A 1,078,553-nucleotide genomic window follows, 5' to 3' on the forward strand; every position below is an offset into this window, starting at 1 on the left:
TGGTGAATCTACTAACTATGGATTTATTTTTCTATTCAAAGTAATGTTTCCTACAAAGTAAAGTTTGCATTCATTTTTTAACTTACAAAAATGTAGCTACAGCTGGGTGCAGTGACTCATGCCTGTAATCCTAACAGTTTGGGAGGCCGAGGTGAAAGGCTCGCTTGAGCCCAGGAGATCAAGACCAGCCTGGGTATTTAGCAAGAGCCTGTTTTTATAAAAATTTTAAAAATTAGCCAAGCACAGTGGCACATATCTGTAGTCCTAGCTACTCGAGAGGCTGAGGCGTGAGGATTGCTTGAGCCCAGGAGGTTGAGACTGCAGTGAGCTAAGATCATGCCACTGCACTCCAGCCTGGGTGACACAATGAGATCCTGTCACACACACAAAAAAACGTAGTTACCATGATAGTATCAAAGAACCAATAAGTAATTCGTGAATTGTTGAATTAAGCCAAGCATTTCTGATTTATGAACAATGAGGAGACGGAACCTCCAACAAGTTCAGAATAAATTTTTAGAAGGTCTCAGTTAATCTCCTCTCAAAGACCCTATAATGCCCAAATATAATTAGGTTGCATTCTTATTGCACTATTACTATTTTTTGTGTTAATTTGATTCATTATGATTGACATAGTGGTTGGATGGGCAAGGTTTTATTAAATCACCAAATGGCCAGGCAGATAGGCTGTCAAGACTATTAAAATAAGTATCTTGATTCTTCACCTGACTGATTCCATTCAGCTAAAGGGCCCAGCTCAGAAAAACCTATATCAGACCATGAGGAAAAGGCAACATCCCTCTGATAGAGACCCCCAATTCTGAACTGTGGGGTATGACCCATTCCTTGAGCCTCATTCTATCTAGTTCTTACTCTCCTAAAGCCTGATCTTACTTTTTCTTCTGTAGTCATTCATGTTTTCCTTTGTGGAACAGATGATTTCCTTGGCTCTTTTCCACAGTCTTCTGCTTCACCTGCCTCAGGTTCCTCAGGTTGGTCCCCTTGAGTAATGGACTATATTGTCCAACCCAGCCCACAAGACCATTACACACACAGTTTATCCCTGCCTTGTGGTTTCTTCACCCTTTTACCAGGAACTGTAGCATTGATTGAGGACTTAATCCCTAGAACAGACTGTAGCAATGGCAACTAGCCACAGCCGTGGAATTGCCATTGTATCTCTTAGATTTCTTAGCAGTATTCAGATGTTGGGACAGCCTGTTAGTTCTCTCTGACCTCTTTGAAGATACTCTTTCCAGTTATTATCTACTGGACAATGTTGAATTTCCTACTCCTGATGACTGATCTGCCTGAATATTTTCTCCTAGCATCTCTAGCTGGCCCTTAATTCAGCATCTCTTCTGCTCTAATTACAGATTGAGTTGCCTCTCACTTTGCCTATTTGACTACAACTAATGGGTCCTTGCTACAACATGTTGTGGATCATGCTAGAAAAGGCCATGGGTTGGAGAATTATTAATATCCTTTAAAGTGGCAAGATTAAGTGGTAAACACATGATTGCTGTTAATTTAACCAGACTAACTCTTATTCTTTGAAAGCCAATACAAAGTCCCTATGACATAACTGTTATGTCAACGAATTTCCAATATCAGCATTTAATCTGTGATTGAATTCAATATTGAATTCATATTCAATCCATATTGAAATGGTTACTCAATTTATTAAATTGGTACATTGATTTGGTAAATTATTGAAATTGTAACTTTATTATGTTTTAAGTTAGTTCATGAGTGGGTGGAAGTGAGGGGAGAATTGTTAAAAAATATGCTGCTCTGGAAATCATCCTAGAAAATATATTCTCTCTTTTTGTGAGATATACAGCATGACTATAAAATAATTGTAAGAACCAAACAAGATCACAGACTACTGCATATTCAATCTCAAAATGAGATTTTGATTAAATTTCTAGAGTCATATACTTTATATCAGTTGCAGAGCTGGGACCAGACCATAACAGCTGTTTGACAATGGAGTAAAAATAAATTTCAAATTGGATTAACTTGCTAATAACCTTTGCTATTTTAGAGACATGGACCTGATTGTCTAGTGTAACAAACATGCTTTACAGCATATATACTAGATAAGAGTAAAACTCAACAGGACCTGCGCTAAAGCTAGAAACTCAGATGAACACTAAGGTATGAGGCAAACTCTTCATTTGCTAAAGTCATCACAGAATGCATCTATGCAGGACAGAGGCAAAATTTTAGATCTCTTGTCCTCCAAGAGATTTGAGATAAATCAATGCATATATTAAGGGGGACACTTAAAGAATTGCTTTGATTTATTTTCAAAAAGGTAAATTAATAATCCTTATTCCCACCCCAAAACATACAATGATTTGATGTGCATATACCTCTATCCCATCTATTTACATAAAGAATCATCCACACCTTAAGGTACACCTGTCATCTGCCCATTAGTGAATCACCACTGCATTAAGAAGCGTTCAACACCCAATCTTTCTAATGTTGTTAGACAACCTTGACCTTCAATTTCTTGCACTGTGAATAATATTGCATCATATCTACACAGAACAGTGTAATCATCTTTTCTATTTGCAGCACTAAGACAGTCAACAGTATTTGATACAATCAGCATGTGTCTTGATACGGAAGGCACATGGTGACAAGCCTAACTGAATGTAGTTATTCGGCTGTCATGAAATGCACCTTATGGTGATAAACTTCTGCCATAAAATTGGAAGACTATCACATAAACATGTTTCACAAAGAAATACACTAGCAGAATTCACTGCCGGGTTATTGTTGGAAAACAGTGTTCTATTTATTGTGTAGCGATTTTTACAGTATGTGTCAGTGTTTGGATGCTCATTACGTTTTACAATGAAGTAATTACCGGGTGGTGATTTCTTTATTCTGGACAACAATTCTATCTAATTAGTGAACAATAAATTGAAGCGGTTAGATTAGGGAAATTTGAATAGACATAGCAGGACAGGCGGATTTTCAGTTTGTGGAAGCATCGACTTGTTTAAATTTAGGCTCCCAACTACATACACATTTTTCTATGTCATGGTAAATTATTTTTTCCTATACACCAATTCTTTTATTTCAGTCTTTGCTTCCTCTCTGTCTCTATCTCTCCTTCTTTTTCTAATAGTATTGCAAAATTAACTAAAAAAAAACCATATTAATGGTGTTGATTAGGTATTTGAGATATACTGTTGAGGCTAGGTATAGGTGCATAATCATCAAATACTGTACTTACTAGACCCTAAACTGAGAATATAAAACTTATTTAAATACATTTGTCTTTATTATGACCCAGGGAATGACACTCATATTCCAATGCCTGCTCTCTAGCCATAAAGGATGGCAGAAAGAGCTGCTCATGGAATCTTTGTACTAGGAAACCAGCTTCATTGGTTTTACTGAGGAAGGGTCTTAAGATGTCATTTTCTCTTCACAGACCTAGGAATTCTCTGTATTTATCTGTCCCAATCATTATCACATATCTTGAATGTCTAGTCTTGATGTTTTTATAGATACATGCCTTGAAAAATAGCCCAAACCACCTCCAAATTCCACATATAGTAATGATAGATAATGTTTTTAAAAAAGAAAATTTTAAAAAGAGAAAACCATAACCAGATCCAAATTAAGATGAGTAACTTTGGGGGCTTCAGGAAGCCAATCCAGGCTTTCCACCAGTCCCTGACCTGTTGGCAGTATGACTGATCTGCAGAATTCTCAGTAACCTCTGAGATGGTAGCCAAAAGGTGCGGATGTGAGAGCTCTTTCTTAGGGAATGAGGGGACAGGTGAAGACATTTTCAAAACTGCCAGGCAGAAAGGAGTAAAGGCTAGAATGGAATTGATGGGTGGGAAAAATAAGAGAATGGAAAAGGATATAGCTGGCAAATAATAATCAGAAGAGTATCAATGCAGCTATATGAACTCTGACAAAAATAGATTTTAAAGCAAAACAATTGCTAGGAACAAAAAGGAACATTAAATCATAATAAAAACAGCAACCCACCAAGACTGTATTACCATCATAAATGTATATGAACCTAATGACACAGCCTTAAAACATATAAATCAATCACTGACAGTTATATGTAGAAAATGAAAAACATACAATCATTGTAGGAGGTTTTAACACTTGGCTATTGGAAACAGTATAGAAAAAATATAAGGATATAGACAAAGTATAGAGATTTTTAAAATCTTGAGAGTTAATTTAAAGCGGGCAAGCTCTACTCAGCTTTAGAGTTTTCTTGCCAGAAGGAAATGCAGGCTCAGTACGGATAGAACATCAGATTTCTCAAGAGAAGTTTAGAATCGGGATTTTTCAGTAAGATATTGCTGGAAGTGCGACAGTTTAAGACTTCAATGTAATGACAGTGCAGACCACACAAACCAGGTCCTTGGGCAGGGTTAGGATGTGAGTAGCCTAATGTCTATCTTTCCCATAAAACTGTACATTTTTTTAGGTCAGAAATTATGTCTATTTCTCCATGGCTATGTCTTCAATGGTGGTTTGAGGATTAAATGAGGAAAAGCATTCAAAGTAATACTGAATTTGATTCTTGCAAATTATCTCATTGAATGCTTTATACATATACATATGGTAGAAGTTTCTGGTAATACACAAGAGAACAAATGAAAATGTACACACACTCTCTCCCCTGCAAGTGCCAGGCCTTTCTAATAACTTGAAGAGAATCTCATTCTTTCCTGCTTCTCCAGTGCCTAGTCCATTAGTATTTGAATAATGAATAAGTAAATAAATGGGTAACTATGTTTGTAATTCATCTTCATGGTAATTATAACTCAAGGGAAAAATATTCATTCTGCATTTACCATGTGTCAGACATTGTGGTTGCTTTTTATATTAATTTATTAATTCCTATGACAACTACAATGGTGCCCATTTTACAGATGAGGAAATCTAGTATCAGAATATGAATAAGATTAAATATAACTCATGGAAGCTTCCATGACTTACAAGTAGTAAAGCCAAGATGGAACCCTTTCTTCTGAAAGCCTTTTAATACATCGTGTATTTCATAAAGAGTTTTCCAGTTAATAAGAAGGGAAATGCTGACTGAGGCAAATGTAAGACTTTTTGTAATCTCAACTGCTTACCTGGCATTTTCAGTAAGACTTTATTCATTTATTCAAAACTCAGCAAATATTGAGCATGAACTGTGAGTGTTGCACTCTGCTAGGCACTGGGGGTATAGCAGTAAACAAGTCAGAGAAAATCCCTGCCTTTGTTGTATACCTATATTCTAGGAGTTTATATTTGAAGAGAAGAAACAACAAATAAATATGAATAAGGAATATGAAACAAATATTAATATAACAAATATGAAAATAAATATATATATAATTTTAATATTTATAAGAGCTATGAATAACAGTAAGCCAGAGTCAAAACATATAGACTGATGGAGATGCTTTTTCAGGAAGGGTAGTGAGGGAAGTCTTTTCTGGGAATAAGGGATTCTTGTGAATATTAGGAGAAAGACAGTTCCAGAAAGAGAGAAGAGCAGTTAGCCAAAAAAAAAAAAAAAGTTTGTTGGTTCAAAAACTAGAAAGCTGGAGTTGGGTGAGTCATGGGGAAAATGGGAGAAACTGAAGTCAGGGATGTGACCATGGGCTGGATCCTATAAGACCTTGTGGGCCAGAGGAAAGATTTAGGATTTTATTCAGTGCGATGGGGAGCCACTCTGGGGTTGAGAGCAGGAAAGTGATGTGATCTGATACACATTTTGAAATTATCCTTCCAGTTGCCTCATGGAAATATGACATAGAAGGCTAATACAGGATTCTCATTCTCCACACAGTTTGGTCTCATTTATGTGGATCTGTTTTATCTTTACCTATTACTAAAATTTCAGAAAGACTAGAAGCCAGAACACTAATAAGAAGTCTTAAATAAATCCCTTAAGCAATCTGTAAGTTTTCTCACCTATAAAATGAGTATAATAATACTTGCTAAGTGTTCTTTGCAATATTTTGAGATGTTGAGACAGAGGCAGATTTTGAGACAGAAACTAGTGAGAGAATGTTTATTAGGAAGTGCTCTTGGGATCAATCCCTATGCAAGGAAGAAGAAGAAAGCAGAAATGGGCAAAGGGAGAAGTTGAGATGCAATGTGTTCTTAACAAAGGCCTCAATTGACCCATAGGGACCTCTTGAGGTAAAATACCATGTCGGAGATTTCCCAAATTAGGGCAAGACGGCCAGGCTTCTTCATGTACCAGTCACAAGGCAATCTCTAAAATAGTTGACAGCTGAAGGTATCTGCTGGGATTTTTTTCCCAACAGCTGGTGGAATGAGTCCTTTAATCCTGAAGGAAGCATCTGAGTAGCATATCACAGCATTTACCACATGAAGTGACTTGCCCAAGGTTACAAATTATTCGGCAGAGCAACTGGGACTTGGACCCAGTCTCAGACTCCTGTTCAATATTCTTCCTGTTCCCACTTAGCCTCTTGTTCATTACTTCTAGTAAATTTCATCCCACAGTCAAATTTTAAAGCCCTTTCACCATTCTCCATTGGAGAAACTCTTACCCAGAATGCTAGGAAAAAGCACTTTCTTGAATATTGTCTAAGGCTTTTTGTGTAGATTGTTAAATATCCTGCTACTCTTGCACAAGACCAAATAACACCTGCAATTGGAAAAAAGAACCTAATATTAAATTCCATTACTCAGGTCAGGAGCACAGCAGACATAGAAAAGGTTCAAAAAGGGGCAATGAAAAAGAATTGAGCCATAACAGAAGTATATGGAGTAATGAGTTTAATTTCCCAAATTCTCAATTCCCCCCTCCGTTCTAAGCATATTTCTTTTTATGCAATTTAGCTATAATTTCAGGGTAGCCTTCCAGTGTATTGAACAAGAACTAATTAGTGTGTTTAGATCTTTTATGTGCCTTATCTGTTAATTGCAACTTTTGGAGTTTTTCTTTTCTATGCAATTTGACCAAAGCTAAACTATCTTTTGAAAGACTACCCTTGAAGATAAAGTTCTTTGTTGCCAAGGGAGGTCATGCAGATTTTTGATGGCAGCCAGGAGCAAAATAAATGTTTTTCCCATTTTAGTCTACAACAGTCATTTTTCAAGAAAAACCATGTTGTCTAGCTGGGGTGGAGATTGGACTAGACCATGTTCATGTTCCTTTTATCAGCATTCAGTCAACTTTCCTATTCTGGTTTTCTGTGGCACCCCGAATCAGGGATCCTCCACATCAAAAACATAGATATCACAAATAATAATGTTGGCACTATGGGAGGCTATAATCTCATAAATAGTCAAACAGTCAGTGTGCATTTGCTACTAAGTACTGTAGTAGACATTGCTAGAGTTCTCCAATATATGGCTCTCCTTATCATCCTTGTAGCTGGATGCCATGTAAGGATTTCTGGCCAATAAAATATTAGCAGAAGTGATGCATCTCATTTCCCAACAAGCTTTGCCATTGTGTTCTCAGAGTACATGCTCAGATTAATGGCTTTCTTGCGCTGTTGGTTTATGAAGCAGAGGATCATGTTTCCTCATCTTTGTAGCCTCTGAACTTAGTGTAAGCCCAGGTTATAGTCAGTATTCAATAAAAGTCCATTGGACAATGAATCAATGACCCAATGTCTCCTGTGGGGACGTTACACAGGTGTTTTGCATTCAGACTATTTTCAGTTCTTTTTTTTTTCTTTGACAGGGTCTACTTTGTTATGCAGACTGGAGTGCAGTGGCTAGATTATACCTTGCTGCAGCCTCCATCTCCCAGACTCAAATGATCCTCCTGCCTCAGCCTCCTGAGTAGCTGGAACCACAGGCATGTGCCACCATGCCTGGCTATTTTTTTTGTTTTTAAATGGGATCTCAATATGTTACACAAGCTGGTCTTGAACTCCTGGGCTCAAGCCATCCTCCCGCCTTGGCTTCCCAAAGTGCTAGGATTACAGGAATGAGCCACTGTGTCTGCCCCCACCCCCTTTTATATTTCATTTACCACCAGTTCTAGTTCATCCTTCACTGAGCCTCTTATAGAGAGGCAAAGAGGATGTGAATGTATCTCAGAGGAAATAACGCACAGGCTTTGGAATTCGCTTTCTCTCTCATTATTTACTGTCTCTGTGACTTGGGAAAGTTACAGCTTCCTTCAACCTCATTTATCTCACCTAGAAAAATGGGTGTTACTAGTGCTTACTTCACAGAATTTGTGTAAAGACCACATGAGACAATATATGTAAACAGCTTAGCATGATGCCTTGCACAAAATGCGTGTTGTATAATTTGTTTCATCTATTGAATCATTTGACACCTTTCCTTTCCTTCAGGTTTCTTTTTTTAACTTTTCCTCTGACCTTGACTTCTTCCTACCACTTAGTGTTTCCTCACTGTCCAGAGGTTGTCTCACCTGTTGGTGAGGCATCTAAGCCTGTCCTCTTCTGACAGTGGCCTGAGCGACAATTCTACTGTTCTCCCTTTCAAAACTATAAATAGTTGTTAGGTTAAATGGGATTAATAATCAAGTTCTTAGTACTGCTGCTAATTGATTTAACATGTTAATTACTAATCTGATATTGCTTTTGGAGTACATAAATTTTAAGAAAATACACCAACAAATCTACAGTATCTGAAACATAAAGATGTTAAAATAACAAAAAATTAGCTGGGCTTGGTGGAATGTGCCTGTAATCCCAGCTACTCAGGAGGCTGAGGCAGGAGAATCGCTTGAACCCAGGAGGCGGAGGTTGCAGTGAGCCGAGATTGCGCCACCGCACTCCAGCCTGGGCGACAGAGCGACACTCCACCTCAAAAAAAAAAAAAAAAAAAGAAAAAAAGAAAAAAGATGTTAGAATAATGATAGAATCCCAGGCAAGAGTGACTGGTTTTAGGGAGAAGTGGGGACAACTGGCCCTCAAAATTCTCATTCCTGGCTTGATTCACACCATGTAGGTAGTCATTGATTTTGTTTGTTTGGTGACTGGAGAAGGTCCTGATACCAGCAGTCCTCAACATAACCACATCTATTATAGATATATGAGATAAAAGGGCCATTGTTGTTTTGTCTATATTTTTTCATTTTATTTGCATAATTGGCATATAAATTGATAACTGTCTATTCTCAGGTAATTGCCAAGTTAAACATTTATTATTGCTGCCTTTCAGTATGTCATTTTTAAAAAATTAATTCACAGCATCCACATCATGTCATTAATGCAGATTCTCAAAACCTTAATAGAACCTGAAGCAGAGAAGACAGAAGTCATTGAGATCCTTAGGGTTAGTAAATCTTGCTCCATTACACTATATGTGTACCAAATAAAGCATACCTTCCTTCCTTCAACAGAAACAAAGGAAATTCCACTGTCCCATGCTTACCTCAGTCCTCCGTCTAACCCCCCAGGATGGATGTCTTTTGCATGCCCCTCCACACCAATCTCTGCCTTCTCCACCCTGGCAGCCTGTGAGGCTGCCCCACATGAATATTGTCAAGGAATTTCTTTGCCTTCTGGCTTCAATTCAGTCAATAGGAAACACAGGAAGGCTTTTGAATGATGAGAAGAAAGTGAGGTTGGAGCATTTACTTCTCTAACTGCCTCCTTGCTGAATGGCTAGGGTTGACTGCATCCCTCTCTGGAAGGCCATAGCTTCCATTAGGTGGTCGGTTCCATTATCTACCTCTCTAGGTATTTTAGCCGCTCTTTCTCCTTCCCACTTCAGGTCTGGAGTGCTAAAGACTCCCTCATTGTAGGTAACCCTAGGGCACTGCATCATCCCAGGCTGGCTCCCCTAAATTCTGTCTATACCTTTGTAAATTGTTCTTAAAAATCCTCTCAAATATCTCATTGTTTTTGCCAGGACCCTGACATATACTCACCAATCTGCTTTTTATTTGGAACCTGGTACTGTCTTTGGCCAGGGAATCTTCTCAGCAGGACATAATCCTTGCCTTCTGACAGAAAAAACATCCATATTTACAATTCCTGGACAAAATGGAGGGATTTTTCCTTATTTTATGACAGTGTGCTGCCTCTCTCTCTCTCTCTCTTTCTTTTTTTCTCCTTAAGAAAGTGTTATCAGTAGAAGAGCTTTCAGCTTATCCCAAGTCCAGGGTTGGAGGCGGGCTTCCAGAAAGTATGACAAATGCACAAGCATGTCAAGCTGTGACAGCCTCAATGGGCTGAGATTTCAAAAATCTTATGAAAGGGAGACTTTGAAGTGCCTTATTCAAAGGCAGCCAAAGCTTTTATCCTAAGAGGAGGAGATTCTAATGTGGCCTGATAATTAGCGGAGAGTGGGGGCCTTCATCCCCTCCGAGCAATGAGATGCCATGGCTGGAATGTGCCCTGAACCCAAATGTGATTGCACAAAGAACCTAGGTCTCATTCCTGAAATTTATAACCATATCAACCATAGTTTTATGAGATATGGCATCATTTTTTAAAAAGGCTTGAACCCTTATAGAGCTATTCAAATAACCATTGAGTCATTTGAACTGAAATAGGAGTTAGTTCAAAGTGGCAGTTCATAAATTAGAGGTGCTGTTGTTTCAAGGAGAGGGCATAAATGCCGGGCAAACAGTCCAGTGCACTGGTTACTAACAGTTATTGTTATGCTCATGACTGTGGAGGAGCAGGGGCCAAAACAGGCAGAATTTGACTTTTAATTTGACTTTAGAGCATAATTAGAGGCTATGAGGCATATATAGAAAACATAACATGTACATATTTGTTTATTCATTTATTCACTCAACATTGTTTTAAGCTTAAACTATAAGCAAAGGAGAAAAATTAGTAAATAATAAGGCAGGCCTTTATAGAGTTTCTAGGTTAATGAGGAAGGCCTCAAAACACAGGATCATGACACAGTGTGCTAAGTGCTTTTTGACAGAATGAACAGAGAACCATGGAATGTAGAGGAAAAAGGTCTTGACTGTAGGGCTAGGGAGTGTGGTTTGGGCAAAATCAGGGAAGACTTTGTTGGAAGGCATACGTGAGTGTTTCTTACAGGACAAGTTGTAGTATCTCAGATAGGTGAGGCCAGGGAGGAACTTCCCAGCAGAGAACACAGGAATGTTGCTGCTTGAAGAAGCAGTGATAATCCAGAAAACTTCATGTGGTCCTGTAGGGCTAGAAGAGGAGATTTGGGCCAGGCGCAGTGGCTCACGCCTGTAATCCCAGCACTTTGGGAGGCCAAGGCTGGGGTACCACTTGAGGTGAGGAGTTCAAGACCAGCCTGGCCAACATGGTGAAACCCCGTCTCTGCTAAAAGTACAAAAATTAGCCAAGTGTGGTGGCGAGTGCCTGTAGTCCCAGCTACTTGGGAGGCTGAGGCAGGAGAAAATCACTTAAACCCGGGAGGCAGAGGTTGCAGTGAGCCGAGATTGTGCCACTGCACTCCAGCCTGGGTGACAGAACAAGACTGCCTCTCATAAAAAAAAAAAAAAAAAAAAAAAAAAAAAAAAGCGGAGATTTGTAGAGTGGCATGGCAGAAGGTAGTGCCTGAATCTGGGAGGTATGAAACATTCAGAGATCTAGACTTTAATTCAAAGGCTGATGGCCTTAAGCTTTGGCAGGTATTCATATCACCAGGAGAACCAGTGAAAATACTGATGACTGGGCTCTACTTTTTGACATTGTGATTCAGTACATCTGGAGATTAAGAAATCTGAATTTTAAAAAGAAATCTAGGAACCGTATTTTGATACATACTGTCAAAAGAAACAAAAAGCCCTAGAAAAGACTTAAATGGAAGGTATCCCAAATAGAATATCTATATGGACAATTATTTGCCCTTTGTACTTTTCTCTAGTATTGTTTGGATTTGACCCTCCTTTTGTGAGAATCAAGGAAAGTTGAAAGGTACTGCTGAAATTCTTGAGGTGTTGCAGTGGAGATGTGACCCCCTCTAGTTGGTACCCTGAGAGCTGAGAGCTACTTCACCGTTGCCACTTATCCAATTGGTGTAGATCCCACGCAACTCCAAAGTATAATCGAATAAATTAGCAAAATCAAATACAGTATGCAATGAGATAATAAAATTGTTTGCATAAAGAATAAAAACTATCTGAAAGGGAGTAGCTGTTACCAGGAGACCAGGATGCTGAATGAGGAGAGATGAGATTTGAGCAAGCTACAAATTTCCTGGTAACTTAGGGAAAAATAGAAAATACATTGAATTATACATTTTGCATTGTTTAAGAAAAAAGGCATTCATTTTTTACAGACAAATACTTTCTGGTATTAGGTTCAAGGAGGAATTTTTAATGTAATGGCCAAGGTCAGTTATAATTTTGTAATAAACAGAAAATCTATCTCTGCTATCTGAAACTGGCTTAATTTTTAAACCTCAGATACCTGAGTCGTGAAAGATTGGGAAGTTTGTAGTTGCACCTAAATAATTTTTGAAGGGTGGTACAAAAATGTTAGCCCTGGAAAAAATACAGTGTTTTGGCTTCTACTTAGAATCACATGGACACAGGAATTTCTTTGTATTCTTACAAACAATGTTATGTCTTTGTTATTAATATAAATGAAGTTACTCTATTTAAAGTCTTGCTTCCAAGAAACATCTGAGGCAGGTGATATTAATAAAGATCAATCTCTGGATATCTTTGGCCTAATAACCTTTACTGTCTAATACACAAAACAAGTGACCCATAAGAACAGGAGATATAGGTGTATAATAAAAAGTACAAATTTTATAATGGAAAAGAGCAAAAAGAAAAATGCAATGAAAATAATATAGAGACAAAGAAAAAGAGAAAAATATGTAGAGACTTTTTTTTTAAGAGTAAGGCTTTTATGTTATAATGAACAAGCACTAAGCACCTGTAGAGAGATATCTATAAGCCTCTATAATAGAGAATGAGGTGGATGGATAGAATATTGACCTGAGAATTTAGGGAACTGAGTTGGTATTTACGTTGTCTTAGCTATGTGTGAGCATAGTTTGAAATCTGTATATATCAGTTTCATCACTTTTAAGATAAAGGGATTAATAATAATAGGTCAGGGGTCTACAACTATAGCCTAGGAGCCAAATCTGGTCTGCCACCTGTTTTTATGAATAAAACTTAATTGAAATACAACCATACTGCTCATTTATTTACATATAGTATATGACTGCTTCATGCTACAAAGGCAGAGTAGTTGCAACAGAGTACATGTGGCTCATAGACCCATAAACGAAGCTCATAATGCCTAAAATAATAATTTTCTGGCCCTTTACAAATAATGTTTGCCAATCCCTGCAATAGATGATTATATGAATTAGTGAGAATATCAATTTGGTTTCTGTAAAATTCTGGAACCAAAATTAACAGTGGCTTTTAAAAAAGATAGACATTTATTCCTCTCACAAGTAAAACCCTGAGTTGGTAGGGCAGGTTCCTTTCGCAAAGAATCACAGACTCCTTTTATCTTATGGCTTTGCCATCTTCCATGATGACTTCTCACTCAGGAAGAAGAAACGGGACAAGGAAACCTTGCTCTTCCCTTACCCAACATGGCAGTTGAACATCTACCCCCACTGACATTGCACAAGCTCAGCTTTGTAACTTGGCTGTATCTGAAAGGGAGGCTGGAAAATATATTTTTTAATCTGGATGGCCATGTGCCCAACTGAAAATTCTATTACCATATAAGAGAAGAACAAATATGGGGAGACTGACCTATACATTTCTTTCCACTTAAAATTCTATGAACATAGTGTATTAGTCTGCTCAGTCTGCCATAACAAAATATCACAGACTGGGTGGCTTAAACAACAGGAATTTATTTCTCATAGTTCTGAAGGCTGGGAAGTTTAAGATCAAGGTGCCAACAGATACAGTTTTGATGAAGGCTTTCCTCCTGGCTTGCAGACAGATGCTTTCTTGCTGTGTCCTCACATGGTGGGGAGAGAGAGCTGTCTCATGTCTCTTTTCATAAGGAGACTAACTAATCCTATCAGATCAAGATTCAACCCTTATAACTCCTTTTAGCCTTACCTACTTCCTTACTCTTAATATAGCCATGTCTAGTGTAGGGCTTCAACATATGAATTTTAGGGGACACAACTGAGTTCATAGCACAGAGTTTCCTATATGAAATTGACAGAAATAGACATGTCATGAATGCATCAATAATCAAGGATGGGACTGAGGCTCTGGCCTACACATCTAAAGGGGGATAAATATGAGCATCTTAGGATAGGGCAGTGCTTAGACTTAACATTGACAACTCAGTAGAATACATACATTTAGTTTAAACATAATTGTTTGGTAAAGTGATTTTCTTTTTTATGTGTACTATAAATTATTCTGAAATTATTGATTTGTTTCAAAAGTTTCCCTTAAAAAGCCCTTTCAAGGTAAAATCGCAAGTTGTATTGGCTTAACCTAGGCAAACCTAACCTACTTCTGCTCACGATAGTAATGGCAATGTAGGCACTTCTACAAAATGGGAACCTTGACAATAGAAAACACACGTTTAGAGTTCCAGAAAGGATTATTGCTGAAAAAGTCTACCTATAACCTTTCCCTCTGGGTGAAAAGACAAAAAGCAGTCAAACTCTTATCTCTGGAAATATGAGGTCCGTAATTTGGCATCAGGAGAATCTGTCCAGTTTTATTTGTGTGAATCATCACTCATTTTTAAATCACTCTGTATTGGGGTACTGTTTTGATAATCTGTTGCCCAAAACTTAGTGGTTTAAAACAACAGCAATCATTTCTTTGCTCAAGATTTTGCTATTTGAGCAGGATTCATCAGGCATAGCTTAGGTCTGGAAGGTCCACTTTCAAAATGGCCTCACTCACAGGGCTGGTAAGCTGTTGTTGGCTCAGCTGGAGCTGTTAGTTGGTGGTCTCAATTCTTTTCCATATGGGCTTCTTCGTGTGGCTCCCTGAGCTTCCTCACAGCATAGTAGCTAGATTCCAAGAAGAAGCTGCCAGTCTTCTGAAAGCCTAGGGTCAAAACTAGCACAGCATCACTTTTACTGTATTCTATCAGTCAAAACATGACAGGGCCTAACCCGTAGTCAAGGGGGGAATAATTGGACTCCACTTCTTGGTGGGTACAGAAACAAAAAACTTACAGCTGTCTTTAATTTACCAAAAGTACCAAGAAGCCGTATACATTATCCTAGATCTGTAGTAAACAGGTGTTTTGATAGTTCTTTTTGTGAATCAGTTTTTGGAATTCAGATCACTTTTCCCAAAGAAACCATTTTGCAAATGGTACTTAGAAATATATTAATAGTTTAGCTTATAGTAGGTAATAATAGCAAAAGGTTAGGACAATAGTCTTTGACATCAGATAGTCTGGGTTTCAATTTCAAGTCTCATCTGAGTAAATTATTTGACCAATCCAAGTCCTAGTTTTATCCTCTGTACAATGGGGATGTTAATAATACTCATGAGAGTTCTGAGGATTAAATGAGAGAATGTACCTAAAGCACTTAGTGCAGACCCTAGCATTTATAACATGCCCAATAAGTGTAGCTCTTATTATTTTTACCCAATGAAGATTTATATGACAGCACTGAGCTATCATATAAAGAACACTGAGCTCTCTTTAAACCCAGAGCCCATACACTTTGAAGCTATCTTACATTATAGCCTTTATTTACTATGAGTTCTACAACCTGCGTCTGTCCAAGCAGAGCCAAAGGATAATACATTTGGCTGGCAAGAGTTTCTGATGATAGCACTTCCCTTGACTGGGGAGAAAGAGCATGAGAACGTTGTATGGAATTGGTATACACAAATGGAATATTAGTAAGCAGGTGTTGCCTACACCAGTGTTTCTCAGTCGTTTTTTCATTATCATTTCCCTCCCTAATAAACCTTTTTTGACATTTTTTCCAACTGCTACCCCATAATATTTTAATATCTCACATATGACATATATCTGTTTATATGCTGTATGTATATCTCTCTCTGCTTTATGCATTAAAAGAAGTATTTTTTTCACCCCTGCCAAAACCGATTTTCACCCCTATGAGGGCAATATTGACGCTTTTGAAAACGCATTGCCTAAACCACGTAACCTAACCAAACTCCTAAAATTTATTTTGTCACATAATCAACAACTTTATTGTTTTTGTTTGTTTGTTTGTTTGTTTTTTGCAGAGGAATGTCTCAAACAGTGGGGGTATGAAGAACATATATAAGATGGATCTACTAGGTAATGTTCATTGCTGTCTTTATAACAAAATTAATTATATAATTCATTGTATAATTATTGTTTAATATCTTTCTTAATTGCAAGCTCTGCAGTAGCAGGAACATGTCTTGGTTATTGTTGAATGGTCTCTGATGCACAGTAGATGATCGATATTTCTTGAATATTGATAAGGACTTTAATATCTAATAGGGAAAAGAAGGTAAGACATGTAAAACCAAAAGTATTCATGAGCTTATTTTGAGTTATGTATGAGGAGTAGCAAGATGCATAAAGAATTGAGACAGTCAAGGTCAGTTCCCTTTACTCAGCAAGGCTTTAACGGTTACCTTCAGGATCAGCTTTCTAGACCCAGGTTTGAGGGTGGAATCTTGTCTTGTTCATTATTAAATGTTACAGAAGTCTTAACAGAATGCTTTATAAGTGGAGGTTTAATACTGCTTTTGAATTATGACTTAATAGTTAAGATAGGAAGCAAGTCTTAGAAGAAACAAAGGTACAATTAGTCTGCTTATTATTTTCTTCTTCCTTTAGTTAAAAATACATTAAGGATGATCTATGTTTAGATCTTTTGCAGAAACTTTTCCTAAGGACACATTTTATATTTGAAGAAAAGGTATTTTTGACATTAATATTTTCTTCAATCTAATGTTAGCTTCCTATATTTCTTTTCTCCCTTCAGTTCATCTAAAACATTACAATGCTTTTCTCCTTTTTATTTTATAAAATAGACTCTACAAACCCAATTATAACTCCCTTAGAAGACAAAAGGACTGTAAGGAAATAAAAAACAAGAATGATTTGGATATATCAGTTCTCTTTTTTTGTTACATTTTGTGGCTGCCATGGGAAACCTATAAAAGCTTCAAGTCTGATTTTGGTGGATAAATTCCCAACAACCTCTTCCTTCAAGGAGTGATCAGTATTATGGACAAAAGGAGGGTATTTTTTTCAATATGTCCTTTTGATTTTATTTTGTGCGGCAACCACCTTTGTAAAACACACTAACACGTCAGAAATATGAAACTGTCTTCAGTTCACTGCCCTGTAAAAGACGTGTGGCAAAAAATAAATAAATAAATAAATAAATAAATAAACAAACCCAGGAATGCCTGAGTAAGTAATTTTATTTTTTATGATTCAAGCCCCAAAAGGTCTTGAACTGTCAGATTTATTGTCTATCCGATTTTATGACTTTTAGTTGTATTTATTCTTTGATGTTTACCATCTACTGTGCCTACGTGTGCCGTGGTCTGTGGGCTTTCCTATTGCTAAATCATTTTTTAAGCTTTAGTTGTAGCTTCTGTTCAGCATCAATTCCCCGAGACATGCCATTAACATGAATCATTTTTGAAAGTGTTTGGTGCAATATGAACTCCATGTTGAGTCGATCACTCATTGTGATGGAAAGAAATGATGACCTTCCCGGAAATACCCATCGCGGTTAAATAACCAAGGACGGGACGGTCAGGGACTTCTGATTGGGGTGCCCCCATCGGCTTAATCTTTGCCCCCAAAAGAGGGAGATGGGAGGTCAGTGCAGATTCAGGAGGAAAAGGGAAAAAGAGCTGGGAAAGGGGAAAGAAAACTGCTGACCCAAACCACAGCTATTTTATTGGAGGGTCAGTTTTTTTCTACCTCCAGGAAGGTTACATTCATAGCAAGAACTTCTGAGGCGACATCAGTATTTGAGTGCATTCTTTTCTAACACTAATTTTAAAACTTCCAAACATGTTTTCTTTTTTCAATAAAAGTTACATTTTTGCTTTTGCCTGCTCTGATCTCTTTTCTGCTAGGACCTTCTGAAAGAATTGAGTATAATTACCACTAGTGATAATTTTTTTTCTTTGTTCATATCCAGTATCTAGACATTTTCAAGTTATTGGCCAGTGTAGCCAACTCTGTGTAGACCCGGTTAACAACATATGGATAATTCTGGAAGCTTGCCATCCTTTCTCTGCCTATGTTTGGCTAAGTTTGGCCTCGAAACCTTCCCCTCTTCTCCTACGCCCACCCCAGGCTTCTCAGCATCTTCCTTGGATAAATAAATATAAATATACTAGACACTATGATTAAGGGACAATATACAGGCATATTTTAGAGCTAGGCTCAGAAAACTGCATCCCACAGGCCAAATATGACCTGTTGGTGGTTACTGTAAATACATTTTATTGGAATACAGCCATATCCATCCATTTATGTAATCTCTATGGCTGTTTTCACAGCACAGCAACAGTTAAATAGTTGCAACAGAGACTTTATAGCTCTCAAAAACTAAAACATTTGCTATCTGGCCCTTTACAGAAAAAGTTTGTTGATCCCTCTTCTAAGTAGCAGCTATTCAGACATAATCACATTTACTAAACAAACAATATTAATCATTTTATTTACTGGGATCTTCTTAAATTTGAAGGCCAGATTGCTGAGTAAAATACCAGGAAATCTGGGGAGAAAACTGAAGGAGATAACTTCCAAACACACTGTGATAATGTGGTTTTATGCTTTCAGGCATCCTTCCAGTTGTTCTTGTTTTCTGTTTAAATAGATTTATCCAGATTGCAGACGAAGAAATTTTGTCATAAATATATATTTTAAACTTTGGGGGACAACCCCAATTTTTAAGCTTTTGTCTAATTGTTCCTGTAAAAACCAATAACATTTAATATAATTTAATTAAAATTTGCCAATTTGTTAGGAAAAATACAGTCTTTTGTTTTAGTCTACTTTTTGATAAATTGTAAAGTTAAACATTTTTTCTATATCCATTGAGTGTCTGTATTTATTCTTTGTGAATTCTTTGCTCACATCCTTTACCATTTACATTTCAAAATAAGGTTTTGCTGAAATTCTTGACTAAATTTGTCAGACCCTTTCTTCGTGTTATTCTAATATGAATATTCCAATCAGAATTTATACTCCTACCAGTTCAGCCTCTCATGTAAGAGGACACACAGCATGCCCTGAGAATATGGGATAGCATCTTCTATGTGTTTTATGATTTTAAAATAGAATAAAGCACTTGTGAGAGCAGAAATCACAAAGATTAAGTCAACGCTGTTAAGAAATAAAATACTTATGTTAAAGATTAGAGTTTTACATCCTGAAATAAAGGCAAATGTTTCTAATTCACTAAAATTATAGCAAATTATATCTCCTCTTAACCAAAGGATTTAAAGCTGCTTACAACACTTCAAATGGTTATAGCTTATTTTTCTTCTTTTTTCTGAAGCTCAAAAATGCTTTAGGGTTCATGTGATTTGTATTTGGCATGATGCAGCATAATTGAATGAGATACTTACTTCCAGATGATTGATGCCAGTGATTGAGAAGAAACTGCTTTCTTTAAATTGTAACTGACTTATAAAGATGAATGGCTTGTTACTGTAAGCAGCTTTATATCTAGTTAATTTTAAAAAGAGAGCAAGACCAAAATATCTAGCAATTCTAGAATATTTGCATGGTGAGTATGTGTGGGGAGAGTCACACACATATACATACACAGACAATACATAGAACACACTGTTCCAAGAGAAAATGCCTATAGATTCTTTAATTTTTTTATTTTTATTTTTATTTTTTGAGATGCTGTCTCGCTCTGTTGCCAGGGTGGAGTGCAGTGGCGCAATCTTGGCTCACTGCAACCTCCGCCTCCCAGGTTCGGTTCGAGTGATTCCCCTGCCTCAGCCTCCTGAGTAGCTGGGACTACAGGCGCTGATATAACAATATTTAGTTTTTATTAACCCAAAATAAAGCTGATGGGCAAAGGCAAAGCTCATTTCCTTTGCTAGGGGAAAAAAAAAACCAGTCAGTAGTTTTCACTTATGGAGGTCAGAGAGAGTTACTCTAGGCTGACACATGTCAGAGAAGAGAAATACAATTCACAAAGCAAAGTATACATGGAAGGTAGTTTCCAATGATGGCCATCATCAATTCTTTCTTCCACTGTGTGAGTGTTCTGCTCTTCCCCTTGACTCTGGGCTGCCCTTAATGATTTGCATGACTAGATGAATGCAGTGGGAGTGAGACTCTGGGAGTCACCAGTCTATATCAGAGTAAGCATAAGATTCCTCCTGGATCCCTTAGAAAGCTGACCCTTGGAATGCTTCCTCTAAGAACAAAGCCACAATTCTGTGAGAAATCTAAAGCCCTGTGCTTGATTCCCAGTGAACAGGCCACATTAGCTGCCAGCCACCATGAGAGAGCCATCATATATGTCCATTCTAGTTGAGTCCTGCATTCCTGCTTAACCTCCATCTGCTTGCAATTTCATGAGAGACTCAAAACAAGAGCCTCCTAGCTGAAAGGAGTCAACCCACAGAATTGTAATACCTAATAATAAATTGTTTATTTATTTGTCTATCTACCTACCTATTTTAGAGACAGCGTGTCCCTGTGTTGCCAAGGCTGGTCTTGAACTCCTGGGGTCAAGTGATCCTCCTGCTTGCTGGGATTAAAGGCATGAGCCATCAAGCCCGGCCTAAGTTGTTATGTTAAACCACTATGTGCTGGGATGGTTTGTAAAGTAGCAAAATGTAACTTATATTGTATAAAGCATTTTTAAATGCATCAAGTTAATGCTTCTATGCAAAATATATCATTACGATAAGTAGGTTTAACATACCTAACACTGAATTTTGTTTGCTCTTCTAATTTCCTCACTAAAAGAAAATGCCTCTCAGACCTAAGGAATATCCTCCTAACTCTCTCAACCAGGGAGGTGGGACATAAATTGGAATATAGAGCCTGGACTTCTTTCTCTCCCGAGGTATGCATTACTAGTCAAGTTAGTAGATACTAAATGACATATAAGCTTACAAGGGCAATCAGTGACATATTTGAGGAACACAAACACTATAAAAGATTAATAAGTTGAACAACCCAGAAGATAAAAGAAGTAACAGAGCAAGAATTTAAAACAACATAATATTTAACCTGAAAAAAGATGATATCTGAAACATGAAACAAAAATTATCCAGTAGAGAAGAACCAATTGAAGACATTGAAATAATGACCTCAATATATGGGATAAGTTACAAAAGAAATAGTCAAAGTTTTACTGAACTAAATGATCAAATCAAAAACATACTCAAAGGAAAGTAAAAAAAGAGAACAATAAAATGTCAAATTGACCATAATAGAGATCCCAGAAATAGAGAAAAGAAATAAACAGGGGGAAATATATGTAAAAAAATTATTGAAAGTTTTTAAAAAGAAAAGAAAGATGCCAGGCAGAAATTAACAGAACTTACAGGAACAATTTTAAAATGACAAGGCATTATAGTGTTGCTAAAGAATAACGGAGAGAGGGAGAGAGAGAGAGAGAGCAAGATTGAGCGAGGCTGGCAATCTTTGATATGCAAACGCAATCCATTAGAAACTGGGTCCACCCAACATGGCGATTCCCATGGCCTTCTTGCCCTTGCCCCACATGTTCCTGGCAACATGGCTGCCCCCACATATCCCCACGTGTGTAGAACACCGTGGCACCCTGCATTTGCATATTAAAAGGCTGGGGGGGAGGGCCAGCTTTTCCCCAGCTACGTGAATGACATGCCTAGTCAAACCAATCCTCTGAGCCCTATGGAAATCAGACACTGCCTCCTCCAGCCTCTATATATACACACCTGGCTGGTTTCTGTCCCACTTGGGGTTCCCTCTCTCTGCTTTGGAGCTCCCCCTCCCTCTGTCTCTGTATGGGGGAGCTTCTATCTTCTACCTTCTCCCATCTTCCTTGCCTATTAAACTCTCTGCTCCTTAAAACAAAACAAACAAAAAAAAATTGAGAGTAGGTGCACAATATCTACAAAGAACAAGTGTCAGACTATTATCAGAGTTCTCTATGGCATTACTCAAAGAAAAAAAAACACAATAAAATTAAATTACCAGAACAGCAAAGAAGGAATATTTTATGTTAGAGTTTATGTTCATGCGATTTATCATTTAAATGCAAGGTGAAAATAAGGATATGTTCTTCTGTAAATGCCTTATAGGGTTTTCCACACCAAGGCCTCCATTGGAAATACTCTGGGAGTAAGTTTTCCAGAAAGTAGAGAAAACAATTCTAGCAGATGCTATAAAATATATGGGAAGTAAGAATAGAAAATTATTTAGTAAAGTTTACCATTTTCTCAAAAAAGCAATCAACAACCAAAAATATGTTCAAAACGATATGGAATAAAATTCTAGATCAGCACTGTTCAATAGAAATTTCAGAGATAACAGAAATGTTCTATATCTGTGCTACATGCAACTATTGAATACTTGAAAAGTAAACTAAATATTTTACTATATTTAATTTTAATTCATCTAAGTTTAAAATTAAATAGCCACATGTGGTTAGTGACTAGTATGTTAGTACTGTTCTAGATTAGCTCAACATGGTGAGATTGAGATCAACAGAGAATATCATGGATATGAGAGGGAGCTGAGCACACACAAATGAACTTGTCTGATTTAGAAAAAAAAAGATTCTGATACTATTGAGAAATTAATAAGAAAAAATAAAATGTAAGTTTGAATCTTAATAGGGATAACCAGACAAAGACTAAAAACAGAATGTATAACTTTCAGAACCACAGATGTAACTTCAAAAACTTATACAGAAGATGAAAAGGCAGATGAAGAAACAAGGAAGTAAGGTAAATGGAACAATTTACATAGAGTGTCAGAAATTAGTCTCAAAATACCAAATCATCAGGAATACAATGAATCATTATGAAGTTTCAATCCCCCATTTAAAGAGAGAAACTTTCAGACTATATTTTAAAAATCCACTAATATGTTGTCTATAAGAGGCATATTTAAAACAACAGTATTCAGAAATTTGAAAATAAACTAAGAATGCTATATAGATAAATCCAAATCTAAAGAAATCTGGCATAGCCATTTTCGTATCAGGCAATGAAGAATTTAAAGTTAAAATTATGAATGTAAAAGAGGGTTAGTATATTAGAAGAAAAAACAGTAGATTGAGAAGTTACAATAATCATCATGAATATGTGTGTGTGTGTGTATGTGTGTGTATCTGCACAAGGTCGTAAAATACAAAAAGCAACAAATGGATGTACCTCAGTAATAATGACCCTATGTAGAACCCAGATCTTGGTTCCTAGTGCCATTCTCCAGTCAAAGAAAGCAGAGCTCTTGTAGAATGACTTATTCTAGAGCCCAGGTAGGAAATATGTAAGATGAGTCTGAAGCATTTTGTAGTGCCAGACAGAAAGAAGCGCAAAATAAATAAATAAATAAAATTTAAAATTTTTTTAAAAAAATCCCCAAACAAAGAAACAAAAAACTCTACCCCCGTTGATGTGGATGTCTCAAGGGGCACAGGTGCCAACAATATCCCAGTGATTCAAACAACAAAATAAATAAAGCAATATTGGATAATTACCCAAAGTATAAAAGAAATATCTATGAGTCCATATTGATAATGATTGAATACATTAATAAATGGCAGAGAAGAAACAAATATTTTATACAGAACAATTCCAAATAATGTATGTAATTATTCTGCCTTAAAAGAGGGAGAGTATAACTTCCCATTCCTTAAGTGTGGATGGCATCTAGTGATTTTCTTCCAAAGAGTGTATTCTGGAAAGGGGAGAAATGAGCAGCTCGACAGTGGAGAAACCTGACAAACACTGCATCAACCAGGTTATCAAGGTCAGTGTCAAGTCATGAATTATGTTGACATGATGTGATGAAAATGCCACTTTATGCTCTGATATTTTCTCTAAAACACTGATAACCCCTGAATATTGAGGCAAATTCCAAAAGGGGACATCCTACAATATACCTGGTCAGTTACTCCTCAAAACTGTCAAGGTCATCAAAAACAAGGCAAGCCCAAGAAACCACCACAGTCTAGAGGGACCTAAGGAAGCATGATGAATAAATGTAGTGTAGTATCTTGGGTAGAATCTGGAACAGAGGAAAGACAACAGGCAAAAACTAAGGAACTCTGAATAAACTGTTCAGTTAATAATAATGTCTCAATATTGATCCATTCATTGTAACAAATCTACCATCTAATGTGAGATGTTGCATTAATTGATGGGGGAGCCCCACCTGCAGGAGTACATGGGCAGTCTCTGTACTGTCTTAATTTTTCTGTAAACCAACAGATGCTCTGAAATGTACAAGGTCTATTAGAGAAAGCGACAAATGACAGGATTACCGGGAGAAAAAATTAAGTAAAAAATGTACTCCACATATTTTAACGCATTCAAGGAATTGATCACACGGACAAAAATTCCTCACCATAAGCCTGTGCCATAAAAAGAGAATGTGCATTCTTTGTGAGCACACACTGAATATTCATAGCAATGTGGGCCACAAAAGATCAATCTCTAAATGCTGACATAACTCAGGACTCCCATTCAGACCACCTTCCCGTTCGGTATATACTCTTCTCCTATGTGAATTCGTCCAGTTCTTGTCTTTAAATACCAGCTTCATGCTGTTACTGTGCAGCCTGGGTCTCAGCCCTGAATTCCAGATTTGGATATCTACGGTCAATTTAACATCTGCACTTATTTTTCTAATAGCTTGGAGTTGGCACTTCCCAAACCAAAGATCTACTTTTCCCCCACAAGCCTGTAAGTGGCAACACCATCCTTTCGGTAGCCCAGGTAACAAAAACAAAATAAAACATCCAAACAAACAAAAACCTTTTTACCTTATGCATGCCATGTCTTACCCACCAGGAGTGTTATTGGTCCTGACTTCAAGTTATCAGTGATGTAATGGGCTTTGACAACCATAGTAGATTTTTTTTAACATGCCTCATCTACAGGACAAAATTATTTTCAGTAATAATCATGAAGTAAAGAAGATAATAATAATGGCTAGAAAAGAAACGTAGACAATGATTTTTTTCTTTCACCAAACTTCATATATAAAATTGTGTCAGAAAAAAATAAATATTACATGTAAAAAAAAGAATAAAATAAAAATTACAATACAAGCAAGGAAAAAAGTATGAATAAACACTACTTGATTTATTACTTGTTATAAAAGAGACAAACAACTTGTACCTATATATTTGTTTTTGGATTAATGAAGTGTTTGAGCCTTCAGACTCAGAACTTCTGAGTTCTGCAAACTTGTCAATGACTTCAACAAAATTAACTTTCTTTACATATTCATGTTTAATAGAATAGAGCCAGATTTGTCAATCTTCCTTCATAGTTGATTGAAGAATACTTTTTATAAATGTTATTTACATGAATGAATAAATGCACAATTAGTCATAAAAGTCTTAAAGATAAAAGTCCCATTTTACAATAAAACCCAGAAATTTTAAACACAAATGAAAACTCCAAATGGTCACAGCAAATTACAGAATTAAGATAATTCAAATTCTGTCTCTTCACATTTATAATCACTGTGCTATTGTGTATTCTTAATCTCCTATCTAACTGCAGAGATAGGTGGTACCACCAAGTCGTGCCCCTGAAGTGTGCACCAGCAATTCCTCAACACCACGTAAACATTTTCTCAAAACTTGTGCAGGCAACTGAGTCCATTTGTGTTGGACGACAACCGTGCAACTGGAGCTTCTTGGAAATAACTTCCATCTGGCATACAGTGTTTATTAAAGGATAAGAAATTTAAAATATGCTAAATTGTAGCTCACATGTATATTATTAAAACTCAGCAGAAACTACAGCACTTGTGTAGAACTAAAACTTAGACTAAAGAGCTTTTCTTCTCAGAGGAGTATTTTATCACTGACATTATTTACAATTGCAAGTTCATGGTAACAATAAAAAGCAAACTGACTTTTAGTTAGTTTTAATGTCACTTTTGAATTCTCTACGGATAATTCTCTACTTATTGTCTGCGCCTGGAGTAGATGGCATTCACTGCACCCCTTTTGGGATGCTAGTACAAATTATATCTAAATCTAACTTTCTTCATCCCTATTGCTTCCAACTTTAGGAATCCATGATTTTTCTTTAATTATTGCAGTAGGCTCCTAACTTTATAACTGAACTTGCTTCTTAAGTGTTTTCTTTTTTCCTCATCTATTTGTAACACAGCAGCTAGAGTGATCTTTTAAATGGCAGATGAATCAGTCACTCCTCTATTCAAAACCTTCAAATGACATCTCATTTGTCTCAAGGTATATGTTTGCCATGAACATATGCCTGAGTCCATGCTTAAGTGAGCTGCTTCTAAACCACAACTGAATGGCTCTACTTCTGTTGGGTGTGCTTCTACCTGCTCCATTGTCCCATCTGATTTCACTTGTAAACCACAAGCTCCAAGTAAAATTATTAAGAATTTCAAGATGATAGGAGAGCATTCAACCAAGCATGTGGCTCTTCTCTACAACAGAGGTTGCACATTCCAGGTCTTACGGTTTGGAGAAAACAGACTCATCATGCACTCTTGTGAAAGAATCAACTAATGCACACACCCTGGAGAGAATTGGCATTATTTAGACAAGTGCATAAATTCAACAAGCTGATAGTTCCCCTCTGTGTCTATAACCCAGAACACATCTTTTCCAGACCCAGAAAGGAACACGTATGAGGATGTTTACTAAGACATTGCATGTAGTTAATAGAGAACAGGAAGAAAGTGAGGCATCCACTACCAAGGAATGAATGAATGAATGAATGAATGAATGAATGAATGAACGATGGTGGAGGCATACTACGGAGCAATTAGAAGCCATGAACTAATTTGGTGGTTCTTACTCTGGCTGCTCACCTGAGGAAATTTAAAAACTCCTGGAAGGGCACAGTGGCTCATGCCTGCAATCCCAGCACTTTGGGAGGCCAAGGTGGGAGGATTGCTTGAATCCAGGAGTTTGAGACCAGCCCGGGCAACATAGCAAAACCCTATCTTTACAAAAAAAAAAATTAAAAATTAGCAAGGCATGGTGGCATGTGCCTGTATTCCTAGCTACTCAGAAGGCTGAAACAGGAGGATCACTTTAGCCCAGGAGTTTGAGGCTTCAGTGAGCTATGATGGTGCCACTGCCCTCCAGCTTGGGTGACGGAATGAGACCCTGTCTCAAATAAATAGATGAATAGATAAAATAAGAATTATTAATGCCTAAGCCCCTGTGCCTGGATTAATTGATCTAGAATGGGGATTGGTGTTATTTAAAAGTTCTCGAAGTGATTTCACAGTTGAAAACCATTGAACAAAATGGACATACAGAAATTTGCATATATATTTTAAAATTAAAATGTATCTTATATATTTTATATTTTTTCAAAATGCAACAAATAGGGCATATGTAAATTAAGGCCATACCAATATATAAAATATATTTTCCTAGGAAACTTATATCTCCAAAAACATATATTAAATAGGGTAGAGTGGTTGTCATGAAAGAATGGAGAATTATAGGAGATGCTCATTATCAAAAAAGAGAGAAAATAAGAAAGTGGATTTATCCAAATTGTTGATGATGGAGTTTAATTCTCTGAACCTAGGTGTAAAATAAGTAATAGTTACTAAGAACTGCCTGTATGCTAACCACTCTTTTTTCTAAGTGATTTAATTGTATTATTTCATTTAATCATCACACTGATTCTGTGAGGTAGGTACTATTATTATCTCCACTTTGCAGATAGAGGAAATCAAATGCCAGATGGGTTAAATGGTTCATGCAATATCACAGGGCCAAATAGCAGAGCTCTGCTTGACCCCAGACAGAGGGCGCTCAAGCTCTGCACTTAACTGCTGTGATCTACTGCTTCTAACAAAGATAGTGGGGAAAAAAGAGGAAAGGGATACAGAAAGAGACAGACATTGACATAGAGAGCGCAGGGAAGAAAGAGAGAAACTGAGAGATGGTCTGAGCCTGAGGATCCATGCAATCGCGATTTTAAGTAATTATTGATCCTAACTTATAACTGAATTGGCACTAGTCATAAATGATCATTAAAAACAGAGCACTTCTCAATACTTCTCTTTTATTTACTATCAAGATGAGATAATCTGGAAAAACCTAGATTAAAAAGTTAACAGCCCAAAGGTGAATGTTTAAGATATATATTCAAGACACAATAAAAACTATGAGAAAATGACAATAATATGGGTGTACAATTATGGCTTAGAAGACTAAAAAATCTCCTAAGAATCTACAAAGGATAAAGGAAGCATGAAGTAGGCTCCTCTGAGAAGAATCCCACAGAGATGATGTGTGTTTCTCAGTGCATCATAAAAGGCAATACATGATGTCAGTTTGTTTTATGATCGGTAATGGGAACTAGATCACTAGGATTAAAGTGGTATTGGCTAGATTTCTGCACTGTAAAGTTTCTATTTTTCCCTTCGTCCTTAGTAACAATTCTACAGGAGACACTTCAAAGTTACAAAAATATGTTTCTGCTCAAATGTTCACCCACTTATTTTAGTATTCATTGGTTGATCTTGTCTGTAACAATTCTTATTACTGTAGTGTTTAATATTTTCTAATTTCCTTATTCCTTCTAAATGTATTAATCAGAATTCTTCTGTAGGGAAGAACTGTTCCATTTACTTACTTATTTATATCAGCAAGTTCTCATGGATATTTATTTTATTCTATGAGTTATATTCTAATACTATCATTATTTATTTTGTTGTTCAAATTGTTCCAGCTTCAGCCTTTGGGTGATTTTCCTGGCTGTCCTCAGTGTCCTTTCTACCTGTCTTATCCTTTTCTGAATACTTTCTTACTTCCTCGCACCACATGATCTGATGTGCCCTGGGTCGTTTTATTTAGAAGCCAATATCTCAGAGCTGGGTATGTTCATTACTACTGAGTTGTAGCTGTTTCTAGGTTCTCTCAGTGGGCAACCCTGGAAACTATATGTATGTATGTATGTATGTATGTATGTATGTATGTATGTATACTAATCTTTGCAGACAAACACCTCTATATTTCAGTATTCATCTGCATATAAAATAATAAGAAATAAGAGTTTATATGGATACCACACGCTCAAATCTAACATCAGGGGGTTCATCTAGATTTTTCCTCTTCTTCATTTTAACTTCTGTCTCAAATAGTGAGAAACCTACAGTGTATTCATTTATTTGTTCAACTCTGATCCATTCATAAAGTAATTTCAGAATTCTTAACCCATACCACATCAGAAAAAAAAATGTCTACCTAGAGTACTGTAATTGTGTACAGTATACTTCTTTTTGTATTTAACCTTACAACATCTAGTCAGGCGTATTTCTCTTAGCAAAATATATTGAAGATTTATCCAGGTTGTTATATGTATTGATAATTCATTACTTTTTACTGCTGGGGAAGGTTTCATTGTATGAATGTACCATTCTGCTTATCTATTCACCAGTTGAAGGACATCTGGATTGTTTCAACTTTCTGGTAGCTATGAATAAAACTTCTGTAAATATTCACATATAGGTTTTTATGTGAATGCACATTTTCATTTCTTTTGAAGAAATAACTAGGAGTGGGTTTGCTAGTCCATGTGGTAAGTATATGTTTAATTTTTTAAGAAATTGCCAAACTATTTCCCAAAGAGGCTGTACCATCTTGCATTCTCACTAGCCACATATCAGAGTTCCAATTGCTTTGCATACTCACTGGCGTTTAGCATTATTTTTTTAAGTCTAGCTATTTTAGCATTTACATATATATATAAAATATATAAAATTGTGATTTTAATTTGTATTTCCCTAATAATGATATTAATCATCTTTTCATGTGCTGATATGCCAGCTGTTTATCCTCTTTGTTAAAGTCTGTTCTAATTTGTTCTCTGTTTTTTAAATGGATTGTTTGGTTTCTTATTAATGAATTGTGAGAGTTTTAAAAACTGTATTCTAGTTGCAAGTTCTTTGTCAGATATGTGATTTGGTTTGCAAATGTTTTCTCCTGATCCATGCTTGTCTTTTCATTCTCTTAACTTGGCTTTGCTAACCAAAAAGTTTAAAATTTTAAAAAGTATAATGTTAATTGATCTTTAAAATTTTTTGACTCTTGGTTTTGGTGTTGTTTCTAAGAAACTTTTTGCCTAGCTCAATGTCATAATCATTATCTTCTATGTTTTCTTTGAGAAGATTTTATAATTTCACATTTTGCATTTAAGTGTATGATCCACTTTGATTTAATATTTGGTAAGGCAGAAGCTATGGATACAGATTAACTTATCTCATATGGATATCCAATTGTTCTAGTAACAGTTGTTGAAAAGATTATTTTCTCTCCATTGAATTTTCTTTGCACCTTTATAAAAAAATAAGTATATTTGTGTGAATCTACTTCTGGGATCTCTATTCTGTTATATTGATCTTGTATCTATCTCTGTCAATACAAAACTATGCTGATGACTGCAGATTTATAGTAAATGTTGAAATCAGATAGTATGAATCCTCCAAATTTGTTTTGTTTTTCAGGATTGCTTTTGCTATTCTGCTTTCTTTGCCATGTTTCCACACAAATTTTAGAATTGATGTTTCAATGTATAAAAAAAAACCCTATGGGTTTAAATGGGGATTGTGCTGAATTTGTAAAGTAGTTTGGATAGAACTGACATTTTAACAATATTATAAATGTAATCTAATAAATTATGTAGGATAAGTAGGCTAAAAACAACAAAACACTGATAAAATAAATTAAAGAAGACTAAAATACATGGAGAGATATATCATGTATGTGGATTAAATATATTATTTCTCTTTCTTGCCTTATTGCACTGGCTAGGTCGTTCAGTAAGATGTTGAATGGAAGTGGTGAAAGAGGATACTCTTGTCTTTTTACTGATTTTAGGGAGAAAGCATTTAGTTTTTCACTCAATGATGTTAGCTGCAGGTTTTGTATAGATGTCCTTCATTAGGTTAATGAATTTTTCTTCTGTCCTAAGTTTGCTGAAAGCTTTTTATCCTGAATTAATGTTGAATTTTATCAAATGCCGTTTATCTATTGAGATAATCATTTGCATTTTCTTCTTTAGTCTGTTAATACGATAAATTGCATTAATTGATTTTTACATGTAGAGGCAGCTTTGCATTTCTGGGATAAACACATCTATTTATCATATATTATCCCTTATATATACATATTGTTGGTTTTGATTAGCTAACATTTTGTTGAGAATATTTATATCTTTGTTCATGAGAAATAGGGTTTTCTCTTTTTGTAATTACTTTGTCTAGTTTTAGTATTAGGATAATTCTGATCTCCTAAGATAAGGTTGAAAGTGGTCCCTGTTCTGCTATTTTTGGTATCATGTTTTTCTTAAAGTTTTGGTAGAACTTGCCTGTGAAATCATCTGGGCCAAGTTTTCTTTGTTGGAAGGTTACAAACTATGAGTTAATTGTTTCAATAGATATGGGCTGTTCTAGTGATCTACTTATTTCTTGAGCACGTATTGGCATTTTGTGTCTTTTAAGGAATTGGCTAATTTCATCTAAGTTTTTGAATTTGAGTATTTAAGAGTTATGGTGTCATCCTTTTATTAACTATGTGGGATCTGTATATCCCTCCCATCTTTCACTTCTAATATTAGTAATTTCTTTCTTCTCTCTCTGTTTCTTAGTCAGGGAACAGGTTTTTGAACTTTATTGATTTTTAAAAAGAATCATCTTTTAGTTTCACTGATTTTCTCTATTTTTTATCTTCAATTTCATGATTTCTGCTCTTCTGTTTTTAAATTTCTTTCCTTTTGCTTGCGTCTAGTTTAATTTGATCTTCCTTTTCTAGTCCCTTAAAGAGAGGGATTAGATTTGTCATTTGTGACTGACTTACTTTTTGAACTTTTTTTTTTTTTTTTTTTTTTTTTTTTTTTGAGACGGAGTCTCGCTCTGTCGCCCAGGCTGGAGTGCAGTGGCGGGATCTCGGCTCACTGCAAGCTCCGCCTCCCGGGTTCACGCCATTCTCCTGCCTCAGCCTCCCAAGTAGCTGGGACTACAGGCGCCCGCCACTACGCCCGGCTAATTTTTTGTATTTTCAGTAGAGACGGGGTTTCACCGTTTTAGCCGGGATGGTCTCGATCTCCTGACCTCGTGATCCGCCCGCCTCGGCCTCCCAAAGTGCTGGGATTACAGGCGTGAGCCACCGTGCCCGGCCTTACTTTTTGAACTTTTACTTTTTCATTTATGGCAGATGATTCTAGCTTTCCATTTTGGGGAGCGTAATAAAGCTCCATTTATTTATTTATTTATTTATTTATTTATTTATTTATTTATGAGACAGGATGTCACTCTGTCACCCAGGTTGGAGTACAGTGGTGCAGTCCTAGCTCACTGCAATCTCAAACCCCTGGGCTCAAGCAATCCTCCAGCCTCAGCCTACCAGAAACTGGGGCTACAAGTGTGCACCATCCTGTCCAGCTAATTTTAAAATTATTTTTGTAGAGATGGGGGTCTCTACATGTTTCCCTGACTGGTCTTGAATTCCTGGGCTCAAGTGATCCTCCTGCCTAAGCCTCCCAAAGTGCTGGGATTACAGGCATGAGCCACCACACCTGGCCATAAAAAACTTTATTCATTGTGTGTGTGCGTGTGTGTGTGTGCATGCGCGCACGTGTGTCAAAGTCTCACTCTGTCACATAGGCTGGAGTGCAGTGGTGCACTCATGGCTCACTGCAGCCTTGAACTCCTGGGTTCAAGAGATCCTCCTGCCTCAGCCTCCTGAGAAGCTGGGGCCACAGGCGCATTCTACCATTCCCGGCAAATTTTTCTTTTAATTTTTAAAAATTTCAATAGATTTTTGGCAACAGGTGGTGTTTGGTTCTTTAGTGGTGATTGCAGGGATTTTGGTGCACCCATCCCCCAAGCTGTGTACGTTGTACTCAGTGTGTAGTCTTTTATGCTATAAAGATCTCTCTGTGCACTACTTAGCTTAATGTAAAAAAATTAATATGTTTAAATTTTTATGCTATTAAGTCAAAAATATTTTCAGATTTTCTCAAAATGTCCTCTTTGACCTATGGCTATTAAAAATTGTGTTTGTTGAATTTACAAATATTCAAAGATTTTCCAGATATATTTCTGTTACGGATTCCTAGTTTAGCTATATTATTGTCCAAAAGCTAAACTTTCTATGATTTCTAATTTTTTCAATTTTTAAGGCTTATTTATGACACAAGATGGTCTGTCTTGAATGTCCCAAACATTTGAAAAGAATGTACAGTCTGCTATTGTTGGCTGGAGTATTCTATAAATATCGGTTAGATCAAGTTGGTTGATCGTGTTATTTAGTTCTTCTATATCTTTATTGATTTTCTGTCTACTTTGTCATCAATTACTGAGAGGAGAATATTACAACATCTAAATACTATTGAGGGTTTGTGTATTTCTGCTTTCAAATTCAGCAATTTTTGCTTCATGCATTTTTAAACTCTTGTAAGGTGCATGCTGATATAAATTGTTATAATTCATGGAAAATTGACCTTTTTATCATTCTGTAGTGTTTATTTCTGATAATATTTTTTGTTCTGAAGTCCACCTTGATATTAATATAGCTACTACATCTTTCTTTAAATTAGTGTTTGCATGGCATATTTTTCCCATTCTTTTACATTTTACCTATCTTTATCTTTATATTTAAAGTGGATATCTCGTAAAGAGTTGTATTAGTCCATTTTCACATTGCTATTAATATAAAGATACTCCCTGAGACTGAGTAATTTATAAACAAAAGAGATTTAATTGAGTCACAGTTCCCCATGGTTGGGAAGGGCTCAGGAAACTTACAATCATGGCAGAAGGTAAAAGCAGGCACCTTCTTCACAAGGTTGCAGGAGAGGGTGTGAGCATATAAGGGAGCAACTCTCAAACACTTATAAAATCATCTGATCTCATGAGAATTCACTCACTATTATGAGAACAGCATGGGGTAAACTGCTATGATGATTCAGTCACCTCCCTCCCTTGACATGTGGGGATTACAATTCGAGATGAGATTTGGGTGGGGACACAGAGCCAAACCCTATCAACATTATATCATTGGAGTTTCCTTTTACGCCCAATCTGACAATCTCTTATTTAGTATGTTTAGACCATTCACATTAAATATAATCATTGATATAATTAGTTTAAGATCTGTCCTCTTGATACCTATAATTGATTTGTTCCACCAATTTTTTGTTTTTTTTCCTCCCCTGTTTTTCTGCCTTCTCTTGGCAGAATAATCAGGCATTTATTATTCTATTTTATCTCAACTCTTGACTTATTATATATACCTCTTGTTAAATTGTTCAGGGGTTGGTTTAGGATTTACAAGATACAACTTTAATTGGAGTCTATCTTCAGATATTTTATACTACTTAATGTTTAATTTAAGGACTTTAAGAATCTTAAATAGTCAACTCCCAATTCCTCCTTCCCAAACTTTGTGTTATTGTTGTCATATATTTTACATTTTTTTCCATAAACACACACTACATTGCTACCATTGGTCAAAACAATTCGTTATTTCAGAGCCATTAAAAATAAGAAAAAAATAAGTTTTATTTACTTTCATTTATTTCATCTCTAATGTGATGTTTTTATTTTTTTATTTAGATCTAAATTTCAATTTTGTATCATTTTCTTCCTGAAGAAATTTTCTTTTACCATTTCTTTTAGTGTAGGTTTTCTATGTTAAAATGACTTCCCTTCATATTTGTCTGAGAAAGTATTTCTCCTTCAGTTTTTTTCCTACTTTATTTTTGAAAATTATATTCACTGCCTATAAATTCTGGGTAAATTTTTAACAAGTAAATCATTCTTTCTGCACTATAAAATGTCTCATCATAATCTGGCTTGGGTAGTTTCTGGAAGGAAGATGGCTCCACGTCTCATCTGTGTTCCTTTATATGTAAAGGATTCCCCCATACCCAACTGCTTTAAGAACTTCTCTTTGTCTTTTGTTTTCAGCAGTTTGACTAATATGCATAGGTGTGTTTTTGTGATATTTATCTTAGTCAGCATTCTCTATTTTGATCTGTGGTTTAGTGTCAGTAATTAATTCTAGAAAATTCTATGCCATCATTTTTTCAAATATTTCTTTTGATCCACTTTCTCTGTCTTATGCTTATTAGATTATTGGACTGATTGGAATTATTCCATAACTCGTGAATGTTCTATTTTTATTTTCACACTTTTTTTTCAGCTTCAGTTTGGATAATTTCTAGTGACTTTCTTTCACTTTATCGATTCTTTCCTAGTCTATATCAAGTCTACTTATGAGCCTGCTGAGGTCATTCTTCGTCTGTTATTGTGTTTTCATTTCTAGCATTTTCATTTAATTATTTCTTATAGTTTTTGAATCTCTGTTGAAATTTCCCATCAAATCATGCATATCGTCTCCTGTTACATTAGAGTCTTTAACGTATTAATCATAGATATTTTAATTTACCTTTCTGTTCCAACATCAGTGTCATATCTGAGTCTAGTTTTGTTGACTGCTTTGTCTCTTGACAGTGTTGTTTTTTTTCTTGCCTTTTTGTGTGTCTTGATTTTTTGTTGGAAATGGGACATACTGTGGCAATAGAGTCTAAGGTAAGTAGCTTTTATGTTTACAGATGGGCATGCTTTTTCTTTTGTTAGGCCTCTATTTTTTCTTCCTGCTGGTTCTTTAATGTGCATGTTTAAGTTAATTCAACCAGGAGTAGGAATTTGCTTTGGGTTTCTTGTTACTGTGGTTACTCTCAGTGTTAAACAGATTGCAAATTCTTTTGATGATATCTTGTGTTTTGAGTGGCAGCTGGTTTATCAGTGGGTTTTATTTAATTTCTGTTTCATCCTCAGCTTTAGGTCTTCCCTTTGCACTGTGTCTCAGTTATTGTTCATCTCCAGCACTCCAGCAGTTTTCTATTATTACTTTTTAAAATTAATGCTTGTTAGCCCAGTGTTCTGATTCACTCTAAATTTTAGGCAAGCACTATGTCTCAGGTCTCAGGTATAACATTCTTTTTTATTTTATTTTTTTATTTTTGAGACAGGGTCTCACTCTGTTGCGCAGGCTGTAGTACAGTGGCATGAACTCAGCTCATTGCAACCTCTCCACCTCCCAGGTTCAAGTGATTCTCCTGCCTCAGCCTCTCAAGTAGCTGGGATTATAGGCACCTACCACCATGTCCTGCTAATTTTTGTATTTTTAGTGGAGATAGGGTTTCACCTTGTTGACCAGGCTGGTCGCAAACTCCTGACTTCAAGTGATCTCCCCACCTTGGCCTCCCATAATGCTGGGATTACAGGGGTGAGCCACTGTGCCTGGGCCTCAGGTATAACATTCTTAATATTCCTCTTCATATCTTAACTGTAGTTCCACATCCAGCACATATTCCTGATCTTTCTCCAAGGGTAGAGGGTTTTCTTCTTAGGCTAAAATGGATTTTTATCATTGCCTCAGGGTAAGAGGATTGGTTGTGTTTCACTCCATAGATTATGGCTTTTTCCCCATAAAGGATATAGGAGAGAAGTTCCAGGTTGGATATATGCTTTTCCCACAGTGGCTGCTGTTTTCCTCTCTCAGAACTTCACCATTACACCATTAGGCATGCTCTCTTGAGACTCATACCAATCTTTTTTGGGAAGCTATGAGATCCGTGAAGAAAAGCTTGCAAGAAAGAGAGTATGAATTCCCCTGTACAGTAGTCCTTATCTGTGGTTTCACTTTCTTTGGTTTCAGTTACCCATAATCAACCACGGTCTGAATATATCTATATCTACATATAGAGAGACCATATTTGTGTAACTATTATTATAGTATATTGTTATAATTGTTGTATTATTGGTTGTTAAACACAACTGTGCCTAATCTATAAATTAAATTTGTATGCATAGGTATGTATGTATAGGAAAAACATAGTATATATATGGTTTAGCACTATTTGTGGTTTCAGGCATCTACTGTGTGTCTTGGAACATATCCCTTGCAGATAATGGAGGACTGCTGTATTTTCATGTCTTATGGTTCCACAATCTCTCACCAACCCCTACTCAGCTTCCACCAGTTTGTTAACTATTCTAGCTCCATTATTCTTACTAATATCCAACTGTGTCTGCCCCACGTAAGCAAGTACTCACATCTCATCTCTCCCAACAGACATCTGCCTGTCCTTATATTTTGGATGGTTGGTTTCCAGCAATATCAGCTTTTTGATGCATTCAAGAAATGTCATTAACTTGCAGGTTGTTTCACTTTTTACATTGTTGTTGTAAGCTTGGAGGCATAGCTCTTTCTAGATTTCTACATTCCAAGTAGAAACTAGAAGTTCCTTATACCATCATGAAAATAAAAGAAAGTAAACACTTCTTACTTAGCACAGAAAAGCAGAGAAAAAGTTCCTGAAGAAGTGAGCCCTTTTCTTTTTCTAAAAATTTTTCAGATGTTGAAATATCTCTGCTTTTGCCTTGCATCCACTATTCCTTACATTCCCCTTGGATAATTCAATCACACCAATATTGTGATTAAGTAGTATAAAATATTATGTTGATTTCATAGGAGAGGAGAGGGTTTACATTGCACATTACAATGATATTTACATTACATTGTTCATGGTCTTCACAAATCCCATTAAACATCTGTCTTTCATAGTCCCTTCTTATCTCCTGCATTTCATTTAAACAATATCTTAGCTGTTTTGTGCTGCTATAACAAAATACCTAGACTGGGTAATTTACAAACTAAAGGAATTTATTTTCTTACAGTTCTAGAAGTTGGAAATTCCAAGATCAAGGTGCCAGCAGGTTTACTGAAGGCTGCTCTCTGCTCCTAAGATGGTGCCTTGATGTTGCATCCTCTGGAGGGTAGGAACGAAGTGTCTTCACATGGAAGCCAGTGAGCAAGCAGGCTGAGTGTTGCATGAAGCCTTTTGCACAAGGACCTAAATCACATTTATGAGGGCTCCTCCCTCATGGTCTAATCACCTCTTAAAGGCCCTACCTCTTAAGGCTATAACGTTGGCAACATCTAAGTATTGGAGGGGACCCATTCAAACCATAGAAAATGCTTATAGTCTTCCCTATTGAGTTGGTAAATTCTGATCTATTCCAGTATATGTGAGCCCCACTGAACACAGTGCTCAGCAATTGTAATGCCACTTAGTTATAAGACGCCTTCTCCACTTCTTAGAATACATTTGTAGACCATGTAGTGTTTCTAGTTTGCCTTTTGGGTTTTCTCTCAACCTTAATTTAACAAAGGATCTTTTTCAAATACACACAGTATCTTCCCTGAGAAGAATTCTGGGAAATAATGGAAATAGGGATTTTGGAAGAAAGGAAATCGACCTTTTTAATTATCCCATGACTTACACAAATGATGTGGGAAAAATACCCCTCTCAAGTGACATGTATGTACTGACAGTTGACTCAATATCAAAGTCACGTGTTGGGAGTATCAGAATCTGATCTGAGTGTGGTTTGATGAGTGTCACAGATTCATCTGCGAAATGTTGCACCTGACAGATGGGACAGTCTAGTTTAAAATTTTTCCTCATTGAGATCATCATAGGGGATGATTTGTTTTCAACAACTTTCATATTTGTGCACAGCACCCCAACCCAAAAGAAAAAAAAATGCCACCTTCTCTCAATAATTTGGAATATTGGAGGTCTTTGTACGCTTTTTCATACAGTCTTTGTGCTCTTTAGAAGAAAAATGTTACAAATAGATAAGGTAAAAATACCTTAGTAAAGGTAACAATTGACATCCAAGGTTTAACAGTCTTTCCTTCCTCTAACATCTTGCAAAAGATGTAACACTGCATCATTGGCCCAATGACATACCCCAAAGCATTTGAATTTTTTAAAGAAGGTCTTGGGATAAAAGAAAGTCATTCTGCATCATCACTTGGGATTGTGGTATTTAAAGGTCATCAGAAAAGCATCTTCCTGACACATAACATCAATGGCAACCTCTTGGTATATGAGCTGATGATAATACATTGTTAAAACCATTGTGTGACAAATGGAAATAAGAATGTTTGTCATTAAATATTCTCTGCTGCTTGTACAAATAGAAAAGATAAGGCATGTGGTACTTATTCTTCTGTCTCCTAATATAAGTGAATATTCCTATCAGAGCTTCATCTTTATAGAGGTATCTGCTGTGGAGATATAACAACCTTGAGTAGCTGCATAGGATCACATGTAACTATGTCTTTCCATGGGCCTCTGGGTAATATTGCATTACTGTTATAAAATTGTCTGTAATCAGTGTTATTTTTGTAAAATGGTAAATTAAAGAAATTTTTAGATGATCTTTAAATATGAATCTAGGAGTTCCAGAAATATCTCAAAGGAAAGAAGCAATTGATGTAGAAATTAGGATAAGTTAAAAGATCAGCAGTTTCAGCGTATCTTCCCTGAGTAAAATTTTGGATTTTGTAAGTTCTACTTTAAAAATAATACAGTTTATTTTGCCAGATAAAATTAGGTTGGGAATGAGAAGGTTGTGAGGTTTCACATTTCACAAAGCTCATCTGAGAAAATTAAAACAGTATTGTCTACATGATTCAAAATTTTCCATTTAACCTCTCTGTACTGAAAAAAAACAGTTAAAATATGAAGCATTTAGATTGGGTTTTAATTGTCAAAGATAATTCTAATTCTAAAACTCCACAGTTCAATTATAATCCAAAATATTATTTACTATCTCATTAGTTTATATTAGGTAGCAAAACATTTGTCACTTTCCTTAAGATACTTTCCTCTATTGTTGACTATTTTGTATATTAAATTGTGTAAACTTTTTCACAGTCAATTTGTGAAATTGACTGAAATAGCCTGGGTCCTGGAGAAAATATGTACCACACTCAAAAAGTTTAATTGAAGAAAGTTAAATTAAGAAAATATTTGGAGGGATATAATCTAGGTTAAGAGAACAAATGGGGAATGAAGGCTACATGAAGCCATTGTTGACTCTAGGCCGCAAGGCACAATGATGAGGGCGATGTGTTATAGAGCCTGCAGATGGCTTGGAGCTCTGAGAGAGGAACGCTCACCTCCATCAGGAACTGTAGCCCTGGTACTCAGCCACTGCTGGAACCACATTCAGGAAGGGATAGGGGAGGGACAGAAATATTCCAACTTTCATTTCCCCTCAACTTTCCTTGGTCAAACCCAACCACAGCCACAGGAGCAGGGTACCTGAGTGATGCAGCTTATAGATATCAGCCTCACAGGGCACAGAACAGGCAGAAAAGGGGGAAATGGATGTAGGGGAGGGTAGCATAAGAATGTTTAAATATATTATCAACTTATGAATAAGATCATGTGTGTGTGTGTGTGTGTGTGTGTGTGTGTAAGTTTTCATGCTGTTTTACGTCAACTTGATCTCTCTGGGCTTTGACCTCCCTATCTCCAAAGTGGTTTTCTGACTTCTCATCATCTGTAATGCCTCCATTTCTTATTCCAGTTTCAAGCATTCTAGTGTCTAACCACCCTCTCCTACATTCCCAATCCATTCACTCCAATATGCCCTCTGCAAGAGTTCCCTGACCTCATTAAGACCTAATTTGACCTCTCCATATTGACTTTCCTCTTTATCTTGCTTAGATTCCCTGATTCTTGTTAGAATCACCTTTTCTGCAAACACTCTCAACTCCCTGTTTCCTTCTCCCTTTACTGTACTTACCCAATAGAACCCCAGTCCTTGTTGAACCCAAACTTTCCCTTTCCTCACATCTTTACTGACTCATCTGAACACTGCTAGAAAAATTATCACACAACCCAGATGGCTGGTTTCAATTTATGGAATTACCAGAAACTTCAAATAGATACTTAAATAATGTTTTACAAAACAGCAATAGTGTATAAAAAGAATCATCTACTTGTTTTGTGTACTAAGAAACCCAGAGGCAGGCAGCTGCTGGATGACTTTGGGACTGAACAATGTCAAGATGCTGTGTTGATGTCTCTTGGTCTTTCTGTTTCAAGGTAGCAGCCATAGTTGAAAGCACCACAGTTCCATTTGACACAGATTGAAAGGCAGGACATAGGAGGTTATGTTGCAAAGAGCACTTTTCCTCATGTAACCCCTATCTTATTAAAGAGGAAAATTCTTCCTCAGAAGATACTCGCTTATATTACAGTGTCCAGAACTAGGCTTATGCTCATCCCTAGACCAGGGGCTAAGCCACCTTCCTTGAAGTCAAGTCTTCTCTGCCCAGTGCCTGAAAATAGAGAAATACACTATTAGCAAGGATGAAGGAGATGAACGAGACGGGAGAAGGATGACGTATGTGGACAAACATGTAATTAGGAAAGACAGCTTCTGATATAATATACTATACTCCTTTCCTTGTGGGGCATGTGTACATACATATGTGCCCTCATATTCATACCCCCAGTGGCTAAGTTTTGGTAGAGTAAAGTAGCTGTAGCAGGGCGTAAAAACTGAAGTTCTGAGAAATCATGCCAGTTAGTACTTATTAGTACCCAGTTTTTGTCCTGGGTGCTGTAGGGGATATGAAATTTTTTCATAGTTAGGGTTTACCTCTAAAGAATAATCTTTATGATCTTAGAGTTCATGATTCTAAATATTGCCTGAGCCTTTTTTCTTTCCTCAAAATGTGTGAAATTCATTTACTGATAAACACTACTCTTAATGAAGTTTGGATAGTTTATTTAAAGTGTATATATATATATATATATATATACACACACACACACACACACACACACACACAAAATTTCCAAACTGAATGTCTGTAAATGCATTTATTGTTAGTGTCTGTTGTAGAGAGTAGCTAGCATGTAACAATTTGCTGTAATGTCTATATTATTTGTCTATCTAGTGTAATATTAAGACTGTAAAATACCTTGTAAACATTGATTATATCTGGGGAAGATATCAGAATCTCTGTAAATTTCAGTGGTAAGAATTATTCATTTCTAGTGGCATGTGGATTGTCACTGATGCCAGTCTTACCTAAACATTTCCAGTACCACTACCTGTTATCAAATTAAAGATCAGTCTAAAGCAAATGCTAATTTCCTAAAAGGCTCCTCAAGTAAGGGAAATGGATCAGGTAAAATTGCAGTATCAAAGTGCCTTACTTTTTTTGAATTCTCACAATAAGTGAATATCAAATAAATGTTACTTCCTCTCTTGGCTAAGATTTGTAATCCATAATTACATTGATACATGTGTTATATCAGTGGCAGCAGTGGAATTCATAGTATTTTTATGTGAAATGCACTGTTTTATTGCATTAATTCACATTTAATGTGTACACAGTAATAACCATAAAGTATGATAACCAAAGTTATATATTTTCTTCAGAATATTCATTTAGAGAGCTTTCAAAAGAGTCTGAGGAAATTAAAATATCAGTCAGTTTACCTGCAGGATATAGAGCAAAAGCAGGAAGCAGTATAATATCTTTTACAAGCCAACATTCCTCCCCACATAATTTCCTTACTTCTAGCTGATAAAATACAATAGTTATAACCCTGTACATATTTTTTTAACTATGGTACACAAAACAAAGGTTTCTGAAGTGAAGGAAAATATACCTCTTTCAGTAAAATTGCATTACTCACATGATTACAAGCAGGAGGTTTGAAGGCAAGAGAAAGCAGTGAAGGTGGAAGTCCCAAAGCCCCTTTCCTGGTAATGGACCACAGAAAGATGATGCCCATAAAGGCAGGAAGTCTTATATAAGAGGTAGTGGAGGCCCAGGGGTTGGCGAGAAATAACAAATGGGAAGGTACCTAGAAAACAGGACAAGAATGAAAAATCTTGGTCATATTGAGGGCCAAAAATAAAATAAAATAAAACAACAGAGTAGGATATAGTGTTCTAAAGGCTGTGAAAGAGGGAAACCAAGTAATGGACAATTTAAACTTGGTGAACACAAAATGGTTCTAGAAATACAGAATGCGGCCTGTGTCTTTTTAAAAATTTTTTTCTAAGGCTTGGATATTCTTGCTTCCCAATACTGTGTTCTAGTATTCATATGAAAGTTAACTGTTCCAAATTAAGGCATACTTCAAGACCTAATTCGCATCCGGGATTCTTCAAGAAGGCTTCCATGACAATCACAACACCTACTGATTCTTCCCTTAGTTGAATTTCTTTACCTTTATATCATTTATACAATTCCTTCATTAATTTATTCTTCAATTTGTTCAATATTTACGAAGCACTTTCTCCATGGATAGATGGATATGGCTTCCATTTATCAATGAATTATGTTATAATTAAGATGGATATAGTAGTCATGTGTCTATAGTGGGATATTTTTGTCATTGCTTAAAAGCATTTTTTAAAATACAAGTCATACACACATAATTTTTAAAAATGTAACCAAAAGGAAAAGTGTAGGAAAGAGTAAAGTCTCTTTCCTCACCACAATCTTAGTCTCACTCATCAAAATAACCACTTGTTATTTTCTTGAGTATACATATATAAAAATAGAATATACATAATTGTATATGCCTTTCTAAAAACATGGTGGCATATTGGCATATGCCTTTTAAAAAATCTAAAGATATGGGGTCTATACACATATGCACATATGTGCATATGCTGTTCTGTACATTGCATTTTTTCTTAACTCTGTATTTTCAAAGTTGACAGACATTAAAATATCATGGCAGACCTTGTCATTTGGTGTTTATCATCAAACCTTCCTAGGTTCACAATAGACCATACTTCTAATACTCCCTAGCAGTTAGGTGCGGCCAACTGAGTGAATTCTAGGCAGTAGAATGGGAGCGGAAGTGATGTGTGCCTCTTCCGGATCAGGTCCATAAAAATATCCATGCATAATCCTCTCCCCATTTTCTATCTGTCAGTAGGATGTTGATGATAAGGGTGACCGTGGAATCCGGATGTTGAAGGTGGTATAGCCTCCCTCAGCCTGGATGTCTGCTGGATTGTAGTGAGCACATACCCTTGAACTCCCTAACCTGTGACCAGAGCACTTGCACTGGGCTGTAACATGAGTAAAAACATCAAATTTCATTATGTTAAGACAGTGAAATTTTGGGATCAGTGTCAGTATTTACTGTTACCACAACCTATACACATACATAGAGATAGCTAATTGTTTTTAATGTCTGAGGAGTGCTTGATTTATTGTTTGCAAGAACCATTATTTATTTAAGCTACTCCTAACTGATAGGCATTCAGATTGCTAGCAGTTTTTGTTATTAATGATGCCATGCATAATCTTTTACATACATTATTATTTCTGAGTATCTCCAAAGGATAAATTCCCAGCAGTAGAACTGCGGATCAAGGGTATCGACTCTTAAAACACGTTAGTGCTTTGACAGCTATGCTAACTTCTTTAAATTATTTGTACTGATTTTGTTTCCTTCAACAATGTTTGAACGTGTCTCCTTTTACACATCATCATGGACACTTAAGTATTATAAAATTGTTAACTTTTTCCAATCTAGTCAGTGAAAAAAAGATTTCATTCTTTCGATTTGCATTGTTAAAATTTAGAGTGAGACTGTGTGTCTTTTCATGTGGTTTTGGCCACTTAGATTTCTTTTTGTGCAACCTGAATGCTTGCACCCTTTGTAGAGTTCTCTAAAGAGCTATTTGTCTTTCTCATGTTGATTTATAACACAACTATAAACTGCTTAAGAGAGATTATGTCAGATATTTCTTGGTTTAACTCCCAGCACAGGAGTTAAACACATTTGAGCAGTTTTTGCATAGTTAAAAAAGATTTACAGTTTTTAAATTCTTACTACGACTGTGTAACTATTATCCTCTGCATTTTATGGAATAGGAAATGGGGGCCGAAGGGAGTTAAATGGCTTGCGAAGGTCAAATAACTACTGAGTGGTAGAGCTGGGTAAGGACCCAGAATTTCCAGCATGAGATCGCTAACTTTTAGGGAGTATTTTTCTGTATATACCTACTAGGTTTCTAAACTAAAGCACCCAATATATTAATCATCATAATCTAGCATCCATTATTCATTATCAATTAGCATTAAATATTCACAGATGAATGGTAACTAAGTAAAATGCCTAAGTAAAATTCTTCATAGACACCTACAGAAAACATTTTAAAATGCAACCTTTTCTCATAAAATGGCCAGCACCAAGATCTAGGTGAATTTCTAACAGTAGTCACTGATTGATTCCAAGTATCAACCTTAAAAAAAAGGTGAATTCTATTTCATTCATTTATAATCCATATAAGGATATACATTATATATACTTTATGCTAGGTGCTTGGAAAACAACGAAGAACAGGTGAGTTCCTGGCTTAGAGTGGCTTAAAGGGTTTTTTTTGGAGGAAATTTTGAAGCAAAAATATAGCTAAAATGCAATCCAGGACTTTTCTGTAGTTCTCCGCAGAGTAGCATGGAGCACCTAGAAGGAAGTCGATAATTGCATTTGGAATTCCTGGGAGCAGGTTTATCAAAGATGACATTTGATCTGGGTACTGGCAGATGAGTAGTTTTCCTGAATAGATTTTAGATGTTTTGCCGAAAATCAAGGTATTATTTTGATAATTAGGGATCACCTATATCCCCCCGATAAAAATGTCCTGAGACACATGAAGCTAAATAGAGTATGGCACCAGTGTCAGACACCACTTGGAATGATTAGTTCCCCGCACTTCGAATTTAGAAGGTGACAAAGTGTCCTATTTATCATTGTATTTCCAAGGCCTACAACACAGAAGGGACTCTAAATATTTGTTGAATTAAACTAAATTGAATTAAATGGGTTCCTGGGATTTACATACACTACTCTTGAGGCTAACTAGAGCTCAGAGTGAGAAAAAGTGCCATGTTATAAGTTGTATCTTCTGATGAAACAAAATCAACTTAGAAGGAAAAAACTGAGAGCAAGGATGATATTGGATACCTCCCAGTGGCACTAGTTCCATTTTAGTGGCTGTCAGTGGGTAAAAGAAAAAATTAGTCGTGGCAGAAGATAGCTGCTCATCAATGACAGACACCCTGCCCCCACTGCACTCACACACCCATTGCCCACAGTCTAAAGTTGTTGGGGAAAAAGGCTCTCTTGCCAGGACTACATGTCCCAACCTCTTTTGTACCTAGGTGGGCCGTTGTGGCTAGTCCTCACTTATGGAATGTGAGTGGATTGATGTATGTCACTGATGGTGCCTGGTGCACATATCTGTCCAGCTTCCAACAGCTGGCACCTGGATTTTTTGTCTTGAGGGCTTTCTTTGCCCCCCTAGGGCCTGCCTTGCCCAATCACATAAGGGGGTTGAAAACACCTGAGAAATAACCCCCTCTGGGAATAGTTCTGAACAGATGATTGACAAGATGGATATAAACCTATCTTCCTTGTCCTTTGAAAGGGATAATTCTGAGCCATGTGATCTGCCCTGTTTCCCAGAAGTTCCCCAGCAGAATCAAGCTCTGATTGCCCACAGTGGTGCCTTGCTTGATAACGTGCTCCTTGTTAGTTGCCGTTTCTTCCCCGTTGCACTTCTTCCATCACACTGCTGGCAGTCAAATCCCTGTCTCTGAGCCCACTCCTGGACCATCCAAAGTAAGGCAATACACTTTCCCCTAGATACCAGGTGTTTTTTTTCTCTTGTTTTACTCTCTGATTTATTTGAGTACAACCTCTAGTGGCTTCTAGAAAGGGCCAGTTGAAGTAACAGTTTTTGAGATCTTCTGCATCAAAAGACAGCCATCGCACTGGATTTATGGTCTCTACTCTCACACTGGATTTATAATTTAGTTTATGCATAAAATAATTAACATAGTAACTATATATAAGAATGTTATATAAAATTAAAATAATTTTAAAAATTATTTCCTATTTAGCTTCCAAGTGAGTTATCCCACTGCTTGCTGGCTTCCAGTGCTGCTCCAAGAAGTTCAATGTCATTATAATCTCTGATCTTTTGTATGTGATATATTTTCTCTCTGAAAGATTTCAGAACTTCTCTTTAACAGGATTTCCTGCAATTTAATAATTGTGTGTCTTGGTGGTGTTCGTATTATTGTTTCTTCATTTATTGATCTAGGTACACAAGGAAATCTTACAATCTGGAAACTCATGCCCTTCGGGTCTGCAAATTTTTTTCATATTATTTTATAGTTTCCACTCCTTTCTTTTTTTGTTCTGTCATCCTGAGACTCATGATTTGGATGCTTGGACTCCTGACTGGCTCTCAAATTTCCTTTATTTTCAAAAATTTTTCATTTATTTTATTAAGTTTTGTGGGACAATTTTGTAATTCTATTTACCAGTCTTTCTATTATATTATTTCATGTCTGATATCACATGTTTGATTTCAGAAATCTGCCATTATAGCCAGAAATCTTGGATTTATAACATCTGGATATGTGCGTGTTTTTAGGGCAGGGTTGGAGAGGAGATGGGGAAGGACAAAATGTGATTTCAGGCTACAAACCTCCTATGGACCAAGATTTAGTAGCCACGGGTACTTCTCTTACCCACCTCAACCCTGCCCAATAACATCATCATTGTCAATAATAAGTCCTTGTCAGTGTCTCATCAGGAAAATAGAAATAACTCTAGTTATTTTAAACAAAGAGAATTTAACAAAGTGAATTATTTACAAAAGTATTGGAAGGACTAGGGAATCAAGAAGGGAAAAGATGAGATGTTATTTGGAGATTAGTATCTGAGCAGCCTCTACCCACCTAGAGCCAAGGGACAAAAGAGACAGTGGTGTTTCATGGAACCCACAAGGGCTGTGCCGTGGAGAGTGCTGCAGTGTTTAGTGTCACAGCTGTTATCCAAACCATCACCACCGTGGCTCTGCAGGAAGCCAGAAGCCTGCACTCCTGCTGACCCTCAGGAGCCCTGGAGCCCAGTGTTGCTGATGCCACGGAGACTTCTGGAGCCCATAGTTACTTGTTTCTGCTGCTGCAGCTGCCATAACCATGTATGAATGCAGCACCTGGCAGTCACCTACATTTGCTTGCCATTTTCACTGCGGTGGCAGCTGCTGCGATCAGAGTCAATGAGCTCACGTTTCTAAGGCTTTTGGGATTTGACTGCTGTCACTTCCAGAGCCAGAAAAAAAAGGAAGAAAAAAAATGACTTATTGTTTATCCTAACTTTTACTCTTCCTCCAATATCTCCCAATGGTTAACAGAGGTTAAACAGAAACTAGCTGGCCAGGGGGTCTGGGTGGCATTGCTTTCAGGTAGGAAGGTTGAAAATGAAATTGAGAGTTAAAAGACAAATAACCAACAACTGCTTTCTTGTGTGCTCAGTAGGTACCAGAATTGTCCCTACATTACTTCATTTAATCCTCACAACAATCAACAACAATCATTGATGGTAAGTATAATTATTATCACATTTTATATTTAGATGAAGAAACAGTCTCAAAGATGTGGAACGACTTGCCTAAGATTACATAGCTAAGAAGATGAAGTGTAACTCAAGTCATTTTGACACTGAGTCTTGAGCCCTCACCCGTTTTCCTTTCTACAGATCTTCTGTGAACTACCTACCATTCAGGTCTCCCAGCTGCGTTCAGCAGTGTAGTCCTCCTCTGCATTCGTGACCACTGTAGGTCTTCTACTTTCTAGCCCAAGGAAAATCCTTTCTGCTTTTATGACAGCCTTTCACAGAGGGTCCCAACAGTCAATGGATTATCCTAAGTGACCCAGCAATCTTCTTGACCCTTGCCACTCAGAGTGTGGTCTATGTACCAGCAACATTGGCATCACTTGGGAAGTATGAAAAGTACTGACCCTCGGCCCTTCTCTCCCTCTGCTCGCTGACCTATTGAATCAGAATCTGTATTTTTAACAAGAGCCCCAGTTGATTCTTATGTTCCTTGAAATTTGAGAATGACTAGTCTCTGCCATTTTTGTCTCCCGCTTAGAGTTTTCCCATACTTTCTGGGAGGGGAAGAAAGAGATGATGAGATGGGAGTCATGGTGATTTGGAATCACTGGTCTCTTGCAAATTCTGCTTTACCTCTTAGATCAGTCCGCTCTGCCAGATTTGTTTCTTCACTTTGCTGATTTTCTTTCAGGGACCACATTACCTCTGTTGTCAGTCTGGCATGTTTAAGGAATCCCATTCTGTTAGATGGGTCTACCCATAAAGTGTGAACTAGTCCAGGGCTCTTTTACAAGTCCCTGAACCTCATATAGACCTATCCAGGTGTCTGGAATAGAACTCAGTGCTTCCGGCATGCCATGATCATGATAAAAGAGAATCCTATCCTCCAGCATTCTAAGATAGCAAAAAGTTTATTTTATCTGGATCTGCTACTCTGCCCAGTTCCATGACACGCACCTGTAATTTCAGCTAATCAGGAGGCTGAGGCAGGAGGATTGCTTGAGTCCAGGAGTTCAAGGCTAGCCTGAGCAACATAGCAAGACCCCATCTCTTAAAAACAAAACAAAACAAAACAAGATGTGAAAAATACACAGTTATTCCCTTTACCCACCTGAATTCCTACTCTAATTGCATTATTTATTTCCTGTGGATGGGAAACAGATGGTCACGTACCAGCAAGCAAAGAAAAATGAGAGAACATGTCCTCAGCTACCCTTATTTTCTTCCATTTCTTGCTCTTTTACCTGATATACATGTAATGCAAGTCCACCAAGCCCTGCCTGACCCTCCACCATGGGAGATGCAATTAATACATTCTACTTGTGTGATCACCTTTGCTCGGTTTCTGAGAACTGTTACCCAAATTCAGACATCTAAAGAGCATGATATGAATAGACTTTTTAGGCAATGATAATCATATTTTCAAGCAATACATCAACATGTATTCTGCTTCTTGAACAGATTCTTAATTCTCATTGGAGTTTATTAGTCACCCTTGTTCTCAGTTGATTAAATTTGTTTGTAGTTGCCTCCAAGATTATATTGACAGATTTTCCTCCTTACAATTTAATGGTAACATTTTTGCAGGATATGAGCTGACATGATAAGACAAATGGAAAAAGGGAATGCATCACCCTGTATAGATCTGATTTATCTTTCCCTCCATCTCCTTATTTATTTTTGCCATGATTGGGAGCCAAATAAACAGAGTGACATTTCATTTTCATAAGATAAGTCTATTATTTATGATTTATGGTTTCATATTTTTGAAAGTAAGCACAATAAGAGTAGAGATAAAAGCTAATATAACTTTAGAGCCACTATATTTTATGAGTTAATTGTTTTTGGGTGCATTATGACTGGCACAAATTAAAATGATATAGAGAAAAAAATTATGATTCTTTTAAAAGTCTATTTCTCATTAATTTTAATGAGTTCTTTTTAAATTTGTACATTTGTGAGAAATAGGAAGCATGTAAGCTCTGCAGCATGAGAAGGGCTAGGTTATTGGGCAATTTTGATTTAATTTGTATAATATAGTAGCTATGACTGTGACTGGATCACTGATAATCTGTGTAAATTTACAAGGATGATATAAAGCCAAATATACTTTAGCAGGATAAAATAAAAATTTGGGCTATTTTCTGAAGCCCTTACAGTCACTTTGAATCTCAGTACTCCAAGATTAGATTGCATATTGGGCCATGTGGAGAACCAGGTCATTAACTCAGCAGTATTAAGCCAGTCATTGCTCTCTGTTGTTCTAGCTTGCAGACATCTACAAAACCTATATGAATGGGTTGATTTGCTACTAAACATCATGGACACCATGGACACCCCTGAAAGACGGAGATTATAGGCACAGTTATCCTCCTCAAGAATTTTACCTTTCTCTTGGGACACTGATCTCGTGCCCATCACTAAGCATGACCACTTTGCTTGCAAAGCCTCACAATTTATGATCATGGGTAAGAGGCACAGCTTTGTGGATTATTTTTCGTCCAAGGATCAGTTAATCCCTTTCCTTTCAAAATCAAAGAATTGAAATAATTTTAAAATGTGTAAAAAGCTGCCATTTTGGTGTTGCATGGATCACCTATATCTAAACACACTGTAAGCTCCACGATGGCAGGGATTTTGTTTGTTGGTTTGTTTACACTGCTGTATTCTCAGTGCCTACAGCAGTGATGAACCATGATGGGTACTCCATAAACATCTGTGGAAGAAAGGAATAAAAATAGAACAATGGTTATATTTAATGTTGTTTGCTAAAAGACACATTAGGATGTATGAGATAACCTCAAATTGAAGAATATGTGTTCTGCCTTCTCTCAGTATCTAGGATGAGGAGTATTTATAATTGCCTGCCTTGTAGGTGAGCTGAGAGGATTATGTAATTGGTGCTTTTAAGTACTACAGAGGCAGAAACTGCTCTATTCAATTGAATTCGGGCTTAATTAGTGCTTATTGTGCTTGGTAAGTTCTTAAGGGTGTGAAGAAGAACAAGACCTTCTTGCTGCCCTTAAGGAGATTATAATCACGTTATTACTCTGATGTATTTACACCTATACTCACTCTTTTTTCACTGCTTCACTCTTTCCTCAGTTGTCTCTCATGGGGCCAGAACCAGATGGGTAAGAGTGCCAGCCTGAGCAGCCTGTGTGTCGTGCGCAGTCGCAGGAGAGGCAGAGGTAGATGAATATCAGGCTCACCCTATGGTAGTAGTGGACAAAATAGAACCTGGATATAGGATGCATTTGCCCATATACTGAGCAAAAGTAAAAATAGACAAACAAGCTTCAAATCAGTATCTGGGAGGTCTCAAGAAGGGAAAAGGCAACTACTTAGAAAGGGTTCAAAAAAAGGGGACAGAAGCAAGGTTTGCAATCAGAGTGTCAGCTGGCATTCAGGGACAAGGATGATCACTTAAAGTTGCCACTCATGAGTGGACATTACTAACTTCTCATACTCTTAAAATTTGGATTCCACTCCCATCAACACAAATAAACTGTTCTTCCGTGGGTTTCTGGTGATATCCCCAATGCAGTGACATTTTCTCTTTTTTGTCCCAGTCTTTTATTTTAATAGAAACTTTTTAGTAATATCTCCTGGATGCCTCTCACCACCACATAATGATGCCGTCTCAAATGATAGCCAGCACTGCTTGGCTCAACATTTAGTTCTTGGGCTTCCAGGTAAAGGTGATTAATTAAGAAAGTGCATTTACTTCCTACTCCTTCAAATTAAAATTACAGTAGAGGTATAAACCTGAGACAAAACGATAAAAATGATATGGATAGGAGACAGGGAAATACCGGGTAGAAGAGGGCAGTCCCCCAGCAAAAGCCCCACCCTAAAGTTGGATATCCACGGCCCTAAATGAGAACAGGCATTCCTGTTTTCTCACCAAAAAGTTGCCTTTGGCTTATCATGCCCCCTATCCTGTACCCATATAGACCCCAAACCCCAGGGTCCAGAGCATACCAGGAGATGAGGAGACGAGATAAGCTGACAAAAGGGTGGAATGACACAGCAGAGAAAGAGAGAAGAGGAAGAACATCTGAGTGTTGAAAGGAGTTTGGCTGGGGGTGGTTGGAGAGGAGTTTGGTTGCTGGATGGCCCAACTCCAGGGGAAGATCACCTTCCCACTCCATCCCCCCTTCTGCATCACCATCCATCCCATTGAGAGCCACCTCCACCTCTCAATGAATCTCCTGCATTCATTCTTCAAGTCTGTGTATGACCCAATTTTTCCAGGACACTGGACAAGAGCTCAGGATACAGAAGGCTGTCACACTGGCCCTCTGCCCTTGCAGAAAGGCAGAGGTTCCATTGAGCTGGTTAACACTCAAGCTGTGGGCAAATGGCAAGGCTAAATGGGCACACTGTAACACATGTCCACTTGGCCTCCTTCAACTGTCTGTCTGCATGATCCCTGTCCCATAAGGGTTCTGTGCAGTGGCTGTGACCAAACAGGTGAGCCACACCCCTGTTGGACATCCTGCCAGGGGGATCAGGGAACTCTTCCATTTCAAAAGCAAAGAGAATAGGAGGAGTGATATAGCAGATAAAGACATCTATACATTTCTGAAATTAAAAATGGGTCTAAGAGCAATAACAAATGAAACCAAGTGGAGGAAGCCACAGCCTAGAATACACACTGAGGGCTCCAAAGGGGCAGAAAAGACAGTCTTCCCTGGAGAAGGCCAGAGAGATTCACTCTAGGCAGCAGAAGTGAGATATGTAGCTAAAGACAGAGGAAATAATTAAAAGTCTGAACTACCTCCCTCTACAACCTCCAGAGGTGGAGCATAGGCATCCTAGCAATTACCCTCAGGCCAAAAGATCAGAGGAACACTCTCTTTAAAAGAAATAAAAAATCAGTATGAACCCTGAACACAGGGAATGTGAATGAGTGGAAGTACCTTAGATTAAAGTTCTTCCCACTCTGGCATTTATGGGGTGGGCAGCAGAGCGATCATCGATGCCTCTCTACCTGCCTTCTCTGAGAAGCCTGCCAGGGACAAGTTCCACCCAGATCCACACAGCTACCACCCAGGCTTCTGTCATTCAGATGTGTGACAGAATCCCCAAGGACCACTGAATGTGTAAGGAAAGACTGTATCATAGCAGAGAAACACAAGGAAAAAACCTGTATCATGGAAGAGACCAGAATAAACTGATAACCTAACCCCCCAAGATATTTTTATAATTCTAATTAGTATTCTCAAAGATGATCTAATGGTGCATCTGTAAAACAAGACTAGAATTATCTTTAAAAGTCAAAAACAAAGCTTGGGCAACATGGCAAAAACCTGTCTCTACAAAAAAAATTCAAAACAGCTGGGCATGGTGGTGCACACCTGTAGTCTCAGCTACTTGGGAGGCTGAGATGGGAGGATTGCTTGAGCCTAGGAGGTCAAGGCTGCAATGAGTCATGAACTTGCCACTGCACTCAAGCCTGGGCAACAGAGTGATGAGACTTTGTCTCAAAAAGAAAAAAAAGTAAAAAACATAAATTGAAGAAGTTTTTAAAAATTAAAATTCAGTAGAAGTTTTGAATGACAATAGGATGGAATACCTGTGAATATAGTTATTTATATAAAACTGAATTCCTACTTGCTACCATATATACTATATACAATCCTAAATTACATATGAATTAAATAATTAAAAGTGAAATGATTTTCACGTAATTGGAAGAAAATTTAGAAGAAAAGCTTTGTAACTCAGGGTACAGGTGGATTTCTTGAACTAGAACTCCCTCCCTCTTGTCATTTCTCTCTGCCAAAGTAACTACAATTAATAGTGTGTGTGTGTATGTGTATGTGTTTCTTGAAGATGTTTTTATCAATGTAATATATTTGTATGTGTATAGGTATGCTCACACCCCATATGAGGGGTATATACATACAAATATATGTATATGCTCACACATACATATATACATACAAATATATATAGTAAATTATATATAGTATATACATACAAATATATATAGTAAAATATATACATACATACAAGTATATATTTTACTATATATTTATGCTTACACATGTATGTATACATACAAATATATATAGTAAAATATAAATATATATATATGTCTCTTTTGCTTTACCCAAATTACGCTATATGCATTTTGTGGGGCTTGTTTTTTTGTTTAGTTTTGCTTTGCTTTTGTTTTACTTAATAACATCATTTATTGATTTTTTTCATGTTAATACATATTAATGAGCCACGTTCTTTTCAATGACAAAATAGTATTCTATCATTTAATGTGTCATGCTTTGCATAAGTAACCTTTTATTGACTCCATGTTGCTTCCGATTTTTGGTGTTACAAGCAATGCCTCCATGAACATCTGTGTATATGTATAACGGTAAATTTGAATAATATATTCCCCAGCTGTAGAATTTCTGGGGCAAAGCCTCTGGACATTCAATTTGTATGGCTATCGCCAAATTGCCATTCAGAAAAGCTGCACAAGTTGATAATGTAGAGTGTATGAGACCGGCTCTCCCACTCTCTGGACCATCTTCAACCTTTAATTTTGCCAATTCAGTGAACAATTTAATATGGTATCTCATAGTTTTTATTTTTATTTTTTTTAACTAATGAGCGAAAAGGAGTACTTCTTAAGATGCCATTCATACTATATTTTCTATAAATGTTTTTTAAATATATTTTACTCATTTGCTTATTGAGTCACTTACTTTTCATGCTCATTTGTTGGAACTCTTAAAAAATGTAAGAAATAGTCAAGTGTGTTATATTGTTGTGATAAGCATTTCCTATAGTTTGCTTTTTGTGTTTATTACCAACCTTATTAAGGAATAATTTACATAAAATAAACTTTCCATTTAAAGTGCACAATTTGATGAGTTTTAAAGACATACACACTCATAAAACCACCGACAAAATCAAGACAAAGATATTTTCCTCGTCTTCAAAGGTGTCCGTGTACCTCTTCCCTGACCACCCCTCCTCCACGCTCAATTCCAGGCAACCACGCATCTATTTGCAAAGTGGATTAGTTTTTGTTTTCTAGAATTTTATATAATGGGATCGTAGAGCATGTACTCTTGTGTGTGGCTTCTTTCTCTCAGCAGATTTTCATATTCATGCTTTTTCTTGGGCAAAAAGTAGTCCATTCCTTCTAATGCTGAGTGCTATTTCTTCATATGTGTTTACTGCATTTGTTTCTCTATTTACCTATTAACAGACATCCAGTTTCTTTCCAGGTTTTGGTTACTGTGAGTAGATGCACTGTGAACATTTGTGTATGAGTTCTATGTGGGCATATGCTTTTATTTCTCTTGGGTGAACAACAATGAATAGAATAGCTGTAGAATGTATAATGTCAAATGTACAGTGTAGACTGTACAATGGAATATCGCAGGTTCATGTGTAACTTTAGAAGGAACTGCCAAACAACTTTCCAAAGAGCTTGTACCATTTTGCACTCCCACCAGGAATATATGAGAGTGCTGGCTGCTTTGCCATTTGCCAACACTTGGGATTGTGAGCCCTTTTAATTTTAGCCATCCTAAGCTAAGGGCTCTGTATCTCATTGTGGTTTTAATGGGCATTTCCTTGATGATTAATTATGTTGAACATTTATTTTACGTGCTTAGTGACCATTTGTATGTCCCTTGTAAAGTTTTCATTCAAAGCTTTTGCCCATTTTTAGTTACCTGTTTGTCTTAAGAGTTCTTCATATATTCAGAATATAAGACTTTTGTCAATATTACATACATCTATGTAACATTTATATTATAGAATATGTGTTACGTATATTATTTATATATGAAATAATTTTTCTATCCTATGGCTTGTCTTATTTTATTAGTATATTTTGAAGAGTAAAATCCAAGTTCATCAACTTTTTTCTTAATCATCTCCATTCTCCTAATGAGTTGTTCTAGAATTTCTATTTGATTTTTCATTAAATTTTAGTTTTCTATGTTAAATGTTCTATCTTTTCACATATTATAATATTTTTCCTTCACTCATAATTATTTTTAAAAACTTTTAAAATTCATTGCCTAATAATTCCAACATTTGGGTTACGGTTTGACTTTTCTCCTTTTGATTGCATTTTCTCTTAAGAATGACCTACAATTTCTTGGTTCTGTATATTTTTAATGATTTTTAGATTATATGCGGAACATTGTGAATATCAAGTTGTAAAGACTAGAAATTTTGTTGTGTTGTTCCAAAGAGTAATGATGTTTTTGTTTTAGAAATCAATTAACTTGGTTAGACTCAAACTGAAAATGTTTTGTGGGCTACAGTGAGTATCAGATCAAATCTCAGTTCCTGTAAACTAGCTACGGTCTGCATTGGCCTTTGCCACACATATGTGGTTTATGGGGTCAATCAGAGACTTGGACAAACTTTATGTTTAGTTTGAGGATTTTTTTTCTCTGGTGTTCTCCTCTCTAGAAGTCCTTCCCCACTCTCCAATGGCTGCTGTTGTCCCTGACTCTATTGGATTGTTTGGCATACAAAAATGTCAGGTTTTGGCCGGGTGTGCTGGTTCTTACCTGTAATCCCTGCACTTTGGGAGGCTGAGGCAGGTGGATCACTTGATTCTGGGAGTTCCGGACCAGTCTGGGCAACATGGTAAAACCCTGTCTCTACAAAATTACAGAAAATTAGCTGGGCCTGGTGGCACATGCCTGTATTCCCAGCTACATGATTGGCTGAGGCGGGAGGATCGCTTGAGCTCAGGATGTCAGGCTGCAGTGAGCCATGATCACACCATGCCACTGCACTCCAGCCTGAGCGACAGAGCAAGACCCTGTCTCAGAAAAAAAAAAAAAAAAAAAGGGGGCAGGTTTTCTACTAGAATTTTAAATGTCCCCTGCCGTATCTTAACACTTGTCTGCTCTCAGGCAAAATTTATAAAAATGGAAAAATGTATCCTATGCCAAGTGCTTCTTCAAAGTTTCATTTCCCCTCCTAAATCTGCTTCCTTTTTTGACTCTCCAGAGGCTGAAGATTGTTGATTTGGATTTGTTCAGTTTATAGTTGTTATCTGCTTTTTTAATTTGCTTTTTTATCTTTTTATTTGAATTTGAGAGTTCTTTATATATTCAGAATACAAATCTTTCATCAGATTACACATAAGTAATGTTTACGATGTTATATATTATGTGTATATGGAATATATGTATATATGTACTCTACTGCAATAGAATCAGTCTCTTTAGAAGCTTGCATAAGAGACTGACTCTCTTGATTAACTTGCTTGACTGAAGTCACACAAAGAATAAAATATAGAGGTTGATTATACCCCATGTTTGTGACTCTAACAACCACACACTCTGTCTGCTATGTAAAGCAGCCCTACCAGGAAACCCATCTAACCATACTCTAGTAAAGCTTTGCTGGGTAGAGAATCTCATCTGCCTCAAGTGCTAAAGCAAGGGGGACTGTCTGTGTTACAGCATCCCCTTCTAGTATCTTTCTTATTGCTGATGGCAAACAATGGCAGGTGAACCTCTTCTCCAAGGCATCATCTGACCTAAGAGGACAGCATCTGTGTGACTCAGAGATTTTTTTAACAAAGATTGAGGAATAGTTAGTAATAACATATACATAGTTTCAAAATTAAATGCAAGCAAATGTGGAGAGATCTCTCAAAAATGATTTTTTTTCCCTTAGTATCTCATTTAGCACAATGGACTGAGTGGATATAATCCAGGATGAAGTCACAGATGATACTGTTTTATTTAAATTGGTCATTTCTAGTCTCTGTGATTACATCTTCCCAGGTCCCTGTACTCTCAGGAGTGTCAGGAAAGTAGGCAATAATTGCATCATTCTTTATATGTGTCTATAGCTCAGGAAGCACTGGAGACTAATGAACCAAGTGCTCGTATTTCCTTTATTGCAATCTTCTTGCCTTAGAGATTTCAAGCTGAGGAAAAGTTTGGAGGGTTTCCTTTGTTGGGCATGGGGTAGGGTGGGAAGGGGTGGAAATTCCATTTATTTTTAGCACAGGAAGCCATTATAGCAGTTACTTAACAGGTGTGTCTGTAGGAATAGGTTATACCGATTCCATTCAAGCCATAACTCATTGTAAGTACTCACCATCTCCTAGGTGCCTATTTGAACATCACTGTCTCTGTGCAAAGAGGGAATGCTGCTGCTCTTTTAATCTAGTCACTTGATAGAGATAGAGTTCCAAATACTATTTGTACCCCTATTATGGAGATATCACACATGGGCACTTGTGGATTAACTTATACATTTCAAATAAAATAGAGATCATGATGTGACAGGTCCACTGAGGCCAGCACAAAATGCTGCCATGTGACTTGGCATCATGGAATTTTTTCATTTTGGAGCTTAGTCTGAATGAGAAAAACAATGTTATATCAGGCGATAGACCCCTTTGTATCTTTCATTCATGGGTTTAGTAACTAAGTAGCCACACGTAGAATTTTGTTTGGACCTTTGATGACCTCTTAAAAAGCATGTGTGGGCCGCGCCCGGTAGCTCAGGCCTGTAATCACAGCACTTTGGGAGCCCGAGGCGGGCAGATCACCTGAGGTCAAGAGTTCAAGACCAGCCTGGTCAACATGGTGAAACCCCATCTCTACTAAAAATACAAAAATCAGCCAAGTGTGGTGGCGCATGCCTGTAATCTCAGCTACTCGGGAGGCTGAGGCAGGAGAATCAGTTGAACCCAGGAGGTGGAGATTATGGTGAGCAGAATCGCGCCATTGTGCTCCAATCTGGGCAACAGAGCAAGACTCTGTCTGAAAAAAACAAAAAACAAAAAAAACATTTGTGTAATTTTATGTGAGATGCCCCACAGACACAGATATGCCTATTTCTTTTTGTTCTTAGAGGCAAATGCAAATTATTAGCAAGAGAGAGTCTTATGAATAACAGAGAAGAGTTTCCCACTTTTAAAACTGACTAAAATGCACAGCGTGTTTTGAGAGTGAAAGAATTGGTGGTTTTAGCTTCAACTTCTTGGCAGCAGCTGAAATTTTCACATGTATGATGGAAACAAAGATCCATCCATGCCCCCAACACCTCTTGCCAGCCTGAGTTCTCGGCCCTGTCCTCACTGGCCATCCTCCCTGGTTCATGGCTACCCCATCTTGCCAATAAAAATATCACCGTGGTGGTGAGACGGAAGTTTTGATTCTTGGGTCTCTGCATTTTTCCCTGTACCAAGTGTATTTATCACACATGGTAAGAGAACTGGGAGGTCTGAAAAACTGGTGCTGCCTTCGTATTTTCAGAAACCAGCTACTGATTTTAATCTGCCTTAACTCTCTCTGAATCTGATACACAGGCGTCTCAGATGCTGCTACTGAGGGCTTTTACCTGTTGTATATTGACAAAAAATTGTATGTAATAGGTTTTAATATATAGGCTCAGGGATTCAGAGAAAAACAGAAATAAAAAAATAAAGATTAATTGAACTTTTTCTTAACCTACTAACTTCTACTAACCTTAACTTCTAATCTTCTGTATGTAAAAAGATCACACAAACATGACATATATCTCTATCTAACTAATATCCATTACTATGATAACTAAAGGCATGTTTCAAAATCAGTTTTAAGGATCCTGACTTAAGCTGAAGGTTCGTAAGTGCAGTTCCAGATCTGGTAGTATAAAAGGAAAGAGAACAGTGCTGTTGTTTTCAAAAGCCTGAATGTGACTGCGAGATAAAATTTATATTGTTTCTCTCTGGGGAAGAGAACCATAATATGAACATGGTGTTTAAAAGTGGCAGAATATTTATGTATATATATAATAAAAATGATGTGTATTGGACCAACTTAATATTTTTATGAGTCATTAAGCATAGGTATTTTTTAGATGCATATTTACTTTCTATATCTTTCTAAAATACCTATTCATTATGCAATATCCCTGCTCAAGAATTTCACAGGCCCTATAAGGTCTAGAGAAAAATATTTAAACTCCAAAACCTGGTCTACCACCAATTGCATCAGTTTACTTTTCTATGTGTACTTCCCTTTGCTATCCCTACAGTAACAATTTGCTTTGGTTAATGGCCCAAGTATGCTCACCTGGTCATATCATGCTCATTTCTGTCCCTGAATTGCCATCTAGAACTTCTCTGTCATTTTTTAGGCAATCCAAATCTTATGAGCAACAGACTGTTGAAGGCTCGGAGTCAAACAGACCCCATCTGATCCTGACTACCACTCCCAGGCATAGGACCTCAGACAAGTTGTTCACTTGGCCAGAGCTCAATTTTCTCATCTCTAGATGGAAATAATAATGATTAATTATGCTGAATGAGATCATGCATATAAGACAGCCTAGTAAAAGCTCTGGCATACAGTGTTGAATAAATCCTAATTTGCTTTATCTGTATATTCCTTCAGATTTAAAATAAATTCCACCTTAGCTGTGAAGAGCACTCCTCTTACCTCTCACCCTCACTTCAGCTAGTGATAATTTTTCCACTTATGTTGTTTTAGAGCACTTTTTGTCAGACACATTCATTTCCCTGAAAACTGTCTTTTTAATCTTGGGATCTTAAATGACAGAAAGCATGTAAAGTGCTTCACACAAGACTTGATATCTAGTAAGTGCTCCATAAATATTTCTGTGGCTGCTGCTGCTATTGCAAAGGCAACAGTCACTCATATCCCTAGGTTGGCAGCTCATCTGCTGAATGGGTTATGTTTGTTCCTGAAAAAAAGATGCAGTGAAGAGTCAGGATTAAGGGTTTACTTTCTGAATTCAAGTTGCCCGGATTAAAATCCCAGGTCTATAATTTTTTAAGCCATGTAACTTTTGACAAGTTACATTACCTCTCTGGACTTAGAATGCCCATAATAGATACCGTTCCCATAGTTATTATGAGAATTAAAAGAATTAAGACAATTTAAAAGAAGAACAGAGGATATTAGAGGCAGGGAAGAGGGGTGAATAGGGGGATAGGAAGGGATTTCTTAAAGGATACAAAATTACAACTAGGTAGGAGGAATAAACTCTAGTGTTCTAGACCACTGGAGGATGATAACAGTTAATAACATATTAGATAATCTCAAATACTAAAGGAAAGATATCGAATGTCCCAACATAAAGAAAGGATTGATGTTTGATGTTATGGATATGCTAATTACCCTAATCTAATCACTACACATTGTATGTATTGAAATATTACTATGTATACCATAAACATGTACAGTGTTGTGTCAATTATAATAAATTGATTTTTCTTTAAAATAAAATGTAGGAAGAAAATACTTGACAAATAAATACTTTATATGCATTGGCTATTGCTGATTTTTTTTAGCCTTTTCAGTCCTGATACCTCAAGTATTTTGAGAACTCCTAAGGACAAAGATATACACTTGCACTGATCCTATAATTTCATGAGGACAAAACGAAATATCAGATGGCAAAGGGTAGGTCTAGTACAATGCCTGGAGCACTGTGAAAGCTTTATAATAACTAGTTTCCTTCCCCTTACCTTATCCACCACACTGAGGAAATAGTTCTAGAAAATGCTCTTTGAGCATTTTTTGAAGGGAATAAATGAATATTGATTTTTTTCCTGTATGCCAGGGAACATCATTAAATATAAAACAGTATAACGCAGTATAATTCAAAAGACTGCCTGTTATTCCACAGAAATCTGGTTTGGTGAAATTATGTCATCTTTGTTGTATTACTAGTATCATTTACTGTGTCTTGACTGGCCCAAATCTTCCTGGCTTATTTTGTTTTGGAGCCCTGAGTTGCAATATATTATTTAAATCAGACATTGTCTTAATTTTCTTTTAGTTTCACCTTCATTATCCTTCTTGTTTTCTCTTTTTCTCTTCTCTCTACTGCTGACTTGCATTCACATTTAAATGTCATTGAATTGTCACTAAATGGCAAAATAGCTTTCCTTTACAAAAGGCTAGCTAGAATTCTTCTCAGCTGCTTCCATCTGCAAAATTTCCAACATTTCAGCATTTCACAGGTGAGGCTGTGAGATCAATACAGGGGGAAGAAACTATCACTCTTCATGCCTTTGATCTTGAAGTCATCTCAAGTTTGACATGTGTAATATAAAGACCTGAATACATCTAGAAAGTGATAATGTATAGGATGACTAAAACATGAATTGCTAGGTTGACTCCATAATCTTTTGTGTCAGCAAGATTAAAGAAATCAGTATAGTATGATCCAATTGGGAAGGGTTAGGTTCAAACCCTGGCCTTTCTACTTACAAACTGTATAATTAGAGTGAAATAACTTCTTAGCTTCTATTGATACAGGCGTGAAATGAGGATAGTAATAGTTCCCATGACATAAAGTCATCCTTTGGGTTAAGTAAGATCATATACATTTCTAATGTCTATAAAGCACTTAATATATTAGTTGTGGTAATATAAGTACTATAAAAATGAAAATTCGTATGTTATGATTAAATAATGCCAGAAAAGAACTCATTCTAGAGCAGTGGATTTTCATTTAGGTTCTGCCTTAGGTTAGATTTCCTGAAACAGACTGAGATTAAAGTTTTCATTGAGAAAGTTTATTAGTGAGCCACTTGGGGTCAACACCTATGGGAAAGTAATGGAAGAATGACTGGATATAGTTGGGTTCTGATGTAGTGTCAGTAAAGACTTCAGCTGATATCATGGGGAGCTCTAGAACTGGGATGACCCTTCAGTGAGGTCCCCAGTTGAGACAAGGGGCTGGGTCTTTCTACCCCTGCATAGGCCTGATTTCAATGTGGTCTGCCCCTTGGGAAGGACCTGATCTTGGTTCTCTGCTGCTGAGGCTAGTAGGAGACAGGTTCAGCTTAAAGCTTTTCTTCTCCAAAACTTCCCACAGTCTTTACTAAAGAGAGATTGGGTTGCACACCACAGTATCCACTATGGGTTCCTAACTATAAATTTGTAATAACTGTATGTGACATATTGTTGTATTTTATTACTCCTTTTGGACAATATGTTCCCTGTGGGTAAGAGCTATGACTATCCTGACGGCCTAGCACATAGGGGAAAGTCAGTAAATACGTCCTAAATATAATGAAATTGTTTATAAAAACTATCCTTTCAAAAAAAAGATCATCTTACCTCCAGTTAATTAGAAAATATATCCTGAGACATGCAGAAATTACTGACATATTCACACTGTTGTATCAATTTTTCCTTGTAACTTAACTAGAACACAAAATGCAGAGAGCAAAACTCTAATATGCCTTATTTGGATATATGATAGCAAGATATAAACTACAAACATTCACAAACAATTTATTATCAAATTTGGTAATTTTTAACATTGTTTACTAAATCCTTATCTTCTGAATTAATGGTAACATGGAGAGATGGATGAATAATAATGTGATAAAGTAAAATATTTATTATAGAATCCAGGAGGGGCCCTTATAGTGACTAATATATTATTCTTTCATATTCTGCACATTTGAAAATTTTCATAATGGAATTTTGGGGAAAGAAGTTTCCTATTATCATTAAGTTGGCTATGTGCTTATGAAAATATTGAACTGGGATTGTCCTTAAATAAGAGACAGGGAGCTAGTGTGAGCCAAGCATTTTCCATGCAGAGGGCTGTAAGGCGCTAAGGACATCTCTGGTTGAACAAACTAATAGTCTGTGTTTCTATTTGTTCTGAGTTTCTATGTGTTCCTTTTGGGGTAGTAGGTGAAGAAGCATCTTGTAATAGTAACAGGTATACTATGGAAGGAAATAGCAAAAGAAGATATCTCCTGTTGAGAACAAGAATCCTAAGACTGAATAAAGATTTGTAAAGAGGCTTAAAGATAATTGGCTCTAGATCACTCATTTTAAAGGTGTAGAAATTGAAATCAGGAAGTTGAAACAACTTGTTCAAAATCATCCAGCTAGTTTGTGTCACAGATAGACTTTATTTCTCCCGGAAAAAAAAAAAAAAAAAAAAAAAACTTCTTCCTTCTACTTCTCCCTCTACCAACACACAAACAAGTATCATAACACCACGAACTATAATAAATTCTTTTTCGGGGGCAGTAGCAGCCATTTATGAGGTGCCAGGTGGAGTTTCCCTGCCTGAATATGTCATTCCACTGATGTATCATAATTACTTAAATTACTCGATTTTTTCTAGGAATACAAAGCCTGAAAATATTAGTTGAGTGAGTTAGTGAGTATGCAAATGATTGAATAAATAGTTGGTTATTTATTAAGCCATTATCACTCTGGGCAGAATTGGTTATTAGCTTAACTAATGAGTCACACGGAAACGAAGAAATGGGCCCAGGACAGGCAACTTTTGATAAGGAAGAGGAAAAGAAAGTAAAATTTGGTGAAAGCTGGGAGTGATGCCTGGATGGAGGCAGGCAATGGAAGTCTTTGAGAAGTGTGGATGGCAGTGGCAAGGACGATGGCCAAGATGGGAGAAAGGCCAATGGGGCCAGAGGCTAGTAAACGGAGAAGGAGATTATCTTTTTATTTTCCAGATGTCTCACTGTGTCTTAGAATCCGCTGTTATGCTGAGAGAGCACAGGGAAATGGTAAGCCTCTTTGGGGAACTTGTAGTGGGGGAATGCCTGACCTTTTCAGAAGCGGAATTTGGCATGGAGCCCAGCTCTAGAATAGGTTGCTTTCCTTCACTTACTCCACTCTTAACAGCCAACTGGTTTGTTTTGCTTGCTTCTTTGTTTTCGTGTTTGCCATTGCCTTAAAGGAACAGTCTTCAAATTTCTTTTCAGTTGTGAAGCCCTTTCTTCACATGGCATCTTGCTTGTAAGTTCTGCATGTAAAAGATACAATTGGGTGGCTCCACTTGGGGTGGAAGAAGCTGGTGTGGGAGGACCTAGGGCCAAGTCCCCCACCCCAAGCACACCCAGTCTTGAGGAACCCTGAGGAAACCAGGGACTCCATGGTTAGGAAAGGACTGTCTTAGAAAAATAGGCAACACATCGTAGTCATCTGAGGCCAGAAGAGAAGTAATTAGAATGTTATTTCTTTAAGTACCTTGAGCTTTCTAAGTATGAAAACGTTGTCTGCTGGGACTCTTTCTTATTGTTTCAGAACAGGTGGGATGTGACTGATAAGCTTGAGTAGTTTTTATTTCCCACCAAAAAAATGAGGCCAATGAGGCCAAAATGATATTGAAAATATATATTCAAATAGGTTGCAATGTCTGCTCTGATGTGGCGTAAGTATTCCCTAAATCGCGGAGGTGAAAAATGCATCTTTTATACGCCTCTCAGATTAATGACCTCAGAGCCTCATTTCTGTCTTTTCAGAGGTAGCTATTATTGTTATTATTTTCTATTTATTAGTTAAGTTAGAAGTTTCAAACCATGTGATATCACATTAGTGCACTCCTCAATCCTATGTCTTTGCAGTTCCCATCTTATCCCTTTTTTGAACATGTATTAGTAAATATCCTACTTCATTTGGCATGAATGGGTGTGGGACATTCCTTCCCTCTTCTGTTACACTTCAGTTCCTTCCTGCAACTTGAAGAAAACATTTATGGACTACAAGATTAAACACTGACTATATTTCCTTTATAGCCATCCTTCAAAAATCATTTACTCAAAGAAACAGAAAGTTCTTTCTTTTACTTTCTTTGTTTTTATGACTGATAGATTCTTGGTGGGGTAAATCAATTGCTAATTTTATTTTTTATTGTTGAATTATTGCTGAGATGTCTGCTGCATGCTTGGTGTTACCAAATTGTTCACCTCACTCTTGAAGCTGCACCAGATTCTTCATGTGAGACACTTGCAGCATTCTCATGTCATGGTGGCTGATTCCCCACCAAAACAAACCAGTTGGCTGTTAAGAGTGGAGTAAGTGAAGGAAAGAAACCTATTCTAGAGCTGGGCTCCATGCCAAATTCTGCTTCTGGAAAGGTCAGAAAAGGGGTGGGAGGGAGAGAGGGAGGGAAAGAGAGAGAGAGAGAGAACCAGGTGGAAGCTGGTTCTGGGTTGCCTGTACACCAAGAAAAACGATGTTATAAAAGTTTCTTATATCCTGAGAGGTTAACAGTGTCAGTTCAGAAAGTATTTTTAGAAGATTTTATTCATCTCTGAAGTAAGAACAGTTTTATTGGTAATAGAATTCATTTCTAGAGTTTGTAACAGAAAAATGTTACCACTAATTGAAATACAGTTGGAAGAGGAACCAATTTAATGAGCAGTTACACCGTTTGCTTAGAGAAAGTATTGAAGAATAGAAATCCATAGTTGTGTAAGATGGAAAATCTAACTGTGCTTGAGATATTAGATTGAAAAGCAATACAGGAGGTCTTCAATCTTGTGAACACTGTTGTTAGTACTGTGCTGTGCTCGTCAAAGAATATGCAACGTGACAGGGAATTGTATTTGATAGATATTTAATACGTTTAATTTTGTTTTTTTTTCAAATTTGCTGTTTCCATATGTTGTGGACTTTTATTGTTTTGAGAATCTTAATATCCAAATCATTTGTATTACACAAATATAAATAATAAAACCTTTAAATCCTTTTAGGAATTATTAATAATTTCCATTATGTATAGTTTTAGTAGAAATTTAAGCCAAGATTTCTAGCCTCCCTCACCAAAGGGTAGATCCATGAACAAAATATGACAGTTTGGCTTTCCTTTGACTTTGAACTTTCACCAGGATGATACAAAACCAGAATAAAACATCTGGAGTTGATCCATTCCAGTAGAAGCCCTAGGAAGGATGTTGTAGTGGTTTCAGTATGTCTGCAAATCCTTTGACACCCCTCCCTTCAAAAGATGGAAACTCATTCCTTTTTCTTTGATTTTGGCAGACTTAGTGACTTGCTTCTAATGAATAGAGTGTGTAATTTCTGTGTAACTCTCAAATCTAGGTCATAAAAAGGATACAACTTTACCTGATTTGTTTTCTTTTTCTTTCTTTCTTTCTTTCTTTCTTTCTTTCTTTCTTTCTTTCTTTCTTTCTTTCTTTCTTTCTTCTTTCCTTCTCTTTCTTTCTTCTTTCCTTCTCTTTCTTTTTCTTTCTTTCCTTCCTTCCTTCTCTCTCTCCCTTCCTTCCTTCCTTCCTTCCCTTCTTTCTTTCTTCCTTCCTTCCCTTCTTTCTTTCTTTCTCTTTCTTTCTTTCTTTCTTTTCTTTCTTTCTTTCTCTTTCTTTCTCTCTCTTTCCTTCCTTTCTTTCTTTCCTTCCTTCCTTCTTTCTCTCATCTCTTTTTCTTTCTCATCTCTGTTTCTAAAAGGAATCAGCACTGTGCTGTTCGGACACTCAAACTGACCTAGAGGACTTGAATGTGAAGAAAAACTGACGCTCTTGCTAAAGTCCAGCACTAGCTTGACAGCCATGTGAATGAACCTCATTGGAACTGGGATCTCTGGCTCTGGTTAATCCTTCACCTGACTTCAGCTGTGGCCAACATCTTTTTTTTTTTTTTTTCCAAGATGGAGTTTCCCTCTCGTTGCCCAGGCTGGAGTGCAATGGTTCAATCTCAGCTCACTGCTACCTCCGCCTCCCAGGTTCAAGCGATTCTCCTGCCCCAGCCTCCCAAGTAGCTGGGATTACAGGCATGCACCACCACACCCGGCTAATGTTTGTATTTTTAGTAGAGACGGGTTTCTCCATGTTGGTCAGGCTGGCCTCAAACTCCCGACCTCAGGTGATCCACCCACCTTGGCCTCCCAAGGTGCTGGGATTACTGGTGTGAGCCACCGTGCCCGGCCTGTGGCCAACATCTTGGTGGTAACTTCATGAGACACCCTGAGACAAAAACAGCCAAGATGCTCCCAAATTATTAACCATTGAAACTGTGAGAGATAATGGTGCTTATTGTCATTTTAAGCTACTAAGTCTGGGGAGTAATCTGTTAAATTGCAATAGATAACTAATAAAGTTGTGGACTCACCCCTGCTACCAGGACTTTTGGGAGCTTCTTGGTTTCTTTTTGTTTCTTCAGTATCTGTCACTCTTCCGTTTGGCTCTGTAAGCTTCTCTCCCTCCAACTCCATTCTGCCAAAGTCAGTTTCAAGTGCTTGCTATTAAAGAAGATAATTTTAAAACAGTAGAGATTATTAACTGAAACCAAACTAAGGGAAATAATGTATTTTTTGTTTCCTTGCTTGGTTGGTCTGGTCTTGAGAAATTTCAATTCAATGTCTTGGTCTACTGTGGATTTTATTTTAGTTGTTTAAATTGTAGTGTTATGTATCCACATGGTTCACACATAGGGAGCTGGAAGATTGCACTTCCTCTATCGGCATTGCACAAGTCAAGTGTGATTTACCACTGATACATATGTCTCTTGATGAATATTCTGAGGTTATGCAGCCACTCTTTATCACATATCATTTATAAAGAATGATGTGATAATCAGCTATAAAGAATGCAACAGTAAGCTTGTAAAAGGAAACTAAATGCCTGGTAATTAAGAAATATATACGTTATAGATTTAATTGTTGAATAGTTATGTTGATTTATCCCACACAAGTGGATCTTTCAGATTTATAACTTGGTGTGCCCTGAACTTTAGCATGTTACTCTCATGAGTCTGTGATGCTATTTTATTCTTCTTTACCTATTTGTATAAACTGGTAAAAAAATTCAAGGACAAAAAAACTCTACATACAATGAAAACACATGCCCATTATTTTAAATAGAATGATTTTGTTTAGTATGTTAAAAATAGCAATATAAAAGAAAAGCTTTAACTAAGCTTGTCTATTACAATCAAATTTGTTTAGTGTGTTAATAATTTTAAACCGTTAATGAAACAATCAGATGTCTACTTTTAAGAAAAATTTACAAATGATTTTTTTTTTAAAATATGCTTCCATATGAGTTAGGAGACAGAAATGAACTTGACTATTCCCTTCATTCTAAAATTAGGAAATAATTGGGATTTATATCAATGGTGATGCCTTTCAATGTCCAAGCTGGTAGAATGAAGGCACAATGGAAGTTAGAAGTCAAAATAAATGGACAGTATGCTATTTTAGCCATTTTAAGTACATCTGGCAATACAATAATTTATTGGTCATTTTGATAGACTAGTGAGACAATTGGTAAATTGATAGAAGATTGATTTATCAATTTCTGAATCTCAATTTTAAATTACAGTATATATAAAAACTATTTTAAGAAATGTTCTAAAATATATACCCTTTTTTAATACTTTTAAAATCTCAAAATAGAATAACTTAAAGGTCATTGTCCTGATTCTAACATAGATTCCAAGATAATTATTTAACAGACTCTAAGTATCAGTTGAAATTTTATGTATGTAAGGGAAATGTTTCACATCAGTGATTTTTCTAGTGCTTATCTGGACACTGAAGGGAAGTTCACCAGAGATGATCTACATAGGAAATCCTCTGCAGAACCCCCACCTTAATGTTGACAAAGCTACATTACTTATTATATCTGTTTTTCTATCTTGGTCTTCTATAAAGGACTTCAATTTAAAAAAAAAGTGCTTTGGGAAAAAGAAAACACTGAAAAACCACTGATACTGATGGTCTTAAGAATATGTGTGCACATCGTAAAAACAAATAAAAATCCCAACTTCCATTTATTTTATAAGTCAGATGTAGCTGGACAACAGACCTACTAATAGTCTTCTTTAAAAACGTTTACACTTTATATGATTTTGAATATCTCAAACTGAATTTGGCTGAATTCGACAACTTAGCATTTTCAGGCAAGCTAAAGCTAACCTATCTTGAAATACATACTTTTCAACATATTAAACAAAAACATATATATTTTTTAACAGTATTCAAAGATTTAAGATTGCCTATTTAATCTTACCTCTTAGATTTTGGTACTTTGATGCTTGTATGGTTTTCTTCTGTTGGGAGTCAGAACAAAATACCCCAAACTATGTTAACTTAAGATGCTGAGTACTTTGAACTGAAGGAGATTGGAAGGGCTGTAGAAGCAAGGACTCTGACCTTCTTCCATCCTCTTCTCTCCATCTGCTCCATTATCCCCTAAGTGAGTCATAGAAACTAGAATTTCTCTCCCTCAGAGCAAGGCTTACAACCTAGGAAGGTCTCTGATTTTCTCCCTTCCTCCTGAAAGTCCTCAATGGAACAAGTAACCTGCTCCATATTGGGGGGTTAGGGACATGGATATCTTACAGAGAGAGAGAAAAAAATCAGAACAAACAGGCCTTCCTGGGTTCCCCACTCAGTTTATTACCATTCAGTTATACTCTTTTTGTTTAATCATGTTTCTCCATAACTATCTACCTGTCTTATCAAACTTAGCATTAAAACAGTTTTCTCTGGGTCTCTGGGCCTTCACTTCTGAAGGCTCCCATGTCTCATAAAACCTTGCTAAATGAATTTGTTATGCTTTTCTCTTGCTGACCTGTCTTTTGTTATAGTATTGACCATTACCCTTGTGGTAGGTGGGGAAGATATATTGCTTTTTTCTCCTTTCTACTTTCATGTAGTTAAAAGTAAATGAGAAATAGGTACTTTAGCTATACTTCCTTGCAATATGTTTCAGTGATTGTTCTAGAGATTATAATATATGTCCTTCTTAACAGTCTACATAATATTGTACCACTTCATGTAAAATGTGAAAACCTTGCAACATTATAGTTTCATTCATCCCTTTTCTTTGTGATATTGTGTGTTCTGCATGTATGTATTGCATGTACATGCATTAAAAGATCTAAAATTCTGTTTTAATTTTTACTTTAAAGAATAATATTTTTAAAGAAATAAAAGAAGAAAAATGTATAGTCTTTTATATTTTGCCCAAATATTTAACATTTCTGTGCTCTCTTTTCTTCCTGTCAATCTGAATTTCCATCGCTATAATTTTCTTTTGACATGAAAGGTTTATTTTGCCATTTTTGCAATACAGGTCTGTTTCTGATTAATTCCTTCTGTTTTCATTTATCTGAAAATATCTTTGGTTCACCTTCATTTTTGAAGACTATTTCACCTGGATATAGAATTTTTAATTCACAGGGTTTTTTTTTTCTTTCAATACTTAAAGATGTCATTGCATTTACTTTTTTTACTGTATTGTTTCTCACAAGAAATAAACTGTCATAATGTGACATGATTATGTTCCCATGAACATAATGTGCCATGATTTTTTATTTGCTCTAAAGACTTCCTCTTTATCTTTGGTTTTTGTCCGTTTGTTTATAATGTGTCTGGACATGGTTTTCTTTGCATTTATCCTATTTGGTGTTCTCATAGCTTTTTTGGCTCTTTAAGTTGATGTTTCTAACCAAATTCAGAAAATACTGGCTATCATTCTTTAAATATTGTTTACTGCTTTATTCATATTCTGTCTCTTCTTTCCCCCCACCCCTTTTCTCCTCTTCTTGTAAGACTTCAATTATGTTTGTGTTATAATTTTTGGTATTGTCCCACAGGTTCAGCACTGTTCAACTTTTTACCTTATTTTTTCTCTATTCTTCAAATTACATAATTACATATTGCTTTGTTATTGAACTCAATTACTTTTTAAATGTTGTCAATCTATGATTAACGCTATCAAGTAAATTTTTATCAAATATAATACTTTTCAATTCTATAATTTCCATTTCTTTCACATGATAGTTTTCATACCTATTCTGAGAAACCCCATCTGTTCATTCATCATGATCATATTATCCTTTAAAATGTTTATAAAACCTGCTTAAAATCTTTGTCTGCTAATTCCAACATCTGTATATTTAGTACTGATTTATATAGATTGTGTTTTCTTTCAACTATGAGTCACCTTTTTTCATTTCTTTTTAATATGTCTAGTAATTTTTTGTTATATGCTGGGCATTATAAGTCTTAAATTATAGGGCATCTAGAATCGTGTTGTCTTCCTTAAACAATTGCCTTTTTAAGTGTGACAGCTAAATCACTGGTGGATGCTTTTGATTTTGTCTTATGTAGATTTATTCTTTTTAATGGCTTTATTTATATTTAGTTTTTAGTTATTAAGTTCAGCCTAAGGCAGTCCCTTGCCTAGGGCATGGTCCTTACTCTTTAGATATGATTTATCTGAATCTCAACTGAATGACAATTGAGATCTCATCACATTGGCTGGCTGCAATTCCAGTGAATTCCGGCAGTATATGTACTGTAGTATTACTACTCAGTTCTCAGCCCTGAAAAAAAAAATCTTAGCTAGGTTTTGTGAAGCCTCACTTTGCACATACATAGCCCAGTCCTTGGCCAAGGACTCCAATTAATCCCCACACACACTGCTGGGGCCCCTTTTAGCATAGCTTGATCTTCTTAGTTAACATGCCTTGCAAATTTCAGATGTTTTCACATCCTGGATCACCAATCTCTCCCTTTTCAAATCACTGAGACCATTAATCCTGTAAGTTCCATTTTCCTGCCATTGAGAAAGCTGAAGTGTCATTGGAGTGATCACAGGGCTCACTTCTTGTGTTCCTCTTCTTTCAAGGTCTATAATTTTGTCCAGCCTATTGATTAATTCCTGCAAATGATGGCTTCATATATTTATTACCATTTTATAATTCCTTTAGGTCAGAGGTCCTCATCTGGTTACTCTGTCATAGTTAAAATATGAAGTCATTTTCAAATAGATATTTTAAACCAGCTTTCTGTAACATTTCTGTACTTCTCTAACAGTAAAATCAGATAGCATGCTAACATTTTTTAATAACCCTGTTGGAAACAAGCAAAAACCTAATAACAAGGAAAAACCTAATAACCCCCAATAAACACACACGTCATATGTATTTCAAAAAAGAGACGTTTCTTATTTTTTCTTTCTGGGTATAACACATATTAACTCTCTTTTGATAAAAACAGATTAATATACTTGTGCTTCACAATTTGATTAATGCTAATATTTTATATTTATACACATACAAAAATAGAAATATGTCATGGGGAGTCTATATACTTATATTTATGTGCTATGTTATACATTATGTTGTAAAATATGTATTTCTTTAGAGAAGAAGAGGAACTCAATTATTCTGATATTTTAGCAAATCACTTCTGTATAGAGTTTAAAAATTATGTGTAATTCAGATAGAGACCATTGTTTCTTAAAGACAAGCTTCAACTTACCAATCAATTTCCACCAGGACCTTTGCTTTCAGTAGACAAAAACTCAATAAATGACTTTGCCATTAATATTTCTGTTTATATAATAGAATAGCAATCTACTGAAAATTTACAACTATACTAAAAATCCAGAATGTGGCATCTCGGGTATTATAACTAAAATTTAAATAAGAATATCACTTGAAGGGGTTTTAAAAGTATTTACAACATATTTTATAGATTGTTGCTAAGAGGTTTACACAATTCATCTTACAGGTGTAGACACATTAATGAATGTGAGGGTATTAATTTTCCTCTAGCATTTAAAATTTATTATTAGCTTGGTTTGGCAGTGAGAAGTTAAAAGGGCTTCAAGGTCCACATGAAATGGTTTTTAAGTGCATTGGGAATGATGAGTTACATTAATTTTAGATTCACCAAGTTCTTTTACAGGCTCTGTGTTGTCAATGTTAAAGTTTTTAAATCAGAATTTCCTTTGATGAATGCCTCACTGAAACACAAAAAAAGCTAAAACAGGTATTTAACAAACAAGAAAATATATTAGGCCAGTAAACTTCTGATATTTTAGCAAATCAAAAGTGCAATATTTTAAACATTCCCATCAATAATTAGGTATGTGCAAAATAAAACCATAATGAGGTATTACCTGCCCAACAGATAGACAAAAAATTTTTTAAAGTTTAACAATACCAAATGTTGGCTGGGGCGTGAAGCAACAAAAAACTTTAATAAACTACTTCAGTGAGTGTAAATTGGTGCAATCACTTTGGAAAACAATCGGGCATTTTTTAGTAAAATTGACTGTATACTTACCCTACAACCTTGCAAATCTACTCAAAATATACACTCTCAGATGGTGGTGGGTACTAACATCATGATACGTAAACAAGCTCAGTGATAGCAGCATTGTTTGCAATAGACAAAAACTGGGAACAATTCAGTATCTATCCACAGCATAATGAATATGGAAATTGTGTTATATTCATATATTGAAATAATATATTACAACAAAATTAAGTGCAACTACTCAAAAGAACATGGATTAATTTCTCAAACATAACATGGAGTGAGAGAAGGGAAACAGTCTTAAAATAATACATACTGTGTTATTCATATAAAACTCCAAAGAGTCAAACCAAACTATATTGTTTAGGAATACATCAGTGGAAAACTTAGAGAAAAAAAAAATACTGTACTGTAGAGTATTTTAGAAGTCAGGAGAGTGATTACTACCAAGGAAGAGGACAGAGAATTGAAGAATGGTATGCTGAGGCTTCTGGGTGGCTGGCTGATATTTCCAGTGGTGTTTCTTAATAACAACTCATTATACTCTACATTCATGTGTTGTATCAATTTCTGTAAATATGTTATCTTTCATAATAAAATGTTTTAAATATATCTATGAGTCAATATAAATTATGAGAAATAAAGAAAAAGAGAAAATGGATAAAAGAATGTTAAAAATATTTTATGATACTTTAGTCTATAAGTAGAATACACTCAACTCAGAATAATTGTAACAATGATATATTATTTTATAAAGCAAGAAATCTGGAAATATGATGGCTCCAAGTTAGATTAATATAGAAGCCCAGCGATGTCATCAAGGACATAGTTTTTCTTCCTCTTTCTACTCTATATTTTTCATCATATTACATTATCTTATTGTTACAGGATGGTTGTCACAAATGCAGAGCAGTGTATCCCTCTTTTTTTTAAGGAAAAGGACCATTTCCCTCTGTTCGTGCACACTCACTCACACACAGACACACACGTTTCCCTTGACTCCTTGACTGAACTTGCATCCCATGTTCCTGCCCCAATGCAGAAAAGGGGCCACCATGACTGACTTAGAACAATAACGTTTTACCCAGTGTAGGGCTTGGCCTCCTGCCGCATCTGAAGCACAGTTTTGAGGAGTGCAGATAATGAAACAAAATCAAGGATCAGTTAGACAGCATGAAGGCATACAAATGTTGTCTCTTACAAATTTTAAAATACAGACAATTTCTCTAAAATACTTGAGCCTTCAGTTCAATTCATGATTAGAGTATTAATTAGTATTACCAAAAATGTCCCATACCCAAGCATTTCCTAATGTACCTTATTAATTTAAAAAAGTAAATTAGCATCATATAAATGCTGTATTACCCAAAGAAGAAACAGAACCAGATTATATCAAAATCTAAATGCTCCAAAAGAAGGAAGAATCTCTATAGAATTTCAAGAGAAAATACTTTTTATGTCTAATTATATGTATTCCTGGTTAGGTCATTTTTTTATGGTCAGTGCTAACAAAAAGATAGTGTCAGGTATGCATAGACTAACAAATAATACCACCCCAAGAATTTTAATGAAAAATAAATTGCTTGAAAGGGTTTTCCTGGTTTTAAGTCATGAAGGAAAAAAAAAAAATCAAACAAAAACCTAACTGTCATAGTATTCAAAATGGTATTGAGTTGTGACACCCTAAAATTTAGACTCAGTTCTTCCCTAACAGGGTTATTGAGTATCTTTTTTATTTTTTTTAAATACAGGGTCTCACTCAATCACCCAGGCTAGAGAGCAGTGGCCTAATCATAGCTCACTACAACCTTGAAACCTCGAATTCCTGCACTCAAGTAATCCTCCCATTTCAACCTCCTGAGTAGTCAGTGCTGCAGATGTGTGCCCTACACCTGGCTAATTTTTTAATTTTTTTTTTTGTGGAGACAGGGTATCACTATATTGCCCAGGCTGGTCTTGAACTCCTGGCCTCAAGTCATCCTCCCACCTCAGCCTTTCAAAGTGTTGGGATTACAGGCTCTGGCTACTTTTGTGAGTATTAAAGGAGGAAAAATACATATAAAATATATAGCTCATTTACAGGAGGAGGGGAGCAACTTCATAAATATTAGTTATTTTGATAATTGTTAATATTTCCTGCCCCAACCCTAGAATCAGTCATTTCTCCAAGAAGCCTTGGTTCTGTTTATTGGAGAATGGTATTAGAAACCAAGATCTGGATGCTAAGTGTGTTCATTGCTACTGGACCGTCTTTTCTTCTAGGACCATTCAGTTGACAGAGCAAGAAGATATACACATGTACACTAACCAGTATATATCAACATTTCTATAAGTATTTCTATACATAACCATCTCTCTGTATATTAAGCTTAACATGAGTTTATATGGATGTTTCAAACTGTAACCTATTATCTCATGGATTCTTCCAGCATCCTCTTTGTTTATCTGTTAGCTCCCACTGTGACAGTGGGAAACCTATCTCTTACAATCTGCCAATCTAACATGTACTTAATTGTTCAGTTCCAGTATGCATGCATAGCAGCACCAGAATTAACTAGTACTGTATTTGTGTGATTTTTTTTTTTTTTTTGAGACAGAGTTTTGCTCTTGTTGCACAGGCTGGAGTGCAATGGCACAATCTCGGCTCACCACAACCTCTGCCTGCCGGATTCAAGGAATTCTCATGCCTCAGCCTCCTGAGTAGCTGGGATTACAGGCATGTGCCACCATGCCCAGCTAATTTTGTACTTTTAGTAGAGACAGGGTTTCTCCATGTTGGTCAGGCTGGTGTCGAACTCCTGACCTCAGGTGATACACCCTCCTCAGCCTCCCAAAGTGCTGGGATTACAGGCATGAATCACTGCACCTGGCCTATATGTATGATTTTTAAACCTGATAGAGATGTTAAATACACTTCTTGAAGAGCATGCACAGATTTCAAAAATTAATAGTACTATATATCTGGATGTCATATTTCTCTATTTTTAAATTTTTGGGGGGATATTTTGGGGGGAAGAAGATAAAGACATACAAAATTATCATCTCTCACAAGAGGCAATAGAGAAACAAGAGACAACTAGAGAAAAAGAAGGGGGCTACTTAATCTTTCTAGTGAGAAATAGGAACTTACAAAAGTAAAACAATATTTAAATTCCAAAACTGTCCTATATACCATATCGATACATACAATTTTAATTAAAATTCCTGAAGGATTATTTTTTCAGCAAACTACAGCTAAAGTTTTAAAGTTCGTCTAAGAGAAAATGTCATTATAATTGTGAAGGCAAATAAAAAATATGTAGCGTTTTGGAATATGCCAATTGTGAAGAATTACCACCTTCATTTATGTAAGAGTTTATGCAATCTGCAATTATGGCCCTAAATCTACAGTGGGCTGGGAGGGCTGTGTCTTGTTCATCTTTGTGATAATAGCCCCTAATGCACAGTGAGCAGTCGGTGAACATTAAATTGAAGATGACCTTCCTTCACTTCTAATTTAAGAGGTGAATTATTTATTCAAAACTTTATATAAAATCTAGAGTATTGTCCTGTGAATACACATATTGGCATATATACCTAGTTTTGAGTCACTGTAGGTTTGTGATGAAATCTACTCCTAAGGTTATGTAAATTAGTGAAGGCCAAAAGTGTATTTGTGTGTTGGTTTTACAGAGCATTAAGTACTTCACAGAGAGACTTGATTTAGTTGTAGACAGATGTCTGAGAGGCTGTGACGAAGGGAGAAAAGATACTTAAAGTGGAAGCATGAGGTTTTGAATACAGTCTTTTAAACTGAAGTTAAGTCCCCTCTATAACTGTAATAGAAATCAGCTATGCAACTAGCATACAATTTATAGAAATGTGATGAAATGTTCATATATATCTTTTTGTTTTAATTGAAGTTGACTTAATTTCTCAACTTTCTTGAAAGCTAAAAAAACAGACACAAGAACTTTCTTTGTGCTAACTAAATATTTGGATGTTTTACACAAACGCATATTTTATTATGCTACTACTGCAACCTGGAATATTACCTACATATTTTAATTGATCTTAATAATTTATGTATACATGAAATATTAGTTTACATTTGAAAATTTCTCTTCCAAAACAGCTGTTCAGTTCAGAAAAATTGAACAAGAATATTTATGAATATAAAATTTCATGAGTCAATTGTATTAAACACATTGTATACCCTCCATAAATCCTGATTTTCTCAGTAGATTCACATTTTTCCCATCACTGACATTAATTTCCTGAAAACTGAGCCTTTAAGAAATAATTTGAAATGGGAGGGGAAAAGTTTTTTTTTTTTTTTAAGTGAGCAGTTGGAGCCAGATCTTATAATTTTTTTCAAAGAAATTCTAGTCTTTGGGGAATCAGTAGTTCAACCCCCTTGCAAGACGTTGAATTCTAAGGCCATGGTCAGTCAATAAGTTTTGGCAACCTATATTAAATTATTTTTGGAAAGCTTCTCATGGATAATAATATGACACTAACTGATGCCCTAAAAAGCGATATCAGTAGGGGGAAAGGGTAACCGTGAGTTACTCACAGGTGATGGATTGATTTTATGATCATCAAGGAAATCAGGTGAGAGTTTGTTGGGGAGTGAGAATGAAAGTGGAAAACATCTTTATGGCATTCCAGTAAACCACAAACCATTCCACTTTTACCTCCATGATTGATGATGCCACTGAAAACCCTCCATGGGACGACTGCACTTCCTTGAATCTCAAATTGTAGACCATTCATTATGCTATATATTTTCCACCCTGACCTGATATTGATGTACACTGTGTTTAATGAATCATATTTATCACCCTGTTTCAGCACAGGATGTACTGTGTATCTGATCTTAGACTCATGGTCCAAGTGGGAAACGGAGCAAGTGAAGTGTGGGAATAGAATCTAACAAGAGGGCAGGTTAGGAAGTGCCAGACAGGATGGAGGAAGAGATAGAAAACTTGAGCTGGAATCTCTAACTGGGACAGAACAGAGCATTCCAAACACTGGTGAAAATGAACAGTGGACTCCTGCCATCTGTATGATGGCAAAATGACAATATCTTCAAAACCAGATTCTCCTAGCTTCAGATTATTATCCAAATCTGCTCTCAGTTAATGATAGAAACAGTTTCCCAAAGTGTTGAACCAACGTGCATATACCCAGGGCCAAACATTCCCACCAAAATAAAAGCAACGTATTTAAATAGATATTTTGAAGGAAATTACAGATGAAAAGTGAGAAGAAGCTAGTCTATGAATATTTCTAAGCTGGTCATTTTCCTCAAAATAAAGCAAAATAATTAGACTTATACATGATGTTTAGCCACGCATAGTTATATGATAGCTTTTCCTTTGTGCCTTGCTAACATTTTTAATATTTCAGGGCACATGATGGTTGGGTAGGACTAGCCATGCCAGGCCACAGCCATCCCAGTAAACATTGGTATGGAGGCTCACCTAAGGTAGGGAAAGTTACTTGAGGACACATCATGGGAGGCAGCCAGGAGTAAACAATTTCAAATATAACCAATTTATTGTACAAACTGAAGCATAAACATGAAACTATTATATTTTTCTGAAACCTCTGTCTCAAATGCATTATGTCCATTTTTCTTTTTCCATAAGGTAGAAGACCCCTTAACGAGACCTTGGGCAGATTTCATAATTTCTGGTTAACTTTCAGTTACTCAGTTTCAACTGTTAAAAATCCATCAAGTTTAAATTTACATTTCCAGTTTTGTCTCCAACCAGAGCTCTCTTTTCCTGATCACAGACCAGTCTTGAGCTTAAGGAGCCTTTGCTGAGAAGTAAACAAGCTTGTTCTTACTCCTCTTTTCAAATCAGCACAAAGGATTCCAGGGGAACCCAGGCTTGGTTTGGAGATACCTTTTCCTTCCACTTTCAAGGCATAACTCCCCTTTCCTCTGGTCTTAGGGGAAGGAATGGGAAAAGAGATGGAAGGGCAAATTCCCACTATTTATCTGCACTTGGGTGAGCTGTCATGAATTCTTTGGCTAAGAGGGACTGGTTGTCCATATATTCTTATGCCAGGTATCCAAATGCTGGCTCATGTGGGTGACAAGGTTATGAGGACACTGGAGAGCTGGCCTATATCTCAGTGCTTTGACATGATTTCACATTTTCCAAGCCTCTTTAATTCCCCGGCTATCCCATCATGTAGGACATCCCATAGCCACTGCTTGCTGAGGTTCTCTTTCCCAATGTCAAGCCCTCTTGGGTGGGGTGTTAGCCACTCAGCTCATGCTTGGTACCCAAAATGGAAAACTCACATTTGGCTTTGTCTGAAGTAGACAAAGTCAAGAATCAACTCACATACTATACAATTCTTTTTACAATTTTTTTGTGGTGACATCCCACCTCCCCCAAATTTCTGAGTTCCATTGCTTTCAACTACTAGCAACTTTGCTTTTCTTTTTCTCTGAAAGACTGCCCTCAAGCTACTGGAGCCTACAGATGTGCCAAGAAGTTTATTTCCCCTGGGAGGCTGTTTACCAATAAACTGCCTAGCTCTCTTCATTCAGTGTGGGGCAATTTAGAGGCTTAACTTAAACTCTAGAAGTTCCCTGCAGAATCAAGCCAAGCCCTATCCACTGCTGTGGGACTTTTGGACCCTTGTTCAGCTTCTTCTCCTTTCCTGTTCTGCTGCCCCTGCCACTCTCCCCAATGTTCTTACTGATTTCTCCTATGAGCACTTTCTTAATAAATCACTTGAATCCTTACTCAGGGTCTGTTCCTTTGGAAACTGACCTAAGAAACCTACTCTTGACATACAGTTGGATAAGCATGGAGCTCCCTGCCACATTGTCCCCAATTAATCCTGCCATCTCTTTCCAATTTTCTTTCTAATTTCAAAAGTCTTAGTAGCGGTTAATGTTCTTTTCCTTCCTTTCTCCTCCCATTCTCCTTCTCCTTCCTTCTTTCTTCTTACCTTCTTTCCTCCTGCCTCCTTCTTTCCCTTCTTTTGTTCCTTCATCCTTTCCTTGTCTTTCGTTTCTTTCCTATTCTATATCCTTTCTAGAATAAGCACTGTGGTTCCAGATTTCTAGTCTTTTCTCCCATATATATTACTCTTGGAATTTGGGAAGAGAAGCCAAACTGTTTTGGATTCTTTGATGGACTGATTTTCTTGATAATAATGTTTCTCTTTCATTACTTAAAATGGTAACGCTTTTGGTGCTGAGAGCAGGTTGACATTTTTTGGGAAGGAGGGGAACATGAAGGTGGTAGAGAAGAGGTTTTTTTGAAGGCTCACTTGCTCTGGACACCAGAGTAAGGATTTGACCAGGCTTTCTTGAGGACTGGAACTTCAAACTTCTACATCTGCCCCAAATAAACATTGAAAACCAGAATCAGTTCAAACTTCTACATCTACCCCAAATAAATATTCAAAACCAGAATCAATTCCTAGAGCTAGCAGTGGAGGTCAAGGCAGTGTCATCATTTTCTTCCCTGGCAATAGATCATCAATTCCCCCAGTACAGACAGTCCCTAACTTAAGATGGTTCAACTTACGGTTTTTAAATTTTTTGACTTTACGATAGTGCTAAAGCAGTAGGATACTCCTGAGAGAGAGGCTGAGTGGCAGCAGCAGTGGCAGCCAGCCTTGCAATCACCGGGGTAAACCACCGATATTCTACAGTGTACTGTGTTACCAGATGATCCTGCCCCACTGTAGGCTACCGACTATAAGTGTTCTGACTGGGCTAAGCTCTGATGTTCAGTAGGTTATATGTATTAAATGCATTTTTTATATTCTCAATTTACAATGTATTTATCAGAAGGTAACCCTGGCGCAAGTCTAGGAACATCTGTATGTAATAATGTCCAAAGTTCTGGAAAGTACAGTGGGAAAAAGTGAGAAGGAGAACTCACTACAAATGGTGAGTGAATGGCTAAGTTTTATTTGTTTTCTATAGTTGATGCCTTAGGAAGTTGAAACAAGAAACCTGTACACCAGTTAGATAATTAAAATGGCACATTGGCAGAAGATGGTTTCCCTCGTGTCTCATACATAGCATTTAGGAATGAAAGTGCTCAGCGTCCCAGTGGTTCTCCTTTTGAACTGGCTCATCCATTACTGGGGTAATGATTTTCCGTCTGGGCAACAGCAAAGCCAAAGGCCTATTACACAGGCAACATAAAGTTAAAAAGACATTATGAATAAAACGTTGGCTCATGCCGGCTTTTGCCAAGCCTTCTCCAGAGAAGATTGCCTGATGCCGACACGTGTTTATTACACTTAATAATGTTTACAGAATTCTTCTTTGAGCTCATTAGAGCTGTCAGATCAGAAGTAAATGTATTCCCCCCTCTGTTTATCTCTAAAGACTTCTCAGTCAATAAAGCAAGATGAATGACATCCAGGGCGCAGACAAGTACTCTTGAGCTTCGCAAACACTGCCAAGTTAAACCCTCAGCCAGGGTGGGCTCGTGGGTCTCAGGACTGAGGGAGCATGCATCTCATCAGCCACTTAGTTCTCTTGGCGGTGCTTCTCCAACTTTAATGTGCTTGGAATCTCCCTGAGAGCTTCATAAAATACACAATGCTAGGCCCCCTTCCCAGAGATTTTGGTTCACTAGATCTGGGTTAGGGCCCAGAAATTTGCATTTCTAGCAAGCCCCCAGGTGATGCTGATGCTGCAGGTGCATGTAACCCACTCAGAGTAGTCCTATTCTGGAGTTCATTTTCTTTTGTTGCGGAGGAGGGTGGCGGTACCCCTTGGCAACTTGGGACATCCTGGCTGGCCTGTGGCATGCATCAGCCACAGCGGTGAAGGCGGCAGGGGCAGCAACCAGAGCAGCAGCAGTGGCAGCAGTAGCAGGCGCGGCCGCCGCCGCCTCCGGCTCAGCTCACGCGGAAACCCCACTGGGCCGTCGTGGCTCCGCGCGGTTGCGGGCCAGCGTGGAGAGGCGGGACGTGGCGCCCGGGGGCGGGGCCTGGCGCCAGGGGGCGGGGCGCAGCGAGCCGGGCTCCCGCTGTCTGCTCTCAGCGGCGGCGGCAGGGGCTGAGGGCACAGCCAGCGGGCGGCGCGCCGCGGACTCCAAGGCAGCCCGCCAAAAGGTAAAGCCAGGAGAGCGCGCTGGCGGGTCTTCCTGTTGGGTGGCTGCTGTCCAAGCCCCTAGCGTCCCCGGAGCCCCAAGCTGGGTCTGGAAGACCAGGGCATTTGCATGGCATCCAGGGACCGGCTGCCTAGCAGGGATTTTGCGTGTACCGCGGCGGGGCCGGGGGCTGGGGGTTGGGGGGTCTGCAGCGGGAGCCCGCGACCGATCCCAGGACATCTGGACTCGCGGACAACTTTGCGCAGCAGTCCTCTTCCAAGTTCCCTTTATTGCTATTGTCTTAGCGCCTGTCTGACAGTCTCCCCGGACTCCAGCTTTGTTCTCATTAGGCCAAACCCGCCCTCCCCAGGGGCGTGAACCCAGGAGTCGCTGGCAAGTTGCACCTGCCAGCCGGATCCGCCCCGGCTCCCTTCGCGTCCCTGCCGGGTCCAGCGCTGTCCTGCGCACCTTAGGGCTGGGCACGGCGAAACCTGGCGCCCTTGGGAGCAGAGGTTCTCGCTCCATTCCCCTGTGGGGATCTAAGCTCCAGGCCGGGGTGTCGGACCTCTGGGTTGCAGCATGCTTTGGGGCCGAAGAAAGGGCGAGAAAAAGTTTGAGCATTGGCTGGGCCTAGGGAGCGGGTAGCGCCAGGCTGCACATGGCAGGAGTTGGAGAAGAGTACTAGGGGCTTGGCGCCGGACACAGGGACGCGGCCAGGGACCGAGCCCTGGAGGCTGAGGCTCTAAGCCTGGACTGTCAGCCGCGAAGGGGTTCTTGCTGTGTGCGCGCTTTGGCAGGAAGAGGCTGTGTGTGATTGTAGAGACGATGGGCGGAAAAACAGAGAAGAGAGAGGTACTTGGAATCTATGTAATTGCAGTGTGCCCCAGTGTGCACTTTTCTCCCTCCAGATATTTTGAAAAAGGTGTGCACGCCGATGTCTTGTAGGTGGACTCCCGGAGGTGGGGGTGGGGGTGGGTACGAGGGATAAGTTTTACCTAGAGCTAGAGCTGGCGTTGAAAGTGAACAGGTGACAGAAGACGTGTGTGTGTGTGTGTGTGTGTACGTGCGCGCGCGCCGTGGCTAAGGATGCTCGGGTGCTGGACCGCCCGCTGTGCCTCCACACCCCTCCGCCCCGCCCCCTTCCAGCTCTCAGCGCGGGGTGAGTTTCCCTGACACTCCCCGCCGGAGGCAAGCAGGCAGAGGCGAAGTGATGGTCGCGGAGTGGAACAGACAAAAGGGTGCATTTGGACGACCCTTCCAGGACCAGGCGGCCAGAGTGTGGGGTGTGTGTGTGTGTGTGTGTCTGTCCGTCTGTCTATCTGGAGGGGGTCCCTGTCCTGCCAGTTATGGAGGGACCACTGAGAGAAGAGGAAAGAGGTAGGAGCGGGAGAAAGACAGGTGAGGCGGAGCGGAGGATAAGAAACCGAATGGGAGAGAGTCGAGAGCCGAGATTTAAAAGCATCTTGCCTAATTGGACGCAGATTTATAAATTAATTTTTAAAAGAGGTGCTAGAAGTAGGAGAAGAAGAAGAAAAGAGCCCTGAAGCTAAAATTTTACAGGATGGGGGTGCAATAAGTTTGATTATTTAATAAAGGTATCTTATCGAGCCATGTTAAAGTAAGTCTAAAACCCTCTCTGAAGTTTATTGCTGGTTTTAGATAGCCTCCTTTGACACATCTTTGCAGCACCTACTCCAGAAGTACCTTTTGACAGTCAGAAAGAAGTAAAAGGCATATATACACAAATAAAATGCAGCTAAATGAAGTTTAAATGAAGCTTTGAGCCGGATTAAATGGCTTGTGTAACTGCTGAATGTTGCTAAAGTACTGTCAGGGCTATAAAATAGCCAGACAAAAATAAAGCAAAAAATAATTGTAACAAGAAAATGAAGGCTTTACAAGAACTTCAGTAATGAACACATAACAATTGATGGTATGATGCAGTAATTATTTTCGTATTTACGCCATTAACGATTGTAATTTAACGTTAATGTCCTGGTATTTTATTCCTTCTCATTTGCAGACAAAAGCACATCTGAGACGCCATCAGGGAGTAATTTGGTAATATAAAGTCATGAATAGAAAACACTAAACCATGCTCAGAACTCTGACAACAGAAAGCGTGAAACAAAATAACCTCATTTGCTGTTTATTATCTGTCTTTATAATTCTGTTTACCATCATTTGCATAAATGAATAGCTAAATTGTATAGTATATTCCTTCTTGGACAAAAAAAAATACATGATGCTTATAGATATGGTGGGGGGGAACTAGTAGGTAATTCTTACCTAAAGCATGAAGGAAAAAAAAAAACTGTGGGGTTAGAAACTGTTGCAAATAATCAGAATGCAAATTTAACCTACTTTAGGCATCCTTATTTTATTTAACTTGGCTCAGGTAGCTTTAACAATATATACGTAATTAGGAGATGGACAGACCCTAAACTTCTTTGCTAGCAAATCATAACAAAACTAAATTGAAGAGCTACACATTGTGTGATGAAGCAGTTTTGTTAATCTGAATAACTATTTTTTTCTGTTCAGACTTTCAAAGGTTAAATTTTCTGAAAGTGAGAAGGAAGGAGTTTATTGGAAGAAGTTCAAAACAAAATTATTTCAGCAGAAACTTAAGTTATTAACATCTTAAGACAATCATCAGAGTTCACACATTTTAAAAGTATTGTGCATTGTTTTAACCTTAGGGACATTTGTGAAAACTTCTTTACTCATATGATAAAGGGAAAAAATAATAACTGCTTTAAAAAGGCTCTAAAGTAAAATGCCAGCAAAACAGCTGAGCAAAACATGTGGTTAAGAAGGATCAATCAAGCATATGAATGTTTAAAAATATCTATTTATTATTACCAGGCTCATAAAATATCACAGTGATTGAATATCCCTTTTCCTTCCCATACAAATATGCTGATCTCATGTGGAACAGCACAGTGAAATCAGTATTACCTGAGAATAGATTCCATGTGAGAATAAGGACTTTGTATATATTTCAAGTACAGAGAAAAAAAATTTTTAAGTGGGAAGCAAGCTGTTCATTACAGTGGAGCCTGGTGACTGTGTAAGATTGGGGTAAGTTCTTAGCAGTTAGTTGGCTACAAACTTATTTGTTTATTCATTTATGCAACATGCATTTTTTAAGTACCCATTATTAATGACCAGATATTGTACTATGTATTGGGGATTCAAGGATGAGTTAGACTCATCCCCTGTATTTAGAAAAAATTGAGTCCCAATATATATATATATATATATATAATGTCAATTAAAAATGAAATTCTTAAAATGAGAAAACAGTTATGTGGGAAAATAAATGCAATAACATATGAGAAGTGTCCACCTATCCTAGAACTTGGGAATGAAATAGGCTAGACTCAACTTTCAGCTCTTTTTCTTACTAGTTACGAGAACCTGATCCAGTTATTTAACCTCTCTGAACCTCAGTTTTCTCATCTGATAAATGAGAGAAATAACACTTCCCTAAATCATGGAGTTGTTACAACAATTACATGTCAACATATTTTTAATGTCTTCTATGTTTAAAACAAACTCTGGATCCCATACTTCTCAGCATCCCTTACCTCATTTCTTTTCTCCGTGTCATTGTCAAACTTCTGGTGAGGCTTGTCTGCACATGTTAATCTCCACATGCTAATCTCCACCTCCTCTCTACCTTACTGTCTGTCCTCCTCCAGTGTGGCTTCTGCCTCCACCGCTTATGAAAACAACTTCTCTTGACGTCAGCAGTGACTACTGAGCAGCGATCTGCACTCTTACTCAACTTCTTGAAGCATTGGACAGAGCTGACTCGTCCCTTTTCTGTCATAAGGTATATTCTGTTGGCATCTTTCAGTGACTTTGGTGGCTTCTATGAGACTGTATGCCTTTAATTCTCCTCTTTAGGGTTTATTATTTCCCAGCTGGCTCCACTTTCATGATCTCATCTCTAAATAAAGCTTGGATCTTACCAACACTAGGGCTATATTCTGGCCCATCTTTTTTATATTGCCTTCCTCTTCCCTCCCCAGCTTCCGCTTTAGGTAATATCTTTCATTCTCATGGTTTTAAGTCTTATCCATACAACAATTCAATTTATGTCTCTAATCCATTCCTGGCCTCTGAGCTTCAGCAACATCTATTCAATTGCCCACTTAACGTCTCCATTTGGATGTTTCCCAAGCATATCTAACATTTTACACACAAAATTAAAGGTTATATTATCACTACAAACAACCTCCTAAAATTATTCTCTTTAGTCTTCCTCATTTGGGGAAATGACAGTACCATACTAATTGTTCAGTTCAGAAACTTAGATTTATTCCTTTGCCTCAATTATTTCTTAATTCATCATGTACATTGTGTCCAAGGTAGGCATGTGCCTGATACCCACAGGTAGACCTGCCAGTATTGGTGGATTATAGTCTGCATTTGTTCTGATTGGCCAGTGCTCTAGCCATACCAGTTGATAAGTATTTTGGACTAATACCCCTGCTCATATCTCACCTTTGTTCACCTCTATCATAACCCCTAGTGTCCAGGCCGATATCACCTTTCACCTATTATTTTTGTCCTGACATGATAGATGTGTGTGACTAGTATCACTATTTAAAGATAAACTGATTTGCTATATTTTGCAGATTATATAAGTTTCACACAATCTAATGTTAGGAGGTTGAACATCAATTAAGAAAGAGCTTATACCTTTCATGGTAACTCACCAATTCAATACTAAGAGGTTGGATATGTTCCAAGGTAGAAGTCCTTTGTGAGCTGAGAAATATGCTTGGTGGATCCCACGCTAAAGCGACAGATTATGGAATTTCACTTTTGCCAAATTTGGAACACAGTACTATGTTTGATTGTTAATTTTAGGAAAATGAAATCAGATTAATTTCTACCACTAAAAAAGAGCAAATTTAAATAATCATAATCTTGAATAGCCTGTTTTTTTCTCTTGGCCAGCACAGTACATATAATAAAAAACCTAGAAATACATTTAAGAGACTGAGAATCAAGCATGTTCAATGTTGTATACAGATTTTTTTGACAAAAAATAAAAATGAAAGCAAAATATTTGAGTGAGAAGTATCATCAATGTCAACCCCAGAACTGTTGTAGCAGGCTTCCCCTCTTTCACTAGGAAGCCACTGTTCTGAGCATAACCGGCATCCTTGAGTTCACTTCACTTTGTATGTGGTACATCTGAGACGTGGAAGGTTTTACCTCTCTCAAAAGAGCAGTGATGACGTCAATGTAATCATGTAAACAAGAGTCAAGTGATCATTCAGTGGTATCATTGGACTCGAAGGTCAAGAAAAATCTAAGTCTCAATTTTCTAGGGATAGAAGCAGTTTTATTCACAAAAGAGTAACAGGACTGCAAGAAGAATTTGTTCAATTGTAAGCCCACTTTATATTCTCTGTTAGTCTTTTTGTGCTGATCCTGGCTTTTGCTTTTGCATTGCTCTGGGCTGTAGAACCAGTCTCATAGTAACTTTCCCTTTTCCTTTTATTTCTTCCTTTCCTTTTTCCTTTTTTTCCCCTATTTATTTCTTTCATCGTCTTCAGTTCTTCCTTTTTCTTTCTTCACTTTCTGCTGTGCCTTTCCATTCTCTCTTCCCTTCTTCTGTCCCTTATCCTTTTAAATTGTCTTTCTTCATCACTCTTATATAAGCAAAAACAAACAAAATAAAAATATATGTGTGAGTTTTGCCCTGGCTGTTTCCACCATTATCGGATTTAATCTACAGCATTGCTTTTGCCTTTTGTACTTGGTGGTCTTTGCATTCATCATGTCAAACTTATATCAAGAAGTTTAAACTCTTGTCTCAGTTTCACCTATGCCAATAAGTAAACATAGAAAAGATGGAAGAAAGAGAACTGATGAAATGTGTCTGTGGATCCATGCTACCATGCTCTAGAATGCCCCTTTTCCAATACTGTTGTTTTTACAAGCAGGTGGCAGAAAGGTAGCAAGCCAAGCAAATAACTTCCTGAATTCAGGTACCATTTTGGAAGATTCATGTCCATCTTCACAGGGATGGTGAAAATTAGAGTAATGGCTTTTAAATGATGATTACTAATATTGATTGAGTGCTCTGTATGTGCCAGACTCTGTACTAAAAGTTCGGCACATGTTATTGCATTTATTACTCACACCCAGTAGGCTAATATTATAGGGTAAAGAAACAGCCTTAACAAGGTTAAATGACTGGAACAAAGGTTGCAGAACCAAAAGCATGGGAGTGGCAATTCAGATCCTCTTAACTGCTGTTCTTTATTCTGTAGTCTGTAGTAGGGCACCTCCCCAGTAACAGCCAGGTTCTATATCTATGAATATATTCATAATGATAGAGCGCTGTCGAGATGCCCAGAAGCCACAGTATCTACATTAATATGGACACACCTCAAAGAAACAGTGGGTGGTGAAAGTTGCATTCATTGGCCCCGGGGGCCCAAGTTATATAGGTCAGTTGAGTCCATCTTAAGGTTAGATCCTTCACAAGAAAGCATGATAGAGGCAATTCACCACAGACTGTCTCTTCAACGTGGTTACTGGGGAAGCCTGAAAACAAGTGGGATTTTCAGTCTGGGATGACCTAAGCATCATGGGCTTTGGAAAAGACTTGAGTGGCTCTGCAAATGCTCTGTGTTCTCTTTCAGGACAATGCACTTTAACATTTTTAGGTAAGCATGGTATAGTTTGTCTTTTGAGAGAGTGAATGTGGATAATGCTAGATCTGAGCAGAAGAGAAATAAGATAGCATTGTGTAAAGGAAATGAACCTTGACCACCAAGGAATGAGCAAAGCAAAATCTCCTCTTTTGTGAATGGAGGCAATTGGAATTAGGTCTGTAATTATTTGCAGCAGCAATGTCCCAGGATCCTATACGTGGCAAGGGACTGGATATAAGAGAGGACAGCTGGCAATCAGTGCTGTGTGTCTTTTAAGAGTTTCAAATATGACTCCTGTTTTCTAGCAAAGTTTGTTCAAGAACCTAGTTTGAATTACATGAAAACACTGGCAGTCAAAAAACATGAGAGTATTCCAACAGCTTCATGACTGGAGATCCTGTTTCTACCCTTGCCTCACATAATAGCTACATTGGCCTTAATAAAATGTTAATCAGAATATGACATTTATTGTGTCAGCATCCTCCAAATGGCTTCCCATCTCACTCTTACTAGAAGCCCAAGACCTTACAGTGTCCTACCAAGCTCTTTATGATCTGGCCCCTGTTATCTCTCTGACCTCATCCTTGGCCTCCTTTGTTGAATAAATCAATAAATGAATGAGTAAATGATTCTTGAGCGAGACAGGGAATATCCAGGGTGCTCAATAGTGTTTGTTGAATAAATGCACAAGGAGAGGATTTACCGTTTTAATGAAGATACTTTGGAAAAATTCACGTTAGGAAAAAGAGGGACAGAAACAAATTAGAGAATGTGAATAACGGTAGTATATCGGAACTTCTGGATGCTGACCTAGATTTTTTATCATTTATATATGTATTTATTTCATAAGTATTTATTGAGCATCTACCAGTCTAAAGGTTGGATGTCCATCAATAAACAGGAAGGCAAATTCACCAGCCCCTTGGGGCTGACGTTCTGTTGGGAGACATATATCACAATAAATTAGACAAATAATATGATAATTTCAGATAGCAATATGTCCTATGAAGAAAACCTTATCATATAGTTTACCTCTTTGACCTTATCCATTGGCCTCCTTTGTTGAATGGATGAATGACTTGAGTTAGCCAAGTAATATCCAAGGTGGAGAATACTTTACTTGCAGATCCCACATCTTCCTGGTATTAAACCATGAATAATGTGGTCATCTGCAACTGGTAGAGATCACAGAGGTGAGTAAAGTTTAAACAGTCTTGTGTTGAATGAATATATAGTCTTGTCTTCTTTAAGATTTTTCCACTAGTGAAATAAGGCTTAGTACTAAAATATTGTTTGAAAAACAGAGTTTGACAAAGAAGATCCCAAATTGATGGCTTCTGTAAATGTGTTCTGCGTTTAATTTGAGAACTGTATTAAATGTTTCACTGTTACAATGACAATTGTGGTTTTCTTTTGATAATTTAATAAAGAAGTAAAACTTAGAGTAGATAGCTTTTTGCTTGCTTCACATATGAATATATTCAATGTTACAGTTAAAAGAGATAGTGCTGAAACATTTAAATTGAAGAGGTTCAGATTCTATGTGATTTTCACAGTACTCAGTTTATTTTCTCAGTACTGATTTTGGCCCTTTTATTTTCTCTTTGTGTTAATTTTGTTATGGCACAGATCGAAAACTAGTACAGGCTCTAAATCACCAGAATTGGCTTGGAAACATAAATGATTAATGACAAAGTCACACCAAAAAGGAAACAGTGATTGCTGTGAATGAAGCATTCTGAGGTTTTCTGATATTACTCATTAGGGTCACCAGTGGCCATGAAGCCTGTATTAGTTTTCTATCACTGCCTTAACACATTAACACAAAATTCGTGGCTGAAAACATCACACATTCACTATATCACCATTTCCGTAAGTCAGAAGTCCAGACAGGCTTACCAGGCCAAAAATCAAGGCATCAGCTACCCTGAACTTTTATGTAGAGGTTTAAGAGAAGATTTTGCCTTCAGATTTGTTCAAGTTGTTGGCAGAATTCAGTTCCATGTGGTTCTAAGACTAAAGTCCCTATTTCCTTGCTGGCTGTCCGCTGGGGATCATTCTCAACTTTTAGAGCCATTCTTTGGCTCTATCTTTCTTCAAAGTCAGCAACAGTGAGTCCTTGTACTTCCAATTTCTCTGACTTCCACTTTTCCTACATCTCTTCTACTTGCAGCCAGAGAAATTTCTCAGCTTTTTGAAGGCTTGTGTGATTAGATAATCCAGGATAATATCTCCTTTTTTAAGGTCAATTGATGAGTAACTTTAATTACATCTGCAAAATTTCTTTTGCCATGAAAGGTAACTTATTCACAGGAGCAATAGCAGAGTGACAGATAGCATGGCCAGAATTTTGCTTACCAGGGCCCATGAAGTCTACCTCTGATGATATGGTTGTCAACTGAGACAGACCAGAAAACCTAAAAACTATCAGACACTATAGCTTGACAAGTATATTGGAAAGCTATAAGCTTTTGGCAAAGGACAAAGCAATGATGTTCTAGTACATCCTGTAATAAAGCCACTGCAGAGTAAAGATAGCCATGGTATTAAACAAAACAGAAATAGTTTATTTAATTTTATGAGATGTGGCCTCCAAAAAGTAAGCTTAAATAAACAAAGAATACTTCATGTACTGGGATGGAACATTCAAATGCCTTCAGGAGTCAGGAGTCAAGAAGGGAGGTAGCAATAATATATGGCAATAGCAGTATGGATTAAGAACATGAAAGAGGGCAGCCCTAACTTAGCTCCAGGCACTTGTTTACTTTGGAGCAATTTCAGCCTAGTAATGACAAATTATATGAGGGTTTAGAAATCTGAATTTTTATGTGACTCTGGAAATCTGTGTAAAATCTCCAGGTTTTTTTTTTTTTAATGTCAACTAAATCAAAATTAAAAACAAAAGAAGCACCAAAACCTAATATATTATGGGATGAAATTTGGCTTGTGGGCTGCCGGTTAGCAATTTATGGTTTTAGTCATATGGACTAAAGTACATATTTGAGTAAAAAAGTATTTAATATGATAGAAAATACTCAATTTAGGAACTGGCATTGACAAAGATACTAATTTACTCCAATATAGTAAGACTAGGAAGTTCGTGGCTTCAGCTTTCAGAAGTAAAAGTGCATGCAACTTTAGTGGTCTACTTTTGTTAATCCATAGTAAAAAATATAAACAAAAAATAAGGAAGATACTGCTGCAGTGCTGTTCTTGAGTGTTTAACCTTATTTGAGTGCCTAGAATACCACTTTTTCTTGATTTATACTTTTTAGGTTTGGGTTTCCACAAGTAAAAGGGATAAGGATAAATTGTGATGAATTATCCACTGAATTTGAAAAAAATGGGAAGGAAGCCAGGCATGGTGGCTCATGCCTATGATCCCGACACTTTGGGCTGAGGTGAGAGGACTGCTTGAACCCAGGAGTTCGAGACCAGCCTGGGCAACACAGAGAAACCCTGTCTCTGAAAAAAAAAAAAAAATACAGAAGTTAGCTGGGTATGGCGGTGCACATCTGTGGTCCCAGCTACTTGGGAGGCTGAGGTGGGGGGATCTCTTGACCTCAGGGGCAGAGGTTGCAGTGAGCCGAGATGCCACTGCACTCCAGCCTAGGCTACGGACCAAGACGCTGTCTCAAAAAAAAAAAAAAAAGGGGGGGGGGGTGGGGGAAGAAACAGTTTGGGTAATTGAAGCACAAATCCAGATTGTCACAAAATTATACTCGTGTTTAGAACTAGGGAGAGAATATCCTTTTAAAATGCATACTAATTTAAAAATAATTTTAAAAGAATGAATCGAAGTGCATGAAGAGGCTCGAAAAATGTATCCTACAAATCGAGTTTAAGGTTCATAAGGTTTTAGAAAATGTCTCCAGCTGAGTGGGAGCAGGGGATTGGATGGTATCATAGCTGAGAGCACAGCTCTATGACTCAAACTAATGAGACTTTGAGTTAGGGCTCTACCACTCACCAGATAAATGACCTCCAGCAAGATTATTTCACTTTTCTGAGTGTAGGTTTTCTCACCTGCAGAATGATATAATTAGCACCTAATTCAGAGGTTGTTGTGAAGATTAAATGGATGATACTTTTAAAGCACTTAAGTATTACTGCTATGGTTCTTGTAACAAGATTCTAGATCTGGACACCTGGCATCTTATCAACCACCATCAATTCTTATGCTGTGGATTTAAAAATAACAGACTTGTAACTGCCTAGATGGGATCAATATTTATCTGTCACTTATTAAATGGAGCTGTGAAGGTATAAAGGCACAGAATAGTTAGAATTTGAATCAGTTGATCCTCCATTGCTTCTCTGTCTATTGCCCCCTTAGCTGAGGTGGATGGAGGGTTTTCCCCAGAAATGCCCAGCAAGGAATGATGGTTGCTGTGGGTTCGTAGTGACAGTTTTGGACTTGATGCCTAAGGACCTGATGCAAGTATTGCTTTCACAACATTCCAGCTAAACCATGTATATGGAAAAGATACATAAGTTCTCTGAGCTTTAGATTTCTTTTGTATGACATATAAAACCAAGTTTCCTAACTCATGGGCTTGAAAGGGTTGCCTGAAACAATGTATGTAAATGTCTTTTATAGCATTGGAATGTAAATGGTTAGTATTTGCTGTTGCCCCTACAGAACCATTTTCTTTAGTTAGGCATGAGTAAGAGTAAAAAAAAAAAAAAAAAAAAAAAAATGCAAAGATGACTTGGAGCACAAATGTAAAGATAACATTGAGCACAACCACTTCCAAATCACTTAATAAAAGTTTACTGGACATCTATCCTTTTCCAGATATACTAGATGTAGGGGCTAAAAACAAAAGAAACACACACACATAGCACCTAGCTTCTTGAAAGTTATGTTCTAGCTAGGAAGACAAATGCCACAATGCACTGTGATTCACATGCAATGAGGGGTTTTGCACAGTATTTTGGAGATCAATGGGGCAGTTGTGTGGAGAGAGAGTACAGAAAGACATCCTAATTGAAATATCATTAAAATATTTTTTGGCTGTAGATAAGTGTCCAGGAGATGCTGTAAAACACAAAAACCATCAATCAAAACCAAATGTTTCCCCATTTTCTTTCTTGAACTTTATTGTATACTCAATTCAACAATTCCATGGACGTTTTCCCATTTTTCCCACCTAAGGTGTTATCTCTAAAAATATTACATAAGATTTCAAAACCTAACTAGGAGAAAGGAGTTTACCTGCTATAGCTCCAGAAATAGTGTCAACATAGATCATACATACACAAACCCTGCTCTTCAGTCACAGCCCATGACCATGTGCTTGTAATTGGTCAGAATTGCTGCTTAGATGTAACCATTACTCAAACTGCTGCAGTGGATCAAGAAGTCCTTGTTCAATTTAGGATATTACAGACAGTGTGTTGCAGTTTTGAAATCCCATATATAGAAAAGTCATGTTGAGAATTCTGTTTCAACGGGGAAAAATGAAACCAAATTTATAGTAACTCCTGTATCAAAATTGAACACTATTCTGTCCATTTGATATTTTAGATTAGTAAAAAACAAGTAGACCAACAGAAGGCAAATTCATTACATAATTCTAATCCTAATAGTCTTTTAAAAATGTCTCTAATGTAATAACAAATAACAACTAATAAAACTGGTTTACTACTAATGAAATAATTAGCAAACATATTTCATAATTATAAGCAGCAGTTGTATATCTATGAAGAATAATAGATGTGCAAGGTTTAAAAATAGCATATACACACTGCACACATTTTAGAAATTATTATTTTACATTTATTAATGCTATTTAGTGAACTTTATATCCTTCATCTTAAATATAATTACATAGAACTAATAAAATTAAATATGAAAGAACCTATTGAGAAATGCTCTCTTTTTAGTTTTAATAATTAGAAGACAGAAAATATATTCCTGGACCCCTTTAATTGATGCAGTCTATTTACATGCTCCAAAGATCTAATGATGCATTAAGAATTCTCCATTTTTGTTGGTTCGATTTTCTATTGAGCAACATTCCTGAGAGTAATAGAATGAAGTAGGGAGGGAAAAGACTGAGAACTGCCCAAGACAGGCTACAGTTATGGAAATAAGCAAGTGACAGAAAATAATTCAGATTATTTTCATTTTTTGGGTTTTATCAGAGATTCATTGTCTTTAGATATAAAACATATAAACTATTCCATTATAAATTCAAAGCTATAGTTAGGTCAGCACATTAAAAACTACTTCAAAATGGAATTATTTTATCGTTTTGATTTCTTTATTTCCTTTATAGAAAAATAAATGCCAATTGGGCTGAAAATTATAGAGGATTATCTTCTCTCCTCATAAAGGTTAGTAATATGAATATGATTTTGTGAGGAATTTGATTTGAGGGTTGAGGGAGTGATCTTATTAGCACAAGACTCCCTTGGCCAATAATCTCATAACTATGGGATATATATTAAATCCTTTTCTATTTATATTCTTTGGCAGGCCGTTATTCATTTGTTATTGTGGAGATTTTGTTAAGTAATAGTCCTCTTGAGAAATCCTGGGTACTTTTTCGAGGTCACAATTTCCTATGAGCTTAAAGAGTGGGCCATATATCCTCTCTTCAGTTCAGAGCCCACTCTATACCCATTTTCTTTAACACATACTTTATTTGTAAGGTTTCTGACACTCCTTTCTTCCAAGAACTTAAGAGTGATATATCACTCTTTATTTTGTGAAGTCAAATTGATTAGAGGAAACAATAAACATAATTCTTTAACCATGAAACCCAATATATTTTGAATACTTGTCTGGGCCACATAACGATAGTCACATGTTCGTTCTCTGGAGACTGCCGGGCTGAGCCCATGGCTCCTGGTAAACAGTCCTCACAGTATTTCTTCTCAGACTGGAAGAGATCTCACCTTTGGCCTTTATTATCATTATTATTTCCTTTGCTCTGACATGACAGAAATCCATCACCTTCTTGATACTGATACCTGTTCACTGCTGTCAGATCATTACCACGAAGGGAAAACCAGTGAATACAGTATTTTTTTTAACATTCACCTAGAGGTTTTAATGATAACCATGCTTTAAAAATTGGATTAATTGGGCAATGCTGCTGAGCAGAGAATTCCATATTAGGTTTCACTGACTGTCAAGGGGCTATGTGACGGCAGCTCCCAATTCAAAATCTGGTGCTTCAAACCATCTCTTCCAGACAGGAACCAACTTAAATGGATGAAGAGACCCCTTAGGGAAGTAGATAAAACATTAATTTTAAAAGACAGGGAGACTTAATTTCAGATCTTATCTTTAATACTTACTAGCTGTGGGACCTCAGAAAAGGTACTTCATTGCCCTGAATTTACATTTTCTCACCTGTAAAAGAGATGTAACATCACCGACCTGTGAGAATTAGTTGAATTTACATAGACAAAGTACCTGGCACATTCTGGGTCCATTTTAAAGTGAGTTCCACACACTCATTTCCCTCATATAGATTTGAATCCAATATATATCTCCTGCCAGCCCACACACCATCAAACTAATATATCAGATCAGCAAGAAAATTAGACGAGCCTTTTACTACTCTAACTATGGTCCCCGATGAGCAGCATCAGCATCATTTGGGAGCCCATCAGGAATGCAGAACTAGGGCTCAACCCCAGACCTGCTGCACTGAAATCTGCAATTTAACAAGATACCCAGGTAATTCGTGTGCACAGCCAAGTTTGAGAAGCACTGAGATAGACCATGACATTTCTCCTATGACAAAGTCGATCAGCTGTGCTCTTGGTTGTCCATTCCTTTTCACCATTCTTTTGTTGTTTTGGTGATTTGAGGGTACACACACACACACACACACACACACACACACACACATTCTCTCGGCACTTGTACCTTGGTCAATGCATGCTCACTTGCACATACATCAATAGAACATCCCTCAGCCTAGGGCTTGGCACAAGTAGATCCTCAATAAATGTTTATTGAGTGAAATAAAACAGCCAACAGTCAGACAAGCAGACTCTCCCATCTGTTCTGCAGATGCACGGCAGCCCTAGAAGGGCCTGGAGGGAGATGGATGTGCTTGAGGTCTTTGCCAGGAGGCATTACCCTTGCCCAATGGGGAGGAGGGGTTTGCTCTCTGCCATTCTTGCCAGGAGATCTGCTGAGGTTCTGAAAGCTGTCACATGCGTGCAGCCAGAACAAAGGCCTGGGAGCACTTTTTTTTCTTTCTTTTCCCTGCCTGGCAAGGCTGGTGCCACAGTGCTTTGGGAACAGTTTTCTCTTGGTGATAGTCTTTCTTGCTCATAAAAGACAAAGAGTAGGTACAATGGCACTGCACCAGGATTATAATTTTCCCACGTCTGCAACTAACCTGTTAATGTCTCAAAATCTCTATCGGTTTCAAATTTCCAAGTTGTTGGTTCCCAGGCTGGCATACGATGTGACTGCAGTGGGAAAAAACTGGGGAGCAGATATTACCCAGAGAAAGATGAAATTGCTGGAGAGAACTTGCTGCCTTGAGGACTGTGAGAAACAAAACTGCAGGCCCTTGATGATTTGGGAAATGAATTGTACTGCATGACCTTGGGCAAATCAAATATGGCACTTCTTCAATCTATAAGATTGTGATAAATATATCTAAATGGAATTTTATCAACTTATACACAGAGTATATTTCAGTGAAGTTCATACCATTATTCTCTGGACCCCTGCGATCTGGAACCTGCTTCCCCAGGGAGTTAGCACTCTCACCCTCCTCTTTCTCCCTGCTCCCCAGGTCTGTCTTGGCAAAATTGTCAAGTCAGGTGACTTACTTTTGGAGCCATCCCACCTCACTTTCCAAGTCTGCTTTGGTCTTGGAAATATGGTGAAATCACAATGACCAACGTCTTCCTCTTCAGCAAACTCCTCTGTCCTTGCTGCAAAACATTTCTTCTTATTCTATTCAACAATCAAAGCTGTCATTTACCCATGATGGCCAATCCCACACAGGAGTTAGGAAAACAATCAGATTAATATCCATATAAGAATAAAATCTCCCCTAATCTATTAAGGATATTTTCCTCTTCTAACCTAGGTGGAATCATTATTCATGGGAATTTGCATTAGGAGTGACATATTTAAAATGGCATAAAGCAGATTTGTAGATAAAGGGGACATTGATCAATGGTTTGGCTAATACTAGCTATGGTATCAGATAAATACCCAATTTCAGTGGCTTAATAAAATTAAATGTGACGTGATATGTAGAAAGCAGTGCAATAATGGTATACCTCGACTAGGAAGGAGCAGTAGGTAAGAAGGATTATTCCACACAGTCATTCAGGGACCCAGGATAACAAAGGCTCAGCTGTCTTCCATGTGTGGTTTCCTAGGTTGCTCTGGGTATTGACATTCAGTTGGCAGATGGGGCAAGAGAGAGAGAGAATCATGCATGGGAGATTTTGATGGGGCATGTTTTCTCACATCCCATTGTCTAAATCTGAATCCTATGGCCATGTTTAACTGTAAAGGAGGCTGAGAAATGTAACCTATCCATGTGCCAGATTTGGCAATCATCTATCAGTCATTGCTACACTCATGTACAGGTGGGAACAGCCCTGTTTCTTTTTTCTGTTTCTCCTGCAGCTCCTTGGAAAGGTTTGACATTCCCTCCCCCACTTGAGAGTCAGTTCTCTGCAGCAGATAGCCCCCCTCCACCCACCTGAAGAACAAGAATAGAATCTTGGCATGCCACATTTTAACAGTTGCCAGCAATTAATCCAGAGTCGATTTCCTGTGTCTCACAAGGTTGTTGTGAGAATTAATGAATTATTTGGGGTGATTACCATCCCTTTGATCACTGTCTTTGTCCTGTGCTTTTACGGTTTACACTATGCAGGCACAGACTTACACAATACCTCTGCGAGAGGCAGAGTGCTTATTATTATTCCACTTACCACAGGAGGAGCTGAGATGCATGCAGGTTAAAAGACATTCTCCAGTGCAACAGGGTTACTCCTGTATGCAACACTCTGTTATTACATTATTTTTTAAGGTAGAGCTTTCTAGAAAGAAAAGGTAAGACAAAATTGGTGGTTTAACATCTTTTTCATTAATGTGCTGGCTCTGCAATCTGCCTGCTGGGTGATCTTAGGCAAGTTAATTAGCTACTCTGTGTCTCAAATTCCCTAATGTGTAAAATGGGACTAATCATAGTAGCTACCTCCTGGATTATTGTGTGGATTAAATAAGATAAGGAATGTTAAGTATTTAAGACAATATCTGGCACTTAACATGTGCTTCATAAATATTAGTTATTACCATTCTTTAAAAAAATTCCAGGAGAACTGGTATCCAGTTCAAGGACTTCAAAGAAGAAAATATCAGGATATGTGGCCTTATGTTATTGGCAACAGTGAAGTAGAGGTAGAAAATGTGACATCAGCATTATCTATTTGCAGAAGGGAATATGCTCTTCCTTAGTAAGCTAATCTGGCAGGAATCAAACTTTCCTATGAGGTATGGCCAACAAATTGCAGGAACTGTTGTGGAGGGCAGGGATTCCGAAGTATGTCTGCCTAGTACACAGGCTGCTGGCACTGGCTGTGTCCAGATGTCCCTAGTCTGAGAGTGGTGGCTTCCCCTGAGTGGCTGCTTCCCTGGAGAGAACAGAAGACCTTATGTTCCTTGAGCCAGGGCAAATGTTCCTTCACTGTCAGTGAGAGCACTTTCTAATCTTGGTGTTGAAAGTAACTTGCTTATTAACAATTAATCTGTGTACCTGTGTGGCAATGAACTTCCACCTATTCTATGGCCAAAATTGGAAAAAAAAAAAAAAGGAAGAGAAGAGCATGAAATTCAGATTTGCTCAATGAGAAGATTAAGCAGTTGTATTGATACACAGGATGCAGATTCAGCAAATTCGTAAGAGTGTCTTCTATATGAATACTTCTGAAAGGTTACTGTGCAAGCAAATCACCAGGAGATCTTGGTAAAATAGAGATCCTGACTCAACAGGTCTGGGATGGTGCCTGAGCTTCTGCTTCTACACTCACTTCCCTGTGTTTTGGATGCTGCTAATCTGGGACCACACCGAATCAGGTAGTCTGAGGGTGGGAACCAGCCGTCTGTGCTTTATAAGCCCTGCAAGTGTCTTTTGACATAGCTAAAGTCTGAGAACCATTGTTCAAGAGCAGCTGTCCCTGGCTTTGAAAGGTGTGATAATGTAACCAATCACACAGAATGACTCTAGGCCCCTGAAGAATGTCTCCTGGTCTTGTTTCCGCTCAGTTTCAAAATGCACTCCTTGGACTGGTATATTCTGGAGTGGAAGATTGGGTGTGGAGGAAGATTGTTCTTCAAAGTCTTAGTTTTCCATATGAATTCTTCCACCCTTGTTCTACTTTCCTTATGTGAAGACCACATAAAACCAGATGTGACTCCAAAGTAAACCGTAAACAGTGGGAAATTGTTTCAGGGCACAATAATCCCTAAGTGGCTCTTGAGTCTCAGTCTTCCATTTGAGAACTTCCTTTGGTTGTGGAATTGGGATAAAATAGGGTGACCAGCTGTCTGGATGTGTCTGAGATGAAGAGGTTTCTCACACTGCATGGGACTTGTGGTGCTCACACCAGGCCCTAGGTAGTTGGCCACCATAATTGTAGGCCATTGCTGCTCCAGCTTTAAAATGTGAATCACTTGGAAATCTTGTTAAAATACAAGCTAATTCAGTACTTCTAGGTTGGAGCTGCAGAGTCTGCATTTTCAACAAATACCCAAGTGATATTGCATTTCTTGGCTGTGGACCATACTTTGAGTAGCAAGGCAGTAGAGCTGGCCTATATGTGGAAAGACCAGGGGTGCCCCATAGCCACTTCAACTGTAAGTGGACTACTCATCCCTGACAAACTTAGAGAGCATTTTAGGGGCACACTCAATGCTTCAGGATTATGGGTTTTGCCTTCAAATATAAAGTATCAATACATCTCCACTCCTCTGTGCTGTAAGGCTTTTTAAATTTTTAAAATTGTTTTGAGACGGTCTTGTTCTGTGGCCCAGGCTGGAGTGCAGTGGCACAATCTCGGCTCATTGCAACCTCTGCCTCCTGAGCTCAAAGGATCCTCCCACCTCAACCTACCAAGTAGCTGAGACCACAGGCAAGCGCCACCTTGCGCAGCTAATTTTTGTATTTTTGGTAGAGACAGGGTTTTTGCCATGTTGCCCAGACTAGTCTTGAATTCCTGGGCTCAAGTGATCTGCATGCCTCGGCTTCCCAAAATGCTGGGATTACAGGTGTGATCCATGGCGCCTGGCCCTGTAAGGTTTTAAACACATCAAATCCAAATACTGTCTCTCTTTCTTTTTAACTGTTTTTTTAAATACAAAGATAGGTGACTGCTGTTGAGTCATGACTAGAGCATTCTTAAGCCTATTGACTTCTCAGTTCCTGCCTAAGTACTACTTAATGCTTTTCCTTGTTTGGGATGAGCATCTGCGAACAACCTGGGAAGTATTTATCATTTTTGGCCTTTTCTCTGCCTCACGAAGGGTACCTCTGTCCTTCAGTTTACAGCTGTGGCTGACCACAAGGTCTTTTGCTGTTTGCAATGCTTCTGCTTTTCAGCATAATGAGTTTTGCTTTATCCATAGCCCCTTTTACTAATTGCAACGTAGCAGCATATTCTATATCCCATCTGTTTCCATGATTGATTGTTTTTTACTTCACGATGTCCTAGAGAGTTACTTAAAGGAAAATTCAGGCCTTAGTGTGACCTTTCAGGCTGCTGTCATAAACTGTGTTTATATCTGGGTATGACTGTCTATGCCTTATGGCCACCCAAAGAAGAAATAATTTATTTGATGTTGATTATGGATTCCTCCTTACTACTCACTTTGGACAGCCTTGCACTAAATTTCATTGTCTTGCAACATCTACCTGTCTGCTTACACTTCCTTAACCAGCTGTTCTGGCTATAGTAGTCCACTGTTATCTGCAGGGGATACTTTCCAAGGCCCCCAGTGGATGCCTGAAATGGAGAATAGTCCCAAACTCTATATATATTATGTTTTTTCCTATACATACATGATAAAGTTTATGACGTTTAATTTATAAATTAAACACAGTAAGAGATTAATAAAAATAAGCAATTATAACAATATACTGTAAAAAAAAGTAAAGTAAATGTAGTCTCTCTCAAAATATGGCATTGTACTATAATTACCTGTTTTCAGACCATTGTTGCCCCTCAGTGAGGGAAACTGCAGATAAGGGGGGAGCTACTGTATATGCCGCGTGTGTTCATGGACAAAGTGAGAATGGCTGTGCCTGTGGCAGAGCTTAGTAATGGCTCTCAAGAAGCTGCTGGTTCCAGTTATTCTCGCTACTTATGTTCTATAAAGTCACCAAGATTGCTGCCTTAGCAAATATAGGGTTAGGTTCCTGTGAGCCTCTGGTTACAACATTTCCATCAATTAAGTGATATGTAACCTTGTTTTATGTGTGTTTCTGTTTAAAGACACCTTATTTAGTATACATTGATTAACATTGAGCTCACAGCCAATAGGACTGTAACTCACACCTGAGAGAAGCTTCTCAAATACAGGTATTTTCTCCATAAAGCACATCGCAGCATTCTTGAGCTTAGAAACACTAAACAACACTTCAGCATATGCTTGCAGGCCATTTTGAGCATACCTGTTTACCCATTCAACATCCATTATGGGAATGAGCTAAAAGATGTCAAATATCCTTGCAGGTGGAAATTCTGTGGTTTTGCATTTGATACTTGGCTTAGTGTAGATGGAGTTAGGGTGGTAGATGAGCTAAGAATAACTTCTCAGTTTTGAAACTTGGACTCAGAAAGTTTCATTGAAGCAGAGTTGTCTTTGTTTTGTGCTGGTATAACAATTAATAGTGGAGACTGAGTAATTTATAAAGCACAGACATTTCTCGCAGTTCTGAAGGCTGGGAAGTTCAAGACCAAGATGATTGCATTTGCTGAAGACCTCCTTTTATTTGTGTCCTTACCTGGAAGAAGGCTGAAGGGCAAGAGAGAGTGGATCCACTCCTGCAAGCCCTTTTTCTAGCAGCATTAATCCATTCATGTGGGTAGAACCCTCATGACCTAAACACATCCCCAAAGCCTTCACTTCCCAACACAGTTGCACTGGGGGTTAAGTTTCCACCACATGAATTTTCAGACCATAGCAACAGTCACCCATTTACTCATGTAGTCTCTAAGGCTGCTTTCACACTACCAAGGTAGAGCTGAGTAGTTGTGAGAGAGTTCCTACGGTCTGCAAAGCCTGAAATGTTTCCTGCTTGGAAATGACACATATCACTTTAGCTTACATTTCATTGGCCAAAGCAAGTCATATAGGCAATTCTGGGCTCAACAGGATGGGGATGTTAGATACTCCCACGAGGGCAGGAAGTAGATAAATGTGAACAATATTGCATTCTTCCTCTAAGGGATAACAGAGTCAAGAGATTTTGTTGTTTAATAGGGAGTGGCTTTAGCATGTTTGGGGGCAGAGGGAAGAAACCTATGCAGACAGAAGAGTAGGAAGTGCTTTCTGAATGATAAATGTTCCTTGCTATTACTCCTGATGGGGCAGGTTTTCAAGTGGGTAATGTGAGGTTCTGGGTCTTTGGGTTAGACCTGAGAGCCTGTGCTAAAGTTAATAACCTAGCGCATAGGAATCACCTGAGAGACTGTTCAAATGCAGATTCTGATCAGTAGGTCAAGGATGAGGCCTGAAATTCTGCATTTTTAACAAGCTTGCAGAGGATGCTGATGCTGCCAGTCTGTGGGCCATACTTTGAGGAGCAAGGAACTACATCAGCAGATATGCTAAAACAAAACAGGGAAGCAAGTACTCATTAGCAAACCTCCTGTGTCAAACAGGTCAAATAATGAATCCTAAGGGAATGAAGTTATCCTTTCTGAAATGTTGATCATTTCAAGCCAGTGTTTAGATTATCTCCAAGGCAGGGAAGAATTAGCTTAGAGAAAGCAGAATGGCCATTTAAATGACAAAGGGTAGATCAGATGAAGACATATTGGAGACAGGAGAGGGCATGGGTAGGTCAAGAGGTTGTGGCCAGGCCTGGTTTGGTGGCTCATGCCTGTAATCCCAGCACTTTGAGAGGGGGAGAATTGCTTGAGCTCAGGAGTTTGAGACCAGGCTGGGCAGCATGATGAGACCCTGCCTCTACAAAATATAAAAAGTTAGCTGGGCATGGTGGTGTGCACCTGTAGTCTCAGCTACCAGGGAGGCTGTAGTGGGAGAATGGCTTGATTCTGGGGAAGTCAAGGCTGCAGTGAGCTGTGATTATACCACTGCACTCCAGCCTAGGTGACAGAGTGAGACTTTGTCTCAAAAAAAAAAAAAAAAGGAAATTGTGGCCCGATTAGGTGATAAGTTAAAGATTTTCAGCTGATGCGGTTCCGTCCAGTGACTTTGGCTGCCATTCTGCCAACAGCCTATCCCTAATGCAATACATGCTAGATGAAACATCAATACTCTTCAATCACAGGCGGGACTCCAGAAACTGGCAATAAATGTTTTTTAAGCACTCAAACATGAATAGCAGTTGTCAGAATTTACATCTTTTGATGGTAGAAAATGATTTAGTAGAGTTAATAAAAACCATTCAGCATTTTCATTGCTATGAAGTATGTTTCATTTGAGCTTTGATTGTCATAAATATCTTGCTGGTTAAATCCTGAGTCAAAACTACAGCTTTGGGATTTGACATGTTAAGAGAAAATTTTGAGATGAAATTGTTCATTAGAATTTCAGTATAGTTTCTTCAAAGGAAAATCTATAATCATCAGAAAGAACTGAATTTATTGTTTATTCCTCTTTTTAATGACATTAGTAGAAATATCTTGGCCATGAGTAGTAAGCGGAAGCCCATGCTTGTATTTCAAATATGTCTTGACTTTTGCATAAATAACTCTTGCATTTACGTTTTGTGGCATTGAATTCAGATTTTCCAACCTGCTTGCTGGAATTCCATGGGGAAATTTTAAGTTTTCTGAACCTAATTTTTTTGTTTATAAACTATAGATGATATCTCATTTTGTTAGTGATGGGTTAACAGTAATATATTTAAAAGACATTACATACAGCAGGCCTCCAATAAATGTTGGATGTATTTTTATATTTGCGGGACGAATCTGAAAGCACCATTTCGCACATTTCAACATTAAGAGTGAACCATATGTGGCTAAGTAAAAAAGATAGACAATAACAAATATTTGAGAGACTGTGGCTCCACACCGAACCCACCTAACAAATCAGAAACTCTGGAGGTCCAGTGATTGTGGAGTCACTGGAACCCTCATGCACTGCTGGTGGGATTACAAAATGATACAGCCACTTTGGAAAACAGTTTGGCATTTAAAAAAAGTTAAACATAGATTGACTTTATGACCCAGGATTTCTATTTCTAGGAATCTACCCAAGGAAAATGAAAATATGTCCACATAAAGGCTTGTACATAAATATTTATGGTAGCATTATTCATAATAGCCCAACAAAAAAAAATAAATGTCCACCGAATGGTGAATAAACAAATTGTGATATATCTATACAATTAATTGTTTGGCAACAAAAATGAATGAAGTACTGATATGTGCTGCAACATAGATGATCCTTAAAAACCATCTTCCTAACTGAAAGGATCCAGACATAAACGACAACAAATAGTGTGATTCCATTTATATGGAATTCTCAAAAAAGGCAAATCTACAGATAGAGAAAGTAAATTAGTGTTTGAGGCTGGTGGTGGGTAACTACAAATTGGCCCAGGGTTATTTTTTGGGGGGTTGTGGTGATGATGGAAATGTTCTAAAATTTGTGGTGACAGCTGCAGAACTCTAAATTTACTAAAAACCTTTGAACTGTACATTTTATGCTGGTGAATTGTATGGTATATAAACTATATCTCAATAATGCTGCTTTTAAAATAACGAACTGGCTGGGCACGGTGGCTCACGCCTGTAATCCCAGCACTTTGGGAGGCCGAGACGGGTGGATCATGAGGTCGGGGGATTGAGACCATTCTGGTTAACACGGTGAAACCCTGTCTTTACTAAAAAAAAAAAAAAAAATTAGCCAGGCATGGTGGCAGGCACCTGTAGTCCCAGCTACTGGGGAGGCTGAGGCAGGAGAATGGTGTGAACCCGGGAGGCGGAGCTTGCAGTGAGCCCAGATCGCGCCACTGCACTCCAGCCTGGGTGACAGAGTGAGACTCTATCTTAAAATAATAATAATAATAAAATAATGAACTGTATCTTTATAGATTTTGATTATTTCTATGTCAATTCTCACTGTTGTAAAATAAAGACAACTAGTGAAATACTTTTTACGGCTATCTAAAATGTGTTGGGTTCTTTGAGCCATCGTGAATGCTTCAGCTTTTTCAGTTCAGTAGAGAAGACTCTGGTTTTCAGAACAGCAAGCTTTACCCTGAAACTAATAGCCTGCAGGCACCAGCAGAGGATACTAACATCTGAACACAATAGAAAGTCCAGTCAAATGTTAAATGCAAATCAATAACACTGGCTGATGATTCCACATGAGTAAAAAGAGATTTGTAAGATGGAGTGTCTTCACTTTAGCCATTAAACTTCTCATTCACCCGTTCTTCATTAAATGCCTGTCTTAAACAGGGCCATTGAATCTAAGATATCAGACATGTTTGAATTATGGAGATCAACTGCTTCATTGTTGGCTTTGGGCACAGGATAAAAGGAATTGAATTTAATATTCCCCCAGAAAATGATGTAAGGAGAGGTAATTGGCAGCACCTGGAAGATACCATCTTAAAGTGGACAGCTGCCAGAGATGTGGTTATGGAAGTGCAAGTACATTCAAGACCCACCGATTCCCAATTATGTTACAATGCTAGAGACCTCACTCAAGGATCAGATTGAAGAACTAAGTGTGTGTGTGTGAATAAATTCTCTGGCCTTTTTGAAAATGGGAATTGTGTGACAGCTGGTTGTAGGGTCGTGTAGTTTCATCGTAAATAGAGAATGCAGAGACTTGCATTTGACAGTTTGTTTCTTTTGTACAGAGCTTACTGTGGGGATGTAATTTGAGCATCCCCTCAGGCAGATTGTTAGGCCTGCCAGGGCAAACATGCAAACTCTCCTTGGACTTCTTTGGTTGGTAGTAAATGAGCTGAGGGGTCAACAGGACTAGAAGGCATCTGAAATTTGCTGCTCAAACAACTCATGTTTCTCAATGTGTAATCCAAGAATCCTTGGTGTCAGAATCATCATGTGAGTGCATGGTGTAGTGGTGCTGTTATTAACAATTAGAAACTTGAGTGACTATACTGTACCACATTCTATTGCTGGGGAAAGGAGTAAAGAGACCATGATTCCTGCTTTGTGGAGCTTTCCTTCTGCAATTGTTTTCCAAGTGTTGGCCCTGGACCAATAGCATTTCCTTCACCTGGGTACTTAGTAGTAATGTAAATTTTCAGGCTCCACACTGAACCCACCTAACAAATCAGAAACTCTGGAGGTGCAATCTAATGATACGACTTTTAATAAGCCCTCCTCTTCTTGATGCATAGTAGCATTTAAGAAGCATTCATCTAGGACAGGGTTACTCAACTTCCTCACTACTGTCCTACGTATTGTAGGATATTTAGTAGCATTCCTGGCCCCTATTCTCAAGATGCCAGGTGGCTCCCCCACCCCAGCTGTACCAATAAAAAATGTCTCCAAATATTATGAAATGTTCCCTGGGGGCAAAATCATCCCTAGATGAGAACTAGTGCCTTATGGCAAGGCTGCTCAAAACGATCTGCTGACTGGCACCACTAGCACGACCTCAATCAAATCTCTGGGGCTGGAAAGGAGGAATCTGTGTTTTCAAAAGCACTTCTGGTAATTCTGATGCTGCTAAGGTTTGAGAATTACCATCCTAGCAGAGACAGGCAAGAAACCTTTAGATGTGTACATATAAGTAAATCACTCCAAGTGATGAGTATGCTACACGTCAGATTTGTAAGACGGAGTGTTTTCACTTTGTCCATTAAATTTCACATTTCAGAAGGACTGGGAAGATAGGAAAGAAGGTCAGGGTGCTCTGTGGGAAGGCTGTTAATTTTAAATAATGTGGTCATAGAAGGTCTCACTGAGAAGGTGATCTGAGACAGAAGAAAGTGAAGCAGTAAGTCAGATAAGAGGAAGAATACTTTGGACATAGAAAAGGAAAAACAGCAAAGGTCCTGGGGCAAGTGTATGTCTGGTGGGTTCAGAGGGCAGTGAGTAGGCCACAGCAATACAATAGAAAGGCATGGCAGGAAAATAGTTGGAAAAGAAATGAAAAATAATGAATTAACTTACCTCGTTGCAGACTTGACTTCTGTATGTACTGGCTATGTGTCTTTTAGTATATGCTGTGATCTTTTTGGACCTCAGCTTTCCTTTGTATACCTGTTCCCTGTAGGCCTTCTCTGAGAAATAAACATGATCAAAGGATAAACTTTTGAGAGGGAATATAGTACATATTTAAATTCTAAACTTCCAGCACTTAGCACATTACATTGATCATAAGACATAATCAATACATGTTATATGGATTGTTTAAAAAAATTTGAACAGAAAAATCACGACCTACCACAGCAGATTTTCGGTCTCAGCCTTCCAGATGGAAACTGGAAATCTGCATTTTTTTTTTTTTTTTTTTTTGAGACAGAGTCACTCTCTGTCGCCCAGGCTGGATGGAGTGCAGTGGCACGATCTTGGCTCACTGCAAGCTCCGCGTCCCGGGTTCATGCCATTCTCCTGCCTCAGCCTCCCGAGTAGCTGGGACTACAGGCCCCCACCACCACGCCCAGCTAATTTTTGTATTTTTGGTAGAGATGGGGTTTCACTGTGTTAGCCAGGATGGTCTCAATCTCCTGACCTTGTGATCCGCCCGCCTCGGCCTCCCAAAGTGCTGGGATTACAGGCGTGAACCACTGCGCCTGGCCTGAAATCTGCATTTACAACAAGTTTTCCTAGGTGACTCTTGAATATATACAATATTTTGAGTATCTTCATTCTTCTCATATAAATGTACCATGATCCCTTTAAAATTATTTGAAATGCCCTAGCAGTGGAATTTTGCAGGGATAAAAATTCATCCATGAGGCTCTAAGACCTTCCCCCAAATGAGCCAGGTTTTAGACCTACCATGGCATGCTTGGGGATTATAGTGAGGGTTTTGTCACTTTGTGGCGAGGCTTCCTGGATTGAATATTCAGGGGACTCCTCAGAGGAAGCCAATCAATAGTATTAAGGACTAGAAACATGTCCTGACCCACTGCATGATAAAAGTAACTCTGAGGTAGATATGGTATTATGTCCACCATGGTTATGTTGAAATTAAAGTTATCCAAGGCAAAAGATTCCTTATACTGTACCTGACTATCTATCTAAGTTTTCTTTTGCTTTGCACTCAACACCTCTCTCCTGATTCGTTGACTTATGTCGTTATGCTTTGGTAACTAAATAACCTTGAACTTCTGTAGCTTCTACCCTCCTAAATGTTCGGTGTTTGGGGCCATTTTCAGTCCTTAAAAATAAACCATTCCTCAACATGTTACTCTCTGGTTATTTTGCTCAACCTTATTTGCCTTGGGGAACCAAAAAGATTAAATCTTACCAGGTCTTGAAGTTACAACAATTTGAACTGCTAGATTTTTCTGCCTTAATTTCCCCTCTGTGAGTTCAAGAGGTCAGACATAGTCTGAGGCAATACTTAAGGAGTCTGTATCTCGAAAAAGCAATTGGATTAAGTTGCTTGAATCTGTCTCCTCTTTTCACATTGAAATGATGGGGGCAGGGGGATGGAGGAGTGTCAAGATGAGCTTTCAATTGATTTATTTGGTAGAGAAAATGCACCAAAGCTGAAGAGAAAATGCCTTCTCATTATTGAGTTGCTAAGCTGCACCTGATAGTTCACGTTGTGGTCCATGACTGGAGCTGGAAGCACCAAAAGTTTTTATTCATTTAATTCACTAATAAATTAATTACACTCATCAGTAAGATTCATACACAAGCAATCTAAAGAAGTTAAAAAAAATCAAGGATGTTGCCATTTATACTGAACTGGACTATCATTCTTTTTAAAATTTCTCCTTACAGTCCCTTGCAACATTTATACTTCACACCTCTCATTCCTCAGATGGGAGAACTGAGAGTCCTAACGGTTCTGGAGTCTGTTCCAAAGTTTTTAAGTATTTCTGTCTTCCAAGATTAGGTGCAACACGCTCACTAAACTTTTCCTCCACTGCTCGTTCACCCAGAAACATTTTGAATTAAAGATGTTTCTAGGGTCGTCAGATAAAATTCAGAATGCCTAGCTAAATTTGAATTTTTGATACACAACAAATATATTTTTTAGCATAATTATGTCCCCAATACAAATATGTCTCAAATATTACATGGTAGATACACGTATACTAAAGATGTATTTGCTCTTTACCTGAAATTCAAATTCAACTCAGCATCCCGTATTTTTACTTGTAAATTCTGCCAACACTAGTTACTCCTCTTTAACTAATGCTGTTTCGACTTCAGTGCAGTAGCTCACACCAGTAATCCCACCACTTTGGGAGACCAAGGCGGGTGGATCATTGAGCGTAGGAGTTCAAGACCAGGCTGGGGAACATAGTGAGACCCCTGTCTCTACAAAAAAAACAAAACAAAACAAAAAATAGCTTGAAGTGGTGGCATGTGCCTGTGGTTCCAGCTACTTGGGAGGCTGAGATGGAAGGATAGCCTGAACCCAGGAGTTTGAAGTCACAGTGAGCTGTTATTATGCCACTGCACTCCAGCTTGAGCAACAGAGCAGCAAGTTCCTGTCTCCCCGCCCCTCAACCAAAAAGGAATATTTTGTTGTAATGGTTAAACTTTAATCAAAGAGGATCTCTGAGGCAAGTTATTTAGCTTCCCTAGCAGGAGGAAATTAAGAAAACTAAATTATATTCTTTGAATAAAAGACAATTTAGAACCTAAGACTTTGCTTTCTTAAAAAATGTTAGGATTAGAAACTATTGTCATATTTCCCTAAAATTGCTGACGTAGTAATTGGAGGTGTCTCTCAGTAGACCCTAGAACTTATTTTATTATGTAAAAAGTGATGAAACCAAGAAGATTACAACATGTTTTTTTTTTCTTCTTATAAATCTTCACAGGCCTGAATTATAGCAGAACTTTTATCCAATCTACTTTTAATTTGCTATTGGGTCAAAGGTCCATGCTAGTGGGATGGGCACTATAATTAACGATTGCCACCTGTGTGAATTCTTTTGCATTTAAAGCACGTAAGCCCACCCCTGAGCCCAGTTAATATGAAGCACTGAACCAAGATGGCTGTACCCTATCGTGTGATTCCCTCCTTGTGAACGGGTACAGCTTCAGTGAAGAAGTTTCAGTTTGGCTTAAGATTTAGCAAAAGAACTTGGTAGTCTCCTCATTTCAAGACGGTTAACTATGTCACGTCATGGAAAGGAGGTATTGTGAAGAAGCAGGCAAAGATTTTGAATAATCTAATTTCTTTTTCTGCATTGTGATGTTTAAGACTGCTAAATGAAAACCATTGTTTTTGCAGAATCCTGAACATCATCATAAAAAGACAGTCACCAGTCCTGCTCATCTGGAGGACTGTTCTCACAATCTTCAGCAAGGAGGTACGTTCAGGTTTAGTCCTTTTAAGTTCTCTAATACTTTTTGGGAGGCCGAGGCAGGTGGATCATTTGAGGTTAGGAGTTCGAGACCAGCCTGGCCAACATGGTATAACCCCGTCCCTATTAAAAATACAAAAATTAGCCGGGCATGGTGGCACTTGCCTGTAGTCCCAGCTACTCGGGAGGTTGAGGCAGAAGAATCGCTTGAACTGGGGAGGTGGAGGTTGCGGTGAGCTGAGATCCTGCCACTGCACTTCAGCCTGGATGACAGAGCAAGACTCTGTCTCAAAAAAAAAAAAAAAAAAAAAGAAAAAAAAAAAGTTCCTTAATACTCTTATTAGAAGCTATGGTCAGTAATTCTCTTTGTATTTAGCCCTACCTGGTTTTTAGAATGCTTACTCCAGTTAATCAGTTCAACTCAAGGCAGCAGTTTCTTGCCAGGAAGAGCGGAGAGAAAAGAATTGAGCTGATGTCTTTCTCTATATTGCAATATCTCTTGAAACAAGGTGGTTCTGGGAGCTTGAGGGTTTTGCTTTTCTTTGAGGTTGGGGAGAGAGTTGTGACTGAGAAAGTGGGAATGGATTCAGGGGGTGGAACTTCGTTTTACAGCCATGTGATGAAATGTGAAGTAAGTTTTTAGTACAACTCTCATGTAGGTGTAACAAATAGTTAAGCATTAGAATGCCTTCAGGTGCCACGTTATTGTACTCACCTGGAAGTTAAACAGACTCTTCTAAAGCAGCTCTCTTGCTTTAGAAGGTTTTGGTCTCAAACCTCTGTATTCTGGTGTTTCTAAATGTGGTAATCTTTCTGGTTTAGTATGTTTCACAAAATCCCAGACTCAACCAATATAATCAGTATGCTTTGCTTAGTCATTAAGGTTTTCCAGGGTAAAATATGCAAAGATATTAAAATCTGAATTGTAAGTTTTATATACTTTGGGGACTTGGAAGTTTATATCATACGTCTGCAAACATTTTCTGTAAAGGACTAGACAGTAAATATTTTAGGCTTTTTGTGGGCCATATGGTCTGTCACATGACTCAATTCTGCCATTGTAGCAATAAAGCAGCCCTGGATAAGATGCAAAGGAGTATGGTATGTTCCAATAAAACTTTATTTGTAGACACTGAAATTTAAATTCTATATTATTCTCAGGTGTTGTAAAATATATTTTCCTTGCAATTTCTTTTCCATCTCAAAGGTTGGGAATAAAAACAAAAAAAAATGGGTGGAAGGATGGATTTGGTCTACAGTTTGTAGTTTGCTGACCTACCTTTACATCAATAAAACAAGTCAAGTTCTGTGAACCTCCACTTGGTTTGTGATGCTGCCAGGATCTTGTATTATGTTCATGTTAAACTAATCATTTCCCAAAATGAACGGGGCCCATGTCAGAGGGGTTAGTGCCTCTTGGGGGTAGGCATCATATCTTTAGCTGCCCATTGTGGAAAAAGGGAGCAGTGGCAAATATTGAAGTCACCTGGCGCATCTTGGGTGTTGATTCTGATTGTTCTAGGAATAAACCTTTTGCATTTGGGACATTCTGCCTTCCCAGCCAGTAACCTCCCAACCTTTCTCACCTCCTCTCAGCCTTCTTTTAGTTCTTCAGCCAGTTAACAGGACATGAGAGAGTTGTCAGCTTGGTTGCTGCTTTTCAGCAGGTCATTTGGCAGAAGGTTTCTTTACATTCTGCTTTTATTGCTTCTCTGTGATTAAAGGGGTTCCTTTCAAACACACGGCAAGAGTTGTTTGACCATAGCTATTCCTCAGTGTAGGCAAACTCAAGTATAGAAAACAAACAAACCCATCCACTGCTGCTCCCTCTTACTCTCTATACACACATAAATAAATAATTTGAGGCATGCTGATTGAAGAAAAAAACCCTTTACAGAAGAGAGCATTGCATGCAGTCTTTAAATTTCTTCTAAATCATTGCAAGCTTTTTCTAAATAGAATACCCCCTAAGTATGTTGAAATTGAGACTATTTAAAAAGGAAAGCATAACTTGTGTCAGGTGATAATGTGCTGTGTGACATTAGGTACAGAGAGGTGAAGTAACTTATCTGAGTCACTTTCTAAAAAGAGGAATTGAACTACATGAACTCAAGGGGCTTCTTGTATACTAATGACTTAGTATACAAGTAAACTTGCTACTCAGGTTTGTTTGCTAGGAGCAATAGACTATACCATGTAGCCTAGGTTCGTATATTTTGTGAAACTCACACAATGACAAAATCACCTATTGATGCATTTCTCAGAAGGTATCCCCATCATTAAGGGATACATGACTGTCTTATATTTGGCAAATATAGTTGACCACTGAGGGTTTTCACTTGTGAATTCAGCCACCACCAATGGAAAACATTTGGTGGGGGCAGGAAGTATCTGTACTGAATGTATATAGGCTTTTCCGGTCATTATTCCCTAAATAGTATAGTATAACTACTATTTACATGGCATTACATTGTATTAGGTATAAGTAATCTAGAGCTGACTTAAAGTATATGGGGAAATGTACATAGATTATATGCAAATACTATGTCATTTTATAAAGAGACTTAGCATCATGAATTTTGGTATCTTCGGGGAGCCCTGAATCAGTCCTCTATGGTACCAAAGGACAGCTGTGTTTATTTCATACCTTCGTTAATACAGAGAGGTGGTTCCCAAATGTCTTAGTGTAAGAACACTTTCATATTCCTAGAAAAAAATAATCAAGGACCTCAAAGATCTATGTATACAGTTATGCCTATTGATATTTACCATATTAGGAACTAAGAGAATGATTTACTGATTTATTAAAATAATAAACTTATCCTTGTTAACAGAAATAACTTGTTATAAAAAAAAAAAAAAAAAAAAACCTTTCCTGAAGCAAAAAAGTTAATGAGAAGCGTGGAAGATTTCCCCCACAGTTCTGTAGGTCTTTCTAGTGTCTGGCTTAATAGGTAGTTGGGTTCACGTATCTGCTTCTGCATTCAAGCTGCAGTGATATCACACGTCATGTAGCCTCTGGAAAACTGCACTGTAACTGATGAAAGGATGAGCGTGAAAAAGACAAGTGACATTTTAGTGTTACTAGCAAAGTAGCTTTGACTTGTTGGATGCCCTGCAGGGACCACCAGGGCTCCCTGGATCACAGTTTAAGAACCACTGGTAGGGCAGTAAACCATGGACAAGGTATGTATAATTCCTTCCATGTAAGTGGATCAGCTGTCCTGCTGACCAGGCACAAACTTCTCACTGTGACTACACTTCCGAAGTTGCTGCCTAAAGATGGTTATCAAATGACCACCTTTTAAAATCTGTAAGCTAACATTTCCAATGGTAGCACTAGTACCTATGTGTGAGACACACTGCTCTTCACAACTTTACACGGTATGGCTGGAAATAGGAAAAATGAAGGAAAGAACTGCTGCTGCTGACCCGCATTTCCATCAGGTGTGGGTTTGGTTTCTCACTCTTGTTATAGATTCATACTCAAAGAATTATGACTCATCAGTCATCGAGTGTTGGAGTGCTATTAAAGGCTATAGTGATTAAAAAGTATAAGGTAGCGAATTATATGATTTTTCATCTTCAAGGAAACGAATGTCCAAAGAGGTGGGTGAAGTTTCCAAGATTACCTGGTGAGGAAGTACAGTCATCCCTCCTTATCCATGTTTTTGCCTTCCACAGTTCTGGTTACCCATAGTTAACAGGTCTGAAAATATAAGATTGGAAATCCTAGAAATAATTCATAGGTTTCCAATTGCCTGTGATTCTTAGTATCACAATAAAATCTCTGGCTCTCCTGCTTTGTCCCACCTGGGATGTGAATCTTCCTCTGTCTAGCGTATCCATGCTGTATATTCTGAGTCTGGTAGTCACTTAGTCATTTCAATTATAGGTTACAAAAACATAGCATATATAGGGTTTATATATCTACAGTTTCAAGTATCCACTGGGGGTCTTGGAATGTATGCCCCACGTATAAGGAGGGGGCTACTCTACTAAACCTGAAGTAGAATTAAGATATCATCTTTATATTATACTGTACTGTATCTGTGGTACCTGCCCTTCGGCAGCCTAGAGTTACAAACTAAATGTAATAATCAACTAAATTTATAGAGTGTGGATTCCAAAGCAGGTCATTCAGTTACATAGACTCACAGAGGCTGGGGTCAGCTGAGAGAAATACTGGAGCTTTAGTGGGAATTGTGAGGCAAACTTTTGAAGTACCAGGAGGACTTGGATGGAAACAATAATGCAGAAGAAATAATGTGGGGAAAGGCACAGAGGCAGAGATGGCCAGAAAGGAGAATAGCCCCATATTAACACAGAGCATGTGCTGAAGAATAAGGAAAGAGGAGGCTGATTGATGGGGTGATGGCAGCCATACCCTGTCCAAATCAGGAGCATCCATTTTGAGATGCCTCATCTAACTGGGGCTGCAGACAAATGGCTTGTGAAAAGATCCGTACTAACAGAGCTTTACAAGGATTCCACCCAAGATTTTGGCCATTTAACTTCATGGATGAACCAACCGAGCTAACCAGCCACAGATGCTTTGTTTATAACCAGAGGAATTCATGTGAGCTTGGTGATGACAATTCCCTGTCTATAAAACGCTGATAGTTAAACAGTGATACTGTGTGAAGCACTTGGAGTCTCTATCTCGGGAGGCAGTTCTTAAGTGTAATGGTTTAATGGTCATTTAGCATGATGGGCCTTTGGAGTGTAATATCATTTGCCTGCCAGTTAAAATGAACACTTCTCTGTGGGAAGTCAAAGATCATGTCAGCGTAACCTGGATTAGGGGAAGGAAAGCATCAAGAAGTGAATGCCAAAATAGAAAACAGGGAATAAGATTTCTTGTACGCCTGGCCTGTTCATAAATCCAATTTAATTAGAGAACACCACTAATTTTCACTGACTAGGGGAGGCGGAAATTTTCTATGAAGCAACAAGTTTGACTTTTTTTTTTTTTTAAAGGAATGCTGCTTTATCTTCACTTTCCTCCTGTCATTAGACTAACACTTTTCTAATCTTATTTGATAACCTCCTACTTCACTGATAAAATCGAGATTATGAAAATAAGCTGAACTTCTTGCCCACCCAGAAACTTCTGTATCTATGTTTCCATTCTTCCTGCCCATGTGTGAGGATGGAGGCATACCTTCTCCTGTTCAAGGCCCGCCCCTCCCTGAGGCTCTTGGCGCCACCCTATCTCAATGTCCTGCCAATCCCAATTCTTCATTAACCCTGACTTGTATATTTTCAATCTGTCTCTGCCCATGAATGTGATTTTCTGCCCTAAGCTTAGAAATGTAGACAAGTTTCACTAACTTTTGCTCCTCTATCCTTCTTTTGCTGCACTTGCACTGAGCTTACTTGTTTCACCCATAACACTGAACTGTGAGCATGCACACAGTCACTGATGTTCTGATTGCAGGCATGATGGCATTCAAGTTGTATAACACGGCAGGGGCTGGAACTGTTGGTATCCAGGTTCTGTCCTCCTCTGATGTCAGACACACCATCCATCCTTTGCTGTGTTTATCTTATCGACCTGGTTCCTTGTTCTTTTCCTTTGCCATTCAGTGTTGTTCCTTTGCGTTTTTTCTTCCTTTGCTGTCCAGTGTTGGTAGGCCTCTGGATACTTCCCTGGCTCTCTTCCTTGCTTAGGCTCCATGTGTTGCTGGGGCAATGTTGTTTGCACATGCCATTTTAGTAAGCACCTTATTCTGTCTTCTGAATCTATACTTCCAGCCCTGCTGTTTCCTTCGAGTTCCAGAACCAGGTGTTCAACTCAGACTCACTCTCTCATATCCAAACTCAGTTTACTCTTCAACCTTGTTCCTTCTTTATTGCTAGTCTCAACTCCTGGCGTCAAACTCCACAGACTATGGCTGGTAGGCCCAAATCCAGGCTGCTAATGTTTTGTAAGTGATTTTTTGGAATATGGCCACAGCTATTATTTTTTAAGTATTTTTTTTATGCTCTAAAAAAGATCATGTTGCCTGCAAAGACTAAAAAATTTACTATCAATCTTTTACAAAAAAGTTTTGCCAACCTTTATCCCAGAACATCAAAAGCATTTGGAAGGTGTGTGAAAACACAAATTGCTGGGTAGTATTTCTAAAGTTTTTGATTCAAGTTATTTGCATTTGTAATAACTTTCCAGGTAATGCTAGTCAAGGAACTGTACTTTGAAAAGACTCTTGTTCACAATGGTATTGTCATTCGCTTTCCTCTCCTAAATAGGTATTAAATCTCTCGTCTCCATCGAATGTATTCTCTTCAGTGCTGCCAAAAGGTTTTTCCAGAAATACATGTCTCCCTATTATATGACAAGTTCTGAGGGTCCCTTCATTACCTACAGATAATATTCATCAACTTGAATAAATTATAGGCCCTAATAAAAGGTTGAGGACCACAGTATTATATGCATGAACTATAGGAGTCCCTTAGTATACAAGAGGAATTTGTTCCAGGACTTCCTGTGTATACGGAAATTTACGTGCACTCAAGTCTCACAGTTGGCCCTGTACACCTGCATATGCAGTGTTTTCCATCCAAGCTGAAAAAAATATACATGTAAATGGATGCTTGCAGTTTGACCCATGTTGCTCGAGGGTCAACTGTATTTTTTTTATGCCAAGCATCTTCAGCATTGACTCATTGAATCCTCACAATACCCAGTGTAGTAGAAACTTCTGTTATCCCCATTTTCCAGATGAGCAAATCTAACTTCAATAACAATGTCATGTAACAGGAAGGCTGTGAAATCAGAATTCGAACCCAAGCAGTCTGGTTCCAGAGACCGTGCTTTACTGAGTCTCACGTAGCCCTCTTCCACCTCTCTGTCCTGTGGTGATTTTCTTATATTTATTATAACTTAATACGTACAAATGTAAACCTAGATATATTTTTCTATGCTAATAGTTCTTGTACAACTATAAAACCAAAGTGAATACAAACACAATTTGAGTAAAATCTAAATTAACATTAAATTGATGTGACACATCACTGTGGTCTTACTGAATATTGTCTATTGCAGCATGAATGGGTGTTGATTTGCTACAGTGAGGTTATTGTGGCTTTGACCTAATTGTGCAGCCTGAGACATGTTGGGTCAGTTATTAGATTTTTTTCAAACACTTGTGAAACTTTTATTTTTATGCCATAATATAACGACATTTGGCCTGAATGTGCCACACAAATATTAAGTTGACCTCTTTCCCCCTAATTAAGCTATTTCTAGGTAGTACCACTTAATCCACACCATCAAAAGTAAAACATTGGTCCTGAATGCCACAGGGATTCTGGATTTTAAGGTGGTTAGCTGCGGACACCAATCTGAGGAATGCTGGCCCCAGGATGAAGTCTAACTCCTAGGCTGACGTTCAATTCCCTTCACACCTGATCCTGCCAACCTCTCATTTCATCTCTTACCATTCTCTTATGCTTTCCATTTTACCAGTCCTAACGGCTTGTAATTCCAGGAACTGTCTCATCCCCCCACGCTTTTGCACATACCATTTCTCTGAGTGACTACCTTGTCCAGTCCTCAAGCCCACACCTCAAATCCACTCTACTCTCAACTCCTCTTCATCCTTTAAAATTCTACTTTAGCATAGAAGCCTCATAAACTATTTAAACTGACATGTATACAGGGAAAGAAGCTAATGACCCGTTGTAACACAAGGCAAGGCACTCTGGATTGTCTTTTCTCATGTACCCATGGTTCCAGATGAATTCCAGCATGCCACACAGCATGGTTTAAGAAATAGGCTTCGTGGGGGGAATGGGAAAACTGACCAAACCAGAATCAGCAAGAGAAGGGAAGATGTGAGCTCCCAACCTCCCTCACCGGCCGAGGGGCTTCCAGGTCTTAGTTATCTGCAGGCCTCACAGTATGTGGGGTTTTCTTCCAAATGCAAGTATTCTTTCCTTCTTGCTTTTCAGTTTGTAACTGCCCAATGAGTTCTTCTTGCCCACTGCCCAGATAGAGCTGATTTATCACATCAGGAGAATTGAAATAAAGAGTTTTACACATGTAGAGCTGGTTAAAGGGGAGAGCAGGGTTTTATTATTCAAATCAGCCTCCCCAAGGATTTGGAAGCTAGGGTTTTTCAAGGATAGTTTGGCGGGAGAAAGGGAGAGTGACTAGGCAGTGGATGCTTGCTGATGATTGACTGGGGGTACAATCACAGGGGTGTGGGAAATGGTCTTCATTTGGTGGGGTTACAGGAGGGTCTGGAGGTCCAAGTGGAGCCATTGGTCATCAGATATGCAAAAAACGTGAAAAGGCATCTCAAAAGGCCAAGCTTAGGTTCTACAATAGTGATGTTATCTGTAGGAGTAATTGGGGAAGTTTATATTTTTGACCTCTGGAATTATGGCTGGCAATTGTTTATGTCTACACCTTAGCAGAATTTGTGTTTCTCTCATCCTCCTAGCCTTACAAAGGTGGTCTCTCATTGGCCTTACAAAGGTGGTTAAGTTTTGGGGAGGGGCTATTATCATTTAAAACTATAAACTAAATATCTCCCAAAGTTAGTTTGGCCAAGCCCAGGAATAAATAAGGGCAGTTTGAAGGCTAAATGCAAGATGGGAGTTGGTTAAATGAGATCTTTCACTGCCACAATTTTCTCACTATTAATAATTTTTGCGAAGGCAGCCTCACTTTCCTAGGAAAAGCTTGAGGGAGGAAACTTCTTAGTGGAAAACAAGTCAGGCCAGCTTGGCACCAAGCAGACTCGATTTTGAAGTAACGACTGTTCATATAGTTGTCTCAGAAACCCTTGCTGCCTAGCACCTGGACACCTTAAAGCCCAGTGGAAATTACTTACCCTTCTGTAGGGGAGGGAGCCTTTGGTCTCATGGGAAGCAAACTTTGGGTGCAGGCCCCTTTCCTGGCAGAAGTGGGGAGTGTGCTCAGTGTTGAAGCAACTCAGAAGGAGACCTCAGGGTCGTTTTTGTGTATACTTGCTCATGCCTCTATCCTCCTCTTGTTCAGGTCCTGCCAGATTTTTAGTGGTCCATTAAGTTGAAAAATCAACTTTGGAAATTCTCTTAAGAAAAGCCCACAAAAACAACAAAAGGAAATGGTAGACACTTGGGAAATTTTCATTGACTGCCATTGAGTTCAAGTCAACCATAGGCAGATTTCAAGTCGACTGTGAAATGATTCCCCATTGAGATAAAAGTGCTCACTGAGATAACAGATGCCCATATTGAAGTGATCAGGGTTGGAGATGATTCATCCTTACTAAGGAAAATGCAATTCCATATCTCTGGACGGCTTGCAGAAAAAACGGGGCTTGATATCCGAGTTGTAAGAACTATCTGTGAAATTACAATAATTTTCCTGGGGCTGTGTTAGCACTTACTCTTCAATCTTTTTAATGTAGCTTCAATAAAACAGTATGAAATGCATGTGTTACATGTGGGTGTTAGCCTGTTTTAAAATCTGTCCAGATGCTATTGTCTGGATATAGAAAATCTAGGTTTTAGAGATCAAAATAATTAATGTAATACACAACAAGAATAGAAGGCACCTCAGAAACACACTTGTACAAATGATGCCAAACTTACTTAGTATTTAATCCATTTATAAGGCTGATAAAGCTTTTAAAAAGTGAATTCTTTTCAAAATACTTTATATATTAACTCTGTCGTGGCTACTTTCCATTTCTATTTTTGTGAAACGAGAACTCAATACTCTTGTAAACAAACAACAAAAAAAAATGTTAAGGCTCCTTAACCATCTGCATGGACTCCTCCTCTTGGCCAGGGGCATCCCAAAGTTAAACTGAAAAATATAGTTCAGGCCATGATGGGAAGGTGGGTGTGGTTGGACTTGCCTCATTATATCCTCTTCCCTTTTGGAATTACTTGGTATAACAGACTTTTTAGGTATAATAAGAAACATTTACAATCTATTCTCTCTGAAGCCTGCTACCTGGCGACTTCACTTGTGTGATAAAACCTTGGTCTCCACAACCCGTTATCTTAACCCAGACATTCCTAAGTCATAGACAATAACTTTTTGAATCAATTGCTAACAGAAAATCTTTATCTACCCATGACCTGGAAGTCCCACCCTGCCACTTCCAGATGGCCTGCCTTTCTGGGCCAAACCAATGTACACTTTATATGTATTTAATTTATGTCTCATGTTTCCCTAAAATGTATACAATTAAGCTGTACTCTGACCACCTTGGGCACATGTTCTCAGGATCTTCTGAGGGCCATGTCAAAGGCCTTTGGTGACTCATGTTTGGCTCAGAATAAATCTCTTCAAATATTTTAGAGTTGGACTCTTTTCATCAACACCCTTCATGTTATCTCTCTCTCATCCAGGAAACTCAGAATAATTCTCAATAAGGTATAGTCTCTTATTCATTTATGTATGATGTTATTTTAAATGTCTTACACAGAATGTACAATTAAAATCACTAATAGCAACTAAAGTCTTCATGTGTGAGATTTTTCATAATGTGTCTTAAGTTGGTTTACAAATCTGGTCAACTTTAGTATTTGTGTATAATATTTTGATGTATTGGAAAAAGATTTTAAAGGAAGTACAATCAGCATATTTCTAGAGTGTAGAATTTATGGTTTTCACATAAATGTAAAATTAAGACAAATCAAATTATGCTTCCTGATTTTTAGAAAATTAAAACACTTATTTTCTTTTGATTCAATAATTATAACAAGCTTGATGTGGAAAATATAAAAAATAGACTAAAACTCTGAAGGAGAGAATGAATCCCTTCACAAAACTAGTTTTACAAAATGCATATACATATGAATTATTCCCTCCCCCAATTAGAATCATATTGTAAATTGACAGTTGTATGAATTTCTTTTCATTATTCTTTGGAATTGTGATGTTTAAATATCTGCATAATACTTCATCATACAGACATAGCGTAGCACATTCATTCTCTTTTGTTAGACCTTAAAATATTTTTAAATTTTTTGCATTTTATAAATAAGCAGTAAACATAATTGTATTTCTGTTTATCCTCTCTTCCTAACAGAACTTTAGCAACACTCTTGAATTTTGTGTTAATCATTCCCTGGTTTATCATTCTGCTATTTGTGTGCAAGCTGAAACAATAGATTGTGTATGAGTATTCCAGTTGTTTTATACGTTCATCAGCCTTTTATATTGTGAAACTTCATTTTTCCGTACTTAGTATGGAAAATCTCATTTTAGTTTTAGTTGGTATTTACTAATTTACTAATTAGGTTGTATATCACTTCATGTTCAGTGAACATTTACGCTGCATTTTTCCATGAAACACCTGTGATATTTTTCTGTTGATTTCTAAAAGTTCTTTGTATATCCTGGAGACTAATCTTTGTTAATTACTTGTGTTGCAAATATCTTCTCCCAGTTTGAAGCATGTCTTCTAACTATCTTTATGGTGTCTTTTGATGAATACAGTTTATTAATTTTAATGCATTCTAATTTATTTTCTTTTATGACCAATCTCTTAAAAATAGAAATATTGTTTTCCTATGAACATCTTTAAATCTTGTCTTTCACATAATTCATTTGGAATTGATGTCTGTAACTGATGTGAAGGTAGGGATTCTATTTTTCCATAATAGGAAAACTAATTGTTCCAACACTATTTTATAGTCCAAACTTATCTCACTAATAGTGTTTCTGTCATAAGTCAAATTTCTGTATGTATTTTTCTGGGCTCTTAGTTATGTTTTATTTTTTATAAATTTATATCAACACTGCTTTGTTTAATATTTCTTTATACTAAGTCTTGATTTCTGGCAGTTTAAGCCTTCTACCTATAGCATTAATTTTTATATCCAGAAACTTTAGAAACTAATTATGTTAATCATTTGATTGTAGCATTTTGGGGATCATATTATCTGTGATTCTTGTTCTCTCTCACTCATTTTGCCCTGCATGTATGTGTTTGGTGGAGGTGTGGATGAGTACTTTTTACTGCACTGATTAAGAACTCTAGTACACTTAAAATATGTGTACATAATAGGCACATATATTTATAGGATGCGTGCAATGTTTCTATATAGGCATACAATGTGTGATAATCACATTGGGGTAATTGGGAGATCCATCACCTCAAGCGTTTGTCAACTCTTTGGGTAAAGAACATTCTAATTCCCTTCTTTTCATTGTCTTAAAATATACAGTACGTTATTGTTGATTATAGTAACCCTGTTGTGCTTTTAAATACTAGATCTTATTCTATCTAACTATATTTTTGAACCTCCTCATTCCCTTTCCCATCCTCCGGTAACCATCATTCTACTCTATCTTTATGAGTTCAGTTGTTTTAATTCCATGAGTTCAGGTTTAATTATTAGTACACTTTTTAATAGAACTTATGTTGATGACCAACCTTGTCTTCTTTATAATTTGTAAGAGAATTTTTAACCAGCATGTTTGAAGTTTTTTATACAGTAACACCTTATTAGGTTAAGGAAATTCACTTCTATTCCTAATTTTCAGAGAATTTTTATTTTAGTTGTTGATGTTAATGTCTTTTTAAAGAATATATATTGAGACGACATAGTTTTAAAATCTCTTGATGGTCAATCAAATGGTCAATTCTCACTCTTCATCCTATTTTAGCTATCAACCTCTGACAAACGTCGTTAGTCCTTCTTGACACAATTTTCATTTGGCTTTTAGGGCATTCCCTCGCTACCATGTCCTACATTTCCTCTTCTCAGTGATTGCTCCTTTTCACGCACCCCTCTAGGTCTTCTTCTCCCAAAATCTATAGATTGAATGTCCCAGGGCTCAGTTCTTGGACTTTACTCATTTATCAACATTTACGTTCTTGGCTTTTATGCTAACATCTTCTAAGTTTGTCTTGCATTCAATGTTCTCGCCCAAACACCAGATTGGATATCCAGCTTCTACTTAGTATCTCTAGTTGAATGCCTAGTACATATCTCAAATTTAACAAGTCTAAAACTAAACTCCTTATCTCTCTTCTGAACACACCCCAGACCTGCACCATGTATGGCTTCTCAGTTTCTGTTATTGGTGACTTTATTCCTTAAACTAATCAGAACAAAACCTTGGGATTATTCTATACTCCTTTTTCTTTATTGCCTCGCTAGTAATCATTCAGGAAATCCTATTAGCTCTTCTTTCAAAATAGATGCGGAATCTTATCCCATCTCACCACTTCCCCTATCATCACCCTGGTCTGATCCACGGTCATCTCTTGACTTTGAAAAGGGGCCTGCTTTGTTCCCTTACCCCTCTACAAACTGTTTTCAATATAACCTTTTAGTGTTTCTTGTAGAGAGTAAGTTAGGTCATGACACTTCTTAAAGTCCTCGAATGATTCCCCATTTCACTTAGACTTAAAGCCAGAATCCTTAGAATGGCCTACAAAGACCTACAAGGAACTTCAACTTCCACCACTTCCAACATACCCCCTTTCTGATTTCCTCCACCATTACCATTATCCCCCTTGCACACGGTGGCAGCCTCACTGTCTCAGTGCTATGTCTTGAGCACAGAAGGCAGGCTTCTGCCTTGCTGCCTTTGTTTCAGCTCTTCTATCTGGAATGTTCTTACCTAATCCACTTTCCTAATCCCCTCATCTCTGTCAAGTCTTCACACAAATCTCACCTTCTCTATTATTCCATTTTACCTTGCTATAAAGGAATACCTGAGACTGGGTAATTTATAAAGAAAAGAGGTTTATTTTGGCTTATAGTTCTTCATACTATGCAAGAAGCACGGTGCCAATATCTGCTTTAGGTGAGAACCTCAGGAAGCTTCCAACCATGGTGGAAGGTGAAGGGGGAGCAGTTGTGACACATGCTGAAAGAGCCAGCAAGAGAGGGAGGAGGGGGTGCCAGCCTCCATTAAACAACCAGCTCTCACGTGAATAGATGGAGTGAGAACTTCCTCATTACCACAGGGAGGGCACCAAGCCATTCATGAGGGGTCCGCTCCCATGACCCAAACTTCTACCACCAGGCCCCAACTCTAACACTGGGGATCACATTTCAACATGATATTTGCAGAGGACAAACATCTGAACTATAGCACCTTCTCTGTATAGACTTCTCTACCCTATGTAATATTACAGACTTAACACACATGCACATCCCTTACTCATCCCTGCGCGTTGACTCTCACTTACTGTCCTGTTTTCACACCAGTTATTTTCTAACGTCCTGTATCAGGAATCAGCAAACTTTTTCTAAAGGCCAAACAGAATTTTCAGCTTTGTGGACCATACATCCTCTTTTACAGCTATTCAACTCAGCTATTCTAGCATAAAAGCAGTTATAGCACAGACAATACATTTTTTAAAAAGTGGGGCTATATTCCAATAAAAGTTTATGAAAACAGATGACAAACTAGATTTGGCCCATGCCCTGTGCTAATTGAAACCTGTTCTACATTTGATTTATTATGCTTATCTTTTTGTAAGGTTAGAATTATCTCTTATGTCAATGAATAGCTTATAAAACCATCTAGGCCTAGAATTTTCTTTGTGAACATACTTTTTCTTCCCTTTCATTAATGGTTATATGACCTCATTTAACTTCATTTAACTTCGTTAATGGTTATAGGCCCATTTAGGAATTTCAGTTCTTCTTGAGTCAGTTTTATTTATATTTAAATTGTTAACAATTATCTTTTTAAATCTCTATACTTCTTATCAGTTGTCTTTTATCCTAAACATTAATATATTATTCCATTCTTGTTTCTTAGTTATTCTTGACAGAGATTTTACTGTGTTTTTCTTTTTTAGTCTTCTCAGGGGACCAAATGGATTGTGGGTTCTCTCTACAGTAAGTTTTTTTAATTCTTCAATTCCTGTCCATATTTTTATTTAGTACTTTTTTATTTGGGTTTATGCTTTCTGGATAAATTGTTATTTATCAGTCTTCCCTTTTTTTTTTCTAGATATACATATAATTTACAGCTATAAATTTTCCCCAAATGAGTGACTTTACTTCATCCCACATATTTGGACACATGTGGCATTATTATTTGATTATCTTTGAATATTTTTATATTTTTGATACCTACTTTTGACAATCGGGTAAGGGGTCTTTTTACATTTCTAAGTGTAGTTTAAAGAATTTTATTGATGTTTAAATTGTACAGTTAGCCCTTTGTACCCATAGGTTTTGCATCCATGGATTCAGCCAACCACAGATCAAAAATGTTCAGGGGAAAAGTTAAAAATAGCAAGGCAACAAAATACTGATAAAAATATAGTATAACAACTATTTACATAGCATTTAAATTGTGTTAGGTATTATAAGTAATCTAGAAATGATTTGAAATATACGAGAGGATGTGTGTAGGTTATATGCAAATACTACTCCATAGGAACTTGAGCATTCATAAATTTTGGTATTGGAGGGTCCTGGAACCAATACCCCTTGGATATAAAGGGATGACTACTTTCATCAGAGAATAGAACAATATGGTACTACTGATTCTTTGAAATTGGTTGAGACTTGCTTTATGGCCCAGCATGCAGTTCAATTTTATTATTTTCTGTATTTGTATGAAATATATACTGTTTTGTGCTAAGAATGTTGATTAAATCAACCCTATTAATTTTGTTCTTCATTGGTGATTCTTTTTATCTGCTGATTTATTGATTACTAAGATTTGTTAGAATCTTCCAGGATGATGACTTTCTTTACCCATATAGTTGCATTATAATGCCCTTCAGATATTTCAAAGCCAGGTTAACAGGTACAGATAAGTTTACGTACAGCTTGTTTTATCTTCCTGGTGAAGTAACTCTCAACATGTTGCTGTGATTCTCTGTATTGCTAGTCATGCTTATTATCATGAAATCTATTAATATAGCTTTATAGATCATTTTGATTAGATTTTGACTCATTTCTTTTTCTATTTTCTACTTCCAATTTTATTTTGCCTCTTTACATAGCTTTTTTCTTTTTTTTCTGAGTAAATGTCATGTAACTGGATTTTGGCAGTCTTTAGTTTTACTTAATGTAGTTCATTTATGTTGATGGCAGTTACCACAATTTTAAATTGTTTATATTTTATATTTGTCTTGATCTTTTTGTATATTTTCATTTTTTGCCTTCTATTTTGTTATTAAAGTTTTTTCTCACTGCATTGTTTTACTCTACTACACTAAAAGTTATACGCTCATTTCCCTCCTTTTAGTTGTTACATTAGAAATAGACAATTATGCCTAACACATAAAAATCTAATGCTTATTAATATCTTTACCTCCTCCCAAACAATATGTAAACCTTAGAATGCATTAATGGGGGTAAATCTCTTGCAAATTTATATGCTTCTGTTAAACAAGATTTTGGTTCTATCTTTTTCTAATCTTACATTTTAACATTTGAATTTTTAAAAAAAGATTTACATACAAGTCCTTTTGTTTTTTTCATTTTAAACTTTTGGAATCATTTTTCTTCTTGAAGTATATTCTGTTGCATATTTTTAGTGAACCAACTGTATTGGTTGCCGAAGTTGATACTATATCTAGGAAATCTCTGCTGTATTCAGGCTTAAATACTTCAGTAACTTGTAAGCCTGGCTTAGGCCATCTATAGATGATCTGATGTGGTCTGTACAGTAATTTAGCATTCTGGCTCCGGACTCATTTTTTAGGATTGCCTGGCAACTTGTGATCTTGGGCAAGTTCCTTATGTACTTTAGCCTCAATTATTTTGTCTGTACAAGGGAATAATTACAGCACTTACCCATAGGTTTATTATGAGAATTGAATAAATTAATGCACTAAAAATGCTGATGGTACTGCCCTGTCTAATGTAAGCAACTCCAATGTAAGCTATTATTTGTATATATATTGCAACTTCAAAATGTTGTTTTAGTGTGAAATGTCTATTTTCAGGAAAGTTACAAAGATATTTCAGGGAGTTCCCATGTATCTTTACCCAGTTTACCCTCATGTTAATACCTTATAAATCCATAATACAATGATCAAAATCAAGAAAATAACATTAATATAATACTATTAACTAAATTACAGACCTTATTCAAATTTTACCAGTTTTTTCACTAATTTCCTTTCCCTGTTTCAGGATAGAATCCATTATCCCACATTACATTTAGTTGTCATGTTTTTATAGTTTTCTATCATCTTCACAATTCTTTATTCCTCCCTTGTCCTTCAAGGTCTTCACACTTTTGAAAAGTAATAGTTGCTTCTTCAGTTTGTTTGGTTTGTTGGACTCCTCTGCTAGTTACTTTTTAGACTGTCCCTCCGTTTGGATCTAATAATTTCTTGTGATTGGGTTGAGGTTATATATTTTTAACTAGAGTTCCATGGAAGTGATGTGCCCTTTTCAGGGCATCATTTCAAGGATACATGATGTCAATGCATCTTATTACTGATAACTTTCATCACTTGTTTAAGGTGGTGTCTAGTGGTTTCTCCACTCTGAAGTTACATTTTTCTCATTGTGATTAATATCTTGGGAAAGAAACTTTGAGACTATGTAAATATCCTGAATCTCTTCGAACTTTGAACTGCTAATTTTAGTATCCATTGGTGGATCTTGTCTATGACAATTATCACTGAAGTATTTGCTTAATGGTAATTTTCTGCTTCCCTCATTTCTTCTATATTAATTCACATTTTTTCCTACAATTAAGAGATGCTCTCTGCCTCATTTAATGCAAATATTATTATGGGTTAGAATCCAATGAAAATAAGTTATAATAATGGCTTGAAAAAGAATCAGGTAGCTCAGTCCTATGAAGCATAAACAACTTTAATAAAGTCTGAAATGTCTGAGCAAGTGAACATATTAGCATTTAATATTTTAGCTTTTTAACCCATAATACTCTAGAAATATGTCTTGATCTTATGAACTACACATCTTATTTCTCAATCTCAAGTAGTATAAACCAGTCTGTCTTCTAATGCAATTTTATAAATGTGTCTTCAAGGACCCACAATATATTAATTGCTGGAAATCTTTAGCTTTGGGAAACAACCAACTTGCCATGTGATATTATGCCAAAATACAAAATTTTCTTACGTATGGAAACATGATGCCAATTAGAAAAACAGAGTTTAGATAGTGGCATTTCATTTATCAGATATTTACTATTGATGGATGCAATGTCCTTCCCAGGCATAAACATACTCAGAAGCAAAACAGATTTATCATAAAATACTAAGCAAGAAAAATCATTTTATTAATGCCAGTGCTATTAGGATTTTGGAATATTAATAAGAACACTTAGGACTCAGAGCTAATAGTACAAATTGAAATGACAATATATGTAAATGTATTTGTTTTATCATGTATATTTTCTCTAATTTTTATTAGCAGTGCCCCAAGTTGGAAGATTATTTAGTTTAATGGTTAGATGCACAATGTAAAAGTAATATATCTATATATCTTTTGAAAACTATTGTTTCAACTTAGCTGGGAACATTTCTTAGCTGCACAATGATTCATAGATAGTATCTCACTTCTGTTTAAACACAGTTCTGAAAAAGAGGATAAATACATTAAACTCTGAAGTTCTTATATATTTGCATATCTAAGATTGGTCATAATTTACATGATAGTAATTTTTTAAAGCAATCTTACTTTTTTTTTTTTTTTTTGGAAAATTCACATCAATCTTCTTGAAACTCTAGAAAGACTTAAGAATAGAAAGCCCCAGAACCTTTAAAAGTAGAGTGCAGGTATGGCTGCAAATGGGAGAATTTGTTGAAAGGCTATAAAAGAAACAGTTATGGTGACTTCATCCTCCTACACAAAATCCTGAAGTTTCACTTCTAAAGATGATGGTTCAACAAGACCACAGCCAAGATACCAGGTACAGCTGAGGTTTGAAATACCAGCGTAAGGGCAGGAGGTTTTAGTATAAACCTACATGCTGAAGAGGGAGACCTCCAAGTCTGATCTTCCACTGATCTTTGATAACAATGAGTGGCAGGCTGGCATACCTCTCAGAAGGGAGATCAGAGGCCTCTTTTATGCAGAGGGAAAAAGACTGACAGGTAGTGGCAAGTGAGGGCTTGTTAATGAAATGATCCTCAGGTCACCATGCTGGAAAATCTACCTGTCCACAGGCCTCCAACACATGTCCACATGAATGTGAGCCTCTAATCGGCTTTTAAGGAAGATTTTCCTGTTTCTTTTCAAAATATATCACTTACTAGGTGTTTTTCACAACACAGACATGCATTTAGCTGAAAAGACAAAATAGACAATCATCTCACCAACTCGGTTTCCTATTGACATAAAGGGATAATAAAAGTACTACACGTGCAAGGTTCCAAAATGAGAACAGTAAAGAAAGGCACAAAGTGAGTGTTTTGAGGCTATGTCGTTAGCCATATACTTGTTTAGAATTGTGTTGTCTTAATGAATAGTCTTTTATCATAACTCTTCTAGTCCAGCTTTTGTCCTCAAGTCTCTTTTGCCTATATTAATATAGCCAAACCATTTTTTTTTTTTTTGCTTGTAGTTTCCTTGTATGTCTCTTCCATCATTTTTTTAAACTTTCTTTTACTTTAGGTGTGTCCCACATATAGCACGCAATTGGATTTTGTTTTTGAAGTTTTCATCTTTCTGCTTGGCTTGTTTCCAAGTTGTGATTTTTTTTTTCCCTGCTTGTTTTCGTTTCTCTTATGTTTTACATGCTTTCCTCAGATACTGGCAAAAACCTTGGTTGACTGCTTATGATTTGGAGTGGGAAGCAAAAGAGCTGACTGGAGGCTCTGAAAAGGTAGATGGGGCATATCAATGGTGAGAGTTACTCTAAAGCAGGACTCTCAACATTGGCATTGACATTTGGGGACAGGTAATTCTGTGTTATCAGGGGCTATTGTGTGCATTGTAGGATTTTTAGCAGCATCCTTGGCCTCTACCCACTAGATGCCATAAGCACCCCCTAATTGTGATAACCAAAAGTATGCCCATATATGCCAAATGTGTCTTGGAGTCGGGGGTGAAGTCTAAAAATCAACCAGTTGAGAACCACTCCTGTCGGGTGATCTGCAGATACCATTTGTAGAAAAGCCCCTGGTGTCAGAATCTTTGTGGTTTTTCTTGGACTAGTAAGATTGCCCGGAGAAAAACCTTACTGTCTCCTGCCTATAGATAAAGACTTGGTTGAAGATATTTTATTTCATTTTTATTTTTCAAATTTATTTAGTTGTAAAATTTCTCATTTTTATTTCTTCTCATTAAAAAATAAAAATACTTACTTTGTATATCTAATAATATCCATATCTGAAGTCATTGCCAGTCTGATATATTAACTGGCTTTCACACCTACTTTTCTTTTATGTTTTATATATTTTTTTTCTCACTGTAGACTTAGTTTTCCTGGAATTTCATTTTTGGTAATCTTTAAGGCCTGAGTTAAAAATTGAGTTCCAGCTGGACACGGTGGCTCACGCCTGTAATCCCAGCACTTTGGGAGGCCGCGGCCGGCGGATCACGAGGTCAGGAGATTGAGACCATCCTGGCTAACACAGTGAAACCCCATCTCTACTAAAAATACAAAAAATTAGCCGGGCGTGGTGGCGGGCGCCTGTAGTCCCAGCTACTCGGGAGGCTGAGGCAGGAGAATGGCGTGAACCCGGGAGGCGGAGCTTGCAGTGAGGCGAGATCGCATCACTGCATTCCAGCCTGGGCGACAGAGCAAGACTCTGTCTCAAAATTAAAAAAAAATAAAAAATAAAAAAATTGAGTTCCAGCAGAAAGGATCTCCATTTTTTTTTTTTTTTTTTTCTTAACCTGGGAGGATTAACAATCAAGAATCACTTTAAAGCTGGGTGTGGTGGCTCTCCTCTGTAATCCCAGCACTCTGGGAGGCCAAGTGGGAGTTTCACTTGAGGCCAGGAGTTTGAGACCAGCTTGGAAAACATAGACAGAACCTGATCTTTTAAACAAAAAACCGAATCACTTTACATTCTTGACTTGAGGGATTTAGGATCACCGTGGCAGAAGTTAACTTAAATACTGTAAACCTGTGTGAGGTCCTGCTAGGATTTCCCAGTTCTCAGTGGAGAGATTTTTGTCTTTCACTTTTCACCAGGATTCAAGATGTGTAGATTTTCTTGCAGATCTCAGATGGGTTTTTAGTTCACAGTTACATTAAGGGTGTACATTTTGAGAATATTTATTCAGGGAGTTTTGTCCTGCGTGAATCCCATCTTGCAAAGTTCTTGAGTTTTGTGTTACGCCTCTGTCCTACAAAGTCACGAAAACTGAAGCTCCAGAGCCCCTAATAGTCAAAGACATAAACAAGATAAGGAGCTCCCCTTAGCTCTACGTTCCTGGTTTTTGATACATTTTTTCCTCTATTTTTTGCTTTCTTGCCAGTTCATCAATGCTTAATTTTTAAAAGCATTTTAGAATTTTTAGTTGTTCTCAGTGGGAGTTAGTAATGGATTCTGATCTGTTATACCACCCTAAATGGCAACTGCATTTTTTTTTTCTGTAACAAATGAGCACATATGTATGGCTATCAGACATTTGGGGAATACCATCACATCAGAGAGATGGAAAAAATAGAAAGGGCTTGGGGAAAGGGATCTTTGGAAAAGAAAAGGCAGTGAAGGAGCAGAGGAAAACTGGGGGTGGGGGCAACACGAATCTGTAATTAATATCCTTGGAGAGATAAAAGAAGATAAAGCCTCCATAAAATAATAAAGCTTATAACCATGTAATTTTCAAGGGATAGAAATATTCAAGTAGTTATGGTGGGGTAGTTGAAGATACCTATTTGTTCTTCTTAATGATATGTAAAGAGATAGAAAACAGGAGAAAAATCTTAGAAAAGTAGACCCATGGTTCTCAACATGGGTTGTGAATACCCATGAGAGTTCCCTAAAATCCTAGAAGGGACTTCATGAGGTGTCACCTATATATGGGTACAAGTAAGAATTTTCTTCATAGACTCCAATGATAACATATCTCAACAATTTGAATGCACAAGCAGATATGAAAATCCAAGGGTGTTCCATCATACCAGACACTAAAGAGATTTGCAAAATGTAATGCTACTCTTCTCACTAACTTTATTTTGGGACATATAGTTACTTTCTATAAAAATGTTGTGTTACTGTGAACTTATGTTAAATATGTTTAATTCTTTTTCCACATTAATGTCTATTACAATAAAGATTTATAGACTTAATCCTCATATGTAGAAGTTCTTTGGGATCTAATATGGTTTGGCTCTGTGTCCCCACCCAAATCTCATCTTGAATGGTAATCCCTGTGTGTCAAGGGAGGACCTTGTGGTAGGTGATTGGATCATGGGGTTGGTTTCCCCCATGCTGTTCTCATGATAGTGAGTGAGTTCTCACTAGAGGTGATGGTTTGAAAGATGTTTGGCAGTTCCTCCTTTGTTCCCTTTCTCTCCTGCTGCCATGTAAGATGTGCCTTGCTTCTCCTTTGCCTTCTGCCATGATTACAAGTTTCCTGAGGCTTCCCCAGCCATGCAGAACTGTGAGCCAATTAAGCCTCTTGTTTATAAATTACCCAGTTTCAGGTAGTATCTTTATAGCAGTGTCAGAACAAACTACTACAAGATCTTCGTTTTTAAGAAAGTGAAGTCTGAGATCAAAATTTTTGATAACTGCTGAACTAAGCAATTAGCCTGGGGAGTCCAAGATCTGGTACATAGGACTTGAGAAAGAATAGAGAAATTTCTCAATTCAGAAGAGCTTTTTAAAAATGAAGGACAAGGGTTTCCAGGTTGAGTGAACTCATTGAGTACTTAGTAAATTGATTTGTTTGCATATTACGACATTTCAAATCTCTTGGGACCAAGAGAAAATCTTGAATATTTTCATAATGAAAAATAAAAACAGATTACCTATAAATGTTTGAGAATTATAGTGGCATTGATCTTTTTAAAAGTTACTGGAATCCAGAAGACAATGGAGCACAAAACCTTCAAAATTCTGAAGGAAAATATGGAACCAACCCAAGAATGTCAAAATAAGAGCACAATGATGGCTGTGGCAGGTGGTAGCCCAAGGCTCCCTGTGCAGAGTGGAGGAAAATAGTGTCTCAGGAGTGATGACTGCTGAAAATAATCAAATTGATCATTTTTTGAACTGTTTGATTTGAGGAGAGTTGTACTTCAGCAGAGTTTTTGAATGAATTAGTGAAATTAACAAAACTAGACCAAAAATATTGACTCAATTTTTAGCTCTTGGGAAAACAGTTTTATGAAAAAAAGATACGTAATTATGTGCCACATGACTCAGCTATAGATTATATGAATATTGCCATAACAATGAAAAATTGAATATTGAAAAAATGAAAGTCTAATAGTGACTTGTATTTGGAGAATAAGAGAATAATGTCTATAGGAGGCTGATAGGTAGAATGACAGGCAAGACTTAGGAGATTTAGTAAATAACATTCTGCATTAAAATCAATAGCAATATAATTTTTAAAGAAGATATAGCAGAACAAGTAGCTAAGAGAGTTGAGTTACATTAAACATAACTGATTACAGTCGGCCCTTTGTACCCGTGAATTCTGGATGTGTTGATTCAGCCAATTGTCATTTAAAAATTTTTAAAAAATTGTGTGTACTCTAGATATTCCTTGTTATTCACTAAACAATACAATAAAAATAACTCTAGCATTTATATTGTACTAGGTATTATAAGCAATCTAGAGATGATTTGAAGTATATGGAAGGGTAGGCATAGGTGACACACAAATGCTATATCATTTTATATCAGGAATGGAACTTGATAATCTGCAGAAGCTCCTGGGAGCAATCCCCCATGGATACAAAGGGTGACTGTAGTTAATTTTATTGTCATCTATGGGACCATAATAACATCCATTTCAACTTCAATATTTTCTCAGCACAAACTTGGTATTTTGTGGTGTATTTACTAGAGAAGAACAGAGTTGCTTACATTTTTCATAGTTTAACTGCCCCAACATCTTCAAATCTGTATAGAAGCCTTAACTTGTTACCCAGTCCACAGACATTCCCCATGTCTCTGCTGTCAGAATGCTGATTTTGTCCAGGAATGCCACTCTTCTCCCTATAGACATGTGCTTAACCAGCATGGGAAATCCCGTTCTCCTAACCCATGATTGGTTGATGAAGGCATATATGACAGAACTCTGACCAATTACACCTAGTTGGGAGAGTCTTCACTGGTGGTGGTGAGGGGGTATATGGAAAGGGTTTCCTTATTTATTCTCTTCTGATGGGTGGTGGTGAGGCGAGATGTGATGCCTCAAACTGCGTGCAGCACTAAGGGGAGCTGAAGCTGAACATGTCAAACGGAGAGTCAGTAAGAGCCTTTCTCCTTGTGACATTCATTGTAGAGTCACTAAGTTAACCAACCCTGGGACCCAACTCCAGACTTGAAACAACAAAAAATCTGTTTTAAAAAATCCCCTTTATTTAAGCCAGTCAATTAAAGCTGAATTTTAAAGTTCCAACTGAAGTCAATTGATATTTTCCCAAAAGCAAGTTGCATTTTAGAGTCATTGATCTCTAATTAAATCCTCTTAGGTGCATGTAGTCCTTTGATATTCAGGGGTGAAAGATTCACATTTACTTGGGCATGTTTGAAGCCAGACTTTCAACAATCATTGTGTGTGTGTGTGTGTGTGTGTGTGTGTGTGTGTGTGTTTAAACCACTAAAGGAATATTTTTAAACTCAAAAGAGTGGTGGTCTATGAAGCAAACAAACTTTTAAATGCTATAAAGTAAAGGAATCAAGAAAGAGGGCAAAGCAGGAACACTACTGTTTTGACATTCTAATTATAAATACATTAGACTTGGTGCAAAAAATCATCAAACCATCAGTCTTGGCGATGGTTAAGTTAATTCACTTTTTGAAGTTCAATAATTCATCTATGAAGTGTCAGCAGCTGGGTGTTGTTAATGGTAAGCCTTTCATTCCTGTTAAATCAATTGTAAATAATAGAACCCCTCAGAGAAAAATGATGAAATAAGCATTGATTTTCAAATTGGGTGTCAGATACAGAGCATTAATAAAACACATTGCAAGCAAACAAGTACCTAACAAACTCTGATTACTGAAATAGTAATCAGAGGGAAAAAGTCAATGATTCTTGCGTAAGTTGCTAGTATTTTAATACTTCATTTATATCTATGTATCATATCAAATTTCTCATTTTAGGCTCTATGTGGTTATTTAATTTTCATTATTCTTACCAGCAAAACCAGGTTGTTTTGGGTATTGTTACATTTGTTTCTCCCATCTAAATAGGTAACAAGCATCTCGTCATATACTTTCTTGGTTTCCTGACACCAACGATTTTGTTGTGTTTAATGCAATACAATAATCATTTACAGCAAGCCACATAAAACACTTCAAAAAATGTAACAGCTCCAATAAAACTTTTAAGGAAAATAAAGCTCTATAGCAGGTGTCCATAAAAGTGCTTTATGCCCACAGACTCTATTAAATGTTAATGCCAGTGTCCTGTGAATACCACATATGGGGTCTACTGAAATGAAAATGTCTGTGAAACTGTTGATTCTCCAGTAAAGGAGGTTGGAAGGGCAATGTCATATTATCTATTACACTGAAATATGAAAGCCATTAGAGAACCTACTTATTGTGCATTTTATGAAGGGCTAGTTTAAGGGAAAGTACATGAGTTCTTTTTTCAAGCCATGCATGCAACAGGGGTGGAAATACTGAGGGCACAGTTTTCCAGAGAACATCTCCAAACTTCTCAAAGTTGCATAGCACAGATTTTTTTCCCCAAGGATTATCTCTAGAGATAAAATAGCAGTGGCATAGTAATGGTAGATTTTGGCTGGATTTTTAAAAATCTATTTTAGTGCTTTTGCCTCAAACTTCATTACCAATTGCATTGTTTCTTACTTCATAGGATTTTTCTTATTATTTCTAGATTTCTTTGTGAAAGCTCTTTGACGTTATTGAGATAATGTTTTAACAGTTATCAAATGGTTAAATACCATTGAGTGGAATCTCATGTTTTTGTCCTCGATAACATCTAATTAACTCTTTGTGTAGGAGCTCTATTTGAAAAGTAGATGAGATACAGAGGATCACTGCAAAAATAGAAACTATTACAAGAAAGAAAATATAACCTGAATACAAGATGTGATGTGACTGTCAAATGTAAAGCAACATATTTACAGAGAATAGGGACATGGGGCCATACTTCTTTTCCCCACACTCTCATAGATAACAACTGCGTATTCAAAAAAGAAAAGGCAGGATGGTGGCAGAACGTAATGACTCCAGGCGAAGAATATTAGAAGGACCTTGACGATTTTAGCCTGGGATTCAGCTTGTCTACCAGCTGGCCAGAATCTGTTATGTTAGAATTACTACATAATTTATTTTCCAAGTAGAGGAAGCTTTGGGAATAAAAGAGAGTGACATTAATGATTAGCTTGGGGCAAGCAAAGAGGAGTTCGACTCCTGGCCTTAAATGTTCAAGTAGGATCAAGTATGAGAGAGAGAGATTGAGTTGCAGTATAAGGGAGGGATTTGTAAGGAACCTTTAAGTGGCTGAAATGGGATGCCTTTGGGAATTTGGTAATTTCCAGTTTGTCAATGGAATTGCTGAAATGGAGATTGTGAGGCCTTTTGACAAGAATGTTCTGGTGGGGATTTGAGCATCAGAATTATGATTGAACAAAATGAGTTTTAATGTTGCTGTAAACCTTGAGAATCTGTGGTTCTGAATATTAAATGGAGAATTTTCATGGAGAGCTGTAAATATTAAATCAAGTTGTTTTAAGATGTGTTCATAGAATTCTAGAATGAGTGCCGTCTAGCATAGCTATAGTGTAGCTCTAAATCACTAACGTCAAAATGAACCTACATTTTTATGAAGAATACCTGGGAAGAAATTTCAGAATCCTAATTTTGAGTAGCAGTGTCCAGTGTTAAGATTCCTCAGCTAGGGTTAGAATTGGGTAAGACAGAAAACTAGAGTATAGATTGGAGACTTTGGGACATGAAGAAAATTCTCTTTAAAGCAGGGTCTGCAGTCCCATTTAATGCTCTTCTGCTGGACATTTGGGAAACCAGATGATGTTTCAAATAGGCCAGCTGAAATCTTTTACAGTGAAGTTGTATCATATGTGCCTTTAAGCAACTTAAACTATATGCACATAAAGTAGTGTTATAAAACATTGCTCTATATTTCTGTTATATGCCACCTACTCATATATTATACTGTACTTTATAGAGTGATTTAGGGGACTTTCAAGGGTAATCTTGCCTTCATGATTTTACCCTAATTTGCTAACTGAGAGCTCAGCCCATATACTAGGGTTCTTCTGACTTTATTTACAGCTTCCTTTTTCCATATCAGCTCAAGCCCCTAGGTCTCTGTAGAATATTCCCTGCTAACCATAGCTAAGGCTGGAAAACACTATTTTCGCCTCTTAGGCATTTCTTTTCTGTGAGGCAAATTTTGACATTGAAATATACCTGGCTTTATAGTTGCTTTGTAGCTTGGATATGTCTGGCCTCTCTAAATAGACTACACACCCCTTGATGCAGGGGCTGATTCACTCATTTCTTTGGAGTCCCTGACAGTGTGAGGCACCCACAGATGGTTGTTCAGTTGAGCTGGCTCACCTAATCCTTAATTGAAAAGAGGACCGTTATTGGAAAGGAAGTTTCATGATGCCCTGACCTCCCAGCATAAAGTATCTGTAAACAAACTTTTTTTTTTTTTTTGAGACAGGATCTTGCTCTATCACCTGGGATGATATGCAGTGGCATAATCATGGCTTACTGCAGCCTTTACCTCCCGGACTCAAGCCATTCTTTCTCCTCAGTCTCCTGAGTAGCTGAGACCACAAGCACATGCCACCACGCCTGGCTAATTTTAATTTTTGTAGAGACAAGGTCTCGTTATGTTGCTCAGGCTGGTCTTCAACTCCTGAGAGTGAGTGATTTGCCTGCCTCCCAAAGTGCTGGGATTACAAGCATGACCCACCGCGCCTAACCTGTAGATGAAACTTGATACTCCTAGGGCAACTTGATCCTACATAGAAAAGCTAATGATATCTGTAAAGGCAGTAATGTAAAAGAGAAATTCTGTTTGTTGGATTCATTTTAGGTTGCTTTCCTATATTAAGCTTTTAGGGTCCACAATGTATAGACCATGTGTCTACAAAACGTTTTGAATTGTTTCTAAATATCCTCTTTCCCGTTGGGAGTTTTGCATACAAACTTTTAATAAAACATTGTATTAATAGTTTGAAAAGTATTTCTCAGATAAGAACCATAGACTTACATTTCTCATTTCTGCTTTTTTGAATTAATGCCATAGAGGCATGAAAATGAGTATATTCTGAATGCCTGAAGATTCAGCTTTCATAAGTAAGGGCCATCAATTACAAAATAGTCTATTCATAATAGGATTGCAAAGGATTTAAAGTCACATTTCTTCTGTTAACTAGTATGCAGGAGGAAAGATGATGTATGAAGAAAACTTTCAAGGCGGCGGGGTGGAGAGACAAAAGGATACTTTGATTACAATAGAAAATAATTTTCTATAAGCTATCCTCTCAATGAAAGATTTATATCTGTAACATATTGGAAGGTAAATTTTGGCTGAGGCCGATTTATTACAGCATGTCTCATAGTATATTAACTCTGAAGAATGCTTCATAAATGTGCCTGCTGAGGCTGGCTTCTCTGTCTCAATGCTCCTTGAGAGTTACAGTATTGAGTGTACCTTCTTTGAAGCTTTGATCTATTTTATGATAGAATGTTATGGTTATGCTTATAATATGTATTAAATGGCTAGCAAATACTTAACTAAGAGACATAGCAGCAATTGAACAATAGTTTTTACACTTACTGTAATGAAAGAATAGCTGTAGGCCAGCTTCTAGAATAATCTAACAACTCTCACAGCTCCTCCTGCTAGAAGTGATGCACAATATTATGGTTGACTCTACACTGTGACTTCTGAAGTCTTAAATTATCTTTTTCCTTTCAGTATTTGCCTTTCAGTATTTACCTCTGCCTCTTGTCACTTGGGAGGAAGGCACTACTGACTTGCAGCAGCTCTGTCAGGTTTTGGGTTTTGCCAGCAGTGGTTTACTGTGATGTCAGCACTCTTGGCATGTAATGGGAAGAAGCTGATGGCCTTGAGGGAGAGGTGGTGTGGTGGGATTGAGGCAGCATAACTCCAGTGGGATTTTTCTGGATCTTGGCCCTGTGTGCTGTGTGACTAGCTGGTCTATCAGCAACATGTGAGTGCCCATGGCCTACATGCATATGTTGGATACTGTTATTATATGACTCTTGGTGATTCATGAGTAATGATTAAAGTACTATGAGTCCTCATTTTTGAGGGATAAAAAAACCTACACTTGCTACACAGAAGTACTGAAATAGCCAGATACAGCCCTTTTCACATATCCTGAAACCCAAAGATGGGCTGTTCTACATGGAATATCAAATTATTTTATAAAGCATAATAACTATAACACAAATAATGATAATAGCAAACACTTGCATAGTCCTTGGTGTGTGCTAAGCAAATGTTTTATATATATTGATTTGTTAAAACCTCATAACCCTATGAGAATTGAGATCAGAAAAGTTGTTACGTGGGTATTAATGGTAGGAGCCGGGATTTGAACCTAGCCAGTTACAGCTTTTATTCTTTTTTTATTTTTATTTTTTTATTATACTTTAAGTTCTAGGGTACATGTGCACAACTGATGAGTTATAGCTTTTATTCTTAATGATCATGCATAGAAGTTAAAAGCTAAGACCCTATAATCAGCCAAAGTTGGGTTTAAATGCTAGTAATGTGATATTTAACACCCAAGCTTTTTTAAAAAAAAATCTGTAAAACGACAGTAAAAAATTTAACTGTATAATGTTGTTTTTGGGAATTGTGATGTCCCTAGCATAATGTTAGCTTAGTATTTATAATGATGGAAAATAAAGGCTGTGCATTGATGGATATAAATATGTCTGCTATATATTTTGTACATTATGGACACACAGGAAAGGATTGTGGAAAGAAGTGAGAGGTGCCCATATTCTTGTTGTAGAATATGTGGTTCAGTCTTCTCCATAGGGTTACTGGAGCAGGGCTGTGCAAAGAGATTTTGCCTCAGGCCTCTGCTTCAACTGACTGCATTTTTAGCAAGTTCACTTTACTTTATAACTGACAGTCCTGGATCTTATTTAACTGGAAAACAGTAACTGTCAGACTAATTTCCTTTTGATGATAATGTGAATTTCCTTCTTTAATTGGATAATAGAATGATTGGGAATTTTGCAAATAGAAGATGGGACGTTCTGCTGAGGGCAGGAAGTGAGAGCAATGCACTGTCCCCTGTGAGGACTCACTACATATGGATCCAGCCCACCAAATGGGTGGATTCATCAAAATCTGCAGAAATGCCATCTCTTTTCCTTTGTTTTGACTTCCTTTGCTTTTGCTGCTGATGGGAGTGCTATCATCACAAACCATAATTATCACCTTTTGCAGTAGTTTTGCTTTCCTTGACTAAGTCATCCTGGGGCAGCTTATTTTCATTAATAAGAGAGTTAACCTTATGGCTTTAAGTCTGGGTTTTCCATTAGTGAGCCAAAGCAGGAGAGAAAATCTTGACTTCTCAAAAAATGATGTGTTTGCAACCTCCAGTTACTGCAGTGTTTACGTTTTTTATTACCTTTATATTTGTAAAAAGGAAGAACATCATCTCAGAAAATAGCAAGGCAAACCATAATTTTATTTCCAAAGAAATTTTTACATTGATGAAATTATATGGTACACATCTTTGCCAATTTTGGTGCTCGTGGAATCTTCATAACAAACATTTGCTTGGAAAACTTTTTGTTTTTAATTTCTATTATTTGAGTGGTATGTCTTTCTTCCCACCCACCTCCAACAAATGTATTGAATCACCTCTTAAAGTGTGTGTGTGTGTGTGTGTGTGTGTGTGTGTGTACATTTAAAGGTATCTGCAGTAAGGGCACAAATTCTAATTTTTAAAGTATGTGAGTATGTGTTCTTGTTTGTTTATACTTTGAAATGTGGTCCAAGATATAAAAGGAGTCTGGAAACAAAAGTTTCATATTTATTAAGAGCTGTTGAGAATTTTGGCAGACCATTCTAAGAAGTTACCTTCAGGATAAGAGCAGGCATGAAAAAAAAAAAAAAAGAAAAAGACTCAAAAGTTTCTTGGATAGCCCTGAAAGAAAAACCTTAATAATGAATGTTGTATGGCACATTCATTATTCTAATGCGATCAGCAGTATATGCAGTAATTACATGTATAGCAGCTCTTCATTACCAGATAAAAATATTGAAGAATTAGGGTAGCCTAAGTGTGACTTAGGCTTACTACTATTTGTCTTAACACAGAAGTGCTCTTTTCAGTCCTAGACTTTATCAAGTTCCTAGCCTCTAAAAGCACGAGTCTTTAAAAGTTGCCTTGCTGGTGCTGTCTGTAGTGGTTCAATAAGAATTGAAATGACTCACTCTCCTCTCTTCCCAGTTGGTGCTAAGCCTCAACCTGTGTGTATTTCTAACTTGTAGAGTCCCTGGCCATGGAAGGTGTTGAAGTTCTTTAGACTTTTCTCTCTGTTACTTATAGGAGGGATTCCAGAAATTGAAGAATCACATTCACATTGACTATATCTCAGGCTTTCTGAGAGTTTGGACTTATTTCACGAGCGGCACCGTGAAGACGTATGACTTTGTAGGTCAGGCATGGTGGTTCATACCTGTAATCCTAACAAGTTGAGAGGCCAAGGCAGGAGGAATGCTTGAGTCTGGGAGTTGGAAATCAGCCTGGGGAGGGTAGAAAGATCCCATCTCTTGGTGGGGGGCAACTACCCCTCAAAAGAAATGACTTTGTCATGTTTTCAATTGACTATAACCTTGACATATGGGTCACCATAGGATGTGAAGAAACCTGGCTGAATAGACATATGGAATGGTACAAGTAATATCTGGCCTTATACAAACCCTTGAATATAGAGGTCTCTGTTCTGTTCTTTCCTGGACAAAGAGTTTTTTGGGTGGGTTCTTCCTACATGCCTCGGCAATATTGCATGATATGTGAATGAGGGCTCTGGAGTAATAAAAAAAAATGCGGTTTGAGTTTGGGTCCATTTACCAGCTGTGTGATCTTGGGCAAATTACTTTGTTAAGGCTTTCTTTCTTCTCCTGCAAAATGGGGATAATTAGAGGTATTATTGGATAGACACCCATTAGCAGCCTAGTAAGCCATGGTGCAGCATTTGTGAAGAAAGTAGCACCAAGGATAACATACATGTGGAAAAGCTCAGTGCGTTTCAGTCTGTCTGGAAAGTTGTGAACAACGCAGCCCATAGCATTTGATTTTAAACAAATGAAATCCCAAATGTAAAAAGTAATCCTACCAAGAACTATAAATTTTAGTTTTTGATAATATCTCATGACGTTTTGCCTTTGACGTTCCTTTCTACATATATTCCTATTTTCATTTAGATTATCTTCCAAACTAGGCTATGAGTCTTTCATGCTAGAGGTAGTATATGCTCTACCCAACTAATAGCAGGGGTTCTAGCACCTAGCATGTCTACATTGGAAGCTTGTCTGTTCTGCTTACTAAGAAGCCTCGGGAAAGTTACTTGGCTTCCTTGTGCTTCAGTTTTCCAACATCTCCGAAATGGGAAGAATCATAGCCCCCACTAGGTTAGTAGTGAGTACTATGAGAAACTCACATCTGAAGTGCTATTAAGTGCTTTCTGTGCATTTCTCAGCATATAGTAAACATTCAGCAAATGTTACCTGTTGCTTACCCACCCCCATCTCTATAAATATATAGTTAATATTTAATATTCATCTGCCTTTTCATCATAACTTTTTTGTGGCTAAATAAAATATTAGCACTGATAGTGTGGAGTGTGTGGGGGGAATCAGCCAAACATGAACAGATGCAGGGGACATTAAAGAACAAGACCAACTATTTTATGGCCTGTCAGAAATCGGGAGGTCAAGGAGAACAAAGTGGTTAAACATCCTAGAGTAGATAAGTTGAGAAAGAGTTGCAGTATGAAGCTTCTACCTTGTTTACATTAAAGGACCTGGGGCGGCCATCTTCAGGCTGCCTAGAGCCCGGGGCATACCCATAGGGTTCAACTTTCCTAAGCCCCCCTTGATTCTGGAGCTGCACCCACAGAAGTAGATGGGGGACAGTGGTTGAGAATTTACCAAAGGAGATGGTTGGCATGTGAGACTAGAGGACTGCAGAGAATACGGGTCCCGTGCCCACCCACAGCCCAGTTAGACTTGTGAGGGAATAACCTATGGGGAGACAGATGATGGGTTAAGCCATCCCTGCATATCAGCAGGGAGTGTTGCAGGGCCAAAAGTAGCCAGATGAAGGAGGACATGTTTCTCAAGGACCCCGACTCATCCACCCAGGGAAGTAGAAAGGCCATTTTCTAATTCACTTGAATGCCCTCTTAGAAAAAAAAAAAAAAAGGGATGTAGGTGGCATTCCCTCTCTGCTCGACCTGGTACACTTTTAGGGAGAGAATGGGCTGGAGGTAGGAGGCTTAGGGCTATCTGAGAGATGGTACATTATAATCCAAGGAAGCTGAATCTATCACTAAAGACTGGGTAAAGCTTAGTCCAGTTGATGGTATAAACTGCTCAGTTGTTTGCACCAAGCAGATAGAACTTATGAAGGTGGCCAGATTAAGACAAAATAAATATGTTCCTTGCATTTTCAACTTAGCACTGCATTAAATTTTGCAACCTCAATCAATAGTTAAGATATGAGGCTTTTGCAAATTTGTCTGTGAGCATTTTATAAAGAGAATGGCCAAAACATATTCATTTCTTTCTCAAAGGAATCAGTGACCCTGACTCCTGGAATGCAAGAACTCTGGAATTATGATTCTAGCAGATTTATGAAGGAATCCTAAAAGTATTTTAACTGAGAATGTAATTCTTAGTGTAAGAGTCAGTCATTACCACTGCATTTGTTCCAGCATGTATGTATGTGTAACATATACTATTACAAGAAATGCGGGAGACATACCCCTCAAACATCTTAAATTCAGTTGATGACCTAACATAATATAGGTATAGATGTTAGTGATCTAAAGCAATGAGTAGTTAACCTGCCTGCCATTGGGCTATCACTGTGCTATGATGTTGTAAGTGGTCTCTTGGCAATTGCTTTTCATTCAGGGTAGTATTCTCTGAATCTTCACAGTGACCACATTTGGAGTAGCTGACTCAAGAGAATTCTGTGTGTTTCCTGTACCAGACATGTATAATACTAGGGTGATGTTTAGTTATCAGGGGCTAAAATCCCTTTGATATTTTGCCCAAAGGATCCTTTAAATGAACTCTAGTAATGGTGGGACACCTGCTAATTGACAATTTTACGATGGTTTCCCATCAATAGAATGGAATTAATTTGCACCTAAACCATGTTGGGAGATTGTGTTACCAATTCAATGTCTTGATCTTGACAAACACTGTCATAATAGTCCCTGGGAGACATTTTAAGATGGACCATATTTATATTTGGTTACATGGGTTTATTAAGTAAACATCTCAAAATTGAGGAATAAAATAAACATTTAAAATGAACTGTTTAATATTCATTTAAATGCTTGAAGACATTGACAGCTTTAATTTTTTTTTGCCACCTACTCTGTGCATCGTGCTTTGGGACACAGAGATTAATAAGATGTGGCTCTTCACTGCAAACAGCTCACGCTGATGACATAAAAATGCCTGTATATGTAATACTGATTTAATTTTTTTCATTAAAGACAGGGTCTTGCTTTGTTGTCTAGGCTGGAGTGCAGTAGATCATAGCTCACTGCAACCTCATACTCCAGGGCACAAGTGATCCTCCTGTCTCTACCTCCTGAGTAGCTAGAAGTACAGATGTGCAACAGCATGCCTCACTGATTTTTTTTTTTTTTTAATTTTGTAGAGATGGGGTCTCACTATGTTGCCTAGGTGGGTCTCAGACTTCTGGACTCAAGCAATCCTCCTACCTTAGTCTCCCAAAGTACTGGGATTACAGGCGTGAGCCACCGTGCCCAGCTGTAAAATTGTTTTTATGGATGTAATCATGTGCATTTTCTAGGAGGAATGTTTGTAACACTTTCACTTGCTTTTCAGATAAAGCCAGTGACTACAAAAGCTCAAAACAATTATACTTTCAGTGTACCTAATACAAGCCTGTGCTTTTATTATATTTGAAATATTTGTTGAACAAACAAATGAACAAATAACTGAACAGAAAGAGATGGCAGAATCCTATTCAAATGATTAGAAATTATTTCCTATACATTTTTAGTCTTTGAGAATCTTTATGTGTGAATTGTTTTATTTTTTATAATTTCGACTTTTCTCACAGATTAAAGGATACATGTGCATGTTTACCTGGGTATATTGCATGATGCTGAGGTTTGGGGTACAAATGATCCTATCACCCAGGTAGTGAGCATAGTACCTGATAGGCGATCTTTCAGCACACTGTGCCGCCCCCGCCCCCGCCCTGCCTCTCTCTACCATCTAGTGGCCCCATCTTTGTGTCTGTGTATTCACTGTTTAGCTCCCACTTACAAGTGAGAACATGCAATATTTAGTTTTCTGTTCCTATGTTACTTCACTTAGGATAATGACCTCCAGCTTCATCCATATTGCTACAAAGGACATGATTTTATTCTTCTTTATGGCTGCATAATATTCCATAGTGGATATGTGCCATATTTTCTTTATCTAGTCCACTGTTGTTGGGTACTGAGGTTTATTCCATGTCTTTGCTATTGTGAACAGTGTTGCAACAAACATGTGAGTGCATGTGTCTTTTTTGTGTAATGATTTATTCTTTTGAATATATACTCAGGAATGGGAATGCTTTTGGAATAATAATTATTCAGAAAGTTCTGTGACTTAGCCAGTTTACTCTTGGCTAGCGATGACAAAACAATACCAATATAAATAATTCAGTTACTTAGCATATTGCTGGAGTAACCATAATATATCAATTATGTGTTTAGGGGTCAGAGAAACAGAAATGAAGAAGATGTAGTACTTGCCCTCATGGAGACCATTATCCAATGTGAGCAAAATAATGTGGTAGAAGCTATAGGGGAGGTCTGAGCTAAATATATGGGTTAAAAGGAGAGTCAGATGAGTTTTGTCAAAAGAAGTAATATTTGAATTGAGTTGAAGAACATATGTGGAAAAACCTTTGCTTTAGCCAGGGAGATGTACTTAATTTATTCAATAGATTTACTAAGTTATATAGGATAGAAATGATTGATATAAGACTTAATCTGTTTTATGGCATTTAGGAAAGTAAAGTTGCCTATTGATTACCAGGTGATATGCTAAGTTTTCACAAGAATCATTTGGTCAGCCATTTAAATGATATAATCTCTATTTCTTCAAATGAAGAAACTGAAGCTCAGAATTCCATGGATTGTCTAATATCACACAGTTAATTCATTAAATAGGTAGACTAAAAATAGATTTGGTCAATATATTTAGTTTACAGCCAGGTTCCAGTTAGATTTGATATTACTTTTATTAATCCCTAGCTCTGAATTAGTGACTCTCAATTTTGTTGTACATCAGAATCACCTGGAAAGTGGGTTAAAACACAGACTACTTGGTCCTACCTCCAGAGTTTCTGCTTCAGAAGGACTGGGATGAAGCCCTAGAGTTTGGGTTCACAAGCCACACATTGAACAACTGTTCTAGATTAAAGCTTATTTATCAAGGTGTAGTTGTTTAAAATGCACTCAGGGAATTAATGCAAAATTTACGCTTTTTTTTTTCTTTCTATATGCTAATTATCTTTCTCACTTGCTCCTTACAATTGGGTCTTTTTTTTTTTTCCTTGAGAAGGAGTCTCGCTCTTTCACCCAGGCTGGGTCTTTAAAAAGAGACTGTGAACCCTTTGGGATGGCTACTATCAAACAGAAAAATAACGAGTATTGATACGAATGTGGGGAAATAATAATCTTTGTGCATTGCTGGTAGGAATACAAAATGGTGCATTTGTGGTGGAAAACAGGGCAGTTCATCAAAAAATGAAGCATAGAATAACGTCCAGCACTTCCACAACCAGGCATATACTCCCAAAAATTGAAAGCAGGGATTCAAACAGATATTTGTACACTCTTGTTTATTGCAGCATTATTCACAATAGCCAAAAAGTGGAAACAAATCATATCTATAAAAAGATGAATGGATGAACAAATATTGTCTATACATACAGTGGCATATTGTTTGGCCTTAAATGGGAATGAAATTCCGTTACATGATGCAACGTGTATGAGCCTTGATGACATTATACTAAGTAAAATAAGTCAGACCCAAAAGGAAAATATTGCACGATTCCACTTATATGAGCAACCTGGAATTGTGAAAATCCTTAGAGACAAAGTTGAATCATGGTTACCACAGGCTGGAGGAAGGGGAGAAAGGGGAGTTATTATTTAACAGGTACAGAGATTTTTGGTGGTGGTGTTTTGTTTTTTGTTTTGAGATGGAGTCTTGCTCTGTCACCCAGGCTGGAGTGCCGTGGCGTGATCTCGGCTCACTGCAACCTCTGTCTTCCAGGTTCAAGCGATCCTCCTGCTTCAGCCTCCTGAGTAGCTGGGATTACAGGGGCGCACCACCACGTCCGGCTAATTTTTTGTATTTTTAGTAGAGACAGGGTTTCACAGTGTTAGCCAGGATGGTCTCGATCTCCTGACCTCCTGATCCGCCCGCCTCGGCCTCCCAAAGTGCTGGGATTACAGGTGCCAGCCACCGCGCCTGGCCCTGGTACAGAGTTTTAGTTGAGATGATAAGTTCAGGACATGGACAGTGGTGATGGTTCCATAACATCATGGATATGTTAATGCCACTGAACTGTATGCTTAAAAATATTAAATTTTGTGTTGTATATTTTGATACAATAAAAAAACTGTCAAGAATATTGCACTCCTCTTCCTCTTCCTATTTCTCCCAAGCTTGTTAGAATAGGCTAGAGAGTTGTGTTTGAAACGAACTTGGAATGGGGCAGTATAGTCTCCTACAATGGAAAAATAGATCTCTATTTCAGACATGTCTCATACCAAGACTTGAGCTGTTATGAAAACTGAACTAGAAAAATAATGGACACATTAAACTTGCCCAGAAGTTAACCCTTCACATTCAACCACTGGCCAGGCTTTCAGGAAAACAACACATCTTGATTTGTCTGAATGGAAAGCCATTGTCGGTAACTTTAGCTCATGGAAAACGACTGGAAGTCAGAGGCTGTCTGATTTGGCATCCCTGAAGTCTGTCTCTGACACTTATGTCTAAATTAGACTGCTGCTAATTAAATAAACGTGTAAAGCCAGCATCGTGCCCTGTCTCTCCTCCTCCATAAAGCAGGACATTGCCATTTTGGGTAGTTGGCTGTATCTATCATTTCATAATTTCTAACCTTAGGCGTAGCTGTTTAACTCAATTAAATGTGACCAAAATGAACTTTGCCGAAAAACCTAATAGTAAAATAAATATAAGGAGTAAAACGCTCAGGGGTGATTTTCGCAGCTCAAGTTAGGGCTATTAATTTTGGACAGCATGTGTAGTGTAGTTTTTGACTTCGTTCTTCAAAAGAAGTTTCTTTTGTCTGAATTACACTTTTGCAAAAGGGGAGATGGCTCCCGGACTGAAATATCTCACCTCTATTTTAATAAAAATTTCATCACTTTGAAGTGACCAAGTTACTTCTTCCTTTCAAATTCGATAACTGTAAACTATAAAAGTATAGAAAAGATAGAATACTATAAAAAACTTGAAGCTATATTTAGTTAAAATATGATTTGTTACAAGATTAATACTTGATACAATGATAACTTTACGTGGTGGTTATTCTTTTTCTAGGCCTTCCATTCCTTTTATACTCAATGAAATCTTAAAACCAGAGTGCCTTCTGTCCAGAAACCATCACAGTATTTTCCATAGAACACAATGCTCTGAGGCTTTTTTTTTTTTTCTTAAATGTTTTGTTACAATTTGGGTAAATAGGTTTAAATAAAACTTTAAAAGAAACTGCCGGACATCTAAGAAACTTCCTTTTGCTAATTTGCATTGTGAATTGCCAAGAAGACATTTGCCAAATACAGTCATCCAAAACTTATTCACTATGGAACCTTTTTATTTTCCCAGAAGCATCTCGTGGAAGTGGGAGAAAATAAAATGGGTGTTGAGAAAGTTAGTCCAACTTCTTTCATCAGACAAATGGAGGAAAGAAAGACTTTAGACCTCATGGTTTATTTGGCATTCTGTGATCTTAAAAATAGATTATTTTTCACTTCAGGATAGAAAGGCCATGGAGTTAGGAGTCAAGCCCGGAGTTTGAGTCCACACATTGTTGGTGGCCTGACTGGTACCTACAGACACTGCTGTGACTGATGCTTCATCACGTGATTAGGGCATTGCTTTCTCTCATACCCAACCCACTGGATAGTTTTGAGCAAGAAAGACCATGCTTGTGAAATAGCCTGCAAAATAAATAGGAAATAAATGAAAAATAGGAATAAATTATAAATATAATATTTATATTGTATATTATATAATAAATAGGAATAAAATGATTTATATATAACAAATAGGAATAAATTATAGGAATAATTTCAGAGTGTTAGCATTGAAATTATCAGTACAATTAGACAATAACTTTAATATTTGTTACATGATTATATCAAGATAGAAATTTTAAATTTAGTGTAATTACACAGTATAATTATAGCAATGTTTGAAAAATAACCTTATGCGTAGAACAAATACTGGAAGGCACGATGCCCACATGTTGGCAATATTTTATTTTGGTAAGGATTTGGGGTGAATACTTTTTCTTCTACTTTTCTATTTTATATATCAATTGTAGTACATAGATTTCTTATTCTAATCAGCTCTATTTTCTAGAAATTCCCCCTTCCCCTATAGCGGATATATTGGCTCCAGTAACCCCACTATGGTAGCTGCATTTAGCTTTTTGCTCTAATGTTTTTAGCATTTGGCTTTTGTCCTTCCTGTTGCGAAATATGGCTGCTTCTCCACCAGGCTGCACACCACATTCAAGGTAGGAAGGGTGGAGAATCCACTTTTTGGAAGGGTTGTGTTTCTACTCAGTAACAGAGGGCTCTTCTCCATAAACTTCTATGTACAACTCATTGGCCAAAACTGTCTCATGACCACCTCTGGCTTGAAGGTGGCTTGAAAACTCAAGTACTCAAGGTTGTCAAAGTGTGGTCCGCAGACCAGCAGCAGTAGCATGATCTAAGATCATTTTAGAAATGTAAATTCTCAGGCCCTGCCCCTGACCTTCCATTGGGACCAGTGACTTAATTTTCGAGGCCTGGTGCACAATGAAAATGTATAGGTCTTTCTTCAATCACTATTAAAAATTTCAAGATGACAGCAGAGCATTAAACCAAGCATGGAGCCCTTTGAAGCAGGGGGCCCTGTGTGACCGCACAGATCACACGTACATGAAGCTAGCCCTACCTTCCGTCATGAAAAGAATAAGTGCTCCAGGTGATTCTGTGGCGTATTCACAGGCTTGAGAACCACGAAGGAGTGGATTCGGCAGCCTAGAATAGGTACTCAGTTATCTCCCAGCGCTTCCAGCTCCTTCAGAAATGTACCAGGCTGTTTGTGGAAAGGTTCCGTCACTGGCCAGTCATGTGAGAGGCCGAATATTATATGGTTTTCTTTGCCATTGGTGAAAAGCATCTCTTGACATCAGTCTCTCTCCCTCAATGGGGACAAAAGTCTAGTGGGAATTGATTAGGACCCAGAGGAGTTTCTGTCGGCCAACAGCTGTGGCCAAGGATAAATTCCAGACTAATAAGCTGGGTAGTGTTCTCCCCTGATGAATGGTTGTTTTGAGGAGAAAAAAAAAATTGCAGATGAGCCTTCAATGAAAGTGAAATTAAAGTCATTTATCCCAGATCATGTGGAAATCTCAACTCCCTCCTTAAAGAAGGAAAATATAATAAAGCTCCCTCATAAAGATATAAAATATTTAACATGTGACTTCTGCTTTGTACCAACATCACCTCTTAATGGTTCCATTATTTTGTTACATTTAACTTCAGTGAAAAATTTAGGAGGAAGGAAGGGCAAATGTTTAACCCAAATTGGGATTTCTTTTTTTTTGCCTGAATTCTGTGATTACATCATTGGCACATTTATATTGCAAGACATTTTTACGATATAAGCATTTTTTCATTTGGACAGCAACCATAATAAATTAAAATAAAATTCAGTCTTGATTGATGTTATAAGTGTCATGTACAGGGCAAGTCCCATCTATTAAGTGTGGTTTGCCAGGGCAGCAATAATAGCAGCATTTGAATGTTTTTCTTATTAAGGAGAAAAATGGTCAGTAACATCAGTTTGGTAGACTCCAAGGATTGTGGTAAATGGAAAATGTCTGCAGCGTGTGTAACTCCTTCCCTGGCTTTAGGATGAAGGTGGTCAGAAGTCTGAAGGAATTGTTTTTCCTTTGTAAAAAAAAATTAGGATAAACTATTACAGTTTGTGGAATGAAAGAGAGAGGCTGATTACAACATAATGGAGTGTACCATATTCATCTCTTTGAAATATGACCTCACTTGGCCTTTTCCATTTTACAATCGATTCTCTCATTCCCTTAATGAACCTTTGCATTCATGAGTCTTCCTTGGAAGTATGCACATGAAGTATTGCTGGAGCAAAGAATAATTGTCTGTCAAGTAAGTAAGAACAAAGTGCCTCTCTTGTCGTTTGGTTCAATAACATTAGAAACTGTTAATGCATCATGTTGGGCACAGTATTGTTTTGCTTAATAATTATCTAATTTGCCAAAGCTTGCTTACAAAAAATGTTGTTTGAAAACTGGCACAATAGAGTTGTTTGCCTATTTTTCTAAAGATGGGATGAGACAGCTGATGTAAATGCATTTAGGCACAACTTTACTTCTTAGATGTTGCTAAGCATGTCTAATTTGAGCACAGCAGCACATTCGGTTTGAGCAGTGATACCACGAAAGTGATGTTATAATAAAATTTCAGGGAAAAGTTGGGTGATTATAATAGGAAGGAATATGAGAGAATAAATAATATAACTCTTAGTTTTAAAAATAACAATTCATTTACATAATATGGGATGCATACATACAAGATTCATTGATCCAATATTGGAAGACAATATGGTAGGTTTCCCATAACGCAACCAGGACTTAAAATATGTTAGAGCCTCATCTTTTGTGTTTTTCCCTCCACTAGTGGAAATTTAACTATGCTCTGTTAAATACTCATTAGGTTTATGGCTCTTGGAATAAATTGGATAAAAAGCTTGGAGTAAATTGATGGCCAATGGCATTAAAAAGAAAGAACAGTGTCTAAACATTTTTGCACGTAACAGCTACATAATGATTTCAGAGACTATGTCCTTTCCTGGGAAACTGGGAACTGCAATTGTCAATGAATGATTGGGTATTTAAAGGAACCCAGGAGTATTACGGGTGGACATAAAGCAATTAAGAATTTCTTCAAAGAAAATAGAGGGAAAGAAGGCATTATAAGGCCCCTATCTGAAAGGAGAACAACAGAACAAACCCCAAACCTATATGGATTTCATCTATATATTTATATTTTTTACTTTTTTGAGACAGGACCTCACTATGTAGCCCAGGCTGGCCTGGAATTCCTAGCCTCAAGTGATCCTCCTGCCTCAACCTCTCTACTAGCTGGGACTACAGACAAGTGCCACTGGGCGCAGTTCAGGGATTTTAAAAAATAAAAATGTAACTATATCATTATCAAAGCCTTTGGTAATCAATTCTTAAAAACATATAAAAATACAGAGTATGCTCAGATTTTATGAGAGTGAATAAAGTTTCAAATACCAGTCTAGCATGTCCATTAGCTCTCCTTTCTCCATGTAAGTTATCCTTCTTGTGATGCCCAGCTCACCTTAGTTCAGAGAGCCTTTGCTGACTAGGGGGATTCCTCTGAGCTGTCGCTTCTTAGAATAGCAGTTTTAAGATGTACAGCCATTAGGCCGTTATGTAGGGCCAACATCTTATTGAGCATTTACTATACCAGGTGCTAAGCATTTATATATATAACGTTAATAATAATAAGTTGGTGCAAAATCAACTGCAGTTTTTGCCATTGAAAGTAATGACCAAGACTGCAATTACTTTTGCACCAACCTAATATAGCAATATATATAAAATATAAATATATATAACATACATATATAACATATATGAAAACATACATAAGGAAAGAACAGCAAAGAAAGACTTACATATATTTTATCTAACTTCATAATCATTGTACTAGATTGATGTTCTTATTATCTCTGTTTTAAAGATTCAGGAAGGTTAAGTGGCTTGTCCACATTCCTACGTCTGAGAAGCAGCAGATCTAGAATTTGACCACAGACTTACGTGTCCCTAGAGATCTACTGCTTCCAAAATATATTTTTATATTTCCGCTAGGTTAAGTACATATGTGGCATGCCTCCCTACTAACTTGTGAATGCTTCATGAGAGCAGGTCAACCAATGAGGTAGAATTTAAATTTCCAGGGAATCACCGTCAGAGTGATTTCACATCCATCCTCAGTTGACACCAGGTTTTTTTTTCCCACTTTTTGTCCACCCTACAGAAGAAAGGAAGAGTTTTCACCCTCCCAAATCTTGGCTTATTGGCAGTGCTTTAAGGTTTAGACATGTTCTGTTGGGGACAACGTGAGGATGATAAAAACGGGTAATTTGGTCTGGGTTGGGAATTTTATGAATTTATATGTATTGTACAGTGAACCGAGGATGATGAGACTGCTCACTGACCTCCCCCTTTTATCTCCTGACATGTCAAAGAATGCTCTGGTCTCTGTCTCTCTTTCTGTTTCTCAAATGAAGATTAATATGGTCATTATAAAAATGCTCACTGACATGTTTTGAAATGGAAAAAAAATGTTTCATTTTACCTTTCTTGGTAAAAATGAGTCTAATTTGGCTGGTTTGACAATGAGGGCTGGCTTTGCCAATCTGGTTATATGGTGGATATTTTACATTAATTATATATTACTAAAACTTCAGTTTAAGGGTTTTAGCAAAAATATAAAGTACATAGTAAGATGAAAGTATTTGATTATCTTTATATTCGTAAGGGTGTTTCTAAACTAATTTTTTCAAACCTTTCAAAATATATTGAGAGAAACAAGACGCCTCTAAGCTGAAGAGTAACAAGAATAACTGTTATTGGAAAAATCTTGGAAAAACTGTTTTGACATGCTTTCAAATTTTATAGAATTTATGAAAAATCTCCAAGTAGTAAATACATTTCTAATACTTATTTTAATAAAATAATTTTAATACTTAATTTCTGACATAGATAACTGTAATGATAACTTGAAGTGATTTTTTATCTCTTACAATAGGACAGCATTTTGGCCAAAGAAAATAAAATGATGCATTGGTACAGAAATAGGAAATAATAATCATAAAAATATGACATTAAGACAAACTTCTATGTGAAGTAGAGGAAGGGAAACACTAGTATAAGAAAAAGTAATAATGTAAAATATCTGTTAGATGAGTTGTCCATTTATTTGAAACTGATAAATATTAAGTTTCCCCGGTGTTTAGAAGCTATTAAACACATTTTAAAAGTTCTTTCTTTATATATTTGTAATCACAATATATTTGTACTTGTCAATATAATCATAAATATATTTAATATTTTCAACCATTTCAATGTATGATTAAAAATCTTCAGATGTCAGCTTAATATGAAAGGGGGTGCATGGTCCATCAAATGTGGTTTAGGAATTACGCAAACAACACATTCAGACTTTTATCTCATACTGCTCTGATCTTGTCCAATACCCAGCATGGTGTCTTTAGGGCTTTAAGATCTTGATGTTCAAGTGGAAAGAATCATATCTGATAAATACTGACATCAGGGCCAGTAAAGGAAGCATATTCTGAGAAACATTAATACTTTGTTTCCAGTAACATGAGAAGACTGAAATATGTTCTCTATACATTTTTAAAAGAATCTTAAGGATTAATAACAAAAACTTCATTGCTATAACATAGAATTTTAATGTGATAAGTTATATGGTATAGTGATCTAGATACCTAAGTCACAAGTACTAAAAGTAAAAACCATATTTCTGAAGGAATGTTACCACCAGGTCATATATGAAATCTGATTATAAAGATGGCCTTGGTTTCTACCTGTGTCTTGTGGAATGAGTCTTTTCCCAAAAGGTGAAGGAAATGATGATTTTAGAAACAACAAATGTTAATTTTAGAAACAACAAGAACAAAATTGTCATATTCTTCATTCTGGCTCTCACTCACCAACCAGGGTCTACAGTTGAGCGAGTTCTTTAACTTCCAACTGTCTTATCTTTAAAATGATAATATTGGCTTAATAGGACCATTTTGAGTATTACATGTTGTAATGTGTGTGTTAGTCTGAGTCCTCTGAGAAACAGACACCACGATGGGATTAAATGTGCAAGGATATTATTAGGAAATGCCATGAAAACAACCCCATCAAAAAGTAGCCAAAGGATATGAACAGACACTTTTCAAAAGAAGACATTTATGCAGCCAACAAACATATGAAAAAAAGCTCATCATCACTGGTCATTAGAGAAATGCAAATCAAAACCACAATGAGATACCATCTGACACCAGTTAGAATGGCGATCATTAAAAAGTCAGGAAACAATGGATGCTGGAGAGGATGTGGAGAAATAGGAAAGCTTTTACACTGTTGGTGGAAGTGTAAATTAGTTCAACCATTGTGGAAGACAGTGTGATGATTCCTCAAGGATATAGAACTAGAAATATCATTTGACCCAGGCATCCCATTCCTGGGTATATACCCAAAGGATTAGAAATCATTCTACTATGAAGACACATGCACACGTATGTTTACTGCAGCACTGTTCACAATAGCAAAAACTTGGAACCAACCCAAATGCCCATCAATGATAGGCTGGATAAAGGAAGTGTGGCACATATACACCATGGAATACTATGCAGCCATAAAAAATGATGAGTTCATGTCCTTTGCAGGGACATGGATGAAGCTGGAAACCATCATTCTCAGCAAACTAACACAGGAACAAAAAACCAAACACTGCGTGTTCTCAGTCGTTAAGTGGGAGTTGAACAATGAAAACACATGGGCACAGGGAGGGGAACATCACACAAGGGGAGGGATAGTATTAGGAAAAACACGTCATGTAGATGACGGGTTGATGGGTGCAGAAAACCACCATGGCACATGTATACCTATGTAACAAACCTGCACGTTCTGCACATGTATCCCAGAACTTAAAGTATAATAAAAATAAAATAACCAAAGCCTTTACCACAGGGCTATAGAAGGTGAATCTGTGACTCATTTATTTCATAGATGGTAGAGTGAATAGCCATCTCTTCCTTACCCTGGGCCCTGGGGGTTTGTGATATGGTAGTTTCAAATGTGATGACAGTAATAAAAATGAGTTATCTAAACAAATCCAATTCTATGTCTTCTTGTTTGACTCATTGTCTTAAGGCCAAATGCACCTTTTCAGCACAAGACAAAAATACCTCTGCTTACTTGACACATCTGACCACATCTCTTCTCACACTGCTCATCCTTCTGTTCCACTAACACTGGTGATGGTACTCATTATTGATGGGCTGACTCATTCCTCTCTACGGATGTCCACATGACACAGTTCTGGCCAGTGAGACACTGGGGGAGATTACTAGGTAGAGTTTTTGGACAAGCTTTCCTTTCCTGATTTAAAAAAGGAAAAGGATAGTTTGAGATTGTAAGCATTTTGTTTATTGCCTTTCTTTCCTTCTTCCCACCTGCTTAAAGAAGCCTGGAGGTGCAGTAGTCATCTTGAGTGAGACAAAATAATGAGGAAGGGTAATTATAGATATAACTGGGGCCTGGGCCTTTAAAAGCATCACTGAGCAGTTGCACTGGCTAAGGATGTTTGTCAGACATCCTATATTAATTTGATTAATACCTACTTACATATTATCCAGTCAGATTTTCTGTTACTTGCCACCATATGCAATCTTGACTATTTTACCATGATTATATTTCATCCATCGAAGTAATTAAGACTTGAGGTTTTGTTAATTTCCTTGTTAAAACTAGACAAGACAGTGAACTCTTTGATATTGACTTTTTCTAGTCTGTTATGCACAAGGCATAGGTAAGATAAGACCTGGGGTACCACAGTGGGGTCTTAGTTCCTCTCAGAAAATACAGTACTAACAAAAAATTAGAACAAAGGAATCAAAGTCGAGACAGCCAATAAGCATGAGGACCTAGGCTAGGCAGGGTGGGTTTCACAAATGAGGAGGGGATGTCGTGGCCACATTTTGGTTTTAGAAAGCTTGCTGTAGCTAGTAGCTGGGTAGAAGTAGTCTATTTGGGAGAGTATATGAGGTTTCAGGGAGAGTTTCTGGAGCTTAGGGCTGGAATGATGGCTGGGTTTAGAGAAGAATGGATGGATCTTAGTGTTTGGATTGACTTGGATATAGCAGATGCAGGCAGAATGAAAATTCAGAATGCTTCAGATTTTTGGCTTAGGCAAAATTTGACAAATGACAGAGTCAAGGAGCACCATTTAAAGACCAGGATAGTTGAGATTGTTGTAACAAAAGTACTTGAGTGTGAATTGGAATACTGCCCTTTATTAGATTTATCATTTTGGGAAGGCTAACTTCTCTAATCTTCAAGATTCCTATCTTTAAAGCTACGCTGGCTGGGAGTGGTGACTCATGCCTGTAATCCCAGCACTTTGGGAGGTTGAGGCGGGCAGATCACCTGAGGTCAGGAGCTCGAGACCAGCCTGGCTAACATGGTGAAACCCTGTCTTTTCTAAAAATACAAAAAAATTAGCTGGGCATGGTGGCGGGTGCCTGCAATCCCACCTACTTGGGAAGCTGAGGAAGGGAAATCGCTTGAACCTGGGAGGCAGAGGTTGCAGTGAGCTGAGATTGTGCCACTGCGCTCCAGCCTGGACAACAGAATGAGATTCCGTCTCAAAAAAAAAAAAAAAAAAAAAGCAAAAAAACCCCCCACTAATCATATGAGTCAAATCACAAGAAACCTGGAGGATATAATATTCAGTATTGTTGTTGGATCAAGTTAAAAGAAGGAAGAGAATGATGGTGAATTTCACAAGCCAGGAGACAGTCAAATGTAGATATCCAGTAGGAATATCTGGGGCTGAGTTGGGGATATAGACTTGGACTTACTTGTCCATTCAATCAGCCAATATTTATGGAGCACCCCCCATGTGATAGGTATTATTCTAGGCACTAGAATACTTACGGTAGTTGAAGCCAGGAGAAAAGGGCCATGGGCAAACCCCTGAGGAACCAGATTATTTCAGGGCTGGAGTGGTAGTTATCAAACTTTAGCATCAGAATCACTTAGAGAATTTGTTTATAAACAAATTTCCTGGGCCTTACTCCAGTGATCTGATGTAATAGGTCTAAAGTGAGAGCTGAAATCCTGCATTTTTGACAATTCCCTAAGTAATGCTGATGCCACTGGCCTAGGGCCACACTTAGTATCGCTGGATTAGAAAAGAGTTAGTTACAAGATGACTGAGAGGGAAGAGCTAAAGGGATATAGGGAGAAGCCAAGCAAATGAAAGTTTTAAAAAGGAATTATTAGGTGTATTATTATTAAATGTGGTTAAATGCTGAGAGGTCAGACTAACTCCAAAGCATCCCGTGGATTTAGTTAAAAGGGCAAGAGAAGCTGAGTGGAAGTATGGTTAGTATGACTGTTGGAATGTGAGGAGTAAGGATATGGGATGGCATGTGTAGTCAGCTTACTTAAGAAATTTGCTTCTCTTCTGAATGAACAATCTTTGAACACTTTTACCCAAAGTGCTTTGGTAGGTACATAAATCTTACTTGAAAAAAAAGATTTAATAAGTAAATATCTAGTAAACCCTAACTAAAGCTAAACAGATTTGTTTTTAGCAGCATTTCTCCATACCTTTAAATATAGAAATGAACTTAATATATTACCAATATAGGGATCTAGTAAGCAATATTAACCACAACTATTTGACAAGGAAATACTCGTCTTCACGGGTCTCTTAGGGACAAGTGGTCCAAGGAGCATCCTTTGGAAATGTTCCCCCTGCAATTCTAAATCTTACTGGTTAATGAAGGTCACCGGAGTGAGGGGGTTTTGTTATCTTTATCAACATCCCAGAGACGCTCAGGATTTGAGAGGTATTCCTTTCCTGTTCCTAGGACTATGTATGTATAAGTGCTGTACCAAGCATTATATCTGTATAGTAGTACAGCATGTTCCAAGCCTCTGAATGATGGCCAGTGGAGAAAAAGCACTGATTCTTGTTCAGATATTTGGTCTCCTAGAGGTATACTTGGATTTTTATTGTTAGAGTGATTGATTTAAGGCGTTCGCTTTCTTAAGTTTCTTTAAAAATTTGCCTGAAGATAACCTCTGTGTAAAATGCAGTAGGTATTTATTTTTTGCAAATGCCTATTTTTTAAAAAATATGTACCAGTAGAATCTACACTAGAAGAAGAGATTACAGTCACCATATGCTATGTACATTGAAAGTCAATACACCTACAGCTTCCATCAAGGAAAATCAATGAAGCAAGAACCTTAACAATTTGGATCTTCTCCTTGATAAGACTAATACTTGCATGCAGCTTAGTTCAACATAATGAACAAAATTTAGCTGATTTTGTTTGGAAATGCTTTCTTGAAGAGCAGAAATGAGGTCAACTTGAGGATAGAAAGTAAATGACTAGATAAACATAAAGGCTTTCTAGCTCTAAAATTTGTAATTCTTGAGGTAACCACAACTGTTTTTTTTTTTTTTTTTTTTTTTTTACTAACCTACAGTTAATTCACATCATACAGAAGGTCTAGGGAGATATTAATGAAAAAAAGGAAATGTTGAGACCTTAATAGACCTGTTACCTTTGTAATTCTATAAACCATTGACATGAACATACCTAGTAGACTCACTGCTATTTGAGTAAAATTTAAATTTTTTCCCCAGTTTCCATGCCTTGACCCACATTCTCTGCTTTCCCACATCCTTCAGCTATCCATATTCAACTCCCCGTAATGGCTAACGGAATCCTATTTTTTCCATGATATGTCAATTTGCTGAAGACTTCAGTAGAAAAGAATGCTATTAATAACATTGATCTCTCCCGTTATATAACACATTAGAAATGTTAGAGCTTTTTCCAAAAGGCATCATTTTTACTTTTCATGACCCTAGGAGACAGGTTATTATAATGGCCTTTTGGTGGAGTAGGAAACCAAATCTCTGAGGTTAAAAGCAAGTAAGTTGTAGATGAGGGCCCAAGTCAGGATTTATGCTGCAAATGTTATACTCTGTTCTCTATTACTTGCCTGTCTTTGTTCTCACTGAACCACTAGGGCACTTATCCATTCATTCATTCAACAAATATTCATTGAGCACCTACTATATTCTTCTATAACACATTTCTATAACATGAATTAGCACACACATGATTGGTAAATAGAGCAATATCAATAAAATATGGGGATCATCTTGGTGCTCTCCAGCACATTAATTTTTGACGTATTAAAGTTCACTGACGCGGGTGAATGCAGTGAGCTATGAAAGAACAGAGTGTGCACACGAGGCCTGTCTCCTACGTTCCTCCTCGTGACTCAGTATCACTAGGTGTTCCATCTTGGAAGTACTTATTATTCTAGTTTTCTTCATCTTTTTTTTTTTTTTTGGATTTTTACCTCATCTCCAAGATTCAGCTTTGACTTAAACCTTCCATTAAGCTATCTCTACCTTTCTTTGCATTTGTTAGTCCTTCTATATGTCAGTTTTATTTACTAGGGATTCATCCTGTCTTTTAACCGTGATGGATTTTTAAGATGATTCTTGTTGTGCTCTGCTTACAAAGTATGTAACCTGAGTGGTCTACCCTGACCTATTTTTGTTCTGTCACCTCTTATTTTTGATGTCTGATTGTGTAGGGCATAGAATTTTAATGTTTGTATGCATGTTAGCATAAATGTCTATATTTGCCAAGTAACATGTCTCTGTGTGTGTGTTTGTATTTATTCTCCACAGTAAAGTGTCGAATTTCTATATATTTTTTCCCAAAACATTTATGCCGCAAAATTGAAAAAGTCTGCTTTTAATTGTTCTAGCCAGAGATTATTGAAAAGCTCCTACATACTAGGTATGTTACCATTTTATTTAATTCTCATAGCAACCACATAAATCTGAATCTTTCTATCCCCATTTTTGGCAAAGGATTTGAACCTCAGGCAGTCTGACTCTTCCTTTTTTTACTCCACCATGTTTCTATTTTTTGCAAGCTAAATATAATTTCACATTGAAAAATTGTTCTTCCTAAGCCTAGAAACTTAGGGAAATTGGGGGTGCTGGCAAAAAAACGTTGAATTGCATTTGCCTTTCCACCATCCCTTCAAAGACTTTCAAGTAAATTTTCTAGTTTTCCCAGTTAGGTTCAGTCCCGCTAATACTAATGTCTAGCTCTTCTTACCCAAAACCCACTAATAATGAAATTTATCATCTCATTTAAGGTAAATAAACACAAAATAATTGGATGACATGTTTTGATAAATATAGAGTAAATATATGAGCTTTGTAATTTTTTAGGACCTGTGAATAATCTGTGTTTACAAAGGAGAGCTGTTTTAGTTAAAATAATCCTATTTGCTCTAACAGATACTCCCCAATCCAATATCCCAGAGGCTCAATATGATAAAAGTTTGTCACTCTTAACAGTCTAACTTGGGTGCTCCTGGTCTGGTAGTTTTTTCTCAATATTGAATTTGGAGACTCCATTTCCTTCCATTTTCAACCCTATATTTTTCAATGCTTGTGTCTGACGCTACCCTGGGGAGTCTTCATTATAGTCAACCCGATGCAGAAAAGACCATGGAGAATTATGAGGGAGGATTTTATGTGGAAACCCCAAAATGACATATATTGCTGCTGCTGCATTACACTGGCTACAACTCAGTTTTGTGGCTACTCCTGACCACAAGGGAGGCTAGTAGTCTAGCTGTGTGCCCAAAAGGAAAAGGAACTAGATTTTATGCACAGCTAGCCAATTTCTACCACAGGGCCAACATAAGTTCTTTAACAGCTCAAGTTTTATGCCTGTAACTATTGCTTCCAGCAGAATAAATTTCTCTTCGGCAAGCTGTGATAAATGTTATGACTTCATATTTTATTTTATGACACCTCTGCTTCATTCTCCCTAAATTGCCTTATTGCGTTTCATTATGGGCACTAATGATGAATTAAGTTGGACTGCTTAATAATTAAAAGTATTTCTAGGATGAAACCATCTTCTCTCTCGGAAGAAAGTACTTGGCTTTGTTCACAGCTGTAGTACTCAGTAAAAGAGAATTAGAATTCTTAAGAAATGAACACACAGACCTCCCAACAAGTGACATTGACAGGATTGTTCTGTTCGATTGTAAAAGAAAGGAATTTATATAAAATCAAAAAAAGCTTTTTACCAAGCTATAAAAATGAATGGTACAAACTTTTAATAACTTTAAGGATGCTAAACCTGGAATGAGCTGACATCTGAAAGAAAACTCTAGAAACAATTTCTGTTGCATATGTACAGAAATATGGAGGAGGAATGGTCCCATGGTTTGGGACCAAGCATAAATGTTACCTAATGTCAAACAGTTACCCAGTTTTTATTTTTATTTTTTGTTTGCTTTTGCTATTAAGTGGTAGTGTCTTAACACTGAAAAATTTGAATAAACTTGGATTGTATGGTTTCTCCACGGATGGTATCAGAGGAATGTATGAATGTGCCAAATCCTGGCTGGGCACAGTGGCTCATACCTGTAATCCTAGCACTTTGGGAGGCCAAGATGGGAGGATCACTTGAGGCCAGGAGTTCAAGATCAGCCTGGGAAACATAGCAAGATCTTGTCTCTTAAAAAAGTACCATATTGTGGATTAAAATGTGTATTTGTGGGAGTGTGTTTTTTCTAGGAAGAATTTTCTATAGACTTCACTAGATTTTCAAAGCATCTTGTGATATTCTCTCAGAAAGGCTAGGACTGTGCCCATGTAAAAAGAATGAATCTTAATGTTGGTGACAACACAGTACATAGGATTGCTTTAAAGAAGTTCAAGTCTCCAGACGTGCAATGATAAAAAAACATGAGCATGGGACCTCAGAACCATTTTTAGCGACATTTACTTATGCACATGGTCGCTAAACAAATATTGCTTGAGTGCCTTTTCCATGTCTCCTGCTGTGCTTAAATATTCCTGCAGATAGCAGGAGAGTTGCTAGAAATTTGAGAATGAGGGCTATGACGAGGCAGGGGGGAAATGTGGCTCCATGATAGTGTCCACGAGCTTTTGTTGGCATCAGGCATACAAGGTACGAATCCTACTTCTTCCATGTTTTATCTATCTGATCTCGGGTAAGTTAGGGAACATTTCTGTACCTCCATTTGTTCTACAAAAGGATTCATGTACCCGTTTCTTCGTATTGTTATGAAGAATATGTTAAATAATACATGTAATATACTTAATACAATGTCTGGTACACAGTAAAATCTCAATAAGTGGTCATTATTATTCGGTGTCCTCAAATATGTGAGTATCTTCCAGATATAAGATGAATTGGGTTTAGTACGGGTGGCCCTGTAGGGAGAATAGAAACCAATGGGTCTGAGTTTTAGGAAGATGCAGTTCAGCTTAACATAGCCAATCTTTTAATAATCCTAGAAACAGATAAAAATGGAACCAGGGCACAGGGCAATGAACTCCCATCGCTGGGAGGATTTAAATAGAAGAAGCCACTATTTCTCAGGGAAGAGAAAAATCTTTCTACATGATTAAACTAAGTTGCATTTGACATTTCAACTAAAGTTAGCATTCTATGAATGTTCTTAATAATTATCATATAGAAAAGGAGGTTAGAAAGAACCTGAATCTCAGTTTTTCTATCCTTGTGTATAAGAGAAATGTTTTTCAAAGTGTAACTTAAGTTTCTCAAATCCAGGAAGAGATTGAAAGACAGGAAAATTATCCCATACAGGTATGTTGTCTCTTAAGAAAATGTGACCCATGGTATCTAAAGTGGCAATACGCACACAAGGTACTGATTCTTTTTTTTTTTTTTTTTTTTTTGGAGACAGAGTCTCGCTCTGTCGCTCAGGCTGGAGTGCAGTGGCGCCTTCTCGGCTCACTGCAAGCTCCGCCTCCCAGGTTCATGCCATTCTCCTGCCTCAGCCTCCTGAGCAGCTAGGACTACAGGCACCCGCCACCACGCCCGGCTAATTTTGTTTTTGTATTTTTAGTAGAGACGGGGTTTCACTGTGTTAGCCACGATGGTCTCGATCTCCTGACCTCCTGATCTGCCCACCTTGGCCTCCCAAAGTGCTGGGATTACAGGTGTGAGCCACCGCGCCCAGCCGGTACTGTTCTTTTCTTAACAGAGGGTTTTCCCACTGAGATTTCCTTCAATTTACAGACAATTGTAGAGACAACTTACAAATGTATGAAGTGACATAGTCTTCTTTCTCTCTCTCTCTCTTTTTTTTTTTTTTTTTTTGGTCAGAGATCGTCTATAGTACTAATTCAGAAGTATAGCTCATACATTTCTCTCAATTCAAGGGCAGAGTGAAAAATACAATTTCAGAGTAAATTTGTGTGTTAACTTATTTCTGTAACAGTAGAGTTGAAATAACTATCAGGAAATATTGTTACAAAAATGGGTTCCTACTTGTATCTATCTCAATTAGTGGACAATCAAATGCCAGGAATTTCTTTCATCAAAATAAAGTTACATCTTAATGTGAAATGATAACACTCATCTGAGTCTGTTCAATAGCCAACAAAAAATTAAGCTGGTAAGGATAATTAATCTTTACAGTCCCATATTTTGAACGTTTTTGGGGAAAAAGTTATCAAGATTAAGGATCAGGTCAATAATTATGAATTTGTAAATCTAAAAGCAACATAAAAGTGGATATCCAGTCTAAAATAGTACTCCAGCACTTAGTGACATTCGGGGTTTACTCACTATGTATTAGAAACAGACTAATTTTTCTTAGAATTTAAGCTCTAGTCTATCTAAAATCAGCTTGTCTGGCTTTTTCTCTATGCGATGGAAATACACACAAGTCAGCCAGATGCAAAAGGTAGCCACAGGGAAATGGGTATGGCCAAGATGGTGCCAATCACACATGAAATCATGTTGTCTGTGATGCTACTTAAGCAGCATTAGAAAGAGAAAGGATCACAGATGGAAAATCTCAAATCATGTACCATTCCACCTTCTATATGCTCCAACATGTTATAGCTCAGGGATCTGAGACACAAAATGTTTAAATTTGTCCAGCACCCCTAGTGGTACAGCAACACATGCTCAAATCTCTTGATGAGTAACATTTTCCATGTCGTACCTGTGGCATCTCAGTGACAAATGGATTCTAGGGCCCTGGAATATTGCCACTCACTGAAGTTTCAAAGCTTTTAAAGGTGGGGATTGCTGCAGGAATATTGGGGGCAGGGTAAGACAGGTATGCCCTCTCAGATAGGCCTTATCCTGCTTGCTCATGGGAAGAGGTAATTCAACCTTCCGGATTTGATAGATGGAACATCTTCTGCCAATTATGTGTAAAGTACAGCCGATCTTCAGTATCCATAAAGGACTGGTTCTGGTTCCCCTCTCAGGTACCAAAATCCATGATACTCGTGTCCCTGATAGAAAATGCTGTAGTATTTGCATATAACCTGCACACATCGTCCTGTATACTTTAAATCATCTCCAGATTACCTAATACTATGTAAATGCTATATAATAGTTGTTACACTGTATTGTTTATGGAATGACAAAGTCTGTGTGTGTTCAGTACAGGTACAACCATTCATATTTTTCAAATATTTTCAATCTGAAACTGGTTGAATCCAAGGATGTGGAACTCGAGATACAGAGGGTCCACCGTACAATGCCCGAAATGATGTGGTAATCTCAGTACTAACAGATGGTATTGTCCTGTCTTAACCACCTGTGCACTATAAATGTACCTCACTGTGACCTGTTTGGATTTGTTGTTGAGCTTCCTAAAGTGAATATAATACCTTGACTTTGCAGGATGGACCCAGCTTCCATACATAGCATTATAGAGATTGATATTGTTTGTCTTTGAAAGCTGATTTGAAACATAGAAGTAGTCATTCCAAACTGTGCACTTAGTGGTTAGTGGGGAGAGGACCACTCTTTATAAGAGGTGTTTCTGAAGAACTAGTCCTGTTGGTTTTAGACAAGAGATACAAAAGTTGAAGAAAACAAAAACAAACTTTTTTTTGAAAGAGAGGCTTTCTTTTAAAATGCTATAGACCCATGCTGTCCAACAGAAATGTGATATAAGTCAAACATGTAACATAGTTTTCTAGTAGTCACAGACATAAAAGTACAGACCTAGGTAAAACTAATTTTAATTTAACTTCATATATTTGAAATATTTTAACACAAATCATATTAAAATTTAACTGGCATGTGTCAATTTTTGTATTACATCTTTAAAATTAGTGTGCATTTTACACTTACAGTATATCTCAATTCTGAGGAGCTATATTTCCACTGCTCAATAGCCACATGTGGCTAATGGCTATCATACTGGACAGGGACAGCTCCAGACCAAAGACTGCTCATAAATTGCTAGGAAATCATGCCTGATCCATTGGAGAAATTTTGAACTAGAGATATATGCCCAAATGTTGTTTCATGAAGGTTTTTAAGCCTCTCAGAAAGGGAAATAACATTTTCAGACTTCATGTATGTGTTTGCCATACAGCGTTGTGGGTGTTGTATGTGACTTGGATCTGGTTCAACTGATATGTGACATGAGGTGACTTTTAGCCATGGTGAGCTCACCAAATAGCTTTCTTCTGGGAATGCTAATATGTTGATCCTGGGTCTATACAAATGTAGGTGACCATTAAGCTGTGAATGATGGGTCTGGAGTGATCTCACCCCAGTAGAAGGAATGGGATTTCTGAAGCCAAGAAACAAAGCTGGAAGGGGAAACCTTAGTGCATCAAGGGAGAGGCTGCAGAAAAGCAAGTTCACAGGAGTCAGGGAGAGAGAGGCACCTACATTCAAGGCCTGAGTGGAGTGAGACAGCACTTCAGAAGTAGAAAGCAATCAAAAGCCTTACGGAAATTGACTGACTCAAGTGGTGGACAAGGAGAATTAATAAAAACTAGGCCTGTCAATAGTAGTTTACTTCTGTGTAATGAGAGCACAAGCAGAGATGTCTGTGTTTATGTCTGAGCTGGAAAAAAGACTCACAGAAAGCAGTAGGACACAGTGAAAGCTAGAGCCCTCTTTATGATTTTGAGGGAAATATATATCATTTCCCTCCATTCTAGTCATAGGTACAAAAAGAGAAAGAAAGTTGAAAAGAATCTTAAGGATAATCAACCTTCCCTACTACACCTGATTTTCTTAAGGCCCCACAGAAGGGCATCAGGAGAGTAAGATTAACATAATCCCATGTCTCCTGACCAATGAGGCTTTATTCCATGGCTGTTCCTGCAGCATTTTAGTATTCCTAGATGCTTCTAAGGAGAAGGTCCTGGTCTCCTCTGTTAGCAGAATGAAAGCCCGCATTGGTTATTACCTACTCCCTCTAGGTATATTGAAGAACTCTTCTTTTACCCTCTCTGATACCTGTGATGTCTGATGTGCTTAATGAGTAAAACACACTTGCAGAGAGTGATGTTTCCCAGAAAGCATATTGATGATATGGAGAAACTGGAAATCTTCTGTGTTGCTCATGTGAGTATAAAAGGGTATAACCATTTTGGTAAAAAGTATTGCAGTTTCTTATAAAATTAAATATACATCTATTCTATGGCATTGCAGTCTCATTTCTATGTGTTTGCTGTTCAAAAAAAAAAAAAAAAAAACCTTGTACAAGAAGGTACATGTTTTAACACCCCAAAATGGGAAACAGGCCAGGTGTCCATCAAAAGGATAATGCATAAACAAACTGCAGCCTACCTGTATAATGAAACTTAGGAAAAACATGGATGAATCTCAGTAATATTTTGCTGAGTGGAAGAAACATAACACAAACTGTACACATTCAATTATTCCATTTGTATGAAGTTTTTGTGAATTTGCACAGATATAACTAATTTATGAAGAATAGTGAATACTGCAAATGTTAAAAATTGTCATGGGTGTTCACTGTAAAACTTTTCAACTTTTGTTTTTTAAAAAAATTTTATAATGAAGTCTTGGGGTATGAATTATTTGTGAAATTGGTACCTTAGTGGGAACAAATTACTTTAGAATCTTACCCTTGCCATATGCAAACAAACCTAAATGTAAGAGCTAAAATCAAAAAAGTTTTAGAAAAAAACTTCATGACCTTAGGTTAAGAGGTTTTAGATATGACATGAAAAGCATGATTCATAGAGGAAAAAAACTGATACATTGACTAAACTTAAAAAATGTATGTTTCAAAATACATTAAGTAAAAAAGACAGATCACAGGCTGTAAGAAAATATTTGCAAATAGCATATTTGATGAACTCATATCCAGAATAAACAAAGCACAACTCAGTGATGGACAACTTAATTAGGTATGGACAAAAGATTTGATTGAATAGTCACTTCATCAAAGAATGTAAGCACATAAAAATATGCTCAATGTCATTAGTCTTGAGACACAGGCTTGCTCTGTCACCCAGACTAGAGTACAGTGGTGCGATCTCTGCTCACTGCAACCTCTGCCTCCTGGGTTCAAGCGATTCTCCTGCCTCAGCCTCCCAAGTAGCTGGGACTACAGGCGTGTGCCATGCCTGCTAATTTCTCTATTTTTACTAGAGACGGGGTTTTACCATGTTGGCCAGGCTGGTCTCAAAATCCTGACCTCAGGTGATCTGCCTCCTTCGGCGTCCTAAAGTGCTGGGCTTACAGGCGTGAGCCACAGTGCCCAGCCCATGTCGTTAGTCTCTAGGGAAAACCACAGTCTACTTCACACCCACTAGAATGATTATAAGTAAAGAGACAAAGTAAGTACTGGTGAAGATGTAGGTAATCTGGAACCCTCATACATTGCTGATGGAAATGCAAAGTGGTACAGCTACTTTAGGAAACAATTTGTCGGTTTTCTGAAATGTTAAATATAACATCATGCAACCCAGCAAGTCCACACCTAGCATGCTATGCAAACGAAAGGAAAACATACATCCACACAAAGGCCTCAATGTGAATGTTCAGAATAACATTGTTCTTAGTAGTTAAAAAATGCAAACAATCCAAATGTTCATCAACTGGTGAATGACTAAACAAAAACGGTACCTCCGTACAATGGCATATTATTCAGCAATGCAAATGAACGAATTACTAATACATGCTGGTTGAACTGCAACCTGACTTGGTTGAACTTCAAAAACATTTTCTAACTGAAGGAGACCAGATGTCAAAAGACCTTATATTGTAATCTTTATTTGTATGAAATACCTAGAAAATGCAGATCTATAGAGGCAAAGTAGATATGAGTTGCCTGGGAGAGAACAGGAATTAACTGCAAAAGAGAAAGTGGGGTCTTTTTGGGGTGACGGAGATATTTTAAAACTTGAGTGTGATGATGGTTGCATAATTTTGTAAATTTACCAAAAACCATTAAATTATACACTTATAACAGGTGAATGTTATGGTATGTTAATAACATCTCAAAGCTGTTACAAATATTGTACAAAATTTAGACTAGGGCTGGGCACAGTGGCTCGCACCTGTAATCCCAGCACTTTGGGAGGCCGAGGTGGGCAGATTGCCTGAAGTCAGGAGTTCAAGACCATCCTGGCCAACAGGCCAACATGGTGAAACCCTGTCTCTACTAAAACTATAAAAATTAGCTGGTCGTGGTGGCGGGTGCCTGTAATCCCAGCTACCCAGGAGGCTGAGGCAGGAGAATTGCTTGAACCCAGGATGCAGAGGTTGCAGTGAGCCAGATCATGCCATTGCACTCCAGCCTGGGTGACAGAGCGAGAGTCTCAAAAAATAAATAAAATTAAATTAAATAAATAAAAAACTTAGACTGATAGAAGTCAAAATTGTAGAGTTTTGTGGGTAAGAGAACTGAATTTGGTACAGTATGATTTCCTTCATCCTTACTGTGTGACTTCTGGAAATTACTTAGCCTCTCAGTGATTTATTTTACTCCTCTATAAAATAGCAATAAGAGTATGTCCCTCATAGTAATTTTAACAAAATTGCAGGAGATAAACTGTACTTATCACAGCATTTAACACATTGAGAGCTTAATAAGTGTCAACTCCTACTACTATGATAATAATGATCTAGAGGCATTGACCATAATATTTCACTACTTTTTGGCTCAAAAGTTCTTAACCTTCTATGACTGTACTTGTTTCCAAGATTTGGTATTGAGTTGTGTTAAATTAAGTTTAGCCTAAAGCTGCCTCTTTACGTATGTGAAGTTCGGCCTAAAAGTTTCTCCATACAAAGTGAACTATAACCGAAATGCAGGTGCGAACAGACTGTAACCTACTCTTGTGCCAATCATCGAGTTTTGGCTAATCAAAGATGGCCAACTGTTCAAACCCTGTTCAAATAAGGCAAACACCAAGCTGTAACCAATCCGGCTGTTTCTGTACCTCACTTCCATTTACTGTACGTCACTTTCTTTTTCTGTCCATGAATGTTCTTTCACCACGTGGCTGCACTGGAATCTCTCTGAGCCTACTCTGGGTCTGGAGGCTGCCCAATTAGTGAATTGTTCTTTGCTCAATTAAACTGTTTAGTAGGATTTGTCTAAGGTTTCTTTTTGAACAGTTGTTTAGGTATCTTTTCTAAAAGGACCCAGAACAATGTGCTCTTCTAATTCCTTATCTGACTTCTAATTTTATTTTTCTTCATGGTGCCTTTAATTTCTTCTCATCAGACTTTTCAAAGTGCTGTCTCTAGCAGTTTCCTCTTTCTGCTCATTTACAACTTCCAGGGTGCTGCTGAACTCTGAACAGTCTTGATACAATTGTGTACAAAAGTCCAAAATGGCAAAATGAAGGTGTGTGGTCTCTGCCTACAAATTAAAATACGTGGGTTTTAACATGTTCATTTTGTAATAACCTCGCTGGACACTGCTTATTGAGTTAAATTTCTCTTTGAGAGGTTGGGAGGATGCTAGTCATACAAACCAAAGAGAATGAATTTAAGATTATTTAAAAATAAAAAGCAATTGCATTAGTTTTCAATAACATTAACAATGTGAGCTAGCTGTTAACCAAGGGTTTTCTTGAAGAGGTCCTGCTGGGACTACTTTTAATTTGGCAATTAGCAGCACCATTTGCATACAAATAATGTGTTGAAGTCCTTAAAAATAGTCCACCTCTATCCCCAATTAGGGCCAATTTCCAATGGAAATCGTGTTAATCCTTCTAAATTGTAGAACAAATATTTCCTTAATATATAATGGAAAGATGGTATTGCAACCAGCTCAGAAAGGAAAATCACAGATTTAAAATTAGAAAACTTCAAATCAGGAAATCTAAATATTGTATTAAAAATGGTAGTCTTTCCCATACCCATTTCATCTCCAATTTTCCAGATCTCCCTTGAACACTGTAGCTTCAGCTGTTAATTTTGTAAGGTTTTGGAAGTTAGGTTAAAATTGGGAATTTAAATAATCAACTCTAATTCTCTTCTTTTCCAGATAAAGAACAAAGAGAGTGTGGCATGGCCTTGTCCAAGGTCAGAACACTTGGCAGCTGCCCTAGACTAGAACTCTTCTCTCCTGACTCTCAATTTTGTTTTTCATCTCCTACACTGTGTTGAGTTCCATTTCTGGTTATGCCACGATGGCTTCCATTCTGTCCTCAGTTCCACAAGTCTTTAAACTCCTCCAAACAGCCAACTTTGTCTGTGGTTCAGCTTTTATCAGTCATTAGTCTCTCTCACTTTGTCAATCTACTTCTAATTGGATACTGCATTTATAGAGCATTCTCAGCAAGAACCAGAGTGAGACAGTTCTACATAATTGATATGATTTGAGTGTCAAGTTGAAGTCCTTTTGCTCCTAATTAGCTCTCTTAAGCTTTCTATGGCATCACTTCCCCTCATACTGGCCAATAGTTCCACTATTATAGTCATGTCTTTAGGTCAAGGCTTACTGGTGCAGAGGCCTACAAAACCCAAGCAGGTAAAAGCAGGTCAAGGTGGCACCTGTCTGTTCTATAGACAGTGATTACTAATCTCTTAACTAGTATATGCTGAAAGAGAATTCTGATTTTTTTTCAACGCTAGTACAAGCAGTTTGAATAGCCCATGAGACTATCAGTTTCTGACTTCTTCTTTAAATTCATTCATTATTGCACTCCAGATGTACACATTGAGATCCTACCGTGTGTTCAGCACTGTGCTACATACTTTTATTCTGTAGCTGAAAAAATTGCTTTTACCCCAGTGTAACGAACTCCTCTGTATCACTCCGCTCCTTAAAGCTGGAGTGACTAGAAGAAAGCACTACATGCTTCTGTTTTCTTCCATTATCACAGAAAATCAGCCCTGCCCCAAACTCTGGAGCACATTTTTTGTCTTTAATTATATAAAAATGAAGCATTCCTGTGATAAGTGTTTAGGTGACCTTGCACCAGCACAGCCCACCATAGGTCCTTCTAACCATGTGCCCTGTGTTTACCAGTGAGCTTCCTGCCTCGCTCTTCAGATCAACCTTTCTTCTTTTCTGCTTCTTATCTCAGCACCCAATCAGCGAGGAGGTCCCCCCCATCTCCTCTTAACTCTCTTCCCGCATAGTCTAGCCCAGACCTCAGCATCTCCCCAGAGTGCTACACTAGTCCTCATCTTAAGCAATGCCCTCTACCCAGACTAAATTTGTCTGGACCTAGACTAAAATGTCAAATAGGAAAAATACAATAATCTGTATAGAATAATCTCTGCAATTAGCAATCCAATGCAGCAATTCTTAGATGATGCAGAATCCTAAGAAATTATACATTTCACATACCCTGATTCTAGGTTTAAGCAATTCATGAATTTGCTGACTTGAAGGCTGCAGATTGATGCAGGCTTACCTGCCCAACATTGTTTCATCCCTCACAGATCTCAGCGGACAGTACTGTCCTAGGGCCAAGGATGCAGTAGAGTCTCTAGGTCTGCATGCTAGACCCTTGGGGCTAAGGCAAGTTTATTTTGCTAAGGTGTCATTTCTCCATGTGTAAAATACAGATACCACTGTCTTATATAGGAAAGTATTTTATGAAAGCACTTCTAGTGTCAAGTGTTAACACAAGCTGTAGCATTCAACCCTGGTTCAAATCCTGGTTCTGTCACTGCTATCTGTATAAACCTGTAAAATGGAGATAAAAATGGTTGAATGAGGTAATGTTTGTAAAATGTGAAGCATAATTCCTGGCACACAGAACTGCACGTTGGAGAAAAAGATGTTAATGATGGAGATTTTAGGTTTTTGCCTCTGACTGCATTCTTTATCTTCAGGGAAGAGAGAATAATGAAAGCTAATGTGTATCAAGCACTTAGATTTTTCCAGGAATTGTGCTGAGCATGTATCAAATCATTTAATCCTCACAGCAGTCGTAGGCCGTAGGTATTTAGAGGAGGTATTTATTGTCCCCATTTTACAGACGAGGAAACTGAGTTTGACAGAAGTTAAGTATCCTGTCAAAAGTCACACACAGCCTGAAAGAGCTGGGATATACAGACAAGGAATGTGCCTCGAAATCTATGCTCTTAACCTCTAAATTATACTGCCTCATGGGTGGTAGAAAAAAGAGAAGTGTAGAAGACGGGTCAGCCCAGAGGTTGATCAAGGGAAAGGAAGGCTAGAGTAGGCAATTTACAAATTTGAGTTTAAAATACAGAGCCTTGCAATTCATAATAGAAAGACTAAGTGTCCATTGCTACAGCTGGCTGCTTCCAACTCTGCCAAACATCTCTCTCTGAAAAAAGTGGGGAGGGTGTCTCAGGGTTATAGACCCTTAGAGTCTTCATGGTCAACTTGGCTAGGGATAATAAAATCTTGGGACAGCTAGAGAAGACTACATTTATGAGAAAAGTAATTACGAATCAAAAAGTTTAAATGACAAAGAGACTATATTTTTTCTTTGTTCTTGGATTCTTTATTTGTATCCCACCAACTTCCAAAATGATGACTTGCAGCAGGTTACAACAAAAGACACACAAACAATAGAAATATTCAGACAAGGGTAAAAGGTCAAGAGACCGGGTATTTGAGCTATCCATTTAGCACATTATTTTTCCAGCTGGGAAATCTACTGCAAAACTGAACTAAGATCAGAAAGGTGCTTCATAAATATATAGTTTAATTCTAGCAATATATTTGAAGTGCTTAGATAGCAAACCTCTCTGTATTTCACTATAATGGCCCAGCTTAATTTGTCATCTTTTTTTCCCTCCTTTTAAAGCATTGCTGAGACTTTAAGATACTCATTGTGAATTAATTTGGGATTTGGCATAATAACATTAATCATGCTAAAAGAATTCATTTGACAGTAATGCGGTATAATTAGTGATGTACTAAATCCATTGAGATCTACCAATAATTATAGAATCGTTATTTTAAAACCTTATATAGGCACTCTTCTTTCTTTTTCTTTTTTTTTTCTTTTCTATTTTGAATCTTCAGCATGTAGAGACAAAGCTCTAGCTCTGACAATTTGCTTTTTGAGATACTGGGCAAAGGTAACAAGAATAAACCTCAGTGGACTTAGCACTAACCACAGAAGCCCTTTGCTTAGGGCAAGGTATAAGAATTACCTTAAAGAGGACTGTTTAATCCTGAAGACAGCTAGCTGAATCACGTGGAATTATTAGGAAGGCTTGTGAACATAAACGGGCCTGAGCAAACCTAGAGTTTAGTAGCTTATGAAGCTTAAAGACTGGTAGAGCTTGAAGAAATAACTAGAAATTCCTGTTCCTAGATTGTGGTGAATGTTTAATCTTCTTTAAAAGTACTAACAGTGAATTTGGAGTGGGAGGAAGTGAAGAGGATGGTTTCTATGGTTGTAGATTCTTAGATATTTCAACAGAATGAAATCTTAGAAATTAACAGGTGAAATAATATCATTTTACATAATTAAATCTGTGATCTATTAAGGTTGTTTGGCTTGTTCAAGTATGCAATTTAGTGACCCAGCCAGGTCTAGACTCCAAAAGTCTATACTCCAAAACCCATAGCCTTCTAGTCATAAACTATTTTTTTTTCTACCAGAGGCATCCCAGAAATAAACTCTCTATTTTTGTAGGAGTTTGGAATCGGCTTCTTAACAGGAATTCCTAGAAAGAAGCCCTGAATGTCCTGAGGTATCTTTTGCACCTAAAATGGTAATAACCATGTACTATCTTTGATAAAATAGTCATTCAAATGAATTTCTATATTCTTTAGCTCAGCTGAAGAATTGTGATTGGAAAAATCCTTGGACTCTAGAATGGGACAGTCAAATAGGATTTTCTGTGACACTGGAAATGTTTCATACCTGTGCTGTCCAAGAGAACTTTCTGTGACAATGAAAATGTTTATATCTGTGCTCCTCAGTATGGTAGCCACTAGCTAGATATGGCTGCTGAGTACTGGAAATATGGGTAATGTGAGATGAAGTAAAATTTTCATTTAATGTTTTCTTTTAATTAACTTTAAAGAGATGAGTGTGACTAATAGATATCATATTGGACAGCATAGCTCTATGAATATTTTTACTCAGTCAGTATATAAAGCTACATGACAATTGTGTCATATGTAATACTATTGATGTCAATGAGGTTATGCTATTGCCTTTTGAATATGCCTGAATGTTTTAGTCTCAATCCTGTATTTTGGGAGGAGTATATAGCATTGTACTTTCCAGGGCATGATCTGCAGGGCCCGAGCTCAAAACCTAGCTCTACCACGTGTGGACTCAGACAAGTATCTTAACCTCTTGTGAGGTAATACCCCTTATCCTTACAGGGGTGCTGTAAAGAGCATAGATGACTAAAGGAATTAATAGATTTGAATTGCTTAAGATGATGCCTGGCACATAGAGGATGGTGAATACGTGGTAGTCAACCACTATAGACAATGCAAGCTTATATCACCTGTTCCTGGGCTGACCACCACCACTGTTCCCTGCCCCTTCACCCAATATTCTTTGGCACAAATGAGCACATGGTAACGAAAGGCAAATCTTGGCATTCTCATTTTTCTTTTCGCAGCCCTCTCATATGCATTAACCAGTGAAATGAAACAAAAACTATATCCCCACAACTTCACACCCTACTTGGCATTCTCAAGGTACTCAAATATTTACTAAAGGAAAGAATATGTCATTTTCCCTTTTTAAATATACTATTAATTGCAAAATACTAGTTATCACATACAAATCCAGAAAATATGACAAACTCCATTATTCACAACTAGATTTACAGATTAATATTTTGCCATTTTGTTGTAGATATGTCCTTGGAAAGAAATCTCAGGCCTGGCATGGTGGCTCAAGCCTGTAATCCCAGCACTTTGGGAGGCTGAATATGGAGGGTTGCATGAGCTCAGGAATTTGAGACCAGCCTGGGAAATACGGCAAAACCCTGTCTCTACAATAAATACAAAATTTAGCTGGGCATGGTGTGCATATCTGTGGTCTCAGCCACTCTAGACACTGAGGTGGGAGCAATTCTTGATCCCAGGAGATCGAGGGAGGCTGTAGTGAACCAAGAGCTCACGATTCCACTCTGGCCTGGGTGACAGAGCCAGATCCTGTCTTTTTTTTTTTTAAAAAAAAAAAAAAAAAAGCTTATATTCATATGGTTTTGCAACTCCCTCTACTCTTTTTGAAATGCGGCAAGCTATTAATAGAGATATCTTTCTTAGAATTTTCAGGTTCACAACTTTCAATAGCTTACTCTTGCCTACAAAATACCTTTCACGTGAAAACAGAGTGTTTCAAGTTATTCTATAATCTCATCCCAATTTTCTCAACCTTCCCATTTGTGGGCTTGTCTCTTAACTAGCTTGTATTTACCAACGTGTAAGTTATTTTGGTTTTACAGTGACTTATCCTTTGAAGTTGATGTCTGCTATCTCAAGGAACGCACACACTCCTGTCTGTAACAGAAGCACACAGTAGGTGATCTGAGAATACTTCCTTGCAAAGTGAATTTATTGTTGATAACTCACAAGCCTTTGACATTTATAGAAAATATGGTCTCTGTCATATTTTTACAATTTCGTTTTCTTAATCTGCTATGATTTATAGGATCCTAATGCGGAGTTTTGTTTGACCAAAGAGAATGAGGCAAAGCAGTAGGATGTTTGTTAGCAGTAAGACACTTAATTTACATTAAACATTAGGGGAGAAGAAGATAATAGTAAGGTTGAGATAAATTGCGGTGGAGAGTGTGTAAAATTGAAGCCTACTTTTAAAAATATAGGGTACCCTGTGAAAATCAAGGTATTGTTTCACAGGAACTAATTTATTCTCCACAACTTGCTAAATTATGTGGTGCTTTAAATACAAATGGCAACAGTTTTGCCATCAAATACAAGTTCAATTGAAGAGAGATTGTTGACCCGCAAATACATCTGAGTTGAGAAGTGGAACCATTATCTATAGATAGTGCTAAAATATCACCTGAAACCTAGTCAGGTCACCAGGACTTGATGACTTATGCTATAGCTGTTAAACAAAAAGGATGAGCTAGTGATGCTTCGAGGTGTTTGAGGCTAATCGAGAAGCTGGGGGTGGCAAGGAGAAAGATGGGAAGTTGAGAGCTATTTGTAGTAAGAATGAGGAGTTTGATTTTTGGTACATCATGATGGAGATGACACCTGGACAGGCATATATAAATATATAGCATGCCCTTACAAATCAGAGCTTCTGGGTACTATATTCTAGGCTGCTAGAAGAACAAACTATATTGTTCAAATAGTTGTATAGTTATGATAAATTCCCCAAATGAGGTTTAATATATACTCCCATCATTAAGTTACTCACAAACCAAATGTGCTCATCTTAAGAAATTAAGTGAAAAGACTAGTTTGAGTGTTTTCTTGTCATAACTCAGCTGAACTTCGAAATAAGAGCCATTAGGGCTGATTTCACTAGTTTAGAGTACACATAAGACTCTCAAAGATGGAGAAGAATGGTTTCCTGTCATCTATCCCTAGTTAGTAAGGCAGCATGGCAGCTTGATCCAGTAATGTTACTTTAACCTCATATATTCTCAAATTATACTCTTTTGTTTTTTGCAAAACCATTTTTTCCTTATAGTGTCAAATATTTCATCCAATAAATTTGTTATTCAGTAAAACTCGTAGATTTGCATTACAAAATTAGAAAAAAGTAAAACCTGAAGATTTCCATGCCACAGCTTAACTATGATTAAATGTATTTATCTTTATATAGGAATGGCTTAATTTGTTCTGAGTTCCTTAGTTCTGAATCCCAGAGTAAGTTTGTATTCCATTGTTTCTAAAAGGATAATTTTTTAAGAAGCTACAAATAATGAATTTGTATTTTGTAAGGCAATCCTGTAACTCACGTGGTTTCTGCACGGCAATGGAATGCAGTTACCAAGATCTTTCTCTTTGGTTAGGGATGTATTGAGATTGAAAGCTCTATGTGACATCTGCTTAATTATCAGGCCTTAAAAATTTGGGTATCTTCAGTAATTCAGATAAGAGCTGAAGTGTATGGCTACAGCCCCAGAAACATGCAAAGAAGCCTGTTGCTTTTAAAGTTTGTATAGCCAAGAAATATTCATACCCTCAACACATACTAAGAAACACTGTTACTCATAATTGATCAGCGTATTATTATATAGACTCACTAGTCTATTTTTTCCCTCAATATACTAACCTTGTTAAAGCGTATTTTTTAAAATAGAATGACTGAAGCCGATTTTGGCATGCATTCAAATGAGTTGGTGTGAGTAGGTGCTAGAAATTTTTCATGTTTTCAGTATACACTAATGCCAGCTTGGCAGAGAATAAGAAAATTTACTGTGCTCCGCAGCAAAAGTGACAAACACATGTCAAAGGATTACTTTGTTCCCTGTAATGCAGATGTATTCCCAAACCAAATCCCTAGCATCTTTGTACAATGTGATTGCTTTATTGTTGGATCTAATAGGAAAGGAGACACCCAAGGGGTTATAAATATTTTTGAACAGAGCATTGCAAGTCAAAGTTAACGTTTTCTGAGAGTAGAAAATCAATTCACAAAAGCAAAATTCACATGGTAGAATTTTGAGGTCTAAGTGGGTTTATGCCATTGGAAGTCAGCAGGTATAAAGTCAATGTCATTTGTAGGTGTTTCCATTGCTTATGCAGTATCATAAATGAAGGGGTTCATTCACCCCTTATAAAAGTATCTCTGGTCTTGGTGGACTGGATTTCAAAGATCACATGCCTTTTGTACCAAAAGTGTGATTCATCTATTGTGTACCAAAATTGTAATTCATACTTACATTAAAATATAACCCATCCTGTAAGTAAGACACTAGGACTTAACTTTCAGTGCACCATCGAACAAAGATGGAAAGACCTAGGTGCAGCAAATGAACTCTACCTCCTGAAATGTGTTGTACTTAAAGGAATCTTCTTTTATTTTAAAAGATTATTTTTCTTAGCTAAATGATTGATTATTCCTTTTTGTTCTGTAATCTTAATTATTTTTAATTTAGACTCAACTTCTGAAAGTTCTTTTTTGTGGTTGTGTTTTCTCAGCTTTAAGCTTCTCAGCAAAAAGTGTTATTTCATTGTCTGCTTATGCTTTTCAAGGTCTTTTACAGTAGTGAAGTAAGGCCTGTATATCCCTCCACAGACAGATACTTGGGGATAATTCACTTTCTCAGCTCCCAAATCCTCATTTAGATTCTCTCCAATGATAAGATCATTTTTCTTCCACTTAGAGGTTCTCTCTTGTTTCATGGATTATATGCAGTGATTGTAAATAATATGGCTTAACTAAGCATCCTTATTTCACATTAGTAATTCCTAGAAATTGGGTTCGTTTTAAGAAAGCAATTATGTACTTAGAAATACCAAACTTTGAAACAGAAAAGAAAGAGAATATTCTCACTCAGAGATGATCACCATTAGTATTTTGATCATGTTTTCTCCTACTGTTTATTGCATACATTGAAATGTCTATTGTGTTTTAAAAAGCTTTAGAAAAGATATCATGTAAAAGTAATGATATAATGATATGAATATTTTTCCTACTATTACCCTGCCCAATTTTTAACATTATTTGAAAATAATATATTTAATTAGTAAACAAATGTATAAAGGGAACGTATTTTCAAATATTTCAAGAGGAAACAGAACAACAGGTTACTAATGGAACCTCCTAGGAGATGAACCCAGGTACTAGCCTTACTTAATATTTTAATAAATGATTTAGAAGTTAGAGTGCATAGTGAAATCTCTGCGTTTGCACATTACACTAGCTATTCTTATGGATAAATTATAGGAAGATCTAACCATGCTCTGAGAGTAAGCAGAAAAGTGACCGATGATATTCAATAAAGATGCGTTTTAAGGGGAAAAATGTTCTGAGCTGTAGTTTATAATATGGTTTTGGAACTATCACTTATGAAAGAGCAAAGAGTGGTTTTATTCTACCTAAAAATGTTTTTAAGCAAAAAAGCCAACATAGACTGGTCATTATTCATTCATTCCACAAATAATTGGTGAGTCTCCTTACGTAATTATAAACACCATGCTAGATTCTGAAGATGTAGGGTACAAAAGAAACAACAGTAATTTGTGGCTCATTTCTAGCAGCTAGGCTGTTAAATTCTTATTCCTCTCTACTTTTTATCTGGTCTCTGAGATCTGCCCCCTAGCACTTCTAGAGGGAGCAGAGATTCCCAGCTGTTGTCAATGTGGCCTGGCTGTAATGCCTGGGCAATGCTGCTACATAGGCTGCTGTTTTGAGTTGACTCCTTAAAAAAAATTCTTAACCATGATAAAGAACTTAGTAATTATGAAAAGTAATTCTTAACAATTACAAAGAATAATGTGTATCTTGTTTTACCTATTTTAATGCTGTTCTTGTTTTTTCTCTTGTTTCTGATTGTAATTGATTTGGTACAGAGTATGATAGCTCAGTAAGTTATAAGTCTGGATATTTTAAAGGGCTATTGACAATATCCTGCAACTCCTTTTGATGTGAAATATATTAATTTGAATGGAAAAATAATAGCGGGATTTTTTTATTGGTCATACTGCCAAAAAACATTCTAACACACAAAGTAGAAACAGGTCTATTAAAACAGAATTAATGACAACAAGAAATATAAAGTAAAATTAATACAACAGCTGTCTGATTTTAGGCAGAATGTAGAGAGCTCTCCTTTGAGGGCTGCTTTTCAGGAGTCTTATTCTTTTATGATTCTGAATGAAAGGGAAGTGGATTAGAGGTGGGATGCATCCAGGGGCGTAAGCTTTACCACCATTAACTGCGTTTGTGAGTGCTGCTAGAACTGCAAAATATGGTTATACCTAGCATCATAAAATTCTCAGCAATATTCCCCAAACCAAAGTAACTTCAATTCACAATCATGAGATAAAACCAATGAAAGCCATTCAATAGGGCTTTGAATCTTGCTTGGTTGTAAATTCCATTATAGCAGGTGCTTCCTTACCTCTCCTTCAACGTTTTATCCCCAATGCCTGGCACATAATAGGAGTTCAACTAATATTAAATACATGCTTGTCTATCAAACATTTACATAGTGTCTGCTATGTGCCCAACACGGTTCCAAATTCTTTTCAAATGTTACTTAATCCTTATAGCAACACTGTAAGATATGCACCCTAATAAAAATGAGGAGACCTGGCCAGGCATGGAAGCTTGTGCCTATAATCCCAGCATTTTGGAAGGCCAAGACAGAAGGATTGCCAGAGGCCAGGAGTTAGAGACCAGACTGGGCAACATAGTGAGATGGTGTCTCCCCACATTTTTCTTTTAAAAAATAGCCAGGTGTGGTGGTGCCCATTTGCAGTTCTAGTTACCTGCGAAGCTGAAGTGGGAGGCTTTCCTCAGCCCAAGAGTTTGAGGTTGCAGTTAGCTATTATTGTGCCGTTGCACTCCACACTAGGTGACAGAGTGAGACTCTGTCTCTGAAAAAAGAAAAGAGGAAACTTAAACACTAAGAAGTTAAGTGATTTGTTCAAGGTCACACAACTCTTAAGTAGAGAAGCTGGAATTCAAACCCAGACAGTCTGGCTTCACAGTCTATACTTTTAAGTACTCTGCTATGTCTCGTTGAACTGAATGTATTCTAGGGAGAGCCATTGGTTCATATTATTAGTGTCTCCAGTCTCCATGCATGTATTTTTTAAAAATATGTTTTAAATATAAGTGTAGTTTTTAAGCAATTATTTCTCTCTGCTGCCTGAAAATCTCCTATTCCTCCAAATACACAAGGCAAAGCTTACAGTTCTTGGTATGTCACTTAAGGTTTTTCCTTATTTGGCCCTATTTCCTACCTTATTTCTCTGTACTTCCCCTTTAGCTAGGGTACAAGATGCATAAAATACATCAGTGGTCCCATTAGGCTGTTGTCTACCTCAGTGCTCTTTACTTCCCTTTGCCCAACCCCATTTTTATCTTGGCCAAGTTCTGTAGATTCATCAAGACCAGATTAAATGTCACCTGGTAAAGTCTACAGAGAATTATCTAATTTGTATATATAATGCAGAGTACAGCAAAGTGTGTGGTACAGCAGACTGATAGGTACAGTCACAAAACTTTGCACTGAACAACTCTTGTAGACCTCACAACGTGTCTTTGCAAGCACCTGTGCACATGTGTTCACACCTGTTTATGGCAATTTCATAGTCTATGATATGAATGGTGTCCCTTAGACTTGAGCAGTGCCACTGCCACAGCAATACAGGGCAAACTTGCTAGCAAATAGTAGGGGCTCAACAAGATTTTGTAGAATGAGAGTTAGGTAGTTATTTGTGTTCACAAGGCCAGAGAGTGTCAAGTGTGACTCTGTGCTTCTGTTAGTTGTTTGGAGAGTGGTGACTATGCAGCCTGTTTCCAGACTTATGTTTCTAAACTTACATCTCCTTCCACAAAACTTGATTTGATAGAAAAATAGAGGTGATTCCAACTGAATGCCAAGTTCCATCTTTGGATACCTTTGATTTCCATGACAAATAGAAACTCCCAACTTGGGGAGCCTGCTTGGAAGAAAAAGTGTTTTGATTTGTTTACCTAGTCCAAGTACCACATGCTCTAATGAGAAAGCGGTGATGGGCTTCAAAGTTCGTCGGCCCTTTCACTCAGGATACTTGGAGGCATGTCCTTGATCTATAGGGCAAGCAGAGATAAAGGGGAGGAAACAGTAACTCCAAAAGTATCTTGAAGTCACCATCCTAAAACTGGACCAGGCCCCTCTCCTGCTTTAGCTCCCCAGCACCAGAATGGGGGATCTGGGAAAATCTGGTACTATGATATGAATGGTGTCCCTTAGACTTAGATGTTTGCAACAGCTCTCGTTTGTGTAGGGACATCTACTACTAGAGTCGTTTACATTGCTAATACTTTTTAAATCATTTTAGTGGGCATTGAAATCATATTCAATAGCAACTCTAAAGTGCTCATTAGTGTACTCTACATATGCGTATGCATTTTTACACACATACCTACGGCTATATATTGAATATTTGTTGTAATTTTCCAGTAAGCTGAAAGTCTTCTATATGTTTATCATGGTTAAGTGGTTCTGACTTATCTAATTTGATATTTTTAGATTTAGAAAAAACTGAGGGCCAATAGCATTGCTTTCAACAAGTTATTCAGAGAGGACTGTTAATAGAGGTTTTGATATGTGGCCAGGAAAACAGTATTTATTAATTAAGCAAGAAACATTCCGTGGGATTGTATCCTAATTGTTACTTTTGTTGAGAAAACTACCACACTGACTTACAGAATTCATGGAGGTGCTAATCTCTGTTCTATTTTATTTATTTTCCTGCTCAGAAAGTAATTAATGATTATGGAAGAGAGAAAACCCATATAATTTATTTATGAATAAAGTAGCCTTAAATGAGAAAACTGGTGGATTCATTTAAGTGGGCAGAATAAATTTATCTTCTTTCAGAAAATTTAAATAAAATGTAACCCAGATTTGTGACATTTCAATGTATAGCTGTATTTTCATAAATAAGGGAAAAATAATTTTCTAGGGAGAAAACATAATTCAGCAGAAAAAATAAGTTGTTTATTTCCCTGTAATATGAATCTTTTTAAAAAAACAATAAAAATATGCAAATCCTATAAAAACATTCTTTCAAATAACTCTGCATCATTTTAGTCTCTGAAATGAGAATCATTGGTTTTCGATTTGAGGAAAAACCATAACTATATTTCACTATACATTTTTTTTTTACAGATCTTCATGAAAATACTTGAAAAATGAATTTATTAGGAAACATATCTGATGTCTTCTATACTGTTTTTCTAAGCCAATTTAAAAAATTTCCATAGGTGCAGTTTTTGCAGTTTTTGTACCCTGACAAGAAATTTTTCAAGAAGTCAGTTTAAATAAAATTGCATTTTCAAACTTGTTGGCTTTGTCAGGTTCTTTAGTGACTCTCGCCCTTCAGAGTTTTGCTTTTGCGGATCTGACTTCCTCCAGGCAGGAGACGCAGTAAGGGCTTATGGGCAGAGCAAATGAGGACTCTACAGCTAAGACATATACTCACAGCTGCATTCTTCAAGAGCAGAAGTTATTACAGCACTCAGAGAAAGAAACAATTGTTCTAGAAGGCCAGCAACCTTATTCTTCATAAAATGGCCACTTTAACAATTTTTAAAGCAATTTACTTGAAAAATAAAGCAAAATATCAACAAATAGACTTTTTTTGTGATCACTTTTCCCATAATCTTTTTATCTTTGTTTTGTAGTGTGTAAGATGTAATGTAAAATAAGGAAGGATCGAACAAAGCATTAAACAAAAAAATTGTTAGAAGTTCAAGTATACATACAAATAGAGATGCATTTGTATTTCTCTGTATATTCCAACAAGGTAATCAACTGTATACATTCTAATAAGAGAATAAAAACTGTTTTTTAATATCCTTAGAATCCTTAATCGAACAATGTTTTGTTTTGTTTTCTTAAGCAGTCTTCCCACAGCTTCTCAATGAAGTTCCCTTTGAAGAGCGTGATGATAAATAACAGAGCTTTTCCAATTGTTATTTTGCCAAGAGGTATTGCTGAGGTTTTGTGTTCATCATGACTTGTGAAGTTCAGCTGTGTCCTTGGTCCTAGCTAGCCAGAGGAGGGAACCGGCAAAGACATTTCATTGTGGCTCTTCCTAGAGTGAAAATTCAAATGCCATGCTTTTCCAGTTGTTAGTCTAAAAACTTCTTACCTACCATTCGGCTGAGGGGTTGGAAGAGTTACCGGCACATCTCAGGCTGAATCAGAGTAGCCCAGAGATATTCTGGCAGGTTTTTCTGGTAAGAATAGCTCTTTTTCATGTACTGTTCAGATGACTTCGAAGATTTAAATTACTTTTGTCTTTCTGAGTTACACATTTGCTGAGGGATCATACCACACACTATGAAATTTCTTTTATGAAACTGAATTTGGTCTTGTTCTATAAATTATATAAGAATAAGCCCAAAATCTCATACCTGTTGATAGAAATGTCTGTCCTTTTGTAGTTTTATGCATGAGACTGATAATTTCACACTGCTTATACTGTAGCTACATTTAGTAAAAGTTTTGGTTGCTTTCATATTCAAAATATGAATATTTTTCTTCCCATAAATAAATAAATTTTAATGTCTAAGAAGAAAATGCTTGGCCATATTCCTATATTATTATGACCAAATGCCATTTTATTTCCAAGTTTTTTATTGAGAAATTCCCTGCACTGGAAAAAGTTTTTGAGTGAGCTATTATAAAGCATAAAATGAATTTAAAGCCTATGAGTGATGACTATGATTTATCAAGCAGCAAAAAGCAAATTGGTACATTTAAAAGTTAATGGTATTTTGGAGTACCAAATTACCATGGGGATGTGACAGAAATAGCTTGCAATTCCAAAAAGCACCCTAAAGACTTGAAGTGTTTAACGAACCCTATCATGTGGTACTATAATATTGGTTTACATCCCTTTTGGACTATGATTGCATTAACGTATGTTTTCCAGGGGTGGATATTTTTGAAAGGTGGCTGTTTATTAATGTTTTGTCATTTTCTTCATAAAGCTCAGTAATGTGCTGTAGCTGGCTGATTTAATCCATAAGGCACTTTCATATTCTGTTGCAGGTTTTAAACAGAAGTCAAATTGCTTTGTTACGTTTAGGTATAGAACAAAGGCATTATGTCATCCTACATGTGTATATTAATATATCCCACTGAGCTCAAGTAGTTAAAAAAAGAAAACAGTACTTAATTTATTTCCTTCCCTAGTATATGACCTCCAAAGGCAAACAGAAATCTTTAAAACCCACACACACCCACACTCTCAGACACACTACAGCAGTATATGAAAATCTGAAAAATCTATCCTATTTCAGCTCTGTTACTTTGTGTCTGAGCCTTCTTTTGTGTTGCTTCAACCCTTGCTCATACAGTAGTCTGTTATGATTTCACAGCAGAAGTGGGCTTAATTTTAAAAATCTGTTGTGTTAATGTTCTGAAATATTCACACCCCTAATTCTATAGGCAAATATTGGAAGACTAGTTTTATGCTGATTTTTCACAATCCCTAGGACGTAGAAGGCACTGCCATATGTTAGAGTAAGACGACTTATGATGGGAAATCGGTGGAGTGTTTTCAAGTAGGCCTGGCAGGATGAGAAAATCTTGTTAAAATTCAAAAATTGGATTGTTTGTTTTCACTTGCTCATGTGATTACTCTAATATGGCATAATCATAACTGAATTGCAACAACATGGCAGTCTGTTGGCTTATTTTTATTGCAGGCCTGTTGGCAGAGAGCTCTGTCCAATTGTTTATTGTTTCTACTCATTTTTAATCTTTTCTCATTTTAACCACCAATAAATTGGCACAGAGTAGGTAAATTTTGTTTCATGATATGTTAGGAAAATGTATAAATCGAAAACTTAATTTGAGGGGATCTGGATGTCTTCTGGAACTTTACTGTTTGAAAATAGTGTAGTTGCTGAGGATCCAAAACATACCTTTTTAGGAAAGCCTCAGGTTTCCAGAATTATATTCTAGAGATACTCTTTGAAATGTGTTTTGTGATTAGAAATTGTATCATTCCATCCATGGTCCATGTTTGTATAGAGTATGGAATGGGTGCAAGCGCTTCGTAGATAGCATCATAATTTTGAGATGTGTGATGGTGATGGAACACAGAGATATTCCTGAGATTCTATTTTACAAATTAGTATATTGAGGAGAAGAGTTTTCTAAATTTTACATGTTAGGGCCTCAGATCACACAATAAAATGAAAATATCCCAAGACTATAATCTGTATACCTTCCCATGATACTCAACCTCAGATAATCTCAGTTTAAAAGTCACAGAATGGTATAGAGGACTGAAATCCAGAAAGGCATTTTTCATATTAGGTTAACCAAGAGTCTTAACCGAGGCAGCTAACAATCAACTCAAATGACTAATTTGATTTTCTACTTCTCTTCCTTAATCAGAATTCTGATAGGGGGATTAATTAGCAATAAAGCAACATGAGAAAGAGGGAAAGAAAATGAGGGCATAGATAATCCACAAACTATATATAATCATCTCTGCATAATCAAAAGTTAACTGTCATTAACATGACATTTGCTTTTAAAGCCAGGCAGAAAATTATGATTTTTGGCACTAGCCTAATCTTTAATTATAGCACAGTACCATTCTTCTTTGTGTTAGTTCAGATAGCTATAAATTATATTAGTCTAGGGCTTTTGTGTCATTTCCTTTCCTTTTCCATGATTTATATAGTCAGAATACTGACCTATAATTAAGTGTACTTGAGAATGGTCTCCGGTTAATTAAATGCTCTGGAGTGTGTTTGGTGTGCTTTGCCAAAATTCCAAAGGAAAAGGCCATTCCTGGGTTAAATATCTATGAGGAGCCTGGATAAGTCTTCAGTGCCAGTCATATATGACTGTTGAAGCTGTCATGAGAAATAAAAATGAAACTTTTGTGACTATTGTCTGTAAAAGAATGTAACATTCATCTTTTTGTGTAATTTAAGAATATCACTTCAAAAAGTGATTGTCTCATATAAGGCATGTCCTAGTTTTTAATAACTGGTAAAGCAGAGTTATTACATGGAAACAAAAATTAAAGTCGTGTCTTCTTTCTTCTCTTTATTTTTGCTCTTTTATCTTTTCCTGTAACACATCTCCATTCTCTGCCAGAAACTAGTTGCTACTCAATTTGGTTCAATGTATGTTAGAGAATTCGCTTCTATGTGGAGTGCAGTATGCTGGAGAGGGGCCATCAACACACCCAGTTCTCTTGCATGAAGAGTCTACCCTGGTGCCAGAACCTGCCTTGACTCCAAAGATAAGTTGAGACTGTCCTACTTTATCTTACTTTTCATCCTTACTACCCTCTCCCAGCAACGCTTCCCCACCCACATGTACATATGTGCCAGATGACATAAAACTGCTTTCCATTCCAGATCCCAAGGCAAATCCTAGGGCCTGGACTGACTAAAGAGGAAGGCAGGGAAGCAAACAAGCAAAGCAGTAGCGTGCGATACGGGAAAGGCCCTCATTTTTCTGTGGTTTGGCTTAACAAAGGAAACTTCAGAACCGTTCAGGGAGATAGCATCAAAACATTTATTCAGGCTATTGCTCCTCACTGTTGGGGCATCCTTATGCAGCAGAGGACACACGCTGGCAGGTGGGTGGAGCGAGTTGGGCCCACAGATATTGTTTGGCATGCAGAGTTTTTTATTAAAAAAATGGGGCGACACTTTAAAAATAAAGAGATTTTAATCCCAAATCTAGATTTTTTGTTTCTTTTGAGAAATCCGGAAAAAACAAAAAATCTAGAAACAGGGTGTCTGTGTTCTCTGAGCTAAATCTGAGGAGACCGCACATGAGAAGGGTGACTGTATTTACTGATGACTCACTTGATTCAGTACATTTCTTCCTGGTCTCTGTATCGATTGGAATGTGTACCCCTATGCACACATGCGCACACACACTCTTAATGATTTGCATGGTGGTGGTGGTGATTGTTTGAGGGAGGGATGGAGAGCTTGAGAGGTGATCAAGGTTAACCTTGGCTGGGCCAATGGTAAGATGAAAGAAGGGAGTGTAAGGTAAGGTAGCCTTTCAGGTGTTAAGTTGAACCATATGAAATTGACACTTTTATATGTCAAAATCAATTGAACACTGGCAATTTTCTATCTACAATCTATTCCCTCCCACTTAAAAACATCTCCATGACGGCCCTAGAGTCTTTCGTTGTACTGTAGTTTGTTAGAGAACCGTATGTTTCCTTTCAGACTCCTAGGATTTCTGAGAGCCATGTTCCCATTTTAGGGAGTGTCTGTCCCCTTCATTCTGCCATAGATGTATTTTTTGTTTTCAGTCCAGTAGATATTCTGTTTCTCGTTAATTAAAAAATTTAATTTACAGACAGGTTCATTTTCTTTGTGATGCTTAGCTCCAGTAACTCCAAACCCAGAGAGACTATTATACATATAGTGGTGAAATATACACAACATAAAAATAGTTAAAATGGTAAATTTTAAATGGACAATTAAGTGGCATTAAGCACGCTCACAGTGTTGAACAACTATCACCACTGTCCATTTATAAAACTTTTCTATCCCAAACAGAAGCTGTGTACCCATTAAGTGAATCTACATTCTCCCCGCCCTCAGTCCCTGGTAATTTTCATTCTGTTCTTTGTCTCTATGAATTTGCCTATTCTAAGTACCTCATATAAGTAGAATCATACCATATTTGTCCTTTTGTATCTGGCTTATTTCACTTAGCATAATGTTTTCAAGGCTCATCAATGTTGTAGCATGTATCAAAGTTTTATTCCTTTTTAAGGCGAATAATATGCCATTTTTCACATTTATCACATTTTGTTCATTTGACTGTTAATGAACATTTAGTTTTTTGTTGTTGTTTTTTTTTTTAGACAGAGTCTCACTCTGTTCCCCAAGCTAGAGTGCATTGACGTGGTCTCAGCTCACTGCAACCTCCGCCTCCCAGGTTCAAGCGATTCCCCTGCCTCAGGCTCCTGAGTAGCTAGGATTACAGGCGTGCACCACGATATCTGGCTAATTGTTTGTATTTTTAGTAGAAACTGGGTTTCATTGTGTTGGCCAGGCTTCTCTCAAACTCCTGACCTCAAGTGATCTGAATGGGTGTTTAATTTGTTTCCACATTTTGTGAACAATGCTTCCGTGAACTTTTATGTACAGTGACTGTTTGAGTCCCTCCTTTCAATTCTTTCTAGCATATCTGTAGAAATGGAATGCTGGATCATGTGTTAATTCTATGTTTAACTTTTTGAGGAACTGTCAAATTGTTACATATTTTATAGAAGTGATAAATGCAGGCTGCATTATATAGTCTTTTTAAATCTAGGTACAGTACTTATTCTCTTGTATATTACAATAAAGCCAGGCTCTTCTTTTATTTTGCCATAGAAAATATTTGTTGGGTCAGAAAAAGGCAAACTCTTTTTAAATATTCTAGTCAAAGAGAGTTTCACTAGGGTCAAACTTTGATCAACACCATTGTTTTCCTTTTTCAAGCTCATATACAGCACATTTTGGTTTCAGATGAACTGTTCTGGTGATGAGTTTTTAAATTTTAATTCCTCTATGAAAACCATCACGCTGATGAGCATGTTCTTTGTAAAACTAACAATTACACTCTTCTGGGCTTCCATTGTTCCAATACTGGAAGTTAATTTGTTAGCACCCTATAATGCATTCTACATTGAAAGTGCCCTTATGTAATCATACATGAACATGTGTGGTATGACCATGACTACTAACATACATAACACTGAGAAGGAAGTTCTCAATACAATCTATATACACAAATAACGTGTTTTACCATACATCTCCTTATAAGCAAACGTCACTCATTTTGGATAAATTTTGTGATTCTAATCAAAACAATGTTCTCACTCATTTAAGCACTCTTTAATGTTATTATGTAAATGGGCTCTGGGGATGACTGTGTAGAGTTAAAGTAAGCTCTGAAACCCTTCACTATTTATTTCAGTAGAAAAGAAATGTCATTGTTGGCAGTAATCTAGACACGTCTCCTTTAAATGGTGGCGGTGGTCTGTGTCTGCATTCAAAGGTGTGGCACATCGTTTCATCTTTTCGTAGTACAAAAGGAGTTTCATTTAACAATTTCATACTGAATAGTTCTTTCTATTCAGCCATGGAAATAATGGGAGCAGCTCGGTGGGTGGGAATTTCTTCATGGGCTCAAAAAAGACTCAGGACTAAGATACAGGTCTGTGATGCTGGCGACGTAGAGAGGAGATTCAGTGTGGAAAGGGAGGAACGATGTCTTTTGTTTAAAGATAAAAATTAATTCTATTTCCTCTTTTTACAACAAGAGAAGGGGGGATAGGAAGGATTTCATACCATTTTAGTTTTAAAAATAGTCATTCAAGTGAACTGTCTGGCCAAGCAACAACTCAAATTTCCTCTCCATCCAATTCCTTTCCTATGTTTTTTCCTTGTCTTGCATCTCTATGGCAGTACTCCCCAGGGTACCCTCCTTTAGCTGGACCAAATTGAGTTCCTGTCCATGTGTGTTCTTAGAATAACCAGCCAATCTAACTTAGCACATGCGGAGGGAAAGGCATGGACCATAGACTCCCATTCTGCTGCTTGGCAGTGACAGGAAGTGGGGAAAGCATGAGCTCTGGAGTCATAAGGCTCAGGGATTGAGGTCGGCTTCAGTCCCTTACTGACGTTGTCAACTTAGGCAAGTCAGTTAACTTTTTGAAGTAGTAAGCTTTCCCATCTTATATATTCTTTGTGAAAAATATAGGAATTTAGGGAGAAAATGAGAACTGGGACCAGGGAGAGATAGTCAGTGAGGTAAATCCATCCCAGATAATTTCTAAAGAACTTTTAAGAACAGGGCCAACCAACATTAAATTTTGAATCGTTTACCATCCTATATTGAAATAGAACTCCCTTTCCATTACTATTAACTTGTAGGGGGAAATTTTTATTGTTATTGCTGATACTTTAATTTAGAATGGGGATGAGGTAAAGGAAAGGGGTTCCACTTTTGAACTAATAGAGACTGCAGAAAGGAATAGAAGGATGGAGGGTGGATAGGGAAATTCATCAGAATCAGAAAACTATAGTGATTATTAGGGAAATGGGGCCTTCCTTAGCATTCTTGGAGATATTGGACTAACTTTGGGTTGACAATTTTTACTACGTCTAAAGGATATTTTCAAAAAACGTAATTCTTAAATGATATTTTAATGCAAAAATGTGAGACAATCAGAATAAAAGGCAGTCTTTTTTTTTTTTTGAGACAGAGTCTCACTTCTTCACCCAGGCTGGAGTGCAATGGCACGATCTCGGCTCACTGCAACCTCCGCCTCCCTGGTTCAAGTGATTCTCCTGCCTCAGTCTCCCGAATAGCTGGGATTACAGGCACTTGCCAGCATGCCCGGCTCATTTTTGCATTTTTAGTAGAGACGGGGTTTCCCCACGTTGGCCAGGTTGGTCTCGAACTCCTTACCTTGTGATCCGCCCACCTCAGCCTCCCAAAGTTGCTGGGATTACAGGCATGAGCCACCGTGCCCAGATAAAAGGCAGTCTTTCAAACAGAATAAAATAGCTTTATGAAAAATTCACTACATTATCTTTGCCTCATTTTTCTGTGGACTGTAGAACACTTCATTCACTAACATTTTAGAATATTGAATCCAGATTCCATCTCCTCATAAAGCTAAGGATACCAATATCTATAGGAAGTAGCTTGCCCAATTTACAGTTAGGAGGCCAAAAACTTAAGCGTAAACTTAATCTTCTGAATTTGCAGTTCTCTTCTCACCTCATCAGATTTCCTCATGAGAAAGTGTTGCTAATCAGGATCCCAGGCTGAAAAATGTATTTTTCCCCTCAGAGGGAAGAAGTAGTTTCCACAGCACAGAAATGATTTGGCCATATTGATGTGAAAGGTTTCTTAGATATTTTTTGGTCCAATGGCCTGATTTCACACATGTTTTCATTTAAGTGTAGAAGAGTTAAGTGACTTGTTCAAGGTCACACCGCTATTATGCGGTAAAACTGGGACTGAAACCAGGTTTCATGGTTCCTGGTTCAACTAAAGATTCACTTATTTTAACACCTCCTGTATGCTGTCACTGCATTAGGTGTTGGGATATAAAAATAAACCAAAATAGCTCTGTAGCTGTGCTCATAATTGTTAGAATTGGGAGGATGGCATCATCTAGAAAGCAATAATTATAAAAGTATCAAATCTTAAATTTGAAATGGGCCTTAGGGTTTATTTACTCTAATTCATATGTAAGGAAATGAGGCCCTCATCTGAAGAGGTGGCTTGGGATGCACACAGACTCGAGTAATGTCGGTGTTAAGAGTCAACAAGACTTGATGGCTAACTAACCATGAAGTTTTAAAATAGAGAAATCAAAGATATATAGAGAATTAAGAACTTGAGCACAGAATGATGATAAGCATGAACCTAGGAGTTCTGTGCCTTTACTACCTAAGTGACCTTAGTCAAATCATATGACCTCAGTTTATTCATCTTTGTAGTCAAGTTCATTTCAATTCTGAGTATCAAATGGTATTATCTTTGTTAAATACGCACTATGTTGCCTGGCACATAATAAGGACTCAGTGAAGATTACTGTCAAGAGCATTAGTGGCATTGATAGAGAAAGAACTCCCCTAAACCAACATACCTCACTTTTTTTCTCTATTAACTTATGGATTCAATATCTGAATTCATAAGATTTCACAAAATCATCTAAAACCTGGCTCCATCATTTAGCTATTTTTTAATCTTCCTGTTATCTCATTTTAAAAGTATTAATAAAAATGTAAGAGAACCAAGGTAGATTTGGGCTATCTAAAGTTTTGGAAACGTCAATATTTGTAATAAGAATTGAATGAAAAATCCGTAGGAAGACCAGCTACCACAATCCAAAGAAAGACTGGCCACTGTGGATTCTGTGGCATAGTCCATGAACTCCTAGTGAATGACACCAAGACAGTTTCTTGACTTAGATTCCTAAATCAGACTATGTAAGGGATAATTTTGTTGGGGTAATCTTAATTGTTAGTACTATTTTGTAAAATACTTCCGAGTTTAGGGGGAGAAATAATAACCAAAAGCATCACATAAAACAAACTTCTATTTCCTTTTATTGCACTTGGTGAAGGTTATTAAGAATGTAATTCTTTCTGCTTGCAATGTGATTAGCAGCCAAATCTTTTGGGGGTAAATTTCCATTGCTACGCTCTTGTTATCGTAAATGGAATTTGCGTGCCTAATTCTCTTCCCTCCATATTGAATCCATACCCCTTTAGGTCTAACGGCATGCTAAAAAAGATTCCAAATCTCCAATGTTGATTGTGGGCCATATGTTAGCACTAATTATATAAATGAGACTTGGTAGAAATGTGACATGCTAAGCATTCTGAGCTTAAGGAATTACCTAAATGAATTCTAGCTTGAGTTAGTGCTAGCAGAGGCAAGGAAATGTGGGTGCAGGTTTTGAGCAGATGTTAACAGGTCTGTAAGCCTCTTCATTGTCTTTATTTGTCTAACTATAAGGACTACTGATGGAATATTGTGTCAGAATATTTTAAGGTGCCATTTTCCTGCAAATTGCATTTTGCACCTACAGATGGATCCATTTTCTGAATAAGCAGAGTGGAATGACAGAATATCAAAGATTAGAATCTGCAGTCTTCTGTGCATTTGAAAACTTAGCATTCAGTGAGGTCAATTGTCATGGTCATTATGTCATGGAGGCTGAAGACTTCTAGAAGGATATTTCAATATCAAACATTCTTGCATTTTAATTTTCAAAGTGAAAGTGAGGAGGGGAAAAAGAAAAATGGTTCCGATTCAGAGCAAGAGTGAATAATAATATTGTGAATAACACTGTCTCTGTATATAGTCATTCAGGAAAATATTGCCTTGTAATATATTAATGAAGTGACCAAGGGGGGTTTGGGACCCTGAATCCTGTCATGATTGAAGTCTGACTCATCCTCTTTACTGGATATTATGAAGCCCTAGACAGGACAATGATTGCCTGTTTCAAAGCCCATGGCAGACCTCACTTACATTCTTGTTTCTCTCACTCACGGGCTTCTTGAGGTTTATCTGTCTGGCCTTCTCATTTGTTCTCCATAGACATTGATCCCCTTGGGGATGTAAATTCTGCCTTTTCTTTCTGGGTCTCAAGCACAGAGTCCAGTGCTTGACACATAATAAACATTTGCCGTATGATTGTTGTTGAAAGCCTGGAAATAGCTAACATTGATAGAGGATTCAACTATGTATTCAATATTTGATTTGCATTATCTCATTTAATCCATACTGGCGTGTTCTTAGGCATTGCCTTTGTTGCTTTGCAGATGTGGAAACTAAGTCTAAGGGAGATTAACTAAATAATTTGTCTAAAATTACACAAGTAGAAGTAATAGAGCTAGAATTTAAACCTACAAATGCCTGACCCTGTGCCTGTCATTCAGTCATATAGAGTGTGGATTCTGTCCTTTAGACACTTAGGTGCCAAGTTGATTATCCTCAAATTTGGGTCTCTATATATTCTTGAGGACTGGTGAGTTTCCTCGGGTGACTTGCTTTGCATTTGTTTTTATTGAAATGGTATTCTAAGTAGAACAGGTACAAGCATATTCTTAACCATCTGGATGACCATATTGTGATGGTGTTTACTATGATGTTAGTGCCAACCAGTGTTACTTCAATGATAGAACATTATTCAGGGAGGAAGAGAGGCAAAGTAGATATGAAGATAATAGTTTTATGCCATTGAAGGTTCAGTAACATTAAGGGTTTGGAGGAGCTTAAACAGAGAAATTGGGAAAAAGTGCCCACAAAGCACAAAGCAATGATGAAGTGAAAATACACGTGTGTGAACATGTGCGCCCTTCCAGTTGGGAACATTCACATGGGGAACAGTGACCTAGTTTTTGGGAAACAGTGATATAGTTTTAATAAAACTAACATTATCTATTATGTTGAAGTTATGTGGTAAATTTAGTTTTTTATAGTCTTATGGGTTTGCTTTTCTTTGTAAACTTCTTTTGGTTTTATGGCCATAGTGCGCTTTAGACATAAAGAGTTTGCAATTTCATATTTGTGTATATTTATGTAAGAATAAGTCTGTCAAGATTTGGGAGAGAGCCATAATCTTTTTTTCTCTCCCTTTTAAAAGGATCTGTACACCCTTTGCCTACATCTGTCTTTGGCCATCACATGATCCTCAGGGACTGAAATGAAGCTAAGTCAGGATAACAGCAGTGTGTGAGAAGGCACACATGCACCTGCAAATGCCTGTGAGACATAAGTGATAGCAGTGGGAGTTTGAGGGGATGGTTGACTAGCATATCTTGGGGCCCACCTATTTAGCTCTTGATTCAAACAAGAATTCATGAAGCAGCTTGCCTCTCTCCTGTGATTCTTTCTCTGGGTGTCTTGTTTATCCAGTCCCTGTAGTACTGAAGAAAGATGACTTCTTTGAATGAACGTATTTCCAGAATCTTATCCTTGGCGATCCTCTTTGGCAAGAATTAAAAGGGAATTCCCTTGGCACATTTGATTGCTGAAGCATCTTTATATGCTGGCCTCCAGCCAACAGAGAGCAAACCTGAAATAGATGTATTTCTTGTTCTCCTTGACACCTTATGCAACTCCCTGAGGCATTACTTCTCTCTAAAGTCAGTGAGGCATCCACAGGGCTTAAGGATGGTGAACAACAAGGCCAATGCATCATAGTTAATATTTTGCTTTCAAACTGGTAAGTCTCCTCCAAAGTTTATCTACCACATGTTCTCTTTGGAATTCACTGACTCTAATGTCTCAAACTATCTTATAGTGTATTACTTAAGAATCGCTGGCCAGGCGCGGTGGCTCACGCCTGTAATCGCAGCACTTTGGGAGGCCGAGGCAGGCAGATCACGAGGTCAGGAGATCGAGATCATCCTGGCTAACACGGTGAAACCCTGTCTCTACTAAAAATACAGAAAATCAGCCAGGTGTGGTGGCAGCTGCCTGTAGTCCCAGCTACTCGGGAGACTGAGGAAGGAGAATGGCGTGAACCTGGAGGCAGAGCTTGCAGTGAGCCGAGGTCACACCACTGCACTCCAGCCTGGGGGACAAAATGAGACTCCATCTCAAAAAAAAAAAAAAAAAGAAATCACTGAAATTCAAGTATAGTTGATGGACAAATACAGTATTTTTCCAGAGTTGAGTTAATTTTTTTGAAACCCGAGCCAGTTCAGAGTGATAATTTTTTAACTAAATTCATTGCCTTTAGAAATTAGAAGGTGGTGGGAAGTTGGAGACAGCATTTAATGAAGAGTGCTGTTCTTTCTTTGCAAAATGTCTTGCAAATATGGTTGCCAAGTTATTTCTAATGCAGATGTTTCTACTATAACATAATGTGTGCTTAAAAAACCTAGAGTTCTAAAAAATGATACATTAATATTAGCAAGGCTTGGTCGGGTGTGGTGGCTCACATAGGTAATCCTGGCACTTTGGGAGGCTGAGGCAGGAGGATTACTTGAGCCCAGGAATTAGAGACCAGCTTAGGCAACATAGTGAGATCCTGTCTTTACAAAAAATAGATAAAACTTAGCCAGATGTGGTACACCTGTAGTCCCAGCTCCCAAGAAACTGAGGTGGGAAGATCATTTGAACCGGGAGGGTCAAGGCTGCAGTGAGCAATGACATTGCTCCTGCATTCCAGCCTGGGTGACAGGGTGAGACACTGTCAATCATAATAGTAATAATAGCAAGGCTCATGGAAAAAACAGAACAGACCACTCAAAAGATAGGCATGAATCTCAGCATGCATAAACCTAATTAAAAATTAGTGCCATTGAAAAGACATGCTGAATTTCTCATAAAAGTGCATTATATATAGGAAACGTGACCTTTGATAAAACTGAAGGTAATTTGATGGAAGGATTGAGGCTGCTGAGTTAGAGATAAGACTAAATGGGGAGAAGCATATGATGAGCTTTTCCAAGACAAGACATATGTCTACACTGAGCCAAGAGGAGAAACATGGGCAAATTATATAGAGTACATTCTCCCACAGCTTTCTGTACTAGAATATCTTGTGTTTATCTTCTATGTCTTACTGAAAAATATGAATGTACTGGGAAAAGTCATACGTGAACCTATATAATATCTTCCTTTACGATGACATCATTTCTCTGTTTACCAATCCTATCGTGTTAATTTGTGTTACAGATGCACATTTTATAGCAAAATAGGCTGAGTTTATCAGGACATTGGAAAAGGTAATTCACAAGATTAAATTTTGGATATTATGTGTGTTCAGAGGAGTGTTGTTTCATTTTGAGAAGTAGAACGTGTGTAAATCATGAAGTTGGGCTAAAGAAGGCTCAGGCTGTGAGCCAACGTCTCTTCCACTTCGTGGAAGCATGGACATCTTTTTTTATGGAGTTCCACGGGGATACATTTTTGCAGCTGCAAGGAAGGCTCGCAAGTACAGATGACCTTCAGTGACAGTGGTATGTGTCAAAGATTCTCCATCCACTCTGGTATGGTAAGAGTAGCATGATTGGTTTCCTTACCCTGGTAAAGCATGGTCTTTAGCCATAGTGTGCGAAGAAGGGAGGAACTCAGGTAAGGATACCGAGAAGACCAGATTCTCCAGTCAAATAGAGCTGCAATCAGGTCTCAACACTGCCATTTAGTAGCTCTGTGTGACTCTGGCCCAATTATTTAGAATCATTTTTTTCTCTTCATATCTGTAAAATATGTACCTCAGTAAGGTAGTTAAGAATAAGGCAAGGCTTGTAGTGCATGCTTAATGATGTTACCAATTTTTTTTTTTTCAGGAAGTGGCTATGTAAAGAACATATGTAGCTCTATGAGCTCTCTTTGCTCCATTTAGACAAGTACCTACTTGATAATGTCTTTGTCATAGTTCTGATAATCACATGAGCCTTTTCTGGCCAGGATTCAAGGCTCATTTCTCAGGCCAGGGGGCCTGGGGAATTGTGCTCAGATTACTTCAGACCATTGAAAGGGTCTTTGAGTAGGAAGCACTGGCAGCCTTGAAGATCTGAAGTCTCAGTGTACCCACTAGAGGAAGGCCAGGTATAGGTAGCACATCCCCCCTGCCCATGGTGATGGAAAAAGTCCAGGCAGAGGGGAGTCAGATGGAGATACAGGAAAAGAAATACACATATGACTGAAATTCTGGATTCAAGTTCTAGAACCTCCATTTCCTAGCTAGGTAACATTGTTTTCTTTTCACCTGCAAGAGGTGGAAAGTGAACCACACAGAGTGTGGATAAATAGAAGCTAAAAAGATGTTTGTTTATGCCCATCCTTTCTATCAAGTTCCTTTCTTTTAGGCTAGCAAACCTCTAGACCTTCTATTCATCCAGACTGAAAGACAATTGAAGAGGTAAAAATATTCTCATGTTGTGATTGAGTGTTATTTAATGGCCCATCCCTTCCCTACCTATTCCCCATGGAGAAGCTCTGTCTTAGTGGTTTGGATGTTTGTCCCCTCCGAATCTCATGTCGAGATGTTGGAGGTGGGCCTGGTGGGAGGGGATTGGATCGTGGGGGCAGATCCCTCATGAATGATTTAGCACTATCTTCTTGGTGATGAATGAGTTCTCACTAAGTTCATGTGAGATCTGGCGGGACCTCCCCCTTCTCCCTCTCTTGCTTCCCTTCTTGTCATGTGTGACGTGCCTGCTCCCTTTTGCTTTCTGCCATGATTGGAAGCATCCTGGGGCCCTCACCAGAAGCAGATTCCAGCACTGTGCTTCCTGTACAGCCTGTAGAACCATGACAATTATAATTTATTTAAAAATTATCCAGTTTTAGATGTTCCTTTATAGTGACACAGAAATGAACTGCTGTAATGAACCATTACAGTAGCTGTCTCTACTGCAGGGCAAGGTCAAAGGACATATTCTGTTCCTGCTGAAAGACCTGGGTCTTCTCAGCCCTGGTTACCATTTGACCCATGTCAGCATCTGCCTACCAACTTGGGAAACGTCACTGCACTTCCTACTCCCCGTCTTTTAGAACCAGAGCTTTCCAATGTCAAAGGTATTGGAGTATTTGCTGACCAGGCGTGAACAGTCATGATTCTCTTTCAGCTGTGTTGCAGATGGGAAAAAGTGTAACAGAAACACATATCTTTCCTGGTCAGAGCTGATGTAGACATCCCAAGGACCTCCTCTGAGACAGGAAAAAATATAATTACCCTTCCCCCCTGAACATATTGTACAAGTAGGTAGACCTTCAATTCGCCTACTAAGAAGAGGGTGCACGGTAAAATCGAAGATCAAATAGGAGGAAAGGGAAATTGTTAAAATAACTAACTTCATAGCAATTTAAGGTTTGTAATGTGATTTCACATTTACGTTTTTATGCTCTCCATAAGGATATATGTTGCATTAGAAAATTTAAAACAAAAAGTGACTATTAAATTTTGAGGCGAGAATATGTATTTCTTGAATCCTTTGATTGTATTGAAAACAAAATGTGACTATTTTGAGGTGAGAATATTACTTCTTGAATCCTTCAATTCTATCTAAAATGCATTCAGATCTTAGCATTCCTGGGATTCCCCTCTGTGCCGGACATTACGCTACAGTCTCTGAGAAAGGATAAAGTACTCTTTAATTCCAAAAGCTAGTTTATCAGTTGGTTGCTTTCTGAATGGTCACAAGATGAATTTGATTTGTTCCTTTACTTTTTCCTCCAATATCCGGCAACTGGGTTAAAAAAAAATACTAGCCTACATTGGCACTGGTAAGGAAACTGACACCGGATTCTCCAGCCAGTCATATTTTGTACCTTTGGATCACACCCAATAACAGAGGGAAGAGCGAAAGGACAGATTATAGCAGTTGCAACAATGTGTAACAAAAATATTGTGCCATTGAAATGTTAATGTAGGTGAGCATCACCTTGTAAAATTCATATTGTTAGAAAGCAAGCCTAATCACTTGAATCACAAAGACTGATTTTTATGGGAGACCTCTCATTTTATTCTTTAGGTATTTCATTTTCATTCTGTGTTTTCTTCGGAATTAATAGAGCCTCTTAAAAACTGCCGTCTATAAATTTTCTCTCCTACATATGTCTCGAAACAGTTTCATTTCTTCATTTAAAACATTACAGCCATTTCAAAATGCCCTATTTTGTATTTAATTTCACCATCTCATATAAAATACATGTTCTTCACATAATTATGTAAAAATGGGTTTGCAAATGCCCTAGAGATCCATATGATGGGGCACATTATAGGATTCTAAGTAATAATAATCTCCTGTTTACATGAGACCTGATTTTCATGCCAGTTTTTTACACTTTAATATATCCAGAACACAGCTTTGCTCAAATATGCTAGTTTTTTCTGGTTCAGGAAATGCATTTGAAATATCACAGATTAGCTTGCCTGGCAGAATGCACAGCTACATCTGATATTTTAGAGGTGAACATAACGGAGCCAGAGATGGGAACCATTGTTGTCATGTTTGCTATGTGCACAGCTAAACAACACCCAGCAGGGTTAGTGGAAGACCTAGGGTATAGGCAGGAGAAGAGGAAGCAGGAAAAGGAAAAAAAAAAAAAAGGTGATTTGGCAAGAGAAAGAGAGGATATCATATAAATATTATATAAGAGCTTGAACACACCAACTAATAAAAATAAAGCATAATGTAGTGCAGTAATTTTTCAAAGTGTGGTCCCTGGGCCAGCACCATCAACGTGCCTGGCATAGAAATGCAACTACCTCCACCCTGCTGAATCAAACAATGGTGGTGGGACACCCTGGAATCTGGTCAACACTTCTAGATGGTCTCAGGAGGGTTTTTCTGTGTGTCACCAAACCCAGTTGCAGGACTGGGAGAATTGGAGACCTGAAGGACAAGAAGAGCAGGGCAAGCTAGTAGGGATCTCTGGGAGTACTTCCCTCTGGAGAAAATGCTTTGAAAGTACTTTTTCAGTGAATTTTATGATGACAGGGCAGGGAGAGAAGCTTATCCTACAGAGGGCTTTATGTGCACACTCTTACCACTCAAGGAGGGGTGGTTGCATTTCCAACCAGGCTCCAAGTCATGGTGTTAGAAGTAGGCCAGACCTTTAGGAGGGGAGGCAGAAAGGAGGCTCCTTGTTAGAAGACACATCCCATGCAGAGGAGGAAAATCACAGTACTCTGAAGAACTGGATGTGAGTCAGTGCATCCAGAGCATGCAGAGAGGAGGGAGCCATGGCCAGAGAACAGGCCACGTGTGCAGTGCTGACAAGTTAGGCTTTGTCTTAGGGCATCGGACACTCCAGAGGAAGAGTGTTGTAATCCTGAGAGTGATGTGCTTAGGATCTGTGAGAATTACATGACTAGCTAAACGCTTGCTGAGAAGTGTCATAAGATTGGTGTTCCTAGTGACAAAGTTTTGGGTCCGATGACATATAAGATCAATAATGTCTTACATCCCTCTACTAGGCATCCATTGTGAGGCTCTGGGGCCTGTCTCTGGTACACTCACTCTAGAACACTAGTCCAAAAGGATGTGTCTATAGATATTTGAGAGAATAAAAATCATTTAGTTGATAGGAAACCAATGCCAATGACCCCCCAAAGGGGCACAAGATGCGAGAGGAGAGATGCTGCTCCTTTGGTCATTTAATCCCCACTCTTTTGGACAAAAATATATTCATGATAAACAATTTATTGATTAACCTTACAGGTAACACCAGTAGGGATTTGACTCACCTTTGTTTTCTTCTGGAGAATAGTTTCTGCAAATTTGGATTACAGGAAACGTAATACACCCTTGCTCTAATTATAGGAAACGTAATACACCCTTGCTCTATGCAGTGCATTGCAAATTGCCCTGTATTCAAGTGATTATTGCAATCTTTTACTATCTGTTCAGCTAGATGCAAACAATTAAAATAGCTTTCTCCATAACTTTTCTTTTTTTGAAAGTAACATTTGCAGCTGGGTGCAGTGGCTCATGCTATAATCCTAGCACTTTGGGAAGCTAAGATGGAAGGATCCTTTGAGCCAAGAGTTCAAGGCCAGTCTGGGTAACATAGTGAGACCCTGTCTATTTAAACAAAACAAACAAACAAACAAAAAGTAACATTTGTTTTTTTTTAGTGAATTAAATTTACACAATTAATGATTAGTGAGATGTAGTCTAACAAATATTTTCTTTTTATATTAATTGAAGGAATTTACCCCCAACTTTTATACCACCCACCCAATGAAATACACATTATCTGAGATTTTAAACTTGTTTTTGACCCTCTCAAAAATTCTTTTCTAGGTTTTCCTTTACTAAAATGTATTCTACTCTCTGCTAATGGCGCTCCCCCCATCCCCCACTACCTGCACTCCGGCGCTAACTGCTTACCATGACTTAACCCTTTGTCTAGTTCGAATGGCCTCTCCTTCAAGTCCTAGAAGGAAAAGACCACATGGGCTTTACTCACTCTCAGTCTCTATCTAGCTTGGTGCGTGGCACAGCAGGTGCTCAGTAAACATTCATTAAACCAATTAATTGCCACTGAAGACTGCTGCTGCTTTGTGTACCTGCTTTTCAAAGCTCTCGCTCCCCCATTATCTCCTGTCACCCTCTTTTTTTCTCCCTTTCCCTGATAGATTCATTACAAAAACATCAAACCCAATCCTCAATTTCCCTAAATTGTCTATGTAACTCATTGAATTTAAGGTTGTTACCTTAAAAGGTAACAACCCCCAACAGTAAAACTGGTATTTTTTTTGTTTGTTTGTTTTGTTTTGTTTTTTCTTTTGCCTCAGAAGCTGCATAATTTCAGGGTATAACATAGTTCGCAAAGCATATTAAGTATGAAAGAATATTTATATAGTATAGCCTATTGAAACTACTCATTGTGGCCAAAAAACCCTTTGCTTGTTTAGTATTAAATGAACTCCATTTAGCTGTTATATCTTCTAGGGAGAGCTAGTAGAGAGCTGGAGCTGGGGTTTGGGGGCATATAGATGCACGTAGATAAAAGAGTTCATGGACAGGGTTTCATGAAATTTGAATGTGAAGTGGTATTATGCATCTCTTTCATTTAAATAACCTAAAATGAGTAATTCACTCCCTAGAACATTTGATAAAAATCCTTGGAAGTTTGCCAGCAGGCACGGTGGGAGGAAGAAATGCATATTCAAAAGGAGATCAGAAAAAAAAGAAATGAAAATTAGGAAGCAAAAACCTGAAAAAGCAATCTATACCTGATTTATTTTCTAAAATAAATGGAAACATCTTGGTTAGAATTGCTTTAAAGAACCAGGGCCTCACTTAGTACCCCTGAGCAATGCAGTCTTCTGGAAACACTAGTGCATTTAAGAAAGGACTGAGCACTTTCTTACATTGTGTTCACCTCAGGCGACAGATCCCATGAACTCAAAGCTTGGCTCTGGAGTGTCAAAACACCTACCTGCAATGGTTATCGTTGCCATAGAGATAACTGGATGATAGATAGCTAGATGATAGATAGACACTGAATAGATAGTAGATAAATGATCTCATATGTCAGAAGAGGCCTTTGTGCCTAGGAAATTACAGATTTTTTTTCAAAAACAATTCTTCTGTCAAATCAAAAATAGAACTCTCTTTACTCCCACCTCATATACGTTCCCCTACTCTTCCAAAGCTTTTTCTTATCACATTTATGGTGTGCCGTGCCCATTCAACTCCTACTTGACTTCTTGTCCAGGAGGTTAACTTTCTTCAAAGGCTTGGATATGACCAGTGCTAGAGGGCAAAACAGTGGACACAGGACCACTAGGGTTTCTTTATTTTACAGTAAATCGAGCTTTGTTTGTTCTTACTTTCTTTTCTGAGCGCTCAGATGAGTTTTGTCTCTTTGTCCTTTTCCTTACTGTTTACTTGTTTCTTCCTTTCTCTCTTTCTCCTTATTTTCCTGCTTCTCCCTATTCTTTTTCCCATATGTGTCTGACTTTCCTGCCTCATTGTTTTCTGTTCCTGCTCTTTTTATGGGTACCTCTGGGAATTATAGAAATTCTAACACTCCTGCCAGATTGTGAGGCCACTCAATTCTTGAAACAACAATAGACAATTTCAGCAAATACATATACATGTTTTATAAAATGATGGTGAGGTGTAGGACCTTGAAAAACCCACCTCAAAATTCATCATGTGTCCACTGGTGTGGATAATAGGAAAGGACTTTGTAGAATTAGTGGGTAAGAATGGGGGCTGAGTTCTATTACTTCCTCTGCAGTGCAAGCTGACAGCCTGAAAAAATCAGACTTAAGCAGCAGCTGAGTCCTACATGGGAAATTACAACAAAATCAGAAGTCAAGGTCTGAGTCCTCTTTAGAAAAAGTATAGAATAAATTTAATCCCCTTATCTTACAGATTTAAAAGTTGGGGTGCCGAGAACTTGTGATTCACTGAAAGTTTTATAAATAGCAATTCCATCAATCTAGAACCTGGGGATATTGACTTGTAATCAAGTGACTATTTAGGTTCACCCCATTACAGAAAGGTGTGAGAGACAATAGAGAGGGAGAGAAGGGGGTGGAGTCATTATTGCTAATGGATTTAGTAGTAGAATTTGGGGTTCTTTCCCCAAGCTGAAGGAAAGTAGAGAAAGGAAGCAGTTCTAAGATAAGAATAAGATGGAAAAGTTCCTTTGACTCCCTCATAAGACTTGCAAAAAGGGTGTGACTCCTTTACCTGGCTGCCAGGAGCTCAAACTCCTTGCAGGAGTGGGGAGCATGCAGGTGAGTGGTTGCAGGAGCCAGGGGAGTGTTTTGGGGCTCTGGCCCGACGACAGTATCTAGGGGTGTGTTACAGATAATGCTCTTCTAGCAGTTGCTGTCCATGGACTGCTAAGTGTTAACCAGCTCAATGGAGAGTCAGGGTGGCAGCCTTTTACATCCTGCCCTCTTGGTACCCAGGTTCTTTTTTGGCAGTCAGGACAAATTGGGTCGCATGAAGGGTTTGAATGGTGATGAATGCGGAGGATTTTATTAAGTGGAGGATTTTATGAAGCAGCAGAAGTGGCTCTCAGCAGAAGGGGAGCTGGAAAGGGGATGGTGTAAGAAGAAGGTAAAGCCCAGCTGTCTCTAGCCAGGCTCCTCTCTGAAGTCATGCCATCTGAAGTTAAGCTGCGTCTGTCTGTAGTCTCCAACACTCAGTTGTTTCTCCTCTTAACAATCAGCCACTTGTCTCTTTGCCAGCTGAGGTCTGGGGTTTATATAAACACAGCACAGGGGTGGGGCAGGCCAAAAAAGGCAACATTTGGGTGGGAAAACGGGGATAACTGTTCCCATTTAGGGCTGTGGTTTCCAGGTTTGAGGGTGGGGCCTTTGCCAGGGAACCACACTCTTCTATCCAGTATTTTCCTCCCTCCTGTCCATATCAACAGCGTAGGGGCCAAGAGAAAGTTTCCCCTTTGTCCTCTGAGGCTTTGCTGAAAATCACCTGACAAAAGGCAGATTAATAGGAGAAAAGGCATATAAAATTTTATTTCCATGTGGAATCCCAGGGAAAATGATTACCCTAATGTGCGCAAGCTTATATGCCCTTTTTTTTAGGGGGTGGAAGGGAGCTGGGGATGTTAACAATTTTTTTCGGGAGCAATAAGTCATCAGGGAGAATAAATGTACCTGGAGGTGGGAGGCAGACCTTAGGGAAGGCGGGGAGTGGAGCTGCACAGGAATAAAGGTGGTCGTCTTATGTAGATCAAGCCCCCTGGCCGATCTCTTAGTGTTGCCCTCGGAAGAATAGGTAAAATATCTCTCTGGGCATAGGGATGACATCCAGTCTCCTCTTCTCTTGAGGCTGACCTGGAATCTTTCTTGGTTATTTGATGAAATTCCTAGGGAGGGAGTCTTGAAACAGTTGCACTCAGGCTGTCTTCGTCAGATTAGGAAATTCAGAGAGTCCCTGATCTCTGAATTGAGGGGTTGGGTTGGACAGCGGGGTTAGAAAGATGAGAGAGAAACCTTGGTTCTGAGGCTCATTTCTGAGCCTTTCCATTTTCAAAGTACTGAGAATACTGAAGTACTACATTTTGGGTAATCATTTTCTGTGCTTCAACAAGACAGACATTGAAGTTCACTCTGAGGAGGATGAGAGAAGGGGACAATGAAGATAATAATCAGAAACATTTCCAGGTCTCAGTTTTCTCATTTGTCAAATGTGTATAATAATATCTTCATCATGAATGAGAATGTTATTTAGAGAGCTTAATATATACCATGTACTCAACAAATAGTAACTAATGCTGTTTTGGATTTGTGACTGAACTCTTTGTAACCACCCTCATATGAACAATACTCATGTATCAATGGTCTGGAGTTGCTGGGGCTGATTTTTTATACTTTGAAGGTGAGTGAAGTACAAACATTCTGCCTGGCTCTGAAACCAGGATCTGAAACCTGGTCTCAAGCTGTGTGTCTCTTGTTATAATCCCAGACACATTTGTGGCTTGAAACTGTACTCTGGGAAGGTAATACATAGATGTGTTGACTATTTGCCAAAAATGACTAAACAGGGTCACATGTATGAAATTACCTATAATTTTGTCTCAAGTCTAATGAAGACTGGTATATTGGATCTTCTTAACATTGTAGTGACTGATCATGGTCATAGGTCATACAAAGGCTTAGGAAGTGAACTTAAGTCAACTTCCCCAGGAAACAGACTGTCCGCTAGATATTTGTACACAGGAAGGTTATTGGAAAGTTCCTTGGGTTCTATGCCTGTAAGGGAACGAGGAAAGCTGGACCAGAGAGAAGGAGGAATTCATACAGTTGCAACAGCCAGTACAGTTATGGGCCAATCCCTCTGAGTTACGGAGTCGAGATGCTATTTTGAATTGTTCAGAATTGAGGCAAAGGGGTGATCCTCTGTATTTCGTACCAATCAACTATTAGATGCTGGCTGCCCCTGGAGAGGAGTAATATTGAACAAGGTGATGTCTTCTGAGGGCAATTGCCAGAGAGGGCCTTCACCAAGAGCTATGAGCAGACAACATTCCAGCAGGGCTAATGAGTGCCTCACTTCTGAAGTGGAATCTGGACAAAGCACCACAGAATCCAACACAGAAGCCCTAGTTGTTTCCAAATATATTCTAGCAGCCTGGAAAGTGCTGCTTTGCTGTTCTCAGGATACTGTGAGACCTAGAATGACCCCCAAAGTATTTTGTCCTTCCCTAGGAAATGTAAAACCAGACCTTCAAGTTTTAACAAAAATCATTATTTTATAAATATTATTGAGGGGTCTTACTTGGAACCCTAGCTGACGACAGCCCATAAGAGTTGTCAGTCTGTGGAAGTGGAGAGACGTCAAATGTTCTCCCAGTTTGCTTTACTGTTCTTTTGGGAGAGTGACCAAAGAAAAAGATCCAGTGTACACAACCAGAATTGTGAAGAAGAAGAAAAGATTGTTCTCAGTAAAGCTATGATTATTTACAGAATTTGAAAAATCAACATTGTTATCCAGATGCTTTGAGCCTTAAAACTATTAGTCTATCATTTTGAATATTTGGAGGTTTCAAGCAAAGTTCTTTGCCAATTATTAGCATTTTCAGGTAACTTACTCAAATTTGACCTCAACTGTGTTCAACCAGCTGTCAGAAAAGGACAGTCAGTATAAAATGTGGCTGCCTATGATGCAGGCAGAGTTAGATCCCGTTAGAAAAGAGTGGGTAGGCAGGGCAAAAAGTGATCATATCTCCAGTATAATCACAGCAGTTCTTATTCCCATAATACGGTATTTATACCACACAGATAACATAGGTGTATATAACTCCAAGATAATAGTAAAATACAACCAACAGTTAGCAAATAGGAGTTTTGAGAATGTATTGACTTTTTCTTAGCATAATTTAATTGTAAGTTGATAATTTTTATTGGTGACTGTGTTTAACAACCTGCTCACCAAAATCCTAAAAATTTAACATCTGGCTCTTGTGAACCCAGACAAGCCAGGTTCAACACACTCCAGCAGGGCTCTTGGAGCCCTAGATCAGCAGCTTTTGATAGTTAGATTTTTGAACTCTCAAAGGATAACAGGGAGGCATTCAACTGTTGGACGTGTTAAAAAATCACAGAATCTGAGGAAGACCTGAAGCTTCCTGAGCTGCTCAGGTTTTTTTTTTTTTTTTTTTTTTTTTTTTTTTTTTAGCTGTCATGGAGCCCTCAGGGAACTTTAGAACTAATAGTTTACTCAAAACTCATTCTCCTTATATGCCCTCTAATAAAGGCAAGGAGAAAACTGTTCTTTCTGTTCTTAATTAGTCATTTGGTTCCCAGACGTCTGCCAAAGCAACTATAAAGGCAATTTAATTAAAACAAAAAAACAGAGCCATTAAAATTCTCTCACACCCTGATTTTTAGAAATGCCTGCTGCTCTCTTTAGGTTTCCCTTTTTCCTTTTCATTCACTGTTTAGGAATTTATCTGTGCTTTCTTTCAGACTGACTGTAGTCAGCGCTAGTTTGCACATAATGAGGGGTAAACCTCATGGAGGTAACCACTCTGAGAAGCAGAGAACTAAAGCATGTGTTTAATTAAATAGAAGTTATAGAGTCCTGGAGTTTGTAAAATTTTAGATTTGTTAATCAGATGTTTCTTGATGTCTGATGAGATAAGTCTTTGGCCATGAAAATAATATGACAACATAGCCACTGTCTTAGATTTGCAGTTGAGATTTTTCATGTCTTTTCTAGTAGTATTTTAGTCAAACACGTGAAACAGGAAATTTTCCCTGACTCCTTCATGGGCCTCATGACAGGAGTGCCTTGCTTACTCAGCCCGCAGCTCTCAAACCCTTGTGGGAGGGGGATCACACAGGTGAGCCGGTGCAGGAGGCAGGGCAAGTGCTTCTGAGCATCAGCAGGAGCAAAACTCAATGCAGGCCCCACAGTAGCTTCTGGAAAGGGAGTACCAGCAATCCCTGAAGCCCCAGAGGGCATGCGTTACAGTGCGCTCTTTTAGCTCTGGCATCCATATGGACAGCTTAAGTGGTAAACAGCTGAGTGGGCCCTCTGCCTTTTCATGTGAGGCAGTTGCTCTCTGCCAGCAAGGGCAGAGGGTCAGTGTGACAGCCTTTAGCATCTGCACATGTAGCCCCTGAGCTCTTTTTCTGTGTCCAGGAAAAATCAGGTCACATGAATGAATTGAAGGGTGGTTACTGAGGAGGATTTTATTGCCAATGGAAGTGGCTCTCAGTGGGAAGGGGAGCTGGAAAGGGGATGGAGCAGGAAGGTATTCTTCTCCTGAAGTCCCACCATCAAGCCATCCCTCTGGAGTCAAACTTCTCTCCGGTGTTCAGCTGCTGCTTCTCTTCTCCCCTTCTCTGCTCTCTGCCAGTGAAACACAGGGTTTTTTATCGATATAGCATGGAGTGGGGCGGGGTAGGCCAGGAGTAGTTTTGGAAAAAGCAGCATTCTAGTGGGAAGATGGGGATGTAAAGTTCTCACATGGGGCTGAGGTTCCAGGCTTGAGGGTGTGGCCTTTGCCAGGGACACTGCCCTTTTCCGTCTAGAATTCCTCTGCCTCCTGGCCCTATCACATGTGGCTGAGATTAAAACAAAATGAAAAGCCAGAGGATAATTGACAGTGTGATCTTTCCTTGATGTTCCACAAAAAAGAAAAGAGAGGAAGGGAGGCTACAAGCAAAGAACAAGGGGAATGAGGCAGGAAGGAGAAGCACCTAATCTAAGCACTTTGTTTATAGTCATCTTATTTAATGTTCACAAGAACCCTAGAAAATTGACATTATTATCTTTACATTTTAAGACATAGTTGTTCAGAGAAGCTTGGAGACTTATTCGAGATCTCTCAGTTAATCATTGGATTTAGGATTTGGGTTCAAGTCCATCCAATCCCAAGACAGTGGCTAATCCTTGAAATAAGTGGTACAAAGACTGAACTATCAATAAATTGCAGCAGGGGAAAAGATGGAACTGAACATGTGGAGACCTCCTCCTCTTCTAGTTTCTCCTATAATGTTCTTTCCCTTTCAGGTTCTACCTCCTGATAGTTATAATGGGATTATGGCCTTATATTTTGAGGAAAAACCTCTAATACTTAAATTGGAGTTTTTAGGGCACACATCTTTGAATATCAGATGGTTGCCTTTAAAATGTTATTTGATAATGTATCTTATGAAATTGGTGTATTCTATGAATATATGTACTACCTGCTTAAAGTAAGTTATGCAGCACAGTGACTTTTATAAATGTTGAGATGTGTTTCTTGGAAAAACATTTTGTTTCCTAGGAAAAGAAAATCTCACTGAAAATATTTTCTCCCAACCTATGATGAGCTCCATTCTTTTCAATTGAGCAGACATCCTGCCAGTTTGTGAGAGTGTGTGCCTGTGGGTACTCAGATCTTTGTATGCATACTTGGGCTAAGAGGCAGAGTAAGGCAGAGGAAGTGGTGACAAGAGACAATGTGGAAAGTGGAAAATTGTGAACACCTTCCAGGTATGCTAAATTGAAATATGTGATCTATTCCTTCTGATTAAAACAAAACCAGAATAAAATGCTGTGAATGGAATGATTTAACACCTGGCAAGGTAGCTACAACCATACGTTGTGTAAAGGAAGAGAAAATTGTAATTGCCAGTTGAGAATTGAGCCTTTGGATTTTTTTTTTTTTTAACTTTGGTGTGTCGCATTGACACTTTCCTTTTTTAAAAAAGTAAATCTTAGAATAAGATGTATGATTTCTGGCAGAGTATCTCTTGACATCCACATAAAAATGTTTGGTAGGATTGGGAACAATGACTAGGAATGACAGAATGGAAAAGAACAGGTTGTGAAATCTTGAGGGTAACTAGTGGCGGGGCCTGTGAGAGGGGCCTGTGACAGGGGCCAGGAATTAACCTCTCAAGTCTATTTTCTTATTTGTCAAATTTCTTTAATGCAGTCTGTTTTGATAAAACTATTAAATAAGAGACTTGAGAAAGCATTTTTGAAAACTGAAAAGAACTGTTCTGTCATTATAAGTTACTTTGCTATTATAATTATTAATGATAAATAGGAATCTAGAATTCGATTGCAAATTTTAGTTGAGACACCAAAGAGATTCTGTTGTTCAATTAAAAAAATAAATATTTATTGAACATCTACTGTGCCAGGTACCCTGCTAGAATAGTTATACGGTAGTTCTAATTTTTCCACCTTTTTCCAGACCAAGAATAAATATGCAAATATTGTGCAATGAATAACTGGAAGTAACATTCACATTTTCACTGAAATCTCCCTAACAGACTAACGGCTTCATCACTCAGCTTCATGGATATGAACTGATGCTGAAATTGATAAATCACATTACAATTGGCTGTTCTCTGTATCTGAGAGAGTTTGTAAAAGCAGAATTAATGTTTTTAGATCAAGCAATCCTCTACTAATAATGGTAATAACTCTTTATCTATGGAAGGAATCATATGAGACTTTCCAGGTTGTTCAGACAGATGAATTCAGCGAACCTTGCCACACTGTGGGGAGGGAGGGCGGGGCATGGAGTTCTGACGGTCCAGTTATCTCAGAGTATTGGAAGTGATGGATCAACTCAGAACAGGGAATTAATGTCATAGGAAACTGAGGCTCCAAAACACCATTGGACAATTGGCAAAGCCGATGACTAAAATGGATTAATTTGGTTTATCTCCATTTAATCTAGGCTTGAGAACACCCTGTACATCTGTACATAATGTCTATAAAAACAAAGCATTTTGGTTTTCTTATAAGTGCGTACGTGAGAAAAATAGCCATACAAACCTTAGTGTTCCCTTTGGGTGTCTTTTTTTTTTTTTTTTTTTTTTTTTTTTGAGACAGAGTCTTGCTCTGTCGCCCAGGCTAGAGTGCAATGGCGCTATCATGGCTCACTGCAAGCTCCGCCTCCCAGGTTCATGCCATTCTCCTTCCTCAGCCTCCCAAGTAGCTGGGACTACAGGTGCCCGCCACCACACCTGGCTGATTTTTTCTATTTTTAGTAGAGACGGGGTTTCACCGTGTTAGCCAGGATAGTCTCGATCTCCTGACCTCGTGATCTGCCTGCCTCGGCCTCCTAAATTGCTGGGATTACAGGTGTGAGCCACCTCGCCCGGCCCCTTTGGGTGTCTTTTAAAGAATATCCTTTGAAAGATCAGGGTGCCTCAACCTTGGCACTGTTGACATTTTGAGCGAGATAATTCTTGATTGCTGCGGGCTGTCCCATGCCTTGTAGGATATTTAGTAACATTCCTGTCCTCTACTCACTAGATGCCAGCATCAACCCTCAGTCCTGACAATCAGATATGTCTCAAGGCACTGCTGAATATTTTCTGAGAGCAAAACCATTCTGGCTTAAAAACTACTACACTAAATCAGAGGTCCCCAATCCCCGGGCCACAGACCGATACCAGTCCATGGCCTTTAGGAACTAGGCCGCACAGCAGGAGTTAAGCAGCAAGCAAACCAGCATTACTGCCTGAGCTCCACCTCCTGTCAGATCAGTGGTGGCATTCGATTCTCATAGGAGCACAAACCCTATCATGAGCTGCACATGGAAGGCATCTGGGTTGCATGTCCTTATGAGAATCTAACTAATGCCTGATGATCTGAGGTGGAACAGTTTCATCCTAAATCCACGAAAGCAGTCTCTGGTCCCAAAAAGGTTGGGGGTTGCTACACTAAATGATATAAATGAGTACTATCATGTGTCACACACCCTTTTATGCCCATTTTTATGTGTTAACTCAATTAATCCTCTTAGCTACTTTTTAAGGTAGATTCCATTGTTAGCATCCCCATTTTACAGATGAGGAACTGACACAGAGTGGTTAAGTAATTTGCCGAAGTCACCCATCCATAATTTAATCCCTTCAGCCTGCCTACAGATTCCTATAATCTTAACTGTTTATTCCTTTTTGTTCTATGTAAGTGGTTTGTGCCTCCTGATGAACCATGCATGTTAATACTTTGAGGACTTCTCTTCTAGATGCCTCAGGATTTGTTCTTGATGTGATTTCCAATTTTTAAACTGATTTGGTTTTGATGATGATCTTTGTTTTTTAAAAGCTAGTTACATATTGATCCACAGGGCATGGTGAATCTGTCCTTGGCCCCTTGGCTGTTTGAAATGGGGTAAGCTCTGGGCAAGTTCCTTTGCAACGTCAAGCAAAGGAGTGCATTGATATAAATGCCAGTGAGTTCATTGGAAACGCTCTCACAGAGGCAAGACACTGGAAACGCATCTATTTTTGTCCTTGGTCAGCTGTGCTATAGCTAAAACATTAGGGCCTAATGGCTTCCCATCCTTGTTGTCACGCTCATGGCCTCTTGATCTAGTTTGCCTTCTCATGCTTGCTTTGGTCTTACTCTCGCCTCCCCTGAAAAAGAGATTATTTTCCGTTACATTATGGCTATTATTTGCTTAATAACCCAAATTCAGGAAGCAGAATAACTTTTAGAACTAAATTCTCCAAATCCTGAAAAACCTACTGGCCTTGGAGAATTCAAGAAACCTGGCTAAAGCTCACCAGTCACACAGACAAGGAACATTTCCTAAGCACTAAGTGGAGAGGAACAAGGCAGTGTGGGCCGAGCATCTCTGCCGGAGTATATAGTTCATGCTTTCAGTCACAGGAATGCACCTGTGAGAAAATACCTAATACAATTAGGAACCTAGAATAAGTGTCTTCTTTTCCAAAATCAACTTACTTAGGTGCAAACAATATTTGATTAATCTTTAAAAGGAATTTCAGAGACAAGTCCAACTGCATTTTGGTAGAAAAAAAAACTTTACCTTCCCTTTTAAAAGCCTTTTCCAGAGTTTTAGTGAATCGCCTTGTATATAATCTTGACCAGCAGAGGGCTTCCATACCTGACAAATGATGTCTGAACAGAACAAAAGGGTCACAGAATTTCTCAGTATTTGATATTTGTTTTTCATTCTCCTTGTTTTTCTTCTGTTTTGATTGCCAAAGTCCTTTCAAGTTGAGTTTTTACTGAACTACAAAATGTTGATTTCCACCCCCCCACCCCACATACTGTATAAGGTATAACCAGATCTTTTTTGTGTATAAAAAGTAAGGTTAGCACTGTGGAAATGTTTTCTGCTAATTTGGTTATATAAAGGCTATTTCTATAGGAATTGATATTTTGTAGGAATTTACAAATCAAATTTACAAATTTGATTTACAAATTAAATAGGAATCTGTTCATTGCTAACCCTCATTAAGAGAGAAATATCCTCTTTTTTTTCTGTATATATCACATGAAGCATTAGCTTTGCAATACTGTTGGTATTGGCCTCTAGCATAAACTGTTGAGTCATCTTTTCAAGACCTGGTTGCCTAAGAGAACATTTTTATCAACCCACCACTCTCCATTTTATATTCTAACCCTTTTAACATTCAGAAAACTTTAGATCCTGAAAGCACACCCACGATTGAGAATGGCTGGTGTATGATTATTGTGAACATGTACAGGCAGACATGTAGATGGTTTGGTGTATGTTGATGCTTATGCATGCCCTGTCCATAAGTTGGTACCCATAAGCCAGTGAAGTTGGGAGTAACGAACCATTGACTAATCTGATGATTTTTCAGTGCAGAGGTATGTTTCAGAGATAGGTAGACATGTACCTGAGCAATTGTCTCCTTGCCAGGCATTCTGCACATGCTTATTGACATCTCCTAAAGGCGATGTCCCCGCTTTCTGTTCTCCCTCAAGGGAGTTATCTAATAGCAGGGCTATTGGGTACCCTCAGGCTGGTGGGAAAGATATTTGTGACAGGTTTCTTAGTTCACATCACATAGGCAGATATTCATTTGTACTGTTCTCACCTATGAACTATATACAGTGATTAAAAGTATTGGCAACCAAAGATACTATGAAGATGAATTGCTTTGGTTCTAAAGATAGAACTGGAACTAAATTCTAGATTTACAGAAACAATAGCCCATGTAATCGATTATCCTTTCTACATTGGGTGCTAGAAATTTTAGAGTCATGTTTACTAAGGTTCACTTCTGGTTAAGGGCACAGGATCTCATGACATCATCATGTGTGGAGTTCTTATATTTTCCCACTTAATTTCTTGTGTTGAGTGTATTTTTGTCAGGTATTTTGTATCTATCTGGGTGCCTAGGAGAGTATAAAAATAAATGTATGGAATTTCCAAATCCTGGAATAGAGTGGTCATGCCACAGCAGAACAAAAATGTCAAAATATTTGAAACCAGAAATACATTAATTGAGGTCATTTCGAGGAAGGCTGATGACTGTCTCTCAGTCTATGGAAAAAGTAGGTAGGCTTTGTCTTCCAGCTTTATGAGTAAAACAGGGTAAAGCTAAAAGAAGAATAGATTTGGAATCAGAGAACCATGGTTTTCATCATGGAGAGGTGATATTTTATGACCATGAGGCACATGGGCTCCGGGCCAGATTGTTCATTTGAATTCCAATACTACCCTAAAGGTTGCTAGATGACCTTCACCAAGTTACTCCTCTGTCCTTCTGTTTTGCCACCTATAAAATACAGAAAAATTTAGTATCTGTCTCACACAGTTATAAGGATTAAATGAAATAATACACATGAAATGTTGAGAGGATGCCTGCTACATAATCAAACCTCAAATCCGTTCATTACTATGATAGTCTTGTGGTTCTGTCACTTTTATTGGAAATGTCACTTTAGCTGAGTCCCAGTTTCCTCATCCCCCTGACCCTCCAGAAAAAAATAATACAACATCATACTCTTCTGGTAAGGAATAAGGGATAATTGTGAAAGAATTTGTCATTGCAAAACACTGAAGAAAAGTAACGTGGTATTAGTGTTACATTTTTTGTGCACATCTTAGTTTTGTATTAGAAAAAATATGCAGGTTTACATGGAAAGTCACATTGGCCTGGTTAGCCTTATTAAAGTAAATAAGTTGGGAAACATATTCAGAAAGTTTAGAAATGCAACTAAAGAGGCACCTTTATCTTTGAATTTTTTTTTTTTTTGGTTATTTTAGCTTGTTAAATTATTTTTCTTTGGCACTGACCTTTGGCATTTTTACTACTTGATTGTAGAGACATTCCAAAGGAGAGAGTGGACATGTAACTATTATTGGAATTTGGGAAACTAGAAGGAGGGGGAGGTGAAAGAGACTGTTAGGTCAGCCTAAGGGTAAGATTGATGATGACTGGGATGGGGAGTTGTAGGAGATTAACACCTAATTACTTAAAAGAAACAATTTTAACAAATGAAAGAAGGAGGTGAGTATTGGTTTAACACTTGAGGATTTCTATTCCTATCTGTGTCTTACTATCATTTGTACAATATCAGCAGGTGGCTTGCATTTTGAACCAACCCTTCTCTCTTATTTCCCTGGTGATATTTTATGGTTTCCACACCTCAGTGTGTGTTTTTCTTAGCACACTCCTTCGTCTGATTAAGTACAGGAATGTCAAAGGTCATTTCTACCATCATCTGTGTCTGACCTTGGTTTACATTCATCTCTCTCTCTCTCTCTCTCTCTCTCTCTCTCTCTCTCTGAAGTCTCTAACAAGAAGCAGAACAGTAAAGACATTGGGCAGATGTTTAACAGACCAGGGTGTTGTCTAAAGTATGGGTTCACCCACTTTAAAGAACAGCAACAACAAGATTCACATTAAATTTTTATCTTTCTGGTTATCAGCATGAATTCTTAAAATATTCTATAGATAACTGTAATATGTTAAAAATCATTCAGGTGATCATTATGTCCATTAATTAATAAAGTCCTATACATTTTGACTGTGTTGAACCACACATCCTGCCCTGAATTCACCATACATTTTCATTTTCCATACTTGGCTCGTCCTGGAAAGCTTTCTATCATGGAAGTCACAAACCAGATGCCCATATTCAAAATTAAATGTGTCCATGTCTTTTATTTACTTTGTGTAGTTTTATTTACTGATTTGAATTAGATACATATACTTCGAAAGTCAACAATTTCACAGAGAAATTTCCATATTATCTTGAAAAATCAGAAGATCTGGCAACTCTCGGCCCGTGGGCTTCCATAGTAATGGCCAGAGCTGCCTTGTGGCTGCCACTTTGACAGGAGATAAGCTTCTCGTTGGTCACAGTTGGTATCACTCCCATTTGCTTTTCTTCCCTCAGCTAGATTTATTCCCTGAAAGCATCTGTCTCCTGTAAGATTTGAGCTTATGACCTTGGAGTAGAAGCCAGATTATCTCTCAAGGCTACCTATGTTTGCCCAAGCCTCTGTTTCCCTTAGCGTTGCATTTCTTCACTACCCCCGCAAATTCTAAGTAGCCGTTTTGTAAATTTGTCTCCTCAACTCAGATGGTCAACTTCTAAGAGTAGAATCCAGTTCCTTCCCTCTTCATCTCTGACAGTACCAAGTGTAGTGTTTCTCCGACATGCATGCATCTTTCAGCAGATTTGCCAGGATAGAGAATGAACTGGTTGACTGATAGTAAGAGCCTAGGAATGAGTTATTACCCTTCCACTGGCCTTTATGAGCTGCTCTGCAGTCGTGTAATTAAGAAGGCATTCACAGTTTGCTTTATAGCACTATCAAAGTTTCCAAAATGAATAAAATAGCTTCATCATTAATAATTTGGATTCATCATCTTTGACCCAAAGGCATCCCACACTAGAGACTGCAAACATTATTTTAAGCAGTTTATTGGATTATTGGATGAGTAACTAATGGATTAACAGGTCAAATAAATTAATGGATAAATTGATGTGAACATGTGGTTGAATGACTTTCCAATTGTAATTGTAACTGTAAAAGGCAGACACCCTAAGGGGGAATTAAGCAGTAGCAACAAACACTATTATCATTAGAGTTTCCGGAAGCAAGCATAACAGACAGGATGTTTTCTAATGAAACTGTAAAACAATTATAATAGCTCTTTGGAGCTTTGGTGTCTTTTTTGTTTGGTTTGGTTGTTTTCCTAGCGCATCCAAAGGAAGAAGCTGTGTTTGGAGCATCAGCCAGTTAAAGTATTGTAATTCTTGAAAATAACCATCTACTTGAGGGCCAAAGATGGACAGTAAAGTAGGCAATTAAGCATGTGCTACATAAATATGTGTAAATCTAATGCCATCTGCCACATTGTCCAAAGTGGACTAGTTGTCTTTATATCTCTACCTCATAAATCAGTTTTAAAGGGCTCCCTGAGGCAATGTTCCCTGTAATGACTGGGTACAAGATCTTCATTCTTTTGCTAAGACTATAGTTCTCTTGTTTCCCATGACTAAAATAACATACTTTTCTTTTGGGGTTAGAGAATCAGTTAACTTTGCCATGTAATAAACCACCTTAGAAATTAGTGGTGGTTAATAATTAAAATAACCATTTATTTAGCTTATGATTCTGCTGGACAGTTCTGGGCTGGGATCAGTTGGGCTGATTTTAGCTGGACTACCTCTTGTTTCTGTGGACATTTGACAGGTGACCTGGAGATTGGTTAGTCCCTTATGGTCTCACTCACATATCTGGTGGGTGGCTATGGTATTATGGGTACATGGATAACATCTCTTTCTCCCATAGCCTAACCCAGACTTGCTCACAGGGTTCAAGGGGTTCTAAAGACAGGAAGACAGGGCAAGTCCCAATGTGCAAATATTTAAGTTTCTGCCTTACAATTGCTATTGAACCATTGGCCGAAGCAAGTCATGTGACTAAGCCCAGAGTCAGTGTGAGTGGGTAGACTACCCAAAGACTTGGATGCAAGGAAACATATGTAAATGAGAGGTCATTACTCTGTCTACCACAAGGGTTCTTTCAGATTCATATAAATCAATTCACGTTTATTGAATACCTTCTAATGCCAAGTACTTTTCTGGGTAATTTTAGGTACATTTGGTCATCTTTTTTTTTTCCTTAGAGTAAGACTTTCTACAATCAAGTTACCTGCTAGGCACAGGATAGAAAAATTGTGATTTGTAATTCTGATACAATATTCATTTAGAATCATTCACAAAATTTTGAATAAATGGTAAAGCTTCTGAAGTTGTATAAATCTATGTATATAAATATTACATAAATGTAGAAGTGTTTGTATTTGCCAGAAGTTTATGCATGTTTATTTCCCTCTCAATCTAAATTTTCTTACCTATAAAAAGAATACAGCAAAAGTACCTTCCCTTTACAGCTGTTATGAAAACCAGCAAAAAGCTAAGCCTAGTGCCCAGCATAAAGAAAGCACCATCTAAATGCTCTGTGAGGGGCATTATTATATAGCCAAAGTGCCTCATGCCACTGCTGTTGCTATTGTTGTTAAATAATAGTAATGATGTCAGTAACAGCTTATTTCCCAGAAGTGAGATTTTGATTATACAAGAGCCACAAATCTCTCTAGGCCAGCCGTTGTTTTTCTATAACTTGTCCACCTTTCAGGGGTTGAGCTCAATCTCTGTATAATTTTATGTGAGGTTATTCTGTCTCTTTTATTTATGTGCCATTTCATTTCACCATACCAGAGCTTAGATACTTATGTCTTTCTCAATACATCAAATTGCCAAGTAATTTTGTTTTAAGAAGGAGAAGAGAGCTAGACAGTGTGTTGAATTTCAATTACTATTTCTTCACTAAGCCTTCTGTGTAATTCCCAATGACTGCAATGAGGCAGGAAGTTCTGCTTCAGAGCTTTGGATAATAGGAGATGTGGAGAAGATGTTTCCTCAGAGAGTGGTGTGTCCATTTACACCATTACAGTTTCATTGTTAAATATACTTTTAGCTATGTATTTCCTTCTCCGTCAAACTTTGTGTGTAGCTGAAGAGCTCTATCTACTACAAAATGCTCAGAGCTGTCAGTTTAATCTTAGATTGGATAGGACACTATATACCACGACCGAATTTTAAAGGAAAAAGAACGATCACCTAAAACAGGAGTCAACAAACGTTATATAAAGGAGCAGACAGTACATATTTTAGGCTGTGTGGGCTATAAGGTCTCTGATTAAATGACTCAACTTTGTTTTTGTAGGCCAAGTAGCCACAGACAACAGATAACTGAATGGCTGTAGCTGTGTTTCAATTAAACTTTATCAAAGCAACAGTGAGCCAGATTTGGCCTATGGCTGTAGCTTACCCACTGCTGATTTAGAAGGAATTCTACATCTTTTAAGCAATCAGCAAAGCAAAGAACGTGTATTTTCTAAGAAAGTTTGAGGTGTAGGTATAGCTGTTTGTAGTGGTGAGAACTGAAACCACCACGAGTATTTCAGCTTCCTCTGGAATGTGGTGCCATCCATAGACATTTTAAGATAACCAGACAAGAAGACAATTCTGTCTTCTTTATAATTAGTCCATACTGGGGAGTCTACTCTGTGTGTCTTTTATATTTGAAGACTAGATACTGATAATGGTGCAGTTAACTGGACTTTTAAATATCAAAGACCGGAAAATGTATCAGATCAACAGTTGCTAATTAAATAAATTCCACCAAGTCATGTAAACACACACACACACACACACACACACACACAAACACACCCCCTCTGCTACCACCTGTAGCATGAGAAAGACACTTCATTTTAGTACTTGGAGAAGACCTAGAGGATAGTCCTTTTAATTGGAAAAAAAAATACAGCATTGTGTAAAATGTGTTTTCCTCATTCTTCATGAATACTTTGTGTGGAGTAATTCTAGTTCATAAACTTATATTTCTGACTGCTTGATTTAAAGACTGCTGTCTTACCTACTCTAAATTCCAAGTCATGAGAATAGAAAGACTTCTAAGGAGCTTGTGGACATTCATGTCAATTGAATAACTTTCTACTTGATGCTTATACTATTTTCTCTAATGAGTCAGCTCATCAGTTACAATTGTTCTTCTCCTTTCAACTAACTGCTCACCCTGGTACTAGTTCTTCATCTTGGTGCTCCCAGTATCATCGTTCTAGTATTCCAATGTACTTTATTATCAGGTTATATGCAGTACAGGAGACATGGATATCACTTTAAATATGGCAAAAATAATCAGATCCTAACAGGTGAGATCATATAAATGACATTTCTAATGACATCTATTGAAGGGTTATAATGTGCTAGGTAACATGCCAATTGTCTCCATGCATTATATCTTTTAGTTTTCAAAACAAATCTATGAAATGGTTACCATTATTATTCTTATTCAAAAGATGAGGGAGCTGAGGCTAGGAGGTTAGTCATTTAATCCTTAGCTATTTACTTTTTCCTTGATGTTTGGACTCTAGATTGATGTTATTTGAAAGAAAACCATGAGAAACAAAATCATGTATGTAGTGTTTTGAATAATAATTATCCTTAGAAGTTTTTGAAGATAGACATAACTTTAGTAAAAGATTTAGGATAACAGTGTTTTAACTCAAGTAGACCAATACCAGTAATTCGTTATTTATCTGATATTGTGAAGTATTCCTTGTAATGATGTTTCTACATTTTTAAAGCTTACTCTTTAAATGCCAAAGCTAAGTTTTTAAAAGAGTGCTGTTTTAGAAGAGACATTGGTAGCCTTCTAAAAAATGGCAGCACATAGCTGCTTTAAAAAGGACTGACAAAGGAGGTGATTACATGATCAGAGCAGTGGCTTCAGCTTTCTGGAACAGTAAGGATAATCAACATTTTTATTAGCATAACTTGGGCTTGGTATGCGCTGGCTATTTGGTGTATAAAATACAAAATTTTATCCTATAATCCTTCTATGTTGAGATTAAGCAAAATTTTGTGATTCTATGACAAGCATTGGATAGTCTCAATATTATGAATAAATATTTTTATTTTTGTTATATTGATACATAATGGATGTACATATTTTTGGGCTACATGTGATAATTTGATACATGTGTATAATCAATTCAGGGTAATCTGTCACCTTAAATATTTATTTTTCTTTAGGAACATTCGAGTTATTCTCTTCTAGCTATTTTGAAATGTACGATGGATTAATATTAACTATATTCAGCCTATGGATCTATTGAACACCAGGTGTCCTTTCTTCTAACTGTATATTTGCACCCATTAATCAACCTCTCTTCAGCCTACCTTCCTCCCTACGCTTTCTGGCCTCTCGTCACCACCAACCTACTCTCTTTTCATGAAATCCACTCTTTTAGCTCCCACATATGAGTGAGAACATGTGATATTTGTCTTTCTGTGCCTCACTTATTTCACTTCACATAACTCCCAGTTCGATTTGTGTTGCTGCAAATGACATGGTTTCCTTCTTTTTGTGGCTGAATAATATTCCATTGTGTGTATATACTGTACTTTCTTTTTATCCATTCATCTACTGATGGCCACTTAGGTTGATTTCACATTTTAGCTCTTGTGAATCATGCTGCAATAAACATTGCAGTAGAGATATTTCTTTGCTATATTGATTTTTTTTCTTTTGGATGTATACCATCAGTGGAATTGCTAGTTCATGTGGTAGTTATATTTTTAGCTTTCTGAGGAACCTCTGTACAGTTTTCTATAGTGGCTACACTAATTTACATTCCCACCAGCAGTGGTACAAGGGTTCCCCTTTCTCCACATCCTTGCCAGCATCTGTTATTTCCAGACTTTTTGATAAATACCATGTTAACTGGGGTGAGATGGATATCTCATTGTGGTTTTGACTTGCATTTTTTGGATGATTAGTGATATTAAACATTTTTTCATATACCCCGTGGCCATTTGTAAGTCTTCTTTTGACAGATGTCTATTCAGATCTTTTGTCTATTTTTAAATCAAGTTTATTTGCTACTGAGTTGTTTGGGCTCTTTATTCTGGTTAATAATCCCTTGTCATATAGTTTGCAAATATTTTCTCTCATTCAATATGTTGTCTCTTCAATTTGGTTGTTTCCTTCGCTATGCAGAACGTTTTTAGTTTGATCTAAGTCCCATTTGTCCATTTTTTGCTTTTGTTGCCTGTGCTTTTAAGGTTTTTCACAAAAAAGCTTTGCCCAGACCAACGTCCTGAAGCATTTCCCCAAAAGTTTCTTCTAGGAGTTTCATAGTTTGAGGTCTTAGATTTAAGTGTTCAATCCATTTTTATTTGATTTTTGTGTATAGTGAGAGATAAGGGCCTAGTTCATTCTTCTGCACATGGTTATTCAATTTTCCCAGCACCATTTATTGAAGAGACTGATCTTTCCCATTGTATGTACTTGGCACTTTTGTCAAAACTGAGTTGGCTGTAAAAGTGTAGATTTATATCTGGATTCTCTATTCTGTTCCACTGATCTACTTTTATCTCAATACCATGCTATTTTGGTTAGTATAGCTTTGTAGTATATTTTGAAGTACAATAGTATAATGCCCCCAACTTACTTCTTTTTGATCAGCATTGCTTTGACTATTTGAGGTCTTTTATGTTTCTATACAAATTTTAGAATTTTTTTGTTTCTATGGAGAATATAACTCATATTTTGTTAGGGATTGCATTGAATTGTAGACTGCTTTGTTTAGTAGTCTCATTTTAACAATATTTTAATCTATGAGCATGGAATATCTTTCCACTTTTTTGCATGTCTTCAATGTCTTTGAAGTGTTTTATAGTTTTCCTTATACAGATCTTTCACATCTTTGGTTAAATTTATTTCTAGGTATTTTATATTCTTTGCAGCTACTGTAAATGGGATTGCTTTTGTAATTTTTTTCAGAGTGTTCACTGTTGGCATATATAAATACTACTGATTTTTGTATGTTGCTTTTGTATCCTGCAACTTTACTGAATTCGTTTATGAGCTCTAACAGTTTTTTGGTGGAGCCTTTAGATTTTTTAAAATGTAAGATTATGTCATCTGCATACAAGGCTAATTTGACTTCCTCCTTTCCAATTTGGGTGCCCTTTACTTCCTTCTCTTGCCTAATTGCTCTGGCCAGAACTTTCAGTACTGTGTTGAATAAAAGTGGTGAAAGTGGATATTCTTGTCTTGTTCCAGATCTTGGAGGAAAGGCTTTCAATTTTTCCCTGTACAATATGATGGTGGCTGTAGGTTTGTCATATATGGCCCTTATTATTTTGAGGTGTGTTCTTTCTATACCCAGTTTTTTATGGTTTTAACATAAAGTGATGTTGAATTTTACCAAAAGATTTTCCAGCATCAATTGAAATAATCATATGGTTTATGTTCTTGGTTCTGTTATTTATTGATTTGCATATGTTGAATTATTCTTGCATCCCTGGGATGAATTCCACTTGATCACGGTGAATAATTTTTTAAACGCATTGTTGAATTTAGTTTGCCTAGTATTTTATTGAGGATTCTTGCATCATGAATAAGTATTAACTTTTAGAAGTTTCGTTTTTGAAAAGGAGCCCACCTGGAGGATAAGAGTTTTGCACAGCAGCTATTCTATTAATTTGTTTTTCACATTGTCTTTCTTGGTTCCGATGTCATGGATGTTAAAATACATGATCCAACTGACTCAGCATAGGCCTCTGAAAAAAAGGTGAAGCAAATCTCTTTATTTTATTCACCATTACATCAATAATCTCTTAAATAATGGTATTCCCTCCCAGTAAGGCTGTCTGTGGATTCATTAGGCTCCTAATATAGTAAATCAAATCAATATGTGCATTAACAAATATATAGTATCCCTAAGCCTTAATAGAGAAAGAAATACATAAGAAATTATAAATGAGTATCAGCAAATGTAAACTTACATCTTTCTTAGCCACTGAAATAAGTATAAGGAACACTCTCAACCGTTAACATTTTAAAGAAGATGAAAGCTTTGGAAAGGTCTTTAGACATAGCCGGAAGCTTCATTTGCTCTCTAGTCAGGGCTGTCCAAGAAAAGATTTTTGCAATGATGGAAATGTTATACAAGGTTGGATTGTTTAGCTTTTAGAGCCACACTGGCCAATCAGTATGGTAGCCACAGACACCTATGGCTATTGACTGGTGACTTGAAATGTGGCTAGTGTGACTTAGGCAGTGAATTTTAAATTGCATTTAATTTTAATTGAGTTGAAATGAGTTCCTGAAATAGATTGAAACAAGAATGTACTTGGACTTCATTTACAGTGAGTAGTATGGCATAAGGATTTGGGGTTAGAATCTGTATCATGAATATCGTTTATCTATTGAAATTAAATCCTGGCTGTCATGGTGAGAAGTAGCATGTGCTGATAATTCTAATTCTATCTCCCTAATGTTAGTTGCTCAATAAATGATAGTTGCTATTATTACTGTTATTTCTAAAATTAACACTACTGTTTTTTTGGTTTTTGTTTACTCAGGAAAAAATTCCTGAGCACCTACTTACTACACTCCAGGCACTGTTTTTGGTGTTGGGGATGCATGTGAAAAGAGTTCAGGTATAATCCCTGCCTTCAAAGAGCTTACATTCTAATGAATTATCATTGTTGTTTTAATTCAATGATTTAATGAGATGCAAATTTGTTCATGCCACACTGAGATGCAGAAAGAGAATACATACATTTAATTTTTCTATAATTTGCTCTAACATCCCTCCCCTATTATACAGGATGAGGGAAAGGAAAGACTTAACTAGTTGGTTCTATCCAGCAGTTTTATCTGACTCCAATGCAATAATTTTTAAACAGTTTTATTTGGAGGGTAAGTTAAACTCAGCTTCTTTAGGTAAAAATAATCGCTTGTATTTTTGTCATGCTGCTGCTAAATTTTCTTCTTTTTTGGGGAGTTGGCTGTGATTTTTTTTTTGTTATTATACATTAAGTTCTAGGGTACACGTGCACAACGTGCAGGTTTGTTACATAGGTATATGTGTGCCATGCTGGTTTGCTGCACCCATCAACTCGTCATTTACATTAGGTATTTCTCCCAGCGCTATCCCTGCCCTAGCCCTCCACCCAACAACAGGCCCCAGTGTGGGGTATTCCCCTCCCTGTGTCCATATTTTCTCATTGTTCAACTCCCACTTATGAGTGAGAACATGCGGTGTTTGGTTTTCTGTCCTTGTGAGAGTCTGCAGAGAATGATGGTTTCCAGCTTCATCCATGTCCCTGCAAAGGACATGAACTCATCCTTTTTTATGGCTGCATAGTATTCCATGGTATATATGTGCCACATTTTCTTAATCTAGTCTATTATTGATGGACATTTGGGTTGGTTCCAAGTCTTTGCTATTGTGAATAGTGCTGCCATGAACATGCATGTGCATGTGTCTCTATAGTAGCAGGATTTATAATTCTTTTGGTATATACTTAGTAATGGGATTGCTGGGTCAAATGATATTACTAGTTCTAGATCCTTGAGGAATCACCACACTGTCTTCCACAATGATTGAACTAATTTACATTCCCACCAACAATGTAAAAGCATTCCTGTTTCTCCACATCCTCTCCAGCGTCTGTTGTTTCCTGACTTTTTAATGATTGCCATTCTAACTGCCGTGGGATGGTATCTCATTGTGGTTTTGATTTGCATTTCTCTGATGACCAGCGATGATGAGCATTTTTTCATGTGTCTGTTGGCTGCATATATGTCTTCTTTTGAGAAGTGTCTGTTCATATCCTTTGTCCACTTTTTGAAGGGTTTTTTTTTCTTGTAAATTTAAGTTCTTTGTAGATTCTGCATATTAGCCCTTTGTCAGATGGATAGACTACAAAAATTTTCTGTCATTCTGTAGGTTGCCTGTTCACCCTGATGGTAGTTTATTTTGCTGTGCAGAAGCTCTTTAGTTTAATTAGATCCCATTTGTCAATTTTGGCTTTTGCTGCCATTGCTTTTTGTGTTTTAGACATGAAGTCCTTGCCCATGCCTATGTCCTGAATGGTATTGCCTAGGTTTTCATCTAGGGTTTTTATGGTTTGAGGTCTAACATTTAAGTCTTTAATCCATCTTGAATTAATTTTTGTGTAAGGTGTAAGTAAGGGATCCAGTTTCAGTTTTCTGCATATGGTTAGCCAGTTTTCCCAGCACCGCTTATTAAATAGGGAATCCTTTTCCCATTTCTTGTTTTTGTCAGGTTTGTCAAAGATCAGATGGTTGTAGATGTATGGTGTTATTTTTGAGGCCTCTGTTCTGTTCCATTGGTCTATATATCTGTTTTGGTACCGGTACCATGCTGTTTCGGTTACTGTAGCCTTGTAGTATAGTTTGAAGTCAGGGAGCTTGATGCCTCCAGCTTTGTTCCTTTTGCTCAGGATTGACTTGGCTATATGGGCTCTTTTTTGGTTTCATATGAAATTTAAAGTAGTTTTTTCCAATTCTGTGAAGAAAGTCAGTGGTAGCTTGATGGGGATAGGATTGAATCTATAAATTACTCTGGGCGGTATGGAGACTTTCAAAATATTGATTCTTCCTACCCATGAGCGTGGAATGTTCTTCCATTTGTTTGTGTCCTCTTTTATTTCGTTGAGCAGTGGTTTGTAGTTCTCCTTGAAGAGGTCCTTCACATCCCTTGTAAGTTGGATTCCTAGGTATTTTATTCTCTTTGTAGCATTTGTGAATGGGAGTTCACTCATGATTTAGCTGTCTGTTGGTCTGTTATTGGTGTATAGGAAAGCTTGTGAATTTTGCACATTGATTTTTGTATCCTGAGATTTTGCTTATCAGCTTAAGAAGATTTTGGGCTGAGACTGTGGGGTTTTCTAAATACACAATTATGTCATCTGCAAACAGAGACAATTTGACTTCCTCTTTTCCTAATCGAATACTCTTTATTTCTTTCTCCTGCCTGATTGCCCTGGCCAGGACTTCCAACATTATGTTGAATAGGAGTGGTGAGAGAGGGCATCCTTGTCTTGTGCCAGTTTTCAAAGGGAATGCTTCCAGTTTTTGCTCATTCAGTATGATATTGGCTGTGGGTTTGTCATAAATAGCTCTTATTATTTTGAGATGCATTCCATCAGTACCTAGTTTATTGAGAATTTTTAGCATGAAGTGCTGTTGAATTTTGTTAAAGGCCTTTTCTGCATTGATTGAGATAATCATGTGATTTTTGTTGGTTCTGTTTATGTGACGGATTACATTTATTGATTTGCGTATGTTGAACCTGCCTTGCATCCCAGGGATGGAGCCCACTTGATCATGGTGGATAAACTTTTTGATGTGCTGCTGGATTCAGTTTGCCAGTATTTTATTGAGGATTTTTGCATCAATGTTCAACAGGGATATTGGCCTAAGATTCTTTTTTTTTGTTGTTGTGTCTCTGCCAGGTTTTGGAATCAGGATGACGCTTGTCTTATAAAATGAGTTAGGGAGAATTCCCTCTTTTTCTGTTGTTTGGAATAGTTTCAGAAGGAATGGTACCAGCTCCTTTTTGTACCTCTGGTAGAATTTGGCTGTGAATCTGTCTGGTCCTGTACTTTTTTTGGTTGGTAGGCTATTAATTATTGCCTCAATTTCAGAACCTGTTATTGGCCTATTCACAGATTCTACTTCTTCCTAGTTTAGTCTTGGGAGGGTTTATGTGTCCAGGAATTTATCCATTTCTTCTAGATTTTCTAATTTATTTGCATAGAGGTGTTTATAGTATTCTCTGATGGTAGTTTGTATTTCTGTGGGGTTGTTGGTGATATCCCCTTTATGATTTTTTTATTGCGTCTATTTGATTCATCTCTCTTTTCTTCTTTATTAATCTTGCTATCAGTCTGTTTTGTTAATCTTTTCAAAAAACCAGCTCCTGGATTGATTTTTTTTTTTGAAGGGTTTTTGTGTCTCTATCTCCTTTAGTTCTGCTCTGATCTTAGTTATTTCTTATCTTCTGCTAGCTTTTGAATTTGTTTGCTCTTGCTTCTCTACTTCTTTTAATTGTGATGTTAGGGTGTCTATTTTAGATCTTTTCTGTTTTCTCTTGTAGGCATTTAGTGCTATATATTTCCCTCTACACACTGCTTTAAATGTGTCCCAGAGATTCTGGTACATTGTGTCTTTGTTCTCATTGGTTTCAAAGAACATCTTTATTTCTGCCTTAATTTCATTATTTACCCAGTAGTCATTTAGGAGCAGGTTGTTCAGTTTCTATGTAGTTGTGTGGTTTTGAGTGAGTTTCTTAATCCTGAGTTCTAATTTGATTGCACTGTGGTCTGAGAGAAAGTTTGTTGTGATTTCTGTTCTCTTACATTTGCTGAGGAGTGTTTTACTTCCAATTATGTAGTCAATTTTAGAATAAGTGCGATGTGGTGCTGAGAAGAATGTATATTCTGTTGATTTGGGGTGGAAAGTTCTGTAGATGTCTATTAGGTCTGCTTGGTCCAGAGCTGAGGTCAAGTCCTGGATATCCTTGTTAATTTTCTGTCTCACAGTTGTGTGTGTGTTAAAGTCTCTCATTATTATTGTGTGGGAGTCTAAGTCTCTTTATAGGTCTCTAAGGACTTGCTTTATGAATCCGGATGCTCTTGTATTACATGCATATATATTTAGGATAGTTAGCTCTTCTTGTTGGATTGATCCCTTTACCATTATGTAATAGTCTTCTTTGTCTGTTTTGATCTTTGTTGGTTTAAAATTTGTTTTATCAGAGGCCAGGATTGCAACTCCTCCTGTTTTTTTTGTTTTGTTTTGTTTTTTGTTTTTTGTTTTTTTTTGCTTTCCATTTGCTTGATAGATCTTCCTCCATCCCTTTATTTTGAGCCTATGTGTGTCTTTGCATGTGAGATGGGTATCCTGAATACAGCACACCAAAGGGTCTTGACTCTTTATCCAGTTTGCCAGCCTGTGTCTTTTAATTGGGACATTTAACCCATTTTCATTTAAGGTTAATATTGTTACGTGTGAATTTGATCCTGTCATTACGATGCTAGTTGGTTATTTCACCCGTTAATTGATGCAGTTTCTTCATAGCATCAATGGTCTTTACAATTTGGCATGTTTTTGCAGTAGCTGGTATTGGTTCTTTATTTCCACATGCTTCCTTCAGGAGCTCTTGTAAGGCAGGCCTGGTGGTGACAAAATCTTTCAGCATTTCCTTGTCTGTAAAGGATTTTATTTCTCCTTCACTTATGAAGCTTAGTTTGGCTGGATATGAAATTCTAGGTTGAAAATTCTTTTCTTTAAGAATGTCGAATATTGGCCCCCACTCTCGTCTTGTTTGTAGGGTTTCTGCAAAGAGATCTGCTGTTACACTGATGAGCTTCCCTTTGTAGGTAACCTGACCTTTCTCTCTGGCTGCCCTTAACATTTTTTTCCTTCATTTCAACCTTGGTGAATCTGACAATTATGTGTCTTCGGGTTGCTCTTCTCAAGGAGTATCTTTGTGGTGTTCTCTGTATTTCCTGAATTTGAATGTTGTCCTGCCTTGCTAGCTTGGGGAAGTTCTCCTTATTACTATCCTGAAGGGTGTTTTCTAACTTGGTTCCATTCTCCCTCTCACTTTCAGGTACACCAATCAAATGTAGATTTGGTCTTTTCACATAGTCCCATATTTCTTGGAGGCTTTATTTGTTTCTCTTCTTTCTCTAATCTTGTCTTCTCACTTTATTTAATTTGATCTTCAGTCGATCAAATTCGATCCTTTCTTCCACTTGATCGAATCGGCTTGTGAAGCTTGTGTATGCTTCACACAGTTCTCATACTGTGGTTTTCAGTTCCATCAGGTCATTTAAGCTCTTCTCTACATGGTTATTCTAGTTAGCCATTCGTCTAACCTTTTTTCATGGTTTTTAGCTTCTTTATGATGGGTTAGAACATGCTCCTTTAGCTCAGATAAGTTTGTTATTCTGACCTTCTGAAGCCTACTTCTGTCAACTCGTCAAACTCATTCTCTGTCCAGTTTTGTTCCCTTGCTGGAGAGGAGTTGTGTTCCTTTGGAGGAGAAGAGGCATTCAGGTTTTTGGAATTTTCAGCCTTTCTGCTCTGGTTTCTCCCCATCTTAATAGATTTATCTACCTTTGGTCTTTGATGTTGGTGACCTGCAGATGGGGTTTTGGTGTGGATGTCCTTTTTGTTGATGCTGATGCTATTCCTTTCGTTTTGTTAGTTTTCCTTCTAACAGACAGGCCCTTCAGCTGCAGGTCTGCTGGAGTTTGCTAGAGGCCCACTCCAGACCTTGTTTGCCTGGGTATCACCAGCGGAGGCTGCAGAACAGCAAATATTGCTGCCTGATCCTTCTTATGGAAGCTTCGTCCCAGAGAGGGACCCATCTGTATGAGGTGTCCGTCAGCCCCTCCTGGGAGATGTCTCCCAGTCAGGCTACACAGGAGTCAGGGACCCACTTGAGGAGGCAGTCTGTCTCTTCATGGATCTTGAACGCCATGTTGGGAGAACCACTGCTCTCTTCAGAGCTGTCAGGCAGGGGGGCTTAAGTCTGTAGAAGCTGTCTGCTGCCTTTTGTTTAGTTATGCCCTGACCCCAGAGGTGGAATCTAGAGAGGCAGTAGGCCTTGTTGAGCTGCAGTGGGCTCCACCCAGTTGGAGCTTCCCTGCCTCTTTGTTTACACTGTGAGCATATAACTGCCTACTCAAGCCTCAGTGGACGCCCCTCCCCCCACCACACTTCAGTGTCCCAGGTCGATCCCAGACTGCTGCGTTAGCAGAGAGCAAGGCTCTGTGGATGTGGGACCCACCGAGCCAGGCACAGGAGGGAATCTCGTGGTCTGCTGGTTGTGAAGACCATGGGAAAAGCATAGTATTTGGGCAGGAGTGCATGGCTCTACCAGGCACAGTCCCTCACAGCTTCCCTTGGTTAGGAAAGGGAAATCTCCTGACCCCTTATGCTTCCTGGGTAAGGCGATTCCCTGTTCTGCTTCAGCTCACCTTCCATGTGCTGTACCCACTGTCCAACCAGTCCCCACGAGACAAACCAGGTACCTCAGTTGGAAATGCAGAAATCACCCATCCTCTGCCTCTATCTCCCTGGGAGCTGTAGACCAGAGCTATTCCTATTCTGCCATCTTAGAATCACCCCTAAATTTTCTTAGATGGTGTTTGAGTGTCTTGAAAAGGAGTGTAGCTACTGTGACCTTAAGACAAAAGGGAAACCTGGGGAATCTTGGCTCTGACTTGGGCATTCTGTGCTCCTCTTTGGGTCCTGGCCAGCCACTGCTTCAATGATATTATATATCATCTGCCTCATCACTGCATGCCCTGCTGGCATGTGTGGTCAGATGATATCTGCAGCTGGTGGGACTTGTGGCCTGGGCACTCTCTCAGCTTGGTCAGGGCCCAGCTGCTCTTTTTGGCTGACTTGGCTTCACCTCTATTTTCTCTGGTTCTGCAACTCTCTGAGACCAGGCTGCAACTCTGAACCAGGTGGGCTACCTTGGCTTTCTCATGGTTGCTCCTTCCAGCCTAATCTTTATCCAAATCCTGGTTGATTTCTACATCTTTTCTCAGAGTGTAAGAGAGCTTCAGGCTTCCTTCCAAACCAGAGTGGAACCACAGCTGGTTTAGGAAAGCTAAACTTTCAGACTGTCCTTTTGCCTTTTGTCCTGTGCTGCTCAGTAGCTTTGATGTGGTCCTTCTCCAAGTGGAGTAGAATGGGGTAGTCCAGGAGGCTGTATGCTTTCTTAGTCCTAAGTGGGAAGCTGGGTCCCTCCATCTTTGGTTTTCCTTTATACCTGAGTAATACTTTCTTCTTCAGACAGAAAAGAAGTGAAATCAGAGTACAAACATAAGCTCCCCTCCTCCCTTTTCTCCTCTTTCCATAATTCCCTGACTGTTTTTGTTTAACTCTCCCTCTGCCTAGCTCCAACTTCTCCTCTGTCAGTGGCTCCTAATAATAGTTACACCATCCCTGGGGGAATTTTAGAAATGTGTTGGAGTGTTTGGGGGCTGGGGCATCATAATTATTGGAGAACTCCAGAAGCATTTAGTCAAGGGAAGTTGAATATCCTACAAAGTATGAAATTCCCATCCTGTAACACATATGTCCTATGTCTTCATGACCTTTAAATGTCCTTCTGGAAATTAGCACAAGTAAGAATTCTTTTTGAAACTATTTGAATCTATACTGTAACTCCTTTTCATATATAAACATATACATATATTAAATATATATTGACTTTTCCAAGAATGTAACCACCAAACAAATCAAGAGTATTACTTTATTTTGTTTTTAAATTTGCATGTCACTGATAGTAGAGCCACTCCTGGTATTTGAGTTGCCAATAAAACACACATGTGCTAGTGAGCATTTGTAGCTGTCACACTCCTGGTGATATTGCAACATAGGTACACACATCTGCCAACCTCATTATATCTTTTAGTAGAATTGTACCTGAGCACTTACATACTACAATACATTTTACATGTATTTCCTTTTGTTTGTTTTTTTTTTCACTGCTAAGTCACTGATATTTATTAGCATCTTTCTCCTTCCCCTGGTTTTATGGTAAGACTTTTTATATTTATTTATTTATTTTCTACCTTAAGTGCTGGGATACATGTGCAGAATGTGCTGGTTTGTTACATAGGTATACATGTGCCATGGTGGTTTGCTGCACCTATCAACCTGTCATCTAGGTTTTAAGCCCTACATGCATTAGTATTTGTCCTAATGCTCTCCCTCCCCTTGCCCCCTACCCCCTGACAGGTCCTGGTGTGTGGTGCTCCCCTCCCTGTGTCCATGGGTTCTCGTTGTTCAACCCCCACTTATGAGTGAGAACCTTTATCTTACTACTAGAGAACTGTTGCTTTTTTGAATTATGTTTGTAGATAGGTTATGTTTTCTATGAATTTCATTTCTATTTGCTAGAAAAAAATGGCCCTTTGGTCTGTCTGCTTCTCCTCTATGACCTCAGCATCATGGGTAAATCATAATATGTGGAAGGGGGCGATAAGCTTATTAAATGCAGGGGGGAGAGGGAGTTCTTTACCTAAGTATTAATATAAGATACTAAAAACATGAAAGATAATTCAAAACAGGATAAATACAATTACAAAAAAGACATGTAGAAATAGTGCAATAAAATAAACCAAATGAAAAGAGCAAGCAATTTCCAATTAATTTTCTATTTAGTTTACATTTTTTATGATTCTTACTAATTCTAATTTAGGTTGTGATGAAACTGTTCTGCCACTACTCCACTGGTATCATTATAGATTAATAAAATTATTAGGGAAAGCAATTTAGCTATATAACCCACAGTCATTACAATGATCAAGTAATTCTTTCCTGAAAATGTAAGCTAAGCCAAGCAAAAGGGAAGAAATCAACCAAACCAGTGAAGGTGTTCATCACAGCGCAAAAGTAACCTAAATGGCAAAGAACAGGTGGAGATGCTAATAAATATAAAGCAATAGCAACATGGAAATGCACATAAAACTATATTAGATACTACTAAAGTAGGTTTGTGACTGTTTGCTCACTCATTCATTCAAGTAGAATTTATTTAGTACATACCAGTGAGAAGCACTGTGTTAAGCGCTGAGAATATTTGTAGGAAAGGATAGGAAAAGAGAAAATAAAGTGTGGGTGGGTGAGGTTTCTTAAATTCAGAAAACATCTCTTTTAAAGTTAAACTATGAATTTTTATTCTTTAAATTATTTCTTTTGCATAATCTCACTTATATGTGGGATCTAAAAAACCGAATACACAGAGAGTAGAAGTTACCAGAGCCTAATAGTAGCAGAGAGGTGGCGAAAACAGAGAAATATTCATCAAAGGGTATGAAGTTGCATTTATGTATTTTGAATAAATCTAGAACTCTAATGTACAGTGTGGTGACTATAGTTAATAATACTGTATATTATACTAGAAATTTACTAAAAGTATTTTAGATGTTATATGCACAAAAAAGTTGCTGTGTTGGGGAAACAGGTTAATCTGCTTACTGTAGTAATCATTTCACTGTGTATATGTACAGCAAAACATCATGTTGTACACATAACATCTTTAGCTCAGTGAAAACGTAAGTTCCAAAAGCAATAGCCTGCAATTTCCTGTTCTGAGCTTTGCTGCCAACCACATGAGTTTCTCTGGGAAAGTCACTTCTCCCTCCTGAAGCTCAGTTTTTTCGACTGGAAAGTGGGAATTTTGACTTTCAGAATTCAAAGAGTTCATCGGGTTCATTTTATTCTGGAAATTCATTAAATATTTATTTGGCTCTCTCAGTCATATCATAAACTCATATCCATTTAATGACCAATACAGCTAGCATGGAAATGGTGAGGGGTTCTTTTCAAAACATTAGCAGTAATTTTGGTTCATGCCCTTTTACTCGTTCACATACTAACTTGTTATCTTGAATCACATAAGAATTTATCTTCCTCACCATGAAATGGAATGGGGCATTGAGATTGCACGCCAACATCTTGAGACCTTAAGAGCAGCAATCGGACTTACACTGCTTCCATCACTGCCATGGCATTTGCCTCATGGTTTTTTTGTTTTTTTTTTTTTTTGACAAGAACATTTCCCAGCTGAACAATAACATATTTGGGTTAAACTAAACAGAATTCTGTGACTTTTCTGATAAACGTCAAGGGAAAAAACAGACAAATCTTTGCTACAGTATTTAGTTAATTGGTAACTTTGCACAAAGCAATTTTACCTTACAGGTTTTCCTTTGGGGAAAAATTTAAAGGAGGATCATGATTCAAGAAATACAAAACACATGTCAAGAACCCTTTGGTTTGAACCTCCAGATTGGCAAAGTATAAAGAATAGATGTTTGCCATTTGGAAAAAGGGGGTTTGGAAAAAAACAAACGTGGGTCTTTTGTTTCCAGAAATTTTGTTCATTTTTTTTCCATTTTATGAGCCATGCCTTCTCCAGAACAGTCCCACTCTTTTGTACTTTGCACAGTAGCTACAGCAGCTGTGTTAATTAGATAGATATGTCACTGCGCTGAGGCCTGTGCCTGCTGCCGCGTTGGCAGCCATGAGCCTCCACGCATGTCAGTATCCTGCTGCAGTCCCAGTCCCAGACGAACAGAAAGGACAGGACAGAACTGCAAAGAGAAAAATAATAAACTAAGAACAGAGACTTAGCGCTCATCTGTGTCCATATTAAATATGCCATAAAATATTTATGGGATTAAATATGAGCATACTTTTCTCCCCAGCGTTGGAATATTTGAATATAATTCTAAGAACCACGGGTAAAATCACCTAGAGTGGTGACAAGCTGGTTTTAAGTGCTAAACTATAAATTGTTTGATTCTGAACACTGTGCAGTACAGTTCATTGACTCAGGAAATAGGTATTGAATGTCTGTGTGTTCCTGCCATGTACTAAGGCTGGAAATATGGAGGTGAATAAAATAGAACTTTAAAATTATACAGAACATGTTCAAGTAATAAATATGTCCAATGTAAATATGCAAAATATGTGTTATTATATGTGTATAAGTATTCAATATTAGTCAAATTTCCAACTTCCGTCTCTTCTTCAAGAGAAAAATCAGTATCAGGCAGACATAGATTAAAGATCTGGAAGATAAAAATTATTTTAGAAAACTAAAAAGTTCCACTTGTATGGTAAATTCTTGCTAGAGTTTTATTTTATCAGAATTAGTCTTAGCTGTTTGTTGATTACTTTGGGATTAATGTCCAAATGGGTTTTGTGGTTTTAGTTAAAGAAATATTAATAGTAGTTAATGTTGTGTCGCTGAAATTTAATTTGTCTTCTCTGGATTCTGCTTCCATAATGCTATTTTTTGTTCTAATTGATTCATAAAGATCATTAAACAAGAGAATAAAAACAATTTGTAGTTAATTTCTGGGAGATTGCAGCGTGTGTGTTTTATGGTTCAAATAACAGATGTTATTTTGGAGAAGCTAAGCAGTACTGTAATTTCACTGGAAATCAGCATGGTGATTCACATCGCAGCCTTCACCCTGTTAACTCCTGATTGCTGTGCGGTGAACTCCTACCCCTTTGCCGAAACAGCAGAAAAGCGAACCTCAACAGTTTTACCTCTCAGTGGGGTGCTATGCTTCAGCTGGGCCAAAGAAGCTAAGAATAGCCTATGAAAATCTCATAACCCAAGAACATTTAGATTTCAACGGTCGTCATCTTTCCATTTTCAAAATTTGGATGCTCATTCAAAAAATACGGGTTTGAAAACAGTGTCTTTCTCTCAAAAAACAATCTAATTTAATCACTTCGCTTTTGGTGCTATAACTCTTCTTAGCTTTCAGGAAGTTACTTGTCTAAATCTTTGACCAGTGAGTGGAGTATATATTCATAATATAAAAATCAGAAAACCTTGTTTATTAAGGAAGATAAACTTAATCACCTGCTATTTCTTTGGGCTTCAATCTGTATTTCAAAATCAACATCTGTTTTTTTTTTATTCCTTCTCCTCCACTTTTCATTAAAACATTTCAAGGTAAAGACACAATTAAAGCATACAGAAAGGTCAACAGGATGGAATTCTAATGGGAAAGTAGTTTAGTGACTATTAAAAAGAGAGCAGCAAAGAAGAAAGCTCTTAAGAAGGAGAAATGGTGCAGTGTGGAAAATGATGACCCCAGAGGGGTTGGATGAAATCTTTATCTTAAATACACACTGCAAAGGGAGGTTAGAGAAAGAAAGAGATGGATCCTCTGATGCAAAACTGTTATATTATTCACTTGCCTTGGGGCAACATTAGAAATATATTCCATTTTTTAAGACAAGAGACTTATATCCCTCCTGAGGGACTGTTCTACACCACTAATGGCCCGGTTTTAAGAGAAAAATATATGGGAAGATTATTTAGGTCTAAATCCTGGTGGAAAAAGATGATTTTTCCAAATTTGACTCCACATACTTTTAAATGGGCAAGTTGAAAATAAGGTAATGGATTTGAGTTTTGGCAACACAGACCTCTTTCAGCCCCCTATTTGAATGAACCCTCCTGTCCCCAAAACAGACACAAAGGTCTCAAATGTACTTGTGTGCATGTATGCACGCACAATTACATATACGCATACAAAAACCAAAACAAAATAACACCAACAAGAAAACATAAATCTTGGCTTCTCTTCTTTCAACATCAATTTTAAGACCTTTCATTCCATTTTTTTTTTTTCCAGTTCTCAACCTTAGTTGTAATTAGAACATTTTACAGTAAGTAACAGAGTGCTTGAGAAATTGTCTTTAGAATGAACACATGGTTGAAACGCTTGCTAGATGTAATTGTCTCATATAACACCCTTAACTAAGACATTTGAAATGTGATCCCATCTTGGGAGCACTGATGTCATGATGTCTCCCACAGTTACCATGCATTTATCTGTATATTGTTGTATATGTAAATATGATTGATACGAATATACTTGTTGACCATTTGGGATAATTGAACTTAAAGTAAAAGCCATGCTTTGAGCTTAGGGGTTGTGAGTAGGTATGGATGTCTATTTTTAAATCAAGGTCAAGAATGCAATGTTTCTGGTTCATATTTTTAATCATGTTTTTAAAACTATAAAATACTTCAAATATATTACAAAGTATTCAAAAAAATTTAACATGTTCTTTTCTACCAGACTTAATATTAATTTGAAAACATTAAAATTAATCCATGTAGAGTTGAAGATTTATCCAATCTCATTTCCTTCCCTTGCTCCCCAGATAAGTAAACATAACCCTAAAGTTGGGAAGTATACTTCTGGTTCGTGTGTTTTATAAGGTAAAGTATAGATTATAAAAAAAATAGTTTTGGTTCTTCTGTTTAAAAATTTTACCTTAATACTATCCCACTCTACCTTCCTTTACAACTTTATTTTCAAAAATTTAATATTATGTATGCAATGATATCAAATTATTGTTAGACATAGGTCTAATTCATCAGATTACCTTATAGTGATCTGTTATGTGACATTACAACAATTTATCCATTCTCCTATTGATGGCCACTTATTATTTGTTATTATTTTTATTTATTTATTTTTATTTTTGAGACAGAGTCTTGCTCTGTCAGCCAGGCTGGAGTGCAGTGGCGCAATCTGGGCTCACTGCAACCTCCGCTTCCCAGGCTCAAGCAATTCTCCTGCCTCAGCTTCCTGAGTAGCTGGGATTACAGGCGTGTGCCACCAAGCCCGGCTAATTTTTGTATTTTTATTAGAGACAGGGTTTCACCACGTTGGCCAGGCTGGTCTTGAACTCCTGACCTTTGGTAATCTGCCTGTCTCGGCCTCCCAAAGTGCTGGGATTACAGGCGTGAGCCACCGCACCCGGCCCACTTATTGTTTATTTTTATATAATTCTGCAGTGCTTTTCCTTGTACTTATTTCTTATATACGTGGTACTACCATGATAGTCAAAATGTTTAGCAATCTATGTGGCAGGAATGCGAGCCCATCAGAATGGGATATTGAATAACAACAGTGGATGTCAGCCATAAACAATTGTCATAGCTATATCAGGTGTGTCAGCTAAGTAATAGCCCTGGGTGCTGGAGTCTTTCTCAGGTAAATACTTGAAAGTAGGAATTGTTGTTACGTAGGAAAACATTACTGAATTAGAATTTTCTCTCTAATATTGTAATATCGATTTTCACTCCCACCAGCAATATACTCGAGTTTCCACTTCCCTACATCCTCACAAATGCTTGATATTGCAAGGTATTTTAATGTTTGCCTGGCTGCTAGGTTTGAAATATCATCTCCCCTTGATGTTTAATATATATTTTTCTGATTATTAGTGAAGTTGAGCGTCATTTTTTAACCAGATTATCTCATCTTTTATTTCTCTTATTTACTCTTTTCTTTTTAGACATTTTATTGTGTTAAATACTAAGCCTTTATGAATCATGCACAAAGCACAGATAGGTGCCCAGTCTATAGCTTAATTTCCAACTTTCATTTTAACTGTTGTCATATGTTTTTCTTTTTTTTTTTTTTTTTTTTTTTTTTTTTTTTTTTTGAGACGGAGTCTCGCTCTGTCGCCCAGGCTGGACTGCGGACTGCAGTGGCGCAATCTCGGCTCACTGCAAGCTCCCCTTCCCGGGTTCACGCCATTCTCCTGCCTCAGCCTCCCGAGTAGCTGGGACTACAGGCGCCCGCCACCGCGCCCGGCTAATTTTTTGTATTTTTAGTAGAGACGGGGTTTCACCTTGTTAGCCAGGATGGTCTCGATCTCCTGACCTCATGATCCACCCGCCTCGGCCTCCCAAAGTCCTGGGATTACAGGCGTGAGCCACCGCGCCCTGCCTTTCTTTTTAATATAATGGAACTTTTCTTTTTTTTTTTTGTTATTTCACTATTGTTTATTTTCTTTTTTTCTTCTTCTTTTTTTATTATTATTATACTTTAAGTTTTAGGGTACATGTGCACAATGTGCAGGTTAGTTACATATGTATACATGTGCCATGCTGGTGTGCTGCACCCATTAACTCGTCATTTAGCATTAGGTATATCTCCTAATGCTATCCCTCCCCCCTCCCCCCACCCCACAACAGTCCCCAGAGTGTGATGTTCCCCTTCCTGTGTCCATGTGTTCTCATTGTTCAATTGCCATCTATGATAATCAAACTTTCCTACATTTTAAAAAAAATCCTGCCTAATCTAACATAAATATACTTAGATATACTCTAGTAAAGTTTGTTTTATTTTTATATTTTTAATTTCATCTGAGATTATTAAATATAATGTGAGATATCTGATTTGTTCTTTTTTGCATTTCTCTCATAAGCCAAGCTTAAATGAATACATAGTTTTATTCTGCAACCTACATTCCATTCTATTTTGTTTATTTGTCTAGATCTCAAACAGTATCCCTGTGTTTCTTTTAGTGTTTTTTATTACACCCTGCTCTTTGGCTTGTATAGTCCTGCCTCCTCATTATTACTCTTCTTCAAATTTTCTTTTGACTCTTCTTTTACCTTTACCTTTTAATATAAACTTCAAATTTGACAAGCATCCAACAAATCCCACATGGGATTTTGGTTTGGAACTGCATTGAATTATGTATTAATTTAAGATAAAATTGACATCATTAAATAGTAAAGCAAAGTTTAAAATTTTGGCCTATAAAGGTCTTGGACATTTTTGTTAGGTTGATATCTAAATATTTCATGGCTCTTGTTGCTATTGTGAATGGAGTCATTTTAAAAATTACATTTTCTAATTAGCAGTTTCTACTACATAGGTATGTTACTGTTTTTATGTTGGTCTTGTAAACAGCAGCCTTCTTGAATTATTTATTCCAATAGTCTTCAATATTTTGTTTTGAATTTTCTAAATAGATAATTATCTGTTAAAAAGAAAATTAGGGTTAGGCACGGTGACTCACGCCTGTAATCTCAGCACTTTGGGAGGCTGAGGTGGGCAGATCACCTGAGGTCAGGAGTTCAAGACCAGCCTGGTCATCATGGCGAAAGCCCGTCTCTATTAAAAATACAAAACAATTAGCCAGGCTTAGTGGTGCATGCCGGTAGTCCCAGCTACTGGGGAGGCTGAGGCAGGAGAATCACTTGAACCTGGGAGGTAGAGGTTGCAGTGAGCTGAGATCACTCCATTGCATTCCAGCCTGGGCAACAAGAGCAAAACTCTGTCTCAAAAAAAAAAGAAAAAGAAAAAGAAAAAGAAAAAAATTAGCATTTTGGTCCTTCCTTTCCAATCTTACTCTTTTTAATTTTTCTTGTATTATTGCACTGTAGTAAACATAATGTTCAATAGAATATTGATCTTTCGGCATCCTTGTAGTTAGTTTTCCTGATTTTCAAGAAGATTTTATATTTCACAACAAGCACAGTTGTATTACGGGTTTAGGAAATTGCCTACCACTAGTTTGATAAAAGTTTTAAAAATGCATATAAGTAGCACATTTCATCATCAAATGCTTTTGCTGCATCTGCTGAGCCATATGGAGGGTGTTTTTTTTTTTTCCCTCCCTGCTCCCCTTAACCTCCTTTAATGTAATCTCTGATACCACGTGCTCAGCCATCTCTCCTCACCTGGCTTCAGCTGACACTTGGTACCAGTCTGTTCCCTATCTCCCCCTGCCCCCAGCATGAGGACCTCTTCACCCAGGGTGAGCTCCAGTACCCTGTGCCAAACTGTGCAGAGGTGTACCTTCCTCCCCTGCTCAGGCTTTCTATATCATGCCACCCCTTGCCTGGGTAGTCTGTTTGGCTCTCCTTATACCAGGGCACTCCCCACGTGGGCCCTTGCAACTCCAGCAGGGCTCTGACACCCTGGTCTGGGTTACCTTGACTTGCTCCTCCATACCGCAAACCTAATGTGCATGCCTACTTTGCTCTGTCACATCATATATTTATATTGTTTGGAAGAAGTAGAATTAAGTTATTTTATAATAAGTAATCCTGCGTTTTGAGCTAAATATACTGGATTTTTAAAAATATTTAGGGTATTTTCTTCCTTGTTTATGAGTAAGTTTGACATATGTTTCTTTTCTGCCTATTCCTTACCTGGTTTTGACGTCATGATTATTATAAAAGTATAAAGTTAGTTGAGGTGCTTTCATCTTTCTGTCCTCTTAAACAGCTTATGTAAGATAGAGATCATCTATTAAGTAATAGAGGCTGATATTTTCTCTGATAAAACCAGAGAAAATTTGGTGGATGTTTCTCCTGTGACAGATTAAGAAAAAGCACTACTGATCTGTTTCATGGCTATAAATTGTGTTAGTTTGCTAGGGCTGCCATACAAACTACCAGAGTCTGCATGGCTTAAATGGCAGAAAAGTGTTTTCTCACAATTCTGAATCTTGAAGTCCAAGGTCAAAATCCAGCAGGAATGGTTTCTTCTGAAGTCTTTCTCCTTGGCTTATAGATGGCCATCTCCCCCCGTGTCTTCCCGTTTCCCTCTGTGTATCCTAATTTCCTCTTTTTATATGGACACCAGTCAGATCCATTAGCGATCACCCATATGACCTCATTTTACCTTCATTGTCCTTTTAAAGGCCCTGTCTCCAAATATAGTCACATTTTGAAGTAGCATTAGGGATTAGGACTTCAACATACAAATTTTGGGGGAACACAGTTCAACCAATTGCATAGATTTATTTGAGTTTTCTACTTTTTAAATTATTCTTTTTGTTAAATTTTTATTCACTTTTTAAATGAAAAATTTTGAGACATATTTAGTGAATTTACTTAAAGGAACATTAAATGTTACAGAAATAAAAAATATTAGAAATCTATATACAATAAAAAGTGAATATACGTTAGCCAACTCCATGGATATTTCCAGTTAAATATTCATACAAACACACATTCACTTTTTTCTTTATATAGGGAATACATATACAAACATGACATGATGATTCTGGTGAAAAAAATCAGAGATGCTAAAAATATTCTCAACTTTTAAAAATGGTGTAGAATATGTTTTGACAACCTTTTACATAAATTATTCCTGATTTAATTCCATGTTTTTATCATGCCAGAAGCATAGTTTTAATTTTTCTAAACAAATTGACTTATTAATATGGCATTTTGTAAACAGCGTGGACAAAATGTTTATTATTGATAATTGGCTATGGTTTAAATTTTCAAAGTCTTTTTTTTAATTTACAAATAACAATTGTACATATTTAGGGTACATAGTGCTGTTTCAATACATTCGTACATATGAATCACATTAGCATATTATCTGAAATATTGACTATGTTGGGAACATTCGATATTCTCCTTCTGGCTATTTGAAATTAAATATTATTAACTATAGTCTTCTTACAGTGGTATAGAATACTGGAATTTGTTCTATTTAGCTGTAATTTTATATCCTTGAACAAATCTGTCCCTATCCTTCCCTTCCCCCAACCTTCTCAGTCTCTCAAATCCTCTGTTCTACTTTTTACATCTATGGTATCAAAATTTTTTAGCTTTTGCCTGAGAACATGTGGTATTTAACTCTCTGTTCCTGTTTTATTTCACTTAACATATGATCCTCCAGTTCCATTCATTTTGCCACAAAAGACAGGATTTCATTCTCTTTATGGCTGAATAGTATTCCATTGTGTATATATACCATGCTTTCTTTATCCATTAACCTGTTATTGGACACTAGGTTGATTCCGTATCTTGGCTATTGTGAATAGTGCTGCAGTAAACATGGGATTGCAGATGTGTCTTTGAAACAATGATTTTCTTTCCTTTGGATAAATTCCCAGTAGTGGAATTGCTGGGGCATATGGTGGTTCTATTTGTAGTTTATTGAGGAACCTCCATATGGATCTCCATGGTGGCTGTACTAGTTTACATTCCCACCAATGGTGTGTAAGGCTTCTCTTTTATCCACATCCTCACCAGCATTTGTTATTTTTTGTCTTTTTAATAATAGCCATTCTAACTAGGGTGAGATGATACCTCATTTTGGTTTTTGTTTTCATTTCTTTGATAATTCATGATGTTGGTCATTTTTCTATATATTTGTTGATCACTTGTTTGACTTATTTGAGAAATGTTCGGATTACGTGCCTATTTTTAAAAATTGGCTGTATTTTTCTTGTTGAGTTATCTGAATTCCTTGTATATTCTGGATATTAATCCCCTATCAGATGAGTAGTTTGCAAATATTTTCTCCCATTAGGTAGGTTGTCTTTTCATTCTGCTGATTGTTTCCTTTGCTGTATAGAAGCTTTTTGGATCGATGTAATTATATTTATTTTTGCTTTTTGTTGTCTGTGCTTTTCAGGTCTTACTCATAAAATCATTTCCCAGACTAATGTCCTGAAGTGTTTCCCCTATTTTTTCCTCTAATAGTTTTATTGTTTCGGGTACCACATGTAGGTATTTGGTCTATTGTGAGTTGATTTTGGGGTAGAGTGAGAGGGGGACATATGGTTTCATTCTGCATGTGGATATCCAGTTTTCCCAGCATCATTTATTGAGGAGACTGCTCTTTCCCCATTGTATGTTCTTTGTGTCCTTGTCAAAAATTAGTTGGCTATAAATGGATGGATTTGTACCTGGATTTTCTATTTTATTTCATTGTTGTATGTGTCAGTTTTCATGCCAGTACAATGCTATTTCAGTTACTACAGTGTTGTATAGTTTGAGGTCTGGTAGTGTGATACTTCCAGCTTTGTTGTTTTTGCTCAGGAATGTTTTGAATATTTGGACTCCTTTGTGGTTCCATAGAAATGTTAGGATATTTTTTCTATTTCTGTGAAGAATGTCATTGATGTTTTAAGAGGGGTTGCATTGAATTTGTAGATTGCTTTGAGTAGTATTGTCATTTCAAAAATACTGATTCTTCCAATTCATGAACGTGAGATGTTTTTCCATTTGTTTATATCCTCTTCAGTTTATTTCATCAGTGTTTTGTAGTTTTTTAAGTAAAGGTCCTTCACCTCCTTGGTTAAAGTTATTTCCAGGTGTTTTTTTTTATAGCTTTTGTAAATGGGATTGCCTTTTTTATGTCTTTTTTTCAGCTAGTTTATTCATGTATAAAAACATTTATGATTTTTGTGTGTTCATTTTGCATTCTGCAACTTCATCAGTTCTAAGAGTTTTTGGTAGAGTCTTTAGGTTTTTCTATGTATAATATGTCATCTGCAAAGAATACTAATTTGGCTTCTTCCTTTCCAGTTTGGATGCCCTTCATTTCTTTGTCTTGCCAAATTTCTCTAGCTAGGACTTCCCGTACTGTGTAGAATAAAAGTGGTGAGAGTGGGCATTCTTACGTTGTTTCAGTTCTTAGAGGAAAATCTTTCAGCTTTTCCCCATTCAGTAAGATGGTAGCTGTGGGTTTGTCATATATGGGCTTTATCATATTCAAGCGCTTTCTTTCCATCCCTAATTTGTTAAGAGTTTCTATCATGAAGGGATGTTGAATTCTATCAAACTTTTTCTACATCTATTGAGATGATCGTATGGTTTTTGTACTTTATTGATGTGATTAATGGCATTAATTGACTTGTGTATGTTGAACCATCCTTGTATCCCTGGGATAAATCCTACTTGGTCACATTGCACTATATTTTTGATGTGTTGTTGGATTTGGTTTGCTAGTGTTTTGTTAAGGATTTTTGCATGTATGTTTATCAGCATCTGGTTTGTAGTTTTCTTTATTGTTGTGCCTTCTTCTGGTTTTGGTGTCAAGGATATGCTGGCCTCATAGAATGAGTTAAGAAGAATTTCTTCCTCTCCAATATTTTGTAATAGTTTGAAAAGAATCTGTTATTAATTGTTCTTTAAAAGTTCAGTAGAATTTAGAGGTGAAGCCATTGGTTCTGGACTTTTCTTTGTTGGAAGACTTTTTATTACTGATTCAATCCCATGCCTTGTTATTGGTCTGTTCAAGCTTCCATTTCTTTGTGGTTCAATCTTGGTACATTATATGTGTCCAGAAACTTATTTATTTCCTCTAGTTTTTCCAATTTAATGGCCTATAGTTGTTTATAGTAATCTTGAATGATCCATTGTATTTCTATGGTATTCACTGTGATGTGTCCATTTTTTAATTTCTGATTTTGTTTGGTTCTTCTCTCTTTTCTTATTTTTCTCATTAGTCTATCTAATGATTTGTAAATTTTGTTTATCTTTTCACAAAAGATTTTTGTTTTATTGATCCTTTGGATTGCTTTTCTAATCTCAATTCTGTTTACTTCTGTTCTGATTTTACTATTTTCTTCTAATTTTGAGTTTTGCTTATCCTTGCTTTTCTACTTCCTTGAGGTGCATCATTCGGTTGTTTATTTGAAATCTTTCTAGTTCTTTGATGTAGGCATTTATTGCTATAAACTTGCCTCTTAATATAGCTTTTGCTGTATCCCATAGGTTTCAGTATGTTGTGCTTCTATTTTCATTTGTTTCAAGTAATATTTAAATTTCATGCATAATTTCTTCCTTTATCCTTTGGTTGCTCAGAAGCATATTGTTTAATTTCCAGGTATTTGTAAAGTTTTGAATGTTCCTCTTGTTGTTGATAATCTAGTTTTATCCCATTGTGGTCAGATAAGATACTGGATGTTATTTTGGTTTGTGAAAAAAAAATTTAGAGACTTGTTTTGTGTGCTAACATATAGCCAGTCCTGGAGAATATTCCATGTATTTATGAAAAGAATGTATATTCTGTAGCTGTTGGGTGAAATGTTCTGCAAATGTCTTTTAGGTCCATTTGGTCTATAATATAGTTTAAATCCAATGTTTCTTTGTTGTTTTTCTATCTACACGATCCGTCGAATATTGAGAGTGGGATATTGAGTTCTCCAGCTATTATTGTATTGAGGTCTATCTCTCACTTTAGATCTAATAATATTTACTTTATATATCTGAGGGCTCCAGCATTGGGTGCATATATGTATTTATAATTGTTATGTTCTCATGCTGAACTGATATTGTTGTTATTGTGTAATGTCTTTTTTTGCTCGTTTTTATAGCTTTTAACTTGAAATCTGTTTTGCCTGATAAGTATAGCTATTTCTAGTCCATTTTGGTTTCTGTTTGCATGGAATATTTTTCTCCATTCCTTCACTTTCAGCACATGTGTGTCTTTACAGGTGATGTTGGCGGCCTCAAGTTGGGTCTTTTTTTTTTTAATCTAGTCTTTATCTTTTAAGTTGAGAATGTACTCAATTTGCATTCATGGCCATTGATAGGTGAGGACTTACTCCTGTCACTTTATTGATTATTTTCTGGTTATTTCGTATATTCTTCATTCCTTAATTTCTTATTGTTTATTTTTGCAGTTGGGTGGTTTTCTACAGTTATAAGGGTTGAGGTTTCACCATGTTAGCCAGGCTGGTCTCGAATTCTTGACCTCAGGTGATCCACTTGCCTTGGCCTCCTAAAGTGCTAGTATTACAGGCGTGAGCCACTGCGCCCGACCTGATTTACTTTTTAATATAATTTATTAAACTATATACTGTTGATTTATAGCCATTTGTGGGAACTTACTTTGCAGCCTATTCAGCATAAATTTTTTAAATTCACTGTATATACGTGTAAAAATGTAGATTTTCTAAATAGTGAGTATAACAGTCTACATATATGCATTATATCCAACTTCTTGATTGAGTTGTTAAAATCCTTATTTTTACTTAGAATCTGTTAATAAATGCATAGAAATTCTAAATTATTTAAATCTTTACAATAAAGTATTTCTTTTATCATTATATAGTGATATTCTTTCTGTATCATTTTTAACCTCGCAGTATACTTTGTCCAACTCAGTGTAGTTACCTATACATTCTTTTGGGTTTTATAGACTGTTTACTGCTAGATGTTTTACTTGCTTTTCAAACCTGCTTTTTTAAATGTACTTATTCTTTCAGAATCCATTTCAATATTCATTTTAGCCTTTCAAGAATTATGAACATGGACTCTATTAGATTATTGTAGTTCTTGGGCTAATTTAGCTAATTCTCCCTTTGGCTGCTCTTACCTCTCATGGTGGTTCACGGCCTTTTGACTTGTAGTTTGTTTTTTTTTTTTTCTTTGGAGTCCTCTGCACCCTGGGGCCCTAGGAATTTAAATTTAAAAAAGTTATAAATTCATTTTGTTAACACAGGAAGCTGGAACTTAGTTGCATATGATCCTATGCATGTGGCACAGATGTGGTGTTTGGATTTTTTTGTGGAAGACTTTCATTGTCACCACAAAGACCCCTGACTGACAGAAATGTTCCTTGCTGCCTTAAAAAAAAAAATGGAGTTTTTGCAGTATTCCTTTTTGCGTTCAGAACAGCTGTTTGAAGGCCTAGGCTTTAATGGGCCTCAGGCCACATGTTCTGTTCTGTTTGCCTTTTATCCTAAGGAGTTATGTCTAGTTCAATATCCCTTATGTTTCTACAGGCTTCTGGAGATTACCACTGTAGCTTAACATTCCTTTTTTATATGTCTTCTAGGGATTTTCCTTTTTTCTTTCTCAGAAACTCAGCTAGTTCTTACATGTCTTCTTAAACTTCTTTGAAGTCCTAACACCTTTTCAAAAATCCAAATTCCTGTAGATATTGTAATAGTGTTTCAAACTTGGTTGGTGCCAATTTTATAACATATTCTTAGATATTAATATTTATACATACCTACTACATAATAAATATTGTGCTAGGATCTTTCACATGTCTGATTCTATTATCTTGCAGAAGTCACCTGCAAAGTATTATCCTTACCCTAAAAATGAAAAAACTTGGATTCCAAGAATTTAAGCAATAATATATGAGCCCAGTCCCTAATGGGCCCAGCTGGAATGGGGTTTTGGTCAATCTCACTCAAGTGTATAATGTACTTTTCTGCATGACATTAAGCTTCTTCAGGCTTTTCTGTTATATAGATAAACAGGCACCAATTTCATTTAGAATATATAATAGGTGTAGAAGTACTTATGTACTTGCTGAATGTTCATCCCATGATATGAAATTAGAGAGGTCTTGCATTGCCATGTAAAAACACGTAGTACACAGCTAGCCATGTTATAAATCTCACCTTTGCCACACCCATAAATGTCTCCAAAAACCCTTTCTACCCCATACTTTGGTGTAAAAGTGACCTATTTCCATGCATATCAGATTTTGCTGGTGTGCATGCTGAGTTTGGGGAGGATGCCTCAAAAGACATTTGGGACAGCAATGAAGAAAACTCATTGCTTATTGCCCACATAGCGTGGATATTGTGCTATGAGGCAGATCCCATTAAGAAATCAAAGCCTACCAATACATACTTTTGTACATGTCTTCATAAACTTGTTTAAAGTCAGTAGTTGATGACATCATCGGCAGAAAAGATAGAAGCACAGGTGTTTCTTAGACTGCAGTGCCCAAATTCAAGACCAACAAGAAAATGGCACAATGAGGATGCTATTACCCAGCCCTTTTGGTTGTGTGCATTAGCAATACAACTTACACTTGCTTCAGCACAAAAGACTTAATTCTTCCCTGTAGCCAAGACCTCTAAGGGGTAGATTGCACTTTACTCATGGTGGTATCCCACTCCCTCACTCTATATCTTGCCTCTGTGGTATAAGTTTTAACTTCAGGGACGTTTTCTCCATAACTAGCAAAAATGGCCCCAGACAACTCCAGGATTACCACTGTTTTTTATAGCCTTTGATGCAAGGTAAAAAAGAGACCCCTTTACTCCCCAACAGCCACATTAATGCAAAAAAATATTTTGACTTCTTCTTGAATCATAAATTCACTCCTGAGATCTGTCCAGGAGAAGTGGGGACATTGGCTGATCAGGGTCACATACCAGTTCAGTGGCAACAGAGCTCCGGCTTCAATCATTAGAATGAGAGACAATTTCTAAAGGAAAAAGGTGTTATGTTTACAGAAGGATGATGACCAGTCAAACGACAGGTGTCCACTACAAATTTCTACTTTGATATGGGTGCAATGATTGAGAGATTCTGGTAGTTCCATCAGTTTGAGGTACTAGTGCTTTACTTCCAGAATGCAAATTTTAGGCTGACTTCATCTATCTTAATTCAAAGTAATACAAATGTTTCCATAGACCTTGCAAATTCAAGGGAGTGGGAGGAGGCAGGTCAAGTAATACCATGACCACTACCCAGACACTTGCATGTACTAAATCACTTATGGGGCCACAGTTAGTTTGGCTTATTTCTCCTACTTACTTACAGAGAGAAATCCTCTTTTTTGCATTTTCTTTTATCTTATTTCAGGGTTTTTCCCTGCATGGAAGTCTTAACTACTTCTTTGACCTGCGAGGCTGATTTTTAAAATCATATTACCCTTAGATTTTAAAAATCTTTTAAAATTGGTGACTGTAATTTATTCTGTACCCCTGGTCTCTAAGAAAAATCTGTTGAGTATATGCATGTGTATATTGGAAGTGAGCACACAGAATGTCATGTGAGTATCTCAGTGCTTTCTTTCATTCATCATCTGAGGCCTGATTCTAAGAATGTTCCCTCTAAGAGAAGTGGAGAACATAATTTTACTTCAAAAATCTGTCAGTAATAATTGTACTCTTACAAATACTACAGTTCACACCAGCTTACTTACAAAAGTGTAAGTGCTATAGATTTTTATATGTGTGTATTTATTCATTAAGAGCACTCATGAAGATCAAATTGTGACTTTTTCAACAGAAAAATGGTCTCAGTTATGTGTAGTTTTCACATAGCAGTTGATACTTGGACAAAATTATGGTTGATTTTTGAATTGAGCAGAATTTGAAAGAGAGGCCCCACCAAAACATGGACTTGAGCCATTAAAAAGTAAATATTTGTAAGTAGTTCCTACAGTCTCAGTGGCCATACTGTAATGCTGTGTCAAATGTTGAGAAATGTGTGAGGATGGAGGGAGGGAGGGAAGGAGTTGAATAAGGGACAAATTAATCATCTTAAGTAGATGAGACAGTTTTTCTACTAACACTGCTTAAAATAAATAAATAAAGGCAAAAATTACAATGTCTTTAACCAAAATACATAATATAAAACCAGCTGTGGTTTTTATTTCTAAAGAAATACAGTTGCCAAGCATGAGAACATTTCAACAGTGGCTCTGCTTCAAGAATGTGAAGGCATTCCACCTAAAGTTCTAATTTGCCCAAAGGAACAAATGACTTTTGTGAGAGGTTTTGATAAGTCCCAAGCCACTCAGCAGAGTAGCAATGTGGATACTTTTGCCCTTATCCTTCTCAATTGTCTTCTCTCCCTCAGACAGAAAAAATGCGGGACTGGTGGGAGAGATCCATTTTACAGGCTGATGTTGGCAAGCCACCACAGTGATTGACTGTGGCCCCACCTCCTCAGAATTAAGCCAGAAGATCAGCTCTTAGCCACGTGGCACCACTTGCATTCTAACATGCTCCTTGTTCCACTGCTGTGCTGCTGATAAGAAATCAATTCAAAATAGTGTATCTAACATGCGAAATGTTGATAAATATTGTTCCATCCCATCTTTGCTAAATGCAACTCATTTGCACATGATTTTTTACTTATCTCAAGTTTCATTTTTACTTACAGCACTTTGATCATGGAAATGTGTTCACTGAATCTTATCACTACTACGCATCCATGTGTTCCATACATCATCTAAACCTCTGCCCTCCAAGCTCAAGCAATTCTCCCATTTCGGCCTCCCAAGTAGCTAGGACCACAGGAACCCGCCACCCCATGTGGCTAATTTTTTTATAGATACAGGGTTTCACCGTGTTGCCCAGGCTGGTCTCAAACACCTGGGCCCAAGTGATCCATGCACCTCAGCCTCCCAGAGTGCTGGGATTACAGGCATGAGCCACCATACCTGGCTTATATGTCAGATTCTTGGGACAGTGGATTTAGGGAGGTAATTTTGGTTTCATATGGGCTCCTGAAGTTAAAATGTAAAATCTGCTTCAAACATTACAACATTCACTTAACATTTATTGGGCACTCTTTCTGTAACAGCATGTGGTAAGGTGTGAAGACACAGGGCAGAGCACACTTCCCACGTTTATCAGGCTTCCTGTCAGCTTCAGGAGATAGACAAGATCGTTTACATCTCACTGTGAAACACAGAACCCTGTAGATATTTATTCTTTGGAGATGTTCACACACTGTATCCCCAGTGCTTAGAGCAGTACTTGGCACATGGGAAACTCTCATGAAAGAAGGAATGAATCAACTAATGACAGTCATACAGCCAACACACTGGGCATCATCCAGGTCAAAATGCCCTGCAGAGTTTAGTTCGCTAGGTTTAGAATGCATCCAGTTTATCTTATTTTTAGGCTAAAAATTAATTGTTTTTAGACTATAAAGTTTATAGAAAATAGAGTTGCGTAATGTTTTACATATTAAGAACCAGAAAGTCACTTAATACATTGGCATATTTTCTATCAGCTTTTTCTATGCTACATATTTATTTGCATGTGTATATATAGTAAATATGTACATGTATACACATAAATCTATATATGTGTCACATATGTATATAAAAGACATATTCTGTGTGTGTGTGTATATATATATATATGAATTTGGACAAATATCTTAACCTTTTAATTGCTTTGTTTCATCATCTATAATATAGGGATAATAAGAATATCTCAGAGTTGTTAGGGAGATCAATTGAGTTTATATATAAAATGCTTAGAAAAGCATCTGGTTCCTGGCCAATTTTATATGAATATTTGTTATGATTATGATTACTTTACAATAGTAAAAGATCTTCATACCTAAAGTAATTGGCCATGTAAAATTATTTGAAGAGGTGCAATATAATTTAATTATTTCTTAATTGTTGAATATTCGGTCACTTCTGAATTTTTGGTATTATATATAATGAATGGTGGCCATCCTTGATCTTGATCCTCATAGCCTTTGCTTCGCTTTGCCCCTCTTTGTTTTATAACTCTGCTTGAATTGTTGTTCTAAGGCAAAAGATCATAATGCAAAAAAAAAAAAAAACTGCTTTTGAAATCAAGTTCATTAGGAATAATTACAGGGTGTTTCATTTAGGAAGGAAAAGCAGAACAGCCATGCTGTTTAGGAAGGAAACATCAGACCAGCTTGGCAGGGAGAGCTCAGCATGTCAGAATGGACCTGGACCGAATGCAAGTTATTAATTTGCACTGAAATAACAATATAGTCTATTTTATTATTAAATAAAATATAATGCTGGTAATGACAAGATGGTCCACTCTTGTTTCTACTTTTGTCAGATATATCTTAGTACTGATTTACAGTTTTGTCAGCACTGTGATATTTCATCTTATGACAGAAATAGTACATGTAAATGTTTTAATAGGTACAACTACTGGCCTTACTAATATGTCCAAAATTTATTTGGTACCTTCTATGTGTTAGACACTCATGAAAGCAGAAAATAAAAAGACAAAGATCTTGCCTTCAAGGATCTCATAATTACTTACAATAAAATATGATCTGTGCAAGATTGAGTATTTACTGAAGATGGATGGAAGTTACATGGAATAAGGTAGTAAGAAAACCATTACTTGCCTGGAGGTGATATGAACAGATATACAGATAAAAGGTCACAGAAAAGGCTCATGGAAGTTTACTTCCATTTTCACTGATGGGATCTTTATTACTGGGGCCCTATAATTTGTTGAATGATATGATTTGACAGCAGCACTGAGCTTTTTCCTGGCCATGTGATTAACCTAAGAAAACAGATTGGCCTCATCAGAGCATGCAGGTCATGCATAATAGCATAGAATAGGCTTTGCTGTGATAACAAATAAACTCCAGATTTTAGTAGCTGAGCCAAGAAAGTAGTTTTTCTTACCTGAAGTCTAGTACAAGTTCCTTTATGTGGAGCTTCACGGACTCAAGTTTTCTCTACCCTATTGTGCCACCATTTCAAGAGCATGAAGGTTTTGTAGGATGTTTTTAAGGGCTAAGGCAGTGATGACCACATCACTGATAGCCATATGTTATTGTCCAGGTTGTAGTCACTTGGCTTCAACCTGATAGCATGAAACCCTGAAAAGATATTTTTCTCTGTGCTCAAAAAGAGAAAAATCAAATAGGATTTAGTGAAAATACAGCGTTTTAGTTTGTTTTGTAGTGCTATAACAGGATAGCTGAGACTGGATAATTTATATTAAACAGATTCATTGGCTCACTATTCTGGAGGCTGAAAAGTCCAAGATCAAGAGACCAGCATCCAGTGGTGAAAGTCATCACATGGTGGAAGGGCAGAGAGGGCTACAGCAAGGGCTGAACTTGCCCTTTTATGATGAAGCCATGATAACAGCATTAATTCATTTATTTTCATTCATGGGAGCAGAGCTCTCATGGCCTAATCACCTCTTAATGGTCTCACCTCTTAATAGTGTCACAATGACAATTTTGACATGAGTTTTGGAGGGGACATTCAAACCATAGCTTATGATATTGTCACTTCTGCAGTGTGACATTTAGATCCCCATGAAACTGTTCAGCCTCTACTCATTCCCAATAGTTAGCCTTTTCCAAATTTTGAGATGGTAAATGAGACAACTGAAAAGGTTAAATAGCAGTTTCATGGCATTTATTAGCTGTGAAAGTCAACTACTGGGTAGCATTTTTTTAAGTTTTATAAAATAAAATTCTACTGCTGTGTATCTTCAAATAGTGTCAGAACAGTTCTACTTGGTTATTTTGAATTCTAATTCTCCATTCCTGTTCCTTTCAGCAGCTTTTCCTGTTTAGCCAATGGAAGTTTCGTTTTGCTAGTCTTGTAGTCATTCTTGATTCCTTTTTCCCATACCCTACATCAAATTTATAAAATTTATTCAGAATTTTGGTAAAGCTAGTGTTTCTAGTGGTTTGAGTGGTTAGATACCATACATACATATAGAAGTATGTTTAGTATCCAACCACTTCTCACTGCCTCTGTTGCTACCAGTTAGTCCAGATTGCCACTTCTCTTGAATGAAATAGCCTCCTAGCTAGTCTGATCCTATACTTGCCTCACTGTTTCCACCTTTGCCTGTATCAGTTATTTATTACTGTGTAAGAAATTACACCAATACGTAGTGCTCTAAAACATTTATCATTTTATTTTTTCTGTGGGTCAAGAATTTGGGAGTAGCTGAGCTAGTGGCTCTGCCTAAGAATTTCTCATGAAGTCACAGACAAGCTGTCAGCTAGGACTGAAGGCTTACCTGGCACTGGAGGATTGGCTTCCAAGGTGACTCGCTTAAAGTGCCAGCAAGTTAGTGCTGATTGTAGGCAGAAAGTTCCTCACTACATGGGCATCTCTAGAGGCCTGCATAAGTGCCCTCACAATGTGGTAACTGGCTTCCCAAGAGCAAATGACTTAAGAGATAGCAAGATGGAAGCCACAATATTGTTTATGACCTAGCCTTAGAAGCCACAAACCGTCATCTCCACAATATCCTGTTGGTTGGATGGATCAGCCCAATTTAGTGTGGGAGGGGACTACACAAGAGTATGACTACTCGAAGCGGAAATCAATGAAAGCTATCTTCGAGGCTGGCTACTACGCTCCTCCTGGTCTTGTCCCCACCCAGCCATCAGAGAAAACTTTGATATGCAAGTCAGATTGTATCATTTTTCTGCTGAAAACTTTTCAATGGTTTTCTATTTCACTTAGCATAAGAGTCAAAGTCCTAGGAGATCCTATATTATGCAGCCCCATTATTACCTTTCTGACTTCATCTCCTCTCTTTGCCCCTTTCTTATATACTCCAGTTATACTGGTTTGCTTATTGTTCCTACAAGAGGCCACTGACAATCCCACCTCAGGGCTTTTGCACTCACTGTTCCCTTTGACTGAACTGTCCTTCACCAGACAGCCAAAGGGTTCACTCTTCATTTTCTTTTGGTCTTTACTCAAATGTTGTATTATCAGAAAGACCTTTCCTGACCACCTTATGAAATAGTGTCCCTCCAGCTTACTCTCTCTCCCTTTACATTGCTTCATTTGTATTCATAGCATATATAAGCACTGATGTTTGAGTTTGTCTATCTCTCTAAACTCAACCAAGCTTTATAAAAACATTTTCTGTTTTGTTCATACTCTCTCAATACTTGTTAGTGTACCTTGTTTATTGTAGTTTGAGCTATAAAAAATTGCAATATGATTCATCTTATAGTAGGAGATAAATACCTGTTTAACAGATATGTAGTGGATACAGTTGTGACGTTGGCTTTCAAATAAAGAAAACTACCCATCTGTAATTGAATGGCTGTGGTATTGATTAAAAATATTTAAAGTACTTTTTTGGCATCCTATCTGGTTTCTAGTTTGGGAACACGGAGACAGGTATTGCACAAGACTTTGCAAACTTCATTTTTTTGAGGTAAATCTGATACCTTGTTTCTATTTTTAAAGTGGTGAGGCAAACAAGTAATCATAAAGACTTCAGTGTTTGGTTACTTCTGATTTAATGAAGGTCTATTACAAACGTTGTTATAAATCACAGGCAATTAGGTAAAAAATAGATTTTGAACATGGGATTTTGAATCCACTCTGTTCCTCTAGTTGAGACCACTGTTACTCCAGGAGTAGACATTACACCTTAGAGTCCTGTTTGGGATGTTGCTGTTTAAAGTGCTTATTTGATTTATAAATTCACTAAATAGAACTTTTTTTAACAACAAATTTTTTATGTCCTAGAGCTCCTTATAATGAAAGCAGAAGGTCAGTGACTAAATATCCTCCAATGTAATATTTTGTAATAATCCACAGTATTATGTAGTCCTTTTGGTTTTCAGTCCTTTTGATATTCAGATGCTCTTTTGAATAAGAATGAGTTGCAGACAGTGATTGCAAAGAAACTTGAAAACTGTGATTTTCACTCCTGAGTTTGATTTATGCTTCAGACTTTTGGCATCTGCCAAACCCAAAAGATACAACATGAATGCAATAATATTTAAGAAAACTTACAGCAAAGAAAAAGGCCAGGGAGCCTGCATCTTCTGATTACTATAAACAGGAAAGCAAAGGAAATTGCAACATTTGCCCTTTGATCTTGCCCAAGTCAGTGGACATCATTGAGGAGTACCTAATTAATAAAGGATGTTATCCTAAATGTAGAACTCAATGCTAGCTACCAAAACCACACTCATGGCCGGGTGTAGTGGCTCACGCCTGTAATCCCAGCACTTTAGGAGGCCGAGGTGGGTGGATCACTTGAGGTCAGGAGTTTGAGATTAGCCTAGCCAACATAGTGAAACCCCATCTCTACTAAAAAATACAAAAAATAGCTGGGCATGGTGGTGGGCACCTGTAATCCCAGCTACCTGGGAGGCAGAGGTTGCAGTGAGCTGAGATTGCGCCATTGCATTCCAGCCTGGGCAACAGAGTGAGACTGTCTCAAAAAAAAAAAACAAAAAAACCTCATATTTTCTGAAAGTGGTGCATACAGTTTTTGGAAAACAAAAAAGAATACTTTCAAAAGTTCTAATGAGTACTGCCTTATAAGACTCAAGTACCCACCACACAATAAATATTCTCAAAAATCATTTTCTTGATTTTGGGCTCAATGATGTTTTAATCTTCATTTTCAATTGCAACACTGAAAGCTCTGGAGCTTTGTGATACGTGTTACATCTCTGTGGTGGAGAGAGGTCTGGACCTGGGGTCAGATGATCATAGTTTAATTCCATGCTCGCTTTATACCCACAGGGTGACCTTGGGCAAATTATGGAACATGAGCGTTGATACTATGATGATCATTGTATGCCTGACTCACAAGGTGGTTGTGGGTATGTTAAAATAAGAAAAGGTATGTGTAAGGTCTTAGCACAGCTTTTTTTGGCACATAAAAAGCTCTATATTCTAATGTTGAATCTTGAAGTCTCTTACAGAGATATTAGTATTTGTAGCTCTTGTAATAGGTAATCTCTACAGATTTCTTGGCCTACAAGCTGATGTCTGACTCATAACAGTGTTTCGTTTGGGCAGTTCAGAGTTTTCAGGAAGTGTGAATTTGAGTGCCTTTTGGCAGGGCTTGTACATTTTAGCAGTTTACAACAAGCCCTGCTACTCTCTATAATTTTTTATCTTGAGAGTAGAAGCCTGTCTGTTTCTCTCCTATTTACCCATTTCCTCTTGTATACAGATGACCGCTCCTCTGACTTGAATCACCATAAATTTATTTTGCCTGCTCACCTTCAGGAACTTGGCTTCTGAAATCCTAGCTGTCATATAGCTCTTAAGTACAGTTCAGTCTTGTGAGGATGATGAAAGTTCTGCCTCTGAGTAGCTACCTTATCCTTTCAGCCTCCCCAAGAGTACTGCTTAGGAGTCTTTGAATGCCTTGACAGGGAAATTGGTGTGAAATATTGGGCTCACCTCAGTAAGATTTTCTCCTTGACTGCTTAAGTCTTGGCTGCCTTGGTACTTCTCTAGTACCTTGAAACAGGATGATCATCATAATCACCATTATTTTCTCCAGTTTTTCAAGACCTTGTCAGCAAAAAATTTAGTCTGTTCCCAGTCAGTCCATTCCCAGAAACCTTCCCTATCTCCTCAACCCTGCCTGATTCACACATGTATTACCAGCCTGGCCCTTGAGACATTTAATATGGACATTCCCAATATAATGCAGCCAATGGCAAATATTTTGGTCATGTGAACAATGGCAACCTCTTTTGTATGCTTCACACACTGATATTTTTCATCTCCAGGTTTTCATTATGTGGAACTTTTACTAGTAACAACAACTATACTCTTTATTGGTTTTAATTTTTCAAGATCTGAGTGCTTCAAAGTTAAAAGCAATGAAATGAAGCCTATTTGCCGAAGAAGCAGAGTGACCTGCTAAGAAGTTGCTGGTCCCTTCTAAATCAGTCCCTTCTAATTTGGCTTGTCCCTCTAAATCAGTAAAGACTAGATTTAGGCTTTGTCACAATTGCTTGGAGTCCTTGAGCAAGTCACTTAATTCTGGACATTTCTGGCTAACCAGAAAATAGTATCTCCCAAATTCTATGACTCTTAAGAGAGAGGCCATGGGTGTGAGTGTGAAGGGTAGAATGGCTGACAGAAGATACATAGGTACTTCGTTCTATAATTTTGTGACTTAGTTAATGAAGCAGTTTTCTCTTTAAAGGTAATCATACATGTCATTTTTTTTACATTGAAAATATTCCAATAAACCACATCTACAATTCCACTTAAAGCAATCATGCCCTTACATCTCTGCTTTTATCCTCCACTGGTCTTCACAAGTAAAATGGGTAATTGTGATCGGCATAAAAATTCAGATCCCGTGAGTCCAGTAAGCAGCTCCAACTTGAGAAAGTTGTTCTAAGATCTCTGGTTTCAGGTCATTCCCTTAGGAGTAGGTGTCTCTGTAATTGTCACAGGGAGTCCTCATTCATGCTTTCCCTTGTGTTGCTGGCAACAGGCTGAAACACTTAGGCATTTCACCCTCTGAGTCTCCAAGGAGTTCCTTCTCCAACCTTACCACAGCTGACCTTTGCTCACCAGGTCTCCCTTTCCAGCTTTCTGGGCTGTGATTTGGGATAAGCCTTCCAGAAGACTTAGAGGGGGATGGGAAATATGCTCATTTGCCTTATTCTGTCTGGAAAAGGTCAGAGTGGAATGACTGCAGTGTCAGGTTTAGGGGAAGCAGTGGAAGGGGAGACAAGCAGGAAGGAAGGGATAATTTAACTGAACCCGATTTGAACCTTTAAGCAGTTCAGTTCAGGGACAGCACTGACGTCAAAGCTGTTTCTTATTTTATAAAAGCCAGCCTGTCTCATTCAAGTAGCCCCTCTTACCTTCTGCCAGTCCCAAATGCTGGGTCATGACCCTTTGACTGATTGTTTATTATAACCTTAGTTCAGGTAAAGTTTTTCTTAGTGTAACTTACCCTTTTCTTTTTCTTGTAATATTGGGTCCCAACTTTTTTTTATACCGAGGCCAGGACAGAGGAGCTAAAGAAAACCTTAAGAAACATATCGGATTAATTTTACACCTTTCTCCATCAGATTTTGTATCTTAAATGTCTTTCCTACAGTGAGTCCATACCTTTTCCAAACTTAAATTTAAAATTCCGTTCTCTGTAATGTTTAAACTAGTACAAATTATAAGAATTTTTAAATAAACTAAATCAGAATGTAAAGAATTGCTATGACAATCAATTTTATAACTGCATGCACAAAATTGAAAAAACCATTTGTGTAATAATTAAAATGATCCTAATATGTAACAAAAAGTGTGATATTTTACTTTGCATACTGACTTTAGTTATATAACATAATATTTACACCAGCTTAAATCTGTGTTTGCTACTGTACTTGATGCCTTTGTTTTGGGAGCAACAGATTATTGTAGGGACTCACACTCAACTAACATTGGAGGATCTTCTATCTGGTTGCAACAAAGTGGGCACTTCCACATTCATTACCTCATTTAACCCCCACAGTACCCCTGTGAGAGGGATTTAATTCTATTCTGTTCTTCTCAAAGAGCAAGGTGATGCTTAGGAAGGTTTTGTGATTTGCTCAGAGTCAAATCCTTCCAGCACTAACTCCTATGACACCCTTCATGAACCCTCCCCGATCCTTCTTTGGTCAGAATTAACCACTCCTCCTTTTAAACTCTCAGAAAATATTGCCGTGACTCTTTTTGATATTCATGTAATTCTGCCTTTTAGTATTATCTTTCTACCAATATCTGCCACTCCAGATTTTTCCTTGTCTCAATGTGACCATCGAGGCCAAGGCTTTGCTTTCTTTTCACATCCCTGCAATGCTCAGCATGCATCTTTCCTGTTGATATCAGTGGCCATGTTCACATTTTTAAATGGAATCAAGTTAACCTATATCTGTTCGATTGTTATTTGTTGATTTCTTCATTCAACAATTATCTACTGAATGCCAGTAAGGTGGCAGACAAGATGCTAAGGTTGTGGAAGTGAATAAAGCAGACAGAAATCCCTGCTTTTATGGAACTTACATTCTAGCAAAAGGGAATGAACAATAAAGGGAATAAATGAGTGAATGATGTAGTACCATATGGGATAGGGCTGCGGAGTTACAAAGCAGATCGGGGGAAGTTGAGGAGAGGTTGCAAGTTCTAAATAGCACGTTCAAGGAAGATCTCCACTGAGAAGGTGACGTGTGAACAAAACCTGAAGGAGGTGAGGGAGCAAACCATGTACTTATGACAGTGATTTCTTAAAAATCAATGTGAGTCTAAAACTTTGTTAATGGTAAAGCCAAGTGTTGGCAGATTTTTCCATCGAATTATAGCTATATTTAGTTAGGAATTAGGAATTATCTTGTCTGCCTCTTCTGTCTCCATTTTATCAGTGAGGAAACTAAGGCTCAATGAGGTCAAGTGCACTTACTTTCTTAGCCTTGGATTGACCAGGAAATCTCAGCAGCCTACTGAAAATCCAGTTAAACATTAAGATCCAGGTCATTCATCTGTGCATCCATTCACTTACTCCTCAGCTCTTATCTCATACCTACTCTGGCAATTACTGGTTTAAAGATGGAAACAATGTCAAAGAAGTTGGTGTGTCCTTAGTGGACTTTATAATCCACATAGCAGACTAGCCCCACACCTAGAAGTCTGGTGTATCTAAGGCAAAGTAGGAATTTAAACTAATAGCATAATCACTAAGCCATGGAGTTTGTCAGAGCTCTGAATCTTGATCCAGTCCCTAAAAAAAAGAGGCACAATTTTATTTAGGGAGAGAGATCATTTGTTTCATGCAAAGGTCATAAAGGGATTCTGATATTAACAGGGCAGACAGGACTGACATCATCTGCACTGGATTGGAAATCCCACAATGAGGAATAGAGACAAGTACTTTTAATTCAACATATAAATTCAATCTCAGTGGGGAAAATAGTAATTAAGCTTCATTTCATTTCAGACATGGACAGATTAAATACATGTCTTCATGTCTCTGGATTACATTGACCCCACTAAACATTGAACAGGAAATCAAAGGCACTTCAAAAGCATATTGATGCATATGTTAAATGTTCCAAGCTGATATTAATGTTCTAAAATATTACTAATACGTAGGAAAGCTTTGATTTTTAAAGCAGTTTGTTTCTTATTAAAAAGAAAGTGGTTCACAAATCTAGCTGACAAGCAGAATCACCTGAGAAGTGTTTAGAACGCTATCCCCAGATGTTTTGATTCAGAAGGTCTTGATTGGGGCAACAGAATGAGTATTTCTAACAAGCTCCATGTGCATCCAGATCATCAGCCAGGTTCAGAAAACTGTACTAGAAGCTCTGTGTTCCTCAGGACTGTCAGCTCCTCCTTCTGGATGTTAGAAACCTGAATGATACACTGATTTCAGTTTTACCGTCTTATTACACATGCAAAAGGCCTGGAAAGGAAAATGTCCTCTATCATTGCTTCTGTAGTTTGGCATATTTTGACTTTCTAATGAGTGAGCACCTAAATGTTGTTTGAGGTGATTTACATTTTATTTCCTTTAGTTAGCTGGAAAAATGAGACACCTTATCTTATTTCAGTGGGAAAAGTAATCTATGCAAATAAAGTGAGAGATATACAAAATTTGTGCACATAAAATGAAATAATTTGATTATTGTTTGGCTTTATTGTATATAAACAATACGGTAGGCACAACTGAAAGACGGAAATAATAATAAGACCAACTCCAGAGGTCAAATAAGAGATTATGAGGTACTTAGAATAGTTTCTGACACCAAACTTAAGACTCTGATTAATAATAGCTGCTGGTATTTAAGAATCTTTTTGGTATCTTTCTCAGGTTGAAACCTACTTGGTGTCTATGGAGAAAGGGTAGATGCACATGTAAGGAATCTCAATGACTTGTTTCATCTGGCGTGGACCCACTGTAGTATTGCCAACCTGATTGGTTCTGCTCAAGTTCTAGTCCATTTGAATCAACAGAGACCTAGGCAGTGGTTGCAGACAGCATTGCCTTGAAGAAATGACTGAATAGTTACATTAGGTCTGGAGTCAACTCAAAGTTAAAGATGACCTTTGGCATGAAGACCAGTGTTTAGCTTTGCTTAAGAATCTCAGAGCTATCTCAGACCCTTATGTCAACCTGGGAACCACTTTTGGCTCCCTGAAATGGCCCACATGAAAGATGCATTTGGCCCTATATTCCATGTTCTCTTCCATCACATAGATACCTAGAAATGTACTTGGTTTCACTGAATTCAAACTGTACTGTCGTCCTGATCTGCTCTACTTTCCCAACTATTCTTAACCATCTCATCTTCTAACTTTGTGATTAGATTTCCTGTTTCAGTCATCCTGCCATGAAGACTGACCCTCATGCTTGGTACTGCTTCCTGGGCTCTGACCTCTGATTTGAACCCTTAACCACCATTTGCCCTCATCTCATTGACAATATCAGAGTCAGTCATTATAGGAAAACAAACACCCAGTTCTAGGATAGGATAATCAAGGACAATACAACCTACACCCTGAAGATAGCTTTGTTAAGTGGTACTGACAGAGAAGTGAGAGCTGGAATTGAGAGGGACCATGTGCTGGTCAGAAAGGTCTCCCACACCGGGCTTCAAGGCTCAAGGGTAGACTGGACTAGTTTCTTCTCTCTATACTAACAGATCCTGTCTGTGTTACTCAGGTTTGTTTTTATCACAAGCAACAGGAACACAACTAAAACTAGCTTAAACATAAAAGGGAATGTTTTGGTTCACAAAACTGAAAAGTGTCGGATAGTATTAGCTTCAGGCATGTTTGGATTGAGGTGTTTAATGTCATCAGGACTTGGTCTACCCTTCTCCCTCTCTCAACTTTGAATTTCCTCCAACTTCAGTTCTCTACTCATGTGACAAGATGAGAGCCAGAAACTCAAAACTTACCTCCTTATCAGCTCAAGCAGAAATAGAACACTTTTTCCCTTGTTGCTGTATAACTGAGGCCATTTTGTGGCATATGTTTTTTCCCCAAACATGTTCTTCACTTTCGCATGCCTTTTTGCAATATAACTATGTCTCTTTTCCCACCAAGAGATGGAGTCCCTTTGAAACATGGCTGGTCTTTTGCATTGTTTGGATCAATAGAATGTGCTGGGTTCATGTTGTGCCAGTTCTGGGCCGAGGCCTCAAGAGTCTTGGAAGCTCCTGAATTCTTTTTCTACTTTGAACCACATGTAAGGAATTTAAGCTATTTATGTGAAGAGAGGCTACCTGTAGAGAGAAGTTCAGGAGGATGATAGTCAGTGTAAAAACAAAGATTTCAGGGAGGAGAGATGGGTTTTCTCAAATGACTGGCAGCGTACAGACCCCAGTCATGTAGACGAATCTATTTTTGACCTTCCAATTGAACCCAGGTGTCAGCATGCAGCTGAGTAAGTGTAGCCAATGTCACATAGAGTAGAGATGGTTCAGCCCCACTGAGCCCTGCCCATGTTCCTGATTGACAGACTTGTGAGCAAGAAAATGGTTATTGCTGTAAGCTACTAAGTGGTGGGATAGTTTTCTATCCAGCAGTAGAGGACTGGCATAGTCTTGTAACTACCCATTCCTAGAGCTAGAGAGTGAGATGGACACTACTAGCAACAATAGGATTGATAATAGGGGCTGTGTGGCCCTGAAGGAAATAAGGATAGTATCACAGGAATAATTAGGCAGAAAAAAAAACCCTCACAAGTTCACCTCTCCTCCTATTTTGGTTATATTTCCCTAACTTTGTTTATACTTCTGTTTCTATTTGTCTTTATGGAGTCCACAAATATTAAAACCAATTGTATATCTTTTTGTATTTCTTTAACTGTGACACAGTCAGGAAAACAGCGTTGTTTATCTACAAACAGATTTGAAGTGCTCGTAATCAGGACTTTTCCACATTTTGCGTTCTGTTGCCCTGAAAAATCTGGCTTTGAGTGTCTGTGTATAAGATGAAGATGGCTTATATATACAATATGCTGAAGAATTGAGGTTCTGTAGCAAAACCTATATATTTGATGGTGTGACTTCACTTCAAAAATACTCATTAACGCTAACCATATTATATAAGATCAAAAAGCACAGAAGGAAATTAAAAATGCTGATAGGTTGAGATCCACTAAACACATGAATTTAACATTCATTGTTTATTTCATTCTAAATTTGTTATTACAGTGTTTCTTAGATGCGAGGAATACTTTGAACTTTCAAGAAATGAATATTTCATTGGGAGAGAATATTATCTTTATAATTTGTTAAAATAACTGTGAAATAAATGGAATCCTGTTGTCTTCAGAGTGGAAGAGCTGGTTGACACCTTCCCTCTTTTATGTGTAAGATTTTAGTTTCCTGACCCAGGCATAATGGGAAACTTCTTGATAGGACCTGTCAGTAATTCCAAACTGATACAAAGGATTTCATCTTCTGTAATGTGTAGACATTGCCAATGAAATGAGCCTGGTTCCCACAGCCTCCCTCTTGATGCACTCTGAAGTTTCCTCAAGCCATTTATTCCTATCTACACTGTTAGACATTCCAAGGAGAGAGGCTATTCTTTTCTGTTTTTGGTCAGACAGGAAGTAGATTTAGTGCTTTTAGACTATATGCATGTGAATATGAACTGCCAAGCATTTCAAGAAGTCAATGGACAAGCACATAGTGAGAACAAATAGCTGATTATAAATATTCACCAACCCAGAGTACTCTGATTCTACATAAATAAATCAAGTCATATCATGTTGACCCCTCCTACCACAGCTCAACTGATCCCAGTGGATTTGTTTTTAGTTTTGCTTTAACTCTGTTTTAGATAAAACATTGTACAAAAACTTGGAATGTATTAATTTCTTCCATGATTTCATAAGGTCTTCAGGTCTTTGGTGGAACAATGGGTACATGCTATTTGCAGGATAAATAATGGACAAATATTTGGAATTTTGCAAGGGCAAAATCAGTATGAGACAGGAGTTACCTGCCTGTCGCTTGTAACAATTTTTGGAAGTGCTAGTATTATTGTGTAGCCTGTAGAGCACACTGTACTTATAAATTTCAATACAAAATAAATGAAGCATGATTGTGGGATTAAGATACTATACTAACTCATGTCCAAGGAAAGCTACTGGGTGATTAAGGTTAAAGTTGTGTTTCTCAACTTTGCCACTCATAAGGTTTTGGGCAGAATAATACTTTGTTGTGAGAGGCTGCCCTGCAGACTGTAGGATGTTCAGCACCATCGCTGGCCTGTACCCTCTGGATGCCAGTAGCACCATCCCCCAAAACTGAGACAACCAAAAGTGTCTTTGGACATTGACTAATTCCTGCTGGGGCATGGTGGGAGAGGGGAATCATCCAATGTTAAGAATGTTCCAACGTTACTGGTTTGGAACATTCACAGATGTCACACTTGTGATTTGCAGTTTAGAAGAAAGTACGGTGGATACAATCATCTTAGTACAAAACTTAAGTGTGCCAGAAATATAACTTTATCTGGGGGAACGTAATTTCCATTGTGACACCCCTCATGGTGTGGCAGAAATTCAATCATGGTCAATATAGCATTTCTTTTTTCCCCCCAGGATATGCCAAGCCACAGAGACATAGTGCTCAGGAATGAGGAGTAGGAGTCTTCTGTTAGAACTCCTATCCTGTGCCCTCTCCACTCTTCTTGATAACACTTACAAGAACAAACACCGGTAAAAGCTAGCCAGACACCAGCATCTGATTTATACTATCCCCTTAGATCCTCTAACATCTGGGTTCTGAGGAATGTCCATTTTAAAAGATTTTAGGAGAAGTTAACACATGTTCTTCCAACCTGGCCTTAGAAGACACATAGCATCATTTCCACTGTGTATTGTTACAAATGAGTCACCAAAGTCAGCCCATGTTTAAGGAGAAAGGAATTAGGCTCTACTTCTTGGTGTGGAGTGGCAGGGCCATGTTGCAGAAGAGTATATGGGATGGGAGATACCGTTCCTGTCATTGTTGGAAAACGCAACTTTCCTTATCAATGTTTGGATCCTGGCCTCGTTGTTTACAAATTAACTAGCTTTCCCCCCCCCTTTCAGAACCTAAACCCCCAAATCTCTAAGAAGTGAACTCGATTGTGACTAATTTCTCTTCTGGCTATAAATAAAATCATCTTTGTGTTTCCACGTAGACCCCACATAACCCAGTCTATGTCTTCTCAAAGTTTAAACAAGTCAGTTCATCATGTTTAAAAAAAAAAAGATTAAAGAAGATTTTTCCCATTTTGATGAATCTGCAATCAACATTAATTCAAATATAAAATTGAGAAGGATTCTGAAGGTCAGGTTTCCCCTGGAGCATTGGCTTATCTGGTGCATTTTTAATATATGTTCTAAGGAAGCAGTACACCTAATAACTATCTTAACTTCAGCTGTTTGATTGATCAAATACCTTTGTGTTTAATGAATATCTATATAATAGGAGATAAGGTGGAAACAGGAAGACAGCTTGTTAAGACTGTGTCAACTGTAATCTTTTTCTCTTAAGGTAGACTAAAAGGAACTTTTAATGAGTACTTCTAAACTTAGTGCCTCTGAATCAAGGCCAATCACTTAGTTTTTAAATGGAAGATCACAAAGAATAGTATTAATCCTTAATGCTATGGTCTGAATGTTTGCTTTCCCCCTACAAATTCATATATTGAAAGCTAATCCCCAGTGTGATGGTATTTGGAGGTGGGGCCTTTGGGAGGTGATTAGCTTTTAAGGACAGAACCCTTGTGAATAGGATTTGTGCCTGGTTTGTCCCTTCCACCATATGTGCAATGGAAAAGGCTGTCTATGAGAAAGCAGCCCATCTCTAGACACCAATTTGCTCACACCTTGGTCTTGGACTACCCAGCCTCCAGAACTGTGAGAAGTAAATTTGTTATTTATAATCACCCAGTTTATGGTATTTTGTTATTGCAACCCAAACAGACTAAGACACTTGCACAGAGGTAGATTGGAAGTTTTATAAGGCCTGTTTTTCAGAGTTTAACTGGATGAATGGCATAATTACTACAAACACAGATGTGTTACAGTAAAACAAACATATTGTGCAAATAGCATAGCAAATACAGTTAGATCAGATTTCCTGAAACTATAGGCCATGATAGGCAGGTAGATGTATTGTTTTGTGTGTTAATTCTCTAAAGCAGTATAATCATTCTTCCCCCTCTAATCTCTCACAAACTGGAATTCCAGTTGTTGACCTGGTTATCATAGGCTGGAATCAAATATGGCAATGGATGAGAAGAAAGGTAAATTAGGATTATTTTTTAAAAGTTGTCAAGAATGTTAGCATCTTGACAATAGGCCTCAAAGTCTTGATGATTAGAAGGTATCTTCTTTATTAAAGGTGTTTCTCTCTTTGAAGGCTGTCACTAATAATAGGCAACTGTTAAAAGAAATTGACTCCTAGATCTTGAAACCGAGCCCATATGAGCAGGTCACAGTCATTTGAAATGTTAAGGTAATAATATTCATGTAGTTAGAAAAGTCATTGTATATAAAGTGAGAAAATTTGGAAAACTCAATTTTACATCTGTGACTCAGTCACCTGGGCAACTATCCTTCTCAGGCTTAAGTTTGCTCATAGGTAAAATTGTATCATTCCATCCAGCTCTTGAGTTCTACCTCCATTATATTGCCTTACAATAGCAAACTTTCTGGGTGATGGATAAGAAACTTTCGTAAGCACCGGCGCTGGAAACACATATTTGAAAACTCATTTCAGTCATTTTTCCCCTTCCCATCCAACTTAAGTTTATGCTACTAACCCAAAACCTAAGGACTCCAAATTAAGGATGTTCACATTTGTGATTGGCTTGAAATTATAGCCTGTTTAAGCCATGAATAAAAAGAAAAGCAGAACTTGTTCAAATATTGAGCTAGTTTTAAATGGCTTCAACTGAGAGATGACTCTTGGGAAATCACCTTTTCATTATAGCCATAGAGTTCTCATGTCATACCTCATTTGAACACTTCACCATAGCATCTGAGCTATGCTAGGGAGAAATAATTTTATATCTAGGATTGTGGAATGTTATTGTTATTTTTAAAAATGCCCTAAAAATGTTAAATCAAATTCAGAACTATTTTTGATTGTAATAGAAATTCAAGAAATAAAAATAAGACACCAGAAAAGCCAGTATGGTTGTTAGAGAAGCTGAAAAGAAAGATAGAGGTGTGATATGATAGACAAAGGGTAGCATGGAGGGAGATAAGCCATGCAATTGCTAGTGGGGTCCGGTTGGGATTGGCATAAGAAATCCAGTTTTTATCTATGAGAGTGCCAGTGATGCCAAATTCCCTTTTTTTTTTCTTCACGGGTTTATAACCTTCTAAAAATAATTCTTTGTAGCTCAAGGTTCAGAAAGCTTAATTTGCATTAATACATGATGTGCTGTGAATGTGAATATCAGGGCTTTTTATCTGTGCCTCAGAGAGAAGCATAGACAATAACCAAACCTTGTAGCTCTTTCAAAAGACAGACAGGTAAGGTGTTCATTTCTATTCCCTCTTGCTGCAGGGCGAGGGTGGAGAAGACTGAGGCATAACTTGGTTATTACTTTGCTACTTAGGAAGATAAACAACAGGGTACCCAAGGAGGGCAGCACATTTTGGAAAGCAGACCAACGCTGGATGATCTGAGCTTCAGCTGGCTCTGAGTTCTGTGAGGTCTTCCATGGGGGCACTTGTTTCATAGGCAGCAGGGAGCTTGGGAGATTAAAGAGACTCTCAACTCTCAGCCCAACTTTCATACTCTTAACCCTGGGGAAACAGATTATGTCATTCTTGTGCATTTATCTCACTGGTGACCTCTTCCAACTTACACAGAGAATATGACCTTTCTTATATGAGTAAGTATAAGTTGGGGATTTTACCCAAAACAAGCCCTCAGAATAAAAGGTACAGATGTATACTCAAGTTCTCTATTATTATTATTATTATTATTATTATTATTATTATTATTATTATTATTATTTTATTTGAGAGAGGTGGGTTCTCACCAGGTTGCTCAGGCTGGAGGGCAGTGGCTTTTCACAGGCATGATCCCACTGCTGATCAGCACATGAGTTTTGACAGGCTCTGTTTCTGACCTGGGACAGTTCAACCCTCCTTAGGCAACCTGGCAGTCCTCTGCTCCTGAGAGGTCACCATACTGATACCAAACTTAGTGTAGACACCAGATCAGCAAAGTGCACTACAGCCCAGGGCTCCTGGGCTCAAGCGATCCTCCTGTCTCAGCCTGCAAGGTAGCAGCTGTGACTACAGGTGCACCTCTATAAAGCATCTTCATATACGGCACAGTCTCATAATCACTTTATTTTGAATAACCAGGAATCCTGTTTGGAGAAAGCAAATTCGTCTAATATATCCTTCCCTGATGCTGGTTTTAAATACCTATGGTGGTCACATGAAAAGCCCTTTCTTTTTTTAAAAAAAAGGCAAAGAAATGTAATATGGTGTTTGATTTCATTGCATATAGGCTTTTGAAGATCACCTTCAAAAGTAATAGAGCAGTGCTTATGTTGTGGAGATCACCCATAAACACCTATAGAATGAATAAACAAGTCACATATCCTGATATTTTGGAAATGAATGCTTGAGGATCTCATTTAAAATATTTTAGATTTTTCTACAAAAAGTAACTGGGCGTGGTGGCACGTTGCTGTAATCCCAGGTACTTGGGAGGCTGAGTCAGGAGAATTGCTTGAGCCAGGGAGTCAGAGGTTGCAGTGAGCCGAGATCGTGCCACTGCACTCCAGCCTGGCAACGGAGTGAAACACCGTCTCAAAATAAATAAATAAATAAATATTTTAGATTTTTCTAGTGGCATCATTTTACTTGGATTCAAAAAGTGGAGCATCTCTAATGAAAGTAAAATGATGTATTCTGAAAAATTATTAGATTATGAAAATGTAGTTCTCTTGATGGTGAACGCTGTTGTAAAAGATCTATGTGAAGGATTTCAACACTATTGTTTGAAATGAGAAGGAATAGTACTCCTGAAGGTAATATATTACTAATGCAAATTTAATTTTACATCCTAAAGCAGGAAATTATCCTAAATATGTATGTAAGCATTGAATCTCCATCCCTAGAAGTTTCTGTATTTATGTCAGTCAAGGATTTTTTCTGGTATTACCTGAGAAAGTAGAAGATTGACTTATTTGTAGTCTTGTCACTTGAAAGTCAGTTTATTGCCTTTTTTTTAGTCAGATCAAAAATACCATAAGATCTCTGCTTGTAAATGAGCTAAGAATCACCTTAAAAGCCGTAAACTCACCAGAACAACATCCCATGCTAATGGGATCTGGGACAAGGAAGTGATAAGTAAAGAGAAGCAGAGGTAGAGTCCTTCAGGGCAGTGGTTTGAAGACTTAGTAATGGGCTTATATACCTAGTTTATTGCAACCAGGATAGGAAAAATAAACAATTCATCTTGGTGTTTTCATTCACTTGAGAGTATTTTTTACTGGAAAAAAAAATACCCAATCCATTTAGGTGTACATTCAGTTTTCCATTTGTTCAAATTTTTTTTTTAAATTCGAGGACCTATAATGTCCAAATGTTGTACTGAGTGCCAAAGAAACAGTGTTGGCCAGAAAGACACAAGTCACTATCTCACTCAGCCAAATATGGCTGGTCTTACAAAATGAGTTTTAACACATAGGTCCTTTGCTTCCCAGGTTCATGCTCTGAATTACTGAGGCAGATTGTATTTATACATTTTAATTTATCAAATATTTGATAAATACTGAGTTAGGCACCAAGTAGTAATGATTATTAAAAACTGAATTTCCCAATTACATGGAGCTTGCAGTCTAGACTCTAGAGGGCAACAGAGGCACTGATGAAGCAATGACACAAGTAGGTGGTAAAATCCTAAGAGAGATAAGTGCAACAAAGAACAAGTTTTTATTACTGCCAGAAACTGGAGAGCTTTGAATTTTTTAAACCCAAGTATAGTGTACATGTAGAAAAGTAACGAAATCGTAAATGTACAACTCAATAAATTTTCACAAACAGAACGTGACCAGCATCTCAGAAGCCTCCTTTGGCCACCCTTGTCATTACTCACCCTAAGGGTAACCAATATCTGGACTTCTAAAGCCATTAATTAGTTTTTCCATTTGTATATAAAATGAATCACATAGCTTGTGTTTTTTTGTGTGTTGACTTTCTTTGCTCAACATTCCCTTTGTGAGACACATCCATATTTTTGTGTATAAGTTGTATAGGATTTCATTTATATGCATATTTTATCACCGATGCTGTTAATGGGCAATGGGAGTAGTTTCTAATTTTTTAAATTTTTCTAATTTTAAAAACTCTGGTCAAACTATTCCAAAGCGGCTGTATCATTTTGCATTTTTACTGGCAATGCAAGAGCATTCCAGTTCCTCTACATGCTTACTAGCCCTTGGCACTTTCAGTCTTTTTTACTTTAACCGTTCTGTTGAGTATATAGCATCACATTGTAGATTTAATTGAATTTCTAAACAGGGAGGACAGGGAAGGCTTCCCTGAAGAGCTGACATTTGAAATGATGATATGTAGTTAACAAGATGACAATGAGTACTCCAGGAAGAGGGAATGGCATTGTGTAAAGATGAGTGGCAAGAAGCAGCATGGTGGGAAAGAGCTGGTGAAGGGAGCTAGGGTGGCTGAAACAGGAGTGGACAGTCGGAGATGAGGACAGATATGTCAGGAGTGGCCTGATAGTGCAGAACCTCAGAGAACTAAGGAGCTTTATATTCATACTCGGAGCAACAGAAGATCATCACCAGACCCTAAGCAAAGAAGATTGATCAGATTTGCCCAAATCACTTTAGCTGCTGCATGGATTACAAATTGGAGGGACAAATGGGTAGAGGGAGGGAGATATGGGTATTGATAGGCAGCTACTCTAATAGCCCAGAACAGCTTCAGTTCTTTCAGTAAGGAGTCCCCTTTCTGTGGCTACTTGGCCTGCCTGGGTCTCAAGTCCATAGTAGGCCTAATTTAAGAGCCTGATGTTACCATAACCTTGGGACCTTTTGTGACATGCAACCCTTGGGTACAGGATTATACTCCACAGTAATGTGAGAAAAGTATAGCCACAATCTTAACTTCAGTCTGCTTAATCAAGAAGCCTATTTAATAATTTCTGAGCACTTGAGTAGGAGATTGATTGATTAATGCGGTTAAAATGATGGCTTCTTTGTCTTTTTTATTTACTGAGGTTAAGACGAATGTTGGCTTTGTCCTTTATTGATTAAATAAAGGCCTAGGACTAATAGCTCAGTATGTGTTTATGAGCACTCACAGGATACACCGACGCAGCTGAGTTTGCTTCAACATAAGGGAAACACAGGGGTTAGGACTACATCACAAAGGGAGTCTATCCTTCCTGTGTACCAATCAAAACTAGAATTTGCATTTTCAGTCTCTGGGTCACTATTATTAGGGACTTGGGATGCGTCCTGCCACTGTGATTAGCCAGGTGTGTGAAGTCTATAGATGTGGTATGTGGATGTTTGTATGTGAGACAGCTATGAAAGGACAGAGTGGAAGTTTCTTCTGTGAGGTTATCCAGTGAAACCTCAATAGATTAGAGCGGCTATCTAAACAGTTATTCAAATGACAACATAACAATCTGGAGAAATTAATTTAGGGTACATTAAAAAGTAATACATGCAGAAATATCTCTAGATGTGGGTGTTTGGGGAGGTGGGTAGAGGATTACGTGAGTGTGACTGTGTGTGTATGTGTTGATATCATAGTCTGAGTCTTACCATTAACTCTGTTATTGGACAATTCCCTGGCTCTCCATATGTTGTTTTCTACATCTGTGAAATGAAGAAACTGGGCTTAGATAATCCCTAGGGACTATCAAGCTCTACTCTCAGAGTCTTCCAGTATTAATCAGCCATAATAACATGCTCTCCAATGAGCCTTCCATCACAGCCTAATCCCTGAGTCTCAAATTAGAAAATTAGGTTAATTAAAACACATAGAAACTCATAAGACTTTTGTAGATTTTTCTTTGCAGCCCTGAGAAACTTTAGATCTGTCTTTTCTAATTTTTGAAAGGATTGTTTGATTTAGTAGGTGCGGCCAAAATACAATTATTTGATTACCATTATTTATTGACTGTTAGTTAATAAAACTATCAGAATACTTAGAAACTATTTCTGAGTGTGAATTGCCCTAACTTTGAGACCATGGAGATACAATTGTGTTGTGCTTTCTAATTCATATAAACTGACATGATTAAAATTAATAAGATTTGAGAGTAATTATAGAGACTATCATGAACATTAAGCAACAAAATGTGCCTTTGAGATCAATTTCTATTTATCTTCTCTGCAGATAAGAGACTTAGGATAAGTTTCTTTCCAATAAAGCAACCTAAAATAGTCTCTAAATATAAGAGGTAGTCCATTGGACTAGAAAGCCATTAGACAGTTTTTTCAGCTGCAACAAGATAAGAAATCTTGAAATTTAAAAAGAGCTGGGCACGGTGGCTCATGCCTGTAATCCCAGCACTTTGGGAGGCCAAGACGGGCCAGATCACTTGAGCTCAGGAGCTCGAGACCAGCCTCGCCAATATGGTGAAACCCTGTCTCTACTAAAAATACAAAAATTGGCTGGGCGTGGTGACACACGGCAGTAGTCCCAGCTACTATGGAGGCTGAGGCAGGAGGATCGCTTGAACCTGGGAGGCAGAGGTTGCAGTGAGCCGAGATCATGCCACTGTCACTCCAGCCTGGACAACAGAGTGAGACTCCGTCTCAAAAAAAAAAAAAAAAAAAAAAGGAAATTTAAAAAGAAAAATTGGTTAGCAAATATGGCCATACCACCCTGAACACTCTCAATCTCATCTGATCTCAGAAGTTAAGCAGGATTGGGCCTGGTTAGTACTTGGATGGGAGAAAAATTGGTTAGAGAAATCCATGTCTGCCAAGAAAAGTTGTAAGCATTCTTATGAATAAAGACTTGATATTCCTCCTTTGATGTCCTTCTGAAATACAGGAATTAGAACATTTTCATCTACATAGCACTTCCAAGATGAACTTTAATTGTAATTTAATGTCATTCAGGTGATAGCAAATGCTTATGGAAGTTGTCAGCAAATTATTCTGTTAATAACTTTGATACCAACTGACTGTATCTTGGAGCCCTTCTCCTTTTGACTTGTCTGCACATATTAAGTAATGTCTATATTGTGTCAAACTAAACTGTATAGACTTGTGCCAAGCCCTGGGGGACCTACATTTCTGGGATTGCAATCTTGACCCAGATGATTCATTATCTCTCTTTGTATGTGCCCAGCTGTTTGATGATATATGGAACTAGCCAGGATGGTAGAAAGTTAAAGTAGAAACTATAAGTTACAGTAGTTATGTACACAGATAAACATAAGGCCAGGAAGGTATTACAAATGAACAAAGTGGCCTACCTAGGGAATAGGGACAATCTGGAGAGTATGTTCCATTTAGAGGGACCAGCTGCCAGGAGGGACATGGGCCCACTGTAGCCTGGTATCCTGGGTTTCCCAAAGTTCTTAGAGTATTTGCTCAATTTTTAAATGTGGGTAACTAAATTCAAACTGCAAGTAAACACTTTGTGAAACAAAGAATATTTGTCTATGGCCCATATAAATCCCATTAAGTGTCAGTTTGCAAAACGCATTATAAGGATAAGAAATCTGTAGGAGCTATATGTCAAATTATGTTAAATTGAATCATATAACATTGCTATTTTTATGGCTTAAAAAATGCTCAAATATCAATAATTCCTCTGATTCAACCTGATAGTCTGCAATCCCAAATTAATGAGACTGGTAGTCTGCATTGCCAGAACCAGTGTACAAATTAGATGAAATGGAATAGTACAAAGTGATTTTTAAGTTTTCATGAGTGCTCTTGCTCCCCCCACCTTGAGAAATTTGATAAAAGCCGTGGGCCTTCTTAGATACCTGCACTTTTGCATAAAGTTGTGGCATATGAGGAAAGGGGCTGAGAAAACCTAGAAGTCCAGGGCTTCGAGTTGACCCATGTGTAAGGAGATCCAATTACAGCAGTGTATTAGTCTGCTAGGGTTACTCTAGTAAAATATTACAGGCCTAGGTGGCTTAAACAATAGAAATTTATTTTCTCACAATTTTTCTTAAAGTCTTCTATAAGTGGGCTCATTTTCTCACAATTTTGGGGGCTACAAGCCCAAGATCAAGGTGTTGGTGGGTGTCGTGTCCTCTGAAGCCCCTCTCTTTGGCTTGTAGGTGGCTCCCTTCTTGCCATGTGCTCACGTGGTCTTTTTTCCTGTGCACGCACATCCCTGGTGCCTCTTTGGGCATCCAAATTTCCTATTCTTATAAGGACATCAGTCAGATTGGATTAGGGTCTACTCATATGATCTCATTTAACATTAATTACCTCTTTGAAGGCCCAATCTCCAAATCACATTCTGAAGTACTTAGGGGTTAGGGCTTTAACATATAAATTTTGGATGGAACACAATTTAGCCCATGACAATCCATGTCCTGGTAAATTTTTACGTGTATCTCTATGGAGAGAAAAAAATACTATTTGTAGCATTTGCCCAATTTTTGTGGTATAAATACTCCCACCTTATCTAATTTCAGGTTACCCCAACATGACATCATTAACCATGGATTTGGGAAGATAGCTGAAATATGTAGCAATTCTGTAACACAATAAACAAAAATAGTCTCAAGGGCATAGATCGTAGTAAGATGATTAGGAAGCGATGAGTTTTAGTTTTCATTTTTCTTATTCATATCATTTATTGTAAGTTTATAGAATTTAATTTTTAATAATAGCTGTCTTTAAAAGCCAGCTAGCAAAACTCTTGAAAATTTAACAATGGGCTCTCAAGAGCTGTACAAGCCAGTCCTAGCCTATCACTGAGTTATGTAGCCCTTAAGTAGAATTCTGCCATTAGGAATGGAAAAGAATAACTTACTCAGAAACTATAAAGAGACAATATATTGGCTGTAATAAGTGACAGGATATGGGAGAAAATAAACAGGAAGAATCCAAAATTAATAAGAGAAGGATGGAGAGTTTGGAAGGGGGAGCGAGTTTTGATGGGGCAGCAAATTAGGCATAGTAGGAAGAGTGAGTCCTGGGGTCAGGTGACCTGAATTCCTATCCTGGTTGTACCCAAGCAGGCTGGGCAATATGGGCAAGACATGGCTTCTCTGAGCCCCAGTTTCCTTCTCTCTAAAATACATCTTCCCCCCCATATGATTTATAGGGAGACATTCATTTCTGAAATTCTGGGATCCTATCACTTAATGTCCTACATAATTGCCAAGCCCTCTTCATTTTTCTGTCTGTATAAGCCAGTTTGTGGGGGAAACAGCCATAATTGAGGTGAGTATCTATCCCTCACATATGACAGTCACTGCAGAAGGTACACTTTATGGAAAGGAAAAAAAAACCACAATTCTGTTGACACTAATATATAGTTAGCAAGACCATAAAAGAGATTTCTATCAAAATGCTTTTTTTTTCCCCTTATGATCCTCAGTGGCAATTATAAGTAACCTATTTCAATGTGCATCTGGCTTAGAAGAAAGGTGTGTGAACTATATCAGAGACTCAGGCGGCCCCAGAGGAGTTCTGCTTTCACTTCAGTAGTAAGGCTCAGTGAATGCTTTGTGATTTGACTACATCATGGCAGGGTGCCTGGTTGCTGTGCTCTTGAACAGGTCATTTAAAAAGAAAAACGATGGTTGTGCACACTTAAGACCTTCTCTGAAATAAACAGGCCTTCATTGGCTCATGGATTTTTTTTTTCAAACCCTTCTGTAAATATGCCTTCCTAACCATTTCAGAACGATCTTGAAATGGTTCTAGTCAACACATTGTTATCGGAGACATAAGTAATCAGCTCATAACATGTTGGTCACCCCCACCTACTTCACTTTGTGTTAGGATTCTTGCCCTGGTGCTTTTCAAGGAGTGTTCCCTAGACCAGCAATGTCTCCTGGAAACTCATTAGAATGCAATTCTCAGGCCCTACCTCAGAACTACTGAAGGATAATCTTTGTAAATGAGGCCCTGTCATTTGTCTTAACAAGTCCTCCAGGTGATTCTGATGCAGGTGGTCTGACCAGAAGCTCTGCCATAGAAAACAGGCAGGAGTCAGGCTTTCTCTCATTCTTGCATCTCTTTATGCCGGTGGTTCCCAAAGTGAAGTCCCTGGACCAGCAGTATCAGTGTCACCTGGGAACTTGCCAGCAATCTAAATTCCTGGGACTCCACTGGAGGTGGGGTTCAGCAAGAGGCAGAGTCGTTGCCAATATGTAGTTTCAAATAATGGACTTGGGTACTTCCATTTGGGACTAGGGAGAGAAGCATGTTAGTCTGATAAAAACAGTTATAGGTACAGAGTGGATTTTAGAAGAGGGAGAAGGAATCATGGGAAAGGGTGTTTCTGTGGTTTCAAGTGTGTGAGGATAAAGGGTGTTTGTGGGAGAGGAAACCTGGTTTACCGGGAGAGCCATGTACAGAGAAGTAAAAGGTATTGGCTGTCCCACCTCTTCCTGTGCTTAAGGGAACTTTCAAGGTCCTATAACTTTGAGGAAGTCTTGTAACTTTCTGGAAAAGCTATGGAGAATATCCTGTGGTTGTCTGGAAAAGCCCTGCTGGAGAGTTGGCTTTTACTTGTCCCGTTCTGGGGCTCTCGTGAATTTACCAAATGTGCCTGACCATGTTAACCTCCAACTCCACCCCACCCCTACTCTTTTTCTCTTCCAGCTCTTGCCTGCCTGTTTGCCGCTGGCAAAGGGAGCCCAGGCGTGTTCTCAACTCTGTGCTAGGGATGGGAGTATTCCTTTCCAAAGTAAAGCATGAGAGGAGCTTACCCTCAGACAGGCTTCCTGGCAAAATCCTGGCTGCCATATGCAGTTGTCTGTCTTCAACTTCAGTTCAGGACCATTTTTAATCAGATGGCATTGGTTTGGGTACTGACAAGTTCTGCATTTTAGAGAGGGCATTTTCCAAAGTGGGAAACTGTCTTGGAAAAGACTTCACACTCAAACTGAGACTAAACCATGATTCTTTTGTCACCCAGGACTTTTGCTGCTAACATCCTTCTAACTCGTAAAATCATAGGTCAGTCGTGAGAAACCTAAGAGTCAAATGACTGGTAAGTTTCCTCTTCTTAGAAAGCAGGAGGCTCTACCATAAAAGACAAACTCCAAGGATAAATAAATTGAGTGAATTGGTCTTGAACTTGGCTCTACTCTGCTTTGCATAACTGCTTCAAAACTGGTGACCTGGGAATAAATTCCAAGTGGAAAGTATTTCCCAGTTTCATTTATGAATAAATGGTCCACAGGAGCCTTTTCCTAGGTCTTCACTGATGAGCCTTCTTAGCTTTTTCAAATGTGCGGTCAGTGGGGAGTTGCCTTTTCTCCACGTGACTCTGACCTATTTCTCACCCACTTCATTGACACCCTGAAGCACCATTTAGCACTCCAGGATACCTTGTGTATTAAAGGTAATCCTTTGAGAGGTGTGAGTCCATAAAGTAGTGAATAAGTCACGTGTGGCACAGCAGTGCTGCTTTTCATTTTAGGAATGGGCAATGAGGGTCACACTACTATTTCATCCAAATGGGAAAAGGAAATTAACATGGGACAGAGTAGAAGTCAGAAATCCTTTAGTTGCATTTAGCTTTCATAGAACACTGGGCCCAAGAAATCATATCAGAGTGAAAATATCTGCCTGATGATGTATGAGACAGGGCCACTGAATTTGGGGACGTATGGAATATGGTGTCAGGCAAGACAAATCACATCCTTCAGTTATAGTGCCGTTGGAAAGCCCTTTATTCCTCTGAGAGACAGATATCTCATGCCATCAAATTGAGCTTTCAGTGCTAGAATGGAGTCATGCAGGGTGATCAAGTAGATTGTATTGCTAGTCAATACCTTTTCTATTATTATGTTACTGGAAAATAATAATTACCTTCTGCCTGAGCCTGTGCAAGATTGAGAAAGACAGGGGAGAGGAAGAATATTATATTGTTCAACTTGTGTTTTATATTCTGCCCTTACACATGTTAAAGCCAGCAGCGCTAGCTGAAAATTACATATATTTTTTAAATCATCACTCTACAGTAATTTCTTCTGCCTTTTAAAAATGACTATTAAGCTAGGTTGGAAATGTAAATCTGGAAATTATAAACAAAGTAAGAGTATTGTACATATCAGTATTTAATTCCATATTCTTTCATAGATTTGGTTTTGGTTTAAAACTGTATTATCTTTTAATAATGGTGATGTCAAAGATGTTTAAAAATATTTTGAATGAGGAAAACATTTTTGAGGTTTAATTTAGTTAAAAGTTTATAATTTGTATTATGTTATCTCATGCTTCTTCCTGGCAATTCTTTAAATTAATAAGTTGGGGTCTAGAAAAGTTCAGCTTTTTGTAGAGCAGGAGTGCCTAAAAGAATACTCAGTTTTGTCATACAATTTTGAGGAAATCTTGCATCTTCCTGGAAAAGCTGTGGAGAATACTGGGCCCTGCTGAAGATCTGGCTTTTACTTGTGTCATGTTCGGGTGCTCTCTTGCATTTACCAAATGTGCCTGTCTGGTTTCTATAACACTAAATGTAAGTTCAAGAGCAAGGACCTCTTTTCTAGTTTGTCCTCAGCTCATTTTAGATACAAAACAAAATCAAAAATTTATTTTCCCTTTCAACAGGGGCAGGCAGCAGAGTCAGTCTCTGAATATTCTCATCCCCAGGTATTTACTCTGGAGGCTGCTGCTCCTTCACCTTCTACTATAGGAATGTAACCCTTTGCTTTCATGGGCCACAGTAGGGTTTCTTAATTTAGCACTACTGACATTTGGGGCATGATATGTTTTGTTGCGAAGGGTTGTCCCGTGCATTGTAGGATGTTGAGCAGCATCCCCGGCCTCAACTCACTAGGTGCCACTAGCACCACCCTCGCCAAGTTGTGACAACCAAATAAAAATATGTGCCCATATATTTTAGCAATGTATCCTTGGGACAAAAGTGCTTCCCCTTCCAAACCCCTCTCCCCATACACCCATATTGAGAACCACTGGACTAGCTCAGTGTTATTTAACACACCTAGCCACGCTTTCTGTTCTCATACCATAAAACTGTTAAGAAACAGAAACATAGAGCAGGTCCCAAACTAGTTTAGTTGCCCTCTTCCTGGCCGGTAAGCTTTTCCTACAAATTCCCAAGGAAAGAGAACTGATCATTTTAGTGAAAATATTATGAGGCCTCCCCCTTAGAATGTGGACACATTTTGCTGATGTCTGGAGTAGAGAATTGCAGAGGTGGGTGGGTGGTGGGTAGGAAGAACATAACGTGACAAAGACAATGCCTTGAAAACTAAGTAGATTCATTTATGCCCACTAACTCTGTTGACCCACTTCCTCTTACCTGATGAACTCTTTCTCTCATCCCCCCTCTCTATCTAGCAAGCACTTGGGGTAGTGACCCAGGGAAGGGAACTGTCTATGGAGTTGCATGTTTCTATTAGCCAAACTTGAGAATGTCAGCTATTTTGTGTTACTACCATATGAAGTGAAAACTAAAAAGGGCAGTTGCAAATAATTCCATATCTTCATATACTTATCCCAACCAGTTACTCCAGTTTTAGGGATTAATATTAGTACTTAAACTAAAAAGAAACAAAAAACTCTAAACCTGACCTGAATAGAATCCACATCAGGAAAAATACATTAAGAAAGTTCATAAATTTGACTTTTCTTAACACTATTGTTAGAGTTGATAATTTATTATTCCTCAGAGAGTTTGCCTTTATTAAAGCCAGGAGAAGGAATTTTTTTTCTAGATCCACACCCATCTGCTAAGCCTGTAATCAAGACATAACATATCCATTGAGCTAAAATTATTTTTCTCCCTAAAAAACTATTAATAGGTCCATAATTCATAAATTTACTAATTGTTTCCCTCTGCTACTATAGTAGCCAGTGTTGGTGACAATAGCCATCATTAAAATTGGATTATAAAAGACATCCGCAATCAGTGAGCTGTCTTATTTATCTTAATTAAGTCACGGGCTGCATAATGGAACCTGCCTTTCCCCACCTTCCCCTTACCTAAGACAAGAATGGTAAAACAAAGGCAGTAAAAGCTAATGGCCCTATGGGCTATGAAAATTAGCAGCAGCACTTTTTTCTCCAAAGCCAGTTTCAGTCATTAGTTGAAGTGCTACATAAATGCTAAGTATCCCTTGTTGGTTTATAAAGTTAATTCCACCCCAGAATGAGACTGTCTTATTCACTGATTACGTGGATCTGAAGTGAAGCAGAGATGAGAACCTCAGGCACTACTGCATATTCAAAAGCAGTGTTCACTATAAACAACACTGATATTCCATTATTCTCCTATCAGATTGGCTGAGGGTGAAAAGCTTCAAAATACATAGCACTGGTCAGGCTGTGTGAGACACAGTCACTTTTATATACTGTTGGTGAAAGTATAAAATTGATGGAACATAGATGGAAGGGAGGGTATTTCAGCAGGGGGCAGGGAGGGTAATATGCTGGAATTGCAACTGAACCCACCCTTTGTTCTAGTAACTTGCCTTCTAAGAATTTATTCTGCAAATGTATTTATAAAAGTTCACTAAGGCATAAGGACTAGATTGTGTTGTGGTAGCAATGTTTATAAAAAAATAGTTCAATTGTCATTTCGTGGGACAATACATTACCTCATGCAATGAACATAGTATTTTGCAACCCATAAGCAGTACTCAGTGAAACCCATTACAGTCAAATTGAAATGTCCCTCATCACACATCAACTTAAGTCATTCCTTCTACTCAATTTCTAAAATAATCATCAAATATCTTCTAGTTGCCAGTTATTCATCTAGGCTTTTGATCTGGTTAAATTTTTACTTTTTGTTTTTAAAATGGAGAGACAATATGATGTAGATCATATTAATGATTCTATTTCCTTTATTCAGTTAATATTTATTAAGTGGGTATTATTATGAAGGTCTAGAGCTTTCAAAAGAAACAAGGGAGTCCTGGCCCACCAGAAACTTACAAGCAAGTGGAGCAAAGACAATTAAAGTAGGGGTCACTCATCTATTGTTAAAGATAGCTGTATTAGTCAAGGTCTCAGAATAAATTATTTCTCATAGAAATTAGACCTTCCCAGTCATGGGAGAAGCTGGGAAGTTAATTGTCTGAAATGTGGGAGAGATGGTGAATCAGAAGTTATTAACCAGAAAATCTGAGAAACAAGCACCTCCAGTCCCTGAAATGGGACTGCACAGGGAAGTGTGTGGGAAAGCTAAGAGAAGCTGTGTCTCTATGTGGCTGCTGCTTTTCAGGTCCACTGCCAAGCATCTGCCAGGAGACATGCCGATTATGTTGACAATCAGGTCAACAGTCAAGAAGAGCTCCCCCTGGAGGACAGCAAGGTCAAGCCAGACCCACATCCAAACATGAAGATTTCAGAGAGCAGTGGCTGCAGCTTTATCTCTGCCTTCCAGTTCCCAGGCAAATTGCTCTGTTGACTAACTACAGCTTGGAACCACACAGGGAAGGGGATTCTTGGAAACAAATTTCAGCCTAGGCAAGTTGGCACAGTAGAAAATACCGTAATAAATATTTGTTAGCTTAAATCTCCTAGCTTACATTACCGACAAACGTATATTCAAGAACGTACATGGGTGTTGTTCTCCCAGACCTTTTCTCCTCATGAATAGTTGAAAGTAGATGCTTTAAATGTTGGTAAAATGTATGTCTCTACTAAAATCAGGTGACTGATTTTAGAAATCCTTGTTTTTCTTAAGCCGTAGGATCTAGTCACTCTTGGCTGAGCCTGTGTTGCTCTGAGGGTGTTTTTGAGCCTCTGCTCCTGCGCTCACAATGGGAGTCAAGAATAGCTGTTTGGACCAGTCTGGCCAACATGGTGAAACCCCGTCTCTACTAAAAATACAAAAATTAGCTGGATGTGGTGGCGTATGCCTGTAATCCCGGCTACTCAGGAGGCTAAGGCGGGAGAATCGCTTGAACCTGGGAGGTGGAGTTTGCAGTGAGTCAAGATCGCACCACTGCACTCCAGCCTGGGCCGCACAGGGAGACCTTGTCACAAGAAAAAAAGAATAGCTGCCTGGATATATTTCAGATCTCTCAGTTGTGTGTCGAGAGGACCAGAGCATTGTGACTTAAAGGATGTTTCTCCATTTAGCTTAAAAATGCAATGTCTTTCTCATAGTAGGTGCAAATAAAGGCTTGAACGAGTGGATAGATGGAAAAGTGTATAGACAGTGATTTCTCTAGGCAGAAGAAGATGGCTGCATATTTAATAGCTCAGTGTTACAAAAGTAGATGTGCAAAGAGTAAACCTTCAACAAAACTGGTTTTTATGGCTCAACAAAGCTATTTTAGGTCAATTCCAACACAAACATCTGCCATCTTCTATGCCAGATACAAAAAGCTCTTCCCTCCTTTCCTCCTTGTGACACTCTTTGACTTAGCCAAACATCAGTAAAAAACACAAGCCTACATACAATGTTTTGGCTCACAGAACGAATGATTTGAAACATTTTTAATCAATTATCAACCCTTAAAAATGGGAGATTTTGTGTAAGTATCCACACTTCCAGTGTCTCTTGGAAATTCAGAAGACCTGGAAACATTGGAGTGCCATTTCCATGTGGCAACTGCAGCTGGAGCTCAGTGGCAGCTGCTCACTTTACACAAAGTGCTCTTCTGATTGCCACTGTCTCCACCACTGTGAATTGTCCATTGACACGAAGGCTGCACATGCCTTGCCATTTATCATTCCACATGTGATATGATATTTCTAATAAGTAAAGAAATATTAATAGGTTAGGATCGTAATGAAAAAGCTGTTTCAATTTATTTAACCCTTATCACATGTCAGGTACTGTTAACTGCATTTTTTTGTTTGTTATTTGAGACAGGGTCTTACTCTATCACTCGGGCTGCAGTGCAGTGACACCATCTTGGCTCACTATAGCCTCAGACTCCTGCATTCAAGCAATCCTCCCACCTCAGCCTCCCACGTAGCTGGGACTACAAGCACATGCCACCAACCCTGGATAATTTTTGTATTTTCTATAGAGACAGGGTTTCGCCATGTTGCCCAGGCTGGTCTCCAACTCCGTAGCTCAAGCAATCTGACATGCTCAGTCTCCCAAAGTGCTGGAATTACAGTTGTGAGCCGCTGCGTCCAGCCTTTTTTTTTTTTTTTTTTTTTTTTTTCTCTCAAGGTAGCTATTCCATCATGTGGATAAAAAAACTGAGATTAAAGAAGTTAAGGAATATATCTGAGATACATTGAAGGAAGTGATGCAGCCAACATTCAGGTACAGAAAAATAGAATCTCTTAGAACTTGAGAGCCCAAACTCATATTGATGTTGCTTCACCTAAACTATGTGTCTGTACAGCAGCCAGCAGACTTTTTTCTACAAAAGGCCAGATAGTAAATAATTTAGTTTCAGCTTTGTGTACCCTACCATCTCTATTGCAATGACTCAGCTCTGCCCTTGTAGTATGCAAGTAGCCAAAGAATATATGGAAAAGAATGGGTGTGGCTGTGTTCCAGTAAAACTTTGTAAAAACAGGCAATGGCTGGATTTGGCTTATAGGCTGTAGTTTGTGAACCACTGGTCTACACCCACCTGCTGTGAGCCTCAGTGACTGCCACAACTGAGGTGGTTATACACTCGGTAACTAAATGGTGAACTGCCATGGAGGGCCACAGATGTTGTGACATGGTCCTTCACGAGACCCTTCATAGCAGGCAGAACTGTAGGAAATTGCTGTTTTTAAATATTGGAAATTTCATGTAGTTTAACCCAAGTACTATGCCACGCTGTGAATGAAAAGACAAGTATTTATTTTTTTTATTTCTGCCTCCAAATTTGAGTTATTTCTGGCTTTTTATGTTTTTTAAACACTTGAAATCCCCAGCCAGGGGGACAAAAATAAGGGAACGAATACCAAAGGCCTACTATGAAACAAGAACCTCCTTGCGGCAGTTGTATGAGATAGACATCTTTAGCTCCCTCTGCTGTGGACAGAACTGAGGGTCAGAGCTGTTATGAAACTCTCACAAAGCCATACCACTAATCAGTACCTGAGGTTAGAATTTGAAGCCATATGTCTGTAGCGCCAAATCCCAAACCCTCTCCATTCTACCGTAAAAATGTATAGCATTTTTACTCTGAATTTACCTCTATTAATTACATGCCGGAAAAGAAACAACTAGACTAATAGACCATCTTTTCCTTTAAGTCTTCATTTTTTTTCAGCATTATTTATTGATGGCCTACTGTGTGCCAACACTGGAAATGTGATGCAGAATGAGATAAAAACACAAGCTTGAAGATTATTCCAGTGGAAAGGGACAACAAATGTCTCTAAGTGATGAAACCCCAGAACTGGCCACCTGGACCTCAGGCTTTGTGCCCACACCAGTACCTGAGTGTGGTGCCAACAATCTGAGTTATCTTTGTTTGTAGGGCTGCTTCGGAGAGCAATGGTCTGGTTAGGATGTCGAAAAGGCATCACTACAAGCCATGCAGCCAACTAACTCCTAAGTGTGCTTGTTTGCATTCAGGGTGGGGAGGGGGGATCTGGCCAGATTCTCTGGGTTTCTTTGGCACCTTGTCCCAGAGCTACATTCTTCTGTTTTACAGAATTGAGTTTTTTCTTCTAACCTATGGTACTTTCAAGGTCATGCATGAGAGGTGTCAGGTGTGCTCAGTGAGGATAGGGATTTACAAAAGTTTGTATGTGTGATGGTTTTATTTCCCTCCTGTCAAAATTACTGCTGGTTCCAAAAGAGTCAAGAACTCAAACTTGCATGAACTCTTCAACACCTTTCCAAATTCAACAAAACTGACATTTATAGCTTCGTTGAAGCGGAGACATGGCATTTGGCTTCAGATTGTTTGGACTGTAGAGTGTCAGTATAAATAGCTCTGATTGACTTTTGTATCGTGCACATCTGGAAGCAATTTATGGCATTCCAGCTAGATTAAAGCACGTTTTAAAGGAATTTCACCAGCTTTTTTTTTTTTTTCCTGTTGGCCATGGCGAATAAAGTTTCAAAGAAGTTTTAGTCGCTGTTCTTCTTAATGTAGACTGTGGTGAAGTCAAATTCAGGGCAAACATGGGGTGGAGGGAGGAGGGAGGTTTGTTTTGCCAAAAGAGCTAAGCACAGAAGTGACTTTTCCCTGACTGTTTTGTTCACACTGCAATGAGAGATAAAACCTCAGACACCAGGAAGCTGCTATCCCTACACAGAAACTAAGTAATTTTTAAGGAGGTGAATGGATTGACCTAGGAGAGTGAAAGGAACTAAGTATGTGTCACTTGGCTCAACAACAAGGACTGGGACTTTCATCTATTGAATAGGTACTGTGGTGCTCATTTAGCAAGTATTTGTGGAGCACCTACCAAGGGCTAGGGGAGAGGGAGAGAAAGCAAGCTGAAGAGCAAGTGTACAGAGATAAAGACAGAATTGCTGCCCTCATAGAGCTTATATATAGTGAAGTTGAGAGCAAATTCCCTACACATTGTTTAATCACCACTGTGATGAACTTACAACAGGGAAGTACAAGGTGTCCTTTGTGTTGGGGACCTTAGCTTGAAGGATCTGCAAAGACTTCCAGGAAAGATGGAAATTTGGCATAAGATGTGAAAGGGAGAAAGAGAGAAAACCAGAAGAGAGAAAAAGAGTAATATTCCAGGAGAGAAATTGTCATGTTTAAACCCCCTAGCCATGATAAGTAACAACTTGGCAAGCTAGTTATTTTCCCATTTAGACATGGAGAAAATGAGGCTCAAATTGCTTATAAACCTCTCCAATATCACTTAGCTATTAACTGTCATGCCCACTTTAAAGCATAGCCTACCCTAACAGCCAGTTAATCCTTTAGCATGGATGGTCTGTAAGTGAAGGCAAGTCATATTACATCTCTGGGCCTCAGTTTCCCCATTTTTGTGATGAAGGAATTTGATAGATACTTGGTAAATTGAACCTCTTAGGAAGTCAAGAAATTCATGTAAAAATGAAGTTGTGTATAACATATAAATCATAATATGTAATGAATGCAATGGAAACACTGCTGTTCATGACATTTAAAGATGAAAAAAATTGTCTAATGGATAAACTGGGAGGAGCAGTAAAGTCTGGGGGAATGAGTATGTACCCTTGAGTTTCTCTAACTTAAGAAAATAGAATATCTATTATTAAATCTGACTCATAAACTTGGAGAGACTGACCCCCACACATTGTTAGAGCTGTAATATATAGGTCATTGTGGCCCTCCTTTTTTTCTTTGTTGCTGAAGGAAGGTGATGAAGTGGTGCCAAGAAAGTGGCAAATTGCCCTAAAAATCACATAAAAGTGCAATTTAGCACACACAGTTCTGCTGAAGAAAACCACCTTTGTTTCATTATTAGCTTCCCAGGGATTTCTTTCCTTGGTTGGCATTTAAGTGTGGAAACTTGTCCTTTTTTTCTTAACATAATGAGACAGTTCTTATGTTTTAAGAACAATAGAAAAAGCATGAAGAGTGATCGATACATTACTTGAGATTTATTAACTACCACCTGGAGCCTTATTGCCAACCTCTGGGTATGATTTGAAAAGACAAGGAGGCATAAACCTCTGTTGTTTTAAGTAAAAATAGAAATCTAATCTCTGAGACCATGGTATGAAATGTGTTCTATTAGGGATTTGCTTTGCCTTTTTACCCTTAATTCAGGTTCAGGCTTTGACCTATAGACAGAGGAGCAGCTACTTTGCTTAAACGGTTTAGAACTAATGGGAAAGTAAACTCTGAAGTTATTTGTTGACATAATTTCTGGCAGTATTTTCCCAGCTTCTGTTTCACTTCTCTTTCCACTTGTCTGTACAGGCTTGACAAAAATACATCAAAATAAAGCTGTGCTAATGTGATCACATATCCTATTTCATACACTCTGCATTTGATTAGAGGGATACGTATGAAACAAAGAAGGGTGAGGCAGAGGCGAAGTGGGAAGCTAAGAATGTTGAGTCCTGCTGTAGTAGCAGAAAACGATTGTTGTTAAGACCAAACCTCAGTGGAAAATAAGCTATGCATTAAATAAGACAGTGGTGGGGCAGATCAGTAAAGCCTTTTAATTCTGATGGTGAAAAATGTTGTTCTGGGAAAGCTTGGTAAGAAGTTTACGGTTCAAATGATGTGTTCAGTAACTTACTAGTAATTTTAATTCAACAAATACTTAAGTATCTCAAATGTCCCAAGAATTAGGAAATAGGGCCACGGTAGTGAGGAGATAGGTATGATCCTAGAGTTCACATTCGAGTGGGGCATGGGCATAACCGATCACACTGTGGATTATGTTGTTAAAATTGTACATTATTAAAAATAATGAAAAAGCTAATAAACCATTTGGGGATGAAAGTTGAGATCTAAAGGACAAGAAGCTTTTTTCTTTGCCTCTTTTATTGTAATAAATTTGGAGGTAGAACTTTGGGCACCAAAGATTATTTTGGATTCCCATTCCTGTTAGAAGTCCCCAGTGTGAAGAGCTGTCAACTGTGGGCATAGAGATCTCTTTAAGAGAGGTGAGGAAAGTGGAGAATTGTTGCATAGATTTTGCAGAAAATTAGACGTGGCCCATGGGCAACTTGATAAATCATTCGTGGCTGGGTAGAAGACAAAATTGTCTTGTGGGTTGGGATAGAAAGTGAAGGAGAGGTAACTGTCCTCAGAAGAGAGTTTTACTTAGCTAAACAAAAGAGAGATGTTAGCTGGGGAAAGTCAACTTAATGGTGACATTCTCCTGATATCCTGAAGGTGAGCTCTGCTGGCCAGGCCAGGGGCATTCATGGTAATGTGGGTTGCATGTACATTTTTATTTTCTGGTCTGAAATGTTATTGTGGGAGCAGTGAAAAAAATTCCGTCAACAGAGACGAAATGAAGTGCAAAGTGAAGCTCTTTGGGGAACAAATTATTTAGTTTGTATGTTTCTATAGTGATGGAAAGGAGACCTGCTATTCAGTTTTGCACTTGGCCTTTTTTATATAGTCAATGTAGTTGCCATTCTTTCAACAAGCTTGCATCTGATTTGGGTTAAGGGGAAGCCAATGGAAATATTCATAGGTGGTTCATAGGAGGGTGGAATCCATTACTATGGTTTCTTTTACATTATGATTGTTCAAATGAGCTGGATTGGTCCTTGATATATTAGAATTCACAACCAGGCCAGGCACAGTGGGTTACACCTGTGATCTCAGCACTTTGGGAGGCCTAGGTCGGCAGATCGCTTGAGGACAGAAGTTCGAGACCAGCCTGGCCAACATGGTGAAACCTCATCTCTACTAAAAATACAAAAATTATCCAGGCATGGTGGTGCATGCCTATTGTCCTGCTCGGGAGACTGAGGCAGAAGCTACTCAGGAGACTGAGGCAGAAGAATTGCTTGAACCTGGGAGGCGGAGATTGCAGTGAGCCAGTATCACACCACTGTGCTTCAGCCTGGGTGACAGTGAGACTCTGTCTCAAAAAAATAATAATTCACAACCAAACTTTGTAGAACATTTTATGTTAATTACAAAGCGTTTTCCTTAGCCATTGTCTCACTAGATAGTCAAAATAGTCCTAGGAGGTGGATAGGCTGCCTGGTCTAAGGTCTGTCTCGAGTCCTATAAGCCTGAATGATTCAAAGTCAGCTCATTGCTGGAATGTGAACTCTTTGAGGGCAAAAGTTTTTGGTTGCATCATTCATGCTGTATCAACGGAAATCCACCACAGTCTCTGCCATAAAGAAGGTACTACAAAAGTATCTACTGAATGTATGGAATGATTAAAATTTTATTACACATTTTGCTTTCTTCTTACAACTTAAAATGGTGGGCAGAGGGATTATCACATGGTCTTTACTGCCATTCCATATTTAATAACAAAAGTGTCTGGAGATGCTTAACCTGAGATTATGTTCTGGCTATTACTTACTGTTTCCAAGGCCTGGGGGATGTCACTTACCACCCTAAATTTCCTACCTGTAAAAAGAAGTGTCTTTTCCAGCACTAAAGTTCTATATTTGATGAATTTTTCTACTGATACATATGATTCACAAGTTTTTTTCAAGGTTGCCGTTTAATATTTAAATATTCGAATCCATCTTTAAGAATTTTTACTTGGAAAGTTCATAGAACAAGGTCTGTAGATCTGACTTTCAAATAAATATTCTGTCTTTTCCCCTAACTGCAATAACTGGTCTGACATCCTTAGTGGACGGAGGTGGAGGAAGACATTAGGGAACATAGTTGAGAGGGAGGACATTTGGGAAAAAAAAAAAAAAGTCTTGCCATGTCCTTCTACAATACATGGATCAAAATTGATGAGATAACACATAATTCTCCAGCTAAGAATGTTTTTTTTTAATCACTGCTCTTATCCTCAACTCTAAATTCCTCTCTTAGATTCAGGGGTTCTTAAGAACACAGATTGTGCCTTATACATTTATTTTTCCTCCCCTAATGCCAACTAGTATAAAATAATTAAAACATTATTGAATGCATAAATATATAAATAATTGAGAATGGAGTTGGAACTGTCACAAATTCAGAATTAATGAAATTCTGAATTTTATTAATTCAGAATTAATTAAATTTAAGTGGAGGTGGTAATATAGCATCCATGGAACATGAGAATGTAAAATACTGAAAAGGAAGGACTGAATTGATGTTGCAGTTAAAGCTTGATATCACAAATCCGCTGTCCCCAGGGCAGGGTGCAAACAATCAATGAGAGAAGGTCCCCTGGCCCCAGGTGTAATAACATCGGGAGTGGAAGGGACTGTGGTAACATAGGCAGCACATCCCCATCTTGAAAGCCAGATGCCACTGTGCTCCTGCTGACTGATGCTAATATGGAAATATTATCAGACCTTACCATTTTTCTAAAAAAGCTGGATATCTGGTTGTTTATTTACAAACTGATTGTAAACCGTAGCTATTTTTACTATTTTTAAAATTTTGTATGGCTGAACAAATCTCCCAAACTCTACTTGTTCATCAACAGGTCTACTAATTAAACAGATATGAAAGCACAGTGTTTATTTCAGTGGTGTTATTCAAGGCATTAGGAATGTAGATTAACTTCTGAAACTGTGTCCAGAGCCAAGACTATTGTCTCACTAAAATGTTCCAGAATGCTCTAAGTGCTTTAACACCCAGTAATGTTTTGGTTCCACAGTCCTTTGCTCTGCAGAATACTTAGTGTCTGCTCATGACTTTCTCTTCAGCCATCTGATCTGGGTCTTTCCTTGTTATCTGAAGCTGTTGGTTCATCTTCAGATTAGAGATATGATATTAAATTAACATTCAGGCTTCTGATGGGATGGGACAGCTTGATATGGAAATGTCACTTTGGTGAGCTCTGGTTTGTGCCACTTGATGGGCACTGAATAATACTTAACACACTTATAACGATGTAATCCACTGTGTAGTTATTGAATGTCCATGTCAATGTGAATGTGAGCTCCAGCATCCTGTCTGTTCACTTCCAAGTTCCTATTATCTGTGATAAGTTTTTCAATTCTTTTAAGTTGAACTTATCCTTCATAACTGAAACTTGGTACCCCTTGACCAATATATCCCCATTTCCTCTACCCCTCCAGCCCCTGACAACCACTTTTCTACTCTCTCCTTTTATAATTTTCTCAGCTCTGATGTCAGGGTTTTGTGGCTCTGTACAAAGCTTCAGATATCCTTCATCCAGTACTTGTCTTCACAGACGAAAATGCTGAAAGCATAAGAGCAGTTTTGTGAATTGGATGTGCCTTCATGATGTAATGGCGTGAGGCAGGGGAGCGACCGTCAGAGGGTGTTGTGTAAAAGGCTCTTGTAGTAAGCTTAAGCTTCCATGTTGCTCTCCCTAGAACCTGATCACTTTCTCTTTCATCTTTTTTTAATAGTCATAACTCATCAAAACCATGTTTTGACACTCATTCTAACATTATTGGAATCCATTTCTTTTTTAATGTTGGATTCACAAGCTGTATTTCTATGACATAATTATTTAGCAGTCACATAAAATGTGTATCTGGCCATTCTTAACAGACTCATTTATACGTGGGCCACATAAAATTTGCATTCTTACACCAGTGACTCATTTATTAATAGTAATAAATACACCGGCAACAGGCCAAGCACACTTCAGAGGCTTGTAACCTGAGAATGGTCAGAGGGGATGTGAAATGTAATGTGTTTTTATTTTATTTCTTTTATTTTAAACCTCTTTCAACAGGACTTGGAATTTTAAGAAGGAAAAATTTGGACTGATGTATTAATAGATTCAAAAAGAAAGAATGTTTTTCTCTAGAAAGATAGCTTATTCCTCCCATGGAGTTCAGGGAGAGAAAAGATAAAGTAGGCGTTACAGGGTTTTTTTTAAAGGATACTATTTATAATTATATCAAGATGATTTTTATCTGAGTAGCATATTAAACATTATAAGCAAAGGTACCCTTAAGCATTTACGTGACCACTCAGCATGCTCCCTAAGATGCCGAAGTCACCGATAGTTCAGAAAAGGATAGAAAACTTCAGGACCATGGTAGGAGGTTAGACATATGCAATAAAAAGCAATCATTTCATGAATATTGGTGAGAATTAATAGCACTTTATTTCGTGGCTCATTGAGGAAATGTGTGGTTGATGCTATTCAGAAGTACCTCTCAATGGTTTTAATAGAAAGCATGTGTGTGTGGATATGGAGTGCAAGTCCTCCTGACTGGTGGATTGAGGCTCTGCAGACCTCTCAGGTTTTCCCATTTTTTTTTTAATTAGAGTTTCAGTCCACTGATACTACCTTCAAAGTAAATGAAAATGAATCAACAGAAGGTAAACAAGTTCAGGGAAGAATTTTAAACAGCAAAACCCTTTTAGTCAATTCTTAATAGACTCTTCCCTCTTTTTTGAACAAAATTATGTTAAATGCCTCACATTTTCCTTTCTCACCTTCAAGGACTAATGACAGCTGCAACATTTGATGTATGTGTGATTCTGACATTAATATCTTATTCCCTAGCTGGGCAAAACATGAGAAATTGGCCTTGTGTCAACTTTTTAAAATGACAGGCAGGAACTGTATCTGAGTCTGCCTACTGTTGTATCTTCAGCGCCTAGCACTCTACCAAATGTATCCAGACCCTTCATTAATATGTGTTAAATTGTTGAGAGGAAGAAAGGAAGGAAAGAAGGAAGTCTATTTTTATATATATTTAGGGCTAAAAAAAACAAATCCTCGAGTTCTCACTTATCAGACCTTGTCGTAGTAATCAGCCTGGGATTGGTGTTCAAGGTTCCATGTGCTAGGAGTCGTGGTACATGGCCGGCACATGCCTGGCTTATAATAAATACTTGAAATATTTCTAGGGAAGTAAATGAATGTGTCTCTCTTGTTCCCTGCAAATACTGTCTGGAAAATGGAAGATATTCAACTTTTTGTAGATGGAATGAATAGTTAATTTAAGTAAGTATCTTTCTAATATTACTGAAAGATTCCACAACCAAATAGAACTTCTTCCTAGCAGCATTAGGACCTACAGGATAAAATAGCCAACTGACTATAGAAGGCCAGTACTGGAATCTTTGAACCATTCTTTCCCCCAGACAGCAGTCCTGTCTCTCTTTATTAATCTCCATTGTTCTCAGTGAATGCCCTGTTTATATCTGACAGTTTATAGTTTGAAGGGGGAATCATGAACCTTACAATCAAAGTCCTCCCGGCATTTTTTTGTTCTACTTGGAGGAATGGACTATGACCAATGACTTCTGAAAGACAAGTTTCGAAAACCTAAAAAGTTTAGTTTGGTTATTTCAGTGGCATCAGGAGGTTTGAGAGGAGCGGAAGATGTCAGGTCTGTTTCTAGGAAATGACTGGCCTAACAGCTGGAATAGCAAAAGTACAGTGCCTTCTTGCAAAAGCAACTTTCCTGGGTGTTTGATGGAGAAAGGAGAGTCTTAAACCTCTGAGCCAGGAGGAGAGACCGAAATGTTGTGCATTTATAGATAGGTCAGTGAGCTTTCTGGTTTCCCTCTCCCTTTCTTCTCTCCCCTAATTAACAGAGTTGAGGAAGACTGGGGTTCTGCAGTGAGACAGGAGGGGGGTTTATCAGGAGGCCCTTCCGAGAGAGAAAGCGAGGTAACTCTTTGTATCTGAGAGGTTTAAGTAAATGGACAGCCTGTTGGCTCCCTTCCTGACATTCAAAGCCAGAGCTCCCTCCCTCCAGAGGAGTGTCCTGTTTCTGTGTGTTCATTGTTTGGGGCCTCTGTTTGTGTTCAACTGTCAAAACGACTTCAGTGTTGCTACTTCTACTACAGTGTGTGAGTTGGTTTGTGTACCAGAACAATGAGACATGACTGAACAGTTTTTTTCAGATTTATATTTTCTAATGCCTCATGAACCTTTTAAAAAATGTAAGCTATGAGTCTGTGGAATACAAAATTCATTGTTAAGGAATTGAATCTGTTACTTAGGGAAATTACAAGCATATTAAGTTCAGCTGCCTTAGCAAAGCTTCAGAACTTCTTAAGGTTTAATATTTTTATTAGTTCCAAAATAAAATTTAATGTAGCCTTTTTCTTAAAATGTTTTAATGAATGTAAACTAAAGAGGACAGTTGTAAATACAGTTAAATCACAACATGACTTAGTATTTTATTATACATAGGAAAATGGTTTGATCAGATTTAATATTCATTAGACCTGGCTTTTCAATAGCTTGGATAAATATGTTCCTTTTTATTAGAAATCTGTCATACCCAGGGCATAGGCCAACATGTTGGCTTTGTAAATCATGTAGTCTGCCCGGCTCTTTTGGTCCTAGATCAGAAAGAGGCTTTTGCAAACCCACCATTTCTGGGGTTGAATGGGAAATTAGGGAAAGAAAATGAGGTCAAGAAAGGCATGGAGAAAAAAACCGCTGGGCCTGTTGGCCTGAGCACCCCCTAGAAAATATGCTGGGGTAGACTGATAAGCTCAAAGGCTTGTGTAATTTTCTTGCATATGCCTTTGAAAAACTGCAGAAAAGGATCAAAATAGTCAGTCTCCTAAGTTATTCCCTAAGTGAATAGAGACTGAGAAACTACAGGTCATTCATAGAGCAATTTTAAGATCTATTGAAGACTTTGATATTCTGGAAGGCAGCACTCTTTAAGACAAGATATCCTAGGCTTCTATTGGGGTATAAAAAATATTATAATTTTTTTATTTTTGAGACAGGGTCTCACTCTGTCACCCAGGCTGGAGAGCAGTGGTGTGATCTTGGCTCACTGCAGCCTCTACTCCTGGGTTCAAGTGATTCTCCCACCTTAGCCTCCCTGAGTAGCTGGGATTGCAGGCACACACCACCATGCTCAGCTAATTTTTGTATTTTTTGATAGAGACGGGGTTTCACCATGTTGGTCAGGCTGGTTTCAAACTCCTGTCCTCAAGTGATCCTCCCACCTCGGCCTCCCAAAATGCTGGCATTACAGGCATGAACCACCACTCCTGGCCTATAATTGATAATTTATATTAGTTAGTAGATTTTATTAAAATATTAAGCTTGACTAATAGTTAATATATGAGTAAACTATAGTAGGTGCATATAATTTATAAGTTAATACACGTGTGTTGGGAGTGCTTGCTAATTTTTTAAGAGATGTGCACTCAGCCACTGCTGTTTTGGCTCAGGAACACTTATTTCCTAGAACATAGCAGGGAGAATGTGCCTCTATATTTTATCCTGTGCCCAGAGTCTTAAATTTTTCTTCAAATTTATTTGTGGTGTATCATTGGACCACCCTTGTCACTAAGAGCTCCAGTGTCTCATGTGGCAAATGATAATATTATTCTAAATTCTCTTCCATTTGCAAAGACTTCTGGAGGAATTTGTCTTGAGCTTTACAGATTACTTACAGAAAAGAGCCCAGGAGTTATTGCTATCCATTGGGTAATTAGGTAATTCCAAGGAAAATAATAAAACTATTTTGTGCCTGGGAGATTAGAATGGCAAATGGTGACTCATATTAGTCAGCTGAGTAATTATGTAATTACAAAAGAAAGAGAAAAAAACCCTTCAGATTGTTTTTCCTAAGAGGCCCTTTTGGAAGCGTTCCAGCCCATCAGGTACTTATGTAATTAGGTCAGGGGCACAATCCATAAGGAAAAGCTGGGGGATTCATTAAAAAAAATGTTTATGTAAAAGAAACCTGTGAAAAAGAAAAGGAGTTTTTAAAGGATTCACTCAGACTCTACATCTACTATATTGGATGTCATAGCAAATGTCAAGGAACACGGTGTTGCATAGTAACTAGAGGCCATTGTGTACATGGGGAAATGAAGGGCAGTAGCATATTTTGGAGTAATCACCACTATCTATTTAGCCTATGCTAAGTGCTCTCTCTCAATCACTCAATACAGTAGGTCTTTTGTTTTCCCTGTTTTTGCAAATAAGTAAACAGAGAGGCTCAACAAATTTGAACCTAAGTCCTTTGAATTCCAACACCTAGTCTTCCCACTGTACCATACTGTCTATCTGCATTTCTCACCTGAATTATGCAGGTGGTTTTGCTTGTACAGAGCAGCAGGATGATATGGTTTTCTGTGTCCCCACCCAAATCTCACACCTTGAATTGTAATAATCCCCACCTGTAAAGGGCAGGACAAAGTAGAGATAATTGAATCATGGGGGTGGTTTCTCCTACACAGTTCTCATGGTAGTGAATAAGTCTCATGAGATCTGATGGTTTCATAAATGGGAGTTCCCCTGCACAAGCTCTCTCACCTGCCGCCATGTAAGATGTGCCTTTGCTTCTTTTTTGCCTTCTGCCATAATTGTGAGGCCTCTCCAGCCATGCTGAACTGTGAGTCCACTATAAACCTCTTTTTTATGTAAATTACCCATTCTCAGGTATGTCTTTATTGGCAGTTTGAGAACAGACTCATACACAGGATAATTGCTCATTTCATCTCTTCATTTAGTATATATATTATCTACTTAGTGAAAAGCACTGGATTGAAAAATGGTTAACTTGGTGATTTGGGCCATCTAAGTTACCAATCTGGATTTCCTACTTGGTTGATCTAAATAGCTATACCTTGATTTATGTTTTGTGTAAAGCACTCTTCTGACCCCCATCCAATATATGATATCTTAATTAAGTACACACAACTTTCCTATATGAATACATGTTAATAAATGCAAAATGTTGTCCTGTTTTGAAGGAGTATATTATTCTGTCAAGGGCTTATTTCATTATACAGGTTTGCTTATACATCTTCACTCAAGTTGTTTTCTAAAAATATTTATAATTGTGTCTACATTTCTGGGACATTCTGTGTATACTGATTACTTTTTGTGATGGCAGAAAATTAGTGGTTTCTCTGGCCAAAAGCACTTAATTTCAGATTTCTTTGGTCTTTATCTGATTGCTAGGGTTCATCTGGCCACACTTCCATAATTTTAGGGGATTAAAAACGGCATATTTCTGCAGAGAAAGAAATTAAGCCCACTTTTTTTTTTTTTTTTTTTTTGAGACGGAGTCTCGCTCTGTTGCCCAGGCTGGAGTGCAGTGGCGCGATCTCGGCTCACTGCAAGCTCCGCCTCCCGGGTTCTCGCCATTCTCCTGCCTCAGCCTCCCCAGTAGCTGGGACTAGCGCCCGCCACTGTGCCCGGCTAACTTTTTGTATTTTTAGTAGAGACGGGGTTTCACCGTGTTAGCCAGGATGGTCTCGATCTCCTGACCTTGTGATCCACCTGCCTCGGCCTCCCAGAGTGCTGGGCTTACAGGCGTGAGCCACCGCGCCCAGCTCCAAGACCACTTTTAATTTTATTTCAGTAAATTATATAATTGCCCCTGATACAGAAAGATGAACCATAGTTTTCAGCTGATTTGGAGAAGTTTTGTGGATTAGGCTAGGTCGAAGTATCTCAATAGAAGCAGTGAGACATTTTAGGGATGCCTGTGGAAGAACTAAGGAACTGGGAGAAAGGAAATAGGCTTCAAAAGGCAGGCTGAAGCTCATCAAGAAAAAGGTCCCTCTGCCAAATCTGAAGAAATTTGTCTTCTGCTCCTACAGACTCTAGCATTCACGTGACTTGACTCAGAATTGTCAAAAGTTTGCCAAGTATCGATTTAGGGTTCTAGGAATTTCAGCATTGAATATGGTAGAATATGTATGCTTTTGCCTGGCAAATTATCCTTGCTTATTTACATCACTTTGACTATTCTTTTTCCAGTTGAGGTCCTTGTCATGAAAAGGGTGGGAGACTTACTGGAATAGGCTGTGAGATTCATAAAGGCAGGAATGCACACTTTGAATATTTTACCTCTGTAGATGTATATGTCTATACCACATGCTTTTTATGTAGTGTTAAAAATTAAAGCATCCTATTGGTGTCAGACTTCTGAATAGCGATATAAAGAGAATACATGAAAAAATAAAATTAAAAAATTAAGGATATTATTTTAGCTCAGCATCTTCACATTTGTTTGAAGATACAACTAATCCAAACTGATGTGTTAACTATGGATGATTCCCTGCAAATTTCATCAGCATTTCAGTTAATCACTTGAAACTGCCCAGTGTACTGAAACTGTTTATTTGTTTGATACGTATTTTTGGCATTGTGAATAAAAAGCAAAATATAGTTCTCTCATGGACCTCAAAGTCTAGTAAAGGGAAAGACACGTAGACGGGTAGTTTGTTGTTAGTGATGTGGTGAGCACTATTACACCTAGGAAGATGATACTATTAACAATTTTGGGAGGAAAAGTTTAATAGAAGGAAAGGGTATTTAATCCGGATTTTAAAGGCTGAGTTTTCTAGGTGGGTGAGGAAGGGTATTTTGGAAACGTGGAAAAGCATATGCCAAGCTTGTATGAATGTGACAAGTTTCTGGGCTTGGAGTTTTGTGTGACAACACAGAAGATTGTATATTGAAATGACTATGCAACGGTCAAACCTAAAAATCTGTGCTTCTCCTTGACTCCCAGGCTGTGGCTGTGGAAAGAGTCTAGAGGGCACATTTACTATGTCAAGGTGAGCTGCTTTCAAGCAGATAAGACACACTGCATCACCTTATGACCAAAGTCATCATGAAATGGTCAGTATTTTACCCAAGGATCAATCCCAAAGATAAGAACCATAATACTTCTAATTAAATCTTTACTTCTCAAAAGGCTCATGATTTAAAAAAAAAAATTAACTCTCATCCTTTTACACACGAGTGAAGTGATTTGATTTTCGAGAAAAAGTATTATGTGTATTCACTTTACGAAGTCAAATAGTTCTATAAGGCTTTTAACACTACTCCACCCTTTTCCACCACTGATTCCTTCTCTCCTGAGGCAATCATTTTCAGCTTTTTAGCAAGTTTCTTGTATTTCATTCCAATATTTCCAAATTCCTTGTTACACTTTTAAAAATTCATTTTAGTCATTTCCTGGCATCCAATTATAGAAAAAGATTTAACTCTTTCATGTCACATTTGTGTGCTCATTCTTCCTCCCCCATTCTCCAATATAGTTATATCATAATTAATCAATATTCAACACTTATGAATATGCAAATATTGCTTACATATGAAAATGCCATATACTAGGAAGACATTTATTTCTGTCATATAAATGAACTTGCTTCTTGTTGACCATCCACTCCTCTTCAACTCAACAGAGTTTAATGTTTTAATTCTTTCTGGTGCACCAAGTCTCCCATATGCTTTCCAGCTTCTAAAAATTTGACATCATTCATTTACTGTTGTCTCATCTCTCACTCTCTTTAACTGTGTGGATTTATGGCTTCTGGGAGGAGGTAGAGAGAAATGTGTATCTTTGATATGCCATGTTTAACACAAGTAGAATAGGGTTTCCTTTTCTGAAGCCACAGAAAAGGAAGGAGTAGAATTGTAAGTGAAAATGTCTGATTATCACAGAGGAAAAGCAGGTGTTGAGATAAAGCAGAGTTTAAATCACCTGTCAAGGATATTAAGACACAGATAAAGTAATACATGTATGGGGGAGGAATAGAAACGTGTAATTGTTGTTGTGAATGTTATATTTGTTATTGTAGGAGAAAGGGAGTGTTTCCAGCGTTAAGATAGGCCCTGACCTGAGGATTATAAGGAAAGAAAGAAAAAAGAAGCTTCTAAGTACTTTCAAAGAACTGTCTAAAGATGCTTTATGCCTAAAAACCAAAGTAGAATCCAGCCTCATTGAATCCTATGTGCATAAAAATAGAAGAGAGGAGAATAAGATTATTTGCAAAGATCAAGCGGTATATCTTTGAATTAGTAAAGGAAAAAGTTTTATTGTTAATAGAGCTTCGTTACCTACATGTATAAAAATAAGACTACACATTCAATTTAATCAATATTTTTAAAGATACTATTATTCATTAGGAACAGTGAGCTATTAGATGATAGATAGATCAAGAAAGTTACAGTTCAGAAAAGACCATGAGACAAGCATATAAACAAAATAATGCAAGATAAGCTATCATAAGTACAGAGAGAAAGGGGTATGATAGAGGAGAGAACATGGCCAAGCTAAGAATTTATGCAGATGAGAAACTACTTCTATGCTTGAAGGGAGGAAGCATCTTAAATGGACTGTGAAAGAAACAGGTACAAAAATGGTGAGAAATGGATTCTGTGTGAAAAGACTTTCTCACAAAAGCTATGTTATCCTACCAATTTCTCTAACCCTCTCTCTACCTCCCAAATATATTTGACACTCATGCTACAGGCACAGTATAAGATGTTTTGTTGATTGTGGATACTCAGGGACCCAGGCTAATGGAGGCTCCATCTCGGTATATGCTTTTGTGAGCACTAAGGGAAGAAAATGGGAAAAGGTCCTCATACCCATTTCACTGGCCAAAGCTAATTGGCCTACACCTAACTTAAACTGGACAGAGGAGGTGGTATGTAACTTACATCCATCCTGAGGAGAAGAGCACAAGAATATTTGCTTAAAGCCCTTATTATCACAATATGTGACAGAGAGGATGCATCCCATTGTGTATGTGATTCCCAAGCCTCTACTGTTGACCATCACACCTAACTGCCTCCCAAATTCTATTACAGATTCATTGAAACTCAATTTTGAGATACAGAGAAGTACAATTGCTAGCTTTAACAAATAAAAATATAGGACACCAAAGTAAATTTGAATTGTATATAAAAAAATACATTTTAGTGTAAGTAAATCCCATGCAATAATTGGGGCATACTGTACTAAAAATTGTTTTTTCTTCATTTAAAATTTAAATGTAAGTAGATATATTTTCCTGTTTTATGACAAATGTACAAGAAAAAACTAAAATAGGGTAGGAAATGTCTTAACTCTTTTAGACGGACTAAATGGAGAACCACATAGCAGCATGGAAAAGTTGGTTAGATTATAATTGAAAGTATTTTCCTGAAGGTTAGTGCATGCAGGAAGTTCTTCAGGTGAAAATAGTAAAGTAGATTGCAATTTAACAATCATATTCTCTTATCTTTATCCTAAAGCATTCTTCCCTTACACCAGAGGTAGTTTTGTGTTCTCCATCTAGAAATACGTATGTGACTTCTTGGGTATGACGAGAGAAGAGAAGCCAGGAGTAGTAAAAGTGGGGTCACAAGTGAGAGGTAAAAAAGTCATAGAAAAAAAAAAAAGATTCTAGATTGTGAGATGCTGAGAAAGAAGGCAATTTGGCAGAAGCAATGAGATTGTCCTTCCTCTAGGTTACCTGGACCCAACTTTTAATAGCATGTTTATAGTTTGGAGCATTCCAATTTAGTTGAGATGTGAGTTCAGAGTGAAAATTAATTGAAACATTGAAAATTGGAAAGTATCCTTAAGGAAAGGGGAAAAGAAGTGGAGTAGGCTGAGGGGGAGAGATTATAGTTTTTAAGCAATTGAAGCGACGTAATTAACCTAGTAAATAGCAGCACCCCTGGACTACAAGGGAGTGTGGCTTATGACAAGGTTTGATGGTGGTAATTAACTTTATCCCTTCATACAATCACATTAAACAACTTATTCTTAAGAAAATCTGCTGCAACTTCCAGCCTCTGCCTTGTATCATACATGGTCACCTACCTGTCTTTTTCTCTCACAAGACTGCAAGCTTTCCTAGGGGTAAGAATTGGGTTCCGTTTATATCTGACACATCCTTAATCCAAAAGCAGTTTCCTTTGCTTAGCAGGTCCATAGTAGATGTTTATTGAGTTGAAATGAATTGAATCCTTGGCGGCAGTTCCTAAAACACAAATGCAAAGTTTGCATTGCCATTCCAGCCGGAACTTTGAACTTTGGTTTAAAAAAGTCAGATGTCCTTTCCTCTAGGCATCTGTAAGCTGTGGAGGAAAACAGTTACAACACTTTTGAAAGTGGCTTGCAAACAAATACAAAGAACACTCAGGCCAATAAATATAGCCCATGTGTTCCATAAATGTTGATGGAGTTCTGATAGGTTAGTGCTTTTGGAAATCACTTTGCTTTGAATGTTAGGTGAAAAAATTTCTGTAGAGTTTCTGTAGAGTACCCAAATCAGTTACGGAACTGGAGCAAGGTTAGGGTTTATGAGGAAGGCTATCATCTCTCTTCCTTGCTGACCTAAGAATCTGACCTCAAATGCAGTGGTCCATTAACTGCCCTGCCTGTACTCATCTTTTGAAATGTATCTTTGGAAAGGAACATATGAAATCACAGGGCATTGTAATCCCATTCATCCTACAGATATGGCTTGTGCTCCTACTCTGGGCCTGGCGCAGGTCATTGTCCTTGCTCTTGAGGAGTTCTTGGTTTCATGGGGGTTGAGTGGGGAGTCCATGTGGACACAGTTCCAGTACAGCTTGATCAAAGCTAAAACCTATGAATAAACAAAGGCTCTGAGGTGAGTTAGTGAGACTTGTGTTGAAAGAAGTAGTTTTATGTGTCTAAAATGTAGACTCATAGACAAGCCTCTTTTAAACCAAATGTGCATACACTAATTATCCATTGGTTTATTCATTCAGATGTTTTTTTGACAGGGAAGTTGGCTAAGCACTACGTGAAATAAATAGATGAATGGCTTGTTATTCACACCCTTAAGAAATTGATTGTGTACTAGTTGGGGGAGCCATGTGAATGCCTCTAAATCAGTGTAGGGAGATGAAGAAGCATAGGAGAGATACAGAGAAGTCCTGAGGGAGCTGAATGTCCTCTTCTACCTGGGGAGGTCCGCAGGAGAGCTGTGGAGATGGTGGTGTTTGGTGTGAACCATGATCTCACTTTGTATATCTGGATTTGAAAGGCAGAAAGCTACTTCAGACAGAAGGCACAGGATGAGTGAAGTCAGAAAGGCTGACTCTCAACAGTGTGTATATAAATATTTCCTAGCACTTGCCCCTGAGGGGAAAGGGGGAGCAGGAGAAACCTGAGATGCAGGGAAACTGTGGATGCTGAGTAGAGCATAGCAAAAGAGCTGGAAAATGGAGCACAAACTGTGGAGCACAAACTGTGTCTACCTAGCTGTTTTGCCAAAGGCCAGACAACCCTGCTTTGGAATCTGAAAAGAAAACCCAGATTATTTATGTGCTACCACTAGCAATATATTGAAGGCCAAGAGGAGCTGAGAGTTATTGAGCTAGTTCAAAGCAATCTCGATTATTGAAAATGAATGAAATTGAATTCCACTTCCTACAGAGTCATTTATTGAGAGACAAAAGCAATTAATACTGAAAATAAAATAATTGTGAATTCTGAACTAAATTACCATGTAGATATAATGTACTGTCTCATCAGTCTCTAAATACTTCGTGTATTAGAAAATTGTGACACCGGTTTCAGAAACCAGGGACTTGTATATCATTAGCATTTATTCCATTCTGCTTTTGCTCAAAAGCAATTCTCAAGAGTAACAAATTAAAAGCCAAAGTTTCAGAAATATTATTCAAAATTTAAAATACACAACCATGTCACGGTTTGGGATTTGTATTTGTAAATTAATCCTGTCATTTGGTAAATTAAAAGAGAAGATGAAGCTGACCTTGTGAGGTATCCTATAGTTCATTGACAGCGGCAGATATTTTTGAATATGATTGCAAATTTGGCTTGTCATGGAGTACCTGCCAAGTACCATGAATGTATTTGATGAATAATTCTGCTGTCAACAACAAGCATCATTGTCTAACTGATTTATGCACTGAGGGCCCTTAAGAATTGAAAGTACAATATATATACAGAGATGGTACATATAATTTGCACAAGTTCCAGCTTGAGTTATAATACTTTGTTTTATGGAAACTACAGGGTCTCTGGAAGAGTTGGCTACCCATTATCCTTACTCTTTACAAATTTGGGAAACTAGCTGTCTTAAGTAGCTTTCTCCAGAAAATAGATCTTGTGATGAAGATTGGGGGAAAAGTTATTAGGAGGAATTGGGGAGGAGTGGGACTAGAAAGAGGAGGCCAATAAAGGGACAGTAGCAAGCGTAGTTACATAGAGAGTAACTTCGGTTTGATCCTGCTCAGAGGCTCTGGAATTAGGGTAGGGCATACCCCGGAATCATCACAACCAGAAACCAGGAAGCTGGTGTATTTAAACCTCCTCTATGCAGCAAGCCTCCAAAAAGAGTCACAGGTGCTGGCTGTTGGGAGTGAAAGTACATGGGGAGCTGCCATGTTCTAAGATGGTAAAGGGATCTGGGGACATGTGGGCAGTGCTCTGACAGCATCTGCCACACCAGTCATGTTAGCTACTCCATGATTATCGTTAAATGCTGTGGGAACAGAGTTTAATCTAACCAATCTGTCCCAACAGTAAAGAACTCCCTATTACCCTGCCGGGAAACATGCCCAACTCTTAGTGTCATCTTGTTTCAAAGCCCAATGTGCAGGGAGAGGTTTCAGGGGGTCAAGAGATCTATTTCCTGCTGGTAACAGGCTGGTCAAAGAGAATCAACACAAACTAGGCAGCCTAAATTAGGAAAACAAATCAGAAGCAGGGTAGCCATCTCAGCTGCCTTCAGAGGCCAAACAGATAACCTTAGTGAGAGAAAGCTTCCAAATGGCTGGGTGTAGCACATCAGGGGAGGGAAAAGCTTCTGGAAAGCCACAGAGATTCCCATCTAAAAGCAATAAAATTCAATCTTGAAGAATACTGGCTCAAAAGTATATTTTGTGAACATAATTTGCCCAGTAGCCTATCAGTTTGCAACATTGACTGTCTAAAATAAATGACCTTAATATGTGCATAAATATTGTTTGGACAATTACAGAAAACTTTCTAGAATACAGAAAGCAAATATAAAAGGAGAAGAGTGCTTAAATCTACTGGATTCTTGCCACATGTTTTAAAAGTTGGGACTCTGTCCCAGAGCAATAGATCCTCTTAGTAGCAGTTTCATTATAATGAATTCTTTAGTATATACCCAATAGATACCCAATTTATATACTTGTATGTATCTCAATGTATCATATGATATACATACCTGTATATATGATAAGATAATTCAACCCTTATTTTGGCTGAGAGTTTTGCCATCACCATTTTGAGAGGATAGAATTCTTTTAATTATTCAGCAAAATATAATGTTGTCTCTTAAAGACAAACTATCTTGATACAATTCTTCCTTTGCCCCTCCTTAGAATCATTAGAGAAAAAATTCCTTAATGACGAGTGACTCGCTAAAGTCTGTGTAAATTGATTGACTGTAGCACTAATGACTAAGCCTTGAAGTAAACCATATGGTTAGTGTATGAGCCTTCATTGTTAGATGTTCAGAAGTTGTATTTCATGGTGGCACTCCCCAGTATGTTTCCCATGTTCCTTGGGATTTCTGCCATGATTCATCATCCATAATCAGGTAGATAACTCAAAGTCTGAGCTTTCAGTCTTGAAGCTTATGGGCTGAGCCTAAATAGTCCCACTGTTTTATTTAAAGAGTATAAGTATTTCTGCTGAATCTTCCATGCTTATTGCATTGAACCCACAAACCAGCCCGTGTTGGCAGTCATAAGCCAGTCAGGAATAGAAACTTAGGATTCTTTTGCAATAAGCATTCTTGTGTTCCCATTATGACTTTAAGGTAAGATGCTCCATCATTAAGGGACTTGTGATTATCTCCATAATTTTTCAAATTATATTTGAGAATAAGAGTTGGGTTTCACTATTCTGGCCGTTTTTCCACACTTAAAATTCAAAACAAAATACTTGTCCTTGAGGCTGAATTTTAAATTCCTAATCTCTTAGGGAAATCATAAGCAAAAATAGATAGAAAAATAAAGCTTCAATTAATCTATGTTGGCTTGCCTCACTGACTGAACTTGCCAGCTAATTGAGTAACTTTGAATCCAATTTTTGCTTTGAAAGACTTGGCATAGGAAAGACTTACTCATTTGTGGACCCTATGGGATGAGAACAGCTTCAAAGGAAAAATGAAAAGGACTTCTTTTGTTTCAGTTTCTTGGCTTTTGATTTATACTCATGCTTGCTTTTTTATTTTAAGAATATGATGAGTCCTTATTCATTCAGACTTACTAGAAGAAGACTATTCCAAATGATTGAGAAAGCTAAACTATCATTTTAAAATAAATTGAATTTTTTTTTACCATCGAAAATGTATTCAGAACTTGACCAATAAAGTCTTCTAAAAGAGCTCTTACAGAAATTGAATTATTACTTAAATAAAAATGATGTATATAGAATTGTGGTACAAAGATATACTTCTGAACAATTATCATTGTATTTGATTATTTTTCCTGAATTAAACTATTCCCCTCTTGATGCTGCCCAAACCAATATTGAATTATGTACTGCACTTCCACTTTGCTTAGGTTATAAAAATTGACTTTAGAGCATAAACTTCCTGTCCATTAACTTTCACCTAAATGGCACTGAGTTGCCATTTGGTTAATTATGTTTGGAGTTCAAAGTTGTGATTATAGCTGATTTATCAGATGTAATCTTTTAAAGGCATAAAATTAATTAATGGCAGTATAGGTAAAGAAGGTTAACTTTCCCTCAGTCATAAAGATTAATGGTCTTGATTTTCATAATTATCCTGGATGTTGATATAGTATGCTTTGCTTTTGTGTGGTTGGGTTGTATAAACTCCAAGTGGTGAAATTCAGGGAACATTTTGCCACAAAAGGGTCTTTATAGGTTAAAGGAACTGACCAATCTAATGACTTTTGGTTTTAAAATTGTATAAAACTTACACAGTTCTGTCCTTTTATCTCTGGCCATTGAACAAATGTGAAATCTGTACTAAATCAACCAGTAAGATATAATCCATGCCCTCATGAAGCTTTGATGGGCATCTCCAAAACCAAGTAAAAAGCAAATAAGTACAGTTATTACAACTTATTAAAATAAAATCTTTGAAATTAAAAAAATCCAGTGTCCTAAGACACAGAATAAGAGGGGCATGAGTGGGGTAGATGATCTAATTGTATTATTTTCTTTATTGTTCACTATTACTAATTTAATTTTCTCCTATAAAAACAAAAACCAACCAATTGATTATGCAATTGATCAAAAATTTGTTATTGGATTCCATTAAAATGACATGATTTTTGAATTATTAAAATGATTGGTTCTATATAGATTTGACAGGTCCCTATGAGTGAATATAATCTAGACATTTGAAAATTTTTATATTTGTAATTTATAGCTCCTAAATAATTCTTATGGTAATAAAATATGCAATCAATGTAGAAAACTTGAAAGTTACAAAAAAATTCCAAAAAAAATTTTACCCATAATTCTACCACCAAGAGATAACCAGTATTAATGCCTTGGCCAGTATCCCAGTCACTTTCTAACACATGCATAAATATTTATACATGTGCATTAGTACAAGAAATCTAACTATACACATTATTTTACAATCATTTTCCACATTTTGGAGTGAGAATTTTCCCATGATATTTTACATTTTCTATAATATAATTTTAGTGGCTGCATAGTATTTAATTACATTGTTGCATCTCAGTTGAGTTAACCTAAGCCACTATTTATGTACATTCGTTTCCAGTTTTTCATTTTTATAAATACTTGGATGCCTATCTATTTCCTTGCTTTTAATTATTTCCTCAGGGCACACTCCTAAAAGTAAAATTGCTTTGTTAAACTCCTGAGGCTTTGGATATATGATGAAAAATATCCCCCAGAAAAAAACCATACCGATATACACTTCCACTAGCTGGAAATATGTCCACTCTCACCATACCTCACTTTTACTTGGTACTTGTTTTTATTTTTAACTTCTGTCATTTTAGTAGTCATAAAATGACTAAAAAACCATGTTCTGTACTTTGTATTTCATGTGAAATTAGAATACGTATTTAATGATGCTTTAAGATTTGTGATGCTGCTTTAAAAATAAAACTAGAAACAAAATCAAATTTAGAGGAAATGGGAGCTTCTAGGATATGAGCATTGTGGAGACAAAGTTCAAGGTGATGCTGTTTACAAAAGCAAATGAACAAATTACAAGAGAATACGAGTAATAGAAGGGGAACAGCAACAAAACCTCCTATTTAAAAAAAAGCAAGCAAAATCAGGGCCGAGGATTCTTTGTCCCCCCAAATCAGAGTTTGCTATAATCTCTGATGAGAAATGTAGTCTTAGGTTGGTAAATACGGTAGCATCTTAGAATTCCTGTGACTTTTCTCTTGAAAGAGTTTACATTGATAGAATCTGAAAAAAGTGAGTTGTCGGTGAAAATGACATTCCACTAGAAATCGTAAATAGAAAATCTTAAGTTGTGGGATCCCTGGCAAGCATCTTTCCCTATTAAAATAGTTATCAAAATTATATAAGAAAATTGAATAGCCGTGTTAAATACAGTGATAGAATGTTAAAATTGAACAGGATTTGGAAGACTGTCTAATCCAGCCACTTATTTTACAGATAAAACAGAGTACTGCAGAGATGAAGTAACTTGCCCTAAGACCCATACCTGGTAAGTAATGAAAGAAAAAGTAAATTACATTTGAACAAATATTTTGAAAAACATGGAAGTTCTCCATAATCTAGCACTTCAAATATAACCGTAGTTTGGCATATGAATTTTGAAAGTCCTTATTATATACACATAAAAACCAATATTTATATTTTTACTATATATAAAAATGGTTCTATAAATGGTTCTTTTATGTATATTTTGTAGAGATAGAATGTCTTATTTTCTCTCTGCTAACACGTGGATGGTATAGAGCAGAGGGTTGCAAACTATAAGGGGCCAGATAGTGAATACTTAGGCTTTATGGACCCTACAGCTTCTGTTACAGATACTCAACCTTGCTGTTGTGTTGCAAAAGCAGCTCAGGTCAAAATGTAAACAAATGGTGTGACTACATTCCAATAAAATGAGATTTATAAAAACAGGCAACATTTGTCCTGCAGATTGTAGTTTGCTAATTCTTGGAATACAGAAGGAAAAAAATCAAGTTGATTTAGAAAACAATGAAGCTGAAGGGGAAACATAAAGTTTATCATGGGAGTAGATGGCAGAAACTGAATTGGAGTTTCCAGTGTTAGCCATGACCTTGGTTAAGGTAGGTAGACTCGCTGGCTTCATGAGTAGAGTGTGAGTACTGATACCCAGATTGCAGGGTTATCTTGAAGATTAAATGAAATTATTTATGTAATTTATCTGTTAGTAGGTAAGAAAAGACTTTTTCTTTTGGGATGGGGTAAAAGCAGAATTTATGTATTCACACAGATGAAGCATTTGTGTAAGGAAGAAGTGGCCAAATTTACTTTATCTCAACAACTCAAAGACTTACATCATATGGATCCCCTTAAAATTCATGTTTCAAACTGTTGGGAAAGGTTGTGTAGACATAACTATTACCAGAATGGTCCTGAGTTTTCCTGAGAAAGGATTAACATACTTGGCCTGGAACTTTTGCAATGAAGGAAACATTATAGTTTAATTCATAGTGATTTGAAAAGATAGAATACTTTTTAGAGGGAAAATCTAATTACAGTGAAAATAAAATTTAATTTATTCATCATTTCCTTCGTTATTATTTTGGGAGAAAGATAAATATGTACATACAAATAATAGCAAAGGTAAACATATCAAAGTGTACTGGGAAGAAATAAGGAATTGATGTGATGCTGCTTAACTATAAATTTCTTTTATTATAATCATATTTTTATTTAATCTTCCAGTGTATCTATTGGGTAAGTTCAGTTGGTATTTTAAAACAGAATTTCTATAGCAGTTCCAAATAACTTGATTGCTTTTTTCTAATTGATTTTGAACTTAATGTATTTTTTATGACTTTGTAACTTTGTTTTCTTCTCTGCTTGGTGTAGTTACACATTCAGTTGAGTACTTTAAGATTTGAACACAGACAGCTTTCTTGGTATTTTATTTTCCTATTGCTTTTTATTCAGAGCTAGCTGCTTTATCTAAACTTAAATGTAAGCTGGAATAATGCTAATTTATTGTTGCAGTTTAATAATAATATGTTGATCCACTAAATTTTATATTTTGGAGAGAAAGGTGTTTTATACTAGTTAAGTGTTAATAATGACTATGGTTTACAATTTAGAGGAAAAAAGTGATTCAAGTTAATGTTGATTTGTTAGAATAAGTATATGAATTTTTGAAAAAAGAACTTACCCAACTTAGTAACACAGCATATACTCTAATAAAGTTTAAATAATTAAAACATTTTGGCACTGGCATAAGAGTAAAGAATGAAATCAGTAGAACAGCACATCTGGAAAAAATCTAAATATTGGAATTTAATATAGAATAAAAGTGGTTTTCAACTTAAGAAAATAATAGTAGAATCAAGAATCAATGATGGGAAACAAGAATATAGAAGTATAAAATATCTTTATGGCAAAAGATAAATGAAGCTGAAGCATTTTTGTAAATGAAAAATGGAACGTGTTTATATCAATAAATCCATTAAAATAATATAAATAATTTGGTGGGAAAATAGATTATATTAACTGGATATTCTCAGAAGAAATAGCGACGGCCAGTAAAGAAAATGAAAAAAGTGTTCAAGCATACTAATATTTAAATACATATAAAAGCTATATTTTGTGTTTTGCCTTTTATTGACAAAATGTAGCCTCAATAATATCCAGCAATGGCAAAGCCATAGGAAATCTCTACTCTTATTCCTTGTAGATGGGAACGTAGCATGAAATAACTTTTTCTAGTGTGAAATTGACCAGTATCTATTAAAACTTTAATTATAGACATTCTATAACCCAACTGCCTCACTTCTCAGAAAATATTCTACAAGGTTACTTAAGTTCACATGATACATGTTCAAAATGTTCACTGTGTATTATAACTGAAAATCAAAGCCTGCTTAAATCATGATATGTCAATATAATGAAATATAAGTATTGATACTTGCTATAACCTGGATAAACCTTGAGAACACTATGCTAAGTGAAAGAAGCCAGTGCAAAAAAACACATATTGTATGATTCTACATATACAAGAAATGTCCGGAATGTGCAAATGTTTAGAGACAGAAAGTGGCTTATTGGTTGCCTATGTTTGGGGCCAGTAGAGGTGAGATGGGGAGTTACTGCTAATTAGGTATAGGATTTCTTTTTGGGAAAAATTAAAATGTTATCAAATTAGACCATTGTGACAGTTGCAAAATTCTGTAAATACATGGGAAAATTCAATTGTACATTTTAAATAGGTGAATTTTAGAGTATGTGAATCATGTCTCAAAGGTTTTTTTAAATGCACATGTTCAAAACTAGGAACGACAAAACTTGAGTCATACAACTCATAGAGTTTGTGAAACTCCCCTTTGGCTTTTCAGACGAGAACTGTGTAACTTAGGACAACTTCTGAGATGCTTCTTAGAGACAAGGAATAATAAAGGGTATCAGTGCTTCAGTTGTCTGGAGTTGAGTCTAAAGATGTAACACCCCCTTTTGAATAGCCACAGAAGGTTTTCCCCAGCAAATACAATAGAATCTATACCAATGGTGGTACCTGCAATGATTAAAATCATACAAATTGTATTTTGAGGAAATTATTTTATTCCCCTCTCAATTTTGCTCTAAAACTTCTGATTCTCTTGATAAGAAAGGTGATTTGAAGGTGTTATGTCTTCTGTATCTCTTTGTAACTGAGAGATATCAGATTTGAGACTCAGAGCTTTCCTTAAGCCATGCCTTCTAACTTGGACTCAATTACATTGTTTGCTTTCCATCCTATTTCTTTTTATGGGCTACCTTCTATTTGAAGTAAGTGAAGCCAATTTAGTATTTATGGCAGTGTCATAATTTGTCGATTTTTAAATGCACATAAGGTAAAAAAACAAAAATGTACAGGCCTAAATAAAAATATGAAATAAATGTGAGTGAAAAATGCTTCCAATAAGGCAAAATCTATGCCGGTGGAATTTGACTAAAGTTTAAGGAACAACTTAAAGACTACCACAGTCATAAAATCTTGAGGTTCAAAGGGGTCCGTAGACCTTGTAGTTTGAGACTTTTTTTTTTTTTTTTTAAAAAGATGAGGAAACAGACCTTGGGATGTTAGGATCTTGCACAGGGTTACCACGGGTTATATTTTCAGACTCAGCTTCAAGATAAGAAAAGCACTGGTAGCTCCTCTTAGTCCATATCACTAAGAGTCTCAGAAGTTGTGGTTTAGGAGAGTCAAATAGAATTAAGCACTACTTTGTGACTTAGCAAGGCTCAGGGAAGACTCTAATTACCAAATGCCAGATTCGAATGATCTCCTCATTTCTGATTGCAGTTGAATATTTTTGAACTTTTATTCTCAGGGCAGCCATAGAGACAGAGAAGGGATTACAAAAGTTAAGGAAGATGGGCAGCGGTGGGTGGATAGAACCTAGCTTGCCTTATTGTAAAAATGCCAAAGCTAATTTTGATGATTGCTTTAGTGATATAATGATAACCAAGATTAAAGCAAGCAAGCATCCACTTTAGGATATGAGAACTGGAGTTTTAGATTTCATTATAAGATTGCCATCTCAACAAAATAGTAATATAATGGCAATAGATTTCCATTTTTTCTCCATTTCAGTTGAAATATTATCTCATAAATATACTTTGATACAAAAGAGATCTCTCAATTTTATGGGAGCTCTATTTTATTCTTATGCTGATTTATCCCCAAAGTATCTTTTTGATATACAGCTTCAATATTCTTGCCAATGTCCATGACATCAGCAATCAAAAATAGCATTTTTAAATGTCTTTTTCACATACAGTTGTAAGTTATCCAAAAAAGAACTCCTGCTTAGTGCTCACTGAAACTGTCTTATAGAATTACCGAGAGACAGTTATGGCTTATGTAGCTAATTATTCCAAAAGAGTGGCAAAAAATATCCATGAAAGGGGTCAACTTCACCCAGTGCTATTGTGAAATGTAGTTAGGGAAAATAGGAAGAGAGCTAATAAAACAACACTAGAAGGAAGTGTGGTTTTTCCAAATTATATTTTTAGGAAACTAAGGTTCTGAGACCATGTAGCTAGAAAATGACAGAGCTCTGTGTCTCTCTGTTCCACTAGACTCAGAGCCCCACAATTTGAATTCCAGACTAATCCCATATGGGTCAGCTTTCCCAGGCCTCAGAAGTGTTTTACTCATTGATGCTGTTAGATGCCAAGGTAGTGATCAAATGTCATAATCCATGAGGTTCATTTAGTTGAACAGGAAGAAAGCAAAGAATCTGTGATGCAAATGCCCTACACTAACCCAGCTTATGTGAGCCACACACATGGAGAATGATGTCAAGGAGTTCGTGCATAGGAGTAAGGCAATGGTGGCCATTGGCTCTGATCCTGATGGAGAAGGAAGTCACTATTACCTGGTACACCTCGGGATTTTTAGATTGGTTAAGTATGCTTCATTTTAAATACGACTCTAGAACTTCATTTTTTTTTTTTTCAGTTTCTGGAGTCACTTCTACATTATTGTGAGATTTTTAAAAAATTGTTATTATTTTAGTTATTAAAACTCCTTGCGAACAACCTGAGATTCTCCTGTTTTGTGTATCATTTTCTCCTATATCAAGTAGGAAGAAATATCACTATGTCACTTTAGTGAAACTCAAGCTTTCTGAAATACAAGTGTTAAAAAACTCGTTATCAGGTTAATAACTATGCTTTTCCTCTAGACATTGCATTTAAAAATCTGAATATGTTTTGATAGAGGATAATTTTAAACTTTTTTAGTAGAATAAATGAATCTTTGAAGTCTACAAGCAGCACTGACTATAGTTCTGATAGTGTTATACTGATTCAAGCACTGTAAAAGTATTTTCACTAGATGTGCCACATATTCTAGTAAAGTCTTCTGTTGCTATATATGTGACCATCTAAAAACACTGACCAAGATACAGATACGATTGTTCTACCCAAAGTATGAACAGAATTCATGACTATTTTTCTTATCACAGTGAGCGGAGACTAAAAGTTCTTCAAATAAATGTGTAGTTGAATGACACTTCGTACCATATCTGAGAATCTGGCATGCAAATGCTCTACACTAACCCAACTTATGTGGGTCACACACATGAAGAATGATGTCAAAGGGCTCACGCATAGAAGGAAGGCAATGGTGGCCATTGGCTCTGATCCTGATGGGGAAGGAAGCCACTGTTACCTGGTATATCCTGTGATTTTAACACTTTGATGACTTTTGTGGTTGTTCTGTAGATGACTCTCTTTTACCAAAAATGAAGATTTTTTTTTTAAAGAAAGTGGTATTGCTTTCTTCTATGAGTCATTAACTAGTGCAGAAATGTGCATTTTTTTCCAGAAAATGCAAAGAAGAGGAAGTTAGATGGAATATTGAGCATGTAGAATAAACAGGTGTTTTTTTCTGAATAACCCAAGATTCCCTTATTACTGTGATGTCTAAAGAAGCTGCTGCCCTTTCATTTTAATGTGAGAGACATAATTTCCTTGTATTTTTCAAGGCTGTCAGATCATAAACAAATTGCCTTTGATAAAACATGCTTTCAATTTCTCCAATGTAATATTCAGTTTTCATTTTCATAAGAGGTTGTTTATTTTGATGACTTGAATTGGTTGACTAGGATGTCAATGTCTGGTACTCATCAGGAAAGATTGTGGACTGAGTTAAAATTCAGGAGAGCATGTGTTACTATCAAATTTATTATCCATAAATACTTTTCTGTTTTTAATATTTGAGAATCAGGAGTAACAGGCCATTTGAGTAAATAATTTGTGCCCTATTCTTCCCTGAAAGTCACTTAGGAATAAAGGCAGTATGGGCAAATCCAGGAGTTTCAACTTCTAGAACTCCTGCTCCTATGTCAGTCGCCTTTGACATTTTACTCTCCTGATTCTGTGTGTATATGTATGTATGCATATGTGCACACGCACACATAAACACACACACACACACACACACACACACCTTTCTCTCTCTTACCCTGTCATAAGGCAGTTTTCCAAAGAACTTTACATTTTTTTAAAAATCCCCAATTACAAAAATACTATATAAACATTGTAGAAAATTCCAAAAATACCAAAAAAAAACAGAAAAATAAAATAAAAATTATCTTTGTTAATTGCCATATTATACTCCTTTGTCCTCATCTTATGTAAACCTCACATAATAAGTTATCATCTGAAAAGCTATTCTCCTGTATCTTGGCTCACCGGTCTGGTCATGTATTCACGGTGCTGAAGCAGAATGACCCAGCCTCCCCTTATGTGGAGTGGTACTGGGCATTTCTCTCCAAAGCCCTGCCTCAGTTCCAGTCAGCAGTTAAGTAAACAGTGAACTACTACTACATGCTGGATACCATGTTAAGCATTGAAAGCACATAGCTGAGAAATGCATAGATCCTAACTGGCAGATATAGACTGACATACACCCACTGAGAAGGGCTCCAGAAAAGGGTATGGCTGATCACGGGTGAGCACCTGGTTGTAGAGAGGGAAGCCTGCCTGGAGAGGTGATTTGAGCGTCCTTGTCATATTAAAGGCAATTGAAACCAGAGGTTGGATGATACTGCCCGAGAGAGTATGAAAAACGAAAGTGAGCATGGGACCCAACCTTAATGAAATCACGTTTAAATAAATGAGCTTGCAAAAGAGATTGAAAAGAAGCAGAGAAGTACTTGGAAAACTAGAGAATATGATACACAGAGAGCATGAGAAAAGTTCAAGATGGAGGAAGTGGTCCATTGGTTCAGACATTGACAAGAGCTGTTTTATGACGTGATGCAGGAAAGAAACCAGACTGGAGTGGATGTAGAGGAGTTAGCAACATTTCTACATGCCTTTTATCACATTTTAATGTTTCATTAATTATTTGATGTACAGTTCTGATGTTTCCATTGCTTAAAACATGGATTCCTTATGTGTATTGACTATGTGTTATCTGTTATCCCTAGTCCTAGTACCATACCTACCCTGTAAAAAGTGTTCATTAAATATTTCAATGAATAAATCTTCCTTTGCAAACCCCCTTCTCCTCCTATGCTTGCACCACTATTGCCTTCTGGTCTTTCCTTCTTTTTGCTTCCTGCACTTTTTAGGCTGTCAGGTTATATCTGTTCTTTTGCAACATTTACGTCACAGTTTTTGGCTAGAAACAAATTAACTCCTATTCTTCTAGGAAATTAAATCTTGGCCGGGTGCAGTGGCTCACGCCTGTAATCCCAGCACTTTGGGAAGCTGAGGCAGGTGGATCACTCGAGGTCAGGAGTTTGAGACCAGGCTGGCCGGCATGGTAAAACTCTGTCTCTACTAAAAATAAAAAAATTAGCTGCACACAGTGCCGCACACCTGTAATGCCAGCTACTCAGGCTTAGGCATGAGAACCACTTGAACCCAGGAGGTGGAGGTTGCAGTGAGACGAGATTGCACCATCGCACTTCAGCCTGGGCGACAGAGAGAGACTCCATCTCAAAAAAAAAAAAAAAAAAAAAAAAAAAAAAAAAAAAAAAAAAATCTTAAGGATTAAAGTTCAACAGTCAAAAAATCTGTCCCCCTCTCCCACTCTGAGTGTACCTCCCCCACCCACAACCCCTTTCCCCTTTCATCTGCTTCTCTCTTCCTCCTTCCCTTGCTCTTTTCTAAGAGTTGAAGTTCCATTTTGACCTATCTCAGTTTGTAGAAGACACAAGTTGCAGAAGTTAAGAATCACTAATCACCATACTTCTCCCATGACAAGATATTTGAAAGATAGTTTGAGGAGGAAAGAAATAGATTTAGAAGGAAACTAAGAAAACAAAAAGGGGGGTAATATTGAGGAATAGATAAATTAAATAAAAAGACTTAAATTACACATTCTGTGAGTCTGGTAACTACTGTTCTGGTTAATGACATCAAGAAAAAATTAACGGAAGTTATGAAATGGGTTGTTAGCTAGTGCTTTCTTCTACTTGTCCATGATGATATTTTAATCCTTAGGTACCCATTAACTAAAAGGACTTGACTGGGCTTATATGTCCTATGGTGCAGTCCCTCAGCACAAAGCACTGCCTGGGCTGCTGAAGGATGAATCTGATTGAGGCAAGAAGCACCATCTATAATGGAGGCGTCATCTATAATGGCGGCCCTCCTTTCCCTCCTGTAATGCTCAGGGGAAGAGCGGCTTATCTTCAGGATGGCCAATTCTTTATGGTTAGTATCAGAAATGAGCCTATCAATCAGCCACATGAGACCTTTAAAGGGGCAATAGGGCCATAAACTTTATGAAAAAGGCTAGAGATTGCATTCAGCCCTCAAGCAGATACACAATTACCCTAAACCCAGTTCAGGGCAGGGAGACTAAATCTTCCTCTGAAAAAAAAAAAACACACACACACCTCATGAAGTCAAGACCTCCCATACTCATCATGGTTTTTAAAAGCTAAGAGGTAAGAGCAGTTGTCAGACAAATCTTTTCTCTGATAGCTATGCAAAGAGAAGGGTAAGGAAGAAGGAAAGGGAAGAGAAAGAAGAAAGCAAGCAATTAGGCTAGAGCAGGACTGTGAGAAAGATTTTTTTTTGAGTCTATAAATACTTGTCTGCTTTATGAAATAAACTCATTGATATTGAGGGAACTTGAAAAATCCCACTGATTTATTCACTTTGGGCAGAAGTTAAAGAAAATCTCATTTTCATGAGCTTTCCCTCCTATCACTCAGTTCCCTGGTGACACAGAAAGTAAACCTTCTCTAAGGGCTTTCCCAGACAGTTTGACATTTTGTTGAATTAACTGGCATATATTGTACCAAATTTATATGCTGGATCATTCCACCCAAGCAAGGAATGATTTCCTATTGAATAGAGTTCTTAGGTCACCAAGAGAACTCTGGAAACTTCCCAGAGTGATCTTGTTCCCAAGTCTGTCTCAAAAATTCCTCATCTCACTGTCTACCACCTGGATGTAAAGGCAAGAACACTGTAAATCTCAGAGGGAACTGCACCGTAGCTCCTTGTGTATACACTGTCACAGCGTTTTATCTGGCATATGTCAAGAACATCTGAAAGCGGAGGGGGAGGCAGGGAAAGTTAGATGAATGAGCAGTCTTTTTGCTGGGACAGTCGACTCTGTCTTGACCCTTCAGTAGCAAATATTCACATATACAAATGTTGAGACACAAAATGAACAGTACATTATGTGGTGTGGCCTCCATTAGGGGAGCCCATCTGACCCAATTACTCATATGAACCACACAGTGAGGCTGAATTGTCAGTGTAGTTTCCTAGGGCTGTCATGACGAAGTGCCACAAGCTGGGTGGCTTAAAACAACAGAAATTTGTTGCTGGACAGTTCTGGAGGCTTAGAAGTCTGGAATCAAGGTATCAGGCAAGGCCATGCTCTCTCTGAAACCAGTGGTGGAGAATCCTTCCTTGGCTCTTCCTAGCTTCTGGTTTTTTGGCAGGAACCTATTGGGTTCCTTGGCTTTGCAACTCTATTACTCCAATCTCTGCCTTCACCAGCGCATGGCGTTCTCCCTGTGTGTCTCTGTCTTTGCATGGCTCTTATTATAAGACATCAGTCATATTAGATTAGAGGCCCACCCTACTCCAGTGTTATCTCATCTGAACTAATTACATCTGCATCAACCCTATTTCCAAATAAGGTCATATTTAGAGGGGTAGGTCTTAAACCTATCTTTTGGGAGGGTAGGAGGGAAGAGCGAGTGCATACTTGTAATTTAACCCAAAACTGTGACTATTAGCGATATTTGAAGTCTTAATTGAACAAACTTAAACACAATTTTCTAATTCAGTTCAATAAGCACTTAACTAGAAATCACTGGTATCAAGGACTCTTAGGTGCTGTTGGAGTTATATGAAATAATCAAAATAAGACCCCCCACCCATTGTTTACAGAAATAGAAAATTATAGTACTTACAATATACAAAATGCAGAGGATACAGTAGTGATTAGTAATAATAGTAGCAAACCATTTATATAGCATAGGAATATTTGCCAGACACAATCCCTGAGTGCTTTACACTCCTTTAACCATCATGACAACCCTATGTGGAAAGTTCAAGGTAAAGCCTGTTTTTTATGGAGCTTACATTCTCAAGGTATGTTCAGGTATTTTAGTCCCTGCAGGCATCAGTCACTTCATCTGAAGAATATGATTAAATGAACTCCATGGCCATCTACAACTTTAACATGCCCAGTGTACTAGTACTGGTGTCTCTATTGCCTTGTTGTTAAATTTTAGGGAGGATCCAGGTATTGGGGTATTAGCCTTTAAAGCGTAGCCAGAGTGAATTCTTCACAAGCTCTTGCCTTGCCCTGGGATGCAGCATTGACATTTACCAGACTAGATCTACCATGCTTCTTCTGAGTCTTGAGTGCCACAAAGAGAAACAAGTGCAAAATGGAGACACTAAAATGTAAGGATTTAATGGGCTTCTTAAAAATAAAACCATTTAAAAGTAAGCTTCTTGCAAGTTAGGAATTTTTCCTCTTCACTGCTACTTCTGCAGTGCTCAGAAGAGAAATTGGCCCATTAGTAGGTGCTCAATAAATATTTATGGAATGAATGAATGTCAGCAATTAGCAGGAAATTTAGATCCAAAACCCAAATCATACCAGGGAAGACAGGGTGCTAGCTGATTTTGATAATCACAAACAGTTACTTTGGCTGTAAAATTTAAAATATAAACATGCCATGATACTTTGGATTTAATCTGAGACTTTGCAGAAACACAACCACACCAGAAGGAGAAGTAATATATCTTTCCCTCCACACCCAAACTAACACTCAATAATCCAAACGCCCCATCTAATTTGAGTTGGTTGGTTGTGTGTATGGCATTCCTGCTTGAAACTCCTTCTTGCCAAACGGGAAAAACATGAACAAGAAACTACTGCTTTGGAAACTTAGTTCTTTTGCTTCCTGTCTAGACCACAAGGTTATATATTCTTTTGTCACAGTATAATCAGTTGGCTGAGAGGAAGGAGAATAGTAATGAATTATGGAATGCTGATCAATGGCATGATTAAAAAGGTAAAAGATTCAAATTGGAAAATACTTGGAGGAGAAATTCCGGCCTTATGGTATAAGGAGAGGCGCTGCTTAAATTGACCTTTCAGCCCAAAGTAATAAAGTAAGTAGTAGGACAGTTGAACATGCCCAGTGTGCTAATATTATTGTCATGCTGTTGTCAAGCTTTAATGTGCTACTACTTGGGGTTAAAAAAAAAGCTTCCCAAAGATGCTTGAAAGCCCTCAATGTGATATTTAAATGCTTTTGGGACCTATTATTTTCAAGGCAAACCATGCTACCTACAAGTGGCATACACTATTTGGAGAATCCACGTGAGGCATAGACAGAAAATGCTGTCTGTTGTCTTTGCCCTGTGGCGGTTCTTATCTTGAAGGATTCTCGTTTCTGTGTTGGTCTTTGCTGCTAGAAGGCTGCGTGATGATAGTGTGCCGAATGTCCCTTAGAGTGTTCTGTTCTGCCTCAGTCCTCTCATTGCCTCAAAATTTGCAAACTAAAATGTGTTTAATTTAAAAATTAGGAAAATAAGTTTAATAACAATTTGAATCTTAAAACTGGGCAGCTTACAATTTCAGCTCAGAAGAGTAAGCATGAAAATGGGAATAAGGACACGTTCTGGAGAGCCAGTCACCGCCTTATGGGGGTGATCTGTGAAGACCCAGTGCTGTTTGTTAGTAGATGAGAGAGTTCACTCTGTAACCCCATGGTGGAGCTGAGCAACCAGTCACTGTGATGTGAGCCTCAAGATATAAAACAAGAAATGAGGAGCGATACCATTTGGGAGGAAAGATCCATTTTTGGGGGAGCACAAATGAACTACTTGATAGCGATAACTGTTGGAAACACAAGATTCCCATACTATTTTAAGAGCTTCTGGGTTTTCAGATACAAAGAATGGGGCAAATACCATTTGGAGGCCACGGTCTGATGTAAGAACCTCACTGGGTTCTATTGTTTGTGTGAAATTCAGCAGGCTTAGAAATGGCTTCTATCTACCTACAAGGAGGGTTTCTTTAATTTTTTATTTATTTTTTTTTTGAGATAGAGTCTCGCTCTGTCGCCCAGGCTGGAGTGCAGTGGCGCGATCTCGGCTCACTGCAAGCTCCGCCTCCTGGGTTCACGCCATTCTCCTGCCTCAGCCTGCCGAGTAGCTGGGACTACAGGCACCCGCCACCACGCCGGGCTAATTTTTTGTATTTTTTTAGTAGAGACGAGGTTTCACCATGGTCTCGATCTCCTGACCTGATGATCCACCCACCTCGGACTCCGAAAGTGCTGGGATTACAGGTGTGAGCCACCGCGCCCGGCCGGAGGGTTTCATTTTACACTGACCTTTTTTTCCTGCCATTTGAATATTGTCATTTCTTTCTCCTAAATGAGTATTAGGGAAAACTGAATGAGTAAGACACCCCAGAACAAGAATTCCAAAGTCAAATATCTACAGAAGCCAGGCAAGTGATGTGTGCGTCTACAATAATTTGGGAGTAATACAAAGGGAATATCTCAGCCGTAATGAAGCAGAGAAAGCATGACGATCATGAAGGAGGTAACAAGACCAATGCTGTGTGAAAGTGCAGTTCCGGTGTTCCCACACTGACCTTGCTGACATTTCTCCCACCTTTCTTTCCCTTAATGTGTTTGATCCCTCAATTTTAAAACACAAATTCAATGCAGGTCATCACTTGATAATCTCTATGTTAGGATGTTGTCCCAAGGATGCACCTCAGAACATTAGTTCTGCAAGACAGTGAAAGCCTTTCAAAATAGGTTCCATGGTTGTAACAGTTTGAGAAACAGTGGGTTAAACAGTTAGTTAGGTTTCTTTATTGCAGGGTTTCTCAGAACCTTAAATGTGTTACTTATAAGGTAAACCTCTAAGAGTATGAAGCATTTCTCAAACTCATCTGACCCTTGGACCCCCTTTCTGTGGATACTTCATCAAAGTACTTTAGAAAACCATGTGGTAATTTACTTTGCAGTAAATAATGTGCGTGTAATTCCTGTAAGTGAAAATGCTAGGGGAACAGTAGATGTTGAAAAAGAAACAAATATCATGGCTACAATAAGGATGCCTGTAAGTGGCTTTGATAAGTTAGAAACCACAATTTCAATGTATAAAGTAGAATTGGGAAACAATAGTGACTTTTTTTTTTTTATCAACTATCTTGTGAATTAGACTTTCTTATTCAGAGTGTTTGGATTTTACAGTTTTAAATTGAAAGTATGTCAAAGTATGAGACTAGAGTTGGTAAATCACGCTTTTATCCATCTATAAAATAGTCTATGCCTCAGTACATGACAAAATCTTGACTTCTGTTATTCATTGGACAAATATTTCTCAAGCACCTACTACGTGTCAGGCAATGTGCCATACACTGAGTTGAGTCTGGATTAAATTACGGATCTAGCTAATGCCAGTTCTAAACTAAACCAGGGATCAAATTAAAGTGTATGTTTTCAATTCATAATTTATCACAATGGAAAACTACTAACACACAAAGGAATAGTGTTTCCTCCCCATAAGGGTTTTTCTGACATTTTGAAAAAGAATAGCTTTGTCCACAACTATTTACCAAGTCACAGTATGACCTGAGTTGGAGGTTTTCAGTTACATAGGTGGCTAAAAATAGCATCTGCTTCCCGATCGGCTGCTGAAAATCAGAATGATAGGAGTGTGTTTATTTTATCCTGGACAGTTGCTACTGACTATTAAGAATCCTGGTGCTATTTCCCGTTACTCCCTAGGAATTCTCCACTTCTCTGTTCACACTGTTACTTGTTCTCCCTCAGTGTCTCTGTCAATCTCCATAAGGCCCAAATCACATGCCACATCTACATAGTTATCTTTGACCCTTCTGACTGGAAGTAAGTGGTTCACCCTTCGAAGCCTGCCAAGTTACATATCTGTAGCTTTTTTTAATGGCTGTTGTTGCTTTCTCCTTTATACAAAAAAATTAGTTGATTAATTTCTTGAAGAGATGTATATCAAAGACTTACTACTTACTATGCATGCTGCACTATCACACTGTACCACTGAGAAATGGAGATGAAACAGATACCAAGGAAAATGTGATTCCTACCAGCCTCACTTTTGTAACCTGGCATATGTTTGAATGTGTCTTTCTTCTGCTTAATCTGAGCTATAGGGTCACTGGGGCCAGGACTCTTTTCCTACATATGCAGCGCAGTGACTTGTACGTATTTGGCAAATAATTTAGGGAATGTGAACTTGATTTTCCTCACATTTCTCAATCTTGGTTCCCAGTTCTATAGTTTCATGACATCTCAGCAAAGAAAGTTAATTTTCCTGAAAATAATGTGTCAATTCAGGTTTGAAAAACTGTTGACTCCCTCTCTTTATTGCTCAAATTTAAATTACATTTACAGGTAAAAACATCCTCTATGCTTAGCCATCAGGCACAGAGAATATGTAACACAGTCTAAGATGCAGATGTGGGGGTCTTCCAGTAATTTAGCTAGTGCCCCGACACTTGACGTAAAATTGCAATACAATTAGAGTGTGTCTGCTTGCGTTTTGTCCTCGAGTTTGCTAAGCTTATTTTTCCATGCAGATCCAGCTCTGCTTCCCTATACCCCGTCTTTCTCAGTTAATAAAAATTGTCCTTCAATCTCTGTTTATCCTTTAGCCAACAAACCAGTTTCAGTGGCAGCATTATGTTTACAGCCCACAGAAACCTTTTCTGTGCAGTAATTTAGCTGTCAGTCTGGAAGTGGCAAAAGAGCAGAAAGATGGATGCTGAGCCTGGGGCATTCCTGAGCCAATACCCTACATGTCCCTACTTGGATGTGCATTTATTAAAGTAGATAGGGAAAATATTTCCCCCGCTTTCTCTAGCCATTGCTACATTATAGCTAGGGGGAAATATTTTTACTGGAACTCTGCTAATTGCTAAGAACCCTCTTATTATCCATATACAGAGGGGATGGGAGGGTAGAGATCATTTAGTGAGAGAATTGTCCTCAGGAAAAAAAAAAAAAACCTGTAAAAGCAAATGACTATGACATTTGTTGGAGAATCCCCTGATAAAATATTATTTCAGCACACTGTTTTGGAGTTACTTGGCAGAGAAGAGAAAGTATGGATTTGGGAGCTTTCTGTAAAAGAGCTTGTATGAAAAGTATAATGATTTTAGGCTTATCAACTGACCGATGAATCAACAAATTGAAGAGTTATCTCTTGACACTTCAGTTTGTAGACTAACAAGTTGTTTATCTGTTTGTGCCATTAGATGTCTGAAAGAGAATGCTAGAAAACCCACAGTCAGCCTCTGGTCATCAAAATGAATTGTTAAAAATTAATTCAGATAGAGTTTATTGCTTTGCAATCTCAAAAATCTTTATTAGGATGAAACAATAATCTGTTCAAAGATTTCAGCTGTCAGTTAGATTAAGCCCTTAAATTGAATAGTAAGTAGTATCCCCAGAAGCAGTTATTTATTTTTTTTTTTTTTAGACAAAATCTCTCTCTGTCGCCCAGGCTGGAGTGCAGTGGTGTGATCTGGCTCACCGCAAGCTCCGCCTCCCGGGTTCACGCCATTCTCTTGCCTCAACCTCCTGAGTAGCTGGGACTACAGGTACCCACCACCATTCCGGCTAATTTTTTGTAATTTTAGTAGAAATGGGGTTTCACCATGTTATCCAGGTTGGTCTCGATCTCCTGACCTTGTGATTTGCCTGCCTTGGCCTCCCAGAAGCAGTTAATTTTTTAATTCAGGAACATTATATATGCTTTGTACATGTAATGGCAGTTACTAGAAATCTGTGGCTATTTTAGATTTAAATTTGCCCACCAAACTTATTTTCCATGAAACTCTTCTCTGCTGACATTTTTAGTGAATAAATGATTCCATGCAAAAGTAGGTTTAAAAAGTTTTCCCAATGTAGCTCCACTTTTGAAGAGTTACCTGAACGTTTACATATTAAATATTCTGAGTAAGTCTTATGATTAAGCTTTGTTTAAAAGCTTAATTTTGTTTTGTGAAAAACAAATTTTTTGTTTTGTTAAAAAGCTTTGTATTTTTTTTGCTTTTTAATAAAACCAAGTGTTTTCAAATCCTACATGACCACGGAAGTCTTCATTCAAATCAGACCAATTACCACATGGAAGAACAAGAGATCCTCAATCCTTCAAGAAATGTGGGGTTACTTTATGAACCACAATGCTTCCCATGAGACATTTCCCATGACAGTGGGATTTCTAGGACAAATCTGGTCCAATATGATGGGAGCTATAAATAAACATCATTGTAAGTGAGGACATCAGGTCTCTTTTTTGTTTTCCCAGTCTTTCAGATTTGTGTGGAAAAGGAGCAACTTCTGTTGAAGTTATTTTCTGTAGGCATCTAAAGTAGGGCAACTATGCTTTGGGCCCAGATAGAAATACATTGGTCCTCCCCATATGGTCAAACCCAATATTGATAATTAATGGGCTCCTCAAATAGCATGTTTTCCTGTTTTCCTAAACTACTCCTTCTAAACCAAGTGCATTGGAGCATTATTTTTTAAATCAAGGCATAATAAGCACATAGTGAATGTGCAGATCTTACATATAGAGTTTAAGAAATTTTGACATATGCTCACATGTGTGCAATGTCTGTATCAAGATAAATTTCCATCCCTCTGGATGGAAGGTTCTCTCATGTTCTTCCTCCGTTCTCCTCCCCTACAGACTGTGAGTCAACCAGTGTTCTGATTTTTATTGTCTAAGATTAATTTTATCTAGTCTAAAAGTTTATATAAATGAACCTACCCTTTTGTATCTATCGCAGTATAATATTTTTAGATTCATCCATGTCGTTGTATGTTTTAATAGTCTTTTTACTGCTGAGAAGTAGTCAATGGTACTAATATATCTCTATTTATCTATTTTTCTTTGGTGGATGGACATTTGGTTATTTCCAGAGTGGGGTTTTATAAATAAAACTGCTATGAAGATTTTTATACAAAATTTTGTAGATACATACTTTCATTTCTCTTTGGGAAATTGCTGGATCACAGAGTGTGTGTGTGTATGTGTGTATGTATATATATATATTCAACTTCATAAGAACTGTCTAACCTTTTTACGGAGTGGTTTTACCATTTTACAATACTGTCTGTGATGAATAAGAGCTTTGGTTGCTTCATATTCTCACCAACGTGCATTATTGTGATTCTTCGTAATTGTAGCCATGTTTTTGGTATAAAGCAGTATCTCATTTTTCCTTTAATCAGGATATCTTTGCTAACTAATGAAGCTGACCATTTTTTCCCATGGCTTTTATTCACATTTCTTCTTTTCTGAAATTGCTATATAAATCTACCTATTTTTGTTTGACTTCTATTGAATTCCAGAGTTTATACATTCTAGATATAAATATTTTGAGATATAGTTTGCCTATGGATATCTTGCCCATTTTGTTGATGTTTTTTGAGAAATAGAAGTTTTTTAATTTAATGAATTTATTAATCTTAACTGGTTAGTGCTTTTTCTATTCTAAGAAATCTTTGCTTACTCAAAGGATACAAAAATATTTTTGTGTTGCTTTCAAGAAGCTGTAAGATTTTATCTTTTTATCTCGGGATCTTTAATTCACTCTAACTTTTGTGTGGTATAAAGCTGGGATGTAAGTTCGTTATTAATACTCAGTTTTTGCAATACTATCTGATGAATAGATTTTCATTTTCTTATTGTTTTGGCTCTTCCATCAATAATCAATTGACCATTTACGTGTGGTTCTATTTTTTAATTTTCTATTCCTTTTATTGATGGATTTATCTATATGACAATGCTGCAATGACTTGGTAACTGTAACTTTAAGATAGTGCAAGTCCTCCAACTTTCTATTTTTTTTTTTTTTCTTTTGAGACGGAGTTTCATTCTTGTTGCCCAGGCTGGAGTGCAGTGGCATAATCTCAGCTCATCACAACCTCCACCTCCCATGTTCAAGCGATTCTCCTGCCTCACCCAGTAGCTGGGATTACAGGCATCCGCCACCACGCTTGACTAATTTTGTATTTTTAGTAGAGAAATGGTTTCTCCATGTTGGTCAGGCTGGTCTCGAACTCCCGACCTCAGGTGATCTGTCCGTCTTGGCCTCCCAGAGTGCTGGGATTACAGGCTTGAGCCATGGCACCCGGCTGAACTTTGTATTTCTATTGTATTATTATTTTGGTTATTCTGGGTTCTTTGCATTTTTATATAAATTTTAGAATCAGCTTGTCGAACTCTACAAAGGAGCCTGTTGAGATTTGTATTAGAATTGTGCTGAATTTATAAATCAATTTGAGGAAAACTGACAACTTAATAATATTGAGTATTCTAAGCCATGAACATGGTATATCTCTGCATTTATGTAGGTTTTTTTTTTAACTTCTCTCACAATATTTTACAGTTTTCAGTGTTGACGCTTACACATATTCTATTAAGTTTATCTCTAAATGTTTCATTTTTTGTTCTTGTCAACAGTATTGTATTTTATCTTAATTTCTAATTATTTCTAATATTTGGAAATATAATTTATTTTTGCATATTAATTGTATCCTTCTACCTTGCTAAATTTACTTACACATTTTTAATAAATATCTTAGCCCTTGTAATGGACAAATCATAGTTGTATTGTCTTTGAATAAAGACAGTTTACCTCTTCCTTTTCAAACTGAATGCTAATTCTTTTTCTTGCCTCATTGTGCCAGACAGAACCTCTAATACGTTGTTGAATAGAAGTGGTGAAAGTGGATATTCATGTCCCTTCCTCCAATCTTAAGGGGAAAGCATTTAGTCATTTACCCTTAAGTATTATACTAACAGCTGCTTATCATTTACCATTAAGTATTATGCTAACCTTTTATTAAGTTAAGAGGGTTCCCTCTCAATTTCTAGTTTGCTGAGGGTTTCTATCATAATATGTGCATTGAATTTTTGAAGATACTTTTTCCATATCCGCTTAGATGATAGTTTTTCTTCTTTACTCTGTTAATGTGATGAATAACATTGATTAATTTTTAAAAAATATATTACTTTTGTTTTAGAATAAAACTAGGTTAGTCATGAGGTAGTATCCTTTCAAATATTGCTGGGCTCAATTTGCTAAAGGTTTAAGATTTTCATGACTATATTCATGAGGGATGTTAGTCTAAATTTTTCTTGTAAGCTTCTTGTTTAGTTTTCTTAACAGGATTATCCTGGCTGTATGTAATGAGTTGTAAAGGGTTTTATTCTATTTTCTGAAAGAGTGTGTATAAACTTGGTATTATTTCTTCCTTGTAAAATTTGTCATTTGTCTGTTTTTAAGTGTACAATTCAGTGGCATTGATTAAACAATGTTGTACAACCATCATCATGATTTCCAAAATTTTTTCATCACCCCAAACAAACTCTGCAGTCATTAAGCAGTAACTCTGCCATCCTCTCTCCCTCAGACTTTGCCAGCCTCTAATGTACTTTGTCTCCACGAATTTGCCTGTTTTGGGTATTTCATAAAAGTAGAATCATACATTTGAGTTTGTGTCTGATTTGTTTCACTTAGAAGAATGTTTTCAAAGTTCACCCATTTTGGAGCATGTATCAGAGCTTTATTTCTTCTCATTGATGAGTAATATTAAATTATCTTTGTATAACACATTTTGTTTATCCATTTATATGTTAACAAACACTTCAGATATTTCCACATTTTAGCTATTTGAATAATGCTGCTATGAACATTGTTGAACAAGTACCTGTTTATGTCCCTGCTCTCAACTGTTAAAGTAGAATGGCTGGAATGTATGGTAATTTTACATCTACCTTTTGAGGAACTGCCAAACTGTATTTCCGCAGCAGCTATACCATTTTGCATTCCCATAAGAAAAATGTGATGGTTCCAGTTTCTTCATATCCTTGTCAGCACTTATTTTGTATTGTTTTGAATTTAGCCATCCTACTTGGTGTGATGCTATAGATCATTGAGGTTTTTATTTCCATTTCCCCAGTGACTAATGATGTTGAGCATTTCATGTGCTTATTAGTCATTTTTTTACATTCTTTGGAGAAATCTATATTTAAGCCACTTGCCTATTTTTCAACTGAGTTGACTTTTTGCTGAGTTATAGGAATTCTTTATTCTAGGTATTAAAGCCTTATCAGGTATGTTTTGCAATTTTTTTCTACTTTTAAGGTTTTTTAAAAACTGCACAAAGTTCTTAATTTTGATGAAATCCAATATACCTATTTTTACTTTCATTGCTTGTGCTTGTAGTTATTAATTTTTAAAAAACTTTTGATTTTGTTGATGTTTCTGTATTTTGCTTGCCTTTTTATTAATTTCTGATCTGATCTCTTTTACTTTATTATCTTCTTCTATGCATACTGTGGGTTTAATTTGCTCTTCTTTGCTCTCTCATGGTGAAAATTTAGATCATTAGACCAGTTTTCCTATGAGCACTGTCTTAGCTGCATCTCACAAGATTGGGTACATTGAGTTCTATTATAATTTAATTCAAAATATTTTTAAATTATCCTTCTGTGAGTTATTTAGAAATATGTTGCTAATTTTCAAGTATCTTTTCACTGTTGGTTTCTAATTGAATTCAGGTATGTTCAGAGAACATACTCTAATAATATTTGACACTTAGAATTTATTAAGGTTTTTGTTTTATGACCCAGCATACAGTGTATCTCATGGTGAATGCTCCATGTGCTTCTGAGAAAAATACATATTTTGTGGTTGTGGAATATAGTGCTTTTTAAATATCATTTGGATCAAATTGATTGATAGTGCTGTTCAAATATTCTACATCATTACTGATTTTTGTTTACTTGATGTATCAGCTCCTGAGAGAAGGAACATTAAAATCTCAAACTGTAATTGTACATGTGCCTATTTCTCCTTTTACTTTTGCTAGTGTTTGCTTCATATACATATATATATATATATATATATATATATATATATATTTTTTTTTTTTTTTTTTTTTTTTTTTTGAGATGGAGTCTCACTCTTGTTGCCCAGGTTGGAGTGCAGTGGCTCAATCTTGGCTCACTGCAACCTCCACCTTCCGAGTTCAAGTGATTCTCCTGCCTCAGCCTCCTGAGTAGCTGGGATTACAGGTGCCCACCAGCTCGCCCAGCTAATTTTTGTACTTTCAGTAGAGATGGGGTTTCACCATGTTGGCCAGGCTGGTCTCGAACTCCTGACCTCAGGTGATCCGCCTGCCTTGGCCTCCCAAAGTGCTGGGATTACAGGCGTGAGCCACTGTGCCCGGCCTGCTTCATATATTTTTAAGCTCTGTTATTAGGTGTATATACATTTAGGATTTTTATATCTTCCTGATGAATTTACTTTTTATGATTGCTATCTCTGCTACTACTCTGTCAAAGTCTACCTTGCTGACATTTATATAGCCACTTCAGCTTCCTTGATACTAGTTTCCATTATATATTTTTAATCGTTTTTTCTTTTAACCTGTGTACTTATATTTTAAATTTAAAGTGTAAAATATTTTTGCTTTTAAAGAGTGTAGAAGTGGAACTTACCTTTTTCTGTATCCAGTCAGTTTATTCCTTTTAATTATTTAGTCTGTTTATATGTTATATTTATATAAGTTGGGTTTATGTATACTATTTTGCTATTTGTTTACATTTCTCCCATCTGTTCATAACTATTCTTCCTTTTCTTTTGCCTTGTTAGGATTAATTCTTCTTTTTTCTGATTTTTGTTTGTTTTTTAGTATTTTGATTTTTTCTCTAAGTTCAGTAATTATACCCCTTTATATTTTTGCACTTGTTTTTAGGTATTATAATATACACCTTCAACTCATGTTAGCCTATTTTGATTTAAAGCTATATTTCTCCAAGTATAATGGTAAAACCTTACAATGTTACCTTTCTATTTACCCTCTCCTGTCTTTTGTGTTATTTCTCTAATGTCTTTTACCTTTAGGTATTTTATGAAATCCAGAGCACATTGTTATTATTCTTGCTTTAAGCGATCACTTCTCTTTTAATAAATTAAGAAGCAAAAAATATTGCTTATGATTACCCACATGTTCATCTTTTCTTGAGCTCTTTATACTGAATTTCCTTCTGACAGTATTTTACTTCAAGCTGAAGAACTTTCTCTGCTGTTTCCAATAAATATTATTAGAATATTAATTCTAATATTGTGCAAGTCTATATAGTGCAAGTCTTCTGGTGCTGAAGTCTAAACTTTTGTTACTCTGAAAACTTCTTAATATCACCTTTATTTTTCAAGAATAATTTTGTTGGATATACAGCTCCAGCTTGGAAGCTGGTTTTTTTAATTTCAGTAATTTAGAGATGTTCTTATATTGCCTTCTTGCCTGTATTATTGCTAATAAACACCTGTTATTCTTACTGTTCCTCTGTATGTAATGTGTTTTTTTCCTTCTGGCTGCTTTTAGACTTTTTATCTTTTAGCATTTTAAATATTATATCATTAGGTATGATTTTTCTTTTTTTCTGATTGGGATTCATTCAGATCCTTGAATTTAAATAGTTAAAATGTATTCTGATATAATTTTATGGAAGATTACTGATTATTTTTTGCTCAAATATTTCTTCTTACCAAATCTGTCTTTTCTTAGGGGATCCTAATTGCATGTATGGTAACCTATTTTATGTTGTCCCACAGATCACTAAAGCTCTATTTTATTTCCATTTTTAGCATCGTGCTTGATTTTAGATAGCTTCCTGTCATTCTTCAACCTCTCTGATCTCTTTTGGCATTTGAAGTCTGCTAATGTTCATCCAGTGATTTTTTTTTTTCCAGACAGTATTTTTCATTTCTAGAATTTTCATTTGGCTCTCTTATAGTTTGTATTTGTCTGTTGGGGTTTGCCATTTGTTAACTCATTATGTCCATCTTTTATTTAAACTATTGAATATATTTACAATAACTTTTGAAATCATTGTTCACTAATTCTAACGTTTCTGTCATGTCTGGGTTTCTGTATTCTGTTTTGTTTCTCATGATTATTTTTTCAAGATTTTGTTTTCCAGTAATTACTGAGTGTGTGCTAGGCATAGTAAATGCTATGTTGTTGGGACTCTGGGTTGTATTATCATCCTTTAAAGATGACTGCGTTTTGTTCTGGAGTTTTATTTGTTTTGCAACTGGACTTTCAACTTGGTTTTAGGCTTTGTTGGGACAAATCTAAAGTAGCTTTATTTTAGGGTTAGAGTTGCCTTACTCTTTAAGATATGGCCTTTATAAGGTTTCAACTAGATGCCCTGGGTATTCAGCAATTTTTATCCACTCCGACAAACTGAAATGTTGTCCAGTACTGTGTGGCTTTTGGAATCTTTGTTCATCTTCCAGCCCCTCAGTAGCTTTTCTCTGGCAGAGTTCTCTCAGTCTCATCCTCTGGATATGTATCTCAGTATTTGGCTAATGACTCAGTAAGACCCCTAAACTGAGTCCAATGGGACTTCTTCCCTATTTGGTACCCTATTCTTCACATTCTATCTAACTCAGCAGTTCCGTGTTCCAGTTGACTCCTCCTCTTCTCAGGGAATCTGCTGCTTCCTGTTTGAGTTCCTCTTCTCTGTGCCACAGTTTGGAATGCCTTCCCCAGCAGAAACAACTCTCTCATGTGTTTCCCTTTCCTCAAGGATTAAAACAGTTGCTGTATGTGTTTTGTCCAGATTTATAGTTCTTTAGAAGAACTCTGAAGGTTAAAGTCTATATATGTTACTCTGCCATGGAAGTATATACACAAGTGTACAAAACTTTTTTTTTTTGCTATTTGTAATATAGTTTTAAAGTTTTATTTTGTTGACTTTTAATCATCTGTTTAGATTACACTGGAAATATGTTGATATCATCAATACGTATTGGATTCTTTACACATCATTAATCCCTTCTCTATGCAACATCTCAGATATTTTATGAATAGAAAATTATTGGCATTTGGAAGGGGGTTCTATGAAACACCATTTTAAAGGAGATGTATGAGTTTTTCTTTTGGGATTTAGCAGAAAATGAAGGATAATGTTTTGATATTATCTCTTACTGCTATTGCATTTTTCCTTTTTTATATTCCATCTGTTTGGGGTTTTTTTTAATGTTTGTTTCCAGATCTTTGGATTTTATTTTTATTTTTAATATGTATATTTATTTTAATATAATGTTTAAATTAGATTTTAAAGTCAATTTATTTTGAGTACATTTTAAAAGAGAATTTACCAGCTTGTATAAACCCTACCATAAACTGATTTATTCCCTTAATTATCGGCAGTTTTGCCATGACTTCACAATACATTTTTATGCAATGAGCATGACAGACAAGTCATTTATGTGCCATTCTTTAAATATGAAATTACAAAGCAGAGCTTGCAGATCTTTAAGTTGGATAAGCTATAGATTAATAGGATCCATTATTTTGAAGACAGTATAAGACATGCATCATTCCAAAAGCAGAATACCAAGAGGAGACAACTATAGATGTGCCACCTGAAGTTCAAAATACTGAATTATTTTATCAGTTGGGATTTATTCTTTGGCAAGCAATAGTGTCATCTATTCAAAATATGAAAATAGAATTTCTTTAACAAACATAACAATGTAAATGTAAGCCATAAAATGGTAACACATCCTACATTGAAGCATGAACTAATCATTCTTAGGTTAGTCAACTTGTTTTAGGGGTTCTTTTTAAATAGTGGATATACTTTTATTTGCCATTTCATGGAATGGGAAAAATCTGAATAACTCATTCTTCAAAGATTTTCCAGATTCTAGTAAGAAGCATGTTTGGGGGAATTCTTGGTCTAATTGTGTTTTACCATTCTCTCACATTTCTACCTACCCTCCTTTCTCTTCCTTCCCATGTTTTTCTTACTCTAGGCTCTCATCTGGCCCCTGTCAATTTTTCTTTATACCATATCCAATTCAATTCATTTATCTTCCTTTATTCTTTCCTGAACACAAAACTGAAGACAAATATTGCAATATTTATAAATCAGATTTTTTAGTCTTGTTCAGTGCCTGCCCAAATGATGAAATAAACACTTGGCTTCATCATCTTCCTTTTATCTTGGGACCCAGCCCCTCCATAATTGCTCAGACTTGTGTCAAATCCAGTTCCATGATCTTTATTTTGACTAATCTATTGAAATAATCTAAACTGAAAGTGTAGCTGAAATTCCTTTGCACTATTATTGCAAGAATGAGGGTAGGCTAAGCTGCTGTAACAAATAGACCAAAATATGTAATGTTTAAATGTGAAGGAAGCTTGCTTCTTGTTTATGTAACAACCTAAAATGGATGATCTAGGTTGGAAGAAGTTCTCCTCCACGTAACAATGCAGGGACTCAAGCTCCTTACATCTTACGGCTTTGCCATTCTCTATATCCCTGATTAGTTAATGTGGTCACTATGGGTTCACTATATCCAGATCTCTTAGTGACAGATAACATAATGGAGGTTCAGTCAACTATTAATTTCCTGGGCCCAGAAATGGTCCATATCATATCCACTCATATTCTGGTTATAGGAATGGTGAATTCTAATTAGCCCTGAATCATATGCCCATCCCTCATCCAGTTCCCACCAGAAGAACGTGCAATGGGCCATCCATAGGAAAGAACAATTTTGTTAAGGAAAGCGATAGTGGGCAAAGTAACTTCAGATGTTCAATACATCTTACAAGATTTCCCATCTTTCTTTGTGTACTGTGTCATTTGATTTGATTCTTACAATTTGCTAACGTAAGAAGGTGATTGAGGGAAGTCAGGACATTTTTTCTCAGAAAAATTTTTTAACTTATGAAGAGTTTGAATTGTTGAAGGAAAGAATCAAACTCTGTAAAATATTTAAAGAGATTTATTTTGAGCCAAATATGAGTGACCGTGGCTGGTGACACAGCCCCAGGAGATTCTGAGAACATGTGTCCAAGGTGGTTGGGTTACAGCTTGGTTTTATGTGTTTTAGGGAGTCATAAGACATCAACCAATACATGTAAGATGTACATTGGTTCGGTCTGAAAAGGTGGGACAACTCAGGGTTGGGGGTTGGGGAAGGAGGGGCACTTCCAGGTCACAGGTGTATTCAAAGATTTTCTGATTGGCAGTTGGTTGAAAGAGTTTATCTAAAGACCTGGAGTTGATAGAAGGGAGTATCTGGGTTAAGATAAGGGACCGTGGAGAACAAGGTTCTTATTATGCAGATAAAGCCTCCGCATAGCCTGCTTCAGAGAGAATAGATTGTGAATGTTTCTTATCAGACTTAGAAAGGTGCCAGACTCCTTACTTAATTCTCTCCTGGATAAGGAAAAAGATCTGGAAAGGGAAGGGGATTCTCTACAGAATGTTGATTTTTCCCAACAAGAGACAGCTTTGCAGGGCCATTTCAAAATATGTCCAAGAAATGCATTTTGGGGTAATATAATTCGATTTTTTTCAGGGCCTGCTACCTCATTGGTATCTTATTGCTACAAAGAGCCTGTTTTGTCTTAAGGATTGTGTTTCAATGTTAATACTGGTCAGCTGTGGCTGAATTCCAAAGGGAGGAAGGTATATTGAGGCCTGTCTGACCACCTATTCCTTTCATGGCCTGAGCTAGTGTTTCAGATTTACTTTAGCATGCCCTTGGCTGAGAGGAGGAGTCCATTCAATTGATTGGGAGCTTAGAATTTTATTTTTTGATTTACAGAATCTCAGGTTTTGAAGGATATATATTTGATTTTTTTACCCCAAAAGTGAGGTTAGGTGTAATGGTTCAGATTGTAGGTGGAAGAAGCCATAATTCCTGGGTTCAAAACCAGAATCCATCATGTCTTCCTTGTATAGCCTTTTAGCCATGTAACCTTGGGCAAGTTAGCCTTTTTAAGCATCTGTCTCTTCTGCCATAAAATGGGGCAAGATAATAGTAAATACCTCATAGGTTCGTTCAGAAGAATAAATCAGATAATACACATAAATTACTTTGAAGAATACCTGGCACATAGTAAAAGCTCAGTAGTGTTATAATAGTAATGGAGATTGTTGTTATTAGAATTGTTATTCATTCTCTCACCCAAGTACATACATGTTTTACAGGTACGAACAATTTTTGGCAGTAAAAGAGAAAGTGCTTGACAAATGTTAGATCTTAAGGATAAAAAGAAACACTAGAAAACTATAGCATTATTTATTTAACTTCATGCCTTCTGCTTGCTTTGCCCTGTGATGGTATTTCCTTTTGTTTCCCCAAAAGTCAATATTTTTTCTGTTTCTTTTTTTAAAATAGATTTTTATGTGGGGCATGTAAACAGTATCTGAAACAAAGGAAATTAAATTCTCCTAAGTATAGGAACAAAATAGTAAGAAAGCTATGAGCCTGAAATCATGGTTCACAAGAAGGTTGTAAAGGACAGCAGTTTTGCTAGCAAAGAAACCAAAAATAAGTAGAAATTGGGGCGGAGGGAGATAAGCAATTTCACAGTAGGGATCTAAGGCAAGGGGTCAAATTCATATGGATCAAAACATTATTTGGTGAAACCTTGTTGTGATGAAGGAAGAGCTTCATTTGGTTTCATATTAGCTTATTCACACTTCTCTTTGCTGTTTTCTCAATCAATCCTCCAGCGACTTGATACACCATGTCTAATTCTTCATAAATCAACTAAACTTTAGAGTGATATTGACAGTGGCTTTCCCAACTCCATTGTTGTCTGTCAAGAGTTTTATTCGGTCTCAAAACAATTTGCCGTGAACGCCCTTGTTTGCTTGCCACGCTGGTCTTTGTTCAGGCTGAAAACTTTGATTTATAACTGTATATAATTGATGGCTGTGGGGTAGGGGGACTATAGCCCTTGCTCCTCCTCTTTTAATCTAGCTTTGCTTAGAAATCCATGTAGTGGAGCATTCTCAAGGGAACCGGGCTGGGAAATTTTCCATATACCCAATGGGAGGCCATTAATCATGGTGAGGAGTGTGTTTGTGAAAGTAAAGAAAACAAAAGTCAGACCACCTCAAGATGGCTTATCAAAAGAATAGATGTTAAAGCTAATGTATTCATTGTGAGGCATTTCTGAAGAAAAGTGAAGCTATTTGGTGAACCAGATATATTTGCTATTCCAAAAGCAAAATTTGACATTAGTATTTCAAGTTATTAGTATTGAAAAGCCGCTCCCAGAGTCTCTGACAAGTTGCTAAGTTGCTGACTGGGGAGCAGATGAAAGCTCTTTTTTTAAATGGCACAAGTCTCTTTTTTCTAATAATGAAAAAAGAAGGAAAATACAGATTTTTTTGGCAGCTTTATCACAATGTAGCTTGCAGAACCTGTCATTCTAATATTTGCTGAATTTAATGCCTTGTTCCCTCCCCACCCTGCCCCCTTTAAGTTTTACTAATTGAGTAAGAGTCTGTGAAACTTTCTAAGTTGACATTTCTTTAGGGTGCAGAGATTGATACTAAGTTTCTGAAAGTAATTAGAGATTCTTCTCAAGGGTTAGAAATAATAGAGTGAGCCGATTTTTTTTTTAAACAAATTCATTGTAAAGAACAGACTTTATAATTTATTTTTGGTTTATTTTGGTTTTCCTCCATAAAAATTATCCTGCAAGCTGAAGATACTTTATTGTATTTCAGTAGCATGCACAGAAAAAAAAAGTATGTGTTTTTCAAATAATGCCAAGACCAGAGTAATATAGCACAGTAATACAAAATTAGAGTACATTGGAGTATACAGAAAATTTTATATTTATTATTTACACAAAGTATTTTAGTGATTGAGAGTGTTTTTCCAGCAGGGATAAATAAAGGAAGTACAAATAAAACCAAAGAGAGTTGAAAGCATTGATCAGGACTCAATCATCCCAAAAAAAAGTCCCAAATTATGAAAAGAGTATGTTGAAATACGGTTTGATATCAGTTCACTGTATTTAGTAAATTAACTGTTCTTACCATTGAAAAAGCACTTAAAGTGGTCTGAAGCAAAATGTTGTAATTCATTTTTTCATGCGCCTATTGATAGAGACTTTTAAAGTTATTTGTTTTATTTTGGGTTGTTTTATCTCAGTGAGGTTCAGCAATAGCAAGCCTCTCCTTGAAAGAGAAGCCAAGAATATTTACAATTCATTTCCTCTTATTTAAAGGAGTTTGAACTGATAAATAGTTTCCATACGAATGATACTAGAGTCAAGATGGAAATAGTGCTTTTCATAGATTCTATTCCTAGTTAAATCTGAATCCTTTGAAATTAAGAGAAAGACAGTTCCCAGATGTTAGTATATTAGCCGTCAAAGTCCCCACTGAATGGCACAAAAATCAATGGGCCTTGGAGAGCAATCCCTTCACATTGACCTGATGTAGGATGTGACTTCTATCCAGGTCTACTGGTGTAACTTATCAGAAAGATATACATTAACCGAATGACAGAAAGCAGGAATTAAAATCTATAGTTAATCTGAATGAAAGCACAGAATAACACAGACATAGGTCAACTCTGAAGAATTAAAAATCCATTTCCTTGAAGGAGGTGAGAGACAAGCTCTGAGGGAGCTAGCTTACCTCTTGGCACCTTTGCATATCATCAAAAAGAACTTCATTCAAAATAAACCCTCTGAGAACCATGCATACTTCTTTTTTAAGTTCTTGGGAAAAATAAGTACTTGAGGAAACATTTTAATATTGTCTATTCTTAAGCCTCTCTATGCTTCTGGTGTTCGTTCTTTTTTCTAACAGCTTTGCATTTCAAAAACAATGTTAACTTGTTTTGCACAAATATTTTAATCTTAAGAAATATTTCACTGCCTGTGTTCAATATATAACTTCCAAACTTTAAAAACCAAAACACTGTCACTTTTGTCACCATCTCCTGTGCTCTGAAGATGTTTAAACCTAAGAACAAATATCATTCTGAACACTTTCCATTGAACACATTCCTGTTGTCTGATGCTGTCATATAATGTAGATGTTGTAGCCTTGGGGAACGAAATTTTTCATTAATCCTTTGGGATACAGCCCTTAATATAGACAATGAATCTCTTCTCACTTCCTATATAAACAGTTCAGATCAGACAAAAATACTCATGGTACTAAGGAGACAAAAATGCTCTCCCTCAAACAAAGTCTAACTTTTAAACCATAAGCAGGGAAGAATTTCAGAAACAGCCAATATACACTTAGAATGAATAATTGCTGTATGGTGTATCACAACAACCGTCTCTTGTTCAAACTCACACTCCATTTTTCATGTGGGGGAAAGAGATGGTTTCCTTCAAGAAATGTTTAAGATGATCCGTGATTTCAAAACTGCTACATGTATATTATTAAAATATGAAGCCTATTGGCTGTGTTCCAGAAAAGCTGAAGTAGGTTAAAGGACATAATGAACAGTTACAGCTTTGCGTGCAATTATTTAATTGGGGAATGGGTTTTTCTATCACTGTCCCTGGCAGTAGCAGCCATTTGATCCTGGGGCTTGGATTAAATGTTTCATCAGTAGTGCCTATTTAAGGATCTTTATAGAACAACAAGTCAGTCCCCTGGGCAAGCCCACGTCAACTGCAATAAAGAGATCTGTACAAGTGAGTGAGAGGTATTTTTTTGCAAGATGTACAGAGAATTGAATGTGCACTGTGCTGTCTGGATGCCTTCTGAGGTTCGAAGATACACATCTCTTTATGACAAAGGTTGGAAGCTGAACCCAGCCTGTCAGTGGGATTTTATGATTTCCTTAGGAAAATGAATTCTCAAGCTACTGCCCTCTTTCCGAGCTCAGGTGAGTCTTTGGCAAACAGGAAAAGTGCAGAGAAGCTGTGATTTACCTTTCCTAGGAAATAGCGGCTTCTGAACTAAACTTTACACTGGACAGCTCGTTGCTTTATGCCTTCTACGGAATCCACCATCTGTTTCACATGGGGTAGATATAAATTTTATAGGCTTCTCAATTAGGTTTCGGTTTGTTTAGGGTATTTTTCCCCACTTACTCTCCAAGTGCTCATATACATAAATGCATGCAGCTAAGTATGACTGGAATATTTGTGGAGTGGGCATTAAAAGGCATTTGTCACATTAAAACAGTTGGATACATTTAAAAGCATTCTGGAAACTGAAATGTGAACATCTGTATAAAAAAAGACAAAAAATATCTATTGTTGCTGCCATCCGTCTTCATGTAAAAAGGTTTAATTTGGGGTTTATGTTTCCCTCTGTGGTGCTGTGATCATATTGGTTTGGTCTGCATATTCTGCAAGTTATCTCAAAATTGATAAAAATGCATCCTGCAACTTGGTTGAATCGGAAGATGTGTGTGGAGATATATTTTCAGAATCTGAGGGATGGTGTCGGGGTGTGCTGTTTCACTCAAATTAAGAAACCAGTTGCAGCACAATGTTCTTTTATGGACTTGTAGTATTTGGATAATTGAATGGCTATGCTCTGCCTCACTATAGCTTAAGAGGCATCTTTCCTAGATTGGGGAAAAGCAGAAACAAGTGCTTTTACAGCCAGGCTCCAGAAATCTGCTGACGAGGCACTTAGGAGAGAGGAGGCGGTCTTGTCTATTGCTCAGATAAGTTCACAAAATCTTTCCCATCCGTTAAGTGATGGAAAAAAGTATCCAACCGAAAAGGTTGCAAACTATTGTGATGTTTGAGCTCTTTTGAGAACAGAATGGCAAAGCAAATACTCAAAATGCCTTTTTCTCTTAGTTTCATTTAGAACTTTTTGTTTGTTCATTTGTTTGCCCAAGATCTTAAAACAAAACAAAAAAACCTCTTTCCATATAAAGTGTCTCTATTCTGCTAATTTGTAAGTAGGGATTCCTCAAGATTTTAGAGGAAATTGAAGCATAATCTAGTTGTCTCTCTTATTTTTACTATTGTTCCTAATACTACCTTTCATGGTGTGCCTGTAAAGTATACAATAACTGTTAACTCCAGCCCTCTCCCCACACCACCAAAAACAGGCTGCCACCTGGAATTTGTAATCTTTGATTCAAATTACATGTTTGCTCTTTTTTTTCCAGAAAAGAATGTGGGAGATTTTTTTAATTGTGCAGAAATTTTGCGAATGCCTTCTCTTTGATAAGACGCCTCTGAGAGAAGTGTGTTGTCTTGCCATGTAATTGTTACTGGTTATGGAGACATTTTTCCACTGAATGGATTCCCAGATAATGTCACCTGAACATGAGTTTCATGTGTAAGGGAGAATGATGCACTGGTCATTTTTCCTTGTGCCCTTATTCAGTCTCTCATGTTCATTTAGGAGGTAGAGAGAGATGACTTATTCTACAGCTAAGAGAAACTGAGACATTTCTTATAGCATTACAGAGGTATAGTGAAAAAGGGGAATTTAAATTATGATATTCCAATTGCCTTTCCACTAAATGCCATTCCATCCCTACTTAGAGCACAGGTGTTGCTTACAATGATACTGACTATGGATTAGTCTCATCTCATGGTCATCTCATGCTCTGGTACAGGTGGGATATTAAAAATCTCTTGCTCACAGTGGACACGTTGCTCATGAGTTTTGCTACCATCTCAACTGGATAATTAGGTTTTGGTTATTTTATTTTTTGTTCAATGATCCAGCATTATATAAAGCTGTCTGATACTTCTCCTTTTATACAAGTAGCTGGATTGGGACAGAATATTGTTGTTCTTTTAATTTTTGTTGGTGAAAATTAGGAAGTAGTATTTCTCAGAATGAAACTAACTTTGCAAAAACTATAACAGTGAGAAAATTATGGCAGTGAAAAGATCTGATCTGACCAGTTCCCATCTAGCCTTTAGCCTCCAAAATGCCCTTAATTATTCCTAGGCTTGGGCCAAACTAACTTTGGGAAACATTTAATGTATAGTTTACATAATAATAGCCCTTCCCCCCAAACTAGAGCACATTTTTAAAGCTAATGAGAGACCACCAGGCTAGGAAGATGAGATGAGCCTGAATTCTGCTTACATGTAGACATAAACAATTACCTGCCATTATTCTGGAGGTCACAGGTTTGCAACTTCCTCAGTTACTCCTGCAGATAATATCCTTGTTGTAGAATCTAAGATTGGCCTTTCAAGATGTCTTTACGGGGTTTTTTTTTGCATGTCTCATGATGACCATAGCTCCACCTGGACTGCAGACCACTCCTGTGGCCCAGCCAGAAGTGACTAAGCTCACATGAGGACGATTTCCCACACCCCTATGATTGCACACCCAACCAATTGGCAACAAGCACCCATTGCCTAGCCACCCCTTTCTCTTTGCTCAAACTATCCTTGAAAAATGCTAGCCTCCAAATTTTCAGGGAGACTGATTTGAGTCATAATAAAACACATATACACACAAAACAAAATACCAAATACAAGATCTGTGTGTACTCCCAAGTTCAGACTAACAACCCAGAACAAAGTGCCTGAGGAGCAAACTAGCTTGTAAGTGGGTATGGTCCAGACCCAGAGAAAATGATGACAGAACCCAGCAATTCTAAGGATTCTGCTGCCTTAAGAACTAGCCATTGAGTTACTTAAACTGAGTTGAATCTTCACATGTTTACAGTTGTCTGTTACTTGCATATAGAAGGTCTATTCAATGCTGTTTTCCAGCTTATCCACTGTTAATAACACTAAAGTCTGTCTGAAATTCTTCCTAAGGGATGCCTTCTCCATATCATTGGGTGATGGCATATGTAGCTATACCCCTATCAAATATGCCTAATAGTCATTTATTAAGCACCTACTATGTCCTGGGCAAATAGCAAAAATTCTCTGGAGGAACCCCATGAAGAAGGTAATATCATTCTCATTTTACAAAAAGAGGACATTGACCAGGAGCAGTAGCTCACACCTGTAATCTCAGCACTTTGGGAGGCCAAGGTGGGTGGATCACTTGAGTTTAGAAACTTGAGAACAGCTTGGGCAACTTGGCAAAACCTTGTCTCTACCAAAAATACAAAAAATTAGCCAGGTGTGATGGCATGCGCCTGTGGTCCCAGCTATTCAGGAGGCTTAGGGAGAGGATGGCTTGAGCCCAGGAGGCAGAGGGTGCAGTGAATCAAGATCATGCCATTGCACTCCAGCCTGGGAGACAGAGTGAGACCCCATCTCAAAAAAAAAAAAAAAAAAAAAAAAAGGAAACTGCAACACAGTAGTTAAATAACTTGCCCAGGTCACAGGACTACTCAGAATCAGAGTTCTGATGTAGGTTGTCTTGTGCCAAAGCTCTGGCCTTTCACCCTGGGAAGGACTCTCCTGATGTCTTACATCTTTAGTCTGCTTCCTAATTTTCAAAACCATTTCACTTTCGTTTGATGTATTTTTCTTCCTACAGATGCTTGAGAAAAAGGTAAACAAATAGTTACCTCATTTGACAAATGAGAAAAAAGACTGAAGAAATACAGGAATTCTCTCAAGGTCACAGTTAAGTAGAGCTGCTCTTCCTCCTTCTGGCCTCTGGTCCAGTGATTTTTTTCCCTTTGGCTCAAGACTTAATCTCAAGATTGAGTGGCTCCCAAACTTAGCTGTATATTGCCATCACCAGGAGAGCTTTAAAAATTACAGATGCCTGGCATCTACTTCTGGACATTCTGATTTACTTGGTGTAGAATGAATTGGAATGTTAAAAGCTCTTCAGGTGATACTGATATGCAGCAGAATTTGGGAACCACTGCCATCTCTTTCAAGAGAATAGGTTTGGGATTGGTTTACAGCAGTGGTTTTCAAAGTATGATCCCTGGACCAGCAACATCAGCACCATCTGGGAACTTCTTATAAATGCAAATTCTTGGGTTCCACACTAGACCTGTGAAACAGATACTCTGGAGGGTGAAGCCCAGCAATCTGTGTTTTTAACAAGCTTTCCAAGTGATTCCGATGCAAGCCAACCCCCTTGGCCATACATCCTCCCAACAGGTTTATGATGTGGAACATGGTGACCAGCTGTCTGCTATTTATATTGAGGCCAGAGCTGTGGAGAAATATATTTAAACTCAAATGACAGTACAAGGCATTCAGATTTGTATTGAAAGATGGATTTCCTGGTGGTGTAGGTTGCGAACAGCAAGAATAAAAAGCTGAGGGAGGATTTTGGAATCTTTCTGGGGGTGGCCAGAGTATTACACCATCAAAAGAAAAAAAGCAAAAGGAAAAATGGGCCTCTGGAGAAGAATGATAGAAATAAGTATTGTCATCTGATTTCACTTTAGTCACTTGTAGTTCTTCTTTCCTGATCTTTGAAGTTAATGGTGATGTCTTCTTAACTGCCACCTTTTGTTTTCTCCTGAAAATCTCAATGCATTTTAAATCTACATCTTCCAAACTGTTCAGCACTGTGGCAGAAAGCAGGCTCCACCGCCGGGGAAGTGAAGGGGCTGAATTATGAACGGCAAAGTGACTTCTCTCCTGCCTCTTTCCCATTACTGGACTGCTTAATTGGCATCATTTCCCTGCTGCCACAATTATTTTTTTCAACATTATAATTTTAAGTAACTCAGTATATTAACCAATTTCCCTAATGCCCTTTGTTGCATGTTTGCTCAACGTGGCTGGTTTTTGTCATATTTTTCAAGTGTCTCCCACTGGACTTCACTCAGTAGCTACTTGGGTTAGGTTTTGTTGGTCCTTGTGACAATAGTTTGTGAAAGAATTAAGATTCCAGGATGTTGAATTAGGGGAGGAGTTAATGGAATATAATTAAACTGAGAACTTGTATGGTGCCTCAAGAGGGGAGAGAAGGAAGATAAGCATTTATGTAAGACCAGATACCATTGGAGAAATTGTGGAGAGAGGGGAAGTTGCATCTAAATTTATTGTACAGATTCCAAAAATCCAGTTATTTGACAGTAGTCATTAGTCACCAATTCTAAGATGCCTTATACACAAAATATCCCCCTGTAATTTAGTAAGTTATCTATTTTTAGTTGTATCATTTTGTGTCCAATAACTGACTTTTTTGACTCTGACATCATTTGACGTTTTCTGTTTCCCTCAGGTAGTGAGGAACATATAGTTAAAAATGCAATCAAAACGCTGAGGAAGAAAGGCAAGAGAGGGTGGAGAAGAGGGCAGCTTAGCCACTTTTACCTGGGCTGAGTGGGTGTGTTTCACCTCCTAGTATCTCAAGATGATTAATCTGGGGGTGGACCCTGCATATTCATCATCTGTCAGTTGAGGCTCCTGGGAAGACTAATCTATTCACAGACATGACATTGTCAAAGGAATAGGTGCCACAATAAGAAAGTGGCTAGCAACTACTTCATTGACTAAGAAGTGATATGGGATATAAAGTGCTGTTTCCTTTCCAGTTACCTGAAACCTCTCTGATCAAATCTTCTCCAGCCTGTGGGGTTTTGCATAAGAAGGTACAAACCTTTTTTTCTGATAGCCAAGAATAAAAGAGGTATCTTCACCACCTCAGAAATCTTGCTTTATAGGTTATTCCTTTTAGTTCTTTTGTAGCAATTTAGCTAAATGGGTGCAAGTGACTTGAAAGATAGAAGACTAGCAAACAATCAGAGACAGTAACAATTCTACCCTTCATGTTGCCATACTTTGTGCCATGAATGAAAGAACCACTGAAACTAAACAATACACGCATGACTTGATTTGCGGTGCACTGGACCGCTTCTTGGAGGTGAACCAAACACTATTTGATGACTGTACACAACAATTTAATGCAGGGAAACTAAAAGAGAAGCAGCATGGTTTAAAATAGAAATCTACTCAAAGCAAATTTGCAGGTACTAAAAAAGAAAGTAACATGAAAACATTGAGGGGGTTACTTGAATGTTTTTATAAAGTAGTAATATAATTTCATCATGAGAGGGGAAGGAAATTGCAGATATTTTCATATAGAATGTTAGTGAAATCAATCAGAAATACTTTCCAAAAGCCAGGTGCAGTGGTGCATGCCTATAGGCCCAGCTACTCAGGCTTGAGGAGGGAGGCTCGCTTGAGCCCAGGAGTTCTGGACTGTGCCTAGGAAGAGCCACCATACTCCAGCCTAGGCATATCCCAGCCTAGTGAGACATCATCTCTAAAAACAAAAGCTTTCTAATTCTTACCTAATGGAGAGCAGTGCCACCAATAAATTCCTGGACATGTCCCAGACCAGTTCCAAACTCCAGTTCACCTCCTCACTGCCCTCACCTCCTCATTAGCCTTAGTTTCATATCTGTGTCTCAGGTCACAGGTGGTTCTCCTTCGGGAGTGTATTTTTTGGAGGTATGCTTTGTGCTCATCCCAATCTTACCCCTACTTTAACTTGAATTCTGAGCATGTACTGCATGTCAGTATTGTATTGGGTTAGACTTAAGATTCAAAGAGAAAACCATGGTCCCTACCTTTAACTTGTTTAAAGTCCTTTGGAGATTCAGACATGAAAATGACCAGTCCACAGTACCATGTGAATAAATACTGTCAATTTTTGTTTTACTTTTTACTGAAATATAATGTACATGCAGAAAAATATACACACACAGCTATGAGTTTTCACCAAGAGCAAGGGGAGCACTGTACAAGGGGACTGGGAAATGTGGGGAGGCTTCCCACAGGGGGTGAAGCTGGAGCAGAGGCCTGAAGGGTGAAAAGTTGGTATTTACAGGCAGGCAAAGGCAGGCAGTGGAAAGGAGAGTTGATATTCTAGGACAGGAATTCTTTCAGCCTACCTTCCAGAAAGATTTTCATAACCACTTGGCTCTCACTGGTCAGCATCCCTTAATCATAGCTAGTTACCCAAATTGTAGCACATAACTTAGAAGTTTGAGATCTCTATCGTGCTGTATTATTCATGCTTATTTTTCTAATGTTTGGCTTTATTCTCTAAGAAGATGAAGTCAGTGGTGCAGAGTGAGAGCAATTCCTACCTGTGTAATATTGGGTAAAGAAGTCCACCTATATAAGGCTTAGCTTCTTCATTGTAAAGGATTGCTGGGAAAAGATGAACCTAGATCAGGATTAACAAACTACGGCTGGTGGGTCAAGTCCAGTCTGCCACTTGTTTTTGTGAATAAGGTTTTATTAGACACAGCTATGATCATTTATACATTGTCTATGGCTGATTTTGCACTGCAGTGGAAAAGTTGAGTAGTTGAACAGAGATTGTCTGGCCCACACAGCCTTAAATATTTATAATCTGGTCCTTTACAGAAGTAGTTTACTGACCCCGATCCTAAATATTAGCATGTGTTTGTTATTAATAATTGTTCTGAACAAATCCAATGTTAATGCCTAACATATTATCTTCCTCCTCAACATCAACCCCTTACCCCTGCAAAATGTTCTTCATTTTATTAGGCTTGTTGTTAAAGAAATTTTAAAGAATGTTTTCCTCTAAGATATTTAAGATGCTGCAGCCTCATGACATCCCTGTTTTGAGTGGCTGTAGTATCAACCCTGTGAAAGCTGGGGCTTGGGTCCATTCCCTGCTGCAACCTCAGTGCTTGGCTGTGTACCTAGCACAGAGAATGTGTGCAAGAGGGAGTCTGTGAGAGGTAAATGATTAAGTAGTTATGAGTGAGGTGGTGAGCATAAAAGGGAAGATGGTAACAGAACAGGTAGGCACTCCCAAAGCCCTTGGCTTTAAATATAGCAGTTCGTTTGTCTGACATCCCTGAGGAAAATTGGCCCCCTTCTTACCTTTTCTGCCTTCCTGACCAAAGTCCGATGTTAACTGTCCATCCTTGTTTCAGAGGAGACACAGACTTATTGAGGACATTTATAGGATTTTTTGCAACCTTGGGAAAGGGGAGGGCTAGATTGTCAAGATAAGCTTTCAAAGGAAAAATATTAATGTAACAGAATGTGAATGTTCTGAGTGAAGCATTTCATTTATAATGTCTTAGAAAAGAACAACTTACCGGGGGAAAAAGTTCATCTGAAAAATACCAAGATTAAGATGCATATGTATCATTGAATCAAATTACATCTTCTTAGATATTATTATACTATTAACATTGTTCCATTACTGTCAATTTTCCTCTACCTTTCTCATGAGTATTTTCAGGATTTAAAAAAAAAAAAAAAAAAAACTTTCATTATGTAGTAGAAGATGCCCAAACATTTGTGTAAAGGTTTTCTTGATGTCAGTCTGTCCATGGAAGGTCACTGGAGTCCTTCCCTTTGTCCTTTGCTGTCCTTTTTCGGTTTTCCGAGTCTCGGCAATCATAGACCTGAACGTGGTGCATCCCAGAAGTACTTTTACAGAGCTTGGCTTACCTCCATCCTGCTTTCCTTCATTTGTGTGTGCAGTCCCCTGACTGGGACACGCAGGAAAGCCATGGGAAGACATTAGTGACTGTTCGTAAATGCTTTTCCTTATGGACTACCTTGGCTCCTTGGCCTACGATCTTAATTTACTTTAAAATATCATTTCCTGGTTTCACTTGGCCCGTTTTCTACTAAACAAAAGCAATATCTGCTTTGCCTTTTTACCACAAAAACACCTGGCTACGCTTTTAGGGGATGAGAGGTAACAAAGTGCTCATTCATTCATTCATCCCTGGATTGATTGTCATATCCCTCCAAAGTGGCAAAGTGATTATCACTTTAAATGTGGTGAAAATCAAAACAGACAACATATCCGTTTTTATATTTACAGCCTGGGGGATGTGAAATAAATCAGCAATAATTGAATCAATAGCAAGTTAAGGAAATAAATGATAAGTAATATACAGAGATTTTAAATGTTACAGTGCTTGGACAGAGGAACAAATCCAGGTGCCATTTAAACTGTAATCTAAATAACAAGAAGGAGCCAGCATGCAGAGACCAGGAAGAAGTGTGTTCTAGATATAGAATTTATTTGAAGGCTAGGGTGTGCTTACATTTAAACATATGTATTTGAAGGTGAATGGCTTAGGAAAAGCAGAGAAGACTTTAAGCTCAGAATAATAGAGCCTGAAGTATAGCCAGAGATCTGGTTCCTAAGAATACATGTATCATTCGGTAGTATAACTAAGCAAATAGGTTCATTTATTTTATGTTTCCACTGATCTGAAGGGGTAGTATTAAACATAGTGTTTGTGATCTGATAATGAGAGATAACTCTGCTATTTTTATTGTCTTATCTAATTGTAACACTAGGCAAGTGGGAAGGCTCCACAGAAATTTTCATCCTGTGTTACCGTTCCATTTATACTAGGAGATTCCCATAGCCACTCGGTCACGTGTCAAAAGGGACAACACACAGGGTTATATACCAAGATTTAAGCCATCTCTCACATGTTTGGTGAGATAGGGAAATGGGAAGTAGAGGAACTTGGATCATTACACTAAGGTTGACATTCAAGTCCATTCATTAATCTTAGACTCCTGTTGGCTCTTAGCCCTACACTCGGAGCTGAGGCACAAATCATGCAATTGAAATCATGGATTAGAAAGGCTAAAATAGAGTTAATTTACCTTGCACAGGTAACATTTAAGGGGTAGTTGGAGGTGATTATTGGATTTATTTGGTGGAACATCACCTCTGGAATTCCATAATATCATTTAAAGAGACTTTTGTTACTGACAGGTCTTGGGTCTGTCTTAAGAGTCAGCAGAAGCCAAGATTAACCAGAAAATGATGAGGATTTTTGGTTGCTAGAGGCTTCATCTTATGGCACTTCTAGTCTCAGAAAAGATGCTTGATGACCTATACTATACCTGAGCCTGTGAGAATTCCACAAACTTACTGGAAACCAATAAGAAGAGCAAAACATGCACGTGGAAAAGAAAAAAAGTAATAAACATGTACATCAAAAAGTGAAAGCCTCCTTCTCTTGTTCCCATGCTCAACATAAGCACCTATGAGTTTTTGTAAAAACGTGTAATGAGAAAATTGTATTATCTAGAATATATCCTTCAAAGTTATATATATTATATACATATTTTGTTATAGATTACTGTTTTGAAAATTGTTTCACTTTGTTTTATCTTAGAAACTTTTCCATATCATTATGTACAGATCTATATCATTTTTGTTATTTTAAAGGCAACACTGTATTATTTTGTGTAGTTATATCAACATTTATTTAACTATCCTTTTATTGCTAAATCTTTATGTTTTTTTTTTTTATTATATTCAGTATGCCCTATCCTTGCCATACTTCTTGATTCTTTCCATAGATGCTTTGCAGTGGGATTGCTGGATCAAAATGTGTTTACTTTTTGAAAGGCTATTTGTAATTTTCTTTGAGTACCAACATACATTCCCACCAAGAGTGTATGAGGATCCCTGCTTCCCCATATCCTCTTCCACCCTGGGTACTTTAACATTTTTATATCTTGGCTGCTCTATTTAAGCAAAAACTTGTGTCTCTTTGTTTTGATTTGTAACTCTTTAAAATAATTCAGAGTAAAGGGTGAACACTCGGAGGACATGAAGTTTGAGAATGATGTCTGTTGTAAGCATGGTACAGGTCTCCAGTCCTTAAACCAACATTTTTGGATCCAGATTTATGAACAAATTTAAAATTTTTCAGATTTTGAAAGATATGTACAGGTGCCATAAATTAGGTACCACTCCCAGGCTAGTCTGGGCCAGAGCTCCCTAAGCATGCACGTTAGCATTTCTGCAGCAAAATGCGTGAATGTCCCCACAAAATAGTCTAAGATGGCAGATATCCCCACATCAGTTCAGGAAAGGTTCTTGCCATGAAATATGTTCAGATTGGCTGGGCACTGTGGCTCACACCTGTAATCCTAGCACTTTGGGAAGCCGAGGCAGGTTGATCACCTGAGGTCAGGACTTCAAGACCAGCCAGGCCAACATGGTGCAACCCTGTCTCTACTAAAAATACAAAAATTAGTCAGGCATGGTGGCAATGCTTGTAATCCCAACTACTCGGGGGGCTGAGGCAGAAGAATCACTTGAACCCGGGAGGCAGAGACTGCAGTGAGCCAAGATCGTGCCATTGCACTCCAGCCTGGACGACAGAATAAGACTCTGTCTCAAAAAAAAATGAAAATAGAAATAAATATATAAAATACACATGTTCAAAATATATATATTTGAATATATATATTTTTGAATTTCTATATTTTTGAGTTTATATATTTATATTCAGATCAGCTAAAGTCTTGCCTCTAAATGAGTTATGAAAGAGACATTTTGGTATTCAGAGCTTTCTCAATTTCTGAATTTCAGTTAAGATGCCGTGAGTTTGTATAAAGAACTGCTTCATGCTGGGCGCTGTGGCTCACGCCTGTAATCCCAGCACTTTGGGAGTCTGAGGCAGGTGTATCACCTGAGGTCGGGAGTTTGAGGCCAGCCTGGCCAACATGGTAAAACCCCATCTCTACTAAAAATACAAAATTAGCTGGTGGTGGTGATGCATGCCTGTAATCCCAGCTACTTGGGTAGATGAGCAGGAGAATCAATTGAACCCAGGAGGCAGAGGTTGCAGTGAGCCGAGAGTGCGCCACTGCACTAGAACTGCTAGACTAGAGAAGAGGACTCCTCTAGGATTGGTATATAGTGCAGAGGTAGAACTTGTTGAGGGAGTGTAAGATGAGGAAGCTTGGATCCATGCAGAAGTGGCTAAAAGGAGTTGCCAGGATCATGAGCTTCGTTCCCCTCTGTTCTGCATTGCTTTCTTTGGGTGGGAGAAGCATTTTACCATTGGCCAATGGTTGACTTTATTGTTGGTCATGAAACAATTTGAGGAGTTCTGCTAAGGACTCAGTGAGTAAATGAGTACTTCTTAAAACATTTCACAGGTGATATGCACCGTTGTAAGTGACAGGAGAAATGAACTGGCTTCTTCTCACAATTCCATTATTGAACCCCATTCCCCTTCCTCCTCTTTCATGGTTAAAGATGACTTATTTGACCCAAATGTAACTGCCTTGCTTTAGACAAAAATGGAGGAAAAATCTTATTCCTTTGATGACTCATTCACTGCCTGAACTCCTGCCATCTTCAGGATAATTTTAAAAGCGTACTAATTCAAGAACAGATGGATTAGAAATCATGAAAGTTTTGCCCCCAGGCGACAACAGAAGGCCATCTTTGAGCAAGGAGGAGGAGAATAGAGCTGGAAACAATACAGATCTTTTCTCAGCTAATCCTCACAGCTAATTTTCTAGAGATGAAATAACTTGCCCGGTGTCACTCAGTTCCATGAATTGAATGTTGCTACTATAAAGTGCATCATATCCACTTTAAACAGTATTATGAATGGGGTTCTTATTTTCCTCCATTTTGATGGCAGATCTTAGGGTTGCCTGTCTTAGCCTTTTTCATTCTTTCTGTGTCTCTGCTTTTGATAATCTCCTTCTGGTCAATAAAATTCTTCTTGTGAGTTTATTCTGATTGCTTGGAAGAGATTGTGTGATTATTGTGTTGGGAAGGATTCTGAAGCTGAATCCAGATTAGGTGCCCAATTAGCCGCATATTGTGAAAGTGTGGACACTCACATCAGACAGATATGCCGTACAGTTTCTACCTTTGGACTGGGTCATCTTTGAAATCCTTTACTGTCTCAGGAGTCTGTAAAATATATATTTATTTGAAAATATATCAAAAAGTGTCACTCTGTTCAATATCATCAGTCAGCACGGAAATGCAAATTAAAACCACAATGTGATTATACCGTACACCTGCCTGAATGGCTAAATTGAAAAAGACGGACAATACCAAGTTTTCACAAGGCTGTGGTGCAACCAGAGCACCCATACATTGTTGATGGGAATATAACTTGGTAAAACCACTTTGGAAATCTCTCACTATCTACTGAACATGCACTCATCTTATCACCCATTTATTCCATTCCTAGGTATAAATAGGCACTTTGGAAGGCCGGGGATGGGGGTGGAGGGAGAGCGGTGCAGATTGCTTGAGCCCAGGAGTTTGAGACAAGCCTGGGCAACATGGGGGAAAACCCATCTCTACTGAAAATATAAAAATTTAGCTTGGCATAGCAGTGCATATCTATAGTTCCAGCTACTCGGGAGGCTATGGTAGGAGGATTGCTTGAGCCTAGGAGGTGGAGATTGGAGTGAGCTGAGATTGTGCCACTGCACTCCAGCTTGGGTGACACAATGAGACTCCATCACAAAAGAGAAAAGAAAAAAATCTCACAGTGATACTATTGTTAATATCCCAAACTGGAAAATATCCAAAGGCCCATCAATGTTAGACATGATAAATTAGGATATACCCACAACAGTAGAACATCAAACATCAGTGAGAATGAACAATGTGTAACTACATGCCACAATATGAATGAATCCCACATGTTTAATAGTACATACTGTTTGATACCAGTGTAGATACACACATATGCAAAACTAATCTCCAGTGCTAGAAGTTGGGGGAGTGGAGGTAATGCCTGCAAGGGGAGCTCCTGTTTCTTCGTCATGTTCTATTTCTAAATCTGAATGAGGGTCACGAGTGCTTGTGAAAATTCATTGAGCTGTACACGTACAGTTTGTGTACTTTTCTATAAGAATTAATAGTTTAATAAAAAGCATAAAATATTTTAAAAATTCTTGATTTAGAAAAATCACTAATTCAAACATTGTTACGCTAAAGGTAAAATATTTTCATAATTACATTATTTTTAGTGTCAGACAGTTTTTACTTTTGCTCCCCTCAGTTTATACCACATACAAATATCCTGAATCCCCACAGAGCATCTACACACCACTGGACTTTTTTCCTCCCCTACCTAATGAGCTTTAGGATGTGCATTCAGGCTTCTCTGAGACCTACTGTAAAAAGGGCAGGGGAGAAAGATAGTAAAAAGATAGTAAAACGAGTGCTTTGATAGCACTTTTAAAAAATTCATAACAGGTATAAAAAGAAGTGACAGCTGTTTAGTGTATACATGTGCAAAAAAAAAAAAAAAAAAGAAGATTTGTGGTGCCATAAAGGGCATCAGTCATATGTTTTGCCAAGTATGACTGCACTGCTTCTGATATAATAGCCTTAGTTCTTTCCTTGGCCTTTATCTTGTGAATAATGGATTCAGCTGTTTATAGGTGTCAGTGCATTTGGAGGGAGGAATTGGAAGAATATGATTACCAAATTTGCACTCTCTTGACATTTCCTTGCTGTGTCAGGGGAAGCAGCTTCTTTTATCTGCCTTGTAGTTGGGATTGTTTCCCATTCCCAATGTTTTTACTTGCCAGTCTCTTTTTTCCATAGCCTGGCCAGTCTAAATCACAAATGCACATTTGATGGTATAAGCATTGCTATTATAAAGAAAATCATAACCACTTTATAAACTCACTATCATGAACATATATCTTCTTTTCTATGCCTTATCAATTTTAACATCAGAGGAAAATTAAGGCATGTATTTCCCAAGTATAGAAATGAAATGTAATCTAAATGCAACCTCCAGGCCCATTGCACAGTACGATTTGGTAGTGTGGCTGTTACTAATCCCAGCAGGAAAGCAATTCAGATCATTTAGACTGCAGTAGCTACCCCAGAATGACAACAGTGGAAAGACAGCAAGGACTGTGAGCCTAGGCAACAACTTGTGAGAATGGGCACTTGTAATTCACATCAGCTGAAGAGGTTGTTTGTTTCCCATAAAATGGGAGTGCATTAAAAAATGAAGGCTGTTCCTGATACTCTGTATTGTATCAAGCCTAAATGTCATCTGAGTTTGCGACAGAACTTACAGTTGTGGTGTTTCAAAGGGTGGTTTCTCGGAGAAATGCATGTTTCATACAAGTAAAATTCTTTTATTTTTTTTGAGACAGAGTCTCACTGTCACCCAGGCTGGAGTGCAGTGGTGCAATTGCAGCTCACTGCAGCCTTGACCCCTCAGATTCAGGTGATCCTCCTGCCTCAGCCTCCCGAGTAGCTGGGATTACAGGCATGTACCACCATGCCCAGCTACTGTTTTTTGTTTTTTGTTTTTTTTTGTTTTGTTTTTTTTTTGTAGAGACAGGGTTTTGCCATGTTGCCAAGGCTGGTCTTGAACTCCTGGGCTCAAGCAATCTGCCCCTCTCATCCTCCCAAAGTGCTGGGTTTACAGGCATGAGCCCATGGCACCTGGCTCATTTAAGTAAATTTAACAGCTAAATGAATCAATCCCTTAGGCTGCAGTATTTTTTTTTTAATGTTGACCATGTGAATTTGAAATATTCACATGCATATTGTAACACTTTCCTACTTTCTTAAGCAGAGCTTAGGGAATGTGATTTAACTTTTTGATAAGTTAATCATTATTACTAACATCAGCTATTGAAAAGAACAATTATACTGTGATTCTTCAGCGGGTTGCTGGAGCTATGGCCCTATACCAATTGACTCCAGATTCCATTTTTTTCTAAAACTGTTTGTGTTCCTTCTGCATTTTTTTTTGTTGTTGTTGAGATGGAGTCTCGCTGTCTTGCCCAGGCTGGAGTCCAGTGGCACGATCTCAGCTCACTGCAACCTCCGCCTCCCGGGTTCAAGCAATTCTCCTGCCTCAGCCTCCCGAATAGCTGGGATTACAGGTAAGCACCACTATACCCAGCTAATTTTTGTATTTGCAGTAGAGAGGCAGTTTCACCATGTTGACCAGGCTGGTCATGAACTCCTGACCTCAGGTGATCTACCTGCCTCGGCCTCCCAAAGTGCTGGGATTACAGGCATTAGCCACTGCACCCAGCCCCTTCTGCCTTTTCCTTTGCCATCAAGCTATCAGATGCCAGTACTTCTATCAGTTATCTTATATGCAGATACATTGTGCTCTGTTTTCTTGTTTTCTTCCCCTAGTCGAATTTGTACTACAGAACATCTAGACTCATTTGTGCCTTGTGTAAAGTGTAGAGAGGTTCTGAGAGGGGCCTTTCATTAATAAATCTATGTAATATGCTCAGAACAGTTTCTAATATTTTAGTAGGAGCTTAATATTAACTGCTATTATTATTTCTAGTATTGTTATTATGAATATAATTACTAAAATTCATGCATATATTAAAGATGAATTAAGCAGTGGAAATAAATCCAGTAGTCTTTCCCCTCATCCACGAGTGATATATTTCAAGACCCCCAGTGGATGCCTGAAACCACAAGTAGTACTGAACCCTATAAATACTGTGTTTTTTCCTACACATACATGCCTATGATAAAGCTTAATTTATAAATGAGGTGAAGTAAGAGATTAACAGCAATAATAATAAAATAGGAAAATGGTAATAATATGCTGTAATAAAATGTATCACAAATTGTGACTAACTTCTGCAGTTTGAAGTGCAACAGCAAAACTAACATAAATTTTTTCTCACAATTTCGTGGATAAAATACTTGTTCTTACTGTAGATCTTAGCAACCTCAGCATATAATTTTTCTTTCCTTATTAAGTAGAGAACTTTCTTTTCATTTAAAGGAAGCACTTTATAGCTTCTCTGTGGCATATCTGAATTGTCAGCATCCCTACTTTTGCACATTGGGGACAATATTAAGTAAAATAAGGTTTACTTGAACACAAACACTGTGATACCTTAACAGTAGATCTGATCACCGAGCTCTATTAAATGACTAATGGGTGGGTAGCATCTACAGCATGGATACACTGGACAAAGGAATGATTCATGTCTCGGGCAAGATGGCACAAGATTTCCACATACTACTCAGTCCACAACTGAAAATTATAGATTGCTTATTTCTGGAATTTTTCATTTAACATTTTGGACGATGGTTGATCGTGGGTGACTGAAACCATGGGAAAAAAATCATGGATAAGAGGGGACTACTGTATACTCAAATATGAAATGGCTCAGTCATAATAGAAGTTTATGTCTCATACAGAAGAGTCCAGGTTAGGGTTGAGGTCACCAGGTAGTTATCTTTCAAAGGATGATTCAGCTATCCGGGCTTTTTCCATCTTGGGTTTCCTCTATCACCTGGTATCTTGATGTCATCTGTATCCACCCAGAGGAAGAAGAAACAGATAGATAAATAACGGTGGGAGGTTTTATGGACCAGATCAGGAAGTGCCATACATCACTCGTAATCCTATTGGTTAGGACTCAGTCGCGTGGTCACATCTAACTGCCAGGAAGCCTGGGAAATGTCTAATTCAGTGTCCAGGGAAAAAAGAATGGATTTGATGGATAGATTATCAGTCTCTGCTATGGTGTTTTTGTATAGAGAGTTTGTGACACTTTTGACAATTCCAAAGCTATTTTTTCTTGATGTTTTTTACTGTCTTCAAATTGTACCACGTTTTAAAATTAAAACTAAATATGAATTAACTGCATTTTTTTATAATTAAGCTAATTTTTTTCAACTTTCCTAAAACTATCACTTGAAAATTAGTCTCATTGTGTCATAGCAGTATTTCTGTATCTCCTTATGTAAACATTCTGTGTCAGTTTCTAAGTGGGTACTCTGTATAAAATTAGCATGCAAACAGTGGGCTGTAGAGCAAAGATCTCAGGCTTGGGAGTCATTCAGACCAGATTGTATCCCTGCATTGCCACACACCAATGATAACATCTTGGATGTGATACCTAGCCTTTTAAAGTTGCCATTTCTTAGGTAAAATGCAGATAACAATAGCTCTGAAGGTGTTACTGATGTAACATGCAAATCACCTAGTTCAGTGTTTGCCAAATGATAAGCGTTCAAATGGGTAGGTATAGTTACCTCATATAATATTAAAATAGTAATTAAATGCATATAAATATATTAGCTGGTATTTCATTGAGTGTAGATATGATTGAAGATGTTAATTGACTTAACCTTTGCATTTTTTGGTTTTCAACACCTGATGAGTGATGGGTTCTTTGATTTATTTCCTGAGTAGAATAAACACTGGAAGCATGGCCCACAGCATCTTTGGAACAAGCAGGGGCATTTTGGTACTATGATCTGGGGGGATCAAATCAAATATGATAATAAGTAGTAGGAACTGTGATTAAATAATTTGTACAAGTACAAAAACACTGAAATTTACATGTTTTTTTAAACAGTCTCCTGAAAAGCAAAATATATTTGAAAGTTGGATATGCTGGTTATTAAAATATTGTTACTCAAATTCAAGTGTACCTTTCTACTCTCTGTTTTGTCTTGCTGACCCCAAAACTCTGCAACCACATTCATCATTTCCAGCTGGACACCTATTGACTCTGCCTATGGGGACACTAGAGACCAACTGGGAGGCAGGATAACCAAAAAGCAGGTTTGCTTCCCTTTCCGTGAGCGTTACGTCAGCCATGCTTCTTCATTCAGGCAGCAGCAGTTTGTTTCAAAAGCAGCAGTTGATTCCAAGTTAGAATTTTTCCAACACTCTCAGAAACAGCCTCAGAGCTACCAGCACCTACCAGGTGGACTCCTTCAGAGGCCTGGATCCCAGCCCCACAAGATACCCCTGTAGGCTCCTGTTATAAGAATTCCAACTTCATCCCTTTGCTTCCCATCTCGCTTATGAGCGAGAGCTACTCCTTGAAATTATTACCTTATAATACTTGTGTTCTTTTTTTGCCTTTTCATTTCCCCAAGATCTGGTTTACAATTCTTGACATTAAATCCTGTCTGTTAAACTCTCCAGTGTGGTTTCTCTCTCCTGACTGACTGAAACGTTCATACCAGGAGTGGTATCCTCCAAAAAAATCCCTACAAATGGGATATGGGAATTGCAATACTCATAAATTGATAGTTGACCATGCTTAGGCTAAATACATGTCAATGTGTCTTAGTTTACGCTTGTTTATAGGTGTTGCTTTTGCTGTTTCCAATAATAATGTAAAACGAACATGTTTACAGCATTCTGTACTTTTCTAAGGGCATGCATATGTGTTATCTCATTTAAGCCTTGATTTTGTCTCCGAGGAACTTTACAAATGAGGAAACTCAATCTAAGAGATGCCAAAATCACTCAGTGAGTTAAGTGGAGGAGCCCAGGACTCAGCTTCAAATATTTTAATTACTTTTTCCTGCATTTCAGAAATGCTTTAAAAATACCAGTTGTTTCATTTTAGAGCAAATTTTGTTTTAAATATTAAGACTTCATCCAACAAGGAAACGAAGTGCCAGTTCACCTAGTAAAGGAGAACCATAATTCAATAACTTTAGTTTAGTCCTGTAGCTACAGCTAGCCTCCGAAGGCTGTAATTATGTCTTATTTCAGGAGAGAAATGATTTTTGCCTTTTCCATTTTAAAAGATATTAAATTTCAAAATCTCAGGAAGAAGGAGTATTTAGTGTATTGTAGCTCAGTTTAAACCAATCAAGTGTTAGTGGTAAGAATCTGTTCTTAATTACCCCACTCAAATTGAATAATGTTAGCTTTGCCCCAGGTATCAAAATATCTCATCCTCATTTCTCAGGGAAACAATGAGCTGCATTATGTGAAAGACACATAAAGCCCCCAATTTAAGTTTACTTTGACATAAATAGAGTGTATTTTTACAAATGTGTACAGATCGTGTACATTTTTATGAGTTTGACGGAAAGAAGAACAGTGGGAATAGGGAGATATTTCTAACATCTTGGCTCTCTTTCCAGCCTCTTGAGTCTTTCTAAGGCTTGGCAGGATTATTTTCTTACCACTTAAATACTTGTACGGCTATGACAGCAAGGAAGTCAAGAATCCATATCAAATCCATCTTGTTTTTTCAGATGCAAGTAATCAATCCTAATACTATTTTGATTTCATTTATTAAGAGATATATTTATATAAAGCTTTTAGAAGAAAATTCAGTGGCATAATTTTAGGAAGTGCTTCAATCATATTTGAGAGTCAAAATAATATTTAATTTCAAAAATTAATTACCAGCAGCTATTCTTAAGTTCTCTGCCATCTTGACCACTGTTGGTATTAAGTCCATGTCTGGTTTAACCACTAGGAACACTGTTACCACCTGTAGCCTTATTTGTTGTTGTTCCTTGAAATTTCTCTCTTACTAGCAGCCTAGCAAAACTGATTTAAAATCATTTCTGAAATGCCATGCCCCTTCACAAGAGATGGTCCAAAAGAAAACTGACAGCTCTATAATATATATTGCAATTTAAGTCTCCTAGCTAAATGATCTCCGTTTCTAACAGTGGTTTTTTTTTTTTTTTTTTTGAGACGGAGTCTGTCACCCAGGCTAGAATGCACTGGCACAATCTCAGCTCACTGCAACCTCCGCCTCCTGGGTTCAAGCAATTCTCCTGCCTCAGCCTCCCGAGTAGCTGAGATTACAGGCACCCGCCACCATGCCCAGCTAATTTTTGTATTTTTAGTAGAGGTGGGGTTTCACTATGTTGGCCAGGCTGGTCTCGAACTCCTGACCTTGTGATCCGCCTGCCTCAGCCCCCAAAGTGCTGGGATTACAAGTGTGAGCCATCGGGCCCGACTCCAACAAATTTTATATTCATTTCCCCCCTTTTACTCTTATAATAAACCTTTGATTTGGATATGTTTTGAAGACATGCTTTGGAATGCCACATACACACCAACATCAATGTTTTTGTGTTAGATTATAAACTGCTAGGTGGCAAGAGGCAGTATTTTCTTTTTGCAGTCTAACTTGCCACCCCACAGATAGTAGGCAGCTGTTCGGTGTTTTGATTATGATAATAATTTTAAATAAAAGAACAGACTCTTGTAGAAGTTAAGAATTATTGGGACATTGAGTAGCTTAAATCAAGATCTGTAAATGAGACCAGATTCAAATTACTGACATGGACTTGAACTAGAATTTGGCCATCCTTTCAGTCCTCATATCACTGGTGAAAGACTCCACCAAATATAGAGGCCACATGATGAACCTTGCTACTCAAATCACAGTACAGCAGCGGCAGCATCACCTGGAAGCTTGTTACAAATGCAGATTCTCAGGCAAGTTTCTCAATCTTATATCTTCATTTAAAATTTGATATAAAATTAAAGAGATTTTCTTACATTATATATGTTTTGTTTTTTCTCATTGTTATAGAGTATTAAATAACAATACTTCCTTATAAAAGCTAATGGTGGCCAGGAGTGGTGGCTCATACCTGTAATCCCAGCACTTTGGGAAACTGAGGTGGGAAGATCATTTGAGCCCAGGAGTTTGAGACCAGCCTGGGCCACATAGGGAGACCTCGTCTCTACAAATAATAAAAAAAATTAGTTGAGCATGGTGCTACACACCTGTGGTCCCAGCTACTCAGGAGGCTGAGGTAGGAGAATCACTTGAGTCCAGGAGTTCTAGGCTGCAGTGAGCCATAATAGCACCACTGCACTCCAGCCTGGGTAACAGAGTGAGACCCTGTCTAAAAAAGGGAAAAAAAGCCAATGGTTTTCCTAACCATCTTGTATAGAAAATTGATATTCGATATTCTATTTTGAGGGCAGAGTCATGTCAACGTAATGGTGTAAAAAATACACAGATGTGCAAGATCTTCTGTGTTCTTAGCTACAACCTTAAATTTTTTCTGAATTTTCGGGTATTTTTATTTAGTATAGATCTGATTTTGTGGTGCTCTTGATATGAGATATTCAGCATCATTGAGAGCCAGTTTGTTTTCCTGTAGTTTTGTTCTGACTTGCTGTTTATTTGGAAATGAATCACATTATAAAGTTATCTGTCATTTGCTTTATTTTTGTTCTGATTTTTTTCTTCATGTTCTCATTTCTCACTGATCATTTCCTTGCCTTTGCCCCTTTGTATCTATATTATCTGAACTCATGTGGTCTGGTACCAATTGTTTCAATTAGCAATTAGCTCCTTTTCTGCATTTTCTTCAGGAATTCTTGGACTTGGACACATTCTGTTCCCAGTTTCTCTTGGGAGACGCTGATAAGGAAATTAAATTACCACTGGGTACAATATGTTTTAGCATCACTGTAAATTTCCTAAAAGTCTAATTTTGTTCATTCTGGTTTATTTTGACAATCCTAAAACCAACCATTTCCTAATAATAAACATACAGTGGAAATATTTTTTGTTTGTTTTCTTAGGAAATGAAGTTGTCTTCTGAGTATAAGGCCTAAGAGAAAGATCATTGCCTTATTTCATAGAAAGAGAAAAATTGTAATTCCTTTTCTGTACAGCTTCCTGCTAGTAATTGAGCTGTCAATTATCCAATGCATTGGCTTCATCAAATCCTGATAATCACCACTGAGTGCTAGCTTCAGGTCCCCAGAACCTTCTTAGCTAGCCACGGCCCCAGGGTTTTGCAGACAGTCCTGACCTCCTGCTGGGATATAGACAACTGGGTTAGGGAAGGATCTTGAATTAAAAGATGGTAGGTAGAAAGCAGTTCCAGAAAGTTCCCTGGCAACAGCCAGTGACCACCAAGACAGGAGGAAAGGACCCTGAGCAGAGAACAGGAGAGGCTGGTTGCATTGCCAACACTCTTCCTCAGAAGGCAGAGTCCAAGAGAACATGTGTAAGGGACCTGCCAGGATAGTAAATGTCTGCCCTGTTCCCCTGGAAATGGTTGCTATCATTCCTAGATTTTACGTTTGAAGGAGCTTGTGAATCAACCCAAAAAGTTTGAGAGATTTAAAGATGGTGTATAAGAAGTGTTTTGTCAACCTACACACCTGCTTAACTGGTTTGTGTCTTGGGCATTTCAAAAGAATGCAACTTGCATCATCCTCACTATTTGTAAGGAGAGGTAGAGGTGGGGTAAGGCAATTATGTGTTTACAATATTTGTGTTTAAAGCCTTTTCTGTTCCACCCACCCAACTCTGGGTAGCTTGGAGCAATGGAAAGTATTACCATTCAGGAAACTCTTGCCTCCTTTGGTGCAGCACTCTCTGCTCTGAAGTTTCTTTTACTCAAGAAGAGCCATGTGCCCAAACCAGACGGTTGGAGTAGCTGAGGCTTTGCGTTCATTATCCTACCACTGAGCTACTCCACTTGGAAATAATTGAGAGTTTTCACTAGTTTGAAGATGCTCTGAAAGTATCCTTGAGTTAAAACATTTATTTTAGCAGAAGTAAAAATGATGATCCCATCTTGTAGGGATTTTACTTTGTGCTCCAGGATGTGTAACTTTATATTTTACCGATTGTAAGAAAAACTTCCCACTTGCCACCACCTCCCATTTTAGTATTTGTAAAATCGGGATCCAGCATACAGTTTACAGTTGCAAGTGTTATTGGCAGCAACCATGACATAATTGCCATTCTTTGCATGCATTAATATGGTTGTTATTTCTAGTTGTGTGCCTAGACAACCATGTAAGGATCCTTGGAGGAAAGAAGATTAGGTTGCTGTCGGAACACCTTCTGTTGACACCTCTGGCAAGATCAGGAAAGCTCTAACATGCCAAATGATGGTTGGCAGCTTAAAGATAACAGTGGAACACTCTTTAAAAATTACTGCACTATCATTGCTCTTTATGTCATAGAGGATGATATTGTATAAAATGAAAAGTTATAAAATACTGAGTTGAAAAATAATTTTGGAAGTGTTGGACTCTGAGTATAAAGAAGTTTTAAGAGTACATTAACCAATGTATTTAGCTCAGGTTTCCCTTTTAGTGCTCAAGGATGATAATTACTTTAAAAAATCATTTCTTTATTTCATAGAGAAAAATTTGTAATTCCTTTTCTGTACAACTTCCTGCTAATAATTGAGCTGTCAATTATCCAATGCATTGGCTTCATCAAATCCTGATAGTCACCACTGAGTGCTAGCTCCAGGTCCCCAGAACCTTCTTAGCTAGCCATGTTTTACTAAAAAAATGGTTTTACTTAAAAAAACTGTCTACCTAAGTCCCAGGGAGAAATTTCAAGAAGTATAACATTTAACATAAATATTTAAAAAGCATCGTGTTACCATTTAATTGGCAGTGTTTTCTTTGTCTTAGTAGTACATAAAAAACATTGTGCTTTACTGTTAATGACATTGTAACATCTATAACATTCAGTTAGAAAGGAACAGTAACAATTGGGTGAGTGTGTGGTGCATCTATATGTATTAATATAATACAAAAGATGGCTACTTGATTAGGCTGAACCTATGTGAAGAAGTAGTCAGCATTTCTAATTATGCCTAGTATTCTTCAGTTTTTGTCTCTTCTTTCCTTCTTTGCTTCTTTTCTCCCCTCCCCTCCTCTCCTTTCCTTTCTTTTCTTTTTCTTCTTTTCTTTCTTTCTCTTCCTTTTTCTTTTTTTTCCTTTCTTTTTCTTTCTTTCTTTTTCCTTTCCTTTCCTTTCCTCTTTCCTTTCAAGTCTCACTCTGTCACCCAGGCTGGAGTGCAGTGGCACCATCATGGCTCATTGCAGCCTCAAGCTCCTGGGCTCAAACTACAGCACATGCCATCACACTCAGCTAATTTTTTAATTTTTATTTTTGTAGAGGTACAGTCTTGCTATGTTGCCGAGGCTGATCTCGAACTTCTGGCCTCAAAGAATCCTCCTGCCTCAGCCTCCCAAAGTGCTGGGGTTACAGGCATGAGGCTCCATGCCTGGCCCAGTTTTCATTTTTTTGAAGATAATCTTCATTTATCATTAAGAAGAATCCTGAGAATTCTCTCCCACAGATAATTTCAAGATGTGACTATCTGCTTTCTTGACAGCATTCTATATTTCAGAACATTCAAGTGTTTGACATCTCATTGACTAAACTTCTGCTCTACTAGTTTGTATTCTACCAGTTCATTTTCTCTTGATTGGAAGTAACTGAAGTAACTGCAGTACAGCACAGAGCATCGCACAGAACCCAGGAATGGAATGTAGCCAAGTCTGTGAAATTGTATACTGCAGCAACCCAGGAGTCCCCTTTCCCCTTTGCAAGTAATTGAGAGTTGTCACTAGTTTCGAAATGCTCTATAAGCAACCTTGAGTTTAAAATGTGTGTTTTAGCAGAAGTCAAAGTAATCAGCCACCCTTCCCTTTTTTTTTCCCACTTTATGCAAGTCATGACCTAAGTAATCCCCATCTTTATCAAACAGAAACATCTTATTAAAGTTTACAAAAAAAACGAGTCGAGAATATAGGAAAATAAAGGAAAGCCAGGATACCTGTTTGTCCATCCTCGGTCTACTTAATGTTTTCAGTCCAAGAGCGGAGGTCTATGATGCTGTCTTTTTTTATGATGTGTGCAGAAAATGTAATGACAACCTCCTTAAAGAAAAGGCTTCTGCCTTCTGCTTGATGTCATAACTAGCTTGCATTACACTGGCTATGCAAGAGGATGTGAAGCTACCATTGACTTTGGTAAGTAAATGGTATCTTTGAATTACCTGGCAGTTACCTCTCACCTCTGTTTTCTCTCACACAAACCAAAGCCTGCCTTTAAGTCTAAATGACTCAGTATGCCTTGATAAGAGGACAGATCTCTGAAGACTAGCTTTGTCTTCTATTGCTGCATTACCCTAGGTGATTCATGACAACTGAATAAGGAATCAGACTAGGAATGATATGTTGTGCCAATTTTCCTCTTCCTGATTTTAAATTGAAATTATTGCATAGACAAGAAGTAAGCAAATATAATTTTTTAACATAAGAATAAGAGCAACTTTACAGGTTGTTTCATTAAATTTGTGGGTCCACTAAAGATAGACCAGCCAGAAATCATCCTTTCTGATGCTTTAATAATAATTTTTCTCATTCATTCAATCAACGAACCAGTGTTTTTTGAATGCTTAAATGTGCTAGGCACTGTGCTTAGCACAGGGAATACAGCAATAAACAGGGCAGATAGAGCCCGCGTCCTACAGCATGGCAGAGAACAAACTGTTCAATAAGTAACTAAAATCAAATATGATAATCTACTTCCCAAGTAATAACTGCGCCTGAAGGTGTGTAACAGGAATATGTAACCAAATCTAAGAAGCCACTGAGTCCTCCCAAGAGAGGAACATTTAAATTGAGAACTGAATAAAAGTTCACCAGGAGCATGGCACAAGAGGTTTCTAGGCAAAGCAAACAGCATGTGCACATATCCAGAACAGGAAGAAAGTAAAGCAATGTTCCATGGGCCCAATCAAAGAGCACTCATTCCAATTTACCAGGGACATGTAAGGCCTGTGAGGAAGGTTAAACAATATCCAAAGGCCAAAGGAAGCCAATGTAGGATTTCAAGCATGACTGACAATCAGAGAATAGGATGGATAGGGGATGGATTAGACATGTGGGAGGAAACAGGTGAATTATTTTAGTGGCCAAGGAGAGAGCTGCTGGTGGCCTGAGCTTAGGGTAATGGCAGTGAAGATATAAGTTGCTGAATTTGAAGCAGAATCAACTGTTGGGCTCAAGGAAGAAGGAAGAGCAGAGGATGGCTTTCAGAATTTACCTGGATCATTGGTGGAACAAGTCACCAGGGGAAAAATACACCAAAGAAATTAATTACTTATTTCTATCCTTCCTTGTCCAAAAAATCTTACTAAAATGTGTTACTGAAATCTGTTCGGTATAACAAAAGAAGATATAATCAATAAACAGATGAAGGAAAGAGAAAGTTACAATTGAAGGGTGAAATAAGGTCAGGAGTAGAACCAGCACATCACTGAAGTCTTATCTCCTTTGTAAAGAAGTGTCACATATTTGACACTGAGCTTTCTAGCAGTCCAAGATAGGAGGCAAACATGATTTATAGTGTTCATAAGTGAAATGAAACCAATTGCTTGGAGAGGCTCCATCCTGCCTGATATTGAGACCAAAGAGAAATTTCTCCAATAACTTTTTCTAGAGAGGACACTGTATAATGTCATGAATGGTGTCCTCATCATAAACGCAGTGATAACCCTCATCAGCTCTTTCCTATACAGTTCCCCAATATGGACCAGTACATCTACCAAGATAAAATTAATGGAAAATCAATGTTGTGGGGGAAAAAGGCATTTTTTCATCAGGTTCAACCTGATGTGGTCCAGATTTGTCACTTTATCATGATCTGCCATCTATCCCAGGATGGAATGTGGAGTATCTCTTTCACACCTTGTGTCTGTGTGATCCCTGACTTTTGTTAAACAGTACGTATATACAAATTCTGTGTAATTTATGCCAAAAGGAAAGACCACTTTGTCTGAGCAAAGATATAGCTTTGGAGGAATCCTCCATAGGTGCATCTTCTATTAGTCAAGTTTTTGAAATATACTGCTGGATCAGTAATGAGTTTAAGGTTATATTCCTTGAGAAGTACATGGAGGATAGCTGCTCTGTTTTGTCAGGAAGTGCTAAGCCATGTGCTTTTTCAGCCAAGCTGAGGGTGAAATTAATATCTTGCTGAAGTTAAAGTGTTTAACAATGAGATATGTCTTGGTGGAAGGATACCTGGTTTTGCTTAGCAATGAGCCATAGGAGTAGACCCAGGCAACACAAGATCCTCCCCAGAAAGTCATTTTAGGTCCATTATAATACAGACAAATGGGAATGGAGGTCCCAGAGTTTCCCGTTTTAAGGTATAACTTTAATTTTTATCTCAAAAAAACTTTAAAGCATCTATAACCAAATGCCCACTTTGATCATAAAAAATAAAAATATCAGTAAATAGAGTATCCAGAGAATATACAGCTTTGACCAATGTCATTCCCAGTATAAGCTGAAAAAATATCATGCAGTTTTTTAAAGTTTCCATTAAAATTTTTACCAATATCCCAGGATGTTTAAGCCTAGGAACAGTAAATCTTTATTATTTTTTCATTACAAAGCAAGATAGGAAGATGGGTAGTTCTGGAATGCAATATTATTACAGTTAGATTTCAGTTTGATATCTTGCTTAGTAGATTCCTCAGAATACCTTGGGTTTGAACTTGTTTGAACAGGATGCTTGGTTCTGTTCTATGGTCATCTACTGGCAGTGAGCTGGTGAGGACTGAGGGGTCGGTGGTAAGGAGAATATGCTTTGAAATCAGATTTTTCAGAAGTTTGAACCCTTGTTCCTCCATTTGACCTTGGCAAATTGTCTAACTGTGTTTGCTACAGTTTTGTCAACTGTAAGATGAATGAAGTAGTAGTGTATGCTCCATGGGTGTATTGTGAGGATTAAGCAAAGTAATCGATGTTAAGAGAACTTAGGATAGTCCTTGGTACAGACAATGCTCAACAAACATTGGCTGCTATTATGGGTCTTATGCACCCTGACCCCCATCCATCTTTCAAATGCAGGGTGCAGCACAGGACAGGTGGTAGGTCAGATAAATGGGTGTAACTCAGCGCAGCCTAACACCACAAGTGAAAAAGTGATAAAACAAACAAACAAAAAAAAAACAACAACAAAAAAAACACTGCTCTTGTGTCAATACTAAGGAAATTAACTTTATATTTGAAAACCTACTCATTTGTTCAGGTATAGCAAATGGCTACAATAAACATTCAGATGGACTTTCTAATAGACTATAAGATGCCTAGAGCTGGTGGTCTGTATTTTATCACCGAAAAATGAATGGGCATTTGCACTTTTAAAAAATCTGATTAGTAGATAAGTGAGATAACATGTGAGACTGTGGACAATCAGGAAGTAGAACAAGGGCTGGATGAAAGGAGAAGTGATGGTTTGATGGATATAGAGCACAAGGAGAGTTTAGAGTGCCCCCCAGCTCCAAGGCATGCAGTTTTAAAATCATCCATCACAGGAATTGGTATGCCTAATCCTGAGATCCTGAGTGTGCAGGACAGGAATAAAGTGTGCATGGGTGCAAGGAAAGTGAAGGACTTGTGGTCTCAATCTCCCAGGAATTCTTAATACTATATCAGGGTTGCAAACCCAAATTACCACAGGAACCAGATAGGTAACATCAAGAGGCTGGCAGATGAAAGACGATAAATGGCAACTGACATTTGGACTAAACATTGGAGAGACAGTAGAGAGTAGTGACGACTGTAAAAAACTGGAGATTACATACTCCTTTTAAAAGGGGCAGCTGTTACTCAGATCCAGTGACTTGTTACCATAAGGGAAGGTAGGTAGAGTAAAGCCATGTCCTCCAACTTGTCAAGAAAAACAGTAAACACCATCTTTTAAAAAATGTTTAATATCTCTAGTTATAAACTTTAACCAGTTAAATGTAAAACACTGTATGGGTCAGTACTATCAGCCAAAAAGAAATATAAATATATATATAAAAATCTCTCTCTCTCTCTCTCTCTCTCTCTCTCTCTCTCGATATGCCTATTAGAGTATAATTTTCTGAATGTGCAGTTCAACCACTTCATACTGGAGGTAAGTTATATATTGTTAACTAAAGTCTAAAATTTTGTCAGTCAAAAATGGATCTTAATGATATCCAGAATTTGGGAAAATGGCTGAAGATGACCCAGCAAATTCCATGAAGATGAATGACCTACGGAGACTTCATAAGCAATATGAGGCTTTTTGTCTTAAAGATTTAGATCAGGAATCCTCACATCATTGCCCTTTGGCCGAATCTAGCTGGCTGCCAAAGTTTCACTGCAAATAAGCCACACCCGTCATTGACATATTGTCTATGGCCACTTTCCCATGGCAGAGTCAGAACTGAGTAGTCGCTACAGAGATCCTGTGGCCCACAGAGCCTATTTATTATCAGACCCTTTACAGAAAAAGTTGGCCAGCTCCTGATTTAAATAAACATAACCCCAAACTGGTAATATAATTTGAAAAGTGCTGTAACAGAAGTATGGATGCTTGAATTCACATGCATGTGTATAAAGTGGTGGGAAAGCCTGAAGAAGGGGAAGGATCACTATTTCTGCAAGCCAGTGAGGAAGGCTATACTGGAAAGATCATTTCTGACTTAAGTCTCAAAGGGGAGGGCAGAGTTCCCCAGGTGGAAAAGGGAGAATTTTCAGGCATGACATGTTTGGATCACAGCTAATGATTTAAGCTTATAGAAGACAGGAGATATAAGAGGGCTTAAAACTCCCAAGAATAAACCAGAGAAGCCATAAAGAACATTGCTCACCTCCTTTTCAGTTTTCAGAATTTCTAGCTTCCTATTTAGATTTTTAAAGAAAAAAAATAGCTTCTTTGATTCAACTTTAATAGTTGGAAAATGTAACACAGTTAATTGATGTATAAACAACCCAGTAAAGATGGATAATGAATATGGTGCAAAAGAAAAATATCCCACACCAGTCTACGTTTTCACCTCTGTTGAAAACAGTGGACAGTGAGTTTTGGCTTAGCAAGGTATTAGAATCCAATGTGTAGGTGGAATGGGGATTTGCTCTTCCTAAGGGTAGTTTGCAAAGAATATTTTTTTATGTGTAATGGTATTTTGGATTTGGTATGTATTTTGATATCCAGTAACTTGTACATAGGAGGTGTTTAGTAAATACTTGCTGAATTAATAGGCTACTCAAAATAATTTATGTTTTTTAAATTTCTACACATTTATTAAGATTTATCTATTGAACAGTCAACTCCTAAAAACACTAGGAATAATAACCTTGCAGGTATTTGAAGACCATTTGGAGGTTCATTGAGCTTTTTGGAGGATTATATCCCAGAGGGGACCTGTCACGTTCTTCTACTTTCTTCCTCATTCTTCCTTGTATATCTTAGTTCAGCCCTAAGAAAAGCAGCGCTGTATTAGGGAAACCCATACCTCATTCTGATTCAATGTGACATTCTCTTATACTTCTTTGAAAGTCATTCAAAAGTTGAGTCAATGTATCAGTTAGGATAATGTTAATTGTTCCAACACAGAAACCCACAACGCAAATAAGATCAGTTTCAATGCCAGATCTCACACTACACCCCTTTCAATGATGGCATATCTTTGTGAAGCTGTTTTTCAGCAATTGTTGTGATTTGAAAAAGCAAGTATTTTGCAAAAATCAGTGTTGAGGTTGGTGGTATTTGAGAAGTTGTGCGATGCTTAACAAATGGACAAATTGTATTAGTAATGATTAAGAATAAAATGCAAATATTTCTCTCAATTTCTGTTATTGTTTCAAGTGCTTACTAGATCATCAGGACATACTAAGTTTTTTTGAAACTAACTGCTTTTAAATTGAATCATTAGCTATTTCTTTTGGCCTAGGGGTACTGTGGAAAGATTATTGAAACTTTACAGTGCCATGAACTGAAGTTTGGGAAGCTCTGCTCTGGGACATTCTTATATGCAGAATGCATGGTTAAGGCTGGCTTGTGGGTGTGTCCATGCTCAGACTTACGGCAAGGGACAGGAAAGTATGAGGGGGACAAGTTAGCTCTCTTGAAGGTCCCCATCTGGTACTCTGATATCACTTTCCTCATGTTCTAGCTCTATTAGTGAGATCTTGGTTAAATGGTCTTAAGTCACGGCAAGTAAGGCTGGAAAATGTAATGTGGCTAGCCAACCAGGGACCAGGCATGTACAGAAGACGGAGGATGGATTTTGGTGGACATCTCAATCTCAGCTGCAGTCCACCCCTCTAACCACACACAGAATATTCTCACATTTCCCAAGGGAAGAAACCCAAAATGCCCCAAACGGTTATAACATTCAAGATCTCTGGTGATGCTAAATCCTTTCCATCGGGTCTGGAGTTGGCACCTTGTCATCTTGACATTTATGTCATAAAAGGCAAGTTATCTACCCCACTTCGCCACAGCACATGTACACAGTGGTGACTCAGGAATGGTATAACTTCATTAAAAACTGCTGTTCTGATGAATGGCAACAATTCAATTCTCCTGCATGAGCATTGAGGTACACTTTGACTTGGCACTTGGGGTGTCGGCAGGGAGGAGTTTCATAACTGTTTTCTGCTGTCCAGGCAAAACTCCCTTTCCAGTTATTTGCTATGGCTTCTGGCTCCATTCATTGACAGGTTTGTCTGTGCTTCTCACCTTCCATTACTTTATGTGTGGTCTACTTTGGGAAGTGTGTTTCACAGTTTCATTTCTATTGGCGTCAATTTTCAGGACTGAGCATCTGTTTAGGGGTGGAATAGTCATAGAATTTTGTAGGCTGCTCCTGTGGTTTCTTTGGCAATATGATTTCCTCAAAATCATAGTGGGCTTCTCCTCTATTTGTGCCCATTAACTTCCTTGTGCCAGTAACTACACCCAGTGTTCTTCACTAGACATATTTCACCTTTGTTTCTTTTCTACACATGTATCTCTTTCACACTGACAGTGGCTATATCAAAGCCACTTGAAATATTCCCCTGTGGGAGAAAAGCAACAGTTGTATCACCTTTTCTAATCATATAACCTAACACCTAATTGCTGGACTATCCTCATTCCCTTATGTTTCTCCTTGCAAACTAAAAACTTCTTGTTTAAGCTCATCTCTTTCTTGTAATAGCTCATGAAAAGCAGCAGCAAGGAGCAGCTCACACCCAGTATTATTTTGCTGCCTATTTTTACCCTCTTCTAGTCATAGGCTTAGCGTTTGAAAATCTATCTTTTCAACCACGTTATCTAGAATTGCTTTTTCCTCTCCCTCATCTACTATCTCTAATGTTCTTCACGTGGCTATGGGAGAAGCTCATTTCCTGTTGTCTTCTCCAGAACTTTCTAAAAAGTCAATAGCAAGCATCTGCTCATATCTTATTGGCCAAAGTATCTCAGTCCTGAACCAGTCTGTGTCAAAGATAACTTTGGAATACTCAGATACACCCCTTAGTAAAGGGAAATTCTCCAAACTATGTTACCAGTATTATGTTGCCAGTACTCACCCGGGGAGGGAGTGGAAAGGATGTTAATAAGAATGTGAGTCCAGGCCGGGCGCGGTGGCTCACGCCTGTAATCCTAGCACTTTGGGAGGCCAAGGTGGGTGGATCACGAGGTCAGGAGTTCAAGACCATCCTGGCCAACATAGTGAAACTTTGTCTCTACTACAAATAAGAAAAATTAGCTGGGTGTCATGGCAGGCATTTGTAATTTCAGCTACTTGGGAGGCTGAGACAGGAGGATCACTTGAACCCAGGAGGTGAAAGTTGCAGAGAGCCAAGATCATGCCACTGCATTTCAGCCTGAGTGACAGACTGAGACTGTCTCAAAAAGAAAGAAATTGTGGATACAGCCCTTTCTTTATTTCCCGAACTTTCTTAAATGGTCTTCATTTCTTATATAATGAAAAAGTACACTTACCATGTTAATAGGTATTTGATCCTGTACTGGGAATTTTATGGAATGTACATGCAGGTCCCTCTTCACACCCTTTCTGGGCCTAATAGATCGGTAGAGTCAAAATGACTGTTACAGAATTCTTTTCCCCTTGGAAACAGCAGTATTTCAGAAATTTTTTCTAAATATTTCTTCAAACCTTTGTCTTGCTCCTTGTGAACCTGTTAAGCATATCCGCTGAAATGCAGCTTTGAGGTTTTGACCTGGAGACAAGTTGAGATTGAGGTATTTGCTTTCTTTTCCCATTTGATTTATGGTCCTTATTTGTAGCACATTGGTTTTATTTGCCTCATGTTTGTTGTCAGCCTAGCTGCAGCCGTGTTGTAGACACTATACCATTGGTCACCTATTTCTATGTTCCTTATGTATTTTTACAATAGATTGGTCTTTTCAGGCTTCTTTTTCAAAACATGTAATTCATTTGGTTAATATAGAAGAAGGCAAGTGATTTTAAGGGAAATTTTGTTACTAATGACTTATATAAAACTTAACTGTTTAGCAACTGATAAAAATTCTTGATTGAGATCATCTAGTTTACTAGTAACAAAAATCAGAAATGAAATACAACAGTTAGAAACTATTAGACCAGCTTAGATTTAAAGTGGGAGGCCTCAAAAAATATTGATTTTTTTCTAGACAAACACACTCTACCCAGACACATACTGTTGCCAAGTGAATGAACAAATGAATAAGAGATTCAGAGAAAGACGAAGTTTAATCAGGGCATCTGAAATAAGAAGGAGGTAATCAGTGGAGCAGAGAAAAGATTTTGACAGTTTAACACTTTTGTGTATTCATTCAACAAATAGTTATTATTTGCCTGGGAGGGTACTCCACTAAGCAGCTGGTATTTATTGGAGAGCAAATCAGAGCAGCCTCTGTTCTCATGAGGACCGTTCTAATGAGAAGACAGAGCACAAGCAAATAAAGACACACAAAATTGCAGCGTGTCTTAAGTGCTATGAAAGGAAAGTACTAGGGCGTATGAAGGAATAACCAGGGCAAAAATTGATGTTCAGTTGGGTAGGCATGAAATGTTTCTCTGAGGAGGAGGCATTTAAACAGTATTGCTGGATTCAGATATTTAAAAACAAGGGGAAAGAAGACATAATAAATTGAATACTCTGACAGTGGGATTAAATCTCCATAATCAGAAGCATTTTAAGGAAAGTTCACCTCTTTTGTCTTTAAAATTGTCAATGTGGAAACTTCTCAATCAGCAACTTTTAGTAGCTCTATATGCACATAATTCAAAAACACCTAAGTATTATAGGTGTTCAATAAATACTTGTTGATTTGAATTGAACTTTGATTAATAACCCCTCTGTACAAACCAATACAGTGATATCAGCACCACTGCTCTGGAAAACATCTTGATTTGGTTTTTAAACAGCTGGCTTTTGCATTCCATTTTTAGGTGACTTCTCCAGGCAGGAAAACCAGACTGAGGGTGGGAGAGAGGGCAGTGGCCTTCACAGTGAGGTTCCCCTGAACTCAAGTAAGAAATTAGCTCTGTATAAATGGTTCCATTCTCAATAGATTCACTGCCAGTTGAAAATGTAGTTGAGTACATAGATTTTTATTAAAATTTTTTGCTGCTCTAGTGTGTGTGATATATTGAAGTGCTGGCTCCTTTGCCTTTTTTTCATTAAAAACATCATAAAACATTTAGGGGTCTGTGCAGAAATTGCTGTGACCTCCATTTATAATTAAAGTAATGTTTCCTTTAAAATATTACTGGAGAGCAGTATTTCTGACCACAAAACCCTGAAGCCTGGTAACCAGATTTGTGCAGATTTCCATTCTCTTGTGTGCAATTACTAAAATAATGGGAAAGAAAGACCACTGGAAAGGGAAAGAAATCTAGTCAGGTGATTTGAAGCAAGCTTACAGAAACTGCTTAGTATTTTGTTATTGTTATTTTTCCAGTGAAAACAATCTCTTTTTTTTTTTTAAAGGTCACTAATGCTAAACAAGCATGGTGCTTTTGTACCTTTCTTAAAACGAAGGATACGCTTCCAGTCTGCTAGAATGTCTCTTTGCACCTGCATTTCAAACTTTCATGTGCACATGAACAAAGCAGATTCTGATTCAATGGGTCTGGAGTGGAGACAAAAATTATCTTTCCAGCCAGGTGATGCAGTGCTGCTGGCCCCAGACAATGCTTTAAGTAGCAAAGCTCTTGGCAATAACTTTCATCTCCTGAAAAGCAAACTACATCACTGATCAATGGAACACCAGCTTTGTGTTTATAGTCTGGCTAGTTTTCACCATGTCATGGACAATTTCTTTTGAATAACTTGCTAGAGTCTCTCACTTGAATTACTCAGCATGTGTTTTCTTTTATCTGAGAATTAGTCCCAAGGGCAACTAAAAGGCAAGGTAAAACCTTTAGTCATCCTTGATATTCCCTCTCCTTCACACACTACATTCAATGCAACTTCCATCAAATGCAAGTTCTTCACACACTACATTCAATGCAAGTTCTATCAAAATCCACCCCACATTCATCCTGTTCTCTCCATCTCTGCCACACCACTCCAGTCAGGTCCATCATCATCTTTCGCCTGCATCAGTAGACTCCCCTAACTTACCTCCTACCTGTACTATTGCCCTACAGGAACCAGGTGATCTTGGAAGAGTATAAACTGAACTATGTCACACTCTGCTTAAAATCCTCCAATAGCTTCTCGTTTTCATAGAATAAAAGCCAGACCCATGACTGTGGCATACAAGAGATACCTGATCTGGCCCTGCAAACCTCCCTCACCTCTTCCCAGGACCTGTCACTACTGGGCCTTGCCACGGCCCACCAGCCTTCTATCAACTCCTTGAACTCAGCAGGCCACGCTCCTTCCTGCCTTGGAGCTTTGCATTCGTGCTTCTCTCTGAAAAGCCTTTCCCATGATGCTGGTGTCTTCTCATTCTGGCAGCTCCTCAAGGCCCTTTGTAAATTAGCTGTGTCCCAATTTTTCCGTATTTCATCTATCGGCTTTGTTTCCTATTTAGCCCTTACCACTGTCTGAAAGTACCATTTTTTGCATCTGTTTACGTGTTCATTTTCTGGCTTCCCACTACCACACTAGGTTATAAGCTCCACAGGGGCTCCATGTTTAGTAAAGGGGAGGAGAGTGATGGGGAAAGGGGAAGAGAGTGGGAGGGAGAGAAAAGAAACGAAGGAGCGAAGGAGGGAGGGAGGAAGGCAACCCAGCTACCTTTGATCAAAATGTGCCCCGTGTTTCAATTTGATACTGAGTGGTACTAGAAATTATTATTTTCCCATGGTCTAGGGAAGACAGCAATAGAAATTATATATAGTTTAAAGGCCTAAAAATATATATACATATATTTTTACGAAGAGTAGTTCACTTCTGTGTTGAGTTTTAGTAACACCATTAAGTTTCATTTTGAAAAACAAAAAAGCCACCATTTGGGTACATGTACATAAGGATGACCCTCCTAATGAAGTTCCTCCACTATGGCAAATGCATCTGATAGGTTTCTAAGCTGGCTGTAGGGGACGAAAAGCAAACATTTGCTAACCGGTTGCCTAAGGCTGGAGTGGTTTGTTGTCACAGGGAAGAATAAAGTACTCTGGTTCACTGGGGTATTTAATTCCTGCTTTTCTTAGGGGTTCTAACCTGCTGACCATGCATGACAAGGACAGCAGAATCACTGCAAGTAACTGGGTACATGTAGTGTGTGCAATGAATGTGCATTTTGGAATCTCCTAAGTCAAATCTTGGCTTAGTTATCTGACTCTGCAAAAGCATCTGAACCTTCCTAAACCTCCTTATTTTCAGCTGTAACATGAAAATAAGAATCTTTGTAAGGTTTTAAAATCATGTATATAAAGTACCTAGACTTACATGAAATTATATATTTCTATATATTATAATTTCAAATAATTATACAAAATTATATTTTATAAATTATTCATATAATTTATATATTTCTAGTATACTATATACTAGAAATATATCTAGTATATAATATATACTAAAATATATTTATCACTTTTTTTGTACTTTTGGGGACATGGAATCCTACACAATTCCAGGAGGCAGCCTTTATTTTGCAATCCATGTAATTTGTGTAACATTTACATTTTACCTTTGTGAGTGGGGGAGCAGCAAGTTAGGGCACATTATTTTATATGAAAAGTGATATAAATGGTCCCCGTGTAGTTATACAAGGAGGCATGCCCTGTTTAACTAGATACCTAGGACAGTCCTCTCAATGAAAACAACTAAATATTCTGGGAGAGTTTTAGGTTAATCACTGAAAAAAAGAATGATGAACTCGAGGAAATTTTAAGGAAGAGATATAGAAAAAAAATCAAACATTGTAATAATAAAAACTCAATGAGTGAATCAATAGAAAATTAGAATCTGTCGAAGAGAGGATTAGTTAACTGGAAGCTAGGTTGGAAAAAATAACATAATTAGCTGTGGAAGTCAAAATGATGACATCCAAAACTGAAATTAAAAAACATAGAGTAAGAAGTTCCAATGTAAGTTCTAATGAGAAACAGCCCATATCTAGAAAAAATAGTGTTTAACCCATTCTAGAAATTCAGTAAATAAGAATTTTATGTTTGGTAGATAATTTTTCTTTTTTAAATCATTAGACTGCATGTGTTTCTTACTGTTTTATTGGTTGTAAGGAATAAATTATTGAAGCAGAAGACAAGTCTAGTGGAAAAGAATTATTTCAATTTATTCCACACTCTATCAATTTTTTGTTTGTAAATATTAGAACCCATGATTTCTCTTTCTGAATTTTCATACAAAGGTAGATTTTTATTTTTCCACAATATATATTTTAAAGCATCAGTTACAATTACAGTATGTCTTTTTTGTGTGTGAAGAAATGGTTTCAGGTTTCCTGAGCTTCCTTTATTTAAAACAAAGTTTGGAGCATAAATGGATAAAATGAGATTATGTAGGTTCAATTTGTATTGAAATAACTTATCTCAAGACCAAGTTGAAATAGATTCAATAGCCTCATTTAAACTTACATTTAAACTTACTTTCACTTTAACCCTTCAATATGTCTAAATTATAGTCATAGACTACAAAATATTTTATCTTCAATAAGCATAAAATATCAGAGTATGACTCATCTCTATCATCTGATTGGTATTTAATAAATATTTGTTGAATGAGTGAATTAATGACTACTATAAATTTCTAAAATACTATGAATTTTAGAAAAATTCATGAAAAGTTTAAAAATGAAAGCATGTTTTTGCATATGGTTGGAATTTTCTGTTTACCTAAATGTTGTAGCCATCATTTGTCATTATTTTGGTATTAACTATACACCTTTTGGTGCAGAGTGATGGAGGAAGAAGGTGATTAGAAATTGTTTAGGAGTGTTTTTGGCTGATTAAAAATTTATTTTTACAGGATTTCATTTCAGAAGCTCTCTTATATAGGCTTTCCTTCACTAAAACTGCTTCAATCCTCATAATCAAATCTTTGGATTTGAAAACTCAGCGTGGAGTATCTTTAGGAAGACCCTATTAAAGACCTTGTTGAAGCTTGATTACCTTAGTATGGGAAACTATAGGCAAAAATGTTCTTTTCATTTAAAATAAGACTGTGCCATAGGACAAACAGGAACATGACAGGCCTCTTTTATGTATGCTATGTTTTGTTCATTTACAGGTAGGGGAATAAAGCAACTATTCCTTCACTAGCACCAGTCTTTACTGAGGACTTTTACACATGGTTTTCACTGTCTTGGAAGTCTTTCCCCTCTAGTGGAAGCTGCCAAAACCCTACTTGTCTTTTAGGGCTCAGCTAAAATGTCACCTAAACATACAGCGTTCCCTGAATTCTCTCAGCTGAACTTCATTAGAACATATGCTGTGTTTTCCCCTTTGTGACTAACTCTGACAAATAGAGGCTGAAGAATTGTTCTAAGGAGCTGTGTTCCTATATAACTTTTCTAGCAAGACTGAGCATGTTGTCATTTTTTTTTAATAAAATAGTGGCCAGATTAGTAATGGACCACCTTGTATTTACTCTCTTTCCTTCCTGGCGCACTGCATTTTTTTCTCTCACTCTTGCAGCCCTGGATTACATCTCCTATTAATCCTTAGTATATTTGAAACAAGAGAGGGACCTGGGTGTGGGGGAATTTGCCTTCTGTGCTCCAATTCAACCCTGAGCATTGTGTCACTTTTTATAGTTACTGGTATGAATGTCTTGCAGGAAATTCTAAGAGGCCAAAACACTGTCTCACTCATCTTGCTATCTCCTGCAGCCTCATCCTTGCATACAGAAACTGCTTGATCTGGAAATTTTGAATTAATGAATTGTTCATCTCTGCTTCCACCTCATATAATATGTCAATGTGTCATATTATCAATATTTATTATTGATAATATCAATATTATTGATAATATTATCAATATTTATCATTGATAATATCAATATTTATTATTGATAATATTATCAATATTTATTATTGATAATATTATCAATATTTATTTATTATTTATCAATGAAATTATATATTTTATCAATGATCTTATCAATATTTATTATTATTTCTTCCAAAACTCTCTGTTTATGTGGAATCAACCTCTTTGTCTTCTGAAAATCAAGCTTCAAGGGAAAGTCACTTGAGATCTTAGGACATGCCCAGAAATCAAACCCAAAAGTTATGCAGAGTGAGGTGCCTACGGAATAAGCCAAGTTTTAGGCAAAATTCACAAGCTTAGAGCCAAGGACAACATGACTCAGTTAAGGTTTACTGGCTTCCCCTGAGTTCCTAATCATTTTGTGTTTAGCTGGAGTCATTCGCTCTTTAACATGAAGCTCTTCAGTGACTTGGCTCCCTTTGCAGATATCGCACTAGAAATAATGGACTTTGGAAAATAGTCTTGGCAAAGCCTTGTTTCTTTTTAAACATTTTGATCAGATGTAGGGTTTTATAGTCGTATTGTTTGTGAAATGCCTTTTCTGTACATTTTTATCATGGCAGTGTTTATGTTGCATGTCTAATTAGCTTCAACATACCAGATGAATTGTTTAAACCTGTCTGGCATGCTATAATTTCTCAAAGTTTCTCATTTGCTGAAAAACATATATACATATATTTGTAAAAGGTTTAGATTTCAGGAATCAAAAAGTCTATGATGGATCCTATTCACCATAGGAAATATATCAAGGCGGAGAGAGAGTGAAGCCATTTGCCACGCTGTCCAGTGGGAGAAGAGACAAGGCCCTAAAGACTTTAAATTCTAATTTGAGAATTTGTGCCAAGATTGATAGTTCTTCTCCCCACTCCCAACCCCTCCCCAAAATTAAGGGCAACAAAATACCAAGCTGAGAAGTTTTTCACCGTTACTAGCACAAAATCTATGTGGGATAGATAAAGGCAGAGGAAAGTGTGGGTTCTTGGAAGAAAGAATAAAAGGGATCAGGGGTGCAAAAGAAGGTGAGATTGGTGAACAGGGTGGGTTGAGGCCAAGAAAATAAAAAGCAGGAGTCTAAAGAGTGTGGCTCCATTGAGAGTCAAGTACTTGTCTGCTACAAATTTCTTTCTTGACACATCTTGACACATTACACCATATTGTAAAAAAGTTTACAAGTGAAAAGAACCTAAGCGATGATCTAATCCCAGTTTTTCCTCTCTTCTCCTCAAGGAAGGCTTCAGTCTCTTCCTTCTTTCAACTTCTGCTTGAATCCAAGTGGTAAGTCTTTCCTGTACCAAGGTGCTCATAATCATGGGAAAAGCATCTATGTTTAATAGCAGCAATTGCTATTATAATTATAAATAATAATAGCACCTTTGTGCAGTAGCTTGCCGTCTTGTGCTTTCATGATATTATTGCATTTGAACATCACAACAACCTTAGGAAACCCAGCAGGAGATTTTAGACACAAGTTCACAATTAACTCGGCATCCAAGAATTTTGTGGCTTGCCCATATTAACACATTTAATAATAGCAGGAGCTAGAATCCTTATTATGAGAATCCTTATTATATGCTAGGCATTGTGCTAAGATGCGTTCCCTGTATTATTGCAATTGATTCTCTCAAAAAACGTTATGCTTGGCACTTTTATGGAAGTAAAAGATGATGAAATGAAAACATGTAAACTAATTCATCCAAGAATTCACAGATATTAAGCAGTAGAGGATTAATACAGCATGGTGACTATAGTTAATAATAATTTATATTTCAAAATAGCTAAAATAATGGCTTTTAAGTGTTCTCACTACAATGAAATAAGTATTTGAGGTGATAAATGCATTAATTAGCCTGACTCCATGATTCCACAATGTGTATATGTATCAAAACATCATATTGTACCCCATAAATATATATAATTGTCAATTAAAAATAAAACTTTAAAACATTTTTAAAAATAAAATTAAAGCCTTTGGAAAAAAGATCAAGGACTTACTCCATATTTAACTGATGCTATCTATGCCATGGTATTTTATCAAATTTAAGACAATTTGACTATAAAGTACACCATTATTTTATACATCAATAAAAAGTTTTACAACTACTGCTGGTTAAACAATGGCACGATGCTTTCTTATTGCTCTGAGTTTTCATTCTTAATGTTGAACGAGTTCTTTTAGATTTAATTTAGACATTTTTATCACGTCATCCTTAACCATATGTAAAAGGGGAAGTATACGTGAAATAAATTTATTAAGATGTTCGTAAATATCTTAAACATTTAACTTGAACGTCTCCACATTTAAAGATGGACTCTTCTCAATTACTTTTCAATTCAGAATCACTGATTATTTTCCCTAAGAGTAGCATTCTTTGTGACATTAAAAACATGGTTATGGAGCATTTCTTAAAAGAGTGCTCCACTGCTTTTGCCGGGATATTTTTTTCCAAGCCTATGATATCCACTCTGCAAGTTTTTGGTTGTGCACTTAGGCAGTGACAATCTCATCAGCACCCTGGAGGATAGTAACTGTAAGCACAAATATTAAAAGGGAAACAAATATGCAATTTAAGATCAGTGACATGGTTTACTGCTTCCTTGGTTTGAGGCAAAGCTAGGAATAAATCCCAGGTGCTTATGCCTTAAGTTATCTCAAAAATGCATTCTAATAAGTCAGCCTTTTTTTCTTAACTTTATACCTATTCTTTAAAATGTGTTTTCTGTGACTACACATAATCCACTTTGTTTTTCAATACAGCAGGCTTGTAAAGATTCAGAAAGGAGTTTCACTAAAATATAAGAGTTTTTGGCAAAGCTGTACACACATATGCAGACACGCGTCCAAGACAAAAGGTTGATCGACACTGATGAAAACAAAAAGTATGTGTGTGACACAAGGAGGGGGGAAGGATTTAAGAAAAATGAGTATAAAAGTCATAAATATGTTGATCCAGCTGTGAAGTTAATTAAATATTACAGTCCTGTTTGAACAAAAACAAAAACTGAGATTTCCTGGAGAGTACTGTTTTCATTAAAAAAAAAAAAAAAAAAGACATTTGCCATGATTTAAAAGAACACTGCTTTCTTGCAGCAATTCCTAACAATGTGCTCTTCTATTTTTTGTTATATTTTCTGTTTAGTTCCAAAGTTAGAGAAGTAAACTAGTTGTATGGCATTTTGTTAACCGAATCTCTTTGGTTACTGGAAATTTACTTATTAGCTTAGTAAAACCTGTTGCTCTTAATGAAAATCATAAGATCTGGTAACATTTAACTGTTTTCTGAGGCAATAATGATATATTAAATAATATTTAGTAGAGTGTTGTAAGAGTTAATGGGAAATCTTTAGTCAAAAATTCAGAAGTTCTTAAATGGCACATAGGATATAGGAGGCTGAAATAGTGAAGACACAGGTTCTAGAGCCAGCTGCTTGGGTTTCCATCTAGGTTTTGCTGTTTATTAGCTGAATCACCTGAGTTAGTTTTATTTATTTTCTTTTAAGTAAACCTTTTCTGGGGCTCTGCTTCTGATCTGCAAAATAAGGATAAAATACCTTCCTAACAGGTTTATTGTGAGAATTAAATGAGCTAAAACGTGTACAGTTCTGGTACATAGTAATCATTCAAAGGTGTTAGCTAGGATGATAACGTGATACTATCATATGTGCTTATTCTCTGTCAACTAAAATATTTTTTAGTTCCCTGAAAACTTGATTCTCCATTCTTCTCATCAATAGAATATTCTACATTAAGAACAAAAAAAATGGCTGTAAGATCCAGAATGGATTAGAATTGAGTGATTTATTTTTTCAAACAGGGTTTATGCTCTTTTCTCAGTTACCATGTTCATTATGGAAGAATGAGAATGTAGCTAGGAATGGATCTGACCTTAACCGTCACTGCCTCTACCTGGTCTAAATCGTGAAACGAGCATCACATCTCAGGCTTTCTTGCTGCTGCACAGACTTTTTCCCCATGAGTAGATTTGTGTTCCATGAATTTCAAAGTTACTAATATATGAAGATTAAACGCTACTTATGATGCCACTGTTTAAAAATTACATAGTAAGCATTTGGAAAAGGAATAATAAAGGTCCTTTAGGTCCCATCATTTCTTTCCTTTTCCCTTTTTTTTTTTTGGTCTGAGTTTAATAGGCCTAGGACCATGCTTCCCTGAACTCTTTGAAGCACACTATCCAGAAAAACTTTCTGGGGTGGTAGAAATTGTTTCGATCCATCGATAGAGTAGCCACTAGCCAGGTGTGGCTATTGAGCGCTCAAAAATAGCTAGTGCAACTAAGGAACTGATTTTTAAATTTTATTTAATGTTAATTAAAGTTTAACTTTAGTTTCAATTTAATTTCATTTTAATTTAAAATATATGTGGCTAGTGACTACCATATCGGATGACACAATTCTAAAGCGTCCTTCATATTACTTCTATTTCCTTGGGAATTATAGAAATAACCCCATTTACCTGGATATCTGATATTTAGGAAAGGTAAGCTTTAATCTGCTAGCTGAAAACCAGAGATGAGTAAGAAAAGCCTTAGAATGGCAAATAGACCACGATTATGCTACAAAATATTATGTTGCAAATGATTTGTGGTAATGTCAAAGTGTTGTTCTCAGCAGGATAGGTTGAGCCACTCTGGGACTCTTGTCTGAACAGTTGCGTGCAACATAGCCAGAAAAGCCAGAAACACATTGATGTCAGTGAGAAGACATAGCTAAATGGTAGGAAGAAAAGAGCAAAGACTTTTTTAAAAGCAAGTAGTGCATTAAGTCATATTTTTTAGACAGGCAGTGTATGAAACACAAATAAAAATGAAGTAAAACAGAAAAAGTAGTCAGTAGAACTATAAGGACATATCAATCAGGCACCATGCACCAAGGCAAAAAGCTCAACTTAGGGCAAACTCCAGAGAATGTCACAACATCATGAACAGTATTCATAATCTTGAAAGTAATTTGTCAAGAAAAGCTTATCTTTGTAAAATTCCTTTCATTAAAAAAAGAAATATAAAATTTTAAATGTTATACAAGAAGATGTTTAAGAAGTCTTGGCATTTAGAGGAATAAGCAACATTCACATGTTGAACAATTCCTTATCTGACCCAACCTTCTTGGGTCTAGCAGCACTCATTTCTGACTCCTCTTAGAATATAAGAATAACGTGCTGTCCGAAAACCTCAGAATATAAAGGATTTATTGGTCCATTGATCCCTCAATATGCCAGGAGAATAGACTGAACCCTTGACAGGCATATGTCATGATGGGAAGCTTTACTCAAAGGGCTTATTAAAGACTCTTGAAGATAGTATGTGCAGGTTGAATTGCGTGATTAATACTTATAAAAAGCTAGGGCTAGGACACATATGGATAAGCCATTTTCTTGTCTTTATACTTGTATATTAAAAAAATTCCAACCATTCCCAGCAATGGTTGTATAAAAATTCAAGTGATGATACCTCTTTTAATGGGTTTATGGGTTACTGTGAAAACTTTGCTTGGTTCTTACCCTAATTAAGACATCTATTTTATGTTTTGTAAAAATAACCCATACAGCATGCTAGAGTGTTTTGTTTTATAAATGGTAGGAGTTGTAGATGACTAGATGAATAACTTCATGAAACAATGCATCACTAATTATGTGACAATGGTTGAAATGGCCATAGAAAATCACAATAAAAGAACCAGCACAAAGCTGAATATAACATATGCCACATACCTTCAATTAATAATACACGTTAGAAGCAGTGTGCTAACTGGGAGGGAAGATGATTTAATAGGTGTAGTAGGACTGGATTTCAACACCAAAGGATGGGGGGAGAGTTTGGGGATGAAGAGGGAAGGCCTTAGAAGAACCATCCTTGGCTTAGAAGTTGAGTTCAGGAAACATAGCGTTGGGGAAGGTGGTGTCCATAGCAGATCATTCACTAGGGAAGTAGAGGAATACATATTTGGCAAGTTGGGCCAAGATTGTTAATGGTATCAACAACCGCACAGATTTGTTGGGAGCCCAGAATGGCCCATGATTTGAGTGCACCTAAATTGTTCAAAAAGAAAAAAATATTAAGCAAGGAGTAGCAGCAGACAGATTTTCAAACTGTTTGTGTAATCACTGAGGTACTCAAACACTGCTTTGAGATGAAAGTACACTAATCTCAGGCTATTTAATGCCGACTACTAGCCCTATTATTATCTTCAAACACTTAATATTTCTACCATTTCAAAAGATTTCTCACTGTGGCTGAGTTGTATTTAAAAGGACAGCCTTATACATCCAAAGAAAAAAACTTTAAGAACTTAAAGTTGAAGGAATTTTTAATGTAGCTGGAATTCTTATAATTTATCATTTCTTACATAGGACAGAGCTTGATATTTTAAGATATATTTTCATTTCAATGGTGAAATGCACATCAGTAAAGGATGTGATTTTTGTTCCCTTCTCTTTAGCTTTAAAAAAGCTTGGTAATGCTGAAATTCAGGACTACTGGGTCATATATGTTACAGGTTTGGGGTTGGTTTATCAATATTTTACAGTAACTTACAGAAAAACCCAGTGAAATTAGTTTGGTCAGATATAGAAAAAGCAAAGGAGTTTTGATTTTAGTAGAAAATTTTCTTATTTTCCACATAGATGTTAAAGTTTGAAGAGCTTTATAAATTATAATCACTCTTATTGAATTTAACTGTAATTCTCAATTTCTAGTGGAAATTAATATCTTAGTGGAAGATTTACCAGGCCCATTGAAGGCCTCTTTGTTGCAACTTTGTTTATTGTCATTTAAATAGCTGTGTGATGAGAAGCCATATACTTACCCTGAGGTCCCATTGGCATTCTATAAGGAATGTTAGCCAGAGTCCACCCTTCTAATTCCCAATCACCCTGTCCTTTCGGCCCACAGCCATGACTGAGAGGCGAAACTACTTTGTAAGACCTGAAGGCAAGAGGTAGTTGAGTTTAAAAGAAGATTCTGCTTTTGAAATACCAGAGCTCTCTGAAATAGCCATTGTCTACACAAGAGTAAAGATCCTCAAAACATCCTTTTTACCTAAGATCAAATTTGAGATCTCATTCAGGAAAGGCATGGTCAGGCAACTGAAGAGATAAAAGTCTAGCAGAACAAGTCAAGAAGGCTTTGTTTTGACTTCAGATAATATATCTTGGGGTTACTGAGAATTTCGGTCTTCAGGGAGCTACAAGCCTGCATTTAAAGCAATTCCCCAACATCTGGCGTGGCCCAATAGTCACAAAGTGATTGGAGACTTTTGGGGAATAGTCAAATTACCACTGTACATAGATGAAAACAGATATATCCATGAAGAAATTATGACCAGTTAGCTGTTTATATTTTGCCTCCAGTCTGTGATACAACCTTTTGAAAGCAGCACTATAATTGAGTTTTTTTTTTTTTTTGGTAGCCAAAGGAAAATCCTGCCAGGTTCTAGGTTGAACATTGCTTTAAAAAGGACCATTGATTCAGTCCCTGCCCCTGGTTTGTTGTACCAAGGTATATAGAGTAATGCAAAATAGACCAATATTCAACTTGCATTTGCCTTTTACTGTTTCTATTTAAGCTTTAAATCAGAATTCTAATTAGTAACATGAGTCTCTTTCTTGATAGATTTGAGCATGAATGGACATTTAAAAACATTAGTTTCTAGGAAAAGAAAATCAAGGTGGAAGTTCAAGATTATGTTTATTACAGTTATCAGTTATCTATAGAAATTGTCATCCTAATGTATCTGCATGGACAATTATTTTTTATTGAAACCACATATAAGCAAAAGAGTGAAACTGTTAGTTTCAATTTTAACTTGACTAAATTAATTAACATTTAATAAGAATTCTGTGCAGACATACCTCATTATATTGTGCTTTGCTTTATTGTACTTTGCAGATATTGTATATTTTACAAATTGAAGGCTTGTGGCAACCCTGTGTTGATCAAGTCTGTTAGCACTGTTTCCAGCAGAATGTGCTCACTTCCTGTCTCTGTCACAAATATTCTCTGAATATTTCAAACTTTTTCATTATTATTTTATCTGTTAAGATTCAGCATTCTTTGATGTTACTGTTGTAATTGTTTGAGGGCACAAAGAACCATGCCCATTTAAGATGGGGAACTTAATTGATAAATAGTGTGTGTGTTCTGACTGCTCAACCCACCAAGCCATTCCTTGTCTCCCTCTTTTCCAACTTCCATATTCCCTGAGACACAACAATACTGAAATTAGGCTGATTAATAACCCTACAATAGCCTCTAAATGAAAGAAAGAGTAACAAGTCTCACCTTTTAAATCAAAAGCTAGAAATGATTAAACTTAGTGAAGAAAGCCAAAAGAGGCTGAAAGCTAAGTCTCTTGCACCAAACAGCCAAGTTGTGAATGTGGAAGAAAAGTTCTTGAAGGAAATTAAAAGTGCTACTCCAGTGAGCACACTAACAATAATAAAATGAAACAGCCTTATTGCTGATACGGAGAAAGTTTTAGTGGTGTGGATAGAAGATCAAACCAGTCACAACATTCCCTTAACACCTAATCCAGAGCAAAGTCCTAACTCACTTCAATGCCATCAAGGCTAAGAGAGATGAGGAAGCTGCTGGAAAAAAAGTTTGAAACTAGCAGAAGTTGGTTTCTGAGATTTAAGCAAAGCCATCTCCATAACATAAAAGTTCAAGGTGAAGCAGCAAGTGCTGATGGAAAAAGGTACATCAAGTTACACAGAAGACTAGGTAGGATAATTGATGAAGGTGGCTACACTAAGCAGATTTTCTATGTAGAGGAAACAACCTTATATTGGAAAAAGATGCCATCTGGGACTATCATAGCTAAAGAGGAGAAGTCAGTGCATGGATTCAAAGGACAGTCTCTCTTTTTAGGGGCTAATGCAGCTGATGACTTTAAGCCAATGCTCATTGATCATTCCAAAAGTCTTAGGGCCCTTAATAATTATGCAAACTTTACTGTACCTGTGCTCTATAAGTGGAACAACAAAGTGTGGATGACAGCACATCTGTTTGCAGCCAGGTTTACTTAATATTTTAAGCCTATTTTTGAAACCTGCTCAGAAAAAGATTTTCCTTCAAAATATTATTGCTTACTGTAATGCACCTGGTCACTCAAGAGGTGGAGATATACAAGGACATGGTTTTTTTTTTGTTGGTTTGTTTGTTTGTTTGAACACAACACCTATTCTGTAGCCCATGAATCAAGAAGTAACTTCAACTTTTAGGCCTTATTATTTAATAAATACATTTTGTAAGGTACAGCTGCCATAGATAGTGATTTCTCTGATGGATTTTGGCAGAGTTAATTGAAAATCTTCTAGAAATAATTCAACATTCCAGATGTCATTAACAACATTTGTGATTCATGGGAGGAAGTCAAAATACCCACATTTTGGCAGGAATTTGGAAGAAGTTGATTCCAGCCCTCATGGATGAGTTTGAGAGGTTCAAAACTCTACTGGATGAAGTAACTGAAGATGTGGTGAAAATAGCAAGAGAGCAAGAATCAGAAGTGGAGCCTAAATATGTGACTGGGTTGCTACGGTCTCAAGATCAAACTTGAAGAGATGAGGAGTTGCTTCTTGTGGATGACCAAAGAAAATGGTTTATTGAGATGGAATATATTCCTGGTGAAGATGCTGTGAACATTGTTGAAATGACAACGAAACATTTAGAATATTCCATAAACTTAGTTGATAAAGCAATAGCAGAGGTTGAAAGGATTGACTCCAATTTTGAAAGAAATTCTCCTGTGGGTAAAATGCTATCAAACAGCATTGCATGTTACAGAGAAATCTTTTGAGAAAGGGTATAGAAAACTTCATTATTATCTTTTTTTAAGAAATTGCCACAGCCACCCAACTAATGCCCCAATCCATCAGTAATCACTCATCCACATTGAGGCAAGACCTCCACCAACAAAAAGGTTATGACTCACTGAAGGCTCAGGTGATCATTAGCAATTTTTAACAATAAACTATTTTAAAATTAAGTTATGTAGATGACTTTTTTAGACACAATGCTGATGCACACTTAATATACTCAAGTATATTAACCTAAATCTCATATGCCCTGGGAAACCAAAACATTTGTGTGACTAACTTTATTACAATATTCACTTTATTGCAGTGGTCTGGAACTAAACATGTAATATCTTTGAGGTATACCGATATTAAAAAATGTGTCTCTTTTGTCATATCCCTTATAAAATATAGTTCTCTAAAAGATGGTTCAATAACACTATGAGATGAAATTCTTAGACCCGGGAAACTCATAAACGTTCTTAAAAGATATTTGCCTGTCCTTGCATGACTTTTGACACTGACAAACATACATTCTACCACTATCTAAATTCAATATACTAGATGAATAAGGATGGTACAAATAGAATTAACTTCGGGTTCCTTTGATTTGTTTTTAGCTTAACTCTATGTCTTCAGTGGTTTTTGAAGAAGCACCTGACCTATTTGGGCTGACCCAATTTACCACTTTAGGTGGCCACTGATAGGTAGAATGATCTGCCAATTTCAGAGGGTCTTAGGAGAGGCAGCATCCATGGAAATCTTGCCTCCCATTGCCTGGAGTACCTAAAAGCCTTAGGACCATGGGAGATGTAGTCATTCAAATCTACAGAAAATGAAAGGGCTATCATTTCAATCCTGTGATATTAACTCCTTGCCACCATTTTCCAATCTAGATATTTCACAGTTTAGTTATAAATGGCTTTCTGCACCTGTATATTTAAATTAGGGCTTTAAAAATCATATTTTCTTAAAAGGAGTGCTTTCTACTTTTAGGAATCCTAAGGTGAATTCTAAGAAGTATAAATCAGTTTGGTAAATCTAGATTTTAATAAAATGAAGCTACTTTTATAATATATGAAGTATCTCCCTCACCTTCTACAGGCAGCATAACGGCATGAAAATCAGGTCAGTAGGATACATGCATGTGACCAATTTCTCGGTTATAAGATTGAGCATTGGAAATACTTACTAATACTCATGACATCCATGTGTAGAATATTTTAAAGTCTTGTTATTCCAAGTGTAGTCCTAGGACCAGCAGCATCAGTCTCACCTGAGAGCTTGTTAGACATAAAACATCTTGGCCGTGTGCGGTGGCTCACGCCTGTGATGCCAACACTTTGGGAGGATGAGGCGGACAGATCATCTGAGGTCAGGAGTTCAAGACCAGCCTGGCCAACGTGGCGAAACCCCGTCTCTACTAAAAAAGCACAAAAATTAACCAGGCATGGTGGCGGGCACCTGTAGTCCCAGCTACTCAGGAGGCTGAGGCAGGAGAATCGCTTGAACCTGGGAGGTGGAAGTTGCAGTTAACCTAGATCGTGCCACTGCACTTCAGCCTGAGCAACAAGAGCAAGACTCCATCTCAAAAAAGAAATAATAAAAAAAAAATCTTGAGATGCAACTCAGAACCATTGAATCAGGATCTGCATTTTAACAAGACCCCCAAGTGGCTGGCATGCCTATGAAAGTTTGAGAAGTCCTGCCGGATACCTTTATAAGCTACACCCTATACTGCTTCATTGATCTTTCATAATAATACTTTGAGGCAAAGATATAATCTCTATGTCCTTCCCTCTCCCACTAGCATTCTCTCCCAATGCAGGAAATCACTGCCTGTATTTTTTTTTTTTTTGGTAAATATCCCATCTGTGTCATATCTGAGAGCATGGCCGTTTGCCATCATTAGCTTTGGGGGAAAGGTAACTTTGGGTTAACAGACAGATGATATTTCTACCTTTTGAAGGGGAAATGCTGCCTCCCAGAAAGCCTCCAGAAACCAAGAGCAGAGCAGTCAGCAAATGGGCTGCAATCTATAGCTGGCAGGTCTGAGTTTTACCTCGGGCTCTGTGGTCAAGATGCGGGAGAAAATGTGGCCACTGAGGAATTGCCGTCTTCAGTAAACAAAAGCAGACCTGTCCCCGTGTCTGATCCTCTGCTGGATGGCTGATCCAGTCTCAGAGATAATATCTACATAAAATACATATTATATTTAAAAAAAAGTCACAGTAGTGATAGGAATTTTCTGGACTATTTCTGAAAGAATGCTGGAGCAGGCAGAAAAGTTGAGCCTTTAGCTGAGGGGCATTTATTCTGAGTAGAAGTTAGCCTGGAGTATCCAGTGATACCAGGTAAATCATCACCTGACAATGAATTATTTGCTCTTTTTGCCATTCAGGAGCCTGTACTTAGACACACACTCCCAACTCACCTAGCAGTCTCTCAGAGTTTGTAATTTAGCTAGCAGCTGCTAGCAGCTGGTAACACGTTGAGGCAAATTGCAAGAGGCAGCTACTAAGCTTTTCTGACAGTGTAGGATGAAGAGGGAAGGTGAGTTGCTGAGGCACTGTAAGAACTGGTTTTCCTGTGTAAATCCCAAATAGAATCCATTTATCTGCTGTTTTTCCCAAAAAACCCCTCTAGTACACAACTTAGCCAAGCTGTGTAATTTAGTTTAGCCTAGTGTTCAGATGTGGATTGAGGCCCACCCGATCCAAAAGATGATGAGGCAGCCTCCAGTAGGGAGGCATTCCAAAGGTGTGTGTCACACAAGCTCAGGTTAGAGTTGGTTACCTGGTACTTTGTCTTTCAAGCTTAGGCACTCCTCCTTAATTCAGAGATGCCCACACGGTGCCCTGGTAGCCTCTGTAGGTCTTTACATCTCCTCTGTCATAACACTGAACCTGAGCAACCCCAAACCACCCAACTTTTAGACTTAGAAGCAATGTAACTCAGTGGATGAGTATGCGTACTTTGGAATTAGACTGCTTGAGTTCAAATGCTGCCCTGGCCCTTGGAGTTACGTGACTTGAAGCATGTAGCTGAACTTCTTTGGGTCTCCAATTTCCTAATTTGTACAATGGGCTGTTGAGAGGATTAAATGAAGTGATGTGTGAAAAGTGCCTGGCATCAAGCAACAAAAGACAGCACAGTGCCTAAAGCTCAGCAGTCACCTAGAAATACTCATTTCCTTTCCTCGCAGCTCTAAGTGGGAGAAATCAACCCAGTTCACTTTCTATGAAAGATATTCATAACCTTGCCAGAGTCAAAGGCCCCAGAACAAAATTTTTTCTTATGGGAATCAATTTGCATTCCTCTTTAACCAGGTAGACTCACCTGTTGCTGACAACCTTAGTTCATACATTCAACAGAATTTGTTGAGCAACTACTTATATAAGGTTTCCAGCCTCAAGGATTGTACATTCTTGCAGGGATGAATTAGATAAGTATCTGAAAAGTTAATACAGTACAGAAGATGGCAGGGTACTTAAAAACCTTCTAGACCAGTACACTGAGGATTCAGAATCGAAGAGGCCCTTCAAATTCTGCTTGAAGAAAATGGAATTGTTACCTCATGGGGAAGAGAGGCTCACACTCCTTTGCTAAAATTCTGAACAACAAAAACAGTTTTGAGGAGGTTCTGGAGGGGGTTGGTGAGGAGCTACAAGGCAAGCTATTCCCAAAGCATAGAGTGGTAAGGGAGAAGGTCAGCAAAGAACTAGAGACCCGTGTTCTCTAGTTAAAAAATTCAGATCAAATGCATATAATACAACATTTAAAAAGTGGCAATGTGATGTAGCAAGGCCAAAAAAGGAAAAGTTTCCCTAAGCCATACATTCTTCAAATAATACCTGGGTAGTTGGCATAGTGCCAGGTGCTTAACAAGCTTATTTGGATTGATGTTAACATTAGGTAGATTGGGCTAACTTCTCCCATTGATGAATAACACTACTGCTAGCATACTTAGCAATGGTCTCACATTTTCAATGTCTGGTATGCACAGAAAACAAAGCTAGAATGCCTGGCCGATAGGAGCATGTGATCAGCCCGTATACCTCGAGGCTATATGGACTAATGAACAATACATTCTTCAATAAATGAACAATAAATGAATTTTGGTGGAGTGGTGTGATGGCAGACTCTTGCCACCTTTAATTTACCTTGTCTAATTAGCACTTCAGCATACAGTATGCCTAACTTTCATAATTTACAACATTTTGGAATGCAGATTGACTAGAGAAAGACACAGACCTGTTCTGGCTTTTGTCTTTGCACCTAAGAGGCTGTGGGCTCTATCGTCAGTGGCAGATGATCCAGAAGCTACTCCCAAGGCCCTTCTGTAGACTGAGTTGTCTCAGCATCTAATTTATGTTTCAGTTGCTTTATTGGCTCCCTGTAAAGCAAAATATTGACAATAAAATTGCTATTTTTGTCTTACCAGCTACCACATGGTCTTTGTTCCTCTGTCTTTAATGGTTGCATGCTCTTCTCTTCCAAATGCCTCCCTGTTCCCTTGACAGAAAGCCACGGCAATGGTGGTTCCAGAATAATGTCTGTAATCTTTACCAGCAAACTGTCTATCCTGCTGACCCTGTGGAAAACTAGGAACATATTGAATATATCACAGAACAAATTAAGGGTGTGAGGTTTAATGCAGCCAAGGAAGTGATCATAATGCCACATGTCTGGGAACTTTGAGTGATTCTTAGAGCTTCAGCTTATAGAGTTACTCATATTGAAAATTGTAAATTTCAAAAAAAAGAAAAAGAAATTGTACAGTTCAGCACTCACCATTTTTCAAGCTTGCTAAAAAAATGAATCCTGTTCAGTCTGATTGTTCCAGTGGACATTAGGCACAAGGGAAAAGGCAAGTGCTTGCTTAGATTAGTTCAGACATATGTCTGTCCTCCTGACTTATTACTAGCTAGAAAATTGGAATGATATTGCTCTTCTTATACCTTGTCAAAAAATTCATGCCTGGCCAGGCATGGTGGCCCACACCTTTAATCCTAGCACTTTGGGTGGCTCACCTGAGGTCAGGAGTTCGAGACCAGCCTGGCCAACATGGTAAAACCCCATCTCTACTAAAAATACAAAAAAAAATATTAACCAGGCATGGTAGGGGGTGCCTATAATCCCAGCTACTTGGGAGGCTGAGGCAGGAGAATCACTTGAACCCAGGAGACAGAGGTTGCAGTGAGGTGAGATCACGCCACTGCACTTCAGCCTGGGCAACAAAGAGTAAAACTTCATCTAAAAAAAAAAAAATTCATGCCTAAGAGACATACTGATTCAAACATGTATGTGAGTCCTAGAGTCAGGCAGCCTGCATGCAAATCCTGGCCTTGCCCCTCACTAGCTCTGTGACCTTAGATGAGTTTCTTGACCTCTCAGATATTTGGTTTTCTTCTTGGTAAAATGAAGATTAAGGAGCTAATAGAGACAAGGCACCCATGTCTTATGTATAATCAGTCATTGTTATTATTTATCAACTACTCTTGATCTAAATGTTCAATTAGTTCAGAAGTTGGTAAACTTTTCCTAGAATGGGCCAGATAGTAAATATTTGGGGCTATGGGGGGACCACATATCATCTTGGCCACGACTATTCACTTTTGTCATTACAGGGTGGGAAGCAGCCATAGACAATATATGTTAAAGGGGGCAGGGTTATATCCCAATAAAAATTAATTTGCAAAAACACACAGGCTAGAGGACTCAGCCTGCAGGCTATAATTTGCTAAGTTTTTTGTTTGTTTGTTTGTTTTTTTTTTTTTGAGACAAGAGTCTCGCTCTGTTGCCCAGGCTGGAGTGCAATGGCGCGATCTCGGCTCACTGCAAGCTCCGCCTCCCGGGTTCTCGCCATTCTCCTGCCTCAGCCTCCCCAGTAGCTGGGACTAGCGCCTGCCACCGCGCCCGGCTAATTTTTTGTGGGGTTTTTTTTGTATTTTTTAGTAGAGACGGGGTTTCACCATGTTAGCCAGGATAGTCTCGATCTCCTGACCTCATGATCCGCCCACCTTGGCCTCCCAAAGTGCTAGGATTACAGGCATGAGCCACGGCGCCCGGCATTTGCTAAGTTCTGAATTCATTCTTTTGGCGCTTTCAGCTTTTTCGCTAAGCTGTCGTACTGCATATGGGCTTCCATACCAGAGACCCTTCCTTTGATCGAGTGCAGGTAATGTCAGAACTGCATGGTAGACTTGCCAGAAATGTTTTTAACACTATGAATGCCTGGGCTATGTGCTCTTGTTATTTGGTCGAGGATGGGGCTCTAGTCATGGGTGTTATTTATCCAAGCTCTCCAGATGATTCTAGTGAGCAGCCAGGGTGGGGAATAGATGTTAGTGTTTCTAAACTCACGTGAAGATAAAATTCATTGGGGGACACAATTTCCAGAGGTATTTTCTGAAAATTTTGATTCAGTTTTGGGTTGCAACCCAGGTATCTATATTTTAACAAGCACTCTAGGTGATTATCTTCAGGTGGGTTTGGAAAACTTGTCCTCTCTTCCCCATCCTCTCCTTGAAATATGACTTGTTCTACCGGTTCTTCCCAACACCAAGGCTAGGAGACCCCTGCTAATCCTGTGAGTTCATCCATGTCAGGGCAGCCCCTTGTTCCAATGTGCCATGGCCACATCTCTGGGGTGCCCTATACTGCTTAACAAGGTTACTTCTTCTAGAGTAGAGATTTTGAATATTGTCCTAATCTAGAAAGCATATAACTATATGACATAGATTTTCCTGGGTTGTGTTGAAGTGTTATATCTCATTTTCAAAATAAGAATTCCAGTTTTGAATGAAAGAAAAGTGGTTACTCTTCTAATCAGGTTGATGGTCTAGGATCAGGAAGATTTTCCATTTCTTGAATACGGAGGATAAACATAAATTATATAAGACCTGACATTTGTTTGTAAGTGATAGTAACTATAAGCTGGTGTAAGGAATACCTAGGCATCCTCCCATATTACCTTCTACTGAAGAAGCTAGAAAAGCTACTCACTGTTGCAGTTTCCATTGCAAAGAGGGCTGGACATGTGACATGGTTCTAGCCAATGAGACTTAAGCTGAAACCTGCACCATCCCTTCAATAAAGCTTGGTTTTCCTGGTAAAACTGATTCATACCCTTTCATATTGTCTCCCTCTTCTTCCTACATTGAATACATCTGTAATTGTGAGGCAAAAAGCCAACACATTAATGAAGGTAGGAAAATATTGGAGGGTCTGGGGTCTTTGATGATTTTATTTGAACCACATTCCTCCTCTGGTCTGCCTTGTCTACAGACTACTGTTTATGTGATCTAGTCAAACCCTTTTGCCACTTAAACCACTCAGGAATTCTGTTACTTGTAGCCAAAAAGAGAATTCCTAACTGGGTATGTAAGTTACACTTTTGTTTATTACAGAAGTTGCAATGGTTAAGAGACATTAACACCCCAACATATTGATGTAAGCCTTCTGAATGAGCCAATCAGGGGGGCATTTTGCTGGCAGGTCTAAGAAACACACCGTTCAATTCACTGGCTAGAGACAGAATTGTTTCAATTAATAGATGGCAGACATTTTTAAAGAACATATGTGTTGGTGAACATGGCAGATACTTTACAAAAATAATTTTTAAATGGTCTCATAAATTACAACCTTGATATGTTACAAAATCATTGGATCAGGGGATTCTATTGAATCAGTGAATGTATATCAGTAAGAAATATCTCTTTTAAGGGTTTTTATAGCTTTCTCTACTGGATCTTCTTTGAGTTTGATTTACAGGGGCCATTTCTACGGTATTTACTGACATAATCACTAATTACTAAGTAATCACTGTCGCTGTACTTTTATGGAAGCGTGTGGTGCAGTGGAAAATACAAGTATAGACTGTATTATTAAAGGTTCCTTACCTTTGTGATCTTAAGCATATCTCATAGCTCTGTGCCTCAGTTTCCTCATGTGTAAAGAGTAAATATTGCCTCTCAGCATTACTGAAAGGATTGAACATAATTATATGTGAAAATATATCTATCACAGAGCCTTGTACCTTGTAAGTAGTTGCCAAATATTCCCTTTCTCCTTTTAAAGCCACAGCTTGGATGTCTACCCATGCACAGCCAGCCCCTGAAAAAGGTTGTGCATGGCTTCTTCCCCTATCTTTTTTCATTTTATCTCCTTCCTCTTAGCTCACTTCAAACATTCCTCTCTCTGGCCTATCTTTGTAGCCTCTGAGCAGTAGAAAAATATGAGATAAGTAAAGAACTAGTTTTACTTTGATATGCTAAGGAGTCAGACTGGAAACTTCCTAGCAACATGGCCATCCCATCACCTTTTTCTGAACTTCTTCAAGAAGTAACACTCTTGAGCAGGGGGAGAAAAAATAATTACCACCCATACACATTTTGATGAGAGAAGGGTGATGAGATTGGGGAGGAGAGGGAATGATTTAGCCTACAGAAAAAATATATAGTGGCATTACAATTAATCTTCCATAGGAATGGTTTCTAAAATTTGTGAAGAATGCTTCTATTTGACAATCGAATTTTGTCAAATTTACCCAGAAAATCAAATAGTTCATTCATGCCTGGTTTGTCGTCTGCAATCCTTTGCAGTAATATATTTATGTAAATGTACAACCTGTGGAATAATATTTGGTATATAATAAAGAGCATATATGCTAACCATAGTTCTACCAGAAAATGTGATTGTGGGTGAGTGACTTCTCCAAACCATTTCCATGATGGAGTGATGCTCACAAACGCATTGCCAAAGCTGCATGGGAAAAGAGGCTAACTGAGGATATGGTGCAATCAAGTCCCACATTTTACTCCAGTGCTGGAATGCAAGTCATTCAGAGGGAAGACAGAATCACCCTCTACTATTTAAATTGTTTCTTTCTGTCTCCCACTCACCTCCCATACCCACAGCTCATACAGTTTACCTGTGCATGAATTAGATGCATGTATAACGTACCCTGTCTCTCTCTGTCCCTCTGTCCCACCTCCCCTCTCCCCATCTTTGTTAAATGAAGAAGGTCTCCATTTGCATGTCATTCTTTGGCTACAACTGTGTCATACTCCTCACGAGAGCAGAAGAATGCCATCTATACACTTAATGAAATTTTAACAACTTTACCCATATGCATAAGCAGCAGAACATTTTTTTTTAATCTTAAATATCTGGTCAGGCACAGTGGCTCACTTCTGTAATCCCAGCACTTTGAGAGGCCGAGGTAGGTGGATCACCTGAGGTCAGGAGTTTGAGACCAACATGACCGATATGGTGAAACCCTGTCTCTACTAAAAATACAAAAATTAGCTGGGCATGGTGGTGGGCACCTGTAATACCAGCTACTCGGAGGCTGAGGCAGAAGAATCGCTTGAACCTGGGAGGCACAGGTTGCAGTGAGCCGAGATCGCATCACTGCACTCCAGCCTGGATGACAGAGCAAGGCTCTGTCTCAAAAAAAAAAAAAAATTGTTAAACATCTAACCTGATACGCATAGCATGATGAAACAGAGCAAATGCTCAATGGAGACTAGTTCATCTGACAAACAGAGGAGTACCTCTGGAGCTGGTTTCAGGAAGGGACAGGATTCCCAAGGGAGAATAAGCCCAGCACTGACTCCCAGAGCCCCAATCCTGGCTGGCAGCATTCCACCTTTCCTTTGAACAGTTAAGCCAGTGAAAAAGGCCAGTTGTTTGGTTTCTCATGGTCTGAGTGCTTTGGGGAGGGAGTGGTTCATGTATAGACTTCTAAACATTCAGAATGACAGATGCCAAAAAAGATCATTCTACCTTGATCTGTGGTAAACTATGGACAAGAAAGAAAATTTCTCCTCCACCCTTTTAAGAAATCCAGCCTACTTTTCTTATGTATACATAGAGTACAATCATTTGAGAGAACAGCCCCAGGTTAGATATTGGTACACTGGTTGTGTATTCACAATGATCTTTTTAAACAGAATTCCAGGAGACCAGGAAAGAACTTCTTTGAACTTCCAAGAGAGTGCAATAATGTATTGCAAAAATAATCAGAAACAAAGAATCCAGCCTTCTAGTAGTTTTAGAAACCCAAGAGACAGGACCGCAGTGTTGGCTCTCTTTAGGAAAAATACCTAGACAACGGTGTGCATGGGAATAGTAATGTACAAACTGAATATCCACTACCCAAAAGGAATTTCTTGTTTTTGCTCATAAGGCAGTTTATGTGATATACGTTGGGGGTGAGGGGATGCTAATCTATACAATATTTTCCCATTTATAGAAGTGGGCAGTTGGCTCAGTGGCTCCATGTATATACTCAGATCCCCTTTGACTAGAGTGGCCTGGAAAACTCATTTTGTGTTCTCTTTTTTATGGAGATAAAGCTGGTCACACCGCCCATTTTGCCCCTTGGCTTTCCATTTGGCAGACACTAAATGCAGGTGCCGCATTTCTGAATTAAAGCACTGCATTTGGAGGGGGAAAGATGGAGCCTCCTGGAAATGGTTAGAGTTACAGTATGAGGGTAGTGTCTTCATCCTGCACAATTATTTGGTTTTGCTGACTTTCTTTGCATTTCCCTGAAGCAAATGGCAAGAACACTTTTTTCATTTAGCCTGCCTTAGAAATTTTGTTCTCTCTTTTCTTTAATCGTTCACAAAAGGGAAAGCTCCTTACCCCAGGGCAGGGAAAGACATTAAGTTTCACTGTACCAGGAAGAAATCCACCAACATCTTGTAATACTTTTCCTTTAAGAGCGTCATTTCTTTCTCCAGCTGCCTTCGTCTCTTTGATGCATAAGGGTACACTAAGTTGAATCTATAAACAGAACCTACTAATTAAGAGTAATTGCTTAGGAGATTGGTACAGACGATTCAGCATTATATGCGTGTTCTTCTCAGATATCCATTAGTTGCTAATAAGATACTACAGATGTGCCAGTCTGTTTCCTGTTTCCGTCTATTGTACCTTTATTGCCATATATGGACCAATCGGATGGGCGGAACAATAAGTGGATGTCCTTTTGCTCCCTGAACACGTCTCAAAGGAATGTTTGTTATTAGATTGCTTTTCTGTTTAGTTTCCCATCAGTATGTTAATACGGAAAACATAACACTGAGAAAGTTTTTGTGGCTTTTCTTCACTTCAGCTACTGTTAACTGTTTTATTGTTTAATTAAATCCCTTTTTATAGATTTTTTTTTTTAAAGTACAAAATGAAAGTATGCCTGGGCAACGTGAGCAGAGGGAAAATGACATTCTTCTTCCCTCTCTCTTGAAAAGAAAAAGTTTCCATCTAAATGTTTTAAGTACTTAAAAATTCAGCATGAATATCATGTTGCTATATTTGACTGATTTACACTTGAGGCTTGGTAAAAAGCCTATGAATTATTCATTCCCAAGTGATTCTATAAGCCAGAACACCAGAAATCATATCTCCCGTTGAAGTTTATAAAGTGAAATAGTTTAAATACTCTCTAGACATGTGGATGTCGGTAGAGTTGTTTTTTCTCTGATTTTGAATTGCTGTGCTTTCAACTCACTTGTCTTTTTATTTTAGGAAAACTTGGCTAAAAATTTTACCCTTTTCCACTGCAAACCTAGTTGACATATTTTTAAGTTGGCACAAAATATTATGTTATAAAGCAGGTTAGCAGTTGGTACTTTCTGTTCTTCTTGGGTCCAAAGAGGGTTTATTTTGTGGCAAGGAAAAACTGTGAGGGGAAAATGGTTATCGACTGTCTTTTTCTTTTATTTACAAAGAACTAAAATGTAGTAAACTATTCTTCATTTGATATAATTAAACACTGCTCCCAGGGAAGGAAAAAAATATGTTATTCCATGAAACATACATATATTGTGTGTTTATATATAATACACATTTAATTATAAAATTATGTTTACGTACACATACATACATACATACACAGTAATACAACCAGCCTGGTACATTAAACTGTTTAATATTTTTAAAGGCTCTACATATTAGACTCTACATAGTTCCTATATTTTGGAGTCTGTAATTGTGAGTCTTGGCAGCTGACATTTTATGGGAGTGTATTAAAATCATTTAAGATGCTACTTAGAGCAGTAATGCTTTGACCTATGTGAACATCAAAATTCATAAACAAAATAGGGTCAGGTGGAGCCACTAGCCAGATGATGCTTCCAAGAAAATCTAAAACTTCGGAAAATAGGTGGACTGCAGTGTTTGATACAAACTTCTTCTACACATTATTTCAAGTAGAACCATGACAAACAGTTTGAAGGAAAAAAAGGAACAAACTTCTTCAGGGGAAAAGGACAGAATAATTTTGAATCTATTGATAAGCACTCTTCATTACTACTTTCATGGAATTCTTCATTGCTTGTCCAACATTCATAATCCAAACCAACCAAGTAATAGAGGCAGAGTGTGTGTGTGTGTGTGTGTGTGTGCATGCGTGCGTGCATGCTTTCAGTAGAGTAGAGGTGTCCTGAATGCTGATTCTTCACCAGGAAACATGTGTATAGCAATTACACACAGAGAGAGGCACAAAGACACAGAGAAGTGTTGTTTTGTGCACGTCATCCGCAGACTTTTAACAAGCAATTTCCAAATCAGCTTAGTCATCAAAAATATCACTAATGAGCTGTCTGCCAAAATGTGGCTCAAAATCTCATTCCTTACGAAGGACATGCAGAGATAATTTCTTTATCGAGTTACCGCCATAAAGTACACTGACTTTAGTCCATTTGTACGACTTCTGCTGTTATCAAAGGACAGATCAGATACTGACAATTCAATGAGGTTAGGGTTGGAAAGTCTCGCCTAGAGTATCTGTGTGCACTGGGCCAATATAAAACAGTAATAAGAATATATAACTATAATTAAACAATGTGAAAACCTTCTGAGTTGTTTGATAAATAATTCGCTACTGTAGTTAAGAATGCTGTTTTTCAACAGTCAGGCCTAATATACATTAACAATGCATATTATGTACTCACTGTGGTCAGAGCACAGGCCTCCCAAAGTGCTGGGATTATAGGCATGAGATAACTTGCCCAGCCCTGTTTTGATTTTTGATACTGCAAGTGAGAACATGTGATGTTTATCTTTCTGCCACACTTTCCTCAACATTGTGCATTGTACTTAGCACAATATTCTGTTCACAATATTCTCAATGAGGGCCAATTAAAGAGCCAGGCAAATTGGAGCTCAGATCCTGTTGACATTTACTGAGGCTTCTGAAGAATATGTTGTCTCTAAAGAGGTACATGAAGAATGCAGAGAATTCACACTACATTAAAGCATTTTGCATTGGACTTTATCTTTGTATGCTTTTCACTTTTATTATGCTCATTCCAAATCACTCTCTTCTATGATTATGTGGATTTTTAAGAAGCCAGCTATGTTGTGTTACACAATTAAAGATATCTTATTGATTTTTCCTTTTATTCTATATGATTTGACTTGTTTTCACATCAACCGGTGCTAATGGATATATCTGCTAGTATATATCCACAGGCATTTCAATTAACTCATCCAAAACTACGTTCATCCTTTCTGAAGCCTTTTGCTCCATCCGAGTTCCTTAGCTTGCTGAAGGGTACCGTTATTTGCTTGGTTTATAAAACCAGAATTCTGGAGTCAGCCTTCATTGTTGACTCTCCTTTAATCCCATGTCCAATCTATGTCTTATTCTATCTGTGCTACCCTCATTAATGTTCTTTGGATTCATCATGGCGGAGACCAAAGTCTTGGGCCCTCTCAGTGGGACCCTTGCAATAGTCTCCTGGCTGGTTGTCCAGCCTCAAAGCTTTGCTACCAATCCATTTTCCACACAGCTGCCAAAGTGGCCTTTGCATATCTCACAATGTCATGTCCCTACTTCAGACCTTCCAATGACTCACCAGTGGGTACATGCAGGAGAAAAGTCCAGTTGCCCAAACTACATGTGTAGGGTCTTCCATCCAGATCCTTCCTTTCCATTCCAATCTCTTACTACTCCCCAGCTCAGAGTTTACATTTTCTATATTTTGTGCAGAAGGCCCTTGCCCAGTTCAGTTGTCACCTTTCCCCAACCAGTCCTTTGTTGGCTAGGTGTGCATCCTGTGTGCTTTCATAATACTCGCACCTACCTACATCTGAGCATGGCGCCAACCCTAAAGGCTTGTCTTTTCCCCAGTAGGCTGTGAGCTACTTGGGAGGAAGCAGGGGTGGCATGAGCATGGCTTTTACTTTTGTATTCCAACATCCAATGTAGGACCTAACACATAGCAAGTATTCATGAAACTTGCCCAATTCATTCAATCACTTGTTAACATTTTATCATTCTCACATCCAATTCTGTTATTTCTTCTCATTGCCATTCTCTGATTTAGATTTTATCACTATTCTCTTTCCGTATGCATTATATTCCATCTAAAATGAAATATTGCTTCCCCAATATATCTGTCTTGTCTGCTCAATTCTTTTTTTTGTATTTTTTAGCATTTTTCTTCCATGCTCTCTGTTCTGTCATGTCTTTTCTGCTTTCCTGCCATGAAAGTGATCACCCTCCCTTTTAGAACTAATTCTCTTCCCCCTGACCCCAGCACACGTAAACTTTATTTGCATTGCATTGCTATTATTTTGTAGCAGTCACTATTCCCTTGTTAGATTGTGGGCAGGGATTGTTCCTCCCTTACTGTCTTCCCTCACGGGTCTATCTCAGTGCTTTGGTCATAGAAGGGGCTCAGAATTGAATTGGAACTGAACAGAATTGAATAAACTATCCGTTTATGAAATAATTTGCTTTAGAGTTGCTAGAATTAAATGACTGCTCCAGTGGCAATATTACTCTAACTCACTAATATCATTTGATCCACTGAGGAGCTAGTTAATTAAGTAGGTGGATTAAAAATATAATCTGGAGGAAGAATGTTTTGGCTGGGACCCACACACTTTTTTTCAAAAAGCTTTATGATCTCTCAGCTACAATTCCTCTTGATTTTCACCCAAAACAGCAATAGGACTCTTTCCACATGACTGTTGATGGCTGGCTTAGGAACACAAGGCCATACACCTGTGTGCCAGATGTGCTCTGCAGCCTGTCTGCTACCCCAGCCCATCTGCAAAGCATACCCCATGCTGGCTCCTTTCTATAGGAAAGGGGGCATTGGTTCCCAGCCTTTTTACATGATAGCTTCCCTGGTGTTTGCCTGTTTTCCTTAACTTAAAACCCCCTCCATTGAATTTCAATGTATTGGGTGACCTTTGCCAACACAGGAGGCCTTAGTTCATTTGTTTATTGGTGAGTCTGCTTTTTCTCTGTGTGCTTGATTTTTTGCCTGGCAATTTTTCGACTTGTATCACCATTTGTGAGAGTGCTGTTTGGTCTTCTGTAGCCAAACCAGCCACATCAGCATCAATAGTAGTTAATAGATAATCAGATCCTCAGAATTTCCATGTGGTGCCGAAGAATGTCGTCTGATACTGAATGTAACTTTAGCAGGAATGAATGGGATTTGATAACGAATGGGTCTGTGTTGATGGACACTGGGGACAAGGTAGCTTTGTGATCTTCTTTGTTTCTGTAAGAATGCCTCTGCAACTGAATTCAGCCCATTTCTATGCCAATGTGCTAATAGTTGTGGAATCTCATTCATCTCAACAGAGGCCAGTTAGCCCTGGAATCCCATCTGTTTGAGTGGATGCAGTAAAATGTCATGGAAATGTGGCCATTCATTGACATCACTAGTGAATGCTTTCTTGCTATTAATTTCCCTTCATTTTAACTGACTCTAATCACACAAATTCTAGCCCCAACTGCAAAAAAAAAAAAAAAAAAAAAAAAAAAAAAAGGCAGTTAGACTTTTCACTTAATTTTTAATCCTAATTTTTAAAGTGCTTGTCCACAGAGAACAAAACAGTTATTTTAAAAATGTGCACAGAGTCTAAATGGAGATGCTCTCGTTCCTACAACACATTAAAAAAATGCTTCAGCCAGTATTTTTGAGTCCTTCTTGGCATAAGATGTCCAAGGCTGTATTTTGGCCCAGAGGAATTTTTAGGCTGATTATTTTTTTCCCTCCTGAAAGAGTTTAAGAAAGAGAAACAGGCTGAGTCTTAGCTAGAACAAGGCTAAAAGAGGTGCTGTCTCTAGCAGATTGCTCCAGTGACACAATAGTTAGGAATGTGGCAGGCCTTTCAGTTAAACTTCTGGCTAACTGGACAGCTGAAATATTGGAGCTAGGTCAGGCTAGAGATCGTAGCAGGCACTTGTAAAACCTCAGTCAGCGGAAATAATGACCACGTTCATACGTTTGTCATTTTCTTAATAAATCTCCTAAATTGATTTTTAAGTCAAGAAATTTGACTTCTAAAAAAGGATGTATGTATGTGTATGCATGTAAACATACATCTGATATAAATAAATGAATGGATAAGTAATACAGGAAACAATAAGGTATCTGTTCAAAACAAATATGGGAAAAAGTGTTTTGTTCTGTTTCCAGCTATGTGTGAATGTGAACTGGCTTAAACATGCTTAAACTTATCAGGTATTTTCATGGAGTCAACAATATTAACAAAATTAACAATGTTAACAATATTAACAATAATTAGTGCTTCCTTAGTGCGAGGCACAGTTCTGAGTGTGTGTGTTTGTGTGTGTGTGTGTGTGTGTGTGTGTGTGTATATATATGGTTTTTTTTGTTGTTGTTTTTGTTTTTTTTTGAGACAGTGTCTCATCCTGTCACCCAGGCTGGAATGCAGTAGTGCAATCTCAGCTCACTGCAACCTCAGCCTCCCAGGTGATTCTCCAGCCTCAGCCTCCAGAGTAACAGGACTACAGGCGTGAGCCACCAACACCCAGCTAATTTTTTATTTTTAGTAGAGATGAGGTTTCACCATGTTGACCAGGCTCGTCTCAAACTCCTGGCCTCAAGCGATCTGCCTGCCTCCGCCTCCCAAAGTGCTGGGATTACAGGTGGAAGCCACCATGCCCAGCCCTAAGTATCTATATTAACTCATTTGATCTTCTTCACAAATTTGTGTGCTAAGTCCTGTTATTTTCTCATTTTTTAAATCAGAAAGCTGAGACTCGAGATTTTACTCTTTGCCTCTAACAGAAGCTTGATTGCTATGGTTTGTTTCCTTGAATAAGACTCACCTCTTTATTTGCACGGTGTGAATTCACAAAGCAATGTGCTGACCAACTTTAAATCAACTGATGCAGCAGACTATTGTTTATCCAGAATGTCTGTAATTTAACACAGTTTGAATTAATAACTTTTCCAAAGTGTGGTTATCTTGACTTCAAAAGAATGCACGTGTATAAATAGCAATTTTCTCCATAATGTGATATTTGCACCAATGAAGTTAAACTACTTTAAACATAATTTCCGACCCAAACACATAAGCAGCAAAGAAACATTACTGCTCACGTATTACCAGCCAGCCTATCAAGATAATACTGCTCTGTTTCCTTACAAACTTTCCTTCCCATATCTTTATCCTGGGGACTGGCTACCATAATTTTACCTGAGAGATCACACCATCACCTTATATCATATAGAAAACCAAATCACCCTTCAATTATTAGAATGCTATAATTATTGAAATATTAATCACTTAGAAATATTATTTTTCAATAGTTCCATGGCTTGCATTCTTTGTTACAATTGCTTATAATCTCTCCCATAAATTCAAGTGAGTGCTGTTGGCTTTCAAGCTGATCCTTGAAGAAGCTGTAGACCTATTTCAGTGATGCTACTAATTATCAGATTGTCATTTGAATTCTTCTTGTTTTTTAATTGCCTTTGTAGCAAGTATTGGTTTTAGGGGGGAGGTGGTAACTCTTCTTCCTTAAGATATATTTGCTTTAAAAGAATAATTTCAGAAGAAAGTCTAGTCAATAGGGGCAGAGAAGATTTGGGAATCAAAAATTGAAGTACAAATATAAAGTCATGAAATTATTATCTTTATGTAATTAATGACTTTATTTGTCCAGTTATAACATAGATCTGCACATTTCAGCAACTAAATACAATAAAGATTTATTTCTCACTAATGTCATCATCCAGTGCAGGCACGTAGGAAGGCTGTGCTCCATACAACTATTCAGAGACCCAAACTGCTTCCCAGTAGAGGTTCTGAGGTTTTCTAGGTCCTCAGAGTTCTGTATTGAACCCTCTGCATTCAGTCAGCAATAGAGAGAAGAGAGAGCCTGAAAAATTCTGTAGGCGATTTGGGGGACTAGGCCTGGAAGTGGCAGACATCACATCACCCACGTTCTACAGGCCAGAGCTCGGTCTTATGCCCCCAGCTAGATGCAGAAGAAGTTGGGAAATACTGTTTGGCTGTGTAAGTGAAAAAAAAAGAAAATGATATTTGATGAGAATATAGTAATGTCTCTGCCACATTTCCTCTAGTGATGATTTCTCCCAAGAAAACTGTTCCAAATTGTCTTTTTTTTTTTTTTTTTTTTTTTTTTGAGATGGAGTTTTGCTTTTGTTGCCCAGGCTAGAGTGCAATGGCGCGATCTCGGCTCACCACAACCTCCACCTCCCCCTCCCCGGTTCAAGCAATTCTCCTGCCTCAGCCTCGTGAGTAGCTGGGATTACAAGTATGCACCACCACACCTGGCTAATTTTGTGTTTTTAGTAGAGACCGGGTTTCTCCATGTTGGTCAGGCTGGTCTCGAACTCCTGACCTCAGATGATCCACCCCCCCCGCTCCCCCTCAGCCTCCCAAAGTGCTGGGATTACAGGCGTGAGCCACCGTGCCCAACCCAAAAGTGTCTTGAGTAATAGCGTCATCTGAATAAGTTGTGAGCCACATACTATGACTGTCTGGAAGGAAAAGTGCCACTTGGAAATATATTCTGGTTGATTTCTTATATGATCGTACATTTTATCCATATTGCACACATGGCTTCATTCAGATGAATGAAGCAAAACAGCTGTATCCTCTTTGATCTCTTAGTCATCTTTTAGAGGTTTTTCTGACAACAAAAAGGGGGGCAGGTCTCAGAATGGGAGTGGAGGCCACACAGCCAAGCTGCCAGAGTTAGGGAGAAGAAGGCATTGGGATAACTTAAAATGTCATTTCCTAATGTGAGGAGGCCAAACTTCAGTATTCAAATGAGGTTAAACTTTTATTTTTCTTCTAGGTACTAACACCCCAAACACCCACAAAGAGAATAAGGGAGATAATTCAGACACATCTTTATTTTGGGGGAAGAGAAAACTACCCATTCTTTCTCCTCCCAACTCTCTTGAAAACCACAGGCTAATTAAGACAGCAAAGGAAATTCTTAAGTACAAAACGTTTAAAAAACAAAACACTGAGATTTGATATTTTTGTTTCAGCTTCTCTCTATAAACTCACACACTGGTGCAAGAACCCTGTCATTCTTTCCTGTAACTGTTTAACTGTCTCCATCATATCTATTTGAAATAGATGAAATAGCTCTATCATATATTATCTCTAGGCTCTGGTAATTTTCAGGACAGCTCTAAGGCTGCAGATAAATAAATGACCTTACATAATTTCCACATGGCAAAGTGGAGAAAGCGAAATAGCCAAATGAACATTTTAACATTTTAAAGACTTTTCTAGGAAATGTTGCACTTTCCCAATAAAATTACTGCACTCTTGCCTTACCTCTTGACATTACTTTGACCCCTGGCTTCTTCTAGAACCCACGTCTTTTATAGAACTGACATCATGTGGCTTTGTCCCTGCTGCAGCATTGCAGGGAGTTTTCATAGCCAGCAGTGAGCATCTTCAAGTTTCTCTCACTACCCAACACCACACATTGGATTTTCCACTATGTGTGAAAAACAACAACAACAAAAAACCTGGCTACTGAATCCAGGAGAAATAATTGGTCAGTATTTGTGGCTCATGCTCTTGATTAGGTCCTCTAAGGAGGCTCAGCATGGGTTGATGTATTAGGTTTTTATTGTTGTGATAACAAATTACTACAAGCTTAAAATAGAAATGTATTATCTTATAGCTCTGGAGGTCAGAAGTCCAAAATCAGCTTCCCTGAGCTAAAGTCAAGGTGCCGCCATGGTTCGTTCTTTCAGAAGGATCTGCAAGGAGAACTTGTTTCCTTGCCCTTTTCAGCTTCTAGTGGCTTCCCCATAGGCCTTGGTCTTTGGCTCCTTCCTCACCTTCAAAGCACATCACCCCAAATTCTGCTTCCATCACATCACCTTCTCCTCTTCTATAATCAAATCTCCCTTTGCCTCCCTCTTGTAAGAATCCCTGTAATTACACTGGGCTACCAGATAATCCAGTATCATCTCCTTTTTGTTGTTGTTGTTGTTGTTGTTGGAGATGGAGTCTTGCTCCGTCGCCCAGGCTAGAGTGCAGTGGCCCAATCTCGGCTCACTACAACCTCTGTTTCCTGGGTTCAAGCGATTCTCCTGCCTCAGCCTCCTGAGTAGCTGGGATTACAGGCACCCACCACCATGCCCAGCTAATTATTATTATTATTATTATTATTATTATTATTATTATTTTGTATTTTTAGTAGAGACAGGGTTTCGCTATGTTTGCCAGGTTGCTCTGAAACTCCTGACCTCAAGTGATCTCCTGCCTCAGCCTCCCAAAGTGCTGGGATTACAGGTGTGAGCTACCACGCCTGGCTGATGTCAAGATTCTTAACTTTAATTACATTGCAAAGTCCTTTTGCCATATGAGGTAATGTTCTCAGGTTCTGGGAATTAGAACATGGAACCTGTGGGGGCCATTCTGCTGTCTACCATTGCTGGCTCTGTTTCACAGAGACCTAACTCCATGTCCTTTTAATGTTAATGTAGAATTGTAAATTAACGATACTTCTGCTTCTCCATACTTTCATCGTGGTCTCCACTGGCTCACAAATGTAAAACACTCAAGATTCTCTTCCACTGGCTCACAAATGTAAAACACTCATCATTCTCTTCCACCATTTTGCCTTCCCACTTTTCTTAGTACATATTCTTGTGCATATCTCTTTGCAGAGCTAGTTTTGTGTGTGTATCTTACTCACTTCTTTTTTCCAAAATGTTGAATATATTTTAAATAACAGATGCAAGTTTACAACAAAATGTCTTCTAGATATTCCCTGAAGATGAATAGGGGAAGGGGCCCATGGAATGTATGCATGGTGAGGACCACGACCTAACCCTGGCAGAGCCCCCTGGATTATGAGAGCCTTCCAGGGAAAGAGGCTGCATGGTACCCATAGAAAGGCTAGACCCTGTGCCCAGGGTACAGAGACCAAGACAGACAGACACACAAGACAATCTGGCCTCACACCTTGGGCATGTATCAGCAGAACCTGTGTGGACTGAGGCCTGAGATCCCAACCCCAGGAATGGGTGTGTGGGTTGGTTTGTGTATGTATATATGTGCCTATTTCTTTTTTAAGTTTATTTTTTAGAGACAGACTCTCCCTCTGTCACTCAGGCTGAAGTGCAGTGGTGTGATCATAGCTCATGCAGCCTCAACCTCCTGGGGTCAATCAATCTTCCCCCATCAACCTCTCAAGTAGCTAAGACTATAGGCAAGCACCACCATGCCTGGCTAAATTTTTTATTTTTATTTTTGTAGAAACAGAGTCTTGCTATGTTGCCCAAGCTGGTTTCAAACTCCTGGTCTCAAGTAATCCTCCTCGCTTGGCCTCTCAAAATGCTAGGATTATAGGCACAAACCACACGCCCAGCCATTCTTTTTAAATTATCAAGATATAATTCAAACAACAACATTCACCATTTTAAGATGCACAATTCAGTAGTTCTTCGTATATTCACAAATTTGTGCACCATCATCACAATCTAATTGCAGAATATTTTCATCACTCTAAAAAGGAACTCCACACTCATTAGCAGTCACCCTCTATTCTTTCCTCCCTCTAGCACCTGACAACTACTAATCTACTTTCTGTCTCAAGATTTGCCTATTTTAGACATTTCATATAAATGGAATCGTATAATATGTGGCCTTTTATGTCTGGGTTCTTTCCTGTAGCATAATGTTTTCAAGGTTCATCCATGTAATAGAACAATCCCTACTTCATTCCCTTTTTATGGTCAATCAATATAATTTTGTATAGATGGACCACTTTTGTTTATTCATCAATTAATGGACACTTGGATTGTTTTCACTTTATGGATGTTGTGAATAATGCTGCTATAAACATTTGTGTACGAGGTTTTATGTGGACATGTTTTCAATTCCCTTGACTGTATACAGCCAGAATTGAAATTACTGGGTTATATGGTAGTTCCATGTTTAACTTTTTGAGGACCTGCCAAACTGTTCTTTAAAGTGGCTGAAACATTTGATATTCTCACCAGCAACGTTAAAGCATTTCAATGTCTGCATATCCTTCCATTGCAAAACCTTGAGAGAGGGAGAAAACCCTAATAGTGGGCTGAATGTCCTATTATGTGTCAGGATAAGGATTTAGAGTCCAGTCAAATCTGGATTAAATAAAATACAGAAACTAGACATTTCTTCCACACCTGAAAAATAATTATTTGTGGTGTGGTGGCTCACGCCTATGATCCCGGCACTTCAGGAGGCTGAGGTGAGCAGATTGCTTGAGTCTAGGAGTTTGAGACCAGCCTGGGCAACATAGGGAAACCCTGTCTCTACAAAAAAAATAAAAAATTAGTTGGGCATGGTGGTGATTTCCTGTAGTTCCAGCTACTCAGGAGGCTGAGGCAGGAGGATTGCTTGAGCCTGGGAGGGCAAGGCTACAGTGAGCCAAGATCATGCCACTGCACACCAGCCTGAGCAGAATAAGACCCTATCTCAAAATATATATATATATATATATATATATATATATATTTGTTTATTTGGTCTTGCCTTCCTTATGTAATATCATAATTCTAATGTAGTGCTTTCTAACATTTTTCCACATCAAGGAACACACAGAAATTAATAATATTTGCATGGCCCTTGGTGGTCAATAAAGAGTCTGCTAAGGGATGGACTCATTGAGTCAAGGACCCCGTTCCCTCACTCTCAGGCCCCACCAAGCCACTAGACGCTGGGGAGACCAAAGTCACAGGCATACTTCTAATCCATATTCTGGAACACCAATTAGAAAACTCTATTCCACTAAATTCAGTTGTGATGTTTCTTTTGACCTTAGGAGGTAAAGGTAGTGGGGAATGAAAAGAGCATGGAATAGGAGAAGACCTGAGTATGGTAACTTTCCTGGCCATAGGTCTTGTTCTCAAAGGAACTAACTGCGTCTCACACAGTATGCAAAATGGGTACTGATTCCTCTCCAAAGAGCTTGGTATGGTGGACAAAGAACAGACTACAAGGAGTGCAGACAGAGGTGTAGGTCAGGGTTGTGTGGTGACATTCCCAGACTGGCTGCCTGGCTTGATAAAAAAAATGCAGCTCCCAGAAGCATGAGGATACAGTCTGGCCACTGGGGAGAAGGTAGCTGGAAAGAACTAGTTATTATATCTTTGACCTCAGCCAGAAGGTAGTAGGGGTGGGTGTTGGAGGATGGTCAAGTGATCTCACCCGAGAAACTGATGAGAATGGGTCCAAATATCACCCATAGCCCACTGGATATTGAGCAGCAAGACTATTAGAGATCCTGATTGCCATTATAGGAAGGTCCTAAGGTGTCCTTAACCTGCTTCATATAGGTGGGAAGGCCAGCGTTAATGCTGAGCAAGCATGGGCAACCCATGTGTGCAGTGACCTGACATTCTGTGGCAACTCTGACAGTCCTGACCTACTATGGAACCATGTGACCATCTCATTTATTTGACCACAAATAACTCAAATGTACCTTGAAAATTCTTGCTTTTTTGTTGTCTTGACTTTTAAATTCAAGTGAATGAACTTGTTAAAAATACATTTATGGCTAGACTTGATTTTCTAGAATAGATATACCCCTTCAAATTATAGGTATGTTGTAATATTTAAATATTAAATACTTATTTAAATCTGCTACTTTGGGGACCCTATTATGGTTTCAATTATGTGAATTTTTCTTTTATAAAATGAATAAATGTTCCATAAACTTATTTTCAAATAGAAATGGGTACGCATACATGCTGAGTTTGACTATAGCAAGTATGCTGTGTCTGTTTTTAACTCTCTATCTTAAATTATAAACTACAAGAGTTCAGGAATCTCAGCTGTGTCTCTGTCTTGCTCTTTTCAGCACTGTGTCATTCATGAATGAACACTTCCTAATCCCACTCAGTAACATATCAGGCTTAATCTCAACGTGCAGGTCGACCTTCAGCCATGGTCTGTGATCACAGTCAACTCAAGATTGGGCACCTTACTCTTCTAAAAGGGGCAGTTAAGTACTGAGTTAGTATGGTCCTTCTGGGATCTAAGGCCTAGAGAGATAATTTGGGAGTTTTTTTTAAGAAAGAAGAAAGAAAAAAAATACAAACCAGTTTCAATGGTTAAAGACACCGGCCTCACAATGTCTAGAATGCCGTTCTTGACACTAAAGCCAAACTCAGAAGCACAGTTGTAGCTACTGTGACTCTTTTTGTCTCTGTTTCTATCAGTACATTGCTTCTCTGCTCTCTCTCATGTCTCTTGTTTACACGTGGTTTCTGTAGTCTCATGGCTTCTGCCACCTTGCTTTTCTGTATACATTTCCATTTCTATGCCAGTCTTCTCTCTCTGTCTTTCTAGGTGTCTTAGGCATTCAAAACCAATCAGCAGTAAGACTCTGATAGGATAGATGGGTCAACATCCAATGTGGAGACTCCCACTGGGCACACTACTGCTTCCAAGCTCTCTCTCAGGCATCTGCCAGCCTGTAGATCCTGTAGATAGCTGAATTTCCCTTGAGAACCAAATCCTAGGCCAGTCATTCGCTTGGCTTGGGAGGATTCCATAATATGTAGCATGGAAACTGTTGTACAAGGAGTTGCCTACCACCGCTTTTCTCAAAAACAAGCAATGGTCCAAGCAGACCTTTAGTCCAATACATTTATACCTTACGTTTGGGAATATACATGAAAAGACCTTAGGTGAAGCCTGACTTCAGCATGTGTGTGCATTGCTAGCAGATGTAACAACTTTGGGTTGAGCATTGACTCCCTAAAAACCCCTATTTACATTACTACTCTCATAGTTTATAGAAGTAAAATCTCAGTGTTTTATACATTGTAATATATGTGCATTTCTGCCTATTATTTTTTCTGAAAGTCATATTTGAACTCTGTTTCTTTAGCAGATGGAATCTTACATATTTCTTTTTAAAATGGCCTAAAAAGAAATACAGGGACATTCTTTCTAAGCTTCTTAAAAAAAATTTTACTGTATTAAATGACCCCTCCTGATGCAGAGGAAGCTATTTAGATTTCATCCTCCCTCACTCGGTGGTCTAAGACTCCTTTGACTGCATTATTTCCTCTAAATTACTCTCTTCCATCTCCTTTATTCCCAAATTAAAAGGAGGTAAGAAATGCCTCTTTTTGGCCAAATTCAAGTTTTTCCATTACGGCTTCTCTTTAAGTTGAGAGTAATTTTATCAGCAATATTTATGATAAGGATGCTGAATATACGAGAGGTTGCAAAACCACCAGGCATGCAAAACTGACTTCTTTACATCCATGTTTCTTTTCTATCAAGAACAGCAGCAAAAGCAACTGACAGGATTTGTGCTGAGCCTGGTATTTTTGCTGAAAACAGGTACTTGGCTGGATGCATCTGAGAAATTTGAAGTGGCATTACCTGGAACCAATCTCTTAAATAGGGAGGCTTGAGCTAAAATACATTGGGAAAAAAATGGCAATATATATGTAGTGTCTGTCAAAGCAAAGATTTCCCCACACCAAGTTCTAAATCAGCCAAAGAAGTACAAAAGAATTTGTTGTACTCTATCACAAGACATTGAAAAAATCTCTCTTTTTCACTTATTTCTGTTTTTTATGTTAGCCACATCAGCCACATTGTGAGTAAATTGCAGCCAGAGGAAATGGATACGTTTTCTCCAAAAATCTTGTCTGTTTTGTTGCTTGGATCACTCTTGAAGGAAGCACAGTGTAAAACTAACACTTCTCACCATTTCAAAGTGTTTAACTCCTGTGTCTCAAGGCCAACTCTAATAAGGGTCCTGTCTCCAAGCTAGGGTCTTCAAGAAATCACATATCAAGTCATCAATGCATTAAGTGGCATTTCACATTATCCACTACATTTGCAGATGTGTGTCTAAGGCAAGCCAAATCCCATCTATATTTTATTTATTATTTGTAGAAGACATTTGACACATCCCCATGGCATGTCCATAATGGCAGGTCAAATCTCAGTTTTTTATTGTTCAATTTCAGATTGGTGCTGTTACTGCCTTTCTCTTGCCACAAGGGAATGCCAATTTAGATATTGATTTAATCTTGTCTCATCTGTGGTCTTGAGTGAACCGTTTCCTCATAGTTAAAATATTATTTAACTCCCTCTTCAGAGAAGACATGTAGAGCTGAAAAGGTTAAGGAATCATCCAGTGTAGGTTTCCCAAACTTATTTGACCACAGAGCTCTAGTTTTTAAACTTAATGAACATCCAGTGAAATATAATGGATTAAAAGACGTGCACTTTTTCCTGTTCTCAAATCTTCACTAAAATGACAGGAGATGTAAAAAGTATAAATCATCAAAGATAACAAGAATATGAGTGATGCTAATCACTGACAAGAAATGGCACCAACTTTTTTGGAAGATGGACAGCAAATGTGCAGTGTCAAATAAATGAACAAAGTACTGAAAGCAGATTGCTAGGTGTCTAAAGAAGAAGATGAAAAGGGGATGCAAGGAGATACTAGCAGTGGAATCTTGGCCAGTCCCAGAGAGCAGAGGCACCAGCTATCCTGAAACAAGGAAGTGATGATGGAAAGGAAAATTGGTTGTTGTTGTAAGTAAGCAGAAGATAAATTCACTCCTCTACCAATTTTATCTTGATTATTGTAACCCATCCCTGGTAAGAAAGGTAAATCTACTCTTTGAAGAAACTAAATCAGAGGGGTTACTGAGTTCTAGACACCAAGCATCAATATACCATAGGGTGGTAGTGGTGGACTGAAAACTGGAGGAAGATGTGAAAGGCCACATATTTCATAGTAAGTCCACCAGCAGCCCCAGCCTTATTCCTCCATTCGAATACTAGAGTCTTTCATAAGGTTTTTTTCTTTCCACCCTACCCTGGGCAGATGCTTACAGGATTGCTCAATGGAGTTATCCAAGAGTCCCAAATAAAAAGCCCATTAATCTGACATTTGGGGAGTCCCACAATGAAATAAATGTAACAGTTATATAACTTTTTATGAAATTCACTCATTTGACAAGGTTCAGCCATGGAAACAATTTGCAATAAACTTCCTCTTTATAATATGAATGGACAGACTAGAGAATTTGGCAGACAATACAAATGAGAAATACATCTAATGTTAATGGAAATAAAACAGAAAAAGTAAAGAGAAAGAGTCTATAATATAGTAAGCAGAATAAAACACTGAAAAGGACATTTCTCTTTTTTTTGTCTTTTTCTTTTTCTTTTTTGAGATGGAGTGTTGCTCTGTTGCGCAGGCTGGAATGCAGTGGCACAATTTTGGCTCGCTGCAACCTCCGCCCCCCAGGTTCAAGCAATTGATTCTCCTGCCTCAGCCTCCCAAGTAGCTGGGATTACAGGCAGGTGCCACCATGCCCGGCTAATTTTTTGCATTTTTAGTAGAGACAGGGTTTCACCATACTGGCCAGGCTAGTCTCAAACTCCTGATCTCAAGTAATCCACCCACCTCAGCCTCCCAAAGTGCTGGGTTTACAGGCATAAGAAATCACACCCCACCTAGAACTATTCTTAATATCCTAAAAAATATCAGAAAATACGTGGCAGTCATGACAAAGAACAATGTATAAATAAGAAAAGACAAGAAAAACTTTTAGATGTTAAAAATATGTTACCATAAATGTAAAAATCAATAGAATAATTGGAAGTTAAAGGTGAGGATATCTTCCAGAAAAGAGAACGAATGGATGAAGAAGCGGAAATGGAGAGAAAATAGAGACAATCAATTCTGAAGGTCTACCATCTAAATAAGATTTCCAAATGGAGACAACAAAACAGAAGTTAAGGAAGATATTATCAAAGGAAGCATAAAATAAAATTTTTCCTAACAGGACTTGAGTTAGCAGATTGAATGCATTTACTAAGTGCATAACACAATGAAGCAGGGAAAGGGATCCTTGAGATTAAAGAGAAGAGTACAAGAAATGGAAGAATTTCACACACACAGGATCAGAAATCTGAATAATATTGGACTTTTCTAAAGCAATGTAAAAAGCTTGGGGAAATGGCACAACATACTTAAAACTCTGTTTAAAAAAATGACTTCTAATCCACAATTTTATACCTAGCCAAACTGTTAAACATATGTGAAGTGCAACACAAAAATATTGTAATTCATGCAGAGTCTCAAAAAATTTACCTCCCACATAACATCCTTCAGAAAACTCTTAGGAAAAAAGCTACCCAACTGAAAAAAGCCAGTAAAGAAAGACATGAGTTTCAGGAAATGGGGATTCCGAAAAAAGAGAGAAGCAATAATAGAAAGTCCTAGTCTGACATCAGTGCATGTGGCTAGGAAAGAAGCCAATCAGCCCTGGAGCAGGAGGAATGTCTCCAACTGTGGAATTCATTTATCACATGACATGCCAGACAAAATTGCTGGAGACTTAGCAAAGAATTATTCACGGATATAAAGAAGACTAATCAAATTATGTAAATAAAGCTGTTAACTCCAGGAAAGAAACAATTTTATAAGAAAACTATAAATGCAGTATATCACGTAACTCAACTGTAACAATATTTATCTGGTCATAATATAAACATAATGTAAATGATTTTTATTTTTAAAATTGTGATAAAATTATGTTGGGAGTAAGGAGAAAGAGGTTTCTATGTGTGGGCAATAGTTTAAGAGAGTTATATCATATTTATAGTAGGAACCAATAGATAAAAAAAATTTTGGCTGGGCACAGTGACTCATGCCTGTAATCCCAGCACTTTGGGATGCCGAGGCAGAAGGATCACTTGAGTCCAGGAGTTCGAGACCAGCCCAGGCAACATAACAAAACCACGTCTCTACAAAAAATACAAAAATTAGCTGGGCCTGGTGACACACACCTATAGTTCCAGCTACTCTGGAGACTGAGGTGGAAAGATTGCTTGTGCTCAGGTGTTTGAGGCTGCAGGGAACTGTGATTGTGCTGCTGCACGCCAGCCTGGGTGACAGAGCGACACCTTATTTCTTAAAAAAAAAAAAAAAAAAAGAAAGAAAAAAAAAAAGAAATTGAAGTACTTGCTTCTGAGGGGAACTCAAGAATGAGAAGGATAGAGAGCTGTTATTCTTTATCAGTCTCAAGCAGGGGTCAGCAAACCACGGCCCATGGGTCAAATTCATCAGGCTGTCTGTCTTTACAAATAGTGCTTTATTGGAATACAGCCACACCAAATCATTTATGGATTCTCTGTGGCTGCTTTTGTGCCAAATTAGTTGCTACAACAAGAGAGTTTAGCAGTAGTGACAGAGACTGTATGAACCACAGTCTCAAATATTCACTTTCTGGCTCTTTACAGAAGAAATTTGCCAACCTCACGTCTAGAGCTGTGGCTCTCAAATGTTAGCTGCATCGGAGTCCTCTGGAGGGCTTGTTAGAATGCATGTGAGGGGAGGCTCTTCCCAGAGTTTCTGATTCAGTAGGTCTCTCCGGTGGGGCCTGGAGAATTTGCATTTTTAACCAGTTTGCTGGTGATGCTGATGTTGCCAGCTGAGGGACCCACTTTGAGAATCACTGATCTAAAGAAACTATTTGACTTTTAAAAATCGTGTTGTAAGTATTATGTTTATAAAATAAATTTGAATTGTCGAGAAGTATAAGGTTGGAAGCTTACATGCAAATTTGAGCTAAACTTAATACAAAAATGACCTCTCGTGAATGAAATGCAACAGAAAATCATTCAAATGTTATTTTAAAAATGTTTTCATAGAACAAAAATAATTGTGGAATTGATTTCCACAATTATATACATACAGAGAAAAATTATATACATATGTGTGGAGAAAAATAGAAAAATAAATTATTTTGTTAATAAGATATCGTAGATACAGGCATAAATATTAAAATTTGTAAAGATTACCAAGACCCTACCACTAAATGTGCATGTGTGATTCAAGTGGTTGACCAATCATGCTACCTCCTGTCTGGCGTTTTGTTTATCAAAGGCAGATTATTGCATAACAATATCAACTATACCGACAATTATTATTTTAATCTTTTTTTTTTCATTTAGTATGTTCTTGTAAAACACTTATTTTCTGGAAAATGCAGTTTGAGAAACTTGACATAAAGCCTACTTCTCTTCACTTGACCCCTTTTACAGATTCTGAAACTGATACCCAGAGAATCTCTTGGCTGGTAGATCCAAGACCTTCTAACCCAGTCCCTACTTCCTTCCTGTCTTCCACTCAGCTCCTGTTTGCCTTGCCTGAGGTGGTGAAGGAAAGAACCCCAGATGAGCACAAACTCAAATCAGACTTAAAGAAAAAAGAGCACTGCTAATCTTTTTTTCTAAAAGCCTGAAACAAAGGAAATTCTCTGCTTCCAGGAATAGCCTTAATCAGTCACATATGTGAACATAGACCCAGTGACTGCTCAGACAATTTTCCACCAACCTAATGTCGGGATTTTCTCGACACATTGATTTTTTTTTTTTTTTTTTTTTGCCTATTATCAGTATAAGCAGTTTAAAAAAAAAAAAAAAAAAAAAAAAAAGCCCAGACATGATACCAGACCTCTCAACCAGACAGGCAAGATGCTGACAATCTGCAGCGTTTGAAAGCAAAGAGAAATGAAGGATTATTGAGGGTGGAATAATGGTTTTTTCCCAACCAGTCCCTGGTTGGTAAAAAAAAAAAAAAAAAACAGCTTTAAAAATCAGAATTGTGCCCTGCGGGGGTGGATTTGCTGAACTGTCAGCTCCACCAGTTAATGAGGTAGTTTGTCAAATGGAGATAGAAAGACCATTTATAACAATGCTATGCTTTGTGTGTGATTTAAAAATCAAATTGAGTGGAAACTCAGCAAATACTAAATTGTATTGTTTATTTTCTAATTAATTTGCTACAAACTACAAAATAAAACTATTGAATATATTGGATAACGTATGCTTTTTTGAAGAAAAAGCACCAAAATCATCTCTGAGATGAAACCGATTCAGAGGCTGTTTACTTTCTTTTCATCAGAGAAACAAGTTGTAGTTTGAAAGTTTGAAAAAGGCATTGAAATTTTGGGTGGGATTTTTAGAATTAGTGTGTTGTATAAGCCAACAGGCAATGTCATCTCCTTTGTAAGTTCAGCGGAGTACTAGGGGGCCTGGGACCATATGGTCTCACTGTTGACACTGTTCGTTTTTAATATTAATAGGCCAGGGATTCAAGGCCCTGGGGCAGATGTCATCTAAGTGAGGACAGAAGCAAATATCACGACTGCTCACTGAGTTTTTCCTCTGTAGAGTACAACCAGCATAACAGGCGTTCAAAATATATAAGCTTAGCTTGGCAGAGGGGCAAGAGCAGAGAAGGTGATTCAAATTCTGGCTTAGCGAGGGCTTACTCTGTGACATTGAGGGGAATTCATTGAAACTCACTGAGACCTACTCTTCTCATCTGGAAAATAAAAAATATCTGCCTTAAAAAGGGTTAGAGCTTATAGTGAGGTGCCTCACATATGGTAAATAGTCAATGAAAATTATATTTGATTAGAACATTGTAGGGTTTATAAGAATCAAACTGACTCACTTCAAAAACTGAAGTCAAGAAGGCTTAATGAGTGATTGTTCTCAACCTTACCCAGATCCCTCGTTTTCTTCCTTACTTCAAGGACGTAAGCTTTAGTCCTAACATTGTTTTCCTGGGATTACTATAATGTAGTCTCCCTGCCCTAACCCCAAAACCTCTTGTCTATTCCAGCAAGCTTGTTGTGAGAAGCATATTATTTTGATGTGATAACAAATATGTTAATGTTAATAGAAACTCTTACCAAGCGTTTACTATTTACCTAGTGTTTACTATATACCAGGCACTGTTTCTCTGTTGTATTACTTCATTTAATCCTCACAATACCATTCTGAAGTAAATTCTATTATTCTTATTTTACAGGAAAAAAAAATAACATTGAAAGGACAAATAATTGCCAGAGGGGCAGAATTATTTGAGCTGGACACACTGGCTCTAGAATCACGCTCTTAACAACTACTCTATTCTGGCCTTGAAGTACTCTTGTTTCGTGCCACATGAATCTTTTTTTGTGCCACATGAATACATTCAGAGGTTGCCATTCAGTGGGCAGAGTTTGGGAGCTTCTACTTAATATTGGTTATCAGGGCCAAGGTGAGGCTATGAAGTTTACAGCCAGCCCACTCTAGAATTTAAGCTTCTTCTATTCCCAGTCTCAAGGAATCCTAGGTGTTGAGCATCTCTGGATTGTCCTTCATGAAGCATGGGGCAGTTTAGACTTCTTTAACAATATGACCTCAATCAATAGTTGTTAAAACTAGCAGCTCAGGGCAGAAATCACATTAGTGTTCTTTGGCACTGTGTATATCTCTAGTTCTTACATTAGTGCCTGGCACATAATAGTGAGATTTGATTGGTGAATAGGTGACTGGATAGGCAGACAGACAAATGGGTCAACAAATGGATGGATGGATGCACAGTTGTGAAAGATGTTGATAATAAAGAAGTGATACATAATATTTTACTATCTCTCTCATTAGGTTATAGTTTCTCCCATAATTTTATTATCTTGGCTATGTCACTCCAAATAGCCACCGTAAAATCCAAAGTTACTCATATAAAAGAAGTAAAATTTGGAAGCATATCAGTTAGAATAGCATTAAATAGTTTCCCTAAAAAAGCAAGAAAAAAAATTTCATTCATTCAACTAATACATACTCAGGGTCTATCCCTTGTCAGGTACTCTTCTAGGAGCTTAAAGCATAACTGTTAACAAAAACACTCTGCCCTCCTGGTGAGTGCATGCTAATGGGGGAGACAGACAAAAACAAACACTCCCACATGTAATGTATCAAGTCGTTTAACTGCCATGGAGAAAAATTTAGCAGAGTGATATAGTCAAATAACACAGGAGTGGAGGTTTTGCTATTTAATATCAGATGGCCAGTTATTTTTAAATTGAGTAAAAGTTGTAGTCTATGTTAGAATGTGAGAAAAGAAAATTAACACTCTTTGGGAAGCAGTAACTGTAGGAAGACAAGGAATTAGGAGACCTGGATTAGTATTAGAGACGTTTTGTATAGTAACTTGATAAAAAGGGAGAGATTTTTTGTGATATATATATTTTTTTCATTTTTTCTTACAGAATTAACAGCTCTGAAATTTGAAGGTGCTAGTGTCTCACTGGTCTTAAACTGCGAAGCTGAACGACGAAAGCATCCTTCCTGTAATCAGTGTAGCAAAATGACAGGCAGAGAAACCATGCTGGGAAGAAGCAAGGTCATCAGTTGAACCATCTTGACTTTGGCCCAGAACACAGCTCAGCCTCAACTCCTGCAGTGCATTTGCCTCCCTCACTTTGGTTTAAGACCTGGAGTGATGTGTTCCTGCTCCAGAGCACCTTTCTTTCTGTGAGGCCCGAAACATGACCACCAGCGGCCACGCATGTCCGGTCCCAGCAGTGAACGGACACATGACTCACTATCCAGCCACACCCTACCCGTTACTCTTTCCACCTGTCATCGGAGGACTTTCCCTGCCTCCCCTCCATGGCCTTCATGGACATCCGCCTCCGAGTGGATGCAGCACCCCGTCGCCGGCAAGTAAGTCCTGCTGGAATTTGCTCTCTTTTCTCTGGGTTGATTGGATGAAGGGACCTGAGAAAACGGAATGGTTGGTATCCAGGGCAATTTCTTATTTCATTGGGTGCTGGTTTCTTTTGGTCTTGAATTCTACTTTTAGTTCTGTGGAAAGAGATATGATTTGAAACTAGACAAGTGGCAAATTTTAGAATTCAACCCGTTCAAAGCTGCTTTGGTATTTTGCTCTGTTTCATAAAATGCAAACACAAAAAGTGATGAGCATGTGTGGTTAATATCTGTGATCAATATCTAAAGAAATTGGCCATATGATAAATAATGGAAGCAGTGAATTAGGAGATGATACCATAAAAATCACTAATGATAATACTAGAGTTAAAAGCTATTTTGGTTGTGAGATCTTCTCTGAATCTTTTACTTGTTTCCTGTGTACAAATGATATCTGTAATTGTTCTCAACTTCCCATAGACCTTTGCTACCAATTCATATCACATTAAGCTTTTTTAGTGTCCTTGGCACCTTTTGTTTCTGTACTAGCTATTTCTTATCCCAGATCTTCCCTTAAATTTTCTGTATAAGGTACTATAAAATAAAAATAGTCAAAGTTAGAATTCTCCAAGACTGATATGACTTCCACATTGAAACATCTATATTGTGCAATTTTTAGAAAGTTCTGCCTGTTTAAAGACAAACTGTGGTAGCCAGCGAGCTTTTCCACCTGTTAATAACAACTTACTTGGTTTAGCATCTGGAGGTGAAAAGGCATATTTATTTAACAACAGGCATCCACAGCATGTTCTCCAAGTCCTTTCTGGCTCATAGAGCAACAGTTCTTTGTAACTCTTCCTGGTGATTGTTTTGCATTTTGCTTCTCTTCAAGGACTTCCCCCAAATATTAGCATGGTATCATTGGGATACCACCTTAATCTTTCTATATTGTGCTCTTCGTGCCTTCAGTCATTCCTTCTACTACATCCTTAGCTCACCGAAAGCAGGGAGCTTGTTCTACCTAAGTAGAATCCCCGGTACATTGCCTTCAAAAATAGTAGGGGATGGGTGTTTGGATGGACGAACAGACTGACAGATAGGCAAACAGATGATAGACTTGCACTTTTGGGATGTTGATTGCAATCATAGTACTATATCATTCCTGATAAACAGTGACTCGATTTGCTGATGAGTCTTTCCTTCTGTGTTTCGAATTTCTGGCTTGAACATTTGACCCTCATGTCTCTGGAATTGCCTAAAAACCTCCTCCCATGCTTCTGAAGTTCAAACTGAAAGTTGAAGCAGCCAAAGCGGCGTATTGACTATCCAGAGAAATGGACATAGTACCAGTACTCAAAATATCTTGCTGACCCAAGTGCTGTTTCAAATCATGTTCACTCAATATGCAAATGATATAATGAAGTTACTTTTAGCTAACAAATGAGGAGGTCTAAATGATTGATAAAGCCATTAAAATTTTACCTATGAGCCTCTGTGTCTAATTCCGTTGCTCAACTGGCCTGACAGCACATTTTAACAGGTTTCTTTCCTGAGATCAGAAGCATATTTTGTAGATGTAGCCAAGAAGTTGAGATATGAGTAGGATTCCCATGCTGAATGATCAAATTTGGCAGATTGAAACTCTAAGGCAGCCTGAAACCTCTAGGTTCCCAAAAGCAACTTTGGGCTTTGGGCTTCTTTGGCTACTGATTTATTTTTATTTATATTTATCTTTTCTTTCTTTCTTTCTTTCTTTCTTTCTTTCTTTCTTTCTTTCCTTCCTTCCTTCCTTCCTTCCTTCCTTCCTTCCTTCCTTCCTTCCTTCCTTATTTATTTATTTATTTATTTATTTTTGAGATGGTATCTCGCTCTGTCGCCGGGCCAGAGTGCAGTGGTGTGATCTTGACTCACTGCAACCTCCACCTCCCGGTTTCAGGTGTTTCTCCCACCTCAACCCTCTGAGTGACTGGGACTACAGGCACGCACCACCACACCCAGCTAATTTTTGTATTTTTAGTAGAGACGTGGATTCACCATGTTGGCCAGAATAGTCTCGATCTCTTGACCTCATGATCCAGCCACCTCAGCCTCCCAAAGTGCTAGGATTATAGGCGTGAGCCACCGTGCCCGGTCTTGGCTACTACTGATTTTAAGGAAAATGCAGAGCATATTAAATGGAAAAATGGTTGAGATATATCATATCTAAGCCTCTTTTGCACTCAAAATACAAGGTAATTATTTTTATTTCACAGTTACTAATAAAGTACAAGATGCCATTACTGTTAGATTAAACTATAATGCAGTTGTCATTTTCTAGATCAAAACTGGTTATATAGTGGCAATTGAATAGATTCAACCTTTGAAAAGCGAGGGTTTGAAGTTCAAAAAAAGGGTAAATAGTGGCTGACTTTTTTCTTGAGGGCCTTGTAAGGAGAGTGCTAAGTAACTGCACCTTAAAAGGTGTTTGGAGAAGGGGCAGAAAAAGGACTAGGTACAGAAAGTTCAGGCTGGAACATCAAAGATTACTTACTTCATACCCTAATACCTTGTATTATTATTTCTTGCTACAGTCGAAGCACATGAAAGCTGCTCAGATGGAAATGATTAAAAGAAGCCACAATGAATATGACTCTGTTAGTTGGCCCTCAAAGAAGGAATTGTCCTTGTTAAAGCCCGTGTTTTCAAAAGTTCCTAGAAAAGGACAAAGACTTAAAAATTAACCACAGACTTGGCTAAAAATAAATTTAAGGTTTTTATCCATGTACTGAGATTAGTAGGAAGGTAGCCAAATTCTGTAAAGACTCAATAACTAGCAACACACATACTTGGGTGGAAAAGCTGACCAACGTGGAATAAAAAGGGAGCAAACATGTTGGAGAATGACTCTGTAAAGAGATTCATGTCATTGAACTGTAGGACTTACTGATATCTCTTTTGTAATCTGTACATGTCTTGATTCTGCAGCTCACTAGAAAGAATAAATTCTCCTGCCCCTGTAGTGAGGGTCTGTCAGCACCAAGTAATTGTAAAGGCTCAATAATTCTCTACCTCAAAAGCAAGTAAGAACAATTTCCATAGCAGCTACTGAGGTTATACCTGCTTGTCACTCTTCTCTCATTCCCTTCTAACTCTTGTCAGCTTTATCTCCTAGACCTGAACCTGAGCTCTGCATATTGAACTTCTCTAAGCCTACAGCACAATGGCTCCATTCCCACACATAAAGTTGTCCTTGATGCTATATCTACTTTGCAGTCATTTAACCTCTCTGAATTTCTATTCTATCAACTATAAAATATTTTTACTTACAGAACAGACTTTTATTATATATCTAAATCTTTTAAGAATGAAGTCGAAGTCTAAATTAGAAAGGAAACTTGTACTTTAAAGGGGTGAAATCAGATCATACCCAAGATCTTTTCAGCTCTAATAGGCAATGATTTCACGTAACTCAGGTTTCTCCCGGTCCACATGCCATTTACAGGGGGTGGGCCCTGTTCTTTTGCAGTGTGGAATAATTGGCTATTGGTATGATCATTTGTGACCACTCACAATTCGTAGGGGAAGATGTGGCCACTTTTCCGAAGGTCTGTTCTCAAGAACTTTCTACCTTAAAGAAGAAAAGTTATTTGCAGAAGAGAACTTGAAAGCATCTTCTGTGTGTACATGCCCTTGTCTTTGCATTCTGACTTAATTTTTATAGCATAGAGTTTCTGTAAGCTTAGAACACAGGGAACATACGAAAAAAGGGGGAGTTAAAATATGTAATTAGAAAAACTACCATGCATTGAGCACATTTTGGATTACTCACACAGCATTTAGTGTATGCCATTCTTAGTCTTTTTAATAGCCTCGATGTCACTGCCATTCCATTACAGAAGTTCCATTTTACAGATAAAGACCAGGAGGCTTAGAGAGAGTAAAGAGCTTACATAACCAGTTAATGTTGGAGTCAAATTCCAAATCCAGACCCCGAGACCCCAGAGCGCATGCCTTTCCCAGTGTTTTGGGCAATGAGGCCAGCATAATCCCTTGGAAAATTGACAGCTCCACCATGGACATCTTTTTTCCACGATGTTCCAGGGAGTCCTTGGAGATGATAGATATTTAAAGGACCTTGCAACCTCTTTAATTTAATCAACTACTGTGGAAGCCACTATCAGTTTTCGTCACAATGGAGACTTGAGAGAGTGCCGCCGTACTGCCTTTGATAAGCATGACTTCCAACAGGAGAAGAGCCTGATATGCTATGCCAGGGAACACTCAAAATATTATGTGGTAGGGCTCTCTGTGAGAGTTGGACAGCTGTCTGTCTGTCTCTCTTTATGTTCCTTTCATGGCTGCTTGTTCTGTTTTATTGCTGCACATGTGCTTTTTATAGGTTGTTGCAAGCTGGAAAATATTGTTAAGTGTTTTGGCTTCAGAATCTCTCTCAAAATGATCTTAGTTTAACTCCAGCATCTTAAAATGCGAATTCTTTTCCCCTTCTTTTTTAATGATCAGAAAGTGCTCTCCTGTCAAAATCACAAAATAGGGTATTTGCTTAAAAAATCCCAACCTTCTGGAGAGACAGGCTGTGCAATCTCAGAATTACCAATGATGGAACATAAAATGAGTCTTATTTCTATTTTTTGTCTTAAACTAAGAAGAGCTTTGTTACCTAGCTTGTCTAAAGCAGGGTGTGCTGATCGATTGAATTTCCTTATTACATGTTAGGGACAATTGGCTCAGAGGTGTGGATCCTGTTTTAAGTATATGCAGATTGATGGCAAGTAAATCCAACTCATTAATTTCTACCATCACCTTTTACTCCATAGTCTTGTCTTCTTTCTATTGAGTTATATTTGTCCTTAAACTTATGCAATGACTCTACTGGACAGGAATCACATTTGATTTTAAGATATCAGGGACTTAATATATTGCTGGTATTTTGTGAAAGTCAAACATAATAGTATCATTTATATCTATGTATCCTTACATTGTTAAACCAAATAAAAATGAATGAAAGTAAGACACTTCTTGGGAATTTGAGTAAACTCAGTTATAACAGTTTTGTCCATTTTACCTCCCTCATTGGCTTAGGGAGGTCAAAGGCTTTGAATGTTTGAGAAATAGAGTTTATACTGTTGACATGATGAAACTATTTTAGTGGACTTTCTTAGGCCCAGAGTCATGTGTATTTAAGAGGCCATTCCTTAAAGCTGAACAGGTATTGATTACTTTAGTGCCTCTTTTCCCCCCAAAAACAAGAATCTTTGTGTCTTCTTGATGTTTCTACAACTTCCCCAGACTCTGGTTGAGTATAACATGTATTAAGTAATCACATTGCCATTAAAAGTAATGGCAAGAACCACAATTACTTTTGCACCAACCTAATAATCCTTAGAAGAGTTCTAATGAGGAGCTGAGCTCATTCTGTTTTTTGATCTTTACCCCCAAAGGGATCAAGAATATATGAATATGAATTAAAAACAAAAAGAATATCATTCACTTTGATCAGATTAACTACAATGCCCAAAGGAGTGTCTCAATTGTGGAAGTATGTCCCTAAGTAGAGGTAGGCTTTCAGTCCGTAGAGGCCATCATAAAGACGGGAATGACTTTACCTTCAAGTTACTTCTGCCAATCACCTTTTTCCTAGGAAGGACATGACTGAAAGAATATATATAAAGAAGGACCAAGAATGGAGAAAAGATGGAGTAATGGTTTAAGAATTTGTATTAGAATTCCTTTCGATAAAGACATTCCGGTTGTATTTATTAGATAAAATGTAGACGTTTAAAAAGAGCATTTTGACCTTATAAAAATTGAACTTTGGAAAAGTTAGAATCATGACAATGGCTTTGAGTTGGCTGAGTTCATTATAGAAAATGAGACTTTCCATATCTCATGTTCTAAAGTTCTGCCTCAATGAACTCATCCATCTGCAACTCCTATAGATTTCAAATAGGTTATATTCAGATGGCCTTGAGCGATGGGAGATTAGCCTCCATGCAGGTAGGTGGACATGAGGTCAGGTGGAGTGGCCTGGGCCATCTTCAGGATATATCCCAGGAAGTCCCACAAAAGCTCTGGTGACTTATGCCTTGTCACTGACGTGATGCAGCGACTCATTCTGTCTTTGTTTCTCTGTTTTCTCCTTTAGTTCCCTCTGACATTTGAATGAATCTTTGTAATTTTATGTAGAAGGAGAGGGTAGGGGAGAAGGAAAGAGGAAGGGAGAAAAAGAGGGAGAGAGAGAAAGAATGAATCTAATTAGTCTTGTTATTTGAACACATCCAAAAACTTGGGGCTCCCAGACCAACCAATGGTCAGGTGGTACCATCAATTCCCTTGCTTTTTTTTAACCTTGCCATGAAAATTAATTGTCAAAAATAACATTTCTTTTGCTACATATATTACCTCTGTCTGCCAACTGGAAAAGGGAAATAGAGAAGGTAAGATCCAGGTAACCAACTTTTCTAAGGTTGCTCAGTGGTGGGGCTGGGCTTGAACTCTTCTTGTTATGACCAAAGTCAGTCCTCTTTTCATAACTCTATGTTTGCTGTGGATATTGAGGGGACACACAGGTTTTTAAAGCACTTTGTCTGTCTTTAAGGATATTGCATTCCTACTGAGAAGTCATAATCACTGAAAACCATTTAGATCTAAAACCCTGATTGCTCTTTGGCCCTTCAGGACCTAGATTTTATGAAGCTTATAACATTCCTTCCCACCCAGGTACCCACTGTGCATCGTAAGTACTCTGATTTACTATGCATGTCTTATTCTGCTGTCTTTAGTTGTTTTCATAACTTTTCCTTCACTGCTTATCTGGTGATCTAACACATGGGACATAGTAGAGAAACCCATTTCATCTTTGCGGAATGATTGAATCAATGGTTTTTGCTGGTGAGGGAATTTTGGAAATTTGTAGATGTGCTTTTGAGTGCCATGCTCATTGGGAGCGCTGTAGAGATTTAGTGGGCAGAAGCTAGGAGGCTTAATGTCCTGCAATGTATGCGATAGTTGCAAATAATAAAGAAGTGCCTCATGTTCTCATGACTTTCCGATGTCCCACCAGGCATTCCTGTTAAGAACCACCCCTACCCCCAAATAAATTATGATGAACTGATCCTAAATCATAACTTCATTTTACATATAAATGCAAAACATTGTTGTATGCTTTTATTATACCCTAAATTATTTAGGATTTTAATTGCCATGCAAGTCAGTAGTAGGTTGATCTTTGTTCTGTTGGGAACTCTTCTGAGAGTCATTCATCATTTTATAAAATCATGTCACCGATGGCAGTGCTGTTCTCGGTATTCAAGTCACCAATTCCACAAACTTGTGTCAATCTGCATTCATAACTAAAACATTCACTCTAATTCTGCATAGAGGGGCAAGCATCTTACCACTTCTTTATGCCTGAGCAATTACACATTGAAATAACCATTACTTTATTAAAAATTACATTTTTCTATTCATCCTTGGTATTGCAGTCAGAGAAATGTATTAACTTCTTTGGAATTACATGTAGGTGTAGGTGGCCTATATTACCTATGACTTTCATTTTGGAATCATACAGCAGGTGATATGTGTTGCTAAAAGAAGCATTGGTTCCAAAGGGTTGAGAATCTTTGGAATGAATGAGTGAATGAATGAATACATGAATGAATTAGTGAAAAAATAACAGTGTGAAATAAACTGACTAGAAAATAAATGCTCTAGCTGTTGAGAGGAAGGGAGTTAATAAGTGAGATGGACAAAGGAGGGCTTGCAACACCAGAACCAGCAATTATGCCAGCCATGGGGTACTGGGCATGGTGCTGGGAACAGCGATATGCAGAAGACCCAGGGAAAGCAGGAAAGTTTCCTGTCTTGGAAGGCATATGGGGTTAGGAAGTAACCATCTAGTACTTGCCTTCATTTCTTGATGTGTAGCCAATGTAGCCAATGTCCCCAAGGGGTATAAAAGGGACTCAAAAGTATTGTTATAATGAATTCACTCTTCTGATATATATTTAACACATAAGGGTTGTGTTAGGTATTGTGTCAGACACCTCAGAAGCTCTGTGAGAATTTTCTGGGTAAATCCATGAGAATGATGGGTTTTCACTTGTGTGTGGTGTCAGGTTCTATCTCCAATGAGACATTATATTAGTATTTACCAGAAAAATTGTAAAATTATTATGGATTAAATTGTGTCCTCTAAAGAGATGTTGAAGCCTTTACCCCCAGTACCTGTGAACATAGCCTTATTTGGAAATAGGATTAAGTTAAGATGAGGTTATTAGGGTGAGCCCTAATCCAGTATGACTATGTCCTTATAAAAGGGGGAAATTTAAACACAGAGATAGAGACACATGTGAAGATTGGAGCTAGCTGCCAAAAGCCAAAGACTGCTGGCAAGCCACCAGGAGCTAGGAGAGAGACATGGAGAACATTCCCCCCACAGCTCTTAGAAGGAGGCAACCCTGCCAGCACCTTGGTTTTGGACTTCTGGCCTACAGAACGGTTTGTGGTATTTTGTGACAGCAACTCTAGAAAACTGATACAGGGACCATAACTTCTTACTACCGAAAAAGAAAAAACTATGTTTTCGAAACTTTCTCCCTCTAAAAATATCCATTAATTTGTTTATTTTCTCATAATTTTGTCCTTATAATGACTTTCTTTTCCTACTTCATGTGGCTTCTTTGGCTTGGACTAATGAATAATATTTGAAGAAAGGACTTTTTTTATTACTGCATAGCCAATCTGTCTTTATCCTGACAGCTACAAGTCCGTGATTATAATTCACAATGTTCACAATTTTTCAGAATGAATTTCTTTCTCTTCCTCTGATTTTCATTTTGTCTTACTGGATGGCAAACTCCCATCTCCTTTCTTGACCTCAACATGTTCTCTTTAATATTCATTTTATTCTTCATTTTAAAACCTTTGCCTCAAAACCCTGCAGGATTACTCATCACTGTCAAATTGGAATCTGTGAGATTCTTCAGAAAAACCATTCATATTACAAGTTCATATTCAAGTTTCAGTCACCGAGGGATTATTGGTGGCAGTGATCTTATTATAATTATCAGTTCTGTATTATCTTGAACATCGCCTTATTGGCTTATCTTCTAGTCTCTCTTTAGGATTTGTATACTATAAATTTATCGTACAAACTTACATATTGACTTTGCCTCAGCTTCTAGTGTCCAGAATTCTTGGACAGTCTTTCAACAGTCAAATTGTAACGATTCCTCTGTCCATCCCTAGCATCTCTCCTGCAATAACACTTATTGTCTTCTCCCTTATATTTAGAGCTAATTTTGTTATGTAATTAGTTGTACACACTTTTGGTGTCCTGGTCTTTATATCTGTCCCCATTAGTTCCCCTTATCCAGGATTCTTTTAGTTTCTTATGGCCAAAAGCCTATGTAAGCTTCTTTGAGGTAACCTAGGGTTTCACCACATTAAACTTTACTAAAGGATTCTGGCCCTAACTAAATCCTTCCCTGGTTAACTTGGCCCCTACCATTGTCTTTTTATGTTAATCAGATGAATCAAACTTAATAATATGAAAATCTACAAATACAGAGTTTGTTGTTTTTTTTTTCTAGTTATTGCCCAAATCTGAAAAAAGCCATTGTACATTTGGTGGAAATGACTGCTTTTCAATGAGAATGTGCATTGTTAATTTAGTGCTGAGATCCTTTGCCAAATGCCCATAAGCTTTGCAAATGTTCAGACAAAATTAAAAAAATAGGGCATTTTGAGAGTAAGGCCAGAGTTTATCTGTGGCTTTGTGGGCACTGATGATAGCACAGAGTTACCTGGCTGTTGTTTCATGGTGAATCACATGTGGTCCCGCGAGAAGTACTGCTTGGAGACTGCCCCTAACCTCTGGGAGCTTATAGTTAACTCAAAACTAATCATTAGGAAAGGTTCATCTTGTTGAACCACAATTGATGTTAGTGTTGAAAATCTAGGGGAGCGGGGAGATGCAGAAAGATAGGAAGTTGAAAATGGAGTGAGAGAGGTGGCTGCTTCCAGACCCAGTCTGTGTTCTTGGACAGATTTTTAACCTCTGTGTGCCATTTTCTCTGTAAAATAAGGACAATTTATCTTTGAAAAATTATGATGTTGTTCATGATCAATTTACATCAATTGATACATGTAAGCTACTTATAACAGTGTTACAAGAGTAAAAAGTAGGCTAAGTATGGTGGCTCACACCTATACTCCCAGCGCTTTGCGGGACTGAGTCAGGAGGATCACTTAAGCTCAGGAGTTAGAGACCACGCTGAGCTGTGATGACATCTTGGCACTCCAGCCTGGGCAGCAAAGCAAAACCCTGTGTCCAAAAAAAGAAAGAAAAAAAAAAGTAAAAACTTAGTAAATAATAGCATTCATTATTATTATCCATGCTTTGCGGCCACAATTCATCCACTTACTAGCAAAAATCTTGTCACAGGACAATCATTCCATTAATTATGCATTCTAACTTCCAAAATGCAAAGGTCTTTCTACATGTGCATGTGCTTTTGCACATATTTCTAAAGTTTACATTAGGCATATGGAAGTTTTCACTTCATAGAGCTTATACCCTGCCAAGATATATTTTTTTTTAATTTCAGAATTCTCAAGGGGACAATCCTAAGTTTGGGTATTAGAAAAGACATTTTTTCATAAGTAAGCTTGCCCTGATGAATAATTTTGTATTTATCATGAAGAGTTCACATCCAAGAAATACACAACATTTAAGGCTATTTTTCATAGATGAGGATCCTTTAGAGTTGGAGAACTAGTTAAAGACCAAACTTCCTTTTCTCTTAGGACCTGCGGGGTCTGCATGTCACTTTGTCCTTTATAAACAATCTCTAATAATGCTTGACTTAATTTCAGTGATGTTTATAATAATGAACACTTTCTAACACTAATATTAATTGCTTAACGGTTGTGAAATTGGCCAACCAAAAAGAAGTACCTAAGGAGAAAAATTAACCTTGACATTTCATACAAGTGAATAGTGCTTTAATGATAACCACATGGTTAAAAAGAACTCTACACTTAAGAATATTTAGTAAATCATTTTTTTTATAATCAGAATGGCTTTTATTAGAATGCCAAAACAGGAATTTCTGTGAGTCCTGATGGAAATCTCTGAGACATAAAGTGACTTTCATAGCCACATTGACTTCTGTCCTGACTTTGTGTAGGCAATTTTAGAATTTGTCTTTCATTTTTTCTTCTATAAGAAATCTTATTCCAGAACTAAAGCCAAATAACAAATCAAAGAATTCGTATGCCACTATTGATGATAATATTTGGTGACTACATTAAACATGTAATAGAATTATATATAAATTGCTGCAAAGGCTAACATCATCTTTAGTACTTGTCACAGTTTTTCTGTCTTCACTTTAAGAACAGAAAACAGAGTTGTATGTCCAGTATTGGGTGAACAAAGGAGTATTATGGAATGGAAAAAGAACAAAATTTGACCCTGGGAATTCCAGCATTCCAATTAAAAATACAACTAACAAAGACAAAATATATAAGAGCATAAAGTATGTATATAGACTTTGTGCAAGTCAGAAAAAAAGACAACCCCAACGAAAAATAAACAAAAGATTTTATTTCACTAAAAAGAAATTCAGATATCCCATATCAACCTCATATTGGTGATACAAATCAAGACAACCATGGTATGCCATTTTATATCCAGTACAGATGAAAAAATTAAGAATTATGGCTACAATACCAAGTATTAGAAAGAGTGTGGATCATCAGATACTTTGAAACACACGGCTGGTGAGATCCTACACTGGTATAATTGTTTTGAAAATGACTTAGCACATTCTATAAAATTGAATATTCAGATTCGATTTCAACCAAACAATTTTACCTCTATGTATTATTCTAGAGAACCTCTTTAATATGAATTTAGGTTTAAGAATGTTTATGGTAGCACTGGTCATAGATTATAAAAAAAGGATGCTATTTGAATATGAGCAGATGTAGGCAAAATAAGTGGTATATTCACTAAATTGAATATTATTCATCAGTGAAAATTTATACACCACGAACATGGATAGATCATAGAAAGATAATGAATGGAAATGAATGAAATGATAATGAATGAAAAACTCTTTAAGTGCACATATAGGGTGCCAACATTTTTATAAATTGTAGAAAAGAAATGATTTTTTTCCTCACCCATCTCTAGATTCATGACTGAGACACCTATAACAAAAGACAGATTAACATCAGAAAAAACATACAAATTTGTTTAATGTAAGTTATATATGCTTGGGAACCTTCAGAAATGAAGACCCAAAGAAAAAGGTAAGCCTGTGTGTGTGTGTGTGTGTGTGTGTGTGTGTGTGTGTGTGTGTGTGTGTGTGTGTTTTCCTGCTAAGTTTGATGAAGAGTAGCCAGTCATATCAGTCACACGATGGAACAAAGGAAGTAGGATTTAATGGTAATACCCTGAGGGGTGCTTCTCAAAACCAGTTTGCTTAGATTCTTGTCTGTGTCCATGCTTCTTCAGAGATAGGGATGTGCCTTTCCTCCTCTTATTGGGAGGGAACCTCTCAAATGAGGGTCTTATGACCTGCAGGAGAGCATGGTGAGAGGAAGAAGACAATGGCCTCTTACCTCTGCTTTTTTCTCAAAAACCATGCTGCCATAATATAGGACTAGCATGTTCTGAACCCTGTTAAAATCTAAAATAAACATTGTTTAGAAAAATAGGTATTTGTAAGAATGCTATATATTATTTATTTGTTACACTAACCTCAAGATAACAGGTACTTCTTGGTGGTGCAGTGGGACAGGCAAGTGGGTAGGATAAAGAACACATGAGTAGACACAGCAGAAAGGATAAAGTTTTAAGTGATTAAGTATTCATCTTCCAGTATGCTTTGCCATATGCATATATGTTACATTTTTATAGCTTATTAAACGTACATTACAAAGATAAAATATGAATATATCCTTCATGTGTTAGAGACAGGAGAAAGGGAAAGTTTTTTTTAAGGCAAATGGCTAATAAAAATACTTTTAATCTTTGTCTTAAAAGTAATTGAACAAAAGCAATTTTAAAAAGAAATGCAAATGAAGATTTCATTTGTTGTGACGAGGCACAGATTTAAAAGATTTCTGATGGTGTTCAGGCTACAGAGAAATGAACACTCAGATACAGCCTTGTTGTGGAGAAAGAAAATTAATATCTCTTTTCTGTGAAATAATTTTGAACTTAGTAAAAAGGCCTTAAAATATTTTACCTATGACTTTACATTTTGTTACGATGAATTTATTCATAATAAATAAATGTTTTAGTGTGTTTGAGACAACACAGATATTAGCACAGACATGTTTGTAATTAAAAAACTGAAGACAACCTTCCTGGCTAATAAGAGGTGACTGATTAGAGAATGAAAATAACAAGCAGTCCTTTAAAATGTCGATGGAGAAATGAATGTATTGACATGGAAATATTCAATGGGATAAACAAGTTACCGAATTAATAGAATTAAATATTAAGTATCAAGACAATATTCTTACATTTTTAACATATATATTGTATATGTTTTGGGGTATCCATGTGGGTTTAGGACAAATTCTAGCAAGCATATTAATAGTCTTCATTTCTGGGTCAGGGAATCATCCCTGATGTTTTATTTATCTTTATTCAGGGACCATGACATCTTGCTCATCATTGAATACTCATTGCTCAGAGCTTGGTGCTTGGCACATAGTAGGTGCTCACTAAATGTTTGTTGTATAAATAAATGTGTTTAATAATTATTTATGGAACTAATTTTAAAAAGGGAGACCTTTTATTGGGTTAATTCAATTGTATTCGGCTGAACCAAATATCCTAGCTAAATCAAGATCAAAAGTATTCATGCCTGATTCTATTTCCAAGAAATTAACCCTTCAGAGGTTTATTAGCATTTTGAAGTGTTAACTTCTAAGCTAAGGTCCTGATCGTGCAGTGGTAAAATTTCCAAGGAGGTATTTTGGAGTAGAAAAGTTATTCTGTCAGCTTCTTTGAAAGCGGTATCATCTGATATCCATGTACTCTACCCATGACTAAGTCATTCTGTATTTTATTAGGCTTCAGCTAAATTATAAATGTTGTTATTATTACTATCTATAATAATTATAACTACCATTTGTGTGAGAAACTATATACATCATCTTGTTTTTTACCCACAATAGATAATATGAGGTATTTCTTGAATTCATTTACTTATACATACCATGTTTTATTTGGAAAAAGAAAGATTTTATGACCACTTGTGAAAAAATTATATGTGTAACTTTTTAAAATTGTAAATGAGGACATTTGGGGAAAGAGAAAATAAGTACAGGGAAACAGGTTGAAGCCCATTTGAGGCCAGTGCATTAAAATGCATCCTATGATATAGATAATAAATGTTGCTCAAACAAACTAAAAGTCTAACCCAAGAAGAGGAGTCACAAAGTCATATAGTTGACAGAGTTCATAAAATGAAGTCATCCAGGCATGCAGAGAAGCACAAATGACTGTACCATGAACCACATCCCAACTCTACCTTTATAATAAATATGATTCTTTATGTGTGTTTGTGTTTTTAATATCATCCCTCAATGTAGGCTAAATTAATCATTCCAAAGGTCAGTCAGCAAAAGCAGGTCCCTGCAGGGGTCCAAACCCTGTCTCCAGGTACATCGCTCTCTGACAGTCTAAGTTTAATCCAAAAATAAATATTAGAGTGTCAAGATAAATAAATGATCTTCATAGCCTTCGGGCAATTATCCATAAAAACTATTTTCCTTAGCCAAAGATTTTTGTAAGCATTGAGAAACCATGAATCTGAAGTAATACTCCCTTGACAAGGACCTGAGGAGCCAAAGGCCCAACCCTCCCCTAGGAGCAGGGGCCCCAGCAGTGCCCAGGAAAAGGCCAAAATGTTCCCTCACAGAATCATTTTGAATCAGCTCCAACAGACAACAGGTGATGGAAGATGTACAGCAGCATGTTCAAAAGCTTAGACCCTGGAGTCAGAAAATCCTCAGTTGTTGGGCTGGCATGGTGGCTCATACCTGTAATCCCAGCACTTTGAGAAGCTGAGGTGGGTGGATTACTTGAAGTCAGGAGTTCAAGACCAGCCTGGCCAACGTGGCAAAACCCTGTCTCTATAAAAACACAAAAATTAGCCGGCATGGTGGTGGGCGCCTGTAATCGCAGATACTCAGGAGGCTGAGGCAGGAGAATTGGTTGAACCCGGGAAGTAGAGTTTGCAGTGAGCTGAGATCATGCTACTGCACTCCAGCCTGGATGGCAGAATGACATTCTGTCTCAAAAAGGAACAGGAAAGAAAGAAAATCCTTCATTGGGGCCCAGCTGTGTGATCCCCGGATAAACTCCTCACCTTTCCTTTTTATGTGCTTGCAGTGGGGCCAGAGTTAGAACTGAATGAAGTAATGTTTAGGAGAGACTTTGCATAGAGCCTCAGTTAAGCCCAATTTATTCCTCAGTTTGGGTCAATTTATCGATTGTGATGCATAGGGGTTGGGGGAAGAGGAGGAATATGAAGAAATAAAGGTAAATTGTCAATGGAAAATCATAGTATCTAGAACTTTCCCATGGAAGGAGACCAGTAGAAACAAATGGATTCAAGAGTTAAATTTTCCTCAATCTAATTCTCTCTGGACATAGGAACAGTCAATGAGTGTACTCACATGTTCCCTTACACCCCCAACCAGGCCCATACCCCAGGCAGATACACGCAACAAAAACACTCAAGGGAGAGTATGGTTCATGTTTCCAAATGATAATGCCTTCTTTTGTGTACTGATATGTGCAACTATATATGCATATATATGTGTGTATATATATTTTGGGTAGAAGTGTAAAGTATTTCTAATCTTACTGTGGGTCTTGCATTATAGAGCACTCCAGGAGATGTTTAACTGGCATGTTCTGTTTGAGGTCACAATGTGCCAAATTTTTTCATGGAAAGCTTCAGCTGATCAACTAAAAAATGCATTTATTTAACAGGCAAATGAAAAAGAGACTGCCAGGTGATTCCTTGAGGTGTGGTTAATTAATTCCAATCTGTTTATGGCAACAGTTTTCTAGTTTCAAATGATAAATGCCCTTCCTCCAAAAAGGAACCTCAAAGAGAAAGGGTCTCCTCCCCACTTCTAGATTTTTTTCTTTGTCCTTGGCTACTTATGTCGCGTGCTGCTTAGAATGAGTTCACATCAGTAATAGTCATAAATGATTTACAAAAGTAATTCCTGTCTAATCACTTGGGACTTGGAGTTTTTATGATGTTGCCAGATGTGCCATCAAAAAAAATCATCTGGTTCAGAAACTTGTGCTAAATCAAGTCAGAGTCAATTAATTCCCTAAAGGCAACTGATTGGTTTGCATGGATCTGTGTTGGGGGCCTCGCCCATCATCTAACTCTTTTCCTCCTTAGGTTCACGTTTGTTTTGTAAAAAACAAAAACAACTCTGTAAACACAAAGTTATTGGGAGGCTGTCAGCATGGGCATGTATTACAGACTTTGATATAACTTCCATGTTTCTTTCATGTATTAAAAGGGCATTTTAGTCCATGAAAAAAATAGGGGAAAGTTTTCAAAACCCCAAGCAAACATATTTCTTATATAGACTCTGTTACTCACAATACTGGCAGCAATATTGCATAAATACTTGGACATTGCTTGTGGGACAATATTATTCCCTTTTGAATGAAAGCTCCCCTTAGAATCCATCTTTACTTCCTCTGGGCCCTTAACACATGAGTTTTATATCTCTAATAAAGAATTTTGTTTATTCCACCTTATAATGTGGTCATTGGTTTAAACTTTTATCCCTCCCATGAAATTGTCCCGTGCTAAGAGCAAGTGCCATATTATCTCCTACCTCACTTAGGGTGATGCCTTTGACCAGGGAGATTCTGAGTAACTTTGTTAAATGAAGGAAAGAATCCAAAAATGGACAGCTATGAATTTTCCTTCCAAAGCACATGGGGAAATAAGTGAAAAGATCCATATTGAGCTTTTAAATCACTTTGCTGGATTGTGTTACAGTAACTAAGCTGGGCAATAACTAAGTAACTTGCATTGGGGGAAGACATTAACTCAGTCTCTTCCATCTATGCAAGGATTTGAAATGGCACCTCCCAAACCAGAAATTCTCTGTTCCCAAATTATACTCCCTCAGTGGAGATTAAAATATCTATAATCCAGTGTTACAAGGCACAGTAGTTTGCTTCAATGACAAATTAAATCTTTGAGAAAAGGTTCCCCATGTTGTCTCTGATTACATAGTCAAGGAATCTTGTGAATTTGCTGATGCGTAAGTTTTCCTTTAATGTAAAGCAGGCAGACGAGGCGGGGGTGTGGAGAAGAGAGTCTCTTAGGGGAAGACAGTGAGTGTTGACATAATATCGAATCACGGCAGTTATTCTGGAAGTACTTATTTAAACAGCTTTGCAAAAGTGTAACAATGATTGAGAGTTTTGAATGTTCAAAATCTAATATTTACATGATTCTTCATCTTTGGATCTTGTAGGACATGAAGGTAGTGTCTTTGCTTAATGATGTTGTGAATATCAGAATATGAATGAGAAACCTTGTTGGTATGATTCTCTAAGTACAACTAAATAACCTCTCATAGTTAAATAATTTATACATAAGACTGAAGCATAGTAGCCTCTTGAGGCATCTCATAAGCTATTCTTCAGATATCCTGCTACAGTTAAAAGATTTTGATTGGTAAAGATCGTGTAATTGTTTTAAAACTATTGGTTGACAATTTTGTGGTACTAGCTATGTAAATATCCTCCCTGATGAATGGAAGGGAAATGATGGAGCATAAGATACACCTATTCAATAAAATACTACAGACACTATAAGTGAACTTTTAATATGCCTGTAATAGGAATTAAAAGTTTTTTGTAGATAACCTATCATGCTATTTATTAATTTAACATTTAGTACTGCTCTTTACTCATCGTGTTTTCCATCAGTGGTTCTCTACTTGGGGCAGAACTGTTCCCTAGCAGGCATTTGGAATTATTTAAAAGTTTTTGGTTTGCCATAATTAGGGGTTACCTCTGGCAATTAATGAGTGGCACAAGGATGTTTTGGCATCTGTACTGCCTCAGACAATCCTGAACCACAAAACACACAGACACACACACGACAAAACTTGTTCTGTTGAAAACACCAGTGTCACCCATCGAAAAACACAAGCATCTTTAGACATGGTCTTACTCATAATTGGGAGCAGGTGACTGGCATAGTATCTAGTCCCTCGTAGACAAACACTCCCTGAGTACCTACTGTATGTCAGACAACTCTTCTAGGCTCTTAGAATGTACATCTGTAAATGGAACCAAGAGCCAGGCCCTCATGAAGCTTACATTCTAGAAGGAAGCTCTAAATAAATGTTGCTTCAGACATTGTAGGTGGAAAAAGCAAGAGGCAAACTTTCATTCACTGTTTAACCAAATAGGAAATGAAAACTTTGAGTTACAGGCATGAGGGCCTCAAGTAATTGCTAACATTCCAAGCAATGGAAAAGCATGTAATCACTTGTCCCATCAACCTCCTTTTAATCTTAACTTTTTGGCTTAGTTGTGTGTCTCCCTTTTCCACTGATCACAACTTCTCTGAACCCTTTAATTCTGTTTACATTCTTCCCCATTCAAAGGAAGAATGAAGAAAGAGAAAATTGTATTCTCATAGAACAGAAGCTACCTTCCACTGGATGTTTAGAAATCTTAAAGATTGTTCCAATGCAGAGGAAGTCTGTTAAAAAAATTAAAATAAAAAAAACCTGTTTGCACTGAAGTAAAAAGATAGGAACATTAAAACCTTAAGTCCCTAAAAAGTTCAGAAATCAATTATCTGAGTAAGATACTTCATTGTACCCATGATCTGATTGTGCTTTTTATTGTTTTATATGTTTCAATTAGCTCAACTGTAATTGCTTGTCAGCATCTCATTCTAAGCAATAAACTTGTCATAAAAAATAGTAGAAATTATCAAATTTTATTGTTCATTTTAGTATTTGTTCATCTTATTTGTTGCTGCTACACTGGAATATATTCTTTGCTAGCAGCTGTTGTGATATTTTATAGCGACATATTTCAACAATTCTCATTCTAATTTTTTTCTATTGTGTATGTAGATTGTTGTTTTTCAGAGAAAGAAAATGTTCAAATGGAAAAGGAAAAAGGGAAATGGAGGCAACTATATAAACGTGCAATATTTACATTTTCTGTGTTTATATGACATATACACTATACTGACACTCAGTTTCAAAATATATACCAATAAATATTCAAAATTGTATATGTAATTAATCAGTTAGTAAGATGATTATTTAGCTACACAATTTAGATGAAAACATTTGTATTTTAATATTACACTATTCACAATAGCCAAGATACGGAAGCAGCCTAGGTGTCCATTAACTGATGAATGGATAAAGAAATCATGGTATGTATATATATATGAATATTCAGGCTTTAAAAAAGGAAGAGATCTTTCCATTTGGGACAATACAGATAAATCTGGAGAACATTATGCTAAGTGAAATAAGCCAGACATAGAAAAATACTTCACAGTCTCATTTATGTGGAATCCTAACACCATTCAATACATAGAAACAAAGAGTAGAATGGTGGTTACCAGGGTAGGAAGGAGAGAAGGTCAGAGAAGGCAGACTTGTAGTTGTGTAGCATGAATAAGCCTAGAGAACTAATGTACTGCAGGAGTATAGTTAATAATACTGTATACTGAAAATTTGCTAAAAGAATAGACTTTAGGTGCTTTTACCATATGCACATACACAAAAAGGTATCTATGGAAGGTGATGGATAGCATAATTTGCTTGACAGTAGTAATCAAATAGTATATATATACAGTAGTGTGTATATATATATATACACACACATAGTGATATATATATGTTGATATATATATATATAATGTATATATCATGTTGTACACCTTAAATACATACAATTTAATAAAAAGATTACCCGGAAGTAAAAGGCTGTCATAGGAGCTTAATTAGAGTCCCTTGAGAACAAGGTCTTTTTTTTTTTAATTTAAGTCTCCAATTCCCAATGCACTGAAGTTTTAAATAAATGTTTATTGACCAGAAGAATGTACGTATTTGTATAAGCATTCTGGAATCAAATAAATTAACACAATGCTGCTTTTATTAATTTTTAAAAAAGACTGTGGAATTTTGTTAATTTCTGTGAACCCCAGTATCAAGTTTCTATGATGGCCGCTCTGGTCTGTGCCACTTTGAACATTCAGTGACATTCTCTTCTTTTCCTGGCTCTGCTTTTCAAAGCATGCTTGAAAGAGTATGGTGGAAAAGGACACTAATTCATACTAAAGAGTAAAGGATTTATATGGCTTGCTTTCTTATACCTCCAATGGATATTTTCTTTTAACAGAAACAAAAGCTTTAACAAAAAAGTTTCAAATGTGTCTCTAAAAGTGTGTGCTTGACATCAGTCAGTAATTAGAAGGCAAAAGACATTTCATGGTACAAAAGGTCTTTATCATACTGCTGAAATCCCATCATACAAACTATTGCCCATCCTCTCTGTAGGTCTTGTTATGAAATTTTTTTTTTCCAAACAGTTTCACCTGAAGATATCCATTTCTTGGGAGCCTACCAATTCCTCATCAACCCAGGCCTAGACTTAAAATTGTATCACTTAAGAATAGGTAGTGTCATACATGCTCAATTTCTGACAACAGTTTGCAGAAAGTTTCGTATAGTTATTCATGGGCTAAGAGAATAGATATTTGATGACATTGGATTTGGTTGGTTAATTTCAGCAGTAACATGCTAAAGTAATATTTCTTAAGACGATTCAGACATTAAAAAATAGCACGTGACGTCAGCTTGGAGATCCCTAATATATTCAACTTCTGAATTTATTCCAGGTGAATTCATCACATCTTATTCCTTTAACTACTTTCCAACTTTACTGAATTCCCAAGCATTTTCTTAGGACCTTATAAAGTTCAATGAGTTTAAAATTCTTGTTACAGAACAAAGGTGCATTGAAAAATTAACTTGATAGTGAATTTTAGCTCAGTGGACTGTATTTTGCCATTAACTTATCATGAAATTACAGCTTCATTCCCAGAATGAAAAGGGAAGTTAAGTCTAAATTAAAATTCTATGTAGAAATTTTGTGAAGCTAATCAGATTTTAAAAGAAAGCCATGTCTTGAGTGATAAAATATGAAAATGTAAACATCTTCTATAAAATAAAGTTATATAAATATATCTGAAGTATATGTAATCTGTTAATTTCCTGGAATCAATGTTTATGGCTCTATTTTAAATCAGTTATTTGGTTAGTGAACTAATGCAAACAAGACTGGGAGTTTTGTGGTTATATTTGTTCCTCTGCTTCGAGTCATTTAAAAATTCTTCGTGGTCAGCATGTATCTATAGGTTATCAAGTATCTCATTAATAGAATCAGCTCTAAAATTTTTTTACTTTTATTCTTTATGTTCTAGGGTACCTGTGCACAAAGTACAGGTTTATTATGTATGTATACATGTGCCATGTTGGTGTGCTGCACCCACTAATTCATCATGTACATTAGGTATTACTCCTAATACTACCCCTCCCCCATCCCCTCACCCCACAACAGGCCCCAGTGTGTGATGTTCCCCTTCCTGTGTCCAAGTGTTCTCATGGTTCAGTTCCCACCTATGAGTGAGAACATGTAGTGTTTGGTTTTCTGTCCTTGTGATAGTTTGCTCAGAATGATGGTTTCCAGCTTCATCCATGTCCCTACAAAAGACATTAACTCATCCTTCTTTATGGCTGCATAGTATTCCACAGTGTATATGTGCCACATTTTCTTAATCCAGTCTATCATTGATGGACATTTGGGTTGGTTCCAAGTCTTTGCTATTGTGAATAGTGCCGCAATAAACATACGTGGGCATGTGTCTTTATAGCAACATGATTTATAATCCTTTGGGTATACACCCAGTAATAGGACGGCTGGGTCAAATGGTATTACTAGTTCTAGATTCTTGAGGAATCGCCACACTGTCTTCCACAATGGTTGAACTAGTTTACAGTCCCACCAACAGTGTAAAGTGTTCCTATTTCTCCACATCCTCTCCAGCACCTGTTGTTTCCTGACTTTTTAATGATCACCATTCTAACTGGTGTGAGGTGGTATCTCATTGTGGTTTTGATTTGCATTTGTCTGATGAGCAGTGATAATGAGCATTTTTTCGTGTGTCTTTTGGCTGCATAAATGTCTTCTTTTGAGAAGTGTTGGTTCATATCCTTCGCCCACTTTTTGATGGGGTTGATTTTTTTGTTGTAAATTTGTTTAAGTTCTTTGTAGATTCTGGATATTAGCCCTTTGTCAGATGGATAGATTGCAAAAATTTTCTCCCATTCTGTAGGTTGCCTGTTCACTCTCATGGTAGTTTCTTTTGCCGTTCAGAAGCTCTTTAGTTTAATTCGATGCCATTTGTCTGTTTTGGCTTTTGTTGTCATTGCTTTTGGTGTTTTAGACATGAAGTCCTTGCCCATGCCTATGTCCTGAATGGTATTGCCTAGGTTGTCTTCTAGGGTTATTATGTTAAGGTCTAACGTTTAAGTCTTTAATCAATCTTGAATTAATTTGTGTATAAGGTGTAAGGAAGGGATCCAGTTTCAGCTTTCTGCATATGGCTAGCCAGTTTTCCCAGTACCATTTATGAAATAGGGAATCCTTTCCCCATTTCTTGTTTTTGTCAGGTTTGTCAAAGATCAGATGGTTGTAGATGTGTGGTGTTATTTCTGAGGCCTCTGTTCTGTTCCATTCGTCTACGTATCTGTTTTGGTAACAGTACCATGCAATAAGACAGTAGAAAGAAAGGCATCCAAATTGAAGGAGGAAGTCAATGTATCCTTGTTTCCAGATGACATCATCTTAGATTTGGAAAAACCTAAAAACTCCACCAAAAAACTATTAGAATTGTTAAAGTCAGTAAAGTTGTAGGATACAAAATCAACCTACAAAATATCAGTAGCATTTCTATATATCAATAGCAAAAAAACTTGAAAAGGTAAATGGAATTACTTTCTTGATTTCAATAGTTACAAATAAAATAAAATACCTAGGAGTAAACCAAAGAAATGAAATATCTCTACAATTAAAAAAATGGATGTAATAAGTTGAAGAAGACACAAAAAAATGGAAAGATATTCCATGTTCATGGAATGTTTTAAAAAATCAATACTGTTAAAATCTTCATACTACGCGAAGCAATCTGCAGATTCAGAGCAATCCCTAGCAAAATACCAATGACATTCTTCACAGAAATAGAAAAAATAATCCTAAAATGTATATGGGACCACAAAAGACCCAGAATAGCTAAAGCTATCCTGAGCATAAAGAACAAAACTGGAAGAATCACATTACCTGACTTCAAATGTACTACAGTAACCAAAACAGCATGGTACTGGCACAAGAACAGACATATAGACCTATGGAACAGAATAGAGAATCCAGGAATAAATCCCATCATCTACAGTGAAATCATATTCAGCAAAGCTGCCAACAACATACATTTTGGAAGGTACAATCTCGTCAATTAGTGGTCCTGGGAAAACTGGATGTCCACATGCAGAAGAATGAAACTAGACCCCTTCTCTTACCATATACAAAAATGATATCAAACTGGATTAAAGACTTAAATCTAAAACCTCACACTATGAAACAGCTAAAAGAAAATATTGGGGAAACCCTGCAGGAAATTGATCTGGGCAAAGATATCTTGAGCAATACCCTACAAGCACTGGCAACCAAAGCAAAAATGGACAAATAGGATCACATCAAGTTAAACTTCTGCACAGAAGAGGAAACAATCAACAAAGTGAAGAGACAACCCACAGAATGGGAGAAAATATTTGCAAACTATCCATCTGACAAGAATTAACCAGAATATAAAAACAACTCAATAGGAAAAACTATTGTAAATAGTATTCCTATAAATAGGAGAAACTCTAATCTGATTTAAAAAGGGACAAAAGATTTGAATAGATATTTCTCAAAAGAAGACATACAAATTGCGAACAGGTATATGGAAAGGTGGCCAACCTTACTGAGCATCAGAGAAATGCAAATCAAAACTACAATGCTGTGTCATCTTACCCAAGTTAAAATGGCTTTTATCCAAAAGTCAGGCAATAACAAATGCTGGTGAGGATGTGGAGAAAAGGGACCCTCATACAGGGTTGGAGGGAATGTAAATTAATACAACCACTGTGGAGAGAAAAGTGGACATTCCTCAAAAAACTAAAACTAGAAATACCATATGATCCAGCAATCCCACTGCTTTTTGGTATATACCCCCAAAAAAGGAAATCGGTATATTGAAGAGATATCTGCATTCTCATGTTTATTGTAGCACTATTCACAATGGCCAAGATTTGGTGGCGACCTAAGTGTCCATCAGCAGATGAATGGATAAAGGAAATGTGGTATGTATACACAATGGAGTACTACTATTCAACCATGAAAAACAATGAGATCCTGTCATTTGCAACAACGTGGATGGAACTGGAGGACATTATGTTAAGTGAAATAAGACAGGCACAGAAAGATAAACATCACATGGTCTCACTTATTTGAGGGAGCTAAAAATTAAAACAATTGAACTCATGGAGAAAGTGAGTAGAATGACAGTCACCTGAGGCTGGGAAAGGTCGTTGAAGGTTGGGGGTGGGGGAAGTGGGGATGGTTATTGGGTATAAAAATATAGTTAGAATGAATAAGATCTAATATTTGACAGCAAAACAGAGCGATTACAGTCAACAATAATTGTACATTTAAAAATGACTAAGAGTATAATTGGAATTTTTTTATTATTATACTTTAAGTTTTAGGGTACATGTGCACAATGTGCAGGTTTGTTACATATGTATACATGTGCCATGTTGGTGTGCTGCACCCATTAACTTGTCATTTACATTAGGTATATTTCCTAATGCTATCCCTTCCCCGACACCACAACAGGCACTGGTGTGTGATGTTCCCCTTCCTGTGTCCATGTGTTCTCATTGTTCAATTCCCACCTATGAGTGAGAACATGCAGTGTTTGGTTTCTTGACCTTGCGATAGTTTGCTGAGAATGATGGTTTCCAGCTTCATCCGTGTCCCTACAAAGGACATGAACTCATCCTTTTTTATGGCTGCATAGTATTCCACCGTGTATATGTGCCACATTTTCTTAATCCAGTCTATCATTGTTGGACATTCAGGTTGGTTCCAAGTCTTTGCTATTGTGAATAGTGCCACAATAAACATATGTGTGCATGTGTCTTCATAGCAGCATGATTTATAATCCTTTGGGTATACGCCCAGTAATGGGATGGCTGGGTCAAATGGGATTTCTAGTTCTAGATCCCTGAGGAATCACCACACTGTCTTCCACAATGGTTGAACTAGTTTACAGTCCCACCAGCAGTGTAAAAGTATTCCTATTTCTCCACATCCTCTCCAGCACCTGTTGTTTCCTGACTTTTTAATGATCTCCATTCTAACTGGTGTGAGATGGTATCTCACTGCAGTTTTGATTTGCATTTCTCTGATGGCCAGTGATGATGAGCATTGTTTCTTGTGTCTTTTGGCTGCATAAATGTCTTCTTTTGAGAACTGTCTGTTCATATCATTTGCCCACTTTCTGGTGGGTTTTTTTTTTTCTTGTAAATTTGTTTGAGTTCTCTGTAGATTCTGGATATTAGCCCTTTGTCAGATAAGTAGATTGCAAAAATTTTCTCCCATTCTGTAGGTTGCCTGTTCACTCTGATGGTAGTTTCTTTTGCTGTGCAGAAGCTCTTTAGTTTGATTAGATCCCATTTGTCAATTTTGGCTTTTGTTGCCATTGCTTTTGCTGTTTTAGACATGAAGTCCTTGCCCATGTCTATGTCCTGAATGGTATTGCCTAGGTTTTCTTCTAGGGTTTTTATGGTTTAGGTCTAACATGTAAGTCTTTAATCCATCTTGAATTAATTTTTGTACAAGGTGTAAGGAAGGGATCCAGTTTCAGCTTTCTACATATGGCTAGCCAGTTTTCCCAGCACCATTTATTAAATAGGTAATCCTTTCCCCATTGCTTGTTTTTCTCAGGTTTGTCAAAGATCAGATAGTTGTAGATATGTGGCATTATTTCTGAGGGCTCTGTTCTGTTCCATTGATCTATATCTCTGTTTTGGTACCAGTACCATACTGTTTTGGTTACTGTAGCCTTGTAGTATAGTTTGAAGTCAGGTAGCATGATACCTCCAGCTTTGTTCTTTTGGCTTAGGATTGACTTGGCGATGCAGGCTCTTTTTTGGTTCCATATGAAGTGTAAAGTAGTTTTTTCCAATTCTGTGAAGAAAGTCATTGGTAGATTGATGAGGATGGCATTGAATCTATAAATTACCTTGGGCAGTATGGCCATTTTCACGATATTGATTCTTCCTACCCATGAGCATGGAATGTTCTTCCATTTGTTTGTGTCCTTGAACAGTCGTTTGTAGTTCTCCTTGAAGAGTTCCTTCACATCCCTTGTAAGTTGTGTTCCTGGGTATTTTATTCTCTTTGAAGCAATTGTGAATGGGAGTTCACTCGTGATTTGGCTCTCTGTTTTTCTGTTATTGCTGTATAAGAATGCTTGTGATTTTTGCACATTGATTTTATATCCTGAGACTTTGCTGAAGTTGCTTATCAGCTTAAGGCGATTTTGGGCTGAGACGATGGGGTTTTCTAGATATACAATCATGTCATCTGCAAACAGGGACAATTTGACTTTCCCTTTTCCTGATTGAATATCCTTTATTTCCTTCTCCTGCCTGATTGCCCTGGCCAGAACTTCCAACACTGTGTTGCATAGGAGTGGTGAAAGAGGGCATCCCTGTCTTGTGCCAGTTTTCAAAGGGAATGCTTCCAGTTTTTGTCCATTCAGTATGATATTGGCTGTGGGTTTGTCATAAATAGCTCTTATTATTTTGAGATAGGTCCCATCAATACCTAATTTATTGAGAGTTTTTAGCATGAAGCGTTGTTGAGTTTTGTCAAAGGCCTTTTCTGCATCTGTTGAGATAATCATGTGGTTTTTGTCGTTGGTTCTGTTTATATGCTGGATTATGTTTATTGGTTTTCGTATGTTGAACCAGCCTTGCATCCCAGGGATGAAGCCCACTTGATCGTGGTGGATAAGCTTTTTGATGTGCTGCTGGATTTGGTTTGCCAGTATTTTACTGAGGATTTTTGCATCGATGTTCATCAGGGATATTGGTCTACAATTCTCTTTTTTTGTTGTGTTTCTTTCTGCCAGGCTTTGGTATCAGGATGATGCTGGCCTCGTAAAATGAGTTAGGGAGGATTCCCTCTTTTTCTATTGATTGGAATAGTTTCAGAAGGAATGCTACCAGCTCCTCCTTGTATCCTGGTGGAATTCAGCTGTGAATCTGTCTGGTCCTGGACTTTTTTTGGTTGGTAAGCTATTAATTATTGCCTTAATTTCAGATCCTGTTATTGGTCTATTCAGAGATTCAACTTCTTCCTGATTTAGTCTTGGGAGGGTGTATGTGTCAAGGAATTTATCCATTTCTTCTAGATTTTCTAGTTTATTTGCGTAGAGGTGTTTATAGTATTCTCTGATGGTAGTTTGTATTTATGTGGGATTGGTGGTGATATCCCCTTTACCATTTTTCATTGCGTCTATTTGATTCTTCTCTCTTTTCTTCTTTATTAGTCTTCTTAGTGGTCTATCCATTTTGTTGATCTTTTCAAAAAAAACAGCTCCTGGATTCTTTGATTTTTTGAAGGGTTTTTTGTGTCTCTATCTCCTTCAGTTCTGCTCTGATCTTAGTTATTTCTTGCCTTCTGCTAGCTTTTGAATGTGTCTGCTCTTGCTTCTCAGTTCTTTTAATTGTGATGTTAGGGTGTCAATTTTAGATCTTTCCTGCTTTGTCTTGCGGGCATTTAGTGCTATAAATTTCCCTCTACACACGGCTTTAAATGTGTCCCAGAGATTCTGGTATGTTGTGTCTTTGTTCTCCTTGGTTTCAAAGAACATCTTTATTTCTGCCTTCATTTTGTTATATACCCACTAGTCATTCAGGAGCAGGTTGTTCAGTTTCCATGTAGTTGAGCAGTTTTGAGTGAGTTTCTTAATCCTGAGTTCTAGTTTGATTGCACTGTGGTCTGAGAGACAGTCTGTTATAATTTCTGTTCTTTTACTTTTGCTGAGGAGTGCTTTCCTTCCAACTATGTGGTCAATTTTGGAATAACTGCAATGTGGTGCTGAGAAGAATGTATATTTTGTTGATTTGGGGTGGAGAGTTCTGTAGATGTCTATTAGGTCTGCTTGGTGCAGAGCTGAGTTCAGTTCCTGGATATCCTTGTTAACTTTCTGTCTCATTGATCTGTCTAATGCTGACAGTGGGGTGTTAGTTTCCATTATTATACTGTGGAAGTCTAAGTCTCTTTGTAGGTCTCTAAGGACTTGCTTTATGAATCTAGGTGCTCCTGTATTGGGTGCATATATATTTAGGATAGTTAGCTCTTCTTGTTGAATTGATCCCTTACCATTATGCAATGGCCTTCTTTGTCTCTTTTGATCTTTGTTGGTTTAAAGTCTGTTTTATCAGAGACTAGGATTGCAACCCCTGCCTTTTTTTGTTTTCCATTTGCTTGGTAGATCTTCCTCCATCCCTTAATTTTGAGGCTATGTGTGTCTCTGCATGTGAGATGGGTTTCCTGAATACAGGACACTGACAGGTCTTGACTCTTTATCCAATTTGCCAGTCTGTGTCTTTTAATTGGAGCATTTAGCCCATTTACATTTAAGGTTAATATTGTTATGTGTGAATTTGATCCTGTCATTATGATGTTAGCTGGTTATTTTGCTCATTAGTTGATGCAGTTTCTTCCTAGCCTTGATGGTCTTTACAATTCGGCATGTTTTTGCAGTGGCTGGTACTGGTTGTTCCTTTCCATGTTTAGTGCTTCCTTCAGGAGCTCTTGTAGGGCAGGCCTGGTGGTGACAAAATCTCTCAGCATTTGCTTGTCTGTAAAGGATTTTATTTCCCCTTCACTTATGAAGCTTAGTTTGGCTGGATATGAAATTTTGGATTGAAAATTCTTTTCTTTAAGAATGTTGAATATTGGCCCCCACTCTCTTCTGGCTTGTAGAGTTTCTGTCAAGAAATCTACTATTAGTCTGATGGGCTTCCCTTTGCGGGTAACCTGACCTTTCTCTCTGTCTGCCCTTAACATTTTTTCCTTCATTTCAATTATGAATCTGACAATTATGTGTCTTGGAGTTGCTCTTCTTGAGGAGTATCTTTGGGGAGTTCTGTGTATTTCCTGAATTTGAATGTTGGCCTGCCTTGCTAGGTTGGGGAAGTTCTCCTGGATAATATCCTGCAGAGTGTTTTCCAACTTGGTTCCATTCTCCCCATCACTTTCGGGTACACCAATCAGATGTAGATTTGGTCTTTTCACATAGTCCCATATTTCTTGGAGGCTTTGTTCATTTCTTTTTACTCTTTTTTCTCTAACTTCTCTTCTTGCTTCATTTCATTAATTTGATCTTCAATCATTGATACCCTTTCTTCCAGTTGATCGAATCAGCTACTGAAGCTTGTGCATTCATGTAGTTCTCGTGCCACGGTTTTCAGCTCCATCAGGTCCTTTAAGGACTTCTCTGCATTGATTGTTCTAGTTAGCCATTCGTCTAATCTTTTTTCAAGGTTTTTAACTTCTTTGCCACGAGTTTGAACTTCTTCCTTTAGCTCGGAGAAGTTTGATTGTCTGAAGCCGCCTTCTCTCAACTCGTCAAAGTTATTCTCCGTCCACCTTTGTTCCATTGCTGGTGAGGAGCTGCATTCCTTTAGAGGAGGAGAGGCACTCTGATTTTTAGAATTTTCAGTTTTTCTGCTCTGTTTTTTCCCCATCTGTGTGGTTTTATCTACCTTTGGTCTTTGATGATGGTGATGTACAGATTGGGTTTTGGTGTGGATGTCCTTTCTGTTTGTTAGTTTTCCTTCTAACAGTCAGGACCCTCAGCTGCAGGTCTGTTGGAGTTTGCTGGAGGTTCACTCCAGACCCTGTTTGCCTGGGTATCAGCAGCAGAGGCTGCAGAACGGTGAATACTGGCAAACAGCAAATGTTGCTGCCTGAATGTTCCTCTGGAAGTTTTGTCTCAGAGTAGTACCCAGCCGTGTGACGTGTCAGTCTGCCCCTACTTGGGGGTGCCTGCCAGTTAGGCTACTCGGGGGTCAGGGACCCACTTGAGGAGGCAGCCTGTTCATTCTCAGATCTCAAGCTGCGTGCTGGGAGAACCACTACTCTCTTCAAAGCTGTCAGACAGGGACATTTAAGTCTGCAGAGGTTTCTGCTGCCTTTTGTTTGGGTATGCCTTGCCCCCAGAGGTGGAGTCTACAGAGGCAGGCAGACCTCCTTGAGCTGTGGTGGGCTCTACCCGGTTCGAGCTTCCTGGCTGCTTTGGTTACCTACTCAAGCCTCAGCAATGGCGGGTGCCCCTCCCCCAGCCTCTCTGCCACCTTGCAGTTTGATCTCAGACTGCTGTGCTAGCAATGAGCGAGGCTCCATGGGCGTAGGACCCTCTGAGCCAGGCGCGGGATATAATCTCCTGCTGTGCAGTTTGCTAAGACTGTCAGAAAAGCACAGTATTAGGGTGGGAGTGACCCGATTTTCCAGGTGCTGCCTGTCACCCCTTTCCTTGGCTAGGAAAGGGAATTCCCTGACCCCTTGCACTTCCCGGGTGAGGCAATGCCTCACCCTGCTTTGGCTCACGTTCGGTGCGCTGCATCCACTGTCCTGCACCCACTGTCCAACAATCCCCAGTGAGATGCACCTGGTACCTCAGTTGGAAATGCAGAAATAATTTGTCTTCTGCGTTGCTCACTCTGGGAGCCATAGACTGGAGCTGTTCGTATTCGGCCATCTTGGAACAACCCACTGCAATGTTTTTAACCCAAAAAAAATAAATGCTTGAGGTGATGGACTCCCCATTTACCCTGATGTAATTATTATGCACTGTATGCCCATATCAAAATTTCTCATGTGCCTCATAAATATGTGCATCTATTATGTACCCATAAAAATAAAAAATAAAAACAAATATTAAAAACCTTTTTTTTTTTCTTGAGACGGGGTCTCACTCTGTTGCCCTAGCTGGAGTGCAGTGGTGCAATTATGGCTCACTGCAGCCTCAACCTCCTGGGCTCAAATGATCCTCCCACCTCAGCTTCCTCAGTTAGTTAGGACTACAGGCATGAGCCATCATGCCCAGCTAATTTTTTTTCTTCTACAAAAACAACTTTAGTATAAAATAGGCTTTATGTCAGATGATTTGGCCCAACTGTAGTCTAAGTGTTCCAAGCATGTTTAAGGTAGACTAGGCTAAGCTATGATGCTTGGTAGATTAGCTGTATGACGTATGTTTTTGACGTATGATATTTTCAACTTACAATGGGTTTTTTGGAACATAACCTCATCATAAGTCAAGGATCATCTGTATAGATGATGATAATATGGCTAAATGTTTTCTCAAGTTCTATTTTCCAGCTGTAATAATATTTCATCTCAAGTGAATCCCCTCCTTGGTTCTGGTTGCCCATGCAGTTTAAAACAGCTTTTAAAATTGAACTAGCTAGTGTTCTTACATAAATTTGATATTTTTAAGGCATTGCCAAGTGAAATTTGTAATTCTAAAGAGGAAATCTCGAATGTTTACTTGTTTTTACACCTAAATTACTCAGGTGACATTTTAAAATTCCAGGGAAAAATGTGTAAATCACTACTGCTTTACACTGAGGATTTTGCTGGCTACTCAGGGCAGCATAATGAGGTCTTTTGACTGAAGATATAGTTCCAACTCAGATCTACTAAGTATGTTTTCATTTTGAACCTTTCGAGAAAATCTTTTGAGGTCATTCCCTGTGCCCATCTACCCATTTCAGATCATTTATCTTTCTAAGCTTCCCGTGTGCTTGAGAAACCCCTTAAAGACAAGTCAATTACAGAGTTAACAGTATTTGCATGAAATACAGTAGCTCAATGAAACACACAAAAATTATGTTGGGGTTATTCTTTCTGGAAAAAATGTGGTAGGGTGAGTACTGCTTCAGTGCTAGCGTACTATGGATGCTTATTCATGCCCGATAGCTTCCAAGAGATTTCTCCAAACCCTGACTACTTTTTCTCATCCATGTTCACCACTTACACCTAGACTGATGACTACCTGAGTGCTAGAATCAATTGTTAGTGCCTCTCCAGTTGTCAGTCACAGGTGCACCCACAGCTACTTGACCACATGAAAGTGGATTACAGTGAATTTTATGAAAGTGGGGACTTTGCAGAATTTACCCTGACATCTGCTTTTTCCATGGTTATTTACTTCTCTCCTAATAAGGTAATGATTGATTCTTAGAATCACAGAATCATGAGGTTAAGATAATAACTTTTTAGAAATAAATTATCAGTCTGGTCACATTTTGAAGCTCAGGGGAAAATGTATAAATCACTACTGCTTTTGATTGAAGATTTTGCTCCTTATTCAGGGCAGAATAATGAGGTCATTTGCCTGGAGATATAGTTCCAACTCAGATCTACTAAGCATGTTTTCATTTTGAGTCTTTACTGAGAAAATCTCTGTGATCCTCCCCTGTGCCCATCTACCCATTTCAGATCACGTATCTTCTTATTCACTTAACGTTCAATGACATTATCTTAACAATGAGAAATTTGAAAGTGGTCTGCTTTTCCCAAGGAAACACAGCTTGTTTGGGACATGTAGTCACATCTTATCTTTCCTGTTTTAATGTGCTGCTTATATATTCTGAATAATAGTAGGAAGGTTATATATCAAACACAGGTTATATATAAAAATTGACCATTTTTGACAAGGGATGATAACTAGTAAAATTACAAAACATAAATAAAAATGCCAGTATTTCCCTTCCCTCCTCATTTTTTCTATACTAAATGTTTTATTATACCAAATCATTTACTTAATTATTTAATTTCTCTCTCCCTGCGGGAATAAAACCCTGTAAAGAGTTTTGTTTGTGCTGTTCCCTAACATACCCCAAGTAGTTAGAGCAGTATTAAGGTGCTCAGTAAATATTGCTTGAATGAATGAATGAACGAATGCAATTAAGACTCTTCAGAGGGATAGAATGTGTGTTAGGCTGTTCTTGAGTTGCTACAAAGGAACAACTGAAACTAGGTAATTTATAGAGAAAAGAGATTTAATTGGCTCACAGTTCCAGTCCTGTAGGTTGTACAAGCGTGGTGCTGGCATCTGCTTGGGTTCTGAAGAGGCCTCAGGGAGGTTTTACTCATGGCAGAAAGCAAAGCAGGAGCAAGCATGTCACATGGCAAAAGTGGGAGCAAGAGAGGGCAAGGGGGGGAGCAAATTGGGGGAATGCTACGCACCGTTAAGCAACCGGATCTCATGAGTACTCACTCATTATTGCAAGGACAGTGCCGAGGGGATGGTGCTAAACCATTCATGAGAAATCTGCCCACATGATCCAATCACCTTTCGCTAGGCCTTACCGCCAACACTGGGGATTACATCTCAACTGAAGATTTGGAGGGGACATCCAAACTATATTAGCATATTTTATTGTTCTGAATGAGACGCTAAGGATCCAAGGATTTCAGTTTCAATCAGGGGAACAAATTTTTTCTTATTCTAATATTCTGAAATTTTGAATATAAGTTCATCAGAAGTCTCATCCACTTATAGACAGTAAAATGCTGATTTCTCAACTTCATTCCAGTGATTCTGTTGAATTTCTCCTGTTGACCTTTCAAGCAAGTCATTTGCTCTAATTTTGCGTTTCTTTGCTATATTTAAACATTCTATCAATAAAGCCCATCTTAGGAGAATAGCCCCAAAATCTAGGATGTTGTCTCATCCTAAATATCAGTGCCATTCTGTGTTGAAATAGGATACTGTTCCCTTCCGCTCTCTTTGTCTATTCTTTTTTTTTCTAGAAAAGAGAAAACATCTCACTGCACCATACATTTGGCCCAGCCCTCTGACCTGACAATGCTGTCTCCTTTTGTTATTTGTTTTACAGAAGAAATGTATTTCCTTTCTTAAAGCAATGAGATCTCATTGAGCCCCTCACATGTTGGCTGCCAAGTTCCCAGCTGCTGAGCTTGTACCTTTTGTAACTCACCAGGGGAAGGTGACCTGGACTCAGGGCCCATCATACTCCTGGGAAGCGCCTGCCTACTTCATTATCTTTAGAGTTCATCAAAAGGTCTTTCCTCTTACGAAGGAACTCTTTACTTAATAAAGTGCTCCACACGGAATACATAAGCAGCAGACTACCCTGGGTCTAGGCTAATGTTTGCAAACAAACATGAAGCATGGCTCCCTGTGTTGCGACGACGAGGGATTTAGGTTAAAAGTGAAACAGAAGGCTGAAGACGTGTCACCTATTCTCACTGTCAGCATAACAAGTGGCCACTAATATATGTGAGTCCACAGACCACAGTTTAGTCAAAACTTGGCTTTGCGTTTTCATGGGTCCCAACCAGTTGACCCTTCGTCGGTCAGTTGGAACTCCATTTTGCTGGTGACTGAGTCAGGTTAGTCATGCAGAAGATCCCTGGGACCAGAGGAAGTTACTCACTCCTCCTCTTTGTTGTTTCTGAGCTATTGTGATTTTATTCAACTTTGGAAGCATGAGCACCTTTTTAGGTGCACAGTCATCCCATAGGTGGGTGTTGAAGACACTACAGAGTTTATTCTTCTCTTTCAGAAGCATATATAGATGTGATGAAGTCCTGTAGTCATGTAGGCTAGGATGAGTTCATACTTCATGTCCATGAAGTCACAACCCAAAGATTTGCCAAAGTCAATGTTTTACAGCACCATAGGATGCTTTTGTGAACATTGTTAAAGGAATCACCCTGAAGGGAGGCAGACCCATGGATACGTGGCTTGGAGAATATATTTCGGCTCTTTCACCCTTCTTAGCTGGACCTCTGCTTCTGCTGGGTGCAACATGCACGGTTGTGCAGAGCAGACCTCAGTTTTATGTCTCTCCTCCATCCCTAGCTCTCCTGCTCCCTGCCACCATGTCACTTTGAAAATAAAAAAAAAGACCAAGTTCTCAGACTTGCAATGCAGTCCTATTCAACTGAAAACAACTTCTTCCCTTAGGTTGGAAGGTTAGTTGGCCTTCAGAATGCATTTTGGAAATTTTGCACCTGTCTGTCCTGTGATGTGACCGAAACTACTGCTGGGAAGCTCTCCTCTGCCATCTTCCTACATTTAACTTGGATTTCAAAGTTATAAAACTAAACATTCTTAATAAGATAACTTTGATAATCCCTCTTCTGACATATTACTATAGCCAACATCTTACTGAAATTACCCCACAAGACATTCTCAGGTGTCTTTTTACCAACACTTTTCTCCTGAGCTGGTTCTATTTTCTGGAGATGAGGTTTCAGAATAGGCTCTATTGCTTCTCAGATTATCAATTTAAGACAGAAAATAATAGAAGTAGATACTAGCTAGCAGAAAAGATTTGTGAAGTAACAAAGCTAGGCATGGCCTGTCCGTTATGGTCTACACTGGGTTAGTGAATTCTGGAGAAAATTCTCTTCATATCATTTCTCCTTCCTGTCCCAATACACCCTGTGCAGCACAGTGCTAGGCATATAAATAAAATTTATAGGTTAGGAGTATCATCTTGACCACAGGCCAGCAAATTATGACCACAGGCCAAATCCATTGTGTATGCAGCCTACTTGAGTGAACAAGATTTTCTTGAAACCCAGCTATGCCCATTCACTTATGTGTTATATATGGGTGTTTTCTCACCACAGGGTCAGAGTTGCAGAGACTTCATCTGACCCCTGAAAGCCTGAAATCTTTATCTGATTCTTTTTTTTTTTTTTTTTTTTTTTTGAGATTGAGTCTCACTCTGTTGCCCAGGCAAGAGTGCAGAGGTGTAATCTCGGCTCACTGCATCCTCCACCTCCTGGGTTCAAGAAATTCTCGTGCCTCAGTCTCCTGAGTAACTGGGGTTGCAGGGCACACCACCATGCCTTGCTAAGTTTTACATTTTTATTGGAGAAGGGGTTTCATCACATTGGCCATGCTGGTCTCGAACTCCTGACCTCAAGTGAATCGCCCACCTCAGCTTCCCAAAGTGCTGGGATTACAGGCATGAGCCACCATGCCCAGCCTTTGTCTGATTCTTTACAGGAAAACGTTTACTGACTCTTGCTCTAGACCTACCACATAAAAGTCCACTCAATATTATTTTTTAATGTTGATATGGATTCTTCTGGTCCAGACACTTATTTGCGATGTGACTTTGAGTATATTACCCTTCTGTGCCTCAGTTTCCTCATTGTGATAAAATAAAGTTAACAGTACCTATCTGATAAAGTTGTAAAGATTAATTAATAAAGTTACAGCTCTCAGAGTCATGCCTGGGACATAGTAAGCTGTTAACAAATATTAACTTTTATTCATCAGATCAATTGATATTATTGATGTTGAAAATATGGTCTTGTTACCAAGGACCAAGATAGACATGTTCAAGGCACTTGACTATATTATTTTATTTGAGAGTGACAAAAACATAAAGTAGACAGAATCCTAAAAGTGAACTGACAACAGGGTGAGTGCTGAGCAGGGGAAAGGAATAAGCCTTCATGATTATAAGCCTTCATGATTAGTATAGATTTGAGCCATTTCTACAAAGACGCAGGAAAGAATGTTTTTAGAATATATATATTACTGCAGTCATTAATTTTAAAAGCACCATTAGAAGAAATAGTTCCCAGAATATAGTATGTTTTGCAATATATTGCAAAAGCATTATAGTCCTGTGGAAATTTATTAATAAAGATCAATAACACCAAAAAATACATAGAACATTTTCTTGTAGAATGAAAACTCCAGCATCAAGGGATGGAGCAGCTGCCTGGTTCAACTCCCCATGATTCAAATCTGAAATTCAAAATGTAAACTTTATTATTTTTATCAGAGATTGACAAACTTTTTTTTATTAAGGGCCCAACAGTGAAATTTTTTGGCTTTGAGGGAGTCATGTGGTCTTTTGTAACTCTGCTGTTATAGCACAGAAGCAGCCATAAACAATATATAAATGAATATGTACATCTGTGTTCTAGCAAAAATTTATAAAATAGGTGATGGGCCAGATTTTGTCCATGATCCATAATTTGCAGACTCATGATTTAAACAATTACAAATCATGCAAATCATGTTTTCTTTTTCTCTTCTTTCGATCACTTTCCCTTTCTTGCATATACAACTTTATTTCCCCACTTAAAATATTTCCATTTGCCAATAATATAAGGTCTATCTGAAGGAAAAGAGATATATTTTACTACCTAAATTTCACTTTGTTTGGCTGGGTATTTCTGTTTAGTGGGTTGGAGTGGGTGGTGAGCATTGTCATTTTCTTCTAATAAGTTGAAGTGACATTGTCAAAGACATTAATGAACAACAAACCAGCAATGGGTTGTGATTAAAAAGTTTACCTAAACTCTATTTTTATTTTTATGTTTCTAAAATGAAACTGAAAGGAAAATGAAAATGTACCTAAGTAAATAAGCTCAATGCATAAATAAATAATATAGACTATGCTAAATTGAGCATCAATAATTTTAACAACTTTCTATTTACGTGACCTATGTTACATTAGAAAAAGTGTACTTGGCTGGGTACAGTGGCTCACGCCCATAATCCCAGCACTTTGGGAGGCCTAGGTGGGCAGATCACAAGGTCAGGAGTTCAAGACCAGCCTGGCCAACACAGTGAAACTCCTTCTCTACTAAAAATACAAAAATTAGCCAAGCATGGTGGCACATGCCTGTAATCCCAGCTACCCGGGAGGCTGAGGCAGAAGGATCGCTTGAACCCAGGAGGCGGAGGTTGCAGTGAGCTGAGATCGCACTACTGCACTCCAGCCTGGCAACAGAGCTAGACTCTGTCTCAAAAGAAAAAAAGAAGTGAATCTCATTAATTCTGAGACAATGTGCTATCCAGACCATTGTGTCCCTAAATCTTTATATCACCTATCAAATTATCTCTCCATCTGATGCTATTTCCATAAATGTGCCAGTTATTTTCCACTTTTTTTGTGAGTATGAAAAAAATATATTACAAACCTATGATTGTTAGCTTGAACTCCATTTCCCCATGAACTAAAAGACCAAAGCAATTTAGGGAAACTCCAAGTAAAGCTATGTAGAGTAAAAATCTTAATTACCAAAGGTCGCTCACTTGGGAGCCTGAACTAGGCCACGGACGGGAAGTAAGGAAGGTCCCTGAGCATTGCGGCACGTAATGTTCTCATATTTCACTCTCAGGAGAAGCTCTCAGGTTTTCTTCCAAATTCGCGTAGTCTTAAAGACCATGCTTTGCTTTTTTTTCCTTGCTCACAACAGTATTTTTTTAACTGTTAAATGAAGCATGCCATCCATATAAGATACTATATATATAGTAAGAATATAGTTGAAAGAATTCACTGGTGTACATAATGCTTGGGTCAAAAAAGAGAAAATTACCAGCACCTGACGAGCACCTTATTTTCCCACTTTCTTCCCTATTCCCCAAGTCCTCGCTGTCCTGCCTTCTGACAGCATAGATCTGTACAGCTTTCTTTTGTACACTACATACTATATAATCACACAGTTTGAGTCCTTTTGTGTCTGACATCCTTAGCTCAATTTTATGTTTTTGGGATTTATTCATATTGTCCTATGTAGCTATGGTCGGTTCTTTTTCACTTCCCGGTGGTATTCCATTGTATGAATATACCACATCTCATTTATTCATTCTATTGCTTTGACATTTGGGAAGTTTCCATTTTTGAAGCATTACCAATAAGGCACTCTGAGCATCCTTGTACATGTCTTTTGGTGACCACGTGCACATTACCAGAGTATCTACCTAGAAGTGAAATTGCTGAGTTGTAGGGTATGCATAAGTTCAGCTTATTAGTTTCTGCTGAACAATTTCCTTAAGCCCAAAACAGCTTTTAAACAAAATGGAAGTCAGTCCTGCTGAAGGCAGGCATACTGATGGCAACGGCAATGAGAGCTAGAATAATGTTTAGGAGTGCTTAGCTTTCATTCACCAAAGATGTCAAACTATGGTCAATCATGCCTATTTAAAATGGCAAGGGAGGGCACCTTCCATAATGTAATGATTAAAGTCTGGACTCTTATGATAAGTTTCTCTTACTTGGCAATGTTATTTTTGTAAACCATTCATTTCCCACTATAATCTGCTCTTATGAATGAATATAGATTTTGTTATATATTTCTAGACATGCTGATGGCCAACCAAAGCATAGAAATACTAGTAAAAAAATAATCCAGAGATGCCAACTCACCAAAGCCATGCATACAGAGCATTTTCATACATTTCTGTGAAGATGCAATACATTTGATTCATAGTCAGCATAGATAGATGGGAGTTTTGAGGTCAAATATAAAGCTTGTGTGCTCCCAGAAAAGCAGCATTTTGAAAGTTTGAAACTCAGGCCAAAGCACTCTAGTGGGGCCCTATCCTTGGCTTCTTTGCTTTCTCACTCTGTGCTGGCAGGGCTCTTGTTGACTTCAAAGGGAGAGGCTCTGGCTGGGTAAGAGAAGTTCTCTTTGAGCGATTAACTTGAGCAAATGAGCTGCATTGGAGGACTTCCTACCAATAAGATCTTGCCTGTGATAACTAGGAGCACATTTCTAACTTTGAAGAATATGAGTGCTTATAATAAGTATTTCAGCCACACACCGGGAGACAATATCTGAGGTAGGTGGGTTCAGTAGCTTTTAAAAATAAATTTAAAATAACATATCAGTAAGTATGTATGTAAATATAAATACATAAAATATGAACATCCATTTGTATAAGTCTGTATTTTTCACATCGAATAAATGGGACTGCAGAAGAAATTTTCCTACTGTAAGAATCCTCAATATTTTAACAGGGCGTCCTGAAATGCCCCTGAAGGGACTTCAGCACTTGGGTGGAGCTGGCTCAATTTACACAGTTCCCAAGGGAATTATAAGATGAAAGTGTCCTGTTCTGAGCCCTCACTTTGGGCTAGGTTCTTTTTGAACATTGCTTCCCATCTTTGAGATAACCCTGAAAGGATAACATTGCTGTTCCCATTTTATGTATGCAAAAACAGAGGCTAAGCCTTTTCCCCAGTGTCATGTAGTTAGCATAGAAGAAGACCTATGACCTTCACCCATCCACTTTCTCCATTCTTACCTCAGGGAAGAGTCACAGAAGCTATTTTTGAGGGTGCATGTGAACCATACACAATAGCAACATGAATGACTAGGGAAGGAAAGAATGGGAATCAATATATGTCCAGTGAGTACCAGGTGGAAAATCGATGAAGACATAAAACACCTATATAACGGGGCTGATTGATTTCACTCAAGTTAGTAAAAATCCCAGCCAGTTGTTCTTAATCCCAACTGTACACGGACTCACCTGGGGCCCAAGTGTCAGTACCTTAGCTTCTGTTTCGTTTGGTTTTGGATGAAGCCTGGGCAGCAGTTTATCTGAAAGGATTCCCAGGTGGTTCTCTGTAGCCAGGGTTGAGAACCACAGACTAAGATGAAATGTCTTTGTAGACAGAAAAATTAAACCTAAATCATTAATGTGACTTTTTTTTAAGAAAGCATGGAAATAGAAGTGTTTGTGGGAAAGGGTTTGACAAACTGTTGACTGTTGTACCTGTGACACATTAGTGAAATGTTAAATGGAAAAGACCATAATTTATGGAGGTCGTCTGACATGTCCATCCACAGTACTGACCATTCACATAGTTGTGAATATGGACAAGAGAGAGAGTGAGCACTCTGGCGGGGTCATCTGTATTGCCTCTCCAGACAGGGCAAGAAGGCCTGTGGTTGAAGTGCAGCAGGAGGAAGTTCTGCCTTGGGAACCCGTGCCTGAGGAACTTCATGGGACCACCAGAAACAGCATGTTGGAGGGTATTAAGGGGATCCTTTCTCTCGATGATGATTTGAAACCAGCCTTTCCTGGTAGCTTGCCCATCACAGTTCCTCTGGCCTTCTGTCTATGGAAAGGAAACTCGGAATGAAGGGAGTCATTCAAAAGTGGAAAAAATAAGAGGCCACCTGGGTCTTACGAGGATCAGGACTCTTCTCTGGAATGTTCTACAAATGGAGCCACACTCTGTGATTCAAGAAAGTAATGTCTGGCGTATTTTGATGTCAGACTCTAGTATTTTTCATACCAAACTGAAACTGGCACTTTACAGGGGAAGAACTTTAGAATTTTCATTTCAAATAAGCCAGGTTTTAAAAGAAATTCTTCCCAGAAGTGCCTTTCATACTCAAGGGCATGGACTAATGCTTTCAGAGCCCTAAACTTAAAAATATGTGCTTGAAGCAGTCAGAGAGGTGCAGGTATACATATGTACTTATTGTTAAAATAACGTAAATGTGTAGTTTCATTATTAAAGGTGGACACCTCAAACCACCACCCATGGAAGAGGCTAGATGTTACCAGACAGCCAATGGGCCCCCTGCTTGCTGCCTCCTAAACACAATCCTCTCCCCCACAAGAGGAATCACTGATTTCTTTGGTAATTCATTTCTTATTTTTTTCATTTCTTTATACTTTTATCAGCCAAATGTATATCCATAAACACTAAATGTTGCCTGCTTTAAAAAAATATTTATTGATAGACTGGATAAAGAAAATGTAGTACATATACACCATAGAATACTATGCAGCCATAAAAAGGAATGAGTTCGTATCCTTTGCAGGGACATGGATGAAGCTGGACGCTATCATCCTCAGCAAACTAACACAGGAACAGAAAACCAAACACTGCATGTTCTCACTCATAAGTAGGAGTTGAACATTGAGAACACATAGACACAAAGGGGAACAACACACACCGGGGCCTATTGGGGGGTGGGGGGTTGTGAGGGGAAGGAACTTAGAGGATGGGTCAGTAGGTGCAGCGAAGCACCATAGCACATGTATACTTATTGCAACAAATCTGCACATTCTGCACGTGTATCCTGTTTTTTTTTTAGAAGAAACAAAATATAGGTACTACATATATATATATCTAGTACATATATATATATTTTGTTTCTTCTAAAAAATATATGTATATATTATTTAGAGCTCTTTTAGTCTATAGTTTTGCTCCTCCATTGCAATTTATTTGTTGAAGAAATCAGATCATCTCTTGTTTCCCTTGGCTGAGATTTTGCTGATTTCATTCCCACACTGTAGAGTCCCATCTTTCTCTGGCCTATGTATTTTTTACAAATTGGTAGTTGGATCTAGAGACTTAATGACATCCAGATTTGATTGTTTAAGGATGGCTTCTTAGGTGGTGATGTGTTCTCATCAAGAGGTGCGTGCTATCTAATTGTCTTTCTTGGAAGCAGCCATTGATTCTCAATCCTTCCTTCATTAGGAGGAAGCGGTGATATTGCAATTTTATTCTTCATTACTTTATTAGAATTTATTTCTATACAGAGAAACTTCCTCTCATCTACAATTTGGTTACCTGTTGGTACAGTTTGTAGCAGAACAGGATAAATGTTTAAGTATTTAATTTTACCAGTGTTCAAAATAAACCATCAATTCCCTAGCATCCTTTCAAAAAGGTGGCCATTTTATTATTTTTGTATCATTAGGAGCTTGGGATTATAAGCATATATGACTCGTTTCAATCTATCATAATTGTTACAATACCTCTTAGGAGAATGTTTTTATGGTTACATTATAGCCAATATTATGCCTGTATAGCCATTACCCCAGGAATGATTGAGAGAGGACAAAGGGGGCATGAAAAGGCCTACTCCCACCCCCCCCAATTCTGATCCTTGAAAGTTGTATGGCCAAGGGAGGCAAGATGGCATAGTAGAGAGAGTTCGGGATTTGGAGTCACTGCCAGGAGACCTGGGATTGAATCTTTGGTTTGTCAGTTACTAGCTGTGTGACCTTTTGTCTCCCCCTGAACCTTTCTGAGACTCCCTTTCCTCATCTGTGAAACTGAAAGTAGTAATAACTTTTGTTCTTCGCTCAGTGTAATGTATTAATTGAGAATGTGCACTAAGCACCTAGCACAATGTCTGCTGCAGAGTAGGCATTCAGTACAAGTTCCCTTCCTGTCCTGAGCTCCCTTTGCAAAGCTCTGGGGATATGCACCAAACCCTAAAGGCAATGAGTTCTAGACCTAGCCATAGGCAAACTTATGAGAAATGGAAGCGCTTTAAGAATGGGGTCATCCATTAGGCAACATGTTCAAAGATTTAAGCCCCATGAATCCATATGGTTCTCTCTTTTTTTAAAAAAAATTCCCTCTACTCTTTTTTGTTTTCATCTACAGGAAGTTTTCATTATTGCCATTCAATAAAGTTTATTTTCATTCCCTTTGTTTTCTGAATAAAGTTAACTGGTATTTCCTATAAGCCTTTTATTATAATACAAACCAGCTCCTCTAGCTTTTGAAAGGATGCCCTTAGCTACAGTGCTGTGGGCTCCCCAGGCAGAGGACAGTCACCCCCACTTTTATCTAGCTTGAAGGACTCCAGCTTCTAGGGAGGATGGTTTTTCCTGGCACTGTTTCAGGAATGTGAGAGTCGCCAGCCTTGCGCCCCCACCCAGTGTGTGTGCGCGCGTGTGCACACACATATCCGCCCCCTAGGTTACTTTTTTTGTTACTACCCACCCCCCAACAAGGCCCCTTTAAATACCCAGGGTGCTGCTGTATAGTTCCCAAGTTGTTCCTTTTCACTTGTGAAAAGTGTCATTGTAAAATAGAAACATGCTCAGCATTGCCATTTATTTTCAAAGTGGAAGAAATTCTCCTCTCTGAATGCTGTGGCTGAAACCAGAAGAAGTGAGGCCAACCTCAACCAGTGGTTTCTTGAACTGGATGACCTCTATTTACCCAGACAGAGAGGAGGACCCTCAGGAAACAAAAAACTTCTTCAACTGCAAGAGAAGCAGGAAGTCATTTGCTATGACCTTACCTTGCTATAGGGTTTGACCATATCTAGCAAAAGTCTTTCATGTGCCCTGCTCCCTGTGATCCTTATGATAATCCTGGGGAAAGCTATAGAGAGTTCTATTCCCATTTCAAAAAATAGGAAATCGAGGCTCAGAGAGGTGACTCAAGGCCTCAGAGCTGTAGAGCCAGGACTAACACTCGACTTTGCTTACTCCCCATCCAGTGGTCTTTCTGCTACCCCACCCTGGGCTTCCATTTATCTCAGAGCAGTGTGAGTTTCTACCTTCACGCTTGCCTTGCTCTCCTGGTGAGATGGATCTTGGCCTTTGCACCTGGATTTCCAGCTGATACAGGCACTTGAAGCTTATTTCATTCCCTTTGTCAACCCATCATGTGGGATCCATTCATTCAACTATAAGTATTTATTTAGCATCTACTATGTGTTAAGCTCTGTGCCCTCATTCATGGGGAACCAAAGACCCTTAAACTGCTTATAGTCAAGTGGAAGAAAACATTTTATATATAAAATTTAATAGATAATATCTGAAGTTTCCTATTAAAGTCATTTTTAATGATCCTCTCTCTTGAAAGGAAATTGATAAAGGAATTACCTCTAGGTTAAAAAAAAAAATATGTATCCATACACCATCTTATAGCAAAGACTAAGGAAGTCTCAACCTACCCTATTCTCATTTTCTGGCTGTTCCTGTAAAAGAGAGAGAGCATAGAAGAGGAGGCAGAAGAATAACTACGTAATGGCTCTGAGTTCCTGCGCTTGAACCACTTTGAGTGTTTCCTAATTTGAAGTAATACTAACTTATTGTTGTGGTCAAAAATCAACAATTTGCTTTATAAAACCTAATGCATCTCTTGGTAACAAAAGCAAGGATCTAGGGAGAAGAAGGGAGTGGGGAGGGAAGTGCCTGTTCCTTTGTTGCTGTTTGATCACACTTGCTGAAGGGCCGCATGCTGCCCTCCCCACCACTCCCCAAGCCCAAACCCCGTCTTATCAGCATCTTCAAATTAAGCATGTGCTCACTGTTGTGCTATTTTCTGGACAATTGAGTTGGATCATGAACCACAACTTCTAGGCTTCAGGAAGTCCCGTTAGATTTGTCAAAGAACCATACTACCAAATGGTTTCAGAATACAGGCTCCTACACACTCACCTTGCCAGCTCCACAGAGGTTTTTAACTCATCCAAAGAGAGTAAAGCGTGAGCCTTGATACAGGAAAAAATAATCTAAGAGCAGAAATGGAAGTAAATCTGCATAATGTGGCACACATACCTCATTTTAAAACTATTATTACTGTGTAGAGTAAAACACTTGAGAAAAATGAGTTTAATTCCTTTTGTTCTAAAGACAGTTATTGAATAGGGATATAGGATTATCTTAAAGAATGCATCTATATCACCTTACATAAAATAACAAGAAATCCACTATTTAACATGTTTCATAAAATTCTCACCTGTAGCCATAAATTAAATATTGTGATTGAACTGCCTTTGGACTATTTCATTGCTAACTCAAAGTCAACCAGTCAGCTTGACAGCTACATTTCCCTAACTGTATGGTTCAGCAGACAACAAGTAATAGAAAATTTCCTTCTGTTAGGAAAACAGAACAATTTTTCTGTATGTAGGAATTCATCTTGCAGTAACTTAGATGTTGTGTTTTTAACCAATATTTAAGTTATCACATGTCATTTGATTAGTATTGTGATTATTTTTGGAGAAGGCATGATATCAAAGAGAACTAACACATTAGGGGTTATAAGACCTAGTTTCAAAAGCTAACTTGCATGGTTAGGCTTTGTGTCCCCACCCAAATCTCAAAATTATAATCCCCATAATTCCCACGTATCAAGGGAGAGACCACACGGAGGTAATTGAATCATGGGGGCAGTTTCCGCCCTGCTGTTCTTGTCTTAGTGAGTTCTTACGAGATCTGATGATTTTATAAATGTTTGGTAGTTCCTTCTGCATTCATTCTTTCACCTGCTGCCCTGTGAAGAAGATGCCTGCCTCCCCTTTGCCTTCCACCATGATTGTAAGTTTCCTGAGGCCTCCCAAGCCATACAGAACTGTGAATCAATTAAATCTCTTTCCTTTATAAATTACCCAGTCTCGGGCAGTTCTTTATAGCAGTGTGAAAATTGATGAATACACTAAGTCAGCCACTTACTTCTTATGTGATATTGGGCAAGTCATCTTTTAAGTGGAGATGGTCTTTCATGGTCTTGGCTATCTAATGGGGTCACTGATGCAAGTCAAGTGAGATGAACAAATAGCACTTGCAAAAGTGTAAAGCAATGGATTATGTATGACATTTTTCTTTTGGTTTTGTTTTTAAGGCTCCCTCCCCTGCTACACACACACACACACTCAACACCTTTGCAAATCTATTCTTTCTTACTTGTAATTTATGTTCTACTTTCCAAAAGACAAAAAAAGAAGTGGATTTTCATACAAGATACAGATATAATGGAACTAATCAAACAAGGATGTATAAAAAGCAGCCAGATACTAAAGGCAAAAGGAATTAGGAGGAACTACCAACACTGAACATAAAATTCCCTAAGCATCATAGCAGTCAAGGGAAAAAGGAAAAAACATTTTTGCAAGGTTCTCCCCGTCTAATTGAGACAACTCTCTGTCCTTACGCTATGTGCTAAGTTAGTTCATAACTGAGTGCTACTAAGGTAGCTTTATGTCTTACATAACACAGGTTTCATAAATCATTACCACTTTTTAAAGAAACCACTGTGTCAGGCCCAGTACCTTGCCTGAAGCCTGTAACTAATAATAATCGTGGTAGTGATTATTCTTAGAAGTTTAATAAATAATCCTCCTTTGTCATCATGTTTTTCTCGCTTTCCTAGACTGATACAAGTACTGTCAAAATTCTGCACTAGCCTAAGACATTGGTGGGTATAAGTCTAATCCCCCTAAAAGTAATCTGTCATTATGAAGATACAACTTGTATAATATACCGTTTCTGGCAGTCTTAAAGAGAAGTCACTTCTCCTCTTCCCTCTCCCATCTCTTTTTAACCAAATGCTGCTTCTAGGAGAACTTGATTGACACAAGCTCTCAAACCCGCATCTTTCAGCTGTCAATTTAGAGATCTACAGTGGAAAGTGTGTGTTTTTAGCTTAGAAACTAAGTGGATTCCAGAGTGTCTTCTCATCTTGAGACTGTGCATCCTGTTTGAACATTTCCAAGTGTATAGGGTACAGCAATAAATCATATTTTGATCAGTGCCAAAAACATGGTGCCAAAGAACATCTTGACATTACTATTAGCACATGTTGTATCCTGTAATTAAGCAGAATCAGCTTAGAGATGAGTTCTTCTGAAGACGGAGCCCTCCTTTCATGGGAGCGTAATCGGAACGAGCTATCACTCTCATTAAGTTACTTGGTAATACATCACTGGCGTGACCTGTCATTCTAATGATGCATTAGTGTAATTCATCAACAGGGTAAATCCCACTAATAAGGTGTTACTCCGGAGGCAGGACTACCCAGTGCAGAAAGCATCGAGGGGCAGATATATGATGACTGCAACCTAAGGCCCAGGAGGCCTATATAATTGAGCCCTATCTCCTTCTTACTATTTAAAGTTGAGCTATTTTTAAGCTATCAAAACCAGTGACCACCTGCCCCTAAACTCTTCTAAGTTTTTCTTTCTTATTGCTGATGTTCTTACTCGTCCAAGGATGTTTGACTTTCATTTCTTCGGGTACGTAACTGAGTCACTTGGTTCTTTCCCAAAGATTTATATTTTAAGAGTCAGTTTCATAGTTGTCAAAGTGCTTGTGGATTTCTATATGATTCATAGCTGATATAATTCTCAAATAGATTAAAAAAACTTACACAATGATGCCACTCCAATAAATAGAAGATAGAAAAAAAGATATTAAAAACAAGGCTAATAGAGTTGGTATAATTGAGTATTATATTCATCTCTGAGAAAGCAAAATGAAAAAGATGATAGATGGAAGGAATGAACACTATTCTGTTTAGAAACTTCACTTCTAATATTCTAATTTTTTATGTAGATCCTTGTATAAGAGATGCTAAGAACTTGATGGACTTTGCCTGCAATGGTAATAATACTGGAAATACAGTAACATTCTTCATAGTGATTTTTTATTCTCACCTTCTGACAAAGCCAAGGATCTTAAAATATTGTCTGTTTAAGGCATTCTTGTGAAGAGCAAAGCTAACGAAATTCAAGTATATAAATTACTTTGCAAAAAGAGTTCGAAAACTTACCAGAATGAATAGGATTTTTTTCTACCGTTTAATATCACTTCTGTCTTCTGAACTTTTTTAAGAAGGTAGATAGAAATAATATATTATTTTTTAGCTTTATCGAGGTGTAATTTACAGGCAGTAAACTTTACCCTGTGTGAATAAATTTTGATAAATCTAGATAACTATATATAATCATGTAACTACCACAATTAAGATATTAAGCAGTTCCCTCATGTCCCTTCTCAGTGGATCCCACCAACTGGCCCCCAGCCCTAGGCAACCACTCAGTTCCTTTCTGTCACTCTAATGTTACCTTTTGTAGAATGTCATACATATGGAATTATACTTGTAGTCTTTTGACTTCTTTCATATGGCATCTGTGTTGTTGTATGTATTCATATTATGTTCGCTTTTATTGCTGAACAGTATTTCATTAGGATTTATTTTTATGAGGAAAAGGCTTAATGAATATTAAGTGTAGAGGCTAGAAGAAATATCCATATGAATTTGATAACAAGCATAAAGGTGGCAATTTGTATTCTTGCTTGAATAGAGAACAAATGCCTTCTATTCCAATATATTTTTTTAATACTTTACAATGACAAGCTTGAAAGCTGAGTGATGGCTGGAACCATGCTCTCTAGCTTCCCATTATGTCTGCAATATCTAGCCCAGTACCTGCACTTACTAGGTGCTTAATAAATCATTGTTAAATTAGTGAATGAAGACATTAATAGATGTTCATCATCCATGTACAGTAGTCATATGAAGAGAGCAGTCCCTCAAAATAAGAGTAAAATATAAAGAGAAAAGTTCCATTAGTTACCAGTTATTGAGCACTTATAGAAGTGCTTGTAAAGTGACTCAGTTCTCTGCACATATTTCAGTTTCCTTTCAGATCTATTTTTAGCACTATCACCCGAGTATTTTAAATGCTTTTCCTATCCAGTGTATTTTATTCTAAATTCCCAGCTTTGGGATAACCAACTTAGTACATTTACTATGCACTGTCTTTTTATTTACTCTGAGTATTTCTAAATATTTAAAAATTTTTTGAGTTATACATGCTCTTCAGTTCCAAGGGTTTTTCTAAACACATAAAGCATAATCAAGAAATGGTACACTTGGAAACACAACACCATAGAATGTTAACACTTGAAGATGATTTAGTCTAATGTCCTCATTTTGACAGAAGAGGAAACTGAACTCTTGAAAATGGCCTCAATTCATACAACATTTGGTAGAAAATTTTGTGCAGTTGAAGATAATTTTTAATAGCCTATTAATGCCCAACAAACAAGCAGTTAATTTACTGAATTGAACTGAAAACAAAAGATAGATCTCTTAGTTTGCTTGCTTGTTCATATCTAAACCTAAGAGGACTGCTAGTATGCAGTTTTAACATGTTGAGTGATACTTTAGAGCATATCAAGGAAAAAATAACTTATAAGGTGCCAGCTACAGAGCTTAAAATAGAATTGATGCCAAAGCAAGAGAAACATACAAATAAAGAACAAATTCTGTACTGGAAGCAGACCAAGCCTCAAGTCTCCTGGAAATCACAATGAATGGCAAAATCTATTAATTATATGCCTTAAATGAAACCTTTGGCCTTTAAGATGTTTTCTCTCTGCAAAGTCACTAAATATTCCAGAAATTAGGTGTTCAGGTAAGCTCACCTGAAATCTTAATAGATTAATTTTGCCTATTATTATTTGAGACAGGGTCTCACTCTTTTGCTCAGGCTGGAGTGCAGTGGCATGATAATGGCTCACTGTAACCTCAACCTCCTGGGCTCAAGCAATCTTCTCACCTCAGCCTCCCAAGTAGATGAGACTACAGGTGTGCCACCACACCTGGCTAGTTTTTGTATTTTTAGTAGAGACGGGTTTTGCCATGTTGCCCAGGCTGGTCTCGGACTCCTAGGCTCGAGCAATCCACCCGCCTCAGCCTCCCAAAATGCCTGGATTACAAGTGTCAGCCACAGTGCCAGCCACCTCTTATTATATACTGTACCTAAGCAGCTTAACGTTCACAGGATTTGTATTCAGAAGATAAGACAGCTTTAGATGTAGTCCTCTATAGTACTCTAGATTTTATAAATTTTATAAATCTAGATTTATAAAACCATTAAAATAAAACTGAATTGTGTTTTACAGATTAAGGTGATACCTAAACTAGTGCTTTCGGGGTGCCCTTACCACTAGATTAAACTCTGACTCCCTTCATCTCTCCATTAATTCAAAAATTATTTATAAGATGCTTACTACATGTTTAGGTGCTCTATAACACAGGAATAAAATACTCTGATAGTACAAAGGGACAAACAAAGGATTTCAATGTGGAAAGTTAATTAAAGAAGACTTCAAGAAGAGGTGACTTGTGAGCTAGGCCTTCTGAGAGGAGAGGCATTTTAGTAAGTTAATATGATAAAGGTGATTCCTGGGGCTGCAAATAATCTCTATGAAAAGGGTAATATCTGAGTATCTTCTCTCTGGATTCCATTTTGGAGGAATATAAATGCTTTCAAGGTGTGATACACATCAGTAGGTCAGAATGACTTTGGCCATATTTCAACACCAAATAAATGGAACTCAGCATCATTGTAAGACCTTATGCTTTCTAGAATCTTTAAATTCCCAATAATTAATATACCATAATAAAAATGTTAAAGTCTCTCAAAATAGGATATTGATAGAACAGAATGTCATGACTTGACATGGAATTTCATGAAAAAAATGTTAAAAGTGAGAGAGAATTTTACATGCAATATGACAACTGGGTGATATAAACACACAGGTACACTCACATATACGCACACGTATTTGTGATGGAGATAACCAACACCAATATTGACAGTAGTCTTTTTCAATCAATAGGTTATTTTAATTTGCTTAAGTAGCATGATGATATCTTTGATTGGACCTTAAAAAAGGGAAGTTAGAGTTGAGCAACCTGATAATTCACCCAACAACCTTGCACCCATTACAGATTTTTGCGTTGCAAAGTTTGTTTGGTCATCTTCCAAATAAGGATGCATTTATTATCCCTAAAATCAGAAAATAGATATATAATAACAGTGATTGTTAAATCTCTTGCAGTTTGAATATTCATAGATAATTATAATTGATAAAGGCAACCGTAGCCTTTTTAAGCAAACTGCCCATATAAAAATTCAGTGTTACAGGATGCATAAGGAAAGACGTGTCCACTTTTCTAAAAGATTTGCCATCAGTTTTTTTAAAATGTTGCCTTTCCCTTATTTACTTGAATAATCAGTTGAGTTAGAAATATTTTCAATTAGACTTCATGTTTACTCTATGAAATGAGGCACCTCAATATTACAGTATTGAAGTTTATTTTAGTAGGTATTACAAGAGCCTTTATTAAACAATGGAGCTAGATTACAATTACTTTAAAATAGCAGTGAACTTGCTCTGACTTCAAGATAATTTAGTTTTACCCCTAAATAGCTTCATTGCAATATTTCTCTCAGGAAAAAAAGCACTATGGCCAATCTCTTTTGAAAAGGGACTTAAAATCAGGTTTATTATGATTTTTCAAGTATGTATTTTGTTGAGCTTTCTACACACGTTTTCTTGTTTTCTGAGAATAAAACCTACAAACCTGCCAATCCTAATGTCTTAATATAATCTATACCACATATATGACAAGTGAACAAGTACAACATCTGCTGAGGGACATGAATTTGATTTTACACTCAACTTGTCTTCAAGCAGGTTGGCTGCTGTCTGAATTGCTGGTGGGTACTCAATCAAAAATAGTATCTCCCTTCACTTTTCTGGGAGATTCTCCCCAACTCCATGTCCTTTCCTATCAGGCTGCTCTGTGAATCAAACACAAGGAGACACATTAGAAATAGATCAAGATATGACAGGCTCAAGAAGGGCTGAATGTAGGGAGCTTGGAACTACCCACAGTTACCCATAATTGAACCTCAGGAAGACTTAACTCTGTGGTTTCTCTCACAATTGAAAACATGTCACACTGTAAGAGACCAATTATATGATAGCCCACAATGTTTAAGCATAAGATGATAATTGTTTATTTAATTAGATCATTTGCTTTCCTTAGTGATCCCATTTACTCTACTTACTGTTTCGAGTTGTAGTCCACTATTCCAGAACTGCTGGGTCAGACACTGTAAAGATGTTGCTTAGGAGACATGCAGGGCTGGGACAGCATGTTTGCCATTTAAGAGATGTTCTTTGATGGGCTCGTGGGCTCACTGAGGAGGTAAATATGTTTGCTGAAACGATATTGAAAAATGAAAAGCTTCAAATAAATTAATAAAAGTCTGAATATTTGAGTTAGGAAATGTTTTCAAAAGAATATGTTATATAATAAAATAAATCAGTTTGACATATTAACTAAGTGTAGTAGATGTGTTTATCCATTCAAAAGGGGAATTTATTTGATGTTCATTATGAAAGCACTACAGAAATTTCATACTGTTCATAAGTGTTAACAGGTCTCTTTTTTTGCTAATTGTATCTTCCCCCACTCTGCCAAAATTCACAATTGAGACTATATTACATATATATTTCCACAACTATTTTTTTTATTTCTCGTAATACAGATATTCTCTATATTGGTACATAAAATTCCTCTAGAAAGTAATTGTTGACAGCTTGCTGTGGAAGATGAAGAAAGTAGCTACAAGTTACCCACTTAATACTTCTCCCCATTCCCATCACAACTATATTATGTTTGCTGTATTATTACATTGGCATTATGAATGTTTATGGCATTTATACTCTTTTATTATCATAATTCCAATAGTGGTTTATCATTAAGTCTCTGCTATATTTACATGGGAACCAGTCTCAGTGACCATCCCTTCATTTCATAGATTCTCTTCCCTGAGTTGTACATCCCTTTATTCATTTCTTGATGGGCTGAGTTCCATTATCCCAGCCAGGTTTTACTAAGTATTCACTTGCTTTAGAATGACTTTTTTGTCTTTAAAAGTGACTGAACCCGTGTCTGGGTATATTAGTTTTGTTTTTCTTTTAAAAACCAATAGACATTGCCTCTATGTCTTTTGGGAGTCAATGTCGCTATGTGGAAGTTTGAGGCCAGCCTGAGTTTTATATCTTGCAGGTGATTTGACAATTTTTTGTCTCAATACTCTCACATTTCTATCCCTGAAGTTCAAAAACTTCACCAGAATATATGATTCTACTGATTATAACTATTTTTTATGAATAATAGCTGAGCCATTTGGATGTGCAGATACAGAACTTCCTTTTTCATTGGAAAGTTTTCATCTATGGTGACTTTGAGGGTTTTTTTTTTTTTTTTTTTTGGTTGTTCATTTGTACAGTTCTCTCTTTTAAGGATACTCTACTCTTTGTTTGCCATATCTTGTATTACTTTCATTGATTTTTAGTTTCCCTTTGCATTTATGTTATTTTCTCATGTCTGTCCTTGTCATTGCCTCTCTTTTTAGCAGTATCCATTCTACTCCCGTTTCTAATGTGTTTTCCTTTTCTTCAGTAATTTTATGGCTTTATCTTCTCGGCATGATCAGAGTGCCTTTTATCTCTTTAATTATCTCTTCTCTTCTATTATCTCCTGTATTGATTCTTTGATATTCTTCACACCTACTAAAGATTCCATATTTTCTTCCATTTTTTTAATCAGAGAGGAGTATTTGTCTGTAGTCCTTTTTATTTCCCATTCCCTGAAATTTACTGATTGCCTTAACTTTTTTTGGTGGGAGACCAGGAAATGCCATGGTAACCATGTGCAGGTGGCATATTTGATCCTTGCTAAGTTCTCTATGTGTGACTTTTTGTGTGCTAACCCTAGTTTAAGCATTAATAAAAGCACACATGCAGGAAGTAAGTTGAGAGTAGCATGGATAGTCTCTCACCAGTGTACCTTCTGCTCTAGATGAATGTTTCTCTCCTAGAAGAGCAAATCTTTGAAGTAGTCCTTGGAGTGACTCCTAGTGAAGATTCTTCACCAAGTTGCAATTTGTTTCTCTTTTTTCCTTGTTTCTTTGTTTCGCCTCCTCTACAATATGCTCTCCTTGTTGCAGGAGCCAGAACTCTACAAGGATGTTTTTGTCTCTGCTGTCCTATCCACTAACTCAGTCTTCACTCTTCTAAGGGATCGACTATTGTCTGAGTCTTTCAAGACCTGCTAACTTACCTTCAGAAAGATCTATATCCTGCCAGATAAATCTGCGATGATTTATTGCCAGTTGTTTTTACACCCCAACTTGGAGCAAATGTTGCTGTTTCAGGCAAACCATCTTTTTAGTCCATTATTTGTAGTTGTCATTGTTTCTTAGTTTGATTATAGGTTATATTTTCTATTCTATTTTTTATTCCTTTTATTCACTTCTACGCATTTTAAGAAAGATAATATACATAACTTTATTATCTTTTACCATATGAATTTCTTTCTGAAGGTATTCAAAAAAACAAATATTTCTAAATTGAATTTGATAAGTACAAAAAAGTTTTAAAATTCTTTCTCAAATTGACGGTAGGCAGTACAGCTCTCTGTAAACTACCACCATTTGCAATTATTGTTTACTAATTGCTATCTATTACTGATATTTATCTACTTTAATACATAAGTAAGCATTCTACCCCAACTGGGTATATTGTATACTAGTTAAAAAATGTGTGGACCTTTTGCTATTTCTCTATCAAAGATAAAATGATGGAGTGTACATCAGTGAAATTAAGTTCTATGCTTTGAATGGGCACCCTTTTTTTTTTCTTTAATGCAACAGACATCTCCCCACCCCCACCCCCAGCAGTCATTGTTAGAAAGCATTAAATTGAGCATTCAAGATTAATTCCTTGGCAGGTCAAGAGGAGAACAGTGTGTAGCCAATCCTACCTTCGTGTTCCTTCTTAATGGCTTCAGCACAGTGTGAAAAAGTAAACAGTTGTGACAAGAGAGGTAATGGATGAGCTGGGTGTGACAGGTCACCCAACTGAAGCTCATCCTCTCTTTAGGTACACGCTGTAATGAAGTGCACTCTAGCTTTTGAGATTATCAAAGACTTGTATGATAAAACATATTTCTAGAGTGGGGAAGGATCTTGAGTAAATATATTATGAATGATGATGCCTAGTGACAGCAAAGAAATAAAAATAAATAATGAATGAAGTATGCTTATACTGAAGTTTTAGCCTAGGAAGTTCTGGTATTAATGAGATTCCCTCTTCTGTCTTCTCTGTTTCTTCCACCATTCTATTTTATATAGAAACACATTCTAAAAATAACTATTTGGAGAGGAATGATTTTATAATGATTAAGAACAGCAAGATTATTGCATCTTCCCCCTAAAACCGAACATACTTATTCTCTGAACATGTCACACGCCTTTTTACACACTGGGAACCTATGGATTCCTAAGAAATGAAGTGAACTTAGTGGTCAAGCTGTTCTTTCCCCCATTTCATGAAATTATAAATAAAAATGGGACACTTCCCTTTTCTCCCACTCATCCCCAAATCTCAGGGAGCTAGAATGACATGAAGAAACAAGCATAATGTCCTATTCACCAACATAAATTGTTACTCAACCTTGGAATAGAGTATTTCAAAGAAAAGTTAAATTACCCCAGGTAGGTTATATTTTCCCACTGATCAGTTTCTAACAATAATTATCATTATAATTAATATTTATCTAGTATTCACGATGTGTCAGGCATTCTTATAGGCATTATATACACATCACCTGGTTTAATCTTCCCAGATAGGAAATATTCTTTGATTTATAGAAAGCTGGGGTTTACCTAAGGTCTTACATCCAGAATGGAAACTACATGCTTCCAAACTCCAGGGCCCACAGGTTTTGTCTTTAGACTTCACTGTTATAGTGCTGTTCAATAGGGTAGCCACTAGCCACTTGTAGCTATTGAGCACGTGCTCAATAATAAAATGTAGCTAATATGATTGAGAAACTATTTTGTTCCATTTTAAACTTAGCCACACAGGACTACCATATTAGACAACACAAATCTAGTTGGTCTTCTATAAGATTCATTTTTTGTTTTTTGTTATGCAGCACCAGATAACTAATACACTGAACAAAAACTATGATATCTCTAAAATATTAGGAAAATAAGAAAATCTTAACAAAATACAGAATGTGCTTTGTAAGTTTGTTTTATTGGCTTGGAGCTCCTGAGGATAATCCCTCCTTAAACAAGCAAATACTTCTATACCAAGAAGCCAAGAGCAAATTTACACATTGCTATTAACATTTTAAGTGTTATGCAAAACAATGATGTTTGAAGGTAAAAACTCAACACTTCTGGAAAGTTTAATTAAAGGGATTGTTCATCAAGACAGGGTCCAGCAAAGCAATGCTTGCTTTTCTCAGGAAATAGAAGCGTTTACACCTTCTTTAAAGTTAGCTTCTTTGAAGTTAGCTTGTATCACACTGACCTTTCCTGTTTAGAAGCACCAAGACAAGGTACCTGTGATTACTGGGTGTCTTCTAGCTGTCCAAAGTCAAACCAAGAAATCCTTATAGACCTTTAGCTTTATGTTCTCACAGCCAAGCAATACTCTTTGTTAAGAAGCAATCAGCTCCCAGAGATCTTTTAGGTTACTCCTCTAAGAAGTTAAGCTACATCAATGACTATCAACTTGTGAGAGTTCCAGTTGATCTATATCTTACCAACATTTGGTAATGACTTTTATTTTTTAAATTAGCCATTCTAGTGTGTAATGGTATCTCATTTTGGTTTAAATTTGCATTTCCTGAGTTACCGATAAAATTGAGCATGGTTTCATGTGTTTACTTGCCTTCTTTGAACAATCCATTCAAATATTTTGTGCATTTTTAAATTGGGTTGCCTCCTTTCTTGTTGAATTTTAAGAGTTTTTAATATAATCTGCTTATATGGGTTTTTCAGAGATAAAACTTGCAACTATTTCTTTTCACTTCATAGCAGATCTTTTCATTCTCTTAGTGTTTTTTACAGAGCAAAAGCTCCTAATTTTGATGAAACTCAATATATTTTTTTTTCTTTCGGTATCGTGTCTAAGATCTCATTGCCCAACAAAGGTCACAAAGTTTATATTTCATTTAAAAGTGATAAAGTTTTATGCTTAATATTTAGATCTATGAGGTATTGTTTGAGATTCTTTATTTGCATATAGATATCAAATTTTCTGAGGGGTATTTGTTGAAAAAACTAAATTTTTTACAAAACAGCCTTTGCACTTTTGTAAAAGGTTAATTGACCATTGTTTCTGGAATCTCTCTTCTGTTTTATTGATCTATGTGTTTATCCTTTTACCAATTTTATACTGTGTTTATTGTTATAGCTTATGAGTCTTGAAATCAGATAGGATGTTTGCTCCAATTTTGTTCTTCAAAATTGTTTAACAACTTCAGTTCCTTTGACTTTCCACGTAAGTGTTAGACTCAGCTTGTTGGCATTTACAACCTAATTCTGAAAGTCATTGCATTGAATCTATAGATTCATTTAAAAAGAATTGGCATCTTGGCAATATTAATACTTCTAATCCATGAATCTAGTATATCTCTATGTATTATATATTAATAAAAGAAAACCCAAATAAGCCTAATAAAAGAAAACTTATGATTTATTTAGGGTTTTTTTATTTCTTTGGCCAACGTTTTGTCATTTTCAGCATACACATCCAGTCCATATATTTTTTATATTTATGTCTAAGTATCAATGCTATTATAAATGGTACTTTTTAAAATCTTGACTTCCAAGTGTGCATTGCTGATATATAGATGGTCCCCAACTTATGATGATGCAACTTACAATTATTCAACTTTACAATGGTCCAAAAATGATTCACATTTAGTAGAAACCGTACTTTATCTATACAATCATTCTGTTTTTCACTTTCAGTATGGTATTCAATAAATTACATGAGATATTCAACACTTTATTATAAAAATAGTTTTATGTTAGATGATTGTGTCCAGTTGTAAGCTAATGTAGGTGTTCTGAGCACATTTAAGGCAGGCTAGACTAAGCTATGACGCTGGGTATGCTAGGTGTATTAAATGCCTTTTTTCTTTTTCTTTTTTTTTTTTTTTTTTTTGAGACAGAGTCTTGCTGTGTTGCCCAGGCTGGAGTGCAGTGGTGCAATCTCAGCTTACTGCAACCTCTGTCTTCTGGGTTCCAGAGATTTTGCTGCTTCAGCCTCCCAAGTAGCTGGAACTACAGGCACGTGCCACCATACCTGGCTAATTTAGACAGGGTTTCACCATGCTGGCCAGGCTGGTCTTGAGCTCCTAGCCTCATGATCCAATCACCTCAGCCCCCAAAAGTGCTAGGATTACAGGTGCGAGCCACAGCACCCAGCCATTAAATGCATTTTTAACTTGATGATATTTTGAACATATTATAGGTTTATCAGAACATAACCCCATCATAAGTCAAGGAGCATCTGTATAGTAAAACAAGTGATTTTTTTTTATGTGTTGACCTTACGTCCTGCAACCTTGCTAACATCACTTATTAGTTCTAGGAGGTTTGTGTGTGTGGGTTTATAAATTCTTCAAGATTTTCCATGTAGATAGTTGTCTCTAATGTGAATAGAGAGTTTTATTTCTTCCCTTCTAATCTGTATGTCTTTTATTTCTTTTAATTACTTTATTGCATGGCTAAAAATTTTAGAATATTTAATAAGGATAGTGAGAACAGACATACTTGTCCTGTTCCTGATATCAGAAAAAATCATTCAGTCTTTCACCCTTTAGCATGAAACCCATATAAGCTATAGGGGTGTTGTTGTTGTTGTTGTAGGTGCCCTTTATTTGGGTAAGAGAATTTATTATTACTGGTTTGCCAGGCGTTTTTGTTTGGTTGTTGTTTTTTTTTTTTTAATCATGAATGGATGTTGAATTTTGTCTAATAGTTTTTCTATATCTATTGAGAAGATCATATGGTTCATCTTCCTTAATCTGTTAATGCCATCATTAACTTCATTGATTTTTGAATGTTGAGCTATCCTTGTGTCCCCAGAATAAACTCCCAATTTTCTGATATATTATTCTTTTTACATTCAATTTACTAATATTTTGTTGGAGATTTTGAAGGCTATTCATGACAAATAGTGGTCTGCAGCTCTCTTGTAATATCTTTGTCTTGTTTTGCTTTAGGGTAATGTTGGCGTCATTAACAGAATTGAGAAATATTACTTTCTCCTTAATTTTCTGAATGAGATTATGTGGAATTGCTATTAATTCTTTCTTAAATATTTTCTAGAATTTACCAGGGAAACAATCTAGGTTTGGAGTTTTCTTTGTTGAAGGTTTTTAACTATGTATTCAATTTATTTAATATATGTAGACTATCCAAGTTACACATTTCTTCTTGAGTGACTTTTGTTAGTCTGTATCTTTAAAGGAATTGGTCCATTTCATCTAAGTTATTAGACTTTGTGTCTGTAGAGTCTGTAGTGATATCCTCTCTTTTATTCTTAATATTAGTAAGTTGCATCTCCTCTCTCTGTTTGTCAGTCTGGCTAGATGCTTAACAGTTTTGTTGATCCTTTTAAAAACACAGCTTTTGTGTTTTATTTTTCTCTATAGATTTTCTGTTTCAAATTTTATTCTATTCTATTCTTCTATCTATATCATTTCTTTCTTTCTTTGGGTCTATTCCATGCTTGGGGGTGAACCTGGAACCTGTGTCAATTTATAATACAGAGCTAGGGGATCTTCTGCTTCACTTCTCTTTTCCCTGGGACTTTTTTTTCATAGTCTCTCGTCCCAAATAGTTCCCTTTTCTTCATTCCTCTGACCAGAAACATGGATTTCTCCCCTTAAACTCTTGTACATTTCAGAGTGATTATCTGCCTTTGGGGTGGAAGCACAAGAGTAAATAGGGAAGAAAAAATTATGAAGATTTCATGCACACTCTTCAGCCCACAGGGACCCATTTTTCTGGTTCCTCTGGAGAGGCAGGTTTTTCTCTTGGGGTTTTACCTACCCATGCTACTTGCTGCTGTCACCACCACATCAACACGATTTTATGACTGGGAACATTCTTAGAGCAGGACTTGGGAGAAAAAAAGGAGGGAGAAATAAACCAGTTACTTCCCCTGCAACTTCCAGTTCATAGGGGGCCCCCTTTTTGGATCTCTGGCCAGAAATAGGAGTTTCTATCAGAGTTCTTACTGTGCATGATCACTACATTGTTCTCCAGCACAGGCCACTAAGCTTATCCTCAGTAAACCAGAAAACTTAGTGGTTCTGGCCATTCTTCAAGTTTTTACTTCCTTATTATCTGCCTGCAGTTGTTTACTTTTCAGAATCCTCAGACAGTTGCTTTTTATTCTGTCTGAAACTCTTCGGCTGTAGTAAGTAGAGGGAGTGGTTTCTAGTGGATTTACCCCATCTTGATCAGTACTGCAAGTTCTCATCATCAAATACTATAAGCAAAATTTTGCTCAGAAGAACAGATGCTTCTGGAAGTTGGGATTAGAATAATAGTAGATTCAGAATTTGGGGGATATTTGAAGTGAGAATACCAAACCATAAAAAAAAGTATCTGTCTCCTCACCAAAAGGAGATCAGAGGTATTTTCAGAGTCTCAGCAAAGTTGAAAGGTGTTTAGTCTTCATTATGGTTGAATTTCAACTGCCTTTTTCCTGTGTGTCTGTGATAGTCATCATGCCTTTTACTCACTCAAATCACAGACAAAACATTCCATAGCTGAAATAAGCAAGTCTGCTGTTTCATGTGGTTAACTGCTTTTCTATTATCTATTACAGCTCTTGAGTGAGGTTACAGGGTAATAGGGCAGAATGAAGACATGCGTGCGAGCACACATACACAAACACAGGAGATGGAAAGGCTTTGCTATAAAACCCCTTCTTTGACTATTACTCACTTTTGTTTTGTGCATTAAAATAGAAATAGAAATGTCATAATTTTCCCCATAGTATTTGTATCTGTGAATAAACAGTGCCACATATTACTCCACTACTTATTTGAATACTAGAGATGTTAATCAACCCTGTTTTCTTATATTTTAAATCAACTCTAGGATTGTAAAAATCAAACATCTCTAGATACTTTATAAGATTTTAAACCTCAAGTCTATATATCCTGAAAAATAGTACATGTGAGTTATTTCAGAGGATCTTTTAACTCTATCTTCTTTGGTATTTGTAGATCTATTTTTGTGTATTCCTCAGAAATATTCATATTTCTGATTCATTCATGATGTAGTTATAGCTCATTGTATAAATGAATAACTTTATAAATATAGCCACAGGCCCTGCTGTATTCATTCAACAAATATTAATTGTGCCAAGAACAATGCTAATTGCAAGAATTGGAGCAGTAAACAAAAACAATGCATGTAGTGGATAATTGGGCACTCTGCCTAATTTTACTCATCAACAGATTTTAAGCTCCAGATAATTTCAAAGATAATAATACCCTGTTAATTCTTATCTCAGAATAGCAGATGATTAATTTGTTGCTTTACATATCTGTAGCCACATATTCACTCTGCTGACCTTCTAAAGACTAAGAAGTCCTCTTCTAAAATGTCCTGAATTTTTGAAACAAAAGCCATGAACAATACATAAATAAAGTTATCTTACTAGTACAAAGAAAGGAAGGAATTGAACATGGGATCTAGTGAAGGATGGAAGGAAAGAGAAGAGGAAAGAAAAGGAGCATCTTTTCTTCCCTTCACTATGCACTTTAATGCATATAAAAGCGCTGGTGCTCCGAACAATTAATATATACATGTGTAACAATGAAAATAAATGCTAGATTTTACATTAATGTATGTCTGCTGCTGTTTATTTAGCATTTCATATTGAATTTGGTGTTTGGTAGGGGTCATAAGAAAAATAGAGTGGAATTTCTCCTCATGCAATACATTTTATTAAGAGTGCTAGGAACTTTTTTGAATGTAAGTATTATTTATCTGGAAGATCTCGCATCATTTTTTTATGGTTAATAGAGTTTTCTAATATAATATTTATTTTAAACCCCGGAAATTCAGAGAATATCATTATTCTGATAATTCTGTTCTCTTATCCTGTTTCTTTACCTAACTCTAAACACAAGTTGTTGGTCTTCCAGAACTGAGTCAGTCAACTGTGCACTTGTATTTTGGTGTTGCTTGAAAGAGAGTATCTTACGCTATTATCATAATTGCTATCTTTCCATTTAATAAAGGTCTCCTTTTATCTGAAAAGATTTTCTTTAATAGTTAAAAGCTTTCTTGCATTAATATCTCAAAACAGAGGAATTCCATATAAAACAATACTCATTATGCTTTAGCTAATCCCTTTGGAGAACTTGGTTACTGAAGAACTGAGATGATCTCATTAAAAGTTGGTGGCATTTATTAGACAACCCCAAAGGGTGGCTTCCCAAAGCAGCATTATAAAATGATCTTAATGTAACCAGAATATTCTTTTAATAAATATTCTGCTTTTTTTCCTATCTGATCACTGCTGTCATTTATTTTTCTTTTTGCACTTCAATATTCTAAATGCCATATGTTATTTTCTAAATCTTACAGGAGAGAAAAATGTATCTTCTAAACAGTTTTTTGTTTTACATGAGCAGATAATATTTGTTTTTTAAAAAAGCCACCCTCCAAAAATATAATGTAAAACTTTTGATTAGAAACTCTTTCTGAAAATAACAGCTTTATTGAGATTTAGTTATATATTATAAAGTTCACCATTTTAAAGTGTACAATCCAGTGAGTTTAATTTATTAAGTTAGACACCCATCATCACTATCTAATTCCAGAACATGTTATATCACCCCAAAAAGAAACATCATAAACCATTAGCAGTTCTCCATTCTACTTCCCCTCAACCCCTGGCAAATGCTACTCTAGTCTACTCTACTTTTAATGCCAAAACCGCAATTACTTTTGCACCAACCCTATTTTGGATACCTCATATATATGAAATCATACAATATATGGTCTGTTGTGACTGGCTTCTTTTTTTTTATTGATACATAATATTTGTACATATATAGAGAGAGTACATGTGATACTTTGTTGCATGCATAGAAGGTGTACTTAGGATATCCATCACCTTGAGAATTTATCATTTCTACATGTCAGGAACATTTCAAGTCTTCTGTTCTAGTTATTTTGAAATATACAACACATTGCTGTTACCTTCTTCTGTCAAACATTAGAATTTATTCCTTCTATTTAATTGTATGTTTGTACCTATTAACCAACCTGTCTTCATCCTCCAGCGCCCCCCCACACATCCTTCCCAGTCTCTGGTATCTAGGATTCTACTCTCTACCTTTATGAGATCCACTTTTTTTAGTTCCTACATATGAATGAAAACATGGAATATTTGTCTTTCCATGCCTGGCTTATTTCACTTAACATAAGGACCTCCAATTCCATCCACGTTGTTAAAAATGACATGATTTTATTGTTTTGTATGGCCAAATAGTATTCCATTATATATACCATATAGACCAAATTTTCTTTATTCATTTATCCATTGGTGGACACTTAAAATGATTCCATATCTTTGATGTTGTGAATAGTGCTGCAGTAAACATGGGGTACAGGTATCCCTTTGATATACTGATGTTTTTTCCCTTGCGTAAATACCCAGGAATGGAATTGCTGGATTGTATAGTAGTTGCATTTTTAGTTTTTTGAAAAATTGCCATACACATTTGCATAGTAGCTGCACTACTTTACATCCCCACCAATGGTGTATAAGAATTCTCTTTTCCCTGCATCCTTGTCAGCATCGGTTATTTTTTGTCTTTTTAATAATACCTGTGGGCTGGGTGCAGTGGCTCATACCTGTAATCCCAGTACTTTGGGAGGCCGAGGCAGGTGGATCACGAGGTCAGGATCAAGACCAGCCTGGCCAACACAGTGAAACTCCTTCTCTACTAAAAATACAAAAATTAGCCAGGCATGATGGCGCGTGCCTGTAGTCCCAGCTATTAGGGAGGCTGAGGCAGAAGAATCTCTTGAACCCAGGAGGCGGAGGTTGCAGTAAGCCGAGATCACACCACTGCACTCCAGCCGGGGCAGCAGAGCAAGACTGTGTCTCAAAAAGTAACAATAGCCATGATAACTGGGGTAGGATGATAGCTCATTGTGGTTTTTATTTGTATTTCCCTGATGATTAGTGATGTTGAACATTTTTTCATACATCAGTTGACCATTTGTATGTTTTCTTTTGAGAAATGCCTATTCATGTCCTTTGCCCACTTTTTAATGGGATTGTTTATTACTATTAAATTGTTTGAGTTCCTTGTATATTCTGGATATTAGTCCCTTGTCATATGAATAGTTTGCAAATATTTTTCCTATTCAACAGGTTGTTCTATAACTCTGTTAATTGTTTCCTCTGCTGATCAGAAGCTTCTTGGTTTAATATAGTACCGTTTGTTGATTTTTTATTTTGTTGGCTGTGCCTTTGAGATCTTAGCCATAATATCTTTCCCTAGACCAGTGTCTTCAAGTGTTTCCCCTATGTATTCTTCTAGTAATTTTATAGTTTTGGGTGTTATGTTTAAGTCTTTAATCCATCTAAAGTTTATTTTTCAATTTGATGAGAGATAGGAGTCCATTTTATTCTTCTGCATATGGGTGTCCAATTTTCCCAGCACCATTTATTGAAGAGGATGTCCTTTTCCCAGTATAGGTTCTTGACCTCTTTGTCAAAAATCAGTTGGCTATATATACATAGATTTATTTCTGGGTCCTCTATTCTGTTCCGTTGGTCTGCGCATCTGTTTTTATGCCAATATAATGCTGTTTTGGTTAGCAGAGACTTGAAATATATTTCGAAATCTAATAGTGTGATGCCTCCCGCTTTGTTTTTTGTGTTCAGGGTTGCTTTGGTTATTCAGGCTCTTTTTTGGTTCCATACAAATTTTTTCTATTTCTGTGAAAAATTACATTGGTATTTTGACAGAGATTGCACTGAATCTGTAAGTTGCTTTGGGTAGTATCTTCATTTTAATGATATTAATTCTTCTGATCCACGAGCATAGATGCCTTTCCATTTGTTTGTGATTTCTTCAGTTTCTTTCATCAGTGTTTGGTAGCTTTCCTTGTAGTGGTCTTTCAATTCCTTGGTTAAATTTTTTCCTAGGTTGTTGGTGTTTGTTTGTTTTTTTTTTGTTATCGCTGTTTTGGGTTTGTTTGTTTGTTTTTGTAATTCTTGTAAATGGGATTGCATTCTTGATTTCATTCTCGGTTAGTTCATCATTGGTGTATAGAAACGCTACTGCTTTTTGTATGTTTTATGTATCCTGCAACTTTGCTGAATTTATTAGGTGTAAGAATTTTGGTGGAGTCTTTAGGTTTTTCTAGATATAAGATGATGTTCTCTGAAGAAAAGGACAACTTGACTTCCTCATTTTCAATTTGGATGCATTTGAGTTCTTTCTCATACCTGATTGCTGTGACTAGGACTTCCAGTACTATGTTGAATAGAAGTGGTGAAAGTATGCATCCTTGTCTTGTTCTAGTTCTTTTAGAAAAGGCTTTCAACTCTTTTCCATTTAGTATAATGTTAACTATGTGTTTGTTATATATGGCCTTTATTATATTTTGTGGTATGTTTCCTTCTATGCCTAGTTTGTTGATAGTTTTTTATCATGAAGCAATGTTGAATCTTATCAAATGCTTTTTCTGCATTTATTGAGTGATCATACAGTTTTTGTCCTTCATTCTATTGATGTAATATGTCAGGTTTATTGAGTTACATATGTGGAGACATTCTTACATCCCTGAGATGAACCCCACTTGTTCATGGTGTATTATCTTTTTGATGTGCTGTTGAATTCAGTTTGTTAGTATTTTGTTGAGGATTTTTGCGTCTGTGTCTATCAGGGATATTAGCCTGTAGTTTTCTTTTTTGTTGTTGTGTCTTTGTCTGGTTTTTGTATCAGGGTAATTTTGGCTTTGTAGAATGAATTAGAGAAAATTTCTTCTCTCCTCAACTTTTTAGAATTGTTTGAGAAGAATTGGTGTTCTTTGGAAGTTTGGTAGAATTTGACAATGAAGCCATTTGGCCCTAGGCTTTTCTTTATTGAGAAGTTATTTATTACCAAGTCAATCTCATTACTTCTTGTTGGTCTGTTCAGCCTTTCTATTTCTTCTTGATTAAGTCTAAGTAGATTGCATGTGTCTAGGAATTTATATATTTCCCCTGGGTTTTCCAGTTTATTTGTGTATAGTTGTTCATAATAGTCTCTGATGACCTTCTCCATTTCTGTGGTATCAGTTGTAATATAATGGGCATTCTGGAACATGCTGTTTCATTTACATATATTTGTACAATTTCCAAAGTTTCTCTAGTTACTGAGTTTTAGTGGTCTGAGCAGATACTTGTTATGATTTTGATTTTTAAAAGTCTGTTGAGATTTGTTTTATGTCTTTTTTTAAATTATACTTTAAGTTCTGGGATACATGTGCAGAACATGCAGTTTTGTTACGTAGGTATACATGGAACCATGTTGGTTTGCTGCACCCATCACCCCATCATCCACATTAGCTATTTCTCCTAATGCTATGCCTCCCCTTCCCTGCCACAACCCCCGGACAGGCCCGGGTGTGATGTTCCCCTCCCTGTGCCCGTATTTTCTCATTGTTCAACTCCTACCTATGAATGAGAACATGCAGTGTTTGGTTTTCTGTTTCAGTGTTAGTTTGCTGAGAATGATGGCTTCCAGATTCATGCATATCCCTGCAAAGGACATGAACTCATTCTTTTTTATGGCTGTATAGTATTCCATGGTTTATATGTGCCACATTTTCTTTATCCAGTCTAACATTGATCGGCATTTGGGTTGGTTCCAAGTCTTTGCTATTGTGAATAGTGCATGTGCATACGTGTGCATGTGTCTATATAGCAGAATGATTTATAATCCTTTGGGTATATACCCAGTAATGGGATTGCTAGGTCAAATGGTATTTCTAGTTCTAGATCCTTGAGGAATTGCCTCATTGTCTTCCACAATGGTTGAACTAATTTACACTCCCACCAACAGTGTAAAAACTTTCCTATTTCTCCACATCCTCTCCAGCATCTGTTGTTTCCTGACTTTTTAATGATCACCACTTTAACTGGCGTGAGATGGTATCTCATTGTGGTTTTGATTTGCATTTCTCTAATGACCAGTGGATGAGCTTCTTTTCATATGTTTTTTGGCCACATAAATGTCTTCTTTTCAAAAGCATCTGTTCATATCCTTCCCCCACTTTTCAATGAGGTTTTTTTTTCTTGTAAATTTGTTTAAGTTCCTTGTAGATTCTGGATATTAGCCCTTTGTCAGATGGATAGATAGCAAAAATTTTCTCCCATTCTGTAGGTTGCCTGTTCACTCTGATGGTAGTTTATTTTGCCGTGCAGAAACTCTTTAGTTTAATTAGATCCCATTTGGAAATTTTGGCTTTTGTTGACATTGCTTTTGGTGTTTTGGTCATGAAGTCTTTGCCCATGCCTATGTTCTGAACGGTATTGCCTAGGTTTTCTTCTAGGATTTTTAGGGTTTTAGGTCTTGTGTTTAAATCTTTAATCCATCTTGAGTTAATCTTTGTATAAGGTGAAAGGAAGGGGTCCAGTCTCAGTTTTCTGCATATGACTAGCCAGTTTTCCCCATACCATTTATTAAATAGGGAATCCTTTTCCCATTGCTTTTTTTTCTGTCAGGTTCATCAAAGATCAGATGGTTGTAGATGTGTGGCGTTATTTCTGAGGGCTCTGTTCTGTTCCATTGGTCTATATATCTGTTTTGGTACCAGTACCATGCTGTTTTGGTTATTGTAGCCTTGTAATATAGTTTGAAGTGAAGTAGCATGATGCCTCCAGCTTTGTTCTTTTTGCTTAAGATTGTGTTGGCTATATGGGCTCTTTTTTGGTTCCATATGAAATTTAAAGAAGTTTTTTCCAATTTTATGAAGAAAGTCAATGGTACTTTGATGAGAATAGCATTGAATCTATCAATTACTTTGGGCAGTATGGCCATTTTCACAATTTTGATTTTTCCTATCCATGAGCATGGAATGTTTTTCCATTTGTTTGTGTCCTCTCTTATTTTCTTGAGCAGTGGTTTGTAGTTCTCCTTGAAGAGGTCCTTCACATCCCCTGTAAGTTGTATTTCTAGGTATTTTTTTCTCTTTGTAGCAATTGTGAATGGGAATTCACTCATGGTTTGGCTCCCTGTTTGTCTATAATTGGTGTATAGGAGTGCTTGTGATTTTTGCAGATCGATTTTTTATCCTGAGACTTTGCTGAAGTTACTTATCAGCTTAAGGAGTTCTTGGGCTGAGATCATGGGGTTTTCTAAATATACAATCATGTCATCTGAAAACAGAGATAATTTGACTTCCTCTCTTCCTGTTTGAATACCCTTTATTTCTTCCTCTTGCCTGATTGCCCTGACCAGAACTTTCAATACTGTGTTGAATAGGAGTGGTGAGAGAGGACATCCTTGTCTTGTGCTGGTTTTCAAAGGGAATGGTTCCAGCTTATGCCCATTCAGTGTGATATTGGCTGTGGGTTTGTCATCAATAGCTCTTATTATTTTGAGGTATGTTTCATTAATACCTAGTTTATTGAGTGTTTTTAGCCTGAAGGGGTGTTGAATTTTATCAAAGACCTTTTCTGCATCTGTTGAGATAATCATGTGAGTTTTGTCATTGGTTCTGTTTATATGATGGATTACATTTACTGATTTGTGTATGTTGAAACAGCCTTGCATCCCATGGATGAAGCTGACTTGGTCGTGGTGGATAAGCTTTTTAATGTGCTTCTAGAATCGGTTTGCCAGTATTTTATTGAGGATTTTTCCCTTCGATGTTCATCAGGGATATTGGCCTGAAATTTTGTTTTTCTGTTGTGTCTCTTTCAGGTTTTGGTATCAGGATGATGCTGGCCTCATAAAATGAGTCAGGGAGGAGTCTTTCTTTTTCTATTGTTTGAAATAGTTTTAAAAGGAATGGTACCAGCTCCTCTTTGTACCTCTGGTAGAATTCAGCTGTGAATCCATCTGTTCCTGGGCTCTTTTTAATTGATAGGCTATTAATTACTGCCTCAATTTCAGAACTTGTTATTAGTCTGTTCAGGTATTTGACTTCTTCCTGGTTTAGTCTTGGAAAGGTGTATGTGTCCAGGAATCTATCCATTTCTTCTAGATTTTCTAGTTTATTTATGTAAAAGTGTTTCTAGTATTCTCTGATAGTAGTTTGTGTTTCTGTGGGATCAGTGGTGATATCCCCTTTATCATTTTTTATTGTGTCTATTCGATTCTTCTCCTTTTCTTCTTTATTAGTCTGGCTAGCAGTCTATTTTTTTAATCTTTCCAATAAACCAGCTCCTGAATTCATTGATTTTTTTTTTTTTTTGAAGAGTTTGTGTCTTTATCTCCTTCAATTCTGCTCTGATCTTAGTTGTTTCTTGTCTTCTGCTAGCTTTTAAATGTGTTAACTCTTGCTTCCCTAGTTCTTTTAATTGTGATGTTAGGGTGTCAATTTTAGATCTTTCCCGCCTTCTCCTGTGGGTATTTAGTGTTACAAATTTCCCTCTAAACACTGCTTTAGCTGTGTCTAAGAGATTCTTGTACATTGTGTCTTTGTTCTCATTGGTTTCAAAGAACTTATTTATTTCTGCCTTCATTTTGTTGTTTACCCAGTAGTCACTCAGGAGCAGGTTGTTCAGTTTTCATGTGGTTGTGAGATTTTGAGTGAGTTTCTTAATCCTGAGTTCTAATTTGATTACACTGTGGTCTGAGAGAGTGTTTGTTATGATTTCTCTTCTTTTGCATTTGCTGAGGCATGTTTTACTTCCAATTATGTGGTCGATTTTAGTATAAGTGCTATGTAGTGCTGAGAAGCATGTATATTGTGTTGATTTGGGGTGGAGAGTTCTGTTGATGTCTATTAGGTCTTCTTGGTCCAGAGCTGAGTTCAAGTCCCAAATATCCTTGTTAATTTTCTGTCTCAATCTAATATTGACAGTGTGGTGTTAAAGTCTCCCACTGTTATTGTGTGGGAGTCAAAGTCTCTTTGTAGATCTCTAAGAACTTGCTTTATGAATCTGGGTGCTCCCGTATTGGGTGCATATATATTTAGAATAGTTAGCTCTTCTTGTTGCATTGATTCCTTTAGCATTGTGTAATGCCTTTCTTTGTCTCTTTTGATCTTTGTTGGTTTAAAGTCTATTTTAAGAGAGACTAAGATTGCAACTCCTGTTTTTTTTGCTTTCCATTTGCTTGGTAAATCTTCCTCCATCCCTTTATTTTGAGTCTATGAGTATCTTTAAGTGTGAGATGGGTCTCCTGAATACACCACACAGATGGGTTTTGATCTTTATCCAATTTGCCAATTTGTGCCTTTTAATTGGGGCATTTAGCCTGTTTACATTTAAGGTTTATATTGTTTTGTGTGAGACTGATCCTGTCATTATGATGCTATCTGGTTATTTTGCCCATTAGTTGATGCACTATCTTCATAGTGTTGATGGCCTTTACATTTTGGTTTATTTTTGCAGTGGCTGGTACCGGTTTTTCCTTTCCACATTTAGTGTTTCCTTAAGGAGCTCTTGTAAGGCAGGCCTGGTGGTGACAAAATCCTTCAGCATTTGCTTGTCTGTAAAGGATTTAGTTCTTCTTCACTTATGAAGCTTAGTTTGGCTGGATATGAAATTCTGGATTGAAAATTTTTTTATTTAAGAATGTTGAATATTGGCCCCCACTCTCTTCTTGCTTGTAGGGTTTCTGAAGAGAGATCTGCTGTTAGTCTGATAGGCTTCCCTTTGTGGGTAACCTGACCTTTCTCTCTGACTGCCCTTAACATTTTTTTCCTTCATTTCAATCTTGGTGAATCTGACGATGATGTGTCTTGGGGTTGCTCTTCTCGAGGAGATACTCTTGAGGAGTATCTTTATGGTGTTCTCTGTATTTCCTGAATTTGAATGTTGGCCTGTCTTGCTGGGTCAGGGAAGTTCTCCTGGATAATATCCTGAAGTGTGTTTTCCAACTTAATTCCATTTTCCTCATCACTTTCAGTTATACCAATCAAACGTGGGTTTGGTCTTTTCACAAAGTCCTATATTTCTTGGAGGCTTTGTTCATCCCTTTCCATTCTTTTTTCTCTAATCTTGTCTTCATGCTTTATTTCTTTAAGTTGATCTTCAATCTCTGATATCCTGTCTTATGCTTGATCGATTTGGCTATTGATAGTTGTGTATGCTTCACAAAGTTCTTGTGCTGTGTTTTTCAGCTCCATCAGGTCATGTATGTTCTTCTCTAAACTAGTTATTCCAGTTAGCAGTACTTCTAACATTTTTTCAAGGTTCTTAGCTTCCTTGCATTGGATTAGAACATGCTCCTTTAGCACGGAGGAGTTTGTTATTACCCATCTTCTGAAGCCTAATTCTGTCAATTTGTCAAACTCATTCTCCATCCAGTTTTATTCCCTTGCTGGCGAGGAGTTGTGATCCTTTGGAGGAGAAGAGGTATTCTGGTTTTTGGAATTTTCCGCCTTTTTGTGCTTGTTTTTCCTCACCTTCTTGGATTTACCTACCTTTGGTCTTTGCTCTTGATCTTCGGATGGAGTTTTTGCATGGTTGTCCTTTTTGTTGATATTGTTGCTATTCCTTTCTGTTTGTTAGTTTTCCTTCTATCAGTCAGGCCCCTTTTCTGCAGGTCTGCTGGAGTTTGCTGGGGTTCCACTCCAGATCCTGTTTGCCTGGGTATCACCAGTGGAGGCTGCAGAAGAGCAAATATTGCTGTGTGCTCCTCCCTCTGGAAGTTTGGTCCCAAAGGGGTGCCTGCCAGATGCCCACTAGAGCTCTCTTCTAAGAGGTGTCTGTTGAACCCTGCTGGGAAGTGTCTCCCCATCAGGAGGCACAGGGTTTGGAGACCCACTTGAGGACGCAGTCTGTCCCTTAGCAGAGCTCAAGCCCTGTGCTGGGAGATCCACTGCTCTCTTTACAGCCAGCAAGCAGAAACGTTTAAGTCTGCTGGAGCTGCACCCACAGCTGCCCCTTCCCTCAGGTGCTCTGTCCCAGGGAGAGGGGAGTTTCATCTATAAGCCCCTGACTAGGGCTGCTGCCTTTCTTTCAGAGATGCCCTGCCCAGAGAGGAGGAATCTAGACAGGCGGTCTGGCTACAGCAGCTTTGTGGAGCTGCAGTGGGCTCCGCCCAGTCAGAACTAGCTGGGAGCTTCATTTACACTGCGAGGGGAAAATCGCCTACTCATGCCTCAGTAATGGCAGATGCCCTTCCCCCACCAAGCTTGAGCATCCCAGGTCGATTTTAGAGTTCTGTGCTAGCAGCAAGATATTCAAGCCAGTGGGTCTTAGCTTGCTGGGCTCTGTGGGACTGGGATCCACTGAGCATGACCACTAGTATCACTGTCTTCAGCCCCTTTTCCAGGGGAATGAACTGTTCTGTCTTGCTGGTGTTCCAGGTGCCACTGGGATACAAACAAAAACTCTGGCATCTGGTTCGGTGTCTGTCCAAACGGCCACCCAGTTTAGTGCTTGAAACTCGGGGCCCATGTGGTGTAGGCACACAAGGGAATCTCCTGGTCTGTGGGTTGTGAAGACCCTGGGAAAAGCCTAGTATCTGGGCCAAATAGCTCCATCCCTCATGGCGTGGTCCCTCACAGATTCCCTTGTCGAGGGGAGGGAGTTCCCTCACCCCTTGAACTTCCCAAGTGAGGCAATGCCCCACCCTGCTTCTGCTCATCCTCCATGGGCTGCACCCACTGTCTAACCAATCCCAATGACATGAACCAGGTACCTCAGTTGGAAATGCAGAAATCACCCGCCTTCTGCGTTGGCCTGGCTGGGAGCTGCAGATGGGAGCTGTTCCTATTTGGCCATCTTGCCCGGGAATCATTTTATGTCTTAACATATCTATTCTGAAGAATGTTCCAAGTACTGATTAGAGGGAATGTGTATACTGTAGCTGTTGGGTGAAATGTTCTGTAAATTAATGTTAGATCCATTAGTCTAAAGTGCAGTTTAAATCTAGTATTTCTTTGTTAGTTTTCTGTCTAGATGATCTGCTTAATGCTGAGAGTGGAGTGTTGAAGTCCCCAACTATTATTGTATTGGAATTCCTCTTCCTTTAAATCTAATATTTGTTTTATGTATCTGGATGCTCTGGTGTCGGATGAATATATGGTTCAGGATTTTTATTTCCTCTTGCTGGACTGATCCTTTTATCATGATATAATGACTTTTTGTGTCTCTTTGAACTGTTTTTGATTTTAATGTCTGTTTTATGAAGTATAGCTACTCCTGCTCATTTGTGGTTTTCATATTCATCCAATATCTTTTTTCATCCCTTTACTTTCAATCTATATGTCTTTAAGGTGAGGTGAGTTTCTTGTAAGCAGCATATAGGTGGATCATGTTTTTAAAATTCATTTAGCCACTCTATCCTTTAAGTGAAAAGTTTAATCTGTTTACATTCAAGATTATTATTGATATGGGAGGGCTTACTCCTATTATTTTATTAATTGAGCTATTGTTATTTTGAATATTCTTTGTTTCTTTCTCTCCTGTTTATCATTGTGTTTTGTTTTCTGTAGTTGTAACCATTGGACCCTTTCCTTTCCTTATGGTGTGTTTGCTCTACCAGTGTTTTTTATACTTTTGTGAGTTTTCATGATGGTAGATAGTATCTTTTTGTTTCCAGGTGTAGGACTCCCTTAAAGCATTTTTTACAGGACAATACTAGTGGTGATGAATTCCTTCAGCTTTTGCTTGTTTGAGAAATACTTTATTTGTCCTCCTTTTATAAAGGATAATTTTGCTGGATCCTTGGCTGGCAATTTTTTCTTTCAGTATTTAAAATGTATCATTCTGTTATCTCCTGGCTTGTAAGATGTCTACTGCTTATATGTCTACTGTTAGTCTGGTTGGGGTTCCCTTATAAGTCATTAGATTCTTTATCTTGCTGTTGTTTGAATTCTCTTTGTCTTTCACTTTTGACAGTTGGGCTACACTCTGCCATGAATAAGAGTTTTTTAATTATATCTTTTTGAAAGTCTTTGAGCTTTCTGTATCTTAATATCTAAATTTCTTGCTAGACTTAGGAAGTTTTCAGCTATTATTTTGTTAAATAGGTTTTCTGTGTCTTTCATTTTCTCTTTGCCTGATGGGACACTGGAAATTCAAATATTTGGTCACTTTATGGCATCCTATACATTATGTGGGCATTCTTCATTCTTTTTTATTCTTTTTTAAAATTTTTATCTGGTTTATTTCAGACAACCTGTCTTCAAGTTCCGAAATTCTTTTTTCTCCTTGATCTAGTCTGTTATTAAAGCTTTTGAATGTATTTTGTATGGCATTTGGTGAATCTTTGGTTTCAGAATTTGTTTGGTTCTTTATTATGATATCTGTCTCTTAATAAATTTCTTACTTATATCCTTGATTATTTTTCTGATTTCTTTGTATTGTTCATTTGTGTTCTCTTATATCCCACTGAACTTTTTAATATCATTAATTTGAATTCGTTTTCCAGAATGTCATAAATTTATTTTGCATTGAAATCTGTTGCTGGAAAATTGTTGTGATCCTTTGGAGGTTTCATATATCCCTGCTTTTTTTGTTTCTTGTGTCCTTACATTGATATCTGTACCTCTGATATAATAGTTGCTTCTTTCAATTTTTTTTAATTTGCTTTTGTAGAGGAGGTTTTCCTGAAGAGGTATCCATGATGTTGGTTGGGTAGGTCACTTCAGCTTTGATTCTGGGTATGCAGTAGTGTAGTCTCTGTATGATTTTTTTTTTTTTTTTTTTTTGGCTGTAAACAACATCAGTAGTGTCTGTGATTTCCTTTCTTAGTTACATAGGGTATGGTTGTTAGTGGAGGCTGTGATGAAGTTTTTCAGGGATGGGGATGTCAGGTAAGTCAGGTAAGTCAGTCCTGGGGCCCCAGTGGTAGCAGCAGCAGGCTGTGTGTTCCTGTTTTGGGGCCCCAGGGCGGCATATGCTTGCAGCACTATTGCCAGGTCCTGTTGGGCCAATTATTGGGTCACCAGGTGGCTTTCTCTGGTGCTGATAGTAACAGTGGTGGGCTCGGTGGGTGGGAAGATCTTCAGGCCCCTGGGCATCAGAAATTGCTTGATTAATGGCAGTAGCAGTGGTAGGACAACCCTCTGACTCCCAGGGAGTCCACACTGGTGCTGGTGGTGGCTGTGACAGGATGAACAGATCAGTACTCAGGCCTGCAGGTGGCATGTACAGGTGGTGCCAGCTGTAGTAGTAACAGCAGGTTGGATGGGCTTGTTCTCAGGCCCCTGTGAGGGATGCCAACAATGGTGGATGGGGCAGGGTGATCCCCAGGCATGCTTGTGCATGGATGATGCAGGGCCAGCCTGTGTGGGTCTATCCTCAGGCTCCATGTGATGTGTGCAGGCACTGGCTAGGGTAGACAGGGATAGGGTAATTCCCAGGACCCCAGATGAATGCTTGGGTGGGGGCAGCAGTGGTTGTGCTGCAGTCCTACTACTGAGGAGGGCAAAGTTGTTTTCAGTGGCAGCAACCATAAACAGGCAGCTGGGGAATGAACACATTGGTCTCAGTTGGTGGCTTCGGGCAGGATAGCATCTCATGGCACTTGTAGATGTGTGGTGTCCCCACTACTGGGGATTGTGGGGTCACTGACAGTGGCTCATGATTCACGCCTGGTGGCAGCAGCCAGAAGTGGCACCTGGCTGTGGGCAAGGGATGTCAATTGGGCTTCAGAAATGTGGAGATGAAGAGGCTGTTGGACCCCAGGGTAGGATGCAGTCTGGTAGGGGCTGGGCTCTCAAAGTGGCACCTTGCTATAGCTGCTTAGGACTTGGCGGCTGTATGGAATCCAGTGTGAATTCCCTTCCTCAAGCAATGCTGTCATGTGATCTTCAGGCAGCTCCCTGTGTTAGTCTCAGGACTCACAAGGGTTAAGAGACTCCACAGTGGCTAAGACTGCAGGAGTCTGTGGTGGGAATCTGTAGCAATTGGGTGTTGTTCACTTACCCTTTTCCCACAGTTGGGAACCTCTACAGGCTTCCAGTTGATCCCAGCAGAGCATGTTACCTTGCTTTTCTCCCTTTCATTGCCTTAGGTGTTTCCTGTTACTTCTCTACTGAAAGTGTTCTCTGTTAGGTGTTCCATTGTCTGCTTGCTGTTTAGGTTCTTTTTTGTGGAGGAGTGAGTACCACATTCCTCTATTCAGCCACCTTGAATATGCATTCTTGACTGGCTTCTTTAACATATGTCAATATATTCAAGGTCATCCATATTGTAGCATGCATTACTACTTCATTCATTTTATTATAATATTATATTTTATAGATATAGAATGTTATATGTATCCATTCTTTACAAGATGGGCATTTGGATTGTTTCTACTTTTTGGCTTTTATGAATAATGCTGCTATAAATATTTGTGTACAAGTTTTTTCATGGACATATGTTTTCAATTTTCTTGGGTATATACCCAAGAGTGGAATTGTTGGGCCATATGGTAGCTGTATGTTTAACTTTTTAAGGTCCTTTCAAACTATTTTCCAAAGTAATAAATTTTACATTCTTGTTAGCAGTGTGTGAGCATTCTAATTTCTCCATATCCTCTCCAAAAGTTGTCCATTTTGTAATTATATCCATCCTAGTGTGTGTGAAATGACATTTTATTGTGGTTTTGGTTGGCATTTTCCTAATGACTAATGATGTTGGACAGGTTTTCATGTGCCTATTGGCTATTTGCATATCTTCTCTTGAGAAAAGTCTATTCAAATACTTAGCCCATTTTTTAATTGGGGTATTTGTCTTTTTGTTGCTGAGTTGTAAGAATTTTTTATACATCTTGAATGAAGACCTTTTATCAGACGTATGATTCGCAAATACTTCTTTTCATCTTTTGGGTTGTCTTTTTGTTTTCTTGGTGATGTCATTTGAAGTACAAATGTTTTCAATTTTGAAAAAGTGCAATTTATCAAATTTGTCTTTGCTTGTGTTTTTGGTGCCATATTTAGGAAATCATTGCCTAACCAAAAGTCACAGAAATTTATGCCTGTGTTTTTTTCTAACAGTTTTCTAGTTTTAGCTCTTATATTTAAGTCTGAATAGGTTTTGAGTTAATTTTTGTATATGATGTGAGATAGGGGTCTAATCTTACTCTTTTACATGTGAATACACAGTTGTCCCAGCACCATTTGTTAAAAAGATTATTCTTTACTACCATTAAATTTTCTTGCCACCCTTGTCAAAATCATTTGAACAGAGGTATAAGTGCTTACTTCTGGACTACACATCTATTTCTTTGATCTATATGTCTATTCTTAGCCCACTGTCTTGATTATTATAGCTTTATAGTAAATTTGAAATTGAGAAGTGTGTGTCCCCCAGCTATGTTCTTCTTTTTGAAGATTGTTTTGGCTATTTGGGGACCTTTGCAATTATATATAAATTTTAGGATCAGCTTGTCAATTTCTGTAAAAAAACCAGCTAGGATTTTGATAGGGGTTGTATTGAATCTGTAGATCAATTAGGTAAATATTGTCATGTAATGATATTGTCTTCCAGTCCATGAACATGGTATATCTTTCCATTTATTTAGGTCTTCTTTAACTTCTTTCAGTAATGTTCTGTAGTTTTCAGTGAACAAGCCTTGCACTTCTTTTGCTAAGCTTATTCCGAACTATTTTATTGTTTTGGTTGCTATTACAGTCAGGATTGTTTCATTTTCTTATATTTTCAGATATTTCTTTGCCAGTTTATAGAACTACAATTGGCTTTTGTATATTGATCTTGTATTCTGCCACCTTGCTGAACATATTTATTACTTCTAATAAATTTTTTTGTGGAAGGACTGCTTCAAATTTATCTATATCCCCTTTTAACTCTTCTCCAGGAGAACAGTAGCATCCAGTCTAATTGATGAAAGCCCAACACACAAAGTGTGAGTCATGACTTATGGATCTTCTTTTATCTGGCACCGTGGCTTTTACTTTCCCTTCTCTTCAGCTTCTAGGTCCCATTTGTTGAGCCCAACTGAGCAGAGTCTCTATGAAGGGGAGGGTAATATGCACTCTCTCCCTCTCTGTACCAATTTATGTGTCTGTGACTAAGTATGTAAGTTAAGCTGAACTGTCTTCATAGGCACTAGGATTCACAAATCTTGATTACATGTGGGAGGTAGATGATAGAAGGTTTAATTATCCCATTTGCCTAATTTTTAATCTGCTTTCTAGTCCTGTCAACTACTAGTACTACCAAAGAGTTCTGGATTTGGGTGGAAAATAGGTACTTGTAATTGCTAACAAAGCTGACACTTTGATACACATGTGTTTTTTTATTCTATTCTCTATCAAAACCTGAAGGAAAGGAGGGCTGAGTTGTACATCCGTATTTTGCCTATCTTAAAAGAATAGTTTTACATAACCAGCATCAACAAGAAAATTTTACTATTCTGGGAAATTCCATCTACTTTACTTAACTTTATTTTGAAATACATAGAGACTCTATGGTGTGTCTGCCCACCCAATTACCCTGAAGGATCTATAAAATATTCAAAGAAATAGTTAATGTCCACATACTAGGTTTTCTAGAGCAGCAAACCACTTTATGCACTAGGAGGGTCCCCAGACATAATTTATATATTGCCTGGGTATAGATAATACTGAATTTTCAAAGGTAATAGAAAGGAAGAGTAGAGGGGAGAAAATGGACAGATGAATAAACAACTCAAGAAAGAAGAAAATAAAATTAATTTCTAGAATAAATACAGCAGGTCAGGATAATAGTCAAAAGCTATAGCTCACCACAAGAGATGATTTATCTATTCATTTGTATATGAGTTATCAGTTGTCAATAAGGCTATAAAGGTTACATTATTTGAAGCGTACTAAAAGACCCCTTTCTTTTCCATCGAGCCCTAGTGGTCCCTCAAATTGCTTGTATTTCTGGAACCGCACCTTTAGCTTAAAACGATAACTTGTGAGAACCTCTAATAGACACAAATGTTAGTTAGAAGGGCTAGGATATCGGTAGGGAACTGTGTCCTAAAAGAATAAAAGGATATCATTGTAGTTCATGCATAAGGGGTTCATATACAGTGCTTTCTAGTAATTGGCTACAAAATCTAGGAAAAGTAATATTTTGAGATTGAAAAATCAACCCATAATAAATGGACTTAACCAATACAGACCAATCTGTCTAAGAGAAGAGTTGAAATAAAATGTCAACCCTTTCAATTGCTTGACATAACTTCATGAGACATGTAATACATCATGGAATAAGGAGTTTAATATTAAAAATTTGTCAGTGTTTCCTATTATCCGAAAGAGAGCTGTGTGTTCCTTATGGACTTCAAGATTATTTCCTGTCTTTATTTACTTTCCATGTCCCCATTATTGAGAAACAGTTGAAAAAGATTTACTTCTCTACATAGGTAGCTTTTCCTCTTAATTTAGTCTTGGAGTTTCTGTATTACTAATTGATTTCTTGAAAGTTGAGTGAACTTTAGTCACCTAGAGCCTCATCATCTCTAAATGAACTAATAGCATTCCACTCTTGCTTTTACATAGCTGAAAAATGCATCAAGAATAATGGAACTCACACTGAAACAATATCATTATTGGGACACTACCTTAGCAGCCAAATGGTTTTTCTTTCTCTGACAGTTTTCCTTAACGGTATCACTTACAGCTGGGGGGTCGGGGGGTGCTATTGAAATCATGCCTAAAATATTTAAAATCAAGGCAAGGCCTTGTGGGTGTTGCAGTGAGAAGGAAGGAGAGGGAGGGTGCTGGATGACTTGGTCGGTCAGAGACTGTATCACAAAAAACTGGGTCCAAAGGGGGAGATAAAAGAAAATGAAATAGGATAAAGAAGAAGACAGTGTGATGATATTTGGACGGATATAAAACTGTCTTTGACTCTGCCATTACCTTGGACAACTTACATGTTGCTATCATGCTTGGTGTTCTTGTGTTTGGATTGAGAATATTATTGAGGCACTACCTTAGCAGCCAACTGGTTTTTCCTTCTCTGACAGTTTGGACTTTTTAGGGATAATCCAGCACAGTACCTGACACCTACGACATTCTCAAAAAATATTAGCATTCTTGTATTCCTTTCTGTGTCTAAACTAGGGGCTGCTCCCAATATTGGCCAAACATCAGGCTTACTGACCAGTTTAAATTTGGATTTGGCTTTAGGGTAACACTCACACATTTCTTTACTAGGCATGAGCATCAGATGAATGTCTACTTAGTTCTCTCATGCAGTCTTCCCCCACCTTCACAGACACAGTAGTAGATCAACACAAATATGAATTTTTTCTGGAGATCAGATCCTGGATATTTAATCTGTTTTTGGAACATAAAGTGGGTCCTTAGATCACAGCCACCCCAGCAGTGACTAGCGGTAAGTGATCACAGTTTGTTCTTTTTGATGAAAACAATTTCCCTCATACCTTGAACATCATTATGAATTCATGAGGCTCTGTTATTATCTGCTTTGTGTCACTTTTGTGAATTTCCTCCTCTGCCTTCTCCATCCCTCAGAAAGGGTACAATTACAAATTCAGAAAACAATTGAGCTTCGAGTTTGAAGCATTTCACCCTTGGCAACTAGAATCTTTAATCATTATGCACACTGTAAGTGAAAAAATAAAAGCTAATACTTTATCTTGGTGAACAAGAGTCAGTACTTGCCGTGTAGATGTCTCAAAGTACTGATAATATAGGTGAAAAACAAACTGTAATTTTAGTCTTTGATTGTAGAGAGACTTTGCGTTATATTAGAGTGGTTTATGCAGTACAGTTTTGTGGACCTTTTAGTCGAGTTGCTCAAGTCCAAAGACAACTGGAACCTCTTCTCCCTTAATGTATAATTTTTGAAAACAATAGTTTTAAAAAAATGATCATTTTTATACCCTTGAGTCAAGTGTGTATGCTTGTGAATGTACTTGTTAATTACTTTACGTCTGTTTATTTATATTTATTAATATGAAATGCTTTAATAATGTTTATTTCCCACAGGTTTACTGATTTTTCAGTGAGATTTCTTAAAAGTGACCTTTTCCCTCTTAACTATGATTATTTGTAACCATCTCTTAATGTATCATATCATGTAAATGTCTGTTTGACAATATTTCTATGTAGGAATGATGTCACACATTGAACAAATCTCCAATACCTTAATTACTTCAACAGGTGAATGAAAATATATGCCCATTTAAACAAGCTGTGTTGCTGCTGCTGTTGTTCAAAAATATTCAACACCTATTGTATACTCGTCATTGCACTGTTATAGAAGCAGATGAACCAATATTCCACTGAAAAGATACGGCCCCTTCCTGCCATTAAGAAAATTTTAATCTCCATCAGAGAAAGGAATTAAACATACATATGTGAAGAATCTGAAGAACACACTGTTACCTTTACTTATCTCCTTTTTCTCATATTGCTCCCTCAATCTAGAAAATCTATTTACCTTTATTCTTTCACTCTTGTTGACATAATGTCCTAGAATGCAAGAGAAGCAATAAGGGAAACATATATAAGCATTAAGAAGTAGTTAAATAAATAAGAAGAAATTGATTGAAGAGAGAGATCCTTTAAAGGATGTCCATGTTGTTTTAAAAATTCTTATGAAAACAAAACCCTGTGCTGCAAAGTAGCCCATAATCAAACGTATAACCATGAGTTCAGAATTTTTATTTGAGCAAATATAAGTAGAAATGTATGACCAAAACTCAAAGGACAGTCTTGTCATAAAGGATGGAAGGGTGTCATAAATGAAATTCTACGTAATCAGTGGAGCAGAAAAGATAAAGGAAACTCAAGAAACCAATTTGGCTACATATAGAGTTCTTTGGCAAACGTGTATAATGATGAAAGATGTTAAAGTATGGAAAAAAAAAATAAGAATATCCAAGAATGTGAAGATAAGAGGTGGCACAGCATATTTTTTAGAGGTCGTGAAGGATAGTTTATGGAGTTCTGTCTCAGCGTCTTCTCATTGAACATCATCAAGAACTTGGAAGAGAACATTAGCTTTGTGCTTGACATGCTTGCCCAAAATATCATACGATAAGGACTATCCTAAAAGCTCCTGACAGCCTCAGAAAAGGGTTAGATTTTACCAAGGGAAATGTAAGCTCATCAATGTAGAGTTATGCACACATTTAAAGAACATCTGCCCCTGAATGAAATAGGGAATGAACTTACCAGCAACACATATGATGGTTGACAGTAAGTTCAGCATGACTCAGTAATGTGGTATGTCTGCTTGGTGACTTAATTTGATGCTTGAATGCAGATCAAAGATTGTGCTGATGAACCACACTTGGAGGAGTGTGCTCCATTCCGGGTACCACATCTTAAGGGGCATGTTGGCCAACTGGACTGTGTCCAGCACAGAGGAGTGAGAGTAGAATGAAAAGGGAATTGCAAACAGCCTTGCAGAAAAACACGTATGAACAGGGCATTTAGCCTAGAGAAGAGGAGATACTCATAGAGATGTAATAATTGTCTTCAGATTCTGGAAGGGCTGATCTCTGGAAAAGTGATTATGATTGATCTCTGTGTCTAGGAGAAGAAAACCAGGACAGAAGAGTTGGAACTAGGGTGGGGCAGGTTTTGGATGAATAATGAGATATAACATCTAAAATAGTCCAGATATGGAGTCAGTTTCATCAGGAGATCTGTCTTGTTAATGATGTTTAAATGGAAAGCCCTGTGTCCAAGTTCGTCCAAGTCCTGCGGTCTACCTGATGCCTCCGCTCCTTCCTAGGCTCTATCTGCTCTCTATTTACAGAGTCTTCCAAGACCTCCCTTTTCCACTCAACTTCTCTTCATCTATTTTATTCCCCTTCTATCTCTTCCAGGCTCCTTATTTCTTCCCAAACCTTCTAAGCCCTCTTTGTTACCTAGTCCTTTAAAACACCCCAAATACCATCCGACATTCTCAGCCTGAAAAACTCAACCTTTCTCATCAAAGCACAAATCATGTGTCTACTCATGAAGTTAGTTGAGCCCCTTCATCATTTGTATTTCCACAGCACTCTCTTCCTGCCATAGCAATGGCATTTACTGACTTACGTTGTAATGATCCATTTGTGTACATCTCCCTTATAATGAAGTTAGGAATCCTGACTTCATCATTGTGTTGTCCTCAGCTTTAAGGCAGTGCCACAGAATACATGAATAAAGGTTGACGAATAGCTGGCAGAGGCATGGTAGAAAGGATTGGGGCATCAGATTGAACTTAGGACTGAGGAACCTCTGAGGTTCCCTTGAACTCAGTAATTCCATGTTTCTATGTGGCACTACCTCTAAAGATGATTTCCATATGGGGAGCTCCAAAAACATTTAAAGGAATGGTAAACTTATTACACAAGTAGCTAATCACCCCAAAGTGATGATTTTGAATGGTCAGCACTCTTCTGTGATAGTTGTATGTTGTTTTATGGTCGCAATTGATATTGTAAAGTAGGCAGAATGCAGGATTCCTCAGGGAAATGTTAATCAGAATAGAAGCTGCTGGGAGGTTTGCTTGATGAAATGATTCTGATAACATGATCTAGCAAGGGTAAAGAATTAGTCAACACCTTGAAATTCTGACTGTTTGTGGTCCTCAGCCCAGGGGAGTACCAACCCTGAAGTGGGCATTTGGAATGTATAGTGGTTTTGGTTGTCATGGTGTCTTGGTCTGTTTTCTGTTGCTGTAATAAAATACTTAAGACTGAATAATTTATAAAGGAAAGAGGTTGATTTAGTTCATGGTTCTGGAGGCTGGGAAGTCTAAGATGAGCAGCTGCATCTCCTGGCTTCTGGAGAGGGCTTTATGCTACCTCATAACACAGGAGAAGCAGAAGGTTAAGCAGCAGGCACCTGCAAAAGACACCAAACAGGAGCGGCAGCCTCACTTTAACACAACTCTCTCTTGCAATAATTAATTCAGTCTTAATAGAGGTCCCTGAATGTATTCTCAAGAGAAAGGCATAAACCTCTCTTAAGGACCCAAATTCCTCTCAAAGGCACTAACTTTCAACACCACCACACTGGGGACCAAACCTCAGCCTGAGTTTTGCTGGGGACAAACCATAGTATATGGTGTCTGAGACTGCTTCTGATATTAGTAGGCAGGAACCAGGAATGTGAACATACTTCAGTATGAGAAACAGTACAGCAACCAAAGAACTGTCTCATTCAAAATGACAATAACACACCTCTCAAGAAACACTATTTAATAATATAGTAAATAGATATGGTAAAGTAGAGCAAATCCACTGTGGAAGAGACATCTCGTTTCCACCAATGATTAGCATTCCCTTTCCATAATAGGGAGTTTTTGCTGTGAAGTGGCTGCTCAGACAGAGACTGGATCTCCCAGCATTCTTCATATTTGGATGTAGCCATGTGTCTGAGTTCTATCTGGCCAATGATATGTAGGCAAAAGTATTTATGTACTTTTGTAAATGTAAAAAATGTAAGAAAAATATTTATTGGGTCTCATGTATCACTTGTTGACCTGGTGAATAAAAATCTTCTGTATAATTCTCCATTCTCTCTTCCCTTTATACTAGCTGGATGTCAATGTCCAAGGTAACCTAGGAACCTACCTTTAGCCTAGGTCCCTGAATGACTGCCTACAGCAGAGCATTGCAGTTCTTCCTCCCATCTACTGACTGGACTTCACATGAGCAAAAAGTAAACTTCCATTGTGTGAAGCTAATGAAGTTTCGGGTTTATCCGTTACAGCAGCTAGTATGAGTATAACTAATTCATACATTTTTAAATAAATGCATCAGTTAGGCAAATTTCTACATATAAATAATATTGAAAATGTTAAAGCATTTCTGAGTTTTTCTTCAGCAAAACCCATTTTATTTTATGCATGACCCAAAGTCATCTTCTTCCTCAGTAAAGTCAGAGCTCTTGGTATCTGTCATTGCTTCCCAAATAAGTCAAGAGATTTGAGCTTCTTTCCTGGACAAGATTAGGGAAGGTTTTCTTTCTCAGGCTTTGTCTCTTTGGCATTCATGGAGGGGAGGGGGGCAGTCAGTGTGGAGCCAACTTCTCAGCCAGCCTTTTACTCTCCTCAGTTTGTTTTTGAAACGTTTTTCCCCTTTCTCCTTCCCCCATGGTGTGAGTTCGTGTGTGGCTGGTTTTCTTGGGCACAAGGCCCAGATGAGTTTCAGCTTTGTTTGTTGTTTGTACTGACTCTGTTCTGAGATCAGCCTCTGATACCCGGTGGGCAGTGTTCCCTGGAATAGGGCACCCTGGTTGTATTCCTTTAAGCCTGGTTGGAAGACAGTGAGTGCAAGAACACCAGGGTTTTGCAAGGCTTTGTTCATAGACAAGAAAGCTGCAGTATTTTGTATAGAATAAGAAATACATATATATGTGGTTTTGGAACCTCCATGTTCTGTTTTAAGCCAATAAAGAATTCCTAAAAGAGAACTGTCCCAGATTGTGTTAGCCTACCATGCATACAAAAACCAAGCAACTGAAGAGTTTAATTAGTTGGGATTTGTTCATACTCCTTATTAGTGAGAGAAGACATTAACAAACCTCCAAAGGGCAGAAGAAAATCTCACACAAGACAGGGACCCACTGAGTTCTTAATCAAAAATCCGAGAAGCCATATCCAAGGAGTAGAAACAAATCAGAATTGAGCCAAGTCTTATAAACTGCAACCCAACCCCAACCCAGCTCTTCATCTTACCTGCCCACTAGAGGAAAAGGGGTCCCATCTCTTTTCCTCTAGTGCTCAGATGAGAGATGTCATCTGCAGCCGCCTGTGTTCAGTTGAAGATTAACTTTGCTAATCTCAATATTCATACCACTTAATTCAGCCTGATGTCACCCATTCAGCCTGTCACTGGGGCTGGGTGACCTTAGGCAAGTTGATTAACTTTGCTGATTCTTGTTTTATCTGTTTAATTAGTATGGTGGCAGAACGTACTCATTGGCTCACGTATGGAGAAAATTAAATAAAATAGGACATGAGACAGCAAAGCTTAGTAGTTAGGAAAATAGCCTCTGGAGAATGTTGGCCCTAATACTCACTGAGTAATTTTGGACAAGTCACTTAACCTATGTTTCTATTTCTTTATCTGTAAAATGAGGCTAAGAGTAGTATCTACCTCCTAGGGTTGTTGTGGGAATTAAATGAGTTAAACCTTTAAAAACACTGGGTTTCTGGTAGGGAGTACATGTTCTACATGTGTTACTTAAATAAATTGTAATATTTAGCACATAATGAATACTCAAGAAGTGCTAGTTGCTATTGTCATCATTATTGTAGTTAGATGATGGTCATCATGATCACCACCATAATTGTCATCACATCATCTAATTATTCTCTTTCTGGACCCTGCTACATTTGACCCTATTTATCCTTCCCTTCTTCTTGAAACTCTCTATTCCCTTGGCTCCTAGAACACCATACTTACTAGTTCTCCAGGCTGTTTTCTGCTCATTTCTCACCCACCTTTTTCATGAGCATCTCTTTTCTGTAGTACCTGTAACATGCTACTGTCCCCTGAGGTTCTATTTTCAGCCTATCACTCTTCTCATTCTGGAGTGATATAATTCAGTCTATCAAATAGTCTATAGTATCAACATTATCTCTCATCTGCTGGTAGAGGTTGCTCATTTCAGATGTCAAATCCACCTCATCAGTTCAGGCTTCCACTAATTCAGGTTACAGATGCTGCTATTTGGCTGGCAGCTGCATGTGTCCATCTGGTCATCCCAGATCATCCCAAAGGAAAGTTATCTTTCGCCTAAATGAATTCTTGTTCCTCCATTCTGTATCTCACTCGAGGGCACCTTCATCTCCCTGGTCACCTACTCTAGAAATGCAGAGGTCATTCTGGATTCTTTCTTTACCTTCATGCCTTACATCCCAGCCATCACTAATGCCTGCTTGTCTTATGGGGCACTATTCCCAAAATTCGGTGCTTCCTTTCTCTTCTGACTCTCACTAATTCAATCTCCACCATCTCCCATCTCAACCTCTTACATGGACTTCTTTCTCTCATTCTGCCCTCTCCAAACCCATCCTATATCCTCTAACATGCAATGATGTTTTCAAAACATAAACCTGACACTGTTACTCTCTGGATTAAAGGCCCTCTGGGGCTTCCTTTTTTAATAGACTAAAGGCCAAAGACCAGACTCCCTACTATGGGAAGCTCTCTATGACTAAACCTCTGCCTGTCTATGCAGTCTCATTTTTAACCATTTCATTTCTCAAACTGTGTTCACTGGACCAGATCAATGGAACTTCACCAAAAGGTCTTTTTCCAAACCAGAACCTGTGCCCAGAGTGAGTGCCCTCACTACACGTAATGACTATTCTCCCTCTAACGTTCAGCCATGATCCCTCCCAGAAGATGCGCTCCTCCCCATCACTCCTCTCCTTTTTCACCTGCAAGTTAGGCTCTATCCTGTGTCGATTTTTCGTGTCTGCTATAACAAATTCCCACAAATTTAGTGTCTGAAAACAACACAAATTTATTACAGTTCTGCATGTCTGAAATCTAATATGGATCTCATTGGGCTAACGTCAAAGCATCAGCAGGGCTCGTTCCTTTCTGTTGACTTTGGACATGATCCTTGTCCTTAACCTTTTCCAGGCTCTAGAGGCCATCTGCATTCCACGTTCATGGTCCCCTTCCTTCATCTTCAAGTCCAGCAATGGCTGGTTGACTCCTTCTCACACTATATCAATCTGATCTATTGTTCTGCTTTCCTCTTTCACTTTTGAAGACGCTTGTGTTTACCTTGTGCCCACCTGGGAAATCCAGGAGAATCTTCCTATCTTAAGGTCAGCCGGTTAGCAAGCTTAATTCCTATATCCTATAATGAAGCATGTTTATAGTTTTTAGGAGGTAGGACTTGGACATCTTTGGAGAGGATGTCATTCTGCCTGTCACAATATCTCTCAGTGTTCCTATAACATTCTGTGCTTACCTCTATCATTCCACATTAGTAAATATTGTCATAAGCATTTGTATGTTCTCTCTCTGACTTAATTTTGACTGTCTTAAGGTCTTTCTCATTTTTGAATCCCTGCCTTAAGAGTAAATAGTAGACTTTCTATAATATAGGTAATTCAAATGTCTAGTGATAACCTGGGACCCCTCTAGGGATCAGCACAGAAGGGGGATTAACCTGTGCCCAGTAATTTGAGTTATGCATGTTAATGATTCCATTTCTATGAACGTTTGTCATCCAATGTGATGGTAGTCATGTAAGTTGCACTGGTCTGCTTGCTCTAGCCGATAATAAAATTATATATTGTAATAAAATTACATATTGTATATCACTTATCAGACCTTTTTCTTGGTACCTTCATGTGTTAATTCATTTAGTCTTTACAACAGTCTTCTGCTGTAAGAACAATTAGTATTGCCCATTTTATGAATATGGAAACTGTGGCATCGGGCATTAAATAACTTGCCTAGTGTCAGACAGCTTAGTATACAGTAACTCTGAGTTAACTAGTCTATTTTGCCAACCCAAACAATCCCTTCTGTGACCAGTCTACTTAAATGAGAGGCCACTATAGTTAATTTGAAATGTTGTTTATTTCTCATGAAACTCAATAGTCTTTAGCCTCATGGGTTTAAGAAGAGAACTGAGTGAATTAGCTGACTCCATCTGAGATTTTTCAGCCAGCCAACCTCTAACACACACAGGCTATGGGCCTCAAGTGTAAAAAATGAGCCATGTATTGTCTTTCAAAGCCACCTTGGTCTTTGGGAAAATCCTTGGTCCTAACCATGAGTCCATGGATGATCATTTTGTCAGTTTGATGAGAGTCAGTGCTAGGGGAAGGCCAGTGTGCCAGGGAGGAAAGATGGAGGGACGAAGCACATTAAATCTGCAGTTGCTTACAGCATCTGCCTTTGATGCTGTCTCTGGGGGACACACTGATCGCCTCCTCCCAGTCAACAAATTCTGTGTCTTCTCAGCAGTTCTGAAGGGGGAGAGCCCTTTAAGGCATTTTGTACTGACAAGCGTATTTCTCTTAGAGCTCTAGAATGTAATAGAAGCCATCAAAGGCAAGGGATATCAGGAGGTTGTTTTGCACAATGGCAACAGAATTCATACGTTTTCAGACGACTCCCATGCTCATATCAGCAGTTCAATTAGTGGCAGGGTAAACTAATAATATATATTTCCCACTTGGGGCATTGTTGATTTTTTTTTTTAAAAAAAGGTTGATTCTGTTTTATCACAAACAACTTTGTTTAGAAAGCCAATGATATTTTTCACTGAATTCAAAGCTCTTGCTAAACTGTAACCTGAATGGTTTGTAATCTAAGGAGGAGAGGAAGAAAGTGTGAACAACGTTAAATGGATACCGTCATCCCAGTATGCCTTCAAGAACCCTGGGGTGAAAAGGGAAACTGGTTTTTCTCCACTTAATAGACATGATGGGCAAGATCTACTATTTTTTTTTATATAAGGCAAAGGCTAAGACCCAGTCTCCAGCAAAACCTTGAACAATGCCACTTGAATTCAGTGAATTTGGTCTTTCTCTGTTTTCTGTTGTTGGATCTTCAAGTAGCCTGAGAAAGGTAAATTGAATAGCTTTCTTAAGATTAACTTATTCTTAATTACTTCGAAGCCAAAATTGCATATTGCTTTATTTTCAGTACAATTTTATACAAATACCTTTACTTTTTAAATATCAGACACTAACATTTATTAATTTTTATAAAGTTTAAACAATATAAAAACATATAATTATGGTAGAAATTGGCATTTTTCCTAAACTCTTACCCATAAGAATCCTACTAATAATATGGGAATATAACTTTTCAGATGGTTTTTCCTTCTGCATGGGTGTATACACACTTTTCTCCTTCTTCAAAACTGAAATCACTGGGAACATACTTGTCTGTAATTATATTCAGTGAAGAATTTGTACTCCTTGAAGACATATTGCCCTTTTTTTATTCTTAGTGCTATACACTGAATGTATACCCAGAAATTCATATGTAAAAACATTCCCAATGTGATAGTATTTGGAGGTGAGGCCTTTGGGAGGTACTTATGTCACACAGATAAAGCTCTCAGAAATAGTATTAGCACCCTTACAAAACGGGCTCTGTGAAACAGGAAATGCGCCCTTCTCAGACACAAAATCTGCCAATGCCTTGATCTTGGACTGCCCAGAAAACTGTGAGAAATAAATTTCTGTTGTTTGTAAGTTACCCAGTTTATGGCATTTTGTTATAGCAGCCCAAATGGACTAAGAGTAATAGCTTTGTATTCTGTGGTTACAATAGAGGCCACTCAAGCTTATATTCCGTTTTCTACTACTTGAAGGAAAAACAGAAGACCAATTGCTTAATTATTTTCATGGAATGAGTTTATAAAAGTTACAATTTTTCGGTACAAGAATATTTGTATTTTAGATGTTGATAAATACATACATAATTGCCCTCCAAAAATATTTGTATCAATTGACATCTCAGCAAGTTTTCCCACTTCCTCACTGTTTCCCTTGCTACTACAAAAAAACAACCACAAATTTGGCAGCTTAAACCACATATTTTTGTTGTCATTGTTTTGAGACAGAGTCTTGCTCTGTCACCCAGGCTGCAGTGCAGTGGTGCAACCTCAGCTCACTGCAACCTCCACCTCCCAGGCTCAAGTAATCCTCCCACTTCAGCCTCTTAAGTAGCTGAGACTACAGGCATGCACCCCCATGCCTGTCTAATTTTTGTATTTTTGTAGACACAGGGTTTCTCCTTGTTGCCCAGACTGGTCTTGAACTCCTGGGCTCAAGTGATCCACACGCCTCCGCCTCCCAAAGTGCTAGGGTTACAGCCGTGAACCACCATGGCTGTCCAACAAATTTTTAATCTTACAATTCTGAAGGTCGGAAATCCAAAATGGGCTTCACTGGCTAAAATGAAGGTGTCAGCAGGGCTGGGTTCCCTTTGAAAGCTCTAGGGGAGAATTCATTCCCTTGCTTTGCTTGGTACAAGCTCTAGAAGCCACCCACATTCATTGGCTCATGGCCCCAATTCCTTCACCTCAAAGCTGGCAACTCTCAACCTAGTCATCCTTACACTGCCATTTCTATAGTTCTCCCTTCTCATTCCTCTTCCAGCTTTAAGGACTCTTGTAATCACATTGGGTCCATCTGCATAATCCAGGATCAATTCACTCTTAAGTTCAGCTGATTATAACTGTATCTACAACCTAATATGTTAAATATCATATAACCTAACATATTCACAGATCCTGGGTGTTAGGACATAAATATCTTTGGGGGCTAATATTCTGCCTAACACAATATTAGGCTTTTAGGGGCTAATATTTTGCTTAATACAACAATAGGGGTTCTAGCCCTTCGGAATCCAAAATGGAAATTTTTTCTATCACTTAAATTTAAAATTATGATTATACTATGCAGGCATCCTTTCTAATGTTTTTCTGTCCTTTTTCAATGATTGAATTATTCACACCTTTTCCCCTTATCTTTGTTGACCTCAATTATTTATTGGAGTTTTTTATATATTAAGAATATTATATGTATGTTGCAAATATTTTTTCTTAATTTTACATATTTTAAAATTTATGGTCTCTGTACAGAAGTTTAAAATTTTTATGCCCACATTCCTTGATCCTTTTTATCAGACTTTGTTGTCGTATCTTTGAATTTAAACCATCATGGCTATGGATTCAACCGTGTCCCTGCAAAATTCCTGTGTTGAAGCCCTGACACCCCTGTGACTGAATTGGAAATACGGACTTTAAGAAGGTGATTAAGGTTGAGTGAGGTCATAAGGCTGGAGACTTATCTGATAGAACTGGTGTCCTTTTAAAAGAGACAGAGACACCAGAACTTGCTTTCTCTCCCTGCCATATAAGGAAACAGTGAGCAGGCAGCCCTCTGCAAGCCAGGAGAAGAGCCTCACCAGAATCTGACCATGCTGGTCTCCGATTGCAGAATTCTAGCCTCCTGAAAAATGAGAAATACATTTCTATTGTTTAAGCCCCCAGGCTATGCTATCTTGATGTGGCAGCCCAAGCAGACTAACACAATCACCAACTTGGAAATACTGAGCAACCACAAAGCTGCCTGTAGTTCAATTTTCCCCCTTTCTAAATGCTCTGTGATTCTGACCCCTTCCCTGAAGCTCTTTAGGCATAAATATGTAAGAAAACTTCCCACAAGTGATCTGATACAACAGAGGCCTTAGCTAGCTACAGCAGATTGTACCGAGTGTTCTACAGGGAGATATTCTGAAGACAGAAGACTAAGTGGACTTTGCTTCTGTGTTTACTAAGCACCTTCATTTTAACCAGACTTTATTTAGAGAGTATATCATTTTGAGCAGCTAGTATACAAGGCATTGTAAGGAAATGGTGGGAACACAGCAGACAATGGAAAGCCTTTAAATGTTAAAGCAGTGAAGGCCTCTCTTAGAGGCCAAATAATGCCCCCAGCTCCACTCTGGCCTTCCGCAACCCCCGTCTTTCACCTCACATTACCGCTGCCTATTCCTTATCCAGATGTCCTGAAGTCTCTATTTTTTAGTCTTTTCTGAGTTTAAATTGTTTTCCTAACTCTACCACTTACTTCTTTGATCTGTCTTTATCACCTCTTGTTCAGTGTCCTCTTGTTTTTAGAATAACTTTCTGGCTTGAGAGTGGTGTTTGGATGCTGGAATCCTACAGAACCTTCTCTTCCCCATGCTTGAGTGAGGTTATTTTTATTCTGTAGCAAATGTGCCAAGTATTTTTAGTGTTTGGATATTATTCTGAAATAGTCATTTAAGTTACTCAAATTTGGGAGCTATCTGGAAGTTCATTTTATGTGACTGGAGGGCTATAATTTATGGTTACTCCAGTATTTGGTTAAATATACAGTGAAAATCAGAACATTATATATGATAATGTCACAGAATTAAGTACTTTTATTTTCCACTGTTTCTGGGTTGAGCTACTCAGGAATGAGCATAGAAATCTAATATGGAAAATTGGCAAATGTGTACGCATAATGTTGAAACTATATTCTTAATTTGGATAATCTCTCTCAAGGTATTTTCAAATGCTAGGAGGAGAGTTATATATTTCTTAAGTCATCAGTGGTTATAGTGTCAAATTTCTTGGAACGTAGAATAGTAGAGATTTGTAAATAAAATTTTATAATCTTCCCAAACAAAAAAAGTGCTTGAGGTCACAGTCTAACATGAACGACATCAACCTTCCTCTTTTAATCTTTTAACAGCTCTCAGCGGTAGATTTCTCCATCTCCATTAGAGAGCATTTGGTGACTACCACTGATACTTTTTTTCTTTTTTTAGGACCAGGTAGATCCACCATTGAAGGGCTGGTTCATTATTTGATGTAGAAGAAATGAATGTTAATGTTGGACCTATTCAGGTGTGGCTAAATGCACATCTGTAATCTATTTTGTGTTCATGGCACTTCTGATTCACAGTCCCCCAGAAAATAGAAAAAAAAAAAAAGTCAAGATGCCATGTGGCCTACAAAAGTGGATCTGTGTTTTTCATATTATTTTCTCCAACTCAGATTTTAGATATGGTGTATTTCGACCCTGGTCCTCACCAGAGTTTAGCATTTGATACATTCCATTGTTATCATGGAGAATTCAAGGAATGGAAGAATTTATTAATGTTAGCCCCTCTTTTACTCTGTTCCACTCACTCTGCCTTCCTTGTTGTACAAACATTCCTGGGAGGCTCCTGCCTCAGCACCTTTGCACTGGTTGTTCCCTTAGTCTGAGATCCACTTTTACCCATTGTTCACTTTCTCATTTCATTTTGGTTTCTCTCAAACATTGTCTCATTATAGAAACCTTGCCTGACAACTCTAACATGTCAGCCTCTCTGCGCTTCTTAGGACCTTTCTCTCCTCTTACCTGCTTTTTCTTCTTCCCCACTATGATTTGGTATCAAAATATTTGTGCATTTTGCAATTCAGTGTTTACAGCCTGTCAAACCACCCAACACCATAACCCATTAGAGCAGAGATTTATCCATTTGTATTTCCAGAAACTCAAATAGTATCTAGCACATGATATGCACTCAATAAAGATTTGAGCAATAAATGGATAAAGTATAAATATTCTCTTCCAATAGTATATAAAGAATGTTGAATACCAAAAGTAATTATGACCTTATCTTTTACCCTCCAATAAACTGTCAAACCAATATGGCATGGTACAGTAGAATATAATTTTTCAAGTATGTGCCAAAATATGTCTCAACTTTGGGCTGTTAAATAATAGCAAACAAATAGTCATATTGCTGGCTCATTTTAGAAGTCCCTTGAATAGTCATAGAAATGAGTCCATGAATCTCCTTAAGTATTCTGAAATGAAAGATCATGAGCAATAACCTATTATTTATTATTCTTTAACGTATATGCCCCACAAAGCTTATCAGTGGATCATTCAGCACCATCCATCATTGAGAGGTAGGAACGTGTGACAGCTGAGAACAAAAACTCTGGAGTCCAACTACCTGGGTTCAAATCCCACTTCTTCCACTTACTAGCTGCATGACCTTGGGCAAGTTACTTTAGCTTGTTTATACTTCAATTTCTTCGGCTGTTCAATGTGGATACTAACAGGAAGAGCTGCTTCTTCATTGAATAGGTGTGAAGATCCAGTAAGTTAATACATGTGTACTGCTCTTCACAGTACCTAGAAAATAGCTAGTCTTCAATCATGTTAGATAAAATGGCAGTAGTAATTATAAATGATACAAATAGCAACAATAATAGTAAACTCACTTAACAGCTAATTTTAAGGGCTTTATGACTTTGCTGTTATATCCTAAAACATCTTTTTTAACAAAATGTGTATATTTATAGCCTAAAACATCTTTGTTAACAAAATTTGTATATACTCATTTTATGCTAAAAATGTCATGTTTAAGTGGCCAAAGAACTTAAATAGACATGTATCTAAAGAAGACATACAAATGGTCATTAAGCATACGAAAAGATGTTCAGCATCACTAACAATTAGGGAAAGGCAAAATAGAACTACAGTGAGATACCACCGCGTACCATTTAGTATGGCTATTATTTGGGGGGCAAAAAGAAAATCATATTGGCAAGGATGTGGATAAATTGGAACCTTGTGTCTAGCTGGTGGGAACAGAAAATGCAGCATCTTCTATGAGAATAGTATGGCAGTTCTTCAAAATATTAAAAATAGAATCACATATCATCCATTAATTTCACTTATGGGTGTTAACTAGAGACTCAAACAGATATTTTTACACCAATGTTCATAGCAACTTAATAGCCAAAAGTTGGAGTAATCCAAATCTCCATTGGTGCATGAATAGATAAGCCAAATGCGGTCTGTATGTACAACAGAATATTATTTTGCTTTAAAAAGGAATGAAATTCAGCGACATACTACAATATGGTTGAACCTTAAGGACATTAAGTGAAATTAAGCCAGACACAAAAAGACAAATAGTATGTAATTCCACTTATATGAGGTACCTAAAGTAGTCAAATTCATAGAGATCTGTACACCTAAAAATTGTTAAAATGGTAAAAATGTTATGCATATTTTACCACAATAAAAAAGATATATTTTTAAAACCTGTCACATTCGAAGCAAATGGAATGTGTACATGTTTGTTTAAATTCCCTGTAGACCTAAAAAAGAAGGTTTATATGCAAAACTTAATGGGGAGAGAATAAGCCGTGTTATCCCAGCCTATCACTGATAATTAATACCTGGGTAATATTATTTGTTTACAAAGCACACATATCACCTTATGATGTTCTCACGGTATCCCTTGAAGTAGTGCTATTTTTATCCCTCTAGTGCAGATGAGGAAAATGGATCTCAGAAAAATTAAGTGGTGTGGTGTTTAAGGTTGTAACAGGTTGGTGCAAAGGTAATTGCGGTTTTTGCCATTAAAAGCAATGGGCATTACAAGCAATGGCAAAAACCGCAAATACTTTCGCCCCAATCTAATATTACTGGTAAGTTTTGTGTCGGGGCTTAAGCCCCCAGTCTTCAGGCATTTATTCCTGTGTTCTCTCCTTGAAATCATACCATCCCTTGACCAGATCTTCTTTTATTCCATAAGTACATCACTCATTCCAGCTTCTAGTGAAATACAAATGATATTCACTGGCATTAGCATTGGCAATTAGAACATAAGTCTCTTGTAACCTCTAATTTTAGCATCAAAATGAGGTTGGTCAGAGATATTACACCAACCAATTACGATGGAATATGGCTTTAATTTTTCTCCCCTCAATTTTTATTAGTATAAATCAAGAAATACTGTCAGGTATTTAAGAATGAGATAAAATTGTAAGATGGGGTGGCTGCAGGCTTGCATTTGCACAGGCATGCTATGGTTTTTCATATAAATAATAGTGTGCTAACCAAAAATAACTAGCTCTTGAAATGCCATATAGGATAAGCATACCAATGTCTCAAGAATCGCGTCTCAAATGCAAGGCCTACACAAGAGTATTTGTTTCTTGAGCTGAAAGAAGTGACCAGAAAATTTAGTCACGTTCCTTGGCCAAAGGCATCTACATTAGGAAAATTAGGTGCTTTCTGCGTTTCTGGGAGAATGAGTTGATATTGGCATACAACTAACTTTCTTTTGGAAGAGTTTCCATGGAAAGGTGGTCATTAGATGAAATGGTAGTTCCGTCTTTCCTGCAACATAACTCTTGGGAGCATCTGAGAGGAAGGTTAGGAGATACTTGCTATTCCCAAAACTCATTCTCATCAGAAACTTTAATATTCCAAGGTAAGAATTTTCTTATTCAGTAATCTTGTTTATAAAAGAAAACCAAATACACTAAAGCACTTTAAAAAAATCAATGCTATCTGTACCTTTATTGTCAAAAACCATTTTCTAGTAAGGCTTTTTTAAAATGTTCAATCTTGCTGAATAAGCTAAAGGCATGTATAGAGTAAGTAGGCAACAGCATAGTTTAAAATTAAAATACTTATCTTTGTCCTTTACAAATTCTTTGTCTCCTGCCTGGTTGGGAGAGTTCTGAGAACTTCCTTGCATTGTGTGATACAGCGGTCAGTAATCACATGTGGTTATTTAAGTTTAAAGATAAAATAATTAAAATGAAATAAAATTTAAAATTTATTTTCTTAGTCAAGCTGGCAATATTGAGTACTCAGCAGCCATGTGCTAGTGGTAACCATATTAGAAAGTATAGATATAAAACATTTCCATTGATTGCAGAAAATTCTATGGACAGTGTTACACCTTTAAAAACTGAATATGCTTCCTTTAAAAAGTTGTTCATCTCCGGTTGTGTACTGTGCTGGCCACATGACACTGATGTGAGGGAAGCCACTTTTACACCAACAAAGCCATCGGCTGGTCAGGGCTGGTAGATATGCCATGATCTCCTTTGGACAACATTAAGGTGACTTTGCAACTCACCATTGTCTGCCTGCCAAACAAAGTCTTGTGGTCTAGATAATACTGCTAATTTGATCTCTGCCTCCTCTATAACAGAGGCCTCTGGATGGACCCGGACATGGTAGTCATCTGAGGCAGGTGATGCCCTGCCTTTGAAAGCTGGATCCGTTCCTACATCACTCAGGTATCCCCTTAGGCAGTAATTCTCAACTACATATTAGAATAACCTGTAGAGCTTTTAAAAATACAGTATTCTGGGTCCTGTCTCCATAAATTCTTTATTAATTGCTCTGGTGTGTGGCCAGAGCAATTTCTTCAGATATTCTGAAGTTCAGCCAGGGTTGAGAACCACTGCCCTAAGGCCTGTTCTCAACGCCTTAAGTAGTTTTACTGCAAAGGCTTCTGTGTCCCTGGGTCAGCCACAAGTATCAAGTCACATAAGAGGACTGAACAGTGATACAGGAGACTCCGGTTTGATTTCCAGCCCTCTTGCTGACTAGTTGTGTAACTTTGGATACATTCGTCCCACCTGAGCCTCAGTATCTTCCCCTGTTAAACTACAGGGCTGCTTATTACACACCTCCAAATTCTATCAGTTTTTGAAATACCCATTCCTATCTAAGCCAGTACAACTGTTCATGTCAAACTGTGGAGGGAAATCTTTTTTTCTGTTCACATCCTAACTCATTCATTTGCATTTTACATTCCCCATAAGCTGATAGTCTGCAAGCACATAGATAGCCCTGAGCCTACACAAATAGCCCCAAGCTTCCTCAATGTATTGGGGGAACAGGATGACAAATTCTAAACACTGAGTTTAGAGTCCAGCGGAATATTTAGCTGCTTCTATGTGGATCTACATGTCATATTAAGTGCAGAATCATTGCTGATATTTCTGTGTCTAACAAAGGACTCGAACTGGCCTCAGCTATCGTGCATGAGAAGCTCATGCTTTCTTTTACATCTCAAGTCTTTTGAGCTGCTCACTTAATCATTATATTGCCTACTTCAGAAATGTTTACAAGTAACCTTTAAAATCATCACCTAATGGAAACTAAGGTGAAAGTTATATTTATCATGACATTCTAATCCGGTTATGACGAGTTTCTACCCTTTTGCCTTTTCCCAAAGCAGGCTGGCTTTCTTAGAGGCTGCCTAATATGTCTCCAAATGGGCCCATACTTCAAGGTGCTGTTAGAAGTGACATCTCCCTGCTCAGCTAGTCAGAGACAGTGATAGGATAGCACCTTTCAAGGTGACAGTGTTTGTGACAGCAGGCAGAAGGGAAAGTCTGCTCACTGGCAAAGATAAGGAATGCGATATCATTTGGTTTGCATGTTTCATCACCAAAACTGCTTATGGTTTCATATTGCCCATGAATCAACCTGTAAGTGCCTTAGAATAGGAAAGCAGTTGCTAGCTGGCACTTGACTCCACTGTGACAGATATTTCACTTCCTCAGTGTCTGCCAGTCTTCTCTTATAACCCACCACCTAACATCAAGGCATCCTGCTTTTAGCAACATCCTTTTCAGGCACCTCCAGGTTATGGGTGCAGGCCCCAACTTGGTGTTCAGACCTCGTAGCCCATTCTCTATGACTCCCACTGGCCTGCCACCCCTGCACTGTGCACCCTGACTATTGCTGCATGCGGCAGCCTGTCCCCACCCTGGGATGGTTCTCACTCTCAACTTTGCTTATGGCCTGGAAGTCCTTCTAGCCCAGAGCTGCCTAGTAGATGTATCCTCTGAGACATATATATAATTTAAAACCTTTTGATCACCACATTAAGAAAAAGTAAAAAGAAACCAGTGAAATTAATTTCAACAATATGTTTCATTTAACCCAGCATATTTAAAATATGATTTAAACACGAAGCCTGCATAAAAATTAACTAGTATACATTTTGTTTTTCATACTAAGTGTTCAAAATCCAGTGTGTATTTATACTAACAACACCTCTCAATTTGGATGGGACCGTTCAAGTGCTCAGCAGCCACACGCAACTAATGGCCATAGGCTACCATACAGGGTGGTGCCCTTCCAGTCCCTTCACAAGCACCTCACATGCTTATCCCGATTCAGCCTGAAGACTCAGATCAGGTGTTACCTTTATGAAGCTGCCAATTTATACAGGGTGATCAGGAAGGCCTCTCCTACTCGGGACTGCTGAGTAAAAAGATGGGAAAACTAGTACAAATTTCTGGAGCCTGGCTCCCTGGAAAGGGGACCTAAGACACATCTCATGTGTATTTGCTGTAATAATGCTGTGAAACAACCCCCAAATCTCATTAGTTTATAATAACAACTATTTTTTTTGTAGGTCAGCCTGGCTCTGCAGGGCTTTGGAGGGCTTAGTGGGAATCAGCTGGACTTGACTTTCTTCCGCATGTCCCCTTATTCTGGGACCAGCAGCTGCCTCTTTATATAGTCTTTTCATTATAGCGGCAAAAATACAGGAAGGGGAGAGGAAATACATAAGGCATCTTAGGGCTCAGGGTCGGGACTGGCAGACTGACATTTCTACCCATGTTCCTTTGGCCAAAGGAAGTCACATCACCAAGCTCAACAGCAATGGGGTAGGGAAATATCCTTGCCCACAGTGGAGGGAAGGAAATGGTGTGAGCCAGTAATCAACTGTTTATGCTATGTAAGGATACTTAGCTGATCAGCATTTGCTTGGAAGCTCAAAAATACTGTTTTTTAAAAAAGATCTTCGTCTTCTCTTGGCCCCATGCTCTTATGTGCTGCCCCATCATGCTATCAGAGGTCACTGCACAGTCTCAGTCATAGTGGTGACCACATCATACCCACAGACTCTCCGTGAGCACCTCTTAACCCAAGTCTGGCTAGGCGCGGTGGCTCACGCCTTTAATCCCAACACTTTGGGAGGTCAAGGCAGAAGGATTGCTTGAGCCCAGGAGTTCAAGACCAGCCTGGGCACATGGCAAAACCCTGTCTCTACAAAAGATACAAAAATTAGCTAGGCATAGTGGTGTGTGCCTGTAGTCCCAGCTACTCGGGAGGCTGAGGTGGGAGGATCGAGTGAGCCTGGGAGGTGGAAGCTGCAGTGAGCCGTGATTGGGCCACTGCACTCCAGCCTAGGTGACAGAGCAAGACCTGGTCTCAAAAAACAAAACAAACTCAGGTCTGTATTTTTAGCACCTGGCTTACTGCCTGCACCATCCGGAAGCTACCCCTTTGTACTGTTAGCCATACGGCAACCCTTTGATAATATGTATCACCTTAGAATCCTGCATATTCAAGAACTATCTGTCCTATAGCCGAGAAGCCCTGTAAGGGAAGTAACTAAGCCCATCTTGGTCATAGCTGAATCTCTAATGCCAGGTTCAGTGATGGACATCATTGCCCTTAATAAAGACTTGTTCAAATGAGAACACTTGGACACAGGAAGGGGACCATCACACACCGGGCTTGTCGTGGGGTGGAGGGAGGGGGGAGGGATAGCATTAGGAGATATACCTAATGTAAATGACAAGTTAATGGGTGCAGCACACCAACATGGTACATGTATACATATGTAACAAAGGTGCACGTTGTGCACATGTACCCTAGAACTTAAAGTATAATTAAAATAAATAAAAGATTTGTTCAGTTGAAGGAAATTATCTTAGAATGAGCAGCAAGGTAAGAGCCAAATACAGGGTTTACATGAAGCTAGGATATCCCTAGGTCACTTAACCTCTCTGAGGCTCAGCTTCCCCTTCTGTAAAATGAGGTTTATAATGTGATGTTTACATCATGGGGATAGTGTAAGAATTAAATGAGGCAATTCATGTAAAAGCCTTAGAATATGTGTGAATCATAAAAAATACTTTTTTGTCTTTTTGATAATAGCTATTCTAACTGGGGTAGTGTGTTATCTCTGTGGTTTTGATTTGCATTTCCCTGATGTTTAGTAGTGATCTTGAGCATTTCATCATATTTTTGGCCATTTGTGTGTTTTCTTTTGAGAAATGTCTGTACAGGTCTTTAGCCCGTTATGTAAGCTAACTACCCTGATTTGATCATTATACAATGTATACCTGTGTTGAAGCATCACACGATACTCAATAAATATGTACAATTGTTGTGTTCATTACAAACAAAATACTCAATAAACCTAATTTGTAGAATAGGAACATAGGAAACCAAAATGAAGCAAAATATAACGGAAGGAATTTAATTCCGTATTTCATTTTCTCTCCCTTAGTAACTAGGAAACTACTCAAAGAAATTCTCAGACCATCAACTGTGACTTGTAAAAGTTTTGAAAGAAAGAAAGGATGTTAAAAGACATTATGCCTCTAATTTTACAGAGTGATTATAGACATAATGGGCTGAACACTTAGCATAGGAAAGGCCTAAAGAAAAGAAAAGCCAACTTGTATTCCATTTGCAAATACCTAGAAAAGAGCACAGTCCTTGGTAGTAAACCCAATGGCTGTGTGAAGACCAAGTTTTGTCAAACCAATCGCTTCATAAGACTGGTTGACAGGTCTCGGGATCAAAAGCACTTGACTAATACGGTATATATTGGCAGTAATCTGTATAACAGCTCATAAAATTTAAACTTAAATTCTAGATCTAGGACTGGTCATCTTATCTCATTGATGAAAGTTGAGACAGGAAAGGAAGAAAGAGTGAAAATAAGTGAATGCATGGATAGATGAATGAATACTTGGATGATTAAAAGAAATAGGAATGAGGAGTATCTCTCTTCAAGGTTAATAATAACAACAGCAAAGCCTATACCCACGTATTACTGGAAAAGTTAGCTAACTATTTATCCAAGGAGTAGAAAAGAAGCTCAAACCTTCAAGGCATGATTTAAAATGTTACTGGTAAGGAAGAACTCTAGGTAGGTGTCAAATAATTGGTAGATTTGCGTTGTGGAGGCCAATATAGGGGGAGGGCAGATAGGCCAACAAGAGCCAATGAAGCCACCTAGCAGCGTAGCCTGGGACATGGAGTCCAGAACCTTCTCAGTCACCCAAAAGTCATCCTAATCCACTCCAGGAGCTCCAAAGAACTCCAGTGAATCACTATTAAAATAAGCTGCTCACTTGCAGAAGTGGAAAGACACAAGTGAAATCGCCTATGGATCATAAATAAAAAGGGGAGTTTTTATCTACATCCCAAAGTAGTGGTTCTCAGAGAACAGTTTGCAAATTGATTTGTCCTCAGAAGACTCTCATGGGCCTAGAGTAAAATGAGCAAAATAAGGCTAACACACAAATTGTTTTTCATAAACTTAACTTATGCAATGTTATAGTTGTGTGTCCTTCCTATATTTAGTGCAATTCTATTGTCTTAAAATGTTTAGATTATGATAACAGATGGCAAATAGAGTTTGGTTTACTTTTTGCTTACTTAGCAAAATAGAAGTTGGCCATTCTGTGTGGGTCCCTCTGCTTTTTTAAAGTAAATTTGTATTGAAGTATAGCACATAAGTGCACTTTTTACAAAGTGAACACACAAGTAACTCAAACCTAGGTCAAGAAACACAACATGTCTTGTACCTCAGAAGACCATATACCTCTTTATAGTCACTACTCTCCCATAAACATGACAACTCCTGACTTCTGACAGGCTGCTTTTCTGCTTACATAAATGATGCCACACAATATTTTCTCTCTTGTGTCTTCTTTCATTCGATGTAATGTTTGAGAGACTCATCCTTTCATGCAGATAGTTGTGGTTGGCTTTTCTCATTGCTAGACGATATAGTGCTCAGTTCATGTGTATTTTTTTGTCATACTGAGAATGAGCATTTGCAACTTTTCCACTTCACGGCCATTATGAGCATTGTAGCTACAGGTTTTCTTGTACATTTTGGTGTGGTGTGGTGGTTGGCGGTACATGTGTACATCTTCTGTGGCTTACCTCTAAGTATCTGCTTCTAGAGCTGGGAAATGAATGAATCTCACTGTTTTGTCGTAAAGATTAAATGAAATAATGTATGTGAAACTTTTGTGAGCTTTAAATATGATGCAAATATGAGAGTTGCCCCTTGGAAGACCCTCTTCTGTTTCACTCTCTACCCATTGGACAGTCCAACAGCGTTCTTGAAATAAATATTCTCTAGCCACTTTCAGGCCTTCCAAATCCTTATAGAACATGTGGTCTATAACAGTGGTTCTTCACTCTAGGTCAAGGTACATAGGTACAACAGTGTCTCTATACAGGGGTACTGCCAAATATCTATGGATGTGTAGATTTTATTTGTGCCACAGCTAAGAATTCACTAGCTGTATCAATTGATTTATGGATTCTTAGCTTTGATAGATACCTTGAACTGGTCATCTAAATGGGTAGAAACCCAGATATAGCTTCTTGAAAGTAAGCAGAAAGAGATAGCAAAATAGCAGCCCCGTTACAAGGCAAATTTGCATGTGTACCATATTATGTGAGAATTTGGCCTTGTGAGCATATGAAAGAACATAGCTGGGCCAGCACATTCTACTCAGTAACACTACTAAAGGATAACACAAATGGGAGCTAAGAAGGCTTTTGTAGATTTGGGGAGCTCTTGAGGTAGGTGGCTGTGGTTTCATTGTAATGATTCTCAACTTATTTGGTGTTTAGTTTCTTTAGTCCCTGTAAGCACAGCACCAACATATTTAGCATTTAAACCCTAAAAGATTGTGCAGCAGTGGGGATTTGCACTCATAGCCAGTTACTGTGTGTTACTTTTCAAGTGGTGATCACAGAAATACCATACACTCATGCAGGGCTTTATGATTTTTATAACCCATCCACACACATCGTTGCCTTCTATCCTCTCAGAAGCCCCAGAAACGGTGCAAGTAATGGAATATTCACAACATCAAAATGCAGAAGGTTACTTGTCTTGTCCAGGGACATATTATTGTAAAATCAACACTGAAACTTGGATCTTCTGCCTTCAAACTTCCTTCTACTCACCACACAGCTTCTTGGGTGCATGGCCACTTCCCCCACTGCATCATAAATGCCTTGAGAACAAAGGATACCTCTTGTCCTGTTTTCTTTTTCTCTCTTGCACCCACTGCTGCATCTTAAGCATAATGGGTGCTTAATGTAGTTGAGATAATTGTGTTTCTTTATCATTTGGTTACAATTTTAATAGGTTGTTCTAGGAGTTCAGATGCTTCTAGGGAAAGAAAGGGACTCTTGATTGAGAAAAGTTCTTAAGGGATCTTTTAATTGTACAAAAATAGATTCCAAAGCAAATCTAGGGAAGAGATAGTTACTACTGATCTATTAAAAAAAAAAAAAGTTAAATGTTTTTCTCTGACAGCTTGGGAGAAAGATTGGGACCAAAAGGGAGAAAATGGTAAAGAAAGTTAGAGTGGTTTTGAGAAATATGGTGGATGGCCAGAGCCAATGAAGAATGAGAAGGTCTTGGTGGTGAGGATGGTTGAGGACTAGTGATATATTAGCTTTTAGGCATTTCCTCCTCTGCTCTGTGTTGTAATATCACTGTGGGTAATTTTGTCCCAAACTTTGGTAATATTATATTATACATCCTGTGTCAGTGGTACTTTAGGAAAGAGAGGTTAAGTCAGTCTTTGGTCTAAAGGGAGAGGTCAAGTGCCTCAGGAGGCAAGACAGGAAGAGAGGATTGAGAGGTGGAGTTGTAGGGGAGGGAAGATTTCTTCTCCTCACACATTGCTAGATTTGCGGCTGAGGCTTCCATAACAAAAGGCAGATTAACTAGAGAAAAGCATACAAATTCATTTAATATAAATGTTTTATGTGACACAGGAGCCTTCATAAGGAAATGAAGACCCAAAGAAACAGGTACAGTTGTGTAATGTTGTGCTTAGGTTTGACAAAGAGTAGGCAGTCATGGAGAAATATGATTGGAGGACAAGAGGGTATAATCTAATGCTAATAAACTGGGGGGAACTTAGCAAGGCCTGTTTGTTCAGATTCTTTTCTCTGACCCTGTGTCTCCAGAAATAAGAATATTCCTTTTCTCTGAGTATAGGGAGGGCAACTCTCAAATGAGGGTTTTTTAACCTGCTTCAGGGGAGAAGGATGAGGAGAAGGTGAGAGTGACTTTGCTGCTTCTGCTGTTTTCTCAAATGCCAAGGTGCCATAATTTGGGGTAGCATGTCCTGAACCCCATCAGAGTGAAGAGCTGAAACGCTGAGTGAAATGACCTGGACATAAACCTCCTTAGGAATGCTTAGAAATGTTGGAAAGGTCACTAGACTTTTCACAGAACATGGGGTATTGGGTGTCAAATAATTTTAGTTGGATATTGAAAAAACAGTGCCTCCCACCCACCCCCACAAAGATGGAGGGTACAGAGACACAGATGTTACGTCAACGTTTATTGAGTTCTTCAAATTAGGATCCAGGTCCCTCATTCTTTGAAAAGTTAATGGAGTTTTGTTTTAGCATTTTTTCACCTTCCGTTGTATTCTTGCCATTATCCCATATCCTACTAAAATGTGACTTGATTTGCCATTTTTTGCTTCCTTGCTTAATCAACCAAGGACATGTGCAAAGCCAGAATTCCAGTAGCATGGGGTCTTTTTGTCCTCTGCCCCATCTTGGTCTCGGAGTGGGTTTATGGGGAAGGGTGTGTCTGTGTATAAGGGCAGGAACAAGCAGGGTCACAAAAAGAAGGAAGATCACTTACCAGCTTAAGAACAAACTTGTTTACTCTTAAACACATACTTTTGTCAAAGTCAGCAAAAGCCAGAGCCATTGTGCCTATGAAACTGCATTTGCATTTATAGTACAAATAAGAAAAATGAATCCTCACTACAGAATGCTCTTAAAGAGATTATAAATCCACTCTCTTGACTGGAATCCTGGGCAGTATTTTGATTGGTATGTGAGGATGTGTGTTGCACTTGAAAGTTAAGGCAAGCAAGAAATTTGGGAATGGAGCCAGTGGGGACATTTCACCCTGGGAACAGTTTAGTCACAAAGGGCCATCTCGTCTATTGAAACTGCCTACACCTTGCTAACTTTGTAGACTTTCATTCCACAATGAAGCCTGGCTTATGATGGGTTAATAATTAGATACTCCTTGTGTATAGTTCAAGTGAAGGCCACTAGCTATGACTTCACTTTGGCTGGGGTTTCCCTGTAATCCATTTAGCAAATTAAGGAGATTACTTTGATTGGTGCCATTATCTCCTATTCTCTTACGGGTGAACCACTTAACCTGTGCTTAATTGAAAGAGATAGAGAGGGTACAGTAACAAATACAATCAAAAGGAAGGGGCAATAGGATCTGTAGGCCAAACAAATGATCAGCACTGGGCTAACAATAGCAGATTAGAGGTGAGATCAATTAATTAGAAGCTATTGTAGGCGTTGGGTGGTTGCCAGGGTTTCTAGTAGCCTAAGCGTCATGCCAGCTCTGTTGAGGAGGATTTTAATGACTGGGAGTTGATGTGGCTATTTCAATAATTACTTACTTTTATAATTACTTCATTAGAATACTAAATGTATTACTTCAACCAGGAAGGTCTTTATCCCCCGACATATCCAGCCATTTTGGAAGCTGCATCCTCCTACAGGGATATCTCCTGTTTGGAAGGGGCAGTAGTTTGGAAATAGCTGTGCTCATGTTGTGTTACTAATCATATATTTAAGTGCCTGCTCTGCAAGGCCCTGGGCTAGGGGTTCAGAGTACAGAGATTAATGAGGCACTGTCTTTGGGTGGGTGCAAATACAAAAGCATAATTTCAATGCAATTAGATAAGAGCGAGTATAAAATTATGCAAAGGCAATATATCAGCCCTAGTTTAGTAAAGGAAAGAGAGAACATTGTAGTTGTTTCATGCAGGAAGAGATTTAATCTTAGGAATTAGGTGCCAGATATGGCCCTGTATTACCCTACTGACTATATCTTCTACCACCTCTTCCCTCCGTTGCCTTGCTTCAACCTCACTGGACTGCTTCCTCTTCTTCAAATTCCCCAGTCACACTCCCAGTGAGGGGCCTTTGCACTGACCATTCCCTCTGTCTGCAGTATTCTTCCCTCAGATACCACATGGCTTACTCTTGAATGTTTAAATCATTCTTCAAATGTCACCTTTTCGGTAAGCCCTGCCTCTACTACCCTATTTAAAATTGTTACCCACTCTCACTTCTAACACTTTTGATGCCCCTTATACTTTTTCTACTTTTCATAGCACTTTTTATGATACAAAATACTTAATATATATATCATGTATTCCCACACATAGTAGAATCTAAGCTCCATAGGTAGGATTTTGTGTCTCTTGTTCACTGATAAGTCCTAAATTAGTCCCTGGAATATAGATGGTGCTTGATAAATATTTGCTGAGTGGATCACGCGCTCACAGCATCACCAGAAGAGCTGGCAGAGAGGAAGCCAGGGCATTGCTGCTAGGCTTGTGAGTTCAAGGTCACACCACCATAACTGTGATCCATCATTTAGAAACTGTTGCTGATGTGTTTGTCAGTGCACCCACTGGGACTGCTCACCACCACCACCACCCACATCTTTGGAAGCTTTCTCGTAAGCCTTGGATACCCGATGGCTTCTGCTTCACTTCCACCTTCCAAATCTCAAGGAAGACAGCCTGGTAAATGTAGTGTTTATATTTTCAACTCCTCCAAATAGAAGGGGAGGGTAAAATGAAAGCTGTGGAAACCAACCCAACTCTTTGTCACTGGACATTGTAAGAACACGGAGGAGCGACACTGTCTCTTCCCTTTTCGGATGAGCAACTGGCCACGCAGAGTGGTTATGTAGCTGGCTGTAGGTCTCACAAGTAAATCTCTAAGTCACATTTACCCATCTGAGTCTCCTGATTCCAAAGCCCTTGTTTTACTCCAGATCATTCCTTTTGGCTGCTCACAGGATAGTATTAATAAGGCCAAAATCAAAAGTTTAAGTCCTTGGGAAGCTCTGTCCTCTCTTAGAATGATGGCAATGACCTCTCACTTTTGCCAGCCTGAACCAGGCAAAAGAGCAGAGCTGGGCTTGTGGAAACCAGTCAGAGCTCTGAGAATAGCAACTCAACGTGTGGGCCTCTTCCATGGCAGGTCATTTTTGCTTTCTTTCATACCCAGTCCACTTAGGTTGCAGAACATTAAATGACTTCCTTCTCTATCTCGGGCCTGACCCCAAGTGGAAATTCTTCAGTTCCTCTGTATCTCAACACCAGTGCCACATCAATCTGACAGGAGGCCACGTAATTGCTGAAATTAAAACATAATACCTGACACCTTAGAGGTGGCTCATTGGAGTCTATGAATATTTATTTAATGGAAATGGAGTAACTGTGACCTTGCTGGGTCAGACTGACTGTTTCTCTCCCTGACACACCTTGTGAAGAAACAGAGAAATTTTAAGCTGCAGATCAATACGGTCATCTGCTGTGGGGCTGCTGTACTGAGCTGGATTATTCCATCATCAGGAACAGCCACAGGCCCTTCTAAGGGGGCAGTTTGTGAATGGCATTCAGTTAGGGCCCAGACAGGATTACAGACATGTCGCTAAGCAACTCTACTTTTGGGCATTTGGATGAGTGGGGCAGGCAGCCTTCTCTAGTAGCGCTCAGTGATCCCCACCTCCTGGCATTCACTCCCTTGAATAATCTCTTCCCTTTGTACACATGGAGTGGACCTAGTGACTTTCTCCTAACAAATAGCATAAGGCAAAAGTGATGGTAGGTCATTTCCAAGCATAGGTTATAAAAGACTATGACTTTTCTCCTGCTGGCAATCTCTCTCCTTCCCTTCATTCCTCCCTCCTTCTCATTTTGCTGCATTGATGAAGTAAACTGCCATGCTGGAGAAGCCCACATGGAAATGAGTTTGGCCTTTGGCCAACACCAGTAGAGGAACTAAGACCCTCCATCTAACAGCTCATGAGGAACTGAATCCTGCAAAGAAACAGCTTGGACTTGAAAGTGGACCTTCCCCACTCAGGCCTGTAGATGACTAAACCTAATCAATACCTGACTACAACCTGTAAGAGACCCTGAAGGTAAGGGCCAGTTAAGCTAAGCCCAGATTCCTGACCTGAAGAAACTATGAAATAATAAATGCTGTTGTTTGAAGCCATTCAGCTTTGAGTAATAAAAATATTTGAGCAATAAAAATATTTGAGCAATATTTTTATTTGAGTAGTATTACTCAAGTGTATTTTTATTTGAGTAGTATTACTCAAGGAAAATATTACTCAAATATTTTTATTACTCAAAGCTGAGTGGCCTCAAACAACAGCATTTAGCAGTAGCTAACTAATATAGTGAGGGAAGCAGCATTCTAAAATATAGGTTGTCAGCAACCCATAAATCCCTGCAAGGTGAAAGGTAGGGAAAGTTCTCAAGATAAAACCATTTGGATGTGCACTCAGGATTAAAAGTCAGAACCTCGACTCACATTTAAATAACAATTGCAGTTGACTTTTTAACAACATGAGTTTGAACTGCGCAAGTCCGCTTATATATGGATTTTATCAAGCAAACACAAATCAAAAACACAGTATTCACGGGATGCCAAAGCTAGGTACACAGAAGGCTAACATTTTGTATATGTGGGTTCCACAGGGCTCGCTGCAGACTTGAGTCTGCACAGACTTTGGTATATGTGAGAGTCCTGGAAGCAACAAGGGATGACTCTGCAGTTACCAAATGTCCTTATAGCAGCTCTGTGAGATAGGTGCCCTGATATTGTTTCATTCTTGTGTTTGTTCATCTATTCACTCATTTATTCCCTCTCTTACTCACTTTTGCATTTCCAGGTACTGTGTTAGATAGAGGGAGCCCTCATGGGGCTTCCAGTTTAATAGCTGAGAGCATCATTACCTCAATGATCACAACAGTGAATATATAATTAAAACCTGAGATGAGTTTTCTGAAGTAAAGAAATTGTCCTAGCAAAGGAGTTTGACCCATACTGAGGTAGAGTTAGACAAAGCTCCACTGAGAAAGTGATATGATGAATTCTGAAGAACAAATTAAGTGAATTGGAAAAGGAAAGGCTTTCCAGTCAAAAGTAGTGTATTCAAAGGCCCTTTGTTGGGAAGGCTCATTGTTTGATGCTCTAGGAAGAGAGGAGAGAGAGAGATGGGACATGTGGATTTTGGGCAGGCTGTGCAGGGGTTTGTAGGGCACATGACAATAGGAAGACATTTAAGGGGGCTGTTGGTAGTGACATGATCACTTCAGAAAGGTAACTTTGGCTGCAGTGTGGAGAAACAGTTGGAGTTGAACTTGAATTGAACCTGACAGACCAATTAAGATGGTCTTGGAATAACCTAGGTGAGAGGGGAGGGTGCCTTATACTACTAAGGTGATGACCAAGGGTTGGAGAGAGGGGAGTATTTCAGAAACTTTTCAGGTGAAATAGACAGACTGGGTAACGAATTGGAGGGAATGCAGAGGACGCAGTGTGACTATGCCCATTTTACCAATGAGAGGGTTCTTAGAGAAGGTGACAACTTGTCCAGAGTTGATGGCAAAGCCAAAGGAAGAAAGAAGATTATGTACAATATGTTCCATTTTAGACAATTGAGCATGCTACTTGGCTTTCTCTTTCTCTGTCTCCATCTGGTTGGTGTAACCACCAATATACACATACAAATACATCTACACATGCTCAGTAACAAGGGTGTACACATAAACACAAACTCAAAAAATTGTTAAACCCCATCACTTTTTCTGCCTCCCTATTCTTATTTTCCTTAAACCATTTGTGTCAGTCGGAGGCTGTTATCTAGCCACCCACCCCCATTCAATTAATTGCTAGTCTTGATCTTTCTCTTTTTTTTTTTTTTTTTTTTTTTTTTTGAGACGGAGTCTCTGTCACCAAGGCTGGAGTGCAGTGGCATGATCTCAGCTCACTGCAAGCTCCATCTCCCGGGTTCACGCCATTCTCCTGCCTCGGCCTCCCAAGTAGCTGGGACTACAGGCGCCCGCCACCATGCCCAGCTAATTTTTTGTATTTTGAGCAGAGACGGGGTTTCACCGTGTTAGCCAGGATGGTCTCGATCTCCTGACCTCGTGATCCACCCGCCTTGGCCTCCCAAAGTGCTGGGATTACAGGCGTGAGACACTGTGCCCAGCCCAACTTGATCCTTCTCTTACAACCTCTCTTGAATATGTTATTTTCCTTCCCTCTCTACTATAATCCCTCTAGCCTACTGAGAAGCCCTCTGATGTTTCTCCTCCTCTCCAGACTTTCTTCTTCAGTGTGTCCTATACAACATTGTTGAATTGACTTCATTCATCATTATACACCCTGTTCAAAAATGTCAGTTGCTTCTCACTACCTAAAGTCTCACCTCCTTACTCCTCCATTCAGGCCCTTTGGAGGAAACTCCAAAATTATTTTTCTTTATAATCCTTCCCCCCAATTGATTTAATCTTTATTCATTCTTACCTTCCCATTTGAACATTTTAATTGTACTTTGAGAGTTGACAAAGTCATGTGTAATATTTACAACAACCTTGCGAGGTTGGTATTTTTATTTTTACATTTCACAGAGGAATGAATAGATCCATTATCAAGGAGAAAAAGTCCACAGCAGAGTACTATCACTCTCAACTGTTTAAATAAACCTGTACTTTTACTTCAAGATATCTATTTTACAAGAAAATTTATGTATCATGGCCAGAAATGAAAAACTCCCGATCACTCATGATGCGCTCTGTCTTTGTTAAGGGAAGATCAGAGTAGTAAAGACACAAAGATGAAGGCTTTCTCCTGCCTGTTATTACGAACAATGGAAGAGGCAGTTTGTTTCTATGTGACTCAATTTTGTCATTTATACACCACATAAACTAATTCACATTCTAGTGATACAGGTTTTATAACTTGGGGATGAATGCATTGTTGAAATGCATAACATCTTGAACAAAGTTAACAACCTATGGTGCTTGTCTTGAACTCTGGTGTCGCTCCCTTTCCAGCAGACACTACTGCACTTATCCTTCTTTTTTCATCCAAAATTCATTTCTGACGTGGTTTTATTTTTCCCTTACACTCTGCATTCCAGACCACATTTCTTCCTATGTTTCCATATACAAGGGAGAGAAAGAAGCTAAATTTTTGGAATAAGCAATTTCTCTACAGGGAGTCTCAAGGCTGTACTCATATCAAAACTAAATAACCTCTCATTCTAAGGGATGTTGGTCCCTCAGGCCAGAGCTTAGGTCATTAGGAGGGCAGGAGGGGGAAGCATAGAAACTGCTTCCATCCATCCTATCCTGGTCCACACACAGACAGACACTCTCGGCCTCCTTTAGTATTGGGCCAAGCAGGCTTCTCCAGCTTCAAGAGTCACCTCACAAATTCTGACTTCCTTTGTATGGGTTTCAAAGAATTTAAGGATCTTCCCCTTTGTCAACTGATGCAATGCATGGAAAACCCTTTGTCAATGGGAAAGTGGCCTAATCAAATATGATGTCTTATGTATTGCATATTTTCCACTGTTCAGTTTTTATAAAACTGTATCCAGGAAGGATCCAAATAGACATCTTGAGAAATGATTGCAGCTTGTGATAGATACATTTCTCTTCTGCTTGTTGTCAGCCATATTCACTTAGAGCTTGATAAAAGTAGATCGACTGTGATCTTAAACATTCAGACGCTCTATGTAAGATCACAAACTTAATTCAATATGCATTATAAAGGGGAGGAGTGGAAGAAACTTTTCACTTATTAGATTTTCCACAAAGCTGGTAGATTTTTAAAAATAAAGTTCATATTTAATAGAAATTAAATATCTAGCATGTTCATACAATTTAAAGTATCAAGCTTAGTATTAAAAGTAAGTACCAAATATAGCAAGATATTGTCAAAGAAATTCAAGCTGCAAATACTATAAAGAAGCTACAGGGAATTGTCCAGGGTAGGTTATAGGTGATACCACATTTAGCAGTAAATTTTGTTTGCACTGTAGCCTTAGTCTGGAGAGAAAGGAGGAAAATGGCTAAGACATTCTGGATATTAAAAATAAAAACAGCAGCAAAAGAAATCATCTAGTGAAACTTTGGAACTGAGTTCAAAAGCAGACCATGAAGCAGTTAATCGCTTCTTCTCTCCCTAGTCACGCTAGACTGTAGTGAGAATTACTGTAAGATTTTTGCAGCTAATTGAAGCAAAGGGGACACAGTCAATGTGCTGTTTTCTTTGGTGCAGAACGTTCTTGGTATTTTTGCTGCCACTTGAAATCAAATCCCAGCTGCATTCATTTAAATAACCCATGAGCCCAGGACACTATTTGGGCCAATTTGCATGTGTGAGTGATTCTACCCCAGGTGGTATCCATTTGGTGAATGATTACCTGGCCACAGACTGGCTTTCACCACTGGAGATGCTTCCATTCTTGATCATCCATTGTACTCCCTGTACCAGAAACAATAACAGAAGAGAGCCAAGCAGAACTGTCTCAGAGCTGTCACCTTCTAAGAGAAATTATCTTTTGGAACTTTCCTCTTCTGTTCTTTTTTTTTCTTCTCCCCTACAGATTGAAATTTCTGCTTTGAATTGTCCCTGTAGAAATTTGAGACATTGATCTTCATTCCACTTGTTCTCTTCTTCTTAGCCCTCCCTTTTATGCAAGTTTCAACCAACAACTATTTTCCAAAAGGCAGAAGACCTCTACTATTTCCCAGCCCTCATACTTCACCTATATTTGGAGACCTTAATTTCTGGAACAGTACTCCCATGAACCAATGATGATAACTCATTCATACTGTTCCGCCACTGAGGCAACGCTTCATAATGTCAAAGGGCATGCAGTTGCCTGGACCAGCAGAGAAGCCTTTTCAGCTGTTTCACGTAGTGGATTAGAGCTCAGATTTAGAGCCAACTTCAATTTCAAATATCAGCTTCACCCACTGTAGGCTGTGGTATCCCATTCAGGTTCCTTAGAGTGTCTCACCCTGTTTTTTCATTCACCAAAATGGTTAGTAAGACCTCCCTCACGGGGATGCTGTGAGGTTGAAATGAGATCTGTGTGTAAAGCACTGAGCACAATGGTGGACACTTGGCAAATGCTCAGTGAAGCTGGCTTTATTAACAAGGGGCTATCCAAGAGACAGAGTATCCTTTTTCCCTGTTACCATCAGTCACCTCTCAATCACAAAGAGTTCCCTTTTCCAAAAGGCCAGGTCTGTCCACAGATGTCTTTATTGTGTTCTTGTATATGTTGTCTGACAAAACCAAGCTGCAAGGAGGTTTGGCTCAACAAAATGGCATGCCATCATTTATTAAACTTTGGCAAAAGAGGATTCTGTTCTCCATAATTCACATCCACTTGAAATAATTTCACTTGACTTCATTAAGCTTGAAGGATTGCACTTTTCCTTCACCCCTTTCTTCCTCGTAGTTACTTAGCCTTTACAACTCAAAAGATAATTGCTGTATTAACAAATGTTTATAGCATAATAAAGGAGTGGGAGGAAGGCGAAGGATTTTTTTTCTATCTGGGCTATTCCCTTTGGTTTCTTGGAAGTACTGGATAGCAATGGAATAAGTCATAGATAATTTTTGGAAATCAACCAAAGGATTAATTTTCCAGCCACCAGTAAACAGTTCTTAACCGGAGACCCTAAGACTTTGTGGGGAATGAGGCTACCAGGAATTCCTAGTGGCTAAAAGGATGTCACCACAACTCTGAGCTGGGAAGAAATCCTGACTTTACTGGAAATCAGGAAAAGACTCTGGAAGGTACTGGTAGGGCCTGTGGAAATCCCCCTCTCAGTCCTTGGGTTGGGGGATTTAAGAGAACCTTCTAGAGAATGCTCCCCTTTTCTTTAGGCTAATGAAGCATTGAGCTATTTACATAGAAATCTCATTTAACTGTGTGTTACAGGCTGTAATGTCCCCCTTGCCCCAAATTTATATGTTGAAGACCTATCCCCCAGGACTTATGAACATAACTACGTTTGGAAATATGGTCTTTAAAGAAGCAATCTAGCTAAAATGAAATCATTAATCCAATAGGACTAACATCCTTATGAGAAGACAAGATTAGGACACAGGCATGAACTGGGGGAAGACCATGTAAAGACACTCAAAGAACTGACCCTACCACCCCCTCGAGAGAGGCCTCAGAAGAAGCAACCCTCCTGGCACCTTGATTTCACACTGCTAGCCTCCAGAACCATGAGAAAATGGATTTCTGTTGTTTAAACCACCCAGTCTATGGTGTTTTGTTATGGCAGCCCTAGCAAACTAATCCACTGTGTGGAGGGACACAGGAAACACGCCTTCATGACTGGGGAAGATGATTCCTTCATGGTCCCTTTAAAACGTTCAAAAGGCTTTACAAGGAGTATCTCTGATACTAGGAAACTCAAAGTGGGTACATGGTAAAAAAGGTTCAGGAGTCAGAAGTGATCCTGCTCATGCAATTCACCTCCTTGCAGTGACTTTGCTCTATTGGTTGATAACTGGAGTCCTGGGCTGTCTTTCCTCTCTCTGTATATATAAGGGCCATTGACAGTGAGGGATGCACTTAGCGCTCTGCTCAGTCCTTGGCTTTTCCCTCTCTCTCCCCTCTTCTCTTGCTTTCCCCAGAACATAAACTTTGATTAGTCTTTGACCCAGCCATAATGTTTTCCTTGTGAATTATAAGTGAAATTATATCATCGCCAGTGTTCGAGCCCTCTCCTCACCTCTCTGACCCTGAAGTTTTCTATGAGCTTGCTCACATGATAGGGAAATGATGGCAAGAGCTTTGGTAAAGAGACAAATTTTGCCCTACAACAGATCACTTATGTCATACTTGGGCAAATCTTTCTGAAATCCCTCAGTTTCCCCTTCTGAAAAATATAGAGTTGAGGCAAAACTATCTTTAATATCCCTCCAGCATTACCATGCAATGATTATAATCCATCTGCTTCACAAAAATGTACACAAATATACTCATAGATACACACATATATATCTTCCCTCAGGTCATGAATGCATAGCTCATTCTTGAAGATCAGTTCGAGTTCAAGCATGGAACGCTGTGCATTCTGTAAAATAATGTAAGCAATAAACTGCACTTGCAGAAACCAGTCATTAATGGTCCCAAATAGAAAAATAAACTTTTCTTTGTACTCATGTTTTCAAGTGCTGTAAAAATGCTTGCCCTAAGTCTCAGATATAATAAGTCATAATTTAAGAGATATGGGTAAAAATGCTTGAGCCAGATGTTTGCTTTTTTTTTTTTTTTTTTGAACACACACGGCTTGTTTGCCTTTTACCCACTGCAGCAGTTCAGCCTCAGAGGATAACTAAGAAAAACCTCTGAGATTGTTAGAGGGGAGCTTCACCTGCCAGTCTGGGCTGCAGGATCTCTATAGCAACCAAACATAAATCAAGGAAATGGCCCCTTTTGTAAGTTGGTTAATAGGCACAACATGCTTCTTTAGAAAATCCAACCATTCTTTCAATAGACTTTGATTGAAAGTCAGCCTTTTCTTCAGACACATTCACATTCACATCTAGTAGCAGCTTGTATGGCTGTCCACGGGCTAATTTATTACCCTTTAAAGATCTGGCAAAGAAAAAATGGCTCTCAGAACAATGTTTACATTCAGAGGCATAAGCACAGAGGCACAAAAGAACATCCTTTTGTTCTGAACTTGGAATATTAATCTTTAACCCAGGACTTTAACTTTCCCTCTCTTATGGGGATTGACAGAACCACTCCTCTCACTAAAATTTTACCAATTTAATACAACGTTGTTTCTAACATGTGAGAAGGGGGTAGTGAGTCTTCCTCCCACTTTTTTTTTTTGCCAAACCTTGATAGAGATTAATTGTTTCTCAAACTCCCCATCCTTTTCTTGAAGAATACCCTGCTTCAGGGGTTGCTGATGAGCAGAGTTGGCTCTCTTGTCCCCAGTAGGAGAATTTGACAAATTAACAAAAATACAAAGACTGTTCTTCACTGCTGGCGATGCAGCGAGTTTAGGGCCATTGGATGGTGAGATAGCCCCTTCCCACCCTCACCCCACCAAAATGTAATTTGGAAATGTGTCCAAGAAATGTCCCACATTGAGCAAGTCCTCCCCGATGTCACAGAGTCTAAAGGCAAAGTGGGGCACACACAGCATTTTCTTTCATGTGGGCAGGGACATGTCACTAAGTGAATGGTGAGCTTTCTCTCAAAGAGGGGAGCCAAATGCTATGCCCCGTCTTCCTTTGAGGTGGGAAGAAGAGATGGGGAAAAGCCTATAGAAACAAACCTTTGTAGTTTTTGTTAAAGTAGATTATAAGATGAAAAAGTTCTTCTAAAACAAGAGAGAGCTTGCGTTGCTCTATGTAGCTTCATATCCCTGACAGAGTTAGGCAAAGAAAGATTTATATTAATGCCTTCCTCTTTAGCTTTCTTAATCCTCAGAAACCAAAGTCTCCAGAAGCTAGACTCCTCAGGAGCTCCTTTCCCTTTGATATGGTCAGCTGTCCCCACTGGCAAGTGGGGAAGAAAGAGCCCTGCGTTGGTTTCAAAATGGGCATGTTTAAACGTGCCCTTGATTTTAGCTGCAGGCCTGTGTTATGAGAAAACATGGTCCTGCCCTATTCGAGGCTGGTCACTTAGAAATAGCTTTTGCCTTAGTGTCAGCCTGAAAATACCTTTGGGGTCTGTGAAACTGAAGACGCTCCCAAAATTTAATGCAAACTAAGCATGATGTGTTCTCCGCGAGAGCCAAAAAGATCCTAGACACTCAGTAAAGGAGGTTGGTTTTGTTTTTTGTGTGTTATTTTTAATTTTTTTCCTGTGGCTGAGAATCCAATGCAGACAAAAGATTAGCTCTCCTAGTTATTCACAGCCTGGCTGTGCAGTCACGCAACCAGATCAGACACGTTATGTAGAATTTTTCGCCGTATACCTGTATCTGTATTCTGATACGTTACGGAGAAGCAGTACAGTACTGTAGTTAAAAATGTGGGCAAAGGCTCTGAATTTTCAGTGTTCAAATGCCAGTTATGCCACTTACTGGCCGTGTCAGTCTGGGCAGTGAGCACCTATCTGTACTCAGTTTTGTCATTTGTAAGATGAGGCTATAATAATACCTACTTCATAAAGTCCTTAAGAGTTGATGTTTTATAATGAACCACTTAGACCAGTGCCTGGCATATCACAAGCCCTCAAACGTTCATTGTTATTAACATTTTTAATGCTTCTTTTTGTAGTTGATGCTATTGTATTGTTGACGATGGGAAGAATGCCTATTACCCAACATACAACACAGCATTTTCCAATTTCAGATGATATTTTGCAGAACACTGGACAAGAGAAAAAGAATTTCCCGAGGCTAGAGTTACTCCATTTAAAAAAAAAAAAAAAAAAAAAGTTCAGAGATAGGAAGCAGCTGTCTATGACAATAACTAATCCCATTTTCCTAAAACCATCATCACCTAGTATCTCTATCTTTGCTTTCGTCTGATTAAATGGAAATGTCTCAGGTTTAGGAGTTCTGGCTAAAAAGGTGGTATGTGTTTGTCTTCTGCCTGTTCTCTGCCACCAAAATGAAGAACTGGTTCTGCTCACCTACCCTAGCCAGCCTCACAGGGTCACAACCTAGTTGCATTTTTGAAATTCAAGCCAAGAATGCTGGAGCTCAATTTCACATGTGTCGTAACTGGGAGTGGCTACTCATGGCTCATCGGTTGTCTGCACCCTTCTCATTTGTTCTAAGGGCTTTGTTACTTTGAATAAGCCTTCTTAGCTTCAGCCCAAGTATCACAGAGACAATAACTTCGGAGGAGGTAAGGAGGGGATGTTCACCGAAGGATTCACCGAGGAAAATGCAGCCTGTTTCCCAGGAAAGAGCTCCACATCTGTAAGAATTCCATGAACAAGTCAGAACTTGCCAAAAGGATCAGCATAATCAAAAAACCAAAGAGGACTGAGATAAACCAAAAAACACCATATGTTGATTATGTTGTCATTCGTTAAGAATTAAGTTTATAAACCTTGGGTACTCACTGAGAAGCAGCATATTCTAGTAGGAAAAGTCCAGGTTTTGAAGAGAGACATTTGAACCACAGGAACTTAACTTTAGTACTTACCGCATGGCCTTAGGCAAGTCCTGGTAGTGAATTCATTCTCTCTACCAGTCAGCATCCAATAAGGAAAAATAAATGCCATTCCAGCTATTTCTAGCAGAAGGAATTGAATATGGGGAGTTGGTCATACAGTTGATGTAAGAGCTAAAAGAGGAAACTGCAGAATGGGGCCACCCAGACATTAGCTACAACAGAAAGCCACTACCCCTCTCCCAACCCAGGCTGAAGGGACTACAGGAAGAGATGGTGCTGTTGGAGGTTAAGATCTGGGGCAGACAGTGGGAGCTAAAACCACAGAGGAAATTCAGTCACTGTGGGAGAAGCCACCTAAGGCAGAGGGAGAGAGGAGAGAGACCATAGCTTCTCTCCTTCCAACGGCCCGTTGGCGGAAGCTTCCTAGAAGTCATTTGGCAATGTATTCGTGGCCTCCCAGTCTTTTCTCCTACTGTTTCTGTAAAAGAAGAGAGAGGAGGAAGAGGGAGTGGAGGGGGGAAGGAAGAGGAAAAATCACCAGCTTTGCAGATTTGCTCTCAGATTCATTCCCTGCCTTTACCCTGCTCTGGTCTTTATCACAGGGTATCGAGGTGTATACACAGATAATAGTGCCCCAGTTAGCCCTTTACTATGTGATTAGTCCTGCTGTGTCTCATGGAAAAAGTATTTCTGCTTTTTTCTCGAAAGACAATCTGTCCATTTTCCCAAAAGAGTAATATGTTACCCAAATTATATAGACTATGTGTTACCACTTACCGTGTAACTCTCATATGCTAGAGGGGCAACATGGTACAGTAGTTAAGAGCAAGAGCTCTTAAGTACTTGTGTTCAAATCCTGGTTGTGCTTGCTTTGTGACTGTTGGGCATTTTAACTGCTATGGTCAGAATATTTGTGTGCCTCAGAAATCCACATGTTGAAATCCAGTCCCCAATGTGTTGGTATTAAGAGGTGGAGCTTTGGGGAGGTGATGAGGTTCTGCCTTCATCAATGGCATTAGTGCCCCTATAAAAGAGGTTTGAGGGAGACCCCTTTGTCCTTCCACTATGTGAGGATGCAGTGAGAAGATACCATCTATGAAGAACAGAACTTTACCAGACATCAAATCTGCTGGTACCTTGATCTTGGACTTCCCAGGCTCCACGACTGTGAGCAATAATTTTCCATTGTTTATGTATTACCCAGTCTAAGGTATTTTGTTATAGCAACCTGGACAAACTAAGACATTAACCTCTCTGGTCTCTTGTTTGTATGATGGGATTAAAAAGAGTCCCAGCCTCATGACACTTTTATTTTATTTGCCTAATATGTAGGGCTGTGTTCTTTTAAGTATTAAATGAAAATTCTCCCAGGCCTAAGATTCGATATGTCAGTGGCCCACTTTTATTGCTGTGATATGTGGACAAGATGGGACTATTTCTCCTTTGGTTTTGACTAAGACACTCACATGCTAGATAATGAATACCAATCTAAATGTAAGGCAGATCACCAACAGCAGAAAATAATATGTTGAGAACAAGTTCCATGACCCTTAGGCCCTTTACCACAGCAGCTAGACGGAGAATTCTGAAGTATCAGGACGGGAACAAGGATATATGGAGATGGAGGATTTATTTAGAGAAAAGGGAGCTTTGCCTCACACACCAAATGTGTTTCTCAAAAGTGCATCTTGTTGGCTCAGTAAATTTTCATGGTTTTCTATATTAGAGACTTAGGATCTAGTTGAATCAACTGTCTAAGCAAAGTATGTTCAAGGATGCCTAATCTTACATAATAGAATGAGCCCTAGGGACATCCACCAAAAGAGGCAAAACTTGAGATGAGCCTTGAAAGAAGAAACTTAGAAGAGGGTAAGAAGACACATACATCATGAAGTATTCCAGAAACAAGGAAAGATCCTCTCAAACCCACAGTAGAAAATTCAAAGGGCAAGGCAGCCTGGAGTCTGCCAAAAAGGCTTTTTTTTCCCCCAAAGAAGCTGGTAACTAGGGTTTTGCTGGAAGTTCCTACTTAGAGGAAAATTAAGCTATCTATGTCCATGGGAAATGAAAGGTGGGAAGTAACTTCACTATTTCCTAGCTTTCTGGGAACTCGGGCAAATTATCTCTGTGCTTCTGTTTCATCATCTGTAACATGTTGATTTTAATTGTACCTACCTCTTGAAGTCGACATGAGGTTGAAATGAGTTCATACATGAATATATTTAGCATGGTAGCCAGCAGGTAGTAAACATTCAAAAATTCTTAGTTTAATTATTGTAATTATTCAGTGGTAAAGGTCTGGCAGAGAAAGAATGAAATTATCTGGATTACTGGAGGGGGAAAAAAACCCTCACTCTAACTGGGAGGGTCAACTTATTCCCTGTCCAAATTGTTTACTGTTTAATTCAGTTCTCAGAATGGATCTCTAACTCTGACCCATGAACCGGTCCATGTATTACTAGTTAGAATTTGGAAGTCCCATTGCTTTTGTTCACCTGCCTGAATCCATAATATATTTAAGTGAGCCAGACATCTCACTTGCATGCTATCCTAGCAGTGCTTTACTTCTAAACTGCCCTGGACAAGATATTTTGCAGGAGTGAGAAGATATGCCTTCAGTGTCATGGGCAGTCCGTGAGGCTCGTGGACTGAGAAGATTCCTAGAGACTTTGAGTTTTGTGTAGGGCTCTCATTTCCTACCTAGATAGTGTCTGTGAAAGAGCTAAATGGATTCTACAATGGCTAAAGACCGAAGTCTTTTATCTGGCCTGTGTAGACTTATAAGAGTTCCATGTATATAAACTTCAGGAAATCCATGAACTCTGTGATGGTATGCAAAATGGTATGTTCCCACACAAGTGTACATCTTAGGAGAGGATTAATTGCTTTCATCATATTCTCAAATGGTTAACAAATAACTCAGGATAAAGTAAGGGAATTAAGGTCTAGATATTTTACCAGCAGAATAATTAGACCTATAACTGAAACATAGAATTAGAGGACAAAAGGAGCTTACAATCAGTTCACTTAGCCCTACAACCTTTCCCTCCCTATTCCTGATGTTGCTTGAAAAACTGAGTACTCAGAAGGTATTCTTTTTTTTTTTTTTTTTTTTTTTTTTTTGACTTACAGCTTACTTTTAATTTTGTCTTGGATTTAGACTGGTCAAAGGTATTCCTGCTTCCTCCACAGAGATGTAACATTATATGAATTCATAAGAATCATGGTTTGTTTGTTTTCTTGTAATCTGAAACAGCTTTTATCAAAAACCTAATTCATAAAGAAAAGCTAATCATGTACAGGGAAAAGCAGATCTTCGTGGGGATTTTTTTCCTTTATCAGCGTAATTATAGTCTTATTTTTTCTTTTTGTTTTCTCCCCTGTTAAAAGCAAGAGATGGTCCCATTTTTTCCCCTCATTCCCCAGTCTAGTCTCATGCATGGGACTAATTTGACAAGACAAATCATTGGAAGAACATTTATCTTTATCCAGGAGGTTGTTTTCAGAAATTTTTTGATGTTGTCCTAGATTTCTACTTTTTTAGAGGCTTTTTGAAATGACAGATGGGCTCAACTGCTTTTAATGCCTGGTGGGGTGAGGAAGAATTGCATTCACTTATGTGTGTGTGTATACATATGAGAAACATTAATTTTTAATTTACTCTGTTTACCTTGAGAAACTGCCAGTGAATGATTCAGATATTCCACAGAAAGGGACTTTCTTTTGTAATATAGGACAAAAGACAGCTAAGCATGTGTTCTTTCTTCAAAGCAGAGGTTCAGGGTAGGGGGAATAGTATTTATTTGTGCAGCTTACAAAAGGACTACTTTGACTATGTAAACACTCACGTAATTTTATTAAGAGTTGCTACCAAATCTTTTTTTTTTTTTTTTGAGACGGAATCTCGCTCTGTCACCCAGGCTGAAGTGCAGTGGTGCGATCTTGGCTCACTGCAACCCTTGCCTCCCGGTTTCATGCAATTCTCCTGCCTCAGCCTCCTAAGTAGCTGGGGTTACAGCCACGTGCCACCACGCCTGGCTAATTTTTTATTTTTAGTAGAGATGGGGTTTCACTGTGTTGGTCAGGCTGGTCTCCAACTCCTGACCTCGTGACCCACCTGCCTTGGCCTCTAGTACATGCTTAAAAACTCAGCTTAGATACAGAGATAGAGAGCCAGAGCAGGCTGTGCCGACATTCCTTTAATTCAACAATTCTTTGTGTGTCTGTGTTTCAGAATCAAACCCCAGGATGGTGATTTGCATAGTGGTGAGTTAAGCTGGCCTCTAATTTTTAGTCCCGGGTATGACACTAGCTTTGGGGATTCCAGCAATCTTCCTCCTCTGTCTTGTACTTGGGTGTCTCAGGAGGTCAGATGCTTGGGGCCTACTGATTCCAAGGAGGAGAAAAACTTCTCAGCTTCCCTGAGGGGGTTGAGGATGAGAATTGGAGCATTCTAAAGGGATTTCTAATAACTTACGTTTACAACCTGATTCATGGACATGGAGGCTTAACTCTGCCCAATTGTCCAAGAACCCCTCAAGGATTCCCTCAGAGTGAAGGTGGGGTTGGGAGCCAGATGTGATTCCAAATTCCTGGAGAGACCTGGAATACCTGAAATACCCATATTAAGACTCCCTTGTATGATTATGCTAACGTGCATTCCACATCTAAGGGGTCACTGTTCACATCACAGATATCATAGACTTGCATAGTTATTTAAACAGCTTTCTGGCAATGGCATTAAGGTGACTTGTTCTTACAAGGTCAGTGTATTAGCCCAGGTTTACATAATGTAAAAACTGTTTATTATTAGTTTGGGGGTTTTATAATAAATAAGTAACGTTTAGTGAGTATTTACTGGAGAATGGTGGTTGACCTCTCCCCTCAGGACAGACTTCTTAACCTCAATTCAGAGAATCCCTCAACTTTAATAGCAAAAAAAGAAAGATCCATCTTCATTCTCACTGCAGCCTCGACATTTTCAGGCCCAGGTGATCCTCCTACCTCAGCCTCCCAAGTACCTGGGACTACAGGCATGCACCACCATGCGTGGCTAATTTTTGTATTTATTTTGTAGAGAAAGAGTCTCACCATGTTGCCCAGGCTGGTCTCAAACTCTTGCACTCAAGCAATCCTCCCACCTTGGCCTCCCAAATTGCTGGGATTACAGACATGAGCCACCACACCTGGCCCACCTCACTCGTAAATGAAATTTGAAATTATGAATGGAAGTAACCACAGTATTACAAGCAGTGCCTGGTATGATTTTCTTCATATCACATTTAATTGTTGCAATATTTCAATTTTTTAAAAAGACGGTTATTTTTAAAAGTTTTTAAAAGACCATACAATTGGTTTTCTTTATAATCCAATATGTTTTATTTTAGGAACATTATTCTGAGAAGAAGTTTACAACCCTCAGCAGCCTACTAAAAGGTCTGTGGCACCAAAAAAAATAAATAAATAAATAAATAAGTTCAGAGATTCTGCTGTAGGAAGTTAAAGACTAGAAAATAGTAATTTCTTTATCTTTCCTGTTCAAGAGTAATTTGCTTTTGCCCCCTTGCAACTGACTGTGGAAAAGTCAAATAATTGCATAAGAATCTACCTGAACAGTTTGCTTCCTATGTCTAATTGCCAGGCAGTATAATTACAACTGTGCATAGCATTAAATATGTGTTAAATTGATTTTTTTAATTCATTTGATTCGATTTCAACACTAAGCTCTGTTCATTTAAGCATAGTCTTCGTAGTTTATACCTTTGTAAGATATGGTTGAGGAGTAGATGATATCACATGAAATAATTTGAGAACCACTGCTCTAAATTTAACCTGTGTTTCTGTTATCGCTGCTGCCATGTGTCTGATAAACACTGTCTTATATGACAAAACATGACACTGCTTTCTACAAAATGTCCTTGCATTATAATTTGTTCAGCACTGATGCATAACTCCTCAATGTGGAAAAATGAGTAAGATGCTGTAAAATGTGGCACACTGTCTAGATCATGTCTTTGTGGAGGAAGGAGAGTATGTGCTGAACAATAGTTTTTCACAATGTGCAAGACTCTTGGTCTAACCATTAATAGAGACAATCTAGTCTCTGAATCATTAACTCCAAATTCTAGAAGAAAGAATATGACTGTCTACTTCTGATATCCTTTTTGATCCATTGAAGAGGCACAGGGACAGGGTCTCACAGTACAAACAGTTCTGCAGGGACCTTTGCAGGCAGAGGGCAGTTTTCTGAGAAGAACAGAAGGAACCAAAGCTTTCTGTAACAGGATCATAAAGCCTTTAAAAGGAGAAACCATAATGGTTACTCAGGGAAGCTAGGACTGTATGTATCCCCACCGTTTGAGTCACTTTTGGCTGCTGCTGTAATAAAATACAAACCACTGGTCAGGAGTGGTGGCTCACACCTGTAATCTCAGCACTTTGGGAGGCCGAGGCGGGCGGATTGCCTGAGCTCAGGAGTTTGCGACCAGCCTGGGCAACATGGTGAAACCCTATCTCTACTAAAATAAAATAAAAAAAAAATTAGCTGGGCATGGTGGCGGGTGCCTGTAATCCCAGCTACTCAGGAGGCTGATGCAGGAGAATTGCTTGAACCTGGGAAGCAGAGGTTGCAGTGAGCCAAGATCACACCACTGCACTCCAGCCTGAGCTACAAAGCGAGACTCTGTCTCAAAACAAAAATCTCTGATTTATAATGGTTCAACTTAGATTTTTCGACTATACAATGAGTTTGTTGGGATGTAACCTCATTGTCAGTTGAGAAACATTCGGATTTATGGCAGTTTGACTTAATTTTTTTTTACTTTATGATGGGGTTATCAGGGTATTAAATGCAGTTTTCACTTCTGTTTTATTTATGGTAGTTTTTACTCACTATGGGTTTATCAGGACATAACCTCATTATAAGTGGAGGTGCATCTGTACTACAGTGTGAATACCAATGGGGTTAGTCTCCCTCAGCTACCTGGGGACTCTCCATTTTGTGCATATCTTCTGTAGGAGGATCCTCCCTTGCATGTCTTGGGCTGTTACAGACTGATGTTGAGGCAGCCCTAGGGCACTGTTGGCTTCAAGCTTTTACAGGAGGTATGGAGTTACTCACAGCTCTGTGCTGGTGATATAACCATGGCTACCTTCTCGTTATAACCATAAGGTCCTGTATGTTCCTCCATTTCTATTTAGTGCATTCATATTGTGTTGTAGAGCATGGATATGTACTTGTTAATTATATCTCTTATTTCTGCATTTTGTATGGAGGTGGGCCTGGGTGTTGATTCTGGCAGGTGTTCCATCTACCATCTTAAACTGGAAATCTAGCAGAGCTTTAGAACACTGAGGATTCTAGAAGCAGGACTTAAAGTGCTAGTCTTGACAAGAACAAAGACCCTGTGCTCCTGTCCCTAACATCTGAGGCTCTTGCGGTGGCAGTTTCCATTATTTATGGCTTCAGCCACAGTGGAAAGTGGCACTAATATCACATCTGAGAAAGTATCTTTGGCATAGATGCCAGACCATTGGTGTCAGCACTGGGGTCATAGTGCTAGAGACACACCAGTAGCCCCACAAATAGCAGAGGCCCAAGTAATTGCCACTACTAAAGGGGACCTAGCAGGAGAAAAGGACAGTGGCCCACAGGAGTGAAATCAATTGATACAGATGAGAAACTAACAGCAAAACCATGGCAAGTCCTCACACTAAGTTCACGTTAATGCCAAGAAGAATAAATAAAAGTGAGTCATAATCACAGTGAGATACTACTTTATACTCACTACCATGACTAAAACCAAAAAGTCAGACAGTAACAGGTGTTAGCAAGGATGAGGAGAATTTGGAAGCCTCCTACATTGCTAGTGAAATTATAAAATGCTGCAATAGCTTTGGAAAACAGTCTGGCATTTCTCAAAAGGTTAAACAAAGATTAAGCATATAAACTAGCAAGTCCACTCCTAGGATATACTCAAAGGAATGAAAACATGTTCACACAAAACCTAGAATGTGAAAGTTCTTGCAGCATTATTCATGATTGTAAATAACCCAAATATTCAACTGATGAATGGATAAACAAATGTGTTATATCCACAAAATGGAATATTATTCAGCCATAAAAAAAATGAAGTGCCGATACATGTTACAACATGGATAAACCCTGAATACATTATGCTGAGTAAAAGAAACCAGTCACAAAGGCCCTATATTGTATGATCCCATTTAGATGCAATATTCAGAATAGGCTAATGTAACAGAAAGTAGATTAGCAGCTTCCAGGGGCTGGGGACAAGCGACAATGGGGAGTGGCTGTTAATGGGCATGGGGTTTCTTTGGGAGATAATGAAAATGTTTCAAGATTAGATAGTGGTGATATTTGCCCACCTTTGTGAATAGACTTAAAACCACCAAGTTGTATACTATGAAAGGGTGAATTTTATGTTATTGTGAATTGTATCTCAAGCCATTTTTTAAAAAGCCTCCACCAAAGCTGGGCTGTGCCCCCATGGAAATCAAACAAGGCCCTGTGAGTAAGGTTCCACTTATCCACACTTTTGTGGTTTGGATGTTAAAGTGCTATTCCCCATTTGTCACAGAATTTGTGTGTATGTAAGAGAAAGGGAGATAAATTGCTTCTTTAGTATTTTTCTTTACATATGAGCTTCTTTATTTCTAAGGGGGCTAGACTAGACAATAATCTGAATGACAAGCTCAATGCTCTCTTTAGAATGTTCTGACCCTTGATGGCCATCAGAGCCTGTATTTATTCTCTTATTTCCTTGAGTTCTTTCTCAGTAGGCTCCTTGGTCCTTTATACAGACAACCTCTTGACATGCTCAGCAGTTCCAGCCCCAAAGCCTATATTATATTCTGAAGAACTTTGGGAGGTATTATTGTCTCCATTCGCAGGTGAGAAAACCCAAGTCAGAGAGATTGTGACCCAAGAAGCAAAGAAAATTGATGCTGATTTTATCCTCCCAAGTTTGCCAAGCCCCTTTAATCTGATTCTTCAAGTGCTTTTAACAGTGAACTCCTGTTGACTGCATTTGTCACAGGACTTTCTGTTTAGTAATGACTGCAATTAAGCTAGAACATAATATTTGACAACAATAGCAGAGCTGAGCTCCCATTAATTTTTTTGAGCTGGTGCAAGGAGTAAGTGAAGCAAAAGGCCATGACCGACTGAGTGCCAAAATGAAGACCCGTGTCCCCTCTGACGTTAGCTGAATGTCTCTCTAATCTCCTGTGATCTTTTGCTGGGCAGATACCAGCAGACATTTGCCACATGGTTGAATCTTCATTGAGTAAAAATGAATTCTTTTCTGCATGGTGCTGTTCATCAGCTCTCTTCCCTCAATAAATGTGTTATTTAGTTGCTCAGGTTTCCTTCTTTGTGAAACTGGGGGACAATAAAAACTTACCACAATCACTGGAGGCATTTCAGTAAAGCTGCTTTGAGCACCGTAGAGCCACAGCCAGCCGGGCAGAATGTTTTTATTTTATTTTGCTTGGTCTGGGTTTGTTTCTTAATTGCAAATTGCAGAGTCCAGGGTTCAAAGATGAAATGCAACTGTGGGTGGCCCACAGGTTTAATGAGGCTTGTGAATATGGCCAGATCATATCCAATATACTCCTGAGGCTTGGTGATGCCTGCTATGAAAAAGAACACTGAACGGCCCCAAAGCTCCAGAAAAAATGGAAAACATGGTAGATCCTCCTAGACCCATCTTGACTTCAGTAGTATGAGTACATGTACACCTTTTCTTTGCTAACCTTAAAAATAAAACATATATGCACAGATTATAGCTGAACCCAAAACCCAAGCATCCACACTCCCATTCCATCCCTAAACAGAACTGTCTGGCAGATAGTCAAGGCCTTCCGAATCCCAGCTGTACTGGGCTCCTCTAACCTTATTTTCAGTGCTTTCTAAGAAGGCTTCTTTATTCAGTTCTGCTAATCTCCTCTTTCTTTGGCATTAAACATTTGCTCCATTTCCACATCTTTGCCCAAGCTTTTCCTTCTGCTTAGAATGCCCTGTAAGATCCCCTCCACTTGCTGATGATCCCAAATCTTCCCACCTCTATGACATGTCTGCCGTAACTGCTATGCCTAGTATTGCCCTCTTAGATGGTCTGTTTCTTCACTATTCAACTTGTCTCTATCTTCACTCTTTCAGACTTTTTCATCGGCCTTGATCAATTCTAGTTGGTGATCCCACATTTGGAATAATCTTTGACTCTTCTTTCATGCCCGAGATCTAATCCTTCCACAACTCTGTGGGCTTTATCTTTAAAGTCATCCAGAATCTAACCACTGATTCCGACTTCCACCACTACCGCGCTAGTCCACGTACCATTTGATTTCACCTGGGTTATTATAATAGTTAATTAGTTTCCTTGCTCCCACTCTTGTCCTTATAGACTGACCTCTGCACAGTAGCTATAGTGATCCTTTTACAATGCAAGTCAAGTCATGTCCCTCCCTATTCAAAGCTCTCTAATGGCCTCCATCTCCTTTAGAAGAGCACCTAATCTCACCAGGTTCTGCCAAGACACAATAACAATTCAAACTTACTCCAGTGGTATTTTTATTTATAATAATAACAGCATTTAACAAGTGTTTACCCTACAAGAGACATTGTTCTAAGCCTTTGACATGTTCAGGGTTGCTGTACCCTACAGGTGCCATTACAGTTCAGAAACTGAGATACAAAGAGGCCAGGAGATTTTCACAGTGTGCACAACCAGAACTAGGATTTGAACCACGAGAGAGCCCATCCTCTACACCACTGCCCCCTCCTGCCTCTGGACGTAGGATACACTAGGATGTGCTGCAACCTGCATAATTAGACCTTCATTTTAATTTAAAACACTTCAGTAAGGAGCCCAGTACTCTATTTGTTTTCTTCTGTTTGCAAATGTATCAGTGTGTGAGTTTAACTGTAGGAGGAGAGGTTTTAAGGAAAAAGAGAAAAAGGCTGGAGCCTGCATTAATTAGGTAAACCCATGTCCTCAGACAGCAATGCCCCAGAGCCAAGATGGAAGCCAAGAAATTTGTTTTAAAAATATGATATCTCCCAAGCTGAAGATTACGTCAAATATATAGTGATATACCACCCAAAAGGCAAAAACCACAGTTTGCTTGTTTAAAGGCTTATTTTAAATTGGTTTGGCTGTTTCTCAGAGCTGTACCACAAGCAACAGGCTGTAGTTTCTGTGCAAGGGTTGAAAAGTTGTCTTGAGAAAATGAATTGTGGTCTTGCCCAGAGGCTCTGAACCTTTAGTAGAATCACCCCTGCCCCACAGATATCAGGCAGGCCAGCCAGGCAGCTGGCTGTCATATCTGTCACACCTGAGCCATGGTGTCCACGACACTCCTACCTAGTGGGGGAGAAATTCCATTTGTTGAAGAGCAGAAAGAGCTTGGGCCTCAACAAAAATTTCTTCAAAAAGGGCAAAATGTCACACAGTGGTATAAAAAATAAGGAAAAGGGACTTTGGGTGTTATATTAGTGGTATAACTCAAGATTGAAGAGTAAAATGTAAGGGATTGGTTATTTGAAACATATAAACATTCAGGTGATGAATGTTTGCAGCCTGTCTGGTACCCATCTTGTCCCAAGTGCCAAGCTCTTCAGTTGTTTCTGCTACTTAAGAAAGACACCATCTAATCTGCCATATAGAGAGCTTAAATGGAGCTGTAAATATTTGGGGGAAAGAGTTTGGTAGTGTTAGCCTGGCCTGTCCTCCGCTGTATTATAAGTAGCTGTTATCTGAAACAATTGAGAACACAGGGGGAAAAAAGACCCAATTATGCACCAGGAAGTCCAGTGCCCCATTTTTGGAGAAGGAAAGTGAGAGGGCATTGAGTTTCATTGATTGGGTCTCCGTGGCAGGCCAGCTGCCCCCCAGGAAGGCCTGGTATTCCTGTCCTCTCCGTGAACCTGCCTGAAAGGGATATAGGAGTTATTGGGTAATCAGGACTTGTCAGCACCTCGGTTATGCAGGATGGTTCAATCCGATAATGTGAATGGAACCTGTAATAGGGCTGATGAAAAGCACTCCAGTTTCAAAAGGGCCTTGAATGATTTTTTGTTCATTTTCTGTTTACATGTAATGTGTTATTGATGTCATTACCTTATAATACGGCAGCTTGTTTCATAGAAAAACCAGGAATTATTCATTCTTTAAAAAAAAAAAAGACTTAGAAGAAAAAGAAGAAGAAAGGAGGAAAGAAAGAAACCCTGTTACGTGAGGAAAATTGCATTGGAATGCTGCAACTGAAACATATTGATTTTCTGGCACTAGACTTTTTAGATTAAAAATGCCAATACTAAATCCTTTCATGACCTATAGTTCATGTGAAGTTCGCATGTCATTTACTATTATTCTGGGGGAAAAAAAGCTGAATCTTTAATGAAAACATAGTTGGAAAGAATGTCTGCCGTTTCCACAATTTGCATACCATTATAATAATGCCTGATTATGAGCTAAACATGCTGATAGTGGGATGGGTTGAACATTTCTCTTACTTCAAATCAGAAGTCATTTGTCTATTTGAATTGTCTGCTTGGCTTGGCTCCATCCTTGGTGGGAGTCATGGGTGTGCACTCTTTCCTTGCCCAGGCTTGTTAGGGTTGGTGCATTAAGCTCCCCACGCTAAGAGAGATACATTCCTTCACATTCTACTAGTGCCAGAGACTTAAGTATGTCTGGTCTTACTGTAGTCTAGAAAACACTCATGATACCTATTAGGTATTTATCCAAATTAGTTAAAAATTATAATATAGATCAGGTGCGATGGCTCATGCCTGTGATCCCTCAGGATGAGGCAGGCGGATCAATTGAGAACCGGAGTTCAAGACCAGCCTGGACAACATAGTGAACATATGTGAAACCCCGTCTCTACTAAAAATACAAAAAATTAGCCGGGTGTGGTGGTGCACACCTGTAATCTCAGCTGCCCAGGAAGCTGAGGCACAAGAATCGCTTGAACCTAGGAGGCGGAGGTTGCAGTGAACTGAGATCATACTACCACACTCCAGCCTTTGAGACAGAACGAAACTCTGTCTCAAAAAAAAAAAAAAATTGTAATATGGCCATGTAAGTTCTTGGCATAGTCTTGATGTGATTGCATGGTTACTGCCAATCTCAGAAGTCCCTTAGCCAACACACAAATTCCTCAATGGCATCTCTGGTCACAGTTTTTGTTTTCCAACAGTGAGCCAGGTTTGAAGGTTATGCAAAAACATCTTCATTTCCTCCTTTGTATTTTCAAGGTATTATCACAAATATTTGTACTTTGATCAGAGCTTTCTGCACCCCCTGCTAAGTCAGGAATTATTTAGTTTCTTTGTCGTTGGACAGAGATGAGTAGGTCCTATAACATTTTGGCCTCTGTCACTAGAATGAGGACGAGGCACACAGAGGGTGTAGATTTCTTAGATAAGCAGCTTCTCCAGCTGGAATCTTTCTCAGTGTCTATAGTAGGGGGTTGCAAACTAAGGTCCAAAAACTAAATGCTACCCCAAACCTGCTTTTCTAAATAAAGTTTTATTGGAACACAATCATGTTTATTTGTTTACATATTATCTGTGGCTGGTTTTATACTACAGCATCAGGGTTGAGTCGTTGGAATAGAGACCATATGGCCAGCAAAGCCTAAAGTACTTACTATCTGGCCCTTTACAGAAAAAGTTTGCCAATCCCTGCCCTGTAGGATTGTGTTCCTCTGAAACTGTCCCCTAAATTATGGTGCCCATGAGTAGGTACAGATGTCCAGCAGTGAGTGCAAGAGTAGATACTATGGAACTTAAAATTATGTGTTTGAGTGAGATGGAGTCTTAGAAATCAACTCATCTTAATTTCCACATGGCTGATGTTTGATTATCACAATAATCTTTTTGCTATTGGGGAACTTTTTAAGTCTCCAAACATGCCATTCTGTATTTTGATAGTTCTGTTAGGAACTCTTCCTGGTAGCAAGTACAAATCTATCTCCTTGTAAGTTCTTTCCCTTGGTCATATTCCTATGCTTTGCAGCCATACAGACTAGGATAAATGCTCTTCAACACAGTAATCACTCAGATATTAAAAATTATTGTCATTTTCTCCCTGACTGGTTTTCTTTCTTTCTTTTTTTTTTTTTTTTTTGAGACAGAGTCTTGTTCTCTTGCCCAGGCTGGAGTGCAGTGGCGTGGTCTTGGCTTACTGCAACCCCTGCCTCCCAGGTTCAAGCGATTCTCGTGCCTCAGCCTCCAGAGTAGCTGGGATTACAGGCATGCATTGCCATGCCTGGCTAATTTTTGTATTTTTAGTAGGACAGGGTTTCACCATGTTGGCCAAGCTGGTCTCAAACTCCTGACCTCAAATGATCCACCTGCCTCAGCCTCCCAAAGTGCTGGGATTACAGGCATTAGCCATTGCACCCAGCCTCCGTGAGTATTTTCTTATTCAAGTTATATATTCCAATTTACTTTTTTTGTTCCTCTTGTGGCAGAATGTTGAGCTCTTTAGCAATCCAGTCATGTTCCTCTGTTTGCACTAATCTGTCACCGGGCACTAACATGATATCCCAGATGTGGTTCTACCAATGTGGAGTTAGGCAGAATTATCACCTCCATCATTCTAGAAGTTATATTTCTTGTTAATGTAAACTAAAATTTAATTCACCTTTGGGGAAACCACATCACTGTTGATTCAGACTCTGCATGAAATCAACCAAAACCACTTTGTTGATCTGTAGAAAAGTACCTTGCTGATTTCCCTTTCTCTTTTTTCCTGTCCCCTGTCATTTCTGCGTGGACTGTGCCTCCATTTTTTTTTTTTTTTTTTTTTTTTTTTGAGATGGAGTCTTGCTCTGTCACCCAGGCTGGAGTGCAGTGTGGTGCAATCTTGGCTCACGGCAAGCTCCACCTCCCAGGTTCACGCCATTCTCCTGCCTCAGCCTCAACTGAGACTACAGGCACCCGCCATCATGCCTGGCTAATTTTTTGTTTTTTTTTTTTAGCAGAGACGGGGTTTCACCGTGTTAGCCAGGCTGGTCTCGATCTCCTGACCTCGTGATCCACCTGCCTTGGCTTCCCAAAGTGCTGGGATAACAGGCGTGAGCCACCATGCCCGGCCTCCTCTATTCTTACAATGGAGTCTGATTCCTTAACATCTCATAGTTGCTTTTTTTTTTTTTTTTTTTTTTTTTTTTTGAGATAGAGTCTCGCCCTGTCGCCCAGGCTGGAGTGCAGTGGTGTGATCTCAGCTCACTGCAACCTCCCCCTCCCGAGTTCAAGCAATTCACCTGCCTCAACCTCCTGAGTAGCTGGGATTACAGGTGCGCACCACCACACCTGGCTAATTTTTGTATTTTTAGTAGAGATAGGGTTTCATATGTTGGCCAGGCTGGCCTCAAACTCCTGACCTCGTGATCCGCCAACCTCGGCCTCCCAAAGTGCTGGGATTTCAGGGATGAGCCACCGTGCCCAGCCTCATAATTGCTCTTACCTGAGAAGTAATGAAACAGATGTCTCAAATTCTCTTTTACATTACCCCTACACATGAAGGATGGCTTCTTCCAGACTGTTTATTCTTCTTCAACCTACTTGATGGCTTTAAAGAAAACTAAAGGCACTGAAAGCAAAGATTCTTCTTGAAAGTCCCGAAGGCTGCTCTACACATATTTCTTGCCCCTTCCCCTGTTAGCAGCATGGTAGTATTGTCCTTGCTGGCTCCTTATGGTTGAGCAGGCCATGTGATGAAGTCTGGCCTGTGAATTTGGAGTGAAAATGATGTGTGTAGCTTCCAGGCCAACCATTTGTCTGCAAATTTGAAACCCTCCAGTGCTCTTTCTTTTTGGCACGGTGACGAGCAGCACTCATGATGGTGGCTGTTTTACTAGTCTGGGTCTCATAGTAAGGTGAGATAGAGCAGAGTTCCCTGCTAACTCATAATGGATATGGAGCATGAGTGAGAAATAGTCCTGAATTTTTTAAGTGGTTGAGGTTTGAGCATTGCTTTTGCAACACAGCCTAGTCTGTATGACTGACAGTCAGATTTCCTAGGCACTCATTCATTCAACATTAGGTCAATATTTTTTGGTACCTAGTATGTGAAAAGTACTCGGAGTTATCACAATGAACAAAACAAAAGTCTCTACCCTTGTGGAAATAGGGGGTTTGGACATTTCATGTAGTAACCACATGAGACCTGGACCTCTCTAGATACCATGTAGCAGACAAAATGCAGTATGTTCAGAGTGATTCTTCAGATGTGATTGTCCATGAACACTTTAGAAGGAGTCCAGGCTGGGAGCTGGAATGCCAGGGTTTAAGTGCTACTTTGACCACTCATCTACTGCGTGACTATGGGCTGACAACCCTCCTTGTCTGGGCTACCATTTTCTTTACCCCTCTCTGTTCACACATGATTCCACTCTATACTGTCTGTGCCAGTGGTTGTTCAACAGCTCCTTGAATGTTTTTGGAAACAGCATGTACAGCACTTCCTCAGGCAGTGCCCGTGTCAGTGTTTTTACTCTGAAGCACTTAGGTTCTCGAAGCCATGAGATATAGCCAGAATTTGCATGTAAATAAATTTGTTACTCGGTTTATATTCCGTGCCAAGCACTGCCTTGAACTGCACACTCTGGAAATTAAAGGAGATGTATACATAATGGCCCTGAACCTTCAAGTCCAATGGAACAGATGAGACTGCCACTTAGGTACCAGAACACAACATTTGATGCTGAATTGTGGGTCAAGGTCAGAAGAAAAGAAGTTTAGGGGAGATTAGTGCAATCAAGGAAGGCTTCATAGAGGGTGTCGGGTTTGTGCCAAGCCTTGAAGGACTTTAGATTCTAAGTAGGTGGCAGGCATAAAGGAGAGGCATATCAGACAGGACAACCACCTCAAGGAGGGGAAAGAGAGGATGCACGTGGTGTATTTGTGAAAACAGAATGGAGTCCCAGCTGGCAAGTACAAAGAATGGGAGTGAAGACCAGATTCTGAACCGCCCTGTGTGGACAATTATTAAAAGAGTCCGCTGATAGGAATTTTAAAAGATACGGCACTAGCCATCCATACTGTTTGGGTCGGTACTAAAGGATATCTTCATATCCTCCTCAAAGAGGCCTCCTGTAGCTAAAAAAGAACTTTGCAAATCTGGACCTTTTCCTTTTGTCACATATTCTCTGTTTATAGTTTTTATTTAATTAACAATAGCTATACCATTAAATATGTAGATGTTCCACCCAAACATTCCCTATTGGTGGCAGATAGTGCCAGGTCAGTATTCACAGCGGGGCAGCTGAGGGCTTCCTCAAAGGAAGCAGGGTGAGGTTTATGCCTGTCTTTGCTCTGTAACAAAATGTTCAGAGAAGGGAAATATGGAAAGGAATATCATTGCCAAATGGGTTCCATTCTTCATGTAAGTGATGGCTTTATTTTGCCTTTCAATAAGAATGGCTTTCCCCAGGGCACATATGGTACATAGACAGTTCAGGCTCATGACACAAACTCTCAAAAAACACAAGGAATGACAGTGGGGGATGTGGATACTCACACTCAAGCTCTGCCTCCTGGTTGACCTCCTAAGAAATCCTGCCTCCTTGCTCAAGTCAGTTACCCTGAAATCCCAATACAAAAGTTCAAGTAAAACACAACTCATTAATGTTGTACTTGGTTAGAAAAAAAAGGAAAAAAAGTATGTGAAAAAATAAATGCTTATGTTCAAAATATGGGTTCTTTGGGGGAGATGAGTTGTTTCCTGCGGTGTTTAGGGAAGTGGTTAATGAACTTATTGACTACAAGGCAATCATTTTTGAAATGCCAAGGATGATGGGGGTAGAATCAGAGACGGAAGAAAAATTAATGTGTTATTTTCTATAAATGGAAAGGAGGAATTTTGGCTAATTACTTTTCTGAAAATTAAGGTTATCATTAAAAGTAATATACTGACTTTTCTGTAGATTTTGATAGCTTTCAAAACACATTCATATTCACTGTTTGATTTGATTCTCAAAACAACCCCGGGAGGGAGGCAGAATACATTTTTTTTTTTCCATTTTCCAGATAAAGACCTAAGATTTTGAGAAGTTAAAGGACTCATTCAGGATTATACAGCTAATAAGCAGCACGTCAGGACTGAAACTTCAGACCTTCTAACTCCTCTGGTCAAGTATAGAGGAAAAGTAAAGCCTGGGAGTTAAAAGTGGGTTTGTAAAATGCGGTTAATTGAAAAGAAGAGGTATAGTAATGTAATTTAGTGAGTGAGAGCTCACTCTGGAGCAGACATTGCAAATAGAAGCCTGAGATAATAATGCAGCAGCAGATGAGCTTGTACAATTATGGCCCAAACAATAGTTACAAAGTTTTTTTCAATTTTTAACAACATTTAAAAATTGGGACATTTCACAATAAAAATCTAGATTTCTAACCTCTGTTTTACAATCTGCATAGATGGCCCCACTGGGGAACATTCCCACGCAGCCACAGCCAGGAGGAACTTGGGAGCAGCTGTCCCTCGCGGATAGACATGAGCTCTCTGGTTCTCCTCAATCTCACCATTCCCTGTTGCCGCCAGTCCTGGTGACCAATGATCTGTACTTTTCATCACACTACACTGCTGCTTTTCTCCACCCATCTGTATCACACCCTGGATTCTCGAGGCATTTGAATTTGTGTCTTCAAGTCTGGAGGCAGCATCCTGGCTCTATCCACTTCTAGCCATTTGAATGTGGGCAGATTACTTTCCATGTTAAGGCTTCCATTTCTATTTCCATTCTGTAAAATAGGGATGATGGTGGTGGAATGTAGTGGATATCTGTTTGTTGTTTTTGTTTTTGTTTTCCCAGCATTAATCCTTTCCTTGGAAGTTCCCCTCTTATGGGAATAGGAAGACCCGCTTGTTTTTTCTCTAGGGTGAGTGACCCTGGCTACTCCAATCAAATGTAGATAAACCAGACTTAGAATTAAGAGTTAGTGACCCAAACAAACATGCATATGTGGTTCAGGTTGCAAGATCTACATCAAGTTTCTAGGGACGGCCCTGGCAGATGCATCAGTGGTTGATACCATTCAAAATTCATTATCAGTACATTGGTGGCTTGAACTGTAATGCTTATGCCTAATGTAGGAAGTAACTAGGCTTCCCCAACTCCCTGGTATGATGTCAGCGAGTATCTCTGGTTGTGAAACTTCTTTGCCTGGTTCCCTGGCCCTTCCAGAGATTTTGCAAGCTCTTTAATATACTGTAGTGCTTGTCTTTTGCTAATTGGCTCCCAGATCTCTTCTCCACCTTTCTCCTATTGTACTCTGTGTTGCTTTAGGTAACTGTAAAATTCATTTCCTAAGCTCCTGTGTCAGCAGGTTTGGAGGATCTAAGGTTTATGCAATTTGGGGGCCATCTTTAGTCATAATACAAAATTATACATACAAAATTATGTACAAAAGGAAGTATTTATTTTCTACGAGAAAAAAATAACAGTCCAGGCGTGGTGGTTCACACCTCTAATTCTAGCACTTTGGGAGGTCCAGGCAGAAAGATCGCTTGAGCCCAGGAGTTCAAGACCAGCCTGGGCAACGTAGTGAGACCTCATCTCTACAAAAAAGAAAAAAAATTAGCTAGGTGTGATGGTATGCATCTGTAGCCTCAGATACTTGGGCGGCTGAGGCAAGAGGATCCCTGGAGCCCAAGAGTTGGAGGTTGCACTGAGCTATGATCACACCACTGCACTCCAGCCTGGGTGACAGAGCCAGACTCTGTCTCAACAACAAAAAAAAATTAATTAATTTTTAAAAATCACAAAAAATTACAAAACTTAAAAATTTACTCCAAATTTTAAAAATCAAGAACAAATAAAAAAGAAAAAGCTGGAAAAATAAGGTCATATTTTATTAGTTAACTGTTGAGATATATCTCATAATATTTTCCTAGAATTTTTAGCTTCATCATTTTTGTTTCTTTTGATAACAGTTTTCTATAGGAAAAGCAGAAATATAATTGTCTTTCCTCACTATGCTAATTGGAATTTACTTTTTTATTATTGACAATTTAGAAACATTCCCATTCATAACGTTATTAATGTTACATAAATTGTTAGGATCATTGTCAATTGTGGGAAAACCTCTATCAAGCTATTTTCACAGGAGAGCTGTAAGATTTTAAGATAGTTTAAGTTTCTTGTGTTGCAACCAATGAGTCTGTCATCAGTTTCTTGGGGTTAAGACATCTGAGGTGAATGCCAGGTAAAATGGCACAATGGATGTGTGTGGATTACTACAGTCCATTCTAACACCAAGACATCAACAAAAACCTTTTTTTTCCTCCTATCTAAATGTCTGGTGGAGTATTTTTTTATATATATACTTTCATTTTTTAATTTTTTAAAATACTTTCAACTTTTATTTTAGACTCAGGTGGGTACATGTGCAGGTTTGTTACATGGGTATATTGTGTGACACTGAGGTTTGGGGTATAATTGATCCTATCACCCAGGTGGTGAGCGTAGTACCCAGTAATTTTTCAGTCCTTACCTGCCTGCCTCCTCCCCTCTCTTGTAGTCCACAGTGTCTGTTGCTTCCATCTTTATGTCGCTGAGTACTCAGTGTTCAGCTCCCACTTATGAGAACATGGATGTAGCTGGAGGCCATTGTCCTAAGCAAATTAACATGGGAACAGAAAACCAAATAATGGCCTCCAGCTACATCCATGTTGATGCATAGGGCATTATTTTATTCTTTTTAATGTCTGTGTAGTATTCCGTGGTGTGTAGGTACCACATTTTCTTTATCCACTTGGTGGACATTTAAAATTCATGCTGAATGTGGAAAAATTCTTAAGAGTACGGGGCAGCTCTCTGTCTATAGGCTCTCTGGCATCCCCAGTCTTCACACAATGCAAAAAAAACTGTGAATGAAATACACACATCCCACTAGACAGAAACTAAATGAGTCCTCAGCTCAACTCCCCCTAACCAGTCCCTAGATAGGGGCTTACTTGAGAAGTATAATGCAGGGGATAGCAAAGTACAAAAAGAAAGCACTCGTAACTATTTAAATTAAAATACTATACTTTTTCGAATTGTAGACATACGACCATGTACACAGTTTGCTAGCACCCCTCCCAGGTCTTGGAAGGGGTCTGCACAGTGAGTGGCTCAGAAGCTTGAGACTTCCTAACTTCCCTCTCAATCCACTTATCTTTTTACCTAATTTGGCCAAAAGGAAGCACTGGCAAGAGATGGAAGAGCTCCTGGGTTTTTGGATAAGACCATTTACTTCTCCAGCCTAGGATGCATAGTGCTTCCTGCCTCTGTTAATCTTTTTTTGAGACAGAGTCTTGCTCTGTCGCCCAGGCTGGAGTACAGTGCCGCAGTCTCAGCTCACTGCAACCTCTGCTTCCCGGGTTAAAGCGATTCTCGTGCCTCAGCCTCCAGAGTAGCTGGAATTACAGGCATGCACCACCACACTCAGCTAATTTTTTTTTTTTATTTTTAGTAGAGAGGGGGTTTCACTATGTTACCCAGGCTGGTCTCAAACTCCTGACCTCAAGGGTTCTGCCCGCCTCAGCCTCCCAAAGTTCTGGGATTACAGGCATGAACCACCGCACCTGACCTACATTAATCTCTGTCACCATACCATTTAGTTTTCAGATCGTCTAAAATATTTGTAACTACTTGCCACATTAAATTCATTCTGTCAGTCACCTAGATCCACTAGACTGGACTCTGGTTTATATTTGTTTTTTGATCAAAGAATATGCTCAGAAATATTTTTATATTTCTAAATTTGGCCTAAAGATTTTGTACAGATAGATGTCTATTGTCTGTATAAGCTTTTTTTATGAGGCACCTTGTTAAGCCCACAGGTTGATCTGAGGACCATTGTATCTATGTATCTTTATTACATATTTATGTAATTTTTATTCCATCTATCTAGAGGTAGGGAGTGTAATTTTTCTCCATAATTGACAGAGCATGCCAAAGGTGACATATAGTATTAGAGGAAAGCCTTAATTATGGGTGAGCACAAACCACAACCCTCTAAAACACAAGATAAAATAAATACATGCAATAAGGCCAAATTATTAAAAATGGTACAAAGTGGAGTCTGTAAATATTTTAAGCCAAGTCATCTAGTAGGATTAAGGCAAGAAACAGAAAATGAAATTTTATTTAATTTGGAAAAGCATGCCTGGGGGAAATAATGTATAATTCAGATATATCTATAGAAGAGAAAAGCCAGGACGATACCGATGCTGAAAGAGGATTCAGAAGAGTGGGGACAACAGATTTGGTGTTCTCATTGTCATCAGATGGTAACAATATTTTATGGGCATAAATTAGACCACAAACTGATGAGAGAACAGCACATTTGGTATTAGCAGTTGACAGTAAAAGGAAAAGACGTAGCAGTATAGACTGGATTGCAAGGGACTGACAAATATGACAATGACGAGATTTTCTACTTCTTTAAATTTTTGTCCTTTTCTGCATTGGAGACATTTTAATAAATGGAACCGATGACTATAAAGGACAGAGAAAATGATTTAAGTCCTAAAATTCAAGAAGGAACTCTAAGAAACTATCCAGTTAACCGTCTCATTGTACGATGAAGAAGTGAGGGTTAGACAGAATAAATTATTCACCCCAGGTCATTTAGCCAACCAAGGTCCTCTGCTTCCCCTCAGAATTTGGTTTATGTATAAATTTACAATTCTATAAATGTTGACTGAGGGAAATCTTATAACTAACTGTTAAGTATTTGATTATTATAAGTCGTGTAAAAGAATACAACATTTTTGCATAGATAAAAGCAATAATGTAATCATAGAAAGTATCTTATTATAAGTGTTAGGTGCCTTGTCTTATTCTTTGTGTTCTTGGTGCCCGCCTTGTGTCTGGCACAGGGAAGGCATTAAATAAGTAGGATAGTCACTAAATGGATCATTGGCTGATGACTAGGTGGTTGGATGAAAGGGAGGGAGAGAGGAAGGAAGGGAGGAAGGAAGCGAAGGTAGGTTAATAAGGACATACAAATGGGAAATGTAATCTGGTCCCTAATTTCCTGAGGAAGAATTAACTATGCCAGTTCTGGGTCATGCTATCTCAGATTGACACAGCAACAAATACGTATTTTAATCTTGAACAGCAAAGACTTCATATCCAGCATTATAATAAAGCTAGTCTCATTTCATGGTCAAATCTCAAAGACTTGAGATCGCCGAGTGAGCTATCTAGGAGTGTCAATAACATGGGTAGTAACCATTTACCTAAAATTACAGAGACCTCACAATCCATGACTAAGTGGAAGGATACCAAATTAGTGAAGAATCTGAATTACAGGACACAGTTTTCTTGCTTTTAGATACATATAGGAAATGGGAGTAGGCTAATATTATCTAAAAGAGATCATTCGAGAAAATAATTTTCATTAATTGATAAGAATTTATAATTATCATCTCAACTATTAGTAAAAGAATGTCTCCTACAAACTTAAGGCTATTTTGAAATGCTTTTCTGGTATAAAAACATTATTGGGGTACCTCTTTTACACTATGAATCACATGTGCAAACCTTGTTCTTCACACCACCCAGCCTGTCTGAATTTTCACAAATGCGGAATTAGTGGAATTAGTCTGAATTGATGAAGCTTTCCCAGACACTGCTGTTGTTGGAAACAACAGGCATCCTATTGAATAGTTAACTAGAGATTTTGAATATGTGTTACTTAGAAAAAGTTTCAACTGAGCATGAGTTCCTCCAGCAAAATTTGTCCGTCTCACTGATAGTGTAATAATCTAGTACACTTTTTAAATTAACGAACAGAAAATTAGAGGAAGGTCTGCCATTTCTTTTTCTCTTTCCTCCCTCTTTATGTATAGCTGAGTTCAGTCACCATCAGCACTAAATTCCATTCAGAGTTCACAGCCATCACGATAGCTAGTGCAGTTTTAGGTTAAGCATATTTTATCCATAAATTGCTATATTTGGTTCTCGAGTTATTATTGCAGTTCCTTGGGGTACATTTAAATCCACCTTATTGTAATAGATTATGGAATATAGTGGCTAATGTGTCTAATGTAAAATAAATGACTATAATGATTTATGATGCGACACTTCAATTTTATTGAACATAAGGATCATTGTACTAAAATGGATGGTGTATTGCTGGTTTAGCATAAAATACTGAATAACATATTCAAGAAAATGAATGGCTCGGCCAGTTCATAATATTCTGCCCCTTCAGCTGAGAGGTCTTTAATAAGCAAGAGTGTCATTACACTTGGAAATGTATGTGTAGGTAATCCATTATCTAGAACAATGACAGGGATCTGCTCAAGTCCTTATTAAAGAAGGAAATCTTTAGGAGCAAATGTAGAATTCTTTGGTCTTCTTGAAAGAATGATTTTCTCCCAACCACACAGCCACCATAACAGTGCTTAGCAGAATTGTAAGTGGCCTCCACATTTAAAAATTACCACCCTGAAACTCTCTCATGACCTGCAAGACAGAAGGGAATTTCAAAAAGGTTTTGATTTTTTCAGCATTGTCATCAGACAATATCCTTAATGTCCTTTTCTCTGTGTGTCAATTTACCAACCTTTTATTTTAACTCTTGTAGTGCCCAGCATAGATAGTAACTCATGCTCTGTCTTTCCCCGGGACTCCATGTTTATGTTTGATCACTGAATAATTAGATTTAAGAAGACGTAATTTAGCTGTTAATGCTTATTAACTATAATATTAAAGATGATTTTCAATAATATATTGGACCAATTTATTTGTGTTCTCAGACCTGAGGAGATGAAAGAAAATTCTTATATGGCAAATGATGTGTTTAGATTAATGGTGAAGTTTTATCCTCCGAATAGTTGGGGGACATGAGGAATAAGGGAAGTGACATGCATGTTTTCTCACCCTCTTATCCTGGTGATTCTGAGATCCTGCCATCAAACCCTCAGGTCCTCCCAGGATACAGTTTAATGGCATAGACGATGCCCACATAATAACTAAATCCTTGTGGGAGTATCTTAATAGCATCCATTTCATTCCCTGGAAAGATAACTAGTTTCCCTTCTGTGGAATGGCCATGTTGAGACAGGGTGAGGGGGCTTTGAGTATTTTGAATCTGACAGCTGCATTATGGGTAAGACTGTCATCAATTCTCCTTCTCAACACATTGTTAGTTTATGCCTATTCTCCATCTCTTAGCCCAGACAATCTCATCTGACCAACCAAAATTAAAGAGCTGTCAGGTACCATAAAAACCCACGAATGAGGGTCTTTTCCTCACAGGCCTAAGAATTCCGTTCAACATGATTGCATGCGTGCATGGCAGTTTTGATTTTTTTTCTCCTGAATAGCAGACTTCACCACTTCCTGAAAAGACACAGATCTTGATGAGAAAGTGATCTGATGATGAAACGAACCCTGCATTTGTAGAGTTAAGGAGTTTTGCCATCCAGAAAGGAGAGATATTCACAGTGGATTCTGTACTGTGTGAGTTGCAGACAGACATTTATTGATTCAGGATATACTCTCAGTCACTTCTTTTTATTCTTTTGAAAAGGTGATCTAGCCTAGAACTATTCATGAGAAAAAGTAACTAGCACTATCTCAATGTCACAGCTTAATTTGGGTGGTCAAAAGCTTGCCGTAAATCAGTCTTTCTGGAACAGTGGGGACATTTTCTCTGTAATGAACTAAAAAAAATAAGGATCATCTTTTTTTTTTTTTTGCTAATGGATGTTTTGCCTTTGGATCTTTTGATGCATCAGTCTAGACCAAGGCAAGCGCTGCTAAGGAACCTCTGACCCCAAAAGTCACCCCAACCTCTACAACATCCCCATACCCACTTCCTCATCTTTAGGATTCCTCTCCACAGCAAATTCTATGCAGTCATTGAACATTGCCAGGATGTTTTCAGAAAGAATATTAGGGCATTTTCTTTTTTTCCTTACACCTTCATTATCTTCCTCAAAATATTATAGTAAATTTAAATGGCTCATAATGTCTTATCACCACCCCATAAGATATTATTTTCTCTGTAGTAGTACTTTCACACCAGCTTCAGATTGAAACTCTGGCTGATCGTCTTTAGAGCTGATCCATGCTATTTGACTGCAGAAAAGGAGCTTTCCAGGGCCAGGACATACAACCGAAAGTTTGGCCAATGAGAGGCCTGTCTGCCCTGACTCCATTACTAATTCACCAGTCCCTGACCCAGGATTTCCAACATTTTTCCCTTCTGCCATTTTCTTGCATTTTACTTTGTTCCTCATGTCAAATATTTACTTTATTATTGCTTCTAAATGCTACATCTCATTTCTAGTACCAAAGTGATATTTAGAATCCAAACTTCTATATATGTGAATTCATAGGTAGAATTATTCATGTTAACATACCTCTCAAAAAAGTGCTAAAGGAGCTTTTTGTGAAACCTGGGGTTTACTTTTGTTTGTTTGTTTTTGACCAGAGATATGATTTGGGTTCTTTCCCAGTGAACTCATCGGCTCCTGCTTCCTTCAGTCTTGCAGCGTATAGTCAAACCCCAGGCAAAGCCTCAATGTTCATCACTTAATCCCTTTCAAATACTTTGATTTATGGAACAGAGGATAGAACCTGGAAAATTCTGAGGTATCCACCCAACATTGATATTTAAGCATGCTCATTCTTTATATCCTTCTTTGAATTATAGGCCTATAAGTCCATCAAAGGAACTTTGGGTTTCCCTTTCGGAGCACTTTTTTTCCAAGTGGTATAACCCCGGTGTGGAACTCTGTGTTTAACAAGCAGATCTTTTTCAGTACAAGGCACAATAAGTTTAGGATAAGCTTAGAAACCATCAGGGTTTTCCAGTACAATTATTCCTGAGTTAAACAGGACAATGACCCATTACAAGTTATGTGTGATGCATTCAGACTTTGGGAACTTGACCAAAATGACTTTGAAATGTACAGGGAAAAACCATGATCATTTACCTGGATGGAGTAGTAAGGTACTGCTTCCGCCAAGCCAAAGGTAACTGAATATTGGTATAATACACTGTCTTTTTTGTTGACCAAAAAATTTAAAATATCTAGAGGAAAATTTAACAGAGATAAAAATAACATTTTTAAATTATGCTATCAGGTCGGTCACGGTGGCTCACATCTGTAATCCCAGCACTTTGGGAGGCCGAGGCAGTCCAGTCACCTGAGGTTAGGTGTTCGAGACCAGCCCAGATGACATGGCGAAACCCCTTCTCTACTAAAAATTAAAAATTAGCCGGGCATGGTGGCAGGTACCTGTAATCCCAGCTACTCGGGAGGCTGAGGCAGGAGAATCACTTGAATCTGGGAGGCAAAGGTTGCAGTGAGCCGAGATCATGCCACTGTATCCCAGCCTGGGTGGCAGAGTGAGACTCCATCTCAAAAAATAAATTAAAAAAAAATTGTGCTGTCAGCCATTTGAGTCTTGAATCAATGCAAAGAGACCTTGCTCTTTGGTAGAAAGCTCAGTGTTGTGAAGTTGTAACTTCTCCCCAGAAGAAGCTATAATTTCAATGTGATGTTCTCTAAAATTTAAAAAAAAAAAAAGACAAAAAGATTATTTGGGGAATTTGTGGAGGCAGGCAGTAGAAGGATGGATGCTAATTGATGTGATGATTCTGAAGTTCATCTGAAAAAATTAAAAGATAATAGTTGAAGGAAAAATGTTTGTAGAAAAAAAAAGACAGAAGGAAAGACCACCTTTCCATGAAATAAAATGCATTATAAGCAACAGCAATCAAAACAGTAAGTTACTGGAGTAGCAAGATGAATAGCGCAGCATTGGGTCTGGAGGTATTCCCAAATACGTATGGAAATTTGGTATATGAGGTGGGCATTGAAATGAGTGATGAAAACATATACTATTTAATAAATGTTGGGGGGCGGGGGGGAAGCAAGCTTCCTACCTCATTCCTTCCACCAAAATAAACCTCAGATAAGCCATAGAGGGATAAGTGATTGTGATGAAGAAAAAGAAAGTTGAGATTGCAAAGTTCTAAAAGAAATATGGGTCTATTTTATACTTAGGGAGAGAGGACCTTTTTAGGAGTGACATGAAATGCAAGAGCTAGAAAGTAAAATATTGACTTGACCACAAAACAAAAGTAAGTTCTGATTTTCTTACTGGCCAAGTACATTCATTTATATATCAGTATACACATTGGCACACATATATAAATCATATATACCATTTTAATTTCTCCAAATAGATCCCTAATACTTATGTGCTCTGGAAGGATACAAACAAAATTTTTTACTATGACTTTGGGACAATCTTTTAATTAATTTTATAATCATATTTTTATAATGGCATAAGCATGTATTGCATAAACAGTAAAATCTGTTGATATTGTGTTTAACTTGTAATGGCCCATAATTCAATGGTTCTTAGTTTTTTTAAGATAAACACTACTTTAAGAATCAGAAGCTGTGGCCCCGATCCTCTGACAAGAGCACATAAGCACAGATACCCAAAATGCAACATGAGTTGGAAATCCCTGCTCTAAATAGTTCTAAAGAGAGTTGGTCAGTGATCTATTGCTGTATAACAAACCAACCCCAAACTTATTTGCTTAAAACAAGAACCATTCTATTGCCTATGATTCTGTGGGTCAAAAATTTAGGCAGCACTCAGCTGGTCCAGTTTGTCTAGGCTTCATGTGGGGTTGTCTGCACATTACTGGGGTCAGAGGATCCAAAAGGGCCTCACCTACATGTTTGGGGCCCTGGTCCTATCTGTTGGCAGGTATGCCTCAGTGCTCCTCCATTGGCCTCTCTCCAACAGAATACCCGGGGCTCAAGGCAAAAACATGGAGGCTCAAGGCAAAAACAGAAGCCATGTGATCTCTGAAGCTCTGGGCCCAGCCAACACACAGCATCACTGTCACCACATTCTGCTGGTCAAAGCAAACCACAGGACCAGCTCAGAATGAGGGGAAATAGACCCAAGGTGGGAGGAATGGCACAGCCACATTACAAAAGGACATGTGGGATAAGAGCAATTGCTGTGGTCATTATTAAAGAACAGCCTACCACAATAGAGGTCTCTGAAAATGTGCCACTTTTAGCAACAGGTGAATTTTTCCATTTGTGCCCTAACATTCATACGCAACAAAACATAGTAATCTGAGTGACTGTACACTATAATAGTAGTCTACTCAGTTTAAATTCCCAAGGATTTTCTTATAACATATTCAAAATCTTCCAAAATGAAAACTATGAAAGTATGCATGGAATGGGAAAGTAGATGCCATAACTTTGGCTTGTATATTTCATCCATTTTGATATGAAACATTTTCCATAACTTAGCTCTAGTTTAGAACTCTTCAGAAAACCCACACTGTCCTAGATAATGAAGGGCCACACATTTTTATAGTGGACCTCTATGCCCACACGAAGATGAAGAGCTGGAGAAAAAACATAAACCACAGCCCTAAAATGGATGAACATAGGGATAAGATTTAGAAATTAAACTAAATTTATGACTTCAAAACCCAAGAAGACTTCCAGTTAAGTGTGGTCAGCTTAACTACAAGTTTATCTCCCTTCTTAAACACCATTCACATTCTAGTACCTCAATATTAAATGACAATAGGCAATCAAGGATCACCAAGCACATGAAGAAAGCTCTGCTAAACTAGAAAGCAAAAGTAAACAAACAAAGGTGACACTCAAGGAAGCAGAGATAATAAAGGAAGTGGAAGAAAATCAAGAAAATCATTGATTTCTAGTCTCGGATGAATTAGAAGATACTGTGTACTATTGAAGAGCAGGTTCAGTCAGATCTCCTCCTCTCTGGCTCTCTTTGTCATCTCTTTTTGACTTCTGGAAATGTAGATTCCTGTGTGGCTGTCTCTGATGGCATCATCAAGGTATCCAATGACATGAAGGTACACAAGTTGTTGACACCAGAGGAGTTGAAGAAGCTCAAGAAGGTGGTACTCTTCTGCCTGAGTGAGGACAAGAACTCATCCTCAAGGAGGGCAAGCAGATGTTCGTGGGTGATGTCAGCCAGACTGTCAGTGGCCTCTCCACCACCTCTGTCAAGATGCTGCCAGACAAAGACTGCCATAACGCCCTCTGTGACGCAAACTGTGAGACAAAGGAGAGCAAGGAGGAGGACCTGGTGTTCAGCTTCTGGGCCTGAGTCTGCACCCCTGAAGAGCAAAATGATCTATGCCAACTCCAAGGACACTATCAAGAAGAAGCTGACGGGGATCAAGCATGAATTACAAGCAAACTGCTACGCGGAAGTCAAGAACGACCGCACCTTTGCAGAGAAGCTGGGAGGCAGTGCCATTATCTCCCTGGAGGGAAACCCTTTGTGAGCCCCCTTCCTGGAACATCTGGAAGCCCCAGACCTGCCCACAGGGATTCCATGCTGCCCTATTCCTAACAGACAGGAAGGGGCTGGAGAATCTCAGCAGTGGGAGAGCAATCCTTTCACCCCAGCTGCCAAACAGCTCCCCACCAAGCCCTGCCTTTTCCTCTCCCCTCCATCCCTGACAGTTCCGGCCTTCCCAAATTACCTTTGATCTTCTGATTCTTCTTGGGTTGAAGTGTTAACAGAAAGGAGTCCTGATCCAGACCTCAAGAGAGCGTTCTTAGATCTCATGCAAGAAAGAATTTAGGGCAAGTCCACAGAATAAAGTGAAAGCAAGTTTATTAGGAAGTGAAGAAACAAAAGAATGGCTACTCCATAGGCAGAGCAGTGCCATGGGCTGCTAGACTAAGGATACTTAGTTATTGCTTGATTATATGCTAAACAAGGGGCGGCTTATTCATGAGTTTTCTGGGAAAGAGGCAGGCAATTCCCAGAACTGAGGATCCCTTCCCCTTTTAAACCATATAGTGTAGCTTCCTGATGTTGCCATGGCATTTGTAAATTATCAGGGTGCTGGTGGGAGTGTCTCTCAGCATGCTAATACATTATAATTTGCGTGTAATGAGCAGTGACGACAACCAGAGGTCATTTTCATGGCCATCTTGGTTTTGGTGGGTTTTGGCTGGCTTCTTTACCACAGCCTGTTCTATCAGCAAGGTCTTTGTGTCCTGTACCTTCTGCTGAGCTCCTATCTCATCCTGTGACTTAGAACGGCTAACCTCCTGGGAATGCAGCCCAGTAGCTCTCAGCCTTATTTTACCCAGGCCCTGTTTTATGATGGAGTCGATCTGGCTCAAACGCTCTGACAGAAGCAGACCAAATACCCCCCAGGCACTTCATTTTGTGGGGGTTTTTTTTTTAATAACACCCCAACTCCTCATCTATTCCTTATCCTTCCTCTGCTGCCAACTTCTAACTGCAGTGCTTACTCGTGCTTGTCTGTTGAGTTGTGTGTATAAATGGAATGTTGTGGTGATGAGCCCTCCCCATGCCACTGGTTCTTCTCCCTTTTTTCCTGGTCATGGCCACTTGTGGAAGCAGGACCAGTAGGGTACCTTCAGTTTGGGGGTTGTTGGGGGAAGCCAAAAACAAAGTGGGGGGCGGGGGGAAGAAAGAGCTTTTGGAAATAAAGATAAAATTACCAAAGTGAAACAACTTGTTAAATGCCAGTTTTCTTATGGACTCAGTTTTAGCTAAGTCCAAGACCAACAGATTCCAAATCACCTGTTGAGACCATGCAAGAGAAACGGAAGCTGACTGTACATCCCCTATCATCACCTACCTGAAGCATATATGAAAGAAGATAAGGAGATTTATTGAGGAAGGCTGGTCATGAGAATTTCTTAAAGAGAGTTACCAGTGTGTTCTTCCCTGCTTATCTCCCCCTTGGAAAGAAAGGGGATTGTCCCCTCTACCCCAGAAGTGAAGTGAGTTGACTTTTAGAGAAATACTCAAAGATATTGCTGTATATCTCCCTAAAATTCTGAGGGGCAGTGTGATTGGTATCCAACTGGACCTGCTAAAGTCAAAAGTGGGAGGGAGGCTGTCTAGAGTTGCCTCTAACAGTAGAACAAAGAGAAAGGGGTGCAGTGAGGGCTTGCTGCATCTCACTGATAGTTGGACAAAGGTTTATATTTCCTGAAGGTTGCATGTGGAAAGGAACAGAAATTGAGTCATCCTGAAAAGGACCTCTGGAAAGACAAGATGTCCCCAGTTGTTTATTAAGACAATTGTCTAATTTAGACTATTTTTAATACTTGGAAATGGCCCAAGTTCCTTTCAAGGGTAGAGAAAAAGTTAAAAATAATATGGTTGACAGGCTATGGTATTAAAAAGTAAATTAAATAACTTCTTTTCATGATTTACACCTTAAAAGTCCAACTGTTTTTCAGCAAAGTAGTTACCTTGGTGGTTTCATCATTCTTTAGCATCTCCCTAGTGGATCTGTTGGCACCTTTTGTTGTCAATCCCTGGAATCTCTCCTGAAACATTGGTACAATGAGAAAACTCCCAATGAACATCCTTTTATAGAAATGAAAATATTTAATAGGTAGGCTGGATGACAATATCAAGAAACACTCACAAAATGTAGGATAAAAAGACACAGGGATTTTTTTTTTTAATTTTATTATTATTATACTTTAACTTTTAGGGTACATGTGCACAAAGTGCAGGTTTGTTACATACGTATACATGTGCCATGTTGGTGTGCTGCACCCATTAACTCGTCATTTAACATTAGGTATATCTCCTAATGCTATCCCTCCCCCCTCCTCCCACCCCACAACAGTCCCCGGTGTGTGATGTTCCCCTTCCTGTGTCCATGTGTTCTCATTGTTCAATTCCCACCTATAAGTGAGAACATGCGCTGTTTCGTTTTTAGACACAGGGATTATAAAAGTAGGAGGGAGCAGGGAAGAGAGATTTAGATCAGCCCAGAACGTTTAACATTTGGCTATTAAGAATTACAGGGAGAAATAAGAGAAAACGAATGGGAAGAAATTATTTTTTTTTAAAAAAAGGGAATTTCCTGAGAACTGAAGAATACAAAATTTCAGACTAGAAGGGCAAGATGTCTGGGTACAGTTATTGAAAAATTTTTTAAAAAGATTCACATCAAGCAGCACTACTACAATATTTCAAAATAATAGATCCAAAAAAGGAGGGGGAACATTATAATCAAAGCAATTGGAATCAGAAAGACATCAGACTTTTTAATAGCTACATTAGAAGAGAGAAAAACAAAAAGGCAATATTTTTATAATTCTGAGAGAAAATGACTATCGACCTAGAATTCTATACCTGCCAAAACTTTTAAGTTTGAGCATGGAATAGAGACGTCTTTAGATACGTAAGGTCTCAGAATGTTTCTCTCCACTGTACTCTTTACTAATCTGATCTTGAGGTTTGGCTTTGACCAGATTAGGCAGTTAACTCTGAAACAGAAAGGATTCATGAAACTAAGTGACCAACATAAATCAGAAATGTAAAGCAATAATGAGATGATGAGAAACGGTAAAGTCTCACATGACAGCTCTATGATGGCTCTAGAAAGAAACAAGCTGAGATTGGATGCAAACAATGTAATTGGTATATTATCTGGTCTATTTGACTATAGGCAAGTAATACTAATAATGAGGTATATGAAAGAAAATTAAGAGTAGGTGTATAAGCAAGTTTAAAAAGAGAAGCAACTATCGACTTGCAGAAAAATAAGCATTTGTGTGAGAAATAAAACAAAGTACACTAGTTGGCTTTGCAGTAAAAAATACACAGTACTTATAAACACTATTTAACAAAAACCTTATCAAGAATTATAAATATTTCTAAAGAATTATTAGCAATACAAATTTTCAAATGAAGTAAGCAGGAGGATGGTATAAGAGAGCTAATTCCTCTTGTCCCATAAAGAATATCAATATGCAGTATAAAATTGGTGTATTAAGGAATGGCAATACAAGATATTTGGCAACCTAGAGATCAGGATAAACGGATGAGCGATTTAAGTAGTTGCCTCTAGGCCGGGTGCAGTGGCTTACGCCTGTAATCCCAACACTTTGAAAGACTGAGACGGGCGGATCACCTCAGGTGAGGAGTTCAAAACAAGCCTGCCCAACAGGGCAAAACCCCATCTTTACTAAAAATACAAAAATTAGCTGAGCATGGTGGTGCACACCTGTAATCCCAGCTACTAGAGAGGCTGAGGCAGAAGAATTGCTTGAACCCAAGAAGCAGAGGTTGCAGTGAGCTGAGATCATGCCACTGCACTCCAGCTTGGGCAACAGAGGAAGTCTCTGTCTAAAAGAAAAAGTAAAAATAAATAAGTGAAATAAGGGGGAGGTTCCAAGATGGCCGAATAGGAAGAGCTCCAGTCTACAGCTCCCAGCATGAGCGACACAGAAGACAGGCAATTTTTGCGTTTCCAACTGAGGCACCAGGTTCATCTCATTGGGGCTTGTCAGACAGTGGGTGCAGCCCATGGAACATGAGCCAAAGCAGGGCGGGGCATCACTGCACCCGGGAAGCACAAGGGGTCAGGGAACTCCCTTTCCTAGCCAAGGGAAGCTGTGACAGATGGTACCTGGAAAATTAGGACACTGCCACCCTAATACTGTGCTTTTCCAATGGTCTTAGCAAATGGCACACCAGGAGATTATGTCCCGTGCCTGGCTCGGAGGGTCCCACACCCACAGAGCCTCGCTCACTGCTAGCACAGCAGTCTGAGATCGAACTGCAAGGTGGCAGCGAGGCTAGGGGAGGGGCGTCCACCATTGCTGAGGCTTGAGTAGGTAAACAAAGCAGCCAGGAAGCTTGAACAGGGTGGAACCCACTGCAGCTCAAGGAGGCCTGCCTGCCTCTGTAAACTGCACCTCTCAGGGCAGGGCATAGATGAACAAAAGGCAGCAGAAACTTCTGCAGACTTAAACGTCCCTGTCTGACAGCTTTGAAGAGAGTAGTGGTTCTCCCAGCACGGAGTTTGAGATCTGAGAATGGACAGACTGCCTCCTCAAGTGGGTCCCTGACCCCCGAGTAGCCTAACGGGGAGGCACCACCCAGTAGGGGCTGACTGACACCTCATACGGCCGGGTGCCCCTCTGAGACGAAGCTTCCAGAGGAAGGATAAGGCAGCAATATTTGCCGTTCTGCAGCCTCTGCTGGTGATACCCAGGCAAAAAGGGTCTGGAATGGACCTCCAGCAAACTCCAACAGACCTGCAGCTGAGGGTCCTGACTTTTAGAAGGAAAACTAATAAACAGAAAGGACATCCACACCAAAACCCCACCTATATATCACCATCATCAAAGACCAAAGGTAGGTAAAACCACAAAGATGGGGAGAAACCAGAGCAGAAAAGCTGAAAATTCTAAAAATCAGACTGCCTCTACTCCTCCAAAGGAATGCAGCTGCTCGACAGCAATGGAACAAAGCTGGATGGAGAATGACTTTGATGAGTTGAGAGAAGAAGACTTCAGACGATCAGTAATAACAAACTCCTCCAAGCTAAAGGAGGATGTTGAAACCCATCGCAAAGAAGCTAAAAGCCTTGAAAAAAGATTAGACAAATGGCTAACTAGAATAACCAGTGTAGAGAAGTCCTTAAATGGCCTGATGGAGCTAAAAACCATGGCACGAGAACTACGTGATGCATGCACAAGCTTCAGTAGCTGATTCAATCAAGTGGAAGAAAGGGTATCAGTGATTGAAGATCAAATGAATGAAATGAAGTGAGAAGAGAAGTTTAGAGAAAAATTAATAAAAAGAAATGAACAAATCCTCCAAGAAATATGGGACTATGTGAAAAGACCAAATCTACATCTGATTGGTGTACCTGAAAGTGACGGGGACAATGGAACCAAGTTGGAAAACACTCTGCAGGATATTAATGAGAAGAGCTTCCCCAAGCCAGCAAGACAGGCCAACATTCCAATTCAGGAAATACAGAGAACTCCACAAAGATACTCCCCGAGAAGAGCAACCCCAAGACACATAATTGTCAGATTCACAAAGTTGAAATGAAGGAAAAAGTGTTAAGGGCAGCCAGAGAGAAAGGTCAGGTTACCCACAAAGGGAAGCCCATCAGACTAACAGCGGATCTCTCGGCAGACACTCTGCAAGCCAGAAGAGAGTGGGGGCCAATATTCAACATTCTTAAAGAAAAGAATTTTCAACCCAGAATTTCATATCCAGCCAAACTAAGCTTCATAAGTGAAGGAGAAATAAAATCCTTTACAGACAAGCAAATGCTGAGAGATTTTGTCACAACCAGGCCTGCCCTACAAGAGCTCCTGAAGGAAGCACTAAACATGGAAAGGAACAACCAGTACCAGCCACTAAAAAACATGCCAAATTGTAAAGACTATCAATTCTAGGAAGAAACTGCATCAACTAATGAGCAAAACAACCAGCTAACATCATAATGACAGGATCAGATTCACACATAACAATACTAACCTTAAATGTAAATGGGTTAAATGCTCCAATTAAAAGACACAGACTGGCAAATTGGATAAAGAGTCAAGACCCATCAGTGTGCTGTATTCAGGAGACCCATCTCACGTGCAGAGACACACATAGGCTCAAAATAAAGGGATGGAGGAGGATCTACCAAGCAAATGGAAAATAAAAAAACAAACAAAAAAAGCAGGGGTTGTAATCCTAGTCTCTGATAAAACAGACTTTAAACCAACAAAGATCAAAAGAGACAAAGAAGGCCATTACATAATGGTGAAGGGATCAATTCAACAAGAAGAGTTAACTGTGCTAAATATATATGCACCCAATACAGGAGCACCCAGATTCATGAAGCAAGTCCTTAGAGACCTACAAAGAGACTTAGACCCCCACACAACAATAATGGGAGACTTTAACACCCCACTGTCAACATTAGACAGATCAGCGAGACAGAAAGTTAACAAGGATATCCAGGAATTGAATTCAGCTCTGCACCAAGCAGACCTAATAAACATCTACAGAATTCTCCACCCCAAATCAACAGAATATACATTCATCTCAGCACCACATCGCACTTATTCCAAAATTGACCACATAGTTGGAAGGAAAGCACTCCTCAGAAAATATAAAAGAACAGAAATTATAACAGACTGTCTCTCAGACCACAGTGCAATCAAACTAGAACTCAGGATTAAGAAACTCACTCAGAACAGCTCAACTACATGGAAACTGAACAACCTGCTCCTGAATGACTACTGGATACATAACAAAACGAAGGCAGAAATAAAGATGTGCTTTGAAACCAGTGAGAACAAAGACACAACATACCAGAATCTCTGGGACACATGTAAAGCAGTGTGTAGAGAGAAATTTATAGCACTAAATGCCCACAAGAGAAAGCAGGAAAGATCTAAAATTGACACCCTAACATCACAATTAAAAGAACTGAGAAGCAAGAGCAGACACATTCAAAAGCTAGCAGAAGGTAAGAAATAACTAAGATCAGAGCAGAACTGAAGGAGATAGAGACACAAAAAACCCTTCAAAAAATCAATGAATCCAGGAGCTGGTTTTTTGGAAAGATCAACAAAACTGATAGACCACTAGCAGGACTAATAAAGAAGAAAAGAGAGAAGAATCAAATAGACACAATAAAAAATGATAAAGGGGATATCACCACCGATCCCACAGAAATACAAACTACCATCAGAGAATACTATTAACACCTCTATGCAAATAAACTAGAAAATCTAGAAGAAATGGATAAATACCTGGACACATACACCCTCCCAAGACTAAACCAGGAAGAATTTGAGTCCCTGAATAGACCAATAACAGGGTCTGAAATTGAGGCAATAATTAATAGCTTACCAACCAAAAAAAGTTCAGGACCAGACGGATTCACAGCCAAATTCTACCAGAGGTACAAAGACGAGCTGGTACCATTCGTTCTGAAACTATTCCAATCAATAGAAAAAGAGGGAATCCTCCCTAACTCATTTTATGAGGCCAGCATCATCCTGATACCAAAGCATGGCAGAGACACAACAAAAAAAGAGAATTGTAGACCAATATCCCTGATGAACATCGATGCAGAAATCCTCAATAAAATACTGGCAAACTGAATCCAGCAGCACATCAAAAAGGTTATCCACCACGATCAAGTTGGCTTCATCCCTGGGATGCAAGGCTGGTTCAACAAACACAAATCAATAAACGTAATCCAGCATATAAACAGAACCAATGACAAAAACCACATGATTATCTCAATAGATGCAGAAAAGGCCTTTGACAGAATTCAACAGCCCTTCATGCTAAAAACTCTCAATAAACTAGGTATTGATGGGATGTATCTCAAAATAATAAGAGCCATTTATGACGAACCCACAGCCAATATCATACTGAATGGACAAAAACTGGAAGCATTCCCTTTGAAAACTGGCACAAGACAGGGATGACCTCTCTCACCACTCCTATTCAGCATAGTGCTGGAAGTTCTGGCCAGGGCAATCAGGCAGGAGAAAGAAATAAAGGGTATTCAATTAGGAAAAGAGGAAGTCAAATTGTCCCTGTTTGCAGATGACATGATTGTATATTTAGAAAACCCCATCATCTCAGCCCAAAATCTCCTTAAGCTGTTAAGCAACTTCAGCAAAGTCTCAGGATACAAAATCAACGTGCAAAAATCACAAGCAGTCCTATACACCAATAACAAACAAACAGAGAGCCAAATCATGAGTGAACCTTCATTCACAATTGCTTCAAAGAGAATAAAATACCTAGGAATCCAACGTACAAGGGATGTGAAGGACCTATTCAAGGAGAACTACAAACCACTGCTCAACAAAATAAAAGAGGACACAAACAAATGGAAGAACACTCCATGCTCATGGATAGGAAGAATCAATATCATGAAAATGGCCATAGTGCCCAAGGTAATTTATAGATTCAATGCCATCCCCATCAAGCTACCAATGACTTTCTTCACAGAATTGGAAAAAACTACTTTAAAGTTCATATGGAACCAAAAAAGAGCCCGCATTGCCAAGTCAATCCTAAGCCAAAAGAACAAAGCTGGAGGCATCACGCTACCTGACTTCAAACTATACTACAAGGCTACAGTAACCAAAACAGCATGGTACTGGTACCAAAACAGACATATAGACCAATGGAAAAGAACAGAGGCCTCAGAAATAATACCACACATCTACGACCATCTAGTCTTTGACAAACCTGACAAAAACAAGAAATGGGGAAAGGATTCCCTATTTAATAAATGGTGCTGGGAAAACTGGCTAGCCATATGTAGAAAGCTGAAACTGGATCCCTTCCTTACACCTTATACAAAAATTAATTCAAGATGGATTAAAGACTTAAATGTTAGACCTAAAACCATAAAAACCTTAGAAGAAAACCTAGGCAATACCATTCAGGACATAGGCATGAGCAAGGACTTTATGTCTAAAACACCAAAAGCAATGGCAACAAAAGCCAAAATTGACAAATGGGATCTAATTAAACTAAAGAGCTTCTGCACAGCAAAAGAAACTACCATCAGAGTGAACAGGCAACCTACAGAATGGGAGTAAATTTTTACATTCTACCCATCTGACAAAGGGCTAATGTCCAGAATCTACAAAGAACTTAAACGGATTTACAAGAAAAAATGAAACAACCCCATCACAAAGTGGGCAAAGGACATGAACAGACACTTCTCAAAAGAAGACATTTATGCAGCCAACAGACACATGAAAAAATGCTCATCATCACTGGCCATCAGAGAAATGCAGATCAAAACCACAATGAGATACCATCTCACACCAGTTAGAATGGCAATCATTAAAAAGTCAGGGAACAACAGGTGCTGGAGAGGATGTGGAGAAACAGGAACACTTTTACACTGTTGGTGGGACTGTAAACTAGTTCAACCATTGTGGAAGACAGTGTGGCGATTCCTCAGGGATCTAGAACTAGAAATACCATTTGACCCAGTCATCCTATTACTGGGTATATACCCAAAGGATTATAAATCATGCTGCTATAAAGACACATGCACACGTATGTTTATTGCAGCACTATTCACAATAACAAAGACTTGGAACCAACCCACATGTCCATTAATGATAGACCGGATTAAGAAAATGTGGCACATATACACCATGGAATACTATGCAGCCATAAAAAAGGGATGAGTTCATGTCCTTTTTAGGGACATGGATGAAGTAGGAAACCATCATTCTGAGCAAACTATTGCAAGGACAGAAAAGCAAACACCGCATGTTCTCACTCATAGGTGGGAATTGAATAATGAGAACACTTGGACACAGAATGGGGAACATCACACACTGGGGCCTGTTGTGGGGTGGAGGGAGCGGGGAAGGATAGCATTAGGAGATATACCTAATGTAAATGACAAGTTATTGGATGCAGCACACCAACGTGGCACATGTATACATATGTAACAAACCTGCAGGTTGTGCACATGTACCCTAGAACTTAAAGTGTAATAAAAAAAGTAAAAAATAAATCCTTAATGTAAAAATAAATAAATAAGTGGTTTCCTCTAAAAAGTGGAGCGGGAAGGAAAAAAATGAGAGTTCATGTGTGTTGGGAATTTTCTTAAATTGTTATCTTTCTTTTGGCACCGTTTTAATTATGTATGTATATTACTTTCACAAAGAAATTTAAAAGAAATATTCATCATGGCTTCATTCAATTCAAGCTAGCATTATGTGTTGGTCACCTTCTTTTTTCAGATCAGTGTGAGTTGTGGAGAATGTGAAGATAAGAAACAATTTGACTTTCTGTTGGGGTTACTTAGGGATGGGGAGAGACAGAGGTTAGAGGAGTCAAGAGCATGGGCTCTGGTGTTAGGTGGGGGTGTGAATTCCAGCCCCCACCCATGCTGGCTGGCTGACCCTGGGCAACTTCTCTCTGCCTCTGTTTCCTCAGCTATAATATGGGGATGGTAATAGCACAAGCATACTGTATAGGTTTGGTGGGAGGCTTAAGTGAGTGAATGGATGTTCAGTGAGTGCTTTGGTGTGTGGCACATACCAAATGTTCAATAAGCAGCAGTTATCACTCTCTTATGTCTCTCATGATGACACACACATCATGAAATTCTAAGCACAATGCTAGAAGGCCATCCTAAGTGCCTAGAAGGCAGAGCCAGTGGATTTTTAAAAATTAATTCTTGGATAAAAATAATTGTCAGTTGCAGGGCACTGATTATGAACTGAAAAGCTTTGCAGAAGCAATCCACTGTGTGAGAGACCTCTGTGGCCCGGCATGTTGGCATGTATTTTATTGGCTTCTGTCTCCTGCCTTGTGCATATCAGGCCAGGTTTGGCACCTCATTACCTTCTCTTGGCTTCCCCAGTTCCATTGTGCAGTCACCTCTTAAATTTTCTGCCCTAGGGTAACTGCTAACAGCATTCACCCCATCTTCTGGCTGTCAACTGAAAGGCCACTGTGAGTTCACTTCCTGAGAGGGGCCTTGCTGGAGACCAAATAACCCAACCAAATTGCCAGAATTTCACATTTACTTTCTGCAAGAGTGGACAGGGAGACTCTGTTTCTGCCTCTGACAACCTCATCTATTATGATCTCTGCTATATTCTCTTCTTGTACTGATATTTTGTCACCTATGTGGCCAGGGAACAGTCCACAGGAAAATACAGGAGAACATGTAAAGCATTTAAATGGGGAAATAATTTAGTAGTATAGCCATACATAAACTTTCAAAGTCTCATTAATAAATGTTCATTTATTTGAGTATTATCCATCCTCTAAAACACAGGTTTTTAAAACATATATAACAAGTGTTAGAGTTCTTTTAGAATTTTCCTAATAGGTTTTTTTCAGTTTTCACCAGAAGACACCCCCACTGGGGAGGGAAAAAAAAAAAAACATTCAAAGCATGCTGTGATCTTAAGAGGAAAAAAGGAAATAAAATTATGTATTCCATATGATCTTATCTATGTAAGAAGAGAAAAATAAAGACAACTGGAAGAATATAAACCAAAATGCTAAGAGAAGTCACTCTCCTAGAGTTCAGAGATTTAGTAGTTTTTCTTTCTTACACCTTTTCTTTTAGAGATATAGTCTATTATGAGAATGACATACATGCTTTAAAAATAAGTAATAATAGCCTCAAGATAAATAACACAATTAAATTCCACAGATAACTTCAGTACTTACTATTTTCTAATATTTTAGGTGCTTTTAGAGTTCAAGGCACTTGTTAATAAAATGTATTTTATTCATTTAGTATTTGTTTAATGGCTTCTTATTGTCATTATTCCTTAGTAGATTTTAAACCTCTTGTGGGCAAAAATCAAACGTTAGACTTCTCTGTAACACAACTTCCTGGCCCAATTCTTCTTTGAGGTTAAATGCTTATAAGTATTTCAGCTTTGGAGCGGGATAAGGAGGGATGTTCCTTCCTCTCTGCCCAACAACATATGGTACTTGAAACAAATTCTCAACAATGACATTTGGACATTTATGGCCACCTCTCTCATTAGCTGGAATTCCACTGAACTAATCCTAGGTTTAGTGCCAATTACCTAAAGGTTAATGTGGCCAAGCAATACCGGGAGAATTGGGGTTTTTCCAAGAAATGGTCTGTATCACATTATGTTCAGGATGAGAGAGTGATTGACGCTGTAGAACGGCTCACTTGGGAGACCCAGAGTGTCCTGCTGTGCTCCTCTCAGAACAGGGTCCTACTCTGAGGCTTAAGGGAGGAAAGATAAAGGACAAGGAAGTAAATGAAGCTGGGCAGAGTGTGTGGACGAGTTCAATAATTATTTATAAATCGCCATGGATGCAGTGATGAACAAGTCGCTGCCCTCACAGAAATTACTTTCTAGTAGAGCTAAACTCCATTAGATCTCAGCATCAGAATGGGATGCCCCTGAAAAGTGAGAGATTTGAGGCCATGTACTAAATTAGAAGAGGCAGGAACAAGAAATGTACATTTTGCTCATCTATGGATATGTCAACCACTATTACCACCATCCTTTTTCTTACCAACCCCCACCCCCACAAAAAAGTTAGAATACATTCACTACAGAATAGCAAGGCAAAATATTCCATGGATCAACAATAATTTAAAAAGTATTGTATGTATAAACATGATTCTCCAATTCAGAATCCTAATCACAACCATTATAGTTAATTTAGGAAGCTCTTAGTAATTCAGAGAGAATCTACAGCATTTATTTGAAAAGTTCCCTCAATGTGTCAGAAGACCTCATCTTACAGGGCTTTACCAATAGCTACATTTAGCCTCACTTTCTACATTTGCACCCTCATTCATTCTACTCAGGACAGTCAACTTCTTAATGTGTCTGAAATGCATCGACATCATTCCCATCTCAAGGCTTTTGCTTTTATTGTTCTCTCTGCCTGAAATGTTCTTCCACCAAATCTTTACGTGGCTCTTCCCCTCATATTTTTCAATTACTTCTTCAGACACCACCTCCTTACAAAGGCTTTCCATGATCACCCTCATTAAGATACCCTCAGCCACCTCTAACCCTTTACCCTGCTTTATTTTTTTGTGTGCAGCACTATTACCTGAAATTATAAATACCTTTTTTGCCCTAGAATGTACATTCCAGGAGTATACGTTTCTTGTTTGCCCTCTTCCCTGTCTACATCCCCAGAGCCTTAGAAGAGTAGGTGATTTAGAGTGGATACTCAATAAATATTTGTTGGATTAATAAATTAATGAATTTAGTTGAACTAAGTTTACCTAGACAGAATAATCAAAAGCGTAGGTCAATTAGATCTAAAAACTGTAATTTATCTCTACAAACATTCAACACTATATCTTTCACTGAACCACAGGTTTCACAATAAAATCACCGTTATTGAGCATTGAAGCATGTGTATGTCACCCCCCTCCAAACCCCCAACACACACACACACACACACACACACACACACACACACAGAATTAAGCAAAGTACCAAGACATAAAAGTTTTCTGAAACTCATGAGCTACATTTTGGTCACTTAGACCATAAAAGCCCTAATTTCCTAATCCATTGCATTTCAGCCTCTTTTGCAGCAGGCATCCCATGGGAGAGCAAGAGATAGTATCTAGAGGCTGTATTTACAAAAGGGATGCTCTGCTCTGAAAGTCCTCTGGCTATTGTCACACCATTTGTTTTTCATGATTGGAATGTGTGGCATTATTGAAGGGTGGGCTGTTGTCTAAATTGAATGGGTGAAGAGAAACAGAGAGACATTCTCTTTGCCACCTTTGTAGATAGGCGGCTGGAGAGTCTATGTACTGAATTACCCACTGTCAATTATTGATGGTTTGGCTGGAATCATTTACACTCTCTAGTTACTTTGACATCTAGCCAAAAGGCAGCTGCCAGCCTGCTAGGAACCTCCCTTTTAACCATAGGGAAGTTCAAAAGAAAAGATTCAGCAAACCAAACTCATCTGCACAAGCTTCTGTGGGTTTCTGGAAGACTCAGGTCATGTTGCTTCTTCATAAGAGTTTAAGTCATTTGTTCATTCACTTATCTATTTAATTTTATACAGGAAAGGCTGACATTCATCAGTTTGCACTAATACAACTCTAATGGTTATTAAAATACTGAAATATTTGTGTAGTCCTTGGTAAGTGGCCACTACCCTGAGCCTTTCCTCACCAGGGTCACCACACCAGACCTTCCCAAAATCACCACTCAAAGGTTAGCACTTGGCACAGCAGGGGGCCTTCAAAATCGGGTCTCTGAGAGAACAGTTGAGATCCATTCTGAGTAGTAGTGCTCACTACTTTCCATATAATAAATATTTGATTATCACCTCACCTGAGACTGTAATAGCAATAAAACTTGCACTTGAAAGGTCTATGTTCTTTACTTCATAATAAATTCAAGACTAGCTTAACAGAAATGGAAGTCACATAATCTGAAAATATTAAATTGTTTTGAAACACCCTTAAAGGAGAAGTCTCCCAGGATCAAATTGTATTGCCTTGTCCTACCGAAACAAACCTCACTTGCTAAATGAAGTTTAGCCTAAAGCTGCCTCCTTCCATATTTTAAGTTTGGCCTGAAGGTTTCTCTGTACATCGTGAAGTATAACAACTGGAAGTGTAAATACTCTGTAGCCTCACTTGTGCCAGTCACTGAGTTTGGCCAGTCAAATGTAGCCAGCTGTTTGAACCATGTTCAAGTAGGGCAAACACTGAGCTGTAACCAATTCAACGCTTTCTGTACCTCACTTCTGTTTTCGGAACGTCACTTTCCTTTTTCTGTCCATAAATCTTCCACCACGTGGCTGCGCGGGAGTCTCTGAGTCTACTCTGACTCAGGAGGCTGCTGGAATCGCAAATCGTTTGTTTCTCAATTAAATTCCATTAAATTTAATTCAGCTGAAGTTTTTTTTTTTTTTTAATCACACTGTTTGCCTAATTTGAGAGCATTTCCCCCAAAAAAAGGCATTCTGGTTTTAACACATACACCCACAAAGGCACAGGGATCTTGCTCTCTTGGATCCTGTGTTATAGCCGTGGTTTGGATGTTAAGAGTCAACTGTATTACATTCCCAGGAGCCATAGCATTGTACCTCCAGAGAAGGTCTGAAGACTGGGCTCAACTAATCACATATACTGCAATGCTTGGAAACCTATTCATTTTCTGGGAAAAGATCATCCTCAACAGTTTCCACAAAACTGCATAAAACTTGCACAACTCTGGCTGCAGTTTTTATATTGCAATTTAAACAATTTCTAAAAAATAAGTAAGAGGCCTACTGTGGAGGTGACCCAAGTTTGAGCCATGCAGAAGGTCCTGAATTGGTTTAAAGACCCTGCCATGGACATATGAAAAAGAAGACTGCAGCCTACTAGCTATTGGTACAGAGCATGTAAAGCGAAGGAGAACACGTGGGATGAACATCACTGATAGTAAAATGCAGAGACCTGCTGACATGTTTCTCCCTTTCAAGAAGAATGAGGAGTTTGGTGCTCATCAGTCACTGCACTGGGCTGACTACAAAGGACTCTGAAAGACTAATGGAAAAAAAACAGGTGACTTTATTGTACTTCTATACTTACCTCATCATGTTGTTTTAATAATTTTTGTTTCTGTAGGAAGCTTCCCTAGTGAGTTGCTTCTGCCTCCATGGAATGTAAGTTCAATTTCCCATTTATGTGAGGACTAGATATAACCATCCCTTCATGCTAAGCCCTGTTTTCTTTAAAATTTTGAGTCCATTGTTCACAAGTGATGAGCCACCACCATCAGGCTTTCTTTTGTAGAGAGAGGAAATAGGAATGCGTATTCTTATCAGTTCTTATGCCTCTGGTTTTATTTTACAAGCAGCATGGACATGTGAATTAATGTGTGGCTCTGACCAAAACAAAACATTACTTAGAAGCAAGTGAGGACTTTTTTTCTCCATTTAAAGTATCTGGCTCTACAAAGCAGGAAATAAATACTTTGCCTCACTTCAGCATTCCTATTCTTGGCAGTTGATTTGGCTAGACAGGTGAAAAACAAGAGAGATTTTAGGGGGAAGCTCTGTCTGGAGAACAAGAAGGAAGTAGGTCAAAGCCTGGCAAGGAATTTTAGGGAGGATCTCGCTTTGGAGAAGCCATTGACAGAGCTTGAAGCAAATGAAAATCAAGTCTCAATTTATTCAGCAAATAATTATGAGGAATGAAGCTGAGTAGAATTGCCTTTCCAGGTGAGGTTATCTGAGTGAGTACAGAATCATTCTCATTAATCATTTTATATCAGGATTATCAATCAAATCTTCTGCAGATATTTTCTGTATAACCTCCTAGGTGCTGAATTGTGAGCTAAATAGGCGTTGTCTTTGCCTCTCAATCTGTGTTCATTGGAAAGGACATGCAGCCAGCAGAACATAATTAACTGAACACTCAACTTTGCCTCTACAGCTTCTTCTGTGTTGTACCTGAGCAAAGCAATACGATGAGTTCTTGGAGACCAAAAGTCTTCTGTTACTCATATCTAAACTGTGGCATCTAAGACCGTGCCTGGCATGAAGCAGACCTTTAATACTTGTCTCTGGAGTGCTCAAAAGAAAGAAGTACAGAGGCTGTCCATAAAGTCTGGAAACATAGGTGAATATACATAAGATCACCAAGGACATCTTCCATCTGTGAAAAAGTGAAATAGCATTATATATGTTTCCAGACATTGTGAAATACTGAGTAGAAAAAGGTTGTGGAACTCATGGTTTATTCAGGGTGAGAGCCAGAGAGAATTTGCCACCTATTTTGTCTTCAGCAAAGACTTCCTAGAAGAGGTTTTAAAGCTCTTTGAATAAAGCAAGAGGGCTTAAAAGTTTACCAAAGGAAGGGTTGGGGTGAAAGATGGACAGGAATTGATGACTTCTCTCTGTGGTGTGACTGACTCTCCTATTCATCTTCCAAGTCTTTATTTAAATCAGTAGTTCTCAACTGGGGATAATTTTGCCCCCAGGGATATTTGACTATGTTTAGAACTACTTTTGGTTGTCACAACTGGAAGGGGAAAGCCACCGGTATCTAGTGGGTAGAGGTCAAGGGATGCCACTAAACCTCCCACTATGAGCAAAACAGCCCCCCATAACAAAGAATTGTCTGACCCAAAATGTCAAAAGTGCTGAGGCAGAGAGGCCCTGGTTTCGTTGAGCCTTGGGAAAGCTTTTCCTGACACACCTCAAACTACGCTAATTTCCTGTAATATCCTCATTTTACTTTGTTCTTTCCCTACATAGCATGTATCACAATTATAATTAAATACATTGTATCTGTCTCTTCCACTAAAACAACACTTCGTAGAAGAAGAAATGTATGTATCTTGTTCCCCATTGTATTGTAGCACCTATTACAATGCTTGACACATAGTAGATCCTCAATAAATATTTACTGAATGAATGAATCCATCAAGAAATAACTAATATGGAAAAATAAGAAAAAGAGATACTCAAGTTGTTAAGCAGACTGCAGTTTCAGGAATCACGTGAAGTTTGACCAGTGATCTTGGATTTCTCCATTTCAGTTCAAGAAAGTGATGAGTTTAGTCACAGTATGAAGGGAAGGTAGAACTAATAAACTCTATGTATAACATTTTTAATTTATAGACTTATTGCAGTATTTCAGCATTTTAGTTCTTTATCACTAAAGGAACTTGGATGCCAACCCTTTCAAAAAATCTCTGGGAGTTGAACCAGGATTGATCTTGTGGCAAAGAATCTTCATCGGCTGCTAGGACAGCCATTCAGTCTCACTTTCCCATTCTCTCTTACAGCCGTATGACACCATTTTGGTCAACAGGATAAAAAGCAGATCTGCTGAGACAGGATTTCTGGGAAAGCTTTTGCTTTTCTGTTAAAAAGGAGAGGCAAAACAAGTACCAACCTTCTTTTTTTTATTCCTGGTTGGACCCAATATCAGCAAACTGCCTATGCCTGCACTAATTATTAAATGAGAAAAGTATAACCCACCTCTATTTAAGCCACTGTAATTAGGTTTTCTCTTACCTGCAGCTGAACGCAGCCCTACCTATGATACATTTTTCTGCCTTGGTAGCTAATCTTTTTTTCATGGTCTTTTTAATGATGCAAAAGCAGAAACAGAGACGGTAGGTAGCACAGCTTGGCCTGGGCTTAATCTCATCTGAAGTACAAAGAAAATAGAAGGATCTAAAGTGGTAGAGGTTGTAGCCTTGAAAGATTTGTGATGGAGCCCAGTGCTGCTTTGTGGTGAGTATCAGAAAAAGAGATGCCAGAGCTCATGGTTTAAGAGGGGGGAGGGGAAAAGTATTCATAACACAGTGTGGCTGATTTCCTGTTTACATTTTGCAAGTACTTTGTGTGTGTGTGTGTGTGTGTGTGTGTGTGTGTGTGTGTGTGTGTGTGTAATGCTGAGGCAGTAGTTAGAATATGAGGGTTTTAGGTGCAGTTTTAAAGGTTCTGCATGGAGGGAAAGACCTGAACACAAAGTGGCTACTCTACAAACTCTTGTGGATACAGGTTTCAAAGCACTTCTACCATCTTCTGCTCTTCTCTCTGCTCTTCTACTCTAGGCTATGAGAATCTTGGAGGTAAGAACCATGTCTTGTTGCTCTCAGTTTCTCTGGTCCCAGAAGAGTGCCATGCCTATAGCATATTATCAGTCAATATTTTCCCAATTAAACACTTACAGTTTTCTCCCCCTTTGTCTTTAATGCATAGTTGTAAAAAAGAAGAGATGTAATTGAAGTCTGGAGGAGATTAATTTCATTTCTTTCCCTCATTTCTGGCTTTTTTTTTTACAAGCAGTATTTCCTATATTTTGAATAGAACATGAAGCCCTGAGTTAGCCAAAATGCTTAAGAAAAACTTTTTTCCAGAAAAAAAAATTGGAAAAGGAAATTTTCCCAAATTTATGTTCCACAGAACCCAGTTCCTTAAAATAAATACATTCTTTAATTTGAGCAATATTGGATTAAATAGTTACAGTGTTTGATACACTAATGTATGTTGTATCTTTCTAAGAGGTATATGGTTTGTTACTCTTCAAGTCCGTATTTAACTATGTAACCCCAAAAGGATTCCAGGACAAAAAAATCAGGGAATAATGATTATCTAATTATTAATACATGTTCAGGTGTGGCAAAGTTTGGGAGCTGCTGTTTTCGATCGTAAGTCTTGTCATGAGGAAAATACAAGGGCCTTGGTGAAGAAGGAACTAAAAGGAAAGAGGATGGCAGCTCAGAAAAAGGGAAATTGAAGCAGACAAAAAGACCCAGAAATTATGACAGGAAAGTGTAGTTTGATGCCTGCCATCATGGTCTCTAAATGTGTGGCATATCCATTTGGCAAATGGAGACCAAAGAATTTATGTCGGCAGAAGTGTTAGGCTAAGGATCAGGAGCCTGGCAATGTACTCCAGAAACTTTCTTTAAATGACTTGTGTCACTTCTCCAAACTAATTGCCTCAGGGGTGATGGGGCATATTAAACTCTTCATTTCTTCTTTCATGCAATCTTATTTGAAATGAGTTACAAGCTAAGTTGCTGGAGAACTTTTGAGTTATTTCAAGAAGATAGTCACATCATACGTATGAAAAAATTTGGTGCTTTGTTTTTTTAAAAAGTTATGTTTATTAATTTTTGTCTGAGGTCCCTGAGAATCTTAGGCAAGTTTTCATACTAACAAATTAAGAGCAATTAATTTCTAAGTAGTGTTTATGTCTGAGAGATTGGTAAGTGGTTGAGCTAATTAACAAAATAACTTATCAAAATGCATCTGCCACACTCTACTGCGGTATGCCTAATGATCATTGTGTCAGTGGTAAACTGAGTCAGGAATGGGCCTACAATTCATGTTTCAGAAGTGCTCAGTTTGGTATTTGTTGACAAATTTTAAAGCACAAAAAGACAAACACATGTTTTTTCCTTTTGACTGAATTTGAAAGTTCCAAGATGGGACCCCTAAAGCCATGAACATTGACACAGCTTGGCAAGCTCCTCATTATGGGAATACTTTGTGAAAACAACTTTGGTCTGTAAAGTATTAACACTATTTGATAAAAATCAGTTTTTATTTGGTGTGTCTTTTGAAGCTAGTGTAACTCCTGGTCATTCTATATAACTATAAAAGCTTTTTGGAATCAAATCCTAATCCCAGCATGTTTTTCTTGTTCATTTAAACCTTTTATACACATGTGGGAGCTAGAGAGAGTGGAAAGTTTTTAGGGCTTAAGCTTAAATTGTCATTCTCATGCACGGTCTCTGAAAAGTATTTGGCATGTTTGTAAGTTAAAGTATACATTTATGGTCTTAAGCATTTTCTTTTTTCTCTTTATGCTTGTTTTTTTGGTTTACAAACAAAGACTGTCTTAAAATGAGAGAGCAGACATGCTGAAGTTTGGATTGTTTGACTTACCGCCTTGTAGAAAATATCTGTGGGTGTTGATTTTCTAGGTCAAGCCCAGACTCAGGGTCCTAAAGAGAAAAAGTGTTCTCAACCCAAACTCACAAAAGCTGAGTTCAGTGCTGTAAGAGTCAAATGTAACCTCTGGAGGTTTTTTGGTTTGGGTTTTTTGTTTGTTTGTTTGTTTTTTCCATGAAAAAGAAGCAACTGAGGCTGCTGAGCAGAAATTCATAGCACTTTATTTTTCCTTTTCGGCTGTTGTGCCCAATAATCATAATATTGGCAAATAGAGTTAAACTATAAGCAATTCATCTGGCTGGGCATGGTGGCTCACGCCTGTAATCCCAGCACTTTGGGAGGCTGAGGTGGGTGGATCACAAGGTCAGGAGTTTGAGACCAGCCTGGCCAATATGGTGAAACTCTGTCTCTACTAAAAATACAAAAATTAGCCGGGTGTGGTGGTGCATGCCTGTAGTCCTAGCTACTCGGGAGGCTGAGGCAGGAGAATTGCTTGAACCCAAGAGGTGGAGGTTGCAGTGAGCCGAGATCGTGCCACTGCACTCCAGCCTGGGTGACAGAGTGAGACTCCGTCTCAAAAAAAAAAAAAAAAAAAAAATTCATCAAAGGACTAAATTTAAGTGGAATTTAGGAAAAGCTAAAAAGATATTGTTAATCGTTAATCCTGTAAAGCTGAAGATTGAAGTAAATAAGTTTCTCAGAGTGATTGTGCATGAAATGAACTGTATCAGTTAATTTTTGCTACCTAAGAGACACCTCCAAAATTCATTTCTTAAAACAACCACCACTAAATATGTATAATTATCACATGTCAGTTTAAAAAAAGAGAGAAAAATGTTTAAACCACCATTTAGTTTAGTTCATGATTCTACAAAGTCTGCAGTTTGGGGCTGGCTCCGATGAGTAGTTCTTCTGACCCGGGCTGCGGTTGACTGATCGCCGCTGGGTTCACTCATGCATCTGTGGTGGGTTAGTTGTGAACACTCTGGTCTAGGATGGCCAAAGCAAGGACAGCTGAGGCCTCTCTCCATGTAGTCTCTCAGTCTTGTCCTTATTCAGATACAACTTCCATACCTTTTCCGTTTATTTTTAATCTCTCCATGTCTCTAAATTCTTTTTTGCCATTTCCTTAATCTGGATCTTATTAGAGCATCCCCAGGGTCAACATCCTCTAGCTTGGTTGCCTGAATTTTCTTGAGACAGGGAGTAAAGTGAAAGCCAACATTTCTCCTGACTTATTTTTAATAACCTTTAGGGTTATTGTATTTGTGTCTTTTATAGTCATCAGCCCCAAATGCTTTCAGGAAGGAACTACAGTCCAAACAAAACTAATTAATTAATTAGGTGGTCAAATGATTAAAAATTGATGGCTAAACAAATTAACATTTTTATTGAATTTATTGCTTTTTATCTCTACTCCCTGTTTCCTGTATGTCTCAGATGAGCTCACCAGTCCCTGGCAATTTTGCCCTTAGAAACTTCATCCCATGGCTGATGTGGGACATCACTTAAACTGTGCAGCCACTGCAGAATGTGCCCTGATTGTCTCTCACCAATTAATCAGGAAGCTCGAAGTGGCTGATTGCTGCCTCCGTCAACACAGGATGTTTTGACATAGCTGTTTGGACAAGGCTGTTTGAGGCCCCCTACAAGACTTGCTGGCAGTTGGGAGGGGGACATGGCCCACTGGTCAAGTTTTGAAAGCAGCTACTCATCTCGCATCAAACAGCAAACCCTCAATTTTTGAGGGCCTATTGGGGGATCTACCCTGTGCCAGGCCCCCAAAAGGAGGCTCTGGTGAGCAAAATTGATATTAGGTCTGCCCTCATAGGCTATAGTCAAGTTAGTAAGAGGATTGTTCATGAGTAGTCTTCCATGTAGGTATACAAACTCTAACGAGTGTTGTGAAGAGAAAGCATTGGGAATATAGGTTTCAGAAGAGGGAAGCTTTAAAACTGTGGTGGTTGAGAATGAAGGAGTAGGTTGACCGGGAAAACATACCAGATTACCAGGTGGTAAAACTGACACCATGGATTTTCCCCCAGCAAGGTTTAGCTGTCCACATGCAGACTCTAAGAAATTGAACAATTAGGTATATCTAGAGCTGGCTGGCTGACTGGCTTCATGCTGGTTGGATCTGATGAAATTACTAAGGTGTAAGGGAGTTCTGAAATGATGCAATGTGGAATGCAAATTCAGTAACGTAAGTGAAAAATGGATGAGGCTTTCCACCCTTCATGGCGGACTTGACCAGCTATCCAGCCTATGACAAGGTAGAGCTGGCAGTCCTGAGCTATGGTATATCCCATCAAAAGGTAGTCATTGCCACTCACCTAAAAGCTGTATTTGATGATAGTGTTCTACAAAAATTATCAATTATATATAACAAAGAAAATTGCCTTTAGGCACCCTTAGATTTTTAAATGAAGTTTTCTCTATCTTATTATTACTTTCTTATAAAGTTCACTTTGTGCAAACTTATTTTTCCAAACGCAGTGACAAAGGAGCCCAAGTTAGCAGCCAAAAGGCATGGAAAGGTATCATGGTACCAGAAACTTCAGGTTTAGACATTTTGTAAAATTAGCAAAGGGCCCGAAAGCTCATGCTATTTAAATCCATACCAGTTTTCAGGATTTGTATTTTATGAAGAAGGGAATCAATGTGACAGGCGGAAGAGTGAATGCAATGAAACTCCAATCATTCACACATGTTCATCATTGCCTGCAAGACACATGGCAAATCCCAGCACTGGTGATAACGCAGAGCACTTCCAGCACTGGTGATGTTGCAGGAGTATGTACAGCCCTGGTAATATCACAGAAGACTCTACTCAGGAAAGTTTATCTGATCTGTCCTTACTACTTCCAATTAGTCTAGATTCCTTGAGGGCAATACTGGCCCTGTCTTCCCAGAATCATTGCAAACGTACTGATTAATGCACATTTTTCACCTGTTCCAGTCTTGTGTGGCCAACCTATATCTTCCATAATGATCTTCATAGGCTTCATGGGCTAATACACCACACAGCTGATAGCAACAGGCTGTGAGATCCAGCAGAGTTCCAGAGTTTAAATCTTGGCCTTACATTTTTGACAAATTTAGGTAACCCCACTGAACCTCAGTTTCCTCATAAGCCTCAGGTTTCTTTTAAACTATATAAAAACAGATATATAAAACTAAAACATAAAATGAAATAATTGCTTAGATATTTTAAATTTTATTATCTTAAATAAAAATTTATTTTGGTACTCACTAAAATATTTGCAATAATAACTATAGTGGGAGCAATGTGGTGGTGTGATTCGGAAGAGATTATAAAAGTGTCAGCTCTGCCCATTTTCTTATTTGCTTAGGCTTGTTGGCTTCTTTGCAGGAATCAAGCCGCTTGGCCATTTGAGACAGGTTAGTGAAATTAAAAGTGGGTAATATAATTTGTAAATCCACCAGTGGGTTTAAGTAAAAAATACTGCAAGCTGAAAGTGAATGAACAAGTAGGGATAATAATTGCAAGTCCTTTGGGTTGTGGAAATTGCACATGACACATGACCCACAACTTACAGAGCAGATAAGAACACAAGAGTTAATGTTAAATGTTAGTAAATTTAAATGTCAGTAAATCTTAACGTTTTTTCTAAAAATTAAAAACAGAAGTTCTAATCTTTTCTCCCTGAATTTCAACACATTTAGTGGTTCCCAAACTTGAGTACGCATCCAAGCCAACTGGAGGGTTTGTAACTCCCAAAGTTTCTGATTAAGTCGGTCTGGGGTAGGACCCAAGGATTTGCATTTCTGATGAGTTTCCATATGAAGCCTATGCTGCTGGACTTAGGGACCACACTTTCAGAAACACTGCAGTAGAGCATCTTGAAGACTCCCCAGGTTGCATTCTCCCCCAGATCTTTGGTATATATAATACAAATCTCGTTAGGATCAATGCCATCAAGAAGTAATGTTCCCTTTACATTCCAGTTTATATTACCCATTCATGTCCTACATTTCCCTTCCATCCACTCCACACTATCCGTTACCCTTCCCCCAATGAAGGCGGAAAGGGCTCAGAGGACAGGGGAAGGATGGTGCATCCTCTTTGTGAATGCAGCTGACAGTGACTTGCACTACCTGGTAAATTCATGCCCTCAGCATGTTTCCCCAGGGTGAATTAATTGCTTTGCTTTTCCTTTTCCTTTGCATAAAACTAGGCAGATTTGTCCGTCTGTTTGAACAAGACTTTGTTGCCAGCACTTTTCGAGGATGGCCAGCATGTGGCTGCTGTATGAGGTTGATAGTGTTGTCAGAAATTCCAGGGTGGGTATTGTCACTTGCGTTGGGAAATGCTAACTGAGGTCAATTCTAGTTCAACTTCCTACTTACAGAATTATGGCAGGACGTTAAGTTTGGCCCATGTAAGATGAATAGGTCAGCAGAAACATATTGTCCTCCTAATCCAGGCATCTCTACTTTTAAGCCTTAAATCAGAACGTATTTTTCCTGTATTTGAGATCCAGCAATTCATGTCCTCAAATGAGATATTTTACAATCAAAAGCACAGACAGCCAACAAAAAATTCTAAACAAACAAAAAAAAATTTAAACCAAAGTTGTACATTTAAAAGTTCTATGTGTTTTGTGTCTTTTAATTTTGAAATTGAAAGTCATTTTTTTTCAATAATTATTGCTGAGTAACAAAACTACCCCCAACATTCAGTGGCTTAAAACAACCCTTCTGTTTCTTTGCTCATGAGTCTACAATTTGCACCATTCTTGGTAGGACTCTGCTCTGTGTAGGGTCAGCTAGGGTGGCTCAGCTAAGCCAGAACAGTCTATTTCCAAATGGGCTTCACTCACTTTGATTGACAAGTTGGTACTGGAGCTGTTGGCTGGGGCCTTGGTTTTCCTCTCTGTGGTCTCACCACATGACTGGATTGGGCTTCTCACAGCAGGTTGGTCTCGGGGTAGTAGGGCTTCTTACAAGGTGCCTGGCTGTACCCAGCATGTAAAAGCAGAAACTACCAGACTTTCTGTAGGCTTAAGCTTGGAACTGGCCCATCATTGCTTCCATTACATTCTGCTGGTTAAAATGAGTCACAAAGCCAGCCCAAACTCAAGGAGACAGTAGACACAGGGGCATGGACACCAGCAAGTGTGGGTCTTTGGAGCCCACCAAAGCAACCGCCTACTGAAGTCATGATGATGCTGGATTTTCCACTCCCTACTGTTTCGGAGCTCTTTGCATTCCATACCACAATCAGGCCAGCTCAGCATAAACAGAGGCAGGTTGTTAATCTCAGGATGAACAATAGTGCTTCCCAAAGAGGGAATAGTGGCTTTGACTTTAGTTGAGAGGGAATTGTTGGAGTGCAAGGACATGTGTCTGCTGAATAGGCATCTCTATTAACTTTCTGCCCAAACACTCTTCTAGCTACTTTATCTCCCCTTATCCTGCCTCCTTTTTTCTTCATAGCACTCACCACTGCCTAATGCTTTATTAAGTAGTTGTTTACTTGGTTATTGTCTGTTTCCCTCCAGTCAAATGTAAAACTCCCAGGGGAAGACACTCGGTCTCTTTTGCTCTACGCTGGGTGCCCAGCATCGAGAGTGCCTGGCACATAGAAAGCTCCTCATAAATATTTATTGCATGAATGATTATATAAATTTCATAACTGAGAATCTGCATATGAGAATACGCAGACATGACAACTTCAAAATAAGCTGCTATGATGCAGGGGCTATGGCTGAGGTTTGTCTCTCTCTGTAGAGCCTGGGCTGCATGTCCCCTTGTTGCATATGGGGTGTACCCTCTGCCAGTTCCCATGGTGTCATTGTTTGGAGGTGTCAATGGACATCAATCATGGGGTTAGAGGCTTTTTCTGTAGAGCCTCCAGTTCCTTTATTTGGCCAATTAGGCTTTGTGCTCCCGTTTCCGAACACAGAGGTAGGAGAAACATGAACCTGGCTTTATCTAACGTCTTAGTTTTAAGGAATAAGCATCTGGTGCAGCGCTATATTATTTCCAATTAAAACTTGGATATCCTTATCCTTGCTAAGACTGGTTAGTGAGCATTAGCTATTCATGCCTAAAAAGAGGCTTAACCAGGTAGTTTTTCATTATATTCTGTCTTTCACTTGATGGAGAGGGGCGGGCAGGCTTGCTGGCTTGCTTTCTTTTTCTTTCTTTCTTTTCTTTTTCTCTCTGGTTTGCTTTCTACTAATCCATATATTTTTTCTTTTTTTCTATAGCATCCCTTTGAAAATTCGGTATAATTTGTTAGAATCCTCATTTGTGCTCATCCTCCTGTCCCTGCACTCCTTTGATTGTTTATCGATCACAGAAAAATCGGATTTTCTTAATGAATATTATGTGCTTGCATCTCATTTGGTTACAGGTCACCTAGATCTGTCACTTGTGGGACCTCGCCTTTGAATGCCCAGTCTATTTCTTATCATTTATGGAGTCTTTATCTGAAACCCATTTATTCTGGCTCTGTGCAAAGTGGTCCTCAGTGCTATGGTTTCCAACCATTTTACCAGCCCGGAAGACACTTGGGCGTTTTCAAAAGAGGTTAAAAAAATTGCTTTGAAAAAGCATTTTAAATATTTCTGTTGGATTGTGTTCTGGTTATTTTCCTCCATGTCTTTTTGTTTTCCCTTGTTCCATCCCCATCCTCACCCATATTCATGCTTGTGTCACTGAAGTATGGCTACTCTACTCACAGCAGCCTCAGCCCGGTCTGGCTGCACAAGGAGGCCATCTGGCTAAGAGTGTTCCCCAAGAGCTCTAATGTGAGTGTTTCTGATTATGCTAACCTTAACCAAGTTCTTCAAAGATGCTATAGCTGTCGGAGTTTTCTGAGCCATTTTAGATCCTAGGCCTAGAGATGCTAGAATATCAAATGTGTTTTAAGTCGAAATAAGAAACAACAGTGTCCTGTGAGTTTGCACCCTGAATGCAAACACTGCTCCAAGGCACTGTCCCAAAACCAGCTGTGAGTTAGTGAATTTGGAGTTCTGCGTTGAAGTGGCCCAGTTGAACTTCTGAAAGTGAACCAAGGCGAGGCCATGGGTATGTTGGGACCTAAATGAAAGACTGTGAACACAGTTCCCTTTTTCATCACCCCAGCCTCCTTTCTCTCTCTCTTCACCTGAATCCCCATCTTTTCTGATATGAACTTGTCCCCTGGCTCTCCAAAACTAGGAGAGGAAAACAATCTCAGATTCTCTCCTGTCCAAGTACTAACCAGGGCCAACCCTGCTTAGCTTCTAAGATCAGATGAGATGGGGCACATTCATGGTGGTATGGCCATACACCAATCTCAGATTCTCTTGGGTTTGGCAACAGCCTTGAGGCCTCTGATAATGGGAGTCTACCAGAAGCAAGTTTAAAACCATTTGTTATTTATTTTCTTGGCTTCTCTTTGTCAAGCAAGTCTGTTTTTAGCATTACTCCTTAGATTTTTGTAGTATTAACCTGCCCCAATTTGTAAGAAACTTAATGTTTTTCTTGTCTTTTTCTTTCTCACTTTCTGTTTGCAATTTGGTTAACTAATTAGCTTATTGCTCATTTTTCTCAAAATGGACCTATATCATGTCAGCAGGACAAAATTATTAGGAAGCTCTGAACAGAGCTCAACTCAAATTTGCAAACCTTCTCTTCCATTATTTACTGCATCCATTTCAGGAATAAGTAACATCACTCATTACTTTCCACTTCCTTCTTGAGCTGTGTGTATAGTGGGAAGAACACTGAACTGAGAGCTGAAAAGACTTGAATTCCAGATGTGACTCTGCAGCGTATGAACTGGACTGTCCTTGGACATTCACTTCTCAAAGACTCGGCTTTTCTCATCTGTGTAACATAAATGATCATGACTATCCTGCCTATTATGAAGTCATTGAAAAGCCAAGTGAGAAGTCATCTTCTGAGCAAACGCTAGTTGTGCACCTCTTATGTGCCAAGTAATACGTGAGGCACTTAGAATACAGAAATCAAGTGAAGTTTCTAACTGCCTTTTGGAGATGTTTTCATCATCAACACACAGCTGCCTTTACTTTAAAGTTTAGACCCATGATAACAGAGTTCCTATAGTTTGGCTTTTAGTTGTCTCATCACCTCTTTCAATGGTAAGTGGTGATTAAGTTGATGGCAGGAGGCAAGAAACCCAGCTCTGAATTCTCACAGTACTGTAGTGGCACTCGTGGACAGAACCTGCTGAATTAATTTTATATCACCATACTATAGAGTCTGCCACGTAGTAGGGTGTCAGTGGAAACTTGCTTAAATTAATTCATAATCATGAATGAGTGAATCAATGACAAACATTACACTGGACCCTTTAGATTTGTTTTCTGCGCTTGGCAGTATCAATACAGATTCCTATGAAGTTTTTATTTTTTTCTTGTCTTATCTGAGTCCAGTTATTTTTCACTGGTAATTTTTTCTCTTAACTTGTTAAAATTAACCATAAGATTGATATCTTTTGTGGGAAAACTGCTGCTGAGATTTTTTTTTTTTTTGTCTTACCCCAAAGTAGATTCAGTAATGTTGTGAAGAAATAAAGTAATTAAAACCAAAATTCTGATAACTCTTAACGTTGTAGGTGGCCATGATTGACAGATACTTCCATACTTCTTAACCCTAAATTTTCTTCTTTGGCCAGATAATTATGGTGAGGCCAGAGAGGTCCTAAAAATAGGCCCAGCGGTCTTTGACCCAGTTGTGACAATAAACCCAGACTTCAAGTGGTTCTATACTATCATCTTAAGCTGTCTGTGGAATTCTTTTAGGGCCTGAATATATGAAATGCTTTCTAAGGAGAGAGAACAAGAGTTTTGCAAATCTCATAATATAAAGTGCAGTATATTATGACTATATGTTCATGCATTTTTCTGGGGGAGCACATTCATAGTTTTTGTGGGATTCAAGACCCTCTCCCCATTCCTTTCCACCCCAAACCCCCCACCCCCACCAAAAATAGTTAAGGATACTTGATTGAAAGATTCTGGTCCACTTAGAGAATGTGATTTCTTAAGACTAACATAGTTTCCTTTCCCAGAATTGTCATGTAGCAGTTACAAAAATGTAACCCTCCAAACTGCCTGGCGGTAAACTTCAAGTTAGACAAGTCTATAATGTGACTCATGGAACTTTCTCATGCTTTTGCATTCAATAATCAGAAAAATCCCCTGTAACTTTTTCATGCTTCTGAAGACAGTAATCAGGAAAATCCTTGAGGAGACTGTGGTTTTATAGGATGCTAAATCAGGTTATGATTGTGTGTACCCTGATGGTATGTTTTTCCTGTCTGGAATTTCCTCTTGGGGGTGGTCTGTTCTTCTCGTTTCTAAAACTTATATCAACATCCTCTTGGACCCAGAAGTGTACGCTACTCATTTATTTTATGTTACGTTATTTTGGATAAAGGAGAAAAAGAACTATCATAAGCCATGGAATACCTTCCCATGGTACAAGCAAACCGAGTTGTTATTCTTCCTCATACATTGAAGAACTGGAAGCTGAACTTACTCGGCTCCCCTCAATGCCCATCTTTTAGGCACTCAACATAAACCAAGCTGTGCACCCCACTTAACTATTCTGAGTAAAATGCCTCAGTATTTCATCTTGCTTTTGTTGGGTTTGATGTATTGGAGACAGGGTTAGATACACTGAGCAATCATAGCTAAAAAGCAGCCTGCGCTTTGCTGCTATTCAATTGTTGAAGGGGTCCTCCCTGGGGTTACTGAGTTTCATGAACTGGGAAAAGGAGGAATTTTGAACCACATACATTTGTTTGCAAAGTCTTTTTTTTTTTTTCTTTTCCTTTTCCATCCAGCATAGCATAACACAGAAACCATGAAACCATGAGCACACACTCTGCATTCAGGCTATCTGGGTTTGAATCCCAGCTCTTCCACTTCATAAGCTGTGCAACTTTGGGCAAGTTATAGCACCTTGCTGGGTCTACAGTCAACATCCAGAGAATAAAGATACTATTACTGCTTACCTTATAGGATGTACAGGAAAATTAAATAATATTTGTAAACAGCTTAGAATACTACCTGGTGTGTTCAAAGTGCTACATGTGTGTTTTTAAATAAATCTGAGTACCGAGGGTAACAGTGGAGATTCATGTGGGGACATCCTGTCAGAATCAAGCATGAGAAGCCTGATTGCCACCATCGGGCTGGTTGTTGTGGTTAGGTTTGGGCGTGTTTTTTGTTTGAGGGGATTTAAAAAATCTTTTCCATCCATCTCTTCTAAGGGCAGGGTTTTCCTTGGCTGATCTCCCACTCTCCAAGGACTTTAAGATCTGAGATAATCTGATGGAATCCTTGTATTTTAACCCCTTTGTCACACAGTGAAGCACTTCAGTCATAGCCCCTTAGCCTCTTCTTGACAGGAGTTTATTTGGCTGGAGTTTGTTTGTTTGTTTGTTTATTTGTCACTTCTCCAGCTTTGTTTGACCTCTACTACTAACCACTGAGCCTGATTTAACCTTTTAAAAAAAAATTGTCATTATTCTATAGATGGCACTTGCAAATCAGTTTTGAGAAGAGCTGCTTGTAAGTCATCAGGATGTTCATGATTAAATATAATCATGTGTTATCAGACTGAAAGCAAAACGAAAGCAAGACATTGTGACCACAGCATTTTCCAAACCTCATAATTAGCTAAAATAGTTTTAATGTAAGAATCACAAGATCCATTTTAGGCATGCAAATTGTATCCTAAGTCTCATAATACATACTTGGGCCAGAACATAGAAAATAATTTTATTTGCTTTGTGAGTAAGTCTCTTATTTTTTTATGGGATGCGTCTATAATGAACTTAGCTGTCACTAATTAGAAAAAAAAGTTAAGCAGGAACTTGGAAAATAACTTTTTTATTACAAAGAAAATGCTCATATCATTTTTAGAAATATTCTTTTATTTTTAAAAATTCTCTATTTGCAAGTTAATAGAAAGGAGATGTAGTAAAGATCGCTGATTACAAGATCTATTTCTTGCTGGTATTCTGATTACACTTAGCTTTAAGGAGAGTAAGTGCTGTATCTATAGCGATGTTAGTGATTTGACAGAGACATTCTGAATTTTTCAAAGAGAAGTATTTATGGAATTTTAGAATCTTCTAGCCTAGTTTCTTCCTCTTCTGGATAAGAAACTTGAGATCCACCAAAGCTGAAGTGTTCAGCTAAGTGAAAGCAGAGTACAAAAGCTAATTTTAACTATAGGAGGGAAAAAAAGGTTTAAACGTTGCCTTTTGACATTTTCTAAGTTTTATTTACATTAAATATTCTTAGTGTTTTGATAAAAGTCTATTTTTTATAATAGTCTATTTCTAAAGGGAAATTCTGCTTGATAATTTCATGATCTTTGATAATCTTTAATAATTTACATGAAAGAAAAAATAGAAACAGAGCTTAGATTTTTTCTTTCTTTTTTTTTATTATACTTTAAGTTCTGGGATACACGTGCAGAATGCGCAGGTTTGTTACATAGGTATACATGTGCCATGGTGGTTTGCTGCACCCATCAACCCATCATCTACATTAGGTATTTCTCCTGATGCTGTCACTCCCCTTGCCCCCCATTCCCTGACAGGCCCTGAAGTATGATGTTTCCCTCCCTGGGCCCATATGTTCTCATTGTTCAACTCCTAATTATGAGTGAGAATATGCGGTGTTTGGTTTTCTGTTCCTGTGTTAGTTTGCTGAGAATGATGGTTTCCAGCTTCATCCATGTCCCTGCAAAGAACATGAACTCATTCTTTTTTATGGCTGCATAGTATTCCATGGTGTATATGTGCCACATTTTCTTTACCCAGTCTAACATTGATGGGCATTTGGGTTGGTTCCAAGTCTTTGCTATTGTGAATAGTGCTGCAATAAACATACGTGTGCATGTGTCTTTGTAGTAGAATGATTTATAATCCTTTGGGTATATACCTACTAATGAGATTGCTGGGTCAAATGGTATTTCTAGTTCTAGATCCTTGAGGAATCACCACACTGTTTCCCACAATGGTTGAACTAATTTATACTCCCACCAACAGTGAAAAAGCATTCCTATTTCTTCACATCCTCTCCAGCATCTGTTGTTTCCTGACTTTTTAATGATCGCCATTCTAACTAGCATGAGATGGTATCTCATTGTGGTTTTGATTTGCATTTCTTTAATGACCAGTGATAATGAGCTTTCTTTCATATGTTTGTTGGCTGCATAAATGTCTTCTTTTCAAAAGTATCTGCTCATATCCTTCTCCCACTTTTTGTTGGGGTTGTTTTTTTCTTGTAAATTTGTTTAAGTTCCTTGTAGATTCTGGATATTAGCCCTTTGTCAGATGGATAGACTACAAAACTTTTCTCCCATTCTGTAGGTTGCCTGTTCACTCTGATGATAGTTTCTTTTGCTGTGCAGAAGCTCTTCAGTTTAATTAGATCTCATTTGTCAATTTTGGCTTTTGTTGCCGTTGCTTTTGGTGTTTTAGTCATGAAGTATTTGCCCATGCCTATGTCCTGAATGGTGTTGCCTAGGTTTTCTTCTAGGGTTTTTATGGTTTTAGGTCTTACATTTAAATCTTTAATCCATCTTTAGTTAATCTTTGTATAAGGTGTAAGGAAGGGGTGCAGTTTCAGTTTTCTGCATATGGCTAGCCAGTTTTCCCAACAATGCTTATTAAATAGGGAATCCTTTCCCCATTTCTTGTTTTTGTCCGGTCAAAGATCAGATGGTTGTAGATGTGTGGTGTTATTTCTGAGACCCCTGTTCTTTTCCATTGGTCTATATATCAGTTTTGGTACCAGTACCATGCTGTTTCAGTTACTGTAGCCTTGTAGTATAGTTTGAAGTCAGGTAGCATGATTCATCCAGCTTTGTTATTTTTGCTTAGGATTGTCTTGGCTATACAGGCTCCTTTTTGGTTCCAAATGAAATTTAAAGTAGTTTTTTCTAATTATGTGAAGAAAGTCAATAGTAGCTTGATGGGAATAACATTGAATCTATCACGATATTGATTCTTCCTATCCATGAGCATGGAGTGTTTTTCCATTTGTTTGTGTCCTCTCTTATTTCCTTGAGCAGTGGTTTGTAGTTCTCCTTGAAGAGGTCCTTCACATCCCATGTAAGTTGTATTTCTAGGTATTTTATTCTCTTTGTAGCAATTATGAATGGGACTTTGCTCATGATTTGGCTCTCCGTTTCTCTATTATTGGTGTATAGGAGTACTAGTGATTTTTGCACATTGAATTTGTATCCTAAGGCTTTGCTGAAGTTACTTATCAGCTTAAGGAGATTTTGGGCTGGGACAACGGGGTTTTCTAAATATACAATCTTGTCATCTGCAAACAGAGACAACTTGACTTCCTCTCTTCCTATTTCAAAACCCTTTATTTCTTTCTCTTGCCTGATTGCCCTGGCCAGAACTTCCAATACTATGTTGAATAGGAGTGGTGAGAGAGGACATTCTTGTCTTGTGCTGGTTTGCAAAGGGAATCCTTCCAGGTTTGCCCATTCAGTATGATATTGGCTGTGCGTTCTCATTAATAGCTCTTATTATTTTGAGATATGTTCCATCAATACCTAGTTTATTGAATGTTATTAGCATGAAGGGTTGTTGAATTTTATTGAAGGCTTTTCCTGCATCTAATGAGATAATTATGTGGTTTTCATCATTGGTTCTGTTTATGTGATGGATTACATTCATTGATTTGCATATGTTGAACCAGCCTTGCATCCCGGGGATGAAGCCGACTTGATCATGGTGAATAAGATTTTTAATGTGCTGCTGGATTCAGTTTGCCAGTATTTTATTGAGGATTTTCGCATTGATGTTCATCAGGGATATTGGCCTGAAATTTTCTTTTTTTTTTTTAATCTCTGCCAGGTTTTGGTATCAGGATGATGCTGGTCTCATAAAATGAGTTAGAGAGGAGTCACTCTTTTTCTATTGTTGGGAATAGTTTCATAAGGAATGGTGCCACTTCCTCTTTGTACCTCTGGTAGAATTTAGCTGTGAATCCATCTGGTTCTGGGCTTTTTTTGGTTGGTAGGATATCAGTTACTGCCTCAATTTCAGAACTTGTTTTTGGTCTATTCAGGGATTCGACGTCTTCCTGGTTTAGTCTTTGGAGGGTGTATGTGTCTAAGAATTTATCCATTTCTTGTAGATTTTCTAGCTTATTTGCATAGAGGTGTTTATAGTATTCACTGATGGTAGTTTGTATTTCTGTGGGTTCAGTGGTGATCTCCCCTTTATCATTTTTTATTGTGTCTATTTCATTCTTCTCTTTTTATTAGTCTGGTTAGTGGTCTATCTATTTTGTTAATTTTTTAAAAAAATACCACCTCCTGGATTCATTGATTTTTCGAAGGGTTTTTCAATTCTCTGTCTCTTTCAGTTCTGCTCTGACTTTAGTTATTTCTTGTCTTCTGCTAGCTTTTGAATGTGTTTGCTCTTGCTTCTCTAGTTCTTTTAATTGTGATGTTAGAGTGTTGATTTTAGATCTTTCCTGCTTTCTTCTGTGGGCATTTAGTGCTATAAATTTCCCTCTAAACACTACTTTAGCTCTGTACCAGAGATTCTGGTATGTTGTGTCATTGTTCTCACTGGTTTCAAATAACTTATTTATTTCTGCCTCAATTTTGTTATTTACCCAGTAGTCATTCAGGAGCAGGTTGTTCAGTTTCCATGTTGTTATGAGGTTTTGAGTGAGTTTCTTAATCCTGAGTTCTAATGTGATTGTACTGTGGTCTGAGAGACTGTTTGTTATGATTTCTGTTCTTTTGCATTTGCTGAGGAATGTTTTACTTCCAATTATGTGGTTGATTTTAGAATAAGTGCTATGTAGTGCTGAGAAGAATGTATATTCTGTTGATTTGAGGTGGAGAATTCCATAGACATCTACTAGGTTTGCTAGCTCCAGAGCTGAGTTCAAGTCCTGAATATCCTTGTTAATATTCTGTGTCATTGATCTGTCTAATATAGACAGTGGGGTGTTAAAGTTTCCCAATATTATTGTGTGGGAGTCTAAGTCTCTTTGTAGGTCTCTAAGAACTTGTTTTATGAATCTGGGTGCTCCTGTATTGGGTGCATATATATTTAGGAGAGTTCGCTCTTCTTGTTGTGTTGATCCCTTTACCATTATGTAATGGCCTTCTTTGTCTCTTTTGATCTTTGTTGGTTTAAAGTCTGTTTTATCAGAGACTAGGATTGCAACACTTGCTTTTTTTGCTTTCCATTTGCTTGGTAAATCTTCTTCCATCCCTTTATTTTGAGCCTATGTGTGTCTCTGCATGTGAGATGGGTCTCCTGAATACAGCATACTGATGGGTCTTGACTTTTGATCCAATTTGCCAGTCTGTGTCTTTTAATTGGGGCATTTAGCCAATTTACATTTAAGGTTAATATTGTTATGTGTGAATTTGATCCTGTAATTATGATGCCAGCTGGTTATTTTGCCCATTACTTGATGCGGTTTCTTAAGAGTGTCAATGGTCTTTACATTTTGGTTTGTTTTTGCAGTTGGCTGGTACCGGTTTTTCCTTTTCATATTTAGTGCTTCCTTCAGGAGCTCTTGTAAAGCAGGCCTGGTGGTGACAAAATCCCTCAGCATTTGCTTGACTGTAAATTTCTCCTTCACTTCTCCTTCACTTATAAAGCTTAGTTTGGCTGGATATGAAACTCTCAGTTGAAAATTCTTTTTTTAAGAAGGTTGAATATTGGCCCCTACTCTCTTCTGGCTTGTAGGGTTTCTGCAGAGAGATCCACTGTTAGTCTGTTGGGCTTCCCTTTGTGGGTAACCTGACCTTTCTCTCTGGCTGCCCTTAACATTTTTTCCTTCATTTCAACCTTGCTGAATCTGATGATGATGTGTCTTGGAGTTGCTCTTCTCAAGGAGTGTCTTAGTGGTGTTCTCTGTATTTCCTGAATTTGAATGTTGGCCTACCTTGCTGGGTTGGGGAAGTTCTCCTGGATAATATCCTGAAGTGTGTTTTCCAATTTGATTTCATTCTCCCTGTCACTTCCAGGTACACCAATCAAACGTAGGTTTGGTCTTTTCACATAGTCCCATATTTCTTGGACACTTTGTTCCTTCCGTTTCATTCTTTTTTCTCTAATCTTGTCTTTACGCTTTATTTCATTAAGTTGATCTTCAATCTCTGATATCCTTTCTTCTGATTTATCAATTCAGCTATTGATACTTGTGTATGCTTCACAAAGTTCTTGTGCTATGTTTTTCAGCTCCATCAGGTCATTTATGTTTTTCTCTAAACTGGTTATTCTAGTTAGCAATTCCTCTAACCTTTTATCAAAGTTCTTAGCTTCCTTGCATTGGATTAGAACATGCTCCTGTAACTCGGAGGAGTTTGTTATTACCCACTTTCTGAAGCCTACTTCTGTCAATTTATCAAACTCATTCTCCATCCAGTTTTTTTTCCCTTGCTGCCAAGGAGTTGTGATCCTTTGGAGGAGAGGAGGCATTCTGGTTTCTGAAATCTTCAGCCTTTTTTTGCCAGTTTTCCTCATCTTCATGGATTTATCTACCTTTGTTCTTTGCTGTTGGTGACCTTCAGTGAGTTTTTGCGTGGTCATCCTTTTTGTTGATGTTGGTGCTATTGCTTTCTGTTTGTTAGTTTTCTTTCTACCAGTCGGTCCCCTCTTCTGCAGGTCTGCTGGAGTTTGCTGGGGTCCATTCCAGACCCTGTTTGCGTGAGTATCACCAGTGGAGGCTGCAGAACAGCAAAGATTGCTGCTTTCTCCTTCCTCTGGAAGCCTCGTCCCAGAGGGGCACCAGCCATATGCCAGCTGGAGGTGTCCTGTTTGAGGTATCTGTCGACCCCTGCTGGGAGGTGTCTCCCTTTCAGGAGGCACAGGGTTCAGGGACCCACTGAGGAGGCAGTCTGTCCCTTAACAGAGCTTGAGTGCTATGCTGGGAGATCCACTGCTCTCTTTAGAGCCAGCAGGCAGGAATGTTTAAGTCTGCTGAAGCTGCACCCACAGCCGCCCCTTCCTCTAGGTGCTGTGTCCCAGGGAGATAGAGAGATGGGAGTTTTATCTATAAGCCCCTGTCTGGGGCTGCTGCCTTTCTTTCAGTAATGCCCTGCCCAGAGTGGAGGAATCTAGAGAGGCAGTCTGGCTACAGCAGCTCTACCAAGCTGCAGTCGGCTCTGCCCAGGTCGAACTTCCTGGCAGCTTTCTTTACACTGTGAAGGGAAAACTGCCTACTAAAGCCCCAGTAATGGTGGACGCCCCTCCCCCGACCAAACTCAAAAGTCCCAGGTCAACTTCAGACTGCTGTGCTGGCTGCAGTACTCTCATTCCAGTGGATTTTAGCTTGCTGGGCTCCAATGAGCAAGACCACTTGGCTCCCTGGCTTCAGCCCCCTTTCCAGGGGAGTGAACGGTTCTGTCTCGCTGGCATTCCAGGCGCCACAGGGGTATGGAAAATACTTCTGCAGCTAGCTCGGTGACTGCCCAAAAGCTGCCCAGTTTTGTGCTTGAAACCCAGGGCACTTGTGGGGTAGGCACCTGAGGGAACCTCCTGGTCTGTGGGTTGCAAAGACCATGAGAAAAGCATAGTATCTGGGCAGGAGTGCACCATTACTCAAGGCACAGACCCTCATGGCTTCCCTTGGTTAGGGGAGGGAGTTCCCTGACTCCTTGTGCTTCCTGGGTGAAGCAGTGCCCCACCCTGCTTTGGCTCATCCTTCATGGGCTACACCCACTGTCTAACCAGTCCCAGTGAGATGAACCAGGTACCTCAGTTGGAAATGCAGAGATCACCAGCCTTCTGCGTTGGCCTCTCTGGGAGCTGCAGACTGGAGCTGTTCCTATTCAGCCATCTTGCCCAGGAACAGAGCTTAGATTTTATGGCAAATGTTGATGAGTAAGAAAAAAAGTTATTACTTTCAATCGATTTACAGGTCCTGGCAATTGAAACATGAAAGTTGAGTGGATAGGAGCTTTAAAAAAAAAGCTTTGATTCAACCTAACCCATATGTTTTGTAGGCAAAACGAAGAGTGCAAAATTGGATAGGACATAATTTAAGGACATTATTGTCCAGGAAAGTTGATGAAAGAAGTATACAGAAAACTATAGTACAAAGAAAAATGTAAAAATTTTCACTAGGGAGGTATAAGCGAAGTGTTATAAGAGGTTAGAGAAGGAACGTAGGCTGTGGGGCTAGTCTGATGGCTCTCCATGATATCTATAATTGATGGCTCCCAAATGTTTACCTCCAGGTAAACATTATCTGGAGCTCAACTCATACATCCAGCTGCCAGCTAGGTATCTCCACTTAGATATCTAACGTAGCATGTCCAGAACTCAATTCCAGCCTTGCTCCTGAAAACCTTCTTTCCTACAACTTTCGCCATCTGGGTTGATGGCAACTTCATCTTTCCAGTTGCTTAGGCCACTTGACATCATTCTTGTCTCCTTTCTTTCTGTCTTATACTACATCTGATCTAAGAGGAAATTCTATTGACTCCACCACAGTATGGGTCTACAATCTAATGACTTCTCCACTACCATCATCCTGGTCCAAGCCACCATTGCTTCTCAACTAGATTATTGAAGTAGCCTACTAGACCGTTTCCTTGCCTCCACCCTTTCCATGCCTTATAACTTTTTCACAGCACAACACAGATCAGTTGACATCACTTGTATTTCCCAGTCTCCCTGTGGCCCCTCATTCCTCTCAAAGTCCTACATGATCTGTGGCACCCCTCAGCTTCATCCCTACTAACATCTCTTTCTCTGACTTGGCTCCAGCCACATTGGCCGCCTTTGCTGTTCCTCTTACATGACAGTAGACTCCCATCTCGGGTCCCTGGCACTGGCTCAAATGTTCTCTCAGATATCCATATAGATCTTTCCTTAACTTCCTTCCACTCATTGCTCAAACATCTTCTTAGTAGGTTCTATCCTGACCATTCTCTTTCAAATTTCAATGCCCTCTCCTAGCATTTCTGATTCTCCTTACAGTTTCTTTTTTCTTATATAGCACTTCTTATCTTTTAGCATACTATATAATTTATCTATTCTTTTTTTGTTTTATTTTGTGATTTATTATCCAGATTCTTCTGTTAGAATCTGAATTCCAAAAGGGCAGGATCCTTGCTTGTTTGGTCCACTGCTAAATCCCAAGTGCCTGGAACAGTATCTGGCACAGAGCAAGTACTCAATGAATATTTGTGAATAAGTAAGCAAGTGGACTCATGAGGGAATTGGGGTTACTCCAAAAAAAATGGAGGTGGTAAGCAATTTTTAAACAACACTGGCTCACAGCCCCCTATGAAAGTCTGTTGAATCCTATGTACCTCCTTCCCAGAATAATGCACATCTGCAAATTTACACAAAATGTGGGCTTCACACTCAGGAGGCTCATTCACATTCTAAGATTCATCATCCAAGGACCCAAGATTAAGAACCTATGTCCTAGGTAGAAAGAACAATATAGACAAAGATTCAGAGGCTGGAATGTGCAGTATGGGTTAGAGATTCAGCAGGAACTATTTGGCTTGAGTGTGTGATGAAGTAAGAGAGCAATGGAAGACTTGTTTGGGCTGTATCGGAGAGGGCCTTGAATGCCACAGTGAAGGTTGTTTCTATTTGACATGCAAGGCAATAGAAAACATGAGGAACCATATCCAGTAATTTTGTCTTTTATTTACCAGCAATTCAATATATAACTTTGCACAATTTATTTCTGTCTTCCTTTGCCTTTTAAACATGTGAAACGGGTAAAATTTCTGAAAGATTTGTACAAGCTGCCTCTTATTATGAAAGATATCGTTAAGTACTTCATTTTTGACAATTAAAATGCATCTTAGTTTATTAACTTCCCTTACACTTCTGACATATCTCAGTTGTATCATTATCCTAGAATCTGATTACTATTAGTATCATTTGATTCATTGACATCTAAGTTTTCAATTGATGCTTTGTTTTGATATTTGGGGGATATCTAGAAATTTCCCATCACTCAAAGGCCCTAAAAATTCTCCCAAATGTGGCAGTACAGAAAATGAGACCATTCTGGGCTTCTAGCTTCCTATCCAGAATGTCCTGTGTACCATGCAAAAGGTATATAAGCCAACCATGTTTTCTTTCTTTCTTTTTTTTTTTTTTTTTTTTTTTTTTTGGCTGGAGGCTCAAGGGATTCTAGCCAGGAATACAGGTGCATGTCACCATGCCCAGCTAATTTTTTGTGAAGGTGGGGTTTCACCATGTTGCCCAGATTGGACTCAAATTCCTGGGCTAAAGTGATCCTCCTGCCTCGGCCTCTCAAAGTACTGGGATTATAGGCATGAGCCACCATGCCTGTCTCATCCATGCTTTCTACTCTCCCTCCCAAATTAAAAATATGGTTCTATGTTCCAGTTACAATTGTTGTGTAACAAACCACCCAGAACTGAGGGGCATAAAACAACCATTTATTCTGCTCACAGAGTCTCTGAGTTAGGAATTTGAGCAGGGCACAACAGAAATGGCTTATCTCTGCTCCACAATACCTAGGGTCTCAGCAAAAAAATGTCCAAAGTCCAAGAGTGACTTGAAGGCCAGATATTGAAATCACATGAAGGATTATTCATTTTCGTGTCTGTTATCTGGGCTAGGATAATTCAAAGGTTGAGATTGTGGACTAAAAGCCTTACTCTCAATGTGGTTTTGGTTTCCTCACAACCATGGAGACCTCAGGGTAATCTAACTTGTTATGGGGGCAGCTCCAGTACAACTATTTCAGTGAACAAGGTAGAAACAGCCTAGCTTTTTGTGACCTAATGTCAGCAATCACATGGCAACATTTCTGCCATACCACAGTAGTCACAACTGTGCCTCCATTCATGGAGAGGAAACAGGGATCTCACAGCTCTCTATAGGAAGTCTGTCAATAGTGTAACCATTTTTTTAAAACACCACACTTGTGCAAATATGAGCATCATTATGGAGAGTGCAGGACACATTTCTTCCTACTGACTTTTTCCCTATAGGGATGAGACACAACTAGACTTGCCATTCGTTCAAGGCCTTTATGCATTATGGACTGTGCTAAGGCTTCACATCCATTTTCTTCAGTACCTGTTACAGCCTTGTAATATGGGTGTTGTTATTTCTATATTACAAATGGGAAAGTGTTGCTCAAAGAGATCGAGAAATTTACTGTGTTCTCAAGGCTAACAAGTAGTAGAGAAAAGATTTGAACCTACAACTGATTATTTCCCAGTCCCATGTTCCCCCTACTAGAATATGATGCTTTGCCTTCTACCCCTCAGGATTACTATTTTGTTAGTAAAATAATAGGTAGAAAAACACAGGAAACAACATCCGCACAACAATTGCAATTAAGTGCCAATTATGTGAAATAAATGATCAGGTTAATAGAAGTAACCTCTGTTTTAAAGGATTTTAGAATATGTGTGTAGATAGCACAAAGATTCCTAGAAAACTGATGAAACCAGAACTTTGAAAATGAGAGTTGGAAAACTCAACATAAAGGAAATAATATACAGGGCACAATCAAAATATTTTTAGCTCATGGTTCCTAAATACTGGTCAACCACTGTTTTCAAAAAGCCTACATTTGTGAGGGGGACTTGTTCTTATCAATCTATATTGAGTTATGTTATTGCCTACATGTTCTGGGTCTCTGTGAGCACACATGAACTCTCTGTGGCACAGAGTGAATGCATTCTTTGGATAGTCTCCAGTGAGAGCATTTCCTAAATATTATCCTTGCATTTGGAATTGTTCATGGGCCTCATTTTACCTCATGAGGTAAAGAGATTACTTGCAGAGTGGTGAACATATTGTTAGGCCCAAATTTAACCATTTTTTTTTCTTGTGACAGAATCCTCAGGATTGTAGCAACAGGCAGAATGTCGTAAAGAAATTTGGATTGAAGAAAGGAGAGGAAAGGATGACCCTTAAACAGGCAGCCTGTCTCATACCCTCCTTATTGCCAGCCAAGAGTTCATATTCCATCTTTTCTTTCTTGTCAATCTAAACATGTGAAACTAGAGATCTAAAAAAGATTCTCTCCAGTATTTCCTCAGGTTGGAATAACACCAGGAAAAGCAAAAGACAGACATGCTTATCAATGTTTACTTGAAAGATTGGGTTTTCAATGTTGGTACAGAGCATCATTTTGGCAGACAATTCCAGGCTATGGTAGCATTTGAGCAATCTCCTCTGGCACCCAGCATAATGGCATCAGTCACACTTTGACAGGAGAATTTTCTTCCCATGTTCTTGTTCTTGTCAGGAACTCCTTCCGTCAAATGGCAAAAGGGGAACACAGGAGTGGACATACCTTAACTTAAAAGATGGTATGTCTGCTTTTATATGCTTTGGCAAAGCATCTACTTTAGGGTCCAAGCATATAGCAGGGCCCCAATAAATGCTGGTGGGATTGTATCAGTCCCCTATCTCAGCTGAAATGTGGCTGTTCAGCCAGGCATGGTGGCTCATACCTTTAACCTCATTACTTTGGGAGGCTGAGGTTGGCAGATCGCTTAAGCTGAGGAGTTCGAGACCAGCCTAAGCAACATGGTAAAAACCCATCTCTATAAAAAAAAAAAAAAAATACCAAAATTAGCCGCATATGGGGGTGTGCATCTGCAGTCTCAGCTACCTGGAGGGCTGGGGCAGGAGGATTGCTTGAACCCAGAAGATCGCACCCCTGCACTCCAGCCTGGGTGACAAAGTGAGACCCTGTCACAAAAAAAAACAAGCAAAAAAAAAACAAAAACAAAACAAAAGAAATATGGCTATTCAATTTCATAGGAGAATTTCAGAAGAATCAAGGGGGAGTATCGAAGTAGACAGGCTGGAAAGATGATTCCACAATACTGTTTCATGCACTGGGGCGGACAGGCAATTAAGTTTTCGGTGCTCCTCTGTGAAATGAGAATATGTAAGAAAATATTTTTTAAGCCTAAGTTTTTTACAAACAAAAATTTCAAGCTAAAAGACTTTCCTTTATTCTAAGAATATTCTTTCTGACTTTTTTAGGGGGTAGGGGCTTGAAAATCTTTCCTTTTATGAAATGATAATGGCAGTAAATAATAGTTGTTTTTCCTTTTTAATGTCCTTTCTTGGCAAAGTGAAAAGTTGGCAAGTCATAGCAGAATCCAAATTTGTTTATTGGTTAGCTGTTTTAATTACTGCAAGAAATATGAAGGTCTGGGAATTTCTAGACTAGGCAATTGATATTTTTTCTCTTGAATTTTAGAAAAATGGAAGAATTCTTTAAATAGTACAATAGGTGATGGAGTTGGTAATGAATAGCTGTATCACCTACTTGGAGAAAAACTTAGTATTTCTCATTCATATATGTCATTAAGATGTATATTCCATATACAGCATTTATACACAAGCAGGCAAGTTCAAAGATGTTTACTGTAATATATTATTTGTGCACACACATACTTTCATTAAAGACTGCTAATATATCTATGCACCAATGAAAGAGGTGGCAATGTGCTTGTAAGGAATTATACATGTTTTCACTGAAAACCTAGGTCATGATAAGGCACTCCTGGTTCTGCTTTGCATCCTGAACTGCTGACACACAGTTCTAGCCTTGATAGATGAGTTCATTATTCCTTTCTAAAAGCAAGTAGATTTCCAGGTGTGTCCATTACATCTAAATGAAATTTGCCTAATGTTATCCAGTGCTGGCCTGGAGTCAGCCTGCAGGACCCATTGCTCCTCTTACTTTAGCCTGTGTTTCATACCTACAGATTCTAACAGATGATTTAGACCCGTTTGGATAGTCATTCCTTACTGTCAAATTGGCTGCCCGTTTGCACTGTTATGGGATTACAAGTAAGGAAGCTGAGCCACATCGTTGTTATATGCTCTTTATGAACTCTACTTACATGTAAAAAAATTACATATTTCAAATACTAGTGGCATTTTCTGTATAGGATATGTGAAATCCCCAATTATATAATTGTTGTCAGTGGTGGGAGAGAGGAGTAGGTCAAGATCATAGTTTCCACTTTTAAATTACATAGCAATTTCTTTCACCTATCCTGATTTTAATAAACATCTATGTGGTAATCACAGAGAACTCAAAAATACAGTATACAGTTATAGTGTTGAAAATGTTTTCATTAACTCAATAAATAAGTATTTTTGAGCACTTATTTTATATATGACACTGTAAGGCATTGGGCACACAGAAAGTGTGAGCCATTAATTCTGCCCAGAGGAAGCTCACATTCTACCAAAAGAGAGAAACGGTCATCCATTCTCAGACATTTACTGAATGCCTACCATGTGCCAGGCACTATTCAAGGGACCTGAGAATACAATAATGAAAAGAAGAAATAAGATGCTGATCCTCAGAGCAGCTAGATTCTGTGGATAAGTCAATGAAAAAACTAAAAAGTGGGTACCTTCATTCCAGTCCCATGGCAAAGAAATATTTGGCAGTATTTGCCAAAATTTAAAATGAATACCTATTCCAGAGATTTCACTCCTTTGTATCTATTGTAAGTAATGCTGTCACATTGGCATAAGCAAGCAGATTCAAAGATGTTCACTTTCATGGCCAGGCGCGGTGGCTCACGCCTGTAATCCCAGCACTTTGAGAGACCGAGGCAGGCGGATCACCTGAGGTCAGGAGTTTGAGACCAGTCTGACCAACGTGGAGAAACCCAGTCTCTACTAAAAATACAACATTAGCCTGGCATGGTGGCACATGCCTGTAATCCCAGCTACTAGGGAGGCTGAGGCAGGAGAATCGCTTGAACCCGGGAGGCAGAGTTTGCAGTGAGCCAAGATCGTGCCATTGCACTCCAGCCTGGACAAGAGTGAAACTGTCTCAGAAAAAAAAAAAGATGTTCACTTTCACATAGTTTGGAATAGTGATAAATTGGAAATAGCCTAAGTGTTCATCTTCTAGTAGGAGAACTGAGTGAAAAGGCACAGAGCAGAAAACAGAACAAAACACACACCCTATGTATACATTTACAGAGAGAGTGTGTCATGTATGTGTGTATGCATATATACACACACATAGATATGTAGGTATGACTTATATTTAAAAACAGGTATAAAATAATAGGATTTATTGTATATAAGATTTACAAGGAAAGCAGGATGGAGGTATGGTTAAAGGAGCACTTTACCTTTATAATTTTCTTTTTAAATAAGAATGTATGCATGAAATATACTAAATTAAAATTAGTAAAAATTGATCGTCAAAATACAATAGCATAAAAATTAGTGTTAGAGTAAGTGTATGTATTCCAAGCTATGCAAATTCCATAAGGAAGTAACTGGTACCATAAGGGTAGCAAGGTGCTTACACAAGTACCTTAAGGAAGAGTTGAGGAACCTGGGAAATCTAAGTTGGGCCTTGAAAAAGGAGTGGGAGTTTTCTGGCTTAACTAGAGAGGGAAGAGGTTGGAGGAACAGGGCAGGTGAAAATACCCGCTTAAATATGAGAGAGGATTGAGTTTTTGGAGAGCGTAACTAGTCCCTTCTGACTCCAGCATGGCTTAGGTAGTAGAGGCAGGCCTGGAGAATGGTGTGGCATGTGGGAAGTAGTTGCAGAACCTGGGGATGGGTAGGAGAGGAGGCAGAGGCCAATGCCAGGAGCCTTGAGTGACAGCTGAAGGACCAGGCGTGTATCATGTAGGTTCTTATGTTAATTTCCTATGGCTGCTGTAATGAATTATCCCAGGCTTGCTGGCGTCAAACAACAGAAATTTATGTTCTAACAGATCTGGGAGCCAAAAAACCTAAATCCAGTAGAGTTGCACTCACTCCAGAGTCTCTAGGAGAGAAACTTTCCTTTCCTCTTTGAGCTTTTGGTGACTGCCGGGGCACCTTAGCCCCTGGCTTGATAACTCCACTCTCTATCTCTGTCTTCACATGGCCCTCTTATCTTCATTCACGTATCTCCTCTGTGGGTCTCTCATAAAAACACTTGTCATTGGATTTAGGGCCCCCTTGGATTATCCAAGACGATTTCTCCTGCAGGTCTTTAACTTAATTACATCTGCAAGGACCCTTGAATATATCTCCCAACATTCATGTGTTGGAAACTTAACCCCTAATGCAACAGTGTTGAGAAGCGGGACTTTGAAGAGGTAATTCGCTCATGAGAGCTGTGCCCTCATGAATGGATTAATACCATTATTTTGGAATAATAATACCATTATTTAGGCCCTTTTTCCAAGCTAGGTCACCTTCACAGGTTCTGAAGGTTGGGATGTGGACAAGGCTTGGGGGAGGGTAGCACCATTCAACCTACTACAGTGCTGATGGGGCAAATCATAAGCAAGAAATAGTATAATCAGATTTAATTTCTTGGGAGATGGTGCTGGCAGGTCAAGCCTGAGGGTTCCTTAAGGACTGGAGATGTTTCTTGGTCATTATTAAGAGCAAAATATCTTTCATGGTTTCTGATTTGCTGATTATTGAATTAATGAAGAAATAAATGAATTTTCAAGCCAGTAGAAAAAATATTGCCAATATTTAGAGATGAGGAGGGCACTTTTCCAGTGGAAGTGGATCAATAAGTGTTTTAAATAAACGCTCGCCCTGGGGCAAAAATTATTCTCACATGTGGGTGTTCCTTATTAGGCCACTTAAAAACACACAAAGCCAATCAACCTTTACTGTACAAACATGAAGTTTATTCATTCAAAAAATATTTAGAGAGCATTTACTGTTTGAAAATGTTCCCAGCTCGCAGGAGCTAACAATATATAAATAATAGGTAAACCAGAAAATAGAGTCATAAATGCGAAAATAAATTCTGATGTGGTGTGAAAGAAAGTGTAGAGGAGTGTTGAGGTTGAGTGGTCAGGGAAGGCCCCACTGAGGAGATGGATTTGACGTTGAACAGTGGGAATATCGGGGTGATGGGCATTTCAGGCTCACAGCTGCCACCGATAGTCTTAAGGACTAAACTTGGCCTGTTGGAGGGAAAGTGAGAATGAAAAAGAGAGGCATAGAGGAGACCCAAGAAGCATGTGGGACCACATCCTTTGAAACCTTGTAGGCCAGGATAAAAAGTTTGGATTTTAAAAGCAAACAGAAACCACTGGAGGATTTTAAACAGGAGCATGACATGGTCAGATTTCCATTTAAATGGTTGTCTTTCAGCCTTGGCACTATTGGCATTTCATTCTGGATAATTCTTTGCTGTGAGGCCTGTCCTATGTATTGTAGGATATTTAGCAACATCCCCGGATTCTACCCACTAGATGCCACGCCCATGTCAACCAAAAATATTTCCAGATATTGCCAAATGGCCCCTGTGGGACAAAATCACTCCCACATGAAAACCACTGATTTTAATAAATCACTCTGCAACTACTTCAAGGAGAAATTTTTGCAGGAGACATAATAGTGAAAGCCAAAAGACCAGTTAGAGAGCTGTAATATGTTCCAGGCAAGAGAAGATGGTAGTTTTTAACTGCAGAAAGAGAAATGAGCTGGGTGCGGTGGCTCACAACTGTAATCCCAGCACTTTGGGAGGCTGAAGCAGGAGGATAGCTTTAGCCCAGGAGTCTGAGACCAGCCTAGGCAAACATAATGAGACCCTGTCTTTACAAAAACAAACAAACAAATTAGTCAGGCATGGTGGCGCATGCCTGTAGTTCCAGCTACTTGGGAGGCCAAGGTGGGAGAATCACTTCAACCTGAGAGGCTGAGGTTGCAGTGAGCTGTGATCATGCCACTGCACTCCAGCCTGAACAACAGAGGAAGACTCTATCTCCAAAAAGGAAAAAAAGAAAAACGTAAACTTAAAAAATTTTTTTTAAAGAGTGAAATGGATAGATTTGCAATATGCATTGTAGGTAAAGTCACAGGATTTACTGATGGATTGGCAATGTGGGTGAAGGGAAAGATAAGAGTCAAGGTTTGTGATGTGAGCAATTTGGTGATTAGGAGTGTTTTTACTGACAAGGAGAATGACTGAGGAGCAAGGCTGGGTGGGAATGCAGAGTGGACAAGAAAGGCACATGCTCTGATTTGGAAGCGTTTGTCTGTAATATGTATTAGACATCCAAGGGAGAAAACAGTCAAGCAGGCTGTTAGATACAGAAGTCTAGAGTTGAGGAGGATGCTCGGAGCTAGAGATAAAATTGTTGAAGTCTTTGGCATGTGGATGGTATTTAAAGCCATCATCAAGATGAGTGAAGATGAGATTTCTGAGAGAGAAAGAAAGACAGTACTAATAGAGAAGAGAAGAAGGAATCCCAGGAGACTTAGCTTGGAGTTTGCCAAGCTAAGCTGGATGAGAAACCAACCCAGGAAATGAAGAAGGAGAATGCAGTGAGTGAGGAGGGTCCAGAAAAGCAGTGAGGAACATGAGAATGCACGTGCAGACCCTTAGACTTCTGAGACACTGCTTTTGTTGAGCTAGAAAGACAAGGAATAAGAAGTTCCCAGAAGTCAGAATAAACAATCTTATTAGTGTTGAGAGATTCTAAATGTTTCTTCTCCTCTAATCATTTTTAGCTATAAAAGCCAGTCTGTAGGTCAGTCACCCAATGTTCTACAGCACTTAAATAATTAATTGCTTCATAGTCTTAAGATCTGTACTGTTGTGTATTCTTCTACTCTGGTAATTAAAAGGGGGCTGTAAACTCCCCTCTACTACCATGGCGGGGAATGGACCACAGAACCTCTCACACTCCCTTCTAACTTTAAGAGCCCATGTTCTTATGGGATACCCATCAGTGACTTGAACTTTAGAGAGGCCATTTGTCTTTGTCTTGGCTGATTTCCAGATCCAGGTAATGGGGGACTAACTGGCAGGAAAGGAATGAACCAAAAATCAGGGTAGCTCACACGTGAGAAGCCAGAGCAGTGTCTGGCTAGATAGAGTACATGGTTGGGGAACCATCATGTATTATAAAAAGCAAAATAAAATGAGGGCAGCTCATGATTACATAAAATCCCTAGGTATATTTCAATATTTCAACCCACTGACAGATAAAGTCATGTTCAAATTGGAATCCTACTTAACCTCCAGAGGCCCAAGAGTCATGAGCAGGGTGAATGGTGAGGGTAGGAGGGCTGAGTGGACGTAGCTGGATGTGGAAGGCAGGGACTGGGGTCAGTCAGCACCTAGAGAGCACAGTAACACACGCAAATACATTCACACACTATGCTCAAACCAGGTACCAGGAAAGAGCAAAAAACAGAAAAGAGGGTCTGAGGACTGGGAACAGGTACACAAGTCTCAGGACCAGTTATCACAAACCAGAATTTACATGGGGTAAGTTCCCAGCAGGAAACAGGTAGTCGAATTGAGGAAAATCTAAAGATATAGGTAGGGTTAAGAAAGACCAACAAGGCATGATGAACTGCCCTGATACCAGCAATAGTAAGGCTTTATTATCATGCCTAGCTTGAAGGGTGAAGGGAACAGTTACCAAATCATGGAGAGTATAAGGGTGAGCTACCCCCACAGAAGTTAGTGGCCTTTGGTAACAGAACACAGCTCCCTGCTGCTCCTAACTGGGAGGGAGCTGGGGAGAGAAGCATCTCAAGTCTCAATCTCCTTTTTCCTGTCAACCAGTCTCCAACCAGAAGCCAGAATAGATGTTAGCCTCCTGGGACAAGAAGAAGAATGGAGAGTAGATCATAGATCTAGAAGGGCAAATGGAAGCCATCCTCCATTGGCTCCCTCTGACATGAGTGGATTCAACCTAAACGTGTCTTCTTTTCAGAATGTACAAGGTTTCTTTCTTCAGGGCTAATGATTTTAACACAAATGTAGCTACACTGAGCAGTTTTAACCTTGACTTTGCCTACGAATGAACTGCAGGAGCACATCTAGAAAACACCACAGAGAAGACTCTAAGATTATTTTTTTTCCTTCCTTTTTTTCTTGGGTTCCTTTTCTGAAATCCATTACCTTTTATTTAGTGCAAGATGCACTGATCATCTTCCAGGCTCAGAATAGCCTTTACTGAAAACTTAAAGCGAGAGAAATAAACACAGTTGTCAACAAACAATGAAAAATCATTACTCCACGGTGCTAGCCACCAAAACTGTGTTACAGGAGATCTGCCAGGGAAAAAAATAAAGCCTGGAAAATTATCACCCATCAGCATATTCCACCTTTCAAAAATCATTAGCTTCAAACAAGGCAATAAATACAGGACCCTATGCATAGCAGGTGAGCCAATATCTTCTCACTGATAACAATGTATTTCTACCACCCTGTCACTAGGGCTGAATTACCTCATAATGATGATCTGTTTTATATCTTGAGGACAGTGGGTGTTGTAGGAAACACCACAGCCATCAATCCCTAACTCTGAAGGTTTCCTGTATTGGTGCTACTGTTGTGTTAATATCAGTGGTTACCACCTTACTAAGGAGCTTTGCAATAATATGGTGATTGTGGAGTCAGGCAAGGTGATCAGTTTCTTTTGGGTCCCCTGGCTCCCATCACTATTTGTTGGGATTGAAGAAGTACTCTTTTACCATTTTAATGGATAATGGGACTGTATGGGGCTAATATATATAGGTCAAACAGTGAATACATTTGTCTGAAGCAAACTTGGATTCTTGAGGGGTCTACGTTTCCATAGCTATCAGTTGAAAACTGATCACCACAAATTAGTTGAGAGAATCTCTACAGTCTTCTCCCTATAAATTCTCTGATTGTGTATAAACATGTAGATGTATGCTGGGATGCATGTACCATGATCAAAATTGAGATGCTATTTGTGGGCAGCCACAATCAGCCATACCAATTTTGTTTTGAAAGGGAATGATTAGAAGCTTGGACCCTGAAGCCAGACTTCCAGGATTCAAGTTTCCACCTACCATTTACTAGCTATGTGGCCTTGAGGGTTACTGAACCTCCCCATGGTTCAATTTCCTCATCTAAGAAATGGGGATAATGTTACATCTAACTCTTCAGGATTAATGAGGAGTAAATGAGCTAATACACGTAGAGCTCTTAAAACCATGCCTGGCCCATAGGGAGTACTCTGTAAATGTTAGCTCTTACAGTATTATTTTATTGCAGGTCTAATGATGTATTGCAGTGTTTATTAAGAAAACCTCAAAGTTGGGCTATTACTAACTGGTGTAGAATCAGTCACATAAAATGGCATTTTGCTCACTCTACTTTGGATATCTTACCATTCCCTTACCCACCATGCTCTTACCTACCTGGAAGCCCTTATTAACTCCCCAGAAAAGTGCCTAGTGCATAACACATAGGAGGGGCTCCATTATTGTCTGTGGGATGCATGTAGTCCACTAGGACACAAGTCCAATTTGTCTCAAAATACTATCTTTTGTTAACGTAGTATACATCAAAAGAAGAAGTTTTTGTCTCCCTGAGTAATTACCAGTCTTTATGGCCCCAGATACAACCTTGTCTTGACGTTACCTCATAACCCACTCCTTGCTCTGTAAAACCACCTGGGAGACTCTACGATACACGTGCCATTCCTGAGTAGTAGATTTTTAAACTTGGAAACTGGTTTTTGCTGACAGATGTGTAAAAGTGCACCTACCTACACAACTCCCTATCACCTTGACAGCTGTGAATAGTCAGTAAACCACACTGTTTCTTTTCTGTTGGCATTAATGGACACTTGAACTTTTCTCCCCAGGTCTACCTGTTTCTAATGGTATCAGGCTATCCCAAGAATTGTTTGGCTCATTGCATCCATGTGGATTCCCACACCCCTGGTGGAAGCAGTTCCAGCACAAATAGAAAAGACGTGCAAATCTGAATTTCCACTTCCTTTGCAAGGAAATGAGAACTACCAGGGTGTCCTCTGTTAGGCACAGGTCCCATTTCTAACCCCCTATGTCTCCTGGAGCCTACCCAGTGTGCCATGTGTAAAAGATGGTGTTAGTGGGACCTGGGTGGCTCATTTCATAATAAATGACAAATGCTTTGTTTTTCTTCTTTCAATGTATTAGTTTAGTTTGTTTGTTTGTTTGTTTGTTTTTAGTGTTTCTTGAGAAATACTGAGTGATTAATAACCCATCTTGGTTTTGCTTTTTCTATCACTGGCTTGTAGAGAAATAATGTGACCTACAGATGTTTGCACAAATAGTAAATTGTGTTAATAACAGATTCCTCTCAGACATGCCGCATGCTGTTAGGCTTATCAGCAGTCAAAGAACAGGTATTCCTGGACTTTGTCTAATTGTTTTTTCTTTGCTTTTCTTGTTAGGCTGAATACCAACCCATATTGAAAAGGGGACTTGAGAAAACAGTGTTCAGAACTGTGCATTGCTTTTGTCCTTTACAAGGCAGACAGAGGAAGAAACGTGCAGATAGACACATGTGCAGGTCTAATAAACAGTCCTAATGCAATGGCAGCATTCTTACATGCTGGGCATGGCACTGTGTAGGTCAGATACTTCTTTACAAATGTTGCTTTTTTATTTTACTTAAAGTACAGTAGTAGAAAATAGCTTTTCTTAACCAGATAAAAATTACCAACCAGAGTTAAATTAAGTCATCTTTTACACTAAGTAGTTTAATTTAAAATAGATGATTAATGATAACTGAAAATCTCTGAACTGGTTTATATAAGCATTTAGTTGGGATTGTAGAATAAAGAAAAAGTGGGGAGACACAATTTCCAAATTGGGTCATGTTCCATTGTTCCCTAGATCAGAAAATTCAAGCAAAGTTTGAGTTACCCGTGAGAGAATTTGGGTTAAAATTTAGAACCCAAATGTTAGAGCAGGCAGGGACCTTTGAGTCACTTAACCCAACACACTCATTTTCCAAATGGGGAAAATGAGGCCCTCACATGGCTCCTTAGTAACTAAGAAATAGCCAAAGCCCACTTCTTAAATCTGAGAGTCTCATATTATTCCCATATTACTGCCCACTACCTTTTTCTAGTCAAAATTTTTTAAATTCAAAAATATTTGTTAGGCACTTAGTAGACACAGGCACTGAAGTGTAGCAATTTAGATGAAAATGGAACATAAGAGTTCATCATATTAGCCATCAAAGTTATGTTTTTCATCTGTAGGAGAGAGACAGCTGCAAAGCATTTGATCTTAACAATGACAATTAAAATGAACCTTATTTGAAGTTGCAAAATCACCACATTGCATTAGCACAAGACTCGGGCATGCATGCACGAGGGTATTTTGCAGATGGTTTACAAAGACTTAGTTTATATAGGCACTTTAGGAAACAGATGGAAGCCACAGTGTTCCATGGTAAATGAGGATTTATGGCTCTACAGTCACCAGCAGAGTGGCTCCCTTCTACCTGATGGGACAGCTGAAGTGGCGTGATGCCTCTGCCTCTGGTTTGTAAATCCCTGGTCTAGGAGGCCCTAAAGGAAATTTTGTCCCCAGTGGGACCATTGGCTTCATCCTATACCCCTACAATGTATCATTAATGGACATTTGCTTTCAACAACAACAAAAAAATCTATTCTATTTAAACTTTGTAAAGGATAAATCGGCATCATCCAGAAGGCTAGAAGATTGAGAGAGAAACCTACATTCCTCTGTATGTTCTCTGCTATCATCATAAAACCCAACACGGTTTTAATTTTTTCTCAAACTTTTATGTTTAGTATCTATGGTACCTACCCACTACACCAATTTATCCGTCTCCAAATGTTTTAAGGGCTTGAGATTAGAGAATTAAAGGAAAACACATATAAAGCTGAGCTTCAGGAAGACTCAGCTAATAGGTAACTTCAAGGTCTTTGGTCTGTAAAATACTGATAAGAATGTGTGTCTTGGTTTCTTATGAGGTAGTATTTCAGTATTTCATAAAGAAGCTATCAGGGAAGATAGCAGCTTGAGAGGAAAAAAACCTGCACATAATATCAGACAAAAGGGATCAATGAGATGAATGCCAGAGCTATTACAGTGAATGTAGAATATCCTCTGTGTGATGGCATCTTCCCTAATTATTTAAGATTGCTTGTAAAATTGATTTTATGTAAACATAACAACACTCGGCAACAGCCAGCTTCTTGCAGGCAACATAAGTTGTTGGGGATTTATTGACCTGTCATTCACATGTGTTACTTTACTACCACTTAATGGTCTGTTTAGATAGCCTTGGTGTGTACAAACTCCCCACCCTCAGCTCCAAGCATCACACGTTGACAGGTAGCTGCCACAGAGATGAAATAAGGAACCCCATGCCAGAGCATACTAGGGCATGGAAACATTTGTTATTTTCTAATCAAATGCAGGGTTTTTCTCAGGAGCTAGAGTAGGAGGTGAGGAGTCCACATCTTTCTACTATTTCTTGAACATGGAAACAAAAAAAAATTACTAGACTCACACTTAACTGAAGGTCCTAATTTCAACTCTTACTGGTGACCTAGTGCCATGGGTATGTCAGATTATGTCTCTAAGCTTCAGGCTGATCATCTGTAAACAAGAAAAGCAGTGCCTGTCCCTTTCTTGAATTTCCTAGGAAGATTTAAGGATAAAATGGTTATAACGTGCTATGCAAATGTGTGATCAAACACTACACACATATATACACATACTTAATGCAGTCAGAGTTGTCAGCAAGTACACTTGGAAAATACAAAGAGCTATTTGCCTTGGAGAGGTTAGGGGGTAAAGAACTAGGGCACAGTTGCTACTCTCAGGGAGATTACAGTCAAATAGAGAAGATGTCACATTTTGTAGATCTGAGACATTGTTTATTTTACATTATAACATCTCTCAAATTGAGGTATATCTCATAGCTAATGGCATATCTTAGAATGAAGACTTTTTCTTTCTTAGTGGCGCATGAGTTAATGGTGCCTCTTTTTCATACCCAGTTGTGTCTTAGATTCCATGAAATTTAATAATATAGCCCCTCAGATAACTTTCCTTGGGGGTCAAGGGAACTGTGGGAAGAGGGAGGTGTATCCCCAGAGGAGAGATTCTGAAAGACTGCAGAAAGAATGACTGTGTAAGCTGCATGACTGGAAAATTCATGTTGGACTGGATAAGAACTCGTTTTGAGGGAAAGATAATACATTTTGCAAGCATACCATTTTAAAACCCAAGAATTTCCTATTATATCATAATAGAAATGTAAAGAGAAAAATCTGACAACTAATGGGAAAGGGAAAGAATAAACAGTGAAGGCTGGCCTCCTGTGCCCCGTTTAATGGAACAACCAACTCCTAAGGAGGTCCCAGAGTGACAGGATCCTCGCATGCAGGACGCCAGCCCTCAGACTAGAGCTGACATCGTCCATCCTCTTTCCCACTCCGTACCCGTTGGGTGAACCCAGCTCTTAATCTAAAACAGAACGTTCAGAGTCTCAGGCTCTGTGACTGGCCTCCAGAGTGACCCCAACTCGATCCCAGGGCAGAGCAAACAGCCTTAACTCAGGTTTAGTTTTTTAGCAGGACTTGCTTTCAGGAATGCAGTTATGTGACCATTTCCCTGACCCAGCCCTTGTCATAATGAATCTTTCCTTCCTATTGAATTATTTCCCCCTCTTTCCTCCAAAAGATTTATCCTGCATGCCAACCCTTAGTGAAACTTTTCTTGCTCAAGAAAAAAAATAAACAAGCAACCAGGATTTGAGTGGCCAGAGTTTGGACAAAATCAAATGGCGTTTCCTGTATTTTAAAAGATTGCGAAATATTCTAAAGATGAAGAAGAATGTTGATATAGCTTAAATGCCCAATTATAGCAACTGGAGTTCAAAACCCAATTAGTAGCATCTTTCGTCTCCCTCCCCCTGCTAATTTCCTCCTCTTCTCATGTCCTCTATTCACTCATCGTGACTGGTTTTGTGCTTAGGTTTTATATTTCTATTTTCTCAGTATGACATCTACTTGGACTTTAGCTATTTTGTCATGCATGTTTAGTTTTTATATTTTTCTCTCCCATCCTTATCTCCTGCATTTTATCTACCTCGACCTTTCCATCTGGTTATTTTTACCGTTCTTCCTATTGCTTTATTATTTTCTCTTTCCTGTTTATTGTTTCTCTTCCTTCACTCAGGCTTCCGTTTTTCTATTTGTCAAGTCTTTCTGCATTCCTTGTAAAATAATAATTATTGAATCAAGGATACTCCCAAAATGACAGGGTATAGGCAAATGAGAAACTGTGCTCTGTTATAGTTACTAGGTATTAAAAATAAACTTGACCAAGGCTAACGTCAGACAGCCTTGAGGTTGTTAACATCCCATTTAAGGGAGGCTCCCAAGGAGGACTCTCTGAAAGGAATGTTGTCATTAGCCCAGGGATGAGGATAATGTGGGAAAAGAAAGGGGGTTGAAGGGAGAGGCAATGTAGTACAGTGGCTGTAGACTCTGGTGCCAGACTTCCTGTGTTCCCGCACCAACCCTAGTGCACACTTTAGCTGTGTAACCTTAGGAAAGTTACTTCTCCGGATCACATTTGTCAAATAAAGATAATATAATATAACCTTTATACAATTTTTGCGAGGGTTAAATCTGTTAGTATATTTAAGCACTTAGAACAGTGCCTAGAACACAGTAAGAGCTATGCACGTATTAGCTGTTATCATTTGCTTTGGTCACTCAAGTTGGCATCACATTTAAGGAAACAGATGTTTTGAGAAATGCATTTCCCCTTGCATGTGTGCATATGGAATGAAGCTTGAAAAGGTCCTAAAGCCACAATTCTCAAGGTTGAGTCCTTGGACCAGCAGCATCAGCATTACCTGGGAATCTGTTAGAAATGCAAATTCTCAGGCCCTATCTCTGCCCTACCCCTGGTCAACTGAATGAGAAACCTGGAGGGTGGGCCAGGAAATTTGAGTTTTAACAAACCCTTCAAGTGATTCTGATGATGCTAATGCTTGAGAACTACCACTGTGGTGTGGATATCCCCTCTCTACTCTCAAGCTGCATTCAGAATATAGAATGTAGCCGTCTCCATCTCAATCCCTCACCACTACCACCAGCAACACCCCGAGCCATTGTAAAGTCCACGTTGTCATCTTCGAAGTAGCTTGAGTAGGGTGCAAGATAGCAATATTCTAACTGAGGAACATTAGCATCATATCATGTCTTTTTTTGGCCCCAGAAGGGAATTGCTTGTTTCTTTGGGCTCAAAGAGTAGGAGTCCAAAAGCATATAATAGGTGAAGACACATTAAAACAAAGAGATGTTCTTTATTCTCATGGAATAGGTAGGCAAGACTAGATGATCCAAATGTAGATTTAAACATGAGTGCTTTTCACCTCTCAAAATAATCAGGACAACTAGCAATAAATGTTCAATGACCTGTGTTTAGAATTTTCAAATTGTCTCCTTTGAGGCATGTTTACAAACTTTCAAAGTTGATACTCTTTAGGGCAAATCACTGTGTGCTCCTTTGGAGGCTCTGGGATGGTGGGAGAATTTCCCCTGCAGGGACATGGACTGGGTAGCCTCATCCATGGGTGTGATATTTGTGGCATTGCCTATGTCCTGAAGAGCACCAGGTAATTCACAGAACCTGTGAAACTCTCTGCTAAATATGGCAGAGGATTACGTATACCTCTCTTATGAAATGTTTCAGGAGGCTGGGTGCGGTGGCTCCTGCCTGTAATCCCAGCACTTTGGGAGGCCAAGGCAGGCGGATCACCTGAGGTCAGGAGTTCAAGACCAGCCTGGCCAACATGGTGAAGCCCCATCTCTACTAAAAATACAAAAGAATTAGCCGGGTGTGGCGGTGTGCACCTGTAATCCCAGCTACTCGGGAGGCTGAGGCAGGAGAATTGTTTGAACCCTGGAGGCAGAGGTTGCAGTGAGCTGAGATCATGCCACGGCACTCCAGCCTGGGTGACAGACCAAGACTCCATCTCAAACAAATAAACAAAAAAAAGTATCAGGATAACACAGCTGGCACCAGCTGCTGAAGACTTCCCAAAGCAACAGTAGATCGTGGGTCATAACTTTCCCTCATAGGCAAACTTCCCAGAAATCCTCATGGAAGAACTAGAGTGAGAACATCTAGATTAGGAGGCCCGTTGTTAACAATAGCACCTAAGAGCAATAATGTCCCAAAGGTATGCTATTGATGCATCTACTATGCAAGTACAAATTCCTGTGTTTGATCAGGATGTTATACCTTTATATTTAGCCAGATTGGTTTGGTCAGTCTCATTTCATTCATTCAGAGACTGAGGTTCGGAGAGATTGTAGGGGTGAAAGGCACAAAATGAGTCATAGAGCCAAGGTGAGAACCCATGTCCTCTGAATTGTGATCCTGAGCAATTTACACTTCACTGTGTGGCTCCTCTCTGCCAGCCCACTGCACAAGACGGTCTCTAGTTCTTCATCGTGGAAAGAGCATGGCTCCTCAGCAGGGAAGCCCCTTTCTGAACCTAAGAAATGAAAAGATGATTTGCTTATTAGATTTGGCAGCCCCTGTATTGATAGCCTTTGCTATCCTCCAATATTTTCCCAGATTTCAAGTTGGTAGAACTAGGAGGCTGAGCAATGTTAGAGAATGGTCACCATCAGCATCTGCACTGCTGTCCAATATAACTTTGTATGATGATGCAAATGTTCTATATTTATGTTATCTCATATGGTAACCACTAAAGAGCTACATTTTTTTAATTTAATTTTTTAAATTAAGTTTTTAATTGGCTGGGCACGGTGGCTCACGCCTGTAATCCCAGCACTTTGGGAGGCCGAGGCGAGCGGATCATCTGAGGTCAGGAGTTCACGACCAGTCTGGCCAACATGGTGAAACCCCGTCTCTATTTAAAAAATACAAAACTTAGCCAGGCGTGGTGGCAGGCACCTGTAATCCCAGCTACTCGGGAGGCTGAGGCAGGAGAATTGCTTGAACCTGGAAGGCGGAGGTTGCAGTGAGCTGAGTTCACGCCATTGCACTCCAACCTGGGGGACAAGAGTGAGACTTTGTCTCAAAAAAAAAAAAAAGGTTTTTAATTTTAAATTTGAATAGCAACATGTACATAGGTATTAGACTACACAGATCTGTAAGATCATTTTTTAGTTGGGTGTTTAGAGTGAGTTTCATTTGGAAGAAGAAAAAAACAGAAACATAATTTAACTTCTGTCCCCTTAACTTCTTGAAACAAACCATCAAACAGAATCCACTTTTCTGTCAAATATCTAGCATGTCTGATTAGAATGCTCTGGGGGTCCATGAGCCCCTGCACCCCAGTAGAGCCCCGCCCCATTACTACATGGCAGTTGTTAACTAGTTGTCTGGCTTTTATCTGAAAAGTCAGTATAATGTCTCCTTCCTTCCTTCTCTTTCTCCCTTCATTGTCTCTTCATCCCTCCCTCCCTCTCTCCTAAGAGCAAGCTTTATTTATTGTTGTTATTTCCTATTAACCGATAGGGTGGAATATGAGCAGCATGTAGAATAACAATGAGAGTTGTCCTCTATATTGGGCAAAAGGCTTGTGTTTAGAATTATAAACTGGACTCTCAACTCCTATCTTTAAAATGAAAAGGTATAGATGGTGATGGCCCTGCATCCCTGGGGACAGGAGGGGAGGGACCTGTTCCTCAGCCCTTTTTTTCTTTGTAGCATCAGAACTCTAGCTTTGAAATCACACCCACATGCAGGACTGGCTTCTCTTTCTCTAGAATGAGGCTGACATCCTCCTCACCTGAGAACATTCTTTTCTCTGCTACAAGCTCACCGTGGCAGGAGGTGGGCTGATGTGTGATATATTTGGCACCAGTGAGTTGCAGTTTATTTCAGTTGTCTACGAACATACTCCCAGAAAAGAGTATTTTCAGACAGTCCAACCTTCTTTATGCTTTCAAGGGTAGAAAACCAGCTAGCCAAATTCTGTTCGTTCAGAAAGCTTAAAAGAAGATAAGAAATAAACTGTTTACCCAATTAAGTGCATTTCTTTCCTTCATAGCCAGCTAATAATAAAAATTTGTATAGGTGTACTGGTTCCAAATTATTCCACTCTGGATGGCACCTACAGTCTGTTTTGTCATAAATGCATCATAAACTCTTATATGAGGTCATACATTGAGTTGTACCCCCATGGCCGTAGTAGATACTTAAAGGCAGAATAAAGCGTACACTCCTCCCTCCACACTTGTCCTCTCTTTATCATCTTAGCCCTGTAGTTTGCAATGCACTCCATATATTCTAGTCACATAGCCATTTTAAGATGTGCCCTCTCTCTGTTACACAAGATTCAGACTATTCCCTTTGTCTCAAGCACTTTTTCCTGACTTGTCTATTTGCCAAAGATCCACAGAAAGGACAATACAGCCCCCTTTGTGTCCCTGGTATGTCTTTATCAGACTATATTGCCTGTTCGTGTTTGGTCTCTGGATCCTTCAAGGGTTCAAGGGACAGAAACTCACCCATCAGCTCAGCTAAAGAGGAAGTTTATTGGACACTGGGTGTGATTACTCATTTATTAAATTCACTTTTATGAGGCACCTGTCCTACATGTCAGCTACTGGACAAGACACAGACAATGAAAAGGTGACATTTCTCCTTCAGTCGGAGGCCCCCAAATGAGCATCCCTGGAGTAAGCCTCAGTTTCCCCTACCACGAGGATCCTGGCTCAGCCAGACCTTCAGATTAAAGCAAAGCCATCAAGTCTGTATTAGTTGACCTCCTGCAATTGCATTTAAAATATATATATATATATTGCTGTTTGCCACTGAGGTTTTCTGATTGTTAGTTTTGCAGCAATAGGTGATCTACATACCAGCCTGCCCTACGCTCCTTCTGTTCTCCTTCATTCCCTTTCTGTTACCCAAGGGCTTGAAAAGTGTTCTGAGTGGGATTCTCTATCTTGTATCTTTCCTAAACCAGGGCCACGGTTCTTAGTCTAGGCAAGCACGTGACCTAAGAAGGAGCAATCAGAACTCTCACAGATACACCGTGATCAGTGCTTAAAGCCCTAATGCAGAATCCAGAGATCTGGGAGGGGCCCCAGTTTCTGCTTTCCTCAAGCTTGTTTGTTTGGCATTTCCGTCAGTCCGTGAGCTTACCCAGGATCCAGCACATTTCCTCTTTAGCTTAAGCTGATTTGAGCTGAGTTTCTGTCCCTTGTAACCTTGAAGGATCCAGAGACAGAACACGAACAGGCAATATAGTCTGATAAAGATACACCAGGGACACAAACAGAGCTGTGGAACCACAGAAAGAGGGCATCTAACCCACTTGAGAAGTCAGAGAAGGCTTCCTGGGGAAAGGAGAGGTTAAAGCTGAAACGTAAAGGTTGGCCAGAAAAGTGGAAAGGGAAGGGTGGGGAAAGGGAACAACCTCTCAAAGGCATAGAGGCTGGGGTGGAGAGGGGTGGGTCACGCTGAGAAATGAAGTTGGAAAGGTTAACAGGAGCTAGCATGGGAGGGCCTTGTAAGTCTATGTCAAGAAGTGGGATTGTTCCTGATGGTAGGTGGAGTTATTGAACGATTTTATAAGAAGGAAAAAAGTAGCTTTTTAGAAAGGTTTGTTTTTGTTTTTGCTTTTCTGGCTGCAGGGCAAAGACTGAAGTCACAAAACTACTCGAGAGGTTGTTAAAAGCATTCAGGCATGAGATGAAAGTATCCTGGATTCAGGCGGAGGCCTTGGGCCTTCATATAGGGCTTCTTCAGAGTCGGTGCAATATTTGTTGAATTAAAATGGGAGAATTAAAGTCATTTTCTGAGGTTCCCTTTGAGAGGAGTTGTACCTTCTACTTAAGATTATGAGGAACCATGCTTTGATAAGGGGGCGATTGTTTGGCCACTAGTTCCACATATTTCCTCCCAAGAGACTCTTCTGAACATGTACCATCTTGGGTGTCACCGCCCTTGGGCTGCCAACTCTTCTTATTGTTCAAGATGTGCTAGGTGCTGTGTTCACCCAGAATAAAATGATTCTCATTTACTTACCTAGCAACTGTCAAAGCCTGAAATTTCATTCTGTGGGCGTAGGCAATTTTTCCCCTGCAAATGTGGCTTCATCTCAAGTTTGTTGTCTGCCAGCAACAGTGAACAGAGGTGCTACAGTTGCTCTTCCTTTCTCCTGTGAGCAATAATTTAAGACCAGTTCTGCCAGAATACAAATGTAGAAATGCATCTGTTAGCAATTGTCACTCTTGAGTCATGTGCTCAAGAGGTTTAGTGAGTTTGCCGGAAGACCTTCAGATGAAGAAATGGCTTGAAGATGCACAACAGAAACCCAGCAGGAGAAAACAGTGGCTTAATTCCTTTTGGAGCCATCAGGGAAGAAAAATTCTGTTTCCTGGATGGACAGGAGGACACTGGCTTTGTTTGGGAGAATGAGGATCCGGGTCTTTATTGAAGAAAATAAATTCAAAAAGAAGACATAATGGGAAGTGTGTAGAGGAACAAAGGTGAATTTTACCCAGATCACCCTCTTTCCTACAGCACCTTATGGGTAGGAAACACATTGGCTAGGCTGTATTCAGAGAACCGAAGTGGGGAGGAGTTGAAGCAAAAAGGAGAAAAAACTGGCTTCTATGTTGTGTACGCAATCATTCCTTCTGTTTTTTATAGTATTCTTCTCTTATTTGTAGTATCTTCCACAACTTTCTCTAGTGTAGGCAGAATAAGATATGTCCCAGGCTCCCTCCCCACGAGTCTTCTGGACACAGGAGGGCCTTGGCTTTGAAATCCACTCTCAGCAGGCCCCTGTGAGTGTAAAGTGGCTCACCATCAGGTCCTCTCCCCATCTCTTGGGGTCTTTTGACCACACACATAATGAGGTCTCACTTCAGCAATGTCTTTGTTCGACCCTAAATGGCGTTCCCACCCTCCTGACAAAGCAGCTTTTGTGTTTTATGTCAAAATAATCACTTACCAAAAATGATGGCAAGGCTCAGAAATATCCCAGCTTTATCCTTAGGGAATAGAAAAAAAAAAAAGAGCATTAAATGTTTAACCTGGATTGATGAGGTTTGCTGAAACTATTGGATAAAATGAAAACTTTCTTAGAGGCATAAATCACTAAGGAGACTTCCCCCGTCTCATTGATTTTTGGATTCGGTTAGTGATTCAAGCACTAAGAACATAAGGCTAGGTGGAAGTTAAAGAAATGGAAATGCCACATTAACCTCTAAATTTTACCTATATGTTGATTTTTGACAGTGAAATACTATAATTAACTCAGACTATTTTCCAAAGCTTTAATTTTTTGCTGATGTTCAAAAGTATTGCAGAAAAGCTGATTCCTAATTATTACATACAGCATTGCATAAATTTCTTCTTAATTAAAAAGCCTCTAAATTCTAAATAATCAATTTACAAAGACATATGGTTTTGAAAAATTAGGCATTTAATTTCTAAAGATTTATTAGTAATTTGTACCATAGCTAATTAATTATGGTTATAAGACTATTATAGTCATAGTAGAGATTGATGTGATGATATGATTGTAAATTTATTTTGATATGTCTTCTTTAATATCAGAGCATTACAATATACTTAGTTTTCCAGTTCATTCTTCATTATGCTTGAAAGCATTAGTTTAATGAAAGATAAGTGGACTTGATAAGTGTACCATCAGAATTTATTTGAAAAACTGTTTTCAACATGAAACAAAGAAATTGTTTTTTTGCCCTGGCAAAATGAAATTTGTGCTTAGTAATAAATTAGCAGAAAGAAATGCTTAAAATTAAGTAGTATTTGATACAGAATTTTTTGTCTACCATTGTGACAATTCACAGAGAGCTTAGCATAAGAAAGTAGTTTAACTGTACAAGGGAAGCCTGCTGACAAAAGTGAATCGAACTCAACCTAAACAATGATGGTGTTGTAAATGTTCACAAGTGTGTGGGGTAGGTAGGAAGGCTTTTTTTCTATCTTGTTTCTCAGTGAATTTCTAGGTATTAAAAAAAAATCTAGAAACTGTTTTGAATGTTACTAGGTTTTTCTTCAAAGTTGTAAGAGGAGAGAGATTTATGATTTAGTGGTAGAAAATGCCACTGATCTGTTTCATTGAATAGAAACACATCCTTTTGAATACAATAGAGGACAGAAACATAATGCCGGTTGCAAGAAAGAAGGAAAAGGAAGATGATGAAAATAGCTTCATAATATATGTGGAGCTCAGAGAGCAGCATGCCACATTTAAGTTGGCTAAAGGATATATTTCCACATGCAGAGCCTGTGGAAGAGGTTTCTGGGGAGGTGGCAGAAACAATCTGTCCGTTTTCTTGATGGAATTCCAAGTACCAGAGTTGATTGGGTGACACATCAGGTCACCCACAACCTTACCTTCCTTTTTTTAGATGGTAATCATTTTGGATTATTCTGCTGCTTCTTTAGTGATAGCATTAGTGTACATTGCTGTGGGTATTGTGGCTTTTACCCAACAAGGTCCATTTTGTCACATGTTTCTTCCCTCATTTTTCCACAGCACCATCATTTGAGGGATATCTGTCACTGACTAGCTGTGTGACTTTGAGGAAGTAACTAAATGTCTCTCAAGTCTCAATTTCCTCATCAGTAAAAGGGTGCCAGCAATAGGACCAACTCAGCGGTGTTGCTGTGACATTAAACTACAGTAATACATGCTGGTCAGCTCTGCTTGGCACATAGGAAGTTATCATAGTACTTATAAGAGTAGAGGGCCAGCGCAGAGAACTGGGTGTTGGGGGAATGAGAAGCCTTGGTTTTCCATTCATTAATTTTACAAGTATTTACTGAGCATCCCTTCTGTCTTCAGTACAGGGCTTATTTGCTATGGACCTAAAAATCAATAGAATGTATGAATATCTGCTCTCTCAAAATTCACACTAATAGAAAGTGCACCTGTGTGCATAGAAATAATTAAAATAACTAGTTATCTTTGAAGTGCATTGGGGCACAAGGGAAAAGAGCATTAGCCTGAAAATGTCTAAAAGAAAGGGTAATAATATTTGAGTCTTGAACAAAAGTCAACCAAATGGGGAAGAGTAGTGATGTAGATAGCAAAAGGTTCCAAGACAGGTGGTAAGGAGACATAAGTTTGGATTGGTCGTGGCTCAAGAGGTAAAACAAGGCTGGCGGAAAGATAAATTTGAAGGGGCTGAGGTTATTTATCTTATCGAGTGCTGTTGTCTGAATGTTTGTATCACCCCAAAATTCATATGTTGAAACTTAATCACCGATATGATGACATTAAGAGGTGGGACTTTTAGGAGGTGTTTAGATTGTGAGGATAGGGCCCTTATGAATGGAATTCGCACCCTTATAAAAGAGGCCTGAAAGCCAGGTGCTGTGGTGCATGCCTGTAGCCCCCAGCTACTCAGGAAGCTGAGGAGGGAGGATTGCTTGACCCTGGGAGTTTGAGAATTTGACCAGGAAGCTTGTGGACCTTTTCTACCATGTGAGGACACAGAGAAGACTCTATTTACGAGGAAGAAGTCCTCACCGGACACTGGATCTGCCAACACCTTGATCTGGGACTTCCCAGTCTCCAGAATTATGAGCAATAAATTTCTGTTGCTCATAAATTACCCAGTCTAACGTATTTTGTTATAGCAGCCCAAATGGACTAAGACTGGGTGAACGACAGCCTGTGGGATATAAAAACACCAAAGGTAGCTGTGTGAATATTAGAAGACCCGTTCATTTTTTTCTCTTCAAAAAATAATAGTACAGGTTTTTAAATATGTAGTGGAAATCTATTCAAATAGAATAACCAAATGCATATCCTATCATATTTATCAAGTTTGGGCTTCACAGTAATAAAAGCTGTCATCAAAGGAAACAGTTAAAAATTACTCTTTTGGGATATTTCATCACATGCCTAATAAACTTTCAACCTGCTTGCTTCCATCAACAAATATTTATTCAGCTCTTATTAGATGCCCAGAACCCTCCTAAGCCCTGTATGTCTAAAGTAGTTTGACTTTTCCTGGTACTTTACAGTAAAACAATAATAACTTTGATAATTTTTGTTTTAATTTCAATAGGTTTTGGGGGAACAGGCGGTGTTTGGTTACATGAATAAGTTCTTAGTGGTGATTTCCGAGATTTTGGTGCACCCGTCACCCAAGCAGTGCACACTGTTCGCAATGTGAAATCTTTCATCCCTCACACGCCCCAACCTTTCCCCCAGGTCCCCAAAGTTTATTGTATCATTCTTATGCCTTGGTGTCCTCATAGCATAGCTCCTACTTATAAGTGAGAATATACAATGTTTGGTTTTCCATTCCAGAGTGACTTCACTTAGAGTAATGGTCTCAAACTCCATCCAGGTTTCTGTAAATGCCATTATTTCATTCCTTTTTTATGGCTGAGTAGTATTCCATGGTATATATACCATATTTTCTTTATCTACTCATTGTCTTATGGGCATTTGGGCTGGTTCCATATTTTTGCAGTTGTGAATTGTGTTGCTGTAAACATGCATGTGCAAGTGGCTTTTTCATATAATGACTTCTTTTCCTCTAGGTAAATACTCAATAGTGGGATTGCTGCATCAAATAATAGATCTACTTTTAGTTCTTTAAGGAATCTCCACACTGTCTTTCATAGTGGTTGTACTAGTTTACATTCCCAATAGCAGTGCAAAAGTGTTCCCTTTTTGCCACATCCATACCAGCATCTACTATTTTTATGTTTTAATTATGATTCTTGCAGAAGTAAGATGGTATCACATTGAGGTTTTGATTTCTATTGCCCTGAAAATTAGTGATGTGGGGCATTTTTTCATATGTTTGTTGGCCATTTGTATATCTTCTTTTGAGAATTGTCTATTTATGTCCTTAGCCCACTTTTTGATGGGATTGTCTGTTTTTTCTCGCTGATTTGTTTGAGTTCTTTGTAGATTCTGGACATTAGTCCTTTGTTGGATGGATAGATGATGAAGATTTTCTCCCACTCGGTGGGTGTTCTGTTAATTCTGCTGGTTATTTCTTTTGCTGTGCAGAAGCTTTTTAGTTTAATTAAGTCTCATCTATTTATCTTTGTTTTTATTGCATTTGCTTTTGAATTCTTGGACATGAAGTCTTTGCCTAAGCCAATGTCTAGAATGGTTTTTCTGATGTTATCTTCTAGAATTTTTATCGTTCCAGGTCTTAGATTTAAGTCCTTAATCCATCTTGAGTTGATTTTTGTATGAAGTGAGAGATCAGGATCCAGTTTCATTCTTCTGCATGTGGCTTGCCAATTTTCTTAGCACCATTTGATGAATAGGGTGTCCTTTCCCCACTTTGCTTTTGTTTGCTTTGTCAAAGATCAATTGGCTGTAAGTATTTGTCTTTATTTCTGAGTTCTCCATTTTGTTCCATTGGTCTATGTGCCTACTTTTATACCAGTACCATGCTGTTTTGATGACCATAGCCTTATAGTATTGTTTGAAATCAGGTAATGTGATGCCTCCAGATTTGTTGTTTTTGCTTCATCTGGCTTTGGCTATGTGGGCTTTTTTTTTGGTTCCATATGAATTTTAAGATTGTATATTTTAGTTGTGTGAAGAATGATGATGGTATTTTGATGGGATTTACATTGAATTTATAGATTGCTTTTGGCAGTATGGCCATTTTTACAATATTGATTCTATCCATCCATGAGCCTGGGATGTGTTTCCATTTGTTTGTGTTGTCTGTGATTTCTTTCAGCAGTGTTTTATAGTTTTCCTTGTAGAGGTCTTCCACATCCTTGGTTAGCTATATTCCTATGTATATTTTTTTTCACAGTTGCTGTAAAAGGGGTCGAGGTATTTATTTAATTCTCAGCTTGGTCACTGTAGATGCATAGCAGTGCTACTGATTTGTGTACATTGATTTTGTATCCCAAAACTTTACAGAATTCATTTATCAGATTTAGGAGCTTTTTGGATGAGTCTTTAGGGTTTTCTAGGTATACAATCATCTCATTAGCAAACAGCAACAGTTTTACTCCCTTTTTATTGATTTAGATGCCCTTTATTTCTTTCTCTTGTCTGATTGCTCTGGCTAGGACTTCCAGTACTATGTTGAATACAAGTGGTGAATGTGTGCATCCTTGTCTTCTTCCAGTTCTCAAGTGGAATGACTTCAGATTTTCCCCATACAGTATAATGTTGGCTGTGGGTTTGTCATAGATGGCTTTTATTACCTTAAGGTATGTCCCTTCTATGCCGATTTTGCTGATGTTTTCATCAAAAAACGATGCTGGATTTTGTCAAATGCTTTTTTCTGTGTCTATTGAGATGACCATGTCATTGTTGTTTTTAATTCTGCTTATGTGTTGTATCACATTTATTGACTTCTATATGTTAAGCCATCCCTACATCCTTAGTATGAAACCCACTTGATCATTGCGGATTATCTTTTGATAGGCTGTTGGATTCAGTTAGCTAGTATTTTTTTTTTCTTTGAGGATTTTTGTGTCTATGTTCATCAGGGATATTGGTCTGTAGTTTTTTGTTATGTCCTTTACTGGTTTGGATATTAGGGTGATATTGGCTTCATAAAATGATTTAGGGAGGATTTCCTCTTTCTCTGTCTTTTGTAATAGTTTCAATAGGATTGGTACCCATTCTTTGAATTTCTGATAGAATTCAGCTGTGAATCCATCTGTTCCTGAACTTTTTTTTGTTGGCAGTTTTTTAAATTACCATTTCATTCTCACTGCTTGTTATTGTTCTGTTAAGAGATTCCATTTCTTTCTGGTTTAATCAAGGAGGATTGTGTATTTCCAGGAATTTGTTCATCTCCTCTAGGTTTTCTAGTTAATGCACATAAAGGTGTTCTAGTTTGTGCACGTGAAGGTGTTCATAGTAGCCTTGAATGATCTTTTGTATTTCTGTGGTATACATTGTAATAGCTTCTGTTTCATTTCTAATTGAGCTTATTTGGATCTTCTCTCTTCTTTTCTTGGTTAATCTCCCTAATGGTCTATGAATTTTGTTTATCTTTTCAAAGAACTAGCTTTTTGTTTTTTCTATCTTTTGTATTTTTTTGTTGTTTCAATTTCATTTAGTTTTGCTCTGATCTTTGTTATTTCTTTTCTTCTGCTGAGTTTGGTTTTGGTTTGTTCTTGATTCTCTAGTTCCTTGAGGTGTGACCTTAGATTGTCTATTTGTGTTCTTTTTGATGAAGGTGTTTAATGCTGTGACCTTTTCTCTTAGAAATACTTTTGCTGTATCACAGAGGTTTTGGTTTTGTCACTATTATTCAGTTCAAATAATTTTTAAATTCCCATCTTGATTCCATTGTTGACCCAGTGACCATTCGGGAGCAGATTATTTAATTTCCATGTATTTGCATGGTTTTGAGGGTTCCTTTTAGAGTTGATTTCCAATTTTATTCTACTGTGGTCTGAGAGAGTACATGTTATAATTTCAATTTCCTTACATTTGCTGAGACTAATTTTGTGACCTAATATATGGCCTATCTTGGAGAATGTTCAATGTGCTGATGAATAGAATGTATATTCTGCAGTTGTTGGTTAGAATGTTCAGTAAATATCTGTTAAGTTCATTTGTTCTAAGGTATAGTTTCAGTCCACTGTTTCTTTGTTGACTTTCTGTGTTGATGACCTATCTAGCACTGTGAGTGGAGTACTGAAGTCCCCCAACTATTATTGTGTTGCCATCTATCTCATTTCTTGGGTCTAGTCTTAATTGTTTTATAAACTTGGGAGCTCCAGTGTTAGAGGCATATATATTTAGGATTGTGATATTTTCCTATGGAAGTAATCTTTTTATAATTATGTAATGCCTCTCTTTGTGTTTTTTAACTCTTGTTGCTTTGAAGTCTCTTTTGTCTGATATAAGAAAAGCTAGTCCTTCTTGTTTTGGTGTCCATTTGCCTGGAATATCTTTTTCCACCCCTTTACCTTAAGTTTATGTGAGTCTTTATGTGTTAGGTGAGTCTCTAGAAGGCAGCAGATACTTGGTTGCTGAATTCTTATCCATTCTGCCATTCTGAATCTTTTAAGTGGAACATTTAGGCCATTTACACTCAACATTAGTATGAAAACGTGAGGTACTATTCTGTTCATTGTGCTAGTTGTTGCCTGAATACTTTCATTATTTTTTTCCTTGTGTTATTGTTTTACAGTCCCTGTGGGATTTATGCTTCAAGGAGGTTCTATTTTGGTGTATTTTGAGGTTTTGTTTCAAGATTCAGAGCTCCTTTTAGCAGCTCTTGTAGTGTTGTCTTGGCAGTGGTGAATTGTCTCAGCATTTGTTTGAAAACAACTTTGTCTTTCGTTCATTTATTAAGCTTAGTTTCACTGGATACAAAATTCTTAGCTGATAATTGTTTTGTTTAAGGACGCTAAAAATAGGACCCCAATCCCTTGTGGCTTGAAGGGTTTCTGCTGATAAATCTGTTAATCTGATAGGTTTTCTTTCACAAGTTACCTGACGCTTTTGCCTCACAGCTCTTGAGATTCTTTCCTTCATCTTGAAGTTAGATAACTTGATGACTATGTGCATAGGTGATGATCTTTTTTTGCAATGAATTTCCCAGATGTTCTTTGAGCTGCTTGTATTTGGATGTCTAGATCTCTAGCAAAGTAAGGGAAATTTTCCTCAATTATTCCCTCAAAGAAGTTTTCCAAACTCTTAAATTTCTCTTCTTGCTTGGGAACACCAATTATTCATAGGTTTGGTTGTTTAACATAATCCTACATTTCTTGGAGGCTTTATTCATTTTTTAAATTCTTTTTTTTGTCTTTGTTGGAATGGGTTAATTTGAAAGCCCTGTCATCAAGCTCTGAAGTTCTTTCTTCTACTTGTTCAACTCTACTGTTGAAACTTTGCAGTATATTTTGGATTTCTCTATGCTATCTATTTCTCTGGAGATTTTTTCCATCCATATCTTGTATTATTTTTAAGTTTCTTTAAGTTAGCTTTCACCTTTCTCTGGTGTCTCCTTGAGTAGCTTAATAATCTACCTTCTGAATTCTTTTTCTGGCAATTCAGAGATATCTTCTTGGTTTAGATCCATTGCTGGTGAACTAGTGTGATCTTTGTGGGGAGTTAAAAAACCTTGTTTTGTCATATCACCAGCATCTTTTTTCTGGTTCCCTCTCATTTGGGTAGATTATGTCAGAGGGAGGATCTGGGACTCAAGGGCTGCTATTCAGATTATTTTGTCCCACAGGGTGATCCCTTGATGGGGTGTTCTCCCCCTTCCCCTAGGGATGTGGCTTCCTAAGAACCAGACTGTAGTGACTGTTATTTCTCTTCTGGGTCTAGCCACCCAGCAGAGCTACTGGGCTCCAGGCTTATAATGGGGAGGGTCTGTAAAGAGTCCTGAAATGTGATCTATCTTCAGGCCTCTCAGCCATGGATACCAGCACGTGCTCTGGTGGAGGTAGCAGGGCAGTGAATTGAACTCTTTGAGGGTCCTTGGTTGTAGTTCTGTTTAGTGTGCTGGTTTTCTTGAATGCTGGTTGTACTAGCCGTGGAGTTGTCATGTGGACAGACTCAGGTTAGCCAGGATGTTACAGGCAGTGGAATCAACTGTTGTTTTCTTTCTTCAAGTGGGGTTGTTCTTTTGTGAGTTGCTGAATGGCTTGAGTAGGTTGGCCTCCAGCCAGTTGGTGGCACTTTTGAAGAGAGCATCAGCTGTGGTAGTATAGTGGGGATACAAGCTTGCCCTAAGGTTACCTGGATAAGTATTCAAGTTAGTAGGTAGGGCCACAGAGCTCCCAAGAGATTATATCCTTCGTCTTCAGCTACCAGGGCAGGTAGAGAAAAACCATCAGGTTAGGGCAGGGTTAGGTGTGTCTGAGCTCAGACTCTCTTTGGGTGGGGTTTGCTGTGGCGCTGTGGAGATGGGGGTGTGGTTCTCAGGCCCATGGAGTTATGTTCCCAGGGGGATTATGGTTGCCTCTGCTGTGTCATACAGGTCACCAGGGAAGTAGAAGAAAACCAGCAGTGACTGGCCTTACCCAGTTCCCATACAGCCAGCAAGGCCAGTTTCACTCCAACTGTGCCCCACCAACAGCACCCAGTGTATATCTAGGCAACCAGTGAGTATGGCTGAGATCTTGCCCCAGGCTACAAGCCTCCCTGCTAAGAAAGAAACCTGGGCTTTCAGGCCCCACTGCTCTCTCAACTGCCATGGTTTCTTGCGCGCATATCTGCACTTCCCATTCACTGCCCCCGCAACCTCAGATTCTGCCCAGGAAGTTGAAATTATTACAAATTTCAGCTGGAAATTTTCTTCTCCATGTGTTCCTTCCCCAATTCTACTGGCAGCCCTCCCCAAGGGTCCCTGTGAGAGAAAGTCAGAAATGGCTTCCCTGGGGACTGTGTGCCCACAGGGCTCTTCCTGCTGCTTCTACCTTTATGTTTCACTTGGCTCTCTAAATTTGTTTGACTTCTAGGTAAGGTTAAATCCTTCTCCCATGATCTGGATTTTCAGGTTCCTCCGTGAGGATGTGTGTTCAGAAGTGGACTTCCCCCATCACACTTTGGGCACTCAGAGTTTTTCGGCTGTCCCACAGAGTTTACAGTGGCAAGCCACTTCCTTCAAAGGGTCTGTGAATTCCTTCAGTTTTTCTGGTATGTTTCTGCAGTAGTTCCTGAAGCAAAAGTTCACAGTGTGAGTCTCCACACACTGTTCTGTCATCCAAGTGGAACCTGCAAGTTAGTCCTGCCTCCTAGCCAACATTTTTGAAACCTCTCGATAATAATTTTATATTAGTTTATCTCTGTACTTTGCTTTTTAAAACCCCAATATTGAATTTATTTAAAAAGTATTGAGTATCCCTTCTGTTCCAAGCATACATATATTTGTTCACTTATCAAGTTCCTCATTATCATAATGTTTTCCATGTCCATGGTCAGGAATGAAAATTCTTTGTACAAATTCAGGTAATGCATTTAGCCTCAGTGGGCCTTAATCTCTTCATTTATAAAATAAGGCCACTTCACAGTCCTTTTCCAGCTCAAAAAATATGTGATTTGTGAAAATGTATGAGTTGTTTTGATTAGAAAAAAAAAAAATTCTTACATACATTTCAAGGGCTGGTCTATATATTCTTAACTGGTTATAATTCTTATATAACCCTTAAAATGATATAATTTTTCCTATAGTCTTTAAAATTTAGGCTGAAGCTAAGGTAAATCTTTTTGGGTGAAATTTCCCCTAATTTGGGGATTTGGATATGATATATTTTTACATGAAATTTGTTTTTATTCCATCTCAATTTATGTATCCAGGCACTAGTTTCCACCAAAATAGAAAGGCAGAGAAGCTCCACGTTTGGGGGCCAGCTAAAAGAGATGTAAACAGACACTTTCCCATCCCTCTGAGAACATAAAAAAAATGAGACAGGCTCCTGAACTCTAGGCCACGGTTTCAAGGCTGGTCCATCACCATTAACTACAGGACCCACATAAACACCCTGGATGCTCCAACATAACTCCCATTATTATCGATAAAAGTTACACTACTATACCAAGGGGAAAGAAAAGCCACAATAAGGCTTTTAAAAAGCTATTTAATATATCAGCTTTCACAAAGATAGACGGTATCACTAAGACAAAACAAGAAAAGATGTGCCCAACTTTACAAGGTATTGGCACTGTTAATCATATTTTGAAATATTGCTGGCATATATCTTAGAAAACACAACACAGTTGCCATATTTCCAATGGGAGAGATGACAGTTTTAATGTTGAGATACACTGATAATTCCAAGCCCTCTTTTTTGCCCTCATCTGGGATAAACCAAGCCCTGTTTCTTCTCCCTATATGGGAAGTAGATTGGCAACCAGGTGGGTTCCAGAAGCTTAAGTCCTTAATTTTAGAAGTGATATCCTAAAGCACATTGTACATTCTACCATATTCCATTACAAAGATATTATAAAATTGTATTAAACAAATAACTGTATAAATACATGCATGTGTATATAAATGTTCTAATGTTATAAAATTATCTACATTAATATATATTTTATGTCTGTACGCAATATGTTAAAATGTTATAAATTCATATACCTATGTAATTTTAGATCGACTTACACAAAGGAAAGGTCATTTTACTGCCCATTTTGCTGATAAGGAATGTGAAGTTAATATCTTGCCCAAAGTCCCCAGATTACATGTGGCAAAAGCAATATGTGGCCCTCTTCTTCTGCTTCCAAATTCAGGGCTCTTTTCACTCTACCATCCTGGCTTTGCAGCATGAGATTGTTTACAGATAGGAAGATACATAGACCTGATCCAGGAGGACACAGGTTTCTTATTCTAGCTCCGTGTATCACTATGATGCTTTACTGAGAAATAAACCCCCTGGGCTTGCTGGCTTTGCAGTTCTTTCCCCTGACTTCAGTTAAAAGTTTAATAACTATGGCAGATATTTTGGGTCGCTAGTCTCTCCTTAGTCCTTGCTAAAAGTATCTTTATTTTCTTCAGTGTAGCAATTTGCACATTTAAAGTACTCCATCTTCCAAATCCCCTTGCATCAAGGAGTAGCCATGTGACACAGTCTGGACCACCTAGATGTAAAGACAGTCACTGGATGGGGCTTCTGGGAAAACTGTTTGAACAGGAGCTGAATTGTTGGCTTTACTCTTTATCTTATCCACTTCATCCTTTTTCTTCTTCCTGCCTGAAATACACACACAATGCTGAAGAGGTAGCAGCCAGTTTGCAAACATGAAGGGAACTGGTACATATTTAATTAAGAGAGTAGGAAGGTAGCAAAAAGCCTCCGTGTGAGTCCTGAACTTCCTAACTTCAGACCTCTTGTTCTGGGAAAAACATAGGCCCTTGGCTTGTGAAGCTACCATAGCTGCTGTGATGGAACTCAATCCTAGCTGGTATATTAAAACCAACTAAAAGTGGGAAGAAGAAAAACGTTAGCTGGAACCAGAAGTAAATCCGAGGTTTGTCTCACAGGCAGAGACTGTTGCATATAACTAGCAAGTCTCCCATAAGCTATCCACCTCTGGGTCTCCCACCACGAATGCCTTGAGTTAGGGTCTCTGCTGATGTTTCTAGAGAAGTGAGCCTTATGGTTAGGTTTTTATAACTTTGTCACTCTATGTCTCTATTTCCTTACTTGCAAAACGGGGATAAGAAATAATAAGACTTACCTCTGAGGATTCTCCTAAAGAGTTAATGAGGTAATATATATAATATGCTTAGAATAATGCCAGGCATACTGGAAGCATTTAATAATGCTACCCATTATTACTATCATCTGGAAGAAGAGGCAGATCATTCTTGATTGTGCATAGCCAAGAACAACTAACTCCCAGAGACACAGTCCCAGCCATTCAATTCTCCTCTGTCCATAGACAGGATCCTGGAGAGAAGGACACTTCCTTCTCCCCATTCTTTCCCACACAAAAGTTACCAGGAGTTTGGGAGTTTGCCCAGTGATCGTGATGAAATAAGAATAATTATTATTATATGTATAGATTTGGAGGTTATAGCATAAGTATCAAACCTGGTTCTTCTATTCAAGGAACTCATGATCTGGTAAGGGGAAGCAGTGGGGAATAAGGAACTGTTTATTCCATAATTCAAGCATTGTGACGTGTTGTTCTGTGAAATGCTGATAATAATAGTATGAGGTTTCGAAGAAAGAAGGTCTCAATATTCTCAATATTTACCTAACTCTTTCATCAAAGATTTATTGGGAGTCTTGAACTAAATATTTAAAATAAACAAAGAAGAGAATAAGAATGGAACAGAGTCAAGTGTACCTTAGAAGAGTTCTGATAGGATGTGAATGCCCTCAGGATAGGAATATTATTTTATTCATTTGAAAACCCTAATAGAAATACAGTTCCTGGCATATAGAATAAAGTTTCCTAGTTGAGTTTTTTGGATAGTTTTCAGCCTCTAGGATTTTGCCTTCGCAAAAACCACAGTTATTCAACACTTTTACTTCTGGCTGGGATGGAACAGCTTGTAACAGACCAGTGCTCCCAGGAAGAACTAGAAAAGCCAGACAATATAAAATAAAATATAAATATAAAATAAAACTAAAATATAAATATAAAATGTAAATCTGTTTTTAAGGTATCAGAGATCTGCCAAAGCCTCCAAGATTTTGAGGGGTCAACCCCTCTGAAAAAGGAAATGCAAAACTCATGCCCCCTCAGGAACTTTCTCATTCTTAGTTTCATAAGGCAAGAGGTTAAGAAGCCAAGCAAAAGAAAAGTTGCCAAAAAGCAGAATGGAGTTTTCAGAATCTCATGGTGCCAGAAAGACAAAACTTGAAATTTAGGAGGAGAGGCTGTGGAAAACATTCAGGCTCCTCTTGGCATCCCTAGAGGACAACACCATAAGGGTAGGTGGACCCAAGGTAGACCTGGGCTGAGAAAGACGAAACTTTCTCTCCAGTCAGCTGAGCCCTTGATTCAATCGAGATTATGCACTCCCTACTCTAGATACCTAGATTTACCTTCAGAAAGGGTGAAGCCTCTCTGAAGAATGATAGCCCTTATAATTTTTTTCATCTAGAGCCTTTATAATTTTTCATATACAACGTTCCTCGCTCTACCAAAACTTACCAGACATACTAAGAAATAAGACCAGGAAAAAACAGATAATAAAACAGACCATAGGTGATCCAGATATTATAATCATCTTTAAAAGCAATGTGCTGAATATATTTAAGAAATAAATGATCAGATGGGGAATTTTACCAGAAAACTGGACTTTATTAAAGAATCAAATAGAAATTTCAGAACTGAAATGTATATTAACTAAAATGAAGATCTTAGGCTTAGTAGCAGATTGGACACCACAGAAGAACGGATTAGTGAACTGTAAGATAGGTCAGGAGAAAGTATTCAGACGGAAGCACAAACAGATAAAAGGATGGAAAATGCAGAAAACAGCAAAAAGACATTGAACATTTTCTTTTGTTTTTTTTCTTTTGAGATGGAGTCTCCCTCCGTCGCCCAGGCTAGAGTGCAGTGGCATGATCTAGGTTCACTACAACCTCTGCCTCCCGGGTTCAAGTGATTCTACTACCTCAGCCTCCTGAGTAGTTGGGATTATAGGTGTGCGCCACCAAGCTTGGCTAATTTTTGTTATTTTTAGTAGAGACAGGGTTTCACCATTTGGCCAGGCTGTCTCAAACTCCTGACCTCAAGTGATGCACCCACCTCGGCTTCCCAAAGTGCTGGCATTACAGGAGTGAGCCACTGCACCCAGCCTGAAAATTTTCAACATATATATTTTGATTTGTAGAAAGAGTAAAGAGATAAAAAAGCAATTTTAAAAAGAAAAAAGCCACAAATTTTCCAAAATTAGTGGGAGATATCATTACAGGTTAAAGAATACAATTTGAATTCCAAGCTGGATAAAACCCAATTACTCAAAGCCAGTTTCATCCAACACTATGAATTTGTTGATGGTTTAGAAGTGAAGCCATGTGCAATAGTGAATGCTGGCAAGGATGTGGAGAAAAGGGAACCCTTGTACACTGTTGATGGGAATGTAAATTAGTGCAACTACTAGGGAGAACAGTTTGGAGGTTCCTCAAAAAAACTAAAAATTGAGCTACCATGTGATCTAGCAATCCCACTGCTAGGTATATACTCAAAAGAAAGGAAATCAGAATATCAAAGAGATACCTGCACTCCTCTGTTTGTCCAGTGCTGTTTACAATAGCTAAGATTTGGAAGCAACCTAAGTTTCCATCAATAGATGAATGGATAAAGAAAATGTGATACATATACACAATGGAGTACTATTCAGCCATAAAAAAGAATGACATCCTGACATTTGCAACAACTTGGGTGGAACTGAAGGACATTATGTTAAGTGAAATAAGCCAGGCGCAGAAAGACAAATGTCGCATGTTCTCACTTATTTGTGGGATCTAAAAATCAAAACAATTGAACTCATGGCCATAGAAAGTAGAAAGATGGTCACCAGGGGCTAAGAGTGGTAGTGGGGGTTGGGGTGGGGCATGAGGATGGTTAATGGGTACAAAAAATGTAGCTAGAAAGAATGAATAAAGCCAAGCGTGGTGGCTCACGCCTGTAATCCCAGCACTTTGGGAGGCTGAGACAGGCCGATCATGAGGTCAGGAGTTCGAGACCAGCCTGGCCAACATAGTGAAACCCCATCTCTACTAAAAACACAAAAATTAGCTGGGCATGGTGGTGGGCGCCTGTAGTCCCAGCTACTTGGGAGGCCTAGGCAGAAGAAATGCTTGAACCAGGGAGGCAGAGGTTGCAGTGAGCTGAGATCGTGCCACTGCACTCCAGCCTGAGTGACAGAAAGACTGCATCTCAAAAAAAAAAAAAAAAAATGAGTGAGACCTAGTATTTGATAGCACAACAGGGTGACTGTAGTCAGTAATAACTCCATTGTACATTTTAAAATAAAGAGTGTAATTGGATTGTTTGTAACACTAATGATAAATGCTTGAGGGGATGGATACCCCATTCTCCATTATGTGGTTATTTCACATTGCATGCCTGTATCAAAACATCTCATGTACCCATAAATATATATACTTACTGTGTACCCACAAAAATTACAAATAAGAAAATTTAAAAAATAAACAATAAAACCCAAAACAAACAAAAAAGTAAGGCCATGTGAAGCCACTTGAATTTATGTTACTTAGGCTAGAGAATGAAGCACTAGTGTTAAATCTGACCTCAACTTTGCCTTTAAACCAGAGTAAGCCTAGGCAGTTCAGGCTAAGATAAAATTACCCTGGCTTAACTTTAGAACCAGAATAAAAATAAAAATTTCAGCTCTGCGATATTATTTTTTAATACACTCTGAAGTGACAAGAGACTGTATCTCAAACTGTATTACCATCTTAATAACTTTTTCAGCTTTTTGGATGAGTTCTGATATTTTCCTGGAAAAATCTGGCTTCTTTGACATTTGAGCGCTATTATTTAGCACTGTTACTTTCATTTTTTTCTTTTATGAAATTGGCCATCATCTTCATTAGAAAAAAAAAAAAGATGCCAAGTGTCACAAGCTGTGAATTTCTTTTTCTAAAAAAAAAAAAAAAAAAAAAATTGAGTATTTTTTTTTCCAGAAGCTTATAGTTATAGGCCAAAGCTTCCCTAATAACTTTTTACTGAATATTTCAGGATTTTTTTTTTCTGGACAAGATCCACCTGGAGCTTTTCAGAGGTTGCTGATAAGGGAAGAAGAGCCTAATCTTGGACAGTGAAAATCTTATTTAGAAATTGCTCATGCTTCAACTGCTCGATTCTGATTTGAGGAAAGCAGGGAGGAGTGATATTTGTCAACGTGTCAGTAGATTCTCAGGTTGCTTTACACTTTTTTCAGTGCTCTTTGTTACTTCATTCTTTCCAGGGGACCTTCTCACTGATGAGCAGTCCTGGCAAAGCCCTGACGGTTTCCTTCCACATTTCAAGGTGTTGGCTGCACTCTGTTTAACATTCCGACAGGGTTAGCTTAACTGGACTGGAGTGCTGTGTAGCCAACAGTAACTCACTCCTTGGTAGAAAGTTGACTTGCTAATGCTTATTTGCATTTAATTCCCTGGAGCCACCATTTTACCCAAGAGTTACTTCTGACTAGGCCAAAGGGAGACCTGATGGCTAATTTAATATTCTCCATTTTTATGAAGGATGTGATTCTAGGGAATAAATAATTGACCCAGGGTAGAGAAGGTAAGCATAATATTTTTCACTATCCAGGAATTATGAAAAGGAAAGTTTGAGTAGGTGCTCAAACATTTTTTGAGCACCTGCTGTTTGCAAGGTTCTTGGCTTAGGGACAGATAGTGGAAGCAGGGGCATGGCGGGGAAGAAAACGCCAACAAATTAGGCATGGCCTCGTATTTCAAGGGTTGCCCACAAAGAGAAAAGCTTCTTGTGATGTAGTTAGACTCACATTGCAGCTACATGAAACAAGTGAAGATTTTTGTGGTTTCTGTTCTGAAAGATCATACCAAACTCCTCTTTATACCTACTGAACCTCCAACCCAGTTGTTGATTGCTTCTGAAATAATTAAATTTACTCGCTACTTTTTTTTCAGTAACCCAGTAGGTCTCATGCCCAATCAGCATTTATTCTATCCTTTTTTTCTATCTGCAGAAAAGAAAATTTATTATATGGGGACCTGAAAGAGAAATGCCAGGAATATAATTTCTAAATCCCACCAGGCTAACTATAGATCTGGTTAAATGGCATTTGCAGGTTTCATGTCTCTGTTTGCTCCATGAGATGCGATCCCTGAGAGGCCAAAGCTATTTTTTAACCGTCTCTTAATCCCCAGAGACCGGAGCAGAGGCCTAGCATTTAGTGGAATGCATGAAAGTCATTGAAAGCTTTTTCTTTTGAGCCACAAGATTGACAAATAATCTACTATATTGGCTGGGCACAATGGCTCATGGCTGTAATCCCAGCACTTTGGGAGGCTGTGGAAGGAGGATTGCTTGAGGCCAGGAGTTTGAGACCAACCTGGGCAACACAGTGAGACCCTGTCTCTATTTAACAAACAAACAACTACTATATCAATAAAACAAAATGACAGCCATGAATATACTTGCAAACGTATTATAAGCATTGCTAAACATCAGGCCTTGAGTTTGGTGATGTGGAAATACAAACTTACTTAAGAGAACTCCTCTGCTCTCACCTGGCTTGTTATGTGGCTAGAGAATGTCATGTACAGAGATAAAACCATTCAAGGCAATGTGGAGTGAGGCCAGGAATGCCACAGTAAACACTCTAGATCTGTGTTGTAAAATATGTTCACCACTAACCACATGTGGCAATTTAAATTTAAATGAAATGAAATAAAAAATTCTGTTGTTCAGTCATAGTATCTTCACTCCTTGTGTTCAGTAGCTGCATGTGGCTAATGATGCATTATTATAGGGCACAGATATTTCCGTCATCACAGAAAGTTTTATTGGACAATGCTGCTCTGAAAGTTCAAAGGAATAAGAAAGCACTTCTGTTATCTTGGTCAAGGGGTTTCATGGCAGATGTGGCATAGGAGCCAGCTCTTGGTGGAGGGGCAGGACACTAATGAGAAAGGGGGAAGACTGTCCAGAGGGACGGCATGAGCCAAGGGCACTGTTGACACATGTTTGGTCATTAGTAGCAATAATACTGTGGTCACTATCCCGAGAGTATTCCTTCTCTTCCTGCCTTAGAGGACTCCCATCTCCTAACCATAAGAACTGGCCATCTTTTTTCTTATTACTTTCTTTTTCCTGTGATTGCTATCTCTCCATTCCCGTGACTCTGACCTTCACCAACATGACCAGGCATCTGTCCATATCCAGGGCTGGCCACATTCAGGTCATGGATATACATACCCACCTTTTGGATATGCTCCAAACTTTATTTAGAGGTTCCAGGAAGGGATCGCTGTGAGTCAGAAGAGTTGTCCTCCTGTATATAGGAAGGGCATTCACTCCAAAGAAGCACGCAACCTCCATCAGGGATTGTATTTGTCTGCTCAGGCTGCCGTAACAAAATTCCACAGACTGGGCGGCTCAAACAATAGAAATGTATTGTATCACAGTGTTAGAGGCTAAAAGTCCAAGATCAGGGTGCCAGTGGGGTTGGTCTCTCCTGAGACCCTTCTCCTTGGCTTGCAGCTGGCTGCCTTCTCACTGCCTTGTCCTCACATGATTGAACCTCTGTGCTTGCACACCCCCAGTGTCTCTTCTTCTTATAAGGATATTGGATAATCTGGTCATATTGGATTAGGACTCCACCCTAACACCCCATTTTAATTCAATCACTTCTTTAAAGACCTTGTTGCTAAATACAATTATATTCTGAGACACTGGAGGTTGGGACTTCAGCATATAAATTTTAGGAAACACAATTAAGCCCATAATGGGAATGAAGGGAGAAAGGGCGTGTGCCTTAAAGCCAGATCAGGCACAGTATCGAGCAGGATGGCAGAGGCCACAGCCACTACCATCACACCAGGAGCTTGTGCTCACGTATTTTACATTGCCTCAACCCAGGGTGAAAAAAATTGAGCTCATCATTCATACCAAAGCATCTTGATGGCTGCTAATCATCCCCACCAGCCCTTTGTTTTGATGCCTCTAAGTTATCTTTGCTTCCTTCTCTCTGCCTTTAATGTGGAATGATTTCCAAATTCTGTAACATTTTCTGGAGTAAATACTGTCTTTCACAACTGTCATTTTTCCTATTTTTACCACCCACAAATTTTTACAGTTACCTAATTGGCTGCATTCAGCCCGATCTTTTCGGGATATTTCTGCCAGCCATATCATGTGCTTCTCTCTTCAAAATGGCTTCGGCAGTTCCCCACTGCCTATAGTCCAGTATTTGATATGTTCCTCAACAGAACCTAACTTCCTGATAGCTTCTGTAGACGTCACTACAAACAAACAGACGGGGGTACTAGGCAGCATGGTAGTCAATAAACTTCAGTCTTTAGAAAAAGACCGCAAATTCTGGTTTGGCCATTATGCACTGGGATTTGGGACAATGTAACTAAAATTCAGTTTCATCATCATATTTAAGAATAATAATCCTTACCTTGAATGATGCTAGGGAGGACACTTCACATTTACAAGAGACCTGCTTAAATATGGTAGGTTCTCAATTAAAGGCACAATAATTATTATAATCCCTGATTCTACTTTGGATATTGTATTTCTGTCCCTTTGAGCACACTATCCCACCTGCTGGTTGTGACCTCTCCCCTTTTTATGCCTATCTTAGTTCTGTTCTTGAAAATCTACCTCGTTTTATATATTTGCACATGTGCACATGCATGCACGCACACACACACAGAATTGCAGATAACTGTCAGAGTCCCATTCATATCCTTTTACCCTCCCTTCTACATGCCAAAGGCTGCTTACTGTGAATACTTTCAGTTCTCTGCATGAAGGCTTTTTTTTTTTTTCCTGGCCATGAGAACAACCTTGATCCTCATGCAGCATAAGCTGGAAGTGTTAGAAAATTAAACATCCCTAAACAAGAAGATGGGAAGTTGGTGGATAAATCCTCAAGCTCTCTTGCCCTTTTAGGAGGATAAGTTCCAAGTGTACACTTCATGTCTCCCAAGATCCCTAGCAGGATCGAACTCCAGTTGCCCACAGCGGTAACGTCTCAATAACACATCTTTTATTGCCCCCATCTCTTTACTGTCTCATTTCCCCACTGACCTATCACTTCTTCCTTGGATCTTCCGTATAAACCACTTAAACTCAAAACCTTGTCTCAATGTCTGTTTCTGGGGGACCAAACCCAAAATAAAAATATAACATATGTCATCTTTCATTAACTACACTGAACAGGCTCTGTGTCTCATTTCTTGATTCCTCAGTAACATCTAATGATGGGCTATGTATTAATCCATTCTCACACTGCTATAAAGAACTACCTGAGACTGGGTAATTTATACAGAAAAGAGGTTTAGTTGACTCACATTTCTGCATGGCGGGAGTAGCCTCAGGAAACTTACAATCATGGTGAAAGACAAAGGGGAAGTAGGGCACATCTTCCTATGGCCAAGCAGGAGAGAGAAAGAATGAAGGGAGAAGTGCCACAGACTTTTGAACTCTCAGATCTCATGAGAACTTACTATCATGAGAACAGTAAGGGGGAAATCCACCCCTATAATCCAATTACCTCCTACCAGGCCCCTCCTCTAATTAGGGTGGGGACACAAATCCAAACCATATCAGACTGCAAATAGCTGGCACCACTCCACACAGTGACCACAAGAAAATTGGAGTTATGATTTATGCAAGGTTTCCAGTACTACCAGTTCTTTCTCCATTAAAGAATTGCTAAGGGAAGACTTCCCTGGCTCCAGGAAGCAGGCAAGTCAAGCAACAACAGTGTATATGCCACCATGGCACTTAAAAAAATAATAACAACAGGGCCAAGTGCAGTGGCTCATGCCTGTAATCCTAGCACTTTGGGAGGCTGAGGCGGGCAGATCACGAGGTAAGGAATTCAAGACCAGCCTGGCCATCATAGTGAAATGCAGTCTCTACTAAAAATACAAAAATTAGCTGGGCGTGGTGACAGGCATCTGTAGTCCCAGCTACTTGGGGGGCTGAGGCAGGAGAACCGCTTGAACCCAGGAGGAGGAGGTTGCAGTGAGCCGAGATTGCGCCACTGCACTCCAGCCTGTGTGACACAGCGAGACTCTGTCTCAAAATAATAATAACAACAGCAACAACAAAAGCTGTGATGCTATTAAATGCTCAAGTATGACAGTGCCAACGCAGCAAGTACCAATGACCTGGGACTCGCTGGCCTCAGTGACCTAAGCCCATTGCCATGAGCTCACCACTCCTTGTTCCTTAATACCAGAGAAAAATGTGTAGTTCATTAATATCTTTCACTGACATAAGAAAAAAAATTTTCACCTATGTTTTCTTGTTGTTTTCCCAAGAGACCATACAACTGACTTTTCTTTTGTCATTGAGCATCTGTTAGCAAAGGCTCTGCAAACCTTCTCCTCCTCATCAGCTCGCACACCATATGCCATCATCTGCTGGGGTTGCACATTTTCCTGGTTGATAGTCATTGCAAACTTTTTCATGTTCAGAACACATTCATCATAGACTCAGTTTATTCAAAATTTGTGTTAACTCTGTAGTGCCATAGGGTGTAAGAACCTTCTCCGGTCACCTTGAATATTTAGGGCTCAGAGAGAACGTGAAATCCCAGAATCTTACACCTTTTAATATAGGCCAATAATACATTTAATGTGGGACTGTGTTTGAATTTTCTGAAAATTTAAAAGCACCAAAGAGGTATACAGAGTGCAAACTGCAAAATTATTACAAAGGACTTTGTGTTGATGACCTCTCTAATAATGTGCAGAATTCACAGTAGTCAGTAAACCTTAGGTCCATGTGCAAGCCAACTGAGCAACTCTCCACATTTCCTTTCCAAAATTTTACCGCACATGTCACCATAGATTCCAAACGTACTTTAATGCCTTTTGTACAATGGTGTCTTACTTTTACCTCCCAGGAATCCTTCAGTGTTTAATCCTTCAGTGTTCTTTATCAGGGAGTTGTAGAAACAATCAAAATATTGCTAAGTTTTGTCCTAGACAAATCCTAAATCAGACAAGAGTGTGTGCATCAGTTTCTCATTGCTTTAGATCTTGACAATTTTTTCATGTCTTAGCACTGCTTATACCAGCCCAGTTCTTGTTTTCATTCATTGTCTTAGCCTATAATCCGTTCATCATTCCCTCTTGATGAGATTTTGTACTTTGGCCAAACAGATTCCCTAAGTTCTGAAAATGACTGATAACAGGACAACAGAGTGTGGGTTAGTCTGTCACAATAGCTGGCCCTTTCTTTGATTAGCAAATACATATAACCTAAGATACAAATGAGTAGGCCTAGTCTGCCTCCCATAAATTTCCAGTGCCTGGTGAATTAAATGGGGCTTCTCAGGTGCTGCCTTTAAACCATATCACAAATCTGTCTCTCTTACTTTCTTTTAAGCTGGCAGCAGAATAAATGTTAGGAACATATTGCCGTGTCCTTTAGTTCTCATCTGAACAAGGCAGTTCTTTTTATCCTAGAATCACAACTGATACCAGCTAACTTTATGAAGAATTATTTCATTCTTGTATTTATTCACTTTGAATCTTGAGTAGTGAACTCGCTGAGCCTAGTGACATCTGTGTTTCTTTCCCATATACATTTCAGACTTGTTTATTTTCTTTTTTGCTTAATTTGCCTTATAGTCCCCTAAGCCCTGTTACAGTAACCTAGAAAACACGGGGGTGTCTAAGCAGAAATTTAACATAAACTGAGTCCTCAGGTCCTCTCACCTGTTTAAGTTTATAAGAACTAATTTTTGGTATCTCTATGCAGCTTTTTGTCCAGTGACGCCATATTGTTTGATTCTTGAAATGGGCCACAGTCAGAGTATTTACGCCACAGAAATCAGCAAACACTGCATATCAGGGCCTCTCCCCTCCTTCCCTCCCAATTCCTGCTCGCTGCCCCAACCCCTGCTCTGCAGAGAGCCACTTGCTCAATGTTTAGGAGCATACTACTGGGCAAAGGTCAGCCTGTATTTGACATAAGAAGTCTAGGAAGTTAAAGCCTTACAGAAGCATTTGAAACATTTTCAGAGGAATTAGAGCTATTTCTTTAAATCAGTGGATTCCTGCCCTTTGAAGCTAAAGTGTCCCTTATACAGTAAATACTTTGTAACATATCCTATACCTTTCTGAAATCGAGTTCATAGATAATGTAATCTACCTTTTTTTAAATCAGCATAACATCTTAATAATATATAGAAAAAATGAAAGGAAATTTATAATAGTTTATGTTTTAACATGTAAATGCTTAGACATGACTACACTGGAAGATAAGATGAAGAAGTCACACATTCACACCTTTTTGTAGAACTGGCATGAAAGCAGCAGCTACCATGCAGACTTACAGAGACCAGGTTTTGGTGAATCAGTGATTTTATGAAATGATAAAAACAACTCTTGGTAAAATTCTACACAATACAAAACACACTTTTCCCTCAACTCACAAGGTAATCCCATCTTGGGAGATCCAGTGCATGTTAAAACCATACAAAAAATAGTATGTGGGGGTATGTAAGAAGAAATTAGGCTCTAGGCTCAGATTATTTCCCTACGCGAATCACCTACATTCTAAAGTCATGTGGGATGTGGAGAGTTCCTCACTGCACAGAACAGCTGACATCTCTGGCCTCACGCACTAAATGCCAGTAGTGACCTCAAGAAGCAACCAAGAATATCTCCCAGACACTCAAATCGCCCGAGGAATATTACTGCTCTGGTTGAAAACTAGTAATCTAAGTCAAGGCCAAAGAACCTGCCCTTGATGGTCATGGCTTGTGTGCCCCTTTGTCTTGGTAAGTTGGTATAAACAAGGACAATTTCCTGGCTGGAAAGACAGTGACCCTTGGACGTCCAGAGAGAAAGTCCCAGACTACCCAACTTCCAGCAAGTCAAAAGATGCAGGGACAACTTTGGGAGAGACAACAGGGGACCTGGACAAAGAGGGGCAGTGCAACAGGCCATGTAGGGACTGCAAGGCTAGGTAGGAAGAGGGCAGAAGCAGCTGACGTTGGGGAAATGGAAAACTGCAAGTGGAATCACCCATTCTGATTTTAAACATTCTCTTTCTTCCAGGAATTGTAGATAGCATGAGGGGCAGTCATTATGAGGTATCACAGAACTGGAGACTCCCTGGAAATGACTCTGCAAATTATCTAATGGCTCTTGGCTTCTAATAAAACTTGTAGTCAAAGTGCTTCATTTTGGGGACTGGACAGCAGACAATGAACTAGAGGACAATGGATGTTTTATTTTTCTTTTGTCTTCCTTTTTAAATTCTCGTCCTTATCCTGCACTTAATCACTCAGATCTTTATTTAAAAGATAAAAATTACATCTTAATATATTGAGGCTTTGGTGTTTTTTTAATTGAATGTTGCTATTAACCAAGGGGGCCTAGTTATATAGATATTGGCATGCAGTTTCATCCAAATGCTCTTTGTCCTTTAGAGTTAAACATAAAGCTAGTTCTATGGTGACTCACAGCTTCTCTTTTCCCAGCCCCCAATATCTGACCTGCTCATGTTGAGAGCTCCTTCCATTCTCAAGACTGTTGACCAGAGTAGTTGTTCTCCAACTTTCTCAGTTATGGGAACAATTGAGAGTTTGCTTGTTTGTTTGTTTTAAATCTGAGTCATCTGTCCACTCTATTTTTAACTAAAGACTTTTATTGAAATAAAACATTTATAGAAAGGAATACATAAATCATAAATGTATACAGCTTAGTTTTTACAACTGAACACAAACATTTAACCAGCACTCAGATCGAGAAAAAGAACATGACCATGGGCCGGGGGCAGTGGCTCATGCCTGTAATCCCAGCATTTTGGGAGGCCGAGGCGGGCAGATCACCTCAGGTTGGGAGTTTGAGACCAGCCTGACCAACATGGAGCAACCCCATCTCTACTAAAAATACAAAATTATCCAGGCATGGTGGCGCATGCCTGTAATCCCACCTATTCAGGAGGCTGAGGCAGGAGAATCACTTGAACCCGGGAGGCGGAGGTTGTGGTGAGCCGAGATCTTGCCATTGCACTCCAGCCTGGGCAACAAGAGCAAAATTCCATCTTGGGGGAAAAAAAAAAAAGAAGAAGAAGAAAGAAAAAATATGACCCGAACACCAAAAGCTCCTTTGTACCTTTTTTAAATCCTGACTAAAACATAACCAGTATCCTCACTTCTAACAACATAGATTAAAAGGTAACCAGTATCCTAACTTCTAATGAGATTAACTGAAACATTAATGTTTTTGAACTTCGTATGAATAGAATCAGAGTTGTACTTTTTGTGTATTTTTGTCTTTTTTCATGCAACATTATTTTTGTAACATTCATTCACTCTATTGCACATGGTTCAAGTTTGTTTGTTCTCATTGCTGGAGAGTCTTCTATTGTGTGAATATATCACATTTTTTATCCATTCTCTTGATAAATATTTGGGTAGTTTTCTCCTTGGGGCTATTATGATTAGTACAATTATGATTATGTTTTTTGTATATGCCTTTTACATGAACATATGTATGCATTTTTATTGGGTGTATACATAGAAATGGAATTATCAGCTATGAGAGTTTGAAGCTATATTAGGTTTCAGTAGATACTGACAAATGACTTTCCAAGATAGTTGTGCAAATTTCCATTCCCACTGGCAGTATATGAAAATTTAGATTTCTCCACATCTTCACCAACCCTTGGTATCTTGTTTTTTGTTTTTTGTTTTTTGTTTTTTTAATTTTAGACATTTTGGTAGATGTGTCGTGCTATTGCATTGTGGTCTTAAATTTTATTCCCTGATAACCAATGAAGTTGATCATCTTTGCAACCAAGGCTTGTTGGCATTGAGCTGCAACACACTGGCATGGTCTGCATTTATTCTCAAGGATTATTGTCTGTAGCACACTGGTTGTTAAATATTTTGCTCAATACTATTTTCCATGACAATTTATTGAGTTGTAATTGACATTCAATAAACTGCACATTCTTAAAGTGTAAAATGTGTAAGTTTTGATGCGCACGTATACCTGTGAAACCATTACCATAATCAAGATATAAACATTTCCACCACCACCACCACCCAGAAGTTTTTCCATGTGCTTTTGTAATCTTGCCCTCCTGTCGCTCCCTTTTCCCTAAGCCCTGTCTCTAGGCAACCACTGATTTCCTTGCTGCCACATATATTAGATTGCATTTCCTAGAATTTCTTTACTTAAATCAAATTATACATTAGCTACTATTGTATCCATCTTCTTTCACTCAGAATGATTATTATGAGATTCATTTATGCTGTGGCATGTATCAATAGTTCATTCCTTTTTATTGCCAAGAAGCTTTCCATTGTATGGATATACCACAATTTGTTTTACCAATTCACCTATTGATGGACAGTTGGGTTGCTTCCAGTTTGGGGCTATTACTACAAATAAAGCTACTATGAATGTTCATGTTATTGAATAGAAATATGCCTTAATGTCTCCTGAGTAAACACCTAGGCATGGAATGGCAGGATCACTTGGTAAGAATATGTTCACCTTTTTAAGAAATGTTCAAACTGGTTTATGATTTTATATTTCTTGCAACAGTATATGAGAGTTATAGTTTCTCCACAATCACAGCAATACTTGGTATGGCAGGCTTTTTAATTTTAGCAATTCCAATAGGTATGTAGTGGTGTCTTATTGTGGTTTTAATTGGCATTTACCTAATTAGCATTTACCTAATAACTAATGATGTTCAGCATTGTTTCATAGGTTTATTTGCCATATATATAATGTCTTCAGTGACATTTCTGTTCAAATTGTTTACCCAATAAGAGTTGGAAGAAGGGTGCTTGCTTTGTTACTTTTGAATTTTGGAATTTTTAAAATTCTAGTTACAAATCCATTATCTGATATATGCTTTGCACAATTTTTTGAGATGGAATTTTGCTCTTGCTGCCCAGGCTGGAGTGTAATGGTGTTATCTTGGCTCACTGCAACCTCCACCTCCTGGGTTCAAGCAATTCTCCTGACTCAGCCTCCCGAGTAGCTGGGATTACAGGCACCTGCCACCATGTCCAGCTAATTTTTATATTTTTAGTAGAGACGGGGCTTCACCATGTTGGCCAGGCTTGTCTCGAACTCCCGACCTCAGGTGATCTACCTGCCTCGGCCTCCCAAAGTGCTGGGATTGCGCTTTGCACTATTTTTATCCTACTGTATGATTTGTCATTTTATTCTTTTAGCAGAGTCTTCCAAAGAATAGAAGTTGTAAATTATAATGAAGTTCTAATTATTTTGTTTTTTTTATGTGTCATACTTTGGTGCCATATCTAAAAAATCATTGCCTGATGCAAGATCACAAAATTTTCTCCTATTTTCTTCTAAAAGTTTATGATTTTATGCTTTACATTTAGGTCCAGGATCCATTTTGAGTGAATTTTTGCATATGCTGTGGGTTATGGATCTTTTATTTTTGTTGTTTGTTTTATTTGTATGCAGTATATACCTCATTATTCCAGCACCATTTTTTGGAAAATACTATATTTTTCCTGGTATAAATCCTTTATTTTTGTTGTTTTATTTGTATGCAATATATACCCCATTGTTCCAGCACTATTTTTAGGAAAATACTACCTTTTTCCTGGTCTTAATGTAGGTTGGACTTCCCCATTCATGAGTTAAAAACACAAGGTCTGTGCCATAGGTTTCATTGTTTTAATGATGTCTTCTAATAATTAGTCCTAATTTTGTTTTACTTACAGTGAGGCCATTCTAATTGCCTTACAACAGTAGATCATAGTCTCTTCCAACTTTAAATTTCTACCAACTTGTACATGGCTCTGCTAGTCAGTGTCTTCCAGGAAGTACTATTCATTCATTCAGCAAATACTTATTGAGGGATTGTTATGTGTTGTATATTGTTCTAATTACTGGGATCATAGCAGTGAACTGGATTGGGTTGCTACCATTGAAGAGACTACTTTTTTTATGATAGACATACAGTAAAAAGTAGATACATGCCAGGTAGGGTTATAAATAAAAAATGCAGGGGCAAGGAACACACAGCAATGGACATGACCTAGAGTCCTATTTTAATTAGGGTCATCATTGTCTTAATTATGGCAACATATTCAAAAAGAACTGAAGAAAAAGATGCAACAAGGCATGCCAATATCTAAGCAAAGGCTGGGTGTAGTGGGTCACACCCATAATCCCAGCACTCTGGGAGGCATATCATTTGAGCCCAGTAATTCAAGACCAGCCTGGGCAATGTAGTGATACCTCATCTCTACTAAAAATGAAAATAAAAACAATTAGTCAGGCATGGTGGCACATGCCTGTAGTCCCAGCTACTTACGGGGTTGAGGCGGGAGGATCGCTTGAGCCTGTGAGATTGAGGCTGTAGAGAGCCAAGATTGCACCACTGCACTCCAGCCTGGATAACAAAGTGAGACTTTGTCTCATAAGCAAGCAAATATATAACTGCAGAGGATTCTTGGGGAGTTCGAATTGAGACTTTTAGACCTTGAAGAAACGTTTGATATTATCCAGTTCCAGGACTGCCGCTAGATTTCATCTTCAAAGCCAATTCAATGGATTGGTACTGAATGCTTACAGTCAGCAAGTTTTTTTCTCTAAAGGTACAGATTGTAAATATTTTCAGCTTTGTGGGCCATACAGTTGCCACTACGATCACGCAGCTCTGTTGTGCAAAAGCAGCAAAGACAATATGTAAACAAATTAATGTGCAATTGCTGTGCTCCAATAAAACTTTATTTTACAACAAGTGGTAGGCTGGATTTGGCCTTTGGAGTCTGCCAACCCCTGGACTTGAGTATGGTGTTGGGCAGCCTTACTCAGTTCTTTCAGAGGGGCACGTCACTCGTTTTGTCATGGACTTCTATGGGGCACTCAGCAATGTGTTTGGCACTGTGGGTCACAATAGCCTCCTCTGTTACTGTTGTGGTAATAGCAGTAAGACCAGGAAAGTTCTCACAAGCTGTTGGTAGAAAGTTATGCTCTGGCTCACCAACTTAGTTTTGCCACACTGGCCTTTCCTTACCCCTCCAGATGCATCAGTAATCAACTTCATATATTTGAAGACAGAGCTTTGGAGGCAGCCCCCTCTCCAAATACAGCCCACATAGCCAGAACAAGCCTAAGCCTGGAACTGAGCCTTTCCTTAGAAGCCGCTGGTAATGTTCAGAATTAGGGGTAAAAGTTTCTATAAAGTTTTGCTACATTCTGTTAATGCCACATCGAAAAACCAATTAAAAAAAAAAAAAAACTGCTGCCTGTCTCTGAATCTGAAGTGTGTGAGAATGGAAATTAGCTGTTCCCTAATTTCCTAATGTTCCCTGCCACTGACCAGTCCTCCCAGCAAGAAAGGAGAGAATAACCTGGCCCAACTAAGGAAGAAAAGTAGGTCAGTGATATGGTTTGGCTGTGTCCCTACCCAGATCTCATCTTGAATTCCCACACATGGCGGGAGGGACCTGGTGGGAGGTAACTGACTCCCCCCAAGGGACATGGGGGCAGATCTTTCCTGTGCTGTTCTCCTGATAGTGAATAAGTCTCACAAAATCCAATGGTTTTAAAAATGGGAGTTTCCCTGCACAAGCTCTCTTCTCTTGTCTGCCACCATGTGAGATGTGCCTTTCACCTTCCACCATGATTATGAGGCCTCCCCAGCCTCATGGAACTGTGAGTCCGTTAAATCTCTCTCTTTTGTAAATTGCCCAGTCTCAGGTATGTCTTTATCAGCAGCATGAAAATAGACTAATACAGCCTGGGAAAGTACAAGAGAAATACTATCTTTCTTCTTCTTTTAAATTTTAAACAAATTAGAGAGTTGATTAATTTGAAATAGACTAAACTTGACTTTTAAAAGAGACCCAAAAAATGACGGCATAAATAAGATAGAAGTGTACATCTCTCTCACATAATAGTCTAGAGGTAAATGCTCCAGGCTGGCACGACAGCCAGTACTCCACATGGACATTCAGGGAGCCAGGTTCTTTCCATCTTGTGGCCTTGCCTCCCTCTGGGTTGCTGTCCTCCTCTCTGGTTTATGTAGAGTTCTGCAGTATTCCACTTGGTAGGGAAGGGGCAAGATAGCAAGTGGAAGGTGGGAAATTAAGGAAGTGACATTGAATTTGCACACAACACTTGTGATCACATTGTGTTGATGAGAACATGGCCACACCTAGCTGCGAAGGAGGCTGGGAAATATGGTGTCTATCTGGATGGCGATATGCTCAGCTAGAAACCTATTGTAGGGGAAATAGAGAGAATGGATTTGGGAGAAGGGTCCTGGAATTAAGTTTGCCACAGAGTAGTAGAAAGAGGTAAAAATATAATTTTTTTTGTCTATTTCTATCGAATGTGTGAATACTAATGCCAAACATTACATGGTACCAGAGAATTTATAAAAATCTTTCTCATAAATTATTGCATTTAATTCTCCAACATTGTCTTCCATTGAAGTAGATGTTATTTTGAAGTAGACCTTACCTACAATTGCAAATGAAAAGAATAAATGAGACTCAGAAGGATTATGAATTTACCTAACCCGACCCAGCAGATAAATATAGAGCCAAGACTTGAATCCAGGGCTTCTTCACTCCAGTCTCAGAGGTCTACCATTTCTAGCCTCTGTAACTTGTCCATCTCAACAGGTGTGAAAGAAAAAAAAAAATGACACTTGTTAAAGGTGGTAAGGGGGGACCATGACAACAGCTATAGGAGAAGAGAGATTGGACTAACTCTCACTCCACTGAGGACAAGTAGGGATTCATAACCGAAGAGAAGGATGGGGTCAGTGGATGGAAAATCCCTAAGAGAAAACATCAAGCATAAGGAATTTCTGGCCAAACTGACTCAGAAAGGATTATTTCTGAAGGCAAGTTAGGGTGATAAGATAACAGGGGTGGTCAGTTACTATAGGGAATGAGAAATATATTTCTTTCCCATCCCTAGGTTCATGGCTGAGGCCACAATAACAAAAGACAGACTAACCAAAAAAAAAAAAAGGCATATAAAAATTGATTTAATGTAAGTTTTATGTGACACAAGAGCCCGTAGAAATGAAGACCCAAAGAAATAGGTAAGCCTGTGTATTTTTTTTGCTAAGTTTAATGAAGAGTGAGCAGTCCTGCAGAAGTATGATTGGCCAAAGGAGCATAATCTAATAGTAATAAGCTGGGGGGAATTTAGCAAGGCCTATCTATTTAGGTGGTGCTCTGTGTCCCTGTGTCTTCCGAGACAACGATGTTCCTTTCTTATGTATACAGGGAGGGCATCTCTGACATGAGGGTCTGATGACCTGCTTCAGGGGAGAAGGGCAAGGGGAAACTCAGAGTGACCTCCCTGTTCTACTGTTTACTCAAATGCCAAAGTGCCATATTTTGGGGTAGCATGTTCTGATTCCTATCACTACCAAGAGTGAGGGATTTTCCCTAAGCTGCCTTAGCAGGATTCTGGCTCACACTGGATTCTGCAAAGTTAGACAGGAAGCCCAAACTTGGGCCTCCTCAAGCAGAGGAATGAGAGGAGCCTGACTAAAGCTTTGGTCAAAGGAGAGAGTATCTGTCATACCAAGTTCTCTAAAGGTTCTCTGGTGCCTTTGTGTTCACCAAGTGGAATGTCCCATCAGCACAGAGAGTCTGACAGTGTAGTGTGCAGAATGAAAACCCGAGGACCTTGATTTAAATGCACCTGAATAGACCCCCAACCCCAGAAATTTGTGTGAGGTAGCTCTGGGTGTGAAGCCCTGGAAGCACCATGCCTTGGGAATCACTGCAGCAGATCCTACATTTTAGCATTGCATTTTGCTTAAACAGAGGGAAAGTATTTGATATTTCTGTCTATTCTTTCCCTTTCTTTACCTCCCATGCTTATGTGTTACCTTACATTTTGAAACTGTTGCCTTCTGAATTATCTTTGCTTATCTTTTTTTGAAGCAACTGTAACTTCATCAAGTAAACAATAACAAAATGCAAAAAACTAATTTTGGAAGCCACCATGATATCTTCTCTAAGAGAAGCTTTCGAAGCTCTTGGTTGACTAGATGTTGAGAAGGTGGGTTTATACCCTGATGTTTGAAAGAAGAGAGAAAAACTATTTTTTTAACCAAAAATACTTAACATTGTATTCACATTACCTGTGTGTGTGTGCGCGCGTGTGTGTGTATAATGTGCTTTTATGCATATCTTTGTTTCTCCAACAGAAATTTCACAGGGATTTCTATCTGGCTTTATGTTACCCTGACAATTCCCACTCAATCACATTGAGCTTTTTATTTGCCTTTTTCTCTGTCAGACACTAGGATGAATTTAAATTCCATTCCCTCTCCAACTGCCCCTCTGATGTGTTTGTACTTTTTACATTCCCTTTCCCTGTAGAATCTGAAGGAAATTCCTTTGGGCTTTTAGCTTTCCCTCAGAGTCAGAAACTTTTGTGTTGCTAATAGAACTTGGCTTCATTAGCATTTCAAATCCTGGGATGCTCTTAAAGATCAGAGTTAGATCTAAGGGGCTCTCTCCAGCCACAACCTGATTTATCAAACCTGTTTAACTGAAATCTCCAGTGGCCAATGCCTTTGACCTTATTTCTGCCAGCACATTTCATCAGAAAATTCTTTTCAAGGATTCTAGAGAAAGATACATGCATGATCTGAGAAGTTTTACTTTTGTCCCTCTCACTGCCTTATATATTGTCTGCAAAAAGCCATACTCTGCTTCATCACCTTTGGGGGTTTAGGTCATGGGTAGATGATGGATCAGAGAGTGAATGGATGGGTGGATAGGTAGATGGGTATATGAGCAAGTGGATGTGTGGATAACTAGAAGGGTGGATGGATTGGTGGATGGATGAGTAAATGGAGGGATGGGTGGATATCAGGTAGAAGAACGGGTAGGTGAATGGATGGATGGATGGATGGAAAGATAACAGATGATAACACAAGATAGATTAATAATGCAAGTCTTCCATCTTATGCAATACCTTTGCCATTTAATTAATTTATAATCAGCCCTAAGGTGCTGAGGCTCAACACCACTTATGCCAAAAAAAAAAAAAAAAAACAGAGTCATATGATCTATTATGATCTATTTCCTGTCTTCCACAGGGGCAGCAGGGTGGGGCTTGCCAATTATTTCATGGTCATTCTGACTCAGTGTGTGCTTTGTGAAATGAAAGAAACCATCTTCCTTTATAGTATATATAAATATAAAAATGCTTCAGTGTGGTAGTACTTAACTAGGTATATGCAGCAAATTCTCTTAGAGAACTTGCCCTAATTACATATTTGCAGCCCCTACCCCCTCCACCTGCAGCCTGAAATGTGCATTCTGGTTGAAAATGACTACTCTGACAGAAGATTCTCTGGTACAGGTAGTATTTGAGTGGTATTGAGCAATATGTATCGGACTTCATTTTGTCCTTGCAGACATTGCACTAACATTTTTTCTTCTTTTCTTTTTTTTTTTTTTTTTTTTTTTTTTTTGAGACAGTCTTGCTGTGTTGTCTAGGCTGGAGTGCAGTGGTGCAATCTCGGCTCACTGCAACTTCCACCTCCCAGGTTCAAGCAATTCTTCTGCCTTAGCCTCCCGCGTAGCTGGGATTACAGGTGCGTGCCACCATGCCCGGCTAATTTTTTTTGTATTTTTAGTAGAGACTGGGTTTCACTGTGATGGTCTCAATCTCCTGACCTGGTGATCCTCCTGCCTCGGCCTCCCAGAGTACTGGGATTACAGGCGTGAGCCACTGTGCACGGCCTTGCACTGACATTTCCTAAGTACTTGTATTACCTCATTTAATCTTTACCACAACTCTTTGACGTAGGTACCATTAATATTTACATTTTGCAGGTGAGAGAATATAGAAGTTAAGTAACTTTGCCTAGCCAGACAGCTAGTAAGAAGCAAAGCTGGGGTTTAAACACAGGTAGTGTCTAAACTCTGTGGCCCCACCTACCATGTTACACTGCCTCTCTAATCATTAAGCTGACCTTTGAGAGCACTATGCTGCAATAGAGCTTTCTGCAATGATGGAAACATTCTATGTCTGCACTGTCCTATTAATGTGAAAGCCACCAGTCATATGAGGCTGTTGCACCCTTGAAATATGGTTAATGTGACTGAGAACTCATTTTTAATTGTTTAATTTTAATTAGTTTAAACAGCAGAGTTTAAAAGCCGACTAACAGTTTCTGTTCATACATATGATCTCAAAAAATGAAGTGCTGAACTAGGAATTAAGGCAGGCATCTCAGTTGTAGACATTATCCTTTATTAATAATATTAACACGAAATAATTGCAAAGCACTCTTAGAATCCTTTGTGCTTCCTTCCATCCTTGAAAAGAGTCTAGCTGTTCTTCTAAGCACTCTGTCAACTAAGTGGCACATCTAATCTTAGCTTATTGGAAGATGTATTGAGATGAGACAAAATTCACGTGGAATAGCATAGGGAAGTCACAGGCAAGCTGCAGCATGGTAGTGCCATTGGCATTTATTCTCAGGAGTCACCATTACATTTTCCATCTCTCAAATGTTGCCATCATATATGGGACTGAGGTGGGGTGTTCGTGGAAATAATGCACTTTAAAGCAGGGTTTAATAGTGGAAGAACAGGGGTATCTGCACACATTTTGAAGGCAGAGATGTTACCCAAAACTCCTTCTTATGGAAGGAAATGAAGACAATAAGGTAGAAAAGTGAGAAATTACCAGCCAAGAGAGAAAGAAAGATGATTCTGGATGAAGTAATATAATGCATTCTAGATGAATAATATAATAAAAAGCCCTATTATTCTTCATGAGATACACAAGTTGAAACTGAATTAAGCTTTTAAAAGGGAAGGAAAAGTAAAGTGTTAACAAAACCCAAATGTATATAGCTAGGTTTTATAAGGATACAGACAAGGCAATGTAGAATTCTGTGAAATTGTTAAATGTTGGTTTAGAACAGAGGTGGACAAACTACAGCCCATGAGCAAAACCTAGTCCACTATCAGTTTTTGTAAATTAAGTTTTATTAAGTACATCCATGCCCATTAATTTATTATATAGTCTGTGGCTCCTTTATACTACAGTGGCATAGTTGAGCAGTTGCAACAGAGACTGTATAGCCTGCAAAGCCTAAAATATTTCCAGTGGCCCCGTACAGAAAATGTTTGCTGACCCCGGTTTTAGAACAAAAAGGTAACATATATTCACATAACTGCTTTGGAGTACAATTTTGTGCGTCCATCAAATTTTAAGATGCTCATAATCCTTGTTCTGGTAACACCGCTACTAGAATTTTATCCAGCAGACGTATTGGTGCACATGCCCACAGGGCTTCTTTGCACTAACCTAATAGTACTAAAAAAGTAGAAACAACCTAAATGTCTTAACAGCTGGCCATTGGTTAAATGAAATGCAGTGCATTGATGTACAGAGATTCTAACTTATTTTTTAAATGAGGTAGTTCTATATGTATTATTTATTTTGAAGGGATGTTCAAGAAATATTGCTAAATTTAAAAGTGTTGCAGAGCAATATGTATCATAAGACCATACTGGTATAATAGCAACAAACAGCACCCCCCCACACAATCCCAAAAAAATATACAGATCTATGCCAAGCACCAGTTAAGATGCCTGGCACATGGTAGGTATTCAACATTTAATGAATACATGTAGAGGACTTTTACTTTTCACTTTATATCTTTTGGACAAGACTTTGAATTTTTATGAGCATGTATTACTTAAATCTAGATTTATAGGGAGTGATGGAAAATGTGAAAATAAAATTTTAAAAAGGAAAAGAAAGAGTAAAGATCTAGATTTAAAAAAGGAAATGTAAACAAGATGAAATAGCCAAAGATAGGTCTCCCCAAAACTAATGTTGAGACAATGCCACCAGCAGTGACAGTCAGCTAAGAGATGGTTCGCAGCTCACTGCTCAGTACTGAGGCATTCAGCAGGGGTTGTATTTAACTTTCAAGTTGGAACCAACCGAAACTGTTGGGCTTGAAGAGCTGTCTTTATGAGTCATCGACGGCAGAAAGCACAGAAGCACTAAAGAAAATAATTCAGAAATGTGGAAAGAGAAAAGTATGCCCTTGTCTTGGGAGAACAATATTTGTGTGTAACCAAGTAGGAAGACTTTGTGGAGGAAAGTCTGAAAAAGCAGAGAGCTGAAGAGAAAAGAGCCAAATGAAGGACACGGTGGCCAACACTCAAAGTAAAAAGACATTTTTGAAGAAGATGTGTTTCTAGGGTTTCTAAGAAGTCGCTATACTCATGCCCAGAGCCACCTTGCAAGTTCATTTGGAAAGTGCATTGGTGTCTTTTGGTATAAGATCCACGAACATCAACAGTCCTGTTATGTGAGCAGGTGTTCATACTGAAGGGCCACAAGCAAAGTTTCCATGTGTTATTACTGTTAGAACTTCCCCCGCTCCCTTCCAACACAAAAGCAGCTCTGCCTGCTAGTATGGAAGCCCTGGGAAGAGCCTCATACTTGCCTCGTGCTGCCAACATCTCTGCCTTGGCTTCCCTGCTGGAACACACAAGTCACTCAGTACTAGCCATTTATTCTTCTGGCAGAACTGTGGCAAGAGGGGATTAACAGGGAAAAAAAATTAAAAAACAAACAAAAAGCCAAAACAACATGAAAGAGCTGGGCATGTCTTTAAAACAATCAGTGTCCACCTCCCCCAGCCCTGTGCCTGTGTCTGCCTGCACTTTGCATGTCTGCCCCTGTGGTGGGGGGGGATATGTCTGCGCCTCTGAAAATCTTCTTATTTAGACATCACAAGGTATTAGCCCAATTTTGAACACAGCCGGCTGCAGTACGGTGCACAGACACGACTGCTCTTTCTTCAGAAAACTCTCCAGTTCAAACATGTTTGCAGAGCATGATTCATGGTGTTTCTTTCTGGATTGTCCAGTGGGTAATTGCTGTACGAAAACCAGAGAAACAGATGTAGACCCTGAACCCTGGCTATAAATTTTTGTTTTATGATTATGGGTTTCAAATGTGCTGTGTCACACTGACAAATATACAGTTACTCTGAAACAAAATGGATTTTACTCTCAAAGTTTTGCTTTTTGTTTTTCACTTTTTGTTTGCTTGTTGGTTGGAAATACATTTATTAGATCATTGATCAAACACAAAGAAAATAGAGATGACACATATCAGAATGTTATTTTATGCCATAACAAGAAGATATTTGGGAAAGTTTCTTCCAACCCTGTGGCTAATGTTTAAAATGGGTGTCAGTAGTTTACATTTCATTACGGACAAATCGGTCTATTTTTCACTTTCTACCCTACTCATTAATCTTTATAGTGCACGGATCTGTATTTAAAGAATTATGGCTTATTTATGTATCTTTCCTTCATTTTACTTAAAATGAAGAATTTGGAGACAGAATCAAGTTTTCAAGAAGTGTAAGCATTTACTGATGAAGAAATAATTAGCATGTGGCTAAATCATGGGTCTGTTTTATAAATTAATACTTGGATTAAGTAATAGCTCTAATTATTGCTATCAGCATAATTAATTCATGATGAGGAATGATTAATTGACTAGCGAATATTGTCATATTATAAGAAACCCATACTATTCCTTTCATGGGGATTTAAATACTGATTATTCATTTCAAGGCCCAAGTTCATTTCTCAGTTGAGAACTTCAAGGTAATTATATATTTTACATTTTCTTGCACAAAGAAAGAAAACATCGAGTCGCCCAACCTTTACCACACACAGAGAGAGACACACTAATGTTGTTATTTTTGTGCAATGATACAGTATAGAGGTAAGAAATTCGGAAGCAGTGGTCTCGCTCAATGAGGCTGATTCCATAGCTTAAGAAATGAGAATGAACAGAATTTTGAGGACACCCATCCCCATCTTCACTTCCCTGGGACCAGTGCATCTCTACTCTTTGGAGAGATGTTAAGCAAGAATGTGCAGCAGCCTCCCCTGGATAACAGATCCCTGTACACACATACCTGTCAGTGATGCCATGTTTCTCATCTCTAACTTAAGTTTCTCCTGCTCTACTTCCAATATAGCTGTTTCCTCTTCTCTTGTCTAACAACTTTTCATCCACCTCCACTGTCCGGTAAAAATGAACTCAGTTTCCAAGGAACTCTAAGGACCTTAAATAAGCATTTGGAGCCATAAGCCTCATGGACCAAGTAGAAATTGGCACATAATGTAGTGCTTTGTGTATCTTTACAACTACCTTAATGACAGTGTGTTAAATGTTTTGTAAATTCCTCTGTGTTCTCTTGCTTAAAATGTGTGTTTTCTTTGTAGTTAAAGGGTTTCTTACAATAAGTCTCTGTTACAAAATGATGGCCATATAAAAGAGAGAAGAGAGGCGCAAAAATAACAAACACAGATTCAGCAAAAATCTCACCCCTTTATTGCCCTGAACTTTTCAATAGCAAGAACTGAGCTTGCTGGGCTGAAAATTGTTTTAATGTACCTTCATAAAAGGATCTTTGACTTGGTAAGTGTGTGCGATGCATACTTTTCATGTTACACCACAAGTGCCACTTAGCAACTCCACTAGACAGGGCAGTGTTTCAGCATGGGGTGGGGTGCCCCCTGACAGGCTTTTAAAAGGCCCGGATGCCAATGCACATTCCAACACTATCCACAAAAAGGAGACTGGAGCAGTGCTCTTCCCTGCATTGGGCAAGGAGACTCTCCCTCCCTGCCTAACCACTTGCCTGCCCTGTTTTGTGGGAGAATTACAAGTAAATGCTACAGAGGCAGTGGAGAAAAAAGGGTGTTTTAATTCCTCTCCAGAGTTTCCTTTATTTGATGTATGTTGCATCCTTTAAACAAGTTGTGCAAAATGGCTGCAGGGTAGATTGGCTCTCCCTTTTAAAGCTCTCCATCCGGCTGGGTTTATTTGTAAATACTGCATCTATCCTTCTTAGTGTTTTAGGACTGGCTGGAAAGACTCTTCTTCCTGTAGGTTGGGTCAGTGTGAGAGATCTAAAAAATCATTTTCCCTTAAAATTACTGTATTTTAATAAAAGGATTGGGCAGGGGCTGGAATGAGAGAAAACTGGTCCTTCAAAATGTAAAACTGTCATACTTAAACCAGTTTACAAAATATGCGTTTAATTATGTGGTGGGATGTGTGTAGGTGTATGATGAGAGAGGCAACCAACATGGCTATTTGGGGTGCAAGGATGTGGGAACAGGCAAGTAATTTTCACATTGGACTTTCATCCTAGGGAGCTGGGTTCTAGTCACAGCTCTGAGCTGTGTGACCTTGGGTAGGTCTCATCTCCCCGGGGTTTTGTTTCACCAGTTGAACAGTATGAGGATGAGTCACAGCTAACATTTGTTCCATGATATTTACCCAGCACCATACAAGTGTTATTTCTGTCCTCCCAGTTAACACTGACGTGGGTAGTATTATATGCCCATTTTACAGATGAGGAAACTGAAGCCTGAAGAAGTTAAATACTTATCCCAGAACACACAGCTGGTAAGTGGCAGACCTGGAATTGGAATCTAGTTCAGTTTGATTCCCCAACCCATGCTCTTGACCACTATACTGTTTTTTCAAGTCCAGATCTGAAATCTCATTTTCTGTGTGGCTGTGTGTTTGGGACAGGGGTAACCAATTCCTGACTACTCTATATGCTGCATAGAACCTGGAGAGGATTTTTCAAAGTAAATGAATCTCGAAAGCTGGATTGCAGAGCAAACGAGTGCAGTCAATTCAGCCAGGGGCTTGCAAGAGGGAGAAAGAGAAAAAGACTGTGGAATGGAAAGTTTCCCAACCCAAGCCTTTCCCAAGGGGTAGCCATTCTCTGTTCTACAGTTTAGGGCTTGCATGTGCTTTTTCTGGAGTGGAAAAATACATAAGTTATAAGGAATTTAACAGACAGAAAGGCGCACAGAGGAATTTAAAGTGTGGGCTGGGGGGCGAGGCGGTGGGCGGGAGGCGAGCGGGCGCAGGCGGAACACCGTTTTCCAAGCTAAGCCGCCGCAAATAAAAAGGCGTAAAGGGAGAGAAGTTGGTGCTCAACGTGAGCCAGGAGCAGCGTCCCGGCTCCTCCCCTGCTCATTTTAAAAGCACTTCTTGTATTGTTTTTAAGGTGAGAAATAGGAAAGAAAACGCCGGCTTGTGCGCTCGCTGCCTGCCTCTCTGGCTGTCTGCTTTTGCAGGGCTGCTGGGAGTTTTTAAGCTCTGTGAGAATCCTGGGAGTTGGTGATGTCAGACTAGTTGGGTCATTTGAAGGTTAGCAGCCCGGGTAGGGTTCACCGAAAGTTCACTCGCATATATTAGGCAATTCAATCTTTCATTCTGTGTGACAGAAGTAGTAGGAAGTGAGCTGTTCAGAGGCAGGAGGGTCTATTCTTTGCCAAAGGGGGGACCAGAATTCCCCCATGCGAGCTGTTTGAGGACTGGGATGCCGAGAACGCGAGCGATCCGAGCAGGGTTTGTCTGGGCACCGTCGGGGTAGGATCCGGAACGCATTCGGAAGGCTTTTTGCAAGCATTTACTTGGAAGGAGAACTTGGGATCTTTCTGGGAACCCCCCGCCCCGGCTGGATTGGCCGAGCAAGCCTGGAAAATGGTAAATGATCATTTGGATCAATTACAGGCTTTTAGCTGGCTTGTCTGTCATAATTCATGATTCGGGGCTGGGAAAAAGACCAACAGCCTACGTGCCAAAAAAGGGGCAGAGTTTGATGGAGTTGGGTGGACTTTTCTATGCCATTTGCCTCCACACCTAGAGGATAAGCACTTTTGCAGACATTCAGTGCAAGGGAGATCATGTTTGACTGTATGGATGTTCTGTCAGTGAGTCCTGGGCAAATCCTGGATTTCTACACTGCGAGTCCGTCTTCCTGCATGCTCCAGGAGAAAGCTCTCAAAGCATGCTTCAGTGGATTGACCCAAACCGAATGGCAGCATCGGCACACTGCTCAATGTAGGTTTATTTTTTTCCCTTCTTCTACCAAGAAAAAAAAAATTGTCTCTCTTGCATGCAATAAAGACGTTGGAAATAAACTGCATTGGTAGCAAGACAAAGGATTTAATGATTTAATGCTGAAGGGGTGTGATATGCTGGCATGCATATTGATTCCCTTTGCTGAAAATTTCCTGTTAGATGTTTTCTTCCCAAATAACCCCTCCCGCCCCCATGCTCCTCTCCTTACCAACCTTATAGTCTCTTGAAAACAGTTTTTAAAATATGCATAAAAATGTGGGGGGTGGGGAGTAGAGGGTGACCACAAGACTTTAAAACATTCTTCAAGTAGGGCAATTTGACACATTTTGCAGTTTTTACTAAAATGTATGCAGAGTGGAATTTAACTTTGCTGTTCTTTGGATTAGCTACTAGTTGTATAGGTCCCCCCACCCCTTGTGTATTCCAACAGTCCAAAGTAATTAAAATATGACATTTTCCTTGAAAGGAATTTAGTTTAATTAAGGTGGCTGCTGCTCCCGAAGTTCATAAACCACCAGTTCAAGCTGCCGCTTCCAATGTTTTCCTTGCTAAGGAAAGGCAATATTTCTTAGCATTGACCCTGCTGCCACCTTTCCAAGTCACTTTGTTGGTCTAAGAAGTTGCTGTTTTGCTAGAAAACTACTGGCAATGAACACCCCTTGGACTGAGCCATCCATTATTTCCATATCTTGCAGTTCAGCCCGGAACGTGGACATCAGTTAAAGGAAAGGAAATATAAGTGGGGTAGCCCAATTTAAAAAAAAAATATTGACTATTTTGTTATCTGATGCTGACACAGTGCCGAGGTACGCACCTGGTCAACAGTAGCCTGGCTGCAGGCTTGAGAAATGATCAGGAGTCCCAGAAAATCCCACCTTCGGGTGGCTGTAGTGGGAGCCTGCAGGATGCTTCGCCGCCCTGACAGTGATTTAGATAAATGGCTCAGCTATCTATCAAAATGTTTTTAGTACTTTATTTGACAATTCATTGGAGCATTAGCCTGAAAATGACATTTTAAATCTTTGTTTTCAAAGAGGTCAAAGTTTAACTGGAAGAAATTGAGTTTTCCTAATAACATGGTGGCTTATCTAAAGAGAGAAGAAAAAGGGGAGAGGGGACAATGACAGGATTTAAATTGCCCTCTCTGAAACTTTTTCTTAAGAATAAAGACTTGCTTCTTGGGCCGGGAAATCAACAGGTTTGTAGCTGAAAAATCAATAACCATTTGATGCCAACAGCCTGGCTGTCTGACTTAACATTTTGTAGAGCCATAAGCAGGGCAAAAAGAATATCGTTTTCAGAAGGCGCCTTAATCTTCAGCTGCTCCCCAAATGCCTTTTCTTTTTTGGTGCCCATTTTATTTCTGGAGAACTCAAAGAAACTGGAGTGTTACAAAATAATTTTCTAATCCAAGAAGAGACTTTTCAGACCTGTCCTCTTTGTAGCAATTAAAACAGTATGAACAATTTCTGTTGGAATCCCAGGGAACTGGGGCTCTCTGAAACTTTTTCTTGTTAGAGAAAGTGGTAATGAAACATGTTTTTTAACAGAAGGAAAAAATATGCTCAGGATCCTCGCCAAAAGTTATTAGACCTAATAGAGTTTTTACATGTAGACATTCTTCCTTTTGTAATTAACCTTCCAAAGATGCCTATTAAGTTGTAAGAGTAGGGGGAAAAGCTTTGTTTGTTCTTGGACAAGTTAAACAAGGGATTTGCTTTATCTAGGGAGAGCGAGCGGTGAATGTGTCATTCGCCTAAAACTACCCGATAAGCAAGAAGTGTTGATAACAGCAAAGTTTAGCTAATCAAAGAAACTTGCATTAGACAAAGTAAATAAAGGCATTTGACAAAGGGATTTCAGAAATTCCAGTGTCTTATTTTTGTAAGCAGGGCAATTAGTTCTTATTGTGGTCAGTTTCACAAGAGTTTGAATCCCACACCCCAACTTTAGGTTAAATGAATAAAATGTAAATATTGCTTGTGCCCTTGCAGAGTTGCTTTACCCTCATAAACCACTTTATGATGGTCAGTTGTTCCAACGATTTTTTTTTTTTTTTAGCATAAATAAAACTAAAACTTTTTTTTTTTTTTTTTTTTAGAGATTCTAACAAATGTCTTGTGCCATGCAGTGTTTGGTTCAGGGTGGTACAGCTAGTTAGGGCTATTGAAATAAAAGTATATTAGGGCTACATTTGTGTAAGTAAGAACATAACCACAACCTTTTCCATTTTACTTAATGGCTATTTTGACGAGAAGCAGATCTGTTTTTGCTTTTAACACAGAGGAAACAGTGGGCAAAGAAGAAAAAGTACTAAATTCCAACCAAAACTATTTTCTGCTTTGAGTTTTTTTTATGGTGTGTGTGTGTATGCATAGTAAATAAAGTAAGACCTTTGAACATGGAGCACACCATCACAAGCTCACTTTGAAAGGTGTTAAAATATTCCCTTTATTTTCTTTTTAATTTTAAAGGCAGAAAAATGATATGCCAGCCAGCTGCCATTTGTAGTAGTGTCTGTGAATTGCTTCTTATAAGCATTCAAAGTCAGGATTAGGGGACTACTAAGGGAATGTGGTCTAAATATTACGATTGACGACTGCCCCTGGAAGGTATAGGAGTCACTAAATTTCTGTTCAGATGTCTCCAGGATTATCTTGGTTTTAGGCGGCTCCAGATGTTTTCAACATTAATTGCTCAGTGGGTATAGGATAAATCTTAATATTTTGTGGTCTAAATATAGTTGCTTTGGTGAAATAACGAGTGTGACAACTTCTTGGCCTTTTTCCCTGTCTTTTCTCCCTACTCAACACATCAAAAGGAAAAAGAAAAAAATATTTTCTTTTTGAAATAGGACTTTGCCCATTAATGAGAAGAAATTATTTTTAAAACAACCAGTAGTGATGTTTGATTAGGGAATGAGAAAAGGCCTCTTTTCAAAGCCCTGGGACCCAAATTTTAAGTATTAAACAGTATCTAAATCCTCTCCTAGTGAGATATAAATTGGGGTCAAAGTGGCAAAATCAAAGATACCCTCTGAAAGAAAGACTAAATAAAGACTGACAGCCACCGTATGAATTGAATGGGGTTTTGAATAAATATTTCAGTGAAAAGGCCCAATTGTTTTTCTAAAGTAGGACATAATTTTCTGCTTCTCGGGCACATGACGGTGGTAACTAATACCATCAGAAAGAAGAGAAAAAGAGGGACTTTTCCTTAAATCGCAAAGAGAGTACAGGCAGGGTTGTGGGTTGTTCGAAAACAAGTGAAAGATTCACAAAGTTTTCCTTCCTTGTAGAAAAAAAGAAATCATATTGTGAATATTGGATAAATTGGTACATTTGACAAGGGAGTGAGTATTGATGTGCAACTTAGAAAAGAAAAAGCATGTGTTTAAATTTTATTGCCAGAAAAGGATGGATTCAAAAAACTAAACAGTAGAAAGGTAGACATCTGTTTGCCTAAACTTAAGCTATGGAATTGACTTGGAAGCTTTAGTTAGAATTTGATTTGCCAGCCAATAATGTAAAGCCCTTGCATTGAAGCAGGTCTTTTTTCCTTAATAGATAAATGACCAGAATGGCTATTTCTGATAGGCTAGCTGACCTGAATCAGAAGTTTCCTTCTCATTTCTAGAAGCCTGGCGCTGATATATACAACCGAGGGTATTGTTATGCACTTTTCTCTAAAGCGTAAGAATAAAAAAAAGTTCTTCTGGATATCAGATGTTTATAATTTACCTTCGACATATGTTAAGCTCTGAGGTGGCTGAAAAAGAAAGAAAACCTGTTTTCTCCTTTACACATTCCACAGATATCATTAAACTCTATCTGAGAAGGGAAATACATGATAAATAACAAAGATTATAAATTCTACTCTCAAGGAATTTATAATTTTTTAAATCAGTAATTTAGAAAAAGCTGAGAATTTTAAGTTACTCTTTGGGCAGAAGATGGAGATGTAAAAACCAAGATGCAAAATACAAAACTCTGTTCAAGTCACACAGGATTTTAACAATAAATGCAATGTTCATTTTAGAACATCTTAGAATCTTCTATACAGTTTGAGTTATGTGTAAGTGCCATACATTTATCCTTAAATGACATTTTTATACTTTAAATGTTCTAATATAAATTCAGTTAACTATCAATTAAATAGATTATTTCAGAAATGGGAGTTTTTGATGAAGGTTAATCAGAAAAATCTTGGCTGAAAACCTTTCCAAAGATATTAATGTAGATAGAATCTTGCCTTTCAAATTACAGGGTAGTTATGACAATCATGTATCTCTGATTTTCTAGAATAACCCACTTTCAAATATCCTGCACAGTTCCCACATAAATCATTGAAATATGCCAGATATTTAATATTACAACATCTCCTAGGAGTGGCACAGAAAGTCTTTGTTTGGATTCTATAGTCAATATAAGTAGAGCTCTCACAGCTTAATTTTTTCATTATGTCTGAAGATCGCCTTGTGTTTCTGGGTCATTCTTATGAACATGAATTCCTTTCGTAGCAAACTATAGATCTGTGAATAGAAGGCATTCCTTGCAAAATGGACTGGGCTGTGATTCTCACTCTAGCACCTGTGTGTGCGTGGACAGGGTGGGGAGGAGGGAGTAGAATTAAATTAAATTGTTATGAACAAATCTGTATCAGCCCTTGCCAGCTTCCTCTTAAAAAGTTGGAGCTGGGGTGATGGAGGGAGAAGAGTAGAGTTAACTCAGGTTTCAGATTTATCAGTATCCTGCTTGTAAGTGGCTTGGTCTAAGTACCTCTTGTTAAATAGGAGATGAGATAACCTGCCCCATCTGTAAGATCTAATAACACAACCTCATCAGTCAATATGTTGCTCTGAATTCTCCTCTTTTCATTCCCAGCTTCCTTACCCCATCATTAAAAAGCATGATCTCTGTCCCATCCCACTCCCCAAACCCCTTTAAATGAATGAAAAATAAAGTTGCAAAAGTTCTCTCTACCTAGGAAGCAGGAGAGCCTAAGTCTACTGGCATTTTGTCTTGAGCTTTCAGAGCTTCTTAGATGGGAAGTCAAACAGGCAATGGAACTGCTGACTTGCTCTTTCTCTGGCCCTGTAGGGTGGGGGAGCTACAAGGGGACCATTTAGTAAGATAAGACTCTCTGCCCCCTGCGCGATAAGGCGAGGATAACAGGAACTGACGTCAGCAAGGCGACTCAACCTGGCCAAGCATTTCCTCTAGTCAGGGCTCAGGGATTCCAGGAGTCTCTAGGCTTCCCCCAGCAGCTGAAGAACTGAACCAGCTCAGGGGAGGGAGAAAGAAGAAAGCTGATTTTTACAGGGGTGATAGTGGGTGATGATGTCCCTGATTTCCAAAAGCAGATTTCTTTGAAGAGAACAAAGAAAAACTGGGAGGAAGAAAGTCGTTTAATAAAAGTGGATTCTGAGATTATAATTGTCATTTTACATTGTCATAGAATAGATATTTGTGTTCCAGCTGTTAACAATTCACTGCTGATGTCTCATTAGACAGTCTATCCAGCGATCACCAAATATCATCCACTCACAAACCTCGCCAACTCTCCATATAGAACAAAACGTGAGGGATTTCACGTTGTCAGAGTTAATCCTTGGTACTCCTTTTTTTTTTTTTTTTCTTTTTTTTTTTTTGAGATGGAGTCTCGCCCTGTTGCCCAGGCTGGAGTGCAGTGGTGTGATCTCAGCTCACTGCAACCTCCACCTCCCAGATTCAAGTGATTCTCCTGCCTCAGCCTCCTGAGTAGCTGGGACTACAGGCGTGTGCCACCACACCTGGCTAATTTTTGTATTTTTAGTAGAGATGGGGTTTCACTATGTTGGCCAGGATGGTCTCGATCTCCTGACCTCGTGATCTGCCCACCTCGGCCTCCCAAAGTGCTGAGATTACAGGCGTGAGCCACCGAGCCCGGCCTTGTATTTACTTTTGAAAGTACAAAGTTCCCATCCCCATCTGCATCAGATGACAACATTGCTAAAGCCATTTCATTTGCTACCAGCCCTGAAACCACTTAGCAGTTTTCCTCCCCTTTTTCCTTCTTCCCTTTCTCTTAAACCCAGATTTATTTTCATTTTATTTTATTCTTTGCCTTCCAAAGTATCTGATTTGAGATTTGGAGGAGGAGAAAAGTCAAACAGAAGGATTTTATTTCTTAAAATTCACAGATTCTCCTCAGTCCACTGCTGTCTTAAAGATAGCTTCTTATTTTTTAAGTTTCAGTGTTTGACAAAGAATCACTGTCCTAATTTGACCCATATTTAGTGGAATGTTTGCTATGTTGTTGTTGATAAATTACTATTCATCACAGAATAAAATTTTGTCAAGTCAAAAAAATAGCTAAATTCAAAATAATGTGCAGGTAAAAGAACAAATAAGATGAGTGCATCGGTTAACTAGGGAGAGAAGATCTGGATCACATCCCAATTTTTTTCCCATTTCCAGAGCAAATGAAGACCTCATGTAATAAATTTGTCTTCTCAAAAATATTAAAGCTTTCAACGGCTACAGTACCTTTGTCATGTCATCAAAGTCCATAATTATAAAAAGGCCGATGATCTGAAGGCCATTTCAGCTTCAAAAGATTTTTTTAGGGGCTGGTCTATTGGAAAGCTTGGGGGTTTAATTAACTAAAATGGAAATGGAGGCAGCGAAATTCAGTTCCTGATGTTTTAATTTAGCTCAGTACTGCCATGTGTTATTGAAGAGAATTCTTAAAGGCAAACATAATTATTTCATTATGGTCCTCAGAATGCTTTCATTGGCTTTAATGACAAGAAGCTGTATAAAAAGGCATATATTTTAATTAGTCCTTTTTATATTTACATCAGATAAACAACAAATAATTGATGAAAAACAAGTCTTTGGAATGGATGATTTCACATAGTGCACTGGTTACAGTTTAATGATGAAACATTTCTCTGTTGCTTTGCATTTTAATTATATATACATTATATTACAGTAGTCGTGCCATGGAGCTACTAAAATACCGTTGTTGCCATTTTATTACAAAAAAAATCACGATTAATGCCTAGAAATTGAAAGCTGAAAAATGTAGCTAGACACATCTCCAAGGAAGTAAATTACCGGTTCCATTAATTTTACTACATTTGTTAGAACTCATTTTGATCACTTTTATCTTTTACGCTTCATCTTTTTGGATTAAGATCGTCAGGGGTTTCATATGCTTTTTTATGGCCACATCTTCTCCTGAGCACCTTTCTTTCGCTCTTGCTGCCTGTTTTGAGGATTTGCATGTGAAAGTGCCTTGCCAAATGTGCACTGGAAATTCAGAGAGCTTTTTTTCCATGCTATCGGCTTGCTTTACCTTTGATTTTATATGAAAACCCATTTCACATGATTCATCCGTTTTGGTGTACAGAACACTAATTGTTATTATTGATTTTAAATTCCGTGACCATTACAAGTAACCCAGATGACTGGCAGATAAAGGGTAATAATCCATGGAGTTCTGGAACTGTTTCATGTTTGTCTGGAGTACTTTATGTGATCAATATTAACTGCCCCATTGAAACTAACTGCTGTATCAAATAACAGTCAATCAAATGAATGTGCTTAGAGATTATTTATTGAAAGCTTTAATTGTTCACTGGGGCCCTCCTTATCAGGGGAAACAATACAAACTAGAGGTAGGATGAACAGGTTTGGATTTGCAGGGAAAGTTGGGGGATGCAGATGAACAAGGCATCTCTCTGCTTCTCGGGCAAGAGTTTCCAGAAACCCATGTTGGGCTTATAGTTCAGGCAGAAGTTGTGAATACTCTTCCAGAGCTTATCCTATCACCTGTACCTCAAAGGCTTTCTAGAGAAGGGGGTATAATAATTTTCTTGCACTCAGCAGAAGCTGTGAAAAGTTCTCCCTTTCCAAGAGTTTTACTGCTGCTTCTCCCTGGTCCTCTCAGAATTACCCTTCCATGCATCTCTCCACCTCTGCTTCCCCATCATGGCCTGATGGTCCAAGATAATGCAAGTAGCCTGCCTTGACACAGGATCGGTTTCTACAGCTATGAAATGGGAATAATAGTGTCTACATTGCAGGATCTGTAGAAGGATTAGAGATCATGTAAATTAAGATTCTATTCTTGTCTTGAAAACATATGGAAGTCACCAGGTAGGCCTTCTGCCCTGATTTTGGCATGACACCTGTGGCTTACGTGCCTTTGCTAAAAGCAAACTTTTTTTTTTTTTTTTTGGTCATATCTAAATTAGGTATCTCTTTTCTTTGGTGAAATGATCCCTCGGTCTATAGCTCATAACCTAGGTGGCAGTCCTTTCTGTTTGTCAGGTAGCACTGTGCCCTGATTCAGGGGCATCCATTTACCAGATCCCCAGATTTCTTGCAAATGATTGACTTTTACAAGTGAGCATTGTCACCTTCAAAGTTGTCACAATACACTTAGCCCAAAGATGCTGTCGTGGCACAGTACATTTTTATTGCTCATTGATGGATTAGTTTTTGCAACGTGCCATTCAGCAAATGGCTCTTGGGTGTCTGCCATGTGCCAGGCTCCTTGATATGATCTGTGGGGGACACCAAGATGAATCAGACACTGTCCCTTCTCCCTCTGAACTCATGATATAATGGGAAGAACTTGTGACACAAGTCGTTGTCACATAACCCCCTTATAACAAACCCAAAAATCTCCCCATGTCTTTGAACCTAAGATTGATAATGGAAAGAACTAAGAACTGCCAAGAACCACAGCTGGTTTATATGGTGGGTGATCAAGTGGATTATACATTTTTGTCACAGTGGAGCGGGCGTGAAGTTTTTCTGTGTGCAGGCCTCATAGATCATCTCTAAAAGTAGTTCACAAAGGAGTTCTAAACCTATCTTACACAGTGGAATAAGTGCACACCTTCCAAACTAGCTTCTTGAAGACTTTCATGTGGATGTTTCTGGAGCGTGTTAAGTAATCATGTTCCTTGGGGATGGGTTTGATTCTATTGGATTTTTAAAAATCACTTATTTCTCTATGATTTCTGTGACTTATTCCTGTGTAACAAACCATCCCAAAACTTCCTGGTCTAACAATTTATTATGACATTATTCTGTGGATGGGCTGGGCTCCGCTGGGCAGACCCTCTGCTCCGCATGCTGTCAGCTGGGGCTGAATCATCCATGGCTAAATTGGGCTGGCAATCCAAAAAGTCTCACTCTCATGGCTGGTGGTGGATGTTGGTTGTCGGTGAGAGCTCTAGGGGATCTGCATGTGACTTGTGCATGTCACAGCATGGCAGCAGTATTCCGAGAGAGAGTGTTTCGAGAGTGAACCTTCCAGGAAGGAGGCAGCAGAGGCTCCCAGTCCTCTTAAAACCTAGACCCAGAGAGTGGTATACAGTCGCTTTCACTATATTCTGCTGGTGAAGCAGACACAGGGCCAGCCCAGATTCAATAACTACCTTTCAGTTTGGGAGAGAAAGGCAAAGAATGTCCACCATAACAATCGTAGCGTATATGCACTATAACAAGAAAGAAAGTATTGTCTTCTGAAAATGATTAAATTAAAGAACAGTTGTGGGGCTTTTAGTTTTTTGGTTGGTTCCATGTTTAATGAAATGCTACTCTAATGACAACATACATCATTTTCAGTTAATCCTCACAACCCTATAAGTGAGATGTCATCTTCATTTTACAGATGAGGAAATGGAGGCTCAGGGAAGGTGAATAACACGGATTGTAAGGGGCAGAGTGTGGTTTCAAGTCCCATGAAAGGCTTTTCTCTAGGCTCCATGTGCTGTTACTCACTTGGGGGTCCTCAGCTTCAGGAGTTGTCATCCTGTCAGCTGAGTGAAGAATTCCTGAAAAATGTTTCATGCCCTAATAATCCCAAGAATAAAACACCATCGAGTGTTTTGGTTAAGGGGAAAGGTAGGAAAAAGAGAGGTAAAGAACTGTAACTCGCATAGCTTCCTCTGATTACATTATTTTCTCTACTATAAACCAGTCTTTTACATTGTGGAGGAAACTCTGCCCAAACTATGAGGCTATTTTACTCTTTTGCCCTTTTGTTTTTACATCCTGTTTGCTGTTGAAGTCTACGCTGGCCTAGTCACTGCTGTAGCTCAGGGGGTTCAGACCAGGATTAGTCTGGTATTTACTGAAGAGTCACAAGAAGATGAGAGATGGGAAACTGGGCTTTTCATGTTACTCTAGTTTACTGGTAACCCTTATCTAAAGATGGGTGCTAAGTGTTTGTGCTAGAGAGTGTCTCTTCATTAAGTGGAGCTATTTTGTCTTCCACTACCAAAAGCAAAAAAGTAAAAGACAAAGAGGAAGAAAGAAAACTTTCTGATAGTAAAGTCGAATTAATGTTTATTTGCTAGGTATTTTAAGTATCTATTGTGTGCAGAGGATCCCAAACCTAAGTTAACCATTACCATTTAGTGAAACTTACATGAATCATAGTGCATCTAATTGGCCTCTCAGATAATGCTCTCATTTCAGTGACTTCAAACATGTCTTATTTTTTATTTTTTTGAGACAGGGTCTCGCTCTGTTGCCCAGGCTGGAGTGCAGTGGTATGATCTCAGCTCACTGCAGCCTCAACCTGCTGGGCTGAAGCAATCCTCCCGCCTCAGCCTCCCATGTAGCTGAGACTACAGGTGTGTGTCATCACACCTGGCTAGGTTTTTGGAGAGAGAGGGTTTTACCATGTTGCCCAGGCTGGTCTTAAACTCCTGGGCTCAAGCAATCTGCTTGCCTTGGCGTGTCAAAGTGCTGGAATTACAGGTGTGAGCCACTGTGTCCCGCTCAAATATGTCTTAAATGGAATGTATTCTGTATTTTGAATTTTCATATACCGTATTCTACCTGTTTCTTTTGTTTGAAATCTAATTGTTGCTGAATTATATATTTTGAGGAAAAAGAGACAGGTGGACAAATTGAAGTGACTTGCTAGAAGTCGTGTAGTGGGTTCTAAGTGGAAGCAGATCTAAATCTGTAAGACGCTAACATGTGATGCAGTGAAATACAGCATGGTACCCTGCAGTGTGATACAGTGAGGTTGGGTAGACATTCTTCGTGCACTGTACCTGCTGTGGAAGCTTGAGCTCCAGGTTTTGTTTTGGTTTTTTTCTAATCTTTAAAATGAATCCATAACACCTCCCTTGAAAGCCTAAGATCAGTCTTAAAGCCTTAAATAAGACAATGTATTTGACACATGATGCTCAGTAAATAGATTGTTTTTACATATATACATAGTTGTCAATAAGAAACTTGTTTTAGGCTTGCATGGCGACTCATACCGGAAATTCTAGCACTTCAGGAGGCCCGAGGCAGGCAGATCACTTGAGCCTAGGCACTTGAGACCAGCCTAGGCAACACGGCAGAACCCTGTCTCTACAAAAAGAATTATGTGGCCGTGGTGGCACGCACCTGTAGTCCTAGCTACTCGGGAGGCTAGGGTGGGAGGATAATCGGAGCCTGGGAATGTTGAGGCTGCAGTGAGCCGGGATTGCACCACTGCATTCCAGCCTAGGCAACAGAGGGAGATCCTGTCTAAAAAATAAAAAAAAAAAAAGAAATTTATTTAAAAAAAAAATCCAGGCCAGGCATGGTGGCTCACACCTGTAATCCCAGCACTTTGGGAGGCCGAGGCAGGTGGATCACAAGGTCAGGAATTCGAGACCAGACTGGTCAATGTGGTGAAACCCCGTCTCTACTAAAAATACAACAATTAGCTGGGCGTGGTGGTGCCCGCGCCTGTAGTCCCAGCTGCTCAGGAGGCTGAGGCAGGAGAATCGCTTGAACCGGGGAGGCGGAGGTTGCAGTGAGCCGAGATCGCGCCACTGCACTCCAGTCTGGATGACAGAGTAAGACACCGTCCCCCCCAAAAATAAAAAATTAAAAAAAAATCCAAATGCTAGCATTGTCCAGAAAAATTTAACAGATTTATTTATAATTATTATAAAGTTGAACTACTGAACCTTGTTCACTGAAACATTTTGATTTGCATTAATGCTTTACATCCCCACATTTATATTAAAAATTCACACGCAAATGAAGATGGAAAAACTGCCAATACCTAATTTCTGTCCTCTATTTTTCCACTTGCAATCATATACCTAGGTACCTTTTGACTGCATTAGAAAAAAATACCTAATATTCAGAACTACCAATAACAGGAAGAAGAAATTTTTTTTCGGGGGGGTGGGTGGGAATGAAATGTTTCCCATCATAGTGGACTCCTAAGCACGTTCTCTACGTATGCAGTGTGCTGATGTCTTCTGGCATAATTGTTAAACGTTTGATATGGATAACACACAGGTTAGTGCCCTCAAAAAGGCCAACCAGATAGGCCTCACTTGGCTCCTGCAAAGCACCAGTAGCTGCGCTCTGGAAGCTCAGATCTGTTTTAAAGTCCTGAGCAATTTCTTGCACCACATATTGGAAGGGAAGTTTGCGAATCAGTTCACTGGACTTCGTATAAAGCCTAATTTCACGGAGTACCCCAGTCCCAGGCCTGTAACAATGAGGTTTCTCCACCCCGCCAGTAGAGGGCGCACTCTCGTGAATGGCTTTTGTGGCCAGTTTCTTCCCGGATGCTTTTCCACGGGTTGGATTTTCGAGTAGTGTGCTTTGTAGGAACCGTGGTATGGACACCTCCTTACTTTCCCCCTTCTCCTTCGCCCAGAGCTCGGCGAACTAGAGGTGGCGCTGGCGTCAGAGAGCCCCAACTGCAAATCCAATTCCCCGATATTTTATGAATTTTTTTTAATGCAGAAAAGTTACAACAGCTTTACTGCAAACACCTGGATACCTACTGCCATAGCTACCATTAAAATTACCAGGTTTCTTTTCTGTGTTCTCACCCTTTTCTCCTTTTGCATATGTTTGTTTTGTTTTGTTGACTGGGTCTTCTCACTAAACTGAGAGTCTTTGAGTTCAGGTATTGTGCTTTTTACCTCTGTTTTCCCAGTGCTAATATAGTACTTGGTCTATGATCCTCAGTAAACTATGGTTGAACCCACATGTATGTTCTAATAAACAACCCTTTAATATACTCGATATCAGTGCCCTTCAATAGAACTTCCTACAATGAAGTTTCCAATGATGGAAAGGATCTATAATTCTACATTGTCTAATATCATAGTCGCTAGCCATTTATGGCTGTTGGAATTTGAAATGCGGTTAATACAGCTGAGGAAGTGACTTTTTAATTTTATTTTATTTTTATTTATTTATTTATTTATTTATTTATTTATTTTTGAGACGGAGTCTCACTCTGTTGCCTAGGCTGGAGTGCAGTGGTGCTATCTCGGCTCACTGCAACCTCCGCCTCCCGTGTTCAAGCCATTCTCCTGCTTCAGCCTCCTGAGTAGCTGGGATTACAGGAGCGCGCTACCACGCCCAGCTAATTTTTGTGTTTTTAGTAGAGACGGGGTTTCATCATATTGGTCAGGCTGGTCTCGAACTCCTGACCTCATGATCCACCCGCCTCGATCTTCCATAGTGCTGGGATTACAGGCGTGAGCCACCACACCTGGCCAATTTTATTTTATTTTAATTAATTTAACTTTCAATAGCCACACATGGCTAGTGGCTACTGTATTAAACAATTCACTTCTACATACTTCAGCTATTATTATTCTTTCAGTATTTGTTCATTTTCTTTATTTCCTTTTTCCCTTCAGCCTTTACTCTTCTCTCCTATGGCTATTAACAAGCTCTAATTATCCCTTTATGTAGCAGGTAAACAGACTGCAGGAAAATGTAAACAGAATGCTGTAGGGTGGTGATTTCAGTCATTGTTTAACTCCTTTTCCTTCTGGGTGGAACTATTTTTCCTGGGGCCTGGCAAGTATTTAGCACTTGTTTTGCTAACATTTAGTTTGCACAGCTAAACCAAGATTTTTGCAGAATCTCAGTGGGCGGGAATTACATTCCCTGTAGCAATCAAATCATGGAGACATACGATGTCTATTCCCGTGCTCCACACCTGCTTGGTTTTGAGATGGGCAGAGTATCTCCCAACATTTTCAAGCTTTCAACTCAGCTTGAACATTTCAACAAACTTCAGGGAGGCAGAGAGGAACTGGCCATATTCTATGGAAGCCTCAGTTTGCCTTCTGGGAAATACCATGAGCTCTCCCCCGGGTGCCTCCTCCTGCTTACGTGTGTCCTCTGCTCATAACCCAGAGTGCGGCACACAGTAGGTGCTCAGAAATATGCTGAGTGTAGTTCAGTGAAAACGAAATTGAGAACATCTCAAGTGAGCTAATATTTTTTGGTTATTCAAAACACCTCTAGTAAACTTGATGGGGGCTGTCAAAAACTTGGGAGGTTCAGTTTGGCTGGGATGGCAAAGTAAGTAAGCCCTTATAAGTGCATTTGCTGGCAAACTGGCCTGAAAACATGAGAGTGGAATATTTCCCTGGGCTACTGGCACTTACTTTGAGGTCACAGAAATAGATTTTCTGATGGTACTTCCTGTTAGCCAGGACATTATTGCTCCCCCTTGTCCCCCCCACCACCCCTTTTTTTTTGGCCTATCCCTAGAAATGGTGTGAAGAAAGTAAATAAAAATAAAGCTAAAGCGCGCCGGTAATCTCAGCTACTCAGGAGGCTGAGGCAGGAGAATCGCTTAAAACCCGGGAGGCGGAGGTTGCAGTGAGCCAAGATTGCACCATCGTTCTCTAGCCTGGGCGACAGACAGACAGTCCATCTAAAATATATATAAAAAAAAAAAAATGATAAAGCTAAAGGACCGGTTGCGGTGGCTCATGCCTGTAATCCCAGCACTTTGGGAGTCTAAGGTGGGCAGATCACCTGAGCTCAGGAGTTCAAGACCAGCCTGGCCAACATGGTGAAACCCTATTTCTACTAAAATACAAAAATTAGCTGGGCGTGGTGATGGGTGCCTGTAATCCCAGCTACTCGGGAGGCTGAGACAGGAGAATCACTTGAACCCGGGAGGCAGAGGTTACAGTGAGCCGAGATAGCACCACTGCACTCCAGCCTAGACAACAGAGCTAGACTCTGTCTCAAAAAGTAATAATAATAATAATAAAATAAATAAATCGCTAAAACAACTCTCAAGAGAAACTTTTGAACCACGGTTTGCTTCCCCACCCCCATGATTTAAAGTTGCGATTGATTTTTATTAAAGTAAAACAATCACTATCATAATTAATATTTATTAAGTGCTTATTATGTGTCAGGTGCTTAAAATGAACCATGTCATCTAGTCCTCAGAGCAGCCTGAAGAGAAAGGCCCTGTTATCCCCACTTTGCAGACGCAGATTCCTAGGCACTGAGAGGTTCAAATACCTACCTTGAATCTCCCGAGTAGGAGAAAGTGAGTCCAAAGTTCCCAACTCAGCTTTGTATAATGTAGGGTTCCTTTTCTTTGCCAACGATATAAATTTCTATTTTGTTTGCAGGGAAGAGGGATGGGGAAGATTAGAAGCCTCAGAACCCACAGAATAATAAAAGGGTTAACAAGTGAAAGCTGGAAATAATACGTTTTTAACAAAATGGGCAGTTCTTCTAATTGCTGTGCCCCTACTGTTCAATTCCTTTTTATGTCCTAATTCATTAAATTATGTACACATCAGGCTTATTATTTACAGATGTATACACTTCCAAGTGGCTCATATGAAACAGATGTTTCATGAAAGGTAACAGAGAACAAGTGATCTAAACCCTCCTTTAGTGGGTATCAAGTGAGTATTATGGCCTATTACCTGCAGGTCTTTTGCTATTATTTTGAACTGCAGTGTCCAGTACGGGCAGGAAGATTCAATGTATCTCCTGTAGGAACAAGTAAAAATACAACAGCACTATAAGCAAACATCTGCATCTCAAAATAAAAGAGGGTATGTGCAAGTGATAGGCAGGTGGTATTCACATTTGGGCTCCGGTAGATGTGTGAGTCAGTTTTACAAGCAATTTGAGAAAAAGAGACCCATTGCATTACAGGAGGTGAGGTGTATTGAGCAGACCATCTTTAGAGACCAGTGTTACCATATCAGTTAGCTGGAGAAATGAATGAACACCTCTTTTCTTTTTTCTTTTTTTTTGGAGACAGAATCTTGCTCTGTCGCCCAGGCTGGAGTGTGGTGGTACGATCTCAGGTCAGTGCAACCTCCGCCTCCCGGGTTCAAGTGATTCTCCTGTCTCAGCCTCCTGAGTAGCTGGGATTACAAGCACACATGACCACACCTGGCTAATTTTTTGTATTTTAGTAGAGACGGAATTTCACTGTGTTGCCCAGGCTGCTCTTGAACTCCTGAGCTCAGGCAATCTGCCCGCCTCAGCCTCCCAAAGTGCTAGGATTACAGGCATGTGCCACCCCGCCCAGCCAAACACCTCCTTTTCAAAACAAGGTTAACATGGCCTAATTAAAATAAGCATGACCAGTTCACCACGTTGCCGTAAACTGGGTGGCATATGTCAGTAGACAGTTATTTCATACTTCTTCAGAATATCAAAGAGCAGTCCGGACGCATAGCTCACGCCTGTAATCCCAGCACTTAGGAAGGCCGAGACAGGTGGATCACTTGAGGTCAGGAGTTCAAGACCAGCCTGGCCAACATGGTGAAACCCTGTCTATACTGAAAATACAAAAAATTAACCTGGCATGGTGGGGGCACGCCTGTAGTCCCAGCTACTCGAGAGGCTGAAGCAGGAGAATTGCTTGAGCCCAGGAGGCAGGGGTTGCAGTGAGCCGAGGTCGCGCCACTGCACTCCAGCCTGGGTGACAGGGTGAGACTCCTTCTCAAAAAAAAATAATAAGGAATATCAGAGAGCAATAATAATTGCCTCTCAAAGTCCACAGTGAGAGTTATTATTTATAAATTGTCAGGAGTTCTCTAAACAAGAACAAAAAAGCAATTGGAGCGAAAAGATGGCTGGAATTGTGTCATTTTGGACGTTGAAAGCTGGGAACAGTTACAACTGAAATATTAAATGGGACATGAAATATTAAGTGACATACCAGGTTTATTGCATATATGACCATGAGAGTGCATTTCATTTTGTCTTATGGAGCTCTAAAAAAATCCATGTAATGGATTAAAGGTATTAAAACTCCCATATTCTCCCTGGCTCTACGCCAGGGAACAAAGCATGATAAATAATCCCAATAGACAGAATATGTGGGAAGGAATTTTAAAATGTATTTATGGCGGACATATTGACCTCCCTAACTAATAAAAATGTATACATGAGGTTTTGAAGAAAATGTGTAGCCCTTACAACACACTGTAGTGTTAGTATCTTTAAAATATTACCCACGTCTCTGTGACATATGGCTGTCATCCTCTGTCTTTACCCTGGAAGTGAGGAAATGCATGAATTTTATAGTAACATGTACAGTCACTGTTAGGAGGAATAGTTTTTATTTCCTTTATCTTAAAGCTGGGCTGAAAACTACACCAAATCTGGATTTTGTAAATAAAGCTTTCTTGGAATGTGTCACACCTATACATTTACATTTTGTCTGTGACTGCCTTCCCCCATGGGGGGCAGAGTTGAATGACTGTGACAGAGACCAGACAGCCCACAAAGCCTAAAGTATTTCCTATCTGACCATTTACAAAATTTGCAGACCCTGCCTTAAAACATTAAAAAATGGGCCGGGCGCAGTGGCTCACGCCTGTAATCCCAGCACTTTGGGAGGCCGAGGCGGGCAGATCAAGAGGTCAGGAGATTGAGACCATCCTGGCGAACACGGTGAAACCCCATCTCTACTAAAAATACAAAAAATTAGCCGGGCGTGGTGGCAGGCGCCTGTAGTCCCAGCTACTTGGGAGGCTGAGGCAGGAGAATAGCGTGAACCCGGGAGGCGGAGCTGGCAGTGAGCCGAGATTGCACCACTCCACTCCAGCCTGGGTGACAGAGCCAGACTCCGTCTCAAAAAAAAAAAAAAAAAAAAAAAAAAAAATTAAAAAATGAATAGGACTGTTAGGAATATAAATGTGTACTTGGTTTCTCATTTATACTAATCTTGCGTGTGGATTCAGGGGATGAACTCACTTTCAGTTCATTTCCTAACTGTGTGACCTTGGCCAAGTCATTTAACTTCTCTAAGCTTCAGTTTCCTCAGGTGAATAACAGAGATTTAAAAAAAGAAAAAAAAAAACTGATCGTGTTAATAATCCTTGCTCTTCACACTTTTGTTAGGAGGCAGCAAATGGGGTAATGTGTGTGAAAACACCCCTCAAGTTGTCCCCCGCCATATAAAGTGTGCTGTTGGCAGATTCTGCTGAACTGGCTGAAAGTATTTATTTCACATCACATGTAAGGATTTGTATGCAGATTTCATTTTTTTAATTCTTTTTTTTTTTAACCAACACTGATTGAACTTTTGATATGTACTGGACACTCTTTTAGCCCTGAGTATTTAAAGTCAAGGCCGCCAAAATCTTTGTGTATGCTAGTAACACACCCACTCATGACAGCCTCTGACCCCCATCAGATCCTTTTTCTAGCTGGGGCCATGTTTGCCTTGTGGCATTTTTCAGTTGTCTGTTTGCGTGGGCAGGAGATAGTGTATTCTAACTTCTTTATAAACCAGCATGTATCAAGGGGTCTGGTCCCTGGCAGGTGCTCAATAAATGTTTGTCAGCAGTTGATGTTGCTGACTGATAATCACTGCCTTCTGCTCCCCAAACCACCTTGGTCCTTGCAATGATTTGGGACTTTGGGTTTTGAACAGCAATTGAAGGCTCTCCAATGAGAGATCGCTGTGGTAAAGAGGGGTTTAAAGAAGCCATTTCTGAGGGGGCTAGGCAGCCTGGATTGGGGATTGGCCAGGAAATCCTACGAGGAATGAGAGCACTTCTGATTAATGCCTGTGGGCCTGGGAAGGAAAGGACAGCTGAGAGAGGGAAAACTGACATGACTTGCTTTCCTCACATTAGTTTTTAGAGAATCTCTTAGGTACATCAGAAGGGAAAATTATTTTGAGAGGGAAAATGGAAGTGAAGGTCACCAAATCAAGATGGGGAAAGAAGGGAAGGTGAATAGCATTGAGATTCATCAGCATAAGCATGATACAATAATGATAATAATTGCTTGTGTAACACTATTATGTGGCAGGCATTGTGCAAAGTACTTTAAAATGATGTTATTTAATGCTCACAATGATGCAATGAAGAATATACTATCATTTTATACAAGCAGAAATTGAGGCTCAGAGAGGTTAAGTAACTTTCCAAAAGTCACACAGCCAGTAAGTAGGAGAGTGAGGATTTGAATCCAGGAAGGCCGACTCCCGAGTTCATACTTCCAACCATATGCCTCAGACAACTTGCCTATAAAGGTGGACAAGTTTCGGGAATATCAAAAAAAGACCTGAACCTTGGGGGACTGCTCTCAATTGGAAGGTTGGTGAAAATGTCTTTGAATTATTTTTTCAAGATTTTCTTAACATTTTTAAAAAAGAAATAATGCTAAAGCACTTTGAAACTCTTAGCTTTCTCATACCTAGGAATCACTGCTCTGAAGGAAAAAAAATAACCAACAATGTAGCATTCCTGTAGTTTGAACAGTTCTATATAGAAACTTGAGAATCTTTTCTTTCTTTTTGTTTTTTGAGACAGAGTTTCACTCTTGTTGCCCAGGCTGGAGTGCAGTGGTATGATCTCGGCTCACCACAATCTCTGCCTCCCAGGTTCAAGCAATTCTCCTGCCTCAGCCTCCCGAGTAGCTGGGATTGCAGGCATGCACCACCACACCCAGCTAATTTTGTATTGTTAGTAGAGATAGGGTTTCTTCATGTTGGTCAGGCTGGTCTCAAACTCCCAGTCTCAGGTGATCCGCCTGTCTTGGCCTCCCAAACTGCTGAGATTATAGGCGTGAGCCACCGTGCCCGGCCGAGAATCTTTTCAAATGAAATATCAAGTGCATCCTTTGAACTGATGCATTATGTATTAGCCAAGTAGAGGGCACAGTAAGGATGTTCAGTGTCTACTTCAAGTTACTCCTCTCACCCCCCTCCACCCCCGCAATCCCCAGACATCTTGGGAAAAGAGTCATTCAGCCCCTCATTTGGGGCGTGCTAGTTCTGTAGACAGTGACAGAAAAGCTATTGCACAACCAATTCTGGATATTGGGTTCATTCTTGTGCCAAATAAATTTTGGTTAAGGGAGTATATGTGGCCTTCAGGTGAGGGAAGGAGAACCTGCGTAGGGGCTGGGGGCTCAGAGTCCTCTCCTCCTCTGCCTCCCCGAAGAGCCCTGGAGCTGGTGGTTGTGCAGACTCCATTTGGCCTGAGTGACTGCTCCTGACAGTGTTCAGCCACACGCCGTTGGACTGCCGCCAGAGGCCTTTGGAATCTTGGTCTTAGCTGCTGCCATTCTCCCTGCTGAGGGCTGGGTTCTCAGCAGGGAACATGCAGAAGGGGTTAGTGAGTGTGTTTGTGTGTGCCTTCTAATTCCTGTGTTTGCTTCTGGGGGACTTTCCTATTTTATTGCTCTGACTGGAAAGAAAACAGGGCATTATTTCTGTCTCCTTAACTTCTTTCTTTTGAATTTTCCAGTTTTACTTTTGTTCTTTATGCTGGGTTAACTGTGTGTCTGTCTGTCTGACTTAGACGTACCCTGCATACTCTAAAACTTCCTGCCAGGGACAGCTGCTTGTGACAGGAGTTCTGCACAGTCCTAAGAGGGGATGTCATAGTCTTCTCTCAACATGGGGGTCAGACCCATTCCCTTGAACTTAAGACCATTTAAGTTCAAATCCATGCTTTTTATTTAGCAGCTGTATGGCCTTGAACAAGTTACCTAACCACATTATACCTCTGGTTTCTTCTTGCCTGTCAAAAAGAAATAGTAAAACTAGACTAGCAATCTCTTTCTCTCTCTCTTTTTTTTTTTTTTAGACGGAGTCCTGCTGTGTTGCCCAGGCTAGAGTGCAATGGTGCGATCTCGGCTCACTGCAACCTCCACCTCCTGGGTTCAAGCAATTCTCCTGCCCCAGCCTCCCGAGTAACTGAGATTACAGGCGCACGCCACCACAAATTTTTTTTGTGTGTATTTTTAGTAGAGATGGGGTTTCACTACGTTGGCCAGGCTGGTCTCAAACTTCTGTCCTCAAGTGATCCACCCGCCACAACCTCCCAAGTGCTGGGATTACAGGCTTAAGCCACTGCGCCTGGCCAAGACTAGCTCTCTTATTGGGTCACTCTGGGGATCAGATGTACTAATAGATGAAAAATGCTTAGAGTAGAGTGAAGGAGCATGACTAGCCTACAGTATATGCTCCATGAGTGTTAGTGATTACTATTGTTGAAATGTTTGACTAGACTCTGGAGATGGTTCTGTTGTTTTCTGTGGTGACCATATTAGTCGCATTATTGATACGGACTTAATCCACTTTTCCCCAGATAATAAATAATAATTAATAAATTTCTAATAATAAAGCATTAGCTATTATTTTTACATGTTTTTATACTTTTTATAGTTTACAAAGTGTAAATCCTGCAATGTAGTAAGCGTGGTTGTCATCTCAATTTTTCTGAGGATCAGGAAGGATAAGTGACTGCTAGTAAGAGGCAGAATTAGGAACTGAGCTCATACCATCTGCATTGTAGGACTCTGCAGTTTCCATTTCTCCAGAGCTGTAGTATTTTCTTTGTTGTCCCCACTCTTTGGTCCCAGAGTCTCCCCACCAGTAGTATCCTCAGCCTAGATCAGTGTTTTTCAACCTCAGCACTATCTATAATTGGGGCCAGATAATTCTTTGTTGTGTAGGAGGGGCCTGTCCTGGGCATTGTGAGATGTTTTGTAGCATCCCTGGCCTCTACCTACTAGATGCCAGGAGCAGCCCCCAATTGTGACAGCCAGAAATGTCTCCTGATGTTGCAGAATGTCCCGTGAGAGACAAAATGGTGCTGGCTAAAAACCCCTACCCGGCCGGGTGCGGTGGCTCACGCCTGTAATCTCAGCACTTTGGGAGGCCAAGGAGGAGGATCACCTGAGGTCAGGAGTTCGAGACGAGCCTGGCTAACATGGTGAAACCCGGTTTCCACTAAAAATACAAAAAAATAGCCGGGCGTGGTGGCGCACATTTATTAATTCCAACTACTTGGGAGGCTGAGGCAGGAGAATCTCTTGATCCCGGGAGGCGGAGGTTGCAGTGAGCTGAGATCGTGCCATGGCATGGCTGCCCATGCCAGGTTGGGCAACAAGAGCAAAACTCCATCTCAGAAAAAAAACAAAAAAAACCCTGCCCTAGATTAAGGAAGGTGGAAGGGAAATGTGTTTGTGGGAGGAGGGGAAAAGTGGAGGTGAAGGTTGGCTATCATTTATTGAGCACTTACTGTGTGTCAGGCAAATTGCAAACGTTGTCTCTGGTTTACCAACAGAAATCAGGATTATCTGCATTTTCAGCAAAGAAGGACTAGGGCTCAGAGAAATAAAACTCTATGGCCATTTGTAAGTGGCAGAAGAGAGATTCAAATTCAGGTCCACCTGGCAGCAAAGCTTACCACTTTCCCGTCACCTCCTCCACACAATTTTATGCAGGCTCATGGCATTTTCTTTCTTTTTAGGAACCAAGAAAACCCACACAGTGAGGATTAAATCGGTTTCAAAGTTATTTTGAGGCTGTTCATATGGTGCATACCTGTAAGAAACAAAACAGAAAAATTTCTTTGCAGCAAAATTCTGAGTAAGCCAAGCATTATTTTATTGAGAAAAAGAGGGTTTTGGCTAAATTCTAGTGTAATCAATCATACTTGAACTTCCTTAGATCTTAGACGAGTGGCAAGGTATGTGACAAAGCATAATTTCATTGTTGTCTTCCAAGTATTTCCCTTTTGGTTTTCTGTCAGACTGGTACTAATGTGGTTTTCAAATAGATATATAGTACATAAGCAACGAATGTGTGTGTGGATATCTGAAATGAATGTGAATGTGTGTATCTGAAATGATATACATGTTAATGCTCCTGTTTTAATCTACTCTGTGTGCAGGAAATTCGATCAGATAAAATAATGTCATTTATTAGTGTGATAGTTCCTTTTGTAAATATTATGGGAATCCCGATAGAAGATAGAAGTGAAATATGGAACTGAGTGAGTTGATGTTGAGAAAAACTCTTCAGGGGACCTCAATATTGCAAAGCAATTAGCTTCGTCTACACATGACTCCCGAGACCTGTTCTAGCATTTGTTCACTTAATGCAGTTTCATTTCTGATGCCTCCACGTTCAGATCATTAATAAGCAGTTAGATGTGTCGGCCTGTTAAGTGACTGTAAGAGAGGATTTATTTGAACACTGGCATAAGCTATCTTAGTATGTCCTAGAAAATAGTGATAGAAAACGTGTTTAAAATGTCATGCAAAACAACCTATGAGATATTTTTGAATATATTCCTTGTGGTGAGAACACATATTATCAAAATGAAATGTTGGTGTTGAACGTGTCATGGTACCTTATGAAAATATGACAGCACTTCCCGTGGTAAAAGCCAGTCCCAGGAATAACTTCTATTGCTGGCCGTAAGCCCAGACAGGTGTAGCTACAACACAGAGTGATTAGTGGGTCCTGAGTCTTACTCTCTTTCTAAGGCCCAAACTATCTTGTCAAATTTAACCATATCTTGAATGGAATCAGTGTTTGGAAAGTTATAACCGTGAGTTAAAAGCAAGAGAATTACAAAGTTCTGCACTTCTCAAATTTGAGTAAGTAGGCCTGACCAGAGCAAACCCTGTGACCTTCCCAGACTAGGAAACAAATCAGGGAGATGGAAAATGAGAATTTAAAAAGCGGGGGGGGTTTGGTGAGATAATAGTAAACATATTAAGTCATTTACATCTCATTTATAAAGTCTGAAAGGATTGTTGTGTTTTAAATTTCCTAATTCTAAGGTGCTCAGTTCTCCCTCTCCTCATGGTATGGGGGAAGGAGTAAATGAACTAATGTCTATTAAGCACTTTGCATGGTCCCTAACACAGTAGGCGCTCAGTAAATAGTAATTACTATTAGTTCAGGCTCTTCTGGTACAACTTTGAACACACTGCCAACTAAAAGCCACTGCCAAAGTTCTGTGAGAGTGAACGAAGACTTCTGGTTTATGGTAAGCATAAACACACACAGCCTGAAGATCTTAATGCATTAAGTACTTAACAAGGTGGAGTATTTAGTAAGGACCTGTGCAAAGGGCAAGTTGACAGAGTTCTGATGCTAAATTAACTCAGCAAAATGGGATTACAGGAAGGTTAGGACAATAACAAGACATTTTTTATGTTAGGGTGTCTCAGACATCAATGTGCGTAAAAATGATCAAGGGGTCTTGTTAGGATGCCTATTCTGATTCTGCATTTCTGGGGTGGGGCCAAGATTCTGCTTTTTTTTTTTTTTTTTTTTTTTGAGACAGTTTCGCTCTTGCTGTGCAGGCTGGGGTGCAATGGCACGATCTCGGCTCACTGCAACCTCCGCCTCCCGGGTTCAAGCGATTCTCCTGCCTCAGCCTCCCGAGTAGCTGGGATTACAGGCATGCATCATCACGCCTAGCTAATTTTGTATTTTTAGTAGAGATGGGGTTTCTCCATGTTGGTCAGGCTGGTCTTGAACTCCCGACCTCAGGTGATCTTCCCACCTTGGATTAAGTGCTGGGATTACAGGCATGAGCCACTGTGCCCGGCCAAGATTCTGCATTTTAACAAGTTTCCAGGTGATGCTGATGCTGCTTGTCCAGGACCACACTTTGCTGAGCAAGGCTTTATTAAAGACTCAAAACCAAATTCTTTCCCCCAGCCCTTCCTTTTGTCTCCTGCCTATGTTCAGCACCTGTTTCATATGTGGTCAGAATAGCAGAGTTTCTCACAACCCAGCTCCAGCCCTCGGCCAGGATCCCTGGTGACCCCGGCAAACACACACTTCTTTAGGGTCACGGGCAGGTTACTGAGTCAAGACTGCCAAAGCCCAACAATGATATTTTCCTTCACTCCCCATCGTCCTCCCTCTCTAGCCACCCCAAACCCGGGACTAATCTTGGAGCTGCTTAATAATAACAAAGCCAGCAGCAGAGTAAGGCAAGATTTCAAAGCAGAGTTTTTCTTGTTTGGCAATTACCTAATTCAGGATGCGATTCACAGATTTGCAAAACCCATGTGTGTGGAAACCGTTTCTCCTGAAAGATGATTAAAAGCAGATCCTCTCCTGAAAAGGCGACATAAAAATTAAGTGAGTGACAGTATGGAGTCTTCCCGTGCCCCAAATGTTTGGATGCATATAAATTACATTTTACTAAAATGTCTACACACGAGTTCATACACGCATGCGCACACGCAAATAGCGGAGAATCTGGTTCTAATTACTTGTACTTTAGTTGAACTTTGGCGTTTCCTTTGAATCTCTCCCTAATGTATGTGAGCTGTAGGCTTTGCAGTCCTGCAGTGAATCCACAGAAAAAGGGAGAAAAAAATCCAGATAGGCTCTCTTTGGTGCCAACACAAATGAAGTCCAAACGAACATTTTGACCAAACGCAACTTTGCTCTTCTTCCTTAATTAGCTGAAATTACTCCCTTCCACTGGGATTCGGAGCTCTGGGCTCAAAATTCCCCTGGGGCCATGCAGGAAATGTCTTTTGCTTTATAACTCCTTTTTCTTTTAAAGCTCAGCTGCCCAGAGAGTGCATTAAAATACTGTCTTAATCACAGAAGGTTCTAGTAAAAAGGCTAGGCTTTCCTAATGCATGATGCCTGCCTGCCTGTAATCAGGCCCAACCTAAAATCCTGAAATCTGTCAACATCGTTTTAGCCAGCCGTAAATTAGCTCTCACAAAGAAAAAAAAAAAAGTATACTGAGCTCTCTTAAAAATGTTATCTGCTACTTAATCTAACCTTTAGAAAAATGCCAAGCATGTAAGGAATTGTGAAGGGAGCTATTGTCGAAGACTTTCTGTGTGTTTAAATGACACTCAGGTGTGTTGTAACAACAAGGACATTTATACTGTGTTTTCTCAGGTGAGTTAAATTCGTAAGTGCCAAGTCCTCTTAACAGGCAGCAATGTTAATTTCTTTTCTTTTGGGAATGAATCAACCCAAGAGCTGTGGCAGTGTTTAAGAAAGCTTCGTCAGTGGGAACTCGGGAATTCTGCTTTTGTACCATCCCAGTCGGTGGAGATTTTGTTTAGCTTTGTTTTTGTTTTGTCTGCAAACAACCTCTGAGTTTGAAGTCCTTTTAGAGGACTGTTTCTCAAAATGCAATCCGGAGACCTGTGCCCGTCCGCAAGGAGAGAAGTTCAGACATTGAGAGCAAGTGTTTCAAAACTTTTGGAGCAATTTGACAGGGTAATTTTATGTCCATTAAATCTAATTTTTTTTAAAGAGTTGGAGCTTGTGCTTTGGACGTCGTTGTTTTTCCTTAACTCCTATTTCCTGGAGATTCATTTGTATTGAATTTGATCAATCCATGAGGGATTGGGGGAAAGACTAAGAAATGGTGCTTCACCATTGATAGTCTGAAAAGCACGAATTTAAAGCAAATGTCCTTCTCCCTAACCTCAAGAATTCCCCTGCTGCAGGCCACACTTTGAGGAACATTGATTTAAAAGCAATGAGTCCCATGACTAATTTATTGTACAAGGAAGGGGATTCTAGCTTTGTTTTCCTTAGTGATAGTTATCTGTATGTTGTGGGGGTGGAGATGTCTAAAATAGGGGCTAGCAGCTTCCGAGGACAATGCTGCAGATTTGGTTCATTCTCATCTTCCCTGAGGCTCACTGTCTCCACTCATGTGCGCAGTTCAGAGCAGCCCTCTCAGCATCACTGGTGCTGACTGTGCTCTGGGCGGGGACCCACAGAGCCAAGCATCCATCTCACCCGAGTAGCAGAAGTTCCTCTGACTTGCCCATTCCCTGACGAAGCAGGGAAGCCCATCTGGTTAGCAGTTTGGATGCCACATTGGAGGCTGCTGCTTGTTGGGCATTCAAGCAGCAAACAGAACTGAGTAAGTCCATAAGTAGGCAAGGAAATAAATAAAAGCAGGAGACAAAAAGCAGATCCGAATTATTCCTCTAAGACTGCTTCTCCAAACTGAAATCACATCAGGATGGCTGCAGTGTAGTTGTTTTATTGAATGACACAAGCCTCTTTTCCCCCTGGGAAGTCTAAAAACTGCTTTTTTGGCCTGCCTGAGATCGCTGAATGAGCTAATACAGAACACATTGTCTGCTGAGCCGGCAGAGTTTTCAAGCAAAAATTTTATCATTCCATAGACTGATTGTGCTTGCCTGCAATAAGGAACAAAATGTTTGAGGCCTCTCAAGGGCATTTGATGAATCTAACTCTAATTTAAAGGGACTAATAGATTATTGATTTAAGCAGGATGACAGTGAACAGATCAATGGCTGAGCACTCTGTATCTGCCTTAAATACCAAAAATGACTGGTAAAAGGAAAGCCATGGGCTGTCCCCCTGCTTATTTCCCACTGACTTTCTTGGGGGGTGGAGGAAGGCAAAAAAAGAAAAGGACCTCTGATAAACTTTGCCAAAGTATGTTTTTGCTACCTTACCAAAAAGGCAAGAGATTGCATTAAAGTACAAATCTTTTATATTGATGCCATATCCTGGTTTCCTGGTTGTAATTCTAGAATTTGTCTTGGCATGTTCGCCTGAGGCTAGCTTTGGTGATCTGACAGACTATACCACTGATTTTTTTTTTTTTTTTTTTTTTTTTGCCTTGCATTGTTCTCAGTGTTATAGGCCACATAGAGGAAATAAAAGACCACTGACCATCAATTCTGAGGGTGATATTTGAATATATATATATATATATATATAGAGAGAGAGAGAGAGAGAGAGAGAGAGAGAGAGAGTCAAATACTTAATTTTTTACTACCAGTGGGAAAATTTTTCCAAAGATGATTTTTTTTGGGGATCGTACATAACGTTTTTCCCTTTCTGTTTTTGTGGCATTTGTAGCATTCAAATTATGTTCATTTATGGCATTTGCAGGATTCAAATTATAAAAACAGTAGAAAGAACCAATTTATCATTTAAAAACATAGCCCAGTCACTTCCTCTTGGAAGGCTCCCTTGATTTCTCCTGGGATAAATAAGGCCTATAGTTCACTCTGACATTATATTAGTGGTTCCCAAACTACTTCAGTTTGGATTCGCCTGGGAATACTTTTTATTATTTTTATTTTTTGTTTTGTTTTTCTGTTTTAAATCTTACAGTCAGCCAAAAGGGAATTTTTTTTAAAATGGCAATTCCTAGCTCCATTCTCAGACATTCTGGCATAATAGATCTGGGATACAACTTGGTCATTAGGACGTTAAAAAGCTCCCCAGCTGGTTCTAGTGTGCAGCCAAGTTTGGAACCCACTGTATTATCATTGTTGGTTTATTCTCTATTAGGCCAAATTTGTCAAGGATAAGGGATTATGTACTATCATTGCCCATAGCGTATAACACAATGCCTGGCATGTTATGTCACTCAGCCAAACAAATGATTGAACACATGAACAGTCTGAGAATCTATTGTACTCACATGAGAAAGTTCCTAGAATTATTGGTGAAATCACCACCACCTAAATAAAAGGCCAGGGCTCTCACTATTGATTACTTACAATAGAACATTTTCGTTCATGGCAACTGTTCAGGAAAAGCCTTCTGGATTCATTCATTTGTTATAAATGACTCTTATCCATAGGAAAAGATCCAATCTTTGTAAAATGCTTTGGGATCTTTAATGTCCAGTAGACTTCCCGTTTTTTGTGTGCTTTGCCCCAAGTTTCTTGGGTATTAAATTATGCACAATTTTGTTTCCTTTCTTTGGGAAGGTGAAATGCTGGACTCCCTTCAGTGCATGTGTTTGAAGTGGCATATTTATGGAAATTACTACCCACTTTTGAAATTCAGGGCATAGCTCTGACAGCTGATTCCAGCCCTACCAGAATTCTATTTACAACTTTCCTAGACAGGCCAGATTAGCTGTTCTACACGAACGAGTAGGACCTTAAAACACACCGCTCCCCACCTTCCTTCTGTGAAGAACTCAATGCGAGATTGATCATAGTGGTGATGACATGACTCTGTCAGTTGTTGAAGCACATGGATGGAAGTAGAAGCACACAAATCAAACCACTCCAAAAGGTTTGAGAGGCATCTGGGGAAGGGGTCACTTACGTTGATATCAGGGAGTGTAAATCTACACAACCTTTCTAGAAGTCAGTTTATCAACATGCATTAAAAACAAAATATTTTTAAAATAACAACCTTTGAACTGATAATTACACTTCAGTAATGTATTTGAAGGAAATAAAGATGTGGTGAGATTAGCTACAAAGTTGTTCATCACAATGGAATGTTTTCTGTGAAAAATATTTATCGACAAGGAAATAAATTGATGACATCATAGGTTAAACAAAGTCCTCAGCAGTGTCAGTATAATTCCACCTTAGTAGACAAACCCAAAACATTTATGTGCATAGAAAAAAATTCTGGAAGGTCGTACACAGTGAATTTCTCTGAGTGAAAAGATTGTGGGTGAGTGATTCTGTGTGTATTTTTCCTTAGATTTTTAATAGACAGTGATACATTGTTTTCTAATTTTAACAAGCAGTGTTTTCTTGTTAATTCGCTTTCAGTGAAGCTGATTAGTTCCGTGTGAAGAATGCTTTTGCATCTACTGCTTGATAGCTGATAAGCTTTAGTGACATCTCAGATACCAGCCCTTCTATAAAACAGTTGCTGCCACTGTGCCAACTTATTCAAAGCAAGGGCTTCCTATCTGCCAGAAATAATGTACTCAAGATTGATATCTTCATCCCAGATACCTTGGTTCTAACCAGTAAAGACTATAATAGATTTATCTACTAGGACCTGTACTACTCAAATGAATTCATTCCAAGATTCTTCTGAATTATGAAAATACTATAATTATAGTTGATTCTGTTCCAAAGGGCTAATTAATTACTTTTTTAAGGAAGCAAAGGAGTATAAGAGCTATTTGGTTTCTAATTTTATCATTTAACAACTTAGAGGGACTCTTAGTGCTCAAAATGAGGAAGAAAAAGGAAAAGGAAAAAGTTCATGTGCTAATTCAACAAATATTTATTGATTATCTGCCATGTGCCAGGACCTCTACTAGTCCTGGAACACAGATGTATACAATGCAGGTGAGTTTCTTTCCCTTATGAAACTCAATATTTAGAGTATAGGGGATGGCAGATGTAGAATATAAAATTATATACAAACATCTAAAATTTGAACACTGGTTAGGGTTTTATGGAAATAAAATAGTGAGACAGAGTGACCAGGAATGGAGAGGGGCATTTTAATGAGAGAAATCATCTCTGGGAAGGTAGCATTTGCTTTGTGATCTAAGAAACGAAAAACAACCAGATATTTGAAGGTCTGAGAATATCTAGAAAGGACAAATAGTTATCACAATAGCCTCAGTTGGTATGAGAGCTTGGCCTATTCAGAAGACAGAATAGATGCCAATTATATAGAACTCAATAAATTAGGGGACTCACTGAAGGAAATGATGCTGCTAAAATGCCGTGTGATGAAAAGTCTTGTAGAACATACTAAGGAGTTTGACTTTGATCTAATTGGTGACTATTGGAGGGCTTTAGATAGGCGAGTGAAACAGATGGATTTTAACATTTGAACAACTATCTTGACTGCTTGTTTGAAGAATAGACACTAGGTAGGAAGAAGGGGCATGAAGTGACCAATGAAGAAGCTATTGCAGCAGTTGTGAGAGGCGATGGTGGATTATTAGCATGGTGTGGTAGCAGGATAGTGATGTGGGGATGGATTAACAATAAGTTTAGTGGGTAGAGTTGACCTGACTTGCTAAAAGCTTGCCTGCAGGATAATCCAGTCAGGAGAATATCTACTCTGGGAGATTATAAGCAGTAGGGCAACTGGAAACTTTATATTCTGGGAAATACACTGTGTATTAAAAAGCAATTTGGAGACTAGAAGATTCTGGAACATTATTTAACCACTTTTAATTCTCCTTCCCGATTTCCATCTTATTTTATGAGCATATTTACCTGTGATAGAAGTACAGCCAGTTCTTGCTTTGATTCTGAGTACAATCCTGGAGAATTAGGGGTAGGAGAACACCCCGTTCTTATATTTTGTGAACTCCCATTTCCCATGGAATTTGGGTGGTTAGATAACAGGATGGAGGATTATTATTTTTTTAATCTAGAATAAAGAGTAACATGACTTAAAAGTGAATCGCACCACTCTGTGTCATCATTAGTTTTAACCTACTGCTTCTCAAATGTTAATTGTACATTTAGTCATCTGGGGATTTCATCAAAATGCAGATTCAGATTCCACAGGCCTGAGCTGGGACCTGATACTATTTTTCTAATAAGATCTTAAGTGATGCCGATGCATGTTGGCCCAAGGAGCCTTCTTTGAGTAGCAAGGATCTTACCCATATTGTTATTAATGAAGATCAGTTATGGCTGCATCATGCTAAAGACCCTCCCAGTACACTTGTTGAATGAATAATTTGGGCATTTTCTTCATTTGTCCAAAGGAAAATTTTAAAATTTTTATTTATTTATTTATTTATTTATTTATTTATTTTTGAGACGGAGTCTTGCTCTGTTGCCCAGGCTGGAGTTCAGTCGTACGATTTCAGCTCACTGCAACCTCTGCCTCCTGGGTTCAAGCGATTCTCCTGCCTCAGCCTCCTGAGTAGCTGGGATTACAGGCGCACACCACCACACCTTGCTAATTTTTGTATTTTTAGTAGAGATGGGGTTTCACCATGCTGGCCAGGCTGGTCTCAAACTCCTGACCTCAGGTGATCCCCCTGCCTCAGCCTCCCAAAGTGCTAGGATTACAGGTGTGAGCTACAAAGAAAATTTACTTTTGGTTAAGTGAGCAACAAGGTCAAGTCGTTTGAGATTCTACATGAATCAGAAGCTACTGGGGTTTGTAGTATGACTATCTGAATTTGTGTCTTGGCTCTACCACTGCTCTGCTGGTCTTAGTTAGACAAGTCACTTCCTTCCTTTGAGTTTCTGTTTCTGTTGTGGCTAAAATTGTGATAAAAACCATGGCCCTCACAGTTCTGTGTGAGCTGTGGACTGCAAGTGAGAGATGTATGAGACTGCTTTGTAAACCGTAGAGTACCACATCAATGTCAGTGTCACCACTGCTGGGCCTACAATGACAGCTGTTTTTATGAGCCCATTCTTGCTAGTGTTATTGCTGAATTTGGGGCAGAAGCATATGAATTCACTGTTGAAAAAAGTAATGAACTAAAATACATTTTCTCTTTTTTCTCCCTCTACCCCATCTCTATTATAGCAATTGAAACACAGAGCACCAGCTCTGAGGAACTCGTCCCAAGCCCCCCATCTCCACTTCCTCCCCCTCGAGTGTACAAACCCTGCTTCGTCTGCCAGGACAAATCATCAGGGTACCACTATGGGGTCAGCGCCTGTGAGGGATGTAAGGTGAGTATTCACACTTCTGTGCCTGATGAACTCTCATTCTCCATGTACTTTATGGAGGTGACCTACCCAGTTCCAAAAATGGGCTGGATGTGTAACATCACCTCCCATAAGTGTGGTGAATTCAGTTATATTCAGTGGTTTTTATTACTTCCTTATATATCTTTGGTTTAAAATTCAGAAACTTCTGCAAATGACTGATGAGGGTCAAAGGTTCTAAGGCCCTTAAATTACCCCCACATAATAATTCCTTTTAGATAATAAGAACTGGCTAGGCCAGGTGTGATGGCTCACGCCTGTAATCCCAGCACTTTGGGAGGCCAAGGTGCGCAATCACTTGAGGTTAGGAGTTTGAGGCCCGCCTGACCAACATGGCAAAACCTCATCTCTACTAAAAATACAAAAATTAGCCAGGCGTGAGTGGCTGGTACATCTAGTCCCAGCTACTCAGGAGGCTGAGACACGAGAATCACTTGAAACTGGGAAGCAGCGGTTGCAGCCAGCCAAGATCACACCACTGCACTCCAACCTGGACAACAGCGAGACTTTGTCTCAAAAACCAAACAAACAAAAAACAAAGAACTGGTTGGAAGAATCTTGAAAAGCATCGTTCTTTTTCTCTTTAGAACATGCCGTCTGGTGTCTGTAGTTTTATCTTATTTTTGAATATGACTGACAGTCCACTGAATCAACTTGCAGGGAATTCAAGGTTGAAACTGGGATTTGTCTGCTGGCTGTTTTCCTCAGCTCTGTGGCCTTTGAATTACAGTTTGATTTTCAGCCTGTAGGGACTTGCTACTGTATGTGTGTCATAAATTCAGGGGAGCTGGATTTAAAATTCCTGCCTACGGAATACTGGAGGCTGAACATGTGTCAGAGAGTAGTATATGGCTGCTTTGAATCAAGCAAGACAATTGTTTTCAAGTCCAACAGTCTTAATTGAGTGAAAGAGCTTCTTCTTTTTTTTCAGGAAAGAAAAGAAACATGACTTCAAAGGCAAATACAACTAACTCATCCATAAAAAATTTCTCAAAGGAACTATGGCTGTTTTGAACTAGCCCTTCCCTAGATATATAACTTCTTTAAGTCCTCTCTGGATGGTTGTTTACATCTGTTGTTTATACATCTAAATTGCATGATTCATTTGTAATTGTTAACATGTTGGAATAATGTTACAGGTACTCCATGGCATTTTATATTTGGCTTAGCAGAGTTAGCACTTAACTGTATATATTGGTCAGGCACTGTTGTATAACAAACCATCCTAAAACTAAATGGCTTAAGACAACAATTCTTTATTTAGCCTGCAATTCTGTGGGTCAGCAGTTTCAGCCAAACTCATCTGCATGGTTCACCTGGACTTGGCTAGGCTCCACCATGTATCTCTGGGCAGTTGTAGGTTAGCTAGTTGGCTCTGCTTCTAGGGGTGCTGACTGTGGGCTGGGGAGACTCAGCTCTCCTCCATGTGATCCCTCATTCCCATCAGGCTGGCCCTGGCTTGTTCGCAGAGGCAGGGTTCCAGAAGACAGAACAAAAGCACATAAGGTCTCCAGAGGCTTAGGCTAAGAAGCATCTCATTACTACTTCTGCCACACTATTGGCCAAAGCAAGTTATAAGGTCAGCCTAGACTCAGTAGGTAGGAACATCAACTCAACTTTTGTTCTTCTTTTAAATAAAATAAAACGAATCTGTCAACTTGAAAAAGCTTTTTTGTAGAGATGGGGGTCTCACGTATGTTGCCCAGGCTGACCTCGAATTCCTGGGCTCAAGTGATCCTCCCACCTTGGCCTCCCAAAGTGCTGGGAATACAGGTGTGAGCCACCACGCCCAGCCCCACTCAATTTCTTAATGGGCAGAGCTTCAAAGTAATAAGTGATATAGATATGGAGGGGCCGGGGGAATGGGTGTCATTTTTGTAATTAGACCACTGTACTGCATGTCTGATTGCCTATGAACACAAAGTGGTTGGGGACCCTAGCTCCACTGCCCAGCATGTCATACATAGTCTGGCATATAGTGGGTGCTTAAAGATTGAACAAATTTGGCCAGGTGCAGTGGCTCACACCTGTAATCCCAGCACTTTGGGAGGTCAAGGCAGGCAGATCACGAAGTCAAGAGATCGAGACCATTCTGGCCAAAATGGTGAAACCCCATCTCTACTAAAAGTACAAAAATTAGCTGGGTGTGGTGGCGCTTGCCTGTAGTCCCAGCTACTTGGGAGGCTGAGGCAGGAGAATTGCTTGAACCCGGGAGGCAGAGGTTGCAGTAAGCCGAGATCGCGCCACTGGACTCCAGCCTGACGACAGAGTGAGACTCCATCTCAAAAAAAAAAAAAAGATTGTACAAATGCGTAAATGTCACTCAGCCCCTCAAAGTAATTTTGTGAGTTTTTCCCTTCTTTTCAAACCATTTAAATAAACATATGTATTATGGTTTATGAATATAATAAGGCCAGTTTTGGGAAATTCATTAAAGGCTTAGGAACATCTCTCTGCCTCTGGAATTGTGCTATTTTATGGCAATTCTCTTTTCTCCAGTAGATTCTGACATGGTAGTCAGGAAAGTTATATGGGCAACCAGTTGGCAGCTGACTAAAAAGGAAGACATTTGTTCATTCAATTATTGCTTTATTATTAGTAACCCCTAGCTGAACCTACTTAAATTTATCCTGAGATTTGGAAAGGTTTCAGTGGAATAGCTAGTTCATTTTGTCCACTTGTTGTGCAATATATAAATAAATGATTTTCTAATGTTTATTTGAAAAGTAAATGAAAAGATACTTCTTTATTTCTGAAAAATGTTAAGTCATCTCATGTCCAGAAATCTGAGTGAGGTATGCTGTAACTCAGCGTACCTGCTCTCATCATTATCCAACGTGTCTCTGTGGCACATACTAGGAGCTGCATATGAAGCTGTTTCATGATCTGTATAGCACAAACTGCTTTAATCAGCTCATAGTCAGTGAGTTCTCTGAGCTTAGTTTGGGATTCTGACTCCTTTTTAGGAAAAACCCCAATAAAAACAAAACCCATACCGGCACAAACAACTTTGATAAGCTCAGTTAAGTGATACAGAGTCATATTATGGTGTATCTTTTTAACAGAGCTATAAACCCAATAAGGTCAGGTGAGTTCGGCAGCCAGTTGAATTTGATAATATTTTTATATTGTGGGTGGATTGCTCTTCTCCCTGGTCATTGGGAAAGACTTGGTCTACATTTAAGCTTGCTGGGAAAATACAGTGACAAAATTCACAGAACTGAGAAACATGAGGAGGTAATGGTAAAATACAACAGCCAAAGAAAAAGAAATATAACTTTAAAAAAATTAAATATAATTTTATTGTCATTTAAAAAAATTATCAATACAGTATAGAATTTATTGTATAAAAATAGAAAATTAAAACAACCATTATTCTACCCTGGGAGGGAACCCCTGTAAAACTCAGCTTTTCTGTAAGTATATGCATATTGTTATTGTTTCAGAAAAATGGAATTTTGTGTTGTATACTGGTTTTAACTTAATCTTTAATAATATTTTATGACCCAAATTTAAGCAACTGCATAGCTTTTATGGTTATACAATTAATATAGTAGTTTACGGTTATGTCATAATTTATTTAACTGATTAAGGTGCTTACAGTTTTTTTCGATTATAAATAACACTTTAAATTATGGCCTTTAAGTATATCTCTGAAAATTTCCTTAGGATAAAATTTTCCTTAGGATAAATCAGTATAAGTGGAATTTTTAGATCACTGGCTTTGTATATTTTTAAGGCTTTCGAATCAGATTGCCAGAATACCCCGTAGAAAAGATTATTGTCTAGTAGTCTGTAAAAAGTAAATCCTTTCGGAAAGTATCTATTATCTCCCTTGTGATATAATAAGGTAATGAATCCAGAAGCAACTTTTCTTCTTGAATTCTGCCTGTATTTAATTTGATATTTACTATGGGCCCTGTGTGTGGTATCATTTTAGGATACCAGCAGATGCACCATAGGCCCCTTGTTGACCGGTAGAAACTGGCCCAACCATTGGCTGGAAATCAAAGTTTACTACTGTAAGCTGAGAACCTCTGCTCTAAAGTAGGACTCCCAAACAGAGCCTGGTATATCTTCAAGAAGTAATGCCTACGGTGGCTTCTGCCTGTCATAACCAGGATGACCTAATTGACTATTATTTGGGGAAGAGAACTTTCCATCCTCCTAGGGACTGGGTGACAGTCTCAGCCTCTGCTGCAGCCATACGATGGTGGTCAGAATTTAACAAATGGGTGTGGTCCATCTCTGGGAATGAATGGTCAGCGGCTGCTGTATTGACACAGCATTACCATGGCAGTATAACCACTAGACACACTGTAGGGATGCCCTGTTTAGGGGGTTTCCAGGTGAGCGATGGCAGTTTTTGTGTAGGGGACAAAGAGTACACAAAAGGAATGTGCAGTGTGGTTAGCCAAGAATGTTTAACAGTATAAAATAATAAAGCAATATTAAAAAAATAATAGGACAAAATAAAATAATGTCTTTGGAAAACAGTCTTATTGCTCATAGCTAAAATTTAATGCAAAATTTTGGCCTTAATCATATTTTACATTTCAACTTTTGTAGCTTTTGAGGAATGTGAAGTCTAGAGTGAGAATGCTGGGATGTGAATTCTAGCTAGACTACTTATAAGCTTGGTGCAACTCTCTCTTTTCTCATCTGGAAAAATGGGGGTGATATTACCTACCTCATGGTATTGTTGTGAGGATAAAATGTTTTTACTATGTATAAAGCATATAGAATAGTACCTAGCACATAGTAAGTGATAAGTACTAAGTGGCACATACATGCTTAGTTATTGTTTTGTTTTGTTTTGTTTTTGTTGAGACGGAGTTTCACTCTTGTTGCCCAGGCTGGAGTGCAGTGGCGCGATCTAGGCTCACTGCAACCTCTGCCTCCCGGGTTCAAGCAATTCTCCTGCCTCAGCCTCCCGAGTAGCTGGGATTACAGGCTTTACAAGCATGTGCCACCACACCCAGCTAATTTTGTATTTTTAGTAGAGACGGGGTTACTCCATGTTGGTCAGGCTGGTCTCAAACTTCCAACCTCAGGTGATTCACCCACCTAGGCCTCCCAAAATGCTGGGATTACAGGCGTGAGCCACCGCTCCCAGCCTATCGTTTGTTTTATCATTAAGTTATTATAATGACTTTTGCACACAGTGATGTAACATCAATTATAATCTTAGTACTGTTCTTGTAGTGTTCTTTCTGCAGTTCTCCATTCTTTTCTATCAAAATAACACTGCCTCTTTCCTTCAAGGCTCACATTAAGACCCTACTACTCCATGGAGCCTCCCTGGATTACCCTAGTACAGAGGTTGCCAAATTGCTTCTGCAAAGAGCCACATAGTAAATATTTTAGGCTTTGAGGGCTATGTGGTCTTTGCTGCCATTATTCAACTCTGTCACTGTAGCATGAAAGGTGCTGTAGATAATATGTACAAAAATGGGAATGGCTATGTTTCAATAAAACTTTGTTTACAAAAGCAGTGGACCAGATTTGGCCCTTGATGATGTTATTCTTCTTACAACTTCTAAAACTCAGAAGCTGGTGCCCCAAAGCTCTCATGCCAAAAGTGGCAAGCCCGCTGGTTTTGCTGGGCTATGGGCCTGGGTCTGCTGCTCCACTTCCACACTGCTAAAAGAAGTTCATGTCCACCTGCCCAGGGCTCTGTGGCTTAGAAGCTTTAAGCCATGTCTGGTCATTCCTCCACCCTTCCAATCACACTCAAATCCCACTTTCCCATCATCCAAAATCAGAGAAATTAGAAGTATCCAGGTAATTGAGCTACGTCCAGAAATACCTGACGTCACACCTTGGAGAGGTTTCTGGAACATAGTCTATGCTGTTGTATCAGTTAGCTTCTTCTGCTTAACAAATAACTCAAATGCTTAATGTCTTAAAACAATAGACATTTATTATTCATTATAATTCTGGATAGGTCTTCTTGTCTTGGCTGACTTGGCTTGGGCCAGGTGGTCTAGGACGGTCTCACTCACATGTCTGGGGCCTTGGCAGGATGACCAGATCCTCTCCCCCTGTTGTTGCTCACCATTAGCCTAGCCTAGGCTTCTTCACGTGGTGGATGGGTTCCCATCAGTAAGAGAAGACAATCACCATACAATCATAGCAAGCCAACGCCACTTATCCAGTGAACCAGCTCAAACAAACACTTCTCACCCTCTGCTTGTATCACATTTGCTAATATCCCCTTGGCCAAACAAATTGCGTGACTAAGCTTGGATTCTATGGATGAAGAAATAAACTTCACCTCCTAAGGGGAGAAGTGACAAAGTCACCTTGCAAAAGGGAGAGCCTACCAGAACTTGCATTTGGTTACATACCGTCTTCTATTATTCCCTAGTTTGATGGGCAAGTCTCTTCTGACAACCTTATTCACCAATCATTCATCCTTAAGCATATGTTTGTTGAACACCTACTAAGTTTCAGGCCCTATGCCGGGTGCTAGAGATACAACAGTGAACATGACAAAGTTCCTCATGGAATTTAGTGTCTCACACAAGGGACAGATGATAATTTAAATTTGGAAAACAATAAACAGAATGGTCTAATAAAGAATAATTTAGGGGTATTCTATTTCACAGGGGTCAAGGGGGCCTGATGTGATGGGGGTCAGGTGGGATCTCATGGCTGAGGAGGAACCAGCGGTGTGAGTCATAGAGAGAAAGCATTTTAGGTCAGAAACCAAACACTTGGATTCTCGGAGCATTTCTACTTCTTCTGGCTATGTCCATTGACTTCTCTGGGCCTTAGCCTATCTGTAAAATGAAAGCAAATCCACAAGTTTGAACCCAGTACCATGTCAAATACAGACATAAAAGCAGTGAACCTAATAATGGCACTGATTTCTTGTTAGGGCTGGCTTACGTGGAGTAAGAGGTCTCCAGTGTTTGTACGTCCAAGTGTGGAGTAGAGGGAAGAAGAAAACTACCCTTGTTGGGTGCCTTCTGTACACTAGGCATTTGGGCTTTTTTTTTTTTTTTTTTTTTTTTAACCCATAGCGCTTTTATTTCTCACAACAGCTCTGCAAGGTAGGCTCCGTGACCCACATTTTATAGATGAGGTAACAGAGGGTCCGAGTAGTTAAGGAACGTGGCCAAGGACACACAGCTAGCCTTTGCTAGAGCTGGGATTCAAATCCTTTTCCTGTTAAAAAAAACACCCCACTGCTTCAGCCACACTTAGACAGAAGGTCTGAAGCAGTGGTGTGTTATGGTCTAGAGTGGGGGTTTCATAGGCCACCAAATTTAAAACTAACAGATAGGGGCATATTTTTAAAAAACATATTGTCTTGATCATTTCATAAAAGAAATGACATCTCTGCGACAAAAAATTAAAAAAGGAAGCGCTTACAAGGCAGTCAGTCTTTCCCAAGAAGGGACAGTTAGCAGGCAGAACCCACACATGGGCATGTTCCCAGATGCAGCTTTGTCCTTGCTCTCTACATTTTGCCTTTGATGGGTGGAAACTTCCTATCCCTAAGCCAACCTTTGGGGGCCACAATCCAGCCTGTCCTGCAGAAGGCCCCAGGGCGAGGCCTGGCACAGCCGTGATGGCGTGTCTTCTCCACAAGGGCGCAGAGGAAATGCTTGCTGAAGGTCACATTGGTAGCCTTCTATTTAAAGCAGTCTTTTAAGAGTTTAAACTCCACTAGCCCCCTCAGTCCCTCAGGGCTAATTTTGTCCATTTTTCTCATCTGCCTTTGTTTTGCTAGCCTCTGAAGAGAGGGAGGCCCTCATCTCCATGACAGCGTTCGGCTGCTGGGCTGGGTTTTCCTGGCAGACAGCAAGCAGAATGTTCAGTCACAAAAAGTTTTGCAATCAGGAAGATGGATGTCTGCACTTAATTTTAGAACTTCTATTAAATACTTTAAATGAGCTTAATGATTTTATTTGACCAAGGCCATTTAAAACCACATTGTTGTTTTTAATTGGAGTGGATAAACATGAACATGATGCTGTCTTTGGAGAATATTTTTAGCTTTCCTCACTCTGATAGTTGCTTCTGTTTTAGGGGTTTGCTGCAGTATTGATCCCAAAGAACAAAATAACATATCCAAAACAATAACAAAAACAGGACACTCTGTGTACCACTCTGTGATAGCTGAATGAATTATGAAACCTGCCATAAACTTCATTACTATATTGGATCACACAGAGTAGTTTCCCTCATAGACCCAAAAAGCGTCCCTCTGTTCCCTGTTGCTATAATCTGCCAACCATGGAGGATTTACATGTTTCCTCATTCATTCATCAGACATTTATTAAGTGCCTTCCATGAGACAGCTCCAGGATATAGAAATGAAAGTTTTGTGTATATTTTTTCCAATGCTGAATCCCATTGCCTAAAAAATACAGAGAACCAGGCCTGTCCAATAATAGGGATGTAACTGGCTCAAGCCCAGCTGCTGGCTGCTTGGAGGCAGAAAACATGAGAAGCTAGGTGTGGTAAAAGGATTTAAATTCTGGCTTTTGGGGAATGACCAGGCTCAAGTCTTTGAAAGACCATTCCAAACTTTAGGCTGTGGAGAGGGGCTTAAAAAGGGGAACGTGGAGGAGGGGTGGGAGCATGTGGGAGTGGTGCTGGGTGCAAGGTCTGCGTGTTCAGTTCCGGAGGCCGTGTTGAGTCACGGTCCACCTGAAGCACAGCGTGCCATCATTTCAGCAATGCCCGGGTTGTAGACTAACCCTTTTGAGGTAATCTCTGCAATTTCACAGCTGGGTCTCCATACCTGGTTTGTTTAAAAATTAGCTCCTGGAACTTCTAAGTAAGTGCCTAATTAGATAAGCTAGTAGTTCAAGAGAGTGTCTGGTAGGAAGGGAGGAAAACAAAAAGTTTTTAAGTACGTTTTAATGCTGAGAGCAAGAAAAGAAAAAAAAAGTTTTAAAATGCAATTTTAAAGCTAAGCTCCTCGATTACAGGTAAATGGTAAATATTCATTGGATGGATGAATGAATGAGCAAGGAAACAGTGTGGCATGTGCTGTGACAATTGTAGCTAAGGGTTTGATGGGCACAGAGAAGGAGTCTCGGATCCCTCTGACACATTCATGGAAGGCTTTTATAGAAGATGTGATTTTATAGATGTGTAAGCATTTTCCAGATGAGGAAGGGGAGAGGAGTGTTCCAGGCAAAAGTTGAAGATGGGGCTGGAAGGCAAGAGGACTCAGAATAAAATTGCCTATATAGAGTTACATGGAAAAATGGAAATCTATCCATTCTGTTAACATTTATTTTGCATAACCCTATATAAACAACTAGGGATCCATAGGATATTAAAGACACTCAAAAGGACTCAATAAATACCATTTCCTCAGAGAAGCCTTCCTTTGGAACCCCCAGGTTAGGTCCCCCTCTTTTACATTTGCTGTTGTTCGCCTTTGTAGCACTTAACACAATTGAAATTAAGTCATTATTACCAAGTCATTATTACCAAGTCATTAGTTTAATGTCAGCTATAAACTCCAGGAGGGCTGGGCAGGTCTCTCTTGTCACAGCCTTATTACTAGGGCTTTGCATAGTGCTAGGGAGGCGGCACATAGTAGGACGTTAATGTATATATGCTTTTATCATAAGTTATATCTAATTATACAGTAATTAGTGTAGTTATAAATAACGCATAATAAGATATAATTGTATAATAATGCAAATAGTATATTACTTTCATACATTTTATCTAATTATATAATGAATTGCATCTAATTACATAGGGCTTGGGATGATACATTCATGTAAACATTCATGGAATTATATATAAACAGGACAAGGTCTTTGGTGACCAAAGTCTAGCTCATTTCTTAGTAATTTCTGCCTTCTACCTCAGTTAACCTTCATTGCAAAACGTATGTCCTCTCTGATACTATCTTTAGGCAAACTCTTAAGAACTAGTGCCTGGAATGATATACTGACGTGGAAGAGTACTGAGGGCTGTTAGTGCTTTAAGAAAAATCTCAGCTTAGAGAATCTACCTCCATATCGAGGAACCTCAAGACAGCTGAAATGACAATCTACCTTTTCCTAGTAATAATTCCTACGGAAGGAGAAAACACTTTTCTTCTTCTAACAAATTGAGAACTGATTTTGGATTGAAAAAGCAGAAAAATCTGTCTTTTTTTTTTTTTCCTTCTGGTGTATGGATAAACAGGAAGTTGGGGGCGGGGGGAGTGAATTCTGAATTAGCCCGCAACTCTGCGTGTTTTTTTTTTTTCCTTGAGTTGGCGTGGTAAAAATAGTTTATTTAATTTGGTGGTTTTAAGAGGCTTATAAATTTTTTAATGGTTAAACGTTCAGGAATGCTTGTGTAGATGCTTACTTTGCTTGTTGTTTGAAAATATCTAGAACACTTTCATTTGCTGTTTTTGTTATAACAAACTAAAGGTCTGCTATTATTGCAATTATCCTCTTTGTTTCTCCACCTTTTACTAGAAAAGTTAAGAGAGCTTTCCATATTTCCTTCTCCTGGGTGGATGCCTGTAAAGAGGTGATATGAAATGAAATTGTCTGGAAAGGCTTTCCTTCTTCATCAGCCCCCCTCTACCTTCTCATTGTCAGGGCAGGGCTCAGAGCCCTTGGTCTTCCCACTCTCTACAGTTGCCTCTCTCCCCACCCGCGTACCTATGTAAAACCATGGAAATAATAAAACTGTCTTATATCTTACATTCCTATAGCCTTAGTGTTTCTAATGCATTTTCATGTATGAAATTAAATTAAGCCAGGCTTAGCTGAAGTAAAAGTAAACCCCCACAAGGTACAATGTTTGCTACAGGACTTTTTTCTCACATCAGCTCTTGACTGGCAGCCTTCTCTTCTCCACACAGTGATTAGGACTCCTGCCAGTGCTGCAGCTTGTCATCCTCTTAGGTTCTTAGCATCATCTTATTCTAGCTACTGGAATGAAAAGAGAGCGTGGGGGAGGCAGTACACCTGCTTCTTAAAAGCCCCGGCCAAGAATGGCATACCTCATTGGCTAGAATGGGACACGTGACCAAAACCAACTGCAAAGTCGACTCAGAGATGTAGTCTAGCCATGTGCTCAGGTACAGACCTACTTTTAGGGAAAGAAATTATGGATTTGGTGAAGAGCTAAGTTTCTACCATAGGTTTTTTTTATTTGATCCTCATCATATTTAGAGAAGTAGGTGGAATCGATTGTTTCCCCCTCCATTTCACAGATGAGGAAACTAAGAATTTATGAGAGCAGATTCTACCATCTGTGGTTTTGATTTATAATGTGATTCTGTTACTGAAATGGTTACTGTGAGAACCTCCTTAAATACATTTCTGTAAGGTTCCCTGAAATTTATCAAACTATCTTTTCAAGGCCTCTGATTCTAAACATCCCCATATTCCTAGTTCATTCAGCTTTGACATTTTGAGAAACTGGGAAAGCCTTACCCAATAGAGGTAGACCTTTATCAGGGGTTAGATTCCAGTGTCATCACACAAGGCAAAGATTACACGTAGACAAAATTACCCCAGAAAATCCCTTTGAAAAGCACACTGCTGGAGACTGACATATGTCTCTCATTAGGACCTACAAAGCCAGTTCTTGCCATAGCTCTGGAAACAGATCACTCCATGGAACACCAGATGAAACAGTTGTTTTCTGTTCTCTTGTTGTATCAAATATGTGTCCTTAAGCACAACAGTCATACCAGCACAACGCAATGCTTATGTCCTGAAAACCACGCATCCCTCTCATTGTCTTCTTGTCACTATCTCCTACCATAATAGTTTCTTTGGGATTAGAATTTCTCTTGTGCCTTTTAGGAACTATGTCTTTTTGTTGTTGTTGTTGTTATTGAGTATTTTTCCACTTCAGAAAGGAAGATTAAATGTGTCATATGGATAAGCAACACCAGAAGGGAAAATTTTGTTCTATGGACCCTAGAACTCATCCCTGAAAAAAAAAAAATAGAGGGAAATAAAACTCTGTGTGCATCTCTGCCTGTACAAAGCTAGCATTGTCTGGGGTGAAGGGGAAAAGCTGGGGTTCTGGCAGGCCGGCCCCATTAGAGCCTTGTTTCTTGTTCCATATTGAAAAGATGACATTCCTTTGCTAGCAGCGTCCTGCCTGGATTTCTGGCAGCAGTTCTGTGGCTAGCACTATTCCTGGGGCATTTTTGTTGGGGTTGGTTTTGTTTTATTTCAAAAGCAGCAAAATGCAGGCTTTATAAATGTTCAAGGTAGAACTGTTTTTATAAAGCTTGTCACCAAACTTGTCAGTACAGTCAAGGTGGCCCGTCTGCCAGGGTGTCTGCTTCCTTTTCACTGGTGTCAAGATGTATGAGAAGGCATATATATAGTGAATTTCACTTCTTAACTTGTTCTCAAGTGTTTCTGAGGCAGCCCTTGTGTTTTCACATGGGCTTCTCCTCCCTCTCAGGGCTTCATGTAATGTTTCATTTATAACAGAGATTGGTGGATTTGCAAAGTAAATATTTCAATAAGAAAAAAGCAAGATCTTCGGTGACCCTCTCGGTTCTGCTTCTATGGAGGTATTTTCTATGTCTGGCAGGAAAAAAAAAAAACCTTTATCTTGGCTGCAACTCTGAACTGGAGCGTGTAAAATGTACTTCTCAGGTTCTGTGAGCCTTAAAATAATGAGCAGTAGAAAACTCTGAGGTAGGTCAGCGATGGGGAGAATACCATAGTTTTATAAAGGATTTTCATGGTTAAACAAATTTGGAGAAACTAGAATGACCAAGCAATGTTAATTCTCCACTGGGCTTTTGAATCTGAAAATAGCAGCAATTCTAAGTACACAACACCACCATTCATACAGCCCTGGAAAGTCCCCCACATCAGGAAAATTATCCTTATTAGTCAAACCCAGTAGGGATCATCTGACTATTCCTCAGGGAAATGAGAATTTTTGTTTGGATCTTACTTCTCTGTATTGTACTCAAATTGTACATGAGCTATGCCACATCTGGGGACTTTGCGATTATGGTCATGTTTTCAATAAGAAATACTTCTGAAAGCTGCTGCTCTAATTTATATGTGTCATTCCTCATTAACATAAATAAATTCAGAATAATAGCATGAGGTGGTGGTATTTTTTTTTATTTTTCAGTTTCCAGAGTCATCCTGCTCTGTTAGGTGTTCCTTCAGCTGGCTGGGACCCTAAGCCAGTTTACAGTCCCAACACTTGCTAAGATATTGTTTGATGACATTTATTCTGTTTGGCTCTACAGTTTGTCAATCTCATGATTTCATCAAAAACGTTATGCTGAAATGCTTGAATATCTTTTAGTATGTTTGTTGTGTTGAGCTGTGATAAAAAGTATGAAAGTTTTCATTCCAATACCAAAACGTAGAAAGAGGGTATCAGAAATTAAGTGATTCTGCTAATTCTTGTTATTTCACTAAAATGAAATTAAATGTATAATTTCTAATTCAGTTGTATTTTGCTCTTAAATTATCATTTTCTGCTTTAAGAATTAGGTGGAAAGTATGCCCTACTTAAATGCATGTTTGGTGCTAATTCTTGCCTGTTGACCAAAAATTTGAGTCTCATGTTGTGTACAGTATACATACAGATATCATTTTTTTCTCTAAGTATTTGTGACAGGTAAGATCTGTGCAAAATTATGAATTACATTACAAATCGTAAATGGGTCTTACTGTCCTCACTGAATATATTTGGTTTTTAAACCCAAATTCATAATGCAGGCACTTCTTTTGCTATGCTCACGTGTATGATGTTTGCTGTTAGAGAGTTCACAGGATTGATATCCCAGACTTTGGTGGTTTAAGATACCTAAAAGAGTATTTTTGAATTATTGAGTCTACATCAGGTATTCCTTTGTTATTTGATTATTTTTATCTGTCTTATTTCTTATGAGCTCTGGGCCTCAGAAAGAATATTTCTGTTCTCCACTACGTACACTATCAGAAATATGAGCATTGGATGAGGGATGGTAAGAGTGACCTCCAAGGAACTAAATGTTTACCTGTATTATATCGGGGTGGATAAGCTATTATCCAAATAACAAAGGGGGGGGGATCCCCTGCAAAAAATCACTATAGATAAGTTATGTTGAAGTATATTACTATTAAGTAATTAGTATTTTAGTAACTTATTTTAAATAATAAAGCTGACATTCCTATAAGAATATATAAAACAGAATTTATATAGGAAAGAAAAAATAACAGAAAAATTTTGGGGCTTGATATTTTGTGACACTTACTTCTTTTTCTTCAAGCCATCTGGGGAGCACAGTCAATGGATGTGGGTAAATGTTTGTTTCTGAATCCTTGCTGGAACCCAAGTCACCTCTCCTCTCATGGAAGTCCTCTGCCATATCCACGCTGACCAATAACATTCTAAAGTAGGCTTCAAGATCAGTCTCCTTGGCTCTGCAGTGCTATTACTCCTGCAGGAAATGCATCTGGCATTTGTTACTCTCACAGTAACATCCTTTCTTCCATTCACAGTTGAGGCCCTAACTCTTCCCATTTTAGTTATGGTAAGGCCAGGTTATGCTGCAGGAACAAACTCAAAATTACAATGGCTTCAAATAGTAGTTGTGTATTTGTCACTCACACCATGTGTCCATTTTGGATAGATAGTTCTACTCCATGTTACCTTCACTCAAGGACCAAGACTGATGGAGTCACCTCCATTTAGAAAATCACTGGCCCTTGAATTAAGGGGAAGAACAATGGAGAATTGCCCACTTGCACTGGTATCTTTCTACTGAATCTCAAACACATCATTTCCACTCACAACTCATTGACTAAAGCAGTCCTCTTGGCCTCACCTAATCCAAATGGAGTAGATGAAAATGCAAACATACCATGTGTCTAGAAGAAGGAGAATGGGCAGTTGCCAATGTTTACTCCTTTCTTCTGCTCTAAGAATTACAATGATTTTTTGTTTTCCCATAACCATGTGGTTCTCAGTGTACTTGTCTTGCACAGCTGCATTTATATGCACTGGATAAAGGGTCCCCTCCCCAGCAATATCAAACTCTTTGGGGCCCTTAATAAGAGGTTTATGTAAAACCTTTTGAGTAGAGATACTCTTATTTGGCTGTGCCTTCTATTTTTACACTCCATTCTCTGCAGACACTTTTTACAAGTTTCTTAAGAATAGTTTATAGGGTAGATTTAGGAAAAAAAATTGTGTGGCACCCCAAATTGCCTCCCTCCAAACTGAATATGATCATAACGTATCTTTCATTTTATCTTTCTACAGTCTCCCCTGCCTTTCTGGGACCTCCCCAAGCAGTTAAAGGGCACCTGCTATCCTTGTCTTTATGTGAGAGACCCAGTCGTGGGCCTACAACTGTCCCATTCTGTGTAAACACCATTTTTTCCACAATGGCTTGTTGAGTCTTCCCTGGAGTAGAAGTGCTGGCAGCCATCCTGAGGTTGCAAGTTTCCTGTAGTGGAACTTTCATTGTGGTACTGATTACTATTTGAAACTCTTTCATGAATAGTTTACTTAGTCACTGTTTTTCTCTCCCACTAGTGTGTAAGTGCTATGAGAATAGGAACTTTGTAAGTCTTGTTCACTTCTGTATTCTCAGCACCCACAGCAAATCTTGGCATGATGTAGGCACTCAATAAACGTTTGTTGAATGACTCAATAATAAATAGTATGTAGAAGAGGTGGGAGAAAACACAGAATTAGAGCACATTTGTACTAGATCCAAGTTATCACAGGACAATAGCTATGGGGCAAATGGAGGAGATGTTTAGGATACTGTTGGCCAAGTATGTCCTAACAGATCAGAAAGGAAGAATGAAAATGTCAATAGGCATCCTTTATTCATTTCATTTTTAGTTCTAGGAAAGTAAATGCTCATCTGAGATTCAGAGGTATGCAGAGGTGCCTGCCCCATCTGTCTTGCTGTATCTTCCTAGCTGCCTATTGCCATGCTGCTCTTGGGCATGGGGTAGGTGACTCAAGAACAACATTGGGGCTCAGTATGCCACCTGATGAGATGGCTTTTTGGTGTCTGCCAAGGGTGACTGTTTCCTTTACACAATGGTTGAACTTATCAATTATTCAGGTTACTTCTTAGCCCCAAGTTGAACTGGTTTTGGGTTTCAAATATTGGTCTTTCCCTGTTTGTCATATACAACAGTGAAATAACAGATGCCTTCTGTTCATTTTGAAGTGATAAATCCTATAATTACTACAAGTACTTGCATACTGCAGTTTATTGAGGATGTACATATGCAACATCTCCTTTTTATAACAGCTCTATTATGTAAGTAAGACAGAGAGTGGAATCCCTTCTCCCTTAGGGTTTAACTTCTAGAATAAGCATATGAGGTAAATATTGTATATGGTTAAAATGACCCTTAAATCACCCAAGACGTGTCCCAGTTACCATTGCTGTATAACAAACCATCGCAAATCTTAATAGCATAAAACTTTTTTATTTGGCTCACAGATTGTGGGTCATGAATTTATGTAAGCATAGTGGGGATGATTTGTCTTTGCTTCCTGCTATCTGGGGCCCAGCTGATGACAGTCAACATCTGGAGTAACTCAGTGTCTGGTAGGTATTGGAGTTGTCTTCAGTTATAGGTCTCGTAGTTGGTGTTGCCTGCTAAGTCCTCAGCTAGAACTGCTAACTGGAGCATCAATACAAGCAGCTTCTTGATGTGGCTTGGGCCTCCTTACAAAATGGTGGTCTCAGAGTTGTCAGACCTATTACATGGGGGCTCAGAGGTCCAAAAACGAAGGTTGCAGAGGACAAGGTAGGAGCCACATGGCCTTTTATTCCCTAGCCTTGCAAGTCCCATAGTGTTCCTCCTGTCAAATTCTATTGGTTAAAGCAGCCACAGATCCATCCAGGTACAAGAGGAGGGGACATAAACCCTCCTTTCATTGGGATAGTGCCATAGTCACTTTAAAAGAGCATCTGGGAAGGAGCTATTATTGTGGCCATCTTTGGAAAATCCAAGCTGCTGCAGACTGAGTTTAGTTTTGAATCACAGGCTCTTTCTTCAGTTAGATGCCAGATGAAGCAGGTGGCTTGTTCTTGAGAGCCTGTTGTAGGAAAAATATGCATCTCTGTGCCCTCGGAAGACTAGTGGCTCATTCTGAAAAGCAGATGGGAACTGAGACAGACTGAGGGAGCTGTGGGTTCCCACCACCCATCTTGCCCTACTTCAGGGGACACACTCACTCAGTTAAATGGCGGATGGACATGTGGCTACCACCCACCTTTAAGCTGCTGTGAGTGCGTTCTGGCTTTCCTGGTGACTGAGAAAAATGCAGTACCCTTAGTATCGACATGACGTCTATGGACACAGGGAGAAAAAGAAGAAATCAGAAGGCCCATGTGACACCTGGCTCTGCCAGCTTTATGGAAACAGACCGCAAGCTGATCTCTCAGGGAGTGGTCTCAAGTTCAGGCCCCCTGCTTTCTCCTGGCTTGCATCAGATCATATCACTATTCTCATATTGATTCTAGGCCACTGGGTGAATTTTTTATTTTTACCAAATGTGGGCTCTAATGTAAGCTGCTCCAGTCCTTGCGTTTTCAGGGTGCTGCCTGCCAAAATAGTTATTTATTCCTTTTGGGGAGAGCTATTCCTGTGCATGGTCAGGGTGGTGAACTCCTGTTGACTCTGACCAAAATTCTCTTTGGCCTCCATTTGGAAGTCGTCTATGGGCCTTTAATTGTACCCTCTGGGAAGGGAGAAAGAGCACTTGAAACAGGCATGAATTCTGTACATATTTCTAAGGCTGGGCTGTTTTAAAAATGTTGTCTGTCTGTCTGTCTTCTTTTTTTTTTGCCTTTGAACTTGGATGTGAATTTTCGTGAAGTACAGTGTGTCAAGGGAAGGGCAATGAGAAAATATGCAGGGGTATTTACTTAAAAACTACTCAGTGAATCTGTCATGGTGTGTTCATTGGTTTCAGTATGGTAATACCATATTATGAAATGAAAGGTGTCTTACTCTATGTTAAATGGCTGCTTTGTAAAATCTCAGCCTTGTTGTGCATGGTATTATGCAGTCCATGCCTGTCTCTGACCATGAATTTTATTTTTCTTTTTTACATTTCAAATTAGATTAAAACCCCAAAAGCTATTTATTAATTTGTTCCTATTTAAAATTTAAACACAAAATGAAATGGAATGTGCTGAATTTTGTTCGAATCCTTATAAGTACATGTGATGACTTTTGAAAGAATTGAATTTCATGGATTTTAAGGAGATCTAAAGAATGATGGAAGTGTTTTTGACAGCTCTGAATTGTTACTTTGTTAGTCAGAGTTGAAGACTTGGAAGTCTTCAAATCTCATACTTGGTTCAAACATTTCATTACCACCTACCAAGGCTTTATTATCTCTCATAAAGGAAGTGGATTATCACTGATCACAGAAACAACAGGTCATGTTAATTCTACTGCATCTTTCAACCCCTCTTCTACTGGATGTTTTTGAATAACAGCCACATGGAAGTGAAACAGACTGATAAGACTTCCTCCCTCCTCTTGCTCCCATGCATACATTACCAGCAGTGCAATAACGAGGAAGCTGGAAAAGAACTTGAATGACCCACAAAATGCCCATTACCCTTGAATAATAATAAATAAAAAACTTGGTTATATTTGTTTGGAAGTGAGAGATTTGCATATTTCACAACAGACTCAATTTTGATGAGGCGGAATATTGTAGAGGTGTGTGGATTCTGCTTTTCCTATTACTGGTATGCAGCCCCTTAGCCTAAACCAGTAATTTCCATTGGATTGGGAATCACATAGCCTGGGTTCAAATCTTGGCTCCATCGTTTGGACAAACCACTGAAATCCAGTTTCATCTTTTGTGTAATAACATGTGAGCACTGGAATAATTTTGAGAAGTAGACAGTGTAGTATATACACAGTGCTTCTTTAGTGCCAAGAGCACGTATCTAGAATTTGCTATATTCCAGACCCATGTTTTTAACTCATTTAATCCTCATAACAGCTCTATAAAGTAGTTGCTGTTGCTGCAACATTTTCCAGGTAGGGTGTAGCACCTGGGCCAAGTCTGTGAACCTCCCGGTTACTTCTCTTTCCCTTTCCCTTTAGGAACATGATTTTCTGCCTATGTCATGGGCCAGGTTAGGTTCAAATGGTAGCTAAGGTAACTAACTCCCATCTTTAACATTATCTGATTCACTAGTCCTTGAAAGTATGGCAAGGATGCATTTTGGTGATGTTTCATATAATTCTAAAGGTGAGAGTCAATCCTTTTAGTTGTGTTTAGATAAAAAGATACCTGATCATTTTCTTCAGAAATCAGCCCATTGAGAAGTTGTTATTTATTTTTTCTTATTAGAGTTAATTTTTATTATTGGATTTGAGAAACCAGGTGCTTTATTGGGAGGGCAGGGCAGGTAAGTAAATAATGCAGGCTGATTTGTTACAGTAGAGGGTGGTGGGGAGTGTAGCAAAGATAGTAGCTGTCTTCTAATTCTTTGCTACTGCATGCCTCAATGGAGTACAAGCTTATAATGATGAGAATCACCTGGATGGCTTGTCAAAGGATCGATTAATTGATCCTATTCCCAGAGTTTCAGGTTCAGGGGGTCTAGAAATGTGCATTTCTAACAAGCTCCCAGGGAATGCTGAGTGCTAGCCCAGGAACCACATTTTGAGAGCCACTGCCCTACAGGAATGTGGAACTAGCACTGCCAGGTTTTTCAATATTTCAAGAGAATTCCTCTATTACTTGAGGATTATGGCTTTTTCAAGGTATTTTTTGGTTCTCCAGACATTTCACTACTAAAAACCACTCAGATCATACAATGATTAGGCAAGAAATATTAGGAAAGAACATTAAGTCAATCTCTTGCATATTTTAAATCTATTCTTTAAGTATTGGCAATGTATTTAAAAGTTTTTAAAAGACTGTGTCGGCCACCACTGAGCCAAAATAAACATGTCTGTTAGCTCAATTCAGTTTGGAAATTAGCAGTTTGCAACCTCTGCCTTAAATGCCAGGAAGAAATAATGGATGAAAATAAAAGAATTATGTTTTTTGAATTTTTCTGCATTTAAAAATTTTTGAAAAACACTGGCCAAATATTTTTAAAGCTAGCCCAGAAGCTAGTCCAGAAATGTGCTTTCCTTTTATAACCTAAAAGGCAGATCCATAAACTGTTAGAATTAACAGATTGTTCCCTCGGTTAAGCATGCAGAGCCTGTCTGTTATGGTCACTGAATCAGCCTATCAGCTGGTGGCAGGCATGGTTTGTGTGAATGATCCTAGCAGGACAGTGCTTCTGTGCATATTGTACATATTGTCCCTGTGGTACATTGCAGATATTTTTCCTCTTCACCTACATCCAACTTACCTTCTTTCCTGGTCTCACCTTACTCTTTGTTTTTAGCTTTCTTTGCACCTTTTACCACTTCCATTTGCTTTGTGAACACTTCTGTCTGTCTTTAAAGGCAGTAAAGACTAGTAATCATAATAACAGCAAATATTTTTTGACTGCTTATGCTCTGCCAGGTACTGTTTTAGGCTATTAACAAATTTAATATTCATAACAATCCCACAAGGTAGAAAATAGTACTATCCCCATTTAAAAGACAAGGTAAGGCACAGAGAGGTTATGTAACTTGTCTGAGATCACACAGCTAATAACAGGCAGAGGCCGAACTTGAACCTAGGGTATCTGGCAGCAGGACCCAAGCCCCCAACCACTAGACTACCTCTGCAATAAGAAGCCTCTGCTTTCAGCTCCCTTTTTTTTCCTACAGAACCTGGCTGGACATGTGGGGATGCTTAGCACATAGCAGCACATAATGCTATGGAAACAGTCATTTCCACTTTCCTTCTATATTCAAGTGGTATGTCTGGCTTATCAAACATTTGTCGCAATAAAAATATGACTGTATGCAGGCTGAGACAAAGATTACTGCTCTTTGAAATTTCTGGAGTTGCCTGATGACACTCATGTAGGATTTAGTTGATCAAAAGCTTTACTTGATTTGGCCTTTGAAAAATAATCATTTTGGTCAATAGCAGAGCATGTACTCAACAAAAAGTTTCAGGCATCACTGCATTTAGAACCCAGTAGACCAGCACTGTTCAACAGAAATATGCTAACAACAAATGCAAGTTACACATGTAACTTTAAATTTTCTAGCAGCCAAATTTTTTTTTTTTTTTTTTTTTTTTTTTTTTTTTTTTGAGACGGAGTCTCTCTCTGTCTCCCAGGCCGGAGTGCAGTGGCGTGATCTCGGCTCACTGCAACCTCTGCCTCCCAGGTTCAGGTGATTCTTCTACCTCAGCCTCCCGAGTAGCTGGGACTACAGGCGCGTGCCACCATGCCCGGCTATTTTTTTGTATTTTTAGTAGAGACGGGGTTTCACCATGTTAGCCAGGATGGTCTCGATCTCCTGACCTCATGATCCGCCCAGCTCGGCCTCCCAAAGTGCTGGGATTACAGGCGTGAGCCACCCGCCTAGCCCTCTAGCTGCCACATTTTTAAAAAGAAACAAATGAAGTTAATTTTACTAATATACATTATGTACTGCAATATCAAAAATTATTTCAACAATTAATATAAAACTATTGAAATATTTTTACATAGTAATTTCATAGTTAGTCTTCAAAATTTGATGTTAACTTTCACACTTCCAACACATCTCAGTTTGAATGAGCCACATTTCAAGTGCTCAATAGCTACATGTGGCTAGTGGCTACTGTAGTGGACAGAACAGCCCTGGATCAAAGAGATGTGAGAATTACAGCCAAGCGACACAGGCAGAGAACCCCAAAATGTCAAGTGCAAACAGACATGGAGCGAGAGGCAGAAATGATTCAAGAAAGCATCGGGACACAATTGTTTTAAGGGAATTGACTTTCAAGGAAGATAATGGGAAAACTTGGGGAAATTTTGCTAATTGGTAGAAATTTTAGTTGAAAAAATATGTGTACATATATAGTCTTCACTAGTTTATTTAGTTGAATTAACATTTATTTGAACCTAGAAAAAGAATCACACATACTGTGGTAGAGGATGTCAGATGATAATGAGAGAGAACTTTGGAATTATTTGAGGACAAGAGTGATTCCATTTGAGTGACTTAAGCTTCTTGACCTCTAGACCCTGGTTTTCTAGATCAGAAAGTCATAAATTTTAAAATCATATTTCTTCTTTTTTTTTTTTTTTTTTTTCACTCAAAAAAAGAGAGTGTGTGGCTTTAGTTCCCATAGAGCTTCTGGTTCAGATGGTGCAAATGAAGCACTGGCTTTCTCAGCCTTGTTTTGGTAGCATAGGAAAACAAAACAAAACCCAGAGATAAGAGCAAGGGAGACTGGAGGATGTGATTATGAGTAAAACTTCTGGGTGCATAATGTCAGCAGCACAAACTGTGTTCATTCTCCATGTTAGTTAATGGCTAATCTAGAGATTGTACTGCCATTTGCTGATAGAGCACAGTTTAAAATATTTTATCATTAATGTGACAGGGAGTCGGATAAAGAAAATGAAGCGTGATTATAAAATGCTAATTATCGTTCTCAAGTGCATATTGGGCACTCACAAATATTTGCAGCGTAATTTGCTTTATTTATTATTTCAGTTTGGTTATAAATGTTAATTCAATTGCAGATGGTATGTTGGCAATTTACAGAGCTATAAAGTTATTTGGAAATCCTAATATTTTCTACCAAAATGTTCCGTTAGTGAAGGATGAGCTAAATTAAAAACTCCTGCTCTTTAGAGTTAAATACATTAATTGGCAAGTAGGCTGTAGGGATTTCCAGATCTGTGCTGGCTATGTTAACTCCTTAAAGGAGGGAAAGACATGATTTCTAATTTAGAGTGGGAATTTTCTTTATGAGAAAGGGCGAGGAGGAAAGAGGTGTCTTTTTCCTACCACCCTTGTAACATTTCTTCAAGGCTGAGGTTTTCTTCATGTCCTGGTTCATAGCAAAAGAGACATGCTTGAAGCCACATTTTTTCTGTAGTACATCAATAGTTTCTGAGACCGTGATGTTGATAATTAGGGTGTATGTGTACGTGTGTGCATGTGTGAGAGAGTGAGAAAGAGACCGTGTTTTCTCCAACCTCGCTGATTACTACAAAATATACATATGTTTTAGCCAGGGGTTGTCAAATTATGGCCCATAGGCTAAACCGGGTCTGCTGCCTGTTTTTGTATGGCCAAGAGCTAAGAATTTTTTTTTACATTTTAAATGCTTGAAAAAAAAATTAATATAACATATGAAAATTATATGAAATTCAATTTCAGTGTTTATAAAGTTTTCTTGGTACACAGCCAATCCATTCATTTCTGTATTGTCTATGATTGCTTTCATTCTGTGATGGTAGAGTTGAGTATTTGCAGCTAAGTCTCTGGCCCACAGCTTAAAGAGTTTCTATTTGGCCCTTTATAGAAATCTGCCAACCCCTGGATGAGGATATTTAAGGTGTAGTTTACAAAATGGAAGCTTTAACCTATTTTTTTTTTAACCTCCATTGTCATATTTATGGAAACACACGAATGCTGGAGTACAACTGGGTTTAAAACATGACTTTTCATTTTTGAAAGCTGGGAAGGTTATAAATATGAGTCTTAGCTTCCTTCATTTATAGTCATATTAATAATTGAAAGAAGTGATATTATATTACTAATGTAAATAATTTTGTGTTTCACACACACACGATACACTCAAAACACTCTCTTTGCCTCCAAAATAAGGATAAAAGTAAAAATTATTTTCTTTTACTGTCAAATTAAAAACATAAACTAAGCTGTGTTCCTGGAATATTCTATTTGTGTTAACAATTAGGAATTGTACATAGAAGCACAGTAATATCAGAAAATGTGGCCACCTTATATAACTCGTTTGGAAAAATGTCATTCTTTACTAAGAAATACTGTGCTTAATTAATTCTTGCTCCTAGGAGGTCAACTTGGGGCACTCATTATGGCCTTAATTGGTGATATAAATCCTCAGACCCCAGAGGAAAAACACATTGAGTGGTTAGTGGTCTCTGGCCTTTTGGGTGAGTGTGCACTGGTGCCAGCCTCATCTCAGAGAGTGACAGCTTCTGGTTTCATGGCTTCAGGTCTAGCCCCACTCATATTAGGTTTAAAGGCCAATGTGCAACAGCAAATAAATGCAATAACTTGTCCTGGTGTTTTGCATTAAACAGTGTGAGACAACCCACTACCTTCAGACTTGGAAAAATGTGTTTCTGTGAACTCCGGTTCTTTGTATTAAATTATATTCATTACACGGCCCATCTGGAGTCTCCTGCCAGGCCAAAAATCATCTTACAGACATTAGCAAAAGGAAGTTAAATGTAATTTTTTTTAATTGTATACTTTTCATTTCCATTTATTTTTTCCCTTTTATTGGAGAAAGCAGATGGAAAGGAAAGCAGGATCCTCTCTCACTCTGGTTCCCTTCGGGAACAGAGGCAGAGCATTCCTGGCTGCTGCTCCTCTCACACGTTGGCTTGAGGTGATGATGGGGCTGTCTAGATTCTGGGGATAATTGCTGGAAAGGTCAGGAGTTCAATTTGAAGCTCACACTGGTTGGGGTTGTGGAGTTTGGAGGGTAAGAACAGTGCAGTGGCTTACATTGGGCTTTCACTGAAGTGGGTTGCCACGAATTATATTTGACAGTGTGGAAATGAAACTCACAAATATCAGATATGATGCAGTTCCATTTTGTGTCTGGTTATTGACTTGAGTATTTTGCTGGGAGTTGTCTTTTTGCTGGATTTTGAGTCAATGCAAAAAGGGCCCATATTTGGGAGACTGGGCTTTCTTTAGCTCGTTGGATCTTACCAAACCAGCCATGTGTCACAAAAGGTATAGAGCTAAGGCTTATGTTGGAGACATGCTGAGTGTGTGTTCCTTTAATAAGACACGTGGAAATCTCAAATATCAGTGCTAGAAGGCATGTAGAGATCATTTCAGACTTGTGAAATGGAACTACAGAAATGGTTCAACTGTTTGCTTAGAGTACAAAGCCAGTTAAAGGAAGAAAGTAGACTAGCTTAGAGCCCTTTGGACTTCTACTTGGGTAGAGGTAGAAGTCACTTAAGCCACCCTACAGCCCTGGCAGAGGATATTTGGCCAACGAAGTCACTCTCCCATGCAACCTTCCACCCATCCATGTGAGCAAATACTTACTGAATGCCAGGCAAGGTGCTGGATTTGGTGCTGAGGATACAAAAAGCTAGAGTTATGACAGGTCTTCAACTTAATAAACTACATCAGAACAATTCTATAGTCATTATCTGTATATACCCTACCATCATCTGCCACTTCACCCAAATGAATTGCTAAGTTGCTGAGTTTGGAAGGGTCTTTTAAATTCGGATAATGGTGAGGTACTTTTTTGGCTACATTCTGATATATCCAGCACATATATGCATTTCCTGATGATGGTCTTCACGGACAATGGGAGAAGGGCTAATTTTGAATTTCTAATAATGAATCCTTGTATCCCTCTGTATAATTTTATTTCAATCAGGTTCCAGTCACAGATTATTAATTTTATTATCTAAGTATATTCTTCTTACTCTAAATATTTTTCTTAGATTAGGACAAGGTTTGGATTAGGTCAAGTATACCTATGATGACCTCTGATTTACATTGCTTTACAACACACCTGAGACTTGGAGAGGAGAGAGAGGAGGGATGCTGGACTAGTTCCCCTGCTCAGTCACACACTTTCTCTCCTTTTGTGCTGGGATGGTGATGTGAGGTGTCTGGTGTCCCTGATGCAGTCAGCTAACAGCTTCCTTAAGAAGCCTGGCCCTGTGCTACCCTCAGTCGCGTTTGACACAGTAATAGACACACATTACAGACGTAAATAGCAACTCCAGGTTTTCGCTTCCATGGAAGTGTGTTAAAGTTATGTCCACTAAATGGGTTACTTTGGCTTTAAATAATAGACCCCATTGCTTCTCTGTTCCTCAGCGTGCGATGTGGTTTCACCTACCACTCTCTGCTTTCAACAAAGCAGATAAGGTATCAACACAATTAAAAGTGAAAAATAATCTGTCTGCTTTGCCGGTAGTGAATGCTTACAGAACACACACTGATACAATAGATTTTAAATAATTTATGTCCGGCACTTTTTTTTTTTTTTTCAATCTGTAAATGAGGACACCTAATGCGGAATGGTCGGCATGATACTCTATCCTTCCCCCATTAAGATAACAAGATGAGAGGCAATGATTCAGATCAGTATATTTTTGGAGCTTTGAGCGGATAAAAATTAAAAATTAAAAGAGATGATGTTCTGAAATACTTTGGGTAAGCAAGCTCATAAAAGCCATTTGGAAACCTGAAATTACACATTAATTCAGAATCTCCTTCTGAGGGGCTCCTAAAACACCTTTCTGTTTTCTTGGCAGGATGAAAGCATTACTTTTGTGTCACTGCCTGGTGCTTTCACGGGGTCTATTCTAATGCTCACTAAGGCGTCATGCTCTGTTCTAATGTGCCTCTTGTAGCCATCTTTGGTTTGAACCAACTAAACTTCAGGTGATGTTGAAAACAAATAGGAATTAATACATGAAGCTTTATATCTTCCCTCTATAGATATGTTAAATCTCAAGTTACCAGGATAATGTGATTCATGGCTTATTTTCCAGCCTGGAGGGAGTGGTTGGTCCAATCTGGAGGGATTTATTCAGCTGCTATAACTACTGTTGACAGTATGGGGAATTGGCCCCACAATTCCCCAAAGTCTAGGGACTGTGCTATCCCACAGAAACAAAACTGCTAAGCTGTTAACAAGAGGTGGTTCAGATCTTTGGTGGTTAAATGTAGTTTAATCATGATTTACGGGGGCCCGGCTCTTTTTCCTACACCTGCCTGTGAACATCTCCTAATTATTCATTTGAGAAAACTCTGAATAAAAATATCAATCTTGAATATGTGTGTGTTCCGAGGAAGAAGGCCAGCCATGTCCAAGGAAATGTTCAGTCCTGTTTCATCTAAGGAAAATAATTCCCAAATTTCATCCACAGGCTGATGCTTAGGAGAGACTGAAGTGCTTTTGGATGAGTTCAAAATAAACACTCCCTCCTAAGTTATCTCTTTTGTCCTTCTGGAGAAAATGAGAAGGGTAAATGACGTTCCATGGAATGATCACCTGAGGAAAGCAAAATTAGGCTGAAACACCCCCAAAGCTCCTAGATGAGGCTTCCTGGCCTGGGGGCAGGGTCTGACACCCCATCTTTTGGAGTGGGTTATAGCATCAGGGACCACCATCCGTTAACAAGCCCATCCTGGGCAGCAGAAAGCTTTGTGGGCCAGATGGGAAGTAGCCACTGAGGAGAAAAATGTAATTTTGATACAGGAAATAGAAGAAGAACAGTACAGCTTTTCACTCAAGATATATGTTTCTTCTGTCTAAAGCCAGCAATTTTGGAAAATGAAGCTAAGAGTTTAAAAATAAGGGCTCTGTCAGGGAAAATAAAACAGGTCCCCCTACATCCATTAGGCTGCCTTTAATTGAAAACTGGAGAACAATCTAACTAATTGGCAGGTACCTCTTTTATTACGGAGACTGTTTTTCCCCTTCTCTCCAGTGTAATCAAAAGGCTGCTCCTCTTTTTATCAACTAAAGTCAGGTATGAAATGGAAAAGCAGAGAGGTAACACTTAAAAAATTAATTGTGTGTGTTCTGTTAAATGTTCTCCTACAAAACAACTTCAGAAAGTGCACAGCTTAAGGTCTTTGAAACAGCAGCAGCTCCAGGAGTGTATTTTCATATAGCATGGTGCTTAGGTGGAAGCTATAATGTGCTAATTGCAGACAAGTTCATGTTGTTTAAAAGAACTTTTTCTTTTGCATTGGGGACCTATTTAATTTCAAATCTTGGCACTGTGCTGACATAATATAGCTACTTTAATTTTAAGGATCAAGAAAGAGGAGCCTGTGGGTGAAATTTGAGCCTATTTTTTGCTAATTTGGAATAAATCAGTAAGTTAACATTGCTGCCTGAATTTATGATATTAGAGTTTTACCAATGAAAATATAACTTCCTTCTTCCTTTCCTTGCATATAAAGTATTTTGGTTTAAATTTACATTTCTTTGCTGATCTTCCTTTTCTTCCTTTTCCTTCTACATGGAATATCCATATGATATTATTCTTTAATTATAAAAGTTGCATATACTCCATCACAAAAAAAGATTGTTACATCCCTGCCTGCAAAGGACTCCGGTTTCAAAGAAGAAAGAGACACAAAGATCAATTGTTGCACTGTTGTAGAGAGAATGTTCCAACAGCATATGCTGGTAGTGGGGGCTTGGCGGGAGCCTGACCCCTCTTGGGGGCTGTATTTTGGAGCATGAGCAGTCCTGAACCAAAGAACAAGGCAGGGAAAGGACTTTCAAGTCCTAGGGCCTGTGGAAAGGCACTGAGCAGAGAGAAAACACTCTAGGTTTGGGGGGCCTGGGTAAGTATGACTGGACAAAGGCATGAGCAACTTTGAGGGGCAGGTGGGCTTTAAACCATTTCATTGCTGATCTCAGTGTGTAGAGGTCGATACTCTTAGCATTATCAGGCGTCAGCCTGGACTCACCACAGCTTTTCCATACAAGGACAGAATCCATTTTGAGAGCTGGAGCTTAAGTAATATTTTCTCAATAAACTTAGTGAGATTTTTGCACTGTCAGAGCAGTGTCTGTGGTGAAGAGAAGCAGAAGGCTACATCCAATAAATCCCTGTTATTTTTCAGTTGTCAGACTTGACTTAAATGTAAATGCCTGACTAGCTTTCCTTCTCCCATTCTCATAGACTCTATGAGTTTTTCCTTTTTACTCCAGGTTCGGGATGGAACCATGTATAAGCGAGAAAAATTCCAGTGAGAAGATTCCAACATGGCCCTGAAAATTAAATAGACTTGGAAAAAATGCACCAAGCTCTAGACAAGCATTTATTTTTCTGTACTAATTTAGGTCCTTAACATTATAAAGCAATACAAGTACATCATAATTATTTGGGTCTGTGAGAGGCCTTTGAATTATGCAATATGCAGCATCGCCATGGTGATGTGCCTTGCCGTCAACCAGCATGTTATGGTAGAGCCATGTTCTGGTTTTGTTAATGGCCAAATGTTGCATACCAAACTTCTAAAAGAGATTTTAAAATTCATGCTCTTTGGTAAAGGGTTTCAGTATATATGAGCATGTTTTGGCTCTCTCTCCTTCTGCTTACCTTTTTCTCCCCCGCTTCTCAGTACAGATGAGAAAATTTAATTTGGGTCCAGATGAGATTTAGTAATTAATGTACAAAGCAGCTGGGGTCCGCTAACTCCTGGGCTGTAGCTGAGCAGCTATTTTGTTGCATTTTTTTTTCAATAAAATAATTGAAAATTTAAAAACTTAAAATTCATTGGCTTCTTGCCGTGTTATACTTAGAGTAATCCTGATAATAGATCGGTAACTATGGATTTCACCAAGGAAGGGCACAAAATAACTGACCTAAGTAATTTAGAAAACAGATGTCTTTAGTTGGTTCAAATTCTCAGAACCAGATTTAAAGAAAGCATGTGGAGAAGAGCGAAATCTTGCATTTTAGAGGCTTCGTTTCCCCTTGTCATACAGTTTTTCTTCCTACCACATCTTAATTCAAACTCTTGAGAAGAGACAAAGTAGTCCGCAAGATATCATATTTATGATATTTAGCCTACTGCACAGAAATTCTTTGGGTAACTACTCAACCTCATACTCTTCACCTTCTTTTTAAGTCACCTTTATTTCAGTGGCTTCCAAGTAGTGGTCAGAGACACCTAGGGGATTTATAATGAACTTTAAGATATCCTCTTGAAACCGTGCGTAGATATGTGTGCTGTTTCGAAGGAAATTTTATCTAGTTTCAAAGAAGTTCTTTGTGTTCTTTTGGCTTCTCCCACTCCCCCTGCACCCCCACCCCCAAGTCCCTTTTACACTACAAAAATAAAGCCCAGTAGTAAAACATAAAACCCCTCCTGTAAGGTTTTTCTTTCTAGCTTTTACTCAGGTCGTGGAATTTCTCAGAGGCATCCCAAGGGGATCCTGTGGGAGAATGAGTGTGATTACAGTGAACTACTTAATTCTGTCTGATCTACAGTCTTTAAACATAAGGTCAACCAGAAGAGAAGAGAGACTATCCGAGACTATCCAAGACTGCCACGTCCTCATAAAGGAAAAAGAGATTGAACACTTTTGCTGTAGATGGTATTCTGTAGCCTGGACTGACTACATAATTTGCAGGACTTTATACAAAATGAAAATGCTTGTCTCTTATTCAAAAATTATTTAGGGCTGGGCGTGCGTGGTACCTCATGCCTGTAATCCCAACACTGTGGGAGACCGAGGCAGGCAAATCGTTCGAGGCCAGGAGTTCAAGTCCATCCTGGCCAACATGGTGAAACCCTGTGTCTACTAAAATTACAAAAATTAGCCAGGTGTGGTGGCAGGTGCCTGTGATCCTAGCTACTCGGAAGGCTGAGGCACAAGAATCGCTGGAACCCAAGAAGCGGAGGTTGTAGTGAGCCAAGAATGCACCGCTGTACTCCAGCCTGGGCAACAAAGTGAGACTCTGTCTCAAAAAAAAAAAAAAATTATAAAATTATTTTGAATTTTAAGACAGTGACAGCAGAGCAGTAAACTAAGCTCTGGGCCCTTCTAGATGCAAGGCCCTGTGGGACTGCACAGTCACATGCCCTGCCCAGAACACAGCTCTTCACTTTTTGAAGACAGTTTAGCAGTGTTTACTTGCCTTATGAAACTTGCTCCCTGAAAATTTTGTTTTGAGATAATTGGTCACAAAACCTGGTGGACTTGTTGCCTACCAATTAAAGTGGGGTTTTGATAATCAGACCTATATGATACCTGGTCATTTAAGAAGTATGGTATCCAAGGTCATGTTTTGGAAATAGAAAAAGATATATTTTCACCTAAATTAAAGGACATTTTATCCAACTGAGTAATCTCTCCTTACTATTGGTTTCCAGTTTACGTTACCTAGTAACATTTCTTCCCTGGCTCATGTTCCTCTAAAATAAAGAACATTGTGAACTGAATACATTGGCTTCACGCCCTTCCTGGGACATCATAGACTTTGGAAGTTTAGACCTTGATGTCTGATGATGTGAGTTCAGGTTCTGAGTTAAGAACATGGGCCACCTTTTTGTTGGTATTCTCAGGGAGTTTTAATTAATTGGGGATTAAAAGGATTGAGAGCTGTGGTCTCTGGGTCTAACAGAGGTTCAGCTCTCAAGGATTCACCTGACAAAATCCAGGAAAATGCTGTAATCATATTCTTCTCGAAAGATTAGCTTTACAGTGATGATGTTTTGCTAAACCTGTAATCTCTGCCTTCTTTAGAACCATTTTTCTACGCATATTTTCAAAATTCAGGCTTTCTTTTCTAATAGTAAGTGTGCCGAGGAAGCTTCTAGACCAAGGGAATTGAAAGGAGACTTTTAGGCCTAAAACACATGGTCAGATTCTCAGTGAAAGACCAGAAGATACCCTCCAAGTTAGCAGGCAAGAGGTGCTATAGACTAACAGATCTTATAGAAGCCATGGCTACACCTTTACTAAGTCCCCAGCACTGGGACCATGTCCTGATGGGGATTTATTACCTTTTTTTTTTTTTTTTAAACAAAAATAAACAACTCTCAGCTTTTGCCCTTGAGACAACTCAGCTTTCTTGTTTGGAGTATGGATTTGTGGTCTTTTTCTTTTTTGTGTCCTGGAGTTTGGCCCCATCTAACTTGACTTGTTCAATGTTCTTTTCATTACATTTATGCCCACCCTCCCTGCCTAGAAGGAAACTCACTGTCATCAAAATAATAGGGTGTTTTTCTACTTTCTCCCTCCCTCTCACCCATTGTCTTTCAGTGGGGTGAAAAGGTCTTCACTTTTCTCTTTCTCCCCCCAAATTTTGCTATGAATAACTTCTCAGACGTTGTCACGCATAGACTTCCACTCTCTCCAGAGGGTGTTTTTTGTTTGTTTAAGGCAACGTGTTTCCTGGTTTAAAAACCATGTTTCCCAGAGTAGCTGTGATGGGATTATTCCACACTCACCTCCTACTGGCAGCATTTACTACTGGCTGGAAATGAGCATTATTGGCAGCTCTCTGCTGGCCTGGGGTCACACTGCACAGAGCTCCAGCCTTGCTGCATGGCTGAATGACTACCTGGGCTGGTCATTTGGTTACTTTTTTATTCAGATGAGGTTAGAGTCTTTTAGTGAGTGAGGAAAATATGACTAAGTAATGCTTTTCCTTCTTTTGCTCTAGAAGGAGAAATTATCCTTTTGAACTTTGCATGGGATAGAAATTAACTCTGCAACAGCCCAGTTCACATAGATGTACTTTCCACACCACTTTTTGGGTGGATTCCCCTGATCCAATGCTTTTTACAACTAAATATAGTGCCAAATTGCCTTTAAAAATTTTTTAAAAAGCCTTAATTCCTTTCTTCAAACAATCATGACACATTCCACACATGTTAAACCTGATATCAATGGCTCTAAGGCTAAAAAATAACTTCCATTCAAAACACCACAGTATGAATTCTCACAAGCAAATGTATGATTAAATATGAGTCAGCAGATTGCACTGTTACTTTAGAAAGCAAGGATTCTTGGGCTACATTCCTGCCTAGACCCAAGGGCAGGCTCAGGGGATTAGGTATTTGTATTGATACCCAGAGCTCAATATCTACTTCAGATAGATGCATGACGAAGTCAATGAATCACAGCTTCCTGGACAATCTTGGCAGAATATAATTCTGACTCTAGCCCTCTACTGCACAGAAGAGTACAGTGTCTCTCTAGTAAACACTTTGCATGGCTTTAAGATCTTCCCCAGTTTAAACATTAGCCCCCTTTTCCAGCTGTATCTTACGCACACACACACACACACACACACACATGCCATCATTTACATCTCTGCCAGCCTGGACCACTGGCTGTTCCCTGCACTTTCTTACTCCTGATCTCTGTTGCTTACCCATAATATTCTTGGGGGAAAGCCTGCCTTTCCAATTCTACTTTTTCCACTAGAGCTGAGATCAAGTGCCAGTTTTCCTCCCTTCTAACTCCTTTGAATTCCTAAGGCCTTTATTTGCTCAGTAAATATTTTATGTGTCTGCAATATGTGGATCAGGCACTACAGTGGATACTTTTTCACTGTCTGCTTCCATAAAAGTTCTTATCGCACTGCTTGGTGGCATCTTACATAGTGTTCACTTGACTTACTGTTTCTTCTGTACTGAGAAAGGACAGGAACCACCTTTGTATGCTCCAAGAAAGCTTACCACATCTACTCTAATTGGCATCGAGTGAATGTATCAAAAAGTGAGCAATTAAATATAGAGATGGCCTTTGGTATCATGAAGTTGTCCATCCCCAAGAGCCTATATTGTTTAGAGGTTGGACACTGTCCTATACTATTTGGGGATCTTTATTTTAAACATAGAATGTGTATGGGAAATTGTTCAGAAAAAACTGAGGAAAGAAGTTTTGTCAATAACAGTAGCTGCTATTCACTGGACGCCTGCTATGTGGCCAGACTGTGCTAACACTTTGCATGCATTCCCTCTTTGGATACACAAAGTTCTCTCAGGAGGTACTTTGTCATCATTTTTTTACAGGTGAGGAAATTGAGGTCTTAGTATAACTCACTTAAGGTCATACAGATAGTAAGTGGCCGAGTCACAGTTCAAATCCACATGTGCCTGAACTAGACAATTCACCAGGCCAGTATCTAAACCAACAGAAATCACCCCCTGTGGAAGATAGTGGAGATTATTGTGTGTGATAACATCTGAAAATTAGAAGGTGAAACGGGGTTCATGTGTGAAGAAAAAAAATCTAAAGCAATAGTTTGAGGGTATCAGAGGAGGGAAGATGGCCTAACCCAATTCCATATCAAAATATGCAGGAGGGAGGGAGATGAACCACTTTTTTCCATGTCCTTTCTTGATTTGTGATTTAAGATATGTCCATCAAGAAAATTATAAATTTTATGTATTTGGGTAGAGAAGGATATTTAGGTGTAAAAAAGACAGTTATCTTGCCTTTTGATTTTTGCTTCTTTCTGCACTGTAGATAATAGGAATGATTGGAAACAGTGGTACTTCATACCCTCAGGGAGACAGAAGTAATCTGAGTCAGATGTGGGCATTCCATAATTACTGCTAATACATGAACCAAATGGCTCTAATGCATATATAGCCTTCTCCACCATGTGAGTTTTTCTTTTTCCTTTTTGGTTGTACCTCAGTTCTTTGGTAACAGCAGTCAAAGAGCATGAGGTAGGAAGATTGAAAAATCCACGGTTAGAAAATGCTTGACTCAGTGTGTAACACAGATCTGTCTTTCTGATCTCAGTAATTGGTGTTCATTGTGTTACCGGCTTAACTATCATAAACAACAGAAGTCATGACTAATCAAGCCATGGTTAATCAAGAAAAGTCATAATTAACCAACAAGAATTAGGATTAAGCAACAGAATTCATTATTAAGCAACAAAACTCAAGTTTGACCAACAGAATTCGTGATTAGCCAGCAGAAGCTATGATGTATAACAAAAGACATAGTCAACGTGCACAAGTCACAGCCAACAGAGGCCCTGACTGAGCTGATTCCAACTCAGATCAGTGTGTCTGCTACTAACAGCTGAGAAATCTGATTGTTTAATTGCGTAAATACAAATGATATCACCCTCAAGGAATACATTTAAGAAACTAAGGTATAATCCAAGACGGTTACTATGGCTCTGGTTATAGCTAGGACTTCATCAACAATTACAATTACAATTGACTAACAGTTGTTAGTCAACAATTATTATTTGAATATCTTCTGTGTGTTGGGTTCTGTCCCAGCCCTGAGCTATTCAGCTGGTGTGTCCCAGTACAATTTATTAGGTGTTGAAAAATTGAAACATTTTCCTGCCAGTTTTTGCCTGACCGTTGCCTTGGGTCTTCCCTTCCTCCATCCAACTGTACTGTCTTAGTTCCAGGGGTGTCATATTTGGCACTGCCTGGAGGCCACCTTGAGTCCACCAACTTGTCAGCTCAGGTTCCTAGGAACCAGCCTTTATACCTATCCTACTCCCCTGTCAGGGAGGCATGAGTATCGGCAAGGAAGGTGGCACACTTGATGGCACTGAGACACCTTAATGGATAAATGCACAGTGCCTATTGGGCTCCCTGAGGCTGGGGCCACCAGCCACAGGTTGGCATTCCCCCATGTCACCTATGTAACCTCTAAAGCAGACAGTGGTATTGTTTTAGACTTTAAGTATCATCCTTGAATAGGTATAACATGGAAGGAAAAGCAAAATACCATGATTGCCTAGGAGAGGAAGCATCCATGTATGCTTAGATCAGTCAGAGAAGGCTTCCTGGCCAAGTGACCTCATAGAATTTTCCTGGGTTTACTGAGAAAAGGAAGTTCCCAGAAAATGAAAGAGTACCATTACGGTGTCAGCAGTTCCAGAGTTGGTAGCAGAAAACCAGGTGTTGTTTTTTTGTTTGTTTGTTTGCTTTTTGAGACGGAGTTTCACTCTTGTTACCCAAGCTGGAGTGCAGTGGCACAATCTCAGCTCACTGCAACCTCTGCCTCCCGGGTTCAAGCGATTCTCCTGCCTCAGCCTCCCGAGTAGCTGGAATTACAGGCATGCGCCACCATGCCTGGCTAATTTTGTATTTTTAGTAGAGACGGGCTTTCTCCACGTTGGTCAGGCTGGTCTCGAACTCCCGACCCTCAGGTGATCCGCCCACCTTGGCCTCCCAAAGTGCTGGGATTACAGGGGTGAGCCACCGCGCCTGGCCGAAAACCAGGTCTTAAGACTTCTAGCCACAATCTCTTGGGATAGTATTGAAACATTCCAACTTCAGTGCAGCACAGATACCTGCCTGAGGCCCTCAGAGGTGTTACGATGACTCAGTTCTAAGATGAATATAAAAGCCCTCATGATGGTGTCCTTTAAGCCACAGGCTGGTTTCCAGAAGTTGCTATTCTTGCCCATGCAGATAGACAGTCTCTCTTTCCTTAGTCTGCAAATACCACCTCTTCTTTCGCCAAAATACCACCTCTTCTTTCGCCAATTTCTTTGCCCGCAGAAACTCCCCAAGTCTCACTCTCTAGGTACCCAACTCATCACTTCCTGGTGTGATGACACACTTGGAATCCCAGAAATTTGTGGCTGGAGAGGACCTTCCAAGTAAACTGCCCAATCCCTCATTCAGGGGAAGAGAGAGCTTAGTCCCAGATGGTTGTGACTTGCTCAAGTCCTCTCAGTGACCATGAGGAGCTTGCAGCCCAGGCGTTCAACTCCTAATCCAGGGCTCGACCTATGCTACCTCCACTCTCTCCTCTCAGGTTGCTCCTCCAAATGGGACTGAATTCATCCTCTGTACACGCTCAACTTTTGAACCTCCTCTTCTCCAGATGTGTCTAACCATCCCTTGGCTTCAATAACTGTCCCAAACTTTGTCCTGAAGTTTGGGGGTTCTAATTTTAGGTGGGAAAGATCCATGGCTTTAAATCAGTCACATAGTAAGAAGCTTATTTTTTTTCTCTGAATTCCTCAAACAGAAAATCTTGAGTCAGTGCTGATGTGTGTCTCATGCTGGCCAAGCTCCCTTTTCAGCAAGAAGTGAGGAGGGCTGGGGCTCCTGGCCTGCAGCAGACACAGTGTCCAGTATGAGTGAAATGACATCTGATTATTGTATTATTTGCATTTCTCTTATTTCATGAGTACCTTCTAATATTGACAGTTGGTCTGGTTTTCCAAGTAAGCCAGAGATAAATGGTTTCCACTTTAAATAGTGTCAAAAATAGAAGGAGGAGTCAACCTAAATTGAAATATTAGCTAAGTAAACTTTAGGTGTATGAGGATAACTGCCCCCACCCCCTACCCGCCACACACTCTGGGTCCTCAAAGCAGTGGTCTACAAGGGAGTGAGGTTTGTATAAACTCATAATATCAATGAAGGAGGAGGAGAATTTTTATGATGCAAACCTCTATTCGGCTTGGAGGGCACGTCTGTTTACTCAACCCACGTATAAAAATACCTCATAGCATATATTTTAGCCAGCAAGTATTCTAGCATGGTGGAAATGATTTACTGAAACTTAGACCTTCTCCTGAAATCCAGCCAAAAATCTGATTTGGAAAACCAAGAAGTCCTATTTAGTTTCTGCCATCATTGTTACTGAATCACACTGACTGGGCAATTAGTGACATAAAGTTCTTTAATTCTCTGGTCTTCTTTCATTTGAGCATCGTGAGATTGTTCTTCTCTCCTTTCTGGTCACTGACTAAGTGTTTGCTGAACTAAAAATTTGGTTTTTAATAAAATAAATGGAGGGGGTCACCTTTGTCCATACCTCATTTTCTTCCCACGTATATAAAAGACCATGTTTTCCATTGTGTTAATGTTTCTCGGCAGAAGAGCGATGGAGGTTTCTGTAAACTGAGTTTCTACATCTGGCAGCAGAAAGTGGCCCACAGTTATATTTTTTGTAGGGAAAGATATGTTTTTAGATGACCACTCTGCACAGATTCTGGGAGGATTTCACAGTATTTGTAACCTGTTATTTTAGATTCTAAGCACATTTGTAGTTCCAGTGGCACAAAAATAAACTGTGTTTTCTTGGAAAATGTGTGTGTCTGGGATATGTGACAGGACTTGCAACCTTAAACAAGATTTCCAGGCACTTATAGTTGAACCATGCCAGTAAAAATATGCTTATTTAGACATTAAAATCCTAGGGTGCCCACGTAAGTATCCTAAGCAATGTGTGTTACATGAGCATTCTTTGCTAATGTGCTTTAGCTTTGAACGTTCTTAGCTCTGGCTCCTGCAGTGTTAATGTACTGCAGGGAAAGTTGAACTCAGATGGTGGGGCTTAGTTTCTGTTCAACACATTTGATGATGTGTTTCTTACATTCAAGAGAGTAGTTTCTCGTGTAGGTATAAGTCACATCACAACTGGTAAAGTAGACTTCCTCACTCTTAATACTCATAGCAATGTGGAAGTTTTTCTTGGGCATTCAGAAGAGAGAAAAGGCAGCAGGTATACCCTTCATCTGTGTATTCGGCAAGCATCACTTGATCATCCATTGTCTGCAAAGCTGTATGTAGAAACGGGGAAGACAAAGAGGAAGTTGGGGACCCTTTCTTCTGGAGCCTGAAGTCTGCTTTATTTCATCGGTGTTTCCCAGAAAATCAGGATAAATTGCTTCTTTTGTCAAAATGTGATTTTCAAAAAGTTAAAAAGCAAAAAACTCTTTCAAGTGTTTGTTTAGTAAACACATGCCAAAAATTTATTTAACTCATTGATGAAGGGAATAGTAGGATGACAAAGCTGGTTTAAAGGAGGATATGAGAAAGATATTCAGGTAGATAGAAAACGAGAGAGAAAGGAGGGAAGGAAAAGAGAATACCGGAATAAGATTGCAAAGCTAGATACAAAATGGTTCATTTCCTACAGGGCAATAAAACAATAATATTTGGGGTTATTGTTCATCTGGTCAGAAATGTTTTGCACCTACACTAGACAAAAATTATGTGTAATTTACCAATTTTCTACAGTCTGTATAGAATCTGGGTCCAATCAATAGTAAAAAGTAAGTCAAACAAAGTTATATTTCCTGTGAGTGTTAGATGACACTTCGATGGGCTTGTCAGTCAGTGCTGTAGTACATTACTACCCGGTAACGCTTTCTGCAATGATGAAAATATTTTGTATATGTGGTGTTTAATATGGTAGCTATGGGCCAGATGTGGCTCTTCAGCATTTGAAATGTAGCTAATGTAACTAAAGAACTGAATTCTTAATTTTATTTACTTTTCATTAATTTTGATTTAAGTAGCCTCATGTGACTAATAGCTACCATGTTGGACGACATAGCTCTAACATGCCATTAAATGGGCAGACACTCATTTTTATTTCTTGTTTCCAATTTTGGATAATTTTTTTAAATTGTATTTTAAATGTTGTGAGAGGAGCTATGTAAAAGAACTCAGAGAAGACTCCTTTGAAAAAACTAACTCTTGCATTAGGCAAATAATTTCTTTTTCTTTCTTTTCTTGTTTTTTTTTTTTTTTTTTTTTTTTTTTGGTTGTTGTTGTTGTTGAGACAGAGTCTCACTCTGTCACCCAGACTGGAGTGCGGTGGCACAATCTCAGCTCACTGCAACCTCTGCCTCCCAGGTTCACGCAATTCTCCTGCCTCAGCCTCCCAAGGGCTGGGATTACAGGCACGCACAACTGTGCCTGCTAATTTTTGTATTTTTTAGTAGAGACAGGGTTTCACCATGTTAGCCAGGCTGGTCTCAAACTCCTTACCTCAAATGATCCTCCTGCCTCAGCCTCCCAAAGTGCTGGGATTACAGGAGTGAGCCACTGCACCCAGCCAGTAATTTCTTTTATTGGGTAAAAATCCTCATATATTGGTTTTCTTGGTAGTGCGCTCATCTGAAATTGTTCTCGTCAGCAAGGGAGCCAGTTATGAAGCTAAGCCTGTTTGGAGGGAACCCAACTCTGGTGTTTTCCAAGTAAATCAGCTTGGAATTAACTTTCCTTTAGCAAGATAATAATGGTCATGTCTAGTTTTGATTAAAAGGGGCTTTTGGGTTTGCAACAAAGGAAGAAACTATTGATATCTCACGAGGATTTTAAGGTTTATGTAAGTTAACTTTTCTGCTGCCATCACTTCGTTACTCAAAAAGAGCAATTAATGCATTGATAAGGTTGGCTTTGATTTCTGATGAAGCTCATTTGCTTTACTGAGTTTTTTCATCTTCTTGCTTGCTTGCAGGGCTTTTTCCGCAGAAGTATTCAGAAGAATATGATTTACACTTGTCACCGAGATAAGAACTGTGTTATTAATAAAGTCACCAGGAATCGATGCCAATACTGTCGACTCCAGAAGTGCTTTGAAGTGGGAATGTCCAAAGAATGTAAGTGGAGTCTCAAAAAACTTTTTCCCTGTTTTCCTTATCTCTGTGATTTGCTCACCTTCCACAGTCATGTGGAATTCACACACGACACTAACGAAATCTTGCCAAGGGTAGGTGTGAATAGAGATGACATGAAAATGGGGATTGATATGGAGATTTTGAGATGAAACTTGAGTGACAGTTGGTGGAAAGGCAGGAGTTAGGCGTCGTGGATGTCAGATTTGTATTCCAAAGCAGTGGCTAACTCACTGTGGATCCCAGAGCCATTAGCAGTAACTCAAGCATATTACACAGTCACACGGTGACTCCATTTCCCCTATCTTGACAATGGGTATAAGGATCTTCGCCTGTATCGGTGAGGATAAGATAAAATGATAGGCATGAATGTTAACAGTAGTCATAATTTGCCCTTTTTTAGGAGGGAAGGATTGTATAACTTGTGGAAGAAACATTTCAAAATCTGGGACACTGGCATTTTTCCAAACTTGATTTCGTTTTTCTTCTCCAAGCCATCTTTTCCAAACAATAATGCACTTTATTAGTGCAAAAGATATTTTAAAAATACATTAAAAATTGGCTACTGGTCCATAAATATCTGATGATGGGGATTTGAAATATACCGGCTTTAGTATAAAAAGAGTATGTGTACACTGCAACAAATTTCGCTCTTTCTCTATTTGATGTGTACAAATGTAGGGAATAAGAAAGTATTAGGTGGATGGCTTGGCTCAAGCAGGCATAGGGAGGTCATGGGGCTATGTGCCCAGTGATGCTCTTGTGGGGCTGCTGCTCTTTCTGTCACTCCATCATGGGGGGATTTTGGTGATGGCGTGCTGTGCACATGTGAGCAGTGGGCTGGGTGCTGCGTGGGGACCCTAGAGATACCTGAGACATGGCTGCTGCCCTCCAGGAGCATAGGATAAAGAGCCAGGCACCCCAATCATGATCCTCTAATGGAGTTGGAGGAATTACATTATGAATCAAGGGCTCTTAGATGTTGGAACTGGGAAACGTGACCCTTGGGTGAAAACTGATTGAAGAGGTAAAGCCCCTGTAGCCAACCAGAGGCATTACTCTGAGGGTGCTCAGCTGGGAATCTTGCCCTCTGCTGGGAGCTATTGCTCAGGGATTGTAGCAGATGTTTGTTGGTAGCCCACCCAGATATCTTTCCTAACTGTACTCCTGCCCCTTCACCTTTCCTAACTGTACTCAGATTTTAGTTTTCTTTTATACCCCTTAGGTTTCAATGTTTCAGAGAAAGCTTCACAGCTGGGATCCACTCAGTCAATTAAAGCCAATCAGTGTATTTTATGTTCCAGCCGCATGCGTGAACATGTAACCTAGGCTGGTTCAATGAGAGGGAATTCAAGACTCGTGCGTAGAATATCAGGACAGGAGTACCCTTCCCTCCATCCATGTGAACAAGGAAACAGGTAGCCACAAGTACCCCTGGTGGCCATCCTCCAATCCCCAGGGAAGTCAGCTGTAGGACAAAGCATGCACTGTAGATGGAAAAGTGGAAAGACAGAAATCAAGCCCTTAATAGCACCATTGAATTACTGAACCAGCCAACCCTATGAAACCACTGCCTCCAGGTCGTTTTGTTATATCTGCCAAGAAGAACCCATTACAGCTTTTGGAATGAGTGTCTTGTTAATATTTAGAGTCCTCATGAATGAGAATGGACTGGGTCATCAGACAGGAAAGCATCCTGCATGTGCCATTCCTTCTGGGAAGCTCTTTTTCCTCTGGACAATTCCATCTGCAGATCATGGGTCACTTTTCATCCAGTTCCTTTCCCTCTCTCCAAATTTTAGAGCCATTGAGTTACTCAAAATCCATACATTTGAAGATAGGAAGCTAACATTCAATTGGCTCAGGCTCTAAATCCTTCCACTGAAGAGAAAAGCAGGATAACCTGAAATAGCCAGATTATTCCTATGTGTGAGATTCACGGGATGATCACCTTCTGCTCTAGTTTTGGTCTGATGTTCTGTAGACATGGATGGCACACAGCATTTCTGTGGGAGAATTTCAGTTCAGGCTGAAATTATAAATGAGTAAGCCAGATGTGGACTCAGGGAAAATCAGTACTTTTGCATTATTTTGTGTGGGCTGGAGACCCATTTCCTGCTTACATTACTTAAAACCCATATCCTGCTGCTCTGTAAAAACTGGCAGCTTGGTTGGCAATTAAAAAAAATAATGTTTACACCCACAGGAAAACTCCAGCATCAGCCCTCAAGGAGCTTATCACCTTAATTAGATTTAAAAATATAGAAATGGGAAGAAAATGGGATCATTATGTCCAAGTACACAAAAATAAATGTATTTTTGTTAGAAGGAAATTGAAGGGAAAGAAATAAACACTTGGAATGTAGAGATTGAGAGTCTAATTGGATATTTTTAAAGTTGAAACAGAAGGAAGCAGGCAAATATGAGAATCAGTAACCAATTATACCACAGTATACGCAACTGAAATGAAACCAAGAATAATAGATACTCATAGAATGTTAGAAGTGAAAAGGGATCTTAGAGATTGATTTTCACTCACCTCTCTCATTTGACGTACAAGTACACTAGGACTCAGAAAGATGACACGGTTCTCCCAGCAGTCCCAACTGGCTGAAGACATAACCAAGACTACAGTGAAATCGGCCACCTCTCCTCCCCATGCCTTCTCTGAAGTAGCGAGATTAGCAAGATTCACATTCCATTCTAGCCATAGGACATGTCAGTTCATCTGTATGTGTCAGAATCCTTTAGATGAGAGTGACAGAAAACCCAGCTCAAACTGGCTTAAGCTACACAACTCTACGCATGTCACTGAACAGTCCAGAGTAATATGCTGGATCCAAAGGCACATGTTTGTTTTTGGGGCATTGTTTCTCTTTGTCTCTCACAGCTGATTTTTGCTGTGCTGGCTTCATTCCCAGGAAGATTTTCCCCATGTCTAACAAAGAAGGGCACCAACAGCTCCAGACTGTTAATCTATTGACCCAGCAAAAAGAGAGACTATTAGATCCCGATTGTTCCATCAAAGCCTAGGGACAGATTCTCATTGGCCTAACTTGGGTCATGTGCCCTTCTGTGAACGCATTGCTTTGAGCAGGGCATTGCTTTGGGCAGGGGATAGAATATTGTGATTAGCCAGGTCTGGATCATGTGTCAATATCTACAGCCCAGGATTGAGGTTGACTTCACCCAAACCATGTGGGTGGGGAGTGTGGAAGAAAATGTTCCTCAGAGGGGAATCAGAAAGACAGGAGGCAAAAATGACCTCATGTCCACCATGATTTGTCAGGTCCCACAGTGCTGTTCCCAAGGCACTCTTCTTTATGCTGTGGGAGAAAAAAAGAAGGATAAAACTGAGAAAATTTAAGAATCATTATAGTAATAGCTAACTGGACAGGGTATTTTCTATGTGCCAAGTATTACATTAACCACTTTTTTTTTTTTTTTTTTTTTGTGTCACCCAGGCTGGAGTGCAGTGGCGTGATCTCAGCTCCCTGCAACCTCCACCTCCTGGGTTCAAGCGATACTCCTGCCTAAGCCTCCCAAGTAGCTGGCATTATAGGCGCCTGCCACCACGCCCGGCTAATTTTTGTATCTTTAGTAGAGATGGCGTTTCATCAAGTTGGCCAGGCTATTCATCATGTTGGCCAGGCTGGTCTTGAACTCCTGACCTCAGGTGACCCACCCACTTCAGCCTCCCAGAGTGCTGGGATTACAGGCGTGAGCCACCGCGCCTGGCCTGCATTAACCACTTTTAATGCTTTATCCCATTGATCTTCATAACAACCCTATGAGATAGATTAGTTACAATTCCTCCTTCCCAGGTCCCACCATTTTTTTGGCAGATGTGGAAGCTGAGACACAGAGACATTAATTTACTCAAGGTAACACAGTTAGTAAGGGGCAGTGCTGAGATTTGGAACCAGGCAGTTTGATGAGAAAGTCTATATTCAAACTGAAATATATACTGCGTGCCATAGGAAGCAGCGTTTAAAACTCCGAGTTCCTTTTTCCACTCTATTTTATTGCCAGTGGTTAATAAAACAATAACCATGCTCCTTGCTCTATATTAGAGATGTATCCCCTAGAAAATCATGTGCAAATTTAATTTTTATAGATCAAATTTGATTTTACATGTGTAAGGGGATTTACAAGTAAAAGAAATCCTTTAACGTGGCCTATCAGAACAGTATGCTTATTTCTTCATTTTTTTTTTTTTCTGTTTTGTAAATGCTGCTGGGTATACCTTGTATTTTCCAAGGGCTTATAGGACTAGGGAAGCCTTTTTGCAGAGAAACAGCTGTCTGTCAAAGCATAGAATAATGGCAAGTGAAAAAAAAACTCGATTTTTAGCAGCATTCTAAAGAGGTGGTACAATAGTTTATGAAGAATTGGAGAAGGAGGCAAAGGAAGCAAACTGACTCGAATGATGAACTTCTGCTGGTGGCGTGGGAGGTTTGTAATGATGTCAGAAGAGGAAAGCATGTGGCAAAGCCCTGAAATAAAAACAATTAATGAAAAAGAGAAACAATAAATGAAGGCATAACATTTGGATTATGAAAGAAATGTCCAGACAAGCTTACGGTATAGATAATAGCTAATGGTCCATGATGGGAAAGAAGATTTAAGATGATACTGTTTAGAAACCATGGGAGTAAAGCCCTAGAAAGCCTGATCATATGCATTTAAGTCAGTTACAGAAATTCAAATGAATAGTTCAGATCTTTAAGCCAAAGGTCAGCAAACCATTTTTTAAAAGAACCAGCTCTTCAGGCATGGTAGCGCGCTCCTATAATCCCAGCTACTCAGGAGGCCAAGGCAGGAGAATCGCTTGAACTTGGGAGGCGGAGGTTGCAATAAGCCGAGATCGCACCATTGCACTCCAGCCTGGGCGACAGGGTGAGACTCCATCTCAAAAAAAAAAAAAAAAAAAAAAAACCAGCTCTTTTTTAAAAGATGTTAGAAATTTTAGAAAATATTTTTGAGGCCCTGTGCAGTAGCTCACACTTGCAATCCCAGCAATTTGTGAGAAGGAGATGGGAGGATCTCTTGAGCCCAGTAGTTTGAGACCAGCCTGGGCAACGTGGCAAGACCCCAACTCTACAAAATTTTTTTAAAAATTAGCTGAGAGTGATGGTGTGGACCTGTGGTCCCAGCTACTCAGCTAATCGGGAGGCTGAGGAAGGAGGATCACTTGAGCCTGGGAGGTTGAGGCTGCAATGAGCCATTTTCATGCCACTTCACTCCAGCCTGGGCAACAGAGCAAGACCCTGTCTCACAAAAAAAGAAAATATTTGTCCCTGTCTTCATTACTTAACTCTGCCATTATAGCGCAAAAGTAGCCATGGAAAATATAAACAAACAAGTGTGGTTATATTCCAGTAAATCTTTATTTACAAAAGCAGATGAAGGGCTAGGTTTGGCCCACAGGCCATGGTTTGCCAATGTCTGCTTTAAGTGGCTCATCCGGTGGCCAAGGATGCCACTTAGGGCTGCTCTGTGATCCCATCCCATGCTTCTCCCCTACCAGTAGACACACCCAGCTTCCAGCCACACTACACCATGCTGACTTATGAGCCGTATGTCTCCATTTTTCTGAGGATTTACCTCCTTCTCCATCAGTTGAACCCCAGGAGCCTGATGAAATGTCATTTCCTCTTTGAAGCCTCCCCTAAGCCTCATTCCACACTCTAGGCAGAATTATTCATTCTTCCCTCCCCAACCCTGTTTTCTCACAGTGCTTCGCACAAAGCTCCATGAACCGCAAACTTATTATATTATACAGATAGTATGATTCTTCACACACCAGTGAGTCTCCCTGGCTGGATTATAAACTCTTAAAAGGCATGCATCATGTCTTTCTCACCTTGTAGCCCCTGAATATAGCATGAAGCTTTGCTCGGTGAAGTTAGATTGATCAAGGGGTTAAATGTGACCAGTTTTAAAGGCAAACCCATCTTCTCCCTGGCTTTACTTTCTGAAAAGTTGTCAGAGGCAAAACAATTCTAGGTGTGTATTCAAATCGCAGTCATTCGTTTATCTGCTAGGGGCCCAGAACAAGTTACTCAACTTCTTGGAGGCTGTGTTTTCTACCTGGATGAGAGAAACATTGGTATTGACTAACAGCCCAGGCGTGACATGAGAATTGATGCTTTTAATCCTGTTTAGACAGCAGTGTTTCCATAAGCTGCTTCCTCTTCCCAGTTCCCTCCCCCAGAAGACATTAGATCTTCTAGGGCTTTTGCCAGTGAAAAAGGCTGAGCTGAGCAGGTGTCTTGGGGAGTTGTGCATGACAGAAGCCCAGTTAAGAGGGAGAAGCAAAGATGGACATGTATTGGGGTTTGGACCTTACTTTTGCCAAACCTTAGCTATCAAAGAAGGGGGTCCAGGGATAGGGGAGACACTGGGGTCAGGAGGTCAGAAGGAAAATGGAAGACAAGAAGTAGGCCAGAATTATGACTCGGGTGCTGTGAGGAAGGGAGAGTAGTATACCCTGGATGCCCCTGAGGTTAGGCTAGGTTCCCATGGGTCATTGGCCTCCTCCAAGACTGGGTGCCCCTACCCTGTGTCTGTAACAGAAACACCATGGAAGGTACTGTTGCTGCCACCCCCTCATTCCAGCTCCTTTCTTTCTGAAAACCACTGGCCGTGAATTCACACAGGGAGCCTCTTTGTATTGCTCTTTGAGGTTATGTTTATGTGCCCATGCCCTTGAGTGATGGGCAAAACATGTCTTTGATTTTGTTTGAGAATGCTTTTTAATGTTTATTTCACAGCATTTTTTTCCTATGACAGTTTCATAAGTGTATTTGTAGAATAGAGCAATTGAATAATCTCTGAATTTAAAAGTCCCTAAGCACTCATTGACACCTTCTCATTTGGGGCATATTGAGCTTAAAAACAGCTTTTCATAAAGTCTCTAAATTCCAATTTATACTTTAGACATGAACGTCCCCATGGGTCGATTGGATGGAATGAATGTGCTTTGTATGGACACTTAGATACTTCTGTGGGAGGATTTTGTTGCTCTGTGTTTCTCTCATTTCCCCTTTACTGTTAAACTTAGATTAAAACAAACCTTTTGGACTAAAGGCACTTAACCTCAGTTAGAATCACCTTTGCTTGTGCACAAATTATATTGATGTGCTCATTGGTTCTACTGCTGGATTTTACTGGCTTAATAACAGGGAAATTCATATTGTAGGTTGCACTGTGTAGTTGGGAAATTACATAAAAATCATCATCAGGGCACTTAATGTCTTTCTAATTTTAGTTTATTTCTTCATTTGTTCCCGTGTTAGATCCCAGCCTGTTACTTTGCTTCCAGGGTTCACTGTGATCATTTTGTTCTGTTCACCAGAAACTACCATTAACCCCCACCTTCTCTTCTTGCTCTGTGGCACACAAATCCCTGAAGAGCCCCCCAAAAGTAAGTGAAAGGCTGGAAACTTCCTACTTTTATACCTAAAAATGTCCTAGAAGCTGGAAAATAAAAATCTGCTGCCCCTTTCTACTTGCCAAATATGAATATTTGCCTGCATCTGTTTAGGAGATTTAAAAAAAAAAAAAATTATGTTTGGGTACCAGCAGCCCGGTGATGTCAGTGCCACTGTGGGACTCAAAGCCCATTAACACTCAGACTGAAAAGGAAGTATTAAAATTCCTTCAGCTTTACTAATATATTTCTCCCCACTGCCTGTCTCCTGGAGAGGGGACACTCAGTACATTCTCACCTTAGAAAAATGAGAAATTTCCATTACACAATAGAACAGCACAGGGCAAAGAACAAAGGGCTTTGAAGTTAGCCTGAGCTGAGGTCAAATGCAGCCCTCGCCTCTAGCTATCTCAACTTGGGCACATGGCAAAATTTTGCTTCACGTGAAATGAACTAACCCATTGCGTGGAGATTATCACAGAAATGTTGCAGGATTGTTTTGTGGATTGGACTCATGGGGTAATGCATTTAGCACCGTGCTTGGCACATAGTAAGTGCCGAATGAGAGTGGTTGTCTGCTACTGCTTCTTTTGGTGACACAGTTTGGTTGCCGCTGTTGCTGCTGCCACAGCTGTGTTTTATTATAGCTACAGCCTTGATTATACTTCAGGAGAAAAGTTAAAAGTAGAGACTCTATTCATTTTGAATTGTTTAGAACACCACAGCTTAGAAGTGCAGCTCCAAATATTATGTCACAGCCTTAAAAATAAAGTTTGCAAGCATGGTTTCTAAAATAAATATCCACCTTTCTTGGCTACTTAAACCGGGAGCCAGGTGGCTCATTTGCCCAGAGATGCCGAGACATGTGTAATCAGAGAATGGGAGAGTATCCTGGTATCCTGGAACCCAACTCCATGGAGAAAACTGAACTGGGGTGTTAGAAAGGACGCCTGGCCCCCTTCCTTCCTCAGTCAGCTCAAGGTGAGGCCATCAGGGTCTTCCAGCAGTGCTGAGCCCAAGCTAAATCGCCACAGAGACAAAGTTGCCCTTCCCCTTCCCCGTCCTCCCAGCAGCTGCCTTTCTTTGCTCATCTGGCACCTTCCATCTCTCCTCTGCCTTATTTGGGACTCTGTGGCCTGCCTTCCTCCAGATCCGTCATGTCCCTTCTCCCAACCAACTCCTGTCCACCCTGTGGCCTCCTCAGCAAGACTGCTTTTGCTGTTAGCCACCTGAGAGGAAAGCTGGGGAGGATATCAGTGGTGCTGTGGTAGTTCATGGTCATGAGGGGCTTTACTAATGGCAACAGCCCCAAGACTTCAGGTTATCCCATGCAGCAGATAGGACAGGAATCATATTCTGATTCAGTTTCCTGAGATTGAGAGAGGGTAAGAGACCTGCCTGAGGTCACACAGCTGGTATACACCCATGGGTCTTAATTCTAATTCCCAGCATCCTTTCAACTACCCTTTGCTTCTCTAAACAATGAAGTTCTTGCACATATTTAAAGCTACACGGTTTTCAGTATCTTCACCTGTATTCGCTCCCACATCAAATATTCTATAATTACAGGCCGGGCACAGTGGCCCACACCTGTAATCCCAGCACTTTGGGAGGCTGAGGTGGGTAGATCACTTGAGGTCAGGAGTTTGAGACCAGCCTGGGCAACACAGTGAAACCCTGTCTCTACTAAAAATACAAAAAAATTAGCCGGGCATGGTGGTGAGCCTCTGTAATCCCAGCTACTCTGGAGGCTGAGGCACAAGAATTACATGAACCCAGGAGGCAGAGGCTGCATTGGGCCAAGATCGAGCCACTGCACTCCAGCCTGGGCAACACAGCAAGACCCTGTCTCAAAAAAAAAATCTATAATTATGTGGTTTGATTTAACGTGTATACTAGTTTAATGCAGTATTTCCCTAAGTGTAAACTGCACACTGTGATATGAAATATAATTTTAGGGAATATTGAACTTGGCATAAGACAGTATGAACTCATTTAATGATAAAGATTTTCCTTTCCAATATTTATTGTCTTTTTATTACCAATGAGAAAAATCTCAGTTTGATGCCAATACAGCCTTAATTAATATTTCTTGAATCTCTGCTAATCTGTCTTTTTAACAGATGGCAACAATCCCTAGGTAGGACTGAAATGTATTTATTTCAGATGTCTGCAAATTTTCTTAAAAGGCCAGGCAGTAAATATTTTAGCATCTGCAGTCCATTTGGTGTTTTTTTGCAACTACTCAACTCTACTATTGCAGCTTCAGAGCTTCACAATTGAGCATGGCTTTGTTCCAATAAAACTTTACAAACACAGTCACTTGACCTGAAAACCCTGTTTATTTTTTGTTTTTTGTTTTGGTTTGTTTTTTTTTGAGATGGCGTCTTGCTCTGTTGCCCAGGCTGGAGTGCAGTGGCACGATCTCGGCTCACTGCAAGCTCCGCCTCCTGGGTTCACGCCATTCTCCTGCCTCAGCCTCCCAAGTAGCTGGGACTACAGGCGCCCGCCACCACGCTCGGCTAATTTTTTGTATTTTTAGTAGGGACAGGTTTCACCGTGTTAGCCAGGATGGTCTCAATCTCCTGACCTCGTGATCTGCCCACCTCAGCCTCCCAAAGTGCTGGGATTACAAGTGTGAGCCACAGTGCCCAGCCAACCCTGTTTATTTTTTACCCTACCTTTCTATTTATGGCAAATGACACCCCTTTCCCCTTTATAGTAGTAATACAAACATTTCCTCTAAATTTTATTTAAGAAAAAAAATCAATTGAGACAGAAATCGTTAAGTGTGTAGCAGCCTGTGAATATGTGCAAAATTGTGAAGGCAGTACTTCAAAGGACTGAAGTTTGAGAAACACTGGTTTTATATGTTCTTGTATCTTAGGAATAGAAGCAGAGTCTGCAGCTGTGGCCTGAGCCCTCTCAGAGTCTCTGTAGTGCCTCAGTTGCTGGTCAGATCCCACTGACATGCCCCTGCCTTACTGCCTGCCGCTAACCCTTCCTCACATGCTGAACTCTGTGCACAACTTGAGGATGGGAAGGAGGGTCTTGCTTTTTTGCATCCTCAAGGTTTAGACCTTTCCTGATAAAACAAGGGGTCAATGAATGGGTGGATCTGTCACAGTGGATTTTAAGCATCCGGGGGAACTGATGGAGGGATGCAGTATGCTGCTTAAAGCCTGGACTTAAGGGGGAGTCAGATTCATACCCCAGCCCACCACTTACTTAGCTCTGTGTGATCTTGGGCAGGTCACTTAACATCTGTGTACACCAAGTTGCTTGTCTGTAACATGAAGAGAGTAATAGTACCTACTTCATGTGGCTATTGTGAGAAGGAAATGAATTAATACATGGCAGGGGCTAAAAACAGTACTTAGCTAAGCGTTAGCTCCTGTTACTGTTCCGGTATCTGTTATGATACTGAGCCATCCTGGTCTCTAAAGATTGGTGTATTCATTCATCAGCGGTCCTTAGTGATTGTACAGGACAGCTAATGCTCCTTCCGACCCAGTGGTCCCTTTACTCAAAACAAGAAGTACATGTCCTTGGGACTCAAATCTACCCCCACAAAGCAAGGTGATGGGTAGATGGGGCCAGAAGCAGTTTCAGCTCTGAGCCAGGTGATCTGATGTTGGAATTCATGGCACTTCATCGCTTACACAATCAACTCCAAATGTCCAAATGTGTTAGCATGGGCAGAGAGCCCTGCACAGCTGCCCCAGCCTGTCCAACACTGATCTCTTGTCATGTGCCCCCAAATGTGCCACACACTAGCCATCACTGACCACTCGGTGTCCTCTCATGTGACACAGCATCCTTAGGCGGTGCCTGCTGTTCTCTCTGCCTGCAATGCCTTTCCCTCCCTACTCCTCCTTGAAGCCACCTTCTTCCTAAATGAGCAGGCATGCGCACATACACGCGACACACTTTTCTAACAGCAAGGAGTGTGTGTGGGTCACTCTTGCCTCTCCATGCTATGAAGTGTTAGTGGCACCTCTATTGAGATGACTTTCAGAGTCAAACTGTTTTTTGGGTGGTCCAGGAGCTTTTGGTGTCTGTGTGTGTGTATAGGTGTTGAGAGAGGGAAAACTCATCGCACAGAAGGTCCCTCACTGGCTGGGGGTGCTTCAAGAACAAGTATGGAGTTTGGTTTTTATTTATATCTTTAATTGTGAGCCTAGTGCCTTGTACTTAATAGATATTTCTGGAATGAATTGAAAGCAAAGGGTACGGCTGGGTGCGATGGCTCATGCCTGTAATCCCAGCACTTTGGGAGGTGGATCACGAGGTCAGGAGATTGAGACCATCCCAGCTAACACGGTAAAACCCTGTCTTTACTAAAAAAAAAAAAAAAAAAAAAAGTAGCCAGATGTGGTGGCATGCACCTGTAATCCCAGCTACTCAGGAGGCTAAGGCAGGAGAATCGCTTGGACCTGGGAGGCGGAGGTTGCAGTGAGCTGAGATCGCGCCACCGCACTCCAGCCTGGACAACAGACGGAGACTCCATCTCAAAGAAGAAAGAAAGAGACAGAGAGGGAGAGAGAAAGAAGGAAAGAAAGGAAAGAAATGAAGAAAAGAAAGAAAAGGGTACCTAAGGACTGGGGATTCTGAATCAGGAACTTCTGTCTGATCTTCCAAGAGTTAAGAGATTTGAACACGTGAACTTAAAGTGAAATACAAGCCCAAGAAAACATTAGGTCTTATTGATATCATGAGCCCATTTTTACCTTTCCCATTCTGCCTCCTCTCCCACTTTGCACCATATGAGTGATAGCATGTTACCCCTTTCATGACATGACATCCCAATGCTGTTTTTTCCATGGTGGATGTAAACAGATTAAGCTTGTAAATAGGTCCTAACAGAGATTTACTTTCTCTCAAAACTACACACACACACACACACACACACATTTCATCAAATCGATCATTTCTTAAGGTGCACTATTATTTTGTATACCACTAAAAGGGAAAACGGTGCCTATTAAACCAAGACACACTCAGATTGTAAGACAGGTGGCAATTTCAGAAAGGGGGAGAGGAAGGGAGAGAGGGAGAAACCAGATATCTGGTTTCAACCCTGTAAGAAAAAAGGAAGTGCCTTACATTCTAAACTGGAAATATTGTATGTTTTCATCTTGAGCTATTTTTTATTCTGCTTTAAATAGACATTGATAAAACCTTAGTGCCCAAAGACAATCCCCAGCAAAGAGAGTTGGCTGAATAAATATGCAAGTGCTTCTAAAATAGCTGGCAGAGAGCCCTTTGTTTGGAAACAAATGTCTCCCTAAAAATAGCAACCTGAAATTCTCCTGCAGTCCCTGTGTTCTGGAGCAATGAACATGGCCCTTTAAGTACCTTCTCCCAGTGACAGCAATTCTCAGGAGAGTGGCTACCTAAATCGCTCAGTAAATCCTTGCATAGAGTACAGTCTGGAATTTGCTCCTCCTGGAGTGGTATCAAGGACTTAAACTCTATCTCTTCTCCCTCTGCTATCACAAAATATTAACTGTCATGGTTAGGTTATTTCTTTCATCCTTCTCCCTTTACAGCTGGAAAACAAAGAGTTGAGCAATTATCTGATGAATTAGATTAATGAAGACAGGCATCTTTTAGTACTGGGACCAAGCAAAGCAAACACCCTGTTTTCTCAGGAGAAGGAAAGTTTTTGTCCAAAATACACACTTGATTGTTCCGACACTTCATTTTACCAAGCGTAAAATACCTCCATGATTAAAAAAAAAAAATCTGCTCCTTTCATTTTCAAAATGATTTTAGGACACAAATATTTTATTGATATTGGAAAATGCAACTCCTCCATTTTTCTTTGCTTGTTTTTTTGGGGGAAGGGGATTATAACGTCAGTTGGTCTGACTTCTAAACAATATTTTGGTTTAGCAACATTGTTTAAATCTTAAAATAAAACTGAGGAACTTAACTAGTGTTTGAAAATGGACCCATTTAGGAGCCAGTCATGATATGGCCCTTCCAAAGGGAAAGATAAAAGTTGCTTCTAGTAAACTCTGTGGACTCAAGAGATTTAAGGAGGACAGGAAGAGAATCAAGTGAAAGGTAATAAGTGAAGGAGTCCCACTTTATGTCCTGAAAGTGTCCAGACACAATGTTTGAGTAGTTTTAAACTGAATGGAAACTTGGATATTGTGTCCTTGGACTTTCAGCTCTCAGAAATCTGCAAATATGCAGTCTCAGAATGTACTCCCACCCTACTCTAATGGATGCAGTGAGTGAGTTATTTCAGGAAGAAAGGCATCAGGGCTTCCTCCTGTCTCTTGGGGCTGAGGAAACTCTTGGAGATGGCCTTCCCCACATTCTTAAGGATAATAACGGTGTCCAGGTCTATGGAGTGCAAAGCCCCATTTTGTTTTTACAAATAGTGCCTTCTGTGTGGCATTGTATTCCTTAAAAATAGAATTGCATCCATCAGATTGAAGTGTGGTGCTTTACTCCACCAGAATGGCTGACACTAAAAGGACTGACAATAGCAAATGTTTGTGAAATGTGAAGCAACTGGAACTCTCATGTGTGGCTTGTGGAAGTATAAATCAAGCCAAAGTTTGGAAAACTCTTTGGCAGTATCTCCTAAAGCTAAACATACCAATATGACTGAGTGGTTATATTCCTGGGAACATACTCAATAGAAATGAGAATATGGACCCACCCAAAGACACATACAAGAATGTTCACAGCAGATTTATTGATAATAGTCCAATCCTGGGGGGGAGGGGGAACAAACCCATATGTCTGTCAACAGTAGAATGTGTAAATAAATTGTGACATATTCAAATCATGGAATATGCTTAGTAATAAAGAACTAACAGCATGGATGAACTCAAATGACATTGAGTGAAAGAACTTAGAACAAGAGACAAGAAACAGTCTATATTATTCCATTTGTTTAAAGATTTAAAATGAGCAAAACTTGTCTATATGATAATGAGAAGAATGGTGGTTACCCTCAGAAAGGAGGTATTGACTCAAAAGAGCCACATGGAATCCCTGTGGGGTGCTGGACATTCTAAACTTTAATCTGATATGTACATGCAAAACTATGTGTGTATTTTATACCTCGGTGAAAAGGAAAAAGATTAAAATATGGAGTAGTGGAACGGCCATTTCTTCCTGTGCATAGAGAAATTGTGTTATCATCAAGAAGAGTAATACCTCTCATTAGAAGAATCTTCCTTCCTGTTAATACCTTAACATTTCTTCAGGCAGTGTTTTAACATCTTGGCATTTTGCCTTTTCCTCTGGTTTGAGACCCTTTTCACTTCAGCTTTGAATGTGTAAGGAGCACCAGAAATGCACTATGGGCCATGATCTACTCCTAGTTCCCTGACTATGGTTATCTAATACCCCAAATTGCATCAACCCACCTAACTAGCTTTTTCTTTTAGGGCTATGCACTCCAAATTAACAGGCCAGGGATTTCTTTACAACTTGTTATATTTGAAAAATTATTTTACCCATCAGATAATAAACAGCTAAAAAAAGATAATGTAAGAATTGTTATTGCTAAGTGTTAAATTATCAGTAGTGGCAGTATGTTCCTTTTAGAAATATAGTGTTCAAGATGTGATTTATGAACTTATGTGGATTCCAGTTTAATAATTAGCTAATTATTCTTTTTTCCATAATTAAAAAAAGCAAGGTGCTTTATATTTTGATTCATTCATTAAAGGGAACTGGGACTTCAAATGAATAATCAAATTGAGACTGGCTTAGGGAAGTTAACAAAAAGTTTTGGCTGGTACAATAGGCAACCTAGTTAAAAAAAGCCATCAGAGTAATTTATTTGTGAGTTCTAGATTTATCAAAGGTTCATCTTTATTTCCTTGTCTTTTTTTTTTTTTGAGACAGGGTCACACTCTGTCGTCCAGGCTGGAGTGCAGTGATGCAATCTTGGCTCACTGCAATCTCTGCCTCCTGGGTTCAAGTGATTCTCGTGCCTCACCCACCCAAGTAGCTGGGATTATAAGCATACACCTCCACACCCAACTAATTTTTGTATTTTTAGCAGAAATAGGGTTTTGCCATGTTGGCCAGGCTGATCTCAAACACCTGGCCTCAAGTGATCCACACACCTCGCCCTCCCAAAGTGTTGAGATTACAGGTGTGAGCCACTGTGTCCAGCTTCCTTGTCCCTTTTATTTTTATTTTTTAAAAGTGTTTAATATATACTGACGGCAGAAAAGAAAGCAGTAAAAATGACAAATTCTTCCCTAATGCCAGTTTGCAGAGTACGAGCAATTAATCCAGCATTCGAAATTTAGACATAAAGACATACAACTTGTGGTTTCATGAGATGGTATTTTAACAAGTTGATTGAAAATATGTAATGTCACTTCTAAAATATCAAAACTAATGGGGTTGGTTATCTCTGCAAGAGCAAATATTAGGAAACCCTCACCCTCTTTATAGAAATATATTTATCTCTTGTTGCTGTCTTCAATGAATACAATGAGGCTTACAAAAGTAATGTGAAAAAAATGACAACTCAACAGTAAAAAGATAAATAGCTCAATTTTAAAATGGGCAATGGATTTGAGTAGACATTCCACCAAAGAAAATATACAAATAACTAATAAATACATGAAAAGATGTTCAACATCTTTAGTCATCATGGAAATGCAGGTCAAAACCATGATGAGATGCTGCTTCACACCCATTAAGAGGGCTGTAATAAGAAAGACGAGCAATAACAAATGTTAGGAAGATGTACAGAAATTTGGACACTCGCACACTGCTAGTGGGATCATAAATGGTACATTGCCACTATGGGAAACAGTTTGGCAGTTCCTCAAGAACTTAAACAGAGAGTTATTATGGGACCCATTCATTTTACTCCTAAGTATATACTCAAGAGAAATAAAAACATGTATCTACACAGAAAGTTGACAGAAATGCTCATAGAAGCATTATTCATAATAGCAAAAAGCTGAAACACCCAAATATGCATTAATTGATGAATAGACAAGTAAAATATGATATATCCTTACAACAGAATATTTTTCATCCATAAAAAGGAATGAAATATTGATATATGGTACGACATGGATGACCTTTGAAAATATTACGCTAAGTGAAAGAAGCCAGACACAAAAGGCCCCATATTCTATGAGATCATCCATACAAAATGTCCAGAAAGGGCAAATCCATAGAAACACAAAGTAACTTCAGAGTTGCTAGAAGTTGTCAAGCAGTGGTGAATGGGGAGGGCTGCTAATGGAAATATTCTGGACTTAGATGGTGGTGACTGTTTCACAATTTGTGAAATTTGTGAATATATTAAAAACCACTGAATAACACATTTTAAAAGGGCAAATTTATAGCATTTGAATTGTATCTTAATTTTAAAAAACCGATGATTTTAAAATGTTAGGTTAATTGATGTAAGGGAAAATATAAAAGTAAACCTTGGAGTCAGATTCGTATACTAAGTTGTGTATGTGCTAGATGAGGGCTCTTATTTGGTAAAAATTGTTTCTGGTAGTCAGAGCTAAAAGGGGACAAGTTCAGTGACAAGACTCTCGGTGTCCACAAGAGGAAAATAGCCTTGTTGTTCAGAAGAATCACAGATTTTCTAGATACTGATGTTTGAGATGAATGTTTCCCACAGGTCTTTATAAAGTGAGTACTGGGAGACGTCATTTAGGATGTCCTTGACATTTTTCGTTGCTCTTCCTCAGGACATCCCTCCAGGTAGTTAGTTATTCAATCTCATCTGTTTTCCAAATTGAAATAAAAAGGCATGCAAAAGCAAGGCAATCCTTATGACCTTAGACCCAAAAGAAATAACGATGGGCATGAAATTGAGAGAGTACAATAAAGATGGCTTCCTCAAAACAAGAGTTGACTCTCCTCTTCATTCCATTTCAAATTCTATACTTTAAAATAGTTCTCCTTCAAATAATGCATTTATGGGTATTGTCTATTTCTGTTTGATTTGCCCTTTTAAAGTAGAAATCAACTTTTTATTTTAGAACATTTTTCTCTTTATTAAGGTATAACTTACATATCTTAATGGCACAGACTTTTAAGTGTACTGTTTAGTAAGTTTTGATAAATATATGCATCCTTCAAACTACCTCCTAAGATCTTAGAAGGAAGCATGGGGGAGCTTTCTGGGGTTGGAACATTTTGTATCTTGATTTGGGTGGTGGTTATAATTAAGGTAAACTCTTCCAATATCTGTCACCATAGGTTAGCTTTGCTTGTTGAACTTCACCTACACAGAGTCACAGTGTATGCTCTTTTGTGTCTAGCTTCTTTCATTCATCATTACCTCTGTAGGATTTTCCCATGTTGCTGCATATATTGGTTGTTTGCTCCTTCTGTTACTGAGTAGCATTCTATTTTATAGATAGGCTTTTCTCATGTTGATGGACATTTGGGTTGTTTCTGGTTAGAAGCTATTATGAATAACATTGCCTTGAATATCCTGTACATGCTTTGTGGGAGGCATGGCCACTTATTTCTCCCGGGTATAGACCTAAGAGTGAAATTACTCAGTCACAGGGACACGTGTTTAATTTTATTAAAAGCAGTTCGTTTTCCAAGTGGTTATTCTACCTGCCATTTTACCCTCCATCAGCAGTGTATGGGAATTCCACTTGTTCCACATCCTTGCCATACCTTGATATTTCAGTCTTTTAATTTCAGAGATCCTCCTGGGTCTGAAGTGGTAGCTCATTGTGGTTTTAATGTGCATTTTCCTGATGACTAATGATGTTCCATTTCTTTTTAATTTAATAAAAAATTTATTAAGTTAGAAAGTATAAAACAAAATTATGCACAGTTTGATCTCATATTTGTAACAACACATAAGATTTGAAAGATAAAACCCAAAATGTCAAAAGTTATTGCCACGTTTTTTAAGCTTACCTGTATTTTTATCACTTATCATTTTAGTGCACATTTGTTTGTGTGATTAAAAAAAAGAAAAGCTACTTTTAAAAAGCGAATTAACTCAGATTATTCTGAGATAAAACTTCAGTTTTCCTGATTTTCTAACACTAAGTAATGTTGGGCATTGACAATGCTTTAGATAGAAATGGTTGAGAAAAATTGAGGCCAATACTGTTTTTGCATTTACTTCTTTGTTTCCCCCAAGAGGATCAAATCCATTCCTAAACATTTAGAAATCTTGATATCTGAAGATAACATCCATATTCACCTCAGTGTAAAAGACCATAATCAGGGGTCAGCCTATGAGCCAAATCTGGCCTGCTGCCTGTTTTTATCAATAAAATTTTACTGGAACAGCCACATGCATTCACTTATGTATTGTCTGCTGCTGCCTCCTTGCTAAACAACAGAGTTGAGTAGTTGTCACAGAGGCCATACTGCCCACAAAACCTAAAATATCTACTATCTGGCCCTTTAAGGAAAAAGTTTTGCCAACCCTTGCCATATTCACTCTTAAAATTTTCTATTCTAATTCAAACACTGGTTATAAGAGTTTAGTTCCACGCCAAATATATGTGCAATTTGTAACTGCAGCCTTCATTTCTATCCAGTTCATAGAAGCTACTCAGTAGTTACATGCCTTACCATCCTATCTCAACAGTTCAGTAGGGACCTTCTGATTTCAGCTCTGGACTGAAAATTCTTAAACTATTCCTCTCCCAGTCTCCAAAATCTGGTCATTTTAGGTACAGGGAACATAAAAAGAGTTGGTTCCTAATACAAATGCAACTAACTATGAAGTTATATCCTTTTAAAAGCACATATAGATGAGAATTTAAACATCCAACTGATAACTCTTTTTTTAGATAAAATAAGTAGCGACTGTGAATAAATGAGCTTGCTTTTCTTATCTAGAAATTGCCTCAGAAGGCAGTTCCAGAAGAGGAGAGAGAAAAATGTAAGTGGTGACACTAGCGTTGGAACAGGTAAACTCAGGATGACTTTTCTTTGAACAGTCATGTATCATATAAAACCTCACTCATTTATAGCCACACATGATATATAGTGAAATGCTCTAACACTTAAGTCCAGCTCATGACAAACTTATTACCCTTCACTGAAGCCTTTAATAAACTACCAAAAAGGTATGTAAAGCAAATTCCCTTAAGCCAGCATGATGCACTGGCCCATTTTAAAGATGGACTTCAAGCAAGAACAGTAACTGCCTCTGTTTTGTCAGCTGTAGCACAAAAGTCCTCATTCCTACCCTTTATACACCTAAGGGAGTTTGTGACAATAAAATATCAAGAGTATCAAAAAGCTGTCAAAGTGCTTTGAGAAATCAAAATGCTTTAGAAACAGAGGATATAAATGTGGTTAATTTTATTAACTCAGAGCCTTCAGAGCAACCTATGTCTGGGTCTCCCCCATCAGGCAAGGAAAGGGCGTTACCTTTCTCCTGAAGTCCACATCACCCAAGACTTCCTATCTACAGAGCGTGTCTCCAGTGAAGAGATCTTTGCTATACATGCTCTTGTCACGGTAGAACTTCCCCGGCCTACTTAGCTTTCAAACTTTGCGCATCTAAAAGATACAACCATCTTTCTTAGAGTTCCTTCCTAGATCTAATTATACAAAACCGGGGGTGCCGCAAGCATCACCTCCCATCCAAACTCATCACACACGTTCCTGTTTCAAGGGTGAATCAACATGTGAACTTTGCTGCTGCAGAGAGCTGACAGCTGCTTCTGAGTTATTCCTGGTGCCTCTGACAGCTTCTAGGATATTCTGGGGGAAAAAATAAGATATGAGAATCCACTGGAGCTTTGGTTCTGCTGGCCTGTAATTCATTAATAAATGTGGAAGAGAGCTGTGCAGTAGGAAGGAATGAATATACAGTATCCACCTTAGTCTAATGTAGAAGCTGTCTATTAAAAAGCACTAGGCTGAGAACCCAGAATGTGACACCTAGGGGCCAGCCATGCCCAACTAGCTGGGTGGCCATGGGCAAGTCACTTAACCTCTCTGGGTAGTGCACGTCTATAAAACAAGGGCATTGAGGCAATAATTGGTAAGATCCCTTCCAGACATCACACAATCTGAGACAATAGATTGTAACATCCCTTTAATTAGAGTCAGTAAAACCTCTTCATTGAAAATCATATTTGCTTCCAGGACATAATTACAGTGAAACCTAATTCGTACTGTGCTCTGCTCCAAATACAGTAGAGAGAGAGCTGTTAAGTGGTTTTTGAACATAATGTGCCAAGATTGACTTCTCTTGCTGCTTTTTTCTCATATGTCACCTTTTTATATGGGGATCTCTGAACATTTTTGTCATGGCGTGCTATAAAAGAGTATCATCATTTTAGAGATGAAATACCTGAGACACAAAGAGGTTAATTACCTCACTCAAGAAAATATATGAAAACAAAATACTTCAAGCAGAAGTGGTGGAGAAAAAGACCGGTATTTGTGATATGGAAGATAATTGAAGTTGTAATTATCCACTTTACATTTTCTAAGGGATCTACCATGGACATGTAGACTTAAAAATCCATCAAAATTGTACTTTCTATGTCCCTTGCCAGTAAACTGCGGTTGGGAAGAGAGAAACTAAGAGAATGGTCTAAACAACCTTTCGGTAGGCGCAGGGGGCGGGGCACGTTTTACGAGTAGGTGGCAATATACACCCATCACCCTCCTCTGTATACCAAACACAGACCGCTTGTCTCTGGCTTTTCACCCTCAACATTGAAGTTTTCTTTATTTAGCAGTAAGGTTTCTTTATTATCCCCTGAAAATAGAAGTTGCCCAGGGAAAGGTGGCAGGTTACATCACTTCATGGTGCCTGAGAGGAAGTAAAGTGTTGCCTGCTTGTTTGAGAGCAAATTTGGAGGTGGGAGGTAAAGAGAAGGAAGACATGAGGGCAGTTTGCAGGAGGAGCAAAGACAGAGAACACTGGAAAGGCTTGGCCCAGACTCAATTAAGGCACAGAATTTCATTCTGGAAGCACAGCCCCGGGTAAGGGGGAGGTCTGCGGGTCCTCTTAGAGCCGTCGGGCATCTCCATTCCTGTCTTGCCCTCTTCAACCACACCTGAGGTATATTTTGAAACTGTATGTTATGGCCCTAGGTGCTTGGCTTAAGGTTCTGTCCGCAGAGAAGGAGACCCAGGCTGGTTGGTCTCCAGTAGACACTGGGTGAGGGACAAATGGACACCTGATTAGAATATAATTTAAATGTTCTCCAGTTTGATGGTGCTGTCTAGAAAGTTCTGTTGGTCACAAGGGCTCGTATTTGACACAAAGAAATGTTTGATTTGGTGACAACTATGTGTTTATTGTAATCCCACTATGCGTTGAAAACTGGATTCGGTTTTTCAACACACAGTGGAATCACAGCCAATATGTGCCCAAATGTATTGAGAATATCACTGGTTTCCAGTAAGTTTCCCCAATGTTGTCAGAAGCATTATTTCTTTGCATATATGGAATTGAGGGATGTCCTCCCAGGGGAATGGTTCTCTGCCCTTGTTTGTACTTGATTTCTCATCTAATGGGGGTAAGAATCACATTCTTATAAATAGAAAGACTTTTTCAAACACAGGGTGTGATCATTGTCTCAAGGAAGTGTGGGTAAGTTTTTTGGCAAAGCGAATGATATGAATTATCACCTCCAGGTAGTTTGATTTTGGCAGCTGTCATACGAGGAAAACAAGGGAGATACGGAAATTCCTTTTTAAAGACTCACGAATTCAAGATTTATAGAAGTAAAATGATTTGGCAACATCAATGGCTAATTAGGGGTTGTGCTGGAAATAGAACCTGGCTGTACTGTTTCTAAGGGGAGTGCCCTTATTACCATAGCATGCTATTCTTTGGAGAGGGGTTTTTCACCAGCTGAACTGAATAAACTACAAATTAGGATTGTCTGAAAGTGAGGGACAATGTTTACCCCACATACTTTATGTGGTTCCCTCAAAAAAGGCTTAACGAATGTTTTTTGAAAATGGTAAGCAAATAGCTTTCTTCTTATTTTCCTATTTGAATAAAGAATCAGCCCTCACTCACACTTTCGGAGCTAAAGGGGGAAAAAATAACCATAAAACTTCTGCAGCAATTTTTACAAACTTTTTCTCTTGTTCACAGGACCTATTAGTAACATTGCATTATTTTTTTAAATGGACCATTTTTAGCGATAGTAGAAGGGAGAAATCTCTCATTCCCATTCCTATATAAAGTACAATTTAAAAACTGCCTCTTTAAAAAGTTGTAGCATTACATCCTATGGGCAATGCCTAAGGCTGAAGCACAATGAATTTTCTGTGGGGTTTCACTGCTGTGACCTCGATATACTATAGGTTGTTCACTGCAGCTAGGAAGGAATTTGTTTAAAAAGCGCAAGAAATTCTTGAAGTATCCAAGAAGCATTTGAAATCAGAACTGCTACCTTTCCCTCCACACAATGTGTGGCTGATAACAAACATGCACTTTCTGAGGAATTTGAGCTTAGGTAGTTAACCGACAGTTCTAATGGACTCCAGAAGACGTACAACCAAATAATAATGACCTACTTTTGTTACCACGGCACCCAGCATAAATGATCATTTTAAACTGCTTGGAAAATCAAACTGTTCAGAAAGTACTTTTACAGTCAAGGTCAAGGTGTAGGCCAGAAAAATAAGATGTAAAGGATAATTTAATCAGAACCTTTCTCCAACAGACATTAGGGTTAGATTTGCAAAGTACCAGCAGCCCCACTGGAACCACCATCTTCTCCATCTTGGTAGAATAAAGATGAAGCTCCTAAGTAATTGAGTACAAATCTTTTTTATCTCATAAAAGTTAAGGACTGAAACCAGACTGACAAGCTCCTTCAAAAGTTTTCCCTTTACCCTTCTCTTCCCCCCTCCCTTCCTCCCTCCCTGCCTCCCTCCTTCCTCCCTCCCTCCTTCCTTCCTTCTTTCTTCCTCTTCCTATCCTCTTCTTTCTGTCCCTTTTTCCTCCCATGTTTTTATTTTTCTTTTTTATCATTATTTTTTTTCATGAGATACAGTCTCGCTTTGTCACCCAGGCTGGAGTGCAGAGGCACAATCTTGGTTCACTGCAACCTCTGCCTCCTGGGTTCAAGTGAGTCTCCTGCCTCAGCCTCCTGAGTAGCTGAGATTACAGGTGCTCACCATCACACCCAGCTAATTTTTGTATATTTATAGAGACAGGGTTTCATCATGTTGGCCCGACTGGTCTCAAACTCCTGACCTCAGGTGATCCACCCCCCTCAGCCTCCCAAAGTGCTGGGATTATAGGCTTGAGCCACCACGTCCAGCCCTTTGTATATTTTTAAAAGGTCTTCTTTTCTAGCTCTTGGAAATAAAATCAGAAATTATACTTTATGTGGAAAATTTCAGTGTACCTCATAACATTATAAAGTGTTCTGACAAAGCTCTTCAAAAGTCCATATGTTCATGGTGTTAAATAGATGAGGGGAAAATAGAACACTCAAAGATCTAGCTCAGAAAGAAAATTCTCAGAATGCTAGGTTATCCTGTTCATTTTGGAGGCAACACAAGACAGGCAGAATGAAAGTGTGGTGTCATTTTGAGGGGAGAGGCAGAGGACAGAAGGGGCAGAGAGAGCCGGTGTGGAAAGAGTGGAGATAGGATGAAGGTAGGAGGTATTTATGTGACACCAAATCACCCCTGCCTCCCATACTCAAAAACAAGCTCCTTGAGGTCAGAAATTTCACCTTCATTGTCTTCATAGACCCCCCTCAGCAAACATAGCTTCGGGCTCATGCCTTCATGAATTGACTCATTCATTTATTCACATATTTTCTGAGCACTTACTATGTAGACTTTCAACAACCAGTATTTATTGTGTGCTGTTTTGGATGAAAGTCAGCATAGACTAAAGGGTTCCTGATGTCCTGAAGTTTATGTTCAGGGTTGGGAGAGGGTAGACACAGGCAGATAATAAGCAATTTTACATAAATAGAAGGTGGTCATCACTGCTTAGAACTGTGCTGTATAATGTGGTAGCCATGTAAATATAAATATGAAGCTGAGCATCATGGAGGTAAAGGGGTCTATTTTATGAAAAGTGGTCACGGATGGTCTGTCTGGCAAGGTAACATTTGGGCAGGGACCTAAAGGAAGTGAGCAAGTGAGCAGGCAGATATCAAAGGAAAAGTGTTCCAGGCAGAGAACAGCAGTTGCAAAGCTCTGAGCTGTAGGCTAGGGGGTGAGTGGTAAACAAAACAGACACAGTCATGGTTCATCCTCTTGGCGTTTTCATTTATATGGAAGGTAGACATTAATCTAGGCAACAAAGAAATGCATAATTAACAATCAAGCTGTGATAGAGAATAAGTAGGGGAAGGGACTTAGGACTGGCTGATGAGGGAAGCCTCATGGAGGAGGTGTGAAGCCTGAGCACAAGTATGGAGAGAAGAGGGCATTCCAGGTAGGAGAGCAAAGGGGAGAAGTTTCCTGGGCTGGAATAAGTCTTCTGGGAACCCAAATGAAAGAAGACTGCTGGGGCTGGAATATAGTAAGTGAGGAAGGAAGTGGTCCAATATGTCATTGAAGAGGAAGCCAAAGGGTGGTGTTCTTGTAGCCCACCTGAAGGAGTTTGATTTTTATTCTCAGTGCAGTGTAGCCCATTGATAAGTGATAAACATTGAGTGACATGATCACATTTGCAGTTTGAATATACTGATTGTGTATTCTACTGTGTGGAGAATAGATTGGGCAAGGGGCTGGGAATGGAAGTGGGGTGGTTAGTTAAGTTGTCCAGGCAAAGCATAATGATGGCTTGGACTAATGGAGTTAAAAGAGAAATGAAAAATTAAGTTAAATTTAAAAATAAAGAGAAGTGAATGGATTTTGATAAATAAATTAGAGATAGAACCAACATTAAATAGCACATAAAAGGTACATGGAGAATGTTAGATGGACTGGATGGACGGATGGATGGCTGGATGGATGGATGAGTGGGTGAATGAATGGCTGGTTACTAGTTCTCTGGCTTCCAATGCAATTCTGGCAGGCCACTCTCAAACTTTAAAGAGAACAGGGTGATATCTAAGCTGGTACTTAGCGGTGTTCCCCTTCTTCAGGTAGATCTTTAGTTTCCCATGATTCCTTACTCATGATTTTAATAATGGAGTTCTGCTGGTGAAGGTATCATATTATTTGCCAATGAATGTTCTTGCCAGAAAACCTTACTGATAATTAAGCATGCAACTGGAAGCAGGGTGTGTGTGGGAGGTGGGGATGAGGGGCAGGTGTATGTTTATGTGTTTGTGTGTAATTACTACTTTATTCAGTGTCAGCAGTGGGAAAGATTGAGTTACTTAGAGCAGTGCTTCTCAAATGGACTATGTACACCAGTCATCTGGGGATCTTGATAAAATGCACATTCTGAATTGGCAGGTCTGGAAGGGGACCTGACATTCTGGATTCCAACAGTCTCCTACATCGTGCTGATCCTTCTGGTCCTCAGGTCCTTCTTTGAGCAGCACGGGCTTAGAGCAGTGATCAGCAAGTGGCTAGATGGCAAATATTTGCAGCTCTGCAGGCAACAGCTCCAGAAATGCCCTGTGAGCTGCCTTCTCATGTAAACCCAGCAGTGGGCCTTTGTCTGTGACTCGATTTCCTCCTTAGGGAGACCTAGCTGGCGAGGCCTGCAACTGAGAAACACCAAAAATGGTAGTGAAAGAGCATTGTATTTTTCAACTAAACCAATTTCCTTTAGGATAGAGGTCAAAAAAGCTGTGCTTTGAAATTAGTCAGCTGTGGGTTCAATTCCATCTCCAAATTGTCTGTGAACTGGAGTTTCCTTAAGTACAAAATGGGGCTGAGCTGACCTTGGTAGTGTGTTATGTTCATACATGCTTGTACATGAAGCATTTAGTCCCAAACCATCCAAGCACAGGGTAAATGAAACAAAGGACAACTAGTATACCCTTATGTTTTAAGGTAAAAAGGGTTTTTTGAGGTTTTCGAGGGTAGATAGATGCTCTTGGCATTCCTCTAACAAACCTAAATGTGATTATTTCTCCTGAGTGACTAAAACTGTAAAACTAACTGTGATTATCTTTGCTTCTATGGATTTAAGAGAAAACAAAACAACTCACTCTGTAAACCTCCAAAGAAAAGCCCTCCCCTTCGCCCCCCACAGATTTTCTTGCTGTTTGTTTCTTTACCTCAGTGTCTCCTACTCAAAGCATAATGAGTGCTGTTTTTGCTCCAGCAACAAGGCCCTGCACAAAGCCAGGCGGGAGGCCTGTGGATGAGGTGCTCTGCAAGCTGAGCCAGAAGCCTTAGGAAAATGCTTGCCAAACACTGATGTTTGACTAATTGGTAATGTCTGCGGAGTTGGCACCAGGAGAAAAGAAAGTAAAGAGGCTGGTGGATGTTGAGGAAGGAAGACAGACAGACTTGAAGCCAAGCCTCGAGTGTTTGGAGAAAGAGCCTGCCCACCATGGAGTTCAAGGAAGCTTGTCAAACTGTTTTGAAATGGTCGGTTAAACCCCTGAAGGACAGTGTGCCCAGATGGCCAGCATTTGATTTAGCTGTTCAGGACAGCAAGAGACTGAGACAGGAAGATGAGCAAAGTCTCAGATGTGCCCTCCTGAGTCCAGACAGCTTGGTGTAAAATTGTCCTGTGAAACCCTGTTATAACATTTTAGTGGCACCAAAAAAGGGTGCTGGGACAGGGGAAATTCCAGCATGGGCCCCATGCTGTGTTTGGAACCAGCCATCCTCTGATTGTTGAACTGAGGTAACTCACCCAGATGTTTCCCTCTTTCAGGCTTAGTGTCCTCTGGAGGAGGAGTAGAAGGAAGGGAGGACTCCCCTCCTGCCATGTGATTCAGCACTGGCCAGTCCAGTGGATAGGATCCAATCAGGTGGGATCTCAAAGCAGTCTCCTTCCCCTTACCTCCTCCTGAGGGATGGAAGGGCCCATTCCTCTCAAGGGGCTTCCATGTTCCCCATGGTAGGGAGGGTAGAGATGGCTGCCTTAGGAGAAAAAAGATTCTTATTTCTCCTCTATTTGCATCTGTCCAGAGGACTACTCCACACAGAGTAGTCTGATGTGTCCACTTTCAGAAGCAGCAACTTTTAAAACGCAGCCAAACATGAAGACTCGCCTCCCTAGGAACCCTTCTCTGGATCCGTTCTCATCTTTGCAAGTTAGCATTGATTGGGCCTCACCTCCTTCAGCCATGCTACTCTCTTAGGTTATCTCTTGGTCAGAGTGGTCTTTCTGAAGCTAAATCAATAAATAATAATCAATGTGTGGCTCTCTCCTGCTCAAAATTGTTCAATTGTTCAATTTTGAGCAGGAGAGAGCTCAAACGTGACAATGAGATGAGGAGTAATTAGAATATTACAGCTGGTTGGAGGATAAGTGGATACAACAGTTTTGAAAAACAATTTAGCATTAGTTAGTAAAGTGAAAGAGGCATATACCTAGTGACCCAGAAAAAAATATAGCTATTGCCTAGGTATGTGTATGTGTACATGTGATGTGTGTATATATACACATCTAGTATATACATATACATCCTAGAAAAATGTGTACAAGAATGTTCCTAGCAACACTATTCAAATCAGCAATAGAATGCATAAATTCAAACAATGAAATACTATACAACAATGAAATTGTATAGTAGAAAAACATGGATGAGGCTTAGGATTCATCCTAACATAGGGTCAGCAACAGAAGCATCTGTCTCTGACAACTAAAAACACATATGTTTTATATAAATCTCAAAACATGCAAAACAACCTTTTCCTTAATGGATAGAAATGTGATAAAATTCAGAAGGAAACTGAGGAAATGATGAAATGGACGATGGAGTTACTTCTGAAGGAGGAGGAAATGGGAAAGGAAACTTCAAAGGAAAACATGATATGCTTTGTCTTAAAAGTATGTGAGGGAACTTCGGGGGTGTTGGAACTATTCCATATCTTGATCATAGTGGTTTTCCCATGACTGTATACATTTGTTAAAACTCATAGAACTGTATGCCAAAAAGGGTGAATTTTGTAGGAGGTAAAGTATAGCTCAGTTGAAAATACCCATGTTAAAGAAAAGTATATGGCGGACACACAGATAATATTTATTATATATTTTTATATACCTTATGTATAACTTATATTCTTTTACAGCTACGCAAGGTACTCAAAAAAGTGATTTTTAAAACCCCTCAGTGGCTCGCTATTTTCTCGGGTTAGGGTCAGATTGTTTATGTGGCCTGTGTTGCCCTTCATGTCCTGGCCCCTGCTCGCCTCCCCTCCCTGAGCAACCCACGGACCCGTGGCTGCCTCTCCCCTTCATACTATGATTACTGTCTCAGCGCTGACCTTGCTGGATTGCAGCTGTCTGTGGACTTCTCTATGTCCCACTAGACTGAAGGCTGCCTGAGTGTTATCTACCCCTTATATCCCCTGGGTCTGGCACATCATAGGAGTTCAGAAGGACTTGTGAAGTTTTGTTGAGATATGCAGGAATCCCCTTTGATTCCGTAGGGGGAAAAACAATGGGAAGAAATGGGTAAGAGGTGGAGAGTCTACATGGTGATAATTACTTCAGACTTGGCCAGTTCTACAGGCCAAGGGTTTGATATCCTATTACTGTGGTAACAAATTACCGCACATTTAGCGGCTTGAACTAACACAAGTTTACTATCTTGTAGTTCTGGAGGTCTGACGTCCACAATGGGTCTCACTGAACTAAGATCAAGAATTTGGCAGCGCTGCATTCCTTTTTGGAGGCTCTAGGGGAGAAACCACTTTCTTGTCATTTCCAGCTCCTAGAAGCTGCCTGCATTCTTTGACTTGTGGCCACTTCCATCTTCAAAGCCAGCCATGGCCAGAGTCTTTCTCACATTACATTGCTCTGATTGTAACTCTTCAGGCTTCCTCTTCCACTTTAAAGGAGTCTTGTAATTACAGCAGGCCCACCTGGATTTTCCAGGATAATCTTATTTTAGGATCAGCTGATTAGTAATCTCAATTCCATCTGCAACTTAAATTTCCCCTTGCCACATAACATATTCACAGCTTCTGGAGATTATGATGTGGACATCTTTGAGTGGGATGGGGGAGGCATTACTCTGCCTACTGCCTACGGTGAAGAACTAAAAAAATTATCCATTGAAATTTAAGAGAGTGACAGCATGTAGCAAATGCCACTTCCTGGTTTCAGGATCATATGGACTTACGTTTTAACTTTTATACCCTAGGAGCAAACCCTAAGACAAGGATTTGAATGCATATAGTTTTTGTTTAGTTTGTGTGTTTGTTTTACATAATTGCCGGAAACACAGGTGGAGAAATAGAAAGAGATAAGGAAGTAAAGATAGCCAATGAAGAGTGTGTTTTAAGTTAGTTATTCTGTGTGCAAGTAGAACTTAACCTGGGGAACTATGAGAAGCAATGAAAAATACAAGCCTCAGAGTTATCTCAATCCCAATAAGCACCAGTTAAGGGCTGAGGGCTGCTCTTAGGAGAACTTCATTCCGAAGACCTGTGAACCACATGGGTTCCAGGGCCAAAGAAAGCCCACAAGCAAAGAGATACAAGTGTGGGTAGTTGGAAGTCAGGGCAGGACACTCTGAGAAAGTCAAGGCCAAGGGGGAGATCGATATACAGATAGATAGGTAGATAGATAGATAGGTAGATAGATAGATAGATAGATAGATAGATAGATAGAAGATAGATAGATACAGATAGATTTATATATGTGTGTTTGTGTGTGTGCGTGCGTGTGTATATCTCAAATTATTAAAGTCTTCTGGTAGTTTCTCTGGTGATAATGTATTTAATCTTTGTAGCACTTTGCCTCCCAAGAGCAATGTATGTTTGAAATCTGCCATAAATAATGTGAAAATGCTTGACCAACTGATTTGGTTAGCAAACGCTCTCTGGCTAACATCCAGAAGTGCTACAGTTTTCTGTATTTTTTATTTTGATAAATTTTGTTGTAGAACAAGAAAAAGATATAGACACTTTAAAAAAAAAAAAAAAAAAGCAGATACCACTTTCATGGCCTGCAAATTATAAAAATTTTGTGTCAGAATTCTTTTCTGCCAGGTAGGAATTTGAGAGGGGCAAAGAAGAGCTCGATTTAATTTCCCTCAGGGTCTTTGCTGAAGGGAGAAGAACAGAAATCTGGATTCAGTTTTGTTAGTAAAAATAATCTTTCCACCAGAAAATGTAAAAAGCTACATTGTTCAGGATATTTGGACCTATTCATTTCAATACAGTCTGATAGGTGGGGGTGGGGAGGGGAGATTTTGAGCTGTGCAGTTTTAATGAAATGTTTAAGGCTGAAATAATGGTTCTATACAGCTCTTGACATGATTTATTTTATTTTGTGTCAATTTGCCTAAAATGTGTAATGTTGTGGCATTCCACTGAGGGAGGGCTGCAAAGGGCTCTCACTGAGTCATGGATTATAATTTACATCTAGAAAGTCTACACATTCCATAATTATGGTGTGCTATGAATTAGTAGAGTAATATTGAATATCCCTAAACCCCTTATTATGGCTTCTCACTTGAAATATGTTTTCAATATACATTTATTCAGCAGTGCTTAAACATGGCAAGTCATAAACACATGCTTTTTAAATCATGTGGCTACATTTTCTTCCTGCTTAAATGTAAGATCAGATGTTATTAACAGCAGAGGGGCAGGAGACGAAAGGAGAGTGAAGCTGTTAAAAAACAAATAGCACTTTTCATTTTAAAAGATATGTCTCCTATTTATGATACTGTTTCCCCAAAGCAAAAGACGGAAGAGTATTTTAGAGTGTCGTGGTAGTTTCTCTAGTGATAATTTATTTTATCTTTGTAGCACTTTGCCTCCCAAGAGTGTTTGAAATCTGCCATATATAATGTGGAAATGCTTGACCAACTGATTTGGTTAGCAAATGGCCTCTGGCTAACATCCAGGAAGAGGAGCTAAATATTTAACTCTCAAATTATTATGAACATGGTCCAAATGTCTGGAGCCCTAAAGAGGCTTCCTATAACTGCTTCTAATGTGAGAATTTAACTTCATTCTTTGTTGAGAGTGGCTCAGACACCGAGCCACAAGATGAGAGAATTCCTCCCAGGGAATACAACTGGGCATTTTGGAAAGAAAGGCATTGCTTTTCAGGACATTTAAAGTTCACTTCAGAGGCTGGCCTCAGTACTCTTGAACCAACTTGAGTCCTATGCTTGCAATTCAGCATGCTGACACTAGGTGGCAGGCAAAACTGAGGTCATGCCAAACTTGTATAGCTAATGAGCCAGAAGGTATTATATTAAAAACTCAAAGAGAATTCTTTGTGAAAGAATAATATTTGCCAAAAATACTCTAGAGGCTGCCTCCACTTTTAAATCTAATGCATTCATTGTAAAGGCCATGTTAATGCACACTAACAAAAAGCTCTATTTTTATAAATAAAGTGAAAATATGCAGTTTTATGGGAAGGGGACACATTACTTTGTTTATATAACAATAATATTATACTTTATACCACTATTCAATAAGGTATAATAAGTTCTGTAAATGTGGTTATGTTTTGCTAGCCCTGAAAAAATATGAAATCCCATAGATAAATATATTGGTATCAGGAAATACTGGAATGTGAGAGGACTGTAATAGCACCAAAGTCAATCGAAAACACTAATGAGCCAAACTTAATGTGTCATTAGTTGCCTGGATAGTGGTGTATTATTTCACAAAAGGATAGCATTGTTTATTATTTTGCATCTTGGGCTTTTAGTTCTCCATGGGTAGTATAGCACATGGAATGCAAGATAAAGTTTGGATATGTTTGATTAGTGAGAAGTGAGGGAGGAGATTGTATCTTATGTGCCAGCCAGTAGAGTAAGTACTTACTTTGCAAACGATATATCTAGGTTTCTACTTTGTTGCTTTCATTCTGCCCAGTCATTGGCAGAAATCATAAAACGATCCCATAGAGGGAGCAAAAAGAACCCACATGATTCTATTAGACAATGCTAAATGAAAAAGAAAACCAATTAACAAAGTTTAAGTTTAAAGCAGGGACTATCTGTATAAATAAGTTTTAAATTATGTAATTGAAAGCATGATTTAAAGTAATGTAAACTCTTGGGCAAGAGTAAATGCCTTACTTCCTAACACTTCAATGCTTTGAATAAATCTTTAAATCCTGGTTTTCTCACTTGTGATGGTGAGACTCATTCCTGTTGAAACTTTCAGTGCTCTTAGGGGGCTTCTCAGAGTTCTTCCTCAGAAGCAGCAATAAGTCCTTGCTCATGTCTAGCAATTTAAGAAATGCTTTTACTATGTGCCAGTTGAAGAAATGCCTGACTTTATTTGGCTCAATGCAGCTCCAACTTCCTAGAGAATTAAAGGTTCAGTTTATTCTTTTATAATCAATCATCAGAAAATGAGATTATTAACAGTATAGACTTTGGAATCAGTCCATGTTAGCTGAAAACCCAGCTTCACCATTTGTTGACCTAAGACTTTGAGCAAATAACCAAGAGCATTTGTAAAATGTGAGTAATCATAGTACCTACCTTAACAGTAGAGAAGTTTGGATGGGTACCTATGTACCGTGCTTGGGTACTTTGTACCTGGTATATAGTAAGTACTACATTCAATAAATATTAATTATTATTACTATTATTAATGGGTCCTCAGTTACCTTACTGAGTCTGAGAAGTACTCAGGGTTTTTATACTTTTTTTCCTTAATAGCATAAGTAGAGAAAGGTCACTGCTCACAAGCCCTGTGGGAATGTCATGTGTGCTTCTCCCGCTCTTCCTGCTTTTCCTTCTTCCGTCAAGTATCTGGGTGTAACAGGTTCCCTTATCAGTGGCTTTCCTGGGCCCCCCGGCACAGTGTTTGCTGAACATACCTGTTTGGATACACTTTTGTGACACAGGTCATAGTTTTTGTTTATTTCTTTTTCTTTTTTTTTCAGAAGAAACTTTGTGAAACACATCTAATCACATTTCAGGTTTGTATTTTGTTTTATCCAAAGAGTCCTTACCTGTTGGCTTTGGGACTAGCACCTAAGCCATCATCTTTAACTAAAAGATGGGACAGGCTAATGCTGGGCTGCTAGTGCCCTGAACACTGGAAGAAGTTCCAGCTTCTGCTGAGGAGGTGGAGGCCATCACTCCTCCAGAGACCCTTCCTTCAGGTGCACCCAGATGTGTCATTCTGAAGCCCAGACCATATTCTGTATGCTTGCCAGTAAAGTGAATGAAAATGATCAAAATAGCCATGTGGCTGTAGGAGAAGCAAAATGGAGCAAACTGGATGTATTGCATTAATGATATGCAATGGAAGGAGGAGAAAGTAGTCAGGTTTGAGTTGCCCAGTGAAGGAAAAGCAGCAAGGACAGGGGCTTGGTTTTCACTCCACTATTAGCCAGGCAAGCTGAGTGTTCTGTTGGTTACTTAATTTACGAGGGCTTTGGATCAGTCATTCTAAAACTTGTTCCTCTTTTCTTTTTCTTAATTAATGAATGTTGATGAATTCTGAAATGGAAATCTTTTGGTTGGGGTCAGTGGTCACTTGCTTGGAGTGATGTCAGGGCAGTATTGTCTGGTGTTTAGGGACACAACCTAGCTTTATATCTTGGCTCTACCACCTGCTGGCCATGGGACATCGGGCAAATAACCTCTTCATGTCTCTGTGTCCTTATCTCTTTTTTTTTTTTTTTATGCTTTAGGTTCTGGAATACATGTGCAGAATGTGCAGGTTTGTTACATAGGTATACACGTGCCATGGTGGTTTGCTGCACCCATCAGCCCCTCATCTTCATTAGGTATTTCTCCTAATGCTATCCATCCTCTAGCCCCCCAGCCCCCGACAGGCCCTGGTGTGTGATGTTCCCTTCCCTGTGTCCATGTGTTCTCATTGTTCAACTCCCACTTATGAGTGAGAACATGCGGTGTTTGGCTTTCTGTTCCTGTGTTAGTTTGCTGAGAATGATGGTTTATGAGTTCATGTCCTTAGCAGGGACATGGTTGAAGCTGGAAACCATCCTTGTCTCTTAAATGGGAAATAATATGAATCCCTGCTTCATTAAGTTGCTGGGCAAATGGAATGAATACAGATGGTTCCTGACTTAGGAGGTTGGACTTGGAATTTTTTTTATTTTACAGTGTTATCAGGGTCTTAAATGCATTTCAACTTAGAATATTCTCAACTTGCAATGGGCTTATTGAGATGTAGCCCCACCTTCCATCGTAGGTCAAGGAAAAAGAAGTGGCTTACAAGAGTTCCAGATACAGAGAAAGCTATTAGCGAAGGTGAGGAGGACATAAAGATGACAACAGTGATACCAAGTTTCCCCATCCACTCTCACCTACCCACTATACTAAACAATGTTTTTCCTCTTACCTGCTATTAATATCTCACCATTCAAAACATATTCAGTAGAACCCAACTCTTAGAGTTGATAGGGAAACAAAAAAATAACTAAATCTCATTTTAAGAACAAGAGATAAAGCCAAGAGTAGGTTAAGTGACTTTTCTAAAGTCACACAGCTAGTTAGAGACAAAGCCAGGCCTAGATACCATAGTCTGCAGAATTCCAGTCTAATGCTAATAATATTTGTCATGCTAAAGACACGACACTGGAATAAAGAATATTAAAGTGTGCATGCCTCAGAAGACTTAGCAGGGTCTGTTCCTTGAAGGCTGAAATGGAAGTTAGATTATGCCAATTCATTACAACCTCATAAGCTAGCTTACAGTAAAAACCCACCATGGGGGAAAAACGACAAAATGGAATTGAGACACTTGAAGGAGGGTAAAATGTTTTAAATCAAACCATTCGTTAGAAAGTAGAGTACAAACCTAGATAAGATTTGTGGTTTCAAAAAACAAACAAACAATCAACAATTTTTATCTCTGGGCTCTGGTGGATATGGGGGGATTCGTTTGTTACAGCTAAAGTTAAACTGCAGGGAAAAATAAAATGCAGATGTGTTGCTGTGTTGAGCAAATGCAGCTGGGCGTTTCTGGAAGAAATGTTCTCTCAGAAACTTATCACTGGGAGCAGAAATGGTGAAAAGTTTGTGGGGTAAGTGGCAGAGGGTTCTTCATGGGAGTTTTATGAAAGTCACTGTGACATAGGATTTTTAGAAGCCCTAGGAAAAGAAAGTTGGGGAGTTTTCCAGTGAAATTTGGATTGAGAAAGAAAAGAAACCCACATTGTGCTAAACAAGATGGTGGATCCAGTTCAGAGAAATTGAGTAACAGACGAAATTCCCAGAATCATGAGAAAAACTAGTCAAAGACTTCCCCTGGGGAGCACCCGGATCAAAAAGCTGACTCCGGGGCCTCTCTATACAGGTTGCTGAGGAGGGGCCTGCTGCAGTAGGAGGCTGGAAGGGGTGGTTTGGAACTGAGTCAAGAAAAGACCCCAAACCCACAGGGACAGAGGAAGTTGAAAGAGGGGTTTGGCTTAGTGGAAGGGAAGGGAGGTTGGTCAAGAGAGGCCTGCTGACAGGAAAGCGGCTGACAACAAGAAGCATCTGGAAAGGGCCATTTGATGCTTTAAGCTCATGCCAAGCTAATTGAGTAATGTGAGCTTATGTTCTTGTAAATTACTTCAACTGTATATAGTTCTTCCCCTGAGACTGTCTTACTCTGCTTTTCAAAATTGGTTGTGTGTTTGAATAGGCCCCGAATGTGCTGCACTCTGTTTGCGTGCACACACAAACGTCACTTATTGATATAGTCTACATTCGCAATACTATGCACTGACTCATTCAGTTTTCACAAAATTCCCATATTGCAGATGTAGTCACTGAGGCTCTTGTGGGGCTGTTTTACTGTGGTGCCCTTGATTCCTAACCCCACATTGCCGTATCATGAAAATGCCTGTGGAATGAGGGGACTGTGGGTTTTAGTGTGTATTTCTGCAGCTCCCTTTTATAAGGAGGCTCTCTTCTATGGGCCCAACTCTGAATCATGATGCCGTTTGATTTACGACTCTCTTCTTGAATGCCTGGAGCAGAATCCCTCAGTTCATAAAGCTGAGGACAGAAGTTTTAACTATAATCAAAATGAAGACTCTTGCTCTTCTTTACCCAGGGCCTTCTCCCAACCTGTATCTCCTACCTCTTTTCTCTCCTCACAGACAGACCCCAAAATCTTAGCCTGCCTATTTTGTTGTTGCATGGAAGTCAGGATATCTAGGTCAGTTTATCCAAGTAGAAAGTGCTACTTTACTGAGTTAACTCTGTGAAAACTGCTGCCTCTTTACTTTATAGAAACAAAATCCCTTGTGTGCAGGATATTATCTCTGGAAGTTTTCAGGGGCTTCCAAGTAATCAGTTAGATTTAAAATCAACAATGAAACTTTTTTTTTTAAGCAATGGTGTTTCCCAGTAACAAGTGTCTTTTTCATTGTTTTATCAGACACTAAGTCAATTCAACCTTTTTAATTGTGAAAGGACTTTAAAATGCCCAATGCTACTACGTCAGTGTCCAGAAAGATTGGAATCCACCTGCCAGGATGGGAGGTTTACACCCATTTCATAATTATATAGAACTTTCTTGTTATTCCCATAATTCGACTCAGTTATATCATTAAACCCATCTGGTTATCAAAAGGAAAGGGATTGACTTGGTAATGCGGGCTCCTTTTTTTTGCTAAGCATCATTTTGAATTCTATCTTTACATCCGGGTTTTAGATGTCTTATAATTGTGATTTTTAAAATGTATTAAGATATAGAATTACGTTCATAATAATATTCTTCAACAGTTTAGAGTAGTGCTATTCAAAGTATGGTCCATGGACCAGAGATGTTTGGTGTGCTATTTGTTACTAGGCCCCACAAGTTAGGGCCTGACGTGGAGAGTAGGCATTTAGAAACTTCAGCAACTTGATACTGCTGCAACATTCAAGCAGCATTTCATTTTTCTAGTAGTTCATCTTTACTGTATTTTATAAAAGTATTTGTCCATGATAAATTAGAAATGGAGGGAAAACACTAGAATCATGGTCCTTCATCACAATAGTTTGAGGAAATCTATTGTATAATATACATCATTTCATTTGGTGCAACACCGAATGAGATGCTGTACAACAGGTTTTGTGAAGGAGATAGGGATTGCATTTTAAGCCTTATTTTTCAGGTAAATATACTTGGGTTCAAAGAGGTAAAAGCAGTTGATGTCACATTTTAGTTCCTCTTACCCACAGCCAGCATTTTCCAAGATACTACTCTGCTAATCACAGACAAGTTGAAGCAAGCTTAATTACAAATAGTCTTGCCTAAGCTTTTTAAAAGGTTTCTTTGTGTATAATTAACCTTGAATGATCTATGAACAGACAACCGTTAATGACATTTGAGTTCTCTCAATTCGTACAACCATTTAGATACCAACAAGCTGGCCAGTTGCCTGTGCTTTCCAAAACAGTTGAAAGATGGTAACTGCATAGAACTTTAAGGTTTGAAAGAGACCTAAGGGAAACCGCACAGCTACCTGGCAATGATCCTCTGGCAGACACATCAGTTACCATGGGAAGAATGTCTCATGGTTGACAGCATTCTATTTGAGCGAAGCAGGGACAATTAGAAAGTCCCCACCTCTACCTATTTAACTCCTACCTGTTGGCCCTATATCTACCTTCTCAAGGTACTGAGAATAATTCTCAATATTTGGTCATAGGCATTGTGTCCCTTCTGAAACGTCTTCCTCTACTTCAAACCAAACATCTCTAACTGTTTCAGTGGTCGCTTTTGTGGTATGCTTCAGGAATGCCCCTCACCCACAGACTCACCACCTGGCCACACTCTCTCTCTCTCTTTTTTTTTTTTTTTTCTTTTTTTTGGCCTATTTTTTCCCCTTTATTTCTTTTTTTTTTTCTCTTGTTTTGTATTTCTTTTTTCCCCCCCACACTCTCTACATTCTCTTTAGTCAATGTCCATCCTAAAATAAGAGAGTCCCATTAATGGATCCTGGTATTCCAGAGGTGGTCTGTCCAGAGTACAGGAAAATGATCATCTTCCTCGATCCATACACTGGATTTCTTATAGTGCAATCTAAGACTGCATTACTTATTTTGTATCCCCATCACATTGATGTCTTATACAATTGACTCTTAAACAATATTAGTTTGAACTGTGGGTCCATTTATATATAAATTAGAGTGAACTGTGTGGGTCCCTTTATATATGAATTTTTTTCAACCAAGTGTGGATCAAAAATACGGTATTTATGGGATGCAAACCCCACATATACAAAGGGCCAACTTCTCGTACACACAGGTTCTGCAGGGCCGACTGCTGGACTTTAGTATGCCCAGCTTTGGTTCTACACAGGGGTCCTGAAATCCCCTGCATATACCGAGTGACAACTGTAAAAGGATAATAATGCTAAGTCCTTTTCATATGTATTTCCTTAGTTGATTGGTTATTTTATTTATTGACCCAGTGATTTAGTAATTGATCAATTCCTTCCTTCACTCACCATCCAGTGAAGCATCCAGCCAGCGAGACCATGGAATTCTGTAATATCTGCTTCGTGATTTTAATCCTGTAAGATATTTCGAGAAGAAATCATGCTTAGTGGAAGGAAAGCGGTTTAGGCTTTTTAATCTTCCTAGTTAATTTGATCTGGAGCCTCAGTGTCTGGGCAGGCCCCAACTCTTTGGTCCACACCTCGGGGTATGGTTACCCAATTAACTAATTCCCAACTAGCTAAACTCTCTAGAATCTGGTTTATCAGTGAGCTCCCTGGATAGACACTTTGTTATTTTTAACTTCCGCCCTCATCCTCCTCCCCTTTTAGAATCACTAATTAAGGAGGTCTCTCTACTGTGAGTTTTGTGACCTCTGTTTCCCTGGTAACCAGATTGCATATCTGATTGTACCCAGCATCCCAGCTTCTGATGACATGGTCACAGCGTCCTATAACCACTAAGGTGAGACATAGGCACCAAGAAATAGTTACCAGACATTTTATATGGGTTGCCCCAGGGTGCTGTGGATGGAGGAGGAGTGAGAGAGAGATCATAACATTATTTCACATGTTATAATGAGCATGTATGATTTTTGTAATTAAGAAAAGTAATAATAGAAAAGATTAAAGAGAAGGAAGAAATCACTCCTACTAGCTTGTTGGCTAGGGCTCATTCAGGTCATGGTGGGGGCTTCCTCCTTAATGGCTGTCATGACCCACTCATTTCTTAACTCCTTGCATTCTGGCTTCTACCCCAACCACTCTGCAGAGGAAAAAAAAAATGCCTTTTTTAAGTTCTCTAATGACCTAAATCAGGGGTCAGTAAACTGTGGCCTGTGGGCCAAATCTAGCTGGTCACCTGCTTTTGTAAATAAAGTTTTTTTGGAACACAACCATGCCTATTCATTTATACTCATTGTCTAAAGCTGCTTTCCCAGGACAACCACAAAATTGAGTAGTTGTGACAGAGATGGTATGACCCGCAGAGATCATTTTGCTGACCCTTGCTCTCTATTGATAAATCCATTGATTTAGCCACTCTAGTGGCCCTGAATCCCTCCTCATCCTCTTCAGCCTCTCAGCTGCCTTTGGCTCTCTCCACCAATTCTTGAAAATACTTTCCCTCACCCACTGTGACTGAATTTTATTTTTCTCTCCTTCTCTCTCTCAGTCTTTTTTCTGTCTTTCGTTCTGACCTTTACTCTCCTGTAATCATGCATGAGGACACAGATTTTTGTCTTTTGTGTTCCTATCTACCTCTCCAGTGCTTGCAACAGTCCCTGGCATGTACGTTTGTTGAATGGATGAATGAGTCTAGCTCTGTATGGAGGAGAGTTGAATCAGGATTCTTTTGCATCATCTTGCAGAAAAGACCAGTTCAAACTTTACAAGTGAAAAAGTGGATGCCCCTGACAGTCAAAAAGGGAGAGTTTAGCTTAGAATCATGAACATTTCCCCTTACACAGCCGAAAGCCTGGATATTTTAGGGAACTTCTTTCTAGTCCATTGGCCCCAACACCTCACTCCTTATTGTGACATACTGTGAATATGTGCATGATGTAAGCAGACAGTGTAAATATCCTCCTCTTTACCTTCGAATTTGGTCTAGTCTCCAACTGCTTTACAGAACAACCCTCCGGCCCCTTCCTCCACAGACTCCTGAGCCCCTCTGTGGTCACCACCATGGTACTAGCTGAGAACTCTGCTATTCGTTTCGTGGGAGGTAGCTGTATTTCCACCATCTTTGCATAGCTGACCTCAATCATGTTTGTTAAATAAATTGTCAACTGAAGAAGGAAGAAAGGATGTAAGAGAGAAAAGGAAAGAAGAAGAAAGGAAAGCTAGGCATAGCTTAAGCCTTTTATTAAGATTAGGGCTGGCAAAGAAGAGGTTTCACTTTGTGTGCTAATGCTGACCAATTAGTAGTGATCAGCTAATGCTATCAGCTAATGCTGATCAATTGTATCATCGGATTCTGAGGCTATATTTGTGACAAGAGCTATGATCAATTAGTATGTCTGCTATGGGTGTTGAAAGAAGGAGAGCTGTGGCTTACAGGCCATGTTTTTCCATTCTACTTGCAGGCCAATAAAGTATACAAAAAATCTTTTAAAAAATGATTATGTGAGTAGAATACTAGGTGCCTGCCTTTGGGGACCTCCTCATCCCCTGTAATAAGTGACTGGATTTTTCATCCTATCACAATTAAACCCAATGGGGTAGAGGTAATTTTTCCAAAGGAAATTAGGGTGGTGGTAAGGTAGAGAAATAGATGCTAAGTACTGCTCCTCCCAATCAACCAAACTGTCTAGGGTCCACCACAGGGAGCAATCAAGAGTCTAGGATTCCTACTGTAGTATTAATAAAAGCTGTTCATTTGTCTTAACTCATCTAAGAATGGACTAAGACAGCTGGAATTTAGCCAAAATACAAAATTTTATGTAACGAAGCTTTGCAGCTGTGTGTGCAGATATTTCTGAAAAAGTCATCATCCCTTTGCCCTCCTCTGTTCCCTTGTGCAATAAGCATTTCCATGTGGCTGTGAACTTGCCTAACAGCATTAGTAACTGCCATGGAGCAGGTAATTAGTAAATTTATGGAGCACTTACTAAGGGCCCTCCCAAGTCCTTACATCCATTTTCTTACATAATCCTTACAATAACTCTGTGAAGTGTTTAGTATTGTTTCTGTTTGCAGATAGGGAATCAGAATCAAGTGGTGTGTTCACATAGTTAGTGGTGGTGGTGGTAATCTGATTCCCAAGCCTGTGCTCTTAAGCACTCACAAATTCAAGATTATAACATTTGTGTATACCCATGGACACAACTGCAGGTGATTTTGCCACTTAGGAAACACTGGTAATGTCTGTTGACATTTATAACACCTGGAAGAGATACTAGTAGAGCCAGGAATGCCACTAAACCTCCTGCCAAGGGCCTTGTGACAAAGAATATTTGGCCGAAAATGTCAGTCATGCCAAGACACTCATGTGTACATACACATGTACACGTGGTTTGGGACCACCTAAAGTATCCATAGAGCTTTGGGGTCTGAACAGATAAAAGACTTGGCTTTTAAAAGACAAAGCTCACTGTGAGTAGGAGCTGGCTGCTAATATTTTCTTAATTAACTAGGAGTTGCCAGAAAGAATTTTTTCCTAAAGGCACCTCGCTCCCCCCAACCAGTTCCTACTCTCCTTGACATACATCCTCCAAATAAGACAGAAAATTCAGTCTGTTCAGGCAGTGAAAATAATTAAACCGTGTACTTCAAGATGGCCCTTCCATGAGTGCCTCAATAACTCTGCAGCTTGGAGGGGCAATGTGGCAAATCCACTCATTCTGGGTGGTTGGCCAAGGGGGTCACAGTTGTCCTATAATCAGATTATGTTGCTATATCTGCCCATTGGCCATCTGTGGCCATTTGGGGAACTATTAAGCAAGCAGCGCTGACCTAAGTGAGATGGACGATGGCAATGTTCCTTGGAGTGATAGATTGACCAGAGGGATGGTGTAATAGCCTGCCAGTGGGGGCTAGCAGATGGGCAACTTTGACGAGAAGAGCAGTCAGCTCCCCACAGGGAGGAGCAAGATTGGAAATGCAAAAGTAACCTTCCATAGATGCACCCCCATGATCTTCAATGAAGAGCAAGAACCAAGCCTGTGACAGACGCAAGCTTAACATTAGAAACTGCATATGGCTTGGCCATGTATTGAAAAATCCTTTATAATCCCTTTCTTGAAGCTATTTTAAAGAGTAATGAAAAATGTGTGTAATCATGATGTATAAAGATGTTCATTGCAGCATTATTTATGCTAGCATAGAGTGGGTAATAAAGGACTGACGGGAAAAGAATGGCTATACAAAATTAATTCACACTCATAGAAGGGAACACTATACTGGCATTGAAAGTAATTTTCTTCCAAAGGCCATTTAATAACATGAAGAAATATTTACAAAGTTAAGTTTAAATGAAAAACAAGATCAGAAAAATTGGATATATTATTTTTGTTGAAAAAAATACATAAATGCATAGAAAAACAATAAAATGAATCAAAATGTTAATAGGGCTTATTTTGAGGACATAGATAATTAAGATTTATGTATTCTTCTTAGCAAGTTTCAGCAATTTCTAAATTGTCTACAGTGAGCCCATGTTGTTTTTTAAATGATACTTTTGTAAAATTTCAAAACAAAGAAGCTTTTCCCTGGTACTAATAAGGTTCTCATGCTATATGGAGACTATGGGAAATTAGTTACCCAAGACCTAGTTTAGCAGCTATCTTCACCAAAAACCAATTACTACCTGGAAGGTTACTTCAGTTAGTTCATCTCATGCCCTGTGTTGCTTGTCAGACACTGATGTTTAGCTGAACACACCAAAAAATCCTCCTCCTCTTCCTTCTCCTGGTAGATTGTAGAACTGCTCATCTGGAATTTGGGAAACAGGCAGACTTGTCTGGCTCATTTGACATGGTCATTCCCCCGCCCCCTCCTCAAAATGCCACTTCAGTAATCTACACATTACAGGCAATATCTCCAAGGGGCTGCTACCTTCCCTGAGCACTTTCAACGGACTTTCTTTTTGCCTTCCCTCTTTCTGGAGTGTGTAGATTTTTGTCCTAAACTGAAGTCAGTTTTTCAAGCAGTTGCTATGACAGAATCTACAGTTGTCGTAGTTGCACTAAGTTCACTTGAGCTATTGGTTTCAAGAAATAGGATGTAAGAAATCAGGGATTTTATTCTGTTGTCTGTACATTTTGTTGTTGTTGTTGTTGTTGTTGTTTTTCTTGAGACGGAGTCTCGTTCTGTCGCCCAGGCTGGAGGGCAGTGGCATGATCTCAGCTCACAGCAACCTCTGCCGTCCAGGTTCAGGTGATCCGCCTGCCTCAGCCTCCAAAGTAGCCACCACACCCAGCTAATGTTTGTATTTTTTTAGTAGAGATGGGGTTTTACCATTTTGGCCAGGCTGGTCTCGAACTTCTGACCTCAAGTGATCCACCCTCCTCAGCCCCACAAAGCTGTGGGATTACAGGCATGAGCCACCATTCCTGGCCTGGTGGCTAGGCATTTTCTATCTGGCATACCTTTGTACTTTTCCCTTAAGAAAGATGGCAGTGATGGGCTCTACTGAACCACAAGGAAGCTCTCTGCTTTGTCTCCTTGCCTCTCAAAGGTGCTCAGTGTGGCTTAGATATCTGCCTGGGTCAGTCCTCCTAGCCTACTGTCATTCACTTGTGTCCTGCCCTCCCAAGCCAGAAGCTGCAGGAGAACCTAGACTTTGAGTCCAGGTGTGTTACTTGCAGTGAACAGTTCTCCTCAGACCCAGCTGGCCATCCAACGTTCACCCGCTCTCCACTCTCATTCCCTCCGTGCCCCTGTGTGTGCGGTTGGCATTGCTCTGAGTAGCGGGTAAAGCCTTGGGGCCAGGGCTGTAAAGGTCAGACAGAACACCTCTCTGCATTGTTCCTGTCCTGCAGCTCCTCCCTGGGTAGCTACAAGCCCACAGACCAAGGGCTGCACCCCTCTCTCCTCCCTGCCCAGCACACAGCCTCCCTTCCAGATCCTTCATCGACAACAATTTATGAAAGGCTGAGGATGTACCAGGCACTCTTCCGGGTGCTGGTGATAACATGTGAAGAATTCTTGAAAATCCTGCCCTCCTGGGGCTTATATCTTTTGGGTGGGTTTGGGGAGAAAATAATAAAGAAGACAAAACAAGAAGTGAAATAAAACCAGGAAGGGGAATCAGGTTGTAATTTTTGATGAATTAGTTAAGGAAGGCCTTATGAGAAGGTGACACATCACATCAGTAAAGACTCAAAGGAGGTGAGGGAGACAGCAGACATCTGGGAGGGGAGAAGGGGAGAGAGGGCACCCAGGCAGAGGGAACAGCCAGTGCAGAAGCGCTTAGCTAGAGTATGCCCTGGCATGTGTAGGGACCATCGAGAAGGCCATTGTGTCTACAGGGGAATACATGATGGGGCCCACAGCAGGAGAAGGAATCAGAGGCCACAGGAAGAGATCCTGTTCACATGGGCTTTGTAAGGCTGTGTGCGAATTCCAGCTTTTCTCTCTTACTTCAATGGCATCAGCTGTTTTGCGCAGAAGAGTGCCACACTGGGGTGAATAGCATCCAGGTGTCTGCTCCGTCGAGCACAGACTGGAGGGGAGGGCAGGGCAGAGGCAGAGAGAGTGTGAGGAGGCTACAGAAGCTAACCCGATGAGAGGTGCTGGGGCCCTGGAGAGCAGGGAGCGATGAGTGGTGGGGAGGAGTCCAGTATTCACAGGCCTCTCCACCCCTCACACATTCAGGCCCAGTTGCAAGGTAGCTGTGGAAATTGAATGGGGATCAGAATGTCAGCAACTCGTTTCTGATAATCACTGTCTAGTCTGAGAAACTTATTAGTGCCAGAGAAAAGCTATTTTCTTTTGAATGGAAAAAAAAAGAGTACCCTTTTAACAATAATCAAAGCAACATAGGGTCACTGCAGACAATTTGGAAAGTACGGAAATTTGCAAAGAAGAAGACTCGAAGGAGGTGAGGGAGACAGCGAGGGATATAAATCATAATTCTATGTTGTAGAAATGTCTTACTAATATTTTTATTTATTTTATTCTGAGTTTTTTCTCGGCATACACACACATATTTAAATTTTCCTTACCTCATGTTTTAGTTTAACATTGCGAATATTTCCTCTGTGTCATCAAATAGTCTTTGAAAAGATTGTTTTAATGGCAACATAATGTTCCTTCCTACTAGTGTGAGTTAACTTATATAGCAATTTGCTTAGTGGAGGATGGGGCTTACAGGTGCAGCCTTGATGGGCTTCCTAAAATTTCACCCCCAAATCAGATAAGCTTAGCTACCTGGTAACAGCAGAGTTGATACCCGAAGGCCTCCTCCAAGGGCAGAGCCTGCTCCTGGGAGCTTCCGTGTCATGGAGAACAGGCCCATGTTCTGTTTCCTGCAGGCAGACACACATGGAGAAGGCCTGGGAGAGTTTGAACCCAGAATTCTAAGAGCCTTTACTAAGACTCACCAATATAAGCCTCTCTTCCTCCCTGGGAAAATGAGAAAGAGAGGTAGAGAAAGAGGCCAGGAGTGTCACCCTGGTGAAAGGCCTGTCTGTACATGAAAACCCAAGGCCAGAAAAACAGAGGTCTCCTCCCACCATTGGAATTTCAGCAGACTAATGGATGTCAAGTACTTGGCCCTGGTAAATGCTCAATAATTGCCATCTTCCCCCTTCCACTACTGTTCCCAGGAACATACCAAAATTTCATAAAATGAATAGTCCCATGTGCCAATTTAATGGGCCAAGCTGAATTATTGGGCGGTCATTGCTTTTCTGCCAACCTAGTGAACCCCCTGCAGAAAGCAGGATGAGTTCAGTGGGTTACCCTTTGATGTCATAAGTCATCCTTCTCACCCTGTGTAAGCTGAATATACTCAAAAGGAAAAAGATCAATGAACCCCCAAGTTGGCAGTGTCTTGGTAACCTGTGTTGGAGTTTAATAATTGTTTATGGATGGATGTATGGATGAGTAGATGGATGGACGAATGGACATAGAGAAGGCAGAGAGGGAAGAAAGGAGGATAGACGGTGGGTGGATGGAAAAAAGGGTAAATTAAGACAAAGTCATTGTATCCTTTTTTTTCTCTGAAGAGATATGGGGGAAATAATGATTTTACATAAGTCATTGTAGTCTTTTTTCTCAGGTGAAATACAAACCCAATATAAAAACCCCTCATTTCTGTTGGAAGTAAGTAAAGAGACACATTGTGATCTTAGTAGCATATTTTATCTGTTTGAGCCCCAGAAAGGAAGATGGGTGATTTTCTAGCTTGAGTGACATAAATCTGTGCCCTCCCCCTGTAAAATATATTGTCATTTCTGTGATTCATTTGGCTTTTTTTTTTTTTTTTTTGAAGTGGACTGTGGTTTGTGTGCAGTGGATGAAGTAATTGGAGTGAGTGCTTCTCCCTAGAGACAGAATCAATCACTGTGGTAGAAGATGGTGACATTTTAGAAAGAAACTCTGAGGAAAATGTCATGCTTAAAAAATTAGATTTAAACACACTGGCTCCAGATTGATTTTTATTACACTCAAATGGATACCCTGATTGATTATCAGTCTTACAAATGTTTAGCACATTTCTCACTTCTCTAATAATCAGAATAATCTAATTTTCAATGTCATTTAATGTACTCTATTCAAGGTTATAATAGATCATATTTCTAATAAAACACAGCAATTATGTAATGAATAATACAGGAGGACCAGCATTCAGATTCCCTTGATTTTAAGGCAGTGCCAAGGGAAGGTCTTAGACAAACCCATTTCTTTAAATGTGATGCACATTCCAAGTCTTTGCCTGCATTATAGAGGATGTTTTTTTCCTGCTGATGATCTGAATGGAACTTTGCCAGAAAACTTGACCTCCCCCGACAAAAAAAAAAAAAAAAAAAACCTTTTGAGAGGCAGCAAGTTTTGAATCCTTTTTTAATATGTGTTATCAGTGCACCTGAAGAAAAGTGACAGGTTGCTAAGTTATTTATTGAGTTTCTCTAGTAATTGCTGCTTTCTTCCCATTTTTTATATACATTCCCAGGAGAAATACTATATTTTAGTTCTAAAAATTTTTTCCAATATCCATTATAGCAGCAGCTGACATTATAGATGTTTTAGGGTGAGCCACAAGGTATCTAGTTTGGAGGAAGCTTGGCTCTATATTTTGAGCCCAATACCTGATTATGTTTGGTTTTTTCAAGAGACCTGACTCACGTTAGGAAGTAACTTGTACTTTTTCTATTTGTGGCTTCTAGCCAATTCCAGTCATGTCCAAATCTAGGTTAGTAATTATGAATTCCTTTGTTATGGCTTACAGCTCCATTTGATCTGGTATGCGTATGAAATGGTATCAAAACCTGGTGGCCTAACAAGCAATAGCACTTAAAAGGTTTATTGTTTTGTCCCATGTTCTTGGTGAGGGGCATTTAGGGGCAGCAGATAGAACAATGAAGGCTGAAGAGGTAGCAGGCCTGATAAGCATTTAGAGACTGAAAAGAAGGGGGCCAAAGCAGAAGGCCCACTTCTAAGATCAATCCTAGATGAACCTGGCAGAGTGAGAAATTCAGAAGCTCTGAAGGCTCCAGAAGATCTAAGCAGAAGTAATTGATGGGCCAGTACTAACAAGATGCCATTTAACAGAGGTGAACATTACGTTCTGATTCAGACTCGGCCAAATTGGTAGAGGAAATACAGGTTGGGAAGGATCAAGCTGAGGATCTGATGACCAGAAGCTTGCCATGAACCAACTCGGGGTAGTCACATGTCCTCCCTTTTAAGGTGTTTGGTTAATCAGATCATGAAAGACCATAACCCTCTGTACTGGGGGCTGATCAGAGCACACCTTGAAACATTAGTGCTTTTTATTCTGAGCACCTCATTTTAAGAGGGAAGTTACCTAGAACTGGACATTATCCAAAGAATGTTGACCAAGATGGCATGAGATCATAAAGCTGTGTGCTATGAGATGAGAAAAAGGAAAGTCATAGTTTGCTGCCATTTATTGAGTGCTGGGCCTTTTCAACACCTTTATGAGACATTACCATTCTTTCATGGTCATGGCAACTGACACCGAGATTGGCCAGATAATTTGCCAAAATTTACACAACTACTAAAGCTACACAGTCAAGATGTAAGCCCAGCTGTCTCTCTCTCTCTCAGCTTTTGTGATCTCACCATATCTGAGATTTTCTATAGACTGATGATTCTAGATGATCTCCAAGGTCCCTTCCAGCTGTAGAATTCTGATGGTCTCTATTCAGGATATGAGTTCAAATATCATTGCCTGATACTTGGAAACATTCCAAGCATAAAGAGAGAATACTGTCTTATGGTACTCAAAATAAGATGAGATTAACCTGGGAACACTTGCTGCTTAAGTAAATTGAGGTTGAGAAAATGAGGACCCCTTTGCAGTTAAGATACTTGGCAGTAAAATCTGTCTACATTTTTGAAAATATTAGTTCTTGAGACATTATGCAGTTTCCTAAAGCCTTGAGGAAAAGGAGTATGTGTGTCTGCATCGGCCTGCCTTAGTCTGTTTGGGCTGCTGTAACAAAAATACCATAGACTAGGTGGCTTATAAATAACAGAAATTTATTTCTCCCAGTTCTGAAGGCTGGGAAGTCCAAGATCAAGGCACCAGGAGATGCCTAGTGAGGTCCTACTTTCTGGTTCATAGATAGGTGTCTTCTTGCTGTAACCTCACATGGCAGAAGGGGGAAGCAAGCTCCCTCAGGACTCATTTAAGATACTAATCCCATCCATGAGGGCTCCACCCTCATGACTACGTCACCTCCCAAAGGCCTCGCCTTTGAATACCATCACATCGGGGATTAGGTTTCACTTTATTTAAAATTTAATTTCATTTTAAGTTCTGGGATACATCTGCAGGATGTGCAGGTTTGTTACACCTAGCAACCCATCACTTAGGTATTAAGCCTCATATGCATTAGCTATTTATCCCGATGTTCTCCCTCCCCACCGCCACCTGACAGGCCCCAGTGTGTGATGTTCCCCCTTCTGTGTCCATGTGTTCTCATTGTTCAGCTCCCACTTATAAGTGAGGACATGTGGTGTTTGGTTTTCTGAACCTGCATTAGTTTGCTGAAGATAATGGCTTTCAGCTCTATCCATGTCCCTGCAAAGGACATGATCTCGTTCCTTTTTACGACTGCATAGTATTCCAGGGTATATATGTACCAAGTTTTCTTTAGGGGATTAAGTTTTAACTTGCGAATTTGGAGAGGACACAAACATTTAGTCTATAGAACTGACTGTTTTAAGGGGTTAAGAAGGAGATGACCTACAAAATTAATGACAAAAATCATCTTTGAAGGCTTGAAGGGCAGGGTCTTAGCAGAGTAGTTAGGATGGGAAGGAGAGGTTTTAAATGCTGTCCTCATAGTGGGGACCTATGGTTACCTGAGCAGTTCACAAGGTATTATAGGGGGCCCAGCAAGAGGGAATGAGTAAGGAGTCATCTGTGGAACCCGGCAGCCCATTTGAGCTCTAACAGTACTGTTTTTACTTTTTACTGTTCATTGTCATATATGGTATTTTCCCACCTTTGGAAGATGAGCTATTGTCTGCAAAGCATCATTCAAAGAGGGAGTGAGTTTGAGAAACAGTAGATAGACTCATCAGACCCTGGTAGATATACTGGATAAGGAAGAGAGGAGGATAGGTCTGCCTCTTCCATTTGACTCATGGGCCCTCAGATGGATTATGGTGCCAGTCACTGAGGTGGCAACATGGAAGGAGAAAGAGTTATGTGGAGCAGCTAAAGAGTCCATTTTAGGGAGAAGATCAATGTGAGGTGCCAGTGATATCTAATGGGCAATGGGATGGTCACATCTGACGCTTAGGAGAAAGGTCTGGGCTAGAGATTGAGATTCGAGTCTCCTGGATATATGTCCTTAATAGTGGAGGGCTTGGGCATGGATCTCATTACACATAGAATAAGAAGAGGGCTAGGGACACTCCCAGAGATACAGAATTCTTTAGATGGGCTGCCAGATAGGTCTTGTGGGGATCCCAGGATGCAGATGTCTCAAGTTGAGTGTTTCTTAGCTTTCTCAATCAAGCCTTCAATCTGTTTTCCATAAATCTGGAAGTTAGCAATAGTTCTGAGAGAGGGGAATCCCAGTCCATGCCTACCTGCATTCCTCTTTTTGAAGTTAGTTAGCTCAAGGCATTTTTTTTATAACCATGTTTCATAGTTCTTGCTACTTTTTAAAGTCAAGAGGCATCCTAAAAAGTTCCCATAGCCCACTGAGCTGGCCCTTTTTTTAAATAAACCTGGTTATGAACAAGAGCCCTGGGATGAGACAGCAAAGCCAATAATCATAGTTGACCACGGGCCCCTCTGTAGTCAAGGTACATGGTAGCAAAAACAGACTGTGTGATTAAAAATGGCAGTTCCTGGAGCTGACCAACCATTGTGCAATTTCCTGAATTTGGTCAAAAGATTATAGGGTAAGTGGGCAAACAGGCTGGGCAAGGGAAAGTCAGCCTGGTGAAATTAATGAGAAAAATATTATTTTAGAGTCCAGTGTTCCTTTCCAGCTTAAGATCTAGACAACCTTAAATGCATGCACAGTTAAACCATATGTTCTCAGGATAATGAAAATGGCTGGGGTTGGGGGAGGGCGGCCAATTCTTGCTGACTGTGCTTTGGTTGTTAATTGGAAGGGACTTGGTAAGGGGCGGGGGGAACATTCTCGTGCCAGTGGCTTGTTAGGGCAACTTGACCTCTCTGCCTGCATTCCAGATATTTCCAAGATAGCTGGCCCTGCTTTGCATATATCTAGATCAAGTGGGCACCCCAAATCTCTTAGTCTGGTTTCCTCTCTCAAGTTCTTAGAAGGTCAGTTCTCACTCTTCACCTTTCTGCCTACTAAAATCTACCTGGAGGAGATAATACTGCACCCGTCTAAAATGAACCAAGGGTATGATAAAGGTAATGAAAGAAAGAATTTTGAAATGGGTGTAAATATTCAATGTCTAGGGTTTACTACAAAATAATCTTGGGAGGTGTGGGAGTAGGAAGAAAATAAGTTTGGCCATGAGTTGACCATTGAAGCAGAGTGTTGAGTGAATGGGGGCTGTTACATCATGGTCTCTACTTTAAGTATGTCTAGATTTTATGTAGCAGATCTGTTTAAATATAAATACGTATTCCAGTTGTCAGGACTGGAGGAATTAATGACATACCTTTTAAGGTATGATTTTGTGTTTTAAAGCTTGAAAATGAAAAACAGATATCCTACGAAGGAAGACGGGCAAACTATAATTCACTTGGTGAATACTATGAAATGCATGAGGAGTTAAAGTACTTACATATTCAAAATTTTAGTTCTATAGAGATGATTTTTTTCCTGCCATCTTTTGCTTTTTTTTTTTTTTGAAAGATTTGAGTAAATAAAACACAACTATATTGATTGCTACCTACAGACTTTTCTGGCTACCTAGTCTCTCGTTGCCCTTTCACTGGATGGGAGCCTCCTTGAGGGAGGGTGGCCTCTGCCACTGGCGCCCAGGCATACTCTTCACCACCCCTCAAGGAATGATTGACAGGGGAGCAGAGAACTTTTCTTTAGAGAACTCTAGGAATCTTTAAGCCCATCCTCTTCATCTCTGTGTGATTTAGACCCAGCTATTTGTGAGGATCCCTTTCTGACCACGTTATTTTCCAAAGGAGCAACAGGTAATGCAATGGCCTTGGAAAGTCTTTGGATGCTTATAAAGGAAGAATTGTGGAAGAACTCTCTTTCACATCACCAAAAAAACCAGTCATCTGAAGTGTTGCTTCCTAAGAATGTGGAGCAATCAATAAACCCCCTTGGAGTATCTTACATGTCGACACTCCCTTGGCCTTGATAACATCTGCCCTCCAAAGGCATTTGGCGTGCATCTGTTGAACACATTTGTATGGATTGTCACTGGGTCTTCGCTGCAACCTGGCAGGATTGGACGCCATCCTTCGTTCCCAGGCCTCATGAGAATCGAAACATCCAACATCTCTCAGGCACCTCTCAAATACCAGAGGTCCCCGACTCTCTTTATGTTCCCAAGATCTTTACTCATGCTTTCCCCTCAGCCTAGAATATTCTTCACCTAGTTAAACAGTACTCGGCCCAGACATTCTGATGCAGAATGTTCTGTGCAGATTTTCTCTGGCTGACTTCCCACTCCCCCTCCCCAACTAGAAAGAAGCCCATGTCACCTGTGTTTGCCACACTGTTTCCCCATGTGTTTTCAGGGTGTAATGTCATGTTAATCTGTGTTTGGTTAGGTGAGGAATGTGTGTGTCTACCTCTGGAGCAGGGGTCTACAAATACTGCAGGCCATGGTTAGGGTGGGGGAGGGGATTTCCCGAGAGAAAGTATCTGTGCGTGGAGGTGTAGGGCAGGGGAACTCACTGCTGTGCAGAAAATAACAACTGACATCTAGTATGTTGCCTGATAGCTGAAATAAAACAAAAAAACATGAGGGGGTGAGTATTAATTGTTTTATTTTTTGTTAAATTTATTTTCTTCCCTAAGTTTGATTTATTGCACAAGCAACTTCTTAACAATCAAGGACGTTTTTTAGTGTACAGGTCAGCCAACTCTGCAGTCCATAGGTTAAACCCGGCCCACTGCTTATTTTGGTAAAGAAAGTTTTACTGGGACACAGCCCTGTGCGTTTGTTGACGTGTAGTCCTGGCTCTTTTTGCGCTACAAGGGCAGAGTTGAGTAGTGTGACAAAAACTGGGAAGGCCCAAAAGCCTACAACATTTCTATCTGGCCTATTAGGAGAAAAATTTGCCACTCCTGGGCTAGACTGTGACTCAGTGAGGAACCACGTCTGCCTCTTCACCATCAACACCTCCAGTAACCCTCACAGTGCCGGGCACAGAGTTGCATAGGTTCGGCCTTAGTCTGTTTTCTGTTGGTTATACCAGAATACTTGAAACTGGATAATTCATAAAGAAAAGGAATTTCTTTCTTACTTTGAGGGCTGAGAAGTCCAAAGTCAAGGCACTGCATCTAGTCTTTTTGCTGATAGGGAATCTCTGTGGTGTCCCAAGATGGCACAGGGCCTCATATGGCAAGAGGATTGGGTGTGTTAACATGCCAGCCCACGTCTCTCTTCCACTTCTTATAAAGCCATCAGTTCCTCTCATGACCCATTAATCCATTAACCCATTAATTCATAAATAAGTTAATCTACTCCTGATGGCAGAGCACTCTCGGTCCAATCACTTCTTAAAGGCTTCTCATCTCAAAACTGCCACATTGCGGATTAAGTTTCAACATGAGTTTTAGAGGGGAAAAATATTCAAACCATAGCAGGTTCCCTGTAAATATTTGAATAAAATTAGTGAATGAATGAATGAATGAGTAAATTGACAAATAGCTACTCTAGCTTGTTTATTTAATTTATGGGAAAACTTTTCCCTCAATACATGCAATAGTTTCTGCTCCCTGATATCTAAAACACTTGCTCCTTCACCTCTTTCAGCTCTCTTCTCAGATGGCCCCTCATCAGAGAGGCTTTCCCTGCCACACTTCACAGTACAATGTCCCCTGTCGATCTTTCTCTCTTCCCTGCGTTGTTTTTCTTCATAACACTTATTACCTGTCATTATATTGGATATGCATTTGTTTATCATCTGCCTCCCCCAAGAAGAAAATAAACACCAAGAAGCTGGAAACATCTTTTATCACCGCCACATCCTCAGTGCCTAGAACAGTACCTGGAACATAGTGGATCCCCAGTTAATTTTTTTTTCTAGCTCTGTCAGGATTAAGTTTTAGTCATGTGTGTATCATTTAGTCAGCAAATATTTGAAAATGAATGATCACATTAAGAATTGACTGCACGCAGCCTAGGATTTCTTTGTATGTACTCTAGTTATTTCTTGGATGTTAACTGCCTTCCCCCTAGATCCCAAACACTGTCTTACTGGTACTGATCTTACACCCACAAGGTATGGGTTGGTAAGAAATAGATGGCCCCGGGGATGTTGGAGTTCTCTACTGCTTGCTGATCTACCATTGCCTTTCCTCTCTCCACCAAGGGCTGGAGGCTGCCTCTACCTTAGAAGGCATTAGCAGATGTCTTTTTTATTAAAAGGGAAAGAAAGCCCATTCTGGGCATGGGTGTGGGTGTTAAAGGAAGGGAAAAGGAAGGGCAAAGGGAAGTGGATTGTGAAGCTCTGGCAGGAACGTTTTGTATGTTGTTTCTTGGACATCTTGTATTTTTTTTTTTGACCCCTTAGCAGAAGCATTCCCAGGAATAGAAACTGGATTTTCTGTTCATATTAGACATCCAAGACTGTGGCTGTAAGCTATGCAGAGAATGGTGGAGATGGCTTTCTTTCTTTTCCAAATGACTCTCCAGAGAAATAAATACCTGAGAATTAAAGTTCTGTAGGCCACAAAGAAGATTTTTGTGAACTAAATAGGATTCAGCAATCCTTTACAGACAGTGCAATTTGGGATGATCTATTTATATTGAGAAACTGATAAGTTCACTCAGGGGAAGGCTAAGTTGGCTACAATTCTAGCCAACACTTCATATGCTGAGACTGACCTGGGAGCTTTGGCTTATTTCTGCTGTTTCATTTTTTAAGATTTTCTTTTAGTAACACATGTGGACTGAGAGTGACCCCTCAATGGCATTCAGGACAACCAAGGCCAAGTAGAAAAATTTTCTAGTTATAGTCCTCATTACATTCTTGTTACCAACACTAATCTTTTGAAAAAGCAAAAAGTTTTAAGAATTATTGTATGAGCCATATATAGCTTTGGAATTAGATAGAAATGGGTTCAAATTCTGGTCCTATAAATTACTGGCTTAAATGTGACCTTTAAAGTCTCTTGGCCAAAGTTTCCTCATGTGCAACTTGGGAAGTAAATCATGCCATTGACCACATGGGGCTGCTGTAAGAATTAAATGAGAATGTATGTCATGCACTTAGCACAGCCAGCACCCCGAAGGGCTGGGGTTGATGACAGCAGTGATGTTGCCTGTTCATGGCAAACTGTCCTTACAGCTGAGGGAGATGCAAGAGAAGTCTGGGTCACACACCACAGCCCTAATTTGAGAAACTGGTCTGTGACAGTTGGCAATTATGAGTTTGAATTTCCATAATGGATTGGAATTTCTCTCATCTTTGCATTTCAAAGCCAAGGGCAAGGAATAGTTATTATTTTCTCATAGTAATTCTTGTAAACAATTCCTGATGTGCAAGGTAGGTCAACAAATTACATGGAACCATTCTTGCATAAGGCAGTTTCTCACAATGACGTGCTGTTTGGGTGTCTTTAGAGTAAACTTGAAAGAAGTTCTCCTTCTTTGTGTTTTGCTTCCACATGGCATTGCATTCACACACACACACACACACACACACACACACACACAATTGCCATGAAAGTAGAGACTTCTGCTTTGAGTTCCTCTATAGGTTATGTCTACATCAGCATCTGTTGCACAGTAGTAGCTCAATAACTATTAGTGGAATGAATAACTGAGTCTATTTCACATTAAGTCAATTTCTAGAAGTCAAGAGCTAGAAGAAACAAAACCCGGAGGGACTAAGGAATTCCTCTTCATTTTCCATGGATACCATTCCAATCATAAATGGGCTTTTCCCAAGGCTCTCTCCGCAGCCTATCACTTCTCTGGAGCCTGAAACCCAGATAGCCAATTACATAAAGCACACACTGGATAACTCCACTTGGGTGGCACATGGGCACTTGGAATTCTAAGTGGAGAAGGAGGAGGCCCTTTTTCCTCCTCCTTTGTTCCCTCACCATCATTGTGCAAGCTGGAAACCCTTGACCCTTCCTGCTGCCTGGCACCTTGCATCTGCTATCCTGGCACTTCCCTACAGTCCCTCCCTGGTTTAGACATCCCTCTTCTCTCACTCGGAACTTCTAGCAACTACTTCAGTGGTCCCTATACCCCTAATCATTTCTTCACCATGAACAGTGACTCGTCTAAACAGCAACCCCTAATAAACTTAAAAGCCAAGTCTCCTTGGCCAAGTTCACACAATCACATGAGCTGTGGTCCAGCCACAGCCCAGAACTGCAAGCCTCACCCTATTCCCTGCAGAGCTCCAAAGCTGCCCTGTTGCTTCTCTCTAGGTCTGCAAACTGGCTCTCTTTTCTGCCTGGAAAGCACTCGGTTCTCCCAGCCTTTGGTTAGCTCAAGTCTCCTGCTTTGGATATTTACATAGAATTTAAGTGAATGCATATTTCAAGATCTCATTCCATATTGACCCTCCAGTGAGCCTCTCTCTGCAAATGAGCAATTTTGGATTCTCCGGGAAGTTCAAACAGCCTTTTTGTGTTTGTAAACATGGGTAGTTTCACTGACTTCTCCTACAGGTTGGATTACACAAAAAACATGTTTTCAAGCGCTTGGCCTCAAGTTTATTTTCTAGGCTGATTTTTGAAGGACTTTATCTGGCCTCCTCTTAACCTTCCCCACCCCCAAGTCTGGCTTCCATCCTTATTGCTCTGCTACAAATGTTCTCTCGAAAGTCACAACTTTCTCCATTGCCAAAACCAATGAACTTTGCTCCTTCTTCATTCTTTCTGACTGGCGGCTACTTGAACACTTGGCCAGGCTGCTGCTGCTTCAAATTCTTTTCTCCATTGGTTTCTGCGGTTTTTTATTCCAATTTCTCCCACAGTTCATCTGCTTTCATCCCCGTATCCTTTTCCCTTTCCCATCAACTACTAGCAATTCCCAAGGATTAGTTCCTGGCCCTTTTTTTTTTTTTTTTTTTATCTTTCCTCTCTCTCACCTTAGATTGTTCATCCTCGCTTACGACTTCAACAGTCATCTCTAAGGTTTGACTCCTAAATAATCTAACTTTGGAGGTGCTCTCTTGCCAAATCCACAATGCCATTGCTCTGACAGCCTCTGGATTCCTAATTCATGCCCCCTCAAACCAAATTCATCATATTCCTGCCAGAAACTGGCTTCCCTACTCCCCACCAGCTACCCTACATTTCTTCTCTGTTTTGATACCATCAGTAGCCCAATACGGGGTTAAAACCTTATTGTTACCTCTAAGTCGTCTTCTTCATCCCCATTTTCATTCTGTTGCCAAGTCTAGCATATTTTTCCTTGCGGTGATTCACTATATCTCCCCACTTCTCTTTGTCCTCATTATTTCTCCCCATCAATCCCTGTCTCCACATTTTTCTTCAGTGACACCAGCCACTCCACTCCCCTTCAAACATGATGTAGTCATTCTTGGAAGTATTTTCTCATATCTCCCCCATCCAGAATGTTTTTTCCTCCCCTTTTGGCCTCCTGAATGAGACCCCATCCTTTAAAGGCCACCGCAAACCTAAATTCCATCATGTAGCCACGTTTTTCCAACCCTCAGGCCTTTGCGCACATTGGTCCCTTCATCCAGAATGTCTCCTAGCCTCTCTAAGCCCCATTCATTTAAGAAATATATGTTGAACATTCCTTATGGAGAAGATACTGGACTGTGCACTGAGGATTTCTGAGTGAATAAGACCTAGCATATTCTTATAAGGGTATTCAGCTCAAGATTCCTCTCTTCTGAGATGTTTTTTCCCTATGGCCCCACAGGCTAAACTATCAGCTTCCTCATCTGTGAGTCTCAGTACCATCTTACAACCTGTCCCTTAGGTTTTGAATTCATATTGCTTGAGTCTAAGAATGAATATCTCCCTTCTGACATCTAGCTCAGTGCATGATAGTTATTTCTTTAGATGACTGTGTCTTTTACTAGAATGTGAATCTCTTGAAATGATACCTTCTTACTCTTGTGTCTTTAACATGCATAATGGCAAACAAAGTGTAAGTGCTCAATAACTATTTGAGCAGAAGAAGAAATAAATAGATGGATATATGGTTGGATGGGTGGATGGTTAATTGGTTGGATCGATGGATGGATAGGAAGATAGATGGATTGATGAATGGACAGAGATAGATAGACAGACAGACAAGTAGATGGACAGATGAATAGATGAAAGGATGGACAGATGGACAAATGGATGGATAGGTGGATCAATGGATGGAAAATGGGACAGATGAATGGGCAGCTGCATTGGATAGTTGGAAGGATGGACAGATGGATGCATGGATGAATGAGTAGACAGAAGGACTGGATAAACAGGCAATTCTTTCTTGGATGTCTATTTGGATGGATAGACAGATGGATGGATGGATGAAAAACACTCCCAGTTATAAGACACTGTTCAGATCTATAATGATTAGGAAAGAAGGTTATAGTTAATTGACTAATCATATCCAACAGTGGGCTAGCATATATCTCATACATAGACTGCCAATTTTCTAAAAATTAATAGAATGCATTTAGAACAAAAGCTATACTGAACAAGATTTATATGTGGTGATTCTGAAGATCCTTAGAAACTTTAGCATTTCCAGGACCTCATTAAGAATCACTTAGGGGTATATAGACTGGCGTAAACCATTTGAAATGCTGTAAAGTGAGGTTTTTCATTTAAACTAACTATGTGATATAAACACCTATATCTACATGTAGACCATTTCTCTAATGATTTGGATTTCTAAAATTGACAACATGAAAGAGCTTCTCTACATTAATATCTTAACGGTATTTGGCAAACATCTGGCAAAATTATAAGCCATTTGTCTATCTCTCTCAGATGTCTTATTGACATGTGGATGGCTCAGGCAGAAATCCATCACGTATATTAAGCAATCTCAGAAAACGTTGAATCCCAAGGACATGAGCGTGGCCATAAATGTTCACTAAGCCAAGTTCAGACAGACAGTCCTAACATTAGAGGTGAACCCACTGGAAGCTTAATAACTGACAGTTTCCATACTCTGTCTTCCCTTTAATCTCTAGTTATAGAGCACCAGGCTGGAATGCTGGTCTCATCTTGGATAAAAATTCTTTCCTCCCTCCCTCATTTTTTCCTTCCTTGGTTTCTTTCTACCTTCCTTCCTCCACTGCTGCCTTAGCATTTCACATCTCAAAGCTTTTGTGTATATTAAATCCTTATATTCTATATTATATATCATGTGCATTTCATTTATTGAAGGGAGAACCCCTCATGCTTTATTTGACTCTGTTTCTTTAGTGGCTACAGGACTCAATAAATGTTTGGTGAATAAACAAATTGGTATAGGGCTCCCACTATTTTTGTTCATGTTACATTGTGTTGCAATCATGTATATATCTAAATATATATGAGATCCTGTGTGCAATGAACAAAAACTGATGTCCTCATTTTTCAGATAAGGAAACTGAGGCTCAGAGACATTAAGAGACTATCCTGAGCTTACATAGTTAGTACAATAAATGACGAGCTAAAATGCAGGCCTTTGAAATTTTATCCCAGGGTCCTTCCATTTGTCCATTGTTTCTTTCATATTATTTAAGACCTATGGGGAACAGTGCCATAATTTCTGTGTGTTGTAACAGATGTGGGTGGGATCTTTGAGTGGTAGGAATGACCAATTGTTTTCTTTCTTGCCTCAAATGCTGAATAGAGGGAACCATGTATTCAAATATCCTGTAGCATAAAAGGCATTTGGGCACGTGTTACTGTTGCATAAAAACACTCTTTACACAGACTGTATTACACAGATTATTGCTGTGTAACAAACTACCCCCAAGCTCAGTGGCTTAAAACTATAAGCTTTTGTTACTGTTCACAGCACCATGGATCAGTCGGGTTGTACTTCTGGGTTCACTGGGCTCTCTACTGGGTAGGCAACTCTGCTGATCTTACCTGTGCTCTTTCCGAGGTTCAAGCTGGCTCCAGATTGATCTAGTGTGGTCTTGGCTGGAACAACTGGGCTGTCCTCTTTATGGTCTCTTGGGACTTCTGCTTCTCTTTTCCTAAGCTGAGAAAAACTTCATTTCTATTTTACATAACATTTTAAGAGGAAATGTATGATGAAAATGTCAAGCAGAACTTCAGTTCATTTGCTAAAAATGTATTGGCTTTTAAAAGACAGTAGAAATGAAAGATCCGGCCATTATATTTTATCATGATAGAGACTGTTATTTAATATTTGAAAGCCCATAACTTGTTATAAAGAATATACATGACACAGAGCAAGATACAAGCTTATCTGGAACAGTCTGTTGCTGGGAAATTTCTTTTTTGCCCTCCTGCCCTTCATCAGATTCTGTTTTTGAAAGGCAGTCTATGCCTATTCCATGAAAGAAATATAAAGGAGTGTGCTTGTATCCCTGCTCAACTTTTTTACCCTGCTCAACTTTTTTACCCTAGATATATGGGACCCCTATTTGAAGACTATTGATTCCTGAACCTTAGACTGTCAGCCTTTTTTCAAAAAAGTTAAAAGACCCACTCACAGTGTTTCAGATACACGAGGGCAGCTTGGGCTTCAGCAGAAGTGAACTTGAGTTTGGCACAGCGAAGAATTTCCTGCCTATGAAAATTGATTATGGAAGAGATACTAAGCCTTTTTTTTTTTTCTAGATCAGAGGTTTTTTAAAAACAAGGTGAATTGATCATACAGTAAGTGTGTGAGTTTATTCCTGGTTAAAAAGCAGAGGGCCAGCCACAGTGTCTTTAATTTCCTTTTTTTAACATTCAGTTTTATGCCATAAATAAAAGGCTTCATCTCAGCTCTTATTCATATTGGGTAGCTCTGTCACAAACACGAAGCCACAGACACGTGTGCCTCTTTGGACAGGATTTAGGCAAAGTAATCATTGAGAATAGCCCATTGCTGCCAGAGGAAATGTACAAAGAAGCACCGCCGGGTATGAAGGAAAGCATCTCAGGGGTTCATGTCATCCCTCAACTACTCACTGTTGAGTTCCTACTTTTATACATTAAGCCAGAACATTTTCTTTTTTCTCATTTCTGGAATTGAACTTAGGATATTTCTTATAGCTCATATGTCCAAAGAAAAGGATTTTTCATCTAAAACTAAATCTCTTGCCTTGCAAGGACGCGCACCACACCGTGCTTGTCTGAAAATGAATGCGACCACAGTAGGGCTGCCCTTACCAGCCCAGACAGAGGAGGGAAAAAGTATTTGAAAGACTGTCCACACAAGAAGAGGTAAAATCTGCATATCAAAAAGTAACCAGTGAGGGAAATATGATTAAATTTGTTTTGAAAGTTTCATTAGCATAACATACCACTTTAACCACAAAGAAGTATTTGACGTCTGTATATTCTGATATTTCAGAGATTTTCTATAACTTCTTTGAATAATTTTAAGAAGCTGAGCTAAGCTGGAAGATCATATTAAACTCTCAGAATGCTGTGTCCAGACTAATTTCCCCCAAGACTTCAATATTCTGTAAAAATTCTAAGCATGCTCCTTGCTCAATTGCTGGCACAATGGACACCAGGTCATCTCTTAGACTTCGAGGTTGTAGGGGCCTCCTGTCACCTTTTGAAGTACTTGCACATATGCTACATGTTGCAGACTCAGAGCAGTCCTCTTAGGATTCCATTTTGACCTCCATTTTACAAACCCTGAAATCAAAGTCCCTGGAAATGGAATAACTTGATTCATTCAACACATACTCTTCGGCACCCTACCCTCAGCCTGGTCCAAAAGGCACATGTCTCATGAGTGGCAAGAAAACTTAGCTGCAGCCTCATTCACTGACCTTTTTTCTCTGTATATTTGTTCCAATTTCAACTGGAATTCACATGGCAGGCACTTTATTAGGAAAAAGACACAGTCCCCACCTTCAGGCAGATTCTGATGTAGAAGAAATGTTTACTCACCCCAACTCTCCCCAGTTTACAGTGGGACGTGCTATGTTAAATGCTTGAATTAAATCCTTAGGTTGTGGGAAAAGTAAGTCTCTAACAATTAGTAATAGATCCACCTGCCTTCAGATCCATGGTAGCTCGTTTACATGATGAGATTAGAAAATGATTTTTTAACTAAAATTAAAGCATGTTTTAATGTTTTTCTTTTAAATATATCAGTGTGTTAGTTACAGGTCATCCCCAACTCATGACAACCCCATAGTTCTAATCACCAACTGTAACTCATTATTCTTGCAGTTAGCAAGGAGCTGAAGAGTCAAGATGAACAAATTCCAGACTTTAATTTTCAAGCAAGAATAAATAGACCATCATGCTTCCTTTGCTAAGCTGAATATAGAGAACTTTATGGACAAAAATACCATCAATTGTATTTTCCTTTTTTTTTTTTTTTTTGATGTGAAAGGATTTTTAGTGAAGCATTGTTTTCATCTCTTCCTGAATCCAAGTGAATCTACATCTTTTGCATGTTTCCTGCATTAAATTTTTATTGTGTGCCTGAAAATCAATATTCCAGATACATGCACAAGTGCACACATTAAAATGAACATGACTTCATTTATTTCCATGATTAGACATTCAAATAAAAGTGCTTGGGTGTCTGTTTTCATATTCATAGGTCGAGATCCGTACATCAGAGGTATTTGTATAAGTGACACTTTTATTACATTCATTTCATTTGCAATATGATAGTGGATCATAAATATGTTACTTTTATGCCACCAAATCTGATTTGTAGCACTTAGCCCCTCACAAGGAGAATACTTGATATTTTATGGAGCACCTTTCATCCAAGAAGCGCTTTGCAAACATCAGGCCGGGTTCTATCAGGTGTATAAATCACATCTGTGACCCCCTGAATGCCCCACCTGCTTCATCAACCTTCTGGCTACTACTGTAGGGGTGGAGAGCAGTTAGTGATTCCCCCGCAGACCCCAACATGATAGTGAGACCTTTAAGTTCTGGAAGAAAGAGGCTCAGGTGAACTCTGTATTGCCACATATAGGCCCTGACAGTGGACAGAACACCACATTTAGTTATATGTCTACCTTATCATTTGCAAAACAGTTTTGAGGCCCCCATCTGTGGGTCGGATCTTGTATTAAGCCCTGGGGACATAGAGACAAGTAACATGTGGCCCTTGCCTTTCAGATATTCACAGACTTGGAGGGGAGGGCTTTGATGCAGGCTTGACAGTGTTTGCTCCTCTCTTTGCCTCTCCATTCCCTCCCAGAGGTGCACCGTACCTGAAAGCAGCTTGTCAAACTCCCAGGTCTGGCATAGGTATATGAGTGCATATACCAGTCAGTCGCAATCAGAGTGAAAGAAGAGGTCCACCATCAAACATCCCAGGCAGCCTTGGAGCTGAGCATCAGATGCACACCCCACGCTCCCAGAGAAGAGAGTCATCTCCCCACCCACCATCCCATAGCATCCCTCAATTTACCCTCCCAATTCCCCAGCGTTAGCTTCCTAATCTAGGACCAGTAGGATCCCCCTGCCACACCCAGTAATACACAGGCACAGCTCCCTGTAGCATCCTTCATTGTACTCACTACGCTGTGGACTGTGTGTACATGGGGTAGACTCAGACGCAGCGGAGCACAGTGGGTTTCCTAAGTTCTGATCCTGACTGTATCACTCACAGGATGCATGGCCTCAGGCAGGGTACTCACCTTCCTGTGCCTCCACTTTCTCATCTGCAAAATGGGTATAATAGTGATATCTACTCTATTAGGTTGTTGTAAGGATTGAATGGCCTACCATGAATAGAAGGCTTTATGATAGTTGTAATGAACACTTTCAGTATTGTGGTAAATAATACTCTCGTATATTAATTGCAGTACATGTAATAATAGTGATGCCAATATTCTATTATTATTATTATTACTGTCACTGTTTTATTGTATGATGAATGTCTGTCTGCTACCATAAGTTTTTGCTCCATGGTAGCAACAACCATCCTGTTTTGCGATGGCACATAGTAGATACTCAATAAATATTCATTGAATGAATGAATGAACAAAACAATGAAGGAACAAATGAATCCACCCACTCATTTGGTGCCACTGCGATGGCTTCTCCAAGCACCATTTTTCATATCAGTCTCCTCTGCCACTGACAGCCACAGGCCCCACAGTAATCCCCACAAGTCCTTGGTGTTTAGGTCATCCATTTCCCCCACGGAAGGGCCTTACATTCTTCCTGCATAACTAACCCACATAGGCCTTTACAGTAGTCTACCTCCTTCCCACCAAGCCCACCATCTGTGTGTCTCCATGCAGGTGCTACTGCCATCTCGGGGGAGGCTCTGAAAGGAGCTGTCTCCTCTGGAGTTGACCCCAGGTGGTAAGTGGTGGAGCTAGCACTAGTTCCAGATCTCCTGACTTCCCCTGCAGTACTTGTATCGCCCTTGCCTCCCACTGCTGGCCTCCAGGGGAACGAGTCCCTGCACTGCCCCAGGAGCCACTGACCACGAGGCCTCAAAGGGACCAATAGTCCCAAGAACTTGGACAAAGCTACCATCCCTAGGCCCCCGTGGCTTCTTGTGCACTGTGTCACCTCCATGATTCTGGTGGTTCTTGGCAGCCCTTCTCAAACACTGCGTCTGCGTTCTTCTAGAGTTTAAAACCATTGAGGGAAGCAGCTGCTGAAGCCACGTGTTTAGAAAATTTGTCCGTCAACTTATGAAGCTGTATGTAATTGGGGCATCATCACCAGAGGGGTTGTCCCTGCATTTTGTGGGTGTGGAAGAATTTGTGATAATCCCAGGAGTCCTTTATTCACATAGACAGTGGTGGTGGGACTTCACGTAGGGGACAAAAGGAGTGTGGAAAGTAGCCTGAGGTTACACACTGCTCCCCTTCGAGTGAGCTGCAAAGGCTGCTCCAAATTGGGCCCAAAGCACAGAAAATGGTGCTCTGGCTTCACAGTTGTGATTTTGCAAACGGCGTGTGTGATCACTGCACAACCCAACAGAGATGCCCAACTTGGTGCCCAGCTGCAGCTCACCCAGGGCCCCTTCCCACAGGACCTCACCCCTCCCTTTCTTGCTTGGTTCAGTTACTTCATGGTGACAGCTCACAGTGTCTCCTCTCTCCTGGTAACCCTCTAGAGCTGGGTTTGCTCGTCTGAGTTTTCCAGGCCCCTGGTGGTGGATGGGGACAGTGAAGCAGAATGCTTAGGAGCAGACACAGGTCCTGCAGACTTCCCTGTGGATGGGATTATGGGGACTCCTTCTGTGGGTTGTTAGTTTGTTTTGTGGTTTCTCTTTCTGCACATTGGGTTGACTATTTTCAAACATGGTATTGTTGGGCCTCAAGTTCCTTGAGTGTAGAAATGGGGTCATAAGGCCCACCTCACCTGGCTTACTGTGGGGATTTCGCGAGCTAGGATTCTTCACCTGCTGATGCCCAGTGGCCCTTGCCACACAATCACTAAAGGGTAGTGAGGCTGCTGCTGTGTTTTAATGTAGCTGTAGGTGTCATCTCAGCTTCAGAATCGACTCAAACAGTTCCTGGTATTTAGCGATGTGTCACCTCCCACAGGGCTCTGGGTTTTTTGTTGGTGTTGTTTTGTGATATAATTCACGTAGCATAACATTCATCATTTTAAACTGTACCATTCAGCGGTGCGTAGTGGATCCACTAAGTTGTGCAGCCTTCACCAGTAAGTCCAGAACATTTTCATCTCCTAAAAAACAAAACCCTGAACCCGTTAGCACTCCCGATCCTCCCTCCCCACCAACTTGCCCCCGTACCTGACAGCCACGAGTCTACTTTTTGTCTTTGGATTGGCCTGTTCTGGACATCCATATAATTTAGAATCACACAATGTGTGGCCTTTTGCGACTGGCTTCTTTAAGGCGTATGTGTGAAAGCTTCATCTGTGTTGTAGTATGCATCCATAATTCATTCCTTTCTATGACAAATAATATTCCACCATAAGGACGTCCTAGATTCCACTTCCCCGTCATCGGGTGATGAACATTTGGGTTCTTTCCACTTTTCAACTGCCGTGAGTCACACTGTCATGAACATTCATGGACAAGTTTTGCATAGACACATATTTTCAGTTCTCTTGGGTGTACACCTAGGAGAGGAATTGCTGCGTCACATGGTACCTCTGCGTATAACTTTGAGAAAAACTGCCGAGTACTCTTCCTCGGGGCTCTGTTTCAGAAGGACCCTCCCTGCTTAGATTTGACTTTTTCACTAGCTAAGGAAGGCCATTGGCAGAGGCCGAGGAAAAGAGGGGGGTCTGATCACCTGAGATCCTGCGCACTCACACACAAGCCTTCAGGCATTCCCTCCCCTCAGCAGCCCAGACTCCATCCTCACGGAGAGCCACCATGCCGCCTCTGCCACCCTGCATGACCCCTTTCCCCCTCATTGTGTCTCCTTTGCCCGCCGGCTTCTTTGCATTCTCTCTGCTTTGAACCATGATACCCACTCTCACCCAGCGTCCTGCGCCGGCTGGGAGGGATCGGGTCACAGAGGTCTCGAGGGGCCAGTCTGCACTGGGAAAGAATACAGCTGAGGCTGCACTTCCCACTCATTTCACCAGTGATCTAGAAATTTTCTGAGCCAATGAGCAGTGTCATTTCAGAGTCCTGGGGGAAGGAAACTGTCTAGAAGGGTGTTCTCTTCAGACCTGTTGGTTTCCTTAGGAATAAGTAAGTGAGTCCAAGTGAGGAAGGAACTTCTCAACCACGTGAACTTGAGCATATTTCTTAGCTTCTCCAAGACTCAGTTTCTTCATCTGTAAAATGGGTTTAAACTTGCCTACCTGATAAAAGGATCAAGTGAGATACCGTGATACCATGTTCAAGGGACTCAAAAAAATGTTCCTGGTCTCCCCAGCTGCCCTCCCTCCTGGTTAGGTAGGAGTGGCTCGTACAGACACTGACTTTGTAGTAGGACTCACCTCCCTTTTTTCCTTTCTTCCCCCTTCTCACCCCTTGCTCTTTCCTTTCACCACTTCCTCTCTCCTCCTGCTATTGTCTTACTCTGCCCTCAGCTCCTACCCCAAATATGGGTATTCTCATGGTGTGGACCCAGGGAACTGCCAGTTCTCAAATCACCCGTGTGCTCTTAGGGAGGCAACTCAGGCCAGATCCTCTTAGGGCAGATCAGATTATGCCCTGGGTCATTTTGCAGTGCAGATTCCCAGGTCACAGTGGTGGCATGCACAGCCAGGCAGCATCCAGCCTGGCACCCGCTGGGCCCCAGAGAACATGGACTCCCTGGAGGGGGTGGCATGGTCTGTTTCGCCTGTCTGCCTCCCTGGGTTTCAGTTTCTTTCCTCGCGAGATCCTAGCCAGGGGCTAGAGCTTTGAGTTACACTCGGATTTGAAGTCATCCCAGAGGTCTGTGCTGCAGGAGGAAGCACGGGCTTCCATAGCACTGTGTCCTGGGCCCTGACTTTGTGCCTGGCACCGTGCTTGGCTCGGAGCATGCAGAGGGAAAGGACACACACCTGCTGTGGGTCCAGTGTTCCAGACACAACGTGGAGTCAAGTGGCTACCAGCGAATAAGGGAATGAATGGTTTTCCAGGCTGAAGATTTCATACTGTATCAATTATTATTTTTAAGTAATTTTATATTCCAAAACAGATAATATGGTTCATACAGAAAGTTTAGAAAGCAGAAAAACACGAAGGGACAAAAACCATCATCCTTATCTCCTCTCAGATGAGTTTCTTCAAAAGTGCCTGTCACTTAATTCAGAAAACTAAAAAGCAAAGACACCAAAATGTGTAGCTAGGAAATACTAATTATGAAGTAACGGGGCTTTGTTCAGAGACCTGACCCTTCCCTTACAATGTCACTCAGGGCATCCCATTTGAGGGTAAAGCTCTTGGAAAAATCCTTCTCTCTTCAAGAGATCCAGTCCACAGAAAAAGTTCTCTCACAACAAGCCAAGACTCTGAGCCTCCTGGGTGAGCCCAAGCTCTCCAAACAACTGACGGGCACATGCATATACAGAAAGACAAACCTAGCTCTCTGCCGGGGTCCCGCGGCTGCCAAATCCCTTTTCCAGGGAGGTGTGTTATTACCACCTCTTCCCACTGTTTCTGTCCCAAATATCAAATGAGCTTAAGGCAGCCTTGGGAGGTGGAACCTCCCAGCTCAGGAGCACAGGCCCAGCCTTCAGCGACCCCTGATGTGCCTTCTCTCTCGTTTCCAGCTGTCAGGAATGACAGGAACAAGAAAAAGAAGGAGACTTCGAAGCAAGAATGCACAGAGAGCTATGAAATGACAGCTGAGTTGGACGATCTCACAGAGAAGATCCGAAAAGCTCACCAGGAAACTTTCCCTTCACTCTGCCAGCTGGGTAAATACACCACGGTAAGAGATACTCCTGCCCCAGGCTGCTGGGAGTGTGGAAACCTTGTACGTGCATGTGTGCAGACACACACACACACACACACACACACACACACACACACACTTTGCACTGGGCCTGGCAGGGGCTTGCATGCTAGCCAGCTGGGGCTATGTAGTAGCCACTTCTTTCTGTGAGGTAGCCTTTGGGCGTGGGCAATCAGTGAGTAGGCTGAGTGCCGCCTCACTGCAGTCATGCACACATGCATTCACTCTAGATGCATTAACTGAGTATTTGCTATACGACAGGCTGTGTTCTAAGCCCTGGCAACATGAACTATTCAGTGCTGCTCTCAGAGACTTTGATCTGGTGAAGGAAACAAGTAAAGCCAGTGAAGCGTTACATGGGTCATGACGGACCTCTGTACGGAGGGACCCAGGGGGACGGGGCCTGATCTTTTAAAAACCCCAATCCATCTGTGAAATCCAACCAAGATAAAGAGGCCATCCCCTGGGCCAAGGTTTGCCTTCTGTGAGAGGACATGTACAAAACCCCCAAGCCAGGGCCTAGAAAAGTTTGGGGTAGGCATGCCCCATGCCCAGTTGAGTGAATGTTCCCCCTCTGCTTCCCAGCGTTCCACTAGGAATGGCCTTTCACTGAGATTGGAAATAAAGAGAGGCAGGAAAAAGAGAAGTGAGATAAAAAGGTAGGAGGTGTATGTTGGCTGGTCTAGGTTGTGCCAGTGGAGGGGTCATGAGGTGCTTTAATTTTTCCAAGTGGTTTTTGCATGTATTATGTTCACTGATGTATATTTCTAACTTGTGGCATGTAATAGACACTCAGTAGATATTTGATGAATTAATACAACTAGAATGTTGTTCTGGCCTCTTTAAAAAGCTTAGGTTGCTCACCTACAATGCTATGGTAAACATACTTTAAAAACAAAATCCAAATATTGTAGCACTTGCTGGCTTGGTGAATGGTGTTCTAGAAAAATGATAGCATGGGAGGTCCTGAAGATCAAAAGACAAAATAGTGATACCAGAAAGAAAAAAAAAAAACAGTGAGCGGCGGGGCTTTGGAGCAGTTCTTGGTGAGCATGGGGTGTAGTGCGCTAGGATGTTGGTGGTATCTGTAACACAATAATGGTGACCAGGAGCAGGCCCAGAGGGGCGCCCATGGAATCTGGGGCCAGCACAAACCTAGGTGGCTTCTCAGATGAAAATGAGACTACACAGTTGGGTGGCACCAGCTTCTGAAGGGCTGGCACCCACCTTAAACAGACAAGTCTCCTGGCTGAGCTCAGAGACTTTGGCTCACCTGGAAGCAGAGGTAGAACCTTGAGCAGTACTTTTCAAAACTCAGCGTGCATCTGAAGCACCTGGTGAACTCGTTACAGTGCAGGTTCTGGTGCAGCAGGCATGGCCTAGGGGCATTTCTAACAAGCTGCCAGGCTGCTTATGCTGCTGGTCTGCAGACCAGACTCTGAAGAGCAAATGAGCCGGGCTTTGAGAAGCAACACCCAGGGTGGCACTCTGGGGTCCACCTCGCCCATTGGTGTCAGCCAGGAGAAACACTGGCATGTCTGCCAGGCCGAGGGAGAGTCTCGGCTTAACCTCAACCAGTCTTCACTGAGTTTGGGGAACACTGTCCCATCCCAGAGCAGGGACACAGGCCAGGACAAGACTGGACACTGTAAGGGAGCTTTCATTTTCACCTGGGAGAGAAAGTGGAATGTGACCCCATGTATCCAGAACAGAGGCCTGGAACCACACGAATGTACTTCAAGTCCTACTCAGCCACCATCAGCCCCATGACGGTGAACAAATTACCTAACGTCTCTCAGCCTCAGTTTTCCCATCTCTAAATGGGAATAATGTGAAATAGTTGGGAGGATGAAATGAGACAATTTATGAAAAGCTGCTGTGATGGAACCCAAAAATATCTACCCAGCAGTGGAGTGGCAGAAACATCATCCAGACACGTACCTTCTACTGGATACTAACTGACCCTCCAGAGACCTGGCCCCCATGCTGGGTGCATCTGACAATACAGAAAAGTAACATGATGAATAACCAATACCTGAAAGTATGCCATTTATTTCTTTTAGAAATACTTACTAATTGCCAACCATTCAGTGGCATTTCAGGCCCTGTATTGAGCTGTGTATCAAGGTGAGGGCGTCTTGACCTAAGAAATGAGGGAACTCAGGCTGGCACAGTGGGAAGGGGCGAAAAGAGAAGATGAGAGAAAACAGGTGCTGTGCAATGGTGGACTGTGTTGAGTTGAGAGCAAGTGGGAAGTGAGAATGGGAAAAGCCTGGCGGAGTCTTGAGTGCCACTTGAGGAGTCTGTAAATAATGAACAGTAATTGATGGTTGTGGTCAAAAATCTTTATTATTATCATTGTAATCATTATTACATCTCATATTTATTGAGCATTTACTATGTACTAGGGACCATGCTAAGTACTATAAGTATACTAATTCTTTTATTCCTTATGAGGACTCTGTGATTTGGGTTTCGTTGCCCTCATATTACAGATGCAAAAGCCAGGTACAGAAAGGCTCGATAACTTTCCCCTTGTCTCTTAGTCAACAAGTGGTCAGAGGTGAGACTTGAACCTAAACAGTCTGACTCCAGGGCAGCTCTTTTAACCAGTATACTATACACAGAATCCCTTGAGAGGGTTGCCAAAAAGGGAGAATGGAAGCTGGGGCCATTGGCGGCATCTAGCTAGGAGGAGAGAGCTGTGACCCAGGAATAAATCAATCTTGTAGCTCCAAGAAAGTCAGAGGAAAAGAGATGAGAGTGGGGAGGTCTTCCTGAAAGAGGAGACTTTTGATCCAGGTCATGAGGTGAGCGACTTTATATGGCAATACCTAGGGCCAGTAACTGCTACATCAGGGTCCCCCTCCGCCTCCTCCAGGTGGTATCTTAGCATAGCCAAGTCAATCCCCAGACCCTGACTCACCTAGTAATCAGGTGAAACAGCTCCCACTCTAACCTGGAGGAGGGCAGGACAAACACAACGTACAGCATTTGCCGCTCCTGGAACATGCGCCCTGGTGTGACCGGGATTCCTACAGGATGGCTCACATGTGAGGCATTGCCACTCCTGCGAGCGGTCCCTCACCACTGATGAGCAGAACGTGGAGAGATAAACCCCCCCAGCTTCCTTATTCGTTGGGCAGGATACTCTTAGGTATCCTCTAAACCACGTCCCAGAGTTTCCCAACTAGATCGAGCTCTGACTGCCCACAGTGATGATCTCCGCTGGCCGCCTTCCTTCCCTGCCCACTCTGTTCTTCCAGTGCTTCCTGGGATCTCCTCCCACATAAACTATCGTGCATTCCAATTCTAGTCTCAGCCTCGGCTTCTGGCCTAAGAGAGAGAGGCTTCCCTGCAGGCCTCCAGGGCCCTTTCCTATCCACCCCAATATGGGGGTGAGTCACCCCCAGTCCTCAACTGGGGCCCACCCTCCTAAACACATTGTGGAGACTTCTTGTACCTCCCAGTCAGGCAGAAAAACAGAAACACGATTTTATCTCTAGAGCGTGGCCCTTCACTACTGGGCATCCTTCCGGAGGCCTGCTGCCCACCGCGGGGTGGAGGGCGCTCTGAGCCAGTCTCGCAGCTGACCGTGCTCTTCATTTGTACTATCTCTCCCCAGATCTAGCTGTGTTTTTATTGTGAGCCACTTAAAATCCTTTCTGGAAGTCGGTGGTATAAATAAATAACAGCAGCCATAACACATTCTCTGCAAGCTCTTAGTTCGGAGTTGAGCATTTTTAAAAAGAGCTTTTTTTAGACAGGCAGTTGCTTCCACGGCAGGAAACTTCCTGTCATCTTCACCAGAGTGGCATCCCTGTCAGATGCCTTTGGAATTAGTGGGCAGAGAGGAATAAGAAAGGCAGCCAACTGCGCATCTACAGATCTTTGAAAGAGTAGTTCCTTTTTCTTCCCTAATTAGGGTGGATTTGGGACAAATGGTTGGGTCCCCGGAGACCGCAGGAATGGCTGGAAGAGGCAGAAACATATCCCCACCACCCCCACCTCAGGCCAGGGCAGGGCACTCACCCACAATCTTCAGAGCTAGTATCCCTGGGAAGGTTTCTACCCAATGACCCTCCGCCGCCATAAAAGGAGAGAGGGTGGATTCCCTGTGGAAAGGTGGAAAGCAGGAGAGAAGCTATTTATAGATGAGCTTTCCAAAATAGAATCAGGACTGAACCAGAGGTAACATCCTCGCTCTGAGGACGTGTTCTCCGCTTCCTTAGGGTGAACCCTAGTGAGTATCATTTGGGCTTTAGGGCCTCATAAATTCAAGCTCAACTCTTATCCCTGCTACTTAGGAGTCATGTGACTTTGGAAAGTTACATCATCATTTGCACCTCAGCTCCTTCATCTGTATAATGGGAGTTTTAAAAACATCCACCTCCTGCCTGGAGGGTTCCATGAGAAAAATATATGGAGCGCCTTGCACAGTTTCCGGCACAGAGGAGTCGTGCCGAATGTGCAGCTCTCCTCCTCTCCACCCCATCATAAATGTCTTGTCATTTTTTCGAGCCACATGCCCAGGTTCTGTAAACTAGCGTGGGTGTGACAGTGGGACAGATTTCCAGGTGGTGTAGCCCCCACCCCCAGCTCGTGCTGTCTGCTCCGGGCCGCCTCTGCTCCCGGCCTCCCACTGCTCTGCCGTGTGCGGGCCGCTCATCACCAGGTGGGGCCTGGCGGGAGGTAAGCTGTCCTCCGAGGGGCTTGTGAATATGAACTATGAAGATTTAAGAAGCCCTTAACCTGCTCAGAAAAATGACCACAAACAGAATTATTAACCACGAAAGACTTTCCAGGAGACATACCATAGAAAAGGAAGGCTGTTTTGAGCACTTGTCATGGGTGGACTCGGTGCGCTTTTTGGAAACTAACATTTGCCATCAACCAGAGGAGCAGAACCTGGAACTCGGGGAGCTCGGGCTGCCAGGAGAGATGCATCAGGAGGGATAGAAGGTCAGTGGGGGCCACGAAACCCGAGTTCCAGTCCCCACTGTCACCTCACAGCTGTCTGACTTTGAGCCAGTTGTTAACTTAGTGAGCCTCAGTTTCTTGCTAGTAAACACACCTGTGCTGCCAGTATCACCCAGCAGCGGTCCCCAACCTTCTTGGCACCAGGGACCAGTTTCATGGAAGAGAATTTTTCCATAGATGCTGGGCTTGGGGATAGTTTCAGGATGAAACTCATGAAGGACAACTTAGATCCCTCGCATGCGCACTTTGCAGTAGGGTTCATGTTCCTATGAGAATGTAATGCCGCCGCTGATCTGAAGGAGGTGGAGTTCTGGCGATAACGCTCGCTCCTGGCCACTCACCTCCTGCCGTGCGGCCCAGTTCCTAGCAGGACACCGACCAGTACCCATCCACGACCCAGGGCTTGGGGACCCCTGACCTAGACCATTCTTTCATGTTGCAACAAACAATGACTGCATACCTACTGTGTTAGTTTCCTAGGGCTGCTGGAACAAAATAATACAAACTGGGTGGCTTGAGACAACATTATTTGATCGCATTTCTGGAAGCTAGAAGTCCAAAATCAAGGTGTGTGCATGGCCACGCTGTCTCTGACAGCTCTGGGAGAGAGCCCTTTCTTGCCTCTTGTAGCTTCTGGCGTGGAAGGCAGTGCTTGTAGTTGCATGACACCAATCCTCCGTCTTCTCATGGTCATCTTCTCCCTGTGTTTCTTCACATCGTCTTCTCTCTATGCATGTCAACCTCTGTCCAGATTTCCACATTTTTTTTTATAAGGGCACCAAGTCATACTGGATTAGGGCCCACCCTAATTACCTCATTTTAACTTGATTACCCCTATAAAGACACTATTTTCAAATAGCGTCACATTCTGACATACTCGGGCTAGGATTTCAACACATCTTTTTGAGGAACACAGTTTAACCCGTAACAAACAGTAACACCTAGTGAGTGCAGAACTGGAGTGCATGGATGTTACCTTTCCATGCTTGCCGCTCTCTGCAAAGTCTAGCTGGAGATCAAATTTTGTCACAAGTGTTGTGAGTATTTAGAAACCTCTGGCAGCACACATAAGTCCTGATCTTTTGAAGAAAAATGTTCTGTAGGCACTGTGCTAAGTACCCACATTCTTCCTCAGTGATGGAATAAGGGAAAGACGTTCCCAGCAAAAGCAATAGCATGAACACGGCACAGGGTTTCACAGGGATGGGGCTGGGTGGGAGGGAGGCAGAGCTAAGTTTGAGGAGGTAGGTCAGGGCTAGCTTCCTAGGGGCTTTGGGTGCTGGGATAAGGTGTGTGAACATTAGCCCTAGGGAGCCAAGGGAAGTTTCTAGTCATGAGAAAAAGCAGTTCGAAGAAGGTGGTGCCTAGCTGCTGTGTCTGGCTGGAAGGCTTCGGCAGGGACACAGGGCAGGGCTTTTGATCTTTCTCAGATATGCCCTGCAGCTCCAGAAGGCATTCGTGGCCCCTTCCAGCAGCTGGGACCACTCCAGAATTCTAGCATTTCTTGGACATCCTCTAGGGCCTTGGACTATACCCACCACCCCACCCCTGCACTCGACCAAGGCCCCAGATCTCTGAACCCCAGGAGTGAAGGGGCTGCAGATGGATAGATGGTCCTTTCCAAGGTCATGTCCCAGCTCAGGAATCTTAGACGATGGTGGTCCAGGAGCACGCCTGAAACGTGACCTCCAGGGGAATCCTGCGGCATCACTCTTGCTTTTTAGCCAGGCTGCTAGGAAATACTCGAAAGATTCTAGAGACCCTCCCTACCTGCCCTCTCCCATTGCCCTTTGCTCGAAGCCCTCTCTAGCCACAGGCTGCACCATGCCTTTAAGATCACGCCCTCCTGTCTACCCAGAGCTACAGGGTGGCTGCCAAGCTGCCTTCTCCCCACCTGTTGGAGGCATCTGGTCCTAAGGAAAATGCTGCAGGCGTGTTGGGGGCCTTCTCCTCTCTTCTCTTCTGTTGGGGGCAGACGTTCCCGAAGCCATGCTCTCATAGTGCCTAGATAATGTGTGTATTGACCACAAAGAGATGTTGGCCGGCACATAACATTCTCTTCATAGCTGTGCTGGAGCTCTTGTAGCCACCTGATGGAAGCATCCAGAGATTCCAATAAGGAGGGAGATCACAGATGCAACCACAGGCTTTAGGAGTCAGGAAGTTCTAACCAGAAAGTAGAAATATGTGAGGAACCAGTAGGGAGGGGGTGACGTGGTGCACTGGTGGGAAGCCTAAACACCCCAACCCAACTGTGTGGGTGAATCCCACACCCTCCGGTTCGCCCGCGGGATCTTGCACAAATGATTGCACTTCTGTGGGCCTTCGCTTCCTCATCAGCCAAATGGGGACCATAATGGTGCCTACCGCATGGGGGCGCTGTGAAAAGTAAAGAGAGTCGGTGATCGTTAAGCATGTAGAACAGTGCCTGGCACGAGGCAAGCCCTAGAAAAAGGGGTGGTTACATGCAAAAACATACAAAATGCAGGAATTGAATGTGGGTGACAGGGATGGTCTGCAAATTGAACTTGAAAGGACATCAGTCTCCAGGATGGTGGAAGGATTTCAGGCCTAAGGAAGAAGGAGGCACTTCCATGGATATACCCAACATTGCCACAGAATTTTAATTCTTTATTTCTTTAATGAAAATTTACATTTCCTTCTTAACTTTGAAAAAAAAGCCAGAACGCTTGAACAAACCACTGTAATACCCAGGAGCTGCCTCCAGTGGGATTTAAAGATGCTGGTGATTCCACTTTCCTTTATGGGTCTTGTTCTGAAAGTCCTGCCAGTCCAGGAAGGCAGCCCGTTGCAGCAGAGAACCAAACCAGCAGAAGAAAGGGATCCATTTGCGTGGCAAAACTTGCCATTTAATTGGATTTCATAGTAGGGTTGGGCTTTTCTGCTGCTTAAGATGGCCCTGGGGGGCCATGGGCGCGACCCTCCATATATGGGCCACCACGCGGCATCCTGGGGAGGCGCTGCAGCTCCTGTAGCCCCTGCCGAAGAGGGGACCTCCTCTGGAAGCCCTGGCCAGACTCTCAGTCGGCAGCAGATGGAGGAGAGCCCCTTGCCCTTCTGGCTTGGCTGTTTTCCTCATCAGCCTGCCTCATACTCACAGCAAGGGTCACTCCTCACCACCCCACTTTCTGCTTCTCCTTCTCTGTTGGTTTTCCTCCCTGCACACTCAGAAATGCTGCTGAAAATCCACGCTTCGCTGGTGCTCCCCACAGCCGCCTTCATTACCAACCCAAGCAGGCCAGGGCTCTCCATTTGCCGCAGCTGGAAGATAATATATAAGCCATTTGAAGCCTCATGCCTATGAATCCAGCAGCCAGTATAATAAAACACCAGGTTATTTTGTGTTTTATTAACTGCCTCTTCCCTTCAGTTTGCATAATAGTGAGTTAGATTTACATGCCGTTAAGACGGCTGTGCATTATTTTTAATAGAAGGTACGACAGGCTCCTCTCTCTCAGCCCTGGCGCGTGATAAAGTTACCTCATGCAATGTTGATGAAGGTTTCGTTCACACTTGCTGGGTCGGGGCAATGTCTTTTTTTCCAGATGGATACTCTATTGTAAAATGATTTCCCTCCATAAGCTTGACTCTCCGTCCCTCTCTTCCGTGTCATCTTCCTACGAACCGGATAAACTGCCTATTAAATTTAATTACGGCCCAAATGGCCACACATCTTGATCTCATGTTCCCTCAAGTGTACTGTATACCACCAAGGTCCTTGAGGAAGGAATAAAATAAATCTGGAGGATGCATGTCTACTCTCCACAAGGAACGTCGTGGAAGGCAAAGTTGACCACCTTCGTTTTTACAGTGTCTGTGGCACCTCGTGCAAACTCTTCTTTCTGGCTTTCCATGCAGACGTTCAAAGCAAGAGCTAGTTTTATTCACTTCCTGTAGACTGATTTTAACTGAGGTGGGGAACTAAAGATATCAGTTTGAGAAACACAGTACCTCTCCTGAGCTGTTTACATTTGTCAGAGAACCAAACGTCAGCCTTTTGTTGGATAGTAAATTACAAATATCTCATCATTTTATCTGTAAATATCTTAATATGTATTCTAAATGAAAGAAGCTCCTGCAAACGAAAGTAAAGCATCAGTGCCATTATTACCATCCTAAAATAAAATGATCTCTAACACCTAATAGCTCATATTTCTGGTTTTCTCATATATATCACCACCTCTTTACAGTTTATTTTTTGAATTAAAATTTAGATAAGGTTTACACCATGCAATTGGTTGTCAGTTTTCTCAGTATCTTAAGTCAGGTTTATTGCAGTATATTTTACATAATGTAATTTTTATCTTTTTTAAAGGTATAGTTTGATGAGTGTGATAAAAGTATACAGTCACATAACCTGACTCCAGTCAAGATGTAGAATATTTCCATTGCTCCAGAGAGTTTCCTTGTGCACCTGTGGTCAGTCCCCACCTGCCTTCCCGCTCCTGGAAAACCACTGAACTGTTCTCAATCACTATAGTTTTGCCTTTTCCAGAACGTCATATAAATGGAATCGTTTTGAGTATGGGCGTTTTATGTCTGCCTTCTTTGGTTTAGCATGCTTCCAAGGTTTATCCATGTTGTAGCATGTATTACAGTTTCCTTCCTTATTAACGCTACCTAGCATTTTCATTGCAAAGTTGTAATCACAATTTATTTATCCACCCATCAGTTAATGAGCATTTGGGTTGAGTTGCTTTCAATCTATAGATTTCTCTCTCCACTTGTTTTTCTCTCTTGCAATGTTCTTATTGAAGAAACCAGTTCATTGGTTTTGTGGATTTTCTGGCATTCTGGATGTTGATAGCTGTACCCACTTTGTGTAGTTTACCGTGTCCCTGGATTTCCTGAGGTTATCTAGAGTCTCAGTCAGATTCAAGTTTGATTTCTGGCCAGAATATTTCATGGGTGGTGGTGTGTTTTTCCATCAGGACATCAGCATGACAGGTGGCGTGTTTTTAAGAGATTAACAAGTACTGATGGTCAATGCTTAGAGCCATTCATTCATCAGAGTTAGAAAATGGTGACTCCTCATTCCTTTCTTGTTTGTTAGCTGGATAACTGCATACAGAGATACTTCCTCTCCTCTGTTACTTGATTATCCAGTGGTACAGGCATAAGATTTTAAGTGTTTTAAAAGGATGAATCCGACCGGACACAGTGGCTCACGCCTGTAATCCCAGCACTTTGGGAGGCCGAGGCGGGTGAATCATGAGGTCAGGAGATCGAGACCATCCTGGCTAACACGGTGAAACCCTGGCTCTGCTAAAAATACAAAAGGTTAGCTGGGCATGGTGGCACACGCCTGTAATCCCAGCTACTTGGGAAGCTGAGGCAGGAGAATCGTTTGAACCCGGGAGGTGGAGGTTGCAGTGAGCTGAGATCGTGCTACTGCACTCCAGCCTGGGTGACAGAGCGAGACTCCGTCTCACACACACAAAAAAAGGATGAATCCAGGCTAAAAAAAATGTAGCTGTCCCACCAACAACCTGCCTGCTCAAGGCTGACATGTCACCCCCTCTAATTGGAAACACATTGAATTTCTCCCCTCCTATAGAGCTTCCCGGAAACTGTATCTGATGACATTTTCTCTCTCTCCTAGAATTCCAGTGCTGACCATCGAGTCCGACTGGACCTGGGCCTCTGGGACAAATTCAGTGAACTGGCCACCAAGTGCATTATTAAGATCGTGGAGTTTGCTAAACGTCTGCCTGGTTTCACTGGCTTGACCATCGCAGACCAAATTACCCTGCTGAAGGCCGCCTGCCTGGACATCCTGGTATGTGCCTTTTTGAGCTCTCAATGGGTCTGGGGAGGGAGAGAGGGCACCGTGGAGGGGAGGGAGGGGACCAAGAGACATTGAAGATCTCCAGAGGAGGTTTTGAGTTTCGACTCTAGCACTCACCTGACTTAGTAGGTGGACTCACCTAGCCTCTGGCTCCTTATCTGTGAAATGGGCTGAATTCCCATCCCTCAGGCTCACTGAGGTCTGCGAGGCTCAAATGGGCTGAGGTTGGCAAACTCTACAGGTGAATGCTGGTCTGTTTCTAAGTTTACCCCAGACCCCCTGATTTTACAAGAAACAAAATCATCACATATGCTCTCAGGACCCCTGGCACCTGTAAGTTACTGAGTAATCATTGCCACTCTTCCTCAGGTCTGTTTAGCAAACAGGACACATAAACATTCAAGCTTCCTGTGCGACCACCACACACGGGGACCTCTCTCCTCCTAAGTGGGAGTGCGTTCGTGTGCTTAATTATAGTAACTGTATTTGCTTTGCAGAATGGTTTATACCCAAAGCTATGAGAGACCTAATAAAAAAGCAATGTTTTTATAGCACTTCAAAAGCTGATTTTACTTTCCCTATGTTCTGATGCATCCCTGGAGGCCAGTCCCCCATCCCACTTTCTCCATGGGCCTCCCTGCGTACATACGTCTAATGGGAGCTGCTCCCATCCAAGGAAACAGTCCCAGCCTGAAGCCCCCACCAGGGAAAGAGAGGGTGGACTTCCAGCCTGTGGAAGACAAAGTGTGCTGACCCCCTTACCCTCTTTAAGGCTCTAGAAGCAGTAGCGTGAGCAGGGCAGGGAGCGAAGGGGCATCAGGGATCCCCTTTTTACAGGTGAGGAAACTGAGGCCCACAGACGTGCTATGACTGAATATTTGCATCCTCCCAAAATGTATATGTTGAAGCCTTAATTCCCAATGTGATGGTATTAGGAGGTGGGGTCTTTGGGCGGGGGCGATTAGGTTTAGGTGAGGTTACAGGGTGGAGCCCCAAGATGGAATCAGTGCCCTTATGAGGAGATGAAGCCACCAGAGCTCCCTTTCTCTTTCTTGTGAGGATATAGCAGGAAGGCAGCTGTGACCTAAGATGAGAGCCCTCACCAAGAACCCAGCCATGCCAGCTCCCTGACCTCAGACTTCCAGCCTCTAGACCTAGGAGAAGCAAATGTTGTTGTTTAAGGGGCCAGGTCTCTGTTACAGTAGCCTGAACTAAGACAGGAGGGCAGGGATCTTCCCAAGGTCACAGATGGGGGTGGTGCAAGATCGGGGTGGAGTGGGGTATACGGCCAGAGTGGTACTGGGCTACCTCCAGGCCTAACAGGATGTAAAAGAGGATATGAAGCATAAACAGGAGCCCTTAGGGATAGCAGAGATGAGAGAGTTGTGGGCCACAGTGAGCTAGACCACCAGAGAGTAACAGAGACAATGTGGGCGAATCAATAATGATGTTAACAATGAGCTATTAGAATAATGAATGAAAATTACTGGGCCTTTTAATGCTTTCCTGACAAGAACTTAAAATGTAACACTCAGTAGAATTTCCCCTAAACCTCATAACACTTCCAAGATATTAGCAGAGACTGGAGTTACCACCACAGTGTCTGAGTGGTCTGTGAGGTGACTCACAGCAAATCAAGTCCACAGCAAGCAATGCTGTGTCATTCTGACAGCCCTGCATCACGCAGCCACCCAGCAGGGCCTGGAGCCTTCCCAGGCCTCAGGCTCTGACCTTGACCTTCTGCTTGTTTCTTAATCCTTCTTTTGTCTAGTTGCCAGATGATGACAGTTTGTGATACTCAGCCCCAACATATGGAGTGAGAGGTATGCTTTGAGATCCTCCGGGAAAGTGTCTTATTTCTGCACAGCCACACACTTAGTGATCAGGGTGCAGTCTCCACAAGATTTAAATCCCCTTCCTCAATTTAGAAATCCCCTTCCTGCCTCCAGCACCTCTCTTCCCACATCTCAGCTTACACTGAATCCTGCAGCACTCTTCCAGCCCCATGGATCCAAGCATTAGCCATTAGCCCCTTGGTAGAGTCAGTAGAACAGAAACCAATTTTTGTGACCTTGGTGAAGTTATTTAACTTCTCTAAGCCTCTGTTTACCTATGTACAAAATAGAAATGCAAATCAACAAGGCATTAAATAAGGTAATTACTTAAATGGGATTAAATACATTAACAGCTGTAATACCTAGCACGTAGTAGGTACTTAGCCAATGATGTTGATGACAAGGCCAAAGCTGGGTTAACGTGGGCAATTTCAGCCCTGTGGTGGGAATCAGGAAACTTTCAACCACTCCTTCCTGGGCCATGGGGGTGAGGAGTCTGGGTTGGGGTGCAATAGGCCAGGGAGGAAAATGTCCCGATAGTTAAAGGGCAAAGACCTCCAATCATACCAGACAAAGTTCGAAGGAATACCCATTTGGCCCTAGGCAAGAGCTTGTTTCCAAGAATTTGTAGCAAAGGCAATTAATCACAAGATCCTGAAAGTACGCAAGTTCAAAGAGCATATTTTGAATGAGAATATTAACTGGCAGAGCTGTTTAGAAGAATCTTCTTATCTAAGTCATTGATATATGGATAGAGTGGGACAGAGTAACCAGGCGGATGGACAGACAGACAGACCCAGGCTGAGGTTATTCTCAGACCCTAGAAAGGAAACCCAGGCTGTCTCAAGGGTCACCAGCCCTGATTGAGTACCGCCTGTTCAGAGCCACGTGTCTCGTGTTGTGTGTGGTCTCTCAACAAGACAAGGTAATGCTTCCAACTGCACGCCTGCCAGGGCTGGCACTTTCACAGGAAGATGCGGTCAGCTGCGGGACACGCAGCCGAGGCTCTCCAGGAAGGGTTGATTCAGAATCATGAGGTGAGAGCCCTCATAATACAGGCAGATGGGGATGGAAGGCCTCACCTGTCCTGCCCTTGCTCACCTTCCAGGGGAATTTCCCATCCTAGCCTTTGCTCGGTGGGGACCATTTAGTGGGCAGCCCACAGCCGGGCTTCCTTCACGAGGTTGGGTCCAGAAGATTCTGAGGCCACACTTTGAGTTTCATGTTTTCCCACAGGAGCCAAGTAGCCAAAAATGTCTCTATTAAGACAGGCAGCCTCTTCATAACCACTGCAGATGGGTTTTTTATGTTTCTTTCTTCACTCAAGAGTTGGTAGCATCCTAGGGCTGTGTTCAGGCAAGTGAGGGAGCCCCGGAGCAGGAGTGACCCCTTCACCTGGCTCTGCCCCCATGTTTCCTTCTCGTTCAATCTCCTTTATGCCTTTTCTTCCACTCTCTCTCACCTGCCTCTTCTCCTCTGCACGTAATTAGGATCAAGTCTCTCTCAACTTAAAATAAAAATCGTAAAAACAAACCTTGAGGTGGTCAGACTTCGGTTTCTCTGCCTCTTCTCTCCCTCCACCCCTCTTCCCTCCCTCCCATCCTTCTCTTCTTCCTTCCGCAAATATCTGTTGATGACCTACTGTGTGCCGCGCACTATTCTAGGCTCTGAGGAGGCAGCAGAGGGAACCAAGCTAAAACCCCAGCCCTCATGGAGCCGACCTTCTCCTGGTGGGGGGACACAGACAGTAAGCAAGCAGATACGTGGATTAGACAGCGTCTTACATGCAACAGAGGAGAACAGAAGCAGAATCAGGGATGGAGCACAACAAAGGAGGGCTGGGGCTTGTTTCTGTAGCTCAGACACAGGTGGCATTTGAAGAAACCTGAATGAAGAAACAATTTCCCAGTGTTTCCCAGAAAGAGCCAGGCCCAAGAAAAGACACTGATGGGAGGGGTGTGTGAGTCGTGGGGAGCCTAGAGAGAGTGGAGTTCAAAGGCCCTGGGGCAGAGGAAGCCCCGGCAGGTTGGAGGAAGTGAGTGTGCCTGGAAGGGAGTGAGCCAGCGGGGGCGAGACCTTAGATCCTGGAGTGGGGCCTGTGATCGTGCACAGATTCTCCTTCTTGGTATCCTATAGAGTCACTGGGTTTTGAGCAGAGGTGTACCACGGTCTGACTTTTGGTTTAAACGTTTGCTCTGTCTTGTCATGTAGCACTGCGTCAATATTGGTTGAAGTCATGATTCTCACATGTATTTACTGAGCACTTACCTCGTGGATGTGAGATGGCAGAGTGGAGGGTCCCTGCCCTGTTGGACTCTACAGTCAACTCCAACCCCGCCTGGCCTGCCCCTACTTTTGCCACAGTATTTATCTCCTCCCCTCACCCTCCGCCCCCACCCCACTGCACGCAATCCTGGCTCCACATAGATCCTGCTTTCCTTCAGCTTGCCCCAGCTGTTGAATGTGGGCTCTGAAACTAGCTTGCCTGGGTTCAAAATCTGGCTCTGCTGCTTACTAGCTGTGTGACCTTGGGAAAGTTACTTCCCTCTCTGAGCCTCAGTTGCCTCGTATTTACAATGAAGATGGCAATAGAAGCTTCCTTTCAGGCTCTAGAAAGCATGAAATGAAGTAGCACGTAGAGCTTGGAACAGTGTGTGGCACCCTACAGGCCTCAGTTATGTTCGGTATTATTGTTAAGTCGCACTATGCCCTCAGGGGTCCTGTTATTGTCCACATTTTGCAGGTGAGGCAGCTGAGGCCCAAGGGGAAGGCAAAGACCCATAGAGCTCCCTGGAAGAGTTTCCAGCCTCTGGATAAAGGAGGGCAAAATTGCTTTTGCAAAATAGAAAACCTTGAACAAATTTTCGGATGAGAAAATGACTTGCTTTGCCAGGGTTTGTTTAAAGACTGTGGTGGAGAATTCATTAAGTGCTGTATTTTTTACAATGAAATTAAACCATGTGGGAACACAGCAAGGGATAATGATTCACTTGTGATTCTGAAGACAGGGTTTTCATATCAGCCCCGTGGGCAAATGATGGGGAAAGCTGGTATGCCACAGTGATGCGTGGGTGGTGCAACCAGGCCACTCAGCAGAAGCAGCGAGAGGGTCCTTCCTTCCTGGACAGGGGCTCATGCCATCTTGCCTCTGCCGGGGTTGCCCTTGTAAAAGAGCCACTGCCTATGTTTCTCAAAGCTGGAACTTCAGAAGCGGGACTGATTGTATTTGTCAACACAGGAGGAAGCTCAGAGAGGGGAAGTGACTTTCCCCAGGTCGCGCAGCTAGTAAACAGTGGAGCCAGATGTTGAACCCAGGCAAGCTGCCTTCAGAGCCCACATTCAACAGGTTGGGCAAGCTGAAGGGGAGCAGGGTCAGTGTGGAGCCAGGACTGGGTGGGCAGGATGGGTGAAGGAGGTAAATACTGTTGTAAAACTGGGGGCAGGCCAGGCGGGGTTGAAGAGCTTGACTGGAAATTCTAGCCGCCCATCTGGCCCAACTCACAAGGGCGCCTCTCTCTGCTATATCACCTCGTGGCACTGCCTCGAGCCTCAGTCAAGCTCTTTCCTGACTCAGAGCCTTTTTACATCCCATTCCGTCTGTCTAGGTTACCCACCCTCTTCTCCTCATGTTCTTCCTGGCCTATTCCTCATCTCAGCTGAAATGCCATCTCTTCAGAAAAGCCTTCTCCGACCAGCCACCCGATTCCTCCCTCACACTGCAGGTCTGTCCCAAGCTCTTAAGGCATAGCGTAATGACAGGTGCATTTCCCAAAAGCTTCTCCCCCAGTCTGTTGTCTCAGTGAGAGTAGGAACCATCTTAGGGTTGGTCGCCGTGGCAGGGTTCCAGGCTCGAAAGGGGGATTTAGTGAATATTTGTGAATGGATGAATGAGCAAATGAATTAAAAGTCAAAATTCAAATCCCAGCATATATGCTGCTTTTGGAATATCACGCCTGTTAAGGCTTCAAGATTTAATGTCTTTCCCTACAAGACACACGGCTTCCTGAGTCCTGCCACCCACTGCCCTTACTGCCCCCAAGGAAAATATTCCCATGCCAGTCACAGCAGCACCCTCCTTCTGGTGACGCAAAAGTGACGGCCTGTGTGACTTCAAAATGTGATTTGTGGCTCCTTGACGCCCTGGAGACTGTGCAGCTGTATAGCCATGGAGGGCCGTTCCCATGTGAACCTGTCCCTCCCTCTCCCCTTCCTGGGGACTCAGTAGAGACAAGAGCCCAGGCTGGTGGGGAGCGAGCTCTGGGCTTAAAGACCCACAGCCTGAGCTCAGGCTTCAGCGTTGCGCCTGGGCGTCTGTGCCATCACGAGGAGGCCCTGGGTCTCTCCTAGCCTCAGCTTACCCACCTGTAGATGTGGCACGATTACCCCATGAGGCACCAGGAATTGCTGTGGGGTAGCCAGTGTAGCGGTTAAGAGGGTGGGCTTTGCAGTCCAACTCCCTGGATTCAAATCCCAGCTCTGCCATTTAGGAGCTGAGTGAACTTAGGGAAGCTAACTGACCTCTCTAAGCCTCAGTTTCCTCACCAATTGAATAAGTAGAATAGTAGCTCCTCCCCATTCAGGTTGCTGGAATAAAGAATTGAGTTAATTAGTTCCTGGCACATAGTAAGTGTTCCTTTAAATAAGCTGTAATCATCAGTCTTGAGTAAGCCTAGGCTGCCTTTATGAAGTGTGGTGTCTGAGCTGCTAGGCAATAGCACCTGGGGCTGTGCTGTCTAGTTCAGCAGCTGCGAGGCAGCTGTGGCTCATGAGCACCTTGAAATGTGCCTGGTGTGAAGTGTGTATTGCAAAATAAACAGTCTTTTAAAGACTTAGTATTTAAACATGTATAATATCTCCTTAATGATTTTTTTGTATTGATTACATGTTGAAACAAAAATAATTTGGATATCTTAAGTTAAAATAGATTATTAAAATAATTCCATCTATTTCTCTTAACATTGCAAAACAATGGCTGCTAGAGTACTGGTCTGCAAAACAGAGACAGTAACGGTAACAAGGAACTCCTGCTGCTTCTAACATCTGTATTTTCTCCTCGGTTAAGGCAGGCTGGCTACAGGTCCCATTGGGGAAAACATTTTGTTCCCATGAGCTCATCACAACAGGCACTATATGCGCTGCGTGTGTCTTTGTTATTAGTATCACCACTTAAACATTGTTACTAGTATCACTACCTAAACATTCCCACAGGCATATGGGGATAAATTGTCGAATCAGATCAGGATCTGCCCACATGTTGCCAAACACAATCAGTGTAGAGTGACCAAGATGGTTGAGCAACCTGAGCTTTCTCCTTTGCCTGAAAACTGGGCAACCCCTTGATGCCTCCCTCTGAGGTTTACAAGATAGAAGAGAGTCTGATGAAGGAATTCAGTTTATTCATTCAATAAATATTCATTAACCACCTGCTGTATGGAGGACATTGTTCTAGATATTAAAGACACAACAGAGAGCAAGACAGGTAAAGAGCGGTCTCATTCTCAGAGCTCATATTCTAGAAGGGAGATAGGCCAGGAAACTCAGATGGTGACAACTGCTATGAAGAAAAGAAAACAGGGTGGTGGTTTGCATTGTGAAATACTACACAGCAGTGAAAAAGAATGAACTATTGCTGTGTACACTCATATGGGTGAATCACACAGAGAATATTGAGTGAATAAAAGCGGACACAAAAGAGAATATTCTGTATGATTCCATTGATCTGAAGTTCAAGAACTTGCAAAACTAACTTGTAGGAATATAGGTCAAATAATGGTTACTTCTGAGGAAGAGGTTTGATTAGGAGAAGTCAAAGGAGCCGGTAGGTGCTGGAAATATTCATATCTTGATCTAGGTAGTAGTTGCACAGATACATGGTTAGGGAGAATGCCTTAAGCTGTACTCGAGATTTGTGTGCAGCTCCAGGCATGTGTGCTATATTCATTATCTATTGCAGTGTAACAAAATACCACAAAACTTAGCAGCTTAAAACATAAGCATTATTATCTCCCGTAGTCACAGTGGGTCAGGAATCTGGTACTGACTTCATTGGGTGGTTCTGGCTCGGTATCTGTCATGAAATAGCAATCAAGACCCCGGCCAGAGCTGCAGTCATCTAAAGAATTCCAGAGGCTGGAAGCTCTCCGCCTCCACAATCGCTCATCACATTTGTCTAGGAATTTAGTGCTGGTTATTGATGGGAGGACTCAGTTTCTTCCTCTGTGGACCTGTCCGTGGGGCTGGTTAACTGTCCTCTTGAAATGTCAGCTAGCTTCCCCAGAGCAAGAGATTCAAGAGACAGCAAGCAAGAAGGAAGTGACAATGCTTTTTGTGACCTAGTTTCAGAAGTCACACACCATCACTTTCACCATATTCTATTTGTTAAAAGCAAATCATTAAGTCCAGGCCACACTCAAGGGGAGAGGAATTAAGCTCCACCCCTTAAAGGGAGTAGGATCAAAGAATTTGCACACATATTTTTAAACCACCACACGTTATACCTCAGTTTTAAAACAATGTTATTTCTTATTCCAAAAACCAAAAGGGTGGTGGGATAGAAAATAATGGGTTTTAGGAAGCATTTTCACTGAGGCTTTAGAGGAGGTGACATTTAAGCTGAACTCTGAGAAAAGAGCCATGTGAAGATCAGGGAAAAGCACTGAAGCCAGAGGGAAAAGCAAGTGCAAACACTTTGCCTCAGCAGTGAGTCATCGAAGCTTCACAAAGAAGACCAAGATGGCCAGAAGTTCATGAGCAAAGGAAAGGAGGAGTAGTTAAAGTTGGCAAGGTAGGGAGAGGCCACTGAGGCCACAGAAAGAAGTTTGGATTTTATTCTGAAGGTGACTAGAAGCCATTTGAGGAGTTTTCTCCTCTGATGAACATTTTGGACAACATGCTCTGGCTGCTGTGGATTGACCGCATAGTACTCGAGCAGGAATAGAAATGAAGGATCACTTCAGAGGCCCTCACCGTAAGAGAGGTGATGGCAGCTTGGTGGACAAGTCCCTGGCTCTGCCTCTGGGGTCCCACATCATCAGATTCTTCCAGGGTTCCATTAACAAGTGGGCCTCCCCCAGGACACACACTGAACACACACTCCCATCAAAAGCAATAGAGAGATGCACAGTTGTCTTTGCTGATGGCAAGAAGAGAAGGCTCTTTTTGCCCTGAGGAGGATCAACTTTGACCATCAACTGGAGCTTTGTGTTGTCCAACAGGGCCCTGCTTTGGTTGGTGAGACAGCCTGGCCTAGGCTATTTTTACCCATCTCGTGGGGCCTGCATGCCGGTCTTTCCAGATAAGATGCCTTCCTTTCAAACAAAGAGTGTTTTAATCCTGGAGAAGTACTTGGTGGTTGCCACTGGCATTTGATTTTAGTGTGACAAAATGAAACGACTTGGGTTCTCTCCAGAGACAGAACCAGCCGGAAGCAGTGAGAAGGATGCCTGTTTCACATGGGGGCCATCCTGTTTCAGGCTGGGGCCGGGGCAGGGAAGGGAGGCTCCTCAGATAAAAGAAGACATTGAGCAGTCTTCCTTCTCAGGCCATGTGCGTTCCCTCTCTGGATGTACCAGTTGTACTTGGTTTCGGCTTTGAACTTTCTAGGAAGAGAGGCAACAGAACATAGTTTAAATGACTCATCAGAATCCAAATACATTCTAACTTTTGAGGAAGAAAACCTTTTCGAATAGAATAGTTAGAAACATTTGAGGGCTGCAGTTTGGATATGGATTTCTAAGTGAGTTATTGGCAATTTGCAATGTCCTAAATCCTGGTCTTTTGTTCCTTTCCGACAAATCTCTGGATTCTTTCATTTTTTGCAGGGGACAGATCTCATGCATTCATTTCTTGGCGGCATGTTAAAGCTGCAAAGATTTATTTAGTACCCATTTGATTCCAGACTAGAAACGTATCCCAGGATTTGGGGCCCATAAATATTGAGCATACTAACTTTGTTGTTGTGGTGGTGGTTGTTGAGACAGGGTCTCACTCTGTCACCCAGGCTGAAGTGCAGTGGCGTGATCCCAGCTCACTGCAACCTCCCCCTCCCAGTTCAAGAGATTCTCCAACCTCAGCCTGCCCAGCAGATGGGACTACAGGTGCGCTTCACCAGGCCTGGCTAATTTTTGTACTTTTTGGTAGGGACAGATTTCACCGTGTGGGCCAGGCTGGTCTCGAGTTCCTGACTGCAGATGATCTATCCGCCTTGCCCTCCCAAAGTGCTAACTTTGACTGTCACTTGATAACTCCCTGCACAGACAGTATTTCCTAATGTTTCTCCAGGTAGTTGAAGGAACATCAGGCTGGGGATTGGAAGGCCTGTATTCTAGGCTCTAGCACCATTGCTTGTGTGACCTTGGGCACCACACTTTACTTCCCACTTTCAGGGGAAATGTGAGGCTTTATGCCCAATGACCTCTGGGTTTTCTTACTGCTGTGACATTGGGAATGGCTTCATACCCCATCAGTTACCAAGATGAAGTGAAACAGGTCAACCAGTTGGGAAACCAGTGGAAATGGCTGGGCTAGCTCAGAAAGGCCCCTGGGCAAGTATCTGGGAGGTGAAAATAACGACCCATCAAATGAAGAGAGATCATGGTAGTGTTTTGAGAACTACTCACATTAATGATCAATTGCTAATTCACTATGCCACTTGATCATATAGTAGGAACATTAAGAAGTTTGAGGACATGTCCTGATTTAGATATCTCTCTACCACCCCTCCCAATATAAAACGAAGTTTCTGTTTCCAGGCCACAAGCTCTGCACCCCTCTACAGCAGGCAGGCCAACGTGAATAGTTATGCAGTTATGTGCTGCACAAAAGTGCCCAGTAAGGCCGATATCGAAATCAGTACTGGGCTAAAGATTATCTAACCTTAGAGAGGTGTCTAGGTTTGACTATTGGCGTGGAGAGAAAATGAGGCAGCTGTGGAGCAATGGTTAAAACCATGGGTTCTAGAAAAAGCTGAAATCAAATCATTCTACTAGCTTATGTGACCTAGCATAAGCTATTCAGATTTGTTTCCCCAGCTAATAGTAACAATTCATGGGTTGATAGGAGAAATAATATACTAGTGTTTAGTATGGTACCTGGTAGGTGATCAATAAAACATTAGCTATTACTGTATGTTAGGGATGAAGAGGGCTTACTCATTCAGTTTTCCTCTCGGAGTTTTAACCAATAAGACACTGAAGTCAGACTTTTAAAAATATATACAACAGAGGCGCTGCTGCACCCTCACTCTATAGGATGTCCTGGTGCCTTCCTCCTTATCCACGCTGGAGTCCTTTGTGTAGGGAGAAGGCTGGCTCCTAGGTCACTGCCTTCTTGGAGATTTAGAGAACCCAAAAGCATGTGACCATTGCAGTACAACTGTCCCATCATGGTTCATGTGGTCCAGTGGGTTTGAGGCTCTTGTGGATCCACCACCAGTCAGATAGGACTGTCTTCCCCATGGGAAGTGTCCTGGTCCCAAACCCCCAGTGTTTCCCTGACAAGATGAGAGATTTGACAGAAGTTTTTCTTTTAGGAGACCTGATGGGAATATGGGCAGGATGGAGAGGGCTTTACTACTCCTCCTAGGTAGAGGTCCTGTGTCTTCCTCAGAGGCCACTCCTCTCTGCACATGGCTGTGTAACAGGAATAATGCAGGCCTTTCTGATCACATCTGCCCTCCTGTAGGTTGACACTGAGGTGGACATTCACAGGACTATACCCAGTCAAATTGAATGCCATTATCTGGGAAAAACTTTCAACTTCTTCAACCTCCTGAGTTATTCACTTTTGTCCAGGTGGGATTTACTTCTCTCTGTGCTTCAAGCAGCTCTGAAACTTTTTCAGAGAGAAAAGTCAAGTATGGAAACCTGGTCAGCAGAGACCCTTTATTGTCGGTGCAGAAATGTGGTTCTGGGTGGGGAAGTGCTCTGCAATGCACGGAGCTCCTTACCAGCATTTAGGCTTAATAGGGCAGTGGAAACATGAACCAGGATTGAGTATCTACAGAAGCAAGGCATTTTTAGTTTGTTTTGCTCTGAGTGAGGCCTAGAGGCACAGGGCAGTGAGCAAGAGTCTCCTTAGTAGCTAGCGCCCCAGGGGGCCAACAGGGTTATGTGTCAAGCATACACTGGGTGGGACTGGGAGACTCTGGCAGAGTGACTCAGGCTTTTTGCCTGTAGAAATCCTGCCTACACTTTAGGGTTCGGTTGAAATGCTACCTCTTTATGGATCTGCCCTTGATTTCCTCCTGGCTATTTCTGAGCTTTCCTTTTTCTGAACTCCCTAGTACCTTGCTGGTTTCACTCATGTCCCTTGTATTACAGCTGCCTGTGTAACCGTGTGATCAGAGGCATCATGGGAGAGAGAGCCTAACTTGGGTTTGAGTCAGATTCAGTTACATGTTAACTATGTGACATTGGGCACATCACCTAACCTTTCTGAGCCTTAAGTCCTTCATTTGTAAAATAAGAATAATATTCACTTTACCAAGCTGTTTGAAAGATTGAATGTAGGGTATGTACAAAACTTGATATATACTATGCATTTAATAAATTGTCATTTATTGCAGACTGTAAGCTCTTAAAAAATAGAATCTTATTCATCTTTTTTTTTTTTTATCTCCAGCACCTGGCACAGTGCCTGGGACATAATTAGGCACTCAGTAAATGTTTATTTGAGTCAAGTAATGAATTACTTTTAAAAAGATATTTCTCAAAATTTCTTATGTCCTGTTTAGTGTTTCCTAAAAAACTTTAGCCCCTGGGTTTTGACTTCTGTAGTCTCTTAATGAAAGAGCTAAAGAAGACATTCAACATGTGAAAGGGGGACAGACTGCCCCAAGAGCTCCTTGGAAATCTTCATGTTATTTCCTGCTTACATCTGATTGATGATTTCAGGACAGGATGGCTTAGAACATCCATCAATTTTTTTTTCCTTCCAGATTCTTAGAATTTGCACCAGGTATACCCCAGAACAAGACACCATGACTTTCTCAGACGGCCTTACCCTAAATCGAACTCAGATGCACAATGCTGGATTTGGTCCTCTGACTGACCTTGTGTTCACCTTTGCCAACCAGCTCCTGCCTTTGGAAATGGATGACACAGAAACAGGCCTTCTCAGTGCCATCTGCTTAATCTGTGGAGGTACCAACTATGTAGAAAAGCCTCATGAAATTCCATGAAGAACAGTTTATACTTGTAATTTGTGAAAAATTCCTCATTTCCCTTTTGGAGTTGTTTTACATGGGAAAACATGTGAATAAAGCCAGGCATACATGCCTGGTTTCATTGTATTTTTCCATGTTGTTACAAATTAACTAATGGTATTTGGGATCCTTCTGCTCAGAAAGAAATCCCAAAAAGCTATTACTCCAATTGCCACAGATTTTTTTTCTTAAAGGCAGGATCACACTATTATAAAATGAATTGTCTGGGGACATTTGAATGATGACAAGGGACTTGTATGTGCTGTTTGTTATCTAGTGGGTAGGCATACAAGTATTTGGCTGGGCCCTCCCACCAACCCTTGCAGGACTGGGATAAAATTTAGCTTTCTTCTTTGTAGTGACCCCTACTGGCCTATAGGAGGCTGAATCGTAAGTGGTTAAAAAGTAATGGTTTTAATTAAGGAGCAGATTTATTTTATGCTAAAATAACCATCCTGCTCAAGATTTGTTTTAATTCAGTTTGGTAGTGACACCTTCTGGTCAAAGGAGGTAATTCTTTCCCTGGGACAAAAGCAACCAGGCATCAAAATGTTTATACTACCAAGGGGGGGCAGTTTTTTTTTGTTTTTCAAGTATCACTGCTTAAAGCAACTGCATAAGTCTGCAAATTTGTGTATGTAATTGAATTACCAAATTAATGAACTCATAACAGTAGGAATAAGGAAACAAGGAAGAGGGGAAAAGGGCATAAATCCTGATTTTGTTTAATACTTTATTCCTGGTATCCAGACCGCCAGGACCTTGAGGAACCGACAAAAGTAGATAAGCTACAAGAACCATTGCTGGAAGCACTAAAAATTTATATCAGAAAAAGACGACCCAGCAAGCCTCACATGTTTCCAAAGATCTTAATGAAAATCACAGATCTCCGTAGCATCAGTGCTAAAGGTATGTCTTCGTGCTCTCAGTACTGTAGTCACACAGTGGACTTGAGGGCCTTACCAGGTTGTGTTGCTTTATTCAATTCAGGATGTTTAATGGCTGCTTTTAAAGTCTTGGAACTCATTTCTCATTGAAATCAAAAGGAAATACTATCCCTCCCCCCTCTAAAAAAAAAAAAAAAACACCTCAAATCTTACCCTATTCAATTATCTTAACGATTGAGAGCTTTAAAATTCATGACTGATTAGAAAAACATTGTTTTCAAGAGAATGTACTAAAACAGGCTAATTCTCTAGGTTCATACATTTAATTCCAGCTTTCTACACATCTCTGGTTTATGTTACCTTGACTCCAGTTTTTCTTGAATATCTAAACCTTTGTTAAGTTTCTCTCAATCACTTTAGCCATTGCTCTTTTGTATATAGGCAGATTTTCTTCTGCACACTTCTAAGCAAAGGAATTCTTGCCTAAGAGGTATATTCTTTGCCTAGTGATTTTCTGTTTATGTAGCAACTCAAGCAATTAATAGAGGTGCCTAGATCCATATCACAGTTGAGTGTTTAACAGTAAGGTTTTTCTATGTAGAGAGACAACTCAGCAGCTATCCCTGGTACCAAATGGGCTATTGTCATTCTCCTTTCCCCATCAGACTACTTACTCTGTCTCTGAAGATGTTTGCTAGCCAAGGAATAAACTCTGTATTTCAGAAAGTGCTTAAAAGCACAGGGAACTTGTTTGACAAGCAGTCTTAACTCGAGCTCCTTCTAAGAGGTCTCCTAGATGAGCATTCTGAATTCATCCTTGCATGGAATTAAGAGTAGAAGTAAACAGCAGATACCAGTGTGGTTGTGAATACGGTATCTTTGATTTTTAAAAATGAGGCTGTTTAACATAATACTATCATTCTGTATAGATGACTAGACTAGTGATATCTAATAGAATTTACTGCAATTACAGAAATAATCTGTACTGTCCAGTTCAGTAGCCACCAGACACAAGAGGTTCTCGAGCACTTGAAGTGTGGCTTATGCAACTGAGGCACTGTTTTTCTCATTTTATTTAACAAATTTAAATTTAGCTACCTAGTGGGTATTGTACTGGACAGAGTGCTGCTAAATCTAGTTGTCAATAGTCACTGCACATCGTGAACTCCTCTGTTTGTGGGTAACTGCCATCAACCTGTCTTTTTCAAGATACACTTCTTTCATCAGGAACTTCTCTTTGTAAATTGTTATTTCCTGAAACTAAGACATCATATTTAAACGTCACCATATCTCAGCTGCTTTTCCACAAAGTAAAAATGTTTTAATGGTGTAAAATAAGGATAGCCTCTGGGAGGCATTGTTTGCATAATTTTCTGTTATCAAAAGGAGCAATTGTATCAGTTATTGCTTGCATAAAAGACGAATGAAGTTCTAGCAGATCATAAAAAGACCCTCTCTATCAACATACTATGAGTCTGAGCTGGTTGAGAACCCAATCTAACTAACTTTGCAATAAACTAACACATGATTTTTGGTGGATGCAGTTCCCATTCCAAATACATTTATCTTTCTTTGTATTTATGAGTGTGATAGTAATCGATAGATCTTTTTCAACAAAAAGCCACCTGATATCTACATTTCATAATTCCTAAGCAAGAATCTTAGGAAACACCTCTGTTAAAATATATGAAAATTGGTCCCTGGTTATCTGTCATAGCTTAACTCCTTATCTTAACCATATTTCCATTATCTCTTTTGAAAAGGTGCAGAGCGTGTAATTACCTTGAAAATGGAAATTCCTGGATCAATGCCACCTCTCATTCAAGAAATGCTGGAGAATTCTGAAGGACATGAACCCTTGACCCCAAGTTCAAGTGGGAACACAGCAGAGCACAGTCCTAGCATCTCACCCAGCTCAGTGGAAAACAGTGGGGTCAGTCAGTCACCACTCGTGCAATAAGACATTTTCTAGCTACTTCAAACATTCCCCAGTACCTTCAGTTCCAGGATTTAAAATGCAAGAAAAAACATTTTTACTGCTGCTTAGTTTTTGGACTGAAAAGATATTAAAACTCAAGAAGGACCAAGAAGTTTTCATATGTATCAATATATATACTCCTCACTGTGTAACTTACCTAGAAATACAAACTTTTCCAATTTTAAAAAATCAGCCATTTCATGCAACCAGAAACTAGTTAAAAGCTTCTATTTTCCTCTTTGAACACTCAAGATTGCATGGCAAAGACCCAGTCAAAATGATTTACCCCTGGTTAAGTTTCTGAAGACTTTGTACATACAGAAGTATGGCTCTGTTCTTTCTATACTGTATGTTTGGTGCTTTCCTTTTGTCTTGCATACTCAAAATAACCATGACACCAAGGTTATGAAATAGACTACTGTACACGTCTACCTAGGTTCAAAAAGATAACTGTCTTGCTTTCATGGAATAGTCAAGACATCAAGGTAAGGAAACAGGACTATTGACAGGACTATTGTACAGTATGACAAGATAAGGCTGAAGATATTCTACTTTAGTTAGTATGGAAGCTTGTCTTTGCTCTTTCTGATGCTCTCAAACTGCATCTTTTATTTCATGTTGCCCAGTAAAAGTATACAAATTCCCTGCACTAGCAGAAGAGAATTCTGTATCAGTGTAACTGCCAGTTCAGTTAATCAAATGTCATTTGTTCAATTGTTAATGTCACTTTAAATTAAAAGTGGTTTATTACTTGTTTAATGACATAACTACACAGTTAGTTAAAAAAAATTTTTTTACAGTAATGATAGCCTCCAAGGCAGAAACACTTTTCAGTGTTAAGTTTTTGTTTACTTGTTCACAAGCCATTAGGGAAATTTCATGGGATAATTAGCAGGCTGGTCTACCACCTGGACCATGTAACTCTAGTGTCCTTCCTGATTCATGCCTGATATTGGGATTTTTTTTTCCAGCCTTCTTGATGCCAAGGGGCTAATTAATATTAACAACTCCCAAAGAAACAGGCATAGAATCTGCCTCCTTTGACCTTGTTCAATCACTATGAAGCAGAGTGAAAGCTGTGGTAGAGTGGTTAACAGATACAAGTGTCAGTTTCTTAGTTCTCATTTAAGCACTAGTGGAATTTTTTTTTTTTGATATATTAGCAAGTCTGTGATGTACTTTCACTGGCTCTGTTTGTACATTGAGATTGTTTGTTTAACAATGCTTTCTATGTTCATATACTGTTTACCTTTTTCCATGGAGTCTCCTGGCAAAGAATAAAATATATTTATTTTAAAGGTGTGTGGGAGCTTTTACTACACCTTTATCTTCAGTAAAGAGACAGAGAACACAGTTCCATTTTTAATGTTTAAATTTCATTTCAAAAAGCAGGTCTGTAGTTTGTAACCATGACAATTAAAATCTGTGCTAATGCACGGCAGTCTATAACAATTCTACAAGCCAATCAGACAGTACGTGACATTTCAATGAGTAAAAAAGAGCATAAAACTGTATGTGTAAGAACAAAATGTTAAAAGGCCTACCACAATAATAAAAAACCGTCAATTACATCATCACATTAAAATAAGCCAGATGTACAAAAGTCTGAGACAGAGAAGACAAAAGGACAACACAAGATATTTGTTGAAAAATGTTTGTGCTCTTTGGGCACTTAATTAAACATTGCAAAATCAACATCATCTTCTTCTTCATCAGACTCTGCAAAATATTTTACTTCTTTCCTAGCCCGACCGGTTCGTGGCAGAGAAGGTGGCTCAGTAGGGAAGTCTGAGGGGAAGATGTCCACATCTGAATCCTGATCAAAAGATGTCTTCTTCGGTTTCTAGATTTTTTTTCAATAGATTTAAAAGTTATGAAAGGAAGTAAAGACTAGTATTAAGAACTATCACTCCTTAAACTTCGCTTATGTTTAGGAAGTATTACAAATAATGGTGCTTTTAAAATTAGAATCATAATGCTAACCTAAGTGTAAGACCAGTTATCTTATTTTTTGGAGGAAAAAGATTACATACAGTAATTCACCACCTTGGTGGTTTCATATTTACCAAGTTCTAGCCTGAAAAATGTAACACCTTTATTTCTGAAATTATATATTACCCAAAAAGTATGCACAATGCCCAGATTAGTAAAAATTCAAGCTGTCCTACTGGTAAGTACATATCAAGAATTCATGGGAGGAAACAAGACTCCTGCACCGTGTGTAGTATGTGTGCACTGTAAGTGTTTAAAAAAATGCAAAGCATCACCGAGGTGGACCTGAGACATAGAAGATGACTGAATGGAAGAGGTCAATGTGGAAATCAACATAAAAAGGGATGCGGGGGAGCTGATGTCATTCATTTACCTAAAAGAAATAGTGTACTTCTGGAAAAGGGTCAGACTAATTGGAAAAATCAGCCACAGTCAAATGAATTCAATTAAAAAAAAAATCAAATTAGCCCTGGTCAAATAAATCCAAGTTAAAAGGAAACAGTCTTTAGTCTGAAAAATAATATTTTAGTCTGAAAGAGTCTAATATTTAGGTAGCATAACACTACTACAGTTCAGTGGATGAAATGGAAGGTTCTAAGTAGGTTAATTTATAGCACAGTTATTTAGGAAATAGTCCTGATTATATAAATTTATACTTGAATAATTTCTTAACCAAATACAAGCCCCATATTGATACGAGATGCTAGGTGGAAAGCTGTTCCAGGACTATAGTCATAAGCAAACTAAGTCACTTACAGATCTTTTTTTAAAAAGCCATGCACTAATATGCAATGATGTTCCCGGTTACCTTGCTTGTTGTTTTGGATGTTTTCCTGCCAGGGTTATAATCGCCTTCATTTTCAGAGCCAGATGCTTTCCTTTTCTTTGCCCCTCGGCCTTTACCTTAAAATGATACAAAAGGTTTTTTCTTCCGTGGTTAAGTGCAATATAAAAAGATAAATGCCACAACATTGTAGTTTATTTCTTTGGCATGCCCAATCAGTGGAGCATTGCAGTCCTGATCTCTTACTATGAGTGATTATAAACAATTTGGCAGTAGCATTTCAATTCTGGGGTTGACATGACCAAAGACTTTTTGACAAATACATTTAAACTAGTGGGAAAGTCCCAAAGACAAATTTTAATGATGAATCCCTTCATACATAAAACATTTGTATTTGCTATTTGGTCCTTGAGCCTGAAAAGGAAATATCTTGGAAGAGTACTTCTTAAATTACATGGGATTTAAATATTTTTTTTCATTTCTAATTTGTCATGGGCCAATACTTTTAAAAATACCATAGAACACAAATTACTAAAAAATGTAATCACATGCTGTTTTAGTAACACATTATTATAAAGGTCTAAATGTTTACTCCGTTTTACTTATCAAAGACTAGTAACAACCAATTGCATATCCCACATTAAGTGGCACCATATGAGAACCACCAGTATTAACTATAAAATGTCAAATACATATTCCTTCTCAGACCTAGACTCAGCACATGCAGCATTTTTTTTCACCTACCTAACCTCTTATTCTCATCATTGGAGGTGGAAGGAGAAAAGGTAATATTTAAGTAGGGGCCAGATGTTCTCCATCCCACAATGATGCCAATGAAATAAAACAACTAAATAGCAATTTTATATCTTTAAAATCCCTTGACAGCTAGACTGGACAAGTACGAAGATAGACTTAAATAATCTTGGGATGTCATATTTGATCAAATGAATCAGGGAAATAGCATTTTTGAATTTATAAAGGCTTTCAATCCTGCATATCTTGAGTACTACTTTCCCAGTCACTGTGATTCTTTTCCACCCTATTATCCCCATTTCCCTGTAGGTCTACAGCTCCTTATCCCAACCACTCCTTAAAGAAATATAAGAAACACACTGAGGAAGATATCCTTCAGTTGAATAAAAGGTAGAGCAGCTACCCTCACAGCATGAGCTACCCTCATATCATGTCTTACAAACATATTTTACAAAACATCTTCAAGGGCTTTCCAGATTCTGGAGTTAAAGAGGGGATGCCATGGAGAACTGGTGCTGTTCCTTGTGTGGCCCTGAATACAGTTATTTCTTAGGTGAGAAAAAAAGTTCTAGCCTAAGAGTCCTGGATCTAGCCCATTACTATAAGTGTCACAGTTAGTGTGGAGTACTGATCTGACTTTTTAATAACAACTTTCAGTGAGTTGGCTGCAGGGGAGAATTTGGACCATTCTTAGGGATTCTTATTTAACCTCTTTGAGCCTCAATTTTTTAATTTGTAAAACAAAGTGACTGAACTAAATTGCTATGCCTCCTTTGGACTATATTCAGCACTGATTCCTAGACACACTGCTTACTGAGGAGTAAAGCAATTTAAAACAAAATAGATACCTAGCCTCTCTAAATTCAATGAGGTAGAAAAAATTCAATCTTTTCCACACAGCATATGTTTAAAGGGTTATAAGAAGATAATCCTCACCTTTTGGTGTTGTAGTCTTCTTTGGAATGCCAAATTCTGAATCCGAGTCAGAGTTTACAGCCTCTACTACTTTCTTCTGTTTTGGGGCTCTCTTGGGCTTAGGGACTGTATCTGAAGACGGTTTTCCTAGTAAGCAAATTTCCATTTCACAGGTCAATATACTTACCAACAAACCAAACTGAAGAGAGTCCTATATAAATGGAATTTCTTATAGCTGATTAGAAACTGAGTTGCCTGGCTGGGCGTGGTGGCTCACACCTGTAATGCCAGCACTCTGGGAGGCCAAGGCGGGGTGGATCACCTGAGGTCAGCAGTTCAAGACCAGCCTGGCCAATACGGTAAAACCCCATCTCTACTAAAAATAAAAAAATTAGCCAGGTGTGGTGGCAGATGCCTGTAATCCCAGCTACTTGGGAGGCTGAGGCAGGACAATCGCTTGAACCCGGGAGGTCGCAGTGAGCTGAGATTGCGCCACTGCACTCCAGTTGAGCAACAAGAGCAAAACTCTATCTTCAAAAAAAAAAATTGAGTCGCCTTAAATAATGAAATGGTTTCTCTCTGCTTGGCGGCAATGTAAAGGCAAACAATTTCTCATAGATGACAAAATGCTTTTTATTTAATTATGTATAATTTGCCCTTAGGTAATACAATTAAGACATTTTAAGGAAGAGCCATTAAAATAAATTAAGCAGTAACTTTTAAATACAGAATAGTCATGACAAAAGAGTAGCATATTTGATAAATTAATTATAACCCAGATATAACCACAGATTAAGTCCTAACTTTTAGAATGTTTTAGAGAAAAAAATGTATGGGATCCTCGAATACAATGAATAGAAACCAACTCACTTCCATTCAAAAGCTGAAATCCAGACTTGGCATTTTTATGTGGAAAGAAATATAAAATCCTAGATAAGTAGACAATTGATACCAGGCCTTTGCTTTCTGGAATTTTGAAAAATAGACCTTGTTTTACAGCTTTATCTGCAGTTCTATGTGAAAACTGATAAATAAGGCCAGTTGCAGTGGCTTACACCTGTAATCCCAGAACTTTGGGAGGCCAAGGCAGGCGGATCACTGGAGGTCAGGAGTTCGAGACCAGCCTGCCCAACATGGTGAAACCCCATCTCTACTAAAAATACAAAAAATTAGCCCAGTGAGGTGGCGTGTGCCTGTAGTCGCAGCTACTTGGGAGGATGAGGCAGAGGAATCGCTTGAACCCAGGCAAGGGAGGTTGCCGTGAGCCAAGATCACGCTACTCCACTCTAGCCTTGGTGACAGAGCAAGACTCTGTCTCAAAAAAAAAAAAAGAAAAAGAAAAAAAAAAAACTGATAAATCACTTTTTGTAATTAAGAAAACCTAATTTGGAAGAAAATATATTAACTGTAGACTTTGTTTAAAAAAAAAAAAAAACCTACACTGATTCTATGGAAAATGTATTCCAGTCGCAATTTGAGACACTACAAATAAGGCCCCTCGTTAGCCAAGAGCAGGAGGAGCCCTAGGAAAGTGGCACCCAGATTGTGTGGCTTTTCCCACCTGAGTCTTCATGACTATATCTACCACAAGAACCACAGGGCAGCTCCTAGCAGGGAGTATAAACTTAGCCAGGTGTTCTAGGAACCACTTTTTTTCCTTGGCTTGGAGTTACATGGCACTTTCAATTCTACCAGGCAAACAGGTCAGATATCTGAGTACTATAGCTGCCTTTCTGCTGTAAACTATTGGAACTACAGAATTTAACTTGTGTAACATACGCAATTTGGAGTTAACATAGACAATCCCACAGAGGGATATGATGCATCCTCTTCTTGAAATGATATTTTATTGGAATTATATTTCGTAAGGGAGGCTAAAGGAAAGCTGAGGACTTGCTGGGGTCCCTGAAATCACACCACACAGGCAGTCTACCTATTCAACTTAGACAAGGCCAGTTCAGCTACTGAAGAAGGAAGCAAGTAGGATAGGTACCATGATAATCTAGCTTTTTGGTCATGCTAAACTCATTAGGTTAAATATGGGTGAACAGTTTGATGAAGGAAACGGGGTATGTTTCAGGAAGTAATACGGCTCCCAAGTTTTCAGGGTGTTTATAAGATGCTCATATGAAGATTATTTTTTAAAGGTGCTTTTTGATTGTTCTGTTGTTGTTATTTGAGATGGAGTCTCACTCTACCGTCCAGGCTGGAGTGCAGTGGTGCCATCTCAGCTCACTGCAACCTCTGCCTCCCAAGTTCAAGCGATTCTTGTGCCTCAGCTTCCTGAGTAGCTGGGACTACAGGCATGCATACGCCACCACACCAGGCTAATTTTTGTATTTTTAGTAGAGATGGGGTTTTGCCATGTTGGCCAGGCTGGTCTTAAACTCTTGACCTCAAGCAATCTGCCTGCCTCGACCTCCCAGAGTTCTGGGATTACAGGTGTGAGCCACTGCGCCCAGCCTGATTGTTTTTTTAAAAAAGAGAAATTATAGGGTCCATCTCAATGTGGGTTCCCCAGATTTGGGCCAATCTGCCTAATCCTAGAGTATGGATTCAAGTATAAGTATTTATTTGAGAGATAAAGGAGGGGGAGACAAAAATGAGACAATGAAGAGAAGGCAGCCAGTAATAGGTAAGTTACCAAGCCAATCATCACTCTAGGAGCTTAATTCCATAAGAAATTTTTGAGTCCCAGTGTGAAACACACATCCCACAGTTGGCTCACATGAGAGGCAAGGACACTGAGATATTTATAGACCAACTTTCCTCAATCTGCTAGTTAAAGGCAGCTGGGAGCAGGGGGGTGTTAATATTCCAGCACAGTGGCAAAGAGGAAGTCCTCAGGCAACGAAAGGCAGATATTGCCCAATATGCACTAAGTGGTAAGGGACATGGGTAGGTCACCCAGTGTGTTGGCTACAGAGACTCTTGTAAATAACCAGTTTCTCAATATGGTTCTACTGCATTCAGAATAAGCAGGACTTTTCAAAATTGTTGTTCTGCTACATTCAATACATGTGTCTGTAATGATGTTGTCTGTTGTGAATTTTTAAAATCCTTGAGGGAACAATCCATATTATTTACTTGCTGTCTTAAATAGCACACATCTCAATTAGATTTGTGGGGTTTTTTTTAAGTGTCATCCTTCAAACACAAAGCACAAATACTGACCTCTTTCAAAAAGACCACGGTACATATATCTTGGTACTAGTAAGAGATTCATTAATCAACTCAAAGTGTTTTGTGGCCAATCTAAGGCTGTGAAAAAGAGAGAAGCTGCATGACTCACATAGAAAAAGAGGACCTCAACTGAGCTGACCAATCCCTCCACATAAGGAGTTGAGTCATGATCAACATAGATAACAGAAGCAAGCTACTAGCAAGACAAAATTTTAATCTCCATTACAACCTAACCACAAGGGAGCTTTTGTAGAAAGCTATCTTTAGATAGTAATGCACGGGATTATTTTATAATTACAACAGCTTTAAAATTAAGTCTTACAGAAATTTTATTAACGCCCTCAGATGGCTAGAAAACGAGAGGTTCTCCTTATAAGCACTTATACTTCTTAATTGTTTTATGATAAAAAAATGCAAATAGTTTCAAATTAAATTACATTTCCTTTTACATTAACTATCTCTATCCAATGCTTAACTCAATCAAATATAAGTACATACCCTTTTTAGCAGCTACCGTTTTACTTGGAACTTTATCTGTCTGTTTCAGACCAAATGATGGTGAAAAAACAGAAGCAGAATCTTCTTCATTACTGTCAAATTTAGCTGAATCTAAAAATTGCAAAGCCTTCTTTTAGTAAAGAGATGTTATAAAGATCTCTCAGTAAACTTTGACTCTTTTAACTGATGACTTCCCTTTAGCTAGACAATTGATCTTATGTTACTATTTTGTGACCAAATAATCCACAATATACAAACAGCTAAAAATAAAATGTATCAGTTATACACCAAAAATGTTAACTATGTGGTGAAATAACACAGAAGTGCATAAAGTAGTAAAAATTAAAAGTCCCAAATGCTAAATATTTAAAACATAACTGACCAATTCAAAAATACATGCTGCCAATTTATTTTAAAATGAGATATGAAAATGTCCCACTGTATTATTTTAGTACCTACACAAATAATACTATTAACCATTTCAGGAATATCAGTAATAATGTTTAAATCTAAAAGAATAGTAAGTATTCCTATTTTTAAATAAATTTTTGAAGACTAATTTAAAAGGCAGACAGGCTTACCTTCAGTTTACTCTTGCACTCAAATTAGTGTAATGCGTTCTTCCCTAACACCATAGCACAAACTTTTAAAATAGCTACTTGGATGTAAATAAATATGTTTACACAACTCTTTTGACACACTGTCAAAAATGAGTACGTATACATATAGAATATGTACCAAATATGTCTAAATGTATAGATGTGTGTATTAAAAAATGATAGTGAATCAATTAAGTGACCTTAAAAATTCCATACACAAAAAAAATACGAAACAAGAAGTATACACACTGATTAAATTTGTTCTTATGACGGTTTTAATCTCTCAGGTAACAACCAATCTGCAATCACACTGGTGCCCTTACAGATTTAGAAAACTGTCGTATATACATTCACATTGCCATGAAAATCAAATTTCAAGCTTTCAAAATTTCATTATTTCTTTTCTCTCATTAAAACACTACACATACACTCACACCCATAAACACAGATAAGCATTTGCCTGTCCACCTAAATGCTTCCATAATGCCTATTTTGACCAATTAGTTAGGAATCACCTCAGAAAAAGTAAAGAAGCCTTATTATCTTGAGCAAAATATAAAAAGGAAGTTTTCTACTCATTAAAAATTCTGAAGTTAAATCATGACCTAACGATTTATTTACTGTTTTCTCTCCACCACTAAAAGCAATAATACAATAACCAATGAAAAGACTAAATGAACATACCATCTTCTGACTTCTGAGAATATGAAGGAAATGAGAAGAGATTTCCAAAATCCTGACTTTTTTTGTCATGCAAAGATTTTCTATTAGAAAGAAAATAAACACCACAGAGGATACAATTTAAATATCTGATTTCAATCCTGATAAATTATATATAATATTTACTGCAGGATTATAATCACAGAACAAAACTTTAGTTTTCATTTCTTTCTCTTTCTCTGTTAAAGACAGGGTAATAAAACTCTTTCTCTCTTATGTGTAAAAGTGTGCACACATACCCATGATCCATGTGCACATACCACGTATGCACACAGACACCATACAAATCAATTATTTAATATAAAAAAGAATGGAAACTAAGCAATGGTTTAAAGTTATTCAAAATACTTTGAATACTTAACCAAATTCTTAAACCAAATTCTACAGTTGATAGAAATAACCATTCCAGAATTTAAGATCAGCAAACTATGGACAAAAACCCAAGGAAAAAGACAGAATTCCCATCACACCAGGCAACAATCCTATTTCTAATTCAAGACTACAGGTGGGCAATTATTTCAGGATCTGGTGAAGGCCAATTGTAATAGGTGAGAAAATACTTTTAAAAAAACATCTAAAATAGTTCACAAACCTCAAATCCCAGATGTATTCACGCTCACCAAAAGCAAGAAAAATCTATCAAGGCCAAATTTAGGGAAGAAACAAACCTCCCAATTCTAAGGACTTAGTAACTTTTCTCAAAACCAGGGGTTGTCCAACTATATCCCATGGACCTGCTGCCTATTTTTGTAAACAATATTTTACTGGAACATGGCTACACTGATTTATTTACATATCATTTGTGGCTGCTTTTTTACTAGAATGGCAGCATTAAGTAGTTGTGATAGAAACAATATGGCCCACGAAGCCTAAAACATTTACTATTGAGCCCTTTATGGAAAAAGTTTGCCAATCCTTCCTTTAAACTACAGCAACTGTGATGGGAACAGCTGCAATATTAACAAGATTGATTCCTTCATGAAGAAGAACTTGCCTAGAATGATAACAATTTCTTAGAAGAGCTCACTATAATATCTTTGGCAAATGTTTACAACAATTAACTATACCACATCACTAAATAGCATTACTTACTCTGGAGTGGCTTTTGATTTGCCTGGTGAAAATGTATATTCATCTTTATCTAACCCATCTGAAGGAACAAATTCATCTTCCCCATCATTTGTTATGGGAGATGCTTTAACTTTCAATTCCTCTAAATCATTATTGTCATCATCATCATCATCAGCATCATCATCCTCTTCTTCTGAGAAATCAAATGTGTATTTAGGTCTTTCGGCTAGGAGGAAAAATAAAAATGAATGTTAAACTCAAATCCTAGCTTTGTATACATGAATTATTATTACTGATAAAGCATTTGAAGTATATTCCAACCATCTCTAAAAATACCATAAGAAATAAAAGCAAGCATTTACAGAATAAAAGCCAACAACTTTGGCCTTAGTTATCTGGTAGTGTTAATGTCTGTCTTACACTTTCCAGGAGGCTACCACATAATACTGTGCATGTTAGGAGAGCATAAACTAATGTACTTATTGATATACTTAATAATTAATCAAAAACACTGAGGAAAGTAGTCAATATGGCCTTGTCTCATACAGCCATTATACAAATGACAACAAATACAATGTTTCCCATATTTGCAATCACAAACAACAAATTTTACAGTTATTTTAAAAGTGCTAAACTTTCTTGTTTTTTTGACACAGAGTCTTGTTCTGCTGCCTGGGCAGGAAATGCAGTGGTATGATCATAGCTCACTGCAGCCTCAAACTCCTGGGCTCAAGCAATCCTCACCCCTCAGCCTGCTGAGTAGCTGGGACTACAGGTGTGCCACCATTCCTGGCTGATTTTTTTTAAAAAATTGTTTTAGACACAGGGTCTTGCCATGTTACCCAGGCTGGTCTTGAACTCCTGACCTCAAGTGATCCTCCCTCCTCAGCCTCCCAAAGTGCTGAGATTACAGGCGTGAGCCACTGTACCGACACCTAAACTTTCTCTTAACTTTTTGGATAAAAACTTCTATCTTCTCTTCAGAGTTAGTTTTACTATGAAATAACAAAGACAGTAATTTTTTAGATGAATGAAAAAAGACAGGAGACATAAAGACCTCAATATATTCACAAAACAATAATACAATGCATAAAAAGATACCAATTATCGTGAAAGGCATATTGCCATAAAGCAAGTATGTTTTATTATAATTTCTAGCATGTATTATGGAATAAAATTTTTAAATTACTTGGATGTTAATTTTGCACTTCACTTTTGATGTATGTAAATACAATTTTAAAGCATTTAATGTAATAAACCATTTTCATATAACTTACTCATATTAAAGATTCACCTATATTATGCTACCTATGTACACTAGGGAAAGAAATTCAATCACTTGGTGATTGCAGAACCAAAGAATTTAAGGTCTGATATATAATTAAAAATGTACTTCCCAGAGGTAAACACCCACAATGTTGTATCATTCATTTTAATAAATTAGGACAAATTTTCAAATAACAAAATTTCAGAAGAATGTACAAAATAGAAAACTCACTAGATGTTAATAACTTCAACACTTCTCCTTAATGAAAATTCAGAAAGGATCAAATTATATTCTTATAAGTACTATATTATTATAACAGCAAAATGGGATTCTGCAGTTCACCCGCACAACTATCATTATCTAAAAGAGAGCTATGTACTCAGACTTTTAAAGCGGGAGGAAATTTTTCATGATATAAGGGGTAGAAAACCAAACAAAAACAAAACCACAAAGCACTTCTAATATTAATAGATCTATCATTGCTGGTATTGTGGCAAGGTACATTTTTTCCCAAACATCTTAAAACTGTGGAAGGAATATAAACCAAACTTTATAATAAAAATCAGGAAAGAAACATGATTCACTTTAGAGAAATTTATGTCCAACTTTGCTAGAAAGACTGTTCTATAAGGCAATTTTTTCCTTCTTCCTAACTTTAACTTCTGAAATACTAATGGCTTAGTACTTAAACAACACTGATAATACTAACAATACCAACGTATAGGTTAAACTATAATATACAGTAATATTAAATGTGTTACAATACCTGCTGCTCTCCTAAGCAAAGAATCTCTTGGAATAACCACAGGTTCTGTTTCTTCCAAATCACTTTCTGACTTGGATTCATCATCTGACCAAGGATTCCGTTTCTTCACTTTCTTTGCACTAGGTTTACCAGATGATGTAGGTGTTTTTCTCACTCTGGTACCTAAAGCAAAAGAATAGCAATAAGGTATGTATCCATATTTATAGAAATGTCATTAGTAAAAATAAAATTGTTATAATGAAAAGTTCATTACAAAATAAACGTTTATGAAAATTGAAGGCATTATTTCAACTACCAGAAAAAGAGCACAATCAAAAGAATCTAGTAATACTCTATACAAATATTTTTTCTCTCACACACATGCAAAACTATAATCATTTCTCACCAGGCTCCTTCTTCTCCCTCTTAGGTTTGGGACCTTTATTTATAGGAACTGATGGAGTCAATGCCTCTTCTCCTGCACCTTCTACTGGTGCTCCACTGAATTCTTCATCAAATTCCACTTTTACTGCTGCAGTATCAAGATCACCCTACATAATAAAAAGAAAATCAAGCCACGAGTAAAAATAAAAACATCACATATTTTAGAGATAGTTTCAATCAACAGATAGCGCCTTCAAATCAGGTAAATTTAAAAACAGTGATTCTGATGAGGTCCTAACAGCTGACTTTGATCAGACCATGTTTTACTTCACTTATCTATAGTAAATAATATTGCATGTAACTCTTAATTTTCCAGTACATTCAGTGAAATGACAGCTACTTAGAAGCAACCATAAAAAATAAGAAGGCAGCTTTTGATTATCAGAGGGATTTCCAGACCACTAGCTAAAAGGTACCTGCAAAATAAGTTTCTATAGCTCAGGCAGGCCTTTATATACCATTAAAAAATCCTGTAACCCCAGCTACTCAGGAGGCTGAGGCAGGAGAATTGCTTGAATCTGAGAGGCGGAGATTGCGGTGAGCCTCTGGCCTGGGAAACAAAAGCGAAACTCTGTCTCAAAAAAAAAAAAAATCTTCAAATTATTGAAGGAAAATAAGTAACATGTGTCTTGCACTGCTAGGCACTGTAAGGTAGACCCCAACCCTAAGACCATGGGGTAAAAAAACAAAAACAAAAAACACAGAGGCACACAACAAGGATGAGTCATTACAATACAAATAACAAATATAGAGGCTGGTACAGCCATGGCCCAAGGGGAGAAGTGAGAAACTCTGCTCAAGGCAGGGTCAAAAAAGTCTCCATGGAGAAGTACCTTTTCTGACTGAGTTCTAAAGGAAACACATAGGTTTGCCAGGTGGGAATTAAGGAGGGAAGGGCATCCCAGGCAGAAGGCACAAAGCCATCTAACAGGAATTAAATGTTTAAAGAATTAGGTTTTTAAATGTAATAGTCTGCTAGAACTCAAGGAAAAGTGAGAACAAAGTAGCCAGGAGAAGAAACACACAGAGGCATACAGGTGCTAACACTGTATACCAAGAATTTGTGCATAGTCAGTGGGGAGTCACTGAAGATTTTTAAGCCTAACAATCAGACTGACTTTTTAGAATTTTCATTCTAGTAGTAAAATATAGAACTTAAAGGAATGAAGTAGAAAAGGGGAGAAATCATGATTAAATGACTAGAAACAGAGAGTTAAGAGGACCACTTTAAAGTATCTCAGAGAAAACACAAAATTCTAAGGCAATGTCAAATGGGGACCAAGATAAGGGGGTGGATTTTGGAATTACTTAGTAGGCAGTCAATAGGACTTAGTTACTGATTAAATGACAAAACTCCCAGGTTTTTGGCTTATATCATTGATGGCTGATAGTGTCATTAACTGGGATAAGGCAAAGAACAGATTTTGAAATCAGGATAATGAATCCAGTTTCAGACATGCTGAGTTTGATGGGCTTCAAGCATTCAAGTGGCTATGAGCTTGGCACTCCTGAAAGCATTATAGCTTAGGAACACAGATTTAGGGGCCATCAGTATGAATGGAATAAGCTCTGGGCATAGATAAGGTTACTTGAGGGGACCATATAAGGTAGAGAAAAGAATGCTGAGAAATGAATCTGACAAACGCCAACTGAAAAGAAACCATCTTCCGAGGGAGACAGGCAAGAGTATCTGGGTAAATGAACCTGTGTGCCGTGGGGAGCCAAGTAAGAGGAAAGTAGTAGAGACCTGAGTTTATCAGAACAGAAGAGAAAGGCTACTCTGGTGTCAAAATGCACCTACGCTTCAAATATTAGCTCTGCACAGAGAACTCTCCAATCTCTAACTCTAGCTCTTTAGGCTCATTTTCCAAGCTCTAGTAAGAATGAGGCTATATTCCCACCTACTTGTTGGACACATCTAAACGTATACTTTCTGGATTGTAAAAATCAACCTGTCCAAAAACATTAGCCTCTCTAAGACCAACATGCACCCTGTTTCCTCAGCTCTGAACATTTTTTCTGATGTTTCCTTCTTCCGGCTAACTCTGGTCAATCCTGCTTGAGGTTAGGTCAACGCCATTTTTTTTTTTAATCCTCAATAGCACCTATCAGTGCCAATGACACAGGATGTGCTTGGTAGTTTAAGGACAAACACAAGTAAATAGTAAAAGATGACAGAGTACTTTGTAAGCCAAACAGACCCTTTCCCACTCTAAGTCTTCTCTAATGGATTATGATGTAGCACTAAAGTTTATACTTTAAAGTTGATATACTTATGGTTGGGTTTTTGGAGGTTTTTGTTTTGTTTTGTTTTGGCTTCCAAGATTTTTATTTTTATTTATTTATTTTTTTTTGAGATGGAGTCTCACTCTTGTCAACCAGGCTGGAGTGCAGTGGCACAATCTCGGCTCACTGCAAGCTCCGCCTCCCGGGTTCGCACCATTCTCCTGCCTCAGCCTCCCAAGTAGCTGTGATACAGGCGCCCACCACCACGCCCAGCTAATTTTTTGTATTTTTTAGTAGAGACGGGGTTTCACCATGTTTGCCAGGATGGTCTTGACCTCCTGACCTCATGATCCGCCCGCCTCAGCCTCCCAAAGTGCTGGGATTACAGGCGTGAGCCACCGTGCCCGGCCGGCTTCCAAGATTTTAACTTAGAAGGCAGCTGAGTGGAGTGTTTCTATTTCTCATTTTAAAAGCTGAATTAAGTAGCTCTTTACAATATGTGATCCTTTACCAATATGTTTTCCTTCTATAGATCAACTGCTGTCATAGAAGGATTTCCTATTACCATTGAAATATATTTTGAATAAAACAAAGCATGATTTAAACACGCATTAAAATTTTTTAAATTATACATATATTTCATTATAGAAATGAGTCTATCAATGACAAGAGGTATGTCATACCTTCTTCTTCTTCAGCAACTTTTTGCTGGCATCTGCCTTCATAGCTGTAATTTCAGGAATTATTCTTCTGCCATAAGGTGAGGGCATTGTCTCTTCCAACTGGAGTTTCTTCACCTTAGGTTTGCCAACTTTACCTTTAATTGCTTTTCCAGACATTCCAGCCAGAACATCTTCTCGTTCTTGAGATTCCACTTTCTAAAGTATAATCATAAGGCAGAAGGAACATAAACAACTTCTTAGAAAAGATAATCACTACTTCATAAAATACTGAAACAAATGTTATTCACTCAGTAAAGAATAAAGCTTTCCTTTTAACTTATCTAATTCAAGATTAAATAATGGAAAAAAAATAAAGAATTCTAAATCAGAAGACCTGGATTGTAATCCCAATTCATCTAACTAGTTTCCCATTTGTAATACGAGGGGGCAATAGTGACTAAATGACCTGAGAAGTCTCTGCCAATTCTTGGATCCCGTGATATATTATGGAATCAAGACCTCTGATAACCTAGTATCATCAAAATCCTAGCAAATCATATACAAAGGCAGTTCTGCTAATAAGTATGAAGTTATTTTTTTCTATTGCTTTAGTCGTAATAGAAAATATGAAAAAAAACCTCCTAAATGTAAATTAAAGTCAGAAAGTATGAGAAGTTAAAAGTGCCAATATAATTAGATTGAACTCAGGCAGGTCTATGTAATGATAAATTAGGATATAATCATGATTAATATCCTAGATTTTGCATTTACCAGAATTATTCCTTAAAATAAGCTTTGAAAGGCACAAGGAAAAAATGACATTTCTTTAGAGATTTTTTTAAAAGATCTTTGTAGCACAACAGTTTAATAGAAATTACCCAAGCTTTGAAATCAGATAGTTCTGGATTTCAACTGCACTTCCACTTACTAGTTATGTATCCTCAGGAAATAACAGAGGCCAGTTGCAGTGGCTCACACCTGTAATCCCAGCACTTTGTGAGGCTGAGGTAGGTGGATCACTTGAGCCCAGGAGTTTGACACCAGCCTAGGCAACATAACAAAACCTCATCTCTACACAAAAATGCAAAAATTAGCCAGATGTGGTGGCACACATGTCCCAGCTACTCAGGAGACTAAGGTAGGAGGACTGCTTGAGCCCAAGTGGTTGAGGCTGCAATGAGCCATGATTGTACCACTGCACTCCAGCCTGGGTGACAGAGCAAGACCATGTCTCAAAAAAAAAAAACAAAAAAGCCAGATAATTTATAGAGCATCCACCATGTGCTAGGCATTTAAAAAATCCTGTGATCCCCATTTTATAGATGAGGAAAGTGGGTGTCTGAGAAGATGAGTAATTCTATAATGATATAATTCCTAAGAAAGTGACTTAACCTCTCCAAGCTTCAGGATCCTTATCTGTATAATACAGGTTAATGATAACCTCATTCATTTGAAGTTGTGGTGAGGGTCACTCTAAGCATTACATAGAAGGCTGTGCCAGTGTACAATAGATATTCAATTAATGTTATCATTAGACTTTAAATGATACAGAGAGACATGAAATTTAAGTCTAAATCTTTTTAAATGTTAAAAATAAATACATCCAGAATTTAAATAAGTTGTTTGGACCTATTTCATTAATTGTCAAATAATAAAATAAGATGATAAATTAAAAGTGAAAGAGTATTTTTTGCTAGGGTTGTTTTGAATGACGACTTTTCAATAGTGAGGAAATGTACAGGCATAACCACAAAAGTTTCCTGTGTTTCACTATATTAGTGACCAAATTTAAAGCAATATCAGGATATCAATAATATTAGGAATAATTTTTCTTTTAATATATGATGGCTTCATTTTTAATGAATAATTTTTAAATAAATTATAACTCAGCAGGAAACAATGTGCAAAAAAACTAATTAATGAACAATATACGGAAAGCACAAAAAAAGGAAGACTCACATTGCAGCACTTGAAAGATCGTTGAGGGAGCCTAGAAAAATAGCACTAAAAAATTCTAAATTCTTTTAGGCAGCTAATTTACCACACTTGTTCTTAAGAGTTCTAATTCTGACTTAGACCACTGAAGTAAAAGTAGAGCATGTAGACAATAAATCAACAAAGCAACTTTAAAAAAAAAAAGTAGTATGAGTAATAAATGGTATTTTACATTTTGCTACTCAAAAATCAGGTATTCATAATGCTACCATTAATTCCAATATTTTAATTGGGCAATTTTAGAAAAGGTGTGCTTTTTATATCTCTACATTTTTTTTATTTTTTAAATTAGAATTCTACTTGGAAAAAACTATGTTATAACAATCAAATATTGAAATGTCTGTTATAAATGTAGAGACTATCATTCTACTCCTAAAATCAAAGTACTTACATTCAATTATACACACATATTAGCCTTACCTCTTTCCAGGAAAACATTAAACTGAATCAATTATTTAATCTAAAACTCAGTTAAAAATTTTTAACTAATTGAAAGCAGATTTAATTTATTCTAAATTTCAATTTCATAGCATTTAAATTCCTCCATACAAGAAGTTCTTTATAACTTCACATAACTAGAAGCTTAAGCCTAACTCAACTTATAAACATATTAACCTTCACAGAGTTAAAGAAAACTTTAAGATCACTTAAAAGAATTTCATTCTTGTTCATAAACATGACTTTTCCAAATAAATTTTAATAGAGACTTAACCTACATCCAGTTCTTCAACAAATGCCGCTAAATCCTCTTTCCAAAGATCTGAAGGAGATTTTCTTTTAAGATCATTGACCTCTCGCCCCTATAATAAAAAAGTACAGTTTAAACATTCAATAGTTTTAAAACATATGAAGGATAAATCAAAATACTTATTTTTGGAAAAAGAAAAAGATACAGATAACACTGAAATAGTTTCAAACTATTTAACCCACAAAAGTTCATACTTTTGCATCTCTCTGTTTAATCAGTTCTTCAACTTTTTCTTTAGTAAGAGACCACAGAGACATATTTAAAATATAATTAAAATCTGGGCCTGAAGGAGTTCCTGAATCGGAGGAACTATCATCATGCTGGTTTTGTGTTTCATCCTCTTCTGCTGCCTGTAAAAAATAACAAACTGTATATTAAAGTCTTGTATAGTATCAAATTAATGTTGAATTTTATTGAATAATTAGTTTAAAATTCTACAAGTGCTACACTATAAATGCTACATCTTCAGGATGGTGGGGTTATTTTGGATTACCTATAAAAATATATTTCCTTATAAAAAGTTTAAAATTTTCTAAAGACGCACAATAAGATCTTCAGAAGGAATGGTATACACTATCCCTATTTATCCAGGAATCTGATGAAAAATTAACTGATTTCCTCAGGTACTCAGTAACAAAATGAGAGGATACCACATTTTAAAGTTAAGAGAGTAGAATTAATGTTTTATCACTGCATCTTGTCAGATTTTTATACTGGTGAGTGAATGAACAATCTGAAATACAAAATAAATACCAGTTATGAAAATTATTTTACAGTTATAATAAATATGTTAAGGTACATTCACTCGCTGAGGGTGAATTCTTAATAAAAACTTCTCTAAAGCCAGAATATTCATGTCAGGACTCAGAGAAAGTCCACTTAAGAATTTAAGAGTTGGTGAGTTAGAGTAAGAATTTCGTCAGGGTTTTGCTGAAATTTTATTCATCAGGCCCTTGTCTATAGAAACAGCTGCAACAAAAAAATTATTTTGTGCTAATATTAAATTTCAAAATACAATGAATTTAATAAAAGTTATTTTAGGTGATATCACCTTTAAATTTTTTAAAATAACAATAGCCATTAAATAAAATTTTATCTAAGTTGTTTAATTTAAAATGACTGAGTTAACCATGACACTCCATAAAGCAAAAAGTTTACTTTTGGTAACCAAAAGAGGAAAAAAAAAAAAAAAGCTTTATAATTAAAATTTGTAAGCAAAACAATGTATATACACAAAGTACAGTTTACGTGTACTTCAGAAGTAAGATAAAAATTAAAACTGCAAAGCAAGATGCTTCATTATATAAACAAAAACTATAAATTTGATTAAGCCACATTAGCCAAATACGGAATGCTATTGTTGAGTTGATAGATGATTAATAAGTACCTAGATAACTTACAATAAATAATTCTACACTTTTGAAAAATTCTTCATGAAACAGCTTGTTTCTATGGAGTATTCAGGTTGTTAGACAACTATAAAAATATCACTAGGATACAACAAAATCCTGTTTAGACCCACATTTAGTGGGTCTAGTCTATTAGATCTAGGTTTTGACTACACCCAAAGTATTGTTAAGAAGTGTTCTATGAATATGTGTATCTATCACCGTTAACATAAATATGACTAAGAACACTTCCAGAAATTAAAAAAAAAAATAAACTTTGCAAGTTCTAATGACAAAATTCCATTATGCTTTACAAAAAACTTTAATCTTCTAATTAGCTACTTTATAATTCTCTTTTCTCCAACTCTGTATAATAGGACACTCTTGTAAGAGCAGTTCCTTTTGTTACCTGAACTCCCCAAAATGTACACATGGCCAAGATGCTGAAAAAATTCTGATGGTGGTAATGCAATAACTGAAATCAAGCTAGGCTTTACCCATAAATTCTACTTCCACCAGAAGGACATTCTGACACTGTAGAAATCTTTATCTTTTAAGACTAAGCATTAAAAATTCATCAGCTTACTAGTTACTTTTTTTAAAAAAAAACATATAGTTTAAACCAACGGTGATACAGAAAGGCAAAAGGCAAGTGTTGTAGAAACCATAATTTGGGGTTCAATAAAACACATTAAGAGGAAAACAAAGGGCTTCAATCATCTTAACTCTGAATGCGCCCATCTTGTCCTACCGAATTTTCTTCAAATAATGAATAAGCCTATTATCTTAATATGTAATTGCTATTCTATATAACTTAGTCTAATTTTACTCACTTTAATATATGACTTTTATTGACTTCAAACTGAAAAATGTAAGCAAAAGCAATATTTCAATGTAGTTTGATAAAAAATACAAAAACATTATGATTGAGAACTCAAGTACAGGGAAGTTTAAAGGTTCAAGTTATGTCACACAATTATAACTATGTTTTAAAGATGTTAATGTTATGGAATCATATATGCACAAAATAATCTAATACCCAAAAAATTAATCATTCAACTTTTCTTCCTCTTCTGTAATAAATTTCTGTTCTCAATCACAATGTTGTACTGTTGCTTAAATTTTTCTTTTAGTTATACAAAACATCAAAAAGCTAATTGAGGGGACTCTCAAAGCTTCAATATCCCATTCATTTAACTATTATTACTATTTTGTGATCTGCAATGGGCAACTTACTTAATAAAACATCAGACTTTTAATCTGAAGTTCCAGGGTTTAAATCTCTGGCTAAAAATCTAAGCATGAGGCAGAGCTTGGTGTTTGATAAATACTGTCTATAATAATTAACATTTTGTCTCTTGTCTTCCCAGTATTAACCAAAACCAGATCAAGTGAGTGGTGACTGGATGCCATACTGTGAACATAGGCTGATTCTGGGTGCAACCAGTCTGATTCCCAGGTAATATACATGTACCTCACAAAAACCACCACCACAACACCTTTTAATGGCAGACTCAGGAAAAAAGGTCAAGGAGACTGAGCTACCTTCTCACACCTGGAGTCATTTCTCCAGGCTCTGGTTGAGTCACACTGGCCAAGTGCTTTGTGGTGGGTGTGTACTATAAATTCCTGTACTTTATCTGTTCTGTGGATAAACAGAAGACTTTAGTCTCTAAATAGACAACTCAGCACCTTTAGTAGTACTAAATTTAAAATTTAGGGGTTGAATTTTTGTTTGTTTTGGAAGTTGCTTTTAAAAGCTTCTCTGAATGTCTTTTTCTGCAAATGATTACCTTTTCTTGTGCTTCTTTCCAGGCTTTCACTGGGTCAGATTCATAACCTCTCTGGACTAACATTTGAATCAAATCTTTCTTTGACCTATTCTCTATGTGAGGGAAAAATAAAGTTAGGATCAAGATAAGAGATTCAATTTGTATTTGCTTATATTCTACTGATAAAAATGTCTTCTATTAATAAAGTTTTTTTTCCATTTTAACTAATGTTCAAATTTTTAAAGGTTGTATCTTACCTATAGTAATTTTCCCTTGTATCTTCTCTAAAATGAAACGGGCTTGATTGTTAAGCTTTGTAGATTCTGCTCCCAACATTCCCACAAGCCACTCCTTACGTAAACCGTAATAACTTAATCGTAAATCAAAGAATTCTTTCAGAATGTCTTGCACAGTTTCATATTTCTTCAGACATCCCATATGATCAAAAAGTACCTAAGCAAAACACATATACTTTGCAGATCATATAGATCTGTACTGGTATTTTAACTTATATAACATCTACAATACTTAAAATAACCATAATATATAACCATAATGCATGTGTGTGAACACAGACTACCCCTAAAAACCATTAAACAGAACTAAGACTATTAAGCACATTTCTGTAAATATTTCTTTGGTGACTGCAAGCCAATAAATTCAATTCTCACAACAAAAGTATTTAGGAATAATATTGAAAGACAAAAATAGGCCTTAAAAAAAGGGCTCTTAAAGTAACCATAAAACCACCTACAAAAATGATTTTTCCCCAAACTGAAAACATACATATTCTATTGCTAAGTTTAAAAATGTTCAAGTTTTTCCTCCCCCATATATTCTGTGTATACGCATTTGTCCCCTTTCTCTCGCTTTCACATTTACTTGTGCTATAATCCAGTCACCCAAACTCCTCTCTATCCTTTTTCTTTCTTCCATCAGCCTTTCTCAGCGGATTATGGCACTTTTTCTCAGCCACTGTACTACTGCTGAACTTTTTTTACTTTTTTAGATCTAAAAGCTAATTTGGAATGGAACTTGAATCACACACTTAAAGTTTCTACCTTCCTCCCCAGTTGTATAAATAAAGATAAATGTGCAAGTTTAATAAAGCAGATTAGAGTTATGAGTACTCTACAGTTAAAATGCTAATAGAGATGGCCATAAAGTACACAAAGGCCCTGCAATAACCACTCTCATAACTTTTAGTCAATGTGTGTGAAGATGTGTGTATCCTGTGTTTTCAAGCCCAGATGCATAAACACAGAGTTGAGAATAAGGGTAGTGGACAATACTAGAAGAAAGAAATGTGCCCCTAGAATCTTCAGCAAATCTGCAGGATGGGAAAAAAAAAAAAAAAAAAATGCCTTCAGGCTTACTATAGCCACTCCCATCATGAAACCAATTATAATAATCCGACTTATACCATGCAAGAAAGATTAAATTAACAGTAAATCTAATAAATTACCATGGAATTACAAGTAAGAGTAGTTTGAAGTTTAAAAACTTTATGCAGTCCAGCAGCTTCTGCTTGTGCTAGTTTCTCTTCAGTCATTTTCACCACAAATTTCACAGTTGTGTCAGTATGATATTCTTTATAATCAGAAATTAATGCTGGTGTTTTATCTGTTCCATTTAGCATAGGTTCTAAAACCTGTTCTTTATATACCTATAAAGATTTAAAAATTAGTGATTCTTTTCATGACACACTCTCATGTTCTCATACTACAAGTCATACAGTCTTGAAAATTCTCAACTCTCATGGGGAATTAAAAAGGAAACCTCAATCTCTATCATCTCCTATCCAATCAGTATAGAAGGCAATACACAGGGATCTCGGTGGTGGGAAAAGACATAAGAAGTAATGGTGCTGACCCACTCATACTCTAAAGGGCAAGATAAAGGCTGAGTATGAAAAGGATGACATCAACTGGAACTGTCAAGAGGTGACATGCATACTTTTAGATTTGTAAAGCTGATGCTGACATGAATTTACTGACCATATTTACAAGAATTAAAAACACTGTCATATTCTACTCCTTTTATTTTAAATAAATACAAAGATAATAGTCTATAAAAGCCTTACCTAACATAAGTCATACTACGCTACTTAGATATAAATACTATTTAAATATTCAAAGCACAAATTCAACTGAAGGGTAAAAGAAGGTACAGGAATTTTTTAACACTACGCACGCTTAGGACCAACAACGGTGGAATCATCCTTACCAGAAAAAATTGCTTAATACACTGCCCTTCCCTCAGGCAGATCACATATTTACACTGACCTGTGTCCAAGTTCTAACTGGAAGCTCTGTAATTTCTACTGTGTTTCTGTCCACTACAAATATTTCACCACTGACTGCATACTGGTTTTGACCAAGTTCTTGAATCGTGCCTTTAAAGTTTTTGTAGTTTGGAAGCTGTAGAGAAAAAGGTAAATAGCATTGACTTCTCTCTTGAGTACCAGTACCATGAGTCTATGGTCTAACATTGACAGATTAACACAACTGAAACAGAATTTCTCATCCTCAATTGTCCCTTTCCAACTGATCAATTAAGCTTGAATTCATAGCTTCTGTTCATACAACCTGAACATCCTCCAATCTCAAAATGTTAGTATCATCTTTCCTAGTCTTCCTAGAACAGTACTTTCTTTCAGCCTACTTCCCCTACACCTACTTCTCTCCTAGATCAATATCCTTTAAATTCAAACTCCTTGGGCCTTACATTGAAAGCATTTCATAGTCTGGACCCAATCTGGCTTTCAATTTTTTCTCTAATGATTTGTCTTACAAAACCACTACTCTTCTCCCATATTTTGTTTGACTATTTTGAATATTCTCACTTTCACTCTATCCACAAGTCCTGACACATATTCAGGCCCAACCCCATTCCATTCATCATTCATCTACATAAATCTTACTCATCCTTCCCAACTGAATTACAAGTCCTCTCTCCCTCTTCTAAGTTTTTATTTGTTTTGAGACAGGGTCTCCACTTTGTCACCCAGGCTGGAGTGCCGTGGCACGATATCAGCTCACTGCAGCCTCAACCACCTGGGCTCAAAGGATCCTCCCACCTCAGCCTCCCAAGTAGCTGGGGTTACAGATGCGTGCCACCATGTCCAGCTAATTTTTGTATTTTTGTAGAGACAGGGTTTTGCCATGTTGCCCAGGCTGGTCTTCAACTCCTGAGCTAGTGATCTGCCCAGCTCAGCCTCCCAAAGTGCTGGGATTATAGACATGAGTCACTGCACCTGGCCTACTCTAAAATTCTTATTCGTTATTATCATTAAGAAATCGAGTATATAGGCCGGGCACAGTGGCTCATGCCTGTAATCCCAGCACTTTGGGAGGCCAAAGCAGGCGGATCACTTGAGGCCAGGAGTTCGAGACCAGCCTGGCCAACACAGTGAAACCCCGTCTCTACTAAAAATACAAAAATTAGACAGGCATGGTGGCGCACACCTGTGGCCCCATCTACTCAGGAGGCTGAGACAGCAGAATCACTTGAACCTGGGAGACAGAGGTTGCAGTGACCCAAGATCACACCACTGTACTCCAGCCTGGGTGACAGAGTGAGACTCTGTCTCAGAAAAAAAAAAAAAGAAAGAAAGAAATTGAGCATATAGCATAGGACATTTCTTCTGGCATACCAAGCAACTATCAATATCGTTTGTCACTGTTAAACTTCAAGCCTTGATGCTTTGATGTCTTGTCTTGACAACTGTTTAACTTTTCAAAGATAAAAACCATAGCTCTTTATCTCACCACTTAGCACAGTTTCATACACATAGTAGGCACATAAGAACCATGTATTGATCAAATACACTATCTTAACAATCTAAAATCCATTTAAAAATCCAAAACCATTTCAGTAAAACACTATCATTAAAAATTTGATGCTTATGTTAGAAATATTTTGAAGTACTTTGAAGTATTTAAGAGAAAAAGCAGAATATATGTCTTATTGCTAAAGAATAACTTTCACTTTAAAATACAAAAATGAAATAAAACTTGGAAAAATACATCAAAATATTGTCTCTATATTGTGGGTTTATGGATTTTTTTACTCTTTGCTTACCTATATTTTCTACAATAAACATTATCATTTTGGTAATAAAAATACACTTTTCTCCAGGTAATTTTAAATCATGGGGAGGAAGGAAGGACATTTTTCTTGGAGGAGGTCTGAGCAGAGTGAATGATACAAGAAAACAACAAACATAAAAAAAAAATGGGGATTTTTTTTTTTTTTTTTGGGAGACGGAGTCTCATTCTGTTCCCCAAGCTGGAGTACAGTGGCGCAATCTCGGCTCACCGCAACCTCCACCTCCTGGGTTCAAGCGATTCTCCTGCCTCTGCCTCCCAAGTAGCTGGGATTACAGGTGCCCTCCAGCACACCCGGCTAATTTTTGTATTTTTAGTAGAGACAGGGTTCTACCTGGTTTGGTCAGGCTGGCCTAGAACTCCTGACCTCAGGTGATCCACCCACCTCGGCCTCCAAAGTGCTGGGATTACAGGCGTGAGCCTGAGCAACACCTAATTTTTTTTGTATATTTAGTAGAGATGGAGTTTCCCCATGTTGGTCAGTCTGGTCTCGAACTCCTGACCTCAGGTGATCCATATGCCTTGGCCTCCCAAAGTGCTGGAATTACAGGTGTGAGCCACCACGCCCAGCCTTGGGGATATATTAAAATATATACAAGGTAGTTTGTTTTCTGTCTTTTTACAAATGGTACACTAATGAATACAATGTGTTTTTAAGCATCCTTACAAACTATTAAGCGGTAGTTTGAGAACAGAAACAAGGTTACACATAATTTTATCAGAAAAGGATTGTTTTCTAATAATATAGGGTTTAGAGGTTTGAAAACCTGGAATATGAGGTGTTTCTAAATTTAAATAAACAGTTTCTCCCCATGAAACTTACCTCCAAAACTCATTCCAAAGTTTATACTTTTTACTGTAGGCACATATCAAATTATACCCTAATTAGGTCTTTACGGTCTACAATATGTTCTAAAATAAAAATGTTCCATTACTTTTCTAAAATGACGGGAATTTGTAGTTTACACATTATCATTTGTTAAATAAATAATAAGTTCCAAATAATTACCATGGGATGAGGATCCAGGCCATCTAGCATTCGTCTGACATTGTTCACAATTTCCCTAGCATCATAGTTGGGTAGTTTACAAGCCCATCCAGTACCAATGCCCTCAGCACCATTTATTAAAACCATGGGAATTATAGGAATATACCACTCAGGCTCTACACGTTGATTATCATCATAAAGGAACTTAAGGAGGTTGTCATCCACAGCAGGAAAAAGTAGCCTTGCTAAAGTGCTAATGAAAACAAAAAGAAGCAAATGAAAAAATGTCATGGCTTTGGGAAAGAAAACTTTATACATAATTAAAAACTTCACACTGCAAAAACAAATCTTTTGAAGAGAATGCATTTTTAATAATTTTGATTACATCCGCTTAATAATAAAATTTGCCTAACTGTATTATTCAAATGCATCTTTCTCTCAGTTACAAGCCCAGAATAAAATAGTCCTATTTTACTTATGTACTTACCTACCTGATTTAATATTGATAACTTTTAAAGAATTTCCTATTACTCTAAATAAAGTACATAACCCATCTTCAGCCTAAAGAGTAAAGTTGGTGAGAAAAACATCCTTAATTCACTAGGACTGATTTCACCAACAATTCATAAAAATTAAGGTCAACAGACTTCATTCTATTTGTGGTCAAATAATTTGGAACATTCACCTTCTAAGTAGAATAACCAGATAATCACATCTCTCCACAGCTATAATTCCATCGAACATTTAGTTAGTTGGTTCCAAATCAAATCAAACTTTATACCATTATATCAGCAAATATTTACCTTAACATTGTGAAAATATAACGAGGGCTTGCAGCATCTTTGCCACCATGAAGCCGAGTTCCAAACTGACCAATAGGCTGAAGCAAGTTAATGTTGTTACTTCCCACAAAGTTCTGAGCCAAATTCACAATAGTCATCATCAATGCTTGCTATACAACAGAAGAAGGCAGAACATAACATTAATATTCTAAATTTTCTATAATTACTCCCCAACTTGAATTAAAATCCAAGTGAAGAATAAAGGCTTTAGAATCTCACTAATCTGTATATTCTCTTAATTCTTTTACATTTCCAAAGACTTTACTAAAGGAAAAATACTATGTGTAATTATCATTCTTCAAGACAATAATTACAGTTCTCAATTGATTCCAATCTTAATGCTTACTTCTCCATGATGATAAGCCGACATCTCAGCAACAGAGCCAGCCAACTGGGCAACTTTTACTTCACGTTTATCATTCCTCTTGAAACAGGTAAATAAAACTTTCCGCTGGCCAGGTTTAAAGCCTATTTTTAAAAGAGCTCTTTTAAAATGTTACTTCAAGATATAGTTGTAACAATTCAGGGGAATAAAGCAAAGATACAATTTGCTTTTCAAGAACACCAGTAAAATTGTTACTTGAGATTCTGTAACAAAGTGAGTACATACTAACACGTTTGTTTTGTTTGTTTGTTTTTTCCTAGAAAGCCATCTGCAGGTATATACTAAGATGTTTTTATGCCATCTCCATCTACTCCAAAAGTGAACTGCCAATTGAAAGACAACATTCTGGCCTTAAAGAATCACCTAGTGGTACCAAACTCCTTTAACAGTAGTTTCCAAACACTCAAACAACCAAAACGCCATTTGTAGCTAACTAAATTGCCAGCATGCCATCAAGGAGCCTGAAATCTATTCTAAGTATCCCACATCAGGAAAACCCTTATAAAAAGCGATTTATTGTGGTAGTGAAGAATAAAGGCTTTAGAATCTCACTAATCTGTATATTCTTCTCAACTTGGCCATTTACCATGTGACTAAGCAAATAACTAGTAAGTCTATGTCCTCATCCAAGTAATAGAAATAATTACTTTCTTAATATAGTTTTCATAAGGATTGCATGAAACAATGTGAGCAAATCACTCTGCTCCCTTACCATTCTTCTTGCTCTAGGCCAAGCTTGTCCAACCCGTGGCCCGTGGGCTGCATGTGGCCCAACACAAATTTGTCAGTTTTCTTAAAACATCATGAGGTTTTTTGTTTGTTTGTTTTTGCGATTATTTTTGTTTTTTGGTTTTTTTGCAATTATTTTTGTTTTTTGTTTGTTTTTGTTTTAAGCTCATCAGCTATCGTTAGTGTTAGTGTATTTTTACATGTGGCCCAAGACAATTCTTCCTCTTCCAATGTGGCCCAGGGAAGCCAAAAGGTTAGACACCCTGGCTCTAGGCCAATAAGCACAGTAACAATCTTTTCAGTATATGCTATCACTGTAATCATACTGGACCCAGAGTATGGTAAAAACATGAGGATGATAAAATATGGCAACTTCTTTAAGAATTTTGTAATCTAATTCTAGAGGCAAAATGAACAAAGGTAAAATAAGAGGTACATAATAATTGGTATAGAAGTTTAGGTATCTAAGACCAATTTAGAGTAGAATTGCTAGGAAGGCTTCATAGAAGAAAGGCGATTTGTGGCTAGAACTTGAGGGATAGGTAGAAACATCTGCTATTACCAGAAAAGCCAAGCAATACAAAGATCAACAAACTTCATAAAGGTTATGAGAAAAAAAAAAGTTCTAGATAGAAGATCAAAATCTGCTTCAACTAACGAGAAATAGTTTCTAAATTTTTTTCAAATTAGAAATAGTTCCTAAATTTTTTTCAAGTTAAGTTAAAGCATTAGGCTTTGGGTAATACAGAATAAAAGCTTTTTAAAATTTAATCTCTGATAAATATTTTAGAAATTATCAAAGTTCCATTTTACTTTTTTAGAAAATCTGCAGACAACTTGGGCAAAAGCTTTAAGACTTTTAAAGTTAATTTTCCTGAAAAACTCGGAAAAGGTTTAAAAGTTTCAAATTAAGGAATATTAAAGATTTCAGCACTATGAAAACATAAAACAAAAGCAAAATCAAAAAGGCCTTAAATTCCTCTGAATAAGCTCTTCATATACAAGATTTAAAGTAAGAATTTTAATATGTATCATAAGGATGGCTTAAAGTACATGAAATTAAACTATAGTAAATAACATTAAAAAATGAGGTTTTTAAATATTACTCACCATCAACAAGAGATGGTATAGATCTTTCATTGTCTGAGTTTGAGAAGAGAATCAATTCCTTGTTGATGAAATCATTATAAGTCAAATGCTTTGTTGCAGTACCATATAAAAATTGCTAAGAGAAAAGTTATATAGCAATATTATCATTATTACTGCATGAATTCTAGTCTCTCTCTCCTTCTTTCCCCAGGTCACCACTCTTTAAGACTAACCTCTGGTAAGCCATGTAGCCTACGCTGTCTCCGGTCTTCCATAAAATTTGTTAACCATTCTTTTCTGTCATCAATCTTCTTCTTACTAAATGCCTGAAAGATTCCAGGTAACGATTTTGCACATTAAAAATAAAATAAATTTTATTACAAAATTAAAATGTATAAGTGGCCAATAACTAATTCTTAATTTCTGGAAAATTAGGTTATTTTACAATATTTTAATCAAAAACACATTTAAACTAAGGTCTTTCAATTAAAGAAGTTTATACAAGCACAGCATCATCTGGGGGAAAAATTAAAATTAACTAGCTTGAGCATTCAAAAGAGACTTATCATAGGGAACCAGGACTGGGAGGAAAGGAATAGAAGGTAGGGGGATGGCTAACAAAAGCTTTTAAAAAATTAACTTAATTACCAAGGTAATGGCAGCATCATCTTCAGGACCAGCATATCTAAACAAGATGCGATGCCTTTCCATATCAGCAAAATATTCCTTTGCTTCTTTAGCTGTACTAGTACCCAATCCTGCACAATTTTAAAAATAAAAGTGAGTCATGAATATCAATGTCTGTTTAAAACCATCAAGTAAAAAGCTGGTGGAAAAGTTGTAATAGATGGATCAAGCTGGCAACACCTATACTAAGTGATCAATCTTAATAAGCAACTAAAGACAAAGTAGACATTAGATGCTTCCTGATGAAAGCACACAACGCTACCTATGAAATGTTTTTGCCAAACAAATGTAACCCAAATCTGATCACGCCTCTGATTTAACCATCAGTTAACAGAAAATAAGGGCAAAGGAAAATACTATATATTAAATGTAACTAGAGGAATATAATTAACAAAATCCAGAATGTGGAATATTACACAGAACAAACAACCCAACTTCTTTAACAAATAAATTACAAGGAAAAAATATAAAAAGAGAAATGCTATATTAATAAACTTATCAACCAAATGCAATGTGTGGACCTTACTTGGATCCTGACTTTGGAAAAAAACAAACAAACTCAGGCCAAGCATGGTGGCTCATGCCTGTAATCCCAGCACTTTGGGAGGCTGAGGTGGGCGGATCACTTAAGGCCGGGACTTCTAGACCACCCTGGCCAACACAGCAAAACCCCACCCATACTACAAATAGCCAGGCATAGTGGCACATGCCTGTAATCTCAGCTACTTGGGTGGCTGAAGCATGAGAATCACTTGAACACATGAGGAAGAGAGCCGAGATCCCACCACTGCACTCCAGCCTGGGCAACAGAGCAAGACTCTATCTCAAAAAAATAAAAACAATTAAAAAAAAACGAAATAAAAATAAAAATAAAAAACTCTAAAAATAAACAATTTTAATACAGTCCAGGGGAATTTTAACACTGGCTGGGTATTTAACATTATTTAAAAAAAAAAAAAAAAAAAGGGAGCCAGGCATGGTGGCTCACACCTGTAATCCCAATACTTTGGGAGGCCAAGGTGGGTGGATGGCTTGAACTCAGGAGTCCAAGACCAGCCTGGGCAACAAACCAAAACCCCATCTCTACAAAAATACAAAAATTAGCTGGGTGTGGTGGCACACACCTGTAGTCCCAGCTACTTGCGGGGGCTGAGGCAAGAGGATCATTTGAGCCCGGAAAGTCAAGGCGGCAGTGAGCTGTGTTCATGCTACTGCACTCCAGCCTGGGTGACAAAGCAAGACCCTGTCTCAACAATAGGATATTAAAGAAGGTTATGATAATGGTATTATGGGTTACTTAAAAAAATTCTTTCAGAAATACATACTGAAGTAGTTATAGGTGAAATACTAGACTATAATGTCTGGAAGTTTTTTCAAACTAATGGAGTGGCAATAAAGGAGGTTTACAGGAAACAAGACTAGCCATTGAAATGGTGATCCCATTCAATGAAATCTATTACACTATTCTACTTGCATACATTTTTCTATAACAATACTTTAAAATCAGTGATAGCTATTTTCGAAGTCTAAAATAGTCAAACTTTCAAGTCATCTTTTAGATTGCTTTCATAAGAATACATTTATATCAGTATTTAAAATCTAAGTATTTTAAAATACAAACCTTTATAGTACTTTATTTTCCAGGCTTTCTGGTTTTCTATATGTTTTTTCCATTCGTCAAATTCAGGAATACTGTAGAAGGAAAGTTCCTGCTTATTTTTGCTTGCCTTAAATTAATTAAAAAACAAAATTAGTTTTTCTGCTACCCTTTAAGACAACAATATAAAAATATATTAATGCAAAGAGTACCTTTACAATAGGAGTAATGAACTCTTCAAGAAAACCATGCTTCAAAAGTGATGGCCAATTGTGATGGATGAAATTAATAAGCAGGCCTTTTATGTGAGAACCATCTTGATCCTAAATAAATGTTAGTAAAGTAAAAAATGTTGTAATACTTTTATAAAATGATTACTTATATAAACAAATTTTAAAACGTGAATGCAAAAAACCAAAATTCTGAATTTTAGAAATGCATTTTACAAAAGCTATTAAGATGATCATACTAAATTTTTTAATACACAAATAAAGAATATAGTAGTAATAGACTGAATCTGTCATTATAAAAATATATTATCATTTTATCTGTTTTATAGTTTCCCCAGATTTCACTAAAAGAATGATTTAAGGATAGAAAATACATAAAATAAAACATGGTTATAATGCCACCTTAATGGGCAATGGTAGGGAAACCCAGGTAATACAGATATTCACAAGTCTTCCCTAGATAAAAAATTGGAAAATTTCTGCTTAAAACTATATATTAATAGCAGTTTTTTCAGTTGCAGATTTTCTCTACAAATACTTTAGAGTGCATAAGAGAAAACAGTTGAATGCATCTGAAATTCTTCCTTTTCAATTTTCTAGTTCTTTCTCGATTACCATCATTTTACTATTTAAGTCCTGGTATTTGTGCATTCCAAATCATGCCATCATGTATAAATATTAACCCTTATCATTAATCTTTCTTACTTGTTAATTCCATAATTTTGTTCCTACTTGTAGGTAGGCTGCTATAGTACCACACTGTATTATATTCTCCTTAGTTACCCCAAAAATCAGACAATGTAAAATGTGCTTCATAAAAATGTTTCCACTAAATGACGTGGTTTTTTCATTTTTTCCTCCTGATGTATAATCACTTTCAGTTATACCATCTTCGGGCAAGTCTCATAAAACAAATATTAAAGGGAGAATCTGAAGAAGACATGAATTTGAAATATGTGGTAACTTTAAAACCAACCTGATCGGTCATAATCATAATCTTTCCATAGCGTAAGGTTTTCAGAGATTCTGCATCATCGTAACTTTTCTTATATTGTAGACCAACTATTTTAATAATATTATTTATTTCAGCATTTTCCATGATCTGTTCAAAAAGGAAAAGCACTGAGAGTAGTTTGAAGTGTTGAAATATACGAGTCAGAAATTACATTTAAAAATTCGAGAAGTTTAGTAAAGTATTAGAAATGTCATATGTATGTGTGCATGTGTGTATACACATATATATACACACACATACATACCTGTTTATGAGAAGCTTCCCGTACATTAAGAATTTTGCCCCTGAGTGGAAAAACTCCGTATCTGTCTCGTCCAATCACACCTAATCCAGACACAGCCAGTGATTTGGCAGAGTCTCCCTCTGTTAATATCAGTGTACACTCCAGGGAATGTTTACCACCTGAGAGAAATTTAAAATTATACATAGTAAAAATTTCTCATACTTTCACTGATGAGAAAAATGAAGTCAGAAAATTAACATTAGAATGCTGACAGTGAAAGACTATAAAAGTTATTTTACATTATTGCTCAGTATAAATATTAAGTATATTTTATTAAATTCCTATCCCCTGAAAATTAGTAATATGTTGTGTATGTGATAATTTCAATGAAGTAAAATCATACTCTGAATGGAAAATCATAGTCTAACTATATGTAGAAAATAAAAAAATTCTGTAACTAAATAAAAGTGAAACTTAAATCAAAATCTTATTTAAAAATATCAATCTTACCAGCATCATTAGCATCATCCAGTTTGGGAATACCTTTGATTTTACTGTATTTTACTGATGAACACTTCTTATTCAGCTGAGTCTGAGCCTTAAATTTCACCCAGTTCAGGATACTTTCTACAATGCCACAATTAGAGGCCTAAAAATAAAAGAATAATGGTATACAAACAAGCTGAAAATTCATACATTTAGCTAAAATGTATAGGGCCTAATGCAAGACCTGGAATCTGTGCAATTTTAAGGTATTTTAGGGCAAAACAATAATGGTGATAAGCATCATGATACATGCTAATCAGCTTTTACTCAACTACTGTAAAATTAAAGCTAAAATATAAATACATGAAAAAGGATAACTTTTACATATGAGAAACATTCTATTATAATAAACTCCATGAGGAATATGCATTGCTCTTGTTACAAATTAATTTTATTAAAATTAACACAGTGAAAACAGATCCACACATGAACCTACTAGCCGGCAAATTCCAGACGTTGACATTTCTGATATCCTTCAATACAAAACGTGAGTCTTTAATTCACTATGACAAAAAGTATTAACCTAAAAGGAACATTAGGATAACCTTGGTAACTTATGAATAGACTTTTATTCTTTAAATAGCTTGGTAATAAAGATTTCAACATTACATATTGTTTGTACTCTGCAGTGAATCAATCTGTGGCAAGATGTTAACCCAGACAGAAAAAGGAAAAGAAAGTTAAGCATCTCCAACTCTAAGTCCTAAAAGTTTTTTTATCATCCTCGGTGATTTGATGTTAGGTGTATAAAACAGTTTTCTGGAATGTTTAAGACATAAACAAAAGAGGTGAACTGTGTTGTCAAATTTAAACTTAGTGCACCTAAAATGAAAAAGTATAAAATTTAAAATCAAATCACTTCATCAAGGAAACAATTGTTATGAGGACAGAAATTTGGGAAAGCATTAATATAGCATAATTTGTACTCAGAATTCATTAAGATTAGATCCAAAAGTACTATTTCTACAGGCCTTAAGTTAGAACCTAAAAAACAACTTTTGTTTTTGTTTCTGATAATCTACTTTTTGGAATTTGAGAAATACATTAGTTCTAGGGCAGTTATAGAGCATTTCCCCACCAAAATTCCAAAGAGGAGAGGCTGTGATTGATTCATCTCCATTATTTATTTGTGCTCTCACCTTATTTTAGAGAAGTTAAGGTAGCCTAAAAAAATTATGTGCAAAGCAAAGCAATTTAAGAACATGTAGAAAATAGTACATTTTGTTATACATGTTACCACAATTTTTAAACATGTATAAAGATAAGAATCAGTAGATCAAGTTGAAATGAGAGTAGAAAAGATGAAAGAGTTGCATAAGGATCTGGACATCTGTTAGGGGAAATCTGACCTTTACAATGGTCAATACAAAGCTAAAAATGCAATTAGTTACATAATTCCCTACTTTAGTTCTTGGCAAAACAATTGTTTTAGGAAACATTAAAGTCTACCCTTTAAAGTTATCAAATTAAGCATATTAGTTTGTAGTGCAAGCATGCTTATACCCACAGTTAATACGATGAAAGAAACTAATCACAAATAAAGTAAATCAAGAAAACTACCTAATCAACTCTTAATAACAACAATAAAAAAAATACAAGTTTTACTCACTGCTTTAAAAAATTTTTCTGACAGCTGGCATTTAGACCCAAAACTTTTGGGCTGCAGAGTCATGTTTTCCTTAGTCTGAGAATCAAAAGTTGGATTTTCAATAAGGCAATTAATAAAAACCCATATATGGTTTTTTACCTGTTGAAAACATACCCAAAAAAGTCAATATCAGAGCTGATATTTAGTAATTCAGTATATATATAATGCATATGTATGCATCATGTACAATATATAACACATCCCTTACTTGAAATGGTTTCACTGATACACCAGCTTTGTTCTTTTTCTTAACTACTTCAATCAGTTTACCAACAACTTGATCTACCACATAATCCACGTGCCGTCCACCCTAAAGAAAAAAAAATATATGAAATCTGAAATCCTGTATTGTTAAAGTAGCAAAATACTTTATCTGTATTATAAACCCTATTTTCTAAAAGAGTAATAGAGTCTCAGAACGAGAGTTGAGATTTTAAAAAAATAAGACATTTTGGCTACAGAGCCAATAAACCAACCGCTGTGTTTTTTTTGTTTGTTTGTTTGTTTGCTTTCCTCACTTCAATTCTAACACCAATTCTCAGGTGCTTTCAACACCAGCAACCAATTCTCTGATTCTCCAGACACCAAATGGATGTTCAACAATGTAATTCAATTTTGATACTAACTACCTGGAGTTAGCACAAGTATTTAGGGTTGGTTAAGGGCTCAATCCCACAGGACTCCCCACACTTCAGATGCCAGTTACAAGTCCTAGGCCTCCTGTACTTCTAACGAACCTATGACCCACTCCTCAGGAATGATAATTTGCTGGAACAGGTCACAGAACTCAAGAACACACTTTACTTCATTTACAAGTTTTTTATATAGGATCCAGCAATAATAGCCAAATGGAAGAGATGCATAGGGCATAGTACAGGGGAAAGGGTACACAAAGCTCCATGCCTTACCCAGACATGCCACCCTCTTGGCACCTCAAATGTATTCACCAACCTAGGAGTTCTGTGAACTCCATTGTTCAGGAGTTTTTACAGAGCTTTATCACATAGCCATAATTGATTTTTAACTCAGTCACCAGCCCCCTCTCCTCTCCCCAGAGGTTGGGGAAGGTGGGGCTAAAAGTTACAGAAAAAGGAATTTGTTATTCTAAATTTCATAAAATATAAATATGTTCAACTACAAACACTAGTCATATAAATTTATTTCTCAATAATTGTTTAAATAAATTTTAATACAGCAATTTCATAGAAAATAGGTTTTTGTTTTCATAAGTCAATTCTTATTTAACAAAAACAGATTTGGGTTTTTTGGGGGTTGTGGATATTGTTATTTGTTTTGTAGTTTTTATTGAAGTACTGTTCTACCACTGACTTGGAAACAAATAATTTGCTTACTTACTTTTGTAGTTGCAATACTATTTACAAAGCTGATTTGCTGGAATCCTTTTTCACTCAATGTGAGACAAACATCCCATCTTTCATTTGCAAGCTCATGAATAACTTTCAGGGCCACCCCAGTTTCATCCAATTTGTCTTTCACATAAAGATCTACATAACTGCGAAATCCATTTACCTATTAATTTAAAAAACAAAAACAATTAAAAATCTTACACTGGCAGCTCAAATAGGTGAATCACCTTCAGTACGTATACTTTCATTTCCTCTCACTTACAACAGTTCTAAGTGCACCGATCCAAACCTTAGTGGCATTTCCCAGATCTATTCCTTAACCCTTGACCTTTAAAAAAGAAATTCATTTCTATGTGTACTTGACAAAAAGAGGATGTGAAGGGACAGGTAAATTGTTATAAAATATTTCAGAAATTTCTATTTTTAAAATGATAAGGTAGACTTCCAGTTTCAGTTCAGACAGATAATGAACTAGCAGGAAAAAAAGCTTCCATCCTTGTAAGAAAACGGGTGATCAGACAACAAATTAATGGGTTTTTCATGAACCCACTGAAGAACTGAGATCACAGGAGAGCTGGCCATCCTGAAGTCTGGAGAGACATAAGTGTCTGTAGGAGACCACAAAACCTAAGCTTTTGCTTACCTGGGGCAGATATTTAATAAGCTAGTAGGAACTTTAAACTAGAAATTTTGACTAATTGCTACTGGAAGAGTGTATACTAGTTTGAATGCATAAAGCTTCTAGGGACTATAGTCATAAGTTCATTCATTCATACTCTTGCAGGTTTTTCTTTCAGAAAACCCACCAAATTCTCACAGGGAAGACCAGTGAGAATCTAGAGGTTTCCCCTCTGCACTCCCATGGTGCTAGCTGGGAGACAGAAACAGTAGTCACTGGGAAATCAACCCAGATCTATCTCCCTTACCAAAAAAAAAAAAAAAAAAACCAAAAAAAGGCTTATTCTGCAGGGCAGGAAACCTCAAGGACACAGGCTGAGAACACTGGTGGAAACCTGCTGCAGCTGGGGAAAGAGAATAGAGGGCAGAAAAAAAGTCTTTACCTATGGAGGAGAGGCATAAACTTATAAAGGTCAAACCCCTGAGATACAGGTTCACCATGCACTCCAAAGACTGGGATGTAATGAGACATTAGAGAACATCTCCCCCAAAATCTACCATCATGCTACCAAGCTTCCATTAACAACAGTGGGTTTCAGCTGGAAGAGCTGCAAGAGACAGATCACCTCTGAGGGGCAGCTCAAAAAGAAGGGCCTAAGCCAAGGGGAAAGACAAAAACAAGAAAGAATCTGGAAGTCTCTGGTATTCACGGCAACAACAAACCTCAACACTAATAACTACAGCAAAAACAAACTTCAAACACAGCCCATCTCCTGGGTAAATATAACCTAAGTCCCACACTAATGCTTATTTACCTCGATATCTACAAAACAAATCTGGTTTTCCACAACTTACAGGGCATGCCAAAAGACAAGAAAAAAACAATCTGAAAAGATAAAGCGATTATCAGAAACAGAGTAAGTATCTCACAGATTTTGTAACATGTATCAGATAAAGTATTTTAAATAACTACAATTAATTAGTATGTTAAAGTATCTAATGGAAAATGTAGACAATATGCAACTTCAGCAAAGACATGTAAACTATAAGAAATAATCAAATGGAAATGTTAAAAACAAAAAACATAGAAGGCATGAGGAATGTCTTTGACAGGCTCTTCAGGAAACTTGATGCAGAGACTGCAAATGACTAAACTTGAAGAGAGGGGATAGAAATTAAACCAATACAAAAAGTGGAAGTAGAGTGAATAAAATAGACAAAGCATGCAAGAACTGCAGACAGTATCAAATAATGTAACATATATATAACCAAGAAGGAAAGGAAAGAACAAGACAGAAGCATTATTTGAAGAAATAATGGCCAAATGTATCAATAATCACTTTAAATGTGAATCATCTGAACACACCAGTAAAAGAGACTACCAGATGAGCTTTAAAAAAGGAAGACCCAACAATATTCTCTCTATAAAATAACATAGTATTAAAACTATTTTACAGGACACTTACAGGCAATTTCTTTCCATTAAACATGACCTTGACCCCTCTACACGAACCAGCCAAATCATATGCCCTTCTAGTCATGAGGGCCACAATATCCTTGTCAAGTTTTTCCATCTTAAATTTGGACAGATCTGGTTGGAATGTTATGCATGTGTAATCTTCACCATCAAAATGTTTAATTTTGGCTTCAGAAGTCTTCATCATATTATTCATCCATGTCTTTAAAAGAAAAAAATTCAAATATTTCTATAATGCTTCCATATCTCATAATATATAAAGACTACACTCATTAAATTCATTCATTTATCAAACTATATCAATTTTACAACTTCACAACAAACCAAACAAATCCTTGATAATATTACAGACAAAAAAAAATAGTAAATACAGTCAGCCCTTGGGTAGCCACAGGTTCTACATTTGCAGATTCGACCAACTGCAGCTTAAAAATATTTGGGAAAAAATACAAATTTTTAAAATACAGCATAACTGTTCACATGGCATTTATACTGTATTACATATTATAAGTAATCTAGAGTTGATTTAAAGTACATGGGAGGATGTGTATAGGTTATATGCAAATACTACCCCATTTTATATAAGGGACTTGATCCTCCTCTGATTTTTGGTATAGAAAGGGCATCCCAGAACCAATCCTCCTGAGGCAACTGTATTACTGTGATAATAATCTCATGTTAAAAATAAACTAAACTGTACAACTTTATAAACTGCCAACAAAATCTCTCAAATTCTTCAACGTGACTATATAGACTTTTACAAAAATAAACATGCATGATGCTTTTCCTGAGAAAATTATTTTAGCTTACTTCAACAACGGGGTTGCTGGAGAGCAATAAAGAAAATTTAAAATAAAAATTATTTTAGCTTATATAAAATTTCAAATCATTTTCATAGACCTTCAAGAATAAAATAAAATTTTGAAATATAAATTTGATGATTCATTGAGGAATTTTTCAAACACACTAAGTGGTTGCATGTACATGAGTCTGCGAGGTTCAGGACATTTTCACTAATACTTAACTAAGTTAAATAAAGTCTGTTAAATAAAGCACTTTGTTTGAAAGGAATGATAGAGGAATAGGCTTATATTAAATCTCCCAGGCATTCTGATGTCTCTTTACTCTGATGATTTGACTTGGATAATGCTTTGGAAAAAAAAAATGAAGTTATACAGGCATCACTGCAATTTACCCAAGGTTCTACTATCTCGGCAAGATAATAAAACGTTATTTTAAAAAAAGAAATAGATGTGTTTCTAGCATACCTGCTTAAAACTGTGTTTGTATTCTTTGCAAGCTGTTTCTACTGTAAACTTTGTACTGAAAATATTACAAAGTTTTGCACCATAACCATTACGACCACCTGTAAGAAAAATTAAATGTAAAAGGTTTAGTAAAAATGATTTTAAAGGAACTTCGTTAATTTACCACCATACGGCAAGGCTGTTGCAAAACTGTTCCACTAACTGCATTACCAATCACCAATTGAAGATTCCAGAGTATATTTAGATTTTCTTCCATTTAAAGAAAAATACAATTAAGATTTAGTATATATAGTAGTGTAATTAAAATGGGTATTTTGTACATTTACCACAGTCTTTACAATTTCAAAAGCATTAAGCTTTGTATCTTTCACGACCCAGCAAATCTCTGTGAGTATGAAATCTGAACTTTCTCTCAAACTTGCTTCTCTATTACAAAATTTTAATCTATATCATTTCCCGGAGCGTTGGTTTAAAAAGCAAAACAAAACAAAACAAAAAACCTATCAACCTATTTGGGCAACATAAATAAGTATGAAAATATATGGTTTTGGTCAAAGCACTTTCAACTCTATTTACAGAGTCTAGATTTTCAATCCTGACCTTCTCAAGGAAAACAGTTTAAAAGTAACTTAATACCAAAAGACACAGTGCTATGTAATAACAAATTTATATACATAGACATCATACCAGTCCTATCTAAATCAAAACTCAAACTGTCAGCCAAGTTAAACTTCCAGCAGTTCTAACATAAAGTCAATGTACTATCAGTCTTAAGGTTTTTAAATGTCACTGTTAAACTATTACCAAGACAATATTTATACATGATAGTTTATAAATATTAATTCTGACAATGATTTTCTCACACCAAAACTGCACAATTTCCTTAGTAAGTTATACATTTTATATTAAGAAAACAGTATTTTTCAACCAAAATTCCATTCAGACTTTACCTGTAACTTTTTTCTCATCATCATCATAGTTACTGGATGTTAAAAGCTGTCCAAAAATTAAAGCAGGAACATAAACTTTCTCTACCTTGTGTTCTACTACTGGAATGCCTTTCCCATTATTCCAAATGCTTATAATGTTAGATTCACTGTAAAAAAAAAAAAAAAAAAAAAAAAAAAAAAAAAAAAAAGCAGAATTTAGAGCTTAAAATAGTAAAGATAAATTAATTCATTAAAAAGTAATCTAGAATAAACCTTAATGGTTATAAGATACTAGTCATTATCAATTGGAAGGCACTGATTCATCTCTCAAGAAAATACTCGCTGAGGACAAACATTTCTTTCCCTGAGTCGTAACTAATAGAGAAGGATTATGAAGGAAATGAAGGCAAGGAATGGAAAATTACAGATCTTAAACATCTCAGGATGACAAAAAAGGCAACATACTCATGAGAAAACCTTTAAAAAAGGTTTCATCATGTTTAGCACATGGTACTGTAATTAAAATAGGCATTCTGTAAGTTAATTATCTTCATCACAATTTCAAAAAAAAAAATCAACGTTTGGCATCCTTAACATTCTCTAAGTCCATATGAGTATGAAATTGGAACTGGCTATCAAACTCACCTCTCTTATAAAATTTCAATCTGTATCATTTCTCAGATCTGGTATTTATTTCTGTAATCTCTAAACAATTATTCAGAATTTTATAACTTTGCTCCACTGATAATCTTCAATAAAAATTAGGAATAAGAATACTGCATTTAATAGTTTACAAATAAAGTTTCAAAAATAATTAGGCTGAAAAAAATTGAAAATCTAAATATCCAATGCTTATCAGTTGGCAAGAGGTTAAATAAATTGTGACACATCAACATAATAAAATACTTGCGAGTAGTTTTAAAAAATTAAGTGGATCTATGTAAGTTAATAAGGAAGGCTGTCTATAATATGTTGAATAAAGGGAAAGACATAAAATAGTATATATACTATGATTCCGTTTGTTAAAAAAAGAAATGTCTACATATATAATTTAGCATGAGTATGCAATATTTTTTGAAAGCTACAGTTTTAAAATTTCAACTCTAAATAAAGAACACTTAAGCTAGAGGAATATTTTCAACTCTGGTTAATATGCTTTCCACGTTTGTTTTTGTTTTTGTTTGAGATAGAGTCTCGCTCTGTCATCCAGGCTGGAGTGCAATGACACGATCTCAGCTCACTCAACCTCTGCCTCCTGGGTTCCAGCAATTCTCCTGCCTCAGCCTCCCAAGTAGCTGGGATTACAGAAGCACGCCACCACGACTGGCTAATTTTTGTATTTTTAGGAGACACGGGGTTTCACCATGTTGGCCAGGCTGGTCTCGAACTCCTGACCTCATAATCCACCCGCCTTGGCCTCCCAAAGTGCTGGGATTACAGGCGTGAGCCACCGCGCCCAGCCTCCACATTTGTTTTTAATCAGATAGACATCCACAAATAAATTGTTTCAATACTGTTATGTTGTATTATTTAATAAGTGTTAAGCTCCCTTGTAAGAAGTTGCTCTAAGTTCTCTAACTTCTGGAAGAACTGTCCAAATTCTGCATGGCATCCCTTGTATTTAATCTGTTCTCAAGGCTTTACAACCATGACCTTTTCCTTAAATTTTATCCCTACATCACAGAATACTATGGAGGAAAAGAAAGAATAAGAGCTAGGTTGTACTATATATCCTATATACTTTGTCCATTAGCTATTAAAATTTAACCTCTCCTCCACACAAGAAGTTTATGTGCACAAATGTACAAAAATAAAAATCTGCTATACAAAAATGTTAAAAAGAATGCAACTCAAAGGATACAAAAATGGACAGCAGAGAAAACTGGATCAACTGGATCAACAGTGCAACAGCTCTTTTTCTCATTTAAATTTAGCTTTAAAATGACTTCTTAAATTAGAAATCTTACTGAAGCAAAAATTGCACCTCTGAAATAACATTTATTTTAATCAAAATAATACTAATTCTATAGTATATGTGGTAAAAAATGACTATGGGACAAAATTCACAAGAGACAAAATGTTATAGTTAAAACTCAGAAATACAATATACAAATCAGCAACTTCTCACAAAATGCTTGCCTACTGCCAATTTTAGGAGTATATGAAATTCAATTAAAGGCAAGATCAAGACTCAATTTTTTCATCAATGATTTGTAAACAACAAAAGAAACAAGAAAGGAGGGGTGAAAAAATATACTACCATCACCTTTTCTTCTTGGAATAGCTAAGGATTTTTGTTTATATTGAAATAAAATAATTTTCTAGCAGAAGCAGTTAAAATGAGGTGGGGGATATGAAAAAAAAATTGATACCTCATTGACATTAAGAAGCAAATAAACTTAGTTATAATTTTCCCTCCCTCTTCTGCCTACACAAAAATGTTTGCTGATTAAAAACAGAGTATAAAATGAAGTGATAAAGGCACTAGAATTACTAGAATTATGTTGAATTACTCTTTCTACAAAATCTGTAATGAACTGATAAGTAAAATAAACCAAGAGCCCTTATCCAGTCTACAGAGTTGTCTTATAGCTCACTTCTTCGTTGTCTTTTTTTTTTTTTTTTTTTTTTTGAGATGGGGTCTCGCTCTGTCGCCCAGGCTAGAGTACAGTGGCACAATCATGGCTCACTGCAGCCTGACCTCCCAGGCTCAAGCAATCCTCCCGCCTCAGCCTCCTGAGTAGCTGGGACTACAAGCACATGCCGCCACCATGCCCAGATAATTTTGGTGTTTTTGTTTGTTTGTTTGTTTGTTTTTTGTAGAGACAGGTTTTCACCATGTTGCCCAGACTGGTCTCGAGCTCCTGGGCTCAAGGGATCTGCCTGACTCAGCCTCCCAAAGTGCCAGGAATACAGGCGTGAGCTGCCGCACCTGGCTTAGCTCACTTCTTTATCACTTTGTTATGATGGCATGCTATACACTATTTCTTAAATTCAATCTTATTGCATTAATGTGGCTAAAATCTTTGGACTAATATGGCCAGAACCACATAAAAGAACTAAACAATTGCAACTATGTTCATCAAGAGTGTATTTAAGGAAGGTCCTTTCTTTCTTAGTTTTAATTAGAGTTGTTCAATTTTGAAAAAAATTCAAAGATATCAAACATTCAGTGTCTATTACTCCTTACTCTCCTAAAACATAATAAATGAAGGGAGATATGGTTTTTAACTGACAATTGCCTAAATAAGGAAAAGGAATCTTAACAGCCAAAATGTCCTTGAAACCATCTTAAACTTCTGTATAAGTTGTAACTTATGTCTTGTATGCCTTATATAACTTCTCAAGAATGCATTCATTATAGAAATAATCCAAATTTAAAAAAAAATGGAGAAAAAAATAAATAATCTCGACAGCACAGTTATATGGTAACATTTTCATATAAAATATAGTTAACTTCATGGTATAACCAAATACAAATTATAGTTTTATTATACTACTAATCTTAACTGAAATTAGATTATTACTAGTAAGACTATACCTGAATTATTAGATTTTTATGTTTACTAGAGAAAAATCTTAAAATCATGCTAAATTACTAATGAAATTACAAAGGATGAATGTAATATTTTACAAAAGGCATGCTGGTAAAAACAGGATAAATTTAACAGCTATGTTTCTGATTTAATGCTACTATTTTTTATACATCTTCATTCTATGCAAAAAAATAATAAAAATCACCACAGTAATATAATTAGCTAAACAACTGGTTACAACAACAGTACCTAATCTATTAAATTATGTCATAAATAATGGAAAACTCCAAACACCAGTCATGAAAAGTAAACTTAAAGTATAATATAACTGGAATCACACTAACAATAGCCCTTAGCCTTGAGTCCCAAAAGTAAGGGTAAGAAAAGATAGGGTGATTACCCTAGCAGCTGAAATAGCATACACAGCATCAAAGAAAAATGGTCTCCAAGAGCCCCGATAGGGAAGTTCTTTGGAAGAAAAGACAATAAATGACACAGAAAAGAGGCAAAAATAACAAAGTCTCAAACAACAGGGAAACTTTAAAAGAGTACTACCCATATACATTATTTGAGGAGTACTCATAAATTGGGGACTATCTGAATAAAACTTAGCATAAAAAATTAAACTTTAAATATACTTACGGATCAATAGAAACTTTAATACAAGTCATGTTCTTATCCCTCTGTTTATTGTCAGCAGCATTAACTACAAAATTAAACACCTCAATGAGTAATATACAAAATTATATAAATAAATACATGGACACAACTGTATGTGCATCACTGCTTAATATAAACATCTACATATGGTAATAGTTAATGAAAATAATTACTATTAACTTCTCATATAAAATCTTATTTTCCAAATAATATTCCTAAATTGTATTATCACACCAAATTACTGTTATGTTTTCCACCACAAAAAAAGAGGAGGAAATGTTTTAGTGATACATATTAATCAAAACATATTAAGTAAGAACAAACACCTGCATTTTACAACACCCAAATCCAGGTCTAAAAGTAAAAACTTTTGTTTAATTATATTTTCTCTTGGTAACAAGCAATTGCATTCTATTGATCACTTTCAATAAACTAGTGACTTTATAGGCATATTGAATAGAAACCAGTTCATTTTCAGTTACAAACAAAGAAAAAGTCTTTAACACCCTTAGAAATCAAAATTCTGTATCCTAGGCACTATAGCTGACAATATAAATATTTTTGCATTCATTAACCACTGCTTCAAGGAAATTTGAACACAATCATAGAAGAAATATGCTCCTGACAAACACTTGCAATAAACTTAAAACAGTAAAATTATAATATGGAGGCAAGAGTAAAGGTATAAAATGCAACACAGTTTTAATCTCTTATCTCTTCACCAAATACCAACAGAAGAAGTTCTGAGACCCATACAACTGCACTAAGAAACCTCAAGTTGCACTGATGAGGTGGGAGAGCAAGAGAATTTCTAGAGTGTCCTTGGTTAAAATATTTCCAAAGTACAAGCATTCCCTAGCAGTCAACTAGGCATTCACATAATTTAATTAATCATGTGATTTGGAGAGGACAGAGATCATTTACAGCAATGGTTATTACACTTGGCTGCCCAACAGAAATATCTGATTTGTTGGTGAAAAACATATTTACATATCCCACCAACTCAACGAATCTGCAAAATCAGTCCCTGTCATCTCCATATTCAAGATGACTCCAGGTAACTGTGATGCTAGCATATCCCAGATGACTACACATAGAGGAGTACAGACCAACTATGGGATTACAAATATAACACATTGATTTCATAGATGAAGAAAATGAAACAAAGATGAAACAGAGATATGAAAACATTACAGATCATGGTATAAATTTTCTGAAGATCATTTATATTCAGAAGGATAAAAGCCAGAGATACACCTTTCAAATTTATACTGGTTAAGTCTGGCTTTATATATAAAAGGACACTATGATGATATTAATAGAAACATGCATTAAATCCTAAGCAAGTACTCACCCAAAATTTCATCAAAGATCTTGTATAAACCTGGCACAAAGGTAACCTCCCTGCAATTCATTCCTACATCTTCATCATACACCCACATGAACTGCATTGAAAAATTCAAAAAAAATTTTACTCAATAAATCCTTAATATCAATTTTTCATAGTATAATCCACATCCTGTCATTTACACTATATGAATACTTAGATCTGCAAAGTAGAAAAACATATACAACTTCAGTAATAGTCAACTTCACTATTCATATTAAATTAACCTCAAAATTGAGAAATTGTTCATTTTGTATCAAGTTTGTATTATTATAAAGTCAGTTTTAATGTAAGACATCAATAATTATTAGAAACAGTATTAAATAGTTGAAAAAATAAAAACATTACTTTTCATAAATAATGGAAAATTAATGCTTTTTTTTTTTTTTATAATACAGGGAGCAGAGTAAAATAATACGAACAAAGCAAGACTTTGGAGTCAGAGAGATCTACTTTGAATCCCAGTTCTTACTAGTTGAGAGATATGAACAAGTTACTTAAATTTATGTAAGCTTCCCTTTCTTCATCTATAGAGATAACAGTACCTACTTCCCAAAATGGTTAGGATCAAATGAGATAATATATGTAAGCCAAGTTCCTAGTAAGCAGTAAACAATAGTCAGTGTATATGTACAAATTCTGCAAGGTACTACCATTAACATTAATGACAATATGAACTTAAAGACTTACAAGCCTGGGCGCAGTGGCTCACGCCTGTAATCCTAGCACTCTGGGGGGCCAAGGTGGATGGATCACCTGAGGTCAGGAGTTCAAGACCAGCCTGGCCAACATGGCAAAACACTGTCTCTACTAACAACACAAAAATTAGCCAGGCGTGGTGGCGCATGCCTGTAATCCCAGCTACTTGGAAGGCTGAGGCAGGAGAATCGTTTGAACCCAGGAGGCAGAGGTTGCACCGAGCCAAGATCACACTACTACACTCCAGCCTGGGCGACAGAGCGAGACACGGGGTGGGGGGGCATCAGGGGGTGATGGGAGATGGCGGGTGGGGAAGACTTACATAAAAAGTTCGTATGGCACCATTTTACTCTATACTTCATTTTTCTGATTTTTGTTTTTTGTTTTGAGATGGAGTCTCGCCCTGTCGCCCAGGCTGGAGTGCAGTGGCGTGATCTCGGCTCACTGCAAGCTCCGCCTCCCAGGTTCACTGTCATTCTCCTGTCTCAGGCTCCTGAGTAGCTGGGACTACAGGCGCCCGCCACCACACCCAGAAAATTTTTTTTTTTGTATTTTTTTGTATTTTTATTAGAGACAGAGTTTCACCATGTTAGCCAGGATGGTTTCGATCTCCTGACCTTGTGATCCACCCGCCTCGGCCTCCCAAAGTGCTGGGATTACAGGTGTGAGCCACTGCGCTCAGCCTCTTCTGACGGTTTTTAATCCCCAAAAAGAAGTAAATACATTTCTACTTCTAGATCTTTCACCCTACTTTGACTATGACAGATGAAATTACAAATTTCCAAAGCAAGTAATTACAATAATTTTATCAACATATTAAAAAGTAAATATAGATGCACATCTCCTAATTTCAATCAATTTTAGCAATAATTACCTGCGTCAATGGCTCCACTGACCCAATATATGTATCAGGACGAAGAAGAATGTGTTCAAGTTGTGTCTTCTTCTGATACACTCTCTCAACAGACAACTTCTTTGAAGAATCATTTTTGTTGGCAGTTTCTGACTCTTCTTTTTTTGCAGCATTGTTCTGATCAAAAAGAGTCTAAAATTAACCAAAAAATCAAATTTAAATAACCTACCAAGGGGTAGACAATGAGTATGGACACACGACATGGGTTTTCTTTTTTAATGGCAAAATTATCTTTCAGACTGATTTTTTAAATCTAAAGAAAACACAGGTCTATTTACTGACCGTCTGGCTCTTATTATACAACATGAACCTGTAGTTTTGACTGAGCCCAAAACGTGGGTATAGTCACCAGAATCACTAGAGCAGTCTCCAGCAATCCAAAAATACAAACATTTCCCAATTCTGTAAGATATCAAGTTTGTTTGTTTGTTTTGTTTTTGAGACAGAGTCTTGCTCTGTCACCCAGGCTAGAGTGCAATGGTGTGATCTTGGCTCACTGCAGCCTCCACCTCCCAGTTTCAAGTGATTCTCCTGCCTCAGCCTCCTGAGTAGCTGGGACTACAGGTGCGCACCACTATGCCCAGGTAATTTTTTTTTTTTTTTTGTATTTTTAGTAGAGACAAGGTTTCACCATGTTGGCCAGGCTGGTCTCGAACTTCTGACCTCAGGTGATCAGCCTGCCTTGGCCTCCCAAAGTGCTAGCATTACAGGTGTGAGCCACCACACCTGGACTCAAGTTAATTTTTGTGGTCCTCAAAACCTCCCAAGAAATTTGAGTTCTGGTGAAGTTACAGAATCACAATGACTGAACCTGGCTAGGTGCAGGAGCCCCAAAAGCTTCCAGATGTAAGCTTCCCACCATTAAGCTACTGAAGACTACAGTATAAACAAAAATGACCTACACAAAATATTAACCTATGTAGTTAATAAACACTGATATGACTGAAATGGCTTATAAAATCCTCAAATTTCACACATTTGTAGATCATGCCAATAATTCCTCACATATCAGCTCTGGGTGTCCCAATACTGATCCCAGTTTCTCTACCAGTTTCAAGGAGGCACAGGTTGGTGATCTTAATTCTAAACATTCCTACAGCAGATGAGGATGTCAAATCAAATTTCCAAGGTCTACAAATTTCCTTGTCTTCTTAAGAGCAGCAGAGAATATACTTCTCTCCTTCTGGGATTCCTTAATGCTGACAAATATGACATCCCACTAAAAAGATATTGTGATGGCCTATCTTTTCAGAATCAAAAAATAACTCAAAAGACACAATGAGAATTAAAATATCTTCAGAGGCCTTCAAATTTTAGTAGAAATTAAAGAAACAGAATACAGATAATAGGAGATACAGAGATTTTGTGCATTTAAACAAGCAGTATGCAATTTCAATTCCGCTTTAAAGTTTTTATTTTTAAAAACTGTATCATTAAGTATGTTTAAAAATCAAAATACATGACCTCTGAAAAGTCTAAACGAAGATAAGAATTTAATATATCCTCAGGAAACTCAAACGTTAATTATAATTTCACAATGCAGTAAGTTTTATATACAATTAAAGATTTAATAATATTTCAAAATAAAAGTATTAAAAATAACTCATTTTACTAGATTTTAAACTATATTCTTATACATTCCTACATTTATAAGTTTTTCCATTAACACTGCTCAAAGACAATTAAAAGTAGCTTTGGATAAAAGAAAATAATTCTGTTTCACAAAGTTTTCACATTCACATTCCACTTCTGCAAAAGTTAGACGATGAACTAGCCGGCCAGAAAGATGAACTTTATTTTTAAAATACCAGATAGTCTTCAAATTTCTAATCGTATTCTTTGCTTTTTATGAAGAAATAGTTGATTGATAAAAACAAATTTACATTTAAGGGCCAGGCGCAGTGACGTTAATTTATAGAAACGATTCTAACAATAAAATCATAATTTATTTTTTAATGAAGCCTCAAAATAGTTAGAACAAAGATCATAATCATTAAAATCACACTCTAAGAAAGTACTCAAAGAAGATAGATGCTATGGAATCGAAAGTAGGTAACATTTTACCATTAACTTAGAACTGCTATTCTAAGTCTGCAATTATTGACATAAAGGTTGAAGACACATGATAACCATACAAATAAAAGCTTTCGTATTCCAGGCTACTCTTCTAAAACCAACCCCATCACAAAGAAAATATTTTCAAGATTAGACTCAACCAGAGGCTCATGTCTATCTAATTTGTATGAACTAAACTGAACTAAAGGGCACACAGGGATAAAAAAAAAAAAACAGGAGTAAAACCTTACCTCATGCTTTCTTCAAGAATTTACAACTTTTTCCACACTTCCTTACTTATAATCACCACCTCTTCCTCCCTGCACCTCTTCCCAAATGGATATATTACAAAAAAAAGTTTGAAAGCTTGAACCCACCAAATTCCTATCAAGTTCAAAGACTTACCATTCTTGCTAAGATAATGTCTAAAAAAAACAGGTAACATTTGAGTGTGGTCAGCCAGATGGCAAAACAAGAAACCCCAGGCCTTTCTTTCCCCATGAAGACAAGGATTCAACAATAACAAACAATCCAACTGCCTTTGTGATAAGTTCCAGCACCCCAGGTGAGCATAAAATAGCATCAAAGCTCATGTCCTCCCTCCTATCTGCCCCAGCAAGGCAAGATTGAGAAAAACAAACAAGACAACAACAACTTCCACCTTCTCCCTGGGGAGGAGCAGAAAAGGAATATACCTCCAATGGAACAGCTGAGGGCAGTGCTACCCTAGAAACTTCTTGACTGAATCTAAGTACTGACATTGAACAGGGTGCCAGGTTGAGGGCCATTGAAAACAAAAGCAAAGTGCTTTGGTTTAGCATCAGACCCTGCAGTATCAGAAACAGACACAAGGTGGAGCTCCAGTACTGTAGTTTACTACAGCACGAGACGCCACAAGTAAAGCAGACAAAGACACACCAGAGGGAGCAGACAGATGGACAGAGGCAAACCTCTTCAATTAAGAAATTACAAACCCAAAGAGGATGCATCCCCATAAAAGATTTGTGAGGTCTCAGGATTCTCTAGCTAGACTAACTGGATGAAGAAAGTCTTCCCAGTATGAAACCAGACCGCAAAGACCAGAGAGTTAGCTAAGCCTTCAAATGCCAAAGCCCTAACAGAAAATAACAATACAAAGAAACAGGGAAATACAGCCGATTCAATGTAAAAAACTAAATTGCAGCCAGGCGCAGTGGCTCACACCTGTAATCCCAGCACTTTGGGAGGCTGAGGCAGGCAGATCCCTTGAGCCCAGAGCTCAAAACCAGTCTGTGCAACATGGCCAAATCTTATCTCTAGCAAAACAAAACAAAAAAAAATTAGCCAGGTGTGGTAGTGCACACTTGTAGTCCCAGCTACTTGGGAGGCTGAGACGGGAGGATTGCCTGAGCCCAGAAGGTCGAGGCTGCAGTGAGCCATCTGCACACAACTGTACTCCAGCCTGGGTGACAGAGCAAGAGCCTGTCTCAAAAAAATAATAAATAAATCACCACAAATTGAGCCTAAAGAAATGGAAATATATTGTCATACAAAGAATTCAAATTAACTGCCATAAGGATGCTTAATGAAATAAATGAGTACAGATGAACAAACAAAAACTCGGTGTAACAATGCATAAACAAAAGGAAAAAATCAACAAAGATAAAAACTATGATGAAGTAGCAAACATTATTTCTGGAACTGAAGCATACAGTAAATGAATTGAAAATACACTAGAGGGATGTAACAGTAGACTTGAGCAGGCAGAATTTTTTTAAATCAGCAAATTTGAAGACAGGACTTTCAAAATTGCCAAGGGAAAGGAGCAAAAAGGCAAAGGAATGAATAAACATAAAAAGAGCTTAAAGAACTTATGGGCCACTATCTATCAGAACAACATATACATTATGTAAGCCTCAAAGGAGAAGAAAGGGAGAAATGGAGAAAGAGCCTATTTGAAGAAATAATAGCTGAAAACTTTCCAAATCTGAGGACATAAATGCATATACAAATTAAAGAAGCTCAAAGAACTCCAAGGATAAATCTAAAGAAAACTACACCAAGACACATCATAATTATACTGTCAAAAGTCATAGACAAAGAGAGAATCTTAAAAGCAGCAACAGAAAAGTGAATCATCAATTACAAAGGAGCTTCTGTTAGATTACTAGCCAATTTCTCAGCAGAAACCTTGCAAGATAGAAGGGATTGGAAGAATATATCTGAAGTACTGAAAGAAAAAAAAAAAAAACACTGCCAACCAAGAACATTGTATCCAGCAAAAGTGCCCTTCAAAAATGAAGTAGAAATTAATACTTTCTTAGATAAACAAACACTGGGACAGTTCATCACCACTAGGTTTGCCCAACAAGAAATGATAAAGGGAGTCCCTTAAAGCAAAAGGATAAAAAATAGCAACACAGTAACACAAAAATACATAACTCCCTGGTAAAGTCCAAGGAGACTCCAAAAAGTTCTTGGAAAAATGGAATCAAAAGATAAAAATAAAAAATATAAATTTTATTTCTCAACAAAAGCTCCATAAAGGTCAAGACACTTTTATAAGTGATGATATCAGCCATTTAGCTCAACTCTGAAGAACCAAGGGTCTTGGGAATTTAACCATGCCAATGCAGTCTTTTTACATTATCAACTGAAAAAATTAGGTGCCTTTTAAAGATTTAAGATTAGTAAACAAAAAAAGTCAGAAGGAGCAAAATCAGGATTATAAGATGGATGCCTAATTATTTATCATCAAAACTCTCATAAAATTGCTCTTGTTTGATGAAAGGAATGAGCAGGAGTACTGTCATGATGGAGAAAGACTCTGGTGAAGCTTTCCTGGGGATTTTTCTGCTAAAACTTTACCTAACTTTCTCAAAACACTCTTATAATAAGCAGATGTTATCGTTCTTTGGCCCTTCATAAAGTCAACAAGCAAAATGCCTTGAGCATCCTAAAAAACTGTTGCCAAGACCTTTGCTCTTGACCTGTCTGCTTTCGCTTTGATTGGACCACTTCCACCTCTTAGTAGCCATTGCTTTGATTGTGCTTTGTCTTCAGGATTATGCTGGTAAAGCCCTGTTTCATTTCCTGCTACAATTATTTGAAGAAATGTGTCAGTATCTTGATCCCATTTGTTTAAAATTTCCATTAAAAGCTTTGCTCTTGTCTGCAGCTGATCTAGGCACAATGGTTTTGGCACTCATTGAATGGAAAGTCTGTGAATCTTTAATTTTTCATATAGAATTGTGGAAGCTGAACCGACTGAGACATCTATGGTGTTAGCTATTGTTTCTGCTATTAATCATTGGTCCTCTTAAATAAGGGCATGAACATGATTAATCTTTTCCTGACAAATTGATGTAATGGTCTGCTGCTGCAGGCTTCATCTTTAACATCATCTCATCTCTTCTTAAAAGAAGTTATCCATTTGTAAACTGCTCATTTATTTGAGGCATTGGCCCTGTAAACATATTGTAAATCAATGATTTCACCATTCTTTCACCTAAGCTTCTTCATAAACTTGATGTTTGTTCTTGCTTCAATTTTAGCATAATTCATATTGCTCTGACAGGGGCTCTTTTCCAAATGATGTCTTATCCTTCTTAGTACCGCAAACTAGATTTTGTTCAGACACGTTATAACAAGTTAGTACAAGTTTATTTTGATACCAAAAAATTTTGAAATCCATGCATAGTTTTCTCATAATACACATTTTCCATGAACTTTTTGAAGACTATTTGTATACAGACAAATATGGCATCTTCTAGTATTGTAATACAGTAATACAGATCACTTAAATATAGTATAGAATTTTTTAAAGCATAAAAAATAATTCTAAATCTGTGTTAAAATATACACAATATAAAAAGAGGTAAAGTATCATCAAAAACAAAGCAGGGGAGGGCAGAGGTGAAAAAAGGAAGAGTTTTCATATGGCATTGAAGTTACTAATTTAAAATTTATTTTTATCACCTGAAGATATGTTATGTAATGGCAAGGTAAAGTCAAGGAAAATATCTGTAGAATATACACAAAGAGAAATTAGAAGAAAATCAAAACATGTCACTAAAAAAAAAAAAAATCAATGAAACACAAAAGAAGGCAGCAAGGGAAGAAAGATGGACAAAAAAGCTATAAGACATATAAAAAAATAATCAAAATGGCAATAGTGAGTCCATGTCAATAATTACTTTAAATATAAATTGGGCCAGGAGCGGTGGCTCACATCTGTAATTCCAGCACTTTGGGAGACCAAGGTGGGCAGATCACTTGAGGTCAGGAGTTAAGAGACCAGCATGGCCAATATGGTAAAACGCCATCTCTACTAAAAATACAAAAATTAGCCAGGCATGGTGGCAGCCACCTGTAATCCCAGCTACTCGGGAGGCTGAGGCAGAAGAATCACTTGAACCTGAGGCAGAGGTTGCAGTGAGCCAAGATTGTGCCACTGTACTTCAGCCTGGACAACAGAGGGAGATTGTGTCTCAAAAAAAAAAAAAAAGATTAAGTGCCCAAATAAAAGACATAGATTGGCCAATGGAATAAAAAAATAAGATCCAACTACAGGTTGTTTACAAGACATCTGCTTCAGATCCAAAGATGCACAAAGGCTACAAATAAAAGGATGGAAAAAGATATTCCAGAAAACTGGAATCTGAAGAGAGTGGCCGTACTTACATCAGACAACATAGAGTTTAAGATAAAAACTGTCACAAGAGACAGAGTAGGACATTATATGATAAAAGGGTCAATTCACCAGTAAGATATGCATCTAACATTACAGTTCCCAAATTTATGAGCAAACACTGACAGAAGTGAAGGGAGAGAGAGACCAACACAATAATAGTAGGAGACTTCACTAGCCCACTTTCAGTTATGGATAGAACAACCACACAGAAGATCAATAAAGACACAAAGAACTTGAACAACACTATAGACCAATTGGACCTAACAGACATACTCAGAACACTCCAATCAACAACAGGAGAATACACATTCTTTTCAATTGCACTTGGAACATTCTCCAACAAAGACCACATGTTACGTGACAAAACAAGTCTTAACAAACTTAAGAAGACTATAATCATATAAGGTATATTTTCCATCAAAAATGGAATTAAACTAGAAATCAATAGTAGAAGGAAAACAGTAAAATCCACAAATAAGTGGAAGTTAAACAACTCACTCTCATATAACCAATGGGTGAGAGATGAAATCACAAGCGAATTTAGAAAATATCAGGAGACAAATGAAAACCAAAACACAATAGAGCAATATTTATGTAATGCAGCTAAAACAGTATTACACCTAACATTAACAATCAGTAAAGATCTCGAATTAACAACCTAACTTTAGACCCTTTCAAAGAACTAGGAAAAGAGAAACTAAACCAAATTAATGAAGGGAAATAAAGATTAAAACAAAGATAAATAAAATAGAGAATAGAAAAACAATGAGGAAAAAAAATCAATGAAACCAAGAGTTTGTTTTTTGAAAAAATTAACAAAACTGACAAATCGTTAGCTAGATTACATAAGAAAAAAAAGAGATAATCAAATAACTAAAATTAGAAACGAAAGGGGACATTATAATTGATGTCACAGAAATAAAGATTATAAAAGACTTACATGACCACACATATGGCAACAGATTAGATAACCTAGAAGAAATGAATACATTCCAAACATATAATCTACCAAGACTGAATCATGAATAAAAAATCTCAACAGCCCTATAACAAATAAGAAGATGAAACAGTAATCAAAAACTTCCCAACAAAGAAAAGCCCAGTACCAGATGGCTTCACTTGAAAATTCTACCAAATAATCAAAGAAGAATTAACTCTTCAAACTCTTACCAAAAAATGAGGGGCAGGGAACACTTCCAGAATCATTCTATGAAGCCAGCATTTCTCTGATACAAAAACTAGAAGACAGAACAAGAGGACTACAGAACAATACCCGTGATAAAGACTGATGCAAAAAATCCCCCCAAAAATACTGGCAAACTCAATTCAATAGCACTTTTTTTTTTTAAGAGAGGGTCTCATTTTGTTGCCCACACTGGAGTGCAGTGGCATGACAATGGCTCACTGCAGCCTCAACCTCCCAGGCTCAAGTGATCCTCCCACCTCAGCACACCCACCCTCCTCCTTAATACCCCACAACCCCTGCCCCAAGTAGCTAGTACTACAACTGTGTGCCTCCACACCTGGCTAATTTTAAAATTTCTTCTAGAGACAAGGTTTTACCATATTGTCCAGGATGGTCTTAAACTCCTGGCCGCAAGCGATTCTCCTGCATTGGCCTCCCAAAGTGCTGGGATTACAGGCAGGAGCCACCATGCCTGACCCAACAGCACATTAAAAGGATTACACACAATAAGCAAATGGGATTTATACTTGAAATGCAAGGATGTTTCCAAATATGAAAACAAATCATTGTACTACACTATATTAACAAAATGAAGGGCAAAAAACACATTATCATCTCAATTGATGTGCAAAAAGCATTTGACAAAATTCAACACACTTTCCTGATAAAAACACATAACAAACTAGAAATAGAAAGAAAACACCTCAATATAATAAAAGCAATACACACAAAGCCAACAGCTAACAGCACATATACTGGTGAAAGACTAAAAACTTTTCCTCTAAGATCAGGAGGAACAAGGCAAGGATGCCCAATATTATCAATATTCAAGATAGTATTAGAAGTCCTAGTCAGAGCAATTAAGACAAGAAAAGGAAATAAAAGGCATAGAAATTGGAAAAGAAGTAGAATTATGCTCACAAATGGCATAATCTTATAGTAGATAACCCAAAAGATTCCACAGAAAAACTATTACAACTAATAAATGATTTCAGCAAGTTGCAGGATACAAAAATTGGTTATGTTTTCATGCAGTAACCATGACCAATCAAAAAAGGAAATTATGAAAACAATCCCATTTACTATAGCATCAAAAAGGATAAACTACCACAGAGTAAACTTAACCAAAGAGGTGAGAATAATGTCAAAATACAAAACATTGTTAAAAGAAATGAAAAAAAGATACCAATAAATGGAAGGGCATTCCATTCTCATGGATTTAAAAGCTTAAAATATTGTTAAAATGTCCAAACTATCCAAAGTGATCTACAGATTCAATGCCATTCCTACCAAAATCCCAATGGTATTTTTTGCAGAAATACAAAAAAAAATCTAAAATTCATATGGAATCTCAAGAGGACCCATAGAGCTAAATCAGTCTTTAATCAGAAGAATAAAGCTAAAGGCCTCACACCTCCTGATTTCAAAACCTGATTTTACTACAGAACAACAGAAATCTAAAACAGTGTGGCACTGGCATACAGACAGAAGAGAGAGCACAGAAATAAACCCTTACATAAAAGGCCAAATGATTTTTCACAAGAATGCCAAGACTACACAGTGGGGAAAGGACAGTCTCTTCAACAAATGGTGCTGGGAAAACTGGATAACAAGCAAAAGAATGAAGTTGGACTCTCATGCCACATACAAAAATTAACATAGATTAAAGACCTAAAAGTAATACCTAAAACTCTGAAACTCCTAGAAGGAAACATAAAGGAAAACCTTTGAGACACTGGATTTGGCAATGATTTCATGGATATGGCACCAAAATCACAGGCAACAAAAGCAAAAATAGACAAACAGGACACCAAACTTAAGAATTTCTGTGCACCAAAGAAAACAACTGACAGAGTGAAAAGGCAGCGTATGGAATGGAGAAAATATCTGTAAACCATCAAATGGTTAATATCCAAAATAGATAAGGAGCTTCTATAACTCGACAATAACAAAATAACCCCATTCAAATGGATAAAGGATTTCAATAGACAATTCTCCAAATAAGATATGCAAATGGTCAACAGCATATGAAAAGATAATCAACATTACTAATAAGAGAAATGAAAATCAAAACCACAATAAGATATCACCTCACACCTATTAAGACAGCCATCAGAAAATAACTGTTGGTAAGGATGTGGAGAAACTGGAACATTTCTACACTGTTGGTGAGAATATAAAATGCTAGAAAAATGCTACAGCCATTATGGAAATAGTGTGGAGGTTCCTCAAAAAATTAAAAATAGAATTACTATATGATCCAGCAATCCCACTTTTGGGTATATATCCAAAAGAATTCAAAGCAAAATCTCAAAGAGATATTTGCACACCCATGTTCATCACGGTATTATTCATAATAGCCAAAAGGCGAGGCAACCCAAATGTTCACTGGTGTATGAATGGATTTTTAAAATGCGTATATAGATACAATGGAGTATTATGCAGCCTCAAAAAACATGGAAATCTTGTCATGTGCTATAACATGGATGAACCTCAAGGATATTATGCTAAACAAAATAAGCCAGTCACAAAGGACAAATACTGTATGATTACAATCATATAAAGTATCCACAGTAATCAAAATCATAGAAACAGAAAGTAGAAAGGTGGTTAACCAAGGGCTGGGGGGAGAGGGAATTAGTGTTTAGTAGATATAGTTTCAGTTTGGGAAAATGAAATACTTCTAGAGATCTGTTGCTTAACAATGTAAATATATTTAACACTACCGAACTCTACACTTAATGGCTAAGACAGTAAATTTAATGTTGTATTTTTTTACAACAAAAAAAATTGAACATGTGAAATGTAGATGACTTTGTCTAATATTATTTGTAATTTTCTCTAGGAAGAACATAGAAATACTGTAAAATAAGTGTGATGAATGTGTGACAATACACTTTTTTCTAAATATCATATGACAACTATTGAGGAAAGAAAAAGATATACCATTCTATTTAAAGTCAGGAAAAGCCTTAAGGGATACACATTATTTATAGAATACAATGGAAGTCATTTGCAGATATTTCAAATCAACTGCCAATTATAATATCAAACAACTTATAAAACCTAGGGCATGGTGCCATAGGCCTGTCGTCCCAGCTACTCTGGAGTCTGAGACCGGAGGATCAATCCCCTGAGCCCAGGAATTTGAGACCAGCCTGGGTGATAGCAAGCCTCCATCACAAAAATAAATAAATAAATAAATAGATAAAAAACAAACAAAAATCCTTAATATAAACCCTTAAACTTGGACGTTTCAATGAGTAAATAAGTCTATAATTACTATACTAAAAATAATTGGTGTTAATCTTTTATTGCTCTAGTTTTTATAGAAAATTTATATTAGTAAAGATAATCAAGTATGTTTAAATTAGTAGTTTATCAAAATGGCACTGTTTAGTGGGCATTACAAAGGAGTATATATAAAACATGAGCCCATTTTTGTCAGAAAAAAATTATGCATAATATATGCATGCATAGGAAAAAATGTGAAATATGCCCAACAGAATATCAATAAAAATTATCTATAGAGTAGAAATACATGCCACTTTTATCTTTTCTACACCTTTTCTAAATTTCTACAATGAATGCATAAAGAAATATGTTAAAGGCTTATTAACCCAAGTATGTGAAAACATAATTAAGCTAGAATAAAACTGAAGGTTTCTTTTCCTAGAGGCAATGTTTACACCTATTTATTACTTCTGCAACCCCAACTTTCTCACTAGAGGCTATGCAAAAACAAAATCAAAATACACAAATAAGATTGGCAGCCTTGGCAGAGTAGAAAGTAGAAATTAACACTAGAATCCAATTTGTCTTTTACGTTCCCATTCTCAACAAATGGTAATTTACATTGCTCACTGGCTCACTAGTGGCAAACACAGGAGGTTCTCCCCTGAGACTTTTATATGTTTTTGTAACAGAAACCTGAAATAATAGTCTCTTTCAACTCCTGTTTGTCAGCAGAAAGTTGTCCCCTGAGCAATGTCCAGGTCACTAAAAATCAAAATCTGGGGTAAGGGGAGAGAGGGCAACTTACCCAGTTAATATGATGATCCCATCCCTAGAACAGGTATGCATATTTAATACAAACCACCTTTGGCCTTAGAAGAGAGAAGCTAAATGAGAAACCTATTCTGCACCTTCTCCCTTGCTGTTATCATCACTATCTCTATCTCTTAAAAAAAATGTCACCCTGGGTAGCTCTTCAATTTTAACACTCTTGCTGACAATATTCAGAAAAGAGAACAGCAAATTGCCTTGAACAACCACAAACTAGCAAACTCCTATCTGCATGTTTATAAAAGCACCTCAACTTTACAGATCATAAAAGAGAGTGATGTATATCTGACACATGCAGGCTAACAGAATTATACTCACTTTAGACCCAGAAGAGTCTTTTGATTTTACCTCTTTTTATTCTTATATGTTCACAGTAATAAGATATCATGTTCTATAGCAATTGCTCACAGTACTCCACATTGAATAAAAATTAACAACATGCCTTTAAAAATAATAATTCACCGGCTGGGCGCGGTGGCTGACGCCTGTAATCCCAGCACTTTGGAAGGCTGAGGCAGGTGGATCATCAGGTCAGGAGATCGAGACCATCCCGGCTAAAACGGTGAAACCCCGTCTCTACTAAAAATACAAAAAATTAGCCGGGCGTAGTGGCGGGCGCCTGTAGTCCCAGCTACTTGGGAGGCTGAGGCAGGAGAATGGCGTGAACCCGGGAGGCGGAGCTTGCAGTGAGCCGAGATCCCGCCACTGCACTCCAGCCTGGGCGACAGAGCGAGACTCCGTCTCAAAAAAAAAAAAAAAAAATTAGCTGGGCATGGTGGCGGGCGCCTGTAGTCCCAGCTACTCAGGAGGCTGAGGCAGGAGAATCGCCAAGAACCCGGGAGGCAGAGCTTGCAGTGAGTCGAGACAGCGCCACTGCACCCCAACCTGGGCAACAACAGAGCGAGATTCCATCTCAAAAAATATATAATAATAATTATTATTATTATTTACCAAAAGCATTTTGAATAAATTTGCGTTGAGACTAACGATTGAAAACTTGTTAAGTTTATTTGTAATTTATTTCCCTGCCTTAATTTATGTGAACAAATTACCAAACTACTGATAGTAATAAACAATGCCAGCATCCAATTAAATTGGAATCTAAAAAATCAAGGCTACATTTTCATTATCATGAAGACAATAAAAGTGTAAAATAATCACCATATTAAATTTCCTACACATATCTAAAAGTTGTTTTAATTATATTCTTTTTCATTTATAAATATGATGATAACATCATTGACTTTTTCTGAATTTCAAGTCAGCTGCCAAATTAAACAAAGCATTTAGGGAAAATTTAAAATTATAACAAAAATACCAAAATAACTATATAGACTATATATTTTAAATATTAACCTATCTTATGGCACTTTTGCAATATTGCTAATGCCTAATAAAAAAACAGATTTAATACTAATCCAAGATTTGATCTTTTTCAAGAACATTTCTCAGTCTTCAGAAGAAAATGGAAAACATTCCAGTAAAACTTCCTATTTTTCAGAACGACTATACACCAAGATCATTCTGCAAAACAAAACAAAAGATTCTTCAATGGACAGAATTGTCACCTGAAATATAGCAATTTGGCAGAAGCACCCAGTTTGTTTTTCTGAGGGAGAATGAATTGCTGACAAACAGGGTAAAGGAGATGGTTTGCCAGTTGGTACTAAAAAAGAACTGAGCCACTCATTCACATAATCAACACAGAAAGCTCACCATCACCAGGCCAACAAGAGTGGAAGTGGGGGCTGGCAGCCTAGCAACGAGCCCCTTCTTTTACCTTCTTCTGTACAATCCCCTCAGACTTAACACCAACCTTTTATAATGTCTCCTCTCTCTTTTCTCCCTCAAGGCTGCCATCCCATGATGTTCATTCTAACCATATTTCACCTATATGTAAATGGAGAGGCCATGTTATCTACCCACCATTAATGAAGCAAAAAGCAACAAACTGTCCCCTGTCTATGCTCCTTCAGAAATACCCTTCTAAACAAAGGGGCAAGGAAGAGATAAGAGATACTTAAGACAGTAACAAATGCTTAGACTTCTGCTATGAAAATAGGCTTTCTCTATAATAAAGGGAATGAAAATACTTATCACTGGATTAAAAAAGAAGGGAGAATGTATGTGTGAACCCATCTGGGAGCTACTATGTGCCAAGCACTACGATAATCTTAATTAATTCTTATATAGTATCTCCATGAAATAGACACTGTTATAATTCCCTTTGTACAGATGAGATAACTAAGGTTGGGATAAGTGTTTTCCCAAAGCTAACAAAACTAGTACTTGACAAAGGTGAATTATGAAACTAGATGATCTGATTTCACAGCCCATACTCTTAGCATTATGCTATACTAAGTACACATATTCTGAAAAGGAAATATACTCCTTAGCTTTTTGTATGAAAGTAAAAGGTTAGTAGAAAAAGACAGGTATATCCCAGATGTCTCCTTATTCTGTCTTATCAGAGTATAAAAGATGAGTTGTTTTGTCTTTCAATGTTTTTAAAGTTGAAGGCTGTGTAAATGTTAAGAACACTGAGTCTGGTTTAAATTCCACCTGTGCCTTAACCATGTGCCTAAGAATTTGTTACCTAATCTCTAAACCCGTTTCCTTCTCTGCAAATAGGAATAACTATAGCTACTTCAACTTTTCGTTAAAATGGGGTTCTATACGTGTTAATACTTTTAAAAATTCAAGAAGTTTATTTTTTAAAGTGTACTCAGTAAAATGCAATTGTTGCCACCACCTAACCAACAAACCTGGGATTACAGGTGAACATACTTCGATTCAGAAAAATTAAGTTTATTAAAAACGTGCCTAAATACTGCTATATCATGTACTTGAGAATGTATCTAAAAAACACTGCTACTTAAACTCTTGTCCTACTAATGACAGAAGACTTTTTAGGAAGTCAGCATGTCAATTATCCAATTTTTAAATAACTGAGACTGGATTACGTATCCAGTTCTTTGTTTAACACTCTGAAGGACATAAACAAGGAAAATACATGCTCTCTAACTTCAGAAATTTGTAATATTAAGGCAAAGTTATCATGCATGAAAGTTACATAAAAAATAAAGACTTCTGTTTTATGATTCATGAGAGTAACAAACATTCAATGAAAGAAAAAGATGAGTATCAACTGGAAAATAATAATGTGACAAGGCTCTGAGCTAGCCCTGAAGAACAGTTAAGATTTAGACTAGTAAAGAGAAGTGAAAAAGTAATTCCAGATGGAAGGCAAATATGTAAAGACAAAGTGACAAAAACAAGCCTAACTTGTGTAGGGGACAGTGAAGAGATAAATCTAACTATGGAGACTATAATAAATAAATTTCATTGGAAAGGGCACATAGTTTATGAAAGTCTGGCTCAGCAATTTAGACTCGCAACAGTAAACCACTAAAGCAAGGTTCTTAAAATAAATCTTTAAACAATATTTAAATACATAGTCATGTTTAATTAGAGATATTCACACTCCAAAAATATGTTATATATTTCAAAAAATGTGACTTTTGAGAAAACTACAATGTTATTTGTGGTTATACAGTTTTTCAAAAAGAGACTTTACTGTTAGAGATAAATACTGAAATATTTACAGAGAAAGTGATAAAATTCTAGGATTTGCTCTGCTTCAAAAGAATGAGAAGGGATAAAGTGGGTGGTCTTAGGTTGATTTTTTTTTTTTTTTTTTTGAGACGGAGTTTCACTCTTGATGCCCAGGCTGGAGTGCAATGGCGTGATCTCGGCTCACCGCAACCTCCGCCTCCAAGGTTCAAGCGATTCTCCTGCCTCAGCCTCCCGAGTAGCTGGGATTACAAGCATGCGCCACCACCCCAGCTAATTTTGTATTTTTAGTAGAGATGGGGTTTCTCCATGTTGGTCAGGCTGGTCATGAACTCCTGACCTCAGGTGATCCGCCTGCCTTGGCCTCCCAAAGTTCTGGGATTACAGGCGTGAGCCACCGCACCCGGCAGGTTGATAATTATTGAAGCTTAAGGCTAAATAGAGGGAAGCTTGTTATACTACTCTGGTTACCACTTTTTGAGATGCTTAACATTTTCCATTAAAAATTTTTTTTAATCTACCAAGTTAGAATATTGTTGGGAAAAAGATTAAGTCATATAACTGTATTCTAGTATTTCCACAAATGTCTTTGTTACAATCACTTATGATACAAGACTGACAGAATGAACCAGACTATTACTATCTACTAATCAAAGCTCTACAAAGAATTAATTCAAGAAACCCTGCTGCCTTAAGAGAAGCCTTTGTAACTGCTATACATTTTAAATCAAAATAGCTTTGCCATGTTTATATTTTTCACTTTTTTTAATTATAAAAAATTCTGGTTGAGATACTCCTACAAATCAAACACAAACCAAATGAATTATTAAAATAAGTTAATGCCAGTCCTAAAACCACTTGGCTTTGTAGTTTCAGATATTGAAAGGCAAATTTTCATGCAATGACATTAACAACACATGCTGGCATGCATCCCAACAGTAGTTAATATCAGCAACACATGGCATACAACTCCTCACCCAGAAGAAAGAAATCAGGGGCTAATTCTATTTTTATTTCTTTCTGTTACCACAAGCAGGTGGCAACATAACACTAGCTTCAATAAAGCAGACGAAGTTACCTTTCTCAAAACAGATGACCACTGCAATAAAGCCCCAACTCGTGCAAAGGAAAAATTAATTTGCTTTTACCCCAGCTAAAAGATATTTTATGTAAAAGCAACTGCAATCTATTATTTGAGTGTGCATTTCTTGAAGTTCACCAATAATAACAAACATCATTAAGCCCAGCACTGTGCTACACACGTTATCTCATTTCATTCTCAATGCAACCTTATTTGACAGATAAAAAAACAGGCTTAGAAAGGTTAGGTTCCTTGGGAAAAGTCCAACTAAATGTGTTGGAGAGACAGTATCTGAACCTACATCAGCCTGACGTCAAAGCCCATAACTACCTCACTATATTGCCTCCCATAAAATCAAACCAGTCTATATGATCAATGATGTATATTATGGACATAAAGATGCTCATATAACCTTAGAGTAAGCATCAACTCTTAAAGAAGACTTACAGGAGTGATTATCTTTTTAATAAACTTCTAATTCCATAAGATATACTCTATAAATAAAACACTAAGTGATCTTCACTTCTCTTTATTTTACTGCATTTCCCATATTTTCCATAATCTGCTTTATAATGAAAATTCCTTTAATCAATAAGTCAATTTCAGTTTCAAATGGATTTTTCTATCTTGAATGAGATGCTCCAAGTTTTGCTAAATTAGCAATGAGTTTCCTATGGAGCTTGAAAGAAATAAATTGTCATTTAATTATCTACAAAATTATATAACAGTTAATTAAAGTACTGCTATCAAATGTTAAAGCCAACAATCCACTACGGAGCAAAATGTTTACCATTATAGAACCAGAGGTCTTCAGAGGAAACACCGATCAGGCCTCAACACTTCCAAATAGTGAATGAGAACTTACAATACCATTTGGCTGTCTAAGTCAATTTTCCGATGTCTGATTTTAGTGACAGGGGTAAAAGCCATTAATTCTGAAAGTCATTATTTTGCATGTATGTGTCCATCTCCTCCTTCTTCCTCTCACATACCCTCTACTGCAAGTCCACATGGACCACTAACTTAGTATCTGACATTTTCTCTCCTGGCCCTAGTCCCTTCATACTTTCATTCTACATAATCGGAGTAATATACAACATTCAAAGAATTTCAACAATAAGAGCATGGCAAGTTATTTTGCAATGTACCCTGGCACGCAAACATAAGTGATTAAAATGTTTTGCTGCTGTCAGTAGCACCCTTTTTATAAGAAGCAGTTGTCAATATAGCACAAATTGCTATTCAACTCACCCAAACCTCACCCAAACAAAGAGAAAACGAACTAAGTAACAAAAATGCCTATATGAAAGCTCCCTTGAGGTATTTAAAACAGGGACGGGGGAACAGACCGTCAAAAGTCCAGAAAAATGTAACACTTTTTACTTTTCTCCGAAATACCTAGGTTTTCTGTATAGGAAATGACCCTGGTCTGAACTCTACGCTGAGCAAGTGAAATGCCGGCGAATTATCGATCTGTCGTGGGAATCCAGTCTCCCTTCCTCCTTCCGCTGCAGTTACTTCTACTTCCCAGCAAGAACTGAGCGTCGAAATCCTTTAACTTCAGGACTAAGCACTTCAGTCACCTCTCCAGGACATCCATTCAGCCCTCACCCCGTTACACCTGCGATGCTGACGTAGACAAGCACTTCTTTTAATAATCTCACCCTGACAGAGGGACGACCTACAGTATTAACTGCTGTGAAAGTCATCCCCAATGCGCTCTCAATTGAGCGCATTGAATGAGGCTTTCCAAATTGAAGTGCAAGTTGCTGTAGAAATCCCAATGCATTCTTCTTTGAGATTAAAGCCCCAGAAAGAGCTGCATTTAGAATACACACACACACACACCCCTTTTCCCAGGGTTTTCTTGAACTACATTTGGAGAAAATGCTGCCCCACACAGACACACTTGCATTATCGCCATCCCCACCATTTCAGGTTCGGCTGCCCCGGAAGAGTCTGGTTAAAAAGAAAAGAGAGGAAGCGGGGGCTGTATGTTACGTTCGCGGTTTTGTCCCCCCAAAGTTTCAAGTACACATTACGCTCTGGCAGTCAGGACTTCCAGAGACGTACAGAGAAAGAAAGAAAGAAAAGGCGCGGGGAGCGGGCTGGAGGATTCTGCAAGCACAGGCCCCTATGGAGCGCCCGTTCGGGGGACGGGATTTCCCTCCCTTTCCCCTCCCCCGCCCGTTCGGAATTCCGCCCCCGCCGCGGGCCCGGAACAATGCAGCCGCCCGTCCCGGGGACCAGCCACTTACCACCCAGGTCAGTGCCCCGTTGCCGCCGCCCACGCCGGCTCCCGCGCCGCAGCCACCCGACTTGGCCATGGCGAGTGCCTCCAGCTCACAGGCCCTGAGGCCGCAGCCGCCGCTCCCGCCTCCCTGCGGGCCGCTGGGCCCCGCCGCTCCGCACCCACCGCTCCACTCGCCGCACTCCTAGCCGCGCCGACCCCCGCGCCCCATCGCGAAGATCCGGAGCGGACGTCCAGCCGAGCCCGCTGAGGAGGCCGCGCCGCCGGCTGCCCTCAAACTCGAGGCGCGGCGTCCGCGTCGCCCGGGCCTAGCGCGGCGGCTGAGGAGAAAGCAGGGAGCGACCGGCGGCGGCCGAGCGGCGGCGTTGCCTTCTCGCCCGCCCGCGGGCGCCGCTGCAGGCCGGGCTGAAGCCCGGGCGTGCGAGCCGCGAGGGCGGCCGGGGAGCCCGAGGCGCTCGGACGTGGCGAGGACGCAGAGGTGCCTTGTCCTTCTCACACTCCGCGAAGGCCAGCCACTCGAGTCGCCAGAGTAGTCGTCCCGGTCGCCGCCGCTGCTTCAAAGGCAGCCTTAGCCTCGCTGCAGCCCCGATTTCCTCACACACACACACCGAGAGGGACAATAAACAGAGCCGCCGCCGCCGCCGCCACGGTCACCTCCCTCTTGTCCGGCATAACACCGCACACACACATTTGCACACCGGGGAGAGAGGGAGGGCGCGGCGGCCGCCCCCGCTGTCAGTCAGCGCCATGCTGTCCAATCCGGGCCTTGTCGCCACAGCCTCTCGGCCAATCCCAAAATTCCAAGCCCCCTGGAGGGGCGGGACCCGAGGGGGGAAACGTCATTGCGGGTAGCAACCGAAAGGAAGACTTGGGGTTTTTGTTTGTGTGTGTGTCTGTGGGTTTTCCATTTGAAGGGAGAGCAGGGGCTGCTTCAAGGGTCAATTGAGGGCGGCAAAGGGAAAGGGTCGAATTGGCCTCGGGTCGATTGTAATCCTCCAAGCGTGCTGTTTACTCTGAGACCTAACCGGGAATCCGAAGCGTTTGCCTGGGGCCTCTAAGGATGAGGATGGGGGCGGGGTGGGGATGGGGGTGGCAGGAAGAAGCCGGGGGCCGTCCCAAAGGGAAATTATTTTAAAAGAGCGGTTGTAAACCGCAGGCAAGACGTTGTAGACCACTGGTGCAAGGAGGCCCCGTGACCCGGCCTCCCCAAGGGCCTAAGTGGACGCTGCTGTCGAAAAAAATCATCTCAGACCTTCTCCATCTCCTTCTTCCGTCTCCTCCCCTCACCCCAAAAGAGCATATGGTCAGTTTCAAGAAAACTACATATGAAAAGCTTAAATGATAAGGGACACACAGAGAATGTTCTAGGGAAAGAATGCAGGGTGGGTTGAGTGTTCTATTTCTACTCTTTGTTGACCTTTCTTCTCTGAACAATGCAGAGATGTCACTGTCACTTTTCTCATCTGTCCAGAACTGTGCCCCCTGCCTCTAAGAGGGCATGCTTAATTTTTAAAACTGTTTTCAGTGGAATTTTCAAATGCACAGTAAGGAATAATTTCATTCACATTAAAGCTTTCTAAGAATGAAAATTACCAATACAGCAACATCACAGTCTTTGGCAGATGGAAGATGGCTTTACTTCTTCCTGTTTTTCAGTGTAATTCCACTCAAGTATTTATTGGGCGCACACTCTGCCACGCTGTGCCAGGCTCTGCGATGGGTTCAAAGTAAAAACAAGGCCCCTGATTTCAAACCATTTATAACCTGGCTTGTGAGACAGACTAAAAGGGAGCCAACGATCACCAAAATGAGTACTTGAAGGCATGAAGTGCCACCAAAGAGTTGTGATGAAAGCTTTTTATAAAGATGAAAACAGTATTACTGTTTTTTGAAGAGGTGTTTTTGTGAACTTCCAACTGTGCATTTCCTCTCAAGGGAAAACAAAAATGTCTCAGGTCACATCTTTAAACTGCATTCTGAGTCTAGAGGTGGAGAACTCTGAAACATGGAAATAATTTAAACATAGTTTTTTTAATTAGCTCTCTGATGGCCATGTAACTTTGCCATACTAGGGACTTCAGAACAGTGAAGCCTTTCTTTACCTTGAACTTGGGGTGCAAACTTTTCTGAACCTGACCAAGTATCCATAGCCTTGTTATTTAACTTCCCTGAGCCTCAGTTTAGTGCTTGTTAAAATGATCTTGTGTTCTTACTGTGAGTTTGCATCTCCAAGTACACATGTATTTTGTTTGAAAAGGGGTAATTTTAAAGGCAATGAGTTTTTTTTATGAAGATGTACTAGGTAGAAGCTAAGCTATAAAATACATAGCTGTCTCCTTTTTTAAACTTAAGTTGTCAAAGCTCTTTATCTTCCGTTTTTGTTGTTGTTTTTAGAGACAGAGTCTTGCTCTGTCACCCAGGCTGGAGTACAGTGGCATGATCTCGGCTCACTGCACCCTCCACCTCCCAGGTTCAAGCAATTCTCCTGCCTCAGCCTCCCAGGTAGCTGGGATTACAGGCACCGGCCACCATGCCTGGCTAATTTTTTTTACTTTTACTAGAGACGGGGTTTTCACCATGTTGGCCACCCTGGTCTCGAACTCCTGACCTCAAGTGAGCCGCCCATCTTGGCCTCCCAAAATGCTGGGATTACAGGCATGAGCCACCGCACCCAGCCTAGGTTCAGATTTTGAAATGAATAAAACAATATATTCAAAACTCAAATAGATTAATAAAAATAATGTTCTTTTCACTTGCCTCATATGTGAGGCATTGAGTCCTTTTGTCTTCTCAGTATGAAAAAGCCTTTTAATAAGTGTTACTAGTTTTAAGAAAATACTGACTTACCCAGAAGAATTGCAAATAAGAATTGCTGAATATACATGAAAATCAACATTTTTAAAGCAGAGATTTGTGATGAGTGGAAGACGGAATCTAGATTAAAAGTATCTCAGCTTCTAAAGAATTGTCCTTTTTAACTGTGCAGCAGACTTAGCATATCTTTATGATAAAATTGATTGTACGCAACTTGAGCATAGCTTTCTCTTCTGGGGTAATGTGAAGTAATTTTCAATTAGGGGTGGATCACCTGAGGTCAGGAGTTCAAGACCAGCCTGACGAACATCATGAAACCCCTTCTCTACTAAAAATACAAAAATTAGCCAGGCGTGGTGACCTGTGCCTATAATTCCAGCTACTGGGGAGGCAGACATAGGAGAATCACTTGAACCTGGGAGGCAGAGGTTGCAGTGAGCCGAGATCGCACCACTGCACTCTAGCCTTAGCGACAGAGCGAGACTCCATCTCAAAAAAAAAAAAAAAAAAGCTTCTATATCAGGTTTGTCTAGTTTTAGATACTACTTTGTATGTATATATTACATATAATGACTTAATTTCTACCCCACAGCAAGCACTGACCAAAAGGAAAAACTAGAAATTAGTCATTTCTATAAACTGTATAAAGGTCTTTATTTAATCAAGATTTCTGAGTAGCTTCCATAGGAGCTTATCCTAACTACTTCAGAATTTCTATTTTTAGATCTTATATTTCCTTATTGTAGCAATGAAAAAAAAATTAAATGCCTACTGTGTTAGGTACTCAGGACCTGGGAATTTAAAAAGGTGATGAAGACGCATTTTCTGCCTTAAGTTCACCCTTGAATTATAGTTTCAAGCTAATCATTTAATTGAAAAGCAATTTTATATTTATTCATTTGCTGTTTAATAAACAATTTACCTCGCTTTGGGAGACCAAGGCAGGCAGATCACCTGAGGTCAGGAGTTCAAGACTAGCCTTGCCAAGATGGCAAAACCGCATCTCTACTAAAAATACAAAAATTAGCTGGGCATGTGCCTGTAATCCCAGCTACTCGGGAGGCTGAGGCAGGAGAATCGCTTGAACCCGGAAGGCGGAGGTTGCAGTGCACCAAGACTGCACCACTGCACTCCAACCCGGGCAACAGAGCAAGACTCCATCTCAAAAATATATATATACATAAAAAATAAACAATTTACCTGATGAGCCACACCTATCATCACACTTTATACACAGTAGGTAATTTAATCAGTAAGTAAATTATCCAAGAAAATAGCAACTCAAAACCATACTTCTAGGTATCTGCCAAAGTTTCAATAGTTTCCATTTAAATGTTGTGTATCATTCCAACACTGAGATTCAGTTGGGAGGAGGAGGACAAATCTTTAACCTCGGGAGCATTTAAAGAAGCTAACATTTGAATTCAAAATTCAATGTCTATAATTTCACCTCTCCCTTCTCATTGCATTAATTTTGTGGATCCTTACGATATACAAGGTTGCTGGACTAAGAAAAATTTTTAATGTCTGGCCTATGGTAGACTCAGTAAGTGATTGCCTAGTTAATGACTATTGTATGTTTAAATGTAATTTAGTTTGTTATAGTTCTTTAGAAGTGAGCTCAAGGAAGAAAAGTTACTATCAATGTGACTTTTTGGTTTTCAGTATTTCTCTAGTAAATATTATAGTACATTATTAACTCTGCTTCTTCTAACTATTTAATTGCTACAGTTTATAAGTATATTTTTACTTTTAAAATGATATTTAAGCACCAAAAGTAACAAGTGTTTGCGGATGGCTGAAGATATCAATGATCATATTCCTGAGTATTATTACCACTAGGAAGACAGACAGCAGGTAAAGTTCTTCAATTTCTACCTGCAATAATTACAGGGTACAGTATTTGTTTTGATTTTTTGTTTTGCAGGAGTTTGTTTAGATTGGTTTTGGTCAAATAAGCTACACTGATCTTCTGGTGACATTCTAATTATACAGACAGAAGGGACACTTTCACTTATATGATATAGCTCAATAATATTCAGGGTTCTCAGTAATTCAGGGTTCTCAATAATAATTCAGGGTTTTCATACAACGTGGAGAATAAAATTAGCATGTGTCTTAAGAAAGTTGCTCTTGGCCTTTGTAAAAATGTCTAATAATTGGATGGACTTTCAAAGATGCATCTTGTTTTGAGAAAATTCTGCTTTGGGGGACATTAGATGTTATCATGCACCTGCCCTTCACCAACAAGATACACAATCTATCATGTGTATTACTAAGTTGTATTTGAAGTTTCTGGTTGCCCACAGTCATCTGATATTGTTACTTCATAGGTTTATAAGACTCACATCTTAAAAAATGAGACAGCAGTGGCTTTCCCAACTCGACTGTTTTCATTTCAGAAGAGTAGGGAATGGCCGGGCACAGTGGCACTTGTCTGTAATTCTAGCATTTTGGGAGGAACAAAACAAAAAAGGTACCTGCAAGTTATGTAAGGTGGTAATTAAAAATCAAAAATTCGAAAAGATACCATCTTTTAGTATGCCAATTAATAACAGAAAATAGCAAATTATTTCTGTTTCTTAAGAATTAAGAGGTCAGCCCAGATGTCATATATAACTAGTATCTTTATCTATCAGCTTTCCTCTTTGAGATGATTGTCAAAATGTGGAAAGATCCAGAAGGAGGCTGAGAAATGCAGACTCTTTAAGGAATATATTTCCATTTTAAATGTTGTTTGGGAAAAGTAAAAGAGTAAGACTAGCCTATTCAATAAAGGGTATACCACACAGTGCTAGCTTGTCAAAGAGAGTGTCTGGCATACAGTTGGTGTTCAATAAATAATTGCTTTACAAAAGGATATGAGGTGTTATCAAGAAGCCTCCCTCAGAAAAATTTCATGCACCATCCATGGTGGTGCTGAAACTTGGCCATTTGAGATTCATTCTTCAGCATCCTTGAGTCTTTTGTGTTTTCAAGTATTATTGGTTGACTACCAGAGAGGGTAAAATACCTTAAACTTTAATCTGCTAACTTTATCGGTTAACAGATGAAGAATTGGTTGAAGCATTGTGTCTCTTTAGTAGTGAGAAACAGGATGGTGTGAGGAGGGAAGGAAAAAAAGAAATTATTGGTACCAAAACAATTGAGGGAGAGGGGAGATGGAGAACAAAAGCATCAAACTGTGTGAAACTGAGTGGAGAAAAGAAACACTTTCTGGTCTGAAAGTAGATCAGCTGTAGCCTTGCCAGTGCTTATACTTTATTTCATTAAGAAGGAAAACCTCACTTATTGAGAACCCCGGTATCAATTTGTTACAGTACTAGTCAGGCCCTTTCACACATACTAGCTTAATTAACTTCCAACAACCCTAAGAGAGGTAGTATCATCATTCTTATTTCAGTCAAGAAAATTAAAGCTCATAGAAAGTCACAGAGCAGCCGGATGCAGTGGCTCATGCCTGTAATCTCAGCACTTTGGGAGGCTAAGGTGTGCAGATCACTTGAGGTCAGGAGTTCGAGACCAGGCTGGCCAACATGGTGAAACCCTGTCTCTACTAAAAAATACAAAAGTTATCCAGGTGTACAGCACATGCCTGTAATCTCAGCTACTCGGGAGGCTGAGGCAGGAGAATTGCTTGAACCCAGGAGACAGAGGTAGCAGTGAGCCGAGATTGTGCCACTGCACCCTAGCCTGGGCAACAGAGCTAGACTCCATCTCAAAAGAAAAAAAAAAGAAAGTCACAGAGCTAAGTAGTGAAACTGAAATCCAAGCCCAAGTCTCTTACTCCAAACCTCACCCTTTTGTCATACTGCCAAGTTGGCTAACATACTTGGCAATATAGCATATTTGGCAATGTGTTAAAAAGCTGGCAATACTGGTGAATAATTCTAGCCATTGGCCCTCAGTAGAACCCTTCGGTTGTTAAATTGTATTGCTGAACTATGGTGACAAATGTCTATCATTTGTATGACTGACTAGATGTTTTCTTTGAAACTAGTCTGAATCTACTTTGTCTTACCTTGTTACCTTTGTCTTACCTTGTTCAAAAAGCAAAGCAAGTTGCTTTTTGAAGCCCAAAGGATCAAAGAGAACCCAAAGCTCAAGGTCCTGTGAATCTTGTGATACCTCACCATCAATGTAATTTTGTTTTTTTTTTTTTTTTTTGGAAGATGGAGTCTCGCTCTGTCGCCCAGGCTGGAGTGCAATGGCGCCATCTCGGCTCACTGCAACCTCCACCTACCAGGTTCAAGCAATTCTCCTGCCTCAGCCTCCTGAGTAGCTGGGACTACAGGTGCATGCCACCACACCTGGCCAATTTTTTTTTTTTTTTTCGTATTTTAGTAGAGATGGGTTTCACTGTATTGCCCAGGCTGGTCTCCAACTCCTGAGCTCAGGCAATCCACCCACCTCGGCCTCCCAAAGTGCTAGGATTACAGGCATGAGCCAGCACGCCCGGCCCGCAATTTTATACTTTATAATCCAGTGTCCTCATCATAGAAGATATTCAAATAGCTAACATTCAAATGCAGAGGGAAAAATACAGATGTACTATGGGATTCCACTCTTGGATTCACATTTTGGATAATTTCAAATTCACAATAGAAGATATTAAAGATATCTTCAATTCAGAAGATCTAAAAGATATCTTCAATTCAGAAGATATTGAAAGCAGCATACAAATTTCTCAAAGTGTTTAGTTATACAGGGAAGACTTATTTGTGAACACTCCATCTATTATATGAATTATTTGCCTTTTTGTAATCTATTTTTATGTGTTATATGTTTGCTTCTTCCATTCCAGCATTTAGTAAATCTTGTTTCTCAGTATGCTAGAACTTTGAAGTATAAATGAGTATTTTGGAAATTATAAGTTTCAGAAACCATACACACTACTGTATAGTACCCATGCACAAGGAATTCACAAAACCCACTAGCATTTTTAAAGCCTCCGAGCAGTCCTGCAGTAAGCAAGTCAAACTTATTTAGTCTTGATAGTCTTTTCAGGAATATCTATTAACATCCTTGGAATTCATGTTTTAATGTAAAGACTTTGGGAACTACTGCCACTTTTTATTTTTGTTATTAGAACATGCTGCCTGGGCACAGTGGCTCACGCCTGTAATCCCAGCACTTCGGGAGGCTGAGGTGGATGAATCACTTGAGGTCAGGAGTTTAAGACCTGCCTGGCCAACATGGCGAAACCCCATTTCTACTAAAAATACAAAAATTAGCCGGGTGTGGTGGCAGGTGCCTGTAATCCCAGCTACTTGGGAGGCTAAGGCACGAGAATTGCTTGAACCTGGGAGGTGGAGGTTGCAGTGAGCTGAGATTGCACCACTGCACTCCAGCCTGGGTAACAGAGCAAGACTGTCTTAAATAAATAAATAAATACATAAATAAAACATGTTAATTTATATGTTTAGCAACTATATCTCTGGTTGAAAGAAAAAGCAAAGAACAAATTGACCCACAATTCTGCCATTCAGGTAATTACTGTTAACAGTTTGGTGAATATCTTTCTACTCCTTTTGCAAATTCTCAAAAACTTTTACTTTAAAAAAAGAAAACGGTAGGCTCTAATAAGTCATTTAAAATTAAAAAAGAATGCTATCCCATTAGAATAGCAAAAATTTAAAAGACTGACTATACCAAATGTTAATGAGAACATAGAGCAACACAGACTCTCATACGCTGTTAGTATTATGGATCTTACCACTGGATACCACTTTGGAAAACTCTTTCTCAGTATCTATTAAACCACTTTGGATAACTGTCTCTCAGTGTGTGCTAAAGCTAAACATTTACATATCTTATGAATCAGAAATTTAACTCACAGTGTTATGGGATCCTTGGGGTGTCGCTTCACCAGCCGGAAACCTCTGTGGTCAGTGGTGCCTTTGCCTGAGTTTTGCTCTGGCCCACTGGGCTTGTTCTGCCCACTTGGCCTGGCAGGCTGCACCCAGCTCACACTACTGGCCTGGATCTTATGCCTGCCAAGGGTGAGCCAGGCATGGAGTGGCAGGGGGTGTGTAAGCAAGCATGGGGGTCCGGCCACTGCACACAGCCAGGCTTGCTGGCTGTGGCAGAGCAGGCCGCCCCCAGGTGCCAGCAAGGGTGCTGTCTCCCTGCAAGGCTGCAGCTGGACCAGGCCTACCACAAGCAGCTTCCATGACTGGCACCAGGGAACACAGTGGTACCCAGAAACTTGGAAACACCAGGCAGAGCCCTAAAGAGGGTATTACAGCCCTGGCTCAGGGAGCTCCTAGGTCTGGGGTCCCTGAAGGGCCACAGCTCTTGTCTCCTTCTCTTTTCTCTCCTTGTTGCTCACAATGTGGCAAGCAAGGGGCATGTTTCAGCCCTCTTTGTGTTGTAGCTCTTTTAGCCCCCCATTTGACAGGTCCCAAGTTCTTTTCCAACATCCAAGAAGAATGAGGTATGCAGACAAGTGGAAGGTGAGCAAGATGAAGAGGAGCCTTCATGAGCGATAGAACAACTCAGAAGAGACTTGCAGTGGGTAGTTCCTCCCTGTAGCCAGCATGTCTGGATGAGTGTTCAGCTCTTAGAGATGATAACTCCTCTCTGCAGGCAGGTTGTTCCGACTGAGTGTTCAGCTCTCAGCAGAGAGGGTAGCTCTTCTCTGCAGCTGATGGTCCCATTGTCTCTTCAGCTCTCAGCAGAGAGGGTGACTCCTCTCTGCAGCTGGTCATCCCATTATCTCTTTGGGTCCGGCTGAGTATGGGGCTTTTATGGGCATTAGAGGGGAGGAAGTTCATGCCAACTGGTCCACGGGCAGCCATTGGCAGGCCTGGAAAAAGCACAAGTTCCCACTCTGGTCCACAGGATCAGCAGCTCGGCCCCCAGGCTCCAGGCCTTCCCTGGCTTGAAGGTGGGGCTTCACCAGGGACCTACTTGTTTTCACCAAGTAGCCTGTCTGCCTCCTGCTGCTGTTCACGGCACCAAGGCTGATTGTGCTGAGGGGGCGCCTTCAGGCCAGCACCAAGCCACCCTCAGCAACCCCTGGCCTCCCTCCCACACTTGTTGGCACCCAAAATCCAGAGGGGGCTGAGGCATCAGGGGGCTGGCATGTCAGCACTGCCTTGAGCATGCACACACCCAGCCAGGCTGCGACAGTGCCCGGGCTCAGCCTCAACTTTTCGCTGTGATCAGAGCAGGTGCCAAAAGTTGGGATAAGCCAGAGAGTAGGAGCAGGTACTTCCAAGCCTGGGGGGCATAAAAGGAGGGCCTTCCTGGGTCCCTGAGAGTACAGGGATGCCTCAGTCTACAGCCACGGCTTGAGTGGCTGCAGCTGTGCCTGGGAGGGCAGGGCTTCTGCCTGCTTCTGGTTCCCAAGAGCACAGGGGTTCCCAGGTTGTAGCCACAACTTGGGTGGCTGCAGTTGTGCCTGATGAGCTCCCTCACCACCATCTTAGAAGGAGCAAGGCTCCCACTTGTCCATGGCTCCCACTGGCTCCATGGAGTGCACAGCCCTGGCCACATTTTCCCCACAGCAACAGCAGGTGAGGTGCAGGTGATGCCACACCCTGGCCAACCGCACACAAACAAATTCGATGCTCTCAGCGCTGGCTCCGTAAGTCCCGGCTGCGCCTTCAGCCGGGTGCTTGAGGGCTCCCAAGACACAGCAAGGAGCGAGGTTGAGGCTGCAGCAGAGGCTCCAGGCCTGGAGTGGGTCCTGCCCAGCCATGTGAGGGTGGGGGTGGTATAGTCAGCTGCCTTGGGGATGTGGGGCACAGAGGTCCCACCACTGCCACTGCTGCTCCTGCAGCCACTCCTGCTGCCACCACCTGCACCTCCCCACTGGGGCCAGCATGACGGCAGTGGCTGCTCCAGATGGCCCACTGCTGCCATCAATAGGTATATACAAATAGAAATGCATACTTATGTACCAAGACACACACAAGAACATATATAGCAACACTTCATGGCAGCCCCAAACTAGAAACAATCCAAATATCCATCAGTGATAGAATGGCTATATTTTATGTGTGTACAATGAATATTGGTCAGCAATAAAAATGAGTGATCTACCACTACACTTAACATGTATGAGCCTCATAAATACAGTATCAACCTAAAGTCAAACATAAAAGAACACATACTATATGATTCCCTTCATATAAAATATTATTTTATATATATATATATATATATATATATATATATATATATATATATATATATATTATTTTTTTGAGAGAGAGTTTTTGCTCTGTTGCCCAGGCTGGAGTGCAATGGCATGATCTTGGCTCACTGCAACCCCTACCTCCAGGGTTCAGGCGATTCTCCTGCCTCAGTCTCCTGAGTAGCTGTGATTACAGGCACCCGCCACCATGCCCAGCTAATTTTTGTATTTTTAGTAGAGACAAGGTTTCACCATGTTGGCCAGGCTAGTCTCAAACTCTTCACCTCAGGTGATCTACCCACCTCAGCCTCCCACAGTGCTAGGATTACAGGTGTGAGCTACCGTGGCCGGCATTTTTATATAAAATTTTAAAACAGATAAAACTAATCTATAATATTATAAGTCAAGATGTAGTTACCTGTGGGAGGGAGACTCTGGGTGCTAATAATTTTTATTTGCTGAATTAGGTGGTGAATATATATTTCGAGAATTCACTCAGCTACACACTTTCGAATTTTATACTTTTCATTATTTTAATAAAAAGTTTACCCAAAAAATGCTATATCTCCAACACTTGACAAAAATAAGAGTGTATAGAAAAACAAGATCATTAATGCCTCTGAGTCCATCAGTGATTCAGAAGATTCACACTCTGGATATAAAGTGGTAGGAATACTCTTACCAGTGTTTTTCACTTTGGTTTTGCTTTTGATGTGTGCACAAAATGATATAAAATGAAATAGTTCTTTCAGTAAGCACAAAAGAAAACTCATATGTGATGGAAAAATGAATACTATCCCATCTGAAGCTATGCAGGTTCATTAATGAAATCTTGTAATTACCATGTTTACCTGTAAACCTTTACCTCCAAAACTCAATTTTCAGAAGTATAGAATTTTTATGACAAACAATAACATTTATTGGCTCCTATTATATGGGCACTGGGTTAACATATTGCTTGCATTATCTACTTTAATATTCATAACAGCTGTATGAAATACGAATTTATTTTTAAAATTTTTCAAAATTATAAATATAATACCTTCTGGTTGAAAAAACACAATAAAAAAACTATGTCCAGTAAAACTTGCAAACACTTCTTTAAAATCTGCTTTCCCTATTGATGTCTCTGGTTAACAAGTAGGTAGGTTTCCTTCCAGATCCTTTATATGTATGTAGAAACACACACATGCACACAGAAAAGAGATGAGTAATTAATGGGACCATATTATAAATACTGTTCTGTGTGTTGCTTTAGTTATTTTAACTGGCTGTCCTTGAAATCTTTTCTATGTCTGCATGTAGATCGCTCTCATTCTTATAATAACTGCAGTGATTAGTTTGCCATTTTACTTTAAAAGGGATTTCTCAAGCTCACTATGAACAGGCTCTCAACTAAGAGCACTATTGACTTTTCGGACTGGGTAATTTTTTAAAGACCTGTCCTATATATTGTGGGATGTTCACCAGCATTCCTGGCCTCTGCCCATTAGAAACCAGTAACGTATCACCACTGCTACCACCATCCCCATTGTGACAAACAAAAATGTCTCCAGACATTTTGTCCTTTGAGAAACAAAAGCCTTCTCTCGCACCACCGTCAAGAACCACTGTTGTAGAAGGATATGTGTGTTGTTATTTTCAACAATATAAAAGGGATTTGATGAACATCTTGGTATTATTTATTATAAACCACATATTACAGATGAGAAAACTGAGGCTAGAAAGGTTGATCAGCCCAAAGTCCCACTGCTGTAAGTGGTAGAAGTGAAATTTGAACCCAGTTCTGTCTCCTCCAGAGTTTATGAGTTTAATCTCCTTTCCAGTTCTCTCATTTTACTACCCAGCAGGTGTAGAGACCACTCCAAAGGTGATAGTAAGAATGGTAAATATCAGTACTTGACGATAAGAACAAATGTTAAAGTATCTTAGCTCTGACAAACATCCTTTAGCTTCTGACACAGCTAAGAGTTAAAACTTCTCTGCTTTCTAAAAGTACCCATAGCAGAACAAGTCCTTTGTAATAAACATTTAAGTAAATAGAAAACTCCAAAATTTCCAAACAGAAAGCCAGTGTAGTATCACCACAGTTAATATGTTTAACTATGACAAAGTGCCCTGAGCGCTAACCCAGTTTATAGTGATAACAGGTCCAAGGTCAGAGTTGCAGAGGTTCATGGGCAGGCAGCTTTGCTATCATCTTCATCTTTAATAAATATACATGTGTATCAAGCTCCTGTTCCACACAATAGCACACCATTAGTTCCTCATACTCCAATTGCTGGTCAAACGAGGCAAGCAACAGAGGGAGAGTGAAACAAAAGCCAAATTAACACAGCTGTTAATATCGATTACTTGCTATGCACCAGGTATTTAAGGTCTTTTGTGTCTGTTAATTCATTCCACAAATACTTATTAAACACCTACCATGTGTCATATGGGGCACCAGGTGCTACAGATGTAGAAGTAAACTAGAGAGACCTAGAGCACACCTCTATGAAGCATGTGGAAAAAAGGCATTAAATAACTACTTGCATAAATAAATCATTGTGATTGGTGGGGAAAAACAATGAAGCAGGAGGTTGGAGGCTTTCCTGAGAAAATTATGTTAAGCTCTGAGGATGTATGAGTTAACATCTCAAGAATAGCAAGTTGCATGTATGACACTCTCAGGCTTGTTGGAGCATGGTGTAGTTGAAGTGACAGAAGACAACTACTGCTGGAAGAGAAGATGACCAAAGTCAAATGAAACAGGGCCTATTGGGTCAAATTAGGGGTTTTAATCTTTGGACCAAACAAACTAACATACATGCAGAAATACACAATGGCAAACTCTTGAAGAAATTTTTAAGCAGGAGCAGGTTACGAGTACATGTGGAGTTTTGGTTTGTTTTGGTTTCTGGTTTTTTTTCTTTTGAGACAGAGTCTTGCTCTGTCGCCCAGGCTGGAGTCCAGGGGTGCATTCTCAGCTCACTGCAGCCTCCACCTCCGGGTTCAAGAGATTCTTCTGCCTCAGCCTCCCAAGTGGCTGGGATTACAGGCACGAGCCATCACACCCAGCTAATTTTTTCTATTTTGAGTAGAGCGGGTTTTCACCATGTTGGCCAGGCTGGTCTCGAACTCCTGACTTCAAATGATCTGCCTGCCTTGGCCTCCCAAAATGCTGGGATTACAGATGTGAGCCACCACACCCGGCCTGGAATTTTCTATTTTGTTTGCTCTAATATTCTTAATATTGTCTCATTCTTACAAAAGGGAAAAATCAGGGACCAAGTCTTAGAAATTAAACCAACTTGCCTACTACAATATATTCTTTTCTTTCACCACCAGAAAAATAAAATAATGTGGATCACAGTTATTGTAAGCCTCACAGAAGATATATTACAATTGATTCCTTGTTTCCATTTTGTTTTTTAATTTTCACACCTGGTAAATGAAAATATTTCTCCTGATGAATAAGAGTGGTTGCTAGTAGAGCTCTAAGTACAAAAATTCCCAGTGATTCTAATATTAAGTCCAGGCAACCACAATTTCTTGGCTGTCTTTTTAAAATCTGTTTCCCTGAACACATCATCCATAAATTCACTGCCTTGTTATTTTACCAGTGGTGATCTTTGTAATAGCTGAGCTGACCCTTCCCAGGAGGTCTCTGACAACCACATAATGATTGCTTCACTTGATTGTGGACATCTGATAATACAGAATATAGTAAAAGGTTGAAGTGTTTCACTATTACCTTGGTCATGAATTTCTCCCAGGAATTTGTCATGCTGTACAATTCTTGCTTTTAATTAAACTATCTTCCACTCGTCTTTTTCACATTACATTTCTTGTTTGTTCATTTGTCTCCAGTAACCTCAAATGAAATTTTTCACAGCAGTTTTTAATTCCTTGGCCTCAATTTTTACAGACTTTGTTAAAAAATTATTTCAAAGTATAATTTATCTGGGTCTCTATAAAATGAAAGGGATTTAGATTTGGTATTCCCTTCTAGCTAAATATTTCTATGTTTTTTTAATCTTCCTGTTATTTGAATATAAGAGTAATAATTTGAAAAATATGACCAGTGAATTGCATTGGCCCTTCACAGTTTGTTTTGAGAACCTTTTTTTTCTTTAACTTGATAGCAAACATTTCATATTTTACCCACACTGTTAGCTTCTGAAAGAATGAATACAACCAGGCTTCTTTCAACAGCCCTAAATCCCTGAATGAGAGCCTCCATTGTTTACCAGTAGGGCTCAAAAATCAAATATTCTAGTTTAACAATTACAAGAGAGAGTGGGGGAGGGGGAGGGGTAAAGTGGGGGAGGGGGAGGGGAAAGTGGGGCGGGGAAAGTGAGGAGGGGAAAGGGGGAGGGGAAAAGGGGAGGGCGAGGGGAAAGGCGGAGGGCGAGGGGAAAGGGGGAGGGGAAAGGGGGAGGGCGAGGGGAAAGGGGGAGGGCGAGGGGAAAGGGGAAGGGCGAGGGGAAAGGGGGAGGGCGAGGGGAAAGGGGGAGGGCGAAGGGAAAGGGGGAGTACAGAGGAGGGGGAGTACAGAGGAGGGGGAGAGAGGAGGGGGAGAGAGGAGGGGGAGAGAGGAGGGGGAAGGGGGAAGAGAGGGGAGAAAAGAGTGGGGGTTGGAGAGAGAGCAGCAGGACAGGGGAAGAGAAGAGAGGGGCCAGGGAGAGAGGAGATAGGAGTTGGGGGGTGACAGGATAGAGGAGCGAGAGGAGGAGAGAGGTGACTAGATCCATTTTGTGCTTGATTTGGGTAATGGCAAAAATGCCTTTTGCTGTTTAAAAAATTATTTTACCCTTTTATTAGAGCAGCCTCTTCAAAGGTCATGGGAGAAGAAGTCATGCTTCTAGGAGACTATTGTTTCACCTAATCTCAGTCATCCAGCATCTCTTGCCATTGGAGAGAGCTGAGCCTTCGGTCCCAACAAAAGTAATATCTGAGAGTTGGGACTGTGCAGACTCTGAATGAGCTGACTGTTCATTTCAGTCCTCCTGAAGAAGAGATATATAGATTTTCTCTAGCCCTTAAAAGTCTCCTGTACACAGACAGGGTGAATTCTTCGTGAACTGATTTGTTTTCATTTCTGAAGTTCCCTTGTTCTACCCCTTGATTGGTGTATGCTAAATTTTATTCATCAGTTTAGAACAAGTCACAAAATCATTTGCTAATAAACTCAAATAATAGGAAGGTTAAGAATTAAAAAAACAAAAAAACAAAAAAAACCTGCCATAGACCCCAGTAACTTGCTCTAATTCTTTTTTTTTTTTTTTTTTTTTTTTTGAGGCGGAGTCTCGCTCTGTCCCCCAGGCTGGAGTGCAGTGGCGCTATCTCGGCTCCCTGCAAGCTCCGCCTCCCGGGTTCACACCATTCTCCTGCCTCAGCCTCCAGAGTAGCTGGGACTACAGGCACCCGCCACCATGCCCGGCTAATTTTTTGTATTTTTAGTAGAGACGAGGTTTCACCGTGTTAGCCAGGATGGTCTCGATCTCCTGACCTCATGATCCGCCTGCCTCCGCCTCCCAAAGTACTGGGATTACAGGCGTGAGCCACGGTGCCCGGCCAGCTATAATTCTATTTTCCATTTTCATGTCAACAGATGTGATTGGGAAGTTGTTATCTCCAGTACAACAACAACAACAACAACAAAAACCTTCTAGAAATTGTAATAACCAAGGCAAGTAGCCACATTTGTATGCCTTATTATTGGACCTGAATTCTATTATCTTCCATCTGTCTGCTCAGTCTCCTTGTAACTAGCTATTGTCCTTCCTTCTCCTACCCTAGCTTCCTAACACCAGAGCTAAAACCAAGAAAGCATAAAAAACCCCAAGGTGATCTAAAATCACATGCAAAAGGTGTAATAGAATCAATCATCAAGCAAACCAAATAAAATCAGAATCCTTCAGAAAGAATCACCTATTCAAAATAGAATTCCATACCTTCTCACTTCCATCCACGACAAAGTTTCAAAATTTTTCTAACTAGAAATAATGCCTTTCATTTCATATTTAGAGAGGACAGAAAACTGAAAATATCACTGCTACAGGTAACTTGTTGATTCAATTGTATTTGATTTGATATTGATTTTATTTGATATTACATTTCCAGGAAGTTGGTTTTGTCACAACAGATCGTTTCAGAAAGGAAAAACTGCATTAGAGGGAAAGAAGACAGAAATAAGAGTTGAGGGAACAGTGCAGGTAAACTTCATGTGATTCCAAATTTTGCTTTGGCCCAGCTTTGGGTATATTTCAGATAGGTGGAACTCTTGAATCTACTCCATTTATGCAAACCTCTAAGCTGCCCCCAGAATTGAATCTCCGGTGTTTCTTTAAATCAGACACAAGTCTCCAGGGCTGGACCGAGGGACACAGGCAAAGCCTATGCAAAAATGGAATTATAAATACTATATCTGTTCTTTAGAGAATGAAGTTGTATATTTTATAAAGTCATGTAGCTGTTAAAACTATTTTAAAGTGAGGAAACTGAGGTTCAGAAAAACCATGAGATATGTGCACTATCACTTAAGTCAAACACACAGAGCTAGGATTCAAATTGAGGTGTGTTCAACTCCTCAGGCCATGCTCCTTTTTTATACCTCACCTAATCTTAAAAGTACTGTAAGCTTATTTATCTAATAGCTCCTTCAAGCCCCATTTCTTCACTCCTAAACATCCTACTCATCATTATACTGTTATAAACAGTTAGGAAACTTTCATTTAAGACACTTGATTCAAAGAAAAAATTGAAAAAAAGACAGTAGTTTACAGGGTTGTTTTTTTTTTTAATTTTTAGCAATGGGGTCTTACTATATTGCCCGGGCTGAAGTGCAGTGACGATTTACAGGCATGATCATAGTACATGGTAACCTTGAACTCCAGTCTCAGCCTCCTGAGTAGCTGGCACTACAGGCATGTGCCACTGTGCCAGGCTGCTGGTTGAATTTAAATGGTACTTTCAAAAAGAACTATTTTCACTGGCACTTTAAGTACATTTTACAATAAACATCATGGCCAACCATTAATATCTACTCTAGGCAAAATTATGAAGTATATTAACTTTGCCTTTCAAGACCTCAGTCGCATAAGTTCTATATTTCATCACATTAAGAAGGATCTAAAATTCATTTGCATTCAAGATTAAGTAATTCAAAGTAGATGAAGGAAGGGCTTTGCTTTCACAGGATTTAAAGGTTTAAGGTGCTGACTTCTCAGGCCTTTCTATATGTTTATGGGTATCATAAACATGTTATACAGCATTCCCCAAAATTATTTGACCACAGAACACTTTTTTCTCTACATAGAATCTCAAAGAATGAGAAATGCTGGCTGACAGGCCATCAGCCAAGTTTTCCCTGCAACAGTTTTATTTTTCTCTAAATGTCCCTAAGGAGTAAAAATTATAAATACATAATCCAAAAATGAAATTTAAAAAAAAACCATTTTTACAATAGCATCAAAAAGAATAAAATACTCAGAGTAAGTTTAACAAATGAAGTGCAAAACTTGTACTCAAACCACAAAGCATTGTTGAGAGAAATTAAAGATCGAAATAATGGGAAGATGTCCAATGTTCACGGATTGAAAGGCAATATTGTTAAGATGACCATACTCCCCAAATTGATCTACAAATTCAAATCAACCCCTAGCAGAATTCTAGCTGGCTTTGTAGAACAGGACAAGCCAATTCTAAGACTCATGAAACTCAGGAGACTCAGAATAACCAACACAATCTTCTAATAGAAGAATAAAATTGAAACATCAGGCCGGGCGCGGTGGCTCATGCCTGTAATCCCAGCATTTTGGGAGGCCGATACGGGTGGATCACGAGCTTAGGAGATCGAGACCATCCTGGCTAACACAGTGAAACCCCGTCTCTACTAAAAATACGAAAAAATAGCTGGGCGTGGTGGCGGGCGCCTGTAGTCCCAGCCACTGGGGAGGCTGAGGCAGGAGAATGGCGTGAACCCAGGAGGCGGAGCTTGCAGTGAGCCAAGATTGCGCCACTGCACTCCGGCCTGGGCGACAGAGCGAGACTCCGTCTCAAAAAGAAAAAAAAAAAAGATCAATACTTCCCAATTTGGAAACTTACTAGAAAGCCACAGTAATGAAGACAGTAAGGAACTGGCATAAGAATAGACATATAAGTCAATGGAATAGAATTGAGAGTCCAGAAATAAACCCATATATCTACAGTCAAATGATTTTCAACCAGGGTGCCAAGATCATTCAATAGGGAAAGAATAGTCTTTTCAACAAATGGTGCTGAAACAACTGGATAGCCACATGCAAAAGACTAAAGTTGGACCCTTACTTCACATTATATACAAAAATTAATCCCAAATGGATCAAAGGCCTTAATGGGAGAGTCAAAACTATAAAACTCTCAGATAAAAATATAGGGATAAATATTTATGAACTTGGATTTCGCAATAAATTCTTAAACACCAAACCCATGAGCCTCAGTAAAAATAAATAAATTGGACTTTATCAAAATTAAGCTTTTGTGCTGCAAAGGATACCATTAAGAGAGTGAAAAGACAACCCATGGAATGGGAGAAAATATTTGCAAATCATATCTAATGGACTTGTTTTCAGTGAAAAACTCTTACAATCCCCAATAATAAAACAAGTAACTCAATTAAAAAATCTGAATTGACATTTCTCCAAAGAAGATATACAAATAGCCAATAAATGCATGAAAAGATGCTCTATATCAATAGTCATCAGGGAAACACAAATGAAAATCACAATGAGCTTCCACTTCACACCTGTAAAATGGCTATAACCAAAGACATGGAGGCTAGTAAATGTTGGCCAGAAAGTGGAGTGAAGAACACTCATACACTGCTGGTAGGCATGTAAAATGGTGGAAAAGTTTGACAGTTCCTCAGAAATTTCAATGCAGAACCATCATTTGACTCAGCAATTTCACTTCTAGCTGTATACCCAAGAGAAGTGAAAACATATGCTCACAAAAAAAGCTTGTACGTGGATGTTCATAGCAGTATTATTCACAGTATCCAAAAGGTGGAAACAATCCAAATACCCATCAATGGATGAATGAATAAACAAAATGTGGTATATCTACGTAATGGGATATTATTTGGCCATCAAATGAATGAAATACTATTACAAGCTACAATATGGACAAATTTTGAAAACATGCTAAAATGAAAGAAGCCAGCCATGAAAGATCACATATTATATGATTTCATTTATATGAAATATCCAGAAGAGGCAAATATAGACAGACAGTATATTAGTGATTTATTAAGCCTGGGGGAGGACAGGATTGGAGGATTGGGAGTGACAGCTTAAGGGCACAGGGTTTCTTTTCAAGGTGATGAAAATGTTCTAAAATTGACTGTGGTGAGGGTTGCACAACTCTTTGAATATACTTTGTGTAACCTTGAAATGGGTGAATTTTATGGTATATTAATTATATCTCAGTGAAGCCATTTCCCCCAAAAATCTGTAGCACAGGCCTCAAAATGTGCTCAGTGGAATGGTTGCTTCCATGGACCATGGGTTATTGGTCCACAAAGCGCTAAGGAGCTTGCACCACTATAAAAATGTAACAAGACTTTCTTGAAAAGAAAGTGTGCTGCTTATCCAAGCACAAGCTTATCTCATTCATAGTCTCCTGTGAGTAGCACTGATCTATCGCACTACACACACCAAATAGAATGGTTTTTAGCGTCTCTGGTGACTATGGCTACAGAGACTAAAGTGAGGAGGGAAAGCAATCTTGTAACAGTGGCTACTCCCAAATTTCCATGTTAGCAGGTAGAGCATGAGACCATGACTGAGAGAAGAGAGTTGTTAGCGAAGTGCCAAAGTTGGAAGCAGGGGTAGGGTATGGAAGATGAAGAATAGAAACAGAAATATAAAGCCAATCCAGAGCTGGAAGTTGAACAAGAGAACCACAGCTAAGAAAATAGCAGTAACAATGTATTCAAATTTAGCTTCTTTAAGAAGCATCTGGAGAAAAAAATGTGGGTGACAAGCTGCCACCCTCACTGCCCTGGTTGGGATATAGAAGGACTTGAGAGGAGGGTCAAGAATCTATACAACAAGCAGTACAGACAATTTCAATGCAAGTAGTCCTTGAACCCCACATTAAAACAGTGAACTAGAGGAAGAAGCAGAAAATAAATGCACACAGCAGGGATGGAATCATTTTATAGAAGAGATTTTATGGGATTTTATGGAGCTGAATCCCTGGTAGTCACAGGAGGACTCTTAAAATTGAAGCTGAGTTCATTTTTGAAAAAAGAAAAAAATCTATGCTTAGCTATTTTGCAATATAAGATTTTGACTTACTCTTACTGTAATTACAAATCAGGACTTTAAGCAATGTCCTGTATTTTTTTTAAAGCAACAACATGAAGTCACACAATGTCCTATTTTTAGTAAAAAAAAAAAAAAGAAAAAGACGTTAGGATGTAAAAAACAAAATAAAAGCTATAGTTTAAATTTCTAGCTCTTCTTAGAGTTGTAGAGGTATATTTCATCAACAATGTATAACAATTAAAGTAATTTCAATTAGGCTAAATATCAGGTTAAAAAGAGCTATGAGTTAGGGTTCAAGTTTAAAGAGAGCTACAAACAGGGAGTCTAGGCCTTAAATAAACCAACCTACAAGTATTTATTGAACACCAACCACATAACCATCATTTTATAGGCACCATGGAAAGGAAGACAAATGTCCTTGGCTCCAAGGATATTATAAATATGGAGACAAGGCATTTAATAATAAATGAGAATCATTTATTCATTCAGCAAACATTTGCTGAGTATCTGCTAGGCTGAAGACTGGCAAATATCAATGAAAAATTATTTTGTACTTATTATCTATCCTTTATGCCTTTTTGCTTGTCTAGAATATTTTATAATGATTTTAAGTGCTAGTTAAATTGTTCCAGTTTAGTGTTGGCTAATAACAACTGCTAATAATATTGATTTCAGGTTTGAGAGAATCTAGCACTCAAGACAGTTAGAATTAACACTAATTGAAAATTATGCCTTTAATTGATCCTAAAGTTAAAAAAAAAAATCTGGTAATGGCTTTTGCTTTTAATTACCTGTACTTACTTTTCCTTTCAAACTGCCTTTAAACTCTTCATATCATTTATTCTGGGATTTAACTAAAATACTGCCTGATGTTATTATTTCCTAAGACTTTACACATGTATATCTCAGTCTTTGAACACAGCCAAGAGAAGGGATCCTATCTTATGCCCTTTTATATTCCCATCATACAGCACCACTTCCTAAAGATTAATAATGATCCATTCAAATATGAATGAATCTTGTTATAAGTACAACATAATTGGACAGGTGCTAGACTACAGGATTGCCACATTATTTCAGTCTTTTACTCAACAGAGTTATGTTTCTAAGAATGCGGGTGATGCCCTATTCGAAAGAAAAATAAACTGTGAAATAATGGCATTACACTGTTTTAATGAGAAAGATGATAATAGATTTTCCTGACAAAAAATGATTAGATTTATGGATGAGAAAAGTTCATATACTAGTTCAGAAGAAAAGCACTTAAATATGTTGATCAGCCAAGCTCCCTGTGCAATATAAAGCTGTGTAAATGTTAATCCCAAAGTAAAATCTTTACCTAGTAGAAATTTAAAATTTAGTCTCACACCTGTAGCCCGTCCCGCCCCAGCCGCCGCCGCCAGCACCGGACCCGGAGCCGCCATGCCCAAGTGCCCCAAGTGCGACAAGGAAGTTTACTTCGCCGAGAGGGTGACCTCTCTGGGCAAGGACTTGCCTCGGCCCTGCCTGAAGTGCGAGAATGTGGGAAGACGCTGACCTCCGAGGGCCACGCTGAGCACGAAAGCAAGCCCTACTGCAACCACTTGCTATGCCGCCATGTTTGGGCAAAAAGGCTCTGGCCGGGGTGAAGCCGACAGCCACACTTTCAAGTAAATCGGGTGGTGGAGACCTCATCCTTGGCCGCTCGCTGGGCCACTGTCCAGGCAAATGCCAGGCCTCGCCCCCAGATGCCCAGGGCTCCTTTGTGGCCCCTAGTGCCCTCAATAAACATGAACACTTGGGGGAAAAAAAAAAAGGAAATTTAAAATCTAGAGGGAAGATAACAGGAACAAAAGACATTTAATTAAAAAGAAAGAAGATAAGAATTTTAATGCACCCAGTTTAAATTTTTTGTGTTTAGGAAGACTATAAAGTGAATGTAGGTTGTATTTTTACTATCATGTTATTTATATGCCATTATTAGGTAGCTGAATTTCTGTTTCAGCCATTACAAACTGCATCAGTTGCTTTTAACCTGTCTTGCCAAGCATATCTGACAACTCCTACCTACCTTCAGTTCTCTAAGTTCTTTACTTTTGTCCCATCAGACGCCTACTTCAATCTTCAAGCCCTTCTCCATCCTCTTCAAATCAACAGCTTCTAGCTTTATCTACTCTTTTTAACTTCCTTAACTTCCTGTTTCCACTTCCATCTATTGACTTGACCCCTGACTCTCTATCAGCTCCATTCTGCCCCAGGCCTCCTGGGTGGTGCTGGAGAAAATGGCAAAAATCACCTGCTACTCAAAGATCAACAACATCAGCAACACCTGGGAGCTTGTAGGAACTGTAGAATTTCAGTCCTGCCCCAGGTCCACTGAATCAGAATCTGCATTTTAACAAGATCGCCAGATGATTCAAATGCACATTAAAACTGACAAACATTAACAGAAAACACTGCTATAAAAATCATGGTCTCCAGTGGCAACTGAGTGGCAATTGACCTTAGTGCCTCTGAACACCCTAGGCAGGTCTCCCTGAGCAGCATGCTATTCCATTCCCCTGGGCTGCCATTTCCAACCTGACCCTCTCCTTGGAAGTTAATCCATTGCTTTACCCCTATCATTGGCAAATCACATTACCTTTTCCTTTGCTGTAAAAAAGAAAGAAAAGAAGGAAAGGGAAGGGGAGGGGAGGGGAGGGCTTAGGCAGAAAGTTCTCCCTTTGCTATCCTCACTTGCTTACCTCTGTGTCCACTCCTTTTCCCTTCTCTTCAACAGTGGGAGAAGTACCTTTGCCACAGATTGTGGTCAGTTTTTCATCTATATCCTTAAATCCATCTCCCTCCACCTCCCAGTTTTCACTCCATCCACAGAAAAATTTAATCTGCCATTTTCATTTAAAGCTGTTTCTGCTACTGCCTCAACTAACTTCAACCTCTCATATCCAGCTTCTACCCTCACCATCTCATCTCTGATTCAAGTGTCACCTCTGCAGCTTGGCATCTCCCTTCACCATTCCGGGGACACTACTCTAAGGAACCAATCTCACTCTGCACCATTTGACACTGTTTGTCATTCTCTCATTTGGATCCTCTCTGTAGTTTGCTTTAAGAATAACTCTCCCCTCTGGTTTTGTTTTTCAATTTCTTGCTGCTCTTCTGTCTCCGTCATGAATCTATTTCCTCTACATGTACCTCAAGGTTCTTGTTCCCAGGAATGCATCTTTGGCTCTTCCCATTTCTCATTCCTTACTGCATGATCTCATCCATTCTCATGCCACATGCTGATGATTCCCAATCTATAGCCCAGACATCTCTGATAAACCTGTTACTAAACTTCTTGTGTGTTGCTCCACTTAGATGTAACTGAGACAACTCTCATTCAGCATGTCCCAAACTGATTTCATTGTTCACTTAATACCTGTTTATTGAGCACCTACCATGAGCCAATGCTAGGTAATGGGGATGCAGTAATAATTAAGCATACCCCTCTCCTAGCTTCTGTTGTTTACATGGAGGAAAGGCATATAGACAATAAACAAATAGATATCAGGTGGTGATGAGGGTATGTGAAAAATAAAGGTAAGTAAGGGAGAGAGAAGGTGCTGGGGTCAGTGTTATTTTATTGGTGATGGTCAAGAAAGGCCCCTTTAGGTTGGGGGTGGGGGCGGTGGCTCACACCTGTATTCCCAGCACCTGGGGAGGCTGAGGTGGGCAGATGGCTTGAGCTCAGGAGTTTGAGACCAGCCTGGGCAACGTAGGGAGACCCCAGTCTCTACAAAAAATACAAAAGTTAGCCAAGCGTGCCTGTGGTCCCAGCTACTCAGGAGGCTGAGGTGGGAGGATGGCTTGAGCCAGGGAGGAGGAGATTGCAGGGAGCCAAGATTGCATAACTGCACACCAGCTTAGAAAACAAAGCCAGATTCTTTCCCCCTCGCAAAAAAAGGAAGAAATAAAGAAAAAGAAAGATCTCTTCTTTGATAAGCTGGCCTGTGAGTAGGAGCTGAAGAAAGGGAGGAAATGAGCCATGGTGGGGAGAGAATTCCAGGATGAGGGAATAGCAAGTGCGAAAGCCCTGAGGCAGGATGAAGCAGGAGTGTGTTGGGGCATCCCAGAAACAATAAGGCTGGAGCAATTGGAGTGAAAGACACAGTGATAGGAGGTGAGTCCTGGGAGGCAGCAGGGTGTTGGGGCGTCCCAGAAACAATAAGGCTGGAGCAATCGGAGTGAAAGACACAGTGATAGGAGGTGAGTCCTGGGAGGCAGCAGGGGCCAGGTAGGTGGGAAAGGGTTTAGTGGGCTCTGAGAAGGACTTTGCTTTCACAGTTAGTGGAATGGGAGCCACTGGAGTTTTGAGCAGGAAAATGACATGTTCTAACTTGATTCCTATCCACCAAACTTCACCTCCTTAGCCTTCTCCTCCCTATACTCTCCATCTCAGTGAAAGGCCCTTCCATCATCTGACCCTTATAATTCTCATTCTCTTTCTTAAGGTTCAGAGAACCTCAATACGATATTCCAGTTTTAAATATACCATTATTCTGAGTAAGGGGTCCTGGTTGCTAATTGCTTACAGTCTATAATGTTGTAACCATAGCTTTTAAATTAATTTTCCACAGCAAACAAGTAATAAAAGTACTTCAAATTTAAGGATTTTTTTTTTTTTTGAGACAGTCTCGCTCTTTTGCCTAGGCTAGAGTGCAGTGGTGCAATCTCAGCTCACTGCAACCGCCACTTCCCAGGTTCAAGTGATTCTCCTGCCTCAGCCTCCCAAGTAGCTGGGACTACAGTCGCATGCCACCATGCCCGGCTAATTTTTATATTTTTAGTAGAGTCAGGGTTTTACCGTACTGGTTAGGCTGGTCTGGAACTCCTGACCTCAGGTGATCCACCTGCCTCAGCCTCCCAAAGTGCTGGGATTACAGGCATGATCTTTTTTTTAAGAATATGTAAGAATTATCTCATCACCTGCACATTCTGCACATGCCTCCAAGAACTTTAAAAAAGTCTGCCTTTTGCCATTATCAGGGGGAAAAATATTATCTCAGAATCAAAGTAACAAAGGTGTTAAAGTAAGATAGTTGGTCTTTCTGTATTATGAAAACACATTTATCACAAAGTAATGAATTTCTGGATGTTCTGTTATATCAGGAAACTTTGATATGAAGTATAAAAGTTATTATGCAGAACAGGAAACTGAAGCTGGGAAAGTAAGGTGACAAGTTCAGATCACACAGCTCATAGGAGCGTAAACTGTCTCCTGGCTTGTTGCTCTTTTCACTTTAATACAGAAAAGCCAAACTTCAACAGGTGCACTTTTATTTTTTAACAACCTTTGTTGAAGAAGTAAAAACCAAATCATCATTTAGTTCTTTTTATTTGAGATAATGGCAAGACATGTCAATTGCAGAGGCAGGAGTAAGGCATGCTCAGAAGCCCTTGGAATTGAGCTCAGAAGTCCCTAAGTCTAAGCAATCTTGGTACTCAGAGCCAAGTCACACCATGGAACCTGCCCCACAAGTTGAAGCCTTCTCAAACAGCTCAGCCCTTCAGGCAAGGTTTAATCATATCTAATTCTGTAGCTCTATTCTAACTGAAGCATTTGATTTTTACCTATTCAATATGCTATTTATTTCATATTGACCCCAAATGAAATCATTTGTCTTTTTGTGGTGCCCTTTTCAAAAGGTATGCATTTAGAATAATGCTTTAAATACAAATTATTCACCTGGTAGAGGGCAGAGAAGGGGGGCATGTACATAAGCTTAGAAGGAGTGTACAAATGCCAGGGAGACTGGTTATTCAGGAAATTTAAAAGATATTCCAGTGGATATAAAGAAAACAGCACACACAGCCATTATTTAGTTAAACAACTCTCCTTATCTCAGGTGTGTATCTGGCATCACTGATGCCTAATAAATTAACGAACATGTCCCATCCTGAAACCCTGAACTTCTGCACACAATGACTTAGATCATAAAGTAACCAATGAAAGCATGAGACAATGCCAACCCGAAACTTTCAATGCACTTGGCTCTATTTAGATTTGGATGAGAGGAAGAGGCAAAGGCCTCCATGTTCTTGACTTTTGATTTCCTGGGTTTTTTGTTCCCTCCAAAGTTCCTAGGGTCTTCACTATAGAGGAAGATACAGATTTGAGGGAGAAGTAGGTGAGTTCTGTCTGGGATATCTAAGTGAATATCTTCATTAAATGAGAAAAGATGTCCCTAGAACTCAGGACATAAGCCTGGACTGCAGATAAAAGTTAGCGACATGCCAGCAAAGGTCTACTAGGTTATCCCATGGAGGTAGATGGCCCAGGAAGAGTGTGCAAAGTGGAAAGAGGCTGTAGGGCAGGACAGTCTCCTTGACTGCATGGTTTTCACCAGCCTGGCAAATAGCAGGTAGTGCAGGGGAGAATGGGCCAGTTGAGGAATAGGGATTGGTAGAGTGAGTGAGGCAGAAGCTGAAATCATTCAACCCAGAGTCTAGACTGAGAAGGAAAGAAAACAATGCCATGAGCAAGTTGAGAGACTTGGAGAAAAGGAAGAAGTCAAGAGATTGGTTGTGGCTACTACACTTACTAGCTGTGTAATCTTGAGTCTGTCACTTAACATCTCTCTTAAAAGTTACACATTCCATGTGTAACTATGCCAGGGTTCTAGCCTCTGCTCTCTGGCATGACAAATAAGCTATCTGATAGATACATTAAAAGTATTCCTCAAAACACAGTTTCTTCATCCAAACAAGTAACTCTCTCCAAGGGTGAGAGGCCATTTGAAAAGAGTGAGAGGAGGAAGGAAGGGAGAAGGTATTCCAGAATATTAATAATCTCTCTATCTCTTCCTTGACAAAATAGGTTATATGCAACCAAGTCCAACTTTGATGGACTCATGTATAACCATCAAGGTACATGGTTCCATTTACAGCACAAGGTTTGCACAAAACCTAGGAGTTGCAGAATATACATTTCTGGCAGCAGCAATAAGCAGAGAGGCCCCCTACTCCCATAAACTCCACATTCTTTTTCCAGCTGCATGCCAGACCAACAATAACCAAACTATTACTACTCCCTCAGGAAAAGCAGGAATGTGAAAATAGAACAGAACTGAAATCTATTAAGATTCATATCCATAGGAGTTTTTTATGAGGCTAACAAAAGACATTAGAAAAACTAAGACCAACTGTAATGCAACCCCCAATCTTTAAATTGCTCAGAGGTTGAAAATTGCTTAGAGAAAAAGCCTTCCTTTTTCTCCACAACCTCGCCAGCATCTGTTGAGTTAATTAGAATTTCCTTTTGGGGGAAGAGAACACAGTTTAACAAAAACTATTTGCTGTTTGGATTTTGGAAGAGAAACCCAGTAATCTATTAATATTATGCTTTGGAGAAAAGTAATAAAACCCATTCATGATCTGAATCCTTAAGATTTCAAAACCTCTTTTTATTTAATCAGGGGCTCTGTGCTTAAAATGCTGTGAATACTGCAAACAGAGAGAAAAGGTAAAGCTGCACTTCCTGCTCTTAAAAACTAAAACATCTATCCTAGACATGTTGTCTATATGTTGTTTCAACCTCATGGTAGGGCTCTACAAAACCGGAATGGAAAGTTGTTTTCTTTTAACTTTTAAGTTTAGGGTACAGATGCAGGATGTGCAGGTTTCTTACATAGGTAAAGGTGTGCCATGGGGTTGGTTGTACAGATTATTTCATCACCCAGGTATTACACACAGTATCCATCCGTTATTTTTCCTGCTTCCCTCCCTCCTCCCACCTTCTACCCTCCAACAGGACTCCGTGTGTGTTGTTCCCCTCTATGTGTTCTTGTGTCCTCATCATTTAACTCCCACTTATAAGTGAGAACACATAGTATTTGATTTTCTGTTTCTGCATTAGCTTGCTGAGGATAATGGCTTCCAGCTCCATCCATGTTCCTGCAAAGGACATGAGGACATGATCTCATTCTTTTTTATGGCTGTATAGTATTCCATGGTGTAAATGTGCCCCATTTTATTTATCCAGTCTATCATTAGTGGGTGTTTGGGTTGATTCCATGTCTTTGCTATTGTGAATAGTGCTGCAATGAACACATGCATGCATATGTCTTAATAATGAAACGATTTGTATTCAATTGGGTATATACCCAGTAATGCGATTGCTGGGTTGAATGGTATTTCTGTCTTTAGGCCTTTGAGGAATCACCACACTGTCTTCCACAGTGGTTGAACTAATTTACACTCCCAGCAACAGTGTAAAAGTGTTCCCTTTTCTCCACAACCTCGCCAGCGTCTGTTATTTATTTTTTAATTTTTTAATAATACCCATTCTGACTGATGTGAGACAGTATCTCATTGTGCTTTTGAATTGCATTTCTCTAGTGATCAGTGATGTTGAGCTTTTTTTCACACAATTGTTGGCTGCATGTATGTCTTCTTTTGAGAAGTCTCTGTTAATGTCCTTTGGCCACTTTTTAACGGGTCTTTTTTTTTCTTGTAAATTTGTTTTAAGTTTCTTATAGATGCTGGATATTAGACCTTTGTCAGATGCATAGTTTGCAAAATTTTTCTCCCATTCTGTAGGTTGTCTGTTTACTCTGTTGATAGTTTATTTTTCTGTGCAGAAACTGTTTTGTTTAATAAGATCCCATTTGTCAATTTTTGCTTTCATTAAAATTGCTTTTGGCATCTTCGTCATAAAATCTTTGCCTGTGCCTATGTCCTGAATGGTATTGCCTAGGTTGTCTTCCAGGGTTTTTATAGTTTTGGGTTTTACATTTAAGTCTTTAATTCATCTTGAGTTAATTTTTGTATATGGTGTAAGGAAGGCGTCCAGTTTCAATTTTCTGCATATGGCTAGCCAGTTATCCCAGCACCATTTATTGAATAGGGAGTCCTTTTCCCATTGCTCCTTTTTGTCAGGCTTGTTGAAGATCAGATAGTTGTAGTTGTGCAGTCTTATTTCTGGGTTCTCTATTCTGTTCCATTGATTTATGTGTCTATTCTTGTTCGAGTACCATGCTGTTTTGGTTACTGTAGCCCTGTAGTATTGTTTGAAGTTGGGTAGCATGTTGCCTCCAGCTTTGTTCTTTTTGCTTAGGATTGCCTTGGCTAGGCCAGGCACGGTGACTCCCACATGTAATCCCAACACTTTGGGGGGCTGAGGCAGGTGGATCACAAGATCAGGAGATCAAGACTATCCTGGCTAACACAATGAAACCCTGTCTCTACCAAAAATATAAAAAATTAGCCAGGCATGGTGGCACACGCCTGTAGTCCCAGCTACCCTGGAGGCTGAGGCAGGAGAATCACTTGAACCTGGGAGGTGGAGGTTGCATTGACCCAAGATTGCGCCACTACACTCCAGCTTGGGCGACAGAGTGAGACTCCATCTCAAAAAAAAAAAAGAAAAAAAAAAAAAAAAAAGAAGGATTTCCTTGGCTATTCAGGATCTTTTTTTGTTCCATATGAATTTTAAAATAAATTTTTCTAATTCTGTGAAGAATGTCAGTGGTACTTTAATGGGAATAACATTGAATCTATAATTTGCTTTGGGCAGTATGGCCATTTTGATGATATTGATTCTTCCTATCCAGGAGCATGGAATGTTTTTCTATTTGTTTGTGTCATCTCTAATTTTGCAAAGTATTTTTCTTATCTTTAAAAACATTGATTATAATCCCAGCACTTTGAGAGGCTGAGGCGGGCCTATCATTTGAGCCCAGGAGTTTGAGATCAGCCTGGGCAACATGGTGAAACCCCGTCGCTACAAAAAAATACAAAAATTAACCAGTCATGGTGATGCATGCTTGTAGTCCTAGCTACTCGGGAGGCTAAGTTGGGAGGATGGTTTGGGCCCAAGAGGTGGAGGTTGCTGTGAGCTGAGATCGCGCCACTGCACTCCAGCCTGGGCAATAGAGCCACACTTTGTCTCAAACAAACAAACATTGAAAAAACTATTATGAGAGAATGATCATCACAGAATGTCGCTGAATTGTAGAAAATAAGATGCCTTAACTTTTGGTGCTTTGAGAGGTACTAGGTTGGCAGTTTAGGTATCAGTGGTGAACTATTATTAATACATATTTAACAACCAAAATACCCAAATGTGAGTGATGTAGATTTTCTGGAGGAATTCCAGTCCACTCTGCCTTGATGTAACAGAAAATCTCTCTGGTTCTGGGACCTTCGAAGGTATGTGTGCACACTTGGGGGAAGAGGGAACCTGTGGCCCCTGCCCAAGAGGCTTCTTGTTGAATGACAGACAACTAATGCCTTATTGGCATTGCCCAGGAATTGGCAAGCCCAGGGAGAAAGTTCTGTTCTGGATTGCACAGCTCACCATTCTTTACTTGGCCCAAGCAGAGAGGAAAGTTAAAATCCTTAGAGAGGAAGACCTAGATTGTGTTAGGTGTTGGCAGGAGGAAGTAGTAGAAGATATATTTATTTTCATTTCCCCAGGATTGGCATGCACTCAGCAAGTGTTTCCATAAATTACATAAACTAATTTTAGTTCCCATTTTGCTGTTAACTTATTTTATGACTTCAAGCAAGTGATTTTTGCTTAAGCCTCAGTGTCTCTAACTTTACAGTTGGTACAACCCCTGAGATAACACCTATGAACAAATTTATAAACTCTAAAGCTCTATGCACATGAAAGGATGAAAAATAAGTTGTCTCTGTTTTTTTGTTTGTTTGTTTTGTTTTGAGACAGGGTTTCACTCTGCTGCCTAGAGTGGAGTGCGGTGGCGCAATCTCAACTCTGCAACTTCTGCCTCCTTGGCTCAAGCAATCCTCCCACCTCAGCCTCCGGAGTAGCTGGGACTACAGGCACACAGCCACCATGTCCAGCTAATTTTTGTATTTTTTTGGTAGAGACAGGGTTTCAACATGTTGCCCAGGCTCGACTCAAACTTCTGAGCTCAAGCAATCCACCCACCTTTGCCTCCCAAAGTCCTGGGATTACAGGCATGAGCCACTGCACTCAACCAGTTGTCTCTGTTTTGCTTCTTCTCAAATACCGACAGATATTAAACATTGTCAAAAACACAGTGCTAATATTTTCTACGACTTTCTTCCAATCGAAAAGCTTCTATAGCTTGTGAAAACACATATTCTTGCTCATAGGCTAAAGCTAATTTCATTATAAAATTTTAAAAATTTGGCCTTAAGTGTCTTTGTTTTTTTCAGAGTTGAACGTTATAAAAATTTTTCTTCACCTTAGTTTTAATTAAGATTGATTTTCTCGGCTGCTCCGCAAAAACTCATTTAACACATAGTGTAGTCACCTACATTTCTGCTGTTAATTCTTAGTTCTGACAACTATAGCTGTATCTACTACTTATAGTCTATTACTGTTATAAATTGAATACTTACAACGTCCACAGCACTGTGCTTTGGGTTTTATATATATTCTCTTTAATCTTCATAACAACTCAGTAAGGAAGATATTCTTTTTCTACACATGCAAAAAGAGACTCAGAAAGGTAAAGCGACTCAACCCAGCTAAGAAATAATAGAGCCAGGATTCAGCCAACTCTGGCGTACTTCAGTGTCCTTGGTCTTTCTGTTATGTCAGCTAACTGACCTCAAACATATTTATGGAACATAGCCCACTGGTAAATTAGAGTCTATATATACGAATGTCAGAACTACCAATTCATTTTTAAGAAGAAAAGGAAGAGGAGGGATGGGGGAGGAGGAGGAGGAAGAGGAGAATGAACAGAAGGGGGAATAATGAGGAAGATGAGGAGGAGGAAAACCACTGTAATATGTAACTTTTCCAAAAATCTTTACTGAATGTGCCTCAGATTACCACACTTAATGCCCTTCATTGTTTGGTACAATCAAATGAACAGTCTACAATCATTCTTCTGACATTTTCTAATTCAAGTAACAGCCTTGATAGTACTAAAATAAACCAGGAAAAAGCTTCTACAGTGCTCCTTGTGTAAAAATAATCCTTAAAAGATTTTAAAGATAATTCCCACCATCAAGCATATAAAAGAGGTCCCTGCATCTTTCACCTATTAAATCATCTATCTCTACTGATGCCACTTCAGCAGGGAATAGCTCGTTTAGTAACTATTTTTGGGTCTTTGCAGATTCTGCTACAGGTGTCTTGTACTTAAGAATGAGTAACTTCTCCTAGTATTACCACACTGGCTGGAGGCAAAGCTCTTAAGAAACATGAAGTAGAACTTGGCTTGAAGCCCTTTGAACATATAATTACTCTCTAAATTTCCAATCTACACAATAGCATTTTACAGTAGCAGCATCATTCCAGCACAGTGAGAGAAATGTTAAACTTAGCTTATTGGTAAAAATAGTCTACATAGCTTAAAAAATTATGCACATTTTAAATAAGTTTGAAACGTAAGCTAACTTCCCACATTTCTTTCCAGTCTTTGGAATATGGGCAATTTGACACTCAGCCTACAATTAGAAAATATAGAGTGTGCAATCAGAAAAGCTAAAAAAGCTTCTAACTATGAATCAAAAGAAATATGTATATTACACTCAATTATTCAGAAGTTAATTATCCAGAATCATCCAATATTAGCCAGAAACATTCAGATTTTCTTCATTTCCCTCATTTTCAGTCACTGATCAGCAAGCTGTGCACATCTCCAGGAGTACTTATAAAAATTAAGTTAAGAGACAAGGAGACTCTCTTATCAGCTAATATTTAGGGACCTAAAACCTAGGTAAAGAAATAACAGCAATGGTTATCAACTGGGGTAATTGAGAGGATGTGATACATCAGAGCACCCTAGGAACTGTCTCTACCAATTCATTTTTTTTTAAAATTATACTTTAAGTTTTAGGGTACATGTGCACAATCTGCAGGTTAGTTACATATGTATACATATGACATGCTGGTGCACTGCACCCTCTAACATGTCATCTAGCATTAGGTATATCTCCCAATGCTATCCCTCCCACCTCCCCCCACTCCACAACAGTCCCCAGAGTGTGATGTTCCCCCTCCTGTGTCCATGTGTTCCCATTATTCAATTCCCACCTATGAGTGAGAATATGTGGTGTTTGTTTTTTTGTTCTTGCGATAGTTTACTGAGAATGATGATTTCCAATTTCATCCATGTCCCTACAAAGGACATGAACTCATCATTTTTTATGGCTGCATAGTATTCCATGGTGTATATGTGCCACATTTGCTTAATCCAGTCTATCATTGTTGGACATTTGGGTTGGTTCCAAGTCTTTGCTATTGTGAACAGTGCTACAATAAACATACGTGTGCATGTGTCTTTTTTTTTTGTATGTTATATAAATTATATTTTATTAGAACATTGCAAAAAAAATTAACAGAGAAGGGGGTAGGGGAGACAATTAACACAAAACAGCTGCTACATTCCTTAATTCTCTAACCAGTTACAAATTCTAATTTGAGAATCATGACTTTTTTCTTCCACTACCCATTCCACGTTCCCCTTATCCTCTGCTAAAACCTTAGCTGGATGGGGTTCTTTACCTGATAGGGTGAGCCAAACCCCCTTCCTGTCATACCTCAGTCTTTGGGGCGTTTACTGATTGCTATAGTGAATCCCCTGGGTTTCAAACACCTTACCTGGTAAGGTAACAACTCATTTTCTCATTATTAATTGGTTTCTATCATGCGTCCGTAAGAGTCACCCCTTTAGCTCCCTCTAGGTTAAGTAGCACAAGAGCCAAAAACGGCCAAACAGAGGGGCTCAATTTTCCATTTAACAGGACTGCCTGACTGTTAAGCATGGAAAAGCATTCCTTCCTTGGGCACTTGGACACAAACCCACCAAATCCATGGTTATGAAGATTAAAGGGAGAAGTTCTGGAAGTGTATTGAAAGGAATAATAATGAAAGGGGCCCTTCCTACCTTACCTTTTGGTTCTCGAACCCTTGGATCCTGACTATAAGGCAGTCACCACTGTAGAATTAAGGCATGTATGTACTGCATCCTCTAGAACAGCACCTCAAATTTTAGTAGGTCTTTCCATCATTCTTTCTTTTTTTTTTTTTATTATACTCTAAGTTTTAGGGTACATGTGCACATTGTGCAGGTTAGTTACATATGTATACATGTGCCATGCTGGTGCGCTGCACCCACTAACGTGTCATCTAGCATTAGGTATATCTCCCAATGCTATCCCTCCCCCATCCCCCGACCCCACCACAGTCCCCAGAGTGTGATATTCCCCTTCCTGTATCCAAGTGATCTCATTGTTCAATTCCCACCTATGAGTGAGAATATGCGGTGTTTGGTTTTTTGTTCTTGCTATAGTTTACTGAGAATGATGGTTTCCAATTTCATCCATGTCCCTACAAAGGACATGAACTCATCATTTTTTATGGCTGCATAGTATTCCATGGTGTATATGTGCCCCATTTTCTTAATCCAGTCTATCATTGTTGGACATTTGGGTTGGTTCCAAGTCTTTGCTATTGTGAATAGTGCCGCAATAAACATACGTGTGCATGTGTCTTTATAGCAGCATGATTTATAGTCCTTTGGGTACATACCCAGTAATGGGATGGCTGGGTCAAATGGTATTTCTAGTTCTAGATCCCTGAGGAATCGCCACATGGACTTCCACAATGGTTGAACTAGTTTACAGTCCCACCAACAGTGTAAAAGTCTTCCTATTTCTCCACATCCTCTCCAGCACCTGTTGTTTCCTGACTTTTTAATGATTGCCATTCTAACTGGTGTGAGATGATATCTCATTGTGGTTTTGATTTGCATTTCTCTGATGGCCAGTGATGGTGAGCATTTTTTCATGTGTTTTTTGGCTGCATAAATGTCTTCTTTTGGGAAGGGTCTGTTCATGTCCTTCGCCCACTTTTTGATGGGGTTGTTTGTTTTTTTCTTGTAAATTTGTTTGAGTTCATTTTAGATTCTGGACATTAGCCCTTTGTCAGATGAGTAGGTTGTGAAAATTTTCTCCCATTTTGTGGGTTGCCTGTTCACTCCGATGGTAGTTTCTTTTGCTGTGCAGAAGCTCTTTAGTTTAATTAGATCCCATTTTTCAATTTTGGCTTTTGTTGCTATTGCTTTTGGTGTTTTAGACATAAGGTCCTTGCCCATGCCTATGTCCTGAATGGTAATGCCTAGGTTTTCTTCTAAGGTTTTTATGGTTTTAGGTCTAACATTTAAGTCTTTAATCCATCTTCAATTAATTTTTGTATAAGGTGTAAGGAAGGGATCCAGTTTCAGCTTTCTACATATGGCTAGCCAGTTTTCCCAGCACCATTTATTAAATAGGGAATCCTTTCCCCATTGCTTGTTTTTCTCAGGTTTGTCAAAGATCAGATAATTGTAGATGTGCGGCGTTATTTCTGAGGGCTCTGTTCTGTTCCATTGATCTATATCTCTGTTTTGGTACCAGTACCATGCTGTTTTGGTTACTGTAGCCTTGTAGTATAGTTTGAAGTCAGGTAGCATGATGCCTCCAGCTTTGTTCTTTTGGCTTAGGATTGCCTTGGTGATGCGGGCTCTTTTTTGGTTCCATATGAACTTTAAAGTAGTTTTTTCCAATTCTGTGAAGAAAGTCATTGGTAGCTTGATGGGGATGGCATTGAATCTATAAATTACCTTGGGCAGTATGGCCATTTTCACAATGCTGATTCTTCCTACCCGTGAGCATGGAATGTTCTTCCATTTGTTTGTATCCTCTTTTATTTCATTGAGCAGTGGTTTGTAGTTCTCCTTGAAAAGGTCCTTCACATCCCTTGTAAGTTGGATTCCTAGGTATTTTATTCTCTTTGAAGCAACTGTGAATGGGAGTTCACTCATGATTTGGCTCTCTGTTTGTCTGTTATTGGTGTATAAGAATGCTTGTGATTTTTGTACATTGATTTTGTATCCTGAGACTTTGCTGAAGTTGCTTATCAGCTTAAGGAGATTTTGGGCTGAGACAATGGGGTTTTCTAGATTTACAATCATGTTGTCTGCAAACAGGGACAATTTGACTTCCTCTTTTCCTAATCGAATACCCTTTATTTCCTTCTCCTGCCTAAGTGCCCTGGCCAGAACTTCCAACACTATGTTGAATAGGAGTGGTGAGAGAGGGCATCCCTGTCTTCTGCCAGTTTTCAAAGGGAATGCTTCCAGTTTTTGCCCATTCAGTATGATATTGGCTGTGGGTTTGTCATAGATAGCTCTTATTATTTTGAGATACGTCCCATCAATACCTAATTTATTGAGAGTTTTTAGCATGAAGGGCTGTTGAATTTTGTCAAAGGCCTTTTCTGCATCTATTGGGATAATCGTGTGGTTTTTGTCTTTGTTTCTGTTTATATGCTGGATTACATTTATTGATTTGCGTATATTGAACCAGCCTTGCATCCCAGGGATGAAGCCCACTTGATCATGGTGGATAAGCTTTTTGATGTGCTGCTGGATTCGGTTTGCCAGTATTTTATTGAGGATTTTTGCATCAATGTTCATCAAGGATATTGGTCTAAAATTCTCTTTTTTGGTTGTGTCTCTGCACGGCTTTGGTATCAGGATGATGCTGGCCTCATAAAATGAGTTAGGGAGGATTCCTTCTTTTTCTATTGATTGGAATAGTTTCAGAAGGAATGCTACCAGCTCCTCATTGTACCTCTAGTAGAATTCATTTGTTTTGTTCAATTTGTAAATTTGATTATGTGAATCATTTTAATCTTGGTTATATAATTATTCTAAAGTGGATATTAAGTCTTGCTGAAATTTAATCACAATTTTTGGAAATCCTAAATGGGGGCAGTGGGGAAGTGGAGAAAATACTTTCAGTTCAAATGCAAACATTTAACATTTCATTTAAATGTTCTCTTCAATATAAAGTGATTAAACTGTATGCTCAATGTATTCAGCTGATTTACAAACATTTATGCTTTAGCCATAAACCCTAACGTTACAATCCTGTTTAGTAATGGTCTTGTCCGTGAGTAGCTCACAGACAGATGATTGGCAGGTCGGCTGGGTCTAAAAATAAAACAATGAGAAGAAGAGTTGAGTATCCACAGGGAAGTAGAAAAATAATAAGACTGGTTTTCCAGTGAGGGTTATGGAAATCAGTATCTTCAACTTAAAGACACACATTGTGAATGATTTAAGTTTTAATGAGGTGCAAGTTAGATTGTGACTCTGAATTACTTCATAAGACAGAAGTGTAGTTAAAGCTTTAATCACATTAGTTTATTTCACTGTCAACAATCATTTTACAATACCACAGTGCATTTAATAGTGGAAATGAAAACAACCCAGAAGAAATACAGTACCAGAGTCATAAGTTCAAACTTAAGGACTCACATGAGTGAGCTAAAATAAAACTAAAATGTCACATTTTGAAAACCAATCAGTGAGTCAGCCCATCAGGCACTCAACATTTCTGGAAGACCTACTATGTGGTAAGAATTGAACGAAGATTTTTCTTGTGGAGAATGAAGGGGGAGTTTGAACTGAGGATGGATCTGATTAAATAAATATTTCTAGAAGATCACAGATAACTTTGCAGTAACATGTAGAATATATTGGAAGAAGGAGATACTAGAGCACAGAAGCCAATTAGGAAGGCATGAGGGCTTGGCCATGTTATGGGGTTAGAGAGGAATGAGTGGAAGATAGAAATATTTTAAAAGAAGAATCAACAAGATGGACCTCATAAGATTTCATGATGTAAGTTGGCATTATTGATAGAAATAGGAAAGATCGGAAATCTACCTGCTCTTGCAGTTGAGCAGGTAGATTTTGGGTTGGTGTGGAATATCTTCCATTTAAGATGCTGGTAGTTCATCTAAATGGTTGCTGGATCAATTTAATTTACCATAAGAACCCAAAGTATATGTGATTTCTTCATAATGTCACCTACTATAATTTTATGCAGTGATGAGGCTGAGTTTGAAAAGATGCAATCTATTAATTGTATTTTTACACATTTACCTTCTGTTAATTAATACTAGTCAGATATAATACTTACTGCAGAAAGCTGAGATTTAACTGTATCTTTGAAACCTACTTTCTTATACAATGAATGTTGTCTACATCTTATCGATATATGAACTGTAAACAGATTCAAACTTTGCCTATGTTGAATCTGTTTGTCAGGAGATTGGGGTCTAAAAGTATTTTGCACAATATTGAGTTAATCACAGCATGCACAATCTTTAAAACAGTTCACAGAGGCTAGTATGTTCAGCTTAATGTGGATCTCTAAATTCTATGCTTTCATGTAAACAAGCTGTAGTCCAGAACCACCAGGCCTGCACTTAGCCATCGGGCTCTATTTTAATCTCACTTCTCCTTCAAAATTACTGTCTTCCTGAAATGCCAAACATATCTGTCACAAATTACAGAAGTCCGTTCCAATTATTCTGATATTCCTTTATCTTTATGGTACATGAGATTAAGCAATAGATTACTTTTTGTTTTTTAAGCACACGACAAGTAGGAAACAAGAAGATCAGGAAATGGTATATTCGATGCTCTATATGTTTAGAATAGTTAACAAAATTGAGATTCAAACATAAAGAACATCTCGGCCCAGTGTGGTGGCTCATGCCTGTAATCCCAGCACTTTGGGAGGCTGAGGCGGGCGGATCACCTGAGGTTAGGAGTCCAAGACCAGCCTGGCCAACGTGGTGAAACTCTGTCTCTACTAAAAATACAAAGTTAGCCGGGTGTGGTGTCGCACACCTGTAGTTCCAGCTACTCAGGGGGCTGAGGCAGGAGACTCACTTGAACCAAGGAGGTGGAGGTTGCAGTGAGCCGAGATCGCGCCATTGCTCTCCAGCCTGGGCGATAGAGCAAGACTCCGTCTAAAACAAACAAACAAACAAACAAACAAAAAATCTCTGTACTAATCATACATGAACCATAAAATCCAGCCAATTTAATTTATAGTCGTGTAATGCTGTTTAAAAACCCTTGCTTAAATATTTCACACCCTAAAAGTGTTAGTCCCATACCAAGAAGTAGAGTAGTTCCTTGAATGCTGGGGTTGCATCCTCAGTTTCCACTATAGTATTTGAAAATAGGAGGTATCCAGTAATAAAAGCAGCAGGGAGGGAAGAGTATAATGCCTTGGTGACAGTCACAACAAATTGGTGACTCTCTAAGATGTTATTAATGAATAGAAAACTGAACTGCAGCTATATCATCTCAGGACATGTTCTGGGTATTTTGATTTTTTTAAAAAATTGCAAATAGCTGATTATCTTACCATTTATTGTTTCTCTTAAAACAACTTACTGTCTCTTAAAAAAACTTAGTAAAAACAAAACCACAAAGTAATAAAACCACTAAAAATCCAGCAGGCAATTGGTTTGCTTCCAATTATAATGCATCTAGATAGTTGATTACTATGCAGTCATAAAAAATAATGAAAAATACATTATGATTCACGTTTAAATTACAGAACATTATGTATAGTGCAATTTTATTTTTATTTTAAAAAAGATATATTAACTTAAAAATTGTTCCTGTCTTAAGATAAATATGTATTTTGGTAAAGATACATACCAGAATCCAATCAGTGATTATCTCTGAGCAATGGGATTACAGGTGATTTTTAAAGTTTTGCTTCTCTGTATGTTATCTTTTTCTATAGTGAACATGTATTATAAGAAAGATAATTACAAGAAAAAATAAAAATAATTAAACTGTTTTAAAATTTATAAACCCCAGAGTCACAGCTGCATAAAAATAAATTTTAATTGCTTTTAAGTTAGTATTTACTGCATTTTATTTAGGACTAACAATTTCTTCAGAATCTGATTTTCTTGTTACATTTTTGGAAATAACTGCAAATTTACAAAGAGATGTTATGGCTGAAGCAAGTATGAATGAAAAGAAAGGCATCTACACAGGAGTAGCCAAGGCTGAATTTCAGGAAGGCAAGGTTTGACCAGGTCTGGCCCTCCAGGAAGAGAGAAGGTCAAGCACAATGACCACTACCATTCATTGAATCTTACTGTATCCAAGCATCATGCTAATGCTTCACATAAAATATCTCTAATCCTCACTACATTCTTGAAAAGTTGGAGTTATTATCTCATGTATCATATAATAAAACAGACTCAGAGAAGGAAATTACTTAAAGCTATACAACTATTTAACAAGGCAGCTCCACTAGACTGACGGGACATTAGTGAGACCAAAGCAAGAAGGCAAATTGGTCCATGTAGAGATGGAAAGATGCTGATAAGCCCTGAGTTTCACTTCAACATTCCTCTGAATCAATGTTTAGTACAATACTACTAGGCCAATGGTTGGTCCTTCAATAACCTCCAACAACAAGTAGGGCCACAGTTAACATCACTGACACAACACATGGGAGAGCAAACTATTTCATATGAAGAAAAGGTGCATGGGGTTTATCCTGATGACACAGTGGTGGGAGGGCAACCAGTGAGGGAGAAAGGGGGATGCTTGCAGCTAGCTCAAGGAAGTGTGCAAAATGCATAGCCTATCTAAATTATTCAATACTCACAGTGAGAGATGGTAATGAATGGTAATGTGTCCTCCTTGTAACCAACATCTGGCAGGTAGAGGTGAGTGTAGACAATAAAGCTACACCAAATTGTCAATCATTTCACTGTTACTCTCTTTGGAATTTATCACTATCTAAACATCTATCTATCACTATCTAAATATGTGTATATTTTGTTTAAAACTCATCTCTCTCTCTCTAAAATATAAATTATATGAGAACAGGGGGTTTTGTCTATTTTATTCATTGCTATAATCCTAGTACTTAGTTCCTGACACAGATTAGACTGTCAATAATAACTGAATGGTTGAATCAACTATATTATGAATGTCGAGCTTTCTCCTACACATTTGTTAACAAGAAGCTTGTCATACGAAAGACTGGATTGTGTTTGAGAACGGCAGTGGAATATCTGCATAGATATGGAACCCAGGTGGCCAAAGATGTGAAACTCAGACATCACTGAGATATCTGCCTGCCTGAAGTCGAACTGTGGGAGTCCTTTACATCTAGGTTGATCAGTAAAACTATGAGATATATTCAGTTCTGTAAAAGGCATAGTGAAATTAGAACAAAGACTCAAAATTGAGCTTTGGTAAAAGACCTCAGTTAGGCAAGAAGAACTGAAAGATAGATAAGAATTGACCATGAAAAAAAAAGTTTTAAGAAGGTTGTGGTATGTGCACTGCTGTCAAGCTATCCCAGTGATGATTTTAACCATACATTTTAATTTAAATAACATACATGGCAATTTCAATATAAGATGATCACTTGTTCAACTGATTAGGGTACCAGAAAGCCAAGTTGAATTATGCTGATAGATTCAATCAGAAGAGGAACCAGAATGCAGGTTGAGAGAGATCTAGTCCCCCTGACTGAGGGAGAATGAAGAAATATCCGTGTATCTGAGACTACTACTTAAAGGCTAACATAAAGAAGAGCTCAAAAGTGGATCTTCAATAACATTTCACAAATTTGTACAATAATCTGCAGCACAGTGGATGCAAAATTTTTAGAATTTGTCCTGGAGCTAAACCATTAAATATACCCCAAAGGAGTCACAGTTTCCTGGAGAGGCAGGGAATCCACTTTGGATTCTTTTAATTCTGTAGTTGATCTGCTTACTGTTTGCTGCCTCTTACTATGTCCCTCTTGGGTGCTGTGCTAAGTATAGTAGGGGCAACAAAAAAGAACAGAACACAGTCCCTAAGGGGCTTGCCATCTTGTGTTTCAGCAGAGTGAATGGGTAAAAGACAAACTGTACTGGGTTCAAGATGAAATATGATGCAAAGAAATGGGCACCGTTAATCTAAGACACCATTTTTCTTTCTCCCTCCTTTATTTTCTCCTCTTCTCCCTTTGGAGGTAACCCTCTGTTGTAAATGAGTTAAGAGAAGAGAACCAGAAAAAGCTGAAGTTACTCCTTTTTCGAGTTAAAAAAGCAGCCGGCATATAATGACTCAAGGGAAATTACAATAAAACACAAAAAAACCCACATTAGTAAAATATTGGTAAAAATGAGAATGAGACAGGTTAGCAATTAGATACTCTTCCAAATATTAAACACTGGTCAAGGAGTTACTAACTTGTGTAACCTGTGCCAATGTCTTAACTCTCTGACCTTCAATTTCCTCATTATAAAAATGTGAGCATTAGGTTAGAACAGCAGTTCTCAAATGTTTGTCCATTTAAAAATCAGGGACTTGTTAATAAACTACATTCCCTAGCCTCAGCCAAGGATTCTGACTTGAAACCTCCTACATGAGACCCAGAAGACTGCATTTTAGACACACCCCTCATATGGTGTGATGCATAGTCCTTGCTCTGGAGAACACTGTCTGAGAGATCATGCACTGTGCAAGGCTCCATTACAAAAGGAAAATAGCAGAAATATTAACTACACATCTTGTAATTTCTTTTCTTTCTCTTTCTACTCATGTATTCCCATTGTAATACATTCACAAATAGTTTACAGGTGGAATTATTTCACAAATAGAAGTATAATTTAATCTGTATGCAATTCCTTCTGCAGTGAAATAAAAATTATACTTTTATCAGAAAATGAGGCTTAAACACAACACTGCATTCAAACTAAGAAAAATAATTAACTCACAGTCACAAAGCAAAATGAAGTTTCCAGAAGATTTCATGAGTTATGGTTTATGATATGGAGAGAAGAGTTTGAGCTATCAAATGGAAAATGTTTTCATTCTCCCACTGAAAATACGTTTTAGGAGTCATGGTTATTTAATATGCTTATATTAGGCATTCATGCAGCTCCTGTGTGCATCCAGGGACTGGCATGGACGTTTTCTACAGAGAAGCGGAAGGAGAGCAGGAAGTGAAGCATCTTGGTCTTCAGGAACCTTGTGACTGCTTCAATGTAGACACATACTCCCATACATGGAAAAAGTGGTACTTGAGTTTGTGCTTTATCCTTTGGGTAACTCCTCTGCCACCTGGTATTTTCAGGCTAATAGTATTTTATTTTGAAAAATACCATATTTTCCTTTAGTGGCAAAGATACATGGCTTGATTACATGACCATTCAGTGCTAACACTCCTCATACTGTCAGATGATTTGGATCCAAGTGAAATTACCATCCTCATTTCCTCAACCATGAATTTTTTGAAATTCAGCTACTTAGTGATTCATTTCAAAAAGCTCTCCTGCTATCATTCCCCCTCAGCATTTAATCTGTTTCAAATTTAAGTTTACAAGGAGTTCAAGAGCTTTGATGGTTCCATATTTATTAAGTGAAGATCAAAGACTCTCTTTGCTTTTTTGAGTTTTTTTTGTCTGAAAGGGATGACATAACATTTCAGATGTCTTTCTGACCAAGGAATTCAGCATGAAAATGCCTTCCTTTTCAAGCATTTACTTCTGTCTAAGCCTAAACATTCTCCAAATTATAAGCACATTGCCATCAAACATAAACTTTTATTCAGTGTTGTATTTCAAAGACTCCAGGAATTTAGCATACCTTTTTTTTTTTTTTTTTTTTTTTTTTTTTTTGCTACCAGAAACCGCTGTCCCTTTTCTTCCCACAAAGCCCTTTTTCTAGTTAGATTGGCTTCAGTGCTTATAAAGAGGTATAAGTGAAAGGTTATCTTTCTAAATAGATCTTGTAGAGAATATGGCTTTGTTGTGTTGTTTCTAACAAAAAATAATCAATGAATTTAAAAGATGGATCATATATGGAGAAAATATTATAGAAATATATAACAGACAAAAGATTAATGTCCAGAATACATAAGGACCTCCTAAAAACCAGCAAGAAGAAAAGGACAAAGAAGAGAAAAGAAAAGAAAGCAAAATATTTGATCACAGAACAGAAAGCCCAAATGATCAATAAATGTGAAAAGATACTCAAACTCATCCATAATCAGAAAAAAAAAAACAAAGTAAGTAACTAAATACTATTTTACACAGATCATACTGGCAAAGATTATAAAGTTTAACAATACTGCATATGGCCAAGATGTAGAGAAGCAGGATTTGAGTAAATAGCATTAAACATTTTATAGAACAACTGGCAATACATTTGAAAATATACATATCCTATGACCCATCAGTTCTATTTCTAGGAATATATCCTAGAGAAACTTTGCACTTATGCACAAGGAGATAAAGCATTAGCTGTGATACTAACAACTGCTTGTAATAAACACTAAGAATATCTTAAATGTCCATCAAGTCAATAAGGGAGAAATAAACTGGGGTACTGTTAAATGATGGAATCTATGCAGCCGTTAAAAGGAGTTATCAAGACCTATATGTATCAACATGGACATAGAAAATGAATAAAAAAGCAAGTTGCAGAACCTTATGTACTATATATACTATTTATGTAGACTTAAAACCATACGAATCAACATTGTATATTATTAACATATGTATATAGCAAAAGATCATAGAATAAACAGAATTCCTGATTACAGGTGCCTCTGTGGAAGGTAGGAGAAATGGGACTGAAAGAGGGTCCGGCTGGGCGCAGTGGCTCATGCCTGTAATCACAGCACTTTGGGGAGATTCAAGACCAGCCTGGGCAACATGGTGAAACCCTATTTCTACAGAAAAATACAAAAATTTGCTGAGCATGGTGGCACGTGCCTGTAGTCTCAGCTGCCTAGGGGACTGAGGCAGGCGGATCATTTGAACCCAGGAGGTTGAGGCTGCGGTGAGCCCAGATTGTGCCACTGCACTCCAGCCTGGGTGACAAAGTGAGACCCTGCCTAAAAAAAAAAAAAAAAAAAAAAAAAGAGGAAGAGGGTTGATATGGTTAAGCTTTGTTCCCCCACCCAAATCTCATCTTGAATTGTAATCCTCAGGTGTTGAGGGAGAGACCTGGTGGGAGGTGATTGGATCATGGGTGCAGTTTCCTCATGCTGTTCTTGTGATAGTGTGGGAGTTCTCACGAGATCTGATGGTTTTATAAATGGTAGTTTCCGTTAGGCTTTCTCTTTTTTTGAGACAGTCTCCCTATGTCACCCCGGCTGGAGTGCAGTGGCGCCATTTTGGCTCACTGTAACCTCTGCCTCCCGGGTTCGAGAGATTCTCCTGCCTCAGCCTCCGGAGCAGCTGGGACTACAGGTGCGCGCCACCATGCTGGGCTAATTTTTGTATTTTTAGTAGAGATGGGGTTGACCAGGCTGGTCTCAAACTCCTGGCCTCAGGTGATCCATCCGCCTCGGCCTCCCAAAGTGCTGGGATTACAGGCGTGAGCCACCGCACCCAGTCTCCCTTTGGGCTTTTTACACTCTCGACTGCCGCCACATAAGGTATGCTTGGTTCCCCTTTTGCCATGATTGTAAGTTTCCTGAGGCCTCCCCAGCCATACAGAACTGTGAGTCAATTAAACCTCTTTTCCTTGTAAATCACCCAGTATCAGGTAATATCTTTATAGCAGTGTGAGAATGGACTAATACAAGGTTCCATAGGAGATTTCATCTTTACATGTGCTGTGTTTCGTTTTTCATTAGAAGATGAAGCAAATAAAACAGTGCTAATATATATTACTTGAGTGGAGAGTGCACTGGTTTATGTCATATTATTCTTTGTACTTCTTTGTATTTTAGTTATTAAAACTAAAATAAATAATAGCAGGAAATAACTGGGGGAAAAAACAAAAATACTAATGACAATTCTTTTAAACTATGAGAGTGCTATGGTGGAGCTAGCCAGCTCTGCAGAGCTAGTTTCACAAAATGCAGTGGTGATATTTACAAAGCATTCTGAGAATTACTCATTGCAAGAATCCAAAGACAACTACAAAGATTGGGAATATTTGCGTCACAGAAAATTGAAAGTTGAGAAAATGTACAAGTTATAGAAATTAAGACATACAAATTGCTGAGTCTCCTATATTTTGTATTTGATAAGAGTAATGATTCCTACAATCTTATGTAGCTTATTGATGGAGTCTAAGTTTCTACCAATTCAAAGTCAACAACTTCCCCAAAAGCTAATCGACATGTCAAATCATCTTAAGAATTTGTAATATGAAACAATTATGTTAAACTTGACTAAAATATATACAAAACAGTACATTCCTTTAGAGGCAGTCACAAACTCTAATATGTACAGGTAGGTAACTTTCATGAGTAAAGTGATTACAAGTGAAAATGAATGAATTAATGTGTAAATAAATTCAACCAATTTAGTCCATCTTGGATTTTATAACCTTGGTAGACAAGGGAACAGAGGAGTATTTCTCTAGGAACACTGGTGTAAGTCTTGGGGTAAATGGTGACTGACACTAGGCTTCAGCACTGAAGCCAGAGACAGGGATGTGGGGTTTATGGTGAACAGGAAGTACCGGTCCTATACTGGTCCTGTCTTAAAGGGGGCATGGGTACTAGCCAACTGCTTCCATACAGGAATTATGAACCACAGTGTTGTTATATGATCCGATTTTTCGATATTAGCTAAAAAAATCCAGATTTTATGTTAATCTACTAATTTTTAAATGTCAAAAAAACTGGAGATAAGTCAAACTGTGAATTATCATATATTGAAAGAAATATTACACAGATGTACAAAGAATGAGGAAGCTCATAAAATACTGACGTAGCATGACTTCCATGAAATGCTAAGTAAAAAAGGCAAAGTGCAAAATGGTGTCTGAGTATAGAATAGTGTCTACAGTGATGGAAAGGGGGAGAAATGCTTTTTGCTTTTATTTTCAAAATGGGAAAGATGGAAGAATAAATCCAAGCTAATAAATATAGTTACCCATGAGGGTGGGATGGGTGGAAGAAGGAAACACAGAAGGAAGAAAACAGAGTTGGAAGCAAAACTTCTGCACTTTGATATACAGTTTTCACTTTGGAATTGTGTGTGTGCTTTATATAAGAAATAAGTAAAAAAAGAAAATCACCAAAACAAATGAACCTAAGTATTGAGCAGGGAGTGAGGGTCTGAGGGTCTGCATAACTGATGCCCAGGAACCCCATGGTAAAGCTCATGGTTGGCATGCCACGCCCACCACTTATACTGTCCCACAGTCAGCCCTCCCACCCAAGGGAAGGGTCGGGCAAAAAAATACGTCATCAGTGAGCAAACCCAGGCCGGTTACCTGTTATTATCAGTTTAGACCTTAATTATGAATATAGTGGATCAAACATTTAAGGAAAACATAAAAGAGAACCAAGGTGAACAATGTGATATAATTCAAGAGAAAACAGAAATATTTCAGTAACAAGAGACTTCTAGAATAGTTCTAATTAGTAATCTCAAGAGATAGAGAAGATAATACAATCATCAAGTGCAAGCTGATGTTTAGAAAAGCAATCATAAAGAGTTGGATATTGGCCAGGCATGGTGGCTCAAGCCTGCAATCCCAGCACTTTGGGAGGCCGAGGCGGGTGGATCACGAGGTCAGGAGATCGAGACCATCCTGGCTAACACGGTGAAACCCCGTCTCTACTAAAAATACAAAAAAAAAAAAAAAAAAAATAGCCAGGCGTAGTGGCGGGCGCCTGTAGTCCCAGCTGCTTGGGAGGCTGAGGCAGAATGGCGTGAACCCAGGAGGCGGAGCTTGCAGTGAGCCGAGATCGCACCACTGCACTCCAGGCTGGGCGACAGAGTGAGACTCCGTCTCAAAAAAAGAAAAAAAAAGACTCGGATATTAAATATGATTATCAAAACAAAGAACCCATCCAATAGAAAAAGGTATGAGTGTGCTTATACATAAATTCAATTTTACATATTGTAAACATATTAACATATAATTATATATAATACATATACATAGAAAATTTAAATACAAAACAAAAATGGCCAATGAATATTGAAAAACTGTTTAACCTCACAAGTAAACAGGGAAATGTAAGTTAAAACTAGATACTTTTCACAGTTCAGAATGGCAAAAGTAACTGCTATTTTGGAAATCTAATGATGTATAAACAAATCACTCAGAAATAATGTCTTTTAAAAATCATTTATTATCTCTCATGGTTTCTGTGCATGCATGAGGAATTCATTAGTGCTTTGGCTGGGCAGTTGTGACTTGGGGTGTCTCATTCCCTCGAAGCTACAGTTTTTAAAGGCTTGACTGGGGCAGGAGAAACCACTTCCATGACTGGCAAGTTGGTGCTTGCGATTGGAGGCAGGCCTCGGTTCCGCTCCACAGATCTTCTGGAGTGTCCTAGGGGCATGGCAACTGGCTTTTTCTGAGAGAGCAGTCCAAGAAAGCCGAGGCTTTTATGTCCTAGCCTCGGAAATACCACATTATTACTCACTATATTCTATTGGACACATGGGCTAGCTCTAATTTAGTATAAAAGGGACAACCCAAAGGGTATGGAAGCTAAGCGGCGGGGATCTCTGGTGGTTGGCTACCACAGCTGCGATATTCAGTTTCGGTAAGAATGGGAGGAAATCGGTGTTCTCAACCACTACTGCTGGGTGTGTAAATTATCTTTAGAGGGCAATTTGACAGTAGCTAGTCAGATTTAAAATGCACATACCTTTGCATGTATTTTATGTAAGAGAAATGTGTAGAAGGATGCTGATTGTAGCAGGGCTTTTAATAACCAAAAAAAGGGAAAAATCTAAATATCTGTAAATAATAGAATGGATAAATTACGGAATTCTGTGAAGCAGTTAAAAATAAGTGTAGCAGAACCATGACTGACCAAGGAATGATTTCAGTTAAAAAACAAGCGGGAAAAGGATATACTTTCATTTACATAAAAAAGCAAACACATGAAAACTGTGTGTGTGTATATGTTTCTGTGTATACATATATAGACATGAAAATCCACAGGAAACCTTTAGAAGGACACATGTAAAATTTTTGGCAGTTAACTTGGAAAATAATGTAGAGCATGGGAAGTGGAGGCAGCACTTTTACTTTATAATATTTTGTTATATCGTTTTAAAACAATTTCGTTATGCCCAGAGCAAGTCTTCAGAAAACTAAGAGAGAAGAGAGCAAGGTCGCAACTTCTAAGTCTGTTTTCACTGTGGCTTAAGAAATAGGAAAGGGGTGTTGGACACACAGCCATTAAAATACTGGCTCCCACTTAATTCTTCAGTTTCATCATCTATAAAATGGGGATAAGATACAGTATCTACTGTACAATGCCATCATGATCAAATGAGACAATGAAAGTCACTGGCACTTAGGAAAAACTCAAAAAGTGGTGACTATTGGTTTAGGTCTATTCTAAATCTCTTATTAGAAATAAAACTGTTTTGGTCAATATGCAGAGTGTAACTGAATACATGCTAAGAGAAATAAAACCAATCATGACCTGTATTGGTTTCCTCTTCTTCTCCCAAAAGTATTTAAGGAAGGTGTGCTACCTGGATCCGTTATTAGTTTATGAAGAGTGTATCTGCTGGTACTATAAAATCAAAACACAACTTATTGTTGTAGACGAAAAAAAGTCTTTAGAAAAGCTTAACTATGGTTAGAAAAATCAATTTCAATTATAACACCTCAACTTGAACATTTCTATTAAAGTTTCTATATTTCAATATTAATAACTTCTAACTTCAATTGTAACACCTTCTCAACTTGAACATTTCTATTAAAGTATCTATATTCACATAACACCTATTAAAACAGCAACCCACTTACAGGTCTCTGATTCTATAAACTTGCAACTTGATAGATGTAGAAATGAATCTTGCCTACACCACTGATTCATTGAATTGTCAGGACAGGTCATTTCCCTTCTCTGGGCTTGAGTTTTCCTCATTGGAAAAGTAAGAAATCTGGGTTAAATTATCTCTAACAACCCTTTCTATCTCAGAAGTGTTCTATGACAAAGTGTTCTCTGGCCCTCCTTTAATCAGAAGCACTATTTTCCTTGTGAATTGATCAAAGCATCAGATGTACTTCTCGTTCACCATGAGAATGTGGTTTCCAGCAAAGGACTTTCTTAAAAATAAAACACTGCAGCAACAAGCAGTGTCTGTGGAATTCATCATGATGGGATCTGACCTGAAACCAGGGTATAGATTCTTTTTAAATAATGTGCAATGGCAGTGGAAAGCTTATTAATCAGAAGATCCTAAATAAAATGTACCTTAATATTGGTCGCTCACTGAGGGGTCTGTACTATCGGCCATTCTTTGCCTAAGTTACTTTTGCCTTACCAGTTTACTGTCACTTAACTTTTCACATCATCAAGAACTGTGTTGTCCCATACCTTCTGTACCATTTCCAAACTTTTCTGAATAATAAAATATCTACTAACATATATTGGGTAGGCTCAGGGTTGAAAATCTCATGAAATATATTTATGAAAAGTGTTTTTGGCTGGGCGCAGTGGCTCACGCCTGTAATCCCAGCACTTTGGGAGGCCGAGGCAGGCAGATCATGAGGTCAGGAGATCGAGACCATCCTGGCTAACACGGTGAAACCCCGTCTCTACTAAAAATACAAAAAATTAGCCAGGCGTGGTGGTGGGCGCCTGTAGTCCCAACTACTTGGGAGGCTGAGGCAGGAAAATGGAGTGAACCCGGGAGGCAGAGCTTGCAGTGAGCCAAGATTGTGCCACTGCACTCCAGCCTGGGTGACAGAATGAGACTCGGTCTCAAAAACAAACAAACAAACAAAACAAAACAAAACAAAAAAAGTAAAGTGTTTTAGGTCTTTAATCCATCTTGAGTTAATTTTTGTATAAGGAAGGGGACCAGTTTCAGTTTTCTGCATATGGCTAGCCAGTTTTCCCAGGACCATTTATTAAATACGGAATTCTTTCCCCATTGCTTGTTTTTGTCAGGTTTGTCGCAATGGTTGTAGATGTGTATTTTTCTGAGGTCTCTGTTCTGTTCCATTGGTCTATATGTCTGTTTTAGTACCAATACCATGCTGTTTTGATTACTCTAGCCTTGTAGTATAGTTTGAAGTCAGGGAACATGATGCCTCCAGCTTTGTTCTCTTTGCTTAGGATTGTCATGGCTATACGGACTCTTTTGTGGTTCCATATGAAATTTAATTTTTTTCTAATTCTGTGAACAATGTTAATGGTAGTTTGATGGGACCAGCATTGAATCTATAAATTACTTTGGGCAGTATGGCCATTTTCATGATATTAATTCTTCCTATCCATGAGGATGTTAGGTTTTTCCATTTGTTTGTGTCCTCTCTTATTTCCTTGAGCAGTGGTTTGTAGTTCTCCTTGAAGCGGTCTTTCACATCCCTTGTTAGCTGTATTCCTAGATGTTTTATTCTGTTTGTAGCAATTATGAATGTGAGTTCATTCATGATCTGGCTCTCTGCTTGTCTACTGTTGGTGTATAGGAATGCTTGTGATTTTTATACACTGATTAAACCTAGGCAATACCATTCAGGACATAGGCATGGGCAAAGATTTCATGACGAAAACGCCAAAAGCAATTGCAATAAAAGCAAAAATTGACAAATAGGATCTAATTAAAGAGTTTCTGCACAGCAAAAGAAATTATCATCAGAGTGAACAGGCAACCTGCAGAATGGGAGAAAATTTTTGCAATCTACCCATCTGACAAAGATCTAATGTCCAGAATCTACAAGGAACTTAAATTTACAAGAAGAAAACAACGCCATCAAAAAGTGGGCAAAGGATATGGACAGACACTTCTCAAAAGACATTTATGTGGCCAATAAACATATGAAAAAAAGCTCAACATCACTGATCATTCGAGATATGCAAATAAAAACCACAATGAGATACTACCTCATCCCAGTCAGAATGGTGATTATTAAAAAGTCAAGAAACAATAGATGCTGGTGAGGCTGTGGAGAAACAGGAATGCTTTTACACTGTTGGTAGGAATGTAAACTAATGCAACCATTATGGAAGACAGTGTGGCGATTTCTCAAGGATCTAGAACTAGAAATACCATTTGACCCAGCAATCCCATTACTGGGTATATACCCAAAGGAATATACATCACTCTACTATTAAGACACGAGCACATGTATGTTTACTGCAGCATTATTTATATTAGCAAAGACATGGAACCAGCCCAAATGCCCATCAATGACACTGGATAAAGAAAATGTGGTACATATACACCATGGAATACTATGCAGCCATAGAAAGGAATGAAATCATGTCCTTTGCAGGGACATGGGGGAAGCTGGAAGCCATCATCCTTAGCAAACACAGGAACAGAAAACCAAACACTGCATGTTCTCACTGATAAGTGGGAGATGAACAATGAGAACACACGGACACAGGGAAGGGAACAACACACACCAGGGCCAGGCGGGGGGTGGGGTACAAGGGAAGGGAGAGCATTGGGACAAACAGTTTATGCATGCGGGGCTTAAAACCTAGATGACGGGTTGATAGGTGCAGCAAATCACCATGGCACACATATACCTATGTAACAAACCTATACGTTCTGCACTTGTATCCCAGAACTTAAAGTAAAATGAAAAATATGTATATATATTGAAAAGTATTCCCAAAAAAAGGGTGCAACTACCTTTTCTCTTTGACAGTTCAACTCTATAACAACATAAAACATTTGAACTCGAATAATGTTTTCTGCTTAAAGCCACAGTAAAAGTTAGAATGCATCCATTCAGTTGAGTTCCTACATTCTATTACCATCTTTATAAAACTGCTTGAAAAGTTCTAGGTTTTTTCATGCTGGTTAACAGGATTAGCCCATATGATCATCAAAATACTCACTGTGCCAATAGCAGACACCACAAGACAGGTAAGTGTCAAGTTCTTCCAATCTTAAGTACTTGGCCACTATAGGTTAAAATTTTGAGTCTGAGAGTTCCAGAAAACGTTCTTATATTCAAGACATATTAATAATTTCAGATGCATAAACTTCTTTTGAAATATAACTTTTTAGCAAAAAATGATTCTCAACAGAGTTTTACTGCAATTATAAAGCAAATATTAGCTGGGAGCAATGGCTCATGCCTGTAGTCCCAGCTACTTGGAAGGCTGAGGTGAGAGGGTTGCTTAAGCCCAGGAGTTCCAAGCATCTTAGGCAACATAGCAACATCTCATCTCTCAAAAGAAAAAAAGAATAAATATAAGACCTTTGTTTCCAGATCTTATTATATATTTTATAATACATGTCACGTTCTATTGAGTGGCACAGGGTGAGACTCTTGAGTGTGTCTTTTTCTTGTATAAAGAGTTGAGAACTCACTTTGCAGAATATCACAAAGGAATCTGGAGGCTTGGGGCTATGTCTTTTTCACCACTGCTTCCTCCACAGTGCTATCACAATGCTTTGTACATAAATGCTTAATAAATGTTCACTAAATTTGAGAGGTTATACAGAATATACACAAAACCTCTTGATACAACATATAGATACTGTATAATATAGTTACATAGTTTCAAAATCAAGAATATTTTATTCAATGAGGTAGATAAAAATATAACTCAAAGGTAAGGCATTTTCAAAATGTCCACGTATTATGGAATTTAAAATGTATCCTAGTTTATGTTGTCAATGTTAAATGTTTTCATAACTCATATCTATTCAAGTATTTTTCAATGTTTAGAAAAAAGATTTTTATTTAGCCAAAATAACCACTAAAAAGATGTAAGGCAAAATACTTCATTTTATTTCTTAAATGCCTGAATATTTATAATCATATAAATTTTCATGCATTATATAATTTATGAGCTACTGTACTTTCACATTAATTAAAAATATTAGGAGACTCTAATTTAACCACTTCTGAAGAAATGAATGGCTGATCAGAAAATGTCAAATTACTATCATAAGCCCAAGATTTTATCATAATCATGAATAGCATTTAATCATGAATATCATTATTTAACTTTTAAAACCATACTTACAGTTTTAGATTAAAATCCCATATTGAGTCAACAAGACTTTACTCCAAATTATAGTCACATATGGAAGAAAGGTTTTAATTCAATATTTTATTATAGTCCACGTATAAAGATAATTTTCATGAGGGTTACATGATGGATAGCTAGCAAAAGAAATATGCTAGCACAGGGTGGTAACTGCCAACTAAGCATGCACTGAACCAACAGACTACTTCAGTAAGTCCTTGATTATTGCCAGCTTTTCTATAATGTTCAGGTTCTCAAAGGTCACTGAATTTTATAATTATCTCCAAACAATTTTCTTCATGGTCATTTAAGCTTTGTCTAAACAGCTGGGTGTGTTGCCAAGCGACATCACCATCTCCTCTGCTTAATTCTGCTTCCAAAATAACTTCAGTGGCACCAGAAAAATCAGCATAGGAGTGAAGACTGTTATCTGTTAGAGGGAAAAAAAAAATTAACATTTTGCTTTTGGTAATTTAAAGAGCACAGATCATTTTGAAATGTATTTTATATAGGCTGATGTATAAGTTAAAATAAACCCTTAAAAATAAATACAAATTATTCTTTATGGAAGAAATGCATCCTTTGAAACAAAGAAATGATTTTTTCCTTGCATTTGTATTTCACAACAGAAAACATCAGCCTTTCTGTTACAATGGGATCACACAGGGTTTATTAAATTTTTTTTTTTTTACTGAAATAGTATTAATAACTCTTAGGTACGAAAAAGAGCTACATCTCAAATAAGTACAATTAGTCTTCAGAGTGGTAAATATATATTTCGTGATTAATTCTCCAGGCAAATGCTTACCGCCTGTCAGTTCTACTTGTGCTGTATCAGATCGCAATTTCCATTCTACTGTTCCAGTCTGAAAAGTTTGACTACTTGTTCTAATAGAAATGCTATCTACTTTTAGGCCAACTGACCCACACTCAAACTTCCAGGAAATATAAGCAAAAGATGATCCTTCCTTTCGGGCCAAATATACCTATAAGGAGTAGGGATGGGGAGAAAGGAACTGTCAGAAAAAATGAAATAGTATAGAAAACAAACTTAGTGAAGAATATTACTGTCACAGGGTAGTATGTACAAGTGGTTATTTAAAAACTAACTTTTCCCTGTTGAAAAGGTTCTTACTGCTAACATTTTTTTTGGCAATTTTTCCCATGGCATCTTTTACCCTAGAAGACAGGTATTATTTGAATGCAGATGTCCCCAAAAAGTGCAATTCTAAAGGACTGCATTCTAACCAAATTTTGGTAAATCATCTTCTTTTATATTAAGAAGTTCAACTCTTTAAAATGAGTTTTATGACTAATCCTGCTGAAAATGAAGAATCCTTTTAAATGCAACTACTCTTTAATTTTTATAAGTCTGGATTTTCATATACGCTTTCCTAGTGTGACATGGTATGCTATAGTCTCTAAATCGAGAAAATACCTGAGCCACTGCTAACTAATGGTTTAAAAGGTGATATCCATGCTCACTTCTCTAAATAGCATGCTCCCTGTTCCTTCATCAACGCCCTTTAGCACATTAAATGTATACTATTTAAGGCATCTAAGCCTACTGGCTGCTTCCAGCTCATCCCCTCTCATACTTTTATCTACACTCCTCAAAACATTGCCATGAAAACTGACATCCACAGCCTTGGTCTTTCACAGGTCACTCTATTCAACCATGCTCAAACTCTTAAGACTCTGACGCTTCAGTCGTTCATCCCTTACGTCTGAATTCCCACAAAATTCTATGTATTTGTTTGAAATCTTGGAAAGAAACCCCTTCCTCACTAATACTGCACTTACTACTACAGTTTGAACTTTACACTTATCTTAATGCAATTGACTACTGTTGTACAATTCCAATTGCTCTGACCATATTTTTATTTTCAAGTGTATTATTTTAGACACAGGGTCTCACTCTGTCACCCAGGCTGGAATGCAGTGGTGCAATCATAGCTCACTGAAGCCTTGAACTCCTGGGTTCAAATGACCCTGTTGTCTCAGCCTCCAACTACCATGCCTGGCTAATTTAAAAAAATTTTTTAGAGGCAGGGTCTCACTATGTTGCCCAGGCTGGTCTTGAACGCCTGCCTCAGTCTCCTGAGTTGCTGAGATTGTAGGTGTGAGCTACCGTGCCTGGCTCTGATCAGATTAATGTTTTAAAATCCCACTCTCTTTATGTTATCTGCCTGGTCTGAAATGTACAGCAAGTACTTGGTTCTTACATTAAGTCTAATCTATTAGCTTTAAAAATCCTCCACAATTAGGCTGGGCACGGTGGCTCACGCCTGTAATCCCAGCACTTTGGGAGGCTGAGGCAGGTGGATCACGAGGTCAGGAGATCGAAACCATCCTAACACAGTGAAACCCTGCCTCTACTAAAAATACAAAATATTAGCTGGGCGTGGTGGCAGGCGCCTGTAGTCCCAGCTATTCAGGAGGCTGAGGCAGGAGAATGGTGTGAACCCGGGGGGCGGAGCTTGCAGTGAGCCGAGACTGCGCCATTGCACTCCAGCCTGGGCGACAGAGCAAGACTCCATCTCAAAAAAAAAAAAAAAAAAAAAAAAAAGAAAAGAAAAAATCCTCCACAATTTCATCCCACCTTGAATTGCCAATGCTCCTTTTTATTTTTTTATACTATACTCCTTTATACTGCCCATACTCTGACCTATCTTCATCAAATCATAAGCTCTCTGGGGGCACAGTTTCTGGATTCATAAAAGCATTTAGTGCCGGGCACAGTCATTCACACCGGTAATCCCAGCACTTTGGGAGGCTGAGGCAGTCGGATCACTTGAGGTTAGGTGTTCAAGACCAGCCTAGCCAACATGGTGGAACCCCATCTCTACTAAAAATACCAAAATTAGCCGGGCATGTTAGTGCACACTTGTAATCCCAGCTACTCGGGAGGCTGATACATGAATATTGCTTGAACTAGGGAGGCAGAGGTTGCAGTGAGCGGGATGGTGCCACTGCACTCCAGCCCGGGTGACAGAGCGAGACTCTGTCTAAAAAAAAAAATAAAAATAAAAACATTTAGTAAATATTATTAAAGATCTGTATACACACATATATATATATATATATTCATGTTAGACTTGATCTTTTTAGAAACATCTAACTCATACTCTAGCTCAGGGGCAAATAGTTGAAAGTACCATATAAAACACATCTGCCATGGAATATCCTATTATATGTACTATTCTGTATTCTGGTCTTTACTCATATCAAGTAAAAAAATCAATCGCCAATAGTATTCTAATCACCATCTATTTGACAACCAACCTATAGCTATTTTTCTTCCAGGTATGCCCATTAATTTAATCTGAAAATTTTTAGAATCAGTGAGTTAGAGATTATGTAACAACTGAACAATCACTCTCCAAAGAAAATGTTCTTAAACTACTCAGAGTAGATATGTATAGCCAACTGTTATTTGTTGTTGACAAACCTAGATGTGGAACTGTCAATTGCTCCACTCAAGTTTGGACAACGCCACTATAACATCCTCTGGTGTTCATATATGTTCCTACTGCATGCTCCTCTTACAGCCGCTTGTAAGGAGGATGTGGGACTCAGGACTCCACCAGTGTTCCCCGGGAGTCATTAGTTTCACCCATCCTAAACTATTAGGCATCTGGGTTACACACAGGTTAACTGCTCCTTTAAAGGAATGGCTAGCAAAGGGGGATATCTGGGAAAGAAGAGCCAAACAGAGAGGTTACTGGAAGAAAGGTGAATTAAAAGAACTAAAAGACTTAAGGAAAGTAATCTTAAGACATAAACATTAACAGATATACTCAAATTTATCTCTCAATATGCACTTCTATATCTTGTATATTTTCAGAGCTCACTAGATTCAAATGTCCCTCAAAAGTGTGGGTATAAAATATGATAGGCTGAAATTACGTTAACTTCAAATCTAGCTTACTCCAATAACTGCCTTAATTATATTGTGTGGGTCTGGGTCAGAACTGTGGTTTTAACTGTTTAAGAGAAGGTTTATAGTAGCTGTTGAACATGTCTGACAGCATTTATTAAAGCCTTAAAATTTTCAGTCCTAAAGGCATCATCAGCTTTTAAGACTCTAGAAAGTTAAAGAATAAGATAGAGTTCATGATTTAATACTTAAATGTTTAAACATTCAAACATACTATGAGCAAAATAAAAAAGGTCTCTTATGTTAAAGAACAGTATATGGAGATAAAACACCCTATTTATACAGAAAATTCCTATCATCTTTTTTTGCACAATATATTCTGTCAAAGACTCATTTTTAGAGGTGGTAGAAAGTTACCAAGAATATGTATACTCAGTTTAGTAAATTAAAATGTACCACAACAATAGAATTTATAAAAAACCTCCAACTCTGATCCCACTATGTATAATATGAACACAATCAGTAACTATAATTTATTTAAAAGGAAAAAAAAAAGCAAACATTCACTTGTTTAGTGTAGAGAAAAAAAATTTTTTTTACAACTGTTGATTGTTCCTAACATCGTGAGTTATTTGATAGACATATTTTTGCCTGTTGGCTTTAAAAAATTTTTTTTAAATTTATTGTGTGCATTCTGTAAGCTCGGTTTTGTAATGTGTAGGTCTCTAAAAGGTGAGTGTTGCTATCCTACTTTAGCAGGAGTGCTAGTAAAGTCAGAAATCATGGAGGTTTTCTCCTGTATTCTATATATACCACCCAACCCCTCCTCCCACCAGTGACCCATCCTTGCTCCTTGTTGTAAGCACATATGAGCATATACACCCTTTGCGTGAGAACAAGACCTGTGTGTCTACGGTTTAGGCATAAGCCATACTATTCACAATATATAAAAATAGAACTTGTCTTTAGGTTGTGGCTGTAACCACTATTTTCAGGACTGAGAACAATTTGCATGTTGGCTTTATGTAACTAATATTCTACAGAAGATTTTGCTCAAAGATTTTTTGATTACTACATGTCAGGCTGCTATGGCTCCCTAGAGGTTCAGTTTGGACTATATTGTTTGAAGCTCTTCTTTAATACACTCTTAAAATTATTGTTCTACTGAGGCTGCTAAGATTCACTCAAGTTCAGTTCACCATACAGCAAGCACCCTGAAGTCCGTCATTCCCACAGATACCCAGCAAAGCAGCTGTATTTCAAGGAATCTCAAATTGTTGCTGGTAAACCGGTACTTGCAATGAGTCTTGTTTTTGGTTATTCCATTTTATGTTGAAAATCAAACATGAATCCACTTGTAGTTCCCACTGTAAATATTTCTGTGTATACTTCCAATTTATTCCATTTGTAGAATTTGGATAAGAATTTTTAAGATTTCCATGTATACTTCCAATTTACTCCATTTGTAATAGGAAACTTTCATGGTTGCCTATTACATAATTGCAAGGTAATCAAAGTCTCTGGGACCTGACAATTATTTACCTCTCTAGTCTCATTTCTCACTATTCTCCTCCATATTCTCTACTTCTCACTTTTTCCTGAATATACCAGATGTCTCTCACCTCAGTGCTTTTGAAGACACTATTTCTCATGTCCCCAAACAACCTCCCCTTCCATATCCTGTCCTCATACTAAGAAACTTTCCCTCTTCCTCCTCTCCAAAAGCCAACTCAGATATTACTTCTTCTGCAAGGCCTTCTCTGACTCAGTGTGATATTATGATATGTGTATATATACCTCCAGATTTTCATTCATGGTTCCTGGCTCATAACTCCCATAGCCTTTATTATTTCTAAGGCAGGCTATGGAAACTAAAAATATACTCTAATCTCCCCACAACTTGCTTTCTTGGAGCTGACCATAAATAATTTATCTGACCTACCTTGTCTGATTATGGGTCATAAAACCCCTATTTCAGAAAATGTCCTGTTCCATACCCTGGAGGTAGAAATGCTGCACAGAGAGACCAAGAAGAATCTGAACAGACAGGCTTTGCTGGGTTTTGTCAGGCTATTAGTATCAGATCACACCCTTTTTGTCCAATCATATTTCTACATTGTTGTCATGGTTATGAAAATCCAATGAAGTCTCCATAAAAGGCCTATCAGGACAGGGTTTGGAGAACTTCTGGAGAGCTGATCACATGGAGGTTCCTGGAGGGTGGCACACCCGGGGAGGGCAGAGGGGCTCCATGTGCCTTCCTATACCTTGCCCTGTGCATCTCTTCATCTGCATCCTTTGTAATATTCTTTATAATAAACCAGTAAACGTGTTTCCCTGAGTTCTATGAGTCACTCTAGCAAATTAACTGACTCCAAGGAGAGAGTCATAGGAACCTGATTTATAGCCAGTTGGTCAGAAGCACAGGTAAAACAAACTGGAGCTTGTGATTGGCATCTGAAGTGGGGAGGGGAGAGTCTTGGGGACTAAACCCTCAACATTTGGTATCTAATGTTATCTCCAGGAAGATCATGTTAGAATTGATTGGATTAGAGGTCACTCAGCTGGTTCTGCTGCAGAATTGCTTGCTTGCTTATTTGGGGGAACCCACCCCTCCACATATTTGGTCAGAGGTCTGAGTTGATTGTTGTAGAGAGAACAGAAAAAAAAAAATACTTGTAGAGTGAACAAAACAAAACAAAATACTTGGAGTATGAGGTTTTTTTCACTCAGATTCAGGGTGTTAGTGGCTCTTGTTTCTGTCTTCTTTCTCTCAGTATCATAAACAAACACATACTCTTCTACCATTTACCCCCATTAATCTAAACAGTTGACCCACATGTCTTTCACTTTACCAGCTGATACGCACCTTGAGGCTTGCCTCTTAATTCACCATTACATCAGACTGCCAAGCACAATATTTGACAATGTGCATATTTGCTGAGTGCTGAATGAATTCTTGACATAATGCCATGCACCCGCCCCCTCACCCCGCCAAAATGCTAAAATGACTGTAGTGACAAAGAGAGGGATAAAACTCATCAAAACCAAAAAGTATCTAAGACCATCCAAAGGACACTCAACAAAGTGAGGTTCTTACAGTGCTCTACATAGCCCTAGGGTGATGCAGAATTTATGCCACGTACATTTTTACATTCACCAATCTTTACTAAACACTTACTATGTATCGGGTACTATGCCAGATATATGAATACTGAGAGTACAAAAGTGAGTAGAAAAAGACAAGGTCTCTCCCTAAGAATTGTTTACAATCTAATGTAAACATTATTAGAGAGAGACAAATAATTTATTTTCATTTCTATTTGTTGAATACATGTCATGAAAGAGAGGTATATGGTACAATGAATCTATAAAGAGGGAAATGGATTCAATTTGCTGGGACCTGAGGGAGTGAGGCTTGGGCCAAGTGGTAAGGTTAAGAATAAATTAATCAAAAAAGAGAAGTATAGGAGGTTCTGTGAAGAAGGGAGAAGGGACAATATATCTGCAATGCAGAGAGCAAGGGGTAGCACAGTGCAAGGCAAAGCCAGAGAAGAAGGCAAGGACCAGATTTGGAAAAGACGTGGAGCTATGTCTTACTCTAAGAGCACTCAGTTAAGGATTAAGTTTTTGTAAATGTTTCTTTAGCGAGAGCATGGATCACAGCTTTGAAAGGATTAGGACAGAGGGAGATTAGTTAGGAAGCTATTAATACTGCTTTTATCAAGGTGTTATCACTTGCCTCCCAAAAAGCGTACTGGTCTTCTTGATTTAGTTTTTATATGCTTTTCAATTCAGACATTACTGAACAATGTTATTTGCTAAATAGCAAATTTTAATCTTTGTGCTCCTGGGAGGATACCTCTTTGAGAGGTAAAGAATCTGTTCTAAAACTCTGAAAGCAGGCTGCATGTGATCTGTCATGATACCTGGTTGGAGATTACTGAGAAAAACGGTAGTGAGAAATAGGTTTACTATTCAACAGAGCTAGAAAATCCCTAACTGGGGGCATGCTAGTACAGAACCAGAAATACTGATTTAGATGGAATACTTAAGTTATAACGACAATTGTTACTTCCGAGTTATCACTCTCTACAAGTAAAGATTCTAGTATTTTTCTTCATTTGATACTAAATACATGTAGCTAGAAAGAAATTCACTCAACTTAAAAAAAATGGTACCCTTCATAAAAGTATATCAAGGCATAAGCTTTACTTGAATAGGGGTGTGTTTTCTATTTAATGGCCTTTGTCTATCATTTACATTATTTAAATCTTTCTCACACTATAGCCCCTCTCTGGCTAAAATGTTCTATTTGGAGATCTTGAAATACGCCACGTACTCCATGCCTTTTTGTTTCCTTGCCTGATAAACACCTACTCAACCTCCAGTGTCCAGCTCAAATGTCGTCTGCTCAGTGGAGCTTTGCCCAACTCCTACAGCCAAAGCTAATTACTCCCACCTCACTGTTTCCATAGCAATGTGTTGATATCCTTATTATAGCACTCTGCATCATGGTTAAGATGGCGGTTTATGCTTTGGCTTCCCCTTTTAGATCGTGAGGTCAGGAATCATCTTTTTGTTTACGTAGCTGAGAATAATGCCTGGCACAACAGTACAAGTTTGCTGATGAACAAATGAGTGTATAAGACAAAGAAGAAATACTCCATACAGTAGTTCTGTTTCTTGGCATATCACATCTTCTGTAACACATCACTATTTTCCCCATCATTACTACTTTACTAACATTGCTGGTTAGGAGGAAACACATGATTTTTCTCCATTTTAGCAAGTATAGACTAGTCATTCGATAAAAAACCCTTTTATTCTATCTTGCTTTCTGTTCAGAGAAATTCTTAGGCTAAGGATAGTCTTCTAGAAGATGTTCATCCTCTCTCATCAACTGTACAACTAATTACAGGTATCTCGAAATTTTAAATTTTATCTCTATTTTTATGCATTTCTTTAGCTAAAGAAGAAAATTCCAAAATTTAGAATAATCCTGTAAGTTACTAATACAAAAATACCTCAACTTTTTTAGTATTAGACAATGTGATATAAATGGAGTATTTCTATGTTTAAGCAGCAAGATAAGTTTTTGAACAAAAACTTATGATTGAAAAAGAGAAAAGCAGAGACCTTATCTCTGTATGTTTTTGGTAATTTGATTAATGCCTAGTACAGTGACAGCATGTAACAGATGCTCATAAACACTAGCAGCTGTTTATATGTGACTCACTTTTTTAATCTATCCAATATATTTTACAAGTGAACAAGTTCCCACTCAAGTATCTTGGTAAATTAACTTTAAAAGCTTCCTATAAGTTAATTAATTCCTATGAAAATCTATCAAGAATATGATCAGATCTACTGAGGTCATGTGAATAGCTTTAAGTTTATTTTGGTGTGTTTCTAAGGAGCAGGCAGTTTTAAAGCAAAGCCTCTTATTTGTTACTGATAGCATGTGACGATAATATGCAACTTGGTATAAATGAACTGCTATAGTCCTAACCTCTACTTAATTATTTTTTTAAGATACAGAGAAGAAATAACCAATATTGCTGCTCAATCATCCACATTCTTTGAAGTGAATGCCTGTTAGATGTTTAGCTTTCTGAAACTTTGAACTAAATCTATTATACTCCCTAAATAGCCTGTATTTAATGGGCAATCAATACACATCTGTGAAGGAATTAATTCACAATATAATGTATTTATATATACAGTATCAAATAGAATATATATGTATATATGTTCATGCAAAAATCAGTCATATGGATTGATCATACATTTGATTATTTTTTCCCATGAAAGAATTAAATTCATCCTCTTTGATGAAAACAGATACTTCCTTGATATAAATGCAAGAATTTCTAGTGGACTTTTGATTACATATTGGGGACAGAATTTTCTTTTCCAGGTTATAGGATTACTGAAAATAAGTTTGATATATCAGTTTTCATATTTTACACAACTGAAAAATGAAGCCAATCTATATTTGTTTAAACAATGACAAAAGTTTTAAATGGTTTTATGCATTAAGTTACCATGTGCCAGTCTGTTTCAACTTTTCTGAATATAGATTCCATTTTCCACACGCCATTCTCCCATCCAGAAATGGTTTGATTGTTATTTGAAACTCGAACATAACGATCTTTCACAATATTGTAACAAAGGTGGAGCTGTTTAGAAATCTTCTCATTTTCACAGGGAATAAACAAGGTTTCTTTTCTCTTAAAAAGAAAGCAGAATTAGTTTTTCAACATTATGAAAGATGTAAAAAAGAAAAAAGAGAAATTACTAAGCAGAGTGGTAAGAGAATCCTTCAAAATTGAAAAGAAAAAATTAGTGCCATTGGAAAATTTGGAAATTATTTTATAAATTAAATATAATCAGTATGATGTTATTATAACTCTAAACATTACTAGAGAGAAAAACAAGAAGTATGAGCTCTGACTTATATTTTTGTGATTTTGCATTCAATGAATTCATTAATTTTTATTCTTTTCTACCACCACCACTATCCCCCTACTTGGACTTCTACAATTGTCTCCTGAAGCTGACTCCCAGCTTTCAACTCTTACCTCTCCTATCCATGCTCCACATAGCAATGAAAATGACTTTTCAAAAAATGTAAACTAGGATATGTCACTTTCCTGCTTAACTCACTTCAGTGACTTAAACTCCAAGCTCTTTACCACGGCTACCAGGGCCTTATGTGATGGTTCACCCTGCTTGCTTCTCCAGCCAGATCTTCTGTTACTCTTCCCTTTCATTTCTACACTCACATCACATTACTTTTCCTTTAGTTCCTCAAAAAGGTCCAGCTCATTTTGCCTCACGGCTTTGACACATGCTGCTTACTTTGTCTAGGATGCTGTTTTCTACTCTCCACATACTGGATTCTTTCTCATCCTGAGTCCTCAACCATTTCCTCAGTGTCCTTTCCTAGTTCCCTAAGCTAGGAGAGCAGCTGAGAGGTATAGCATGAAACAGTCTTCTGCATGTGTAAAATTATTACAAAAGCTTGTATTTTAACCTTAAAATCCCAGGCAATCTTTGCATTCTAGTCCAAAATAACATTAATATTTTATAAAATATTTTAATTCTAAGATTAAAATAAAACTTTTCTTTCTGGAAATGATAGTACCAATGTTTCTTCTGTTTCCAATTGATTGCAAGATTAATTCCAAAAGTATTTAGGATTAATGTTTTTCTATTTACTTTTAAAACAAACATCCATTTCTAAAGGAAAAAATGATTTCTTTTTAAATCCATGGCCCTAAAATGGTCTCCAGCAATTAAGAAACTTAAAAAAAATTTCAAAAGGGAAAACAATGTGGTATGCAACCCAATTCATATTTTTAAAGTTAATCAACTTCCATGCCATGCAAGAGATAGCACACCCATGCATAAAAAGAAATGAAGACCTAAATAATATCCATGTTTTAAATTGAACACAGCTGCGAATTAAATTAGCTCTTTTTAACTGGCTGTATTTAGATTTATACTTGTAACACACTGCATTGGCAGTGATTTGAATTATTTGTTGAATTTGGATCTTGTAATCCTATGGCTGAACCAACACTTTTAACTGCCCGCTACAGACGATGGGATAAATTAAAAAGCAAACATAAAATTTATTAGTGATAATTCACTCCTTTAAAACATATTCTGTTACTAGAGAAATGAACTGTAACAATGGCAAATTTAGAAAAAGTAGATAAATACAACTTTAATTTGTTTGGAACTGCTTGATACTGATATTGTGATGAGTTATTTTTCTTTCAAGCATTTTTCATTGCATATTTCCTAAACATTTTATTAAATGCTCTCCAGTGACTCAACTTTAGCTCCCTAAGGGCAAAGGACAGTCTATTATACTGCCCTAATGCCTGTTACAAAGCCTAGCACACTGATTTTTACCTAGTCCCTTAACTTTAGGACCTACCTATGGAAATTATATTTCCATTGTTATTTAATTTTGGAAGATTAATCATGTGGTATCTTAAAATAAATTTTAATATAACAGTAATCATGCCACCAACAATTTCTAGCCAATATCAGATATATGCAAGCATATACCAAGAAATAAACACTTTCATCAGCTGAATTCCCCAAATTCTGTATTTTCTCCACTCCATAAAGTTTTCATCTGGAGAGGAAAAACGTAAAACAGCATTCTTTTAAATGCATTAGAATCTCATTTTAAAAGACCTAAATAAGCACTTCACAAAAGAGAATGAGGATATCCAAAAGTTTAAAGAACAGGCATTCACCATAATTAGTCATCACCAAAATGCAAATTAAAATCACGATACTACTATACGCCACCAGAACTGCTAAAATGAAAAGATAGACAATACCAAGTGTACACAAAGATGTCGAAAAACTTCATATACTGCTGGTGAGAGTATAAGCTGGCATAACCATTTTGAAAAACTGTTTGGCAATATGTACTAAAGCTGAATATACTCATACTCTATTACCTAGCAATTCCACTCCTAGGTATACATCCAACAAAATGCCTAAACATATTCACTGAAAACGTGAATATAAATGTTCAGAGCAGCACCATTTATATCAGCCAAAACTAGAAATAACCCAAATAGCCATCAACAGTGAAAAATTACATTCATACAATAAATTATACAGCAATGAGAACATACCATACACGTTGCAACATGTATCTCACTGACACAAAGTTACACAAAACAAGCTATATACAAAACAGTACATGCTATATGATTCCATTTTATAAAGCACAATAACAGGCAAAACTAATATATGATGTTAGAAGCCAGAATAATGATTACTTTCGAGGGTGTAAGGCAGTGGGGAAAGAAACTCACGCTTGTTTCTACGGTTCCAGTGATCTATTTCTTATTCTGGTTGGCGATTACATGGGTGTTAAATTTGTAAACATTCATTAAGCTGTACATTTATAATTTGTGCATTTTCCTGTATATTCTTCAGTAAAAGTTACACTGCACTAAAAATTTACATAAGGTAAAAAAAATTTTAAGTCCCATTTTAAAAATGCTTTGCTAACTCTTACACGATAATGCTATGTAAATCAATTACTGGTTCTCTTCAAATGTTTGCATTTTAAAATAATTACTCTCAAGTTAACTGAAAGGTCATAGTCAATGCAGTTGGAGGATAGTATAGGAAGAGCATAGTATATGAAGCAGGAAAGTAAAAGGATCATCATGCTAGAATGAATTAAATACCTGTAGACCCATTTCACCTCGGGCTACTCTCCAAGCCACTGACCCAGATATTCTTCCCCCAAGTTCTCCAGGTTTAGGGGTTTTGGGAGATATAAATTCAACAAGCTCCACAATTATCCTCTGGAGAAGTTCTTTCCTTCTGTTTTCTGACAAAAACAGTTGCCTCTGTAATTCATGTTTTTTAAAAAAGTTGTTAAGATTAGGGGAATGTATAGGTCCATCTCTAAGCAAGAATATACTTAAAACACTTGCATTTTAAGAGGTCTTGAAACAAGTACTGAATTTTATTTTCAAACATATATTATTCAGAAAATAAAAAGGACACTGTGGAAAACTTAAATAATTTTATAAATTTTATGTTGGGAAATCATTTAACACCTATTTCCAACTCTCCATGAGCTCTACTGTCCTAGATTTATTTATAATGAAGGTAGCAACTTCTGTTTCTGGATATGATAGACTGGCTTGTGTCAGAATGTCTTACTGAGAAAAGCTAGAAAAGCTAGTGGAAACACACAAACAGAACACTCACATATAAACACCTGTTTGAGTGCAACAGAAAGCTGTAAAGGCAGCCAGAACTTGAGAAGTCAAGATTCCAAGAGAAGAAAAGAATTGAGGTGAAGGGCACATACTGCACCTCTTTTCCCTTCCAGTCATTTGTCAATTATTAAGTGGCATGAGAAGAGGCTGAGAAGCCAAGGACAAAATAGTGACTAAAGTGCTGGAAATCAAAGCAGAATTTTTAGCAGAATCACAGTGCTGGGGTAAAAATAAACTGAGGGTCAGAGTGTTCTAATGCAAGGGGATCTAGCAAATAATCCAGGTTTTCAGGTAGAGATCTCCGAAGGGCTACACATCAGGAGTAAGTGCAGATTCAAAATAGACTGAAACCTCACCTGGAATCATTATCACTGATTGGATTAATGTGCTCTGCCCTGTTCTAACTGCCTGCTACAGCAAAATTCACTGCTTATTTTTTAATTTATGAAAAAAACCCACATGTATAGAGTTAAAAATTTCAATACTATCAAAGGGGTATAAAACAAAAATTGAACCTTTCATCTTGGAACTCCAGTTCCTCCTCTCAGAAGTAGTCATTGTTAATAACTTCCTGTGCCTTGCTTCAGAAATTTCCTCACATGGACGTGTGTGTGTGTGTGTGTGTGTGTGTGTGTGTGTGTGTGTGTGTGTGTGTATGTACATACATAATACATAAATATGAGTCTGTGTCATATCCAAGGCACAGTTACACTGATAAATAAGACAACACATTTTTTGTCAGGTACTACCAATACTGAAATTTTGTTTCAAAGAACTTTGAAATGAGACAGTTTAATCCAAAATAACTCATAATATTTAAAATGAGTCCGCAAAATTTTCAATGAACAAAAAGAATATTTTTATTCTTTAATATTCAAAAAGAATATTAAAATATTCTTGTTTATAAAACAATGCTACTACTTTAAGAATTTCAATAGGCTAATAAACGGCTATTCTCGATTACATAAAAAATGTCAACTGTTCTTTCAAAAAAGATAGCCACACCATACCTGCTTATTAAGCCCATTAATAGTGTCTCGAAGTAATGCTTCTTTAACCTTAGTTCTTCTGGCAATCACCTCTTCATGTTTGCAGGAATATCGCCAAGTGACATCAACTACCTGAAACAAATAACAGAATACAAATACTTAACAAGATTACAACCATCAACCTTTACTTACTAAATACCTAGAATGTATGTAATTTTTAAATGCATTTTTTTGGAGACGAAGTCTCGCTCTGTTGTCCAGGCTAGAGTGCAGTGGCGTGATCTCAGCTCACTGCAGTCTCACTTCCCAGGGTCAAGAGATTCTCGTATCTCAGCCTCCTGAGTAGCTGGGACTATAGGCATGCACCATCACGCCTGGCTGATTTTTGTATTGTTTTAAGTAGAGATGGGGTTTCACCATGTTGGCTAGGCTGGTCTCGAACTCCTGACCTCAGGTGATCCACCCACCTTGGCCTCCCAAAGTGCTGGGATTATAAGCATGAGCCACCACGCCCAGCCTTAAATGCAATTTTTAGAATACTATCCTTTGTTTAAAATTTAAAAGTCATGGGGCCTGGTGCAGTGGCTCATGCCTGTAATCTCAGCACTTTGGGAGGCTGAGGTGAGCAGATCACCTGAGGTCAGGAGTTGGAGACCAGCCTGGCCAACATGGTGAAACCCCGTCTCTACTGAAAAAAAACAAACAAAAAAAATTAGCCAGGTGTGGTGGCATGTGCTTGTAATCCCAGTTACTCAGGAGGCTGAGGCAGGAGAATCGCTTGAACTTGGGAGGCAGAGGTTGCAGTGAGCTGGGATCATGCAACTGCACTCCAGCCTGGGCAAGAGGGTGAGACTGTCTCGAAAAATTAAAATAAAATAAAATAAAACGTAAAAGCCTATAAAATAAACGGAAGAGAATACGTCACTTATTCATTCCTAAACAGTTGATAGTTTAACCAGAAACGCTATGATAAAAAAGTGAAAATTTCAAAACATTACCTTTTTAAAATTTATCTGCAAAGCTGATTCCACAAAATTCAACAAATAAAAATTTTATCCATTTTTATTGTATTAGATTTATATTACAGAACTGATTTTTGATACAAGTGGAAAGACAATTCAATGGAGAAAAAATAATCTTTTCAATAAATGGTGCTAGAACAATTCATTATCCATATGTAAAAAAAAACTTCATACACCTTGGATCATATAAAAAAATTAACTCAAAATGGATTGCAGACATAAGCATAAAACCAAAAAAAACTTCTAAAACAAAACATAGGAGAAAATCATTGTGACCAAGGGCTAGGCAAAATTTCTTAAATATAACATCAAAAAGCACAATCCATAAAACAACCAATTGGTAAACTGAACGCCAGTTTCTTCTCTTCAAAAATCATTAAGAGCATAAAAAGACAAACTACAGATAGGGAGAAAAATCTTTGCAAAGCACATATCTGATAATGGACTTATATAAGAATATATAAAGAACTCTCAAAACCAAACAGTAAGAAAACACAATACCCAATTAAAAAAAATAAGCAAAGGGGACATATGGATGGTAAGCAAACACATAAAAAGATGCTCAGTATTATTTGTCATTAGGGAAGTACAAATAAAAACCATAATGAAATGCCACTACACACCTATTAAAGGGGATAAAATTAAAAAGTCAGATCATACTAAATGTTAGCAAGGACATGGAGAAACTGGAAACTTACATACTGCTTGCGAAAATGTAAAATGGCACAACCACGTTGGAAAATAGTTTAGTGGTTTCTTAAAAAGTTGTATGTATATCTACCATATAATGCAGCCATTCTACTCCTAGGCATTAAGCAAAGAGAAAAGGCAGCATATGCCCATATAAAGACTTGTGTGCCTGAGTGTTCATGGCAGCTTAATTTGAAATTGTGAAAAAAACTGGGAACTACCCAAATAGCCATCAACAGGTGAAATGGTAAACTATGGCACATCCATACAATGAATACTGATTTGCAGTGATGATTTCAGTGTATACAAATAAAACTTATCAAACTGTACAATTTAAATATATGCAGGTTATTGTATGTTAATTATACATTCATGAAGCTGTCATAAAAGAAAAAAATATATTTTACTTTTGGAAAAAAGTTTTTTTCTTTTATGCTCTACCTCATCTTTTGAAAATGCTATGACATAGGAAAGCTTCTTGCCCCATCCTATTTCATAAAGGAGTGGCTTGTCACAGACATCTTCACATGCATCACAGTGCAGCCACCGCTGCTGAGAAGGAGAATAGACTTCTGTCCAGACATGGTCTACTCAAGTAAGAGAAAAGAGAGCAATGGAAAAAAGACAATGAAATCAGAATGACTTTCAATAACTATACACAAACTCCTAAGAATCATAAAGTAATGCATAATATTCTGAATTTCAGTTAATAAGTGCATTTTGTGGCACACAGGATTTTAGAATACCTGTATTAATTTCTGTCTCTTTGAAATCCTTAAAAATGTTTTTCCAATCTCCTTTAACGTGGTCAGTTTTAGGCTTAATGTGCGCTGTAACTCTTAAGAAGGTAGACATATTAAAGAGCAGCATAAAAAATATCATCCTGAGTTTACTATCATGAAGGAGTTAATGCCACTTTTGAAACTACAGTCTCTCTCTCTGGACTTTAAGGCCCAGAACCAGCAGGAAGTCTAATAGAATCTCTGGTCAATACATGCTTTATATTTGATTTTAAGAGAACACTAACTATTAATGGAAGGTTTCATTTAATTCTTTAGAAAATGGAAACACAAGGAAAACAACTTTTTAACATGTAGACCACACAAGTTATTTCTAAATAGGGACAACACAAATATCACATGACTTTTATTATTTCTGTATACTGTGCTTTAAGTTTATAGTTTACTAAATTTTTTACAGTAATCCCTATAGCAATGAAGATTTCTATGGTACATTATTACATGTTTTTATCCATATATAAACAGCATCACTATAAATGCCACGGTAAATTGCTAATAAAAGAAACAAGACCTAGTGTTTGATAGATCAATAGGGTGTTTACAGTTTACAATAATCCACTGCATATTTCATAATAGCTAGAAGAGAGTAATTCAAATGTTTCCAGCATAAAGACAAATATTTAAGATCTCAGACATCCCAATAATACTGATTTGCTCTGTAGAATTTATATAAATGCATTACAAGTATCCCCCAAATATGTACATCTATTATGCATCAATAAAAAAATAAAGGGGAAAAAAAGGAATATTTATAGTGCAAAGCACCAGGCACAGTGCTAGGTGTTTTACAAAACTCTTGTGATCCCTTCAAAAAACCTGGAAGGTTGGTATTATTACTGTTTTACACAAGGCAAATGGAAGGTCAGACTGACAAGGCCAAAAAGTAACAGAGAATCATGGGCTCAGAATGTAAACCCAAACCTGCAAGCCTGCAAAGCCCTACTACCCTCTGCTCATTCCACATTCTGTACCTGTGTAATCCCAAACATAGCGAGCTTCAAACCCTACAGCTCGGCAGCACAGTGTAAAACAATTGGCCCACTCGCCACACCGTCCACATCTTGTTTCCAAAAGTTTCTCAGGGTTATTATATCTGGTTTAAAAAGAAAAAAAACCTTAATTATCAAAATCAAGATTTTTAAGAGAATTTACATTACCTCTATGCTAAACAGAAATGTTTAATTTTTTTTTTTTTTTTGAGACGGAGTCTTGCTCTGTCACCCAGGCTGGAGTGCAGTGGCGCAATCTCGGCTCACTGCAACCTCCGCCTCCCAGGTTCAAGTGATTCTCCTGCCTCAGCCTCCAGAGTATCTGTGACTACAGGTGCATGCCACCAGGTCTGGCTAATTTTGTTTGTATTTTCAGTAGAGACGGGGTTTCACCATGTTAGCCAGGATGGTCTCGATCTCCTGACCTCGTGATTCGCCCGCCTCAGCCTCCCAAAGTGCTGAGATTACAGGTGTGAGCCACTGCGCCCGGCCTTTAATTTGTTTTTAAATATTTATTTAGAAATCTAGAATATATGAGGCACAATGTTAGAACATTTGGTGAAAAATAATTAAACGGTAGTACTGCTTTCAAGGTGTTCACAATCCTGAGGAAAGGGATGAACACAAATAATTTAAATATATGGCAGAATGTGATCAAACAATACAACAGGTCAGATTAGTGATCAAACAATACAACAGGTCAGAAAGTGGCTGGTGAGGAGAGCTTTTATTTGATCTGTGTTTTGAATAATGTAAGATTTGGAGAAGCAAATTCTCTAGGCAATTTGCCTAAAGCATTAGCACTAAAGTGGTATAGCTAGCTCACTGTATTTAAAAGGTAAACAACTTTAACAAATTACTCAACAAAAATTTTAGCTTAGTTTAATTCAATTTTATCTAAAATATTATCTTTCTTTCTAATAATCATTTTGATTAAAATTTTACTCTTTTGAAGTATTTAAAGGTGCCTGCTAATTTGGAAGTTGTTTTTTGGGATCTATTTGTAACATTCTTTTCAGAAGTTACTCCAATTATAAAATTACCAGACAATTCAAGAACACTAAATTTTGCATTTTGTGTTGAGATGGGTTTTGAACTGATAGAGCTGAGCAGGAAAAGTGCTGCAGCTGAGCAGAGAGGTCAGCCACGTGCTTTGGAAGGAAAGGAAACAGTGGCATAAATGAATGGGCTCTGCGATGACAAGTCTGTTAAGCAAATGCTTAACCAAGCATTTCTTAAGCTAAATAAATGAATTTATAACTTAGGTAATTAAATTTTTTTTTTTTTTGAGACAAAGTCTCAAGTCTCACTCTGTCGCCCAGGCTGGAGCGCAGTGGCACAATCTTGGATCACTGCAACCTCTGCCTCCCAGGTTCAAGCAATCCTCCTGCCTCAGCCTCCCCATATAGAGAAGAGCTAGAGGTTAAAACAAGCACATGATTAGAAACTATGTCCTAAGCTAAAAAAAATTAGATATTTTTAAAACGTGGTATCTTTCCTTGACTGATAATACAACCAGACTTTATAAACATTGCCAATTCAGAAAATCTGAAAACAGGCTTATAAATTAAAGAATGGAAATTAATTTAAAATTTAAAATGTCCTTAGTTTAAAATTTAGAGATATGAGGAGTAGGTTAGGTTGGGCAGGGGAAGCACCTAACTAAAACAAACTTCTGCTAATAAGACTGATAATAATAATGCTGATTATTGTGAGAGTGAATACAATTATGTGTTTAAAATAATCATCCGATGATAATATGGAAGGTAAAAGTATACCTCAGCATTATTATAAGTATTGTTAGCTATCAGACAGTTAAAAATTAGGAATTAAAAAAGTAATACAAGATTTATAGCATTAAACATGTTATGACTATACTCAAGTTATACTTTAGAACAAGAGTCAACAAATTTCCTATAAAAGACAGATGGTGAATATTTCAGACTTTGTGGGTCATATCATTTCTGTCACCATTATTCAACTCTGCTTGTTGCAGCATAAAAACAGACCATAAGCAAATAAATCAGCATGGTTATGTTCTAATAAAACTTTACTTACAAAAACAGGATGTCGGCTGGATTTAGCCTGCCAGCCACGGTTTGCTCACCGGTATTTTAGAGGAATATATTTCTGATAATTAAATATTAAAAAGTTCATTTAGTAAAAACTCTCTTCTAACTATTTCATTAAGAGATTATTCTGATTTTACCATCCAGGGCACCCACCTTGGGAATCGATTGCTGAACTGGCAGGCATCACAGTAATGATCTTCCACTTCCTTTGCACCCCACTTCAGCTCATCATCACTGGGCAGTAATGATCTATCTCTAGACCTAGTCTGTCCACCACATTTGCTGCACAAAACGTTATTCACCCAGTGAAAAAATTCTTCCTTAAACCAGTGCAAAAGCTCCAGCAAAAGAAAATCCTCATCACTTATATTGATACCTGAGAAATTAAGGGAGGACCAAGTAAGAGCTAAAACTGACAAAATTTAAACTATCCAAACATATTTATTCTCAAATACGAACCTGAAAAATATGAAAACATAAGATGATTTTAAGGTTTTCACTAATAAGAGGCAAGAAGAAACTGTCATTTATTAGGCACTAGGCTGAAATACAATGACAAGTATAACTGCACATTAAAAACAGTAGAACATTTACCATTTTATATCCTCTAACTGACATTATGCATTAACAAGTGAGCTGAACACAATGACCTCTTAGGGAACTATAGTCAGTTAGGAATTGATCCTGAAGTACAAGGGAGGTAGAAAAATAAATTTGATTTTGAAAAACATTTAAAAATGGGAAACATTGAATTTGTTATCAGGTATATACACAAGTAAACATGAAACAATCACAAAAGGCAGAAATCACAGAATTCCAGACATTTAAAAAATCATCCTATTAGCCTTTCTATTAGGGCTTCAACTGTACAATATAATCCATCCATGGATACTCATCCCCAAACACATAAAAACACAACCATATCTCTAGTATATATAACAACCCTAGTAAGTTATAACATGACAGATAATATACCCACTTTTCCATAAACAGATCTCTCTTGTTCATATTCAAGACCATGGTATCTCTGGCAAGAAGGGAAGGAGAGGGAAAATCAATCTTAAAAACATATATAGGGGGTTCTCATCTCTATCTTTAATGTTTTATGATTAAAACAGAGTGATAATAAAACATAAATATGAAGGACATATATAGCATAATGATAAAATCTAATAAAGCTTGATGTTGGTCATAGGTATATGATATATTATACTTTGTTCTTGTATTTATGTTTGATGTATTTCAAAATAAAAAACTACAGAAAAAAAAACTACAGAGAATGTAAAAAGGCCAGAAATATTTATGTTCCTGGAGGGAAAACTCAATATTTCTAAAGCTGATAACCTTCCACAAATTAATCTATAATTTAATATAATCCCAATTAAAATTATAAAATATTTTTTCATAAAATTTGACAAGCTAGCCAGGTGTGGCGGCTCACAGCTCTAATCCCAGCACTTTGGGAGGCCAAGGTAGGCAGATCATCTGAGGTCAGGAGTTCGAGACCAGCCTGGCCAACATGGTGAAACTTCGTCTCTACTAAAAACTACAAAAATTTTCTGGGTTTGGTGGTAGGTGCCTGTGATCCCAGCTACTTGGGAGGCTGAGGCGGGAGAATCACCTGAACCTGGGATGCAGAGGTTGCAGTGAGCCAAGATCATGCCATTGCACTCCAGCCTGAGTGACAGAGCGAAACTCTGTCTCATTAAAAAAAAAAAAAAAAAAAAAATTGACAAGCTAACTACAAAATCCCATGTGAAAGAGAAAATGCACAAAATAGCCAACACAACTTTGAGCAAGAATCATAAGGTAAATTTGCCTACCGTGTATCAAGACATATTATAAAACTCTAATATTTAAAACAATGTGGTATTAGTGAAGAATAAACAGATCAATGAAACAAAAGAATTCTGAAAGACAGATTTCTAAGCAAATGCACAGTATTTAATAAAGTTAGCATTTTAAAGCAGCTCTAACAGGATGGACTGTTTCAATAAATGATATTAGGACAAATAGCTATCTATCAGATCCCTACTATAGTTCATTAAAAAAAAACTTTCTCTGGAATAATATAAAATAATAGAAGTTTATAGGTGAGTATGTTTATGTTTATGACTTTGGGTTAGGAAGGTCTTAGGCAAGCAAGATACAAACTGTAAAATCAATAATAAAAAAATTAAATTTTCTTATGTTAAAAATAAAAACTTTTGAATTTCAAAAGCTACACTAAAGAACTCTGGGAGGAAAAATTTGTAACATGTCTAACAAAGAAAAGATAAATTTCTGGACGGGCACGGTGGCTCACGCCTATAATCCCAGCACTTTAGGAGGCTGAGGTGGGAGGATCACTTGAGGTCAGGAGTTGGAGAACAGCCTGCCCAACATGGTGAAACCCCGTCTCTACTAAAAATACAAAAGAAAAAAAAAATTAGCCGGGCGTGGTGGCAGGTACCTGTAATCCCAGCTACTCAGGAAGCTGAGGCAGGAGAATCACTTGAACCTGGGAGGCGGAGGTTGCAGTGAGCCGAGATCGCGCCACTGCACTCCAATCTGGGCGACAACAGCAAAACTCTGTCTCAAAAAGATAAATTTCTAAATACATAAAGAACTTCTATAAATCAGTAAGAACATTAAGAAACCCACTAGAAAAATTCACAAAGTCCATAAAAGAAATTCAATACTTTCATTAAGTGGAAACAAATATTCTTAGACACTTCTAGTATAAATTGGAAGGCAATTTGGCAGGATCCATTATAATATAAAAGTATTACACACACTTGACATTTCAGTATCTATCCAAGAGAAATACTTGTGCATGTGTGCCAGGAGACATGGTTTACAAGAATCTCCACTGTGGTGGCATTTAGAACAGAGAAAATGGAAACAACCTCTATGTCCATCAATAGGGAATTGTATAAATAATAGTGTATGTACAATCAAACACTATGGAGTTAAAAAGCTGTCCAATACATATTTGTAAATGAAAAACACCAAGGAGCTGAATATATATGAGATGATAAATTTTAAATAAACCCCACACAACTTAAACTATTTTTATAGATAATTATTTAAGGTATAAATATCCAGGACAAGACATGAAAAAGAACAGAACTGAATGGCAGGGAGAGTTTGGCGTTTCCCATATAATATGAAAGCTTTCCAACAGGAAGATATTCATGAATTAGTTACATTAAAAACAAAGTTTTAGAAACAGAGGACTGTCATTCTCCTTCTCAGTCTAGTGCCTACCATGCAGCAGCTAGAGTAATCTTCTTAAAAGTACAGGCCAGATTATGTGACTTAAAAAACCCTCCAATGGGTTTCCATCTCATTCAAAATAAAATTCAAAGTCCCAACTCTTGTTCTTTCAGCTGGCTCCCCGTCGTAGGCTAAAAAATGGCCCTCAGAGGATATCCATGTCCTAATCACTGTAGCCTATGAATGTAGTTACCTTATGTGGCAAAAAAAAAAAAAAAAAAAAAAAAAAGGTCTTTGCAGATATTATAAAGTTAAGGATCTCTAGATGGGGAGATTATCCTGGAATATGTGGATAAATTCAATCACAATTAACCTCATAAAAAGCAAGTAAATGGAGATTTTACACACAGAGAAGGCAATGTGAAGATGGGACAGAGAGAGATTTGAAGATGCTGGCCTTAAGACCAGACTGTTGCAGCCACAAACCAAGGACTGCCAGCAGCAACCAAAAGCTGGAAGAGGCAAAGAACAGATTCTCCCCTCCAAAAGAAGCATGGCTCTGGGGATACTTCGATTTCCCGCTGTGATAATGATTTTGGATTTCTGCCTTCTGGAACTGTAAGAATAAATTTCTTTTTATTTCACCAAGTTTGTGGTAATTTGTTATAGTAGCCCCAGGAAACTTAAATACCCTCTTCCCTCTCTGACCTCAAACCCTATCTCCTCCTGTCTTGTTCACTGGCTACAGCCACCATGCTCTCCCTGCCATCTCTTAAACTTGCCAACCTCACTCCCACCTCAGGAGGCCTTTGCAGTTGCTCATGCCTTCTACCTAAAAGGGAAATCATTGCTTTTTAGAGAAGCCATCCCTGAAAATCTTGTATCAAACAGCATCTTACTAGTCGTCACTCACTCTGTTCTCCCATTGGTCTTCCTAGCACTTTTCACTAGTGTGTGTGTGTGTCTCTTTCCATAATGGTAGGTACTTAGTTTTGTTCACTGCTATATCCCCAACACTTAGTGTTCTGCTTGCTATACACTAGATGCTTAATAAATATTTGAATGATGAAAGGACTGAACAAACATGCCTCAAAATATTACTTAGAATTGTAATTGTTCACCAAATAGTCATTATCAAGACCAAGAAGAAAGGAAAGGAAAACAGAGTATTTGTACTTCTGTTACATACTCCAGGTATAATCCAGCTGAAAGTAGGACTACTAAACAGTAACACCCAATTAAGGGTCAATGTTCCTCATTTAAACAATATCCTTAACTAGGGGCTCAGAGAAATAAAAGTAGATTCCTGTATGATGAAAGCTCAGAAATCTCAGAGATAAGGGAAGCCTGATTTAGATGCTAAATTCTGTGAATACTGGGTTTATTTCAAAAATATAATTAAGACTTCAAATTTCTAAAGTTACCATCTTCAAAAATACCATATAAACGTAGATTTCTAGTAACTTATCAGTGACAAAATAAAATCAACAAGTTTAGACCTAACTCCATTCTCTGAAAACCACTTCAATATACAAGAGAATGAGAAAATGGGTAAAAACATCAGTAGAGGTAGCCTCATCCATGTTCTCCATCTCATATCTTCACATACAATTTAGTAGGCCAAGATATATTTTGTTACCACTTTTCAAAAATGGGTTCTTCCTCCTCCAAAAAGATGTTTTACCTGTATCTGGAACATGCAATCATGACAAACCTTCAGTCTACCAGGCCAAAGCTATCAAATCATGCTTCTCTATCTCATTTGGCAGTGCCACAAGGTCCCCATTTCTGCATCAAACCAAAACACTTTCCCCAGTCCATAGACCCAGAATATGATTTTTGTCTGGAAAGGAAAAAACAGTGCACTGCACTAATGAAAGAAAATCACCAACTTGGCCAGCGGGGGCTTCGTCATCATCTCAGTGCCATTCACTCACTGGGGCAGAGACTGATGGTGGCCATATAATATCCACTTGCTACTTCTTCCTCATTTATAGAATTTCAATTTTGGAGGGATGACAATGCACCAGTTAAAAAACTACAGATCCCAACTTCCCTTGCGGCTAAGTGTGGCTAAATGACTAAGCTTCATGTTACTCCAAGGAAGACTACTTCAAGAGAAGAAGCTCAAATTAGAGATAAAACCTTTATGCCTTTTCTCTGTTTCTTCTTCCTGATGTTTGGTCTGGAAATGTAATGGCTGGAGCTGCAGCAGCCATTTTGGACTACAAGGTGATGTGAAGGATGGAAAACATATACATCCGAGCCGAAAAGACAGAAGGCACCTAGGTCTTTGATGATAGCTCACCATTAGCTCCAGACTGACTACTTCCATAATTTCTTACATGAGAAAATAATCTCTAAGCCACCAGTCATTTTACTCATAGCACAACCTAATCCTAATTGATATACTCATTATGCCTACCATACCACTTATTTCACTATATAAGTTTCCTTCACTTGTTACTCTTCCTCTTCCCATATCCTGCTGTTTCTAAAATATCGCCATCCAATAGAATTTTCAGCAATAATGGAAATAATTCCTATTCCTACTGTCCAGTAGGGTTGTCACTAACTTGTGGTTATTGAGTAGCTGAAATGTGCTGAGTGTGACTGAAGAACTTGATTTTTCATCTCATTTAATTTAAATGTAAATATCCATATGTGGCTAGTGCTACACTGTTTTCTAGAACCTCTGTAATCCTACCTCTCCACCCTGTCCTCTCAATTTTAGCAATCTCATTTACCTGCATGGCTTTACCTATCATCCTGAAGTGTATTTCAAGGCTTGACTTCTTATCGAATTTCCAGGCCTATGTTTTCACTTGGCAGTCCAGATAGTAGGCACCTCAACTCACTCTTCCTTTCCCTTTAAAACCTGTTTCTACTGACTCCTTTAATTTCCTAGTTGCCTAGATTCAAAGTTACCCAGTCATCTTTGACATCTTCCTTATATATACATGATGCCTTATCCTATTGACTGCAAATTCCACATATTCTATAACCCCAACAACTTTCACATCCATCTTCTCCCTTGTAATCTCAACCCTCTGTTCACCCTCTTATCCCTCTTATGTAAATTAGATTACTATTGTGTTTTAATTTTTCTCTCCTTGTACTCTTTTGATTTTAATTCATTTCACAAGTTATTACTAGATTAATCTTCCTTAAATACAGTCTGATGTCACTCAGAGTTTCAATAGTCAATCCTGCTGAATTACCTATTCGAGAACACCTGAGAAATTATTTTCTGCTTTCTGATGAATAAGGTTATGTAACATTTCTGCTGTATGTTCAATTATAGTCACAATATAACATTAGTCTTTCGGCCAAGACGTGTTTCCTTTGAATTTCTTTGGTCTTTACTATTTCAAACCTTATTAGAAATATGCTTTGTTTCATTTTACTAATTTTTTTGAAAACATTAAAAATGAACTTGGTATACACTGCTCTGTCTGAAATTCAATGTCAACCAAAATATGGTTTCAGCCTACTTGATCTTCCACTGCTTTATATACACCCTACCCTACACACAGTCTAACTGTATTATTCATTGTTCCCAAATAGAGCCTGTCCTTCTCTGCCTCTATGCATGTTGATCACTACACTTGGAAGAAAATCCCCAATCCCTTAGTATGTATTTTGACATATTTTATAAATCCCACTCATCCTTCATGCCCTTAAAAAAAAATCTTTTACTGATTTTCATAATTTTCACTACTAATCTGCTGTGTCATTTCTTTCCTATTTTAATTAAAACTTTTTAAGCGTGAAAGAATATATACACAGATCTTAAATACACATACTCCAATGTGATGAAGTTATTGATAGTTTGTCTTCTCCCTATTTTCCAAATTTTCTACAACCCCTGTATTACCTTTATAATTAGAAAGAAAAAATGCTGGAGCAAATGTTAGCAGGGAACATCAGCAGATTTTTATGGGAAATGGACTTTAAGTCTTAGCTAATAGACTTGAAGGATTCTTGGTCCACTGATAAGACCATTCCCACTGTGAGGACAGATGGACAAATGCATCAGGATAAACATAATGTTCACCTAACTAATGCTCTTTATTGTAGATTTTTGCTCCTTGAGCAATTTCCTGGTTGTTATTTGCCTAGAGAGAGGAAATATGATGGACACAAACAGGAACATTCTGTCTCTATGCTATTTCTCACTGAAGTTTATTCATTTAGCAACATAATGGTTTTATTTTTTATTTTTTGAGACGGAGTTTCGCTCTTTTGCCCAGGCTGCAGTGCAGTGGTGCAATCTCTACTCACTGCAACCTCCGCCTTCCGGTTTCAAGCGATTCTCCTGCTTCAGACTCCCGAGTAGCTGGGATTATGGGCATCTGCAACTGCAAATTAGCCCGGCTAATTTTTGCATTTTTAGTACAGACGGGGTTTCACCATGTTGGCCAAGCTGGTCTACAACATAATGTTTTAAAAATTATACTTCATACATTACATTTGTTGGACTCTGCTTTACACTCAGTTGATCTGTATATTTGAATTCTCATCTTCTATTTAGCTGCTTCTTAAGGCAAGGCTATATTATTATCCTGTCTCTCCCCTGCAGGGCCCAGCCCAATGACTCAAACACAAAACATGTTCAGTAAGTACCTGATAAACAGGCATTTCTATAAGTCATCATATAAAGGACCACAGTACTTTGAAGCTGGACAGGGCCTGTATAATCACATATTAATAAACATTCTTATTGTACACACAGGAAAAAAACTGTTAATACAAGAAGAGAACAACTGTCTTAAGGTTAGCAGGCCTGTAGCAGAAGTAAATCTAAGGCCCAAGCCAGTCATCAAAAATTGAAAAATGGCATAGTGTAATATTTTTAAAAAGACAAAAATTACCAAAATACAAAGGGTAGCAAAATATATAAATGACATTTGTGAAAATTGGTCAAATGGTTAAAAAAGGAAGAGACACATATAGTTAAGCCTTCAGATGGATTTCTGGTTTCATCTTCCAGTTTCTAGCAAGCAGAGGTCAATACTCTCACCTTTAAAACAATAAAAAGCTCAACTGAAATCAGTGACTTTTCTTGGACCCATTAGAGAACTGAGGTCACAGAGTGAATTATCACCCCAAAGTCCAAAAAGATACACAAATATAGAGAATCACAGTCAAAATCTGCTTACATGGAAAAGAAGTCACTAGAGCCATAAACTGGTAAGGACATTTAAATAGCAATTTTGACAAACTGCTGGAAGCTGAGTATGGACTAGCTTGGGAGTAAGAAATTCAGTCTTGGGAGAGGTCCCCACACTTCTGTGCATTTTGTCTGCAGGAAGCCCACCAGGTTTTCACAATGAAGAACCAAGAAAAATCCTTTGTGGCTCTAGAAAAGATGGGAAGAGTAAGAATTGTGAGGTATACCCAGAGTGTTCTTCACAATTAAGGCCTCTCCAGGGAAAAAGATTTTACCAGAGTCTTCTCTGAACTGGGGGAAGGACATATATTTCCCTGACTCCAGCCCCTTGTAGCCTTCCTGTCTCACCTATGGGGGTAAAAAGGCTAACAAACACTTGTGAAAGGCACAGGCCCAGAGATATAGGCCCACTAAAATACTGAGATTTAATCAAAAGATTATAGAACCTTCTCCTTGATACCTTACCATCACACCAATAGGGCTCCAGTATAATAACAATGGATTACAACTAAACGAACACCAAGCAGGATAAATGCAGACTCTAATGAGGAGTTCTTAGGGAAGCCTAAAGACAATGGGGGAGACGACAAGAACACTGGAGGAATTTGAAGCCTCTGATACCTACGGCTAAAGCAAACAAGAAAACAACTCTAGTTAGATTAATTCCTAGCTAGATTAGCATAAAACCTTACATGAAAGGCCTGTTTACCTCAGTTCCTATTATCCAGTACATCATGCCCAGCTTTTACATGTATTTTTTCATTTATTTCTAAAAATTATCATTCTTATTTCTACATGAAGAAACTGAGTCATAGAGATTAAATTACTTGCTCAGTGATGCACAGGAAGTAGCAGAGCTGAATTTACACAAAGACAGTTGACTCCAAAACCTACTCTTAATCAATAAATAATGTCTCTCTACTCATAAAAGTGAGTCAATGGTCTATTCATATGGATTAATTCTGAATATGGTTTCTGTTAGATTCACATTAAAATTCACTAATTTAAATTCACTAATGACGCTATCATATATTCTGTGGGCTAAAGTTCTACTTTACCTAAAAATATACACATACCAATGATTAAACTGCAAATGCGTATTCAGGTAAAAAAAAAAAGTTTTTAAAAAGAATGTTCAAAAGACTTGAATAAACATTTCTCCAAAGAAGATATTCAAATGACCAATAAGCACATGAAAAAAATGCTCAATATCATGAATTAGGAAAATGCAAATCAAAACTACAGTGACATACCGCTTCATCCCCATTAGCATGGCTACTATTGAAAAATCAGAAAATAATAAGCGTTGGTAAAAACAGGGGAAATTAGAACACTTGTGCACTGTTAGCAGGAATATAAAATGATACAGTCACTGTGGAAAACAGTATGGTGGTTCCTCAAAAAATTAAAAATAGAATTGCCATAAGATCCAGCAGTTTCACTTCTGGGTGTATACCAAAAATAATTGAAACCAGGATTTCAGACTAAAGTATTTAAACACCCACGTTCATAGCAACATTATTCACAATAGCCAAAATATTGAAACAACCCAAGTATCCATGAATAAATGAATAAATGGATATGCAAAATGTGATATATACATAAACAGGACATTATTCACCTTAAAAAGGAAGGAAGCTCTCTCCTCCTCAGCACTGCCTACAGAGGTGGCAGCCATCTCCTCTTCGGCCTCATGGCCGCCCTCAGACCCCTTGTGAAGCCCAAGATCATCAAAAAGAGAACCAAGAAGTTCATCCGGCACCAGTCTGACTGATATGTCAAAAATTAAGTGTAACTGGCGGAAACCCAGAGGTATTGACGACAGGGTTCATAGAAGGTTCAAGAGCCAGATCTTGATGCCCAACATTAGTTATGGGAGCAACAAAAAAACAAAGCACATGCTGCCCAGTGGCTTCCAGAAGTTCCTGGTCCACAACGTCAAGGAGCTTGAAGTGCTGCTGATGTGCAACAAAACTTACTGTGCTGAGATTGCTCACAATGTTTCCTCCAAGAACTGCAAAGCCATCATGGAAAGAGCCACCCAGCTGGCCATCAGAGTCACCAACCCCAATGCCAGGCTGCACAGCGAAGAAAATGAGTAGACAGCTCATGTGCATGTTTTGTGTTTAAATAAAACTGTAAAAACTGCCAAAAAAAAAAAAAAAAGAAGGAAATTCTGCAATATGTTACAACCTAGATGTACCAGTTTGTTCTTATGCTGCTATGATGAAATACCTGCAACTGGGTAATTTATAAAGAAGAGGTTTAATTGACTCACAGTTCCACATGGCTGGAGAGGCCTCCCAAAACTTATCATGGCAGAAGGCACCTTTTCACAGGGCAGCAGGAGAGAGAATGAGTGCAAGCAGGGGAAACGCCAGATGCTTATAAAACCATCAGATCTCCTGGGACTCACTCATTATTATGAGAGCAGCATCAGGGAAACCACCACCGTGATTCAATTACCTCCAACTGGTCCCACCCTTGACACACGGGGATTATAAGGATTACAATTCAAGGTGAGATTTGGGTGGGGACACAGAGCCAAACCATATCACTGGATGAACCCTGAGGTTCATTATGCTAAGTGAAATAAACCAGTCACCAAAAGACAAATACTGTATGATTCCACTTATATAAGATAGAATAGTCAAAATCACAGCGACAAAGTAGAATAGTCGTTGCTGGAAGCTGGGGAAGGATTATTACTTAATGAGTATAGTTTCAGTTTTACAAGATAAAAAAAGCTATAGATGGTGGTAATGGCTGAACAACATTATGACTATATTTAATAACACTGAAATGTACACTTAAAAATGGGTAAGATGGTAAATTTTGTTATATGTATTTTACCTCAATTAAAAAATTGAAAAAAAAGGTGATATGTGACCATGAGGTATATGCAATAAAATTATACTATTATTGTACTTCTTAAAAACTCAAATTGAAATAGGTTAAGTATTTATAATGTATAACACTGTAAAACAATGTATAAGAGCAAAAGGCACTACAACTGTCCCTCAGTATATGCTGGGGATTGGTTCCAGGACCCCCACCTATACCAGAATCCACACATACTCATGTCTCACAGTCAGCCCTGCAGAACCCATGTATATAAAGAGTTGACCCTCCGTATATGGGTTTTGCATCCTGTGAATCCACGTTTGGTTTAAAAGAATCCACATATAAGTGGACCCATGCAGTTCAAACCCATGTTCTTCAAGGGTCAGTTGTATTTCAGTATTTTCTGTTTATTTAGCAATGATTTACATTTAGCAATAAATGATTATGTAAAGCTACTACCTTTATCCAATTTTCTAGCTCTCGATAACTTTTCTTGTGATTTCCTTTTTAGTTCTTGGACCGGAATACAAGCCAACGCTTTCTCCTGAAGAGCAGGATTTTCATAGACCAGCACATGCTGAATGTTGGACTGAAGAACTTCTAGAATGGCTGAGTCAGCAGCAACCTAATAGGAAAAAAAAAAACTGAAATTAACTTTTCACCATATGCTACAAAAATAATATATAATAAAAAAACTGTGGTTTTATGATTTTACAGATAGAAGGGAATGTATGGATTCACTTAAATATAATAATTATACCCATAAACTTCATAACATTAGTATTAGGAGACAGCCACATTTGTGTCAGAGCCTAAGATCTATCTATTTTTTTCCTTTTGTATATACTATTAAGGATATATTTAAATAAGGATATGCGGAATTCTTGAATACAAGCATGGATCAATACAGAGCTCTGATCTATGCATCTAATGGCCCCTTCCACTTTAAATCCCTGTAATGTACAGCAGTAGCAAAAGAGGTGTGCTCTTAAAGAACCAGGAATTTTGAGAAGTTCCTGAAAGAGAAAAGGCAAATATGAAAGGACTAAAGGAAGAAACCTCCAGAGAGGATGGTGATGAAAAGTAAAAAAAGTTTCCAAAATAATCCCAAGGGCAGAGAAGCCATAGGATCTACAGAATAGGAAGTGTCCTCAGGGCAAGCATTAGGAAGAGTGGTTGGACTCTGGAGGAACAGCTAATTATCTCGGCTTCTCCCTCCTTGTCACCTCATCAACAAAGAGGTCTGCCTCTGAGCAGTAAGTGTGCATACTTAGAGTCACAAAAGGAAAGGGGAGTAACCAAGCTCAGAACTGTTGCCACTGGCACATCCCACTGTGCAACATGTACTGCCCTTCTCCACAGCTGTTAGAAGCAAATGCAGTATTCACAGACAAGCTGGCAGGACCTCTCAAATACATATGGATCTACAACAACTGTGGGGGAGATGCATGAGAATCAGTATCAGAAGAACTAATCCTGTAGCAATGACAGCAAATACAGAAAAAACTTTAAAAAGTTTCAATAGTACACTATATTCAGAGAAAGACTCAACTATAGATCTTGGACGTAAAAATTTTATTTATTTATTATTATTATTTTTTTGAGACAGAGTCTCACTGTGTTGCCCAGGCTGGAGTGCAGTGGTGAGATCCTGGCTCGCTGCAACCTCTGCCTCCTGGGTTCAAGTGATTCTCCTCCCTCAGCTTTCTGAGTAGCTGGGAGCACAGGTGCCACCACCATGCCCAGCTTATTTTTGTATTTTTAGTAGAGATGGGGTTTCACCATATTGGCCAGGCTGGTCTCGAACTCCTGACCTTGTGATCCGCCCGCCTCAGCCTCCCAAAGTGCTGGGATTACAGGCATAAGCCACCACGCCTGGCTAGATATAAAAATTTAAACATTAAAATAAAGAAGAAGCCAGGCACTTTGGGAGGCCAAGGTGGAAGGATTACTTGAGTAGGGAGTTCTAGGCCAACCTGGGTAATACAGCAAGATCCTATCTCTTAAAAAAAAAAAAAAAAATTAAGTAGTCAAGCATAGTGTTGTGTGCCTGCAGTCCCAGCTACTCAGGAGGCTAAGGTGGGTAGATCGTTTGAGCCCAGGAGGTCAAGGCTACAGTGAGCTGTGACTGCCCTACTGCACCCAGCCTGGGCAATGTAGTCTCAAAAATAAATTAATAAGTAATATAAAATAAATAATATAAAATAAAGAAGAAAGCATAGATGGTGTCAAACGGTAGAATAAACATGGCTAAAGAGTGATCAGTCAATTAATAACCAAAGGCATTTTCTGAGAATGAGGATAAAAAGAACAAACAGACATTGAGGATAAATCCAAAACTTCTCACATCCAGTTAAGGGAAATTCCAGAAAGACAGTAAAAACAATGGAAGAAGGCAACTGCTCAAAAAAAAACAGAAATAAATTTCTCATAGCTGAAGAGCTAGTATGTATGGAAAACAAAACAAAAACAAATGCTAAGCATATAATGATGACATTTTACAATAGCAAGGCTAAAAACAAAATCCTAAGAGTCTTCAAGTAAGAAGAAACATTACACGCAAAGAAAAAATTATTTGATGTCAGATATTTCATTGGAAACAATGAAGCAATTTTTTTTGAAAATCTGAGGGGAAATGATTAGGAACACAGAATTCATTCCCAGTTAAACTAATCATGTACAGGGGCAAAATAAATATATTTTCTGATATGTAACAATACAGAAAGTATATCACTCTCAAATCCTATCTAAAAGAATTATTAGGAAAGTTATTATAGCCAAAAAAAATATAGCTTACATAAATTTTTAAAAATAAATACATACTTGGGAGTAGGATCTAAATAAAAGCACCAGTACAAGTTTCGATTGGTATAGATAATCACAACTGGAAAGCAAAATCTCAATTTTTTCATAGGAAAGGTAGCAAGGAAGGGAGCAGAACAGAGGTTCTTGTCTTATGGGAAGATGTTGGTAGAAAAATATAAAATTAAAAACTTACATTACAGATTTCAGGTCAATAATTAAAAGACTAAAAAGATTATATTTAACTTCCTAACTCTTAAAGGAATAAACCTATTATAGAAAAAAAACTTCATCTAAACAAAACAGGGAGAAAAGAAAAAAAAGCAAGAACATAGACAACACAAAATAAGGTATCAGAAATAAGTTTAAACATCTTAGCAATTAGAATAAATGTGAATGGGTTAAATGTGCATATTGCAAAGTAGAGACAGGTCGATAACAACAACAAAAAACCATTACCAAATACTTACATGTCAGGCACTGTATTAAGCACTGGAATGGGTGCACAAGACAGACATGATCAATTTAAGGTCTATAGGGAAAAGGTATTCAACAAATAATGACAGACCCACCACAGTAACTCAAAAATATTTGTCTGTGTGTGAATGTGTTAGATACTGGAAAAATAATGGAGACCAAAATAGATATGGACATTACCCTCAAAAAGCAAGTAGTCTATGGATACAAAAACAAGCAAATACTGATAATGTTCATTTACTCAAATTTTATCCTTTATTTGCTAGGTGCTGGGGATATAACGGTTAAAAATTAATCATAGGGATAAATATTATTAAGCAAATATATAGCATAAAATGAGACTTTACAACAAGGTCCTTGAACCTGAACTTTTTTGTGGCACAATAGGAAGGATGAGAAGAAGCTAACAAAAAGGGAAGGAAAAGACCATTCCTGTCAGAAGGAACAGCACAAAGGTAGATGGGGATTGCTTAGCATATTTTGAAGGATCAGAGAGATCAGTGTTTAGTACCCAGAGAACTAAGGGGAAAGCAGTGGAGAGATAAAGATCTTTCTGGTCGCTTTTCATTGCAATGATAAGCCATTAAAGAGACTTAAGCAAGAAGAGTAAAACGATCTGATGTGTTTTCAGAATATCACTTTAGCCACTATGCAGAGAAAGCAGGCATCAGAAGACCCCATGGGGGACTACTGCAGAGCTCCAAGAGAGCTGGTGGTTTAAATTAGGGTAGTTTTACAACTGTTAGGAAAAAAAAAAAAGCAAATGGATATGAAAAGAACTTAGGAAATAAAATCAATAAGTTTTGGTGACTGTACTATGAAGTCAAGAGTATTTGGAAAAGGAAAAGAACACATTAGAGATGACTCGTGCTTTTTTTTTTTTTTTTTGATACGAGCAACTGGGTCAGCACTTGAACCACTTGCAGCAGGAGAAAAACCATGAAATGACCAACTAAGTTAAAGACTACCAATAGGCTCTCTCTCCGGATAACGAGTGGCTGGATAACATGGAATTGGGCAAGATGGCACTTCCCAAGAACGCTCCTAGGGATGCCTTGGTGATGGCACAGATCTCGAAGGATATGGGAATCACAGACTACAAACCAAAGGTTATAAATCAAATTTTGGAATTTGCTTTCCGAAATGTGACTACAATTCTGGATGATGCAAAAATTTATTCGAGCCATGCTAAGAAACCTAATGTTGATGCAGATGATGTGAGACTGGCAATCCAGTGTCGTGCTGATCTTTTTACCTCTCTTCCCCCAAGAGGTTTCTTACTGGATATTGCAAGGCAGAAAAATCAAACCCCTTTGCCACTGATTAAGCCATATGCAGGACCTAGACTCCCACCTGATAGATACTGCTTAACAGCTCCAAACTATAGGCTGAAGTCCTTAATTAAAAAGGGACCTAACCAAGGGAGGCTAGTTCTACGATTGACTGTTGGTGCTGTTAGTAGCAAACCTACCACTCCTACTATAGTGACCCCACAAACAGTGTCTGTCCCAAATAAAGTTTCAACTCCAATGTCAGTGACAAGCCAAAGATTTAACAGTGCAGATTCCACCTTCTCGGTCCACACCTGTCAAACCAGTTCCTGCAATAACTGCAGTTCAAAATGTTCCAACTAATCCCTCAATGATTGGGCCCAAAAATATTCTTATTCCCATCAACATGGTTTCATCATAGAACACAGCCAATGAAGCAAACCCACTGAAGAGAAAAACATGAAGATGATGATGACAATGATACTATGTAAGGAATTATAGTCTAGTCTAGATGCATTTCAAAAGGAAAGCTGGTTTTGAGCCCAATATACTGAACTAGAATATTCTAGATCTTCTCGTTTTACCTTAAAAGACTTTCATATTAGTTAAAACTGTTAGATCTCTTTAGTAAACACACAAAATGTGCTTTTCATTAGGCTTCAATTACAAACAGTTAAGTACTTGTTTCTTAATAGTTTCATTAATGTTGAGTCCTTATATGGCAATTCTGTTTTTGAGACACTTTTCTGCCTTTTATCACTGACAGCAGCACCTAAGTTTTAGGTTCTACAGCCTGGTCAGCAGATTTATCTTTTACAGCATGATTTCTAATCTACATTTAAATACTACTTTATTTTATAAGGTAATATAGCCACTTTTGTTGTCACTAGCTTTTTTATTTTTACCAAATCTCTCAATTTAGGAAACATTTTTGGAAAGAGTGGATTTAGAGGAGAGATTCTAAATCCATTTTGAATGTTTTTGTTTCTTGGCCTTCCTTAATTCCCCAACTGAACTCCCTTTCTAAATCCCATTCATTTTCTGCACCTACCCCATAGGTTTGTTTCTCTCCATTGTTCTTAAATGTAAAAGGCCATACCTGGAATTTAAAAAATATCATTCCTGGTAATACAGCTCAGTGTCATTTTCATATTTTTAAAACATTCTCTATATGCCTAATGTTTTGTGATTCACTTTAACCTGATGGCTTGCATTTGCTGTTTTTCACTCTATGTCAGAACAGTTGGGTTTTACTCCTTAGTTTTTATGCCTGTTGAGCTTTCTGTGCTTTTGACAGGTAGTTTTGGGTCAGTTACAGTTTTAGTCTTATATTCCAAGTTGATAACTCTACCATATTTCACATTTCTAAATTTAACAGAGATGCTATAGGTTAAAATTTGTTTTGATAAGTAATTACACTGGACCTAGGCAAAACCAATGAAGAACAAGTGTTTTCTTCCCTTTTACCACATACACGTATGTTTTGATCACTGCTGCTTGAGTCCTCCAATTGGTATAATTCAGATCACATTTTTAGCTAGTTGCTGAGGATATCACATATAAGATGGGATCAAACCTGAAAGTAAGACACTAATGGTTCTCCATCCTCTAAAAGGCCAACAAAGAAAATAAACTAGTGTGGCGTGATGTGACTTGCATTTATGTGCACTCTGCATTGGTTTCCCAATAATACTGTAATATTGCTGAACACTTTCCCAGTTTTCCTCTTATACACATCTTAAAGTCATATTGGGAAAGATGGAAAGCTTTCGAGAATATAAACAGACCTGTTTTGTTTTTCTTAAGTTCAACATATATTTGCAGACTTTTGTAAAATAAATGTTCATATCATAATTTAGAATTTATAGCCAAGGATCCTCAAAACAGAAGTTTCATCTTAGGCTAGTGCTTGATATATCTAAGAAAAAGTCCAGTAACAGAGAAGAAATGTCTCAAATGTCTCATCAGTTTTAAAGTTTTTTGATATTAGGGAAAGGTAATAGAAAAACAGGTAAAATGTATAAAAATAGACCTGATCAACTTCATAGGAGATAAATATTTGTTATATAGCATAGGATATCATTACTTGAATGTTCTCAGGGAGGAAGCAAGTCAAAAGGCCTAGGTTCTAGTCCTAGCTCCATCATTCACCAACTGTGTGACCTTACTTCACCTCTTAGCTTTGCTCTCAATAGTAGTAGGAAAATAACACCTACCCTGCCTACCTCACAGGGCTGTTGTAAGGGTTCGACTGGTATACGTGAAAGTTCTTTCAAAACTGTATAATACTATATGACTGTAAGGAAATATTAATGTATTTGTTCCAAGGCTATTAATAAAAATTTGAGCTTAAAAGAAAAAAGACTACCGAATGGTAAAAACCAACTGAAAAAAGTCAATTAAATTTGGCAACATGGAAATCACTGACCATAGTAAGAATACAGTCTAATGATAGCATTAATAAGGAAAACAATTTGCAAGAGACTGAGTCATACAAGTGATGTGCAACAGTGGGCTTGCTAAGCTGTAGCAAAGGAGCTGTACAAGAAGGTCCACGAGGATGTGGACAGAAAGTATGAGAATTTCTGTTTATATTTTGTCTGACAAGTAAAACAATTAAGTTATAATAATATTTACTATCTGAATTAACAGTGCCTCCCTCACAGACTGGAGAAGCTACCCTGAGGTAAGAGAAAAAAATGTCATAAAGTCAAAGGGTTAACAGTGGCACCCGCACTCCTACTTCTGCAGCTGTCATGTGACAAAGCTGTGCAGTTCAAATGTACTGGGTTAAGTGGAATTACAGATTATATGATTTTAACTAAATTAATCCTCAATCTAGCTTAAAAAGATTACAAAGAACTCTAGGCCCTAAGGCCAATACTAATAATAAGAGCACACATTAACAAAGAGAAAATGGCAGGGCAAACACATCATCTGCTTTTTTGGCATAAGCACTTCAACAGCTACATTTTAGTGCAAAAAAGAAAATCACTAACAATCTAATGAGATCTAACAAAGCCCCTTAAATTCAAAATTATCAAGACTATTTTAAATATGGATTTGTATACATTCATTAGGTAATATAGTATTAATAAATTTTTTGGTGGAGCATGGTGGCTTATGGCTATAACCCTAGCACTTTTGGCAGCTGAGGCAGGCGGATTGCTTGAGACCAGGAGTTCCAGACCACCCTGAGCAACATGGCAAGACCCTCATCTCTACAAAAAATAAAGAAAAATTAGCTGGGCTTGGGGCACACACCTGTAGTCCCAGCTACTTGGAAGGCTGAGGTGGGAGGATCATCTGAGCCCAGGAGGTCAGAGCTGCAGTGAGCTGTGATCATGCCACTGCGTTCCAGCCTGAGCGACAAAGTGAGACCCTGTCTCAAAATAAATAAATAAATTTTTTTGAATTAAACATATTATTTACTATTTAGATCCTCTTTACATTGTCTTATAATGTGAACAGTATATTGCCGTAGTAGTACATGTATATAACACATAAACAAATGAACAAAAATATATTGACAATATGTGCTGAAAAATATTTTACTGATAGGGCATATAATTAAAGTATGGAGATCCACTAGAAACGTATATAAGAAATAAAGATGCAACAATGAGTACTGGGAAGAAGAGGTGAGAAAGACAGGGCATGGAGGACCAGGGATATTTGTATGTTGCCTTGTTTCTAAGATAGGAGAGCTTAAAGGTAAAGCTCTTAAACATTAACCTGCTTGTTAAAAATGTAGATTCTAAACTTCACCCCTCTTCCATTTTGATTCAGCCAGCCTGGAATTATGTTCAGAAATTTGCGTGTGATTCCAGTGGAACAACCTTAAATGAAAACTGGCCTAAAACAAGGTTTAAATGCCACTAGGAAGATTCCCCAAGAAAAGAACAGGTCCAAGATGGGGCACTGTCCATGTGAGATTCCATGGTGAACAGAGGAGAAGGGATACAGGGAGAGAGGAGCAACTGGCCTTTATTAAGAGCAGACACATTGCCTCCATTACAGAAGAGATGGGTACAACAGCTGACAAAAGAAATGTAGAGTTGGTGATGACAAGTCTGGGGAATTCGCCATGGAAACAAATATGCTCCTTTACTAGGATTAGTATAGAAACAGAAAAAAAAAAAAAAGAAATGTCTCCATTTTTATTTGAAAAAATTCATATTAAAATGAAGCACTTATAGTGTCTCATTTTATTTTTCTTAAATGCAGACTTTCATTTACCAAGAAGGTAAGAATTCATCCGGAGTATTTTTATTTTCAATTTAATTCTTTTCAATCTGGAAATTACCTCATTCATTGTAGTTTTAATGGCACTCAAAATATTTTAAACAATAAAGTTTATATTCTTGCCTTATTTCTTTACATATTCATTGGCACAACTCTGAAAAAACTAAGTCATAAAAATAGAAAGTTGCTGATTACATGGTGATTACAGCAGCTGGGTAACCATGTACTAATGCTACATAAGGCAGCAGTTAATTGAGAGACTAAAGTTACTTAGAGTACAAATGGAAGTTTAAAATGTGAAATCTGTTGGTTTTAGATCAAAGAGATTTTTCCTTCACTAATCATACTTCCAATTATTTTGATTTCTGATATGAGATATATTTAAGACTTCATAAGAAAAAAGTACAATGTGTATAATTTTGTCAAATCGTGGTAATTAATCAATGGAAGTTAGATTAGCAAATTCACTTCTTTAGTTAAAAAAACACACACACACACACACACACACACAACAAATCAAGGCTTGAGCCTACTTGCCCTCTCTTTAATTTTATGCAACCCTTTATTTTGAGGCTTTAAAATTTAGAACCTGTTTTTAGACATAAAAGTTTTGTTATTTTAAATATGTTTTAATCAACTTGTGACTTCAATAAACTTATTTAAAGAAAAACTTTTCTATTTATAAAGGTAATACATGTTGCTTCAAAAAATATTTCAGAAAATACTCAATAGTATAAATAATATGAAAGCACCCATAATTTCATCACTCAGAGTACATTATGGTTAAGATGTTTGTGTATGGCCTTCCAAACCTTTAAAAAAATGAACATATATATATATGTATGTGTGTGTGTATGTTTCTAATAAGAAAAATCAAAATATTACACATATACAGACAACATATGTTGTTTAATTTTGGAATTCTCAGTTTACCTTTTTTCCATATAATAATGTTATTCATGTCAAAACAGATCACATCTTCATTTTTAACATACGCTAAGTATGCTGATATAAGGACACAATGTAATCCCCTATCAGAGGGCATGCAAGTATTAACTTTTAAGAGTGGTAGGTTCATGAAAAAGAAAGTGGATGTTTAAATCTTATGTTCAAATAGGTTTCTTCTCTTACAAAGCTAGCACACAGGCCGGGCACGGTGGCTCACGCCTGTAACCCAGCACTTTGGGAGGCCAAGGTGGGCGGATCACCTGAGGTTGGGAGTTCGAGACCAGCCTGACCAACATGGAGAAACCCCGTCTCTACTAAAAATACTAAAACTAGCCAGACGTGGTGGCACATGCCTGTAATCCCAGCTACTACGGAGGCTGAGGCAGGAGAATCACTTGAACCCAGGAGGCAGAAGTTGCGGTGAGCCGAGATCACGCCATTGCACTCCAGCCTGGGCAACAAGAGTGAAACTCTGTCTCAAAAAAAAAAAAAAAAAAAAAAAAAAAAAAAAAAAAAAAAAAAAAAAAAAAAAAAAAAAAGCTCGCACACAGATCTAGACTAAGACTAAGAGGTTGCCTTATTGTTGGTTTATGAGATAAAATTAGTTTTAAAATTAACTAGTTCGTTTTATTATTTATCATTATCTGATAATATATGACTTTTATAATTTCAATGAAATAATCACAAATTATGATAATTGGTTTAAATAAACACATACCCATATATAAACTGGCAGTAATTTCTAGAGTGATAAAGAGTTGATGAAAAGTTCCTAACAATTTCATATACATACTCAAAGTAGTCATGTGCTAAATAAAAGCATACATTTAGATTAGCTGAGTAAAAAGTACTAAATGTATATTTTAAGCATATTATACTTCAGAATCACATTTTCAACCGAGATAAAGTTGTGAAGCTGGAAACATAATGCTTCTAACATTCTGAGGTACCATGTCATTGAAAAATTGTCCTTGCTGTTTTGAATCTGCTTTTGGAAGGCAATGGGTATAAAAATAAAGGATTATCAGAAAGTTACTTCCATTAGGAACACTAAACACTTAGCATGTACAACCAGCAAGTTTGAAAATCAATTAAGTCATCAGGCAAATGCAAATTAAAACCAAAATGAACTACTACTTAACAACCACTAAAATGGGTATACTAAAAAAGACAGTAACAATGGTTGGTGAGGATACTAAGAAACGGGAAGCCTCACATATTTCTGATGATAAAGTAAAATGGTACAATTTTGAAAAACAGCTTGGTAATTTCTTAAAAACATAAATATAAACTTACCATACAACCCAGTGGTTCCACTCCTAGGAATCTACTCAAGAGAAATAAAAACATATGTCTACACAAAAATTTGTATGTGAATGTTCACAGCAGCATTATTCATAATAGGCAAACATGGGAAACAACCCAAATGTCCATCAACTGATGAATGGAAACAATATGTGGCATATCCTTAAAATGGAATATTATTCAACAATAAAAAGGAACAAAATACTGATATATCCTGCAATACGAAGAACTTCAAAAATGTTACACAAAGAGCTAGAAACAAAAGATTACATACTATAATTCTATTAACATAAAATGTCCAGAAAAAGTAGCAAGATTAACTTTCTAACAATCACCACCACTATCATCATTTATTGAGTATCAATATATTCCAGTATTTTGTATCTTAAAAGCTTACTGGCAAACGTCAACATCAGTGACTATCATCTTAACTTATACATCGACATTTTACTTGATATAGTTTTAACCAAAAAAAAAAAAGTTATAAGTTCACTAGGACTTATCTAGTTTATACACAGGTTAAATGCTTTAAAAAATATCTCTCTGGCTCCCTGACTTTGGTACATTTTAATTCTCAGTATCTCCACTCAAAATGGGCAAGGTAGAAGAAAACTGTCAAATTCTGTAGTATAGCAACTAATGATGAAAGCATAATTAACAAAATACTTTAAAGAAATACATATATTCCAGTGATCCACGAATAACCAAGAGTTGTCTATGAAAAACAAGATTCATTCTAATTTCTCTCAACTTCAACACAGAAGATATTTTGTGTGAAGGACTAGAGTAGTAAGAATTGATATACACTAGCCTACTAATAGCATACACCTTTGAGAAAATTTATTTTCTTCTACACTAGAATGTGTTTTGCCAACAGAATGACATTCTGTTTTTAGTGTAGTGTTTAGAGGCTTTCTGGTGACGGACAGGATTTTAAAGACCTGGAACTATATCTGAATTGTAAGATTAAGAACTTAAAAAAAGGGCTGGGTGTGGTGGTGCACATCTGTAATCCAGCACTTTGGGAGGCCAAGGCAGGTGGATCACTTGAGGTCAGGAGTTTTGAGACCAGCCTGGCACACATGGAGAAACCCCGTCTCTACTAAAAACACAAAAAATTAGCCAAGTGTGGTGGCAGGTGCCTATAATCCCAGCTACTCGGGAGGCGCAGGCTATAGAATCTCTTGAACCCAGGAGGTGGGGGTTGCAGTGAGCCAAGATCGTGCCATTGCATTCTAGCCTGGGCAACAAGAGTGAAACTCCGTCTCAAAAAGAAGAAAAAACAAAAATTAGCCAGGAGAGATGGTGCATGCCTTTATTTCCAGAAACTCAGGAGGCTGAGGCACGAGAATCACTTCAACCTGGGAGGCAGAGGTTGCAGTGAGCCAAGATTTTGCCACTGTACTACAGCCTGGACAGAATGAGACTCTGTCTCAAAAAAAGAAAAAAACAAAACAAAAGAAAAGAAGTTTAAACAAGATTAAGAAAATGTGAATGGCTTTCCTGAGCCAGGACACTAACAAAATACTACTTAGCCCAGGAAAGAGATATTTTGTAAAATAAAATGTTTGCAAGCTTTTTTGCAGATTGGTTAACTATGTGCATTTTAAACTATAATACTGCAATTAAAAAGATAAAGTAGGAAATCTTAAAAGATATATTCTAACACTGTAATTGGAAAACTCCTAAGAAAAGGTGTTAAAAACCAAGAAAGATGTTAAGTGAGCTTCTGTAACTGTACCAACCTTAACTGCAAAACTGATGAAGACCTAAGGTATTCAAAATGGAATGCACATGATCTCAGGGAGGGGCATAAAAATCCATTGAGGTGCTTGTTAGACTTACAGAAATATCACAAGAATTTTTCTGACAGTAAAAACTTAGGAGAAGAATATGTAAGGACCTTGGTCAAAAGAGATTTTTGTAAACAGGATAATTTCCTATCAAATGGAATCATTTCAGTTTATCAAGAATGCCTGTAAGTTTGACTTTAGTTCTTCACAAGTATATATGGTGTATATTAATAATAAAATTTCACTAATTTGCTAGCATCCACTATCATTAAATTAATGCATTCTTAATTACCTTAAACCTAAAGAAGCTTTTTTATTGAATTAAGGTATTGATAATGGTTGTGCTGTTGGAAATAACCCCCACAGTGAAAGGCAGCAGGTACAATTTAGATCAGAAGTATTAATGCAGTAGAGGAAATCTGACAATTTTTTAAAGAGCTGAAGAAATTTGGATGTTTTAGAGTTATAAGAACTAAGAACAAAATATGGGGCATAAATTCAGGAATAAATCATAACACATTCCAAAGCTTTTGCTGTTTCAACACTTTGAAAGAAACAGTTAAAGAAGGTTTAATTCTAACATTACCGTTGAAGCAGATGGTGGATCTGATGACTGCCCTTGACGGTTCCTTGTGTGCTGGTTTAACCCACTGGGATTTGAAGATGGTGTTGTAGGAAGCTGGGTACTGGCTGCAGGTTGCTGAGATGACTTTACTTTGTGGCTCTTATTTGAGCCATCCAGTCTGCTACTTCTCTCTATGGCAATCAGGTCACGAATTTTTTGCAGCTGCTCCACTGAAGCTTTTTTAGGAAAGATGAGATGTGTTTCTCCCTGGAATTTATAAAATTAAAAAAAATGTGAACCTTTGCTTTATGCAGTCATTCTTTTGTGCACACACACACAGAAATGTATAATGAAACCAATAATATAGAATGCATGTTTCTAAAATCATACTGTTTTCTTACCATTATGGTTCTTTTTAAATACAGCCTAAGGTAAATAATGCCTAAACATAAACCAGAAAATTAAAAAAAAAATTATCTCCTTTTTGGCATTTAATCCTTAGCCTATTTAATGTGGTTCAAAGGACTTTCAGGAAAAAATATTTGATCTTCTAGAAACAATAAGTCAGAAGGCCTCATAAGGGTTGCAAAAATGCATATTCCTATCCTCTCTGCAATAGTATATGATACTACTATTCTCTATGAAATTCCCTATGAAATAATAATGACAGTAGAGATACAGCCACACAAAAGAATCCAGGGTCACATAAAACCAACAAGAAGTTATCTAACAACCTTTGAATCTTGTTAATCTGAGTCTTTAAAGAATAGCTACATGATTAGAAGCCTGTGTATGGGGTCAACTAATTTTTCCACGATAACGAAAAGTACACCCTGATAGTCAATCCAAAACTATGGATGGTTAACAGTAATAGGAAGGTAATCCGAACAAAACAAAAGAAATAAAAATCATGTATTTCAGTAGTGACTCATTTAAAGAATACCTATAAATATGCTAAGAATGCTTTAAAATAAAATGCTACAACAAATTCTATAATGTAAAACAGTAAATTACTCAAAACAAGAAAAAAGGTGAAATGAAATGACAATGTATTTGATCAAATTTCCAGGTATTGAAAAGAAACAATGTTAAAAACAGTAATTTCTCCAACTGCAAACAAGATAAAAAGTTGCAGCTGGGCATGGTGGCTCACGCCTGTAATCCCAGCACTTTGGGAGGCTCACATGGGCAGATTACCTGAGGTCAGGGGTTCGAGACCAGCCTGGTCAACATGGCAAAACCCTGTCTCTACCAAAAATACAAAAATAAGCTGGGCATGGTGGCGGGTGCCTGTAATCCCAGCTACTTGGGAGGCTGAGGCAGGAGAATTGCTTGAACCTGGGAGGCAGAGGTGAGCTGAGATCGTGCCACTGCACTCCAGCCTAGGTGACAGAGCAGGACTCAGTCTCAAAAAAAAAAAAAAAAAAAAGTTGCAACAGTCTGTAGTACACAGACCTGCAGATCATGAGCATTTAAATTAAACTCCAAAATCGACAATATTACTGTATTTCCCTGGTGATGGCAGACCTACAGGAATCAACTGAACAAGACATTACTCAATGACATGAAAGTCAATTCCATCTGAATCCTTTTTAAAAAGCTGGATTAGACCAGCAAGCTCCACGTATGATTCATAATTGCTATAAAAAAGACAACTACAATGTATTGTCTTTGTGTGTTCTAAGTACTGTGCTAGGCATTTTTTTCTCTGAGGCAGGGTCTCCCTCTGTCACCCAGGCTGGAGTGCAGTGGAGTGATCAAAGCTATAACCTCAAACTCTTGGGCTCAAGCGATCTTCCATCCTCAGCCTCCCAGCAGCTAGGACTACAGGTGCATGCCACCACACCTGGATGATTTTTATTTTTTGGAGAGACAGGGGTCTCACTCTTTTGCCCAGGCTGGTCTCAAACTCCTAACCTCAAATGATCCTCCCACCTCAGCCTCCCAAAGCAAAATGCTGGGCGTTTTAAATACATCATCTCAAGTAATACAACTACCCTGAAAAGTAGGTATTAGATTAATACTTTTTTTTTTTTTGGAGACAGAGTTTTGCTCTTGTTGCCCAGTCTGGAGTGCAGTGGTGTGATCTCGGCTCACTGCAACCTCCACCTCCCAGGTTCAAGCAATTCTCCTGCCTCAGTCTCCCAAGTAGCTGGGATTACAGGCATGCGCCACCACACCTGGGTAATTTTTGTATTTTTTAGTAGAGACAGGATTTCACCACGTTGGTCAGGCTGGTCTCAAACTCCTGACTTCAGGTGATCCGCCCACCACAGCCTCCCAAAAAGCTGGGATTATAGGCGTGAGCCACCATTCCCGGCCAATACTCACATGAAAATACAAAGGCTCAGGGAAGTTAACCTGCTTGAAGCCACAGAACAACTGGCAGAGCAGGGATTCAGACTCCATGACCTTAATCGTTATGCTATAAATGACTCCATCTTTGACTGAACAGAGACTGAAACCCATGAGCTTGCACAAATAGTTGAAGGGAATGAGCGGAGAACATTTGTACAACTGTAATGATTAGACGACTGGCACAAATTGTAACACAACGACTTTTTCAACCTTAGAAAGAATCTTCTTATATCTAGGAGGAGGCCTAGGAAGAGAAACCAGACATCTGGTTTAAAACCAAATATGAAGGCATCTGATCTCATAATGTTACTGGAACAGCACTGAGAAAGGCAAACAACTCCATGGACAGAGAAGGAAAAAGAGCATGACAGGTTATTTAGATGTAGGTCTCAGTCCACAACTCAGACAGGGCCCCAGTAAGACAGATACGCTGCTCATGCCATGCTCCCTTCCCTTCAGTCCCTTTACAACCAGTCCTAAAAGAAGATATAATTATGGCCAAAGTGTCTATATCAAAAAATTTAACCAACAGCACTGTTATTTTCATAAATGGACAAAATTATAAGCTTAATGCACTAGATTTAATAATATTTTAAGAAATCAAAAAGAGGCCAGGCGCAGTGGCTCACGCCTGTAATCCCAGCACTTTGGGAGACCGAGGCGGGCAAATCACAAGGTCACGAGTTTGAGATCAGCCTGACCAACATGGTGAAACCCTGTCTCTACTAAAAATACAAAAATTGGCTGGGCGCAGTGGCAGGCAACTATAATCCCAACTACTCGGGAGGCTGAGGCAGGAGAATCGCTTGAACCCAGGAGGCAGAGGTTGCAGTGAGCCGAGATCATGCTACTGCACTCCAGCCTGGGCGATAGAACTAGACTCCGTCTCAAAAAAAAAAAAAAAGAAATCAAAAAGAATTCTAGTATTTAACAAATTTGTTTCTCAAGGCATTTTTGTTGAGACAATTCTTATTACAGGATATTTAGCAAACCTGACCCTGACCACTAAATGCTGAAAATATCGTCCAGTCAATAAAACAACCAAACTGCCCTAGCAAATTTCCCGTACTCATCTTCAACAGGTTGAAGAAAGAGGTGCAGGTGGAGGGGGCAGGTATGGCTCCTGGTGGAAAACTACTCCACTGAGATAAACTGTAGGGTCACAGATCCATTTGGATCCTAATCTTTTTCATTTCAACATCACTCTCAGAAACTGTCATAAAAAAGAATGCAGCCTCAGAGACAAGTGGGCCTAAAAGTATCCAGAATTTTAATATACAGTTGAAAATTTTGGGATAGGTCTTAGGTTCATACTCCATTTACAAAAGCCCACCATGCTGGGAAAGTTAGATATCCATATGCAGAGGAATGAAACCAGATCCCATCTGTATCTTACCATATACAAAAATCAAATCAAGATGGATTAGAGGCTGGGCGGGGTGGCTCACGCCTGTAATCCCAGCACTTTGGGGGGCTGAAGCAGGTGGATCACTTGAGGTAGGGAGCTGACCAGCCTGCTGGCCAACATGGCGAAACCCCGTCTCTACTAAAAACACAAAAATTAGCTGGGCGTGGTGGCAGGCACCTGTAATCCCAGCTACTCGGGAGGCTGAGGCAAGAGAATCACTTGAACCCCAGAGGCGGTGGTTGCAGTGAGCCAGGATCGCACCACTACACTCCAGGCTGGGCGACAGAGCAAGACTCCATCTCAAAAAAAAAAAAAAAAAAAAAAAAGATTGGCCAGGTGTGGTGGCTCACGCCTGTAATCCCAGAACTTTGGGAGGCCGAGGTAGGTGAATCACCTGAGGTCAGGAGTTCAATACCAGCCTGGCCAACATGGTGAAACCCTGTCTCTACTAAAAATACAAAAAAAATTAGCTGGGCATGGTGGCGGACACCTGTAATCCCAGTTACTCGGAAGACTGAGGCAGGAGAATCACTTGAACCCGGCAGAGGCTGCGGTGAGTAGTGACTGTGCCACTGCACTCTAGCCTGGGCAACAAGAGGTGAAACTCCATCTAAAAAAAAAAAAAAAAAGATGGATTAGAGACTTAAGTGTAAGACCTTAAAGTATAACCTTAAACTGTAAGACTACTAGAAGAAAATATTGGGAAAACACTTCAGGAAATTGGTCTGGGCAAAGATTTCATAAGTAAGACTTTTTTTTTTTTTTTTTTTTTTAGCGGAGTCTCACTGTGTCGCCGAGGCTGGAGCACAGTGGTGCGATCTTGGCTCACTGCAACCTCCATTCTCCTGCCTCAGCCTCCCAAGTAGCTGGGACTACAGGCGCCCGCCACCACGCCCGGCTAATTTTTTGTATTTTTAGTAGAGATGGGGTTTCACCGTGTTAGACATGGTCTCAAACTCCTGACCTCATGATCCGCCCACCTTGGCCTCCCAAAGTGCTGGGATTACAGGCGTGAGCCACGGCGCCTGGCCTCATGAGTAAGACTTTAAGAACACAGGCAACTAAAGCAAAAATTGACAAAAGGTATCACATCAAATTAAAAAGCTTATGCACAGCAAAGGAAAGAACAATGTGAAGAGACACACTAGAAAGTGAAAGAAAATATGTGCAAACTATTCAAATGACAAGGGATTAAGAACCAGACTATAAAAGGAACTGAAACAACTTAATAGCAAAAAACAAATCTCATTTAAAAATGAGCAAAAGAGGCCGGCGCATTGGCTCACGCCTGTAATCCCAGCACTTTGGGAGACCAAGGTAGGTGTATCACTTGAGGTCAGGAGTTCGAGACCAGTCTGGCCAACATGGTGAAACCCCATCTCTACTAAAAATACAAAAGAATTAGCCGGGCATGATGGCGTGCACCTGCAGTCCCAACTATTCAGGAGGTTGAGGCAGGAGAATCACTTGAACTTGAGAGGTGAAGGCTGCAGTAAGCCGAGATTGTGCCACTAGACTCCAGCCTGGGCAACGAAGTGGGACTCCATTTCAAAAAATAATAAATAAAAATAAAAATGAGCAAAAGATCTGAATAGACATTTCTCAAAGGAAGACATACAATTGGCTAACAGGTATATGAAAAAATGCTCAACATCACTAATTATCAGAGAAAGGAAAATCAAAACCACAATGAGATATTATCTTACTCCAGTTAAAATAGCTATTATCAAAAAGACAGAAAATAAATGCTGGCAAGGATGCAAAGAATCTTTATACATTCCTAGTGGGTATACAAATTAGTATGTAAACTAAGAAAAAGAGTATGAAGTTTCCTCAAAAAAACTAAAAATAGAACTACCATATGATCCAGTAATCCTACTGCTAGGCACACATCCAAAAAAAGTAATCATTTTTTAATGATCTTTAATTTTTTAAAAAAAATTCTTATGCTTAATTTTTAAGCATTTTTAAATTTCTTTTATTTAATTCTTTTTTTTATTTCAATAGGTTTTTGGGGAAGGGGTTGATGTCTGGTTACATGGATAAGTTCTTTAGTGGTAATTTCTGAGGTTTTGAAGCACTTATCACTCAACTAAAAGTATAGTCTTTTATCCCTCGCACCCTTCCCACTTTTCCCCTCTCCAAGTCCCCAGAGTCCACTGTATGATTCTTAGGCCTTTGCATCCACATAGCTTAGCTCCCACTTATAAGTGAGAACATATAATGTTTGGTTTTCCATTCCTGAGTTACCTCACTTAGAATAATGGTCTCCAATTCCATCCAGGTTGCTGCAAATGCCATTATTTCATTCTTTTTTTATAGCTGAGTAGTATTCATAGTATTCCACTTTTTTGTTTGAGACAGAGTTTTGCTCTTGTCACACAAGCTGGAGTGCAATGGCATGATCTCAGCTCACTGCAACCTCCGCCTCCCGGGTTCTAGTGATTCTCCCCTCAGCCTCCCGAGTAGCTGGGACTACAAGTGCCCGCCACCATGCCCAGCAAATTTTTGTATTTTTAGTAGAGATGGGGTTTCACCATGTTGTCCAGGGAGGTCTTGAACTCCTGACCTCGGGTGATCCACCCACATCAGCCTCCCAAAGAACTAGGATTACAGCCATGAGCCACTACTGCCTGGCCTCCACATTTTCTTCATCCACTTGTTGACTGATGGATTGATTCCATATTTTTGCAATTGCAAACTGTGCTACTAAAAACATGCGTGTGCAAGTATCTTCTTCATATAATGACTTCTTTTCCTCTGGGTAGATATCCAGTACAGGAATTGCTAGATCAAATGGTAGATCTACTTTTAGTTCTTTAAGGACTCTCCATGCTGTTTTCCATAGGGGTCATACTAGTTTACATTCCCACCAACAGTGTAAAAGGGTTCCCTTTTCACCAACATCTATTATTTTTTGATTCTTTAATTATGGCCATTCTTGCAGCAGTAAGGTGTTGTCACACTGTGGTTTTGATTTGCATTTCCCTGATAAAGATGTTGAACATTTTTTCATGTTTATTGGCCATTTGTATATCTTCTTTTCAGAACTGCCTATTCATGTCCTTAGCCAACTTTTTGATGGGATTTTTTTTCTTGCTGATTTGTTTGAGTTCCTTCTAGATTCTAGATATCAGTCCTTTGTCGGATACTTAGTTTGTGAAGATTTTCTCCCATTCTGTGGGTTGTCTGTTAACTCTGCTGATTATTTCTTTTGCTGTGCAGAAGCTTTTCAGTATAAGCTCCATCTATTTATCTTTGTTTTTATTGCATTTGTTTTTGGGTTCTTGGTCATGAAGTCTTCGTCTAAGCCAATGTCTAGACTAGTTTTTCTGATGTTATCTTCTAGAATTTTTTATGGTTCCAGGTCTTAGATTTAAGTCTTTCATACAGCTCCAGTTGATTTTTGTATAAGGTAAGAGATGAGGATCCAGTTTCAATCTTCTACATGTGGCTTACCAATTATCCTAGCACCACTGAATAGGTGTCCTTTTCCCACTTTATGTTTTGTTTGCTTTGCTGTAGATCAGTTGGCTGTAAGTATTTGGCTTTAATTTCTGAGTTATTTATTCTATTCTATTGGTTTATGTGCCTATTTTTATGCCGGTACCATGCTGTTTTGTTGACTATAGTCTTGTAGTATAGTTTGAGGTCAAGTAATGTGATTTCTCCAGATTTGTTTTTTGGTTAGTCTTGTTTTGGCTACGTAGGCTGCTTTTAAAAATTTTAGGACTGTTTTTTTCTAGTTTTATGGAGAATGATGATGGTATTTTGATGGGAATTGCATTGAATTTGGAGATTGCTTTTGGTAGTATGGTCATTTTCACAATATTGATTCTACCCTTCCATGAGTATGGGATGTGTTTCCATTTGTTTGTGTTGTCTATGATTTCCTTCAGCAATGTTTTGTAGTTTTCCTTATAGAGGTCTTTCATGTGGTTGGTTAGGTATATTCCTAAGTATTTTATTTTATTTTATTGCAGCAATTGTAAAAGGAGTTGAGTTCTTGATTCTCAGCTTGGTCGCTGTTGGTGTAGAAATAGTGCTACTGATTTGGGTACATTAATTTTGTATCCTGAAACTTTAATGAATTCATTTATCAGCTGTAGGAGCTTTTTGGATGAGTCTTTAGGGTTTTCCAGGTATATGATCATATCATCAGCAAACAGCAACAGTCTATTCCTCTTTACCAATTTTGATGTTCTTGATTTCTTTCTCTTGTCTGACTGCTCTGGCTAGGACTTCCAGTACTATGTTGAATAGAAGTGGTGAAAGTGGGCATCCTTGTCTTGTTCTGGTTCTTGGGGGAATGCTTTCTACTTTTCCCTGTTCAGTGTACTGTTGGCTGTGAGTTTGTCATACAAAGTTTTGATTACCTTAAGGTATGTCCCTTCTATGCCAATTCTGCAGACCTGTCTAGTGCTGTCAGTGAGTATTGAAGTCTCCACTATTATTGTGTTGTTGTCTATCTCATTTCTTAGGTCTAGTAGCAATTGTTTTATAAATTTGGGAGCTCCAGTGTTAGGTGCATACATATTTAGGACTGTAATGTTTTCCTGTTGGACTAGCCCTTTTATCATTAAATAATGCCCCCCTTTGTCTTTTTTTAACTGTTGCTTTGAAGTCTGTTTTGTCTAAGAATAGTTACTCCTGCTGGCTTTTGGTTTTCATTTGCATGGAATATCTTTTTTCACCCCTTTACCTTAAGTTTATGTTAGTCTTTATGTATTAAGTGAGTCTCTTAGAGACAGAGAATACATGGTTGGTAAATTCTTACTCATTCTGACATTCTGTGCAGCATTTAGGCCACTGACATTCAATGTTAGTACTGAGATGTGAGGTACTATTCTAGTGATCATGCTAGTTGTTGTGTGAATACTTTGTTTTTTTTTCATTATTTATTGTTTTATAGGTTCTGTGAGATTTATGCTTTAAGGAGGTTATAATTTGGTGTATTTCGAGGTTTTATTTCAATATTTAGAGCTCCTTTTTAGCAGTTCTTGTAGTGCTAGCTTGGTAGTGGCAAATTCTCTTGGCATTTGTTTGTCTGAAAGACTATCTTTCCTTCATTTATGAAGCTTAGTTTTGCTGGATGCAAAATTCTTAGCTGATAATTATTTTGTTTAAAGAGGCTAAAGATAGGACCCCAATCCCTTCTAGCTTGTAGGGCTTCTACTGAGAAATCTGCTGTTAATCTGATAGGTGTTCCTTTTTAGGTTATCTGATGCTTTTGCCTAAGAGCTTGTAAGATTATTTCCTTTGTCTTGACTTTAGATAACCTGAGGACTATGTGCCTAGGTGATGATCTTTTTGAGATGAATTTCCCAGGTGTTCTTTGAGCTTCTTATATTTGGATATGTAGATCTCTAGGAAGGCCAGAGAAGTTTTCCTCAATTATTCCCTCAAATATGTCTTCCAAACTTTTAGATGTATTTTCTTCCTCTGGAACACTAATTATTCTTGGGTTTGGTCATTTAACATAATCCCAAACTTCCTTGGGGCTTTGATCATTTTTAAAATTCTTTTTTGTCTTTGTTGGATTGGGTTAATACGAAAGCCTCATCTTTGAGCTCTGAAGTTCTCTTCTACTTGTTCAATTCCATTGTTGAAACTTTCCGATGCATTCTGCATTTCCCTAGGTGTGTTCTTCACTTCCAGAAGTTGTAATTGTTTTTTATTTATACTATTTATTTCTCTGGAGATTTTTTTTCATCCATATCCTGTATCACTCTTTAAATTTCTTTAAGTTCTCTGGTGTCTCCTTAAGTAACCTAATAATTGACCTTCTGAATTCTTTTTCTGGCAATTCAGAGATTTCTTCTTGGTTTGGATCCATTGCTACTATGCTAGTGTGATCTTTTGGGGATGTTAAAGAACCCTGTTTTGTCATATTACCAGAATTGTTTTTCTGGTTCCTCCTCATTTAGGTATAGACTATGTCAGAGGAAGGATCAGGGGCTCAAGGGCTGCTGTTCAGATTCTTTGGCCCCATGGGGTGCTCCCTTGATGTGGTGCTCTTCCCTTCCTCTAGGAATGGGGCTTCCTGAGAGCTGGACTGCAGTGATTGTTATTGCTCTTCTGGGTCTAGCAAACCAGTAGAGCTACTGGGCTCTGAACTGGTATTAGAGAGTGTCTGCAAAGAGTCCTGTGATGTGATCTGTCTTCAAGTCTCAGCCATAGATACCAGTACCTACTCTGATGGAGGTGGCAGGGGAGTGAAGTGGACTCTGTGTGGGACCTTGGTTGCAGTTTTGTTTAGTGTGTTGGTTTTCTCGAATTCCAGGTGTGCTGGTAGTAAAGCTGTCATGCGATTGGACTCAAGACCTCTGGTTAGCCAGGATGTTACAGGTGGTGGAATTAGCTGTTGTATTCTCTTTTCTTGGGGCAGAGTTGTTCTTTAATGAGTTGCTGTAATGGTTTCAGTTGGTTGGCCCCCAGCCAGAAGGTGATGCTTTCAAGACAGCATCAGCTGCAGTAGTATCAAGAAGATGTAAGCTTGCCCTAGGGTTGCCTGCATAAGTATTTGGGTTTCTCAGGCAGTGGGCAGGGCCATAGAGTTCCCAAGAGATTATGTCTTTTCTCTCAGAAAGACCATCAGGTGAAGGCAGGGTTAGGCATGTCTGAGAGCAGACTCTCTTTGGGTTGGGCTTGTTGTGGCCACTGTGGCGGATGGGGGTGTGGTTCTCAGGCCAATGGAGTTATGTTTCCAGGGGGATTACAGCTATCTCTGCTGCATCATACAGGTCACCAGGGAAGTGGGGGAAAGCCAGCAATAACAGGCCATACCCAGCTCCCACACAGCCAGAAGGGCCAGTCTCACTCCCACCATGCTCCACCAATAGCACCATGTTTATATCCAGGCAGTGTACGCAGGGTTGAGATTTTGCCCCAGGCTACAAGTCTCCCCACTGAGAAAGCAATCAGGGTTTTCAGGCTTCACCCCTCTCCGTCTGCCTTGGCTTCTGTGCTTGTATCTGCAGTATCTGCATTTCCCATTTGCCACCTCCCCTACACACCCCAGTCCAGGAAAATTCGTGTTCAGCTGCAAGTTTCATTCTCCCTGTGGTCTTTCCCCAATTCCACTGGCAGCCCTCCCCAAGGACCCCTGTGAGATAAAGTCAGAAATGGCTTCCTTGGTGGCCAGGAGTGCCTGCAGGCTCTTCTCGCTGCTTGTTCTACTTTTATATTTCACTCAGCTCTCTAAATTAATTTCAGCTCTAGGTAAGGTTAAACCCTTCTCCCGTGATCTGGATTTTCAGGTTCCCCAGTGGACTTTCCCCGTCACACTTCGGGCACTCACAGGTTTTCCTCTGTCTCATGGAATTTGCAGCAGCAAGCTGCTTTTTTCAAAGGGTCTGTGAATTCTTTTGGTTTTCCTGGTATGTTCCTCTAGTATTTCTCAGAGCAAAAGTTCACGATGTGAGTTTCCAGGCACTGTTCTGTCAGTCCAATTGGGAGCTGCAAGTTAGTCCTGTCTCCTATCCACCATTTTCCAAAATCAGCATATTGAAGAGGTATCTGCATTCCTATGTTTACTGCAGCACTATTCACAATGGCCAAGATATGGAATTAACCTAATTGTCCATCAATAGATGAATGGATAAAGAATATGTGGTATCTATACACAACGGAATATTATTCCACCATAAAAAAGAACAAAATCCTGTCATTTGCATCATCATGGATGGAAATGGAGGGACATTATGTTAAGTAAAATAAGCCAGAATTCAGAAAGACAAATAACACATGTTCTCACTCATATGTGGGAGCTAAAACAATTGATCCCATAGAAGAAAAGAGTGATTGTAAAAAGATATTACAAAATTAAATAAAAATTTAAAAAAATAAAGAAGAGTGGAATGGCAGTTACCAAAGGCTTGGAGGGATAGAAGGGACTGGGCAATAGAAAGAGATTGGTTAATGGGCACAAAATTACAGTTAAATAGGAGGAATAATTTCTCATGTTCTATAGCACAATACGGTGACTACGGTTAAAAACAATTCATTGTATATTTCAAAATAGCTAGAAGACAGAATTTTGAATGTTTCTAACACAAAGAGATGATAAATGTTTGAGATCATGGATGTTCCAATTACTCAGATATGTTCATTACACATTTGTATGCTAGCATCAAAATATCACCTGTACCCCATAATGTACAACTATTATGTATTCATATAATTATTCTTTAAAAAGTCCACCAACTTTCTTTTTGGTGGTAGAGTTCAAGTCCTGAGGTGTGATGTCTAAAGCCGAACAGAAACTTTAAGTATAAATTAGTCATATCAAAACCTGTTAATCTTTTCTGAGACTGTGACTCCATTTGCATCAAATACTTCTGCAAGTCTCAGTGTGGCCTGTTATTTGGCACTGCAGTGACCAACACTGGTTTGCCTGAGACCGAGGGGTTTTCTGGGATGTGGGACTTTCATTGCTAAAACCAGGACAGTACTGAGCAAACTGGAATGGCTGGCTACCCTACTTGGCACTCAAATATTTGCTGAATGAAAGACAAATCTAATTCTATCGAATATGTGACACTTCGACATGAGAAATGGGTAGAGTCTTCCGTTGTCATTTACTCAATTTTCCCAACCAATTTGAATCTTGAAAATTGGCATTTCCTTGAACAAGGAATTTTAAATTCTTTATGTTCGGATACCTTTGTATCATCTATAATCAGATGACACCATAATTTATATCCCCTGCCTAATCTCTCCTTTGGGGTTGTAAACTCATATAGCCAACTGCTTACTTGGCTTCTCTACTTGAATATTTAACAGCAAATTGGTCACAATTGTCCAAAGACAGGTGTTAGTTTCTCCCCTAAAACCTGCTACTCTCCAAGGCTTCTCTATCTCAATTAATGATACTCCCATCCAATTAGTTGCTTAAACCAAAACATAGGTAAGTCCCCGATTCCTTCCTTTCCCTTATATCTTACATCTAAATCACCAGTAAGTCCTGTTGATTCTGTCACAAAAAGAAATCCTGGATCCATCTACTTCTCTCCATCTCCACCATCAGTACTTAATTCAACAAATCTTTATTGAGTACCTAACATCTGTAATGCACCAGCATTATTCCAGGAGCTAGCAACACAGGGAACAGAAATGACAAAAAACCCTGCCTTCATGGACTTTATACAAACCACTACCATTTCTTATTTAGACTAATGTAATAAGCTTTCTAACCGGTCTCCCTGCTTCATCCCTTGTCCCCATCCCACCACCTCCAGGAATTCTCTTTACAGCAAGCTAGAATAATCTTCAAAAATATTTTTCCCTACTTAAAACTTTCCAGGCTGGGCACGGCGGCTCACGCCTGTAATCCCAATACTTTGGGAGGCCAAGGCGGGCGGATCGCCTGAGGTCAAGAGTTCGAGACCAACCTGACCAACATGGAGAAATCCCATCTCTACTAAAAATACAAAATTAGCCAGGCGTGCTGTCGTATGCCTTTAATCCCAGCTACTCAGGAGGCTGAGGCAGGAGAATCGCTTGAATCCAGGAGGCGAAGGTTGTGGTAAGCTGAGATTGCATCACCGCACTCCAGCCTGGGCAACAAGAGCGAAACTCCATCTCAAAAAAAAAAAAAAAAAAAAAAATTCCCAGTGGCTTCTCATCTCACTTAAAATAAAGTCTAAGTCTTTTGCCACATTCCTCAAGACCCCATGTGTCCTGGTCTCTGCCTCCCTATGCAGCTTATTTCTGTTTCACGGTTACTTCTGCTGGAAATCCTTTACACACATTAATCCTTCTGCCTGAAACACTCTTACCTGAGAGTTTCAGGTACCTGAGATGTTTCAAGTCACAGCTCAAATGTCATCTCCTCAGAGAGGACTTCCCTGACCACTGCCTGCCATGCAAAGTACTTTTTATTCTATTACCTGGTCTTATTTTCTTCTTTGCACTCATCTTGTTTTCACATCTACTGGCTGTTTAACCTACTAGAATGTAAGCTCTATGTGAGGTGGGATTATATCTACTACTTTGTTCACTACTGTTACTTCAGGGCCTGAAATGGAACCTGGGGAGGGAAGCAGAGAGGCATGAAGAAAAGTGAATCTTACATAGCAGCTCAGCATATCTCTTTAACAACTTCTACAATTGCCTATTCTGACGACCACTGACTATTGAGTCTCTGTAACTTGTTCAAGTTCTTTCAATGCTCTACAAAGGAGAACTAGTTAAGGATATAAACATAAAGAAAATTCAGAATCTTAATAACTACTTTCGATGTGTCATAAAATTAAACTACACCACAAGATTCCAAAAGATAACACCAAAATATTCATTTGAAGTAAAAACAAAAAAAAATACTGAGACTCCTCTCCTGTCACAGAAGAAACCCCTTCTGTGTGGCAGCTCAACTCAGTTTTTCTGTTTACTTCAGACTCTTTTCATTTCCTACTACAGACAGGTAGCTAGACTCTATTAGTATTCATGTGTGCTCACAAATCAGGTTTTAGCTAAAAGCCTAAAGTGAACCACATTTGGTCCTTGGGTTGCATGTATGACCCTTATTTTAAAGAACTGAGACTCGTAAGAATTTCTCTGTGGAGCGTTGTTACATTTTACTGAAATTTTAAACTATACTTGTTGTGATTTTTAAATGTCCAATCAATGAAGAAATAACTACTTCTACTGATTCCCAAAATGATAAATTAAAAAACATTATCTTATTCAAACAATTATTCACCAACATGATAATGGCTGCTTTGTGCATGAAGAGGGGAGAGGAAATCCTTGAACATACTTACCTCTTCAAAGCCCATTTCAAATAAACATTCAACAGCTCCTCTGACAGGCAAGAGTCTAGTAGAAAAGGCTGTGTTTCCAATCCGGATGGATCTATATTTTTCATCATTAGGGTTTCTGACAAAAAACAAAAGTTTGATTATATATAAAAAAAACCAGGTCATAGTTCTTCAAAGACTTTACTTTCAACAAACATGACCTAGGTATACCTTTATAGTCACCTGATTTTCTTTCTTCCCTAAACCAATGGTTGTTTTTACTATAAGTAAAAACAGTAAATTACATTCTGTGCTGTTAAGGTACATTTTTTTTTTTTGAGATGGGGGGGGTCTCGCTTCAGTTTAAGATACATTCTTTTTTTTTTTTTTTTTTTTTTTTTTTGAGAGAGGGGTCTTGCTCTGTTTCCCAAGCTGGAGTGCAGTGGCGTGACCTCGGCTCACTACAGCCTCCACCTCCCAGGTTCAAGCAATTCTCCCACCTCAGCCTCCCAAGTAGCTAGGATTACAGGGGTGCACCACCACTCCTGGCTAATTTTGCATTTTTTAAGTAGAGACAGGGTTTCACCATGTCGACCAGGCTGGTCTCGAACTCTCGACCTCAGGTGATCCACCCGCCTCAGCCTCCCAAAGTGCTGGGGATTACAGGCGTGAGCCACCGCACCTGGCCCAAGACATATTCTTGACACAGACAGTATGGCAATAAAAGGAAGACATAAATTTCTTTTACCATAATTAAGATTTTGAATAGTACACTTGGGACAAGTAACCAGCACATGAAAAGTTTTGGTTTGAGATTTTTAATTACTTTGATAAATCAGAATTGTTTAAAAAAAATTAAAAGAATGTAAGGTTAAGCTAATCATAGTATTATATTCAAAAGACCCTCAGAACATAGTTTAGGATGATAAGTTTCATACCTGACACCAACTGCCTTAAAGTGATAGTGACTTCTTTAAGTACTATGTTAAGGAGGATTCTGAGGCAGTATCTGGGATCCATAGGAAGATGTACTTCCATAAGAAGCCACCTGCCCTGGGGTATGATATGGTGAGTAGGCAAATGCTAGCAAATGACTTATCAACTTTGTCCTATCTACACATGTTCTCTAGGTATTCTGACGTAAAAACAAAACCAAAAACCAAATATTTTAATTTTATAAGTTTTAACAAATTTTGCATTTGTTTTTCACCAGTCAATTGCCTATTGGCCAAAGTGTCATAAATACTAAATGAATGTTTTTAAACTTTTCCCTAATTTCAAAAATCATGTTTATTACAGAATATTCAGAGACAAATGCTCTATTTTTTTTGCTATTCAAAATGTCCACAGATTGGTGCTAATCTACAAATTATTTGTTACCCATACACAAGTAGTACAGAAATTTTTTCTTTGTTTGTTTACAAGTGCATAAAAATGAAGCAAGAAGTAGAGAAATTGAATGTTCGGTATACAGCAATTTGATATTGCCATGAAATTTTCAGTGTATTTTACAAAAGTTATAGGTCCATAAGGGATTGGAAATTAAAACAAAAACATTGTTCTTTACTATATGTAATTTGAGAATCACAGATGGTTGTGAAATACAAAGAAAATTTTATTCTCAACTCTTTATTCTGTGTATTAGATTAGGGTTTCTCAGTCTCAGCACCATTAACATGTGGGGCCTTTTCTCAGTGGAGTTTCCTTGTGCACTGCAGAACATTCGCATTCCTGGCTTCCATGCTACACTGTCTCACAAGTGAGCCTCTCTTTCTTATCACTTAAGAAAACTGAACTATAAAATAATCCTACATTTATCAAAGCTAGTTTTCGATAAATGGGGCATCTTTTCCTGACACTCAATGTATTTCACAGGGTGATAAACATGTCAGTACCACCAGGATGATATATCCTACTGGTTCAAAACTGCTTGAGCTATTTTAATCTATTCTTTTCCTCACAGCTTTCAGATCTCTACATGCTGGGTCTTTCTCTGGGCTAATTTTCTAGTTTCTTCCTGCTTTCACAATTGTTTAAAAATTCTTATAAAATACACATCAGTTCTCATATAGTTTTTGTTTTGTTTTTTAAAAAACAAAGTGTTGCTCTGTCACCCCGGCTAGAGTGCAATGACGCCATCAAAGCTCATTGCTGCTTAGAACTCCTGGGCTCAACAATCCTCTGCCTCAGCCTCTGAAGTAGCTAGGACTACAGGTGAGCCACCACGCCTGGCTATTTTTTTTTTTTATTAAGAGATGGGGTCTCACTGTGTTGCCCCGGCTGCAATCCTTCTACCTGGGGTGTCCTAAAGCCCTGGTACTACAGGTTGGAGCCACTTCGACTGGCCTTTGTTATTTTGATATATGTTGTTACCATTTAACTATTGATATACAATATAGATTTTCCTCTTTAGTTTCTAGTGAGCATTTTTTTTTTCTTTTTTGAGAAAGGTCTCACTTCGCCATCAAAGCTAGAATGCAGTGGCATGATTATGGGCTCAAGCCATCCTCCCACCTCTGCCCTCCAAGTAGCTGGGACTACAGGTGTCTGCCACCACGCTTGGCTAATTTTTTAATTTTTTTGTAGAGACGGGGTTTAGCCATGTTGCCCAGGCTGGTCTCAAACTCCTAAGCTCAAGCAATCCGCCCACCTTGGCCTCCCACAGTGCTGGGGTTACAGGTGTGAGCCACCGTGCCCAGTGAGCAATTTTATTTTTATATCATCTCTGGACCTCACATTAATCTATTTTTCTCAGTAAAAGTATACTGCAAACAGGCTCCAGCAATGACAGTCACATCCAGTTCCTCAAATTCTTTTTCTTATTAAGTATGTTGAGTAAACTGACCGTGGTTTTGTGTATAGACTGATACCAAAGGCCTGACCCTAAAGCCCTCAAAGACTTAGAGGGCTGTAGGGACATTAGACTTCAAACCCATCATATCCTCTTTCCTATCCTTGGAAAAGCAACGCACAAAGACTTTCTTAAACTCTTAATTTCTCAGCATTATTCCAGTGTGTCCACTATCCTTTGCGCTCATTGTCACACCCCTCATCTTTCAGAATCTTGAAGCTGTGAGGCGGAGGTTGCAGTGAGTCAAGATCGCGCCACTGCACTCCAGCCTCATCAACAAGAGCAAACTCCGTCTCAAAAACGAAAATCAGCAACGAGCCATTAGTAAACATTCATAATGAAGATTATGATGCTAAATGTCATTATTTGCATGCAAAGGTTTCCCCCTCATACTAAACCTCAGCATTTTGGGTTTCACTAGATTTAAAGCAGAAGTGAGGCTTCATTACAAGGCCACCTCTCTTTTCTGACTAGTGGGGTTTTAAATAGCCTGGTGGCTTTCCAGGTGGTAAGTCTCAGCTAATGGGCTCTGGAGAACCCAGCCTATCAGTTCATTTATGGAGTCCCTTGGCATCCTTGTACTGTGAAGAGCTGTAAGGCCTCAAAGAGTAAAAAAGGTGAGTTGAGAAGGTGTCACAGAGCACGAAGGTGGTCCCCACACAGGTCACAATTATGTAGCTGTGAACAGGCCACATGTTGCATCTTTCATAGCATCTGCCACAAAATAAGGGCTCAATATATTTTCCCTTCAATTTACTTTAAAAATCATTACCATTGCCTAAATGAAATATTACTGACATGGATTTTAAAAACTGCACATGTAACTAATGTCTAAAATTGGGTCACGTGAAACCTATAACCTTGAAACTGAGAATTTCCTTTTAGACTTCATGACAATATACCAAACACTTAATGCACCAGGGGCTGAGGGGAACAGAGAACCTAATTAATCACGGTGACCTGATAAATGAGGTAACACCCCTAAAGCAAGTGGCTCTCCTTTAACCTCAGTTCCATTTCCCTACCCCCCCACACCATGTCCCTTCAGATCATTTGATCTGAAGAGTTGAGGTGGGTACTTATTCAAAATGAATAATCAAACTTGCCTCCCAATTCCCAAAATCTGCAAGGTCCCTTAGACCTCTAGAAGTGCAATTTTGCTGACAGGAGAATGAAGGAAATTACTCTCATCCAAGGCGATTACCTCCACGAATTCTTAAAGGGTTATGTTACATAGTAGAATCCAGGTATTAATATAAAAACTGTAACTTCAAAATACTATAATGTTTCAATCAACAAAAGTGGGCAGAAAAAAAATTAAAAATTTTAAAACCCACCACTTCAGAAGCATTATGCTTTAGTACTCGGATAGTCTCAACATGGGAAGAAAACATCACTTTGTCAGTGAGTAACTTCTGATAAGTATGTGGAAATGTAAGCCACTCCGCTCGAAAAATGCACGCAGGGGGAATGACACGCGCGGTGCGGTTACCGTTGTGTCCCGATATCTGAGGCCGTTAAACGACGAGAAGAGCGGCAGTGTCTGAAGCACGCCTTCCTACCTCTCCTCCGCCCGGCCCCGCTTCCGGGACTCCAGTTCACCCGCAGCACCCTGACTGCAGGTGCCAAGTCACAACTGCAAAGAAACTTCCTTTTCTCGAGCGGGGGTGGGACTTGGCCGGGTCCCGAGGCCCCTGGCCGGCGGGCTCGGACGTTAGGAGCAGAACCAGCTCCAGGTCCCGGTCTGTCCGGGCGTCGCTGCCCTCTGAAGCTCAGGCCGGACGCCCCAGTCCCTGGCCGAACAAGGTGCCGCGGCCCACCCACCCCGGTACCCGCCGTCCGACCCCGTTGCCCTGCACCTGAGGATGTTGTCAGCATAGGTGAGCAGCAGCTTGGAGGCCTCCAAAAAGGTCTCCGGGGTGTTCTGGCAGAGCTCAGCCACGGCCGGGGACGCCGAGCCTGAGGAGCTGCCCAATGCCGCCGCCGCCATGCTTGAGCGCCAGCGGGCGCCGCCGCCGCCCCTCGCTCTCCGCGTCCCACACTGAGCAGGCGCCTCAGCGCGCAGCAGCTACCGCAGCCACCGGCAGGGGCGGGGTCCTCGGCCGGCAGGGGCGGGGTCCTCGGCCGGCAGGGGCGGGGTCCTCGGCCGGCAGGGGCGGGGTCCTCGGCCGGCAGGGGCGGGGTCTTCGGCCGGCAGGGGCGGGGTCGGGGGCCTGGGGCGGGGTCGGGGACCGGGGCCAGGAGCGGGGGAGCTCGGCTGGGAGCTACGGCTGCCCCTTCGCGGGGGGCAAGGGGCTGTTCGGAAGAAGGTGGGGGGCCTCGGCCGGCAGGGGCGAGGTGCTTCGACCCAGAGTTGGGGCCTGGTCGTACAGGTTGGGAAGGGGTTCCGCAGGGAGAGGCGGGGCCTGGGCTCCGGGGCTGAGGGGTGTGGGCCTGGAGGAGGGGGATGTCGAGTCCTTTAGGACGGAGGAGCTCGGCTGGAGGGGAGGCCGGCTTTGGTCTAGAGGTATCGGGCGAATGGTGCTGGCACGTGCCTCTCAGAAACCCGGATCCCTTTGCGCTCCGGGGCCAGCCTAATTGATCCAGCTATTAAGGTGGAGAAACCGCATGTACCTCCCTCCTTTCCCCACAAATAAAACCACCTTAGAGCCTTCTCTTCGCAGATTGTCAGGACGTTCTACATAGATGTGGATGAAAGACTACAGAAGGAAGGAGCAACAAACGTCAAAAACAAAACCATGGCTATAAACTCTGCTGGGTTTGTTATATGGATTCTTTTCAGAATTTGGCTAATGACTGAAAATCTAAGTTCCAGCTCAACTAGTATATGATTCCTCTGTAAGGAAGTGTATTTTTAAACCATAGGTTGCGACATAATAATGGGTTGTGGATTCGGTTTACCGCGTGGTGACCAGCGTAAAACACATGCATAATAATTACGCAATATTATAGAATGTCGGGGGCGGGAAGGGAATAAAAATTTGCATCCCACACAGTAAGGGTAAGTAATATTTTGTGACTTGTTTTTTAGGTAGATCATGTGATCAAGGTCTTTTATTCCTCTTAGAAGATGCATCCCTTACTACTTTAATCCAGTCTCTTCCCCACCATGTTCTTGAAAGTGTACTTTACCAGTGGCTTCCTTCTTTGCAGAAATTCCTTTTCAACCTCACGAAGTATTTTTCTTGACTTTATTTCTTAAGATAAGTGATTTGCCTGAATAACCTCTTTTAAATTTCTTGATGTTTCATCTGTTTACTTTTAAGAATTGAAATTTTCTTCCAGAATCTCCGAACAAGACCCTAAGCTATGACATCCAGTTCAATGACTATTCGTCTCCCAAATATACGTACGCTTTTAATAAATATGTAAATCTTTGGACCACCTTCCAAGTATGGTGTGTTCAACAGATAGTAGTATGTTACTACCGTCTGTAACTAAAATTTTCAGGGGCTTAACACAAGAGTAATTTCTTTCTGGCTCATATAACACTTTAATAATGCAGGTGTCATAATGTCAGTGGACCCAGTCTCCTTCCATACCTTAGAACAGGGGTCAAGAAACATTTTCTGTAAAGGGCCACATAGTGTTTTAGGCTTTGTGAGCCATAAGGTCTGTCTCAACTATTTAACTCTGCCTCTGCAGCTGTTGCTCCACAGACAATACTTGAAAATAAATGGGCATGGTTATGTTCTAGTGAAATTTTATTTACAAATCCAGGCAGCCTGCTTGGACAAAAAAAAAAAAAAAAAAAAAAAAGTCACACCTACTTTTAACCACATGAGCCCAGAAATGACACACAGCATTTTCTCTACCATATCATTACTAAGAATGAGGCCTCATCAAGATAAAAGGGGGTATTTCAGTAAGGCCAGATTTACAAAAAATAAAAAAAAAATTTAAAAACACATAAAAAGATAAAAGGGGAGAGTCTGGGAAATGTAGTCTCGTCCAACTACACAATGGATTGGGGGCTTGGGTCTGGAGATATAGCTATCACAAACTTTATTCCTCTTAATTTGGGTTTCTTTTTCCATTGATACATTTATTTATCCTTTACTAATTATATGAGAATAGTATATATTATACAGTACTTGTAACTTTTAAAAATGCAACAGAACTTTTTTTTTTTTTTCAAATAAAATTTTAGGGGCTGGACATGGTGGCTCACGCCTGTAATCCCAATACTTTGGGAGGCCGAGGTAGGTGGATCGCTTGAGCCCAGGAGTTCAAGACCAGCCTGGGCAACATGGCAAGACCCCATCTCTACAAAAAAAAAACAAAAACAAAAACATAGGAAGATTGTCTATATACAAAACACCAAAGTGGAAATGCTCTGGTATTGAAGCAGAGGTGTCAAGTGAAGGGCAGAAAGCTGTCAGCTAAGGCTTTCCCCTGACAGATAGAATGGTCATAGGGTACTTTTGTGGGGGAACAAAATGACTTTTGTTTTTCTCTTCATAATAGTTTGTTTCCTCAACTAAAACGCTATCTCACTGTAAGTTATCATTAGTTTTGTCTTCCCTATTTGATTAAAAGTCTCTTGTGCCATCTGTCTCAGACTGCTTTGCACACAGCAGGTACTGAATAGAGTTGTTGGTTAATCACTCAATGTAGTCACACAATAGTGAATCACTATACAAATTCCTGAAAGACTTCAACTCCTCCCCTTGCTAATGGTTTTTATGGAGGTTAACTTTTTAATATCACCAAACCAATCGTGGGGAAAATTTACAGAGTTCTTTCTTTTTTGTTTTATTAAAGAATAGTGTTAGCCAGGCGTGTTAGTGCACACCTGGAGTCCCAGCTACTTGGGAGGCTGAGAGGCAGGAGAATCGCTTGAACCCAGGAGGCAGAGGTTGCAGTGAGCTGAGGTTGCCCTACTGCACTCCAGCCTGGGTGACAGAGCGGGACTCTACCTCAAAAAAAAAAAAGAATAGCGCCATGATATGTCAACTCTAAAAATGATGTTTTTAATAAAGGTGAAATCCTGGGGAAAAAAAAAATCTTTATTTTGGAACAAAAATAAATAAATAAAAGAACAAGAATTTCAATGCTGATTTAGTACCCATTCTTTGGTTGTTTGAAACAACGATGGGTATAAAAGTTAGGGTAGCTTATTCAGCTTTTCTAAAGGAAATGGAAGAATTAGAATATCTCCAACTTGACTGAAGTGGGGGAAGCAGCCAGGAAAATGAGAGACCAAGTCCCTTTATATAATGGATTCCCTTAATAGCTTTATAAATGGCAATATTCAAAAGAGATTACAGTTACTCAAGAACTTTAACAGAAGTGTTGCTAAAGAGTTATTTGGAAGGACTTAAATTTCAGATGATTTTTTTAAAATGGTGATTTCCATGATTTTATGGACTGTACATTGTTATCACAATATTAATGCTATGGCATTGGTTTTCGCAAAAGTCATTTGGTGAGAAATGCACAAAAAGTGCATGTGTACTATCAAATGTAAGGATAAATGTTGATTTATTCATTCCATAATTCATTCATTCATCATGTATTTATGAAGTGACTACTAGTTGCTCAGCACTGTGAAGGAGACAAGTATGGTCCCTACTTTCATAGAAGTCATAAGTTTAGAGCAGTGGTTGGACAAGCAACAGCAGCATCAGCAGGAAACTTGTCAGAAAAACAAATTCTGAAGCTCCACATTTAAAGGTGGGACCCAGCAATCTGTGTGGTAACAAGCCCTTCAGGTGATTTTGATTAACAGTAAACTTTGAGAACTACTAGTTTAGAGGGAGGAAAATTTCACTGTGGGCTGCAGTTTCAGTGAGGGGGGACAACTTGAACAGAAGCCTTAAATTGAGAGGTTGAGAAGGTGAGAAAGGAGAGGACTTGCTACCTGTGAGAGACTCCCCACCCTCCTTAAATCATGTACAATATCCTAGTAACGTTTCCTTCTCAACATCTCCTGGATCTCTCCTTGCCATTGCCTTCAGAGCCTCGTGTTTCATCCATTCTTAACTTTCTTCCCTGTGTCCATTTCCACATCCTTCCAACCCACCCTGCTCATTTGTGCAATAGTGATCTTTCTAAAGCACCCATCTGATCATGTTGTTCTCCTGGTAAAAAGTTTTCTATGGCTCCCTCTATCCACATTCTAAAGTCAAATGGTGTCAGGAACCAGGCTGGTAAGTTAAATATTTTAAGTGGCTTTGTTCAAGACAAAGAGGAGTAAGAGAGACTCCAGTGAAGGGAATGAGAGAGTTTACCATGTCCTTTCTAGAGGAGTTTAGAATCAATAAAAGAATGTTGCACTCCAAATTATACCATGAAGGCTAGCATATGGTCTCTGAACTACGGGATTAAATCCAAAGTCCTCAGTATGATACCCCAGGCTTTTGTGATCTGGGCCCTGCCTTACTCTCATGCGTTTACTGTTGCTTTGTCCCACACTTCAAATTTGACATGGGCCACATATTTAGCTGTTTGTGGAAGATACCATGACACTTCATTTCTCCAGGCCTTTGTTCTCCTCCTGCCAGGATGCCCTTTCCCACCCAATTTACTAGACAAACATTCATTTCCAAGATGCAGTTCAAGGATCATTTCTCTGAAGCCTTTTCTGACTTTACGAGGTAGCACAGACCTCATTGTCCCTTTTGTGTTATAATAATTCCACTATAGCACCTGTTTCAACAGTTTGCACTTACTTGTTTCTATGGGTGTCTCCCTTTACTAGACCATAAACTTCTTGAAAGCAAGAGCCATACCTCTACTCATTTTTGCATTCAAACTTCAAGCATTGATAGGAAGAAAATGAGTGGTTGTTGAAAATAGCAAAAGCACAGAGATGAGAAAAGTTAGGGTCAATCAAGACATGTATAGTGAGAAAATCAGTTTGCTGGGTGGCAAGCTCATTTAATAGAGAATGGGAGCCATAATTGGAAAGATAGTTTTGAATCAGATTACAAAGAATTTAAGGCAAACCTAGGAAGTCTTAATAGGAGGGTAGGATAAGCAGAGCCCATTTGAAGATTTTGGTGCAAGAAGACACGATGGAATTGTAGCAGGAAATATGGTACCAAATATGTAAAGCCATTAAATATCATAAAATTTCCCACCCTTTTCCAGATCAAAGAAAAGGTGATAAGAGGTAGATACAAAAATGATGGTCTTTTTATTTTTCTGAAAGATTTTGTCACCTCTTAGCCAAGACGATTTTGTGATATTACAAAAGAAATAGCACATTAAAACTGTATGTTTCTTATGAGTTCAGCTTCAGAGAAAATATTGTAGGTATTTTCACACTATTATTTTAAAGACAGCAATGAAAAGAGATCAAGTTTAGGTACTTACTCATCAAGTGTTACTTTATAACCACATGTGTTTGTTTTAATTCTTCAAGAAACTCTACTTTGTCACTGAATGAGGATCAACTAGAGGTGACTGGTTAGGCCTGGGACGAAGGTCAAACTGAGCTTTGCTGAATTATTTTAAACAAAATAGATTTCCAAACTCATTTAAATCCAGGACCAACCTGGAAAGCTAAGCTTGACTCACATTCTTCTGTAGGGGTAGGAAAGAATGCAGAGCACTCTACTTGGAAACAATGGCTTCAAGAGGCATTGCCCAGAAAAAACCATAAATATGACTAGAAGGTCCAGATGAAGATTCTATGCTCAACCATTTTTCTAAAGAAGAGCAAGGACAAAACTCACGCCTGGGATAGCATGTGAAAAACAGATGTTCGATGAATACCATCTTGTCGACTTCTTGCTTTTTTACATTTTCATGTTATATTTTCCCTTTATCGGTTTGCAGTCAGCTCTAAGCAAACAGTTAATGAATTTTTCACACTTAGAAACAAATGTCTCCATTGTGACAATGGAGACAATTTTTGAGCACTGTCTCAAATCTGGTGATAATTTTTTTTTAAGTGAAAGGAAGTTTATTAGGAAAGTAAAGGAACAAAGAATGACTACTCCATAGGCAGAACAGCCTGGTGACAACTTTTAAAAAGTAAAAACTTTATTACAAAAACATTTGTTTATTGTAGAAAAGCTTTATTAAATAAAGCTAAGCAAAAATAAGGAGGGAAAGATCACAATCAGTATACATCTTGCAGACCTTTAAAGAATTATTTTTGAAAAAACGGATATATACTGTTTTGTAACTATGTCTCCTAACAAATAGTCGCAACATCTCATTAATAAATATTCACCTGCAGAATTATTTTAAACGGCTGCATGGCATTTGGATGTACCACAAGATACACAACAAATTTCCTGATGTTGGCCATTTTGGTTAATTCCACTTTACTCACAATTACTAATAACGTTGCGAGCTATAGCAATAACTTTGAAACTGCAGAGAATTTCCTTAATTCTTTCTTACAATTCCAGTAGAATACGATGGTGTCCCTTCTCCGACAAAAGGGAATATTTGGGCATTATCACTGCCAAAGAAAAATGCCTTTTTGATGGGTGAAAATGCTACCTCATCGCGTTATTGGCAGGTCCTCGATTATCGGCGAGTCACTGAGGTTCCGAGAGGGGCGTCTCTGCTCACGCAAACAGCTACCCAGCCGCCTCCCACGGTCTGACCTCAGCCAAGGTGACGCGGCTTAAAGTCAACCGGCGGAAAGAGAGTCGAACGGGACGCGTGCGTGGGAAAGCGCATGAGCGTACGTGCGAGCGCGCATGAGCGTACGTGCGTGTGCGCGTGCGCTCGAGAGCGTCATCGCCCCCGACTGTGGAGAAGTGTCCGGGGTAGCCCCGTTACAGGTATCGCTGGCTACCCTCCTCCTTCGCCCCTCCTTTCCTCCTTTACATTCAAATCAAGTCGGGGTTGAATTTCGAGAGGGGAGTCCGAGGACCTGGGGCCTGATTTCTTTTTCTCTCGCCATGCTTCTTCGGGCTGTGTACATGTGTGGTGGTGCCTGAGAGGCGATACAGGGAATGGCTACACTCTTTTACTCCCGCCCCTGGCCTTCGTAGTACCCTTGAAGTGATCCACTAGTCGTAACCCCTCCTTCCACCAATGATTCAATTGGAGAAGTTTAGAGGAGTGGAAAGACTTGTCCCCTTCCCCCATCGCAAGCTTGGTCACAGAGTGTATTGCCAACCCATGTATCCAGACGCTCAGTCTAGGGCTCTTGGCCCTGGGTAGCGTTTTGAAAAGGCTGGTTATCCTTAAGTACTGAAGATTGATAAAGCCCACTTACTTACTTAAAAGAATATGCCCTGAAATGTGTTTTCTGTGCCACTGACACCAGAAATGCTATTTAGAAGAAGTTATCAGTAATCCTGACAAAGGATGCTTCCTGCAGCTCAAATCAGGCTGGAGGTGCCTTTATATTTTTCATTGAATTACTGTTTTGGTGACTCGAATGAATCATCAATTCATTTATTTGTCTTCAAATGTCTGACGGCACTTAAGGTCTAAAAAAGAAGGTAAGTTTAAACAGATAGTTTGATGTTAAGGTATAAATTGAAAGTATGTAACATTTTCCCTGTGTTCATTAGCAGCTCATATCAAGCACCCAAAGGAACACCTTGGATGTTTTTCCTTAGGCCCTTAAGCTATTTAAAAGAATACCTCCTAGGTGTGTTGTGGTCTTTTACAGGAATGTGTTTCTGATCATCTGAATCTTAATCATGTCCAACTGCCTGCAAAATTTCCTGAAAATTACAAGCACTCGTCTTCTATGTTCAAGATTATGCCAACAGTTAAGAAGTAAAAGGAAGTTTTTCGGAACTGTGCCAATATCCAGATTGCATAGGCGAGTTGTCATTACAGGCATTGGCTTAGTGACTCCTCTTGGTGTTGGAACTCACCTGGTTTGGGATCGTCTTATCGGAGGAGAGAGTGGAATTGTTTCACTGGTTGGTGAAGAGTATAAGAGTATCCCTTGCAGTGTTGCTGCTTATGTGCCAAGAGGTAGTGATGAAGGTCAGTTCAATGAACAAAACTTTGTGTCCAAATCAGATATCAAGTCCATGTCTTCTCCCACCATCATGGCCATTGGGGCTGCAGAATTAGCCATGAAGGATTCTGGCTGGCATCCTCAGTCAGAAGCTGATCAAGTGGCTACTGGTGTTGCAATTGGCATGGGAATGATTCCTCTTGAAGTTGTTTCTGAAACTGCTTTGAATTTTCAGACAAAAGGTTACAATAAAGTTAGCCCATTTTTTGTCCCTAAGATTCTGGTCAATATGGCAGCAGGCCAGGTCAGCATTCGATATAAACTCAAGGGCCCAAATCATGCAGTATCCACAGCCTGTACCACAGGAGCTCATGCTGTGGGAGACTCATTTAGATTTATAGCCCATGGTGATGCTGATGTGATGGTGGCTGGAGGTACAGATTCTTGTATTAGCCCTTTATCTCTTGCTGGGTTTTCCAGAGCCCGGGCTCTGAGCACAAACTCAGATCCCAAGTTGGCATGTCGACCATTTCATCCAAAGAGAGATGGTTTTGTAATGGGAGAAGGTGCAGCTGTGCTGGTGCTGGAAGAATATGAACATGCTGTTCAAAGAAGAGCCCGGATCTATGCAGAAGTTTTGGGCTATGGACTCTCAGGTGATGCTGGTCACATAACTGCCCCTGATCCTGAAGGAGAAGGTGCCTTAAGGTAAAGATGGGTTATTTCCTTCGAAATATTTCTTCAAATAAGACACTTTATTGGGAATCCCAAATTAGGGAAGTTGTAGTGTCTGGCCTTGGTGTACAGTATCTCTGTTGTTTTTCTTTTTTAGACTAAACAAGATTGTTTAGTTCTTTGCTTAAGACATTTGAAGTATTTCAAAGCATTTGAACATACTTACAAAAATTGCATTTGAGTTAAAAACCAATGGAGTTGTGGAAAAGACCATGTGTGTCTTTGCCAACTTTTCACGCCTGCATTTGTGCTTAAGCATCAGTGTGCTCCCTCACAAAGTCCTCCTCTTTGACCCTTCATCAGACTTGGAAAGTAAAGTCAACCCTTCTAGATGTGTCTGGTTTTGCTCCATTTCAACAGGATTCTGTTCTTTTCAAATCAGCACTTCTCAAACTATAATCACCTAGGGATCTTATTTAAAATGCTAATTCTGATTCTGTAGGTCTAGGGTGGTGCTTGAGATTCTGTTTTGTTTTGTTTTTTTAGAGACAGGGTCTCTCTGTATTGCCCATGCTGGTCTTATCTCACTGCAGTCTCTAACTCCTGGGCTCAAGCAATCCTCTCACCTCAGCTTCCTGAGTAGCTGGGACTACAGGAATGCGCCACTGAGACCAGTTTTCTTTTTTTTGAATTTGTTTGTAGAGATGGGGTTTCACTTTATTTCCCAGGCTGAGAGATTCTGTAGTTCTAACAGGTGATGGTGATACTGCTGGTTTAAGGACTACATTTAAGTTAACTGTTATAGATTAGTGCATTTAAAATGCAAAAAAATAAAAATAAAAAGTCCCTGATAATGTGTTAATAGATAGCTAATAGTTTAGCTTTCTTAAATCATATTATGTTTTACTCAGTTAAATTAGCCAGAGTTAGCAACCTTTTCTGTAATGGGAAAAATATAGTAAATATTTTTGGCTTTGTGGGCCATGGAGTCTGTTGCAACTAATCAACTCTGCCATTGTCATGTGAAAGCAGCCGTAGACAGTATGTAAATGTGTGGGCATGAATGTGTTCCAATGAAACTATTTACAAAAATAGGCATCTAGCCAGGGCCATAGTTTACCTACCCCTAAATTATACATTTGAATTTTATTTTATTTGTTTTTGTTTGTTTGTTTTTCTTTTTTCTTTCTTTTTTTTTTTTTTAGTAGAGTTGGGGTCTTGCTATGTTGCCAGAGCAAGAGCTGGTCTCAAACTCCTGGCCTCAAGCAGTCCTCCTGCCTTGGCCTCCCAAAGTGCTGGGATTACAGGTGTGAGCTACCATGCCTGGCCTACTTTTGAATTTTAGTGAGTAGTTGCTGGTGGTAAAAATGTCAAGCATAGTAACAAAATAGATGAAGAAATGGTTATGTTCACAGGAAACCTTTCAGCATACTTCAAATTATACTCTGAGCTGGCTGTTAAGAAATATATATACACACACAAACACACATACATACATGTATATTTCTCTTAGGAACTAAAGGAAGATGACATCCAAAACGTTTTCAGAGGTCCTTTTAGATATAATTTTTACTCTTAAGTTTGTTTGGCTTAGCTTGCCTTTGTACTTTTTGTTTAGAATTCTTATAGCCTAAATAAAGAGGATTTTGAAAGATTATTTGAAACAATGAAACAGTAGATTATTGGGAAGTATGCCAAGTTTTGAATTTAAATGTGAAAGAAAAATCATAATTATAATTCTCATAAAAAATTGCCACACTCCAAAAATCCCTAGAACAAAAATTATTCTAGTCTTGAGTCAACATGGTATTTTTTCCCCAAGGAAAACTGCCAATGCAAATAAATGAAATTATGTTTTATTTGAGATTATACAATCTTGCATTGGCTTGTGTGTTTAACTCTTGGTGATGAACCAGTCCAAGGTAGTGAGTGTGACTCATTATTCCCATACAGATGGCATCCTAACTCACATGGTAATCCAAGATAGTGTTCCGTTACTAGAGCAAGGGATTCTTTTCATCCAGTGTACTTGGATACCTACATTTGTTTCACATAAGCCATACAGATAAAGAGACTTTTGTTAAAATTAAACTTAGTCCTGATAAATGTCTTTTCTTGTTTTATTAGGTGTATGGCTGCTGCTTTAAAAGATGCAGGTGTGCAGCCTGAGGAGATATCCTATATCAATGCACATGCTACTTCCACACCATTGGGAGATGCTGCTGAAAACAAAGCTATCAAACATCTCTTCAAAGACCATGCATATGCCCTTGCAGTTTCCTCAACTAAGGGAGCAACAGGACATCTGCTGGGAGCTGCAGGGGCAGTCGAGGCAGCTTTTACCACATTAGCTTGTTATTATCAAAAACTACCACCTACTTTAAACCTGGATTGTTCGGAACCAGAATTTGATCTCAACTATGTTCCACTAAAGGCACAGGAATGGAAAACTGAGAAAAGATTTATTGGCCTCACCAATTCCTTTGGTTTTGGTGGTACTAATGCAACACTTTGTATTGCTGGACTGTAGAACATATAATTTGTAATTAAATACTGATTTTTAAATGCTATATGTGAAGAAATTATGCATTTATGTATTGATACCCAGATATACTTTATGTTAGGGTTTCTCCACCTTGGCACTATTAATATTTGGGTAAGATAATTCTTTGTTGGGAAAAGGGGGATTGTACTGTACATTGTTGGGTGTTTAACACCATCCTGATTGCTTCCTAATCTATTCCAATAGCACTCTCTTCCCCAGTTGTGACAACCAAAAGTGTTTCCAGATATTGCCAAATGTTTTCTGGGGAACAAAATAACCCCACCCCTCCTGCATCCCGCCACCTATGAGAACCATGGATCTATATTTTCCTAATACTTTAGGTCAAACAATTTTCTATAACATTTGACCTGCTCCTATCCCTTTCAACTCCTTTTTGCTAGGCAGGGTTGCTATACTATAGTACTCCAGGCGTACCATTCCCATACAATATATAGGAAGGAATATAACAAAGTTTGCATCAGCATTCTTTGAGTTAAACTGTCAGCCAGTAATGATCTATTTACTCCTTATACACCTAGCCCTGTTTTCTTCATATTATCCATACTGTAATTCAGTATAATGAAATTTCTCTAAACTCCCAAGCCATCAGTTCTCTGAAAGAAGAAACTGAAATTGATTTGACATGTCTTATTCTTTTTGTCTTTATGTTGGCACCTAGTGATTAACGGAGATAAAAATCTTTGGGACGTGGAGCAGAAATTGTTCATGACTTGGGCCACGTCCCCTTGGCTTTCCTCTAACTTTTTTTAAGCTTTGCTAGTTTCCTGTGTTTTCCCAACATCCTACTATAAGTGTTGGTGGTTCCTCTACTTCTCTGCCTTGTTTTCTCTAACACGGAGTGTTCATCCGCCGCAGCCTGGAAGTGTTGGTAGGGGGAAGGGAACACATTCCCCAGAGGCAATACTCGACCAATGAGGGATGACGGTGGCTAAGTGCCTCAGCCTCCTTTCAGAAGGGTATCTATGGTTCTCCACAGTTTTTCAGAGGGTCCCCAGTGAATCGGAAGTTTAGTTACCCACAGCATTAGCTAGCTCTAATACTCCCTTCACTGGCTTTTATTTTCCCTTTCCCATGCTCCCTGATTGTTAATCTCATTCCCAGGAATCACCTCCCAAACAAACTGCTTGTTCTGAGGTTCTGCTTTCTGGGCAACTCAAACTAAGAACGTTTATGTTGTAGTGGGGGTTTATATATCAACGGGATAGAGTGAATAGGGGATAAACAGGGTGTGTGTATTTCTGCTGAAATGAATAGAGTTTCCCACATTGCAATAGACTGGACACATTGCCTGCCCACTGACTTTGACTATAGTACTTTATCCCCTTTATGCCAAAGACTCCAGCTGTGTCTTCACATAACTATAATCAGTTTTAATTTTCATGAGCACACATTTATTCATTCAACTGAAGTCTGTTGGGTGCTAACATAGACCTGGCTTTGTACTGGTCACCAGTGATGAAGAGAGTATGTCAGAGAAAGTTTCCTAAAGGAAGCTGAGGCTGTAAGGGTGAACAGGTCTTAGCCAGGTTGAAGGAGAAGATAAAGAAGGAAGGGTGTTCCAGTCAGGGAATTCAATGCGGGAAGGTTTAGAAGTCAGAACATTTGTACTAAACATAGGTGCATATACCCTAAGATGGATTAGGAAATAATGGCAAAAAATCTGGAAAGGTAGGTCACAAATAACTACAAGTTTTGTTCAAGGCAGTAAGGGTAATAGGAAGCCATTTAAGGTTTGGGATGGTGTGATGGCTTTGTAATGTGTCAGTTTGGCGAGGCTGAACTACATTTCACAGCATTCCCTTTATTGTATGTTCTCGGTTAGGGTGGGCCATAGGAAATTCTTGTGGGAGATTTGGAGGATGGAAGTGAAGCAGCAGCTGTTTTGTAGCTCATGCATGTTGCTTAATCTGCTAGCTCATCTTGGTGTGAGACTGGCTGAGTCTTCAACTGCTTCACCTTTCCCTGGATCCTCTGTCAGTTTCCCTGACTCCTGGACCAGGTGTGTGTTTCGTTCCATGATAATGAAGGACCTGACCTTCTGCCCCATACCACCAAAGTCAGAGGCCATAAGAACTGACAGATTCCTTTCTGTCACTTTGTTTGTGGATTCCATCTTGTTACTGGAATTTACATCCATCTTCCCTTCCCAACTGCCTGCCCTGTGGACTTCAAACTCCATCATCAGAAGATGACAGGCGAACATAGCTGCATTACAGAAACTTTAACCAGTTCTCACAATTGTGTAACTGGTTACACAAACTGTCAAATCCCTATAGCAGATATCTATATATGTCTTAGTGGTTCTATTTCTCTGAGTCAACATTGACTGATACATGTGAAGAAGAAGGGTTTATTGGGGGTGACATAATCATATTTTCTTTTGGAAACATCACCCTGGCTGCAGAGTGAAGAACAGCTTGGAGGGAAGCTTGATTCCCATAAGGGAATACAATCAGACGGTATTGCAAAATGTAGGTAAGAAAAGATGGTGGCCTGGATGAAGAAGAATATTTTGACCCAAGTTTCTTCCAAAATTGAAAATCATGTGTTTTTAAAAAATCAACTTTACCAGGGCATAATTTATATATCAAATACATTTATATGCCATTTTAAGTGTACAGGTCAATTAATTTTGATATAAGTATGCACACACATGGAACCACCACCTCAATCAAAGAACATTTCTGATACCCCAAAATTCCTTTTGCCCTTTTGCAGTCAGTGCCCCCAGCTCCAGAAAATCACTGAAGAGCTTTCTGTTACTATAGGTAAGATGTACTTTTCTAGAATTTTAAATAAGTGGAGTCATACAGAATATAACCTTTCGTGCCTGCCTTCTTATAATGTTTTTGAGGTTTATCCATGTTATTGATTGTGTCAGTAATTCATTTCTCTTTTATTGCTGAATTTTAAAAATTATCTCTTTTTTTTTTTTGAGATGACGTTTCGCTCTGCTGCCCAGGCTGGAGCGCAATGACGCGATCTCAGCTCACTGCAACCTCTGTCTCCCAGGTTCAAGCAATTCTCCTGCCTTAGCCTCCCGAGTAGCTAGGATTACAGGCACCTGCCAGCACACCCGGCTAATTTTTGTATATTTAGTAGAGATGGGTTTTCACCATGTTGACCAGGCTGGTCGCAAACTCCTGACTTCAGGTGATCCACCCGCCTCAGCCTCCCAAAGTGCTGGGATTACAGACGTGAGCCACCACGCCCGGCCCTAAAAATTCTTTAATCAGTATAGATACCCTTGACTTTTACTCTTTCCTTAGTCCCTACTTAGCTTATTTTTTAACTTTTTACTGTCACTGTTTTTTAAAAAAATGAATATGTATTGCCTTTTAAACAGAAAAAAGACAGGATTTTTTTAAAAATTATAGAACCAAGATAGTTTCTAAAGCAAAGAATTCTTCCGCCCCGAATCACAAATGTACAAGGGTTTAACAAAGGACCTACACACACGCGCACACACACTTTTATATATATTATTTAGATTACCAGAAATACTGCTAGAAATTTTAGAATTTCCTGTGGTTTAGTGCCATGAGTATATGATGAGTTTTGGATCCAAATATCCTAACCTTATCCCCAGGGTCTTTATATTTAAGGAAGAAATAAAACAAGATAAAATTAATAATAGTTGATTCATATGTTTGTTCAGGTCTTCAGAAGCAGACATCAAAACAGAAATTTCTATGCAAGAAATTTGTTGTGAAGGATAGAGGGTGAGAGCAGGAGAATGCAGAGAGAGCCTTCCTTCCCACAACTAGGAAGGAGAGGGGCACAGGAATGAAAGAGGATTGGGTAGGAAGGGTGTCAATCTGAAGTACCATTCTAATAAAGTTTTGGCCAGGCTGATGGGCAGTTTGCAATCAAAATCTCTTGTTAAAGGAGTTCCACATCTCTCCAGGATGGGCCTGCATTAGGACCCATACTGCGCGTGGTCATTGGCTGTGAGCTGTCCAGGCACAGCAGGAGATCTGAACTGTCCATTTTTCATGCCATTGTAATCTACCCCTTGCACCACAGACATCTGTTTCTCCAAGCAGGTTCATGGGACAGCTCTTTCATGGTTCCTGTGGGCCTCTCTTTCTGAGGAAAAATTTAGATGAGGGTAGTTAGTAGGATAAATAATAGCCTCTGAGGCTGCAGTTGGTCTCAGGTCCACAAATGCTATTCCTCCTCTCTCTAATCCACTATTCATTCTAAATTCCCCTTGCCCTCAGCTATCATCTCGTCAGACCTTGGTGGCTGGGTGGTATAACCCAAACCTTCAGTCCTCAGGAATGTAAGCCCTTGGCAATCATACCATCACCTTTTCATACAGTGGCTGCTGCCTGTATCATAGAGCACTGGGATCAGGAGGCAAGGAAATGCCAGGAGATACCCACGTAGATCACCTAGATTCCACATATATTCTCCCTGTCCTAATTGTGTGAACACAACACTACCTTCTCCAGCGGATTAGGGTCAACTCTCACTGTTAGTATGTTGACTTTATGGTTCCTGGGCACAAGAACTCCAAAGTGTCCTAGTGGCATCTACATCTTGTTGTTCAATGTAATACTTGTGTCTCCTGGCAAGAGTGCGTATCCTTTGGAGATCAGGACTTCCAACTTAAATAATTTGTTTACTTAGCTTAAATAAAATCTTATTTAGTTGCAGTAATACATCTCTGCAATGCCCAGAATTGCAAAATAGAAAGTATGAAATTCCTCATTGTGACTGAATCACTGGAAATAACAGTAAGTGGGGCCATTCATGTTTTCCAACTCCCTTTGTTTCTGAACCTACATGTTCTTCTTATTGCAGACTTAGCCCCATATAAAAGTTTTTGATGTAAGCATGTGCTGCATCTTGAGGATGGCACCACATCCAGTCAGAATTGTCACTGAGCTGTTGATTCGGGTATGCCTTTAGAAGGCAGTTCCAGCTTCTTTGAGGCTGGCTGCTTTTGGATGACATGATATGTGATACAAACTATGGAACCGTGGTCATAGGGCCATCTTATTTGCTGTACAATAGGTCCCCCTGCTCAGATGCTATGTCATAAGGGATTCCATGCCGGTGGATTATTTATTCCATAAGCTTGCAGATAGTGGTGCTGGCTGAGGCTCTGTGGGTAGGAAAGGCAAACCCACATCTGAAATAGGTATCTATCTATACCTATGAAGATGAACCACAGGTACTTTTGAGGTAGGTTGGACACTCAGAGGCAACAGTAGGGAGATATCTTGGTAAGTGGAAGTCCATATTTTGAGCCCACAGGTAGCCTTCGTTTCTGCCACTGTAACCTCTTGATTCACAGGCCTTTCATGTAAGTTATATGGCAGCCAATGACAAAGGCTGGCTACTGTCAATTGGCAAATTCATTTTGTCTACTTGGCTATTTAGTCCCTCTACTGTGATGGATACTTTCTGGTAGGTATAATTGTGTGATGCAGAAATCTTTATCCTTCATCATCTGTATGTCCATCCACATGCCTCTACTAAAGATACTGTTCTGCTCTTTCAGACCTTTTCCTTCTAGACCCCTGACTAAAGGCCAGGCCTTTGGACACTACCCAGGAATTTTTATATATTCTTACTTCTTGGGCCACTTCTACTGTATGAAGTGAGTAACCAGATGAAGCTCTGCCTATTGAGAAGATTTTTCCTTCCCAACATCTTTCAAGGCTACCCCTGAATGTGGCTGTGATGCAGCTGCCATTCATTTTCTACTTGAACTACTGCAAGACATCTTTAGGAGGTAGAATCAACAGGATTTGGTAATTGATACCTTCACCTTCCCCACCTAATTCCTTGCTTCTTAATCTTCCCTATTCTCCGTCCCCACCTAGACAAATTCCACCAGAGAAGGGATTTTTGCTATTTCTTTCACTGCCATAGTTCCTGTGTCTAGAACAGTACCTGGCACGAACTTGGTCTCAACAAACATTTGATGAGTGAACAATGAATGAATCTCAGTAAACTGCTCCACCAACCACGTAGAGCTCAGATCACAAGACTAGTAAGAATCATCCTTGATTTCTCCCTTTTCCTCATTCCCTTTCCTAATCCTTCAACAAATCTAGCCAATTATATTTTCAAAATATGCCCCGAGTAGTCACTGTTCTCCATTTCTACCACTGTTATCCTTTCTTCTCTGAACTGCAAGCGCCAACTTTTTGGTCTTCCTGCTTCCACTCTCCATTGCTTTCTAAGTATTATTCATTCTTGTAATAGCTGACAAATTGATCTTTTTACAATATAAATCAGATCATGTTATTTCCCTGCTGAAAATCTTCTGATGGCTTCCCATTTGACTCAGGTTGAATTCAAACACCTTACCAAGGTCTATGAGACCTCACAGGACCTCCCTCTCTAATCTCACCTCATACTGCTTGTGTTCAAACTGTGCTGGTGTATCAGCATGTGTATCCTCAAAAACACCAAGCTTATTTCTGCTCTTGTATGGAACACATTTTTATTTATGTGAAAATTATCTTCCTCTTTCTATTTGAGTTTCAGTACAAATATCTCTTCTTGAGAGAGACCTTCTCTAGCCACCCATTCTAAAGTAACCCCTTTTCTTCCTTCCCAATCCTTCTCCATCCACATCCCAGTGGTGTTGTTGAACACCTCTTTGCTTTTCCAGAGTAGTGCAATGGGAGAAATGGGAGATTGGGCTTGATAAGCCTGGATCTAAATCACTGTCACTGAGCCTAATTTTTCTCATGAAAATAGATTCAATCTGTAAAATGGAGTCAAACCTGTTTAACAATGGTTTTGAGACTCAAATCCAGTTGCTCAATATACTAAATATAATCTTCACATCTCTTTCACTATTAGAAATTATCTTTTGTAAGGAAAAATATACATCTTTAGGGCTTTTTTCTTTTCTCTGGTAGTATATAAGCTTCATGGCAGAGAGATTTTGTCAACCTTGTGAACAAGAATGGTATTCCCAGAAATGGTATTCCCAGAACTCAGCAAAGTATGTGGCACACACATATGTACACATATATACATACACACACAAACACATATACCAACAAAACCAAAAATTTTTGTTCCAACAGTAACTGAAAATATCTATGTTATAGGAAGGACAACAAAGAGGAGAATTTCATCCATGGTTTTAGAAAAGTAAGAGAGCTATTGTTACTGTCAAGAGTGAGTGCAAGGAATGGACCTTTAGAGCCATAACTAGTGGAGGCACTAATGATCATTCTCTGTCTAGTTACTTGAGACTCATGTTTGATCTTTGGTACCAAAGAAGAAAGGATGATGGTTATGTTGGTAATTTCTTTAGAATTGCTTAGCACGAGCAACATATCTTGAATTCTAAGAGACTAAATACGTTATCTTGAACAAAACTGCCTCTAGCTTAGGAATCAGCTAATTTATTTTTTTTTCTGCAAAGGGCCAGATGGTAAATATTTTTGGCTATGTGAGCCATATGGTCTCATTTGCAACTTCTCAACTCTGCCCTTATAGTGCAAAAGCAGCCATAGGAAAAAAATACAAAAACAAATGGGTATGGCAGGTTTTGGCCTTCAAGAAGCCAGATTTGCCCAATGGGCTGTAGTTTTTGACTCTTGCTCTAACTCTGCAAGGAAGTACATTCTCTGAAATGTTTAGCCGGCTGATTTTTCTGTGTCAGTGGAATACCCAAAAATTTTGCAGTATAAGATTAGACAGCTGAATTTTGGTACTGTAATAATAACAACTGTAACAACACCACCACCACCATAAATAGCTAGTGTTTATGTGCCAGGCATTGTTTCAAGTGCCTCTCTTAATATCGGCCCATTTAATTATCACAAGAGCTATGTCATTTAAGTAATATTGTTGTCCTCATTTTATGGATAAGAAATCTGAAGTGTAGTGAGATTAAAAAGCTGGTCCAGTCACACAGCCAAAGACTGGCAAAGCAGAGACTGAAAACTGTCTTCTGACTCCAAAGAGCAGGTTTTTAACTTCATGAATATACCACCTTTCCACAGAGCAAGCACTGAAATCTTATAGCGAGGGGCAGAGCTAACTCTTTGGGACCCTGTTCTGAGTTGGGAGAAGGAATGATTCAAATTTGATTGACCATCTCATTTTATTTCTTTGGAAAAGAAGAAAGATGTGATCTGTTTTGTTATTGCAGTTACTGACAAATAATTTAAGTGGATAAAGTCTGATAACCAAATCCCAACCTAAAAATTAAAATGATTCCTCTCTAGATATAAATATTCTACTCTTTTCAGGTTTATGGTTTGTGAATCTTTATTTATAATTTTTTAAATATTTTATCACAATACTTTAAGGGAAGGACTCTTTAATTTACAGGTAAAAACACCTGTGGTATATTTTTACGCATATAAAAATATCATAGGTATTTTATATATATAGTATTTATACCATAGGTAAAAGCACAGATAGTATATAATATGTGCTCATATATGCTCATTTTAAAAATGTAAAATAGTGCAGAAGCTATGTCAGTCCTTTCTCCACATCCCTGACCGCTTGTTAGTAACACTGTGCAACCTCACAGTGAACTAAAATATGTGTTGCCATTTTGATCTAGTCTAACATCAGCAAACAGCATATAAGAACTTTCTTTATCCTTTCATTGCTTAATTCTACCATGGCCAACCTCTGTTAAAGGTAGTCTGGTAGTGAATAACCTACCAGAAGATCTGTTTGCTTTTCCAGAGTGGTGCAATGGGAGAAATGGGAGAGTTGGGCTTGATAAGCCTGGATCTAAGTCACTAGCACTGGGCCTAATTTTTCTCACGAAGATAGAGTCAATCTGTAAAATGGAGTCAATATATTACCTGTCTAACAATGGTCTTGAGACTCAAATCCATTTGTTCAATATACTAAATATAATCCTCTGTACAAAGAGTAGATATTATATTTAAAGAGTAGTGTGTTGTTTTTCATATTAATGAATTATCCAGGAGCTTGATTGCTAAGTACAGAAAAATGTATTGTTTTTTTATTTTATCATTTGTATACATTTATATCAATTTATTATTATTACTACTACTATTATTATCATTGTGTTATCCTTGTGACCTATTTTTTTCTTTTTTTGAGATGGAGTCTTGCTTTGTCACCCAGGCTGGAGTGCAATGGCTCAGTCTAGGCTCACTGCAGCCTCTACCTCCCGGGTTCAAGCGATTCTCCTGCCTCAGCCTCCCAAGTAACTGAGACTACAGGTGCATGCCACCATACTCGGCTAATTTTTGTATTTTTAGTAGAGATGGGGTTTCACCATATTGGCCAGGCTGGTCTTAAACCCCTGACCTTGTGATCCGCCCACCTCAGCCTCCTAAAGTGCTAGGATTATAGACGTGAGCCACACCGTGTGTGGTGTGACCTATTATTAAATGGAGAAAAGCTTTGTCCAGGCAAAAAGAACCATATCCAGACTTTAGGAATTTCCCCTACAGTAAGCAGTCTAAGGCATTGAAATATTAACAAAGAAGCTTATGAAATTCCTTCTGTAGAGATGAAAGGTTAGAAAGCTGCCTTTCCTGGCTAGCTTATGCCCACCCCTTTTTAGCAGTAGGGGTGGATTAGATGACCTCTCAAGGTTCTTTCTAGCTATGGTTTTGTTTTTTGATGTCTACTTAAAGATTATGCTAATATTGCTGATGTGAAATCCTTTGTACACAAGGATGGTTGAAAACACTGGCTCATGATCTGAATCTATGCCTGCCTGGTTAAAACTGTATACTTGAAATTAACAGGGCTCAAATGCTCATGTTTTATACAAACCATTGGGTCTTTTTTTTCTTCTCAAGAAGATTTTTTTCTTAGTTGTCTTCTGTTCTAAAGCAAGAGGGAGAAGGTTGATAAAAATGCATTCAGTTATAGAAGGAATTAGATTATTTTAATAACTAAGCTCAGTTATATTGTGGTTCACAAAAATGAATGAATAATAATGTAGAGTGCAAAGATCCAGGAGGTAATCCCCTAGACGAGACATTGCTGGAGCAGCATATTAACTAGAAAAGAGCCATTGTTAGAGGAGAGCAGAGAGAGAATTCTCCAAATCCATAAGTGTCTTGTATTTAATAAGTAACTTGTATAATACTTAAAGAAAATAGGCTCTGGAGCTAGCCTTCCTGGGTTCAGATACTGGCTCTGCCCCTTGTGCATTCTGTGACCTTGGGAATTTATTTAACCTCTCTGTACCTTGTGTTTCTCATCTGTAAGTGGGGATGATAATAGTACCATATTAGTCAGGGTTCTCTAGAGGGACAGACTAATAAAATATATATATATACACACACACACATATATATGTAGTATTAAGAGGAGTTTATTAAGTATTTATTAAGTTTATTAAGTATTATTAAGTATTAACTCAATAATCACGAAGTCCCACAATAGGTTGTCTGCAGGCTGAGGAGCAAGGAGAGCCAGTCTGAGTTCCAAAACTGAGGAACTTGGAGTCCAATGTTTGAGAGCAGGAAGCATCCAGGATGGGAGAAAGATGAAGGCTGGGAGGCTAGGCCAGTTTCTCTTTTCACATTTTTCTTCCTGCTTATATTCTAGCTGTGCTGGCAGCTGATTAGATTGTGCCCACCCAGATTAAGGGTGGGTCTGCCTTTCCCAGCCCACTGACTCAAATGTTAATCTCTTTTGGCAGCACCCTCACAGACACACCCAGGATCAGTACTTTGTATCCTTCAATCCAATCAAGTTGACATTCAGTTACACAAGAACCTATTTCTTAGGGCTGTGGTGAAGATTGAATGAGTGAATACATGTAAAGCGATTAGCACAGTGCCTTGAATATAGTGTGCTTGATAATAGTGATTAATTCAAGATGTTAAGTATTATCGTCTTTTATTGTGTTTGTCTTTTGTTTTTGTTTCTTCACTTTTTATCATGGAAAGTTGCCAACACATCCAAAAACAGAGAAGTGCTGTATAATAACCCCGCCTGTACTCATCAGCAGTTATCTATCTATTCACGGGCAATCATGTTTTACCTAAATGCCTACTCCTATGTGATTATTTTGAAACAGATCTCATACATCATATTATTTCATTTACAGATATTTCAATGTGTATCTCTAAAACAGAGGTAGCAAACTGTAGCCCAATGTCTGTTTTATAAGTAAAGTTTTCTTATAATTTAGTGAAGGGTTATAGAATAAGTCACTATGGCATAAACATTATTTTGAGCTGAAAGCATTTGAGAATAAGCTTTTTTTTTTTTTCCCTGAACTCCCTTGCCTGCCTAAAAAGCCTCTCGAAAGAGCTCAATGTTCATAAATTCCTTTTCCAGGAGTTCTGCAACCAGGGAATATGGACTCTTAATACTAGGGAGAAACTGGCACCACACCTAACAAACTATCACAAAACTATCCTGTCTTCCATATAAAAGCCCATTTATCTTTCCTAAAAGTAATTTATTTTTCCATGAATACCTCCCTCCACTTTTCCCCGTTAAGATAGTATATAAGCCACAAATTCTAATGGCCACCTCAAGTCACATTTTCCTATGAACTCCCATTTACATATGTGAGTAAAAGTCTATCTTCTCTCTTGTGAATCTGTCATTTGTCAATTTATTAATAATTCACAGGCCTCCAATCACTAAAACTAAGAGGAAGTTTTTCCTCCCTGTCAACAGCTATCCTCATTCATTTACTTACTGTGTATAGCTGTTTCTGTACCATAATGGTGGAGCTGAGTAGTTGCAACAGATACTGTGTGGTCACCAAGCCTAAAATATTTACCATCTGGCCCTTTATAGAAAATGTGTGACAATTTTTACCTAAAAGACAAACAGACTCTCTTTCTCCTTTAAAAACATAACCATAGTCACTTTTACACCTAAAAACATTAATAATAATGCATTGATATAATCAAATACCCATAGTCACTTTTACACCTAAAAACATTAATAACAATGCACTGATATAATCAAATACCCAACTGGTGTTCAAATTTTCTCAAATGCCTTATACATTAAAAAAAAGATTTATTAAAAATTGGGATCCAGGCTGGAAGCCATGGCTCATGCCTATAATTCCAACACTTTAGAACACCAAGGTGGAATGATTGCTTGAGGACAGGAGTTCAAGACCAGCCTGGGCAACATAGCACTCTGTCTCTACAAAAACTTAAAAAAAAAAAAAAAGCCAGGTGTGGTGGTGCATGCCTGTAGTCCTAACTACTTGGGAAACTGAGGTGGGAGGATCACTTGACTGCAGGAGTAGGCTGCACTGAGCTATGATCATGCCACTGCCCTCCAGATAGTGACAGAGCAAGACTCTGTCTCTAAAACAACAACACAAACAAACAAAAAACAAAAAACAAAAAATCAAGATCCAAAAGAGGTCAATACATTTGGAAGATGTAGCTCTGAAGTCATTTGAAATAGAAGAGAATCAGTCCTCTTTCCCCTTGCAATTAAACTGTTAAAGAAACAGGTCATGGCTGGGTGTGGTGGCTCACGCCTGTAATCCCAGCACTTTGGGAGGCCGAGGTGGGCGGATCATGAGGTCAGGAGATCGAGAACATCCTGGCTAACACCGTGAAACCCGGTCTCCACTAAAAAAATACAAAAAATTAGCCGGGCGTGGTGGTGGGTGCCTGTAGTCCCAGCTACTCGGGAGGCTGAGGCAGGAAAATGGTGTGAACCCAGGTGGCGGAGATTGCAGTGAGCAGAGATTGCGCCACTGCACTCCAGCCTGGGCAACAGGGTGAGACTCCATTTCAAAACAAAAACAAAAACAAAAACAGGTCATTTGTCCTCTAGAGTTTTCCATGCTTATATTTTACTAGTTATAAGTCAGTGGTGTCCTCCATCCCTTGTATTTCCTATAAATTTGTGGCTAGAATTGGAGACTTTACTTGCTTGAAGTTTACAGGAACACATACCATTCAAGGGTAATGTGTACTTCCATCAGGCAGCACATAATGTCTATCTCTGATGTTAGCAGACAGGCAGAGTTTTGACAAGTTCTGAATAAAAATCAGCAATGGAGGTGGTGCCCCTTTGAACAAGAGAACTATCTGCCTACTAAAATATTGTAGAATTTTTCAAATGTACCTTTATTTATCATGGCAGCTGTAAATAGGTGGAGATTAGCAGTCCTTCACAGGGCACAAGCCTCTGAATTGTGCCCATTCTAATGACCTTTAAAATATATCTGGAGCCAGGCACGGTGGCTCACGCCTGTAATCCCAGCACTTTGGGAGGCCAAGGTGGGTGGATCACAAGGTCAGGAGTTCGAGAGCAGTCTGGCCAATATGGTGAAACCCTGTCTCTACTAAAAATACAAAAGTTAGCTGGGCATGGTGGCGGGCACCTGTAGTCCCAGCTACTCAGGAGGCTGAGGCAGGAGAATTGCTTAAACCGGGAGGCGGACGTTTCAGTGAGCCTAGACTGTGCCACTGCACTCCAGCCTGGGCAACAGGGCGAGACTCCATCTTAAAAAATAAAATAAAATAAAATAAAATTGAATAAAATAAAATATATCCGGAATCCATCCACTTCTTTTACTTCCCATGCTCCTGCTACCCTGGTCTATACCACTGTCATCTCCTGTCTGCATCACTGCTGTTGTCTCTTAACAGGCCTCCATGCTTCTGTACTGGCTTGCCCACAACCTATTCTCAACCCAGCAACCAGAATAACTCTTTTAAAATCCAAGTCATGGATGGGCGCGGTGGCTCATGCCTGTAATCCCAGCACTTTGGGAGGCTGAGGCGGGTGGATCACAAGGTCAGGAGTTCAATCAAGACTAGCCTGGCCAAGATGATGAAACCCCGTCTCTACTAAAAATACAAAAAATTAGCTGGGCATGGTGGCAGGCGCTGTAATCTCAGCTACTTGGGAGGCTGAGGGAGAGAACTGCTTAAACCCGGGAGGCGGAGGTTGCAGTAAGCAGAGATTGCACTACTGCACTACAGCCTGGGTGGCAGAGCAAGACTCCATCTCAATAAATAAATAAATACATAAATAAATCCATGTCATGTCACATGACTACTCTGCTTAAAACATTCCTATTTTCCCCATATCATTTGAGTAAGTACAAAAGTCCATACCATAGCTCACAAGCCCTAAATAATCTGTGCTCACTCCTGCTCCAGCCTTGTTCATTTCTTTGTAGACCCTTAGATGCAACCATCATAAAGACCCCATTAGGGCCTTTGCACCTGCTATTCCCTTTGCCTTCTGTGGTCTTCCCCCAGACACCCACATGACTTATTCCCTTACCTCCTTCAGGTCTTTGCTCAAATGTCTTCTAAAAAATTCCTAGTCTGGGAGCCGGGCGTGGTGGCTCATGCCGGTAATTCCAGCACTTTGGGAGGCTGAGGCAGGCGGATTGCCTGAGCTAAGGAGTTTGCGACCAGCCTGGGCAACACGGTGAAACCCTGTTTCTACTAAAATAGAAAAAATTAGATGGGTGTGGTGGCATGCGCCTGTAGTCCCAGCTACTTGGGAGGCTGAGACAGGAGGATTGCTTGAACCCGGGAGGCGGAGGTTGCAGTGAGCCAAGATCGCACCGTTGCACTCCAGCCTGGGCGACAGAGCGAGACTCTGTCTCAAAACAAAAACAAAAACAATAACAAAATTCCTAGTCTGATCCCTCTAGTAAATATTGCATTTGGCCCCCTGCCTCCACACTACTGATTACTCTTAACCCACTCACTTTTTAATTTTCTAAGGCATTAGTCATCTTCTACCACCATACCTTTTAATTTACTTATTACGTCTATTGTTTATTTTCTGTTTGTTTCTGCCTGAAGGTCAGTTTCCTAATGGCAGGATTCTTTGTTTTGTTCACTAAATTATCCCATGTGCCTAAAACAATGTTTGGCACACAGGAGGTGCCTAAGACATAGTTGTTGAATGAGTGATTGAATTGCTATCACTTATACCTACAAAGAGAAAACAAATGTATTTTATGAGCCAAAGGACCTCTGATCATCCCCTCCCAAATACTGTGTGTCTTTCTTCCTCCTAGGCAATCAGTCTGTGCCAGGTGCTATGTGAAATAGTTTCCAAGTATTATCTCATTTAGTCCTTCAAAGAACCCTAAGAAAATAGGAAATTATTACTCCCATTTCCAGATGATGTAACTCAGGTCTAGGAAAGTTTAGCTTCTGCCCAAGCTCACATAGATGGAAAAATGCAGAGACAGGACTGGAACTCAAATGTATCTGACCCCTAAATCCCTGCCTTAAACCACAAATATAATACTTCCCCAGTGGATGGCATTGCTCTAAGCTTCATTACTTATGGCAATTTCTGTATTCACTTATTCGACAAATATTGGTTGAGTGTTGACTACATGCCAGGTCCTTAGGATATATCAGTGAATGAAACAAAGATTTTTGCCATCACTGAGTTTTTATTACTTCTAACTCCTTTAAGAAATATGATTCAGGGCTAATATAGAAGGGGGCCGGTCAGTCTCCCAGAGTGAATGATTTTAGGGTCATAGGAAGAGCTCACGCTGTAAAAAAATTGCTCCCCTTCACCACAACTTGTCATAGTATTCTATCTGAAGTACCTGAATTAATAATACCTTTGGTGAGACTTCAAAGTTGCATTAAAGTGCATTTTTTTTCTGTTTAGTTTCATCCCTACCTTATAGATGAGAAAACCATCTGTAATCACCCAGGATGATTTTGAGACATTCTCAAAGTCAGTTAGTAAATGGCAGAGCTAGGATTTCTGGCTCCAAATTTTGTGTTCATTATACTAGAGCAAACATCAGAAAAGAACACGATGAACTAAGTGGGATGGGGGAGTATTCCAGGCAGCCATATCTATAAGAGGAAAATTAGGAAGATAAAGGCAGCCTGGAAACCCCAATTTACCCATTGATTTTCCCAGAGCTGGGTAACAGGAACCTCTTGGTAGGACAAGAGGAACAAGGGAAGGTCAGTACTTTTGCAGGCCAGTAGAACAATTAGAAGAAATAGGAAAGGGGTGAAGTTGAGAGACCAGCTGGGTGGACTCTGCTTGGAAGCACCAGGATACTTTACTTCAAACTGATTTTCAGAGGGCACAGCCTCAAAGGGATCAGAGAAGGGTATAGAGAAAGTCACCTTGATCTGGTCCATGTCCCTCTACCTTTCCTTGCATGGGACAGCTGGACCCAGCAGAACTCAAGTTATTATAGGTAACTTTACTGTGATTTAAACCAGAAATGTCTAATGCATGAGAACTCCATTAGTTTACATTCTAGTTTTTGGGGGTGTACGGGAGAAAGTGAGACAGAAAGAGACAAGGCTTTGGGTTAAAAAAGTTTCTTTAATTTCTGACTCTGTCATTTACTACCCAAATTATTTAAGTTCTCTTAATACCATTTTTCTTATCTGTAAGAAAGAGTTAACAATTCTTACCTTGTAAGTATTTATTCATTAATTCATTAAGCATTTATTGGCATCTATTATATACAAAGAACTGTACATAATAGGTATTGTAATAATATAAGAATATGTATACATATGAATGTATATATGGCCTGACAATAGTTGTTCAATAAGTAGCAACTATTATTATTATTACCAGTGTGCATAAGTAATCAATAATAAGTATGTTGGAATGGTAGTAGTACAAATATCACATCAGTTAGCCTTCCAGCCATGATTCAAGAGTATTCCTGTGGAACTTTATCTGCCAGGGGGAAAGATTATTTTCCTCTCTAACTGAAAGCACTACGTCTTTCTGCAATGCTTATGTGACTTCAAACAACCTTGGTCAGCTGTATCCCAGAAGAAAATTAAGCTGGTTGCCCTGAATATCATTCCATTTCATGACGGTTGATATGGATTTGCTAATAATTTTCACCTGATAAAGAGGCAGTCAGTAGAAAATTAGAAATTTTAATGAAGATTCTTATTAGCTGTTCCTCACAAATATTGGGACTATAATCAACCCAAGATTCTTGGCAAAGCAATTCTCATTTCAATTCTCACAAGTAATTATTATTTAGTGTTTATATCGTTTTGTATTTTTTAAAATGTTTTCAATTACTTTTTTCATTATTCTTTGGGAAAAAAAAACCCAAACCATAAAACAAAACCCTTTGAGGTGTCTTAGCATGTTAATCTCCATTTCACAGATGGGGGAATATGGGACAGTTCCTAAGCAAATGCCAATATATCCTGTTATGCTAACAAAAATAGTGCAAAGTTCTCTCCTAATGGGTGGCTACAACCAGCATCTACTATTAAACAAGAAACATATTTAAACACACACACACACACACACACACACACACACACACACACACAAAGATACCCTTGGATCAATGCTTGTAATGCTCAGTGAGGAGAAAAGGCTCGCTGCATGACTTCTCTCCAGAAGATTTGTATATTCAATGAACTTGTAATGAAGATGGTGATTTCATCCCCTCTCTACTAGATTTCTGCCTTTAGAATCCCCATTTTCCTCCTTGCCTTCTTCTACTCTTCTAATTCAGTTTATCCATCAACTTTTGCTGTCTAACAACCACACAATTTCAGTTGCATGCAACCATAAGTATTTGTTTCTGGCTCATGTACCTGTAGGTTGGCAGGGCTGATTCTGCTCCATGCTGAAAAGATAGTATTTACATGGGGTCTGTTTTTCTATTAAGTGCAGTAGTATAAGCTTTATGCATAAGCACATTTTAAGCCATTTTTGATTGTACATCCCATTGGCCAAAGCAAGGCACATGGCCCCTCTCAAAGTTGAGGGGCAGGCAAGCTTATTCTACCCACCATAAGGCCATAGAAAAGGTTTTGGATATATTTTTGGTGGCTGCTGAAGGACAATAAAATTCCACAGACACAGGCAACATCTTCCTCTTTTCCTCTTGCCTCATCCTTTCTCTGACTTTCCCTTTAGAGTGTAACAGCATGTGCAAAACAGAGTCACAGTAAGATACAGTCCCAGCAAGACCATGATCCCCAGTGTCCAAATGTGATACCCAGAGAAGCGACCCAGAAATTTCTCATGGGTAGTAGATTTGTAACTGAAATACTTTAATTTTTTTACCTCTATATTTAAACACTGCAATGTGACTTTAAAGATCTCCTTGTCAAGAGGCAGAGTCCATTTCCCTACCTCTTGAGTCTGCACTGACTGGTGACTGACTTGCTTTGGCTAATAGTATGCAGTGGATGTGATGGTATGTCAATTCTGTGCCTAGTCATCAAGGGCTCTTGTGTGCTTTTGTTCTCTCTTTGCTACTACAAGGCGAATAAGCCTGATCTAGTTGGCTGAAAGGTGAGAAGACCATATGCAGCAGAGCTGAGACCTCCTAGCTGTCCTTGCTGGAGCCGTTACTGATCACCCAGTCCATAGCCAACCTACCAGCTAACTGCTTACAGGAGTGTGCTCAGATCAACAACCTGCCTGACTGACCTACAGATATATGAGACATAATACATGTGGGTTTTTTGTTTTCATTTTTTGTCACTTGAACCGCAGGAATTTTTTTTCTTTTTAAATTTCAACTTTTGTTTTAGATACAGGGTTACATGTGCAGGTTTGTTACACGGGCATAGTTTTTTTTTTTTTGAGACAGAGTCTCGGGCCAGGCTAGAGTGCAGTGGCCCGATCTTGGCTCACTGCAAGCTCCGCCTCCTGGGTTCAGGCCATTCTCCTGCCTCAGCCTCCTGAGTAGCTGGGACTATAGGCGCCTGCAACCACGCCCGGCTAATTTTTTGTATTTTTAGTAGAGACGGGGCTTCACTGTTAGCCAGGATGGTCTCGATCTCCTGACCTCGTGATCTGCCTGCCTCGGCCCCCCAAAGTGCTGGGATTACAGGCGTGAGCCACCGCGCCCAGCCTACATGGGCATATTGTGTGATGCTGAAGTGTGGGGTACTGATCTTGTCAGCAAGGTAGTGAGTACAGTACCGAATAGGTAGCTTTTTCTACTCATGTCCCCCTCTTTTCCTTCTCCCTCTAGTAGTCCACAGTGTCTCTTGTTCCTTTGTTTATGTCCATGTGTGTTCAATGTTTAGCTCCCACTTGTAAGTAAGAACATGTGGGATTTGATTTTCTGTTCCTGTGTTAATTCACTCAGGATTGTAGCCTCCAACTGCATCCATGTTGCTGCAGAACACATGATTTCATTCTTTTTTTAAATGGCAATGTAGGATTCCATTGTGTATATGTACCATATTTCCTTCATCCAATCCACCACTGATGGGCACCTAGGTTGATTCCATATCTTTGCCATTGTAAATAGTGCTCCAGTGAACATATGAGTGTATGTGTCTTTTTTTTTTTTTCCAGGGTCTTGCTCTGTTGCCCAGGCTGGAGTGCAATGGTGCAATCTTGGCTCACTGCAACCTCCACCTCCTGGGTTCAAGCGATTCTCTTTCCTCAGCCTCCCAAGTAGCATGAGCCACCACGCCCACCTAATTTTTGGCTTTTTTTTTTTTTTTTTTTTTTTTTTTTGAGACAGGGCCTTACTCTGTCGCCCAGGCTGGAGTGCAGTAATGTGATCTCGGCTCACTGCAAACTCCGCCTCCCAGGCTCAAGCAATTCTCCTACTCAGCCTCCTAAGTAGCTGGGATTACAGGTGCTACATCACCACTGCCTAGCTAATTTTTATATTTTTGGTAGAGATGGGGTTTCACCATGTTGGTCAGGCTGGTCTCAAACTCCAGACCTCAAGTGATCTGCCCGCCTCAGCCTCTCAAAGTTCTGGGATTACAGGCATGAGCCATCTAGCCTTGCCCAATTTTTGGCATTTTTACTAGAGATGAGGTTTCACCATGTTGGCCAGGCTGGTCTCAGACTCCTGGCCTCAAGTGATCTGCCTGCCTTGGCCTTCTAAAATGCTGGGATTACAGGCATTTGAGCCACTGCACCCAGCCAAGTACACAAGCCTTTTTGGTAGAATGATTTATTCTCCTTTGGGTATATACCCAGTAATGGGATTGTTGGCCATATTGCCCAAAGCAATTTATAGATTCAATGCTATTCTTGTCAAACTACCAATGTCATTCTTCACAGAATTAGAAAAAAAAAATTCTAAAATTTGTATGGAATCAAAAAGAACCTGAATAGCCAAACCAATCCTAAGCAAAAAGAACAAAGCCAGAAGCATCACACAATCCAACTTCAAACTATACTATAAGGCCACAGTAACCAAAACAGCATGGTACTAGTGTAAAAACAGGTACAAAAGTCAATGGAACAGGATACAAAAACTCAGAAATAAAGTGACACACCTACAACCATCTAATCTTTGACAAGGCTGACAAAAACAAGCAATGGGGAAAGGACTTCATAGTCAATAAATGGTGCTGGGATAACTAGCTAGCCATATGTAGAAGAATGAAACCGGACCCTTACCTTTTACTAAATACAAAAATTAATTCAAAATAGATTAAAGATTTAAATGTAAAACTCAAACTATAAAAATCCTGGAAGAAAACCTAGGAGATACCTTTCTTGACATCAGCCTTGGAAAAAAAATTTTGGTTACATCCCAAAAGCAATTGCAACAAAAACAAAAATTGACAAGTGGAATCTAATTAAACTAAAAAGCTTCTGCACAGCAAAATAAACTATCAACAGAGTAAACAGACAAGCTACAATATGGGAGAAAACATTCACAAACTATGCATCTGACAAAGGTCTAATATTCAAAATCTATAAAGAACTTAAACAAATCAACAAGCAAAAAATAACCCTTTTAAAGAATGGGCAAAGGGACATGAACAGACACTTGTCAAAAGAAGACGTACAAGCAGCCAAAAACATGAAAAAATGCTCATCATCACTAATCATCAGAGAAATGCAAGTCAAATCTACACTGAGATACTCACACCAGTCAGAATGGCTATTACTAAAAAGTCAAAAAACAGCAGATGCTGGTGAGGCTGCAGAGAAAAAGTAATGCTTATGCACTGTTGGTGGGAATATAAATTAGTTCAGCGACTGTGGAAAGCAATTTGTTTTGTTTTTAAGAGAGATAAGGTCTTCCTCTGCCACCCAGGCAGGAGTACAGTGGCACAATCATAGGTCATAGCAGACTTAAACTCCTGGGCTCAAGAGATGCTCCTGTCTCAGCCATCAGAGTAACTAGGATTGTAGGTGTGCACCAACCACCTGGCGTGTTGTTTGAAACCACTAAAGTTTAGGTGGTTTGTTAGGAAGATATACTAACAAAAATGATATGGAGAGGAGACAGGGAAATACTGGGTAGAAAAGGGTGGTTGCCTGGCAAAGGCCCCACCCTCAAGCCTGGATAACTGTGGCCCTAAGTGAGAACAGGCATTCCTGTTTTAATGCCCCCAAAGTTGCTTTTTGGCCTGCCATGCCCCCATCCTGTACCCATATAAAACCCTGAACTCCAGGCTCCAGAAGCAGACAAGGAGATGAGGGGATGAATAGATGAACAGCAGAATGGTGAGGCAGAGAAGGAGAGAAAAGAAGGAATGTTGGGAGGAATTTGGCTGGGGATGGTCAGAGAATTGGCCACTGGATGGCCAAACTCCAGGGAAAGATCATCTTCCCACTCCATCCCCTGTCCAGCTCCCCATCAATCCTGCTGAGAGCCACCTCCACCACTCAATAAAACCTCCGTATTTATCCTTCAAGTCTGTGTGTGACCTGATTCTTCCGGGATGCTGCACAAGAGCTCCTGATACAGAAAGCTGTCATACTGGCCCCCTCCCTTTGCAAAAAGGCAGAGGATCCAATGAGCTGGTTAACCCTTAGGCCATCCGCAGATGGTAAGGCTAAAAGAGTGCACTGTAACACGTGCCCACTTGGGCTTTGGGAGTGGCAGACACCTACCCCTATAAGCTGCTGTGGGGCCAGAGCCCCAGATCACTTGCCCTGGTTCCTGCACCTGACCATCTTCATGCTCTCCCTTCTGTAAGGAGTTTGAGCTTGTGGTAGCCAAACAGAGTCACGTCCCTGTCGCATGTCCTGTGAAGGGTTGGGGGCAGGGAACTCTCCCACTTCAAAAACAGCCTGGAAGTTCCCACCTTGGGCTGCCTAGAACCATAGTATCATCTTCCCAGATCTTGCATATTCTTGGGGCAGGCTAGAGGTAATGAAAAGATGCCTCCAAGATGCCTCCCCAAACCTGCATCTCCACTTTTCACATCTCCTGACTTTTCTACAGTTAAGCATTTAGAGTGGGTAGGCATTTCTTTAGGAAGATTATGTGATTCTAATTGATTTTGGAGCATGTGATTACGACACAATAGAAAGGAAAGCAAAGCACAGTGTTTTCTGTTCAAGCTGTCAGATGCATTCCAATTTCTGTAACAATGGTAATTAATCTTAGCCGGGTAGAAAATTCATTTTCTTTGAGGAATCAGTGAACTATAGAGAAATTTGTCAGTAACCATTGTTTGGGATTTTAGTTGCCATGCAGGAGGCACAATAATTTTACACTGACAGCTAATATACCGAGAAACCAACCCAAAATGGAGAAAGTGATTTGGCATTATTGTGTATTTCTGGAAATATGTGATAATGGGGCTGAAATCAAATAAAGCAGTAAGAAGCCTGATATCAAAGCTTTACTTTCTTCTCCTCTATTTTGTCAGCACTAAAATGCAATATAAAAACAGAAATGTAAAGAGATGAGTGTGGTGTTCAAACTTTTTACAATTATCAAACATATTTAAGAGCAAGACCTTTGGGGTTTGAGGAAAACATTACTTGATGGAAGTGTCAGGAGTATGGCACATATTTCAGTTACTCTATAATTCACCTGTAAATTTTCTGTGGTTTAGTGTTCTGTTATCAGTATTTTTGTCTGCTCATAACTGAACTCAAATAGATTACTTTCACATTTGTGGGTGTGTGTCACTAGTTTTATGTTTACTAGTTTTATGATGCACTATTGTAGTTGAACTCTGGTACTGGTTTTAATTAGTCTATCAAAGCAACGGGGAATGTATGACAAGTCAAATCTGTATAAAATAAGGATATAACAGAATGTTTTATACTGTTTTTATATACACTGATGAAGCTATTCATCTATTTTGAAAAAGTTTCTCAGTTCTGATGGTAGATTTGCACCATTCCATTCACACTTTGCTTCATGTCCCTGCAAAGGGGCAGAGATATTATTCCCCTTTGTGATATCATGGTCTAGCATATGTAAGCACATTTTGGGGTCATATCAGTCATTTTTGGGTGACAAGGGTATCAGTTTCCAGCAAGCTTCTTTGTGCTGGCAAAGAGAACATGAGGGATCCAGCCTTTCTTTCCCTACTGAGCCTTGCTTGTAAGTTTCCCCAGTATAAAGCCTTTGCCTCCCAATATTTCATGTGATGATTTGTAATTCTTTCTGAGCCCTGGAGCTTAACAGGGAGTTGATCACAAAGGGACTCACCCTGCATGACAATACATTTTCAAATGACTCATTAAGGGAAGAAAATTAATATTGCTACCAAGAAGGTGAGTGCAGCAATTTTTGTCTGTTTTATTTATTGCTCTATCTCGAGCACCTAGAACAGCACCTGACATAGTAGTTGAAGTTCAATAAATGTCTGTTCAAGAAGTGAAAAGAAATTAGTAACGGACAGAGACCAAGAGATTTAGATGACTTCTCATACCAGCAAAAAAAAAACGCTTAGTAGTTTCCTTTTCTTTAGATTCCCTGGCAGAAGACTACTGCCTTGAGAGAAAGGGTTACTTATCAATTCTGAAGATAAAGTGTGTTTTATGCTTTCCGTCATCTTCCATTTATCTAAATCCCTTCCTCTATTCCAACCTGTCTGTTAGGGTTCAGATCAAGTTCAACTCCAAAGCCAGCATGAGATCTTTTATAATTACCCTTCACTAATGATCTTCTTCTTATCCAAATACTCGGGATCCCTTATGATTACTCTCTTATTAGAACACATGTGGCCAGATATGTCTGTGGAGTCATACAAAGCTTGATATGCCTGTCATGCAAATGGACAGAGATGTTCAGTAAAAAATTCTATATACGTAGTAGAATTCATGAGGGAGACCTGGGCTGGAGATACAAATGTGGAAGTCATTAATATATGGGTAGTTATGAAAGTCACAGAGCATGAGATTACTCAGGGAGAAAGTCTAGAATGAGACGAGTCAAGAGTAAAGTAACACTTTTCAAAGCTGCTTGTGCACACAAATCACCTGAGTATCTTGTTAAAATGCAGATTTTGATCCAGAAGTTCTGGGGTGAGGCCCGGGATTCTGAATTTGCATCACGCTCCCAGATAGTGAAGCTGCTTTTGCTTATTTACAGTCCACACTTGGAAAACCAAAGAGGTAGATGATTGAAACTTGAGTAACAACACCATTTAAATAATAGGCAAAAGGAAAAAAGCTACAAAGAGATTGTTAAAAAGTGGCAGAGATGGAAGAAGTCAAGAGAGATATTGGTGTCACAGAGTCAATGGTGGGAAGATTTTCAAGACAGAGGATGTGCCCAACTCTGAGATGCTGCTGAGAAACAGGAAGTTAAAGATAGAACAGGCTCTGTTGGATTTTTCAGGAGAAAGTATCTGATTATTTAGTGCAGTTTTAATGGAGTAAGGAGGATAGATTGCTTCAGTGAAAAATGCAGAGAAGGCAAGCAGTAGCAATAAATGGATGTGGATAACTTTCAAGCAAGAGAAATTTGAGCATGTTTATATACTGAAGAGAAAGAGGAAGTAGAGAAGAAAAGGTTGAATATACAAGAGGTGGAGTAGTTGATGGAGCAATTTCGAAGAAAATGGGAGGTGACTGGAATGAGACTCAGACAATAAGCAAAAATGATGGGTCAAGAGTATCTATGTTTGAAGGTTGAATTAGGAAACAGAATTTTGGTGAAATGCAATTCTTACTTGAGGTTTCCATTTCTCTGGGAAGAAAGACTAGGGTTGCTCATGGAAAAATGATCTTTTAAAAAAGGTTGTATACAAAGGTAGTGGCTTAAGGAACATGATGAAGATGTAAGTAGCTATTGAGGAAAACAGGAAAGGGTATTGATCAGGGACAGGATTTCTGACTAGTACTGAGTTTCCACTTGAGGTTTAAAGCCTCGAATTTGTGATGGTACCAGTGCTCATGGTTATGTTATTTTCTCTGAGAGAGCTCAATAACCTGAGTGTAGGTGCTGAGTAGGAATTTATATTTGTGTTTTCACAGGGTAGGTAGGCATAATAGTCCACAAGAAGTGTCTGAGATTCTTGGCACACAGGCTTGGGTGCACCCATATTCACCTGTAATAATGGAACTTGCCATTTAAATCCCCAGGATGGAATTTTTACCCTGCTTATTGTACCAGTAAGTGGGGTTTTGGATGTAGGGGATCACTCTGGTTGCTAGCCCAAAAAGATATTAGGGAACTGCCATCAAAAATTACAAACCAAGATGTTTTATTTTCCAGATTATTACTGTTCAATATGGCAGCCACTAGCTAGCCACATGTGGCTACTGATAATTTGAGCATTTGAAATGTGGGTAGTCTGAATGGAGATGAGCTATAAGTTAGTATGAAATACATGTAGGCTTTCAAGACTTAGTACTAATACAAGTAAGTTAAGTATCTCACTAATAACTTAAAAATAGTGATTACATGTTGAAATGGTAAGATTTGGGGTTTATTTAGATTAAATAAAATACATTGTAAATTTTTTTCACTTTATTTTACTTTCTGAAATGTGGCTACTGGAGAATTTAAAATTACATATAAGGCTTATATGATATTTTGATATTGCTGTTACACATTCTTCTCTTCTTTGGGTCAATTATTTTTTACTCTCAATTACTCTTTACTTCTCTTTGTTATGTTAATCATTGTTTCAATGGCATAATTAATCCAAATCTTTTCTTTCTACCCCAAGTCAGATTATAGCTGAATTCACCATCTACTTTTTGTTTGCTACCATTTGGAGGAGGAGTTAAAGCAATTTGGAGCAGCAATCCAAGGAGCATCCTTGCATTAACTAGTGCATATTTGTCAGAAGTCATCTGAATTGGCAACCTGCCAGTTATGCAAAAGCTAAAAGCCTGACCCAAACAATGAAACTAGTTTTTTTCCTGTGTGCTGAGCTCATTCACTTAGAATGAAAATGGATTTCTCCTAACATTCATATAGTAAGCCAAAAGAAGGATTCTGACTGGCCCTGCTTAGGTCACATGCACATTCCTGAAGCAATCACTGGGGTCAGTAGTATGTGGCACTTGACTGACTCAGTTTGGGTCATCTGCCAACCCTGTGGCTAGTGGAAAGTTTGTTAACAAAAAGAACAGAGGAAAGTGTGTATACAGAGCAGATGAAAATAGTGGTCACTGCAGGCTACTCTAACCAGCCTGAAGTCTTCAAGCCTGAGCCTCTTAGTTCAGGGGAAGATTGAGCTCTCTCTCTCTCTCTCTCTCTCTGTCTCTCTCTCTCTCTCAACTCGTTTGGTTTGTATGTCTGAGTTCAAGTAGTTTGGGATCACCCACACAAATATGTGCATCTGAGAGGAACAAATCATCCTGAATCGTAGACTAGACAACCGGAAAATAGGCCACTTATGCCTTTCCTGAATCATTTGCTGTACTTAACAGTTTATTCTATAGTATTTGCATGACTTCACTTGATAAAGGCCTATCTGTAAATGCTGAGTAATTATATTGCTACTGTAGGTGACTAAGCCATTACCCACAGTAAGTTAGTTACGGCAGGTTGGTGTACAACCTGTGATAGAAAAAGACCCTTCACAGTTATCCTGTAATTAGTACATATTTGCTATAACTATTCCAGAAAAATGTCTCCTGGCCATCTTTAAGGAGAATAAAATCTCTATTATTCAAAATAATGCTGAAATCATCAAAAACTTAATTCTTGGAGTTGGTCAAATGAGGTTCTGGGAGTTCACTTTGAAAGGAACATAATCTAGAGATATGTGAAATTTAATAATTGTTCATCAGGAGATTTTGCTTTTCATTTATGGTTTTGCTTTTATGGTATGCTTTTCTTTACTTGTTGATTCTGGGATTTGAGGAAATAATCCATTAACAGTGGTTGAAAACGTGAGAATATCTTTTGCTTTGATTTGTAGATAAATTAATTTTCATAGCCATTTACTGTCCTCAATGTTTTTCCCATTCATTACACCAATGCTGTGAGGAAGGTCTTGATAGAGAGTGGAGAATCAGAGATAACAGCTACACATGACAGGATATTTGGTGAATGGTGACTAAACAATAAAGAATTTCACATAAAAAGAAGACTGGGCTAAGCACGGTGGCTCACGCCTGTAATCCCAGCATTTTGGGAGGCCGAGGCAGGCGGATCGCTTGAGCTCAGGAGTTTGGGACCCACTTGAACAGCATAGTGAGACCTCATCTCTACAAAAACTTAAAAATTAGCTGGGTGTAATGGTGCATAGTTTCAGAACAATAGAAGCATGATTTCCCCAGCTAAGCTGATTCAATAAAGTTCTGACTAAATCAGAGCCACCTGCTCAACTCACAGCCACTTGATCACAGAACTATGGGGCTAACCCACAGGCAGGTTAAGACTAAACACTTGTTTTTGTATGTCATTGAGGATTTGTGGTTGTTTGCTACACAGCATTAATGTGGAAATAGGCAACTGATACAGTGGAATTTAACCATTTTTTAAATTGGTACTTGTATTAATTTGTAGTTTTTAAAGCCTTGGTATATTTTTTCTGGATATTATTTGAGGTAACAAATGCAGTCGTGCTGAAGTGACAATACACATTAAAATTGGATAAAAGAACAAACAAACAAGCAAAAACCTACTTACTAGTTTATTTCTTTTCTCCTCTCCCTCCCTTTCTTTCTTCTCTTCTTCCCTTCCCTTCTTTCCCTTCCCTTCCTCCTTCCCTACCTCCCTCTCTCCCTCTCTCCTCCTTGATAGTTTCTAAACCTGATTTCTAACTTTGCTTTTTGCATTTATCTTGGCTTTAAATACATATACGAAAATATTTTCAATAGTGAAAAAGAAGGCAAGTAATTATCCATTTACAGAAAGAAAATGGAAAAGTTAAATTACTAAAACCAAGGGCAAATTACCAAATTAGTGGACCAAATTTATTTGTAAAGTTAACTTGAAAGATGTTAATTTTCTTGCATTTTTTATCAGCTTCTTCAATCTTTCAAATGCTGTGTGATTTAAGTTTCTGACCACGATGAGCATTATTCTCAATACATTTAGGGTCATGGCTCTGGATTTTATTTTTAATAATTGCTAAAACTCTTATTTGCCAATACCAAGGTTCTTTATTGGTCTGGCCTCACTTTTCTAGCTCTGCAACTATTGGTCCATATTAATATTTCTGCTGAATGTATTCTATGAATAGAAGTTTTCGTCCATTCTCACTTTAGACTTTAAAATGAGATAGTTAGTTCCTATAAGTTAAGCAGGATTGAATTTCATTGCATATTCAATCTAATTATCTTAGAAATCCAGAGATAATCCTCAAACCTCATTTAAATGATTAGTATCCCTGTTTCCTATAACAAGCCTTCCACTCAGAATTGTAATAAAGGAATAAGATGGACATTTTAAGGTTTTGCCTCCTTTCTCCTCGAAGTCATCACTTTTTTACTCTTTGAATTTATCAGTCCTACTTCCTGACTTCTTTACCTTCCCTATCCAGTCTGACTCTCATGATCCACCCTTCAGCCATATTTCTCACATCACTAACTTCCTTCATCTGTTTATCCTTCTACTGCACCTACCATGACAGCCCTGAACCCAGAGTAACCCAGCTCTTCATAGGAGGATCTCATTGAAGGGCACATCTACCAGTCTCTTCAGGCCCTGGCTTTACTCTTACACCCAGCACTATTGACAGATGACTGGTTTTGGAGAGAAAAACAGCAATCATCAGAGCAGATATCCCTCAACATTTTTTGTTTCTAATCTTCATGGCTCTAGACTTTCTTCCTCTCATCCAGCTTCTATAATGCATTGGTTATTTTTCTAAACATGATCACACTGATTAAAAATACTCAGTGGAACTCTTCTGCCTATAAATTCTAAGCATGGCATCCAAGGCTTTCGCAATCTAGTGGCCGCCTATTGTGTAGCTTTATTTTCTGCCTCTCAGCCAAGAGGTACTGAAAGGTAATTGGAAACTAGAAGTAACTGAAGGGGCAATCAGAGTAGAGCTGGCTGTCAGTAAAGGTCAGGTGAATGTGACGGTTTGTAAGATCCCAGGCAGGTGCCATGTTCTAGGGGGCTCCACTCTGGAGGAATAAAGAAACAGTTTGAAAGTGTAGGGAAGTATCTTGGGCTTGGCTTCCCTTAAAGCAGAGCTTGAGATATAAACTTGTGTGAAATCTGTTTATTTGGAAATATAATCCCAGGAAGCAGGGGTGGAGGATGGAGGAATGCAACAGGGAAGGAGGAAAGCCAGTACAAGGAGTCATTATTGGGTTGGCCCAGTGCTGTAAGTGTCTAGTTTTGGATCCAGCAGTACCTTGTGAGGAGTCTTATAAAATAAACTGTTTGCTTGGGAAATGCCAGAAAAGAGACTTTACTCATTGGCTTCTGTGCCCCATGGTCAAGGATGGCCTCACTAATGTTGACCCCTCTGTATACCTGGGCTAAGAATGCATGAATTCCATTTAAATTGGAAAAGAAGAAGCCAAATGGTCTCTCTTCACTGACAATAAAATTCTACCCAGAGAAAACCCCAAAGATTCTGCCAAAAGTCTACAGAACTCATGAACAATGTTAGTAAGGTTTCAGGATACAAGATCAATGTGTAAAAATCAGTAGCATTTCTATATACCAATAACGTTCAGGCTGAGAGTCAAATCAAGACCATAATCTGATTTACAATAGCCACAAAGAAAATGAAATACCCAGGAATACAGCTAACCAAGGAGGTAAAAGATCTCTACAAAGAGAACTACAAAACTCTTCTGAAATAAATCAGAGACAACACAAATAGATGGGAAAATATCCCATGCTTATGGATTGGAAGTCAATTTTTTTTTTTTTTTTTTTTTGAGACAGAGTCTTGCCCTGTCACCCAGGCTAGAGTGCAGTGGCGCAATGTCGGCTCACTGCAGCCTCCACTTCCCTGGTTCAAGCAATTCCCCTGCCTTAGCCTCCTGAGTACCTGGGATTACAGGCACGTGCCACCATGCCTGGCCAATTTTCTTGTATTTTTAGTAGAGATGGGGTTTCATCATGTTGGCCAGACTGGTCTCGAACTCCTGATCT

At 38.6% G+C, this 1,078,553-nt stretch overlaps 4 protein-coding genes, 4 long non-coding RNA genes, 2 other non-coding genes and 8 pseudogenes across 39 annotated transcripts, besides 35 other annotated features; 10 read left to right on the plus strand and 8 right to left on the minus strand.

Annotated features, from left to right (window-relative positions):
• Positions 12,221-12,390: an enhancer, noted in NCBI's record as "experimental_68988 CRE fragment used in MPRA reporter constructs". NCBI's record gives its function as "activates a minimal promoter by MPRAs in K562 erythroleukemia cells, with activity observed for the non-introgressed 3:24799913 variant allele {active_cell/tissue: K562}" and the evidence as "EXISTENCE:reporter gene assay evidence [ECO:0000049][PMID:34662402]".
• LOC107986070 (uncharacterized) lies at positions 22,654-50,853 on the plus strand. The gene is made up of 3 exons (XR_001740623.1): positions 22,654-22,813; positions 48,301-48,367; positions 50,650-50,853. It is a non-coding gene; the product is annotated as an uncharacterized LOC107986070 (long non-coding RNA).
• Positions 52,071-52,571: an enhancer, noted in NCBI's record as "H3K4me1 hESC enhancer chr3:24839678-24840178 (GRCh37/hg19 assembly coordinates)". NCBI's record gives its function as "activates a minimal SCP1, AML or CMV promoter by ChIP-STARR-seq in naive H9 embryonic stem cells {active_cell/tissue: H9 hESC(naive)}" and the evidence as "EXISTENCE:reporter gene assay evidence [ECO:0000049][PMID:30033119]".
• On the plus strand, positions 64,593-68,264 carry LOC124909355 (uncharacterized). Its single transcript, XR_007095846.1, has 2 exons — positions 64,593-64,907; positions 67,591-68,264. It is a non-coding gene; the product is annotated as an uncharacterized LOC124909355 (long non-coding RNA).
• RARB (retinoic acid receptor beta) lies at positions 83,205-851,816 on the plus strand. 10 transcript variants are annotated; one of them, NM_001290216.3, is made up of 11 exons: positions 83,205-83,287; positions 112,558-112,636; positions 314,009-314,060; positions 428,003-428,459; positions 715,077-715,225; positions 755,066-755,207; positions 823,642-823,802; positions 834,430-834,606; positions 847,387-847,591; positions 848,404-848,562; positions 850,304-851,816. In NM_001290216.3, exons 4-11 carry the CDS (start codon positions 428,282-428,284, stop codon positions 850,498-850,500), a joined length of 1,368 nt encoding a protein of 455 aa, NP_001277145.1. In that variant the 5' UTR covers positions 83,205-83,287; positions 112,558-112,636; positions 314,009-314,060; positions 428,003-428,281; the 3' UTR covers positions 850,501-851,816. The 10 variants fall into 8 exon arrangements, 8 of the variants coding, with proteins under 8 accessions (NP_001277145.1, NP_001277229.1, NP_000956.2 ...); NM_000965.5 differs by lacking the exons at positions 83,205-83,287; positions 112,558-112,636; positions 314,009-314,060; positions 428,003-428,459 and adding an exon at positions 682,147-682,772; NM_016152.4 differs by lacking the exons at positions 83,205-83,287; positions 112,558-112,636; positions 314,009-314,060; positions 428,003-428,459 and adding an exon at positions 682,147-682,415.
• Positions 206,178-206,766: an enhancer, noted in NCBI's record as "OCT4-NANOG hESC enhancer chr3:24993785-24994373 (GRCh37/hg19 assembly coordinates)". NCBI's record gives its function as "activates a minimal SCP1, AML or CMV promoter by ChIP-STARR-seq in naive H9 embryonic stem cells {active_cell/tissue: H9 hESC(naive)}" and the evidence as "EXISTENCE:reporter gene assay evidence [ECO:0000049][PMID:30033119]".
• Positions 208,680-208,854: a silencer, noted in NCBI's record as "fragment chr3:24996287-24996461 (GRCh37/hg19 assembly coordinates)". NCBI's record gives its function as "represses an EF-1alpha promoter that drives an FKBP-Casp9 reporter gene in an ReSE screen in HepG2 liver carcinoma cells {active_cell/tissue: HepG2}" and the evidence as "EXISTENCE:reporter gene assay evidence [ECO:0000049][PMID:32094911]".
• On the minus strand, positions 274,050-274,347 carry RN7SL216P (RNA, 7SL, cytoplasmic 216, pseudogene; annotated as a pseudogene).
• RNA5SP125 (RNA, 5S ribosomal pseudogene 125) lies at positions 278,891-279,010 on the plus strand (annotated as a pseudogene).
• Positions 405,482-405,776: a silencer, noted in NCBI's record as "tiled region #14202; K562 Repressive non-DNase unmatched - State 24:Quies". NCBI's record gives its function as "represses a minimal TATA promoter and a strong SV40 promoter by Sharpr-MPRA in K562 cells {active_cell/tissue: K562}" and the evidence as "EXISTENCE:reporter gene assay evidence [ECO:0000049][PMID:27701403]".
• Positions 409,582-409,876: a silencer, noted in NCBI's record as "tiled region #8133; HepG2 Repressive non-DNase unmatched - State 24:Quies". NCBI's record gives its function as "represses a minimal TATA promoter and a strong SV40 promoter by Sharpr-MPRA in HepG2 cells {active_cell/tissue: HepG2}" and the evidence as "EXISTENCE:reporter gene assay evidence [ECO:0000049][PMID:27701403]".
• Positions 500,762-501,341: an enhancer, noted in NCBI's record as "H3K27ac hESC enhancer chr3:25288369-25288948 (GRCh37/hg19 assembly coordinates)". NCBI's record gives its function as "activates a minimal SCP1, AML or CMV promoter by ChIP-STARR-seq in primed H9 embryonic stem cells {active_cell/tissue: H9 hESC(primed)}" and the evidence as "EXISTENCE:reporter gene assay evidence [ECO:0000049][PMID:30033119]".
• Positions 545,298-545,887: an enhancer, noted in NCBI's record as "OCT4-NANOG hESC enhancer chr3:25332905-25333494 (GRCh37/hg19 assembly coordinates)". NCBI's record gives its function as "activates a minimal SCP1, AML or CMV promoter by ChIP-STARR-seq in primed H9 embryonic stem cells {active_cell/tissue: H9 hESC(primed)}" and the evidence as "EXISTENCE:reporter gene assay evidence [ECO:0000049][PMID:30033119]".
• Positions 547,737-548,936: an enhancer, noted in NCBI's record as "MED14-independent group 3 enhancer chr3:25335344-25336543 (GRCh37/hg19 assembly coordinates)". NCBI's record gives its function as "activates an origin of replication core promoter dependent on BRD2, BRD4, P300/CBP and CDK7 cofactors, and independent of MED14, by STARR-seq in HCT116 cells {active_cell/tissue: HCT116}" and the evidence as "EXISTENCE:reporter gene assay evidence [ECO:0000049][PMID:35650434]".
• Positions 577,541-578,049: an enhancer, noted in NCBI's record as "OCT4-NANOG-H3K4me1 hESC enhancer chr3:25365148-25365656 (GRCh37/hg19 assembly coordinates)". NCBI's record gives its function as "activates a minimal SCP1, AML or CMV promoter by ChIP-STARR-seq in naive and primed H9 embryonic stem cells {active_cell/tissue: H9 hESC(naive and primed)}" and the evidence as "EXISTENCE:reporter gene assay evidence [ECO:0000049][PMID:30033119]".
• On the plus strand, positions 578,003-579,661 carry CFL1P7 (cofilin 1 pseudogene 7; annotated as a pseudogene).
• Positions 578,050-578,558: an enhancer, noted in NCBI's record as "OCT4-NANOG-H3K4me1 hESC enhancer chr3:25365657-25366165 (GRCh37/hg19 assembly coordinates)". NCBI's record gives its function as "activates a minimal SCP1, AML or CMV promoter by ChIP-STARR-seq in primed H9 embryonic stem cells {active_cell/tissue: H9 hESC(primed)}" and the evidence as "EXISTENCE:reporter gene assay evidence [ECO:0000049][PMID:30033119]".
• LOC124906342 (U7 small nuclear RNA) lies at positions 589,877-589,942 on the plus strand. The gene has a single exon (XR_007096298.1). It is a non-coding gene; the product is annotated as a U7 small nuclear RNA (small nuclear RNA).
• Positions 606,168-606,276, minus strand: RNA5SP126 (RNA, 5S ribosomal pseudogene 126; annotated as a pseudogene).
• Positions 636,989-638,811, minus strand: RARB-AS1 (RARB antisense RNA 1). Its single transcript, NR_134933.1, has 2 exons — positions 638,530-638,811; positions 636,989-637,263 (listed from the first exon to the last, which is right to left on the minus strand). It is a non-coding gene; the product is annotated as an RARB antisense RNA 1 (long non-coding RNA).
• Positions 666,182-666,476: an enhancer, noted in NCBI's record as "tiled region #14684; HepG2 Activating non-DNase unmatched - State 23:Low". NCBI's record gives its function as "activates a minimal TATA promoter and a strong SV40 promoter by Sharpr-MPRA in HepG2 cells {active_cell/tissue: HepG2}" and the evidence as "EXISTENCE:reporter gene assay evidence [ECO:0000049][PMID:27701403]".
• Positions 673,931-674,712: an enhancer, noted in NCBI's record as "OCT4-NANOG-H3K4me1 hESC enhancer chr3:25461538-25462319 (GRCh37/hg19 assembly coordinates)". NCBI's record gives its function as "activates a minimal SCP1, AML or CMV promoter by ChIP-STARR-seq in primed H9 embryonic stem cells {active_cell/tissue: H9 hESC(primed)}" and the evidence as "EXISTENCE:reporter gene assay evidence [ECO:0000049][PMID:30033119]".
• Positions 681,208-682,045: an enhancer, noted in NCBI's record as "H3K27ac hESC enhancer chr3:25468815-25469652 (GRCh37/hg19 assembly coordinates)". NCBI's record gives its function as "activates a minimal SCP1, AML or CMV promoter by ChIP-STARR-seq in primed H9 embryonic stem cells {active_cell/tissue: H9 hESC(primed)}" and the evidence as "EXISTENCE:reporter gene assay evidence [ECO:0000049][PMID:30033119]".
• On the minus strand, positions 694,848-695,500 carry H3P10 (H3 histone pseudogene 10; annotated as a pseudogene).
• Positions 704,299-704,799: an enhancer, noted in NCBI's record as "H3K4me1 hESC enhancer chr3:25491906-25492406 (GRCh37/hg19 assembly coordinates)". NCBI's record gives its function as "activates a minimal SCP1, AML or CMV promoter by ChIP-STARR-seq in naive H9 embryonic stem cells {active_cell/tissue: H9 hESC(naive)}" and the evidence as "EXISTENCE:reporter gene assay evidence [ECO:0000049][PMID:30033119]".
• Positions 708,380-709,004: an enhancer, noted in NCBI's record as "NANOG-H3K27ac hESC enhancer chr3:25495987-25496611 (GRCh37/hg19 assembly coordinates)". NCBI's record gives its function as "activates a minimal SCP1, AML or CMV promoter by ChIP-STARR-seq in naive H9 embryonic stem cells {active_cell/tissue: H9 hESC(naive)}" and the evidence as "EXISTENCE:reporter gene assay evidence [ECO:0000049][PMID:30033119]".
• Positions 709,103-709,643: an enhancer, noted in NCBI's record as "H3K27ac-H3K4me1 hESC enhancer chr3:25496710-25497250 (GRCh37/hg19 assembly coordinates)". NCBI's record gives its function as "activates a minimal SCP1, AML or CMV promoter by ChIP-STARR-seq in naive H9 embryonic stem cells {active_cell/tissue: H9 hESC(naive)}" and the evidence as "EXISTENCE:reporter gene assay evidence [ECO:0000049][PMID:30033119]".
• LOC124909356 (uncharacterized) lies at positions 753,543-758,277 on the minus strand. Its single transcript, XR_007095847.1, has 2 exons — positions 757,762-758,277; positions 753,543-755,554 (listed from the first exon to the last, which is right to left on the minus strand). It is a non-coding gene; the product is annotated as an uncharacterized LOC124909356 (long non-coding RNA).
• Positions 822,198-822,699: an enhancer, noted in NCBI's record as "H3K4me1 hESC enhancer chr3:25609805-25610306 (GRCh37/hg19 assembly coordinates)". NCBI's record gives its function as "activates a minimal SCP1, AML or CMV promoter by ChIP-STARR-seq in primed H9 embryonic stem cells {active_cell/tissue: H9 hESC(primed)}" and the evidence as "EXISTENCE:reporter gene assay evidence [ECO:0000049][PMID:30033119]".
• Positions 826,813-827,341: an enhancer, noted in NCBI's record as "H3K27ac-H3K4me1 hESC enhancer chr3:25614420-25614948 (GRCh37/hg19 assembly coordinates)". NCBI's record gives its function as "activates a minimal SCP1, AML or CMV promoter by ChIP-STARR-seq in naive H9 embryonic stem cells {active_cell/tissue: H9 hESC(naive)}" and the evidence as "EXISTENCE:reporter gene assay evidence [ECO:0000049][PMID:30033119]".
• Positions 827,342-827,869: an enhancer, noted in NCBI's record as "H3K27ac-H3K4me1 hESC enhancer chr3:25614949-25615476 (GRCh37/hg19 assembly coordinates)". NCBI's record gives its function as "activates a minimal SCP1, AML or CMV promoter by ChIP-STARR-seq in naive H9 embryonic stem cells {active_cell/tissue: H9 hESC(naive)}" and the evidence as "EXISTENCE:reporter gene assay evidence [ECO:0000049][PMID:30033119]".
• On the minus strand, positions 851,789-918,791 carry TOP2B (DNA topoisomerase II beta). Of its 5 annotated transcripts, none has more exons than NM_001068.3 (36): positions 918,113-918,256; positions 899,184-899,339; positions 897,578-897,668; positions 896,206-896,269; positions 892,049-892,194; positions 891,099-891,196; positions 889,820-890,032; positions 887,725-887,898; positions 886,577-886,678; positions 886,330-886,467; positions 884,685-884,823; positions 884,196-884,353; positions 883,913-884,038; positions 882,919-883,029; positions 882,731-882,836; positions 881,071-881,180; positions 880,656-880,748; positions 880,444-880,558; positions 878,566-878,687; positions 878,181-878,329; positions 877,399-877,630; positions 874,566-874,700; positions 873,746-873,946; positions 872,538-872,733; positions 872,302-872,393; positions 869,315-869,470; positions 869,089-869,172; positions 866,399-866,593; positions 863,452-863,596; positions 863,067-863,228; positions 861,055-861,259; positions 859,927-860,006; positions 858,644-858,754; positions 854,984-855,109; positions 853,319-853,413; positions 851,789-852,361 (listed from the first exon to the last, which is right to left on the minus strand). In NM_001068.3, exons 1-36 carry the CDS (start codon positions 918,179-918,181, stop codon positions 852,191-852,193), a joined length of 4,866 nt encoding a protein of 1,621 aa, NP_001059.2. In that variant the 5' UTR covers positions 918,182-918,256; the 3' UTR covers positions 851,789-852,190. The 5 variants fall into 5 exon arrangements, with proteins under 5 accessions (NP_001059.2, XP_047304777.1, XP_011532359.1 ...); NM_001330700.2 differs by having other exon boundaries at positions 851,868-852,361; positions 899,184-899,354; positions 918,113-918,791; XM_047448821.1 differs by lacking the exon at positions 858,644-858,754 and having other exon boundaries at positions 918,113-918,791.
• Positions 871,616-871,619: a mitotic recombination region, noted in NCBI's record as "NUP98-TOP2B recombination region recombines with the NUP98 intron 13 (TOP2B) recombination sub-region of the nucleoporin 98kDa recombination region". NCBI's record gives the evidence for it as "EXISTENCE:nucleotide sequencing assay evidence [ECO:0000219][PMID:16166424]".
• Positions 917,441-917,570: an enhancer, noted in NCBI's record as "active region_19608". NCBI's record gives its function as "activates an Ori minimal core promoter by ATAC-STARR-seq in GM12878 lymphoblastoid cells {active_cell/tissue: GM12878}" and the evidence as "EXISTENCE:reporter gene assay evidence [ECO:0000049][PMID:35858748]".
• Positions 917,858-918,046: a silencer, noted in NCBI's record as "fragment chr3:25705465-25705653 (GRCh37/hg19 assembly coordinates)". NCBI's record gives its function as "represses an EF-1alpha promoter that drives an FKBP-Casp9 reporter gene in an ReSE screen in HepG2 liver carcinoma cells {active_cell/tissue: HepG2}" and the evidence as "EXISTENCE:reporter gene assay evidence [ECO:0000049][PMID:32094911]".
• Positions 918,001-918,360: a silencer, noted in NCBI's record as "silent region_14146". NCBI's record gives its function as "represses an Ori minimal core promoter by ATAC-STARR-seq in GM12878 lymphoblastoid cells {active_cell/tissue: GM12878}" and the evidence as "EXISTENCE:reporter gene assay evidence [ECO:0000049][PMID:35858748]".
• Positions 918,528-919,091: an enhancer, noted in NCBI's record as "H3K27ac hESC enhancer chr3:25706135-25706698 (GRCh37/hg19 assembly coordinates)". NCBI's record gives its function as "activates a minimal SCP1, AML or CMV promoter by ChIP-STARR-seq in primed H9 embryonic stem cells {active_cell/tissue: H9 hESC(primed)}" and the evidence as "EXISTENCE:reporter gene assay evidence [ECO:0000049][PMID:30033119]".
• MIR4442 (microRNA 4442) lies at positions 918,757-918,823 on the minus strand. The gene has a single exon (NR_039644.1). It is a non-coding gene; the product is annotated as a microRNA 4442 (primary transcript).
• On the plus strand, positions 940,719-941,145 carry CRIP1P2 (cysteine rich protein 1 pseudogene 2; annotated as a pseudogene).
• NGLY1 (N-glycanase 1) lies at positions 972,828-1,043,923 on the minus strand. 13 transcript variants are annotated; one of them, NM_001145294.2, is made up of 12 exons: positions 1,043,745-1,043,923; positions 1,032,458-1,032,572; positions 1,017,950-1,018,195; positions 1,004,982-1,005,147; positions 993,461-993,683; positions 991,218-991,339; positions 989,888-990,033; positions 987,756-987,866; positions 986,203-986,367; positions 983,017-983,202; positions 973,898-974,075; positions 972,828-973,519 (listed from the first exon to the last, which is right to left on the minus strand). In NM_001145294.2, exons 1-12 carry the CDS (start codon positions 1,043,747-1,043,749, stop codon positions 973,344-973,346), a joined length of 1,839 nt encoding a protein of 612 aa, NP_001138766.1. In that variant the 5' UTR covers positions 1,043,750-1,043,923; the 3' UTR covers positions 972,828-973,343. The 13 variants fall into 13 exon arrangements, with proteins under 13 accessions (NP_001138766.1, NP_060767.2, NP_001138765.1 ...); NM_018297.4 differs by lacking the exon at positions 1,043,745-1,043,923 and adding an exon at positions 1,037,144-1,037,327; NM_001145293.2 differs by lacking the exons at positions 989,888-990,033; positions 1,043,745-1,043,923 and adding exons at positions 990,193-990,284; positions 1,037,144-1,037,327.
• RPL32P11 (ribosomal protein L32 pseudogene 11) lies at positions 1,003,318-1,003,829 on the plus strand (annotated as a pseudogene).
• Positions 1,005,518-1,006,032: an enhancer, noted in NCBI's record as "NANOG hESC enhancer chr3:25793125-25793639 (GRCh37/hg19 assembly coordinates)". NCBI's record gives its function as "activates a minimal SCP1, AML or CMV promoter by ChIP-STARR-seq in naive H9 embryonic stem cells {active_cell/tissue: H9 hESC(naive)}" and the evidence as "EXISTENCE:reporter gene assay evidence [ECO:0000049][PMID:30033119]".
• TAF9BP1 (TATA-box binding protein associated factor 9b pseudogene 1) lies at positions 1,008,777-1,011,424 on the plus strand (annotated as a pseudogene).
• Positions 1,035,120-1,035,289: an enhancer, noted in NCBI's record as "active region_19609". NCBI's record gives its function as "activates an Ori minimal core promoter by ATAC-STARR-seq in GM12878 lymphoblastoid cells {active_cell/tissue: GM12878}" and the evidence as "EXISTENCE:reporter gene assay evidence [ECO:0000049][PMID:35858748]".
• Positions 1,036,677-1,036,756: an enhancer, noted in NCBI's record as "active region_19610". NCBI's record gives its function as "activates an Ori minimal core promoter by ATAC-STARR-seq in GM12878 lymphoblastoid cells {active_cell/tissue: GM12878}" and the evidence as "EXISTENCE:reporter gene assay evidence [ECO:0000049][PMID:35858748]".
• Positions 1,036,917-1,036,966: an enhancer, noted in NCBI's record as "active region_19611". NCBI's record gives its function as "activates an Ori minimal core promoter by ATAC-STARR-seq in GM12878 lymphoblastoid cells {active_cell/tissue: GM12878}" and the evidence as "EXISTENCE:reporter gene assay evidence [ECO:0000049][PMID:35858748]".
• Positions 1,037,277-1,037,516: a silencer, noted in NCBI's record as "silent region_14147". NCBI's record gives its function as "represses an Ori minimal core promoter by ATAC-STARR-seq in GM12878 lymphoblastoid cells {active_cell/tissue: GM12878}" and the evidence as "EXISTENCE:reporter gene assay evidence [ECO:0000049][PMID:35858748]".
• Positions 1,043,453-1,043,982: an enhancer, noted in NCBI's record as "H3K27ac-H3K4me1 hESC enhancer chr3:25831060-25831589 (GRCh37/hg19 assembly coordinates)". NCBI's record gives its function as "activates a minimal SCP1, AML or CMV promoter by ChIP-STARR-seq in naive H9 embryonic stem cells {active_cell/tissue: H9 hESC(naive)}" and the evidence as "EXISTENCE:reporter gene assay evidence [ECO:0000049][PMID:30033119]".
• Positions 1,043,453-1,044,019: a biological region, named in NCBI's record as "H3K27ac-H3K4me1 hESC enhancer GRCh37_chr3:25831060-25831589".
• Positions 1,043,800-1,044,019: a silencer, noted in NCBI's record as "fragment chr3:25831407-25831626 (GRCh37/hg19 assembly coordinates)". NCBI's record gives its function as "represses an EF-1alpha promoter that drives an FKBP-Casp9 reporter gene in an ReSE screen in phorbol 12-myristate 13-acetate-treated (for megakaryocytic differentiation) K562 erythroleukemia cells {active_cell/tissue: K562(+PMA)}" and the evidence as "EXISTENCE:reporter gene assay evidence [ECO:0000049][PMID:32094911]".
• On the plus strand, positions 1,043,974-1,048,415 carry OXSM (3-oxoacyl-ACP synthase, mitochondrial). Of its 5 annotated transcripts, none has more exons than NR_026937.2 (4): positions 1,043,974-1,044,031; positions 1,044,874-1,045,199; positions 1,045,654-1,045,881; positions 1,047,976-1,048,415. NR_026937.2 is itself a non-coding variant. In XM_006713217.5 (4 exons), exons 3-4 carry the CDS (start codon positions 1,045,730-1,045,732, stop codon positions 1,048,376-1,048,378), a joined length of 555 nt encoding a protein of 184 aa, XP_006713280.1. In that variant the 5' UTR covers positions 1,043,974-1,044,700; positions 1,044,874-1,045,199; positions 1,045,654-1,045,729; the 3' UTR covers positions 1,048,379-1,048,415. The 5 variants fall into 5 exon arrangements, 4 of the variants coding, with proteins under 4 accessions (XP_006713280.1, NP_001138863.1, XP_006713279.1 ...); XM_006713217.5 differs by having other exon boundaries at positions 1,043,974-1,044,700; NM_001145391.2 differs by having other exon boundaries at positions 1,044,874-1,045,580; positions 1,045,830-1,045,881.
• Positions 1,044,122-1,044,191: an enhancer, noted in NCBI's record as "active region_19612". NCBI's record gives its function as "activates an Ori minimal core promoter by ATAC-STARR-seq in GM12878 lymphoblastoid cells {active_cell/tissue: GM12878}" and the evidence as "EXISTENCE:reporter gene assay evidence [ECO:0000049][PMID:35858748]".
• Positions 1,044,202-1,044,271: an enhancer, noted in NCBI's record as "active region_19613". NCBI's record gives its function as "activates an Ori minimal core promoter by ATAC-STARR-seq in GM12878 lymphoblastoid cells {active_cell/tissue: GM12878}" and the evidence as "EXISTENCE:reporter gene assay evidence [ECO:0000049][PMID:35858748]".

The sequence above is a fragment of the Homo sapiens genome, chromosome 3, assembly GCF_000001405.40.
Source record: "Homo sapiens chromosome 3, GRCh38.p14 Primary Assembly".
In the NCBI taxonomy this organism is placed as follows: Eukaryota; Metazoa; Chordata; class Mammalia; order Primates; family Hominidae; genus Homo; species Homo sapiens.

What these genes read in the sequence shown, in the direction of transcription:
- NGLY1 (NM_018297.4), bottom strand. Translation starts at nt 1,037,274, where the DNA reads ATGGCGGCGGCGGCATTGGGCAGCTCCTCAGGCTCGGCGTCCCCGGCC. An exon ending in TAGCATTTTCAAAAGATGAG is followed by an intron (nt 987,867 to 989,887) that starts GTAGAGCATAAA and finishes TATTTGTTTCAG; the next exon opens with GTAGTTGATGTCACTTGGCG. An exon ending in TTGAAACAGACTGGCACATG is followed by an intron (nt 974,076 to 983,016) that starts GTAACTTAATGC and finishes TACTCCTTATAG; the next exon opens with GTATATTTGGCCCGAAAGGA.
- TOP2B (NM_001330700.2), bottom strand. Translation starts at nt 918,181, where the DNA reads ATGGCCAAGTCGGGTGGCTGCGGCGCGGGAGCCGGCGTGGGCGGCGGC. An exon ending in GGATGATGCTAATGATGCTG is followed by an intron (nt 884,354 to 884,684) that starts GTAAGATTGATA and finishes AATTTCTCTCAG; the next exon opens with GTGGTAAACATTCCCTGGAG. An exon ending in CTCTTACTTGTAATTCCATG is followed by an intron (nt 872,734 to 873,745) that starts GTAATTTATTAG and finishes TGTTTTGCTTAG; the next exon opens with GTACTTTTTGATCATATGGG.
- RARB (NM_001290216.3), top strand. Translation starts at nt 428,282, where the DNA reads ATGACCACCAGCGGCCACGCATGTCCGGTCCCAGCAGTGAACGGACAC. An exon ending in AGCTGGGTAAATACACCACG is followed by an intron (nt 823,803 to 834,429) that starts GTAAGAGATACT and finishes TCTCTCTCCTAG; the next exon opens with AATTCCAGTGCTGACCATCG. An exon ending in CCGTAGCATCAGTGCTAAAG is followed by an intron (nt 848,563 to 850,303) that starts GTATGTCTTCGT and finishes TCTTTTGAAAAG; the next exon opens with GTGCAGAGCGTGTAATTACC.
- OXSM (XM_006713216.5), top strand. Translation starts at nt 1,044,905, where the DNA reads ATGTCCAACTGCCTGCAAAATTTCCTGAAAATTACAAGCACTCGTCTT. An exon ending in GAAGGAGAAGGTGCCTTAAG is followed by an intron (nt 1,045,882 to 1,047,975) that starts GTAAAGATGGGT and finishes TTGTTTTATTAG; the next exon opens with GTGTATGGCTGCTGCTTTAA.